Raw genomic sequence first — 1,153,433 nt, forward strand, 5'->3', positions numbered from 1 at the left:
GTTTTAATATGCCAGGAAGTTTCAAAAAACAGGACGATTATCAGCATGCTATGTCCTATGACACTGGTTTTTTCTCGAAACTCCCAACAATCCTGAAGAAACAGAGCCGTTGTTCCCAATACCACACGTCCATCGCACCTCACAGGATTGTTTGTAACATCGAAAGTCAACTTCGCAAGTTGAGCGTCGTTGAAAACTAGGGTGTATACATTCAGGCACATTGAAAAATTTGCGACGGTAGTATGTCCAACACAGAATGATTCAAAAATCCAAAAAAATCGATTTCACAAAAAGCAAAAGCAAGAAAATTTTCTAGTTCGTGGTAAGCCCTTCTAGTTTTGAAACTGGAAAGGAGAAGAGGATCCTGAAGAGGAGAAAGCATTTCAGCAAATCAAATGGCCCAACATCAATCGTAGCAGGTGTAGAACTTTCAGAAGCCAAACCCAGAAACGTCAGAAAGGCTTTGGAGCTCCACTTTGTTGAAGACTAGCCGACCAACAACAAATGCAAATTCTGCACCGAGGCTCTGACGAGCAGGAAGGCACTCCTAGAGTCTCTCCTGCTGCTGCCAAACCCCAGTACTTGGGCAAAGCCGGAAGCGATTTTGAGTTGACGAACAGTGCTGAGGTCGACGTCATTTAAAAGCAATTTTCAGTCAATTTCATTTTCTAGAACTTTTTGTAACTGTTTTAATTAAGAAACAACTTTCTGCCAATTTTTTAATTCCTAAAATTTTGACGATGTTTTACTATGATGAATTTTTGCATTTATTTTATTTTCTACAATATCTTGTGATGCCGAAGGTTTATTCTTTTTTTTTTAAAAAAAGCTAATGTTGAACATTAATTTTTGTTCTCTTTTTGACGTCAGATTTCCCTGATAAAATAATGTCACTTTCGTGTTTTTATATGACAGTTTTGTAGAATTTTCAGACTTCTCTTTGATGTAAAACGTATTCCGTTTATATTTGCAGCAATTAAATTCCATCACAGAATAGCGGGTTCTACAACCGAACGTTTGTTTCGTAATTTCATCGAAACATTTGTAAAAGCCGCTAACTGCATAAATCGGATGCAAAAACCGCTAAGACAATATTTCAGTTAAGATTTTAACGTATAAAACATAATCCAAGATGTCAATCATTAATACGGAGTAATTGTCTGCCCCCGGTAGCTGAGTGGTCAGCACTATAGAATGTCAATGCTAAAGGCCCAGGTTCGATTCCCGACTAGGTTGGAGATTTTCTTCGCACAGGGACTGGGTGTTGTGTTGACGTAACGTTAGCGAGAGCCCCAGACGGTGCACAAGTCCCGCCCAATCACCCCCCTCCACACCAATCCATATCCTAAGCTCCGCCCATGGTCTGCCGCATGCTCCCAAATCAACGTTCCTCGTATCACAGATATTCCAGTCATAAAAAGGGAGAAAATCAGTAGTTAGTACGAAATACAGTTTTCCAGTACCATTGTGAAAAGAATTGGAAATATGTTCATTGAATATACGAGTTGAAAAATCATAAATAAGAATGAAAAATAAAAATGGCATCCACACTGTCTTTTTTTATTTCATGAGCTTTCATCTGCACTATATCAAAATATCTGATATTTGTTAACTGCAGTGAGCGCAAATTTCCGTTACCTCGCGTAGTGTAAGAAATTCTGTTGGGAAATATTAATTGGTGGTATCGCCAAGGATGCTGTCCATTATCTCGATTGTCTAAAGTCAATGTTGTGCATAAACAAGGTAAAGTCGATGTCTTGGTTTGTTTCTGATTACGTCATTAAGACAAAAGAATATAAGAGTGGGATAATGTAGAAATGCGTAATGCAAGCAGTCCGATATTTATACAGTGACATTCTTCATTAATATTTGCCTGTGTAATGGGCGAACTTTTGCTTGTGTACTCTTATGACTGCTTGCTTATAGCAGACACGAGATTACTTTGAGTTCTTCTTCAGTGTTTCAGAGCTTTAGAGCTGCCTATTGTTAAACATATGTACATAATTTCGTCAGTGTCATTCCAACACATCTTACCATACTTTAATGTCTGTTAGATACCAGTTTTGACAGCAGTTGGCCACAATAGCCAAGATTAGGTACCTTGTGTATGATAACGCTAAAAAAAAAAAAGACGAACAAAAACACGACAGCGACGAGGACTACCAAAGATCATATTGATGCGCTCTTGGTTGGTGTGTGGGGGGATAGGTGTGGAGGAGGGTAAGTGGGGGGGGGGGAGGCTTGTGCAAATGTCCGGGGCTGTCGCTAACGTTTCCTGTTGTGTTGTCCTAATCATCATCATTTCATCCCCATTGACGCGCAAGTCGCTGAAGTGGCGTCAAATCGGAAGTCTTGCACCTTGCGAACGGTCTAACCCAACGGGAGGCCCTAGTCACACGACTTTCATTCACCTAGTAATTAATTATTTTTATTTATTTTTAAAAAAGAAATTAAATCTTTAACTTTAACATTTTGGATGGAACGTGTTTTTTTGCGATTCACTTATCATGCAATTAGCGGCTTTTACGTCTGGGCTACTCAAATGAAATCTTCCACAAATGCATTAATCTTAATTAATGGCAAAAGGGACAACTTTATTCACTCGTGGAGAGAGGCAATTCTGACACTTGCCCTTAAACCACACCGAAAGGCCCAGTCTCAGCATTTACGAGAGCGTCGCCTTAACGAGCTGTGTAGCAAATACCCTCGAGTGAATGGTTAACCATCGTCTGGTGTGGTTGTTAGAGACCAGGCAACTCCTTAGCCGCTCTCAGCGTGGATTCCGGTGATTTCGGTCCACTGTCGACAACCTGACCTTACTAGACGTGGCTATTCAGCAGGCACTTCTGCGTAAACATCACTGTCTTGGTGAATTCTTTGATATCAGCAAGGCACATGACACTACTTGGAAGCACAATATTCTCAAACATCTACATCAACAGAGATTTCGTGGAACCTCCCTATCTTCATATGGTCTGTCCTGTCTAAGTGCTTTATTGGGACCCGAGTTGGTGACATGCTGTCGGATTGTTTTGAGCACGAGAATGGTGTTGTTCGGGCACAGTTCTAAGTGTTACCCTCCTTGCCATAGCCATAAACAGTATCATATCTATGGAAAGGAGTCCTGTACAGTGCTCCTTATTTGTGGACGAGTTTGCTGTTTTCTGCTCCTCCTCCAGCGTTCCACCAGTACCCCATGAGTTGCAACATACAGGGCAGAGGTGAGAGAAATGGGCTGCAAAGACAGGTTTTCAGTGTTCTGCAGATAAGAGTGTGTGTGTTCATTTTAATCTTTTTCGTCGTATTTTTAGTTTACCTGACTTGCATGTGAGGGACACCATTCTACATTTTAAAGACTTGGTGAGGTTTCTGGGCCACATTTTTGACTCCATATTGTTGTGGTACCACACCTGAGAGACCTGAAACCCACAACTCAGAAGGCACTGAGTGTCACAAAGTGCCTTAGCCACTGGTCTTTGGGAGCAGACAGGATGCGCCTGCTCCAGTTTTATAAGGCCCTTGTGCATCCATAGCTAGACTATGGATGCACAGCGTATGAGTCAGTGACGCTATATTATTAGAAAATTAACGATACTACCCACCATCAGAGGATTAGGCTAGCTACTGTTGCTTACAATACCAGTCCTATACCCAGTCTCTCTGCTGAGGCTAGGGAACCACCACTCCCCATCTGGCAGCAGCTCCTCATGGTGAGTCAGGCATGTAAATTCCTCAAAGCTCTGACCTCACCTGCGTACCATACTGTTGGGTAGCCATCTCTGGACTACCTTTTCTCCAATTGTCATGAGTAATAGTGCTGTTTGAGAGCTGCATGCAGTGTGTGCTGGAGTCACTTGGTGTGGAACACGTACAATCCTAAATCCAGGGTATTAACTGCCTGCCGCCATGGTTACTGCAGAGACCCAGGATAATCTTAGAGGTAGTGCAGTACAGGAAAGATTCCACTCCAGTATATGTTTTAATACTTTATTTTCTGCCCTTTTAACTGAGCATCACAATTCTACAACTGTCTTTACAGATGGGTTGAAGCAGAGGGACTCCTTTGGTTGCTCTGTTGTTTTCCCTTATTTTGTCCTTAAGGTCCATCTTTACTGTATTCGTTGTAGAACTGTATGCAATCTTGTGGGCACTGGAGTAGACAAGGTGTGCTATGAGTGCTAAACTCTTTGTCTGCAACGATTCACTATCTACAACGTTTTTACCCAGCAGATAAAGTAGTCCAGAACATCCAGGACGCAATTCTCCAACTACAAAGGCTGGGAAGGAGCTGTCTTTCTGCTGGATACCAGGGCACATAGGTATCGAAGGGGATGAAAGGACAGATGTAGCAGCCAAGGAGGCATGTAGCGATCCTCCATTATTTCAGTGTGCTATCCCCCTGCATGCTGTCTCCTCATTGTTGAGGTACAGAGTCATGAGTCATGAGTGGCTGGAAGTGACTGATAATAAGCTGCATCTAGTAAAGTGCATTATGTGACTGTGGTATACTTCCTTTCAGCCACAATAACGGGATGATGTCCTCCTTACCCATTTTCGCATAGGCCACAACCCAATGACACATGGGGTCAGGTCCCCCCAATGTGTGGTGCTTGTGGCGTATAGATCGCTGTGTACCACATTTTACAAGCCTGTGTTTTATTTTCAGACCAGAGGGTAGCGTCAGATTTGCCAACAGATGTATTCCCCATTTTAAGTGACACTGAAACGAATGTAGTGTGACTTTTAAGGGTTTGTGATGTGTCCACCTTTTTTCCCCGATTTCTGGGGAGATGTTCTTAATGTGTTAACAGTGTTACTGGCTCAGCCGTACTTTTTTTTTATAAAGGGGTCAGCCAGCCACAGTCCACTGTACTGTTGTTTTAGCTCCTCTGTCGTTTTACTTCTGTTTTCACTCCAGGTGTAGCACCTTTCACCATATCGCCTTTGCGAAAATGAAAAAATGAGCATATGGCATCGTTGGCTGGGAGACCCTATCCGGGCAAGTTTGGACGCCAAGTGCAAGTCTTATTTCAGACACCACATTGGGGGAGGATGAACTGATGAGGAGAACAACACAACATCCAGTCCCTCAGTGATAGAATCTCCAACCCGGCCGGGAATTGAACCGAGTCCACTTGCATGGGAGGCAAGCACATTAGCAGCCAGCTATTCAAGCCACTCTCTCCGTCCTACCTTACTCGTGTTGTACCACGTAATAAGTCCAACGGCAATTTTTTACAGAATGTGATATGGAGTTATTGTGTAGGACAACGTGAGTGAGGTAGGAGGGAGAGAGTGAGTGAGTGAGCGAACTCTTGTAGCTCTTTTACCAATATTTGGTACTTTTAATTTTAGTTAGGATGCTGATAACCTTGCTGTTGAGCTCTTGTACTTCCAAATACAACAAGTTAATGGTCCTTGCTTGTGAGGTAATCCAACACAAGTCGCCATACCAAAATCAGTTCTTCCAGGAATTCTCTGTTGTTGATATGTGTTTCTCTTTATGGGATGACAATGATTTTTTCAACAGTTTTCAGGATCCCAGCCATGTTATTATTTATAACCATTTATTCTGCTCAGTTCCCCGTTTGTGTGGTCTGGTACAAAGTGTCTTCTGCTTTTTTAGGTCCATGGTGACCTGGCCTAGGGTGTTGACATGATCTTGTGATAGTGTTCTCAAGCACCACTTGGTATATTCTCATTGCGAGGGAGTTTGTTGCATCTACATCCATCGGGCCAGGTGCAGATTGGCTCAGGTCAGAATTTTCAGAACTTTTCTGGGTCAGTTGCCTACTAATAGTTTTTGCTTTTTCGGAAGTAGTGGTGCTGCTTCATTAGCATCCTAACATGCCAGTCTTTGCTTATTTTTAGAGTAGCTTCCTTTACGATTTTGTTTCTTTTCGGCGTCCGATTTAGACTGTTTTATCAGAGTTTGTTCCTCTGTAACTACAGTGTCTGATTCGTCCTCATTACTGGATGCCTGAACTTCATGCAGAATTTCAGTTATTTCAGTTTTCTCTGGTTTGTCATTGTTATCTGATCATCATCACTAACACTTTTGGAGTAACACCTACAGTTTGACTTACAGGTTTGAATCTGGTTGATTATAGTTGAGAAAATAAATTGTGTAGTATTGCCTTATGGCGAGATGCTCAGTAATGTTGGACAAACGTGGTCTAATGTTCATAAATTCCTAGTGCTTCAATGGATAAGGCAGGTGTAGAGATGTATATATCAGGAACAGAACTGTTGATACAGGGGGGCTTGTGGCTTTACCTGCAGGTATCTGGCCACTCTTCAATGTATGCACTGTGTGTGAACATGTGAACATGGCCAGGCTAGCTACAGCCAGCACATGTGCATGATTGTCCATCATATGTTAGTATAGCATGGTCTCCACTATTGTAATATGCGAAGGTATGTGCTACTGAATGTTTATGTTAACCTTCCTTATCCATTACATCACCAGGAATTTATGAACATTAGACCAACTTTTTCCAAAATTATAGAACACCTTGCCCTAATGTGGTACTACAGAATTTATCTTCTAGGCTGTAATTCGCATGATCATGGAGGTGGAGCAGAGCACACAACTTGCGTATTATATGGCAGACCATGTTGGTGTCTTAGCACAACCTTGAACTTCTCACATGCACAGTAGCTCTCAACATGCTCTCTGCCACAGTTCTTGCCCTGTTGAAGTGTTTGATTGCAGTGAGTATCCGTGACAAGCTGCGCCCCTTGCTATCACCTCATTTACCTTATTACAATTGTAGTGGTTCGTATTTCGTCGTTAGCCGCATAGTGACCAGCGTGAGAGTTACAACAGTTGGGTGGAACCACTCACCACATCCAGTCACCTTGATGGAGGGGTACGAGCGCTGTCAGCGAAATCAAACATGCCTATGGTGGGGGGGACTCATCACAGTTAAACCCGTAGGAAAACATCCAGGATCGTTAATGTGCAGCCATATTATTTGTACTGTACAATCACATTTTCAACACTCCAGAAACGCTTGAACGTCAATATCAGCCGTTAGAAGACAAAAATGTGCATTTACGTTGTAAATGAAATGTCGGTCTTAATTGCAAAAACAGGCACAATTGGTATTTGTCCTTTCCAGCATCATCTACCACGAATGAGAAATGACTGTTAGATGAACCCATATTTTTTGGCATAGAATCCGAATATGCAAGAAAAATTTGGGTTCCCATTTGAAAATACAAAGTTGATCCCACCCACACAGGAGGGGTGGTTAGGAGGTAGCCAGTTGAAGGGGAAACATTGTTACAAAAATCTCGAAAAGTTCTTGACCGATTTCCTTCAAGTTTTTACATCTTATCGTTATAAATGTTTGGACAGACACAGTATATATATATATATATATATATATATATATATATATATATATATATATATAAACAAAGATGATGTGACTTACCAAATGAAAGTGCTGGCAGGTCGACAGACACACAAACGAACACAAACATATACACAAAATTCAAGCTTTCGCAACAAACTGTTGCCTCATCAGGAAAGAGGGAAGGAGAGGGAAAGACGAAAGGATGTGGGTTTTAAGGGAGAGGGTAAGGAGTCATTCCAGTCCCGGGAGCGGAAAGACTTACCTTAGGGGGAAAAAAGGACGGGTACACACTCGCACACACACACATATCCATCCACACATATACAGACACAAGCAGACATATTTAAATATGTCTTTAAATATGTCTGCTTGTGTCTGTATATGTGTGGATGGATATGTGTGTGTGTGCGAGTGTGTACCCGTCCTTTTTTCCCCCTAAGGTAAGTCTTTCCGCTCCCGGGACTGGAATGACTCCTTACTCTCTCCCTTAAAACCCACATCCTTTCGTCTTTCCCTCTCCTTCCCTCTTTCATGATGAGGCAACAGTTTGTTGTGAAAGCTTGAATTTTGTGTATATGTTTGTGTTCGTTTGTGTGTCTGTCGACCTGCCAGCACTTTCATTTGGTAAGTCACACCATCTTTGTTTTTAGATATATTTTTCCTTCGTGGAATGTTTCCTTCTATTATAACCATATATATATATATATATATATATATATATATATATATATATATATATATATATATATATATATACAGGGTGAGTCACGTAACGTTACCGATGGATATATTTCGTAAACCACATCAAATACTGACGAACCGATTCCACAGACCGAACGTGAGGAGAGGGGCTAGTGTAATTGTTTAATACAAACCGTACAAAAATGCACGGAAGTATGTTTTTTAACACAAACCTACGTTTTTTTAAATGGAACCCCGTTAGTTTTGTTAGCACATCTGAACATATAAAAAAATACGTAATCAGTGCCGTTTGTTGCATTGTAAAATGTTAATTACATCCGGAGATATTGTAACCTAAAGTTGACGCTTGAGTACCACTCCTCCGCTGTTCGATCGTGTGTATCGGAGGGCACCGAATTACGTAGGGATCCAAAGGGAACAGTGATGGACCTTAGGTACAGAAGAGACTGGAACAGCACATTACGTCCTCATCCTAACACCTTTTTATTGGTCTTTTTCACTGACGCACACATTTCCATGTGGGGTGAGGTACATGTACACACGTGGTTTCCGTTTTCAATTACGCAGTGGAATAGAGTGTGTCCCGACATAATGTTCAATGTGGTGGCCATCATTTGCTGCACACAATTGCAATCTCTGGCGTAATGAATGTCGTACACGCCGCAGTACATCTGGTGTAATGTCGCCGCAGGCTGCCACAATATGTTGTTTCATATCCTCTGGGATTGTAGGCACATCACAGTACACATTCTCCTTTAACGTACACCACAGAAAGAAGTCCAGAGGTGTAAGATCAGGAGAACGGGCTGGCCAATTTATGCGTCCTCCACGTCCTATGAAACGCCCGTCGAACATCCTGTCAAGGGTCAGCCTAGTGTTAATTGCGGAATGTGCAGGTGCACCATCATGCTGATACCACATACGTCGACGCGTTTCCAGTGGGACATTTTCGAGCAACGTTGGCTGATCATTCTGTAGAAACGCGATGTATGTTGCAGTGCTCTCCGATACACACGATCGAACAGCGGAGGAGTGGTACTCAAGCGTCAACTTTAGGTTACAATATCTCCGGATGTAATTAACATTTTACAATGCAACAAACGGCACTGATTACGTATTTGTTTATATGTTCAGATGTGCTAACAAAACTAACGTGGTTCCATTTTTTAAAAAACGTAGGTTTGTGTTAAAAAACGTACTTCCGTGCATTTTTCTATTGTTTGTATTAAACAATTACACTAGCCCCTCTTCTCACGTTCGGTCTGTGGAATCGGTTCGTCAGTATTTGATGTGGTTTACGAAATATATCCAGCGGTAACGTTAGGTGACTCACCCTGTATATATACTATAAATGTATATATCATAGGGGTGGCTCACATGAATACTCACAAGCTTAATGCGTGTCACAGGACTGACTTGCCACATGGCACAACCCTGGGCAACAGAAGCGCTAACATGGCCCTTTATTGTGTATGAGTAGTTCAGTTGTCACAACAGTGTTGGCACCTCATAGCTTCGAACACTTCAGTTATCCTGAACACTATTTTTATGGTCTGCTGTGAAGTGGTACTCTGTATGTAGAAAAGCAGCGTGTGTGTCGCCACGTCGATCATTCCCTCTAGCAGTTTTTCATGCTGCCCTTTCACGAGGTCTGTTGGCATAGATCTTACAGTGTAGACCGCAATCGTTCATTATTGGAGGTCCTGCAACAAAGCTTGTACTCATCCTTGATGTAGAGGACGATTATCAGTGGTCTGTGCTCAGATCGACTGGGATTTAATATGCATTGTGGAATGTTTTGTTGTTTCATTCTGTTCTGAACCTTTGCACTCAATCAGTCATGAATAAATCTTTATGCTGACGATTCTAGCTGGAAGTGTCGACCTCTTTCTCCATGCTCTAAGAAATTTGTTGAAAAATTTGTTAGATTGATTTGCTCAATTTTTGCTCATAACACGTAATTTTATAAGCATGTGCGTTTCCTTTAAATATAAAGTTTTTACAGTTACATTGGTTTAGTTTATATTATTTCTTATTACATTATAAGTCATGATAAATTTAAGTTATAAGGACATTTTTGGATAAGCCAGTGCTTGACTCACTTTTTAAAAGTATCCACTATCAATATCTTAACTTTATTTGATAACAAGTTATTAAAAAGAACTTCTTTGACATAGGGGCTTTTCGCTGTTAAAGTTAATCTTCTGTTAACCATATGACAGACTTTTCTATACTTTGTTTCATAGTTGTGAATATCCATGTTTCTTTTCGTGATATTAGTATCTTCTTTCACTAGCATTGTAGTTTATAGTATATACATGGCAGAAACTGAGATTATTGTGTCTAACAGATAAGGGTTTGCAAGAAGTTCCTGGTTTTACTTTTGCTATCATCCGAAAGGCTCCCTTCTGTAGTATGAAAACAGTTTTCATATTAGTTTGGCATGTCCCACCCCACAGTACTGTTCTACAAGACAAGAATTGGTACACTAATCCGTAATATACAGTACTTAGAGTTTTAGAATTAAGATATGGTGATAATCTTCTTAATACATGTAGACTGGGTGTTATTGTTTACAGATACAATCAGCTTGCTGCTTCCATGAAAGTCGATCATCTATGCATAAACCCAAATATGTACAGGTTTTTGGTAGAATTTCATCAATGACAATATTTTGTCTGTTTGGATCACTTGGTTTAAAGTAAATAATATTACTTTTTTCTATGTTTACTTTTAGGGTGTCTCTTTCAAAGTGATCTCTTGCCTTTTAAGTAAACTTTTGTATCCCTTAAACTATATTGAGCTCACTGTCTGCATAGTAGACACCAGATGTATCGTCTGTGTACATAGTGATCGATTGCTTATTGTCAAGAGAACTTGAGAAATCATTTACATAGCATATGAATAGGACTGGATCTGAAACGGAGCTCTGAAGGACACCAAAATGTGTATTTCTTATATTTGACCTTCTCCTTTCCAGTATTTCTCCATTACACTATATAATCTCCGTGCCTTGCCATCTACCCTTTAAATATGTTTCTAGCAATTGCGTGAGTTTTCTAGTGACACCACTCTTAGAAATTTTTGATAAGAGCACTTTTCGATGTACTCCATCAACAGCACTTGACAGGTCCAGGAATACATAGCATATGAATAGGACTGGATCTGAAACGGAGCTCTGAGGGACACCAAAATGTTTATTTCTTCCACTTGACCCTCTCCTCTCCAGTATTTCTCCATTGCACTATATAATCTCCGTGCACTGCTGTCTACCCTTTAAATATGTTTCTAGCAATTCCATAAGTTTTCTAGTGACACCACTCTCAGAAATTTTTGATAAGAGCGCTTTTCGATGTTCTCCATCAAAAGCACTTGACAGGTCCAGGAATATTCCTGCTGCTTGGGATTTTTCATTTATTTTTCATTTCTTTTAAACGTGAGTTTCTTGTATGACTGGCCTATACAAAAGGTTGTCATAATTTTCTATACGGAACATTTTTTATATAACATTTCCCAAAGTGTCTTATCTAAGGCCTTTGAAAAAGTACGAAATTTGTTTAGCTGCATAGTGATTATCGATATGTAGTAGAAGTTTCTCGATGATCTTTGAAAAGATAGGTATGAGGGAAGTCTGTGGTGGGAGCACGTGAAAGGGAAGATTGTATGTTGCGGTGGGATTGAAATTGAGAAATACACAAAATGTTGTTAGTTTGGAAATACGTTGGCCGCAAGGCTTTTGATTCTACTTACCATGTAACGGAATCGGCGAGTAAACATCAGTTTAGTACGCTTCTGAATAAGGTATATGTTCCTGCGTTGCAGGACAAGTATTCATAAATCATTGGAATATCATATTGTTGGAAAATAATGTGCTATTGCGATTAGTATACAACTATATGTATTAAATGTTTAAGCTTGTTGTACTTGCATTGGAGTTAGTGGTATTTACCTCCCTTTTTTTTTTCTTCAGGTCGCTACACCGGCTCTTGGCGCAAACCAAAATGTTACACAATTTAGGCACAAGTAAGTACTAGATATCAACTGCTTAAAGTTCAAAACCGTAACAAAGATTCTAGTGAGATTATTATGTTTACTTGCTGCCCTTTGTCGTTACATTGCATGATGATGCAATATATTATATTTTTACATGGCCGGTGTTAAATAAATTTGTTGGGCGTACTGGACAGAAACGATGTCAATGATGAGGCACATCGGCATGTTCTTCGTTCCAGGCGCGTCCTATGAACATGCTTCAAGATAAGAATTTTTGCAGTGAAAACGTTTTCTGGTAGAGTGTCGTGTATTGACGTTCTGTAACTTGCAAGTATTGGAGTATGACGAAAATGTAATTCTCTGCATTATGTAAAAGTTTATCAGACCAGAAAAGAGGACATTGGTTTATGTGAGTTTGTAATTGCTGCAGTTGCACAAATTTAGTGATTCGGCTTTCTCAGTAACTTTGACTTTGTCAGTTAGTGAAATATAACTTATCAAGTGTTATATTTGATAAAATAAGTCATTGCGTTTTGTACTCCATATCTCGTACCCTGAATTGTCTTAGGTGTGAGAAAATGTTTGATGCTGAGTAGTTGTTAGGTCTTGTTCCATGTAACAAGGTTGTGGTGCGATGTCACAACAATTTTAAACCAATCTTTAATTGTATCCCTTGTGCGTAAATGTAGTTCACATCAGTGAAAGTGAAAGTCAAGCTTATGTTTGTAGTGCAGTCAAGCTTATGTTTGTAGTGCTGTTGTTATGAAACACAAAAGTTTGTGTTTACATTGGAGATGTAGCTTGCACTCTGAAATGCTTCATTATAGAAGTTTTGAAAGGGAAAAGGAAAGTATGAATAATTATTTTTTTCTTGGGGACATATTGTGTTTGTAGTTGGAGTTCTGGGTTAATGTGGAATGTGATAGCAAATTTTCTGATGCTCTTGTAGTAGATTCCATCAGGGTTGTTATATTCACTTATTGTGGATGAGAACTATGCCACGCACTTTATTTACTGAAGTCTGATGATTTGTAATCATTGAAAAATATAATTCGAATTGTGTTATATGTGAAATGCAAGAATTAACCATATAAAGCAATATGACGACGTTAAAAAATTGTTGGATTTTGCTCCTTGGTGCATGTAAGAGTTCGTTCTACTCACTTTCTTACTTTTATTTTCAGATCAGAAGGTGTGAAAGGGGCTGTTGTTGGTATAGATCTAGGCACCACAAACTCGTGTGTGGCAGTAATGGAAGGCAAACAAGCAAAAGTAATTGAAAATTCAGAAGGTGCAAGAACCACACCGTCAGTTGTGGCTTTCACTAAAGGTATTTCTGTTGACAACAATTGAGTATTCCTTCCTTTTGATGTGACTATCTTAAGAAAATCCCTTTTTTGTATTCACACTCTAAGATTGACTTGTGTTGTATTTTGTGGTAGTTTGTAACTAAACTATATGCACAGTAATGTATTTAGGAAGAAACCTAAGCTTATGATCTGTTCTCTCTGTGCATATGTGACATCACACCCATCATTGTCATAAGTCAGTTTTGACATGCAGTATCAGTCGATTCAACCAACCATAGTTTTGATTTTTATCAGAGTATGGACTCTTGGAATTTTACCAAACAAGGTAATGGTTAAAATCCTTACCCAGTAGTCCAGATTTGGATTTTCAGTGTTTTTGCTAATGTCTATAGTTCCTTTGAAAAGACAACAATATTGCCAATGTCATTCCCCAATCTGAGTTTTGTGCTGTTTCTGATGTTGGTCTCACAATAATTTTAATCCTCCTTTCTTCTCAGAGTGATGGTAAAGATCAGAGAGATAGTCTTTTTATCTGTGTAGGCATTTTGCTGAACATTTGTGTTGTGTGAAGTTGTTGTACTATATATCTATATCAAATTTTTTACAACAGTGTTAACACATCTTGTAATGTCGGTAATGTTCCACAGGTGAGTGAAGCCAGTGCAGTCTCGTCTTGCACTATTGCTTCGCCAGAGTTAATTCAAAGACTTTGTACTGTGGATTGCAGAGTCATAATTTTAGGAATTGCGTAGATGTCATGGGGAGATGTGTGTCAAACTTTAAAATAAGGTGGCAGTGTTGATTTTGCACTCAATTTAAATTGTACGAAACTGCGATGAGGAAAAAATGGATTAGACACTTGTAAATTATAGAGCAGAACATTATTGTAGTGTCCTGCTGGGTTAAAGAATATACATTAGAAACACTGCCTCTGAAAAAGGATTATCTACAAATATTGTTTGTGGTTATTATGGTTTTGTGTGAGATATGTAATGTTATTGTGATGGGTAACAGTGTTGCTATACATGGTGAAAATAAGGGTGTTGAAATAGATGAATTGCACATCACAACCTGCGAGTAAAAGAAAGGACAAATTTTGAAAACCAAAATTGAACAGATATGGGTGTTTGGAGGTGTATAAAGGGTATCTCAGAAATGCTTTATAGTGAGTGTATTTGAAGAATGAAGATCAGGATTTTGGGTAAGGTAAGTTAAATTACATTTAAGTGCTTCATTGGAAGACATTCATCGTCATCAACACTGTAACCAAAATTGGTATCTTGTGCCATGAGTCGTGCTCTTGTTATCCATTGCTTGCAACAGATGTTGAAAATTACAAAGTCTTCTGCCCCTATGTCATTAATGTTACATTGTAAAGCTCACAGGTCTATGAATAACTGTCAACAGTCTGTGGAATATGGTTTAGTGCTTTTTTCTGAATTCAGTAGTGTTCCAGAGATAAATACTGATCTTTTACAGTTGTGACTGGTTCCAGTGAACTGTGAAGTCAAATAATAATGGTTCTCTGTGCATGTATGTGCAGTCTTAGACGTAAAACCTGCACAATGCAGAGACTAAGTCACTCGTTAATGTAAAGCGGCCAATCAGACTGGCTGCCCTCAGTTGTGAGTCTGCCTATATGCATGATTTGGCAACATGGTAGAATGCCGAAGTGTCTGGAGAAAATAGTGTCTCCTTATTGAGCTGTTACAGTATTGTATTAGCTCGTAGTCTGGTACAGGATGATTAATCATTAACACAACTGCCTGGCAAGGGTTTCTTTCAGACATCTTTCTAAGGCTAGTGGGAATTTCCTATGGCTCTGACCAAATGGCTATAAATTTACTGAAGTTACAGCCCACTTTCTTTTTGGTTGTATCATGGTTCCACGAAGTGGATACATTAATTCACAAGATAACTGTTACTGGAGTTCCAAAAAACCTAACATAGTATGCTTGTCCCAACTGCGTAATCAACAAATAGGAATGTGGTGCGCTATTAGTGGTGGAAGCAGTTAAGTGACAGATACGTGCAGAAACATTTTGCAGCTTTTTTCCAAATTAACTCAGAGATAACTTGCTTTTGCTACCTTTCACCAGGAATATGTGATGGCACATAAGGCCAGCTTATCATTATAGGAAATTGTGTATTTCAAGGTAGTTATCACTAACACCATATGGCCTCCTTGTTTCTCCAGTTTAACACCTTGTGATTTGTCTCTAGGAGACATTAAATGAGAAAATGTGCAGATCAAATTGATGAACTTCAGATGAACTAATATACATCAAGAAATCGCTACCATGTCACGGAAAGAACTGCAGAGTGTAATGTTTATTTCCTAAGCAGGTGTTAGAAATTCATGAACAATGAAAAGCAGCAGTCCAGATCTCCTTCCTTAATGTATGTGAGAAATTGATATTTGTTTTTAGGGCTTTATGTTGTGTACGTTAGAAATAACTTCCATGACAGACCACACTATATTTACCTGCAGACCTCCTATGACAGACCACACTATATTTACCTGCAGACCTCCTATCGCCATCCGCATGCCACGGAAAGTGATGGCTTTTATGAGTGATCACCCTGTAGGAAGTATCGCAAAATGTAAACACGAAGTCACAAGTTTGATTCCACGCTTCTCCTTTGCTTTTAAATTGCATTTGTGCTGTCTGCCTGGAGTTATCGGTCTGAAACCTCAGAGATAATTTGCATCACTTCCTAACTCACGTGTAATAGCAAAAACTTTTGGAAAGAATTCAACTCAGTTTGTGGCTGCGTCAAGAACAAAACAGAATATACTCAAGTGTTTTTTCGCCCTACTGCGTCTATTGGCCATCTCAGGTCAAGTGCTGTCCAAATGACTGCAACACTGTGAGTGTATTTATCGACTCTCATTTTCTTGTTTGGAGTTCTAGTATTTACCTTGCAGTTACATATTATAAGTTGCATACTTGAAACTTATTAATGTTTTGTAAGCATTGTAAAATATTTACAACTGGAAAAAAGTTTCACATTTGTGACATATAGCTGCATATACGTTGAATGTCATCAGATCCCTCATTGAGCATTCCTTTGTAGTATTGTTGTTGGTGACAATTTATGGCTGCTATTTGTTGCCAGCACCTGAGACACGTTTTAGTTGCAGTGTACAAAAAATACTATTTTTTATACCATTTGTTTTTTGATTTATTGATTTTTGAAGTTTCCAAAGTTCTGCAATCAATTTTTGTCACATTTTGGAACCTTAAAATGGCTATATCTCAAAAACTACTTGCGTGACAGACCTGACATTTGTATCGGGTCGACAGAAGCGTCAGATCCCACGCGTCGGCTTTGACCCGTGACGTAAGGGTGTTGTTGTGTGTGACGTCATGACGGCGCCGAGTTTGGTTTGAGTGTGACTGTCTCCAGTTCTGTTTTATCTTATTTTGTTTACTTTTCTGATCTGCTCATTCTATCTCGTGAGGGTTTTTTTTCCGCTTATTACTTATTTTAATTATCTGTTTCCTCCAATTTCTGTTTTAGTTTATTATATTTATCTTTCTGATCTGTTCGTTCTATCCCGTGAGATTTTTTTTATTTATTTATTTATTTTTTTTTTAAAGACAAAAAACACTAATCAGCTACTGAAGCATCTTTATCTTCTATGGGTTGCAGGGCTTACGACCCCTGGGGAGGTGGGTGGGTATTCATGCATGGCTGTCTTCACTTACACGTTGTAGCTACGCAAGGCGTCTAAATTTGTTTATATTTAGTTTGCCCCCCACCCAAGACACCCCATTTCCCGCGCTTGTCCCGTTAGTGTCATTAGGCTTCTTGTGGAAAGTGTGTGTGTTTGTTTTTGTTTCCGCCATATTTGTGACGTCATAGGTCAAAGCAGACGGGCAGGATCGGACGCTTCCGTATTTCCTTTGTATCAATCTATTCAGTTTCTCCTAAGCTTTACAAAAATATGCTATATTACTATATTCATAAAGTATAATTTTCCAAGACCAAAATTTTTAAAATTGTAAGAATTACAAAATTGGAATTTTTTCTTTTGAAATAAATATATGTTAATTCTACACTGTGTGTAAATGTGAGGGTATTCCAATGGGAACATGTTAAAATAAATTTTATTATATTGGTAAGCGCAGCATCCAACATGATGTCCATAGGACTGCACACTTATTACGAAGTTGTAATGGAAATCTTACATGACAAAAACCGTGTAGGTTGTGTGTGGGGCACTGTGTCAATTGCTTTTTAGAAATCCAGAAATAAGGAATCTGCCTGTTGTCCTTCATCCATAGTTCTCAGTATATCATATGATAATAGGGTAGGATGAGTTAAAATGAACAATCCTTTCTAAAACCATGCTGCTTTGTGGACATAAGCTTCTCTGTCTCAAAAAAGTTTATTATATTTGAAGTGAGTACATGTTCAAAGATTCTGCAGAACACGGAAGTTATGGATATTGGTCTGTAATTTTGTGGGTCTGTTCTTCTACCTTTCTTGTATATAGGCATCACATGCACGTTTTTTCTAGTTGCATGGGGCTTTGTCCTGAGTGAGAGATTCACGATAAATGCAAGTTCAGTAAGGGGCCAATGCCATAGAGTACTCTTTGTAAAATCAAACCCAGATTCCATCGTTATCTGGTGATTTATTTGCTTTCAAATTTTTTTGTTTCCCTATGCCAAGAATGCTTGTTGCTATGTCATTTATAGGGGAGTCTGTACAACGGTCAAATGACAGTATGTTCGTATGATTCTCCTGTGTGAACAATTTCTTGAATGTGAAATCTAAAACTTTGGCTTTTGTTTTGCTACCTTCATCTGTCACACCAGAATGGTCAACAAGGGTCTGAATGGAATCCGGCTGCTTTGTCACAGAATTGTTAAAAATCTAGCCTTCGGCGAGACCAGAACCGCAAGCCAAAACAACCTTCATTTTACAGACAGCTACATTCGCTCAGAGCTATTGCAGGGCTACCGTATTTCTCTCTCCCTTATTGTCCCAGTGGTGGCAGTGGCAGATATGACAATGTATAAGTTGCTATTAGTTGCCATTTCCCTGTGGAATAACTTTCCTGGACTCAAAACCATGCATTGCTACCATTAGTTTACACCTTCAGAGAAAATAACTCCAGTTATACAATGGAAATGTCATGAAAATCAAGTGAATTTGGCAGGATGATTCTGTGGTAACCAGGAAGTAACTCTCCTGTCACAGAGACACCAAACATACTCTGTGTTGCTGCAAAGATTTAGTTATACTACTAGCAGGAAGAATACCAGCCAGCAAGTTCCCTGAGTAGACTAGGAAGCAACTATACCTTAAGTCTTTAGGCGCGGCTGTTGGGAATACACAAAGTATGTCAATTAGCTTTACTACGATTTCTTTAATAGTATTTAGGGACTAGAGCATTGTTACCAACAGTACTCAGGTGCATCGAATGAATAATATACTTGTAAATCAAAAACTGTCATTATTTATGTTTTTCTATCTTAAGTGGGGTCGCCTGAAGCGTCTGATCCCAACTGTAGGCTTTGACCCGTGACGTAAGGCTGCTGTTGTGTGTGACATCATGCGGAGTAGAGTTTGGTTTGTGAGGGTGGCGTGTTTGTAGGTGTTGCGGTTTGTGGTGCCCTCTGGTGGTGTATTTAGGGGTTTCGTGTTATGTGGTGGTCTTACTGACTATAGTGGCTGGTTCGCGTTTTGGCTGTGTTTGGAGCGGAATTGGTTTCAGTGAGTTAACAGTTTAGTGGTTTTGTGTGAAAGTTATTGTAGTGCTGTTCGCTGTAGTTAGTATTTTAATGTGAGTAAATGAATTGGTTGTTGGTCTTGTTAGGTATGGATATGACTGATAAAATAGTGTGCGACTCCATGCTATGATGTTGGAGCTGATCAAATTTGTTCAGTTTTTGGGTTGACTGCGGAGGTGGTCAAGTGTGCTGTCGGAAGGAAGTTACATTGGCAGAAGTCCCATCTCGGACCAGGGATAGTTCTGTGTGGCAGTGCCGTAGGGATAACCTATGGCACTCCATATGTCGCGGTTCCTGGTTCGAGAAGTCTAGGTTGGGCCTGTGCAAGATTGTGTTGTTGACATATTACTTTTGTTATAGATCCTCTCAAAGTTTTTGCACATGAGACTGGGTGAGTGAGAGGAATGTGCTTGACTGGTTTTCATTTTGCCGTGAAGTGTGTTGTGAGTTTATCAAGTATGGGGGTAAGTTGGTTGGGCCTGGGGTTGTGGTGGAGGTGGAAGAGTTGCAGCATGGGAAAAGGAAGTATGGCAGTGTTGGTTCTGGGGGTGGGGGTTCTGTCGTACCGGTTGGGTGGGTTGTACCGGTTGGGTGGGTGTTTGGAATGTGTTTTCAGGGTTGTGGAGGGGGTGGTCTAAGGCAGAATTAGTGGAGTTGATTGAGGAGTTTGTAGAACCGGGTTCCACTGTAGTTTCAGATGCTTTTTCTTCTTATAGGGGGTTGGGTGAGAGGGGGTACGGTCATTTAGTTGTTAACCATAGTTAAGAGTTTAAAAATCGTGAGAATACTAATACGAATACTATAGAGGGGATGTGGGGGAGGGGCTGTTAAGTCAGTTCTTGGGGGGGGGGGGGGAATAGGTGCATCTTTCATTTAGATGAGTACTGTTGGTGGAAGAGCGTCCCTGAGGGTTTTTTTTAAAAAGGGGGCTATTAGTAAGATGTACAGGCCGAAGGTGGTCGGTTTGGGTGGGTGCAGCTTGGGGGGGGGGGTGTTGGTATGTTTGTGGGGGGGGGGATGTGTTGGTTTGTGATTTAGTTGTGGAGGATCTATTTTGTTGCAGTTTTTGTTGAGTTGTAGTGTGTGACAGATTTTTTTATTTTGCATTTGGTTTTTGTTTATGGGTATTTTATTTTAGGGTGATGGGGGAGGTTGGGTTGGGGGGATGACATGTGGGTGGATTGGGTCTTTCTTTTGGTTGTGTATTTTTTTTTGGTTTGTGGTTGTGTGTGTGTGTGGGGGGGGGGTGGCTGACCTGGGTTGTGGTGTCAGAACTTTGTTGTGGTAAGTTTTGTTTTTCTTGTTTGTGCCCTGAAACCCCTATTGTTCAATCCTCCATCTCTTCTCAACTCTCATAGGAGCAGCATGAGAAGATACGGTTGAAGCCTTCTCAGAACCAATATGCTGAACTGTAAAACAAGCACTGGAGGCTCGGAGTGTCACTGAAGTATTAGTTGGCCCAGTGGGAGTGGATGGGTGAGGGGGCAAAAAATAAACTGTTAAGATTAAACTACAAAATGAACACAAGGGAAGAATGTTTTGGTTGTTTGTGACACAGTCTGCAAGGCTTTGAATGGTACGTACTTGGGATCAGTGAGTCTAGGCTCAAAGCTGAAGTACTACTATCCTCAAGTCTGGGCACACCCTATTAAGTAGTAACTGGGACATAAATTGGTATATTGGCAACATAGCTCTGTTCATTTGCAATAGAATGAAACAGTTTTTCACAAAGTCTGACATTTCAGACAGTGATCTATGTGATCCTTAAGGTGAATGCTAAGGTTAGTCTTCAAATCAGTTGTGCTTATGCATCTACTTGTACATCAACCTATGAAGAATTAGAACAGTCCTATGAAGATTTGACAACAGCAAAAAATTTAGAAACTACCACATTTTCCATAATACTTCAGTGTTAATACAAAAATGGGAGCGAAGTCTACAGAAAACGATCCCATCGTTGCAGACTTTGGATTTTCAACACGACACCAGAGCGCATAAATTATGATTTTTCTTAACAACCACAGACAAGTTAAAGAAGAGTGGAACTGAATGAACTCTTGACAGCACTCCAAAACCAGACAAATCGAAGATTCAGCTTTGAAACAGAACAGTTCATAGAAGAAAGGTGAAACACTGACAGAAGCCATACACTCACCTCAACAAAAATGTGAAGAAGGCGATCAGAAGAGCTCATTGAATGCACAACAAAAGACTGATCGAGGAGACCATCAAAATCAGTGTGAACAATGAGTCCTTTGTACCAGTCAATCAAAAGGGAAACTTAGCATCCACAAAATTCAGAATGGCTGAAGGGAAATTGTTACCAAGAGAGAAAATTATAAAAACTGTCGAACTTTCATTAGACGCTCTACTGTCAGTCACTGGCAAGCCAAAGCCTGCGTGATGAAATAACATTTGTTACTAATGTGGGATCATAAAAACTGAATTGAAACAGCTTTGAAACAACTAAACAATTTTAAGGTGCTGGAAGATCAGATCAGATCATGTGTGAGATGCTTAAAATTCAGGGAAGACGAAGTGGCACTGCTATTTCTGTTAAATAAATGTCTCAAGGAAGGAATATTTTCAGAGTCATGGAAAAATGCAGAAGTCATTCTCTTCTTCGAATAATGTGACAACATGAACTCCGAGAATTAGTCTTTTTATCCATATTTTGCAAGCTGCTAACAAAAATCATTACGGACCATGGAAGTCAGAAATTTCTCCTCAGCCATTCTTAATGGTTTGCTTTACAGTGACTGGAATTAAGGACTCTCATGCTCCCATTGATTCTGATGGTCTTCTCGATCGGTCTTGTGTTTTGCACTTGCTGATCTCTTCTGATGGCCTTCTGTATGTGTGAAAAAATATATATACATATAATATTAATCAAATTAATTACATTATTTTCATGTTTAATTTTTATGAATTTTGCAGCGAATGAATTGTCTTTCACTTTTAATTTACCGATCTTGTAAATTGTAAGTCAGTGGTGGCATAAACATACGTCGATTTTTGCTTCCTTTACGTCGTTGAGATTTACAGAATTTGGTTTTATGCTTCTTCTTCCACCATGACTCCTCCTCATTTTTGACTGTGAATACAATACTGATTTTTATCGGACTTCCTCTTCAGATGCAGGCAGCTAGTGACGTGACATTAGCATAATGCACGGAAGAAAAGAAAACTTTTGTGGTTTTGCACTTAAAAGAACTCTCATACTTCCATAAAAATTATTGTTAGGTATCAAAATGTCTACTACACACTTCACAAGAATACGTCTTCTCCCCACGAGAACTAAAGACAATGTCCTCTCAATAATTGACAAAAAAAAAAGGAATTTCCATTATTTGTCATTTGCCTTCCGGTGTAGCAAAATACATCTTTTCCAATGCTTACAGCAGTTGCGCTAGTGATTATTATCATTGGTTTTAAATTTTTGTTGTAGCTTGTTGGGGCTTTTCCTTATGTACCTATACATATGGTTTTGTTGAGGTGTCTGTATTTGGGTGCGTTTGTCAATGTTTCTGTGTTATTCCTCAACCTCTTTTACGGTAGTTTCTTGTCTACTCATTGGCTGAACTCATTTCTTTTCTGTTTCAACTCATTTGTTGTTTGTCAGATCTTCCTTGGTATCATATGTTTCATGAGTTGAGTGTTAATGTGGCTGCCGGCTGTTACGGAAATGGTCAATTTATAATTTGATGATGATTCTGAAAAAATTGAAAAGGTACTGTTTATATTTTCCTAATCATATGCTACTAAAATGTTTTATAAATTGTAATGATTTCCTTCTGGAGTATGCAGTAAACCTGTCTATGAATGATTTCATCACAGCAGCTTACCGTATTTACTCGAATCTAAGCCGCACCTGAAGAATGAGACTCGAAATAAAGGAAAGAAAAAAATTCCCGAATCTAAGCCGCACCTGAAATTTGAGACTCGAAATTCAAGGGGAGAGAAAAGTTTTAGGCCGCACCTCCAAATCGAAACAAAGTTGGTCCATTGTAATATGAGACACAATTTAGGTCGAATGAATGACGATACAGCTACAGTAGTTTGGTTCGGGTCGTAAGCTTAGCAGTTAAGCTTTACCACGTAGCCATTGTTACGCATCAGGCGCTCTGTCCGTATTTATACAGGTGCCCTTCCTTTTTCACGTGCTTTGTCTGGTTTGAATCGATTGCTTATTTTGCTTTGATCTGATAAGTGCTGTTTTCTTTGTTATAGGTGTTTGTGTCACTCTTAAGCTGAAAATGCATTACTGCACTGTGTCATGCATTGTTTGTCGCATTCTGATAGTGCGTGTCTACGGCCTGCCGCGGCTCGCGGCATGGCTTGCTTTTGTGCGCGCTACCGCCGCGTACAATTAAAAAAAGAGAGAGAGAGAGGAATCGTCTCATTAGCGAAACAATGGCAAGAGACTGCTATTTGTTGTTACTTACACTGCTGCTTTCTTTGATAATGATCAACAAGAATCAAATAATAGACTGCGTATGATAGAACATGTTCTGAACGAGAGTTAGGCAAACATTTTTCTCCGTTTGAAAATCTTTGCGGCCGCTTCTTTATTACATCAAATTCTGCACAGAAATTAGAGTCATCTTAGATTTAAAAATCTAGTCACTTGCCGTGCTTCATTTCTGACTGTATCACTAATAGGCATAAGAATAATACGAATATAAACATGACACGATACGTATATTCTTCCGCGTTTGCTGTTGTCTCACTCTAGTTTCGTATTTTATTAGTCAGACAGGATTTAAATGAGATAGCAGCAAACACGAAAGAGTACATGGCAAAATGTTTATATTCGTATTATTCTTATGGTGAAGAGAATACTGTATGTGATTCAAATTTCATCAGGTTCCTATTAGCAACCATCTCTTCTCACAGATAGGAAAAAATTCAGAACGTAGAGTTGGCCATATTGACAAACATCCCAAACAGTCTTGCCAGTCAGATTTTCGTAGTACACTGAAATTGTGCTACATTCGAAGATGAACAATACGGAATTTGTTTTTACTTCGTTGGATAATGTATGAAAATGCAGTGGTCGCAACTCGCGGCGGAGAAAAAAGCTAGTCTTCCACTTTAATTTATTTACTGACGCAGAGGTTTTGGCGCCAGTATTTATCTTTGTGCCTACAAAGCATGCCTGCGTAGCGCTACATATATTCGACGGCAGAAGTTAGTTGTGGCGGTACGTACCAACATTTTTCATAACTTCCGCTTGCTTTGCACTCGATTCTAAGCCGCAGGCGGTTTTTTGTATTACGAAAACTGGAAAAAAAGTGTGGCTTAGATTCGAGTAAATACGGTACTAAAGGTGCATTTATGCTGAGTTCAAAACATGTTCTGAAACAAAACTTCGCGGCTAGTACTGGACTGCCAGTATTCGCAACATGTTGTCAACATCTTGGCAACACATAACCAGTGTCAATACAACTGTCTATATAGATCAAAGGTACATCCTTCCTGACCTGCTACCACTAAATGCTGCTAAGTTGTGCTAGTGTTTTATTTTGCTGTCTGTAGTGTTGAATGTTGTCTTTATGGATTTGTCTATCTCTTTGAGGCAGAGGAATGCCTCCAGAATGTTTGGAGTGATTGCTATCAAAATATTAAACAGAAAAATGACTCCCTACAAAAAATGTTTTTCTACACACCAGCAGCAGTGGTGTAGATAGAATAATTAAATCTCTAATTCCCCAACACTGCAGCAGCGACAGCAACAACAGGATACGCGATCAAAGTGTGGAAAACTTTTGTCACCTGCAAGTTAGATGAGCCCTTGCTATATGAAAGGGTGGGCCGACAACAAAAGTAATTACAATATTTTCTGTGCAGCAGAAATGAATGTACATAGGTGGCAGCAGCCCATAGTAAATGTGGATGTGTCTGAGGAGTCATCACCTGCAGATTTTTTGTTCACATTCATTTGAAGGTGTGTGACATTTAGGCTCGAGTAGTTTTCTTTAGTAAAGATGATGATTTGGGTTAATTTTAATATGAAAATAAAAATAAATGTCATCATTTAATTGCATCCTTTTTTTTTCGATTCAGAATACGTTTGAAACATAGTGTTTAAAGGCCTATATCAGACATCTTATATTTAAATTTTTCTGGCAGCTGGATGGAGTGTAGTGGATCTCCCCTGCATATTTGCCATGTTATTACTGACAGCCTCTTCTCAATGTTGGCAGTTGTGTGTTAGTATGGTTTCTGTTTGTAAATAGCCCAGGGTTGTTGCTACATGTGTAGAAGATATTTATGAATGACACACCTTAGCAAAGTCGGTTGTTCGATATGATGTAATCTACTAATATCTTAACTGTGCTTGGAGGGCTTCTCAAGGTTCACTTGTTTTTTGGGTTTCCCTTGTCAAATGTGTTCATGTAGAATAAATCATCTTCATTGCTGTTTGATTACTGGTGGTAAATTGTATCCGTAGTTCGTTCAGTTCCATTCCTTTTTTTGTTGGTTGTTAAAGTTCATCATTATTTGCCCTCTGTTTTCTGCGTGAAGTCCCAAATTTTCAATGCGGGGATGGTCTTCTATGGACTACTTGTCTTTTGGTGTTGAAGTTGACGAGTATTAATGAAAATGAGATGGTTTTTTAATTTTTACCTGTTGTCAGATCGTCAAACTGTTATAGTTCTTCCTCAGTTGAGGTAGAGGTAGGTGCATAGGCACATAGGCTAATCTTAATATTCTACATCTACTCAGATACTCTGGAAATCGCATTTAAGCACCTGGCAGAGGTTTCATCAAACAACATTTTTGTTTAGGGAATCAAGTAATGGATATGGTATTTCTGATAAAGTGTACCCTCCTGTTATGAATTAGCAGAGCCATGCTACCAGTACATGAAATTGCCTTATTTACTGTGAAACACTAGGTGCCGATGCTTTAGGGCACTAGTCATTTCGCTTTTGAGACTTGTTTCACTGACTCTAAGCATGTCTTGTTTGGTGTTCTGTGATCTGTGTTACAAACAGCTAAGATATTCTTCAATTTTCCAAGTGCTATTGTTATATGAGGTAGCAAAAATAGTTTTGTTCAAATTGAACCTATTTCCCGACTTTTCAGTGTGACATTCTTACCCTCTGGGTCTTCTTGCCTCTGGTTATACTTGTTTTAAAGTTACGTACTTGTTCAGGGAAGATTTGGACCATACATTGTCATGTTGATCCAGTGTGAGTTGAGAAGAGGTGGAAGATTGTACAAAAGTTACGAGCTTTTGATGGATAAGGATTTTTTGGGACATGTTCCTTTCAGGTTATGCAGGTGGGGAAGAAAAGTGCTCATGTAAGGTGCGGTCGCCACTCCCTGAAATGATCCTGCTCCTACCAGTTTGCGAGAGGGAACCAGCTGCTACCAGAGTTTTCACATTGTGCTTTGATAATTATCATATAAATATTTTGCTAAGCTAGAGCCATCGTTTATATGAACTCAATACAGATTAAATTGATAAAGCCTACACTAACTGCGAAATGCTGCACTGAAAATTAGCACCATGCACAGCTTATTTTAGATAATACTGTTAACAGTTCTGTGTTCCTTGTTCAAAATTTTGGTAAAACTGCTCCACCGTTCGTTAGCTGGTTTGACTGCCTCCACTCCTTTTTGAGCCCACTGTTTTGCTCATGGCGTACAGTTTCCGTGCACAGTAAACTTTCTTGATATGGAACTTTGTTATTTATAGCACACAAAGTCTCTCGGCGGAAGTTTTTAGTATGAAGTACATTTAAGATAGAAAAATATAAATAATTATGACAGTTTTTGATGTACAAGTATATTATTCATTCGATGCGTCTGAGTATTGTTAGTAACAATGCTCTAGTCCCTAAATGTTATTAAAGAAATCATAGTAAAGCTAATTGACATACTTCGTGTATTCTCGACAGCAACGTCCGAGACGTAAGGCAAAGTCGCTTCCTAGTCTACTCAGGAACTCGCTGGCTGGTATTCTTCCTGCTAGTAATATAACTAAATCTTTGCAACAACACGGAGTATGTTTGGCATCTCTGTGACAGGTGAGTTACCTCCTGGTTAGCACAGAACCGTCCTGCCACATTCACTTGATTTTTCATGACATTTCCATTGTATAATTGGAGTCATTTTCTCTGAAGGTGTGAACTAATGGTAGCAATGAATGGTTTTGAGTCCAGGAAAGTTATTCCACAGGTAAATTGCAACTAATAGCAACTTACACATTGTCATATCTGCCACAGCCACCACTGGGACAGTAAGGGAGAGAGAAATATGGTAGCCCTGCAATAGCTCTGAGCGAATGTAGCTGTCTGTAAAGTGAAGGTTGTTTTGGCTTGCGGTTCCGGTCTCACTGAGGGCTAGATTTTTAGTCATTCTGTAACAAAGCTAAAAGCAACCAGTTTGAAAATCAGTAAGGAAGCCTTACAAAATCTTCTGCATCAAAAGTAGTCTTGATATTTCCAGTAACACCATAGTGTAAGAGTGAACATCTAATGACACTGCACAATTGATGCCTCTTTAAACTTTTGTGTGCATAATTATTTGTAACTCTTTATGAAATGCCACATTTTCATTCTATTTGAGTATGACACAACAGCTAGTAAACGTGGGCCATTTCAAAAAGTCCAAACTGCATTAACATATCTCTCATCCATAGTGATACAGGCACACTCATAAATATTTTGTTTTTATTGAAATAGACTTTTGTCGTATGGTTGATATGGTAAGTTGTATTTAATGTGTATTATTAAAGTGCAAATTTAAATAGAGGTTTCCATTAGTCATTAAACAGAACAGAAAGCACCAGCTATAAATTATAAACAATACACGTTCTCTTATGAGGAATGGTCAGTATTTAGGGATATGATACAAACTATCAGTTGAAGCAAAAAAGTTTAGTACTCACGGCCTCTAGAATGCACACCTTAAGAGCTGTGATCACATCATCATCATCTTCAGTACTGTGAAGCAAATCTCTTCTGCGTCGTTGGTTTCCTTATTTTGAAGCAAAACAAGAAAAATGTCCTATAGTGCAAACCATAAGAACTGTTAGCAGTTGTTCATCTTTGCTATTGTGCAACACACCTCTTTTTACTGAACAAATGCTCATAGCTCGTAAGGTATGGTTTTTAGAGACTAGTCAGTTATTTTTCTCCTACTACCTCCTCCCACAGTTATTTTTCTCCTACTACCTCCTCCCAAAATACAGAGAGGGTAGATGAGATTTTTTAAATCTAGATACATACTCCGCAGTCCACCGTGTGGTGCGTGGCGGTGGGTACCTCTTACCACAACTAGCATCTTCTCTCCCTGTTCCACTCCCAAACAGAACGAGGGAAAAATGACTGCCTATATGCCTCTGTACGAGCCCTAATCTCTCTTATCTTTGCGGTTTTTCCGCAAAATATAAGTTGGCGGCAGTAAAATTGTACCTGCAGTCAGCCTCAAATGCTGGTTCTCTAAATTTCCTCGGTAGCGATTCACGAAAAGAACGCCTCCTTTCCTCCAGACTCCCACCCGAGTTCCTGAAGCATTTCCGTAACACTCAGGTGATGATCAAACCTACCAGTAACAAATCTAGCAGCCCGCCTTTGAATTGCCTCTATGTCCTCCCTCAATCCGACCTGATAGGGATCCTAAACGCTCGAGCAGTACTCAAGAATAGGTCGTATTAGTGTTTTATAAGCGGTCTCCTTTACTGGTGAACCACATCTTCCCAAAATTCTACCAATGAACCGAAGACAACTATCCGCCTTCCCCACAACTGCCATTACATGCTTGTCCCACCTCATATCGCTCTGCAATGTTACGCCGAGATATTTAATCGACGTGACTGTGTCAAGCGCTACACTACTAACGGAGTATTCAAACATTACAGGATTCTTTTTCCTATTCATCTCCACTAATTTACATTTATTTATATGTAGAGTTAGCTGCCATTCTTTACACCAATCACAAATCCTGTCCAAGTCATCTTGTATCCTCCTACAGTCACTCAACGACGACACCTTCCCGTACACCACAGCATGATCAGCAAACAGCCGCACATTGCTATCCACCCTGTCCAAAAGATCATTTATGTAAATAGAAAAAAACGGCGGACCTACCACACTTCCCTGGGGCACTCCAGATGATACCCTCACCTCCGATGAACATGCACCATCGAGGACAACGTACTGGGTCTTCGAGCCACTCGGTATTTGCGAACCAATCCCATATGCTTGTACCTTAGTTAGGAGTCTGCAGTGGGGCACCGAGTCAAACGCTTTCCGGAAGTCAAGGAATATGGCATCCGTCTGATACCCTTCATCCGTGGTTCGCAAGATATGTGAAAAAAGGGCGAGTTGTGTTTCGCAGGAGTGATGCTTTCTAAAGCCGTGCTGTTGCATGGACAGCAACTTCTCTGTCTCAAGGAAATTCATTATATTCGAACTGAGAATTGTTCGAGAATCCTGCAACAAACTGATGTTAAGGATATTGGTCTGTAATTGTGAGGATCCGTCCTTCTACCCTTCTTATATGCAGGTGTCACGTGCACTTTTTTCCGTTCGCTCTGGACTTTACGTTGGCAAGAGATTCGCAATAAATGCAAGCTAAGTAAGGAGCCAATGCAGTAGAGTACTCTCTGTAAAACCGAATTGGAATCCCATCAGGACCTGGCGATTTATTTATTTTCAACCCATTCAGCTGCTTCACAACACCAGGGATGTCTATCACTATGTCCTCCATACGGGAATCTGTAAGAGACTGAAACGGCGGTATGTTTGTACGATCCTCCTGCGTGAAAGATTTCTCAAATGCTAAATTTAAAATTTCAGGTTTCGTTTTGCTGTCTTCCGTTGCCAGGCCAGATTGATCAGTGAGTGAGCGGATGGAAGCCTTCTGCCTGCTTACCGATTTTACATAAGACCAGAATTTCCTTGGGTTTTCAGCAAGATCTTTTGCTAAGGTATGATGGTGGTAGTGGTTGTATGCTTCGTGCATCGCTCTGTTTACAGCAGCACAAATTTCTACTAACTTTTGCCTGTCCTCATTCTCCCGATCTTTCTTGTACCGCGAGTGCAACTGTCTTTGTTTCCTGAGCGTTCGCCGAATTGCGCTGTTAAACCACAGTGGGTCTTTTCCGTCCATAACCCACTTTTTCGTCACATACTTGTCCAATGCGTGATTTACAGTGTGTTTAAATTTTGCCCATAATTCTTCCATGTCCATCGTACCGGAAGTAAATGAAGTTGATTCATTTACTAAGTGGGATGCTAACAACTGCTTACCTGCTCTTCCTAGTAAAAATACTCTCCTAGCCTTCTTGACTGACTTTTTAACTTTCGTAGCCATAGTCGTAATGACATCATGATCACTAATCCTTGTCTCAACACTGACACCGTCGATGAGGTCTGGTTTGTTTGTGGCTACCAGATCTAAAATATTTCCATTAGGTGTTGGCTGTCTATTTAGCTGCTCAAGACAGTTTTCGGATAATGTGTTCAAAAGTAATTCACATGACGTCTTGTCTGTACCACCTGTAATGAATCCATAGACATCCCAGTCTATACTAGGTAGGTTGCAGTCGCCTCCGACTAATATAGCATGATCCGGGTACTTCTGTGATACAGAATGTAGACTTCCTTTGAATGATTCTAGAACTGTCGCGGTGGAACCTGGTGGCTGGTAACAACACCCAACAATTAACTTTATTTCTCCTAGCCCTGTTAAACGTGTCCAGATAACTTCACAATCATGCTCTACTTCGATCTCAGTAGACACAATATTTTTGTCAACTGCAATGAAGACACCACCTCCTACGGTGTCTAATCTGTCTTTCCGATACACGTTCCAACCCTCACTAAATATTTCAGAAATTCCTATCTCAGGATTCAGCCAGGTCTCAGTCCCGAGAATAATTTGCGCGCCACACGCTTCCTGGAGGGCAGTAAATTCAGGAACTTTATTCCGAACATTCTGAAAATTTACTGCTAATATCTTGATAGCTGAAGTGTTTTTGCACTGAGCGCATCCTGATTTCCCTGCCTGCACGTCGACTGGTGAGTGTTCATCAGGACACCTCACACTACTGCCTAGCCTAATAAACCCACATGTGCATGCCACAAGTACTCTGCTGCCCGAGTAGCCGCTTCCTTTGTGTAGTGCACCCCTGACCTTTCAAGGGACGTCCTACAATTCCCCACCCAATAGCGCAAGTCTAGAAATGTGCAGCCAAGACCGTCACAGAATCAACGAAGCATCTGGTTGAGACCCTCCATTTGGCTCCAAACCAAATGACCCTGATCCACTCTGGGAACGAGGCTGCAAATAGAGAGCTCTGCTTGCACCCCCCATGCGAGGCCAGTGGTCTTGACCAAATCCACCAGCCACCTGCACGAACTGAGGATCGCCTTAGAACCCAAGCGACAGGCATCATTGGTGCCGGCGTGAGCAACTACTTGCAGACGACTGCACCCTACGCTCGATAGCTGCAGGCGAGGCTGCCTCCACATCTTGGACGAGGCCCCCGTCAGACAAACAGAGTGCACGTTGGAATTCTTTCCAGCCCTGTACACTATTTCCCTGAGGGGTTCAATCACCCGCCTAACGTTGGAGCTCCCAGTAACCAGCAAGCCTTTGCCCCCGTGTGCCTGCTCGGGCCCTGCTGAAGGAGCAGCCACCTGCCTACTGACAGTATCGAAGATGAAGTGCTCATAGGTAAGGTAAGCATCATAGAGCCCATGTTTACTAGGCTTTCATGCTCCAAATGATTGGCTCGGTCATCTCCAAATATTTATCATTCCTCCTGGTACACCTTGCATATTCTTTTACATTACCTAAAATTGCCTGACAGTGCTCCTGTAGTTTACATATTCCGAGCCTGTAGGAAGGAAACTTCCCGAGCCTGTAGGAAGGAAACTTCCCGAGCCTGTAGGAAGGAAACTTCCCGAGCCTGTAGGAAGGAAACTTCCCGAGCCTGTAGGAAGGAAACTTCCCGAGCCTGTAGGAAGGAAACTTCCCGAGCCTGTAGGAAGGAAACTTCCCGAGCCTGTAGGAAGGAAACTTCCCGAGCCTGTAGGAAGGAAACTTCCCGAGCCTGTAGGAAGGAAACTTCCCGAGCCTGTAGGAAGGAAACTTCCCGAGCCTGTAGGAAGGAAACTTCCCGAGCCTGTAGGAAGGAAACTTCCCGAGCCTGTAGGAAGGAAACTTCCCGAGCCTGTAGGAAGGAAACTTCCCGAGCCTGTAGGAAGGAAACTTCCCGAGCCTGTAGGAAGGAAACTTCCCGAGCCTGTAGGAAGGAAACTTCCCGAGCCTGTAGGAAGGAAACTTCCCGAGCCTGTAGGAAGGAAACTTCCCGAGCCTGTAGGAAGGAAACTTCCCGAGCCTGTAGGAAGGAAACTTCCCGAGCCTGTAGGAAGGAAACTTCCGAGCCTGTAGGAAGGAAACTTCTTGTTCTGAATTAAAGATGTCGTCAAACCTGGTTTGAATTGCATTTTCACCCGGAAAGGAACTTTTCTGATGGTTGTTCAATAAGAAATGGGAAAAGTAAACATTTGAGGGTGGAAGATCGGAATAATAAGTGTGCGAGGGCAGAATTCCCTAACAGACTTGTAGATAGTTTTGCTTGTGACAGCAGCAGAGTGTATAATTGCATAGTACCAACACATTATGTAGTTTTCTTAGTTATTTTTTGTACGCTGCAACCGAAAGGTATCTCGGATGTTGTCAACAAATACCAGCTGTGATGGACACATCCTTAGGGAGGAGTTCGTAGAGCACAACACCCATTTGGAGCCTCCAGATGAAAAATATTATGTTGACTCTGCCCTTTGCTGAAGTAAATTCTTTTTTCAGGGCCCAGCCATTCTTATGACATTAAGGTAAACACCACATTAAGGTAAACACCTCATAACTCGTCACCAGTAACAATACTGTCCAGGAATGCTCAGCAGGAAAACCAGTGATGTTCATGCAAATAAAATAAAGCACTTCAATTTTGTTGGTTTGTATTAGAGCATGCAGTACTTCTGGACCTTGTCTATTGAATGCAAATCTCCACAATGGGTTAAATGGCCGCAGTAAATCATATATGTCGGTCAATTATTGACACTTCCTGAATGCTGAAAATCATTCATGTCAGAACAAAGTATCTTGAAACAAGAAAAGCTTTTTCTGACATGTTTTCCTGAAAGCACTTGTTTTGTACACAATACAAAGGATTCAAGCTGCTACAGCTGCCATCATTTCTAACGTGAAGCAAACGACGTCACTAATGTGCTACTCTTTCCCAGTTGTGACTATGGGTCGACAGAAGCGTCAGATCCCACGCGTCTGCTTTGTCCCGTGACGTAAGGGTGTTGTCGTGTGTGACGTCATGAAGGCGCGGAGTTTGGTTTGAGTGTGGCTGTCTCCAGTTCTGTTTTATCTTATTTTATTTACTTTTCTGATCTGTTCGTTCTATCTCGTGAGATTTTTTTTTTAAAAAAAGACAAAAAACACTAATCAGCTACTGAAGCATCTTTATCTTCTATGGGTTGCATGGCTGTCTTCACTTACACGTTGTATCTACGCAAGGCGTCTAAATTTGTTTATATTTAGTTTGCCCCCCACCCAAAACACCCCATTTCCCGCGCTTGTCCCGTTAGTGCCATTAGGCTTCTTGTGGAAAGTGTGTGTGTTTTTTGTTTCCGCCATATTTGTGATGTCATGGGTCAAAGCAGACGGGTGGGATCGGACGCTTCCGTATTTCCGTGACTATTTTTCAATGCTTCACAACATTCATATTTTTTAATTATGCAAAATCCAATATAGTATTACCCCTCTTTTACACTTGTCCAAGGATTGGTGGGGCAAATGGGGGGGGGGGGGTGTAAATGAGGTAAATCGCTTTCAAAGGTAGAAATGCTCTGGAAAAGCCAGGCAAAGGTTTCGAAATGTTTGTTGTTATATAATAGTGTACATTGGTCTTATTTCTAGTACTTACCTCAAATGTGCAGTTAAAAACAACTGCTGATATTGCTCTGCCTTCTAATTACGCTTATCCAGTGGCAAGTTGAATGGTACTAATGGTTGGAACATTGTGAGATAGCCTTCATGTGAGCTGATTATTTGTTTGCTTATATTATATAGCATGAAAACTGGAGCTATCCATAATAGAAATGTTATGTCTTTTTAAGAAACATCCAGATTTTAATAACAACTCAATATTTACAATTTAAAAAAATCACAGTTGTAAGTATTATTGTTGTTTACAAAAGAAATCCATAATAGTTTTGTTGAGCTCTTGTTTGATATGCCTCAGTCTGTTCCTCCAATTTGTAGAGTGTATCAAGTGTATATTCACGCCCTTCAACAAAAAAAAAATTCTTTAGTACCTCCACCGCTGCAGTTGCCCGAGCACTGGGGCACAGTCTTCTCCTCCATCTTCTTCTCAGTCACTGAGAGAGGAATTAGGTGGCAATTCTCCTGCAGTGAATTCCTCCATGGGTCTTTCTTCTGCAGTTATAATGTTGTCATCTACCTGTAGAAATTCATTAGAAGTGCAACTTTGGCTGCAGTGTTTTCTGTCCCGCAGGAAGTAAGCCTATGCTTTCTTCTTCCTCACCTTCTGGCAGCTGCCACCTCATACCCTTAAAGAATCCTACCTCTTCAGTTTTTTACTGCACCCTTCACCAGCCTTCCACAACATAGCTGTGAAATACAGTGCTTTCAGAACTGAAATCCTGCTAATGTGAGACCATCAGGGACAAGTCTTTCACTGAGGTTATTACTATAAAATGACGTGGAGTGTAAAATTCCCTGGGCTGCATTTGCTTGTGCTGTTAGCTAGGAAAAATTCTAACTGCACATTTCTTAAATTCACATTAAGAGGATGTGCAGGACAGTGATCAACTGAAAGTTTTTTCTGTTTTGAGCCCCCATTTTTGCATCAAGTGTAGCTAACAGCTTTCTAAAAAGATGTGAGGTCATCCATGCTTTGTGATTGGCATCATATCTAGCTGGAAGTGAACATTTATCTACAAAATGAGGCTTTTTTTATTTCCCTGTTGCAAAGGGGTTGAGCTCCTCAGTCATCAACATTTGCACCCATCATTACTTTTAGCCTTAATTTATCGTTTGCCACCATAGCATTTATCACCATTGAATGACAAAATGTTGTTTGGCAACAAATTTAAAGTCCAGTTTCATCAATGTTAAATGTTTTTGGCTTCATAATTTGCAGTTGACTTAGATAATTTTCTGTTTATCTACTGCTACACAGTACCACTGTCTGCATCATTTGATTCACCACAGACAGTTTTATAACAGGCATATCTTCTTCTAAACATGGTTGTTCAGTCATTGGAGGTGCTGAAATTCTCAGTGCCAAGAATGTTGACCACTTTAAGTGCTTTGTCCCTTAAAAGCACGACATCAACTGGGATACATTCTTCTGCCCTTAACGCCTCAGACCAATGTTTTGTAATTTTATCCAAATATTCACATTCAAAGAACATCCCTTACTTTTGTTTTTGGGCATTTTGTGCACTTCCTCTGGCACTAGATGTAATTCCCCCCCCCCCCCCCCCCCCCAATTGTGTTTAACGTTCATACTGAAAGTTGCAATTTGTGGGGAAGAATCCACTCTCTCCAAAATCTGGACCATTGCTTCAATAGTAAAATATTTTCTTTCTTTCCTCTCCATTGGTCAGAAACAGTAAAAATATCTTAACACGCAAAGATTAAGAAGGAAACTAGTCAAGAAACAAAGGCAGTTGTGGCAGATGTCGTGGCCTCCCAACTCTGGTACAACAACAACAAAAATCAAAATGAAAACAAGAAAATGACAGGTGATAAATACTCTCACAGCACTGCACCGTGGTCACCTGGTCGTATGGCACTTGATGTGAGGTGAGGTGGCGTGTGACCAAAGGCCACAGTGGACCAAAGAAACTCTCAAGCCTATACTGTGCAGATATTGTTGCAGTCTAGGTTCATCACACAATAACTTTAGCACATAGCTGAAATGTGGTTTAAAAAGTGAGTGAGTGTGTGGACTTGAACTCGCTACTTTGTATCTACATTTTGTGACATTTACTGTTAGACCACGAGCTCGTGCAACATTGTAACAGCTGTAGAAGACAACACTTTCGCCAGACATCCGTATTCAATTGTGTTACCAAATCATGTGTATGGCTTAACTTGGAACTCATGACAGGCGGCTGGTTCTGTTGGCTGCCTTAAATGAACAACTTGGACTTACTTGTCTGAGACTGTACATGCATTACTTTGTTTGGGAAACACTTGAGTGACCCTGTCAACTCCCTGTCCCCCAACTATGTCATTGACAAACAATCTTTTTAAAGCATTGTCCACCAGATTATTATACATTTTTCCACTTTTGTATGATGTGCCACGTGCATATCTAATGATATCTTCCAATTAAATCGAATGTAATGCTCTGGAAAGTATTGCACCCAATCTCGTACTTATTCATATATTCTGTAAGCATGTATTTTCTATACTATGTTAGGGTGCAGAGCTATATTAAAGGCTGCCCAAATGTCAATAAACATGGCATAAATGTGTGTTCGGTCAACAGCGTCATTCTGTATCTTCTGGATTAACACAACTGGTGCTTGCGAAAACTGTGTTGGTTCCCACAGGAAAGGTCTGCAGTATCCAAATATAATAACCAGCTGTAAGTGCAAAGTAAGTTCCAGAAATTTCTGATGGGTAAGACTGGTTCTGTGCAGCTACCCTATGACTCTCCTTAGCCTGGAACAACCTGTACATCTAATCATGTAGGGCACTGTTGTTTTGCCGTTCTGTGAAGGCTTCTCCTTAGATGAAACATTGTATCTCACTAACTCAGTTCTTACAGAGACAAAAAAGAAAAATTTTCATGTTGGGATTTTCTGTGATCTTGCTAATGCTTTCAGTTGTACGGATTGACACCATACAATTTTACAAAGGCATTGCACTTCCATGGATAGTTGTATCTTAGTGATGGAAAATGAGGATCACATTGACCTTCTTTTCCAGCACTACAGCTCATGATGAGACTGGGCCTTGTTGACCACCTACGTCATCTAATCCTCTTTTGACTTCATCAGCCTTATGCAGTCTGTACTCCTACCTTTCTCAGATATGTCGTCCAGCCATTGCAGTCTTGATCTCCCCACTGAGTGGCTATCAACTGACTTTGCAGTTAGCATCTTCTTTGGCTGTCGTACTTCCTGTCTTTGACATTTCTGACTTGTTGTGTTATTGTCCTTGTTCTGGACCCATACACAACTGGTTTTATAACTGTTTCGTAAACTTATGTCTTCAGCTGTCTTGGAATGTTAGAAGATTGCTACATGTTACAGAAGCTATAATAAAAAAAAGAAGCTATAATAGCACCTGTTACCTGCAGCTATTCTTGCCTTTGTCCCTCTTGTTACTGTATTATCTTCTGTAACCATGTCTCCCAAATACTTTGAACCAATTTACTCTCTCAAAGCTTTCGGTCTGCTCAATGTCTCTCCACCCTGTATGGATTCTGTGTGGATTTGTTTTTTCATACTCATGACCAAGCCAAGTGTAGCCGCTTTGCATTCAAATACTACAGTTTTCCAGCGTAGCATAGCTGTCATCTGCAAATACCTTATTCCGAGTTGTTCTGTTGAAAATTGTACTATTTATTTTGCTTCAGTTTTCACATGACAGCCTCCAGACCCAAATTCATATTCTTGAGGGGAAAAAACTTTGTTTCACAAAGCGACTAGCGTCCAGCGCACGGTAGTCTATTGATTATTCATATGTCTTTGAAACGCATACCTGTCTGTTTTTGAACACATTCTAAGTTGATTTCTGAATGAATGGTAAGTTGATCTGTGAATGCGTGCATTGTGTACATGATGTCTCTGCCAGGGGAATCCTCGTCGCATATAGAAATAAACTTTCCTACAGACAAAAGGGGCTATACGAGCTGAGCGGAGTTAAGGCTGAGTGTTCATGACCTGTCGCCGCTCGTGGCATGACTTGCTTTTGTGCACGCTACCGCAGCTAACAATTACAAAAAAAAAAGAGAGGAATAGTCTCATTAGCAAAACAATGGCAAGAGACTGCTATTTGTTGTTACTTACATTGCTGCTTTCTTTGATAATGATCAACAAGAAGCAAATATTAGACTGCATATGATAGATGATGATCTGAACGAGAATTTAGCAAAAAATTTTCTCCGTTTGAAAATCTTTGCAGATGCCTCTTTAGTACATTACATTCTGCACAGAAATTAGTCATCTTAGGTTTAAAAATCTAGTCAATTGCCTTGCTTCATTTCTGACTATCACTTATTAGGCATAAGAATAATATGAATATAAACATCACATGATATGTATATTCTTATGCGTTTACTGTTTTCTCACTCTAGTTTCGTAGTTTATTAGACAGACAGGATTTAAATGAGATATCAGCAAACACGAAAGAATACATGGCAAAATGTTTATATTCATATTATTCTTATGATGAAGAGAATAGTGCATGTGATACACACTTCATAAAAGTTCCTATTAGCAACCATCTCTTCTCACAGGTAGGAAAAAATTCAGAACGTAGAGTTGGCAATATTGACAAACATCCCAAACAGCCTTGTCAGTCGGATTTTCGTAGTACATTGAAATGCTGTTGCATTCGAAGATGAACAATACGGAATTTGTATTTACTTAGTTGGATAATTTATGAAAATGCAATGATCGAAACTCGGGGCGGAGAAAAAAAAGCTCGTCTTCCACCTTTTATTTTTTATTTTTATTTTATTTTTTATACTGACGCAGAGGTTTTGGCACCAGTATTTATCTTTGTGCCTGCAAAGCATGCCTGTGTAGCGCTACATATATTAGACGGCAGAAGTTAGTTGTGGCGACACCTACCAACATGTGGCGAAGAGTTCTCGGGCTTCCAGCCGGGTGGCAGTGTCTTCAAACTGCGACGTTTCGACGAGTGACATACTCATCATCTTCTGGCGAAGACACTGCCACCCGGCTGGAAGCCCGAGAACTCTTCGCCAGCTGTATACGCCGGGAAAGCATACATTCACATTTACCTACCAACATTTTTCAGAACTTCAGCTTACTCTGCACTCGATTCTAAGCCGCAGGCGTTTTTTGGATTACAAAAACTGGAAAAAAATGCGGCTTAGATTCGAGTAAATACGGTAAATCATACTTGGTTCGTTGTAATAGGTGCACGGGCAGTGATGGCTACATTGTTGTGCGCCCAAGTGAAATGGACCGTAAACAGTAAAGAGGTGAGAATAGAAGCTTTTGAGATGCGATGCTACAGAATAATGCTGAAAGTTAGGTGGGTAGGTTGAATAACTGATGAAGTGATAATTGAATTGGCTAAAAGGGAAAAAAAGTTTAATTGGACTAAAAGAGGGCATAGATTTGTAGGCTAAATCCGGAGCATTAAGGAATTGTGATTTTGTTATGTAGGGAGTGGGAGGGGAAGGGGGTAAACATTGTAAAAGGAAACAAAGGTTTGACTACAGGAAGCAGTACAAGTTGTTTTAGAGTGTTACAGGTTTAGGGAGTTAAACAGGGTAGTTTACCATGGAAAGGTGCATTGAAATAGTCTTCAGACTGATCTCAGCCATTGCACTCTCACAGTATTGGTGCCAGGTAACTCAAAATTAAAAAGAATAATTCTCTTAATAATGGAGACCTATTTAGAATCGTTAGTTTTTCTTCATAATTTGAGATTCTTTGTCTTACAGTGTGTCTTAGAATGTACCGGTAATCCCCGTTTTTACTGTTGGAGTAAATTTACACAAGTGTTAGGCTTGTTATGTGTTTACTTAGAACAATACTTTATCGCTTCTGAAAGCATGTTAAATGTGTGGACTCGGCTGCGTTACATCAAGAAATGAATGCACCAAGCTAGAATGTTTGTCTGCAAGTGTTTTGGACTGCAAAACATTACAAGTCTAACTTTTTGTTGCCTTTTCATAGTGCTTATTCAGTTTTTGCTATGTTATGTATGTAGATGAATACAAATTTCAATGTTTCTTCACACTTATGAAAGCAAATTAGACTGCTGTGAAACAGTTGTAGATCTACAGCAAATAAACAATGTTTTCAGCCTTCAGTTGCAAACATTGTTTATTTCCTGTACATTTCACAGTTGCTGACACGCTGCAATATGTTAAAGATTTGTAAAAAAGTTGTAGATCTGTTTAGTGGTTTGTATGCACCACTGCAGTGTAGTGTGTGATCCTCTTTTGTGAATTAGGAAGGTAAGACTAGCCATACGAGGAAGATTCTACACCAATTTAGATTCTTAAATAAAATTTTCTGGTCTGCACTATCATGTGCATTGGCAAGGTTATGGGAAATGCCAGAACAACTGCATTTTTCCTCTTTTTTTTTTAGCTCAGCCAAAGCATCACTTACAAACATACGTAAATGTGATGTGCATGCAAAGCTCTGCTCAGAAAAGTGGACCAACATTTTATAATACATTGCTTACTAGTAGAGATAAACAGAAGATTGTGTAATGTGTTTGTAAGAAAAGTTGAATTCCGTAGTTTATGTTGACATTGCTAAATCATTGACTGGTAATGAAAGTGTATCAAAGGTCATACAAAAGCACAACATTGTAGTACTCCACAAGTTATACTGCCATACACCAAGAATTATTGCATATTAAAGATATGATGATTACCGTTCCCTCCTAAGGGATGTAGTTTTTCCTGCATTTAAACTTGAAATGACTTGTGTTTACATTCGATATGACTCCTGTAACATGGAGCAGAAAGCAATACTTAAATATGAATCTCCATATGCTGTTGCTGGAACATCTGCGAGAGTTATCCTTTGTGTTTTTAAGGTTCTTTGCCTCAAAGGTCATATTTTTTGTTGTCTTAACAACCATGCCCACTAAAGTGTCTTCTACATCTACTGTCTGCAAACAATCACGAGGTGGGTGGCAGAGGGTACATTCCATTGTACCAATTATTAGCATTTCTTCCTGTTTCACTCACGTACGGAACGCAGGAAGAATGAGTGATTGAACGCCCTGTGCGTGCAGTAATTATTCTAATCTTATCCTCACAATCCCTATGTGAGCGATATATAGGGGATTGTTGTATGTTCCTAGAGTCATCTTTTAAAGCTGGTTGTTGGGACTTTCAGGCGTTCTCAGAATAGTTTACATCTATCATCGAGAGTCTTCCAACTCGGTTCATTGTCTCTCTCTCTCTCTCTCTCTCTCTCTCTCTCTCTCTCTCTCTCTCTCTTTGTGACACCCTCCCACAGATTAAATAAACCTGTGACAATTTGTGCTGCCCTTATCTGTATACATTAAATATCCCCCATTACTCATATTTGGTGTGGGTCCCACACACTTGAGCAATATTCTAGAAACAGTTACACAAATTATTTGTAAGCAATCTCCTTTATGGGCTGATTGCACTTCCCCAATAAACTGAAATCTGCCATCTGCTTTACCCATGACTCAGCCTATATGATAATTCAGTTTCATATCCCTACAAAATGCTACACCCACATATTTGTATGAGTTGACTGATTCCAACAGTAACTCTTTGATATTATAGTAATAGGATACCGTGTTTTTTTTTTTGTTTTGTGAAGTGCACAGTTTTACATTTCTGTTCATTTAAAGCAAGTTGCCAATCTTTGCACCATTTTGAAATATTATCAAGATCCCACTGAACATTTATGGAGCTTCTTTCAGATAGTACTTCATTACAGATCACTGCTTCATCTACAAAAAGTCTGAGGCTACTTTTAATATTGTCTGCAAGATCGTTAATACACAGCATGAACAGGAAGGGTCCAAGCACACTTCCCTGCGGCACACATGAAGTTACTTCTATATCTGATGACTCTCCATCCAAGCTAATATCCTATGTCCTCTCTACCAAAAAGTCTACAGTTAAGTCGCAAATTTCACTGATGCCCCATACGATCATACTTCTGAAAATGTGTAGGTGTGGTGCTGCATCAAATACTTTTAGGAAATCAAGAAATACTAAAACTACCTGACTGCCTTGATACAAAGCTTTCAATATGTCACTGAGAAAAGTACGAATTGGGTTTCACGTGATTGTTTTCAGAATCCATGCTGGTTGCCATTGAGAAGGTCATTCGGTTCGTTACCTCATTACATTTTAGCTCGGAATATGTTCCAAGATTCTGTAACAGATCAACATCAAGGATATTGAATGGTAGTTTTGTAGATAATGTCTACTATCCTTTTTGTAGACGAGTGTGACCTGTGTGTGTGTGTGTGTGTGTGTGTGTGTGTGTGTGTGTGTGTGTGTTTTAAAGAACTGGGCATGGTATTTGTTTTTGAAGGATGTGTACGATAAATTATGGTTACAAGACCAGCTAACTCAACCATGCAATAGTTCATCCACAGATATCTCAGCTCCATTGTGTTTTCAGATAAGCACTTTGTCACATTTTTTGTGGATGCCAAATAGTTGTTCAGAATACTGTTTTTGAGGTTTTGTATTCATCTTTTTAACACAGTGTTCAACTTTTTCTTCTGCGTAGAAAGCAGTAAACGTATGAGAGACTATTACTGATTTCTTATGTCGGTCACTTATTTAAATGCATTTGTAAGCACACGTTACAAAGGCACAGTATTTTTTTGTTACCAGTTCTTTGGTCAGCTTTAGTCTTCCTGTTATCTAATTAGACACCTGGACACCTCTATTGACACAGCAGTAATGAATTTTTCTTTTCATGCTTCATATGTTTACATGATTGTTTTAATTAAATCTGGTGTTAATATCATTATTTGTAGCCTATAACTTGTGGAAATTTACCTAGTTTGTTCCATGAGCACATTGCGCACATTTAACCTCTCTAAATTTAACCTGCTGTATCTTGCGTTTTTGCTCAAATGCGCTAAGTCTTAACCATTGTATTAATCAAATAACTGAAGAAAAGTGTGAAAATTAAATGTGGCATTTGGAATGCAGGTACTTAGTAGTTGCAACTATTTGTAAGGTGGGGTACAGTGATACGCTGATATGACACATCATCAAACTGTGGTGAACTAGTTGAGACAGAACTGTGACTGTAGTGATGAACTCTCGCCCCTCACACTTGGCATTCCATTTTAACTCATCTGTTTGAGATACGGTCAATCCTTTGAATACACTTGTATGGTGGTGTGTTTTTTACCAGTGATACTTGCTTTAGTGTTTTCTTCCAGTCCTATCTTGTTTGCAGTGCAAACAGAAAGTTTGAGGAATTATTTGTAAATAAATCACGTGCATCATTGTAGGTTGCGTTGTAACAGAATTCTTCTTTTGGTATTTGGAGGTAAATATTATTTGCTGATAATTGCCAGTATCATTTAATAGTGTCGCTAACAACCATTCACCATAAAATATTCCAGATGGCGAAAGACTGGTGGGAATGCCAGCAAAGCGTCAAGCTGTTACTAATTCTGCAAATACGTTTTATGCAACCAAGAGACTTATTGGAAGAAGATTCAATGATGCTGAAGTGCAGAAGGACATGTAAGAATTTTGCCACTTCTCTAAAAGTTGAATTTTTTTTGTGCATATAATTTACTGTACATTGGATACTATTTGAGTACTAAATTTTTTGTAAATAAGCAACACATGCCAATCCGTGCTTAGTTATAATCCTGTTTAGAAGCATATATCACGCAAGTTTACAAAAATGTTTTCTTTTAACATTGTTTGACAGTGTGTCTTTCCTTTGTCGAAGTTAATAAACATTTTGGAAATGGCTGATTCACATGTTGACAGTGTGGTAACACAATGAGACCTCTAACTTGGGAGTAGTAGTACCCACGCAATATTTGAGACTGGCTGAATAGGTCCACCTCACCTGGTCTGTATTGCCCCACCACTCTGAGAATATTCTCAGTCATTTGAGAAAATCGTGAAAATCAACAAAATACTGTTTGAATGCTCAGACATACACTTAAAGTACTCTCAAATCCACATATTCAACAGTATTTTCATTTATCCTTGATCTGCTCTAATGGATTTCCAAAAAGTATACCAACGCATCCATCTCATCATTTATATACGCTCTTCTGTGTGAGAATGTATCCCCACAACAGAATAATGGAACATTCTGAAAACTAGAGTGTTTTGGTAGTTACTACTTGACAGCCTTCAGTGGGAGGCTGGCAGTTTAATATAAATGTTTAAATAGCTCACATGAGAGAAGAGTACAGAATGAGCTACTTATGGTCTGCTCTTCATTTGGTTCTCTCCATTACATAGTAGTGAAATGCCTTAAAGATCAAATGGGTTGTCATCATGGGAACAAAATTCATTTCCATCTTGTGCTAAATTGATATGGTCAGAATCATGGTTGCATCTGATGATATAGTGGAGTATAAAATATGGCTCAAGTCAAATTGGTTTATTACTTTGTTTTAATAAATGTGGCAAACTTACAAAAAATAAAATAAATAAAAAAAATCGTGACTGAAGATATTCAGCCTGAGGGTAAACTGTGATGGACATGGCCACTCCACTTATAGCACTAGTAATGCCTCTGTTTGTAAATATATGAACTACACTGATGATTAAAAACATTGTTTTGGTGTTTGTTACTTCTTGTGCATAATTGCCACATAGGCAGTCACTTGTCTTGCTTACGGCTGGGATAACAAGGAACATGCTGCCAACAAGGACCGAATGCAAGTTTTCCAGCTGCGGGCGACACTTTTAAATCAGCTGCCGGTACTAGTAGCCGACAAATTACATTTGTAAGCTGCCCTATTCAAACACTATGCTAACTGATGCTGTTGTGGCACATTGGCATCAACAGACACTTATGTGACACTGAGTGCTCTTGTTAGAGGAACTAAGTTACAAGGTATAGTGTGAACCAACAAGTAATTTTGATCAAGCAGTATCATGTGTAGTTCTTGTGAACTCCGTGTTGCTGCAAATGGTTATTGAAAAGTGAGCATTGGTGGAACACTGACATTGTATCATTGTTAGGTTTATTATTTTTGAAAGGATTGTGGTGACACCTCTGCAGGGTACCCCAGATTTTACGCTAGTTTCAAGGAAAAATCTGTGTTGCAATAACAAGTACATGAATTAGGATAGATTGCTACATACCACATAGAGGCGGTGTTGGATGGCAGGCAGGCACATTAAAGAGTAAGCTGAGCTAGCAAGCATCCATCACAAATTCATACTTACACACATCATTACGGTGAATACCTGTCCCCCAATGGGGCTCACCACTCTGCGGTGAGTTTGTGTTTGGCTACCATGGGCTCCCAGCTTTTGCAGCACATTTTCCCTCTCGTACTGCATGTCTATCCTCCTATTTTTGTCCCGTCCCTAGGGAGGGGAAATTTGCAGGAACATGTCTGCACTTTCAGTAGCCTGACATCAGAACAGTCCCCACACATCTTTTCCCTATCCTTACTCTGTTTTGGCGTTTGATGATTCTCTTAGTTTCTTCTTCCTCACTGTGCACTCCTCCCAAGCGTCTGTCGTGTAACAGGTGACTAATTCCCAGCCTCAGGTCGACAAGTAGGGTGTGAGAATACCCCATGGTACAGCCACAGCCCAGGGAGAGGTGATTGCCTGAGCTGTTACCTTTCCAAATTGCCAATTGGTCCCTCAGTTAGGAGCTCTGGAGGTGTGACCTCTGGCGTGAGCCGCCCCCCCCTCTTGAGCTGGGTTGCATTCCCTTCCCCATATCCAATCCTTTCCATCCTATCTCCCACCCCCCCTCTTTCTTCTTTGGTGTTTCCCTTTCTAAATTGTTTCCATAGTGTGAGCCATTTGGGGACGAATCCACTCCCTAGTGTCTCTGGTGTGGGTTCCTCTCCTCCTCCCCCCCCCCCCCTCCTCCTCCTCCTCCTCCTCCTCCTCCTCCTCCTCCTCCTCCTCCTTCCCGACGATAGTCTCCCCATCCCACGTCAATAGGTCATGACCACATGTAGCCAGTCCAGCTGCCTTGTGTAGTGTAGGAGTTGTTGCTTGCTATTTTGGGGCATTGTAACTTCCAGCAATAAAGTCCATGGCAGGTAGACCTTGGCGTGGCTGGGTACACCCATGGGGTGAGCCCCTGGCCCCTGATAGGAGGGAGTGTTTAGCTTCATGCTTCTGGCCACTCTTCCACGGCTATATCTTCAAACAGGAACGGTTATCTGTCTGCTCTTACTGTTGCTTCCCCGCCCTTCCCCTCCAGAGCCACCCCAACTGGTGGGGAAGGGTGGCAGACTTTAGTACGTTATAAACTGCTCTGCATGTGGGGACAGTCTTCGTCCCCTCTCATGAGATTTCCTGTTGATTTTTCGTCAGGGCACTGATAACCGTGATGTCGAGCTCCCCCTCAACCAAATTCATCATCATCCAGGGCCACCCTTTGGGAGGAGGGCCAGGCCTGCTGGCTTGGATCAAAATCCTTTCCCCGTTACTTGGTCTGCACCAGGACAGACGAGAGACTTTAACTGCTACCAAGCTGCTCCTTTCTGTAGAAAATTTGGTGAAGTTGACTCACTGAGATGTGACCTGGTTCCCTACTGGTTAAAACATCTGCCAGTCATTCGAAGTCCCTTTGTGCTTTCAAGTGCTTTGGACACATCATGGTGAGCATCACTCCTCACCAGGCCTTAAATATGACCCAGGCCATAATCTTCCAAGAGCCATCCTCCTCCAGTCTGACAAAGAACCCGGGACTGGTCCGCAGCATTCATTTCATCTGGCAAGTCTAGAGAGGTCTTTTCGAAGGAGAATCATGTTGATGCAGGCATTTTTATCCTGTCTTTTGAGGGGATACCCTTCTGGAAAAAGTTATAGTTAACTATTGCGACATGAAGCCTTATATCTCACTTCCAATGTGTTGCCTCCGGTGTCTCCATTTTGGTCACGTCTTCGCGATGTGATGTAAATCCTATTTGTGGTGACTACGGCTGCCTCTCCATGTGAGGCATCATTGTGCTCCACTGCCCAAGTGCATAAAATGTTCTGGTCCATATTCTCCTTGCTCGTTGGGTTACCTGATCTATAAAAAGAAAAGGAAGGTACAGGAATTTAAAACTCTTGACTGTTTATCCTAATCATAGGCCTGACAGAAATTTGACAATCTCCACCTGATATCTTTAATGTCTATCTTTGCTTCTGTTTCATCCTTTCCTCCTCTTCCTCCCCCCCCCCCCCTCCTCCCCCTCTTCACCCCTTCTCCTCCCTTGTTAACTTTGGCCTGTTTTCTTCCCTTTCCTCCTTTCACAGAACCGCTCCTTCTCTTCAGTCAGAGAAGAAATCTTCTCTGGCACCCACAGAGGATGGGGCTCCCACTAGAAATCCCCATCTCCAATGCCTCCAGGACAAGAAACCTTTTATTTTGAACAGGACCAATGCTCTGTGGGCCTCAAGGCTGCTCATTCTTTCATATCTTACAATTCCTATGACTTTCTCTCTTTGCTACCACATCTCCTCACACCCTCCTTAGGAGGAGTAGCAGACGCATAAGTTCAGGACAAAGCCCCTCTGACATCCTATGGGGTGTTGCTCCCCCTCCCTCTGAATTCAATTATACATTCATTGATGACACTCAATGCTTACCTCTGATGGTCACTGACTTGGCACAGTGATCTATTCTGGCCTGTTCAATGTCCATCCAGCCTCTAATACTACTCTCCTCTGATGAAACTCTTATCACCACCTTCCAGAATTGGTCTATTCATTCTCTCTGCTATGTAGCTTTCGTTGTATTGCAGGAATCTTGTTTCATGGATACACATTGTGGTTTCTGAGCCTTCTGCCAGAACTGGGTTGATCCTTTGAGAGCCTACAGTGGTGTCTGTACATTGGTTCGCATGGACACAGTTAGTTCTTGGGTTCTTCCTTATACTTTGCTGGAAGCAGTGGCTGTTCAGATCTGTTTAGACTCTGCTGTAACAATATGCAATATTTTGTATCTGCCCCCACAGACTGGCCTCCTGTGCCTCCTGCTGTTCTTTGCCCTCCTTAAACAGCTCCCTCCCCCCTTCCTTCTTCTTGGTGTTTTGGCACCCCAACCATCTGTTGGGTGGTATTGTGTCCACCAACTGGGGCAGCACTAACCGGGGCAGGCTTGTTAAGACCTGCTGGCTGGGCTTCATCTCTGTCTCCACAATGCAGGGGCCCTGACACACTTTGGTGTGACACATGGCACTTACTCAGCCGTTGAGATTTCCTTCTGTAATCCTGGATTCCTCCCCTCCATTCAGTGGGGAATTCATGACAATTTTTGCAACAGTGATCAATTTGCGATCATCTTATCTCTTCTCCAGCATCACTGACCTTGGCCTTTAGTAATGTGGATTGGGAGGCCTTTTCCTCAGCTGCCATCCCAAGTGCTCCACCACAGGATGGCATTGATGATCCCTTTAGCAGCTGCTTCTGTGATTCCTTCTTCCTCAAATACTTCCCCACAGAAGACTGTCCCTTGAGTGGACCAGCAAGCTTGCTGCTGTTATTAAAATCCACCATCACACCCTCCGATGCTACAAGCAGCATCCATCTGTCGATCAACCCCTGGCCTTTAAACAGCTCCCTATTTTGCCCCAAAAGATTTGTAGGGGACAATGTCGCTGCCATATGGCTGCATACTCCCTCTTGACAGCTGTGGGCAAAGATCAGATGCATATTTGGCTGTTGTCCTGTTGTAGATGTCCTGGGAATTTCCAAAAATGGTGCCGTTGCTGAGCATTTAACCCAGGCCTCAGAATTGGTCCACTAACTGTCCGCATTCAGTCTTCTCAAACAGTTTAGAACAATTCCCTTTGTTTCTTTCCCTGCTGCCTGGAGCCTTGTAACGCCCAGTTCCGTTAGTGGCAATTTACCAGTTCCCTTGCCAGCTGCTCAGACATGGCTCCTGGACCGGATCGGGCGCACAACCAATTGCTTCAACACTTATCGGTGGCTAGTAGATATCATATACTTGCCTTTTTTTTAACAGTAACTGGAGTGAGGGGGAATTCCCTTCCCAGTGGCGAGAAAGTGTCGTTCCAGTTTTGAAATTAGATAACTATCATCCAATCAGTTAACCGACTGCCCTCTGCAAGTCACTTGTACAAACGTTGAGTTGAAAACTGTATTGGATCCTTGAACTTTTGGACCTTTTGGCTTCAACTCGGTGGTTTTTGCCAAGGCTGCTATACTGCAGATAATTTAGCCCACTTGGAACCTGATATCCAAACAGCTTTTGCCCAGGGTCTACACCTTTTTTCGATCTGCCTAAAGCTTTTGATACCACACAGTGCCACCACATCCTTGCCGCTTTACATGAATGGGGCCTCTACAGCCTGCCACTGATTTTTATCCATAACTTTCCACGTCACACTTCTTAGGTACAGGTTGGCACCTTCCAGCTGCACGAAGGAGTTGCACAGGATTCTGTTTTGAGTGTCCCTCTCTTTTTAGTGACTGTCAGTGGTGTGGTGGCAGTTGCAGGATCTGTGGTGTCCTCCCTTCGTGTACTGATAATTTTTGCATTTAATTTTGTTTGGCCTTAATGGGTGTTGTTGAATGCAGACTGCAGGGAGCCATACATAGTGCAATCTTGGGCTCTTCGTCACGGTTCCAGTTTTTGGCTGCAAAGACCTGTGTTATCCATTTCTGTTGTTGCTGTAGGCCAGTTCCTCCTTGTGACTGACTCTAATTGTTTTTGGGACTGGTCTTTGATGCCCAATTGACATTTCTTCCCCACCTTTGTCAACTAACTAGTGCATGTTGATCTCACCTTAGTGCTCTTCAGCTTTATACAGCATTGGTCCTGTCCTGTCTTAGATTACGGGAGTCTTGCATATGGCTCAAAGTTGCCTCTGATGTTACAGATGCTGAACCCGATACACCACTTTGGGGTATGACTGTTAACTGGTGCCTTTCGGACTAGCCCCGTGATCAGCCTCCTAGCAGAGGCAGAGGTTCCACTAAGTGTTCTCTGCACCAACAACAGTTGAGCGCTTAAGCATTATGCATCCGCTGGTACCTGGAGCATCCGAACTACTCTCGTCTTTCCAGATATGTTGATCCTCCACCAGCAACGGTGGCCCACATCTGGAGTTATGATCCCCACTGCTGGCACAGCGTATATAGCTGGGACAGTGTAGCTGTACAGATTAAATACACACATCAAAAAAAAGTTTTGCTTCACCTCGATTTCATAACCTATACAGAAAATTGGAATAATAGTGATCAACATAAACGTCATCCCCCCCCCCCCCCCCCTCCTGCAGTAGCATGTCCTCTTGTATTGACTATCCACAATTTCATCAAGGCACTGTTGGTCCAGATTGTCCCACTCCTCAATGGCGATACGGCATAGATTCAATCTATCCCAGGCAAGTTTGATAGGGTTCATGTCTGGAGAACATGCTGGCCACTCTAGTCAAGCAATGGCGTTATTGTAAAGGAAGTCATTCACAAGATGTGCATGATACGGGCACAAATTGTCGTCCATGAAGACGAAAGCCTCGCCAGTATGCTGCCGATGTGCTTCCACTATCAGTCGGAGGATGGCATTCACGTATCGTACAGCTGTTACGGCGCCTTGCATGACCACCAGCAGCTTACATCGTCCCCACATAATGCCACTCCAAATCAGAAGGGAACCTCCAGCTTGCTGCACTCACTGGATAGTGTGTCTAAGGCCTTCAGCCTGACTGGGTTGCCTCCAAACAAATCTCCGACGATTGTCTGGTTGAAGGCATATATGACACTTACTGGTGAAGAGAATGTGATGCCATTCTTGAGCAGCCCATTCGGCATGTTGTTGGGCCCATCTGTACCATGCTGCATGGTGTCATGGTTGCAAAGATGTACCTCTCCATTTACGTCAGGAGTGAAGTTGTGCATCATGCAGCCTATTGCGCACAGTTTGAATCGTAACGGGATGTCCTGTGGCTGCACGAAAGCATTATTCAACATGGTGGCGTTGCTGTCAGGGTTCCTCCGAGCTACAATAGTGGTCATTGACTGCGGTAGTAACCTTTGGGCGGCCTGAGCGAGGCATTTCATTGACAGTTCCTGTCTCTGTATCTCCTCCATGTCTGAACCACATTGCTGTGGTTCACTCAGAGACGCCTGGACACTTCCCACGTTGAGAGCCCTCCCTGGCACAAAGTAACAATGCGGACGGGATCAAACTGTGGTGTTGACCGTCTAGGCGTGGTGGAACTACAGACAACATGAGCCGCATACCTCCTATCTGGTGGAATGACAGGAACTCATCGGCTGTCGGACCCCCTCTGTCTAATAGGTGCTGCTTATGCATGGTTGTTTACATCTTGGGCAGGTGTAGTGACATCTCTGGTCAACGTCTATCTTCAGGAGTTCTGGGAACTGGGATAACGCAAAACTTTTTTTTTTATGTGTGTGTATACAGGTATAGGGACAGAGTCTATATTCTCCAGGGATTTTTTTCATCTGGGACTAATTTGGGAAACAACCAAGAATTTTTGAGGATTTCGGAAATTTTTCATTTCTTAGTTTTCAGTTAAATTTCTGTAGAATAATTTTACTTTTTTCTTACTACTGCAGAATAATACTGTAGCAATAAAACATAAACGAGAGATAACACCAAAATAAAACTTTAATTGCTAAGAAAATGCACTGTTTGGAACAAAACACAGTGGACATACAAGTGTCTGCAACACAGTGGACATAAAAGTGTCTGGCAACAGCAAAATGTGTCAAGGCTTTAAGATGAAGAGTATATAATACTACAGTAACAGCAAAGTGCTTTTGATGAACGTGATGTCAAAACTGTTTATGTTTTTCTAACAAGTTGCAAGAAAATATTGTGAACCGTGGTTTAAAAAGCATTACGTAGTAAATTTCCTTTTATGCAAGACGAAATATGTTACGTGTGAGGATGTGCTATGAATTTCTTAACTTGTTGGTTGTTTGATGCTTTCGAAACTTAACACTTTGAGAACCAGCCACTCAGAAAAATTTCAGGCTCAAAAGGCCAACCATTTATGCCATCATTTAAAATTTTACCGGCACATTCGTATTTGGTGCATCTGAAAGAGTAACACACACTAAAAAAAGACCAATTTTTTCAAGGCTAGTTTTTCATATTTATCATAGCACTTTCATAGATTACAAATTATGCAATAACAATGGCAAAAAGTATAATTATCCTTTAAAAAAAAAAAAGTTTTTAGGTGAATTCTTGAGAATTTTCACGCATATTCAGCTTTTCTAGGGAAATGTTGAAGTGCTCTACGGAAAATGTATTCAGCCAGGTAACCCATGAAATTTATAATCGTGCTTTTCAGATGCTGCAGTTTAACCTGTGCTCTTAGGATCCTGAACAATTTTTGACGACCAGTATTATATGTGAAAGCTTAGCCTTTCTTGATGAAAAATATCATCTAGTAGTCGTATTTTGGAAAGCTAGTATAAATGTTACTGCATTATATTTTCCCGAATTCTAAGTTACTGCAAGGCCACTGAGTGCTATATGGTCTATTTTTCCATATAGTAGCGTGGGTATTAGACTTCTTGTCTTGATGTTCTGTGTTCGAAAATTACCTTGCTGTATTTGGTGAATTTGTATATATACTTTTGTAGTACCAAAATAAGCAGTGTAATTGTTGCCGCACATTAAAGATCTTTCAAGAATGTGTTGTTTTTGCTGGGAGTGCTGGAAAGTTCTACACCGGTGTATAAAATCTCTACCATTCAATGGATTGATATCATTTACAGGTTCGAGGGAAAGTATATTGTCACTTGACACAGAAAAAATGTTCTTTTACCCAGGGTAATTTTTCTTCCCCCCACCCCCCCCACCCCCCCATAGGCCTACATGTAGAAGAGACAACGAGACACTGGATGGTTTCAATTTTATTTTATAATGTAATGGTAAATAATGAAAGGATTAAAAGTAACCACTCACTGTACAGTGGTGGCATTGAATTGTCAGTAGGCACAAATAAGGACAGAATGTTGCCACCTTCCGCTTCACAATGTACACTCTGTGCAAAATTCTCCCATGTTGCTTCTGTCTTCCAGTCCATTACTCCAGTCCATTTTCCACTAATATATTTCCTTCCTTCCTTTTCCTGTTACTGAATACTATTTGTTTCCATCTCCCTTAAAATTACTAAATCGCTTATTTTATTTTATCGTCCATTCTTCAATCTCCATCTGCGGAACTAGTCTGTGCATATTTTTATTTCTGTGAGGCTTTGTCTCTTTCTCGGCAACAAAAATACATCATTCACTGTGGTATTCATAGTTGTTAACCTGCAATCTTTTTTTGTTAGGCATCCTCTTATATTATCCATTTCTAATTTTGTTGATAACCCTGTACTCATCTAGCAAGAAATCTTTTTATTTGTGCCACTACACTAATTCCACTTCAATCTCTCCCATTTCAAGTTCTCTAACCTACATGTCGAATTAAGAGACATAATGTTGTATGCTCTATCCTGTAGAATGCCAGTAGTTTGTTCTGTTCCCAGTAGTCCTTGCCTGTGATTTAGTTGCAGACCACACTGGCTGACAAGAGAAAGTGAAGCACATCAGAAGACATGGTCAGATATCAATGTAATGCCTTTGCACGTCCACCGCCAATGGATCTGCAAATGATCAAAGAGTTTTGGCACTCTTTGGCATACAAAATGGCTGTCAGAATGCATTAGTGTTAGTGTTGGGTACCAGGCTAGGTAGAATATGAGGGTGGGCGGGAAGTAACTATGTATCATTGAATTGATATTGGTTGAATAATATTGGAAACAGTACAGATACACAGAACATTAAATAGTATAGTGATTTTCCATACCGCGTAATACCGAGGTGGTACACTCGAAAGTGACAAAGATGGCTGACCACATGGATTGCTTCGTAGTTTGAAGTGTGAAATTTGATTGTTCTTTTGGAGAGTTGCTGGCATACAGTGAAGGGAAGAAATGAATCAGTTTGTCTGGAGGCAATAAAGAATCGTCATTCGAAGATAATGACCACAGATTTGGTGAAGAGTGCAGTGAAAACAGGTGATCTATCCATGTCATCGGTGTTCTGAGAATGTGACAATTCTGCAGAACACATGCAGTGATAGCCTGAAGAAATCGATACAGCCGGCAGCATGTGAAAGTGGACTCGTGGGGCACCTGTGCATCTAGTGTTTTATAAAAAATTAAACTTTTGAGCATGGAAATTCCATTACATGCAGCAGCTGACACTGGAAGACTATGATTGCAGGATGGAGAATGGGGAGTTGGTATTGGATTGGCACTAAGATTGGCTCCAATTGTATCACATCACTTTCTGGAGTGATGGGGCCATATTTCTTGAGAAGTTTCATCAGTCAGCAATATTGCCAATACTGGGCATCACAGGATGCTGAAGTTACGGTGTAGAGGATGTATTCTCGGCCAAAAGTGACCATGCGGTGTGGCATATCAGCTACGAATGTCATAGGCCCATATGTCGTCTGTGACACAATGAACAGGGAACACTACCTTTGACGCAGTGAACGGGGAACGCTACCTTCAAATACTTCATGATTACATTTGGTCCATGATATCTGGATGGGAAAATAATATATTCAGTATCTTCATGCAAGACGGTGTACCATGTATCTTTGCAATTGTTGTGCGGGACATTTCATGGGGAGATATGGACATCACGAATGGCCTGCAAGAAGTCCAGACCTGACTTTTTATGGGGCTGGGCAAAAGAGGTGTACCAGACAAAACTTTCACATCGGACTAATCGGAAGTACGGATTCAGGAAGTTTCTTATTCTTATCAACATCTCACACAACTTCCTCCAAAAAGCTGTGTATTCCATTCCAGATTGTTTGAGAAGATTGGTCGATGCCAAGGTCCCTACATTAAAATTTAATGGACTTTTAACGTACGCCTGATATTCTCATATAGGTGTATATAATTAATTTCAAGTAAATAACTTTGCAGGATAAAAGTTATGTCAGTTTCAGTACCTAGTTACTTCTCACCCATCCTGTAAAAGGGTTGTGAAAAGTGCCAGATGTGTGAAGCACACAGAGATGGTGCATGATCGTATAAGGAAAGGGCTTCAGTGTGGGTCTCCATTTGGCAGGCTTATTGAATTGTGCAGTATCTGGACTTGTGGGGGAATTCAGATGTTACAGAAGTCCAGTGCTGGACTGCAAGGAAACTCGGTGGGAGGCATACTTGTCTTCAGGATTCTAGTCAACCACTACCCCCAATAGAGGATTGCTGTATTAGGCACCAAGCACATTCTAACCCCTTCACATCTGTGCCTGTCATACGAGAATAGGTACAACTTTGTATGTCATCCTAGAGCATTGGTCAGAGATTAGGAGCAGCTATACTAGGGAATTATAGTCACATGTAGGCTGCTGCTAACACCTCAACACAAGCAACTGTTTCGAGTGGTGCTATGACTGGGAAGCAGGCCTGCTGTGAATGGTTTCATATGGTGTTCAATGGTGGATCACAATTCTGTGCTAACCCTGATGACTGTTGGCAACCTGGTGAGGAGAGCCATCAGGTGTGACTTAGTCTGCACTGGTAGTAATTGAGGGAACTCTGGGGGCACAATGCTATGTCAGGGACATCCAGTATTCGCGTATGTTACCTCATGTGTCACATTATCGTGGTGCCAATTTCTCAACAGTAAAATTCTTGTCCACAAATGAAGTGTGTATCTTTGAGCTGTCTGCTTGATGTTGAGGCTTTACTGTGGTCTGCAAGAACCCCAAATCTGTCTCCGATAAAATTTGTGGGACTAGCTTAGACATAAACGGTGATGCAGTGACAGTATCAAGGAGTGGCCACAACAGTTGAAGGCCAGCTTACCTCAGGAGAAGATGCTGTGGCTGTGTAACACCCTTTCCATCCAAATTAATGCATGCATGCAAGCAAGCCACTTATCATCCTGGTAAGTGGGTTCCTACTGCCAAATTATTTGCAAATTTGACTTGATGTTGTAGTAAATAAAATAAAGTTCTGTACCTTTTCAACCACTGAGGTTTCATTTTCTTTCCACTGCCTCTTCTGGGGCTTAACTTTTTTTGTCAGGCAATGTGTGTCCTTTCTCTTAAAGAAAGACAGTGGGACAGGTATTAATAACTGTCAACTATGGCATTTGCCATTTCCCTAGACATGTATTAATATATCAGGACAATTGCTTACAACTTAACTTCACTGTTGCACAGAATCTACATCTATACCCTGTGATCCATTGTAAAGTGCAAGGCAGAGGGTACCAGTTATTAGGGTTTCTTCCCTACCGTCATGTACGGAGTGCAGGAAGAATAATTGTTTGAATGGAGCAAAGTGCACAGGCATAGGCATAAAAATATTTGACCAGCTTCCTTGTCAATAAAAGGTCTTAATGGATGTTGTAATTCTTCCTATACGACAACTCCTACTCCCTAGATGAATTTTGAACGACATCATGTTTATGTGGTTGGGTTACATTTAGCAAATTCTGCTGTTGATTAAGATTAAAACAAAGTCCAGTTATGTCAGTGTAGTCTTGTAAAGAGAAATTACCTTATTTTTTTGAACCTACTGACATGTTGCCAACAAAACTAATGCTACTCTCTGTACTCAAAATGAAAGGTGGAAGGATTGCTTCCCATTTGATCAATCTAATTTTGACTCTGTGATTTTTCTTAACAAATCAAAGAAATCACTTGGATGCACACAAACGAACACAAACGACCTGCCAGCACTTTCATTTGGTAAGTCACATCATCTTTGTTTTTAGGTATATTTTTCCTTCGTGGAATGTTTCCTTCTATTAAAATCACTTGGATGGTTTCATTGGAAGGGACAACGTAGTTTTCCTTTTCAGTCCTTTAATTATGTCATCTTGTGCTCTATCTTTAATGATCTTGTCATTGGTGGATAATAAACTATAATCTTACCTCATCTGCCTCAAGTACTGCCAGTGTTTTCATGTCTCTTTCCCATCTTATTTCTGTCCAGATTTTCCATTTGAGTTACTTTTCTCTTTTATGCTGGTATTTCTTTCCCTTCCTACACCTTCACTACTTACTTTCAATTTTCCTGTTGGTTTCTTTGTCTATTCTTCCACATTTGCTACTGTTTCTTAGAAAGTAAGTTTTTTTTTTTTTTTTTTTTTTTTTTTTTTTTGTATCCACGCTTGATTATTAAGAGCAATTCAGAAGCCACAAACCAAATTGAACTGTAATACTTAACTTCACTGCTTGTAGCTTTACTGTGTGTTGAATGTACACAGCCGGTTTTGGAAGTTCGTGCTATTTTTAGTTGAACACCTTTATTGCATATTCTCCACTCTCTCCTGCTTTTCTGCTTTTCTTTCCTTTTACCTTTACATGGAAGGTAATGGTTCCATGGCACAACTTCGTTGACTTGCAATGAATGCAAGTTGCATTATTAACAGCAAAGTTTCAGACAGAAACATTTTTCTTTCGTAGTTTGAAGAGTTAAAACTTCACACACAGTAGACAGCTGTCCTTTGACACTACATATATCAACAAAATGTGCCTGCGTGCATTACGAAGTTATTGGGCCCTGTACTGAAGGGACTTGCTCATCATTCCCATGAAATTACCTTAGAACAAAATAACTGGACTACTTTAACTAATATCTTCAAAGTAAGTTTCACTTATAGAACACACATCGCAGAAAATATTCAGTTTCATACAAACAGTTTATACCAAGTACTCTACTGATAACTGAAACAAAAGAATAGAACTCTACTCTTTTTCTATGGGCACACAAAAACTACTTCACATTATTCAGCCACTGTTGGCATTACCTTGTCAACAGAAAAACTATTAAATCCCCCATCAGAATCTCACAATATGAAATGATAGTGTGTCTCAGTGCATCAGTACTAGAAGATCTGCAGTTTGAGTTTCTATCTCCGATCACTTTTAGGGTCTGTAAATCAGTTATCACCTTTCACAGTGTTTGTTAATGTGAAATTTCATCATGTTTCAATGTTCATTTTAAAATGTCAGTCTGCCTAAATAACAATGTTAGTTGAGGTCAGGGGAAGGCAGTACTGTACCACTTCCATTAGGACATGCTGAGTAAAACATGGCGCATCTCAAACCGACTTTCTGATTACACTTCACCTTCTTTTTTATGAAACAATGTGCCAATTAAAACCTATTCTGGAAATAATACCGTAGCATATCAGTTTGCAGCTGTTTCTATTCATGTTTTGCAAATATGCTAATAAAATAAGTCGCATAATTACTTCATTCTAGTGACTTCACAAATAAATTTCTGGTCTTGACAAGTCAGTATGAGTGAGACAGAATATCATTTGTATGTTAATTCAAAATGCATGGACATTTTAAATGTGATGACCACTCATGAATACCTCTTTCATTGTGATAACCGTAAACTGTTTACATTTACAAATACTCACTTTTGCAGGAAAACAGTTTCGTATAAGATAGTTAAGGCATCAAATGGTGATGCATGGGTAGAGGGCAGTGATAAGAAAATGTACTCTCCAAGTCAAATTGGAGCATTTGTTTTAATGAAAATGAAAGAAACTGCAGAAAGTTACCTCAATACATCAGTTAAGAATGCTGTGATAACTGTGCCTGCTTACTTCAATGACTCGCAGCGTCAGGTAAAGATTGTGTTTTACACCGCATAATACTTTACAAAAATTCTTAAATTACCATAGTTTGTATGAACTACTGCAATGATGTCTTATTTTTCGTCTCTGAATTATGTATGAAGAGAAAATTTTCTGAGTGTGCAGACATTATAAATAATGATTACTCAAAATAGTTGTAAGTCTGAAACAGAATGCATTCTCTATTTCAGGCAACGAAGGACGCTGGTCAGATTGCAGGCTTGAATGTGTTGCGTGTCATTAACGAGCCGACAGCTGCTGCGTTGGCATATGGCATGGACAAAACAGAAGATAAGGTGTAAGTTTCTTTTACTTATAAAATTTATATCAGACCAGTATAGTACATAATATGCTTCTTTATAGTAAACAGAACTGCCCTCGAGAATGAGATTTCCACTCTGCGGTGGAGTGTGCGCTGATATGAAACTTCCTGGCAGATTAAAACTGTGTGCCGGACCGAGACTCGAACTCGGGACCTTTGCCTTTCGTGGGCAAGTGCTCTACCAACTGAGCTACCCAAGCACGACTCACACCCCGTCCCCACAGCTTTACTTCTGCCAGTACCTCATCTCCTACCTTCCAAACTTTACAGAAGCTCTACTGCGAGGTCCCGAGTTAGTCTCGGTCCGGCACACAGTTTTAATCTGCCAGGAAGTTTCAGAACTGCCCTAACAACATACAAAAGGCAATTTTATTTTAAACTAGTGTACAGTTTATACACTTTGTATGGCATTATGCAGTGATGTCTAATTTTTCGTCTCCGAACTGTATATGTGGAGAGAATTTTCTGAGCATCTTTAAAACAAATGCCAGTACAACAAACTTGAGATGTTATATTACCTACAGATTTGGTTTTTTGACCTGTTCACTTTAACAGCTCTCTTGGTAGCCTACTGTCACAGTATGTTGATGGATTACTGTCAGCTGTTAGTTTCATAAGCAATGTCAGATGAGGACGATGGTTCAAACCTGTCTTGCCATCCTAATTTAGGCTTCCCGCAATTTCCCTAAATCACTTACGAAACATGCTGGGATGGTTCCTCTGAAGGGGCATAGCCATCTTCCTTCCTCATTCTTCCGTAATCCAGTGGGACTGATGACGTCGCTGTTTAGGCTCCTCCCCCAAATCAACTAACCAACCAATGTCGGCTGACTTCATTTTATCAGTTTAAATGATTATCGGTCCAGGGTCTATAGCTGAAAAATCTAGAATACAGAGAAATTTCATTATTAATGACAGATAATTCATGTTCTGTTAGAACACCACCAGTTTGGGAATACATAACTTCTTTTCGAAGTACATACTGTCGCAGGTTTACCGTAGCTAAAAAGTATGTCGACCATTAAACTGTAAATGCACTTCATGGACACTTCTGTCAGAAATTTGGAATTCGGTCAAATAATGTACGCACATTGCACACATCATGCACAGTGTAAATACCCAGGCTGTCAGTAACTACTGTCAATGCACACTTCAGGAGCTTAGAACGATAATGGGTTATAATCGGCCATTTGATGCCCAATGGAGTCACACCAGCTCCCAAAGACAGTAGTAGTGTGTGTGGGGGGGTTGCATGTGCCCATGCGCTCTCGTATTTCAGGACATGGACTTTGTCAGAAAGTTAAATATTTTGGCAGTCTCTTTGATTGTGCCTGTCTTCACCTCAACACTACCTCCCTATGATAACTAGCAATGTATCCTTTCCATTTTGTTGACATGTTATACAAACAATAGATTCCTACTCACCATATGGAAGAGATGTTGAGTCACAGGTAGGCACAACAAAATAATGTCAAAGGTTTTGGCCAAAAAGGCCTTCATCAGAATGCCCCCCCCCCCCCCCTCTCTCTCTCTCTCTCTCTCTCTCTCTCACACTCACACACACACACACACACACACACACACACACACACACAACATATGACTGCTGTCTCTGGCTGCTGAGGTCGTCGGCCTTTTTGTTGTGCCTGTCTGCGACTCAGCATCTCCGTTACATGGTGAGTAACTGCTGTCCTTCATAATATTGTTACATTCCATCCTGGATTTTCCATTGTTGAATTTCTCCTAGTATTCCTTCATCCAATCCTAAATACTAGCTTGCCAGGGCCTTGAGAATTTGGTGAGATGCATGATCAGTGTCTGCTAAACTGTTGCAGAACTATGCTAACAACAATCTCAGCCTAGATCTGAGTGCCTGCGAATATGAGCAAGGAGTGATCACAACCTGTTCACATACCAAGCATGTGCTAGCAGAACTCTGATCTCTCCAGTTTAGTGTCATTATTTGGCATTTGGTCAGTCTGTGGCCTGTAGTAGGTTTGGTCCAGATTGGTGAGAGTTTGACACAGGAAATTATCTGCAGTGTGGATAGGTTGTAGCCTCTCCCCAATGTTATTCAATCTGTATATTGAGCAAGTAATAAAGGAAACAAAAGAAAAGTTCGGAGTAGGTATTAAAATCCATGGAGAAGAAATAAAAACTTTAGGTTCGCAAATGACATTGTAATTCTGTCAGAGACAGCAAGGGACCTGGAAGAGCAGTTGAACGGAATGGACAGTGTCTTGAAAGGAGGGTATAAGATGAACAACAAAAAAAAAGCAAAACGAGGATAATGGAATGTAGTCTAATTAAGTTGGGTGATGCTGAGGGAATTAGATTAGGAAATGAGACACTGAAAGTAGTAAAGGAGTTTTGCTACTTGCGGAGCAAAATAACTGATGATGGGTCGAAGTAGAGAGGATATAAAATGTAGACTGGCAATGGCAAGGAAAGCGTTTCTGAAGAAGAAAAATTTGTTAACCTCGAGTATAGATGTAAATGTCAGGAAGTCGTTTCTGAAAGTATTTGTATGGAGTGTAGCCATGTATGGAAGTGAAACGTGGACAATAGTTTGAACAAGAAGAGAATAGAAGCTTTTGAAATGTGGTGCTACAGAAGAATGCTGAAGATTAGATGGGTAGATCACATAACTAATGAGGAGGTATTGAATAGAATTGGGGAGAAGAGGAGTTTGTAGCACAACTTGACTAGAAGAAGGGATCGGTTGGTAGGACATGTTCTGAGACATCGAGGGATCACCAATATAGTATTGGAGGGCAGCGTGGAGGGTAAAAATCGTAGAGGGAAACCAAGAGATGAATACACGAAGCAGATTCAGAAGGATGTAGGCTGCAGTAGGTACTGGGAGATGAAGAGGCTTGCACAAGATAGATTAGCATGGAAAGCTGCATCAAACCAGTCTCAGGACTGGAGACGACGACAACAACAACAATTGAAGTCTGTGTAACATGTATATGTTGTGTTCATTAAACTTAGGCAGCAACGTAATATGTTATTTTTATCTTATTGTAATTAATTTGCAGGTCTTCTGTCATTACTTGCTGTGTTCAGTACCTCCATCATTTGCTGAAGTTCTTTTGGATTCCAGGCAAACCACCATTTGCAAATCAAACTTGGTTCTGAAAAGATCCATTCATCCATACTCCTGCATCGTCGTCATCTTCGTTTCCCCTCTATCCAACATCTGGTCAGGTTGAGGTATCAGTGGTACTTCGCCACTTTACTAGGTCTTTTCACCATTCTTCTTCCACAATTTGGTTCCATGGCAGGTTTCTCCTCCTGAAACTCATCTTTATTGTATCAATCCGTCTTGTTCTTGGTCTTCGTCTTGACCTCTTGCCTTCAATCTTGAACTCTTATCATTCTTCTTGGTATTCTTCCTGCTCCCATCCTCTTCACATGCCCAAACTGTTTTAATCTTATTATTTTCAATTTTTTCAGTCAACTTCTCCAATTTCCTTCCTAACATCATCTCTCTCTCTCTCTCTCTCTCTCTCTATCTATCTATCTATCTATCTATCTATTTATCTATCTATCTCCCAAGCATACTTCTCAGAAACTTCATTTCACTGGATTGTATCCTACTCTCCTCTCTTCTACTCATAGTCAAAGTCTCTGAGCCGTGAATTAGTATGGTTGTGAAGTAAGTCTTGTATAGCACCAGCTTGCACTTCATTGGCACTTCCCTTCCCCACACCAAGCCCCTCACACACTTGTAAAATGTACTACTCTGATGTATTCTTTTGCCAATTTCTGTCTCCAAACGAGAATTCCCCATTAATACACTTCCCAAATATTTACAGTTGTCTACTATTTTAATATCCTGTCCCTTAATATGAATTTTTCCCTTGCTCTCTCCATCCCCTCTGGTTACCACCATGGTCTTGCTTTTCTCCACACTAAATTTCATTCCAAATTTCTCGTCCATATGATTTAGGATGTCTATTTGTTTTTGTACCTCCTTACTTCTTGTTCCCCACACTACAATATCATCAGCAAATAGTAACAGCTTTATCTCTTTCCATCAACTGTCTCATACTAAAGATTGGTCCACTGTTTATCTATCATGAGAAAAGCCATTCTGCTCCTCTTCTAACTGCCCTTTCACTTTTTCTCTCTCTCTTCTTTCCAGTATCCTCTCCATTAGTTTTGCTATTTGGGATATGAGTGTGATCTCTCGATAGTTGTCACATACTTTCCTCTCACCCTTCTTGAAAACTGGGGTTATTATTCCCTTTCCCCATTCTTCAGGTACACATTTTTGGTTCCAAATGCATCTTATTAGTCTATATAGCCACTGTAGCCCAACTCGTCCAGCTGCCTTTATCATCTCCACGGTCATTTCATCTATCCCAGGTGCCTTCCCTGTTTTCATTTTTCACAGGGCTAGTTCCACTTCTAACATCGTTATATCCTCTTCTTCCAGACCCCTGCCTTGCTTCTATTCCCTTTCCATTCCCGTTCTTCACATTTAGTAATTTATCAAAGTACTCTTTCCATCTTTTCCTTATCTCCTCTGGTTGCATTAATAGCTCTCCGCTTTCCCCATTCACTAGTTTTGTGTATGTTTTTTCCTTTCTCATACTGTTTGTAATTCCATATATCATCCTCTTACCACTAGTAACAGCTTTCTCCAACTCTCGGGTGAATTTCTCCCAGCTTTTCCTCTTTTCTTCTGCTACCATTTCTTACACTTATTTTTACTATTCTGGTATTTCTTTTTACTTTCAGCTGTTTGGTCTCTGTTCCATTCATGTCAGGTTTTTTCTTTTCTTTTACTACCTCCTTCACCTCTCATTCCACCATTGTGTCTTCTTTTCCTTTACCCTTCCAGACACTCTGCCACAGGTCTTCTCAGCAGAGCTTACAAACGCTTCTTTGAACTTACCCCATTCCTCTTCCACATTGCCGTACTCGGTGTTAGGGATTTTACACTTAGGTAGCTCCTTAAACTTTTCTTGTACCATGCCATCCTTTAGTTTCCACACTTTTATTTTCCTTTCTTCCTTTATGCCTTTCAATTCATCGAATCTCATCTTTGCCACCACCACTCGATGGTCTCCATGAAAAGCCTCTCCTGGGAGTGCAGTTACATCCATCAACTGTCTCCGATTTTTCTTTTCCATCAGAAAGTAATCGATGACTGTCTTCGTCCGTCTATCACTCCATCCATATCTTGTTACCATGTGGCTATTCTTTTTATGGAACCATATTACCCACAATCAGCCAGTTTCTTTCACAAAAATCAACCAGTTTCTCTCCTTCCTCAGTTTTCCTTCCATATCCATATTGGCCAGTTATCTCCTCCTTCCCTAGCCTTTCTTTGCCTACCTGCGCATTTAGGTCACCCATTACTATTGCTTCCACACCTATAACTATATTTTCTAATACCTCTAGAAAATCCTCTATTTCCTGTTTGTGATGCATATACTTGGATGAAGTCCTTCACTACATTCCTTGTCCTCGGCTGAATGTCCTAGGTTTGGATTTACTATGATACCTACTCCATTCACCTCCCCCCCCCCCTCCCCCCAGGAGACCCACAGTCCTTTTTGTGGGTATGTGTGTGGTGCGCACGGGGCCTCGAGCTATTGCAGTCTTCTTCCTTTTTCCAGACTGCATGACTGTCCCTGTTCCTCTCCTTCCCTGTCCTGGCTCCTTTCTCCCTGCCCCCCCCCCCCTTCCCTCTTGGTGGATTTCTTTATATCGACCTGGCTATCCTCTCTGCTTTGTTTTTTGTATGTGCAATTGTTTAGTTTGCTGTTTCCATCTCCTTTTCAGGGTTTTTGGTCCCCTTGGGGTTTGACCTCCATTTCAAACATTTTCCGTTCAGTGTGAGTCATTTGGGGATGAACTCCCAACCTAGTTTCCATGGTGCAGGCTCCTCTCCCCCTCCCCTCACTTTTCCCCTTGCACCTGGCTCCTTTCATGTTAGGTTCTCAGCACAGTAGTCAGCCGTGTGTGGACCTGTTAAGTACCCACTTGGCTGAGCCCCCTGACAGCACAGGGATCACATTGGTAGTATGCGAAACATGAAGACAGCTCTTCCCCTTTTCCACTGTTAGGACTTGTAAAATCCTCTTCCACTTTCCGAACGTTGTCTGTCTTCAACTGTTATCCTGGCGAGGGGCCCTTACAGGGTAATGCCATCGTGAGCCAGATGGACCCAGGTTTTTTAATGAGGGTGTTTCTCCTCCGCCTCCTCCTTCCTCACCACTTACAAGGTGAGGCCCCAGGCTTGGGACCGGCACTGGTGGAGTTCCATACTCCTGCATCCCATCTAAATGATTTTAAGACCTCTTCCAAGGCTGTTAAAAAGGGTTTTGGTGATATGGTCACCTCACGCAATGCCTTTTTCAGTTGTACTCTTTTAAATTCTGGCTGTAGTCGTATGGATGTTGTATTCTTGAATTTTTTCCTTCTGTGACGATTTTCGAAGAAGTCTTCAGATACCTTCAGTATGATCTCCTTCTTTGTCACAACAGTGCTATGTGACATCCTGACTGATGTGATAGATCCATGGTATAATTACCTGTTTCATTTACTTCATTTTTTGATTATCAGTTGCTGTCTTAATAATCTTATCATAATACATTTTGACATTTCCTTGTGAGAAAGTTTTTGAATATTTTTAACAATGATGGAAATTCCTGAATCGAGCAGTACCCAAAATGTGGGAAAGGCAGCCACTCACTCATAGCAAATCAATGTGTGAAACACAACAACACAACAGTAAACAGCACTAACACTAGTTTTTCAAGAATTAGCTCTCTTTGTAGCAATAGTACGCGCGGGTGAATGCACGCACGCATGCACACACACGTACACTTCATGGGAATGCCAAGTCTTGCTATGGCCATTGGAGGTTGTATCTGGGTGTCAGTTTGGAAGCTGGCTCTGAACATTCTCTGCCATACCCTGCAGGGATGCACGATTGCTGTGTCTAATAACGCCAGCACACAAAACTGTTCTACATGAAGTGGACATAAATGTTCAGTTGCAACTACAAAGTGTTTTAATAAATTGCTATACGTGAAACTGTACAAAGGCTTTACTTAAAATAAATGCAATTTTATAGCTCATCTAAATTGCTTGCTCTCCTGATTTTTCTTCCTCCTCATCAGTGAGCTTCCTTTAAAGTTTTAAAATCACTTGTAAATGGTCAAATCACTCATATTTTCTGTTTACATATTCTTTGACATTACAAAACTCCCAATGCCTTTGTAAATTGGCTTTGATAAACTAAACATTTTGCAAATTGATACTTTTGTGTAAAAAGATATGATTCGTCGCACTGCAGATTGAAATGTGAATCCGTGACCCCCACTAAGTCGCAACTGTCCTGCCCTGAGAGAGAGAGCGCAGGGAGAGTGCTCAAATGATATTGTGAAGCTCTGCTATACAAAAAGACAGTCCCTCACTGCTGCTCTGATAGTGTTCATTTTATACCACCTCTGCTACCCCACTGCATCCCTCTTGATATTATTTAGTTTCAGTTCCTGTAACCTATCATCAGTCCCATGTATCCTACTGTTTAAGGTCCCTGTATGGAATGTGGTAAAAGCTGTCTTGGAGTCACGGCAATTTATTTCAACCAGTTTCCATGCAGCAGGATGCAGGTGTACCCTGTGTCATGAATACATTGCCATAGTTCGTTAAGTCCAGTGCTTCCCACATTCCTTAATCCAGTCTCAGATAGTGACACTCAGGAACTCTCACACGGCACTTTTGCCACCTCGTAACCCCCTAAGAATTTGGTAAAACACATGTCTGCATCTAAATGTCACCACAGCAGAGATTAAACAGTTTCCTTCTGTTTTTGACAGCTTCTAAATGTAGATGATGGGTTTGCGTGGTGTCGGCAAGGAACATTCTTCTGTGGTTAATTGTTGTCTCCTGTCTGATTAGAAGGGTGCTGATGCCAATGCTTTCCACACTCTTGTACTCTTGTGGTGCAGGTTGGATAGCTGCTTGCATGTGTCTGTTCACTAAACTTAGTATTTTTCAATCATCATCACGCAGGACTATGATACAATCAGGTGAGCTGTGCCGTGGGGACTTCAGTTTACCAGGACTGTAGACATGGACCAGCAGCATACTTATGTGTTAGATGGTGTGGGCAAGGGGAGAAAGATAGTAGGGAGGAAGAGAGGGAAGGGTGGTTGTTGTCAGGAAGGGGCAGGATAGCAGTGGGCACAGAGGATAGGAAAGCTGCATTGGTCGCCTCACTTTGGTGGCATTTGTCTGCCGTGTCCTGTGGAACCCAGAACTCCAAACACTATTGTTTCATGTAACATGGCCCAAGTGAGCTCTCCTTATATTCCACCAAAGAATGTACATTCACTATAATGTATACATGAATGTTCAGTGAATGTGTATCCATGAACTTCAAACACCTTAAGTGGCAGTAACTGGTATTTATATCTAGAACTTCAGAAACTGTGAGATGCTGTGCGATTAATTGGGAAACAACTTACTGACATGCTGTTATTTAGGCTCAGATTTAAGAGACAGGGCAAGAAACAGAAATTTAAGCTTTTTGGTAGACTTAGTGTGAATGTGCCTCAGATTCTGCCAGAGGTGCAGTGGAGTAGTTGCAATGAAAGCTCTGCACTGTGTATGTGCACATAGGAAGAAGGGGTGTGAAAATGCTCAAGGATTTGTAATAGGGAATGAAGTATAAAAATTGAGTACTCAGAAACTTTTTCCAGACCATTATGGATATCTTTCCTCAAGACTGATGGAACAGTATTGATATCAAATAGGAGTATTAAGGCTGTACTTTTTTATCTGGTTTTGAACCCACCAATGGCTCCTTTTGTTGAGGAGTTGCAATTGGTATTTCTTGTTATTGCCATAGCGAGATCATCTAGGTTTAGCATTGTTTTGACATTGCACAGATGGGCATTCAGTACTTGGGAGCATAAGATAGCTCAGATTTCCTACACCATAGACACAGTAGTGGCTTCAGTGGCCATTGAGACACAATCTTGGAATGTTTTCATCAGTGACCAAGGATTGTAGCTTCACTTTTTGGATCCAGATGAAGTTATAAACCTAAACAACCAAACTAAAAATTTTAAAAAATCAGGGCAGCAAAGGTATAGTGGATGGAGGAAAGGCAAGAAGAAATTAAAAAATAAAGGTTGGAGGACTAGTTCAGCATATAGAAAACTCAAAGACAACCTCTGGCGAAATTAAGAGAAAAGGGTAGTAACTAAGAGTGCAGCAGGAATTCCACTCTTAAATGCGGGAGGGGGAGAGGATGGGGGTGTGATAGGGTTGAAAAAGTACACTGAAGGCATCTATAAGGGGGAGGAATTGTCTGATGACGTGGCAGAAGAGGAAATTGGTGTCAGTAGGTATGTCATACGGGATCCAGTATTAAACTGTTACTCCCTTCATCATGAGAAAAAACTTCATGTGAACATTACACTATGTATTCTTCCACATTTGCTGGCTCTTAATTGGATTTCATGTAACATGAAGGAGAAGCCATGCTGTCTTGAGTACAGTCAAGTATGATAAAGAGGATACATTTTGTCCTGTGTGTTACACGTACATCGACTTAGTGATATGGGGCAGTGGCTTTACCAGCACTTTTGGGAATCTTACCCTCATTAAGTTTGCACAACCAGTTTTGTTGCATTGTCACCCATATTGCCATCAGTTTAATTCTTCAGTGAGTGGTGACATTTCTACATGAAGTACAAGATTCCATTCCTTTCTAGAAATTACTAAACCCCATCCCCTCCTTTGTTTCCCCATGTGTGAGTGCAGGGAGGGGGGGGGGTTGTGAACTGGCACAGAACTTGTTTTAAAAGCAGCCTTCAGGTTGATTGTTGCTTCGGTTTTGCTTTACGAATTATTGCACCCTTAGTACCAGATTACTTTCGTGGTAAAAATAGTCAGCAAAAGTTGTATTTACTTCAGTTAGTTACTGGTTGAAAGTTCAATTTGTGAATTATCTTGTGTAACTGTTTCAGGGTAGCTGTTTATGATCTTGGAGGAGGTACTTTTGATATTTCTATTTTAGAAATTCAGAAAGGAGTTTTTGAGGTAAAATCTACAAATGGAGATACATTCCTTGGCGGAGAGGACTTTGACAATGTTCTGGTCAACCATTTGGTTGCTGAGTTCAAGAAAGATGTAGGTTTCCTACAGTTTAATTACATATATTTTTACACAATTAAATATTATTGCTAATTTTGTGTGTTGTGTTCATGTAATTTGTTCTTATTCTGGTGACACACATTCTTGCAGCAAGGCATTGATATTACAAAGGATCCAATGGCCATGCAACGATTAAAGGAAGCTGCGGAAAAAGCGAAAATTGAACTTTCATCTTCCCTTCAGACTGATATCAATCTTCCTTATCTTACAATGGACGCTTCAGGGCCCAAGCACATGAATCTCAAGGTGGCTTAGTTTGTCTAGTCTTATTGTACACAGATAGTTTTGTAGAATGTCAGCTAATTGAAATCTGATTTCAGCTAACTCGTTCAAAATTTGAAAGCCTTGTGGGGGATCTCATTAAACGAACCATTCAGCCTTGTCAGAAGGCCCTCCAGGATGCCGAAGTGAACAAGAGGGATATTGGAGAAGTATTGCTTGTCGGTGGCATGACAAGAATGCCTAAGGTAAGAACATGACTGTTGTATGTGGTGTGCTCTGTACTTGGTTTGCTACAAGTGATGTATGAGAGAAGAAAGTAACATGCTGGTATTGATATTTTATTATGTACAGTTTCATCAAAAATTGTGGTGTAAAAATTTTCAGTGTAGTTGTATGTTGTAACTAAGTAGTTGATTTCAGTACTTCCTATGTGCTTATGCACAGACTAGATTATTTGATGGTTAGGATATCAAACATTTGTGTAGGGGTAGTGATGATCAAATCCCTGCCTATCAAACCTAAATTAGATTTTCTGCGGATCCCATAACCATGCGATGTGATTGCAGAGTGTGTTTCTCAAACAGTACATATCAATATAAAATTCCTTTATACCCTCTCTATATGACTGATATTTTTGGACCATGAAAACTATAACCTTACTTTCATTATTTTGTGTAACTAAAATCTCCATAGACCATGAACATCGATGAAGAGGGATTGTTTGCATGCTTCAACAACACAGGTAGCCATAACTTAGATACAAGTACAATAGAGCAGTATCTGTGGAGAGGCCAGACTAACCTGTGGTTCCAAAAGAGGGCCAGCAGTCTGGATGATTCACTAATCTGGCCTCATAGCACTAACCACAGTTGCCTTGCTTTACTGGTACAGTGAACAGCTGAAAGAAAGGGACAACTAAAGCTGCTGTTTTCCCCATGGGCATGCAACTCCACTGTATGGCTTAATGACGGTGTGCTCATGGGTAAAATATTCCGGAGTCCCCCTTTCAGGTCTAATCAGGATGATGACATGAGGAAAAACCCAACTGTCATTCTATGGAGCAGAGTGTGGATTTTTAGATCTTTTAATCGGGTAGGTGCACTAGACAATTTGAAAACGGAAAGTAACAGATTGAAGTCAAATTTCTGATTAGCTGAGTTGAGGGTGATAGGGGTTGCAGGAACAGAACTAATTATGAACAATAAAATAAGAATATTGGTAAGCTACTACAAACAGTATAGTGAACACATCAAACTCGAGATAGACACAAAGCCAACAGAGTAGTAAAAGTTTATACGCCACGGTCTCTGCAAATGTATCTTCTTTTCCAGTAAAGCTATGATGTAAATGTGTCAGGACTGCTCTTGTTCTTGATATAAATAAATTATCTTACACACATATATGATGTGCAGCAATCTGAAACTGCTTGCTGACAGCCACATTGAAGGTCACTTACAGGGGAAGTGAATTGTTGACTTAGGTTTATTGGGAGAATCTGAAGAAAGAGTAGCTCACCTGTAAAGGAAACTGCGTGCAGAACACTTTTGCGACCCAATCTTAAGTACTGTCAGTTGGGGATCCCGAACAGCCCAGACATCAAAGCAGTTAGGAGGCATGGTGCGAGATGTGTTACCATTCAGGCAACAGACTACAAAACAGTCCTACTGCCGTCTGCATATGTCGCATATAAGGTCTATGAAGGCAAACTGAGAGTGGCGCTTATGTGGAAGCATATAGACAGTAGTTTTTCCATCACACTGTTGAGAGAGAAACAGGATAAGGGAGGGCTAGCAGTGATAAGAGGCACCTTCTGTCATGCAATTTACAGTAGTTTGTAGAGTGCATATGTGGATAAATAGATTTCATTGCCGCATAAAAGTAATCACAGAAATAATCTAATGTTCTTGGTTGCACAGGAAGATGGTGAGGAAAATCACTAACTACGAAGCTTATGGAATGCTAAGACTCTACTTGAATCGGGCTTAGCTCGGCAGACAGAAACAAAGAAAGTTTTCAGACAATTATAAAGAGGGGGAATGTCAGTTTTGAGGTCCTTTGCAGTGTTTGATGAACATTCCCAACTGTGCCTAAATTCTGTCCAGCTTTTGATAGTATTGGACTCTGATTTGAACCCATAAAGAACGTCGTGCCATTCTTAAAGACTATTACTATAAAAATCTCAACTTCTAGCTGCTACATTGTAACACCTTGGGGAGGGTGAGGTGGATTTGTAAGGCACCTCTATTTCTTAAGTGTTGGAAATGAAGGGATGAGTAAAGGTATGATTGTAAATTTGAATGAATTTTCATTGTGTGTCTAAACCATAAAGCTTAGTCACTATTTTATTCCCATTAAGTGACTTTATTGTACAATGTGACAAAAACGTCAGTGATATCAATGCCAATTCTGACCATCCTGAGATTCTGCGAAGAACTGCAGATTATTTTGTGTAAGAGGGAAATAAAGCAGTGGCTGTAGCTTCAATGGTTGGCACACTGGACTCGCATTTGGGAGGACGACAGTTCAAATCGGCATCTGGCCATCCTGATTTAGGTTTCGCTCCAGGCAAATGCCGGGGATGGTTCCTTCCAAAGGCATGGCTGATTTCTTTCCCCATCTTTGACACAATGTGAGCTTGTGCTCAGTCTCTAATGACCTCGATGTCAATGGGATGTTAAACCCAATCTTCCTTCCTTCCTTGTAGAATCAGATCGGCCAATGTTGATTTGTTGAGGTTGTCTTAAATTGTCAGTATGCCTTGCTCTTCCAGATTATTGTTTGTGCAGTTGTTGCTTTGCATATGTAGACAGTTTGGTCCCTTAGGAATTCACACACCTTTGAACAGATGTAGATACATAGAGAAATATGAAACACTAATGAGGGATGTTACATGCATACTAACATCAGTTTCTCTTTCCAGGTGCAATCAACAGTACAGGATATATTTGGTAGGCAACCTAGTCGATCTGTGAACCCAGATGAGGCTGTTGCTGTTGGAGCAGCCATTCAGGGAGGTGTTCTTGCTGGTGATGTAACAGATGTTCTGCTGCTTGATGTCACACCTCTGTCTCTGGGTATTGAGACACTGGGTGGAGTCTTTACGAGGCTTATATCACGAAATACCACAATACCGACAAAGAAGAGCCAGGCAAGTTTAAATTTAGTTGTGGTGCGTGGAATGCATGTGTTTTACTTCAAAATAAAAAAAAAAAAAAGCTTTGGTTGGAATATGTTGGTGTTCCATTATTGTTTTGTGTAATGTAAGGAAGTGGGTGTGTTATGTATCCAGAGATCGAAGATTACTGCATTGAATAACTTTCTGAAGAATTTATTCAGTAACATAAAAAATAAGTTTGAATTGTGTACAGGCCCCATTAGGATTTTTAAAAATTCCATTAAGTAATTAAAGATAATGGTATTAACAACTTCAGTGGAAATAACTGGTAAATCCTTTTTGGACATTCCAAGGTTCGTAGAGAGCATTTGGATACTGAGGTAAAGCTTTGACCATTCTTTCAGTACCATTATCAACAGTAGAAATACAGCTCAGCAGTGACTGATAAATATATTTAAATCTCCTGTCCTTTGTGGAATTAATGTGATTCCTATAAAATAATTTGTAGCCGTGCTGGTGGAACAGCATTGCTGGAAGGGAAAAATCCTGTTTCACATAATTATAAATGCAAACTTCATCACACCATCACGAGAGGATGACAGTGGGAAAAACTACAAAGGGCACGTGATGGATGAGAACGTACTGTGTTGGAAACCCAGATTTCACACAGAATGGATCAGCGACAATTCCAATAGAAGTTGAGATCAAAACAACATTATCTAACATAGAAGGCTACTTGTAACAGAGGCTTAGAATGCGTAGCAAACAAAACTACAAAACTGTTCAGTTGTTGTGGTGTACAAAAATGCAGAACTGTAAAAGCAAAGGAATTACAGATTGGAGCATTATTGGTCACAAAAAGAATTAAGTCAATAAAGCAAATTATATTCAGCTTCCTGGTAACGGTAACAGTGTGCAGATGTTAAAATTCAAGTCATTGGCTGCTAAATGCAAAGAAGTTCTTCCTAATAGTAATTGAAGAAGTGATTTTAAAAAAGAGCCAGACAGCTGATCCATTAATTAGGTGGGCATCACATACTTCACAACCAGACATGAGTTTACCCAAATTCTCTATTAGAGAGAGAACAAAAATCTTTAGTCTCTGGAGAGCAGTAACTCTCCTGGTTAAGATGATACGTCGACCAAAGTATCAAAACTTTCAACAAAATAATATAATTGGATAGATAAAAAAAGTATATTCACCAAGTGGCGGCTGCACACGCACCTAAAAGGAGGTTATAATTAGGCAAGCTTTCAGAGCCAGTGGCTTCTTCTTCAGGCAGAAGGGTTGAAGGGGAAGGAAGAGGGGTGAAGGAAAAGGAATGGGGAGGTCTAGGAAAAGGGGTGGATTTCAAGAAAGTCACTCGGAACCGCAGGTCACGAGATAACCAGATGGGATGAGATGGAACGACTGACTGTTGGGGCTGCACCGGATGAGATTTGAAAACCTGAGAGCTTAAAGGTGGAAGACAGGGTAATACGCAAGACAGAGATTACTACTAAAACATCGTGCACAAGTTAATAAGAGTGAAAAGCTAAGTGCATTGTACGTAACAGGTGGGAGGGGGATGGCGAAAAATAGATAGGTAAGAAAATGTAAGATGTAGAAAATCAAATGGAGGAAAGAAAAGAGGTGTTACTGTGCAGAAATGCAAAGGTGGAAGAAATTAACATATACTAATGCCCAGTGGGTGGCAGGAATTAAGGACATGTTGCATCACTAGTTCCCACCTGCGGAGTTCTGAGAAACGGGTATCTGGGGAAAGAATCCAGCTGGCACGTGTGGTGCAACAGGCAACAAGATCACGGTTGTTATGTTGTAGTGCATGCTGCGCAACAGGATACTGCATGTTGCCCAGTATAAACCGTCTGCGTGTGCCCATTCATCCTAACTGATAATTTGGTGGTATTCATGCTGATGTAAAAGGCCGAACAATGCTTACACTGTCATTTCACAGGTGGCTCTCCCTTTTGATAGTGTGTGTTTTGCCAGTTACAAGGCTGGTATAGGTGGTGGTAGGAGAGTGCATATGGCAAGTCTTGCAGTGGGGTCAGTCACAGGGGTAGGAGCCATACGGTAGGGAGATGGGTGTAGGAGCAGCATGGAGTCTGACGAGAATACTGCCTAGATTAGGAGGGTGGTGGGAAAAATCTTGTACTGAGTGGATCTCATTTCAGGGCCTGATTTTGGGAAGTCAGTGCCTTGTCAAAGTAGCTGATTAATACATTCCAGACCAGGATATTATTGAGCGACCAGTGGTTTGCTCCAGAGTTGTTGTTTGGAGGGATCAGCAGTACCAGGATTGAATGTGATGGCCCAGGAAATCTGCTTTTGAACTAGGCTCGTGGGGTAATGACGTCCAGTGAAGGCTAAGGTGAGAATGGTGGTATATTGCTGTAAAGAGTTTGCAGCTAAACAGATATGTTTGCCTCAAACGCCAAGGCTGTATGTAGAAGTTAATTTGTTTTGTACTTCAGTTTCTTGGTATATTACTACACTCTTTTAATTTATTTTAAACGAATCATCTAAATATGACTTGGTAACAAATGAAAACCAGTAATGGTACTCTTCTGTGATCTGAGGCTGAAACATACAATAAAAAAATTTACAAGGCAGTCACTGTGTTTTTCTGTGTATGAAAGCACTATATATTAAACTCAGTCCTGGTAGAGCTGAACAAGAAAGTTTTTCGTGTCTGCATTTTCTCCTCTCCCCCCCCGCCCCCTCCCCCCTCCCCCCCCCCCCCCCCCCCCACACACACACACACACACACACACACACACACACACATCCTAGCTTTTAGAAGTAATAGTTACTTCCATGAGGAGGAGAGGGAGCTAGGTTGGGGAAGGTTAAAAGGGAAGAGCAGGTAATGCAGACCTCAGGATGAGAGGGACCTGCCTATTGTGAGAGTCTGAGTGGTGTGCCCTTCCTTTTTAAAATTCTCCAATCTATCCATATCTCCTTCTCAAGGAAGGAAAGATTAGTTCCAAAAGCTACGAAGGTGTGTGCGCTGTTATGTGTGCATCTATCAGCAGTACTGATATTTCTCATCAAGGTAAGTACTAGTCAACAGTTTTGTTGCAGTATTTTATAATTTTCTTGAGAGAATTTTCCCTCTTACACAGAACAGGCTTAAAACTATTTCACAACAAACTGCTTAGCTCATAGTATAAAAAGACTTCTATTAGAAAATTCTAAGCAAATATAAAAAAATGGTTTACAGGTATCAGAAGTGGAGATCAGTAGGTACCTACTATATGAAACTCCATCTTTGTAGTTTTTAGGTATCATATTGCAACAGCATGTGGATAAGTTTACAAAAAGCCTTAAATCCGTGTGTGTTGCACTTATATGTCTCTTCCCTTGCTCTGATGGGATTGTTAGCATACTTCCACTCAGTACTGTCACATGGTGTAATTTTCTGGGGTGATGCAGATCTTGCAGAAAAGTATTTACATATTCTACAGAAGGGTGCATTGAGAATGTTACATAACAAATGTCTTGCAGAAGGCTTTTGTGAGTCTTTTGGATTCTTAAATATTTGTCAGTATGTCACACTGTAATGGCATTTGACGGTAATAAGTTAATTTTAAGATGAGACGTGAAATTCTTGACCACGAACTAGAAGTAAAAAGTATTTTCATACAGGCCATTGTGTCCTTATCTAGGTCTCAGGATGGAGTTTTATATCAAGTGCGATGATGTATAACAGGTGGGTGACAGACGTCGCCAAAAACTGCAAGGCCCCAGTTGTGTGAATTGTGTCCCACAACCCATCCCTCTAGGGGAGATTTGACCATTATTAATAGAAAAATTGTTGTTGAAAATAAGTCATTTATTTAATCACTTTAATCTTTATACTTATTTTTCTTCCAGGTATTTTCAACTGCTGCTGATGGACAGACACAGGTAGAAATTAAGGTCCATCAAGGAGAACGAGAGATGGCAGCTGACAATAAATTATTAGGTCAGTTTACTTTGGTGGGCATCCCACCAGCTCCACGTGGTGTTCCGCAGATTGAAGTCACTTTTGATATTGATGCTAATGGAATTGTCCATGTTTCGGCCCGAGATAAGGGAACAGGAAAGGAGCAACAAAGTAAGATTCCTGTTATTATTTATTGTATAAGTAGTATATCTAATAATGAAAATAAATTTATCTGAATACATAGAGAGCACACATTAGTTCTACATGTGACTTTAAAAATGTAAAGCTGAAGCAGTATATTGAAATGTCACTTGTTTCCCGACATGTAAGTTCTCTGTGGGTGGAAATGTACATTGCTTACTGATCACCATAACTTTCATAAAAGATATTTATGAGGTCTGTTCAAAAAATTCTGGAACTTTGTGCACAAAATTTTTCTACACTTACCTTTCACTTATTGTGCATAGTCTCCTTCGAAATACTATCCTCTGCAATTGATAGACTAATCCCAATGCTGTCCACTTCCCAAAGCAGTTTTGGTACACCTTTTGCTGGATTGTGTGATGTGCAGTCTGCGAAGTTTCTTTTATCTCGTCTATCATTGCAAATCTTCATCCTTTCAACAGGGTTTTCAACTTCAAAAATGAAAAAAAATTCGCAGAGACCATGTCTGGAGAGTACAAATTATTATTAGCACAGTGATTTCGTTTTTTTGTGCAATAGTCATGTACCAACAGGGATGAATGTGCAGGTGTGCTATTGTGATGCAAGAGCCATGCATTCTCCCACCACATTACTGGCTGTTCCCTTCTCACATTTCCTCACAGGCATCACAGCATGTCCGAATAGTACCATTAACAGTTTGTCCCTGTGGCATGAATTCATGATGAACAAATCCTTCGATAGGTGTCGAAGGGTGCCCTGAATGAGGGTCATCTTCAACTTTTGTCGGACCATTTTTAAATGGTGTGAACCATTTTTAACACTGAGTACAGCTTAATTACTCATCACCATTGGCTTCCTGCATCACTTGGTGTGTGTCTGTAAAGATTTTCTTGAGTTTCAAGCAAAATTTAATGCAGAAACATTGCTCCAACACAACGTTCTATTCAATGCATTAACGAACAATAACGAAAAGACACATTACAATTAAACTTCTGGCAGTTACACATTAAACGCAGGCATGTGCAGGGATGCCAGCCGCATTTCGCTGCAACACGCCATTGGTGCAAAATTATGAACACTCCATAATTTTTTGAACAAACCTGGTAAATCGCATTCTGATATTGAATTCTACAATTAAGTTAATACCAAAGCTGCAGAATTGAGTGGGGAGGGGGACCACTAAACAGGTAGATCACTAATTAAAGTGGAGGGTCATTGAACAGGAAAAACACTCACGGCATGAAACAGATAACCATGTGGTGAAAAATGATGTACAGTTCCTATAAGCAGACAAATTGGTGACTGAAAGAAAGTGCGAAAAATCCTGTAAAACTGAAACAAGAGATGGTTAAATCTACTGCAATTAGTGGTGAAAAGCAAATAAGACTGCAAGGAAATGATCACAAAGTATTGAAAAACAGTAGCCAAACAAGAAAAGTTGGTAGGTAGGCAAAGAAAAGAAATTGCAAAACAGTAACAGGAAATAGGTCACAAACCATTGTAAAAAGATACATGGTAAATTGAGTAGAATTGACATTTGGTAAGCTAACTGTCACATGTTAACTAAAAATTAATTCTCATCATGTTAACTACAAATTGATTTTCATGAAGTGATTCTCCATGAATCCAGAACTGTTGTTAGTGTTGTTAGCTGACAAAAACAGACATTAACACATTGATATTGTTGTATTATTACATAAGAATCATTGAGTAGCACTTGCAGAGGCAATAGGTTAATAACCAGCTTCACGCTTAGCATTACCGACATCGGCAGTAGGGTGTGTGTTGAGGGAAGGAATATTATTTCCAATTGTAACAATAATGGTAGTGATCTGGTGGTAAGTGTTATGCATTGTTTGAACAATGAAATAAGTAATCCTGCAGTGAACCGGTGAGTAACAAGGACATTAAAGTTCATGACAGAAGACATGACACAACAGATTGCTCCACTGGCAACTGCCACTAGCAGTAACAATGATGGTATCTGTGAACATACAATAGAAAATGAGGTGCGCCTAGATCAGGAACCATTGCCAACAGATTGAAATGTAGCAATATCACCACCAGAAAAACTACCATGAAATTTATGCAAGCCCATAGAATTTATTTATAAAGCTAGAAAACTGACACAAGAAGGATAGGAAAAAATATTCAGTCACATGCTAAGGATCTGTGGCCACTATGTTAGTATCTCACAAGCAGGCAGAAACAGTTTAAAAATTGAAACCAAATCCCCAACAGCTGCATATTACTTAGTACAGTCAGAAATGATATCTGAGTAAATTTTGAGTCAAATATTCCTAACCGTATGGTGTTGAAACCTGGAGTAACTCAAGGTGTGTGTACGGAACGTTGTGAACTTCCAATGTTCATGTCAGAGTAAAGCGAAAGACGAAACATGTCACTCAGAATTACATATGTTGTGTTATAAATTTGCAGGCTGGTAGTCTCACTTTTTACTCAAATCCTTCCACGGTATGTGTATATTCATAGCATGCCCTGTGTAGTTACTCCACATGTAACAGCAGTGAATCGATGTTTCCAGTGTTTGTTGTGGGCACACAGCTTGGCAGTGTTGCAGTCAATATCATCGCTGTTGGTGTTGTGGTCAATATAAAAGAGAACAGCGCCACAATGCCAGTATATCGTGCATACATTGCTGTGATGGACATGAAGATATGAAGAAAAAATGTAGTATCTTCCTATTTAGGAAAAAGAGTTAATGAAATAACAGCTCAAGACAACTGGTGCTTTAAAGAGATTAAGAATTAATTACGCAATGCAACCTATTCTCAGACTGTTCAGTCTTTCCCTCTGCTTGCAAATATTAATGTACCTCAATTTCAGCCATTTGGACTTATAAAATTTACAAAGGAATTGGAAATCCCCCCCCCCCTTTCTCCAGCAAGAATGGACTGAAAAAAAAGGGAGTGTAGAGGCCCTCAGAATCATACAATATAATAGGTATGACATGTCAACAAACTGCTAATCCACCCATTGATAGAACAGAATTGCTGCCAGGAAACACTTATATTGAGTAAACAAAAGAATCACTGAGGCTATAATTATCCACACCACTTGTTAATAGACCCAAGAGGAAGTTACGGAAATGTGATCTCAGATAACACACATTCTCTGGCTTTAGAACCACAGAGTAAACATGGTTGGGGTTTCAGTGATACTCTGGATGAAAAACTCGACAATGTAGTACTTCATTGGATGGAACAAATAAACTGAAGAAAATACACAGCTGCTGTTAATAAAATCATCAATTGATGACCTACTGGTATCAAGTTATAGGGTTGAACATTTTACAATGGAACAGTTGTTCCATTATTTCAAGTAAAGTAAACTTAGTCAGAAGTTTACAGCTGTGCTGCATAACAACTACAGCATTATCCGGAACGCAGCTCCTGCCAAATAAACAATTTTTAGTGAAAGGCTATCGTACTGCCCACCATCGCATAACAAAAATCCTGCTCAACGTGTATAGGACTCTTGTGAGATCGGTCTTGGATTGTGGATGCATATTTGCATCTTTTTATCTTGATTGGGGGGGGGGGGGGGGAGGGGGGGGGCAGGAAATTCAATATCGAAACTATACAAACTTCAAGTATGTATTCAAATATCCACTGGAGGCATGTTTTTCCACACCTACCAATGCTCTCCTTGTTGAGTCAAGGGAACAGTCACTGAATACTGGAAGGGGGAAAACTTGTGAATAAATTCATTTCGAAGTGAGTCTCGCAGACAGGACACCCTTTAATGGCATAATGAAATATTGGTCAGACACCGAAAAATTTAACTATTGATCTGAAAAGAAAAGAAACCAGTCGGTTATTAAATCCCTTGAATGGTGAACCTTGTATGAAAAGAAACTACAAAAACATGATTCTTACCAGAATTTCTAGCCCCAGTCAGGTACTGAGAAGAAAATGTTCTGATCTTTTATAACATTGCACAGTATAAAAAGTCTCCAAATTTGAAGACTGAAATCAACCCAGTTTGCTCAATATTGTTTTCTTGAATTCAACGAAGATTTACACCGATGGATCCATTACCATTGATAGCAATAAAACAGGATGTGCAGTATACAACCCTGCAGAAAATTATCAAGTCTTTTATTCTCTACCCTTAGAGGCAACAATCTTATTATGCAGAAGCCATCACAGTTAAGGGAAGCAGTAAAGTACTACATGATGTCTTGCAGATGAAGCAGATACACTAACAAAAACTCCTTGTGGATTCCAGAACACAGTGCCATCTTTCATAATGCAGTATTAGACAGCTTAGCGGAGCAAGCAATGAACTTAAGTGGAATTCCAAGTGAGACACTTATCAAGGTATGCTGAGGTTAATCAATGAAAAAGTGATACACGACTGATAGAAACTATAAGAGTCAGCAAAGATATCAAAAGATGTAAAATGTGGCCAGCTGCAGCCTAAAATAACTGTGTCCTCTTGGTTTATGGTTTAGAAAAGAGCAGAGGATTCGTAACCATTTCGTGCCTGTGCTTAAATCATGACACATTCCCAACCCACCTGTTCTGAGACTGTGAAGGAGACTTGAATCTTCTACTGTTCTTGTGTACCAAATACAAGACACAGCAAAAATCATTTATGATCACATTGGTTAACACAAAGATTCCACTTTCAACATCCGCTGCTGTATTTTTGTCGACCAAAAAGAGTGTAGGGTTTTAAATGTGTTCACCCACTTCTATATGTGTGACTTCACTATCTAGACACACGGATATTTGTATATTGTTTTCTTTCTTTTATTATTGTGGTGTGTAACTTTGAGTAGTTGATAGTGGTAACATGTATCAATCATTTAGTCATACCCTTAATATATTTTTGTAACTATCAATTCATGAAATGTATAGTAGAATAACAATAAAGGTAATTTGCAAATATGATGGATGGCTGTATGGCAATGGCCAAATGCCAAAAGTAGAAACAAATAAAACTGAGGGCAAAGACAGGTTGTAATATCAGCAATAATGATACTGTTCTAAAAAATTGCAATTTATGTTGGTTATATTTATTTAGTAACAAAAATAATCACTTCCCTATCATCCCACCCATGTAAACTGTCCTGACCGTGGGTTCTGGGCAATGTTTCCCTCTCCCCATTTCCTAAATGTCACTAGTCCTTTTCCTCCCTCTTCCTTTCCCTTCAACACTTCCCTGCAAATGCTATCCAGGGAAGGATAGCGTCAAAAGAAATAATAGGTTGACAAGCAACTTTCTAACTGTAGTATTAATAATGCTGCTCCTTGAGTGAGTTGGATAGAATTGTCGTAGATTTCAGTGTATGTGTATTGCTAATAATAAGGGACCGCAATTTGTAGCATCTATTTTTGATGAAATTAGGATCTATTTTTAGCCAGATTAGCATCTATTTTTTGGCAACAATTAGACCGATAAACTAATCTCTCTTCTCACTGTTACACCCTATTCTTGGCAACTGTTTCATTTAATGCTTCTGCACAGTCAATGTGTTTGAGGAATGAAAGAAAACTGGTATTTTACAACAGAATTTTCAAAATATGTGTTGTTATTGCTCGAAGAGTACAAATTTCAGCAGTAATTCCATTATGGTTACAGCAAATTCTATTCCTCAGAAGAAAGGAGAGTATAAATTTCTGCACTACTTTCTTTTAGATTACATCTCTTATCAGTTACAATTGTATTATAGCGAGGTGGAATTCTCTCACTGTCAACATTGTTTGTGGGTGTCCACAAAAAATCCAAACAATATTTGGCAAACATTTTATATGCGCTCTCTGTTCTTATGACCCTAAAACCATTGATCACATCAATTCTATTGTGTTCCTTGAGCTCCTTCTCAACAAGTTTTTTGAAACGCGGATACCCACTAGACACTGTGTGTTCTGTTGCTACTGTTGGAAACTCTGAAGTCTTTCAATTTGAAGTTCTTCAGCACTATTCAGAATGACATTTCGTGGATAAAATGCCCATGCCAAAGCCTCAAATTCTTTACAATTAGGATCCCCGCTTCAGAGTGCTGCGAGCTTAATTTCTGCAGCATTGGCTACTTTAAAAAAAATAGGATCTTTACAAGCAGCTTGCTCCAAAGCAGTTAGTTTGCAGCAAATTTTTTGTCAAGTCTGAATATTGTCCTTGACATATATCTGCAGCCTTTTTAATTCCTCTTTGTTTAATTTAGGATACAGCATGTGACATTTGGGATATTTTGAATCTTTGAATAATGTTAGCAGATCCACAAGCAGCTTGCCATGATCCTTGACAAACACCATGTGTGTGTGAATATTTTTCACCTCTGTCAAATTTTTTATAAAATTCACACCTCTATTGAAAGTGTCTTTCATATCTGGCAACTGGAAAAAACTGACAATCTCATGGAAGTAATTTTTTCAAATAAAACATAGCTTCAAACCAGCTGTTCCAACAAGTAACAATTGGTATGGGAAAAGTTTGCATCTTTTACATTTTGAACTTAAAAAGCAGTACGTATTTATATTTGCACTTCAGAGTGTTTATAAAAGCTGTTAACGATTGTCACTACTTGATTTAAGTTTGACACAGCTATTGTCCAGCACTTGCCAATCAAACTGAGCTTCCCTACCGAACATTGTATCTGCATAAATTGACCACCAATTATGACCTTTAAGGTTTCCTAACACAGAGTCGTGTGTGGAGCACTGTCACTCATTAACACCTGTACAGCTTCATACAGAACTTTGTGATCACTAAATGTGTCTCATATTATTCAAGGAGTCACTATATTTCTTGCACAGCATGTTAGAGCAAGTAATTTCATAAAGCATGTTTTCTTACTGCATTATGCTATCTTAAGTATGATGCTGTAGGCCTGTGTGAACTGCTGCATTGTGGTGGTGAATACTATAATTTAACACATGAAATTTCTGTTGCAACTGGTATATCTTGGCCTATAGTTACTGTCAAATGTGAAAGTGATAACAATGACAAAATCTTGAAGTGAATTGTAAGTGATAATTATAATATGATTTTCTGCTAAAAGACATCCAAAATTATTTTGCAGTTACTTTCCCATTTGGAGGTACCTATAAGACAAGATAGACCAGTAATGATAAAATAACGTATTTTCGTGGATAAAGTAATCAGTTTAATACAGCAGCCACAACACATTGAGTACCACACTGAAGGTGCTATATCACAGCAATAAAACACACTTACTCAAATTATGTCGGATATGAAATAAAAATCCAGTAAACATTTTGATACATGAAAAAGTAAACCACCTCTTTTTACGAACATAGCAACTAACCTATTAGTGCCAAAGCCATGAATATTGGTTTTTACTATGCACTGTGAAACTTAACTTTCATCATTTATTCATAAATCTTGCACATTTTGAATAATAATTCAGTTCTCACAATATAACACATATTGCCAAAGAAACATGATACAGCCTTTTTATGCGCAAAAACCACATATTCGAGAAGTATACTCTTCACTTTGATAACTCTGCTTAAATTTAAGGCAACAGTGACCAGAAGACTTGAATATGCCGTTTGATTCACTACTAAAAGTCTGCTAATAATGATATATTCGTGTTGTACACAAAACTGACATATTTTTCATGTAAGATTTAACGCACCAGACACGAGGCGTAGCTTACTTCCCTTATTTCTATTGTACACTATAATCTAAAATCACAAAAACAAATTGCTTATGTGGGAAATTTTTCTCATGCAGGGTCTTCCCACATGCCAGTTCTTCATTGGAGAATCAGAAGTCCACTATCATAAGATGGCATTTTCCAACTTCTCCAGTGGAATATTGGCTTTCAAAAATGCCTCAACAGTTTCTTTTACCGAAAATGTAATCTTGCTTGCTTCTTTCAGCTTTGCTTAAGCAATCAGCAGTCCGTGATTGCCTCTTTTGAGAAGCAGCAGCAGCATTTTCTTGATGGTGGGGAGAAAGTTTGTCCGATTTAATGTTTTTTGACATTATCCTTCCTATCCCACCCCATGTGACAGTTGCAAAATTTGCAGAACACTATTTGGAAATCTGTAGCATATAAACCGTGGCTCGCATATTGTTGAGTCCAGTCATGTGCTTTCACAGATTTGCGATCCATAATTCACGTACAAACAATGAAACAGTAAAAACGAAACGAGATCCGAACTTCAATGCGTGCTCTCGAGCAAGACTTTCGGATTCAGTGAGGGGACTCGTGTGAGCAGAGTCAATTATGAAATCACATGGACCAGCATTTATTGGTATCTGGTCACTAACATTAGTAGTTATCAGATTACATTGTGTTTGGGGCAGTATGCTGTGGATGTGTCACGTTGTCAGTGTTGTATTTTAGAAATGTCCATAAAGAATTTATAATCTGTGGAAAGTGGGATGGGTAACAACAATATTATGACAAGGATAGACTACTGTCCCTGGTAAAGAGAAGACACTCGTAGACATGGTCAACAAAAAGACTGCTGCATGTTTAAGCTTTTGGACAAAAGTCTTCCTGAAGTGTAAAAAAAAAAACACACACACACACACACACACACACACACACACACCACAATCTCTTTCTGCTGTGGCCAGAAGTTTTCTTATCTAGCACTTCCCCTACTTTGTACTGTTCTTCGTAAATCAATTTTGTGATCTTGCATTAATTCAGTCACACCAATATGCCTAACACGCGTAATCTTAATTTTAAACGTGCGCAAATTACGGTACTGGTAGGTACCTCATTAATATTTAAAATTTTTGTTTTCAGTTGTTATCCAGTCATCAGGTGGCTTAAGCAACGACGAGATAGAAAATATGATACGGAATGCTGAAGCATTTGCTGCACAGGATAAGGTAAAGAAAGACCGTGTGGAAGCAGTTAATCAAGCAGAAAGTATCACTCATGATATTGAGTCCAAGATGGAGGAGTTTAAGGACCAATTACCAAAAGAAGAGGTATGCTAAAATTCTACCAAATTCTTAAAATTTAGTTGTTGTGCTCTATACCTAAGAGATCACGTATATAATCTGAGCATGTCTCAAGGCCTGACTCTCTTTCATTGTCACTGATGGGTCCACTTATTCCAGAACACTACTGCCAGAATTTGTCCAACGGTGTGTGAGAAAAGCATCATTCGGTGAGAAGAGGTGGTGGAGGATCAAGTCTTACACTCATACAAGCAATTGATATATTTTTGAAAGTTGAATCAGCATTTCTGACAGCATTGATATAATTTCATTTCTGTTCATTTATTTCATTAAACATTTGCAGTGTCAGGTTACAGCCACGTAGCTCCATCATCTCTGTTCTTCTAATGTGGATATTCCCACATAGCCTTCGAGTGAACAGCTAGTGTTTGGAAACCATAATAGGTGGCAATATCAGTGACATTAGAGGTCTGCTCAGGTGGCCTAATGGTTCAGGCAGCTCCTCATGATAAGCAGGAAATTTGGTGTGAAGTCGTAGTTTGGTGCATACTTCTAATTGCCAGTACGTAGTCATTACATTGAGAGTTCGAGTGACCTGGACAGTTTACATTCGTATCAGTGCATTGAATTCATTTCATTATGAACTGTCCTCTGGCATAATGGAAGACGAATAACTAAAGCAAGGCATAAAAATAACTTTACATAGTCTACAGATGTCTCATACGTTTATAGGAAAACTGTGGCCACAAATTCACAATGATGGTGATGGTAAATTAATTGTAAGTAACTTGTAGTGAATAATGTCCCTTGGCTACTTGTTAGTAATGGTTTACATTTGAAATAATAAAAACCATGGGTGTCTCTTTATCGTGATAAAAGTAAAACATTATTATTAACTGATCATCAAACAAATGCTGTTATAAATTGTAGCTTAATTCTGTGTACATATTTTGCAAGGAGCCTTCACTGTGCAGAACACACATACATTAAATAAGCAAACTTCACGAACTGAAGTATGATTTTAAGCTTTCCCTGTGTATGATTTTGAAATGTTATTGGGTATTCAACCTAGTTGTGCCCTTCCATTTGGAAGCCAAATTTGAGTCAACACAGGTCCTAGAAGTCTGCAGAAATGTCATCAAAATGTTATGCTGTGATATCAGACATGTTTTTTTAGTGGGTTGCTACTGCTAAATACAGAACAGTTGTTCGCTAGTTATTGTTTCTCTTGTTGCAAGGGAAAATGTTCTCCATGAAAATTTCTAGCTTAAGGCAGAAACAAATCTCTGGCTTCTTTTGCTGTTGCTTCTTCCCACATTGGGCCTCTCTAGAGCCAGTGTTCTAATTTAAAGTCTTCATCTTTCCTTTCAGTATTGTTTCACTATGCTTATTTTTGCTTTCTTCTTTATACCTGTTGTGTTTCTTCCTCCATTTCTGAAACTTTCTTCCTAAACCTTTCTCTGTAGTATGTGAAACAGGGCTTCTAAGCTGCAGATTTGAAATCAGTGATCTGCAGACTTTGCAGTTGTCGAACTGGGTGAGAGAAGGCACACCTGAACTCAGAGAATCACACTGTTCACCAGTGAAAAAATGCTGCCGCATCTCAGCTGAAAACTTGGAGCCAACAGAAAAAAATGAGCAAAGACTATTTCAGAAAAGAAACTTTGGAAGTTTTTTTTTTAAGCAAATATTCCACTCAAGAATCTATTATTAATAAAGAATAAAACTGTGTTCTCTTTTTGTTAGTACTGCTATTTCTAATCACTGTTCTTTAATTTTTTGCAATCAGTTTCATCTTCAGGCATGTAAATCTCACCAAAAATAGATACATTTTAGGTCCCTATCTTTGAGTACTGTACGTTTATCTGGCTCACTAGTGTTTTTTCTTTTTTTTTGTTTTCTGTGGCAATAACAACAATGCTAATAATAACTCTTTTTCAGTGTGACAAAATGAAGGAAGAGATACAGAAAGTTCGTGAACTAGTTGCCAAGAAAGATGAGACAGACCCTGAAGAAATACGTAAAGCAGCGGGTTCTCTTCAACAAGCATCACTAAAATTATTTGAAATGGCATACAAAAAGGTAAATTTACTAAATTTCTTAAAAGATGGTGTCGTACAAGTGTTCGAGCTTACAGAACAAATAAAAACTTGTCATTGTTTTGAAGTCAGTTATTGCATTGCTTCAGAAAGTTTCTAATAAGTTTGTGTGGTAGGTGTTAAATTTTGTTACGAAAGCTTCCAAAAAGAATAGAAACTTGAAGAGAAGCTGTAGAAGTTTCCTCTGTCGCATTGTTTCAACTGATAATGGGTTCTGAGTTAGAGACAAATCAGTAGCATGTAATATTTATTTATCCATAATGGTGAACTTTATCCCTCCCTCCCTCAGTGCCCCCCCCCCCTTTTTCATTTGCCGCCACTCCTCAGTTAACAAAATCATACCACAAAAGGCATGGAATATGTATGAAAAAACAGCATTTGTAGGTATTGTTAAAGTACACTGATGAGCCAAAACATTGTTGACTGTATACACAAAAGCATGTTAGTCCATCTCTGAAACACAAATCGGCAGTGGTTCTACATGCCATGGATTAAGCAGTACTTCATAAGTGTCCAGAGATTTGTGGCATCAGATACCTATGCACAGATCACACACTTCCTTTAGTTTATGGGCAGTTTGTTTGTGGGCATTGGTGTCTACTAGTGTCCCAGTTGGTTTCATCAGGTAAGATGAATTTGATGGTAAAGACATCAACGTGAGTTTACTATCATGCTCCTCAAACCATTGCAGCACGAATTTGGCCTTGTAACATGGACAGTTATCCTGCTGGAAGGTGCCACTGCTTTTGGGGAAGACATATAGTGTGAGGGGTTACAAGTAGTCCCTGATAATGTTCACATAGTCCACAGCTGTCATGGTGCCGTAGATTACTACTGCACGTCCCTTGGAAGCCCAGGTAAATGTACCCCATAACGTAATACTGCTCCCACTGGCCTGAGTGTGTGGCGCTTTTTTATTTTTTTCCCTAATAAGGAAAGTGTGTGACCTTGAATACTCAGAACTGTATGAAAATGTGCTTACAACATAAATTGCTGATCCTAAAAACAATGACAAGAACCATTTTCATGCGAACTGCTCATCTTACCACAAGAGACGTATGAATGATGACCAATTTGAGATCTGAGAGAGAGAATTTTGTAACATGAAGAAGCAAAATATGGATATAATTAGGACCATAAACACATGTTTCAATGTCATGACTTGTTGCTATAGATCCCTCAGTTTAAAATGATTACAATATAGGAACAGCAAAATTTTTCTGCTGATCACATAGTGTTGTACCATGATTGTTGGGATGATAACACATTTCTGAACATAACACTGAATGTGTCTACTCATTATGTTACACATTTGTCTTTATGTAATTATCCTAAGACAATACACACTACACTGAATGTATCTACTCATTATGTTATACATTTGTCTTTATGTAATTATCCTAAGACAATACACACTGTACAGGGCTACTATTTTAATGATTCATTCATTTTCAAAGTTCTATATTCCCCAAGGTCTTACGTGTACAAATATGGTTGATGTACAAATAAAACTGTAAACTCATGGAGTTCGCATTGTGCGTACCAGTTGGCATTGACAAAATTGTGACAAAACAAAAAGTTTTTGTGTTTGAATATGCAAGATGTTTTTTACAACAGTATAGAATGTTTTCAGAAAGAATCATGGACAAGAACCATCATGTAAGCAGAGCACTGTGTTGGTATCAAGAATTTAGGGGCACTGGTTGTCCCTGTAAATATAAAAGTACCAGTTGACAAAGTCTTCCAAATGCCATCTCTTTAGAGGGTGAAGTAAAGCTTTTTATGCAGTCCAGTCAACAGTATATGCAAGTCACAAACTTGGAGTACAGTAGCAAACTATGGGGAAGATTTTACAGTGGTAGTTACATTGCAAGTGTGGTCTGCAGCTTGTACAGCAATTAAAACTTGAAGAGTAAGGCCTGCACCTTCAATTTTGCATCGCAATGCAGGAAAGACTTGAGGATGAACATTTCACCTCCAAGCTGATGTTTGTGACAAAGCAACCTTCTGTTTACCTGGAAAGCCTCACAAAATTAAGGTGCACAAATTAGATTTGTCAAAGGTTAGTGTTTCCTGTACCATGTAACAGAGAAGGTATATGGGCAGTGTTTCTTCTATGAGAAGAAACTGATGTAATGCAGTTCTGGTTGTTTCCACAACTGACTGCCAATTCCAATAATTACATCTTCCTCATCAGAGCATTCAATGTTCGTCACCACCTAAACAACAAACTTCAGCATCACTGAATTGATTTAGTAATTAAGATTATGTGGCTCTGTTCTCTTGGCTCCCCAAAACACCTTGTGATTTTTTCCTTTGGAGGTCCATTAAGGATCAAGTTCCTGTATCTCCATTGCCTAGAACACTGGAACAGCTTTGAGAATGCAACAGTGCTGCTGTGATGACCATTGACAAGATGTTGCTACATAAGGTATGGAGCAATCATGAGTACCGCATAAACATGTTATGAGACCTGAGAAGCATTCGCAGAACATGTGAAGAGTGCCAGTCGTAAACTGGGGGAGTTTACGGTTCTGTTCGTGCACCAAATCATATTTGTACACATCCTACTTTGGAGAGAAAACTAATTGCTTATAAGTTCTAATATATGGATGTGAAAGTTGAGAGAATTCGTCTGGTGGTAATAATAATAATAATAATAATAATAATAATAATAATGACTTAGAAGATACAAAAAAAAAATGAAAATAGAAGGAAACAAAACCAAACATTCAACACAAACCAAAAGAAATTTTACCAGACAATAGATAACACACACATTAAAATAGACAATCCACCAAGCATAACAGACATGGAACACTTCTGGAGCAACATATGGTCAAACCCGGTACAACATAACAGGCATGCACGGTGGATACAAGCAGAAGCAGACACATACAAGATAATACCGCGGATGCCTGAAGTGAAGTGATAATTTTGCAACATGAAGTCGCCCAAGCAATTAATTCTACTCACAATTGGAAAGCCCCTGGAAAAGATAAAATAGCAAATTTCTGGCTAAAGAAGTTCACCTCAACACATTCACATCTAACTAAATTATTTAACAGTTACATTGCAGAGCCATACACATTCCCTGATAAACTTACACATGGAATAACTTATCTGAAACCTAAAGATCAAGCAGACACAGCAAACCCAGCTAAATATCGCCCCATAACATGCCTACCAACAATATACAAAATATTAACTTCAGTCATTACACAGAAATTAATATCACATACAACACAGAACAAAATTATAAATGAAGAACAAAAAGGCTGTTGCAAAGGAGCATGGGGATGTAAAGAGCAACTGATAATAGATGCAGAGGTGATATATCAAGCTAAAACTAAACAAAGGTCGCTACACTACGCATACATTGATTACCAAAAAGCTTTTGATAGTGTACCCCACTCATGGTTACTACAAATATTGGAAATATACAAAGTAGATCCTAAATTAATACAGTTCCTAAACATAGTAAAAAAAAATTGGAAAACCACACTTAATATCCAAACAAATTCAAATAATATCACATCACAGCCAATACAGATTAAGCATGGAATATACCAAGGAGACTCATTAAGTTCTTTCTGGTTCTGCCTTGCTCTGAACCCACTATCCAACATGCTAAATAATACAAATTATGGATACAATATTACTGGAACATACCCACACAAAATCACACATTTGCTGTACATGGATGATCTAAAACTACTGGCAGCAACAAATCAACAACTCGACCAATTACTAAAGATAACAGAAGTATTCAGCAAAGATATAAATATGGCTTTTGGAACAGACAAATGTAAGAAAAATAGCATAGTCAAGGGAAAACACACTAAACAGGAAGATTACATATTGAATAACCACAGCGACTGCATAGAAGCGATGAAAAAAACAGATGCCTATAAATATCTAGGATACAAAAAAAATAGGAATAGATAATACAAATATTAAAGAACAACTAAAAGAAAAATATAGACAAAGACTAACAAAAATACTGAAAGCAGAATTGACAGTGAGAAACAAGACAAAAGCTACAAATACTTATGCTATACCAATATTGACCTACTCATTTGGAGTAGTGAAATGAGGTAACACAGGTCTGGAAGCACTCGATACACTTACACGATCACAATGCCACAAATATAGAATACATCACATACATTCAGCAACTGAAAGATTCACATTAAGCAGAAAGGAAGGAGGAAGGGGATTTATCGACATAAAAAATCTACATTATGGACAGGTAGACAATTTAAGGAAATTCTTTCTAGAACGAGCAGAAACTAGCAAAATACACAAAGCAATCACTCATATAAATACATCAGCTACACCACTGCAATTTCATAACCACTTCTACATCCCTTTAGATCACATAACATCAACAGATACGAAGAAATTAAATTGGAAAAAGAAAACACTACATGGCAAGCACCCGTATCATCTAACACAGCCACACATCGATCAAGACGCATCCAACACATGGCTAAGAAAAGGCATTATATACAGTGAGATGGAAGGATTCATGATTGCAATACAGGATCAAACAATAAACACCAGATATTACAGTAAGCATATTATTAAAGATCCCAATACCACAACAGATAAATGCAGACTTTGCAGACAACAAATAGTAACAGTAGATCACATCACAAGCGGGTGTACAATACTAGCAAATACAGAATACCCCAGAAGGCATGACAATGTAGCAAAAATAATACAGCAACAGCTTGCCTTACAACATAAACTTATAAAACAACACGTTCCCACATAAAAGTATGCACCACAAAATGTACTGGAGAATGATGAATACAAATTATACTGGAACAGAACCATTATAACAGATAAAACACTACCACGTAACAAACCTGACATCATACTCACCAATAAAAAGAAGAAATTAACGCAACTAATCGAAATATCCATACCCAATACAACAAATACACAAAAGAAAACAGGAGAAAAAATTGAAAAATACATCCAACTGGCTGAGGAAGTCAAGGACATGTGGCATCAGGATAAAGTTGACATTATACCAATTATACTATCAACTACAGGAGTCATACCACACAATATCCACAAATACATCAATGCAATACAGCTACATCCAAACTTATATATACAACTACAGAAATCCGTAATTATTGATACATGTTCAATTACTCGAAAGTTCCTAAATGCAATATAACATATACCGTACAGTTAAAAGGAAGTCACGCTTGATCAAGGTCCACGTCACTTTCCATTTTTGACCAGACATAACGTCTGAGAAAAGAAAGAAAGAAAGAATAATAATAATAATAGCCTATAACCTGTTCTTCTGACCTCCCCTCAGATGGCTGCAGAGAGGGACTCCTCCAGTACTGGAAGTAGTGGCAGCAGTGCAGATAAACCTGAAGAAGAAGAGAAAAAAGCGAAGAAAGAAGAATAGAAACAAATCCATATTCCATTGCATTAGCAAAATATAGTGCAGCTTTCTGCTTGGGAAGCAGAATCTCTGTACATAAACTGCTGTAGGTTTACAGTGGGCCACTGACTCCAGTGCTTGAACGTTACGGACAGTGTACATAAGATACATTTCATGGTCGCATATTCACTCATGGAATCACTGAAAATGTGTACAAACTGTGTGTGTGTGTGTGTGTGTGTGTGTGTGTGTGTGTGTGTGTGAGTGAGTGAGTGAGTGAGAAGAGAGATTTTTGTTAATGAGTTACTATCATTGAAACATTTGCAACTGCTGTAGATGTAATGTTGTATTTTAAACAGAGCTTAAGTTTTGTTGAGCTGTTTATTCCTGTAACAGTGTAAACATATTAAAGATTTTTTTTTTTATTTCTATGTTGGTCAGTTAACATGTGTTAACATTTCATTCCTGGTTCCTTTTTCAGAGGTATTTTGTCACTGAATTGTTACCCATTTATATCCAGCAGTTAGCCTACATTGAATCTTAGTTACATTTGGATCAGAACAAAAAAAAGTGATTGACAGCTACTTGTTTACTAGATAGCTACTGTAGCAGCAACTAACCAGAGAATTAGTGTAGCTGCACCTTCTTTTTTGTTCATGGCTGTCATATCTTGGTGCTACCTCAGATGCCAGTTGCCACAGTCAGTTGCAGATGACATTTCTGGCTGGTAACATAACAGTTGTTGTTCGTTTTCATTGTTTACATTTTCTCTGTGCAGTATGTTTATTTTGAACTTAACTGAATGTCTTAAACTAGTTGTGAAAGGGTGCAGGAAAGTGAAAAATATTTCCACTCTTCTAAGTAAACCCATTAGTGCACGTTAATGGACAACGTGTGAATCTATCGAGATGGGAAAGGCCAGGCCTTCTCTACCACAGCTGTCTGTACTGTTCGCGCAGACAAACTGTAACTAACATCACTGCCCACTTCCGTGCCCGACTGTCAGTAATTTTGTTAATGTAATTGAGCTATTGATGACAGTTTGAAAAGGTTTTTTTTTTTTCCACCCCCTTCATTCTCTGATTATAACACAGACCTATAAAGACAAAAGTTGAATGGCTGACAAATGCTCCTAGATTTCCAAGAACTAGGTATTGCTTGTATTTTATCCCTGCCACCTTCAGAATTTCAAAGAGTGTGTTTCAGTCAACAGAATCAATAACTTTCTCTGAATCTATAGATTTTAATGATTATAGATAGAACATCACCTATTCTAAGAGCTCACTGAGCTGAACATTACTGGACTATCAGTTTAAAAAGCCATGGTTGCATAACACTGACACACAATTACAGAAGACTGGAAAAACTTGTAGATACTGATGTTAGGAAAGATACATTTGGATTGCAAAGAAGTGTGGTTACATGAGGCAATGCTGACCAAAAGACTTATGTTAGAAGAGAGCAAACACACACTTATGGTATTTGTTGGTTTAGAAAAAGCATTTGTGACAACATTGACTGTAATATACTGTTTGAATCAAGGAGAGGTCCCAGTGATGGAATTGAGTTTTTTAAAGCATCTATACATAATGATGGTTAGGGTCCCAGGTATCTCACCTTGCAGCCATTCACTCTGATGAGCCCTCATTTGCAAGTTATCGATGAAAAAATTTCATAATTATGTGAAACTTAAATAATTATAAAGGCATTTTGGTGGAGTGGTTAGCATAAGAGTGTGATGTGTAAAATGTGGTGGGTTCAAATCTCGTAAGCTGCTTTCGAATTTATTTTTATATTTTTACCAAAATGCTTTTGATTGTTATTCGTATTCAAATAGTTGAAAGCTTTTCTTTCTAATTGTTTGTCATGTCATTTGAATCACTATATTAACGTTTTCATTTGCTTTCATCTTTTTCCTTCCTATCACTTTTTTTTTATTTGGAGTCTTTGTGCAAATGGTTTTTTTATTGTGTGCATTTTAGTTTCTTCCATTTGATCATCTTATATGTTTGTCCATGTTATTGAATTTATTATTTCTATTCCTGACTTTGTGTGAATATCATTTTAAGTATTATCCTTTCTTTTGTTTACATCTTCATCTGCATTATTTTGATGCTAGTGCAAGAAGAATTTTGTTTTAATTGTTTGTATGACAATTATCATCCAAAAAATGTGCATCTTGTCAGCAACAAAAAATACATTTTGACACCATTGCAAACTAATGTATAAATATTCTTTTGTCTTTTGGTTTTTAACTGATAGGTTGGCATTTTCAAACATTTAAATGTTATGAGGGATAAATAAAAGTAATTGAAACAAAGATTCCAAATGCAGAAAAGGATGGAAAGAAAAATGAGAGCAAATGAAAAAGTTAATATTATGATTAAAATGAGGTGACAAAGGCTTAGAAATTTGAAAAAGTACATTTAAACCAATTAATTAAATAAAAATAAAAAATTTTGAGGCACTTGACAACATTTTGAATCTGCAGCCTTCTACACAGCAGGCTGACTAGTATGCTAACCATAACACCACAGTTCCCATATGATTATTTTATTAGTTTTAATGCCATAGAATAGTAACAGAACAAAAACGAGAGTCCACCAGGGTGAACAGCTGTAGGCTAAAGTACCTGAGACCCTAACCATATAAACAATTTCTGAAAGTTGTTCCCATCTCTGGGGCATATCCTTGTTAGAAGTGAAGACTAGTATGAAGATGAGTGTACACTTGCAGTTGGACAGAAAAAGGAAACAAGAGTGAAATGCTTACAATGAAGTCAGTATGAAATGAATACGGAATACAGGCAGCAAAAGTGTGTGGGAGGAAAAATGGAAAGTCATGATCAAATGTGGAGATGGAAGAACATTACTAATAGTGTAAAAGCAGAATTTTTTAAAGACTATTAAACTCAGGAATATAGACACTAATAGTGTTTTAGGATAGAGAGAGAGAGAGATTTTCTGACAGATAATCATGTTCTGGCTGGATGGAGAAAGACTTATCAATGGAATTTTGAAAGGCATTCCCACAAGAAGTGAGCAGTTACCTTATAAAACTGCAGACTGAAAAAGAGATCAATTGAGAAGAGGTCGTGAAGGGAACCCATCTCCACAACTGAATCTACATACTTCAGTTGATAGGAGATCTGAAAAGAATTCCACATTAAACTAAGGGGTCAATCCAAATGAAGTGGTCCAATAAAAATTAAGATGGTTGCTTGACCATTTATAATTACAGTATAACCTTGTTAGCGCGAACTCGCGGTTAATGTGAAAAAAATATTGGTCCCACCAGGAATACATTAGTTTTTATGGCATGTTTTATCGGTTAACACGAATTTTGGTTAAGGCGAATTACGAACTCTGTTTCCATTCCTCGCGTAATTAAATTTCACTGTATCACAAACTTCCGACCTTAGAGTATCCTAAAGCGTAATTATTTTTCTGAAATGAATGTAGGAAATATAGCTACAAAGCTAATTATACTTATTGTTGACTCGTTTTTAATGTGTTGTAGGTCAGTAGCCACAATCAGTATATGGTGTACATTGTAAGACATTCAATAATGTATGCCGCAGCATTTAGGAACATACTCAGTGCCAGACTTGACAGGTGTTCTGTTAGTCGTAGCCATATAGAGTTGGAATACTGAATAAAAACTACAGTTACAACCGGTACCGTACCACATGAAAATGGCAAAGAGTTAACAGACAGCTGTAAATGTACAGTTAAAACTTAAGATTCTAGATGAAGTGCACTGTGGTACCAAGAAAACAGTAGTTCCAGGGCAGTTTGGAATACCTAAATCTACTTTATCTATGATTATCAAGAACCGAGAAAAAATTATTAATGCTGCAGCATCAGGTTCTGGAAACAAATCTAAACGACTTCGTACTGCAAAGTATGAAGAAATCGAGACGTTACAGCTAGAATGGTTCAATCATATGCGTGCATCTAACATCCCTTTAACTGGCCCTGTGATTCAGTCAAAAGCAAATGATACTGCTAAAGATATGGGCATTGAAGATGTCTGTTGTTCTGCTGGTTGGTTGTATCGGTTCCAAGAGACATTCAGTTTCATCTGTACAAATTTGTGGTGAAGCAAATAAAGTTGATGAAGAAAGCGCGAACAGCTGGTTGCATCAATTCAACTGAGTCAGGGAAAAGTATGCCTCATGTGATGCGTTTAACATGGATGAAACTCGATTTCTACAATCTTTTTCCAAATCACACCCTGGGGATAAAAGGTGATTAGTGTCACAGTGGAGCACAAAGCAAACAACGTGTGACTGTTGTACTGTGCTGTAATTCTGATGGCAGTGAGAAGTTTCGCCCCTGGGTTATTGGTAAATCCGAGAAACCACGTTGCTTTAAAAACATAAATATGGACACTTTACATTGCATCTACTCTCATCACAAGAAAGCTTGGATCGATGGCACATCATTTCGCTAGTAGCTTCTTCATTTCAACAGTCAAATGGTTGCTCAAAATAGACATGTTGTTCTTACATTGGACAGATGTACTGCCCATAACATTCATGATCTGAACCTATCCAACATAAAGTCTCAGTTTTTTCCGCCCAACGCCACAAGCCGCCTTCAGCCTTTGGACCAAGGCATAATCTCTCTCATAAAGAGAGCTTATCGTAAGCGACTTGTAAGAGCTGCAATTCGTGGTGCTGAAAACAAAAGTGCAACCCCAAATTGGAATATGCTTGACGCAATAAAAGCCATCGCAGCAGCCTGGAACTCAGTATCGCCACATCATATAGGGATGTGCTTTAACAGAGCTTGGGGACATAGCAACACTGAAGATGTCCACGAGTTAGAAGATGCCACTTCATCTGATGAATGGACAGTTCTGCAAGACGTTGCGAACCCTGCGATTAGTTTCGAAGAATTCATTAGTGTAGATGACGATGTTGCCGTATGTGCTTCTGTGGAATCGGATGTGCCAAAAGCTGTGAACGAGGTGCAAGAAGGGCAGTCAGAAGAAAGTGAAAAGGAGGAGAATACAGATACCATTCCACCTACCCGTCAGGAGATGTTTGCCGCCTTGGACTCTTTAGAACGGTTCACTTCAACATCCGATGTCACTGGAGTGTTTACAGACGCTATCATTACAACTGGTTGTGAAATTACAAAATATTAAGGTTCCCATGAACGTCAGCAAACAATGACCGAATTTTTTTCCAAGAAAATAACGTACATAATTTGTGAGTACTTGTAATTTTACAATCACTTTATAGTGTTACAAGTCTACAATAATGTGATTGATAGTGTAGTGTATTACACATTAGTGTACTGCTGTACATGTATACTTATTAAAATCTGTGTTATTCATGTAACACAATTTTTTTAACACGAACTCCTGATTTTTCGGTCCCTTCGGATTTGTGTTAATGAAGTTTTACTGTATTTTAATTTTTTTGTGTCGTGATTACCCTATAATTGAGAAGTTCAAAACAGTTTTTAAACAAATTTTACTTTTCACCTTTACTGAATGGCCATTTTCATTTGTAAGCATGAGACGATGTTTCAGTTTAGAGACGTTAACAAAATGTGAATATCTCTGCACTGGGTTAAGTTACATCATCACAATTGACATGACTTTTTAGAAAAGCGTCCCCTACAACATTGTGTATTACACAAAATACCCTAAATTCAAGAATAACCAGTCAAAATGACCTCCCAAAGTTTGGTATCCAAATTTTCAAAAATCTACTTTTTAGGCCCGAAAATAACAAATAAGGAGTGATTTATGAGTCTTTTTTTTCCCTATAGTCAGTTATCATACCCTACTAGCCTCATATAGAGCACAAGAACACTTACAAATGTTTCCTTAATTTTTTTTATGAATTTTTGAAATTGGTATTGTCATTAGTAGATTTGTTAAATGATGATCTTGGGCCAGCATGGTGGTAAAAATGCACAAAAACATCGTTTTCCAAACTTATTCATTCAACCTCTGCAAGCCACCACCACTGTCCATCATTCACACATACCACTATGTCATTCAACGTTAAAGATAGATGTAATTTTACTGACACAATGAGCCTCATAAATTTCAGTTTCTAATGTTACATAGCATTAAACTAAGTTTTCCGCAATGCCAAGGAATTTGTGGAAAGCATTGTTGCTTTTATTGCTGTACAGTTTTCAAATTTGGTTTGAAGTGTTGTTTTCATATGCAGAACCGCTTCTTTCTTGATCAGTAAATAGGCAATTCCTTTAATATTATCCTTGCAAAAGACATACATGTCCTGCACTGTGAGAATTTGGTCCTACTCCATCACATGCATTTTTACCATGGCAAGATGCAAAAAAGTGCCATTCAGCCTCCAACCCAAAGTGTACTTTGTAGTTGCACAGATTAAAAAAAATCTTTTTGTTCTTATATTGACTACCACTTCCATCTGAAAAATATATCAGCTTCTCAACCTTGGGAAAATTTTATTTTGTGTAATTTATTACATACTTTTGAAACACATGCAAGGCGAAAGTGTTGTGCTCCAAGTAGTCGATAAGAATGCAAATTGAAGAACTCCATACTTCATCTTTTTCATTTTTAAAGTAGAGAACAAATGGATGCACTGTTGCCTGGTCATTGACCCAGTGGTACCCTTGTGATTGCATCCTGTATCACAAATGTAAAATTTTCTGCAAAATCAGCTAGCACTATGCATTCAGTTTCATGAAGTTGTGCTTTTTCGTCCTTCAAAAACTCACTTTGGATTTTAGAAACATAATGGTGACTTCTAAGTTTTTGGCATTTCCTCATCATATTCGTGAAACAATTCAATAACGGTTTCCTTACCAGGGCATTTGTTACACAAACTCATCATGCAGTCATAACTGTTAGTGTCACACACCATTAAATCTAATAACTCTTTGTAGTTAAGATCACTGAATTTAGCACCCACAATCATCAGTTTGACATTTTGATGATACAAACAAACACATATGGAGTGTGTCCCTGAGGACCCAGCAAAATACACCACTTAGGGCAGAGGTCACAAAATTTTGACCTTCCAATTTTGCATTCAGGATGAGAATTTTTTAAAGCTACATAAAGTTCATTTAAATTTGACAGCACTAGTCATTTCTGCTTAGTTACTTTAACTCCATTCATAACAACACTCTTGCTGTCTTTGCAACCTGGGCACATTCTACTGTTTTCATCATCAAAAAACTGCTGGATCTTTTTAATAGTTTCTTCACTTACACCTACTCCTTTCTCCTTTCCTAAAACTGGAATGCATTGCTCTTTCACTAATTTTCGGTTTAGTTTAACCAAACGATGAGAAATGTTGAATTCATGAACTATTTTTTTCTCTTAACCATGAGTCAGGGAGCAAATAAAAATCTTTACTTTTGCTCTTTAGATGTCATTGAACATTTAATTTTTAATTTCTCTATTAAGCTCAATTTTTCAGTTTCAGATGATGCTGGTGGTAGGTTTCCTTCTTCTTTAGAAATAATCTTGGTATCAGTATTATTAAAGCATGATTCCAAGTCTTTTCTAATTTTGTCTGAAATTTGTTGTACCTTATTTTCAATAGCTGCTTTTTTTCTTCTACTTAATTTTATAATTTTCAAAGCAGGAGATACGCCTAAATTAGAACAACCAAAATCCAATATGCTAACAGTTTCCTCATTGGGAATATAAATGTCATTAGCAATGTCCTACATGATTCTGGTTCTGGATTCACAACAAATATTTTTGAGTAACAATTTGGGCACAGGGACTTTCCAGGAATCACATTACATTTCATTTGGGAAGTTGTTCTACTCTCACATAAAAAGGACAAATGTTAAAGTTTTATTTCCCTCAAACCTTTAGTAATAGGCTTTTTATGAACTTTAAGTGGATCACGGCACTTTCTTCCAAAAATGTGGTTGTACTTCAGAATATATTTCTTCTGATGATACTCACACACTGATGTTACAGAAGAACTTCATCGAAATTTAAACAAAGTTTGTCTAACTTCATCAAAGTCATTGACATTTTTTAAGTTTTTTTGAAACTGAGCCATAAACTGTTTTGTTACAAACTTCACTTGCTATCTGTCCAACAGAGCAATGTTTAGCCAGCCGAGCGGTTCTAGGCGCTTCAGTCTGGAACCGCGCGACTGCTACGGTCGCAGGTTCGAATCCTGCCTCGGGCATGGATGTGTGTGATGTCCTTAGGTTAGTTAGGTTTAAGTAGTTCTAAGTTCTAGGGGACTGATGACCTCAGAAGTTAAGTCCCATAGTGCTCAGAGTCATTTGAACCATTTTTTTAAATCCATGTTATTGCATTCCAGTTGATCTCTCAAAATAAATTACAAATTACACACAGAACAAAGCACACAACACATTCTACACACTATACTTCCACTCTAACAGAGGTTTCAGAACAGACTGACTACAACAATGCCACACCCAGCAATAATGTACTTCTCTATTGACAATAAACCTAAACGTAAATGGGCTTTTTTATTACCATAGAAACAAAGGTGAAAGCTCCTTTTGTTTAATATTGCATTATTAAAAATAAACTAAATCAATATTGGGTGATAGTGTTAGCTAAATATAGGTCACAATTAAATTTTATTACAGTGAAACAATAAACCATTTGAACAGGCAACAGCCATAAGATCAGTAATGTGAATTATTTCCTCATTTTCAAAAATTCATATCTTTGTTCACAGTCAGATATCAATGTTGAAGTTTCTACAGTATGTTGCTATCATATAGGTGTACAACGTGTGCAAAAATCATATTTTTATATTCAGTTTCACCTGAGATAACTAACCCCAAACTTTGAAAAAATGAAAATTTTCAAATTTAAAAAATTCATAAGAAGTTGAGGAAACATTTGTAAGTGTTCTTGTCTATATGAGACTAGTAGTGTATGATATCTAAATATAGGAAACAACATACTCTCATAAATCACTCCTTGTTTGTTATTTTTGGACCTAAAAAGCGGATTTTTGAAAATTTGGATCCAAACTTTGGAGGTCATTTTGACTGGTTATTTTTGAATTTAGGGTATTTTGTGTAATAGACAATGTTGTAGAGGACACTTTTCTAAAAACAATCATGTCAATTGCAATGTTGTAACTTAACCCAGTGCAGAGATATTCCAATTTTCGCTAATGTCTCCAGACAGAAAAATCGTCGGGCACCTACAAATAAAAATGGCCGCCATCCAGTAAAGGTGCAAGATAAATTATTTTAAAAACTGTTTTGAACTTCTCAAATACAGAGTGATCACATATAAAAAAAATTAAAATATTTAAAAATGGTCAAGCAACCATCACTGGACCACTCCATGTAGATTGACCGTAAGGTGCAATGAAGGAAACATGGCTGCTGTTTGAATTTCTGGGGAATGGCTCTGCTAAATGTGGGGAAACTTTTTTCTAGTGGTATGTACAATAGATCAACAGGAGACAGTTTGAGAGAATATCAGTGTGACTTTGGTGCTAATAGGTCAATGATAGATGAAGTATTTATCATGAGGCAAATACATGGAAATGGAAACTTGAAGTACACTATTGCTGTGTAGGTCTCACTCATTTGAGCAACTATGGCTAGTCATGTCATATAGGCACAAAATATACAAAGATACATGCATATGTAACTGATGTAGCAGTTATTAATGGAAGAGGCTCATTTGAGAGAAGAATATTATATGAGCTGAAGGATGCAACACAACCTCAAAGGCCTTGCTCTCAATAGTGAAGTAAAAGTAAAGTTGTGTGGCATGTATGGATGGGAGACATTGAAGGGCAGGTTCAGCCACCTTATTGGAAAAGTTTTTCTCTATCCTTTATACCCACAGACACCTTTCCATTGGGAAGTATGTCTGCCATGCACGTATCTTAAGTGTAGGTGACTGTCGATGAAAGTACGTGATGTATGCCAGGAAGGAAACAAATAATTATTAGCAACAAGTTTCAATTTTGATTGTGTGTAGCACTATTTGTAATTTAATGTTAATATGCCAAATTGCATGTCAACTGAAATATTAAATTGCAAACACAGGGTGATTAAAAATTCCTTCTATGGCTGTAGAGAGGACTTAGTAGTATTAGTTTTGACAAGGAATCCATGTCCGTATACATACTGTTTGGGTGTAAAATCAGTTTAACAATTTGATCACTTTCAAATGTCACACTTCACAGTATGCACACAGTGAGTTCTGACCTGTGAGCTGTTTGAGAACACGACATGGACAATGTCTGGAGTACTTGGCCTTTGGTTCTCTTCTGTGTGACGTAGGTTGTCCTCTTCAAGTTCAAGAGTGCACTGCGTCCATGGAGCACCACAGCCAACCCTCCTGGTTTCAAATGTACCAATTTCTTGCAGCCATTATAGTCATACGAAGGTGTCTTGAGATGTCATAATTACAACAGGGACTGGCGATGGCACACTTTTCTCGGCTTGTGTGTGTACCGTGAAGTGGGAGATTTGATAGCGATCGTATCTTCATACAGACTTTATATCCAAATTGTGCAATTCTGGACATGGGTTCCTCATCAGAATATCACCAGTAAGCCCGCTCTAAATACTCTAGAAGCCTGTAATAGGAATCTTGGATTGTTCTGTATATGTGAAACTGTGCATTAAGTACTGATAAGCAGCAGCTTTGAAGATTTGAACGTAAAATTCTATGCAAGCTGTATGGCCAGTTTAGGATAATACTGGCACATTATCTAGAACAGACTGAGTTGGACTATTGTATACAAGAAGCTGTCATTTCAAGATCAAAAAAGTAGGATGTGTTCATAAGGATGAATCCTGGAAGAGAGATAGATTTATGAATACAGGCCAACTGAAAAGAGGTGGAAGAGTAAGAAATCAGTTAACAGACAGTGTAGGCGTAACATTGCAATGGGATAGTGGTGTTGGGGTTTACAGGCATACATAATCTAACATTCCAATGAACAAAGTTCATCCTTTCATTATGTGCAAATATGTAAACAGAAAATTCAATCAAGAGGTACAACCCCAGTTAGCCTCACAAGAGAATTGATAAAAAAAAATTTGTAACAATTTTCTGAATGCTGAACAAATAACACTTAGATTTTTAAAATAAAACTATTAAGATCAATGAGCAAGGAAAATTTCAATTCAAACTTTCATTCCCACTTTTTCTCTAAGAAACAATTAATATAAAGACAGCAGCTAATGAACTGGTATGACATAAGCATACTTTGAATCAATCAAAACAACTTTTATATGTACTGGGTTCACCTACACGCATATAGAATAAACAATTTTAAAGCGCCCACAGATAATCTTTACATAAAAAATAAATCCCATCAACTAACATCGCAGACAAATCGCACACATATCACTAGCAGTTAACAAGAGAATATTTAAATTTACACACTGAGTTTACTGTCTTGCATTACAGAATAAATAATATTAAAATGATCACAGGTAATACTTACACAATAGAAAAGTCCATTCCTACATTGAATGGATAGTACATACATAAATATTACCCATATACAGCCCTCCCCCAAAAATCTGGAAGACACCTTTTTCAACAATAATTAAATGAATAACAGGATACACAATACTCAAATGAATGGCACATAGTGTAAATAAATGATTCTTGTCAAGGCAAGCACACTCATCCAAAACTACATGGACTCAGTACAATAATCATGCTGCACACCATTAGCATACTTCATTACAATCAACCAAGTTACTCATGCGTCTGAGCAACGAATACACCTTTACAAGCAGTAACGGCCACTCATATTCACATAGGCTAAACAGTTGCAAACGTCCATTGTGACCAACATCACTTTTTTTTTTTTAATATATAATATAATATTATATATATATATATATATATATATATATATATATATATATATAGAAAGATGCTGAGACTTACCAAACAAAAGCGCTGGCAGGTCGATAGACACACAAACAAACGCTAACATACACACAAAATCCTAGCTTTCGCAACCAACGGTTGCCTCGTCAGGAAAGAGGGAAGGAGAAGGAAAGACAAAAGGATATGGGTTTTAAGGGAGAGGGTAAGGAGTCATTCCAATCCCGGGAGCGGAAAGACTTACCTTAGGGGGAAAAAAGGACAGGTATACACTTGCACACACACACATATCCATCCACACATACACAGACACAAGCAGACATTTATTATGTCTGCTTGTGTCTGTGTATGTGTGGATGGATATGTGTGTGTGTGCAAGTGTATACCTGTCCTTTTTTCCCCCTAAGGTAAGTCTTTCCGCTCCCGGGATTGGAATGACTCCTTACCCTCTCCCTTAAAACCCATATCCTTTTGTCTTTCCTTCTCCTTCCCTCTTTCCTGACGAGGCAACCGTTGGTTGCGAAAGCTAGGATTTTGTGTGTATGTTAGCGTTTGTTTGTGTGTCTATCGACCTGCCAGCGCTTTTGTTTGGTAAGTCTCAGCATCTTTCTTTTTAAATATATTTTTCCCACATGGAATGTTTCCCTCTATTATATATATATATATATATATATATATATATATATATATATATATATATATATATATATATAAAAAGAAAGATGATGAGACTTACCAAACAAAAGCGCTGGCAGGTCGATAGACACACAAACAAACACAAACATACACACAAAAATCTAGCTTTCGCAACCAACGGTTGCCTCGTCAGGAAAGAGGGAAGGAGAAGGAAAGACAAAAGGATATGGGTTTTAAGGGAGAGGGTAAGGAGTCATTCCAATCCCGGGAGTGGAAAGACTTACCTTAGGGGAAAAAAAAAAAAAAAAAGGATAGGTATACACTCGCACACACACATATCCATCCGCATATACACAGACACAAGCAGACATATTTAAAGACAAAGAGTTTGGGCAGAGATGTCAGTCGAGGCAGAAGTGCAGAGGCAAAGATGTTGTTGAATGACAGGTGAGGTATGAGTGGCGGCAACTTGAAATTAGCGGAGATTGAGGCCTGGTGGATAACGGGAAGAGAGGATATGTTGAAGAGCAAGTTCCCATCTCCGGAGTTCGGATAGGTTGGTGTTAGTAGGAAGTATCCAGATCACCCGGACGGTGTAACACTGCGCCAAGATGTGCTGGTCGTGCACCAAGGCATGTTTAGCCACAGGGTGATCCTCATTACCAACAAACACTGTCTGCCTGTGTCCATTCATGCGAATGGACAGTTTGTTGCTGGTCATTCCCACATAGAATGCATCACAGTGTAGGCAGGTCAGTTGGTAGATCACGTGGGTGCTTTCACACGTGGCTCTGCCTTTGATTGTGTACACCTTCCGGGTTACAGGACTGGAGTAGGTGGTGGTGGGAGGGTGCATGGGACAGGTTTTACACCGGGGGCGGTTACAAGGGTAGGAGCCAGAGGGTAGGGAAGGTGGTTTGGGGATTTCATAGGGATGTACTAAGAGGTTACGAAGGTTAGGTGGACGGCGGAAAGACACTCTTGGTGGAGTGGGGAGGATTTCATGAAGGATGGATCTCATTTCAGGGCAGGATTTGAGAAAGTCGTATCCCTGCTGGAGAGCCACATTCAGAATCTGATCCAGTCCTGTATATATTTCCTTCATGGAATGTTTCCTTCTATTATATGTGTGGATGGATATGTGTGTGGATATGTGTGTGTGTGTGCGAGTGTATACCCGTCCTTTTTTCCCCATAAGGTAAGTCTTTCCGCTCCCGGGACTGGAATGACTCCTTACCCTCTCCCTTAAAACCCACATCCTTTCGTCTTTCCCTCTCCTTCCCTCTTTCCTGATGAGGCAACAGTTTGTTGCGAAAGCTTGAATTTTGTGTGGTGTGTATGTTTGTGTTCGTTTGTGTGTCTGTCGACCTGCCAGCACTTTCATTAGGTATATATATATATATATATATATATACACACACGTGGCTGTTTAATTTCATTTAGAGCCCACAATTCCATGAATGGCGGTATGCAGCAGTTCCAGTGGACCCCTTTGTAAAACTCTTCATGCCCACTTTAACCAACAACAGCTTGGAACCTCTTGTTGACCGACCACGCTTCCCCGATGAGTCCAATGGATCACCAGGGTAAGGACTGCAGCCAATCTCCATCGGCCGTCTCTGTTGCAACGAGAAGTTTACGTCATCCACCTCTGGAAGGTTCGGCCACATGCTACCAGCAGCATGCATATGGCTGATCCCGGAGTACCCTCTGTCATTGCAGAGATGCCAGTCAGTGGGCATTCAAAGTGTTGGCCGCTGGTGCTGGAATCAAATTGAACTAGAATGCCAAAATTCTCACTTCCCATTTAGTGATGCGCCTGGTACGCCTTGGTCTTGCCAACAACCAGCTAAGGACCTGGTTATTTGTTTGTAAGACGAATGGATGGTGTGAGATACTAAATTTTTCAAATGCAAATAACACCGCATGAAGCGTACACAATAGTGCAGCGCCCTTGTCCTCCTCCTGCAGAAGGACAGTTGCAACACCTGATGTCGATGCATCAATCTGTACTATGAACTACTTGTTAAAGTCAGGTGTTACTGACACCGGAGCACTCACCAAAGAGGCTTTTAATGCCTCAAATTCTGCTTCTTGAGATGGGCCACCACTCGAATTTTCTCCCTTTCTTCCTAAGATCATTTAAGGGAGCCACTAGCTGGGCAAAGTTAGATATGAATTCCCTACGACAATTTATCGTTCCAATATAATGTGCCACCCCTTCTGTATTCTTTGGAGGACAAAACGAATGGATGGTTGCTGTCTGGCTTTGCTCTACCTTGACCTCCTGGCTGGAAAGTATGTCTCCTAAAAAGGAGATTTCAGATTGGGCAAACTTCATTTTGGCTGGCTTAACAGTGAACCTACAGCCTTCTAAGAGACTACAAAATCTCTCTAACATGCTCAAGATGATGATTGAAATTCTCACTAAAGATCACTAGGTTATCAAGGTAATGTTAAATACATCTAAATTTTAACCTGGAAAAAACATTACGTAAGATTCTGACAGGACTGTGGCACCTGTGAAAAGCCCGAAGATTCCGGTCAATTATGAAAGCTGTCGTGGGTTTTGATTCTGTGGCATTCTTAAACCAGCTAAAACACACATGCAGATCATGTAATGGTACTGTTTGCATAACTACCTCCTTATTCAAGGCTCTATAATCCACTACTGGGCATATCCCATCCTTTCCCTTGGATACCCTAAATGCGGGGGGATGCATAGTGTGATCTAGACGTGTTGTTGGCAGCAGTGAGACAAAGAACAAAGTAGCGAAGAAGTGTTCCGAATGGTGCCGATAAGAAACGATCAGTACTTTTCCCACGCCACCATGGAGGTAAGAATTACTTCCATGCACGCCACCAATCTCTCTGTTGGCGTAGGAAATCCCGCCCTTTCAAGATTATTTTGTTAATGTAAGAGGTGCGTAAATATAGTTTTTTGTTACTGTTTTGAAAGTGAACCGTAAAAATCAATTATCTTTGTGGATTTTTTTTTTTTTTTTTTTCTCTCAATAGAGTGGGGGAAAGTTGTCACTTGTCAGTTTGTAAAGTGTACCATCAGCATTAAAGATTATAAACATGGTCGGGAATAGGAGTAATTTAAGAGACCACTAAAAAGAAAACATGGGAAAAAATTAGGAACTAGGAATTAGTAATATAATTGAAAGGTGAGGGATCAGCTTGTGAGCTAGAACAAGTGCAAGAAGTGCAACCAAGAGACTTGAGAAGCTCTATAAAAAATTATTTTAGCACAAGTCACTTGTACGATGCCAGTTCAAATGTAAGAAAAGAACTTGATTCTCTTGATAAAACCACACTTAAATGTTTACTGAACTCAAAACTATAGGAACAGAGAAAGAATAAATAGGGAAAGCTATTAGAGGACGTAATTTTTTAGTGTTACAACGGACATGTAAAACAATGCGGATGAAGGTATACTGCCGCTGACTTGCTATTTATTATAGACTAAAATTACTTTCACTCATATTAAAATTGACAAAAACTTCAGGTCATCACAACGCAGAATCTAGGCATATGAAACTAAAATTTTTGAAATGTTTCTTTCTTTAACTCGTTAATGCCATGCTGAGTTTTGTTTCATCCTTGTGATCGGTAGATGTCGGTGTAAGTCAAGTCAGTGTAATTTGAGGTATTTCGTGGCAGTTTTGTCCCTCCCCTCCCCGCCCTCACTTCCCCACACCAGTCTTGTCCATAGAAATCTGAAGTCATCGTGTCATTTTTGTTCTGTTTACGGACGCTGCCAACCGTAACAAGTGATTGAGTAATTGTGTTACAACAGGCTTAATGTATTATCTTATTCATTACTACAAATAAACAACACATTTGAACATAGATGTCTCTATGATGTGCTTCCTCAAAACATTACTTCTGCAACCAATGTTTTCATTTGAGAGTTTGTGCGATAGCAAACTAGCAAGTGAGGAACGAACGCGAACCCCAACACCATATGAACTAAAACTAATACAGCATAGCAAAATTAGCTGCCTGTGGCATTACAATTACTGTGTTGCTGTCTTCCGAGTACGTAAACAACTTGTTTTTGTGGCGATTTATGCGGAAGTGCTTCCTTAGTGTTAGCGAATCGGAACAGAATTAAAAATTTCGCTGCTTACAGAACAGCATATTAATGCATGCATTTGTCAAAAAAGTCTAACCATAGAAAATTGTAAATATAGGCCTTAGTAACCGAATCGGAACTTTCCAGTGGCAATGGAAAACTCTCAGCTATTGTGTAATGGAAGCTGTTGTATCACCACTACAGTGAAGCCGACGAAACGCCATCAATCAGGTTCTGTCAAGTGTAAACTTAGAGCCGCGTGGGTATAAGATTGGTAGGATGGGTGAAGGTGCCAGCACTGCTGTCACTCGCCGCACCTTTCCTTACACTTCATTAATACCATATTGTGCTCTTTATACCGCTCTGTGTGCTTCCCCCGACGAAAGGCAAAACACCAAACAGAACTACTACAAGCTACACACTTAATGTCGAGTGCACTAAGATGCTGCTGATCTCAATGATTTAGCAACTGTAGCATTGCAGTAGAGTGATGGCCTTTTTGTTTTGTATTGGGTGTCAACTCAACTGAGAAAAAACGTAATGAATGAGGAAGCCACCCTTGCTCTCTTCAATGCAGTTTCAATCTTGTTATTTCCATGTGTAGTTTATACTGTATCTGCTGCAGTTAATCGGCAAGCTTACACACCTAAGGTAGCAGCATTGCATGACAGACCAGTGAACACTTTCCCTCTCACATCCCCATTCCTTATGATGACCGTCCGCCCCCGGTAGCTGAGTGGTCAGCGCGACAGACTGTCGATCCTAAGGGCCTGGGTTCGATTCCCGGCTGCGTTGGAGATTTTCTCCGCTCAGGGACTGGGTGTTGTGTTGTCCTAATCATCCTCAGTTCATCCCCATCGACGCGCAAGTCGCCGAACGACTTGCACCAGGCGAGCGATCTACCCAACGGGAGGAACTCGTCACACGTCATTGTTGTTGTTATTATTATGACCTTCCTCTTTTCTTCTTCCTCTTCCTGCTTTTCCCGAGCTTCTAAGACGCTGAAGCTCGGGAAAGTAATATATTGGCCCAATTTTTATGACAATTATTTTTTTTATATGTGAAAGTAATTTTTCAGATAACAAGACGAAAAAAGAAATTTTTTGACAATATTATGCAAAATTTTGGATATATTGACAGGTAACTTTAATACTACATTTTTTTCAGGTCATAAATCAGATCTTACTAGAATACAATAAACGTAATAAGACAGTAGTAGTGGGTTACAGACAACGCTGCACTTATGAAAAAGGTGTCTAAACCTTAAGGATTCGACATTCACCCCATCTTGCCCACTGCATCAACTTAGCGGTACAAAATTATTTCAAAGCAGAAACATTTTCGAAAATTTCACTAAAAACGAAGACTATTGTGACTTTCTTTCCTAGCGCTACACTAGCCAGTGACAAACTGTGCATTGTTCAGGAAGAGCAAATAAAAAAGAACTGAGACTGATACAAGAGGTGCTGAATCAGTGGAACAGCTCATTCCACACACTCAGAAGAATTTTGGAAGTACAAAATGAGCTTGAGATTGCGATCAATGAAAGTTTAAAAGCACTGCCTACCCTCACAGCAGAAAATTACTTAGTTATACAAGAGAGAATAGATCTTCTTGAACCTTTTGAAGTAGCAACAACAACAGTCTCAGGGGAGTCATACATCACTGCTTCCTTAATTACATCTTATATGAGGTATTGCTGCAAAGTTTTCAGACACTTAAAGCACCTTAACTACTAATGAAGGACAAAGTGTTCTGGGTTCCTTGATAAATCAGTCAATGAAAGAATGAAACTATTTAGCACATTGACTGTTAATATGTTGTGACATTATCAGATCCTAGGTTTAAAAAAACTTGTGTCAGGACATCTCAAGAGGCAGAGAACGCTGCCAAAGTACTTCAGAAAGAGTATGCTGCTATCATCGCATCAACTACAAGAATAACACCTGAAACAAAAGCATTGATGAGCCGTGCTAATATGTTTACTGATATGTCTAACAGTTTGAAATCGGATGATCTAGTTTTTTTGCCCAAACCGTGTGGCATCGATGTCGTTTCACCAGTCAGTGATTCTGTAATTGACCTACATAAATATTTTAAAAAACCTGTGATAGACAAGCATGCTTGTGTGTTAGAATATTGTGCAAAATCTAATAGTATGTTGCTTGTAATGGCCTTTAAATTTTTGTGTTGTCCAGTGACATTAGTTCCTGCAGAGAGGGTTTTCTCCAGGGCAGTATAAACAATTACTTAAAAATACAACAGAATAAAGGAATGAATTTAAACAGCTTAAGTGTATCTTTTAATGTCGTATTTTAAACAGACTGAAGAACAAGAATTTAAATACCTTACTTTTACTTAAACAAAATTTGCATATTTTGTATTCTTATATTTTAAGCAATAAAAATTCTTGGAAAGATATTTTTTATTTCAAATATCTGCTCAACACAATCGATGTTTAAATAACACTAGTCCAGTTTAAATTCCTGGCCAGGCCGGGGATTTTCTCTGCCCGGGACTGAGTGTTCGTGTTGTCCTCATCCTTTCATCATCATCACCATCATCATCATCATCATCATCATCATCATCATTTGTAACAGTGACTAGATTGGATTGTGAATAACAAATGGACTGAGTAAAAATTGGGATTTGTACAGGTGCTGATGACCCCACAGTTGAGCACACCACAAACCAAACATCATCATCCAGTCAAGAATCAAACCAACTTATCGGATCAAGTCCACATCCAAAATAGCAGAAACTGATGAATTCCGAGCTGTTTTTGCCTTAATCCTCCATGTGAAATTTGAATCCGTACGTTAATCATAACTTCCCCCAACAACATCATTTCCTTAAAATCAGCTTCTCTACACCTCTCTCCCATGCCAACAAATTGGAAAAAATTACGTAAGCTAGCTTGCGTCAAATACCTACGTTTGTTAATCATTCTCAAAGAACTGCCCAAATCCAGAAGCGCACAAACTGGTTCACCATTAAAACTCACACACACAAATGGAAAACTTGAAGATCGGGTGGCTACAATCTATCTACAAAACTTTGGAAGTCGAGTGCAAGGCAGCATGAGGAAACACTCGAACGTAAGCTGTTCTGATCGCGTCGCAGCCACGAGGTGTCCTGCAGAAGTGTTTCTGGAAGTATTTGTTATTGCTGTTGAGTGAAATGGGAAGCAAATTAGCTTTGATGTTCAATCAGACTTATAACTTTAGATGAGGACTGAAATGTGGTTAAAAAAAAAAAGATATGGTTCGATGCGAACACGTGACTATAAGTTTAGAATGCACGGTGATTACCAGTAGACCACGGGCTCACACAACATGACAACATCTCGGAAGTAGACAACACTTCTTCCTGACACTTCTGCATCTCACAGTGTTGCCAGATTCTGCAGATTGCCGGATTTAATGATGCCAGGGGCGGTCGGTTTTATTGGCCACCTTAAATGAACAACTCGAACTTGGTCTCTGTGGCGGCTGGCGTTCAGTTTTTATGTACATTTCTGGTCATGCTATAAAGAAGGAGCTTTTACTTAAAAATTGTGAGATTTGCACCTCTTGGGTGCTATCTGTCAATGAAGTTGAAATATCCATCCAAAATTACTTCATAAAAGAATATGACTGTGGCAAGTTGACAGTTCCCTCCAAAACTGCTGTTACAGTGACTGGTCTTGCTTGGTTCATGCTGAAAGCAATATTAAATTTGTATTCAGGTAGTTTCATTGGTGATTCACATCAACTTTCTGCCTTGCACAAAATATGTTGCTTCAAATTGTAGAGTTATGATCTTACTGAGGCTGCCTTCAGTGACGTTTGCAAATGTCAGAGAACTTTGAAGGACATACTGCAAAATATTAACCTCCAATCCTGTAAAGTAACAACAAGATGATAATGACTTCAACTATCACTATGGGGGTATTGCAGAGACATGGCTTAGCCACAGCCTGAGGGATTTTTCCAGAATGAGATATACAATCTGCAGCAGAGTGTGCGCTGTTATGAAACTTCCTGGCAGACTAAAACTGTGTGCCGGACCGAGACTCGAACACGGGACATTTGCCTTTCGTGGGCAAGTGCTATACCATCTGAGCTACCCAAAGCACAAATCGTGCCCCATCTTCACAGCTTTACTTCTACCAGTACCTCGTCTCCTACCTTCCAAACTTTACAGAAGCTCTCATGCGAACCTTGCACAACTAGCACTCCTGAAAGAAAGGATATTGTGGAGACATGGCTTAACCTCAGCCTTGGGGATGTTTCCTGAATGAGATTTTCACTCTGCAGCGAAGTGTGAGCTGTTATGAAACTTCCTGGCAGATTCAAACTGTGTGCCAGACCAAGACTCGAACTCGGAACCTTTGCCTTTCGCTGGCAAGTGCTCTACCACCTGAGCTACCCAAGCACGACTCACGCCCCATCCTCACAGCTTTACTTTTGGCAGTATCTCGTCTCCTACCTTCCAAACCGTACAGAAGCTCTCCTGTGAACCTTGTACAACCAGCTCTCCTGAAAGGCAGGATATTGCCACAGCCTGGGGGATTTTTGCAGAATGAGATATTCACTCTGCAGCGGAATATGCACTGTTATGAAACTTCCTGGCAGATTAAAACTGTGTGCCGGACCGAGCTCTGATAGGTACTGGCAGAAGTAAAGCTGTGAGGACGCCGTGTAAGTTGTGCTTGGGTAGCTCAGATGGTAGAGCACTTGCCCATGAAAGGCAAAGGTCCTGAGTTCGAGTCTCGGTCCGACACACAGTTTTAATCTGCCAGGAAGTTTCTCACTTTTTTTTAGTGTCTGTTTTTTCAGCTAACTTTGCTCAAAATTATCCATATGTAAATCATTCAATAAATCTTTATTACTGTTTCACTTAAGAGAATGCAATAAATTGTATAAAATGTCCTATTTTTCTTCTTTGCAGAAAATATTGCCAAATGTGTTATGTTTCAAAGTTGCCGAAAACTCATGGGTGCTCTATTGATAGTTGTGCTCTAGGGCCAATTTTTGTTCAAAATGTTGAGTGAGTCCTTTCGTTCATTCCGAATGGGAGGCAGTCAGTGTCTGCCACCTTTCAGCCAGTCAGAGATGACAGAATTGAAGCGCACTCCCTGCAGTCTTTCTCAACCGATTTTACAGAAATTGCTCGGTAAAAAAATTCAGTTTTAGTTTACTTGTAACTTTATATGCCAGGTTCATGATGATGTGCGCAGCATTTCGTTAATGGTCACAGTCATTGTGTTATTTACATGGAGGAAAGACACTATGAAATTCGAAGAGGGTTTTCGATGAAAAACGGCGGTCACTATGGTTTTGCATATGAAATTTAGACAACATATTGAATTTTTCTTTAGACTTGGGTGGGGGGCTCTATCTGTCACCTATCTCGAGAAAATTGATCTGACGTAGTACACCCAGTCAGGATCGTGCCGCACCAGCTATAAAGCCAAGGGAAATATCCAGAACATTCTTCATATTTCATATATCATATCAAAATGAGATTTTGGCAAATGACAGCACGCACAGAGGAGAGTATTTTGCCATATGATTATTATGCAAAACTTCATTACCTAACATGTTATTCCACTACCTACAGACTTTTTTTGATGAAGAACGTAATTTTTAAGGGGCATTGAATGCTGGGGAAATGAGAAATGCTACGTGTTTTGGAGCAACATAAATGAAGACATTACATCTTTATTTTTAACTAAGGATGTGCTTTTTCATAAACCTTATTTTTCCTCAGTTCCTCACTTAATAAATCGCTGTTTCAGAATTCTCTCACAATTGCATCTGCACAACATGTTAGTGTGATGAGACTGTGTAACTTCACTGTGTTTTGGCAAAAGAAGCAAACGTGACAACAAGAGAAATGTCGGGGTTTTACTCAAAATTCACCACGCATGATGCTTATTTGAAAGTTACAAATGGTTAACAATGGTCACCATGCAAGCATGGGCATGGAGGGGTGCCATTTAATATTTACAAACAATTCGAGTGCAGGCCTCAGTTTAGAACAACACTTCCCCTCCAGTGCCCAGCATTTCCCCTACAGCACCCCACCACTACCGCACTCCCCATGTGTGCCCTGCTATCTGTGCATTCAGGCCACGGTATGCTGCAGGAACTCTATTAAACTGCTGAAAGTAAAACTTTACCAATATTCATTGGGAACATGTGCAAATGTTCACACAAAATTCATTTTAGCCCTCACAGACTATGCTGTCCTCTTTGTCTTTATACTTATAATAAGATTTGAAGTTCATTTCTTAGTGAAAAAAAACTATCAATGTAAGTCAAGAAAGTTTGTAGAAATTTATTATATGTCACCAAAGTTGTCTCTATTCTAGACTTTTAGCCATGAGTGCCCTTTGAGATTCACTTTAAATGTCTACATTGCTTGTGGATTCACAGCTGTAGACCTTTCATCACTGCACAATCTGAGTAGGTATTATTTATGACTGCTACATGTTCTCTATAGTCAGTTTGGAAAGTACACAGTTTTCCTTAGGTTGTACAACTAAACATTAACATTCCTATCCCCTGGAGAAACAGCCACCCACAAAATTGATGTGTTGTGTTTCAAAGACTGAGGTTAGTTCAGTATCAAGACTCTGGTTAGAATTGGGAGACCTTTTGAGAATTACAATTAAAATATTTTTTTTTTTTTTTTTTTTTTTTTTTTTTTACTTGAAACTTCAAACAAACTTGAAGTTTGTAAGTTGCTGCTGCCAAGCTTGTAGGAAAAAATGATCTTTCTCCAGAAACATAGTTAACTTGGACAGGATTAATGGAAAACTATTTAATTTTAGGCATCTAAAAGCAAAGAATGGTAGCATTTCCTGCACATTTAGTTGAGTTACAGTATACTGATGATAATGCAGTTGTAGCTCACAAGTCGCTCTCACAGACTATGCTGTGCTCTTTGTCTTTATACTTATAATAAGATTTGAAGTTCAGTTCCTTAAAGTAGTATGGCACCTTTAAAAAATTGTGTTTGATGATTAGAAAATTTCAGATGACTGTAAAAAAAAAAAAAAAATTAACCTAATCACCAGTAGCTGAGTGTGTTGTGTAGCAGTCTTGTAATGATAAAGTCATTGGTTTCAGTCTCAGGAGGGACTGCTTTAATGCTATAGGCTATTTATTATCAAATGAAATTGCTAATTAACAGATATTGAATCATAATTATTAATAAAAATACTGTTTTATTTTTAATTGCCAATTGTATAAATATGCAATACTCACAAAAAATTAAAATTTGGCACAAAAATGTGAAATATTGACTCCATAAGTATTTTAAAAGTAGATGTGTGTATATATGTATGTTCCGTATCTCCTCCTGAACCACCAGATTGATTTCAACCCGACTTGATACACATATGACTTACTCCAGGGCTTCACAACATACGTGTTCGCGGAGCAAGCTGTGAGCAGCAAGGCGCGAGCACGGAGCAACGCGAACACACTACCCCCACTACCGGACCAGAGCGGAGAGTGGAGAGAGTAATTTGGGCCACACAACAGCTGCCGCCAGTCAATGTAAATCCGCGGCTATCTGCAGGGATATCACTCACGAATTATTACTGCGACAAATGAAACAAGTAAAGGAGAATGTACACGTGCCACATAATTTTATTAGCTTAGTGTATGCCTCTACCATCTGTAGACACTGAAACTAAAGAATTCCACGACAATCCCATATTTTCAACACTTTCTTCAACACTACTTAAAATATCACCTCCGGTTGTAGTGTTCTTCATGGCTACTACATCAAGGAGCTCCTCCCTCACCTGAAGATCTCTATTAACACCTCTAATAAATATGGCAAGCTGCGCTGTTCCAGTGATATCAACACTTTCGTCCAGAGCTAGAGAATACACCATAAAATCTTTACAGATATTTGCAAGCTGGCTCTGGACATCGTCTGCCATGTCCTGTATGCGACGCATAATGGTCATGTTCGATAATGGCACAATCCGAAACTGTTCAACTTGAAATAGACACAAATGTTCCACTGCAACTACCAAACATTATTTTATTAAATCGCCATCAGTGAAGGGGCGCAGGGATTTTGCTAAAAGCAAAGCAATTTTGTACCTCACTCTGAGAGCTGCCTCAGTTGATTTTTCTTCGTCATCCAGATCTTCTTCAGATAGCTTCCTTTTAAGTTTAATAACTTCCTGTGCACGATCTGGTCCATCACATTTTCCACGTCCGTAGTCTTTCGCGTGGTACGACATATAATGTCGCTGCAAATTATATTTCATAAAAGAATTCAGCGTTTTGTGACATACTAAACATTTTGTAACACCATCTTTTTCTGTAAACAGATAAAATTCCTCCCAATGGGGGTTGAACTGCGAAAGCATGGTTGGGGTTACACAACGGTGACTTGACATGATTCTTAACCAGCGAAGTGACTGTTAGAGCTGATTGTAGTACTTTAAACGTTACACAGTTGGCGCGAATTCAATAGGCACGCAGCGGCCGTATTCAAACTTGCACGCGCATTTCCCCTCCCTCCCTGCTCTGTGACCTTGCACCTGCTCGCGAGCATGTGCCTGAGCAGACGCGAGTACTCGCGCTCAAAACCGGCCAGTTGTTAAGCCCTGACTTACTCTATGGGAAGTACCACCGTGGGAGAAAGAACTTCTTACTTCTCAATGGGGTGGGAGTGTAAAAGAAGATTAGCGCATGACACACATGTAGCCCAACTACATTTATCTATTATTTCTGAATGAGAACACTTAGTGACTTGCAACAAACTTTACAGAAAAGTTCATCATTTATTACATGTTTGCTGTTCGTGCAGTAAAATTGCCGTAAGAGACATGACCTTCAGTTTAATACTTTTTTAGTAATAATTCTGTTCCTGACACATTTTGCAAACAGTGTTCGTGTATGCCTCTGAATGTACCTGCAAAATATCAAGTACGACACATACCTAGTTCAGGAGATATGAGGTCATAACACTGAGCTGTGTGAAAATGGAACTGCAGCGCAAAATTCACTAGAGATACAGATGAAATATCTGTGAAATATATGTAATGTATGTAAGCAGGCAATACCACATATTTCTTCTGTGCACTCCGACCTGTGACCTGTGCGGATGGTGTGTACGCAGTGACATAAGATAGCAGTGGCAAGCCATGATGTGATCAGTGCAGTAGCACTTACTGAACATGAGCATTTATACCTTGACGATGCCCCTAGAAGGTGTCATAAACACCTCAGAGAAAACGGACACACTATAGTTTAAATGCTCAAGACAAATAATGACTGTAAATTTTAGATCTTGAGTTTCATGTGGTTGGATATATTGACTGATGAGTAAGAGTTACACATCAGTCTTACTTATGTTACTGACTGATATTTGGATCTGTCTTCACAATTGATGTAAATAGTTGGAAGAATACAGAAGATTATCATTAAGATGTGTTCATCATTCAGTAGTTGGAAGTAGTGGAACACTTTCCAACAACATCATCCTGCCTGCATGCAAAGTCAAGACAAATAAGTTCATGCACAGCCACAGTACAGAGTGGCCAGACCATGAGAAGAAAACTAAAAGGTAACCATATTGGAGGAGAAATAATCAAAGGTGTCTTAGACCTCATCACATCAACAGATCCGCCCTGCAATGTTCGCTACTCGTGGTGTTACAGACAAGTTGTTGCACACACACCAAAGGAAACACAGTATTTGGTGACCTTACGGAAAGATGAGAAAACTGGGGTGCTGGAAAGAAGATATATTTTGTAATTTTTTTGGAATTAGTGTGAAGAAATACTTGGTTGCCAGAATCAACTCAAGAATCAACATCATAACTTATATGAGTGAGCCCATGCTGTGTAGTGCTGCAAATAGCCATCCAACAAAAACAAATTAATAATATTCTAGATAGCAAAAAGAAAAGACGAAATTTTTTCAACCAGAAGATAAATAATCACGGTTGTTTACACTAACTGAGACAACTATTGTGTGTATTTACAAAGGATTATTCAGATGACATGCATATACCATAGAATGGAGCAACATCGATTTAGTGGAACAACAGAGATTATCTGGACTGTAGTTTGAAAGCTGAGCTTTCCTGTGAAATTCTGACAAAAATGGAGCAGGTGTGCAGTGTATTAACAAAGGTAACATTAGAAGAAAGGTCAGTGTTGGCCGTAATTTTGATGGTTTATTGACAGCAAAATTGATTTTCAATCTCATAATAATCATCTTCATTGCTGTAGTGTACAAATTAAAACTAATAGGCACTGGTGTCAAGTTATTATCAGTAACCAAAGCTATGAAACGATCACAATTACATTATTGTTTATTTGGCTGAATGCCAAGAATTCACTCAGCTGTCACCAACAATTGGCCAGTAAATGTGTAAAAAAAGTTAACGATGAAAACTTCAGTTGAAGAGCTTCACAGGTTGTACCAATAGAGTAAGTTAACATCATTAACTATTTCTTAGTTAGCTAATGATGTTGTCCCATACAAATGTGATCATGTCAAATATTCCGGCGAGGTTTGATCTGCCTGACTGGTCGTGTGTGAACCGAGAAATCCGATCTACAAATAAAAAATTAAAACATTTCTGCTCCAAGTTAAAAAATGTGAGACTGCTGGACCTTGACAGTTATCAAAGAAGCAGCTTCACTGTACATGGACTACATCTTAATCGTCTGGGTAAGAATACTCTAGCAACTGACATCAACAGAGCTATTGAGGAAACAAAAATCAATAATTCAAATCTGCTACCTTGTACCTCAGATGTCATACACACGAAAGACAGAAGTGATAATTATATATGCATGCAGAGCAAGCAAACAGAAATAATTCCTCACTGCAATGTCAAGACTGTTGATTTTTTAGGATAACAAAGTCCCTCAGTGTTCCTAATTTAGAAACTGTCAATTTGTGTGATAATATTAACCTTGACAAGGATACATCCTCTCATGATTTTACTAATGTATCATTTTTACATTATAATGTTGAGGGCTTGGGTAACAAAATCGATGTATTTGAGGCCTTAGTTACAGATCTAGCTCCACATGTAATCGTGGTTACAGAGCATCAAAAAGCTAACCATAATATTCAATATTATAAGTTACAGGAGTATAATCTTACATCGTTTTTCTGTAGAACAGGACAAAAAGGAGGGGGTGTTGCTACTTACGTAAGGAAATGTAACCTAATAAGTTCTGTAGAAAAAGTATCATGGGTTAATGATTATTGTATTGAGAAAGACTTTGAAGCAGTGATAATTAAGTTAATGATTGTATCCGTCCCACTTATTGTGGTAGGTATATATCGAGCCCCTTCTGGTAATCTCGAGGTTTTCCTGGAAGCACTGGATAGTGTATTGGGGAAGCTAAGCAAAGTTGGCAATACAGTAAATATTATAATGTTAGGAGACTTCAATATAAACACACTAAGCGACAGCCAGGAATGCAAAGGCTTACAAGACTGCATACGATCCTATGATATTAAAGATCTACTTGGTCATGTGCCCACTAAAATAAACGAGTCAAGCAGCAGTTTCATAGATCATGTAATGACCAATTATGAAAATGTTGTGTCAGCACAGACTGTAAATGGGCACATATCTGATCATCTAGGACAATTATTAGTGATTGGTTGTCTTAATAAGCTTAAACAAAATAAAAAATATGAGAATAGAAGATTATTTTCTGAATACAACATCACCTTGCTAAAGAAAACTTTGGCTCAAGAATCTTGGGAATCAGTTTATAGAGAAGGGGGAGTTGACAGCAAATGGGAAGTATTTGTAAAAATTTTAACTAGACATATTGATATTACTATCCCAGCAAAGAAGATCAATGTAAATAAAAATAAACTTCCAGTAGTCAAACGTGTAAAACTGGATGAAAAAACGAAAAGACTCAAAGAAGGAATGGAGTATATGTATAAGCTACACAGAGAAACCAGTCTTGATTCATATAAAGAGTATTATAAAAAATATAAATATGAGTTTCGCAAGGAAGTAAGGAGAAGGAAAGTGGTATACATTAGTAAACAGATAAGAAATTCTGACTGTGTCCCCAAGTCATGCTGGGCAGTAGTTAATGATATGAGGAACACTGATTCAAAAACTAAAATTAATAATATAGAGTTAAGTATACGTAATGATAATTTTTCTGATCCTTATATAGTTAGCAATATATTTAATGATTACTTTATAGATGCTATTGAAAATGATACTTGCATGAAACAGGAGAGGCAGTTTAAATATGATAAAGAAAAGGAACGGGACTCTTGTAAGCTACCTACAGTAACCATCAAGGACGTAACACAGCTAATTGACAGCCTAAAAAATAAAAGATCAGCTGGATGGGATGAATTTTCCCCTTTTCTACTGAAAAAATGCAAGGGGGAGTTAGCCAGACCATTAGTCCATCTAATAAATTGTGTACTTGAAGAAGGTGTGTTTCCAAAGAAACTGAAACTTGCTATAGTTAAACCTTTATATAAAAAAGGGGAAAGAAAAAAACTCCAGAACTACAGACCAGTTGCCTTAACCTCAGTTTTTGGTAAATTAATTGAAAAAATAATGCTAGAAATCTTAATCGAGCACTATAATATGGATAACTTGATAGGAGATTTCCAACACAGCTTTAGAAGTAGTCGGAGCACCATATCTGCAGCAGTACAGTTTGTACACTGTCTGATGGAGAAAATAAATGAGGGTTACAAAACGGCAGGACTGTTTTTAGATCTTTCCAAAGTGTTTGACAGAGTCCATCATGGTGCTCTTTTAAGTAAACTTATAATGGTGTCAGTGGGAAACTGTTGCTTTTAATAGAATCTTACCTTAAATATAGACAACAATGCACAGAAGTTGTGTATGATAATGGAGAGGTAATCGAAAAAAGAAGATCAAAGATAAGAAATATAAATTTTGGTGTGCCACAAGGCTCTATCTTGGGCCCCTTCTTGTTTATTTGCTACGTGAATGATTTCCCAAAAGTATTAGACACCAGTCATCGTATTACTATGTATGTTGATGACACCTCTGGGGTTTTCTGGGCACGTAGTAATGATGACCTAAATTCAGTGGTACAGAATTTTGTTGAAAAAGCCCAAACACATTTTGAAAAAGAAAACCTGAGGGTCAATATTAACAAAACTAATTTAATTTATTTTAAGACAAGTGGCTCAAATAAAAATACTGTTTTAAATGAGGACATTCAGGAAAATACTGTTGAGAATGTAAATTTCTGGGGATATATATAGATGACAGACTTTCGTGGAATCAGCAAACAGATCATGTCTGTGGTAAAATAACATCTAGTCTGTATTTACTAAGGAGATTAGTTCAATATTTAGATATCGAAGCAATAAAAATAGGGTATCCCCATCTATCTTATGGAATTGTATTGTGGGGTGGGTGTAGCCAATACAATATAAAAAGGGTATTTGTATTGCAGAAAAGAGTAATAAGAACTATGGCAAAAGTAAGACCCAGAACTTCATGTAAAAACCTGTTTATTAAGTTTAATATTATGACTATCTATGCAGTATATATGTTTCAATCAATATTATTAGTGAAAAAAGACAAAAAAGTGACAAACAGGAATATGGAAATCCATGATTACAATACAAGACAAAAATCAGACTTTCATATGGTGAGCAGACGATTGAATCTAACAACAAATACCCCATTCATTCAGGGAGCAATATTTTATAATTCTCTGCCAAACAACCTGAAACAGCTTTCTGGTAGAATTTTTAAAAATGAGTTAAAAAATGGCTTATATTGAAGTGCCCATGAGTATGGTGCTGACATGATTTGACCTCAGGAATGCTATGTTAAATATACTTAAATGATCTTTTACTTAATAGCATGTAATGTATTTATATTGTGTATCAATAATCTAAATGTAATTATTATAACATTGCCCATGCATGTTAAATATATGTTTCGAGCTGTAAGATAAATAAATAAATAGATAAATAAATAAATGAACATTTACGTAGATTTCTAAGTAATACTGTTGTGAAGTTATAGGGCTTTATATGAAAGTTGTTTTATTATAAGTTAATAATGATCATGGTGAGAACATACGCCAAGAAACTTTGGTCTGGCAGAAAGTACAAATACAACTTCATTTTCCTGGTAAATGCAGTAAAGGCCCTGCATCAGGGGAAAATGGGCATCAGGGAAGTATCAGAAGAGTTTGCTGTACCATTCACAACCCTTAACAATAAGTTACGGAATAAGTTTAAACACAAGGTGAGTGTACCAAAAAAGGAGGAAACGCTAGTTAAGGGTTTACTGATAGGTGCCAAGTGCAGTTTTCCATTGAGAAACAAGAATGTATATAACATTGTACAGGTTTACCTTAACCATGCAGGGAAAATGGAAAAGAAGTTTAAAGACAATCAACCAGAATTAGAGAGGGTTCATACTTTTCTGAGAAGAAACTCTGAACTGATGGAGAGAACACAAAAAGAGTTACAACAGCTGTTTTGAGGGAGATCGTAATGGAATATTGTGATAATCTTAGGGAAACATTGGATGGAGTTTGTTATAGTTAATTTTACAGAAACAAATATTTCTGATGATCCAGGTCAGGTGAAGGTGCTTGTCAAAAGAGGCCTGAAGCAACCCAAGAGAATTTTAGACACATCTAAAACTAATTCCAGTGATGTAATGGCATCAGCTGCAGATGGAACAATGTTACCCACAATTACTGTTTACAAAAGTAAACATCTTTATGATACTTGGACTGAGGTAGGTGTTTTTTGGGGCTGGTTACAACAGGAATATGAGTCAGTGGTTTGATCTCAACATGTCTGAATCATGGTTCATGATAATTTTGCTGTCCAGTGCCAAGAAATTGCAGTAACTAAGATTATGATCCAGGATAACTTATTCAGTCACCTCTCGGTAAGTGTCATCAAGCTTTTTGAGGAATATGACATTAGATTTGTCCTTCTGCCTCCAAATGTGACCCACCTTTGCCAGCCTTCTGACATGGTATTCTTTCGCCCCTTAAAGATGACTTGGTGATGCGTGTTAGATAACTGGAAGAAGTCCAACAGAAGAGTAATGCAGAAGTCAGTATTTCCTAAACTGTTGAAAGAAACTTTGATGAAAATAGGTATAAATTCTGCGACCAATGTAACATCGGGTAAAAAAAGAAAAAAAAAATCACCACCACCACCAACAACAACTGGTATTATGCCTTTCTGTGCTGAAGAAGTGTTAGTCAGATTACCAAAAATGAGAACGATGTCCTGGACTGCAACCTTTGACGAACATTTCGAGCAAGCCCAAGCTGGTTACCCAAATACAAGCTCACCTATCCGTTGTGCAAAGCACCTGACTGTACCTCCTGAGAAAGGCATTGTGGTTAAGGATTTGATCACTGGTGATATGGAGGATAACGAGAAAAGTGTGGAGTCACACGCTCCGAATTGTTAGAATCATGTCTCTTCTCCCTCAAAGATACCATTTCAACTTTCAGTCAGAACAGGAAAGGAATGTGTTGAATGGTGCTATTGTTCTTGCCCCATTACCAGGAAAGAAAAGAATTTGACACTTCATTGGCCAGATAATAAAACAGACAAGTTTTGGGACTAGTCCATTCAAATAGTAGATATACCTTGCTAAAGGTGGGGTAGAAGATTTTATTTTTTTAACTCGTTCATATTGTTGGAAAGGTTACAAAACCAAGTTTAGCCAACAAAATTTCTCTTGGGATAACTTTCTGCAGTCAAAAAACTTCGAAAATTTCGGACTTTTTTCAGTTTTTCAAAATATCTCAGTTTCATTTGCTCCTATCGCTTTAACATCTATTTTCTTTTTTAAAGAGCGCAAAATTCTCTACAAATTTGATTCTTGCCATTTTTTTCTACTCTTAATATCTAAGGCGCTACAGCGTGTAAAAAGTACCAATTTTTCAAATTTTGAGCATACTGGCAAGATACCTTATTTTTGAACACAATTTTTTCAATTTCTGTTTGTGTAGTATAAATACATTATACATCATGTTATATGTTGGAATTTACCACCTCACTTTCAGGTATTCTATTTCTCTGTATGCAACATGAGGATTGCTGGGCACCCAACTATTGTGATTCTTACATCTCTACCTGAAGTTCACTATGGTCCACCTCAGCCCTGGTATTTGTAAAACTATAAATATAAAAATACATCATTAAGAGACATAGACACACGCACGCACACACACACACACGCACACACACACACACACACACACACACACACACACACACACACAAAATAAATTGTCTCAGTAAACTGAACTATTATTAGCTGCAATAGGCAACCTAATTAGGTAGCTAATTATTCTTGTGTATAAAAGCCACACATCTGACATTAAAAATAAGTAGCTTTATTACAATTAAAATGCATTGTCAGTTACTAAAAAATGTTGACAGTTCTGGGTGTGTAATACTTGTAATATCGCACTTTAGCGCACTTGAGACAGGTATGAGCATCACTTCCAACGTTTTGATGGGCCAGGTTCCTCAGTGTCACCAGAAATACCTTGAGTTATGGATTCAGAGTCTGTACATAGAGTTGATCCCTGATTGACCTCTTCTTTAAACACCGAGTCAGCCTCAGCAAGTTCGATGATTTCGTCAGCGGTTTCCTCAACATCCTCCGTAACATCTTCTTCACTGTCTTCATATAAAAATTTTGGCACATTTTCACAGTTGTCCCCAATACATTTCTTGCAAATTGAAGAACATTTCAAACCCGCTTTTCTGCAGGAGCACACTCTGCCACAGTTCAGCTTGCATGAGCATGAAACAAGGTGAAGAAGTGCTTCAGGTGCTGGATCTTGGCTCATTATAACGGGTATTGGACCGTGGTCACTGTGATTCCAGCCCCATTTCTCAGGAGGTTTCCAGTTTCCCATCCAACTTTGGACTTGTTGGTAAGTCTGCAACAAATGATGTTCTGCAGCATCTTGTGTAGGTGGCAGCCGTGCAAGATTCAGTTTGCTTTTTGTGGCAGACTTGGCGAATAGCTGGTACCGCAAATGGTCTAGTGTGTGGGAACTGCTAACACCTCCACTATACAATGCGATAGTAACCTGTTCTCCTGCTGTTATTATTTCTTCACGGGTAGCATGTGGTTTATTGAACGTGCAAAGCGCTGAGATTAGGTGTTCATTTTTCGCAACAATATTGCAGCACTTAATTTTTCCTTGACCAAAAAAAGCAGATGTTGTATCACATCTGCTAAAGGCGTGAGTGAACAGAATATATTCACTGTCAAACTTGTAAGATTCAGTGGAAAACCACTTTCTGCATTTCCTCTTCCTGGCTTTAAGAAAAATAAGTTTTCAATGCCTTTCCCCAAACCGGTCGTGAGCAAAAGTGGGTCAACATCTTCTCCTACAATGAAAACACTTCCAAAATGTTTGGTTCTTGAAATGGCAGGTGTTGCAATCATAACGTCAGCATCTTCTTGTGCCTGGCTTTGAAGCTGTTTCAGCTATCACCACATCGTCTCCATATTTCTGGAAAAGGCGAGCCTTGACAGTTCGAATATCAGGATGAGGTGATGTGGGTATTTGCTCTAACAGATCGTCCGTAGAAAACTGACATTCTTCCGTATTGGTTTCCAGGTAGGCAAATATAGCCTCCATGCCTTCATCTACTTGTGTTGCAGGTCGGTAACCTCGTTTCTGTCCAGTAGCTGAAACACGGTGAAAGAACTTTCTGTAGCAAAATCTGTGGTATCACCCATCTGCAGCAACCAAATCATTTACATTTTGAATCCGCTCTATCACTTGTTGACCAAATTCATCACCATGTTGTTTAGCCTGTTCTAATACTGTCGATTGCACTTGCTATTTCATTACTTTGTAAACAAAATTTCGTTTGGCATATGGCAATCTTAACTGCTTGGTTAAAATGTCATCAGAATTCCCTTTTGCAGATAAGAAGCATTTCTCTTTGCAATTGAACTGACCTTTTTCCTGCGACCGACGTAGCACGCCTGTTGGTTCATGAAGATGTTGAAGGCTGGCTGCTATCATTCGATCATTAATGTACTTCTTGTAGCATGCTTCATGCACCATCACTTCACTGAGCATTTTCAAAAAACGGGTGTGAGCAGACATCCTGCATTTAGCACTACAATTGATAAGTGTGCTCAATCCTTTCTTTTTCACATTGCGTCCACCACTCACCACAGTTTTTTCGCAAATGAAACACAAATTCATGTCAGACATACTCATTTTCAGCACCACAACATATACTGAATGGAAGCAACTCCTAACTGTAGGATCCTTATTGTTGTGTGCTAACAGCTGTCAATGCGCTGTGAACAATCACCAGAGATAATGGCCTTCCACCCGCCAAAGAATAAATACGCTTTCGTCCGCTAAAGAACAATTCCTACATACTTTTTCTTATAACTGATCATTAACGTCAACCAACTGTAGAAAATGTACGGCACCTGCATGCAATCGTATTACATATTGTAACACAAATAAACTTCACGCAATCTGACATGAATGTGTTCGTAGTTACTGGCCCTGCAACAGAGTGAGATGGTAAATTCCAATGAATAACATGATGAGTAATATGTTTATACTACACAAATAGAAACTGAAACAACAATGTTCAAAAATTAGGTAATTTGCCACTTTGCTCGAAATTTGAAAAACGTATTTTTTGACGTGCTGTAGTGCCTTAGATACTGGGAGTAGAAAAAAATGGTAAGAATCAAATTTGTAGAGAATTTTGTGCTCTTTAAAAAAGAAAATAGACGTTAAAGCGATAGTAGCAAATGAAACTGAGATATTTTGAAAAAACTGAAAAAAGTCCGAAATTGTCGAAGTTTTTTTGACTGCAGAAAGTTTTCCCAAGAGAAATTTTGTTGGCAAAACTTGATTTTCTAACCCTTCCAACAATATGAACGAATTAAAAGAATAAAATCTTCTACCCCACCTTTTGCAAGGTACAGGCTTTTTTTCTGACAGTTTCGCTGGACTAGACTATTTGAAGTTAATTTCATGTGAAAAAGAAATGCTGGAGCCACAGCCTTTTTTGTATTCCCAGATGTTGCAGATGCAATGGGCATAAGGAAAGAACACATCCTCAGAGATGGAACTGATATCTTGCAAATGAAGGAAGTTTACTTTCTCTGACCTTGATGTTTCTGCTGTGAAGTAGAACTGATTGTAATGAAACAAGTGTTTAAATCTGAGTGTTGAGCTGCGTGTTAAAATTTTTTATTCTTCTTGGTCATATATTTAAATGTGTAGGCCTATATTCTATTTTGTAGCTACAGCGAAGTTTGTATTTTTTTTAAAACGTAAAATTTTGATCATTGCAATCTACAAAAAAGAGTAATACCAATACTCAAGCAAAATAAACCTCTGATCAGAAATATTCCACAACATGGGGTAACACAGATCAATGATTTCTTTCCTGTACTCACAATATATTTGCTTGTTTCAATTTTTTTTTATCATCAAACGGATGAGAAAGATTCACACATTTTAAGTATAAAATTATGTAAATAAGATTTTAATGTCATGGAAAATGCAGTGAAAAATAACCAAAAATGATCAGTATTACCAAGTTTTACGGTACATACCAATTACGACATGGACGAGTTTGCGGTGGGTTTGGTGAGGAACAGTAAGACAGGATAACAGCAGGTGGACTGGATGACAGACAGCAGTTCAACTCGCCACTCTGACTACAGCGACATGAGTCTTTGAGGCACATCACATCAGTGGCTCATTGCTAGGGTAGCAGCCACCTGCAACAGCTTCTCAACACGATGAATCAACTTCACTGGTGCAGTTTTCTGTTCTACACGTAGAGTGAGCTGTGATTTTTCTGGTTTAGCATTATTTTTTTAGTTTATTGTTGTACATACAGGAACTTATGGGAAATTTTTTTACAAATACACGATACATATGTACCAAGTCAATAATGTTACTTATCTCAACCCTGTGTGTGCTGCCTCGCCCCAGGCAACGTACGATGGTCACATTATTAGGGAGAGCCCGTGACCATCGTACGTTGGCTGGGGCGAGGCAGCACACACAGGGTTGAGATAAGTAACATTATTGACTTGGTACATATGTACCGTGTTATTTGTAAAAAAAATTTATGGGGTCTTGCCACTGTAGGTGTTGATTTTAACCTTTGACTATGCCTATTTAGGTGAGCTGTTTTATATTTGTTCTGAAGTAGGCATGGTTACCCATGCAGAAACCTAGGTAAACACCAGGTAGTTTGTGCAATCGAGGCAGATTTTTCATAATTATTTACATTCATTAGTACAGTTACTTCCTCATCTGAAAATTGTTTACCCCTAAAGGTAACTCAAAGCAAAAAGAAGTCTAAAAATAAACCATGGGTTACACAAGGAATAAAGATATCATAAGGGACAAAACGGAAACTATATCTACTATTTAGAAACAGCTCTGATGTTAGCCTTGTAATATGTTACAAAGAATACTGCAAAATACTGAAGCAAATAATCCAGAAAAGCAGCTTTATTATGAGAAAAGGATAATTACATCAGGCGGCAAAATAAAAACTATTTGGGATGTAGTGAAGACAGAGACAGTTGAGACCATAAAGGAAGAGGAACAAATAGCTCTAAAAATTAATGAGACTTTGGTAACAAGTGCATGTAGTATTGCAAACCTCTTAAACAAGTACTTTGTTTCTGTTACTGACAGCTTGGGTCTATCAGGTGCAGTAAACAGTGCAATCTGAGACCAGTGTCTACAAATAACTTTAGTAAAATTGAAATGACACTCACTTCTCCCAGAGACATTGCATCCATCATAAAATTGTTAAAATCAAAGTATTGTAAAGGGTTATAATAACATCCCGGCAGATTAAAATTGTGTGCCGGAGCGAGCCTCGAAATCTGGACCTTTTTCCTTCATGGGCAAGTGCTCTACCATCCGAGCTATCCAAGCATGACTCACGAACCCGTCCTCACAACTTCAATTCTGCCAGTACCTCGTCTCCTGCCTTCCATGCTTCACAGAAGCTCTCCTGTGAACCTTGCAGAACTGGCACTCCTGGAAGAAAGGATACTGCAGAGACATGGCTTAGTCACAGTCTGGGGGATGTTTCCAGAATGAGATTTTCACTCTGCAGTGGAGTGTGTGCTCATATGAAACTTCCTGGCAGATTAAAACTGTGTACCAGACCGAGACTTGAACTCAGGATCTTTACCTTTCGCTGGCAAGTGCTCTACCATCTGAGCTACGCAAGCACGAACCACGACCCGTCCCCACAGCTTCAGTTCTGTCGGTACCTTGTCTCCTACCTTCTGTGAAGTATGGTAGGTAGTAGTCAAGCAGAATTGAAACTGTGAGGATGGGTCGTGAGTCATGTTTGGGTAGCTCAGATGGTAGAGCACTTGCCTGCAAAAGGCGAAGGTCCTGAGTTGGAGTCTCGTTCCGGCACACAGTTTTAATCTGCCAAGAAGTTTCATATCAGCACACAGTCCACTGCAGAGTGAAAATCTCATTCTGCCCACATAACAACAAAGTTAATCAAAGAGTGTTCATATGAGTTGAATTCTGTCTTAAATTATTTTTGTAATCAATCTCTTATCATTTCCAGACTGGCTAAAATACGCTGCAGTTAAGCCTCTTTACAGGAAGGCAGATAAAGAGATACCATCAATCTATTGACCACTTTCATTGTTGGCGGTTTTTTCAAAAATATCTGAGAAGGTTGTGTTCAAGCATCTTCTTAAGCAATTGACTGCAAATAATATATTGTCCAAGTCACAGTTTGGGTTCCTTAAAAGTACCCATATAGGGAAGGTATTTAATTCATTAGATAACAAATTAGAGGCTAATGACATGTTCTGTGACATCAAAATCCTTTAACTGTGTCAATCACATCATATATATGAGGGCAGTTCAATAAGTAATGCAACACATTTTTTTTCTCGGCCAATTTTGGTTGAAAAACCGGAAATTTCTTGTGGAATATTTTCAAACATTCCCGCTTCGTCTCGTATAGTTTCATTTACTTCTGACAGGTGGCAGCTCTGTACGGAGCTGTTAAAATGGCGTCTGTAACGGATGTGCATTGCAAACAACGGGCAGTGATCGAGTTTCTTTTGGCGGAAAACCAGGGCATCTCAGATATTCATAGGCGCTTGCAGAATGTCTACAGTGATCTGGCAGTGGACAAAAGCATGGTGAGTCATTGGGCAAAGCGTGTGTCATCATCGCCGCAAGGTCAAGCAAGACTGTCTGATCTCCCGAGTGCGGGCCGGCCTTGCACAGCTGTGACTCCTGCAATGGCGGAGCGTGCAAACACACTCGTTCGAGATGATCGACGGATCACCATCAAACAACTCAGTGCTCAACTTGACATATCTGTTGGTAGTGCTGTCACAATTGTTCACCAGTTGGGATATTCAAAGGTTTGTTCCCGCTGGGTCCCTCGTTGTCTAACCGAACACCATAAAGAGCAAAGGAGAACCATCTGTGCGGAATTGCTTGCTCGTCATGTGGCTGAGGGTGACAATTTCTTGTCAAAGATTGTTACAGGCGATGAAACATGGGTTCATCACTTCGAACCTGAAACAAAACGGCAATCAATGGAGTGGCGCCACACCCACTCCCCTACCAAGAAAAAGTTTAAAGCCATACCATCAGCCGGTAAAGTCATGGTTACAGTCTTCTGGGATGCTGAAGGGGTTATTCTGTTCGATGTCCTTCCCCATGGTCAAACGATCAACTCTGAAGTGTATTGTGCTACTCTTCAGAAATTGAAGAAACGACTTCAGCATGTTCGTAGGCACAAAAATCTGAACGAACTTCTCCTTCTTCATGACAACGCAAGACCTCACACAAGTCTTCGCACCCGAGAGGAGCTCACAAAACTTCAGTGGACTGTTCTTCCTCATGCACCCAACAGCCCCGATCTCGCACCGTCGAATTTCCATATGTTTGGCCCAATGAAGGACGCAATCCGTGGGAGGCACTACGCGGATGATGAAGAAGTTATTGATGCAGTACGACGTTGGCTCCGACATCGACCAGTGGAATGGTACCGTGCAGGCATACAGGCCCTCATTTCCAGGTGGCATAAGGCCGTAGCATTGAATGGAGATTACGTTGAAAAATAGTGTTGTGTAGCTAAAAGATTGGGGAATAACCTGGTGTATTTCAATGCTGAATAAAACAACCCCTGTTTCAGAAAAAAAATGTGTTGCATTACTTATTGAACTGCCCTCGTACCAAGCAGAACAGTTCATAATGGGAGGGAACCTCCATGGTATACAGTCATTGTAAAGAAATTTCTAAGGAAACAAGATTACTGCATAATAGGTCTAAAACAAAGTGTACAACTATAGATAGAGAGCTGGTTAATGACACGCATTTGGCTATCAAGAGAGCAGTTGCGTGATGCCTTCAGTGACTACCGTAGCAGAATGTTGTCAAATGATCTTTCACAAAACTGACTCCCCAGGAGCTCACCACACTTCAGTGAGTACGTGCTTGGCTACCACAGGGCCCCAGCCTTTGCAGCACTGCTTCCTCTTTCTGTGCTGCAAACTAACACTTTGACTCTCTCTTACCTTCTCTGACTTTCTGTCAGATGGTCCATTTGGTGTAGACCCTGCATGGACTTGGTTCACAATTTTGGACTTGATATCCAGTTTCACTCCTGGCTCTGCCTTCACCTTCCATTGATTATTGTTTGGTCCCCATTATTGGGTTTGGCCTGCCATCTTTTCCCAATGTTACAAAAATATGTGTCATGCAGGGAAAGTGGCCCTCTGTGGTGTATGCTCCACCCCTGTACCCTTCCACCCTGGCATTGTTCCTTCCTGTTGTTGCAGTATGCCCAAAACCCAATGTGGCAGCCATCCCATTGTGGGGGGGGGGGGGGGGGAGGGGGGGGGGGGAAGTCATTAAGTACCTGCACGTTGGTAGCCCATGACCCTGCAGGGATCGCACTATTGGTGCCATGCATTGCACATTCCCCATGTACAGCATGGAGTATGTGCCCATCGTGACTGGGTACTTCCAGCAGTGGATTACTGGCTGGGTGGCACCCATGGGAAGAGCCCCATTTCCGAGTGGGTGGTACCATTGCAGATAGATAGCACATGAAGCAACTTAAACTTTCTCCCGCTAGTGGTCACACAGCCCCAGCAGTCTCTCCAAATGGAAAGGCCTCTTATGATGCAATAAAGTATGATCACAATGCGTTCCCTATGTTGGCCATGCAGTGGGAAGACCTCAGACTAGACGGCAAGGAGAAAAATCCTCCCTCCAATATCTGGTCTGTACCAGGACCAAGGAGGGAAACCTTTTTGGCCATAAAGCCATTATTTTTTGTTGAACACATTGAAGACAAATGCTGGGAAGTTTCAGCCATCTCTAAGGTGAAGATTAGTGCCCTCATGATTAAAACGTAATCTCCTTCCCAGTGACAGGTGCTGCTCTCTTATGAACAGTTGAGTGACATTCCCATGACTGTCACTCCCCACAAGAGCCTTAGTGTGGTCCAGGGCATCATCTTCCAGCCTCAGTGTGGTCCACGGCATCATCTTCCAACATGATCTTCTTTTGCAATCTGACAATGAGCTGCAAGGCAACTTAGAGTGATGGGGTGTGCACTTCATCTGTTGTGTCCATAGGAGACCAAGGGAAAACAGAGTTGTTACTGGGGCCTTCATCTTGACTTTTGAGGGTGGTACGATGCCTGAGAAAGTCAACATGATGGTCTACCCATGTGACATGAAGCCTGTAATCCTCCTCCAATGAGATGCTTTTAGTGTATGTAGTTCTCATTGCACCAGTGGGCCTTCAGAGGTGCCCACTAATACCTGCCCCTGAGGTGGTCGGTGGTCCTTCTGGTGCTTCCACTGCAGCCACTTCAGGAGTGTTGGCCCCCCACCTGCCGAGGACACCAGTCCCCATCCCCCAGCTGGAGGCACCTCATCCTCCTCCAGCTTCTCTGGCTAGCAAGAGGTCCCTTTGGACTCTTCCTTCCATGGTTCCTGCTGGTCCACAGCCAGACGCCAGCCTGTGGCTGAAGGAACCACAGGCTGTCAGACTTTTTGTTCTTCCTCTGTCCTGGAAACCATTTCAGGGAAACCTTCCCAGTTCTCATCTTCTAAGGAGAAGTAGGACAAGAAGGACAAAAGGAAGTCCTCAAAGGCAAAGGAAACTCTGGTGGTCTCCACACAACTGGAAACTGCACAGCCTCCTTCTGTGCCCAAGGTGGAGATTCCAATGGCCCCTGAGGCACCAGATCTCTCCAGGCAATGTGCCATAGAACATGTGTCAGTGGATCCCTGACATCTCAACCAGTGGCAGCACATGACCCTATTTCATAACCAGCTCTCCCCTGGTTGCTTCACAGCCCCACAGTGTTTAGACAGTCTTATCCTCCAGTGGAATTGTAACGGATTTTTCCACCACCTGGCTGAGCTATAGCAAGCACTTATCCTGCAATCTGTATTGCCATCCAGGAAACATGGTTTCCAGCAACTTGGACCACTGCCTTTGTGGCTACCTAGGTTATTTTAAGAATCTTACTGACTTTGAGAAGGTATCTGGTTGAGAGTGTATTTATGTGCTGGACTCTATATAGTGATCTTGTGCTCCTTGATACATGTTTGCTGGCTATGGCTTTTGGGGTAAGGGCACATCAGGATTTTATCATCTGTAAGGTTTATCTCCCTCCCGATGATGCTGTGTCCCAGAATGTGCTGTCCGCATCGCTCTCTCAGTTCCTCCCACCTTTCCTAGACTTGGGTGACTTCAATGGCCATAATCTTTTGAGGGGTGGAACAGTTATCACTGGCTGTGGTAAAGACATCGAAACTTAATAGGCACAGCTCGATCTTTACTTCTTGAACTCTGGTGCCCCACACTCTTCACTGTGACACACAGAACTTATTCGGCCATTGATCTTTCCTTTTGCAGCCCTGGTCTTCTACCATCTGTCCACTGGGAGGGTGGGGGTCCACGATGACCTGATCTTCCTGTACCTCCCTCATCATTGCTCCCTAAACCCCATCCAGATGGGCTCTCTGTAATGCTGACTGGATCAGTTCACCTTTGCTGTTGTCCTTAGCTCCCTATTGCAATGCAGTATCGATGCAGCTGTTCAGCACATAATGGCAGCTATTCGTTTGGCTGCCAATCAAGCCATCCTCTCTTCCTGGGCATACCCCCACTTCTTGGGGATGCCACCAACAGAAGACCTTGGTAGACCCCAGAGATCGATGTGGCCATTACAGAATGAAGGCAGGCTCTCCAGTGCCATAACTGACACCCTTCACGGGAAAACTTCATTGCCTTTAAACGACTCTGTTCCCACATCTGCTGCCTCATAAAATGATGAAAGCAAGAACCCTGGGAATGGTATGTAAAATATCCGCTGTACGAGGATAGGAAAATCTCAGAGTGTGAGTTATAGCGTTTTTATTTAAACTAAAGTCTTTCTTCAAAATTTACAAAACAATATTCTTGAGGTAGGACTGATCCTCCAAGCCTACCAATAACTAAATCAGAGATTCTTCCAAATATAAACTGTCTGTAGTAACCATACAACTTCACCAAACCGAGCCCCAGGCATCTCGTGAAGAGCGGCGCGGAGTCCACGTTGCCGTCACCCGAGTCCGAGGATGAGTAGAGGCCCTGCGAGGATGGCTCCGGTACGCTGGCGGCAGTGGCCGATGACACGGCGGTTATGATGACACCTGTGGGCTCGCTCGGTGTGAACTGCCTCTCCAGGCTCCTGCAGCAGCCTAAATGCTGCTCGGCATATGGATACGGCTGGCTCTATTTGCAGTCACGTGTCGAGCGGAAGGAAAGAGGTGTGCGGCTGTAGCGACCTTTTGCGGCACCGTGGACGCCTCCTGGTGGTCTCTGGGAAGCGTCTGTGTTTCCGGGATGACCGACCGGGCTGACCCCTACTCGGTCCAGGGCCCGCTGTACCGGTCCGCTTCGCGGGAAGCAATAGTTGCAGGCACTTAGTCTGGACACAGTAGTATGTTTCCATCATTGGATCACATACCTCTCCATCGTGGGTATGGGCAAAGATCAGATGCCTCTACGGCTTCCAGTCCCAAAGTATTTCCTTAGGTTTTACCATTTATCCAGGCTCTTTCACCAAACATTTCGCTGAGGATTATGTCTGCGCATCTGCATCTGAGAACTACCACCCAGTCTTTTGGTTCATAAAATCGTGGTTGGAGTGAATGAGCTTATTTTTTACTTCCCGCAACCTGCTCCATTCACTGAATGGGAACTCTCCAGTGCACTAGCCCTTTTCCTGGGCACGGGGCCAGACTGCATCCACAACCAAATGCTGAAACATCTCCCAACTGACTGTCAGAATCACATCCTTGGCCTCTTCAATCGGATCTGGAACAAGAGTGAGTTCCCATATCAGTGGTGAGAAAGCACTGTAGTTCTTAGAGGTAGTCAATTATCACCCAGTCAGCCTTACTGACATTCTCTGTAAGTTGCTTGAACACATGTTGAGCAAGTGGCTGTGTTGGCTCCTTGAGTCTCGGGGCCTTTTGGCTGCATCTCAGGACAGTTTTCACAAAGGCCACTCCACTGCTGATAATTTGGTTCATCTGGAGTCACAGACAGCCTTTGCATATCATATGCACCTCATCACTGTCTTTTTCGGCCTACAGAAAGCTTATGATACAACATGCCGTCATCACATCCTTACTACGTTACATAAGTGGGGTCTCCGGGGTCTACTTTCGATTTGTCACATCATACTTTCTGGGGTCAAGTGGGTGCTTCACTCAAAACTCCCCCTCCTCCCCCTCCATATCCAAAAGAACAGGGTCACACAGGGCCCTGTACAGAGCGTCCCCCTCATTGTGGTGGCCATCAGTTGTCTAGTGGCGGCTGTGAGATCTTGAGTAGCACCTTCCTTACATGCCAACAATTTATATAGTTCCTCTAGTATGGGCTACAGGGTGCCATACTAAGGGCACAGTCATAGGCTCTCACTCAGGGCTTTCAGTTTTCAGGTACCAAGACTCATGTAATGCACTTCCGTCACTGTCGTACTGCCCACCCACCCCAGAGCTTTACCTAGATGATCAATTGCTTCTTGTAGCTGAGAGACACTGCTTTTTGGGACAGGTCTTTGATTCCCGGCTGGCGAGGCTTTCTCACCTTCCCCACCTTCACCAGCTTAAGTGAAAGTGCTTTGCTGCCTCAATAGCACTAGCTGGGGGTGCAGGTCGCTCTGCCCTTTTGTGGTTCTACAAAGCTCTGATTCTGTCCTGTCTTGGGTATGAGAGCCTTGCATATGGGAAAAACACCTCCCTGAAAACTAAAGACAAGTGTCTATTGTACCAATCTTTTCCAAAATATTTGAAGCAATTTTCCACAAACAGCTAAGCAAATATTCTGAAAAGTATGACCTTCTCTGTAATAGACCCCATGTTTGTCGACAAGGGAAACATACCACCTCTGCAGTCCTTGAAATAGTTTATCAGACATCATCCTCAGAATTATGGATTCTGGACCATTTTCATCATTGTAGGGTCTGACTTGAGACAGGAGCCTTCCAAACTAGTCCTGTGAACAGTTTACTAGTTGAAGCTGGAGTCCCTCCATTACCTATCAGGTGCCAACAACAGCTGCTGGATTATGCAACACATGCTCGTAGGTTTCTTGAACATCCCAAATACAGTGTCATTTTCCCTGGAAGTGAACTGAAACTTTCTCCACTGACACTTCTGGTGAGGGAGGCCTAACGTCTGCCCCAATGGCTTATGACCCAACCTCGGATTTGTCTCCAGGTTTCCTTTGGTCCAAACGATTCCATTGACTCCACAATTTGTTGCCACCTGTTCTTGGCTGCACTTGAGACATATCTGGATGGAATTCACCAATCGCTCAAGAGTCGACAGATAAACAGGCCTTGCACACACACATGCATGGTGCACTGCACTGCACTCCCTCCGAAACAGTTGCAATGTCTTCACTGCTGAATTGATGTCCATTAAACCAGCCCTTAGCTACATTCATTCTTATACTGTAAAGAGTATGCTAATCGGTAGTGACTCCCTTATCAGCGTTCAGGTTATAGACCAGCGCTACTCTCATCACCCACTGGTTACAGCTATCCAGGATCTTATCTCTGCACTCTATCAACCTGGATGACCAGTAGTATTTGGCTGGACCCATACATCTACTTGAGCCAGAAGAGCTCACTAAATATTTTACAACTACAGTAAAGGAATTAAAATAGAAAATTAAACAGTCAGACATACCAGCAACTGACATATTTGCTGATCAGCTACTTAAAGGGCATGAATTTCACAGGGACCCTGTCACACCCACAGATATAATAAATATTGTTAGAAAATTATCAAACTCTAAAAGCATGGACTACTACTGGCTATCTAACTACACAATAAAAAGGACAATATGCCTCATGTGTAGTCCACTTGCTTTTATTATGAATAAATGCCTAGAAGTTGGAGTTTTCCCTGATCAGCTCAAAATTTTCAAAGTTATACCTATATACAAAAAGGGGGAAAAACACCTCCCTGAAAACTAAAGACAAGTGTCTATTGTACCAATCTTTTCCAAAATATTTGAAGCAATTTTCCACTAACAGCTAAGCAAATATTCTGAAAAGTATGACCTTCTCTGTAATAGACCCCATGGTTGTCGACAAGGGAAACATACCACCTCTGCAGTCCTTGAAATAGTTTATCAGACATTAACTGCATTAGAAAATAAACAAACAGTCTCATGTGAACTTTGTGATCTGAGTAAGGCATTTGATTGTATCCCCTTTGACATCCTACTAGCCAAACTAATGTAATACGGTATAAATAATACAGAGTTTGAAATAATCAACTCTTATCTAAATATAACTTTATTACTAGATCTGTGTCGTTTACCAGTCATGACTGGACAGACTGCATCAAGATTAATTACATATATACATTTAAAAAAATATTCACAAAATTAAGACCTTTATACTTAATAGAAACAATATTTGTTTGTCCATTCACTTTGGTCACTATTAAAGAATTCACCAATGAAGTACAATGGGCGTTCTTTCAGGTCCTGTGCTACTCTCCTTCTGAATGTTCCTAGCAGCAGGGATTGCACTTCTTGAGGCAGTGAGTTGAACATCTTTAGGGCAACCACTGGAAAGCTGTCTTGCATTCCCGTCAGTCGATACCTGGATATTTCGATGCTCCTCTTGTTACGGGTATTGTGATTGTGTATATCTTGCCTCATGCTGAAGGCTCCTTGGTATTCTTTCACACTGATGAGACATAAAAACACATACTGGCTGAAGACTGTCATAATTCCTAACTGCTTCAATATGGGCCTGCAGTGCTCCTGTCTTTTGCTTGATGTGATTATTCTGAGAGCTTTTTTCTGTAGAGTTAGCACATCCTTACAACCTGCAGAATGTCCCCATAACAGTAGGCCATAATTGATGTGGGTATGGAATAGGGCATAATATACTGTTATGAAATATTGGTCACTCAATACACATTTTAACCTCCTCAGAAGGTATATTACACGGGAGAGCTTCGAGCACATGTACACTGTGAGTTTGTTCATTGTTAGTTTCCTGTCTATCATGAAGCCCAACAGTTTGACAGCCTCCATATTATCATGGCATCCGATGTTGTTAAGGGTGCATATCAGATGATGTGTTTTTTCCTCATTCATTTTCATTTTATTTTTGATGAACCATTCTTTAATGTTTTGGAAGAGTACATCTGTTTCTTGGAGTGATTCTGCAGCAGTTCTTCTTTTGGTAAAAGGGTTGGTGTCATCAGCAAACTGTAACATATTGTTGTTGTAACACATATCATTGACATAAATAAGGAACAGGAGAGGCCCTATGACGGACCCTTGGGGTACTCCATATTCCAGCTTTTGTTCTTGTGATGTTGCTCCATGAATTGATACCACTTGTCTCTGGTTTTCCAGATAAGACTGAAAAGTTGCCAGAACAACACCTCTGACACTGTAACACTTCAATTTATTGTGCAGTATCTTGTGGGAAATGCAGTCAAATGCCTTGCTAAGATCACAGAGTGTCAGTGCCACACTTTCTCTATCTTCAAATCCTTGCCTTATTTTTCTGGTTAAGTCCAGTGCTGCCGTAAACGTTGACTTTCCCTTGCGAAAACCATGCTGTGTGTCCTGGAAGAGCTTATTTACTTCGAAATAATTCTGTAACTGGAGTTTCATAACAGACTCCATAACTTTAGCTAGAATAGGAATGATAGAAATTGGTCTGTAGCTGGACACTTCACATGGGTCACCTTTTTTGTAGATTGGTACTGTCTGTGCTAGTTTAAGAAATTTTGGGAAGACACCAGAGGATAAGCATTTGTTAATTGCTGTAGATAATGGTTGAACAAGCTCTAGAATAATTATCTTCAGCATTGTGCAAGACATACCATAGATATCTACGCTCTCTGAGTTCTTGTACGACTTAACTATTTTTACGATATCCTTAGGGTGTACTTCCTCCCTGTTTTCAAAAGTGCTACTGGTTATGTTTCTCATTTGACTTGTTCGAACTAAGCCTGAGTCAGGTATTTCATTAATACTATCTTTCATTATCCTAACAAAGTACTGATTGAAGATGTCAGGGCTACCGGAATTTAAGGCTGAGGTGGGCTTTTTTCTGCACTCGTTTACCAGATTCCAAGCTGCTTTGCATGGATTGTGAGCCTCTTTAATGAACCTGTCATTGTATCTCTTTTTTACCTCCTCCACTTGCTTTCTGTAAATTCGTTTGGCTCTTACATAGCTACAATGAAGCAGGTCCCTGAAAATTAGCACAATGCATTTTAGTTTATTTAGCTCAGGGGTATACCACATCTTCCCTGTAGTAGGTTTGTTCTTTCCTTTAGCTTTGCCTGTAGGATACTTCTTGTGGATTTCTGGAAATAAATCATCAAATTTAGCTTTTAATGATCGGAACAGACATTTGAATAAGGCACTGGCCCCCATTCCTGCAATTTTTTGCTGCCAGTTTACACTTGACAGGGCTATTTTAAGGTCATTTAGCCTTTTTTTCTTTTATGATCCTTTTACTAAATGTATAACTGGAGTGCCATGAGCTTGGTTGCAGTTGACTTGAGCATTTCATACTTATTTCCATTACTAATGCACTGTGGTCAGCAATCATTGGTTCAACTACACTGATATTATAGTCCCAGGTATTGAGGTTAGTGATAACTGTGTCTAGGCAGGCGTCACCTCTTGTTGGCAGTCGGTTTGCAACAAACAGCCCATAGCTATTTATCAAAGTCATGAAGACTCTCTCTTTAGTGCTTCCATCACCTATATGTTTGTTGAAATCTCCACACAGTGCAATTTTAGATTTAAGACATGTTAGGTAGGACAAAAGGTTTCCATTTGAAACTTCCTGGCAGATTAAAACTGTGTGCCGAACCGAGACTCGAACTCGGGACCTTTGCCTTTCGCGAGCAAGTGCTCTACCTACTGAGCTACCCAAGCACGACTCACACCCCATTCTCACAGCTTTACTTCTGCCAGTACCTCGTCTGCTTCCTCGGTCCGGCACACAATTTGGTTACATTTTCAGTTTTTGACAATTTGTGTCAATTCAAAATAGACACTCTTGTATTAATAGTGCCACATCTGGTGTGCCTCAGGGCTCTGTCCATGGTCCTTTCTTCTTCATTGTTGCAATTAGTGGTTTGCCATCTTATGTTGGGCCTGAGTCAGTTATCTGCTATGCAGATGATACAACCTTAATCAGCACAGTTTGAGATTTATCAAAGCTACACCAGAAATCACAGGACAGTCTTAGCTTAATACTAAAGTGGTTCTCAGCTAACAAACTTCTATGTAATCCAGAGAAAACTCAGCAACTGCAGTTGGGACCGGCTAAAGAGGCAGAACCAAAACCCAAAAAACTGCGTGGAATACACATTGATTCCAAACTTAACTGGCAGCCCCATATCAAGCAGGTCTGCAAAAAGTTATCAGGGGTGTCCTATCTCATCTGGAAACTGCCTGATCCAGTGAGTAACAAATACTCAGAACAGCTTACTTTGGAATATTTCAGTCTCATATATATTATGGGCTGTTACTATTGGGCCACTCAAGTCATGTCAGTGATGTACTGCTGATGCAGAAAAAGGTGCTATGAATAATGTGCTAGGTTGGTCCAAGGAAACACTGCCATCCCTTAATCATCAAAATGGAAATAATGACAGTGATAAATCTTTACATTGATGCATCACTGATATGTGCTCAAAAGAACAGAACAAAATTTAACACCAGAGAGAACATACACTTTCATGACACCAGAAACAAAGAGAATATTGAGATTCCTAGGCATAGGCTGACAAAAACAGGCAACTGTCACAAAGTAAACTGTATGAAATTATTTAACAAATTACCACATACTACACTCAATACACCTTTCAATAATTTTAAAAATAAACTGCACAAATGGTTGATAGACATTTCATACTACAATCTTACAGAGTTCTTGGATACTTGTAACACAGAAATTGAGTTTTAAGTCTATGGTTGCACTACTGTACAACTGATTAATGTAGCATAAATAATTTGAACTTATAATGTAAACACTAACTAATATAGCAACTTTTATGTATCATGACATCATTATAAAGCCTATTTCACTACATGTGGTCAATGGCAAATAAAGAATTTGAATCTGAATCTTGTCATGTGGTGATTTTGGGAAATTAGTGAGTTGGCCAAGCTAGCCACCAGGATGCTATTTCTGAAATGGGGATCCCAGAACCAGACCTTTGGTTGTTTATATGCCATCGATTGCTGCAAGCCTAGAACTCAGAATGGTCTGCCCTGAGGAAATTAAGGAAACCATGACCTCGTGGCAGTCTTCCCTGCTCACTTCTCACAGGGAATCCATCATTCTCTGTTGACTCCACATTGGCCACACTTGGCTGACTCGCAGCCACATTCTCTGGCATAAGGATCCTCCTCAGTGCTGATGCAGAACCCACTTACTCACACTCTGCATTAATTTGGCTGCTTTGAGGCTTAATCTTCATGATGTGCTACATCTGGTGTTAGCAGATGATGCCAAAGTGGCTGAGCTGGTGTTGCATTTTGCTTGTGAAGTTGGTGACTATTCATCCCTATAAGGCAGGGCTTTTTGGCCTCATTGACCGCCTGAAGGCTTTGTGAGGTGCATCCCTCTCCTGTTCCACCCCAACCAGTGGTGGATACAGAAAAACCTCAAGGAGGGGGCGCCAAACATATCTTGAGCTACCTTTATTTTTAGCGTGATAAAAAATAATCGAGTCACATGCAAAGCTTAAGAAAGTTTTGTTTAAACTGATTATACACATATACAAGGCAATGCCATCTTATTATATAAAAAATTTACAGTTGTGGTTCTCTTCCTTAAACAATGAATTCTGTGCACCTATTCTTTCTGGCAAATTGGTTAATTACATTGTCATAGGACAGTCATTGTCAGGGGGCATCGCAGGTGGCAATGCCGACGGCCCCACAATTGAGGGGCCCGTATTTACCTGCCACTGCCCCCACCCCCACCCCGTGGTCACTTGGCGGCCCTTGCTTGGTGGCCCAGTGTAACCTCCATCCTTCCCTTTCTTTCTCTTTATTCATTTTTCATTTCATTTATTCCGTGCCATGTCATGACTGATCTCTTAACATCTTGTCTGTGCTGTCTTTTTTCTGAGCTTTCATCTCTGTTTTTGATTGGGTTAGTTACATTTAAACTTTCCAAGATTTCCCTTTTGCCTCCTTTCTTTGACAACCATTCCTAGTTTGCCGGTTAATGGATGAAGGGACTGATGACCTTGCAGTTTAGTCCCTTTCACTCCCAACCAACCAACCAATGACACAAACCAAAGAAATTCTAGAATGAGATTTTCACTCTGCAGCGGAGTGTGCGCTGATATGAAACTTCCTGGCAGATTAAAACTGTGTGCCCGACCGAGACTCGAACTCGGGACCTTTGCCTTTCGCGGGCAAGTGCTCTACAAAGAAATTCTGGTAGTTTGTAAAGGCTGTTAGTGGCACTAAAGTTAAGTCAGTGTCCAGTCCCTAGTGGACGAGACAGTGAGGGTAGCAAAGAAAAAGCTGATATGCTTAACTCCGTTTTCAAATGTTTCTTCACAAAGGACAAGCCAGGTGAACTGCCTCTTTTTAATCCTTGTAGCACTGAAAAGATGAATGAAATAAGTATTTGTGTCAATATTATTGAGAAATGGCTGAACTCATTAAAACTGAACAAAGCTCCTGGGCCCGGTGGAATCCCTGTCAGATTCTATACTGAATTTGCGGCTGAGTTAGCCCCCCGTATCACTATAATCTATTTTGGATCCCACAATCAAGATAGCCGCCGAGTGATATCACAGGTATTTTCGTTGTCCACTTAAAGAACATATTTAAGAGAAAATAGTGTCAAATTTAAATTTTCTTTGTTTTGCATACTTGCTGTAGTGTCTGTTCTTGTCACACAACTGAATATTATCGTCCCAGCAGACCTTTTTCTTGAAAAAACTTGTTCTTTAGCTGAAAGGAAGATCTGCAGCAGATAGGCACTTGGTGCGGGGAGTGGCAACTGACCCTTAACATAGACAAATGTAATGTATTGCGAATACATAGAAAGAAGGATCCTTTGTTGTATGATTATATGATACCGGAACAAACACTGGTAGCAGTTACTTCTGTAAAATATCTGGGAGTATGCGTGCGGAACGATTTGAAGTGGAATGATCATATAAAATTAATTGTTGGTAAGGTGGGTGCCAGGTTGAGATTCATTGGGAGAGTCCTTAGAAAGTGTAGTCCATCCACAAAGGAGGTGGCTTACAAAACACTCGTTTGACCTTTACTTGAGTATTGCTCATCAATGTGTGATCCGTACTAGGTCGGGTTGACAGAGGAGATAGAGAAGATCCAAAGAAGAGCGGCGCATTTCGTTACAGGGTTATTTGGTAAGCGTGATAGCGTTACGGAGATGTTTAGCAAACTCAAGTGGCAGACTCTGCAAGAGAGGCGCTCTGCATCATGGTGTAGCTTGCTGTACAGGTTTCAAGAGGGTGCGTTGCTGGATGAGGTATCGAATATATTGCTTCCCCCTACTTATACCTCCCGAGGAGATCACAAATGTAAAATTAGAGAGATTCGAGTTCACACGGAGGCTTTCTGGGAGTCATTCTTCCCATGAACCACACGAGACTGGAACAGGAAAAGGGGGTAATGACAGTGGCACGTAAAGTGCCCTGCGCCACACACCGTTGGGTGGCTTGCGGAGTATAAATGTAGATGTAGATGTAGATGTTAGTCCCGATAATCGCGACATAACCCGAAATTTTGCATGACATAAACACAAAAAATTCTATTCAAGTTTTCTTGATAATGCAAAATTTGTTTAAAAAAACAGCTATAAGTTTCATCAGTGTCTATTGTCGCAATGAAATTGTAATTAAATGTTTCTGAATTGTATTTAACTAACACATTTCATATTGCAGTGAAATTGGTATTGTGAGGCCAAAAGTGCAGGAGGTCAGGTCCATGTGTAGGAGGATAAGAGTGGAGAAACTTCAGGATAAGGAAATCAGACACAAGTACATAACAGTGATCTCAGAAAGGTACCAGTCAGTTGAATGTAGTCAATTGCAGTCACTGGAAAAGGAATGGACAAGGTACTAGTACACAGTACTAGAAGTGGCCAAAGAATATCTTGGAACAGTAGTGTGTAAAGATAGGATGAAGCAAACAGCTTGGTGGAATGACACAGTCAAGGCAGCCTGTAAAAGGAAAAAGAAGGCATATCAAAAATGGCTACATACTGGAACTCAGGTAGACAGAGAAAGTTATGTTGAGGAAAGAAACAAAGCCAAACAGATAATTACAGCATCCAAGAAGAAATCTTGGGAAGACTTTGGAAACATGTTGGAGACCTTGGGTCAAGCTGCTGGAAAACTATTCTGGAGTGTAATTAGCAGTCTTCAAAAGGGAGGTAAGAAGGAAATGACAAGTATTCTGGAAAGGTCAGGAAAACTGCTGGTGAATGGAGGGAATGGGCAGATGGAGGGAATATTTTGAAGAGTTGCTCAATGTAGGTGACAATACGATCAGTAATGTTTCAGATTTTGATGTACAATCAATGGGACGGGAATGATGATGGAAATAGGAACACATTTGAGGAAGTGGAGAAAATGGTCAAAAGATTGCAGTGCAATAAAGCAGCTGGGGTGGATGAAATTAAGTCGGAACTCATCAAATACAGTGGAGTGTCAGGTCTTAAATGGCTACACAGGATAATTGAAATGGCGTGGGAGTCAGGACAGGTTCCATCAGACTGGACGAAAGCAGTAATCATACCAATCTTTAAACATGGAAACAGAAAAGATTGTAACAACTACAGAGGTATCTCTTTGATCAGCGTTGTGGGTAAAATCTTCTCAGGTATTGTTGAAAGGAAAGTGCGAGTATTAGTTGAGGACCAATTGGATGAAAATCAGTGTGGGTTTAGGCCTCTTAGAGGTTGTCAGGACCAGATCTTTAGCTTACGGCAAATAATGGAGAAGTGTTATGAGTGGAACAGGGAATTGTATCTATGCTTTATAGATCTAGAAAAGGCATATGACCGGGTTCCTAGGAGGAAGTTATTGTCTGTTCTATGAGATTATGGAATAGGAGGCAAACTTTTGCAAGCAATTAAAGGTCTTTACATGGATAGTCAGGCAGCAGTTAGAGTTGACGATAAATTGAGTTCATGGTTCAGAGTAGTTTCAGGGGTAAGACAAGGCTGCAACCTGTCTCCACTGTTGTTCATATTATTTATGGATCATATGTTGAAAACAATAGACTGGCTGGGTGAGATTAAGATATGTGAACACAAAATAAGTAGTCTTGCATATGCGGATGACTTAGTTGTAATGGCAGATTCGATTGAAAGTTTGCAAAGTAATATTTGAGAGCTAGATCAGAAATGTAAGGACTATGGTATGAAGATTAGCATCTCCAAAACGAAAGTAATGTCAGTGGGAAAGAGATATAAACGGACTGAGTGCCAAATAGGAGGAACAAAGTTAGAACAGGTGGACGGTTTCAAGTACTTAGGATGCATATTCTCACAGGATGGCAGCATAGTGAAAGAACTGGAAGTGAGGTGTAGCAAAGCTAATGCAGTGAGCACTCATCTACAATCTACTCTCTTCTGCAAGAAGGAAGTCAGTACCAAGACTAAGTTATCTGTCCACCGTTCAATCTTTCGACCAGCTTTGTTGTATGGGAGCGAAAGCTGGGTGGATTCAGGTTACCTTATCAACAAGATTGAGGTTACGGATATGAAAGTAGCTAGAATGATTGCAGGTACTAGTAGATGGGAACAATGGCAGGAGGGTGTCCACGATGAGGAAATCAAAGAAAAACTGGGAATGAACTCTATAGATGTAGCAGTCAGGGCGAACAGGCTTAGATGGTGGGGTCATGTTACACGCATGGGAGAAGCAAGGTTACCCAAGAGACTCATGGAGTCAGCAGTAGAGGGTAGGAGGAGTCGGGGCAGACCGAGGAGAAGGTACCTGGATTCGGTTAAGAATGATTTTGAAGTAATAGGTTTAACATCAGAAGAGGCACCAATGTTAGCACTGAATAGGGGATCATGGAGGAACTGTATAAGGGGGGCTATGCTCCAGACTGAACGCTGAAAGACATAATCAGTCTTAAATGATGATGATGATGATGATGATGATGATGATGTAACAGAATGTTTCTCCCGTCATCTCACATATTCGTAAAACTTGTCTGGTTATTCCAATAACTGAGTACAGAGTGTCTAGTACTTGCCCCTTTTTCCATGAGACAGGAAAGCTCATTCATATGCATTCAGTGTCTTTGGAATAGTGGAAGCCACTATGCAGCACTCATATCCAACTACAGAGGCATCATGGTATCTACCCTACCCTTTGAGGTTAAAATACAACCTACTTCATACATAGATTAGATTCTAACCTAACATAACTTACGGTAACCTCCTCGACCCTGCCAAAAACTGTTGGAGGAGATCAGACGCACTATGACCACACTGTTGGCCGACGTTACTGCATGACCTCTGGCGACAGTGTCTGACAACCATTGTTGGTGCCACTGTGCATGCAGCGTAAGATTCAAACCAGTGATCTATGGACATCACCTTATAAAATTCGACATGTTATCGCTCTAACAACTGTACCACCAAATAATTCTGGTGTGTGGGAGGTGGGGGGAAAGGGGGGGGGGGGGTTAAAAATGACAATCTTCGCTAGGACACTGTCTTTCACGCAACAGTGCGAAAGCATATCTCCAATGTAAGTTAATGTTAACTTGACAGTACAACACATTTTTAATGAAGTTAATGAACTTGTGCGTCCACATGATGGAAGTTTGCTGGTACAGAGAAACCACATTTTAAGCATCTTCTCATTCTCTGGAACAATCAAAAACAACTTTTCAGAAGTTTTTATAGATGTATTTGTATAATACGGAACTGCATATCATTTGTAACGTAAATTCCAAAACAAGACATCACTGTGATTTAGCTTTATGACAGTAGGGGCAGCGAGCTAGCCAGCAACATTACAGGCATAACATATCTCAAATGGGGCGTTTTAGTGGGCTTTCAAATCTTATGAAATTCAAGAAGAAAAAGAAGCATGTTAGAAGCATAAAATGACATAATTAATCATTTAAGACAATTTCCAGGAAACGGCCGAATACCCTATTACAAATCTATTTTCTCCAGCAAGCCAGGAATCATAGGTTACACTTGTCAATTTAAGATGAAGAGTAGTAACCCATTCTTTTACAAACCTTATCCTATGCCGTTAAGTTCAAGATCTGCAGTACAGGATGAAATTAACAACATGGTTGACAATCAGGTGATTGAATAGAGTAGTAGTGTGTATAATAATCCACTGTTAGTGGTTAAAAAGCCATAGGAGGCATGCCTGTACACTTGATAAACATGTAGAAATGAAAAGGTATAGACCTGTAAGTATCGATGAAGTGTTAGCCAAATTCAAGCAGACCCAGTATTTTACTTCAGTGGATTTAATGGTTGGATATTGGCAGGCAAGTCTCCATGGAAACTCCAAGAAATATACAGCTTTCTTATTCGATGGAAAATCTTATCAATTTTGCATCTTACCTCTTGGTCTAATCTCTGTGTCAGTTTTTATTTGAGCATTAGGAAGAGAACTATTAGAAGAGCTACTTATATGTGGTGATAATATTCTCTTGATGTTGAAAGCATGGGAAAAATACTGTACACTGTTAATTAAAACCCTACGGGGTTAAATGATATAAAACCAGACACTGACAGGATAAGAACTATTAAACATTGTCCAGAACCATAGAATGTTAGGTAGTTTCGTTCATTCCCAGGACTAGGAGGGTTTTGTCATTATTATATATGTGGACAGGTTATGAATGATCCACAGTGAGTTTGTTGAAACCGACAGAAATATGGATATGGAATGAAGGTATAGCAGAAGCGTTTGGCTCTACCAAACAGGTGCTTGTTAATGCACCAATTTTGAAGCATCTTGTGGTAAATGAATCTTTCAAATTAGTGACAGATGCCTCAGAATATGGTGTAGCCTTGGAATTATTCCAAGGAGAATGGGACCAGGAAACAGGGGAACACAGAACAATTGCTTTTACAACTCATAGTTTAACTAAACACAATATGAATTACACAGCCACAGAGGAGGAACTGCTTGACATCATATGGAGCATAAAGAAATTTCAAACTTTGACTTGGGATACAAAAATAGTTAGCAGTATATACAGGGTGGTCCATTGATATTGACCAGGCCAAATATCTCACGAAATATGCATCAAACGAAAAAACTACAAAGAAGGAAACTCATCTAGCTAGAAGGGGGAAGCCATATGGCACTATGGTTGGCCCGCTAGATGGCACTGCCATAGGTAATGGATATCAACTGTGTGTTTTTAAATAGAAAACCCCATTTTTTATTACATATTTGTGTACTACATAAAGAATCATGAATGTTTTAGTTGGACCACTTTTTTCGCTTTGTGATAGACGGCACTGTAATAGTCACAAACATATAAGTACGTGGTATCACGTAACATTCCGCCAGTGCGGACGGTATTTGCTTTGTGATACATTACCCATGTTAAAATGGACCATTTGTCAATTGCGGAAAGGTCGATATCGTGCTGATGTATGGCTATTGTGATCAAAATGCCCAACGGGCATGAGCTATGTATGCTGCTCGGTATCCTGGACAACATCATCCAAGTGTCTGGGCCATTCGCTGCATAGTTACGTTATTTAAGGAAACAGGAAGTGTTCAGTCACATGTGAAACGTCATCCACGACCTGCAACAAATGATGATGCCCAAGTAGGTGTTGTAGCTGCTGTCACGGCTAATCCACACATCAGTAGCAGACAAATTGCGCAAGAATCAGGAATCTCAAAAATGTCGGTGTTGAGAATGCTACATCAACATCGATTGCACCCGTACCATATTTCTATGCACCAGGAATTGCATGGTGACGACTTTGAACATCTTGTACAGTTCAGCCACTGGGCACACGAGAAATTACGGGACAATGAAAGATCTTTTGCACTCATTCTATTTAGCGTTGAAGCGTCATTCACCAACAGCTGTAACGTAAACCAGCATAATATGCACTGTTGGGCAACGGAAAATCCACGATGGCTGCGACAAGTGGAATATCAGCGACCTTGGCGGGTTAATGTATGGTGCGGCATTATGGGAGGAAGGATAATTGGCTCCCATTTTATCGATGTCAATCCAAATGGTGCAATGTATGCTGATTTCTTACATAATGTTCTACCAATGTTACTACAAGATGTTTCACTGCTTGACAGAATGGTGATGTATTTCCAACATGATGGATGCCCGGCACATAGCTTGCATTTAGTTGAAGTGGTATTGAATAGTCGTCAAAGCTCCATACCATGGCCCACACGTTCACTTCCCCGGGTTTCTTTCTGTGGGGAAAGTTGAAGGCTATTTGCTATCGTGATCCACCGACAATGCCTGACAACATGCGTCAGCGCATTGTCAATGCATGTGCGAACATTACGGAAGGCGAACTACTCGCTGTTGAGAGGAATGTCGTTACACGTATTGCCAAATGCATTGAGGTTGACGGACATCATTTTGAGCATTTATTGCTTTAGTGAGGTATTTACAGGTAATCACGCTGTAACAGCATGCGTTCTCAGAAATGATAAGTTTACAAAGGTACATGTATCACATTGGAACAACCGAAATAAAATGTGCAAACGTACCTATGTTCTGTATTTTTATTTAAAAAATCTACCTTTTACCAACTGTTCGTCTAAAATTGTGAGTCATATGTTTGTGACTATTACAGCGCCATCTATCACAAAGCAAAAAAGTGGTACAATTAAAACATTCATATTTATTTACGTACAAAAGAAATATGTAATATTTAAAAAACCGCAGTTGATATCCGTTTGACCTATGGCAGCGCCATCAAGTGGGCCAACCATAGTGCCATCTGGTTTCCCCCTTCAAGCTAGTTTTTTTGTTTGATGCTTATTTTGTGAGATATTTGGCCCGTTCACGACCAAATGGACCACCCTATATATTGACCACCATGCATTAGGCTTTGTCAGGGAGACAGACTACTACATGATCACTTGATGAGGTGTGTTCTATACATACAGCAATTTCCATTAGAGATTAACTATATAAAAGGCTCGTAGAACTATGTTCCTGATGAAATACGTACACCACTATTACGTATAAACAATTTGAAATTGCATACCTCGGTGTACTAAGGGCCCTGGGGTGATATTAGCATTTAATTCTTAGATATTACATATACCAAAACCGAGGTACACAATTTAGCCCTTAAGATAAAGCAAGGTGATGAATACTTCAGTAAGAAATACCAACAGCATAAACAGGATTCCCTGGTGCCATTACAACAACTTTCATGGACAATACAAAATGATATTTTACTTTGAAAATCACATTTACAATGTTGAAAATTATGCATACCTCGGTGTGCTGAGGATGAATTAATACAGTTCATACTCAAAGGTTATGGACATTTTCAAATATGTAATGTGCATAAAACATATGAATAAATTTTATTATTTTAAGAATTGTAGTCGAAAAGTAATTAAAATATTATAGAGTTGTAATATATGTCAAAAGGTCAAAGAAGACAATAGCGGTATAAACTACAAGCAATATCCCGTAGTACCCAGAGGGTTACGTGACCTTACAGAAGCAGATTTATTTGGCCAGCTACGTATGGGTAGAGTGATCATCACTTGTATGTTTGCGCTGGTAAAGTGTTTATTGAAATACACACATTAAAAAACGTTTTGCATCACCTTGGTTTTAAGAGTTCCAGGACCTGTACAGAAATTTGGAATACACAAACATCATTTCCACCCTTTTTTTTGCTAATGAAAACCACACATTGCATGTTATACTCCTATACAACGAGACCTTCAGAGGTGCTGGTCCAGATTGCTGTACACACTGGTACCTCTAATACCAAGTAGCACATCCTCTTGTATTGATGTATGCCTGTATTCATCATGGCATACTATCCACAAGTTCATCAAGGCATTGTTGGTCCAGATTGTCCCACTCCTCAACGGTGAGATCCCTCAGAGTGGTTGGTGGGTCACATCATCCACAAACAGCCCTTTTCACTCTGTACCAGGCATGTTCAATAGGGTTCATGTCTGGAGAACATGCTGGCCACTCTAGTTGAGCGATGTCGTTATCCCGAAGGAAGTCATTTACAAGATGTGCACGGTGGGGGTGCGAATTGTCGTCTATGAAGACGAATGACTCGCCAATATGCTGCCGATATGGTTGACTATTGGTCAGATGATGGCATTCAGATATCGAACAGCCATTACAGCACCTTCCAAGACTACCAGCGTCGTACGTCAGCTTCACATAATGCCACCCCAAAACATCAGGGAACCTCCACCTTCCTGCACAGGGTGTCTAAGGCGTTCAGCACAACTGGATTGCCTGAAAACATGTTTCTGACGACTGCCTGGTTGAAGGCATATGCAACACTCATCGGTAAAGAGAACATGATGCCAATCTTGAGTGGTCCATTCGGCATGTTGTTGGGCCCATCTGTATCACGCTGTATGGTGCTGTGGTTGCAAAGATGGATCTCACCATGGATGTCGGGAGTGAAGTTGCCCATCATGCAGCCTATTGCGCACAGTTTGAATCATAACATGACGTCCCATGGCTGCATGAAAAGCATTACTCAACATGGTGGCATTACTGTCAGGGTACCTCTGAGCCATAATCCGTACGTAGTGGTCATCCACTGCAGTAGTAGCTCTTGGGCGACCTGAGCGAGGCATGTCGTCAACGTTTCCTGTCTCTCTGTATCTCCTCCATGTTCGAACAACATCGCTTTTGTTCACTCCGAGATGCCTGGACACTTCCCTTGTCGAGAGCCCTTCCTGGCACAAAGTAACAATGTGGACGCAATTGAATGGTATTGACCATCTAGGCATGTTTGAACTACAGACGACATGAGCTGTGTATCTCCTTCTTGGTGGGATGACTGGAACTGATTGGCTGTCAGACCCCCTCCGGCTAATAGGCGCTTCTCCTCCGGCTAATAGGCGCTTCTCATGCATGGTTGCTTTCATCTTTGGGCGGGTTTAGTGACATCTCTGAACAGTCAAAGAGACTGTCTGTGATACAATATCCACAGTCAACACCTATCTTCAGGAGTTCTGGGAACCAAGGTGATGCAAAACTTCATCCAGTTGAGCAAACTAATAGAATCACAGTAGCAAATTGTTTAAATAACTATTTTAGAGATATAGGAAAACGTAAAATATTGTCAAATGATAATGAACCACTGTTTACCAATTTTAAAGAGTTTATGCTATGGGAAGGAGAACATCATGTAACCATATCAAAGTATCACCCACAATATAATACATGTGAAAGAGTAATGAAAGATATTGACTGATTATGCAGAGCGTATTGCTCCCATAAACATACCATATGGACAAAGATGATACTAGAACTCCAGGTCATATTGAATGGGTAATCCAGTAGAGATAATGCGTAAGATATTTATAGGAGAGCCACTATTAAAATTCTTTAGATGGCTCCCTGCGAAGGAAGAAGAGGCAGCAGTAACAGACAATATGATAAGTAGCAAGTTACACGAGTCAGCCCAAAGCAGACTACGTAAGTTTAACAATATAGCTCATGTACCTAAATTTAACGTAGATGACTTAGTTTTAGTAAAATATGTCCATCATAGTTCCAACATAAAGAAAGAGATGATTGTGTTCTTTCCGCACTAGTGCAGACCTTCTAAGGTGGTGGAATACCACATCCTAAGGCACTGTTCCTGATTGATCTAGTTACAGACCATGATACAATGTCAATACAGTTTTGCAAATTCAGCAGAATAACCACCATTGGAAGTTCGAGTTAATGGCTTGGGTATTTCTTCTTTTGTTTCTCCAAAGCAATTCCTTCCCCTTCCAGTGTTCTATATTCTGTATCTCTTACTGTTCTAGCTTATTTAATAACTAAATTGTATCCTTATTCGTAAAAGCAAGGATATATCATTAAAAGGTGCTATGCTGATAACTGAAATTTTCAGTATTTATTTAAGTATTAATAATATGTAGTATGTTTCTCACATAAGAAGCATGTACGTATCTTATTGATGTGTGTGTGTGTAAAAGAGGGACAATACAAAATAGTAGGATTTCTATTAATGTTATATGGGAGGTTCTTTATGGGTTGTTGATAGAGATGCCAATGAAAATTTACTATTTCGTTTTCTTTGTTTCACTTATTGTTTCTTTCTTTCACTTGTTCTTCTTACTCTCCACACTAACAATAGACAGGGTCTGCGATAGCGAAGTTGTGACACATCTGTTCAGTAGAGAAGACTGAACAGCGTCACATCTGCATCAACATCTATACTCTGCAAATGACCATGAGGACCATGGAAGGGTATGTCCCATTACACCAATATGTGATATTTAAATGCAAAGAGTGCGTAAAGGAATGTTCGTGTCATCTTTCATCTCAGTAGGGGAATTTGTAGTTTGACATGGATTACTTGACAAAATGAGTATGTTCCACTGAGGATGCTCATGCTGGTGAAAGATGGCCATGTCTCTTATAAACATTTCTGGAGTGAGAATAATCCACTGCATACATTCATATCTGTGAATTGTGCAGGTGATGCAATATTCAGTAATGTAACATAGCAGAGGTTACCTTGGTGGATATCCCTTGAAGATGTCCCAAACACCTCAGAGGAAATGGACATGCACTAGGCTCTCGCTAATCAGGCCCTCAGTAGTCTGGCCTCTCAGTAATTTGGCGTACATCTAAAAACACATGCACAATGAATTATCGTGCACAACAATGCTTAATTAAACAATGCTTTATATACTGTATTTGGAATTGTAGCTTCCTTTACATTTCGGAATCATGTCTTCTAAAAGACCTCAAGCAGAAACTCGAAATTTTTGGTAAGTTAAAGCAAGGTTCTTCACAGAAAGTCATTGCTGTTGAGTTCAATGTTGGATGAGCAACTATTTATGACATCAAAAAGAAAGATGATGTTATGTGACAGTACTCAACACAAATGGATAGTGAGTTGGGAAAACGGAAAGTTATGCGAAAGAGTGGGAATGAAGAACTGGACGTAGCTGTTTATAGATGGTTCATACAACAATGCAGTAAAGGAATTCCAGTCAGTGGCCCAATTATAAAGGAAAAAGCAGCTGCATTTAACAAACAACTTGGTGGTAGTAACTTGTTTGCAGTGAGTGAAGGTTGTTTATCAAACTGGAAAAAACGACACGGCATTTGGCAGATGACAGTCAATGGGGGAAGTCTCTAAGCTGACGATAAGGATGCTGATGAGTTTGTAAGCAAGGTACAGAAGATAATAGAGGAACAAGATTTAACTGCTGATGTCTTGTATAATGCTGATGAAATAGGACTCTTTTACAAGATGCTTCCTTCAAAAACATTAGCTTCCAAGAACGAGAAGAAAGCTCGTGGTTACAAGCAACAGAAACAAACATTAATGGCGTGTTGTAATGCAAATGCGAATCATAAACTACCGCTTATGGTGATTGGAAAATCCCAACATCAACGTTGTTTTCAACACACTGACATAAATACTCTACAAGTTCAGTATTGCACTCTGAAGAAAGTGTGGATGGACAGACAAATATTCTCTCGGTGCTTCCATGTAACATTTGTACCAGCAGTGAGAAAAGAGTTAAAGAAGAAAAAGCTTCCATTGAAAGCTAGCCTTATAACTGACAGTGCTCCCAGTCATCCTTCAGATGTTTCTCTAAAGTCTGATGGTATACATATACAAGCACTCTTTCTCCCACCCAGTGTGACAGCCCTAATTCAGCCCATGGACCAGGGAATTTTGGAATCAATTAAATGTCATTATCAACATTTACTTCTCATCTCCTTGCTGAACGAAAGTGAAAACAACTGTATCGAGACTATGCTGACGGTGTGGAAAGCAATTAACATACGTGATGTTGTTTTCCAAGCAGCCGAAGCATGGGGTAAAATGAAGACTGCTACCATAATGAAGAACTGGAGAAAGCTGTGGCCGTCCACTGATGCCGAGGTTTACTGAGTAGTGAGTGACACTGATGAGCCAGTCAATTTGGAATTATCAATTACTTTGTACACTGACATGTCCCACAACCTTCCAGGAGGAGAAGAAATTGATGATGGAGATGTTACTTAGTTGCTGAATGAGGAAAATTGTGATATGGACCTAACTTTAACAAATGAAGAAGTAATCAAAATCACGCTAGAAAGTAATGGTGAAAGTGATGAAGAAGAGGACACAGGAGGAGAGAGCATGAAGATTTCTCATACTGCCGGTGCTGAAGCTGCCGAGGTCTTCCTGGAGCACATTATGCGACAACCAGATACGTGCAGTACCGATGTAATGCTAGTAAAGCGGTTGCATGATAAAGCATGCCACCATCACGTATCATCATTGTGACAGATAAAAATCAGGGACATGTTTCATATTGAGTGATATGACTGTGTAATTATGTACAGTATACACTCAATGTCTAAGATTTCTTTGAAAATTAATGTATTTTTTGATTTAATAAAGTATATCCTCTGTGATTTAAAATTTTATCCTTTGGTTTAATGAAATACAGTACACTATATCCCCTATGTTTTCAAAATAAATGAAAAACAAAATAGATGAATAAAATAAATTTCACACACTCAATAATCCAGCACTTCCGCTAATCCAGCAAGAGTCTAGTGTTCTACTAAGTAAATGCTCAAGACAAATGAAGACTGTAAATCTTATATCTTAAGTCGAATTGGATGTGGTCGGACATATTGATCCGTGTGTCTGAGTTTATGAGTTACTGATATTTGGATCTGCCTTCACAATTGATGTGAATAGTTGGAACAATAAAGAAGATTATCGTTGAAGATGTGTTCATCATTCAATAGCTGGAAGTACTGACACACTCTTTTACAGCATCACCCTGCCTAGACACAAAGTCAAGAGGAATAAGTTCACTTACTGCTACGGTACAGAGTAGCCAGACCACGAGAACAAAACTGAAAGGCAACTGTATTGGAAGAAGAACAATCAAAGGTAACTAGAACCACATCTCACTGACAGATCCACCATGCAGTGTTCCTTACTCATGCTGTTACAGCCAAGTTGCCGCTCACATGTGGGATGAAGCACAACAATGGACTAGTAGAAATGGAATAAATACTTAATGCGTAACGTCAGGTTCTCAGCTAGCAGAAAATAAAAAACTGAACAATATTATTGAAGTATATCATTTCTTCATATAATAATAAAGCATTCACATATCTGTATCTGCTTTCGTATGACCAGTAATTCCTTGGCGGAATCAACATTAATTCACTCCTAAAGCCCTGAAGCTCTACAAATTAAGAGAAAGATTTACAGAACAAAAAAGTTAAAATTTTAACTGTGCAAGAAACAAGATGGCCAGACGATGATGCAGTATATTCTGGAAATTAGACTACTGAAAATCAAAACAGACAAAAGAATCCTTAATAGTACTATAAATGGTTGCATTTGCAGTTTCACAAGACATTCTGACATGCATAATTGAAGTAAAGTCTGCGAACAACAGATTAACGCCAATTTGCCTGAAATCAGCAAATGAAATGCATACAGTAATTAATACATAAACAAACCCAGGAACAGTAAATAAGTCATGAGAGGTTGTAACATTTCCACAAATTTATATGAAAATTCTAATCACATTTAAGGAAAGTGACAAATACAGGAAAACAACTGGCAGTTTCCCAGTGCACGTATCAAAATGGAAAGAGACTTGTAGAACTGTAGAAATTTCAGCTTCAAAGTTGTCAACCATTTTAAGAAATAAGCCTTAAAACTACAGACATGGCACTCATCCGACAAAAATATAGGTGAATTCCAAAATGAGCAGTCTCTCAAGGATATTTTAAATGTTCTACTATACAAATGAGCAAATATTGACACAGACACCCACCTAGCCTGAGTGAAATTACCAAGTGAGGTGATGCAGTGATTAGCACACTGGACTCAGGGCACACTGGACTCACATTTGGGGGAACAATGATTCAAATCCAGACACCCATATTTTCATTTATAGCAGTTTCCCCAAATTGCTTACGGCAAATGCTGGAGTGGTGCTTTGGTACAGTCATGGCCGATTTCCTCCTACATTCTTTCCTAATCTGAGCTTGTTTTCTGTCTCTAAAGACTCATTGTCAATGGAATGCTTAACTCTAATCTTCATTCCAACTGAACTGGAATTTTAAACCCAAAAAACTCAGCAGAAGGATGTCAGTGATTACGAAATTCAATATTACTAAATCCAGTCATTGTTACTGGCAAATGAACATGAGAAAATGCAAGTGTAAAACTGGGAACAACTCACCAAGTTCATGAACAGTCCTCGAAACTAAATTCCTTTAAGGAGGTAGATAAAATATCCTTGGAGGAATGAAGATAGTGAATAGGCAATAAAATCTTGGCACAAGGTGTTCAAAACAGGGAATAGTCACAAATCAGAAAATACTCATGACACATTCCTGGCATTAGAAAAGAAACTTTGAAATTAATTAGACAAACAAAAAGACAATATGGAAACAGTCAACTTCCAAAAAACCAATACCAGGACTTCAATAACGAAAATAGAGAGTTGGCATGCAACAACCAAGAAAATTCAGATAATTTTTAACAAATATTTTAGAAACTTCTAAATTTCTCTGAACCCACAGAAAGATTTCAGCCAGAAATTCCCCTAAAAGCAAATTCAGATTCAACAGTACCAAATGAAGAGGAAACTGCTGGACATATTAAAAGCTTAAAAAATAACAAAACATCGAGTGAAGACGAAATTGTTGCTGAAATCCTGAAATCAGCTACGCCTAAAAACTTAAAAAGCAATTATATTGGTCATACAAAACACTTGGCAAGCTGAGTAAATTCTAGAAGACTGGAAAATTACATTGATACATCCGCTACATAAAAATGCACATAAAACATATGTTAATAATTAGTGGAGGCGTTGAATCGCAGACAAGTACAAAGAGAAAAATTCTAGCATTCTTTTTCTCTGCAACTCAATGTCTCCTCTATGTGGTGAGTAGCAATCTACACTCCTGGAAATTGAAATAAGAACACCGTGAATTCATTGTCCCAGGAAAGGGAAACTTTATTGACACATTCCTGGGGGCAGATACATCACATGATCACACTGACAGAACCACAGGCACATAGACACAGGCAATAGAGCATGCACAATGTCGGCACTAGTACAGTGTATATCCACCTTTCACAGCAATGCAGGCTGCTATTCTCCCATGGAGACGATTGTAGAGATGCTGGATGTAGTCCTGTGGAACGGCTTGCCATGCCATTTCCACCTGGCGCCTCAGTTGGACCAGCGTTCGTGCTGGACGTGCAGACCGCATGAGACGACGCTTCATCCAGTCCCAAACATGCTCAATGGGGGACAGATCCGGAGATCTTGCTGGCCAGGGTAGTTGACTTACACCTTCTAGAGCACGTTGGGTGGCACGGGATACATGCGGACGTGCATTGTCCTGTTGGAACAGCAAGTTCCCTTGCCGGTCTAGGAATGGTAGAACGATGCGTTCGATGACGGTTTGGATGTACCGTGCACTATTCAGTGTCCCCTCGACGATCACCAGTGGTGTATGGCCAGTGTAGGAGATCGCTCCCCACACCATGATGCCGGGTGTTGGCCCTGTGTGCCTCGGTCGTATGCAGTCCTGATTGTGGCGCTCACCTGCACGGCGCCAAACACGCATACGACCATCATTGGCACCAAGGCAGAAGTGACTCTCATCGCTGAAGACGACACGTCTCCATTCGTCCCTCCATTCACGCCTGTCGCGACACCACTGGAGGCGGGCTGCACGATGTTGGGGCGTGAGCGGAAGACGGCCTAACGGTGTGCGGGACCGTAGCCCAGCTTCATGGAGACGGTTGCGAATGGTCCTCACCAATACCCCAGGAGCAACAGTGTCCCTAATTTGCTGGGAAGTGGCGGTGCGGTCCCCTACGGCACTGCGTAGGATCCTACGGTCTTGGCGTGCATCAGTGCGTCGCGGCGGTCCGGTCCCAGGTCGACGGGCACGTGCACCTTCCGCCGACCACTGGCGACAACATCGATGTACTGTGGAGACCTCACGCCCCACGTGTTGAGCAATTCGGCGGTACGTCCACCCGGCCTCCCGCATGCCCACTATACGCCCTCGCTCAAAGTCCGTCAACTGTACATACGGTTCACGTCCACTCTGTCGCGGCATGCTACCAGTGTTAAAGACTGCGATGGAGCTCCGTATGCCACGGCAAACTGGCTGACACTGACGGTGGCGGTGCACAAATGCTGCGCAGCTAGCGCCATTCGACGGCCAACACCGCGGTTCCTGGTGTGTCCGCTGTGCCGTGCATGTGATCATTGCTTGTACAGCCCTCTTGCAGTGTTCGGAGCAAGTATGGTGGGTCTGACACAACGGTGTCAATGTGTTCTTTTTTCCATTTCCAGGAGTGTATCTTTCCATATTGTTATAGCAGGTAAGTTGTGGTAGGATGTTAACTTAGGAGTAAAGGACACCACCACTGAACAGCAGAAGGACTGGGTTGTCAACAGTCACATACATAAACCAAAGAGAAGGAAAACTAGCTAGCTTTCTGAGTGCACACATGAAGCAAGAATGCGCGCGCGCACACACACACACTCTATCTATCTATCTCTCTGTAAAGGGACATCCTCTAGGTTTCTTGTCCTCAAAGCAGTAGTTGATACCAGAACTGATTTTTGAATTTTGAACTGGTCAATATTATCTCAACTATTATCCGAAAAATTTCATATAATTTTATACACAATATGTTACATTTGAAGCTAAAAACTAAGAAATTGAGTTACTTTATTTTTATTGTTACAATTGATAGTACTACCTCTGTATGTACAGTTAAATTTATTTTTTTAGAAACATTATAAATTACTAAATATTTGGCACACTTAAAATTTCTATTATTAATTATGAAATCTGGAACACGTTTTGGAAAGATCTTTGATGTGCAGCAGCAAAATGTAAGCCGCATATTTTCGTGTTACAAAGTTATAAATTTGAATTCCACCAAACACCACAAGTTACTTTCCAAGGCATTGAAATCGAGATTGCGACGCGCTTTTGTAAGCCAGTCATAGCTCATGTCATGTGATCATGCCAGCTGATGACAGCATAGGACACGTTATGTAGTCAGCCAATAACAAGATCACTCTTAAGTAGCGTAAACACACAAATAAGAAAAGCTGATGGTTTAAATTAGTATCCATAGTGTTGCTACAAGAAAAACAGAGGTTTCACATATAATCGTAGTCTTTAAGATTAATAAGCTGCAAGAGAAGCCAAGCTTCCACAAATAATGTTGATCATTTTTGTGTGTGTTACAATTTAAGATATATCACACACATTTGCCAGTAAAATTTTTAATAACGACGTAAATGTCTGATCTTCTGGGCTCAAAATTCTTCTAGACGGTCATCCTCAAAGAGTTGATTTTTAATTGAGAGTCAAAGAAATTCATCATACATTCTCGCATATAGTTCATCTTGTGTAAAAGGAAATTTACTTTGAAAGTAACGTTTTTCAAATCTCCATCCGCAATGTTTTCCCGTGACCTGTTAGAAACTGATTCGTTTCAGCAGTTGCCGGAGAGTGCCAGATAACAGGCGCCACCGCTCTTGCGCAGCTACGATAACACAGGAAGCCGATATGTTTGTATGTGTAAAAAGAAACAAGACATCAGAGGACACTTCAAATTCATCAAAATTTCATGAACCATACTGAAATGCATAATTGGGCTTAAAGTGCACATTCGTATGTCCAGATTTGGATGTAAATTTTCTTGAGTACCAGTGCTGTATTATCTCATGTTTAGTTCTTTATTATGGCATAATGCCATGCGAGCTAGAAGATGGAAAACGTGCACTTGAAATGCAGGGAACAGTTGAAACTAGCCAACAGTGTGAAATTAGACACTTCGTTTCAAATAAATTGACTGCCTCAGCACAAAAGATTAATAAAAGCCAAATCTTTTTAGCAAAGCGACAAAAATAACTTCATAGTTCTGCAAGGTGATTAATGCTTGACTGTCAGAAAGGTGGAAATAAAACCTGAAAATAATAACATATTTTAGCCTTCCATAATTATGCAAACGTATTTTAATTCATTTGGTAGCTCGCGGGCACAGAAATCCATTTTGTTTTCATTTCATGTGAGAGTAATAAATGAAGAGGAAACAGCAAAATCACTAAACGTAAACACGGGTCACGTGGAGACTACCCACCTCTCCACCACAACTCAGACTCCTCTGTGCATCAGCCCCGGATCTACGATATTTCTGAACTGGGGCAATACTAGATAGTGGCGCCCAGCCACACATCCGTAGCCATAAGTGGGAGAAGGAACTACCCATACGCGACTCAACTGCGCATGCATAAGAGCCCGCCCGCAACTGCTCAAACGAATCTAATGTCAACAACTGTCACTTTTGACACACTTTGCTGTTGGCAGACGCTTGTATGAGTACTATGTTTTGTTGTTGTATATGGCAGATTTCCTTTGCGACTTAAGTTTTATTTTCGTTTTTTCTTCCTCTTATTAATGTTTTGTTGCTGCAGTATTATCCTGCAGATGTGGGATACAGTAATATCCTTTGTTGGAGTATTGGTTCTTACCAGTCAAAATCACAAAAAATTAACTGCAAACTAAAACAATGAAACATTTCCAGAATTCTAAAAAAAATCCTGGGCTTTTCCCGGTTTTCTCCTGGATGAAAATTTCCCGGGTTTTTCCTGGATCTCGGTGTCCCGGGTCGTATACACCATGCTATCACAGTGTTAATCAAAATAACGAGGCGAAAGATTTCCAAGATCAAGCTGTTTACACCTGCAATTGCCTAGGCTTAGACAATGTAAATTGTACATTGTTTTATCAAACAATGGAAAATCAAGGATGGAATGTACCAATATTATGAAAAGGTTAGTTGGTACGCACCTTATAGCAGAGATGCTGTCACAGACAGGCACACCAAAAAGGTTGTCAGGAAGTGAGCTTTCGGCCAACAAAACCTTTGTCGAAAATACACAACATACACAGACACTCACGCAAATGCAACTCACACACACGACCAGTCTCTGCGAGCAGCAGCAGTGCAAGATGGGAGAGGCTGCTGTGTGGTGGGGATAAAGAGGAGGCTGGTGTAGGCAGGGGGAAGGATAGCAGGGTAGGGGTGGGGGACGGTAAAGTGCTGCTTGTGGGAGTGTACAGGGATGAGGTGGAGGGATGGTAGGGTGGCTAGATGCAGTCTGGAAGGTTAGGTGGGGTGGGTGGCGTGAGGTGTAGCAGGAAAAGGGAGATGTAAGAAGACTGAGAGTGCGTTGGTGGAGTAGACAGCTGTGTAGTGCTGGAATGGGAACACGGAAGTGGCTCAATGGGTAACGACAATGACTCACAAAGGTTGAGGCCAGGAGGGTTACAGCAATGTAGGATATATTGCAGGGAGAGTTCCCACCTGCGCAACTCAGCAAAGCTGATGTCAGTGGGAAGGATCCAGATGGCAAAAGCTGAGAAGCAGTCATTGAAATGAACATCCTGTTGGGTGGCGTGCTCAGTGTGGTGGTCCAGCTGTTACTTGGCCACAGTTTTGTTGGTGGCTATTCATGTGGACAGACAGCACAGCGGTAGCAGCTTGGCTTGTAGATCACATGACTGGTTTCACAGATAGCTCTGCCTTTGGTGGGATAGGTGATGCTTGTGACAGGGCTGGAATAGGTGGTGGTCAGAGGATGTATGGGACAGGTCTTGCATCTAGATCTATTACAGGAATATCAGCCAGAAGGCAAGGGGTTGAGAGCAGGGGTTGTGTAGGTTCGGTGGGCAGCAGAGTACCACTGTGGGAAGAGTTGGAAGGATAGTGGGTAGGACAGTCCTCATTTGAGGGCACGAGAAGAAGTAGTTGAAACGCTGGCAGAAAATGTGACACCATTGCTCCTGTCTTGTGTGGCACTGAGTCATGAGGGGAATGCACCCCTGTGGCCAGACAATGGGACTTTGGGAGGTGGTGGGTGACTGGAGAGATAAGGCATGGTCGGAACTCTCCCTACAAATATCCTACGTTCCCATAACCCTCCTAGCCTCAACCTTCATTAGTCATTGTCATTAGCCATCAAGCCCCTTCCCTGTTTCCATTCCAACACTAGACAGCTTTCTATTCCACCAACGCACCCTCCATCTTTTTGCTTCTCTCCTTTTCCAGTATATCTCACCCCGCCCTACCGTCTAACCTCCCAACTGCTTCGAGCCACCCTACTGTCTCTCTACCTCGTCCATGTACACTCCCTCAAGCAGCACTTTACTGACCCCCACCCCTACACTGCTCACTCTCTCCCCCTCCACACGCCAGCCTCCTCCTTATCCTCACCAACTAGTTGCCTCTCCCATCACGTGCTGCTGCTCGCAGTCTGGTCTCAGCAGCCAGACTGTGGTCATGTGTGTGCGAGTAGCATTTGCACGCACGCATGTGTAAGTTTTTTATCTATTTTCGACGAAGGCCTTGTTGGCCAAAAGCTCAGTTCCTGTCATGCTTTTTGTAGTGCCTATCTGCGATCATCATCTCCGCAATATGGTGAATAGCAATTATTCTTTTAATAATATTGTTACATTGTTTTATCATAGAGCAATAGTATCCACATTAAATAAACATCTGATGGAAAAATTTTCATCATTCCTCTGGTAAGGTAATGTTGATATGTTGGAGAAAATGCAATTTTGTAAAATGGGACTAGAGGAATAAATTCACAAGCATATTTTCTCCCAAAAGTTTTGATATATCTGTGTTGTGAAATAAATTAACACATGAAAATTTGTGTCATCTTCCGTTGTTTATTATTTCACATCTCTCGCATTATAACACTCAAATTTAAACACTCATTCACACATGCAAAACATTTGGCACTACCTCTTTTGGCTAAGCACAGTGAGTTACTGAATATTACATACAAATGTACAACTTCACAATTTTCATACAAATAAACAGACATTGACAATATAAAAATACAAATAATATTTACAAGTAAAAGTAGCATGGGGTACTGCCATTATACATTTTTTTATAATTATATAGTACATCATAAAATTGGCAATATTTCGTTTTGTACCATATTGTCTAATGGACATACAAAATTGAGCACACCTAGTGGGCAATTTTCCCCACAAAATAGTTGCCTGAAAGTGGAAATATACTGTTCTGTGCCACTAACCGTGAATCTGCAAATGAATAACAGTATTCTCGATGAGAGAAAAAAGAGGGAGTGAAAAATAATCGGTCCTTAATTATACAGTAAAACAAATTTAAAGGGATGTTTATATTGTTCCAGTCACAGGTATGGTAAATAAACCAAGCAAGGATGATGAAAAACGAAGTTTCAAAAAATTCTGAGTAAATACTATAACATAGCCAGAACCACAGAGTGACACAGGACACAATGGCACAAGAGGTATGAACATTTACAATTATTTACAGTCCGCAGTTTCTTTTCGTGAATCTGCTTGTACATTTCTAAGGTTTGGGGTGCATTTACAACATGCATTTAATGTTATGGACCATTTACATGGGAACTGCCCTCATTCAATATGCAGAATGCAGCACTGCAACAAAATGAGGTGTGCTTGTAACTTGACACAAGGCTGCCTTATGGGGACACAAACTGACCTGAGAGTTGTAACTCTGTTGTGCACAGAAACGTCTCTTGCACTATTCACTTAAAATATCACAGTATGCAACATCTGAAACGTACTGTCTGAAATATTCTGGATAAGTGTGATTGTTCTGAGAAAGTACAGGAAAACTTCCTCATGTACAACACAGAAACAGTTTACCAGAAAGTCAGACGTTCTCTTCATCACCTGCAAGTAAACACAGAATAACTGTCTGCAGTTCGGCACAAGAATAAAATTTCTCATTGCCCCTTTTGCGCAGCCAAAAGTCAATGTCATAGCTGTCAGACATATTCTTCGGACGGCTTGGGTGCACTGTTCGGCAATCGCAGTGATGCGGCCACTCGCGAGTTTACAGAGTCTGGCAGTTCAGCAATATCCTTGAAAACACCCACTAGGCTTTCAAAATTGGGACCCCAGTTGAGCAAATAGTCCCAGCCGAGTGCCGCAGCCGTTGACGAAGGAGACCCATTGTGTGCTCTGTACAGAGATGCACCGACGTGAGTTGACAGGTCATCGTCAGACGCTACCAAGGTACTCAGCGAACCTCGGAAGGACGAGTCGAAACCGTCATAAGACGCAGGAGGCACTGGCGGCAGTGGCGGTTTACCCTGATCTGCACCAGTTGCTGAAACCTGCAAAAGTAAACCTTCAGAACCTGAACTGTGGCTGCCAGCACAGCATAATAAAAACCAAATGAAATACACGTAATTAATATATCAGATGTTACTGGTTCATCATTTTGAAAATAACATACCACAGCACAGAAAGTGCATCAAACATATTTACAATATCTACCCCCCCCCCCCCCCCACCCTCCTCCCTCCCATCCACCTGCCCACACACACACACACACACACACAAACACAGAGTATGTCTCAAGGTCATGGAAATCAGAGTGCACAACAAATATACTATATGAAATGAGGAGGCTTGTGATCTTGATATCTACACAATCATAGAATTCACAGTCTAGGTCACAATTTATTCTATTTGCACAGATAAACCTTTCCGACCTGACAACTAGCATCAGATCTCCAAGAGAAAATAAAAATAAAGCTATTGGGAATTCGTGTAACATGACCCCAGAAATGGAGAAACGAGATAGCCTATCACCTTATAATGACACAGAGAACACATAGTTGTTAACTGAATTTACTAACAATGTTTGTGATAACCCAAATAATCTGTAAGAATAACAAATCTTACCATTGATAATTGACTGTAGCTGAAATGTTGGAATCTGTAGTCAAATAAATTTGTCAGTTACATTTCACAGTTATGTTAATAAACTGACATTTGGTGCAATGGTTAATGACTATACATAAACGAGTTTAATTACATAGAAACTGCTATGTTATAAGTGGTAAAAATAATGGAAAATGTGTCTGAAAGTAGAAACAATACAAAATAAAATGTATGCAAAGAAAAAAAAATTAAGTGGATGTGGCTGTTCAAAATCATGGCCATCAGTCATCTCACTGCACAGTCAAGTCCATCAGGATGAAGTAGACATGTAATTGGAAGTGGGCAGGCTGTCCATTAGCATTTGTTGTAGTGGGAGCCACTGGAACATGTTGGTATGAGAGAGCTGTGTGGATATTCTCACTGTCAGTGGCAAGCAGCTTGTAGAATGACTACAAAGGCTTATGACGGGAAACAAACTTTGACTAGATGCCACAACATTGCAGTCTGTTATGGCAACTCTTCAAAATAAGCACTACAACAAAATCTGAATAGTTAACTAAGGGATTTCTCAAAATTATTTTTAGGTTACTGTTGATTATTTAATGTACTATTAGGGTGCCTTCTTTGACATTTTTGAAGGCTTTCTGTAACAGTGGTGCCATCTAATCACTCATAGCACATTTCCCTTCTATAACGTGCTTGCTAGTGATGATGACATCTGCACAGCGCACTGTTATGAATGTGAGTGAGCCATGGCTCCCAGTATTCCAAAAGCCTACAGACAGCCTACACCACTTTTGGTTCTAGGGCTCCTACATTGTGACGGACTGCCTGTACAGCGAGACAGTTGCTGATATCAACTTGAATAGCCAGTTCCTCATCAAACCTATATTTCTTCTGCATATATTTTAGTTCTTACACTTTCTATTTTCACATATATTTTACATCACTTCTATCACTTCTAACATATCAATTTCTATGAAATTAAACTCTTTCATTTACAGATATTAACCACTGCATGAAATATCAATTTATTAAATAACTGTTAACTGTAATTGGCTTTTGTACGAACCCTAACCCCATATATGACAGCATTTTTGTACATTTAATTGCTGTCAAAAAACACTTAATTTTTAAAATCTGTCACCACCTCCTCCACAATCATCAAGATTTGCATATCATATGTGATAAAGTGGTGTTCTGTCCATTAGGCAAGTTCAGCATTCTCTATTTCTCCCAGTTTTCTGCGATTCTTTTTGCAGCTGGATATGAGGCATTTATCTTTATGTTGTCAATTTGCTGCTGTATTCTTCCTCTAGCCCCTTTCAAGTCACCATTCCTTCTTAAGCCAGCCTTCATTATCCAGTCTCTTATCATCAAGTATTCTAGTCAAATTCTTTTCCAACTCAGTTCCAGAATTGTTTTTCTCATTCATCCTGTGTGACATAACATAATTTCTATTTTATTTGTCCATTCCACACTTTCCATTCTTCTTCAAATTCACATCTCAAAAGTGTCCAAGATTTTCTCCTCTCTCCGCCACAACATCCATGTTTTAGCATCATACAGGGCAGTACACGAAACAAAACTTCACTATTCTTTTCCTTTTCTTAACTGTTTATTTAATGGACCACAGACAATAGTCCTACTCCTGTAAAGCATTTCTTCTGCAATGGCTATGGTGCAGACGTTTTTGGCAGTCAGTTAAGAATGTAAACAAACATGGACTTAAGATTGCTGAGGGGAGAGGAACAGTGCAAGGGAACGAGCCCTGCCTCCCTCTCAGTGGGTTGGCAGACCCCTGTGATTTGTGCTTCTGTCAAAGAAGAAGTGACATAGGGATCGCCTTACTGAGGTAGCGCAGCCTGACCTCTCCTGATATCTTATGCAACCATAGGTTGACTCCCCTTCCCCCTTCCAACCTACAACTGGCACAATCAAGTATCCACACTATACCTTTGTTTTTTATTTCTAGATTACATGTCATATATTGGTTATACTGCATGCTATGTACCTGAAGCTATCAACATGTTTCCCTAACACAATGGAAATTTTTTACATTTATGTTATTTGTTTTTCACGTAAAAACTATTGCCTCGGTGTTCCTCATATTTATCTTCATGGCTGGTGTTGCATTCTTTTAACATGCTGTTGCTTGCCTTTTCATTTTCACTTAGTGGTAACATGTCATAAGCAATTCTAATACTGTTTATATCTTTGCTCTTTTCCCCAACAATCTGTAATGGTCCAGTTGTATCTCTGTACCTTTACCCTTTCTGAAGCCCAAACGTTCTTTATCCAGTTCTCTCTCAACAATAGAGTAAAATGGTTTATTCATTATTGTCAGTAGACTTTCTTCCAAATGAGGTATCAAACTTATTCTCCTATATTTTGCACATTTAATGGAATTAGTTTCCTTCAGCATTGGCACCACTATTGTTTCTGTGATATTATCTGTCCACTCATCTTTCTCATACGTGGTATTGCACGAATCTGTCAATTGAAGACAAAGTCTGAATATGAGTCCAAAATAAATTTTTGTACTTTTTTATTACAAGATTGCAATTTTGATTATTGCCACCATTAGATTCAACTTTACATTCGTTTCTTCAGATATGTTGTATCCTGTCAGATGTATATACCATAAAAATGCAGTATTTATGCCTTTCCTTGGTTTAAGCATTTAATGAATTCAACACCTTCCACTGAGCGAGCTTGTGCAGTGCTCAGCACAATGACTCACATTCGGGAGGACGATGGTTCAAATTCACATGTGGCCATCCAGATTTTGATTTTATGTGATTTCCCTAAATCACACCTCACAAATGCCAGGATGATTCCTTTAGAAATAACACAGATAATTTCCTTTGTAATCCTTTTGTAGTAACAGAAGGCAGATTGAGATGGATATATGTTGTAGAAGTTATTTAGAGATAAAAAGGCTTGCGCAGGATAGACTAGTGTGAAGAGCAGCATCAAATCAGCCTTCAGATTGAAGACCACAACAAGAATGTTTCTAGATGGAAGATTAAAAGATGCCCATTTGTAGTATAAGAGGCTCTAACATTTAAGTCAAGTTTTGGGCAAACCCTTTCTTTAACGTGCTGTCACGTAACTGTGTGATTGTGTGTGCATGCGTGTGATGCAAAAGAAGCCAGTCACAGACTATAAAGCGGAAAAGGAGCTGAAATAATTTTTTTCATTTTCATCTCTAAATTCCTTTGCAGAATACAAATCAAAGTGAAAGTATAACTACATGCAAATGACAAACTGTAGAGAAACTATCCCTTTCCAACGTAGACAGTCACATACGGGTCCAAGTGTAGAGGTACGACAAATTTTAATATTTTCTGTGAAGTGAATTTACCATAGCATACAAAACAAATGAACTGCTAATGGTGCAACAGGTTCAAGACACATCTGGGTGAATATAAAAATAAAGAAACATTGTATTTGGCTGAAAGCAGTACATCAATGTTAATATTTAAAATCTGTCATCTGAAAGACTGTTTAGTTAGGAACTGACTTCAACCATATCAGATTCCAACATTTCCTTATTTCCTATCTGGCTGTGCAAACTCATGAAGTTTGGAAGAGCAACCTGATACAAAAGAATGTGAATGAGGATGTTACTGTAAAAAGGTTATCTGAATGTGCATTATAAGATGGTCATTTGGAATGTAAGTTCTGTTAATTTACCAAAAAACACTAGTACATTAAGAGTTTTTTTATTGTACAGGGTGTTTCAGAAGTGATGGCCAATACTCAGGGATATGACGGGAATGATCATTCGAAACAAAAAAGTCAAGTAAACATGAGCTCTAAAATGCATACCTTAAGAGCTATGAGCAGTTCCTGATCTTTGACAGTGTGAAGCAAATCTCGTCTATTGCAAGCTCTTTGCTTTCCATATTTTGGGAAGTGGTGGTATGGACCAAAACAAGAAAATAAGACCAATAAACATTTGCTCTAAAATGCATACCTTACCAGCCATGAGCACCTGTTCATCTTCGGTACTTTGTAACACAACTCTTCTAATAAACAAGTGCTCATAACTTTTAAGGTATGCATTTTAGAGTACATGTTTACTGAACATTTTTTCCTTGTTTTGGTCCATACTACCTTTTCCCAAAATATGGAAAGCAAAGAACTTGCAGTAGAAGAGATTTGTTTCATGATATGGAAGATCAAGAATATTTCATGTACGTTTTAGAGCCCATGTTTACTTGACTTTTTTGTTTCGAATGATCATTTCTGTGATATCTCTGAATACTGACGATCACTTTTAAAAGACCCTGTAAGAGGGGTCAGGTGGGAAGAGATAGGGGTGGGAAAATACACTGTAGTGCTGCCCATGGGAGCATGCAGGGATGTGACGGGGACAGGATAGTAGGTTGTTGGTTACAGTATCAGGAGGAGCTGGGAGGGGATGGGGGGAGAGGAGAGAAGCTGAGAAAGGAAAAGGTTTAAGCAAATGTGCTGGAGGGGGAGCTGACAGGGCATAGGGGCACATAGAGAACAGGAACAGCAAAGGTTGAGGCCAGGGGTGTTTGCTGCAGAAATGAAGGATCTGTTGCAGGGAGAGTTCCCACCTGTGCAGTTCAGAAAAGCTGGTGTTCATGGGAAGAATCCAGATGGCACAGGTTGTACAGCACACACTAAAATCAAACCCATCTTATAAAATGGATTGTTTGGCAAGGGGTGGTCCAGATCTCTGTTGGGCGTGCCTTGGCAGTGACCACTGGTGCAGACATGCAGCTTGTCAGTGACTATACCTGTGTAAAATAGTGCACAGTGATTCCAGCTAGCTCGGTAGACTACATAGCTCATTTCGCAGGTTGCCCTACCTTTCATGGGATTGAAAAATACCTGTGGCAGGACAGGAGCAGGTAGGGGTAAGAGGATGCATGGAAGAGGTGTTGCAGCTACATGTTTTGCAGGGATATGAGCCACAGGGCTACAGTTTGAGAGCAGGGATGAAATAGGGACGGACAAGGATATTGCGAGGGATACTTCCCATTTCAGGGCACGATGAGAGGTAGTAGAGATCCTGGTGCGGAATGTGACTTATATGCTGCAGTTCCTGGGTAGTACTCAGTCAGGAGGGGTATGCTCATTTGTGCCAGTCAGCAGTCACAGGGAGGATGGTGACTGGGGTGGATAAGACATGAGACATCTGTTTCTGGACAATGTTGGGAGGATAACTGCAGTCTGGGGAGGCCCGAATGAGACTCATGGCACATTTGGAGAGGGGCTGCTCATCACTGCAGATGTGACGATCTCGGGTAGCTGTGGCGATAGTGGTGCAGGAGGTGGTGGATAATGAATGCTGCTCTAGTTTCTGGTGGACAAGGGTTTTTATCTGGGAGATAGGTAACAGGGTACAGAAGACATGTTGCAATGGAAGGGGAAGGGATACAGGAGTAGGGATAGGATGGTGGACTGTTTGATGAAGCATCAGGAGAAGTGTGCCGGAGGGAGGGTGGGGGACAGGATGAGAGAAGTACAGAAGTGAAAAGGACTATGCAGGTGAGATGGGGAGAGAGGGGATAGGATGTGTGTGTTAGGCTAGATTGGGAGCAGGGAAGGCAACAGAGGCAGGTGGAGGTCAGGTACTAGCCCCCAGTGGAGGCACAGTGGCTGGAGACAACAGTGGTTGTGTGTGTGTGTGTGTGTGTGTGTGTGTGTGTGTGTGTGTTTTCTTCACTTGATGAAAGATTTTTTATGATGGCTAAAGAAATCTCTATGTGGTGAGCAGCAACCAATCTTAGTTCATATTGTTATTTCATCCTGAATTTTCTATTGTTTGATTTGTTAAAACTACAACATAAAATTACCTCCTATACTGAGGAATCTTCAATACTGAGGAAAGAGTTTTTCAATGACCTCATCGTAGAATTCTGCTGTCTGCTAGTTAAGCTCCACTTCGACACTCTCTTTCAACTAGTCATTAATTGAAAACCTCTCTGACCCTTGCCATTTTTTCCCCTTTGGAAAAAGATGAAAATCAATGGGCAAAAAATAAGGGCTTGATTGTGAATAAACTACAATTTCCAGTTGAAACTGTAAGGCAAAGTTTGTGTGTGTGTTTGCAGCAGTATGTGGTCTACCATTATTGTGTACAAAAACACCACTAGCCCAACATCCTATGCCTTTTGTTTTGAATGGATCTTCCTAGCTTGTTTATGGTTTCATAAACAATTTCAAATTTTACTTTGGACCGCTTTCTGTAAAATCGACATGGAGTGCTTCCTTTCTCCCCAAAAACAGTTTTCATCAGCTTTGTGCTTAAAATGATTTTGAAGCCTAATGTGGTAAGCTATTCTAGCCCCACTCCAATGAATGGTTTTTTGTCTCCACAGTGACATATGCAACTCATGTTTCATCCCTTGTCACAATGCGATTGAAGAATTCATCTCATTCTGTATCACATCACATCAGAACCATTAGTGAGGCTCCCAACCTCTTTGTTTTGGGGACAGACTGAAGCTCTGGGACCCATCATGCACAATATTTGTGGTAACCAGGCTTATCAATCACAAGTTTGTACAACACTGTCTGCAATATCTGAGGGAAACTGACTAATAATACTGTAATAGTGAACTGACAAGTTTCTCTTATTCTGTCATTGACCTTTGCAACAAGTTCACCTGTCCACTTCTTTTTTCACCACTGACATTTGTCTGACATTTCCGAAACAAGCAGCAGCATTTTCTTGCAGCAATATCAATCATACTGTTTCCTCTGTAGGCATGAAGTTCACTAGGAATGTCTGTAGCTTTCACATTTTTAGCACACAGTAAAGGGGTTACAATACATATTTCAGGTAGCATGATTTTTGACAATAGTGGCCGTTTTAATTTACAGTTACTGCACTAATAACAGTTCAATAACTTTCCACAGCTCTGCCAGACTTGTACTGAGCCATGTGACAAATCCACACTCAAACCATTATCCCCTATCCTCCACACACCAGACAGCATCAGAATTTACTTTTGGAACAGCCTTTGTAGAATGCCACACAAACACAGCCAACATGTTTTCATTTAATTTGAGGGAGATCTGTACATGACAGAGGGAGCTAAATTTCTTTTATAAAGGAAAATACATTTCTTTACATTTAGCACGATTTTAATAATAATGTTGATCTGACTGTGTTCTACTTCATTTTCCAAGTTTTAGAATATTCTGATATATAATCCTGTCACTTTTCTCTATAGCCTAGAAAGCTGTTGTCACAACTCATAAACTACTGTGAACAGCCACTGCTGATTCTGCACCTGTGTGACGTATGTCTGAAGTGACGTTTGCTTAAAAGTGCAGAAAACTGCCAGACATGACTGCTGTACCAGCAATCAACAATTACCCAGACTATTGTTGTTTGTGATGTACTTCTCCCTGCTGGAAAGAGATCCTAACTCTACTTAGGATTTGTAACATTTTTAATAGAAACATAAAAATACTTTGAGGATAATTAATAGGTATGTCTGTCTTCATTAAATAACTTGAAATACCGTATTCACTCGAATCTAAGCAGCACTCGAATCTAAGCCGCACCTGAAAAATGAGACTCGAAATCAAAGAAAAAAAATTTCCCCGAATCTAAGCCGCACCTGAAATTTGAGACTCGAAATTCAAGGGGAGAGAAAAATTTTAGACCGCACCTCCAAATCGAAACAAAGTTGGTCCATTGTAACATGAGACACAATTTAGGTCGAATGGATGAAGATACAGCTACAGTAGTTTGGTTCGAGTCGTAAGCTTAACAGTTAAACTTTACCAACTAGCCACTGCTATGTGTCATGTGCTCCGTCCGTATTTGTACGGGTACCATTCCTTTTTCATGTGCTTTGTCTGGTTTGAATCGATTGCGTATTTTGCTTTGATCTGATAAGTGCCGTCCTCTTTGTTATAGGTGTCTACATCAGTCTAAGCTGAAAATGCATTATTGTACTGTGTCATGCATTGTTTGTCACATTCTGATAATGAGTGTTTACGACCTGTCGGCACTTGCAGCATGGCTTGCTTTTGTGCACGCTACCACGGCTTACAATTAAAAAACAAAAGAGAGGAATTGTCTCATAAGCGAAACAATGGTAAGAGACTACTACAGGGCTATTACAAATGATTGAAGTGATTTCATAAATTCACTGTAGCTCCATTCATTGACATATGGTCACGACACACTACAGATACGTAGAAAAACTCATAAAGTTTTGTTTGGCTGAAGCCGCACTTAAGGTTTCTGCCGCCAGAGCGATCGAGAGCGCAGTGAGACAAAATGGCGACAGGAGTCGAGAAAGCGTATGTCGTGCTTGAAATGCACTCACATCAGTCAGTCATAACAGTGCAACGACACTTCAGGACGAAGTTCAACAAAGATCCACCAACTGCTAACTCCATTCGGCGATGGTATGCGCAGTTTAAAGCTCCTGGATGCCCCTGTAAGGGGAAATTAACGGGTTGGCCTGCAGTGAGCGACGAAACGGTTGAACGCGTGCGGGCAAGTTTCACGCGTAGCCCGCGGAAGTCAACGAATGAAGCAAGCAGGGAGCTAAACGTACCACAGCCGACGGTTTGGAAAATCTTACGGAAAAGGCTAAAGCAGAAGCCTTACCGTTTACAATTGCTACAAGCCCTGACACCCGATGACAAAGTCAAACGCTTTGAATTTTCGGCGCGGTTGCAACAGCTCATGGAAGAGGATGCGTTCAGTGCGAAACTTGTTTTCAGTGATGAAGCAACATTTTTTCTTAATGGTGAAGTGAACAGACACAATGTGCGAATCTGGGCGGTAGAGAATCCTCACGCATTCGTGCAGCAAATTCGCAATTCACCAAAAGTTAACGTGTTTTGTGCAATCTCACGGTTTAAAGTTTACGGCCCCTTTTTCTTCTGCGAAAAAAACGTTACAGGACACGTGTATTTGGACATGCTGGAAAATTGGCTCATGCCACAACTGGAGACCGACAACGCCGACTTCATCTTTCAACAGGATGGTGCCCAACACACTTCCATCATGATGTTCGGCATTTCTTAAACAGGAGATTGGAAAACCGATGGATCGGTCATGGTGGAGATCATGATCAGCTATTCATGTCATGGCCTCCATGCTCTCCCGACTTAACCCCATGAGATTTCTTTCTGTGGGGTTATGTGAAACATTCAGTGTTTAAACCTCCTCTACCAAGAAACGTGCCAGAACTGCGAGCTCGCATCAACGATGCTTTCGAACTCATTGATGGGGACATGCTGCGCCGAGTGTGGGAGGAACTTGATTATCGGCTTGATGTCTGCCGAATCACTAGAGGGGCACATATCGAACATTTGTGAATGCCTAAAAAAACTTTTTGAGTTTTTGTATGTGTGTGCAAAGCATTGTGAAAATATCTCAAATAATAAAGTTATTGTACAGCTGTGAAATCGCTTCAATCATTTGTAATAACACTGTATTTGTTGTTACTTACACTGCTGCTTTCTTTGATAATGGTCAACAAGAACCAAATAATAGACTGGATATGATAGAAGAAGTTCTGAACGACAGTTTAGCGAAAATTTTTCTCCGTTTGAAAATCTTTGCAGGCGCCTCTTTAGTACACTACGTTCTGCACAGAAATTAGAGTCATCTTAGATTTAAAAATCTAGTCAATTGCCATGCATCATTTCTGATTGTATCACTATTCAGCATAAGAATAATACGAATATAAACATGACATGATATGTATATTCTTCCGCGTTTGCTGTTGTCTCACTCTAGTTTCGTAGTTTATTAGGCAGACAGGATTTAAATGAGATAGCGGCAAACACGAAAGAATGCATGGCATAATGTTTACATTCTTCTACCTTTTCTTTTAATTTACTTACTGGCGCAGAGGTTTTGGCGCCAGTACTTATCTTTGTGCCTGCAAAGCATGCCTGTATTCGACGGCAGAAGTTAGTTGTGGCGGCACCTACCAACATTTTTCAGAACTTCTGCTTACTTTGCACTCAATTCTAAGCCGCAGGGGGATTTTGGATTACAAAAACCGGGAAAAAGTATGGCTTAGATTCGAGTAAATACAGTAAGAGCAACATTCTGGGAAGAATATTTAGTCATTTTCAGCAGCTGTTTGGAGAATAAGTGAATGGACTGCATTACCTCTCCTGCTCCTCGTGTCTTATCATTTGTATTGTCGTACTCAAACTCTGAACAAGTGAACGAGTCATTGCCGCTCTCATCCGTCGTCGTAGAGCTGGCGTTGTCGTCAGTGTTGCACCCGTGCTGGGTGGGGGATCCCACTACACCGGGACCTCCTCCACCATTCACAGCCCCGGCCACTCCATGGTGCAGATGAAGTGGTTCTTTCCTGTTTGCAAAAGGAGCAAATGTTTTTTATCTTTAGATAAGTATATCAAATGACTGTGCTTAAATCTACATAAAAAAGTCTACTCAACATTTATTTACGACATAGAACATTACATATAAACTTCCCGTATCAACAAAACCTTTTAAATTTAACATGTGCAATGGGTTGCTACTACATTATTCTATCAAAAATGCACTGCTTTTTGCTCTATCTGATAATAAGAGTGTTCTTTAAGATTACTTGGAATACATCTCAAAATATTCTCTTGTACAACCATACAATACTACTCCCTTCTTGATGACAAAAATACAAACAGTATTATGTTAGCAGTTTTATAGACCAAAGAACAATGAGTATTGTAGAAGACCTCCAAAGCCACAGGTAATATTTTCTCTTCTTCAAAATGACAGCTAACAAATGTTCAGATTTGTTTGTGAGTGTAGACAAGAATCAGGAGGACTCACTGGCTCACCGCAGAGAAAAATTTCCAGTAAAGGAAAGGATAAAGGAGAGGTGCAGTGGAACTAAGAGTACACCATGTGTTTAACATCTGAGAAAATAAGGTAACATTTGAAGAAATGTTCGCACATATTTATCTCCAGAGCAACAGGTAATGTTTTCCTATCAGCAAAATGACATTAAATAAATCTTTGGATTTCTTTGAGAGTGTCAATAGTAATCAGCAGCATTCACTGGCTCACTTCAGAGAAAGGACTTGCAGCATGTGTTGTAACACTAATAACCAGCACTGGTACTAGATAAGTATCATTAAAATGTAAATCACATTGCCAATCCAAGATCAGAGTTTCTGGCACTCATTTGCCTGAGATACATGAGTGTTTATATAGTACAATTAAAATGTATACATATTGTCAATAAGTAAGTCAAAAAGCTAATAGTATGTCCAAAAAAGATAGCTAGCAACGAATATATTTTAGGATCATGATAGTTGTTAACTTCTTCTCATGTAAACAGAAATTTAAGGCCACCAGATACACACCATACATGGACGAGCATGAATATATCAGATTAAAAGTAAGTGTAAAATTCTGTTGATGAATCATGATATTGGTATGAAGATCAGAGAATAACTAGAAAAATGGTTAAAGTAAAATGACTTACACAGATTTTTGAGAAAATTAATGATTATATAAAGGCAAGTGATACTTCGGATGAGGAATACATTCAAATTTACTTAACATTGTGATGACTGCTTACTGTCTTCTGTTTGCACTGTAAATATCTATATTCCTTACTTAATACTGATTCTTGGAACTTTCTAAGAAGAATTTAATGGATTAGTAGACATCTATAATTTGCCAGTTCAGGTTTTTATTTTAGGATCAGGATACTTGTTAACTGTCTTTCACATAAACAGAAATTTAAGGCCATCATATACACACAATATCTGAATAAGTGGAATATACCAGATAAAAGTGTAAAATTCTGTTGATGACTAAAGATATTTTAGTACTTCTTTGACACATTCCTGTTGATCAAACTAACTGTGACAACTCCTGCTGCTCTTCCTTCTATAGCTTCAATATCCCTGTTAGTCCTATTTATAAAGGGTCCCACAAATGTGGTCAATATTTCAGGCTGGCTTCGACAAGAGTATATTTAGAAATCTCCTTGGTAGAATTTCATTTTCTTGAATCCTACTGATGAATCACAGTTTACCACATGCTATACCAACAACTGAGACTTAGTGATCATTCCATTTCATATATCCACAAATTGTTTTCACCCAGATGTCTGTATGAGTTGACTGATTCTAACCATGACTCAATATTTAAAGCAACTTACAATCTTTTTATCACTCTGAAATCTTATCAAGATCTGAGGAAATATTTGTGCAATGTTTTTCAGACAGTACTGCATTAAAGATAACTGCATCATCTGCAAACAGACTGAGTCTACTGTTAATAATTGTTTGCCAGGTCATTAATATACAACACTTACAGCAAGGATCTCCAAGTACACTTCCCTGGGACACACATGAAATTACTTATACATCTGGCAAAGACTCTTCATCCAAACAAAAATGATGAGTCATTCCTACTAAGAAATCCTCAATTCAGTCACAAATTTCACCTGATATTTCATATGATCATAGTTTCACTAATAACCATAGGTATACCGTATTTACTCGAATCTAAGCCGCACTCGAATCTAAGCCGCACCTGCAAAATGAGACTCGAAATAAAGGGGGAAAAAAAAAATCCCGAATCTAAGCCGCATCTGAAATTTGAGACTCGAAACTCAAGGGGAGAGAAAAGTTTTAGGCCGCACCTCCAAATCGAAACAAAGTTGGTCCATTGTAATATGATACACAATTTAGGTCGAATGAAACTCAAAGCTGAAAATGCGTTACTGTACTGTGTCATGCATTGTTTGTCGCATTCTGATAGTGCGTATTTACAGCCTGTCGCCGCTCGCGGCATGGCTTGCTTTTGTGCGCGCTACCGCCGCTTACAATTAAAAAAAAAGACAGGAATCGTCTCATTAGCGAAACAATGACAAGAGACTGCTATTTGCTGTTACTTACATTGCTGCTCTCTTTGATAATGATCAAGAACCAAATAATAGACTGCTTATGATAGAACATGTTCTGAAAGAGAGTTAGGCGAAAATTTTTCTCCGTTTGAAAATCTTTACGGCCGCTTCTTTAGTACATCAAATTCTGCACAGAAATTAGAGTCATCTTAGATTTAAAAATCTAGTCAGTTGCCGCGCTTCGTTTCTGACTGTATCACTATTAGGCATAAGAATAATACGAATATAAACATGACACGATATGTATATTCTTCCGCGTTTGCCGTTGTCTCAATCTAGTTTCGTAGTTTATTAGGCAGACAGGATTTAAATGAGATAGCAGCAAACAGGAAAGAATACATGACAAAATGTTTACGTTCGTATTATTCTTATGGTGAAGAGAATACTGCATGTGATTCACATTTCATCAGGTTCCTATTAGCAACCATCTCTTCTCACAGGTATGAAAAAATTCAGAACGTAGAGTTGGCCATATTGACAAACATCCCATACAGTCTTGCCAGTCGGATTTTCGTAGTACATTGAAATTCTGCTAACATAATACTGTTTGTATTTTTGTCATCAAGAAGGGAGTAGTATTGTATGGTTGTACAAGAGAATATTCTGCTACAATACGGAATTTGTATTTACTTCGTTGGATAATGTACGAAAATGCAGTGGTCGAAACTCGGGGCGGAGAAAAAAAAAGCTCGTCTTCCCCCCTTTTTTTAAATTTATTTACTGACGCATAGGTTTTGGCACCAGTATTTATCTTTGTGCCTACAAAGCATGCCAGTGTAGCGCTACATATATTCGACAGCAGAAGTTAGTTGTGGCGGCATCTACCAACATTTTTCAGAACTTCCGCTTGCTTTGCACTCGATTCTAAGCCGCAGGCGGTTTTTTGGATTACAAAAACCGGAAAAAAAGTGTGGCTTAGATTCGAGTACTCGCGCACACACACACATATCCATCCACACATATACAGACACAAGCAGACATATTTAAAGACCAAATAAATATGTCTGCTTGTGTCTATATATGTGTATGGATATGTGTGTGTGTGCGCGCGAGTGTATACCCGTCCTTTTTTCCCCCTAAGGTAAGTCTTTCCGCTCCCGGGACTGGAATGACTCCTTACCCTCTCCCTTAAAACACACATCCTTTCGTCTTTCCCTCTCCTTCCCTCTTTCCTGATGAGGCAACAGTTTGTTGCGAAAGCTTGAATTTTGTGTGTATGTTTGTGTTCGTTTGTGTGTCTGTCGACCTGCCAGCACTTTCATTTGGTAAGTCACATCATCTTTGTTTTTAAGTACAACAAAGTATTTATATGAATATAATAGAGGGAAACATTCCACGTGGGAAAAATATATCTAAAAAGAAAGATGATTAGACTTACCAAACAAAAGCGCTGGCAGGTCGATAGACACACAAACAAACACAAACATACACACAAAATTCATGCTTTCGCAACCAACGGTTGCCTCATCAGGAAAGAGGGAAGAAGAGGGAAAGACGAAAGGATTTGGGTTTTAAGGGAGAGGGTAAGGAGTCATTCCAATCCCGGGAGCGGAAAGACTTACCTTAGGGGGAAAAAAGGACAGGTATACACTCGCGCACACACACACACATATCCATCCGCATATACACAGACACAAGCAAACATTTGTAAAGGCAAAGAGTTTGGGCAGAGATGTCAGTTGAGGCGGAAGTACAGAGGCAAAGATGATGTTGAAAGACAGGTGAGGTATGAGCGGCGGCAAATTGAAATTAGAAATTAGCGGAGATTGAGGCCTGGCGGATAGCGAGAAGAGAGGATATGCTGAAGGGCAAGTTCCCATCTCTGGAGTTCTGACAGGTTGATGTTAGTGGGAAGTATCCAGATAACCCGGACGGTGTAACACTTTGCCAAGATGTGCTGGCCGTGCACCAAGGCATGTTTAGCCACAGGGTGATCCTCATTACCAACAAACACTGTCTGCCTGTGTCCATTCATGCGAATGGACAGTTTGTTGCTGGTCATTCCCACATAGAAAGCTTCACAGTGTAGGCAAGTCAGTTGGTAAATCACGTGGATGCTTCCACACGTGGCTCTGCCTTTGATCGTGTACACCTTCCGGGTTACAGGACTGGAGTAGGTGGTGGTGGGAGGGTGCATGGGACAGGTTTTACACCGGGGGCGGTTACAAGGGTAGGAGCCAGATGGTAGGGAAATCCCCAAACCACCTTCCCTACCCTCTGGCTCCTACCCTTGTAACTGCCCCATGCACCCTCCCACCACCACCTACTCCAGTCCTGTAACCCGGAAGGTGTACACGATCAAAGGCAGAGCCACGTGTGAAAGCACCCATGTGATTTACCACCTGACCTACCTAAACTGTGAAGCGTTCTATGTGGAAATGACCAGCAACAAACTGTCCATTCGCATGAATGGACACAGGCAGACAGTATTTGTTGGTAATGAGAATCACCCTGTGGCTAAACATGCCTTGGTGCACGGCCAGCACATCTTGGCACAGTGTTACACCGTCCGGGTTATCTGGATACTTCCCACTAACACCAACCTGTCAGAACTCCGGAGATGGGAACTTGCCCTTCAACATATCCTCTCTTCTCGCTATCCGCCAGGCCTCAATCTCCGCTAATTTCTGATTTCAATTTGCCGCCGCTCATACCTCACCTGTCTTTCAACATCATCTTTGCCTCTGTACTTCCGCCTCGACTGACATCTCTGCCCAAACTCTTTGCCTTTACAAATGTCTGCTTGTGTCTGTGTATATGCGGATGGATATGTGTGTGTGTGTGCGCGAGTGTATACCTGTCCTTTTTTCCCCCTAAGGTAAGTCTTTCCGCTCCCGGGATTGGAATGACTCCTTACCCTCTCCCTTAAAACCCAAATCCTTTCGTCTTTCCCTCTTCTTCCCTCTTTCCTGATGAGGCAACCGTTGGTTGCGAAAGCTTGAATTTTGTGTGTATGTTTGTGTTTGTTTGTGTGTCTATCGACCTGCCAGCACTTTTGTTTGGTAAGTCTCATCATCTTTCTTTTTAGATATAAAGTATTTATACATGTACAATATTTTCTTTTGAAAAATACAATTGTAATCAAGTAAATATTAAGCAGATAATTAGCAGCTGTATAATAAAACTGAGCAGGCAGTAGTTTTTTTTCTCTCTATAGTGATAGTTTATTGTTAATGTAGTATATGGTTTAGTTTATTGTTAATGTAGTATACAGTTTAAGTTTTTATGACATCTTTGTCTCATGTTAATGCATACCTTAACTTGTTCTAAATCCCTGAAAGTTTTCCTTCTTGAAGGATGCTATGGAACACGATGAATGAATGAGTGCAATGTGAAATGAAATAATAATATATTGCAAAGTGATGACATAGAGCCCCTGTAACTGGCTTGGCAAACTGGTTCACAGATTACAAAACGGCAATTACATGCTGTCTCTACCAGGATTGCTACTAGTAAGCCACTTACCCACATTTTACCAGGATACACAGATGTAATTGGAAAAACTAATTGTTACAATTGAAACTAAACAAAATGAAAGATTGTTTTCCATATGATAAGAAAGCATGCCATATTACTTTAAATAGCAGACCCACATACCGATGAAGAGGTGTGGCCCCACCAACTCCCCCAGGTCCTGATGGCCCTCGGGCAGCTTCACTGGAGCTCGAAACGGCATCCAACGTTGACACCAAGCTGGAGGTACGAGGTCGGGAATTGAGGCGTTCGATTTCTTCGGCTGTGAGCCCAACCTCCGGCACGGGACCTCCACCGGACACGACTGCCCCGGATCCTACTGAGCCGGCACCCGTCCCGACAACTCCGCTGCCTCCGACCACTGCTGAAACCTGTGGACACGACCCTCTGTTTCAAAGGACACTAATACCCTCGATACTGAGCACTCTAAGATCATACATAGCACCTTATGTTTCACAGCTAAGGTTATTTATTTATTTATCTGTAGTGTGGCAATTATAGTAAGATTTGAGAAAAAACAGAATTCGGGCACTGGGTCACAGCAATATTTAACATAGTGGAGACTGCAGGTAAACAATAATATACAAGGTTTGTCTGGAAAATACGTATAATAGTTGAATAATAACTTTATTTTACAATTATTCAGGTGTTACAATATGGTCTCCTTCAAAGTACTCGCCCTGAGATGCGATACACTTCTGCTAGCGCCGTTTCCACTGTTGATAACATTGCTGAAAGTCTTCAGTTGTGATGTTCAGTTGCCGTGTCGTTTCCGCCTCGATGGCTTCCACATCCCCCAAGTACCGCCCCCGAAGCACCATTTTGCATTTCGGGAACATGAAGAAGTCACACGGGGCTAAATCGAGTGAATAAGGCGGGTGGTCTGTCACGGTGATTGAGCTTCGGGCCAAAAACTTGCGCACAATGAGCGACGTGTGAGCGGGCGCATTGTCGTGATGAAGGCTCCACCTGCCTCCTTTTGCCAACTCCGGTCGAACTCGGGCCACATGAGCTCCGAGACGTGTCAGAACTTAAACATAAAAATTTCCGTGCACTCTCTGGCGGGGAGGGACGAATTCCTTGTGAACAATGCCCCTAGAATCAAAGAAAACAATAAACATTGTCTTCACATTGGACCTTGATTTTCGCGACTTTTTTGTTCTCGGTTCTCCTGCTAGTTTCCATTCCTTGCTTTGAGATTTGAGCTCCACATCGAATTCGTAAAACCAGGACTCGTCTCCAGTGATGACTCGGTTGAGAAAGTCCCCTCGTTCCTCTGCTTCCAACCAATCCTCACAGCACTCAACCCTCTTTGCTTTCCGTTCTGGCGTCAAGAGCTTCGGTATGATTTTCACACACAATTTCTTCATTTCAAGTTTTAGTGTCAGGAATTCGTGAATGATTGTTTTGGGGATTGACAGCTTGTCAGCAATCATTCTGACTGTCAATCTACGGTCTTTAAGAACACAAGCCCGAATTAATTTAACATTTGCATCGGAACTCGATGTCGATGGGCGTCCTGGGCGAGGGTCATCGTCCACTTCTTCTCGGCCATCCCGGAACCTTTTTAACCACTTATTCACGGTTGGTTCCTTCAGAGAATTGTTTCTGTAAACCTGTTTCAAACACTCAAAAATCTCACGCCCATTCTTGCCTAGCTTTGCAAGAAACTTGATGTTGACGCATTGTTCCTCAAAGAGAGAGAGCTCCATGCCGACGGCAGGTGAAAAAGGGTAACTGTCAACAAGCTGCTGCACACTCCCACCTTCATGCAGAGTGCTCTCACTCAAACTGAGCATTGATGGGATTGATTACAGCAGTAGTCACACCTGGCGGTGATTGAAACTTGTAACATAAAGACATTATTCAACTTTTATATGTATTTTCCGGACAAACCTCGTAGTGTATGTTTGAACATAAATTTTAAATTTTAAGTCACAGAGGTGTCTGTGGCCATAAAGCAGTCTGTAAGGTAACAAGGGTTTACTCTTACAGATCAATCATAAACAATAATTGATGATCTGATTTTCTGTTTGTCCACCAGTGATGGTTAGCATCTTTACAATGGAATTCTTCTCTGTAGATGTGCAACTGTTATAAGAGATTAGTCTCTTGACCAGTCAGCTATCCTAGAGATCTTGGACATTTTGATGACTTGTGAGAGCTTCGTTTCAGACATTCTTGCTTGTAATCCATGCCGTTTTAAATCACTACTGCCAAAGAATTTTGCAAGGGGCCTAGATTGATTCATACCTATACTGCATACAAATAAAATACAGGTAGGTCAGATTAGATGTAGTTTTCTTCCCAACTGATCCACAGTGAAGGGATCATGGGATGTGGAACATGTCAGAAAACAAGAATACAAAATAAATATTGCAAAATAAGAATGGATATGCTAATTTACCTTCCACAGATCTCATATGAAATTGCACAATTATAAGGATATCAGACTTGTCATGAAATATTACACGTTCAATACACTTAGGTGCATAAGATTATTATTATTAGGCTATTGTAGCCACACATCATCAAATAAAAAACATTTTACAGAACTTATTTGCAATGGATGCATTACTGCACAAAATTTGTACAGAAGTCAGATTGTACACAATATTCACATTATGTGATATTACTAGTCCCTTACATGCATCAACTGGTTCTGCTAAGAAATTCATCAATGGAGTAGAAGGAGTTGGTAAGCAATAAGTTCTTTAGATTCTTCTCAATCTGAACTTCATTATTAGTCACACTTTTTATGACTGTTGACATGTTATTGAAAATGTGTATTGCTGAATAGTGGACACCTTTCTGAATAATTGTGACTTTAAATCTTTGTACCCCCCCATGAACCATGGACCTTGCCGTTGGTGGGGAGGCTTGCGTGCCTCAGCGATACAGATAGCAGTACCGTAGGTGCAACCACAATGGAGGGGTATCTGTTGAGAGGCCAGACAAACATGTGGTTCCTGAAGAGGGGCAGCAGCCTTTTCAGTAGTTGCAAGGGCAACAGTCTGGATGATTGACTGATCTGGCCTTGTAACAATAACCAAAACGGCCTTGCTGTGCTGGTACTGCGAACGGCTGAAAGCAAGGGGAAACTACAGCCGTACTTTTTCCCGAGGGCATGCAGCTTTACTGCATGATTAAATGATGATGGCGTCCTCTTGGGTAAAATATTCCGGAGGTAAAATAGTCCCCCATTCGGATCTCCGGGCGGGGACTACTCAAGAGGATGTCGTTATCAGGAGAAAGAAAATTGGCATTCTACGGATCGGAGCGTGGAATGTCAGATCCCTTAATCGTGCAGGTAGGTTAGAAAATTTAAAAAGGGAAATGGATAGGTTAAAGTTAGATATAGTGGGAATTAGTGAAGTTCGGTGGCAGGAGGAACAAGACTTCTGGTCAGGTGGCTACAGGGTTATAAACACAAAGTCAAATAGGGGTAATGCAGGAGTAGGTTTAATAATGAATAGGAAAATAGGAATGCGGGTAAGCTACTACAAACAATATAGTGAACGCATTATTGTGGCCAAGATAGATACGAAGCCCACACCTACTACAGTAGTACAAGTTTATATGCCAACTAGCTCTGCAGATGACGAAGAAATAGGAGAAATGTATGATGAAATAAAAGAAATTATTCAGATAGTGAATGGAGACGAAAATTTAATAGTCATGGGTGACGAATTCGAGTGTAGGAAAAGGGAGAGAAGGAAACGTAGTAGGTGAATATGGATTGGGGCTAAGAAATGAAAGAGGAAGCCGCCTGGTAGAATTTTGCACAGAGCACAACTTAATCATAGCTAACACTTGGTTTAAGAATCATGATAGAAGGTTGTATACATGGAAGAAGCCTGGAGATACTAAAAGGTATCAGATAGATTATATAATGGTAAGACAGAGATTTAGGAACCAGGTTTTAAATTGTAAGACATTTCCAGGGGCAGATGTGGACTCTGACCACAATCTATTGGTTATGACCTGTAGATTAAAATTGAAGAAACTGCAAAAAGGTGGGAATTTAAGGAGATGGGACCTGGATAAACTGAAAGAACCAGAGGTTGTACAGAGTTTCAGGGAGAGCATAAGGGAACAATTGACAGGAATGGGGGAAAGAAATACAGTAGAAGAAGAATGGGTAGCTTTGAGGGATGAAGTAGTGAAGGCAGCAGAGGATCAAGTAGGTAAAAAGACGAGGACTAGTAGAAATCCTTGGGTAACAGAAGAAATATTGAATTTAATTGATGAAAGGAGAAAATATAAAAATGCAGTAAATGAAGCAGGCAAAAAGGAATACAAACGTCTCAAAAATGAGATCGACAGGAAGTGCAAAATGGCTAAGCAGGGATGGCTAGAGGACAAATGTAAGGATGTAGAGGCTTATCTCACTAGGGGTAAGATAGATACTGCCTACAGAAAAATTAAAGAGACCTTTGGAGATAAGAGAACCACTTGTATGAACATCAAGAGCTCAGATGGAAACCCAGTTCTAAGCAAAGAAGGGAAAGCAGAAAGGTGGAAGGAGTATATAGAGGGTCTATACAAGGGCGATGTACTTGAGGACAATATTATAGAAATGGAAGAGGATGTAGATGAAGATGAAATGGGAGATAAGATACTGCGTGAAGAGTTTGATAGAGCACTGAAAGACCTGAGTCGAAACAAGGCCCCCGGAGTAGACAACATTCCATTGGAACTACTGACGGCCTTGGGAGAGCCAGTCCTGACAAAACTCTACCATCTGGTGAGCAAGTTTAATAAGCCACAGCTGCAAAATACTAACACGAATTCTTTACAGACGAATGGAAAAACTAGTAGAAGCCGACCTCGGGGAAGATCAGTTTGGATTCCGTAGAAATACTGGAACACGTGAGGCAATACTGACCTTACGACTCATCTTAGAAGAAAGATTAAGGAAAAGCAAACCTACGTTTCTAGCATTTGTAGACTTAGAGAAAGCTTTTGACAATGTTGACTGGAATACTCTCTTTCAAATTCTAAGGGTGGCAGGGGTAAAATACAGGGAGCGAAAGGCTATTTACAATTTGTCCAGAAACCAGATGGCAGTTATAAGAGTGGAGGGGCATGAAAGGGAAGCAGTGGTTGGGAAGGGAGTAAGACAGGGTTGTAGCCTCTCCCCCATGTTATTCCATCTGTATATTGAGCAAGCAGTAAAGGAAACAAAATAAAAATTCGGAGTAGGTATTAAAATCCATGGAGAAGAAATAAAAACTTTGAGGTTCGTCGATGACATTGTAATTCTGTCAGAGACAGCAAAGGACTTGGAAGAGCAGTTGAACGGAATGGATGGTGTCTTGAAGGGAGGATATAAGATGAACATCAACAAAAGCAAAACGAGGATAATGGAATGTAGTCGAATTAAGTCGGGTGATGTTGAGGGTATTAGATTAGGAAATGAGACACTTAAAGTAGTAAAGGAGTTTTGCTATTTGGGGAGCAAAATAACTGATGACGGTCGGAGTAGAGAGGATATAAAATGTAGACTGGCAATGGCAAGGAAAGCGTTTCTGAAGAAGAGAAATTTGTTAACGTCGAGCATAGATTTAAGTGTCAGGAAGTCATTTCTGAAAGTATTTGTATGGAGTGTAGAAAAGTATCGAAGTGAAACATGGACGATAAATAGTTTGGACAGGAAGAGAATAGAAGCTTTCGAAATGTGGTGACACAGAAAAATGCTGAAGATTAGATGGGTAGATCACATAACTAATGAGGAAGTATTGAATAGGATTGGGGAGAAGAGGAGTTTGTGGCACAACTTGACGAGAAGAAGAGACCGGTTGGTAGGACATGTTCTGAGGCATCAAGGGATCACAAATTTAGCACTGGAGGGCAGCGTGGAGGGTAAAAATCGTAGAGGGAGACCAAGAGATGAATACACTAAGCAGATTCAGAAGGATGTAGGTTGCAGTAGGTACTGGGAGATGAAGAAACTTGCACAGGATAGGGTAGCATGGAGAGCTGCATCAAACCAGTCTCAGGACTGAAGACCACAACAACAACATATACACTGCTTTTATCATGCCAATACACATAAAATAAAAAATGTAAAGTCAATGAAAAATTGCATGAAATAATCAATAAATGTAATTTGTTTGAATGTGGATGTAGTCTGAGTAATTTGAGGTGTGCTACAGAGGGTCTTTCAAACCTCATTTAAGCGTACTGTATTCTTTCAATCGTACATCTCATTTCATTTGTATGAATATAAAATTCCACAAATAACATCAGTTAACTGGGGAATTAACTAAAAACGAAGTAGTTACTTATCAGGAAATTGATCTGTACAGGTTCCACAATTTTTAGAATTGTATGAGGTTACAATACACCATCAGCAGATGTTCTAACACATTCATTCAATACTGATAGAATCAGTTCAGCGTAACTGTGTCAAACTGGTCTCTGGAATTAAAAATAATGCCACAGGTTGGCCAATATTGTTGTGTATTCTCTCCTAAGTGCTTTTCTTTGGCAAAGCTCGGATATGAAAATGAGTCTGAGGACATGGAAAAGCTATGTAATGGTTGCTTTTACAGTTTTTCCCACCCTTTTCCTAACTATCCCCTCAGATACTCATCTTGAAGATCAATGCATGTAGTGCAACAACTTTCCAAGTTTTTAACAGCATCAGTAAATCCAGTTTTTTCCAACCTTGCAAAGGAAGTATCTGTCTTAGATTAAACTTGCTCATTTGATATGAATATCCATCAACCCAGCCATTTCTTTGAGTTCAAGACCAAAATGTGGTTGTTGGGGGCCAAGTCTGGTGAACAACGTTATGGGGATGTAGAAGCACTCCAAAGTTTAAGGCCATGCAGTATTGTTGCAGCAACATTCCAATACATGATGGGATATTATAATGATGTCAGCAAACATTTGTCTTTGCAGAAGAGATGTTAACATTCAATGTGAATAGTATCCTTCAGTTTGTCCATTAGTGAAACATAATGTTCCTTGGAGAGGCCTCTACCATAGTGAAGGTCGCTTGCAAACACCAAATTTATTGACTCCTAATACCTATCAAGCTGAATTCTTTTCAGTATCTAAAACTGAATGTGAATATGGTTTTGGGTACTTGTATCCAACAATGTGCCACTTTCTAATATACCTATGTAGTTTTAACAGGATCACTATTAACCAGAATTTGAATGATCAAGCAATGCCCCAGGATTCAAAACACACCGTGCATTGAAATAAATATCATGACCTGCAACTGAAAGCAGTTTTTTATTTTATTTTATACAACTGAATAAAATCTGTGGGTGGCCAACAACAATGTCTAATGCAGAAGAGTTGGCAGTCAACATAATTTTAGAAGTATTTTGTCTTGTGAGGATTTGTCATCAAAAAGTTAAGAGGCAGTTCATGAGGTTAGCAAAGAGCTAAGTAAAATTTCCAATAAATTCTGTGAGGGCACAATAGTGAATAGCATCACCACTTAAGATGGCCACACAGACTCATAGCGGTATGGCCAAACACACACACACACACACACAGAGTCATTCCTCACCTTCATACAGGCTACAACATACAGTAAATACAAAACAGCAGTAAGTAGGATCTACCTGCTCAGCAGTTCCTTCCTCTATAGGACTGCTTGGTGTGTGCTGAATGCAAATAAACACAATGATTGGTGTACAAACACTACTCAGCTAATGTTTACAAGCTAGTCTGCAGAGGACTCCATAGAAATGAGCAGCACCAGCATCATAACCTTCAGAACTCAGTGCACAAATATCACATGCCAGCCGAGTGTGGGGCAGGTGTCCGTCTGCCAGGCAGTGTGCTTAAGATGCCACCTGGCTGCTAGCAAAACAGTACTATCTGTGAAGCCACAATGCTGTGTCCAGAGTTCCAAACGCAGCACATACTAGAGGATCCACAGGGCAGCATCACAACAAGCAGATAGCAGTCACTACTAGATGAAATGCCTCTATCAATCACAGATGAAATGCCTCTACCAATCATGGCCTCAAAAGAAACTGTGCTCCTGGGACAATATACCCTAGGTGATCTTAGATTTTGTGCTTGTGTCAAGCTGTCACCTTCAGAGACAACATCTCACTGGACTTAAATAGCATATACTAGCAGCTCACTCTCCCAATCCTGTGGTCGGCACTACAGTACGAAGTCACTGACACAGATGTCTGCACCTCTGTAAATGTGTGGTTGCATGCAGCTTAATCTAGCTATACTGAACTAAATGACTCTTCTCACATACCACAGACTGATAGGGTTTATCTTTCTGATCAATTCTCTGCTGGCATCAGACAGTCTAATCTGATATGACAGCTTATTTGCTATTAGTATCTGTTACAAACATGTTTGTAGTTTAATGAATTCCTGTTTTGAAACAGTCACAATTCCCAAACTGAGAACATTTCAACTCTCATCTTTCTGATGACAGCTGGGCCTATCTGTAACCCATCCCTCTACAATTCTAATCTCTTATGACCAGTACAATGTAATTGTTCTATACAGCCTACCAGATTGAAATAATTTGGGCCCCTTTCTCTGTGAGTTGCAACTTTCACAATTATTTCTGTATGTCAAATTGTTGCCTTTGAAACATGCATTGTGGCTTTAATGAGCCTGTAAATCCTTACTCTTTCAAGTCTTGTTCATCTCAACAAACAAACTACAGTCTATTCACCGAGAGCTGGGACGAAACATAAACAGTGTCACGTGAGCGACTACGCTCGTTTCCAGAGAAAGCATTCGGTGTTCATGTGATATGTAGGGGTGTGGAAAATCCTTGGCGCACGCTTTGCAGCTGGCGGCGTTCGGCTGGCTGCCGAGCTGTCACAGCGGACTGTGATAAACCTGGGCAACAATGTACGAAATAAATTTAACAACAATGTTAAAATAATGTTAAACTGAGTTCAGTAAGTCCCCACAACCACACACTCCAGCGTGGTGACGGCAAGGCAGCAGTCTTCTTGGGAGACTTCAAAGAGTGTGTGGCCTTGTACTCACTTATCACACGATGCACTGAAGAACGTCCCACACCTGTAGCTGCAGCTGTTATCGAAACAATGTCACTCATCGACTGCTCTGCATGTAAAAGTTCCGTTTTATACACATTAAGACTCAGAACTGACACGTCGACCTCGCTCGCTGAATCCGTGGATGACATAATGAGGACAGCCGTATGTGATGCTAATGAAATAAGTGAATATATAAAATAAGAAACCATGTGATGCTATTGGATGTGCACATAAACAGTGAATGCTCAGCATGACTACAAACACATATACTTAACTCTAATAATCAACAACTAGTCTTTCAAGCGTCTTTACAGATGAACTTAAGATATCGTGAAATACCTGCTGTACAACACCCACTAACGAGCTCACACTTGCAACTGAGGCGGCCACACTGACTGAGCGCCGCGCCTGCGAACCGCACAATGCATCGCTCATAAAGGACAAACGGTTCCACCCATCGCATTCGAACAGACTAAAAAATTAAATTCAAACCTTTCTGAAACTTTTCTCGCTTACAGCCCCACAAAATAATGTAAAGGGAAAAAGTTTGTCGCTTACTATATTTCGGACGATGATTTGGTAACAGTTCTATATCAGACGTGAGATTTTAATTCATTGCTTCACTATTACTGACTCTACTGAGCAGAAAATTTGCAGACGTCATCGACATATAGTACTGAAGGCAATTATAAAATTATTTTGCTGTGTGACACACAGTTTAGGAGATATGGCGTGATAAATATAGAGTAACGCGAAAAAACAACTTTTCCTGAAAGCTTAAATATTTCTCTTTTTGAGTGACAATAAATTTTAATGTAATGTAAATAAAGGTGTCGGAAGGTAGTTCTCGGATCTCTTTATCATGTTCAGGTGCCAAATTATAAAAAACACAACTTTCATTTTTTAATTTCTGACGCCCCTGCCTTGTACACCCCTCGACGGCAGCGCTGTGGTCATGCGCCTTGCCGTGTTTACAGTACGTCTCTTGTTTCGGTGAATGGAGTATAGTAGCCTCAGTGACTTATAACTTTCTTGGGACATCTTCATCTACATCTACACACATATTCCCCAAGCCATGATGTGGCAGAGGGTATCTTGTACCACTACTAGTTATTTTCTTTTCTCTTCCATTTGTAAACAGAAAAATTTCTGTCTATATGCTTCCATACGAGTCCTAATTTCTCTTGTCTTATCTTTGTGGCCCTTACATGAAATGTACATTGGTGGCAGTAGAATCATTCTGTAGTCAGCTTGAAATGCTAGTTCTCTAAATTTTCTCAACAGCGTTCCTCGAAAAGAATGCTTTCCCTCCAGGAATTCCCATTTGAATTCCCAAAGCAACTCTGTAATATTTGTGTGTCGATTGAACCTACTGGTAACACAGCTGACAGCCTGCCTCCGAATTGCTTCGATGTCCTCCTTTAATCCAACTCGGTGAGGATCCCAAACACTCAAACAGTATCCAAGAATGGGTTGCACTGGTGTTCTATATGTGGTCTCCTTTACAAGTGACCAATAGTTTCCTAAAATTCTCCGAATAAACCAAAATTGACCGTTTGCCTTCCCTGCTACAGTCCTTACATACTCGTTTCATTTGCTATAGCTTTGTAGCATTACATCTACATACTTAATCGACATGGCTGTGTCAAGCACCACATTACTAATATTGTATTCAAACATTATGGGGTAGTTTTTTCTACTCACTGTCATTAACTTACATTTTTCTATATTTAGAGCTAGCTGCCACGCATCACATCAACTAGAAATTTTGTCTAAATTACCTCGTAACCTCCGACAATCACTCGAAGATGATACCTTCCCGTATGCCACGGCATCATCAGCAAACAGCTGCAGATTGTTGCTCATCCTGTCTGTCAGATCATTTATGTTTACAGAGAATAGCAGTGATCCTATCACACTCCCCTGGGGTGTTTCTGATGGTACCCTTGCCTCTGGGGAACACCTGCTTGTAACTTCATTAAGAGGCCGTTGTGGGGCTCCTAATTCTGGAAGATTGTACTGAGTCTCCATCAGATTCATACGAACCAGAGTCCCCGTGGACATTTTACTGTGAATTACTCCCACGCCTATTTGCACTAGAAGTAAAGTGCTTTGTTTTTGTACTACATGGGAATCATTATTTGAATGTGTGGAATCACACTCGGACACTACAGAAAACGCAAAGCTCTTACTCGTGGGCCACTCTCCTGGCCCTGCACGTGAAATCACTGATGTGGATGCAAGTGGCCATTCTCTCTGTGTGCCTGCCTGCAGTTTAATCTAACTATACTGAACTAAATGACTCTTCTCACATACCACAGGCTCGAAAGGTTTATATCTGTGACCAATTCCCTGCTGGCATTGGCCAGGCTAATCCGAGTTGGTAGCTTATTTGCTATTAGTGCCTGTTACAAATATGTTAATTGTAGTTTAATAAATTCCTGTTCTGAAACAGATGCAGTTCTCAAACTAAGCTTGTATCAACTTTCACTTCTCTTATTGTGGCTGGGCCTATGTGTAAGCCATCTCTCTGCAATCCTAATCACTTATCACCAGTTCATTGGTACTGTCTGTGCATTCTACCAGGCCGAATTAATCTGCGTCACTTTTTCTCGAGTTGCTAGTTTCGCAAGTGTTTCTGTATGTCAAATTGTCGCCTTCAAATGCATTACGGCTTTAACGAGCCCGTCGATCTTTGCTCGGGTGACTGAGAGACGTACACAGCTGCAGACTCACCTTGCGACTGGCAGACGAGCTCTGCCCAGAGAGCTGGCTCATCACGGGACTGTTGAGTGAGCGCTCACTGTTGGAGTGCAGCACGTCCTTGCCAACACCTCCGGACGAAGATGTCGTTGCGAGCAAGGCGGACTGCAGGGGCTTCCCACTTATGTCCTGCAGTGTCAGGATTCTCGGTGCCTGCTGAGCCGACAGCTCGGAGGATGGGCTGAGGCGAGCTAATGGTGTGCTCTGGAGTACGGGACCTCCACCTGTGCAAAAAAGTCAAGTGAACTTCAGATTGTCGTGTCAGATTTTGATTTATTCCACTTTGTCCAATTTTGTGTGTGTGTGTGTGTGTGTGTGTGTGTGTGTGTGTAAATGATGATAGGTAAATGCAGGAAATCACACAGAAGTAAAATAAACTCGAATTAATTGCATAAAGATTTCTTCTGATGCATCCACTGAGAAGGGGCCTATATATATTTTGTACGAATACACAGTAAACTGCACACTTGATAGATCTTACTTCCAGATCACATTCCAGTGTTACAGGAATATTAAATGTTCTGTGTTGCAGGTGTACATAACTAAGATTGGAAGCAACTCTCCGAAAGATGTGGGTTAGAAACTGAGAATCAATCTTAAGTAAGGCACAATATTATGGGGAAGTCATTGAGCTAACTATGATATGACCTTTGAAAATTGAATAAAGAAGTAAATGAAGAAATAAAGTAGTAGGAGATCAAACATTTTCTGCAAGTGAGACAAACATCAGAAGCGCTAAAATTGTGAGTCAATTGCCTAACAAAAACAAACTTACACGCATCATTTAGTGAAAGGATAGAAAGCTTTCATACAAACACCAGACTTTGGATTGGTCTTTTTCATTCTGGTGTTCTTTGTATCCTATTACAATCTCTTTTTCTCTGAATCTTTACTACATCAATTTTCTTCTATAATCTACACCTGCACTAAAACCTTTCCCCATGACTCTTCACCTTCTGTGCTAGCTTCACTGGGCTAAGATGCTGTCCTACGCATCCCATCAGCTTGCACATTTTAGCAACTACTAAAAATAGACTTTTTCTTACTATTTACTTTTAACAACTCTTAAATTTTGGATATCTGCTGCTTCATTTATTGCTCTAATCTACTCTGTGTTTCCTTGCAATGTTTAATTTTTTGAACAGCTTATTTTATTGGTTGCCTTTCAGTGGTTATAGGGTGGTTTATTCACTCTAATATGAAGATTCTCCAATACAACAAAATATGATTACATGTAATGGCAACAGGGAAACTGCAGAGCTTCATGGAGACACTCAGCAGTATGGGGCAACCATGCAAGGGTGTGAAGTGTATGTCACTGCTCACTCGGCCATACAACACTCCATGATCTACATCGGAAAGTTTCCAGTACGAGGTTACTTCTGCAACTGATTTCCAGAAACATTCAGCGTAACTTGAGCGCTGTCTGTACGAACACTGTCTTTTCCATTGTTTTCACAATGCCTTTTGCAAGCTAAATGTCTCTGAAACATGCAGCTGCCAAGCAACTATAGACACAGTAGAAGCTGTTAGTAGAAAAATAAAAAACCACAGTAGATAAATATCGTAATACATTTGGATTTGTTCATTAAAACGTGTGATTTTGTTATACAAGAAACAATAGCTTCTCATATCACTAGACCAAATAGAAAAATTGACCATAATATAAAGAAAGGAGGAATGCCTACATAAACAAAATGTGGAATAAAGTCATAGACCACAGACATAAACGAGAAGTCCACTGATCACTTGTTTGAGTATGGGGCTTCAGTAAAAAGACTTTTGATACATGCTAGATAGTACAAGGCGTGTTCTTTTAAGTAAGTACCAATCTGAAATTAAAAAAAGGCATGCTAAGATATCTCAATAATTTTATTTTTACATGGAAGCCTGTACCTCAAGCTACTTTTCTACATAATTTCCGTCAATATTGACGCACTTGTCGTAACATTGTACCAGTTTTAGAATATCCTCCTCACAGCCTGACTTGTTAACCACTGCATCACCACTGTTTTGACTTCGTCATCGTCTTGAAGACGCTGACCATCCAGGTGCAGGAACAGATGGTAGTCACTGGGTGCAAGATCGGGGCTGTACGGAGGATGATCAAGAGTTTTGCATCGAGAAGATGTGATGAGATCTTTGGTCTGATTCGCCACATGCAGATGGGCATTGTCTTGCAGCAAAATGATGCCCTTGCTCAACTTCCATGGACTGTTGCTTTGATTCTGGTATGCCGTAGACCACCCATGTTTCATCGCCCGTAACAATTTGGCTTAAGAAATCATCACCGTCGTTGCGGTACTGCTCAAGGAAAGTCAATGCACTGTCTAAACGTTTGGTTTTGTGCATAGCCGTGAACATTTTCGGTACCGAATGTGTGCACAATTTTTGGTAATTCAAGTGCTCGGTCACAATGCCATACAAAACACTACAAATAACATTAGGAAAGTCATCCCGCAAGGAGGAAATTGTAAAGCGTCTGTTTTCTCTCACCTTACTGTCCACTTCCTACACCCAACTTTCATTAACGACTGAAGGACGTCCACTCCATTGTTCGTCATGCACATTTGTGTGGCCATCTTTAAATACTTTTACCCACTTTCTTACCATTCCATCACTCATAATGTTTTCTACGTAAACTGCACAGATCTCACAATGAATATAGATCGCTTTTAGGTCTTTAGCACTAAGAAATCTTATAACAGTCCGTACTTCACAGTCGGCGGGACTCACGATTATTGGAGGCATTTTAAACTCAGTACACAATGTAAACAAGGAAAAATCAGACTGTAATGGCGTCAGTGTGTAGATTAAGATACAGGCTTTCACGTAAAAATAAAATTCTTGAGATATCTTAGCACGTCTTTTTTTAATTTCAAAACGATACTTACTTAAAAAATACGTCTCGTAATTTCAGCCAAATAATTCTCCATATACTGGCACATCATTACATAAAATATTTAAAGCAGTAAAAATATAAATCATTTCCAGATAATTAGGAGTTGAGTGTGAAAGAGTAAGCCACTAGGTGTATCACGAGCAGATGTAGGCAAAATCTTGAAGGGAATTGGGTTATTTTTAAGACTTGTGTACATTAAAAGTGAGATAAATGTTGGTGGGAGGAAGTATTATGAAAAAATACTAATTATAGAATTCAGAGGAAAGATAGCAATAACAAAATAAGAAGTCGATAAAGAAGATGTGCTTGAAATTTAAGTGGCTCAGGTGTTTCAAGATTAACAGTCACATGTGCATGATGTGAGACAATAATGGTCTTATATGGGATTTCATCAAAACTCTAGTGATATCTACATCTACATCTACATTCATACTCCGCAAGCCACCTGATGGTGTGTGGCGGAGGGTACCTTGAGTACCTCTATCGGTTCTCCCTTCTATTCCAGTCTCGTATTGTTCGTGGAAAGAAGGATTGTCGGTATGCTTCTGTGTGGGCTCTAATCTCTCTGATTTTATCATCATGGTCTCTTCGCGAGATATACGTTGGAGGGAGCAATATACTGCTTGACTCCCGGTGGAGGTATGTTCTTGAAACTTCAACAAAAGCCCATACCCAGCTACTGAGCATCTCTCCTGCAGACTCTTCCACTGGAGTTTATCTATCATCTCCGTAACGCTTTTGCGATCCTGTAACAAAGCGCGCTGATCTCCGTTAGATCTTCTCTATCTCTTCTATCAACCCTATCTGGTACGGACCCCACACTACTGAGCAGTATTCATGCAGTGGGTGAACAAGCGTACTGTAACCTACTTCCTTTGTTTTCGGATTGCATTTCCTTAGGATTCTTCCAATGAAACTCAGTCTGGCATCTGCTTTACCAATGATCAACTTTACATGATCATTCCATTTTAAATCACTCCTAATGCGTACTCCCAGATAATTTATGGAATTAACTGCTTCCAGTTGCTGACCTGCTATATTGTAGCTAAATGATAATGGAACTATCTTTCTATATATTCCCAGCACATTACACTTGTCTACATTGAGATTCAATTGCCATTCCCTGCACCATGTGTCAATTCGCTGCAGATCCTTCTGCATTTCAGTACAATTTTCCAATGTTACAACCTCTCGATATACCACAGCATCATCCGCAAAAAGCCTCAGCGAACTTCTGATGTCATCCACAAGGTCATTTATGTATATTGTGAATAGCAACGGTCCTACGACACTCCCCTGCGGCACACCTGAAATCACTCTTACTTCGGAAGACTTCTCTCCATTGAGAATGACATGCTGCGTTATATGCTGATATTCGTTGGGAAATTTCTGTTATGGTGAAATAGCATTGTGAAGGTAAGTGAGGACTGAAGTACTGTCAGGTCGAAATGTGGATTAATAAACAGTTAGTACAAGTGTTGTTTGTCAAAATAACTGAATATAAACCCTCTCAATCCCAACTTAAAAAGTGCAGTGTAATTGAGCTGCACAAAAATTAAAACAGGGCCATTGGATTGGTACTGGGCACACCATCACAGGTCTTAATGTTCCTTCAAATGTGAGTCCTTCACATCCAACCAAATGACATCTCAATGCCTCAATGAAATCTGCGACCACTAATAACCATTGAAATGTAGCGAGAGGTGGTGGAAGATTACAGTGACCACGCACATACTTCAGCAATTACCCATTTGCTCTTTTTGGGCAAAAAAATAAGAAAAAAAATCAGCCACAGCAAAAAAGAAAACAAGACACCACAGCTTACCTGCTCCCGAACCAGCCGCCACGGAGCCCGGCCCCGGCCCTGGCGCACCGGGTGAACTGTCAGCTGGGGGCGGGGGAGCCGCCTGGCGCGGGGAATCCCTCTGCGGTGGTGCAAAACCGCCACGGGGCGAGTGCCGGTGCTGCTGCTGTTGCGCCGCCGCGCTCCCACTGGCAGAGTGCTTGTGGTGGTAGCCCACCCCTGTGGCAGACAGAACTGCTGCTTTGTAAATCCACCCGTCTCGTCTCACAGGAACTGGCATCATTATTCTCGAAAATCGAGCTACTTCTCTACTCGAGATGTGCTAACACTACACGTCTCCAGAAAAGTTACTGTTACTAGCACATATTACACAAAATAGCTGATGACGAAGTCATTTTAGATAATGTATTCATTAAAAAATGTATTCAGTTACACATTCTTACCAACGGTCGGTGGTGGAAGATGAGGAGGTGTGGCCCGGTATTTTCTGACATTTCCACCTTCACGGTACCCTTTGTAGTGGTACACTATGTCTATATCAGACGGTGCGATGGAACTCGCATTCTCTAGGTCGTAGTGCTCGGGCAGGTCGGGATCGTTGGGCCCGACCGATGCCGATGTGGGCTGGGGTGCGGGTGCGGAGGAGGGGGCGCTCAGCTGTGGCGGCTGCAGCGGTGGCTGCAGGGGCTTCCCCACTACTTCACGCTCGATAATATCTGGACGCTGTGCCACGATCTCACGTTCCTGCACAAAACAGACTGTCGATTAGACTGTGCAGTGGCCGAGCTCTGTTAAACGACTCTTTTTTTCCTTAAAAACCGCATTATATTTTTTTTTTTTTTTTTTTTTTTTTTGTTTTAAATACTGCTTGCACAGAAACTTGTATTAGTTGTGGCAGATATCTCCCACAATACAAGCAAGAGAGCCAGAGAAACATAACAAAAAAAATGAATAGGTAGAACATTTATTCTCACTAAAAAGAGTACAGTAAATATTATGGAGGGTCACTGACTGACACAGTGTATATGTTTCTTGAAATTTCAGGATTACAAATTGTTGTCTCCTCCCAAAACCTGTGGAACATTACCATCTTCGTGCACAATTTCAGTGAGTTTTCTATTCTGTGAGAATCTTACTCCAGCCAGGAAACATTTTGGCAGTGAAATTCACTGAGGAATCCCATTTCAATCAATTAAGTTCCCAGTCGTAGCACCTTCTGTGTTCATTTTATGTTCTTTAAGGAGCTTGCTACAGATTTTTATTGTTTCCTTTCTTATTTCACAATCTTTTCAGTGTCATACAATGGAAAACTGGCATGAAATAACACCATCCTTTTTCTTTATCATGTCTTTGCAAGTGTACTAAGAACATTAATCTCAACCCCAATAAATAAGTTCACCTAAAGTAGACTACCTCTTAGAATTAAGTTCTATGTTGCAGTCGAATGTATGTTCTTTTGAGATTTTCTGGCAGATTAAAGCTGTATGCTAGGCCACAATCTTATTTTTCATTAACAATGCAGCACTATCCACAAAACATGAGGTTCCAGTTTTGAATCCTGGTCCAGCACACAGCTTTAATTTGTCACGAACTTTCATATGCTTCTCATGCCGTTTCCAATATCTCATGTATTTATCACCATTACCATCTTCCTACTCAGAGAAAGAAAGATTCACACACAATCTTTACTAGTGAGTATTTGTAATACGATGCCATTCGTGAAATTATCTGCTGCTAAATGTCTTCCATGTCAATTCACGAAAGTATTTTGAAATTTTTTCATTGGCTGTGAATTCCTTGTTATCAGTTGTATTAGGTATAACTGTACTACCCATAGTGACATATGAAAATTTCTGCCGGACCGGAACTCAAACCCAGATTTCCTGCTTGTCGAGAGTGGTCTCTTTAACCACTTCAGCTGTCCTTGCATGCTCCCTGGATTGACGCAAGCCACCATATGTCACACTGTCTACATCCTACATCGTAGTCCCCTAAATTCATCACCTAATGCTCGCAACATTACTTGGATACCTGCAACAGTGACAATGAGACAAAGAGGGATCAAGACCAATGTTGTGATTGCCATGTGCCTGCCTAAGCTCGCAATACTTACTTGCACATCTGAAACGACAGACATTAGTGACAATTCAAAGCTGTACAAAGTACTTCTGAGCACAGTCCAGCACAAATTTTCATATGTCACTATTGAGTAGTGGACCTATAACAAAATATGGCTGATTTTATGGAATTCACAGCCAGTGAATAAATTTTGAAGTATTTTGTACAGAATGATTTTTCACTCTGCAGCGGAGTGTGCACTGATAAGAAACTTACTGGCAGATTAAAACTGTATGCCGGACCGAGACTCGAACTCGGGACCTTTGCCTTTCGCGGCAAGTACTCTACCAACTGAGCTACCCAAGCTGTGAGGACGAGGCGTGAGTCGTGCTTGGGTAGTTCAGTTGGTAGAGCACTTGCCCGTGAAAGGCAAAAGTCCCGAGTTCGAGTCTCGATCCTGCACACAGTTTTAATCTGCCAGTATGTTTCTTATTTTGTACAGGTTTGGATTGGCAACAATGTCTACTCCTTCAGACACACATGTCAAGTATTGTTGTGCCACTGACTCGAATGGGCTGTGACTACGCTGCCAGTTACAAAAAATCTGTTGGCAGACACTAGAGTACTGCTACCTCAGCATTCAGCACTCTACAGGTTGCCTTACAATAGACTGGTCTGCTCCAAATATGGTGCCTAGGGCAGCACTTTGCAGTTTTACATGAAACTGAGTGGGGATTTTCTGTCACAGTAATGTCATCGGGATGAGTATTACTTTGCCCTCTGCACAGCTGAAGATCACAATCACTGGTCTTCACCACAGATACATCTCTTATCAACAAGCACGAGGGCCATTCTGTCCTGACGCCAGACCAGGATTTTGTCACAATCACCGACGATGTTGTGCTGCATCTCGACTTTGATACTGTCTTTGACTCTGGCTGCAGCACCTGTGCACCCTCAGAGCCGACATTCTCCGATTGCTCCGGCTACTAGATTCGAGGCCTGATAGCTCTGATTTTCTCTACGCTTTTGGGCATTGAATGGGGTCCAGCTCCAGGAAGCCACTCCACGTCAGCTGATCAGTGGTACTCTGCCATCTCTAGATGTCCCAGCTGCGTTTCGGCTGACCGGCAGTACACGTGACTGACTGCCTTTCTGCACCGGTCTGAGCTTGCACCATCAATTCTGTGAGACCACTCCAGCCAGCTACCACAGGCACTGCTGATGTCGCAGTCTGCCAGCAGACACAGGCAATGTTGCATTCCACTACTATGGGACTTCCCGACTGCTGGCACTGGCTGACTCGTGTGTAGAATGAGCAATCAATAAAGCTGTTTATCGTACGAGAGCATTCTCTGGCCTTGCCATCGTCACGGACCTGGCATTTGCCATTCTCTGTGGTCACCTGTCACCTGTATTTGACATCCTGAAGGCCAGGATGATCCTGCAATCCCTGGATGTCTGTGCAGTACAAAAAATCCATACTCTGCAAACTACTGTGTGGTGCACTGCAGATAGTGCTTCCCACAGAACCACAAATTGGGGCTTCTTCCCATTCCATTTGCACGTGGGGAGTGGGTATACAGACTGCCAAAATGCTTCTGGACATACTGAGATTAGTGTAATCTAAACTTCCAAGTTGGCTACAGGAGCAGTACATGGGGAGGGTGATGGAGGTCGTGCATTCCACGTGAAATAAAAATACCAAATTTATCTCACCATTTTTGATTCTGCTAATATTTGGTGGGAGCTGAGACTAAGAAAAGTACCCCATTTCCATTTTTTTAAAAATCTCATACAGTTTTTGCAATACAGCTGTGTAAAATTTTCAAAAACTGGCTAAAAAAAAGTGAACAACCCATTTTAAAATCACTATAGGAGCTGTCCTAATTGAGATACTGGTCTGGGAAAGGTATCATTCTGCATCATTTTTTATGCTCTTTCCAGTGATATACAACACATAATAGGTTCCAATTAAGATTAAAAAATACAAGCTGAATTTCTCATTTAATTTTTTCCAGAAAGTACACAATTAAAAATTTTCAAAAAATTTCCACAAATACTTAGTTCTGCAATACATGGCAAAATACAAATATGGGATGATGATGGGTTCATTGTGAAAAAAATTATTCTTTATCTTGTTTTTCATTAATAGCCTCACAATTGAAACTAATAGCCTACTAACTGGAGAACAAAAATACTGAACATGGGACCTATAACTACAAATTTAAATAAGGTATGAAGAAAATGTACTTATTGATGTAATAGTTCTGGTCCATGATGCTTAGACCAGAACTATCAAATACATGCTTGTTTTTGAACTGTAGGTACCTATACATGTAGCTAAATGTAACACAATAGGTACTAACAGTTTTAAATAACTATCTATAAAACCTGCCTTCCAAAAAATTAACTCCAAATAAAACCATTAATACTCTATAAGCGCGCGCGCATGCACACACACACACACACACACACACACACACACGCACACACACATATATATATATAAAAGATTCCATGAGTTACCAAATGGGAAAGCGCTGGTAGATAGGCACAATAAAAAAAACACACAAACACACACACAAAATTTCGAGCTTTTGCAACCCCCGGTTGCTTGGTCAGGAAAAAAGGACAGGTATACACTCGCACACACACACATATCCATCCGCACATACACAGACACCAATGTGTATGTGCGGATGGATATGTGTGTGTGTGTGTGTGTGTGTGTGTGTGCGAGTGTATACCTGTCCTTTTTTCCCCCTAAGGTAAGTCTTTCCGCTCCCGGGATTGGAATGACTCCTTACCCTCTCCCTTAAAACACACATCCTTTCGTCTTTCCCTCTCCTTCCCTCTTTCCTGACGAAGCAACTGTTTGTTGCGAAAGCTTGAATTTTGTGTGTATGTTTGTGTTTGTTTGTGTGTCTATCGACCTGCCAGCACTTTCGCTTGGTAAGGTAATCCCATTCCTGATGTCCAGGCGGGGCTCCAAGGAATCCTCAGAACCTAAGGCCCCCTACAAAACCTTTCACCTGACTCCATCAACCTCCTGACCCCACCAACACCCCGCACCCCTACCTTCTACCTTCTTCCTAAAATTCACAAACCCAATCATCCCGGCCGTCCCATTGTAGCTGGTTACCAAGCCCCCACAGAACGCATCTCTGCCTACGTAGATCAACACCTTCAACCCATCACATGCAGTCTCCCATCATTCATCAAAGACACCAACCACTTTCTCGAACGCCTGGAATCCCTACCCAGTCTGTTACCCCCGGAAACCATCCTTGTAACCATTGATGCCACTTCCTTATACACTAATATTCTGCATGTCCAGGGCCTCGCTGCGATGGAGCACTTCCTTTCACGCCGATCACCTGCCACCCTACCTAAAACCTCTTTCCTCATTACCTTAGCCAGCTTCATCCTGACCCACAACTTCTTCACTTTCGAAGGCCAGACATACCAACAATTAAAGGGTACAGCCATGGGTACCAGGATGGCCCCCTCGTACGCCAACCTATTCATGGGTCGCTTAGAGGAAGCCTTCTTGGTTACCCAGGCCTGCCAACCCAAAGTTCGGTACAGATTTATTGATGACATTTTCATGATCTGGACTCACAGTGAAGAAGAACTCCAGAATTTCCTCTCCAACCTCAACTCCTTTGGTTCCATCAGATTCACCTGGTCCTACTCTAAATCCCATGCCACTTTCCTTGACGTTGACCTCCACCTGTCCAATGGCCAGCTTCACACGTCCGTCCACATCAAACCCACCAACAAGCAACAGTACCTCCATTACGACAGCTGCCACCCATTCCACATCAAACGGTCCCTTCCCTACAGCCTAGGTCTTCGTGGCAAACGAATCTGCTCCAGTCCGGAATCCTTGAACCATTACACGAACAACCTGAAAACAGCTTTCGCATCCCGTAACTACCCTACCGACCTGGTACAGAAGCAAATAACCAGAGCCACTTCCTCATCTCCTCAAACCCAGAACCTTCCACAGAAGAACCCCAAAAGTGCCCCACTTGTGACAGGATACTTTCCGGGACTGGATCAGATTCTGAATGTGGCTCTCCAGCAGGGATACGACTTCCTCAAATCCTGCCCTGAAATGAGATCCATCCTTCATGAAATCCTCCCCACTCCACCTAGAGTGTCTTTCCGCCGTCCACCTAACCTTCGTAACCTCTTAGTTCATCCCTATGAAATCCCCAAACCACCTTCCCTACCCTCTGGCTCCTACCCTTGAAACCGCCCCCGGTGTAAAACCTGTCCCATGCACCCTCCCTCCACCACCTACTCCAGTCCTGTAACCCGGAAGGTGTACACAATCAAAGGCAGAGCCACGTGTGAAAGCACCCACGTGATCTACCAACTGACCTGCCTACACTGTGATGCATTCTATGTGGGAATGACCAGCAACAAACTGTCCATTCGCATGAATGGACACAGGCAGACAGTGTTTGTTGGTAATGAGGACCACCCTGTGGCTAAACATGCCTTGGTGCACGGCCAGCACATCTTGGCACAGTGTTACACTGTCCGGGTTATCTGGATACTTCCCACTAACACCAACCTGTCAGAACTCCGGAGATGGGAACTTGCCCTTCAACATATCCTCTCTTCTCGCTATCCGCCAGGCCTCAATCTCCGCTAATTTCTAATGTCAATTTGCCGCCGCTCATACCTCACCTGTCTTTCAACATCATCTTTGCCTCTATACTTCCGCCTCGACTGACATCTCTGCCCAAACTCTTTGCCTTTACAAATGTTTGCTTGTGTCTGTGTATATGCGGATGGATATGTGTGTGTGTGCGAGTGTATACCTGTCCTTTTCCCCCCCTAAGGTAAGTCTTTCCGCTCCCGGGATTGGAATGACTCCTTACCCTCTCCCTTAAAACCCATATCCTTTTGTCTTTCCTTCTCCTTCCCTCTTTCCTGACGAGGCAACCGTTGGTTGCGAAAGCTAGAATTTTGTGTGTATGTTTGTGTGTCTATCGACCTGCCAGCACTTTTGTTTGGTAAGTCTCATCATCTTTCTTTTTAAATATATATAAAAACAAAGATGATGTGACTTACCAAATGAAAGTGCTGGCAGGTCGACAGACACACAAACGAATACAAACATACACAAAAAATTCAAGCTTTCGCAACAAACTGTTGCCTCATCAGGAAAGAGGGAAGGAGAGGGAAAGACGAAAGGATGTGGGTTTTAAGGGAGAGGGTAACGAGTCATTCCAGTCCCGGGAGCGGAAAGACATACCTTAGGGGAAAAAAAGGACGGGTATACACTCGTGTGCGTGGCCAAAATGAACACTTTAATTACAATCCTTTCTTGGAAATTTATTTGCGATGTGATAGTTTTGTTTTATCTTTCCTTTCCATGACTTTTCTGAAAATGTTGATACATACAATATACTGTTCATTATTTAATTTGAACTGAACGTAAATAATGTAAAAATTGAAAATAAAAACGAAAAAGTTTACTGCACGGGGACTCAATCCCACAATCCTCAGATTATCGCTCTGAATGCCTTCTACTGAGCCGACTGCTGCCTGGATGCTACACTAACATAAGGGGCTCAAGTCACCCCCCATTTGCCCCAGAAATGCAATTTTTCCTTTAAATGCTTGATCATCTGGGGCTTCCAGGTCTGTCACTTTCATTTTGGGTCAGTCGCTGTATATGCTTATCTTTTACTTATTGTGTACGTCCTCCTTTGAAATACTCTCATCCACAATTGATACACCACTCTCAACACCGTTTCCACTTCCAGAAGCAGTCTTGGTACGCGAAACGCTATCTAATAATTTTCTTTTATCTCGTCTACCATCACAAATCTTTGTCCTTTCAATGGGTTTTTCACCTTTGGAAATACAAAAAAATTCTACAGGGGCCAGATCTGTAGAGTACGGAGCATGATGCACTACAGTGAATTCGTTTTTTCTGTGTGCTAGTCAGGCACCAACAGGGATGAATTTGCAGGTGCATTATCATGAAACAAGAGCCATAAATTGCCTTGCCACATTTCAGGCCATTTCCTTCTCGCATTTTATTGCAGGCATTGCAACAAGTCCCAATCTTACTTAATGATTAACAGTTTGTCCCTATGCCACGAATTCATGATGAACTAGTCCTTCAGAATTAAAAAAAAAAAAACTATCAGCATAGCACTGACATGTGACCTGACCTGACAAGTTATTTTTGGTTTTCGAGAACCTTTCCCGACACACTGTGAAGATTGAATCTTGGTCTCAACATCATAATCGTAGATCATCTCTCGTCACCAGTTATGATTCTCTTAAGGAACACAAATTGCATGATCCAAAAGCACTTTATGCATTGCGAGGCGACGGCCTTTCTGGTTTCAACTCATGAGCCATGCAGCGAAGTTAGCAGTAACATGATGTATTCCAAGATGATGTGTCAGGATTTCATGAAATGATCCAACTGAAATGTTACATTCCACTGCAATGTCTCGGACAGTCAGTCTTCGATTGACAAGCCCAATTTCATTGACGTTCCTGTCGTGAGCATCGTCAATAGACGTCGAAGGGCGTCCCGAACGAGGGTCATCTTTAACTTCTGTCCAGCCATTTTTAAACCATGTTTACCATTTGTAACATCAATTATGGCTTAAGCACTCATCGCCGTAGGCTTCCTGCATCATTTGGTGGGTCTCTATAAAGGTTTTCTTGGGTTTCACGCAAAATTTAATGCAGATACATTGCTCCTCTAACTTTATCACCTCAAAATTCGCAAACAGTGTGACACAACGTTCTACTCAATACAGCACTAAGAAATAAATAACAGACATACAACAATGAAACTTCCAGTAGTTACACATTAAACACAGGTGTGTGCGGGGATGCCGACATCACCACCCCTACACACCACTGGCACAAAATTACGAATGTTCCAGAATTTTTTGAACAGACTTCATATACCATAAATCTGAAAAAAATCAGTGACAAGTAGTAGGCAGTCCCCTAGTGAGAACCGTGAATCGGATAAATGCCTGACCCGGGCTACAGCTTGGTGACCACTGCTGTAGACTTTCTGAATTTTCCCAGAACCCTACCGATGAACCAATATTTGCGATCTTCTACATCTGCTTCACTGTTCTGCAGACCACTGTGAAATGCAGGGCAGAGAATACTTCCTATATTGTACCACCCTTCACAATCTTTGCCACACTCTAATGTTTATCCACATCTGACTGAATATTTGTGCAGCTTTCTTCACACAGAACTTCATTACAACTCAATCATCTGTAAAAGAAGCCTGATGATTCAATTAATATTGCCAGGCATATCATTATTGTACGACATGAGCCAAAAGTAATTTCCGGGGGTATCTTAACAAAATTTTATTTTATTTTATTTGCTTATTTAACTTAATCAGGGTCTGCAGGCCTCTTTACATAAGATCCGGGTTTCACACATCAGAGATCAGAGTTACTTAAGCAATAATGCTAAATTTAATACGGCAAATAGTAATAAAATACTGTTGGTAAAATTGGAACATATTTAAATGGATGTACAGATAAAGTGAAGAAGTAGTACTGACTAAGAACTAATAAACTTAGTGCTAGGGATACTACTATACTGTCCAGTCATACTATGGGACCATCATCTATATTCAATCTCGGTGTGCGATAACTACTCACAGATGGTATGTGGTAGCATTAGCAGTGGAAGATATAAAGAATGTGTCAAGAAGATGGGGAAAACAATGCAATCACTACTGTAATGCAGAAATGGAGCAATTCATCTGACAGCAAGAAGAGTACAATCATTGGCTTTTGGGCCAAGAGTGGAAGCATTTCCGAAATGGCTAAGTTGGTAAACTGGTTTGTGCACCCATGCTGACTGCTGTCCATCTGCAACCGAGTCTAGAGTTTGCATGTCAATACTGGAACTGGACGTGACTTTGTACGCTTTCCCGGTGTAATAAGTCTTGAAAGTTTCTTCGGGTTGTTGCCAGATCCTAAAATCAAGTCAATTCAATATTTTGGTGAGCCCACTGTTCGCCATCTTCAGGAGAATGTTGCTGATACTGAGAGAACTGTTCTCAGTGGGACTCAGCAGTATCAGCAGTGTTCTCCTGAAGATGGTGACAGTTGGACTGAAAAAATATTGAATCGAGCTGATTTTAAGATCCGACAGCAAACCTGAAAAAACTTCCAAGACTGTAGCTGGAGCGGCAACACGGGGCCTTTTCATATGAATCACGTTTTATGCTCCATCGGACAGATGGCTGCTGGCACATATGGCGTGAAACGTTCGAAAGCAAAGCAAAGACTCTGTAACCAGGAGGGAGTGTTATGGTCCGGGGAATGTTTTCATGGTACTCTGGAAGGCACACTGGATCAACACAAGTATACACCTATCCTTGGGGACCATGTTCACCCCCGCATGGAGTTTCTTTTTCCTTGGCACAATGGCATCTACCAGCAGGTCACTACAACTTGTCCCACAGCTTGCAGTGTATACATCTACATCTACATCATACCGAATGGTGTGTGGTGGAGGATACTTTCGGTATCCATATCTGATCCCTCCAACCCTGTTCCAATCGAGAATAGTGTGTGGGAAGAATGATTGTCGGTAAGCCTCTGTATTGGCTCTAATTTCTTGCATTTTCTCCTCATGGTCAATGCACAAGGTGTATGTGGGGGAAGCAATATGTTGTCTGATCCTCCTGAAAAGTGCTGTCGGGAAATTTCAATAGTAAATCTCTCCGTGATGCACAAAGTCTCTCTTGTAACGTCTGCCAGTGGAGTTTGTTAAGCATCTCCGTAACGGTCTCTCGCCAGCTAAACAATCCCGTGACGAAACGCACTGCTCTTCGTTGGATCTTCACTATCTCCTCAATCAGTCCACCTGACAGGGATCCCAGATAGATGAACAATACTCAAGAATCGGGCAAACGAGTGCCTTATAAGCCACTTCTTTCGTGGACGAGTTACATTTCCTTAAGATTCTTCCGATGAATCTTAGTCTTGTGTCTGCTTTTCCCACAATCTGTTTTATACGGTCATTCCACTTAAGGTCGCTCTGGATAGCTACACTTGGATATTTGATGAGAGATGCTGTGTCCAGCTGTTTGTCATCAATAGTGTAGCTGTACAGTAGTGGCTTTCTTTCCCTGTGTATGAGCAATATGTTACATTTATTTATGTTCAGAGTCAACTGCCTGAGTCTGCACCATTCATCAATTCTCTGCAGGTCGTTCTGCAAATTCTTACTATCTTCTGGCATCGCTACTTCGGTATAAACAACTGCATCATCTGCGAATAGTCTTAAAGAGCATCCGACGCTTTCTACTAGATCATTTAGATATATTGTGAACAGCAACGGTCCTATCACATTTACCTGGGGTACTCTGGATATTACCTTTACCTCTGTCGCTTTAGTACCGTTAAGAGCGGTGTGTCGAGTTCTGTCTGCAAGAAAGTCTCGAATCCAATCACAGGTCTGCTCTGATACTCCGTAAGCTCGTATTTTTGTGGTTCAAAGAGCACCAGGATGAGTTGACCGTACTCCCCTGGCGACCAAACTCTCCAGATTTAAACCCAATTGAGAACCTTTGGGGCCACATAATTTGGGCTGTTTGCACCACGGATACTCAACTGAGAAACCTAGTGTAACAGGCTACGGCATACTTCTCTTCATAATCATTCACGGATGAGCGTAGTCTCAAACCGCTCTAGTTCTGTAAGGATTGAAAATCGGACACATGTTCACAGGAATTTTTCGGTTTATTTTCACAAGTAGAATCACCTCACAAATTACGTGACATTCCACCTGAATCAGCCTGTATCTGTGATGAAGTCTGCACGGCTCCACATCCCCGTAAGTTCCTTCTAGAATCTGACTGACTCTCTGCTTGCATGTCTCGCACTGCGACAGGTGGTTATTCAGGCTTCTGATAGGTGACCACATTAATGTGACAGCACAGTGTACTGCTACTACTACTGCCACTATGGTGGTGGTGGTAGTAGTAGTAGAAGTAGTATTAGTAGAGATAATAATAATAATAATAATTATTATTATTATAATAAAGAAAAATGGCATAGTCAAGGGAAAACACACTAAACGAGATGATTACGTATTGGATAACCACAGCGACTGCATACAAGCGATGGAAAAAACAGATGCCTATAAATATCTAGGATACAGACAAAAAATAGGAATAGATAATACAAACATTAAAGAAGAACTAAAAGAAAAATATAGACAAAGACTAACAAAAATACTGGAAACAGAATTGACAGCAAGAAACAAGACAAAATCTATAAATACTTATGCTATACCAATAATGACCTACTCATTTGGAGTAGTGAAATGGAGTAACACAGACCTAGAAGCACTCAATACACTTACACGATCACAATGCCACAAATATAGAATACATCACATACATTCAGCAACTGAAAGATTCACATTAAGCAGAAAGGAAGGAGGAAGGGGATTTATCAACATAAAAAACCTACATTATGGACAGGTAGACAATTTAAGAAAATTCTTTCTAGAACGAGCAGAAACTAGCAAAATACACAAAGCAATCACTCATATAAATACATTGGCTACACCACTGCAATTTCATAACCACTTCTACAACCCTTTAGATCACATAACATCAACAGATACGAAGAAAGTAAATTGGAAAAAGAAAACACTACATAGCAAGCACCCGTATCATCTAACACAGCCCCACATCGATCAAGACGCATCCGACACATGGCTAAGAAAAGGCAATATATACAGTGAGACGGAAGGATTCACGATTGCAATACAGGATCAAACAATAAACGCCAGATATTACAGCAAGCATATTATTAAAGATACCAATACCACAACAGATGAATGCAGACTTTGCAAACAACAAATAGAAACAGTAGATCACATCACAAGCAGATGTACAATACTAGCAAATATAGAATACCCCAGAAGACATGACAATGTAGCAAAAATAATACATCAACAACTTGCCATACAACATAAACTAATAAAACAACACGTTCCCACATACAAGTATGCACCACAAAATGTACTGGAGAATGATGAATACAAATTATACCGGAACAGAACCATTATAACAGATAAAACAACACCACATAACAAACCTGACACCATATTCACCAATAAAAAGAAGAAATTAACACAACTAATCGAAATATCCATACCCAATACAACAAATATACAAAAGAAAACCGGAGAAAAAATTGAAAAATACATCCAACTGACTGAAGAAGTCAAGGACATGTGGCATCAGGATAAAGCTGACATTATACCAATTATACTATCAACTACAGGAGCCATACCACACAATATCCACCAGTACATCAATGCAATACAGCTACATCCAAACTTATATATACAACTACAGAAATTTGTAATTATTGATACATGTTCAATTACCCGGAAGTTCCTAAATGCAATATAACGTATACCATACAGTTAAAAGGAAGTCACGCTTGATCAAGGTCCGCGTTACTTTCCATTTTTGACCAGACATAACGTCTGAGAAAAGAAAGAAATAATAATAATAATAATAATAATAATAATAATAATAATAACAGTGAAAGTGAGAGATACAAAATGTATTCTAGGTGTACAAAAGTTATATTTTCTAACATAGTGAATTCAGAGAGGAAGAAATTTAGGTAGACTGCACCAGGCACAGGCAAATGAGCAACTTGTGGGGCTACCAAGCTTGTCCTTCCTCCTCCAAACCATTGTTGCACTGTATGGAGCCCTCACCAGATGGGACTGACAGAAGATGTCAAAAAACTTTTAACAGCACGGCTCATTTTGTGTCATCAGGAAATACGATAACATACGAGGTCTGTCTAAGAAATATATGACCTATGATTTTCCCGTGCAAAATAGAGATGATAGTGCAGTGCCACCATAGACAGTAAGGGAAGAGACCTTTATGCATATGTGTGAATTTTGTCCCCGCCTTCCAGCACATCAGTCCCTGGCTGTCAGTCGCCGAGTGAAGTGCTACACAATGTGTTCGTCAAATTACCGATTCTCTCAAGATGACTGAACGTGTTGAGCAAAGATACTGTGTCAAATTTTGTCAAAAGCTTGGTGATTCTCAAAGCGAAACAATTCGTAAGATTCAGCAGGTGTTTGGAGAAGATGCAATGGGTGTAACACAAATTAAGGAGTGGTTCAACCAATTCAAAAATGGCTGCACGTCAGCAGAGAGTGACCAGTGTTCTGGCAGGCCCCAATCTGCTCGGAGTGCAGCTGTTGTTGACAGGGTGCAAAATTTGGTAACGGCAGATCGTTGTTTGACATTGCAGGAGATTGCCTAATAGGTTGGAGTGAGTAAAGATTCTGTACATGCAATTTTGCATGATGATCTGAAGATGCACCGAGTGGCTGAGAAATTTGTGCCCAAGACCTCTGTTTTGACGTTGCACAGGACCTTCTAGACACCATTAACACTGATCGTGGGTTTCTGAACACCGTGATAACTGGAGATGTGTCACGGGTGTACAGGTACGGCCGAAAAACAAACAGACAGTCATCATAATGGAAGCATACGGAGTCTCCGAGACCGAAGAAAGTGCGGCAGGTGCAAAGCAAAATCAAGTTGATACTGACTGTCTTCATTGATGCCTGTGGAATTGTGCATCACGAATATGCACCAGGACAAACAGTGACAAAGGAGTACTATAAGGATTTCCTCCGGCGACTCCGTGATGCAGTTCGGCGCAAAAGACCAGACGTGTGGACAGCAAAAAACTGGCAACTGCATCACGACAACACCCCTGCCCCATTCGTCCCACTTGATCCAAAATTTCTTGGCCAAACATGGAATTATAGCTATTCGCCAACCTCCGTACTTCCAGACTCCGTGTGACTTCTGGTTGTTTCCAAAATTGAAGACGCTTCTGAAAGGATCCCATTTTGAGAGTAGAGAAGAGATAATGCGCAACACGACGACGGAGCTGAACACCATTTCAAAAGAAGACTTCCAGAGGTGTTTCCAGCAGTGAAAGGGTTGGTAGGCTAAGTGTGTGCAAGCACAAGGGGCCTACCTTGAAGGGGATTAGGGTCCCAACCCCATCAGGTATTCGAAATATTTTTTCTGGCCAAAGATTGGATACATTTTAGTCAAGCCTCGTATGATGCAATGGCATAATGAATGAATACAAGGACAAAGGCAGAAATTATTGATGCTTTAATAATGCTGGATATGTTGTTCAGTTCTTTAATAGAATGAGGGAGGTCATTCCAAAGTCAGGTTCTCGGCACTTAAAGGGACTTCAAGAAAGCAGCTGAGAGATGGAATGGGGCAGAAAAGACTTTGCTCTGATGGGAATGAGTGTTTCTGTTGTATTTTTCATACCAGAGCAATCAGGTTGAGGAGAGAATGAGGGGCAGTGTACATTGATACGGAAATAGAAGAGACACAATGTATGGAAATCTCTGCGCTTGTCTGCACTTACCTGGATAGGTATGATGAATATGGTCAAAGAGTTGAACATCACAGATACGGGTTGGATCAGGAGGAATGTCACATAATTTGTGAGGTGATTCTACATGTGAAAATAAACCAAAAAAGTCCTATGAACGTGTGTCAGTTTTCTGATTGTTTTGGAACTGGAGCAAATTGAAGACTAAACACATCAATGAATGAATATGAAGATAAGTGTGAATACTATTTACTGAAATTCTGTGTAAGTGCTGTAGTGGACAGAATAATGGTGAGACAGATGACTGATCATCCTTCAAGAGGTGTTCAAAAAGTCCACCACCCACCTTGATGCACTCGTCAATGCATTGGAGAGTATATTGTGTTGCACATCGAACATTATCTCAGTGGGCTTTAATATGGGCAACAGCATCGGTAAAGCGAGCGACAAGTTCTTCATATGTATCCACCTTCGTAATTTACATATCCCCCTCTAACCAGCCCCATGAAGAGAAGTCTAATGGGGTTAGGTCATAATCTGGCTGGTCAGTTAGTGGGTTTGGCATGGCCAATCCACTGTTGAGGATATGTGTTATACAGACACTGCGATACTTGCCCGGTACAGTGAATTGGTGATCCACCATGTTGCCTGTACATTTGCCATCATTGCTCAAATGTCACATCTTCCGAAAGTGCAGGTAAGTCTTCTATCGTGAAATGCGCATATGCTGTGGGTGTCATGTGATTTGGCAGAAACTCAAGCCCTATCACCAGGTCATCAATCATAACACACCAGATGTTCACTGAGAACCTAACTTGGAATCTTGTTTCCCTAGTGTTAGAACTATTAGAACTATGGGTGTTCATGACACCATTGCGTGTAAATGTAGCACATGATGTCTCTGTGTACAGCCAACCATTAACAAAATCGTTGTCCACTTACTGAGTCACGTGGATGCAGATGTTGCACGGTTGCACATGGAATGGCTACAAGCATTCAGAATGTAGCTTATGCTGCACTCACATCTGTGGAATATCGAGGTGACGCCTAATACGCCATGCACTGGCGGTGGGACTCTGTTGCACCATTGCAATAATGTCATCCATTTCCTCAACTGACTGGACAGCCTCATGTTCTGATGTTACGTGTACACTGGGTAGTGTTCCAGAGTCATGTAATGTTTGAAAAAACCCTGGGAAATTCCCTCACATAGGGAGTTCATCGATCTCTGGTATTCAGTCACACCCGCATGGGCACTGCCATTGCAGTACCCCTATGCAAAGAAAATTTATGCAAATTCTGCATGGGTCAAATTATGCAGCATCTTAGTATTCACAGAAACAATGCACATCGAACTTGCTCAACTGAACAAAACTCAGGTACGATACCCACATGGCCTCACAACCGCTCACTGTTCCAATCCTGAGCATGTTTGCAGATGTTGCCTCAGTGTGACATCACAGTGCTACCATCTGTTGGAGTATTCCCACACCTCTTGTAGGAGGTGCAACATTCCTCCTGAATCACCTTGTATATCGAATGCAGGCATTCATCAACAGTTCCAGGCATCATGTGTTATCCGGATAACAACCTTGTAGGATGTTGTTGTTGTTGTGGTCTTCAGTCCTGAGACTGGTTTGATGCAGCTCTCCATGCTACCCTATCCTGTGCAAGTTTCTTCATCTCCCAGTACTTACTGCAACCTACATCCTTCTGAATCTGCTTAGTGTATTCATCTCTTGGTCTCCCTCTATGATTTTTAACCTCCACGCTGCCCTCCAATGCTAAATTTGTGATCCCTCGATGCCTCGGAACATGTCCTACCAACCGGTCCCTTTTCTTGTCAAGTTGTGCCACAAACTCCTCTTCTCCCCAATTCTGTTCAATACCTCCTCATTAGTTATGTGATCTACCCATCTAATCTTCAGCATTCTTCTGTAGCATCACATTTCGAAAGCTTCTATTCTCTTCTTGTCCAAACTATTTATCGTCCATGTTTCACTTCCATACATGGCTACACTCCACACAAATACTTTCATAAACGACTTCCTGACACTTACATATATACTCGATGTTAACAAATTTCTCTTCTTTGTCCTATACATACATCTGTAGCTTGCAGGATAACATCTCCATAATCAACAATTGTAGTATAAGAATTTGTACAAATTTCTTTTTCAGATCTAAAGGGAAATGTTTTTAATATTTTTGGAAGATATGGAAGATGCTGATGCTATCTTGCATACTGCAATTGTGATCAACCCAGGTAACCTTTTCATTTATTATTACTTTTAGGCTCCTTGCCAAGGAAGAGAAATTGATGTTTGTCCCACTTAATATTAAAGATGGTCAGGATTCCCAAAATTTTGAGGTAATGAGACTAGATGGTTAACCAGGACCACCTGTGTTTGGGATGACCATATATTACGTGCCGATTTTGATAGCGCAAAAAGTTCAATACTGAAATTCTCGACAGCTATCTTCAAGTTTATCGGTTTTGCACTTGGATATTACCGAAGGTCATCTATGTATGTGTTTACAGGAGGACAAAACTGACAACATATCATTTACACACAAGGCATCGACAAAAGGACCTAACAGTGAGCCCTGAGGCATCTAATACTTCCTGTCTATATTGTGACCTTATGGAGCCAGACATGATGCAATGCTGGTGAGACATTCTCCTCCTCCTTCTTCTTCTTCTTGTTCTATTCTTCTGCCTTTGTCATGCATGTGTGCAGGATTGGCACGGTTATTAACTGATTTGCTTGCCACGCTTAATCAAAGGGTTGGATCGAAGCCCTTCCTGCTGCTGCTCCACGGTGAACATGCCATTTCCCCAGGTCCCACTTGAGTTCTCCTACAGTATTATGGACATCTGTATGCATCCTGAGCCACCAACCTCTTACTGCTATGACAAGTTACTCCCATGCTTCAGTGAATAAAAGAGTTTCGAGTATTTATCGTATAACATATGGGCCTCCATGTGTGCTATCACTTGCAAAAAAATCCGTTTAGATATCTTGAAATGTTTTTGAGATGTGATGATTGTTACGACCACAAAGCGCAACGCGCAAGCATGTGAATGGGCACATCGTGCACGACTGTCTGTCACGTATGAAACCCAATAATTTCAGTGCAGGCATTTGCAAAAAACCTCATTTCAGTACCTTGAATCCTTTATGAAGTTTGATGACCATGATTTGCACTGCACAAGGATAAGAATGGTTGTCTGTGACACACCCATTCATGTCTGTCAGATATGTATCGAAACAAGATATGATTTATGCTCTCAATTTTAAGAGAAATTTATGTAGCGTATCTGCATTTCATTCCACACAACAAGTGCTAAAATCGACTGTACACGTAGTTTACACAATGCGTATCTACCTCTGCAAAATCTTTAAAATTGTGTGCAACATTTTACTTAATTTGGTGAACTGCAGTAAGTATGATGTATAACAAAATGAAATTCAGTTTCTATTGAGTGAAGATAACAGGCTGTCACACGTGAAAAAATCAAATTTTTTCACCAAACATTTTTCAAAAACTATGTTGAAGCTGTGTCTCAGCACAGGCACCAGCATTTGATGAACAGTACAGACATAACAAAAGCCGCCCTCAACACGAAATGCAGAGAGCACATCTGTAGCAGTGAAAAGGTTAGCATGTCATGACAGTAGGAGCGATAATTCAACAACTAAGTAGCCTCTGACTAGAGTACTGAGTAACAGAATCAGCACACAAACAACTGAGATGGCCATTTCGAAAGCTGAGGCATACACCTCAGCAGGCAACAGCAAACTAAAATGGCCATCCTTTTTAAACAGAGTCCGACTCGCCCAGCGATGAGAATCAGAACATATTGCTGCACAGGTGCACATTACTTTGTGCGATCTCTATGAAAGTGCTGACTGGCGATGTTGCTGGATTACAAGAATTGGATTTGGAGAGACTGAATTACAGGCTTTTGACTGAAAGCAAAAATTGTTTTATGTGTATCAAATACAAACTATAATACACTTTCTCAAATCCGGGAAACGGCTAACAAAATTAAGACAGAAATTTCAAATAAAATATGGTATGAAAAGCTAGCACATGAAAATGTCACTTATATCAGAGAGTGAAAAAAAGGCCACACCCACACACACACACACACACACACACACACATCTCGTCCAGCAAACATGACATATACTGAATATACTCTCATAAAACTATATATGATTTATGCTCTCAAAACGCCTGTTTGCAGCTAGGGTGTCGATTTAATTATCATTTCACTCTCATATAACTCAAGTTAACTTGTGTGGAATGAATCCCATGTCCTTAAGCAAGTTGTTTTTTGTTTGAAGATGACTATTCCCATCTTTTCTGAAGATGAGAGATGAACTGTTTGTAAATCAGAAACATTCATGAAAAATAGTTCAAAATCAGTTTGGGGAGAAAGTCAAATGTTTAAAGTCAAACAATGGGACCAAAAGCCAGAATTCTCACACTAAATGATATACACAGCATGGCATCCGGTACAGTTGTTTATAGTGAGAAAGTGAACAAAAGTTATAGTTGTGTGGTGAAAAACGGAACATACGTAAATTATAACAGTGAAATAGTGAAGCTACATGAACATGTATCAAGCCTGCAGTTAATTGTAGATGTACTAAGGCGGGACATTGCGCATTTAGAAAATGAAAATGCCGAACTGAAAAAGGCGCGTAATATCCCGATCGCCAAAGCAAGTAAAACACAGAACTGGGAGCACAGGACTAGCATGATCACGGAAGAAAGAAGCGAAAAAGTGATAAATACAACAAATGGAACGAACTGCGGCAATAAAAGCAGTTTCAGTGTCCTAACTACAATAAACGAGTGCTCTGAAGTGGATATAGGCCCACAGGCAGAAACAACAAGGCAACATATGTTTACTAGGCCAAAAAGGGTTGGTCGTGTGAAACCTAGTGACTGTAGAATTCCTGTGGTAACAAAAAACCGTTTTCATGCACTAGATTCAGATATAAATGTGGAATCCACGGAAAACTGTGACTAAAATAACACGCCGAATCTATATAGTGACAAGCACATGAGCAGAAACTTCCACAATAAACGTGAAGACAAACTCAAAGTGAAAATATTCTCTGATAACCATGGACATGAGATCGCAAAAATACTACGTTACAGTCATTGTATACAAGCAACTAGTATTGCCAAACCAGGTGCACCCATCCAAGAACTCATTAGAAACATAGAAACTGAAAATGATCGTCATATTGTCATCATAGCTGGAGCCAATAATGTATATAAAAACGACCTCCACAGTGCAACACGAAACCTTAAGGCAATACTAAATTCAACACAAGAGAAATCAGTTTTTGTAGTCAGAATTCCACATAGGCATGACCTTTCGGATTGGTCATGTGTGAACGTGGAAATCGTAAAAGCAAACAGGCAATACTCAAAGATTTGCAGGGCCTACCAAAATGCATATTTTATAGGTATGGACTCCTTGCAAAGAGACTGTTACACGAGACATGGCATGCACCTTAATAACAGAGGCAAGAAGATTCTGTGCCAAAACATCAGCATGATGCTGAAAGCATCTGACAACCAAGAAGTAATTGCTGCTCTTCCTGTTCCTTGCTTGACGCAAGCAAAGCCTGAAGAAATGGTTACTTCTATTGCAGCAGTAGAAGTAGAGGTGGAAGCAGCAACTATACCTACACACATAACAAACGCTGCAGCAGCAGTACCTACCACACTTCATCTACAGGATTCAACAGCAGCAGAAGATGAAGCAACATCCAAATCTCCACTCTCACCAGTTGCCACAACAATGCCTACAGCAGCAGCAGCAGCAGTACCTATCACACTTCACCAGCAAGATTCAACAGCAGCAGAAGAAGAAGCATTCGCCTTATCTCCTCAGTCACCAGATGCCACAACAGTGCCTCCACACACCATAACAGCAGTTCCATCAATTCCTGTAGTAGCAGCCTCATCTACAATATCATCACAAGGAGGGAAGAGTAGGCATACAACAGTAGATGTGCTACCACTCCAAGTGAACAATTTTTTAGTAAAAGGCAACAAGAGGCAGAAATCCAAAAGATAAGCCCTGAAAAAGGTTTGAAAACCAATCACCATAGTGTTCAGTGTGTAAGCAATAAGAGCATGGATCTTAAAATATGTTACCTTAACGTTCAAGGACTGAAAGATAAAGAACTTATCATAAATGAGTTTGGTCTTGATAACCAGTTTGATATTTTTTGTCTGAGTGAACACTGGGCTAATGAGAATGAACTTGCAGTTGCCAAATTTGACAATTTTAGTATAGTAAATAGCTACTGTAGGAAAAAGCACATTAGAGGTGGTGTGGCAATTTATTCCAACCAGTCACTCAATTGTACAATAACCAAACTAGACCTAAATTCCTTGTGTGATAAACAGCACTTTGAAGTTATGGGTATAATCATTAATAGTAGTATCCATGTACAGATCTCCAAAGGGAAGCATTAATATATTTTTAGAAAAAATGGACATGCTATTGAGTGAATTAAGTAATATTAAATGGCTACACTATGATATTGCAATAGGAGGTGATTTGAATGCTGATTTTGATGTTACTAAATGTAAGGGTAGTGTTGCAGATCTGGAAAACTTACTAAGACAATACAATTTACATCATGTTAATAACAGGCCCACAAGAAACAAAGCATGTTTAGATAACATCTTTGTAAACTTCAAGACCACTGAAAACACATGTGAAGTTGTAGTGTTCCCATTCTCTGACCATGACTCCGTATCTCTAAATTATGCAAGTAAAATTCCCATCAATAGGAGCAATGCAAACAGACCTGTCTCAACAGTTGTGATTACCAGACCCGTAACTGAGGATAAAATTAACACATTTCGTAATTCCCTTGCTGACAGAGACTGGTTTGGCCATTGTAGTGTCGATCGACATTACACTTCAAGTAATGACCTGCCAGCCAAAATAATATTTGATAGATTTTTTAATGCATTCTTGACCCTATTTAACTATAGTATTCCCATAAAGAAAATAAAAATAATGGACAGCAGCCACAAATCCAGATCTCAAAACAGACAAAATATATGGTACACTAAGCAGCTGACAGATCTAAAGAAACAAGTTTTGTTACTGTACAACATACACAATAGTATGAAGTCTGACTGTGCCAAATCAGCCTATGTGGAATGCAGGAATGAATACAAAAAAGCCATGCAGGCCAAAAAAACCTACAATGCCAACAGCATACATAATTCCACCAATAAATGCAAAACCGCTTGGAAAGTAATTAACAGTGCTGCCACAGATACTAAAAAAGACAAAATTAATATCCCACCACAAACACTCAATGAATTTTTTATTAATTCAGTGAAAGAAATAGGAGACGCAATTATCAAACCAGACATTAGTCCATCTGAGTTACTCTCCCAAAATTGGGGTAGACAGTCACTAAATACAAGCATGCTAACCTTCTCCGAAGTAACGCCTAGATATGTACAAGGGGTCATAAAACAACTGAAATCATCTGATAGCTTAGATATATATGGCATATCATGCAACCTGCTAAAAAAGTGTGTGATTGCATTCTGTACCCTTTAACCCATTGCATAAACAAGTGCTTACTTGAGGGATATTTTCCTGATGAGTTAAAACTGTCTAGGGTCGTCCCAGTATACAAAAAGGGAGATAAAGACTCTCCATCTAGTTATAGGCCTATTTCAATAGTACCCGCATTCTCCAAGGTAATAGAATGCATCATGTACCAACAATTATCATCTCACTTTGAGAATCTAGGAATAATTAATGCTACACAATATGGGTTTAGGAAGAATCTGTCAACCATTGATGCAATCAACACGGTAGTCAGTTACATCCTCAAAGTTTTTTAGAACAAAGGCTTTGCTCAGGTCTCATTCTGTGACCTAAGCAAGGCCTTCGACTGTGTTGAGCACACACCATTACTAGAGAAACTAGAATTCTACGGCATCAAAGGAAACAGTTTCAGACTATTAAAAGCTTGCGTCAACAACCGTAAACAGGTAGTTTGTGTTGGTAAGGAAATATCAAACATAGAACATGTTAAAGTAGGTGTGCCTCAAGGATCTGTACTGGGGCCCTTCCTGTTTCTTATAATGATCAATGACCTCCCCTCGTTTATTAAATCCACCACTGTATTGTATGCAGATGATACGACTTTTCTTCATAGCAGTAACAATCTTAATGATCTTAAAACCTGTGCTGAAAATACACTCACTAATGCAGCATATTGGTTCAGAGCAAATGGTTTCCTGCTAAATGAAAATAAAACTCAAAAGATAATCTTCACTCTAAGAGACAAGCCACTATCTGATGACCCTATTTCTGTTAAATTCCTGGGAGTTTATTTAGACGAAAAGTTATCCTGGGGCCAACATGTAAACTATATTAGTAGTAAGCTATCTAGAGTAATTTATTTATTAAGACAACTCAGAAATTGTGTACCTGAAACATACATCAGATCATCTTATTTTGCATTTTTCCAAAGTATAATATCCTATGGCATTATCTTGTGGGGTAACTGTAGTCATATACACGACATCCTATTATTGCAGAAGAAAGCCATTAGGATAATTACAAATTCTTCACATAAGGCTCACTGCAAACCCTTATTTACCAAACAAAAAATTATGACTGTAATAAATCTCTATGTATACAATGTCTTAATCTTTACGAAGAAGAACCTACAAGATGTGAAACGTAGAGAAAATGTACATTGTTACAACACAAGAAGCATCAAACACCTATACACGCCTTACCACAGACTATCAAAATCAATAAATAGCTATGAAGTCACAGGGTACAAACTATTTAATAAGCTGCCACATGCCATACAGGATCTTCCTGAACATACATTCAAAGAAAGACTGCATGAATGGTTTATTGCCCACCCATTCTATGATATCAATGAATTCTTCAACTGTAAAATGCAGTAATCCAACACATGACCCACTGTACATTTATTGTAATATAAGCTAAAATATTTCAGTAGTCAATACCTTATCACACTGTATTATAAATTGTAACTTCATTTGACGTTGTCAATTGCTGTAATGGCCTAAAGACAATAAAATCTTTATTATTATTATTATTATTATTATTATTATTATTACTAGAGACAAACTTGAAATTTTTTACATGCGTATGGAACCAGGATGAGAATCTGTGCCCTGAAGTAATAAAATATGCATTCTTTACACTAAAACATGCAGGAATGAGTTCAATAAAAGGAAGAAGCCTGGCTGGACTGAGACTTGGTTGTACAATGGAGCTTTCTAATTTGAGATATTTTGGATGTGATTGCTATGTTTTAACTGAACATCAAAACCAAATAAAGACTAAAAAGAAATAAAAGAAAACTTTTCAGGTATGATTTGTATTCCCGCTGATGAAGTATACACTGTTGTCTCTGATAACATCATTTTTTTTTATTAAAGAATCAAAGATAAAGAGCAAATACCAAAGTCAAGACTTTCATAAGAGGCACCAAGAATGAAATCAGGAAGTATGATGATTTCATCAATGGTACAACTGAAGATTATACCATATAATCTGATTACATACTTCAAAATAGTCTCACCACTGAAACTATGTGACTGATAAAATTGGATGCCTATGAGACTCTCAGACTATGAAATTGATCTTGTGCAACTCAGTAATGTCACAAAGTCTGGCACGTCAGAAGTTGAAGGCAAAGACAAAAACTGGTACAAAGAAATATCTGATGCATTCGAATCTCAAATAAAATTGAAAACCTTGAGGCCTATAAAACTCCCAAAGAATGGAAAACATTTAACTTGTCACTGAGTATTGTGTGAGCAGCAAGACGAAAATTATAAAGCAAGACAAGATGCAATGGGTTTCAAGTAACTGAAATGGATAGAGTATTCAGAAACTTTTGGCGCTGTGGCGTTTTCTGAAATAATTAGACTGCTTCATAGTCTTGCAGCCACAAATGAAAATAACAACTTTTGATGTTAAGTTAGCATTTTTATAAAGTGATCTGCAAGAAGAGACTTAGGCAAATCATTCTGACAGATTAAATGATGGTGCAAACAAAGTTTGTAAGCCAAAGAAGAGTTTGTCTGGCCTGTCAGATTCAATGACGGTGCAAATAAAGTTTGTACAGCAGAGTAGAGTTTGTATGGCCTAAAACAAGCTCCACAGAAATGGAATGAGAAATTCTCGAATTTTCTGATGACATTGGGATTTGAAAAACTGATGATGACCTTCACACCTAATTTAATGAGGACAAAAACATCATCATAGCACTGCTTGCTGATGACATGCTAGTTATTTGAAGTTTTGAACGAGTTGAACTGTTAGACTGAAATTACATTTTGACAGGATATTTCAGGATCTAATGCCATATCTTAACATGGAAATTAAAATAAGTTCATGGGGATTTTTTTTTTAAATCAAAACAAGCAGAGAAAATCCTATGATCTTTTAAATTTCACAGTTGAAATCTATTAGCTACACCTACAGAATGTAGAATAGTGACAAGTAAGGAAAATTTTGTGAGCACTCTCTCACTGGAGACAACAGAACCCTATTGAGAAATACAGGGAATCTATTTGTACCTCACAATATTATCTTGCTTGGATACCAGTTTCGCTGTTATGTAAGCAGATATTGTAAAACCAATGGTGAGTCACTGGATAATGATGAAATGTATTTTTCAGTACCTAAAAGGATCTATGAAGTCTGATATGTTCACTGACAGAGGCTTTACACTAATTGCCTATGCTGATTCTGACTGTGGAGGTGATATCTCCTTCAATGTTCAACCAGCGGAGTTCTCCTCTCATGGGGCAGACCCACTGTTTTGTATGCTCAAATGCAATGCCTTATGGTTATTTTGATAGCTGAAGCAGAGTACCGAGCTCCTCTCTCTTTCATTGACAATACATGTTGTGTAAAACTCTTTGAAGAAAAACTTCAAAATTAAGGCCTGAATCAACTGGCAAAGCTGTGTATTGACAATAAGCTCCCATATGTATGTTGAAAATACTTAACTATGCATGAACAACACAAGGCAAGGAGAATATTAACAATGGAACCAAGTTCATTCAACAAAACATTGGAAAGATTTTCAAACCAAAATGTAATGAGAATTCAAATCAAACTGCTGATATATTGACTAAACCATTGACTCATAATATTATGAAAAGGATACAGTGCTACTCACCATATACTGGAGATGTTGAGTCACAGACAGGCACAACAAAAAGGCTTCTAAACAAGTAAGGTTTTGGCCAAAATGCCTTATTTTGAAGAAGACAAAAGACACACACACACATATTCATGCAAACGCAATTTACTCACAAATGGCCACTGTCTGTGGCTGCCGAGGCCAGACTGCGAGCAACTACACACGATGGGAGAAGATCTGGGCAGTGGGGCTAAGGTGGAGGCTGGGGCAGGGGAAGGGATAACAAGGTAGGAGTAGGGGATGGTAAAGTCCTGCTTGTGGGAGCATACAAGGATGGGGTGGGGAGAGGGTAGGGCAGCTAGGTGCAGTCTGGAGGTTAGATGGAGAGGCGAAGGGGAGGAAAACAGTAAAATGACTGTGGCTGCATTGGTGGAATAGACAGGTGTGTAGTGAATATGGCCACCATTCAAGACTGGAACAATTGAATTACATACTCTGCCTGAGTTTCGACTTTTCTAAATTGCAAAAGTGGCTTCCTGCAATGTATTCTATGTTCCCGCAACACCCTGACCTCAACCTTTGTCCTTCACCCACCTATCCCCTTCCCTGTTCCCACTCCAGCACTACACACACTCCTGTTCCACCAATGCACCCACAGTCATTTTACTCTCTTCTTTTTTTGCTCCCTCCTCCATCCCCTTGCCCTCCGTCTAACATCCTGACGGCACCTAGTTGTCCTACCCTCTCCCCACTTCATTCCTGTACGCTCCCACAAGCAACACTTTACTGTCCCTCACCCCTACCCTGCTATTCCTCCCCCCTCCCATCTTGCCCCAGCCTCCTCCTTACCTCCACCACCCAGACTACTTCTCCCATCATGCACAGTTGATAGTTGTTCTCAGTTTAGTCTCAGCAGCTAGAGACAGTAGTCGTATGTGTGTCTGTTTTGTCTACTTCTGAAGGAGGCTTTCTGGGTATAAGCTTACTTTTCTAGCAGTCTTCTTGTTGTGTCTGTCTGCAACTCATTATCTCTACTGTACGGTGAGTAGTATCCTTTTCATCACATTCTCACTATTCCATCCTGGATTTTTCATCATTTGATTTTGTTGTTGACTCATAATCCACAAGTAAGATTGATCTTCTCAACCTTCTCTGACAGTTGCTGGAATCATCTGAGTACAATCTCACAGCCCAGATGACTGACACTGTTAGCTACAACGTGTACCATAATGTGCAGCTAACTGCAAACTGTTCCCATAACGGCTTCTGTGCAGCCTCTCCTGTTCACATGAACGAGGTCCCCAGGAGTATGCTCTGAGTAGTTCATGATGATCATTCCATTTTCTTGCTGCCATTTCCCCCCATGTTCACCATGTGATACATTCCAATCCATTTGACTTTACTTCTTCTTGACATGGCTAACAGCAGGTAAAACTGGCTCAGTTTCAGTTTTAGAACGAGGCAGAACTTGAAACCTGTTGGTGAGGGGGATGGAACTGGAAAGAACCGTGTAAACAGGAAAGGATAGTACTTGAGGTACTTTTAGTATTTCCCGTATGTGACTCTTGTAACAGTAACTTCCCATCACTTGATGGCAGTCAGGACTGTTTCCAACTGTTTACAAACAGCAACTAGCACACCTCATGCTTGATAACAGTCTTCACAGTGAGTCTGCTATGTGACTGGTGCAAATATTCTTTTAAATAGAAAATAAATAACTTGAACTTCACTGATTCTCTTTTAATCTCATAGTCTGTTTATAATGCAAAAAGGATTTGGAGTCATTTCATGTGGTGTTGTGGATGTGAGCATGTGCACTTGCAATTTGGTTGACAGCCTGCTGCAATCTGAGAAGTTAATAATTAACATAATTTAGATGTGCTCAAAGGTACATCTAAAGACATGTCCTGAAGTCTCGGAATTGATCATGAAAGTTATAAAATCATCTTTGCAGTCTGAGGCTATTTTAGCTATTGTTATTATAAAAAATAGGTGTGCTGCCATCAACCCACTACAATGGGTATTTGAGATTACAAGTTCCCTTTAATACCTAAGAGAATGGTTTGTGTTCTACGAAAAGAACAACCTGGGATAAAATTTAGTGACTGCCTGAAGCTAATTGATTAATTTGTTTTCTCAAGCATATGTTAACTAACAGAATATACCCATAACAACCTCAAAAAATAGCAAAAATTAATGCATGCATGCATGCCTACAATGTGAACTGCTGTTGAAGAGGAAAACTAACTGGAACATGACATGGCAGTAATAATATAGAGAGAATGCAATGTTATGTCATAGCAGTCAACTTCATAAGAGCTGTTTACGGCATTATTGTAAACTTTCAAACATTTTCTTAGAAAAAAATTGTCAACAAGCACAAAAAGGTGGAAATTTTGCAGTAATCCCTAAACATCTACATCGAAAATAAGGGGAAATCAATTTCTGAACAAGACATTGCTGCCTAAATTTGTAGAATAGACAACTGAGCTCAGAAACAATGATTTCTTAAGAAACACATCACACAGAACAATAATAAACATCTAAAACTTCTAATGGCTATATTACTAAACTCACAGATATGCAATGAAATTAGGAGGAATGTTTTTCTAAAAGTGGATATTATGACCGAAACTGTTTTGAGAGCATAAATGTAGTTTTACAAATGATGATACAGTGCGAGTTTTGTCCACTATTCATAAATATCAAAAAATACACAATATGAAATGGACACACAAATGTTTTGTTACACTACCTCCATTACTTTTCATAATGGTGGCGGATGATATAATGACAAGTGGCAAGAGAGATTGGAAACAAAATGGCAGCAATCATTTTTGCTGACAAATCGTTTTATATTTGCGAACAATGAAGATGTTTGGGATGAAGTTGTGCAAGAACATGGCCTAAAATTTAATGCAAAGATGTTTGAGATGGTCATAACAAAAAGATAGACCTACAGATGAAGTTTTTCAGAAGTCAGATAGGTGCAACTAAAATGGAAAAATATGAGAAATGAAATGGTTAGGGACACAACACTTGAGGAACTGCTTAAAGAGAAGTAAAGAAAAGAAGACTAATATTAAATGGGCAATTGAAGAGAACGGAGGAAATGAGTATAACTAGCAAGAAGCAGATGATGATGGAGGTCAGGGGCCATGGAACAAATGACTGTAAGGACTGGATGGGAGCATCCAGAAGAAAATAGAAGATTGGGCCAGAGTAGCGAGAAAGAGGGGGGAGGTAGTGGGAAGAACACAAGGAGGGAAAGGCTTGTCTTCCGAGCAGATTCTGCCACACGAGGATAACTGTTCCGGAGGATTATGACGAAGTACTTTGATATAATTATGGAAGATAGAGAGGAAATGACACAGATAGCATGTTTAATTTGTATGTGAAATATTATAGTTTAGAATTTCAAAATGAATTTATCTGACACACTTGGTATTGCTTACACACAAAGGGAAAGGCAACAGCCAGCTTATGTAATTGGAATTCCAGGTAGGAATAAAAACACTGTGGGAAAAGATAGAGCGCTACTTACTGTAACGACAACCACCCAAACTGCAGGAGTTGGTGGTCACGCGTGTGTGAGGTGTGGTTGCTCGTGTGAATGAATGGTGTGAGTTTCTCTTTTTTCAACAAAGGCTTTGGCTGGAAGCTTATGATAAGTGTCTTTTAAGTCTGCCTGTCTGCTAATTAGCATGTTATCTTTACTGTAAGTAGCAATCTATCTTTTCCTACACTGTTTATTGTCAACTTACACAGGTAGGTAAACATGTCAGGTGCACGGATTTTTGCACTTAGGTGATCAAATTACACTTTCTGTGCAAGTGCGCCAAAAATGAACACTATATCACCAGTTATTCCCTTAAAAACAGTAAAAGTTGTGGAGCGCTAACAAAGTATATCTTCCACTTGAAACAGCTAACAATGTATCACGAAAGACATTATCAAAAGAACACGCATCTCCTCACAAGACACTAAAATTTTAAGCTCACCTTGTATTTCTTGGCAATAAGCTCAGGTCCGACGAGGTGATGTGGCCTAAGCACTTCACCCGTTTCACCAAGAAAGGCAGCAGTTTCCGCTGCAGACAATCCACGTCCACCTAGCACACCACATCCACCACCACTGCCATCGTTACCCCCTCCTCCGGGTCCACCACCACCCGACACTAACGTCGCACCGCCGTTCTGTTTGCCGACAATGCCACCACCACTCACACCACCACCTTTCTCCTTTTTCTGGCGCCGAAGCCGGAACACGACAAAGCTGACGAGAATAGCGACGAGCAGTACGACGAAGAATACGATGACGAGCGTGATGCCGATGCTGAGTGGGTCGGGAGTGGCGGTGGCGGCGAGGCCGGCAGGCCCCGCGCAGCCGGGTGTGACGGCACCGTGCCACACGACATCAGGCAGGATGCTCCCTGAGCCGTTAAGTGGCTGCAGCTCGTCATTGATGGTGAAGTTGGCCAGGCAACCCTCAAAATCTATGGAGCAGGAACAAACATTTATTTAGATAAATTCACTTATTTAGATAAATTCACTCTTCCTGTATACTGAAAATGTTTGATATTTTTACATAATCATCTTTAGACTTAATTTTAAGAGTAAATATTTCTGGCCACAGCAGACATTGAATAGTACTGCAATCTTACACATGCAATGACAGAAAATCACATCAGACTCTATGGAGGGGGGGAACACGTATCTACTGTTTGTATAATATTTTACTACTGGTAAGTTTCTGTTATGAATAAACATCATCAGTAAAGGTCTTGTGTTTTACATTTTTTCTCTCAAATGATACACAAGTAAAAAATTATTCTAAAAGATTATTTCTCTCAAAAGAGTTAGCAATTCAAAGCTGGGATGTGTTGTAAACAGAAAAAGTAGATGCATAAGTGTCAAAGTTATCTACATTGTTTGGACCATTTTAACATAATGTACTGAAAAATACGTACCTCATTAAACAAAATAAGACACACATGAGAAAGTAAAGCAGACTGATGTATTACATGATAAGAAATTGGTTGTTTGTTGTTGTGGTCTTCAGTCCTGAGACTGGTTTGATGCAGCTCTCCATGCTACTCTATCCCGTGCAAGCTTCTTCATCTCCCAGTACCCACTGCATCCTACATCCTTCTGAATCTGCTTAGTGTATTCATCTCTTGGTCTCCCCCTACAATTTTTACCCTCCACGCTGCCCTCCAATACTAAATTGGTGATCCCTTGATGCCTCAGAACATGTCCTACCAACCGATCCCTTCTTCTGGTCAAGTTGTGCCACAAACTTCTCTTCTCCCCAATCCTATTCAATACTTCCTCATTAGTTACGTGATCTATCCATCTAATCTTCAGCATTCTTCTGTAGCACCACATTTCGAAAGCTTCTATTCTCTTCTTGTCCAAACTATTTATCGTCCATGTTTCGCTTCCATACATGGCTACACTCCATACAAATACTTTCAGAAATGACTTCCTGACACTTAAATCTATACTCGATGTTAACAAATTTCTCTTCTTCAGAAACGCTTTCCTTGCCATTGCCAGTCTACATTTTATATCCTCTCTACTTCGACCATCATCAGTTATTTTGCTCCCCAAATAGCAAAACTCCTTTACTACTTTAAGTGTCTCATTTCCTAATCTAATACCCTCAACATCACCCGACTTAATTCAACTACATTCCATTATCCTCGTTTTGCTTTTGTTGATGTTCATCTTATATCCTCCTTTCAAGACATTGTCCATTCCGTTCAACTGCTCTACCAAGTCCTTTGCTGTCTCTGACAGAATTACAATGTCATCGGCGAACCTCAAAGTTTTTATTTCTTCTCCATGGATTTTAATACCTACTCCGAATTTTTCTTTTGTTTCCTTTACTGCTTGCTCAATATACAGATTGAATAACATGGGGGAGAGGCTACAACCCTGTCTTACTCCCTTCCCAACCACTGCTTCCCTTTCATGTCCCTCGACTCTTATAACTGCCATCTGGTTTCTGTACAAATTGTAAATAACCTTTCGCTCCCTGTATTTTACCCCTGCCACCTTTAGAATTTGAAAGAGAGTATTCCAGTCAACATTGTCAAAAGCTTTCTCTAAGTCTACAAATGCTAGAAACGTAGGTTTGCCTTTCCTTAATCTTTCTTCTAAGATGAGTCGTAAGGTCAGTATTGCCTCACGTGTTCCAGTATTTCTACGGAATCCAAACTGATCTTCCCCGAGGTCGGCTTCTACTAGTTTTTCCATTCGTCTGTAAAGAATTTGTGTTAGTATTTTGCAGCTGTGGCTTATTAAACTGATTGTTCGGTAATTTTCACATCTGTCAACACCTGCTTTCTTTGGGATTGGAATTATTATATTCTTCTTGAAGTCTGAGGGTATTTCGCCTGTTTCATACATCTTGCTCACCAGATGGTAGAGTTTTGTCAGGACTGGCTCTCCCAAGGCCGTCAGTAGTTGCAATGGAATGTTGTCTACTCCAGGGGCCTTGTTTCGACTTAGGTCTTTCAGTGCTCTGTCGAACTCTTCACGCAGTATCATATCTCCTATTTCACCTTCATCTACATCCTCTTCCATTTCCGTAATATTGTCCTCAAGTACATCGCCCTTGTATAGACCCTCTATATACTCCTTCCACCTTTCTGCCTTCCCTTCTTTACTTAGAATTGGGTTTCCATCTGAGCTCTTGATGTTCATACAAGTGGTTCTCTTATCTCCAAAGGTCTCTTTAATTTTCCTGTAGGCAGTATCTATCTTACCCCTATTGAGATAAGCCTCTACATCCTTGCATTTGTCCTCTAGCCATCCCTGCTTAGCCATTTTGCACTTCCTGTCGATCTCATTTTTGAGACGTTTGTAATCCTTTTTGCCTGCTTCATTTACTGCATTTTTATATTTTCTCCTTTCATCAATTAAATTCAATATTTCTTGTGTTACCCAAGGATTTCTACTAGCCCTCGTCTTTTTACCTACTTGATCCTCTGCTGCCTTCACTACTTCATCCCTCAAAGCTACTCATTCTTCTTCTACTGTATTTCTTTCCCCCATTCCTGTCAATTGTTCCCTTATGCTCTCCCTGAAACTCTGTACAACCTCTGGTTCTTTCAGTTTATCCAGATCCCATCTCCTTAAATTCCCACCTTTTTGCAGTTTCTTCAGTTTTAATCTACAGCTCATAACCAATAGATTGTGGTCAGAGTCCACATCTGCCCCTGGAAATGTCTTACAATTTAAAACCTGGTTCCTAAATCTCTGTCTTACCATTATATAATCTATCTGATACCTTTTAGTAATTGGAGTCAAGCGAAAATAGAGATCAGTGGTTTGATACGTGGTGATTCACAAAAAGGCAAATTTTGAAATGGACTGTTTATTCAGTTTTAAAGTGAAGGTAACAAAAACTTCCGAAATAGGCATAACATCTATAAAAAATAATGTGGTAAGGACAATGATGTTTTTCCTAATATGATGTCAAAGAGAGACCACACCAATTAAAAATCAGTTTGGCTTGATAAAGTTCCTGTGTTTTTGGTGAACAAATGTCCATGCACCATATCATAAAACTAAAGTGAAAATGCTTAAAGACTCATATTGTGCAATTTCAAATAAATAAAAATGATGTTCTGGTACCACAAATATAAATGAATAATCATACTTTAAACAAAGCATTCCCTTAATCTCCAGCTAGGTAACAAGATAAAATGGGTAAACATCTAGCACAGTTGATGCTTTGCGCTTGTGTTCTCTTGCCTTCAAAATTAGGTAGTGGGCTTGTTGTGCATCCTTTCACTTCTTGTTGTCTTAAAGAATTACCTTCTATTGTAATTCAATTCAAGTAACAACAGTGTTTATCAAAATCTGCAGATAACCAAATATCTTGTTCAGGCCTCTTCAAAGATATTAGAATTCTTATACTTATTTATCAGTGCTTTTACTCCTTAACAATCTTTGTCGATAATCAGTTCAAACTGCAGTTTAGCCCACCACTGCAAAGACAGAATAATCATTTCCACTTACTTTGCCTCCCCAAGGCAAGGGATTCGACGAGTCCTTTTATCTACAATTTCTATCAATTCAAAAGAATATTAAAATTGCACATTATTAGTCACTCCTTCCAAAGATCTGTGTAAAAAGCTGCATAGACAGTTTTTGGTCAAAATTAAGGGCAAGTTCATTTTGAGACAACCACCAAATAACTGATGAGAAACTCTCAGGCTAATATATAACGACATGAAAAATATTGTCAACAATATCAGCCATTGCATTTTCTCCAAGAGGATTAATCGTAATACTTTTGTCATCTGCCACAGGTGTGGTAGTTCCCAATGGCATATATTTTAAAAAATAATGCTCTGTATTTCAGTTCAATGTTCTACAACTGCCACATTCCTTGATGGGAAACACATCCTTCACTCTCATAATCCTCGTGGCTCTAATCTCTCGCAAGCCCCCTGTCTCACAGCCGTTTCCTCTCCTGTACCCTGTCACCCCAGTCCCCCTCTTCCTGTCCCAGTTCACTGCTGCCACCAGTTGACTGCTGCCACGTGCAGCCACATTCCGGCCCAGTTCCCTTGCTGCTTCCTGCTCCCAGCCCTTCCTGCTCCCTTTCTCTGTTCATTCACCACAGTTCAGTTGCAACCGCAGTGACAAAACAACATAGCCATCCACAATAATGTAGACACGTTTATTTGTGTGATTTGTACTTGTGCCCTATGAAGGAGGGCACTGGGCAAAAGCTCAGCAACGTTTTCAGCCCTGTTTATGTGCGTATCTACTGTTCAGTGCCACAACAGTGTTGTGAGTGTTTACCTTTACTCCTTCCATTGTTTGTATTCCGCTCAGGGCTTTCCAGTATTGTATTAAGTGCAACATTTGTTGGATTTTTTGGCACAGTATTTGGTGCTGAACTATGCAGCCATTCTTCCTATTAAATGCAACACGCAATGTTAAATTACATTGAGAATCATCAACCAGTCACTGCAGCAGGTGCTAATGATCTTTTGTGTGCTAAATGATGGAAAAGTCTCTGTACCCCTGGAAACAGTATAATTCATTGTAACTCAAGCTCACATTAATTATTACAGACACACAATGTGGGACATATAGCTCTGCTGATCAATTTGAAATGTCAGCTGTTGACGATTGCTCTACGAAAAGTCACAACTGAAAGATTATCTGTATTCTGCCAAGTAACTTTGTATAACTCCTGCTAGACATTTGCAGACTAAATCAAATGATACACCCATATCTCACTTGCTGTACTGCATTCAGTTTGCCTGTTTTCCACACAAATTTGATGGCTCTCCCGGTAAGGAGACATAACAATAAACCTATAAACCAATACTGAATACAAAACATCGTGGCAGATTAAAATCTTTTTGTAGACCGTGGTATTACTCAAAACTACACCTTTTGTAGGCAACGTTCTTACTGACTGAGCAATTTGGGTAAGTCTCATGAACTTCCATCTTAGTTTCAATTCTGCCAGTCACACTCCCACTTCCAAACCTCACAGTGGTTTCCCACATACCCAGCAGGAGTAGCACTACGCTTAGCCACGGCCTAGGGGATGGTTTACAGAAAGAATCTGTCACTCTGCAGTGCATTATGCACTATTTTGACACTACCTGGCCTATTAAAAAGATTAAGGATTTAATTTTTGTTGTAATCTGCCAAGGATTTTAAAAACAGTGTGCTCTAAACTGCAAAGTGGCTAATTTTGTAAATACTGAGTTTATCTTAAGAAAGTAATTGCATCAAAAATTTACCACAACAGAATTTTGTAGGAAATACACCTTGCAGACACAACAGTTTCAAAAATTTCAGAGTCTCACTCCCTCACGGAGATATACTGCATAAATCATCTCAACATAAAATAATGCAAATTATTCACATACTGTGAAACAGAGAACCGACCTGGGGCTCCGGGCAGCAGGTGTGGCGGTGCACCGCCTAACGAGAGTGCAGTCAGATCGGGGTCCAGGAAGTCGTGCACCCCGGCCGCGTCGAGCTCGTCGCCCGCCCGCGCCCCGTCCAGCAGCAGTGAGAGCGTGCGCCGCTGCGCGCACAGCCGCACGTGGTGCCACGTGCCGTCCGACAGCGGAGGGCCTGCGGCACTCGTGTTCACAGCCGGCGCACCTCCCAGCCGGGATACGTACACCAGCTGCCCACCGCGCAACTGCCCGGGACGAGAATTAAATTAATAACCTACTGTCTCCCTCTGTGGGGCACATTTGACTGTGATGGATGTGCTCCCAGTGACTCGGGGTCGGAAATATGTAGCATCGTAGCAGACTTACGTATTCATTTTTAAGGTAATGCTCGTGCAGCTCTTTCCCATAAATATATTACTGGTAATTTCTATTAATAATACCACAAAACCTTTTTAAACAAATATAAACTGTGATAAATTTTAAATGTGATAAGTATCTTGAGATCGTGTGAGACACATTGGAATAGTGTTCAGTTGTTTCTATATCTTAGATAACTTGGCAACAGTAAACAAGATTAGAGACTGACAATTATGTCTAGTTACTGTGAATGTTTATTCTGCCAGAAAACTGAAATGCACAGTGATTAATACAATGCAGAAAACTTTAATTCTAAATTAGGTCATTACAGGAATTGTACAAAAACAAATGCACAAAAAGTAAAGTAAGCTCTCTATATCTCACACACCCTCAGACACATGGCCATTAAAACCATGCAACAGACAAAATCTAAACAAGAAATGTAAGGTATACTTCTACCACAGTGTATTATACAATGGAAAAGTATCAGGTCAGCAACATCTAGTACTGGAGGGAATTTTCTTCAGAAAATATTCTGCAGAGGCTGTGTTTTAGTTGAAACCCAGATATGTAAATCTGACTTATTACTTGCAATCGGTTATTGTGTAAATAGTGAAAGTGACGCACACTGCTCTAATATGGTAAACATGTAAACAGTGATTACTATCTCAGCCGCACTTGCTCCCTCATGGAATCTTGGCTCTAAAATGGCTAGAGATAATTGTTTGCTAAACAGCGTACTTGGCATTACCGAATGAAAGGGAAACACTGAGGATTTATCAATCATTATATAATATAGGTTTGCTGTGTATAAGGCTATTCATACGAAACTGTGCCATTTCCTAGAGGTTACGGCATTTTAAATGCTGTTTGCCAGCCGAGACTGCTGGGAATCTTAACAGAACAGAGCCAAAAAAGTGTCCACCAGTTTTTTTCTGCCACTTCTTCGTACAGGCATTATCACACTGCAGAAAAGAATTGGACATGGCTGTAGTGACCTTACCAACATCTGTCCCCAATTCCCATACGGTCATTTCCCCTCCCTTGCTGCACAAATTATTTTATACTGTAGGTAGAGACATTTCATATGTGAATGGAAATACAATACACGATGCTACAAATTTTGCCACCCAGCTGCCACGCTTCCAGGGTGCCACAAATCCCGCCTACAGTGAAACACAGCAAAGAGCAATCGTTGTCCGAAGAACCAGTACTAAACACAATTATGTACAGGAGACCATCCACAGCACAGTAAAAAACAATTATGAACAGATTTTGAGTAAGTCCACAGCAATATGACCATGTAGTGCATAGGAAAAATTTCAGATATTTGAAGTAGGACAATGCGCACTCGTTACAAAAACTGGAGGTTGTGCATGTCAAGGATGCTCGATACAATTTACAATATATGCATGATAGTTGCCTACTACATTATGCACATCACATTGCATGTGACATAGATTACAGTGATTGCAAGGGAAGCAATTGATGGTTGCATAACTTGAAATTATGTTACAGAATTGAAGGACATAAAGTAACGAAATTTCAAACAGAGCATCATCGACTTGACGATGCACAGCAAACTCTGGAATAGGCCCGAAAATTTGTGGATGAGAAAAAACTTATCCCACTGTTCAGTAAGGGATTTGTTTTCACCTCCGTACAATCGGGGTTTGAAGAGGAAACACATATGAAAGGAAGGAAACCATAGGTACCAAGAAAGTTGTATTAAGATCAACTAACATCAATGCCTTAATGCATTCGCATACAATTATTCCGACTGTTACTTTGGATGATAAATTGGATGGCAATTTATTTATTGCACGGTGAGAAGTAGGACATGCTGTGGTCCCTACAGTTCTTTCAAGTCTGCATCATCTTGCAAGGGCAGTAGCAATTATTTACATCACAGCAAGTAAGAGTAGAAAAATGGGCATAAGATAAATACAGCTATGGTATGAGCACTGCATATGGTCAATAGCTGGTCAAAATAACTTGCTTTTGCTTGATTCCTGGTCTTCAGGTAAAAATTTAGAGAAAACTATTCCTCCTGAGAAGTGTGTTATCTCAATGGTGCGAACCTTTGTGATCACTGTGGCACAATATATTTTTTTTAAGTGTTCATGGTACAAGTTAATGGTCTGTCTTGAATATTTCTGAATGCTGATGATGTGCATTTTGTGAAGTTTAATACATACACCCCAGAGAAGGTTGATCCCTGCACCTCCTGGACACTCATTTTCTGCCGCCCTCCTAATGCACAGGGTAAGTCATTAGCAGCTAATATTTTTCCTGTCATAACTGTTAAAATAACACTTTCAAATGAACTAAAGACTGAACTTGCGATTTTGCACTCAAAGGGTTCTTGTAAGCTATCTGCAAGTTATCCACACCCACTAAGCAACTCTAGTGTGGTTAATTGCATGTGTCCATTGCATGTCAACTGCATTCATATCACAGCAGTTTTTCAGAGACGCTACCCTCAAAACTAACAGCTAGTTTTATATTTTGATGACAGGAGTCTAGACAAGGAGAACGGCCCCTTGGCTAACATGGACTCTTGAGAAACAAGTGTCAAAGAAGAATGTCCCACAAGTTGGAAAGTGAAGTTTGTGTGTGGAATAAGTGGCAATAAGGAAAAGCTACAGTTTCAAGCGAGTTCAGGTGAACAGTGGCAGTGGGCAAAAAAAGTAGAGATTTAGCACTTTTTCTCCGAGTTTGACATGAACAAGAACTGTAGTAAAAGCTGTGCAAAGCCATAAAGAACTCAAAATATGCAAATGGCGGCAGCAGTGAACTGAGAAACGTACCTGAGAAGGATAAAGAGACGTAAGAAATTTTGTAAACTAAGTCGGAGTGGATCTATTTTAGAGTAAGTGTTGAAGGTTTCAGAACTGCAATACGTTTAAAGATTGATAAAATGGAATTCTGGGTACAGACTTAAGAATGACTGAAACTACCAGTTTCAGGAGCAGTGGCTGATAAACTTCATAAATATTACCGAGGCATCCAAGCACCTAACTTTCGAAAGTGATGCTATGGTGGATGAGTAAGAGTCCAGTTTTATGAGTTAAGCGACACTGCACTTTTTGCAAGCAAAATGGACATTAGGAAAGTATTGCAAAACACTGCCATCCAAACAGAAAGCATACACCTACAAATACTTGTGTTGATAGAGTAACATCTTAAAATGACCACATTCAGCAGATAAGGATATTTTACTTGATATTACATATGATAATCAGAATATAAAAAGTGTGACAAGCTGCACTGGAGAACTGTCAGCAATTAAAAAAAAAATGCATGCACACACACACACACACACACACACACACACACACACACAGAGAGAGAATCCTTAAAGAATCAAATTCCCATGTGTAATATAACTTCAAACATCTTTACTTTACAAATGAGTTAATGTGTTAAATACTTGCCTTTAATCATGTACGCAAGAAAAAGTGCAGAAAGGGTTTGAAATTATGCTTAAAGTTCATTGGAAGTAACTAAGCACTATCATTATGACACAATGACTGAATATAAAATGGATAGCTTGTGTTTGGTTTTAAGCAAAAGTTAGTTTTTCATGTGACGCTCAAGTTTTACAGCATGAACAATGAAAATGTAGTAAATGATAAACTTCGTTCCTTTCATTATTTTGTGGGGAGTGTCAGCAAGAAAAAGTTTCAATAGATTTGAAATTGTGTGTAAAGTTTACTGGGAATCTTGAGTCTTCTCATTCCCAAGTACGGAATGAATAAAGCCTGTGTATTTGCGTGCCATCAATTATGCACCCTCAAAAAGGACATACACTCGCTAACAGGAATACATGTTTTATTGTGGTAAACTTTTAAAATAAAAATATACCTCTTAAAGAGAGGATTATGACAGCATTTTGAAATTTTAAATTCAGTAAATAATTACACAAAATATTGAAAATTGAATTTTTGTTGTCACTATACTGCAACTGGTAGCAGGTACCAAGTTTCGGTATAGTGTTTTAGAAACACAAGTATTAGAGAAGCACTCTCATTGTTTAAAGTATATTTACTTGAGAAAGATTGCAAAGAAACTGTGATTTAACCAAAATAATATCAGGCGAAACACGTTACACATACTTACAGCTGATCCAGATAGCGATATGTACATATGAGCCTAGCAAGTAACAGCAATGTCAAGTTGTCAGAATAAGTAAAACTACATCACAGAAAACAAGAACTGGTTTGTTTGCCCTGTGTTTAGGCAGCAGGTAGTGGCAGTCAATCTGCAGAGTTGTCGGTGATCTGTTGCAGTAAATGGTTGTATGAGTCAATGATAAAATGTTTTCTGAAATAGTACTTGGTCACACAAAATGGTTCAATGCTTAGTTAAATTGCTGATCAGATAGCTCAGTTAATGGCAGTGGAATTTACTATTCTGTGAAGTCTGATTATTCACAACAAGGCTCTCAATAACAATTAATTGTTATCAATCAGAACCATTGTCAAGTTAGTTAAATTCAGTTCCTAATTCACATCACATCCCACTTCAGTACAAGAGAGAAAGAAGGTATCTATGAGAAAGTGAACACAGAAACCTCCACATAACTCACACAAACACCATACACTGCCGGAAGAGCACATCTTACACAGATCTGACACTTCCCAACAAACTCCCTGATAAGATTTAAAAAATCTTACAGTCATATCTACCGAGCCACTGCTCCTACTCAATCAGTAGCAAATGGACATGTAAAGCACTGCTTTGTGTTAAGATTTCTTCCTACCATATGTTTAATTTAAATATTTGAGCAAAGTGAAAATAGTAGTTTAGATTGTCATAATAAACTCTGTTTAAGACGCTTCTTGTGCACAAGTTGTGTGCAGTTTAAGTCTATTATATATATCCAATATCTGTGGCATTCAGTGTTATTATAAATATAAAGGACTAATAAACAAATAAAATTAAAAATATTGAGTGCTTGGTGCTCTGCAGCTAGTAAATATGTGTTAAAGGACACCTTGTAAATACCATGAGCTGCACCTGAAATGTTTAATAGCCAAGCCAGTAAACAGGTGTAGAAACTAGCATCCCACGCTAGTACACAGATTGCACTCACTCAGTGTTTACATTACACGACACTACTGTCCAGTATTAGCAAGAAATGTCACCATTTAATATCTGACAAAAGTAATGTGCATGACAACCTGTGTACGGTGAGGTGCCACTGACAATGGGTTCTACACTCAAATGCCTCTTGGGCAACTAAACATTTTAAAAGCAGCTTAGGATGTTTGCACGATATTCTTTAACAAATAAATAAAAAATACGAAGAGAACAAGTCAGTGTAGTGACCTCTATCGAGGTGTAGTCGGAGTTGGAGGCCGCGAAGAAGAGTGCGGCATCTGCACGCAGCGTGCGGAATGCGAAGGCGACGGCCCTGTCCGTCAGGCGGTGCTGCTCTGCAGAGGGTGCGGGTGCAGGTGGGCGGCGCCAGCGCGTCGTCCCGCGGTACAGTGTGTCCAGCAGCTGCAGCCGGCGGTGGCGCTCTCCCGGCGGGAGATCCAACCGCGCACCTGCAGCTAGCGACACTGGTGCCAGTGCGGGGCCACAGTCGGGCGCCAGCACCCACTCGGGAGAGGAGCCGACAGAGCCCGTGTGGCATTCACAGCGCCGCGACGGCCACCCCTCTGCACACCTCCCCGCAGGACCGCACCTGTGTGGGGATCAAATCTTGGAGACTCTGTGGAGCAGCTTCTGCACTGCACGTGTGTCTTGCGAGAGAGTTGTCTTATGAGGGTACTGTATATTATTTTCATCCAAATGAGTAATTAATGGTGGTGTGTACCGTATTTATTGAGGTGATTAACTGAAACATTTTCCACAAGTCCTTCAATTTTTTTGTATCAAGTTGACAGTATCTGCCAGCACACCCTTGAGATTTACAAAGAAAAATTCAAAAAACAACACCCTGCACTCTTTACATTAGATTATGTGAATTTTATTCCACAGATGTAGAAACTGAAATAAATGAACTTTATGGACAGTTATAGTATAACGGGGTTGATATTTAATTATGTTATAGCCTAACTTGTAACCTGGCCTGAACTCCCGTGGATAGTTTTAAGTATCTACGGCCAGACAAATTGACTGATGTAGCATATTTTGTTTGCAGGTCACAACTCAAATTATTCAGGCTGGTTGAGGCAGGGAGGAGGAGAGGGGCGGAGGGGGGGGGGGGGGAGCATGATGTTTAGCTTTAGGTCATGTTACAGCACATTTCTTGTGAAGATTAGCACACACTGTAATACATTGTTGAGGCTCATTGCCACAAGTCTTTGTTGTGGACTCTTTTTCGCAGATTTCTTCACTGCTATGCAAAGAATCATGTATGAGGCGGAATCCAAAATTTTCGGGACTGGTGCTGCCATCTGGAATGCAGGAGTAGTAGATCTCTGCACCACTAGGCTGCGAGAGCTGCCTGCGAGAGCTGCATATCTGATGAGTCAGTGTGCGGAGTGGCATTCAGCTGGGAGGATGTGTTGCATGTCCACAGTGATTTCCGTAATACTCTGTGTTCGGTGCGTGGTGATTTTACGGTGGATCCGTGAACAGAACAGTGCTTGTGTATCAAATTCTGTGCGAACCTTGGGAAAAACCTTCTTGTCACGGGTTATCACCGGCGATGAGAGCTGGATTTATGATTACGACCCAGAGACAAAGCAACAATGGTCCCAGTGGAAGAGCCGGGACTCTCCAAGATGCATAAAAGTGAGACTGGTGAAGAGAAAAGTGAAGAGCATGATCATTGTTTTGTTTGATACAAAGGGAATTATGCACAAAGAATTCGTCCCACCCAACCAAACAGTGAATTTCACATACTACTGTGAGATTTTGTGGCGGCTCCGCAAAAACGTGTGGTGAACACAGCCCGAACTTTGGCGTCAAGGAAACTGGCTGCTGCATCATGACAACGCGCCCTGTCACACATCCTTGCTCACCAGCACTTTTTTGGCAAAAACCAACGTGGTGGTTGTTCCCCACAGACCCTACTCGCCAGATTTGGAACCTTGCGACTTCGCACTATTCCCAAAACTGATACTCAAGTTGAAAGGCCGTCAGTTCGACACTCTAGAGAGGATTCAAGAAGCATCGCTGGCGATGATAAACACCCTCCAAGAACAGGAGTTCTAGAAAACGTGGCAGAGGCGCTGGGACAGGTGTGTACGTGTGGATGGGAACTACTTCGAGGATGATGGTGACCATTAGTCCAAAGGTAAGGTTTTCGACAGATGGCAGCACCATTCCCGAAAATTTTGGATAGCACCTCATATATGATTTATAGGTTTGATTCGAGGAAAGTAGAAAGCTGAAAGTTAAGTCATCTCTTGCACTGATGAAAGAACTTACTGCACGTGAAAGATGCGAAAATGCTGAAGTAATTTTTTTGGAAAATGTTTTACTTGAAACATTAAAAAAACATATCTTGGATTCACATGTTTTTTTGCTATGTAGCCATTCTCAAACATCTGCAGGAAATCTATTGATTAAAATATCTGATTATTTTAGATAGAAAGTCTCACATCAAATGATGTGGCTATCTTTTGTTACTAGTGATATTTATTAGAATAAACATTATTCGAAGGATTTGTCATGAATTAAGCATGAGAATTGAGACTGCTAATGTGAGGGAAGCAGATATTGGCTACCTGAAATTGTCATCATACTACAAAATGCATCACCAGTGGAGATTCGTCTGTCAGACTTCTGCATAATTTGAATAATATCTTTTGCCCCGCTGTGTAGAAATCGTGCTCGCATCTATGTATGACTCCAGAAAATCTTGAGAACTGAATGGTGGCCATTTGCTGCACTGCTATAAGACTTTCCTTATATAAATGAAGCAAACTTGCCTGCTGTATTTTACTCTAAGCATAAATAATTGAGAACCATGGATTTTGGACTTGCATGTTATTTCCGCTACACACTTGTTCCAAAATGATTGCAATCACTTGGATATCACTATGCAACTTGCATATCCCTAAACAGTTATCCAACTGGGAGAATGGGAGTTACAGTGTAACATGGTATCTGAGCTGTGTTTCATTTCTCGCAAATCTCCACATGACAGAGAGGTGAATGCTAGGTTAATAAACAGAGTGGAAAAAAAAGTGATAGAGCTGGGATTTGATCTCATAACCCTTGGGTTTCTAGCCAGACACTTCACCGCTTTCTACTCTCTCAAGTAACTGCTCCTCTATCAAATTATGGCGGCTGCTCACTAGGTGGCAATGGTCTCCTTTCACAACTAAACTTTAATTCATCATAATCCATACAATTTGTGCAAAATGTTCAGAAATTATATACAAAAACCTTCCTCATGAACCAATGTATCCCTCAGACAAAAGTGGATCAAAATCTCTACAATAGTTCCTGAGATTAACCGGCACAAACAGAAGTGAGGAGGCAACTTCAATCTGTATATATACACTACTGACCATTAAAATTGCTACACCAAGAAGATGATGTGCTACAGACGCGAAATTTAACCGACAGGAAGAAGCTGCTGTGATTTGAAAATGATTGGCTTTTCAGAGCATCCACACAAGGTTGGCGCTGGTGGCGACACCTACAACGTGCTGAAATGAGGAAAGTTTCCAAGTGATTTCTCATACACAAACAGCAGTTGACCAGCATTACCTGGTGAAACGTTGTTGTGATGCCTTGTGTAAGAAGGAGAAATGCATACCATCACATTTCCGACTTTGATAAAGGTCGGATTGCAGCCGATCACGATTGCGGTTTATCGTATTGCGACATTGCTGCTCGCGTTGGTCGAGATCCAATGACTGTTAGCAGAATATGGAATCGGTGGTTTCAGGAGCGTAATACGGAACGACTTGCTGGATCCGAACGGCCTCGTATCACTAGCAGTCGAGATGACAGGAATCTTATCCGCATGGCTGTAACGGATCGTGCAGCCACGTCTCGATCCCTGAGTCAACAGATGGGGACGTTTGCAAGACAACAACCACCTGCACGAACAGTTTGACGACGTTTGCAGCAGCATGGACTATCAGCTCGGAGGTCCATGGCGGCGGTTACCTTTGACACTGCATCACAGACAAGAGCGCCTGTGACGGTGTGCTCGACGACGAACCTGGGTGCACGAATGGCAAAACATCATTTTTTCAGATGAATCAGGTTCTGTTTACAGCATCATGATGGTCACATCCGTGTTTGGTGAAATTGCGGTGAATGCACATTGGAAGCGTGTATTCGTCATCGCCATACTGGCATATCGCCCGGCGTGATGGTATGGGGTGCCATTGGTTACACATCTCGGTCACCTCTTGTTCGCATTGATGGCACTCTGAATAGTTCACGTTACATTCCAGATGTGTTACGACCAGATGTGTTACGACCCGTGGCTCTACCCTTCATTCGATCCCTGCGAAACCCTACATTTCGCATCACAGACAGGAGCGCCTGTGATGGTGTGCTCGACGACAAACCTGGGCGCACGAATGGCAAAACATCATTTTTTCGGATGAATCCAGGTTCTGTTTACAGCATCATGATGGTCACATCCGTGTTTGGTGAAATTGCGGTGAATGCACATTGGAAGCGTGTATTCGTCATCGCCATACTGGCGTATCACCCGGCGTGATGGTATGGGGTGCCATTGGTTACACATCTCTGTCACCTCTTGTTCGCATTGACGGCACTCTGAACAGTGGACGTTACATTTCAGATGTGTTACGACCCGTGGCTCTACTCTTCATTCGATCCCTGCGAAACCCTACATTTCAGCAGGATAATGCACGACTGCATGTTGCAGGTCCTGTACGGGCCTTTCTGGATACAGAAAATTGTTCGAATGCTGCCCTGGCCAGCACATTCTCCAGATCTCTCACCAATTGAAAACGTCTGGTCAATGGTGGCCGAGCAACTGGCTCATCACAATACGCCAGGAACTAATCTTAATGAACTGTGGTATCGTGTTGAAGCTGCATGGGCAGCTGTATCTGTATACGCCATCCAAGCTCTGTTTGACTCAATGCCCAAGCATATCAAGGAAGTTATTACGGCCAGAGGTGGTTGTTCTGGGTACTGATTTCTCAGGATCTATGCACCCAAATTGCGTGAAAATGTAATCACATGTCAGTTCTAGTATAATATATTTGTCCAATGAATACCCGTTTATCATCTGCATTTCTTCTTGGTGTAGCAATTTTAATGGCCAGTGGTGACTAACTTACTAAGGTACTTTGAACATCATGTTTGAAGATACTCTTCAGTGAAACAATGTAGTTGCCTAAAAGAAATTTTCAAAATCACCGATGCATTACTCACAAAATATATGTCCTGGTAGGTTGTTGAATACATTTGTACCCAAGTATCTAACACTTTTTACACTAACATCAAACCCTTAAAACTTATCCATAAGAGATTTAATATGCTCTGACAGGTTGCTGAACAGTAGTATATTCACATATAAAATGCTTTTGCATACTAATGTTAAACCCTCGAAATCTTTGTAGGGGCTGAGATTAGTCATGCAGTTTATGTTTACACTGTTTTTTGAGATAAAAAAATTGTGGGTAACAATGAAGGACATTCACGAATATATGAGTAGTGAAATATTTAGTTAAAAAAGGAAAAAATAAGTTTTTTTGGAGAACTTTCTGTAGATGTTGCACCTCAAAATGTTACTCTATTACTACAGTTTTCACATAAAGGGATTCTGGAATACTATAGTGAATGTAAATGTGCAGAATAAATAATTCCTTCACTTTTAAATCACCTTTTGCTATATTCATGCACACTGCAAATATTGTAAAACGAAGGTGCTTTTAGGATTTGAATTATCCAATTATGGTTGTAAGCTATAATTTGCATGTGCAATAATCACACATTTTGGAGGAATGTCTTCATTAGCCCTATGGTGGTGACCCAGTACCCAGAGATTTGCACATCTTTCTGAATCTAAATTCATTTCATACTTGATGGTGCTTTTAGGGTGTCAAAGTGATAGAACAGGGTGTATACGCAGACAAAGAAGAAAAATACTCCAGATTTCCCGATTAAAAATACACTTCCTCCTGGGTGAAAACACTCTTTTTCTGTAGCGGAGTGTGCGCTGATATGAAACTTCCTGGCAGATTAAAACTGTCTGCCCGACCGAGACTCGAACTCGGGACCTTTGCCTTTCGCGGGCAAGTGCTCTACCAACTGAGCTACCGAAGCACGACTCACGCCCGGTACTCACAGCTTTACTTCTGCCAGTATCTCGTCTCCTACCTTCCAAACTTTACAGAAGCTCTCCTGCAGGAGATCTTTAATCTGCCAGGAAGTTTCATATCAGCGCACACTCCGCTGCAGAGTGAAAATCTCATTCTGGAAACATCCCCCAGGCTGTGGCTAAGCCATGTCTCCACTATATCCTTTCTTTCAGAAGTGCTAGTTCTGCAAGGTTCGCAGGAGAGCTTCTGTAAAATTTGGAAGGTAGGAGACGAGATACTGGCAGAAGTAAAGCTGTGAGTACCGGGTGTGAGTGTGCTTCGGTAGCTCAGTTGGTAGAGCACTTGCCCGCGAAAGGCAAAGGTCCCGAGTTCGAGTCTCAGTCGGGCACACAGTTTTAATCTGCCAGGAAGTTTCATATCAGCGCACACTCCGCTGCAGAGTGAAAACCTCATTCTGGAAACATCCCCCAGGCTGTGGCTAAGCCATGTCTCCGCTATATCCTTTCTTTCAGGAGTGCTAGTTCTGCAAGGTTCGCAGGAGAGCTTCTGTAAAGTTTGGAAGGTAGGAGACGAGATACTGGCAGAAGTAAAGCTGTGAGTACCGGGCGTGAGTCGTGCTTCGGTAGCTCAATTGGTAGAGCACTTGCCCGCGAAAGGCAAAGGTCCTGAGTTCGAGTCTCGGTCGGGCACACAGTTTTAATCTGCCAGGAAGTTTCATATCAGCGCACACTCCGCAGCAGAGTGAAAATCTCATTCTGGAAACATCCCCCAGGCTGTGGCTAAGCCATGTCTCCGCTATATCCTTTCTTTCAGGAGTGCTAGTTCTGCAAGGTTCGCAGGAGAGCTTCTGTAAAGTTTGGAAGGTAGGAGACGAGATACTGGCAGAAGTAAAGCTGTGAGTACCGGGCGTGAGTCGTGCTTCGGTAGCTCAGTTGGTAGAGCACTTGCCCGCGAAAGGCAAAGGTCCCGAGTTCGAGTCTCGGTCGGGCACACAGTTTTAATCTTCCAGGAAGTTTCATATCAGCGCACACTCCGCTGCAGAGTGAAAATCTCATTCTGGAAACATCCCCCAGGCTGTGGCTAAGCCATGTCTCCGCTATATCCTTTCTTTCAGGAGTGCTAGTTCTGCAAGGTTCGCAGGAGAGCTTCTGTAAAGTCTGGAAGGTAGGAGATGAGATACTGGCAGAAGTAAAGCTGTGAGTACCGGGCGTGAGTCGTGCTTCGGTAGCTCAGTTGGTAGAGCACTTGCCCGCGAAAGGCAAAGGTCCCGAGTTCGAGTCTCGGTCGGGCACACAGTTTTAATCTGCCAGGACGTTTCATATCAGTGCACACTCCGCTGCTGAGTAGGAGACGAGATACTGGCAGAAGTAAAGCTGTGAGTACCGGGCGTGAGTCGTGCTTCGGTAGCTCAGTTGGTAGAGCACTTGCCCGCGAAAGGCAAAGGTCCCGAGTTCGAGTTTCGGTCGGGCACACAGTTTTAATCTGCCAGGAAGTTTCATATCAGCGCACACTCCGCTGCAGAGTGAAAATCTCATTCTGGAAACATCCCCCAGGCTGTGGCTAAGCCATGTCTCCGCTATATCTTTTCTTTCAGGAGTGCTAGTTCTGCAAGGTTCGCAGGAGAGCTTCTGTAAAGTTTGGAAGGTAGGAGACGAGATACTGGCAGAAGTAAAGCTGTGAGTACCGGGCGTGAGTCGTGCTTCGGTAGCTCAGTTGGTAGAGCACTTGCCCGCGAAAGGCAAAGGTCCCGAGTTCGAGTCTCGGTCGGGCACACAGTTTTAATCTGCCAGGAAGTTTCACTCTTTTTCTGTGTTAAGTGACAGTATATTTTCCCTTATCAATCCTTTGAATGGTTAAGGGTTAACACATGGATGTAGAATTTCCCAGCACTTCAGAAAACGAAACTCACAGAAAAAGACACATTTGGAAACATCTTTCATGTGCAGCAACATGTACGGTGTGTGTTTTCTTATTACGAAAGTATACATTGAAATTCCACCAAACATCACATGTTACTTCCCGAAACATTGAAAATCGAGATTGCGATGCGTTTCTGTAAGCCAGTCATAGCTCATGTCATGTGATCTCGGCAGCCGATGACAGCGGATATTCAGAGCATAGGACACGTGATGTTGTCAGCCACATCACTGTTCCGTAGCATGAACTTACAAACAGGGAAAGTTAATAGTTTAAATTAATATACATAGTGTTGCTACAAGAAAGCAAAGCTTTTACGTATAATATTGGTCTCTAAGGTTAATAAGCTGCAAGGGAAGCTAAGATTTCGCATATAATGTTGATCTTTTTTGTGCATCACACAAGATGCACAAATGTGCACAAATGTGCCAGTAAAATTTTTAATAATGACATAAATGTCTGATCTTCAGGGTTCGAAATTCTTCTAAGTGGCTCGTCATGAAAGAGTTGATTTCTAAATGAGAGTCAAACGCGCTGTGTTTTAAGAAATTCATGGTACATTATCGCACATAGTTCAACTTATGTAAAAGAATATTTACTTTGAAAGTAACGCTTTTCAAACTGTCATTCGCAATATTTCCCTGTGACCTTTTACAAATAGGTTCGTTTCAACAGTATCCAGTGGTCGTAGATAACAGGCGAAACCGTGATTGCGCAGCTATCATGACATAGGAAGCCTGTATGTACGTAACAGGTGAAACCGCAATTGCGCAGCTATCATGACGTAGGAAGCCTGTATGTATGTACGTGTAAAACATTAAAAGATCATACATTATCTCACTATTAAAAAAAAAAAAATCAGAGGATACTCCAAAAGCATCGGAATTTCGTGAATCATACTAAAATGTGCACATTTAAAGTGCATACTTAAAGTGCACATTCGTATGTCCAGATTCCAAATCCAGTAGACCTCGACCTGATATTAAGCTTTTCAGAGTGGTTTTCGGGATGTAAATTTTCTTGGAGCACCAGTACTGTATTGTATCATGTTTGGTTCTCTATTAAGGCATAATGCCATACGTGCTAGAAGATGGAAACGTGGACCTGAAATGCAGCGAATAGTTGAAACTAGCCAGTAAACTTCACTGCTCTGCAAGGCGATTAATGCTTGACAGAAAGATGGAAATAAAATAAAATCTGAAACTAATGACATATTTTAGCCTTCCGTAATTATGTGAATGTATTTTAATTCACTTGATAGCTCCCGGCCACAGATATCTGTTTGGTTTTCATTTGACGTGAGAGTAAACGAAGGGGAAACAGCAAAACCACTAAATGTAAACACGGGTCACGTGAAGACTACCCACTATAACTGAGACTGCTCTGTGAATCAACCTCGGATCTGCGATATTTGCGAACTGACTCAATAAAAAAGAAAAAAATCGAATTTTCAAAAATATGTTCATCTTGTAGTGCACATCCTTCTGAAAAGTCTAAAACATAAAACATATGTGTTCAACGAAATGTAAGATATGTTATTAGGTCTTAAGTGTGCCAAAGTGCAGTGTCACACCTCTCCATACAGCATTCTTCTATCGCATGTCACCTTATTTCGCTCTGTAGAATTGTAGCTTGTATATTTTGTACTGGATGCCATCAAAATATATTTAGGACAGTGGGAATCGAGATGTACTGTGGTGCCTCTCCTGCTTCCGGTCGGCCAATTTGACAGCCTGCCCCTCTTATAAAAAAAAAAAAAGTCTCGCAATTAATAGTGGATGGGATTATTTGTAATCGGAAGAACAAGAACTCTTCAGAAAATTTGCACTCTTTATTCCCTATTAGCTAATAACTTGCTGTTCTGTGTGACATAAAATTAAATATATGGTACATAAAACCCGTAAAGAAAAGAGACAAGCAAGAAAGTACATATTTCTTAAATCTGTAGCTCCTAGCATTTTTTCCTCTCTAATCTTGCTACAGCTTTACATGGCATGCTTTCCCTTCTGCAAAAGAATCTGTTACCTTATCACAGTTCGTCAAACGATTTGCTACATGAGAAATCGAAATGTCGTTATCTAATACTGAAAAAGCTGTTAACACTAATAATACTCAAGACTGGTGTGGTTTCTCGATCTGATTATGTCTATTTTGTCACTGTCTGCTAGATAAAACAAAAGAGGCCTTTCTAATATTGCAGCAATTTTGTAACACACACCAAATAAACGAGACTGTTTTGGCACAAATGGCCATTTTCATAACACGACGGAATATAAGGCCTACTACAAGCAAAAAGCTTTATGTTAGGAAATAGTTTCACATTTAATTCATACGCACCAGCTTCTCAAGCATGAGATCAAGAAGTAGTATTAAGAAATTTGTATATAAATTTGGAATCATCTTATTCTTCCATAATTTGTGTGATGTCCCAGTTTCTTCTCCTTCCTCGTTCTAACAAACAATCTTGTCATCACCAATTCTGCAGCTATTCCTGCCATTGTCAAAATTTGTTAGCCAATTAATTTCACAAACCCTGCTAGAATCACAGGTTTAGTTATCCTGTAATTATTCTCCAGTTAGGCGTTATTACGTGTTTGTACAGCACATTTTCCGCACTACTTCCAGAATAGTACTTAAGGGGATGCTAGCCGGGGACTGTACAACTGGTCCTTACTAGTGTAGTGACCTGGCCAAACATTTTCTGTCAAAATTTCATACTCTTGGGTACACCGAGAAGAAAGTACGTAATCTTTCTCACCTGTTATTCCTATCAGTCGTTTATTTCCGTTCTGGTAGTCTGAATCTATGGAGTTCGCTAGTAATTACAACAACGCTGATCATTCGCAAATCCAATCAACCAGATAATCAGACAGCGATTGCCATTCATCCGTTCGGTTTAGTCCGCTCAGCTCATATAGCCCCATCCCCTTTCATCTGTGGAAAGTTTATTTCTAGATGTGATGAGGATTCTCCTGACATAGACATCACATACACTATGCACACTTTCAAAAATGAACTTATGATTCATTCAGAAATCAATTTAAAATGTGTTCAAAAATGTTCAAAAACCAACAGGGAACCATTTCAAAATCATATGAATAATCGACAGACAAATGTGCACTGGATGCTAGGCGCTTTGTGAAACAAGTTTTTTTTCCCCCCTCAAGAATATGAATTTGGCGGCCACCTTTTCCCGGTAACATCTAGGTTCTTGCTGCGACTGCTTGCACAGCCAACAGTCACATTCCTGTAGCCAGAAGCAGGAGAATCTACTACTCAAACGCAACTCAACTGCGCATGTGCCTGAGCCCACTTGTAACTGCTAAAACAAATCTAATGTAAACAGTTGTGACTTCACGCTCATCAGAGGCAATTTGTTGTTGTGAAGCACTGCATAGTCTTCCTTAAGCCTTTGACACATTTTGCTGTTGGCAGACGCCTGCATGAGCACTGTGTGTTGTTGTTGTGTATGGAGCATTTCCTTTGCAATTTAAGTTATTTTCGTTTTTCTCTCTCATTTATGTTTTATTGTTGAAGTATTATTCTGAAGTAGAGGGATACAGTAACATCATTTGTTAAAGTATCGGTTTTTACCAGTCAAAATTACAATAATTTAACTGAAAACTAAAACAATGAAAAATTCCCAGAATTATAAAAAAATCCCGAGTTTTTCCAGGTTTTCTCACGGATGAAAAAATTCCTAGGTTTTTCCCGGATCTCCCGGCTGTCCTGGGTCGTATACACCCTGTAGAATCTTATGCTAACTGGTCACCATCAGAAACAGCAAATAGTTATGATGAAGGTAAACAATATCTCTTCCTATATTGTGTTATAGTAATCAAGATTTTATTGGTCTTCTTGCTTCCCCCCCCCCTCCCCCCCCCCCTCTCTCTCTCTCTGTGTGTGTGTGTGTGTGTGTGTGTGTGTGTGTGTGTGTGTGTGGATGGATAGGTGTGTGTGGATGGTGGATGGATAGGTGTGTGTGTGTGCAGGTGAGAACACTCAATTCTTTTTTTACATCAGAACTTACTTTCCAAATCTAACAATAATTTCCATAGCAGACAGACATTATCATTGTTACTCTAGAACAAGCACGGGCAACCTTTGGTGGTCCGTGGGCCTGGTTCACATATTTAGTTACACTTGCAGGACGCCTTGTGATGTGATGCAACAGCAATGCTCTTAGCAAACAATGTCAAAACTGTACCATTCGTGATGTTATTGTTTAAGGTAAAACGCACTGATAAAAATGGCACTCCTTTCCCAAAACGCCATGGTCACAAATTGTGCCTCAAAACCCGCATTATCGATAGCTTATTCCTTTCAGTCCACCCCATCTCGAGATGTTTGCATTTATTTACACACTGTGAACATTATTTCCTTTCTTACAATGTTTTACAGCAGCTGGCTTAAAAACTTCTGTAGCACCTTGCTCTCTCTTCCACAAATTTCATCTATTTGTCAGACTGAACTAGCTGCCCACCTGTGTCCTAGAATATGCTTAAAAACTGTAAAATCACAAAGAATAGGAAGAATGTGCAGTAGCGGGGCTTTCTTAGTTGAATTATTTTATCACGATATTTCACAGTCCAACAGCATTGCATGTCCCTTGCAAGGTGATAATTGAGCAAGAACAGATTTTTAGTCTCCAGAATGCACTCAAATTTTGAAAACAAAATCCAGTCACAAATTATTACCTTTTGCAAGCAGTCACATATGATACTGCTATTTCACCAAAAACTGTCACAGCTTGTTGCATTTTTCAGGTCTTTCCCCATTACATCACTACAAAATGGGATGGCAACAATGTAATGAGCAAGGATTCATTCACTGGAGATTATGCTTTCTACACCCCAACATTTGCAAGAGACTGCTGAACAGCACGTTTTAGACTCGTTATCTTTCGATCTTTTTTTCAAAAATTTCTGCAAGAACTGTATTATCCGCTATCCAGTTAGTAAGGGGGATATTAATGTTTCTTTAATAATAGAGAAATATATAGTCATAATGCAAATAACAGCAGCTGTGCTTACACGCATCACTGCAAACATAGTACCAAAACGACATCAGTAGTTATCCAATTAGAAGAGCCGAGCACGGACTGTAGCTCAGGTCGATCAGATGTAGGTGCAATATTTTCTGTCCTCATCTACATGATAGTGTCAGCAGTGTGTGAGTTATAGACCCCTTACATCATCTGGTGTAAGAGCTCCAAAAAAATGTAATACTATGACCATAATAGGCACCACAATTTCAATATTATTGAGCCACCAAGACCAAACATCACTGTCTGTGGAAAGTTCATGGTAGCTGAGGTGAACTAAATATTTCACCTCGAGACACATTAAAATGTGCCAAAGGAAAAACTACATTAGAAACGTGAGATTCCATTGGTACCCACAGCAGCCACAAATTTGACAGTAACAGTTCATATCATGCCTCTCAGCCCAATGTTCTGCATCTCACAAATGCAAGTTCCTACTCACCCCCACCTAGTGAAGAGTAGTTCAATTGCTACTTACCGGTCACGATCGGCACCATCAGCTCCGAGCGAGTCGCAAGGCGAGAGCCGCGGGCGCGAGCAGGTGGGAGCGACGGCACGTGCGCGCAGCGGGCTGCTCAGGTTGAGTGCGCGGCCATTCACTGTCACACTGTGCACGCAGCCCACCAGTTCGTCCGAGTGCACCTGCCCCGGGCGCTCTAGCACCGCCTCTACGGACGGTAGGCCGCCCACCAGCATTGGAGAGCCGTCGAAGTTGAGTGTCCTGTGCACAGAAAAACTGTAGCTTGGGCTGTGCTCATTCACACCAGGACTGGACGAGGTGCCAATGGAGCACCTTAACAGAGCCCGACACAGTTACCACTATTATCGATCAGTTTCAGTACCTGATCGCTATAACACGAATAGGTGCTACCGTACTGTACAGCCCACTCCTACAGGCCAGTGGGGATAATGCAGTATGTTTGCCCTCTGTCCACAACCTGCAAGGTTCCGTCTGGAACTGCGAATCTCGGGTTCGAAGATATGGGTGTCAAAAGAGCACATTGCACAGACAATGTTCTCGAGGGAATTTGTCGAATGGCTGGGAATCGAGTGACAAAGTCACTGAGATTGACCATAACGCTTCTTCTAGAATGTGTGAAAATATGTAGCAAGTTCCAGAATCTTCCAGGAAGTTTAAGAATGTTTCGTAATGTTGTAGACTCTTCCAGAAGGTTAGAGAATGTTCCAGGATGTTTGACAGTGTCCTCAAATGTTGCAATATCCTGTTGTGGTGGGGATTTGTTCGAGCTCAGAATGGTGTATACAGGTGATTGCAGGACATTTTCACCGGTATACTTTTAGAAATCTGTTAGAGTGGTCTAAGAAAATGTGAAATTGATAGAAAATAAATAAATTTGAGTGGAAATGAATTGCTTAACATAGCGAGCAGTGTAAGTAAGTCGAATTTTTATGTGTTAAGTGATATTATCAAATAACAGGATGCCAAAACATAAAAGAGGAGGAGATTTGCCATTGGTGAATTTAATAGAAGAAAACATAAAGAACAGCAAAGAAATGAAACTCAGGTGCGAGACATGTGTTTGCCCTCATAACGGAAGAGAATGAATAGATTCAGATGAAACTTAACAGATGAATGAGTCGAATTAGAGGAGAAGATCAAGTTAGACATTCAGCAAGCAGACAGGGAGGAACTGCTACATACAAGATTATGAAACGAATGAAGTAAGGAGTGAACTTCATGACAGAGAATGGTTGCAAGTATGTGAACGAAACATTCGCATGTGAGAAGTGCAAAGTAGTTTGGCCGGTGAAGCATTCTGTTATGATCCCACTAAAAGATACAACAAACACAAACATAACACTGGCAAAATGGATCAAGCGTGTCAGTTGAGCGGTGCCAGGAAATTCAATAGAGAAAAACTAGGAATATGTTATACGAGTGGAAAAATTCAACTAGCACCACTTGAAGTGCCTCCACTACATTTCATTATATGACTGGAGAAACTATGGAATCAAAAATATATATATATGAAAATAAAGACCAAATGCAATGTGTCTTTTTCAGCTAGTTCAGCAAAAACATAGGTCATTAAATTTTGTACAATGCAATAAGCATAATCACCAATAACAGTGCAGCCTAGGGAAAAGAAAATACCTTATATACAAGAACAATATGCACATCTTCTTTTTCCCGAAGTTAAGGATGAAAAACTGGGGTGTGCTGATTAATTGCAAATAAGGTTGGTACTCTGTCTCCAACAATAGATCCCATATATAACAGCATTGTTGTGACCTCTGTCTGTGGTGAGTCAGCAGCACGTTAAAAAAGAGGTATTAATCATGTGTTAATTTGTTAATAAGGCTACAAACTCTCATTACCACTCATGCACAGCTAAAGAAAAATGTCAGGTTACTGAAGAATCAGACAACATTGGAAACCACGCAGCAAGAAGTACTATGTGAGGGAGAGTTGTATTTGCGATTGGCAAAGGAAACAGAACACAGCTTCAAGAAATGAGCGGTATTCGCTGAGCATTTCATGGCCAAAAAGAAAAGCATCTGGACCTTCAAGAAAGCTTCTGGGACTATGTAGATGAGAAGCGACAATGTGGGTGCACAGTGAGTAGTGAAATGTGCCAACTCAAAGCATTGGCTTTAGCCAAATAACTAGGCATCACTCGTTTCAAATCTAACTGTGGCAGGCTATCAAGATTTTTCAATTAAAATGGATTAGGCTTCAGGAGGAAAACTACCACTGCCCAAAGGAAACGGAGAAAAAGTAGTGTATTTTCATTGCTACATAATAAATTTGTGCCACAAACATTCCTATATCTTTCCTTTCCCAATGAGCCCGTAGCTTGCATGACATCGGAGAACAACAATTTCATTTTAAGTACTAGTTATTTATTTCCTCATACTGACCCAAGTTACATAATGTCCTCGTTTTGGTGATTTGCCATTATTGAAAGTACCTGTGAAGATGGTACAACAGGTAGAATACTGTTTGTAACATGTGTGTTAGTTTATATCTAAATGTGGCACCTTGTGTTTGTGTCTTACCCAGTACGATGTGGTCCTTATGGCATCTTGGGCTGTAAATACAGATTGTCTGTTTCTTATGATACTTTTTATTTGCATTATCTTGAAAAGTTATTTTTTGACAGTTTTTCTGACTGCCTTGCCTCCGGCATTGTTATATGTTTACAATGGAATTTCTATTTCATGGAAAGTCAGTGATTACGTTTAATTTTTGAGAGATAGTAGTTCTTTGTTTTTTATATAAATGATATGTGTTCTATTGTTTTGTTTTTGCCCTTTTTCTTTAATACAGTCAATAAAAATTTTGAGGTATTTTTTTATGTTTAAAATCTGTTTATTTGTTGAGCATGTCTTCTGGTTTTTTTTTTTGTACGAGTGTAAATATCCATTTCCTCGAAAATGTTCTTTGTATTTTCTTTAGCTACTTTGTGCAACATTTTTAGGCCATTTTCAATTTTTCCTGCTTCATATTGGTGGTTTTTTAAAAACAAGTAAAATGTGGAATGGTTGATTTTGTTTGTGCTCTTTAAATCTGATTCCAAAATTCCTGTCTGTTTGTTCAATATGAAATTTACTGTAATTGTTACAAGAGAGTTTGTAGACACCTGGATTTGGAAAATTGTGATTTTTTTCTTTCCCTCTTTAATATCCATTCTTTACATATGCCTTTTATTTTTGGTTTTGTATGCTGTTCATATAATTTTAGCACTATTTTGGGGTTGAAGTCATTTTGTTGTACTACATATAGTAGAATTTTTATTTCATATTTTATTCCATTATAGAATTCTATTACTCACTGATTTGAAATATACGTATTTATGCGAATTTGGGTGCCAAGAATTTTTATTTATGATAATTTCATTCATGGTAACTTTTCTATATAATCTGAATTGGTGTTGGTTGGTGGCTGTTGTTGCTTATTCTTAAATCTATCGATTCGTTTTGTCTATTTCCATTGTAAATTTTACATTTGGGCGCAAGATGTTTAGTTGCTGATGGATAATTTGTATGTCTAGGTCATCTCCATTACTAATAGTAGTGCGTCATAAACATATCTGTGGTAATAGATAATTTTGTTTAAAACTGTCCAGTTTGAATTGAAGAATTTCTCTTGGAACATATTAACAAATGTGTCTGCTATTGTGGTTGTGACACAGTATCCCGTAGCTTCATTAGTAGAGAATCTGCACATACACTTGAGTTAAGTAATGTTTTCTCTATGGGTAATTGCCGATTTGATGAAACAGAATAATTTTCTGGGGTAATTTCACACCAGATATTAACGGCACAGAAAGGTGAAGCAAAGATGCTACTTGGTGTCCATCCTCATGCTTCGTATAAGCAACTATTAAAATAACATAGGCATACTAACAACAGCTTTATAATATATTTACTTTCTTATGAAGTTTATGATGAGGAATCAAGCATAATTTGAAAAACATGTTTGCAGGCTGGCCATTTACATAACTGGTCTTTTTTCTTTTTTGAATTTTAATCTACAGTGAAAGTTGATAAATGAAAGCCAATCACATACACACTATCTAGTCTAAGGAATAGTCCAGCAGAAATAATTCCAATTGGTTTTTAAAACTTTCATTATTGTCGGGCTTTAATTCACAGCGGATATCGTCAAATATTTTCATGGCTGAATACTTTGCTTACTCTTGTGCAAGTGTAAGGTTAAGTTGTCGACAGAAAGGCTATCTATTTTTGTTCTTAGTGTTACACTTACATTTGTAATTAACATTAAGAACAAAAATAGATAGCCTTTCTATCGACAACTTAACCTTACACTTGCACAGGAAGAAGTATTCAGCCATGAAAATATTTGACCATATCGTTATGAATTAAAGCCCCAGAAGATAATGAAAGTTTTAAAAACCAATTGGAATTATTTCTGCTGGACTATTCCTTAGAGTAGATAGTATGTATGTGATTGGTTTATATTTATCACATTTCACTGTAGATTAAAATTTAAAAAAAGAAGAAAGGCCAGTTATGTAAATGGCCAGCCTGCAGACCTGTTCTCGCAGAGAAAATGTACTTCATTTGTCAATATACTGACATGTTTCACATCACAGTTAGTTGTTGTGAATGTGATCCATGAAACGTGTAACTAAACTGTCAGGCATGGAGGCTGTACGCCTTCCAAAGGTATTGACAGGAAGGAGGATTATATTAAAGTGTCCCATTGCTGCCAGACTGGCTCCAGCTGCCAGAAATTGTGGTCATGTGTGTGTGAGTTGCATTTAACTGCATGTGGGTGAATGGACATAGGCAGAGGGTGTATACTGGCAACACACAATATCCTGTTGCACAGCATGCTCTACAACGTGGCAGTCATGACTGCAGTGCCTGTTTCACCACACATGCCATCTGGATTCTTCCCCAAGACACCAGTTTCTCACAACTCTGCAGGTGGGAACTAGCACAACAACATGTCCTTCATTCTCACCACCCACCTGGCCTTAATTTATGTTAATTCCTTCCATCTCAGCATTGCTTCACAGTAATTACTCCTCTCTTTGCTCCATTTTAATTTTCTACATCTCTCATTTTCTGATGAGTCTATTTATCGCCGTACTCCTCCCACCTCTGTTACGTACAATGCACTTAGCTTTTCACTCTTATTAACTTGTGAACAATGTTTTACTAGTAATATGTCTTGCATATTACCCTGTCTTCCACCTTTAAGCTCTCAGGTTTTCAAATCTTAGTTCCCAACAATCAGTGTTTCCTTCTCATCCCATCCGCTAAGTGCCCCAAACCTGGGGTTCTGGATGACTTTCCTGAACCGTACCCTTTTCCCTAAACCTCTCCAGTCATTTTCCTTCAACACTCTTCCTTCCCCTTCAACTCTTCTGCCAGAAGAAGGAGCCACTGGCTCTGAAAGCTTGTCAAAGTTCAACCTTTCTGAGTATGAGTCCTCCGGCTGCCACTTTATAAGTAGATTTTTTATCTATCGATTTGCATTGTATTGTCAATCATGGATTATTTTCATTGTTATATTAGCCCATGTGGCCATCATTCCTTCTTATGTAACTGTATTGTCAGTCTTTGTTATTGTCTGTCTTGTTCAAACTATTGTCTGCTTTCTACCTTCTGTGCTAGTAGTCTGATCTTTTATCTATACCACCCAGATTGACACTTTGCCCCTACATCTTTTCTAGTACCAGTTTTCGTGCACACTGGTGGGTCTTTTGTTATTTGTGAATTTGCATAAAATAATTCCACTGTCATTTACAAATTTTCCTTCTTCTTCAGGGCCTTTTTCTGATCATCTTTAACTGATTTATTTGCAGATTTGACAGCCATTTTCTTTCCTACCCTCCACTAATTCTGTTCACACACAATTATTTCACGTTTTTGTGAGTTTGTTTTTCACCAAACTGCTCTGACTGACTTTTACTGATGTCTCCTACATTACTTTATTTGCCAAGAAAAGTAGCTTACATTATATCCTGTGACTTTCTCCTTCTGTATGTTCTGTTTTTAAAATTTTGTCTCCTTTCACGACTTTCCCTATAGGTTTTTTTTCAGTCATTTTTTCACATCATATAGACCACTCTTCTGGTGGGAAATTCTCACCTGCTCATTGCCTCTTGTTAACTATTGTCTGTTATCATAATTTTCGCACAAATTTTTCTGATTTTACTGATTTTTTCCCTGCTTTTCTTCCATTTTTCTATCTTTTTACACCATCTGCCTCTCGTTTTTGCCACTCCCATAATTTCTAACATTCCAAACTGTCCTCTCTTGCCATGATGACTATCATCACATATTACATCCATACTTTTCAAAAAAATGCATCTGCACTATCAAATTCAAAGTCTCACATTCTGTTTCTTGAAACCTCTTTGTCCATTGGCATTACTCCCAAAGAAAGGACTAGCACTGAAAGTCTCTGCTACTGGATGTAATCCTACTCTACACCAGACTCCTATACAGTTTCAAATACCACAGTCTTTTGCACTTACCTGAATATTGTTTGACCTATATGCCTCATCTGTTAGTTTCCATTCCACCAGACTTCTCCCCTTCTACAAAATCCTGCAGTTATCTACCCCTCATCTTTCCTTGGATGATATCATCTGCAAAGCCAACTTCAGACTGCAACAACATGCCACATTTCACTTCAAAAAGTTATTCCACCTACTTCTAAACTAACTCAAAAGTGCTGTTTTCCTTCCTGTGCCCCTGCAGCTCCTCAAACAGCCACACAATCAACCACCAATTCTCTCCAATGAACTGAGTTTGGCCAACCTCCTTAACATCCCACAGCCTTCTCCATTGCCTCCCAGACCAGCAATAGCTCAAAAATCACAAGAACCAGTCACAACAGTAAAGTGTTCTCAACCTCTCATCAAACTCACTCTCCCCTCCTGAATTATCTGTGTTACCGAAGGATCTCACTTTCATCCCTAAACCTCCATTTAACCATACTACTTAGGTGAAGGACCTACTTTCCTTCACAAGTAATGTCAACTGGAAATATGACTTTGCAACCCAACCCCAAAACCTTTCCAACAGCAAACCTGATATTTAGCCTGGCCTTGAACAGTTCTGACCATGATCCCAGCTTGCTCCACCATGACTACCTCAAAATCATCCCTTACAAGCCTTCCAATAATTCCACACATCCGGCATTGCATCACAACTCTTCCTCAGGTACCTTCAATGTGACTCTAACCTGTCCTCTGCAGAACTCCAGGCCCTACGTTCCCTAAAAACTAATGACTCCACCATTATCCTCCCAGTAGACAAAGGATCTACCACTATGGTACTTGACCAACAGGAACATGCTGTCTGACACCTCTACATACAGTGTCTGCCATCAACAACCTATCCCTCTGATTCCAACTGACCTGCAGTCCCTCATAAAAACCTCAGGCCCCTTACAAGCACTTACACCTGAATCCATAGAACTTCTTACCCCACCCCAACCATAAACTCCCACCTTTTAGCTTTTTCCTAAGATCAACAAACCCAATCGTCCTGGCCATCCTATAGTTGCTGGCATCAAACCACCCACCGAACAAATATCTGCCCTAATTGATCACAACGTGCAACCCACAGTACAAAGACTTCCCTCCTATATTAAAGGTATCAACCATTTCCTAGGTTGTCTGAAATCCATGTTTGTCCCACTCCCACCACACACCTTGCATGTCACCACTGATGCCATCTCCCTCTATACTAACATCCCCATGTACATGGCCTGTCTGCTGCTGAACATTTCCTCAGTCAACACCCCTCTGATTCCAAACCTATGACATCCTTCTTGCTCATCTTAATCAACTTCACACTTAGCAACAATTACTTCACCTTTAAGGTGCAGACATATAAAAAGATCAGGGATATGGATATGGGAACCAGGATGGCTCCTTCCTATGCCGACCTTTTCATGGGTTGCTTGGAGAGAGCTTTCCTGGGATCCATAAGCCCTCAGCCCCTGGTTTTGTTTAGATTCAGTGATGGCATCTTTTCCATATGAACTCTAGGTGAGGCTGACCTGTTATATTCCTGGAATCTCTAAATACCTTCTCCCAGTTAAATTTCACATGGTCATATTCCGAATCCCATGCCACTTTCCTTGATGTTGATCTGATCCTCACTGGAGGGCAGCGACAGACTTCTGTGGACATTAAACCTACCAACAAACAACAGTACTCACATTTTGACAGTTGCTATCGCTTTTATGTAAAAAGTTCCCTCCCTTACAGCCTTGGTATTCGAGACAAACATATTTGTTGAATGCAGACTCTTTACAACATACATCACTCTCACCTCAGCTTTCACTGGACATAATTATCCCAACAGTCTAGTTCAAAAGCAGATTTCCCAGGCAGTCACATCCAATCCCAGTACTGTTGATCCCTCCAAAAACCATCTTCGGAGCACACCTCATGTTACCCAGTATTATCCTGGTCTTGAATGTATTAATTAGCTTCTTCAACATGGCCATGCCTTCTTAAAATCATGTCCTGAAATGAGATCCCTTCTGTCAGAGATTTTTCCCACAACAACTAGAACAGCTTTTTGTCACCCTCCCAAATTCTTGTCAGATCCTACGCTCCTTCTGCACCCATTTCCCTACTGTGCGGCTCCTACCCCTGTGACCGTCCCTACTACAAGAATTGCCCCATGCATCCTCCAACCACCAACTATTCCAGCCCTGTACCTGACATAACATATACTATCAAAATGAGAGACACCTGTGAAATGACACGTTATATACCAGCTGTTATGTAAACACTGTTCGGCCTTTTACATCGGTACGACTCCCACCTAAGTTATCAGTCAGGTTGAATGGGCATAGGCAGAGGGTGTATACCAGCAACACACAATATACTGTTGCAGAGCATGTTCTACAACATGAGAGTCATGACCTCAGTCCTATTTCACGACATGCGCCATTTGGATTCTTCCCCCAGACACCAGTTTCTCAGAACTCCCCAGGCGGGAACTAGCACTACAACATGTCCTTCATTCTCACCACCCCCCTGGTCTTAGCATTTCTCCACAGTAACAATTCCTTTATTTACTCCATTTTAGTTTACTAAATCTCTAATTTTCTGACGAGTCTATTTTTCGCCACCCCCCGCCCCTTCCAGCCTCTGTACAATGCACTTCCAGGGGGTATATGCGGACAAGGAAAAAAATTCCTGGATTTCCTGGTTAAAAATACACTTTCTTCCAGGTGAAAGCACAGTTTTTCTGTGTTAAGTGACAGTATATTTTCCCTTATCAATCCTTTGAATTGTAATGGTTTTATACACGGGCGTTGAATTTCCCGGCAATTTAAAAAACGAAACTCAACGAAAAAGACATGTTTTGGAAACATCTTTGATGTGCAGCAACATGTACGCTGCGTATTTTCGTATTACGAAAGTATACATTGGAATTCCACCAAACACCGCATGTTACTTTCTGAATCATTGAAATCAAGATTGTGTTGTGCTTTTGTAAGCTAGTCATAGCTCATGTCATGTGATCTCGCCAGCCAGTGACAGCGGATATTGAGAGCATAGGACATGTGATGTAGTCAGCCAACAGCAACATCACTAACACACAAACAGGGACAGTTAATAGTTTAAATTAATATACATAGTGTTGCTATAAGAAAAGCAAAGCTTTTACATATAATATTGGTCTCTAAGGTTAATAAGCTGCAAGAGAAGCTAAGATTTCGCATATAATGTTGATCTTTTTTGTGCATGTTACACTTTAAGAATCACACAAATGTGCCAGTCGAACCACAATCATACTATCTCTCTACCATTCCACTCCCAAACAGTGTGCGGGAAAAACTAACACCTAAACCTTTCTGTTCGAGCTCTGATTTCTCTTATTTTATTTTGATGATCATTCCTACCTATGTAGGTTGGGCTCAACAAAATATTTTCGCATTCGGAAGAGAAAGTTGGTGACTGAAATTTCGTAGATAGATCTCGCCGCGACGAAAAACATCTTTGCTGTAATGACTTCCATCCCAATTCGCGTATCATATCTGCCACACTCTCTCCCCTACTACTCGCTTTATTAGTTCATGAGACCCAGAAAATATTAGATACAGGCTCCCAGGTAGATGCTATTTTTCTTGACTTCCGGAAGGCGTTCGATACAGTTCCGCACTGTCGCCTGATAAACAAAGTAAGAGCCTACGGAATATCAGACCAGCTGTGTGGCTGGATTGAGGAGTTTTTAGCAAACAGAACGCAGCATGTTGTTATCAACGGAGAGACGTCTACAGACGTTAAAGTAACCTCTGGTGTGCCACAGGGGAGTGTTATGGGACCATTGCTTTTCACAATATATATAAATGACCTAGTAGATAGTGTCGGAAGTTCCATGCGGCTTTTCGCGGATGATGCTGTAGTATACAGAGAAGTTGCAGCATTAGAAAATTGGAGCGAAATGCAGGAAGATCTGCAGCGGATAGGCACTTGGTGCAGGGAGTGGCAACTGACCCTTAACATAGACAAATGTAATGTATTGCGAATACATAGAAAGAAGGATCCTTTATTGTATGATTATATGATAGCGGAACAAACACTGGTAGCAGTTACTTCTGTAAAATATCTGGGAGTATGCGTGCGGAACGATTTGAAGTGGAATGATCATATAAAATTAATTGTTGGTAAGGCGGGTACCAGGTTGAGATTCATTGGGAGAGTCCTTAGAAAATGTAGTCCATCAACAAAGGAGGTGGCTTACAAAACACTCGTTCGACCTATACTTGAGTATTGCTCATCAGTGTGGGATCCGTACCAGATCGGGATGACGGAGGAGATAGAGAAGATTCAAAGAAGAGCGGCGCGTTTCGTCACAGGGTTATTTGGTAACCGTGATAGCGTTACGGAGATGTTTAACAAACTCAAGCGGCGGACTCTGCAAGAGAGGCGCTCTGCTTCGTGGTGTAGCTTGCTCGCCAGGTTTCGAGAGGGTGCGTTTCTGGATGAGGTATCGAATATATTGCTTCCCCCTACTTATACCTCCCGAGGAGATCACGAATGTAAAATCAGAGAGATTAGAGCGCGCACAGAGGCTTTCAGACAGTCGTTCTTCCCGCGAACCATACACGACTGGAACAGGAAAGGGAGGTAATGACAGTGGCACGTAAAGTGCCCTCCGCCACACACCGTTGGGTGGCTTGCGGAGTATAAATGTAGATGTAGATGTAGACGTGATAATACAAAACAAACTGCCCTTTTTTGCACCCTTTCGACGTCCTCCGTCAATCCCACCTGGTAAGGATCCCACACCGTGCAGCAATATTCTAACAGAGGATGAACGAGTGTAGTGTAAGCTTTCTCTTTAGTGGACTTGTTGCATCTTCTAAGTGTCCTGCCAATGAAACGCAACCTTTGGCTCGCCTTCCCCACAATATTATCTATGTGGTCTTTCCAACTGAAGTTGTTCGTAATTTAAACACCCAGGTACTTAGTTTTTCTAAGTTTTTCTTTGTAATTGCACCCAAGGTTGTTTCCATTTGAATTTCAATATTTCAATTTGAATGATAACAAAAAGATACAGAAAATGTGGCTCTTTAGTTCCTTACTGTTACAGACGTATGAAAATAGTTGGAGAAAGTAAAAGCATATGGCATAAGTAACTCTGCATGTATCATTACAATATTTATAATTTTTCCACGCTGACTCTGAAATGTGAAGGTTCCTTTTAAGGCCATGTGCAGTGATACAGATGAGAGACATGTGATATATGTAGCGCAAAAGCTGAAGCTTAGCTTCACCAGCTTGAGATAAAAATAATAAAACATTCTGGATGTCGCCATCATGGTGCGAACCCACTCGTGCTGCGCCTTGTGGACCGGCCACCATTGTGGACAGTGCAGAGCAAAGCAATATGTTTGATATCCTGGCTCGGTCTGGCCTGGCACGTCTTGGTCCAGCACACAGTATGAACACACCCAAAACTTTTTCTATTTCCAGCCTATTACAGGAATTGATGTGCGATTGTCTACCTCATAAACTCTTATCAGTGCCACATCAGCGAGATACAAAACATCTTTACAGCAGGTGTTGTTAAAGTCAGGGATATATGTTAGCCATTAGTGGAGAGCATGTAAAGCAATTAGACACAGCAGTCAGTGCTAGTAGAACATATGAGGAAAGCTACATCTCTCATCATAGATTCAACGACACTAGAGTTTTGATATGCCACGCTGGTATAGTGACACGAAAAGGTACGGCAGGCATTCCACCAGTCCCATTTCGTCCTATGCTAAAATTTCTATTTCATTTCATTAGTTCTCTGAAATGTGCCAAACAGGCAAGAAGTTTCACATTGCTTAGCACGCTGTCACCTGATAGTCTCAACGTGAAATCAAACCTATCGATCTGGGCAACACGGTCAACATTCCTGCACCGAGTACAATCTCCGTAGATGGTGAAGTGTGGGTAGCACAGCTATTCAGATGGGATGACTGTTTCTGCCACGTATAATAAACCCTGGTTTTGGTTGGTTTGCAGCAAAGAAAGAGAGAAGCAAAGCTAGAGATAAATGCCTAGACAGCAAAATCATTACATAAAAAATGTCAGTTCAGGCAGACCAGGCAACGGTCTGACAAAGCCCTCACAACTGAGGTGTACGTTTTACAAGCACTGCAGATACTCACCCAGTCGGGCCAAATTCGTCGGCCGAGCAGGAGCGATCACCCGGACTGCAGTCTCGGCAGGCGTCACCGTCTTCGCCACAAGAGGCCACACTGAGCGACAACACGCGGCCGTTGCGTGTCGCCGTGATGCGGTGCCAGCGGCCGTCCGCCAGCTCGCCGCCTGCCTGCACTGTGGCGATGGCAGTACGTGCACCACCGTACGAGAAGGTGGCACGCCCGGCCACTAGCTCCAGCGAGACGAAGTCCGAGCGCCCACCCGTCTGCGCACCGTAGTTGTACACGAGCAGTGCATCGGGCTTGGCAGTGGCGAACACCACCGACACGTCGTTGGTCGTGGCGTCGAGCGACGGGAAGGCGGCAAACGCGAGTTCTCCGAACCCGAATGCCGAGCCCTCGCAGTGGCGTCCGAAGCGTCCGTCAGGGCAAGAGCAGCGGTACCCGAGAGCAGGTGGCGGTGGCAGCGCGATGCAGACACCACCGTGAGCGCACGGGTTGGGACGGCACGAGTCGGCCGCCGCTTCGCAGCGGTTGCCACGGAACCCAGGCCGGCACAGGCAGAAGAAGCTGGCTCCGTCTGCACTCTCACGGCACGATCCACCGTGCAGGCAGGGCCGCGTGCCGCACACCGCCCCACGTTCCAGCTCGCACAGGCGGCCCTCCCTGCAATGTCGGGACCGTTACCTGTCAGCTGTACGACTTCGAGACCACTGCCGAGAGCAGAGTCTTAAAGTGCTGTGTCTAGTCTACTCGGGTGTTCTGCAGTACATAATCCTGAAGGCCTTGCAGCCTAGAAACTGAATCGTCCGCATTACATTTCAAATACAGAGCTCTGCACATCAGCTGCCTTTCGTATGATAAAATTTCCTAAATTTCTCCTTCCCAAAGCAGATACTCAAATTGGAATGCTGTGGAAGTTGAAAATTCTGCCAGTCCATAATTCTGTATCAACTTCCCAATTCTGAGATTTCACAGTGCCTCCAAATACTAACAGCCAGGCTGAGGTTTACCTTTCACAGTAGGTAGCTTCTTCTGTTTGGATTGTTACCGCAGTAAACTCACGATAAAGTGTAACAGCACTTGTGTTCTGGCCAACACTGTCACCAAGTGCCCTGCTGTTCACACACCTGTAGATGCTGTGCCACCTCCACTCTGGCTGTAACTTCTAGGTGAACTCTGTCCGTCAGTACTTTAACACACCGTGTATTGCTATTACTGAGCTGGTCATTTTGATGATATTTATGAAAGTATAAGAATACAGTTCAGTGCCAAAATATTCCTGCACTCATTCGTAAAGACAAATAGCAATGTCGAGATAGTGAAATGTTTTTAATTAGCTGCTCTTGTCGGCTCATCTGAACACCACTGTGATGTCTATTTGAGTTCAGCCTCAGTTCTCCCTTACAGTCTTTAGATACTGATCTTTGCACACTGCCAGTGTCGATTAATATAGTCGAGTCCAGAACGACAAGTACCCGTACAAAAAGACAGGTAACCGTACAGTTGCCAACACATTTTGGTATATACACTATGCCAGTCGGTCCCTGTCGTTCCAACTCTGTACTTTTACTGTAATTTACAAGACTGTAATAGAATGACACCAGAACACATATGAAAAGGTAGTGGGACACCACACGTTACCATAAGCATATATGGTGTCTGTCAGGATCGCCAGACAATTTTTCACTGTGAGGTGTCAGCAACAAACGCACTTCGGTCATGCCAACATCCACACATCTGCCTTTACCAAAACTATGTACATCTTCCCCTCTGTAAGGTAAAACTGTTACTTTGATAGGCAGCTCATGGAACCCACAGTTATGACTGCTGGCACTCCCATCACTTAGTGTTTGCTTTCAGGTTTCCACAAAAGCTGTATTCAGCAGTAAACCTGTGAGCATCCCTGCAAATGTCATGGAATCTATAGAACTCAATTTCAAATATTACACGTAGTGGAGACAGTACATAGGAGTGAAGGCCCTTCCCTTAGCTGAAGGAGCCCCTGTAACAATGAGAAAGTTTCATCGGCAGCGCCAACTGTAGCTGCTGTAGCTGTGCACCCGTGTGTGTGTGTGTGTGTGTGTGTGTGTAAGTGTGTGTGTGTCAGCTGTGCAGAAGCTCAATCACAGGAGGTCAGCATCTGCAGTGCACTGGCATTGCGTATTGAAACAAATTTCAGTTTCTCAGATGCAATTATTGCAATTTTGTCAGCTGTGTCGAAAGAGAGAACAGCGATCGATCCACTTTTAGCCACAACAGGAAAATATGACACCCCACAAAGGAATGGAATGACTTACATCTGTAGCACAACACTACAGCAGAAATTAAAGAGTTACCCTCAGATCTCAAAAGTTGCTCAAATAAAACATGATATGTCAATCGACTCTAGATAAACTATGAATGTGAGTCCAAAGCTATCACTATGATTACGTAACTCTAAAGAACATTGGTAGTAGCAAACTGAAATACTACAACTATAATTTGCGTCAGAATCAGGAGCTGGCTGAAGCTTCTACATATGGGGAAGTTACATGCAACAATACCCATCTGGGGTCGAACACTGCTAATAATTGCATATGAGTTAGTGAGATTGTTATGATGGAGACTCTTACTTTCAAATACCGCTAGTCATTTGGAAAATGGACAATATGTGAGAAATATCTACCATGCCTCACTCCTTGCTTCCTTTTTGTTATTACAATATTTCTCTCGTCCACAAGATTTTATTTTAAGGTATAATTTATTAAATGTTAATATGTTGAACACTTTTAAACTTTTTTAAGAATAACAAGGTCAGCAAAAAAATCATTTACTGAGAACAAAAAGGTAATGGTGAAAGGAGGCAAGACGAAATGCAGTGAACGTACCTGAGCGGCGGGCAAGAGCAGGAGAAGTCGCCGAGGCGTGCGCTACGGTGACAGGTGCCTCCAGCTAGGCAGGGACTAGGCGAGCACGGGTCCTGCCGCCGGTCACAGCGCTCCCCCGCGAAGCCCTCGGTGCAACGGCAGTCCACCTGCAAACACAGCCGGGCCTCAGCTCCCGCTCCTCGTCGAAATGCAAACATCACAGTACAGGAGATCGATGCTCGTTTGAAGAGCAGGATGGTTAAAGTGTCACTGACAGTGTGATAGTTACAGATTTGTCACAAACTCAAACCCGACAAAATCAGAGGAGGCAATTAGTGGCAACCGCGTACAAGGAACTACTCCAGAATTAGCCTTGTTTGATTAAGGGAATCTGAAAAAATCTAAATTGTAATGGCTAGGTGGTGATTTTCACCACAGACCTCAGTGTTAGCCCAGTGTCTTCATTGTGACACTTCAGTCAGGCAGTCATTTGACACTTCTGTTGGGCAGTCATTCTGAGTTTATGTTAGGATCCCAGACGCGTACAGAAAAAGAGCCACTATCGTCAGTAGTAAGTGAAGAAAGGTCTCTCTGCTCTGTACCTCAATGTGGTGCATATGTTTCCACAGGACTTTCTGCACACGTTGGTCAGCAGTAGCAAATACTGAAGGAAGCTTGAAATAAGGAGTGATCTTCACGGATGACTGAAGGGCAGAAAAACTTTCACTGTGCCACGGACAACTGACTGTGTAAATCTTCTGGACAGAATGAACCACTGTACCAGACCTCAGCATTTTGTGGGCAACACCCACCTCAGACTAGTATCTCATGACACCAACAGTTTGAAGTTGAGAGGGAAACTGCAATGTGTGCTAGGATGGGAGATTTGCCAGTGTAATACAAGCACCCCCCCCCCTCCCCCCCCCAAGTTTAAGTCCTGATTGTTGTAGTGGAATAAAACTATCATATCACACACAGCACAACTGCATACACCATCAAAGTGGTAACAGAGCAACACTGATTGTTTTTTTAAAACAACATCAAACATAATCTGGTCACTTAATAAAAATGGAATGAACGGAATACAAAAGGATCTCATATACTCCTGTTTATTGCTAACACTCCCACCTCAGAATGATACCTAAAATTAACCACACATGTAATTTTGAATGTAGCATTTTCTTACAATAACATTCATAAATATTCTGATTCAATGGCTCAGCTAACAAGTCTGCTTGATTTTTACCTGTCGAAATGTATTGAATGCCAGTTGTTCCATCTATTACTTTCTCCATGATGAAAAGATGTTTTATGGCAATGTTTTTTGTTCTGGATTTGTCTATATGATTCTTGAAGAGTAAAACTGCTGCTTGATTATCAAACAACACAGGTGTCGATTCTCCAATCAGTTCTTTCAGGTTAAGGCTCTCCAGTAATTCTCTCATCCATTTCACCTCTTTTGCACGGCTGCCACTGACACATATTCTGCTTCCATTGCGCTCTGTGCAACAGCAGTTGGTTTCAAACTCTTCCAGAACACTAGAGATCCGGCCAGTAATATTACATATACCATAATATTTTTATGATCACCTATACAAGTAGCCCAACCAGCATCAGCAACTGCTTCGAGTACTTGCCCAGCGGGATAATATGTGAGTTTGTAATGCGTTTCCTTCACATAACTTAGAACCCTTTTTGGCGAATTCCAGGGGTTCATATTAAATTTTGAACAATGTTGTGACAACTTTGCCACTAAGAAAGCTAAGTCTGGTCGAGTCCTCAGTGAAAGGTATGGGAGCCACAAGGATCTATACCATTTCGAATAAATCCCGCTTCTTCTAGTGAGTTGTTTCAATGATCATTCCCACTTTGTTTCAGTATATATAGTGATCTTTTTAACTTGCAAACTGAACTTTCTTGTCCTTCTCGATGAAATCTTCTGGCTGGAGCATATGTGCATATTCCTCAAATTTACTATGCAGATATGTACTCGTCACAGCATACTGATCAATATGCCAATTTTGTCAACACTGGCTGTTATCAATAGTCAAATTGTTTCAAAATTTGAAACATGAGTATAATTCTTGTTATAGTCGATACCTTCCATTTGACTAAATCCCTTTGCAGCCAAGTGAGCTATAAAAATCTGCTTTTGGCCAACTGTCTTCTTTCTAAACATCCATCTGTTATTTACAGACATTACACCTGATGCTTGCTCACCCAATTTCCAAGCATCTTGATTCTTCACTGAGTTAATTTCTTCATTCATTGTAACTATACATTCTGATGCTTCATCAGAATCAACTGCTTCATGATACGGTAATGGTTCATCACTGTTCCTTCCTTGCATGAGGAGCCTTCTCTTCAGAATGAAGCGCCATTGGATGAAATTTGCTAAAAACCTGTGTTTTCTTTTGTTACATCATTTCTTGGCCTGCATTTACTTTATGAAGTTTCAGCAAATTTCACAAGTTCTTGATTACCTTCAATTTCTTCCAAATTTTCCTCCATCTGAGAAACCATAAAATTCCTCTTCAGTGTCAGAATCTTTTCCTTCACTCGTATTTCATCTTCGATGCGTGTAAATGATAATACTCCGTCATTGTACAGTTCAACAGATTCTTTCTGTTTCTTAGTTTGAGCTGAGTATTTGCCATTCAAAGACTCTTTGAATATTCAGTCCCTGCCTTCTACAACCTGCTTCATTTCTGGCTCCAGATCCTTTATGCACAGCCATATAGAGAATATTCTATAAATACACCTTTTTTCTGCCCTTGTGGATAATTTAGAATGGCGTCTTTGTTGAGGTACATGAACAAAAACTTCACAGCTGATCACACACAAATGTCTCACACTAGGCTTTCGATCTGTCCACAATTCATAAGGTGATTTTTGACTGTTGTGCCTATTTGTAAGACGATTTCTTATGTATGCCACAGTGTACATCAGCTCAGCCCAAGAGCTTTTTGGTAAATTACTTTCTTGCCACGGTGGCCTTACTATATACATTAACATTCTGTTGAAACATTCAGCTATACCGTTTAGCTGTGGTGTGTATGTCATTGTTACTTCATGCCAAATTCCCCAGATTCGTTGTAGAAGTTGCAATCTCTTTTATTGAAAATAACCTCTCTATCATTTTCTGTGAGCTGCCTCATCGATAAGATTGCATGGTTGTTATTCGGTGCAAGGAGTGTATTGTCAGCTACAAATTCCTTAGTCAAACCCTCAGTGTTAATTATCTTTGCCCTTACTGTACCTTTCCCCTTTTTTCTACTATCAGCAAAAGTTATGATCTCAGTTAAAATATTTTTATCAACAGTTGAAAAACAATTTTCATTTGGAGTTATGTGATGAGTTGTCCCAGAATCCACTATCCAGTTATCACCATTCAATTTAATTGTGCCACAGGCAGCACCAATACTAACAGCACATAGTTTATTTTGTTCCTTTTTAAATGCATCCTTTTCAAAACAGTTTCTGGATATGTGACTGACTCTGTGACAGTTGTAACAAACAAAACTACCTTTCAGTGTAGCTTCTTTCTTCGTTTGTTCCTGTCCTTTGTCGTGATGGCATTCTTTGGAACATTTGACTACCAGTATACTTTAAGGATACTGTAGAATGTTTATCTTCATTGTATTCATGACATCTACCATCATCGGCAAGTAAACACATTTTAATTGTAGCACACTTAAAATCACTACCTGGCAAATGGCACAAAGCTGTAACTACTGCATCCCATTCATCTGGAAGTCACACAGAACAGTCACTGCTATATCTTCATCTTCAATTTTGTCACCAACGTTTGCTGGATCTGTTACAGTTCTGTCGATCAATCGTACATAATTTTTCACAGATTTACAATACTTCATTTTTAGTGAATATAACTTCTGTATCAGTTGCACAGTGCAAAATTTGCTAATCCTTGGGGTGTATAATTTTTGAAGTTCTTCCCATACTGTTTTTGGATTTGATAAATTTCATATACTCATCTGCTGCTCGTCGCATGTATAAAGTACAACTTTTGCTAGTGCCTTACCTTGATGTGTTATATCTATACATTTTTATCAGCAGCTGATGTACCTTCACCAGGTTCTATCCACCAACCTAAAATATAGTCCACACATCAGAATTTAGTACAATCATTTTCTTCTGATATGACCAGCAAGCGTAATTCCCTCCACTTAATTTCTTAATAATGTGTCTGTTTTCCTCATCTCTGTTTATTTCACCATTGTTTTACAGTTGTTATCATCCTGTGAGACCACAAACACAGTTCAACGTCAATTAACATTTTCCACATGCGTCACATAAATATAATCAACTGGTATTGGCAAATATTCTGTCTTCTCCACAAGGATGAGTTTTTGATTGGCTAATTGACACTAACAAAGTTTTTATTTTAATTGTTAGGATGACTAGGCCCATACCCATTGTTGTAGTGGAATAAAACTGTCACATAACACATATTATATTTTTTTGAGATAAAAACTGGATCCATCATGAAAGTGGTACAGAGCAACATTGTGACCGTCTTTTTAAAATAATGTCAAAGTAACCCAATAACATCATAAAAAATGGAATGAATGGAACAAATAAAGGATCTCTTCTCCACATGTTTATCTCTGTAACACTTATGCTGTATGGACTTTTAACTTGTCAGTAAGTTTCTTCAATGTCAAACGTCAGACCATTAAGCTCTCAAAGCTGAGTACACATCATCACCAACACAAAAAGTGTACAGCTCATGTCAGGTGATGTACTATTCCAAAACTGAAGGTGATAGCTTTTATATATCCTACCAGCTACTTCAGTTGGCACCAAAAATTTAAGGCAAATCAAGTTCTGCCTAGGATTACAAATTAATTGAACCCATTAATAAGATTTGCTATTATATTGATTTTGGTCAGTTTTTGTTTAAAATGCAAAGCAATCATAGTTTGACTTGAGTAGCAGTAGGGTGGTAATTGTTGTCTTTTATTTGCATTAACAAGTGAAATTAGGGTATGTGATCCAGAGAAATTTGTCAACTAGTGACGTTCTGTAGTCCACTGGGAGTGAGATTAATAGATAATATAATGATAATAATCTTAAAGAGACACATCTATTAATTCTCATTTTCCAACAAATACGTCCAGACTTCTGAGAAAAACCATCAATATGCATTAAAACTGATGCAATGGCAAAACAACGATAGAGATCCAACATTGAAAACCACACAATTCCAAATATACTCACTCACTTCTCTCATTCTCAGCAACATCCAAACAATTATGCTCTTTGAATCTTTGAGATTTCCCCTAATCACTTTAGTCAGAGGAAGGGACAGTACCTTTAACAAGTTCTCATATTGTTGGATGTGCGGTCCACCAGTTACGCAAAACACCGTTTTTTCTCAGTGCCTAAACATGTTTTGGCACCACTGTGCCACCATCAGTGGGTTTCGTTTTTATTTATTCTGTAATGTGAACATTTTTGTTAAATGATTATAAAATTATGTGGACATTTAGTTCAAACAATAGATTGTTTCTTTTTGTAAATACCTTTACATTTGGCATGCATGAATTTTCTGGATCACTTGTGTGTTAATTACTACAGGTAGCTTGTCATCTGCAACCAAATGATGTTGATGAGAAAGTTTTTTGCTGGGAGTTAACCTATCTTCCACAATGTAATTTAGTTTGTCGCGATGTTTTTGAGCCTATATTTGGTTTTACTTGCATTTTTGTGTGGCAAGCACTTTCATTCTCTGCATCATGGTGAGGTGTTGTGATGCCCAAGTAACTATAACAAGTATGTTCCACAAATAACGTAGTAAAAGACTTTTCACTTCACCAAAACACAGAGTGATTGTGGTTTGTTGTGTGTCCCAGCCCAGTCAGTGTTCATTTGTTCACCAGAGTTGGCGCCAAATTTTAGTTTTGTTTGCATTTTAACTTTGTGTGTGTGTGTGTGTGTGTGTATTCCTTTTGTGTGTAAATGGTGCATCTTTGCAGATTAACAAACTGCTTAATCATACTGACTATGTTGTAGCTACAGGTTGACAATATTATTGAACTATATGAAACAAAATTGTCATAACTTCTGAACGGGTTGTGTTAGGACGTTCAAACTGCACAGTCGGCTGGGAGGTACGATAGGAATTAGGATGCACTGTGTGCACGCTGGTTTACCAAATTTCATTTTGACGGGTTTGTCAATAAGCAATACTGGCGTTTTTGGGGGACTGAGAACCTGCATTTTGCGATCGAAAAGTCTCTTCACCCTCAACAGGTGAAGATGATTTCATCCACATTATCCAACGTGACCCTGATTTTGGCAAGATGTGATTCATGCAAGATGTAGCTCAACCCCATCGAAGAAGGTGAGTGTTTGATGTCCTGGAAGAGCACTTTGGGGACTGCTTTCTGGCTTTGTGGTACCCAGAGGCCACTGGCATGGGACTTGATTGGCTGCCATATTCTCTGTATATGAACACGTGCTACTCCTTTTTGTGGGGCTATATTAAAGACAAGGTGTACAGCAATAACACCAAAACCATTGAAGATCTGAAAACAGCTATTCACAACGTCACCGACAGCATCAATGTTTCAACACTTCAGGGGTCGCACAGAGTTTCACTATTTGTCTGCACCACATCATCGCCAATGATGGCAGGCATATTGAACATGTCATAACCTAAATCTGAATATCTGTAGTGAAGTTTGAATGTTGAATGAAGTGTGTGCATGCCGTAGTTTGTAACTAATTTACATTTTTCTTCAAACAGTTCAATAATTGTCACCCTGTACCTCTGATTTCGCCAAGGTAGGAATTTAGAGTAATTGCTGCCAAGTGAAAAAGTTTTCGAATAAAGTCTGAGTGTCGTTGAAGAGCGCCGGTGCTGGGCAGAAGTTGGCACTCTTCAGTCATCATGCAAAGCTATGTTATAAGAGCCACACAGTTGGGTTGTTGGTTAATGTTAGTAATCTGTTTGGTATATGACAAATCGTGCTGCATTATTTCATTTGAGAGTTTCAGTGTGGAGTGGTAGAGGTCATATAGTGACAAGCAGAATATTAATCAACAGCGACATGCAGAATATTAGTCAATTGTGAAAATTTCAAAGTATTCACTGTGTCGTGTTTTCCAGAATAAATAGTACTGTTTGTGACCTCATAATGATAACTATTCTTCATAGTACTCTTCATTATCTGCTTCCTTAAAGTATCAATCATTGGATTCCATCTGTCTCGTAGTGAATGGAGTTGAGAGAGGTAACAGTATCGACGTAATATAGCACGCATTTGATGTTCATGTTACATATGGTGACTGTGACAGAATGTTGCTTCCTACAATAATCTTCAGATCCTATCGCCAGCATCAAAATATGGTGTGTGGTGCCTCAATCTCTGAGCAACATTGGGTGGGAAAGGGAACATGGACAGTGAACATTTACTTTGACTATACATTGCATGTGAAATCTACATCTGATAAACAATGGCTAGTCAAACAGAGAGTGGTGATGTTATAAATGGATAGGGCAGTGTTAATCGATGTTGATATGGATCTTGTTAATGAGTCAGAACTAATTAGTAAAATTTAAAATGTAAACTCAATATCAACATAAATGTTGAATCACGTGAAGCAATGATAGACAATAATCGGGCTTACAACAAAAATGTTTTGATTTAGAATCAAAAGTGCACGCACTGGAAGATACAATGAAGAATGTCAAAATATCCAATACACCAGTTGATATGAACATTATCCAACATGAAACAGAATCACTAAGAAAATCATAGTACAGTTTGTTGTACAAATATCACTGTCGACAACATGCTCCGATGAGGACAGTTTAAGGAATTCGATCCACATAAACAATTACATCCCATGGACTTAATAAAATAATTTAAAGTTTTGTTTGCATGAATTGAAAATGGATCAGGAAAATTCAGTATCTGTGTACAACAAATGGTTGCAGGTGCTAAAACATAGGGAAATCATGTCCAATCAGTATTCTACATTTGGTGATTTCAAAAGCGCATTTCTAAATATTGGTCCTGTAAGAAAGAAAGAAGTATAAAAGAAAAATTATTTTGCACGCATAATTACAATCGGCACGAGGGGTCGATGCGTAACTTTCTTCAGAAATGCTAGGAATGTAATAGTTATTTGGACGAACTTATTACTGATAACGATTTGCTCATAATTTTGCTGAAGAATTTACCATGGGAAGTAAGAAACAATTAGTGACACAAACCTCTGATGATTCTGAGAGTTATGAAGAGTTGTAGATTGTCTGGAAGAAACTGAGAATGAAAGAATGGCGGTGGGATCAAAGAAAAATTTGACTAATTGCAAACAACATTTTCAGTGATGTGATGCACCGCAGAAAGATAATTTTGGATGTGCACTGTGGAATCAACAAAATGACAGTCGACAGGGGTATAATGACAAGTGAAGTGATGAACGTTCATAAAATTATGTGTGCAATGATATCTGGTTCCAAACTGATGAAAGGAGGGAAAATGAGTTTTGCAGACAGAACCAAGAGGTAGTGCACAATGAAAGAGTTCAGGACTGTTCACCACACCGAGATACAGATGACAGACACTGACAGTGCGTGCAACTGTCGATAAACTGAAATTAGTTTCAAATGAGGCTTGGTCTGGAATGAGTGAACAGCCTAGTGAGTCAGATATGAGAATACAGAAGACTGAATGTAAAACTGAAGATAATAGGACTGAGCTACTGGGAGAAGTTGTGCAGTTGTCAATGAGGTGTGGAATTCAGTGATTTAATTTAGTGCGAATGGTCGGAAAATTCCAGCAGTTTCAGATTTTGAAAGAGATACTGAAGCAATCTCCAAAAGTTTCTATGAACAGCTATGTGAAGGAGGAGGCACCTGTGTTCCCTGTCAATAGTCTGCATATAATTACTGCAACTGGGCATAGGAGTCATGCTGTTACTGGGCAGCCACTCATCAGGTGCAAGATTTTAGATAGATACTCTGTCGTGGTTGTACTGATTCTTGATTCTTTGACTGTGAATTGGAATTTTGGTAATGACTGGCTGGCACAAAGAAGATGTAAGACTATGGAAAAGGCTGTTTAAGTATCTTTGATGGGAGTGAAGAATTGGAGTTTAATTTCATCAGGTTCATCAGAGGAAAAGAAGAAGTGTCTGCAGGGTTAGAAAATAGATTTATTAAGAAGATGGTAAATTGTGGAATTGAAGCACCAGAAAGGAAGACAATGTGTCCACAGAGAAAGGAGAAGATATTTGTGATGTCACATTAAAAATTCAAGTGAAAGTAAATGATTTGCCAACCTGCCCATTTCCTGTAGAGAAGAACTGTGAGTAGTTTTACGTATGCACACCCAAGTCTTTTCAAATAAACCAGTGTTAATGAAATGAAAATATAAATGATTAATGTTCTGGTAATGATAGGATTGTTTAGACTGGTTGTGTATCTTCCCCAATGAAGTAGTATAAGGATAAGGATGTCTTCTATAGCAGATAAACAGTTACTCACTTGAAGGGTTACAGTTACTAACTTCAACAAATTGGCAATACGTACCAAGTAGCAGTGCGTAATTCTTTTCCATTTAATTAGACTGAGACACAGCAATGCATGGCCGTAAACAGCTAGCTTGAAATAAAATATACTTTCACTCACTTCTTAATTTCTTTATAGAAATCCAAGAACATTACAAAACATTTGAGAACATTCCAAGATATCAATAAATATCTGACACTTTTAAAGAAACCTCTGGAACTTTCTAGAACATTCCAGCATATTACAAAATATTGTCTATATATACCCTTCTGAGGTGGAACATCCTGGAATATTCTAGAACATTTCCACACCTTTTAGAAGCTGCTTACATTCTGCAACATTCTAGACCTTCCCAAAGGAGTCCATTGGTGTGATGGCCTCTTTTGACACCCATATCTCCAAATCCAACCCCTGAATCTTCACGGAGGAGGGACAACGGGCTAACGTACCATATAACCCACACAGGGCTACAGTGGGTGAGTTGTGCTCTCTCTCTCTCTCTGTCTCTCTTTCACACACAGGGTGAGACACATTGACTTTGTGAATAGTTCCAGATATTGTAATGAGGTTTTCCACAAATGATAGTGTGCTGAAGAGCACGTAATGTTTTGTGTGGATAATGCTCTGTACTCTAGTATCAACCGAGATAGTGAAACAAGTACGGTTGTTTATAACAGAACTGTATACTTTTCGTAACTGCATTCAACAGCTCTTGGGAAGACATTTACAGTGATATAGCACTTGTTAATATTGATGTTGAAAACTTTCACAAAAGAATCCGAGAAATGCAGTAAAATTGGAAAGTGGTGGGGCCAGAGTCTGCTACTGCAGTGTAACCACCACCAAGAAGAGCTCGCATGCCAGGCTCTGTTGTTATATGCAGCAAGACATGCTTATACTGCAAACCTGGTTTCCTACACAACGTTGATTCGTGGTCAGCTATGATTTTTGTATATGGAACTAGAGCATATGCTCAGCTTCTGCCACATCAGGTGGGGCTTAGGAAAACTACTTCAGATGTGTTTAGTTTCTAGGTTGTTGTGGAAACAACTACAGTTCTGTCAGACAGTTTTCCTTTGAAACCCTCCCCCTTGCTGCTTTCTTGTCAAAGCCAAACCAGAAACATCGGTCACTTATACTTCGTAATAGCTTCATCCGTGGAAAAAAAGAAACTATTGTGTATACCTGACCTGCTTTTGTATGGAGATGCCTGAATACTACTTAAAGGTAAAACACCTGCTGTCAGACAAATGTGTCTATAGACACTGCTCAAAATTGTAATAAGACCGAATACACTTTAAATGAACTACACATTTTATTCCGAATGACTGATGACATGTCCTCCAAAAAATAAATACTTTTTTAACAAAAAGTAGTGCTCAAATTGTTTACCACGGACTGCAAGGCACATCTGCACTCATCGTTCAAGAGACAGATGAACAGATTTGACAGCACATATCGTCTGGTGTAGCTGGTGCTTCACGATAGACTGCATCTTTCAGTGCTTCCCATAGAAAGAAATCAAGGAGACTGACTGGCCGTGGTATTGCAGCATTCCATCTTATCCAATGGTCAGGAAACATTTCATTCAGTTCTTGCATTGCAATGTGAGAAGAGTGAGCTGGGCAGTTGTTGTGTTGGAACAACACACACTGCTGCTTATCCAATGGTACCACTTCTAGAAGAACAGGCGGAATGCTCATAAGAAAATGTGCATATGTACTTCCATTTAAGACCTCCAGAGCCCGGCCTCAGTAATTTGGTTTGTTTCCTTTCTTCTGTCCATTCACACTTGTCTACAGAACTAGGAACTTTGTTAAGCATCTCAAATGTGATGGTTCCTACTTGCCTTAAAGTGCTAATGGTGAATGCTGAGCTGGTTCCTTCAGAAGGTCATAACCAAATTCTTTTCCCATCCTTCCCTAATATGAGCTGGTACTCCTCCTTTAATTACATCAGCCACGAAGGGATATTGAACCATAATCTCTCTTTCTTTCTTCCTTCTGTCTTTCTGTGTTGTTTTGTTTATGAACTTTTAAGCTTCATCTGCCTTCATGTTTGATTTGATTTGAAATCAGCCTCAGTGGAAGACATTACTTTAACATCCTCTCAACAGTTGAGTGAAAGGAGATCACTTACATCACCAGTCATTCGGCCCTACTTACAATGACCACTTGTGGCTCATCTGGGATGAAGTACTGTCCCACAACGGAATTTCCTATGATGCTGCATCATATGTTTATGCCCCATAGTCGTTGGTAATGTACATGACGAAGCCAGCATGGATTTTCAGCTGCAGTAGTGCATGTTTCATAAATTTATATTTCTGTGGTGCGTGACCAATCCTTTGTTGGAAAGAGCAAATGTTGAAAAATTGTAGTGTCACCTACCAGGCACTGCACACCAAACCAACAAAATTCTGTATGATGGTCAACTTCATGTCCTCTGGTGCCTGATGATAAGGGTGGAATTTATGTTGATGCAAGGTGCAAATGACACTCGTCTGGCTCATCTCATATTCCTCGGTGATACCTCTCATGCCACTGTGCAGGCTGATAAGCATTGTAGCCAGAACAGCTTCTTCATCTGCTCTGTTAGTTGCTGTCTTCATCCTCGTGCTGTTTGACACTGAAGCTACCTGTTCGCACTAATGATATAATAATTCATGCAAGTGCCTGGGGTGAAGGACATTGGCAACCAGAACACATATCCCTATACCACTGTATCATTTCGACAGCATTTCTTTGACATTTGCTGCATAAAAGTAACTTGCACAATTTCTCCTCATTGATGTACATGATGTAAGCAAGGTATGTTGAAGTAGAAATTAACTGCCAACGAACGATGCCATTTCTGCTAGTCCTGCAGTACCGACAAGCACAGTCGGAAGGCTTGATACGATGACATAACCTGCCATGAGCATGTTTCCACTGTTTCTGGCCGACTTGCCTTTCAATTTTAGAATATTACTCAGATTCTTTTGTGAAGACTTTCAACCTCAAAACTAGCAAGCTTTCCATCACTGTACATGTCTTTTCAAGCACTTTGGGATGCCATTAAAAAAGTATTTTATTTAAAATTCATACTTGCTTCAATATCTTGACTCATACTAGAGTTAAGAATGTTTATCACTTAACAAAAGTGTGCACCCTTAGCATATTATCATTTGCTGAGAATCTGATTTTGATATCTGGAACCATTCATGAAATTATATAGGTCTTACTTCTTACATGACTCACCTTGTATGACATTTTTACCACTGAAACAACTGGTTCAACAAAATGAAACTGAGTGCAACATCTGAAGCAACATTAAAAATGTGAGCACTGGACATTTATTATTGTGGCAGGCTTGGTGAAGGAAACATAAAAGTTAGTGTCACCAGTAATTTGTGAATATCTGTTTACTAGTGCCTTGTGACAAGCATCAAACTGTATTTTCATTATACAATCATTTAAGGAGGGATAATCCCAGATACCTGAAGAATTACAATCTGTCCAAGGGAAGATTAAATTACAAGTGAGACTCTGGAAATTCTATTCAACATATCATGTAAGTGAAAAAAAGCCAGTCACAAAAGGAATAGCACGACACTATATGTAAAGCATGAAGAGAGGACAGTGGATAAGTCCACGTTTGTGAGAATGCATTGTTTATTCAAGGTAAGTGGAGGCTATTTTGCTAATAGTTTAGGTGTGTACCTGTACTAACTGTGCAGCTAACATTAATTACATTGCTAATAACCAAAGAGCTGAGAAGGAAGGTAATATGAAGAACATTTGTGATGAAGCAAAACACTGAAAAATTGTTACAAGGTTTGTCAGCAGTGTAATACAGCTTGTCACAATTTGCTGGATGGAATAAAAGTCAGCATGTTGAAATAAAAATACACACGAAAAACGTGATTAGATCAATAATTAGTCATGCCGTAGCCACAAGAATGTGGATTTGGGTGTCTGTGTGGTTGTCTTCTAGAAAAGAACCAGTGCTCAAAAGTTAGTGTGAATGTCATTTTCTCTCATGTGTTTCTGTGCTTCATGCACTGATCTACTATAGGTGAGTGGTCGCCTTTCTCTTATTTGACATATCGCTCCCTCCAGGAATTACTGCAATATACAAGAAACGTAGAGATGAGGTTAAGTTCCTGAGAATAAAAATTGCTTTTGCAGTCTTAAAAATTATCAATTGAGTAAATCACTCAAATTACTGCAAATTCATCATTACAACAGTAGCCATCAGTACATCATAGGAAACAGAAGTATATACTGCTATCACATGTATTGTGGAAACTAACAAAAGGAAATGGCAGCATTAGTACTTCAGTCTTCGAACTGAAGACCACAGCAACAACAGCACTTCTACACTCCTTTCCTTTGTGTACTTTCTTAGGTAGCAAACATATATTGCAGGGTGTGGGGTTAGGATAACTGATTGGTGACTTCCTTGCCTTTTAGAAGCTCTAACCTCTGCCACAGGAAAAGCTGCAGGAGTATTCAGGGTCTGCTTTTCCACTTGCTTACCTTACACAGACTATGTAGTCAAAAGTAAATTAGCCTGAAAATAAATCTAAAAAATATATTGTAAGCAACATAATATAGGTAACAATAATATCACATAAATTGAAGGAAATAAAAAAGGAGGGTGGATAAAGATCAGAAGGAAGACAAAGTGTCAGAAAACATGCCTGAACATACTTTCATTTTGTTTAAAATGCTGCATACTCTTTCAAGACAATTAGATACATTTCACTTATGATTTTTAAGGTCATGGAGGTGTGTCTAGCAATGTTTCATAACAGTGATACTAAAAACAGCACAATTATTATAAATATGAGGACTATGATAAAGCTAATTCATTCAGTTTACATTCTAACTGAATGAAACTTCAACAGTTCAACTTGTGGGATATTGCACTGTTGGCACAAAGTCATGTGTCGTTTGGGACATGATAATGCAGAGCACATTAGAATGAGCACCTTAATACCACAACCTACATACTAAAATATTATCATGTCTGCACACGCTGGAACAACGATAATGAATGATTTTTAATGATGAAATTGACAAAAATAGATATGTACACTGAATGTAATCAACAAATTATAACTTTACGAAGCGCACAGCTTCTACTAATATCACATTTGGGAAACTTCACATCTTGCTAATATTTTAATACATAATTGTTTCTTAAGTCCTACTAATGAACACAATTCCTTACTATATCACTACTAATGACAATAAGGAGGAAAGTAAAGGCAAGCATAAAGGCACCATTGTAACAGAAATATGTCAAAATTGTGATAAGTTACTGACCAAAAATAAAAATAAATGCATATCTTCTTTTAAAAAAAGTACACAAAATATCAACTCTATCATTGTATTCAAGCACAGTGGACTTAAGTAAAATTAGTTTTACAAATTGCAATATGTGTGTACAATATGTTATTTAAGAAAAAGGAAAGATATGTAACAAGGAATTTATGTGATATTATTGTTACCTATATTATGTTGCTTACCCTGAAAATAATATTTACTGGACACAAGAAAATTATAAATGATATAATATGTACAGCCAAATACTGATGTAACAATTTAGTACTGCTGCACTGAATAAAATGTGATGCTTTCTGGAAGGATTAACTGTTTTCTACAGGTCTTAGTTGATTACGGAGGATATGATGAGGTTTCAAAGTTGATGTTGTTCCTGTCCTGCTTCCAGCTGCAGATGCCTTTTTCTTCTTCTCTACAATTGCATAGAATCATTCCAGGTATTTATTTTGCCTTACTTCTGGTAACAGCAAAAATAACTGGTCTCTGAGTCACAAAATATGGACAGAGTTTCTTCAGCATGCTTGGAAATAAGTTTTGACCTTTTCTTCAAACTTAAGATGTGCAAAAAGATTCTTATGGCACAGCATCTTTCTCACACTCAGGTATGGTGTTTGTGCACCGAGAAATGTTTCAGTAGCACAAGCGAACAATTGAGAGAGAAGGGGGAGAGGGGGGACATGTGAGAGGGAGTGAGCAAATAAGAACATTGATTTCTGCAATAGGAGAGTTTTCACTTCTAAAACAGCAAAATGCTGAAGGTTTACATTTGTGTCAGGCTTTGTTCTGATAGATGGACACATCCACCACATTTCCATTCACAGTAAAGATAAATACATCTCATAGCAAACTTATACTAATAACAAGAAGCTAAGTTTGGCTCCATTATTTTTGTATGGGTGAACCTAAAAGGATTTCACCAAGCATCAAACAATAAACTAACATTAAGAATTTCATAATAAGGGACAATTTGTGAAATTTCTGTCTCTGTTTAAGTATTTGTTTTTATTCTTTGATTTTAAATGAAAGAATATCAGTTTTGCAAATAGCCTTCATGGGTTTGCCGCCAGATGTCATTGCGCAAATTCCACAGTATTTTCAGGGAGCAACTGTCCGATACCTTCAGGTGATTGAACCCCACTGTTGGCTAGGTACGACTGAAGGTATCTGCACGTCAGCGCCCCAGTATATAAACATGTGCATCAAGAATGTGCAGGCATGGAAACTACACATGTGCAATGATTTGCAGATAGATGGCGCAATACTCACACGCCCTCTGCCGAAAATCGCAGAGCAGGCCTCTCGTGTGTGCACTGTATGCTATGTTTACTAACAGTGTGGTCAGACATGACTCATAAAAAACCAGTCTAAACCAATGATATGAAGGATCTGTTATTGAAAAAGCTTGATTTTCTCGTCATGATTTAATAACAGCCAATGCAGGGTTCCAGCCTGTGCTTAGTTGAAATCCTGCATCCCTGTTGATGATATTATCAGCTGCATGGATATGTACTGCTTCCTTAATGATGCAGTCCCAGAAAGATGATGCCAAAGATAAAAATTCCATCTTCTTATAAATTATGCAACGTCCTGTATTCAGACAGTGTTCTGCAATTTCCTACTTCTCTGGCTGGCATAGGTGTGTATGGTGTTGATGTTCATTGCAGTGCTCTTGTAGTGACATGTCTGGTCTGGCCTATACATGCCACCCCACACTGACAACGGATCTTATACACACCACACATTTCCACAGACCAAGATCATCCTTAACCGAACCCAACAGGTTCCTCAGTTTTGCAGATGGACAGAAAACACCCTTAATGTCATATCTTCTGAGGACTCATCTGGTTCTTTACGACATGGCACCGAAATACGGCAAGAAGGCAAAAGTGGTGGGCGTATTTGTGTCTTCATTCTGCTCCATGGATTGAATCTTGCTTGAGCCTGAATGCATTATGTATCTGTCTCTCAGAATTACCGTTTTGTCAGAATACTGTCTTCAAATGTTGTATCTCACTCAACAGGTTTTCAGGATCAGTCTATGAACTAATGTATGTAGTGCACTTCTGCATTTTGCAGGATGATGGTTGCTTATGGCCTGCAAACATAGCTCTGTATGTGTTGGCTCGCAATAGATGCTGTCCCCCAAGGGTCCATGCTGTTAGTAAATATAGAGTACAGTGCACGTGCAGGAGGGCCGCTCTGCGATTTTTGGTAGAGGACATTTGAGTATGGTGCCATCCATTTGCAAATGATTGTGCGTGTTTGATTTCTGTACCTGCACATTCTTTGTGCACGTTTTATGTGCAGGGGCATTCACACGTGGATACCGTCTGTTGTACCTAGCCATCAGCAAAGTTCAGCCACCTGAAGACGTCAGAGAGTTTCTTCGAGGAAATATTGTGGAATTTGCACATCAGCCGACGGCAAACCTGTGAAGACTAGTTACAAGATATCCACTGGGAAAGCTTGAACAGTCACAATATATGTTTTATTTTCATAATTTTCAAAATGAGAGTCATTTGAAAAGTCTCGTTTCTTTTCTATAGTTGAAACTCATCTATTGTTTATATCATTTTTAGAAGTAGACTTCTTTCTTTACACTTCCAGTACATTCCACTTCAGTGAAGTAATACACACCTGTGTTCACATTTGTTTCCCTTCATTAGTTATTCAGTTTAGCAGCTACACTTTGGGTGAGCTGAATAGTAGGTATAAGAAGACAGCACTGATGATAATTAAGAAATTAATAAAAGTTTGGTTTGTATTTACATCAATTTGTCAACTGACTACAGTGCTCCAGTTAAGTTACAAAAATTTCTAAATGGACTGTACGATGTAAAATGGAACAGTCCAAAAGTCTCAGATCTGCTACATACCTCGAGGATGACAGCTGGTGTGGCAAAGACGAGAGTGCGGCTGTCCCAGACGAGGGTGCGGTTGGGGCGGACACGCAGTGCCTCAGAACAGGAGGCACCATTCTGGCAGGGCGCACGCTGCCGGCACGCACTGTACGCCACGGACAGGGCTGGCAGTAGCGGTGCAGCCCGCGACAGCGCCTCCGTCACTGCTGCTCTGTCACGGTAGCCCTGTGAGTGGGAAAGAACGGTAGCTTTTCTTCCTCACTGCAGGTTACACTGTCCTGTCAAATCAAACTCACACTCTCCTCAAAAATACTGTTAAAGTATAGTAGTAACAATTTCTGTTCATTTTGTGTTTCTGGTCTCCTCTTCAAGTTAACTAAAATTCAATCATTCCTTGAGTGCAGAACACAAAGTGAAAATGCTTCATTGTCAAATTAATATCATCAAAACTTACTTGAATGTCCACACTCTGTCCAGTCTGGCAATACGAAATTCTTTTAAAAGAAAAGAGTGACACATTAAAAAATCACAGAATCACTCCTAAAGCCACTGTCTATTCTATTGATCTCACATTTGCAGGAGAACATAATCTAAAATCTTCAGTAGAAATCACTAAATCACAGAATGTCTGATCACTAAATCACAGAACGTCTGAAGCATGGCATCATGATTTATACAGCCAGTTGGTCAAAATAAAGCAACTCAGATACTAAAGGCTGTTAAGGGATGTATATAATATAAAAATATTTCTCGCCACTGACAATCGCTCTCCAGAATGTATCTCCACATTCAAACACTAATTTCACCTGAACAACAATCTCTTGCTGTTTAAAAAGTCCTCTTGTGAGATGCTATCCATTTTCAAGAAATGAAACTACAACTCAAATACATCTTTCAAAGATGGACTGATAAGTAATAAGCAATAACAACCATTCCAGTTACATGGTACTGAATTCTTTTGCAGTTACACTGAATTTACAGTTACCCCTCCCCCCTCATTTGACTTGTGCCGTATTATACCAGCTTCAATGACAAAATTATATTGGTATGACTACCAACCAGCTGTCACCCAGGATGAACGGCCACTGTCACACTGCGGCCAAGAGCAAAGTAGACCAACCCGTGGCACAGCATACTATTGAACATAACACACTTGATTTCAATGGCTGCTTCACTTCCGAAGTCATCTGCATCCTTCCCTCCACCACCAGCTTTTCTCAACTGCACGGACAGGAGTTATCCTTACAACATGTTCTCCGCTCCCGTAATTATCCCAGCCTCAACATGGTAACATACTGTCCCACATCCTTCATCCAAAAGTTTCCACCCATCTTATCATCTCCTCCCCATTCTCATCTCCCACACCATTTATTTGCAGCCCTCTGCCAACACAATCGGCCGTCTTTCTCCACTCCTCTTCTCTTTTGTCCCTGTTTCCCCAACCTCCGTCCCAGAACCTCCTTACACTACGCCTGTCGGCAGTCTAGTCGCTCCACACTCCATCAGACAGTGTTTGTCTATCTCCTCACCCATACACTACATCCCTTCCTCTTGCCCGCCACCTCCAGATTGCTGCTTGCATCCAATGTGATGCTGCATTTCAGCCTGAGATGCTGGAGTTGGCGAATGTGTGTGCATGAGGTGTACTTGCTGCTTGCTTTTGTGTGTGAGTGTGTTTCTCTCTTTACTGACAAAGACTACGGTCGAAAGCTATATGTGCGCATCTTCTAATCTTGCCTGTCTGTGACTTGACCTGTATTCTTTCGGTAAGTAGCAATCTATCGTTTCCTAAATAGTTCATATATTAAATATTCTTATTTTATCTAAATCCCCTGATCTCTTATTTAACTTTATAAGCAACTAATCTAAGAATTTGTCAATTGTGTACTTAATAACACATCTATGGTTCAATGAATATCGCATTATGTCTCCACGACACACCTTGAAATTCTGGAGGTACTTTATCAAGAAAAGAACTGTGATTTGGTTCAGGTTTCAATATAAGGTCCTCGAGCTCTTGGATGCAAGTGTTCATGCAAATCTGCATGTGCTTGTGATCTAAATTTGACTTTTGAAAAGTCAAAGACAATTCGTTGAGAAGAAACATTACATCTTTCATACAAGACAATACTGACAAAAATTTCACACACTTCACATTTTTTACCAAGCCAACAGTTACTCGTCTTTTTTCTTTTTCCAGCACAGATACCACAGAATTCCAATTTACATACTATGAATTTACCACCTCTTCCAAAGACAGCCAGAAAATGGCAAAGTTTCTAACAATATTTTTCCTTGGCTCATTAAATATTTTTTGCATATCTTTTAATGTTTTGGAATTCTTTGGTGACTGTTCAGAGTTGCTATAAACTCTGTTTAGAGTATTTTGAAACTTTACATGCTCTAAACAGTATTCAGCTGCTTGACTGACTGCTAGAGCTAAATGCACAGATAATATAAGGGGTAATTGTTTTTAAAAGGAACTGCCACCCCAGATCAAACTCCTGTCATAACAGATCCACCATCACTAACAACCGAGGAACATTTACTCTTATCAATGGCATGCCTACATGCCTATGCAAAATTCCTCCAGCTCATGAATATATATCTCTTGCAGTACATTATATTAGCAGACAAAGAGCTAAGTAGAGCATGTACATTTTCCCCTTATTACAAACATAACAAGAGGTTCTGTTTGAGTAATGTGAGTAGACTTATCTATCAGGATTGAATACCACCTGGCTCACTTTATTTTTGACAACAGGCCACAGCAGCCCACCACCCCACAGCCGTCCGACACCGAACCCAGTGTTATTGTGCAGTTCGGCCCCCAGTGGACCCCCAAGGGAACGCCTCATACCAGACATGTGTAACCCCAAATGTTTGTGTGGTAGAATAATTGTGCTGTACACGTACATGAAAACGGTGTTTGCGCAGCATTGGCCGGCACAGTGTAACTAAGGGGGAACCAGCCCACATACGCTGAGGTAAATGGAAAACCGCCTTAAAAACCATCCACAGGCTGGCCGGCACACCAAACCTCGACACTAATCTGCCAGTCGGATTCATGCCGGGTACCGGCACACCTTCCCCTTCAGGAAGCAGTGTGTTCGACCACGAGGCTAGCCGGGTGGGCATTCCAAAGTTCTCACAGAAGAAAGAGGGTCCGCTAAAAGTGGATTGATAAGAGTCAGGGGACTCAAACAGTAAAATACATAAAAGATTAGATCAAATCTAAAAACTGGAAAAAAATAGTGGTCTTTCCATGGGGGGTGGTCATGGGGTCCCAGACTGAGAAGACATGAAGAGAGGCCCCAACCACAACCACCCTGCCCCTGCTCCACGAGTAGAGCAAAACCTTATCTACATCTACATGGATACTCTGCAAATCACATTTAAGTGCCTGGCAGAGGGTTTATCGAACCACCTTCGTAATTCTCTATTATTCCAATCACGCATAGCACGCGGGAAGAATGAACACCTATATCTTTCCGTACGAGCTCTGATTTCCCTTATTTTATCTTTGTGATCGTTCCTCCCTATGTAAGTCTGTGTCAACAAAATATTTTCGCATTCAGAGGAGAAAGTTGGTGACAGGTATTTTGTGAGAAGATTCCGTCGCAACGAAAAACACCTTTCTTTTAATGATGTCCATCCCAAATCCTGTATCATTTCTGTGACTCTCTCTCCCATATTTCGCGATAATACAAAACGTGCTGCCTTTCTTTGAACTTTTTTGATGTACTCAGTCAGTCCTATCTGGTAAGGATCCCACACTGTGCAACAGTATTCTACAAGACGTCAGACAAGCGTAGTGTAGGCAGTCTCCTTAGTAGGTCTGTTACATTTTCTAAGTGTCCTGCCAATGAAATGCAGTCTTTGGTTAGCCTTCCCCACAACATTTTCTACGTGTTCCTTCTGATTTAAATTGTTCGTAATTGTAATTCCTAGGTATTTAGTTGAATTTACGGCTTTTAGATTAGACTGATTTATTGTGTAATCAAAGTTTAACCTGTTCTTTTTAGCACTCATGTGGATGACCTTACACTTTTCGTTATTTAAGGTCAACTACCACTTTTCGCATATTTCGATATTTCTTCTAAATCGTTTTGCAGTTTGTTTCGATCTTCTATTGACTTTATTAGTCGATAAACGACAGCGTCATCTGCAAACAACCGAAGATGGCTGCTCAGATTGTCTCCCAAATCGTTTATATAGGTAAGGAACATCAAAGGGCCCGTAACACTACCTTGGGGAATGCCAGAAATCACTTCTGTTTTACTCGATGACTTTCTGCAAATTACAACGAACTGTGACCTCTCTGACAGGAAATCACAGATCCTGTCGCATAACTGAGATGATATTCCATAAGCACGCAATTTCCCTACGAGCCGCTTGTGTGGTACAGTGTCAAAAGCCTTCCGGAAATCCAGAAATACAGGATCGATCTGAAATCTCTTGTCAATAGCACTCAGCACTACATGTGAATAAATAGCTAGTTGTGTTTCACAAGAATGATATTTTCTAAACCCATGTTGACTGTGTGTCAATATACCATTTTCTTTCAGGTAATTCATTACGTTCGAACACAATATATGTTCTAAAATCCTGCTGCATATCGACGTTAATGGTATGGGCCTGTAATTTAGTGGATTACTCCTACTACCTTTCTCGAATATTGGTGTGACCTGTGCAACTTTCCAGTCTTTGGGTACGGATCTTTTGTCGAGCGAACGGTCGTATATGACTGTTAAGTATGGAGCTAATGCATCAGCATACTCCGAAAGGAACCTAATTGGTATACAGTCCAGACCAGAAGACTTGCTTTTATTAAGTCATTTAAGTCGCTTCACTACTCCGAGTATATTTACTTCTACGTTACTCATGTTGGCAGCTGTTCTCAATTCGAATTCTGGAAACAACCACTTTCACAGAGGAAACTGAGGACCAGTTCAATTATCTAGGAATTGTCTGCTAATTTTAAAATTAAGGAAGACTATACTTAGCACGAAGGGCCAAAGAAGGGGACATTCCACCAATATTTGGGATACCATCAGTCTCACTCCACAATCATATTGTGCACGTGGTTCATTACGCAGGAGGAAACAATGGGTGAGCCTGGTAGATGGCATAAAACAGTGGACTCCGTCTGAGAGGAGCAGAAGGAAGAGCACCAAAGTGCAGTTGTCTCCTCGATTGTGCAGAGTTTATTACTGAGAGCCGTAGCACACCATATGTCATTTCACTTTTGGGCAAAGACAGATTTGACACAGATCTGTATATCAACACCTGGAGTCATGAAAGGCAATGAAGGGTGAGTATCAGCTTCTCTAGCCAAACAGTCAGCCAGTTCATTCCCTGGGATACCCACCTGACTCGGAACCTAGAGAAAGACAACTGAGCAGGCGGCACGGCCAGGGGACAAGAGGTGGTCACGGATAGCAGAGACCAAACGACGACGAGACTAGCAGATTGCCCACTGAGTCGGTATATGTTAAAACACTGTGGAGGGAAGCCTGAGTAGCAAAATAGAGGGCCCTGGTGATGGTTAGCAGCTCTGCTGTGAATACATTCCATGATTCCAGGAATAAATGGTGTTCTAAGCCAGTAGGAGACGTGGAAGGGTAGAAAGCATAGAGGTGACAGAGACCCTAGGGCTCTGGAACAGGTCTGTCCTAATCTGTGGTCTAGGCACCATCCAAGGGGCAGTATGAGAGGAAATACACAGGACGCATTTCAGTGAGTGGAGATGGAGATCCCGACAAAGTGAGATGCATTCCGACTGGCAATTCCACCTATGGATGGTGATCAGGAGGGAGATGCCCCTTGCTTGCAAAGAGGACTTATTCTGTGAGGAGACTGTCACTGGGACTAGTGCAAAAGGCACCAACAGCCAGATGCACCCCACAATGATGGACAGGGTCAAGTATCTTCTGAGTGGAAGGAGCCACTGACACATAAACCTGACTTCCACAGTAAAGATGGAGAAGAGTAGCAAGGTCTGCACCCCAAGATGTGTGGCCCAGGAAGCAGAGAGCATTAAGCTTCTGCATGCATGTGGTCTTCAGCTGGTGAATATGGGACAGTCATGTCAGCTTTTTATCAAAAAAAAGGCCTAAGAAACGGGACTGTGCTTTAACATCTGGGAGCTAGTCACCTAAATAAAGTTCTGAATCAGGGTTTACTACGGGTTGACGACAAAAAGTCATAATCTGAATTTTAGAGGCAGAAAATTGGAAGCCACTGGAGACATCCATCGGATGGCACCCTGGAGCCAGCTCCCAGCAGACCCTATCAAGTGGGAGCTGCACCAGATGCAAAAATCGTCGGCATACGATGCTGGGATAACCTGAGGGCCAACAAAGGTCACAAGCCCATTTATGGCTATGAGGAAGAGTGTGACACTTAATACAGAACCGTGTGGGATATCATTCTCCTGAATCTGAGGGGAGCTGAGTGAGGTGTCAACTTGAACCGAGAAGAACTGGGGGGATTAAAACTCACCAATAAAAATCTGAAGAGGGTCGCAAAATCACCATTCGTGGAGGGTAACTAAAATGTGATGGTGCCAAGCCATGTTGTATGCCTTATAGGTGCTGACGGTTAATAAAAGCCTGTCAGATTGCAGTTTACAATCTAAATAAATGGTCAGTTGGAGGCTTCCTGGAAGCCACACTGGTAAGGGGACAAAGGCTCCGAGATTCGAGTATCCGACAGAATTGGAAGCTAACCCTCCTTTCAAGCAGTTAACAAAGTACGTTTGTCAGGCTAACTGGGTGGTAGCTGTCCAGAGACGTTGGGTTCTTCAGAGGCTTAAGGACAGGGACAACTCTACTGTCTCGGCATTGTGAGTTTTCTTTCTTTCTTTCTTTCTCGCATTTTGTGTATTCCTCTTCAACCAGCACTGTCTCCTCTTTACGCTTGTCCTTTGGGATGCTTTGCCCTAGGTTATGGCTCCTAGACCAGAAAACTTTAGCAGGTGGGTGTAGGAGATAGTGAACAATTTTTAATCCCGGCCTGGGGCCACCTCGTGTGCAGAGGTAAGAGTCTGCAAGAATTCCCATCCAGTGACGGGTTCAATATAGGGTTCAGCTCAGTGAGGGTTGAAACGGAGGGGGGTCTATTCAACTCACTATTTCTGGCAGAGAAAGGTAGCAGGATAGGAAGAGGACACCGGCCCTGTTGCACAGTGTGTCGCAAGGTGTTCTGCGAGGACTAATGGATCAGTAGACAGAGCATCTTGGAGGATAAGCCCCTGGACAGTCGACTGTCACTGGCAGCCCAGAAGGCTACAGAGCTCGGATCGAACCTGCGATGAAGAGCCACACGTCTCCAGGGATGACAGATAGTGCTCCCAGAATTCCTTTTTATTCCGCTTAATAAGGTAAGGAGCCTTAGCGTGGAGACACTTAAAAGTGAGGAGGGTGTCGCTTAAATTGCTGCAGCACCCTTCGTGGCCCTGGAAAGTGACTGCTACGTCCACGGTCCATCACACCACTGGTCGACGATGTGGGGGACTTGTGGGTAGGGGATCAGCTGTGCCAGCACCGTGAAGAATAGTGGCAGAGATTCCCCGCACGATCGCATCGACGCAATTCGAGACAGAGGTCTCAAAGTGCACAGCAGACGCATATATGCGAAATGCTCAACGTGGGGGCCTATCTGCCTGGTGGTAGTAGGGTAATGACAGAATCACTGGAAAGAGGTCACTGTCACAAAGATAATCATAGCATGACCAATGTAGGCAAGCCGTGAGAGCGGGGGAAGAGATTGTGAGATCAATAGCACTAAAGGTGCCACGAGCGACACTGAAGTGGGTAGCGGTATCATTGAGGAGACACAAATCAAAGTCTGTAGTAAGTTGGTCAAGTAGAAGACCTCTACCCGACAAAGTGGCACTCTCCGACAGCGGGCGGTGTGTATTGAAGTGGCTTCGGGTCCTCGGAGCGCGGGTCTCTCCTCTGGCACGAGGGTGCCAGCTTACCGTCCTGAGATTGGCAGGGAGGGGTGTTCCGAGACGGAGCCCTATCCCTAGCACGACCCAGAGAAGAGCACGCATTCCAAGGAGTGGGAGTGGGAGTGGGAGGAGGAGGAGGAGGAGGAGGAGCAGTTCCTGGGGAGGGGGAGGAGGGAGGTGCGGGAGCTGCTGAGGTTAAGGAAAGGGAAGGGGCAGGATGGGAGGAAGGATGAGAGGTGAGGAGGAGAAGACGTAATTGAGGCAATGGTAGAGAAGAATTTACAGGGTGAAGTCTGTGAAACTTTGACACTCCGGTGAGTCCGGAGAATGGAGACCGTAGCAGTTTACACAGTTAGGAGGTGAGGTGCAAGGGCTCCTGACACGAAGAGGGCAGCCACAGATGGAAGTGGTATCGCATCGCAAGGACGTACAGCCGAACTCGAGGCAGTGGAAACGGCGCGTGGGAGGTTTCGTGTCGCATCTGTACACCGTTACCTTGACCTTCTCGGGCAGGGTATCCCCCTCAAATGCCACGATGAAATCGCCAGTGTCTACACGGTGGTCCTCAGAGTATTTCTGGACACACCGGACGAAATGAAAGCTTTATCGTTCCAGATTAGCCATAAATTCGTCATTGAACTGAAGAAGAAATTCCCTATGGAAAATTACATACTGTGTCATACTGAGTGACTCATGAAGAGCGATAGCCACGGGGATGTCTCCTAAATGGTCCCAGGCAGAGAGGGAGGCTCACTGACTGGCAGAAGTTGTCTTTATAAGGAGAGAGCCAGGTCTCATCTTGCTTAATGACTCAATATTTCTGAACTTGTCTTCAATATGTTCCACAAAAAAAAGAGGGTTTGGTGACGGCAAAAGTCTCCCTGTCAGTCCTGGTACAAGCCAGGAACCGTGGAAAGGATTTTGCCCCAAGCCAACAAGTGTGGCCCTCCTCTCAGGGTGTACCCAAGGAGGATAAGGTTGTAATGGCAGAAACAGGAACTGAGACAGAACTATGACGAGGAACAGATGCGGCCACAGTAGAGCCGCCAGAGAGTTTAACACATTTCGTGTGCCAAACATCTGCCCTGGTACCACCCACTCCGAACAGGGGCTCGCCTTGTGGGTGCCACCCAGCCACAGTGATGGCCATCTGGCAGGGCAGTCATTGCCAGGAGTTCAGAATCCGTGAATAGATGGGCAACCACTGCCAGATTTGCATAAGGCGTTCGCAGTGCAGGTATCGGCAGTGTGATCCCTGTAGAGTCTGGGGGCTCAGCCAGACAGGTACATGACAGCCCCAACACACAGACTGGCTACTCAGCTGGTGACCCAGCAAGGAGGCAAAAGGGCTTTGGTGGGAAGGGAAGGGAAGGGAAGGGAAGGGAAGGGAAGGGAAGGGAAGGGAAGGGAAGGGAAAAGCAAAGGGAAGGGAAGGGAGAAAAGGGAGAGGGAGAGGAGGAGAATGGGGAGAGAACTGAAACTAAAGATGCTAGAGAGGGAGTTCTTTCCCATTTGGCTCTCACTACAGATTTCAAATTTGGGGATGCAAGGCAAACCCCTTAGGAGCACCAAAAAAGAATAGCCAAAAAGGAGGAGGAAAACCAACAAGCCAAAACTGCAAGATGAAGCAAAGTCATGAGGATAGCCGGACTGACATAAAGAAGAATACCACGATAAGGAAAGGAAGGGGCAAAGGGAAAGGAAGAAGGGCAGGGCAGGAGAAGGACAGGGAAGGTAAAGCAGCCTGGAAAAGAATAAAGGCTGCAACAGCTTAGGGCAGCTTAGGGACCCATGTGCGCTACACACGTATCCACACAAAAGCTGTGGGGCCCCAGGGGGGGACAAATTTTGAGATCTCAAGGATAAGTAAAGACATAAGTTGACAAAAAAATGTATTTCTAAACATGTGAGCAAAAATCTTAAGTACTAACATCAACATCTTTTGCAATGAACTATCTTAGATGGAGAAGCCAAATGGTATATACGTTTCATTAAGACCACTGCTGTTATTTTATTTCAATAAAACGAAACAGATTTTATGGCAAAAACACGCATTTCATTGAAGCCACAAGACAGATTTAAAATATCTTCACTGATTTCAGCATTGGTGGCAGCATTGACTGCAAGCTGAGGGGAGTGGCAGTAAGGGAAGAAACAGTAAGAATGAGGGAGTAGGGAAGTGGCTCACATACTCAGCTGCACCCAGCCAGCGACGATACATAAGTTGTAACACGAAAGGAAAAGGGCTCAATGTTGAATGCGATGTGCCACTTTATCTGGTAATGACGCAGAAGGACTGAATAAGGATTGGTTGGTTGTTTGATTTTGGGGAGGGGCCCATAACAGTGAGGTCATCGGTCCCATTAGATTATTGAAGAAAGTCAACAGTGCCCTTTCAAAGGAACCATCCCAGCATTTATCTGAAGCAATTTAGGGAAATCATGGAAAACCTAAACCAGGATGACCAGAAGCGGGTTTGAACCATTGTCCTTCTGAATGCAAGTCCAGTGCTCTAACCATTGCGCCACCTCACTTGGTATGGATAAGGAAACCAATGGTTTCAGATACGTGACCAGGCGGTATCTGACACTGTAGAGAAAAATATGGAATTTTCTCACAGCATATACAATGGCCACAGCTTCCTTTTCTAACTGAATACCTAATATGAGCAGAAGTCAGTGTTTTTGAGGCATAAGCAACAGGCTGCTTGGGACTATCACGATATCTATGACCCAGTACTGTCCCCAAGCCATACTGTGAAGTGTCCATTGCAAGGATTAACTGGATGGCTAGTTGGTACATCACTAAGCAGCGCGCAATTGCAACATGCTCTTAAGGGTGGAAAATTCCAGCAACTGGCATAACTAAGCACCTCTGCACAGCAACACATGTAACAGCAGCACGACTGTGGCTGCACTAGGCCAAAATTTATGGTAGTGGGCGACTTTGCCCACAAAAAACCTAGAGTTCTTTGACTGATGTAGGGCATGGAAGAGACACAATAGTACAAAGATGTTGATACAGGGCTCTGAGAACCACACGAGAAACTTCAAACCCAAGATAAATGATAGAATGTTGAAAAAAATGGACATTTTTCTAAATGACACTTCAAATTGATCACTTGGAGGAGAGACCAAAAAATAAATAAAATAAAATAAAGAGTATGGATATTTTGTCCATGTTCCTCAGTGGAGACACCATAAACTACAATGTCATCCAAATAGTTTGCACAACCCAGCACAGATAATGAAAGTTATTCCAAAAAAATGCTGAAAAATAGTGGGAGTGTTGGCGACTCCATAAGGCTGCAAGTGTTGATGACTAAAAGCGGTACTGACAACTAAAATACATAGTGACTCGATATCTAAAGGGAGTTGTAAGTAGGCATCTAACAAGTCAGTTTTTCAGAATGTTGCCCATGTGATAACTGTGCAAAGAGTTCGTCTGGGTACGGTACCTGTAGATTGTGTATTCATAGAAACTTTAAAATCCCCACAGAGGCAGTTTCTTCACTATAACTAAGGGGGTAGACCATTCACTTGATGTAATAGGTCGAACAGCAGCAGGCAACTGCAGCATTTGAGGTACTAAAAAGATATTTTTCTTCTGTTGAAGAATGTGGAAATATGCCCGAAACTCTTTATGAATTGGAGAAACAGATTAAGCGCATACCAAACAAAAGAGCTAAACAAAAATCTATTATGGACTTCTTTTGTGGAAAACATTAATTCTTGCAACTGTGATTTTTTAATTGTAAATATTGAGTTATTGATAAAATTTGGAAGTTTCTTAAAAAAGACATAAGATTTCCATTATGGATAACTCCATTTTCAATGTTATAAAATTTAAGCAAAACACAAGAAACAACCCACAGGAAGACTATCTCACAATGTTTCAACTGCTAATACTGTTCTACTTGCCAGCAGATAAACAGAATTACAAGGCAGAGCAACATCAGCAAAAAGGCAGAGCAATATCGCAATTGCTTTTCATGGGATATTTGAGGTAAGTGTGAGAAATGAGACCCATACATACTATTATATATCAATATGCACTGCAAAACCTTTGCCTGGCTTTTCCAGAGCAGTTCTACCCCTTTTTACACTACCAGCCCTTCGAACCCCTGAAAGTGTAAAAGAGGAGTAATACTGTAGGTGCCTGAAACTGGTAATGGAAATAAAATTTCTTTTGTGCAACTGGATGCTGATTATTTCAAGAAACATTGGCCACAATCCACTGATTCGACAATACCTGCTGAGAGCGCACGGCGACGGCCATCTCGAGCCCTGCGTCGACCTGCTGCAAGCCGAAGAGCAGCGGTGCATCAGCAGGCGCAGGAAAAGCAGCACGCAATGCGTCAACAGCTGCTTTGTAGTGGGCCGCCAGGAAGCGCTCCGCTGTCGTGTTTTCAGCACGCAGTGGCACCGCATTTGCCACAGCCTCCTCGTCGAAGGTGGCCAGTTCGACGGTGACGGCTGACACGACGTCAGCGTGCACGCCGTCATTGCCAGTCACGGCCAGCGCCAGACCGCGGCCCGCCCCCGTTCCGCTGGTCAATAACTGCGACAGTGAGGGCAGGGCGTGCAGCTCGCAAGTGCCTGCTGGGATGCTAAGTCCGCCACCACCAGACTGTACCTGCCGGGCAGAGGAAACCACCAACAAATATGAATACTGCGCATATAAGAGGAATCCATAATGAACACAACTTGAGACACAAGTTGTGTGTGTGTGTTTCTTTTATTTTTTTTTTTTTTTTTTTTTTATGCAGCAAAACTGCTTCTACTTAACATTCATGTGCTTCCAAGTTGCATTTATATTTTCATGCAAACCCTACTGGGATGCAGCTGGATTCATCATCTAGGTCCCTGCGAAAGGTTCAAATAATTTGACAACTGTATATAGCTCAATCTATTACCATCAAACAGTCACAAGTAAGGTATTGTTTCCAGTTCCAATCAACCAGTTCACCTTTGCCTTGGGCATTCTGGACTGCTATTTCCCTCTGTGTGATACTCGAGTATTAACTTCATAAACAAATTATCTTCTGTTGGTTTGATTATTTTGTTACTGTTGTTGTTGTTGTATACTAAAAAGATCCTCCATATGTCTTCAAATGAATGCACACATTCTAGAGAAGTTTGCTTTCATAATTCAGCATAATGTTGCATATAATGTACTTAAAATTTGTTACTTGCACCTGGAGAATATTATTCATGTTTACTGTGTTACTGCTCTTACATAATCTTTCTGCCATAAATTCCACCTTTACAGTCGTAGCTATTATAGTGCGCGTCATTTATGATGGCGGCCGAGTTTAGGTTTGTTCTGCGCATCTGACATCACAAAACACAGTTAGCCAATGAACAGAGAACGACGTTGCCAGAGCTCGACTGCAGTGCAGAGCACAGATGAGTGTCTTCAGTTTTAGAAATGTTCAGTCATAAACAAAGTAATAGAACAAAAGCAATGTCTTGATAACAGACTTTCTTTTACAGAAAGATGGAAAAAGCATTCTTTATACCAATTGCTTCAAGTTCTATTAATTAATTAAACCAAACAAGCAATAACCCACCTAATTCAGGCAATAGCAAGGAAAAGTGTTTGCATCATTCTCACGAACCACTTTTTCGCAATAAAGAACAGCGGTAATTGTTTATTTCGTATTGTACTTCGACAAAGTGTGAGTAATTCATAGTCATACCAACAGTGTTTGTCGATATTTTGCATACAATTTTAGAGCACTCCAGGTATTCCATCGAATAACAAGCTACGTCAGCGTAATGACTAAGGTGTTGTGTTGATAAACGAAAGGTTCTGAGTTCAAACCTTGTGCGATGCTTAATATTTTCTTTATTTAAAAACAGTATCGAAGTGTCTTACTTCATGAATTTTATTCATTTGAATGTAATTTTTTGAAATTTCTAGTGTTTTGTCTCTTCATTAATCCTTTCGCTGCTACAGAGACGTGCTCCCCGCATTCCGCGCTGTGCGCGATTTTGTCATCACTGCACTGCTTGCCTGTGCAGACAAATGGCGTTCCGACTGCTTTGACACACTTATCATTCGATTTCACAAAAACTATTTGGCCCAAAAATTGGATTTTTACACATCTTCTTGACAGATACCTTCCCCCCATAAATGACTTAATTTTGTTTCGATGTTCAATGCTGTTATTGTGCAGCATTAAATGTAGTAAACCACTGCACAAAATTTTGAAGAGTTTGCAGAGGTAAAAGTCCATAGCGTATACTTTCCATATGGTCGATTTTAGTTGCCACAATGTTGAGAATGAAATGTGAACAAGATACCTAAATTTCATATACAATTTACAGTATAACAATATCTCATTTAATTTAAGTACCAGATAGGTGTCGTATGTAATATTGAGAAATATTCTGTCTTTCGCGACTGTAATTAAAGTTTTATTTACAACGGGCAAGTTTGGCTTTATTTTAAAGCACTTCAATCAATGAAAGGTAAGGCACATACACAATGGTACTCATGTTCTCTTTCTTGTTTTTGTTCCACAGTCGCAGTTTTACCAATGGTATTAAAATATATTCCTGTTCTGCAACTGTAATAAGCGTCTTATTTAGACCAGACATGTTTTTCTCTTTTGAAGCATCTTCGGTGGACAGTATTTTGTCTCCTCCATTGCCAAATCACCTTTCATAGTTTTGTGCTGCGGTAACACAATATTCAACGTTTGTGTTGGCTGATCAGTGGTTTAGCAAATAAATGCTCTTTGTGTGTGCCACACACAAAAATTATATTTGACATAGCTCAGAGCACTTCACTGATACACAGTATATTCAAGTCCTAATGTTTTTGTAAGTCCACAGTTTTGTTTAATGTATTATGTCTACTTCCTTTTGATTAATTGAAGTGCTTTAAAATAAAGCCAAACATGCCCAGTGTAAATAAAACTTTTGTTACAGTCACGAAAGATGGAATATTTCTCAATATTACATACGACACCTATCTGGTACTTAAATTAAATGAGATATCGTTATACTGTAAATTTTATATGAAATTTAGGTATCTTGTTCACATTTCATTCTCAACATTGTGGCAACTAAAATCGACCATACGGAAAGTATACGCTATGGACTTTTACCTCTGCAAACTCTTCAAAATTTTGTGCAATGGTTTACTACATTTAATGCTGCACAATAACAGCGTTGAACATTGAAACAAAATTAAGTCATTTATGGGGGGAAGGTATCAGTCAAGAAGATGTGTAAAATTCCAATTTTTAGGCCAAATAGTTTTTGTGAAATCGAATGATAAGTGTGTCAAAGCAGTCAGAACACCATGTGTCTGCACAGGCGAGCAGTGCAGTGATGACAAAATCGCCCACAGCGCGGAATGCGGGGAGCACGTCTCTGTAGCAGTGAAAGGGTTAATGCGGCCGTGGTGGCTTTACTTCACAAACTGCACGCACCCCCCTAAACATAAGTTTGTGAACTATATTATACTATGGTGGTGCTTCTCTTGGCGAATGCGACGTTTGCAACCGGCAACGCAGCAATCTCCCACATCTGGGCGGGCATGTGTGATCCGCCAAGATAAAAGAATTGAACTATAGCAGATAAGTATGTGCTCAATCCTGGCTCACAAATTCTGTAACAAGGTGTCACTTCTTCTGACTGACTCCCATGAAAGTATGTGTTACTATAGCAATCATGAGATACTAACATGAGTTTATGTACAAATGTGTCTAGCGAACTTGGTCTGTGAACATTAAATTATCAGCCAGTAACAATATCATGAAAAGGGTAGTTGCTACTCACTGGAGGTGCCTTAGTTGCAGATAGGCACAACAAAAAGACTGTCAAAATGTGAGCCTTCAGCCAACAATGCCTTCGTTGGAAATAGACAACAGACACTCACTCACTCAATCATACACACACACACACAAACAAACACAATTCACGCACGTGAGCACAGCCTCTGTGTGCAGTAAGTGCATATTAAGACTTGCCTTCTTCAAATCCAACAGAATTTAATTCCATGAAGAAATTCTATCCACAGGCTAATAGGGTTACTGAAAACTGCGGAATGACTCTTACATTCACTAAAGGACACCAGATCATTGAGTTGAAGTGCATTAAGAGCATATTAAGACTCACCTTCTTCAAATCCAACAGGATTTAATTCCATGAAGAAATTCTATACACAGGGTAATTGAGTTACTGAAAACTGCGGAATGACTCTTACATTCACTAAAGGACACTAGATCATTGAGTTGAAGTCAACGTGCGGCAAACTCTTCAACCAGTGAGTTTTGGGAAATTATTTTGTGCTTTAACTTATGAATGTAAACTATAGCGGATCATCTCATCACTAAGCACCGCATCAATTTTATCATAAAAATTATTTCTTAAACACCTCATTACTTGAACTGTGTGTGAAAATTACTGCATTCTTCTCATTCTATACAGAGCAAATATTTCTGCTTTTTATAGCAGTAATTCCTTGACATTTCTGAATCTTATTTTGTACGTCACTAATTCCTTAGTCATTTCTGGATCTTATAAATCAATTTCCTGCCATCTGAAATGAATGCAATAATTCTTGTTCCTGTTTGCTTCATCTGGATCACCCTCCCAACCTATGTAATATCCTTGTCAAAGTACATCACATTCCCAGATCTTATTCCTAGCATCCCTGTACTAGTTCCTGCTGTAAAACCTGAACCAAGCACCCGCCAGTTATAAACAACTTTCTGGAGAGGGCAACCACAGATCAGAGACACTATGAATAACAATAACATCACTCAATAACCATTCAAATTACAACAATTAGAAAGTCATGAATGATGAAGGTACCACTTACTCCAGTCCCACCACTTGTAAATCGTACAACATAAAAGGCAAAGAAATGTCTCAAACCATACATGTTACTTACTAACTTAACTGTGTTCACTGACGGTATTTTGTATATGAGTAACCTCTACCAAATGGCCTGAGCACATGAATGTACATAGAATTGACTGTGCCGGGACACCTGGTATGCAACTGCTGAACATGGTCTACAATATGACCCCAGGGGATCCTGAGCGCTTGCAGCACCACACGAGGTATTTGGATCAATCTATTTTATGCAAATTTCTGTGAACTCTGCACGTGGGAAATTGCTCTCCAACATATTCTTACATCCCATCAGCCTCCTGCACTCAACCTCTGTTAACATACTAACAACTGCCCCCCCCCCTCCTCATTATTATACATGGGGTGTTTATTTGCTTAGTCAATTATTTTCTTCATATAACTTTTTATCATTTCTCTTCATCTATCCATTTTCTCTTTCTCACTCTGTCCTTAGCTCATCTCTGGACTATAGTTCACCTCCTACTTTCTCTGTATGCTTCCCCTTTTATTTTTGTTATTCCTCATCCTCGTCTTTCACCTTCTACTCTCTCTCCCTATGCTTCCCCCTTCATCTTTGTTACCCCTCATCCTGATTATGGATGGGTCCTCTCATCCTGTCCTGGTGTAGCTTTCTAATTTTGTGCAACCTATCCCTCTTTCCCCCTCAAGCTATTACAATCAGTGCTTCTTGTAAATGTGTCTTTCAGCAGTATTGGAATTTTTCCTCTTGAAAGTAAGTACTGGCCCTTTGTAATTTTATATTTTTCTCAAGTGAATTTTCCTTTTGATGTAATATATTATCAAAATTTCTCTCACTCTTGAGTTTCAAAACCACTACTTTTGGACCTAATCCTGGAACACAACTATACATCAATTACCTCTACAGGTACAACAGAAGGTAAAGCCAAAGTACCTCGCAGTGGTAGTCACCCGTGGTGTCTGCGTCATTGGGACGCACGTCGGCAATCTTTCCGTGTGGCAACTGCCCCTCGAAGGCATAGACAAGCACATGGACAGCGCGTGGTGTAGACGGGCTGTCATTCTGGTCCAGCACGACCACTGTCACGGGCAACTGCGACCGCATCGGTGGCTCCCCGCTGTCCTCCACCTCCACCTGTCATAAGTATTTGCATTCCATTATACTGAGGGCAGGCCACAACTTGTAACCAATTTCTATGATTAAAAAAAAAATACAGTACTGTCACAAAAGGTTACTTACAGACTGGTTACACTTTTATTTTACAAGGTAATATTGTCAACTGTTGGTGCAAGAGAAAAGTTATACCTGGGGAGATATAAACAGCTAACTTAATGGCAATTTTCAAAACACACACCTTCTTTCTGGTCAGCTCATACACCGAGTTATCCGAAAATTCTGTATACATCGAGTGTAGATCACTCTGGTGGTTGTAAACTTTACTTAGCTACTATAACAGACAGAACACTGAAGCTCAGTACCTTATTTCCTAGATCTGTTCCATCTATGGCTAAAGCTTTGCTCAGTTATCTAGCTTAATCGGTTCCATTCTGGAAATACTAGTTACTGGTTACCCTGATGTGGTAGTTTGGTGGCATGTCTCAACAGCCTATGTACAAATTGTGGTTTGAGCTTGAGTAAGGAAACACCTTCCTGTATCAAGTTTGCACAACTTCCCCTACAAATGACTGATTAAGTTTGCCACTGTTAATATACTGTGTCTTCTGAGAAAAAGCGAGGTGTCTATATACACAATGAACATTAATAAAACCAACAAATACAGGGACACATTCCTGACTGTAAATGGAAGAAGAAAGGTCTCTACAAACATCTGTCCTGAAACGTGCGAACAACAACAACAAATCATCTCGGAACATGGTACAGAGCTGCATCACATCCACGTAACAAATGTTCAAAGTGGACTCCATGGGATGCAACGTGCATGTCCACATGTCGTATCATGGATTGATACACTCTTTCACATGTCCTGGTCTCTCTGAATAGTGTCACAGGTGCCGTGAACACACTATTGAAAGGTCGGCACATTAGGAAGTGGTTGAGCATACACAACACTTTTCAGATATCCCCAGAGGTAAAAATCCAGGGGGTTTAAGTTCAGTGATCTAGAAGATCATGCTACAGGTCCTCAGCATCCCACCCAAAATCCGGGGAAGATGTTGTTGAGGTGTCGGCGAACTGCAATGTGGAAGTGGGGTGGTGCTGTGGTGCTACATCGTGCAGAAACCACATAACCTGTTGTATTGCAAAAGGCACAGTCTCAAGCAGCTCAGACAGAGTTATCCGCAGGAAGTCCTGGTATGTTCCTCTTTCGAGGCATTGTGGAATAATAAGCAGTCCTAGTATGTGGTTGCCAAGAATTCCTGCCCACTCACTGATGATGAACAGATGCAGATGAGACACGTCAACCATTCACTGAGGATTGCCTGTAGCCCACAAATGACGATTGTGCATAATGATGATGCCAATTCTGGTAAACGTTCTTTGCCAGTAAAGAGGCTGATGACAGAAATCCCACAATAGTGATAGTTTGGTGCAAAAACCATCGACAATATTTTTCCCATAGAGGGAAATCAGCTGCTGATAGTATTTGCATTCATTGCAAGTGATACTGATAGTAGCGGCTGTCATACAGGAAACACATAATCGTACTTTGGCTAACATCGTGTTGGTGGGCATTTGTATGGAGCCTGTACTAGGGTTTGTCTCAGTATCCTGTAGAATCCAGTCCTCCAAATCTAATGTACACACAGTCCACTGCCTCCCAGCACATTTGTTTGTTTGAAAGGACCCATGATCACACAAACACCCAAATAGGGTTTGAAATGTGTGTGATGTGGTCCATGTCTGTGAGGGTACTTGATTTGGTATTGCTGTGCTGCCTCTCAATTGTTTCCATTTGCTTGGCCATACGCAAACACCATCTCGGCTTTTTACTGGTGTGAACGCTGGACCATTCTGCTGCTTACAATACACTGCATCAATAACACAGCCTGCAACACAAAAGGAACACACAGCACATGGTCAGAGGAACTTTCATTCATCAGCACCATCTACCACGGCAACAATAAATTTCCGGATTAACCATGTCCTCCTTTCCCTTTGTCTGTAGGTCTATAAGTGCTTTGTCAACAACAACTCAATGGTAAGAAGCATTAACTAGAACTATTGTTGACAGTTTTCTCAGATTTGCTATTACTGATTCTATGAACCATTTTGTAAGTGTAACATGGTTTTTTTCTTCATCGTAATATCCTACATTCATAATGAATTTTGCACTCTGCAGCAGAACGTGCACTGCTATGAAACTTCCTGGCAGATTAAAACTGTGCGATGGATGAGGACATGAACCTGGGATCTTGAAGTTTGGAAGGCAAGAGATGAGGTACCAGTAAAAGTAAAGCTGTGAAGAGAGGTCGTGAGTCAAGAGAGGTCACGAGTCAAGTACCTCAACCGATAGAGGATTTGCCTGCAGCTGGCAGAGGTCATATGTTCACGTGGTGGCCAGGTACATTGTTTTAATCTGACAGAAGTTTCATTTCCTGTTTTCTTTGATTTAAAAAGCAGGAGGCCATTTGGGAGGACCTAGCAAGGTGCCTGCATGCATCATATTTAACTGAAATTACCTCGTATTACAAAACTCTCATAGAGTTCCAGTTCTGCCCCAATTGCTGGAAGGCATGGCCATTATTCCTTTGGTAGTTTCATCTGTCCAGCCCTGCTTGACAACATGACCAGAAATGACCACCCAATCTCTGCATCAAGAACTTACAGCTACAGAAATTCCCACAGTGAAACCCTAGGTTGTGTAAAATGGTGAATAACCGCATGCAACTGCCTGAAAAAGTCCTGTTTTGTTCAGTGTGACCAATAACTTGCAGTGTTGGATGTTCCTTTCTGTGATAATAATTATAAACATGATGACAAACCGTATCCTCTGCAAATGAATGTATACTGGTAATTATGGAGGAAAATTCTCATATAATATAAATCTTGTAATCTGCTTATCCATACAATATTTTTTTCACCAAGTTTTTCAGTTTAGATGTTTCTCCAGTTTCCTTTTCTATCTCAAACACTTCCTTGCAAATTCTCACAATGGTGTTTTTATCTATATTCAAAGCCCAGCAGCTGACTACCATTAAATTTTTCAGTCTCAAAGTAGGCATTTAACATGCAAACCATTTCCCTCGAATGAGCTAACATGGTAAGCCCCACGCTAAGAGAATGATGTCAATCTTCCACACTTATAACTTTTGACAAACTTCCTACTGACATTGTACAGTACAAGTAACAGTAACAACACACAAAATAACAACTCTTACAACCGTAAAACCCAAAAAAGTTGCAGGGCGCAATGACCACACAGGATAGCAGGCTGCCTGTTAACTGTTGCACTGACAGAACACAGTTGGCGTCTCCCACGTGGACAACCCCCCCCCTCCCCCCCTACTACTTAGCTGCAGAAGTAATTTTGATCAGTTTTCAAGAGGCTCAACAAGTCTGCAACGAGGTTGCTTCTTCCTTACCACTGAGATGTTAGACATCGTACACTTCCATTTCATGGTAACCTGTTGTCACATTCTATATCTTATTTTAACGGCATCTTTTCTGCAAAGATAAACATTTATTCAGCAGCATTAGAGTACAACAGATCGCGATAATCCTATATTCCATTATGTCATAGTTGTTATTACTTGTGTGGCTGTATATATACAAGATGAAAGTGAACTGCCAATCTCAGCCACCTGAGGGCTTGCCCTCATGCGGCTGAGATCAGTAATTCACTATTATGTCACAGTTAGTTATTATTTCTGGCACTTTTCTTAAGCTTTTTCTTTTGTGTGGTGGCATATTGAGCTGTGAAGTATTAATAATCGTGTAGCAACAGCTAGTTAAACATTAACCAGAAGTAAAATAATATTTGCCAGTTAAAAATGTTTTACAAACTATCCCTGTCATTCGCAACATGTACATGTAAAATTTGTCATGTACAGTGGGTCGGGAGTGCCTACGAGATTCAGATGTGTCAAGGTGTATGTTTCAGGAAAACAGGAATAAAATGGCACCCTTCTCAAGATTATGTACAGTCTAATCATCTGCACTATGTTTACATTATACCCAAAGTTTCAGATGAAGCAATTCTTTATGTATTGTGGTATACGGGACATTTCTGAATTAAAGTATAGCTTGAATTTTTTAGAGATAAAACATTTGCAGCAATAAAACATTTTATTGCCCCCATTATACTCTGATTCTTAAGGAATTCGTAAACTGTAATTGGTCTCAATCAAAAATCTGAATTAATCCACTAATTACACACATAAAAAAAAAAAGGTTTTGCAACACCTCAGTTCCGAGAGTACCGGAACCTGTACAGAAAACTGGAATAGAGAACAACATAAACATCATCTGCCCTTTTTATTGCTCATGAAAATCACACACTGCATGTTGTACCACCATACAGCACGACCTTCAGAGGTGGTTGTCCATACTGCTGTACACACTGGTACCTCTAATACCCAGCAGCACATCCTCTTGCATTGATGCACGCACGTATTTGTCATGGCATACTATCCACAACTTCATCAAGGCTCTGTCGGTCCAGATTGTCCTACTCCTTAACAGTGATTCACCGTAGATCCCTCAGAGTGCCTGGTGGGTTATGTCGTCCAAAAACAGCCCTTTCAATCTATCCCAGGCATGATCGATAGGGTTCATGCCTGGAGAACATGCTGGCCACTCTAGTGGAGCGATGTCGTTATTCTGAAGGAAGTCATTTACAAGATGTGCACGATGGGGGGTGCGAATTGTCATCCATGAAGAAGACTGTCTAGCTAATATGCTGCTGATATGGTTGCACTATCGATCCGAGGAGGACATTAACGGTGATATCCATGACCATCAGAAGTGTAAGTCGGTCCCACATAGTGCCATCCCAAAACAGAAGGGAACCTCCACCTTGCTGCGCTTGTTGGGCAGTGCGTCTAAGGCTTTCAGCCTGACCAGGTTGCCTCGAAACACATCTCCAACGATTGTCTGGTTGAAGGCATACGCAACACTCATCGGTAAAGAGAACATGATGCCAATCCTGAGTGGTCCATTCGGCATGTTGTTGGGCCGATGTGTAACCCCCTGCATTGTGTCGTGGTTGTAAAGATGGACCTCGCCATGGACGTCAGGAGTGAAGTTGCACATCATGCAGCCTATTGCACACAGTTTGAATCATAAAGCGACCTCCTGTGGCTGCACGAAAAGCATTATTCAACATGGTGGCATTGCTATCAGGGTTCCTCTGAGCCATAATCCATAGGCAGCGGCCGTCCACTGCAGTAGTAGCCCTTGTGTGGTGTCAGCGAAGTATGTCATAGACAGTTCCTGTCTCTCTGTATCTCCTCCATGTCCACTTTGGTTCACTCCGAGATGCCTGGACACTTATCTTGTTGAGAGCCCTTTCTTGCACAAAGTAACAATGTGGATGCAATCGAGCCGCAGTATCGACCATCTAGGCATGGTTGAACTACAGACAACGAGAGCCGTGTACCTCCTTCCTTGTGGAATGACTAGAACTTATCAGCTGCTGGACCCCCTCATCAAATAGGCACTGTTCATGCATGGTTGTTTACATCTTTGGGCATGTTTAGTGACATCTCTGAACAATTAAAGGGACTTTATCCACGGTGATGCAAAACTTTTTTTGATGTATTATCACCTGCTGATGGAGAAATATAACTGAGAAATGAAAAACTGAGTTACTAACTGAGCCAAGCGTTTAGTACTTGTTTTACAACAAAAGTAAAAGTTATCGAAAAGCTGTTTTTTTCCCCCCATTATTAATACTGTTTTCGATGCTGTCCTCCATCTTTTTTCTTATCACGTGCCAATCCTTTCAGCTCTACGTAACTACTAGATCCAACATCCCCTATAGTCTGGTTTTTATATTTTAGGATTGCTGTCTCCTGAATACCCCCCCTCTCCAGCTGGCTGGCTGGCTGATGCTCTAGCAGATGTTGCATTAACCTGTCGTCTTTTCTTCCATGGGTTTTCCACAGGCTTCATTCCTTATCTACTCTTTCTAGCACTTTTTTATATCATACTTTATGTACCAGGTAATTTTTGACATTAACAGCTACATACAAAAACCTGGAAACAAAGTTAAGCTTATAGATAACTGGAGCTGCAGCAAGGAACAATGTACTCATGATACGCAGTGTAGCTTTGAGCATGTGGTGCCCCATACTTAAATAGCAGCACATTTCAGATGCTTCCAGTTTCTTCTTATCTCAATTTCCAATGGTCTGAGTATCACTTTCTTTCCACCTCGTGTTGCAGATGTACTCTTTTGGGAATTTCTTATTGAATTCCATACCAACATAAGATACAAAAAGGAATTCTTTTATTGAAGAATGCAAGCTATCTTCATCTCTACCAATCCATCTCTGATAGCTTCTCTGCTTCACCCACCTTGTGTAATCCTGCTTCCTAGATAGGAGAATTCTTTGCTATGTATGCTGTCTGCACCTTTCAACAAGCCTAAGTGTTATCTACATCTGACATGAGGACTGTGTCATCTACAATCTGGGGACTGGAATGTCTTCACCCAAAAACTTTCCATCTTCATCCAAAACTTTCTTTCATTTCATTTATTGCTTCTTCAGTGTACAATCTGAATGGTAGTAGTGGTAGCTTACAAGCTTGACTTACTCTCTTCTTGACACAAATTGGTCTTTCTTGAACTTCCACTTTTATTACACCCACTTGGGTCTTGTAGGTGTTGCAAATAATTTGCTTTTCTTTGTATTTCACCCTCAATTGTCTAAGAATTACGAACATTCTCTTCATTAGTAAATACTAAGAAGATGTCCTGATTTTTCTTGGATCTTCCTTCCATCACCAATAACCATGTCAGAATTATTTCTCTGGCACCTTTTCACTCCCTGAGATCAAACCGATCTTTGCACATAACAATGTCAATTTTTGTTCTTACCCTACTGTATACTATTTTGATCAGCACTTCACAAATGTGGCTTGTCACATTAATCATCTGATAGTTTTTGTGTTCATCCAAAAGTCCCTTCCTCAGTACAGTGATGGTGATGTTTACCGAAAATCTGATACTAAGTAACTTGTTTCACAGATCTCTGACATTAACCCAAATTAACTTTCTAGTTCCCAAATCACCCACAGATTTCAGTTAGCTGTTTAGGCATATCATCAATTACTGGTGACTTATTTGAGACCGAGTCATTTGGTGCTCTACCAAACTTCCTGCTCCTCTCCTATCACACTGCGAGACCTCACCACATAAGCCTTCTAAGTACCATTTGAACTTTCTCCTACATTTAATAGAGGTTTCCTACCTGCAGCTTGTAGGTTACTACCTTTACATTCTACTTTCCCAAAACTACATCGAACTTTCCTGTATTCTACGTCAATCTTCCTACAATCATATCTCTTTCAACACACTTCTCTTTTCCATTCTCTTTTATCCTGTTTGCACATCCTATTAAATTCATTCCTATGCAGCTCACAATGCAATGGTCCTTCCAAAGTTGTACGATTTTCTCCTTTCTTCCGTGAGATCGACAATTTCCTGAGTCGTGAGTCATTCACAGGTTCTTCACCTCTACTATCGCTATACTTCTGATGTCCTGTACCACATAAGTTATTTTCTTCCTTATTATATTTCACTACTATTCCGGCAAACTGATTTCCATTACGTTACTTAAGACACTGGTCGCTGCCAGAGAGAATTTGCATTCCATTTAATTCCGTCTTAAGATTTCTGGCATTCCATTTCAGCACATATTCCTTTCTCTTATATTCTCTTGTATATCCCCTTATCCATTTAACAAAAAAATTGCTCCTGGAAAACTGAAATTGTAAAATAAATTATAAATTATATAAGGCAAAGTCATAGGTGTAAACAGGTACGAGAAAGAGGCAACGTTTGAAAAGACAAGAGATGTACTCACAATTATGTCAAGTTCCGGTGTGGCCTCCCGGTCCAGTGGACGTGTCGTGCGGACGAGCCCCGAGTGACGTTCGACAGAGACGAGGTCACGGTGGCGGCCACCCACCACACTGTAGGCGAAGGGCGCTCCGTTGGGTGGCAGGTCGGGGTCGGTAGCAGTCAGCGTCATTACGGACGTACCCGCAGGTTCGTTTTCAGACACGTAACCTCGTGACGCGTCAGCGGCCAGTTGTGGCCCGTTGTCGTTTATATCGGTGACCCGCACACGCAAAGTCGCAGTACCCGTCTGCGGCGGTGTGCCCGTGTCGATGGCTCCCAAGACCAGTGCGTACGCCGGTGTCACCTCGCGGTCCAGCCGCGACGTGGTCTCCACTACGCCTGTCGCCGGGTCCACCTGTCGACAAGCCGACAGTTGACTCGTCTCTCGTGTTGTCCACTGTGCACTGGGCAGGACTGCATCTGAATTGTGACTAGAGAATTCAGCAGAACTGGTACACGGGTCAGTAATGCACCACACCATATAAAAAGGGAACATCTCTGCACAACGGATTAGGTTTTTGGCAGCACTCGTTTGGTGGCAAGGTTGTTCTCGTGTTTGGAATCGACCACACTAAGCAGTAGGTTTGTATATGTTTAGATACTCGTCTCTACTGTTTCATTGTCACCAAAATCTCTAGTAACTGGACTCGAGGGAGCCCAGAGCACACCGGCCGAAGGGCGTTAATGGGGAATCACCGATACGACGTGGACATCCACAACAGGGACGACTGACAACACACATCGTACAGCAAAATACCGAGACCAGAGAGCAAAACCAAATCGTATACCGAGATGTAGCAACTATCGGCAACTACAGCACGACGAATGGGCAAATCGTCACGAGCACTGTCTTAACACGACTGCAGGCTGGGCCCCCGTGCTGCCGGCTTTATAGGACCACCGTGAGCACCGACAGGCTGACGCGGCAGGTGTAGTCTGTGCATAGTGATGGCGATGACAGCAGTGCTCGCACATTATAGAGGTGCTGCCTAGTGGCTGTCGACTATGTCCGTGCCTTCTGGTGGGCTGTCAAAATTGTCGGATCATCGTACCAGAATACCTTCATCTCACCTTCCCACAAAGCACTGAATCAGTCTACAACTACACCTACAATGCGCTTGATGCACAAAGGAGACAAAAATTCTAGCAGGGTACATCAGTATCTCGTGTCCCAACTTTTTTAATGTTTGGCCGCTAGGGGAAATTTAAGAATGTCATCGTACAGCTTTGTGTGACACAAGTCATTTAGGAAGTAATATTGAAAGGTATTTGTTTTGTTGAGACAATGGGCATCTGGAAAACCAGGACGTGAAATGACAAACCTGTGCCATTATTTCTGACATATTTTCCCCTCAGAGTTGCCCACATAATATTCATAACTGGTGGTACAAGATATACTAGACAGTTATACAAATTGTGGTATGTAAATAGGTGAATGTCTTGTTGTAATTCATTCTTACAACTTTTTAACTACCAAAAACATCAAATCAAAAACTTACACTACCCTCATAAAAAAGAGCGTAGTAATACCATGGTTATTACAAAGTCTACTGAATGTTTTTGAGAAGAAGATGAAAAATATGCTAAACATGAAGAACACTGCAACTTGCACACTGCAGGTTTTGCCCCATCGTATGCAGACGAAGAGGAAACATTCCACCCATCCACCTCAGCCTTCACTTCCAGAGCACAAGCTATACAGTGTGTGTAGATAATGCAACTGTAACATTAGGTAGTTCACTTAAGAGTATCGACTTGGGCTTACCAGCACTGACGGACCATTCATTTGTCACGGTTATGACCAGTACAGTACGCACAAAGGCAAGAGAGTCACAGAACACTAAACGACTTGCCTTGAAGGCGTGCTGAGCGTTGCCGGCGATGATCGAGTAGGAGAAGTGGTTGTTGTGAGGCCGCACGTCACTGTCGGTGGCGCGCACAGTGGCCACCAGGGCACCTGGCGCCGCCCCTTCCGACACCTCCGCTTCGTACACTTCTCGCTCGAATTCCGGCGGGTCGTTGCCGTCCTGGATGGAGATGATCACCTGCAGCAAAAGAGCACAAAATCTAATATTGCCACAGGCACTTACCGTACGAGGGTGGTTTTTGATGTCGTCAACTGAGGCTCGTCTTCATTGTCTGCAAAACACTCGAAAGTTAGCAATACTAATCTTTTATTAGTGTAGAGATCACCAAAACTGCTTTATCCAGTAACCTACTTCTGTACTCGTCTTGAAACTGCAAACTTTCTCACTCGTTACAATTGCAGTTGTTTGCAGACTCGTCACAAATCCTATACCCACTGCTGCAGTTTCTACAGACATGTCACAAATCCTATACCTACTTCCCGCAATTTGTCAATGACACTGTCTACTGAGGCTTTGCGTACTGACTTCCTGTGACTTATCACTTCCCTTTGAAATAGTGACTGATACGAGTAGGTTCAATTGACATCCCGAGCCAGGTGTCTGAAGCATCCAAGTATTTTAACAAGTCTCCCATTGTGGAATTTATTTACCCATGAAAAATTAGCAGGTGAGATATTCTAGCACCACAGTGTATTTGGAACTAGTGGCAGTTCACAACCAGCAAAATATGCTCAGTTTGCCACAAAATGAGAACACTGTCCCTGACCGAATCTTCTGAACAGTTACCAATACCTCACTTGTCGACAGCCGACACTTGGTAAGTGCTGAACCTCAATGGACATGTTTGTAATTTGTAATTCCAGAGTGTTGGTGCCGTCATTTTATTTCCTGTAAGGTTTATATTCGACAGCTCGATTAATCAGTCATGGTGACAAAGGAAACGAGTCAAATCTTACCCCTATTTTTGCAGCCCTAGTCCATTTGAGCCTCACCTCATTCCTTCTGTCACAATGGAAAATAATTTTCACTGCCTGCATTTTTCACAATCACTCACCACATTGTTTTTCCTAAATTCGCTGTGGAAACTGTCCATATTCATTGAATGCCTGCAGGAATTCTCCATCGGTAGAAAGTTGGTGTCCTTTCGGCCAAGTAATGTCCTGAAAGAGGAGGAGACCTGGGCTAGATGCAGAGAGTCCATAAACTACAAGCATTGCCACAGTTACACAGCTAGGAACCCAGTCATAATGAAATAATCAGCTGTCACATGCCCAACTTGAACAGATGGTTGTTCACACCAGTGCAACTCGAGCCTCCATCTACAACTTTCCATAGACTTTTTCTGTAAGAAGTAAGAACTGACCCCTTATGATGAAGAGTTTAGGCAAAATTCTCTTCTTGACAAACTGAGACTTTCGGTTTACAGGAAGTGCACTCTTGCTTTCAAATACTCACTTAAATGTCTTGCCAATAAGACTACATTTAACTGATTTTTACAGGGCTATTCGCATTGTTAGCTGTGACACTTTGCATTCCTTTTCAAAACTCGTATGCCACCTGAGAGGTAAGAGCCATCTGCTTCTCAATGAGTAATTGTGAGACCCAGAAGAAACAAAGCTTTTGTTGTTTTAATGTAGTCTAGTTTAAATTGGTGAATCATGAGTGCGGATTGGCCTGAGAATTCCCCTTTACACAGATATGGTGCACACAAGTCCTCCTAGTTTGCATGTAATACCATCTGTAAACAATTGATGCAGTCAACAAGAAACGGGGAACATCCTCAAAACCAAATTAAATATCTGAAACACTGCAAATAATTTGATTACTGAGTAGAGATGAGGTCACTCTGATCGAAGCACTGAAGACAAGGCATAAAACAATATTTCCAAAGGTTGTGTCCCCAACTGTTCATTAAATTGCTAGAGAGGCAAAGATGCTTCCTGTGTCAATGAAAATAATCAGTTTTTGCAACTCTTTTGTAATTGAATAGGTAAAACATCTCACCAAACACTGGCAGGAGAACACACACAGAAAGGTATTTAAATTTTCAAGCTTTTGGAGTCAGCGGTTCTTTCTTCTGGCAGAAGGGTTGAAAAGGAAGGAAGAGAGGTGAAGGAAAAGGACTGGTGAGGTTACCCCTGCACACCTCTTCTTTTTCTTTCAACCCTTTTGCCAGAAGGAGCCACTGGTTCCAAAAGCTTGCAAATTTAAATACCTTTGCACGCATGTTCCCCTGCTGCTGCTTGGTGAGTAGATTTTTATCTATCCAATTACATTATAAAGGAAGTTCCTGAACATTTATTAATCCTAATACATTTTGGGAGCTTCAGATGACACACTCATATTTTAGATCAACTGTGTAAGCAGTTCTCTGCTAGAGAAAGTCGTTAGAAGTTGGCAGTTTCTTCCCACATCTAAACTTAAGGGCTCCACACCTGATGCTGACACTACCCCCAAAGCAATACTGAAGGCAGCTTACCTGGGCCTCGTCAGTGTCATTGCCACGGATGGAGCCACGGTTCTTGGCCAGCACAGTGAGGACAGCACGGCTCTGTGTCTCGCGGTCGAGGCGGCGCGCCACTCGGATTTCGCCCGTGGTGGAAACGATGCTGAAGCCTCGGTCATTGCTGGCGCCCACGAATAGGTAGAAGACGTGCCCGTCATCGCCTGCATCCTCATCTGTGGCACGCACGGTGCCGACACTTGTGCCCACTTCAGCAGACTCGGAGACGTCCAGGTGGAATACGGGTTGCACGAAGTGTGGGTAGAACTCGTTTTCCCCCGTCACGTGCACCACCACCTGCACACAGCATCTCCTCTCCTCACCCTCTCACTCTCGGGCAGAGGGAAGACAACAGCAGCAGCTACGTGTGTCACATGTGAGGCAGTACAACACAATATAGTATGTCTTATATATACATTATGTCAGCTGGCATACATCGAGGTCATCACCCACCACTGTGGGAGCTTATGGTAGTGTTCACACATTATCACTCAGTAATGATCAATGATGACATTCCAGAACAAGCACTTATGTATTTGATAGCACTGATGTGTTGTAGAAATGGTCTGCAGTGTTAGATACAATGTGGAAATTTGCCAGTTTTCCAGACTGAAAGCAATGATGTTCATTGTTTTTAATTACTGTGATTGAGAACAGTATATTATTTAGGTGCGTTCGGCATTTTGCGCAGCAGTTGTATGCTTTTACAGTGCCACTGATGGTGTTTTTTGTGTACTGTTGGTTACAAGTGGGTGTCACTGTCCTAGTTGGATTAATAGTGATTTGGAATTAAGTGTCAATCTAAGAAATGTACTACATATTTTATAGCCCACCGAGTTGCAAGGTGATTACATTAGGAAACGAGACACTACATGGGATTCTCATAAAATTCTAGCGATGACTGCTTATACTCCACTTAACTGTAAGTTTAATAGTGTGAAGGGTTAATACTGTGACTTTTGCAATCACTATATGTCCTGGGTTTCTTTGGTTGTCAAACTGCCACGGGAATTTATGTCGATTTCTCAGTATGGCAGCGGGTTCGATGCTCTTCTGCAGTCGAAGCCTGCCAGCTGCAATCAGTGCGTAAATATGGAAAGCTGCTGACAGAACAGAGGAAAAGGAAAGGCAGATGATATGAACAGAAGGCAGGTTCGTGTTTTACACTCTCAACAACGCTCAGTTAGTTAGGGGGCACAACGATAGCTCAGCTGGGCAGAGTCAGACGAGGAAACTGATTGCCGTACTGGAGCAATAGTCTCGGCATCTCTCAAATAGTGTCCCTATCACTCAATATGCACAGATTACTGACCTTGGTGGAGCCATACATGGGTGAGTCAGGATTAGCGGCGAGCACGTCAAGTGTGTACAGCTGGGTCTGCTCGTAGTCGAAGGGTCGGCGGGAGTAGAGCACGCCCGTATCTGGGTCCAAACGGAAGGCGTCGCGTCCCGAACCACCCACTACGGAGTAGCGCACGACAGCATAGCGTGCCGAGTCGGCGTCATGCGCGAGCAGTGTGAACACTGCCGTGCCCGCTGGCGCATTCTCACGCACTGATGCCGAGTACTCGGCGTGCTCGAACGATGGTGCATTGTCATTCACGTCTGTCAGAGTCACCTGCAAATGGTAAATTAGGAAGAGCGTCAGTTGTGGCATCAAGTCGTGGAATCTTAGTGCTTAAATACAAACTACTGTTGTGCTTCTGGTTACAGGTAAAAACAGATCACAATCATCTCAATTTACATGAAGTAAAAATATTAACTTTACTTCGAAATGACAATAACCATAATAATGAAGAAATTTATCCAAAATGTAACTGCATGAAAGATTTAAAATAGTCTCAAAAATGCACAATTGAAAAGGGTCTGTAGGTTAAAACAACTTGGCAAGCAATCTATACATACTGTGAAAAGTATGGGGAGGCAACCAAAAATTTAATAAACACTCAATACTTTCTTTCAAAGTCTAACATAGAGCACATATTGGCTAATTTACGGACAGATCTCTTCCATGTAAAGTGGATTCACTCTCCTAAAATGTGACACATGTGTATGCTGTGTGACTGCACACTGGTAGGCCTTCTCACCATAGGAAACTCTACTGCCACACAGTTAGGAGATAGGCGTTAATTGTTTCACCTGTGGCTGGAGAGAGCCAAGTCTGTACTATGTAATGTGCTTCAGGGACTGCAGCTTATTACCAGCTTATGCCAGGCACTTAACCTTCCACTGACACATGAAGAAGTTGCACCTTAGGTTACGGTGCACAGTGAAGCCACCTGGTATTTGTGCTTCTTCGGCTGCTGTGTCTACAAATCTGTTATCCCAGATGCCCACATGTTCTGATGTCAAACAGAACACCACTTCCTTCCCTAGATATTAGAGCAAATTGAGGCTCCTGGATAGACTGGAGAGGGATATGTTCCCTTGATTGCCGGAAATGCAAACACAGAGACCAAGTAGATGAGGACATTCACTAATGGAACATAGGTCACCTGTCCCAGATCCCGCAAGGTTGTATATACCTCTGCACTGAGATTAAGAATTTGTCCAGGATACAAGTTCTGGGAACTCAATCTGATTACAAAACAAAATGGCTATTCTCCTTTACTTCTATCCACTTGTTGGCAGTGGCAGATTGAAGCTATGTTGCAAGCCAGGAAGTAAATAGGAGAGCATCCAAATGGAGGATTGTTGTCTTCCAACAACAGACATCTTGCACACAGCTTTTATGAAGGGATAAAACAGAGCTGACAATATGTTTTCAATGGTGATTTCTTCACATTATAGCAGCAATGTCTTCAGTTTACAGACACTTTAAGTATGGACTGCTGTTGTGGACTGCAAAGCATATGTAATTCCTCACGGGTTCCATCTGAGTTGGTGTCGGATATTGTTTCACAGCTGCTACGGAAATGGTGTGCTCTAGTGCACCACTAATCATTTGTTATGAGTAGGGACCCGAAAATGTAGCATTTATTTTTGAAAAAACTGATATCTATTTTTGGAAAGTAACTTCTATTTATGACAAAATTCAGATATATTTTTTTCTGTTTTTAAATGATTGATGTAGAAATTTAAAAGGCTGTCATGTTAGGTATCTGAAGATAAAACCTTAGTGGTTTGAAATAGACCGTTAAAAAAAACTGGGAAGCTTTCTGATTGAGATGTTTGCTTTTGCAAAAACTTCAATTTTTTTTTCCTTCTGAAATACTCTTTCCTTCTTTTCTTGGTTGTACTGAAGTGTTCACTATATGACTGTTTTGTGCTATGAAGCAGCGGCATTTTTCCGCCAGTGAATTGAGTGAGTCTCTGATGTGAGCTGTTTCTCGACATTATTTTTCTTTTCTCACCCAAATTGATAATGAAAAAATCTGCAGTATATTAATTTAGCCCTTCGCCAATCTTCACAGCCGAGTTACCAATGTTTGACAATGCCACAAGTAGAAATGGCAAGACGCTTATGGCACAGAAGCAGAGCTGAAAATAGCTCTAGTCGCACATTAAGGGAAGAATTTTGGCACGGTCAAAATACACCGATAGGTTTTGTTTTCCACCTGCTGTAGTGCAGTGAGTGGCCACTATAAACTGGTGGCTGGCTGTGAGTGTAAACAACTAGAACTTTGGCCATCACAGGGAAGAGGAGTTGTGCAGGGAAACAAGCCTCATCTCCCTCTCGCACATGTCCTGTGTTTCTGCGAAAGCAGAACTGACACATGATAACAGGTATTGCCGAGCTCTTCTCGTATCCGAGGGTTATAAACAAAATTCGTGATGAACTACACATATTCTATTCATTCATTTTAAAATAAGAAAAGAAAACAACACACATCGCAATGCCTTTTGTGATAGCTACTGCGCAATTGCTTGCTGAGATTGGTATGAGAATCATTTCAATCATCAGAAGATAACAACTTTCACAGCTGTGTGGTGTCATGATTGTTTATGTTAGACTATGTTGGCATTGTAAACAAGGTAATTCAAGTATTTGACACAACCACAGTTCTTAAACCCTGCCACCTAAAGAAGCCATGTTAAAATTTCTGCTTTATATACTGGTGATGGTCTGATAGATATTTTCCTCAAAAAATAGTCCATTTTTTGGGACAGAAATGATGCACTGCTGCTGAAACAAGGTGTGTCAATTGATTTAAAGTGGTATGGCAAAATACTAGAAAGCTGTGAGACAGAGAAAGAGAGGGAGAGCTGCAGGCTGGCAGCAGCTGCTGTGTCCCAAGAGCCATACTCACCCTCAGCGTGGCAGTGGCATGGCGCGGTTCAAAGGCAAGGTCGCTGGCGGTTATGTTGAGGTGGTACTCGGGCACCGAGTCATAGTCGAGCGGCTGGCGGATGGTGACTGCTCCCGTCTCTGCGCTCACAGCAAACTCCTCGCACTCGCTCCCACTGGAGATGGTGTAGCGCACCATCCCGTTTGGGCCCTCGTCACCATCCGTCGCCGACAGCGTCACGATGGTCGAGCCCACAGGCTCGTTCTCAGGGACTATGACCTGTGCACAAGAAATGGTCATCATTCCTGCTCATCAATGTGCCAGTAATACTACTTTACTCTACACATACGATCATTTACTGTTCTTGCCGTACTAAGTTATGTTTGGTTTTTGTGACTTTGTAGCTTTCTTTAATACCCACATTACTGCTTGAAGTTAGTATTTTTCATAAAAGTATTCAGTCATAGAAGAGATGCCATAACTGAGGAACTGTACATACAGAAGGATAACAATCTAAACTACGTGTCATTAAGGACACAAATAGATGTTCTGAAAAACTTTTTAATGTAGATGCATTTGACAATGGAAAACTCAGTACCAATGAATGTGGAAAAAAAGCTATTTCCTCCCATGATTTCACAACTTGAAAGAAAAATGATGTACAGTACAAGGACAAAGAATGGTGTGTACTTCCATTTCACTATTGTTACTCTTTATATTTATATGTATTTACTGGAGGAAACTGATATCCATGTCTTGATGCCTTAAAATACTTGAACAAGACCTTTTCCATTATTTCAGTTTCCTGCAATGTGTAGAATGTAAAGTATGGAGGAAAATCACAGTTACATGCCCTGTCACAGGCAAGGTCACTGGCATGTGGCAGATGCAAAAAATTTTTAAAAAGATTAATAAATAAAATAAAAAATAAATAAATAAATTCATACTAGCTTTTGAGCTCTTGCTCTTGCTATTGCTCTAGCAAAAGTACACACATCACACAGACAACCACAAAGATACTCAAATACACACATCCACTGCTGCGTGTGTCTTTGTGTGTGTGTGTGTGTGTGTGTGTGTGTGTGTGTGTGTGTGTACTTTGACTAGAGAAAGAGCAAGAGCTCGAAACGCTAGTGCGAATACTGTTTTCTCTTGCATGTTTCTAAGTGCCACACATCAGTCAACTACAGTGAGTTGTTGTCCTTCCATTATTTTACATATTATTCCATCCAGGACTTTCCATTATTGTTATACATGGTCACTAGTGATGATTTATTATAAGATATGTCAAAAAATCCTTTATTTTGCTGTAACCATTGACAAATGGGGTTTCTAGCATTGCTAAACCTTTACTGCTATGACTTAACTCTCGGCCTTTGAAAGACACGTAAGTGTCCCATTACTTCAAATTTATCATTCACTACCACACAGTATGGTGTGATATTCTGTCTACAGTGAACCACTCAAAATATGAGGAGACATTAGCATTTGGCGACACGATGATCCAATGATGTACAGCTTTGGTCACTGTATTCCTCATTCATTGAAGGTATGATGGAGCATGTGAAAGAGCCTTTACCTTCAATGTTGCACTTTATGAAAACAGCTGATCAAATACAGAGGGTCGCTATATGTCTATATGTGTGCTCCAAGATTGCGGAACATCTGCTAACCTGGTGAATGCTGATGTTAACCAGTTACATAACATGTGTATCACTGTTTCAGTGGGCTACACGAGTGTGGCGCTGCAGGAGCGGAGGAGGCCATTTGTAAATGAATTGGCAAAAATGACTCTTTTCTAGTATATTGGCACAGGGCAGGTAATCAACTCTTCTAGCAGAAACCTACACTAATTTCCTGAATAATTACACAAACAGCAATGGTATTATTTAAGTAAATAGGACTCGTGGTACAGAAAAACAATAGCTTTGCCACAACTTTTGCAATTATGAGCAAGTAAGATGACAGAATTTAATGTTTGCACTTTGGAAGAACTGGGGTTTGAAACACCATCTGGCTACCCGTATTTATGTTTCCCATCATTTCCATAAATTAATTAAGGTGAATGCCAGGATGGGTCCTTCAAATAGGGACATAGTCAATTTGCTCCTCTTTTCTTTCTTGTGCGCATTTCTAACTGACCACAAAATCGACAGGATGTTAAACCTTAATCTTCCTTTTATTATTACAATTTGATCTTGTGGACAGAATAAAGTGGCTGCCCCTGCCTGATGCAGAGAAAACTGCAACTCTTTCTTCTCTTTACCAATTAGTTTTCACAAATATTAATGACACACATTATGATTATATAATAAGCTGACATGTTTCCTATTCAGTCTGGAAATGGGGAAAGAGTAAAGCAAAAGTTGTCCTTCCAGTTGAGCTTGTTTCAATTAACATGTTAAGTCAGTTTCAATGAATGCATGTAATTTATTCACTACAACAGATCTGAACAGCCACATACTGAATTTGGAACTGTTGTACACTATTCTCAAACATTTAAGGACATCTGTCAGACCTTTACCTGGTAGCTAAGCGTGTTGAAGACAGGGCTGTGGTGGTTGTCTGGGGTGACCACCACGGTGACAGTGACATCAGCGTGTCGTGGCGGGACACCATGATCACGTGCCCGCACCCCGAGCAAGTATGTCACACCGGCACTGCCCGGGGCCCGTGCCACAGAGATCCAGCCTGTGTCACGTGCCACCTGGAAGAACTGAGAGCCGTTGCCCGCACCTGTCTTCACGTACTCCACCTCGGCGTTCACACCCACATCTAGGTCATCGTGTGCCGTCACCTGAAAACATGTCACGCCTGCCGTTTGTCAAACACTCCATACGAGGACCCACAGGCTACCCCCATCACCATTATCCTCATTTACAGTTGTTAGAAAAATATTAACATCATCTTAATACAGTGTGCAATATGACTGACTCAGTCATAAATTAGTAGAGAATATATTACCTTGGATTATAACGAGGTATCTCAAACAGCATGATCTCCATGCCCACTAGCACAGATTCAGAAAATATTGATCATGCGAAACCCAGTTTGGACTTTTCTCACATGAAAGCCACGGATCGAGTTAAGTGCATGGATGCAGCATTTCTTGACATCCCAAAAACATTTGACTCACTACTACACCAACAATTATTACCAAAAGTATAGATGGGATACCAAACAAAACTGATATTGAGGTAGTCATGGTAGAGAGGGTGCTGCAAGTTATCTCAGATGAGGAATCATCAACAGAAGCACAAGTGCCTTCCCGAGTGCCCCAGGGATGTGTGATGGGACCCCTGTTGTTCATATTGTACATTAAGAACCTGGCACACAATATTCCAATAGTAACCTCAGATGTTTTCAGGATATATATGCGGACAAGGAAAAAAATTCCCAGATTTTCCCGTTAAAAATAAATTTTCACCCAGTTGAAAATACACTTTTTCCATGTTAAGTAAAAGTATACTTTCCCTCGGAACTGTAAAAGTAATAAATCCTTTGAATGGCTATGGTTTAACACACTGGCATAGAATTTCTCGGCACTATAGAAAATGAAACCCAGGAGGGGAGAAAAAACACTTTTTGGAAAGATCTTTGATGTGTAGCAACATGTACACTGCACATTTTTGCATTACGAAAGTATAAATGCGAATTCCACCAAACAACGCATGTTACTTTCCAAAGCACTGAAATCGAGATTGTGATGCGCTTTAGTAAACCAGTCACAGCTCTCATCACGTGATCTCACCACCCAATGATAGCGGACATTCAGAGTATACGACATGTGATGTAGTCAGCCAACAGGAACATTGCTGTTAAGTGGTACGAACACACAAATAGGAAAAGTTAATCGTTTAAATTAATATACACAGTGTTGCTACAAGAAAAGCAAAGTTTTCGTGTATAATACTGGTCTCTAAGATTTGTGGAGCCGGAGAACCACTGGTTCACCCCGCAATATCACTACCTTTCAGCAGCGAGAACAACTGTATCTTTACCAGATCAGTTCTCTGTAGTACGCGCTCTATGCAAGAATAAAAGTATTCATAGTAAGTGACAAGAGTGCAAGTGATTATTTATCATCATAATTACCACGCCCACTCTCCACTGCCTATAGATTAAGAAGCTCTAAGAGAAATCAAGCTTTCACATAAAATGTTGATCTCTTTTGTGCATGTTACACTTTAAGATACATCACACAAATGTAATCTTCTGGGCTTGAAATTCTTCTAAATGTCTCGTCCTCAAAGAGTTGATTTTTAAATGAGAGTCAAATGTGATTTAAGAAATCAGTTTCAGCAGTTGCCAGAGTGCCAGGTAACAGGCGTCACCACTCTTGCACAGCTACGATGACATAGGAAGGCCATATGTTCGTATGTGTAAGACATTGTGTCATAAAAGAAACAAGACATCAGAGGATACTCCAAGAGCATTGGAATTTAGTGAACCATATTACAATGCATAATTCGGCTTATAGTGCGCGTTCGCATGTCCAAATTCCCAATGAAGTAGGCCTCGACCGTCCTAAAGCCTTTGACACATTTTACTGGTGGCAGATGCTTGTTTGAGCACTGTGTTTTGTTGTTGTATGGGGCGCATTTCCTTTGCAACTGAAGTTTTATTTTCATAATTTATCTCGTTCATATTTTATTGCTGCAGTATTATTCTGTAGTAACAGGATACAGTAATATCCTTTGTTACAGTATCGGTTCTTACCAGCTGAAATTACAAAAAATTGACTGAAAACTAAAACAATGAAAAACAGCTAAATTCTAAGAAATTCCTGGGTTTTTCCCGGTTTTCTCTTGGATGAAAAAATTCCAGGGTTTTTCCCGGATCTCCTGGGTTGTATACACCCTGTGTTCTGTGTTTTGCAGATGATGCAATTATTTGTAATGAAGTACAAAAAAAAAAAAAAAAAAAGGAACACACACACACACACACACACACACACACACACACACACACAAATATATGGTCAGCTCTTGGTTTGATTTCAAAGACGTGCTATACTGGCAACTTGTTAAATTTTCAGAAATTTAAAATTGCATACTTCAAAAAAATAAAATGTAGACTGGCAATGGCAAGGAAAGCGTTTCTGAAGAAGAGAAATTTGTTAACATCGAGTATAGATTTAAGTGTCAGGAAGTCATTTCTGAAAGTATTTGTATGGAGTGTAGCCATGTATGGAAGTGAAACATGGACGGTAAATAGTTTAGACAAGAAGAGAATAGAAGCTTTCGAAATGTGGTGCTACAGAAGAATGCTGAAGATTAGATGGGTAGATCACATAACTAATGAGGAAGTATTGAATAGGATTGGGGAGAAGAGAAGTTTGTGGCACAACTTGACCAGAAGAAGGGATCGGTTGGTAGGACATGTTCTGAGGCATCAAGGGATCACCAGTTTAGTATTGGAGGGCAGCGTGGAGGGTAAAAATCGTAGGGGGAGACCAAGAGATGAATACACTAAGCAGATTCAGAAGGATGTAGGTTGCAGTAGGTACTGGGAGATGAAGAAGCTTGCACAGGATAGAGTAGCATGGAGAGCTGCATCAAACCAGTCTCAGGACTGAAGACCATAACAACAACAACAACTTCAAAAAACACAGAAAAGATCAATTTTATGATTACAGTATCAATGAGTCACACAACTGCAATCAGCTGACTTGTACAAATACCTGAGTGTGACAATTTATAGGGATAATGGAATGATCACATAGGCTCAGTAATGAATAACATAGGTTCATTAGCAGAATACTGCGAAAAAGCAGGCAGTCTACAAAGGAGATTGCTTACAAATTATTTGTGCATCCCATTCTAGGTTATCGCTCAAGTGTGTGGGACCTATACCAAACAGGACTAGGCCTAACAGAGAACACTGAAAGTATACAAAGGGAGGGCAGCACAAATTGTCACAGGCTTGTTTGACTCACAGGAGTGTGTCACAAATGTTGAAAGATCTGAACTGGGAGACTCTAAAAGATTATCCCGCAAAAGCCTACTTATGAAGTTTTGAGAACCATTATTAAGTTAAAAATTGAGAGATATTTTTCATTCGCCCTCTTACAACTCCAGTGGGATATATGATGGTGAATTAGAGTAATTATGGCACACACAGAGGTGTAGGCAGTTATTCTTCCCATGCTCTGAATGTGACTGAAATTGGAAGTAGCCTTATTGTGAGTACCATATTAAGTACCCTCTGCCATGCACATCACAGTGGTTGCTAGATTATGTATGCAGATGTAGAGGACCAAGGTTTATGACATGATTCTCCATCTTACCCGTTGTTGTTGTGGTCTTCAGTCCTGAGACTGATTTGATGCAGCTCTCCATGCTACTCTATCCTGTGCAAGCTTTTTCATCTCCCAGTAACTACTGCAACCTACATCCTTCTGAATCTGCTAAGTGTATTCATCTCTTGGTCTCCCTCTACAATTTTTACCCTCCACGCTGCCCTCCAATACTAAATTGGTGATCCCTTGATGCCTCAGAACATGTCCTACCAAAAGATGCCTTCATCTAGTCAAGTTGTGCCACAAATTTCTCTTCTCCCCAATCCTATTCAATACCTCCTCATTAGTTATGTGATCTACCCATCTAATCTTCAGCATTCTTCTGTAGCACCACATTTCAAAAGCTTCTATTCTCTTCTTGTCCGAACTATTTATCATCCATGTTTCACTTACATACATGGCTACACTCCATACAAATACTTTCAGAAACCACTTCCTGACACTTAAATCTAACCTCGATGTTAACAAATTTCTCTTCTTCAGAAACGATTTCCTTGCCATTGCCAGTCTACCTTATATATCTTCTCTACTTTGACCATCATCAGTTATTTTGCTCCCCAAATAGCAAAACTCTTTTACTACTTTCAGTGTCTCATTTCCTAATCTAATTCCCTCAGCATCACCCGACTCAATTCGACTACATTCCATTATCCTCGTTTTGCTTTTGTTGATGTTCATCTTATATCCTCCTTTCAAGACACTATCCATTCCGTTCAACTGCTCTTCCAAGTCCTTTGCTGTCTCTGACAGAATTACAATGTCATCGGCAAACCTCAAAGTTTTTATTTCTTCTCCATGGATTTTAATACCTACTCCGAATTTTTCTTTTGTTTCCTTCACTGCTTGCTCACTATACAGATTGAATAACACCGGGGAGAGGCTACAACCCAGGGTGTATACGGGGACAAGGAAAAAAAATTCCCGGATTTCTCCCGGATACCCCGTTTAAAAAATATGGTTTTTCCCGGGCGAAAATACACTTTTTATGTGCTAAGTGACAGTAGGTTTTCCGTAGATTTTCCCTCGGAACTGTAAAACTTATGAATCCTTTGAATGGTTAACGTTTTATACAATCGCATAGAACTTCCCGGAAAAAAAAAGAAAAGTTGGGGCAAAGAAGGTTTTGGAGAGACCTTTAATTAAAAAAAAAAAAAAAAAAAAAAAAAAAAAAAAAAAAAAAAAAAAGGGGGGAGAGAAATTTTGGAAAGACCTTTGATTTGCATCAACATATACGCTGCATATTTTCATATTACAAAAGTATAAATTCGAATTGCACCAAACACAGCGCGTTAGTTTCCGGAGCGTTGAAACCGAGGCTACGATGTCCTTTTGTAAGCGAGTCGTATCTCAAGCCACGAGATCTCGTCAGCCGATGACAGCGGCTATTCAGAACATAGGACACGTGTTATAGTCAGCCAATAGCAAGATCACTGGTCACATAGCGCGAACATGCATGAGGAAAAGTTAACGGTTTACATTAATGTTTGCCGCACCGTATATCTACTAGAAAAGCTAAGCTTTCACATATAATGTTAGTCTCTAAGATTAACACGCTACAACAGAAGCTAAGCTTTCACATGTAATATTGATCTTTTTTTGCGTGTGTTATACTTTAAGACACATCACACAAATGTGCCAGTAAATTTAAAATTATGACATAAATGTCTCGGCTCGAAATTCTTGTAAGTGGCTGGTCCTCAAACTGTTCAGTTTCGAACGCTCTGTGATTTAGATATCCATCCCACTTTCTCACACGTAACATAATTCATCTTGCGTAAAAAGAAATTTACTTTGAAAGTAACGCTTTACTAACCACCGTTCGCAATACTATTCGGAGACTGTTAGAAATAGGTTCGATTTACCAGTTTCCAGAGAGCACCAGAAAACAGGCATAATTGTGCGAGTGCAACTGCAGTGGTGTAGGAAGCCCGTATGTTCGTGTGTATAAAGCACTAAGAGAGCTTACATTACACCATAAAAGAAACAGTGCATCAGAGGATACTCCAAGAGCATCGGAATTTCGTAAACCATACTAAAATGCATAATTTGGCTTGATGTGCAAATTGGCTTTTTCCAGATTCACAATGAAGTAGGTCCCATATGATATTAAGCTTTTCAGTGTGGTTTTAAGGATGTAAATTTTCTTGGAGTACCAGTACTCTATGATTTCATTTTTGGTTCTTTATTATGGCATAATGCCATATATGGCAGAAGATGATAACGTGCACTTGAAAATGCACTTGAAATTCAGCGAACAGTTGGAAGTAGCCAATACTGTAAAACGATCGCCTCGGCGGAAAGATTAATAAAGCCAAATTTCTTTAGCAAACTTGCAAAAATAACTTCACTGTTCGGCAAGACGATTAATGCTTGACCGCTACTAACTTGGAAATAAAATAAAATCAGAAAACTGAAATTAATAATATATTTTTGCCCTCCGTAATTATGTGAATGTATTTTAATTCACTTGATAGCTCCCAGCCACAGAAATCCGTATTGTTTTCATTTGACGTGGGAGCAGTACACGAAGAGAAGCAGCGAATTCACTTTACGTAAACACGGGTCATGTGGAGGTTAACCCCCTCCCCACTACAACTCGGACAACTATGTGCAAGCGTGAATCTGGCAGCTAGCGCGCGAGAAAAAAATTTCTCGTTTGCATCTGGCTGCTTGCTGCTACTACCGATACAGCTAACAGCCAAACTTCAAGTAGCGGAAGAAGGTACTGCTTATATGCGAGTCAAATGCGCATGAGCAACAGATCGCTAGCAATTGGTCAAACGAACCTAATGTGAACAGTTGTGACGTCATGCTCATGGCAAGCAGTTTATTGTTACGAAGAATTACAGTCTTTGCCCTACGTCCTTTGACATATTTTTGCTATTTGCAGACGCTTGTGCATGCACGGTTGTTTGTTTGTTGTAAATTGCACATTTCCTTTGCCACTAAAGTTTTATTTTTTTCCCTCTCGTTTATATTTTATTGCTGCAGTATCATTCTACAGTAGCAGGATACAATAACATTCTTTGCTAGAGAATCAATTCTGCAGTCAAAATTACAAAAATTTAACTTAAAGCTAAAACAATGAACAATTCCCGGAATTCCGAAAAATTCCCGGGTTTTTCCCGGTTTTCTCCCGGATGAAAAAATTCCCGGGTTTTTCCCGGATTTCCCGGGTTGTATACACCCTGTACAACCCTGTATCACTCTCTTCCCACCCACTGCTTCCCTTTCGTGTCCCTCGACTCTTATAACTACCATCTGGTTTCTGTACAAATTGTAAATAGCCTTTCGCTCCTTGTATTTTACCCCTGCCACCTTCACAATTTGAAAGAGAGTATTCCAGTCAACATTGTCAAAAGCTTTCTCTGAGTCTACAAATGCTCTAGAAATGTAGGTTTGCCTTTCCTTAATCTAGCTTCTAAGTTAAGCTGTAGGGTCAGTATTGCCTTACGTGTTCCAGTATTTCTACGGAATCCAAACTGATCTTCTCCGAGGTCGGCCTCTACTAATTTTTCCATTCGTCTGTTAAGAATTCATGTTAGTATTTTGCAGCCGTGACTTATTAAACCGATAGTTCGGTAATTTTCGCATCTGTCAACACCTGGTTTCCTTGGAATTGGAATTATTATATTATTCTTGAAGTCTGAGGGTATTTCGCCTGTCTCATACATCTTGCTCACCACATGGTAGAGTTTTGTCAGGACTGGCTCTCCCAAGGCTGTCAGTAGTTCTAATGGAATGTTGTCTACTCCCGGGGCCTTGTTTCGACTCAGGTCTTTCAGTGCTCTGTCAAACTCTTCACGCAGTATCATATCTCCCATTTCATCTTTATCTACATCCTTTTCCATTTCCATAATCCATAATGTTGTCCTCAAGTACATCGCCCTTATATAGACCCTCTATATACTCCTTCCAACGTTCTGCTTTCCCTTCTTTGCTTAGAACTGGGTTTCCATCTGAGCTCTTGATATTCATACAAGTGGTTCTCTTTTCTCCAAAGGTCTCTTTAATTTTCCTGTAGGCAGTATCTATCTTACCCCTGGTGAGACAAGCCTCTACATCCTTACATTTGTCTTCTAGCCATCCCTGCTTAGCCATTTTGCACTTCCTGGCGATCTAATTTTTGAGACATTTGTATTCCTTTTTGCCTGCTTCATTTACTGCATTTTTATATTTTCTCCTTTCATCAATTACGTTCAATATTTCTTCTGTTACCCAAGGATTTCTAGCAGCCCTCGTCTTTTTACCTACTTTATCCTCTGCTGCCTTCACTACTTCATCCCTCATAGCTACCCATTCTTCTTCTACTGTATTTCTTTCCCCCATTCCTGTCAATTGTTCCCTTATGCTCTCCTTGAAACTCTGTACAACCTCTGGTTTAGTCAGTTTATCCAGGTCCCATCTCCTTAAATTCCCATCTTTTTGCAGTTTCTTCAGTTTTAATCTACAGTTCATGACCAATAGATTGTGGTCAAGAGTCCACATCTGCCCCTGGAAATGTCTTACAATTTAAAATCTAGTTCCTAAATCTCTGTCTTACCATTATATAATCTATCTGAAACCTGTCAGTATCTCCAGGCTTTTTCCATGTATACAACCTTCTTTTATGATTCTTGAACCAAGTGTTAGCTATGATAAAGTTGTGCTCTGTGCAAAATTCTGCCAGGTGGCTTCCTCTTTCATTTCTTTCCCCCAATCCATATTCACCTACTACGTTTCCTTCTCTCCCTTTTCCTACTAGTGAATTCCAGTCACCCATGACTATTAAATTTTCGTCTCCCTTCACTATCTGAATAATTTCCTTTATTTTGTCATACATTTCTTCAATTTCTTCGTCATCTGCAGAGCTAGTTGGCATATAAGCTTGTACTACTGTAGTAGGTGTGGACTTCGTGTCTATCTTGGCCACAATAATGCGTTCACTATGCTGTTTGTAGTAGCTAACCCGCATTCCTATTTTTTTAATCCATTATTAAACCTACCCAGAAGCAGTGAATGCTGACAGGCAAAAACAGTTTTGTTTATAACCTCAATATTGCACTTGACAATGGCATGTCCGCTTGAGGTTTCCACATTAGTTGAATAGCATTCACCGATCTGTTTTTTGCTTTTTGGAGGTAAAATCTTTTCTTGAATGCTTTCACACTATGGTCAAAGTTGTAAAACTGTGGAAGTTTTTATAAGTTGGTAAAACAGTTCAGAAATGGCTGAACCTACATGACTGACAAGCAGTGCCCTAACTGGCCAGTTCAAGTGTAAACTCCTTCACCAAAAAACCCAGAGTGACAACATTATTCACGAAGACTGCCATGTTACAGTTGAACATACAGCATAAACACTTGTAGTAGGTGTCGGCACAGTTCATAATGTTATCAGTAACAAGCTTAAGTCTAGCAAACCAAGTGCGAAGTGAGCCCCAAAAGGGTTAACGTAACAACATGAGGAAAGGAGTCAGAGTGTGTACAGATTTGAAAGAACACTATGAAAGGGAAGGTGTAATGCTACAGGTTCTACTACATATTTTCCTGTAGATTCACATTATTCATTTTAACAGGTCATGCATGTGGACCGGGCTGCAGAAGAAATCACCATAAGGTAAGTGAACATAATTTCTGTAGGATGTGCACACGGAAACTGCGACATTGCAAAGATATTTCCGAGATGATAATTATTTATGAAAAACAAGTTTTTATACTTTTCATAATTACTGACCAAATATGGGCAGAGATTCAAGCCAAATACTAGTCAAGAAAAATAAAAGTAAAATCAAAATAATGACACATGCAAAAAGAACAAATTTTCAGTGGTAAAAGTACTATTTAATGAATGAACATGGTGTTATTCAATGTGCAAGAAAATACTAAACAACTTGCAGTGCAATCAACAATGTAAAACATATGTAAAGTAGTAAAGTTAATTGGAATGACTTTTGGAATAATGTAATGTTAGGAACTTACTGTTATAAAAATGTAAATGAATATGTGGCAGTTATTGTAGGGCATCTATTACATGGAGACCAACTGACAGACAGACTATACGTTTTTGTCTAGCAGATTTATCAAACAATCAAGTTAGAAATGTAAGTGTCAAGTTAATTGGAAAAGACCTGGACAATCACATCTTGCTATAAAAACATGTATTGAAATGTATCTAAAAACAAAGATGATGTGACTTACCAATGGATTTTTTAAATTCATATTTTAGCATTACTGTTCCATTGCTGGAATGAGGTACTGTGTTATAGATAATAAACCACAAGAATGCACAATATTTTTGTACCAATGTTAAAAATATTTTTATTTATTCATTTATATTATGGGATGGGAATGTCCAAATTGTATGGCCACCTCTGGCAAACTGTACAACCCAAAACGCTCCTGGATATGTATGTACACAAATTCTGAATAGTTAGAAATGAGATTTGGTGCCATTTCTTGCAAAGAAACTATTCCAAATATGAATTTCAAATAGCTCAATTATATTCAATTCTGGTGCGTTGCAGGACCAGGAAGACATGCCATCACATTTCATCTTCATGCTTAGGAAACAAAGCCTTGAAATATATCCCAGTCTTTGTTGAAGCATTTGCAACAAAGAAAATGGATTCCTCATTGCGGAAGACAGTCAGTGAAAGTAGTCACCGAAAATAGCTTTTAGCTTTTTTACAAAAATCTTTGCAAATACGAATTATTTAGCCTCATTTACATTATATAATATAAATGTGACATATACGTTTAAATAGTTTAACACAATTTAGTTACGAGAGAGAATAAAAATTATTGACAAATATCACTTTATTTACAAGAGAGTATGTTAATATGATTTGTAAATGCAGTTTTTTTTAATCTAAAGTATTGATTAATGAAGATCATGGATGGAAAAATTTACTGCCACAGAAACAAGAGGTCAGTTTAGTTAACAGCCACTAAAGAATCAATATAATAATTTGTCAGAATATATATTTCTGGTATCTTTTTGAAGACTGGAGTGACACAAAACTAGTATCTGAATACATATTTTAATTTCTTCATAAAAACTAAAATTTAGCTCTGCTGGACTAAGTCCTTTAGATGTCTTTCCTCACTACAATACACATTACCTCCTAGGTACCGATAAGCTAATATTGCTACGGCCAGAAAAAAACTGTACTGAAACTTCTGTCACTACAAAATTATGATCTACAAAGTACAGGGTGATTCAAAAAGAATACCACAACTTTAAAAATGTGTATTTAATGAAAGAAACATAATATAACCTTCTGTTATACATCATTACAAAGAGTATTTAAAAAGTTTTTTTTTCACTCAAAAACAAGTTCAGAGATGTTCAATATGGCCCCCTCCAGACACTCGAGCAATATCAACCCGATACTCCGACTCGTTCCACACTCTCTGTAGCATATCAGGCATAACAGTTTGGATAGCTGCTGTTATTTCTCGTTTCAAATCATCAATGGTGGCTGGGAGAGGTGGCTGATACACCATATCCTTAACATACCCCCATAAGAAAAAATCGCAGGGGGTAAGATCAGGGCTTCTTGGAGGCCAGTGATGAAGTGCTCTGTCACGGGCTGGCTGCAGAACTTTTCCCTTTGCACAAACACCCATTCTCTGTAAACTATTTATACCAACGTTTAATACACCACCTATCAGGAGGTTTAACACCATACTTCGTTCGAAATGCACGCTGAACAACTGTTGTCGATTCATTTCTGCCGTACTCAATAACACAAAAAGCTTTCTGTTGAGCGGTCGCCATCTTAGCATCAACTGACGCTGACGCCTAGTCAACAGCGCCTCAAGCGAACAAATGCACAACTAAATGAAACTTTATAGCTCCCTTAATTCGCCGACAGATAGTGCTTAGCTCTGCCTTTTGTCGTTGCAGAGTTTTAAATTCCTAAAGTTGTGGTATTCTTTTTGAATCACCCTGTATATTAACTAAGCTTACCTGAACACCAATTCAATAATATGAAGTTACTTATGGGCAACTATCACCATACCCACTTAAGCTCTCCTTACATTGTCTACAGTAATGTAATACACATGTGTATGCCTCAATGTGCATCTGATTAATTTCTGTGTCTTCCAAATAATGTGCTGCAGTACCACAACAATATTAAATGGTGTTCCATTATGGATAACACTTCTATAGGAATACCTTTCGAGTCATCTATTTACTGTAGAGATACAAGAAGCTAATGTTTATTGATTTACAGGATTCTTATGTTTTGCTACAAAAGTCCAAATGTATGTTGATGTTCACCATTGGCTGTTGTTTTTTACTTTTAATGTTAGTGCTTCAACTGTGTCAATGCGTTTTCAGCAGCTCTGTCTGTTGGAAAGATATACCATAAAAAAGGATAACGGGAACATAAAAATGACAGGTACTGGAGAACAGTGCTCTGGTCATACTGAAAAATAGTGGTACCAGTATTCTCTTATTGGAAAAATTCAGACACATTTACAGTTTAAGTATGTGACTGAAAAATGAGGGGCAACACATTTTTCACACAATCTTATAAAGTGATTCCTGAAGTTCTGCACTAACATCTTTGACAGAACACTTTATCCAGACTGTGTTGTAATGCACAAATAGCAGCTCAATCATTAGATATGTTAGAGTATCAGTCCCACCAATGTACTTTACATCATTCTCAGACCTCAATTAAACAGGTATGATTGTGTTCCAAGCTCTTATCAGATTCCCTAGTAATTGTTACATGCTCAATTTTACAAAGATTTTCCCAGAGAGCCTAAATCACAATTGTCAATACTGAACTCAACCCTTTGCTGAAGAATATTAGTTACTCAATATTAATGACATTGGCAGCTGTGTACTTCTTCTAACATTTAATATCCAAGACTACTCACTAACAGATGGACCAACTGCAGGAAAAATAGTGACTACTGTTTTCTGAAAGTGTCATGGTGTAGTCTTCACATTCAGCACAGTTCTGTAATCCTTATGATTTGTGTATTGTCATGTACATAATTTGTGGCTTACTGTTCATTTGAGTTGCAAGTATCTCTCTCTGTGTGTTGTAGCTATTACAAACACCAGTCTGTTAGATCACACACTTTACGGTGTCTCTTATGTGGAGGATACCAGGAGCAAACACTTGCAATTGGCTAACAGCCATCGGCTACTGCGATGAGCACTGCATCCTTCTGCCACGGCAGTCAGCTTACAGCTTATAAAAGAAGTGAATTCATAGTGTTACGGAGCATGAAATTGTTACATATTTAATGCTGGCCACGGGTGTAAACATTCCATAACAGCGTGAAGTTGACTGACTTTCACTGATCACAAAAGGGCCACATTTCAACTGTGCAAGAAGTATACTACTCACCTTAATGATTCGCAGACCCACAGAAGCCTTCTCTGGCACAGGTGAGAAGTAGGTATCTGTCTCAAACTCAGGTGAATTGTTATTGGCATCGACAACGTCAACTGTGACGAGGCACTCCGAGGACATGGGTGGCTTGCCATTGTCGGTGGCGGTGACAGTGAAGGAGTACTGGTTCTCGGGTGAACGGTCCATTGAGGCACTGTGCTTGTAGCGCAGCCGCCGCTTGGAGAAGATGTCGCCACTTGCCGGATCGACGGTGAATAAATCGGAGGGCTGCTGGAGCGCGTACGAGATAACAGAGTTGGGGCCCTGCTTGTCACGGTCTGTGGCCACCACACGCCCCACGAATACTGCCTCCGACTGCCGCCGCTGCTGCTGCCCCTGCCCTGATGCTCCCACTTCACTCCCGATGTCGCCCTCAGTGCTGCTCCCAGTCATTGTCTCCGGTACACTGAAGCTGTAGTAGGAGTGCTCGAACTCAGGTGCGTTGTCATTCTGGTCCTGGACGGTGACGGTGAGTGGTGTCTCAGCACGCCACGACCCGTCCACTGCCGCCACCTGCGTGCGAAAGGCATGGAGGGAGGTCATTACAGGTACAGCTTGTGATGTGATAGTCCCAACTGGCCATTTAATTGTATAAAAACAATCATATTACTGTTCAATAGCCGTACAGCAATAGCTACATGAAAAGTCTTTTCAAGAAACACTTAAATTTCAATTTAACAATGTAGGAAAAAATAGCTTGCTTCTTACATTAAGTTGTAGACAGGCACAATTAAAAGACATATACACAAAACTTTCAGCCACAACCTTCATCAGCAAAAGAGAAACACACACCATTCATGCTCACAAGCAAGCACACCTCATGCACACATGACCGCCAACTCTGGCAGTTCTGGCCTGAGCTGCTTGCTTGCTGGTGTGTATTTCTCTTTTGCTGACGAAGGCTGTGGCAGAAAGCTTTATGTAAATGTCTTCTAATTGTGCCTGTCTACAACTTAATGAGTCTTCTTTACTGTAAGTAGCAATCTACGATTTTACTATGTTGTTGATATTTCTATCTGGAGTTTCCATTGTTTAAATTTCGATTTAACAGACATTAATTAAAATGGTAATCACTAGGAAAATGTTTCGTCAAGTTATGTTTTTGATGAAATCAGTCAAAAATTTATAAATTTATAAATAAGTTACATAATTACAATGAGTTTTCATTGAAGGTAATATCTTCTATAATTCATAAAGGAAAATTTTGTCATCTTGAGTAACATATATTGCGAAACTAGGTGAGAAATAACCTGAAACTTAATTATAGGTTACATGGGGATTAATAGTGTTATTAAATTACCCTTGTAATTAAGTCTAGTGATGAACATAAATAGACAGTTTTGTTAAAAAAAATGGATGATTTCCATCCACATACACGTGAGATAATTTGAGAACCCTATTTATTTAGTAAAATTACTAAATTATAATTTAATTGAGTTATATTAAATTATAATTAAATTGCAATACTTGAGTCTAATTTTCAACATCAAATTGTCAACACCATTCTTTCGTTAATATTTAACGACATTAGAAACTGTAAGTAGGAGGAGAAACCAAGGTAACAGAGTTGCTCAAAACTGGATTGTAAAAATTAATATTTGTAATTTAAATTCATATGAAATGTGAAAGTGAAAAATAAATTATTTTATTTTCAAATAATGCACAGATTTAAATTATGTTTTTGAGATAAAATAAAGCAGTAAGTGACAAGCACATTCTGCAATCAGGGAAGGATAGGAAAGGAAATTAACTGTGTTCCATTTGAAGGAACAACCTTGATATTTACCTTTACTCCTTTCAGGAAAGAATGCACAGTTTTGGAGGGTGAGCTGAAAAGTAACGCCTCCAGGTTTTTTATGTGAAAACTCACAAAGCTTTTGAAATACAACAAAGTTTATTAACATTCTACATCTTTATTTTTACAGTTCACATATTTATTCCTCGACATAATCACCCGCATTCTCCAAATGAGAGAGCAGTTTGTTGATTTCGTCACTGTAGGATGTTTGACTTTGTTGATGGAGCCACAACCTGACTTCTGCTTTTACCATTTCATCACTATCAACATAAAGTCCTTGAGGGTGTTCTTTAAATTTTGGAAACAGATAAAAATCAGATGGGGCGACTCTATCGTGGATAATCGATGACAGTGATTGGAAGGTACTGGATTGTTGCAGACATTGAGTGCTCATGCTGTAAGAGAGGATGTGCCATGTGTGGACAAACTCTTTGAATTTGTGCTTTCACATGTCTAGGCACTTTCTCGTGCACCAACATAGTTACATTACTTTCTGCCACATTACACACTACAATTCAGAGCCTTCTAGCAGCAGAGAGTTGCAATTTGGATCAGCGAAGCAGGAAAGTTGACCGTGGAATACACGTGACATGTGACACCTCAACCGATATTGAGGACACAATCAAAAATTTGGAGCCACTACTTTGCAGCACACCCTCATCAATCGGACAGGTCGGACATGGATTTGAACTGCCATCTTTACAGTCATGAGTCCAGTATCATACCACTGTGGTACCTCATTCAATTACAAATTTTACTCTTTGGTAAAATCTAGGTTACAAACAGGGGGAGTTAAGCAAAAAAGTAAAACTGAATGTGTCATACAGTGATGCAGTCTCCCCCTGATATGTACACTCATGAGCAGTTGCGTTACAGACAGGTATCAAACAATATATAGCATCTCCTTTCGTGATGATGACAACAGTGAGACCTGTGGTCCAAGTTTATAAACACAACAAAACCACAGGAATCTCACCCCGATCCCTGGTCATACAGTTGCTGCTAGTATCTGGTGGAGGCAGGTCAAAGCCGGGACATGTCCCAATTGGTGCCAGCTGAGACTGGGCTGAGGTCAGACGACATATGTTGGGGTGGGAGCAACATAGGTCTTGTGTCTGTGGTTGCTAAACATATTTTGACACAATACAGGTTACAAAGATATTTTCTTCCAGACCATATTCCACAAATGGACTAATTTCACAGTGTGTTTCCATTCTGCAGAATATCCACAGTAAGTATCTAGTTGTGTAGATGATATTTTTTTTCCACTGCAGAGGGAGCAGTGGTATGTGTACAGGCAGGCAGTTTCCGCCCAATGTTGTGACAGGTTGTTACAGGTGATATGGCTGCTCACCAGTTGCTTTTTTCAGTGCAGAACTGTTTATAATCCCTTGACACAGAACTATAAAAAGGAGAAAAAGGTTAGGAAAAGGGGAAAAATATGAGAATGAATGAATATAAATTGAATACAAAACTTGAGATTTTGCTCACAGAACAGATGAAGTAAAAGTCAACAAACTGTAGAATGTATGGTGTGAACTGAACTGTAGCCTTGTGGAATATGAAGTGACACACATTTCTCGAAGGCAAAAGATAAAATATCATCCTATTATTGTGCAGCTATTATCAAGCTGGAGATAGTAAACTACGCAAAAACGTAGATATAATTTTGTAACCATGTTGCTGAAAATGAGACTACTGTCGTGTGAGGACCACATGGTCTGTGGCTGTCCAATCAGATATGGCAAAACATCTGCTTCACTGTGAACTATGTACCTGCTTAAAAACACTATAAGAACTGCAAGACTTCAAAATATATTGCACAATATACAGTGATGAAGTTAAGATACACAACACCAAATATACCTTTAAAGGAAAAAATATGTCAAGGTGCAGTTTTTGATAAGCAACTGTGGACAATGTGACAAATTTTCAGATATACACAAGTAATTTTTAGTGTTTATATCTCCTGCATAATCCTTTTTTTTTTTCCAACTGGAATTACAAACTTTTTTTTGTGGATTGGAAAGAGGCTACAAAGAGGATGTAACATGTCTAGAATATAAATAATTAATTATGTAGATTTAATTATTGTTTTTAATAAATAATAAACAAATAAATATTTGCTGTTATCGTTCAAATAAATTCCTATCTTTCTTTCGGTAATGCTGCCTGGCTTTTCCCAATGCTGATGCTTAGTGGAATATGAGGATATTTTCTGGCGTTGAAATTAGGTAATGTGCAGATCAGTTCACATACTATGGACCGTTTGGACACAAGTGAGCTGACAATAGCTGAAAGCAAGTTCCAAGTCATGAGGCTGGAGAGCTGACACTATCAAGAGCTTCATTACAAAGACTTTTGAAACCAATTACACTTATTTGAATGGTGTCTAGGAAAGCTGCAGAGTCATGTGTTGTTTCTATGCAAGAGTCCATCTGCTTAGCTGGGTGGTACCATGCTTGCCTCCTATGCAAGTGGGCCAGGGTTTGATTCCCTGTCGGGTGGGAGATTTTTCTCCATTAGTGGACTGGGTGTTGTGTTGTCCTAATCATCATTTCATCCTCATCACAAGCACACAAGTTGTGCAATGTGGTGTCGAATGTAATAAGAGTTGCACTTGACGGCCGAACTTCCCCGAATAGGGGCCTCCCGGCCAACGATGCCATATGCTCATTTCCGTTTCTATGCAAGATTTTATTTATGGATGAAGCACTGATTACAAACTGTGAGAAAGACAATCTAGACAATATGCAATACAGCTCAATTGAAAATTCACATTATTGATGAATAACCATTTGCTACATCAACATGTGGTGTGGGCTATTGATGAATCTCATCATTGGTCCCTGTTTTATTGAAAGGACTCTAAACAGCCACAAGGGTCTACGGTTCCCAACCGATATGCTGTGACAATTTTACAAGACATCCTGCTGGACATAAACCAATCCACGAATTGCCTGTGTATTTGGCAGAGATTTTTACAGACCTTCTCAATGAAACTTTTGGGAGTCGTTAGAATAGTTGTTTAAAAACATAAATTAGCCTACAAGCTCACCAAACTTAACAACTCCAGACTTTGGAGAAAATAAAAACAATAGGTCCGCAAGGAAACACCCATGGTTCCACAAGACAATAAAACACTGACCTTTGCTGAAAAAGTCCGGATTAAAATCAACAACTAATACTGTGTCTGTTTGGAATTGCATTATAGTATATATTTAAGCTCTAGTCACAATAACAAACACCTGAACCACAGGGCGGACATTTGAGGGACCTCTTCTCCTGATGGCGGAAATGCTGTTTGCTACACTGTTACTTTGTTACTATTTGAGAATGACATTTTATGTCATCAAAACTCTCTTCCAATGCTCTTTTTGACAACAGAGGTATAAGTACATAGTTACATTCGGCAAAAAGATGGTGTAATAATTCAGCAGCCTTAAATGTTATTTTCTTATTGTGATGTATGCTGTGTTGCCTGTCTTAGTTGCCTCCCTCTGAACATATCTTATTTCCACAAATATAGACGGCATTTTTTTTTTAAATTTTCGCTCAAAAAATCACGGAATGGCCTATAGACGAGATTTTACACCTAAGATCATAAACTGTCAATTTCAAAATGAAATGTACACATATTTTGTGGGTTGAAATTAATACCATTACAAGTTACTGCAGTGTAATGTCACAAGCTCCACAAGCTCTTACAACAGTGTCATATGACACTGAAAAGATATGAAAGTTTTCATAAACTTTAGGCAGTTTTTGTGCAATTGTAGTTCTGTGACAAACAGATAAGTTTGTTTTACTGCATAAATAACCAAACCCACCCATACGAAACTTTAAATTCCATTGGCAAAATGGTTATTTTACATTCTATTCATTTCCAAGTTGACCCAGAGCACAAGCATACCAGTAATAATGTTGCTCTCCATTGCTCAATTGTTATGCAGAGTTGCCAACTTAATTTAGTGTCTGTATCATGTACATACATTATGTGATCAAAAGTATCCAGACACCCCCAAAAACATAAGTTTTTCATACTAGGTGCCTTGTGCTGCCACTCACTGCCAGGTACTCCATATCAGCAACCTCAGAAGTCATTAGACATCGTGAGAGAGGAGAATGGGGCACTCCACGGAACTCACGGACTTCGAATGTGGTCAGCTGATTCGATGTCACTTGTGTCATACATCTGTATGTGAGATTTCCACATTCCTAGACATCTCTAGGTCCTCTGCTTCCAATGTGATAGTGAAGAGGAAACATGAAGGGACACATACAGCACAAAAGTGTATCTTGTCTGCTGACTGACAAAAGACCGCTGACAGATGAAGAGGGTCCTAATGTGTAATAGCCAGACATCTATCCAGAACATCACACATGAATTCCAAACTGCATCAGGATCCACTGCAAGTACTACGACAGTTAGGCGGGAGGTGAGTAAACTTGGATTTCATGGTCGAGTGGCTTCTCATAAGCCACACATCATGCCAGTAAATGTGTAATGACATCTCGCTTGGTGTAAGGAGCATAAACATTGGATGATTGAACAGTGGAAAAATGTTGTGTGGAGTGGGGAATCGCGGTACACAACGTGGCGATCCAATGGCAGGGTGTGGGTATGGCGAATGCCTGGTGGACGTCATCCACCAGCGTGTGAAGCGCTAACAGTAAAATTTGGAGGCGGTAGTGTTATGGTGTAGTCGTGTTTTTCATGAGGAGGCTTGCACCCCTTGTTGGTTTGCGTGGCACTATCCGATACCTCTCCTCAGTTCAGCACACCGTGAAGAATGGGCTACCATTCCCCAAGAAACCTTCCAGCACCTGATTGATTGTATGCCTGTGAGAGTGGAAACTACTGTCATCAAGGCTAAGGGTGGGCTGACACCATACTGAATTCCAGCATTACTGATGGAGGGCGCCACAAACTTATGTCATTTTCAGCCAGGTGTCCGTAGTACTTCATAACTGGCATTATATTGGCTGTTTTAACTGAACCACAAGCTACAGAATGCACTCAACAAAAATCATGATACTGAGGGCCAGCAGGAAACCTTAAGCTTATACATGAGCAGACACATCATTAGCCAATCAGAACAGGCCAATGATGACAAAAAAATTGCAGAGATTAGATGAGCACTAGCACTGCGTGCGAACAGGACAAAATGTTCAATGGAGAAGTGCCTCATTGTAGCTAGTTAAAATAACTTTGGGGGTGGTAGTTCAGTTGTGAAAAGAAAGGCAGGTGAAGAAGACATCTGAGAGGAAACCAAACACCGTACGCCCCACGGGATGACAGAGACAGTCACCTGGAGAAGGACCTGGCAGCCCTCGTCATTGAAGACACCTGCAGGAACCTACCACAAACCAAAAATTAATGGAGGCAGTTTGTGGATGCAGTACGTGGTCTGCAGGGCTGTGCTCGCTGGATATGTATGTATGTAGTTCAGTGGTGGAGGGTGACAGCATACCGTGCACCCATACATCTAGCTGCTTGCACACCACCAATCAAATAAGAACAAGTACTCTGCAGGTAGTTCAGTCATCTTTGCATTGATAAGGATGGAAGTGGCAGCAGCAGTAGTGGCAGCAATGCTAACGGTGATGCGAATGTCCGTATCCGTAGCAAAAGGCAACATCGGTATGCGAGTATTACGTTCCCCAGACACGCTGCACATTTACTGGCCCCTACGCATCTGGTTGTGTAGCACTGTCTCTATTACACAGAGATTTCCCTAACCTCGCTTGTCGAGGGGGCAAATGCAACCATCTCTTCTCCTCTCCTCTCTCAACCTAGCTGCCCTAGATATTGGGAACTGCAGTGATGGGAAGGAGTAGCACCTGCTCTAGAGGGAGGCCCTACGGTAAGGAAATTTAAATTCATTGCTCGGACCTCATAAAGACTGACAAACTGGAAGAGACACACAGGGCACAGAGCAGAAGAGGCATCACCTTGAGCAGGTACTCGTCCTGTGCCTCGCGGTCCAGCAGCCCTGCCACTGTGACGTTGCCGGTCACCGGGTCGATGGCAAACCGCTCGCCCGGGTTGTCAGCAAAGCTGTAGGAAGCGTTAGCGTTTTCACCCACGTCCCGGTCGGAAGAGGTGACGCGAATAACGAAGGATCCCAGTTCGGCGTTCTCGGTGACGTTGACGCTGAAGAGGCGCGTGAAGCGAGGCGGGTTGTCATTCTCGTCACGCACGGCGACCAGCACCGTGGCAGTGCCCGACAGTACAGGTGACCCACCGTCCACTGCCTCCACGAGCAGCCGGTGTGATCCTGCCTGCTCCCGGTCCAGCCGTGCCCGCGTCCACACCTCTCCGGTCACTGCGTCCACCGAGAAGAGTGCCGACGACTCCGTCGGCCGCAGCCGGTACGACACCTGAAGAATGTCAGTGAACGCATTTTCTTACTTTTATGTGTCATCGGTCGCTCTCTCACCTGTGAGTGGCGAGGGGAAGAACATATCAGTTACCGTACACCTTACAAGAAATATGCGACAATGACAGCACAGCATTTCTTTGAAAAGTGGTCTCTTGACAATCTTTGTGCTTTGCTGTTACTGCTTCCATACAGCAATGGTATATACTTGACAAAATGGCACATAAATGTCAGCCTCTGCCTCTGCAGCTTGCAAACCTGTGAAGAGCCTTAAATCACTGAACTTCTTCATGATGCTAGACGGAAAGTTTCCATTGTAGCTGGTTGACCACATGAAGAACTAGTTCTTCATCCAAAAGTTGTTTTAATAAAAAAATTATACATAATAAGATAATTAAACACAATAAAATAATAAGATACATCCTTCCTAAAATTATTTAATTGCAATACATTAATCACATTCCAAAGATATTTTTATATTTTAGTACGTGGAAACATATCCCTTTTGTGACTGCAGTGACTCTTTTATTACTGCACCCACAGAGACCATATGGCAAAAGATTAGTCCTCTAGTGGTCCAAAATGATGTTCAACATGTCAGTCAACATTGGCATCAAGTTGACAGTCATCTGCAATTATGTCAAATATGTACCATTGCTGTATGACAGCAGTAACGGCAAAATGCAAATGTTGGTGAGTTGCATCACTCGTTCCTCACGGCATATTAATGAAACCGAGGAACACGGTAGTTGATGAAGATGAAAAAAGTTTTCACACAAGCTAACATGCACTACACGCGTGGTAAACATGTTATGGCAATAAAATGTGACGTCAATTTATACAATCTACCAAAGCCTGCTACGCTGTATATGATACACTTGAAGAAGGCAGGTTTATAAAAACCTAAACTATATTGTAAAACTGGATAAACACTTCTCAAAATAACTGATGCTTGTACAACTTATAACTTATTGAAAAAAGTAAGTTTCATTTCCACCAAAGAGATAACCAGTCGGCTGTACACAGGCCTCTATCTGCAGTTTGAGGAGAATCCTGACGCCTTGAATGCCACTTTCACAGAAAGTACAAACATGGTAGTCAGTCATAAACTGTCACATGAATGTGTTCACAGTTATCACGTTACAGTGTAAGCTATGACACCACCACACACTGTACTCAATGAAGACTTCACAAGGTAGTGCAAGGACCTGGTTCAGACCTAGGGCAAATATCCTGTTTGATGCTACTCAAAATATGTTGAGGGAATTATGAGTACTCCAGTGATAAAGAATGTTGGTAGTAGGAATCCTGTGTACAGTATGGCCCATGAGACTGAGAATAATATCTACACACTTGTGAAAAATGAAAATCTATTAATTTCTAAAGTTTTTATGTTTACATTGGCAGCTGACGCTACATGTGTCTGTATGGGTAGCTGCATTATAATTGAGGACTAGGGGTTCAAAATGGAAGCTGGACCGTTCAACAAGTCTAATATCGAAATAATCCAAACAAATGACAAACTTCCAACAGTGAGAGAGCATGGCTTCCAGTTTTAAAAGATAAAATAAATCTTTTGGCCAGCTACTGCTTCCTATAAAAGATTGTTCCAGATTTAGGTTATAGATTGAGAAAAAAACATATGAATGGAAATTATTAATGGAAAAAGAAGTGATCTGGGAAAAGAAGTATTTAAGAGTCACTCAGAAATACTTGAATAATGAGAGATCTACTATGTACTATTAAAGACATGTGCATTTGTACATATCACAGTTGGAATAATTATACAAACAAAGCTTCACATACACAGCTTTCCAGGAGAAACCTGCTTATTGGTTATAATAATGTATTCATGCCAAACCCAGTGTCTATTTTTAAATTTGGAACAACATTGTTGTTGTTGTTGTGGTCATCAGTCCTGAGACTGGTTTGATGCAGCTCTCCATGCTACTCTATCCTGGAACAACATGTTGTATTATAATGATATTACCTTCTACAAACTTTCAGAAAATACTCATGATGAAAATAATTCAGTGCAGGGAGCAGATCTCTCACTTTGCAATGTTCTTCACACCATTGCAAAAATTCTGAAGAGATTAAAACTGTGCAACAAATACTTCAGCCAGAAACTCCACCTTTCATGCAATATGATGTCACCAGTGTAGTCCCAAAAACACCTTCCAAATAGAACATTTGTGATTAATAATGCTTCCTACAAAAACATTAATGTGAATCCACTGACAATGGTTTTGTCTATGAAAAAGGGCAATGTCTGTGTTAGTGTCGCAAGTTAAAAAAAAATGTTTTTACAAATGTCGAACACATTCTGTATTACACGTATTTGCTTTCAGACCAGGCGACGGAAGCCTCCAGCATAGTAAGTTACCCAGGGACGAGACCAATGGTTCCCAACACTGAATGTGATCCATCTCTGAATGTCTGCTAACAACATACTGGATTCTCACTGTGAATGACTACCGAATGGACAGTGGAACAATTATGTCTCCCACCCCCCCCCCCCCACCCAAACAAGCGAGCAATTTTTACTAGAGCTTCACATGCTGCATGACTTCAACATAAGACTTCTCCCCAGACCTGTAAACATAAATTGCAAGTTGTCATTATAACCAATCAAACGGGTTGAGCGTGTTGCAGTGGAACAGGTACACAGACACTACAGACAACAGTCAACCGTGGGCCACTTACAAGAGGAACAGCAGCAGCGACCCTCGAGGGTGAAATGACACTTCATTCACCTGTCTCAAGCAATTCCAAGTTGAGGTGAAGACTATACCAGGAAGTCACAACCCAGTGCAACTTGGCATTCTGGACTCTACAACGGACTCTTCAATAGAGCTTCCTATTTTCGAATGGCTCTTGCTGGCCCATCCCAATATATTTACATCAAATTCTGCCAGGAAAAAGCGCACTCCTCTGTCCCCACCAATTATCTGTACCCGTGACACACAACTTTTTAAGCCTCTGAGAGCTTGTCCAGGCACCAATTCTATCACTGTCAGACAAAGTGAGAATTTGGTGCCCCCACTCCTGTGCATATCTCACCACTGACCAGTTTCCTCTTCACCGAGTGCTTTCCAACTCACCTCTCCGTTGACACCGGTGTCAGCATCGTCGGCGTGCACACGACAAACCAGCACAGGTGGCGGCCGCTCCTCAGGCACTTCGGCATTGTAGACGGCGCGCTCCAGCACAGGTGCATTGTCGTTGGCATCCCGCACCGTCACATCTAGCCGCACCACCGACCGCAGCGGCGGAGAGTCGTTATCACGTGCCTCCAGCCACACTGAAAAGCTGGCTGCCGTCTCGTAGTCCAGTCCGCCACCCGCCACCACCACCTACCCACAGACCAAACTTACAACCGGTCACTGACACGTGAGAGGGCTCACTCACAGAGCCGAAAAGTGAGTATTCAGATGAGTACAGTAGTACTTTTATATTAACAGCATACATTGTCTTCTAAGTCATGCAACTCTCGTACGACATAAGATTTTCCTGGAAATGTGCAGAAGATTTACACTACATCACTAGTACAGACAGTTCCCCCTCAAAAACACAGTGCGTTTTTATAAGTATGTAACAGACATCTTAATGTTTTGTGCTGGATAACATAATGAACTTTGCTTAAAGCTTTGCAGAGATAAATACAAACAAATTCTATTTCTCTGAGGCATGTGTCACATATCACATGTCGTTATTCAATTTTATGCACGAGTTATAAATGCCAAAGGAAAGAACAGCCATCACATCATTTTGGATTTTGTACTTCGCTTCGTTGGACTTTCTCTATTTTAATAAATTACACTTTGGTGGCATTGCAAAATTGCTTAGTACACCAATGTGAAAACATATAAAAATATAAAATATGGTGCTGTGACAAGCATAAAGTAGAGACTTACGCGTACACATTGTATTTACCAATTTTCTTTATTTATTTATCTCCCTACAATAGACAAGCGCACACACACACACACACACACACACACACACACACACACACACACACACAAACTTCTTCCTATCAAAACATTCTGCTGTAGAATATTTTGAGCACACATTAAAATATCTTTACAGATGAACTTCCATTTTTTTAATTTTCTAGCACCATATTTTGAATTTTCAATCATTTTCCATGTCATAGATGTGTTAATAGTAGAACTTCCTTCTGTGACTTCTTTAAATAAGCACAATGATTTGGAAACCTGTATAATACAGAACAAAGGACTCAGAGAGCTACATGTACATCTTATCTGCACATGAACATTGCTCGAGTTTATGGTGCCCCCATCAACAGCACAGAATGGATTCTTGGGTATAAAGTTTTGACTCTGACACTAACAAGGGCTATGGCGGTGACACTTGGTAATAGGGGACATTAACCAAATTTCACTGTGTTGGCTTGTTTAATAATCTTTATTTTATTGTTGCTTTGTTTTCATGACAGACTGAGATGATTGCATAACATAACATTTTCCTAAAATTGTTCTCCCAAAAGACAGGCCAATTATCTGAAAACAAAAAATTATTAGATTTTGCAATACCTGGACAAAGAAAAAGCCTACACTGTGCATGAATAAGAATGTAAACAGACAGAAAACATTAATTAATAAAAATTGTTTCAATATGGAAAGTGTTAGCATTGTTCAAGATGAAACACACATTTATTAACTTTCTTTGTCTCTTAGGAAGAAAAAAATACATAAATGATCAAAAAGACACTACAAGCTGAATTCTAAATATTGTTTCATGTGGGTTTCGTTTGGGAAATACTGTTCTTATTCATTCAGTTTTAAACATGGAGAATTTTCCTTATGAGCTTCATCAAGCAGTCAAGTATGTCTATTACGAATTTGCTTTTGTCATTGATAAACTCTGCTAATGATGCTAGTTCCTTAATGCTGCTACTATAATCTGATTTTTACTAGAATAACAGTCTCTCATAACCTCTCTTTCACCACTTAGTACTCAGTACTCTGTTATGTCATGTCGACATCCAACTAGTGAGAACACATTTGGCATTGACATTGCCTTCCATTCCATGATGCTGATGGCATCTAGTGTCAATTGTTCTTTATTTTAAAAAATAGGTGGCAAATGGCACACAAATACCTCTCTGCAGGCAAAAGATTCTGGGGCTGTCAAATATAAACCAAACAACCACTTGTAATAAAAGAATCTCAGTACAGGAATAATATGCTGTGAGTACTGTGGAAGACTTATTTGCCATTAGTAGCTGATCAAGATACGGATGGAGCTCTAGCCACACCTTATGTCTCATATGGTGCATCCATTCAAACCCTGTTACTTTATAAGATGCGCAGTAGTTCATGTGAATGTCAGTTGTATCTCATTCCACACACTCCACTCTGCAGAACTATCAGTTCAACTATTCGTCATTCTCAGAGTAACCACATGTTTTACTTGGAACATGTAATAGTGTTGTGCATGTTACAAGATAGCTGTGTGACGCTTCTGTGCAGAGAGAGATGAAGAACACTACGCAGCATTACTACTGTGCACTCCACCTTTGTCCCGTGCCTCTTGGTCCAGACATGCTAAATGTTCTATGCACACCCTGAAGACGTAGCAGAATGGCACTATTGGTTCGAGTGTCATGTGGTACACTACACCTTGTCACCATGCAACACCACACCTTCTTGTGGGCACACCTCTATAAAATAAGTGGATTCCAATCAGATGAGTATGTCATCATAAAGGTGCAGTATGAATTGTTTATTTAGATTTTTATCCTTCTAAAACAGTACTTTGGCAAGATGCCTGCTGAGTGACAAAATGTGATATTAGTGTTCATCGTGCTATGTTTTCTGACCATATTTTAGATCTTTTCTTTATCTTCTTTCAGCATTGTAATACTTTATTATAGTTAATATTTTTTCTATTGAAGGTTTACTTGTACATTGAATCTCCAATAAATGCAATCTAGGTCTCACATTTGTTTACATACTGAACTCACAGTCTTAACAAAGTGTGCACATCTGCATGTATTTTACATGTACTTTTGCTATGAATATCCACAACAGTGTTTTTTTTTTCATGTCACAAAAATGAAGATTTGAAATCTCTGTGATGTTATGTGAAGCTTTGCTCTAATGTTTCATTTACATACAGACAACTGACATTACTGAACTCGCACTAATGGCAAACTTGACACATTCTTGTGAGGTTACGTACTTATGGAATGGACTAAACATAATACATCACAAACTATTCATTTCGTTTTACATATTTTTATTTTTATTTATTATAACAATTTATTTATTTCACCAAGAGCAGAAAACAGAGGAAGTTGAAGTAGGGAAGTTTATAACGGTATTCACTGTAAGGGCTGTAGCAAATGGTTTCAACTGGGCACCACATAGAGGGGAGAATATTGGGGAGTTTTCTTAAAGCTTCAAATTATGTAATAGGAACAGACTGATAGAGGAGCAGCAGTTCTAACTATTGAGAGATGCTGTCACACTAAGCATGATCCGAACCTCAACAGGATTGGTAAGAATAGGACAATGATATTGAGAATAAGACTATAGCAGTTGGGTATAGGCCACTCATGGTCAAATAACTTTTGTCAGGGATAAAGGGACTATGCATTTTTTAAGAAAAATCATAACAGGCTTCCCTTGCAAGTGAGTTGACCTACTTAGAGATTTCATCAACATGTATACAAAAGAGAAAATGTACAACATGTTCACACAGAGAAAAAGAAATCATGACATACACCATGGACATTTTCTCAGAATTAGCTATTCTTTATCTAGATAAGCATTCTATCAAAAAATAAAGTCCACCAGTTCGAAGCTGAATTACAGTCCTTGAGCAGTACAGTGGTAAGCATTACAGAGCACTGGTGTGTGCCTGTCTGTGACTCAACATCTCCACTATACAGTGAGTAGCAATCTATCTTTTTCATAATACTGTCATTATTCCATCCTGGATTTTCCATTGTTAGACAATGAGATGAAGCATGTAGTACTAGCGTCACATGAATGCACAAGTTGATACCACAGAATTATCATAAAGGGTGGGAGAAAAGGTATTTATATCAAGATGTGGCACACATTTTTAAACCTTAAGGAGATGTGATCACATTTAATGTAGAAAGATACTTTGAATTGGCAACCATTGAACTAGCAAAGCTAGACATCCATAAGGTAATCATTCCATACACATACTGCTCACCTAATGATAATGTGGACATTTTCTTCAATAAATTAACTTAAGTCCAAGAAAGAGTCTCAGCCACCAAACTAACACAATAATATGCAGAGACATGCATATTACCAAAGATGTTATGGGTGAAATTAATAATAATATATATTCTGAACACTTTCGGAACCAAAATATTCAGCGTAAGTCCTAGACCCTACATCATCAACAGGGAAAATGGTACAGTATTTACAAAAGATCTTGACCTCACTCATCATTATTGTCAGATAATAAAGCAAAAGACGTTCTTGTTAAAATCCACAAAACTGAGGCCTACAAAATGATCTTCCTGGAATGTAAAATATACATACTGCTTTTAGGGCATTGGAAAGTCAAACCAGGATTGAAGTACACATAGAGAACAATGTCAGTGCTACGTTCTCCATATTATGTAAATTCTTCAAATAATTTTTGAGGATACATTTCCAAAAGTAGCCACTTCAAGAGCAGCAGCTATGGATAATGGATAGCCCTACCTGTGGGTATTAGAAAGTCTGCTCAGACTCTTATACTCTGGAATAAGCAAACTCTGTAAATGACATTGTGGAGAAGTTGCAACAAAACCTTCCTAAAACACATGTAGCACACACAATGACTTACACAGTAAGTTCAATGATGTTTCTTCCATGTCAAAGTTTGATGTCAGGCAGACACTACAGAAATTAAAAGACACAGGTGAGCATAGATGAAGTTCCAGTCTCCTTCCTGAATACATGCATAAACAGCATACAAGCCCCATAAACAAACACAATAAAGCCTGCAGAAGTTGTGTCCTTACTGAAGAATGGTAATGTGAAGAGTATTTAACACTACTGGCCAGTTTCACACTGTATGCAGTCTAAAAAATAACTGAGTCAGTCATGAAAGATAAACTAGTCAGTTAGATGAATACACACAATCTTTTGAACAAGGCACGGATTGGTTTCCAAAATGGGAGAAGTACAATATCAGCCATTACAGAGGTCACACAAATGTTACTTGAAGCCCTTGATAAGGCCAACTGTGTTAGAGATATATTCTGAGAGTTGCCCAGTGCTTTGGACACTGTTCACCATAAAATACTACTAAAAGCTGGAAGTGCTATGTGTAAGAGGAATAGAAAACAGGTGGTTATCTGTTGATAATAAATTTTTATTAAAACAACTTTCAGACATGAAACATATAAACCTAGGTATCCCTAACGACACTATATGGATACAAACATGTTCGTAATATATTTAAATGGCTTTCCAGACAATATAAGACATAGACAAAATGTTCTTATAAGAGAAAGCAAATGAAATCCTCAAGGACTTTTGCAATTGGACAGTATGTAACAAATTAAGACTGATCATGTTAAAAACAAACAGTATGAACTTCAGCACAAAGGGAGAAAACAACACACATTATACATCATTAGTAAAGCTATAGGCACTGTGATATACACAACAGTTTTTAGGGATGAATATTCATTGCCAAGTAACATGCAATGAACACACGATGATACAAGAAGAAGGAATGTAATCAGCTTGTTATGCTCTCAGGCTTTTATCATCACTTTGTCTTGAGGTGACATAGTACTTCTACATTAACTCAGTTCCTAGCTAGCAGAGTCTTTTCAGAGCATCAAAGGCACAAAACTTGGACATGATTTTTAAACTGCAGATAAGGGCCACAAGAAAAATAAAAAATATTAGTAAAGCTCACTGTAAAGAAAAATTTAAAAAACTGCATATCCTAGCTGCACCAAATAAGCATACCTACCAATTTGTTGCTCCTATCATGGAAAACATTAATATTTCCCTAATATTCTGTATATAATCATGGAATCAGAGCCAGTTTGGAACTTGCATTTACCATGAGAAACAAATAAAAATTGAAAACAGTATTTTCTATGAGGAAATAAAATTGTATAATAAATTTCCCAAGGAGATGAAAAATATTACAAAAGTGTGTCTACATAAAAAGGCAGTTACATCATACTTGATAAGTAATGCAGACTACATAATTAAAGCTTACTTAGAAAACTCAGAGTAGGGGCGAGCTAAAAACAAAGAGGACAACTGCAACATCCTGTCACATTACAGTAGATCATCATATGTAATATTTTTTTACAAGAAAATAATTCTCTTCAGCTCAACATCATGCTCATCATGGAGGGATATTGACTCAGTGTTCCAGACAGAGGGGAGGACATGGTGATGTGCATGGTGCGTAGTAGCACGTTTATGGTCCTGGAGTCAGTTTTCTGACCAAACTAAAGAGAGTGCAAAGGATATGACAAAATGTTCATCATACTGGAGTCACCAGCAGGTGTCAGTAGTGTAGTGTGTGTAGTGATAAGTGTATAGAGATGAAAAAAAAAAAACATTTTTGCACTGTTTAAGTTATCTCGTGCAAATTGTTTATGAACAAGAGAACATTGCACAATGGGGATCTACCTATTTAGGCAGTGCTAATATTCAGAAAATTAGAGTTTGCTCTATTTCGTCATCCCGATTAAGGTTTTCCTAAATAATTTCAAGTGAATGCTGGGACGGATCCTCCAGTGAAGGCAAAGTCAATCACCTGCCCTATCCTCATCATTACATTTTCTATCTTCGAGCTACTTGTTTTCAATGTAACATTAAGACAACTGTTATCATTATCAGATGATCAATGGATGATTAATACATAATATATATTATTAGCAATTTTCCTTTTAAAATTTTATCACAGAAAATTATGTGAAAGTTTGTTTCACAGCCAGTACTGTTTCACTCTATCCATTCATAGTTTCAACAATATTCTGTTGTTCTTAAGATGTATATACCTGCTTTAATAAAGTAATAGAAATGTCTAATACCTTCTGTAGAATAAAACATTGGGGATTAAATTAAAAAAGAAAGTACAATTATTAGTGACTGGTCCATCTGATTCAGAAATTGTGTAGCATTTGGATAATGTATTTGATGCCAGCAGTTCTGACACAGACACTGAAAGTGACAATGCTGAATCCTGACATTCAACAATTATAACTGACAACATGTAGGAAAAATTAATCAGAGTTTACAGACAGTGAAAGTGCAACAGTGGCAACACTACCTCTAGAGCAGGGCTTCCCAAACTGTTTCACAGAACACCAGTGTCCCATGGGAAGTGAATAAGTGCTCTGTGAAATATTAGTAATGACACAATGTTTTTTGTGCCCCCGACATTTTGATGATATTCATTACTATTTTTTTAATTTTGATATGACTTCTGTGTTACTAGTTATGAGTTAAAACTGAAATAGTTACTAAATAAAAAAATATTTTCTTATTTTTAAAAATTGTCTGAAAAATAAGTGAAGTGTTCCTACTCAAAAGTACTAAGAAAGGCTATTAAAAAATTAGGGAATGAGCAGATAATATCAGGAATCAGTACTTCCGACAACAGACTTAAGGCAATTTGGAATATTTTGGAGAGAGAGCAAGGACAACCAGCCACAGAAGAATACAACAGCACTACTGAACTGGATGGAAATAAATGATTCACAGTGACCAAGTGCATTTAATAATAATTTCTTAAATATAGTATAAAACACAGGGACAAACAGTTCCACAGCAAAATCACAGCAGTATGTTGAAGATGTAACTTTCATACAATTCAGTCATATGAATGTAACACAAACTTCTTCTGAAATTAAGGAAATTATACATTCTACCCAAAACAAAAACTCATCTGGTTTTGATGGGGTTTCCAATAGGGAACCAAAAATTTGTTCCCTTGTAATAAGGCCCGTCTTATCTGGAATAATATGAGGTCTGAATGAAAAGTAATGCCTCCACCTTTGTTAATTAAGTTTGGATGGGAATATTTTCATATAAAAATGCAGAAATAATCCTTAGAATGTAATCTTTAATTTCCAATATTCACTTTTTCACATAATCACCAGCCAATTGGATACATTTTGCCAACGATGAACAAGTTTTCTGAAACCATCACGGAAGAAGTCGACACTGTTTCCGCAACCACAGTCTCACAGTTCTCTCAAAGTCTTTATCAGAAGCATAATGATGTCCCCGCAGATAGTCTTTCATTGTGGGGAAAGGTGTCACCTTCAATTTTGTAATGCGTGAGGAATTCCTGACAAATTTCAAGTGTGTGCATTTTCATTTCAGGAGTCAGCATCTGCGGTACCCATCGTGCACAGATCTTCCGATAGCCAACCAAAGCAAGAATATGACCCACACATTCTTGTGAAATATTGATTGTGCTTGCAATATCTCTCTGAGTGATTCACCTTCTGCTGTCAAAAATTCAATGACTGCACGTTGCTTAAATCGCACTGACCGACCGTCTACGCGGGTTCCATACTTTACACTGTAACAATGCAACTATGCAATGCTAAGGCTTCCCACCAACTGGAGCTGTAGAGAAGACACTACGGAACAAGCTAGTACCTGTCACATACCAATGCTGCCAACTGTTGAAGAGCTACGACGGTGGAGGCATTACTTTTCAGTCAACCCTTGTATGTAACGCATCATTAACTCAAGGCATTTTTCCAGACTGACTGAAGTATGCTGTTGTTAAACCTCTCTTTAAGAAAGTTGATAAGAGAAATGCCTATTTCACTGCTGACTTCATTCTCCAAAATTTTTTAGATGGTAATGTATTCCACAATACTATCTTTAGCAAATCACAGTTTGTGTTTCAGAAGGGTTGCTCTACTTAGAATGCCATTTACATCTTCACTTGCCTGATTTTACAAGCATTAAACAATAAAATAGCACTGACTGGTATTTTCTGAGATATCTCTAAGGCATCTGACGGTGGGCATCACAGTATTCTCTTAGATAAATTAACATTTTCGAGATTGATATTATAGCTAACAATAGATAATGTCACACCTAACCAAAATAATGCAGAAAGTTTTACATAGTAATTCAGGGACATAATTCAGACAGGGGATAAATCACATATGGGATTCCTCAATGTTCAATTTTAGGTCCACTATGTTTTCATTCAATAGCGTCATATAGGATAATGTTCTGGGGTAACTCATTTTTAACAAAGTAGGTCTACATTGCGCAAAAATGTGTTGTGAGAATAATATGTGGTGCTCACCCACAATCATCTTGTAGACATCCGTTTAAGGAGTTGGGTAGTCTGACTACAGCTTCACAGCATAATTATAACCTCATGAAGTTTGTTGTAAACAATTCACTACAGTTCAAGAGGAACAATGGTGTGCATAATCACAATACCGGAAGGAAAAATGACATTCATTACTCCATATAAGGTTGTCCTTAGCACAAAATATGGTGCACAATGCTGTAACAAAAATTTGTGATCCTTTACCCAGTGATATAAAATGTCTGACAAATGGCAAAGCAAAATTCAATAACAAACTGAGAAATTGCCTTCTTGATGACTCTTTCTATTCCGTAGAAGAATTTCTGTTACTGTAAAGTGTAAAATGTGGTGGGTAGTAATTAGTAACTCACATTTTTTTAAAGAAATGTTCAGAATGTAACCATATGTGCAAATTAATTAGTGATGTGAATGTACAATGACTTGTTTCACATCATTATGATCCATCAGACAAAATGATCCACTGACCATGTTACTAACTACCTACCTATGTACTTGAATTCCATTTTGTTTCACAGATAAATAGTCTTTCCTTCCCAGCATCAAACAGCTCACATTATGCTCACAGTAAAAATCATGTGCACACTGAACAGTTTTTCCACAACATGTCTTATCTGGCCTTGAATTTCGTGTCTGTAATATACCATGTTCTACTATTAACTTTTTGCTCTTCATGATATGTGAAGTGGAATATTCATTTCGCATTTAGTAACACATACATTCTGTATTGTGAAACTTATCTTTCAGTCGGGCTGTTATTTTTCTTTCTCCATTTTTTTCACACTCTTCTTTTACGAGTTGTGCCGTATAAATACACTCAAATACCGAGGCAACCTCTTTCAATTTTTGCTTTGGGTACTTTTCTCACACTGAAGTCTCTTTTTCCTTACAGGAGAGTCACATAAAAACTGAGGGCTACCATATAAAGACGTCAGTGACAGATATGATGCTATTTCATCTTCAGTTAACATATTCTCAGGAAGTACCTAGTGCAGCTGAGACAACATTTGCAGGAGTTGGTGGATTTTTATAATACTTGCTTTATACATTTGCAGCCAATTTTTCCATGTAGCAATATGTTAGCACACTTATTTACCATCCACAACGACCATTTCTCAAATTCTTCTGTACTCTCACATGACTTTCTTCTTTAAGTGGATTTCAATAGTACAATTTTTAGTTGAAATACATTTTTTACAAACTACTTCTATACATTTACAACCTAGCCTACTTCTATGTACTACTTCACAGCACATGCACCCTGCAGTTTAAGTAAACAAGCCACACCAATGGAACAACCTAATTATGACTGGCTGAAATAAAAGCATCTCTGGTTGGTTGTTCAAAGCAAGAAATTTTCACCAATTTGTCTGAATAATAGTGACTGTTATTGTCTGCTGTTCTCCAAAAAATATACATTCGCAGCTGCTACCAACATTTTGTTAGTGTAATGCGACAGACACAATACTTTCTTTTTATGTTTTGGTGATGGCGCCTTTGATGTGCCATCTTGATCTCTCCGATAATTATGGTAGTAGACTGGGCAGTAAAATATTTCATAAAAATTGAAGGTGGAATGTTTTGAGATAATCAAGGTCAATTAAATGAGAAAATTCTCAGAAACCCGCCATGTTACATATCAATGTAAAGCTCTATGTATTAACTTTTCAATGGTATAAATATCATCACTGTATGAGAATTACAACCAGAATTGTAGTCAATTATGTTGAGACAGACAAATGTAAATTTTTCACAATTTCCAAACTTCGCAGGCCTGTAAATTTCTTTGAAATTGCCATATACCACTGTAAGTTGGCGGTTTTCCATCTCTTAACTCGTTCATTGAATGCATCTAGTTTGAAAGAAATGTGGGTGGGTCGGATTGAGTGCCGTGTTGAATTGACACGGAATTACTCCAGCATTAGTTTTCCTCTCATTTCAATGATACAGCATTGCTCATTCATCAGTATAATCGTGACGATAATATTATCTTTGAGGTACCGATATGTGACAATAGCATCATATACTTCAAAGCACAGGGATTAATATATTCTGATCACAGATGTCAAACCATTACATGAATTGTGTCTATATACTTCGTGCATATACACGGATCAGGCCATGTTTATACACACAACTATTCTACCAAAATTTTTCAAAGACATAATAAACGCAATTTCCAGAGATCTATCTGAAACTGAGCTATTAAAAAAAGGTCTTCGTGACCGTATGCAGATTCTGAATTAGTGTCTGAATAATGTGAGTTGGATCAGAATTCTGGTCCTCAGATCCACGAAGATTAAGTGCAAAACTGTGTATCGGAAATAATCTTTCTTAACATAAAACATTATTATTGCTAATAGTACTGCCAGCATAATCTCAAGGAACTGCCATTATTCTGTTACTTGTGTACCTGCTCGACGGGTTCTTCTTTTTGCAAACTCTATTACTCATTCATATCTTGCTCATGCTACACAAACATTTTAGTTCACAAATCAACAACGGAATTACGTACTCTTGCACGTGGCACTGTGAAACGTCAACAATAGCCATACGTCGCATGTTAGCCAACTGTGAAAGTACAGAACACAGAATATTGCGAGCGCTACAGCTGAAAGCGTGAATAAATGTATGTCAGCACCTCTTTAAAACATAAATTAAAAATAATTAGAATCAAGCTAAAAACAAAATACATAAGTCAGTTTAAAAAGGAAGTCAGAGCTACTATAAAGTATCTGCGGACTCCTAGAAGACAATCGGCGTGGTGACCGCCGGGAGCAAGCTGAAACGACGTTCGTCAAAGATAACTCAATGAGCTCTGACAGGTTTTTCTCGTTGCCAACCTAGCCGGACTTCGTGAGCAGACATCGCTAGTTTAGCTTACGGACTGTTTTTGTGCACGAAAGCAGACGTAACAAGCGGAGTTAACGACACGCGAAAAACAAGACAACAATACCAGCGTACAATACGTAATACGCTAGTCTACGGTCACTAGCGGGCTGAAACAAATGAATGGAGTCTGTGTTGTGGCTTGTCGATTCAGCTACGGTATTTCCCTCAACCGTTGCGCCGAGTTTCTTCTCGAAGTTACAACCCAAAGACGAAATATTCGTCATTTTGGTCGCGTAGGCTGTATAAAATTGGCTCGAAATGGAATCGGGCTCCACTCACCTCCCCGGAGGAGGCGTCGACGCGCAGCGCGCCCCCGAAGTTGCCGCCGGCGACGGCGTAGGAGATGGCGGCGGCGGGCCCCGCCTTGGGGGAGGAGGCGGCGAGGCGCGCCACGGGCTGCCCGGCGGGCGCGTCCTCGGCCAGCGCGACGCGCGCCTGCGCCGGCGCCAGCGACAGCGCCGGGAAGAGGGCGGCGGCGCGCGTGCGCACCACCAGCTCGGCCGTGGCGGTGCGCGGCTCGCGGCCGCCGTCCGTCGCCGTGAGCGTGGCGCGCACCTCGCCGGAGGCGGGCAGCGCGCCCGCCGCGCGCACCACGCCCGTCGCCGCCTCCACCGCCAGCAGCGCCGCCTCCGCACCCGCCCCCGGCGCAGACACCGACAGCGAGAAGCGCACCTGTCCGTTGGCGCCCGCGTCCGCGTCTTCCGCCTCGGCGCCGAACACAAAATCCCCTGCCGTCGGAAACGAAATAGGTGTACGTTTTTCATTCTGGTTAGGCTATCAGCTGCAGAGAATAAAACAACACAAGTCATGCTAAAACTAACATCGACAGGTATCTGCCAGTTAAGGCATGCAACCCTAATATTAAACGAAACATACTGACACGCCACTCACAAGGGAAGGTCACGATATGGTGTCGCGCAAATTACCTCGATAGATAGCGGACTTTATAGAGCAACAGAATATAAGAACACTAAAAAAGTTGTAGCTGCTATGGACTATTACAACAGGAAATATGACTCGTCAAAACTACGATGGGAATACTGTAAATATGAATGATTTATTACACAAAACGATTTTTTGAGACAGATACTCAATAATGTGGCAGGAAGCACTCTATAACAGAGTTTACCTTCTCGACCACACTATCGGAGGCAAAAAATGTGCAAGTGAGCAATAACTGCACGACCAATGCGTGCACAGTTTTCGCAGTGTGCACATTTGATGAAAGCAGCTTGGCCACAGTTCTCGTGGAAACACTCTTCCGTTAACCCTTCTTCGAAGTAGTACTCCGAGGGCGTTTGAAAAACACCAGGAAAGTCTGTGGTGCAGCCGCATTGAAAAAATGCAAATTTGATAAAGTTGGAGAATCGTGCGGCCGAAGACTGGGAATACACAAACGACTGAAGGCGTAAGAAGTGGTCTCTATGGCATATGTTAATGTAATTGTCAGAAGATACCATAATTGCATCTGTGATAAATTTTATAAAATTTTTGTATGGGCGGAAGAAGAAAACATCGGCCAGGTTGCACTTCGCTGGAATCAGCTTCTTGATGAATTAAACGCATTCAGGAACTGCAGAGTTCTGTAGTTTGTCATCTCTTTTGGCCTTCCAGGAGTCAAAGGAAAGAAGGGAAGGGTTTCAGTTTTTTCTTGTATATCTGGCCACATTACTTATTCGAGGGAGACCTTTAAATCCCTCTTCGTCATATTAGCAGCTTTATTCGGTAAATTTATATTCATATTTCCAGGAAAATGGGCACTGGGCTCCGGTACGTATGGGGTAGCAGCTCAATGCAAGACATTACCATATAAGAGTAGTTACCGCCATGGATCCAACCGCACAAATGACATGCTTGCTTCCCTTCACTGCGAGATTGCGTCCAGATCGTAACTCTCTATCAAATCTTGACTGGTCAGCATTAATTACTTGATCTGGTTACAGAAGTTTTTCCTCAATGACAGATCTGATTTCTCTCACGAACTGATAAGCTTTTTGTCGAATATCGACATCCCATTCAGCCAACAGCGCTTGCTAACTTTATGGGTTATTTTGCAACAGACAATCTTCTTCTTACATTTAAATTTTATGGATCATGTATTAATGCATTTTCCTGTCTCTTTGCTACAGTATGATCACGTAATTCAGATTTTTGTTTGGGTTTGATGAATGACATTGTTTTAGCCTGTTTTCAGATACTGCAACACAGTTTTGCACTTTATTTTCCTTTTCTGTGACAACAGTGTTGTAATTTTTAGGCACGGTGTTATGTCAGTTGCTAATCCAAGACGACACAGGCGGCGAGGATCAACATTTCCATCTGCTTGACTTAGCTGTTTTTCCATATCTTGTATGCATCAGCCTGATAGCCTTGTGAAAACATTGTTTTCTTGGAGACGATGGCTGATAAGATGAACCGCTGCTTCCGTGGAAATCCGCCACTGGTGACTTTGCTTCGTCCTTCACTGCCACGGCACTATCATTTTCTTCATCTGATGCTTCTTCCTCTGATGCCTGTTCATATGATGCCTCTTCATCCGATACAAGTGTAGTAAGAACTGCTATTACAACACTCTCTTCTGTAAACTGCTGCTTTTTTTGTTCGTAAATAACACACTCTTCTCATGTAGATACATCTTCTGCAATACCAAAGTACTCCACCGACAGTTTCACAGTAACTGCCTGCCTCATTGTCCAATGTGAAACACTTACTATCTCTGTAAACACACTTCCACAGCACAAAGATAACAAGATATACTCTAACAGCAAGCAAAAACCCTTGTGGAGTATTGTGCCCACTGCGCTGCTTGCAGAGAGGTACGTAAATGGAGAGGTTCAGCAGGGAGAGGCAACCTAATCCTCCCTCTTCTGTCAATATCGTTGCAGCATAGCTTCCATATCCGCGTTAACGCAGTTTACTCTATAATGTTGTGTTTCTGAAGAATGTAATAGTTTTCTGTATTGCGTACAGTGTTAACTCGTTAATCGAAAAGTCGCAGATTAAAAGCACGCAGCTGCAGGCTCGGTGCAACGTTGTAAAGCAGTAGATCCAGCTCGCTCGCGAGTTTACAGACGAAGCGTCGGCGCGCGCGGAAGCGGTTCGTCGCCTCACTGGACAAGGTATAAGTCGCCCCGAGCACTCGTGTCGGGTCAACCTCACTCGGGGAGCTGCAGACTATCACAGCAACACGAAAACGCTTCACTGCTTTGCCGCTGCGCGACGCTGCAGAACGGATCGCCGTAGCTGCGAAGGCAGTACAGCGACTCGCGCAGTGGATCCGACAGAACTCTCGACGCTACCCAATCCCGTGCAAGCCTCTTCGTACTGGATAACTCGACGTACTTCCATTTGAAGGTGCTCACTGTACTCGAGGCTCGATGTCGCTCTGTAGTTTTGGACCCTCTCGCTTCCCTCACTTACCAAATTGACAATCCTCGGCAACTCAGGATCTGTTCTGTGAATCGATTCCTCGTTTTACTCAGGCTTTACCACAAATATATTTTTTCGCCAGATCGATTCAGTACTTTCTCATTACTTTTTCGATCTCCCTACGAACTGTTTACCGTCCACATTTCACTTCCTTACAAGGCCACACTGTAGACAGATGTTTTCAGAAGCTATTCTCTATCACGTAAATTTACAGTGAAGCGACAAAAGTCGTGTAATACGTGCAAATATCGTGTCGGAACTCGTTTTGCCCGGCGTAGTGCAGAACCGCGGGGGGGGGGGGGGGGGGCACGGCCCCCCCAACTCGTCGCAAGTCCCCTGCAGAAATGTTGAGCCGTGCTGCCCGCACAGCCGTCCACAACTGCGGAAGTATTGCCGATGCAGGATTCTGTGCGCGAACTGACTTCTCGATTATGACCCACAAATGTTCGACGGGAATCGTGTCGGGCGATCTGCACGGCCAAATCATTCGCTCGAATAGTCCACAATATTCTCCAAACCGATTACGAACAATTGCGCCCCGGAGACACGACGTTTAGTCATCCACAAAAATACGACCAGTCAATGATCGTTTCATTTGGAGCAGAGGACCAGACCATTCCACGTAAACACAGCCCACACCGTTGCGGAGCCACCATCAGCTCGCACGATGCCTCCGTTGACTACTCGGCTTCGCAGGGTGTGCGCCACACTCGAACCCCACCGCCAGCCGTCACGAGCTGAAATCGGGACTCGTCTGCCCAGGCCGCGGTTTTCCAGTCGTCGAGGGTCCAACAGACACGGTCCCGGGCCCTGGGCGCCGCAGGCGATGTCGTGCTTTTAGCAGAGGCACAAGTGTCAGTCGTCTGCTGCCGCCAAATTTTGCAGCATTGTCGCAACGGATGCGTTCGTCGTGCGTCCCACGTCGATTTCTGCGATTATTTCAGCCGGTGTTGCTCGTGTGTTAGCGCTGACAAACACTAGGCAAACGGCGCTGCTATCGGTCGTCAGGTGAAAGCCGTCGGCAACTGCGTTGTCCACGGTGAAAGGTGATTAATACCTGGAATTTGGTTTTCTCGGCACGCTCGTGCCTAGTCTGCTCACGGTTTTTAATCTGCTTGTTACTCCATCACTAAAACATGTTATGGCGTCCATCCATCACACCAGTCTGAAAACACGTCAAATGAATACGCGACTGCGAATAAGGACTGCCATCAGCTGTAGAATGGAATGACGACAATGAAAATTTGTGCCGGACCGGACTCGAATCCGGATTTACTACTTATCGCCAGCAGTCGCCTCACCATTTGGCTATCCGTGCACGAGTCACTGCCCAACCCAAACTTCCACACGTCGTCAGCAATGCGTCTACGACCTGTAGTCGTACATCCGTTATGTGTATTCCCGTACAGGTGGGACGTAACACAGGCACTGCAGTGTCGTATCTATCTGCTGATACAAGCCGGACGTACTTGAAAGTCGCACGTTGTACGGGAATATACACGATGGATGTACGAGTTCAGGTCGTAGACGCACGGTCGACGACGTGTGCAAGTTTGGGCCGGGCAGCGAGTCGTGGACGGACAACAGTATGGTGAGGCGACCACTCGCGATAGGCGGGAAATCGAGATTGAGTCCCGGCCCGGCACAGATTTTCACCGTCGTCATTCCATCCTGCGGCTGATGGCAGTCCTTATTCGCAGTTGCGAATTCATTTGGTGCTTTTCGTAACGGATGTGGTCGCCGCAGTAACTTGCATAGTATCAGAATAATACAGACACTGACTGCAGTATCGTACCAATCTCAAAAGATGACATGGCAACAAAAACATGCCGCGCAAAACATAAGTAAACGCAAGTAATCTAGTGTATCGACAGAAATATCGATTGCAATAAATCCCTGCTCTTATTACAGTCGACATGTTCGTCAAGGTTATCACACAGACGAGCTGCTATGGAAAAAGCGGCGCCAAAATTAAGTAACGAGAAATTGTAGCACCAAAATTAAGCAACGAGAAATTGTAGGCAACGTTTTCTTTGTCTGACAGCACGGTGACAGCTAGGCATTCGAGCGCCGCATCTGCTTTGCAAAGGCATTTAAACGCGAAAATGATGATGTACTACGTATTAAGTTCATATTTTTAGTCACGAAGAATCACAGAATTGCCCTCATCGCGGCCAGATCCCTCAACATCGTACCCTTCAGCAACTGCGGATGATCAGGATATAAAATACACTGAAGAGCTAAAGAAAGTGGTACACCTGCCCAATATCGTGTGGAGCCCCCACGAGCAGACACAAGTGCCGCAACATGACGTGGCACGGTCTCGACTATTGTCTGAAGTGGCGCCGGAGGGAACTGACACAACGAATCCTGCAGGGCTGTCCATAGTACCGTAAGAGTACGAGGGAGTGGAAATCTCTTCTGAACAGCACGTTGAAACGCATCCCACATATGTTCAAAATGTTCATGTCTGGGGAGTTTGGAGGCCAGCGGAAGTGTTTAAACTCAGAAGATTTCTCATGGAGCCACTCTGCAGCAATTCTGGACGCTTTGGGTTTCGCATTGTCCTGCTGGAATTGCTCAATGGACACGAATGGATGGAGGTGATCAGACAGGATGCTTACGTTCTTGTCACCTGTCAGAGTCGCACCTAGACGTATCAGGAGTCCCATACGACGCCAACTTCACACGCCTCACACCATTAGAGAGCTCACACCAGCTTAAACAGTCCCCTGGTGACATGCAGTGTCCACGGATTCGTGAGGTTGCCTCCATACCCGTACACGTCCATCCGCCCGATACAATTTGAAACGAGACTTGCCCGAACAGGTAACATGTTTACAGTCGTCAACAGTCCAATGTCGGTGTTGGGGCGCCCAGGCGAGGCGTAAAGCTGTGTCTCGTGCAGTCATCGAGGGTAGACTAGTGGGCTCCGAAAAGCCCATATCGATTATGTTTCGTTGAAAGATTAGCACGTTGATACTTGTTGAGCGCCTAGCATTGACATCTGCAGCAATTTGAGGAGGGGTTGCACTCCTGTCACGTTGAACGATTCTCTTCACTCGTCGTCGGTCCCTTTCAGGCGCAGCGGTGTCAGAGATTTGATGTTGTATCAGATTCCTGATATTCACGGCACTTTCGTGAAATAGTCGTACGGGAAAATCCCCACATCATCGCTACCTCGGAGATGCTGTGTTCCACAGCTCGCGCCCCGACTATAACACCACGTTCACACTCACTTAAATCTCGATAACCTGCCATTGCAGCAACAGTAACCAATCTAACAACTGCGTCAGAAATTGTCGTCTTATACAGGCGTTGTCGACCGCTACGCAGTATTCTGCCTGTTTATGTACCTCTGTATTTGAATACGGATGCTTATACCAATTTCTTTGGCGATTTAGTGCACTGGAGGAGGCGTACGGATGTTTAGTGGTGCAGATTTCCGAGTCGTGACGTCTGATCTCGGCGTCTTTCTCGGAGTAGACGGTCGGTCGCTACGAGGCGTTTCATTATTGACACTGGAGTAGTGGCAAGTTGAAGGCGCGCCCGCCAGTCGTGTGTGGCAGCGCAGGGAGCTCGGCCGGGTTCGGCAGCGGGCGGCGTCGCTCTCCCAGCAGGTAGGTGCGCGCAGCAGCTGGCGCCCACCGCCGGCGGCCACGTCTCGGGCTCTCTCACTTAAACTCCACTCCTTCAGCGTAAGCCGGCCACTCGTAAAATACATTTCGCATAATTGGAAACGCCAAGTTCCGTGTTATTAAATAGCTTATTTTCTTGTGTGACACAGCGATTGCTATAGACCGAGCCAGTGAGGTGGACGCAGTATTTCTCGATTCCTGAAAAGCATCCGACTCGATACCACAGCAAAACTATTAACAGAAATACGGATATATGAGGAATGTAACAAAATTTGCAACCGAACTGAGGCTTTCTCGGTAGAGAGGAAGCAGCGTGCTGCCTCGGATGGAGACTCGGCGACAGAAGGAGAAGCAAATTCAGGAGTGTCCTAGGGACGTGAGTGGTGCCTCTCGGATATTACTCAGCCGGCAGACAACGTTAATAGCGGCCTCAGATGTTACTGCACGTGAGGCAGTTATCTGTAGAAATACTATCTGAAGAAAAAGCTGAACAAACATCAGCCAGACCTCGAAAGGATTTCGAGGGGGTGCAAAGTGCTACGGCGTCAAGTCCAGCGCCGGCGCACCAGTCGGCAACGACAGAACAGAGAGGGCTGTGACCGTGGCGTCAGCCAATCGGACGCTGACCGACCCCTCTCCAGGACGACAACGCTACAGCAGCGACGTCTGCGTGAAGAGGGCGTAGGCGCCGCGCCCGGCTAGTGCCGGTCTAGTTCTGCAGAAGCTTCACCACTAGCGACCTGAATAGAGGAGTCAACTACAGTACTTTACTTGTATTAGGAATTGCATATACTGTAGAGATTTCTTATTTGCCTGTCGCCCTTTGCTTGCGACACTTTGTGTTATTGTCAAAGTTAAGTATTGTAATTGTTAACTTCGTAATAAAACACATTAACACGATTTGCTCGAATTTTGTCTAGCGATCCGAGAAGGCAAGCTTCCTAGACCCCACATATTTGACGTCAAGGCAGGATTCGACACAAAGAGTGGCAAATTGTTTTAAACGTTCAGATATGTAACATCCAGTGTTGCACAAAACGCGTAGTACCTTATGACTACAAAATGAACGTGACAACTGCAACCAGTCGACTCGTACAAGTAGCTGACATTAGCAATTTGTAGGGACACGAAATGGCAGATGGTACGGGTTCATTCGCGGCTAAAGCAGGTGGCAGAGCTGGACTCACTCGCAGGACACTGGAAAAACACAGGAGTGTACAAAGGAGCCTGCTTACAGACCACTTGTGTGACCCGTTCTCGAATATTGCTCAGCTGTGGGAGGGCCATACCACACAGGAGTGACGGGGTACGCCGGACGCCTAGAGAGGAGGGAAGCGCGAACGGTCACACGGTTGCCTGACCCTTGGGAGAGTGTTACAGACATGCTGAGGAGACTGGGTTGACAGACTCTCGGAGACAGGCGTACCAGGTGTACAAGTATGAAACCGGAATTTCCCTATAGATGGCGATAGCCGTCAGTGTAGAGCCCGTGAGACCGCAACTGCAGCGCCATCTGTTTCCTGTAACGGCTGACGACGAATGTCAACGCGCAGTAACCCAAGTTTCACACATCGGTGGAACCGTAAACGTGTCCATGTCGGTGCCTACGAGCTACGATTTGCGGACAGCACTAGTTTTCTGTTATCGTTTGAAGAAAAGTGGCGCAGACTCACATCGAATGCATTTCGAAGCCTTTGTCGAACATGCTCTCGGGAAGACACAGCGTTCCGAGTGCTTCAAAAAATTCAAAGCTGGTGATTTTGGCGTGAGAAACGGCGAGCACCGGAAACCATCGATTAAGTTCGAAGATATCGAATTTCAGATCAGTCGACGAAGCTGGTATTCAAACGCAACAGGAACTCGCGGAACGACTGAGAGTGACGCAGAAAGCCGTTTCTCTTCCGTCGAAAGCTATGGGAAAGGCGCAGAAAGTAGAAAAATGGATTCTGCACGAACTGAATGACAGAAAGTCGTTTCTCCATCGAATAGTGACAGGTGAAGAGACATCGATATATTTTACGAATCCTAAGCGTTGTAAATCGTGGATGAATGGAGGCAAACCGTCGATGTCCACTGCAAGACCGAATCGCTTTGGAAAGAAGACGTGCTCTGTGTTTAATGGGATCAGAAGGGTATCGTGTATTATGAGCAGCTAAAACCTGATGAAACCGTTAACACTGATGGCTGCCAACAGCAAATGATCGATTTAAATCGAGCATTACGTGAGAAACGACCGGAATATGGAAAAAGGCAACACAAAATCATATGCTCCACGATGACGCCACACCACTCGAGGAAAAATGGGTCAGGGAAATGATCGAAGCGTTCAGTTGGGAATACTAGGGCATGCTGTTTATTCTCCAGACTCGGTTCCGTCCGATTGTCAGCTGTTTGCATAACTGGGACACGGTCTCGCTGATCGAAGCTTCAATTCGTATGAAATGTACGAAAATTGGTCGCTGACTGCTTCGATTCAAAAGAACAGTTTTTTTTTTTTGCGTGGCAGTGATAGCCTGAAATGTATAAATGGCAATGGAGGTTATTTTGAATAAAATATTGTTTATCAGTTTCAACAGACGTGTAGTTATTGCAACCGAATTCCGGTTTCATACTTGTGCAGCTGGTAAAGTATCCCGAGAAAGCCCGACGATTCTAGGAATATAATAGCAGCCCCTACGGTATCGCTCGCTCCCGTAGGGATGGCGAGGACGAGGTCAGATCGATTACAGCAGACGCAGAGACAGTCAAAGGATCGGCCTCTCCGCCCTCCGTGCGTGAAAGGACCGGGAAGAAACCGTAATTAACTGGTCTGGTACACGGGGGACGCACTCCCTGCCACACACATCGCACAGCTTTCGTGTCCACGCAGGCGCAGGCGCAGGCGCAGGCACAGGCACCAGTTTGCCGGCAGTCGGACAGAAGCGCGCAGCGGCAGCGGCAGCGGCAGCGGCAGCCCGCACCTGGCCCCGTGGAGTCGGGCACGTAGACGGTGTAGCGCGGCGCCGAGAAGCGCGGCGGGTTGTCGTTGGCGTCGGCGACGACGACGGTGACGTTGACGGCGGCGGCGCGCGGCTCGGTGGCGCTGCCGTCCTGCGCCACCAGCGTCAGCTGGTACGACGCCGTCTCCTCCCGGTCCAGCGGCTCCGCCGTCGTCAGCTCGCCCGTGCTGCGGCAAACGGCGTCGTCAAAACACTGCACCACCAGTCGCACCTCGGTACGTCTACTATTGCAAACGGGACGTGCGGAAACATCCGTGAGAGATGACGAGTCGGAGATAGGCACAACAAAAAGACTGTTCCAAATAAAACTTTCGGCCCGTTTAAGCCGTCGGCACACAGACCGTGCATCCGAACGTCGAACGTTGAACGTGCCGAGTTTCTGACGTCAGAGCGCGGAATAGCAAAAATGGTTCAAATGGCTCTGAGCACTGTGGGACTTAACATCTGAGGCCGTCAGTCCCCTGGACTTAGAACTACTTACACCTAACTAACCTAAGGACAGCACACACACACACACACACACACATCCGTGTTCGAAGCAGGATTAGAACCTGCGACCGTACCAGCAGCGCGGTTCCGGACTGAAGCGGCTAAAACCGCTCGGCCACAGCGGCCAGCTGGAATAGCACGTTGGGGAGTCTCTCTGAACGTGCAGAGCAATATCTAGCATGTCAGATATTCTGAACGTGCGTTTGAACGTTGACCAATGAGATGGCAAAACGCCACTGCGTCACATCCACGGCATATCTCTTCGGTGCAGAGTCGTGACGCGCCATATTGGCTTTCAGTTGAAGTTCGTATGTATATACGCCGTTTATGAGTACCAGCAATCCGAGGAGCTATCGAAAACTGCCGTTAATTCTACGATTCGTTGTAATCAAATGACGAGAAATGTAGCTGGGGCCGAAGTGACCGAGCGGTTCTAGGCGCTTCAGTCCGGAACCACGCTGCTACTACGGTCGCAGCTTCGAATCCTGCCTTGGGCATGCATGTGTATGATGATGCATGTGTGTGTGATGTCCGTAGGTAAGTTAGGTTTAAGTAGTTCTAAGTTCTAAGGGACTGATGACCTCAGATATTAAGCTCCATAGTGCTCAGAGCCATTTGAACCAATTTTGGTATTCCGCGCTCTCACGTCAGAAACTCGGCACGCTCAGCGCTCGACGTTGCTGAAAAGCTGCCTGGATGTTTCGAGACGTAGAAGTGGACGGCTGTAGCGGTGATTGTGGACACGAAATCTCCTGGAGCATATTCCACTTACCCATCGACACACAATTAATAGCATGCAATGTGCCCTTGCTCACCCCGAACACTAGTCGGAGCTAGTTTACTAAAAAAAAGTCGAAGGAACACAGCAACTTTCAAGCCATGTAGCTGCAGCGACGCCAGTGTTCAAAGCGGTTAGATTTCACATCGCAGTGAACAGAAGACGAACGACTTTTATGATCAGATCTATGGAGAGGCTCTAGATCTGATCATATTTATTTGACGACAGGCGAGATGTGTCAAAGCTCCGTATTACACCATCAAATTTCTTTGACATAAATATTTGACGTATCAACTTTGACAAAGAAATATGACAGAAATGCCGGCCCTAGCACTGGCGACTGGAACGTGTGGCTTACGAGCAGCTACTCGACTGTTTGACTCCATTCTCTTTCTTGCTCCCTTCGCACAGCCAGAGTGACAGGTGAACTGTTGCCAGCACGTCGGAAGTCGCGGGAGACTCCTTCTGCTGGTGTCTCGCGGTATTTCACGAGCAGCCTCCGCGGCCATCGACGGTCCCTGTCCGCCAGGGCAAGTGATCTGCAAGGTCTCGGTCTAGTACCGGTTGTTTGTTAGCGGCAACACTTGGCTACTACATCACCGACAGTCGACTTACGCAGGTGTAGAATTGTTGAAATGTTCCTGGCGGATCAGCTACTCAGGTGACACCCAGTGGCTAGTCCCGAGCCCAGCTGAGTGCCGCATTCTGTTGTCACTACCTCACAACAAAATAGTCCCCACGTCATTTTATAGTGGCGGCTCCGTCTCTAGTGACGGACTGGTATTGTGGCCAATTCCGAATTACGTAACGTTGTTGGGATTCTTTTGATCAGACCGCGTGTTCGTATGCGGCCACTTTCGCTCCGTCAAAAAGAAAAGAATATGCAGCCACCTTCTCCCGGTTACGTTTTCTTTCTTTTCCATTTATCAATCAGTGAAGTCACTTTGTTTTCCCCCGAGGCCTACGAGGAAGACAGGCCGCGGCGCGTACGTCTCGCAGGTAGGCCTGAGCTCGCTCGCTTGTTCAACTCGGCAGACAAACTGCGTTTCCACACCGGCTCACTTTGTATACGCACAATCGAAAATTGCATCTTCTAATGGAATGCGCTATTATGCAGTCTTGCTGTTATTAGTCCTACAATGATCGAAAGTCCATAGGCCTACTTGTAATTGGGGGTACAATAAAATGAAAACCATGCCAAGATAATTACCAGTTGCAGAAGGCAACATTTCTTGTACGAAATAACGACTATTAAGCAGAAGAGATTAACTGCTACAAACAAGCCGTTATACCATTTATATCGAGTACTGACCTTAAAGCCGGCCTGTGTGACCGTGCGGTTCTAGGCGCTTCAGTCTGGAACCGCGTGACCGCTACGGTCGCAGGTTCGAATCCTGCCTCGGGCATGGATGTGTGTGACGTTCTTAGGTTAGTTAGGTTTAAGTAGTTCTAAGTTCTAGGGGACTGATGACCACAGCTCTTAAGTCCCATAGTGCTCAGAGACATTTGAACCATTTTTTTTACCTTAAACTAAATTTTGTTGTAGTGCTTTTAATCAGTAAGATTTCATAATAATAGATTCCAGTAGAAGAAGCAATTCTCATTACTACTTACACGGCCAGCTGCGAGTTAACAGGTTCAGAGACGTATTTTTTATGCTGAGCTGGGCGAGTGAACGAGTTCAGGCCTACGTTCGAGACGTACGCGCCGCGGCCTGCCTTCCTCGCCTGAACTCGCTCACCCCCCTCCTCCAACCCCCCCCCCCCCCCCCACCACCGTTATTGTCAACTGAGTTGTATAACGTTCCTCTTTCTCTTCCCCTTCCAGATCTTCTCTAACGACTATTACTCATAGCGCCCATAGTTGAATTATTAGCCTGTGTGTGCGTGTGTGTATGTGTGTGTCTACTGCTGACAACGGCCTTAATGGCCGAAAGCTATGATTGGGTGAATCTTTTTACTGTGCCTATCGCGGCTCAGCATCTCCGCTATATGGTGATTAGCAACTTTCCTTCTCTCGTGTTGTAGCCTGTAAATTAATTACATTTAGTGTTGCAGTTCTCAAGATCGAATGTAAACTGTCTCTTTTTTCCTCCGCAGTATAATAACTTTTAAATTATACTACATCTAACTAATGACATGTATATTGTGTAGCAGAAGTCGAAAAAGCGCTGAAGGACACGAAGAATCGCAAGGCATGTGGAATCGATATCTTGCCAGCAGAAGTGTTGGGAACAGGGGAAAGTAGGAAGAAAACTGCCGAGCTCTGTAACGATAGCACTGTCAGTGTAATACACCGTGTAGCTAAAGTATTGTTGAGGGCGCTCAATAAAAGGCTATATGGCGATTTGGACAGATGAACTGCAGACGAGCAGGTCGGGTTTAGAAGAGGGAAAGAAACACGAGATGCTATCGTTATGTTAAGAATCTTAGAGGAATGAAATATTAAGAGAGGGACAGAAATGTATGCTGTTTTGATTTAATCAGAAAAAATCTTTCGACAGAGTTGGATGGAACGAGGTGATGGATATTTTGAACGGCAATGGAGTGGTCTGACAGGAGAGACGACTGGTGCAGAATCTGTATTTATTACAGAAAGTAAGAAAAAGAATTGGAAATGAAATAGCGGAAGAAAGCAGCATTGGAAGGGGCTTTGGAAAAGGTGGTTGCCTCCCCTGTAGCTCTTCGAGTTATGCTCGGAAGAGGCCCAGATGGAAAAAGATGAGTATGAACGGGAAAAAAACAGTGTGTATAAAATTTGCTGATGGCATGTTATTAGTGTCTGAAAATAACGAACTGCAAATAAAAAGCTCAAACACCTGAATGGAGCTCGTGTGGAATGTGGAGTGAGAATCAATACAGCGAAAACAAAGAGCGCGGTGTCCGGAAGAGCAAGAAGACTCGGAAATATGAAGATGGGGCAAATTATTTTCAGTCAAGTAGCAACATTTTAATACCCAGCAGGTATGATCATCGATGACTCGAGATGTCATGAGGAGATGAAAATTGGCGCTGTTGTAGCGAAGGAGTCATTGAATAGAAACAGCAGATGATTATTGTGTGTGGTTAACTATAGGTCCGAGGGAAAGGCTTGCCAAGTGTGTTTCTTTTCTGGATTGTGGCACTCTATGGGGTAGAAAAACGGACACTGAGGTGAGAGGCTGAACATTGACTAAAAGCACTTGTTTTGTGTGTATGCAGGAGAACAGAGATGATAAAGTTGGAAGGAAACGGTCGGTGAGAGGAGAAGGCTGGTGCAGGCTACAAGAGGACGGAAGGTGGGACATGTCTGGAGGTGGGAGTGCTCGCTGACAGACGCTTTGGAAGGACTATACTCGGTTCATCATAAGAACGACCCTGGTGTAAGCATTGCGCCACGTATTCTTCCGCGTTTGCTCGATCTCTTTGGATTTCGTTTCACGTGCGGCGGAGGCCAAGCTGTGACCAGTACAGTCGAGTACGTTTAACGCTGTGTTACACGCACGTGGACTGGGCGATAACGCGGGACAACAGCTTCACCGGCGAATTAACGTTAGACGGCACTGGCCAGCCAACGGTCCAACTACCCTGCGACGGTGTGAGCAGTTGCAGTTCAGACATAAAAAGAGATGAACAGAGAAGCAACGCAGCTTCGAACGTCATTTAATTTTTAAAAAGAATGAAATAATATTTGGCAAAACTCCAGCATTGCCACGTGCTTCTTAGGTGACTAACGGAAAGCACAAAATGCTCTCGCTCTCGCCTGACTTAGTATTCTCATTACAAACAAAAGTGATGAAAATTCCTATCTTAAACACAGGGCTTTTTTTCCGAGCGAGCTGTGTGTGATGCAAAAGCGTACTGCAGGGATCTCAGCGCACGGTTGAGTACTGAAGTCAATGGAGGTATTAATTACAGTCAATCGTCAGGTAATCTCTTAGCTCCTTTCTTATCCGAATCTGAGAAATACGTTTCACTTCCGGAACTGCCGTCTGCTACGTTGATAACAAACGAGTCGATCAACAACAGAGTCCACGGAGACACACAGACACCGCATTTTCTCCTCTTCTCTTATGACGTTCTGTTCTTCACGGCACCAGTGTTCGGCAGTGAGTTGTGAAAAAGCTGCGTGCGTTAGATGCAGTACGCCTGGCAGCTTAACACTCTCGTCATTTATCAGGCCGCATCCCTTAAATTGCCTCGAGATCAGATCTGTTGGGTTCATACTGTAATGGCACAGTGGCAAATGTAAAAACGCAGCATTTGTTTGGTGTGCACAATGCTGTGAAAATGGTTGTTTTCCACGTTTCTGCCAAACTATCCACACCTGTGCTACGAAGCAATGGACAGAGTCCAAGTAAAAGAGTATTTGGTTCTTCGTTTTTGCCTTCAAAAATTAAATGGTTCAAATGGCTCTGAGCACTATGGGACTCAACATCTTAGGTCATAAGTCCCCTAGAACTTAGAACTACTTAAACCTAACTAACCTAAGGACATCACACACACCCATGCCCGAGGCAGGATTCGAACCTGCGACCGTAGCAGTCCCGCGGTTCCGGACTGCAGCGCCAGAACCGCTAGACCACCGCGGCCGGCCCAAAAATTAAATGTTATGTTTTATTAATTTAAGCAACCTTTACTAAGAGTCTTCCATAAAATATCGATAGTTAATGATTTATATTTGCAATGAAAACAGGAATTTCACGTGCATAATGATGATGAATTTAGTAATTACAAAATTTAGGTATTTCAAATTGAACGAGAAAAGAAAGAGTCAGACAAAACTTGAACAACTGAACCACGAACGACAATATAATAGTAATATACTACGCTACCGTTATCGCTACACATTCGTCGTGGGTGTCTATTACAGTGCCTCGAAAAACTCCAAAGCCGGTTATCTCTGTGAGTTTATGAAAGACGTTAAGGTCAATCTATTTCTCGGCTCTTTGTAACCGTGTTCCGCACGCGTGATTCACTCCGGAACAGTGATCAGCCATTTTCATACTTCGTATTAGCAGCGTAACAGTCAGAGCACAACAGTGCAGAGACTGTACACGATTTTTGAAATAAAACAACATAGCTAAAGCGTGATTAAGGTATACGTTTGATGACTCTTAATAAATAAATTTATCTTAAAGTTTCATGTAATGTAACTTAGCAATAAGATATCTAATACATAAGTAGGACCTACTTCCGAGAGCGTAACAACACCAATGTACGTGTGCTACGGCTTCTTACCAACCGTCGCGTTTGTGTTTGTTTACATCAAGTTAATTCTAACGATGAACGGAGTCTAGTTTGTGGGAGGTCGATTGAGAGAAAGGAGGAGAAAGGAGGATATGGGAGATGACGGACGACATAAAGGGAAGCGGAAAGTACGTGGATGGTTGAAGGCGAGAGCACGGAGAGTCCGCACGTGGGAAAGCTGCCTCGGCGACGACGAGGGCGTCGTGTCGAGTGTGGAGCGTGGAGCGGACAGGCGGAGGAGTGAGGAGGGGAGGGGAGGGGAGGGGAGGGTAGGGTAGCAGCAGCCGCGCAGCCACGTACTCTGGGTTGACGGAGAAGCGGTGCGCGCGCTCGCCGAGCAGCGAGTAGCGCAGGCGCGCGTTGTCGCCCTGGTCGCGGTCGGTGGCGGCGGCGCGCAGCACGGCCGTGCCCGCCGGCAGGTTCTCGCCCACGCTCGCCTCGTACGCCTGGCGCGCGAACTCCGGCGCGTGGTCGTTCACGTCCTGCACCTCGACGCGCACCGTCCCCGTCCCCGTCAGCGGCGGCGTGCCTGTCAAACAGCCGCAGCAGCCGCGTCACTCACTGGGGGAGGGCCATCTCGAGCACACATACAATATCATTGGCGAAGTTATCTTTACCACCACACTGTACAATGACCTGGCAAAAGTAACATAATACCTCCTAATACCGCGTCAGAGCTCCTCTTGGCTGGCACAGTGCAGCAACTCGACGTAACACGGACACCACATGTCGTTGGGAGTACCCTGCAAAAACATTGAGCCGTGCTGCCTCCATAACCGTCAGTAACTGCAAAAGTGTTGCCGGTACGGCATTTTCTGCGAAACCTCGCGATATGTCCCATAATGCAATACGAGATTCGTGTTGGGCAATCTGGTCGGCCAAGTCGTTCCCTCGAGTTGTCCGGAATGTTCTTCAAACCGTTCGGGAACAGTTGTGGTCCACTGACGTGTCATCTGTAAAAATTCCATCGATGTTTGGGAACATCCGAGTCCACGAGTGGCTCCAAGTAGCTGAACGTAATCATTTCCGACCAATGACCGGTTCAGTTGGACCAGAGGATCCATTCCATCCCGCGTAAACACAGCACACACCACAAAGGAGTCACCACCAGCTCGCACCGTGCCTCGTCCAGAACTTCACTCCATCACTTTGTGTGGTATGCGCACCACACGAACTAAATTCGGGATTCGTCTAAACAGCTCACGAATTTCCAGTCTTCTAGGGTCCAACATACACTGTACGATCAAAAGTATCCGGACACCTGGCTGAAAATGACTTACAGCTTCGTGGCGCCTCCATCGGCAATGCTGCATTTCAGTACGGTGTTGGCCCACCCTTAAGACTTGATGACAGCTTCCACTTTCGCAGGCATACGTTCAATCAGGTACTGGAAGCTGTCTTGGGGAATGGCAGCCCATTCTTCACTGAGGAGAGGTATCGATATCGATCGGTAAGGCCTGGCACGAAGTCGGCTTTCCAAAACATCCCAAAGGACTTTTATAGGATTCAGGTCAGGACTCTGTGTAGGCCAGTCCATTACATGTTATTGTCGTGTAACCACTCCGCCACACGCCGTGCATTATGAACAGGTGCTCGATTGTGTTGAAAGATGCAATCCCCATCCCCAATTTGCTGTTCAACAGTGCGAAGCAAGAAGGTGCTTAAAACGTCAATGCCTGTGCTGTGATAGTGTCACGCAAAAGAACAAGGGGTGCAAACTCCTCCACGGAAAACAAGACGACACCATAACACCACCGCCTCCGAATTTTACTGTTGGTACTTCACACGCTGGCCGATGACGTTCACTGGGCATTCACCATACCCACACCCTGCCATCGGATCGCCAGTTTGTGTACCGTGATTCGTCAGTCCATAGAACGTTTTTCCACTGTTCAAGCGTCGTTTTTACGCTCCTTACAGAAAGCGAGGCGTCGTTTGGGATTTACCGGCGTGATGCGTGGCTCACGAGCAGCTGCTCGACCATGAAATCCACGCTTGGCACCTCTCCCCTAACTGTCACGGTACTTGCAGCGGATCTTGATGCAGTTTGGAATTCCTGTCTGATGGTCTGGATGTAAGTCTGCCTATTAGACATTACAACCCTCTTCAACTGTCGACGGTTTCTGTCAGTCAACATACGAGGTCGACCTGTGCGCTGTTGTGCTTTACGTGTCCCTCCACGTTTCCACTTCACTATCACATCGGAAACAGTGGACCTAAGGATGTTTAGGATTATGGAAATGTCGCGTACAGACATATGACACAGGGGGAATCGGCTGACGACGTTCGAAGTCCACGAGTGCCGCGGAGCGCTCCATTATGTTCTCTCAAGATGATAATGACTACTGAGGTTGATGATATGGAGTACCTGGCAGTAGATGGCAGCACAATGCGCCTAATATGAAAAGCATATGTTTTTGGGGGAGTCCGGATACTTTTGATCATACGGTGCATGTGGTCACGCGGCCAGGAGGGGTGCTGCAGGGGGTGTGCGAAGGCGCTCGAGTCCGCCGTCTGCTGCCGTAGCCCGTTAGCACCAGATGCCGCCACACTGTCCAAACGGATAAGTCCTCCGTACAGCCCACATTTAGTTCTGCGCTTATTCCACCCAGTGTTGCTCGTCCGTAAGCACCGACAACTGTAGGCAAACGCCGCTGCTCACAGTCGTCCAGTTAAGCCATCGGCCTCTGCGTTATCTGTGGTGGGAGATCGTGCGTGAAATTTGGTATTAACAGCACACTCTTGCCGCTGTGGATCTGGAAATACTGAATTCCTAACCAGTTCCGAAATGTCCCACGCATCTAGCTCCATCTACCATTCTACATTCAAACTCGTGTCAATTCCTGTCTTGCGACTGTAAGCACGCCAGGAATCTCTTCACACGAACCACGTGTATGTGCAACTGTGCCGACGTCTGTGTATGTACGTATCGCTAACGCATGACTTTTGTCACCTCCGTGTACGAAAACAAACTGTTACGTACCGTTGTTACCAAAAATCTCGAAAGGTTCTCGGCCGATCAACTTCATTTTTTTATACAGTAGGCTGATAAACACTTGGGCACACATAGGATAAATATTTTTAATATATATAAATATATGTATAACATACCAATTTAAATTGTATATTACAGCACTGAGGATGGTCACTAAGTGACCGAAAATCAATTTTGCGGTTAATAAAACAAAAAAATACGACCAATGCTGTGTCTCCTTCTAAGTATACAAGAGGTGTGTGAGCTACTAATGAGGCTGACAACGTTTCAGGCGACCTCGCAATGCTGCGTTGTTCTACTCGTGTAGACGGGGTTGCTCAACCTTTCCAGATGATCGGTCCGAGTTTCAGCTCTGTACATCGTGCTGCGATTTTTGAGGGCGCCACCAGTGAAGCTGTGTTTCTGTCGTGTGCTACGAGAATTGAAGAGCTACATTTAGTCGAACGTTAGCCCACTAAGTTTTCTGCTGAGCTCGGGTGGGTCCTCGAGAGAGGCCTCTGATGAGTTGAAACGGGCCCACGGGGACCGCTCGTCATCGAGAGCACGAGTTTCCCGCCGGCACGTCGGCGGTGGACCTCACTCAGGTAGACCTCCAGCTTCAGAAACTGGCAAACACGTCGCGAGTGTGGGACTGAGGATCGTCTATAACGGGAGAAAGACAGACTGTCGTAAACAATACTGGCACAAATCAATAGATATGAGCACGTTTTTTATGTAAAAGGCAGCACGAAAAATTTCTTTATAAACGTCCAACCGGTAGTGGGGCGACCCTGAAAAGTAGTTGAAACCGGTAGGTGGGAGCAAAACAATCCTTGTCTTGTACCTGTATCAATAATCCTCGCCCAGTTGCCTCGAGTGCGACATGACGCTCCTTAAGTTATCACCGGAAGTCCGTGTCTACTTTTTCCCTTTTTAGGCTTTAACAATTCGATCTATACGTGCTTCCACTTGTGCAGTGAAAGTGAGGCGTCTGCCGACGCACCTACCCACTCTTCTCAAAATATGAAAGTGCCCAAAGATGTATCGTGATTGCCTGAATGAATAGGGAAAGTACGGATAAAAATAACGGATAAGTTTTGACGGAGGACAGATTTTTAAGACTTAATAATTCTTAAGACATAATGGATTGGGCGAGAGAAATGAAAGAGGAAGCCGTCTGGTAGAATTTAACACAGAGCATAACTTAATCATAGCTAACACTTGGTTCAAGAATCATAAAAGAAGGTTGTATGCATGGAAGAACCCTGGAGATACTAAAAGGTATCAGATAGATTACATAATGGTAAGACAGAGATTTAGGAACCAGGTTTTAAATTCTAAGACATTTCCAGGGGCAGATGTGGACTCTGACCACAATCTATTGATTATGAACTGTTGAGTAAAAGTGAAGAAACTGCAAAAAGGTGGGAATTTAAGGAGATGGGACCTGGATAAACTGACTAAACCAGAGATTGTACAGAGTTTCAGGGAGAGCATAAGGGAACAATTGACAGGAATGGCGGAAAGAAATACAGTAGAAGAAGAATGGGTAGCTCTGAGGGATGAAATAGAGAAGGCAGCAGAGGTTCAAGTAGGTAAAAAGACGAGGGCTAATAGAAATCCTTGGGTAACAGAAGAAATATTGAATTTAGTTGACGAAAGGAGAAAATATAAAAACGCAGTAAATGAAGCAGGGAAAAAGGAATACAAGCGTCTCAAAAATGAGATCGACAGGAAGTGCAAAATGGCTAAGCAGGGATGGCTAGAGGACAAATGTAAGGATGTAGAGGCTTATCTCACTAGGGGTAAGATACATACTGCCTAGAGGAAAATTAGAGAGACCTTTGGAGAAAAGAGAACCACTTGCATGAATATCAAGAGCTCAGATAGAAACCCAGTTCTAAGCAAAGAAGGGAAAGCAGAAAGGTGGGAGGAGTATATACAAGGTCTATACACGGCGATGTACTTGAGGACAATATTATGGAAATGGAAGAGGATGTAGATGAAGATGAAATGGGAGATACGATACTGCGTGAAGAGTTTGACAGAGCACTGAAAGACCTGAGTCGAAACAAAGCCAAGGAGTAGACAACATTCCATTGGAACTACTGACGACCTTCGGGGAGCCAGTCCTGACAAAATTCTACCATCTGGTGAGCAAGATGTATGAGACCGGCGAAATACCCTCAGACTTCAAGAAGAATGTAATAATCCCAATCCCAAAGAAAGCAGGTGTTGACAGATGCGAAAATTACCGAACTATCAGTTTAATAAGTCACAGCTGCAAAATACTAACGTGAATTCTTTACAGACGAATGGAAAAACTGGTAGAAGCCAACCTCGGGGAAGATCAGTTTGGATTCCGCAGAAATGTTGGAACACGTGATGCAATACTGACCGTACGACTTATCTTAGAAGAAAGATTAAGGAAAGGCAAACCTACGTTTCTAGCATTTGTAGACTTAGAGAAAGCTTTTGACAATGTTGACTGGAATACTCTCTTTCAAATGCTGAAGGTGGCAGGGGTAAAATACAGGGAGCGAAAGGCTATTTACAATTTGTACTGAAACCAGATGGCAGTTATGAGAGTTGAGCGACAGGAAAGGGAAGCGTTGGTTGTGAAGGGAGTGAGACAGGTTTGTAGCCTGTCCCCGATGTTATTCAATCTGCATACTGAGCAAGCAGTAAAGGAAACAACAGAAAAATTCGGAGTAGGTATTAAAGTCCATGGAGAAGAAATAAAAACGTTGAGGTTCGCCGATGACATTGTAATTCTGTCAGAGACAGCAAAGGACTTGGAAGAGCAGTTGAACGGAATGGAAAGTGTCTTGAAAGGAGGATATAAGATGAACATCACCAAGAGCGAAACGAAGATAATGGAATGTAGTCGAATTAAGTCGGGTGATGCTGAGGGAATTAGATTAGGAAATGAGACACTTAAAGTAGTAAAGGAGTTTTGCTATTTGGGGAGCAAAATAACTGACGATGGCCGAAGTAGAGAGGATATAAAATGTAGACTGGCAATGGCAAGGAAAGCGTTTCTGAAGAAGAGAAATTTGTTAACATCGAGTATAGATTTAAGTGTCAGGAAGTCGTTTTTGAAAGTATTTGTATGGAGTGTAGCCATGTATGGAAGTGAAACATGGACGATAAATAGTTTGGACAAGAAGAGAATAGAAGCTTTCGAAATGTGGTGCTACAGAAGAATGCTGAAGATTAGATGGGTAGATCACATAACTAATGAGGAGGTATTGAACAGAATTGCGGAGAAGAGGAGTTTGTGGCACAACTTGACAAGAAGAAGGGACCGGTGGGTTGGACATGTTCTGAGGGATCAAGGGATCACAAATTTAGCATTGGAGGGTGGAGGGTAAAAATCGTAGAGGGAGACCAAGAGATGAATACACTAAGCAGATTCAGAAGGATGTAGGTTGCAGTAGGTACTGGGAGGTGAAGAAGCTTGCACAGGATAGAGTAGCATGGAGAGCTGCATCAAACCAGTCTCAGGACTGAAGACCACAACAACAACAACAATAATTCTGACGATGAAACGTACAGAGGTGTTAGGAGCGGACGGTGTGGCGGTGTGTGGCCAGCCGGGGCGCCTCCACGTCTCTCCGCCCCTGGCAGGAGCCGCTGCGGGGCGCCGGAGCCCGCCCCCGCAGAGTGTGCCGGGCGGGACGGCTCACCTTGCTGCCACGGCTCCAGTTTCAACCGTATTCCCGAATAAGCGCTCGGGCTTCGCATTCGCGTTTCGAGCCAACGTACCGGTTTTTGCAGCTGCTGACGGAACCCACCTGTGTCTACCGAACAGGGTTCGAGTACGACCCGTGTAGTTATTTGGAGGACACGTAGATCTTGAAATCTACAGTCTATTCACCGAGAGCTGGGACGAAACATAAACAGTGTCACGTGAGTGACTACGCTCGTTTCCAGAGAAAGCATTCGGTGTTCACGTGATACGTAGGGGTGTGGAAAATCCTTGGCGCACGCTTTGCAGCTGGCGGGGTTCGGCTGGCTGCCGAGCTGTCACAACGGACCGTGGGAAACCTGAGCAACAATGTACGAAATAAATTTAACAATAATGTTAAACTGAGTTCATTATGTCGAAGCAGTTTTGCTGTCATTCAGGTTGCTAACAAAACGCCCCATTCAAAAACAATTAATTGTTAATTTTAATAACAATACCAGTAATAATAATGATAAAGGGCGAAACAAGGTTCACTCTGTCGAACTGTTTTCATTGAGGTTTATAACAAACCGCTCCTCTCTCTCTTCTATAATGCAGTCTAATTTCCACATTTGAGTTTCCACTTTTTCTACGACATGGAGGACGCACTTGCTCCAATCCTGTGCAGTCACCGTTCTTACTGCTTCTTCTAGCAGCACTTCCGGCATTTTGCATGTTTTGTTTTCCGCTGCAACATAGCCTTTGATTCTGTCCACACTAAATCGATGGCGTTTAATTCACAGTGGTACGGAGGAATTCTGAGAACAGTTTTCCCTGCATTCTTTGCTATTTCATCTATTGCATATTCGTTGTGCGCTGTTCTATGATTTTTAACTATATCTAAAAGTCCTTTCTTCAACATACCGTCTTCGAAATCGATGTTTTTTGATTTTAGCCACTCTGATATTTCGTGGTTATTGGAATTCGCACTGGGAACTTTTTCTTTTCTCCGAGAATGGTACGGCGCGTTATCAAGAACAATAACCGCATTTTACCTGAAGGCGAGGAAGAACATCTTGAAACCACTTCTCGAATGTTTCGGCGCACATCTCATGATAATCTCCACTTTTCTTGGATTCGAAAGTCCACACACATACTTCAACGAACCCTGCTTTGCTGCCAATGTGTGCGATAATCAGACGTTTCCCTATACCTAATGGGCCCTTGCTTCCGGTGGATAATGCGGACAGAAACGCTTGTTTTGAGGAATTTATAGTGTCATCTACCCAGATGTAACTTCGGGTATGTCCTGCGTTCACCCATGTCTCGTCCAAATAGTGAATGGGTCTGCCTTCATCTCTCAACCGTTTAATGGTTCGAAGATAACGCCGCCTCCATAAAATCATGTCATCCCTGTCTATAAGCATGCTATCGCGCCCACACCGGACATATTTGAAATTCGTTTCTCTCAATAACTTATAAAATGTAGTTCTCCGAAAATTGCCCAGATCTGCATCTACGTTCACGACTGTAAGCAATTGTTGACAATTCCTTACGAAAAAAAAATCGTGTACTTTCCTTCGTATCGCATTTCTATCGAAGTCATCAACACTTTCAGAAAGTTTCTGTCGTAATTTTCCTTTCTTGGGAGACTTCAAAGAGTGTGTGGCCTTGTTCTCACTCATCACACGATACATTGAAGAATGTCCAGCACCTGTAGCTGCAGCTGTTTTCGAAACAATGTCACTCATCGACTGCTCTGGATGTAACAGTTTCGTTTTATACACATTAAGTACCATGTGCTTCTCAGGAGAACTTAATGATTTCTTCTTTGCTCGCTTCTTTGGTAGACTCAGAACTGACACGTCGACCACGCTCGCTGAATCCGTGGATGACATAATGAGGACAGCCGTATGTGATGCTAATGAAATAAGTGAATACATAGAATAAGAAACCATGCTATTGGATTCACACACAAACAGTGAATGCTCAGCGTGACTACTAACAGATATACTTACTCTAATAATCAACAACTAGTCTTTCAAGCGTCTTTGCAGAAGAACTTAAGATATCCTGAAATGGCCGCTGCACAACACCCACTAACGAGCTCACACCTGCAACTGAGACGGCCACACTGACTGAGCGCCGCGCCTGCGAACCGCACAATGCACCGCTCATAAAGGACAAACGGTTCCACCCACCGCATTCGAACAAACTACAAAATTAAATTCAAACCTTTATGAAACTTTTCTCGCTTACACCCCCACAAAAAAATTCAAAGGGGAAAAGTTTGTCGCTTACTATATTTCGGATGATGATTTGGTAAAAGTTCTGCATCAGACGTGAGATTTTAATTTATTACTTCACTATTTCCGACTCTATTGGGCAGAAAATTTGCAGACTTCATCAACATATAGTACTGAAGGCAATTACAAAATTATTTTGCTGTGCGGCACACAGTTTAGGAGATATGGCGTGATAAATATAGAGTAAAGCGAAAAAACAACTTTTCGTTAAAGCTTAAATATTTCTCTTTTTCAGTGACAATAAATTTTAATGTAATGTAAAAAAAGGTGTCGGAAGGTAGTTCTCGGATCACTTTATCAAGTTCAGGCGCCAAATTACAAAAAACACGACTTTAATTTTTTAATTTCTGACGCCCCTGCTTTGTACACCCCTCGACGGCACCGCTGTGGTCACGCGCCTTGCCCTGTTTACAGTACGTCTCTTGTTTCGGTGAATGGAGTATAGTGTGCACGTCTTTTTTGAGGTGCGAGTTAGAAGCATGCGAGTCTGAAAGTTTGTTACTGTTACTGTGCAATTCTGGAAGATTCGGAAAGTGATCGAGCTATCGAGCTCGCGTTAACTTTAGCCACTGACGTCGAGGACCGGCTGGCGCCGAACGAAGCCGAACGCACCCTCGTCTGCCTATAATTGTGTTCTGGCCCGGAGGTACACCGCCGCCCACTGAAGCTGCGACGCCGCGAAGGCGGAACCCGAGAAACGCACAACTGGCTCAGAAAGCCAGACGATGAGCATTCCGACGCAGATACGAGTAGCGTCGTCTGTGGTCTCTGTGCAAGGAAAGACTAGCAGTGGCCTCCTCTTTCGAACTGAGTGTCAGCTGTTAGTGCCTCTCACGGCGAGGAGAAACGTCTGCCAGCAGGTGTCGGCGGCAGTGTGCGACACCGATGCGCAGTATCGCTGTCACTTTGGTCGAGGTCCCACGACCGTTATGCGAATATCGAATTATTCAGTCCAGGAAAACAATACTCACTCAGTGTCACGCAGGATCTCGACGGCTCCACGCAACTACAGTCCGATAAAAATGTCCGCAGCTCGTGGTCTAGTGCCTATCGTGATGCCTCTGGATCACGGGGTCGAGGGTTCGATACCGGCAGGGTTGGGGATTTTCTCTGCCCTCTAACTGGGTGTTTGTGTTGTCATCATCACTTCATCATCATTCGTGAAAGTAGCGAGATTGGACTGTGTAAAGACTGGCGCTTGTAACCACGCAGTTGAGCGCCCCACAAATCAATCATCATCATCATCATCATCATCATCTGATCAAAATTACTTGATTGTTGACACTGCACGCGCTGGAGCTGGTTTCCTCCAATCACAACGCTCAACGTCACACCCGAACTGTTCGCCGTAGCACAACAATGGGTCATTTCACTTCGAATTACTTGTCTGGCATTCTTTGTTGATGTGTTTGGATCCCGAATCACGGCATTTTACTTCGTATTTCAGTACACATGACAACCTCACCAAAAGCAAAAGTCACTCCACACACACACACACACACACACACACACACACACAGAGAGAGAGAGAGAGAGAGAGAGAGAGAGAGGACGATGCTAATTCAGTGCACACATTTCAGACACATCACTAAGCAAACACTACTAGACAACTTCTGCTTACGACACAACCCAGCGTCATATACACAGTTATCATAGTCACAGGGATCGGCTTATATTAGATAAGCTTCGCACAAAATTGTATGGAGCCGAATTTCTGAAGGCTGCATTTTATCGTTGCGACAGGGCTAGCACATGATCTGGTGTAGTGCAATGGTTAACGTATGAACTTCACTTGTATAAGGTCGTAGGTTCAATTCTCGTCCAATGTAGAGGAATTTTTTTACTCATAAATCTAATCAAGAGAGTTTCGTTATATTTTTACTCAATTAATCGGTTTAAATGTAGCTTTATTATTTCTAATTTTCATCAAAGCAATGACTTTTGTACATTTATTTTTTTTCTTCCATTCTCCTTTCGTTTGGACTCTGCTTGTGCAACCAAGTACCAACCAGGACTGTTCATCGTTTGTTGATGCTGCAGCTCATTTAGCCAGCATGAGGGTAATTTCAGGTAACCAGTGATAGCGAAACCTTGCAGTTTGCTTTTAGAGTTGAAACTGTTTTTTTTTTCTCTTTTTCTTTTTCTTTTTTTTCTGTTGCAGACTGTTGACCGCTGTTTCTTCCAGATACATTGCACATCACGAAGTTGTAGTTAGGTTAGGACATGTCTAAATTAAGGGCTACGGTTCTAGGCGCTTCACTCGGGAACCGCGCGACTGCTACGGTCGCAGGTTCGAATCCTGCCTCGGGCATGGATGTGTGTGATGTCCTTAGGTTAGTTAGGTTTAAGTAGTTCTAAGTTCTAGGGGACTGATGACCTCAGATGTTAAGTCCCATAGTGCTCACAGCCCTTTGAACCATTTTTTAAGGGCTACGAAACCCGACGTCTACCGCAGTTCACTCATACGCCACTTAAAATCTCCTGTCGACAGAGCATCTCGTATTTTCGACATACCTCGAGCCGACCACTTCCAACATCGTTCCGCATTACAGATTAACAGCATGTGTAAAGTGACCTGCCGTGTTTGTGTGTAACCTATAGCCCAGCAGTACCTGGCCCCCGATGTGGCAGCACTGTAGCGACAACTATCGAGTAACTTTAATCGGACTATATTGCCCGAGTGGAATTACTTACTGTTCGTTCGGCCGCGGAGGCACACGGTTCGAATGAAATGGTCTTGTTCGCAGAAAGGCGATTGTGTCCACAGGAACACCGTGACGACACCTGGACAATCAGCACAATAACCAGTGTCTCAGCTTCCACTGACAAGGCAGCAGACACAGGCGCACATACGGTGCCAAAGCTCTGCACACAGCAATGTCGTCACACCATCTGTGTATAGGTTCTGTGTTCAGCACACAGAAGTACGTATCTACACGTCGAAGCTCTGAGGAGAACGAACGTTGCCGGAAGGCACTCGCCATCATCATACGGACACAGCACTTGGCGTGACGATACTGTCGGGTACTCAACACACAGCACTTGGCGTGACGATGCTGTCAGGTACACAACACAATCAACTCTGGTTCTTATATCCGCTGATTTAGACACCAGCAGTACATCTCGGACGTATTAAGGCCAAAGGCTGCCATCTTTATTAGAAGGCACTGTGACGTTATATTTCAACAAGATAACGCTAGACAACATGTTATATATGCTGTCCTGACCTGGCTCATAAAGAGAATGTTCAACTTTTGACCTGGCAATCGTGTTCTCCAGGTCTCTCACTCTTGCTCGTGGGTTGCCATCACTAGCCAGTCGCTAAAATTGGTAAATTCTGGCAGAGAGTTTAAACAGCATGCACTGACGTACTGGTATCTGCCGCATAAACTCTGTTCGGCTCACCGCCTAGACCGGTTAGAACCAAAGAACTGTTACCATGGTCAATGCAGCCCAACTGTAGTGACAGTGCATATGGTAACCGCAGCATTTATAGAGGGCTGTGAGCACAGTGGGTGCAGCAGCTGAAGCATTTACAGAGGGTGTGGGCACAGTGTCTACCACTGCCACGGCATTTGTACAGAGCTGTGAGCGCAGTGCCTATGGCAGCCACAGCGTTTACAGAGGGCTTTGAGCGCAGTACCTGTGGAGGTCACGGCATTTATTATGACCAGGCGAAACTACTTTCGTCTGGCCACAACTTTGGGTTCTTTCATTGCTCTAGGAGAAGTCTCATCACACTAGAGCACATGAAATATTAATTCACTTTATTACAAGCGAAGGCTGTTCAATAGTATGGTGACTTTTCAGATTGCGCGGGCAACGTAATTCGATTATCGATCTTTTTTTGTTATGTTGGTCACATGTCCCGAACATATGTTCACAGTTTCAAGTGTACAGCTTACTTCGCTTTTTTTTTTTTTATTTGCAGATAGAAGTCGAAACCGCAACCAAATGGTCCCAATGGACGTAAGACTGAAAAAAGCAAGCCAAGTTAGATCAAATGTCAAAGTTTTGCTCACTGTTTTTTTGTCATTGTTGTGTAGTGCATAATGAATTTTTGCCTCAAGGTCGTACGGTCAATAGGAAGTATTACCTTGACGTTTTGCACCGTCTGCGAGAAGCAATACGCAATAAATGACCAGAATTGTTAAAAAAAAAAAAAACAAATCATGGCTTTTGCATCACGACAGTGCACCTGCTCATTCATCGTTGCTTGTGAGAGACTTTTTGGCCAAAACAACACGACAGTCATGCCTCAGACACCATATTCACCGGATTTGGCTTTGTGCGACATTTTCCTGTTCCCAAAACTGAAGAGACCTATGAAAGGCGAAGAAAAAATGGTTCAAATGGCTCTGAGCACTGTGGGACTTAACTGCTGTGGTCATCAGTCCCCTAGAACTTAGAACTACTTAAATCTAACCAACCTAAGGACATCACACACACATCCATGCCCGAGGCAGGATTCGAACTTGCGACCGGAGCGGTTGCGCGGTTCCAGACTGTAGCGCTTAGAACCGCCCGGCCACAGCGGCCGGTAAAGGCGAAGATTTTCAACGACTGAGGAAATAAAAACTGCATCGTTGGAAGTACTCGAGGCTCTACCAAAAAGTACTTATGAGAAGCGCTTCGAGGGATGGAAGAAGTATTGGCACAAGTGTATTGTATCTGAGGCTGATTACTTTGAAGCGGATAAATATCTTTCCATAAAAATATAAAGTGACTACTATTTGAGCACACCTGGTGAACTTATAAATGATTTACTTCACTTTGCCACATGTGTACTGGATAGTTTACACTTGTCACGGACTACCAAAGCATCAAACTGTTTGTTCTCTTGAGGTACAATTTCAACTTTACGAAGTACATATCTTCAGAAACTGTAACTACTGCTGTCCCGGCCGACGCACCTCAGGCAGGCCTCTGTGTTGAGCCTCTGCCGCCTGAGGACGCCCGTGTGCTGTGAGGGGGGGCCGGTCCGGCCGCCAGAGCGCCGCCGACTGCCCGAAGCCTGCGCTCTCGGCCCGCGTCGTCGGCTTAGCTGTGGCGCCGGGGTCTCTGGACGAAACCACAGCTCTTGTGCTCGTACAGCGCTGTGAGTAAAATGGCTATGCCAGACGCGTCACGTGCTCTCGCGCCGTGGTTTCCGGGCCTGCAGTCAGTACGTTTGTCTACATCTACATCTACATCACCGCTAGCCGGTGTGTGGCGGAGGGCACAATTCGCTCCAAAGTCATATTTCCCCCCTCTGTTCCACTCGCGGATCGCGCGAAGGAAAAACGACTGTCTGAACGCTCTTATTTCCCTTATCTTTGAATGGTGATCACTGCGCGTTTTGAAAGTTGGTGTTAAAAATATATGCTCTACATACTCGGTGAAGATCGGATTTCGGAATTTAGCGAGCAGCCCCTTCTGTCTAACGCGCCGTCTATCCGCAAGAATGTCCCACTTCAAACTTTCTATGAGATTTGTAATGCTCTCGCGATGGCTAAATGTACCAGTCACGAATCTTGCCGCTCTTATGTCCGGCTCCCCGAACTGGAATTCACAATAACTCTTTTACTCGAACGTCGATCTTGGAAATGCAGTCCAAGCTACCGGGTTTCCTCTTCCACAACCGATTTTTCTCTAGCGTACAGGCACAACCGTTCTTGAAGCGTGCTTCGGTTGTCACGTTAGTTTTATTTTCAAAACGTTTCGGCTAATCTAGACGGAGTGACTTATAGAGCAGTGATGGATAAGTATGAATATTAGACTGAACACGAAATTGTTTTCCGCGCGAAATGACCGCGTGGTTTGAGGCGCCATGTCACGGATTCCGCGGCCCCTCCCGCCGGAGGTTCGACTCCTCCCTCGCCCATGAGTGCGTGTGTTTTTCTTAGCGTAAGTTAGTTTAACTAGTGTGTAAGTCTAGGGGGCGATGACCTCGGCAATTTGGTCCCTTAGTAATTCACACACACACACACACACACACACACACGAAGTTGTTTATCTCCGATATTGAGTTGAAGATAAGCAGCTACAATTCTAATTGAATCGGAAACTGGATCATTTGATTTCCAGAGGTCATTGTGTAAAACAACTGACAATAGGAAAGCCGATATTTCACTGCATTAACCAAATCGCTGCACGTCTTAACATGTACGAACGAGAATGAAAAACAGTTTTCGTCTTCGCAATCCGGTTTTCGTGCTTTGGATATGTGTTCACGTAAACATAACAAGTGTGTCACATCCGTTACGCTGCGACAGCTGTCGAGGCTGACATGCTGCGAAGCTTGTCATATAAGCACACGTGTTAGGAAGAGTGAACAATAAGCAATGCAACACAGTTTTCTCGGCCACTTTCGGTTGAAAACCAAGCAATTTGTTGTGGGACATCTTGCAATATTGCCGCTTCAGCCCCTATCGCTTCATGACGTTCCAGCATGTGGCGGCGCTAACGTAGGCTTCAAAATGGCGTCTGTATAGGAGGTGCGTTCGCGGAGAAAGGTGTCACCGAGTTTATTTTAGTGAGAAACGGTAGCGTCCCAGCTTGTAGAATGTCTACGGAGATCTGGCAGTGAACAAAAGCGCGGTGATTGTCTATGTTCAGGCAAATATCGATTTACACACAGGAAAAAAAGTTTTGCGTCACCTCGGTTCCGAGAGTTCGGGAAACTGTACATAAAATTGGAATAGAGATCAACATGAACATCATTTCGCCTTTTTTATTGCTCATGAAAACCAATCATTTCATGCTGTACCATCATACAGCGAAACCTTCAAGAGGTGGTGGTCCAGATTGCTGTCCACGCCGGTACCTCTAATACTCATTAGCGCGTCCTCTTGCATTGATGCATATCTGTATTCGTCGAGGCATACCATCCACAAGTTCATCAAAGCACTGTTGGTCCAGATTGTCCCACTCCTCAACGGCGATTCGGCGTAGACCCCTCAGAGTGGTTGGAGGGTCACGTCGTCCATAAACAGCCCTTTTCAGTCTATCCCAGGCGTGTTTGAATAGGGTTCATGTCTGGAGAACATGCTGGCGACTCTAGTCGAGCGATATCGTTATCGTGAAGAAATTATTCATAAGATGTGCACGATGAAGGGCGCGAATTGTCGTCCATGAAGACGAATACCTCACCAATATGCTGCCGATATTTCAACCTGACCGGATTGCCTCCAAACACGTCTCCAACGATTCTCTGGTTGAAAGCAAATGCGACACTTATTGGTGAAGAGAACGTGATGCCAATCCTGAGTGGTCCATTCGGCATGTTGTTGGGCCCATCTGTACCGCGCTGCACGGTGTCGTGGTTGCAAAGATGGACCTCGCCGTGGACGTTAGGAGTGAGGTTGCGCATCGTGCAGCCTGTTGCGCACAGTTTGAGTCGTAGCACGACGACCTGTGGCTGCACGAAAGCATTATTGAACATGGTGGCGTTGCTGTCAGGGTTCCTCCGAGCCATAATCCTTAGGTAGCGGTCATCCACTGCAGTAGTAGTTCTTGGACGGCGTGAGCGAGGCATGTCAACGACAATTCCTGACTCTCTGTATCTCCTTCATGTCAGAACAACATCGCTTTTGTTCACTCCGAGACCCCCTTGTTGAGGACCCTTCCTGGCACAAAGTAACAATGCGGACGCGATCGAACCGCGGTACTGACCGTCTAGGCACGGTTGAACTACAGGCAACACGAGCCGTGTACCTCCTTCCAGGTGGGATGACTGGAACTGGTCGGCTGTCGGACCCCCTCCGTCTAATAGGCGCTGCTCATCTGGGGGTGGGTTTAGCAACGTCTCTGAACTGTCGAAGGGACTGTGTCTGTGATACAACATCCACAGTCAGCGTCTATCTTCTGGAGTTCTGGGAACCGGGGTGATGCAAAACTTTTTTGATGTGTGTAATTTTCAGGCTACTATTCGTTTACGATTTCAACGAATCAGATGTACCGAAAATAGCAATTTCGCCGTCTGGGAGAAATTTCCGCGGATGGCAGTGATTCGTGAAGCGATTTTTGGGAGAGTAGAAACGAAAGAGCGCTGTCGATTCGGGCGAGAGCAGCGGAAAGGAAAGAGGAGGGGGCGGCAGGGAGGGGGAGGCGGGGGAGGTGAGGAGGGGGACGGCCGGCTGCTGCCGCCGACGCGAGCTGGCAGCGTGTGCCCGCGACAAGCGGACACGTGTGCCGCCGTTTTTTTGTGGCGCGCCAGTAAGCAGATACGGCTCTGTCGGTGGCGCCAACTACAGTGCCGCGCTCGCCTTACAGCGGGTCTGCGCCGGCGGCGCGTGAAATTCGGGACGAGGGCGGCGGCGGCGGCGGCGGCGGCGGCGGCGACGACAGCGGCGCACGGGAGCGCAACACGGCAACAGCTGCCGCCTCAGGGCGCTGCAGCGCCCCGGCCTCCGCCGCGGTTCGGGGGCCGTGCCGGACGTCCGAGGGCGGGGGCGTCACTTCAGTTCGAAAGAGCCTCGTCTCTCAGACCTCGGAGCGTCCGCTCGCCGGATTCCTACCACTCGGTTTCGTACCGCACTGCGAACGGTGATGTAAACGCAGGCAGTGCTGAATCTGATACAGTGCGCGACAGATGTGTCGCGCTGGATTTTCGTGCAATAATTTACACTGAAGGCCGAAAGAAACTGGTACACCTGCGTAATATCGTGTAGGGTCCACGCGAGCACGCAGAGGTGCCGCAACACGATGTGGCACGGACTTGACTAAAGTCTGAAGTAGTGCTGGAGGGAACTGACACCACGAATTCTGCACCGCTGTCCATAAATCCGTAAAAGTACGACGAGGTGGAGATCTCTTCTGAACAGCAGGTTGCAAGGCATCGCAGATATGCTCAATAACGTTCACGTCTGGGGAGCTTGGAGGCCAGCGGAAGTGTTTAAACTCGGAAGATTCTTTGTGGAGCCACTCTGTAGCAATTATGGCCGCGTTGGGTTTCGCATTGTTCTGCTGGAATTGAATAAAGACCGTCGGAATGCACTATGCACACGAATGGATGCAGGTGATCAAATAGAATACTTACGTACGTGTCACCTGTCAAGAGTCGTATCTAGACGTATCAGGGACCCCATATCACTCAACTGCCGTGCCCCACACCATTACAGAGCCTCCACCAGCTTGAACAGTCCCCTGCTGACATGCAGGGCCCATGGATACATGAGATTGTCTCCATACCCTTACACGCCCAACCCCTCGATACAATTTGAAACGAGACTCGTCCGACCAGGTAACATGTTTCCAGTCAGCAACAGTCCAATGCCGGTGTTGACGGGCTCAGACGAGGCGTAAAGCTTTGAGTCGTGCAGGATACACGAGTGGGCCTTTGGCTCCGAAGCCCATATCGGTGATGTTTTGTCGACCGGTTCACACGGTATCACTTGTTTATGGCTCAGCATTTAAACCTGCAGCAATTTGCGGAAGGGTTGCACTTCTGTCACGTTGAACGATTCTGCTGAGTCGTGCTCGGCCCCGTTCTTGCAGGAGCTTTTCCGGCCGCAGCGATGTCGGAGGTTTGATGTTTTACCGGATTCCTGATACTCACGGTACACTGGTGAAATGGTCGTCCGGCAAAATTCCCATTTCGTCGCTCCCTCGGAGAAGCTGCGTCCCATCGCTCGTGCGCGGACTATAACACCACGTTCCTACTCACTTAAAACTTGATAACCTGCCATTGTAGCGACAGTAAGCGATCTAACAACTGCGCCAGATACTTATTGCCTGATATTGGCGATGCCGACCGAAGTGCCGTATTCTGCCGGTTTATATATCCGTGTATTTGAATACGCATGCCTATACCAGAGTTTCTTTAGCGCTTCATTATAAGTAACAATAAGAACTTCGTGTGGCTTAATGACCTTGTGCAAGTCTTCAACTCCTCTTCGGCGATTTGCGTGTCCCTAACGTACCCCAGGTATCAAACCGACGAAAGGTTTTGACAGAAATCCGAAAAACGTGTTGTCCCTGGCTACTCCTCATATCGCTCAAAGGTGAGGGCTAAATTAAAACGATCCCGTGACCTATCAGTTTCACAGTCAAGCGCTATACACCTGAAACATCTTGCCAGACGTGTATACAGATAGTCCATCTGTAGACCTGGATGAGTGAGTTTGCGAGTATCGAAACACGTGATACGTACATGTATGTATTTTTCGATTTCCTTTGACTTAAGAAGACTAATTTTTTTGCACCTGCGAGGGACCGTTGTATGTATTTGACATACACTATGTGATCAAAAGTATTCCGACACCCAAAAAAACATACGTTTTTCATATTAGGTGCATTTTATGCCACCTACTGCCAGGTACTCCAGATCAGCGACCTCAATAGTCATTAGACAAGATGAGAAAGCAGAATGGACCGCTCCGACGAACTCACAGACTTCGAACGTGGTCAGGTGACTGGGTGTCACCCGAGATTTCCACACGCCTGAATATCCCTAGGCCACGTTTCCGATGTGATAGTGAAGTGGAAAAGTGAAGGGACACGTACAGCACAAAGCATACAGGCCGACCTCGTATGTTGACTGATAGTGAACGCCGACAGTTGAAGAGGGTCATGATCATTAATAGGCAGACGTCTATCTCGACCATCACATAGGAATTGCAGACTGCATCAGTATCCATGGCAAGTACTATGACAATTAGGCGGGAGGTGAGAAAACTTGGATTTCATGGTCGAGCGGCTGCTCATAAGCCACACATCATGCCGGTAAATGCCAAACGATGCCTCGCTTGGTGTAAGGAGCGTAAAATTTGGACGATGGAACAGTGGAAAAACGTTGTGTGGAGTGACGAATCAACGGTACACAACGTGGCGATCCGATGGCAGGGTGCAGATACGGCGAATGCCCGGTGAACGTCATCTGCCAGCGTTTGTAGTGCCGACACTAAAATTCGGAGGCGGTGGTGCTACAGCGTGGTCGTGTTTTTCGTGGAGGGGGCTTACACCACTTGTTGTTTTGCGTAGCACTATCACAACACAGGCCTACACTGAAGTTTTAAGCGCCTTCCTGCTTCTTACTGTCGAAGAGCAATTCGAGGATGGAGATTGCATCTTTCAACAGGATCGAGCACCTGTTCACAATGTACGGCCTGTGGCGGAGTCATTAACGACAATAACATCGTTGTAATGGACTGGCCTGCACAGAGTCCTGATCTGAATCCTATAGATCTTTTGGAACGCCGACTTCGTGCCAGGCGTCACCTACCGGCATTGATACCTCTCCTCAGTGCAGCACTCCGTGAAGAATGGGCTGCCATTCCCCAAGAAATCTTCCTTCACGTGAATGAACGTATGCCTGCGAGAGTGGAAGCTGTCATCAAGACTAAGGGTAGGCCAACACTATATAGACTTCCAGCATTACCAATGGAGGGCGCCACGAACTTGTAAGTCATTTTCAGCCAGGTGTTCGGATACTTTTGATAACATAATGTATTTCCATTTGTTCCCCCGAAGATTTGAGTTTTTTTTTTCTCTACCGACTGACACTCAACTTGTAACCTTCTCGCCGGCCGCGGTGGCCGTGCGGTTCTAGGCGCTGCAGTCCGGAACCGCGGGACTGCTACGGTCGCAGGTTCGAATCCTGCCTCGGGCATGGATGTGTGTGATGTCCTTAGGTTAGTTAGGTTTAAGTAGTTCTAAGTTCTAGGGGACTGATGACCTAAGATGTTAAGTCCCATAGTGCTCAGAGCCATTTGTAACCTTCTCACCGATTTCTCCATATCGACCAAGTTCACGCAGGACACGAAGAAGGATAATATTTTCTTTCTCCTTTTACCTGGGATCAACGAGCTACTGAATGCCGTGTCATATTCGTAATTTTTCTTTGACATTTATTATATTTTCACACTACCAAAACACGCAAGCGTCAGTGCGTACGTAGTGCCGAACTGCCATTGCCCTGGTGCCGTGTGTACACAACACCCCGCCTACGCCACGCCACGCTTGGCGGCCGCTCGGCAGGCGACGTGAGCAGCCGGCGCCAGACACACCACGCGCAATCCTCGCACGCGCAGCAGGCGTCCGTGAGAACCGCAAACCTTACATTTTCGCAATAAATTTTCTTAAAATTAGTTTATTTTTATTGCTTTCCTGTGGAATCATTGCAAATGCTACTGACATTCTTCAGAAAAAGAAAATTGTTGAAACTTACTCACAGATTAAAATTGTGTGCCGGACCGAGACTCGAACTCAAGACCTTTGACTTTCGCGGGCAAGTGCTCTATCACGGAGCTAACGAACCACGACTCAGCATCCGCCCTCACAGCTTCAATTCTGTCAATACCTCGTCTCCTATCTTCCAAACTTCACAGAATCTCTTCTGTAGCTTTGCAGAACTCCTAGAAGAACGGATATTGCGGCGACATGGCTTAGCCACAGCCTGGGGGATGTTTCCAGAACGAGAGCACTTTCCCGCGAAAGGCAAAGGTCCCGAGTTCGAGTCTCTGTCCGGCACACAGTTTTAATCGGTCAGGAAGTTTCATATCAGCGCACACTCTGCTGCAGAGTGAAAATCTAATTCAAGAAAACTGTTTGTTGTAAGTCAAATTCCTTATTTTATTTAATGACTCTTGTAATCCTACACATCTAATATAAGATAGGGCTCTTTCTCGTCCCTTAGAATATCTTTCTAACAGTTCATTTGTCACTGATTTGAGTTCTGCATTGAGACGGCAAGTTACTGATGACAAACCTCAGTTTCGCACAGTTATACTCTTTATGAGGGTTCAAAAGTATTGCAATACCTGCAACTGAGTACTCTTCTGAGTGTACGTGCATCGCTAATTGCCAAAATAATTATGTAGGATACTTGTATTCTTTATACTACGTGTACGACAAAAAAGAACACCATCTGACTCAGCACAAGTGATTGAAATTTCGAATCAGCTGCTAATGAATAGCTCCGAGAGGAATCTCTATTTGATGAAGAAGATAGCAGAGATTCAGGCATTGACGGCTCCCACGATAGGGTACTCGCATCTTCCACAGTCTCAGGTCAAGCGAGCAGTGAAGAACTGGTCGATACAGGGTACAGAACTGCTAATTTTCCTATCGGTTGTAATGAGAATTAGTAGAGTAAATCACCACCACCAAAGAACAGAATACGGGTACACAAAATCATGAAAATTCCTCCTGCTCCATTAGGAGGTTGTGTAACAAAACAAAAAGGAAATTCCACCAGAAATCAAGGCTTCCACGTAGATAGGAGTTTTATCGTATCAGTTTGCTCTCAAATACAATTTGATACTTATACGTGATAAAGCAATAAAAGAACAAAAGCCGGCCGCGGTGGTCTAGCGGTTCTAGGCGCTCAGTCCGGAACCGCGCGACTGCTATGGTCGCAGGTTCGAATCCTGCCTCGGGCATGGATGTGTGTGATGTCCTTAGGTTACTTAGGTTTAAGTAGTTCTAAGTCCTAGGGGAGTGATGACCACAGATGTTCAGTTCCATAGTGCTCAGAGCCATTTGAACCATTTGAAAAGAACAAAAGCATGATGTTCCTAATTTCACTGCGCCACAGCAGCACTGCGGGTGGATGGTATAAAAACATGTGAGAGAATGTTTTATTCTGTGATGAGGGTAAATCAGAAGTTGATTCTCGACCACAAGGCATTTGCATACATTTAAAAGGGACAGACAAGAAGATAATACTTTCTCTTAAAGACAAAAATTTTAGATGTAGTAACAGTAAATGTCTTGTGCTTTTTTTCATAGCAACTTCCCACCTAAGTGGAAGACACATATGATAATAACAGAATTTTTCTCATGTGACGAAGAGAAGGTTCTACAAGCCACAGTAGCCGAAGATTGCGCAAACAGGAGGCAACCAGACAAAAAATGTTCCGCATCGATGAGACTGAAAGAATTTACAAATATTCTACAAATACACAAAAAGTGTAGGCAAAGGACACAGAGAATTTATTTTTGAAGAGTGTTAGTTTTTTGTGAGCAAATCTTCTGGTGTGAACCAATACATTTCAGCGTTAGCTATCAAGTCTCAGAAAGATTACGATGTACGACTGTACTTCAACTATACTAAACCGAACGTCAATACCACAATCGATGCTTTCTTATTCATTCTGTGTCAACATACCTTTCAAAATTTGATAATACTTCTTTTAATACCAACATTTTCTGTTATTTTTTAGGCAGGGGTCTTATAAACCACTCTCATACATTTTAGCGAGACCGCACAGACATGCTCTAAAGGGTTAAGGAAACCTTCGTAGACCAACTGTTGGTTTCAACAGCTTTAACCCTAATGCATGACAGCCAGTGTATTACTGTTAAGTTCGAATATGACTGCGGTATCCCACAAACTCTGTTCCGGTTTTGCTGTGTAGAGATTACCGGGGATGTTGTTTAGAGTCGATTGGGAGCGTTATATCGACAGCTATCGGTTTACGTGTTGCAGTCCACTGGCCGAATCTCGGAAAGTTTCTGGGAATGGTTAGATGGTTACGCGGCTTTTGACTACTGACTTTCGAGCAGTGAGAAGTTTAACCACCTCTCTACTGTCGTTGACTTAGGGAATTAACACGCGTACCTCAGCAAAAGTTTCGAATTAGATCCGCGGAGCGGCACGTCGCACGCACGCCACACATCGCGTCCTGGCCGCTGCTCCCAGTGCTTCATGCTGCGGCAAGGAAGCTCCGAAGCGCGTCCGCAACGAGCAAGCACCCAGCAGCGCTCGGGAAACTGATGTCGGTTGCCACGTAGCAACCGATGTCGCTGTTGTGGTCTTCAGTATGATGCAGCTTTCCGTGCTACTCTATCCTGTGCGAGCTTTCTCGTCTCCGAATAACTACTGTAACTTAAATCCTTCTGAATCTGCTTACTGTATTTATCTCTTGGTCTCCCTTTACGATTTTTACGCCCCGCACTTCCCCCCCAATACTAATCTGGTGATACCTTGATGTTTCAGAGTGTGTCCTATCGACCGAGCCCTTCTTCTAGTCACGCTGTGCCAAAAATTTCTTCTCTGCCCAGTTCTATTCAGTACCTCCTCATTAGTTATGTGATCTACCCATCTAATGATCAGCGTTCCTCTGTAGTCCTACATTTCAAAAGCTTCTATTTTCTTCATGTCTAAATTGTTTACTGTGCATGTTACACTTCCATACATGGCCATACTCCGTACAAATTCTTTCAGAATTACTTCCTAACACTCAAATCTGTATTCGATGTTAACAAATTTCTTTTCTTCAGGAACGCCTTCCTTGCCATTTCCAGTCTAAATTTTATATCCTCGCTAGTTCGGCTGTCATCAGTTATTTTACTCCCCATACGGAACAACTCATCTACTGCTGTATCTCGTTTCCTAATCTTATTTCCTCAGTATCTCCTCTTTTTATTCGACTACCTCCCATTATCCGCGTTCTACTGTTGTTGATGTCCATCTCATAGCAACTGCACTGGTCCACTGCGAACGAGAAACATTTATTTAAGGTTGACATAAAATGTTTAAACGAACTGTTATATTATGTGCAAAATAGCACATAAAATATTAATTACCTCACTTTGATTTGTATGAAAAACAATACCGATATTGCAGGATAATATATGCTTTATAGTAAAGATACAGACAACAATGAAAAAAATACAAATAGATTTGCATTGTCTTTCTACTCTGGTTCGTATCTTCCCATGAGAAAGACGTGGAAGGACACGTATGTATCTTGTAACATATTTATGGTTTTCGATGGCCAAACCACTTACGTGAGTAGTATTAGCTTCCCAACATGTATGAAAAATTAATTTGTAAATTATATATTGCAGCGATCAGTCGTCCTTTTTGAAATTTCATTGTGCAGATCTAGATTTTTGCTAGAAGCTAGCCATTCTCAATGCCCTATTATTTTCGCTCAATGCATGTAATGCCTGTTGTTCGGGCTTCATCCACAGTTCAATGAACCCGCCCCCCCCCCCCAACAGGCATTACATGCATTGAGCGAAAATGAAAATAATAGTGCATTGAGAATGGCTAGCTTCTAGCCGAAATCTAGATCTGCACAATAAAATTTAAAAAAGGATGACTGATCGCTGCAATCCATAATTTACAAGTCAATATAACAGTCGCTGAGTGCAACAGTTTTCTGAATAGAAGGTAACCTGATGAAAAATTAATTTACATTTTTCAGAGATTAATGAGGTACAGCGCGAGTCGTAATTAGAATTGTTGGCAGCCATTTGCCAGACAGCAGATTCTTTTTCAAATTACCCCAATCTTACGTGGCGTAAAGCAAAAAGGAGGTCAACTACAATTAATTTCTTGCATGACAGACTAAGAAAAGACATTCCACTACAACCGAGAGATATTTCTGAAAGTAAAAGGTTAACGTGTTTCATACCGAGCTGCCTATACAGACATTTCAAAGTGATTCATTTATCAGGCACTTGAACACAGAAAGCCTTAACAGTATCAAAAATAGAATACTCTTCCGTTATAAGAGACTGTAGTACACAGCAGTCACACATCCTATCCATCCTAAGGAATCAATTTACTGAAGAGAGTTAATCGACCTTTAACTAGACTGCTAATTCACTAAAGGCGGGTGTTTATTCACTAAACTGTGGTTGCTAGCCACTTCTTGTAGAAAACAATGAAAATAGCACTACCTGTCTCTGGACTGTATTGAAAGCAAACACTAGCACTAGCATATACGAGTACAAATTGATTGGCAAGACAATAAGCTGAGAGAAATTGTTGCTAATAACATCGTGAGCAAAACTATAAAACTTCATAACATCCAAGGTTAGGATACGATACCAAGCAACCCCCAGGCATCAATACGATAAATAATAAATGTCTTTGGGGGCATGCGATAAGTTAAATTTTAGTTGTGCATTTTCAAAATTGCTTCTTGCCGATACACAATTTTCAATGATGTAAGGGGAAAGTTACTTTTGTAGTCTATCATCGCTCGGAGTATAGGAAGTAGTAGTGGGAGTGATTTTTTTATTTTGATTATCGTAGTGTTATTTTGATTATTGTAGTGTTCCTCCCCCCCATGAACCATGGACCTTGGCGTTGGTGGGGAGGCTTGCGTGCCTCAGCGATACAGATAGCCGTATCGTAGGTGCAACCACAACGGAGGGGTATCTGTTGAGAGGCCAGACAAACGTGTGGTTCCTGAAGAGGGGCAGCAGCCTTTTCAGTAGTTGCAAGGGCAACAGTCTGGATGATTGACTGATCTGGCCTTGTAACAAGAACCAAAACGGCCTTGCTGTGCTGGTACTGCGAACGGCTGAAAGCAAGGGGAAACTACGGCCGTAATTTTTCCCGAGGGCATATAGCTTTACTGTATGATTAAATGATGATGGCGTCCTCTTGGGTAAAATATTCCGGAGGTAAAATAGTCCCCCATTCGGATCTCCGGGCGGGGACTACTCAAGTGGACGTCGTTATCAGGAGAAAGAAAACTGGCGTTCTACGGATCGGAGCGTGGAATGTCAGATCACTTAATCGGGAAGGTAGGTTAGAAAATGTAAAAAGGGAAATGGATAGGTTGAAGTTAGATATAGTGGGAATTAGAGAAGTTCGGTGGCAGGAGGAACAAGACTTCTGGTCAGGTGACTACAGGGTTATAAACACAAAATCAAATAGGGGTAATGCAGGAGTAGGTTTAATAATGAATAGGAAAATAGGAATGCGGGTAAGCTACTACAAACAGCATAGTGAACGCATTATTGTGGCCAAGATAGATACGAAGCCCACACCTACTACAGTAGTACAAGTTTATATGCCAACTAGCTCTGCAGATGACGAAGAAATTGAAGAAATGTATGATGAGATAAAAGAAATTATTCAGATAGTGAAGGGTGATGCAACTTTAATAGTCATGGGTGACTGGAATTCGAGAGTAGGAAAAGGGAGAGAAGGAAACGTAGTGGGTGAATATGGATTGGGGGAGAGAAATGAAAGAGGAAGCCGTCTGGTAGAATTTTGCACAGAGCATAACTAAATCATAGCTAACATTTGGTTTAAGAATCATGAAAGAAGGTTGTATGCATGGAAGAACCCTGGAGATACTAAAAGGTATCAGATAGATTACATAATGGTAAGACAGAGATTTAGGAACCAGGTTTTAAATTGTAAGACATTTCCAGGGGCAGATGTGGACTCTGACCACAATCTATTGGTTATGACCTGTAGATTAAAACTGAAGAAACTGCAAAAAGGTGGGAACTTAAGGAGATGTGACCTGGATAAACTGAAAGAACCAGAGGTTGTACAGAGTTTCAGGGAGAGCATAAGGGAACAATTGACAGGAATGGGGGAAAGAAATACAGTAGAAGAAGAATGGGTAGCTTTGAGAGATGAAGTAGTGAAGGCAGCAGAGGATGAAGTAGGTAAAAAGACGAGGGCTAGTAGAAATCCTTGGGTAACAGAAGAAATATTGAATTTAATTGATGAAAGGAGAAAATATAAAAATGCAGTAAATGAAGCAGGCAAAAAGGAATACAAATGTCTCAAAAATGAGATCGACAGGAAGTGCAAAATGGCTAAGCAGGGATGGCTAGAAGACAAATGTAAGGATGTAGAGGCTTGTCTCACCAGGGGTAAGATAGATACTGCCTAGAGGAAAACTCAAGAGACCTTTGGAGAAAAGAGAACCACTTGTATGACTATCAAGAGCTCAGATGGAAACCCAGTTCTAAGCAAAGAAGGGAAAGCAGAAAGGTGGAAGGAGTATATAGAAGGTCTATACAAGGCGATGTACTTGAGGACAATATTATGGAAGTGGAAGAGGATGTAGATGAAGATGAAATGGGAGATACGATACTGCGTGAAGAGTTTGACAGAGCACTGAAAGACCTGAGTCGAAACAAAGCCAAGGAGTAGACAACATTCCATTGGAACTACTGACGACCTTCGGAGAGCCAGTCCTGACAAAATTCTACCATCTGGTGAGCAAGATGTATGAGACCGGCGAAATACCCTCAGACTTCAAGAAGAATGTAATAATCCCAATCCCAAAGAAAGCAGGTGTTGACAGATGTGAAAATTACCGAACTATTAGTTTAATAAGTCACAGCTGCAAAATACTAACGCGAATTCTTTCAGACGAATGGAAAAACTGGTAGAAGCCAACCTCGGGGAAGATCAGTTTAGATTCCGTAGAAATACTGGAACACGTGAGGCAATACTGACCTTACGACTTATCTTAGAAGAAAGATTAAGGAAAGGCAAACCTACGTTTCTAGCATTTGTAGACTTAGAGAAAGCTTTTGACAATGTTGACTGGAATACTCTCTTCCAAATTCTGAAGGTGGCAGGGGTAAAATACAGGGAGCGAAAGGCTATTTAGAATTTGTACAGAAACCAGATGGCAGTTATAAGAGTCGAGGGACATGAAAGGGAAGCAGTGGTTGTGAAGTGAGTAAGACAGGGTTGTAGCCTCTCCCCGATGTTATTCAATCTGTATATTGAGCAAGCAGTAAAGGAAACAAAAGAAAAATTCGGAGTAGGTATTAAAATCCATGGAGAAGAAATAAAAAATTTGAGGTTCGCCGATGACATTGTAATTCTGTCAGAGACAGCAAAGGACTTGGAAGAGCAGTTGAACGGAATGGATAGCGTCTTGAAAGGAGGATATAAGATGAACATCAACAAAAGCAAAACGAGGATAATGGAATGTAGTCGAATTAAGTCGGGTGATGCTGAGGGAATTAGATTAGGAAATGAGACACTTAAAGTAGTAAAGGAGTTTTGCTATTTCGGGATCAAAATAACTGATGATGGTCGAAGTGGAGAGGAGATAAAATGTAGACTAGCAATGGCAAGGAAAGCGTTTCTGAAGAAGAGAAATTTGTTAACGTCGAGTATAGATTTAAGTGTCAGGAAGTCGTTTCTGAAAGTATTTGTATGGAGTGTAGCCATGTATGGAAGCGAAACATGGACGATAAATAGTTTGAACAAGAAGAGAATAGAAGCTTTCGAAATGTGGTGCTAGAGAAGAATGCTGAAGATTAGATGGGTAGATCACATAACTAATGAGGAAGTATTGAATAGGATTGGGGAGAAGAGAAGTTTGTGGCACAACTTGACCAAAAGAAGGGATCGGTTGGTAGGACATGTTCTGAGGCATCAAGGGGTCACCAATTTAGTATTGGAGGGCAGCGTGGAGGGTAAAAATCGTAGAGGGAGGCCAAGGGATGAATACACTAAGCAGATTCAGAAGGATGTAGGTTGCAGTAGGTACTGGGAGATGAAGAAGCTTGCACAGGGTAGAGTAGCATGAAGAGCTGCATCAAACCAGTTTCAGGACTGAAGGCCACAACAAAAACAACATTGTAGTGTTTTCAGTATGTTAATATTTCTTGTGCCTTCTATTTTTGTTTGTAGATTGTGCATAGTGTAATTAGGTATCCAACATGTGTAGGCCTAAAAGGAAGGAATTCTAGAGGGAGAGAACGTGACTGAATTAGAGCAAGCGGGTAATATTCGTGAGTTGGATTATAACGCAACAGAGGATAATAGCTAAGAAATCCAGACTTTTGACACCGAAGAAACCGTGGTAGGTAACCAGATGTTCCGTTCCAGTGTGGGAACACTGGAAGAACATAAAAGAGCCAGATCAGCTGACGCTACTACTAATACTACCAAGACGTAGCGAAAGATGGGGTGCTGAAACTTAACGGCGACAGAAAACGATTTTCTGTCTCTGTTGCTACGGTAGGTAGATTTGAGAGAGAGTATAAAGGAACGGGAACAGGAATAAGGAGAAAAAATTAAGGAAAAGGAACGCGAGGTAAGGGAAAGAGTAAAGGAAAACGAACGTGAAGGAAGGGAAAGAGTGAAGGAAATGTAATGAGAAGGAAGAGAAAGGAATGAGGTGATAGAACGAGAGGAAAAGGAAGGAATACGCTAGCTCAAAAGAGATAATAGGCTGACCGGACAACTAAACGAGGTTCTCGATTCTCGGGATAAGCGTATCGTTGGCCACATAAAGGAGGAAATGGATAACATACGAACACAAATGGAAGAAATTGTTACTCAAAATAAGGATTAGCCCAGTAAAGTGATGAAAAGGACCCAAAAGCAAAAAGACAAAAAGAAGCTCAACAAACACTTGAAGGCCAAGTAAAAAAGTCTATAGTAAGGTGGGTGGTTTGTTCAATAATCTAGACAACAAAGCAGAAACCGAAGTTACCGCGACACTGCAACGTTTGAACATTGTAGTAAATCGCGAGAAAGATGACCTTAATGCGCGAGTGCCACAGGACGTAAGTGAAACACGGCAGCGTACGGTTATGGCAGGCGCGGGACTAACGAGACGAGCTTTAGAGAACCTAATGAAATCCCACATACTAGTTATCAGCATGGTGACAGTCCCATTAATACTGCACGTTGTGAGATTTCAAACCGCAATCTAACTGGCAGATACAGTTCGAGCACTGAAGAGTGCATCGTTGTCACGACAACCGCTGAGGTTGCAGTGCCAACCTTGGCACATATAAAGCAAGAAGAGACGCTTATAAAACATAGGCAATTCGAGAAGTTCTCGGAAGAGAAAAAGACGGAACATCTCGTAATTTCCATTAAGAATTTTAGAAATGTACTGCCTGCTTCTTGGTCATTTCTTTCAGAAATGGCGCTGCAGCATTGTGAGCGATGGAAATCGCCGGCACCTGCAGAACTTTTCAAAATTCGAAAACTTATTTCTATCACGCTTCTGGTCGAAGCGTGTTCAAGAACGCTCGAAGAAGCGTTTTACAATCCCGAACTATATATTCTTACACAGGGAAACCTGCTCAAATACTTCGAAATATACTTAAAAGATTCGGTATGGGGATGAGCCAATGTCTCCAAGAGAGGTATTGCGAATACCAGTTGCCATTATCGAAAAAACTTCTCCACGCCCGTGATACGGACCTTGAACAGTTTATCAGTTTATGGCTACTGTTGTTCACTTAATCTGATACAGGGGGGCGGGGGGCGGGGGGGTGCAAAGCAAAGTTAGATAGCGAACACTGGCATGTGCCAAAATAATTTTAACAAAAAACGCTACATACTCCCCATCAAGACACTCCATTCCGTTCAGCTGTTCTTTCAGGTTCTCTGCAGATTCTGACAGAATTAAAATGTCATTGGCAAGCCTCACAGATTTAATTTCTTCTTCCTGAACTTCCAATTGTTCTCCAATTTTTTCTTTGGTTTCCTTTACTGCTTGCTCAATGTACGGATTGAATAATAAGGGGAATAGCCTACAACCATGTCTCACTCCCTTCTCAATCACTGCTTCCTTTTCGTGCCCCTCGACTCTTTTACACTGAAACGCCAAAGAAAATGATATAGGCGTGCGTATTAAAACAGAGTGATACGTGAACAGGCAGAATACGGCGCTGCTGCCGACAAAGCCTACATGAGACAAGGGTCTGGCGCAGTTGTTAGATCGGTTACTGCTGCCACAATGTCATGTTATCAAGATTTAATTGAGTTTGAAAATGGCGTCGTAGACGGCGCCCGAGCGATGGAGTGGGGATTTTCCCGTACGACCATTTGACCAGTGTACCGTGAATGTCAGGAATCCGGTAAAACACCAAACCTCCGACATCGCTGCGGACGGAAAACGATCCTACAAGAAAAGGGGCCAACGACGACGGAACAGAATCGTTCAACGTGACAGAAGTACAACCCTTTCACGAATTGCTGCAGATTTCAATGCTAGGTCATCAACAAGTGTCAACGTGCGAACGATTCGACGAAACATCATCGATATGGGCTTTCGGAGCCAAAGGCCCACTGGTGTATCCTGCACGACTCAAAGCTTTACGCCTCGTCTGAGCCCGTCAACACCGACATTGGACTGTTGATGACTGGAAACATGTTGCCTGGTCGGACGAGTCTCGTTTCAAATTGTATCGAGCGGATGAACGTGTACGGGTGTGGCGACAATGTCATGTGTCCATGGGCCCTGCGTGTCAGCAGGGGACTGTTCAAGCTGGTGTGGGGCGTGTGCAGTTAAGTGATATGCGGTCCCTGATACGTCTAGATACGACACTGACAGGCGGCACGTACGTAAGCATCCTGCCTGATCACCTGCATCCATTCATGTGCATGTTGCATTCCGACGGACTTGAGGAATTCCAGCAGGAGAATGCGACACCCCTAACGTCCAGAATTGCTACAGAGTGGCTCCCGGGACACTCTTCTGCTTTTAAACACTTCCGCTGGCCACACCCTACACATGACCATTGTTGAGCATGTCTGGGATGCCTTGCAACGTGCTCTCAGAAGAGGTCTAAACCCCCTAGTACTGTTAGGAATTTATGGACAGCGGTGCAGGATTCGCGGTGTCACTTCTCTCCAGCACTACTGCAGACATTAGTCGAGCCCGTGCCACTTCTTGTTGCGCCACTTCCGCGCACTCGCGGGGGCGATACACGATATTAGGCAGGTGTACCAGTTTCCTGGGCTCTTCAATATATCTGGCGTCTGCTTTCTGTACAAGTTGTAAATAGCCTTTCGCTACCTGTATTTCACCCTTGCTACCTTCAGAATGTCAGAGAGAATGTTCCAGACAACATTGTCAAGAGGTTTCTCTAAGTCAACAAATACTATAAACGTCGGCTAGTTTCCTTAACCTATCTTCTGAGATAAGTTGTAGTGTCAGTATTGCTTCGCGTGTGCTCACATATACCCGGAATCCAAACTGATGTACCCCCCGGGCGACTTCCACCATCGCCGCCACCACAGAACTGCCGTCGAGTCGACCTGCTGCGAGCGCGGCCGGCGCCGGCGTGCCCGCGCGGGCGCCCTCCAAACACGCGCGCCGCACTCATCTGTACCTGTCGCGGCGCGGCGGCAAACAAAACGACGCTGCGGCGCAGGCGGCCGTAATTGCGCGATCCGTCCCAGCCGGCGGTACGACAACACTACCCGCGAGCTTTTCTCACGGCCGGCTCCAATTTCGGATTCGTTCCGTCGAATTAAAGTTGTCGTAATGGAACTCTTTTCGTACATTATAAACGACCGGGGGAAAGAGGTGAGGCAGCAGAGGCGTCGGTGGAAAACGCCGTCGCGCCCTCAAAAACGACGCCTGCGACAGCTGGCCAGTGTTTGCTGCGCCTGCGCCACACGCTGATGGACTTTGTCGTCACCACCGACAACAGCTGACTGGTGATTCCGAGAGAGAGAGGGGGGGGGGGGGAGGGAGGGAGAGAGCGCCCCCCCCCCCCCTGCACCTGCCGGCCGCCTCCACACGTGGCGTGCACAACGCCCACTTGACGCACTCAGCCCTGCCGACGGTTCAGAAAGTATGCCGCTTAATTCGTACGCTGCGCAAACCGCGATCTGATCACACTGGCTGCTGTTTTACACACTGCCGAAAACAAAACAAAAAAAAAAAAAATGCAGTACCCTCGAGGACAAGTTATTTTACTGTCAGGTCAGATGACAGCTGGTTCGTCACTGTACGAGTATACAACAACAAGTACAAACTGTGCTGGCGTAAGTGTCGCCAGCACACCAGGCGGCCAAGAGGTAGCGAGAAGATCGATAGAGGCCGAGGACAAACTCGCAAGAAACGTGCTGCCGACGCCCTCTCGGCCTCCAGTATTTAGATCGCCGTCGCCGACCGGGGGCCCAGTTTCTCACACGCCCAGTCAGTCCGCCATCCAGTGAGTCAACCAGTCGAGTCATTAACAGTCGCAGGCCAGTGGGAGCCGCAGTCGCAGTTACGTCAGCCTCTAGCTCACAGTCAGCCAGTATCTAGCGACCGGGGTAGTGTACATAACGAGACTTCTACTTCACCATCAGCGAGGCTAAGGTGGACTATTACAGAAGAATGGCTCTGAGCACTACGCGACTGAACATCTGAGGTCATCAGTCGCCTAGAACTTAGAACTACTATTACAGAAGAGCTTGTACCAGCGCACCTGGACTATCTCAAGTTAAGTAACTTCTTCTCCTTATGAATAAAGAACCCTGTTAATAGATGCGTGCAGTTTGTGTTATAGAAAGAGGATACCGCCCACCAAACAGCATCCTCTCCTCGCTTCCCACGGTACAGCTCTACAGGAACAACGAGACGACACAAAATAGACCAAATGAAACACAGCTCCCATTCTAAAACGTGCCCAAACAGATGCATTAATACACAGTGTAGGCTAGCCACCCCCTCCCCCCTCTAGCAACGCAGGCGTGTGTTTCCGCGCGCAAGCTATCCTAAAGGTGCCCAATGGCATCCTGTGACAGATTGTCCCACCATTTTGCGCTTGTTGTTGCAATTCGGGGACGGTTCGTACAGGCGCTGCGGAACGTGTGAGTTCCCGCTTCATCAGGTCCAATACGCGTTCAGTTGGCGATGTGTCTGCTGGCTAGCCAGGTCAGTTCTTTCAAACCACGAAGAGCGCTTTGCATCCCAACAACCGTAATCGGACCTGTATTGTGCTGCGGTTCCTATCGAAGAAATAACAGAAATACGGGGACAACAGTCTGCGGAATGCAGCGGGCACTGCCGGCCGGGGTGGCCGAGCGGTTATAGGCGCTACAGTCTGGAACCGCGCTGCTGTTACGGTCGCAGGTTCGAATCCTGCCTCGGGCATGGATGTGTATGATGTCCTTACGTTAGTCAGGTTTAAGTAGTTCTAAGTTCTAGGGGACTGATGACCTCAGATGTTAAGTCTCATAGTGCTTAGAGACATTTGAACCGTTGAATCCACGCTACCAAATGGCTCTGAGCGTTATGAGACATAACATCTGAGGTCATCAGTCCCCTAGAACTTAGAACTACTTAAACCTAACTAACCTAGGGACATCACACACATCCATGCCCGAGGCAGGATTCGAACCTGCGACCGTAGCAGTCGCGCGGTTCCGGACTGAAGCGCCCAGAACCACTCGGCCACCGCGGCCGGCAATCCGCGCTATCACGTCGTCAAAATGGCTAGCGGTAGACAGCATAGATTAAACAGGGTTCCTTCTTATCAAGCTCATTTAAATTCGACTGAGAATAAATGGCTTAGGAGAAAAATAATGTGGCAAAAAACAACAAGAAATTTACGCTCAGCGAGGTTGAAATGCTGACAAAAGAAGTCATTGCAAATGTTACATCACAGGACTGGTCTCAGGTTGTAAGCCATACCAAGAATGTAGTTGAGTAGACATGGATCCCTGAAGGACTGTGCCGAATTTTTAGTAATACGTCACTTTTCTTGCTGCTGTGTTAACATCTGCTTCTTTTGCCTAAATACAGCAGAGTTTACAGGTACACATCTCACTAACATTCTAATGCAGTTGAAATTGTTGCCTAATCATAAATCAGCGTATTATTAAACTAGTAACTGAGAGTGAGACTTACCAATAGTTATGACAAAGCACATTCTCAGTATAAAAATATATGTGAAGCTTCTTCACTTGTATTATCGCAAAATCCGCAGAAATTCTCATTTCACAGTCTGTTGATGGTGCTTAAAAATTACGTTATTTCATTTCAAAAAATACGTAGTTGCTTGAATATCACGGTACATTAGAAGTTTCGCAAATTAATCATTTGACAAAATACCCTCCTCTTTGCTTGCTAACATTAGCCTAAATCTTGTTTCTATATGAGATACAAGGAATTCATGGATATTTCATTCTGGCTTTTTCACTGCCGAGTGCGTTCGTAACGGAGCGCTTTACTCACATTCCATTTTCTCAACACTGGAGATACATACATTAAAAAAAGTTTTGTATCACCCTGGTTTGCAGAACTCCTGAAGATAGACGCTGACTTTGGATATTGGGTCAACCATGCATGAGCAGCGCCTATTAGACGGAGGGAGTCCGACACCCGATCAGTTCCAGTCATTCCATCAGGAAGGAGGTACACGGCTCGTGTTGTCTGTAGTTCAACCATGCTTAGTCGGTCAATACCGCGGATCGATGGCGTCTGCATTGTTACTTTCTGCAAGGAAGGGCTCTCAACAAGGGAAGTGTCCAGGCGTCTCGCAGTGAACCAAAGCGATGTTGTTCAGACATGAAAGACATACAGAGAGACACGAACTGTCGATGACATGCCTCGCTCACGCCGCCCAAGGGCTGTTAATGCAGTGGAGAACCGCTACCTACGGATTATGGCTCGGAGGAACCCTGACAGCAACGCCACCATGCTGAAATGCTTTTCGTGCAGCGATAGGACGTCGTGTTATGACAAACTGTGCGCAATAGGCTGCATGATGCGCAAGTTCTGTCCGTCCCAAAGTCCACAGCGAGGTCTATGTTTGCAACCACGACACCATGCAGCGCGGTACAGATGGGCCCAACAACATGCCGAATGGAACGCTCGGGATTGGTATCACGTTCTCTTCACCGATGAGTGTCGCATTTCCCTTCAACCAGACAAACGTTGGAAACGTGTTTGGGGGCAACCTAGTCAGGTTGAACGCCTTAGACGCACTGTCCAACGAGTGCAGCAAAGTGGAGGTTCCCTTCTGTTTTGGGGTGGCATTATGTGGGGTGTCGTACGCCGCTAGTGACCATGGAAGGCGCCGTAACGGCTGAACGATACGTGAATGCCATCCTCCGACCGATAGTGCAACCATATCGGCAGCATATTGGCGAGGCATTCGTCTTCATGGGCGACAATTCGCACCCCCATCGTGCACATCTTGTGAATGATTTCTTCAGGATAACGATATCGCTTGACTATAGTTGCCAGCATGTTCTCCAGACATGAACCCTATCAAACATGCCTGGGATAGATGGAAACGGGCTGTTTATGGATGACGTGACCCTCCAACCACTCTGAGCGATCTACGCCGAATCCAGTTGAGGAGTGGGACAATCTGAACCAACAGTGGCTTGACGAACGTGTGGATAGTATGCCACGACGAATACAGGCATGCATCAATGCAAGAGGATGTGCTACTGGGTATTAGAAGTACCGGTGTGTACAGAAGTCTGGACCACCACCTGGCTCTGAGCACTATGGGACTTAACATCTATGGTCATCAGTCCCCTAGAACTTAGAACTACTTAAACCTAACTAACCTAAGGACAGCACACAACACCCAGCCATCACGAGGCAGAGAAAATCCCTGACCCCGCCGGGAATCGAACCCGGGAACCCGGGCGTGGGAAGCGAGAACGCTACCGCACGACCACGAGATGCGGGCAGGACCACCACCTCTTGAAGGTTTCGCTGTATTGTCGTACAACATGCAATGTGTGGTTTTCATGAGCAGGAAATAGGGCGGAAATGATGTTTATGTTGATCTCTATTCCAATTTTCTGTACAGGTTCCAGAACTCTAGGAACTGAGGTGGTGCAAAACTTTTTTTGATGCCTGTAGATAGCGATTACCTTAGAGATCTGAGGAAAAATTTAATATGCTAAATTTCATACTGAGCAACGTATGACCTAACATACACCAAACGCAAATCCATAGCGACCCCTATTTTTCACTGCAGACTTGGAGAATTTTTTGCAATGGTTTAGCTATTACGGAAATATCGCAATAACTACGACCGTGAAAGAAATTGTGGGTAATTGACCGTGGAGCTGGCGAATGAACCCATAATATGTGCGAGACTCAGACAGTTTCTTTAAAACCGTTTAAGGAGGAGTGCCGGTCGGACAGCTTGCGTGGCTGACGGCTACGCGCCGAGCAGACGGCTTTATCGTCGCCTGCTGACGCATTCGACACACGCAGACAACTACGCTTCCCTCCAGTCGCTTCGTACTGAACTTTCAAAAGAAGCCCTGCAGAAGCACGAAATGCGACTGCGAATTGTAACTGATGTCGCTGCACATTATGAATCCTGGAATGGGACCTGTGTGAGACGGTAGAAGGTTTTCTGCAGTAGGCGGCTCACCGTACACTTGTACGTCCATCACTCGCGTACAGGCAGAATCTGCTCTAATTACTGATGACAACAGAGCGCGATTCCGCTCTCCATTCGGCTCTTTCGCGACTCCAAAGTAGCCAGGCTCGGCGGTTTCGTGGTGTGAGTGGCACGCGTGCTGCAAGCAGGCGGTTCCCAGTGGTCCCTGTCGTCGCAGCAGGTGCTAGAAATGCGTCCGCACAGTGCCTAGCTCTTTCCGTGCACCTCTAAGTCCAGGACGTGGCCTACAGCTACGGAAAGGTTCCACAGAGCAGGGCCGCACATGTGCAGCAAAATACGGCGATACCTGCACGCATTTTCCCACGCGCCCACAATGCATTCACCGCGCGTGGTAACCGCGTGGTCTCAGCCGTCTTGTCACGGATCGCGCGGCTTCCCCCTGTCGGAGGTTCGAGTCCTCCCTCGGGCATGGGTGTGTGTGTGTTGTCCTTAGTGTAAGTTAGGTTAAGTTCGATTAATTAGTGTGTAAGCCTAGGGACCGATGACCTAACCAGTATGGTCCCATAGTCCCCACAACAAATTTTCCACAATGCATTCCAGCTCAATTGGCTGAATCCGTTGTGATATTCCTGGCAGTGGCCGCCAGTATTTCATTTTGCTAGAAGTTCGCCTCGATGCAGCTCGATACACGTGAAGTAGCATATGGTATGGAGTGAGGTACGAGCGACAGATGGTACAGTATGTACCAGTCCCGTGGGAGAGTCCGCAAATGGTACTGAACTTGCTTCTGATTGGTCGGCACGTTCGGGTGCCAGGCGCCAAAACGCCTGACTTCTCTTATTAATTATATATATACTTTTCATTGTTGTCCAGTTTTTAGTGCGACAGTCTCTTGTGGTTACCCTACGACTCTGTCGTTTTTGTTTATTTAATTTCACTAGTTTAAAGAAATATAAGAGTAACGATACTCCAACCGAAGTGTTTCGGGTACGTTCGGGTCGCTTTGGCGCGCCTGGGAGACGAAGTCCTTCGGCTGCGCTCGCCACTCTGTTTCGCGCGTTCTGGAGGGCCGGACACGTATCTCGGTTGGCAGTTTGTGGTGAGCTCTATGGAACCAAACCTCTGAGGTCATCGGTCCCTAGGCTTACGCACTACTTAACGTAACTTAGACTAACTTGCGATAAGGAGAACACACACACCCATGCCCGAGGGAGGTCTGGAACCTCCGACGGGGGAGAGCTACCCGAACCGCGGCATGCCGCCCCTGCACCGCACGGCTGTCGTGCGTTACTTAGCTTTGGATAGGCAACAGTCACTCTGTTTCGGATGTTCTTCAGAGCCGGACATGTTGTACTCTATACAGGGCGTAACTTAGTTGTGATTATGTAATACTCACTGCATCTAGTGCGTACAGGTGAGCCGCACATGTGTATCATATATCGGAAGTCGCACGGGAAAGTTACCATACGACAAAGAAAGCTACGTTGAGTGTTGTGAAATACAGTATAAATGTGTGAATATTTGAATAATAACCAAACAGGATACAGTAATGAAGAGTGTCGCCTACCATCACTGTCAGTACTACGGAACTTGCCGTCTGTAGATACAGAAGCTACCATGGGCAATTGGCATCCCGCCAGTCACGGGTGAGGACTGACAGCGCAGCAGCCTCCGCCGTAGAAGATCCCACGACCGACGAGCTGTCTCCTGCGCTGGGCACGCAACTTTAGAAGAAGGCAGGTTGGTGAAAAGAACGGTCAGAGACTCTTATTCAATGTCTCCAGCTTCCAGATCTGACTTCCAAAGGCACGCATAATTTATACCGTTCGACAAGAGAGTACGCACTCGTCCACGGAGTACTGCTGCACCCTAGAATGAATGTTGCAATCACTGTTCGCCTCCAAACCCAGCAGCGTCGCTCTCTGAAGATTCAAAACAGAGGACGCACAGACAGGGCCCATCCAATCGCCGATGACCGCGACAAATCGACTATTGCACCCTGTTCATCATAAGAATAAACGTGATGTAAACATTACACCACGTCTGCTTGAATCTCATTGTATTTCGTTTCACGTGAATCGGAAGCCAAGCTGTGTCCAGTACAGTCAAGTACGATCGTAAGGATATGTTTTATGCTGTGTTACATGCACACAGACTGAGAGATAACGTCGGACAATACCTTTATCGGCGCTTTAAACTTGGGACAGCACTGCCCAGCCAGCGATCCAACTAACCCGTAATGTGATCAGTTGCAGTTCAGACGTAAAAAGAGATGAGCAAAGAAACAATATAGCTTCGAATGTCATCTAATTTTTAAAAAGAATGAAATAATGTTCGGAGAAACTCCAGCACTACCACGCCCTTCGTAGGTGACCAGACGGAAACCATAAAATGCTCTCTTTCTCATCTGTCGTAGTATTCTAATTAGAAAAAAGATTGTTGAAAATACCTAAAATTAAGCACGGGGTAACTTTTCTGAGCGAGCTCGTGTGATGCTGCAAGGATTACTTCGTACTGTTGAATACTAAAGCCACTGAATGTATTAATTGCAGTCGTCAGGTCATCTCTTAGCTCCTTCCTTATCCGAATCCGGTAACACATTTCAGTTCTGTAACTGTCCACCTGCTACGTTGATAACGAGTCGATCAACAACAGACTCCACGAAGCCGACCAGGCGCCGCATCTTCTCCTCCCCTTCTATGACGCGCCGCTCTACTGTATATCCCGCCAGCGTTCGGCAGTGATCAGCCGTAGTTGATCATTTCCCGGCCGCATTGGAGATCTGATGTTTTACCGGATTCCTGACTTTCACGGTACACTCGTGAAAAGGTCGTACAGAAAAATCCCCACTTCAGTGCCGCCTCGGAGATTCTGTGTCCCATCGCTCGTGCGCCGACTACAACACCACGTTCAAACCCACTCAAATCTTGATAACCTGCCATTGTAGCAGCGGTAGGCGATCTAACAACCGCGCCAGACACCTGTTGTTTTATATAGGCTTTGCCGACCGCAGCGCCGTATTCTGCCTGTTTACACGTCTCTGTATTTGAACATACGAGTTTCTTTGGCGCTTCATTGTATTATGTGCTTGATTCATGGCAGCTCATATGCAACATTCGTTTTGTTCTTTTATGTAGATAACAGACTAAAAGAAAATAGGAAATAAATATATAATAAATAATGCCTCCCCCCCCCCCCCCCCCCCACGAACCAGGGACTTTTCCATTTGTGGGGAAGCTTGCGTGCCTCAGCGATACAGATACCCGTACCGTAGGTGCAACCACAACGGAGGGGTATCTGTCAACAGGCAAGACAAATGTGTGGTTCCTGAAGAGGAGTACCAGCCTTTTCAGTAGTTGCAGGGGCAACAGTCTGGATGATTGACTGATCTGGCTTGTAACACTAACCAAAATGGCCTTGCTGTGCTGGTACTGGGAATGGCTGAAAGCAAGGGGAAACTACGGCCGTAATTTTTCCCGAGGACATGCAGCTTTACTGTATGGTTAAATGATGATGGCGTCCTCTTGGATAAAATATTCCGGAGGTAAAATAGTCCCCCATTCGGATCTCCGGGCGGGGACTACTCAGGAGGACGTTGTTATCAGGAGAAAGAAAACTGGCGTTCTACGGGTCGGAGCGTGGAATGTCAGGTCCCTTAATCGGGAAGGTAGGTTAGAAAATTTAAAAAGGGAAATGGATAGGTTAAAGTTAGATATAGTGGGAATTAGTGAAGTTCGGTGGCAGGAGGAACATGACTTCTGGTCAGGTGAATACAGGGTTATAAATACAAAATCAAATAGGGGTAATGCAGGTGTTGCTTTAATAATGAATAAAAAAATAGGAATGTGCGTAAGCTACTACAAACAGCATAGTGAACGAATTATTGTGGCCAAGATAAACACGAAGCACAAGTCTACCACAGTAGTACAAGTTTATATGGCAACTAGCTCCGCATATGACGAAGAGATTGATGGAAAGTATGATGAGATAAAAGAAATTATTCAGATACTGAAGGGAGACGAGAATTTAATAGTCATGGGTGACTGGAATTCGATAGTAGGAAAAGAAAGAGAAGGAAACGTAGTAGGTGAATATGGAATGGGAGTAAGGAATGAAAGAGGAAGCCGCCTGGTAGAATTTTGCACAGAGCATCACTTAATCATAGTTAACACTTGATTCAAGAATCATAAAAAAAAGGTTGTTTACATGGAAGAAGCCTGGAGATACTGGAACGTCCCAGATAGATTATATAATGGTAAGACAGAGATTCAGGAACCAGGTTTTGAATTGTAAGACATTTCTAGGGGCAGATGTTGACTCTGACTACAATCTATTGGTTATGAACTGTAGATTAAAACTGAAGAAACTCCAAAAAGTTGGGAATCTGAGGAGATGGGGCCTGCATAAACTGAAAGAACCAGAGGTTGTAGAGAGCTTCAGGGAGAGCATTAGGGAACGATTGACAAGAATGGGGGAAAGAAATACAGTAGAAGAAGAATGGGTAGCTTTGAGAGAAAATAGTGAAGGTAGCAGAGGATCAAGTAGGTAAAAAGACGAGGCTAATAGAAATCATTGAGTAACAGAAGAGATACTGAATTGAATTGATGAAAGGAGAAAATATAAGCACTGCAGTAAATGAAGCAGGCAAAAAGGAATGCAAACGTCTCAAAAATGAGATCGACAGGAAGTGCAAAATGGCTAAGCAGGGATGGCTAGAGGACTAATGTAAGGATGTAGAGGTGCATATCACTAGGGGTAAGAGAGATACTGCCTACAGGAAAATTAAAGACACCTCTGCAGAAAAGAGAACCACTTGCATGAATATCAAGAGCTGAGATGGAAACCCAGTTCTAAGCAAAGAAGGAAAAGCAGAAAGGTGGAAGGAGTATATAGAGGGTCTATACAAGGGCGATGTTCTTGAGGACAATATTATAGAAATGGAAGAGAACGTACACTCCTGGAAATTGAAATAAGAACACCGTGAATTCATTGTCCCAGGAAGGGGAAACTTTATTGACACATTCCTGGGGTCAGATACATCACATGATCACACTGACAGAACCACAGGCACATAGACACAGGCAACAGAGCATGCACAATGTCGGCACTAGTACAGTGTATATCCACCTTTCGCAGCAATGCAGGCTGCTATTCTCCCATGGAGACGATCGTAGAGATGCTGGATGTAGTCCTGTGGAACGGCTTGCCATGCCATTTCCACCTGGCGCCTCAGTTGGACCAGCGTTCGTGCTGGACGTGCAGACCGCGTGAGACGACGCTTCATCCAGTCCCAAACATGCTCAATGGGGGACAGATCCGGAGATCTTGCTGGCCAGGGTAGTTGACTTACACCTTCTAGAGCACGTTGGGTGGCACGGGATACATGCGGACGTGCATTGTCCTGTTGGAACAGCAAGTTCCCTTGCCGGTCTAGGAATGGTAGAACGATGCGTTCGATGACGGTTTGGATGTACCGTGCACTATTCAGTGTCTCCTCGACGATCACCAGTGGTGTACGGCCAGTGTAGGAGATCGCTCCCCACACCATGATGCCGGGTGTTGGCCCTGTGTGCCTCGGTCGTATGCAGTCCTGATTGTGGCGCTCACCTGGACGGCGCCAAACACGCATACGACCATCATTGGCACCAAGGCAGATGCGACTCTCATCGCTGAAGACGACACGTCTCCATTCGTCCCTCCATTCACGCCTGTCGCGACACCACTGGAGGCGGGCTGCACGATGCTGGGGCGTGAGCGGAAGACGGCCTAACGGTGTGCGGGACCGTAGCCCAGCTTCATGGAGACGGTTGCGAATGGTCCTCGCCGATACCCCAGGAGCAACAGTGTCCCTAATTTGCTGGGAAGTGGCGGTGTGGTCCCCTACGGCACTGCGTAGGATCCGACGGTCTTGGCGTGCATCCGTGCGTCGCTGCGGTCCGGTCCCAGGTCGACGGGCACGTGCACCTTCCGCCGACCACTGGCGACAACATCGATGTACTGTGGAGACCTCACGCCCCACGTGTTGAGCAATTCGGCGGTACGACCACCCGGCCTCCCGCATGCCCACTATACGCCCTCGCTCAAAGTCCGTCAACTGCACAGACGGTTCACGTCCACGCTGTCGCGGCATGCTACCAGTGTTAAAGACTGCGATGGAGCTCCGTATGCCACGGCAAACTGGCTGACACTGACGGCGGCGGTGCACAAATGCTGCGCAGCTAGCGCCATTCGACGGCCAACATCGCGGTTCCTGGTGTGTCCGCTGTGCCGTGCGTGTGATCATTGCTTGTACAGCCCTCTCGCAGTGTCCGGAGCAAGTATGGTGGGTCTGACACACCGGTGTCAATGTGTTCTTTTTTCCATTTCCAGGAGTGTAGATGAAGATGAAATAGGAGATATGAAACTGCGTGAAGTGTTTGACAGAGCACTGAAAGACCTTAAGTCGAAACAAGGCCCCGGGAGTAGTAGACAACATTCCATTAGAACTACTGACAGCCTTGGGAGAGCCAGGCCTAACAAAACTCTACCATCTAGTAAGCAAGATTGACGAGACAGGCGAAATATCCTCTGACTTCAAGAAGAATGTAATAATTCCAATCCCAAAGAAAGCAGGTGTTGACAGATGTGAAAATTACCGAACTATCAGTTTAATAAGCCACGGCTGCAAAATACTAACACAAATTCTTTACATACGAATGGAAAAACTGGTAGAAGCCGACCTCGGGGAAGTTCAGATTGGATTCCGTAGAAATATTGGAACACATGAGGCAATACTGACCCTACGATTTATCTTAGAATATAGATTAAGGAAAGGTAAACCTACGTTTCTAGCATTTTTAGACTTAGAGAAAGCTTTTGACAATGTTGACTGCAATACTCTCTTCCAAATTCTGAAGGTGGCAGGGGTAAAATACAGGGAGTGAAAGGATGTTTACAATTTGTACAGAAACCAGATGGCAGTTATAAGAGTCGAGGGACACGAAAGGGAAGCAGTGGTTGGGAAGGGAGTGAGACAGGGTTGTAGCCTCTCTCCGATGTTATTCAATCTGTATATTGAGCAAACAGTGAAGGAAACAAAAGAAAAATTCGGAGTAGGTATTAAAATCCATGGAGAAGAAATAAAAACTTTGAGGTTGCCGATGACATTGTAATTCTGTCAGAGATAGCAAAGGACTTGGAAGAGCAGTTGAACGGAATGGATAGTATCTTGAAAGGAGGATATAAGATGAATATCAACAAAAGAAAAACGAGGATAATGGAATGTCGTCGAATTAAATCCGGTGATGCGAAGGGAATTAGATTAGGAAAGTAAATTAGTTTTGCTGTTTGGGGAGCAAAGTAACTGATGATGGTCGAAGTAGAGAGGATATAAAATGTAGACTGGCAATGGCGAGGAAAGCGTTTCTGAAGAAGAGAAATTTGTTAACATCGAGTATAGATTTCAGTGTCAGGAAGTCATTTCTGAAAGTATTTGTATGGAGTGTAACCACGTATGGAAGTGAAACGTGAACGATAAATAGTTTAGACAAGAAGAGAATAGAAGCTTTCGGAATGTGTTGCTACAAAAGAATGCTGAAGATTAGATGGGTAAATCACATAACTAATGAAGAGGTATTGAACAGAATTGGAGAGAAGAGAAATTTGTGGCACAACCTGACAAGAAGAAGGGTTCGGTTGGTAGGACATGTTCTGAGGCATCAAGGGATCACCAATTTAGTATTGGAGGGCAGCGTGGAGGGTAAAAATCGTAGAGGGAGACCAAGAGATGAATACACTAAACAGATTCAGAAGGATGTAGGTCGCAGTAGGTACTGGGACATGAAGAAGCTTGTACAGGATAGAGTAGCATGGAGAGCTGCATCAAACCAGTCTCTGGACTGAAGACCACAACAACAACAATAAATAATAGTCTTTTAACAGTTGTTATGCGAACTTATATCTCGTTTGCAGTGTTCGGAAAAGAGTGACCTTACCTAACCTTTCAAACACTTTCATTTTCTTCGCTAAAGACACTGTCAAATGGTTATGTTTAGTTGATGCCCTAATTTATTTTTACATTCTTTGATACGTGATAATAACACTGTTACTAATTTATAAAACAAATGCGTGCACAAATAACTTGTTGAGCGAGTTTGAAACAAGTTAGTTCATACCAGAAGTGGTGTAACTGCCGCACCTATTAGTGCTTAACCGCCTGCTGATCTACTGTATATCGCGGACGACGAGTCCTGACAAACACCGGGAGCAGGGTGGTCGGGTTGCGCGGGGAGTCGGACCTGCCGGGGCCGGGTTAGCGAGGTTCTGCGGCATCTCCTCTCCTCTACACCCCCTACACTCTTAGTCAACTGCGAGTTCCCCCAACAGATGACGAAACTCTGCGAGTCTTCTTGTATTTGACTAGGGTCTTCTAGAGTTGATCCTTCCTACAGGCAACACCGTCGTTTTCGAATAGCCTCTCTAGGTTTCCGAGGTTGTCCACTAGATAACTGAGACACAGTATTTTTAACAGTAACAGTAACACTGCTTTGGGGTGCTACCGAAATTACACAGGTCGATTTCGTCCCGTTACGAACGTCAGTTTTTTTGATTATGCCGTTGTAATAGGATGTGACTTCATCTTGCCAAGTATAGATTCGGAGTATTATGCCATCAAAACTGGTGCCAGAGAGAGGGATTGTTCTGGATGTCTTGTCTAATAATTACCTTGAGCAGACAGAGAACCAACTCGTGACGGTAACGTCTGAGACCTCCTGGCAACAAACAGGCCTGAACTTACCGAATCAGTTAACGTAGAGGAAGGTATCAGTGATCATAAAGCTGTAACAGCATCTATGACGACGGGTCCTGCAAGGTTCAAAATGGTTCAAATGGCTCTGAGCACTATGGGACTTAACATCCGAGGTCATCAGTCCCCTAGACTTAGAGCTACTTAAACCTAACCAACCGAAGGACATCACACACATCCATGCCCGAGGCAGGATTCGAACCTGCGACCGTAGCAGCAGCGTGGTTCCGGACTGAAGCGCCTAGACCTGCTCGGTCACAGCGGCCAGCCGTTCTGCAAAGAATATTAAGAATGGTAGGAATATATATTTACTCAGTGAGGGTGACAGGATACAAATTTCAGAATATCTCAGCAGTCAGCATCAAATATTCGGCGATGAGGACCAAGATGTGGAGAACAAATGGAAACAATTAAAAGGCAACGTTCAATATGCTCCAGATAACCACGTTCCCAGTAAGGTTTTAAGGGATGGGAAACATCCACAATGGTTTAATAGCCATGTTAGAAAACCGCTACGTAATTCAAGAGAAGTAGAAACCTAGCTGACAAAGAAAAGCTGAACGTAGGGGAGATGAGTGTAAGGAGAGCAATGAGCGAAGCGTTCAGTGATTTCGAAAGCGAGACGTCGTCACCGACCTGAGTCAAAACCCGAGGAGATTTTGGCCGTATGTGAAATCAGTAAGTGGGTCACAGTCATTTTTTCATTCTGTCAGGGACCACACCGGCATCGAAACCGAAGATAACAGGCAGACGGCCGAAATAATGAATTCGGTCTTCCGAAGTTGTTTCACAGCGGAAGATGGTAACACTGTCCCTCCTTTCAATTTCCATGCGAATGCCGAAAGGGCAGATATTGAGGTAACAGATCGACGAATTGAAAAGCAGCTACCATCGCTTACTAGTGGAAAGGCTTCAGGACCAGATGAGATACCCATAAGATTGTATAAAGATTATGTGAAAGAACTTGCTCCCCTTCTAGCAGTAATTTATCGTAGGTAGCTTGAGCAACTAAAGGTACCTAACGACTGGAAAAAGGCGTAGGTCAATCCCGTTTTTAAGGAAGGCCGTAAGACAGATCCACACAATTATAGACCCACAGTATGTGACCAAAAGTATCCGGACATCCCCAAAAACATACGTTTTCATATCAGGTGCATTGTGCTGCCACCTACTGCCAGGTTCTGCCTATCAGCGATCTCAGTAAGCATAAGACATCTTAAGAGAGTAGAATAGGGCTCCTGAACATCCCTAGGTGCACTGTTTCCGATGTGATGGTGAAGTGGAAACGTGAAGGGACACGTACAGCACAAAAGCGTACAGGTCGACCTCCTCTGTTGACTGACAGAGACCGCCGACAGTTGAAGAGGGTCGTAATCTGTAATAGGCAGACATCTATCCAGACCATCACACAGGAAATCCAAACTGCATCAGAATCCATTGCAAGTACTGTGACAGTTGGCGGGAGGTGAGAAAACTTGGATTTCATGGTCGAACGGCTGCTCACAAGGCACATGTCATGCCGGCAAATGCAAAACGATGGCTCGCTTGATGTAAGGAGGGTAAACATTGGACGATTGAACAGTGGAAAAACGTTGTGTGGAGTGACGAATCACGGTACACAATGTGGCGATCCGGTGGCAGGGTGTAGGTATGGCGAATGCCCGGTGAACGTCACCTGCCAGCGTGTGTAGTGCCAACAGTAATTTTCGGAGGCGGTGGTATTATGGTGTGGTCGTGTTTTTCATGGAGGGGGCTTACATCCCTTGTTGTTTTGCGTAGTACTATCACAGCACAGGCCTACATTGATGTTGTAAGCACCTTCTTGCTTCACACTGTTTAAGAACAATGCGGGGACGGCGATTGCATCTTGCAGCATGATCGAGCAGCTGTACATAATGCACGGTTGTGGCGGAGTGATTCCACGACAATAACATCCCTGTAATGGACTGGCCTGCAGAGAGTCCTGACTTGAATTCTACAGAACACCTTTGGGTGGTTTTGGAACGCCGACTTCGTGCCAGACCTCACCGACCGACATCGATACCTCTCCTTAGTGCATCACTCCGTGAAGAATAGGCTGCCTTTCCCGAAGAAACCTTCCTGCACCTAAATGAACGTATGCCTGTGAGAGTGGAAGCTGTCATCGAGGCTAAGTGTGGGCCAACACCATACTGAATTCCAGCATTACCGATGGCGGGCGCCACGAACTTGCAAGTCATTTTCAGCCAGGTGTCCGGATACTTCTGATTACATAGTGTATGTCGTTGACGTCAATGTGTTGCAGAATTGTGGAACATATTTTGTGCAGAAGCATTATGACGTTTTTGGAAAATGACCGTCTCCTCTACAAAAATCAACATGAATTCCGCAAACAGAGATCCTGCAAAATTCAGCTCGTTCTGTTCCTCCATGAGATCTACAGCGCAGTGGACAACGATGCTTAGGTTGATGCCTTGTTCCTTGATTTCAGTAAGGCATTTGATACCGTCCCGCATTGCTGTTTAATGAAAAAAATACGAGCTTACGGAGTATCGGAGCAGACTTGCGATTGGATTCAAGACTTTCTTGAAGACAGAATTCAGCACGTCCCTCTTAACGGGACAAAATCAACAGATGTAAACGTAATATTCGGATTACAACAGGGAAGTGTGAGAGTACTGTTGCTGTTTACAGTATATATAAATGATCTAGTAGAAAGCGTCGGATGCTCTTTAAGGCTCTTCGTAGACGATGCAGTGGTCTGTACCAAAGTAGTAACTCCAGAAGATAGTAAGAATTTACAGAACGCCCTGCAGAGAATGGTCCAGGCTCTGGCAGTTGACCCTGAACGTAAATAAATGTAACATATTGCGCATACGTAGGAAAAGAAATCCATTACTGTACAGCTACACTATTGATGACAAACAGGTGGAGGTAGCGTCTCCCGCAAAGTATCTAGAGCGACCTTAAGTGGAAGAGCACATAAAACAGATAGTGGGAATAGCAGATACCAGACTCAGATTCATCGGAAGAAATGTAACTCATCCACGAAAGATGTGGCTTATAAGGCGCAAGTTCGCCCGATTCTTGAATATTGTTCATGTATCTGGAATCCCTATCAGGAAGGACTGATTGTGGAGATAGAGAAGATCCAACGAAGAGCGCCGCGTTTCGTCGCGGGATCGTTTAGCAGGCGAGAGAGCGTTACGGACATGCTAAACAATCTCCACTGGCAGACGTTACAAAATAGGCGTTGTGCATCACGGAGAGAGTTGCTATGGAAATTTCGGGACAGTACTTTTCAGGAGGAGTCGGAGAACATACTACTTCCGTCCCACATACATCTCGCGTATTGACCACGAGGAGCAAATTCGAGAAATTAATGTCAATACAGAGGCTTACCGAAATCGTTCTTCCCACGCACTATTCGCGAGTGGAACAGGATTGGAGGGATCAGACAGCGGTTCCGCCACAGACCATTAGGTGGCTTACATAGTATTATGTCGATATAGATCTTCATTTTTTTTTCGCAAGAAAGTTCTGAACGTAGTAGCATATCGAATCAGATCCTCCGGAAGGCCGGCCTGGGTGGCCGAGCGGTTCTAGGCGCTACAGTCTGGAACCGCGTGACCGCTACGGTCGCAGGTTCGAATCCTGCCTCAGGCATGGATGTGTGTGATGTCCTTAGGTTAGTTAGGTTTAAGTAGTTCTAAGTTCTAGGGGACTGATGACCACAGATGTTAAGTCCCATAGCGCTCACAGCCATTTGAGCCATTACTCCGGAAGCTCGTAGTTTGTTCACTAAACGACAGTGCACAGGTGTGCAGAGCGCCTCTAGGAAGTTAAGGAACAGGAACAGGCAGGAATAGTGACGGGGTGCGGCGCTGCCTGCGCCTGCGGAACGCTGCGGAGCCCGGGTCGCAGTCGCCCCGGCTCGCCGCTGTCGTCGGTCGTAAACGGCCAAGATGGAGGCGGTCCCCCCAGCCCCCACCCCGCACCCTGCCGGAAGGCACAGTACTCGCAGGCCACGCCCCCGGGCTGGCGGCGCGCGCCGGTTGGCCGCGCCCCGCTCATTAGCGGTCGCGCCGCCCGCCTTCGGCCGCCCCGCGTCTGTAATTACACGCGAGGCGAGGGGGCGGGCCGCCACCAGGCGCCGCCCCCATTCCCCCCACCCCAGCCCATATCGCGTTACGCAACGGCGTCGCGACGCGGACGTCACCCGGGGCGGATGTGGCACCCACACGTGCACAGGGGTCTTTTAGGCCCACCTGTAACACCAGTGCTGGGCCTCATCAACTTACTGCGTACTGGGCTGGATACACGGTGTTCGGACATTCCCGTTACGAATTGCTAGCACTTGTAGTGTACATAATATTTTGAATATGAACCCTTGACCGGACGGTTTCAATTCACTATAACGCGTCCACGTCTGCTGAAGGAAAAATTTGAGTTGCGTGTCCTGGTATGCATTGCTTAGGTAGGATGACGTCTAATTCGTCAGATTGCTACCTGATGTCACTTGACGCCTGCGCTGCTACCAGACCTATTCGGTGCCCGTGCGTCTCCAGTACAGTAAACGCGGTTTCGAATGCACACACAGACATGTTCTCCTTGCGTATATCGAAGCTCGAGGTGACGGAAGGGCTGCAAGTCGGCCGTACCGACAACATTTTTCGCAACGTAGCACGACAGCGCACCAAGTTTTTACCAAAGTTACGCAGCGGCTCCGAGGATTTTCCACCGTGAAGAGGCAGGACCGTTTTGCTCCACGGCAAGGCTGCACGCCCGAATTAGAACACGGTGTTCTGCACCGCGTCGAAGAGACGCGTCAACGAGAACTCGAACAACCCTGCGTCTGGACACTCTGTGCCAGCAGCACTTACATCAGTACCACCCACAAAGGCGACACGTCTTCGGTCCAGCCGTTTTTCACGACGCGCTGTCTACTGCAGCGCTGCATCGACGCAGCCCCTTTCCCACGTAGAATTCTGTTCACAGATGAATCTACGCTCACTGGGGACTCTGTTCTGAATTCGAGAAACAGCCACGTTTGGGCAGAGGAAAGAAGAAAATCTTCATGGATTTCAACACCGATTTGGTGTTAACGTGTGGGCAGGTATTCTGGAGGGTCGTGTGATTCGTCCATATCTCCTTCCACTCGAACTGAACGGTCCTGCGTACTTGATCTACCTACAAAATGTACTGAACCTCTTCTTAGAAGATGTGATCCTTAATGTCCCTCAGCGAATGTGGTTTCAGTACGATGGTGCATTGCCTAACTTTTCACGTGAGGTTCGAACGCATCTGAACAGATGAAATGAGTAGATCGAGGTGGTCCAACCGCGTGGACACAGAAAGACCTCCTGACCCGTGTTCTGGCCACAGGGACACCAGGTGGGATGGAGAGTGTGTAGGCTACCAGAACAATGTCTGCAAACACATTGGCGTTCGCCTCATCAAGCCGTTTCGTAATGCACCTGTGTACTGTTTGTTCTGTGTCTGCAGTATGCTGGGTTCTTTTTTGTTTTGGAATAATGTGAACGATGTTTTAATGTCAGTACAAACAAATAGCTTAACTGATAAATGGATGCTCCTTTATGTCTCCTTTCCAACTGGTATCTAGTAATTACACAGCGTCATGCCTAATTCAATTTGCCAAGCAGAACTGGAAAATTAAACATCTGAACTGAAGCCGTCGTAGAATGGAACGGTGCTTTTCCAAACGTGGGTTCCTTTTCAAAATATTATGCACTCAGTCCCTCAGGGGGGTAAGGTGTGGGATGCGTCACCAATAGCCTCTCCCACACAAATGTCAACCTCTCCGGCACGTGGTATCCCCTGCTACGCTAACGAGGCTCTGGCGACCGAGTTTCTCCCGGGATAAGGAGAACCCTCTACTAAGTCAACGACCTTCTAGAAGGGCGGATGAGCTGGTAGAGCAAGGGCACCCTCTTGTCCTTGGAGTGAGAAATCACTCCTAAAGACGGAAGAATCACCAAGGGTGGTCAACGGCATAGGATGCTGAAGGCAACGGGAAACCACAGCATTAAAGATCCAATGGATATCCCCAGGAAAACTCATCATGGCAGGGTTCAATGTCAAATTATCCGGAGTTTCAACTCCCCCACTCGGATCTCCGGGGGGGAGAGCCTTGAACAATGCCACAAGTAAATACAAAAATAATGCAACAATAGCAACTTGGAATGTAAGATCATTATACCAACCAGGCAAAGTAAATAATGTTATACAAGAAATGAAACGCCTAAAAATTAACATTTTGGGTGTAAGTGAAACAAGATGGCCTGACTCAGGAGAAATGACCATTGACAACATGAAAGTATATTACTCGGGAAATTCTGATAGCCAGCACAGAAATGGGGTAGGAATAATTTTAGATGAGTATGCTAGTAAATCTGTCAAAAGCATTTTACCAATCTCAGATCGAGTAATCAGTCTACATTTACAAACGAAACAAACAAATATTAATTTAATCCAAATCTATGCTCCAACAGCCGACAAAGACCAAGAAGAAATAGGAAAATTTTATGAAGAATTAACACAAGCAATAGGAACCTCAAAAAGCAGAGACATTATTATCATCATGGGAGATTTTAATGCCAAAATAGGTGAAGGAAGTGAAGGTGATCTTATTGGACCTTTTGGTTTAGGAACAAGAAATGAAAGAGGAGATTTGCTGTCACAATTTTGCCAGGAAAACAATCTGTCTATTACAAACACATTTTTTAAACTCCCTAAACGAAGACTTTATACTTGGAAATCACCAAGAGACTGTAATGAAGAAGTTTGCAGAAATCAAATCGATTTCATACTTATAAACAAGAGGTACAAAAATTCTATTCATGGTGTGAAAACATATCCAGGAGCTGATATATTTTCTGATCATAACCCTTTAGTAGCAAAGTTCCATGTGAAACTGAAAGCCATACAAAAGAAACAAAAGAAGGACTATATAAATACAACTATTCTAAGAGACCCCTTGACTAAACAAAAGACTTCTGAAGAGATTAATAAGGAATTAGTTAGGATAAAGAATAATCAAACAGAAGACATTGATGGCAAATGGGAACTTATAAAAGACACATTAAATAATGCATGTAAAAACACAATGGCGACCAAACACGACAACATGAAAAAGAAGTGGATGACAGAGAAGATATTACAATTGATGGAACAAAGAAGAATACTTAAAAATAGAGATGAAAGTGAGTATAAAAGATTACATGCAGAAATACGAAAAGAAACACGGCGAGCAAAAGAAGAATGGTACAAGGAACAATGCTCTGAAATTGAGAGTTATGAAACAAGACATGATAGTTTCAACTTACACAAAAAAGTTAAAGATTTAGCTGGACTTAATAAAAAGAAAAGTACAAGTTTATTGTTGGATAAAAATGACAAAATAATTCCTGATGTTAAAGGTAAACTGGACAGGTGGACAGAATATGTCAAAGAACTATTTGAAGATACAAGAAAAGATCAAAAATTTTATGATAACATGATCGGAGAACGAGGACCAAGCATATCGAAAGAAGAAATATTACATGTTATCAACAAATCAAAGACAGGAAAAGCCCCTGGACCGGATAAGATACCAAATGACATCCTGAAACTCATAGGAATAGACCATATAGATATATTTGTACAATTGTTTAATGATATTTATAATTCGGGAATTATTCCTAGGGATTGGTTGACATCTACCTTTGTTACATTACCCAAAAAGGCTAATGCCAAAACTTGTAATGATCACCGTACAATAAGCTTAATGAGTCACACCTTAAAGATATTTCTAAAAGTTATACACCAACGAATATACAAAAAAGTAGAAGAAGGTATAAGTGAAACACAATTCGGTTTTAGAAGTTCCCTCGGTACAAGAGAAGCATTGTTTGCTTTTAACATATTAGCGCAACGATGTATGGAGGTTAATCAGCCACTATATGTGTGCTTCCTGGATTATAATAAAGCATTTGACAAAGTTCGTCATGATCATCTCATAGAATTGTTAGAAAAGAAAACACTTGATAAGAAAGACATCCGCATTATATATAACCTCTACTACAATCAAACCGCAACCGTGAAGGTAGAAAATGAGTTATCGAATGATATAGAAATAAAGAGGGGTGTGAGACAAGGTTGCGTTCTCTCACCCTTATTGTTTAATATGTATTCAGAAGACATATTCCAGGCAGCTCTATCAGATGAAATAGCTGGCATTAAAGTGAATGGGCTAAACATTAACAATGTTAGGTTTGCTGAAGACACTGCACTACTAGCTGGAAACCTCAAAGATCTACAATTACTTCTTGACAAAGTCGCAGAAAAAAGTGAAGAATTTGGCTTGACTCTTAACGTAAGCAAGACTAAGTTCATGGTGATATCTAAAACACACCAACAAGAAAATCTTACAATCAATAGGGAAAGAGTCGATCAAGTACGTAAATTTAAATATCTCGGAACAATTGTAAATGAGGAGATTGAAAGCTCAGAAGAAATTAAATCGAGAATAGGACAGGCCAGAAGTATCTTTAATAAGATGAAAAATGCATTCTGTTCGAGAGACATTTGTTTAAACACAAAAATGAGGTTGCTAAGATGCTATGTATTCTCAAAATTACTATACGGAATGGAAGCGTGGACATTGAAAAAGAAGGACATGAACAGTTTAGAAGCTTTTGAAATGTGGGCATATAGAAGAATACTTAGAATTAGTTGGGTGTCGAGGATTACTAATCAAGATGTCCTAAGAAGAATGGGAAAGGAAAAAGAATTAATTAAAACTATTAAAGTAAGGAAGCTACAATATTTAGGCCATGTTATTAGGGGAGTAAATTACAAAATATTGCAAATAATACTAGAAGGGAAAATTTGTGGGAAGAGAACGAGGGGTAGAAGACGGACATCCTGGATTGACAATTTAAAAAATTGGTACAACTGCTCAACGTCAGAACTCCTTAGATCAGCCAAATCAAGATCAGAAATTGCCATGATGACAGCCAACCTTCTTAGAGGAGACGGCACATGAAGAAGAAGTCCCCTTTACAAGTCCTAGAAGTTTGTAACGGGAATTTGCGAGAACGCTGTATTAGTCAAACTATTACTTTCAGTGGAGTGAGAACATCAATGGAGAGAAAACATGTCTCATAGATCGTTCTTCCCTACGGGGTTTCTACAGCTGTCGCCGAATCCGACATGTCTGTGGCCGTCGTTTTCTATCTTCCTACGAGTCCGCTTATAAAACGTGTTCACAATATCATTTCACTTGATCACATTTTTTTAATGTTGTAACGTACATGAACTACAGAGAAATGCACGGCTTGCAACTACAGTGCCCAGTAATGTCGCATTTGACTTCACTGCAGTGCGTACACACAGTCATTCGCAGATGATATCTCGCGACCTACGAAGAAGATATCTCCTATACGCCGAGAAAATTAATAGAAGAATATAATATGTAACTGTGAAAGATGTGCTGTAGAACATCTTCCATATATTACACAGTTTTTAAATTACGTGGTAAAATTTTGTTTTCAAGTTTACAGCACTATGTTTATTATTTTTAATATCAATTGTCGTTCCGATTACTTCATCAGTCGTTGTCTAGAGGGACTCACAAAGGAGTAACACGTTATCATCGTGAAAACCAATTGCAGGACCGGCGAATGCTATGCAGAGGCTGTTCGTAGACTTCGCGGGATCTTTGGATAATAATGCTCTTGCAGCATCAACAGCTCTGCGGCTGATAAAGAAATTCGACTAAACGTAGGACGTAGTAACCATAAAATAGCGTACGGAACAATTTTTTTTTTTAAATTTGTGGTAAGTTCCTATGGGATCAAACTGCGAAGGCCATCGGCCCCTAGGCTTACACACTACTTAATCTAACTTGAACTGACTTACACTACGGACAACACACACACACACACACATACCCATGCCCGAGGGAGGACTCGAACCTCGGACAGGGGGAGGGGCGCGAATCGTGACTGCCCCCCGCGAGCACGGAACAAAACATTGCATTGGTACAGGATACTGTGGCTAAGGGCCAAGTCGCTTCAACGTGGCTCTCAACAACAGGTACTTTCGACAGCCTGTAAGCGAACAATTTTGAAAAAGAATCCTCATTTGCGCCCATATAACATTCAGTTGACGAAATTGTTAAACCCACAGGTCATTTGAAACAGAGAAATTTCGTCGAATGTCTTCTCACAAAAGAAGAAGAGGACAAAGATTTTGGAAAAAGAATAATCTTCAGTGACGAGGTACATTTTCATCTGTGTGGGTTCCTTAACCGTCGAAATTGCCGTATTTGGGGTCAAGAGAACCCTAGCCAAGAGAGCCACACGGATCTACCGTTTGGTGTGGCTTATGGGCAGGTCGTAGAACGACCCTTTCTTTTCTTAAGGGTTCCGACGGTAGCGCAGCAACAGTTAAAGGTGAGCGTTACCGTGAAATAGAAGCAACGCCGGCCTGTTGTGGATACAGCGGCGTCAGCGGGACGGCGCTGCTTGTCACGCATCTCACGGGACAGTAGCCCTACGCGACTTCTTGGTGACACGGAATGTCCTCCCAGATCTTATCACCTCATTCCGTGTGGTTTCTTTTTACGGGGTTATGTCAAGTCCAAGGTCTACGAGAACAAACCACAAACAGTTCTCCAACTTAAGGAAGAAATTAAACGTGTCATAAACGACATCAACAGAAATGTCTGTGAAAGGATCATCACGAATTTCATAAACCGAGTAACTGCCTAGCGAGACAGTGGAGACGGACATATGGGTGATATAATTTTCCGCCCGTAAATGGGAGCGTATGTAAATGAAAACAAAAAAAAAATTTGTTTCCATGCAGTTTTTACGTAATCGATGCATTTTTACAAATTGCATAATATATGAAAGACCCTAGAAAGACGTAGAAGTACAACTAATAAAGATGGAACATGTGATGACCACTTGAAAAACAGAGTAAGCTTAGGAAGAGGAGCCTATAGTTCAGGGTGTTGGACGATTACGGAGTAGGACCGTAAGAAGATCGAAGCTTCCTATACGACTATCAAGGATCTCACGTTTGGAACATGAAGCAAATGAGGATGTACGGCAAATACCGCACAAGGAAGGTGCCATAATGGGAAATAGAACGCAGACAACTTTGGTGGTCTGGACACAACAAGAATGCGACAAGAAAGAACTCCGCAAAAAAAAAAAAAAAAAAAAAAAAAAAAAAAAAAAAAAAAAAAAAGTATAGACCGACAACCGGAAGGCGCACGGGGAGAGGGACACCGTGACTTGAGTATAGGAAAGAGTTTGAAAACAGAAACTTGACCAGTGAAGGCACGAACAGCAGTTTATTACAGAGGCTGACGTGCGGGATAACATTGCCACTGCTGACGTTTGTTTCCTTGTTTTCCTGTTCTGGGCTCCTTACAGGGGTGGTTCAACGAAACGAACGCTTGAGATCTGAAGTTCGAAGTATTTCTAATAAACTCGTTCAATCGTAATAAACAAGGCGCCGCCAGCACAGAGTCTGACGACGCTGCGCGCTGCGAAGAGAGAGAGAGAGAGAGAGAGAGAGAGAGGCAGACTGGTGGCTCTGTAGCGTTGCCATGTGCTCTGACTCCACGATCCAATACAAAGAGTGTTTTCAGAGCCGGTCTTCAATCTTTTCTTTTGTACGACAGCGAGCTATTGCAGTTTCGAGGCCATACCTCGAAGCGTGCCGAACAGTCTTCGATGCAGCAGATTCGTTCTTTACTCGAGGTGTGAGGCGCCACTTGCTGAACGGCCAGCCGAGTCTCCGATTCCAAACAGTAGCTAGCCGGTCCACCGTTAATTCTTTTCTCATCTCAGTTTTTTTTTTTTTTTTGCTTTTTTTCTTGGCGTCGAACAACCAACTCCGAGCGAAGTTATTCTTCCGCGAAATTTTAAGCTTCGCAACAACGCAGGACGGCAGCTTTCCTCCCTTTGGAGCAACTGTTAATATCGCAGCCACTCCTTGTGCTTCGTTTCAGGCTGTTCTGAATGAGATTGTTTTCGCTCCTTTACACTCTACTGGCAGTTCACGAAGGACAGGCGCCCCTTCGGACTACGCGCCTCTGCAAGCTGACGAGTTCCTCGGCGAAGTCCGCTGGCACTCTCTGTGCTGCGGGGCTACTTCCTGGGATAGACGGGTCACCTCCACGCATAAACCTGCGGCAACGGGCCCTCCAACTCATTTAACTGCGTCGAGAGGTGTGCACCGCTGCCTCTCTACACTTGTACCTCACACAGAGTCCTAGGTGCAGGTGCCGCGCATTTCACGGACTCTGGCGGTCTGCGAGGTTTCGCGGGTGAGGCGGCAATTTGCAGCTCCCTCTGCTCGCATGCTGAGGGCCATTCGTGTTTGTTTGTCACACAGATTTATTGTGCGTTCCCATCTTTTGACCTTGCCCACTATCTCGACTACAAGTGTTTCATGTTTCGTTTACTAGTATAGGGAGACAGGTGTATCTCACGACGACTAAATATATCGAAACCGATTAGAAAAGAAGAAAAAGTTTTCGAGCAACGACAGTTTCTAATTTTACGAATTTCTAATCCACTTGGGCGGAATCATCACGGCAAAACGAATTCCACTGATAAACCCATGGGGGTGAGCGTACAGATAGGAAGAGCATGTTGTCGGCCTCTACGATGCTACACAAAGTAGAAGAAATGTGTGTCCTTTCGGAAGACAGCCACAGTGTCGCAGAGGTACTGAAGACATGGTGTCGAACAATGCAGAAGGCACAAATAAGATTCTTTTGGAATCTCTAAAATTATTCGGGGAAGTGGAAGCCAACCGGCTATTCCAGTTAATGAGTAGGATTTGTGAGACTGTAGACACACCAACGGACTTTTGAGAGAATATAGTGAACACAGTCCTCAAGAAAGGAAAGGCAAGCAAATGCAAGAAGCAATGCAAGATCAGCTTAAGAGCTCATACGTACAAGTTGTTAATGAAAATAATACACAAACGGTAGAAGAGTAAATTTAGGATCTGTTAAATGACGATCAGTTTGGCTTTAGGGAAACTAAAGGTACCGAGAGGCGCTGATAATGGAGACAGCACTTTTGAAAAATCCAGACTCTCTCACAGGATTTCTCACAGGAAAACACGTTCGAAAATGTAAGATGGTAAAAGAAGTTTCAAAATCTCTAAATCTCTGACAAGTAGGTGTAAGCTATAGGGCAAGACAGGTAAGACAGTAACTATGTACTGCAACGGCAGGGAACAATACAAATGTAAGAGCAATAGAACAGCGCTAGAATTAAAAAGGGCGAGTGGCAAGATAGACTCTCTTCGCTAGTGTTGAACCTGTACATCGAAGAGGCAATGACGAAAGTAGAAGATAGGTTCAAGAGTCGGAAAATAGTTCCCAATGATGGGATATCAATGATAAATTCGTTAGTATTGCTATCATCAGTGAAAGCGAGGGACAATTACAAGACCTTTTGAATGGAATGGACAGTCCAATACGCGCAGAATAAACGAAAGAAACGCGATGGTATAGAAAAGCACCAGAAATTAGATTGTCCATATACTTAAAATCAAAACTGAGTCAACGAAAAACAGCGCATGACGGAAGAACCGAGGAGGTCTTGACGAGCAGACTACAACAGGCGAAGATGGCAACGTAGGTCTATTAGCAATAAATATAACTAGTGTGGAAATCTAAGAGAATATAATTTTGTAGCGCAGCCTTAAGGGAATAAATCAAGACGGAGATAGAATAATGTTGAAAATTAAGGTACGAAACGAGAAAGTTCTCCGCTGAAATGGTAAATAAAGAAATGTGTTGTAAACATTGACAAAAAGAAGGTACGGGATAGAACATGTTTTAAGTCATCTGAGAGTAGCTTATATAGTACTAGAGGGCGAAAACTGAATGGGAAGACGGGGATCGCAATAGATTCAGCAGATAACTGAGCGTGTTTGCCGTGTTGCTTTAAGTTGGAAACGTTGGCGCAACAGAGAAACTCGTGGCGGGCTCCATGAAAAAAGAAATAAAAATAAAAAATTAATCTGAATTCCTTCACTTCTAGGAAATTCCTTCGATTCTGTAGAACATTTTGAATAAAAAATTATTAGCATCCATAGTGAAATTTTCACTCTGCAGCGGAGTGTGCGCTAAAATGAAACTTCTTGGCAGATTAAAACTGTGTGCCCGACCGAGGCTCGAAGTCGGCACCTTTGCCTTTCGCGGGCAAGTGCTCTACCATCTTTTTTTTTTTTTGCCTTTTGTTCGTTGCCTCTGCTCGGAGCGGACGTCGTAAAACATCTGTTGAAGTTCGTTGTTGATCGATTAACTCAGTTTTTTTTATTACAGAGGGCAGCTAACCCTCTGACCGAACTCGCTGAGCTACCGTGCCGGCTAACCATCTGAACTACTCAAGCACGACCCAAAACTTCACAGAAGCTCTCCTGCGAAACTTGCAGAACTGGCACTTCTGGAAGAAAGTATACTGCGGAGACGTGGCTGAGCCACTGTCTGGGGGTTGTTTCCAGAACGAAATTTTCACTCTGCAGCGGAGTGTGAGCTGATATGAAACTTCCTGGCAGATTAAAGCTGTTTGTCGGACCGAGACTCGAAGTCGGGAGCTTTGCCTTTCGCGGGCAAGTGCTCTAATCTGCCAGGAAGTTTCATATCAGCGCACACTCCGCTAGAGTGAAAATCTCATTCTGGAAACATCCCCCAGGCTGTGGCAAAGCCGTATCCCCGCAATGTCCTTTCCTCCAGGAGTGCTAGTTCTGCAGGGTTCGCAGGAGAGCTTCTGTGAAGTCTGGAAGGTAGGAGAAGAGCTACTGGCGGAATTAAAGCTGTGAGGAGGGGGCGTGGGTCGTGCTTGCGTAGCTCAGATGGTAGAGCACTTGCCCGCGAAAGGCAAAGGTCCCGAGTTCGAGCCTCGTTCTGGCACACAGTTTTAATCTGCCAGGAAGTTTCAAGTAGTAGCATGTTTGGTATGAACGTTACAGACATTTAGTGTGGTTTATAGACCTAAGTGTGTTTCGCTAGCAAAATCAGTCGTTTCGAAGTTACGCTCACGCCACTACGCTATTTAGAAATCTGTAGATATCGGCATTCTCGCTGTAGTAGCTCCCACGGGAAATGGTCAAGTTAGGAGACAAGAGGTACTGGTCGTCTGTGCGTGACAACAGCCAGACCTCGGAGAGAGGTTACGTGCACTCGGAGAAGGTCCTAAACGCACCGTGGAGAAATACTGAGCAGAGGCGGCAAGGCAGCGACAGTCGCATACAGAGGTAACGCTGTAAGCTGTGGGGACAAGGAGCGAAGGTGAGGGAGGGACAAAGGGAGCGAGTCCCTGGAAGGGGCGCCCGTGCGTCACGAAGAGCCTCTAGCGGGCCCCAGACACGGCGCCAGACGCCCCCGTCTCCCCGTCCGGCCTCCCAATGACAGCGCGCAAGGGGCTGGCGGGGGCGAAGGGGAAATTTAGGAAGTTTATGGTAAGCTCCTATGGGACCAAACTGCTGAGGTCATCGCTCACTAGGCTCACGCACTACTTAAACTAACTTAAAGTGACGTGAGCTAAGGATCACCCATACCCGAGGGAGGTCACACACCTACGACGGGGGGAGTCGCGCGAACGGTAGCAAGGCGGGGCGAAGGGGAAAAGCGAGCAGAACTCGGAAGTAAGGCGCTCCGAGCGATCTATTGCAGGCAGAATAGGAAGTCGGTAACTGTGTCAGCAAAGGCAGCCGAGGAGAGCAGCCAGCCGGGCAGGCGAAGCAGAGGGACCGGCCGCGGCCGCGGCCGCGGCCGCAGCGCAGCCGGCAGAAGGCCGGTCGCTTACCTAGCGACTTCTGCGTGTCACGTCGTCGTCAGTACTGACAGTTGCATTTTAAGTAGACAGAGCGGTGCCAGGTAGTCACCGTCTTTGTAAACACTCGGTCTTTTCGTGGGTACAATTGCTTCACAACAGGTATATACGGAGTTGATACTGTTTTCCGAATAATGTCGAGACTTACCTTTTGTAATAAGAAATTTTGACAACATGCTCAAGACTGCTTGTCACTGAGGCTAACCGATTACATCCCTTTCTTCCTATGCCCGTCGTCCAATCCCAAGCAGTAATCACGTTTGGGACGCTATAACACAGGCGAACTATGTACGCGTCGGCTCACTCTACACGATTTACATTGCAATCGTGCCAGTTATTGATTAACTAACCGCACAGGAGGTAGCTTACAGTAGTCCTGTTAGATCAGTGTTAAGTTGTTCTAGCAGGTGTAGTATGCCTGATACAGGAGTCGAGTTATAAAGACGCGTAATACCTTCCTAGCAGTCAGTGCTGGAGCTTCCCTGTGCAGTGGCGCGAAGGCGTTGTGGTGGCTCGAGACAGAGAGAGAGAGAGAGAGAGAGTGAATGAGTCCCAAGGCGACAAGGTGACTCTTCCCCCCCCCCCTCTCATCCAGTCTGCACGAAATGATACGGCGGCCAAAGTCACAGAATTTGAAGGGATGGACGGCGCACCCTCCGCCACACACCTCAGTGTCTCAGCAGCCCATCTTCCGGCGCATGCCTTAAAGGCACGGCAGTACCGGACGCCTATGCACTACCAGTCGCGTTACTGGGTCATTTTTATACTGCGCGGATTAATTTTAAAGTCAATGTTACATTATACGTTTTTTCTTGTCCCCTCTGCCGCTAGCGGGGCAGGTAATTGGTGGAAAAACGAGAATAGCGACTATAAATTTATGTAGCGAGTTAATGTTTTTGGAACGAATGTATAAATAACAAGCAGATCGAAGAAATGAGATATTCTGTATATATTTACGGGAGAGGTATGTTAAACGCGCACGGGCTCATACAGAACCTTATAAATATTTAATCAGATAGGGGTGGGGGAAAATTTGATTTCTTGTACGGTCCTGCGGTATTACGGCGGCAGCATCCGACGCCAGACGCCAGCTGCGTGCGGACGCTTCGGCTCAGTTCTTCGCCTCCCCCCCCCCCCCCCCCTTCTGCTCGGCCACTGCTACAGTCTACAGTAGAACAGTAGGCTTACGTAACGGACGCCGCACACACTGCCTTCCACGCCCGCCTGTGCTGTTGACAGTCCTGCCCAGGGGAACACGCACGAGGCAAGTCGCAAATAATGACTGTGTTGCTAATAGAATGGCGAGGAGCCTTGGAAAGACCAGTGGAATATTTCCTAATGTCGGGGAGAGGTCGTTAACAGGCGATATTTACCCATTATTGCGTTTGGTTCACCTAGTAAGTGGGCCACGGTCCACATTCCATCTGCGTGAAGAGGATAAACAGGGAAAATGTCGTGATCTCACAGAGACGTCGTCATCCAGTGAGAATTACGAGGGATAGGCAAAATAATGTGAAAACCTGTACTTACTTGGGAATGGTTTATTAATAAGGCGTTGGAGCACCATTTGTCCGTAATACAGCTGCGATTCTTCTCGATACCAGCATACAGAGATGTATAGTCTCCAGTGGAAGGTTATTCCACTCTTCGATCAGAACTTTTCCTAATTTCTGTAGTGACGCGAGAGAGGTGGATATCTGCTCCGGAGTCTGCGCTCCGATACCGCCACAAGCGTTCCAGTACGAAGCCTTGCAGTTCGGTTGCACGCTCCGCAGGCCACGATAGTGCTGTCCTGGCTGTGTGAGTGGTCGCTCTATGTTCTGAAGTATGGTAGCAGCGTTCGGGAACAACACTTGAATCTTGGGATGCACCTGATCTCCTAGAATGTTCACATGGTCGTTTAATACGGCCTTGGAGAGAACTGGTGCGACCAGCAGAATACCACGATATGGCTGCCCACACAATCACACCTTCACCTCCAAGCTTAACCGTTGGAATCGAGCAATCAGGATTGTAGGCTTCTTTTAGTGTTCTCCAGAAGTAAACCCGGCCCGACGTTGGAAATAACGACAACGGTGACTTGTTACACCACGTAACTTGTTTCCAGTGATCAGACGTCCAGCATTTAGCCTCCTGATACCATGTTTTGCGCTCCTTTGCGTCGGTTGTCGTCACTAACGGTTTCGGTATAGCAGCCTGTCCACGAATAATTGCTTTATGGAGTTCTCGGCGGACAGTGTGGATAGATACGGGGTCTAGAAGATGGTTACTCAACTCTGCAGTTACTTTAGCCGCCACAGTTTTGTGTCGTTTTGACCCAATTCGTGATAGCGTACGATTTGCGCCCGTTATTGCGTTTACACGGTGATGTCTTTCCGTGTTTTGTGTAGGCTGCCATGACTGTTGAGACAGTTGCTCCATCGAATAAGTTGGCTACCTCGGTTACTGACGTTCCAGCTAATCGGGCGCCCACAATCTGCCCTCTTTCGAACTCTGTTAGGTCTTTCATTGCACGTCGACCTCTGCCTCTGAATTCAAATACGAAGAGGAGCATTACTCGTAAACCACCTGCACTGGTGTCTAAGCACAACCATCCCATTACTACCACTGTTCACATTATTTTACCTATCCGCAGTACTTACGAACATCACAGGTAGAGAGAGAGAGAGAGAGAGAGAGAGAGACAGAGAACAGTTGTAAAGTAATGGTGCTTATAATACAGTTAAGGACAATGTATTATATATGGCGCTGAATAGACTATCTGAAACTGTGCCGCAATGGAAATGGAACTGTGTTTAGCAAGACAAGATCCAGCCACAGGAAGCTACCACGCACCACACCCAGCACAAGTGAGCCGGCATCGAGACAAAGCAGGAAGAAAAGCATCTGTGGGACTTGAGACGAGCAGCAAGAATGAAATACCTAAAATCCCAGGCGATACTTGTGAGTTACACTTCGTGGCAAGAGACACGGATTTTATAAGACTGCGGTCACAGTGCACCGACATCGGCCGAAGACGGCCAAGCGTTTCAAGTGAGTGCGGTCACAAGGCAGCCGAACGTGCAGACTTCGGACGACGAGCAGTGCAGCCAAATTAGAGGGTTGCCCACAAAGTAATGCACCGCATTTTTTTCTTCAACTCTTTATTGAACATAATGAGAATTACACACAGAAAAGAATGTCGTTTTATCTATACACCCTATTTTTCCACGCAATCTCCAGCGCGGGCGTGTATGCCTTGTCGGTAGCAACCCCTGCCCTTGCGGCAGAGCCGGTGCTTCACTGTGTGAACTTCCTGCCAACTGCCGAGTCGCAACGCGCCTGTCCTCGCGAATTACAACGTCAGCTCGCTGCAGCGTGTCAGGTGTGGCAGCCGTGGGCGGTCTCCCCGACCGCTGCAAATCGTGGAGCTCCGCCGAACCGCCTTCTGACGACCTCACCCTCCGTGACCAGCGACTAACTGCACTTCTGCCGACAGCAGATGCTCCATACACTTTGCACAAGCGTTTGTGAATATTCCCCATACTTTCTTTCTTTGCAGTGAGAAGTTCAATCACGCACGGTGCTGGTAACGTACACCACCTACAGACGCCACTGTGCAACTGCCCTGCAGCTACACTGTCTGTCAGAGGTGACGGAAACTTCGCGCACTCATTTGGGAAACTTAAAATAATACATACGCAACGTTTCGCATTCGTAGCATTGTTTTCGGCTGGAAAAAAAAAATGCTGTGCATTACTTTCTGGGCAACCCTCGTAGTTTGTTTTCTTCGGGAGAAACGGCCGACGTTCTCACACACTAAATACGGACTGTGGGAAACGAGTAAGTTTAGTTCGAGAAACGAGGAGTGTGTGGAATTCTGAGGATGGGAAACATCATAAACGTGACGTGCCTCGGAATCTACGGATTGAATTCGCTGCTCTATTGAAAAACACAAGCATGTGAAATCTTTATCGGAAATTTTAAGCGTGAATTGTAACTACTTGCATTTACTTCCGTCTTCTGGATCGCAACAGGGCAGCAACTTGAAACGATTCAAGAAAATTGTAAAAACCGCCAAAGCTGCAGAGAAGTATTTATTAACTGGTGACTAGTTTCGGACATTTTCAGTCCAGCGTTCACGCGTACTGCAAGTAGTTGTACGAGTTACGGGAATAATTTGAAAATGGACTGCAAAGGTCCGAAACTATTAGTCAGTCATTAAAGACTACCTTCTGGGCAACTTTGACGGCTTTTTACAATTTTCTTGTGTAAATTGTAACCTCAAAAAATAATTTGTTCAAGTGAGAAGTTTGACGTATTTTGAACTAAATGTTGCTGTACTGGATCTTTTTTGGATTGTAGTAGGTGACATTAGCTGCCTATGAGTTACTATAACAATTAATGGCGTTTTTATGCCATTAGTGAGGTGATTCTGTTATATGAGCTGGTTTCCAAATGTGTCACTAGTTCCTCCACTTGAAGTGTTCAGAGCATCTCGTTCTAAAATTTACGTTTGTTCTTCGAACTTGGCCGAATGACAGTCACACTAACGTGTGTTCTGTCGAATCTTCCTGAAGTTGTGCAGAGCGTTTATAATCTTGCTTTTCAGTGCCGCTACGAGTCATCTCAAATATGTGTGTATACTTGAAAGCTGCTCTATTCATTTCATATACTCGTAAAACGTGCCTGGTTATTCGAATAACTGAGGAAAGTATGTACATTACTCGCCACGTTCTTTTCGGCAGAGGTGTGGCTTATTCACATGCACTTGGTGTCTTTTCAATAGCAAAAGCCGCGGCGCAACGCTAGTCTCCGAGCGTAAAGCCTTTGCGGCATTCGTCCCACCATAGGAGGTTAAAATGTAACCTACTTTATACACAGAATAGATTCTAACCTAACCAAACCCAAACACTTTGACCCGGTGAAAAACTGACGAAGGAGATCACGTGGACTGTGAACAAGCCGTTGGTCACCACTGTTATCGGGCAGCATCTGATGACCATTGTCTATGCGACTGTCAACACCTGCCACCTCACAAGAATCAGTTAAACGTGCTGTTCATATTGTTTGCATAATTCCTCAATTTTAATCCAATGTACTATGTAAATATTAGGTAGTTAACAACGAGCATTTCGTAGGTAAAAAATTTCTATCATTAATTGAAAGTATACAAGGTGTTCCACAACTGCTACTACAGGCTTCTAGGGGCTGTAGAGGGGACTCAGTAGTAATGTTGTGATAAGGACCTCATGTGCAGAAATGTATCATTTGGAAGAAACAAGTTTAAACATTGGATCACTTTCAAATCTCCAACTGATAGGGGAATAAGGCTGAAGTGACGCCAGTCTGCATTGTTGCCAAACTTATTTAAGATGGCATCTCTTCCTGGGTGCCTCCCATCTCCTCTCCATGTGGTGTAGATGTGGCAATGTCGCACAGACGACGTCACCATCTGCACTCCCTCTAACTTCCACATATCCCCTCCCCCCACACTTCCCCCCTTCCCTTCCTCCCCCCTCTTAGGAAATGGTGGGAAAAAGACACTGTGTGCTGAGCTGCTGAAGAGGAAGGACATGAGATTCTGTTTTCATTTATATGTGGATTGCTGTACAGTCATCCTCTCTCGTGAACTGCTGGGGAAGGTTCAGTCCGGGCTGGCCGTTGTGGCCGAGTGGTTCTAGGCGCTTCAGTCCGGAACCACGCGGTCGCAGGTTCGGATCCTGCCTCGGGCACGGATGTGTGTGATGTTCTTAGGTTAGTTAGGTTTAAGTAGTTTTAAGTTCTATGGGACTGATGACCTCAGATTTTAAGTCCCATAATTCTCAGAGCCATTTGAAACGTTTGGTTCAGTCGAGGCTGACCTGTTGGTGAGGAAAACGCAGTGTGTGTGTGTGTGTGTGTGTGTGCACAATGTGTACAACTGATGACATGTTGGCATTTAGTAGAGAGGATATTAATAACCGTATCAAACATAAACATGCAGTTGAGGACTGTGAGCGTAGCTTCCTACTTGATGGTTGGACAGACGAGGTAATGGAGGAGCATGAAAAAAATACTTTTCACCAAATAATGGTGGTGCAGTGGGTGGGGTGAAGTTTAGCAACTCGTACAGGGCTTGCTGGTGCTCTAACTGCAGACCTCCTTCTTTGAAGTGGCTGGGCAACCTACCTCTTCCATCACAGGTGATTGCCACCGATCCAGCAGGTACGTAATATTGTTCCCTTGTGCAACCGTTTTGTGGTGGGCAGCAAACCAACAATAATAATATACTGGACTAATACTGGTTCTCCCTGCAGTCAAACATATGGGTTTATAATGGTCAGTCTCTTACACAGCCCCAGACTGACTGGTCTGGTTGACAATTCCGCCACCAGAGTGTGTTCAAAATTGGGACATAATGGGCGAAAAATTAGAAGGAACCAATGAAAACGCTACACCCAGTCTCGAGATCATGACGTCACGGATATAAGGCGAGTGCAGCAGCCCACTGCCCTCAGTCAGGGAGTGGAAGGACCGTGACGTGTCAACAGCAACGGAGATTGTCATCTGCCTCCAGCTCACAGAAGCAGCATACATGTGATTTAGATCCACGTCTTTGTTCAGTTCCATGTCTTTGCCTGTGGATGCTTATTGTTTCTTCTTCTTTGTTCAGCAACCTCCGGCATGTCCAGCTTGTCGGGACCTGTAGCTACCTCTGGTACAGCCAGGTCAGGGGCAGCCACTGCTGGCTCATTGGGACCTGCAGTGACCTCTGGTCTGTGGGACCGGCAGCTGCAGTATCCTGCAGCGCACCTCACGATCGTGATGGAGCAGGACAACGAGCTGCTGTTCTCAGTCCCACTTAACGATTTGCATGATACAAAGGCCCAGCCAGTCCCTCACTCTTGGAAGAATTGTGCTGGGGGTCCTGCGCTACATGATGCAGTCCAGTACTGCTCTCTGACACACATAATTCCAGAACATTCCGGTGTTACTGCAAGGACAAAGTGTTGATGTGGTGAATAGAAACCTGTCAATTCCTCCCTGCACTCTACTGCTTTTCAACTCATAATCTAACAGCTAGTGGCTCAAAGTGCTAAAATATGGGTATAGGAGCATCAGTGACTGGCGTGTTGTGTTAGAGATTGAAAATGCATCGAGAAGTGTTAAAATGTGGTTCACAGAGTTGGAATGAGATAACCTGTGTTGTGCAGGACCCTACATTAGCCAACAGATGATGTCTCGTTCACTCTGGACATTTACTGTACACATGTGATGGTATTTGTAACAGTACTGTACGGTGGCTTGGCACTCGTGATGAGATATAGAGGTCAATTCATCACTGTATGGCCACTGAATAAAAGTATGTATATCACAACAAACCATGTTTTATTTGTTCATATCTCTCATAATACTTCTACTGCTACCAGTATTTTAAATGCAATCGCTGGAGGACCACACCAGCACTAAGCTATCTTAACTACCTCATCACCACAGTCAGCATCTTTGGTCATTGTTAAGCTGAATGATGGATCAGCTTTCATGTGTGTATGTATACTCATTTGGTGAAATACATGTATACTCTATAAAAGTCCATTGCACACCAAAACCTGATGTAGATGATATCATGGCGGTGTGGGTGAAGCATCCTTGGCACAAAAACGTTGTTTAAAGTGACTGGCCCTATGATGGTGTGGATGAAGATCAGAAGAAGAAGAAAAAGAAGAAGAAGAAGAATGATAGACCAGCTTTCATATGTATTATACTCATTTGGTGTAATATATGTATATTCTATAAAAGACCATTGCACACCAAAACCTGATGTAGATGGTGCCATGGTGGGGTGGGTGAAGCATCCTTGGTGCAAAAACTTTGTTGTAAGACATGGGTCCTGTGATGGTGCAGAAGAAGAAGAAGAAGAGAAGAAGAAGAATTGGATACTCATACCTGACAATCTACAGGCGATAATTGTAGGTCCATCCAGCTGCAGCAAGACAAATGTTGTCATGCTGGTAACACACCCAGATGGAATCCGCTGTGGGCATCTATGCATATTTTCAAAAACGCTGTTTCAGCCCAACTACCAGCTGCCAAATATGATACTGCAAAGTGTCGATGGTGTAAAATACACGACATTCAGCGAAAGCAGTGAAATCCCTTCACTGGAGAAAAGTAAAGCCAAACACAGTGTTCGTATTTGATGATGTTGGTGTGGAAATCCAGGATAAAATTCCACACATTTCTGTTTTGGTCGTAATATGGGTGCTGATGTGTATTATTTGAGTCAAACATATTATAGAATCCCAGTATAGTTGGTGATGGATAATGCAACTCTCATTATAGCATTCAGACAAGACAATTAGAATTTAAAGTACATTTACCTAGCTCATGTAGGAACCGACACCTCATTGAATGAATTCGTAAAGACATGTGGAGATTTCTGGAGTCACACACATTATAGAGTTCTTGTTACTGATAACACAAGAACACTGAATGATGATACATATCGATGCAACTTCATGAGTTTCTATTATGAGTATAAAAGTATGAAAGTAATGGTTAGATCAATACACATCATGACATGGACAAGTTTGCATGCATCTCGGGCATTCCACTTGAGATGGTCAGTATACATAAACAGAAAATTCGTCTACACATAGATGGAAAATTTCATGTCTCTCGAGCATAGAGTTAAGGATCTAGAGGCGAATATCCAGACCATTTTGAGATTTGCATCTTCAGGTTTTGGCGGCGCAAAGACTGTTCCATTAAGTTTCGGGTGTGCAGCCGCAAGAAATCTCCTTCTTCTTCTAATATTTCGGCCGTATAACGTTCAGCCATCTTCAGAGTGAGCCGCAAGACTGCCGCTCCAGTGCTCGCTTCGTCCCTTTATACTCGTGTACCGCGCGCTGCGCATGCGGCCACAGATGCAAATGCGCCAGAGACGTTGGTCGGCGGCAGAGACGTGCATAATGCGCGGGTTGTATCTATGACTCCGCAGTTGATCTTTGTTGGCATATCCTTTTGGGACTCGATACTGAAGGAGGCGATTGAAATTCGCTTGACGACGAATTTAATTAATAGAGATTGTGGTTTCAATCTTGATAAATCATGGAATCCGGCACTTGCTGTAATAAACTCACAAAGACGTCGTCACAGTGCAGCTCACAATGATATATCGATATGCCAACAAAGATCAACTGCGTTGTCATAGATACAACTCGCGCATTATGCACGTCTCTGCCGGCGACCAACGTCTCTGGCGCATTTGCATCTGTGGCCGCATGCGCAGCGCGCGGTACACGAGTATAAAGGGCCGAAGCGAGCACTGGAGCGGCAGTTTTGCGGCTCACTCTGAAGATGGCCGAACGTTATACAGCCGAAATATTAGAAGAAGAAGGAGATTTCTTGCGGCTGCACACCCGAAACTTAATGGAACATTTTAAGATTGATCAATGAATTAGATGCTAAGGTTACTCCACTTGAAAAAAACTTAAACGACTTAACTGTAAGGGTTGACAGAACTGGATGGAATGTATATACGGTGCACCTTGCGAAGGCGTATATAACAAGAAGCCTACTAAGCATAAGGTCATCACAGCACAGAAAGCTGTTCGAGAGAAGTTATAGTTGCTAAGGTTAGGACATTGAGATCTAGAACAGACACTGAGAGAAGCCTTTAAACCAGTTACTGGGTCTATAGATGAACTCTCAGCAAAATGATACAGCAACAACGGCATTGATAGGATAGACAAAACATACACTGTCAGTAATGAAAAATCATATGTTCAAGAACTGCGCAAACCAACATGCAAAACATACCCTCATGTTATGATTAAAGGTTTGAACGATCTACGGGACGCTGATCTTGCAGAGATGGATGAGCATTCACATGTGAAGAATGGATTCAAATATATTTTAATGCCCATTTATACATTACCCTGTAAAACAAAAATTGGGAGAGGTGCCATAAAGGATTTGGAGTGTTTGTTGCAGACAGGGGCTAATCGATGTCCAGACAACCTCCAAACTGATCATAGCGGAGAATTTTACGATATGCATTTCAAGATGATGACGCAGAAGGATCAAATACATCACTGGTCAACATTCATGCATCTGAAGGCCAGTATCGTGGAATGTCTGAACAGAACAATAAAAGCTCAAACCCGGAAGCCTTTTAATCTTCATGGTTCATACAAATTGATGGATATCCCCCCAAAATAATTGCAAAGTATAACTGAACCAAAATAGTACATTAAAAGTAAAACCAATCGATGTTTGTGATAATGGACTGATGGATATCGTATACTTAAAATGTTGGCTCCACATAAACAGAAGTTTAAGTTGGGTGATTTGGTGTGTATCTCAAAATACAAGACAACGTCTGAGAAGTCATACCTCCCAAACTGGTTGAGGGAGATTTTAACAGTTACTGGGATGCAGAGAACAAATCGAAGAACTTACATCTTAATGGGTGGCTGTGGCACTGAAATTTCAGAATGCTTTTACACAGAGGAACTGCAGAAGAGCTCAGAAAAAACATGTGTTTCTCGTAAAGCATGTCATAAGGACGTTGAGGGAACAGAGCACTAGTTTAATGGCTTGGTTTCCCAGGATCACAAGACAACTGGATTAAAGCTAACGGTTTGCTATATAATGGGGCGCACAGAGCACAACCAGCACGGTAGTATACCATGCATGATAGGAGGTGGTGGAATTCTGGAAAAAAACTTTCGGTTGAATTACACATCTCAGGGTACAATTAATGCTGAAATGGGACAAAGCTTCAAAAACGTTTGGCACTTGGTGATATGGGGATTAATCAGCTTGATGAGGCATGTTTGGAACATGGCATACGTCTCCCAGGACATCACAGTGCAGGTCGAATTTTAGCTGATAAAGCCAAGGCATCATGGGCGAGAAAGGACAGTGATATAGGGCAGCGCAGTTGATAAAACCATGCACGGTAAAATTAAGTTGGGCTTTGGGGCGAATTTCAGTCAAGTTATGAACGCCGCATGTTGTGCACTGAAGAGGAAGAAGATACCAAAGAAGAAGGAAAAGTCAAGGTAGGGCTGTTTAGTAAACTGTAACCTGACAGAGATGTATGCAGCTAGAAACGCCCTGAACCATAAAGGACTGCTTAAAGCACCTCGGGTTCTGCTGATACATAAGACATCGGATTCCTCATTCTTGCCCTCGCAGGTCTCTCAGCAATGAGTTCACCGGTTCAAATGGCTCTAAGCACTATCGGACTTAATTTCTGCCGGCCGGTGTGGCCGAGCGGTTCTAGGCGCTTCAGTCTGGAACCGCGTGACCGCTACGGTCGCAGGTTCGAATCCTGTGTGTGATGTCCTTAGGTTAGTTAGGTTTAAGTAGTTCTAAGTTCTAGGGGACTAATTACCTTAGAAGTTAAGTGCCATAGTGCTCAGAGCCATTTGAACAATTTTTGAACCATAACAAAAGTCTATGTGGCAATACAGAGAATGTAGAACTGTGAATTTAGATGTTTCTGGGGGACCAGGAATCCACTGGGTGGCGTATGTTGCGAAAAATACAAATAATGTCTACTATTTCGACTCATTTGGAGACCTGCAGCCAGTTTCATCACCACTAGGACTTTAACACTCGCGTGGCATGTGTGCATCATGTTCCTCCTAACTTTTACGAAGAAGCGTGTGTATATAAGGAGGTACATTACGGATCCACTCGTCAGCTGAGGTTCAGATGCAGTGTCGTATAATCTGACTTTAAAAGAACGATCGCCCGTATTACGCGCGGATCACTTCCTAGTGATTGGCTTAAGCACTGGAGAGTGGAGTGTTGCACTAAATGGACTGGAGGCATACAACAGCATTCTGAATATCACAGCGTCTAACAATACACTTCGTCAGGAAATTAATGGCAAAAAACATATTATGGAAACAGAACCTGGTGCATACGATACTGAAACTTCAAACAACGTTTTAAAACGGTCTGGAAATTGGATTGTGCTATATGCAAAAACATCAATACACTTAAACGACACAGAAAGACAGCGAATTCAATGACAGACTTTAACCAGACTGGTTCAACAGAACGACTACTGGTTTACAAAAGGACAGGGTTTTGAAGATGGACCGTAATAAATTTGACAGATATGACCAGCTCAGTGAATGTACTTCCCGTCAGTACAGTCTGCGTTGTAACAAACTCCTATCCCAACAACAGATTGATTCAAGCAATTTGGAGATTCTTCCCATTACCTGGGAAGGGGCATACAACCGGTGAGAGCTCTACTAAAGATGTATACCTGCCACTAACGGTTCAGACATTGGACTACCTGGAGTTGCATATTGTGGATCGGGATAATCAACTTGTCAACTTTCATGGTGAGGAAATCATTGTACGACTACATCTAATGTGGAACCGCAGTGGCCTCAAATGTGAAGAGACCTGTTATCAGTGGCAGCAACCTTCAACCAGCCAGGACCAGAAGCGTCGTCGACGACCTTCAACGTGTTGGAACCGGAAATGGTTCAAAAATGGTTCAAATGGCTCTGAGCACTATGGGACGTAACTTCTGAGGTCATCAGTCCCCTAGAACTTAGAACTACTTAAACCTAACTAACCTAAGGACAGCACACACATCCATGCCCGAGGCAGGATTCGAACCTGCGACCGTAGCGGTAGCGCGGTTCCAGACTGTAGCACCTAGAACCGGAAGTGGTGGTGACCCACAACCAACCTGCCTCAGGCGTTTGCCGGCGGCACTGCTGGTGGATGAGGAACGTTTCATGGCGATCACCGAGGGGGAAACGATCACAGTGGCGGACTAAGGAAGAACGAGTTAGGGTTCGCATAACGTCGAGCTCTTCCCCCTGTGTTGATGGCAGCCAATAGGAAGTGCAGGAACTCTGACCAGTGAGTTGCAACAATCCGCTAGTCTACCTGTCTCAACATGTTAGACTAAGAACCTTTGTCCTGCACCTGCCGGCGTTTATTGGTTTCGGGGAAAGTAACTGCCTACTTCTCCTGGGGTGGTCCAGACTCATTTGTGAGGGGGAAAACATCGCCTTTCTGGAAGGTGTCGGTATCGCCTTTGAGGTGAAATACTTTGCTCTGTTTTGGACGAAGCTACAGTCCCAGTTTTTTTTTATCTAAAGAGATCTGCCGACTACCAGTATGAGGTTTGGAAACCTCAGTGAGCACACCTCTTCTCAGATGGAGCAGGTAGAACACTACTGGCTCTGACAACGAGATAAACTGTGATGTTTCAGACAATGCTACGAGTTCCTTTAGAAGGCACAGTCCTGTCTGGTTCTACTGGGTGGTCCAGGCTCCCTTGTCATTCTTAGAAATAGATAACTATCATCCCTGACTGTGGAATATTTTGCTCTCTTTCAGACGAAGCTATGGGTCCCAGCTTTCGTGGTATACTCAAAAACATACCAGGGAATGACGCTGGCAAGTTGTGTGCTGTTAAGGCACCTATAGACGTTCTGTGAGATTCGCTTGTTCCCAACTAGAAATCCAGGCAGAACGTTAAGAGCATCTGCTGGATAATATGTAACATGCAGTCATCTGTGGCAGCGGTGATTAGGGACACAAATGCGCAGGCCGGGCCAAAGCGGGCCGAGAGCAGGTAGTGAGACAAAATACTGGAGCAGACACCACGTTACAGACTGATGCGAACTGATAACAGCAGCTGCGGGAGCCCGCTGCCTTTGGTGGCATGCCAGCCAGCACTGTACCTTCAGTCGAGTGACAGATGCCACAGTGGCGGGACACCAGCAGTGGTGGCGCGTGATCAATGTACATTCACAGATAGCAGTGTTTCGTGTATTGCATTAGAGACCTTACTAACGTTATTTAAGCTCAGTTTCTTCAAGATACAACAATTTAAGACACGCTGTTTTCTGTGTGTAGAGAAGTTTATAGATTTGTTTCACTATCTTTTTTTTTGCACGGTGTAATTAGAACAATTTTCATCAATGTTCGTTCTTGCAATATCTTGTCTGTTATCATTTCATTGATGCAGTTCCAAGTTTTCCACGATGTATGGCGAGTTATAAAGCGTTTTTCGATGTGTAGGCGAGATTGTGGTTTTTTGTTTCCATCATCGATTGTTGAGCTTTTTACCATTTTCACAAGAGAGTTTTTCTGTTGTCCTACCTATTTTAAGCAGTTGGTTTATTTGAATTTCAAGCAGCAAGGCTGTAAAGTAATTGTCAGTTCAGTTTCCGTACCAAATTTTAGGAAATTTTTCCAGCAGCATTATATACATGTAAATAAACGAACACAATTGCCAAGAGAGTACCTTACATCATTCCTCTGCAGCAGCTCAGCAAAGATTGATTCTTTTTCCTGCCAATACCCAAGTGGGATACGGGAGACATAAGTGGGGGAGGGGAGAGGAGTGGGTGTTGTGGTGATGTCAACAGTGCGATATTGCCACATCTACCGCCTAAGGAGAGGAGGTGAGGGAACCACCCAGGCAGAGACGCCATCTTGAACAAATTTGGCAACAGTGCAGACTGGCGTCACTTGGGCTTTATTCCACTGCACCTGCACACAGCTGCGACGTGTGTGTCGTGCAGGAGCCGAGGGCGCGGGCGACGTTCCGAGCAGTCGCCACCGGGCCTTCTCCTGCGTGGCGAATGTCGCGAGTTCTTGGCGTCCGCGGAACAGCACAGCCGACCCTCCTGGTTGGCAACTTACCTGTTACACACAGATGTTGTGCTATTCGGGCGGAAGCGGTACGTACAGCCACAAGTAGAACACGGTCTGACGTCGGCGCTCTCTTCTCAAATTGTGTTAATGCCGTGAAGTGGGAGATGTCAAAGTGATGTGATCTTGACACTTATTTTACATTCAAACGGAACGTTTCCAGGCACGGTTTCCTTACCAAAACTTTTTGTCTACTATATTACAAAAAGTGATATAATTCAACAAAATGTATGGTATAACACGACAGGTGGCGTATCTGGCAAACAGCAGAATGTGTCTTTACAGAGATCCAGAAAGTGAGACAGTCTTTTATCGTTGACCAGTGATATTAACCTCAAGTGTTATACAAGCGTCAAGTACAACTTTTACAATAGACAAATCGACTTGGATGTCTCCATGGAAACGGCGCCCTAATCCATTACTACAGGCACCAAGACAAGGCACGCACATACAACGATGCATTTAGTTTTTTCTAGTGCTCTTTAAGACTTTAAACACGCGACTACTAATACAAATACGTCAGTAGTATCATTTTCATATTAATACATCATACATTTTGCTTCATTACGAATAAATAGCAGTAGCTATAGAATATAGATTATGAACCATAAATGAATAGAAGCTCGTTTCTTTATAAGTTAAATATAAAAGATAAATATTTAAGAATCGAGACGCAAATGATGTGTAAATCGTTCCCCGTGGCTGACGGCGGTGCCTTGGGCTGTGGAGCGCCTTCTCTCTACCCTACATACCTCGAGGCTGCTGAACCGTCAGCATCACTATTACTTACAGTGACTGAGGCATTCGCAGCGGATCAGGCGCCACCGCCGTCATCCTGATGGGTAATGATACATCGTTTTACAACATTGCCTTCCCTATGTAATATAAGACTTTAACTTTTGCTATTACAATGCAGACTCTGATGATGGCCCTTAATTAATAGGCCGAAACCGGTCAGAAGTTAACATCGGCTGCGGTCGAGGCTGTTTTCATAGACGTTTTCGCCGCGTGTGTTCAGTTGGCAGGTGGGTACCGGGTACCAACCCGACTTTGACCTAGTGGAATGTGCGAAACCTTCTAGAAACCACATCCAGGTCGGCTGGCACACTGGTTCCGGTCGTTAGCCCGCGAGGGGGAATCGTTCCGGTACAGGTTCACATCCACGAATCTCAGAGCTGAGTGTTAACGCGCATGTCTACCGTGCGGGCAAATTCGGATGCGTCATCGGGCTCTACATTATCTACAGTGAAGTGCGAATGAAACAAGAATAGGCATGCGTATTCAAATACAGAGATATGTAAACAGACAGAATACGGCGCTGCAGTCGGCAAACTCTATATGAGACAATAAGTGTCTGGCGCAGTCGTTAGATCGGTGACAATGCTACGATGACAGGTTATCAACATTTAAGTGAGTTTTAACGTGGTGTTGCAGTCGGCGCACGAGCGATGGGACAGAGTATCTGCGAGGTAGCGATGAAGTGATGATTTTCCCGTACGACCATTTCACCAGTGTACCGTAAATATCACGAATCCGGTAAAACGTCAAATCTCCGTCATCGCTGCGGCCAGAAAAAGATCTTGCAAGAACGGGACCAATGATGAGTGAAGAGAATCGTCGATGTCACAGAAGTGCAACACTTCCTCAAATTGCTGTAGATTTCAACGCCGGGTCATCAACAAGTGTCAGCGTGCGAACCATTCCACAAAACATCAGCGATACGGGCTTCGGAGCCGAAGGCCGATTCGTGTACCGTTGCACGACACGAGGCTTTTTACACCTGGCCTGGGCCCGTCAACACCGACATTGGACTGTCGATGACTGCAGACATGTTCCCTTGTCGGACGAGTCTCGTTGAAATTGTATCGAGCAGATGGACGTGTACGAGTCTGGAGACAATCTGATGAATCCGTGATCCCTGTATGTCAGTAGGGGACTGTTCAAGTACTGGAGACTCTGTAATGGTATGGGGCGTGTGCAGTTGGACTGATAGGGGCCTGTGATACGTCTAGATACAACTGTAACATACGACACGTACGTAAGATCCTGTCTAACCACCTGCACCCATTCATGTCCACTGTGCATTCCGACAGACTTGGGCAGTTCCAGCAGGACAATGCGGCACTCCACACGTCCAGAATTATTACAGAGTGGCTGCAGGAACACCCTTCCGAGCTGAAACACTTGCGCTGGCCAGCAAACTCCCAGAGATGAATATGTTTGAGCACATCTGGGATGCCTTGCAACGTGGTGTTCAGAAGAGTCTCTGCCCCCGGCACTCTTACGGATTTACGGACAGTTCTGCGGAATTCACGGTGTCAGTTCCCTCCAGCACTACTTCAGACATTAGCCTTGCGGCACTTCTGTGTGCTCGCGGTGGCCCTATACGGTTTTAGGCAACTGTCCCAATTTATTTGGGTGTTTGCGTGTTAGAAATGTGTTGGTCATTTCAATCAGAGTCGGAGTTGGCATTTTTTCTTGTAACAGGTGAAATGTTCGTGTCTACACGTCTCGCATTCCAGAACAGGTAGGCACAATGTTATGCGCAGCTGCAGTGGCCGGCGTCGCTCTGCTCGGCTGGCCGGAATCGGCCCGTCAGCTGCCCGGCCGGCCAGGGCTGCGCCGCCGGGGCCGTGCCGCGTGCTGCCGGGGCGGGGTCTCTGCTGTCCACCCCGGCCCACACCACGATTCCAGATTTGCTACTCTTCCACGCGGCAGACCTCTCACTCATAAAAAAAGCCTCTACTGTTACAAAATTTCCCGCTAGAGACCTCCAACGGAACGGAAAAACACAGGGAACCAAAGACGAATTTGTTATGTGGAGCACCCGAGGAATGGCCACACGAGCTGAATGAGAGGGTGCAGCATGTGCAGAATGAGAGAACTTACGGGAGCCACACACCAAGGCAACTGGAAGGAATTGGAAGCTGTGATCTCGGCCGTCTATAGACGGCTCTTTACCAGAGCCGGAAGTCTGGCGGCACTGCATTCGGTGACCGACTTGCTCCGGCTGGACACAGGTGGACAGCAAGTTCCGCAGGTATCTCTGGAAGACGACTGAGAGGTATGCTGAATAATGTTCGTGTCTGGGAAGTTTCGTGGCCAGTGGAAATGTTTTAACTCAGAAGAGTGTTCCTGTAGCCACTCTGGACGTGTAGAGTGCCGCAATGTCCTGCTGGAATTGCCCAAGTCCGCCGCAATGCACAGTGGACACGAATGGATACAGGTGATCAGACTGGATGTTTACGCACGTGTCACCTGTCAGAATCGTGTCTACACTTATCAAGGGTCCCATGTCACCCCAACTCCACACACACCACATCATTCCAGAGCCTGCACCAGCTCGAACAGCCCCCTGATGACATGCAGGATCCATGGATTCGTGAGGTTGTCTCCATACCCGTATACGTCCATCCGCCCGATACTATTCGAAACGGGACTCGTCCGACCGGGCAACATGATTCCAGTCTTTAACAGTCCAATATCGGTGTTGACGGTCCCAGGTGAGGCGTAAAGCTATGTGTCGTGCAGTCATCAAGGGTACGCGAGTGGGCCTTCGGCTCCGAAAGCCCATATCGATGATGTTTCGTTGAATGGTTCGCACGCTGTCACTTGTTGAGAGTCCACCATTGAAATCTATAGCAATTTGCGGAACACTTACACTTCTGTCACGTTGGACGATTCTCTTCAGTCGTCGTTGGTGCTGTTCTTGCAGGATCTTTTTCCGGCCACAGCGATGTCGGATATTTGATGTTTTACCGGATTCCTGAAATTCACGGTATACTCGTGAAATGGTCGTATGGGAAAATCCCCACTTCATCGCCACCTCGGAGATGCTGCGTCCCACCACTCGTGCGCCGCGCCGACCATACCACCACGTTCACACTCACTTAAGTCTTGTTATCATTTTTCTATATGTTTCATAGTTTTCGTCCAGTTGTCTCTTAAACCGCAGTGGTACCTAAAAGTAACGCAGTATGTCGAAGGAGCTGACTAGCATCTGCTTTCGTCACCCCCAATATTTTGGAGCGAAAACTATCGATCACTGCAAAGTATTATTTTGAGACTTTCAGTTGAGTAAACAAAAAGCTAGATTTAAACTCCAAAGAAAAAAATCTATGTCCAGCGATTTCTTTCAGTTTGATGGACAAAATTTCATGGTTTAACAGTGTCCCTGGCGTTGAAATCATATATGTAAATAAATTGTCATGCGGGAGTGTATTACAAACATTTCAGACACGTGAAATAAAATTTCAGAATACAGCCTTTCAAGCCATTTGTTGACATGTCGGAAAAAAACAATCATTTTACATTCGGTAACAACAAGCTATAATTCAAGAGGACGTAGTCGTTTTGTATACTGCTGCAGGTCCTGTTTTACCAGAGCTGGCATTTATGAAACATAAAAAACAAATTGCAAGAGCATGTCTCGTAGTAGAACCTCCTAAAAGATCCCTCCAATACATTGAAAAGAAATACCATCTACGTGCTGATATGTGATATTTTTGCTCCACAACTCGCCTCTACCAACTTGTGTATAAAGTTTCTGCCACCAGAACTTAAAGAAGAAACTCACATCCAGCAGACGATCATTCGCAGTAGCAGCAGCTTCTTGCATTCTAGTTTTGTAAGCTATTTGGTCATCACGGAACAGCCTGTTTCACACAATCTCCTCAATGTCAGGAAGAGCACTATCATATCTAGGTTCCACAATGAGCTATAATTCAAGTGATGTATACTCCAAACGTCAGCCTATAAGATATAACTGCATGTTCGATATAGTGTAAAACAACTACTGTCTGTGTGGTGACATCAGGCATATCAGATATACACATATTAGTCCATTGTAGCTGGTGCCCAAGGTCGCCAGTACAGAGCTGTGAATAGTGTGGTTGCCTGTACTGGAGGAAGACCATGTCCCACAGGAAGACCATATCCCAAAGACTATCACTCACAAGAGGGCGTTCCTGTGTTATTCTTTCATAAGCAGTTTAATACAATGCTTTTCAGCTGTAACACATCCAGACAGTGTATGACTACAGTTTTCTACACAATCATTCATTTTGTTTTTCAATCACGACTTCAAAGTATGTGTCAGATGCTAAACCGACATTAACAGATTTTGATCCGTCGGCTCCAGCAGAAACCTGGACATTGCATTGTATAAATTATGCTGCTCCCACAACACACAGGATGGTAGAAACATAACACAGAGTCGATGTTTCTCATTGATTAAAATGTGGAAGACATCGCAATAATTGGAAACCGGAAGAGTTTGCAGCACTGTGGAGAGTTTCCAAACAGCTATCTGAGGGTATTCCACAGTGACGGGGCAGCAGATGTCACGGTTTTGACAGACCAAGAGGATTCTCTCCTCATTTTGCAGTCATGTATACGATAACTGTTCTTGTTTTGACCGTACCTGGAAGATGCTATTCACAACACGCAAGGTGTAGTAGAAATAAAAAGAGGTACTGTTATGTCAATAGAAAAAAAAAGTGGAGGCCGATGCAGCATTATGGAAATAGGACGAATCTGCAGCATTGAGAAATATCTCCGAGCAATTGCCTGAAGGTGATCACATGTACGTTTAATCCCATGTTCCACGATGACAAGTAGCTTATGGCCTGAGTTCCCCGAAGGCTCCCTCCAGCTCAAACAAGTGGCGTCATTCAATCGTTATGCAGTAATCAACAGTGTACCAGCAGACGGATGGGATGGAAAAGACACCGTCGATATGGCACAATGTACTGTAATAAACACCATAGTTGACTGTACGATCAATTTTACCAATTTCACCATTTGTTCCATAATTTCAAAACCAGCCAATGACATAGCAGAATTTTCCCAATTTCTGTGTCATTGTTAAACAACAAAGTATACCAGACAGCACCCTATACAAACGCAGTTAATTAATCTACGTATTTCTAGCACATCGATCATAGTGTGGAATTTATGATTATGACTGGCCATCGTACTCTATGTGGACGGGAGTCACGAAGTATTCTCACATACAAAGGACAAAGTCGGGGATTGAAAGATCTCCCTGCAACACGGTTTGCCGATTTAATATGCAACTGACCAAATCTTGTGAAGGAACAGAGTGAATTGTGTCCGTAACTGCTATTCAGTGAAGACTTTTCTGCACCAATCTTTCTTACAGCATGCTTCCAAGTGCACAAGGTCTCTCCAGATGCATACATGTCAAGGAGGGTGGCGTCCCCTATCGTTATATAGTAGACATGAGAATGTTGTGTTGACACAACAGACGATTAAGAAGAGACACACGGTTTATGCTTAACGGATCTCGAGACGGATGGAATTTGAAACATTACATGTAAATCAATTATGCTATCAATTCTAGATTATTATTCCAGTGTCTGGAGTCAGTGCCAAGAGAATACCAGCGAGAGAGAAATGATTAAGCATAAACACATGCAGTCCTAAGGCTACAAGGTTCTGCGCCTAAAAACGATATAATGTTAAAGCCACATGATTTTCAAATATTAGTAATGCGGAATGCAGTTAATGATTGGTACGCCAGGGACGCTCTCAAACCATGTAATTTTGTCCACCAAACAGAAAGAAATCGCTTAACATAGATTTTTTTTCCTTCGGATATTAAATTCTCACTTTTTCTTCACTCTGATGAAAGTTTCAAAATAATGAGCAGTGATCGATAATTTTTGCAGCAAAATAGTGGAAATTTTTTGATTTTATGCATGGTAGACATGTGTAGGAGATGTGAGATAAGTTAATACATCTGTCAGATGTATCACTGTAGAGCTCTGACCTCCGCAGTTTGGTCATCTTAATCGGTAGTAGTGCTGTTGTTTTTTTTTTTCCTGTCGTTGGATGTCACAGAATAACGCGATTCTTGGGGACAGATAGGTGTGAAATGAAATTGGAGTCGATCATAAAAGAATGACTGAATAGATGCCGTTCTATCTGAAAAGAATGTAAAGCCCTCATCTAAAGCCCTCATGCATGAAAATTTATAATTTGGACACTAGGAATGATTTCAAATTATACCAGTTTTTCACATAATAACTAATACATAATAACTCCGCCTATTTTCATGGAAACAAGTCTGTCTTTTACTGCCATTGCCATTGCCATCGCAATTGCGTTTTTTAATAGAGCTCCCTTATAAGAAGTATACTGACATTAAATACAACTTTTACACTGAAGTGTACCCGCTAGGGTACTTCAGGACTGACACAAATTGCTGGAAATATTGTCTCACTCTCTTGGGGTTGGCGCTATTTGCTTGGCACATTGTATCAGTCATGAGGGTAGCTCACGATTGACACTACTTTTTGAACATATTTGTGCCGGCATAAGCTGCTGCCAGCGGATTGGTCGGCAAAGATGAAGCGCGAAGGTCGATTAGCTGGTGCTGGATCGGGCGTGCCTCTGGCGAGAGGGGCCAGGGACACATCCACAAGCAACGCGCTGCCACAGTGCCATCTCGACAGCATCTGTTGCGCCGCCGCCGAAGAGACCGGGGTGGGGGGGGGGGGGGGGGGGAGCGCCTACTCACGCTCTCAGTCATCCAGTCCGGTGTCTGTCAACTCACTCGCAGAGCGGGTTTAGTTCGACACAGGCTACGACAGTACATAGCGACCAGATTAGTGACTATAGTGGGACTAGTTTACCTCAACCGGAATTGTACTTATTAGCAGTGAGAAACCAAAGTTTTTAATAGCAAGATTACTCATTACATCAGTCTGCAAGAGGACTATTACTGATGAACATGTGGCACAAAACATGGACTCAATTGAAGTTACGTAATGTTTCCAGTTCCTGTAAATAAAGAATCATATTAATGCACAAGTGCCACCTACAACAATATCATCTCCTTTGCTTCCTTGCGGTACAAGACTCTACAACATTGGCTCACTCACAACAGTAGCACAGGGTTGATGCTAGGCATGATGTACCTTAGAACTCCTGCTCCTTGCTGTAGCGTAGTGTCAAACGTGAGGGTATCTTAGGGGTGATACTATTTGCTAGATACATAGTCTCCTTCGTGAGGATACTATAGGGTTGACGCTAAATGCTGTGCGCAATGTTATACTCGTGAGGGCACTTCAGGAGATGCATTGTCTCACACATGAAAGTATCTTAGGAATGGCAGTACTTGCTAGACACATTGTTTCACAAACGAGAATACGTTAGGTTACTCTACTTGCTGGGTACATTGTCACGCTCAGGACATACGCTGCTCTCTGTATGATTGTGTCACACACGAGGATACCTCAACACTGATGCTACTTGCTGAACAGGGTACCTCAGCCTATTCTAGTTGCTGGGCATGCTGTCCCAGTCATGAGGGTGGCGAAACAGGACTAACACTTCTTGCTGGACTCGTGACGGCATCTTGCGGTTGACACTGCTTACTGGGAATATTCTCCCACTGACGTTTGTACCCCAGGACTGACACTTTTCCTGAGCACACTGTCTTGAACATGAGCATACTTTTTTCCTCTCACAAGAGTGGAAAACTGTGAGGTCAGGAGAATGCACCGACAGCTTACACTGAAGGCAGTGTAAAGATATAAATCGACACATTCCCTCTAGTGAGATACACTTCTTCGTTGTTTTTCGTATACAATCCATACGATAATTAACGGGGAAGGACGACACAGGTGAAAGTCCATGCTAACAGAAGCAAAAGCGTTCTAATAAACACGGTTCTTCAAATGCCCCGTTTGCGAGATAATTGATTTCACTTCGTTAAGAGCTGCCGTGACTCTAGTTTGAAGTATTGTCCTTGTTAGTAGCAACGTCTTTCAGATGTAGGCTTTTGGATTTGGTTCCCATTTTATTCGGCCCATTGCTCTCGGGTGGAGGACGTGGTACACACGAAATGGGGCACCAGCACGACAAGTGTAGGGTCAGATGTGTACACGCCAGGCACGAGCTGTATCCCGGCCCCCTAAACAGCGTGACCCCTCAGTCCTCCGGCAACTCTTTTCTGATGCCGAAAGCGACGTGTACCGCACTCCCTCTGACGTGGGCGAATTGTCTGAAAGGATTCGTAACTTACTGCCTAGACGAGCGCAGTACCGGCTCCCAGTACAAGGACGACACGCGCAGCGGGCACAGTCGTACAGTAGTTTTGCAACGTCGAAACGGTCTTAATAAGTTGCCAGTTGCGTCGTTGTATTCAGAGTAATCTCTGTTTACGCGATTTGTTTGATTGCCACCCTCTCTAACTGGGCAGCAATATTATAACTAGCAGAAGATCAGTGCATCGAGTTCTCCTTTTTCTATGCTATGATTCTCGATGTAGCTTGGTTTCCTCGCTTAGACAGAGTAGGAGCAGTTTTTGTCGGTTTTATTATTCGATTTACAGTTTATAAATTCCGCAAAAGTTGTCGTTCAGCCTCAGCTCTGAGACAGGCTGTCGCTGAAGCGAGTTCCTCGAAAAGGGGAGACGAAAGCCCACCCCACTGGACACCCTGGGGCCGGTTCGCGGAACGACAGTCGCTGGTTGCCTGTTGTGTGCGGTGTGCGTGCTCCAAAACCGAAGAGGAAGAAAGAAGTCGTTCGGCCACTCTTTGGCGAGGCTCCAGACTGCAGTTGAGAGCCCCTCTGATCATAACAATGGGAGCGTGCTGATGGTGTCGGCGGTGGCACTAGAAGAGGGCGTGGCATAAGGCATGGGCACTCTCACACGCCTCGACTCAAACAATCGGAGGAGAGACTTTCTTTGTAGTTCTGGCGCCAGATATTTCCTAAGAGAAGACTCAAGTCCTCTCCCGAGGTGGCGCCACAAACAAACTCTACCTCTTTCAGACGATCGTCTTTCTCTATCTCGTCCTACATGGTAATTTTCCATTCGAGTTTCCTAGGAGTGGAGGTCAGGATTTCTGCTTCTCTCTATCCCACTAAAGATTAACGTAGAACGAAGATGAAACTACAAAATCTCACTCATCCAATTCGTGCACCAATTGTTCTTGCTGTGCCATTGGCCAGCGAACGAACGTACGCCTTTCTTAGGCAGAGCCGAAGTGGAACCCAGAAACTAAGTGGCAGGGATGATTTGTTGCGAGACTGTGTTGTGAATCAGCATTATGGTTGCCGCAGCTGGGTCCTGATGGGCAGCAATGGTGAGTTCACGCGGGAACCCGACTACTTGTTGATAAGTATGACGCCGCAGGTCGCGTGTCAGGTTTCGTTACGCTTTGCTCACTCTGATAGGCGAACCTTTCGTTAGCTAAATTCCAATAGTCCCAGTAAAAATCAGATTCTTAGGTCAAAAGTAGACCGTAAATTAATTTCGCAAACCTTGACGGGTTTCCCACATGTGCTATTCATACAAACGCCTAATGTGTGGTTTCGACTTCCTTTAATGTATGATTAACTGTTGCGTAGTCATAATACGAGGATCTCTGCAGTTGTTCCTAGTATTAGCTAATGATACGAGCTTAGAGCCCCAACTATTGGGAGAGGAGTGCATTAACATTTCATTTGCCCTCCCGCCTTTCCCATGTCCGCACACGCGAGACTTTGCAGAACACTTATTAGTCATCATCTAATGATCCATCATTTGATACTGTGTTGTCTGTAGGTCGAGGTTAATTAAAATGTTTTGATACTGTACATCATAAAAACTACATTAAATTTGTCTTATTGACTAAGGTCTTTTCTATAATTATTGCATCTTCCTTTTCTAAACTATTAGTAGAGCGTACAGATGCCATTATTTGCAGTTTTAGTGATATCTGAATGTCGAGTCACTTCCCTGCGCAAGTCAGAAGCTAACTACATAGGAATACATGCAGAACACCTCTCCTTTACTGTTTTCACTTCTTGTACATAGCTTACCCAGTCAGGATATTCTACTTACTGACATATGCATAACTATAAGCACGCAATATACATCTCCATCTGAACACTCATTTATGTTCCAAAACTTGCCTGAAGCAGTACTGTAGTTCTTGTTAACGTGGGGCGTGGGTGAAATTTGAGCCGAAGTAGACGGGGACTTGATCGAAAAGTTTGCAATTCACATACGTTTGTACTCACTGGGACAGTATCTCTACTGGAGTCAGAACTGACAGCCATAATCATCTCACAAACGGCTCGCTTGGGGTGCCGCGTTTACTTCAACATTTCTGCTTTCACCCGTGTCAGATTCCACTGTCAATTATACATTCTGTATGTTGCACATCATTTTTCTTATATTACTTTTTGTATCACCAGTAGACACGAAGCCCACGCCTACTACAGTAGTACAAGTTTATATGCCAACTAGTTCTGCATATGATGAAGAAATTGATGAAATGTATGAAGAGATGAAAGAAATTATTCAGATAGTGAAGGGAGACGAAAATTTAATAGTCATTGGTGACTGGAATTCGAGTGTAGGAAAAGGGAGAGAAGGAAACATAGGTGAATATGGATTGGGGCTGAGAAATGAAAGAGGAAGCCGTCTGGTAGAATTTTGCACAGAGCATAACTTAATCATAGCTAACACTTGGTTCAAGAATCATAAAAGAAGGTTGTATACATGGAAGAATCCCGGAGATACTAAAAGGTATCAGATAGATTAAATAATGGTAAGACAGAGATTTAGGAACCAGGGTTTAAATTGTAAGACATTTCCAGGGGCAGATGTGGACTCTGACCACAATCTATTGGTTATGAACTGCAGATTAAAATTGAAGAAGCTGCAAAAAGGTGGGAATTTAAGGAGATGGGACCTGGATAAACTGAAAGCACCAGAGGTTGTACAGAGTTTCAGGGAGAGCATAAGGGAACAATTGACAGGAATGGGGGAAAGAAATACAGTAGAAGAAGAATGGGTAGCTCTGAGGGATGAAGTAGAGAAGGCAGCAGAGGTTCAAGTAGGTAAAAAGACGAGGGCTAATAGAAATCCTTGGGTAACAGAAGAAATATTGAATTTAATTGACGAAAGGAGAAAATATAAAAACGCAGTAAATGAAGCAGGCAAAAAGGAATACAAACGTCTCAAAAATGAGATCGACAGGAAGTGCAAAATGGCTAAGCAGGGATGGCTAGAGGACAAATGTAAGGATGTAGAGGCTTATCTCACTAGGGGTAAGATAGATACTGCCTAGAGGAAAATTAAAGAGACCTTTGGAGAAAAGAGAACCACTTGTATGAATATCAAGAGCTCAGATGGAAACCCAGTTCTAACCAAAGAAGGGAAAGTAAAAAGATGGAAGGAGTATGTAGAGGGTCTATACAAGGGCAATGTACTTGAGGACAATATTATAGAAATGGAAGAGAATGTAGATGAAGATGAAATGGGAGATACGATACTGCGTGAAGAGTTTGACAGAGCACTGAAAGACCTTAAGTCGAAACAAGGCCCCGGGAGTAGACAACATTCCATTAGAACTACTGACAGCCTTGGGAGAGCCAGGCCTAACAAAACTCTACCATCTAGTGAGCAAGATGTACGAGACAGGCGAAATACCCTCAGACTTCAAGAAGAATGTAATAATTCCAATCCCAAAGAAATCAGGTGTTGACAGATGTGAAAATTACCGAACTATCGGTTTAATAAGTCACAGCTGAAAAATACCAACACGAATTCTTTACAGGCGAATGGAATAACTGGTAGAAGCCCATATCGGGGAAGATCAGTTTGGATTCCGTAGAAATATTGGAACACGTGAGGCAATACTGACCTTACGACTTATCTTAGAAGAAAGATTAAGGAAAGGCAAACCTACGTTTCTAGCATTTGTAGACTTAGAGAAAGCTTTTGACAATGTTGACTGGAATACTCTCTTCCAAATTCTAAAGGCGGCAGGGGTAAAATACAGGGAGCGAAAGGCTATTTACAATTTGTACAGAAAGCAGATGGTAGTTATAAGAGTCGAGGGACATGAAAGTGAAGCAGTGGTTGGGAAGGGAGGGAGACAGGGTTGTAGCCTCTCCCCAATGTTATTCAATCTGCATATTGAGCAAACAGTAAAGGAAACAAAAGAAAAATTCGGAGTAGGTATTAAAATCCATGGAGAAGAAATAAAAACTTTGAAGTTCGCCGATGACATTGTAATTCTGTCAGAGACAGCAAAGGACTTGGAAGAGCAGTTGAACGGAATGGATAGTGTCTTGAAAGGATGATATAAGATGAACATCAACAAAAGCAAAACGAGGATAATGGAATGTAGTCGAATTAAGTCGGGTGATGCTTAGGGAATTAGATTAGGAAATGAGACACTTAAAGTAGTAAAGGAGTTTTGCTATTTGGGGAGCAAAATAACTGATGATGGTCGAAGTAGAGAAGATATAAAATGTAGACTGACAATGGCAAGGAAAGCGTTTCTGAAGAAGAGAAATTTGTTAACATCGAGTATAGATTTCAGTTTCAGGAAGTCGTTTCTGAAAGTATTTGTATGGAGTGTAGCCATGTATGGAAGTGAAACATGGACGATAAATTGTTTGGACAGGAAGAGAATAGAAGCTTTCGAAATGTGGTGCTACAGAAGAATGCTGAAGATTAGATGGGTAGATCACATAACTAATGAGGAGGTATTGAATAGAATTGGGGAGAAGAGGAGTTTGTGGCACAACTTGACGAGAAGAAGGGACCGGTTGGTAGGACATGTTCTGAGGCATCAAGGGATCACCAATTTAGTATTGGTGGGCAGCATGGAGGGTAAAAATCGTAGAGGGAGACCAAGAGATGAATACACTAAGTAGATTCAGAAGGATGTACACTCCTGGAAATGGAAAAAAGAACATATTGACACCGGTGTGTCAGACCCACCATACTTGCTCCGGACACTGCGAGAGGGCTGTACAAGCAATGATCACACGCACGGCACAGCGGACACACCAGGAACTGCGGTGTTGGCCGTCGAATGGCGCTAGCTGCGCAGCATTTGTGCACCGCCGCCGTCAGTGTCAGCCAGTTTGCCGTGGCATACGGAGCTCCATCGCAGTCTTTAACACTGGTAGCATGCCGCGACAGCGTGGACGTGAACCGTATGTGCAGTTGACGGACTTTGAGCGAGGGCGTATAGTGGGCATGCGGGAGGCCGGGTGGACGTACCGCCGAATTGCTCAACACGTGGGACGTGAGGTCTCCACAGTACATCGATGTTGTCGCCAGTGGTCGGCGGAAGGTGCACGTGCCCGTCGACCTGGGACCGGACCGCAGCGACGCACGGATGCACGCCAAGACCGTAGGATCCTACGCAGTGCCGTAGGGGACCGCACCGCCACTTCCCAGCAAATTAGGGACACTGTTGCTCCTGGGGTATCGGCGAGGACCATTCGCAACCGTCTCCATGAAGCTGGGCTACGGTCCCGCACACCGTTAGGCCGTCTTCCGCTCACGCCCCAACATCGTGCAGCCCGCCTCCAGTGGTGTCGCGACAGGCGTGAATGGAGGGACGAATGGAGACGTGTCGTCTTCAGCGATGAGAGTCGCTTCTGCCTTGGTGCCAATGATGGTCGTATGCGTATTTGGCGCCGTGCAGGTGAGCGCCACAATCAGGACTGCATACGACCGAGGCACACAGGGCCAACACCCGGCATCATGGTGTGGGGAGCGATCTCCTACACTGGCCGTACACCACTGGTGATCGTCGAGGGGACACTGAATAGTGCACGGTACATCCAAACCGTCATCGAACCCATCGTTCTACCATTCCTAGACCGGCAAGGGAACTTGCTGTTCCAACAGGACAATGCACGTCCGCATGTATCCCGTGCCACCCAACGTGCTCTAGAAGGTGTAAGTCAACTACCCTGGCCAGCAAGATCTCCGGATCTGTCCCCCATTGAGCATGTTTGGGACTGGATGAAGCGTCGTCTCACGCGGTCTGCACGTCCAGCACGAACGCTGGTCCAACTGAGGCGCCAGGTGGAAATGGCATGGCAAGCCGTTCCACAGGACTACATCCAGCATCTCTACGATCGTCTCCATGGGAGAATAGCAGCCTGCATTGCTGCGAAAGGTGGATATACACTGTACTAGTGCCGACATTGTGCATGCTCTGTTGCCTGTGTCTGTGTGCCTGTGGTTCTGTCAGTGTGATCATGTGATGTATCTGACCCCAGGAATGTGTCAATAAAGTTTCCCCTTTCTGGGACAATGAATTCACGGTGTTCTTATTTCAATTTCCAGGAGTGTAGGTTGCAGAAACTTCCACAGGATAGGGTAGCATGGAGAGTTGCATCAAACGAGTCTCAGGACTGAAGACCACAACAACAACAAACATCACCAGTACCGCTGACAGAACACTAGGAAATTCCTTTCCACAGTTACGGATTTCCCGCCCGTTATGAGACAAGATTTCTGTGTACTAATTCGGGATAACGGAAAACACGTCACGTCAGATCAGGAAATGAACGAAGATAATCGTCAGCTTCCTTCTTATTGTTTGTACTTCACGTATACGTGTTTACTGCTCAATTCGTTTTGCTGTACGGAATTTGTTCTACAAGAATAATAATTCGGGAATGATAACGCGGGAAAAACTGGCGTCGGTACTCCTTGGAACGGTTCACGAATTTCTCTGGGTTCATCCTTCTGACCATTATACGAAGTGTAGGTGAGAGATGTAACAGGTTTCTCCGTTTGTACTGAAAAGTGATACGTCGACGACATCTTGACCATTTACAAAGGACCTAACGACGATATTGATCGACTTTTGAGTATGTTTTACGAGTTTCACGAAAATATTTATTTCACTTGTGAACGTGAAAATGAGTTCAGGCAGTTAAACTTTCTAGATCTCACTCTTACAATAGTAAATGACAAAATTAACTTCAATATCTTCCGTAAAAAATCAGTTCTGATTAAATTATACCTGTCACTTCAGTACACCCGCATTCTCATAAGAAGGCCTTTTTTCATTCGGCCACCTCCACACCCAATTCTGAAATCAATCTGTGAAACTATTGCTGTCAGTAATGACCCTTCCGTAGTATATAATATTTTTAGTAGTAAAACCAATAAGAGAATCACCACCCTAGGTCTTTCTAATAATGAACCTAATCAAAAGAAAAAATTTTTCCTTTGTACCGTTTCTGGGACCAGTTTTTTACAGGATACAGCGTCTGCTTCAAAATAAATATAACTGCAGAGTGGCGTTCTCCAATAGTAATTCTTTAAAAAGTAACATCATACATAACTTGAAACCTACGCGTTCCCCTTTGCAGAATTATGGTGTTTATAAAATTATTTGCGACAAATGTCCCGCCCATTACATGGGGTAAACAGGCCGAGCTATTTCTATAAGATTCAAGGAAGACCTTCTAGGCAAAAAAGGCACCAATACTCACAATTCAACTTTCGCTGACCATCTGTTGATCATAGGGCATAATCCTAAAGATGTAAAAGACGCCGAGATCTTGCGCTCGGAGAAAAAAGGCTTTAGGCTTAATATCTTAGAAGAGCTAGAAATTTTTAAAGATCTATCTCCGAATGACGGTCTCATTCTTAACGAGCAGTTGCAAGTACGCAACAAAAACTTTTTTCAAGGTGTAGAGCCGCTAATTAAAAATGGTGTGAATTGCGATACCCTCCTCAATGTAGTCTCGTAAACATCGTTTTCCCTTCCATTTTCATATCTTCTATGTACATTCGTTGAACTTTTTTTCTTTTGTAAAAATGACTGTTACGTTATGTTGTAACTTTGACACACTGGTTCCTGTTTGTTACCTGTAATGTTTAAAATTGTCTTTGTAATGCCTTATTTGCTCTTGTCTGTAATTCGATTACTTGTTGCCAGTTGGCGCGAATCTGTTTTCGTGTCCACCATGTGGCTGCCTCTGCCTGTTAGCCGTTTGGTCTGACGGTGGCGGCTGTGTTAGTGCAAGTCTCGACACTAAGCGACCTTGCGGCTGCCATTCTGTTTCAATGGAATATTTTATCCGGTTGACAAACATGTTATATTTTTACGATTTAATCGTTTTCCTTGTGACATTTTCTATTTGACGAAAGCACTTTTGCACTGAAGTTGACGGTGGACTGTTTGAACATCGTCTGTGAGGAAACGTACAGAATTAAAGAAACCATAAGACAACAGTATCTTAATTTACCGTCACCTGCACCTTTCATGTTCCTAGCTGTTTTGATTGGTTTAGCCGGAGACGGTTACGAAAAGGACATACGTTTATTACAAGTTTTTTGTTCAGTATCACCGACAGTATCTCACATCAAAGCATGTACCTTTCCTCTCGACTCACCCCGTATACATCCTGTAATTAGACACGGACAATATTCAATAAGTAGTACATGTTATTTGATTGCCATTAAAGACAGAATTTCGGATTGGACACCGTACTCGATTGGTTCCTGTAGTAAAGTGTATTCTAACTACGTGTGCATTTTGTGCCGTACTGAAAGAGAACCATCCACCCACATACCATTCCACCCAGCCAGGAACCACAGACATTACGAGAGGGCATAGCCACAAGAATTGGGCTACATCGATTACGGAAGCAGCCACTATAGGAGCACTACCAGTCTGTCCACATTCGAATTTGCTTAGCTCGGACATAATACCCTGACAATTACACAGAACACTGTACGGTCACGAGCGGCATTTGCGACTTATCGGAGGCGCTGCACAGGTGGTGTTCGCGGTCAAATAGAAACGCGCAACCCGCGGTTCCGGCCGGCCTCTACAGTTACGCTCGAGCACGCGTTTCTGGCGGTGTGTCTCCTGCACATCTGGCGAAAGCACTAGATTGGCGACATTGTACCGGCAGCAGCGGCGGCGGCGCGCGCGCGGCCCGCTACTTACCGGTGTCCATGGCGACGAGCGTGAGCAGGTAGGCGGCGCGCGCCTCGCGGTCCAGCGGCCGCAGCACGCGCACCTCGCCCGACGTCGCGTTCACGCGGAAGACGTCGGCGTCGCCCTCCTTGAGGAAGTAGCGCACCTGCGCGTTGTGCGGCGGCGAGTCGGCGTCGTGGGCGCGCACCGTCAGCACGTAGCCGCCGCCCGCCGGCGGCACCTGCCGGCACACGCGGCACCGCGTCACGCAGGCTGCCACGGCCGCTGGCGGCCCGGCGTCTGCACAGCAGTCTACTGGGCCACCCGAACGTCATCTTGGACACGGCCTGCGTCTTTGATAGGCCTTATATCGTCGACTCTGTAAAATCCGCGGACCCGAGAGATACTGCTTTTGGTCTGAGATTACTATAGTGTCGAAGTAAGAGAGCGCTCGGCGTGCAGTTCTAGGTAGCGGTCGGTGAGCGACAAACGGTGGAACAGGCAGTTTCTTGTGGTGTGCTTTGTGAAGTCACCGACTGTTACATTAATTTAGGTATGTCAGTATTGTTGGACATAGAAGCAGAAATCCTCGCGCAAACGAAGCAATGATGTTAAATAATTAAGATTTCTATTTTTGGCAGCGCGTTAGTATACACGAGTTGGCTGACAATTTTTAATTCTCGAGTAATCCCAGAATGAACGTAAACCGTTTTGATAAAAAGCTACTGATATATTTCATTTTTGTAATGTTTCTAAGATTTCTTAACAGAGCTATATCTAATTCGATGATCTTCATTTACGTTGGATTAGTGAGGTTAAATAATATTTTCTGTTCAAATCTCATTGTTTGCGAATGAATTGTGAGTAATGTAACTTCAATTGTCAGATGTTTTTGAAAAGACAAAGTTAACCCGCAATATAATTTCGCTAAAAAAACCCTCAGTGTTAGTAATTCACCACAATCACTACCGCCTCCCTGTCCAGGTCATACGTTTTTGAAAGAAGTTGGATTTCTCACGAATGTTTTCGTATATCAGCAAAAAGAATTTCGTGTGCATTTCGAGCATTGTGGCCAACATTGCACAGTGCAGAGTCTTTAGCTAGCATTTACATATCTTTTACGAAAGAGCAGAATATATGGTGTTCCACCGTTGCCGCTTTACAGCTAAGACAACATAAATATTTGTATGCACTAGCCATCATTCAAAGTATTCTATTCGAGGAGAATAATTTTACCGAGTATCCAAAAGTTTCCTATTTCGAAGAACGTTTCACTCTCCATTCGTCTTTCGTTCACCGACAGCTACCTACGACTGAACGCCAAGCGCTCTCTTATTCCGACACTACAATAATCTCACACCGGAAGGGTCTGCGGTCTTACAAACTCAGCCGTATAAAGCCTATCAAAGACATACATCGATTATAAAATCATATTCGGATGCCACATACAAATGTGCCCCAATAGACTCCTTTCGACGAACCGTCAGCCAGATATTGAGGCCAAATAACGTGTAGTTTACTGCATCTCGATCTGTCCCCGCGTCTAGTTGCCCTCCATCCGCAACCCTTTCTAGTCGTTCCCGAGCGTAATTTCAGTCGCCTGCCCTTCCCAGACCACGAATTGGCCCCGAAACCTACCCTTCCTCCCAACTGTCGCACGCCCAACCCACCCGTCCCGTCCCAAACGAAGGCTTAAGCACGCCACCCTCTGACCTCTCGTAAGACGTACACCGTGTCGGTCGGTCTCCTTCCGACACAGACGTGCGTGTTGGCACTCACCACGTTCTCCATGACGTAGGCGAGGTAGGGCGAGTCGAGGAAGACGGGCGGGTTGTCGTTGATGTCGCGCACGGCGACGGCGACGGTGGCGGCGTCGTGGCGCGCCGGCCGGCCGCTGTCGGTGGCGCGCACGCGCAGCACGTAGCGCGGCGCGCGCTCGAAGTTGAGGTTGTTGGCGACGCGCACCACGCCCGTGTCCGCCGCGATGCTGAAGTCGCGGTTGTCGTCGCCCGCCACGATCGCGTAGCGCACCACGCCGTTGCCGCCCTCGTCCACGTCCGTCGCCGACACCTGGACGCACACCGAGCGCCTCGCGTCACAACAACGACAACAACAACGACGACGACGACGACGACGATAACCGGCAGGAAGCGACTGCGCAGTAGCCGAAGCCGTATCTCGCAAACTATTTGCAGGACTGGGAGAAAGGAATGAAAGAGGCACCTGCCTGCTACAATTTTGCACGCATCGTAAATCAGCCATCGATACATCCACGTCAACGTGCACACTCTGCAAATCACATTTTAGTGCCTGGCAAAGGGTTCGTCCAACCACCTTCACAATAATTCTCTATTGTCCCGCCGCGCGGGGTTAGCCGAGCGGTCTGAGGGACTGCAGTCACGGACTGTGCGGCTGGTCCCGGCGGAGGTTCGCGTCCTCCCTCGGGCACGGGTGTGTGTGTTTGTCCTTAGGATAATTTAGGTTAAGTAGCGTGTAAGCTTAGGGACTGATGACCTTAGCAGTTAAGTCCCATAATATTTCACACACTTTTGAACATCTATTGTCCCAATCTTGTACAGCGCGCGGAAAGAAACGAAGACTTGTATCTTTGCGTGCGCGCTCTGGTTTCCCTTACTTCAGCCGCACGGGGTAGCCGTGCGGTGTAAGGGCGCTTTGTCACGGTTCGCCCGGCTGCCTCCGTCAGGGTTTCGAGTCTTCCCGAGGCCCTGTGTGTGTGTGTGTGTGTGTGTGTGTGTGTGTGTGTTCTCCTCAGCATAAGTTAGTTTAGGTTAGGTTAAGTAGTGTGTAAGCCTAGGGACCGATGACACCAGCAGTTTGCTCCCATAGTTCCAACCACAAATATCCAAATTTCCCTTAATTTATTATGACGGTGGTTTCTCCCTATGTAAGTCGGCGTCAACAAAATATTGTCGCATTCGGATTAGAGAGCTGATAATTGAAATTTCGTGAGAAGATTCTGCCTCACACGAATAACGTTTTTGTTTAAATGATGTTCACCCGAAATCCTGTATCATTTCAGGGACACTCTCCCTCTTATTTCGCGATTAGACAAAACGTGTTGCCCTGAGTTGAACTTCCTCGGTGTACTCCCTAATCCTATCCGGTAAGGATCCCACACCGCGCAGCAGTATTCTAAAAGAGGAATGACAAGCGTAGTGTGGGCAGTGTCTCTATTAGATCTGTTAACATTTTCCAAGTGTCATGCCAATAAAACGCAAGCCTCGATTAGCCTTTCCCACAACATTTTCTGTGTGTTCCTTCCAGTTTTAAGTTCTTCTTATCTCCCTGGCTTTATCAATACTGAAAGAACGTTGCACACGAACCCGCCTGGGTAGGATGTGTCCTGTGTGGAATGCTGTGAGCATTACGTTGGCAATGCGACGTGTAGAGATTCCAGAGCCGCTGGGGCTGCTTTGTACAGCTTTCAGTGACCATTTTCTGGCAACGTTTGAGGGTAGTGCACTATTGTGTAAGATAAACAAAAAAGCGATAAATTGTAAAGCGCAATGTTTAGTGCATTCCGGTCTTGTGATCGTGGTGAGAGGGTAACAAGGTTATTTCTTGCAGACCTTAACATGACAGAGTGTATGGAGCGGCATATGCCTTGCCCTCGTAAGTCGACACGTCGACTCGGGACCACCTCACGTATCAAAGGTTTTCACGCAACTACTTCTGTTACCAGTCGTAACAACGTCTGGTGGAATCCAAGAAGCCGAATATGACCTCAAGGAGAGCCATACTGTGTTTGACTGTGACAGACCACGCAGTCCTTTATCAAGTCTGTACGTTCTCGTACTGCAGACTTACACACACCATCCAGCCGTGTCACGGACTGCGGGGCCACTCCCGCCGGGGGTTCGAGTCCTCCCTTGGGCATGTGTGTGTGTGTGTGTGTGTGTGTGTGTGTGTGTGTGTGTGTGTGCGTGTGTGTGTGTGTGTGTGTGTTTTGTTCTTAGCATAGGTTAGTTTAAGTGGTGTGTAAGTCTAGGGACCGATGACCTCAGCAGTCTGGTCTCTTAGGAATTCACACAGAAACACACATACCATTCCACGTTTGAAATTGTAACTTGAATACCGACATATTAGGTACTTTCTGTTTAACTTCTGAACTATATATTACTATGTATTTACCCTTGCAAAAGAAGTAGCCGTGCACATTAAAGAGCCGCTTCTGGTATGGGCAGATGCGCCGACCCCGGATCGAAAGCAGCTGGCTCATTAATGTCGAGGACCGGTGTGACGGCGCAGCCAACCAGAATGTGTTTTTTAGGTAGTTTCTCACATCGAACTAGGTGAAAACTGGGCTGGCACCGAAGCACCGCCTAACTTACACGACTCCCAAACATTTAGAAAATCCCCACTCACTTTCACACGGATAACACTACCCGCAGAAAGTTCCGGTACACGTGTTCTGTGTGTGGGGCGGGGGCGATGGGGGATGAGAGGGGATGGGCCACCGGTTACATTAGCCGCGGCAAGGCCGTTAAATAAATGTGCCAACCCGGCGCCGATGTGGGGCAAGGGCACAAGAAAAGATGAAAGAACGTTGTATACGTGGAAGAAACTTCACGACACGGGGAGGTTTTAAATAGAGTACGTAATGGTAACACAAAGATTTCGAGACCGGATTGTAATGCACAAAAATTTCCAGGGGAAATATGGACTCTTACCATAATTTGTTTGTGAATTAGAATTGAAAAGAACAGCACAGAATTGGGAAACTGAGGATATCGGAACTGGAAAACTAAATAATTTGAAGTTATTGAAAGATTTAAATAGGATATTAGTCAACAACTTTTTCATTGAAAGAGGGAGGGGAGGGGGGGGGGATACAATACAAGTTAACGGGTATATCTGAGAAATGAAATAATGAACGCAACTGACAATCAAATAGGTAAAAAAGACAACTGCCAGTATAAATCCTCGGATAACATAAGAGATACTGAATTTAACTGATGACGCAAGTTCTGACACTGCACTCCTTTTCACATTCGTCAGACATCAGCAAAAACAGCCTTTGAGTGCGACAGCGTCTGTAGAATAAATGACTGGGGTTAGGAGTGGACCCTTATTCTATGACAGAGCACATTAGTATTTAGCTGTACACAATTAATTTAATTTCAGAATTATTGTCAAAGAAGTACACGAATTTACATCGATTGTGACATGACACTTACAGGACAGTTGTCAATATAACGCATTACGCCCCGTTTAGTGGAAATAACCCTGTACACAACAATATCAAATTTAAATAGAAGATTTTCTACAAAATTATTCTTACTACTACACGGTGAAGTTGGCCAATGTTACAGTAAATCATCCAATTCCGGTTCTAAGTTCGGTACTATTTAGGATGAAAATCAAGTCTACAGAGGATGGTTAGTTGTTGTAACAAGATGAGCAAAAGATTACTCGAGGTTGCTCAAGTTCACAGTGCATGCAAGCTGGTAAGCCAACAAGTTTACCCATCGGCGAGCGGAAATTACCTTTTAGCTGCGATGTGCTGTCAGCTGCATGGCTGCTCTCGCCCTCTGAAAATCCTACATAAATCTAATCAAAACCTTTACTTATTTTATCAGCTCAAACTGTCCTATGTTTCTCGTTAGACGAGAAAACACACACCAATCCCTAGTCTGGAAAATATGGCGATATACACGTACATAGGTGGTGCAGCATGTATACTTCAATGCCCTCTCAGTTCTTGTAAGAACAGTTAACTATGTGGCTGCTTTGTTCCTCTACTATCGAAGCTGCAGCTAGTTCTAACGACTGTCAGCCAAAGTGAACGCAGTGTTCACACAAGATTCCTCTTCTGACGCCTTGCAGAGCGTGATGCAGCTGACGCCGGTTCAGGGGAGAGTGCTCCAAGTTTTCGGCCCTGTGTCTTTCGTGGCAAACTGTCCCCCACCTGTGTCCTTTCGTGCTTCACATCGTGGCTCTTTCAGATCAACGGTAGCATTCCTTTCATCTTTTGTAAACTACCTCTGCCAATTGCAAAGGGCCTACCTTTAAACTGCATCGAAATATCACCCCTTTCTACCCCTTCTGAGTTTATTTCAGCCAATCAAACATTTTGTGCTCGCTCCTGACACCTGAAAGTTAGACGCGTACACCACGAGTGTACCACAAGCATTTCACATGATCAACTGCGTCGCTGGTCTGTTTGTATCCATCTGGAAATTCCCGCACGCAGTTTTCTAAAGGATTTCCCTGTCGCAAGGAGCGCTGGCCCCCTACGTGCTATCCTCGCTGTTCGTTGTCCCTCTCGCTACAGGTCACGAACCCCCTTTTTAGAAGCGTTCCATTGTATCCGGGACGTGATGATGCAACTCGTGTCTGCCCTCAAACTAAAACATTATCTCCAGCAGCTTTTTTCACCTTTTGCTCATTGACATGCAGGCTTTGGGTTTGGTGTGTTAATACTGTCGAGTTGAGTGTCATCCCTTTGCATTACATACTGTACATTTTGGTAGGCAAATCTGCTCACTATCGCTGAAGTATGTCAGTGACATATTCATCTACTTGTTATGATGTATAAAATACCTGAGCGATACAGATAGCCATACTTTAGGTGCAACCACAATGGAGCGGTATCTGTCGAGAAGCCAGACAAACGCGTGGATCCTGAAAAGGGGCAGCAGCATTTTGAACTGTTTAGTGCCAACAGTCTGGATGATTGACTCATCTGGTCTTGTAACATCAACGAAAACGGCCTTGCTGTGCTGGTACTGCGAAAGGCTGAAAGCACGGGGAAACTACAGCTGTAATTTTTCCCGAGGACATGCAGATCTTCTGTATAGTTAAATGATGACAGCGCCCTCTCGGATATAATATTCCGGAGGTAAAATAGTCCCCCATTCGGATTTGCAGGTGGGGACCACTCAGGAGGACGTCGACATCGCGAGAAACAAAACTGGTATTTTACGGATCGGAGCACGGAATGTTAGGCTAGAAGTGCACTGGCGATTTTCTGTCGCGCGATTTATTTGTCGCAAGAATGAAACAGTGGCTCGAATAGAAGCGCGCGCACGTGCGACAAAAAAGTAGCGGCGATTTAAAAGACGCAACCGGCCCTATTTCACGCGCGACGCGATTGTCGCAGGTGTCGAATGATTCGCAGGCACTGGCATGGCCCACACGCACTAGCGACGCGATTTCCCAGTCAGTCGCTCTCGCTCTGTGTTGCATACACACAACTTCAGTGCACCAGCAGCATGTCTGATAACGGGAGTTGCGCTACTGATGACATTGTAAGTTGTGTTGTCGATTCAGAAAGACTAATTGCAGAAGTAGAAAAGCGACCAGCTCTCTACAACAGGAAATTAAAAGAATACAATGATCGCAATTTGAAAGAGAAACTATGGGGAGAAGTATGCTGCAGCCTAATTCGGAACTGGACTGAAGTGCCTGGACCAGAAAAGACTAACAAAAGTATTTCATGGTTCACTTATTTCATTAATTCATGTAGACATCACAGTTACAACAATTTAAATTTTTTCATATTGCCAAGATACTGATCCTTGTGGAGTCACGAAGTAGTTCGCAAAATAATCCCTTATCTGCATACCACACGCATCAGCTCTTATTGCTACAGACTCACAGCTTTGCAGAAGGTATTCGTACGATTCGTCCTCAGTTCGTACACGGTCATTTCGTCTTACGAAATTATGCAGAATACAACATGCTTTTATGATTATGTCTGAAAAACCAACATCCACATCCATAGATCGATGAAATATTCTCCATTTGTTAGCCAAAATTCCCAAAGTACATTCCACCATTCTACGAGCACGACAATGTCTATAATTAAAAACACGCTGTTTCATTGTCAGGTTTTTTTTCGAGTACGGCCGCAGAATATGTCTAGACAGTGCAAATGCTTCATCTACAAAATTAAAAGGTTGAGGCTCTCCTTCCTCGTCGTGTGGTAATTTTTGAGGATTTGGAATGTTTAACTGATTAGATTTCAGTTTTTGATAGAAGTTGGATTTCTTGAACACATTAGAATCCCCTTTGGCTCCGTACGAGCCCACGTCTATCACAGTGAAACAATAGTCAGCGTCCACTACGGCCAAAAGTATTATCGAAAAATAATTCTTATAATTATAAAACTCTGAGCCACTGTCAGCAGGCTTCTTCAGTCTCACATGTTTCCCGTCCACAGCACCAATGCAACTTGGAAAGGCAGTTCTGTCTAAAAACTGTTTGGCAATAATCTTCCAATCATCTTCAGTTTTTTCGGCCATATGAATAGGCTGTAGACATTGCCACAACTGATCGCATGTATCCTTCACAATTTCTCTGATTGTAGTGGCTCCCAGTAGATATTCGTAGTGTAATAAGCGAAAGCTATTTCCAGTTGCAAGGTATCTATGTGCAACATGGTTTTGCAGTTTTCTCATGAAACAAGTTCGCCAGTTTCGACTTGCAGTAGTGATTTTCTTGATGAATCTGATCAGTAATGTAAAATGCAACAACAATTGTTGAATGAAATGATTCTCTTGATGTATCTAATCAATAATGTAAAAGGGCAATAAAAACTGTTGAATGAAATAATGTGTGCTCACCTCAAAGTCACTGATAAGCCCTCCTCAGGTGGTATACACTTACTCTATGTCGTACCTTGTTTTGTTATATTCGGTCCTACTGTCTGAAGCAGTGTATCAAAACTATTCTTACTCATTCGATAGTACTGAAAGAATTTATTTGGGTGATTTTGTAACCCTTCGTGTAATTTGTAAAACTGCCCTTTCACTAGTCTTTGACTTACAATCGGATGCACCCAGTAACGACATTTGCGCTGCTTTCTCGCTCTTCTTCGCAGTAAAAGCGCCACCAAACAAGCTGTTTCGATGAAATCCATGCTGGTACTGAGAGTAGTTGCGATTTTCCTGCCGCTGTGTGCGCACCACAATGTACTTCCGCGACAGCGATTGTTAAGTCGCGCCGACTGAAAAATCGCCTGTGCGCGCCTAGCCTTAGATCTCATAATCGTGTGGGTAGATTAGAACATTTAAAAAGACAAATGGATAGATTGAAGTTAGATATAGTGAAAAAAGGAGACAGGTCAAGTGCTGGCGCACTGAGGGTCCGGAATAAAGTCCATTTAAATAGGTAGATAGTTCATCCGTAGAGGGAGTCGAGAATGACGACGATTTGTGCGGCATCTTAGCGGTCCTGGGAATTCCAAGCATGTACCAAAGCGTCTACAGTAGTTCCTGAGACTAGATGAGAGATACAGAAGGAACAGTAGTTTATGTATGTATAGAGTGAGGATTTAATAAAATATTTTCGTTTAATATCTAAAACATGACTACAACTTACATTTTATGTTTCCCTGCAGTAATATTTTTCTGTTATGCTTTCGACGAATGATGAATGCAGTGTACGTTCTAAAGGCAAAACGATATTTTTGTATGATGTAGTTAAAATTTAACAGTTTCCTTTACTTGTACTGCGAAACTTCGGTTCTTGCTAAATTTCGTGATTCTAGGCCAACGGGAAATACCCAACAGTTTTCGGTGTGTGAGTTTGCGAGTGTCAAAAATTGGGCGTCAATGGCGGTATCTACTGATTGCACTCACTTAAAAACTAAAATTTTTTACTCCGCCAAGGGGCTGTAGACATTAGTGCGTGTCATAAGTTACGACGTGACAAGTCTATCGCGTTCGTGATGAAAATGGTTTATAATAGTCGGTCAGACAGACAGACAGACAGACAACAAACCGATGCTACAAGGGTTCCGCTTTTACCGACTGAGCTACGGAACTCTACGAAAGCTCTTTGATGAATCGTTTTAATGAAATGCACCAGGCTGTAGCGATGGTGGTGGAAGGCGTGAGCCGCTGACTCCGTCTGCGCGCTGGAGGAGGTCTCTGGGAGGCCGGCAGCGGCCGGCGAGCGCGCTGGGGGCCTCGCGTTCCGTCAGCGCGACGGCGAGGCGCGCTGGAGCCCACTGGACGGCCGGAGCTGGAGCTGGAAGCCGAGGCGGGCGACCGACTCTGCTCGAGCGAGCGGTTCGTCCACAGCTCTGCAGGCCCCCCGATGTTTCCTCCTGCCCCCTCCCCCGTCACGCTTAGAAGGCGAGCCTCTGATATCGGACTCCTCCTGTTAAAGTTGACAAGAAAAGTGTCGTCCGAGACCGGTAACGAGTGCCTAAGGAAATCGCAAGTTCACCGACAAACGCGGGGTGTTATGGAATCTTCTTTACACGAAAGAACGAGGTAACAGCGTGGGCTTTGCCCGTCGTAGTAGTTGGTGGTGTTCGTCTGGTCTGCAGTCGGATCCTGAAACCTGACACAACGTTTCGGCTCTCCGACTGGCCGCCATCCTCACCTGCTGTGGTCGTTCCCTGTGTGCAGGACCGCCCGCACTCGGGGCTTCACTCAGAATGCCGCTGGCTGCCTCCGTTTGCGGCGCCACAAACGAGGCGGAAGACGCGCTGTTCGGCGGATTTAATTCTTTGCACGACCCCACTACCCAATTACTCTAAGTAAGTTCTGTTTAACCTGTGAGGTAGATTTACAATTGCTCTCCACTCCAAAGTCAATAACTAAAAGCGTTGTACTACCTACCGACTTTCAGGAAGATAACATTCTGAGATCGACCACTGTACTACAATAAGTACACCGCTTATACAATGAAGAGCCAGAGAAACTGGTATGCCAGCCTAATCTGGTGTAGGTCCCGCGCGAGCGTGCAGAAGTGCCGCAACACGACGTGGCACGGACTCGACTAATGTCTGACGTAGTGCTGGAGCGAATGACACGATCCACCCTGCAGGCTTGTCCCGAAATCTGTAAGAGTACGAGGGGTGGAGATCTCTTCTCAACACCACGTTGTAAATCGTCCCGCATATGGTCAATGATGTTTATGTCTCGGGACTTTACTGGCCAGCGGAAGTGTTTAAACTCAGACGAGTGTTCCTAGAGCCACTCTGTAGCAATTCTGGACTTCAAGGGTGCCGCATTCACCTCACGGAATTGCCCAGGTCTGTCAGAACGCACGACGTACACGAGTGGGTGCAGGTGACCAGGCAGGATGCTTAGGTACGTACCACCTGTCAGAGTCGCATCTAGACGTCTCAGCGCGCCCATATCGCTCCAACTGCACACACCCCACGCCATTACAGACCGCCGCGCGGAGTGACAGCGCGGTTTGAGGAGCCATATCACGGATCGCGCGGCCCTTACCGCCGGAGGTAAGTCCTCTCTCCGGCATGGGTGTGTGTGTGTGTGTTGTTCTTAGCATAAATTAGTTTAAGTAATATGCAAGTCTAACGACCGATGACCTCAGCAGTTTGCTCCCACATTTCTACATTACAGCGCTTCCACCAGCTTGAACAGTCTCCTGATGATATGCAGGCTCCGTGGATCGATGAGGTTCTCTCCACACCCCTACGCGTTCATCCACTCCAAACAATTTGAAACGAGACTCGCCCGACCACGCAACATGTTTCTAGTCCTCAACAGTCCAATGTCGGTGTTGACGGGCCCAGGCGAGGAGAAAACATTTGTGTCATGGAGTCACCCAGACTACACGAATGGGCCTTCGACTCCGAAAGCCCATATCGATGATGTTTCGTTGAATGGTTCGCACGCTGACACTTGTTGATGGCTCAGCATTGAAATCTGCAGCAATTTGCGGGAGGGTTGCACTTCAAGCACGTCGAACGATTCTCTTCAGTCGTCGTTGGTCCCTTTCTTGCAGGATGTTTTTCCGGCCGCAGCGATGTAGGAGATTTGATGTTTTACTGGATTCCTGGTATTCACAGTACACTCGTGAAATGTTTGTAGGGGAAAATCCCCACTTCATAGCTACCTCGGAGATACTGTGTTCTATCGCTCGTGCGCCGACTATAACACCGCGTTCACACTTACTTAAATCTTGATAACCTGCCATTGAGCAGCAGTAACCAATCTAACAACTGGGCCAAGCACTTGTTGTTATATGTGTTGCCGACGGCAGCGCCGTATTCTGCCTCTTTACATATCTTTCTATTTTAATAGACATGCTTACACCAGTTTCTTTGGAGCTTCAGTGAAGTTCCTAGACCACCTGCACCTGGCCCCTAGCGACTCCAGACAAGAATCTCTCCGCAACAAAACAGAAATACACTCCAGCGTCAATGAGGGAAAAACTCAGACAAAAACACCGCTCTCAAATTTACACGGGAACGAATGGAATAAACTGGCTTCAGCTGAACCTAGTCAAATGCTGCACCTGTAGTTAGATAATGGGTCCACGCTATGCTACGAGGCATTTTCCTGTGACTCGCCGCGAAAAACAGTCAAGTACCTGGGCAGAATTCCACGCCTGTCCACAGGAGAGCGCTTTGAATATTTTTCAGCCCTGTAGTACTCGAAAAACAACTTCCTTGACGACGAAGAATCACTCCGAAAAAATAAGGGCTTTGAAACTTCATAAAACGCCGCCCTATAGGGTCCACCTTATTGTCGCAATGAGTACGGCCTATCCGTCCACTTCGTGAACCAAACTTTATGACTTTCAGCCCTTTTACACGAACAGCCTCAGCCAAAGAATACAAGCGTTTCGTGAGGTGTCATTTGAGCTGTCTAGCATACCCGTAAGTCCGATTTCTGATGACCTAGACAGAAAGGAAACTCCCCATAAGATCATGCAAATGTTGTTATTGTGGTCTTCAGTCCTGAGACTGGTTTGATGCAGCTCTCCATGCTACTCTATCCTGTGCAAGCTTCATCATCTCCAGTACCTACTGCAACCTACATCCGTCTGAATCTACTTAGTGTATTCATCTCTTGGTCTCCCTCTACGATTTTTACCCTCCACGCTGCCCACCATACTAAATTGGTGATCCCTTGATGCCTCAGAACATGTCCTACCAACCGATCCCTTCTTCTGGTCAAGTTGTGCCACAAACTCGTCTTCTCCCCAATCCTATTCAATACCTCCTCATTAGTTATGTGATCTACCCATCTAATCTTCAGCATACACGGCCGGCCGCGGTGGCCGTGCGGTTCTAGGCGCTCCAGTCCGGAGCCGCGCTGTTGCTACGGTCGCAGGTTCGAATCCTGCCTCGGGCATGGGTGTATGTAATGTCCTTAGGTTGGTTAGGTTTAAGTAGCTCTAAGTTCTAGGGGACTGATGACCACAGCAGTTGAGTCCCATAGTGCTCAGAGCCATTTGAACCATTTTCAGCGTACATGCAAATGTAAGAGAAACAATGTTTCAAGATGCATAATGTATTCTTAAATGAAAATTACTTGGGGGTGGCCCACTTAAGCATGATGTACGGGTATCATTCCTCATCCGGATATATTAATGAGGGTCCTCATCTCACTTCAAAATAAAACTAACGGCCACTCTAACAATTTTGTTTATGTTCGAGTCCTCCCTCGGGCATGGGTGTGTGTGTGTGTGTGTTTGTCCTTAGGATTATTTAGGTTAAGTAGTGCGTAGGCTTAGTGACTGATGAGCTTAGCAGTTAAGCCCCATAAGATTTCACACACATTTGAACATTTGAACTGTCCTTCAAAGTAGAAACCAGCGTTGTGGAGAACCTGTTGCCAGCGATGTGGAAGGCGTAGTATACCGTTAGCAGAGCCTGTTCTGTTGATGGTACGACTGAAGCGGTCTACTGCCTGTCGAATTTCTTGAACAGTTCTGAAGCGAATGCCACGAAGCCAAAACTGAAACCCCAATCCAACGAATGGCGTCATTATGGGTCACCGCGAAAGTCGAAAGTGCGTCAGAGCCCCAGTATTGTGAAAGTTATGGTGATTCTCGTGTACGACTGTGACGGTGTTATCCTAACGCATTACGTTCCTCCACGGCACACCGTCAATGCACAATATTACTGTTCGTTTTTGAACCATCACCAGTTTTGCGAAAGAAGCGGCGACACTTTCTGCGCAACCCACCCATCAGTTTGTACGACAATGCGCAGGAGCATACTGAGCAAGCTGTGGCTGCTCTGTCGGTCGATGGGACTGGAAGTACTGTACCATCCACCACAGTCCCCGGACTTAAGTCTTTGTGACTTTGATTTGATTCCGAAGATGAAGGAACCATTTCGTGGCATTCGCTTCAGAACTGTGCCAGAGATTCGACAACCAGTAGACCGCTCCATTCGCACCATCAACAGAACAGGCTCTGCTACCGGTAAACTACGCCTTCCACATCGCTAGTAACGGGTTAAAAAAATGGATCAAATGGCTCTGAGCATTATGGGACTTAACATCTGAGATCGTCAGTATCCTAGAACTTAGAACTACTTAAACCTAACTAACCTAAGGACATCACACACATCCATGCCCGAGGCAGGATTCGAACCTGCGACCGTTGTGGTCGCGCGGTTCCAGACTGAAGTGCCTAGAACCGCTCGGCCACACCGGCCGGGTAACGGGTTCTACACAACGCTGGTGACTCCTTTGAAGGACAGTAACAGGTGCAAACATGTGACTCTTTTGTATCGGTTGTAAATAAATAGTTGCCATTATTTATGCTCCAACCCTCGCATAAACATTTGACAAATGGACAAATGGTTGCAATTATGACCCACACCCTTAACACAGGTGGGTGGACACACGACAACATACTATTGAACTACATCAGGATTACACACAATTCCTGTGTAATTCGTTAGTGATTTAGAGAAAGAACCCTAAAAAGGGAAGAACGAATACAACGGATTCACCGAAGTGCACAACGGGTGCAACTAGCTGCGCAATTGAATCCAGATGCAATTTAACTAGCTTCGAAATCGTGTCACATCGGTGGTAAATTAGCAAATGACACGCACACACACACACACACACACACACACATATATATATATATATATATTGCAAGAAGTGAGGAGACGGAGGTGTTTGTGTTAGCTGCAGTATATATATATATATATAGGGTGTTTCACTAAATGTGTTTGCCTCTGAAAGTTACGAACTAAGAGGCGACGGAAATATTTATTGCGGTAGGTCACCATAAGAAACGTTACACTGTCTGCGGAGGTATGAACATAGTTTATTGTGTTATTATCCAAAGAGTTACAGCAAAAAGATACAATTTTTAAATGGAACAACAGTTGTTTCTATCATGCACTGGAATCAGTAACACCAGCTGTGTATACATCACATCAGTTTAAATTACATTCCTATCACTTCTGGTTTGGGAGCCACAGCCCTTCAAAGTCTCAGGGGCAGATACCACACACGCTGCGCCTTCTGAATGCGGTGCGGCCGAGAAGTGACGTCGCCGGTGTCACGGAGCGGTAAGCTCCCTCGGTGCGCTGTTAGACCGCCGGCCGGCTGTCGCCGCACACGGCCGTATATACCCGACAGTTCGAGCCACACAAACAAACGGGGCGCAATACACCACAGTTACTGACATCGGATGAAGATGGCATACACGAATAACGAGTACGTTGACATGTTGCTGATGCCCGGCGAGTGCCGACACGGTGCCACTGAAGCAGCCACGGCGTACGCCTCGAGATATCCTAGGCGAGGAGCTCCTGCAGCCATTACGTTCTTACGTGCCGAACGACGACTTCGGGAAACAGGCAGCTTGGCGATGCGCCGCAGTAACAGACGAAGAACTGCAAGAAGTGAGGAGACGGAGGTGTTTGTGTTAGCTGCAGTAGCTACACCACGATCCTCATGTCGGCTTAACGAGCCGCTGCTGCAGTCGCTGGTGTCAGTCTAACATCTGTGTGGCGTAGAGTACACGGGCACAGGTTTCAACCGTACCGCCTGTCACCGACCCGGGAGCTGCATGGGAACGATTCCCGTGCGAGAGTTACATTCTGTGAATGGCCCATGCGTGATTTCACGCTGGAGTCTTTACAAGGTATTATGTTCTCTGATGAGTCCACGTTCACAAATTATGGTGAATCGCCATAACGTGCACTACTGGGCCGCAGACCTCGTTGGGTACGACCTGTCGACCGTCAACGTAGGTTGTCTATTAATGTATGGTGTGGAATCCTTGGGATGAAACCATCGGTCCACACTACTTCCCAGGTACACTGACAGGTGAGTTATATCGCGCGTTTATAGTCGACAGTTTGGGTGGTCTCCTTGAACATGTGTGTCTACACACGAGAGTCCATATGTGGATGCAGCACGATCGTCACCCAGCCCATTCTGCGCGTGCTGTTGTCGAAGAAGTGAACAACAGGTTTGCAGGAAGGTGGTTGGGGCGCCGTGGTCCTCATTCGTGGCCCGCTAGGTCGCTCGATTTAACACCATTACATTTCTTTTTGTGGGGATAGCTAAAGGATCGTGTTTGTGTCACTGAAGCCACATCCACAGATGATCTAAAATGGCACATCGAGGACGCATGTTGCTCCGTGTCACCGACGATGTTACATCTCGTCCGCAGACCCTTTAGAAACCGCATTGCATTGTGCATTCAGGAACATGGACACACATTTAAACATCTCATTTAAATCAACTTCCCACCGCCAGAACATCCACCACCCACTACACAGCCACGTATTATGTACAGCGTGTGGTATCTGCCCCTGAAACTTTGAAGGTCAAACTAAAAGTGATAGGAATGTAATTTAAACTGATGTGATGTATACACAGCTGGTGTTACTGATTCCAGTGCATGATAGAAACAACTGTTGTTCCATTTAAAAATTGTATTTTTTTGCTGTAACTCTTTGCAGAGGCAAACACATTTAGTGAAACACCCTATATATATCGCTATTTCGACTGCAAAATAACTACAGTGGATCTAAAATGTATACTGGTAATGGCAAGAAAATACTTCTGAAGAACAGAAATTTTAGCGTTCTCGCTTCCCGCGCCCGGTTTCCCGGGTTCGATTCCCGGCGGGATCATGGATTTTCTCTGCCTCGTGATGACTGGGTGTTCTGTGCTGTACTTAGGTTAGTTAGGTTTAAGTAGTTCTAAGTTCTAGGGAACTGATGACCATAGATGTTAAGTCCCATAGTGCTCAGAGCCATTTGAACCATTTTTGAACAGAAATTTGTTAACATCGAATATAGACTTAGGTATTAGAAAATATTTGTATGGAGTGTAGCCATAAACAGAAGTGAAACGTGGATGATAAACAGTGTAGAGAAGTAGAGAACAGAAGCTTTTGAAAACGGTGCTATGGAAGAATACTGAAGATTAGATCTGTAGATCATCTAACTAATGCGGAGGTACTGAGTAGAAATGGGGAGAAAAGAAATTTGTGGTACAACCTGGCTAGAAGACGGGATTGGTTGATGGGACACTTTACTAATTTAGTATAGAAGGGAAGCGTAGGGGGTAAAAATGGTATAGGGAAACCAAGAGATGAATACGGTAAGCAGATTCAGGACGTAAGTTGCAGCAGTTATTCGAAGATGAAGATGTTTGCACAGGATCACAGGATAGAGTAGCACGGAGAGCTGCATCGAACCAGTTTTCTGACCGAAGACCACAACAAGAACTGAAGTAATTAGTGTGCACCAATCAGAGACCCTCTTACACAGATTTACACAAACATTCGTGCACGGTGTGGCCACGACCGATGGCCTTCAGACCTCGTCCCGCAAAAAGGGACTCCTTCCAGCGCCTCATACGAGGCGACTCTCCAGTGCGGCTGCTCTGCAGACGGCGGACGCCCCGTCTTTCCCAATCAGTACCTGCCTTTCACTGATGTACGTGTTGATCACCCTGTGGTTCTTCTAAGTTAATTTCGCTGCCACAAGAATAAGGAAAGCCCCCAAGGTTGCAGAAAATGACAGGTTTCCCTCACTGTAATTAAAGGATAGAAGAAGAAGAAGTAATTAGCAGTCCTGTCATTGGCAATAGTGAATACTGTCTGTAGTTATCATACACCGTTAAAGATTATACTGTACTGACTACTGGCAAGTGTATAGTACATCATAAGAAATGTTTGCGTGGCTGTTTGGTCATAAAGTGCCACATAACGGTTTCCAATGGCCGTCTGGCGCTGACGTGGTCGCAATCAGGAGCTGCTCCTCGGCAGGACTTTTTAAGAGTCCTGACTCTCTAACAGTAATGCGTCCACCACAGCCCACTTTGAGGGAATGGCGAGAGAGAGCAGCCCCTCACCTCCAGACGGCAGAAAACTTCCTTCACACGCTCACGAACCGGGAATTACATTTTCGTTTCTTTTTTTAGTTTTTTTGTTCCGTTTAAAAGCATCTCGTGCGCTGTGCACAGAAAAATTTATTATAATTTTCAGTCACAGTCTTGACTGCATAAAGCATTCGGATTTGCCTTTCTTTCTAGGGGGCACTGTAAACTGATTGAGACCGAGGAGATCGACAGAGGCTACTGCATACAAAGAGAAAGAGCTTATAATTAGAGTATTCGTATACTAGAACCAGGATGTTCCACATGGCGAAGAACAGCTCTCACAACGTAGGCCTGCTGTTGCAATCGAGAATCACTGCAGAGACAGGCGCCGGCTTCGTGGGGCCTGAGGGGGCCCGGGACCACTCAAAAATTCGTTTGGGGGGGGGGGGGGCAGAGCCCCCCAATAGCTTAAGAAAATGATCAGCTATATTATGCTTTGCAAAAGCACAAAATTATATTGGATTTTTTTATTTTCCTTGTTGACGATAGTTACCTTTTAAATACACTCAGTAATGAGTTAAATAATTATTACTGTAGTAAGCAGGTTAACTGAAAACGAGTGGTGTGAATCACAACAGTGTTGCGATGCTGCGGGCACACTCAGAATTTGTCCCGGTGCGCGAGCCTTCGGGTAAAGTGTGGCGCCGGCGGGCCAGCGCTGCGGCCGCGGAGACGTCAAAAGGGCCGCAGCAGGGGCGCCCCCGGCCCCCAGCCCTGACGCCTCGAGGCATTCCGACGCCGCGGCGACATGGAGCAGTGATTCAGTGTGCATAGTTTCCTTCAGCGCATGCTGCTGACGTGTTTAGTGTTCCGACTTTTCATGTTTTATGCTTTTAATGATAGTTTACGATTTATTTAAATATAGTTTCAGTCTTTTCAGAACTATATATTCACTGCTTGGTAATAGTCTATAATCATGATTATTACCGTAAATTAAATTAGCTTTTTACGAAAATACCGTTCGTGTTTATGTTTTGTTTCTTTTTTCAAAGCCAAAAACTGTGTCAGGGCTGTCGAGTTTCCCAGAGTGTCGAGTTATTGACACTCCAATTTTCTGGGTTCCAATGTTGATCACATGACTCTAAAACGCTTAAAAAACTTTAAAACTCACTATTTTTCAACTAAAATTTAGAAAATTTCCCGGGGCAAGACCCCCCCCCCCCCCCCAAATATTTTTTACAAGTCGGCGCCCCTGACTACAGACAGCCGTAAGTAAAACAGTGACACTTAAAGGGAACTAGGTATTGTTAACAACTTACTGAGATATTGATTACAGAGTGGTGGCCGGCGACACGATACGGTGAAAGGAAAAATCAGCCTCCACACTGCAGATACTGCTACGGAGAGATTTCAACAGAACACAGAGATATCACCGGAGGTTCAGAGAGATAGTTACACCCGACATAGTTCTATAGAAGCGACAAGGGTGAGCACGAGAAAGGGGGGGAGGGGGGGGCGGTAAGCTTCTTAGCGCACGGCAAGATCAAATGTCGCATGTAGCTTTCAGCTTCTAGCAGGCTGGTTCAACAATTCCGCCCGAAACCATTGCTGGTGCTGTGACTCTTTGTCATGAACATCATTACGCCTCTCTGCCCAAAAAATGACAGCTTCACTGTTACGGGACTATAGCCGGTGACTACCTCGAGCCGAAAGTGATGACCGTTGGCGTCTTCCGAACTTGGCAGCTGCCTGCAAACCGCGATGTCTGAACGAGGAGAACGTGACCAAATGGCCCGCGTCCTGTAATTTATAACCTCGGAGGAGTGACCGGTCTTCAGTAAGCTTCAGATGCCAAAAAATACATCTTCTGCCCACTGCCCACAAAGTCAGCGGCCATGGACATGGAAAGCTGATAATGTCAACCCCTCAGAAAACAAGCGACGCAGTAGAAGACGTTACTATAGCGAGTCGGCTCTTTCAAAAACATTAGGCGCTCAATTTTCAGGGAATTCAAACACTGGTCGCTACTTTTGAGAAGCTGTTGAGTTCTCTCATTATGACCGTATCATTGATCAGATTCCGGGATACTGTTCAGAGGTATGTATCCAATCTGGCTATTATCGTATCCCCACTCTCCCACTTTTCTTAGAGAGGGAAATCAGCACGTAAGGTTGTAATGACTGTGAAGTAAATTTAATATTAACAAAGCGAGACGAGTACCAGCAGGACTCGCGCTCAGAGGGTTACGTACAAACTGTAATACACCGACGGAAAAAACGTCGCAACACGGCGAAGGAGTTGTGCGACGCAACAAAAGGTGGTAGGCGTATTTCTACATCTGGAAGATGACGTCTATTCAAAATTCGCACCAGTCGCACAAAAAGGGCGCTAGTAGCGCCACTATAAGGACGCAAATCAGGTTTGCTTTAAATACGCGGTGTAACGGTCGGGAGCGTTACATACCTTTGAGACTGGACGTGGGGAGTGGATGTTGTATGTATGTATGTATTGAACTGAGGACGTAGAAACGACGGAGAGGCTTCGTCCCCGCCGTAGCCCGCAGTGGTAAACAACCCCACACCAGGCTACAGCAGTCCACCCACCCCACCGCCGCCACCACCAAACCCAGGGTTATTGTGCGGTTCGGCCCCCAGTAGACCCCCCCCCCCCCGCCCCCCGAACGTCTCATTCCAGACGAGTGTAACCCCAATGTTTGCGTGGTAGAGTAATTATGGTGCACGCGTACGTGGAGACAATGTTTGCGCAGCAATCTCCGACAAAGTGTAATTGAGGCGCAATATGGGGAGCCACCACGCATTCGCCGAGGCAGATGGAAAACCGCCTTAAAAACCCTCCATCCACAAGCTGGCCGGCACACCGAACCTCGCCCGGCCGGTGTGGCCGAGCGGTTCTAGGAGCTTCAGTCCGGAACCACGCGACCGCTACGGTCGCAGGTACGAATGCTGCCTCGGGCATGGATGTGTATGATGTCCTTAGGTTGGTTAGGTTTAAGTAGTTCTAAGTCTAGGGGACTGATGACCTCAGATGTTAAGTCCCATAGTGCTCAGAGCCATTTAAACCATTTTTGATGAGGTTACCGCCAAGGGTCAGGAGACATTAGTTTTTGACATACACTTCAACTTGATACCTCTAGGTTCCTGAGAAGCACAGACAGAACGACAGAAAACAAAGTGATAATATAAGGATTCCGTTTTCACCAACTCAGGTACGGAACCATAAAAATGAAATACGAAAGCCTTAGTTGTAACGAGTGTATCAGTAGTTTGTAGGACTATAAACATTTTTTTTAATTTATTGGGTCCACTTTCTTAGTGACCTGACCGCGCAGAAGCGCTGGTGTGTGCGTGTGGGCAGGTGGTTAGGCTTCGGTCACAGCTTCGCCTGGGTGTTCACAAATTTTTGGATTCAGAAAAGTTTGAGACTGAAATAGCACCTGCCGTACAACAGTTGTGCTTATGAACAGATTTATAGAACTGCAGTCACTGACAATAACCATACTAATAATAGCAATAATAATAATGTACATAAATTGTCTAACGAAAGTAAGAATTGTTTTTGTGGGATTTCGTTGATTTGTAAGTAATTAAGTTCAGTTTAGGGCAATAACGGAATGATCTGTAAGCTTTCGCCACTCTCCTTTTCGCGTTTTTGTGTAAATGGAAGTTTTCGTGCCTTTTTTTTAGCACAAACGTACAAGATCCGTAACACGAATTAACTTCTAGAAATTCTTACGTTCCATCCGAACAACCACTTAAGCTTATTGTACATATCTTTCTTAAATGTTCGCTTGTAGTCATACTTGTTTGATTTCGTCACAATGGACGGATCTGGTCTACGAGGTCCTAGTTCCGTTGTGGCTAACTTTTCATGATAATTTACTTTTCTGTTAACACGTAAAAAGACTGAACAGAGCTCGCATTGACACTGCGCACGGAAGCCGATTCGCGCACTAATACACTCTATTTCACCCACAACATTAACAGTATATCAAAGCCACAACATCTCTTGGGCTGTACTGGCGGAAAGGAGTCGTGAATCGTTCAAAATGGCTCTCAGCGCTATGGGACTTAACATCTATGGTCATCAGTCCCCTAGAACTTAGAACTACTTAAACCTAACTAACCTAAGGACAGCACACAACACCCAGTCATCACGAGGCAGAGAAAATCCCTGACCCAGCCGGGAATCGAACCCGGGAACCCGTGCGTGGGAAGCGAGAACGCTACCGCACGACCACGAGATGCGGGCGTGAATCGTTCAGCAGATCGTTTTAACGACCTTCCTACTGTTGTTGGTTCAAAATTAAAATACATCGCGAGGCGGCGCGTTTCGCCTGCGCAAGCGAAATATTTATTCCTCGACTTAGCGTTTTCCGTGGCGAGCGAAGAAACGCAAGAAAATCAGTGTGTGACAGGAAAACGAGAGGACGTGCATGAAGTGTGTGCAGTGGAACAGCCATCCTTAGCCGCTATATTGTACAATTTGTGTTTTTTGAGATTCACGAGCGATATGTAACGTTAATGTGGAGTTTGGTAACAGCCATAATACAGTCTGGTGGATTTTAAAGGTAAGTTTGCGTATTTATTTTTGATCAAAAGATTCTGTGAAGAGCCGTAATGTACGAGAAGCTTCGAAAATATGGTGGGCGATCTTTGCTGTAGAACCTGCTTCAATAACACGGTCAAAAGCATAGAGAAAGGTTTCTCTGCTAAAACGAACTCATTTCACACGTAAGCAATCATCGAATGATCAAATACGAATGGAAATATCTCAGTTCCAAAAAAATCCTATAGAAGTTTTCTTTCTCTTACATTTCAAGAATTTTACAGGCGACCATCGGAGTCGGTAGCTGCTTCTAGACCACGAGAGCAACTTATTTACGTGCACGAAATCATTCCCGCCCTTTTTATGGCTCATGAAAACCAACATTGCATGCTGTACCACCATACAGCGAAACCTTCAGAGGTGGTGGTCCAGATTTCTGTACACACCGCTACCTCCAATACCCAGTAGCACGTCCTCTTGCGTTGATGCATGCCTGTATTCGTCGTGGCATACTATCCACAAGTTCATCAAGGCACTGTTAGTCGAGATTGTCCCACTCCTCAAAGGCGATTCGGCGTAGATCCCTCAGAGTGGTTGGAGGGTCACGTCGTCCATAAACAGCCCTTTTCAGTCTATCCCAGGCGTGTTCGATAGGGTTCATGTCTGGAGAACATGCTGGCCACTCTAGTCGAGCGATATCGTTATCCTGAAGAAATCATTCACAAGATGTGCACGATGAGGGCGAGAATTGTCGTCCATGAAGACGAATACCTCGCCAATATGCTGCCGAAATGGTTGCACTATAGGTCGGAGGACGGCAAAAAAAAAAAAAAATGGCTCTGAGCACTATGGGACTTAACATCTATGGTCATCAGTCCCCTAGAACTTATAACTACGTAAACCTAACTAACCTAGGGACATCACACAACACCCAGTCATCACGAGGCAGAGAAAATCCCTGACCCCGCCGGGAATCTAACGCGGGAACCCGGGCGGAGGATGGCATTCACGTATCGTACAGCCGTTACGGTGCCTTCCATAACCACCAGCGGCGTACGTCGGCCCCACATAATGCCACCCCAAAACATCAGGGAACCTCCACCTTGCAGCACTCGCTGGACAGTGTGTCTAAGGAGTTCAGCCTGACCGGGTTGCCTCCAAACACGTCTCCAACTGTTGTCTGGTTGAAGGCATATGCGACACTTACCTGTGAAGAGAGTGGTCCATTGGGAATGTTGCTGAGCCCACCTGTACCGTGCTGCACGGTGTCGTGGTTGCAAAGGCGTACCTCGCCCTGGACGTCGGGAGTGAAGTTGCGCATCGTGCAGCCTATTGCGCGCAGTTTGAGTCGTAGCACGACATCCTGTGGCTGCACGAAAGGCATTATTCAACACGGTGGTGTTGCTGTCAGGGTTCCTCCGAGCCATAATCCGTAGGTAGCGGTCATCCACTGCAGTAGTAGCCCTTGGGCGGCCTGAGCTAGGCAGTTCCTGACTCTCTGTACCTCCTTCGTGTCCGAACAACATCATCGCTTTGGTTCACTCCGAGATGCCTGGACACTTCTCTTGTTGAGAGACCTTCCTGGTACAAAGTAACAATGTGGACGTGATCGAACTGCGGTATTGACTATCTAAATGTGGCTGAACTACAGACAACACGAGCCGTGTACGTCCTTCCTGGAGGAATGACTTGAACTGATTGGCTGTCTAATAGGCGCTGCTCGTGCACGGTTGTTTACAGCTTTGGGCGGATTTAGTGACAGCTCTGAACAGTGAAATGGAGTGTGTCTGTGATAAAATATCCACAGTCAACGTCAATCTTCGGGAGTTCTCGGAACCGGGTTGATGCAAAACTGTTTTTGATGTGTGTATTTCAATTATCCCATCTACATTATCTTTAACAGAATTCGAAGAAAAATAACTATTAAATTGGGAAGGTGTAAGAAGTTTATGTGCGGACGCTCTCTCGTGATCTTTCGTGGGAGCTGCCGCTGAGTATCACAGTGTGTTACGAGATGGTGAAGCTTAAGCCAAAATGTACGAATGAAGAGTGAGCCAAATCGGAGGAGCCCGATAAATTGGGCAGGCGAGGAACAGTATAGGAAGCGAACAGCAGCGCCGAGGAGCGAGAGCGGAAAGCGGCGCTCACCTGGAGCACGCTGGCGCCGATGGAGGCGTTCTCGGCGACGGAGGCGCTGTACTGCCGGGGGTCGAACACGGGGCTGTTGTCGTTCTCGTCGAGCACGCGCACGCGCAGCAGCGCGCGCGTCGCCAGCGGCGGCTGGCCGCGGTCGCGCGCCTCCACCCACAGCTCGTAGAGGGCGCGCGTCTCGCGGTCCAGCCGGCCGGTCACCCGCACCTGCCGGCGCCCGGAAACACGCGCACGTCAGAGGCCGGCTCTGCACACCACTGCAGTCGAGAGTCCGACATACAGGCGGGAAGCTGCAAACGATCCACTGCTGAAACTCACGAAGCCACCATTTCCTCAGCCCTGCACACTCTATTCAGAACCGACGAGCCGGGGAGGGCTAGAGCCGTAGGCCGGCCGGCGACACGGCGCGCTATGCGGTCAGAAGCCGCACGGACGGATAGGACGCAGCAAAGTGCGTCGAGCTACTTGGCCCGGCTACAAGAAGGGTGACTGAAGAGAAGTAAGTCGGCTCCAAGAAACACTCAAACCATTTTGTTCCGGCACAGAGGCCTCAGCAGGAAAAATAATCGTGATATCTGAGACACACATATCTGGAACCGCACTGCAGCTCGGTGAAAATTCGAGAGACCTAAGACTACACTACGATTAGCACGTAAATTGGAAAACACACGAGCACTACATACTAAATAAGATCAGGAAGAGACAGGGATCAGTCAGATAAGTACAAAAAAATGTAACGGATCCAGTGCCACGCCAGTTATCGAGTACGTTGCCGCAGCACTGGGAGGGGAGAAAATGTCAGAAAAACTACACGACCTTCCCTCCCACGCAGAGAGAGAGGGAAAGAGGGAGAGGGGAGGGGAAGAGAGAATTAGAGAAAGAGAGGGAGAGAGAGAGAGAGAGAGAGAGAGAGAGAGAGAGAGAGAGGGGCTACTTCTAAGCTTCATTTCTACAACTCCATGACAGGACCCCAAACCATGAAGTGTATGTGACACAAAAACAGCTTCCTTACAGATACCACTTGTTAGAAAAGAAACACAATGAACGAACTCTAGAATAACAAAGGCATAGACTCTCACACCGTAGCAAGCAGCCCTGCACAAAGCGCAGCAAATTGTAAATAAGTACACTATAAAACTCACAAATAGATACGACAACAGCACTACGATATTTGAAACGAATACAAAAGTAACAACAAGCCTCTCACACAGCAGAGGACATTATAAAATGATTTACATCACACAAAACTGTCAACAAAGCAACCATCAACATATTATAAACTACCTGAGTACCTGGTGTTGCCAGGGTATCAGTTTATTCCAGTTACCTATAAGTCCATCTGCCCCGCTTCTCTGTCCATCTCCTCTCTCCATGTCCATCACGTCAGTGCCTCTCTCTCTGTCTCCATCTCCCCTGTCCCTCCCTCTCTCTGTCCATCTCTTCCATGCTCCCTCTCCCGCCAACTCCTTTGCCCTCCTCTCTATCTCCAAGGTTCCTCCATCTGTGTCTGTCTCCTCCATCCCCCCTTTCCCTCCTCTGTCCCTCCCCCTCACTCCCCATCTAGCTGTTCATCTCCTCTGATCCTATTTCTCTGTCCATCTCCTCCATCCCCCCCTCTCTCCATCATCCCCCTCTCCCTGTCCATCTCCTCCAACCCCATCGCTCTATCCAACTCTTCTGCCCCCCTCTCTCTTTGTCAGTCTCCCCCATCCCCCACCCTCTTTGCATCCCCTGTTCCCCACTCCATATTCTTCCCACACATCCTTCGCTCTCTGTCCATCTCCTCTGTATCCTCCATCTCTCACCATTTGTTGTAGCTTATCCTTGATGTTATTCAATCTGTACATTTAGCAATCAGTAAAGCAAACGAAAGAAAAATGTGGAACATCGAATAAAGTCCACGGGGAAAAAAAAGAAACTCTGAGGTTTACCGATGGCATTGCAGTTCTATCAGAGACGCGGAAGTAGTCGGGAAAGCAGTTGAACGGAATGGAAAATGTCTCCAGAGGAGAATATAAGATGAACGCCGACAAAAGCAAAACAAAGTTAATGGAATGTAATCGATTTACAAAAGCAAAACAAAGTTAATGGAATGTAATCGATTTAAATCGAGAAAATATGAGGGAATTAGAACAGGAAACGGAACACTTACAGTATTAGATAGGTTTTGCTATTTGGCCAGCAAAATAACTGATGACGGCTGAAGTAGAGAGGATGTAAAATGTAGTCTGGCAATATTAAGAAAAGCGTTTCTGGAGAAGACAAATTTGCTAACACTGAATATCGATTTAATTATTAGGAAGTCTTTTCTGAAAGTAGCCTATTTGTTCGGAGTGTAGCCATGTATGGAAGTGAAACGTGGACGATAAACGGTGTAGACAATAAGAGAATAGAAGTTTTCGAAACGTGATGCTGCAGAACAATGCTGAAGATTTGATGGGTAGATCACGTAACTAATGAGGAGGTGCTGAATAGAACTGGGAACAAAAAGAAATTTGTGGCACAACTTGAGTAGAAGAAGGGATCGGTTGGTAGGACACATGAGACATGACGGGATCACTTGCTACTGGAGAGATGTGTGTGTGATTTGGGGGGGGGGGGGGGCGGGGAAGATCGTAGAGGGAGACCAAGAGATGAAGACGATAAGGAGATTCAGAAGGATGTAGGTTGCAGCAGTTATTTGGAAACGACGAAGGTGCTTGCTGAGAATAGAGAGTACCACGGAGAGGTGCATTAAAACAGATTGCAAACCACAACAGCAACAGTAACATGAATTACAAGAAATTTCATGTACGAGGGTAGTTCAAGAAGTAAGGTGACTTTTCAATTTGCGCGGGCAACTTACATTCGATTATCGATTTTTTTTGTGATGCTAGTACACATGACCCGAACATATGTTCACAGTAAGTGTATAGCATATTTCGTTTGTTTTTGACAGATACACAGGTTAGACGTGTTTTAGTGTGCTCGGCGATTTTCGATTATTACAAAAAAAATGGAGGAAAGAATTTGCATCAAATTTTGTGTGGAAAATGGAATCAAGTGCTCTAAAACAGTTGAAATGTTGACAGTGGTTTAGGTTAGGTTACGGTGGGTCTGCTGTAAGTAAAAAAAAAATGTTTACAAGTGGTACAAGCTCTTCCAAGTTTGCCGAGAAGATGCCAATGACGAACCTCGCTCTGGACGCGCCAGCACATCAACAACAGAAGATAACGTCGAAGCTGTGAAGAAAATTATTTTGTAAATTCGTCGAATTACCGTAAGAGAAGTAGGTGAGGGTGTTGGGATATCAGTCGGCTCGTGTCATGGAATTTTTTCGGATGTTTTGGGCAGGAGACGTGTGTCAGTGAAACTTGTTCCAAAACTTTCTGAATTTTAATCAGAAGAACTGTCGCACGAGCATCGCTCAGCAGCTCTCGAATGACGTCGATGATGACACTGATTTGCTCAAAAGGGTCATAACTGGTGACGAAACACTAATTTACGGTTATGACGTCGAAGCCAAAGCCCAATCGTCCGAATGGAAGCATCCCGGAGAGCCGAGACCGAAAGAAAAGCGCGCCAAGTTCGATCAAACGTCAAAGTTTTGCTCACTGTTTTATTCAATTACCGTGGCGTTGTGGAAAATGAATTTTTGCCTCGAGGTCGTACGGTCAATAAGCAGTATTACCTTGACGTTATGCGCCGTTTGCGAGAAGCAATGCGCAAAAAACGCCCGGAATTTATGGCTTTTACATCGCGACAATGCACCTGCTCATTCATCGTTGCTCGTAAGAGATTTTTTGCCCAAAAACAATACGATAGTCATGCCTCAGACACCATATTCACCGGATTTGGCTCCCTGCGACTTTTTCCTGTTACCAAAACTGAAGAGACCTACGAAAGGTGAAGATTATCAACGACTGAGGAAATAAAAACTGCATCGCTGGAAGTACTCGAGGCTGTAACAGAAAGTGGTTATGAGAAGTGCTTCGAGGATTGGAAGAAGCGTCGGTACAAATGTATTGTATCTGAGGGGATTACTTTGAAGGGGACAACACGAATGTTGATGAATAAATAAATTTTTTTTTATAAAAATATAAAGTAACTCTACTTTTTGAACACACCTCGTACATAAAAAAGTTGATAGAAATAAATGACATGTGTAAAATAAGAAATAAATGGCCGAACAGAGCAGAGGGGCGGCGCTTGGCGCGCTACTGACCAGGCCGTCGGTGGCGCCGACGGAGAAGAGGCGCGCCGCGTCGCCGCCGGGGCCGGCGCCGGCGACCAGCGAGTACTCGACGTAGCCGTTGCGGCCCTCGTCGCGGTCGGCCGCCTTCACGGCCAGCACCACCGTGCCCGCCGGCGTGTTCTCCGCCACGGACACCTCGCCCGGCGAGATGAACTCGGGCGCCGCGTCGTTCACGTCCTTGAGCACCACCGTCACCTGCACAGCCGCACACCATAGCTCCACAACCGACAGCACAGGCGGGCACTTACGGCAACCTCGGGAGGGTTGGGCCACAGGGTGATGCAGCTCTCGGGACTGTCAACGAATTTGGTGAAAAAGTGTTGCTGCTCTTTTCGTCTTAGTTCTGGTGAAATCGCCGAGCGGGGTAGTCGCGCGGTCTGATGGCGCCTTGTCACGGTTCCCGCGGCTCCCCCCTTCGGAGGTTCGAGTCCTGTTAAGTAGTGTGTAAGGCTAGGGACCGATGATCTCGGCAGTTTGATCCCATAGGAAAAATGGTTCAAATGGATCTGAGCACTATGGGACTCAACATCTGTCGTCATCAGTCCCCTAGAACTTAGAACTACTTAAACCTAACTAACCTAAGGACAGCACACACATCCGTGCCCGACGCAGGATTCGAACCTGCGACCGTAGCAGTCGCGCGGTTCCGGACTGTAGCGCCTAGAACCGCGAGACCACCGCGGCCGGCGATCCCATAGGAATTTGCCACAAACTTCGAATTTTTTCTGCAAAAAAATCTCTTTCTCGCTTATGGTAAACCGAAAAGTTCTATTGCGTAGCTACATAATTGTAGAATTAAAGCTTGGTTTGCACAATGTTCATCCAGTTTTTTTTATTTTTTATTTTATTTTATTTTATTTTATTTTATTTTTTGCTGGGAGCTTGACAAATACTTAGGCATGAGACTAACCTAAAATCGACACCGACCTCTCTAATCTGCAAATGGGAGTCGCAGTGGTCCATCTTTCCCAGACAATCGGGGTAGATGAACCGTGTGTTTAAATGTGGGACAGGTGGACCACAAATTTATCTTCAGCTCCAAGGCTTGTGGACTGATACCACTGAATACGTCCACAGCCCAACACTATGTTTATTTGTCTGTGTTAACAAATGGAAGATCAAAATGTCACACACAGGGCAACCAAGGACTTCAAAACTCGTCAAAAAGCCCAGTGATCCTCGAGACATTAGAAGAGCAGGGTCAGACTCCTTCACATCCCACTCCACTCTTACTAAACCTAAAACTTCCAAAATTAGCACTAAAAATTAACTACTCCTAAGCCAACACAGACAAACCTTTTGCAAGAAATATCACTTGTTTTTTCAATTGACACAACCGTGAATTTTAAGAGCAGGTGAACAACTGTATCTAAAGTCATAAAACTGAGCTGAAAATACTGAAACTGTAAGGAATATGAGGAATCAGAGAAAAAGGAAACAGAACGCAGGCACAAAAAGATCGCCAAAGGAAGATACTAGTGAAGGGAAACACAGACTGAAGAAGCTACTAAGGAAAAATACTACAAATAGCTCACTGTGTTCATTAGATACACAAAGTTACAACACTGAAGAAAGACACCGCAGAAGATTATGAAAGTAGCTTTGATGAATGGAATAAAGATCAATGTGTCGCATCTGGTGAAATCTATTACGACACTGACAAAAAAAAAACGACAATTGGGTTCACTGTGTTTCTTGTTGACGATAGTCACACCAATGTCGTTTAACATTTGCTAATGAGTGTAACTGCTGCTGAGAGAAAAAGATAGACTAATGCTAGAACAAAACTAACAACTCAGTAGAAAAGCTGACGTTCAATCAATATTTGTGATGAACAGATAAACTTGTATTGTACCGAAACATTTAATACCATAATTATGTATTCATCACAACATACTTCAAATAAAAATGCGAAGTTTTGATTGACTCTCTCCTTCACGTATAGCCATCATTATGCGGTCCACTACACGGGTTCACCTCACGCGTTCACCTGTGGCTGAGATGGGCCACTCATGCATATTTTATCATATCTCTCGAATTTCAAGTGGTAACAGTTCAAATATATACTGAGTATGTATGTAATGAATCGGGGACCTAGAAACGACGCAGAGGCTTCGTCCCGCCGTAGCCCTCAGTCGTTCACCACCCCACAGCAGGCCACAGCAGTCCACCCACCCCACCGCCGCCCCACGCCGAACCCAGCGTTGTGTGCGGTTCCGCGTCCCCTGGTGAACGACTCATACCAGACGAGTGTAACCCCACATATTTTCCTGGTAGAGCAATTATGGTGTACGCGTACGTGGAGACAGTGTTTGTGCAGCAGCAACACTGACACAGTATAACTGAGGCGGAATAAGGGGAACCAGCCCGCATTCGCCGAGGCAGATGGAAAACCGCCTGAAAAACCATCCTCCACAGGCTGGCCGGCACACCGGACCTCGACACTAACCCGCAGGGCGGATTCGTGCCGGGGACCGGCACGGCACGCCTTCTCTCTCGGGAAGCAGCGCGTTAGACCGCGCGGCTAGCCGGGCGGGCAAAATATACTGTACTTAAGTTCATACGGCGCTCTTTCGAACGTGCTGACAAAAGTCGAAAAAATTAAAAAAACACAAATTTTATACTGAAGGGAAAAAGTGGTCCAACTCTCCCCGACTCACGCTACATACGTGTATATTTCGACACAGACGGGACGTGCAGCCGGCCGTGGCCTCGTACCAAACGATGAGCCCGCCATTTCCCTCAGGTGATTCACGGAAAGCGTGCAGAACTCGAATCAGGGTTGCCGCATGGAGACTCGACTCCCGACTACAAACGAGGCAAGTCTGTTTAACTCCATTCGATTTATCCCTTGTCTTCTTCCTAACTTAGGTCCGACTTACCCACGCTAACACGGGCTCCATACCACGGCACCATTCGCACCAAAAAATCATTGCCAGACAAAAAGAACCAACTAGTAGATGACAGAAAAAAATTCAGTATCGACTGAGAAACGAAACGTAGAACTTAGTTTTTTTGTAAAGTTTTTCAGTAGCGTGCGTCACGCCTTGCAGCTCGCAAATATTGAAGAAAATACATTTTTAATCGTTTACACAAAAGTCGCTATTTATTTGCTGGCTGACTAGTCTCGAGCTTTACCCAGTTTACAAGTCAGCTATTACATACAACCAAGTATTAGGGGTGGATGCATTGAATGTGGATGGTAAATATATCAATAATAACACGGTTCCGATGTTAACTACTTACGTATTTTGCATTTGGAATATACTTGGTGTGGACAGTTCTGTTTATTTTATCGCACTTTAGATGTACCTCGCACTTGCGTTAAAAACATGTCACAACTGTAGTTGTTTCTTACTGTAGTATGCCAATGTGTGACCATAAAATGTACAAGGTATGGGCAAAATAATGTGAACAGTAATAGTAATGGGATGCTTGTGTTTGTCGCTGAACAACGCAGGCAAGGCAATTGTCGTGCTGCACTGTGCGTGTTCAGTACGGACTAGGCATCAGTGCAAATTCTTTACGAGTAGTGCACACTTCGTATTTGCGTTCAGAGGCCGAGGTCGACGTGCAATGAATGAGGTAACAGAGTTCCAAAGAGGACGGGTTGTGGAGGTCCGATTAGCTGGAGCACCAGTAACCGAGACAGCCAGCTTATTGAATGTTTAAGAGCAACAGTTTCAACAGTCATGACAGCCTACACAAAACATGGAAAGACATCATCGTGTAAACATAATAGTGGGCCCAAATCAAAACTAAATGACAGAGATCGTCGTACGCTAGCACGAATTGTGTCAAAACAACACAGAACTACGGCGGCTAAAGTGACTGCAGAGCTCAATAGCCACATCGGAAGTCACATGTCTATCGACAGTGCGGCTGATCAGTGGAAACACGTCATGTGGTCCGACGAGTCAACGTTTTCGTTATTTCCAACATCGGGCCGGATTTACGTTTAGATAACGCCAGAAGAAGCCTACAACCCTGACTGCTTCGTTCCAACAGTTAAGCACGGGGGTGGAACTGTGATGGTGTGGGCAGCTATATCGTGGTACTCTGCTGGTCCTCATTACTCTCAAAGGCTGTGTTACAGCCAACCATTGTGTGAACGTTTTAGATGGTCAGGTGCACCTATGATTCAAATGCTGCCATACTTCAGGGCGACAATGCACACATTCACAGAGCCAGGGCAGTACAATCGTGGTATAAGAAACGTGCAGCTCAACTCCACCGTCTTCCCAGGCAAGCTCAGTCCCCGAAGTTGCACATTATCGAACCCTTGCGGGCGGCATTGGCGCGCAGACTCCGGAGCATATCCCGCCTCCCTCGTCACTACAGGAGTTGGAACAGTTTCTGATCGAAAGTGGCATAACATTCCACTGGAGACTATACAATCATTGTATGCCAGTATTCCAAGAAAAATCGCAGCTGTATTAGGGGCAAATGTAGGTCCAACCACTTATTAATAAACCGTTGCCAAGTAAGTACAGGTGTTCACATTATTTTGCCTCTCCTCTGCATCTTTCTGAATTGGGATACCTTCATTACACTACATGATCTGACCCAAATGACGACGGTAGTTCATTTATATTGGTGAATTTGTTCTAGTTAGAGTTCACTGTACCTCACGCTGGCTTCTTTGTGGTATGTGGCATTGTACATTTCACAGCTGAATTTGATTGTACGATCTTATGAATAGCGGTTTTCTATGAACATTTACAAGAAATAGAAGTGTACATTCACACGACAAGTGTCCCACGTACAAACAGAATTGTGCAGCAAAAAATTCATACAAAATTTCAATAGCACCTTTGTCAGGACGTAAAAGACACTTCATTTTACATTAATCACCCACTTCGGGTCTGTAAACGATTCGTAGGAACGTTCAATAATAATTTAATCATCACATGATGCGGCCACGGTGGCCGAGCGGTTCTAGGCTCAACAGTCTGGAACTGTGGGACAGCTACGGATCGCAGGTTTGAATCGTGCCTCGGGTATGGATGAGTGTGCTGTCCTTGGGTTAGTTGCGTTTAAGTAGTTCTGAGTTCTAGGGGACTGATGACCTCAGAAGTTAAGTCCCACAGTGCTCAGAGCCATTTGAACCGTTTCATCACATGAATTGCACTCATCAACTACCCGTATGCGACTACAAATTATTCAACGAAAACCAAATTATAACATCGAGACACTACTGTAGATTCCATTGAAACGTCTCCACTTAAGATAATGCTAGAAAAAGATGAAAATTTTTTTGCACAAAAAATGAAATAATGGTACGACATTTTTTTGCAGGGGACCCAATATGCGGTTGTTCGGCCGCCTAGTGCAAGTCTTATTTGACGGCACTTTGGCGATTTACGAGTCCGTGGTGGTGAGGACAACACAACAGCCGCCACCAGGGGGAATAAAAATCTGCACCTGCCGGATAATCGAGCCAAGGAGAGAGGGGGAGGGGGGGGGGAGTCTCATGGCAGTCAGACAGGCTGACCTGACCACTCGACTTCACAGGTCACACGTGGACCTTATTGTCTGACTGTCACGTGACGGAACACGGCGATTCACACTCAACAGTCAGTGATTTTAATACGTGGCATGCTCAAACACATAATGCTTCCTAATTTTTTTATGTGAAAACTAGTAAAGCTATGTAAATAAAACAAACGTTATTAACATTCTACGTCTTTGTTCTTCACGTTTGCAGTCGTCTGCCGCTAGAGGATTACGAATTGCACCGTGTAACGTGGCGGCGCGTGGCGAACAGCGTGCTGTGATCGAGTTTCTCGACGGAGAGTTCTCCCACACAGAGGGTGAGGGGGAGCACGACAGTGCCGGACCACACACGAGCGCCGCGTCTGCCAGAGGCCGATACCTCGTGGCCGCTGCCGTCGAGCATTCTCCACAGTCGCCACTTGGGCCCGCTGGATTTCCGTCTGTTTCCAAAACTTAAACAACACCTTTCAAGACTTCGCTTTGTTGTTGACCAAGTGATGCAAGCAGGAGTGAAGTCAAAAAAATGAAGATATCGAATGTTAATAACGTTTGTTTAAAAAAAAACTTTAAGAGTTTTCGCATAAAAAGTTCCGCAGCATTATCTTTCGGCACGTCCTACTATAATCGCAGCGTGTATTGAATTTTTCAGGCGTTATATACGACCAAAGAATAAGACGCTTTGCATCAACATCTGTCTAATTTAAGATAACAAATACGAAAAGCAAGCCAGCGTGACCTACGGTGGACTCGAACGAGAATAAACAGTCAGCTGCACTGGGTGTCTCTCCCAGGAGTCGCGGGCGCATTTTCTCTGTTTTTTTTTTCCGTCAGATATTTGCATATTCTTTTTTGAAATGCGAGCTGGAGTCAGCCCAGACAAATACTGCTCATCATATCTTTCAGGCGAAACCCATTGTTGTTGATAAGCTTCGATTTGTTTCCCGTTAGAGGCAAAATTATTTCTGAGTGGAGTATTACGTGTCCTTTCGATACAGCGGCCTCAAATTAGTGCAATCGATATTCGCTTTATCGATATGTCTTAATAGGGGCAGGAAAACACGGCAGCGACAGCACCGCGCTTGCGCGAACTGGCTGCTAGTGATGGAAAGATCCGACCAGTTACAAGCGGTAGCGGTATTTCAGTTCTGAAGAACCGGTGTTTTTCGGTACCTGTGTGGTTTCGGTAATAACAGATGTTTGTTATATTTTACTAATAACCGATTATCAATTTATATATCAATTAACTGTACCAGTAATACTAAGATTTTTTGTTTTTCAATAAAACTATTTTTAAAAAAGGAATAATTTTTATTCCTAAAATTTGCATTGGTTTCAAATATTGCGTTATTGTAGACAACTGGAAAAGCGATTGGTGCCGTTTTGATAACGATGCCTACACAAACGAGTAACGAACACCTGGCACAAGAACTAGTACAGAATTGCTGCGACAATAGCGTTCCCATTGGCGTGTGACGTGGCTGAAGGATCGGGTGTGCGCCCAGTGTTCAAGACCTGCCCACACCTGGTCTAACCAGTAGTTTGCCACTGTCCACGACAGACGTCATTGTACTGCACAATGGCACCAACACTAGTCTGGAAATATTTTTACGAAGTGACGTAGCAATGAAGTACTGTACTTGATCTGCTTTAAAAGATTAAATATTTGTCTGCCATTTCTACGAAACAATAAACTAGTAAGTAAATTATCGTAACAGGAATAAATTAAAAACTTTCACTATTCAGAGATGTCACTACACCCACTCAAAGACGTAAACAACCATGCATGAGCAGCGCCTATTAGACGGAGGGGTCCGACAACCGATCAGTTCCAGTCATTCCACCAGGAAGGAGGTACACGGCTCGTGTTGTGTGTAGTTCAACCGTGCCTAGACGGTCAATACCGCGATTCGATCGCGTCCACCTTGTTACTTTGTGCCAGGGAGAGCTCTCGACAAGGGAGGTGTCCAAGCGTCTGGGAGTGAACTAAAGCGATGTTGTTCGGACATGCCGGAGATACAGAGAGACAGGAACTGTCGATGACAAGCCTCGCTTAGGCCGCCCAAGGGCTACTGCTGCAGCCGATGACCGCTACCTACGGATTATGGGTCGGAGGAACCGTGACAGCAACGTCATCATATTGAATAATGCTTTTCGAGCAGCCACAGGACGTCGTGTTACGATACAAACCGCGTGCAATATGCTGCATGATGTACAACTTCACTCCCGACGCCCATGACAAGATCCATCTTTGCAACCACGACAAAATGCAGCGTGGTACAGATGGGCCCAAAACGTGACGAATGGACCGCTCAAGATTGGCATACGTGTGAGTGTCTCATATACCTTCAACCAGACAATCGTCGGAGACGTGTTTGGAGGCAACCCGGTCAGGCTGAACGCCTTAGACACACTGTCCAGCGAGTACAGCAATCTGGGGGTTCTCTCATGTTTTCGGGTGGTGTGGGATCGACGTACGCCGCTGGTGGTCACGGAAGGCGCCGTAACGGCTGTACGACACGTGAATGCCATCCTCCGACCGATACTGCAACGACATCGGTAGCATATTGACGAGGCGTTCGCCTTCATGGACACAAGTTCGGACCCCATCGTGCACATCTTGTGAATGACTTTGATCAGGATAACGACATCGCTCGACTAGAGTGGCCAGCATGTTCTCCAGACATGAACGCTATCGCACATGCTTGGGATAGATTCAAAAGGACTGTTTATGGGCGACGTGACCCTCCAACCACTCTGAAGGATCTACGCCGACTCGCCTTTGAGGAGTGCTACGATCTCGACCGACAGTGCCTTGATGAACTTGTTGATAGTATGCCCCGACGAATACAGGCATGCATCAGTGCAAGAGGATCTGCTACTGGCTATTAGAACTACCGGTGTGTACAGAAGTTTGGATCACCACCTCTTGAAGGTTTCGCTGTATGGTGGTATAACATGCAATGTGTGGTTTTCGTGAGCAAAAAGGGCGGAAATTATGTTTATGTTGACCGCTATTCCAATTTTCTGTACAGGTTCTGTAACTCTCGGAACCGAGGTGATGCAAAACATTTTTGATGTTTGTAAATACGTAGACACGAAGAATAAAGCTGTAGAATGTGAATAACGTGTAGTGGCGTATTCGCTGGGAATCCCATTTTGAAAAGTTGGCCCACCTGGTGCGAGTCTTTTTATTTGACGCCACCCGGTCCCCGCCGAAAGAAAATCTTCGACCCGGCCGAGAATCGAGAGTGGGTCCTCCGTGCTGCATTAAGCGGCGCTATCGATCAGCTGAGCTATGGAGGCGGACAGAGTGTTGACAACGTTTGTTTAGTTTAATAAGCGTTACGAGCTTTCACATAAAAAATTCGGAGGCATCAATTTTCAGCTCGCCGTCGTGCTGAACGAGTAGCTAAAAGCGCGCACAGTGCCAGCTCGTGTTATGGGCGGGGCGACGGTGTTTAATGGCGGGCTGGGTGGTGGAGGGGGAAGGAGGTACCAGTTGCCTCAGTTACGTGTCTACCTCGGCGCATCGGGGATCCAGTACGATGGCAGGCTGTATCCTCGCTAACGGAGGGCATTTTGAACATTTCGTTTACGAAGGTGTTGTACACTGTAGCCGATAGAGTATTTTAAACATTTCTTGCGAAAAACGGTTTTACATAATGCTTGTACGTCCCGTTCCTGTACGTTTCCCGTGAGAAATGTGATTATGGAGAGAATTAGGAAATGATGTCTAGCACGGAAATAATGCGTTCCCAGACCCATGGCCGTAGGACATATTGTCTTCCTCTACGTGCGAGGAATGCTTCCTGAAAGTTTGAACATTCGTTTTTCTTACATCCTGTAAATGGTACCATCGCGTCAATAATACAAGTATAATTAGAAAAAGTGACATTGAGTTATTTTACCTCGATTTGGGGGTTTGCCGGTGTTTTGTTGAGGGACAAACATTGCTTTTTGCATCTCACACTCCATCTAATTTCGGTTTTGTCCGTTGAAACACCATGTAATCAAAAGTATCCCGGACTGCCACAAAAACATACGTTTTTCATGTTACGTGTATTGTAGTACCACCTAGTGTGAGGTACTCCGTATCAGACACTGTGAGAGAGCAGAATGAGGCGCCCCGCGGAAATCACGGACCTCGAACGTGGTCAGCTGATTGAGCGTCACTAGTGTCATACGTCTGTACGCGAGACTTCCACACTCCCAAACATTCCTGGGTCCACTGTTTCCGATATGATAGTGAAGAGAAAACGTGAAGGGATACGTACAGCACAAAAGCGTACAGGCCGAACTCGTCTGTTGACTGACAGAGGCCACCGACAGTTGAAAAAGGTCGTAATGTGTAATAGGCAGACATCTATCCATACCGTCACACAACATACATAGTATCTGAACATTTCTGAACATTGCTTTGATACCTTATCAAGATCCGACTGAATATTTGTGGAACCTTTTTCATGAAGATACATTTCCCCACTGCGTGCCTCAAGTTACTTCTAAATGTGTCGATGACTCTCCATCCGAGGAAACATTCTGTGTCCTGCCTACCAGCAATTCTCAACCCAGTCGCAAATTTCGTTTGAAGTCTCACTTCATCCTATGTTCGTCAACAAGCGTTGGTGTGGTACTTGGAAATCAAACTATACTACACCTATGTGATTGCTTTCAGAATTCCATGTAAATAAAGCGCAAGCTGGGTTTTCGGAGCCTATGCCGGGTGGCACTGAGGAGATCACTGTGGTCGCTTACCGAAACTCATTACGCCCGAGTCGAGAATGCGTTGTAAGAGTCTGGAGCTGGGGGAGGTGAGAGGCAGCCTTCTGGACAGCCTGCGCTGCTCGGACCGCTGCTCTCGGTCTCCCTCTACAGTTCTTGTCCACCCACAGTTCCCTGTACTGACAAACTGACGATGCTTAAATGCGTCACCATGTTTCCCATCAATCGATCCCTCGTTTTAGTCAATTTGTGTCATGAAGATCTTTCATAGTCACTGCCCATTCATTGGTAACCCTATCTACCGGTTTTTCTGTAGTAACACATTTCAAAAGCCTCTATTCTCTTCTCGCCTGGACTGTTTTAAAGTTACGTTTCATTCCAGTACGAGGCTACGATCTGGAGAAATATCTTCACGAAGGAATTGCTATAAGTCTAATTCATATTCCATGTTAACAATTTTTTCTTTATCAAACATGCTTTTCTTGCTTTTCCAGTATGCACTTTACATCCTCTCTACTTCAGCATCATCAGTTATTCTTCTAACCAAAACTCATCTACTACTCTTAGTGTTTTATTTGTTACTGTAATCTACATCTACATCTACATGATTACTCTGCAATTCACATTTAAGTGCTTGGCAGAGGGTTCATCGAACCACAATCATACTATCTCTCTACCATTCCACTCCCGAACAGCGTGCGCGAAAAACGAACACCTAAACCTTCCTGTTCGAGCTCTAATTTCTCTTATTTTATTTTGATGATCATTCCTACCTATGTAGCCTGGGCTCAACAAAATATTTTCGCATTCGGAAGAGAAAGTTGGTGACTGAAATTTCGTAAATAGATCTCGCCGCGACGAAAAACGTCTTTGCTTTAATTACTTCCATCCCAACTCGCGTATCATATCTGCCACACTCTCTCCCCTACTACGTGATAATACAAAACGAGCTGCCCTTTTTTGCACCTTTTCGATGTCCTCCGTCAATCCCACTTGGTAAGGATCCCCCACCGCGCAGCAATATTCTAACAGAGGACGAACGAGTGTAATGTAAGCTGTCTCTTTAGTGGACTTGTTGCATCTTCTAAGTGTCCTGCCAATGAAACGCAACCTTTGACTCGCCTTCCCCATAATATTATCTATGTGGTCTTTCCAACTGAAGTTGTTCGTAATTTTAACACCCAGGTACTTAGTTGAATTGACAGCCTTGAGAATTGTACTATTTATCGAATAATCGAATTCCAACGGATTTCTTTTGGAACTCATGTGGATCACCTCACACTTTTCGTTATTTAGCGTCAACTGCCACCTGCCACACCATACAGCAATCTTTTCTAAATCGCTTTGCAACTGATACTGGTCTTCGGATGACCTTACTAGACGGTAAATTACAGCATCATCTGCGAACAACCTAAGAGAACTGTTCAGATTGTCACCCAGGTCATTTATATACATCAGGAACAGCAGAGGTCCCAGGACGCTTCCCTGGGGAACACCTGATATCACTTCAGTTTTACTCGATGATTTGCCGTCTATTACTACGAACTGCGACCTTCCTGACAGGGAATCACGAATCCAGTCGCATAACTGAGACGATACTCCGTAGGCCCGCAGCTTGAATAGAATTCCCTCGGCTTCATCTGACTTAATTCAACTCTTTTCATTTACCTGTGTTTTACTTTTTCCGATGTTTATTTTATAAATTGTTTTCTAGACATCATTCAGTCAGTTCAACTTTACACCAAGTTCTTTCCATCTCTAGTAGAGTTACAGTACTGTCAGCACCCCTAGGGCGATTTGTTTCCTCTCGCTGAACTTAAATTCTGTTTCAAAATTCCCCCTTTGTTTCGTGTAGTGCTTGCTCGATGTACCGACTGAGTAACGTGGGGGATCGGTTACAACCTGCCGTCACTCCCTTCTCAGCTGCTGCTTCCCTTCAGGAGTCCTCTCGAGGGATGTGAAAACGTTCGTGGACGAGGAGCCGGTGACATCACAGCGCGGAGCTCCAGGTTCCACTGCAGTGCGAAGCGTGAAAGGATGGACCTGCCACGTCACAGTTTTGCGTCGTGGAAAGAACCGTGCCCAGTGAGGTACAGCAAAAGTTTTACGCTATAAGTATAGCTTGGGAGTCACGATGTTATGTTCCGTCAGATGGAGTAGAATTCAGTTTTTGGTGATTTTTATATTACAGCGTACGTGATATGCACAAATGCTATTTCAAAGCACCAGCACACTGAGGATCTATCGAAAACTCATAGTTTTAGGTACGGTTTGTTACATTAAACTAACAAGCCTCTCGCTGAAACTTGTGTAATATGAAAGGATACAGTTACAGTGGTACGGTACAGTGATGAGTCATCAGTAGCACGTCGTCACTGGTACAGATTGTCATAGCCACATGTCAGAGAATGACATTTGCAGTTACAGCCTTTAAACTTCTTTAAAAATCATACACTGTACAAGTTAGTCACAGTCACCGTGTTGAAACTGTAGTGTAGTTTACAGCATTTTAAACCATAAAATGAAACGCAGCAGATTCGCATCAAGCTAGTTGCAAGGACCTTTTTCGCTTTTTGTTTTCCACAAGATTGTGGGATTTCTTACTATTTTAATGCGATTATTATATCAAAAACTCGATGTCATTTATTATAAATGATATATTTGTCCAGTTCTTGTTACACAAAGGCCAACGAATGAATGTTTCTCCAGTAGCGAGAAATCTTAGCGTAACTGTCAATGAATGTAACGAAGTAAACCCAAACTTGAAGTTTTTCTATTACGAGACTTTGTGTAATATATATATATATATATATAAACTCCGCCATTGCCGGTCCCAAGCCCGGATCCCCATCTTACAAGTGATGAGGGAGGAGGAGGGGGAGGAGTAACAACCTCTTAAAAAAACCTGGGTCCATCTGGCTCCGGATGGTAGCACCCTGTGAGGGCCCCTGCCTAGGGTTACGGGTGAAAACCGGTCAACGGTCTCATAGGCGGATGAGGAATTTTTAACTCCCAACGGCTGAGAGAGCGGAGGAACCAAAAATCTATAACTGCAAGCGTCTGTACCCAGATTGGGCGGCTTGTGGGCAGCGTCTGTTCCTCATGTTAGAGGCAGCTGTTTCAAGAAAACCTTCTAACGCTAACAACGTTAGTCGTATTCCTGGTAGGTTACGCAAGTAATCTCCCCAACTTTGAAGAATTTCAACAGTTACAATCTTAACGCATGATGGAAATGTCTTTCAATAACGAAACTACCCCAGGTGGCCAATCCACCGTCGGCAACGACGCAAGCAGACCCATGGATTCTGGGGAGTCTGCAACACCATGCAAATCCAACAAGATTAAACCCAGAAAAATCTTCAACATAGCAACTCTCAACATAAACTCCCTTCTCAAAGTGGGAAAACTTAAGCACCTTACAGACCAGTTACACACGGAAGGCATACAAATTGTGGCGCTACAAGAAACTCGCTTCACTGATGAAAACACATTTGAATCAAACAAATTCAGAATATTTAAAGGAAAACCTGGAAAAATTGTAATGAAGAAATGCCCTCAGCTTGGCACAGCTTTTGCTGTAAACACAAAAATTCTGAACTCTGTCGAACATTTTTGGTCAACATCATCGAGAACATCTTTCCTCACTTTTCGATGTGCGAATAAAAAATACACATTAATCAATGTTCACGCTCCCACAAATGACAAAAATAATGCTAAAAATAGTGAAGAAACAGATGAATTCTGGGAAAACCTTAAGGATCATATATCAGAAATCCCAGAAAACAATGCAAAAATACTTCTAGGAGATTTTAACGCTCAGATTGGAAAAGAAAAGAAATTCCGCGATGTTGTCGGCAACTTTCCCGCACACAAACGAACCAACAAAAATGGAGAAAGGTTAATTATGCTCTGTAAGCAGTTTAAACTCAAGCTAATGCCAACACGTTTTAAACATCTTCCCAGAAAACAAAAAACCTGGGTATCTCCGATAAAGAGTATCGGAGAATTTCAAATAGATCACGTTGCCATCTCCTCCAAATGTGAAAAAGAAATATTGAACACACGTGTCCGAAAATCTCTAAACCTCGACTCCGACCACTATCTCACGAAAATAAAAACTAAACTGATCCCACAAAACAAACAGAAAAGCAGAAACGGTGAATATAAAAACAGAAATAAAATAAATTTTGATCTTACAACCCTGAGAAATTACAACCTTAAACCCAACTCTAACCTCAAGGATTTTCAGAAAAAACTAAAGACATTCTCCCCTTCACAAAACCTCCAAGAATTTCAGAACAACTTGATTGAGGCAACAGAAACAACCTTTCCAAAAAAGAGCAAACCGAGAAACCCATGGTGGGACAGCAACTGTAATGAAGTTCTGCATGAAAGATTTAAAGCCTGGAAAAAGTGGAACTCACATAAAACTGAAAACAACTTTGATGAATTTAAGCAAGCCAGAAAGAATGCCTCGAAAACTATTCGCAACACCAAGACACAAAATGAAAAACAACAACTGGACTCAATCGAAGAGAATTTCAAGAAATGCAACAAGGCAGCTTGGTACAAAACATTAAACCAGAAACTCCGAGGATATCAGTCCCCTTGCCTAAACCTTATGAGAAATAATAAGACTCTCGCCACCAACAATACTGAAAACTGTGAAATCCTGGCTGAATATTTTGAGACACTCCTAAACTGCCAAACACCCATCCAGACTCTCAGTTTTACGCAACCAGAAACATTACCAACACATTCAACACCTCCGACACGAGAGGAAATCACAAACATAATCAAAAACCTCAAAAACAGGAAAGCATGTGGAGAAGACACAATTACAGCAGAAATGCTCAAGCTTGGGGGAGAAACATCAGTAGAAGCACTACACAAAGAACTTGAACAAGTATGGGAAACCAAGAAAATCCCAAGTCACTGGAAAACTGCCCTAATTCACTCTTTGTTTAAAAAAGGTGACAAAAGGGATGTTAACAACTATCGTGGAATATCGCTTCTCCCAGTCCCATACAAAATTCTATCAAAAGCCCTGCTCAATCGTGTATCACCAATTATAGAGGGAAAACTTGGAGAATATGAAGCCGGCTTCAGACCAGGAAGATCCTGTGCCGAACAAATTTTTAACCTCAAAACAACAATGAACTATTTATCTACAAGGAGCAAGAAATATTTCATAACATTCATTGATTTCAAAAAAGCTTATGACTCAATTGATAGGGACACACTCATCAAAACGCTTCGAGAATATGAAATAGATGAAACAACAATCACCATAATCAAAGAAACATTAACAAATACAACATCAAAAGTAAAATTCCAAGGAGAAATTTCACGGCATTTCGAGGTCAAAACCGGCGTCAGACAAGGAGATGCGCTGTCCCCGGTACTCTTCAACTGTGTTCTTGATAAAGTCATAGCAGAATGGAGAAAACTCACGCAAAAACATGGAGTTGAGAAAGTCCAAATTGGAGGGAAGTGCTACAAAGCCATTGAAACCAACTGTTTTGCCTTCGCTGACGATCTCGCCTGTTTAGCTTACACACAAAAAGACACAATAAAACAAATAGAATTACTTAAAGAAACTGCTGAAAAAGCAGGCTTGCAAATTTCATTTGAAAAGACAGAAATCATTACAAATATCAAAAATCCACCAAAGAAAATAACTACGAAATATGGGAAAATACAGGTATCTAAACATTTTAAATATCTTGGTGAACTAATTCAGCCTGTGGCAAAAGGTCATCCAGCCTGCAGGGCTAGAATACGAAAACTAGAGACAGCAACTCACTACTGCAGACAAATGTATTCAAAAAAATGTATATCCAAAAACATTAAACTCAGACACTACCAGACTGTCATTAGACCGCAGATACTATATGCATCAGAAACACTGGCAAATTTTACATATGCAGAACAGATAGAAAATCGTGAAAGAAGAATTGTGAGGACAATTCTTGGACACAGGAAAATAACAGATGATCAAGGCAAGCCTGTATACAGACTAAAAAGCAACAAAGAAGTGTATACGAAGTGCAGCAAAATTACAGACGAAATTAGAAAAAGAAGATGCTCCTTTTATGCTCACATCATGAGGATGAACCCGAATAGGCTTACAAAACAAATATTTTCGTACATTGCAAATCTAAAAAATAAAAATTTATGGTTTATCAACACAGAAAGGGATCTAAAAGAAATGGACATAGATCAGGAAACAATATTTAACAGAAACCTTTTTAGAAAAAAACTGAATTCATTCACGGGTTTCGGTGTGAAAATTAAGAAGACTTGTGGAACTAAATGGTCTGAAGAGAGAAAAGCCGCCTTCAGCGCAAGAATGAAAGAAGTGTGGACTGAGAGAAAGAAGACTTCCCAGTAGCGCAAGAAATAACTGTTTTCACGGTCTTTAACGGCCAAATTTGTATAATAATAATAATAATATATATATATATACAGGGTGTTTCAAACATGACCGGTATATTTGAAACGGCAATAAAAACTAAACGAGCAGCGATAGAAATACACCGTTTGTTGAAATATGCTTGGGACAACAGTACATTTTCAGGCAGACAAACTTTCGAAATTACAGTAGTTACAATTTTCAACAACAGATGGCGCTGCGGTCTGGGAAACTCTATAGTACGATATTTTCCACATATCCACCATGCGTAGCAATAATATGGCGTAGTCTCTGAATGAAATTACCCGAAACCTTTGACAACGTGTCTGGCGGAATGGCTTCACATGCAGATGAGATGTACTGCTTCAGCTGTTCAATTGTTTCTGGATTCTGGCGGTACACCTGGTCTTTCAAGTGTCCCCACAGAAAGAAGTCACAGGGGTTCATGTCTGGCGAATAGGGAGGCCAATCCACGCCGCCTCCTGTATGTTTCGGATAGCCCAAAGCAAATCGAAATATTCATTCAGGAAATATTCATTCAGGAAATTAAAGACGTCGGCCGTGCGATGTGGCCGGGCACCATCTTGCATAAACCACGAGGTGTTCGCAGTGTCGTCTAAGGCAGTTTGTACCGCCACAAATTCACGAAGAATGTCCAGATAGCGTGATGCAGTAATCGTTTCGGATCTGAAAAATGGGCCTATGATTCCTTTGGAAGAAATGGCGGCCCAGACCAGTACTTTTTGAGGATGCAGGGACGATGGGACTGCAACATGGGGCTTTTCAGTTCCCCATATGCGCCAGTTCTGTTTATTGACGAAGCCGTCCAGGTAAAAATAAGCTTCGTCAGTAAACCAAATGCTGCCCACATGCATATCGCCGTCATCAATCCTGTGCACTATATCGTTAGCGAATGTCTCTCGTGCAGCAATGGTAGCGGCGCTGAGGGGTTGCCGCGTTTGAGTTTTGTATGGATAGAGGTGTAAACTCTGGCGCATGAGACGATACGTGGACGTTGGCGTCATTTGGACCGCAGCTGCAACACGGCGAACGAAAACCCGAGGCCGCTGTTGGATCACCTGCTGCACTAGCTGCGCGTTGCCCTCTGTGGTTGCCGTACGCGGTCGCCCTACCTTTCCAGCACGTTCATCCGTCACGTTCCCAGTCCGTTGAAATTTTTCAAACAGATCCTTTATTGTATCGCTTTTCGGACCTTTGGTTACATTAAACCTCCGTTGAAAACTTCGTCTTGTTGCAACAACACTGTGTTCTAGGCGGTGGAATTCCAACACCAGAAAAATGCTCTGTTCTAAGGAATAAACCATGTTGTCTACAGCACACTTGCACGTTGTGAACAGCACACGCTTACAGCAGAAAGACGACGTACAGAATGGCGCACCCACAGACTGCGTTGTCTTCTATATCTTTCACATCACTTGCAGCGCCATCTGTTGTTGAAAATTGTAACTACTGTAATTTCGAAAGTTTGTCCGCCTGAAAATGTACTGTTGTCCCAAGCATATTGCAACAAACGGTGTATTTCTATCGCTGCTCGTTTAGTTTTTATTGCCGTTTCAAATATACCGGTCATTTTTGAACACCCTGTATATATATATATATATATATATATATATATATATATATATATATATATATATATAAGATATACAGCTATCACTCAGGTGTATTGATTCCCTCATGCTTGTGTCTTGCCAGGAAATATGTTTTCCGATGGTTGTAAGTAGATTCGAAAAAATCTGGTCTTCCATTCGAATGAAATAACGAACCGAGTCTCGATCTCGAAACCTATGTTCAAAATGGTTCAAATGGCTCTGAGCACTATGGGACTCAACATCTGTCGTCATCAGTCCCCTAGAACTTAGAACTACTTAAACCTAACTAACCTAAGGACATGACACACACCATGCCCTAGACAGGATTCGAACCTGCGACCGAAGCGGTCACGCGGTTCCAGACTATAGCGCCTAGAACCGCTCGGCCACACCGGCCGGCGAAACCTATGTAATGACGTATGTTACTGTAGAGTAGTGTCAATATCAACATTGAGAATATGGATATTACGCATGTGTAAAGCGACATTAGACCCTACACTCTAACCGTTTTCTAATTAAAACCGGAAATGTGATGGAGGTTCAGCTGAGTTAACAAAAAAACTTTTACTAGTACGTATCTCAGATTGCCGCACGGCATCGTGCAGTGTTGCTCCGTCAGCTATTCGCTCTACAAGCCGACGACGAGTTCAGAATGTTCTCGACGATTTCCTCCGCTCTTCTTCGGCAGTTGCAAACAGAGTTAACGCAACTATTTTACGCGCCTCCATTTTCGTAAACAACCTGTGTGATTAGCGCGCCAGATCCATCCGACAACAGTCTCCGGAGAGCGTTTCGGTGGCAAATCACGACAGGCGAGAATGTGACGCCACGTTCGGTGAGACGTATCGAGGTCGTTCCGACACCACCCCGGGCGCGCTTCGCGATGACGTAACACTTGACGTACTTGGTCCCTTACAGCTGCCAGGCTGGTGTTACGGGCAAGCTGCACTTTGGGTGGCGGGACGCACGTCGAGGCCGGCCTGGCGAGCGCGCACCACCTCCGAGTCGCGGCGAGTGCGCCTTCTGCCGGCAACTGTGCAGGCGTCGTCTGCTGTGGGAGAGCGAGCAGCCGGCGGCCGCGGCGAGGAGGCGGCGTAGGCGGCGGCGGCGGCGGCTGCGCTCGGCCGCCCCCGCGGCAGTCGCACTTCGCCTGCCGTCGCTTATGAATACGGAGATTGGTTGCGAGCCCTCAGCCGCCACCTCGCCGGTCATTACCGGCGGGAACGGAGTGCCGCGCACGCTCTGCTCTCTGCTCCGGCCCAGTTCTCGACACTGGGAATACAGCTGCTGCTGACGAAGAGAGTCTCCATTCGTTTCTGTCTACTTGTTTTCCAAACCTGAACAGCACCAGTCACCACATGATTTACATCTACATCGTACTCCGCGAGACACCTAATGGTGTGTGGCGGAGGGTACTTTCGGTACACTAGCTGATCCCTGTTTGCGGAATCCGTGCTGACTTTTATAGACGGGATTTATCCTGTGTACATGGTTAAAATGGCTCTAAACGATATGGGACTTAACATCTGAGGTCATCAGTCCCCAAGAGTTAGAACTACTTAAACCTAACTAACCTAAGGAGATCTGCCGGCCAAAGTGGCCAAGCGGTTCTAGGCGCTACAGTCTGGAACCGTGTGACCGCGGTCGCAGGTTCGAATCCTGCGTCGGGCTCGGATGTGTGTGATGTCCTTAGGTTAGTTACGTTTAAGTAGTTCTGAGTTCAAGGGGACTCATGACCTCAGAAGTTAAGTCCCATAGTGCTCTCAGCCATTTGAACCATTGATCCTAAGGACATCACACGCATCCATGCCCGAGGCAGGATTCGAACCTGCGACCGTAGCAGCAGCGCGTTTCCGGACTAAAGTGCCTGTGTACATGCTACTGACAAAGTATCGAACTGATGCATTCTACAGAATGCCTAGGCAACATACAGGGTGATACAGGGAGCTATGCAAATATTTTAATACGTTTTTCTACAAAGGAAACTAAAGAAAAAACTTCATACAAACACAGGTCCGCAAATGTTTGGTTACGGAGTTACGGCTAATAAAAGATTTTGCCTGAAAATTAGCAACTACGTTAATATGAAGCCATCGCAAAACCGTACGAGGTTAAAGTAAAGCACGATTTCCATTTATGTTGTTGTTATTGGTCTGGTGAATCAAATAAAACGTGTCCCAGACGTGTATCTGCAATAGTTTTCCAGAACGTCCAGAGTGCCGAAAAATAATGCCGGCGAGTGTTTTATTCTGGTCTCAATATCGACTGGGGTATTGTACGTAATGCATACTATTCGGGCGACTTCCACACTTTGCTGACGCAAGTTGCAACGCTCTGCCTCTGGAGGGCTTCAATTTTAGCGTGTAACATGGAGGAGTGTAGCTTGGGATATGTCTGTGCTCGACAAACGACGTGCTGTAATCCAGTCTATAGCCGCAGAAGACTTCGTCCACAAATGGAACACGCCCCATTCTGCTTGACAGTTCCAGACTCACAGGAGCGCGGCATCAGCAACACTCCCACCCACTCCTTGGAATAACTGCCGTCGATCATCCTCCGTGCAATCCCGACTTGGCCCCATCCAAGTTTCATCTGTTTCGAAAACTTACACAACAGCTTCAGCGCCTTCTACTTGACAGCAAAGAAGCGGTGCAAGGATATGTGAGGTTGTGGTTCCGTCAACAAACTCAAACATACGACAGCGACAGTATCGATACACTGGTCTCTTGTTGGCAGAAATGTGTTTTTAGCCAGCGTGACTACGCTGAGAAATAAGTATTTAGACATGAAGAATAAAGACGTAGAATGTTAATAAGGTCTGTTTCATTTAAAAAGTTCAAGAGTTTTCACATAACAAATTCGAAAGCATTTTTTTCAACACACCCTCGAAGATGGCCTAGAAGTTTTTCTAAAGATGTTTCATTCACTTTTAATTTAATACTTTTCTAGAAAATAGGGATAATCTCTACGTATATTACAAAAAGGGAAACGGACGCACGTAAAATATATTCAAACTAGAAAAGTATATATTTAATGAAACTTGAATTAAAACATGTAATCATCACAACTACTTCTGTCTGAAAATTGGCTTACCCTAAAGGAGATATGTTTTAATAGTTCTTTAACAGTTATTAATGCGTAGTAAGCAATTTAAAAAAAAACAGGTTTTTAACAGTTGCTACAAATGTGTAACAGACAATAACTGAATATAAACTTTAAGTTTTTATTCACTTCGAAGCTGCATTTCTTTTATCCTTTACTTGTCGGAGCAAGTAGAACTGCAATGACGTTCCGAATTGCAAATAACTTTCATTTTTACACACAAACACATGAGTTCCTAGCACTTATTTCTGCACACAGACACCTGACGTATACTTGGCCAGTCTTGGCAGGTTGCTAGGTTGCATCTTTGTGCAACGGAACATCGTCTGACTTTAGGAGAGGTTTCTTGCATGCTGTGAACTTTGACGTGTACAGTTATCTTAGAATTTCTTGTTCGATATCCTGTTAAAAGAACCATCATTTGTCACATCAGCCACCATAGCCAAATGGTTAAATTATCTTTCTTTCAAAATTTGCGTTAAAGGTAACCGGCACTCTATTAAATGTGTAAGCGAAGTATTAAGTAACATGCAATTAATACCCTACCCAATGCTTTTTGGTATTCTATACATTCCCTAGACAGTCCATGAAATGCCGAGTTTCACAGTTTGCCGGTAACATATACAAAATGTACGTATTGTAATGTGTGATGTAAACACAATAGGAAAAGATGGGTATGACCACTGGAGATAGTGCCAAAGGTTGGCCACCAGTTGCATTTGTTAACTGACTTAGGCTGACCGTACGCTGAAGGTTTAAACCTTCGAAACGCGTACTGGAAGCAAATTGTGACTGGTTATGCCAAACTTGTTGCAGGGGATACGTGTTTCGTGGGTGCATCCTGGCACGGCGCGGCCTGCACTTCGATTGGTATAGGAAGGGGAGGCTGGCAAAGCTTACAGGTGACAGTGCAGTGGTGGGACCAATCGTGAAAAAATTCCTGTAGCAGCTGGTGTTAGAGCTGCACCTTATTCAGATTGAAGTCAGCTGAGAGGTATACCAGCGTAAAGAAAGTCCCTCTAAGGAATCACCTTCAGAGGAGGTCAGGTATCCGAGTAGAGAAGGAATTAGCATATTTCATCAAAATATAAGAGGTATTAGAGATAAAGTTAGCGAACTGCTTATAGATGTTGACTCTGACATCATTGGTATATCGGAGCACCATTTAAATAATTTGACAATTCAGAGGCTTCATTCAGCAGGACACAGACTAGATGGCTGCTTTTAAAGGAGTTCCTTGCGGATTGGGCGAGTGCCCATGTACGTAAAAAACAGTATTCCATAGATCACGGCACTGCACTAGACACATATCTGAATGTTGTGCAGGGGCAGTTAAATTCAGTGAAACTAAACATCTAATTGTTGTTGTTTATAGCTCTCCTAACTCTGACTTCAGAGCATTTCTGCTCAATCTAGAGAGGGTTCTTGGTTCACTTTATAGGAAGGACCTGAAATTAGTTACATGTGGTGACTTCAATATAAATTTTGTATATGATGGTGCAAGGAAAAGAATGTCGGTAGATCTCCTAAATTCATATAATCTGATGCAGACTGTGTTTTTTCCAACTAGGGTGCAGGGGAACAGTAGCACAGCCACAGACAAAATTTTTATTCATTCTTGATTACTAGATGGGCATTCTGTTAGTAACAGGGCAAATGGCTTTTCATACCTTGATGCACAAATTTTAACGCCAAAAGGCTTTTGTACTCAAACAAATGTCACACATAATTACAAACTATGTAGGAAAGTTAATCCAACAGCAATAGAGAGTTTTTTAAATCTTGTCGAGGAACAAGAATGGCAGGATGTTTATAGTGCCGATAACATAGATGACAAATATAATGCTTTCCTTGACACATTTCTCATGCTCTTTGAGAGTTGCTTTCCATTAGAACTTTCTAAACGGTGTACTAGCAGTAAAAGGCTAGTGGGATAAGGGTATCGTGTAGAACAAAACGGGAATTATATGAAAATGTGAGAAGTAGTCACAATCGAGCTACAATAGCCCATTACAAACAGTATTGTAAGGTGCTTAAAAATGCTGTTAGGAAGGCAAAGAGTATGTGGTGTGCTAATAGAATAGCTAACTCACAGGATAAAGTTAAAACCATGTGGTCAGTTCTGAAGGAAGTGTCAGATCAGCAGCACAAGGTCGACGATATATAGTAAATATATTTCTGTTACTGACAAGTCAGATATATGTACAGTATTTAACAATCATTATCTGAGCATTGCTGGTAAATTACATACAAATTTAGTTTCTACAGGGTATCATATGACTTTCTTGGCAAATGCCTTTCTGAGATTGACGTCTGAAATACTCCTGAGTGATACAAACAAGAGGGAGATTGAGTCAATAATTAAATCACAGAAACTAAGGACTCTCGTGGTTATGATGGAGTGCCTAGCAGAATATTAAAGTACTGTGCTGCACACGTTAGCCCTGTATTTAGCCATATTTGTAATTACTCCTTTAGGAATGGTCAGTCTGCTGAACGATTAAAGTATTCAGTAGTAAAGCCGTTTTATAAAGAGGGTGAAAGGAAGAATACACACAATTTTAGACCTATTTCTATGATATCAATGTTTGCTAAAGTTATTGAAAAGGCTGTGTATGTAAGGATAATTGATCATTTTATATCACACGATTTTCTATCAAATGTACAGTTCAGCTTTGGAAGTCGTTTAACAACTGAAAGTGCTACATTCTCTTTTCTCTGTGAGGTACTGGATGGGTTAAACAAAAGGTTTCGAACGCTACGCATATTTTTTGATTTAACTAAGGCACTTGATTGTGTTGATCACAAACTATTGCTCCATGAGTAGCTCACAATTGGTTCACCTCTTACTGTAACCACAGACAGAAAAAGGTAATTATTCACAGTGTTGAGAATGGCAGTGATGTGGCGTCTGAGTGCCATACGGTGAAATGCGTGGTGCCCCAGGGATCAGTGTTGGGGCCACTCCTGTTCCTTATTAATATAAATGATGTGCGCTCTACTACTACGGATAATTCTAAAATATTTCTGTTTGCTGTTGACTCCAGCTTCATAGCAAAGGATGTCGTCTGCAGCATTGGCTCTGTTTCAAATAGAGCAGTTCCAGACGTAATTTCATGGCTTGCAGAAAATAAACTAACGATAAATCATAGTAAGACTCAGTTTTTACAGTTTCTAACACTAATTCAACAATAGTCGACTTTTTAATTTCACAGAATGGGCATATAATTAATGAAACTGAACAGTTCAAATTTGTAGGTGTTCAGATAGATAGTAAACTGTAGTGGAAAGCCCACGTTCAGGATCTTGTTAAAAGACTTAATGCATTAATTCTTAGTATCGAACGGTGTCTGAAGTAAATGATCGATGTACACGAAAGTTAGTCTACTTTGCTTATTTTCATTGGCTTATGTCATATGGTATTATATTTTGCGGTAATTCTCCCCAGTCTAAAAGGATATTTTTGGCACAGAACTGGGAATAAATGGTGTAAGACCTGTCGTCGAGCCCTATTCACCAGTCTGGGTATTTTGACATTGGCCTCTCAATATATATATACACTCCTGGAAATGGAAAAAAGAACACATTGACACCGGTGTGTCAGACCCACCATACTTGCTCCGGACACTGCGAGAGGGCTGTACAAGCAATGATCACACGCACGGCACAGCGGACACACCAGGAACCGCGATGTTGGCCGTCGAATGGCGCTAGCTGCGCAGCATTTGTGCACCGCCGCCGTCAGTGTCAGCCAGTTTGCCGTGGCATACGGAGCTCCATCGCAGTCTTTAACACTGGTAGCATGCCGCGACAGCGTGGACGTGAACCGTATGTGCAGTTGACGGACTTTGAGCGAGGGCGTATAGTGGGCATGCGGGAGGCCGGGTGGACGTACCGCCGAATTGCTCAACACGTGGGACGTGAGGTCTCCACAGTACATCGATGTTGTCGCCAGTGGTCGGCGGAAGGTGCACGTGCCCGTCGACCTGGAACCGGACCGCAGCGACGCACGGATGCACGCCAAGACCGTAGGATCCTACGCAGTGCCGTAGGGGACCGCACCGCCACTTCCCAGCAAATTAGGGACACTGTTGCTCCTGGGGTATCGGCGAGGACCATTCGCAACCGTCTCCACGAAGCTGGGCTACGGTCCCGCACACCGTTAGGCCGTCTTCCGCTCACGCCCCAACATCGTGCAGCCCGCCTCCAGTGGTGTCGCGACAGGCGCGAATGGAGGGACGAATGGAGACGTGTCGTCTTCAGCGATGAGAGTCGCTTCTGCCTTGGTGCCAATGATGGTCGTATGCGTGTTTGGCGCCGTGCAGGTGAGCGCCACAATCAGGACTGCATACGACCGAGGCACACAGGGCCAACACCCGGCATCATGGTGTGGGGAGCGATCTCCTACACTGGCCGTACACCACTGGTGATCGTCGAGGGGACACTGAATAGTGCACGGTACATCCAAACCGTCATCGAACCCATCGTTCTACCATTCCTAGACCGGCAAGGGAACTTGCTGTTCCAACAGGACAATGCACGTCCGCATGTATCCCGTGCCACCCAACGTGCTCTAGAAGGTGTAAGTCAACTACCCTGGCCAGCAAGATCTCCGGATCTGTCCCCCATTGAGCATGTTTGGGACTGGATGAAGCGTCGTCTCATGCGGTCTGCACGTCTAGCACGAACGCTGGTCCAACTGAGGCGCCAGGTGGAAATGGCATGGCAAGCCGTTCCACAGGACTACATCAAGCATCTCTACGATCGTCTCCATGGGAGAATAGCAGCCTGCATTGCTGCGAAAGGTGGATATACACTGTACTAGTGCCGACATTGTGCATGCTCTGTTGCCTGTGTCTATGTGCCTGTGGTTCTGTCAGTGTGATCATGTGATGTATCTGACCCCAGGAATGTGTCAATAAAGTTTCCCCTTCCTGGGACAATGAATTCACGGTGTTCTTATTTCAATTTCCAGGAGTGTATTATTTACTGTCGTTTCTTGTTAACAATATATGCTGATTTCCAAGAATTAGCAGCTTTCACTCAGTTATTACTCGGAAGAAACGCAATCTGCATTTGGATCGCATTTCGTTAACTCTTATTCGGAAAGGTGTGCAGTATACTGCTGCATCCATTTTCCATAAGCTGCCACAAGAATTCAAAAATCTTAGCAGTAACCGATGCTCTTTCAAATCCAAACTGTAGAGTCTCCTCATGGGTCATTCCTTCTATTCTGTTGAGGAGTTCCTAGAAAAATTAAGCTGATTTTTATGTTATATTGTTGATTGCGTTTACTTAAACTTATGGCTTGACTTTTTTGGGTTCATAAGCATTTTATTTAATCTGTTATTACTTTTATTTTGTAATTTCATGTAATGACACTTTCCATGACCTTGATGATTTTCTCCTTCATTTTGACATACGGAACTAGAGATGTAATAAAATAAATATTCCTTAGGCTTCTACCGATAAATATTAGTCTGGCGCGTATCTTACACAAGAAGTTACACGTGGTCGTTCCACATTAGATCCTACCGGACTGACACCCCTAGGTTTTGTGAGGTTGTAACCTTTTAACATGAAGAGCGTATCCAGACACGTGGAGCCCGCCTGTCTATTCGTGCACAGGACGTAACGTGTCGCCACGTTCGCCACGTCTGCCACCTGCGGCAAGCGCGAGTCCCCTGCAAGAGGTCGTCGACGCGGCTCCCCGTGGGGTACAGGCAGAACCGCCGAGTTGGCGAGCTTCATCCGTCTCCGCCAAATTCCTTCTGGCCTTCCAGCTAATCGGCACGAGGAGCAGCACGCAGGCGTTTCCACTGGCGATTTCTGGGCTCCACTAACGGTCTGCTCCTTCCTTCGATGACTAATGACAAGTTTTTTTCCCAACAACCACTGGAAACACCTGTTGTGGTGGGAAAGCTAGCCTGGTTGGCTCCGGCCGGGAACCACTCCAGCTGGAATGGGCTTTGGCCGGACCCACAGGTGCCGGCGACGTCGCAAACGACGCCCCCACAGAGCGGCCACGACAGACATTAAATTTAATTCGCTTCCAACTAAAGCGATCGTTTTCCTTCCATTGGTAGAAACTGTCACGGATCACATCAGCAAAGTACTCAGAAAACACGGTATTGGTTCAGTGTTTAAACCGACAGGAGAGGCGTGCGGATACTCGGACACTGCAAAGGACCTACGGCCGCCTATTGCCAAAGGAGGAGGACATAAAATCGCTCGGACTTCTGGCCAAATGTACAAATGAGATATCATAAGATACTCTCATAGGTCTTATAATTAAATTTTTCCCAAGACATTTATCTACGGTGGAAGCTGAAGAAATTGATTAAACTTTGTTTTACGGCTGTGACTCGAACACGGGTCTCCTTGCTTAGTAGGTAAGATTGCTGACATCTACTCTACCGCAGCACCACGCTTGTTATTGATGCACAAACTGCCGAAGTAGAGTGCCCTCCTCAACACAGACTTCAGTTCATATCTTCAGCTTATTTTCCCCCTCAGTCGTTACTAAACGCTGGGTTGCTCCTCCAATGCCCCGGCAATAGAGACGATTTAGGGGGGAAATAAGCTATAAGGTATGAAAATAAGCTATAAGATATGAACTGAAGTTTGTGTTGAGGAGGGCATTCTACTTGGGCAGTCCGTGCAGCCGTGTTAAGCCTAGTGCTGTGTTCGTGTAATGGTCAGCATTCCTGCGTGAGAAGCAGGGAGACCTGTGTTCGACTCCCGGCTGTGACACTAATTTTAATTCATTTCTTCAGCTTCCGTCACGGTGCTTTTATCAAGAGCTAAAATTACTACGCTTGGATGTACAGGGAGACCATAAAATTCTAAAGTCCAAAAACAATTTCAGCATAGAAGAAGAGCTGCAACTAGAGTTGTCGGTTCTAGTGCTGAATACAACAACAGCGCCAAGCCTTCGCCACTACGACCTGCTCAGCACACGTCGGCGCGACTCGAGCTGCCTCAGTCAGCGCTCTGACGTCCTCACGGGCCGGCCGTTGCGTGGGTGTGTGCATTAATACAAACAGACTAACTTGCTGAGCCCTTTTGAATCTGTAACAGTTTTCTGAGTTGTTAAAGCCTGCGATGATGTCTCCAGCACGGGAAGACGAAACGTCAGGCGGAGGATGTTGTGCCATCAACCACGGCCCCGTGCCCATAAAACAAATACCAGCAGTATTGGAAATACGAGCCGCGAGAGGGTGCGTTTCGTGTGACGAAAAATTTTACAATAGTGCAATAGCTACAGTGAAGTAGCTCGGTCTACATCTACATCCACATGGATACTGTGCAAATCACATTTATGTGTCTGGCAGAGGGTTCATCGAACCACCTTCACAATTCTGTACTATTCCAATCTCGTATAGCGCGGGGAAAGAAAGTACACCTATATCTTTCCGTACGAGCTCTGATTTCCCTCATTGTATCACGGTGATCGTTTCTCCCGATGTAGGTAGGCGTCAAAAGAATATTTTCGCATTCGGAGGAGAAAGCTGGTGATTGGCATTTCGTGAGAAGATTAGTCTGCAGCGAAAAACGCCTTTGTTTTGATGAAGCCCATCCCAAATGCTGTATCATTCCTGTTACAGTCTCTCCCCTGTTGCGCGATAAACAAAACATGCTGCCTTTCTTGTTAAGTTTTTCGATGTACTCCGTCAGTCCTGTCTGGTAAGGACGGCACACCGCGCAGCAGTATTCTAAAAGAGGGCGGACAAGCGTAGTGTAGGCAGCCCCTTACTAGGTTACATTTTCTAAGTGATCTGCCAATAAAACGCAGTCTTTGGTTTCGTGCCCCACAACATTTTCTATATGTTTCTTCCAAATGAAATTGTTCGTAATTGTAATTCCGAGGTATTTAGTTGAATTTACAACGTTTAGATTTGACTGATTTATCGTGTAACCAAAGGATAACGGATTGCCTTTAGCACTGACGTGGATGAACTCACACTTTTCGTTGTTCAGGGACAATTGCCAATTTTCGAACCATGCAAATATCTTTTCTAAATCGTTTTGCAATTTTTTTTGATCTTCTGATGACTTCACTAGTCGATAAACGACAGCGTCATCTGCAAAGAACCTAAGACGGCTGCTCTCGGATTGTCTGGCAAATCGTTTATATAGATAAGGAACAGCAAAGAGCCTATAACACTACTTTGCGGTACGCCAGAAATCACTTATCTTTTGCTCGATGACTTTCCGTCAGTTACTACGAATTGTAACGTCTCTGACGCGAAGTCACGAATCCAGTCACATAACTGAGACGATATTCCGTAAGCACGCAATTTGACTGCATTTGTGTGGTACAGTGTCAAAAGCCTTCCAGAAATCCAGGAATACGGGACCAATTTGAAATCCCTTGTCGACAGCATTCAACATTTTGTGCGAGTAAAGAGCTAGTTGTGTGTCACAAGCACGACGTTTTCTAAATCCGTGTTGCCTTTGTGTCAATATACCGTTTTCTTCGAGGTAACTCATAATGTACGAACACAATATATGTTCCAGAATCCTGCTGCATTTCGACGCTAATGACACGGACCTGTAATTTAGTGGACTTCTGGTCAATCTTTTGTCGAATACTGGTGTGACCGGTGCAACTTTCCAGTCTTTGGGTACAGATCTTCCGTCGAGCGATCGGTTGTATATGAAGTTTGACGAAATCTATGCCAGAGATGATTGTAACGCGGCCTGTGAGGGCACCAGCAGGGGAGGCGGCCCCTGCTCCCCCCCCCCCCCCCTCTCTTTCCCGCCTACCCTTTGTGGCGCCGCCGCCGCCTTTATTAATACTGCTGGCCCGCCGCGTGCGTCAGATCGGGCCAGCAATTAGCGACCCCGACGAACAATGAGGGCGCGAGCTGCCGCAGACACGCGTCCGCTCGCCGCCTTTCTTTGCTTCCGCGTGCACTACGGCTTAACCGGCTGCCAGCGCGCAGGCGCCGCCGCCGCCTTCCTTTTTCCTCCGGCCGTCGGCGGTGCATTAGCGCGGGACGTCGCAGCCCGGCCCGCACTCACTGCGGCGCTGAGAGGGGGCGTGCCTGCCCCCTGCCAGACACCGCGTCCCTCCCACCTGCTGCGCCCCCGCGTCTGTTTTACTTTTTTTATCCTTTCCCTACGCAATACGGCAAGCGTCATGAGCGCTTTGCGATACTCGCGCGTGCCTTCGCAAAAAGGTAGGAGTAGCAACACAGAGTATTTCAAAAAGGACTTGACAACTTTTAAAAATCGTATAAATTTATTGAAAGAAGATATAGAGCTAGGTTTAGCGTTATTTTGTAGGGAAACACATCGAGTTTCTTTATCTTAAATTAAAGCTATTGTATGTGGCTTCCCTTGGTTACCCTGCACACATCCCATTGGAAGTCAATTTCTTCCCAAATTCGCTGTAGCTGTGCAGGTGTAATTTGCTCAGTGGCAGCGTAAATTCTTGCTCTGAGTTCAGGTGGAGAATCCGGCACATTAGGTACAAACACGATATCCTCGATGAATCCTCATAAAAAATATCGAGCGCTGTCAGGTCTGGGGAACGCGTGGACCGTGCAATTGGGGCATTACGGCCACTCCATTGACCTGGAATGCGGCCACTGGGAAAATTCCGGACGTCACCCAGGCAGTGTGGTGGTGCACCATCTTGTATGAAGTAAACAGTTCGTTCTTCCTCATCCTCATATATCTGTGGTATCAAAAATAGGTTGTAACGTATCCAGGTAGACTATCCCGGAAAAAAAGGGGACGTACACTTTGCTCTTGCTCAATGCACAAAAAACGTTCAGGTTAGGGCTATCACTAATATGCTGCAATGTTCGATTTGGATTTTCACTGACCCAAATCCTACATTTGTGTGTGTTAGCCGTGCCACGCAATTGAAAAGTCGACTCGTCAGAAAAGATGATTTTGTACAAGAAATGTTCATCCTCATGTAATCGATTTAACATATCTTCAAAGAAGTGCTTGAGAGCAATATTATCAGTGTCTTTTATTCAGAATGAGATTTTCACTCTGCAGTGCAGCGTGCGCTGATATGAAACTTCCTGGCAGATTACAACTCTGTGCCGGACCGAGACTCGAACTCGGGACCATTGCCCTGGCCCTGAGTGGCCCTGAGCACTATGCGACTTAACTTCTGAGGTCATCAGTCGCCTAGCACTTAGAACTAATTAAACCTAACTAACCTAAGGACATCACACACATCCATGCCCGAGGCAGGATTCGAACCTGCGACCGTAGCGGTCGCTCGACTCCAGACTGTAGCGCCCAGAACCGCATGGCCACTCCGGCCGGCGGACCATTGCCTTTCGCGGGCAAGTGCTCTACCACTTTTTTATTTTTTTATTAAAGGTAGTGTTTGTAGACAACAAAATGAAAATAATCGATTCCTCTGCGGCTACATAACCAGAATAATAAAAGTCGCCCCGTTACGACATAAGGATGCTCCATACTATAGCCCGCTGCGGATTTTTCGATGACTGTCGTCTCGTCGCTGTGTTGTTTCCGTTGTTTGTCCAGTCTCACGAAAAAAAGAAACTAGAAATAGATTCGAAGGTTGTTCTCATGTCGTGGATAATCCAGCTGAGAGGCGGGTTATGGAATGCGCTCCAAAGAAAGTCAGAAAAATATATCTGTATTTAAGGTTCTTGACTATCGCACAATGTCGTTCGTTGAGATAATATCATATATCGGGTACCGTCTTTTCACTATTATCGAATAAGTAGTGAACACCGTTGCCGCTAATGCACGTCACGGAGTTTGCTCTTGGGAAAGACACCCCATCTGGGAAAAGAAGTGATCGTGTAATTATCCTCTTGGAAGACGTGCGTGTGAGAAAAGCTAATATCTGACGCACCAGGTACCAAACGTCCTTTGCCGACCCGTATTCGAAACGGTGTTCATCCGTGTCAGTCACTTGGCATGTGGCGCACAAGGGTGAGTCGGCGAGGTGGACGCGGTGTAGGCGGGTCTGGCACAGCTGTTCCCCACTAACAGTCACGCGCCATGCAGACTGCGCGTCACCATCAAGGGTGGCGGCATTCACCGCCTGCCACACAGCACGCCACTTAGTAGTGGGGCGTTTGCTTTCAGTCACATTCGGCGTCCTGTTCATCTGCACGTGTAGCATATAACGCCCTCGTCATCACCAAGCGTGTGGGTGGTAGTGCGGTGTGAGTGTAGGAAGAATTGGCTAATGTGGAAGAAGGTGCTGGGATGTCCTCCGGTATCACCACAGGGGATATGAGTGAGGCTGGTCGTAAGGCCTCCAGTGAGACGTGCCGGGCTTTGTCGCCACAGGTGCGGGTGACAGCTGACGAACAGGGCCTTCGCTCTGTTCTGAATATCACAAAGGCCTAAACCCCGCTGCTCCTCGGGAGCAGCCCGTACTAACAAAGGATCCCAACACATAATTTTGAGCATTTATTGCATTAATGCGGTATTTTACAGGTAATCACGCTGTAACAGCATGCGTTCTCAGAAATGATATGTTCACAAAGGTACATGAATCACATTGGAATAACCGAAATAAAATGTTCAAACGTACCTACGTTCAGTATTCTAATTTAAAAAACCTACCTGTTACCAACTGTTCGTCTAAAATTGTGAACCATATGTTTGTGATTATTACAGCGCCATCTGTCACAAAGCGAAAAAAGTGGTCCAACTGAAACATTCATATTTCTTTACGTACTACACGAATATGTAATAAAAATGGGGATTCCTATTTTAGGAAACGCAGTTGATATCCGTTTGACCTATGGCAGCGCCATCTAGCGGGCCAACCATTGCGCCATCTGGTTTCCCCCTTCGAGCTAGACAAGTTTCGTTTTTTGTAGTGTTTTCGTTTGACGCTTATTTCGTGAGATATTTGGCCCGGTCACGATCAATAAGCGAGAAACCGTAGCAGCCCTGGCAGTCAGTGAACTCCTGACGACAATGGCGGAGATGGCCATCGAAAGGTCGAGAATTTTATTCGAATTGACGCGGCTGGAAAACCGAGAACGTTTTATTCGTGTATGCCGTCGCGAAAGACTCCGAGGACACAACTGTGCCCTCGAGAAGGTGGTCCGTGAGTGGCAAACCAAGGACTTAAAAATGGTGTCAGGCCGTGTTGCAAGAAACAAAATCTTGAAGTCGATTGTCTCGCTTTTGCAGATGATCTTACAATTTTTTCTGATTCCATTGAAACAGTTGAGAGACAGATAATGAGCTTAACGTACAAGCACAGAAGACTGGCCTCCAAATTTCGTTTTAGAAAACCGAGTTCATAACGACCATAAATTCACCACCAAGGGAGCTTGTAGTAGGTCAAGGCAAAATTAAGCGAGTTGAAAAGTTTAAATATCTCGGAGAATGGATAACCACACCTTATCAGAGATGGCATTCTATTTAACCAAAAACATCTACAACAAAAGATCAGTATCGCTCAATGCAAAGTTGAGGCATTACTGCAGTGTTATCCGTCCGGAGGTCTTGTACACTTCTGAATGCCTAGTAATGCCTAATCGAAAAACTGGAGGCCAAGGAAGGGAAGATTTTGAGAAAGATCTTAGGTCCAATCAAAGAGAATGGGGAACATAGAAGGCGTCAAAATCATGAAGTGTATCTCCACATGCAGAAGATAAGCGATGCCATCCGGAAAAGAAGGAGTACGTTTTGTGGACGTATGACCCGAATGAGCCCTGGAAGACTCACCATTCGTATGATCACATACTTTCAGGCGAAGAAAACAAAATGGGCCTGGTTCACAGGGAATCACAGAGGATTACACATGGTGACATCTTGGAGCGTGTCCCATTCAAGGAGAAACATGGTGTGGTAGGTTTTCCAAGAAAAGCCAGAACTAAAAACAGGAAATGCTTGCTCCCAGGAGAGGAAGGAGCAACACCGAGAACGAATGCGGGAGCACAGCCAAACATCTGAACACGTAAAGCAAGACAGTTGAAATAACGTGGTCCAAAGATGGCCTTTACGAAATGAATAAATGAATTACCTCGAAACTCATAAGGGACCTGTATTTTCCATTCCGAGATGACTGGACGTTGTTTAGGATGCCAACTGGTTTCCTACACTGTCTTAGGTACGGCGATGCGATGTATTTTTGGTGTTTCCATATTTTTGTCTGCCCCCTACAGGAGAAGAAATTATATAAACGGGAGAAATGGAAAATACATTACAAGGTAGGAGGACATTTTCAAGTAATCGGGATGCAGAATAATCAGTGATATGCCATGTGAAGAAGAACAAAAAAAAAAAGAAAACACAGATGACCTATGGATGGTTTATAGAAAAAAACCTTATCGTGGGGCATTATCAGGCAAGCAGCTTCGGTGAATACTCTGCCGGGCCAAAACGTGACAGCCAGTACAGCCACAGCGACACTGCACGCCGCGAGGGCGCGCTACGTGGGGTGGGGGTGCTAGCTAAGGGAAGGGAAGGGAAGGCACGCAGAAATTACATGGGTCGGACCTTTGTGTTCTTCAGGACATGAAACCGCAATAACATTACCTGTTCGATCTACAGGTGCCGTCTGGTAAATGTTGAAGTCTTGCTACGTGAACATAGGGTCACTTCAGTTGAGTTACTTGTCGTGTTGACACACTCCCAACCCCTGACCATACGTCGTCTTTCTTCATTGTTGTTGTTGTCGTCGTCGTCTTCAGTCAAAAGGCTGGCTTAGTGCAGCTCTCCGTGCTGCTCTGTTCTGAGCAAACCGTCTCCGAAGAACTGCTGCAACCTACATCCTTCTGAATCTGCCCACTGCATCCATCTCTTGGTCACCCTCTACGGTTTTGCCCCCCCCCCCCCCCACACACACACTTCCCTCCAGTACTAAACTGGAGATCCCATGATGCCTCAGAATGTGTCCTATCAGCCGATCCATTTTTCTAGTAAGGCTGTGTCACAAATTTCTTTTCTCCTCAGTTCTGTTCAATAATAGTCATTAGTTACGTGATCTACCCATACAATCTTCAGAATTTTTCTGTAGCACCACATTTCAAAATCTTCTATTCTCTTCCGCTCTAAATTGTTTGTCCTTCACGTTTCATGTCCGTACATGGCTACACTCCACACAAATAATTTCAGAAAAGACTTCCAAACATTTAAATATATATTGGACATTAACAAAGTTCTCTTCTTCAGAAACGCCTTCGTGACCATTGTCAGTGGACGTTTTGTCTCCTGCCGCTCTGCTGCGGGAGGCAGGACACCCGGGGTTGCTCGGAGGCAGTTCTGTGTCACACGACGAGGGGGCGGGCAGGCAGCTGCTCCGCATACAGGTGGCAGCGTCGAGCTGTGGCGCCGTTTCTCTCTCCTCAACTTGGCTGAGTATTTGTGAAATGAGCGCCGACCAACTGGATGACGACTTAACGAATCGATCGACTCTTCCGTGGATTTTCTCCACATCTTCCGTTCGAAAAGAGTTCCGTCCTGACGAACAGTCATCCGCAACTGACGCCGTGGGGCCTCTCTAAACGACCTCGTTCGTGCGTAACGCCCTCCGTGCTGGCCGTCGCTCCACGTCTGGCGCCTCGGCACAGGCCGGCCGCTGTGGCCGACCCCAGCCCTGGGGCGAGAGTCTTCTCCACAGGCCACCAGTACCGCGCCCCACTTACTCGTGCTTCGTGCCAGTTGCCGGTCTTAGCACCGAGCGCTGATCTGCATTCAGTTTTCTAAAGACGTGACCCCCTGCTTGTTGCGCTGTACAGACAGCGTGACCTACGAGCAATGTCTGACAACTTCAAACATTCGACGCAAAGTTTGGCTGTCCAGACACAATTCCGGATGTTCTTCCCGTTTCTGGAAATGACCCCTGTTTGGCAGCAGGTCTTCGTACGAGCCGTACGGCAATTCTGCTGTTTGGCAAGCACGTCGCAGTGGTCCAGCCGCGAAAGCACCAAATTGTCGAAACAACGATCTCACTTTCAGACGGTCAGTGCTCGCGAAATCCACTTCATTCCTACAGGGGAACCACCGTTTCCCAAGACCACCATCTTTGTTTACTGTGCTACAATAAACCGACGTATCGGGGGCAAACATACCGGCCTGTCCTGGGACCATTGAGGAGTCTAAAGCAGAGATTCTCAACATACGGCGAGGGAGGAGGGAAGAGGGGTAAAGGGTCGCTTTAAATTATCCTTCAAAATAACCTGTGTTATCAATATTTTGGTGCACTGAAGAGCCACAGAAACTGACTGGTACACCTCCCTAATATGTGTACGGCCACCGTCAACACGCACAAGTTCCGCATCGCGACGTGGCGTAGACTCGCCTAATGTCTCAAGTAGTGGTGGAAGGATGTGACTCTATGGATCTTGCAGGACTGTCCATAAATCCGTAAGAGTACGAGGCGATGGATATCTCTGCTGAACGGCATGTTGCAAGCACCCCGGATATCCTCAATAATGTTCATGTCTTAGCAGCTTGGTGGCCAGTCGAAGCGTTTAAACTCAGAGCGTGTTCCTGGAGACACTCTGTAGCAGTTCTGGACGTGTGGGGTGTCGCGATGTTCGGCTGGAATTGCCCAAGTCCATCGGAATGCACAATGGACACGAAAGGATGCAGGTGATCGTACGTGTCACCTGTCAAGAGACGTATCTGGATGTATGAGGGAGCCCATACCACTCCAGCTGCACACGCCCCACACCGCTGTAGAGCTTCCACCACCTTGAGCAGTCTTCTGGTGACATGCAGTGTCCATAGATTCATGAAGTTGTCTCCATATCCGTACACGTCCATCCGCTCGATACAATCTGAAGGGAGACTCGTCCGACCAGGCAACAGGTTTCCAGCCATCAACATTCCAACGTCGGTGTTGACGGACCGAGGCGAGGCGTAGAGCTTTGTATCGTGCAGTCATCAATGGTACACGAGTGGGCCTTCGGCTCCGAAAGCCCATATCGATGATGTTTCGTTGAATGGTTCGCACGCTGACACTTGTTGATGGCGCAGCATTGAAATCTGCAGCAATTTGCTGAGGGGTTGCACTTCTGTCACGTTCGACGATTCTCTCCATTCGTCGTTGTTCCCGTTCTTGCAGGATCTTTTTCCGGCCACTGTGACGTCGGAAATTTGATGTTTTACCCGATTCCTGATATTCACGGTACACTTGTGAAATGGTCGTACGGGAAAGTCGCCACTTCATCGCCACCTCGCAGACGCCGTGTTCCGTCGCTCGCGCAGCAGCCACGTTCGGGCTCTCTTAAATCTCGATAGTCTGCCACTGCAGCACCAGAAACCGTTCTAACAACTGCGTCAGGCACTTGTATCTTATAAACGGACTGCCGACCGCAGCGCCGTATTCTGCCTGTTTACATATCTCTGTATCTGAGTACGCGTGTCTGTACCACTTTCTGTGGCTGTTCAGTGTAATTTTCACAGCCATTGTGTTTCCATACCCGTGCCTGTCGCAGTTTCTTTGGCGCTTCAGTGAATATGACTGTGACGAAGAGCTCGGGTAGGCCATCTACTTTGTAAACGGAAAGGAACATTAAGACAATTGAGTGAATGCTTCTTCGTCTTCTTCGTACCATAAATGGTGATACAGCACACGAATTATTCAAGAACTAGGGTCGAGCACTTGCAGATTATCGCCAACTTTGTGCTGTGACCGACACTACAACTGACAGAGAAACACGAAACAGGAAAGTTTGGAAATGCCGACGTCACATTTAGAGCGTTCTGAAGAGAAAGATGAAGACTTGCTGAGCAACACAGCAGGTGCTGACGAGGTACGGCCTGCCACCGGCGACCACTGAGTAACGCGCTCAGCGCCAGGCTTCGCCTTTTGCAAATCAGCTCAAGAGCGGCGCTACTGTAGCGAAGTTGGCGACGGCCGTGTTTTGTGGAGTGAAAGGACCGCTGGCGACGCACTACACTCCTAAAAGACCAGCAGTCGACAGTGACAGCTAATGTGACAGGAGGGGGAAGCTTAGGGAAGACGCCATCCTCCGTCCGGACACCACCCTCCGTCAGACAGTTGGGAAAACAACCTAGTTGCTTTGGAATCTTGGTTCTGAGTTTCTGGAGCACCGCTGACCTGGCTCTAACCTTTATGGTCCAGTGGAACAGTACCTCAAAGTTTCCGTCCGGTGGCGACTGTTGGGGAGGCGGCACGAGCCTGTATGGCCGCGATTACAGTGGACAAAATTACAAGTAGCGGTGTACCGAATTTTCGATAAATCGTCTGATGATATCAATGCTGACAGTGTATCACAGGTAAATTTCTCACTAGAGGTCTGCAATTGTGGATTTATGTACTTTTCTGCAAATTGTTTGTTTAATTTACTTAAGTGAAAGCTATAACATTTTCTTTGTTCATAAATAAAGAAAATTTTTATGACTGTTTAATTACGCGGAACTTAATTAAGATTCTGAGAGAAAAGAATTCTACTGAGATTCAAAAAGCTTTGGTGAATCATCAACATTAACATACTTCATGATTTACATTAAAAAGTAAAATATGTTGCTTGAGGCAGTGAATTCAAAAAAGGATTTTGGCGGGCGAGCTACATCATTTCTCAATGGTAGTTTCGTCGGGCTTTGGAAATAGGAACAGAAGTCACGTCTTCCTAAACAGTGTGTCAGCTAACCACGCTTGGGATAAGTGATTGACAATCGTCGAAGTCGAGCAGGATAGCAGCTTTCAAGCTTACTTTATGGAGAGCGTGTAAATACCGACGGAAGGAAAGAGTTTGGCAGTTGAGTTGCCATATTTGAAATGAGACAGGTTTCTCGTGATAGTTCTCCTGTGAAACACTCAGTTGTCTAACTGTTTCAGTTCCGTAACAGCTAACAGAGGCGGAGTCAACGGCCAGGAAATGTTGCTGATAATGTTCAACGATACTAAAAATTGTTCCATCATAATAGACTGTGGAATTCCTCACGTCAAGTGCTATTTCAAAGTTTCTTATTCCAGAACCCCTCTTATTTTTGTTCTTCTCTGAGATAATCACGTTTTATGAATTTAAAAAGTATATAATCTTGTTTATTATGCCTCATACATCAATAAATACCAGAATTACTTAGTAGATTTGCATTTCGTTATGTTCACCCGCCAGGATGCGTAAAAATATACTGATTACTTGCATCCACCACTCAGTAAAAATGTACGTAAAGTAGAATTTTGAAAACCCGAAATATAGGGAAAATGCATCGAAATCGTAGATAAATGTAGATAATTCTATAGCAGGAAAAGGACGAGAAAGAAAAATTGAAGGAGAACGTGGATTGGGAATAAATAACGGAAGAGGAAGCCACCTGACGCAGTGATTCACAGAGTACAATTTAATGATCACTAACGATTGGTTTAAGAATCATGAAAGGAGGTTGTATAAGTCGGAAGACCTGCTCGGAACTGGTGACATCCTTGGGAGAGCCAGCCGCCACAAAACTACTACACCTGCTATGCAAAGTATAGGAGACAGGCGAAATGCTCTCAGACTTCAAGAACAATGTAATAATTCTGGCTCCAAAGAAAACAAGATGCTGACAGGTGCTGATAAGTCACGGTTGCAAAGCACTAACACTAATTATTTACAGAAGAATGGAAAGCTGGTAGAAGCCGACCTCGAGGAAGATCAGTTTGGGTTCCGGAGAAATGTAGGAACACGCAGTGTGACCTCTTGTATAAGAAAGGTTAAGCAAAGCAAGCCTACATTTATAGCATTTGTAGACTTAGAGAAAGTTTTTGAGAATGTTGACTGGAATACTCTTTGAAATTCCCATGATACCACCAGAGCTAAAATAGAGGGAGCGGAAAGGTATTTACAAATTATATAGAAACCGTACGGCAGTTATAAGTGTCGGGGGGGCACGATAGGGAAGCAGTGGTATAGAAGGGAGTGAGACAGTGTTGTAGCCTATCCTCGATGTTTTTTCATCCGTGCTTTGAACAAGCAGTAAAGGAACCCAAAGAAAATTTGGAGTAGTCCAGGGAAGAAATAAAAACTTTGAGGTTTGTCGTTGACATTGTAATTTTGCCAGAGACAGCAAAGGACTTGGAAGATCTGCTGAATGCAATGGACAGTCTCTTGAAAGGAGGATGTAAGATGAAAATCGACAATAGTTGAACAAGGATTATAAACTGTAGTAGAACGAAACGAAGTGATGCTGAGGCAATTAAGATTACGAAACGGGACACTAAATGTAGTGGATGAGTTTTGCTATTGGGGAGCAAAATAACCGACGGTAGCCGAAGTAGAGAGGATATAAATTGTGGACTAGCGTTTCTGAGGAAGAGTATTAAAAAGTCTCTTCTGGAGGTATTAGTCTGGAGAGTAGCCTATTATGGACGTGAGATGTGGACGATAAACAGCCGAGACAAGCAGAAAAAGAGGCTTTTGAAAGAAGATTGTGACACAATGTGACTAAGTAAGGGATGGGGTGATAGGATACATTCCGAGGCATGAGGGAATCACCGATTTGGCATTGGAGGGAAGTGTGGTGGGCAAAAGTTGTAAAGGGATACCAAGAGATGAATTCAGTAATGATATTTTTTGACTAAAATCTGGTCGAAAACTGTAGCAGACATGGACACGAATTTGATTTTTCACAACTGTTTTGTTGGTTTCCTATTGTTGGCTTTTTGAGCAGGGTAAGAATTCCCACCGACTCTTAACTCGTTTTGCAACTTCCTATTCTGGTTCTCTTTCTCGTTTTATGACGATCTGTTTGACAAAACAGAGGAGCGTGAGTGGAACAATGAACTGGAAGGGGAGTGAACTGCACTAACGAGTGGTGCAGGTTCAGGCTGTGATGCAGAGACACCGGGATCCGTCTGGCGGCAGCTACGCCCGGACGTAGCGGCGCCACCCTATTCGGCGCCACGAAGAGTTACGACGTGTACGAGAGCCCGTCTGGATAGCAGTGCTCTGACATGGCGTCATCGCGGTGGTTATTGTAAAAGGAAGAACGCCAATTACCGAAGTTTATTACGTGGATCGACTAGTTTTTCCACTCTAAAATATCGATATAGTAGATACACTGACGAAAAAAAATCGCAACACAAAAAATTATTAAAGTACAGTACTGGAATTTTAGGGATACTTTTGTCTAGGTACCGCATTTAAGTGATTAACGTTGTTAGATAATGGTTAACGTAAGCGCGAGATAAGCCATTGCAAATGTGGAATGCTGGTTCATTAATAACAGATTGTTGAATGCAAGCTAGGAAAAGTGTGTGCATTGTTTTTTACGGGTCCCGGATGCCTGTTGCACTCGGTCGGTCAACACAGGGACGGTTATAACGCTGTGAGTGGAGACAATGGAGCTGCCGTCCGATTTGGTTCCATGTCCACTGGATTTGTGAACGAGCAGGCCACGGCAACATTTCGACAGTCTGTATAGGATGTTGGGTTACAACAGCGGTATGTGGGTCGCGTTATCCTGTTGGAAAGTACACTCTGGAATGCTGTTCACGAACGGCAGCACAACAGGTCGAATCAGACTGACGTACAAAATTGTAGCCGTGTTCCGTGGGATGACATGAGACTGCTCCTGCCGTCGTAAGAAATCGCACTCCAGACCACAGCTCCAGGGGTAGGTTTTGTGGTAAGGTGCTACGGGACCAAACTGCTGAGGTCATCGGTCCCTAGGATTACACACTACTGCTTAATCTGACTTGAACTAACTTACGCTAAGGACAACACACAGAGCCATGCCCGAGGGAGGACTCGAACCTCGGACGGGAGGAGGCGCGCAAACCGTGGCAAGGCGGCTCTGACCGCGCGGCCCAGGGGCAGGTCCTGTGTGTCCGGCACGCAGACACACGGTCGTCGTCGGCACCGAGGCACAACCAGCTTTTAATGGAAAACACGAGACAGCTCCACCGTGCCCTCCCACGAGCACGACGGTCTTGCCACGGGCCATCCGGAGCGACTGACTGAAGTTCTCGTGACCAGCGCTGCCGGCAGTCGCGTACAGTTCCTACATTCCTGCCAAGTCTATCTGCAGTATTGTTCCTGGACCTCGTCTAAACTCAGTGAGGTGTTGACTATGGCGTCTTCGTCACTTTAAAGGGACACTCGACTAAGGTGAACTCACCAGGTGCAATATACACTTAACCCCCACTGAAAATGATATAGGCGTGCGTATTAAAAGACAGTGATACGTGAACAGGCAGAATACCCGCTGCTGCCGACGACGGCTACACGAGACAAGTGTCTGGCGCCGTTGTTAGGCCAGTTACTGCTGCTTCAATGGCAGGTTATCAAGATTTAAGTGAGTTTGAACGTGGTGTTGTAGTCGGCGCACGAGCGATGGGACACGGCGTCTTCGAGGTAGCGATGAAGTGGTGATTTTCCCGTACGACCATTTCACTAGTGTCCCGTGAATATCAGCAGTCCGGCAGAGCATTAAACCTCCGACATCGCTGCGGCCGGTGAAAGATCCTGCAAGAGCGGGACGAACGACAGTTGAAGGGAGTCGTCCAACGTGACTGAAGTGCAACCCTTTCGTAAATTGCTGCAGGTTTCGATGCTGGGCCATCGACCAATGTCAGCGTACGCGCCATTAAACGAGACATCAACGACACGGGCTTTCGGAGCCGAAGGTCCATTCGTAAACCCTCGGTAACATCGCGACCGACACAAAGCTTAACGCCTCTCCTGAGCGACACTGGCCTGTCGATGACTGAAACGTGTTGCCCGATCGGACGAGTCTCGTTTCAAATTGTATCGAGAGGGTGGCCGTGTACCGGTATGGAGACAGCCTCGCGGACCGACGAACCCTGCATATCGGCAGGCGACTGTTCGAGCTAGTGAAGGCTCTGTAAAGGTGTGGGGCGTATGCATTTGGAGTGATACGGGAGTCAGGATACGTCTAGATACGGCTCTGGCAGGTGACACGTACTTGTACGTAAGAATTATGTCTGATCACCTGCATTCATTCCTGTCCACAGTGCACTCGGGCAATCGAAGCACGACAATGCGACATCCTACATGCCCAGAATTGCTCCAGGAACACTCTTATGAGTTTAAACACATCCGCTGGCCACTAAAGTCCCGACACACGAACATTATTGAGCACATCTGGGATGCCTTGCAACGAGCTATTCAGAAGAGATTTCCACTCCCTCGAACTCCTACGGATTTACGGAGAGCCCTGCAGGATTTACGGTGTCAGTTCCCTCCAGCACTACTTCGACATTAGTCGAGTCCGAGCCAGGTCGCGTCGCGACACTTCTGCACACTCACGGGGACCCTGTACGGCGCAGTGCAGGTGTACCAGTTTCTTCGGCTCTTCAGTGTAGAAGGTAGTTAGTTAGCGCTACCGCCGCCACAGCTGGTATTTAAATCGAGCTGACTCACCTGCACGGTGGAGGAGAGCGGCGGCTGGCCGCGGTCGCGCGCCGTCACCAGCAGGTTGTACAGCGGCCGCGCCTCGCGGTCCAGCGCGCGCGCCGTCACCAGCGTGCCGTTGGCCGTGATGGCGAAGTCGCCGGCCGCGTCGCCCGCGCTGATGCTGTACTCGATGTGGCCGTTCTCGCCTGCGGGCACGCCCACCGCCACCGACACTTACTCCACATTCATTACACCGATAATAATACAAACAATAATAATAGTATTTGGTGAACGGCGCAATCAGCCACAAATCATTTTTAAATGTTTTTTTTTTTTGGTGCCGTTTTCGGGCTACCACGTCCATCTTCAGATGGCTAATATTTTCAATTAAACAAATGTTTCGGCCAACAGCATGTTGTCCACTCGCACACTAGACAAGAAAATCTGAATATTTTGTGACACTTCGTAAGTTGTTTCACTAATACGTTTATTATAAAGTGCTTGCATTTATATATGATGGAAATTTGATGTGCTCATTTGCCCAAGTTCCACTTCACGGCGATTTGTTTTTTTGTGGTCCGTGTGGTTTTCTAGGTAGCTGTTTATGCCTCCTAATTCCATACAGCACACAAATTGTAAAGAACTTACTGTGGCACACTTTATAATATTCTTATTCTCAGTCTTCAGAATCACACACGTGCAGCACACTTGGTGTTTTTGTTTACATCTACATCTACACGGATACTCCGCAAAACACATTTAAGTTCCTAGCAGAGGGTTCATCGAACCACCTTCACAATTCCCTATTATTCCAATCTCGCATAGCGCGGGGAAAGAACGAACACCTATATCTTTCCGTACGAGATCTGATTTACCATATTTCATCGTGGTGATCGTTCCTCCCTATGTAAGATGCTGTCAACAAAATATTTTCACATTTCGAGGAGAAAGTTGGAGGTTGGAATTTCGTGAGAAGATTCCGTCGCAACGAGAAACGCCTTTCTTTTAATGATGTCCAGCCCAAATCCTGTATCATTTCAGTGACACTCTCTCCCATATTTCTCAATAATACAGAACGTGCTGCCCTTCTTTGAACTTTTTCGATGTAGTCCGTCAATCCTATCTGGTAAGGATCCCACACCGCGCAGCAGCATGCTACGAGAGGACGGACAAAAGTAGTGTACGCAGTCTCCTTAGTAGATCTGTTACATTTTACAAGTCTCCTGCCAATCCAATAACACGTCGTCTTTCGTTAGCTTTCCCCACAACATTTTCAATGTGTTCCTTCCGATTTAAGTTCTTCGTAATTGTAATTCCTAGGTATTTAGTTGAATTTACGGCCTTTAGATTACACTGATTTATCGTGTAACCGAAGTTCAACGGACTCCTTTTAGCAATCACGTGGATGATCTCACACTTTTAGATATTTAAGTTCAATTGTTAATTTTCACACCCTACAGATATCTTTTCTAAATCGTTTTGCAGTTTTTTTTTATCATCTGATGACTTTACTAGTCGATAAACGACAGCGTCATCTGCAAACAACATACGATGGCTGGTCAGATTGTTTCCCAAATTGTTTATATAGATAAGGAACAGCAAAGGGCCCATAGACTACATAAAATTATCATTAAGGAAAGGTACAAAGAAATCTTTCATTTCTTATTGACCAAAGATGTAAACAGAGCAAAGATGATATGTGGTACGTGCAAAATGTAACACGTTAGTAGCAGAAAAATTTTTGCAGTCAAAGAGCAAACTTATTATTAAGAGAAAAAAGGTTTTAGCATGTTTCCTTTTATCCTCACTGCCAGTGGAAATTTTGACCAAATACTTTAAAGTCAGCTCATTGCACAATATAAGTTAGACATACGTGTACACTCAATTCAACAGCATATACATCGACCTAGAAAAGCACATGCACCGTAACAAAACAAATTGCCATCTACAGGAACGTATGTAAGTGAACACAACAAATTTCCATCACATACAAATAAATGGAAGTACTTTAGCGCATTTTTATTAATGAAACAACTGAAAATACTAGTGATCTGAAGTTGGGCATGGTAGCTCAAAACCGGTTATGGCACTAACATATAACATTTAAACAGTATTTATAGCTGGCTGTTTCATTCACAAACTATCATTAGCTGGCACGGAGTTCACAAGCTGCAACATCGATAAAATAACAACAATAATGATAATAACGTGGTATGTTTGAAGGGTATGTATGGGACTGTGAAGGGGCCGCTGCTTGCGCGGTTCGCGTGTCCGGACAGCCCACGGCTCCAGGTCTTCCCGGGCGTTCACGCGCCCTACCACTAACTGGGCCCCACATTGACTTAAACGTATGTGATGGGGTGAGAAGCAGTGCCTCCAACTTGGCAATGCCGTTGGCTGTTTACTGTAACTAAGTAACGGCAGGCGCAATTTCTCTAATGTTTTGGCAGGTGTTCGCCGTTTTGTTTATGCTGCATGTAGCAAGAGCCGGCCCAAAGAATCAATGCTCATCATGTCTCCTATGCGACACCCAGTGTCGGTTTGTTTCCCGTTACGAACAAAACGTTTTTAAAGTGCAATTTTACGTGCCCATTCCATAGAGCCATCCAAAGTTAGTCTAGTGCGATATTCGTCCTATCGATATGTATTAACAGCAGTAGAACCCGCAGTGGCCAGTATTCCAACAGCAGCCTTGCAGCAGCAGCGCTGGCAAGTCGCTGCTGGAATAGTGCTTACGCTTCGCGTTTTAATGTCCGTGTTAATGCATATCGACACAACAAATGTCGCGCTCCACTAATGTGGTACAGCTCTATCGATTGCGTACGTAAAATGCCGCTCTAAAAACGACTCTCTTTGCAATGGGAAAGAAATCCACGCTTTCCGACCACACTGGGCGTCGCATAAAGGATGTGATGAACAATATTTGTTTTGACTCAGTTCACCTGCAAGCTGCATCATCGAAATTGCAACTATCTACCAAAAACAGCAGAGAAATTACAACTGACGACTCTCGCCCGTCCCCCGCCCCCCCCCTCCTCTCTCTCTCTCTCACTCTCTCTCTCTCTCTCTCTCTCTCTCTCTCTCTCTCTCTCTCTCTCTATATATATATATATATATATATATATATATATATATATACTCCTGGAAATTGAAATAAGAACACCGTGAATTCATTGTCCCAGGAAGGGGAAACTTTATTGACACATTCCTGGGGTCAGATACATCACATGATCACACTGACAGAACCACAGGCACATAGACACAGGCAACAGAGCATGCACAATGTCGGCACTAGTACAGTGTATATCCACCTTTCGCAGCAATGCAGGCTGCTATTCTCCCATGGAGACGATCGTAGAGATGCTGGATGTAGTCCTGTGGAACGGCTTGCCATGCCATTTCCACCTGGCGCCTCAGTTGGACCAGCGTTCGTGCTGGACGTGCAGACCGCGTGAGACGACGCTTCATCCAGTCCCAAACATGCTCAATGGGGGACAGATCCGGAGATCTTGCTGGCCAGGGTAGTTGCCTTACACCTTCTAGAGCACGTTGGGTGGCACGGGATACATGCGGACGTGCATTGTCCTGTTGGAACAGCAAGTTCCCTTGCCGGTCTAGGAATGGTAGAACGATGGGTTCGATGACGGTTTGGATGTACCGTGCACTATTCAGTGTCCCCTCGACGATCACCAGTGGTGTACGGCCAGTGTAGGAGATCGCTCCCCACACCATGATGCCGGGTGTTGGCCCTGTGTGCCTCGGTCGTATGCAGTCCTGATTGTGGCGCTCACCCGCACGGCGCCAAACACGCATACGACCATCATTGGCACCAAGGCAGAAGCGACTCTCATCGCTGAAGACGACACGTCTCCATTCGTCCCTCCATTCACGCCTGTCGCGACACCACTGGAGGCGGGCTGCACGATGTTGGGGCGTGAGCGGAAGACGGCCTAACGGTGTGCGGGACCGTAGCCCAGCTTCATGGAGACGGTTGCGAATGGTCCTCGCCGATACCCCAGGAGCAACAGTGTCCCTAATTTGCTGGGAAGTGGCGGTGCGGTCCCCTACGGCATTGCGTAGGATCCTACGGTCTTGGCGTGCATCCGTGCGTCGCTGCGGTCCGGTCCCAGGTCGAGGGGCACGTGCACCTTCCGCCGACCACTGGCGACAACATCGATGTACTGTGGAGACCTCACGTCCCACGTGTTGAGCAATTCGGCGGTACGTCCACCCGGCCTCCCGCATGCCCACTATACGCCCTCGCTCAAAGTCCGTCAACTGCACATACGGTTCACGTCCACGCTGTCGCGGCATGCTACCAGTGTTAAAGACTGCGATGGAGCTCCGTATGCCACGGCAAACTGGCTGACACTGACGGCGGCGGTGCACAAATGCTGCGCAGCTAGCGCCATTCGACGGCCAACACCGCGGTTCCTGGTGTGTCCGCTGTGTCGTGCGTGTGATCATTGCTTGTACAGCCCTCTCGCAGTGTCCGGAGCAAGTATGGTGGGTCTGACACACCGGTGTCAATGTGTTCTTTTTTCCATTTCCAGGAGTGTATATAAGTTAGTCTCGAAGATATATTTCGTTAGGTTGGCAACAAATAGGTAAACATACAAAAGAAGATGAAAGACGTGATGGAGTCGCAATATTTACGTTGTGAAAAACAGTGTACGACGAAATAGTTGTATCGAGTAACAAAGGAACAATAGTCCACCACAAAGAAGAGTGAGAAACATGGTGAACAGTGTGTGGAAAGCGAGAATACAAGGATGTGATTATTGGCAGTGATAAAAGTGGTATTGCGACCTCCAGACCAGATGTGAGGAAACGCAGATCAGCAAATCGTAAGTAATTACTTTTTTTTACAAAAAAAATCGCAAAGTGAAATGTTTACTAATCTAAAACTAACAGAGCAGTATCGTTATAGATCGCACTGATGATGCCTTAGAGCAGGAGAAGGCGAAGCGCGTATGGGATAAATAAAGTAACTAGCAGCAGGAAAAGGCAGTTTCATTTACAAAAGAAGTATTTATATGCTAGCTGCGAAGGATGGCCACAAACGTGATATACAGTATATTGCAGACTCGAGGACTAAGTTTTCTTTGAAAACTAATGTATTTTTGGATTTAATACAGTATATCCTCTATGTTTTAAAACTGTATCCTTCGGTTTAATAAAGTACAGTGCACTATATGCCCTAAGTTTTCAAAATAAATAAAAAACAAAATAAATGAACAAAATATGCTTCAGACAGTGAATACTCCGGCACATCCGCTAATCCGAAACCCACATGTGCCAGGAATGGCCGGATTAGCGAGAGTCTAGTGTATCGCCATCCCGCGACTTTTTGTCAGCTTTCGGGAAGTGCAGGGCCCCCACTAACCGAAGGCGACAGGCGGTCAGGGTACAGCCGCCCCGCCGCGGCCGCCACTCCGACTCGTGCAGGGCAGCAGCACGGCAGCACGGCTGGCGACATGCAGCGTCTGCCGGACAACTTGGGCGGCTCTCGGCCGCAGCCTCGGCCCGCTGGCGAGCACTGGCGGCGGCTTTCGACATCGGCGCAGTAGCGCTGCGGGGCGCGGCGGCGGCTGGCATCAGATAAGCCGGTGTAACGCTAGACGCGGACACGGCCCAGGCCGGGCCGCCGTAAACACCGGCCGCCATAAAGGCGGCGCCGTACCTTACCTGCACTCGCTGCCAGTCGGCCGCCATAAAGATGCGGCGATTAATTGGCCCCCCGTCCGGCGCTCACTCGCGACGCTACTGACTCGGCCGTCGCCTCGCTCTACGGGCCGCCTTTGAGCTGGAGGGCGACCAGCTGTTGTGGTGCTGGAATCGGCCTTTCCCGGAACGACACCGCACTTGCCGCAACAGTCCGGTACAGCGGGCGGTGATTTGTGCGGGTAGGTTAAAAACTGACGAGCGAAAAAATTTTGACGGATGCCTATTCTGTATCTGCCGCTATTGTGCCGGTCGTTTCGGTACTCGAGAGCACCGAACGGTCTAGTACTCGAATTAAGTGTCCGTGCGCTATTCTGTATGCATTTCGGCAGCGATACCGTTCGGGTCTAGAGAACCGAAGCGCTGTTGTCGGTTCGTGTCGCGCGAGCCAATCAAAAGCGAGCGGCCGCAGATCTGCACGTGCGCACTGCAGCGCGCACAGCGCCACGAATACGAAGCGGTTAGCAGAGGACACAGGCGCGCTATTGTTCCGAGTACCGAAAAGATAGCGTGCTTGGCTGTATTCTGCACATTGTGGTAAATGCCGCATTATGTCATTTTATTCTCATTCACACTGACATCGTGTTTTGGATTTTACGTTTCGGAAAATGAGTTAGGAATAGTGTGTAGTACCACATTGTACTAATAAATCTACAAAAACACCCGAAAAATTGATTCTGAGAGTTTCAACGAATAAGAAGATAAACAGAATGTGGTTATAACTCGCTCCAACAGATCCAAATGATTAAGTAGCCCACTTACCTATATGATACGTCAACGATTTTGGTATTAAAAACAAAATTGAAAAAAAAAGCATTTTTCGAGAGCTCCTGCGGTTCGTCCAAGTTTATAACATGCTTCTCATGAATGAAAATGTTTCGTATGTTGTGCTACAGTCTTAAAAATATTACGGCGGAGATCTTTCATCTCTGTCTGCTGTTGTTCACGATTCGATGGCAGATAAATACATGTGACAAGCAAGATTATGAAGATGACTGCTCCTAGTTACATTCCCAGTATTTTAAGTTGTGTTCTTACATTCCTGTCTATCCCCATACTCGGAAATCGCTACATATTCGGAAAGAATGGTGAATTATTTCTGACAAGAAAAAAATATTAAGGTCACTCTCGGTTGTTTCACTCACAGCAGTTTCATATTTCGATTTTTAAACACGCAGAAATCACGAAATCATTACTGAGGAAATACGCTCTTACTTGTAAGTAACAACAAATATTGCAGAAAAATCTTCACTTACACGAATAACATTGTCTTAGCACGTGTTGCATGTATGAAGAGGGATAAAATATTTTGTACACCATCCGTGCTCGAAGCCGTGGCCTTTCGTATCGCATACCCGCGCGCTGACCACTCAGCCACGCCAAACAACAATAATGTACAGCTCAATTTTAGTGGTATTGCGGAGAGGAACGTGGGCTAACTTCGTTGCCAAACGGTGCTGCGTAAGTCATAAATGCGTGATAGTGTGGAAGGTTTCCAATATCAGGCTTCACATAATTGCTTTCCATTGTTACTTGAAAGTTGTAAATACGGTGTGTGTGTGTGTGTGTGTGTGTGTGTGTGTGTGTGGTCCATAGCGTAAGTTAGTTTAAGTTACACTAAGTAGTGTGTAAGCTTAGGGACCGATGACCTAAGCAGTTTGGTCCCATAAGACCTTACCACAATTTTACAATTTTTTATAAAAATGTAATGTTTTTCTATGTAAACACACTGCCATTTTTGAATCTTTTGGGTTAAACAATATCTTTGTAAGTCGCATATTACGTTCATCTGTGTTTGCAACAGTCAGTTCTCACCTCAAGACGGCCTGAGAAGCCGAAAGCCGCTTCGTGAGCATACAAATATAATTTTGGAGAACGTTAGGAAGCGTTTTCTTCTTTTTTTTTAAAATATTATTATCAAGTTGTGTCAAGCACCGACGGAAAATTCAGTTACTGAACTTCGAGTACGATGGAGTAATTGCATGGCAGCAACGTGTGTTAATCAATGCAACAGAAAAAAAGCCAAAGTTGCAAATACCATCTTGACTGTCTGCATGATTTGAAAATGGGTCCAGAGACTAGTCATCAAGTAAATAAAAGTGAAATTTAGAATTTTGGCTGTTTCTCGGTCGTACCGAATTCAGTCACTGTAAGAAAGAGAGATATATCACGAAAAAGGTGACTTCCCTGACGCGGAACATGTTAGACGCCTAGTCCCTCAAGTGAAGAAGAAGAACATTGTTGCCGGCCGGAGTGGCTAAGCGGTTCTAGGCGCTACAGTCTGGAACCGCGCGGCCGCTACGGTCGCAGGTTCGAATCCTGCCTCGGGCATTGATGTGTGTGATGTCTTTAGGTTAGTTAGGTTTAAGTAGTTCTAAGTTCTAGGGGGCTGATGACCTCAGAAGTTAAGCCCCATAGTGCTCAGAGCCATTTGAAGAACATTGTTCCAACGTAGCGTGGTACTCAGTACTGTACTGTTACGATGTATTTACATGGCCATTTTAAAGTTAGATTTACATGAACAGTTCACACACTAAGGTGATACAAACCACTTCGTACGTCACCGTCAGTGTAACAAATGACTGTCCAACGAAGTACCAAGCAGTGCTAAGCACGATGGCATGGCGATAGTAAGAGTGCGGTTAAGCTCACTCATCTGCATGCAAAACACATTAAATTAAGAACACACGAATGTTCAAATGCGTGTGAAATCTTATGGGACTTAGCTGCTAAGGTCATCAGTCCCTGAGCTTACACACAACTTAAATTATCCTAAGGACTCGAACCTCCGCCGGGATCAGCCGCACAGTCCAGGACTGCAGCGCCCAGACCGCTCGGCTAATCCCGCGCGGCCACACGAATGTCTAATTTGTCTTGTGACACGTTAATAATATCTACTGCTCAGTTTTAAAATAGCAGGGCACTGAATTTTGAGTAATTAGACAGACAGATTATTTATGACGTGTAGTTGGTCACGAAGTAGAAGTAGTTAAGAAATTATGGTAGCTAGGCAGTAAAATAACGAGTGAAGGACGGAGGAAGGAGGACATCAAAAGCAGACTAGCAATGGCAAAAAGGGCATTCCTGGCCAAGAGAAGTCTACTAATATCAAATACCGGCCTTAATTTGAGGAAGAAATTTCTGAGAATGTACGTCTGGTGTACAGCATTGTATTGTAGTGAAACATGGACTGTGGGAAAACCGGAACATAGGAGAATCGAAGCATTTGAGATGTGGTGCTTACAGACGGATGTTGAAAATTAGGTGGACTGATGAGGTGGGGACTGAGGAGGTTCTACGCAGAATCCGAGAGGAAAGGAATATGTGGAGAACACTGATAAGGAGCAGGGACAGGATGATAGGGCATCTGCTAAGACATCGGGGAATGACTTGCACGGTATTAGAGGGAGTTGTAGGGGACAAAAACTGTAGGGGAAGACATTGGAATGCATCGAGTGAATAATTGAGGACGTAGGTTGCGAGTGCTACTCTGAGATGAAGAGGTTAGCACAGGCGAGGAATTCGTGGCGGGCCGCATCAAACCAGTCAGAAGACTGATTAAAAAAAGAAGAGTCCGACGGGTATTGCATCTCACTAGGTATCGAAATTATTTGCAATACGACTCAAATCCGTCCAATTCTTAGTAACCGTACAGTCCTTGGCAGCCACTTAGAAGATCACGAAATTAAGCATCGGAACAAGTGTGGAGAGTGTCCAGCACTTGCAGTCCGCGTAATCTGTAGGAGACACATACCGTCAGTCAAGCGTGCACGAGGTGTCCGGGACCAGTCACAGCGGATGCCACGGGACGGAACGCCAAATCGTTCCACAGTGCACTTCGAGAGGCAGCATTCGCACAGGCCGCCAGTGGAACGGGGTGCTTTGGACGACGAGAGCGGCGTCGCCTGGTGGCAGCTCATGTTAACCTATTCTCAGCGCGCTCGAAAGCGGTATAGGGGTAGATGATTTTGTGCTTTTAAATGTTTTTAAATAAAGTTTTATTTCACTGTCGGCTTTGTTCCTGTCACATTGCAAAGATTACGTCTGGTCTCGAATATTTTTCCTATAAGTATTCTTACACAAAAGGGAATGCAAAAAACGACGTGGGTTTTATAACATCTACACAACGAAAAATCCTGCACTTTGGCTAAAAAGAATGTACTTTTCATTATTAGTGAAAATGACAACTCTATTGAAGGAGCAAAATGCAGCTCTTTAACTTCTTTTTTGCATTTAGAAAGACAACAGAGAATACAGTCAAAATGAGCTATGTTTTGCTTTCTAAATACTCCTTGCGTTTGTACAAAACATATTTTCTAGACCAAACAAGTGTAAATGTTTTGAGATTATTGGACGACACTTTTCCTATCCATTCAGTTCTAAGTTATTTACTATCCGACCTTCGGCAAGATCATCTCATACGAATTTCGCTTTTATAATTAATAAACTCTAGTATCACACTGAATAAAAAAACGTTTGGATATACGGTGGCGTCCCTCTGGATCCAGAACCACTGCTGCAGCTCCCGTCTCGACCGTCTTTGCGACGGCGTTCCTCAGGGCGGCGGAGGAGCGGCGCCGTGAGGGCGATCGAAGCGTCGCCCTCGGCAGTGGTTTCAGTTCCAGAATGACGCCCAAAAGCATTTTATTCAGTCTCACACAAGTCGATCCATTCGTGTCACTTGTCATCGTTAGTTCCACGCGTGCTCCATTCGTGTCCCTTGTCATGCGTGGTTCTGGTAGTAAACTTGGACTCCGTGTCTGACGGACAGTACCTCGAATCCTCAGTCCCGCCGTTCAGAACTGGGCTGGGCGACGCACCTCGGCCACTCGACTCTGGCGTCCAGTGCGAACGGATATCCAGTGGTCGCGGCTTGTGTACGACTGTACGTGGCGTGGCAAAGGTCGTGGCTAGCTGAGGCAGGGGATGGGCGAAGCAATGTGAACAGTGGCAGCAGCGGCACGGTCGTAGGTAAGGCACGTGTCGCACTGGACTGTGGGTGTTCAGTATTGACTAGGCAACAGGGCAGGTTGTTTACGAGTAGTGCACACCGTGTTTGCATTTAGTGGCCGAGGTGGACGTGCAAAGAAAGACCTAACAGAGTTCCAGAGAGCGCAGATTGTGGGGGCCCGATTAACTGGAGCATCAGCTTATTGAATGTTTCGAGAGGAACTGTTTCTACAGTCATGACAGGCTACTCAAAATATGGAAAGACATCGTCGTGTAGACGTAATAGTGGGCACAAATCAAAACTAAATGACAGAGATCGTCGTACGCGAACACGAATTGTGTCAAAACAACCTAAATCTACGGCAGCTAAAATGACTGCAGAGCTTAATAGCCATCTTCGAGACCCCGTATCTATCGACACTGTCCGCCGAGAACTCCACAAAGCGAATATTCCTTTACGGGCTCCTCTACAGAAACCATTAGTGACGACAACCAACGCAAATAAGCGTAAAACACGGTGTCAGGAGCACAAATCTTCGGCTGATCAGTGGAAACACGTCATATGATCCGACGAGTAAACGTTTTCGTTATTTCCAACAGTGGCCGGCTTTACGTATGGAGAACGGCAGAAGAAGCGGAATAGCTTGATTCCAACGGCTAAGCATAGAGGTGGAATGTGATAGTGTAGTGGTATTCTGCTGGTACCACCATTAATCTCAAAGGCCGTGCTACAGCCAACGGTCATGTGAACATTTTAGGTTATCAGGTGCTCCCCATGATTCGAGTGTTGTTCCCCAACGATGATGCCATATTTCAGGATGGTAATGCACCTATTCACACAGTCAGGACAGTACAATCGTGGTACGAGAAGCATGCAACCGAACTGTGAGTCCTCGGACCTGAATATCGAACCCTCGTGGGCGTCACTGGAGCACAGTCTCTGGAGCAGATTTCCGCCTCCCTCGTTACTACAGGAGTTAGAAGATGTTCAGATCGAAGTGTGGCATAATATTCCACTGGATATTTTAGGATCGTTAAATACCCCTATTCCAAGAAGAATCGCAGCTGCATTTCGAGAAAATGGGGGTCTGACCCGTTATTAACAAACCTTTCCCAAGTGGTAAGTACAGATGTTCACAATTATTTAGCCTATCCCTGTATGTACGATGAGATACTGTGGGAGGAAAACATTTTCTGATCCTGATCTTAGGTAGTTTTCCAATCTGCAATATTTCAGTGAAGAATTCTGGAAGCGTTATCCATCCACAGTACTAGCAGTACTATTTTTGATAGCAGTAGGCGAAGAAGGAAGTGATGTGACTATCGAGCGATATCCCAACTCAGATTGAGACTTAACTTACTGGAGAAGCTAATTCTCAACGGTACCCAAGAAGTCATTCCTATGAGAGGCGTCCAATAAGTAATGTAGCACTTTTTTTTCTGAAAGCATATTGATTTCATTCAGGATTCCAATATACGGTATTACTCTCCAGTCTTCTGGCTACAAAACCCTGTTTGTCAGTACAATCTTCGTTCCGTGTGAGGATCTAGCATGGCAGCACTCTGACGGTCGGCGTCTGAACCAGACCTTGCTGCATCAACAACCTGCCTGTCATTCAAGTACTCTTCCCGCGGAGTGCATCTTTCACGGAAGTCGGAAGGTGCGTGATCCAGTCTCAAGGGTGGATGAGGAAGAGCATTTTGTGAGCTCCTCTCGGGTGGGCAGACCTGCGTCCAGCCTTGCGTTACCATGGAGAGGGGGAAGTTGGTTTACATTTTTGTGGTGAGGAACACGCTGAAGTCTTTTCTTCAGTTTACTGACGGTAGCACAGTACACATCAGAGCTGAGGGAGACGTCGAGCAAAGCAGCCCCTTGACAGTCCCAGAAGCACGCTCCCAGGACCTCACCGGCTGAGGGTGAGGCTTTGAACGACTTCTCGAAGGAGAGGTGGTGTGGCGGCACCCGTGGATTTTGTTTTCAGTTCGATGTGATGAACCCCCTGTTCGACAAATAATTGTCACGATCAGCCTGCAAACGTGCAACCAACTCTGCACAGATGGTCCTTCGTTGCTCTTTATGGTCTTCTGTTAGGTGCCGAAGAACCCAGCAGGCACATACATTTGAGTACCCCCACTGGTAGACGATTGTGTCGGCACTACCAACAGAGACGTCCAATTTTGCAGCGAGGTGTCTCATTGTGATCCGTCGATCATCTCGAATGAGTGTGTCCGTACGTTCCAACACTGAAGGATTCACAGCTACGAGAGGCCGGCCTGCACGCGAGAGAGCGGACAGGTTTGCACAGCCTTGTTGCGAGGATGAGGGATGACTCACCGTGCAGCTGCTACCTGCCACCTCTCCGTGGACATTTCTGCACGCACCTGTGAATATGTGAGAAGGTGTTGTGGTTTTCTACCAAAAGGCCCTCAGTGGCGGCTCTCTTCTCGGAACGCACCCCCGTTACAGCCGCCGCTTTGAGGCTTACATACAGCGCTGCCACAATCGGAACTTGATGAAACTGTAGGGGCTGAAGCAGCGACATTTCGCGTTGTCTCACAACAAATTCAGATTTTTCTCAACCGAAGCTGGACGAGAAAGAAATGTGTTGCGTTACTTATTAAATGCCCCCCGTACAACAATGCCGGCCGAGCAGGGCGGCTTTGGAACGGACTGGAGCTGCTGGGATCGGGCGCCGACTTCTCGCAACACTGGTCCAATCTGGACTACAGAGACATCTCAGGTCGGTCGCAGCTTTTCTGTACGTGATGGCAGATTACGATACGGTATAGAGAGAAAAAGTGGTGTTCACATTTTTTTCTGAACGGAAAACTAGGGCATGCTTGCCTCCACTTTACTTCGTATATCTGCGACGATACTTATCCAGTTCTGGATCACAAAATTCAACAAAGGACCACTGATAAAGTTAATGCCGCAACTGACAAGAGGTAGGAGACGAGGGCCTGGCGCAATTCCAGGCTCACTAGTGGCGTCACTTATGGCGTCTCGTTGCGCACTTCGGCATCCTAGCGCAGGTTCGAGGTCACCCGCCACCCTCACAGGCCTGCCACGCATTTCTGTTGTTGCCGAGAGGAGCTCAGAACCGGTTATAACTGGTTTGAAGACATCACTTACGACATGCCGTGCAGGTGATCTGACAGTAATACGCAGGAACGATGATATGAAGCACTGTAAAAAGTACACTCACAAGTTACCTCGCTGCGTAGAACAAGTTCTGCTGCAAACAGACACTCCGAACTAGCCCGAGTAAAACAGTCACACTTGTAGCATACCCTTTCTGTTATTTAATTTGTTCATTCAGCAAGATATGAAGGAAAACAAGGAAAAATTTGGAAAGGGCAGTAAAGCTCAGAGAGTAAAATAAAAACTTCGAGGTTGGCTGATGACATTTTAGTTCTGTCAGAGACGTCTGAAGACTTGGAAGACCTGTTGCACAGAATGAATAGGTCTTGAAAGCGATTGTAAGATAACCGAGAAAAAAAGCGCGTCAAGGGCAATAAATGTAGTGGAAATGAATCAGCCGGTGCCCAGGGAACTAGACTAGAGAATGAGGCACTGCAGCTGGTAGGTGGTCAGCAAAGCTACTGACGATACCGGAAGCAAAGAAATATAAAATGTAGATTGGCAATAACAATAATAGCATGTATGTATGAATGATGAGATGAAGGAAATTATTCAGATAGTTACGGAAGAACAGAATTTGTCATGTGTGACTGTAATTCGACAGTACGAAAAGGAAGCAAACGAAAAATAACAGGAGAACGTGGACTGCGGGAAAAAAGAAACAGGAAGGCGCCTAGTCTAATTTTTAGAAAGCATAATTTAATCATCGCTAATATCTGGTCAAAAAATCACGAACGAAGATTATACTCGTTGAGCGCGGTTGGAGACACAAAGTAAGGTTTCAAATAGAAATGGTTCAAATGGCTCTAAGCACTATGGGACTTAACATCTGAGGTCATTAGTCCTCAACATTTACAACTACTTAAGGGGGGACGTACATGAAAATGACCAAATTTGTGAAAAAAATTTTATTGGCTCTTCGTTTACTACATGGTATTGAAATTTCAATTACCAAATATTACGTTCCAATTCCGCTTCTAAGGGGGAAAAAAATAATAATTTGTAATAGCTTGCACAGGGCGACGCCCCCCCATCTTGGTCTTCATCCTCTCGTATATCTATTTATACTGCGTTTTTTTCCAGTTTTGTGCAGTCACAATGCAGGGAACGTTTGTGTACTACATCAAGAAGGCTGTGGAATAATATCTCTGCCGCTGGTTTTATATTCTTTGATTTATAGCGTTTGTTTACGAGTGTTTGTTTGGAATACATTTTTACGAAAGTTGTAAGTAGACTTGTTATTATATTTTGCAGCATGCCGCGTTCTAGTAAGGTGTTTAAAAAGGTTAGAAAGTGTCAAGCTTCTCGATGTAGTAAAGACAACTTGAAAACCAGCCCCATAATAACAAATGGAAACGATACTTCAACCAAGAAAGCGAGTGCTTCGAGAAGGAAAATTGACAGCTGTCAATCACTTGATGATTGTGGCTCAGACACTCAAGCTACTAGTGGTTTTAGGCTTATTGATTTGAAAATACTATCTGATATTATATCATCTGCTTGTGTATGTGCTGACTGTGGTGCAAAAAGTTTGAGATTATATGACGAAGAAAACAGAATTGGAATAGTGTGTATGTTGCATCTTACTTGTGAAAGCTGTCATTCAGACACTGCTTTTAGAACTTCGGCATCAAGTAACCGGATATATGAAGCAAATATGCGTTTAATATATGGCATGAGATGTTTGGGCATAGGCAGGGAAGGTACCAGACTGTTTTGTGGGATCATGAACATGCCACAACCAAGTGCTAGGTACACCACTGGAAATAAAACACTGCTAAGTGCTCTTCAAGAGGAAGTGGAAGAAAACTTGAAGTCCTCTGCAAAGGAAGCTGTGAAGATGAATAGTGAACTAAAGACAGAAGCAGATAACACGCCAGACACCGATTTGTGTGTGTCATGTGATGGAACGTGGATGAAGCGTGGACATACATCACTGTATGGAGTATCATCTGTCATTAGTGTTGATACTGGAAAAATTCTTGACGTTCAGGTAATGAGCAAATATTGCTATAGCTGTGTACTCGGAAAGAGAGCTGGTGAAGTGGAAGAAAATAAGTGGCAGGTTGAACACAAGAAAGTGTGCTGTAGAAATTATTCTGGTTCTAGTGGTGGAATGGAACCTGCAGCTATGAAACTTATGTTCCATCGAAGTGTGGAAAAGTACGGTGTTAGATACACAAAATACCTTGGTGATGGTGACTCCAGCTCCTTCAAAACTGTTTTGGAAAGTGAACCTTATGGTCCCCATTGTGCTATAGAAAAGTTGGAATGTGTTGGACATGTGCAAAAACGAATGGGAGGCAGACTTTTAAAATTGAAACGTGAATTGAAGGGCAGGAAACTTGAGGATGGAAAACTTTTAGGTGGTCCCAACAGACTCACAGACAAAGAAATTCATTCTTTACAAGTGTACTATGGCAAGGCAATAAGGGACAACAGTGGAAATTTGAATAACATGCAGAAGGCTGTGTGGTCTATTTATTTTCATAAACTATCCACAGATGACAAACCTGTACATAATTTGTGTGACATATCGTGGTGCAAATTCAAGCAGGCTGAGCGTGATGGCATGAACTATTCACACAAGCACAGTTTACCTGTGGCTGTTTTAAGTGCTATAAAACCAACATTTAGGTGTTTAGCAGAGCCAGACCTCCTACGAAAGTGTGTGCATGGAAAGACACAAAACCCTAATGAAAGTTACAACTCACTGATTTGGAAACGTTGCCCAAAAACAACATTTGTTTCAACAATTATTGTTGAAATTGCTGCATATGATGCTTGTTTAGTTTTTAACAATGGTAATCTTGGAAGAATAAAAACTCTACAGAGGCTAGGATTTCATCCAGGAGCTTTCACCTATTCAATATTGAAGGACATCGATGACAAAAGAGTTGCTGCGGCTGATATTACAGCCAATAAAATTGAACAGCAGGTTAACCAAAGAAGACAAGCAAAGAAGAGACTGCTTGCAGATGAAGAGGAGTATGCATATGGCTTGCACTAGTTCACACAGAGACGGTAAGACCTAATACAAACACTATCAAATCATTGATTCAGTTTTCCCGTAACTTACATTTTTATAACTTTATGTACCTTTTTCTCAAAAACCACAAAAGGTAGAGAAGTGAAATTTGGTATATGACTAGTCAGTACTATAGTGAAAAATTCTGTGGAAGGAATTTTCATTTAATAAAATAGTAAGGTATTTATGGTAGAAAATATTCCTTAAATTTGATATATTATTTTTCAGGGAAATTGGGAGACCCGTAAAAACTGAACAAAAGAAGATATAAAAATTCTGCTCCACAGAGTTTTGTAATTATTTGGTATGAAAGTGTGTACAAAAATTCATTAACATTGCTCTCACAGTTTTCTCAAAAAAGGAACATTTGTAATTACATTGTTGAAAAAAAATTAATTGTTAATAATTAAAGATGTAAAAGGTCAATAAAAATGAAAATTTAGGTTCATATGCGCATAACATTTCTTAATAACTGTACCAAATTTGGATTGATTATCTTAAAAAATTAGAGTTTTATAAAATACTTTTAAAATTACTGCAGTTTCGTGTACGTCCCCCCTTAAACCTAACTAACCTAAGGACATCACAGACACAAATCCGTGCCGGAGGCAGGATTCGAAGAAGGTTTCAAATAGACCACATAATGGTAAGATAGAGATTTAAAACCAGATTTGAAACTGTAAGACATTTACAGGGGCATAAGTTGACTCTGATCATAATTTATTGATTATGTACTGGAGATTAGAATTGAAGAAATTGCAACCCAGAAGGAAATTAAGGATAAGGGAGCTGGATCAACTGCTGGAACAAGGGACTGCTCAACATTTCAGAGGGAGACAACGATGGAATGAAACGGGGGAAAGGAATGTAAAAGAAAACGAATAGGTGGCTCTGAGAGACAGAACAGGGAAGGCAATGGATGGTCAATCAGGTAGCAAGGTAACGCATATTGCAAATCATTCCACAGCACAGAAGATATTTAAATTAACTGGCGAAAGAAGGGAATATAAATATTCAACAAATGAGCAAAACGAAACGGAATACAGATGTTTAAAAATTGCGATTACAACAATGCGAAATGGCTAAGAAGGTCTGCCTAGAGGGCAACTGCGAGACTATAGAAACGTGTGTAGTAGACGAAGTACAGAAACTGCTGCAGAAAAATGAAAGATAACTTTGGATGAAAAAGATGCAGCTGTATGAATATCAAGAGCTCAGATGGCAAGTCATTGCTAAGCAAAGGAGGGGAAGTCGGGAGGTGGACGGAAAATGTATAGGGTCTATATAGGGGAAACAAACTAGAGGACAACATTATAGGAAGAGAGGAGAAAGTAGGTAAATATGGGACACGATACTGAGAAAGGGATTTGACGGAACAAGGAAAGGAGTAGATGATATTCCCGAAGACTTATTGAGATACTTAGAAGAATAACAAAATTATGCTACCAGGTGTTAAGATACATAAGACACTAGAAATAGTTTTAGACTTCATGAAGAAAGTAATAATCCCAGTTCCAAAGAGGGCAGGCGCTGACAGGTTTGAATACCACGGAGCCATCAATTTAATAAGTAACGGTTGCAAAATCCTGACAGTAATTGTTTACAGACGAATGGAAAAAGAAACTGGAACTGTACTAAAGTTTAACAGCTTTTGTCACACAGAACCTGAATTTAAGGCTAACAAGAAAAATCTCAGCAGAATTTCTGTAGTTATTCATGCTACTTAGTTTTAGGAGGTTCTAAAACAAACGACTTGCGTGCGAATAAGATTCATGATTTAGCTAAACACACGAGCGTGCACGTGCACACACACACACACACACACACACACACACAAGTATCAGAATTACAACGAGCAGTCGTTTACTCAGGCGAAACGTGGTTCATTACACCGTGAATAAAAGTTTTCAGAGAGACAGTGCGCGAGCATTGGCAAACAAATGTACCACCCACTGAGAGTTTTGTCGTAGCGTGCAGGGCAGTGATGTGCGGGGGGTGGGAGGGGTGGGGGGGGGGGCATGTGGGCTGTACAGAATACCTGTGTAAGGCCCGTCTTACAAGACGGAAACAGAGAATGGCCGCAGAGCTCATACTGGCGTGGCAGTTACCTTTGAACACGAAAAATTATGCCAAGAAAATCCGTGCTTTTAATTGAAAATACACAACATTTTTCAATTACTCCTAGACTACAAGGGCCATTCATAAAATATAAAGTGCGCGCCTCGAAACCGAAAGTAATACATTCGAGAAATCCCAACCAAAAACTAACTTCTCGTAGCTGGGGTTCACAGTCACATGAAATTTTATAAATGATGTCGTGGTTCCCTTTTGACTGTAAAATTATTTATTTGTAAAACCCAATATTTCAATTTCGACCGCGTGTCCATTATCAAGTGGAAATGATTGGGCTATAGCAGATGTCAAAATCTAAATATCATCTGACATGACATGACGACACAGTAACTGGTTTCGTCGCCTGTATCTTCGACTGTGACTTCTTGCGTGTAATGTCTTTTTGAACTGCATTGTGAGCAATATTGCGTGTATGCTGCTTTATCTTTGCATGCATCTATAATATTGGTTGGAGGAAATGTTTGTTTTTGTTTCATATAAAACAGAAGTTGGTTTCGTTGCATAGTGTTCTGTCGGCGTTTGTTCCTGCCTACAAATCCATGTATGAAGTTCTCGATTTAAATACATTGTATGTATCCGTTTTTCGTACCTACTCGCATTTCATGCAGACATTTATGTTATCAGCTTTTGACAGAATTGGTGTTCAACATTATTACATCTTGTCTCGGGATGAGTACGTGTTTCTGCTTTAAATAGTGTTGCTTCTTGTAGCGACTATGCTTTATAGTCTTAGTGACTAAAGTATTCTCCTTACAAATGCCAAAAATAAAACAGTAGTTATGCAGATGTCTTCACGTGTAATTAACAGGTACTACGAACAATACATTTTAGCAGAGATGAATGCAGTACCATCGTTCCCTCACTCCTATGACAATTTAAAAACAAGTAATACACAATTCACATGCTTTCTTCACTGGATCTACTAGTGAATGCTCCATAACTAGAGTTTACTAAATGCAGTACATTCAGTGTGGGGGAAGAACATTGAGAGTATATGAAGCAATGCTATGTATAAATATGCACTTCAATGTAGGATATTTATGCTGCATAACAGTATGTGCCATAATAACTGCAAGAAGCATAAATATATACTCATTCAGTCTAAAGATGCAGTAGAGCTGATACAGTGGTGGTTCCACTCCGCCCCATGTAATGTGAAGAATAATCTTCTGTTTTTAACAAAACAAAAACAAATATGGAAGACTTCAAATCACTCTACAAGAAGCTGCAGGCCACCAAGTGGGGTGGCAGTGAAGCAAGTTTGTGTCTTGGCAACTGCTTCAACCCAGTTGTGAGAGTTGCAATCCCAGTTCCTCAGAAGTAAAAATGGTGGTGTCGAGAGGCATGGCAGGGCTGGAGCTGTCTTTGTGGATGTGGTGTACCAGGGAGTGGTGGAATGGGCAGGGCACCAAAGGGGCAGGAGATCAGAGGAGCAAGGTGCCAGAGGGACAGTGGGTTGCAGGGGCAAGAGGACAAGATGGCAGGGGGCTGGAAGGGCTTGTAGGGGGCAGGGGGACAGAGGGGTAATAGGCTGAGCAGTAGTGGGAAAGAGGGGCAGGGGTACAGATGGGAAGGGGACAAAGGGGATGGAGGGGGAGGGGCCAACAGGCAGGGGGACACAGGGTCAGGTGACCAAAGGGGGGGGGGGAGCCAAGGGAGAGGGGGGGCAGAAGGGCAGAGGGACAGGGGAGCAAGGAGCAGGGGGACACATTAGCAGGGAACCAGAGGGTTAGGCAGCCAATGGGCAGAGGGGGAAGGGGGAAAGAGTGGCAGGGGTACAGAGGGGCAGGGGGACAAAGGGGCAGAGGGATAGAGGGCAGGGACCAAAGACCAGGGGGACACAGGGGCAGGGGACCAGATGGGCAAGGGGGCAGATAGGTAAGGGGACAGAAGAGGAGGAGGACACAGACGCAGGGGGCGAAGGGCAGTGGGACAGACGGGCAGAGGGGGAAGGGGGAAAGAGTGGCAGGGGTACAGAAAGGCAGGGGGACAGAGGGGCAGAGGGATAGGGGGCAGGGGCCAAGGACCAGGGGGACACAGGGGCAGGGGCCAGATGGGCAGGGGGGCAGATAGGCAAGGGGACAGAAGAGGTGGAGGACACAGAGGCAGGGGGTGAAGGGCAGGGGGACAGAGGGGCAGAGGGGAAGGGGGAAAGAGTGGCAGGGGTACAGAGGGGCAGGGGGACAAAGGGGCAGAGGGATAGAGGACAGGGGCCAAGGACTAGATTGACACAGGGGCAGGGGACCAGATGGGCAAGGAGGCAGATAGGCAAGCGGACAGAAGAGGAGGAGGACACAGAGGTAGAGGGCGAAGGGCAGTGGGACAGTGGGGCAGAGGGAGAAGGGGGAAAGAGTGACAGGGGTACAGAAAGGCAGGGGGACAAAGGGGCAGAGGGATAGAGGATAGGGGCCAAGGACCAGGGGTCACTGGGGCAGGGGACCAGATGGGCAGGTAGGCAAGGGGACAGAAGAGGAGGAGGGGACAGAGGCAGGGGGTGAAGGACAGTGGGACAGAGGGGTAGAGGGGGAAGGGGGAAAGAGTGGCAGGGGTACAGAGGGGAAGGGGGACAAAGGGGCAGAGGGCAGGGGCCGAGGACCAGGGGGACACAGGTGCAGCGGACCAGATGGGCAGGGGGGTAGATAGGCAAGGGGACAGAAGAGGAGGAGGAGGACACAGGGGCAGTGGGCGAAGGGCAGGGGGACAGAGGGGCACGGGACCAGAGGTGCGGTGGGCGACAGGCTGGCGCGGAGTGCTGGCCTCACCAGAGTCGAGGTCGGTGGCGCTGACAGTGAGCACAGGCGAGCCGACGGTGATGTTCTCGAAGACCTCGTTGCTGTAGCTCATCGGGTCGAACAGCGGTGCATTGTCGTTGAGGTCGAGGACGTTGAAGTAGACACTCACTGTAGAGCTGAGCGGTGGCCTCCCCGAGTCCTGTGCCTGCACCACGAAGATGTAGTGCGCCACCTGCCAGCACATATGTAATCACTTTTAATATTAACACCCTTGCGTGGATTAAATAACATTTCATCATATATTACTGAATGTGGCGAAGCATCTTTTTTTATCTGCTACCGTTTCAATGGTATTCATTCAGAAACATTAAACTCGATTCCGTTTTCAAGTGGGTGTTACACCCCATTAACTTCTGTATAGGCACATATCAAGAAATATGTATCTCTTATTTTGCTTCACACTACGAAAAATTCAAAGCTGATAAAAACAATAGGTTTACCTGTAAGTGAAATACTTATCATGGGAAGCTCATACTAGCATTTTATGTTGAGTCAAATACCATGTGTCAATGTTGTGGCAGTTTCTTGCCACTGTGAATCTTAAATACTTATGTGTCACACGTACTTCTCACATTTTGCGACGACTGCTTTTCAAATAATGTAATTCCCTGAACTGTATTTTCTTAGAAGCTGTACGTGGGTTGATCCACATAAAACAGCATGCCTCACGTAACGGTTAATCATCTCTAGTCGAGTTCCTTGTGAAGTGGCATCACTGTTTCGTCGAAAGTTGAGTGCAGCTGTGTATTCGTGCTTCAGTAATTGTGAGATGCTCCTACTGTTGACTTGTTACAGAAATGGGGCACTTTCCTTTACAATTCCTATTGTGGAGTGTTAGGCCCTACATAAAGACAGGCTCCATCGAGGAATCTAACGAAATGTTAGTGAAGTATCCTGGTAGGAAACTTCCCACGACCATCACTATTCTGGATCTGTACAAGAAATGGAGGGCGTATGATGCGCTCAGAATGTGCAGAGTTACAGACAGTCAACAGTAAGGACCCCTGAAACAGCAGGCAGAATTTGGGTGGACGTTAAGAAAAGTCCCCGCACGTCGGTAAGGAGGCCATCTGGTACATCGTGTACTAAAAGATTTGAAATTAAAAGCCTATTGTGTGAGTGTGGTGCAAGAGTTGAAATTCGAGGATCAGGAAAAAATAAAAGAGTTGTAACACCTCGGTTCAGTTTACAGTGATAAAAGCTATAGAAAGAATAATTTAAAATTAAGAATAGAATTTTTAGAGGGGCAAATGGTGTAGAATCAGAGTTCGGTAATTGCAGATCAAAATTATAGTATATCAGCAAGTAGTTTAAAGTCTAAGAACAGCAGAGCCACGGAAGCTCCGTCATGGAGAAGGCAGTGACGTTAAACTCTTGTGATGAAAAACCTATAAAAAGGCCTGATCGTCACTACTGCGGCCTTTTTTCCTTGATTGTTTCGTTAAAGGGCGGCGAACCCGTGTCAATCAGAGAGACAATAATTAGATTGGACTTTGTCGTGTTAAGATTCACGATAAACTGTTGGAATATTACGGAGATTAAAAGTGATGTAGTGTACGATCTCTGACTGTTGGCAGCAACGGAGTATTAACGGGATTTTAGGACATTAGGTACCGGTATTCAGATATTAATGTGTGGACTTTTGTAAGTGTCGTGTGCCGTTAGTTGCGAATCTGGACGTAGAGCGCGTGCATATCGGCATTTGCGGACTATTTAGATTCCTCCAGGCTAGGATCCTTTTAAATAGACCATCATCCATCACCATCTTAATCCTTGAATATAGAGTGAAAGTGAAATACAAGTGTGTTGTACTTATTTGATTTACCTAGTAATAATCAGTGAAGGTTTTACGGAACCAAAGCTATTCAGCAGTAAGTCAGCACCATCTAGCGGAAAGCGTAGGCATTAAGTAACACGCTAACTGAAGTGAACGTTTACGTGTTTTACGGGCTGCTTGATGTGAACTTTTGTGACTCTTTGACGTCCCCACTCCCTCCGAAAGGTGGCGCAGGCTGTCTTAAACATAAAAGGAGAGAGTTTTAGCCGGGCAAATTACTAAATAAAAGCGATATTTGCAAGACTCGCAGTAATAGCAAAACACAAGGCCCGCACCTCATCGGAGAGTCGTCGCTGTCACGTCGGGAAGTAAAGCCGGAAAACCTACCGACGATACGTGTCTACGAGCAGACGTCGACGTGGAGTACCTAAAAAGGGAACCACAAGAGAGTTGGGGATGCTTCAGAGTTCAGTATTGTAACTGGCTTCTAACAATCAGAGAAGATTTATGCAGTATTCCAAGAAGAAGGCGCAACCCCTCAAAATCTAGTTAGATTGTGGCCCACTTCACCAACGTATTCCATAAAGACAGACTTGGCAGCAGAAGCACAGGGCTCTGCCCCCCAAGGCCCCCGGATTTTTGTTTCTACGACACAGATTATGCTGACAGCACTCGCACGACAGACTGTCTTAAACGGAACATTCCAGGGAAATTAACATCACACCGGCAGAATTACAGCGTGTTGCTGTTCACACGAGGTTGGCGGTGCCTGGGTGCCCATGGCCACCACTTGCAGTATGTCTTGTAAACAGGTATGCACATGTTTTTTTAACGTTGCTACTATTTATAACTTTTTAAGTAGTTTATTGAATCCCGGGCGTGAGGCGTACTTGTTTTATGAGGGACGCCCTGGACTAAAGCTATGCTATAAGCGCTGCTCTAAACAATTTACTGTTTTTATATGAAAACATTTTGCATGTCTTATCGTAATCAGACAGTCTTGGTATTATTAAAATTATTATCATGAAAATAATATCCATCTGTGGAATGTTAAAACACAGTAGCAAACTGTCAATCTTCCCAGAGACGGACCCCGGACGCCCACAATCCGTAAACAGTAAGCAGAGCGAATGTCGGCAGTCGCATGTTAAATGACTGTTTTTATCCGTGAAATAAACGAGTGTTGGATGCGATGTGTGATACCCGACATTGTCATGGTGACGAATGATGCGGTTTCCCTGATTCCACCGAACCTGTGGTAAACAGATCCAGCATCTGACGAGCTACGACCCCATAAGCAAAACGCCCCATGTCCTGTACAACAAAGAAACGACGCTTCAGACAAGTTTCGGGATGGTTCCTTTGTAAGGGCACGGCCGATTTCCCACCCCGTCCTTCTCTAATACGGTGGGGCCGACGACCTCGTTGTTTGGTCCCCTCCCTCGAAATTAACCAGCCAACCAACCAACCAGCCGTGATTTTCCTGGCAGTTATTCGCGAACGAATGTCCGTTACTGGTCTCGTTTCATCTTACAACACTTAAATACAGTCGACTGCTGCTTACTTCTCAGTTCTCACGTGCATTTCAAAGTTTCACCTCCCTTTACGATGTTCTGTAAGGATTTAGCATTTACTTTGGCGAATTCTTTGACCAATTCACTCTAGTCCGTCTTTCCAGCTTTGGTTAGACTGTACGGAATCCACTGGGAACACATGTATATCACGGCTGAACGTTCGTGCAAGATCGAATGTACTGCAATCTCAGACACATCAGAGAGTGCGTAGAGCTATCTCGTGGTGACATCACACAGCTGTATTCTTCAGTTTTGTCGAACATACCATCGGTGGGGTTTTGGAACAACAAAAAAGTCTGACCGACTGTTACGAAATTCAACGCTGGCGGAAGAACGACCACGACGAAATTACGCAAATCAGTTGCAAACGAGGCTTTTCTGAAGGCGATTGACTGTCAGAAGTTGAACGAAACGATTCGAGGTTTGTTGTTTACTTAGATCTTTACGAAAATCGATAAAAAATTCCAACGAAACCCTTCGCGTCCTATATCCGCATCGTTACAACACTGATTATCTAAATCGTCATTGTAAACGAACTGCTCCGCCAATTTCTGACCTACTATATTTCAGATATACCAACTGGCATATTTTAAAGCAATAGCAATGTCATATCGCAATGCGGCTGTCTGCGGTCGTTTCCGCCCCGGACGCGACACGTTACGTGCTGTGAGTCGGCACTGTTGCCGCGGTGACCTGGCGCTATTCGTGTTCCAGTGACAGCCGGAGGTCAGACCACGGCCTCGCACCGTGTGCGAGCTTACGTCGCCGAGCTCGGGGCGAGTAGAGATGGCTCTAGAGGGTAAAGTAAGAAAATAAAAAAATAATAATAAAACAAAAATAATTGAACAAAAAGCTCTGTAATCGAAACCTGCAGAGATGTACATTGAGAACTTACAGCAAAAAAAAAAAAAAAACATTATAGTAAATAAGATTAGTAATCACATTTTAGAAAAAAAAGTGCAGCCAGGAAGGGTTCTATCGATTGTAGTAGAACCGAAAGAAAAAGTCAAAGATTCTGTCTGCTGAACAGATGAGTGTCGGGGGGAAGCGACGCGATGTGTTTTTCAGTCCTGGGACTGTCTCGATAAATTTGTAAATCTGCCAGCTCCACTGAGCAAGAGGAACAGTAAAAAAAAAAAAAAAAAAGGAAATTGCCTACCGGGTGCGTTTAGAAGGATCGCACTCGGTCCTAATTGCAGGTGTGATTCAAGCGGTCATTACTGATGAGGGTGAACAGCAACTGCGATATGGCCGTTGTAGCACTAGCGAGATCTCAAATTTTACTCGCCGATTGAAATGTGTAGTGCACCAAAGATTTAAAGTAACTTTGAAACGTCCCCTTAGAAAAATTATACATGACTGTGCTTAAACTGACATAGAATATTTTTTTAGCGCAACGCAATCTGACTTTCAATAATCCCTACAGAAGAATGGCCCTGACTAACATTAACCTATACCTTTCACAAATCACTTACCTCACAAAAATCTTCGTTACTCGAGCTACTGCAATACAGCGAGCGCCACTACTGCCAGCTAAATAAAAGATTCAAACTACGGAAGGCACTAACTACTGATAGGCATAGTTAGCAAATGACAGATTTTAATAGAGAACATACAATGTATTTACCTTAATAGTCACAATATATATAGCAGTTCATGACATCCATTCTTACAGATGTACTGTTTCTGATGGACACACCTCCAGATTATCCATTCTCAAAAATCCGCCATCTCACTTCCCCACATCCACCACTGCTGGCGGCTCACCTCCAACTGCGCTACGCTACACGCTGTTAACAGCCAACTGCCCAACACTACAATGGCGAGTATTACAACAATGCTAACCAGCCACAGACTGCACACAGCACAGCCAGTGATTTTCATCAGAGCGCTATGTGGCGTTACCAATAAAAAAAACCTAAACAGCCTACTTACAACTTGAGTGAATAATTATCTTCCTCTGAAGGGGAAGCGACCAGCAGGTTTCTGACGCCACTGTAGGAGAGGTTCCTAACAAATATCTCGCGTATTATCGGAACTGTGGGATTTCAGAGGAGCGAAAGAGGCGGACGCGAGCGGCGGGGAGGTGCGCCAGCGTGGGCTGAGGCGGGCGGGCGCTCGCCGCCGCGCGCACGTGCAGCTAGCTGCCACGTGGGATCTGCCACGTCAAGTTTCCCGTCAGCGGAGGTTCACAAGCGTGAAAGAAGATTCGGTCACTCTAGTTTTTTGCAGTGTGGATAGGAACGTGACCAACGAGATGTAAAGTGTCTTCCTATTCCGCAATCAGAGCTGCCGTACTGAATTAAATCGTTTGCAGTCCAAGTCCGCGTGTGGCGGTTCATTATATAAACAGCAACCATCTCCGTGCCCACCTTCGATTCTTTACAGAATTACGTATCAGGTATAAAACACTTTCAATCGTCTGACTACTTGAAACTGAGTTCATATGTCAAATATTTCTCGTTAACTGTGTAAAACATGTGTCTATTATTATGTAAAACTCTATTTATGTCGGTTTTATTAGTCTCGGATTTTTCACTCAATGTTTATGACGTCATATCTCCCGAACTACATGTCGTACAATGAATAATTTTGCACATACATTCAGCGGTATACAGATGGAAGAGCCAAAGAAACTGGTACACCTGTATAATACGAGAGTTCTCCAGAAAGTAAGTTCCGATCGGTCGCGAAATGTAAACCACTGGTAAAATCCGGTAAAGCTTTGCACAGATGTGTTGGGCAGTGTCTCTAACACGCCCGTCGATCGTGACGTGTCTCTCTTTTCAGTTTTGAGTGAACAGTGAGCACGTAAAGATGCGTAGGAAATAGCGGCTCCGGCCAAGTATGAGATCCTGGTTAGAGATTTCGCCTGTGTCATGCAACCCACATAACACAACTGTCGAGCAGTTCCTTCTTCCGCCCCTGCAGCGTTTCCGATGAGAAGTGTCTGGTCGCCCACTGCTCAGTCCGTAGTTGGCTCCCCCTGAGTGTCACCTCTGCTCACAAGAACCGCTGGCTGTGAAGACAAAATATTTCCACAGACAACGAGCTGCAGACCAGTGCAGATAACAGGCCAAAAGCACAGGCGGCTGCTTTCTGTGACGAGTGAAAGGTCTCTGTTGGATTCCTTTCATGTTAATTTCTTAAATCTGTTGTCATTTACGGCATAAATTCCTCTTCTAAATTTACTGTGGTGTTTCTGATTATCTGGGAGGAGACTGAGCAGTGAAACGTGTTACTTTTACTCATAAACAAGAACGATCTGTCACACCACTACACTTTAAAACACAGTTTATATGTAATTCGTGTCACACAGTCTCATACAGAACCTACATCGGCTTTCTTTTATATACTGTATATGATAAGATACTGTCATCCCCCTTCCCTTCTCTGTGAGAGGATGAATGAGCAAATGTAATTTCTAGTTGCATGCCTCAGGGTAGCAGACAAGCCTGTCTGCTAGAGAACAGTAGGACCAACGTCGGAACAGGTAGCTACGCTTTCTAAAAGCAGAGAGGTTTCATTTCTTAGTATGGTCCTGTCCGTCCCTTGCCATGTTGGTATAGGAAGCTGCCTCTCTGGTCACTTCCGTTTGTATCTGTTAAGCACGCTCGGTAGGAGCCCAGGTCAGTCTCTCCGCGGCGAGAGTCTGAAGTGGTAAGATCTCCGGCTAAGCGCGTGTCTGCTAAGTCCGTAGGACAATGGATTTCTTAAGTTCAGCCTAACTGAAAATTTAATCACCTTTATTTCAGGTTTAGCTCTAAAATATCTAATGTTATCTCAAATTGCAGCGCAGTGTATTTCGAGTGTGAAGTTCAGAATATCTTCCAGTAGTTGCTTTGTCACTACTTTGTGAGTAAAGTGGAACCACGTGTTGATCAGTAACTCTAACTAAGATCATCAATCTTAAATACGAATGTTCGTGAGATTATAACGTCTCGTCTTGACAATATTTTTCAATATAGCAACTTTTCTTTATGTTCAACCCACATGGGCTGTACTTTGTGAGGCCAGTACCACGTGCTTATACAATTGTTTGACCCATCAGGTTAATAGTAAGACGATAGTAACCAGTTCGAGGTTTTTCTTTTGTAAATTGCTTTTCGATCTAATTTATTTTAATTATCAAAATTATTGTGGAGTTACACTCTTTGTGTAAACCAAGTTAACCACGTGAAGCATGTGGTGTAATCATCAAGGTAGCCCACAGCTATTCTTTTCGAGAAGATTTCACAGAGAGTTAGTATGAATTTAGTATACCAGTGTGTGGTAATTTCATGACGGACAGGATTGCGCTACGAACGTAACTTCTTTGGGTGAAAATTGAATCGGTTGGTTGTGGTTAATTTCCTCTTGAATATGTTTCAACGTTCTTCGTGTGTTATTTTATGAATGCAGTGTTGTATGTAGTCTCCCAATCTTGGCTCCGTATTTGATGTGTTCCGTAAGATTACAACCTCACATTTTCACAATCCTAAATAAGGCACCAGTTTAGTTATGAATCAAGTTTGATATGCTGAAATTTTAACGGAACAATGACCAATATTAAAATAAAAGTCCAAATATAAACTGATTCATTTCTTTTTATTGTCTTTATATATATATATATATATATATATATATATATATATATATATATATATATATATATATATATATATTGTGGTGTCACGGGCAGACACCACACTTGCTAGGTGGTAGCCTTTAAATCGGCCGCGGTCCATTAGTATACGTCGGACCCGCGTGTCGCCACTGTCAGTACTTCCAGACCGAGCGCCACCACACGGCAAGTCTAGAGAGATCCTAGCACTCAGCCCCAGTTATACAGCCGACGTTGCTAGCCATGGTTCACTGAGAATTACGCTCTCATTTGCCGAGACGATAGTTAGCATAGCCTTCAGCTACAGTTGCTACGACCTAGCAAGGCGCCATTACCAGTATAGATATTGAGATTCTATTAATGTATCATCAAGAGCGATGTTCTACAAATGTGGATTAAAGTTAAGTATTCCAGAAGCTACGTACTTTTCTTTATAGCATTCATTACGTATCCTGTTTCAGACCTCACGCCAGCCTGCGTGAGTTTAAGCGCGTGCCTTTCGGCTTCCTCTCATTGTGTCTAGACTGTCTTGTCTAGACACAACATATATCACCGTTTATTGTAAGATGAATACTAAAAAATTATAATTAATGTTAGTCTGGTTGGGAATTTGGTAAGCTGGACTGGATACCTGGTGAGACAGTTGCGCAGTAATGCAAGGTTAACTTCCTCACATAGCTCACAGCTTTTAACCCACTTTTATGGTCTTGAATATCAGCACCGCTTACACCTCAAATTAATGCAACAACATTACACGAGGATATTGGAAAGCTGATACAACATTACGACAAAACTCGAAGTTGGAGCAGCGACTATGTAGAGAAGTAGGTGGAAGGTGTATGTAACTGTTGGAAATAAAACGTTTGTAGTTTTCACTGTTGTTTCCATTTCGCGACCGATCGGAACTTACTTTCTGGACAACCCTCGTATCACGTGGCGCACCCGCGAACACGCAGAAGTATCGCAACACGACGTGGCATGGATTAGACTAATGTCTGAAGTAGTACCGGAGGGAATTGACACCATGAATACTGCAGGGCTGTCCATTAATCCCGTAAGAGTACCTCGGAGTGGAGATCTTTTCTGAAGAGCAATTTGCAAGACAGATATGCTCAATAGTGTTCATGTCTGGGGAGTCTGGTGGCCAGTGGAAATGTTTAAACTTAGAACAGTGTTCCTGGAGCCACTCTGTAGCAATTCTGGACGTGTGGGGTGTCGCATTGTCCTACTGAAATTGCCCAAGCCCGTCGCAATACGCAATGGACATAAATGGATGCAGGTGGTCAAACAGGATGCTTCGGTACGTGTCACCTGTCAGAGTCGTATTTAGACGTATCAGGGGTCCCACATCACTCCACCTGCACTCGTTCCATACCATTACTGAGCCTCCACCAGCTTGAAAAGTCCACTGCTGACATGCAGAGTCCTTGGATTGATGAGGTTGTCTCCACACCCACACACGTCCATCTGCTCGATACAATCTGAAACGAGACTCGTCCGACCTGGCAATATGTTTGCAGTCATCAAGAGTGTCGGTGTTTAACGGCCCTGGCGAGGCGTAAAGTTTTGTGTCGCGAAGTCATCAAGGGTACACGAGCAGGCCTTTGGCTCCGAATCTCCATATCGATGATGCAGTTCCGAAAGGGTTGCACTTCTGTCGCGTTAGAGGATTCTTTTCACCCCTATTTTTGCAGGATCTTCTTCCAGTCGCAACGATGTCGGAGATTTGATGTTTTACCGAATTCCTGATATTCGCAGTACACTCGTGAAATGGTTGTACGGGAAAATCTCCACTTCAACGCTGCCTCGGAGATGCTATGTCCCATCGCTCGTGCGCCGACTATATCACCACGTTCAAACTCACTTAAATCTTGATAACCTGCCGTTGTAGCATCAGTAAGCGATCTAACAACTGCGCCAGACGTTTACTGTTTTATATAGGCGTTGCCGACCACAGCGCCGTATTCTGCCTGTTTACATATCTCTGTAATTGAATACGCATGCCTATACCAGTTTCTTTGGCGTTCAGTGTATATGAAGATATTTTCTAGAAAATGTGTTGAGAATAGAGTTAGCCCAAAGAAAGAATGCAGTAAAACGTCATGCCTGTATCAACAGCGAAAATATAGTACGAGATAAACTTTTTTCCTTCCATTATTTTAGTTTCGATAAGTTTGAGATTATGTGTAATGTTTGTTCGAAGTCGACAAGTGTAGTCATTCTCAAACACTGGTCGAATATAGTCTCCGTAATACCAAGACGCATACACGGCTTTTAACTTAAATAGTTGGCTTATTGTGTTAAATCTTTAGCATAATATTATACCTAGAAACGAGTAGGTAACAAGAGAATTTTAAATTTTTAAATTTGGCGAGTAATTATGTAAAGTACTGAAAATCAAATTTTTGTTGCGGCCGTAAGCCGTCAGAGAGACAGTCTGCAACCGGTAGTTGGGGTTAGTTTCAGTCGGTTATTATATGGGTGATTTGGGTGCTGTGAATGTTTGCTGTCTGAAAGAACAGTAGGCGCATCGTAGAGTTATAAACAACAAACCGTTTCTCGTACGATTTTGTTATGATTAAATGTCAAATGACCAGAAACGTGCGGTTAAAGCCTTTAGAACTTCGTACGATCAAGAACATAGATGCAAATAGTATCTGTCAAGTGTGAGGCAATGGATGTAGACTTTGATTATGAAGCAAATGATTTGCGTCCTGCTTTCTACAAGGGACAGTCAAATGAAAACTAGACAGATGGAGAAAAAGTAATTAAATTGTCTATTATTTCAAAAGTAATAAACATAACTGTTAATAAATGTATCCCATTGTGAGACAAGATGGTCAGTTCCTTCAGGGAAAAAAGTTTGCGGCTGCCTAGGGAACCGTGATGGTACCCAGCATCTCTTCGTCCGAAGCAAACCGACGGCCACGGAGTGTGTCTCTCGAGGGCCCCAAAATATGGAGGGATCGTGACAGCAGGGAGGTTGTGCAAGGGATTCCCAGCGAAACTTGTCCAGCCTAGTCGAAACAACACGCACGTCAAATCCGAGAACGTCACACTAACGTTTTTACTTGACTGCTCATTAACTTTCTGGAAGATGCTGCCACAACTAACGAACAGCGGCACGTGGATACTTTGGAAAAGTTGAAGCGTGTAAAGTTCCAAGACATAGGAATACTAAAGGCAGCATCTTTCTGTTACAGCATAATGTCCGGCCACGTCTTACGAAGGTTGTTTCGACTACGGTGGATACGTTGCACTGGGAAGGCCTCACACATCCTCTTATAAAGTCCCGACCTCTCCCTACGCGATTTCTGTATTTTTGAAGACGTGGAGAAAGGCATTCATGGCCCTCTATTTCCTTCAGACGAAGAGTAGCACTCCCTGGTATGCAACAGCAACATTTTCTCAGGAAGCTACTGACTGTCTTGTCTCAGAATAAGATACATGTACTAACAGTTATGCCTATCACTTTTGAAATAATAAGTGGTTTATTTACTTTGTTTCCATCTGTCTCGCTTCCATTTGACTGAGCTTTATACACACACACACACACACACACACAAAAAGGTTTTGCATCACCCCAGTTCCAAGAACTCGTTGACAGTACGTACCGTATCACAGACGTAGTCCCTTTGACTGTTCAGAGATGTCACTAAACACGCCCAAAGATGTAAAAACCACGCATGAGCAGCTTATCTTATATTTTGGGGGATTGTGTATTTATTTAAGGGTCATTTTCAGTATTTTTGCTGATGTTTACCAGGTGGTAGTAACATTTTAAATTGTATGCCTTCTTAGTTTTCGTTGTATTTTGGGCAATTGTGTATTTTACTTGCTTAAGGGATTTCATTAAGGTATTTAGATTGTCAAGGGCTTTACAACAGCCACAATCAGTGGCGTGACTTGTTATGCTGTCTGCATTTTGTGTGGGCGTTGACTGTCTGTTTAAGGTATTATCCAGGCTTGGGAATTGTTAGTACCTTTAGTGATGGTCATTTGTAGTTCATTTTACTGGTAAAACTAAATTTGTTGTATAAGCTTGCGGCCACATCCAGTTGGTGTGACTTCTTACTTCTATTTGGGGACTTTATATTCCTGGTTTCAAGCACTGTTCTTAATGGTATAAATTGTTAAAGTTTCTTATTAATGAATTGATCCTGCGCAAGTTCTTTAAATTATTGTGAGCGTTATCATTCTCTTGATAAGGTTTTTAATTTGTAATCCTAAGAATTGTTTTTAATCAATAAAGTGTATTATATGAAATGAGGAAACATGTGGGCCCACATTTCGCGTGTTTTTCCTTGAAATAACCCCAACATTTGTTCCGAGGTGGAATGAATACTACGAGCACGTTGCAGACTTGTTTCATAGACCCTCGAAGTGACAGCATCGCAGCTAAAAGCCAAGGCAAGATCCTGACGACAAGAATACTGGAAAGCCAGGGGAGTCTGTGGGCGCTGACCAGGGGGTGGGGGCGCCGCAGGGACAGCTGACCTGACCAGCCGCACCACGTGCTGCTGGCCACCGGCACGCTCAACAGGCGGGAGGCGGCGTATCTGCGTAGTGGCTGCCCAGAGAAACGCACCCGTCATTTTGTCCACTCTCAACATCCAGAACTAACAACTCGTTGCAGCCACAAAGTTGCATGAGATATGGAAGAAAAGCTTGGGCAGTAATCATTAATGTCAATACAGATAAAGACGAGATCGAAAAAACGTACACACCATCTACATCTACATGGATATTCTGCAAATCACATTTAAGTGCTTGGCAGAGGGTTCATCGAACCACCTTCACGATTCTCTATTATTCCAATCTCGTATAGCGCGCGTAAAGAACGAACACCTATATCTTTCCGTACGAGCTCTGATATCCCTTATTTAATCGTGGAGATCGTTCCTCCCTATGTAAGTCGGTCTCAACAAAATATTTTCGCATTCAGAGGAGAAAGTTGGTGGTTGAAATTTCGTGAGAAGATTCCGTCGCAACGAAAAACGCCTTTCTTTCAATGATGACCAGCCCAAATCCTGTATCATTTCTGTGACACTCTCTCCCGTATTTCGCGATAATACAAAACGTGCTGACCTTCCTTGAACTTTTTCGATGTACTCATTCAGTCCTATCTGGTAAGGATCCCACACCGCGCAACAGTATTCTAAAAGAGGACGGACAAGCGTAGTGTAGGCAGTCTCCTTAGTAGGTCTGTTACATTTTCTAAGTGTCCTGCCAATGAAACGCAGTCTTTGGTTAGCCTTTCCCACAACATTTTCAACGTGTTCCTTCCAATGTAAATTGTTCGTAATTGTAATTCCTACGTATTTAGTTGAATTTACGGCTTTCAGATTAGATTTATCGTGTAACCGAAGTTTAACGAATTCCTTTTAGCACTCATGTGGATGACTTCACTCTTTTCGTTATTTAGGGTCAACTGCCAATTTTCGCACGATTGAGATATCTTTTCTAAATCGTTTTGCAATTTGTTTTGATCTTCTGATGATTTTGTTAGTCAATAAACGACAGCGTCATCTGCAAACAACCTAAGACGGCTGCTCAGATTGCCTCCCAAATCGTTTATATAGATAAGGAACAGCAAAGGGCCTTTAACACTACCTTGGGGAACGCCATAAATCACTTCTGTTTTGCTCGATGACTTTCTGTCAATTAGTACGAACTGTTACCTCTCTGACAGGGAATAACAAATCCAGTCACATAACTGAGACGATATTCGATAAGACTCCTATTTCACAAGTCGCTTGTTCGGTACAGTGTCAAAAGGCTTTCGGAAATCGAATTTGTTTTGTCAGTAGTCTGGCTAGAATATAGGAGAGGTTGCTGTGTGATCGCGTACACCCACAGACACACACACACACACACACACACACACACACACACACACACACACACATATGCACGCGCACTGTCGCGGGTATTAAGAAGTCGATATTGGTTTCGCAAAGGTAAATCACTAGATGATGCCTGAGGATTTGGAGACGTGTCAACTCGGAAGCACGCAGTGACGGTTATGATGGCGATCGCAGGTGTCTCGGACAACGTGTGGCAGTCTCCCACTGTTCAAGATCCTCGGGCTCTCTAAATCACTGTATCATAGTTTTGGAGAGGCCGAAAAGTTGAAGGCTTGCTGGACGGTGTATGACGATCAAGAAAATCACAATTACTCGTTTAAATCTATTGTGATGACAGAATTGTTTTTGTTACATGAAAACTGCAATATGTCAGTTCTACGATCGGAAGAAGAAGGCAAGATACTGTATTCGTTTGTAGTGGTAATGTTCAAACCTAAGCCGCGCGGTTTGAGACGCCATTTACCGGACTGCACGACCCCTTCCGTCGCAGGTTCGAATCCTCCCTCGGGCAGGGGCGTGTGTGTTGTTCTTAGCATAAGTTAGTTGAAATTGGTATAAGTAGTGTGTACGTCTAGGGACCGATGACCTCAGCTGTTCGGTCCTTAGAAATTCACACACATTTGAACATTTGATCAAACCTGATATTTTGCAGGTGATTGCGGGAAGCGCTGAATGAGTATTGGTAATTTTTCAAGTGCTTACATGTTGAGGCGTCATATTTTTACATGCATTAGGAAGCCAACGCCTGAGAAAGAATTAAATTGTGCCTAATTTGCATATACCAATCCGATAACGAAAACTCTCCAGAATATTTCCAGTAAGAGTACTATGGAATAGAGAGTTTGAGATTAAACAGTGCTATCTCTCAAGAATAGAAGCCACGAATAGAAAAGGAAAATAATTTCAAATTTGTAAAGCAGAGTGGGCTGCGAACGAGACTGTTTACAAATAGTCCGCAGCTCGTGGCCGTGTGGTAGCGTTCTCGCTTCCCGCGCCCGGGTTCCCGGGTTCGATTCCCGGCGGGGTCCGGGATTTTCTCTGCCTCGTGATGACTCGGTGTTGTGTGATGTCCTTAGGTTAGTTAGGTTTAAGTAGTTCTAAGTTCTAGGGGACTGATGACCATAGAAGTTCAGTCCCATAGTGCTCAGAGCCATTTGAACCATTTTTTTTTTTTGCTTACAAATATTCGTGGGCCCCATTTTAGAGTGTTCAGCCTCGTGATGCCAATTGAGGAGCTACCCGACCGAATCCGGTCAAAGAAAACCATCATAACGATCGGGAGAGCGGTGTGCTGACCACACGCCCCTCCCATCCGCATCCTCATCTGAGGATGATACGGCGGTCGGATGGTTCCGATGGGCCACTTGTGGCCTGAAGACGGAGTGCATTGTTGAATGTTGGTCAAATGTTTGTGTGGCGTCGATAGTTGCGATGCCACAGCGTGTGCACGCTCGTTGGCTGGGACTGCGAGAGGAGAGCGGACGAACCGCGCCGGCCGCAGCGCCCTCTGGACAACGCCGTGGAGCTCGACGAGCGCCGCTCTGCTTTCTCCACAGTTGACCGAGAGCAGGCGACCGAGAATTTAGCTTCTACTTCATAGGGGGCTAGCCATTACAGAGTTGTGCCTTTGTTACTTCAATCATGGTCTGTCCAACTACTAGCAACTGTTAGCTTTGCTACATGAACAGCTTCGCACCTACGTGCTCATTCTTTACCAAAAGTTACGTATCTCATTGACTAATATTCTCTATTAAATGTCCTTTTACTTTACACGCAGTACCGAAGTGCTTTACCTCTCCTGCTCCTATTAGCTTCCTTCATTCGGCCTATTTTGCAGATCACAGGAGGAGACCCACGCGCCGCCTTCCAGGCAGGGTACAAAAGTTTGGGACTCGTACCAGATACTCGTATTAGTAAAGAATGCTATCGGATTTACGTATAGACGTGCATGTTTTTCTGACTTGTGGAAGAGTCTCACCAAAATACTGAAACGTGTGAATTGGCTCACGGCTGAAAGCAAGCTTACGAAACTTCAAGAATTAATATCAAGTCAAGAATCTAGAGACAGCCTTCATCATCCTGTGTACCGCTCCCGTAAATACTCCGAAGACAAGGTCGGCCTACTTACTGCACGCACAGACTCAATTAAGCAGTCATTCTTAGCATACACTTCACACGTGAATGAGATGCAAAGAAACTTTAATGTCGATACAATGGGAAGTATCCTCGGCCATTTATTTCGTAGTGGTTTGTTAAATAAGGGTGTACTGTCGAGCCTAAAAGTACCCTAAAGTTCTACGTACGAGGGTTACCCAGAAAATAGTGCACCGCATTTTTTTTTTGCTCAGCCGAAAACAAAGCTACGAATGCGAAACGTTACGTATTATTTGAAGTCCGCTGAGTGAGCGTGCCAAGTTTCCGTCGCTTACGCCAGATAGCGTATTTGGAGAACAGTTTCAAAAGGGCGTCTGTAGGTGATGTACGTCACAAGCAAAGTGCCACCATTGAATTTCTCACTACAGAGAGAGAAACTGTGGGGAGGGAACATTCACAAACGCTTGTGCAAAATCTATGGAGCATCTGCTGTCGACAGAAGTACAGTTAGCCGCTGGCCACGGAGGGTGAGGTCGTCAGAAGGCGGTTCGGCGGAGCTCCACGATTTGCAGCGGTCGGGGAGACCGCCCACGGCTGCCACACCTGACAGCCCGGACCTAGCCCTCTCAGACCTCGTTTTGCTTGGGCCATCAAAGGATGCCATTCGTGAAACACATTTTGAGGACGATGAGGAGGTGATTCACACACCGAAGCACTCGCTCCGCCACCAGAACATGGATTGGTACCGACAGGGCATACACGCCCCTTTTCCCGCTGGAGAAATGCCATAGAATGGGATGGAGATTGCGTGGAAAAATAGGATGTGTAGATAAAACACCATTCTTTCGTGTGTGTAATTCTCATTATGTTCAATAAAGAATTGTTGAAAGAGAATACAGTGCATTACTTTCTGGGCAACTCCCGTAAACTGCGTTCCGCCTGTGCTGTATGCACGGACGCCAAAATGGAAAATATTGAAATAAACGATATCGGAATTGAAAAACAACTGCTATCACTTAGTAGCGGAAAAGCATCCGGACCAGACGAGATACCCTTAAGATTCTACAGTGATTATGCTAAAGAACTTGCCCCCTTTCTATCAGCAATTTATCGTAGATCGCTGGAGGAACGTAAAGTACCTAGCGACTGGAAGAAAGCGCAGGTCGTTCCCATTTTCAAGAAGGGTCATAAATCAGATTCGAATAATTATAGGCCTATTTCGCTTACGTCAATCTGTTGTAGAATAATGGAACATGTTTTGTGTTCTCGTATTATGACGTTCTTAGATAATACAAATCTCCTTCATCATAACCAACATGGATTCCGCAAACAGAGATCATGTGAAACTCAGCTCGCCCTATTTGCCCAAGAAATTCACAGTGCCGTAGACACTGGCGAGCAGATTGATGCCGTATTCCTGGACTTCAGGAAGGCATTTGATACGGTTCCGCACTTACGTTTAGTGAAAAAAATACGAGCTTACGGAATATCGGACCAGGTTTGTGATTGGATTCAGGATTTCCTAGAAGAAAGAACACAACATGTCATTCTTAACGGTTCAAAATCTGCAGATGTAGAGGTAATTTCGGGAGTACCGCAAGGAAGCGTGATAGGACCTTTATTGTTTACAATATACATAAATGACTTAGTTGACAACATCGGTAGCTCCGTGAGGCTATTTGCAGATGACACGGTTGTCTACAAGAAAGTAGCAACATCAGAAGACTCGTACGTACTCCAGGAAGACATGCAGAGGATTAATGCATGGTGCGACAGCTGGCAGCTTTCCCTAAACGTAGATAAATGTAATATAATGCGCATACATAGGGGCAGAAATCCATTCCAGTACGATTATGCCATAGGTGGTAAATCATTGGAAGCGGTAACGACCGTAAAATACTTAGGAGTTACTATCCGGAGCGATCTGAAGTGGAATGATCACATAAAACAAATAGTGGGAAAAGCAGGCGCCAGGTTGAGATTCATAGGAAGAATTCTAAGAAAATGTGACTCATCGACGAAAGAAGTAGCTTACAAAACGCTTGTTCGTCCGATTCTTGAGTATTGCTCATCAGTATGGGACCCTTACCAGGTTGGATTAATAGAAGAGATAGACATGATCCAGCGAAAAGCAGCGCGATTCGTCATGGGGACATTTAGTCAGCGCGAGAGCGTTACGGAGATGCTGAACAAGCTCCAGTGGCGGACACTTCAAGAAAGGCGTTACGCAATACGGAGAGGTTTATTATCGAAATTACGAGAGAGCACATTCCGGGAAGAGATGGGCAACATATTACTACCGCCCACATATATCTCGCGTAATGATCACAACGAAAAGATCCGAGAAATTAGAGCAAATACGGAGACTTACAAGCAATCGTTCTTCCCACGCACAATTCGTGAATGGAACAGGGAAGGGGGGATCAGATAGTGGTACAATAAGTACCCTCCGCCACACACCGTAAGGTGGCTCGCGGAGTATAGATGTAGATGTAGAAAATGTAACTCTCTTGCAGGTCTTGTAATCTGTTTCTGGTACAATAATTTGGTTACTATAAATAGCAGTTAAATGAAACAAGTTGCCAAGGTTGTTTCGACTAGTCTGCACGTGTTTCGCTTGGAAGCCCTTACACACCCTTCGTGAAATCCCGATCACACCCCATGCGATCCCTGAACTTTTGGAGCCCTGAAGGAGGGCATTACTAGCTGTTATTTTGATTCGGACGAAGAGGTGCACGCGAGGACACAAAAAAAAATTAGTTCAACAGGCAACCACAAAATATTTTTCGATAAAGCCACTGACCCTCTTGTCTCACAATGGAATAAATGTGTCAACAATTACGGTGATTACTTTTGAAGAAGTAAACAGTTTACTTAAGTTTTGGAGTTCCGTATTGAGTCGGTAATAAAGGAACCCTTACAAGAACAGTTTGTTGTCCGTCTGTCTGTCTGTCAGTCCGACTGTTAGAAAACAGATTTTCTCAGGAATGATGAAATTTATTTCACATACTGAGGTCTATGGTCCCTTAGTCGTGTAAAAAATTGAACGTTCTGTGTCAGTGCAACCAAAAAAAAGGCCATTTATGTCACAGACAGGAGCGCCTGTGATGGTGTACTCAACGACGAACCTGGGTGCACGAATGGCAAAACGTCATTTTTTCGGATGAATCCAGGTTCTGTTTACAGCATCATGATGGTCGCATCCGTGTTTGGCGACATCACGGTGAACGCACATTGGAAGCGTGTATTCGTCATCGCCATACTGGCGTATCACCCGGCGTGATGGTATGGGGTCCCGTTGGTTACACGTCTCGCTCACCTCTTGTTCGCATTGACGGCACTTTGAACAGTGGACGTTACATTTCAGATGTGTTACGACCCGTGGCTCTACCCTTCATTCGATCGCTTAGAAACTCTACATTTCAGCAGGATAATGCATGACCGCATGTTGCAGGTCCTGTACGGGCCTTTCTGGATACAGAAAATGTTCGACTGCTGCCCTGGCCGGCACATTCTCCAGATATCTCACCAATTGAAAACGTCTGGTCAATGGTGGCTAAGCAACTGGCTCGTCACAATGCGCCAGTCACTACTCTTGATGAACTGTGGTATCGTGTTGAAGCTGCATCGGCAGCTCTACCTGTACACGCCATCCAAGCTCTGTTTGACTCAATGTCCAGGCGTATCAAGGCCGTTATTACGGCCAGAGGTGGTTGTTCTGGGTACTGATTTCTCAGGATCTATGCACCCAAATTGCGTAAAAATGTAATCATATGTCACTTCTAGTATAATACATTTTTCCAATGAATACCTGTTTATCATCTGCATTTCTTCTTGGTGTAGCAATTTTAATGGCCAGTAGTATATCACATATTTTGAACTCACTCATCAAAACCTGTAGCGTACTTCCCGTTGGCCGAGATTCATAAAATTTGGCAAAAAGCACGGCTCCATAGCACAATCAAAGGAAAAAATCCGGAAGCTGTAAACTTGTAATTATACCACACGAAAAGAATTTTTTTTTTATATTTTTAATTCGACGCCAAGCTCGAAATTAAAGCAATCACTAGTTCTGCATTCAGTCTGACAGGGTCGCAAAGGTAAATGTCAAATAATAGGCACTGGACTCGCATTCGGGAGGACGACGGTTCAAATCCGTCTCCAGCCATCTTGATGTAGGTTTTCCGTGATTTCCCTAAATCGTTTCAGACAAATGCTGTGACGGGTCCTTTCAAAGGGCCCTGCCGATTTCCTTCCCTAATCCGAGCTCGTGTTCCGTCTCTAATGACCTCCCTGTCGACGGGACGTTAAACTCTTATATCTCCCTCCTCCTCCTCCTACTCCTCCTCCAAATATCAGGCAAGGAACGACATTACTGCTCATTCGAGACTGGGGTGCGAATTTTTGTTTCAAATACAACTTGAAACGCTATATTTAGGTACAGAAATCGCTTTTGGATATACGATGATGCACAAATTCCGAAAGTCATTCGTTGTCTGATGCTTGACTTTTATCATTGCAACTCAGTCAGTCTGGATGCAGAACTACTGATTATAAAAAATCATGATCGCCTGCCGCTTACTCGACTTAAATGTCACAGCTATATTATTGAGATTAAAGCATTCTCGAAAATCTTGTAATCCGTGGGATGGCTGTCTTGCCAGTAAGAATGTCCATAAAAGACAAAAGAAGACGATATTCTAAATTCCCGGAATGGATCAACTGCCTGAATACGTTATGTAGTTTGTTCGGAACCTACTCGCACTTCGCCATTTTTTCCATTTATCGCAAAAAAAAAGTTCAAATGGCTCTGAGCACTATGGGACAACATCTGAGGTCATCAGTCCCCTAGACGTAGAACTACTTAAACCTAACTAACCTAAGGACATCACAGACATCCATGGCCGAGGCATGATTCGAACCTGCGACCGTAGCGGTCGCGCGCTTCCGGACTGAAGCGCCCAGAACCGCTCGGCCACAGCGGCCGGCCCATCCATCTCGCTCGTTTTCATTCGACTGCCCCCTAAAGAAGAGACCACTAGAGATAACTGCTGTGTGAGGCTATAGATCCACATGTGAAATAATGTCACGATAATGCAAATAGCAGGAAACACGTGACTTGAGATGAGACAGTCTTTAAAGATTGCAAACTCAGATTTATTAACATCAATGTCATTTCAAAATTTCAGCTTGAAATTACATGTCGAATATTTTTATGCTGGACTGCCATCTGGAACTCCTATCCAGCAAGTATTGTTCCTGCTAAGTAGCCACGAAAGATCTTAAATAAGGTTTCAATCACTGGTAATAAAGAGTGCCCATTTTTAACTTAAAATGGCGTAAAGTTTTGTGTTGGGCGGGGATTCCAACCCAAAACCCAATGGTCACAATCGAATGTTAAGATATAAAAATTTTTCTCCAGTAGCGAGATGACTGAAGCTCAAATGGCGACACGAAGAAGTTCTGCCTTACCGGGATTCGAATCCGCCACCTATTGTCGTTGTTTTCTGGCCACGAATGTATAAATGGCGTTGTTTATCACATTTGCCAGTGATCGGGTGGACCACACTGCTAAATCATCAAATCGCCTTTCACCAAAGACCACTGATCTCCAATGTGTCGCATAATTCACGTCGAAATTATCGAAACCATCCTACTTAAGAAAACTATTTGCCGCCGTGATTTCTTCGATGCGCTTATCCTGCACGCCCACGAATGTTTCCAGGTGCGTCCGCTGCCGCCAGCCCTCTATTACATCCAAAGAGAACAAAATGTCACGAATGTTAGACGTTTCACTCTCCGTTTTCAGTCGTTCAAGCAGCAATCCTCATATGCTTAAAATATGCGAAATTCATCCGTACTTCGGTGGGCTACTGGAATGAATCTGGCTTCATATGTTTAAGATCTGGATTCGATGCACACTTTGAGCAACCATAAAAAAAAATGCATGAACAGTCCTTTTTCACATGTGATAACGCCAGTTGAACAACGTAACGATGTACCGTGTTTCCAAATCCAGGTGAACATGACGTCCCTCCGCTGCCTACAGGAACAAAGTAGGTGTAGGTTGGGCCGTAACAGATGCGGAAGTAACGAACCAGTCATCATGTAAGATCACAGGACACTAATTTCTTACTGTATTTGAACTTGAGAGATTGAAAGTAATTGTGCCAGTCTCGGATTCGAATTTAGATACCACATTCTGTAGGATTCGATCTAATCGAGATGATAGAGTTCCATCTTTCGTTGCTTCCTCAAGACTGCTAACTCCTAAAGGTCTCCACGAAAGGCACGTGGCTATGTTGGAATCCTGATTAGACTCAATTTCAAGTTGTAGCATGTGGGCACCAAACTACACGTGACAAATATGTATGATTTTTTATGTCCCTCCCTGCGTTGTCAACAATTGCGACTGGAGCCGCTTTCGACTCCCAGTCAGACACAGAACTCATATAATTTCAGGTTCAAACATGCCGCTCCCAGTTACTGGTGAAAACGAATTCGATAGTTGACTATTGTTCGCGTGCAGTCAAACAGTGGTGAACTGTGGTGGGCTCGACTCCCGGTGAGCACAGTCACTTCCAGGTCAGACATCGCACATCTCCCTACTGGTGAAATATACCGACATTTGACCTCTGTTCATGGTTAGAAAACAACGACTATACGTGACGGGTTCGAATCTCGGCAAGGAAAATGTTTTTCTTCTTGTCATTTCAGTTTCAATTAGGTCGCTACTACTAAAATATTTCGATATCTAATTTTTGTGCACCTACCGGAAGTACAAGCACACTGTAACTATTTTGCAGTATAGGATCAAAATTAAAATATTACACACTTTCTCTAGCCCAAGCAAATTGTGCAAATCGGTTAGTTCTTTTGCGTCAGGGGTGGTCTAAAGTGGACTTTGGACGGCTTATAAAACCACCATTTGTTCATGGGAGGTTCCTGATAAAACCAGGAAAAACAATGATTTTTCGGTTCGAAAAATACCAATTGTGAGGATGACCATTTCTATAGTTTATATGCATGACAGATCGTCGAAATTTTCAGCATATGTTCTTAAGATGATATTCTTGAGGAAATTCGAAACTTTTTTCGATATCGCTATCCGTTACCGAGATTAAGTTCAAAGTTAACATACTTATGAACGTAAAATAATCACATAGTACCCGGCCTGAGGGGGAAGTGTGGCCATAACGGACTCGGTGAGAACGTGGCGAGGTTTCTGGGATCATCCGAGGCTTGCTGAGGTCACTAAACCTTGTTTCCAGTCGCCATTTCCTCAACAATGAAACTTTATGACGAACTCTTTCTGTATATGGGATATTCGCGTGGAATGGTAATTACTCGATGGTGCCACGTCGCGGCGAAAATACCTTACAAAAAATTATAGCCGATAACAGCTGGGATGTAATGTGACATACATAAGTCTAGTATTCTACATTCGGTGATCATTCACGTGAAGCATTCTATTCCTGTCGTCTTATCGCTGCCGAGAAAAAATGACTGTTTTCCTGGATCCAAATGTTTCCAGGTCAACTTTTTCTCGTATTCCTCTAGCTGAATTGCCTCGTGTTCTCCTACAATCCGACCTGGTACGTATCCCAAACACTCGAGCAGTACTGAAGAATAGGTCGCACCAGCGTCCCTTATGCGGTTTCCTTTACAGGTGAACCACTCTTTCCTAAAATTCTCCCAAAGAACCGAAGTCGACCATTCGCCTTCGCTACCGCAGTTCCCACATGTCGATGTCATATCGCTTTTCAAAGCTACGGCCAGATATTTAAATCAGTTGACTGTGTCAAGCAAGACACTAGTAGTACAGTATCCGAACATTACAGGTTAGTTTTTCCCACTCATTCACATTAACTTACATTTTTCCACATTTAGGGCTAGCTGCCATTCATCACACGAACTGGAAATTTTGTCTAAGTCGGTTTTTGTTTTCCTAAAGTCATTCAACTTGGACACTTTACCGTACAACAGGACACCACCAGCAAACAGCCGCAGACTGCTGCCCACTCTGTTGACCAAATCATTCGTGTCACAACAGCGGTCCTGCCCCACTTTCCTGGGGAGCTCCTGACGGTACCCTTGTCTCTGACGAACACTCGCCGTCGAGGACAACGTACTGTGTTCCGTTACTTAACAAGTCTTCGAACCACTCACATGCCTGTGAACGTATCCCACATGCTCTTACCTGCTTTAACAGCCTGCAATGGGTCACCGTGTTGGATGGTTTCCGAAAATGTAGAAATTTGGAATGTGTGTGTTGCCCTTCATCCATTGTTCGCTGTGTATCATGTGGATATATTTATCCCGTTCTTGCAACGGTGTACCGTAGGTCTCTAGAAGAGCGTAGCGTTGCAAAAGATTGGAAAAGGGCACAGGTCATCCTTGTTTTCGGGAAGGGACGACGAGCAGATGTGCAGAACTATAGACCTACATCTCTAATGTCGATCAGTTGTAGAATTTCGGAACACGTATTATGTTGGAGTATAATGATTTTTCTGGAGACTAGAAATTTACTCTGTAGGAATCAGCGTGGGTTTCGAAAAAGACGATCGTGTGAAAACCAGCTCGCGGTATTCGTCCACGAGACTCAGAGGACCATAGGCACGGGTTCCCAGGTAGATGCCGTGTTTCTTGACTTCCGCAAGGCGTTGGATACAGTTCCCCACAGTCGTATATGAAACAAAGTAGCAGCATATGGAGTTTCAGATCAATTGTGTGACTGCATTGTTCCTAGATAACAGAACGCAGCATGTCATTCTCAATGGAGAGAAGTCTTCCGCAGTAAGAGTGATTTCAGGTGTGCCGCAGGGGAGTGTCGTAGGACCGTTGCTATTCACAATATACGTAAATGACCTCGTGGATAACGTCGGAAGTTGACTGAGGCTTTTTGCGGATGACGCGGTAGTACAGGGGTCTGCAAACTACGGCCCGCGATGTCCGACAAGCCGGTACCCGACACCCCCGGTACCCGGCCCGCCAGGTACACTGCCTGCCTGCCTGTACTGCCGACAACTGGGTCTCGAGGCCCATCGCGACCAGTACACCGCGACATTGTCGAAGCTCTGTCTTTACACAGCGGAAGGTCGTGGTTAAACTTGTGGCTATCCACAATGAACAGACAGACCATTCTCCGTGCGATAGTGAAAAAAAAAGAACGGTTAACAGACTAGTTTGGCGAAAATATTTTAAGTAAAAAAATTCTTTGCATTTTATTCTACTGACGAATCTGGTGCAAGTCTTTCAAATGGACGCCACTTCGGCGACTAGATGTAGATGTCATTATGGAAGATGCTTCTTAAGCGAGGTTTCACTTTCTTGTGATTACATTGTAAAATACGTCTTGCAGTAATAGTGTTGCTAACAATGATTTTGAGATTTCGTTAACTTTGGAGGACGCCTTCGTGAAGAATGTGCAGTGACACACTTTTTTGTCGGTGAAATTCGCCAGGACAAAATACGCCAGAATTTCGGTCAGGTAGGTGCACCAATCAAAATTATGTAATTAAATAAAAATCGTAGTTCGTTTCGGTGGTACCTATTCCCACAACCTTAGATTTTTGCGATTTCATCTTTCCTTTAGCCTTACATTACGGTGATCGTGGAGCGCTAGGGTGCTTTAATGGCACTAGGTAGATCTCGGCCCTTACGACTTCGTGGAGGAGTCAATGTGGCCCGCGGACTAAAAAGTTTGGGGACTCCTGCTGTAGTATATAGAGAGGTTGTAACTGAGCCGTGCCGGCTCGTATCGACTGATCGATCGGGTCGGCACGGTGCGACGTGCGGGCTCGGCCGTCTGACGTGGCTTTTGGCCGCGACGGCCGTGCGGCGCCAGAGAGGGACAGCCGGAGAGCGGCGCGGTCCAGCAGGCAGGGGCACGGCGCCGAGGTGGTGGGCTGTCTGACACGTCTGGCTTCTAGTGTGCGAACTGGACTCGGCCACATTACCCGAATCGAGTCGTGCGGCCCTGATTTCGATCTGTAAGGGATTTCATAAAATATTTGGTGAGAACTGCTTGTCATGTTTTTGGTGCGCATACTGTACTGATCCTTGCCTCCCAAGTATCGGCACCGTGACCGGAAACTGTTGTCTTGCCAACCAAAAGGTCCCCTCTATTTAGTGCTGTTTAAGTAATCACGTGTTATTGTGTTTGGTTAAATGTCTATCTGCATTTTGTGATGTGATACAGTCCGAGCAAGCGAAATGTATTAATTGGTACTATTGCTGTTCGGAGTGTCGGACGGCATAAGCGAGTATGGTGAAACTGTAGTATTTTTCCTGGTACAGTGAGCTGTGTGGACGTTGTTATAGTTGGTTCAAAGTTCAGGCTTAACATTGAATCTGTACGTTCTGTGTTATCTAATTTTACATTACTTGTTCACTCGCAAACCGTGAAATGCTGACCTCACTTGACTGCTTAACTTTTTTCAGTATCCTGTTGAGGGGCAACTCAAATGAGCTCCCCAGCATCAGTGAGCATATGTCGACCTACGAGTGTAGTTTCAACTTCTAAGCTGACTTGGTATTATCTTATTCGCCCTCGCCCTTTAAGGTTACGTCAAGGGCATTAGTTATTGATTCATCCTTGATTATTTTATTGCAATGTTCGTGAAATAGGCTATCATTTTACACATTGTAGTTATTTTACGTTTGAGGAATTAACGTTTGCCGTTTTCTCGCCCCCCCCCTACCCCTTTTCTCTGAAACTGTACAGTAGCACGGGCTCTAAGACCTTCTCTTCAGTGTGTTACAGTGCAGTGAGCGCGGCGCCCTGTCCAGCTCGCCCGCTTCCCCCGTGGGTTCTGTCTGGGTCCAGCCGCCTCTGGCCTGGCTCCAGTGGGCCCCCTTCTGCTACTTGAATTACACCGTGCCTATGTGACGTCACTTGTTTTGAAAATGTGTCACGAAGGGGCGTATCAGTTTGTATTTTATTTTGTGTTAAAAAAAATTTGTGATATCCATTATTGGTTAAAGTTTATCTCATTATTGTAGTCTCCTTTTGCGAACTTTACTGTGTATAGAATTTAATTAACTTGCAAGTCATTTAATGCTTGGTCAAAGATTGATGTTATTTGAATAGGGCCGTTGCCCGTGCTTGTAAGGACTCTTAATTTTAAAGATAAAATTTTATTTGGCCAAAGACAAGTCAATAAAAGTGTTGTTCTTATAAACCGCGAATGTTGCTTCTGTGGCCCAGCCCTCCCGCTCAACAGCAGTTGGCTGATTAGGGTGGATTATCCACCACGGTAACAATGGAAAATTGTACCGAAATGCAGGAGGATCTGCAACGAACTGACGCATGGTGCAGGGAATGGCAATTGAATCTCAATGTCGACAAGTGTAATGTGCTGTGAATACAAAGAAAGAAAGATCCTTTATCATTTAGCTACAGTATAGCAGGTCAGCAGCTGGAAGCAGTTAATTCCATAAATTATCTGGGAGTACGCATTAGGAGTGATTTAAAATGGAATGACCATATAAAATTAATCGTCGGTAAAGCAGATGCCAGACTGATATTCATTGCAACAATCCTAAGGAAATGCAGTCCGAAAACAAAGAAAGTAGGTTACAGTACACTTGTTCGCCCACTGCTTGAATACTGCTCACCGGTGTGGGATCCGTTCCAGATAGGGTTGATAGAAGGGATGGAGAAGATCCAACGGAGAGCAGCGCGCTTCGTCACAGGATCATTTAGTAATCGCGAAAGCGTTACGGAGATGATAGATAAACTCCAGTGGAAGACTCTGCAGGAGAGACGCTCAGTAGCTCGGTACGGGCTTTTGTCAGTTTCGAGAACATACCTTCACCGAAGAGTCAAGCAGTATATTGCTCCATCCTACGTGTATCTCGCGAAGAGATCGTGAGGATAAAATCAGAGAGATTAGAGCCCACACAGAGGTATACCGACAATCTTTCTTTCCACGAACAATACGAGACTGGAATAGAAGGGAGAGCCGATAGAGGTACTCAAAGTATCCTCCGCCACACACCGCCAGGTGGCCTGCGGAGTATGGGTGTAGATGCAGACGTGAGAAAAGGGCAATTTGAGTTCTGCACGAGCCATGCTTTCTACAGCCATGCCGATTCGAGGACATAAGCTTCTCTGTCTCAAGAAAGTTTATTTTACTCGAACTGAGAATATTTTCAAGGATTCTGCAGCAAACGGAAGTTAGGGGTATTGCTCTGTAATTTTGTGGGTGCGTTCTTTTACCCTTCTTACGTACTGGAGTCAACTGCTCTTTTTTTAGTCGCTCGGGGCTTTGTGCTGGGAGAGAAATTCACGATAAATGCAGGCTAGATGAGGGGCCAATGCAGTAGAGTACTCGTTCTAAAAAAACAATTGGGATCCGATGCGGATCTGTGATTTATTTGCTTTCAACGCTTTCAGTTGTTCCTCTATGCCAGGGATGCTTATTACCACGTCGTCTGTCCGATGGTCAAATGAGGGTATGTATGTACGATTGTCCTGTGTGAACTATTTCTTCAATGTGAAATTTAAAACTTCGGCTTTCGTTTTGCTATCTTTAACTGTCACACCAGACTCGTCAACAAAGGAGGGAATGGAAGCCCTAGACCAACTTAGCGATTTTACACGAGACCAGAATTTCCTCGGGTTCTCAGCGAGATCTTTTGCTAAGGTGTGATGGTGGTAGCTGTCGTATGCTTCGTGGATAGATCTTCCACAGACATCCGAAAGTCTACTAGATTTTGCTTGTATTCATATGCGCTTTCCCTTTTGAACCTGCATTAGAGTATTAAGAACGCTGCGCTCGATATGACTAATATTTCGGAAAGCACATGGCCGTAACATTATAACGTTCTTAAGTGTAGAACCACGTAGCCTTAGGAGCGCATGTATTTATGTTCTATGACCATTTCTCTCTTGCCAATACCTTCTCGGTACTGACCCCAGACATTAGATCAATACCTTAGAATTGACAGCGCAGTTGATTTACGTAAAATTGCTTCAAACGCCGTCTGTTTGTAGCTCCATCGTGAATAAACCACATGTTTCTTCACAACCATTTGTTGTATCATGACAAGACTCTCGTATTTACTACACACCGAGAAATCTTGTGCACTTTGATGGGTGCTATGAGTAAGACTGGTGCGGAACAGTCTTGGCTGAACCTAGTGACACATTCAGATCGCTCTGTTCATTCACGAGACATGGACTGTAGTGAGCATAGTACCCTATTACTTCTGGTCAGTTGAAAATTAAATCGAGGGCAGTGTTGTAGCGAGGGTTGGTCAAAGACAATGTGTGGAGATCTTTGAAACTCCAACTTTATCTTAAGAACGCGCGAATTCTCTGTGACTCCTACCCACATAGGAAAAGATGGGAAATCGTAATCGTAAATTACGCACTATGATCGAAGTGCTAGAAATATGTAGAAAACCTAACTTCATCGATATACGACGCTGTCTGGTATACCTTGATGTATCTGTTCCAGAATTAGCCATGAACAAATATGATGCACAGTCATCTGTCTACATTCGCAATCTAGTATACGATACTCGCAAAGTATTGGAGGGATGGTTTAGCGACGACTCAGAAACTGGGGAGCATGCTGCTGTGTCGCTGGTCGGCGCTGAAATTACGGAAAAACTGGTAAAATTGCTGAAATTGGTAGCAGTATCACCTGTGGCACTTATTACAGTACATCGCCCCACATGGACAGTGTCCTTTCCATCCCATCCGTCCACTTGCACGCTGTTGACTGCAGCATAATGATTAACTGGTACACTTGTTTGAGATGGAGAGAGTCCTGGTGGGATCAACATCTTCTGGGATTGGCCTGCATGAAACGGTGACTGCAGTACGACGAATCGATCGAAATGGAACACTGAGACCTGCTAGCCCTTCAGTGTGTAAGATGAGAGTAAATGTAGAGCCCATCACCTTTGAACAGCTGCTTGGAAACGCTCCACAATGCCGCAAACTCTTTCAGTATCTGTATGTTGCAATGTCATCCACATTTTTGTCAATAAGGGACACCTTCTCTGTTTTTTACTTCAACCATCTTGTGCGTTGTGGGAACAGTATAGTTTACACCATGCGGTGTCCAGATTTCTGTGAGAGCCAATGGGTTGAACAGAGCTTGGATGTGTTACAGCAGAAAAAAATGTATCAAACTGCTTGTGAAAGAACAATATAGAGATCCTCTCTTGCGATTGATAGTCTGTAGGATACGGTCCTCCTACACTACAGGTGACGAAACTTTACACTGGTCTGTGCAAGCGACTTTGATTACTGGTCGGCTGTTACAATGGACCAATACTTGTATATTTAATAGGGTCGCCACATACGCTCGAATTAAGCGGAAGATATTTGTTTTCAATGTATTGGAAGAGAGGTAAACAGCAATATCTTATCGAGTTCCCTACCGGGTGACTCTAGCGGAGTATTTCTAGTTCATAGTTTTTCTCTGTTGGGTGGTACAAAATAAGGAGGATAGAGACAGTGTTTGGATAATAGACATGAATACACCCTGAGTTACACAGACCTCTTTCGGACTCTAGCACCTATATGTAGTTTGGAAACAACCTCAATGCAGTGAAAAAATTCTCGTCCTTTTTCCAATTCCCGTATGTTACGGAGTCATCCTAATTTTCCTGATAAGAAACATCACTGTAACTGCTCGTACTGTGTTTTCTACTACCTCGTGTTGCAGGAGAAAGCTTCGTTTGACGCTGGCCTTAGACACTGCACACGACTGGAGGAGCTATGACAAGATGTTATATCATTTCCATCGAGTGGTCAAAATACAGTCCTGTCGAGTTAGCTAAGCTCACCCTTTTTCTGCAGGCGATGTAGAAGTTGGTGCATATAGCACTCTTCGACTTCTGCTCATTTCCGACTTAAACTGGAATGATCATAAGCGCAGAGCTGCAGTCATGGCGGGGCAGAGATCGAGGAACAGTTATAAGATGCAGTGAGACTGAAACGAAGCTGGACTTTTGCTGTAGGGGCCCGTAGCAGATAGGTTCGAAAAAGGTGACTCGTTTGGCGATATGAGAGTGCCACGAATATGATTCCCCAAAGAACCGCTCGGCCACCCCGGCCGGCGGTAATCATAAGGATATGGTAAAGGAGATTAGGTCATGTGCAGGAGAGATAATTATAGTCAGTCATTCGATGCCGATGAACTGTAGGTGATATGCTTCTGAATTTCTTTGTGCAATCGATATATACTCTGCGTGATTTAGAATTTTCTCCTGTAAGTTAGTGTGTAATTTTTCTCGTTGTGATAGCTCTTTCTCTGGTCAGTGGACTAGACAGTCTTCTAAAGTAATGGAACAGTGCTATAGTAGTGGGGTGATGGAATTTCGAGAGAATTAGCACTGGTCTGTAACTTGACTGGGGGGGGGGGGGGGGAAATATCCCTTACTCGTCGAAATCAGGTGAATTCAAATGCGTATATATCGAAGACTAGAAGGTTCGTGAGAATACGGCAGGTAAGCAGTAGTGTGACTACGAGGGAGTTGAGAGGTGAGCTCTGTACCGTTACTTCTACGTACTTTGGGCAAAAATAGTACAACCTGTTACGTACTTCTCGCGAAGTAACTGCAATGAGGCAGTTAAAGGCTAATGCGAAGATTTCCACAGAGAGACAATCAGCAGCACAAGTTCAGTCTTTTGTTTTCTAGATACATTAAGAGACAACATTCTTCGCTGAGCTTTGTGTGCCTATAAATGGATGGACTGACATCTTAATAGGTAGACTAAATTTATGTCTATATGATTACTTCGCAAGCCATCGTACGGTGTGTGGCGGAGGGTATCCTGTTGCACTAGTGGTCATTTCCCTTCCTATTCCAGTAGCAAACACAGCGAGGGAAAAAGACTCCCTTTACGTATCAGTAGGAGCTCTAATTTCTCGTATCCTATGTTCGTGGTAGTTCTCTACTGAGAAAAGAACATCGTCTTCCCTCCAGGGATTCGCAGTATCTGCCCCCTAGTTTGACGGGAGGCAATAGGAATACCGGTAGCGGGCTGTATTCTGAGGGTAACCTAGGTCTGCAGACTCCTACACATTTGGGATGTGGCGGTCACTATACTGGAATTTTCTTGTCGCTCGCTGTGTCGGCCTTTCCATGATTTTTCGGAAAAAACATCTGAGAATTTTCAGTTTCAAGGAGGGATGAGGGGGAGCCTATTATTCAACATCGCGACATTCGCCGCAGCGACAATTAAGCGCCCAGTTCTTCTGGGGCGCATTTCGAGTTTGGAATCACTAACAGCTGTCCGTCATTGTGAGCGCTACAGCCCTGACGCGCGGGCAGAGGTTCGTTCCCCGGTGACTGCCGTTCACATGCAATCCAGGGCGCGGAGAAGAGAGTGAAACATCCTAATGCCACCATAGACTGACAGGTCTTAGTAGGATAAGTTAGGGAGCAGTATGCCAGAATTCTAAGTGATATAATTCCACCAGCATGACAAGACAACCGAGAGATAGAACGCAAATAGCATTGAATATCTTCGGCTATTTGACGACGGTTACCACCCACTTTGGTAACAGAGGAAGTGACTACCTAGACTGTTGGAAGCCTCCAGAGACGTCATGGAAGCATCTGTAATGGTTACCTGGCAACTGTAAACCGATTGCAGGAAAAAAAGAATTACTCACAATGCAAAGGGAATCTCATGATCAAATTTATTAATTAGCCTATCAATTTGAAATCAATGACGCGCCACCAAGTAGGTGGATGCGATGGTGAGAGTATCACTGATGCGATCTAAGAATTGGAGAATGAATCAGGCGTTTTCACGTTGCAGTGAGAGCTTTTGATGGAACCTACATAGGGCGAGATGTCATCGTAATAAAATCAACTATATTATCGAAATTTTGAAGTGCCACATAGTATAAGCCAGATATTTACAAGTTCTCTGTGGTGTTACCTTGAGGCTCTTCATATGTAACGAAGCATTTATTTACCTTAAGATGATGATGATGTTTGGTTTGTGGGGCGCTCAACTGCAGGGTTATCAGCGTCGGTACAAATTCCCAACCATTGCTCAGTCCAAACTCGCCACTTTCATGAATGATGATGAAATGATGAGAACAACACAAACACCCAAACATCTCGAGGCAGGTGAAAATCCCTGATCCCGCCGGGAATCTAACCCGGGACCCCGTGCTAGGGAACCGAGAACGCGACCGCGATACGACGAGCTGTACACTTTACCTCAAGAGAGAGTTCTAAAGTGAGGAGCTGTTGATCAGGAGTTTTTTCGCTGCAGCGAGATCTTTTAACGGAACCTACACAGGGGCGCAGAGTGTCACCGTTCTAATATTATTACCCACCCTTATGCTCCTCAGGCTCCTGGCAGCAGTAGCTGCTCACTTGTGATTCAGTTATAACACGCTGTCCTATCATTATTTTCCATACAGGCCTATTGGCTAGACCGGCTGGAGCAACTCTCTAGTGCTAGACTCGTAGCGAAAATATCCACTCAACATATAGCTGCCTCAAACGAAACTGGATGGAGATAGTCTAGTGCTCGATCAATGACAACTGAAATCGTTTAAATAAACAATATTCCGCACTGTGTAGGAAATAATAAAGAGTTACTTCAGGTCTGTCCGGCAGCCCAGCATAGACTGAGTCCTTTTCCCACCAATTTTCAGGTGGGGGGGGGGGGGAGGGGAGAGGGGAGTGGGGGAGAGCCAACAGCGCCCTATGGTGTTGGTGCTATGAACTATGTCAGTTGGTCTCCGAAACTCAAAGCGAATACAAAAATTTTGATATTCTCATCAACAAATTTGAATTTCTCACCAGTTTTTCTGAGCTGCTAAATTGGATAACATCATGGGAGGGGAGGGGGCCGGGAGTTCACTGAGGGGCCGACATGCCATCCAGCTGGGGGAGACCCAGGGGGTGGGGTGGGGGGTGAGTAACTGATCCGTCAATTAATTAGCTTGCATGATTAATGTGATATCAAATTGGTATCAAAAGTGGACCTGGAGACCCATTGCCCAACTACTCTCAGGGGTTGCTGCACATCAGAAGCATCTTACTGGTGCACGAACGTGTATGGCTTAGAGCTTATTTGATCGTCACCTTTTCAGCACTGAAGTCGTCGCATCCATCTGGCAGTGAGTGTAGTTCACTGCACCTTGCATGTGTGTATGCAGAACTTGTTTGTCCACCGGCCATTTAGCTATCAGTGAATTCCATTTCCAAACACGGAAATGCATCGAGGAGACAGCCAGGAACAGATGGCGACGGTGCCATAGGGTCAACTGAATCATTCGGTCCAAAGACAAATCAGTGGTCACGCTGCACACCATGGAGGCGTACGCGATTGCTCCCTGAAAAAAGGCGACAGTGAGGGAGGGGGGAAGTTGGAGTTCAGAGAAGAGACATTGTGACGGGCTGCAGTTGTGACCGCAGATCTTGGCTTCTGTTGTAGGAGAGAGATCTCCCTACTGGGGAAAAGGACACGCTGGTTTGGATACTTAGGAGAGCTGCAACATATGTACAACATAATTGGGTAGCTGCCTTGGCGAGAGGCTGTTCATTGGGCTAGTTTCAAAGGTTCCTGTTGCAAGTCAGACCTCACGTGGTGTATCGAGTCCAGTGACCGCAATGCTGAGGGCAGTACCAAAACGTTTACCACAATCCCATAATCAACAATGCACAGGATCAGGACTTTGCAAACTGCAGAAGGGCGTTGCAGTTTGCACCCCAGTTGATGTTACTGAGGCAGTGAAGTGTATCTTGTGTAGCTAGCAGCTGGTGTCGATGGGGAAGCAACATCTGCTGGGTATCGAAGATCAGTCCCAAACAGTGGTAAGTCTCCACCTCACTGAATGATTGGTCGTCAAGGTAAAGTACTGAATGTGGATGAACAGTACAATGGCGAGAGAAAGGCACAACGTGAGCCTTGGCGGCTGAGAAGTGAATGCCATGGGTAAGGACCAGTGACTGCTCCTCTCTAACGGCGCCCTGCAGACAGCCTTCAGCAGGACCCACACTAGAGGAGTAACACTAAAAGCAAAAATCGTCGGCATACGTGGGGCATAATAAAGAAGACCCACATGTGCGGCTAGACCATTGATGCCCACTTAATACAGAGCCCTACCAGACCCCATCTCTAACATACGGGGGGGGGGGGGGGGGGGGTAGTCTTGGAAGCACCAACTCGAACTCAAAAAATGTGGTGCGACAAGAACTTATGGACAAAAACCAGTCGTGGGTCCTGGAGACCCCATTCAAATAAGATAGCGAGGATGTAGCGACATGTCGTAGGCCTTTTGTACACTCCTGGAAATGGAAAAAAGAACACATTGACACCGGTGTGTCAGACCCACCATACTTGCTCCGGACACTGCGAGAGGGCTGTACAAGCAATGATCACACGCACGGCACAGCGGACACACCAGGAACCGCGATGTTGGCCGTCGAATGGCGCTAGCTGCGCAGCATTTGTGCACCGCCGCCGTCAGTGTCAGCCAGTTTGCCGTGGCATACGGAGCTCCATCGCAGTCTTTAACACTGGTAGCATGCCGCGACAGCGTGGACGTGAACCGTATGTGCAGTTGACGGACTTTGAGCGAGGGCGTATAGTGGGCATGCGGGAGGCCGGGTGGACGTACCGCCGAATTGCTCAACACGTGGGGCGTGAGGTCTCCACAGTACATCGATGTTGTCGCCAGTGGTCGGCGGAAGGTGCACGTGCCCGTCGACCTGGGACCGGACCGCAGCGACGCACAGATGCACGCCAAGACCGTAGGATCCTACGCAGTGCCGTAGGGGACCGCACCGCCACTTCCCAGCAAATTAGGGACACTGTTGCTCCTGGGGTATCGGCGAGGACCATTCGCAACCGTCTCCATGAAGCTGGGCTACGGTCCTGTACACCGTTAGGCCGTCTTCCGCTCACGCCCCAACATCGTGCAGCCCGCCTCCAGTGGTGTCGCGACAGGCGTGAATGGAGGGACGAATGGAGACGTGTCGTCTTCAGCGATGAGAGTCGCTTCTGCCTTGGTGCCAATGATGGTCGTATGCGTGTTTGGCGCCGTGCAGGTGAGCGCCACAATCAGGACTGCATACGACCGAGGCACACAGGGCCAACACCCGGCATCATGGTGTGGGGAGCGATCTCCTACACTGGCCGTACACCACTGGTGATCGTCGAGGGGACACTGAATAGTGCACGGTACATCCAAACCGTCATCGAACCCATCGTTCTACCATTCCTAGACCGGCAAGGGAACTTGCTGTTCCAACAGGACAATGCACGTCCGCATGTATCCCGTGCCACCCAACGTGCTCTAGAAGGTGTAAGTCAACTACCCTGGCCAGCAAGATCTCCGGATCTGTCCCCCATTGAGCATGTTTGGGACGGGATGAAGCGTCGTCTCACGCGGTCTGCACGTCCAGCACGAACGCTGGTCCAACTGAGGCGCCAGGTGGAAATGGTATGGCAAGCCGTTCCACAGGACTACATCCAGCATCTCTACGATCGTCTCCATGGGAGAATAGCAGCCTGCATTGCTGCGAAAGGTGGATATACACTGTACTAGTGCCGACATTGTGCATGCTCTGTTGCCTGTGTCTATGTGCCTGTGGTTCTGTCAGTGTGATCATGTGATGTATCTGACCCCAGGAATGTGTCAATAAAGTTTCCCCTTCCTGGGACAATGAATTCACGGTGTTCTTATTTCAATTTCCAGGAGTGTAGGTCGAAGAAGACAGCAATAAGATGTTGGCATCAGATAAAAGCTCTTTGGATGGCAGACTGCAAGCAGACTAAATTATCAGCAGTGGAACGACATTCGAAAATCCCTAGGACGGAGCCAGAAGGCTCCGAGGCTCAAGGAGCCAGCACAGCCCCTGGCTAACCACGTGTTTGAGCAACTTACAGAGAGCATTTGTGAGACTAACTAGGCGATAGCTGTCCATCTCTAGGGGATGTCTTTATCATAGCCAGTGATCGTGGTTCTACCACACAAAGGATTATGGGCACTGAAGTCACCCAAGATTAGGAAACCAATGCAGACAATATGTTCTGAGACACTCCACCATCACGATAAAAATAACAGGTGTTAAAATCCTGAAATGTCCTTACCTAAACACCCACAGCCTCCAAAGTTGTATCGAGAGTCACAAGTACGCTATACACAGAGTCCAGAACGTATGGGGAAACTTCACCCAACACCCTATCAGCACAATTCTTAAAATAACCTCAGTAGCCAAGAATGGCAGAGGACCCAGTCGCTGAAAACAAAGAAAGCAGGGGAAGAACTTAAGAGATGTTGTAGCTCAGCCAAGTAGTGGAGAAAAAAACCACAACTCCACTGGACGATCGTACTGTTGGTATTCTGTGAGGGCGTGAAGGGACCAAGGAGGAAGGACATGTCCCGGGGTCGCCTGATGTCACAGGTTGAGAGGTGACGGGGTTACCAACACGCAGGATCCGAGGAAAACCGTGCGTCGCGGTCTGGAGCCAGGATTGCTGCCATGGCCACAGAAACAGAATATGTGAGATCCAATGGCATTGGGGCCACTGGAATTTCTTTCAGTTTGCTTGGAAAATATATTTTTGTCTTTCTTCTTCTTAGTGGTGTTGGATGACTCACTAATTTTTTTTCAGGGACTGAAGAAGATTTTGAAGCCCTGTGCAGAGCGGCAAAAATCTCGGAGTGGAGTGGCCCAAAGGGCCCGTTCCTGGCATAAAAAGTAGGACGAGGGTGATTCATCTCCAGCTATGGGATGCGAATCAGTGTCCGCGGTGGGTGGGGAGTCACTGCTCTTCCCAAAGTGGGTGTGGGGGAAGCAGCAGGACGAACTCCATCAACCGTCAGGGAAGGGAGGTAGGCATGCTCGAGTGATCATGAGGACTCACTGTAGGATGCACAATGGGGAAGAGAGTACTGTAGTCAGAGAGGGTGACGTCGTCATAGATGTAGCGTGTGACATTGTCATGAGTGCAGCATGTACATGCTCGTATTTTTTCTTGGCCTCTTGGTATGTCAGTCTGTCCAGAGTCTTATATTCCTGCTTTTTTTTCTCTCTCTCTTTCTGAAAGACAGTGCAGCCTGGTGAGCAGGGAGAATGGTGCTTTCCACAGGTGGTCCAGGTGGGGTGAGGGAGGAGCACAGTGAATGTTCGCGTCCAACTGTCATCCACATCCATACATACTGGGCTGGCTGGCATCACAGTGCAAATACACGTGTCTGAATTGCATTCATTTGAAACACCGCAAAGGGGGGGGGGGGGGGGGAGGGCGGGAATATATAATTTCATGTCACATCAGTATACCACAGGCAGTGAATCGCTCTCAAAGGCCAAGGTGAAGACCCCAGAACCCTATCGTCCTCTGGGCCCTTATGGACACGACAAACGAAGTGTATGCCCTGTTGCTCCAAATTGGTGCATAGCTTATCGTCAGAGTGCAAGAGGTGGTCACAATGGAAAATGATACCTTGAACCACGTTGAAACTATTTTGTGGAGTGATTGTCAGTCGAATATGATACAGTTTGTAACAAGCAAGCAACGCCTGTGATTGGCCAGGGCATGCTGTTTCATCAAAACTGAGCCTTTCTTTATTTTGGAGATGGTTGTAACTGCCCCAGACTTGTCATGTATAGTCTCTACGAAGAGTACAGTTTTTGTGACCAAAAAAGAATCGCCCTATATTTGGGGAGTATTTCCCTGCTTGTGATATAGCCCTACGTTCCTCCTGCGGGACCAGAGAAGAAAACATTTTGGGTCTGTATCCCTCCATGTTGAACAAATTCTCTCCTTCTAAAGAGACTCTTGTGGCTGTATGACCACCAGTGGGAGAAAACTTAATCTGCTTTGTCTGAAAGTCACCGAATATAGTGCCAGCCATTGGGAGCAGAGGTACTCAGCCAGCCTCAGCAATGGCCACCTCGTCAGTAATCCGTTGCTCGGAGCTCCCTGCCCCAGTCACGAAGGGCACATACTCCTTGGCATGTATGAGGAACTTTTTAAAAGTGCAATGCCTGCATGGCCAGGGTACTTACTACTGCCACGCAGGTACGTGACGACCCCCCCCCCCCCCCCCAACAGGACGGGTGCTGTGCTGGGTTTCGGGTGTACTACCACAGTGGAAAAGAAGGTTGCCGAGGTGGAAAGGCACAAAGGTGGAACAGACACCACACTGGGCATGATCTGTACTTCTGAAAAATTTGGAAAAGTTGTCTCAGATCAAACCCAACAATGGAGACTGTGGTGTCACCTCCAGACACCACACTTGCTAGGTGGTAGCCTTTAAATCGGCCGCGGTCCGTTAGTATAAGTCGGACCCGCGTGTCGCCACTATCAGTGATTGCAGACCGACCGCCGCCACACGGCAGGTCTAGAGAGAGACTTCCTAGCACTCGCCCCAGTTGTACAACCGACTTTGCTAGCGATGGTCCACTGACAAAATACGCTCTCATTTGCCGAGACGATAGTTAGCATAGCCTTCAGCTACGTCATTTGCTATGACCTAGCAAGGCGCCATTACCAGTTACTATTGATGCTGTAAAACGTGTGCCGTCAAGAGCGATGTTCACCATTTACGGATTAAAGTTAAGTATTCCACAGCTACGTCCTTTTTTGCTAGTCTAATTTCCTTGACCTGTTCCAGACCTCACGCCAGCCTGCGTGAGCTAAAACGCGTGCCTTTCGGCTTCCTCTCATACCGGGTTGGCTCTCTTACCACTCCACAACAGAGACCATGTAACTTATTCATTAATGAAAATATGCAGAGAGCACTGGAGCTGAAATGGAAAACTAAGGTCCTGAATCATGTACTACATGCAAGTGGGGTCTGCACCAGAAAAACCATCCGATGGAAAGGAAAGGGTCGGGGGGGGGGGGGGGGGATAGTGGAAGTATAGTGCTGCAAAGACTGGGGGGCCCTGAGGTAGCCAATTACATACTCACAAAAGAGTTGCGATCCCCCTGAGCGATACAGAGGGGGACTGGGTAAAAGGATTTACAGTATTCTGTGTTAAAAGAGCGCTAATATGTTCTCATGCCAAAATTTTCTGTAAGGACGTCGGAATGAGGATAGAGACACGTGATTCCTCACTCCTCTGTCAGAGTTTTTTTTTAAAGAGGAACATATTCCACTTTTTTGTGGTCCGTCAGCAGCACTTTTTAGCTGGTGAAATAACTTGCACGGCGTGGTACTTGGTATGAGATGTGGCGGTACAATCTGTTATAGTGACGTTGCCTTAGCATACTTTTGTTGGGTCTGGGGGTGTTACACGTATTTCCTTAACTGTCCCGATATTTTGGTGTCTGTATTGGTAACGCCTTTTCACTTTCTGTAATGGTATCCGTTTATGGCTCCCTGCACTGGTATTAAGCTTTCGAGTTTGGCAGTAAAGCTCAAGCAATGTTTTCGTTACCGTGTTTCATTAATTGTCGAGATTTTTGTCTATATTTATTGGTATAAGTTTTTGTGTTTCTGTACCGCTAATCGGGCTATATATATTTGGTACCATGTTTTGTTAACTGTCGGGATTTTTGAGGAAATGTATTGGTGTAGCAGTTTTGCTTTCCGTATTGGTATTAGTTTCCCTCCCTGTCCTGGTATCGGGCTCTTCAAACAAGTCATATTCTGTTACCAGTTACTGTTGATTCGCGCTAATTTTATGTTACTTTCGTCGTTGTATGGTCTTTCGCAGTTGTTTTGTTTTGTATGTTTTAGTATTTTTGTGATTTTGTGGCTGTTATTTAAGATTTTAGTATGTCCCGCTCAAAACCTCTATTTTCCCGCACTTGTCCCGTTAGGTTCAACATTTATAATTAACAAGATGACCGCAAAGCAGTCGAACTTTTGTATATTTTTTACATTTACGGCATGTGAAGTTGAGAAGTCATATACGAAAAAAGTTAATTTCTGTTCGACGGGCCACGTGGCTTTGTAGCAAAATGATTGCCTGCCAGAGGAAAGCTCGGGTTCGATCCCCGGCTGTGGTAAACTTTTAAACAGAGGTGGATGTTGTACGAGCATTTCTGTGAAGTGTAAATACATAAAGATGGACAAAAAATTAATTTATAATCTTCCTTTAAGTTTCACAATCTTTAGCAACAGTTTTGATACAATATTGGTTGTTAAAAAGGCAAATTTGCAATAAAAAGTGAATTTTGTGTGCAATATATAATTAGGAATAAGAAGACGCATCAAATGTATTCGAACTGAACAAAGAAAAAATGTAAAAAGTAATGACCCAAAAGAGACTCGAACCAGCAATCGCCAGACTCGAGCACTACCGATTTTTTTACCGTCATTACGTATTTTACGATTCATAGAAACGCTCGTAGAACAAACACCTCTGGTTGAAAATCTTGCATCTGCCGTGTGGTTTACTTGTAAGAGTTTGAGTGACGCCATAGGGCGGGTGACTGTCACGGTCGTCATAACGAAATCATGTCTGCGCACCGTCCCCTGCCCATAACACCGCAGCCGGGTCCCGCACAGCTCGGCTCGCACACCGCCCCGTTAGAGGGCCGGCGAACCTGAGCGCGGTGTGGTCATTCACGCGGTCGGTGCGCGACGCCGTGCGTATCTGGCCGTTCTGCAATTTACCGTCCTCACAATCGCCGTATCCCACAGCGCGAGGAGCGAGTCGCGTAAGCCGGTGCCAGGACAGGCACTCTGCTCGCTCTCGGCCGAGGACTCGTTCGTAATCTGAATTAATGAATTGGTCGGGATATCACTTACACTCGCGACAACCAGCCTCACGTGCACATCTTCCACGTCCCGCGCGACGACATTTTGACTGCAGGGTAGAGCATTGCGTGAGTAGTGGGTGGGGGGTGGTGAGCAGTGAGTAGGCGACACGGCAGTGCGGCAGCAAAAAGCGCGGCCGTCAGTTTACGACGCGGTCGCCGGACCTGCGGCAGCCAGGCAGCCGGAGCGGCCTCTGTGCTCCGCGCGGCGCGGCGCGTTTTTTGCGTCGCGGCCCCGCCGGACCGCAGCAAGCGGAGCGCAGGTGCGGCCAGAGTGACCGGGGGCGGACGGGAGGCGGCCGCGTGCCACCTCCACTACCACCTGCTGCACACCCCATGCTCACTCGACATTTCCACCTGCCCACACTTCAAATGGCTCTGAGGCCAGCCCCCACTAATGACCTAGATTCCCAAATCCAGTCAGTTGTTGCCCACGGTTGCAGGTCCTCGGCTTGGCTTCGTACCTACGTTTACGATGGTTTTTTTTTTTTAACTTTATAAATAGCTAACACAGACCTCGAGTAAGTTTTGTGCATGGACTCCACTAATGTCTCAAGTAGTGCTGGAGGGACTTGACACCGTGGATGCTGCAGGGCTCTCCATAAACCTGTAAGAGCAATACGAGGTGGAGATCTCTTCCGAACAGCACGTTGCAAGGCATCCCAGATATGTTCAATAATGTATATGTCTGGAGAGTTTGGTGGCCAGCGGAAGTGTTTAAACTCAGAAGAGTGTTCCCAGAGCCACTCTGTAGCAATTCTGCACATGTGTGGTGTCGCATTGGTCTACTGGAACTGCCCAAATCCGTCGGAATGCACGGTGGTCATGAGTGGATGCAGGTGATCAGAAAGGATGCTTACGTATTTGTCACTTGTCAGAGTCGTATGTACACGTATCAGGGGTCCCATATCACTCCAACTGCACACGCCGCACACCATAACAGCCTCCACCAGCTGACATCGAGGGTCCACGGATTCGTGAAGTTGTCTCCATAACCCGTACACGTCCATCCACTCGATACAATTTCAAACGAGACTCGTCCGACCAGGTAACATGTTTCCAGTTATCAACAGTCCAATGCCGGTGTTGACGGGCCCAGGCGAGGCGTAAAGCTTTGTGTCGTGCCGTCATCGACGGCAAACGAGTGGCCCTTCGGCTGCTACAGCCCATATCGATGATGTTCCGTCGAATGGTTCGCACGATGGTACTTGCTGATGCCCCATATTTGAAATACGCAGCAATTCGCGGAAGGGTTGCACTTCTGTCACGCTGAACGGTTCTCTTCACTCGTCGTTTGTCGCGTTCTTGCAGGACCCTTTCCCGGCCGCCGCAACTGCAGCCTCGTGAGATGGTCGTACGGGAGATTCCCCACTTCATCTCTACCTCGGAGACGATGTCCCAAAGCTCGTGCGTCGACTGTAACACCGACTTCAAACTCACGTAAATCTTGATAACCTGGCAATGTAGCAGCAGTAACCGATCTGACAACTACGCCAGACCCTTGTCTTATATAGGAGTCGCCGACCGTAGCACCGTTTTTTTCCTGTTTCCATAACTCTGCACCTGAATACGCACGTCTATAAAACTTTCTTTGGCGCTTCAAAGCATATGCAAAATTATCTTTTGATGTGGAATATATAATTTAAGTTAACTGGTCACGCCGAAATTTATACGGAATCGAACGCGTCAGCTGAATTACGAAAGTTCTGAGCAGGCAATGTTCAGTGCATCGCGGCCACGGTTCAACGTGCTCGGTGACCGAGCGTTGTCTTGTGCAGCTCCGTTGTGAGTAGGCCTATACTTTTAACCCCCGTAAGCTGAGAAAAGCTGACGAGCACGCAGGCGCCGTACCGCTCGTCGGCTGGACCACTAAAGGAGCCGACCTCAATCCCGCAGGATACGACTGGAGCAGCGGCTGAATCGTGCATTCGGCGTCCCCGTAATTAGGTGATCTCAAGTGATGAGAAGTGAAGCTGTTGTCAAGGCCGGAGGCGGTGGTGCGCCGCACTGGCGTCATATCTGCTGCGTTCACTGCGGTTTGTTGGGCGGAATGCTTACACGCAGGGGGCGTCACATTTAACAGCGGAAACTGATACGGATGAAGGTATAAGCCCATCGAAGCAAAACATTGCAGTGAACGCGGATTTTCAAGTAAGATGTCTGCGGGGTAACTGCCAATGTGTGGCTACGGATTACTTCAGCTGTATTTGAAGGGTAAGTCATCGTGTAGTTGGGCTCAAATTTTATCCACGGCCTTCACTTAACAAGAAATGAAGTAGCGAGTTCAAAGTCACAGTTTACTGTTCATGCCTACCTGCTAAAGGAGGTGTTACACGTGTCGTCTTCACATTTCGATGAATACGGCACTCGTCTCCAAAGTAACTTACGAATTCTTCGAAACATTCTGCGGATCATGTAGCAAATGTTGACAGCAGGTATCGCTACTCCACGTCTTCACCCACATCGACGAGGCCGCTGTATACGACGCTTATGAGCTGACTTCACAAAGAAAAGACCAGAGAGCGAGGGGCCAAGATACATATCTTGCAACTGTTGGCGCACTACAAGCATTACATTAGACGAATAACGTGTCTGTGCTCCATCGCTCGTGTACCACGTTCTCCGACTAACAGCAAGGGATGAACTGTGAGCGGTGGCGCGCTCGAACCGTTGTTCTCCCGAATGCGAGTCCAGTGTGCTAACCACTTCGCCACCTCGCTCGGTCGTCTGTGGAGAAAGTAAACCGGCAGAACAGTGAATGCAGCCACATTTACTACACGGCCACTTGTAGAACTTTAGTGTTAGGATATGTTCTGAGAGGTAGAGGCAGTCCTCGATCAAAAACTGTACCATTGCTTTAAATTCAGTGTGGCTGAAGGTAGGGTGGTAACTGAGCAGAGCGCCCACCCTGACAACAAGAGGCCGCCCCCCCCCCCCCCGCAGCTGCTCTGCGGGCCTACACTTCCCACAGATGAGTGGCGGCTCCACTTGTTCCTCTCTGCACTCACACGGCCACTGAGCTTCTCAGTGTTCCAGGCAATGTCTAGGCGACATTTCGACTGAAGCAGTAGTGATTAAATGATGTTCTTACTGAATATCAGCACTGTCACGCTTCCACAATAGCTGGCAGTAGTGCTTGACAACTGCTGTGGGGACAACGCGAACCGGCAGCCTCTAGCGAGCCGTACACCAGCACCGCAGGCTCCACGACGTCGCCACCTGCCCTGCAGCGGCGCGCTCTCTAAGTTTGTAATGTCGCAGTGCACAAATACGCGGAAAACGATTACTTTCTTCAGAAACACAACATTGTAGGGCAAGTTGCATTAACGAGGGAACGGAAGCCGTGCGTCAGAATTCATGTAACTGCAGTAACTATAAAACAGAAACTGACGTCATCTCAATGCAAGTCCATCTACTATGTCCTCCTAAACCGATGGCTAAAACGTCATATTACTTTGTATTTCCGTTAAGATGTATGAATTTGCTTTGAAGGGCTGCAATCAAATTCGACAATTATTACTGTATGAGAAGTGTTCAAAAAGTAACGGGGAATTTGTATCCAGAATGAGATTTTCACTCTGCAGCGGAGTGTGCGCTGATATGAAACTTCCTGGCAGATTAAAACTGTGTGCCCGACCGAGACTCGAACTCGGGACCTTTGCCTTTCGCGGGCAAGTGCTCTACTATCTGAGCTACCGAAGCACGGTTCGCAGGAGGGCTTCTGTAAAGTTTGCAACGTAGGAGACGAGATACTGGCAGAAGTAAAGCTGTGAGTACCGGGCGTCAGTCGTGCTTCCGTAGCTCAGATGGTAGAGCACTTGCCTGCGAAAGGCAAAGGTCCCGAGTTCGAGTCTCGGTCGGGCACACAGTTTTAATCTGCGGGGAATTTGTAATTTCTCGTGCTGTGTACTAGTGCGAATCGAGCGATTTTTCATCATTGTGAGTTCGCCTTGAAGCAAAACAACTTTTTTTTTTAACTTATTTGTTATTTGTTCCCCGAACTAGTTTCGGCGACAATCATCACCATCCTCACTGGGCTCTTTAAATCCAAGAAAATAGCATATTTACACGAACACAGTAACACATCGTTTCATTTTTAGTCTTCGTTTTTTGAAATACAGTTTCTTATGGATACTATCTTATTTATTGTATGTTATGTATGTTATGGCATGCTTTGAAGAATTACTGTCGCTGTTTGTGGCATATTTTCTGTGCTTCTTCTGCCGCCGTTGTTTTCTCAGCGTATATCATGTCATCTGCAACTATGAGAGCGGCTGCTAGTAAACAAATACTAAAAGGTGAACTTATATGAATGTCAGCGTTATACATTTGTAGTTGGGATAGTGTTCTGGAATACAGTTTTGGTGTGTACTGGCCTGTTACTCAGTTATTCGTGCACTCACGTTCGTTGGATGCATGTAGCTGACTCTATACACAGCAATACAAAAATTTCGCACTTTTTTATGATCCAGAACATCACGACATCTTCCTGTTCACGTGTGTCGCGAGCCGAACACACATCAAAACTGTATTCCACAACACTAGCCCAACCCCAAGGGTATAACGCTGACGTTCTTAAGTTTACCTTTTAGTATTTGTTTACTTGCAGCCGCTCACATAGTTGCAGATGACATGCAAAGACGGTCCAAAGGGAAGAGTTCCGAGATAAAGTTATTATGTCTGAAAAAGACGAATATTTAGTGCAGTGTCAGTTGTCAAAAAGCTGTTGCACAATCCGCCTTATAAATTAACTGTACGTTGTGTAAAAACAGAGCATTAGCTTTAATATTCACCAAAATAACTCTGTTGTCTCGACTAACATTGTCGATGATGATGCCGTCAATACCAGGACCCTGCCATCATTTTCTGTGAGTGACGTTGTTGCTCACACAGATTTCGTCGATATAAAAGAACTTTCTGCTTTACTCTCTGAATCTCCTTACTCGTATCGAGCTTTTGCAGCGGCAGTAAATTACATAAGTTATTTTTTTACTAACAAATCACTTCCACATAACTCTCATTTCACGCAGTGTTTCGCGCAAAACATCTTTCTGCCGAGGCAAATTAATTTTTTGTTCTACAGCAATAAATAATTTGCGTAATTTCGGCCTACTTCGGATGTGTATAAAAGCCATCGACGATTTGTAATTTACCGGCTTTTTAAAGCTGTCTATAATGATTTGTTAGTGATGCATCCTATTGTGGCAAGGCTGACCTTTGTTTAAAGCCGTTTGACTGAGAGTGGAAATATTAGCCAACAGTTCTTTCTGTGCCGTTTCTTTAACACACTGTACTGTACAAATCCAAGGCCTCTCTCTCTCTCTCTCTCTCTCTCTCTCACACACACACACACACACACACACACACACACACACACACACACATATATATATATATATATATATATATATATATATATATATACAACACACACAATGTATTTATCTATCTCTCTTTCTCTCTTTTAATACAAAAGTAACGTTTCCTAGAACGGGTTCGTGACACAGCTAAATTAGAAAGTAAAACGATATTTCAGTACAATCGCGGACAGAAGACGAGTCTCATTTCCAAACACAAGATTTATTTTTCCTTTCATTAACAAGAAACATTAAATAAGTGCTTTCCCTGTAATCTAGAAGACAACGATCTTCCTAAAAAAAAGCATATAAAGAACATTAAACATTTACAAACGTAACTTGTCATACTTTTCACTTGTTTGCAACAGAAACAAAATTATAGTTATTGTCGATCAGTAGTAAATCACTAAAGCGTTCCGGATTTTATTGGCTGCGGCGATTTGTTAGTAACATGCCGGCTTTACTGAAGCATCTTTCACTAAGTGCGCTTGTTGCTGGGATACATAAAATACGTCTTGCAACTGCAGCCAGGCCTGGCAGATATGTTTCTTGTCTGCTCCACCCCTTAACATGTCACCCTCATCTTCGAGGTGCATTAAAATGTAGAGATCTACTTCATCTGCTGCGGATGATCTGCTGTTCCTCCATTCCTTGAAACGATCTCTCTTTCTGGGTGGTGATGACACAGGATGTATGACAATAAACAAAAGAGACAAGTAATATAGACCTGATGTGGAAATCATCGAAACGTCCCCGTGCAAACGAGATGTTTTACGTTAATGAAATACGAGTATTATACAAATTATAGGATTCCCATTGCTCTGTAATACACTATCCACCAACTATGCAAAAACGATTATGTTAATGACTGCATGCTGTACCTGCGTAAGTAGCACACATTTGTCGCACATTGCTAAGAATTTCCTGCTTTTCATTTATTTCGAGCATATTGAGATCACGGAAAGACGGCCAAAGAAACGAAGCAATTTTATCTCTGGAAGTGATCATAATCTTCTGACAAACGAAAGTCAAGGCTCGATTTTTTATTCCTTTGTACCTCCTGTTGAAAAATACATATCTGTTAGTACACATCAATTACGGTAGATAATTATATATCTATCACGTATCACAATGAAACAGTGCTTTTAACTGCAGTAATTACTCACCTGAGAGACAATGTCATAGACACTGCAAATTTGCTGCAGTTTGTGAAACCAAAGAAGAATAACTGGACTGTCCGTTCTTTTTCGCCTTCTAATTCATCTGTGGCCTCTTTAAATGGTCTCAGAAATTACGCAATTTTTCAGTCTGTAAGCGCCGTCAGCAAAGCAGCAACTTCGTTATACTGAGTGTGTAAGGACTCGAGCATTGTTTCAACTATGATTTCAAAGACGAGCAGAGGCCACTTTTCTTAATGTACCTTACGATGCATTTTGCAGTATTTACTGTTGATGCGATGTTCGGGGCATGATTTAACAAGAAGTTATCTTCATCGAAAATGTGGCGAAAGTGCTGTGTTTATACAGTGAGCAGCAGAAGGAATCCTTTAGCGATTTTCGAAAGCCTTTATCACATTATGCACGACACGTACCCAGTAGACGCACTGTTTTCGTCTACAACCGACAGAAATGTACTCCATACTTGGCTTTTTAGACCTTCCCGTTTCTTCAATGTGTAAACATTGGTTTCAGTATTACGTCTCACTGCACTGGCTCCTCGCGCTGCACGATTCCATAGAGAGACACACCACAAATGAGAAGCCCGTACTGGCTGCAGTGCCACACGGATAATGATATGTGCAATATGTCTGAAGTTACGTGCTACGTATTCGGTCACGGCTTCTATGCTCGGTCACTAGAACTAGTGCGGGCAGCCTATCCAGTTAGGGTGTGCTCGCCCCACCTCGCCTACTCGGTCATGCAGGACTCCAGGTGGCAGCTGCCGGGTTCTCCGAGCACCGGTCACTTCCCCCGGCGACGGCGCGTCCGGCCCACGGGTTTGCCGACGAACTTGCACGGCGGTGAGTGGGACTGCTGGTTGCCGCCAGCCTCCCCCCCCCCCCCCCCCTCCCCAGCAGGCAGCCACAGCCACGCAGAGCGCGGAGGGCCGCCCGTGTGAGTGGAGAAAGCACGGCGACTAGACGCTGCACGTAGTGAAAGCTGGTCACCGCAGATCACGACCCGGAATGCGAATATCCGAGGACACTACGGAGAAATGGGGCTTTAACGTCGATGACTCGTGCTGACTACAGTAAACTACAAAACGTGCGACACGTTTCAGAAACCTTCCGTGCCCCACATCCTACGCAGAGGACGACATCATCCGTGATACCCTGAATGCCCCGGATGTTGAGTAGTTAGACGCAAATATGATCCGGAGAAGTTGTTTTTTCCCAGTCTAATTGTTCATCTTATTGATTCGATTGTCAATCTGTGTATCCGTGTTTCTGACTGAAGAATCCGTGCATCGATACATATTACAAAAGTGTATCTACGTCTGTACTGTGTGTATAAATGTATTTCACAGCTCCTCCTAAACTACTGGATGGACTCGATCCGAGCACGGCACACACATCACTAACTGTCTGTGCAGAACCTCTGTAGCGATAAGAACCACCTACATCTCAAAGGTGTGGACGTGAAAAAAAAGCTCGATTATATTTATCCAGCATTCGACAATGAGAGCATTTAGTTACTTGCAAATAACTTTACACAAAATTTCAAACCGCTCAGAGAAATTTTCTCACTCACATCACTCACAGAATGATGAGAGTAGAAAGAGTTTATCGGTAGTTACACTTTGGCTATCCGTGTACTAAAACAGCCGCATCGTGGAGGCCTTTCAGTTTATCACTCCTTTACTAATACGTCTGTTAGCAACACATTTTGCAGACAGTATTCATTTATACCGCTGAAGGCACTTGCGAAATTATATAATAGCGCGACACATAGTTCGAGAGATGATGTCATAACCAGAGAGATTGGTAGGAAACTGCCATAGACACTCGGTCATGCATTTATTACTTCTTGACTACTACATACTTCCGCAACACATTTCGTACGCACTGTCCACAGGTAGCACCCGATGTGTCCGCAAAACTGTGTCACTGCACGTCACGCAGCTCAGGGGACACGTCTCGATCACTGAGCTACGAGAAAACGGAAATGCGAACGAAAGAATACGTTACATTTACGTGAGGTGTACCGGGTTCATCACCTAAAGCCCGCTCCGCCCGTATTGAGTAATGGGAACTGCTACAGATATGCGATTTTGACAGACTGGATTGGTACTGACGGGCTCCTATTGTTAGCCAAAACGCGTGGGTGTGTAATTTGTACTTAGCGCACGTTAGTTTAAATTAGTTTAAGTAGTGTGCAAGCCTAGGGACCGATGACATTAGCAGTTTGGTCCCACAGGAACTTACCATAAATTTCCAAAAACTGTTAGGCAATCGACAGATTTTCGCAATGTTTAGAAAGAGTATTTTTCGGAAACATACGCTTTTTTAGACGGAACAATGCTTATTGACATTAACAATTTAAATTCAGGATGAATTACAACGTCGGCGATGTTTGTTGCAGAATTCTAGTGCGAGTCGTTTGCGAGACAACGTGTTTTGAGAAATCCCCACACAGACAGTTGCACAGCACACACTGAAGAGCGAAACACGTGCGTATCCAAGTCACATGCGAACTTGCAGCATGCTGGAACACCTGTGGGTAAGCGGCTTCTGTTAATTAGTACAACGAAAAGCCAGTCCAAAGATGCGAATTTTACTTTTTTTATTGATTTGTTGTCCAGTTTCGGCCCGAGACCTATTTTCAAATGATCGTATCATAGGAAAAATTTTTATTTCTGTAGACGTGGAAACCGTGTCAAAAAAGTACATACAGATAACAATGTGGTATGCAACAACTGCTGCATACGCACTAGCGTTTCAGAGATGTCCGAGCAGGCTACAGTAATACGTTATCTTCATGCATTTAACTGTTCGTTGAACATTTTTGACACGGTTTTCACATCTTCGGAAATACTATTTTTGACCATGTTACGGTGATCTGAAAAGTGCTCTCGGCCCGAAACTAGTAAAATTCGCAAGTTTTGAGTGGTTTTTCGTTGTACAGACAAGTTACATGGATTCTGACACATAACGAAGGAGGCGGAGAAAGGACGAGGGAGGGGAGGGGGGGGGGAGAGAATATCAAGAGAGAGGAAGGAGGATGCTGTTTGGTTTGTGTGGCGCTCAACTGCGCGGTCATCAGAGCCCGTGCAATGTCCCAGTCTTTACACAGGCCAATCTAGCCACCGTCACGAATGATGATGAAATGATGAGTCCAACACAAGCACACAGTCCCCGGGCAGAGAAAACCCCTAACCGGGAAGGAAGCAACGCTAGCCACTTTTTTTATTTTTTATTTTTTTTCTACACGAAGCGCGAACGCAAAGCACTGTTTTTCTTTGAAAGGAACTTTCCCGGCACCAAAACGGAGGGGTGGGAGCAAAGTGGGCAGCGATCGCGACCCGAGGCGTGGCCCACCCTCCAGTAACCGAGGAAAGCGTAGGGAGCATGGAGTAGAGGTACACTGGACATCGGTTATTTATTTATTTTTCTTTTCGTTCTTTTGTTTTTACTGTTATTTATTTATTTATTTTTGTCATTAATACTGCCGACAATATCAGGGAATCGGCGTCGTACGAGCAGGAGGGCGCAGCGTGACGTCGGTCTAATTGAGGCTATCGGCGTAAAGTGTTTCCGAGAAGGACATTCCGATTGGAAGTGAATATATCGGTTCTAACTGTGGAAGAGGCAGGGATCAGCTCTTCATTACAGGAACACCCCAGCTCGTCGGTGGGTTAAGGAAGACACTGCAGAGGAAACTGGAGAAAAATTGCCTGTATTCTGGATTGCGGACAATGGCGTTCATTGAGGAACTGCCAAAAGCCTAGGATACTTTTCTCGCCATCAGCAAACAATAAGTGTGCTGCTTGTCCACAAATCCACCTCACAGAGTTCGTCTTCGCTTGCCGGAAGTATCCCACGTAGGGAAAGAGGAGCAGTCGAGTAGGTGTTTGACGAGGAGTCTTTCGGGTAATTGCGGACAACCACTGTTGCACGAGGAACGAGACACCAATCGCCGATCTTAACATCTCCTAGCGCAGCCCCCTCCCCTCTTCTCCCCTCCCCATCCCAGGACGGAATGTGACTGGTGAAGGTCAAAAGACCACGAGCTGCGACCGAGGAGGAAGGAAGGGCTTACAGGACTGGGTTTGTTCGGGAAGGGTGGCGCGCAGCAGCGGCCGCCGGCACTCACCTCCTCGTAGTCGAGCCTGGCGGTGAGCGTGAAGACGCCGGTCTGCGGGTGCAGCGAGAAGACGTCGTTGGCCCAGTCGGAGACGACGCTGTAGCTGATGTGGCCGTTGACGCCCTGGTCGAGGTCTGTGGCGTGCACCTCGCCGACGCGCGCGCCCCGCGCCGCGTTCTCCGGCATGTCGAACGAGTAGGCCGCCTCGGCGAAGACGGGCGGGTTGTCGTTCGTGTCCGTTACCTGGCCGACACACGAGCCACGATCAGTCTCCCACCTCGGACTGCGTGAGGGGAGAGCGGCTGCCGCGCGGGCTGCCACTTTCTTGCCCTTTCATCTCAACTATTAGCAGCGATGGGAAAAACAGACCGGTTACAACCGGTACCGTTATTATAGTTCTCAGTAACCGCTATTTTCCGCTATTTGTTTGGTCTCGGTTATGACAAGGTTTTTTTTATTTTTAGCAACTACCAAATAAGAAACTGAAATATCATTTAGCCGTAGCAACAGCGTTGAAATTTTTGGTTTTTAGATACATATTTTTTAAAAAAGGAGTAATTTTTGTTCGTAAAATTTCCATAGCTGTGAAGTAAAACGTGTATCAAAAATTATGTTATATTACAAGTGTGACAGAGCCAAATACACGGCGAAGTGACAAAACAGAAAAAGAAATGTCGGGTACGGCCTTTCTATCCTACATTCCCAGAGTGACGAACAGAATCGGCCGAGTATTCCGCAAACACGGCGTAAAGCCTGTTTTCAAACCGACAAAGAAGATCGGAGAGTAACTTAGATCGCCTAAGGAGAAAAGAGATCCACTTGCAATATCGGGAATATACCGCATACCGTGCACATGAGGAAAAGTTTATGTCGGAATGACTGAACGATCATTCGACACCAGCGACATAGCAGGTTGCGGCAGGTGGAGAAATCGGCCGTGGCAGAGCACGCACTGAGTGACACCGACCACGTTGTAAAATACGCCGACACGAAAGTTCTGGCTGTAGAGGAGCGCTATCACGCCCACTTTCCCAAAGAAGATATAGAAATACAAAAACATGGGAATAGCTTCAACCAGAAAGAAGAAATCATTAACGTAAACGGATCCTCGTTTCCCGTATTGCAGCGAACGACCGTCGTAGGCAGCAAGTCAACCGCACCGGAAATGACCGCGGAGAAGCCCTTGGACGTTGGCGCGCCAGGTGCATGTAAGTGTATTTTGGTGAAGTGCGAAGTGCTTTTACGACCTTATTTTGTGAAAATACGTGTTATGTTTACGTGTACTTCATAACACCTCACCATGATGCTGAGAAAAAAAGGGCTTGCCAAACAAAAACGTAAGTAAAAATGAATATAGGCACGAAATATCGCGACAAACTAAATTAATTTTAGAGCATAAAATTATAGGTTAGCTCCCAACATCGTTGCAGATGACAAGCTACCTGTAACAAATAATGCACAAGTGGTCCTGAAAAACCATACAAACCGATTGTGAAAGTACTAACAAAAAGAAACGAATTGTTATTTGAACTATATATCCCCATAATTTTCTAATCATTTACTAAAAACTTTCGCATTACAGATTAAATAAAACAGAAACCCACTGATGATTGCACAGAGGTGCTGAAACGTATTTGGGAACTTGGAAAAAACGGTGTTTTCATAACTGGCGGACCTTACATGTAACAGGTACATATAATCTGCGGCCGCGAGCTCGGCTCCAGTTCACCACCAGCAATAGGTGGTGAATGTTTGACAATGCCAGCCACTCGTGCTGCCGAAATATCACTAAAATCATCAGACCAACGTCGGCCGAGGAACCCGAGACAGAAGACAACAGGCAGTTTGTATCGAAAAGAACTATCCGCTTTTGGAAAATCGAAACTATCATGTTATTTGAGATATGTGCGTGGACAACGTACAGTTGGAGAGAGCAAACTCTCGAGTTTCATAGGTTCCCGCTAGGTAGCGCGCACTTCAGTTCAGGTAAAAATTGTGTCGAGACAACAGAAAGCGTTTTGCGTTCTACGTTTTGCGCAGTGCGAGTCAGTAATAACTGTTCAGCGTGACTTTCGTGCTAGGTGTGGTGTGGATCCTCTTACAGCACAGAGCATTAGGCGATGGCATGAACGATTCGGGGAAACTGGTTGTTTGTGTGAAGGCAAATCGCCGGGCCGTCCCCGAGTGCGTGACGCACACGTCGAACGCACCCACCACAGTTTCACAGAAATCCGTTCGCCGTGCAGCTCGACAGCTCAACATGCCCCCGATGTCCGTCTGGCGTTTGTTGCTTCGACTTACACACGAAACCGTACAAAATTCAGCTACTCCAAGCTCTTCGTGCAGGTAACAAACAACAACGCGTGGAGTTCTCTAATTTCGTTCTTGGCAAGATGGAGGATGACTAAAAAAAAAAAAAAAATGGCTCTGAGCACTATGGGACTCAACTGCTGAGGTCATTAGTCCCCTAGAACTTAGAACTAGTTAAACCTAACTAACCTAAGGACATCACAAACATCCATGCCCGAGGCAGGACTCGAACCTGCGACCGTAGCGGTCGCGCGGTTCCAGACTGCAGCGCCTTTAACCGCACGGCCACTTCGGCCGGCGGAGGATGACTGTTTTCTTCCACGCTTACTGCTTAGTGACGAGGCAACATTCCATTTAAATGGAAAGGTGAACCATCATAATGTGAGAATATGGGGTACGGAACAACCACATGAAGTTGTAGAACATGAGCTGGACTCTCCAAAAGTTAATGTGTTTTGTGTTGTTCCACGGGAAAACGCCGAGAACACTGTTACAGGAGGCACATATATCGATATGCTTGAGAAATTTTTTTTTCCCACTGCTGGAGACCGAGTCGAACGACTTCATTTACAAACAGTATGGGACACCGCCACACTGGCCTCTGGAAGTGCGGGAATTTTTAAATAAAATGATTACTGAACTGGACCAAGTGATTCAGCCTGATGTTACTGGCCTCCAACGTCACTGGACCAGACTATATGTGATTAGTGTTTGTGGGGGTTTATAAAAGGTTCTGTCTTTGGGCCTCCGTTAGCAACAACACTGAATGACCTGATGTACCGCGTAACAGCAGCTGTGGAAGAGAAGCTGTTACTCCAGACACGCTCGCTGCAGTGTGGGAAGAATTTGAACACCGCGTTGACATACGCCGTGCATCTCAAGGGGGGCATATTGAACAACTACGAAAATGTATGACAGAAAACTTGTTGAGTTTCCCGTGCATCAAAAAACAAAATTCACTGTATTTGTTTATTAGTTTCGGAAATATAGGAATGCCAAATCGGAGGATTCTTTTTGATAGACCGTATACCGTGTTATTACAGAAAATGGGAAAAGCGATCAGTGGTATTTTAATAACAATAGCCGGCCGGAGTGGCCGTGCGGTTCTAGGCGCTACAGTCTGGAACTGGGCTACCGCTGCGGGCGCAGGTTCGAATCCTGCCTCGGGCATGGATGTGTGTGATGTCCTTAGGTTAGTTAGGTTTAATTGGTTCTAAGTTCTAGGCGACTGATGACCTCAGAAGTTTAGTCACATAGTGCTTAGAGCCATTTGAACCTTTTTTTAATAACAATAGCGACAGGAACGAGCAAGAAACACACGACGGAACAATTGATTCAGATTTCCTGAGACAATAATGTACATGTTACCATGTGGCGTCCGCCTCCGGTAGCGGAGTTGTCAACGCGACGGATGTCATACTTAACGGCACGGGTTCGATTCCCGGCTGGGTCGGAGATTTTCTCCGTTCAGGGACTGGGTGTTGTGTTGTCCTGATCATTTCATCCCCATCGCCGCGCAAGTCGCCGAAGTGGTGTCAACTCGAAAGACCTGCAACAGGCGAACGAGTTACCCGACTGGAGCCGCTAGCCACACGGCATTGCCATTTCTACCGTGTGGCGCGGTCTGTTGAATGTTACGCATGTACATGCAGTGTGCGATACTCGGCGCCTCCTGGTGTGTACGGTAATTTCTCGCTGTTCGTGTCGGATATTAGTTGTATTAAAGAATGGCAGCATCCCTAGTGTGGTAATACTTAACGATGTGCGGTTTCAATCAAGTAAATGGCCTCATTTGCTTTAAGAAATTAAGAACGGGGTGAGCCACAACAAACTTGCGACATCGCATAAGGAGAAAAAAACTTTAGAATTAATTCACAATTCACAATAAAAATGGAAATTAGCTGATTTATTGCTTGTGTCTACATTTATGCTTTTATCTGCTTGTAACTTTTGAAAATAAGCGAATTAACATAAAAAATATAGCTCGTCAAGCTCAGTTTTCACACTTTAGCATTGACTATTTCAATGCTCAAATAGTAGTAAGATCCTCCATTGGACTGTAACATGATTTTTGAGCAGAGTTTCAAAAAATTAGAATCAACAGGAGAATACTGGAGATTTTTTGTAGCGCTCAGCAATTTACCGCTTTTAGAGAAAAGCAGCGAACGCCGAACGGACTATTTCATTTAATATTCTGATTCTGTGTACCTTGAAACCGAGGGAATCAAAATATTTCAATCTTTCTTCTATTTCTACGTTTATCAAGGGAATAATAGGAATAAAAAAGCAAAAATCGGTTATTTCAGAAACTGGTTACTGTGAACGGTTTCAACACTCAGGTCACGTTAAACTGGCGTTGAAAATTAAAAAAAAACAAAGACAACAAGGTAACCGAAAGTATACTGCTTCATCGATAAATGACCATCCCGAATCTCCCGGCGACGTGTACGCTGGTCGCACCACACTCTGCCCCAGATGCCGCTTCTCTAAACTTCCTCAACAGCGTTCCGTGGAAAGGGCATCATCTTGCCTCCAGCGAGTCTCATTCGAGTTCACGGAGCACCTGCGTAACGCCCGCGCGTCGACTGGACCTACCGGTGACAAATCCAGCGGCACAGGCACGCCTCAGAGTTCGCTCGACGTCTCCCTGCTACGAACGCTGCAGCAGTACTCAAGAATATGTCGCACTAGTGTTCTGTACGCCATTTTCTAAAAGTCTCCCAATAAACTGAATTCGACCTTTCGCCTTCCCTTCGACAGACCTTACACGCTCGTACCATTTCGTGTTCCTTTGCAGCGTTACGCCTACATATTTACTCGACGTGATTCTGTCAAGAAGCACACCACAAATATTTTATCGGAACTTACACGATGTTTTCCCTACACATCTACATTAACTTAAATTTTTCTTCATTTAGAGCAAGCTTCCGCCACTCAGCAAATCAAACAGAAACTCCGTCTAAACCATCACGTATCCTCCTGCTACAGTCACTCGACGACAGCACTCCCCGGTACACTATGGCGTCGTAAGCGAACAGCTGCACGCTGCTGCTCGCCGTATCCGACAGGTGTTTACGTGTGTAGAGACCCAGCCTGGTCGCAAGGTGAGGTGACTCACGGTGAGTTCCCAGAATGAGATTTTCACTCTGCACCGGAGTGTGCGCTGATATGAAACTTCCTGGCAGATTAAAACTGTGTGCCCGACCGAGACTCGAACTCGGGACCTCTGCCTTTCGCGGGCGAGTGCTCCACCATCTGAGCTACCGAAGCACTACTCACGCCCGGTCCTCACAGCTTTACTTCTGTCGCTTTAATCTGCCAGGAAGTTTCATCACGGTGAGTTTTTGCGAACCACACAACTGAATGGTCCTGACAAGGGAACCTCCCCATCGCACCCCCCTCAGATTTGGTTATAAGTTGGCACAGTGGATAGGCCTTGAAAAACTGAACACAGATCAATTGAAAAAACAGGAAGAAGTTGTGTGAAACTATGAAAAAAATAAGCAAAATATACAAACAGAAGAGTCCATGGGCAAGATAGGCAACACCATGGAGAACGTAAGCTCAGGTGTTCCGTGGTCCCGTGGTTAGCGTGAGCAACTGCGGAATCAGAGATGCATGGTTCAAGTCTTCCCACAAGTGAAAATTTTACTTTCTTTATTTTCGCAAAGTTATGATCTGTCCGTTCGTTCATTGACGCCTCTGTTCATTTTTATAAGTTTAGTGTCTGTGTTTTGCAACCGCACCGCAAAACCGTGCGATTAGTAGACGAAAGGACGTGCCTCTCCAATGGGAACTGAAAACATTTGATCGCAAGGTCATAGGTCAACCGATTCCTCCACAGGAAAACACGTCTGATATATTCTATACGACACTGGTCACAGCATGTGCGACGCATGACAGGAATATGTCGTCGACCCACCTAACTTGTACACTTTGCGAATGGGTAAAAACATTCTTCTACCTTGCCCAATTTAGGTTTTCTTGTGGATGTGATAATCACTCCCAAAAAATTAAATTTTTCACTCGAAAGACTTGAACCCAGGACCTCTCATTCCGGAGCTGCTCACGCTAACCACAGGACCACGGGGCTCCTGAGGCAATGGTATCCTTGAAGTTGCCTATCTTGGCTATGGGCTACTCAGTTTGTATATTTTGCTTATTTTTTTCATAGTTCCACACAACTTCTTCCTGTTTTCTCAATTGCTGTCTTCAGTTTTTCAAGGCCTATCCACTATGCCAACTTATAACTAAATCTGAGAGGGGTGCGATGGGGAGGTTCCCTTGTGAGCACGTTAGAGCGCAGTGTGACGTGACGCAGTTCCTGCGCTTGGTGACCCTGCGGACCGCAGTTTCCTGTACGCAGTTTACTCCGAGGCTCACTGTGATTTTGGCTGTTGGTAGTTCGAAATGGAAGAAAAGCTAATTGAAGCCGTACGTGTTTGCAAAGTTCCGTATGGTAGAAGCCATGAAGATTACTTGAAAACGAAGCTGAAAACGGAGAAGTGGGAGGAAGTGGCCAAGGAAAAGGACATACGAAATGGTAAGTTGCATTGTAATTCGTTGTTAACATTCTACATTGACATTGTTAAAATTGTGTAGCAAATTTTCGTGATGTGCTCTGCCCTGGTTAATGTTTATCAAAAAAGATGCCTAGGTTCCTTACAATATCATTCCTTACTAGCGTGTAGCCCTCCATAACTACCAGTGAAAACGGAATAGATGGATTTAACCACGTCTTTGATATCAATATAGAATCGAAACTGTCGCCCGAGTGATGACACGACGTTCTATGAGCACTGTTTAAATTGATTTGTTGTTGGATAGGCCTTATGACTAATAGGATTCTGTTTCTGCTACGAAAATACGGTTTCTGTTAATTGATAATAATGAAATTTGCCCACTTCTCGCTATATATATATATATATATATATATATATATATATATATATATATATATATATATATATATATATATATACAGTAGCCCTGGCGACAGCAAGGGCTTTTCTCACCAGCTACTCTGCCCCTTCTGACTCACGCCATATGGTCCTCCTCGTGCCTTCTTTGGCGTGAGAACCTGTAGCCAGTTTCATCAAAGCGCTGTAACACACCGTTTCGAACTCAAACTCAGAATCGGAATCCGATTCTGAACTTATACCTATTAATATAGCAGAAGTAGTCGCCATCTCTGCCAGAGCCAAAGTTCCTCAGCAAACTGCGTATTGAAACTGCGATCCAACTTGCGACGATTGTCGCCGTGACTCACGCTGCCGTGAGGAATTTGGCGTGAGCCCCCTGCGTCACCTCACGGACTTGCGTCTCATCTTGCGGCCCGCCTCGACAATACCCTCGTGCCTGATGCACACTCACACTCACAGTCCCAGACAACTAACTGCGTGCTGTTACTCAAGCGCGTATACGTAAAATACGTAAAAAATGTCGAAAGTTTTTTTTGTCACCATACAGCTCTGTAGTATGCTAGAAATATTGTCTCCAGTTTTCAGAGTTGAATTCGCGCTGCAAATGATGTACAAGCCATCTCGCTTGAACCAATATCGAGTGCCACGCCCATTTTTCTACATTTTTCGTTTCGTCGTGTGACTAGGGCTGACCGTTCGCCGGGTGCAAGCCTTTAGATTTGACGCCACTTGCGCGTCGATGCGGATGAAATGATGACGATTAGGACAACATAACACCCAGTCCCTGAGCGGAGAAAATCTCCGACCCAGCCGGGAATCGAACCCGGGCCCGTACGAATGACATTCTGTTGCTCTAACCACTCAGCTACCGAGGGTGGGCACTTTTCTACATGACTCCATCTTTGTTTCCAATAATTCTTTATTTCCTGCCATCGAAAGAATCATCTACCGAGTATATGAGGCTGAGACTCCTTTTACGATGCGATTAATTACGATTTATTAAAGAGATGTACAGATGGTGGAACACAAAACTCACAACGAAAGCTTTAATCATTTCAATTAGAAGAGATGCCCGAAGACTTTTGCTCATCTACTGTTGTTAAAATTTCCTCATATGATGCTTGCCTGGTGTTCAGTGATGATAACAACTGAAAGAATCAGACTAGGGTTTGATGCACCTTGCTTCACTGAAAACCTACTGAAGAAGAAAGATCATGTGGGTGGTTCTGAAGTGTCGGTGAACGATATTGCCGAAAGGCCAAGCCAGACGAAAAGAGCGACCTGAAGACCAAACAGATCAAAAGTATTGTTATGGCCAACATTAATATTCTGTTTCTGGTATGAATGATAATAAAATCTTCTTTCTGCATTTCCCGCAACTTTCATTTTTCAATGTATAAGGAACACTTTCTGCTGAATCATTGTAGATAAAAAGCTAAAAATTGGCACAGGCTATCTGTGGTACAAAGTTTTTCAAAGCGCATTACTGTCGAGTTTATTTAAATTTATATAAAATAAAAAGTTGCTGTGTGTTATACATATAAATCTTTGTTGCGATAGTTCTAAGATTGATATTAAAAAACTGGTAAACAGATTTCTTTATCTAATTACAAAGAATTATCTATCACTTTTTGAAGGAATAACCGATGAGAAACTGTTCCTCGTGCGATAGTAAGTTTTCTAAAAGCGCCCAGCAAAATCCCGATCAGATTATTTAACCAAAAAGAAAAGAAAATTCAGATCGTAGCCAATAACATAATGGTAACATGTGCAAAATTTACTCGTGTATTTTCTCAGACGTCCCCACTAAAGAAGTCTTCGAGCCAGTCGCATGCTGCGACCTACGTTGACAGTCTGCAGTATGGCACTTTGCCGAGCCTCTTCCGAATATCATGGGACCTGCCATCCACGGTTCGCAGGATTCGTGCAACAAAAGCGCAAGTTGAGTTTCTCAAGAGCGATTCTACCTAAATCAGTGCTCATTTGAGGACAGAAGCTTTTCTCTCTCAAGGCCATTTATTGTATTAGACCTTTTAATATGCTCAAGAATACTTTTAGCAAATCGACGTTGATGATAGTGGGCATTTCACTGTTTTGAATGATTTTCGATGTCAGTCGAGTGTGATTACGTATCAAACATACAGTGCGATACCATGGATCTGTATATCCCACGCCCGGGTTCCCGGGTTCGATTCCCGGCGGGGTCAGGGATTTTATCTGCCTCGTGATGACTGGGTGTTGTGTGATGTCCTTAGGTTAGTTAGGTTTAAGTAGTTCTAAGTTCTAGGGGACTGATGACCATAGATGTTAAGTCCCATAGTGCTCAGAGCCATTTGAACCATTTTTTGTATATCACTAGATGTTAATTAAGAAAGCGTGACTGAAAAGCTGTAAAATATTAATAAACAAGTTTTTGAAAAGGGTCCTGAAGGAATCATCTTTAATATTAGGCCACAAACGAGTAGCATTTGAGTTGCATTGTATAAACGCGCGTGCTGTGTGGTGATACGACTACGCCCGTTTTCCCGTTGTCGACCTCGTTGTCACTGTACCAGTTTGGCGTGCGGTCTACAAGGTTGCAGCGGAACGCAGGAACAGTACCGTGCTTTTCTGGCAAAGAAAACTTGTCTTCTCTCGCCGTTCGAAGTGTTGCAGTGACGGAGATTCTGTTAGTTCGCTGAGTGTACCTGAAGTCCGCTTGGGGTGCGGATATCAAGATACGCTGAGAAGGCAGGTCGCCTACAATCTGTCCCTCAAAAACTGCGACCAAGAAAACTAACATGATTGTTCATACATACGATTAAGGGGACTAAATTGCAATACAGCTGCTGCAAGAATGTGCTAAGCTAACAACTGAATCAAATACTCTGAGGCTTATCACAGAAAAAAGGCACCACGGAAGGCAGACAAAGAAGAAGCTATACGTTAACCGAAAGCGAACCGAGGCGAAAGGCTCCAGTTCAGAAGGTACCACGTTAACAGTGTGTCAGAGTGGTGCAATGATTTTTTATTTTGTGACGAGAGAAAAGTAAGTGCATTTTTAACGGACGGAAGGATTATAGTGTGCCGAAAGCCACAAGGCGGTCTGCGATTGCAGGCTAAACATTTGTAACATACGCTGGAACACGGCGGTGGGTGTGTTTTGGCGTGTGGCCGTATTCCGTCAACTGCTGAGGTGAGAGTGCTTTCACTGCAACGTGCCAGTGCGAAATTTGCACAGGTCTGCAGAAGATTTGGTAATTAGATCTACGTTGAAATTTTTCCATGGTATTGGACCGACGTTCAGCTATGCCTTGTAAAAGAATGTCTTGTTTACAACGCCAGCGAAGTTGTTGAGACACGACCTGAATCGCCAGACCTTAACTACGCAGAGAATTTATGGGACGAACACGACAGAAATATAAGTGAAAGAGCGATCAACCAGATAGTTTATGTGAAAAAGGATGTGCAGGAAGGGCAATATGGAAATCGTGACCTCACGGAGTGGCGTCGGGAAGACTTGAGCTCTGCAGGGCGGAGCTGGAGTGTCAAGGGGCTGTCACTAACCTTCCGGGGCTGTCACTAACCTTCCGTGATTAACAAAGTAACTTTTCAAACAAGCAAAAGTCAGAAGAATCGGAATTGCTTTCCCGCGAGCATACGTGGATTTCTGTGCAGTCGTCCCCCGGCCCCCACCTCGTGGTCGTGCGGTAGCGTTCTCGCTTCCCACGACCGGGTTCCCGGGTTCGATTCCCGGCGGGGCCAGGGATTTTCTCTGCCTCGTGATGGCTGGGTGTTGTGTGCTGGCCTTAGGTTAGTTAGGTTTAAGTAGTTCTAAGTTCTAGGGGACTGATGACCATAGCTGTTAAGTCCCATAGTGCTCAGAGCCATTTGAACCATTTTGATTTCGTCTCCCGGTTTTCTACGTGACTGTTGACTTTTAGTGAGAGGCGTGTCACATCTGAGCACACACCCATTAGGTAGCTGAGGTTAGTGCTTATTCATCGAAACGGACTTCGCGAGGTATAATTGAAGCAAATTAATTTCATTTCTTTCAGTGAAAATTTGAGTGTGTTTTGACCCACTGACGTCGAACTACACCGAAGAGCTATCGTGTAGGGCCACCGCGAGCACGCAGAAGTGCGGCAATCAGATATGCTCAATAATGTTCATGTGTGGGAAGTTTAGTGGCCATGGGAAGTATTTAAACTCAGAAGAATGTTTCTGGAGCCACTGTGTAGCAATTCTAGACGTGTGGGATGTCGCATTGTCCTGCTGGAATTGCCCAAGTTTGTCGCAATGCACAGTGGACACGAATGGATGCAAGTGACCAGGGTCCATGGATTCATGAGGTTGTCTCCACACCCGTACACGTCCATCCACTCGACACAATACGAAACGAGACTCGTCCCACCAGGCGACAAGTTTCCAGTCATCAACTGTCCACTGTCGGTGTTGACGGGCCCAGGCGGGGCGTAAAGCTCCGTGTTGTGCAGTTGTCAAGGGTACACGAGTGGGCCTTCAGGTCCGGAAGACCTTATGCATGATGTTATGTTGAATAGTCCGCTGACACTTGTTGATTGTCCATCACTGATATCTGCAGCAATTTGCGGAAGTGTTACACTTCTGTCACGTTGAACGATTCTCTTCAGTCGTCGTCGGTTCCGTTCTTGCAGGATCTTTTCCCGGCCTCAGCGATGTCGGGAATCTAATGTTTTAACGGATTCCCGGTATTCACGGTACACTCGTGAAAATGTCATATGGGAAAATCCCCACTTCATCGCTATCTCGGAGATGCTGTGTACTATCGCTGCGGCCCCGACTATAACATCACGTTCAAATTCACTTAAATCACGATGACCTGCTATTATAACAGCAGTAACCGATCTAACAACTGCGCCCGACTATTGTTCTCTTATATAGGCGTAACCGATCGCAGCACCGTATTGTGCCTGTTTACATATCTCTGTAATTGAATACGTTTCGCTATACCAGTTTTTTTGGCGCTTCAGTGTATATTCCTGTTTTGTAGCCGTGACTGGGACTGGGTTGTTTAGCCAAGTATCTCGCTGAATGGCAGCGTTTATTGAACGAATTGAACGACACAGACTTGTGAGATTTACTGGAAGCTAATAAATCACAAATCTGTCGTGGAATTCGAGTGTATTGTTTTTTTGAGACTCGTTGCTGACGGCACACGGATCCTAATCTTCGTTCCTTCCTTTCTCTTATGCGTGGTTTTTCCCTACTGACGTTGACGTGTGTTTCGTTTCCTCGTACGGAGATTATCGGCGGAAGTTTAGAGGACCAGATGGGCGCATGTACAAACTGTTGGTGCCGAACATATGCCAGTAGACCTAGGAATATTCCCGATAACAGTTACGAAGCCACGGGGCTTTCAGTTATTGCCTCTGGAGTAGTGAGGAGATTAACCTCGTCTCGCGCGTCAAAGTGACGTCGGCGAGTCTTTATAAGAGCGGTGAGACGCGTGCAGCAGTGCAGATGAGTAACGCTTGCGACGAGAGCCGCGGAGTAGCGAGCAAGCAGCACAGCAAGCAGCGCCGCACGCCACCGGGCCTCGGCCCCCCCCCCCCCCCCCAATCGCAACTCGGCGCTCGCCGCGGAAGCTCCGGGCTGCAGAGGGGTGGGTGGCCGGAGCGCTGATGGGAAGTGGGCGCAGCTGGCGCACCGCACCTCACACTGATGACTGTGATGATGTTTGGAACACGAAATCCGCACGCTTTCGCCTATGACGCCCACTTCCGTTCACACACGTCCACGTTTGGTTGCGATTGCCATTGCAATTGTATGGCAGTCCTTCCGAGGCCTTGCGCAGGCAGCCACTGCCGTCGTCACGCCGGCCACGGGCAGAGTCTACTCGGAACACGAGCCTCACCACCTGGTCTCCTTCCCCCACCACCTGTCCGTGTTCACTCTGGTGCAGTCCTCGCCCTTTTTTCGACACACTCCTCCATACCTTTCAGCCGTCTACCCCTCGATCTTCCTCTCGGTCGTTTTCTTCGCGTCTCCATTTCGTAAATATTCTTGGGACTCTTCTTCTTTTCCGTTCTCTTTAAGTGCACATACTGTCTTACCCTGCTGCCCTTCATATTCCTACCCAGCTCTGCAACGGTTTGTCTTTCACTACTTCCATTACCCTTTCGTTCATCATCGAATCTTTCCTCGTTACTCCTGTCCTACGTCTGAGAACTTCGTTAGACATATCTGTAACCTGCTTACGCCTATTTACTTCATTACCGACGTTTCAGATGCGTAGGTCAGTATCGGGGTGCAGTATCTTGTTCCAAAAGCAGGCTCCTACGGCTTCGCTGGAATGCTTCTGCCTGTCTGCCATTTCTTCCATTTTCCTGTATCACAAACCCCGAGTACTCGACAATTTCCATCCCCTTCAATTGTAGATCTCCAATCCTTATTTCGCTAGTCAGTCTTTATTTATTTCTAGTCATCTAGATCTCAGAATCGTTTGGATGAAATTTCATTCCACTCTGTCTCACAGTTTCTTCCCGACAATCTAGCTGCTCCCAAATCTCCTGCTCCCAGTTTCGCCAGATCATCGAGTCCCCTGCCAACAATATGGCTTTCATCTTGTCTTCTCCATTTCTTTTCCGTCCCTCAGTCCTTACTTTTGTATACCTTCGTCGCCAGTTTGGTAAAGACCTCGTCGCTACTGTTGTGTGAGCCGAATTGCCACTGTTGTTACGGTAGGCCAAGTTTGCGAGTTCGTGAAACAGCTTCTGATGCAGAACGCCGCCGCCGAGACAATTTCTCCTTGCCGCTATTACACAGCTACTCCCCAGTGCAAGGTAACAGTATAGGAGAACTGAGGTTCTACAACACTGCAACAGATTAGTGACAATGTCACACAAATGAGTTAAAAAGGTTCCCTTATCTTTGTGACTTGTCGAAAAATGAATTCTGCAACGCTGCATGTAATATAACACAGAAATGGCCCTCAATGGCCAAGTGCAAATAATCGCAGGTAAACGTCACAGCACATAGCAAATGCAATTACAACAACTGTGTGTTCAATTCTAAGAGTTCATTAGACGACGTCCCCTGTCTAAGTCAGCCCTGGACGATGAACTGTAACCGAGTGGACGACAACTGCTCTCCTGTCCCCAGAGTAGGCACCTGTCCGTTGTCGTCGGGTCACTGCCGGATTCTGCTAGGCCGGTACTGTAATTGGCCGGGGAGAAGCCGATGTCTCCAGCCTCAGCGCCGACCGCGTCGCTGGCGGAACTCGCGCGAGTGGCGAGTGGCGAGTCCCTACGCCGCTGCCAGCGGCTCGCATCTTTGCGGCTCTGATGCTTTTGCCCTGGCTGCGTCTTCTTCGGACGATGCAGCAGTTATCTGTCCGACACCACACTGAAAAGGAGAGGTGAAAACGCACTACCCTCTCTCACAGCATTTGTTTGCTGGAACCAGTCCGTCCTTTTGAAGGGTCTCTGCATGAGCCTCTTCACGGTTTTGCCATACCGCACGGCTTCATTTGTGTGCCTCTGGCAACTCAATTGTTGGTGCAAATGATCTGTTACCCTGGATGTAAAGAAGAAAAGGGAAAATATTGAGCAGCTGAGTGTGTCTGGAGTGGCCACTGTATACTATCCATATTTCGTTATAACATTTCATTTGGGTAATGGTACTTCTCTTGTTTGATACATTTAAATGCCATATTTCAATGTATCTTTTCTTTCTTCTTCTTGTCCAATCTGTTGAATGTATGAATGAGGAGGAGGAGGATATTAGTGTTTAACGTCCCGTCGACAACGAGGTCATTAGAGACGGAGCGCAAGCTCGGGTGAGGGAAGGATGGGGAAGGAAATCGGCCGTGCCCTTTCAAAGGAACCATCCCGGCATTTGCCTGAAGCGATTTAGGGAAATCACGGAAAACCTAAATCAGGATGGCCGGAGACGGGATTGAACCGTCGTCCTCCCGAATGCGAGTCCAGTGTGCTAACCACTGCGCCACCTCGCTCGGTACGAATGTATGAATGAAAGTGTGCAGATCCGTGGGAGTGTCAGAACAGCCAACAGTAGGAAACACTAACCAGGTAGCAAAGAGGTTTCTGTTTGCCTAGGACGAACCTTTTGTATAGGTTGACACCACAATAGGGGTTTCTCTGGTCACTTCCGTAGATACGGGGACTGGTTTTCGGTTGCAGATCGAATGCTCGTGGAGTGTTCCGTCAGACCCACTGACGGTAAGCGTGCCTTCTCGATGAGACGTTAATGTTGTGTTTTATGTAACTTTTCAAAGCTAGTCAAAGCAAATGATTCCTTTCATCGCTCACAGTTCATTATCGTATGTGACAAATATTACTCGCCAATTCGCGAGTGTTAAATGCGTTACAATTCAGGGACGGTGTAGGCTATTGTTCAGTTGAACTGTTAATCAAACAGATGGAGCCGTCTTGAGTTTATTGTTTGGTATCCCTTTCGTGAGAGCAAGTATATTGCGTATGATTTCCGTGATTTTATGACTGAATTTTGTGCAATTCGTCTCACTTCATAACCTTCTTTGAGCACACTTTTGTATGTGAGGACCACGTGGTCGCAATCTAATGAAAAAGTTTACAGTGCCAAGGCCACAGTTATCTTACACTGTAGAATACGTGAATTAATTAGGATTCATTCTCATAGCAATTCACTTCAAACTGAAATTTTATTCATTTATCCCGCACGTTAAAATCGAGGGAAGAGCCCCTCAGGCTACCCACGCGTGTTGTGGTGAAGGTTTTTAGTTCTTTTCCTTTCTTTGGTCTCTCAAGTGCGTGTGCGTGATCCTTCGATCATTCGTCTTTCATCAATCATAAAACTTGCAGGGGACTCTGTTCTAGGTTTAATTAATATAGACGTAATAGATTGCAGGCAAAAGCAACCACCATAGTACTCATTATACACGTTCATGAGTGCAATTAAATTTACCGATCTAATAAATGTCCTTTTTCCAGAATTTTTGTTCACGCTCTCACTGCTAAAATTCCACTGCATGCTTCATCCAGCTCTGATGTGCGGCACATCCTACAGCATTCCGTTTGCGCGACAGTCGTACAGACGTCCTGAGGCCACACTTCCCCCCTTCCCCCACCCCCCGCTCCCTCCGCCATTTTCAGATTAGTTGTAAAGTGTAAAGATTCATTTCCCACCCTTTCATAGTACAGCTCCTGCACTGCGCTCACAGCTACACTATGTGATCAAAGTATCCGGACACGCCCAAAACATACGTTTTTCATACTAGGTGCATGGTGCTCCCACCTACTGCCAGCTACTCCTCATCAGCGACCTCAGAAGTCATTAGACACCGTGAGAGAGCAGAATGGGTCGCTCCGCGGAACTCACGGGCCTCGATCGTGGTCAGGTGATTGGGTGTCACTTGTGTCATACGTCTGCACGCGAGATTTCCACATTCAGAAACATCGCTAGGTCCTCTGTTTCGCATGTGATAGTGAAGTGGAAACGTGAAGGGACACGTACAGCACAAAAGCGTACAGGCCGACCTCGTCTGTTGACTCACAGAGACCGCTGACAGTTGAAGAGGGTCGTAATGTGTAATAGGCAGACATCTGTCCAACCAATCACACAGGAATTCCAAACTGCATCTGGAGCCACTGCAAGTACTATGGCAGTTAGGCGGGGGATAAGGAAACTTGGATTTCTTGGACGAGCGGCTGCTCGTGAGCCACACGTCACGCCGGTACGTACCAAACGACGCCTCGGTCGTTGTAAGGAGTGTAAACACTGGACGATCGGACAGTGGAAAAACGTTGTGTGGAGTGACGGATCACAGTACAGAATGTGACGATTCGATTGCAGGGTGAGGGACTGGCATGACCGGTGAATGTCATCTGCCAGTGTGTGTAGTGCCAACAGTAAAATTCGGAGGCGGTGGTGTTATGGTGTCGTCGTGTTTTCCATGGAGGAGCTTACACCTCTTGTTGTTTTGCGTGGCACTACCACAGAAAAGGCCTACATTGATGTTTTAAGCACCTTTTTGCTTCCCATTGTTGAATAGCAATTCGGGGATGGCGATTGCATCTTTCAACACGATCGAGCACCTGTTCATAATGCACGGCCTGTGGCGGAGTGGTTACACGACTATAACATTCCTCTAATGGACTTGCCTGCACAGAGTCCTGACTAGAATTCTATAGAACACCTTTGGGATGTTTTGGAACGCCGACTTCGTGCCAGCCCCACCGATCGATATCGATATCTTTCCTCAGTGCAGCACTCCGTGAAGATTGGGTTGCCATTCCCCAAGAAACCTTCCAGGATCTGATTGAACGTATTCCTGCGAGAGTGGAAGCTGTCATCGAGGGTAAGGCTGGGCCGACACCATATCGAATTCCAGCATTACCGATGGTGGGCGGCACGAACTTGTAAGTCATTTTCTGCAAGGAGTCCGGAGAATTTTGATCACATAGTGTATAGACCAAAATAGTTCCGTCACGCGCCCTCTGTCGGACGCGTTCTTCGAATTAGTCATCTGACGGCGAGTATTACTTCGCAACACTGACTGTCTTTCCCGTTGGCATCGTGTTCCCAGTTTATTCAGTCCATACAAAGAAAAATTGAAAGAGGCGAACCTCCTAGCTGAAAGGACACCGAAATGAATGCCTCTGGTCTGAAGAGTTGCCAATCCACTTTCAGAAAAGTCTGAATACGGGGGCACTCAGTAGGTGTTTTGGAAACAGTAAGACTGTTGTAGGAGCTGTTCCTCTAGCTCCTGGAATGTCTGAAATTTACTCTTCTCTTACAGAGCGCAGTCACTAGTTTACGAAAATAAGGGAACACGGTGTAAGCTGGCACACCGAGTAACGGGGCTAGGACACGGGTTGACAGGAGATAGGCCGCGGGGCAGCAAACTAAGGAAGACAGAGTTGTCCGGCACTGACAGGCATCGGAGGTCGAAGCCGCCGCGCCGGCCGCCCGGCAGGGAAGCGCCTTGTGTCAGTGTCGAGCGTGGCCCACTGTGATGGGTGTGCGCCTACTGCTGCGTGTGCACCGCGTAGCCGCGTGTGTGGCGGCGGGAACGGGCAGGGTGCAGCACTGTCGTCGTAACGCGGCCCCCTCCACTCGCGGAGCGCGAGGCCTGCCTGCGGACTCGACGTACGGATCACCACCGATAGAGTCACGTGCCCTTACTCCGTGAGGCTCTGCGGAGAAGTTTGCGATTTAATCGAGGACACTGGTGATCGGAAACATTAGGCCACCACCTGTCCTCCGCAAGTCGACCAAACACTGGAAACTCTGGCTGTGAAAATTACACTGAACAGCCAAAGAAACAGGTATAGACACGCTTATTCAGATAGAGAGATATGTAAACAGGCAGAATACGGCGCTGCGGTCGGCAACGTCTATATACGACAAAAATCGTCTGGCGCAGTTGTTGGATCGGTTACTGCCGCTACAATGGCAGGTTATCGAGATTTGAGTGAGTTTGGACACGGCGCTATTAGTCGGCGCACGAGCGATGGGACACAGCTTCTCCGAGGTTGCGATGAAGTGGGGAATTTGCCGTACGACGATTTCACGAGTGTACCGTGAATATCGCTGCGGCCGGAAAAACATCCTGTAAGAACGGGATCGACGACGACAGAAGAGAATCGTTCAACGTGACAAAAGTGCAACGCTTCCGGAAATTCAACGCTGGGCCATCAACAAGTGTCAGCGTGCGAACCATTCAACGAAACATCATCGATATGGGTTTTCGTAGCCGAAGGCCCACTCGTGTACCATTGATGAATGCACGACACAATGCTTTACGCCTCGCCTGTGCCCGTCAACACCGTCACTCGACTGTTTATGACTGAGAACATGTCGCCTGGTCGGACGAGTCTCGTTTCAAACTGTAGAGAGCGAATGGATGTGTACGGGTATGGAGACAACCTCACGAATCCATGGAACCTGCATATCAGCAGCGGACTGTTCAAGCTGATGTAGTCTCTGTTATGGCGTCGGGTGTGTGCAGTTGGAGTGATGTGGGACCCCCGATACGTGTAGATACGCCTCTGACAGGTGACACGTACGTAAGCATCCTGTCTGATCAGTTGCATCCATTCATGTCCAGTGTGCATATAGGCGGACTTGAGCAATTCCAGCAGGACAATGCGACATGCCACACGTTCAGAATTGTTACAGAGTGGCTCCAGGACTCCTCTTCTGGTTTTTAACTGGCCACCAAACTCCCCAAACATGAACATTATTGAGCATATCTGGAACGCCTTGCAAGTTCGTTTAGAAGAAATCTCCACTCCTCGTACTCTTATGGACAGTCCTGCAGGATTCATGGTGACAATTCCTTCTAGCACTACTTCAGACATCACTCGAGTCCATGCCACGTCATGTTGCGGCATTTCTCCGTGCTCGCGGGGGCCCTACACGATATTAGGCAGCTGTACCACCGGGGTAGCAGGCGGCCACCTCAGGGGAGAGCGTCAGCGATTTCAGCGGCTGACTGGATGCACAACAGCCTTAACAGACAACGACAGACGACAGTACGTCTGTCCTGCAGACACAGCCACCTGCGGGACTGATGACAGGTGAATCACAGTCTGCTGCAGAAACGTCGCGACAACTGGTAGCGTACCCCGAAGTTGAAGTTCGCCAGACAGTACGCTTCTTGTGAACAGAACGTCTAAATAGCACCACACAAAAATTCAAATGGCTCTGAGCACTATGGGACTTAACATCTGAGGTCATCAGTCCCCTAGAACTTCTAGGGGACTGATGACCTCGGATATTAAGGCCCATACTGCTCAGAGCCATTTGAACCATTTTTTGTCTGGGGGAAAGATATTTTACACCGATGACGACGTTCGCACAATCGTTGTCGAACGGAATTGAAGAATTAATAGAACATGAGGACCGTTGCTAGAACATGAGGACCGTTCAAATAACGTACGGGTTTGCTGCCGGGTGACGTTGTCGACCACCGCCGATATTTCGACAGGAGCACACCCTGCCATTCTCAAGGCACAACTGCAAGGAGGAAGCAACAGCTGACTTAATAGATAATTGAATTAATAATTGAAATCAAGCAAGAAACCTTACAAACAGAGATGGTGGATTTTGTTTAAATGCTGCTTGGAATTCGGCTCTGTCTCTCATCAAGAAACAGAGGAACAGAATTAGTGCCACCTCACCTGTTGATTAATGGTCACTATGTAAGTAGGCTGTTTAGGTTTTTGTGTTGGTAACGCCACGTAGCGCTCTGTATGGAAATCACTGACTGTGCTGTGTGCAGTCTGTGGCTGGTTGGATTTGTTGGAAAATGTGGTATTGTAGCGTTAGGCAGTTGGATGTGAACAGCGCGTAGCGTTGCTCAGTTGGAGGTGAGCCGCCAGCAGTGGTGGATGTGGGGAGAGAGATGGCAGAGTTTTGAGAGCGGACGATCTGGACGTGTGTCCGTCAGAAAAACGAAATTTGTAAGACCGGATGTCATGAACTAATATATTTATTATGACTTTTGAACACTATTAAGGTAAATACATTGTTTGTTCTCCGTCAAAATCTTTCATTTGCTAAGCATGCCTATCACTAGTCGGTGCCTTCAGTAGTCAGAATCTCTTACCTAGCCGGCAGCGCTGGCGCACGCTGTATTGCACTAGTTCGAGTAACGAAGATTTTTGTGAGGTAAGTAATTCATGAAAGGTATAGGTTATTGTTAGTCAGGGCCATCTTTTGTAGGGATTGTTGAAAGTCAGAAAAAAAATGTGTGTCAGTTTACTGTTAATCAGAATAAGTAAAGAGAGAAATGTCTGAGTACGTTCAGGTTTGCTCAGCTGTTTGAAAATCAAATAACGTAAGAGGTTTACCAGCAGTGTCATTCATAATTTTCCAATGGGGACGTTTAAACTATCGATATTACTGAAGTTAGTTATCTTTGGTTGTGTGCTGATTCTGCGGTTACTTCTTCTGTGTGTGGTATCTTCCTTGTTTCTTCTCTGTAAACCGAGGTATTAAATTCCCTCGCACACTGCTTCCTCCTCGCAGTTGAGCCTTGAGAGTGGCCGGGTGCGCTCCTGTCGAAATACCGGCGGTGGTCGACGGCGCCACCCGGCAGCAAGTCCACAAGTTACTTTGTTGAACATCCAGTTCGCCGGGAAAAGTTAAGGTCTCTCATGAGGATCGTTGCTTGCAGAGAATTTGTGGCTATGTTGATAAAACTAAGAGTCGTATATCTGCGTTCAGATTTTTCTTTAGACTGCCATAATGGTGTGTAACTTACTTCTCGAAGCCTTTCTCCAGATGCCGTAACATATGAATGTCAGGAACTAAACAAGAATTCCGCTTCATGCAAGACACCGTTTTATAGTTTTGTTTTACCCTGACAAGTTTCAGCACTTGATGTGCTACCTCCAGTGTGCTTTCGTTTATTTTCTTTATCACATGACGCTATTAAATATGTATGATCGTAGTTTTAAATGACCAGCCATTGAAGCTTGTGATTGTTTTTGATGTTGCGGTGTAATTTTCGTTTCTTGTGCCGTGTTAATAAGCTTCTTTCTTTTGGTCTAGTCGTTACACGCTCACGTTTCTGGCGCCATTTCTACGTTTCGCTGACAAATCATAGGAAAGGAGTGTGTAACGACTACAGTAAAAGATTCAAGTTTATTAACACAGCACAAGTAAGGGAAAAACACCACAGCATAAAAGTTATAATTTCATGGGAGATTTAAAGGTAGCAGCTTACGTATTTAATGAGAAAGGAAATAAAAAAAGTGAAATAGCTCATCAAATGCTGAAACATATCTCGGTAATACAAAACCATAAAACAGTGTCTCTCTAACGCGGAATTATATTCTAGTTTTTCCTAGCAAACATGGAAAAAAGAACCGTAACATCCTAAAGATGATCATGAACGGGGAAGGTTAAATGTTGATGTAAAAAGACAAGAAAATGTCATTAACATTCTAAAGGAGACTGTGAGAAACACTTTCGGATCTTCAATCGATAACAATACCACAGAAAGCAGGATCAGAACATAAATTAAAATTACAGGAGTAATACAAACAGCCTAACGAGGACACAAGTTAATGATAAAGTAGGGAAGACGAGTTCGGGCCCGCCTGGTGGTACAGTAAGAACGTCGGATATGAACTAATACAGAATTCTCTACGAAGATAGATTGAAGGAGAGGAAAATCCGGAAGTGGATGCAGGAGCAGCGTTCGTCGGGGAAGGTTTAATTATGTAGGTGCAGTGATACGGTTCATTCAGGAGGACCACAGTCGGAATGTTTGACTCGGTGTCTGACGTTCTTGGGGTAAACGTGCGACAGACGGCGGCCACAGGACGAGCAACAACGCGCCGGCTGGAGGACGTGTGTTCTGCGAGGCTGGAACGCAGACTCCGCAAAGTGTTACCTCGGGGAACTTTTGACTGGCTTTGCACCTATCACTTTCAGGTACAAGAGGCTCTTCTTAGAGCAGCTGAGAAGGCAGCACAGGGAGGGTGACATAATGTGGTGTGACGTACCGATGACCGATGGTTTGCTCGCTACGTCAGAAAGACTGCCTAAATTATGGTCGTTCTCCGCGATTGGCTGCTGCATTCGGAAGCTGCCCACCAAAATGGTAATCTTGTCTTATTAATATTAGACAAAATGAACAGCAAATTTACTTGGATTTTATATTAAAGTATCTGTCAGTACCGTTCTATCATTCCACTGTTTCTAAAGTTTCAATAGCCAGCAGAATAATAAACAACTGATAAAAAAGTAGCGATTAAAGACTGAAATGCCATATTTTTAAACAACTGATAAACGAAAAGGCAGACGAAGCACTTCGGTGATCTTCGGTTCGCCCCTAACTTGGATGCCGGGCGAAGTGGTTCGGCTGTAAGATCAGAGCTGGTTCGGCAATGTCGGAGGGCAGACATGTTGTCTCCCGCGACATCAGTTAAAATTTAATTTGGCATGTCTAGTTTGTGAATATAGCTGGTTCGGCAGTGTCGGAGGACAGACCTGTTTTCTGCGCGGTCGGCATAAGATTAAGACATTATTAGCAATGTATGATTATTTGGACATGTAGTTGAGAACAGTGTGATAGTAATTGCGAAAATACGTAGTTCAGTATTTTATTGAAGAGTGGAAATTATTTGTGACTCTAAAATAGAATGTAATTGTACAGTTTCTCGTATTCTGCTAAGAAAAGGCGAGTGGCATCCCGTATAAACAAACTAACTGAAGATTTAATTTTTTTGTACACAATATCAGTTCCTCGCTAAGAGTTTATTACAGCCTCAGGATAACGGGTTCACGACCTACGTGCTGTTTGCTGCGCGGGGGCAACTGTACAAGACTGCAGGTTAGTGAAATTTAACAGATCTTATGCACTCCATTCATGGCAGTGGAAGCAAATAGGTACTTCGCTTGTACTGAAACCTTAGCATATATGAGATCAGTGATATGTCATCTGTGGTAACACAGAGCAGGTATGAAGGAGAGAAATTTTCGAGAGAAGGATTTTTCATATGCACGTATACAGGGTGGACCATTGATCGTGACCGGGCCAAATATCTCACGAAATAAGCGTCAAACGAAAAAACTACAAAGAACTTGTCTAGTTTGAAGGGGGAAACCAGATGGCACTATTGTTGGCCCCCTAGATGCTGCTGCCATAGGTAAACGGATATCAACTGCGTTTTTCTTTTTTTTTTTAAATAGGAACCCCCAGTTTTTATTACATATTCGTGTAGTACGTAAAGAAATATGAATCTTTTAGTTGGACCACTTTTTTCGCTTTGTGATACAGGGCACTGTATTAGTCACAAGCGTATAAGTACGTGATATCACGTAACATTCCTCCAGTGCGGACGGTATTTGCTTCGTGATACATTACCCGTGTTAAAATGGACCGTTTACCATTTGCGGAAAAGGTCGATATCGTGTTGATGTATGGCTATTGTGATCAAAATGCCCAACGGGCATGTGCTATGTATCCCGGACGACATCATCCAAGTGTCCGGACCGTTCGCCGGATAGTTACGTTATTTAAGGAAACAGGAAGTGTTCAGCCACATGTCAAACGTCAACCACGACCTGCAACAAATGATGACTCCCAAGTAGGTGTTTCAGCTGCTGTCGCGGCTAATCCGTGCATCAGTACCAAACAAATTGCGCGAGAATCGGGAATCTCAAAAACTTCGGTGTTGAGAATGCTACATCAACATCGATTGCACCCGTACCATATTTCTATGCATCACGAATTGTATGGTGACGACTTTGAACATCTTGTACAGTTCTGCCACTGGGCACAAGAGAAATTACGGGACGATGACAGATCTTTTGCACTCATTCTATTTAGCGACGAAGCGTCATTCACCAACAGCCGTAACGTAAACCAGCATAATATACACTGTTGGGCAACGGAAAATCCACGATGTCTGCGTCAAGTGGAACATCAGCGACCTTGGCGGGTTAATGTATTGTGCGGTATTATGGGAGGAAGGATAATTGGCCCCCATTTTATCGATGGCAATCTAAATGGTGCAGTGTATGCTGATTTCCTACGTAATGTTCTACCGATGTTACTACAAGATGTTTCACTGCATGATTGAAGTCCGGCACATAGCTTGCGTGCGGTCGAAGCGGTATTGAATAGCATATTTCCTGACAGGTGGATTGGTCGTCGGAGCACCATACCATGGCCCGCACGTTCACCGGATCTGACGTCCCCGGATTTCATTCTGTGGGGAAAGTTGAAGGATATTTGCTATCGTGATTCATCGACAACGCCTGACAACATGCGTCAGCGCATTGTCAATGCATGTGCGAAAATTACGGAAGGCGAACTACTCGCTGTTGAGAGGAATGTCGTTACACGTATTGCCAAATGCATTGAGGTTGACGGACAGCATTTTGAGCATTTATTGCATTAATGTGGTACTTACAGGTAATCACGCTGTAACAGAGTGAGTTCTCAGAAAATCTTCACAAAGGTTCATGTATCACATTGGAACAACCAAAATAAAATGTTCAAACGTACCTACGTTCTGTACTTTAATTTAAAAAACCTACCTGTTACGAACTGTTCGTCTAAAATTGTGAGCCATTTGTTTGTGACTATTACAGCACCATCTATCACAAAGCGAAAAAAGTAGTCCAACTAAAACAGTCATATTTCTTTACGTACTACACCAATATGTAACAAAAAAATGGGGGTTCCTATTTTAAAAAACGCTATTCCTATTTTTTAAAAAAACGCAGTTGATATATGTTTGACCTATGGCAGCGCCATCTAGCGGGACAACCATAGCGCCATCTGGTTTCCCCCTTCAAGCTAGACAAGTTTCGTTCTTTGTAGTTTTTTCGTCTGACGCTTATTTCGTGAGATATTTGGCCCGGTCACGATCAATGGACCACCCGGTATATCCCCATTTCTCATTGCGTCTCTTTGGCCGTAAACTGTTTGTGTACCTCCGGGAACGGCGGGGCTGTGTGTGAGCGCCAGCAAAGTGGTGCTTTAGTTTTGCAAAGTGATATGTGAATTTTCTGGGCGTCGGCTAAACATCGGAAATTCACCTGTGAGGATCTGACACGGCAGCAGGAGGCGTGACGGGGGCCGGGGGTGGGGGATACCGCCCCCCCCTCGTGGATTCTGGTGAGAAGCCGAAAGGTGTACCGGGAGGCAGGGTGTGTGGGGAGCGCGGGCAAACGGTACCAGGCAGAGGGAAGGTGGCAGTAGTCGGAGCGGCAGACACCGAGCAAGAGATCTACCTGCAGAGGCGGGCGGCGGGGAGGGGGGAGGGCGGAGGCTAGTGCCGGGGGGACCTCCCTGTAGTGCGAGGAGGGAATTCTATTGGACAGAAGACTGGGCGACGCACAGGATTCTGTTGACGCTCATTGACGACGGTTGTCAAGAAAAATAAAAGGACGACAGCTACAAACATCAGTGCAGAACTGAGTGTCACATTCGCGAGCCCTGTCAGCAGTAAAACAAAGTGAAGGGATCTCCATACGCACGCAACTGCAGGGCGAAGTGGAATTCCAGAACCACTCACCAGTGATGCAAATGCCCGTAACAGGATAACGTGGCGCCGAAGCCTTGTCACTTGGACAGCGGGGCAATGGAAGAAAGTCGCGGGGTCGGATGAGTCTTGTTTCACGCTGTTTCCGACTTCTGGCCGAGTTCACGTCCCGGGAGTGAAAGGTGCCGGGGGATCGGTGACGGTCTGGGCAGCCGTATCGTGGTATCCTATGGCCACCTTGTTACTCTGCAAGGTCACATGACAGCCAAGGACTGTGTGATCATTTTGGCTGATCAGGTCCACCCAGTTGTACAGTGTTTTTTCACCGAGGGTAATGTTGTACTCCGAAAAGACAGGGACCAACTTCAAACAGTTTTCGTGCTGCAAGACTGCATTTGTGGACACGAATGTCAAGTGTCGTATCTTCCCTGGGCACCACAGTCAGGAGATCAAAGTATTCTTGAGCCTTCGTGGTCTGCTCCGGAAAGAAGTGTGCGTGATCCCTCACCATCTCCTTCCAGCCTTCACCTGAGCTTCCCGCCATTTTTCAGGAAGAATTGTGTAAGATTTTCTTGAAAAAAGTACAAAAAAGTGTATACAACCACTCTGAGCCGAGTGGAAACTGTTTTGAATGACAACGGTTTTCCGACACGGTAAAGTGTTGTGTTTCTTGTGTTTATCAAGTTTGTTGATATTGTCAACCAGGAGATACGCGATCTGTTGTAATTGTTTTAATTATGACAGTACGCAGTTACGACCTTTTGAGAGCACAGCTGTTAAAGTTAGCCGCATATAGGTTCTTTGTCACTCGCTGTGCCCAGTTGCAGCCGCCTGACGCCCGGGCGCCAAGTTCTGCACCGCGGACTCACAACCGGATCGCACTTACTTGCGGCGAGGCAGGGGGTGGGGGCAGGAGGGCACTTCTGCTCGAAATCTTGTTCCAGAACACGTGGCAGTCTACGTCAAAAATAGTGTACAATATGAGCACGTAATATGTCAACTTCAGACCCATAAATAGTGGCACGAAGAGAATTCGCGCCACTTTTGATATCTAATTGATATCAAATTTATCAATTAATTACCCCACTCCCTGATGACATCATGGGTATTTCTCAGCTGGCACGTCTCCCTGCCCCCTCATCTCCCGGCTACCCCATCCCTGGAAATGGCGTGAAATTGAAATTTTGACAGCAAATTCAAAAAATGGCGGGAAATTCAAATTTATTGGCGGGAATATCAGATTTTGTGCGTTCACCTTGAAGTCTGGAGACCAACTGACTCTCCTCATCTCCCCTCTATTCTCTCAATCAGGAAACTGGTGAGGTAAAGGACTCAGTCTGTACTGGCCTACCGGACTCGATGTGTTTCAGTAGAAAAACAATGTATGAATGGTCAACACAGGGACCCTCTCTTTTGATTGATATTCGATATGGTCTTGCACCAGTACAGACTGACCTGAGCGAGCAACTATGATCGCTGGCCACCTGCTGCAATGGCCGAAGACCTCTATATCTAATAGTATCAAAACGTATGTTCGATATCAGCAGGTAGGCGGTATTTTTTCGATATACACACATAAATGAATGCTTTGCATAACCCCGCTTCTCAGAACTCCTAAAGATATACATTGACTGTGAGTACTGTACCACAGACACAGACCCACGTCACTAAACCCCCCAGTTGTCTAAACAACCGTGCATGAGCAGCGCCTATTAGACGGAAGGGGTCCAACAGCCGATCAGTTCCGGTCATTCCACCAGGAAGGAAGAACGCGGCTCGTGTTGTCTGTAGTTCAACCGTGCCTAGACGGTCAATACCGCGGTTCCGCATTGTTACTTTGTGCCAGGAAGGGCTTTCAAAAACGGAAGTGTCCAGGCGTCATAGAGTGAACCAAAGCGATCTTGTTACGACATGGAGGAGATACAGACGTGATTCGCTACTACTGCAGATTGTGGCTCAGAGGACCCCTGACAGCAACGCCACCATGTTGAATAATGCTTTTCGTGCAGCCGCAGGACGTCGTGTTACGATTCCAGCTTTGCACAATAGGCTGTATGACGCGCAACTTCACTCCCAACGTCCATATTTGCAACCACGACACCATGCAGCGCGGTACACATGGGCCCAGCAACATGCCGAAGGGACCGCTCAGGATTGCAATCACATTCTCTTCACCGATGAGTGTCACATATGCCTTTAACCACACAATCGTCGGAGAGGTGTTTGGACGCAACCCAGTCAGGCTGAACGCCTTAGACACACTGTCCAGCGAGTGCAACAAGGTGGAGGTTCCCTGCTGTTTTGGGGTGGCTTCATGTGGGGCCGACGTTCGCAGCTGGTGGTCATGGAAGGCGCCGTAACGGCTATACGATACGTGAATGCCATTCTCCGGCCGATAGTGCAACCTTATCGTCAGCATGTTGGCGAGGCATTCGCCTTCATGGACAACAATTCGCGCCCCCATTGTGTACATCTTGTGAATGACTTTTTTCAGGATAGCGACATCGCTCGACTAGTGTGGCCAGCATGTTCTCCAGACATGAACCCTGTCGAACATGCCTCGAATAGATTGAAAAGGGCTGTTTATGGACGACGTGACCCACCAATCACTCTGAGGGATCTACGCCGAATCGCTATCGAGGACTGGTACAATCTGGACCAACAGTGCCTTTATGAACTTGTGGATAGTATGTCACGACAAATACAGGCATACATCAACGGAAGAGGACATGCTACTGGGTATTGGAGGTACCGGTGTGTACAGCATTCTGGAGCACCATCTCTGAAGGTATCGGTGATTGTGCAACATGTAATGTGTGGTTTTCATGAGCAATAAAACGGGCGGAAATGATGTTTATGTTGATCTCTATTCCAATTTTCTGTACAGGTTCCGGAACTCTCGGAACCGAGGCGATGTAAAACTTTGTTTTGATGTGTGTATATCAGAAGAGTGGGACCCGGTGATATCTTAACCAGTTCTCTACTGGGTGACATTAGCAAAGGTTTTTTAGGTCATAGTTTTTCTTTGTTGGATGGTGCAGAATAAAAAGGTGGAACAGAGATGTTTGAATGGCAGACATGACTGCATCCGGGGGAGGCGAATCTGCTTGGGACTGCAGTACCTGTACGTAGTTCAGAAACATACTGCAATGCAGTAGCAAAATCCTCCCCTTTCCTCCAGTTCCCGTATGATGTGAACTCTTCCTAATTTTCCCGATAAGAAACACAACCGTAACTGCACGTACTGTGTTCTCTACTACCTCATGTTGCAGGAGAAATCTTCAATTGGCGCTGGCCTCACGCATTGCTGATGGCTGGTGGAGCCACGACAAAATGTTCACATTTCCACTGAGTGGTCAAAGCACAGTCCTGCCACATAAAGTCAGCTCCATGGGATGCAGACATGGTGCTCTCCTGCTTCTGCTCAAATCCGTCTTATATTGGAACGATCAGCGGACAAAGCTGCAGGGAGGGTGGGACTGGGACTGAGGAACAGTTTGAAGATGCAGAGACACTCTCTAAAACCACGCTGGAGTTTTGCTGCATGGGATCCTTAGCACATAAACTATGTTATCAAAAGTATCTGGACACATCCAAAAACATACATTTTTCATATTAGGTGCATTGTGCTGCCACATACCGCCAGGTACCCCATATCAGCGACCTCAGTTGTCACTAGACATCGTGAGACAGCAGAATGGGAAGCTTCGCGAAACTCACGGACTTCGAACGTGGTCAGGTGACTGGGGGTCACTTGTGTCATACGTATGGACGCGAGATTTCCACACTCCTAAACATCCCTAGGTCCACTGTTTCCGATGTGATAGTGAAGTGGAAACGTGAAGGGGCACGTACAGCACAAAAGCGTACAGGCCGACCTCGTCTGTTGACTCACAGAGACTGCCGACAGTTGAAGAGGGTCGTGATGTGTAACAGGCAGACATCTATCCAGCCAATCACACAGTTATTCCACACTGCATCGGGACCGACTGCAGATACAATGACAATTAGCTGGGAGGTGAGAAAAAGTGAATTTCATGGTCGACCAACAGCTCATAAGCCGCACATCACGCCGGTAAAAGCCAAATGACGCCTCGCTTGGTGTAAGAAGCGCAAACAATGGACGATTGTGTGGTGTGACGAATCACGGTACACAATGTGGCGATCCGATGGCAGGGTGTGGGTATGGCGAATGCAAACAAACGTCTTCTGCCAGCGTGTATAGCGCCAATAGGAAAAATTCGGAGGCGGTGGTCTTATGGTGTGGTCGTGTATTTCATGGAGGGGCCTTGTACCCCTAGTTGTTTTGCATGGCACTATCACAGCACACATCTACATTGGTGTTTTAAACACCTTCTCGCTTCCCGTTGTTGAATAGCAATTTGGGGATGTCGATTGCATCTGTCAACACGATCGAGCACCAGTTCGTAACGCACGGCCTGTGGCGGAGTGGTTAGGTGACAATGACATCTATGTATTGGACTGGCCTGCACAGAATCCTGACCTGAATCTTATAGAACACCTTTGGGATGTTTTGGAGCGTCGACTTCGTGCCAGGACTCAAGGACCGACATCAGTACCTCTCTTCGGTGCAGCACTCCGTGGAGAATACGTTGCCATTCCCCAAGGAATCTTCCAGCACCTGACTAAACGTATGCCTGTGAGAGTGGAAGCTGTCATGAAGGCTAAGGGGGGGCCAACACCATACTGAATTCCAGCATTACCGATGGAGGGCGCCACGAACTTGTAAGTCATTTTCAGCCAGGTGCCCAAATACTTTTGATGACAGTGTAGGTCTGATAAAGGTGGCTGGTTGTGAGATATGAGCTTCCCAGGAATATTCATTAATGGCTACAAATATTAAAAGAAATCTTCATAATATCCAACGCATGTGTCTACAATATGGAGAAACTTGACTAAAAATTTCTACCAGAAAGCGTAACACCTATACAGCTGGATAGCCAATGTATTGGTCATAGGATAATGTACATTTCTTATGACTTCTGTTCAAATGGTTCAAATGGCTCTACGCACTATAGGACTTAACATCTGAGGTCATCAGTCCCCCAGACCTAGAACTACTTAAACCTAACTAACGTAAGAACATCACGCACATCCATGCCCGAGGCAGGATTCGAACCCGCGACCGTGGCAGCCGCTTGGTTCCGGACTGAAGCGCCTCCTAGAACCGCTCGGCCACCGCGGCTGGCTATGACTTGAGCCCAGCATGCATTTACTAAATGATTCCTCACATAGCACACCACCTGTTCACAATCAAACATCATCGTCCCTCGCCTATAACCTCATGAGTATATCACAGAACCTCTGTTACACTGTCTACATGGCATCTAAATAGAATGTGTTACAAATATTGGCTTATTACCACGTTCCTTAGCCGAATAACTTTCTAAATTCGGTGTGAAGGGTCTTTTAATAAGAGATTTCACAGCTGACGACGTGAACGTTTTCTTTCGGTCTGTTAATGAACACCTCGGCGATCAGCATCTATATTTGATCTCGTGGTATTTGTGTGGAAGACCACTTCACTCGGAAGCAATAACAAACCTCGATTTATAGAGCATGTACAGCTGTTAACATGGACATCATCAGTGACGCTTGTGGTCACTGTAGAACCAAGGCCACCTTTTGTGCAGAGTGACAGCAACGCAGTTGTTGTGATCGTGTTTGTAACAGCACGGCCCTTAAGCAAAATGTATGTTGCTGGTCGTAGAATGCTTCCGCGGTCAGCTTCAAATGTCGATTCTCAATAGTGGAAATGGAACCGCATAATATTGCGCAACAGTATGCCATTTCATTTTGCGTTCAACTGCGTGAAACTGGACGACAACGTACGGTAACCTTCAGAAGGCTTTTGGAGAGAAGGTTATGTCAAGAGCTCAAGCTTTTCGTTGGCATAAAATGTTTAGTGAAGGCAGAACGAATATTGAAGATGAAGACCGCAGTGGACGACCATCAATCTCACGGATGGATGTCCAGTTGGCCAGGGTGCGCGAACTCGTACGATCTGATCGAAGATTATCCATGAAAATGGTTTGCAGAATAACTCAACATCAATTGAGAAACGGTTCGTCTAATAATAACTGAAGATCTTGGTATGAGAAAGATTTGTGCAAAATGGTCCCCAAAAAATCTCGCACCACAACAGCGAGAAACACAGAAAAATGTGGCAGCCGATCTGTTAGAGAAAACGGATATCAATCCAGAATTGATGAGCCGTGTTATCACTGGTGATGAAAGTTGTTTCTTTCAGTACGATCCAGAGACAAAACGCCAAAGTTTACAATGGTGCTCAAAGGGATCACTCAGAAATGCATGCTTGTGTGCTTCTTTGATTCCAAGGGAACTGTGCACAAAGAGTGGGTGCCTCCTGGGCGATCAGTTGACCAATATTACTACAAAGAAATTTTAGAAGGACTTCGTAAAAGAGTTCTTTGTGTCCGTGCCAACATTGCTGATAATTGGATTTTGCATCACGATAATGCGCCATCCCATACTGCTCGGTCAGTACAGCAATTTTTAACCTCAAAACAAATTTCAGTACTACGAGACCCGCCTTATTCACCAGATATCGCTCCGTGAGACTTTTTTTATATTTCCAAGAGTCAAAACGGCGGTCAAGGGACACCATTTTCAAACAACACAAGATGTCCAAAAAGCTGTGACGAGGGTCTTGGAGGATATTACAGAAGAAGAGTTCCAGAAATGTTACCATCAAGCCGGCCGGAGTGGCCGAGTGGTTCTAGGCGCTACAGTCCGGAAACGCGCGACCGCTACGGTCGCAGGTTCGAATTCTGCCTCGGGCATGGATGTGTGTGATGTCCTTAGGTTAGTTAGGTTTAAGTCCTTCTAAGTTCTAGGCGATTGATGACCTCAGCAGTTGAGACCCATAGTGCTCAGAGTCATTTGAACCATTTTGTTACCATCAACGGCAGCAGCGCTGGAAAAAGTGTGTGCTATCGGAAGGGAACTACTTTGAAGGAGACAACACTAAACTTGACTAAAACGGTAAGCAAAATTTTTTTTCACATCGGTCTCATTACTTTATTGTCGCACCTCCTATGGCTGAGAATCAAAATTAACAAACCTAACTTAGCGAAGAATTATTATGACATGAAGCTAATGACTTTCAGTTAACATTAATCGTAATTAATTGAAATTAATAATTATGAAACGAAGTTGACGATTTTCAATTTAGAATTTAATCACGATAATCGCGTTCAAGAAAAGCGTGCGGGAAATGTACTTCACTTTAACTTCAGCTTTAAAATCCAAAGAAAATAACGCACAACAGTGGTCTTAATCGTTAAACAGTGCTACGCTAGTTCTTTGATGACACACTGATGTGTTTTATTCATTTACAGTGGTTTTGTGGATGACAATGTAGAAATGTTCGGGCAAGAATGTCTTTGGCACAAGCTACAGGTTAGGAGATGCGCACATTGACGCAATCGACAGAGCGTGTTGGCGACGTCGGTGCAGTTCTTCGCGAGCCTCTCAGTGGCTCCGCCGAGTCGCTGATGACACCCATGTTAGAAACTACACAAATCGAGGTTCGGCGCCTGACGGCCACACCTGCTGCGGGGCGGAGCGGCTGCGAAACAACCGCTGCGCGCCAAAGTTCACGCGGTGCACTTCCAGACTGTTCTGCGTACCGTCAGCTCCGACGACGAGGTGAAAGAAGAGGTTCATAACTTTCTGAACGGCATGGCGGCGAGTTGGTATGACACGGCCATTCAAAAACTGCAACACGTCTACAGAGATGCATCGACATAAATGGTGGTTATGTCGAAAAATAGCTGTAAACTGATGTAAACCATTGTAGAAATAAACAGGTCTATGTATGTATAAACAAAATAGGAGACCTTACTTTTGGGATTACCCTCGTAACAAATACAGAACTGTTCGCTTACAGGTGGCCATCACGATCACGGCAGTGTGTACAGTGACACACGATCGACTGTCTTCCACGGCTACGATAATGCTAGCGACCAGGCTCGTGTGCGTACCGACTGGAGCCTCGTGAACCACTCTCTCCACATGTCCTCAGGAGAGGAAGTCCGTCGATGTTGCGTCTGGGGACCGAACTCGTCACGCAACAGCACCAGCGCGAGCGATCCACTCTCGTCCAAAGTGTACTTCAATGTGGTTCCCAGAATCGAATGTAGATTTTTCCGGCGGCGTGTCACGTCGAAAGCTCGTAAGCTGACGAATTCTTACCGGCATGCTGTCCACATTTGCACTGTCGTGCACTATTTTCAGTGCAATAGTGAGAGAAAGCTTATTGAGTCAAGAAACAAAACGAAATACACCGTCGGATACAGAGTGTTCCTTATACCAAAATACTCCCGAATAATATATGAAGATAGTAGCTGTTCTAGAAAGAACATACCCCTGATGAGCGTGCAGCTTCTCTAGAACAAATGATAATTAATTCAAACCCTCAGCTGCCGACAGGTGTTGTTGATATACCTCGGTAGGGACAGCTGAAAATGCAGCAGATTTCGGGTTCGAGTCCCAGTCGGGGCACACATTTTCATCTGTCCCCATCGAGGTATATCAACAACACCTGTCGGCAGCTGAGGATTTCAATTAATTATCACTCCGGAATAATCTCTGGAAGTTTATAGGTGGGGTTCTCGTTCAACCTGTACGTATAAATGTTGTCCCGCGAAGAATGGTCAGTATTCAGGCGTATGGCAGCAACGATAATTGGAAGCAAGAAACGTCCGCTAAACTTGGCCTCCAACACGAGTTATAAGCGCCGCTCCCTCTTCGGTGCTGTGAAACAAATCTCCTCCGCTCTTTGCTTTCCATGTATTGAGAGGTGGTAGTAAGGACCAAAACAAGCGAATAATGTCCTGTACAAGTGGGCTATAAAGCATGTACTGTAACAGCTATGAGCACTCGTTCATCTTCGCTACTCTGCAGCACAACTCTTTTACTGACGGAAGTGCTCATAGCTCTCGAGATACGCCCACGTTTACTGGAAATTTTCTCTTATTTCGGCCATAGTACCTACCCCCAAAACATGGAAAGCTTAGAGCTTGCAGCAAAAGAGATTTGTTTCACGGAATCGAAGATGAAGAAATGCTAGTAGCTCTTAAGGTACGCATTTTAGATCCAATGTTTACTAGGCTTTTTGCTTCGAATGATTGTTCCCGTCAGTCCCCGAATATCGACCGTGTTACGGCGTAAAGTCAAGCGCCGGCACGACGGTCGGGAACGATAGAGAAGAGAGAGCTGTGAGAAGACGTCAGCCAATCGCACGCTGACCGGCCCATCTCCAGGACGACAACGCGACACCAGCGGCCCCTATGTGGAGAGGACTGGCGACGGCCCAGTTGAACAGCAGCTTCGACACTGGCGACTTGACAGAAGCGTCCAGACTGGTTAGTTCGCATGTCCTCACTGTGTAGCAGCGACTTGTGATCGTTTATACTAACGAAGAGTCATTATTTCGTACGCCGCCCTTTGCTTGCGACACATCAGAGTGATTTTCAAAGTTAAGTAAGTATTGCTAGCGCCAGTACCTCTTTCTTGTAGCGTCATATTTGTCATCGGTTTCGCTTGGTCCGGCCACGAGTCAGTTGTTGATAGCGGGTTCGGCTACTTAAGCCTGCAGCGTCGAGCCAGCGGGCATGACTGGGTGGTGTGTCGGTTGCGGCTACAGCACGGTCGGCAGGCTGGCCCTTGCCCGGTGCGCGTGGTCTTGCTGGAGTGCTGCGGCCGGAGGCGGCGGGAAGACTTAGGGTTCCGGCACGAGGAGAGGTGTTTGGCTTTTGTCGCCACGCAGTGCGTCTTGAGAAGAACAACTTGCCGGAGCGTCGCCTGGCACTACCGTTCGCCTGGCTGTATGGTGTGTGTTCGATTTAGAGAGGCGCAATTGTGTGCTTATATATGGTTACCTAATGTTGTCTTTAGTGACTAGTCGGTTATGTCACACGTGCCACGATTACGGAGCTTGGGCATTCCATCTTAGTTTCGTACCACTTGATGAAGGATCTGCAGCTATATGTAGGGCAAGCCGGTGAGCTCCTCATTATTGAGTGATGGTGAATCTAAAATTGTGGCAACCTTGATTACGTACCAAAATTTGCACCTTAGTTTACAAGTAACGAAATACTATGCTGTCTCGTAAAACTACACCAGAGTCCATGAAAGTGTAGTTCTGATGGGCTCTTGCCCGTTTAAAGCAATACTCAGCTGTTACTATCACGTTTCAAGAAACAATCTTATTTACGCATGTATTGCAGTGTTTAAATGAATTTTTAAGTGTTGAGTTTAAAAGAAAAATTGACTAGCCTTCCTGTTTTGATGTTACGTGTTATTCTTTTATGTAATATGAACGTGCAATTGCAAGTGTGTTGTTGTAGTTGATTTACATTTCAATTGGATGGAGGTCAGTGTATTTCGTCCGGTACGGTCGGACGTGGAACCAGGGCTTCACGACTTGGCCGTTGCCAGTGGGACTGTGATTCGTTAGACCGGGCTCCATGTTGCTGGTGTTCTGTCTCGATCTCGTCCATAAGTTGAGACCTGCTGTTCTCTTTGTTCCTGGCTTTGTAGCTTTGTAGTTCGTTCGTCTGCCGCCGGCTGGAGTGGCCGAGCGGTTCTAAGCGCTACAGTCTGGAACCGCGCGACTGGTACGGTCGCAGGTTCGAATCCTGTCTCGGGCACGGATGTGTGTGATGTCCTTAGGTTAGTTAGGTTTAAGTACTTCTAAGTTCTAGGGGACTGACGACCATAGATGTTAAGTCCCACAGTGCTCATAGCCATTTGAACCGTAGCGCTACTGCTTCCTGTCCTACTATTGGACGCAAATAGCACGTTCCAATTGTCTCTTTCCCTTTTGTAATAAAACTCATTAATACGATTAGTGTGAATGTTATCTAGCGATCCGAGTAAGCACGCTTCCCAGACACCCCATATCTGACGACGAGCACGGGGACATAATGGAGCATTTCTCCTGGGATACCCTGTACGGTGTACGGAATAAACTTGAGACGTCCGGCCATTGTATCGACACCCACGTGTCGACCAGCGGAATCGACCGGCGCGTGCCACCGCCGCTGGCTGGCCCTCGGTGGGGAGCGCCTATCGAGTTATTGCGGTATTGTGTTCGTCACAAGAATGCGCTGTATAATACGCCGTATTATAATTGGAAATTTGTGTGGGAAACTGTGACGGTGGGCAGGGTGAGCCGAGTTAGGGACGGGCGGGGCAGCCGCCGCAGGCAGGGGTCCGCAGTGCGAGGCCCGAGGGAGCGGGCCGGCCAGGGAGCCCGCCCCGTGCTGCTTGCTGCGGAGCCGGCCGGCGCCGTGGCCGAGCATGTAGCCTAGTGGCACTGAAGGTAGAAACTACTGTAAAAGTAATGCATAGTCAATGGGAGCAGGCACTCGAACCTAACAAAAGAAGCTGCGTCCAGGTATTATAGGTAAGTGGAACTGGACGAAACAGAGGTACCGGCTGATTGGACAAAGTATGAGACGTGAAGGAATCTTCGACTTGGTACAGGAGGGAAGTGTGCGTGGGGGCTAACAACCTAGGTACGAGTACGGTAAGCGGCATGAGAAGGCAGACATTCGGAGGTGAAGGCGCTTGCACAGGACAGAGAGGCGACGACAGCTGCATCAAATCAGTCCTCGAGTTGAAAACAACAGCAACTACTGCTACTCGTACGACTTCTACAACAATAATAGGAAAGTGATGTCTATTACGATGGTCGTTCAATAAATAATGCCCTACATTTTTAAAAAAAAGCCATTAATATACAGAGACAAACGTCCATGTTTGTGCTTCACATTTGATGTTCGTTCTGCTCGCCGGTGAAGTTTCGAACCGTTCTCGCAGATGGCAGAGCAGTAATATAGCATCAAAATGGGTTTACATACGACTCACTTTACAAGCAGAATGCTGTTATTGAATTCTTGTGTGCTGAGAAAGCGGTTGTGAACATCCATAAACGTTTGTGTGCAGTGCATGGCGATGCTGCAGTTGATAGGAGTACAGTCGGGCGGTGGGTAAAGAAAGTGACGGCCTGAGGAAATGCAGAAACAGAGGTCCACGGTGAGCCGCGCTCTGGACGCCCTGCCACAGCCACTGCTCCGCACGTGCAGAATCCTGCGGATGGCGTTATCCGTGCAGACCGGCGCACCGCGACTCGACACTCACCTCTACAGCTGTCGGTCAGCATCGCAAGTGCGTCTGCAACGATCGAGAGTTTCGGACATTCAGTCAAGTGCTCACGATGAGTTCCACGAATACTTACAGCGGACCACAAGATTCAGACAAAGGCCATTTCATCTGAATTGTTGGAATGTTCTGAGGCCGACGGAGAGGCCTTTCTGTCACGGAAGCCGTCGAAACGTGCACACAGAAACTGATAAACAATATCGACGCTCTTCTACCGACAGCTCGCCGCTTGGAATGTCTGGGATGAGTCGCCCCAGAAAGATGCTATCACGTTCGGTTACCTTGGGCCATTATCGAGGTAGCCCGCTGAAAACACTAACAAACTCATGACGCCTCACGCCTTAAGGACATCCTTACTTGCCAATAAAGAGAAAATTACCGTTTCATCTAAAAACCAGGTAGTTTAGCCACAAAGTGGCAGCACTTCTATAACAACCACAAGTGCACTGACAAACAGAAAAGCGTAGCACATGTTGACAAGAGCTGGGACGAGCCACACAGCGGAAGGAACAGCAAATCACCTATAAGAGAGGAACGGTGGCAGAATGACAGGGGCAACGTATGTTGCTGAGCTGCATGACACATTGCTCTAATGAGAATAACTTGAAAGCTGCCTGTTATGTGGAGACTTTCAAATTTCTTTTGTATTCTTTCTTTATCTTGTGGAGTAATGTCTGCAAATACTTTGCAAAGATGTTTCTGTAGCCAGCATCGACATCAGACAGTTGGGCAGTTGGGGTCTCTCTCTCTCTCTCTCTCTCTCTCTCTCTCTCTCTCTGTGTGTGTGTGTGTGTGTGTGTGTGTGTGTGTGAGTGTGTGTGAGACACTTGGGGAACCTTTGCTCGCGCGTTTTTGGGGAAATGGGCAATCAGCGCTTAGGCATACTGTAGTTTACTCGGTGAGATTTTTCCACTTATCGCGATATTCCAAGAGACTGTTCATATGAAAAGGCATACTGTTAAATCACTCGTGAAATATTGACATGCCACTGCAGATTTTAATTGGCTTGGTTCTGCTTCACTTTCTATTAATCGCGGAAACGAATTACTCTTGTGTATTCATATGCGCGATGTTGCTAACGGCTCGTCACTTTGTAGGTCAGTAGATGCGCGCCTAGTTACAGAATCGAACTCTTGTCACAGAATCCTTAACACGATATAAGCATTTCAATCATTCTTTCTCTCCGTTTCGTTTAATTAATGATTTGCTGTGAGCCGTGTTTCATATGGCGGTATTATCCTCGACTTGTCCAATCACGTGTCTTCGTGATGTTAGGAGGTCACGGGCTTCAGTGCTAATACGATTTTTGGTCAGTTATGCAATCTAAATTCAGCTACAATATTGCATTTCTACTTTTCTGAGTCATTTCCCTATTTGTATGTGATCGTGTATTACGAAATGCAATATCCCAGTAATTTCAGGTTACAAGGTAGGTTATGACGACGGATGCTGTGTGGTCTGACGCTGTGGCTGATTCGACAAAAGTGTATTTATTCGTGTCACACAAGCTAGTATTATCAAGAGGTGGTTAGTACGAGATTGTAAATCATGCATACTCAAATCTTTAGAAATGCATCATCATTCAACGGAATACTATACTGAATGCACATCCAACAGCACAGTGAACGATTGTAAGTTCCCCATTACCACAATTTAAATATTATTAGGGTCTGATTACTGTTTTCGTGTTCATAGCTTTTCACATTCTTATACTACGCCTGACATCTTTCCGTTGCGATGTATGCTGTTCACGTAATTTTTTTTCCGTTATCGACGTCAGACTGCGACAACAGATGTGTTGTTTGAGTCGTGACTGGCTGGTTGTACGGCACAGTTTCTTTATACCGGAGCGAGTTAGGTCTGCTCGGGTGAAGTTAAACCGTTACTTAACGGACCGCACCGCTCAGAAACTGCAGCTTTTGCGGATGGATAGAGAAACGTTCCCGTAAAGTGCAGATACTGCTTGGATCAGTCAGGTAGATTAAATCTCGAGGGATAACGTTGTGAAATGTAACGAAAACGCACTAGTTGCAGGTACGTGATTGGTTGTTATTGGGGTGGGAATGGGGAGGGAGGGGAGGGCGGGGTAGCATATCGAGGTAGCAAGTTGAGACGAACAGTTCGATACGGAACATGTGGTCTATCAAGTCAGGAAACTACCTCAGATTGGCCTACAAAAACTACGTGAGCTAGAGCGCATGCGCGTCGAGCGAGTTTTTGAACATCCTCGAGCTCTCTTCGTGCAAACCATTACTTCTAGAGAAAAAAATGAATAGTACCTTTTTTGTAGGAAATGTAATATAGTTTGATTTTGTACTGTGACAGGTTGTCGCTGGAGGGTGCGCTTTCCGAGTTATTGCAGACTACAGACGACGGAGTCGTGTACACGGTGGTTGACTGGACGGTGACGGCACGTGCAGGGCCCGTGCGAGGGCGGCGAGTGCAGTTGCAGCGGCCCCCCCTCACCCTCTCCCTCTCTCTCATCGGAGCCCGCGGCGCGCCCCCTGCACCCCCGGCCGCGGCGGCAGCCAGGGGCTGTGTCTGCCGCACTGTGCGCCTCCTCCTCCGACAACGGCGTGGCCACACGCGGGCTCTCACAGTGGCAAATGCCCACCGCGTCCCAGGCACTTATTCTGCAGCCTCGTCATTAATTTTTGGTAGCAAATGGCCTACCACATTAACCAGGGCTATGGGCCACTCTGTGATACTGAAAGAAAGAGGACAACATGATAGTGTGGTCACTTGTCTCGTTGCAAACGAGCGCATTCCCTCAGCTGAGGCACGTGACGTGAATGCGCGAACCTGCAGGGCCGAGAGAACAATAAGTCTGTCCTCTCGGGCGCTATTCGCGTAGAGCTGTCGAGATCTTCCGTGGCTTTTGAGGCCATCGATTCCATATTCGCATTTAGCACTGAACAATTTCACGTAATAACAGAAAACAAACTCATTTTCAAAATAACGATATACATTACAACACATTCACATTTCAGCTTTTTGTACGTAAATCCGGAAGAAACTGTCCACTGAGTAATTCTTTACACGACAGTTTTGTAGAAATCAGCTTTATATATTGGAATATTGAGGAAATTCGCGTACGTAAGGCTGTATTTAGAATGCCTAGTTACTTTTTCGTGTTCATTCCACAAGTATGACAGATACTGCGAGTTTTCCCTTAATTCAGCTCCAAAAATAATCTGACTTGTGTGTGCCACGATGCACGTTGTCGAGTGTCGCTTTGTTGCGGTAAACGGTTTCCATTCCGCTGTCGCGGCGTTAGAAACCTGTATGTCGCACACGCCCTTTCTATCGATCAGTCGAATCGTGTCCGTCGCTGTGTGCCATATCGCGAGAAATTTCGGTCATCGATCGTGGCATCCCAATTACAATTTCTGCATGCGGCTGGCGGTTTTAAACAGACGGAGTATAGCTCGGAGGCGGTTGCTATTGTCCGGTGTGTCACTGTGTACCGAGTCAAACTGGCTCCTTGTGGAATAATTTTTAGCCGCTAAATTTTCCTACACGATTTTCCAATTGTGCTGCATCAGTCGCATCTCCCGTTTATTAGTAAGCGGTATTTGTTTGAGAGCTATGGCCACGTTAAGAAATTTTCCTCGTTTTAGGACGTCTATCGGTACGCAGCTTTTACCCGAGATAACAGTTCCGGACAAAGTTGAGTGAGTGTGGGATCCCGGCCGCCGCGATCAGCGAGGTGGCGGGCCGGCAAGCCGCGCCGCGCCGCGCCACCGGCGCTCGGGCCGCCGTCCCGCGTGTGGGCTGCGCGCCCCAGCGACGCGCGGCGGTGTCGCCACTGCTGTGTGTCGACCAGGGACGAATCCTGCTGCACACGCACCTGCTCGGCCTCCTGCCCGGGAGACGCAAGCACGCGCGCACGCTGCGGAGGGGGGGGGGGGGGGGGGGAAGAGGAAGGGAAGAAGAATGGAAGAACCTGCACCTCGGCGTAGCGTACCGGAGATGGCAGGCGACGTTCACACTCAGCTCGTAAACCTTTCTACAGAATTTGTTACGGCGCAGATACCCGTTTTCATCAGATCATCAGACGAGTAAACCGTGAACTCGAGGACGAGAAGGGCACCTGGATTTGTTACAAGCAACGAAGAAAATTCAAAGCAGCGTTGGAGAAAGTGTTCAAAATACAGGTCTAACGAGGAATTTATTAGTTTCTGTGTCTAGGGACGGAGCACTAACGATGCTGTAAATACGTTAGCGCTCGTATCACAACTGGTGGTGGTAGTGGTGGTTCCTCTGGGACCAAACTGCTGAGGCCATCGGTCGCTAGGCTTACACATTACTTAATCTAACTCAAACTAACTTACGCTAAGGACAACACGAGCACCTACGCCCGAGGAAGGACTCGAACCTCCTCCGACGGAGAGAGCCGAGCGAACCGTGGCAACGTGCCTGAGACCTGACGGCTACAAACCGCGACCGTAACACAACTGAACGAGGGAGAAAAAAATCTTGCAGCACCTAGTGAAATGACAGTTGTTCACTGCATTACTTATCAGGAGAATGTGCGAGGGTCGTTCGTTAAGTAATTTCCCACATTGTTTTAAAAAGCCATTAATATACACAGACAAACGTCCTTGTTGGTGCTTCACATTTGATGTTTGTTCTGTGCACCGGTGAAGTTTCGAACCGTTCTGGCAGATGGCAGAGCCGTAGTACAGCGTCAAAATGGCGTCTACATACGACTCACGTTACAAGCAGCGTGCTGTTATTGAATTCTGTGTGTAGAAAAAGAAACCGTGGTGAACATCCACAAACGTTTGTGTGCAGTGTATGGCGAAGCTGCAGTGGATAGGAGTGCAGTTGGGCGATGGGTAAAGAAAGTTACAGACAGCCTCAGGAAATGCAGAAACAGAGCTCCACGGTCAGTCGCGCTCGGGACCTCCTGCCACGGCCACTGCTGCAGGCGGGCGGAATTGCGCGGATGCCGATATTCGTGCCGACCGGCGCATCACAACTCGACACTACAGTTGTCGGTCAGCATTGCAAGGGCGTCTGCAATGATGCAGACTCTCGGATATTCAAAGAGGTGCTCACGATGGGTTCCACGCATACTCACAGCGGACCACACGATTCAAAGAAAGGCCATTTCATCTGAAATGTTGGGGCTTTCTCTGAGACCGACGCAGAGGCCTTTCTGTCACCGACCGTTGCGGTGGACGAAAGCTGGGTGCACTACTTTGCACCAGAAACAAAAAGGCAGTCCATGCAGTGGCATCATCCTCATTCACCACGAAAGAAGAAATTCGAGACAACCCCCTCCGCCGGAAAAGTCACGGTGACAGTCTTTACCACCGTTTGTGGAGCTCACAGCTGCAACAAACGATCGCCATGTTCTGTCTTCCGCTAGTTGTGTTGTTGTAGGGGAGGAGACCAGACAGCGAGCTCAACGCTCCCATCGGATTAGGGAAGGACGGGGAAGGAAGTCGCCAGTGGCCTTTCGAAGGAACCATCGCGGCATTTGGCTGTAGCGATTTAGGGAAATCACGGAAAACCAAATCGGGATGGCCGGACGCGGGATTGAACCTCGTCCTCCTGAATACGAGTCCAGTGTGCTAACCACTGCGGCACCTCGCTCGGTATCTTCTGCTAGTATTTTCACTTATTCCCATCCCATTCCTTGCTGTTGGGACAAGGAATCGTCGTAAACTAAATGAAGCAAGAGTCTGTGTCCGTATGGGTTAAAGGTGCACCGAACTGTGCTAGGATTAAAGCTGTTGGTGATTTCACGCGATATTACAGGAAGTGAAATAAAGTACTTGTCCTTTCCTCATAATGGCAACAGGCGCTGCGGCCGGAGGATACGGAGCGTAGTTGAACTGCTTAGTCGACGAGTGACTCAGAACAGTGCTACAGTGCTAGTGGCGTTGATAGAAAGCAGAGCAATGGCAACGATAAGCAAAGCAAACATTGCATTTTATCTACAACAACAGTTGCCGAAGTCGACATTTCGTCAGAAAGGAACCCAAGGAATTTTGCCGAGTGACAAAGAACTGGCAAGGAGAGTGAATTGAACGTATGTGTGGTATACGCTCGGCTGTGCGAACAATGTTCATGAGGAGTACAATGATGACGGTAATTGCTTAACAAGTAAAAGTCATACTGAAAGCTGTGTCGACCCATGTATTCGTCGTCTTTGTCGGACAGGTAGCCACAAATCCCGTCTCCTGTGAAACGCAGTAAAAGACAGTCGTTGTCCAAGGAGCGGCTACTGAAACATAATAACCTAAACGGAAGATCACCCGCAGTGTTAGGAACAGATTTCGAATAAGTTCGCGGCAATGTGATTGTGTAGTGGTTTAGAAAAAATACGCATATTCAAGGCGCACTTGTTACGAAAACTGGTGTTTACGCTTTTCAAGGGTGCTCGGTACAATATGCACAATGTGCGTTATAGTGACCTACTACGCCATGCACATCACACTGCGCGCGACATAGATTACAGTGATTTCAAGGGAAGCACTCGATAGTTGCATAGTTTCCAACAGTGCTACAACCCTGCAAGACATAAGATAACGAAATCTGAAACAAACCTTCAACTTCACGATGCACAGCAAACTGCGGCATCGGGCCGAAAATTTGAAGATAAGATAAACAAACTTACCCTATCGTTCAGTAAGCAAGTTATCTTTGACCAATCGGGGTTTGAAGAGGAAATGCATATGAAATGAACCCTGAAAATTAAAGAAAGGTACCTGAAAAGTCGTAGCGAGATCAATTAACATCAATTCCGTTATGCATTCATATACAATTAATGCCGATTGTTAATCTGGCTAGAAACTTATTTACTGTGCTACGAGAAGCTGAAGGTACTCTGTCCACTACGATTCTTTCTTGTGTGCTTAATCTTGCATAGGGCAGTAGGAAATATTTATGTCAGAGCAAGCAAGAGTGGGAAAATGGGCGTAAGAGAATTGCAACTATGGTATGAGCACTGCTTGTGGCCAATAGCCGGTCAAAATAACTTGCTTGTGTTTGATTCCTGCTCTGCGTATAAAAGTCGTATTCCTTTACTGAAAACTATCCCTCGTGAGAAGTGTGTGACATTGCAGTTCATACGACCTTGAACCACTGGACAAATTCAGCCTCTGGATGATTGCTTTTTCCGTGCCTACAGAACGTATTATCATACTATCCTACAGGTGCGCATTAAATGATAGCCAGCGGCACCATAATCTCCACAACAGAGCGTTTCGCGTTCAATCACATTCCATCAGTTCTCCTCACCCCGTTACACCAACATGATTCTATATGCATTCTTTAACAGTCAATACCTATCTGAACGTACTGCGCGGTTTGTTTACTCCAATGTGGAATGAAGCGCCAAAGAAAACGGTGTAGGCATGCGTATTCAAATACAGAGGTACGTAAACAGGCAGAATATGGCGCTGCGGTCGATAGCGCCTATATAAGACAACAAGTGTTTGCCGCAATTGTTAGATCGGTTACTACTGCTACAATGGCAGGCTATCAAGATTAAAGCTACTTTGAACGTGGCGACACAGCATCTCCGAGGTAGCGATGAAGTGGCGATTTTTCCGGACGACCGTCAATATCGTGAATCCGGAGAAACATCAAATCTCCGGCATCGCTGCGGCCGGAAAAACATCCTACAAGGAGGGGACCAACGACAACTGAAGAGAATCGTTCACCGTGACAGAAGTGCAATACTTCGGCAAATTGCTGCAGATTTCAGTGCAGGCAATGAACAAGTGTCACCGTGTGAACCATTCAACGAAACATCTACATCTACATCCATACTCCGCAAGCCACCTGACGGTGTGTGGCGGAGGGAACCCTGAGTACCTCTATCGGTTCTCCCTTCTATTCCAGTCTCGTATTGTTCGCGGAAAGAAGGATTGTCGGTATGCCTCTGTGTGGGCTCTAATCTCTCTGATTTTATCCTCATGGTCTCTTCGCGAGATATACGTAGGATGGAGCAATATACTGCTTGACTCTTCGGTGAAGGTATGTTCTCGAAACTTTAACAAAAGCCCGTACCGAGCTACTGAGCGTCTCTCCTGCAGAGTCTTCCACTGGAGTTTATCTATCATCTCCGTAACGCTTTTGCGATTGCTAAATGATCCTGTAACGAAGGGCGCTGCTCTCCGTTGGATTTTCTCTATCTCTTCTATCAACCCTATCTGGTACGGATCCCACACTGCTGAGCAGTATTCAAGCAGTGGGCGAACAAGCGTACTGTAAACTACTTCCTTTGTTTTCGGATTGCATTTCCTTAGGATTCTTCCAATGAATCTCAGTCTGGCATCTGCTTTACCGACGATCAACTTTATATGATCATTCCATTTTAAATCACTCCTAATGCCTACTCCCAGATAATTTATGGAATTAACTGCTTCCAGTTGCTGACCTGCTATTTTTTAGCTAAATGATAAGGGAACTATCTTTCTATATATTCCCAGCACATTACACTTGTCTACATTGAGATTCAATTGCCATTCCCTGTACCATGCGTCAATTCGCAGTAGATCCTCCTGCATTTCAGTACAGTTTTCCATTGTTACAACCTATCGATACACCACAGCGTCATCAGCAAAAAGCCTCAGTGAACTTCCGATGTCATCCACAAGGTCATTTATGTATATTGTGAATAGCAACGGTCCTATGACACTCCCCTGCGGCACACCTGAAATCACTCTTACTTCGGAAGACTTCTCTCCGTTGAGAATGACATGCTGCGTTCGATTATCTAGGGACTCTTCAATCCAATCACACAATTGGTCTGATAGTCTATATACTCTTACTTTGTTCATTAAACGACTGTGGGGAACTGTATCGAACGCCTTGCGGAAGTCAAGAAACACGGCATCTACCTGTGAACCCGTGTCTATGGCCCTCTGAGTCTCGTGGACGAATAGCGCGAGCTGGGTTCCACACGACCGTCTTTTTCGAAACCCATGCTGATTCCTACAGAGTAGATTTCTAGTCTCCAGAAAAGTCATTATACTCGAACATAATACGTGTTCCAAAATTCTACAACTGATCGACGTTAGAAGTATAGGTCTATAGTTCTGCACATCTGTTCGACGTCCCTTCTTGAAAACGGGGATGACCTGTGCCCTTTTCCAATCCTTTGGAACGTTACGCTCTTCTAGAGACCTACGGTACACCGCTGGAAGAAGGGGGGCAAGGTCCTTCGCGGCCTTTCCTCTTTTGAGCGATTTTAATTGTTTCTCTATCCCTCTGTCGTCTGTTTCGATATCTACTATTTTGTCATCTGTGCGACAACCTAGAGAAGGAACTACAGTGCAGTCCTTCTCTGTGAAACAGCTTTGGAAAAAGACATTTAGTATTTCGGCCTTTAGTCTGTCATCCTCTGTTTCAGTACCATTTTGGTCACAGAGTGTCTGGACATTTTGTTTTGATCCACCTACCGCTTTTACATAAGACCAAAATTTCTTATGATTTTCTGCCAAGTCAGTACGTAGAACTTTACTTTCGAATTCATTGAACGCCTCTCGCATAGCCCTCCTCACACTACATTTCGCTTCGCGTAATTTTTGTTTGTCTGCAAGGCTTTGGCTATGTTTATGTTTGCTTCCGCAGCAGTTTCCTAACTCGGTTGTTGTGCCACGGTGGCTCTTTTCCATCTATTACGATCTTGCTTGGCACATACTCATCTAACGCATATTGTACAATGGTTTTGAACTTTGTCCACTGATCCTCAATACTATCTGTACTTGAGACAAAACTTTTGTGTTGAGCCGTCAGGTACTCTGTAATCTGCTTTTTGTCACTTTTGCTAAACAGAAAAATCTTCCTACCTTTTTTAATATTTCTATTTACGGCTGAAATCATCGATGCAGTAACCGCTTTATGATCGCTGATTCCCTGTTCTGCGTTAATAGTTCGGGTCTGTTTGTCACCAGAAGGTCTAATATGTTATCGCCACGAGTCGGTTCTCTGTTTAATTGCGCAAGGTAGTTTTAAGATAAAGCACTTAAAAAAATTTCACTGGATTCTTTGTCCCTGCCACCATTTATGAACGTTTGAGTCTCCCAGTCTATATGCGGCAAATTAAAATCTCCACCCAGAACTATAACATGGTGGGGAAATCTACTCGAAATATTTTCCAAATTATCCTTCAGGTGCTCAGCCACAGCAGCTGCTGAGCCAGGGGGCCTATAGAAACATCCAATTACTGAGCCTGCTTTAACCGTGACCTTCACCCAAATTATTTCACATTTCGGATCTCCGTCAATTTCCTTCGATACTATTGCACTTCTTATCGCTATAAACACGCCTCCCCCTTCACTGTCCAGCCTGTCTCTGCTGTATACATTCCAATCTGAGTTTAGGATTTCATTACTGTTTACGTCTGGTTTCAGCCAACTTTCTGTCCCTAGTACTATATGGGCGTTGTGACCGTTTATTAATGAGAGCAGTTCTGGGACCTTTCTATAGACACTACTGCAGTTTACTATTAGCACATTAATATTGTTATTCCCTGTTGCATTTTGCCTACTCCTACCTTGCCGCGTCTCAGGAGACGTCTTGTCGGGCCTAGGGAGGGGATTCTCTAACCTAAAAAACCCCCATGTGCACTCCACACGTACTCCGTTACCCTTGTAGCCGCTTCCGGCGTGTAGTGCACGCCTGACCTATTCAGGGGGACCCTACATTTCTCCACCCGATAGCGGAGGTCGAGAAATTTGCACCCCAGATCTCCGCAGAATCGTCTGAACCTCTGGTTTAAGCCTTCCACTCGGCTCCAAACCAGAGGACCGCGATCGGTTCTGGGAACGATACTACGAATAGTTAGCTCTGATTCCACCACGCGAGCGAGGCTTTCCGCCTTCACCAATTCCGCCAACCGCCTGTACGAACTGAACCTCTGAATCCAAACGGCAGAAGTCATTGGTGCCGACATGAGCAACAATTTGCAGTCGGGTGCACCCAGTGCTCTCTATCGCCGCCGGCAGGGCCTCCTCCACATCTCGGATGAGACCCCCCGGCAAGCAGATAGAGTGAACACTGGCCTTCTTCCCCGACCTTCCCGCTATTTCCCTAAGGGGCTCTCCATCACCCACCTAACGTTGGAGCTCCCAATAACTAATAAACCCCTCCCCCCGTGTGCCTGCTCGGACCTTGCTGAAGGAGCGGCCACTTGTCCACTCACAGGCAGAGCGGGCGACGCCACACGGCCAGCCTCCACATTGACCCTCCGCCTCGTGCGCCGCGAACGCCGCTGAACCCGCCACTCGCCTTGGGGAGAGGGTGGCCCAACCGCGCCCGGTACCCGCGAAGATGTCTCGACAGCAGGGACAGTGGGTGAAGCATGTAACACCTGGGGTGTACCTTGCGACGCACCAGACTCCCCACTGCCGCTACACTCCGAGGCAGCAGCCTGAAGACGGCTGACCGCGGCCATCAACACGCTCAGCCGAACAGTGGCCAGCTCCTCCTGCGTCCGTACACAGGAGTCACACATCCTATCCATCCTAAGAAACCAATTTACTGTAGAGAGTTAAAACTAGACTGCTAATTCACTAAGGCGGCTGGTTGTTGACTGAACTTTGGTTGCTAGCCACTTCTTGTAGAATTCAAAGAAAATAGCACTACCTGTCTCTGGATTGTATTGAAAACAAACACTAGCACTACTGGCACTGTAGCTAAAGGGACTCTCTCTGACTGTATTCAAAACAAACACGAAATCTGTGGAACACTATTACTAGGACTCGACAATTAAAGCTTCCTAAAAGCAAAAACACACGGAAGAACAAGTGACAAGTAAGAAAAATACAGTTAATACTTAAATTAGGGTAGCTCGCTGCACAGCAGACGTGAAGCAGACGGCAGTTACGACGATACATCATCGATATGGGCTTTCGGAGCCGGAGACCCACTCGTGTACCCTTGATGATCGCACGACATAATGCTTTACGCCTCGCCTGGGTCCGTCAACACCGAAATTTGGTTGCGGATGATTGGAAACGTGTTGTCTGGTCGGACGAGTCTCGTTTCAAAATGTATCGAGCGGACGGACGTATACGGGTAAGGAGACAACCTCATGAATCGGTGCACCCTGCATGTCGCGAGGGGACTGTTCAAGCTGGTGGAGGTAATGGTGTGGGGCACGTCCAGTTGGGGCCCGTGATATGTCTAGATACGACTATGACAAGTTCAAATGGTTCAAATGGCTCTAAGCACTATGGGACTTAACATCTGAGGTGATCATTCGCCTAGAACATCTTAAACCTAACTAACCTAAGGACACCACACACATCCATGCCCGAGGCAGGATTAGAACCTGCGACAGTAGCAGCAGCACCGTTCCGGACTGAAGCGCCTAGAACGCTCGGCCACAGCGGCCGGATATATGAGAAGTGATACATATGTAATCATTCTGTCTGGTCACCTGCATCCATTCATGTCAATTATGTATTCCGACGGACTTTGGCAATTCCAGGAGGACAATGCGACACCCCACGCGTCGAGAATTGCTACAGAGTGGCTTCAGGAGCACTCTTCCAAGTTTAAACACTTCCGCTGGCCACCAAACGCCCCAGACACGAACGTTATTGAGCATATCTGGGATGCCTTACAGCGTGCTATTCATAAGAGATCTCCACCGTCTCCTACACTTACGGATTTATGGACAGCGTTGGAGACCTCGTGGTGTCAATTCCCTCCAGCACTACTTGAAACGTGAGTCCGTGCCACGTCGTGTTGCGGCACTTCTGCGTGCTCGCGGGGAACCTACACGGTATTAGGCAGGTGTACCAATTTCTTTGGCTCTTCAGTGTATTTCACCTTCGATGTCGTTAGTGCGAACCTTTGTGATTAGTGAGCTGCGCTAGTTTTCATTCGGTGGTCACGGTGCAAGTTGATAGTTTGTTTTGAACATTTGTCGAATGCCGACGATGTAATATATACATCCCTGAGAAGGAAGATCTCTGCACCTCCCGCCACTCATTGTCCGTCGCCCTCCTCACGAACATGGCGAGTCATTGCCAGCTAACGTTTTTTCTGTCGTTATAGGTAACGCGACGCTTTCAAGTGTGCCTTATTAACTGAACTTGCAACCTTGCACTCGAGGGGTTCCTCGTTAGACTGTTGAGATGACAACATTGATTGCAACGAGAAACACGCGGTGTCTCCAGACATATTGGGGGTGAGAGGGGAGGGGCAGGTAGTGGACGCCCTCTCTCCCGCGGCGCGGCTCGCAGCCCCGGCCTGGACAGCAGCGACCGGGCCCCCGCCTGCCCCCTGCCACTGTGCCGACGTCAGCAGCGGCAGCGGCAGCGGCAGCGGCAGCAGTTATCAGCAATTCGCGGTCCGTCCGCGCGCGGAATGCCAAGGCGAGCGGCGGGCCGCGCGATAAAAAGCCACAAAGCGGCCGGCGGCGGCTGACGGATGTCTGCCAGCGCAGGAATGCCGCCAAATTAAGCGGCCGCATTCCGGGGGGCAGCGCGCAGCCGTGCCCTGCCCTGCCCTGCCCTGCCCTAGTCGCCGCCCGCCTGCCCGTCTCCACACCGCACACTGCTCAGCGGCCTCTCCTTCCGCGGGTAATTCTTATTGCACGCTGGTAAAGTCGCGCGTGACGTCACTGTGACGTATATCGAAGACGACAGAGGACGCGTATCGACTTCTGTGTTCGTTCCGGTTGTCGTTTTTTCAGACTAATTAAAGAACCAGCTCATTATATCTTCAATTGGCATATTCAATGCAATTTTGGAAGCTACTGGTGTCTTTATTTTCTTTGAAAATGTGAACCTGTCAACGTTTCGGGAAGAAAAGTTCACAATAAGCTTTGTAAAAAGTAAACGTTGTATTGAAAGCGTCGATGTTAGAGTGGTTCACTCGATCCAATGAAGTTTCGCGCTGGCTGAGGTTCCGAGTCCGATGCTATGTAGCGCCCGCTTTTTCTTTCTTTCTTTCTTTTTTTTTTTTTTAATACAAAAATTGCCGCCGAACAGCAGAGTGGTACGGAGTCCACGTTAAACTCGACGCAGGTAGGGAATTACCTTCAGAAATGGTTCAGTTGTTAAAATGTCACAGCATATCCCCCATATTGTCGACAGGCACACATATCAAATCAGTAAAATGCAAAGTTTTGTTGATGCTGCTCATTACAATCCTAAATGCTTGGGGCATCACTAATGATACTGTATGTAAGGAAAGCAGTCTGCCCTGACACACGATGCCCGCATCTCGTGGTCGTGCGGTAGCGTTCTCGCTTCCCACGCCCGGGTTCCCGGGTTCGATTCCCGGCGGGGTCAGGGGTTTTCTTTGCCTCGTGATGGCTGGGTGTTGTGTGATGTCCTTAGGTTAGTTAGGTTTAAGTAGTTCTAAGTTCTAGGGGACTGATGACCATAGATGTTAAGTCCCATAGTGCTCAGAGCCATTTGAACCTGACACACGAAACAGACATGTAGAAGGGCATAGCATGCCATGGATTATTTTTCCAGGTAGTTTAACACTTTCATTCTATTTTACTCCAAAACAGAATTGTTCAGTCCAGTATTCATCAATATTTGGAAACTGCAATGAACGCAATCCTGCAAATTTTAAAATGTTTTGAAAGTAAGTGTCAAATGAGTCACGGGACCGAACTGCTGAGGTTATCGGTCCCTAGACTCACACACTACTTAAACTAATCTATGCTAAGAACAACACACACACCCGTGCCCCGGGAGGCGCCGCGCAATCCGTGACATCGCGCCTCAAACCACGCGACTACTCCGTGCGGCGAGTGATGTCAACAACACTTCACATTTTACCGATATGAAAAACCATTTGCAAATATTCTCAGTTCATTACAGTCACTTTAAACTCGTATTTGACTAAAAAGCTATTTGGTCACCTATTTTCAGCAAAAATACTGCACCTGCGATGTACACACAAACGAAATGAGAAGTTAATTTTAGCATTAGAAGCGACTAATGTCTCACGGTAAGTAAGTCAGACTGACACCAGTGCCTCTCCCTGGTGAGATTTAAAATCTCTAAAGTGTGTTTCAAGATTAAATTCAACGATCGTTAGTAATAAACTAATCACACTGGCAAAACTTTTCAGACACACAAAACCCGCTCTTCAACGATATTTGCAATTGGTCGACAATATGGAAGATATGCTTTGACACTGTGTCTGTAAGTTGCGAAAATTGGCGATTGACCCTCAATAACGAAAAGTGTGAGAACTCCATATGAGTGCTAAAAAGAATCCGTTAAACTACGGTTAGATGATAAATCAGTCAACTGTAAAGGCCGTAAATTGAACTAAATACCTACGAATTACAATCAAGCACAACTTAAATTGGAAAAAAAAACACACAGAAAATGTTGTGGGGAAGGCTAACAAAAGACTGTGTTTTACTGGCAAGACAGTTAGAAAGTGTAACAGATCTACTAAAGAGACTGCCTACACTAAGCTAGTTCGTCCTCTTCTAGAACACTGCTGCCCAGTGTGGGGTCCTTCCACTTACGAGTGACAGAGTATATCGAAAAAATTCAAAGAAGGGCAGGACGTTTTGTATTATCGGCAAGTAGGGGAGAGAGTGTCACTGGAATGATACCGGACTTGGGATGGACATCATTAAAACAAAGGCGTTTTTCGTTGGGGAGGAATCTTCTCACGAAATTCCAATCACCAGCTTTCTCCTCCGAATGCGAAAATATTTTGTTGACGCCGACCTACATAGGGATAAACGATCAGCATGATAAAATAAGGGAAATCAGAGCTCGCTATACGAGATTGGAATAATAGAGAATTGTGAAGGTGGTTCGATGAACCCTCTGCCAGGCACTTAATTGTGATTTGCAGAGTATGCATGTAGATGTAGATTAGAGATTCCGGTCTTTGATTTTAACAACTGAATCATTTTTGAAGATAATGCCCTACTTCTGTCTAGTGTAACGCGGACTCCATACTACGCTGCTACTTGGCGGCAATTTTTTGCACTAAGAAAAAACCGGACCTTAGACAGTTTCGAACACGGGACCTCTGCCACCGCAAAACTCAATCGAGCCACTGTAACGTTGACGCTTTCGATACGACGTTTATTGTTTATAAAGCTTATTGTGAGCTCTTTTTTTTTCAGACGTTGGCAGGTTCACATTTTGAAAGAAAATAAAGACATCAGTAGCTTCCAAACTTGCAGTGAATATACCGATTGAAGATATAATAAGCTGCCTGTTTAATTAGTCTGCAAAATGTTCATTACAGTTAGCGTGAGGAACGCTAAGAGAAGTTGATACGCGTTCTCTGTCGTCTTAGACACAGCGTGTACACGCCATAAAGACTGAGGCCTACGGGAAAGACAGGCCGCGGCGCGTACGTCACGAAGCTAGGTCTGCGTTAGCTCGCTTGCTCAATTCAGGAGACAAACTACGCTTGTACACCTGTTAACTCGTAACTAGGTGTGTACGTACAAACGAGAACTGCATCTTCTACTGGAATCCCGTGTTACGAAGTCTTACTGTTATTAGTCCTACAACGATCGGAAGCCCATAGACCTATTTGTAATTTGTTACGTCTGTACTGCTTTAGAATAAAATTAAAATTATGCCGGAATAATTACCAGTTCCATAAGGCAGCACTTCTTTTATGAAATGAGGACTGTTAAGCAGAAGATACTATACACTATAAACAAGCAGTTATACCATTTATATCGAGTACTGACTTTAAATTAAATTTTGTTGTAGTACTGTTAATCAGTAAGTCTACATAACAGCAGATTCCAGTAGAAGATGCAATCATCGTTAGTACGTACACGCCGAGATGCGAGTTAACAGGTTCAGAAACGCATTTTTTGCGCTGAACTGAGCGAGCGAGTCCAGGCCGTCTACCTTCGAGACGTACTCGCCGCGGTCTGTCTTTCCCGCGGGCCTCGTGACTTTACCAGCCAGCGTGCGATACGGCTCGGCCTCGCTCCGCAGGGTCTCGAGCGAGGGCCAGGCGCTGGCTGCGACGCCTGCGGACTGGAAGCGCCGATTCACCTGCTGAGCGCGGCGACCACGTCATCCGTACGCTGGCTCTCACCCATGCTTCCGAGTTCACTGCCGGTCACTTCTTTCGCTGTCACCTACGAAACTGTGTACGACGTCTTCCACGACGCAATCTCTTCGCCAGTAATCGTCTTCTAACTGCACTATATCACCATACTGTCGCACCTTCGAGCGGCCTCCTGGACAAGTGCACTGCAGTCCTTTCGGCGACATGTCGCCATCTGTACTGTGCGATCTCGCATAATCTTCCACTCTACGGCAGACCGGCGTTAAGATCACACTGCGACTCCACGTTTCCTGCGCCTACTGTCTGCGGCAGGGGGGAGCCGGCTTTCTTCAACCTGCAGTACCGCAGAGCTCGTAAATAAGTAGTGGTAGGGGCATACGAGGCTGGGTCAACCGTCCGTTGAGCAATGTTGCCCCCGAGCGACATCAAAATCGCACACCCTTTTTTGCTACGTGTTTAAAGTTTCGACTTTGGATGGACAATGGCGATTGCAAGCACCGTTTGACCGTTTCAGTACAGAGATATTCTATTTGTCTCTGGTGAAAAAGTTGCGGATGGTGCGCAATTTTAGCAGACGCCGCGCACGGTTGTGTGGGCGCCAGCGGTGTAGCAGTTTCTTCCTATTCTGTGGCGCTGTTTCTTCTTATGCAACGAAAAGTTGTTTTAAAAGGAAAGAGGAAGTCTTTAAGATGAGTTATTACTCAAATGTATTAGTGAATTATTGCCTGAGACATTGCAAATGGATTGGAAAGAGAAAGGAGAAAGATCAGCACCTGAGCCACGGAATACTGCACGATACGCAGATTTAGTCACTGGCCAGGAGGGTGTAGTAGGTAGGCTTTACCTTCAGGGGTATTAATCTACGAAATGTGGAAAATCTCCAATTTTTCTGTGTCTTGTACCAAAAAGGGATTGTTTTAAGACATTTGACAAGAAACGCTGCAAAATGTAATAATTTTTTCAGTCACAGGAAAAACAGCTTGTCTGTGCGAGAATTCAACGTCATACATCACTGCCGACTGGTTTCTGTACAAGTTGTAAGTAGCCTTTCGTTCCCTGTATTTTACTCCTGCTAGCTTCAGAATTTCGAAGAGAGTATTCCAGTCAACATTGTCAAATGCTTTCTTCAGGACTACAAATCTTATAAACGTAGGTTTGCATTACCTTAATCTATCTTCAAAAATAAGTCGTATGGTCACTATTGCCACGCGTGTTCCTAATTTCACCGAAATCCAGCCTATCTTCCCCGAGGTTGGCTTCTACCAGTTTTACCAGTCTTCTGTAAAGAATCTATATCTATACTTTCTACAAATTAAAGTCCCGCGGTGCGCTTTCAGTCTGTATGTTCGGCGTAATCTCAGTAATGGTGAGAGTGAAAGTGTTATTTTTTTTATCTGTTCCATATTTAGGAGGCATTAGGAGCGACATCTCGTGCCAGCGATGTCGGCTAGGAGCTGGTTGGCTAGAGGTCAGGCTGTATCTGGCGCGAATAACGGTAAAGGAAACAGCCGCAGAGCAACTTGACCACCATCTGTCTCAAGTCTTTCAGAATTTCACGGACTACTGGTGTGCTCACCTGTTGTCAACTCTTCGAAGTACACAGTCCACAAAAACATTTACGGAGTCCAAGTACTAATGGCTTCGGTTATGAGCGCGTCAGCGTATCTGATTATATATGGAGTGCATAGGGGCCGAAACTGATCGTGTCAATAAGTATAATAAATATAACAATAAGTTTTAAAAACATACGGATGTTTGGGCATTTTTCTTTGGTAAATATCTGACTGGCGGCCGTCCTGTATCCACAACGGATCGACGGAGACATTATACAATAAATCGTACGGCCACAGATATTCATGTGAAGCCGGGCCTGGTCGCTACTGTTATATAAATCCAGCTTAGCTACTAAAGAAATCGTTACCGGCCCTAAGTCAGTCTCGTGCACACCGAATACAGGACCTAGAAGGATTTTACTCGTCTATTGGCGATACGGACAGAGCTTCTTATATCGTAGTAGTTTGTCTCTCTCCTCTAGTTTTTGCCGTGCGAGCCCCAAACAGAATCAGTTTCTATCGTCGAGTATGCCTACGTGATTCATTTGTCTCCGCACAGTCCGGTAGAGATGGATCCCTGACGGCCCACATTCAAACCAGAAGCGATTTGGCTCACAGTAGACCGCTGATCGCCGCTGTGTATCTGCGCAGACGACGTGACATCCATCCATCACACGCTTGTGTGGAAACAACGTCTCTACGGTACAGAAGATACTCACGATCACTGGACCAGTATGTGAACGGCAGGCCTCACGGACTAAACGTGGTGTGGAGGCGTGAGCAAAGGGCAGTCTTCAGGTAACAGGGCTAGGCGGCAACTCGTGTGAGAATAGAATGGTGACGCTCACGCACCCACACTACAGACTGTCAGCCTGTGCAGCTGCAACGGAAGTAGTAAGGCCGGGGGGGGGGGGGGGGCGGGGGGGTCGCGTCCGGCATCACATCGCGCCAGTCCCACGACACGCGACGAGCACCGCGGGCTGGCAAACCTGCAGCCCGCCACCGCAACACTTCCTGCTTACACAGTGTTTGAGTTTCTGGCAGCTTTATGTTATCGCCATACACTGTGATTTTCGTTGTTGTCCTGTTTAGTGTTCCAGGAATTATTTTATTCGTTGTTACTGTCATTTGATATTTGGTACTGAACAATGTCAAAAAGAAATTTGTCGAAAGTTACGAGTGGCCACAAGCTCCGCGTCATTCTCCAGGCCAAGGGATTGCTGTGCAGTGTTAGCCGACAGAAATTCGGCACGTGTCATGTCTCCTCTCTGAGAGTGAGAAACTTAACCGTGTCCTACTTCTCCCCGTTCAATGTGTAATCGACGGAACTGCTGCAGCTCTCAACTTAAACAAAAACAGCAATGCGAAGATTGGTAAGGATATATTCGAGAAATAAAAGGAATCTGGCATGACATAAAAGCTTCAAGCTCTTCAGGAAAATACGTTATATCGATAAACGCATTACCAGTGTAAATTACTTTTCGTGAGATCCGTCGACATCTTTATGATTTTTATCGCAGAAAGGAAAATTCGGCACTCAGCAAGTTGTTGGTCACCCTTATCGAAACTCAAAGTTTTTCCATTTGATAATTAATAACAGTGACTGTTACAGTGGTACTTCATAGCGATTAGAGTGATGTCATTGGAGTTAATCCGTTATCACCAAAGAAAATGAAGAATACTCGGATTGAGTTGCATGTTTGGAGTGCGTAATTTACAACTACACACACCAAAAAAAGTTTTGCACTACCTCAGTTCCGGAACCTCTACAGACAATTGGAATAGAGATCAACATAAACTTAGTTTCCGCCCTTTTTACTGTTCATGAAAACCACACATTGCATGTTGAACCACCACACAGCGAGACCTTCAGAGGTGCTGGTCCAGACTGCTGCACACACCGGTGTCTCCAGTACCCAGCAGCACGTCCTCTTGCATTGATGCACGCCTGTATTCGTCGTGGCATACTAACCACAAGTTCAGACGATTTAGCGTAAATCGCTCAGAGTGGTTCGTCGGTAATGTCGTCCATAAACAGCCCTTTTCAGTCTATCCCAGGCATGTTCGATAGGGTTCATGTCTGGAGAACATGCTGGCCACTCTAGTCGAGCGATGTCGTTATCCTGAAGGAAGTCATTCACAAGATGTGCACGATGGGGCCGCGAATGATCGTCCATGAAGACAAATGCCTGCCGATATGATTGAACAATCAGTCGGAGGATGGCATTCACGTATCCTACAGCCGTTACGGCGCCTTCCATGACCACCAGCGGCGTACGTCGGCCCCACATAATGCGACCCCAAAACAGCAGCGAACCTCCACCTTGCTGCACTCGCTGGACAGTGTTTCTAGGGCGTTCAGTCTGACCGGGTTGCCTCCAAACACGTCTCCGACGATTGTCTGGTTGAAGGCATATGCGACGTCATCGGTGAAGAGAACGTCATGCCAATCCTGAGCGGTCCATTCGGCGTGTTGTTGGCCCCATCTGTACCTCGCTTCATTGTGTCGTGGTTGCAAAGATGGACGTTGGGAGTGAAGTTGCGCGTCATGCTGCCTACTGCGCACAGTTTGAGTCGTAACACGGCGTCCTGTGGCAGCACGGAAAGCATTATTCAACCGGTGTGTGCAGCAGTCTGGACCACCACCTCTGAAGGTCTCGCTGTGTGGTGGTTCAACAGGGTTCCTCAGTGCCATAATCCGTAGGTAGCGGTCATCCTCTGCAGTAATAGCCCTTGGGTGGCCTGAGCGAGGCATGTCATCGGCAGTTCCTGTCTCTGTGTATTTCCGCCATGTCCGAACAACATCGCTTTGCTTCACTCCGAGACGCCTGGACACTTGCCTTGGTGAGAGCCCTTCCTGGGGCAAACTAACAATGCGGACGCAATCGAACCGCGGCATTGACCGTTTAGGCATGGTTGAACTACTGACAGCAAGAGCCGTGGACCTCCTTGCTGATGGAATGACCGGAACTGATCGGCTCTCGGACCCCTTCCGTCTAATAGGCGCTGCTCATGCATGGTTGTTTACATCTTTGGGCGAGTTTGGTGACATCTCTGAACAGTCAAAGAGACTATCTGTGATACAATGTCCATAGTCAACGCCTATCTTCAGGAGTTCTGGGAACCAAGGTGATGCAACACTTTTTTTTTTATGTGTGTATATCCCGCCAGCGTTTGGCGGTGACAATGAACAGCTGCGTGCGAGAGGTTCCAGAGTGAACTGCTTAACAGTCTTGTTATTTCTCGGGCCAAATTCCTTAACTTGCCTCCAGATCAGTTCTGTAGGGTTCATATGGTAATGGTACTGTGGCAAATGTAAAAATGCAGCATTTGTATGGTGTACTCGACGCTGTAAAAATGATTGTTTTTCATGTTTCTACGCCACATCTGTGGCATAAAACAATGGACATAGTCCAAATGAGTTGTATTTGGTCTTTCATTTTTGCTTTAATAATTGAAATTGCTATTTTGCTTAATTTATGCAACCTTTATAAAGAGTCTTTCACGAAATATTGTTAGTTGGGTATTAATGTTTGAAATGAAAACAGGAATTTCGCGTGCAATACGTAATTAGAAACAAGAAGACGTGCATTATTCATGAAAAATTAAAATTACGATATGTAAGTAATTCGAACTGCACGAGGGAAAAAAAAACTGACTCGAGCGGGACTTAAACCAGCGAACCATATGTTACAACCAGTTTCGAAGCTACTACGTTACCAATTTCGCTATACACGACCGTACACTTGTGTTTCAACTGTATCTAACACAGTCCCTCGGAAAACTTCATAGCCGATTAACTGTATAAATTTATAATAAACTTTAAGAACAACCTATTTCTCGACACACACTAACCGCGTTCGACATCCGTGTTTCACTGCGGAACAGAAAGCAGCCTCAGCCATTTTCGTACTGCGCATTAACAGCGCGGCAATCAGAGCACAACATTGCAGAGGCAGTGACTGTACACGATTTTTCAAATAAGAACTAGTTAAGTAAAGCGTGATTAAAAAAAAAAAACAACGTTGACGGCTGCTGATACATTTGAATATCTTAAAGTTTAATGTAACGTAACTTGGTAATAATATAATATATACACTATGTGATCAAAAGTATATGGTCAGCTCGCTCAAATGACTTTAACGTTGAATATGGTGTTGGCCAGCTTCCACTCTCGCAGGTATACGTTCAGTCAGGTGCTGGAAGGTTTCTTGGGGAATGGCAGCCAATGTTCCACGGAGTGCTGCACTGAGGAGAGGCATCGATGTCAGTCGGTGAGACCTGGCACGAAGTTGGCGTTCCAAAACATCCCAAAGGTGTTCTATAGGATGCAGGCCAGGACCTGTGCAGACCAGTCTATTATAGGAATGTTGTTGTCGTGCAAGCACTCCGCCACAGCCTGTGCATTATAAGCAGGTGCTCGATCGTGTTGAAAGATGCAATCGCCATCCCTGAATTGGTCTTCAACAGTGGGAAGGAAGAAGGTGCTTAAAACCTCAATGTAGGCCTGTGCTGTGATAGTACCACGCAAAACAACAAGGGGTGCAAGCTCCTCCATGGAAAGCACGACGACACCATAAGACCACCGCCTCCGAATTTTACTATTGGAGCTATACACGCTGGCAGAAGACGTTTGCTGGCATTCGCCATACCCTTACCCTGCCATAGGATTGCCGTATTATGTAGCGTGATTCGTCACTGCACATAACATTTTCCACTGTTCAATCGTCCAATTTTTACGCTCCTTACATCAAGCGAGGCGTCGTTTTGCATTTACCGGCGTGCCGGTGGCTTACGAGCAGCCGCTCGACGATGAAATCCAAGTTTTCTCACCTCCCGCCAACTGTCACAGTTCTTGCAGTGGATCCTGGTGCGGTTTGGTATTGCTGTGTGATGATCTGCATAGATGTGTGCCTATTACACATCACGACCGTCTTCAACTGTCGGCGTTCTCCGTCAGTCAACAGACGCGGGCGGCCTGTACACGTTTGTGCTGTACGTGTCCCTTCACGATTCCACTTCAGTATCACATCGGAAAGAGTGGACCGAGGGACGTTTAGGAGTGTGGAAATCTCTCGTGCAGACGTATTACACAAGTGACACTCAGTCCTCCGAACACGGTCGAAGTCCGTGAGTTCCGCGGAGCGCCCCATTCTGCTCTCTCACGACGTGTGATCATTACTGAGGTCGCCGATACGGAGTACCTGGCGGTGAGTGGCAGCGCAATGCACCTGGTACGAAAAACGTGTGTTTTAGGGGGTGTCCGGATACTTTTGATCACATAGTGTAAGTACGACCTACTTCCGAGAGCGCAACAACATGTGTAGGTGTAGTACTCCTTCTGACGAATCGTCGAGTTTGTGTTTGATTACATCACGTTTACGAACGGAGTAGAGCTAGCGGGAACGTCGTAAAACCCGAGAGTTTGCTCTCGCAACAGTACGTCGTTGACGCACATACCTCAAATAACGCAATAGATACGATTTTTGTAAGCCGACGATTCTTTTTGTTAGACACTGTACTCTATATAGGAGGGTACTCACGCGCACGGTGATGGCGGTGTCGGAGTGCTGGACGCCGTCGGAGAGCCGCACCACCAGCACGTACTCGTCGGCGGCCTCGCGGTCCAGCGGCGCGCGCAGCGTGAGGGCGCCGGAGCGCGCGTCCAGCGCGAAGCGGTCGGCGGCGGCGGCGGCGGCGGCGGCGGCGCCCGGCGGCGGCGGCAGCAGCGAGAAGCGCAGCTCGCCCTCCGTGTCGGGGTCGGTGGCGGCGAGCACGGCGAGCGGCGCGGGGCCCGGCGGCAGCTCCTCCGACACGGACAGCTCGCGCGGCGACGACGGCGACAGCGCCGGCGGGCTGTCGTTGCGGTCCAGCACCTCCACCCGCACCTGCAACGCGGCGCGCGACACTCAGCCGGGAGGTGGGAAATGCCGCCGCAGCTCGTAACGTAGCAACTACGAACATACCCACTCTACTTTGCAATTTCATTCGAAGGCTTCCATAGTATTTTAATAATAATTAATAATAACAACAACGTAAGGGCTTCACTCAAATTCAAACCAAAGTAATTCACGCCACCTATACGGCGATGTGAATTAATACGCGAGCGCTGAATGAAAAGTAATCGTTCATTCGCTTTGGATGAGAATATTTTAATAAATCAAACGCTTAAATAATCCTTAGAATGTGATTTTTAAGTACCATTTTCACTTTTCCACATAATGACCAGCTAACTGGATACCTATCTGCCAACAATCGACAAGATTTCTGAAGCCGTCACGGAACAAGTTGACACTCTGTTTTCGCAACCACACAGTTCTCTCGACGTCTTCAAAAACGGCTTTGAGCACTATGCGACTTACCTTCTGAGGTCATCAGTCCCCTAGAACTTAGAACTACCTAAACCTAACTAACCTAAGGGCAGCACACACACACACACACACACACACACACACACACACACACACACACACACACACACATACATCAGTGCCCGAGGCAGGATTCGAACCTGCGACCGTAGCGGCTCCAGACTCTAGCGCCTACAATCGCTCGGCCACTCAGGCCGGCTCACAACGACTTCATCAGTAGCATAATGGTATCCCCGCAGATTGTCTTTCATTATCGGGAACAGGTGGAAATCAGACAGTGTCGAATCTATGTAGGATGCCGTACGGTGGCCAGATTCAGTCTCTGAAGTTCGGCTGTGGTGGCGCGTAGAGTGTGTGCTTTGGCATTGTCATGCTGCGGGAAAACATTTCCTTTTTCCTTTCGGACCCTTGTTAGCAGTCGTTTCAGAGTTCGCAGCGTTGTAATGCAACGCTACGAATTTATTGTTGTTCCACGATCGAGGAAATCAATACGGATCTGCGTCCCACATCATTTTACCAGCAGAGGGTTGCGTCTCGAATTTCTTTTTAAGGGGCGAGTCTTTGTGTCAATATTCCGCAGACTGACGTTTCGTCTCCGGGTCGTGATTGTGTACCCACGTTTCATCTCCTGCCACAATTTAATGGAGAAAGGCGTCACCTTCATTCTCGTAAGGCGAGAGTAGTTCGTCGTAAATTTCAAGCCTGTGCGCTTTCATTTCAGGAGTCAGCATCCGGGGGTGCCTGCACAGATCTTCCGATAGCCAAGCAAAGCAATAATGTGACCCACACGTTCTGGCGAAATGCCGATTTTGCTTGCATTTTCTCTCTGAGCGATACGGCGATCGTCTCGAAACAATCTGTCAACATTTTGCTAGTTGAACTCGGTGGTTGCTGTCACAGGATGACCGACTCTTTGTTTGTCACGCAGGTCAGATGTTCCCGCCTCAACATCTTGAAACCTGTTCACCCAACGACGCACAGTACTCACATAAACACCATCACCATAAACTGCTTTCATTCTCTGATGAATCTCCTTTGGGGTGACACCTTCTGCTGTCAAGAATTCAGTGACTGCACATTGCTTCAATCGCATTGACAGACCGACCGTCTGCGCAGGATTCCACACTTTACTCTGTAACAACACAACCGATCAACGCTAAGGCTTCCCGCCAACTGGAGCTGTAGAGGAGAGGCTGCGGAACAACCCAATACCTGCCGCATGCCAATGCTGCCAGCTTTTTAAGAGTTACGAAATTGGAGCCATTACTTTTCAGTCCAACCTCGTATAAAGGGCATCAAAAAAGAAACGAGCCAGAGTCTAGAAGGCGCAAACCGATGAAAGGAGGGTAATATCGTGCCGTGTGTAACGAGCTGTAGTTACGACCAGAGCGTGGAAGTTCACAGCACGTCGCTAGGGGGCACGCGTGCACGTCACGTGACTATACAGAGCTACCAGCGGCATGCATCAATCGTCCAACGCTGCCATTCGCAACGTACACAGTGACATGGAGGCGCCAAAAGAAGAACAAAGTGGTGTTGTTCGTTTTCTCACAGCGGACATTCACTGACGAATGTCACAAGTATACGGCGAACACTGCAAGGGTCGAGGCGTGGCACAAGCGCTTCAGGGAAGGACGGGTGTCGTCAGCCGGCGGTGGACGGCGCCGGAGCACCTCACTGCATCACCGACGACCTCGTCCAGCTCGTGGATGCACTCGTTACCCAGGACCACCGAGTGACGCTGAAAGCCACAGCCGCCGCGTCACCATCATGAGGGAACGGCTGCACATGCGCAAAGTGTGTGCCCAGTGGGTGCCCCCCAGTCTTCGAGCCCACCGGGAAGCGTGTCGAATGGTCGCGCGGGGCAGCCGAGCGGTCTGAGGCGCCGAGTCACGGTCCGCGCGGCTTCCCGCCGTCGGAGGTTCGAGTCCCCCATCGGGCATGGGTGTGTGTCTTGTGCTTTGCGTAAGTTAGTTTAAGTTGGATTAAGTAGTGCGTAAGCTTAGGGACCGATGACCTCAGCAGTTTGGTCCCGTAAGACCTTACCACAAACATCCATTTCCACGTCGAATGGCCGTCTTGCTCATCTGCAGCGCTATGCTCGAGAAGGGAATGGGTTCCCGGCGCGAGTGGTGGCTGGAGATGAGTCACGGTGTCATCACTTCGAACCAGAGTCAAAACGGGAAAGTCTCCAGTGGAATCATCCAGGGTCACCATCACCAAAAAAAGCGAAGGCCATCCACACGAGTGCAGGAAAGGTTATGCTGGCGTTCTTCTTTGACCAATATGGCCAATTCTGATTCACTTCCTGCAGCACGGGACAACAGTGAATGCTCAGCGTTACTCGCAAACCTTGACCACCCTTCGCCAAGTGATCAAATCAAAACGACCAGGCAGTCTCACCCCTGGGTTCATTCTGCTCCACGGCCAACACAGTCGCGACACCTGCAGAAATTAAAATGGGAGATTCACGGTCACCATCCATACAGTCCGCACCTCGCTCCCTGTGATGACGCAATTTCTGGTGCCCTTAAGAAGGCTCTGAGGGGCAAACGATTGAACTCGGACGACGACGTCCAACTGTTCGTACGGAACTGGTTAACATCGCAGCCCTGGGAATTTTATGAGACAGCCATTCACCACCTTGTGTCACAGTGGGACAAGTGTCTCGACAGCTAGGGTCAATAGTTCTAACATACAAGTTCTGGTTTCTGTAATTATGCCTCCGGCTCATTTCTTTTTGAACGCCCCTTATATTTTAATCAATGTAAATATAAATGAGAGTATGCAGAAGGCAGTGGGCAGGCATACGTCGAACGATCGCTATAGAAGGCTCTGAGTCATCTCGAATGCGAACGCGCATTAGTTGACGTGGCCGGATGTAGGTGGGAGTGCCACAAGCGCGGGAAAGTGAGAGGCTTCTAGTGCCTTCTAGAGCAGTTTCAGCCTAGTAATACCGTTCCCTTATCAGAAAGCACACGGGATTGTGAATGCTGATGGGAAACCCCCCTGTAGAACTTGGATGGCGATATTGCGAGATATCGGCGTCGAGAGAAAGCAGTCCCACTTGTTCTTAATCCTTCAGCTTCAGAAAAATATATTTTAAATCCAATATAAACCCTGTAATTGAGGACAGAGCTTAAGAAAACGATCTCCTCTCTTACATGCTAATTTCTTTCATTAGTTTATAAAATGTGCAACTACGTGATTACTCATCGATGCGAAGGTACGAATAAAATGGAGCTGAGCGCTGGTTTTGGCGTTGGCGCTTTCGTTCTAGAGAATCGCTACGGGTCCTTCATTTTGGACAGACCAGTATGTGATCGCCCCAATGAAATGCTAATTTTGTTCGATCAGGAGGTACTTTTACAGTACAAATGGCTTTCCAGGCACAGCAGCTGAGTAGCGACAGGTTATTCCGCAATTTAATACGCCAGTAAAAGCGTACACGAGACAGTGATTTTGATTATGTGATACGAAGTCTGATTGGAACTGTGACGAACTTGAGAACGACGGCAGAACCGCACACCGCGACCAAGGTGCGCTCTCATCGCCACGGGTAAGTGACCTCTTGCACGGTTCGGCAGATTGTTCCAGAAGGGGCTGACGTATACTGCACGGTTCTGAAGGATAGAGCCTAATTCATTGTGAAGATAATTTATGAACATAAACGAGAGACGTGCCACGGTAAGGCGCGTAAGCAAAGACGTCATCCTGATACTCTGTCATTTGTGTGCTCTCGGATTAACTACAGGTGCCAAACAATACTGTAATAGCAATCCCTTGCAGTTGTAACATCTGCTTTGTTGGAGAATACTGTGCCTCTGAATTATATTTTATTTATCACGGTAGGTCCCTTTTCTTATTTGCTGCAACACCCTTTTTCATTGCAATATTACTTGGTTGATCTGTTGCTTCCCAAGATTGTTTACAGTAAGTAGCATCGAGAGCGGGAGAGCAGGACAGTCTTTGAGAGCCAAACATCTTCGAGAAATGTGAAGGTCGTGGTCTGTGGTACTTACGACATTATGTGGACGTTAGCCCGCTGTGCGCCCTATTTAATACAATCTATGTGGTACCGAGGCTCCAAATGACTAACCACTGGCACCGATAAATTAATAATAGTATGCAACTCATGTTATGTAGCAGTCCAGCAATCGGACTGGTGATGATGGTAGTCAGGTCGAACAAATCGCAGAGTAATAAACTGCCCCACCGACCCCGCTGACTTTCAAGCTGTCAGGTTCTTTTGCTTAGAACACGACCGGTTTCGGGCTCTTGTACACCCATCTTCCGGTATCGTACTGAAAATAACAAGAGACGGGAGATCATTTTTACACGCAGCAATACACATAAAATAAATCCATAAAAGAAGTAAAAAACCACAGGCCGGTCTAGGTGCTGTAAAACCCAAGACAGTACCAAAGTGACACCACATAGTACTACAGACGACTGCCTGGGTAAAGAAATACGCAACGAAGATCAGGACACGTACACCTGGTGCCGTGAAGCCGAGCGCCGCGGTGGACGAGTACAGGATGCGGTGTGAGCAAGCGGAGGAGGAAGCGAACTGGTATACCAGAGAGTCTAAAGTGCTGAAATGTGTCTGCGGAAAGAAGAACGCGGCCGTTCACAATCTGAATTAGAGATTTACATATAAAATGAAAAATAAAAAAAAGAAACATTATATAGGGAGTAACACGAAAAACGTTAAAAGTGCATTATGCGTGATAAAGGAACGTGTTGAACTGGACGGTACAGAACTGTACTAAAACTGAGTGAAAGCTGGCGACATAAAATTTATGTATAAACTGTAAAACACAATGAAACTTTCCTTTTACGAGAGTGGCACGCAAGTTTTAATTTAGTGAGGATGGAGAAAAATTGCGTCACGTAATTTTAACCTCGGATAGCTGATGCCAGTAGGAACCAAAATTACGAATGTTGTGTAGGTCGACAACGCACAGTTTTTAAAGTAAAGAAACTTGGCGCCACGTGCTCCGATCGGCCACACAACAGCCCTGTTGCCGGCTGCTCTGGGCGACGCTGACCGCTGGCGCTTTGCCTGACAGAGACCGCGATGTGTCCGAGCCGGCCCGCACGCTGGGTGCGCCGGCCTTCCACACTCGGGGCGAATCCGCCGGGCTCCACCCGTTGTAGTTGCACGATAAGACGTACCGGGAACAAACCCGCCAACAGCTGTTAGTTCGGGTACAGAAAGTCCTTTACAAATTGTGTCAGCTCGGAAAATTGCCTTTTTTTTGCAACTAGGACATTGTTTACTCAAAGCAGGTGTCATTGCCCTGATGTGATTGACGGCATGTTGAATGCGATCCATTAATTCATCTTTGTTTCTGGGTGGTCTGCGTCCGGGTGGGTGAACCAGAACCTTAAACAATGCCCACAGGAAAAAGTCCGCTGGCGTGAGGTCTGGTGATCGCGGGGGCCATGTCCTACGAGCACCTATGCCAGCTACCCGCCCGTCGAAGAGTTCATTTAGATACGTGCGCAAACTACGATTGTTATGTGCTGGCGCCCCATCGTGCTGCAACCCCATGCGTAGCCGTGTGTCGAGGGGAACACCTTTCAGCACGTACGGTACAGTTTCTTGCCAAAAAAAAAAAAAAAAAAAAAAAAAAAAAAAAAAAAAAAAAAAAAAAAAAAAAAAAAAAATTAAGAAAAAAAAATTGACGGTAATTTGCAGCGGTAAGTTGAGGAATTAGACGGACCGACGGACGTTCGTATGAATGAGCCGACAACCATAACGCTGCTCGTCAACCAACGAACGGGAACAGAGCAATCCCACGGCCACTCGGAGCGCGTGGCGCCAAGTTTCCGTAGTTTAAAAATGTTGCGCTGTCGATATACACAACATTAGTAATTTTGGTTCCTACTGGCTTCACCTATCCACGGTTAAAATTTAGTGACACACTTTTTCTCCGCCCTGTGTGTGGCGACGTGTAACAACACGCCACAGCCATTAGTTACAAGAACATACACTCGTGCCACTCCTACTTACAAGCATCTCAAAACTGACCAAAAGGAAAGTAACGGAACCTTACTGTCCACACTGTCGGAAACAATTATGCCAATTAAGATCTAGCAGCCACGGGGAGCACAAAACGTTGCAAGGAGCACCACTTTAAGGAGGGCATAGTCAACGTCCGCTGCAAAGAACATTTCACGGAGTAACGCCACTTTGTGATGTGTGCGAACGGCATTGACCGCGTGGCTATGCTATTAAGTTTGAAGAGCTGCCGTGGCCAGGAGGAGGGGGGCCGTGCAAACAGGGAGGAAGCCGACCCCGCCAACTGGCTTCCACCTCTCAGTACACCTCCACCCAGGAGACAGACGTCGCACCTGGCCGGTTCAGTGGAACTGTATCAGAGGTGCGCCCGCAGGTAGCGTCAGACAGAAAAAGGGGGGCAACCGCATCAGACGCAGGCAGGGGGGAAGGTCGGCGTCCGTAGGTGGTCGCTAACTGGAGGTGGAAGTGGGGGGAGACGTCGCGCCGACCGGCGGCAGGGCGTCACAGGGCAGAGGCGGGATGGAGGCAGTCATCACGAGGGGTACGGCGTTGTTCTTCCGTTTCCTGCAGCCACCGTGTGAGGTGGGCGGGCGGCTGCCTTCCGACATGCGGTCAGGCGGCAGAAAAGCGGAAGTCGGTATGGCTGCATCACCGACAACCGTGGGGCCCGGGCAGACGGCACTGCCTCCGCGTGCTACGGCGGTGCAGCAGAGGCAGGCAAATCGTCCGCCGCGTCGTCGAGAGGAGCGGATGCCGGCGGCGCCGGCTGGTCGGGGGCGGCCGCAGCAGGCAGCAGGCAGCAGGCAGCCCCGCCGCGGGCGCGTGCGGCGGGGGGAACACGGTCGCCGTCTGAACCACTCTACGTCGGAGACATTCAGAACGGGCGCGGCCTTCCTGGCCACAACCTGAACAGGTGCGCGGCTGGCCGTCGTACAGACGACAGCCCTGCAGCCGGCAATAACCGAGTAGGAAGGCACGTGTTTCCCGACTTCAGTTTTTATGTTAGGGACAACACTGAGGGCGCGGTAGGTTTCGAACGTCTTCCACGTATAGTCAACCTGACTGACGACGTTGCCGTAAGACTTAAAGGCGGCCACCACAACGTCCGACGGTACCTCAAACGGGATTTCGAAACCTTTCAACGCACGGAGGCCGAGACTAGCGTGATCAAACACGACAGTCCCTGTACTGCCGTCAGAGCGTCGCAACTCGAGACCGTCATCGCGTCGGCGCACAGCGCGTCATTCGCCAGCTTTATGTACACACTAGTACTGAGGTTCGGAAAACGAATTCCGAGAATATCTTGTGGCGGGAGACGCATTTCACTCCGTATAAAACGTTCAACTTCGTACACCTTTGGTCGTTCGTGATCCAAAGGAACAGATAATTTGATCGTGGCTCTGTGGTGGGAAAACGCGACTCGTAAGACAAGCCGCTACGCGGAAGTAAACAAACGGCCGCTACCTAGCAAGCAGCACAACAGGCGTGCACGCCTCACACTGCCGAAGGCAGACCCGACGCTTCGCTGGTTTTCTTTTCCTTTTTTTTTCTATTTCAATCCCTCACAACGGGGACTGGCTGGCAGCGGACAAAAACCGTTCTTCAGCGAAAGGTTACGAAAACAGTATTTAAAAGTGGTTAAAACGTATAAAAGGTGACAATAACACATGATTTCGTAAAAGAATACATAGGTGAACGACAGTGAAGATATTTACACAAAAACAAGTGACAATAAACGAGGATTTGTAAAATACACATAGATGGAAAACCCTGGTGGTTTTTAAAACTTGTTCGACGATTTTATATTAGAGTTAAAATAAAGTCACTCTCGAACGTGGATGGTGCCACGATGGAATGGTTACACGAAAATATTGTCACGATCAACGTGTGATGATGGGTATGAGCACGGGGGCCCTGTAGTACTGCAGGTAGCAACTAGAACTCAGCAACACGGATGAAGGATTAAAGAGAAAATGAGAGGATGGTGTGAGGCGGAGCGTTGTGTCTAGGGTTAAAAAGAGTAGTTTACCTCGGACAGATTTCATCGTTGGGGAGTGGGAGTCGGTTAAAATTCCGGCGGGAGGGGATGGATAATATTACAGCGTATAGTTAGCGCCGGCACGCCAGTCGGGAGCGACAGAGAAGAGACGGCTGTGAGAAGACATCAGCCAATCGCAAACTGACCGACCCCCTTCCAGGAGGACAACGCGACAGCAGCGGCCCCTGCGTGAAGACGACATTAGCGTAGCGCCCGACTGGTGGCGGCCCACTTCGACAGCAGCTTGAACGTTGCCTACGTAGCTCAGTTAGAGATCAGCAGTCACCGCCGTTCAGTTGGCAGACTTTTGTTAGAAGCGGTAGCTAGGATGAGAAGTGTTACTTCCGTTTGTCTATTCTGAAGAAGACTGATTCAGAGTTAAGTATTTGTACTTGTCTTGTTATAATAAAAGTCATTACTCCGAGTTGTTTGACTGTTTCTCGAGCGAACCGAGTGTACGCAGGATTCCTAGACACAAGGCGCGGAGGTGGGCGCAAGGTGGAACGTGGGCGTAGTGGCGCAGCGGGCTACGTGGACTCGAAAGTGGCTGCTGGGACTGGACTTTGCGATCAGTGTGTGAGTCCGATGGTGCTCTGGGAAGAGAAGAAGAAGGCGCGGGAAGTGCACGAGCTGGTACAGGGTGCAAGGCGGTGAAGGTAGGCGGATACGGGAGGCGAGGTCGAGTGCATGCCTCCACAGGATGCGACTTACAGTACTTGGGCGAGGCAGAAGTCCAGCCGGATGAGGGACCCACAGGCGAGGCAAAAAGTAGAAGGATGCAGCCGCTAGTGCGGCCTGCTCATAGTTTTAGTCGGTTTCGGGTTTTGCATCGGATGATAACGAGACATGTGTTTTCTGTCGGCACTTAGTCCTAAATACCTTGCTAGTCAGAGGGATGGGTTAGTTGTAGCGTAGGTGGAGAGATGGGAGTCTGAACGACGCAAACGCCGAGTGATGCAGCCGAAGATAGTGCCTTAGCTTTTCTGCGGATTTACTTGAAGTTTCCACATATATTACACGACTCGATTAGGAGATTCCGGTGGCGTTGGAGAGCGGCAAGGAAGAGTTAAAGGATATGATGGGTGGGGAGGAAGGAGGTGTTGTCAGCATATTGAAGGAGGTATGTTAAGGGTGGTTGTTAACTCGCTAAAAGACACCTCGAAAACTTTGAGCGTCGTTTTTCTGAAACTGTAGATTATATGAATAAGGCGGGACACGTGGTGGCTTATTTTGACACCTATTTCACTGAGTGAAGTTCTGGGAAATCGTTTTATGACACTTGCCGTGACCTGCTCGTCTGTCGGAGTGACGCTGCGCGCGTCCCCCCCCCCCCCCCCGGCCACTTTCCTGTTCACCCTCCCCCCGGTGAGCAGGGGCGAGCAGCGCGCCGCATTATGATAATGGCGCGGCCGGCTCGCTCGCTCGCTAGCAATGTAATTTCGGTGGGCCGGGATGTATTGCGGCGGGCGAGCACGGGCCGGGCAGCGCAGTGCTCGGCTGCGGCCCCCCCTTTCCCCCGCACGCCAGCAACAGCGACACGGTGGCCCTGTACTGCCGCAGGCTTCCGGCAACCCTCGCATCCCAGTAACAGGCCAGCGGCAGTAAGTACGAGCTGACTGTGTATGCGGTCCCAATCCCTCATCAAAGATTTTTTATTCCGTTTCTTTAATTTGTTGCATCTCTAGAAAACTCTGACAGAAGGAGTATATAAATACACCAACTGTGTCCGAGTTGCACGCTTTGGTGCAGAGGGACAGGCAGGGCGCTTGCGGCACGTCTTCTCCTCGCGGCGGGCCACTCGTCTTCACAATACGATCGAGTACCAAGCGTTCACTGCTAGCTAGGGCATAACCACCTATGGTACACTAACATACGCAAACAGCGACAAACGTCGGTAAGCCCCTGCATATCAGCAACACTGACTGGCAACTACCAGCTTCTATTAGAGCCGACCAACAGGCCACAGCAGGGACACCGACGAGCTCGCCCACAGACGCACGAACAATCTGCCAACACTCCCTCACACTGTGCCTCCGGTATATGACCTATCGGACCGATAACAAACCTAACTGTTGCAGGTTGCAGGACGCTGAACGAGGACTCTGTACCAGCACCCAGCGCCAGCCGCCGAGCAGCACAAACGCACTACGCCAAGGTATCGACATGCATGATACCCACTACTAACAAAGCCTATCCTTGCACAACCTATCGCAGGCAGCAAGACAACCGCTACTGCTCTTGCCGCCCGACCGAACTTTCGCAGAGGTTTTTTTCCCTTGGCTCTTGCCTTGGCACTTTTTTTTCCTCTGCCCTTCAAACCGCTACCCTTCGTCAGATTTCGACCAATCTATCTCCAGATGAGCACGTATTAATGGTTAATCCTAACCAGACGTACGCAAACATCGCAGTACCCACATCCTGCGACACCTCACTTTAGTGAATGCTAACCCTTATGCAGAGATGGCAGCAGACCTTTTGTGTTGGCCATCATGCCGGTGTGGGCGTGGAGGGGCTCCACCTCTACTTAAAAAAAGCGTTCAAGTGCGCTCCGTACGCAATTTCTCACGCCACAGAAACGAGTATTTCAGTTTCATTAGAGAAAGGACCTATCGCAGGTCTTTGGCTACAAAAATCAAAAATTTCTTGAGTATGTAAAAGTTTTTGCGACGTTGTCCACTACTGTCTAGCGAGATCCGCAGCTGGGCGCATGGGTTCGCTCTGGCCGTACGGTGGCGTCTCTTAGCTGGCTCACCTGTTTCAGGCGCAAGACAATGTGTACTATTGTGTCTTCAACTCACTTTGTACGTCTCAAGTTAGCTAAATAAATATACCAGTGTCACAAAATGTAAAGGATGAGACTCGTACCTTCTCACTTCACTCCTTCACTCACACAGGGTAAGTAAAGGAAATGTATTTATTATTATTTGTTCAGCATTAGGTCTGTTGTTTTAGGTCAGAGCAGCCGAAACACACGAGCGGCGTTCAGAGGATGGCAGTCGGCAGTGAAAAATTCGGAAACCCATCGTAACTGAAACGCAATACGACAGCTTGTCCAAGTCCATCTTGAGCTCTAATCGAGTAACATTTTACTGCTCGAATTTGTTCGATATTATGTAAAGTATATTTATGAAATTAGAGTTATTGCACGAACAGTGTATTACTGATTTATTGAAAAAAACCTTTTTAGAGTCCTCACCTCTATCACTAAAAGTAGAGCCATTATACAGGGTGTTTCAAAAATGACCGGTATATTTGAAACGGCAATAAAAACTAAACGAGCAGCGATAGAAATACACCGTTTGTTGCAATATGCTTGGCACAACAGTACATTTTCAGGCAGACAAACTTTCGAAATTACAGTAGTTACAATTTTCAACAACAGATGGCGCTGCGGTCTGGGAAACTCTATAGTACGATATTTTCCACATATCCACCACGCGTTGCAATAATATGGCGTAGTCTCTGAATGAAATTACCCGAAACCTTTGACAACGTGTCTGGCGGAATGGCTTCACATGCAGATGAGATGTACTGCTTCAGCTGTTCAATTGTTTCTGGATTCTGGCGGTACACCTGGTCTTTCAAGTGTCCCCACAGAAAGAAGTCACAGGGGTTCATGTCTGGCGAATAGGGAGGCCAATCCACGCCGCCTCCTGTATGTTTCGGATAGCCCAAAGCAATCACACGATCATCGAAATATTCATTCAGGAAATTAAAGACGCCGGCCGTGCGATGTGGCCGGGCACCATCTTGCATAAACCACGAGGTGTTCGCAGTGTCGTCTAAGGCAGTTTGTACCGCCACAAATTCACGAAGAATGTCCAGATAGCGTGATGCAGTAATCGTTTCGGATCTGAAAAATGGGCCAATGATTCCTTTGGAAGAAATGGCGGCCCAGACCAGTACTTTTTGAGGATGCAGGGACGATGGGACTGCAACATGGGGCTTTTCAGTTCCCCATATGCGCCAGTTCTGTTTATTGACGAAGCCGTCCAGGTAAAAATAAGCTTCGTCAGTAAACCAAATGCTGCCCACATGCATATCGCCGTCATCAATCCCGTGCACAATATCGTTAGCGAATGTCTCTCGTGCAGCAATGGTAGCGGCGCTGAGGGGTTGCCGCGTTTGAATTTTGTATGGATAGAGGTGTAAACTCTGGCGCATGAGACGATACGTGGACGTTGGCGTCATCTGGACCGCAGCTGCAACACGGCGAACGGAAACCCGAGGCCGCTGTCGGATCACCTGCTGCACTAGCTGCGCGTTGCCCTCTGTGGTTGCCGTACGCGGTCGCCCTACCTTTCCAGCACGTTCATCCGTCACGTTCCCAGTCCGTTGAAATTTTTCAAACAGATCCTTTATTGTATCGCTTTTCGTTCCTTTGGTTACATTAAACCTCCGTTGAAAACTTCGTCTTGTTGCAACAACACTGTGTTCTAGGCGGTGGAATTCCAACACCAGAAAAATCCTCTGTTCTAAGGAATAAACCATGTTGTCTACAGCACACTTGCACGTTGTGAACAGCACACGCTTACAGCAGAAAGACGAAGTACAGAATGGCGCACCCACAGACTGCGTTGTCTTCTATATCTTTCACATCACCTGCAGCGCCATCTGTTGTTGAAAATTGTAACTACTGTAATTTCGAAAGTTTGTCCGCCTGAAAATGTACTGTTGTCCCAAGCATATTGCAACAAACGGTGTATTTCTATCGCTGCTCGTTTAGTTTTTATTGCCGTTTCAAATATACCGGTCATTTTTGAAACACCCTGTAGGATCACTTCATTGTCTGCCTGTCGGTCACGGCCCCGTTTTCTCACGAACGGGTTGAAGTATGGAGTTGAACTTTATGTGAAATGCTAAGGTCCACGGTCTCCTGGCGGCGTTAAAAGTTTAAGCTTGTAAGTCAACGCTGTCCAAAGATACGACCATTTATGTCACATGTCTTCTGGTCCAGTGTATACCAATTAGGTTCCTTTCAGAGTATGCTGATGCATTAGCTCCATACTTAACAATCGTATACAACCATCGCTCGCAGACAGATCCGTACCCAAAGACTGGAAAGTTGCGCAAGTCACACCAATATTCGACAAAGGTACTAGGAGTGATCCACTAAATAACATGCCCATATCATTACCGACTGTATGCAGCAGGATTTTGGTACGTATATTGTGTTCGAACAATATGAATTACTTCGAAGAAAACGGACTATTGACGCACAGTCAACATGGCTTTAGAAAACATCGTTCTTGTGAAACACAACTAGCTCTTTATTCGCATGAAATGTCGAATGCTATTGAGAAGGAATTTCAGATCGATTCCGTATTTCTGGATTTCCGGAATTCTTTTGACACTGTACCACACGAGCGGCTTGTAGTGAAATTGCATGCTTATGGAATATCGTCTCAGCTATCAGACTGGATTCGTGATTTCCCTTCAGAGGTCACAGTTTGTAGTAATTGGCGGAAAGTCATAGAGTATAACAGAAGTTATTCCTCGCGTTCCCCAAGGTAGTATTATACGCCCTTTGCTTGTACTTATCTATATAAACGAATTAGGAGACAATCTTAGTAGCCGTCTTAGGTTGTCTGCAGATGACGCTGTCGTTTATCGACTAGTAAAGTCATCAAAAGATCAAAACAAATTTCAAAACGATTTAGAAAAGATATCTGAATGGTGCGAAAATTGGCAGTTGACCCTAAATAACGAAAAGTGTGGTCCGTTAAACTTCGGTTACATGATAAATCAGTCAAATCTAAAGGCCGTAAATTCAACTAAATACCTAGGAATTACAATTATGAATAAGTTAAATTGGAAGAAAATGTTGTGGGGAAGGCTAACCGATGACTGCGTTTCATTGACAGGACGCTTAGAGAATGTTACAGATCTACTAAGGAGACTGCCTACACTACGCTTGCCCGTCCACTTTTAGAATACTGCTGCGCGGTGTGGCATCCTTACCAGGTAGGACTGACGGAGTACATCGAAAACGCTCAAAGAAGGCCAGCACGTTTTGTATTATCGCGAATATGGGAGAGAGTGTCACAGAAATGATAGAGGATCTAAGCTGGACATCATTAAAAGAAAGACGTTTTTCGTTGCGACGGAATCTTCTCACGAAATTCCAATCACCAACTTTCTTCTCCGAATGCGATAGTATTTTGTCGACACCGACCTACATAGGAAGAATCGATCACCACGATAAAATAAGGAAATCAGAGCGCGTACGGAAAGATACAAGTGTTCGTTCTTTCCGCGCTCTATACGAGATTGGAATAATAGAGAATTGTGAAGGTGGTTCGATAAACCCTCTGCAGGCACATAAATGTGATTTGCAGAGAATCCATGTAGATGTAGATTTTTTGATACCAGCAAGCTGATTCATCAAAATCATTAGATGACTTGCCTATATAAATGTAGCGCCTGAAGAACTGGCTCCGGCGGAACATATACCAAAATTGGGAGAGAGAGTACAGAGAACATCGGCAGGGCCCCTGCGCAAGGATGACACGCAAAATCGAGCAGAATTAAAAACAAAAAACAAAAAGGTTCTTGCGTAACACGCCTGCCTGGAAACCGAGAGGTCATGGGACAGAATCTCCGGCGGATGATGGATGTTTGAGTCTTAGTCTACACTTCTCAACGTGTTGACAAGTCATGAGGAACAACACGATTCGGGTTTCAAATTAAACTGTAGGCGCCCTTTCGCCGGTCTGATAAACGGGGTAGGGTTGGGAGTACACAAGTCGCCCAAGTGGCTGCCACCGAGCCAGCGAACCGCACTACATTACTACCGTTATTATTACTGTTATTAACATCTGTATGCAAAACTATCTTAGCACCATCCGCTTCAATAGGGTAGACTGTATGGGTGCACAGTTTTTTTTTCTTTTTGTTTTTCTTTAATCTAATTTGTACGTTGTTACAAACTGCAACACCTTCTAAACTTTTCACGCTAATTAAGGCCTTATAAGCAAGATCTTTTCCGGAGGTACTTCTGACCTAAAAGTGATTCTGGTAGCTGTAGTCAAAGGTTTTGCTTAATTGTTCCTTTTTCGTTCTTGTTGGGATATTTCCAAAGAAACCTTCGTCCCCTAACATGTTTAACCGATAAGCGAAAGAGCAGTTTTCATAGACACAGCTTTAAATTTTTTTAATACATCGAAATATTTTTTAGTAATTGTAATCCCTGGTTTGCCCCTTGGGGCCTGAATTGCCAAAAACAGTGAAACACGTATTTTTTATTTCTAAAAGAGTATCAAACCGGTCTTTGGACTGAGGACCGCAACAACAACAACATCTTCAAAATTGCCTTAATAGAGACATAATTTCAAAAAGCATTTCATCCGCTTTAGGAGTGGAATTTCGGCAGTCCCTTCTTGACTGATGCCTACAGTATAAGACCCACATCCTCTCCAAATTTCAAGTTTCTGTCCATAGCGGTTTCCTTAGACGCTGAATTTCCAAAAAATAGTGAAACACGTGTTTCTTTCCTTTCCTTTCTAGCCGAGAAGCCAAATACGTGTTTTCATAGATTAAGCTTTAAAAATGCTTTCATAAGGAAATATTTTCATAAAACATTCATCTCCTATTTTACCCTGGTTGAATATCCAAAAACAGACATGCGATATTTTTTTAATTTGTAACAAAGAAGCCAAATACAAATTTTTATATATGTAGCTTCAAAAATGCTTGCATAATGAAATATTTCCAGAAATAATTTAATCTTCTGTTTCACTCCCATACGGGCTGAATTTTCAAAAACAGTGCCACACCTTTTTTTTTAAATTGTAGCTGAGAAGACAAGTGCAAATTTTCATAGGCTAAGCTTTGAAAATGCATTCATAATGAAATCTTTCATAAAACTTTTCATCTCCTGTTTCACTCCTTCAGGGGTTGAATTTCCAAAGACACTGAAACACGCATTTTTTAATTTGTAACCAAGAAGTCAAATACCAGTTTTCATTGGTGTAGCTTTAAAAGTAGGGTAGTTTAGTAGTTCTTTGATAATAATTTATTTTCAAAAAAACTTTTACCTACTGATTTCACCACCATAGGCGTTAATTTCCAATAACGCAGACACAGAGGTTTATTTATTTCTGACGAAGAAACCAAATACCAATTTTCACAGGCCAAGCTTCAAAATCGCCCTAATAGCGACGTATTTTCAAAAAGCATTTGCTCCTCTGTTTCACGCTCTACAGTATAAGATCAACATCCTCTCCACATTTCCACTTTCTATCCTTAGCGGTTTGGGCTGGGCGATGCTGAATAAGTGAGTGAGTCATTCAGTCTTTTATACGCAAAAGCGTACTGAACCCACAGATCGCTAGTCCTACTCCCACTTTTCCTTTTTTTTCCCTTCCTTTATCTGTTTGAAGTGTGTGGCTTGAGGAGAAAATTAGATCGTTTAGATGTCTGTTACAGGAAATAAAGTGGTATAGAACGTATATTTGTGTTCAAAAGAAAAATCTCCTATTGCGTGACAATTTTACAGCCTACACATTGATAGGTTGATTTTATACGCCGACCGCACATCAGACTTCACAAGTGTTGATTTACCAAATATCTCGACATAACTTCTGACTAAAAGAACATTGCACGAACAGTTTCTAGTATTCAAAAGTTTATGAAACTGAATTTGTGCAACATTGTAAAGCATATTTCAGGGCTTCTACCTCAAAACTACTATCTACGACTTTTATGGACTTCTGGAAACCGTGTCATACACGCTGTGTAAATTCTATCGTTTTTACGAGACGTATGATGGAATGGATATATTTGCATTACCTGTGCGGTTATTTCCTTAACTGAAAATAACGACCGTTTTTTACAGCTTATCAGCAAAAGTACGCAGCTGTTACATCCGTACAGTGGTGTCCTAGTACTGACGAATACAGCAGCCCTGCTGCATTTAAAAGTCTACAGCCAGCAAATGCAGCCCACGACATCAACATAGAGCCGATATTTCAATTGATTATGGAAATTAAAATTTTACAATATCACCACACAATATAGCCGTCTGCTACGATATACGTTCGGAGTGCAGATTTGAAATAAGTTTCAAAATAATATCCAGTAGCAAGCCCACTGTTGGGCTTCCCTGCTCGAGAAGTGTTAGCAAACTTCACTCGTACACTTCATCTACGAAATAAGAAATGTGTTTTCTTTTCTTGCATGGCTGTGCAACAAACGACGGCCATTATTACAGAATCACGAAATTCAAAGTTAATATCAATTATTCTTATAACGAATGCGTATTTAGTACACCAGAGGAGCATTCTATGAAATGACGAGCATGCAATATCTTTTAAATGAAAATCGCTGTCATGATACGTCGTGGATACGATCTTAAACTACAGTACTTCACTTTCTTTTAGTTATAGTAGGGTAAATGAAAACAACCTGAAGGAGATCTCTTCTAAAGTCTTGTCACAGCAACACACGTTCAGCCAGAAAACGCTTAGTAAGCAAATAAAATACACGTAGTCCTATTTTCAATGTTGACGATGCAGTAACATCCAAAAATAAGGTAATAACAGGCCAGGAGTGAGCCTCTTCCTGAGGATCACTTCACTCAGGACCTAGTAGCCTCCGCATTAAAATTAAAGCTGCCAGAACTGAAGCAGAAGGAAGCGGCAGGTACTGAATCTGAAGCAGCCAGAACTGAAGCAGAAGGAAGCTGATGACATTGAATCTGAATATGATAGGATAGAAACAGAAGGAAGCTGTTGACACAGAAGCTGAAGCTACCACGACTATCTGAAGCTCAAAGAATGAAGGAAGAATGAAGCTACTGATACAGAAGCAGAATCTGCCAGGACGATCTGGAGCTGAAAGAATTAAGGAAGAATGAAGCTACTGATATTGAAGCTGAATCTGCCAGAATTGAAGTTCATGGAAGCTGCTGACAATTTGAATGTGACAGGACTGAAGCAGAAGCTAGCTGCTGAAAGTGAATTTGAAACTTCCAGGAGTGGATGGAAGCTGATGACGCTTAAGCTTACAAGTACTACACTACGCACTTGTGCGTACCATGGCCCTAAGAAATCATAGTTCGATTGTGATCAGCAGTTTCTGGACATTTGGAAACAGAATAATCATGAGGAAATATTAACGAAGGCAAAAAATTGGCCTGTGTCAGTAATTGTGGTGAGAAAGCCGAACGTTGAGAAACAAATTTCGGCCGGCCGCGGTGACCGTGCGATTCTCTGCGCTTCAGTCCGGAACGGCGTGACTGCTACGGTCGCAGGTTCGAATCCTGCCTCGGGCATTGATGTGTGTGATGTGCTTAGATTAGTTAGGTTTAAGTTGTTGTAAGTTCTAGGGGACTGATGACCATAGATGTTAAGTCCCATAGTGCTCAGAGCCATTTGAACCATTTGGGACTACGCGTCACGTGGCATGAGAGCAGTGCGGCACAAAACTTCAGTGCGCGGCTCACACTCTTCTGTTCTTTTTTCTCACCACTGAGGCAGGTTCCGTGCGGCGGTTAATGCACAGTGAGCTTTTTATTTTATTTATTTATTTATTTTTTACGTGTCGCAAATCGACGATGCCTTTGGCAGAGTCCGGAGAGGCGCGTGTAGCGGGATGCCAGCAGGTAGGGGCACAGCTCCCCGGCTCGAGTAGTCGGCAAGCAAGTGTGCTGACCGACCAGCGCTTCAGTGCGCAGTAGATCTGTTGTCCCGCGACATCGCGAAACACCTCACCACTAGTGCCACTTGGAGGGGGACGACAAGTTCTGCTGGACAGCCTCTAGCAACCACAGTGAGCAGACGTCACGTGACAAATATACCATTCCCAGACGGCAACGGGTCGTAACATTTTGACTTATCTGCTACTCCATCCTGTTCAAGAATTTCACCATAACCACGTAGCTGGTAAGGTAAGACCTGTCAAATTATTGACAGCCACTTTCAGTTTCTAGTTCGTGGCGATTTTGTGAACAATTAAGTCTTGTCACATAAATAAAATAAGAAAAATGAATTGCGAGCTGGATTAACGTATTTCGTGTTAAAGCGAGTATAAAAATAGCGGGTCAGATATAATACTTAGGAATGCTCCTCCTCAGATTAAGAAGCGACTGTTAAACTTGAGCCATAGTGGTGTACTCAAACAGGAAATAAACCAGCTCGATGGCATAAAAGCGAATAAATTTGATTGTGAAATACGTGTATGTGCCTGATGTGCCACTCAAACGGGTCATTTAGCTGTAAAACGCTGTTTAAAGGCTGACGGTTCTAAGGAGTACAGAAGCACAAGTTGCTGGAGAAAGAATCCCACGTAACAGAGGTTACAGATTTGCTTCCCACAGCGCAAACTGTACGACAGTGGCAGACGTCACGATAATTTTGTACGCCTACAATTGACAAACGGAAGGTTACGTTACTTGACTAACATTTGATCATCGAGCCTCACTCTGTTACCACCATTTTGCACTGACATTGAAATTTTAAAATGCGATTACTGCGGCGTTTTTTACGAGATAGTGCGGACACACCATAAATGATTTAGGACTGAACTTGCTGCTCTCAGCACCTTCCCGATACTGTCGTACTGAAGTGCTGCACAGGGCAAAACGGCTGCACGAGTGTGTTAACTTTTATTGTTTGGAGCAATGTTGAGCTTTTTGCCACAGAATACCTCGTGCAGGAGTCTTACGAACTGACGGATAATTCGTTGTATCTCGGGCAGCATGTGCTCGAGTGGTCGTTAACCTTCAAATAACGATTTTATTAGCAACGGTCATAGAGCTTCGGTCAGTCCTTGTCAGCATACCTTCAGTGCGACACGACTTTCCCAAAGATGGAAGACTCGACCTGGCGTAAATCTTCGTTTTAGAAGTGGACACTGTGGCTGTTGCCGTTCGGGGCAGCCGCGCCCTCTGAGGCGCACGGGTGTGTGTGTGTGTGTGTGTTGTTCTTACCATTTAAGTAGTGTGTATGTCTAGGGACCGATGACCTCAGCAGTTTGGTCCGTTAGGAATTCACACACATCTGAACATCGAGTAAGCACCTATCTTTATATTTCAAAGTGCGAGCAGCGGTGGCCAACCGAGCATCATTCGGGGACGAAATCAGGGCACGTGTTGCACCTCCTGTATCCTCAGGAACTACTCGGAACCGTCTACTTGCAGCAGGATTAATATCACACGTGGCTTAGACACCACACACTGCCGAGGATGGCTACTCTGGAGTCGCGAAAGAGTTGAATCGCACTCTGTTGTCTTCGGTGCTGGGAGCAGGCTCCGACCGTTCGCGAGTGACCGACATAGCGTGGCGCAGAGCCGGCGAGCCGCCTGCTGCAGGGCGCATTCGCCGGCGACGCGCAGCGCCCGACTCGGGCTCCACGGTGTGTGTCTGCGGCGCGGGGCGGGGCCATCGGTTACAGCTCGCGATCACATTTGGTGTTCCTACATGGTGAAGTAACCGCTGCCAACAATACTGCACATGCTTTGTTTCTATCCTGGTACCATTTCTTCCACAGCAGCAAGATGATGTGTTCCTTCCAGTATGACAATGCTCGTCCACATGCAACATGTTGAACACGGACTACGACATCCGCGCTGGCCACCGAGATCACCAGGTCTTTTGCCAACTGAACACTTGTGAGAAATGATGAAACGGGAACGTACTCGCTTCCCAGGGACTACAAGAACCATTGCCGAATTGCAACAAAAGGCGCAAGACGTTTGCACAAGCTACGATAGGATGACGCCAGCGGCCTTGCCCCAGTAGTAACGCGGGTTCCCGCCAGATCACCGAAGTCGACGCTGTCGGGCTGGGCTAGTAGTTGGATGGGTCTCCGTCCGGTCTGTCAAGAGCTGTTGGCACTCAGCCATTGTGAGGCAAACTGAGGAGCTACTCGATTGAGGAGTAGCGGCTCCGGCCTCGTAAACTGACGTACGGCCGGGAGAGCGGCATGCTGACCACGTGCCGCTCCGCATCTGCATCCAGTGACGCCTGCGGTTGAGGATCACGTGGCGGCCGGTCGGTACCCGTGAACCCCCGAGGTCTACTCGGGCGGAGTACGGTGTGTTTTTATGGCAGGATGCCATTCGGCACATCTATGATCGTTTGCATGCGGTAATACACACCTTCATTGACGCCAGAGAGGGGTAACATTGTGCTGATGCGACTACTTGAGTACCCTTTACTCTGACATAAGTGTTTAGTTTGATCTGAACTTTACAATGATAAACTACCTGTCACCTAATAAAATGACCTTGTCTTTGAGGCTATTTCATATTTTTCTGGCGGTGTACGTAAGCAGGATCAGCAGCGCTATAAGGCGCTCGTCGGACGAGTACGAAAGTGTCTCCACCTGCTGTGATGTATGATAGACCCTTTAAATGTAAGATAATGCCTATAACGACGAGAAAGAACCCAATACTATGTGATCAGAAAATAATGGTCAACATGTTGAGCATCTCACGTCGTAGAAGCATTCAGAGGTAGAAATGGGACCATCGCGTGAAATCAGTACTAGACAAGATCAGACCAATACTTGAGGTTTGCTGGAAGGGGTCTGGGCATATGTAATGCGTCTGTCAAGGAAAAGGCACACAAGACCGATTCTAGAGTACTGTTCCAGTGTTTTGAGTATTTATCAGGGAGGCAAGACAGCAGACGTAGAACGAATTCGTAGACGTGCTGTTAGGGTCGTAACAGGTCGACGTTGTTTTTGTTGTGGTCTTCAGTCCAGATACTGGTTTAGCCCATAAAAACGTGTAACTGCAATGCTGGAAGAACTTCAATGGGAGTTCTTGGAAGAAAGACGGCTACTTCTAACGAATTCCTACTGTTTAAGGGCGAATTCACACAAAATTGATCAAAAATGTTGAATTTTTTCCACTATAAAAACTGTCTCCAATTTTTAGAGTTTAATTCGACGTACAGCTGATGTAAAAGCCATCTTGGTTTGAACAACACGCAGGGTAAACCCCTTTTTTACATCACCCTGTCCTAGCTTGGGATGTTTTCTTCTCTCTCTATCTCTCTCTCTCTCTCTTTCCGTCAGAGAAGCATCTAAACAGCACAGGAAGCTGTGAGCCCGTTACGATGAGTTTATTAAAGTAATGCACACATGAAGGAACACAAAAGAAGTACGAAAACTTTAGAACCTCCTTCGGAAGATGAGCCCACAAGGCAACGTTTCGCTCCTCTGTCTAGTGTTCAACAATGGTAAAACGGAAAGAGTGAGGACCATTACGGGATTGCGTAGAAATTCATGCACGTTACTTTACTGAAAACTTGTTGAAGAAGATTGAGGCAGAATATTTTGTGCTGAACCATTGCAGATACATACTTCATACGTACTGTAACTCAGCTTCTTGTGGTACAAAAGTTTTAAAAAAACTTTACTGCCAAATGTATTTAAATTGTTGTGAAATAAAAATTGCTATGTATTATACACATATATTTAAAAAAATCGTTGTGAGAGTCCTAAAATTGATATTAAAAACGAGTAGTACACACATTTGTTTATCTAATTACATCAGATAAGGTACCAAATTCTGAAACTGATAAGTATGAGAAAATTGAGAGAATGTTCCTGGTGAGATAGTATGTGCTCTGAAAGTATCCGGCAACGTCCTGATCAAATTATGTAGAAAAAAAAATTAGAAATGTTTATTCCATGGCCAATAACATGATGACAACATGCGCAGAATGTGGTTCCATTATCTCTCAAACAGCGAATTATATTAACGAACTTGTACCCGTATATCTTCTTACACGCCCCCCCCCCCCCCTTAAATTTAGAGAACCTTTGCTGAAATATAGGTGTGTGTTAGTTATGCTCCCATTAACGTACATTTCGCGCAGGGATCAGGAAGATAAGAGAGATCAGAGTGTGTACAGAGACATTTAGAAAGTAATTTTTTTCCTGTCTCAGTACGTGAATGGTTGGGGTTGGGTTGGGTTGTTTGGGGGAGGAGACTAAACAGTGAGCCGGCCTGAGTGGCCGAGCGGTTCTAGGCGCTACAGTTTGTAACCGAGCGACCGCTACGGTCGCAGGTTCGAATCCTGCCTCGGGCATGGATATGTGTGATGTACTTAGGTTAGTTAGGTTTCAGTAGTTCTAAGTTGTAGGGGACTGATGACCTCATAGTGCTCAGAGCCATTTGAACCATTTTTTTTTTTTTTACTAAACATTGAAGTCTTCGGTCTCATCAGATTAGGGAAGGACGGGGAAGGAAGTCGGCCGTGCCCTTTCAAAGGAACCATCCCGGCATTTGCCTCGAGCGATTTAGGGAAATCACGGAAAACCTTAATCGGGATGGCCGGACGCGGAATTGAACCGTCGTCCTCCCGAATGCGAGTCCAGTGGTTAATCACTGCGCCACCTCGCTCGGTTACGTGAATGGAAACGAGACAAGTAATGTCGGTACAGTGAACCGTCTGACGTGCAGGGACCACTGGCTTGCGGTGTCTTTTGTGGCCACAGTGGTAAGTGAGGCTGCTCGGCTTCCTTCCCGTTATGCCTGGGGTACTTGCTCTGTGAGACTGCTAGCACTACTTTGTTTCTTTCCCGTTCTTTGGTTCAAATGGCTCTGAGCACTACGGGACTTAACTTATGAGGTCATCAGTTCCCTGGAAGTTAGAACTACTTAAACCTAACTAACCTAAGGACATCACACACATCCATGCCCGAGGCAGGATTCGAACCTCCTGTAGCACCTAGAACCGCTCGGCCATCCCCGCCGGCTTTCCCGTTCTTTCTACCTGCACTACGCTAACTGTAGCCCGCACCCCTGTGAGTGGGGTGCAGCCCTTCTCCCTTCCGCCGGCTACGCAGCACATATCTCACGGGATAATGGCGGCGCTCGTTACGCTCGCTCTCGTTCGCCGCGGATTTATTCGTGCCATAAAAATTAATCGGCCGCCGCGCTCCGCCCTGGGCCACGTCTGCCCCCCCCCCCCCCCCCCCCCAGTACGGCCGCGACACGGCGGCGCCGTGTGCACGAGGGCGTGAGCCTGCTCGCTGCAGCAGGCACGTGCGCCTGCGCACTCCACACCTCCGTCCGCCAGCCTGCTGCACGTCTATTTGTACCTGTGTCTCTGCCACACCACTGCTCGCCGACGCACGGATCTCACAGTGTACGCAAAAGTAGGCAACTGCTGTCGCTCGTGGGTCGTGGCCCGCTGGTTTGGCACTTGCGAACAGCCCCGCCTTCGTACAGGGACGCCGTTAGGCAGCTGCTTCGACAGTTGTGTTTGTCAGTAAAATATTCACTCACGAGGTGGATTGAACAGTCTCCTCTATCGTTGAAATGCATCAGCTACAGTCGTTAGAAGAAACTTCAGGATAAAACAGCTTTTACTGACAATTCTATTGCATCGAAAGACACACATTTAGACGCTCTCTAAAAAGTAATGCCTAGAAAGAAATGCACCGATTTTTTCATCAACAATTCTTTGTTGAACATAATGAGAATTACACACTCGAAAGAACGGTGTTTTGTCTACATACTATAGTTTTCCAGGTAATCTCCATCTCGTTCTATGGCCTTCCTTTAGCGCGAAACATGGGAGTGCATACCCTGTCGGTACCAATCCTTGTCCTGTTGGCGGAGCCAGTGCTTCACTGTCTGAATCACGTCCTCATAGCCCTTAAAATGTCTTCGAGGAATGGCATCCTTTAATAGCTCAGACAAGTGGAAGTCCGAGGGGGCTAGGTCCGGGCTATAGGGTGGATTGTGTAACACTGTCCAACCCCATTTTGCGATGTGTTCGGCACTCCTCAGACTTGTGAGTGGCCGAGCGTTATCGTGTCGCAGCAAAACATCTCCTGGGTTGCTGTGGCGCCCAAGTCGCCGGAAGCGGGTCTTGAGTTTTGTTAATGTGCTGACATATGCTTCTCAATTAATGGTACCGTCTCTCGGCATCACATCAATGAGACTCACACCGTCACAGTCCCAGAACACGGTGATCGTGACCTTACCGGCGAAAGCATTTGTTCAGATTTTTTTCCTTCTGTGGGGTGTGGGAATGGGACCATTCCATCGACTGTCGTTTTGTTTCGGGCTCAAAATGGTGAACACAGGTTTAATCGCCTGTCACAATCCGGGACAGGTACGTCTCCCCCTCAGCTTCAACAAACAGGACAAATGTTTTTTCTGTGCGATTTGTGATCCACCGTTAGACACTGCGAGACACATCTTGCGCAAATTTTTGAATATCCGAAAGTGCCCATAATTGCATCCACAATTCCTTCGATGATTGATGCAGCGCCAAATGCCGAGTCGTAATAGGTCTGTCCTCGCGAATGACAACGTCAGCTGCAACATGTCAGGTGCGACAGCCGTGGATGGTCTCCCCGACCGCTGCAAATCGTGGAGCTTCGACTAACCGCCTTCTGATGACCTCACCCTACGTGCCCAGCGACTAACTGTACTTCTGTTGATAGCAGATCCTCCATAGACTTTGCACAAGCGTTTGTCCATATTTCCCACTGTTGCTTTCTCTGCAGCGAGAAATTCGATGCCGACACGTTGCTTGTAACGTACATCACCTTCAGACGACATTTGGAAACTGTACTACAGCTACGCTATCTGTCGGAAGTGACGGAAACTTGGCGTGCTCACTCAGTAGACGTCAAATAATACATACCTGACGTTTCGCACTCGTAGCATTGTTTTCGGCTGAGAAAAAGATCTGCGGCGCATTACTTTCTGGGCAACCCTCGTATATCCCTCACGTATCATAATCCGTCCCGTATCCTACGACCCTCAACGTCTCACAGCAACCATTCCTACCGTTTAATTCAGCTCTATTACTCGCGAGTGCTACTCTGTACAGAGACGGTGTTTCTGTCTCTATACAGGATGCTAACTTCCAGTCATTCAAACGATTTCGTGGAGAATTTATGCTTATCGTCTAACTTATCTGTAGCCCGAGTTACCATCTCGAAAGACGAGTATCAGGTCGCTTTTCGTCTATCAGCCCTCCCTGAGTTTGCTGCGCTGGCTGCCTAATGAGCTAGCCCGGCAAACCTTTCCGTTGCTGAGCGACTCGACGCGCATCTCAAGAGGGAGTAACGAGCGCCGCGAGGCTCTCCTTTCGACAGTTCGTGTACTTTTCGTGACGCGGTGTCACCGTGCGCGCGAGTCACGCGTCACAGAACTTGTATATTCGCGAGGACAACACGGCACGCGCCACAACACGATTTCCCAGCAACTTGGTTCAGCGGAACAAGGGTCAAAATAAGCGAACACCTCTCTCGCTTTATCCGTAGATACTCGAACATTTCTGAGAAAACCATCATCAAAGTTTTCTAAGTACGGTATGTGTCTTTTAGGTAATAAACAGTCTAATCGAAGACGTTGTAACTGCGACCGGGACGGTCGCGGTGTTGAAATGGTTGAAAGCGCGCCGGGACCCGCGGAGAGGCCCGCGAACAACAACACAACGGGAGACGACCGACAAGACTACGAAGGAGATGACGGACCACGACAACAAGATCGAACAATGGAGAAACAAGGAAACCTAACAAACACGTCCACTCGTACACAGGACGAGTCAGTAAGCTGTCTAACGCGAGGCGATGTGTCAACAGACGTACGCGAGATTAGACTGGCTGGCTGAGCGACAGGCAGGCGCGTAAGTACGCTATCGGGAGCGCCGCTATTGGCCGCTGGAACCACGTGTTCCACTGTGGCGCAGCGCGCGCTGCACGCAGCAGAGGCAGAGCCGCTTTTGTAGAGCACGCTTTCCAATGGGGCACCGCGTACTGCACGCAGGGCAGGATTAGCTGGGTCAGCCCTCTGCCCCGCTGTCCGAGCCGCACAGTTTTCCTCTGCCTGCGGCCGAGGGACCCGTTATCTCCGATCCCATCTCTGTCAGCGGTTCGCACCACCACAGAGGTGGTCTGTGGCACCGCGCTGCGCTGCGCTCGGCCAGTAGTGACTTTCCAGCAGCGGTGTGCGCGTCTGCGACAGTACCTCACTTTCGTTCTTGTACGAAGTCTTTTAGTTATGGAACACTTCATTCAGTTAGTTCAGGACAACCCAGTGCTGTACGACACCAGTCATCCAGACTAAATCCGGAGTAAATTGAAGGACGAAATATGGAAGAAGGTTGCAGAGGAATTACATTACAGCGATTGTAAGTATTATTAATTAATTACTTAATTAATTAATTAATTTTATATGCATTTTCACAATATACATGTAATATTAATGACACAAGTCGTTCTCTTTAATAGTGGCCTCTTTTTATAGCTGCATACTGCCATTGAACAGAACCTTCTGGTGAATTAAAACACTCATTAACTTTTTCTCTCGTAAGGAAAGCTTCACTCGTGCTTCTGCACCTACTTGGAGCGGGCGACAGAAGCTGGTTGCTACTCAGTGGTCCCATGTCGTCCTCCTCGGCGAGATCATTTGACGTAGTGTTATCAGTCCTCAAGTAATTATGAAGTACACATGCAGCTATCACAGTTCTATCTACAGTCTCTAGTTTACACTCAAAAGGCCGTTTAAACACACGAAATCGGGAACTCGAGATACCAAATGCACACTCTACAGTTTGAAGAGCACCAGACAGTCTGTAATTATAAAGTTTATTTTTGTCGTTGCCAGTAACTCCGCATTTAGGGTACGGTCGCATTAAGTTTTTTAATAATGGAAATGCCTCATCACCTACGAAAATGTAAGGGGCTCTATTTTGTTGTCCAGGAAGCGATTTATCTCCTGGGATTTTTAAAGTTCCGTCAGTCAGTTTTCTTCCTAATACTGAAGTAGAAAAAATATTTCCATCACTAAATCTGCCCATTGAACCGACGTCTATAGAGGTAAATCTGTAATGAGCATCGACAGTAGCCATTAATACTGCAGAGCAATGCTGTTTGTAATTGAAAAATGAGGAACCAGATAACTGAGGTTTTCGCAAAATGATATGTTTCCCATCAACGGCTCCAACACAATTGTAAAACTGCCATTTCCTCTCAAAGTCAGAAGCAATATTTTCCCACATAACTTTTGTTGTATCAGGTAGATAAATGGGTTGTAGATGCTTTGATATCGCTCCACACACATAATAAACTATCTTCGACACTGTCCTTTGACCCATGCGGTAGCTTAGAGCGATAGTTTTAAACATATCCCCCGTCGTTAAATACCTAAAATGAAAAAAGACAACAATCCGTTTATGTCGCATAAGCAGAGTGGACAGAAAGTTACTAAGTGTTTCGACATTTATGGCACGTGTACAAGAAATGACAGATTGTTTCTGACACTACTAGGGGAATGGGGCAAAACTATTCGAAAATGTCACTGTTCACCTTTCTTATGTCACTTTATACCGAAATATATGAAAAACTAAATTCAGGAATTCCTTGTTGCAGGGGAAACAGCGAGAGAAAATTGGAGAGAACTTAGGGATTGTCATCGAGATGCCCTCCGTAGACAGAAAAAGGAGAGTGGGCAAGCAGCGACCTCAATCCGCCCATGGCTGTACCAAAATCAGATGGAATTTTTAGTTCCATATATGGCCAACAGAGGCACAGTAACAAATATAATGGAAGAGGTAAATGCTACAACGAGCGTTGCAAATGATGGTGGAGGAGATGACGTAACAGACACACAGAGGAACGAAACACAAGACGACTTGGGGACGCCATTGTCAAGGAAGAAGAAGAAAGCAGATGTCAGTAAAATCATTCTTGAAAGTATTAACAGCTACGAAGAGAGAGCTAAGAAAAGAGACATTTTACGCGAAAGATCACTGCATCAAGAAAATGACGCCTTACACCAATTTTTCATGTCGATGTACCTATCGACAAAAGAGATGCCAAAGGCGTACCAAGTGTTGGTAAAGAAAAAAGTGTTTTATATAGTATCTGAAACGGAGGAGGAAATTTTGACTAAACCAGTGGCTCAACATCATTCATCAATATCATCATGCAGCACAGAAAATAATTCATGTACCACGTCAATATCTGACTCTCATGGTACGGAGTTTGGACCTTCAGCACCACATTTACCATAAACAGTGTTATCATGTTCATTATTTTAACAAATTTACAGATGGAAATTGTTTCTCTGAACTTTAATAAATATTGAGAAAAAAATACTTTATTTCAATTGTATACCTTAAACATACAGCTAACTTTTCTTCTGTAGGTATGGGCTCCCGCATGTGACTTGGTTTTCCTCTTATGTATTGCTCTATCAGTGTATGAACCTCTTCAAACTGCCGTCTGTTCAGTCGGAAGCTTTCCCTGAATACGCGATCAGGAACTTCCGTAGATAACACGTATTCGCCATGTGTTCTTCGCTTTTGCATGTACTTTTTTTGTTTTGAACGGCCAGTGTCGGTTGGTCACAGTCAGTGTGCTCCCTGCCGCCATTAGATAAGCAGCTGCAGCAGCAAGGCGTATACTCCTAGCTCACTCATTTGTTACATAGTTTAATTCTTAATTTCTTTGCGTGTTTTTCGTACTTGCATTGTTTAATTCATAAATTTCGGGCATATTATAGTATTTGAGAGTTGTAGCATCGCGTTTTAGTACCCGAATAGTGTAAATTAGCGTAGTCGTCTGTCTTCTGTTTTTGTTTTGAACGGCCAGTGTCGGTTGGTCACAGTCAGTGTGCTCCAGGGGGGTGAAACTCATATAGGGATTTCCGGTAACACGACGTTGGTTTGGTCCCAGGCCACTTGGAGCGCTGCAAGTTTAGCACTTTATAGTCTCGTGCTCCTATTGGATGACATCGTCTTCCATAATTGTTTTGGTATCGTAGCAACGTGAACGTGATTTTTCGTTTAAATTACAGTGTGAGTATGTTGCTATTATTCTGCTTAATATTTGGATGCATTCGTAATATTTGATGGTGTGATGATTCAGTATTTACTTTTTTACTTTTTTTTCACATAGAACACGAGGTTGTATCATCACATTACGATCTGTGGACTCTTGTATATTTGTTCCTGCAAAGAAATATAATTTCCGTTGCTCAGTTTACTTAAAGGGTAAGTATATTTCTTATTTCTGTTTCATATTTCCTTGTATTTCATAGAGAATCCCATGCTAGCAGCTTTTGACATAGTTGGTATTCAACTTTCCGAATCCTGTAATGGGATATAATTCTGGCTTTGATTCATCTTCCTTTTTGGCACGAAGTACTCTTAGTGACATAATAAGTACCATTTATTATGCCGTTTACTACATACCAAATATTGGACGTGTTACAATTGATTCGTAATGCCTCGAGTGTGTTCTATTTTCCGTTTTCGACAGTAAATATTCTGTACAGTACATAACACTCTATCCAGGTAAAAAGTGTTTGTTGCTGTTGTATCGACAAAGGTTGTGTTCTCACATAATAAGACATTTGTTTGGAAGTCACACAAAGCAGGTCCTTCAAGCAGTTGCACATTTACACGTATTATTGTGGCAATATCCAATGCAGTAGAAATCTTCTCGCACTTTAGTGCTCAACACAATGTAATACAGATTTACAGCTGTAACTGTTACTGATAATGTACAGTTGAATTTGGTGTCTACCATGGTATCTAGATGCTGAAATATACCGAAATGGTAGAATAAGCAGTGTTTCTACTGCCTGATAGCACTGTTTAACGAAGTAGTGTTGAATATAGAATATAGTGCAACTACGCTCACGCAGTTATATATAGAGTGATGTGCATATCCGTAGTAGAAATGAGAATTTGTTTCGTTTTTTCACTATTTTGTAGTAATACCACATCAGATTACAAGCCATGATAACAGTTATCAATACTTCAGTACAGGATAGCTGCATTTAGACATAAACTAATATGATATTTGATAGTGAAATTAATTTCACATTGAGTTTTCTTTAACATTAATCAATGTAAACCACACCTGATCTTTTTTCTCGTTCCTAATTTTTGGTTTGAGTAACATTTCAGACACATGAGGATGGATCATACAGAAAGAGAAGAATCCAGTTTGAGATTGAAATTGAAATACTCGTGCAAGTTTCCCGGATGCAGGAGTAGTTATTATGTAAAAACAAATTCCAGACACAAGAATAAACATTTATATAAATTTCCAGCTGCATCAAAAAGTGAGACTTTAAAGAAGTGGAAATTGATCTGTAATATAGATGAAGGTGTCAACTGTAATTATTATTATGTGTGTGAGGATCATTTTTATGTAGCAGATTTTGTGAACTTTACTAGACACAAGCTAAATCCTGGTGTTATACCAAAGCACATGGAATTGGCGTTGTATCACCCTCCCCCACCCATCTGTGTTACACTGGTGGTGGTGGTGGTGGTGGTGGTGGTGGCGGTTTCACCACATCGGGTGCAAATATAAGTGTGCACGAGACAGGTCACAATGCAAAATCTGCAATAATACAACGAAGCAGTCCCTCTTTACAGAGCACAGATGATGGTGAGTACAGCTTTTTATCCTCACCAGTTTATGATGTTGAAAGTAGACCAGGTGTAATGGGATCTGGCGTTTCTAAACGTGATTTAACTCCAAGAAAACACAAAATGTATAAACTGCATAGAATTACAGTTTCCAGAGTGTGTAAATTGAAAAAACAGCTACAGAATGAGAGGAATAAATTGAAAATTCTAAAAGTGTTGTATGATGACAGGAAATTTCAGTTAATTGAAGAAGAGTTGAATGATGTGACTAAAACTTTTATTAATAGTCAGTTAAGAAATGCCAATATGCAGCCCACAGCAGTACAGTGGTCTATACAAGATAAGGCATTTGCTTTATCTATTTATAAGCATAGTCCCCAGTTGTACAGATATTTGGCCACATACTTCTCCCTTCCATCTGTCAGGCTGCTCAAGGGAGTGCTTTCCCACATATCATTTGATACAGGACTTAATCCAGCTTTATTAAGCTTTTTAGCAAGGGAAGTAAGTAATATGCATGAAAATGACAAGTATTGTGCTCTAATCTATGGGTGGTGGTGGTGGTGGTGGTGGTGGCGGTTTCACCACATCGGGTGCAAATATAAGTGTGCACGAGACAGGTCACAATGCAAAATCTGCAATAATACAACGAAGCAGTCCCTCTTTACAGAGCACAGATGATGGTGAGTACAGCTTTTTATCCTCACCAGTTTATGATGTTGAAAGTAGACCAGGTGTAATGGGATCTGGCGTTTCTAAACGTGATTTAACTCCAAGAAAACACAAAATGTATAAACTTGTGTCATTTAGGACGTTCACATGTAGCTGCTAGTCAAGCATTGGTTTTTATGCTGAAAGGCATTCACAGAACTTGGAAACAAGTTCTAGCATATTACTTTACCGCAACCACTTTCCACTACACCCATTTGAAATCGCTCATTGTTCACATCATAAGTGAACTACAGAATATTGGGTTCAAAGTGGTTTGTACTGTATGTGACCAGAATGCAACAAACCAAAAGGCCCTTAAGCAACTGTGTGAAGAAAATTTGTTGAAGCCCAGTATATTTCATTTTGTCGTCAATAATCAACCAATTGTTACCATTTATGATGTACCACATCTGCTCAAAAACACTAGAAATGCTTTGATAGATAATAAAATTCAATTTGAACCTCACAAAGTAGCAAAGTTTGAGTACATCAGTACAGTGTTCTTTTTGGATAAAAAAAACGGTTCAAAACTCTATCCAAATAAAAACACAACACTTTAACTTTTCTGATTCCCATGTCAAAATGAAGGTAAAAGTTGCTGCTGCTCAAATGAGCCATACTGTTGCAGCTGCAATTGAAACATATGTTTCTACTCACACATTACCATCTGAAGCTATACACACAGCTGAGTTTGTGGAAAAGGTAGATAATCTCTTTGATTCACTCAACAGTAATGAGCAATATCCCAGGGATGGAAAACAATTTAGGTGTGCTTTATCAGAAAATTCGCCACATTAAGAAATGTGGTATAGCATATTGAGGGAAATAGGCAGCTGGCAAATAATAGATTTAAAAACGGGAAGAAACAAGACTAATATGTTTAGCTTCATAAAAGGTTGGCAGATTACATTACAGTCTATTATTTTCTTGTGGAAGACCTTGAAAGTGGTTGGCTTTAAGTACTTAAATTTAAAGGCGTTCAATCAAGATGCTTTAGAAAATTTCTTTTGTTGTATAAGACAACATGGTATTGCTAATACAAACCCAACTTGTTTTCAGTTTGTACAAGCTCTGAAGACTTGTGTTGTCAATCATATGACTTTGCCTTTCAAAGCCATGAGTGTAAGTAACGGTGAAAATGATGATTACACTCCCTTGAGCAGTTTGTGTCACTTCTTGGCAGCTAGTGGTAGGAGTGAACATTTAAGTGGGTCTGTAGAAGATCAACAATCCTTAGCCTATGTAGCAGGCTATGTACTAAAAGCCATAGATATACCAGATGATTGTGAAACAAGTAATACCAGTCTCTACTCCTCTGTTGTGACTGAAAATCATTTGTTTACCTCATTTAAAGAGAATAGTGAGGAGCATTCTCATTTGAAATATGCAAGTGAAAGAGTCATGATTTTCCTAAGGGCACTCCATGATCAGCTGTATGAGTATCTAAATAGTCATGGTCACACAACAAGACTACATGATAATTTTAAATAAACATTTGTTCTGTCTCATACAACAATTTATAATAAACATGACATTGAAGAAAGACTTCTGCAGACAAGTATCCCATTTATAATATGCAAGTATGTGAAAGAAAAGAAATTTACAAACAAGAGGAAATTGTGTATGCAACAACTGAAAAAGAAGTTCAAATCATGTTAAAATACTTTGTATTTCAGTGTTTATTATGTGTACAATGAGAGTAAGCTCCCTATACATATACAAATGTTGTGTTAAAAGCAGAGAATTACATGTTCTTGTATCAAAATCATGCCTTTGATTTGTTATGACAAAATCTGGTAATTCAGCAGGAACATAACACTTTCTAGATGTGATGATTGGATTCTAAAAGTATAATGAATAAAGTGCTGTCAAGGGGAATTTTTGTTAATTTTCAGTAGTGTACCAAACAAAGTTTTCAAAGAGGAAGTAAATAAATAAAAATGTTAAAAATAAATGTTGTACCAGCGTCTTCGTTCATTATTTAAACATGATGTGTGTGGCCAAAATAACAGCCAAGTTGGGGAAAAAAGACAAAAAAATTGTGTGTTGCAGTTCATTTTCTTTGTATGTCTCATTGGTAAAAACATTTTGGCTACATTCATGGAGTGTCTACCTGCTCGGCTCCCAATTTGTTTTTCAGTTGATGTAAAGTAGTATTTTGTGTGTTTCATAAATTTATTTGAACTGTGCAGAAGTTCAATTTCAGATGACTGAATATCCATAAATAACAATCAACAGAAAAAATAATTAATCGGATTTTGTAGACTTTACAGTACATCCTTGGTTTGTAGCACTAACTGTGTAGTTATTTATTTGTGTAACCTACTATTCAACTTTCGATCATGCGAGTGGGCACAATGTGCTTTAGGATATGTGGAAACGTAAAAATCATTTATATATGCATGCAGTGTCAGATGATTTTTTAGTCTGACATGTGCTAAAGCTCGTTTATTTCCACATGATAATGGCCACACGGCCAAAATCGCAATACTGAGTTTTACAAAAAAATTACACAGTCAAAAGGTGACGTCGTAATTTACGAAAATTTTCACAATGTAAACTGCAGCTACGAGTTAATGTTCGTTTTTGATTGAGATTTCTTTTATATATTACTTTGCAAGATCTCAAAAACCTTTATTACTGCACTATGCGGCCCACATTCAAAGATTAAATGTAAAATATTGTCATCTAATTCGCGTATTTAGAAATAAACATAAGAGATTGTCGCGCCATATTTTTTCGTATTGAAGTTCAGAGCCAGGCCACAAGTAGCGCTGGTGTCGTTCTGTGTTTCCGTATAATAACGTGGTCTTTGCACTTCTACTACATTGGTGTTCTGTGGTGTGCTCCCTGCGGCCGTTTGATAAGCAGCTGCAGCAGCAAGTCGTATACACCTAGCTCACTCATTTGTTACATAGTTTAATTCTTAATTTCTTTGCGTGTTTTTCGTACTTGCATTGTTTAATTCATAAATTTCGGGCGTATTATAGTATTTGAGAGTTGTAGCATCGCGTTTTAGTACCTGAATAGTGTAAAATCGCGTAGTCTCCTTCCGCCGCCGAGCAGTGCACAAGTAGCAGCATTACTGCATTTACTAGGAAATCTTGTATTTTAATAACCGTTTAAATTTTGTGTCGATTTGTTTGCGCTCTCTGTAGATTAGTTCAGACGTTCTTTGCACAACAGTTTTTAGCATGGATAGGGACTGGAACTCCTGTGTTCGGATGCAGGCTGAGTTGGCATCCCTTCGCTCCCAGCTTCAGGCAGTGTTGGCTTCGGTCACACAGCTTGAGGCTGTTGACAATGGGCATCACTGTGGGGGTCCGGATGGGGGTTTGTCGGGGACGGCCAGCTCGTCCCACGCATCCCCCGATCGGACTACGACTGTGGTTGCCCGGGATACTGCCCGCATTGAGGCTGATCCCTCACCTGTGGTAGAGTGGGAGGTCGTCTCAAGATGTGGCAGGGGGCGAAAGACATTCCGGAGGGCTGAACGGAAGGCCTCTCCAATTTGTCTGACGAACCGGTTTCAGGCTCTGTCTCAGGCTGATACTGATCTTCGGCCTAACATGGCTGCTTGTCCTATTCTAGAGGTTGCCCCTCAGTCTGCAAGATCCGGGCGGTCGCAGAGGGTGGGCTTACTGGTAGTTGGGAGCTCCAACGTCAGGCGCGTAATGGGGCCCCTTAGGGATATGGCAGCAAGGGAGGGGAAGAAAACCAAAGTGCACTCCGTGTGCATACCGGGGGGAGTCATTCCAGATGTGGAAAGGGTCCTTCCGGATGCCATGAAGGGTACAGGGTGCACCCATCTGCAGGTGGTCGGCACCAATGATGTGTGCCGCTATGGATCGGAGGAAATCCTCTCTGGCTTCCGGCAGCTATCTTCTTTGGTGAAGACTGCCAGTCTCGCTAGCGGGATGAAAGCAGAGCTCACCATCTGCAGCATCGTTGACAGGACTGACTGCGGACCTTTGGTACAGAGCCTAGTGGAGGGTCTGAATCAGAGGCTGAGACGGTTCTGCGACCGTGTGGACTGCAGATTCCTCGACTTGCGCCATAGGGTGGTGGGGTTTCGGGTTCCGCTGGATAGGTCAGGAGTCCACTACACGCAGCAAGCGGCTACACGGGAGCAGGCCCATGGGTGGCGTGGGCTGGGCGGTTTTTTAGTTTAGATGGCCTCGGGCAAGTACAGAAAGGGCAACAGCCTCAAAGGGTGCGGGGCAGAGTCAGGACATGCGGGGACCAAGAAGCAATCGGTATTGTAATTGTAAACTGTCGAAGCTGCGTTGGTAAAGTACCGGAACTTCAAGCGCTGATAGAAAGCATCGAAGCTGAAATCGTTATAGGTACAGAAAGCTGGCTTAAGCCAGAGATTAATTCTGCCGAAATTTTTACAAAGGTACAGACGGTGTTTAGACGGGATAGATTGCATGCAACCGGTGGTGGAGTGTTCGTCGCTGTTAGTAGTAGTTTATCCTGTAGTGAAGTAGAAGTGGATAGTTCCTGTGAATTATTATGGGTGGAGGTTACACTCAACAACCGAGCTAGGTTAATAATTGGCTCCTTTTACCGACCTCCCGACTCAGCAGTATTAGTGGCAGAACGACTGAGAGAAAATTTGGAATACATTTCACATACATTTTCTCAGCATGTTATAGTCTTAGGTGGAGATTTCAGTTTACCAGATATAGACTGGGACACTCAGATGTTTAGGATGGGTGGTAGGGACAGAGCATCGAGTGACATTATACTGAGTGCACTATCTGAAAATTACCGCGAGCAATTAAACAGAGAACCCACTCGTGGTGATAACATCTTGGACCTACTGATAACAAACAGACCCGAACTTTTCGACTCTGTATGTGCAGAACAGGGAATCAGTGATCATAAGGCCGCTGCAGCATCCCTGAATATGGAAGTTAATAGGAACATAAAAGAAGGGAGGAAGGTTTATCTGTTTAGCAAGAGTAATAGAAGGCAGATTTCAGACTACCTAACAGATCAAAACGAAAATTTCTGTTCCGACACTTACAATGTTGAGTGTTTATGGAAAAAGTTCAAGGCAATCGTAAAATGCGTTTTAGACAGGTATGTGCCGAGTCAAACTGTGAGGGACGGGAAAAACCCACCGTGGTACAACAACAAAGTTAGGAAACTACTGCGAAAGCAAAGATAGCTTCATTCCAAGTTTAAATGCAGCCAAAACCTCTCAGACAAACAGAAGCTAAACGATGTCAAAGTTAGCGTTAAGGAGAGCTATGCGTGAAGCGTTCAGTGAATTCGAAAGTAAAATTCTATGTACCGACTTGACAGAAAATCCTAGGAAGTTCTGGTCTTACGTTAAATCAGTAAGTGGCTCGAAACAGCATATCCAGACACTCCGGGATGATGAAGGCATTGAAACAGAGGATGACACGCGTAAATCTGAAATACTAAACACCTTTTTCCAAAGCTGTTTCACAGAGGAAGACCGCACTGCATTTCCTTCTCTAAATCCTCGCACAAACGAAAAAATGGCTGACATCGAAATAAGTGTCCAAGGAATAGAAAAGCAACTGGAATCACTCAACAGAGGAAAGTCCACTGGACCTGACGGGATACCAATTCGGTTCTACACAGAGTACGCGAAAGAACTTGCCCCCCTTCTAACAGCCGTGTACCGCAAGTCTCCAGAGGAACGGAAGGTTCCAAATGATTGGAAAAGATCACATGTAGTCCCAGTCTTCAAGAAGGGTCGTCGAGCAGATGCGCAAAACTATAGACCTATATCTCTGACGTCGATCTGTTGTAGAATTTTAGAACATGTTTTTTGCTCGAGTATCATGTCGTTTTTGGAAACCCAGAATCTACTATGTAGGAATCAACATGGATTCCGGAAACAGCGATCGTGTGAGACCCAACTCGCTTTATTTGTTCATGAGACCCAGAAAATATTAGATAGAGGCTCCCAGGTAGATGCTACTTTTCTTGACTTCCGGAAGGCGTTCGATACAGTTCCGCACTGTCGCCTGATAAACAAAGTAAGAGCCTACGGAATATCAGACCAGCTGTGTGGCTGGATTGAAGAGTTTTTAGCAAACAGAACACAGCACGTTGTTCTCAATGGAGAGACGTCTACAGACGTTAAAGTAACCTCTGGCGTGCCACAGGGGAGTGTTATGGGACCATTGCTTTTCACAATATATATAAATGACCTAGTAGATAGTGTCGGAAGTTCCATGCGCTTTTCGCGGATGATGCTGTAGTATACAGAGAAGTTGCAGCATTAGAAAATTGTAGCGAAATGCAGGAAGATCTGCAGCGGATAGGGACTTGGTGCAGGGAGTGGCAACTGACCGTTAACATAGACAAATGTAATGTATTGCGAACACATAGAAAGAAGGATCCTTTGTTGTATGATTATATGATAGCGGAACAAACACTGGTAGCAGTTACTTCTGTAAAATATCTGGGAGTATACGTGCGGAACGATTTGAAGTGAAATGATCTTATTAATTGTTGGTAAGGCGGGTTGAGATTCATTGGGAGAGTCCTTAGAAAATGTAGTCCATCAACAAAGGAGGTGGCTTACAAAACACTCGTTCGACCTATACTTGAGTATTGCTCATCAGTGTGGGATCCGTACCATATCGGGTTGACGGAGGAGATAGAGAAGATCCAAAGAAGAGCGGCGCGTTTCGTCACAGGGTTATTTGGTAATCGTGATAGCGTTACGGAGATGTTTAACAAACTCAAGTGGCAGACTCTGCAAGAGAGGCGCACTGCATCGCGGTGTAGCTTGCTCGCCAGGTTTCGAGAGGGTGCGTTTCTGGATGAGGTATCGAATATATTGCTTCCCCCTACTTCTACCTCCCGAGGAGATCACGAATGTAAAATTAGACAGATTAGAGCGCGCACGGAGGCTTTCAGACAGTCGTTCTTCCCGCGAAACATACGCGACTGGAACAGGAAAGGGAGGTAATGACAGTGGCACGTAAAGTGCCCTCCGCCACACACCGCTGGGTGGCTTGCGGAGTATAAATGTAGATGTAGATGTACTTGCTTTTCCATAGAGATCTTTCTCTGTTCTTGTATGCACTGTACAATGAAATAACACTCCTGAGTTCCGAATCAGAGTCGGAATCTAAGTCTAACTGCATAGACAGACCCGCGGTGGACAATGCTGGGCGTTCTGTGTTTCGCGAGCGCTGGGCCGCCACTGCGCTCTGCCGTGCCCCTGCCGCGTGCAGTGTGCGCTGACCGGCAAAACCCATGTTGCTCTGCTGCGCCTCTGCTCTGCCCCTGCCTGCTGCGTGCAGTGTGCGGCGGGCCTGAAAGCGGGCCAGGAGGCGCGCGCCTTTACGGGTCTTCGACGTCCATGACGTCTGGCGCGGTACCAGAGAAGCTATGGTTAGTCCCACTTCGAGCGCCGAGCGAGAAGGTTCTCGTTTATCTCACTTGCCGCAGCGTCGCTTGGGTGAAGTTGTTCTTTCTCCCGAGTGAGTCGTAGTGCCTCTGCTCCGCCTTACTGTCTGTCTGTGTTCGTCTACTTGTAGCGGTGTCGGACGCTTTGCTATGGCAACCGTGGTTTCCACGTGTGTGCCACGAAAAGGAACTGTGAGCTTCACTTTCGATAAAACAACGCGACACGTGCAGCCTTGCTCGCTAGAAGTCCACAACTGGCTTGTCGAAACAATTCGTGTGAACTTCGATCAGGTCCGCATTGCTTGTTTTGACGCAGACGAGTACGTATTTTACCTGAAATTTATAGATCCCCTTCACGTTGAAAGATTACTCTCACTGCACGGTTCTAAAGTCCCGTTCTAACATTGCGATAATTGCCGTTAGTGCGAGTCACTCGTGGATGGTGAAATTGATTGTACCAATGTTCGAGAGTTCAACCTCCCGCCGGAGGTAGATGACAACTTTCTAAAGAACAAATTGACTCCTTACGGTGACATCAAAAACATCCATAGTGTCCGTTGTAAGTCTTACCTACTTCTGCTTCGGATCATAATGACCACAAAGACAGTTCTGAGAATCGTGTCAATGAAATTCCACCTTTACCTCCGCCACAGGATCAAAATCCTATTGCCTCAGGACAGAATCTGCACAGTGAAAAACAAGCGATGTCGCACTCGCGATGATGTGGTTGAGGACTCGCCTGTGGCCTCTTCTGCCCCGACCTCCTCCGCAGTGGACAACACTCCCTTCCTCAATGATACGAAACCTCCCAGTCTGTGGCACGGTAAGTGGCGAGAGAGTTACCTCCAGCGCCACTCTTCCTCGTGAAGGGCTTCGTCCGAGCTGCTTCCGTGTGCAAAGGGAGCGGCGTCGCCCCCTTCGTCTTTGTCCCTCCGTTACAGCGTGAGGTTTGGCAATGTCCTGCTCCTTCGTCTTCAGTTTCCGACGGTTTCCTCAATTTTCCACCTACAGTAATTCCAGAGGAGAAGCGACAAACTATCACCTTTGCAGTGGTTGTTCCACAGAATGCTTCCGCCTTTACCACTAGACCTGCATTACATGTCCCTTGCTAAGAGGGGTAGGAAACTGTGCCTGCCCTCCCCACACCTGCGCCTGCACGGGGCGCCGTGCCACGTAGCCGGCAGGAACAGAGTATACAGCCTGACCGTGCGGTGGCACGAAAGGAATCTAAGAGGAAAGATTCCGATAACGAGGACTCTGGTCCCCCGACGTCTAATTCCGCAACGGACCTCGACGCTCAGCTGACTACACAGTATTGCTCGGTGCGTTCCCTCTACTTAAACCCCACAGATCTCATGCGGATACTCCTGGGTTCCGTTAAAGATGATGTGGTGCTTCGGAAGCCTGGGTTTACAAGAACCCCTGTGAGTGCGGCCGTTTATACACCGGACAGACGACGCGTACTGCCCAGGAGAGATACGCAGGGCACCGCAGGTACACCCGGCTCTTACAACCTAATAAATCTGCGGTGGCCGAGCACTGTATTGACACTGGGCACCATAAGGTGTACGATAACGTCGAAATTCTAGCCTCGACTTCATCCTTCTGGGACTTAGTAGTGAAGGAAGCAATTTAAATTCGCTTGGCGCCGAATTTAATTAATAGAGGAAACGGCTTCAGCTTGGACAAATCTTGGAGTCCGGCAATTTCTGTAATAAAATCACAAAGACGTCACGACGGTGCAGCTCGCACTGATACATCGATATCACCGTGTGGATCGACTGCGCAGCCATAGGTCTATTTCCACGCATATGCCATACCTCTTTGCCGCCGATTAACGTCTCTGGCGCCTTGTGTATCTGCGGTCGCATGCGCAGTGGTGCGGTCCACGGCTATAAAAGGACGGAGCAAGTGGTGGGCCGTTACGACCTCATCCCCTTCCCCCACCTTCTCCTTTTCCTCGAACACATCCGCACACTATATATTGTCCGCCGCCTTGATCCCCCTCACCCCCTGGTGTCTCCATTCCTCACCACCCCCAACCAGTTGCCGCGCCTTTACCGTTGTGTCCCTCCCTCTCTCCATCTCCACACCCTCCATCTCCTTTCCCAACACAACTTCCACCCTCTACCCCTCCCGGATGATGAGCTTCGCCCTGACATCTACCCTTCCTACCAACTCTAACCCTATCTTCCCCCTGCCTCCTCCTCAGGGCTCCTTCTCCTCCCCCTCCCTCCTCCTGAGCGGCTTCCCCCTCCTACTCCGCCTCCATCTCTTGTGCCTCCTTTCGGTGTCTCTGCACTCCCTCCTGTCTTCCCTTTTCCTCTCCCGCCCCACGTGTCTCCTGCCTCTTCGTGAACCCACGGTTGCCCCTCCTCTCTTCATCCCGCCGCTTCCCCAGCTGACCCATGCTCTCCCCTCCTTTTCCATCCTCTCTGACGTTTCCCTCGGCAGGTCCCACCTGGTAGTTTTATTCTTCGTCGTGTGTGCTCCAAGTGGGTTTTAAGTGTGTTGTTTCGGAGTGTTTTTAATACTGTGGCCAACTTTTAACCTGTGCATGCGCATTCAGTGTCTTCTCTGTGTTTCAAGAATCGCCAACTGTGTTTTTTAACTTTCTGGTGACTTTCTTAACTGTCCCCCATGAACGTCTCCATGTCAGTATATTTTTACTTCAATTTTCTCCCCTTACTCTGTTTTATGTTCCTCTTTTTTATCTCTTTATGTATGTATCATGCCCATATGGGGCAGGGGAATGAAATCACAATTAAAAAAAAATATAGCTGGGGCGTCAGCCACCTCGGCTCCCTCTGAAGATGGCTGGACGGTGTTCAGCCGAAATATTAGAAAAAGAAGTCAAATTCATGCAGCTGCACGCCCGAAATTTTATGGACCAGTATTTGCCCCGCGAAAATAAGAAGATGCACATATGTAGAAAATAATTTTAGCAAAAAGTTGCAATATTGGCAACAAAATATGGTATTTATTGGTACTGACAGTGCCGTGCAGTGTCTATAGTGTAGCGACGTGAATTGATTTCTGTCAGTCGACCGCAACATCAAACAAGGCAACATTGGTTAACACTTAAGTTTTGGAAAAAAGACATTCTTTCAATGGAGAGAGGTCTCTCTTGTATAATACACTTGTGCTTTTATTTCCTCCTAAGGCGCAAGCGCACGACATGACTACAGTCGTACAGCACAGACTGGCCATATTCGGAACCCACACGTCGCAGGCGGCTGCTGGGCTGCTTAGCAAGGTGGTCACGACATTCGTCCGTATGACGTCGCATGACGTGGACTGTCTGTTGCAGCCAGCAGCCTGTGATGTAGAGATCCTGAAGATGCCACTGTACGGCTGAAATCGATAATGAGCGTAATCCTGTTGTGTTAGTTTGTCTGAAAGAAAATAAAGCCAAGCTAAGAAGTTTTGTCTGCCACATTTTCTTCGCGTGCAGTCGTTTTTTGTTGACCCTGTTAGTAGTGAATATCTCGCTACACTAGATTAGGACCACTGTATGGAATGAATACGTAAAAACAAGCAAGGATTAAAGGGATGGAGCAGGCGGGAGGGAGGGGGGGGGGAGAGGGTGACAGGGGCTTGGCGACGCCATCCCTCCAGCAGAGATTAAAAACGTCGGCATTTTTACATTCTTCAGTATTTCAGTTTCTACATTCTTCAGTATTTCAGTTCCTAAATTTCTCGGCAATCTTTCGGAGAACAGAGCAGGAGGGAAACTAACAGTATGAATTGGCGGTTGCCCTGATCGCACGTGCGCAATACTGAAGGCCGGTAGAGGTGGCCGTTACCCTCACAGGCTGGTCCCACCTGGTCTGCTGCCGACGACAAGCCCGCCGCGGGTCCAGCGTCAAAAAGTGACAACTGGCAAACCGAGGGCAGTGTAACAGGCCAACACAGAAAGGGAAAGGAGATAAACGAGCAAAGGAAACACTCTGGGTACACCCGAGCAGGGGCGAAGTGATTGAAGGCGCAGCACACTCACCGGTTCACAGACTGCAGATGTGTGTTCCCAGTAGTAGCGCTCAGTGAAATAATGACAAAGGCGTGATTTTTTTCTTTATTGTGGTTTCATTTCCCTGCCCCTGGTAGCTGAGTGGTCAGTGTGTGATGGAATGTCATACCTAACGGCCTGGCTTCGATTCCCGGCTGGGTCGGAGATTTTTTTCCGCTCAGGGACTGAGTGTTGTGTTGTCCTTATCGTTATCAATCATTTCATCTCCATCGACACCCAAATCGCCAAAGTGGCGTCAACTCGAAAGACTCGCACCAGGCGAACGGTCTACGGGACGGGAGGCCGTAGCCACGCGGCATTTCCATTCGCCTGCCCCATACGGGCAGGGGAGGGCTGGCAGTGGCACAATCCGCCGCTCTTCGGCTGAGTGACATTACAGTCGAAAAGGAGGCAACTGTACATATAAAAGGCGATAAAAATGGGCACATAAGAACACAATAGGTGTAGAGTGGGGGTTAAAATATACACATGAACGGAGACGTTCGTTGTGTAACAGTAAAAAAAAAAGTCGACATAAAAAACACAGTTGGCGATTCGTGGAGCACATAAAATACACCGAAGTCACATGCACAAGATAAAAGTTGGCCAAAGTAATAAAACACTCCAGAACGAAGACACTTCAGAACCACTGTAAGAGACAGGGCACACACGATGAAGAATAAAAGCTGTCGAGAGAGACCTACTGAGGGGGAGTAGGCCTGAAAGAAGAGGAGGGGAGGCTGGAGGGGTAGGATGAAGAGAAAAGGAGAGGTCGGGGGCGCACCAAGAGGCAGGAGACGGGCGGGACGGAAGATGGAGAGGGAAGGCAAATCAGAAGGGAGCACTGAGACACAGAACGGGTGTGCTGGAAAAGGAGGAGGGTGGAAGAGGGAGGAAAAGCGCTCAAGGGAACGGAAGGAGGGGAGAGGGAGTTCTGAAGAGTGGGAGGGGGGACGGTAGAGTTGGTAGGTATTAGGGCGAAGCTCATCATCCGGCAGGGGTAGGTGTTGGAAGTTGCACTGTGAAAGGAGGTGGTGTGGAGATGGAGGGAGTGCAGGACACAACAGTGAAGGCACGGCAACAGGCTGGGGTAGGGAGGATAGAAGAACCAGGGTGTGGAGGGGATAGTCTACAGACGAAGTACGGGGTACAGACGTGTTCGAGGAAAAGGAGAAGATGTGTGAAGGGCACGAGATTATAGAGGATCTGTGTGGGGGACAGGAGGCAGGTATAAAAGGTGAGGTGAAGTGCAAGGCATTCAAGGGTTTGGAGGGCTTAATAGAATCTGGGAGGGGTGGTAATCCTGACAACGCTGCCATAACAAAGGATGGGACAGACCAAGGATTTGTAGGTGTGAAGGATGGTGGAAGGATGCAGTCCTCATTTCTGAAACACAGGAGTTTCAGGAGATATGGCCTATTGGGGGCTTCGTGTTGGATGTTTAGGGGATGGGGAGTCCAGGTGCAGTGACGATCGAGGCTGAGGGGAAGGTATATCAGGGTGGGAATGAGGTGGATAGGACGACCATAAATAGTGAGGTAAGAATCTTGGAGCCAGAAGGACCCGATGGTATGACCTATGACGACTGCCTGGGTCTCGGAAGGGTTGATGCGAAGGAGCCACTGGTTGCCTCTGGCAGTGAACTGGCCGAGGTGGGTTTGATGTGTATGTTGGGACTGTCGAAGGGTAGAATAAAGGGCCAGGAAGGCGGTGTCTTCAGCAAACTGGAGGAGGTGAACAGGTGGGGGAGGTTTGAGCATACCTGCAGTATACACGAGATACAGGAGAGGGGAAGGAACGGAGCCTTGGAGCAGGCCAGCAGTGGGGTAGAAAGTACAGGAGTTGGTATTGTGGGTAGTAACACAGGAGGGACGACGGGAGAGAAACGAAGCTACGAGACGGACGAAATTGATGGGTCTGGAGTTTAAAGAGGAGCCCGGGATGCCAGACACGGCCGTAGGCGTTCTGGAGGTCGAGGGAAACAAAGATAACGGAGTGGCGGAAGTTAAGTTGGAGGGAAAGAAGACTGGTAAGGTTAAGGAGCTGGTCGTCGGCTGAAAAGGAGGGCTGGAAGCCGCACTGGGTATGGAGAAGGAGGTGGTGCTCGTTAAGATAGTGAAGAATACGGCGGGAGACGATGGACTCGAAGACCTCAGTCAAAACGATAAGGCAGATGGGATGATAGGAACAGGTGTCAGAGGGGCATTTGTTGGGTTTAGGGAACAGAATAATGGTGTGAGTTTACGTTTCCATTTTATTTTCTCGCGTGATCAAAATATGCTACGACAATTGCAGTTCTTAAATCAACTGAATGAAGCTTTTCTAATTCGCAGACGAGTGCTTTTCAAACGTCGAGTTACTGTGACGCATCACTGGACTATGGGGCCCACGCGGACGGCTGTCGCCTGGCTGCAGTTGGCCACGCCCAGAGAGGGCGCAGCGGTCCCGCTGGCGGAAGGGGGCAGCTTCTGCCGCGTCGTCAGCAGCACACCGAGACACGATGGTACTGCAAATGCGGGCGAGGAAATTCTGCTGTTGTGGGATAAGGTTCTACACGTTGAGCAATGTGTGTGTGTGTGTGTGAATTCCTATGGGACCAAACTGCTGAGGTCATCAGTCACCTCACACTACTTAAACTAACTAATGCTAAGAACAACACATACACCCATGCTCGACGGAGGACTCGAACCTCCGGCGCAATCCGTGACATGGCGCCTCAAACCGAACGGCCATTCAGCGTGGCAGTTGTCCAATAATGAGAGTAAACAACAATTAAAAGTCATCGTGTGCGAACGAGACAAGATATTTTCAGAAACGGTTTGATGCAGCTCTCCGTTATACTCAATCCTGAGCAAGACTCTTCATCTCGGAATAACTCCTGCAACCTACATATTTCTGAATCTGCGTTCTGCTGTCATCTCTTAGTATCCCTCTACAGTGTGTACCCTCCACACTCCCCTCCAGTATTAAGTTAGTGAGCATTTGTTCCCTCAGCATGTGTCCTATTAACCGATCCCTTCTTCTAGTCAGGTTCTGCCCCAACTTTCTTTTCTCCCAATTCTGATCAGTATCTCCTCATTAATTACGCGATCTACCCACCTAATCTTCAGCATTCTTCTGTACCACCACATTTGAAAAGTTTCTATTCTCTTCTTGTATAAACTGGTTTTTTCACATGTTTCGGTTCGATAGATCGCTACCCTGCGCAAATACTTCCAGAAAAGCCTTGCTAGCTCTTGAATCAACACTCGATGTTAACAAATTTCTCTCCTTCAGAAACGGTTTTCTTGTCAACGCCACTCCACGTATTAAATCCTTTTTACCTCGACTATCATCAGTTATTTGGCTACCCAAATAAAAAAACTCATCAACTACTTTTAGTGCCTCATTTTCTAATCTAATTGCCTCAGCATCACCTGATTTAATTCGACATCATTCCATTATCCTTGTCTTGTTTTTATTGATGTTCATCTTATATCCTCCTTTCAAGACACTGTCCGTTCTGTTCAACTCCTCTTCCAGGTCCTTTGCTGCCTCTAACAGAATTATAATGTCGTCGGAAAACCTCAAAGTTTTTATTTCTTCTCCATAGATTATAAATTCCTACTCCAAATTTTTTTTTGTTTCTTTTAATGCTTGCTCAATATACAAATTGAATAACATCGAGAATAGTCTACAACCGTGTCTCACTCCCTTCTCAACCACTGCTTCCCTTTCTTGCCCCTCGAGTCTTATAATTGCCATCTGGTTTCTGTACAATTTGTAAATAGACTTTCGCTCCCTGTGTTTTACCCCTGCCACCTTCAGAATTTAAAATAGAGTATTCCAGTCAACATTGACAAACGTTTTCTCTTAGTCTATGAACGCTAGAAACGTAGGTTTGCCTTTCCTTAACATAGTTTCTAAGATAAGCCGTAGGGTCAGTATTGTCTCAACATGTTCCTAGAGTTCTCCGGAATCCAAACTCATCCTCCCCGAGGTCGGCTTCAACCAGTTTTTCTATTCTTCTGTAATGAATTCATTTTAAGATTTTCCAACCGTGACTTATTAAACTGATAGTTCGATATTTTCGCACCTGTCAGCACCTGCTTTCTTTGGAATTGGAATTACTACATTCCTCTCGAAGTCTGAAGGTATCCCGCTGGTGTTATATATCTCGCACACTGGGTAGAATACTTTTCTCACGGGTGGCTCTTTCAAGGCTATCGGTAGTTCTGACAGAATGTCGTCTACTTCAAGGGCCTTGTTTCGACTTAGGTCTTTCAGTGCTCTGTATAATTCTTCTCGCAGTATCATATATCACATCTCATCTTCATCTATGTACTCTTCCGTTTCTATATACTACATTACATATTTACTATTAAATGAATCATCAGAATCAAAAGAACTATCTGTAAATAAATGTTGCCACGTTGAGGAGTTTTGTCAGACAGAAGTTGCTGTCAGCGTTTTACTGGTGTGCGGGGCGCCAGTGTGTAGCCAGCCTCGTGACAGCGTGATGAAGGTGTGGGACCACACCCCACACCAGCACTGGCTCCCTTCCTCTCCCCCCCCCCCCCCCCCCCCCCGCCCCAAGGCATCACCAGCTGCATCACGCTTCGTGGTTGTAAACGCGGCGGCGCTGCCACGTTAGCCAGCGCTTTGCTTCAATAAACAACTCCTTCATCTTCAGGTATTGGCCACCTCCGTACAATGTTATTCCAAATGAACGTCTCCTTCTGCTTGCGCCGGTGCTTTATATTTAGCCGCAATTCGTTTTCTGTGCAGTTCCTTCCTCGCTGCAGTCCGTGTACTGTCAGATTTTACTTTTGGTTTTTCCTTGAAACGCAGGTGCTCTTGGGTTTTATTCTTGAGAGGAATGCGTTTGTGGATATCCTCTAGTGTTATCTGCATTTCGTGCCGGTCTTTTCCTAAGTCGGTGAACATGTATGTCCTTGTATTTCTTGAAGAGAAAGTAACAGATGAACCGACTGCTGAAAGCTGCACGACTCATACGGACGATGTGGCCATAGAAAACTGTCCGCCTCCTACGAGTAATGTCTCTGATTTTTTCTGCGTGTGTGTAGTGTTCGTGGTTATGCCGACATATCGCCATTTTCTTTTATCTGACCTAGGACTTTTTCAAGATCTGTCTTCCTGCTAATTCTAACTTCTAGAAAAGATATTTTCTATCCATAGCAAGGCATTCTGCGGCATATAGGGCCGCCGGTCGTAGTGCTGAGTAGCAGTGTCGTATCTTGGCATTAATTCGTACTGATTTCTTCTTGTAGACACTTGTTACGCTGTTTACTTTTTTCTGACTTGTGATACAAAGACTTGTTTGTCCGGGAATTATGCGCTCTCCTAGATATTTAAACTCCGTCGTCTCTTTAACTTTCCCTTCTTCTACGTTTATCACTCCGTGTAGTTACTCGATGTTTCTAACACATTCAGTTTTATTGAAGAAGATTTGGAATCACCCTTTCGCAGTTTGTGCTTTCAGTTCTTTGCTTTTTTCTTCCGCTACTTCTAGCGACTGTAAAACTGTAAAATTCAAGTTACTGTAGACAATGCTCTTTCCATTTTCATCACTTCTCTCACTCATTACTTTCCGAAATTCGCGGATCAGTTTCTCGAATACGTACATTGTTGAAGAGTAGAGGTGATGTCCACCTCCTTGCCTGATTCCCGACCTGATTTCGAAAGTATCTGAACTCTCTCCAATAAACTTCTCTTTGGAAATGGTGTCAGTAAGGCTCTGACGGATAATAGCCTTTACCTTATTTATTTATTCTAATCACACTTTTCGAAGTGTACGATAAACGAACTTTGCTTTTGCTTCTTTGTGTTTCATTTTCGTTGCTCCCAGACCTCCATGTTTCTTTGATAGGTCATTCCTTTTCTTCGTGGGTCCATTTTCTCCCATTTGCAGACATCTTTCTTTGCTGAAATCCTCTCTTTTGTGCTGCATCTCTAAAAGTATTCTATTATGCATTATGTCCATTGTAATTCCAGTGCTTTTTCCATATTTAAGTGAATGGATTTGTACTGTGGGGTCCTGCAAACTTGAAGTTTTTTTTAAATAAAACAAACATTAACATTCTACATCTTTATTCTTCATGTCTGTATATTTGCAGCCTTCTGCCACTAGGGGGCTCCGCATTGTACCATGTAACATGCAGCCGTGGATACAGAGGAATCTCAAGGAGGGGGCGCTAGAGATATCTTGAGCTACATTTACTTTTACCGTAATAAAAAGTAATCAAGTTATGATGCAAAGTTAAGAAAGTTTTATTTAAACGAGTGTCGTAACAATATTTTTACTGAGAAATTACTATGATTTACTATTATTAATACTTCATAGCCAACTGATCTTTCTCACTCTTGACTACGCTTCATACTTGCACTTGGTATAACTGGGACTTTTTACTTACTGATTCTTCAGTCTTAATATTTTTGCTTCTGAATGTAAAGTAACGATTAATCCGTATATATAACGCTACGTATCGAAGGTTCACAGTACAAGAAAACAGTAGAATAGTCGCGACTTTTCTCGAACAAATGCCAGATAGAATAACGTATCAAGATAACTACAATGACCACTTCTTTTCTCGTGTTAGCTAGCTATGTGCAGACAGAAACGTATTACATACGATAACGCGGACGCATGTGCTACATAGGAAAGTACAACTATCGGTAACTCGATTCAGTCGACTCGACTGATAAAAGAAACGAACGAATAGCGTGCGGGCTGACTGCCGGGAGCGGCGCGGGTGGGGAGGGGAGGAGAGGGGGAGGGCGGTGTGAAACGTAACACGAGAAACAACGTTCCAAATCGCTCCGCACTTGGAGCAGCCTCTTCTTCGGCGTGACCGTGCCAGACGGCACGCGAGCGCTGCGTCGTCGTCGACCTCGGGTTCACTGTCGTCGATCATCCATTGTACGGGTCCGAGTTGGTCCCATCCGACTTTGATCTGTTTCCGAAACTTGAAGGACGCCTTCGAAGACTCCTTTGACAGTGATGGAGCGGCGCAAGCGGAAGTGAGGTTGCGACTCTGTCAAAAAGTCAACGATTCTAAGTGACAGTATCAACAAACTGATCCCTCGTCGGGAGAAATGTTTTCATCGAAAATAGTGATGATCTTGAGAAATGAATATGTTCGCATATGCACTCTCCTAAATATATTGAATGTTAATGACATTTGCTTCGCATAGAAAAACTTTAAAAGTTTTGACATAAAAAATTCGGTGGCAATACTTTTCAACAAGCCCTCGTAGCTGTTTAACGAGCTGAAGATGTGCTTGTTTATTCTGTTATCAGTTATCACCCATTTGGTATATCTCTCCATAAAACTGCAGTCTTGTTTTCCTCGTTAAACGAATCAGGTTTTCTATTTTCAGAGCTCTCTGTTTGATATTAATTTCTACTCAGCATTACTATTACTTTTAGATCCTAGTATTTTCCTTAGAATTCTTCTTTCAAATTTTTCCATTTCTTCAATTTTGTTAGTTTAAGTGTTTCTTCTCAATGCAGTGTTTGAAGCCTTCCCAGTATTCGATGTTTTGCCTTCCAGTACAATTTTTATTTTCTTCTCAATGCAGTGTTTGAAGCCTTCCCAGTATTTGATGTTTTGCCTTCCAGTACAATTTTTATTTTTTATTTTGCTATTCGTGTTCTTGATCATACGGAATGCCCATTCCATTGTATGTACTCTATTTTCTAATGCTATCTTTTCTTTTGTATGGCGCGTTATCAACTCTCTTTTGATATTGTGTTGTTACAAATTTTAAGATTGTGGGGAACATGACTGATATTTGACACGAACTGTGTTTTTCCAAATGATAATTTTAGTCGTTGTTGTCATTATTATATTAAAATCATATTAAAAAATTTCATATATTTTATTCCTAGTGTTACAATCGATGGATCTGTGGTACTTAAAAAATGGAAATGACGGTACATTGGATTTGGAGCAGAGCTGGTGGACTAAATGGAGAGACACTGTAAGAGAGTGAGCCCCCCCCCCCCCCCCCCACCCGCACAGGTAGCAACCCTGGATCGACATCTGCGCAAAATTCCACTTGAAAGGAGACCTGGGACTAAAAACGGACAGCCGCTTCCTGTCGATACATGAGCCACACTGTGAGCAACAACACTGGGCAGTACACGACACGGGAGCAGAGGACAGGCGCCACGCAAACCCGGCCAGTTGAGCGCCCGGGGCGGCTGTGTAGCGCGGGTTGCCCGCGCGCCAGGCGCTCCCCGGCGCAGCCTGCCCCAGCGTGGGCGAGACCGCGGGGGCAGGCAGGCGCGCGGCTGCACTCACGCAGCAGACACTGGCGAGGACGGAGCTGCTCGTAGCGAGCCCAGCGCCTCTACTCCATCTGCTGGATTATACTAGCAGAGTGCTGCTTTACAGCAGCACCCGTAGACAGAATCTTCCGCTTCACATCTACAACAAAGCGCCAAAGAGGCTGGTATAGGCATGTGTATCCAAATACAGAGATACGTAAACAGGCAGAATACGGGGCAGCGGTTGGCAACGCCTATGTAAGACAGCAAGTGTCTGGCGCAGTTCTTAGATCGGTTACTGCCTATACAGTGGCAGGTCATCGAGATTTAAGAGAGTTTGAACATGTTGTTAAAGTCGGCGCACGAGCGATGAGGCTCAGCATCTCCGAGGTGGCGTTGAAGTCGGGACTTTCTCGTATGACCGTTTCACGAGTGTATCTATAAAATCAGGAATCCGGTGACACATCAAACCTCCGATATCGCTGCGGCCGGAAAAAGATCCTGCAAGAGCGGGACCAGCGACGACTGAAGAGAATCGTGCAACGTGACGGAAGTGCAATCCTTCCGTAAATTGCTGCAGATTTCAATGCTGGACCATCAACAAGAGTCAGCCTGCGAACCATTCAACGAAACATCATCGATATGGGCTGTGGGAGGCGAAGGCCCACTCATGTACCATTGATGACTGCACGACACAAAGCTTTACGTCTCGCTTGGGCCTGTCAACACCGACGTTGGAGTGTTGATGACTGGCGACATGTTGCGTGGTCGGACGAGCCTCGTTTCAAATTAGCCGGCCGGAGTGGCCGAGCGGTTCTAGGCGCTACGGTCGCAGGTTCGAATCCTGCCTCGGGCATGGATGTGTGTGATGTCCTTAGGTTAGTTAGGTTTAATTAGTTGTAAGTCCTAGGCGACTGATGACCTCAGAAGTTAAGTCGCATAGTGCTCAGAGCCATTTGAACCTCGTTTCAAATTGTATCGAGCGGACTGACGTGTACGGGTAGGGAGACAGGCTCATGAATCCATAGAACCTGGATCTCAGCAGGGGACTGTTCAAGCTGGTGGAGGCTCTGCAATGGTGTGCGGCATGTGCAGATGGAGTGTTTGGGACCCCTGATACATCTAGATACAACTCTGATAGGTAATACGTACGTAAGCATCCTGTCTGATCACCTGCATCCATTCGTGTCTATAGTGCATGCCGAAGGACTTGGGCAATTCCAGAAGGACAATACGACACCCCACACGTCCATAATTGTTACAGAGTCGCTCCAGGAACACTGTTCTGAGTTTAAACATTTCCGCTGGCCGCTAAACTCCCTAGACAAGAACATTTTGAGCATATCTGGGATGCCTTGCAACGTGATGTTCAGAAGAGATCTTCAGCCCCTCGTACTCTTAGGAACTTATGGACAGTGTCAATTCCCTCTGGCACTACTTCAGACATTAGTCGAGTCCGCGCCACGTTGTGTTGCAGCACTTCTGCGTGTTCGCGTCGGCCTTACACGATATCAGGCAGGTGTATGAGCATCATTAGAAGCAATGAAGTCTAGTAAACACGCGCTCTAAAATGCATACTGCAACAGGTACGAACCCTTGTTCTCCTTCGATACTGTGAAACAAATCTCTTCTACTGCAAGCTCTTTGCTTCCCACGCTCTGAAACGTGGTAGTATGGACTAAAATTAGAGAAAAATGTCCAGTGAGGATGGGCTGTAAAGTGCATACCTTAAGTACTGTGAACACTTGTTCATCTTCACTACCGTGAGACGCATTTCTTCCATTTTACAAGTGCGCATAGCTCTTACGGTATGCATTTTACAGTGCATATTAATTCGGCATTTTTGATTAGAATGATAGTTCCCGAATATTGACCAATTCTCCAGGGACACGCTTTATGTGGGCTGGCGAGTCCTCTGGGCTTTGAAGACTGACAAATAAGTCCAAGAGTTCTCGTTTTTATTCACTGAAAAAAAAGAAAGAAAGAATGGAACCCACACGCACCAAAATTTACATTTATATCCATAACTTGAAATACTGCAAACAGTTACTTATAATCGACTAAATTATGTCGGCTCTGCTTCCGTACCAGAAATTGATTCGAAGATCAAAACACCCGTAACAAAATTGCGCAGCGATGAAATGGATAGACTGTTTTTCTCAAGGTGTGTTTCCTAAAGGCTAAAATGCTGTCGTCGGCCTAAAAATATCTTCCCAATTGAATATCATTACTCTGTAATTTATTTTCTTTCAACTCTTTTTCGTCTCCTTTCTTGTAATCTACGAGATTTAACTTAATAATTTACTGATTTTAAATGCTGAAAAAAAAAGAAACGGAAATAATACTCGTGACTGCACTCCTGCAATACGGGTTAGTGTCGTCATATTGGAATTCCTCAGAAGAAAATAATGGGTGCTGATATTTGCGGAGTTGGGCGCGTGACGGGTGTTGAGCATGTGAAACAGCTGAAACTTGCGGACACGGAAACATCCACTCAGGGTATCGACATTCGACATCCCCCCTCCCATCTCTTGCCCTGTTCACAACAACTGCGCGTTTAGAAGAACGCAGCTAAGTCTTGTGCCTCACTGATTTTACCGTCACGGTGTTTTCACAAGTATTTGTGAGACGAATTACGTTAATTCTTGGGAACTGTTGTGAGGCTGAGAGGAGGAGGCGCACTGTACTGTGTAGAGGCTGCGGGGCAGTTTCTACAGAAAGCTGACAGCGATAACAGAAAACGAGTTGGGTAACGGTTTCGCTTCGCGGATGGGCACAGCTGGGACACCGGCCGACCGAGGCCGCTTCTGGCAGTTGTGACGGGACGGCGCGGGCGCAGACTCCCTGGCGTGACGTGCCGGACTGGTGGGACACCGAGTGGACGCGGCTCGTGGTCATGTGGTCGCGACCGGCGTGACTGGCGCTACGGAGCGCTTGCGTCGTCAGAAAGAGGACTGTTGCCTATCACTGGAAGCAGTAACATCCGTCGAATATCTGGATATATGCGTACGTAGCGATCTAAAGTGGAACGACCTCGTAAAACCAATCGGAGGTAAGGCAAATGCCGGACTCGGGCTCACTGGAAGAAACCTCGGGAATCCCCAATACGCCCACAAAGGAAGTAGCTAACGAAACCTTCGTTCGACCGACACTCGAACTGTGCCAAGTGGCGACTTGTATAACGTTAGAGAATATACGCAGCGAGTACGGGAAGTAAGGCACGCACGAGACCGCAGCGCGGGGAGACTGGCCCACTGTCCGGAGAGAGTACGAGTGCGTGCCTCTGGCTTCCTGCAGACACAGTTCCGCTGATGTACGGATAACAGGAGCAAGTGCAGTATCGGGGCCAGCCGTAATGAAATGCTGGGAGCAGTGTGACCGAGGCCTCACAAACGTGGGCGATGCCGATTGGGAATTCCAGACCTGGCACCGCGCCATTTAAACCTTTTCCGCAAACTGAAAGAACATCTGGAGGGAAAGACGTTTCCAAACTACGAGGGAATTCACGCAGCGGTCGTCGAATGGCTCTGTCGCCAAGGCTTGGACTGCTGTCGTCGAGGGACTGAACGACTGCTAGGACGTTCCCAAGTTCTTTGCAGAGACTCAGTGACTGTATTGAAAAATAGTCTCATTTATCAAATTTTTTAGGGTCATCAGTATTCTGACTGGTTTGATGCGGACCGCCACGAATTCCTCTCCTGTGCTAACCTCTTCATCTCAGAGTAGCACTCGCAACCTACGTCCTCTATTATTTGTTTGATGCATTCCAATCTCTGTCATCCTCTATAGTTTTTGCCTTCTACAGCTCCTTCGTGTCTTAACAGACGTCCTTTCATCCTGTCCCTTCACCTTATCAGTGTTTCCCACATATTCCTTTCCTCTCCGATTCTGCACTGAACCTCCTCATTTCTTATATTATCAGTCCAACTAATTTTCAATATTTGTCTGTAGCACCACATCTCAAATGCTTCGATTCTCTTCCGCTCCGGTTTTCCCAAAGTCCATGTTTCACTACCATACAATGCTATACTTCAGACGTCTGTTCTCAGGAATTTCTTCCTCAAATTAAGACCTATGTTTGATCCTAGTAGACTTCTCTCGGCCAGGAATGCCGCTTTTGCCATTGCTAGTCTGCTTTCGACGTCTTCCTTGCCCCGTCCGTCATTCTTTAGTTTACTGCCTAGGTAGCAGAATTCCTAAGCTTCATCTACTTCGTGACCATCAATCCTGATGTTAAGTTTCTCGCTGTTCTCATTTCTACTACTTCTCATTACTTTCGTCTTTCTTAGATTTACTCTCAGTCCATATTCTGTACTCATTAGATTGTTCATTCCATTTAGGAGAACATGTAATTCTTCTTCACTTTCACTCAGCTAATCGTATTATTGATATCCTTCCACCTCGAATTTTACTTTCTTTTATTTCCATCATTGCTTCTTCGATGTGCAGGTTAAACAGTATGGGCGAAAGACTACACGCCTGTCTTACACCCTTTTTAATCCGAATTAATTTAGAATTTAATAAAAGAATTAGTAATGGAAGCAAAATTATTTGGATTTCCAATGCAATCTTATGGAGCAGAAATGTGACGAATAGAAGAAAATGATTATTATTCAGAGACTCATATTCAGGATGATATTATACAATTTACTCGTGTCTGGAGCAGAGACTTTGAAAACTAACCAGAGTTATAAAAACAAGTTTTGGTATTAGAAATGGTTATGTGGAGAAAATTACCACTGCTATAGAGGGAAAAATCACGTAAGGAACACCGAAGTAACAGAGATCATCGAAGTGGAAGAAGGAATATGTGATGTGATGGATCGAAGAAAGTTGCAGTGGTACGGACATATAAGAAGAAGAGAGGAAAGAAGAATAAAAATGCTGATACTGGGATGGGAAATTGTGGGGAAGAAGAAGAATAAGAAGACGACGAGAACGGCTCAAAAATGAACACATGACAATACAAGATTTGAAGCAGATGAAGAGGATACACGAGATCGAAGTACCGGGGGCAATCTGTTGAATAGATACTGTTTAGTACTTTTGTACGAGGGGCGTTCAGTAACGGTTGGAAAAAAAAGGAATGTGTTGTGGGTCTTCGTAAAATATTCGCGCTTCAGCCCCTATAGTTTCACGAAGTTCCGATAGGTGGCGGCGCTATACGTAGCATTCAAAACGACGTCTGTAGCGAAGGTAGGTTCCAAGCAGAGAGCTGTCATTGAGTTTCTTTTGGCGGAAAACCAGAGGAGCGCAGTATTCGTAGGCGCTTGGAGAATGCCTGCGGAGACCTGGCAGTGAACAAAAGCACGCCGAGTCGTTGAACGAGGCGTTTGCCGTCGCCGCAACTAGGCCGCGGGAACCTCCAGCGCTCCCGCGTGCCAGACGGACGCACGCGGCTGTGATTCCTCCAGTGTTGGAACGTGCGAACACTCTCACTCGAGGCGGACGGTGGGCCACAATCGAACACCTCGCTGCAGAACTGGACGCCTCTGTTGGTAGCGCTGACACACTCACCCACCAGTTGGGGTACTCGAGGTGTGTGGGTTCCTCTCCACCCTACGCCCCGAACCTCCCACCTTCCGATTTCCACCTGTAAGGTCCAGTGAAGGATTCACTTCTCAGGAAGCAGTACCTGGATGACGCGGAGCTTATTGATGCAGCAAGCCGATGGCTCCGGCGTCGACCAGAGGACTGGCCCCACGCGGGAATGCAGGGAATTCCAGCAAGGTGGCGTATGTTGAAAAACAGCGCTTTGTAGCGAAAAGAGTCGGAAATAATACGGTATATTAGAATCCTGAATAAAATCTGCTTTCCCAAAAAAGCGTTGCTTTGTTCATTGAACGACCATCGTAATATTGTTCTAATAAGTTCCGAATGTACTCTTATGTTGCAGAGAAACTTCTGCATTTAGGAAAGTGTCAATAAATTAAAAAAATCTATGAAATGTGGTACAGAATTCCGTAAACGTTGCTTGGCCTGAATGCACAACTTACTTCCTGAAGAACCCTCGTACAAAGAACAGAACTGCATCTCTTCAGAGGTTTGTTTCGTAAGCATGCAAACGTCACAATGGTTCTCTTCAAAGTGCAGTGCCAGATGTTCAAAATGAGAGGCGGTGTACAATACTGCATCACGGTATGATTTACATTATAATTAAGAGACTGATCTTTCCGAGGAGATAAGGGGCAACATACTTCTATGTCCTAAGTCTGTGTGTGTGTGTGTGTGTGTGTGTGTGTGTGTGTGTGTGTGTGAGTGTGTGTGTGTGTGTGTGTGTGTGCTGGCGTATTATTTGCGGCCAACACACAGATTTTGAGACGTTGACGAAACTGTGGTTTCCTACAACAGTTACAAATTTTTAAATCGGGTAATGGCTATTGACAGTAAAATACTAAAGGTAGCGTAAATGAGAATGTCAATGGTGTTTTTTGCACGAAGCTAGTGCAAGTAGTTCATGAGTTATCGAATTGTGAACATTGTAAACACCGACAACTGTTTGTTTCATCCCTTTGCTGAGATGCTATGCGACGTTTTTATGTTTGTTTACATTATGTTGTGTGTACTGCGATTACATTGCGACAGTCCTGTCACTTATTGTGTAAGAGTGGAATTAGGAGGATGTGCTTGGAAGGCGGTATTTTCCAGTGCGAAAAAAAAGAGCACGTGCCAATGGTTTACGGTCAACGTAGGTCAGGATCGATAGAGAAGAGAAGGCTTTGAAAAGAAGCCAGCCAATCGCACGCTGACCGACATCCCTTCCAGGACGACAACGCGACAGCAGCGGCTCCTGTGTGAAGAGGACGTAAGCGCCACCACCAAGCGGTGACGCCCGCTTCAGTAACAACTTCATCGAGATTAGCGGCTTGGATAGCAGCGTCAGCGCTAGTCACTTGGCTTGTAATCTCTAAGTAGCACAGACTTGGGATTGTCTATACTGAAGAAGGTTGATTATTTCGAATGTCGCCCTTTGCTTGTGACACATCTGTTTAATTGCTAACGTTAAGTATTGTAATTTTCTTATTGTAATAAAACTCATTAATACGATTTATTTGATTGTTTGTTTAGCGAATCAAGTGTGCAGGCTCCCTAGATACCACGTGAAGCGTATTACCGCCCCTGAAGTGCTAGAACGTGTGCAGCAATCACTGCACGGCAGACTGCAAGCTTGGTCATTTTGGGCACAGGCTTTGAGGGTACATGGGTTCTTTACGTGTCACATGACACAGCGGTATTGCATTCACCTTTGTCTGTCTTTCGTTTGTCCTAGGCATTGTACCATTTAACAACAAGACACCTGCGAAGACTTAGTAACTGCGTCGAGCTGCACATACGCAACCGTGTGAAATTCACATTCGTTTATGCTACAACATTGAACAGAGAACAGTCGGAGTTTACAGTGTAAAAACTACGATATCACTTAAACTACTTGCACTAGACTCCTGCAATAAACACCACTGATGTTCTAATTTAGTCTACTTTGATTGTGGTACTATCAGTAGGCATTGAAATATTTGCGCCTATTTTAAACAAATACTCATATGAAACTGTTAACACTCTGTGCATGGGCTGCATAGGATGTCCCTTGCCTACCACTACAATCTGTAAAACCTGCATACCAATGGCGCATTCCACCATCGAAATATCTGCGGTACAAGTTTTAGGTGATTCACCCTATATACTCTCCGTGTATTGCATAAAACACTGTGACCGTAACACAAAGCTTTTCCCGATGTCTGCTGTGCCATTTCCATCTTTGTACGCGTAGTTCGCGATTTTGAGCGAGCTGAATGAAGTGAAAGTCATCGCGTAAAACAGAATTAATATCCGGCGTTTCCCAAAGAAGTGTTATAGGCCCCTTATTCTTACTGATCTATATAAACGACATAGGTAAAAACCTGAGTAGCCCTATTAGACTGTATGCAGATGATGCTGTCATTTAACGCCTTGTAAAGTCATCAGATGAGCAACACAAATTGCAAAATGATTTAGATAAGACATGTGTGTGGTGCGAAAAGTGGCAATTGACCTTGAATAAAGAGGTGTGAAGATATTCACACGATTACTAAAAGAAATCGGCTAAATTTCGATTACGCGATAAGTGACACAAATCTTAAGGCTGTAAGTTCGACTAAATAATTAGGGATTATAATTACAAATAACTTAAATTTGAACATCACATGGATAATTTTGTGGGTAGAGGAAACGAAAGACTGCGATTGATTGGCAGAACACTTAGGAGGTGCAACAAATCTACTAAAGAGACTAGTTACACCACGCTTGGCCGCCCTATTCTGGAGTACTGCTGTGCGGTGTGGATCCGCATGAGGTGGGGCTGACGGATGACATCGAAAAAGTTCAAAGAAGGGCGACTCGTTTTGTCTATCGAGAAATACGCGAGATAGTGCCACAGACATGATACACGAATTGGAGTGGCTACGATTAAAACAAAGGGGTTTTTTGCTGCAACGGTTTCTTCTCATGAAATTTCAATCACCAGTTTCCTCCTCCGACTGCGAAAACATTCTGTTGGCACCCACCTACATAGGGAGAAATGATCATCACGGTAAAATAAGAGAAATCAGGGGTCGAACAGAAAAAATTAAGTGCTCACTTTTCCCGCGCGCCGTACGAGAGTGGAGCGGTAGAGAGGCAGCTCCAAGGTGGTTCAAATGGTTCGAATGGCTCTGAGTACTATGGGACTTGACATCTGAGGTCATCAGACCACTAGACTTGGAACTATTTAAGCCTAACTAACCTAAGGACATCACAGACATCCGTGCCCGAGGCAAGATTCGAACCTGCGACTGTAGCGGTCGCGCGGCTCCGGACTGAAGCGGCTAGAGCCCCTCGGCGACAACGGCCGGCCGAAGATGGTTCATTGAACCCTCTTCCGAGCACTGAATTGTGAATAGCAGAGTAATCACGTAGATGTAGATGAAAGATGACGCGTATGTTCCGTGCGGGACAAGGTGACAGCACGTGCTGCTGCCGCGACGCAGTGCCTGTGCAGAAGGAGTTCCGAACGGAGCTGCGGGGTGCGGCAGCCAGCCGGGCAGAGGGCCCGGCCCCCGCGCCGCACAGCGCGCACGCCGCCGCGCACTCGGCCGGCCAGTAGGGGCAGAGGGCGGCGCGCCGGATTCCGCCTGCCTCTGCTCGCCTCGCACGGCGGCCCCGGGCGCGCCCGCAAAAAGCCCGCCATTGTCCTGTGGGCCGGCCCGCTCCATCATCATTCGGCTGGCGTCAGCGCCAAGTCCTGCCCGTGCACGGCAGCCGGCCGCGTACAAAAAGCCGAATACGTTACGGGGGCAGCCGGGCCCGGCGCGAATAAAGACGGCGCAGCGGCGGGCAGTCGCTACCGCCGCCGGGCCTCACCTCCTTGCTGGACGCGGTGCCGGGTGCGCTGTCTGCGGCCGGAACGCAGGACAATCGACTGTCGCCTGATATGCTGCTACTGTGCTCTCTGCCCTCTTCTTCTTGTACCGATACAAGTATCTTTACGACTCTCTAAAAAAATGTTCAAATGTGTGTGAAATCTTATGGGACTTAACACCTAAGGTCATCAGTCCCTAAGTTTACACACTACTTAACCTAAAATATCATAACGACAAACACAAACACACCCACACCCGACGGAGGACTCGAACCTCCGCCGGGACTGGCCGCACAGTGCGTGACTGCACCGCCTTAGACCGCACGGCTATACGACTCTGTGTACCGCAATATCCAGTCATACAAACTTTTTTCGCAATACTTTCATTACAACGCTTGGCAGCACGTAAGCGTCTGCTAGCAGAAGTGACAGAGTCGGAGGAGCACGCGCTCAAGTACGCATATGCCAAATGGCGACAACAGTACAACACCGACTCTGGCGACATCAGTAAAACACCGACCTGTACACGCAGCGGCGCCGTAAGCACGCATTCGAGGGCGCTGCCACCGAGCGAGTAACTGTGCAGGGTGAACCGAGCGAGTAACTGTGCAGCGTGAACTGATATGTGTATTTTTGAATCACACTGTTTAAATATGGAAACATGGAAACAGAAAAGATTGTAACAACTACAGAGGTATCCCTTTAATCAGCGTTGTGGGTAAAATCTTCTCAGGTATTGTTGAAAGGAAAGTGCGAGTATTAGTTGAGAACCAATTGCATAAAAATCAGTGTGGGTTTAGGCCTCTTAGAGGTTGTCAGGACCAGATCTTTAGCTTACCGCAAATAATGGAGAAGTGTTATGAGTGGAACAGGGAATTGTATCTATGCTTTATAGATCTAGAAAAGGCATATGACCGGGTTCCTAGGAGGAAGTTATTGGCTGTTCTACAAGATTATGGAATAGGAGGCAAACTTTTGCAAGCAATTAAAGGTCTTTACATGGATAGTCAGGCAGCAGTTAGAGTTGACGGTAAATTGAGTTCATGGTTCAGAGTAGTTTCAGGGGTAAGACAAGGCTGCAACCTGTCTCCACTGTTGTTCATATTATTTATGGATCATATGTTGACAACAATAGACTGGCTGGGTGAGGTTAAGATATGTAAACACAAAATAAGCAGTCTTGCATATGCGGATGACTTAGTTGTGATGGCAGATTCGATTGTAAGTTTGCAAAGTAATATTTCAGAGCCAGATCAGAAATGTAAGGACTATGGTATGAAGATTAGCATCTCCAAAACGAAAGTAATGTCAGTGGGAAAGAAATATAAACGGATTGAGTGCCAAATAGGAGCAACAAAGTTGGAACAGGTGGACGGTTTCAAGTACTTAGGATGCATATTCTCACAGGATGGCAACATAGCGAAAGAACTGGAAGCGAGGTGTAGCAAAGCTAATGCAGTGAGCGCTCAGCTACGATCTACTCTCCTCTGCAAGAAGGAAGTCAGTACCAAGACTAAGTTATCTGTGCACCGTTCAATCTTTCGACCAGCTTTGTTGTATGGGAGCGGAAGCTGGGTGGATTCAGGTTACCTTATCAACAAGGTTGACGCTACGGATATGAAAGTAGCAAGGATGATTGCAGGTACTAGTAGATGGGAACAATGGCAGGAGGATGTCCACACCGTTGGGTGGCTTGCGGAGTATAAATGTAGATGTAGATGAATGAGGAAATCAAAGAAAAACTGGGAATGAACTCTATAGATGTAGCAGTCAGGGCGAACAGGCTTAGATGGTGGGGTCATGCTACACGCATGGGAGAAGCAAGGTTACCCAAGAGACTCATGGATTCAGCAGTAGAGGGTAGGAGGAGTCGGGGCAGACCGAGGAGAAGGTACCTGGATTCGGTTAAGAATGATTTTGAAGTAATAGGTTTAACATCAGAAGAGGCACCAATGTTAGCACTGAATAGGGGATCATGGAGGAACTGTATAAGGGGAGCTATGCTCCAGACTGAACGCTGAAAGGCATAATCAGTCTTAAATGATGATGATGACTGTTTAAATAATTTGGCTGTGTATTCAAATGTTCGTCGGCCGTTGTGGCGTAGCGGTTTTAGGCGCTTCACTCCGGAACTGCGCTGTTGCTACGGTCGCAGGTTCGAATCCTGCCCCGGGCATGGATGTGTGTGATGTCCTTAGCTTAGTTAGGTTTAAGTAGTTCTAGGCGACTGATCACCTACCATGTTCAGTCCCATAGTGCTCAGAGCCATTTGAACCATTTTTATTCAAATGTGTGTGTGAATTCCTAAGTGACCAGACTGCTGAGGTCATCGGTCCCTAGACTTACGCACTACCTGAACTAACGTATGCTAAGAACAACACATACACCCGTGCCCGACGGAGGACTCGAACCTCCGGCGGGAGGGGCCGTGCAATCCGTGACATGGCGCCTCGGACCCAGCGGTAATTCCTGAGGGCGCTGTGTATTGTTTCATACACTTCGTTATAGAGACTATGTTATCTGAAACTTATGTAAATATCAGTGTTCACGGTCTTGCCTCGAGTATTAAGTCAGAATCATTAGGTGCATCCCCGCGGATGCGTTTACGCGGCAAAGTTACCGCCGTTTTTAATATTAACGAGGAGGTTCTAGAAGACTATGTGCTCACTCTTCTCAGTCTTTTGAGTGAGGAACACGTATAGTATCGTGTGGTGAACTTATGAGCTTATTAGCAACAACAGTCTCACGTGGACGAGATATAAATGCTACTCCTATTTCCGCAGGGTATTGTGATATTCCTGGCTGTGGGCGCCAGTATTTTATTTTGCTAGAAGCTCGCCTCCATGCAGCGTATGGTACAAAAGCGGAGTGAGGTACAAGCGACAGATGGTACAGTATGTACCACTCCCGTGGGAGGGTCAGCCAATAATACTGAACTTCATTCTGTTTGGTCGGCACGTTCGGGTGCTAGGCGCCAAAACGCCTGACTTCTCTTATTAATTATTTATATGCTTTTCATTGTATTTAACTCAGTTTTTAGTACGACAGTCTCTCGTAGTTACCCTACGTGTCTGTTGTTTTTGTTTGTTAAATGTCTCTTTTGAGAAACGCAAGAGTAACGATACTGCAAACCGAAGTGCTTCGGACACCTTCGGGTCGCTTTCGCGCCAGGGAGACGAAGTCCTTCGGCTGCGCTCGCCACTCTGTTTCGGGTGTTCTGGAGAGCCGGACACGTACCTCAGTACGGCGCGTTACTTAGATGTGAATGTGTAACAGTCACTCTGTTTCGGGTGTTGTTCAGAGCCGTACATTTTGTACTCTATATCGGGCGTAGCTTAGTTGTGAATATGTAATACTCACTCTGTCTAGTGCGTACCGCAGAGCCAGACATGTGTATCATACATCGGAAGTTGGATCGGAAAGTTACCATACAATTAACAAAGCTATGTCGAGTCTTGTAAAAGACAGTTAAATGTGTGAATATTTCAATAATAACCAAACAGGATACATTAATGAGAAGTGTCGCCTACCACCATCGGCAGCACTACAGACCTTGTCCCCTGTAGATACAGACATTAAGCTGGGCAAGCGGCACCCCACAAGAAAAGCACAGTCACAGGTGACGACTGACAGCGCAGCAGCCTCCGCCGATGAAGATCCCACCACCGACGAGCTGTCTTCTGCGCTGGGGACACAACTTTAGAAGACGACAGGCTGGTGGTAAGAACGGTCACAGATTCTTATTCAATCTCTCCAGATTTCTCCAGCTTCCAGATCTGAGTTCCAAAGTGACACATAATTTATAGTATTTAAGCAGCAATGATCTACATAAGAAACGATGGCTACAACTAATTGCCAGCACTAAGCTAATATGTGGTAGGTCACCTCATGTCAATATATTTATACTGGCTAAGAAATACTGCTCAAGTGAAGACATTGCTTCGAGCAACAACGGTAAGATTCTAATTCTTCGCCTCGTGGCATGTATCGGTAGAGGCTTGAAGAAAGCTCACCACGAGTGCAAAAGACGAAAGTATATTTGTTATTTGTTCAAACAGTGTAATGTGGGCCAATGGCCTTGCCGCAGTGGTAACACCGGTTCTCGCCAGATAACCGAAGTTAAGCGCTGTCGGGCTGGGCTGACACTTGGATGGGTGACCATCCGGTCACCTGAGCGCTGTTGGCAAGCGGGGTGCACTCAGCCACTGTTCGGGAGGCCTTTAGTTTTTTAATGTAATGTGGACTTCTTACCAGAAACACTTTGTGTTCTGTAAAAGCCACGATCTGACTGCTCTGCGAGAATTAGCTGATTACTGTTTCAAGCAAAAGCTTTCTCTCATGCCAGTTTTTTTATGCACTTGGTAAGAGCGTCCTGTTTTCCTGCGAGACGTATATTACAAACCTTAAATTTTCGGTGATTAAAGCTGGTATACTATTTCGTAATGTAACCCATTAGTAATTACGTACATCAAGACAACCACAAATATTTACTGGCTACATTCTTTAAAGAAAAGTAATATGTTGCAGATCCTGGATACTAGGACAAGAGTACGAAAGGTCCAAAAATGGCTGTGAGAACTGTGGGACTTAACTTCTCAGGTCATCAGTCCCCTAGAAGTTAGAACTACTTAAACCTAACTAACCTAAGGACATCACACACATCCATGCCCGAGGCAGGATTCGAACCTGCGACCGTAGCAGCAGCGCGGTTCCACACTGTACGCCTAGAAGCGCTCGGTCAGAACGGCCGGCTACGAAAGGTACTGTAACTTTATATTATTCTCAGTAGCGAATACTGTAGTGGCTTCCTGCCTACACAATTTCAGGAGTTACACTCCATGTGACAACCGTAATTTTTTGTTAACTCGAAGTGCAGGATAAAGTGATATTTTACCTTGAAAATGTAATAGTTGAAAGAGTGGCATGTCATTCGGAAAGTGCAACGTCTCCTTTAATATTGACAATTGCAGTAAATGTAAGTAGTCTTTTACTTAAGAGAATACAGTCAGAAAGGAATCATCTCAGCAGATAAGTCTCCTCAATGTTTAGCAGGTTTTATTATTATAATATTTCACTATGCATTCTTGTAGATTGTGATTCTAAAAGTGATATTTCTTGTGGGTACAAGTGCTAATGTTGTGGCTACGAAGTCTTATGTCTGTGTGTGGTCCGTGTTAGTGCATAGCGGTACGTGACCGTCGCCGCAACGTGCCGCCCGTCATCCTCTGTGTTCTCCTCGCACAACAGTAGCGGCTCCCGTGCGGCAGCGCGCACACCCCGCGCGCCACAGAGCGCCCAGCTGCGGAGCGTCCGCTGCCCGCACCAAGCGAGGCCGACTGCCTGCTCCGTTCATCTGCAGCACTCAGGCATTCCTTGTTACGACAAATCCGGATGAGACTTCCAAGTCTCTGCAAATCTACTGCAACCTACATACGTCTGAACCTGCTTACTGTATTCTAGCCTTCGCCTCCCTCTATCCACCACACTTCCCTCCATTACCAAAAACCACTTCCGACGTGTCGCGACGTGCCAGACCAACCGATCCGCTCCTCTAGTCAAACTCAGCCACAACTTCCTACTTTTCTCCAGTTCCATTCAGCACATCTCGATCAGTTATTCGATCTACCGATAGAATATTCAGCACCGTTCTGTAGCACTGCATTTAAAAGCCTTCTAGTCCCTCATTCTCTAAACTGGCTGTCGCTTCCGTACAAGACTAGACTCCAGAACATAACACTCACATTAAATCGACGTCAACGAAATTCTTCTTTTTCCCAAACCCTTTTGTTGCCGTTGCCCATCTGCATTTTAGGTCCTCTCTGTCTTACGCCCAGTTATCTCACTTCGCGAATAGAAAAACTGATGGACTAATTTTAGTCTTTCATTTCGTAAACTATTTCCATCGGGATCAGCTGACTGAGTTGGACTAACTTCCACTGTATCTACGTATGTATTAAACTGAGGATCTAGAAACGACGGAGAGGCTTCGTCCCGCCGGAGCCCTCAGTGGTTCAGAACCCCGCAGCAGGCAGGCCACAGCAGTCCACCCACCCCACCGCCGCCCCACATCGAACCCAGGGTTATTGTGCGGTTCGGCCGCCAATAAACCCTCCCGGGAGCGTCTCATACCAGACGAGTGTAACCCCAAATGTTTGCATGGGAGAGTAAGTATGGTGTACGCGTACGTGGAAACGGTGTTTGCGCAGCAATCGCCGACACAGTGTAACTGAGGCGGAAGAAGGGGAACCAGCCCGCATTCGCCGAGGTAGATGGAAAACCGCCTTAAAAACCATCCACTGGCTGGCCGGCACTCCGAACCTCGACATTAATCCGCTGGGAGCTTCCATTACTTTTGTTTTGTTCACGTTCATCTTCTATCATCGTTTCGAGACACTATCTCTACCGTGCAAGTCACTTCGCAGTTCGTTTACTGTCACTGACGGCATTACAGTATCGTCGAGAAGCCTCCAACTTTTTATTTCTTCCCCATGAACTTTTATTTCCTTTCCAGATTATAGCATCGTTTTCTTTACCGTTTGCTCATCGTCAGTTTGAATAGTGTCGGAGATAGCCTACGACCATGTCTGAATCCTTTCTCAACTAGCCTTTCCCTTTCTTATACTACAATCTTTTCATCTCCTACAAAACCTTCAAAAACGTATTGCTCGACACTTTTACAGTTTATATATGTGTGTATGTGCTAACTTCACCAAAAGAATCGATAACCAACTAAAAAATAGCGTGTTTCTTATATATTGCACTAAAAGTCAACGAAATGAAACAGACTCTCATACATTGACAACATCACTAGAAATGGCATAATATACACAAAAAACGCACTTGATAATGAGATTCATGTTCCGAAACGCGTTTTGCGAAAATTAAATAAAGAAAATCGTGACTGGTGGCAGAAGATTTATTTATAAACAAACCTATTCCTCCTTTTTCATTCTCTGTACATCTCTTCTTCTCTCCCTCTCTTTCCATCTCCTCGTGCCCCTCTGCCTGTCCATCCGCTCCTTCCACCTCACTCTATCCATTTCCTCTTCCACCTTCTCCTCCTCCTTCCTAATCTTTGTCCATCTCCTCCTCTTTCTTCCCACTTGTCACACCCCTCTCTTCTTCATCCCTTTCTCGATCTACCTCGTCCTCTTTCCTTTCTCTGTTCTTTCCCCTTCCTATCTTTCCTTTCTCTCCCCATTTCCCTCTTTCCCTCTCACTTTCGATCTTGTCCTCCCCCACGTCTGTAACCATGTGCTCTTTCTCTTTCTATGTCTGTCCATCTCCTTCTCCCCCAAAACGACGTTCCTGGTTCTTACATGAACAGTATTTCTTTCAAGCTACTAAATAAAATGCCTACCAAGTTCGGCTCAAATCGATTTAGTGGTTTAGGAGGATACTCATTTTACTAAGGTTTGAAGCTCCTCTTGATGTTCTCTCGAGTTTGCGATTTAAAATTGGAACATTTTGTTTTTGTTTCAAGAAATGTTCTTAACAAATACGCATTAATTTTCTTCATGGCTAGTTTGCAGATAACATGCTGTAAAACAAAACAAAACGACAAAAAGAGCACAAAAACCGGTGTTTCATAATGCAGTTCATTTAGCGATGTAATTTTATGGTGAGCGTCTACACAAAATAAAGAAAATTGCACATATTGTAATTCTTAGCCCTACAACAGTTAAATTACTATAATTTCATATTGGACTTTACAGAAATAAAAATTTGACCCACAAAGGATGACACATAGGTGTCGATACTTGTCTGGCTAAATAAAAAAATAAACAAATTGTGTTTTGCTAAGGTTGATTCTCAAAACAACCCACGGCTTTGGAGGAGATGTGGAACATACACACATTGATACATACGACCACTTCTACACTGAAGCGCCAAGGAAACTTGTATGGGCACGCGTATCAAATACAGAGATGTGTAAACAGACAGAATACAGCGCTGCGGTCGGCAACGCCTATATAAGACAACAAGTGTCTGGCGCAGTTGTTGGATCGGTTAGTCCTGCTTCAATGGCAGGTTATCAATATTTAATTTTAACTTTGAAGGTGGTGGTATAGTCGGCGCATAGGAGTTGGGACACATCATCTCCGAGGTAGTGATGAACTGGGGATTTTTCCGTGCGACCGTTTCACGAGTGTACCGTAAATATCACGAATCCGGTAACACATCAAATCTCCGACATCGCTGCGGCCGAAAAAGATCCTGCAAGAACGAGACCGATGATGACTGAGCAGAATCGTTCACCGTGACAGGAGTGCAACCCTTCCCCAAATTGCTGCAGATTTCAATGCTGGCCCATCAACAAGTGTCACCGTGCGAACCACTCAACAAATGGGCATTCGGAGCCGAACACCTACTCTTATACTCTTGATGACTGCGCTCTACAAAGCTTTACGCCTCGCCTGGGCCCGTCAATATCGACAATAGACTGTTGATTAGTGGAAATATGTTGCCTGATCGGACGAGTCTCGTTTCAAATTGTATCGAGAGGACTGACGTGTGCGGATATGGAGACAGCTTCACGAATCCATTTCCCCTGCATGTCAGCAGGGGACTCTTCATGCTGGTGGAGGCTCACTTATGGTGTGGAGCGTGTGCAGATGGAGTGACATACGTCTAGATACAACTCTGACAGGTGACACGTACATAAGCGTGCTGTCTGATCACCTGCATCCATTCATCACCTTTGTACATTCCGACAGACTTGGGCAATTCCAGCAGGACAATGCGACACCCCAGACGTCTAGAATTGCTACAGAGCGGCTCCAGGAACACTCTTCTGAGTTTAAACTCTTCCGCTGCCCACCAAACTCTCCAGACATGAACATTATTGAGCATATCTGTGATGCCTTGCAACGTTCTATTCAGAAGAGATCTCCAGGCCCTCGTACTCTTACGGATTTACTGACAGCCCTGCAGGATTCATGGTGTCAGTTCCCTCCAGCACTACTTCAGACATTAGTCAAGTCCATACCACGTCGTGTTGCGGAGCCCCGCACGATATTAGGCAGGTGTTCCAATTCTTTCGCTCTTCTGTGTATGGAGTTGACGCCATGCTCCTAAGTTCACGAGGTTCCTCACTTTCGTTTTTTATTTCCTGCTGTACACGAAAATCCGCGTATAAACAGATGGATTTCTCATGTGTTGTGGTTGCCTTAAGGCCTAGGCACGCGTATTAGCCAGCTACAGCTTTAAGTCATGAAAAGAAAGGAAAGAAAAACTAACTGAGCGTAGACAAAGATCTTGAACATTGTGAAGCCGACTCTTGTGGATGCGATGTCCAAGAAAAAATTCAAAGCTGAACGATCAAGGAACTTGAACGTGTATGCCTACTAGGGAAAGCTATGCACGAATGCACGAAGACACTTGGGAGATAACTCTCGACTGAGAAGGGGTTTCCAAGATAATGAGTTAGTACTCAACTGCCTAGACTTGGCGGATGACGTCACACTTTGAGCTTCCAGTGTAGAAGAACTATTCATCAACTGTCCTCCTTAAACCACGTTGCACCTAAAAGTGTGTCATTAACAAAACAGACTACATTGCAGAATGGATATCTTCGGAAGTGAATGAAGGCCTGGTATTCAGCAACAGATAACCAAACTGGAGATCGCCCACCATCTCTATAAGAACGTTTACAGGCCTGAGCCGTTTTCCCTCAGCCTAAAACTCCGGCACTACAGCACAGCAGTAGTGGGTTCACTACAGAATAGTTCAGAATGCCTGAACGTGGTCACAAAAGGACAGCTCAGGAAAGTACAAGGACAGGATGGAAAAGCTATGAGAAACGTTTGAACATGGTGGTTGTAATTGACTTTTCGCTATTTGAGCCGGTGTAGGCGTTAAGTTATCTACTGTATGGCTACCCAACTGCGCTCAAGGATTTGCTTCATTAGTAGCGTTAATGTCACGACTTGCCTTTAGCCACCGACGTAGGAATGAAGCACAAGCATCCGTGTGCATTACTTGGGTCTGGACAAGGCGAGCAGGGTTTTACTCGTAAAGCTGTTTCATGAAATCAGCAGCGACAGTGACGCTGTTCTTCGCGAGTATCGACGCTTTAAAGAAGAGGTCCTCTTTTCGCACTGTGTTGGAAGAACACTATTTCAAGGATCTAATTAACTGGCGATTTGGGTATTGCTCATGGTAGACGCAAACGGTCACTTGCAGCACTAATTGTCGACGAAGTTCTGTTGCAATGGCTGAGAATGCTGGACGCAATGTGCGATCTTCAAGCAGTATCACGACAACTGAAAAAAAGAAAAGAGCTGCGAACAACTGTCCTTCAATCTTCAGTGCGGTACAGGCTGTCGTGGATGCAGATGATCGTCACACTGTGCAACGTTTGTAACCTGGAACGTAAACACGGTAAGTTAAGAAAGTTACCCTCTCACGTGGAAATTTCAATGATTTATTCATCTTCGGTGTAGCCTTACAAATGTTTCACAAATTTTCATTGTCCTACAATCACACCTTTAACATGCGGACCCTCTCAAGTAGCGAAAGTTTACTTATAACCACCCTGCATATAAAATCCCACACAACAAGGAACTGTATCAAAATGTACAGTGCATCACAACAGGGATGGGGACGATGATGCTAATCTACTGCGGCCATACAGACAGGATGGGCGGTTGGAGAGTCATGACTAGAGCCGCCAGCACTCTGCCTAGGCAGTATGCGACTTATGCCAAGTGGAGAAGACTGGCTAGCAAATACCTCGAGCATGTAGAAACTGGCCGCAATTACATTCACGATAGGAATCAGTAGAGAACGCAGCAGCTACTACATCTACATCTACGTGGATACTCTGCAAACATTTAAGTGCCTGGCAGAGGGTTCATCGAACCACCTTCACAATTCTCCATTACTCCAATCTCGTACAGCGCGCGGAAAGAACGAACACCTATATCTTTCTGTACAAGCTCTGATTACCTTTATTTTATCATGGTGATCGTTTCTCCCTTTGTAGGTCGGCATCAACAAAATATTTTCGCATTCAAAGGAGAAAGTTTGTGACTGAACTTTGGTGAGAAGGTACCTCCGCAACAAAAATGCCGTTGTTTTAAAGATGTCCATCGCATATCCTGTATCATTTCAGTGACACTCTCTCTATTTCGCGATAATACAAAACGTGCTGCCGTTCTTTCAACTTTTTCAACGTACTACGTCCATCCTTAATCTGGTAAGCAATATTTCAAAAGAGGACGGACAAGCGTAGTGTAGGGAGTCTCCTTAGTAGGTCTACTACATTTTCTAAATATCCTGCCAATACAACGTAGTCTTTGGTTTGCCTTCCCCACGACATTTTCTATGTGTTCCTTCCAATTTAAGTTGTTCGTAATTGTAATTCCTATGTATTTAGTTGAATTTACGGGCTTTAGATTTGACTGATTTATCGTGTAACCGAAGTTTAAGGGATTCCTTTTAGCAATCTTGTGGATGACCTCACACTTTTCATCATTTACGGTCAATTGACTTTACTAGCCGATGAAGGACAGCGTCATCTGCAAACAACCTAAGACGGCTCCTCAGATTGTCGCCCAAATCGTTTATATATAAGGGGTATTCAAAAAGAAACGCGCTGGAGGCATAATTACAGAAACCAGTACCTGTATGTTGGAAGTTTTGACCCTGGCTGTTGAGACACTTGTCGCACTGTGACACAAGGCGGTGAATGACTCATAAAATTCCCGGGGCTGCGATGTTAACCAGTTCCGTACGTACAGCTGGAAGTCGTCGTCCGAGGCGACTCGTCTGCCACTCGGAGCCTTTTTATGGGGATCAAAAATGGCGTAATCACAGGGAGAGAGGTCTGAAATGTATGGAAGGTATTTCTGTAATTATGCCTCCAGCGCGTTTCTTTTTTAACTCCCCTTATAAATAAGAAGCAGCAAAGGGAACACTTCTGTTTTACTCGATGACTTTGCGTCAATTACTACGAAATGTGACCTCTCTGACGGGAAATCCCGAATCCAGTCACATAACTGAGACGATATTCCGTAAGCGTGCAGTTTCACTACAAGCCGGTTGTGCGGTATAGTGGTCACTAGCCAGAGCGACAGCGTGTACGGGAACCACAGTGAAACCGACCCCGCGGACGCAAACAACCGTAGCGCCGGTACGACAAGAGCATTGGCATAAACGAGGACGCTCGCCAGAGTACGTAGTCCATTGTAGGTCTAAACGGAATGCAATAAATAAATGTGTCAGCGAGCCGAACATTGCTCACTTCCAGTTCTGACTGTGTCGATAGCTGGTGCAGCTTCAGAACTCGACCCTGCATCGGAATTACTGGGGCGGAGTCGCGCTCGGGCTGGAATACTGTGTCCACGAGTCACCGGCCGGTGGGGCAGTGCTGCCAACACAACACGGGCGCCGGCGCGGCGCGCTGCTCGTGCGGCCGCCGCCGCGCTTTTCCTCGCCGCCGCGACGAACCGGCCGCCAGTGGGCGCGCGCCGCAGTCGCGCAGGCAGAGCCGGCGCAGGCGCAGGCGCAGGCGCAGGGTCTGCGTGCTCTTAGAGGTCGGCTCACACGGCAAGTCAGCGCAACGTCACAGAACGGACGGGTGACGTCAGGTTATGACATACTCCTGATACAAAAAGTAAGAGGGCGCAGAACTGGTGAGATAAATCGATCTTCACAGCCACCTCTAAAGGAACTACCAGTTATAACACAGGCCAAAGCAAAACCCAAAATATTAAGGACAACTGTTGTACGTCAAGTTTTGCACGCCTCTGAAATGTGAAAGAACAAGGAAAGAGCTGTACAACATTTTCTTTGTTCCAGAAAATATATACATACAAATACACTGAAGGGCCAAAGAAACATACACCTGCCTAATATCGTGTAGGGCCTCCGAGAGCGCGCAGAAGTGGCGCACACGGACTCTACTAATGTCTGAAGTAGTGCTGGAGAGAAGCGACACCACGCATTCTGCAGGGCTGTCTGTAAATCCGCGAGAGTATGAGGGAGTGGAGATCTCTGCTGAACAGAACTTTGTAAGTTATCCCACATATGCTCAATAATGTTCACGTCTGGGGAATTTCGTGGCCGGCGGATGTGTTTAAACTCAGAAGAATGTTACTGGAACCACTCTGTAGCAATCCTGGACGTATGGGGTGTCGCATCATCCTGCTGGAATTTCCCAAGTTCGTCGGAATGCACAATGGGCACGAATGGATGTAGGTGATCGGACAGGATGCTTACGTACGTGTCACCTGTCAGAATCGCATCTAGACACATCAGGGGTCCCACATCACTCCAACTGCACGCGCCCCACACCGTTACAGAGCTTGAACAGTCCCCTGCTGACATGCAGAGTACATGGATTCAAGAGGTTGTCTTCATACCCGTCCGTACACGTCCATCCGTGCGATACAATTTGAAACGAGACTCGTCCGACCAGGCAAGATGTTTCCAGTCACCAACAATCCAATGCCGGTGTTTATGGGCTTAGGCGAGGCGTAAAGCTTTGTGTTGTGCGGTCATCAAACGAATACGAGTGGGCTTTCCACTCCGAAAGCCCATATCGATGATGTTTCGTTTAATTGTTAGCACGCTGACACTTGTTGATGGTCCAACACTGAAATCTGCAATCGTCTGCCGAAGGGTGCACTTCCGTCAAGTTGCACGATTCTCTTCAGTCGTCGTTGGTTCCGTTCTTGAAGCATCTTTATCCGGCCGCAGCGATGTCGCACATTCGACGTTTTACCGGATACCTGATATTCACGGTACACTCGTGAGGTGGCCGCACGGGAAAATTCTCACTTCATGGCTACCTCGGAGATGCTGTGTCGCATCACTCGTGCATCGACCCTAACACTACGTTCAAAGTCACTTAAATCTTGATAACCTGCCAATGTAACAACTGCGCCAGACCCTCGTTGTCTTATATAGGCGTTGCAGACCTCTGTATTTGAATATGCACGCCTATACCAGTTTCTCTGAGGCTTCAGTGCGCGTTAAACAACATTAACAAGTCAATGAATGGCGGCTCTTCTTTAATGCATTGTGTTTCGTTTTCTGTCCGACTACCAAATAACGTAATAAAAACTGTATTTCTCTCTTTCGATAGAGCTGAGTTTCTTACTAGGACTGCTTATTGAAAATAGCTTCGTCGATTCACGTAGACCATTCGAGGAGGGCTTCTCTTTGAACAGGCATTACGAAACCTAAATCATTTCTTGCCGTGACATATTTTGCCTTTTTTGTAGAACGCTCACAGAAGAATATTATAGTCCTCACGGAACTTTAGCAACGTGTTACGTACACAAAGGACACGGTAAAACAAATACTAATAAAGCACAAAATCCACACTGCTACAGTGTAACGCGCGTGACTGAGGTGACAATAGGTTAAGTTTTAACGTTACCACCAACAACCTATGAAATGCCATGATCCCGAACGGTCCACGGCCCGTGTAAATGTGAATGGTGCCATCTGGATAGACCACACAACTTCACAAATCAGAGCATGCCTGAACAAGTTTCTATAGTTTCCCTACCAGAATTCCGCGACTTGGCCGTCAGGTAGAACACCGTGTGCACGTGTTTAATCAGACGAGCCCTCGACGCTTTGGGGAAAGACAAATGCACGATAAGAGTTTCCATTCTCGTTTTGACTCTTTGTCTGAATTGCCCGACATTAACATTCGTACATTTGTGAATAAGTTCTGAACACTACAAACAGAATCTTACGTCCGGCTAAGTAGTGTCGGCTCCGGTATGTAGCAAAAGCTGAAAAGAAATACAAAAGAAGACAAGTATTTATCCAGAGAATAAATATGGACAGACTGCACTTATTGAAATGTCTTTCCTGCTAAACTTAAACATCCCCGTTAGTTTCAAATTATCTTCCGAATAAAATAACTTACATTTTGGCTCGCTGTGTTACGGAGTGTTTGAGGATACAAAGGATCGACTATTCGAATCTGAAGCCTCGGAAAGCTCTAAAATGTGTTCCTCAAGGGCTACGAGCTCGTCATATTCGCTGTTGTGAAACCTGTCTCTCCTACTGCAGGCTCTTCGTTTCCCATGTTTTGGTAAGAGATAACATGGACCAAGAGAAGAAAAGACTGTCTAGTAAACATGATCTCTAAAATGCAGACTTTAAAAGCAGTGAGCACTTGTTTTGTAGAAGAGTTGCCTTCCAGAGCAGCGAAGGTGAAAAAGTGCTCGGAGCTGTGCATGTGTGCACTTCAGAGCCCACGTTTACTCGACATTTTACTCTCGTTTTTGTCGATGCTACCTCCATCCAAAATATGGACAGTAAGGAGCTTGCAGTAGAAGAGATTTCATTCACAGTATCGAACTTGAGGAAGGTGCTCATAGCTTTAACGTACGATTTTCAGATCACAAGTGTACTAGACTTTTTTAACTTCGAATGATCCTTCCCGTCATATCCGCGAATACTGATAATTACTTATAGGACTCCCTGTAAATTCATTTACTTTTCTCGAACCACTTTTTGATCACTCTGTCAGGTTACTTACAATTTGCCTTCTTTTGAACTTTGGAATGAAAATGTAATAGTTCTCGCGAGGCTAATATTGCCGCACTCCTAAACTGCGGCCTGCTGACATGCTACAGCAGGTTTCCACTGGCGCGACTTTCTTACAAGTGCTACGCTTAGGTGCACTTTAGCATTTACAAACGTCGAATTTGAAAATGCTACATACGCGACTTTCCAGATGACAACAAGCGAAATTATTCGCAGTTTAGCTGCTTATAGCCTTAAAGCTTATAGTGACGTTAATGAGCAAAAATAACACACAAATGTTGTGCGCACGGGGTATCCGCGCGGTGTAACGCGCCTTGCCACGGTTCCCGCGGCTCCCCCCGTCGGATGTTTGAGTCCTCCCTCAGGTATGGGTGTGTGTGTGTGTGTGTTGTCGTTAGTTTAAGTTACATTACGTAATGCTTAAGCCTACGGCTCGGTGACCTCAGCAGTTTGGTCCTATAGGAACTTAAGACAAATTTCCAAATGTTGCGTATGGAAACAGACGTCTCGTAGAAGTCGTTTGGGAACACCCAATACGCTAGTAAGGGAGTTATCTACCGACGACGTTGCATTCGAAAATCATTTTCGAATGGATAATATCAATTCTGAAATCTTTTCACGCCGTATTTCTAACTTTGCACAAAAGTCTAATACACATGTGTAAGATGCCACTCCAGTTCGCATTAAATTACAAGTTACATTGAAATACCTGGCACCTGGAGTCACTGGAATATACATATTGCATTCCAAAGAGAACTGTTTTCAAATTATTATGTTATTTGCAATACACTGAAGGTACATAGGAATGTATGGTTTCTGCCTGAATAATTCGGCTTTGTTTTTATTTTCAGGGTCAGTCAAGTTGTGGTGTTGTAAATATACGTTCATTTTACCGGTGTAGTAATTACTTTTGTAACCAAACTTTGTACTACTGTGCATAACAGTCATTACTAAATGAAAACGCCACTACGAACACTATTAAATTTGCGTAGGAAATTTCCATTTCCCCATGATATTTACACCCAATGACAAGCAAAAAATTATCATCATTACACTGAAATAAAAATACCTTGACAGTAATGACTGTTCTTCAGTAATATGAATCTCATCAAGATCAGACTCCCAGTTACAATATATTTTAATCCATTTCGCGACTTAAAGGATCTTGTGTTACTCTGTGACAAATAAGTGGTTATAGAGAGTTGCTGAATGCTAAAAAGTTGCTTTTGTCACACTGTTTAAGAACAATTTGCCACTTTTGAAAGTACTTATTTATTTAGTTAAAGGCTAGGCGTACTATTCTGGCACGACGCCAATTTGTCACGTAAATAAACACACGATTCTACATTCTTGCTGTCCAACAAACAGAGTGGAATGAGAGTAATTCCACCCATCAGCATTTGCTAAAGCTCGTAGGCGATGGTGGGGGAAACGATATTCTACAAGAAAGTAGGGCGGGTTTCGAGTTTCCAAACTTACGCATAAGTTGTCGTGACAGTGTGCAAGTTGTATGTTTCCACATATAAGCTGACTTACACGAGTGGTGGTGGGGGTCCGCGCGTGTGAGAAATTCGTGCCTACGGAAACCCGGCTGCGAGGGTACCAGCAGGCAAACGTCGCGGAGTGTGTGCGGGCCGACACTCCGGGGTGGCGAGCAGCGTCGCTGAAGTGCGCGGGACTCCCGGACGTCTCGAGGCGGAGGTACTCCACCGCAGCCGCAGCGGCCGCTGGGGGTGGGGTGGGGTGTGGGTGGTGGGGGTGGCGGCTGCCGGCGCGGCCACACTTCACGGCTGATTTGGGCCACTCGGCCGCGGCCCGGCGCCATTGTCCGGGCATTCCAGCGCCGCCATTGTCTGCCGCCTGCCTCCACGTGGCCACGCCGCCCTGGAGGGCACTGTGCGCCAGCAGCCAGGCGCGGGACGGCTGCCATCCTGGCCCTCACACGACGTGCACCTCGCTCCACGTGCAGAGACCGCCATTCGAGTCGGTCACGCACCGAATTCGGGCCTCAGTTTTGCGTTCAAAAGCCCGCGCACTCGTACGTCTCGTGCAGCGATTTTTCGACGCACGAGGAATTTTTCACTGAAAACCCGAGCTCGTTTCATACACTCGAGAGCCAAAGAAACTCGTGCACCTGCCTAAACCGTATATGGCCCCCACTATCAGGCAGAAGTGCCGGAACAAGTCGTGGCGTCGTCTCGACAAACCTCTAAAGTAGTGCTGGAGGGAACTGACACTACAAATCCTGCAGTGGTGTCCACATATCCGTAAGAGTACGACGGGGTGGGGATCCCTTCTGAACAGTACGTTGCAAGGCATCCCAGATATGCTCAGTAATGTTCGTATCTAGAGAGTTAGGTGGCCTGCGGAAGTGTTTAAGCTCGGAAGACTGCTCTCGGAGCCACTCTGTAGCGATTCTGCACGTGTGGGGTGTGGCATTGTCCTGCTGGAATTGCCCAAGTCTGTCGGAATGGTGATGAATGGACGCAGGGTATCAGACAGGATGCTTACGTACGTGTCACATATAAGAGCCTTATCTAGACGTATCAGGGGTCCCATATCACTCCAACTGCACACGCCCCACACCATTACAGAGCCTCACCAACTTGGACAGTCCCCTGCTGACAGGCAGTGTCAGTGGATTCATGAGGTTGTCTGCATACCCGTACACTTCTATTCGCTCGATGCAATTTCAAATGAGACTCATCCGACCAGGCAACATGTTTCCAGTCATCAACAGTCCAATGTCGGAGCTGATGGGCCCAGGCGAAGCGTAAAGCTTTGTCAGTCCGCCTTGATGCAAAACACCTTCTTATTTGTTTACTTGTTTATTCCCCAAACTAGTTTCGGGGGACAAATATAACCATCTTCAATGGGTTTTTTAAATCGAAAAATGCAGAAAATAGCACAGTTATACAACCACAGTTACATATTATTACAGTTTTCCTGTTCGTTTCTTGAAATATAGTTTTCTATGGATATTTTCATTCTACCTCATTTATTGTATGTTATGGCATGGTTTTAAGAATTATTGTCGCTGTTTGCGGTTTATTTTCTGTGCTTTCTCTGTTGCTTTTTTTTTTACAGCGTACATAATGTCATCTGCAGCTGTGTCAGCGTCTATTAGTAAACTTATACTAAAAGGTTAAAAGGTGAACTTTCGTATGTCAGCGTTATACACTTGGGGTTGCGGTAGCATTGGGGAATACAGTTTGTCGTGTGTACTGGGCTGTTTCGTGTACTCAAGTCCGTTCGACGGCATGTAGGTGCATCTATACACAGAAAAAAAAAAATCTTTCGCACTTTGTTTATAAACCAGAACATTACGCCATCTCTGTGTATGTCGTAGATTTGATGTTTTTCCGGATTCCTGATATTCACGGTACACTCTCGAAATGGTCGCACGGGAAAATCCCCACACTCCCGCTACTTCAGAGCTGCTGTGTCTCACCGCTCGTGCGCCAACTATAACACGACGTTCAAACTCACTTAAATCTTGGTAACCTGTCGTTGTAGGAGCAGTGACCGATTTAACAACTGCGCCAGACACTTGTTGTCTTTATATAGGCGTTGCCGATCGCAGCACAGTATTTTGCCTGTTTATGTAACTCTGTATTTGAATAGGCATGACTGTATCAATTTCTTTAGCACTTCAGTGTATGAGAACCATGTACAGGCGTCTCGCTACCCGTCATTTGGCAGGTGCTGCCTTCTGGGATTGATCCAAATTAAAGTAGACTGGGGCATCGCAAGGATATGGATGGAGGAGGTAGGCGAACCAGGGTCATCCGTGCAGATATCTGAACCACTGTGGCGAGGTGGCTTGGTAGCTAACGTACCTGCCTATTAATCAGGACACCCGGGTTCGATTCTCACTCTCGGTACAAATTTTCACTTGCCGCTTCAATCTATACAAATAAAATCCCATTTGCTTGGGATATTTAATACATACCGAGAAATACGATAAACCATAGTATTAGCGACTGTCGACAATTCTGTAATGTAACCTTGCTCTCGATTCGAATTGCCGTGCCTTATGAAATGAGAGGACAGTGAAAGTGTTCTGTGCACTGGAGCAGCAGACAGGCTGCCAGGGACGTCAAAGTAGGCCAGTGCGCTCAGAGTGAGCAGCCCGCGCCGGGACGCGGCTTCTGTATCGTCCAGAGCACTGTGGACTAACGCACACGAGATCTCCTGCGGTGCAACGCCCTACCGTAGAACACTGTACAAGCCACCAGAGGAGAAAAAGAGGGAGCATTTCCAGCACAAGGCACTGCTGTGCGCAGAGGTAGAAAGCTGAGTTTCTCTCCACTGCACGCCAGAGGTAAACATCTCAAAAATGGGCGTTTGAAGGCACGGGCCCTACTGGCCGTGCTGACTTCAGGAAAACTAAATGTTTACACAGTATAAAAATCACGGGGATTGGCTTACGTAAATAAACAAATGGTCAGACGGACAAGTTAAGCTGTACCCAACAGGATCGCCTCGTTAGTCGCAGAGCTGACTGTTTTCTATGCAGAACGCTAGAAAGCCCGGTGCTGGTCAACCGGGTGGAGGGCGGCCACGAGAAAGGAACTGGCGTGTTCTCAGAGGAAATTCTATCGGCCGGCGCTCGTAACGCCAGAAGCTCAGCCACCACTACCGTGCAATGTGTCCTCGCAGAGGAAGTTCGATCGGAAATCACTTCATCTTAGACTTCATTCTGCGCTCCTCCGTCTATTGCTCGTTCAGAGACTCAGCCGATTGCCTGAAGCCTCCGGCGCTGGCGCGTCGCGGAACTCGGAAGAGAAACGTCGGGCTCGTCCGCCGCTGCGGCTGACTCGGCAGCTCCCTCGGCCTCCACCTACAGCCCCTAACGTGAGATCGTGCCGCAACCGCGAGAATATGCGTAGTAAAATTAAAGCCATTTCGCAACATTCTGATTACTTCCAGCTTCACTTTTGAGACTTGTATTTTGGTCCATTGAACAGTCTGCTTTCAACTCCAACCACGGGTTGCGTCGTATTCCCTTTTATAGTACTACTTATCTTTCAATTAACAACACGACAATCACCACGCACGACATGATTGCAATTAATTCACTCGTGCAATTATTGGAATCATTCCGCCAACCCCTTTTGTCATATGCGCAAAGCTATCATAATATTAAAATTGTCATTTTCTGTTAATTGAAACTTACTGACAAATTAAAACTGTGTGCCAGACCGAGACTCTAACTCGGGACTTTTGCCTGGAGAATGTTTCCAGAATGAAATTTCATTCTTGAAACATCCCCCAGGATGTGGCTAAGCCATGTCTACGCAGTATTCCCACTTCTAGCAGAGCAAGGTCTGCAGGAGAGCTTCTGTCAAGTTTGGAAGGTAGGACACGAGGTAATGGCGGAATTAAAGCTATAAGGAAGGGTCGTGAATCGTACTTACGTAGCTGAGTGGTGCCGACACGGTTCCGTCAGAGGGTTAGTTGCCCTCTGTAATAAAAAACTGAGTTGCTGTATCAACGATGAACTTCAACAAGTGTCATACGACGTCCGCCCCGACCAAATACAACGATCAATTACGAATAAAATGAGATTCCAGAGAAAAGAAAGAAAAATGTGGTAGAGCACCTGCCCTCGAAAGGCAAAGATACCGAGTTCGAGTCTCGGTCAGGCACAAGGTTTAATGCGCCAGGAGTTCCATATCAGCGCACACTCCGGTGCAGAGTGAAAATTTCATTCTGTTTGTTAACTGTTTATCCATAACTTTATTGCAATAAATTGAACTAACTGCGTTTAACATTTTAAAGAACGTTAAAGTACTTATATAAGAAAACAGGGATCTGTAATTGTTATAAATAAACTGGACGCAGTCTTGAACGCTTAACTTTTTTAATGGTGACCGCTTTCGATCTTTTCATCAGATCATCTTCGGACTATGAATGTGTGCCGGAGGCGGTGGCGCATGGCAATCCTCTTGTTTGTGGCTGGTGGCGGTCCGAAAATGATCTGATAAAAAGATCGAAAGCGGTCACCATTAAAAACCGTTAAGCGATCAAGACTGCTTCCAGTTTATTGAAAGTAACTACGATTCTTCTCCCTTTGTAGTCATAGAATTCCTAAATCATTATTTTGGAGGGTGTTTAGTTAATTTATGTCAGATGAAGGACCGACTTCCACAGTTTTACAAAAAGGTGTGGCCACTTGCAGCAGTAAGATCTCAAATAATGTCTGGTTTTCTGGGCCCGAAAATCTTCTGCGGCTTGACATCAAAGGCAAAGAAGTAGATCTGTACTATTCGGTCACGTAAGAACACGACCCGATCATGCCCCCAGGCCCTCTAGGTGACAACGGGGTGCCGGGGAGCAAACACGGCGTTCGAATAACAAAGCTTTATAGGCGCAGGGATATGCCTAGTTTCCTGAGTAGACATGTGTCCAGAAGTATGTTTGGGGATGTTAAACAACGATTTGAAGAGAATGATCGCATAGAATCTGTCCCTCACAAAGAACAGAGAAAAAATTAAAAAAATGAGAGAGGCGTTCACTCATAAGAAATGTTAGAGTAATTCTCGGCTGATAGTACCTAAATTTGGAATCAGCTTACTGCAAGATTGTGGTAAGCTAGTAAGCGTATCGAATTTCAGGAAGATAATCAGAGAAAAATGATATCTTGGAAGGGTGGCGACGAAACTGTCACATGTGAAAAACGTCGGACCAGTCGACACAGACTCCGAGTTGTGGAGGACGCTGAAACAGATTCTAAGGCGCTGTATTTACTTCAGGAGCGTCGCCGTATATATTAAAGAGATGCACTAAGTGACGAACCATCATACGGGATGTGACATTACGGCATCAGTTACGCGTAATAACCACGAAATCATCCAGAGAGAGCTACAGAAAGGAGAAGGTATTGTCTGAGTGATCGCACGGAATTGATGTAGTACAACGACCGAGAACAGAAGACGACGAAGAAGGCAGAAAGGGAGCCCCAAGTTTCAAGTGAGGCTCTCCGCTGCAGATGAAATGAAATGAGCGTACGGATTCTTGGCCGGGAGGCCCCTATTCGGGGAAGTTGGGCCGCCAGGTGCAAGTCTAATTTCAGTCGACGCCACACTGGGCGACTTGCGCGCCGGCGATGAGGACGAAATGATGATGAGCAGAGCACGACACCCAGTCCGCGAGCGGAGAGAATCTCCGACCCGGCCGGCAGTCGAACCCGGGTCAGCTCGCGTGGGAGGCGCGCACGTTACCACCCAGCTAAGCAGGCGGACTCTCTGCCGCAGTCAGAAAGACACAAAAACGAAAATGACAGAACACGAAAAAAAAGTGTAACACCGATAGAGGTCGGTGTAAAGTTTTAACAAAAGGTTGAAACCACAAGACTTGTATTCTTCAGCGAGCTCGAGCTCATCTACATTCACAAACACTGTGCTAGTGTTGTAGATGGGAAACTAGACTGCCGTTTTTGAAGTACAGACGAATCCCAAATCTAAAACTACAATGATTATTATTGTTATTATTATTATTATTATTATTACTGCTGACATTTTGAGCCAGCTTGTGAGTAAAGTTGGCTGTGACAATATTTTGTTAGTGAATAGTGTTATAATTGTCATTGTGGAAGTAACTGCGAAATATTTTTCTAAAAAATAGTTATTAAATAGAATTATAGAATGAGAATTTCAATAAACTGGTCTGCTTTAGTTTCTAGGTACCAGTGAGAAACACACCTAAGAGACAGTGTCAAACGGGGCAGGCAGTGGACGTACCTACATCCGCGCTCATACTCACAGTGAGGTAAGCGGCAGATGGGTCTCGCCAATGCCTCGTGTATTCGGGCTTCTTTCCATTCCCTCCGAGTACAGAGCGCAGAGACATGATGCCTCTGTATACACCTCGTCTCCGAGGTCCCCACAGAAGCGAGGTTAGGAAGCTGTAGCACACTTCCAGACTTGTCACTCTGGCTGCCAGTTCAGGTCGTCCATCACTTCGGTGGCGCCCTCGCGCAGGTCGCCTCAGCCGGACAGCTGGCACACGTGGTCGGATGAGCCCGGCCACGCAGCACCAGTGCCAGGGGGGCTAGAGTGAACGAGTGACTACCGCTTACAGCTGGCGTTCGGCTCAAGTCAGAAATCGGTAACGCGACGTCCCTTGACCGCCACTTCTGAGACGCCGTATCGGGTTCGTCGTGTTCCGTCGTTTCTGCTGTACGGAGGCTCACCACCACTGGTGTGAACGACCGACAGCACACCAGGGGTTCCCCCGGGCACGGATGTGTGTCATGTCCTTAGGTTAGTTAGCTTTAAATAGTTCTATGTTCTAAGGGACTGATGACCTCAGAAGTTGAGTCCCGTAGTGCTCAGAGCCATTTGAACCATTTTCGACAGACAGCCGTGCTCCGACTGTCCACCGCGAGGCGAACCGAGTTCTAATACAGGCTGCACGGTGCACGGACCTATTCTCCCTTCCTCTATCATTCGTGACCGCTGTATCTAACGCCGAGTGGTATTTAGCGCAGTGTTCGTGCCAGGCCGTACGAGAAGAGTTTGCTTGGAGTGAGTTTCGTAGAAAACGTTCCAATTCTGTACGCAATCCGTCAGTCAGGATTCCACACGACGTCGCTGCCGTTCACGTGTGACGTCGCGACCCTGGGAGCCGTCAGCTCGGGACTTTCGCAGTATTCCGTGACATTTACACGTGTGCTCTCTTAGGAATGAGTTTCTTACATTTCGTGACTTTATCCTGATTAAAAAACGAAAGAAACGAACGATCTAAACGAGTAGCAAACATATTTACGGTCTCGCTTATCAGAAACATTTAATTCTGATCGAATCCTTTCGTGAATTTGGCAGTGGAGTCAAAGGAAGATCTCACCGTACAACGAGCGAAGCACCTCACGCGACCGACATTATTAGATTTCAGCCGAACAGAGGGACATCACGTGACCGATTTCCGACTTCAGCCGCCGCCTGCGATACATCCTCATTTTAGCGGCGCTTCGCCAGCGCCGGACTCACCGGCACTCGAGTGACGTGTGACACGCACCGAACTATCGACTACAGTTAACTACTGCTACTCCTCCGCAAAATTCGACATTGGAGAAACATCGCCAAGTGCAGACGCTGCCGTACGCGCTAACAGTTCCTGTCGTTTTCAGTCCCAGTTGTCATGCGGTATATACGCAAGGTCATTCCTTAATATCTATTATTGATTTTCCGTAGGACAGTAAACAGATCGTCAAATTTAGCAACCGTACCGTGTTAACAGTTACGGCGATTACTTTTGAAACAATAAACACATTACTTACAGTTTTTTTCATCTGTCTCGGTTTCATTTAACAGCCCCTCATACATGAAAGACAAGATTTGTCGATTTTGACTGTTTTATTCCCGATTACTGCAACTGTAATTGAAACCACACGGTCATTCTCAAGTTAAACATTTTATGCACGTCTCAGTTTATAGCGATTTTGAGTTACGTAAGAAACAAAGACGAAAATAATAGTGTTTCATAATACAGTATTAAATGACCGTTTCATTTGGTACTTAGGAATTAGTACAATTTACCGAGAGAGGTGAAATGATTTTGACTCCTCTTCGTAGATTACAACAGAGTGTAACTTACTAGCTTTTAATCAGATTGGAAACAGTATGCAAAAATCTTTATGAAATAAGAAATTTAATAACAAATAAAATGCAAAATAACCGAAGTATACCAGAGAATTAGACCAAATTTAATAGCGATCGGGAGAATAAATTAAAGCGATAAGACCAACTGTGGACCTAGAGCCAATAGGCATTGGCATTTCGCGGGATGATGGAAAGCACTAGACGAGGTCCTGCTTTTCTAGCTGTGACATCAGGTGGTCAAGACGAACTCAGTCAAACCAAAGACAACTCGTGCTCCTCTTCTCTGTACACGACCACCATCCCCCGCCAGTCCTCTCTCCTACCGGACTCACGCACCTGAGCCAAGTTCTACTCGGGATCGCACGAGTCTCTTCGACGACTGGGTGCATTCTGACAGTATTCTACCAGTGAACTGAAATGTCTCTTCTACTTACCTACGACTGAGCGCAGGCTATCATTCCATTTCATATTCCCACAAATTGTTATACTCTGGTTTTTTATGAGTCGACCGATTCCAGCTGTGACGCATAATTACTGTAGGCATAGAATGTCCCACTTTGCGTTTTGTGAAGTGCGTAATTTTAAATACATAAAGCAAACTGACAATCAGTGCACAACTTTCAAATCTGGTCAAGATTTCACTGATCATTTGCGCACCTCGTCTGATAGTACAGCCTTCTGCAGAGTCCCAGGAGGAATACGCAATATTCGGGGGTGTAAGAGGAACGCTCACATGAAACAAAAAACTCCCAACGAACATATGCCATGTTTCGAATAGTTTCTGGCTTAGAACACAGTTAACGTCATTTTTATACGTGTATTCTTGAATAAGTTGAAAACAGCTCTCTCTTGCAGCTATATTACATTTTTAAAAAAATATTTTTTTTAGAACTAGCAGTTTGCGCTAACGAAGTGGGAGAATACCGATAATATCGCACGATGTCATGTCCTATAGCCTAAGCAGTTTTTCTAGGTCAGTTTTTGAAACATTTTCCCAATTTGGTAAATGACAAGGGGCCTGTATTAAAACTGTTGATCTCTACTTCCTCTGCACTCCGTTTGTACGTTGCAAACAGTGAGAATGTAGTGGATAATAAAGAAAATATATAACTATGTACGTTAAATGTGTTCGAGATAGAACAAACCATTTGGAATAGGGCATATTTCCATACGAAGTTTTTTGCGTAAAATGCTCGTTTCTGTCATATCTCTGAATACCATTCCTCCTGGCACATCTTGTAGATAAGTGCGACATCTGAAACAAATCCCAAATTACTAATACTGAGGAACCTGGATAAGTTATTTTTTTTTTATTTCATCCGTCTCAGTTGTGTCGATATAAAATTCTGCCTTAGTGGTAACGGGGTCCCGGTTGACACACTCATTTTCAGACAACAACTTTGCTAGTAACCGTAATTATTCACACAATATGGCGCCAAAAAACACAGCGAAGTATACAGTGGGTAACAAGTACCCTCATTGATCTTAGACTATGCGTACGTTGCGACTGACTGACACAACCAAACTACTGTACGTAATAATCGTCAGTTTGAAAATGGGTGTGTCAGCCCCAAACCGGCAACTGCTACAGCTCAATTTTATACCAATGCAGTTGAGACGGACGAAATAAAAAATACTAAATCATGCAGTTTCCTCAGTACTGGACAGTTGTCGACCTACCATCCCATGGCAGCATGTCTCGAACAAGTAAATTACTAATATTGTTTATTAATATACAACATGAGCAGCTAGGGTCCAAAGACATATCCACACTTTAAGCTAGTTCTATACTTGTCGATGTTTCTCCATACAAGGAATCACGCAGCATCCTCGGTGCCGAAAACTCCTCAGTGTAGTCAGAAATTTCGTTTGATCCTCGTTCATTTGTATGACTTTCTCTCTGTCGCTTCCTTCAACTCAGCTAATCTGATAAGATGAAAAATGCTGGACTGCACCACGGTGTGGAGTCCACGTCAGACTACACGCCCCCCCTCCCCCCCCCCCCCCCCCCCACCAGCACCATACACGAGGTGTATTCCGAAAGTAAGATCCGATCGGTCGCGAAATGGAAACCACAATGATAATCCGATAAAGCTGTGCATAGGTGTACTCCAGTATGCCCGCTGATCGCACAGTGAGCGCGTAAAGATGTTATAGAAAACAGTGTCTCCCGCCAGTATGAGTACCCGTCAGAGAAGATGGTTCCAATGGCTCTGAGCACTGTGGGACCCAACACCTGTGGTCATCAGTCCCCTAGAACTTAGAACTACTTAAACCTAACTAACCTAAGGACATCACACACATCCGTGCCCGAGGCAGGATTCGAACCTGCGACCTTAGCAGTCGCGCGGTTCCCGACTGAGCGCCTAGAACCGCGAGACCACCGCGGCCGGCCCCGTGAGAGACTTCGCCTGATACGATGCCGCCCACACAACACAACTGTCATGCAATTCCTTCTCCGTGACAGTTCTCGGCCGCCCCTGCAGCGTTTGCGATGGGAAGTGTTTGATCTCCCTCCATTAGGCCCGGACTTTGCTCCCTCTGATTTTCATCTCTGCTGAAATGAGTCGCTGGCTATGAAGTCAACGTTTCGGCACAGCCAACGAACTGCAGGTCAGCGTAGGGAATCGGCAAAAAGTGCAGGCGAATGCCTTCTATAACGACAATAATGGAAAGTTGGTACAACGCTACGACAAATGTCTCAGACGGAGCGGCGACTATATACAGATGTTGCTGGAAGGTGTGGCTAACTATTACAAATAAAACACTTTTGATTTTTACTGTGGTTTCCATTTCACGACCGATCGGACCTTGCTTTCGGAATACGTCTCGTAGCTGGATGGGTAAGTTGATTCAACGCTCGGAGGAAAGCAACGGCGTCTTAGCAGGTACGTATAGTGTGTTTAAAACAAGTTGCGACTTTGGACAGTTCAGTACGCAGCGAGTGGAGGGAAGCGTAGTCGCCAGCGTGTGCTGGGCGCGTCAGCAGGTGCCCACAGTACGAGGGCTGTCCAGAAAGTCAGTTACGATTGATCGCGAAATGAAAATCACAGTGAAAATCAGAAATGTTTCATTTGTAACAGTTAGCTACACCTTTCAGCTACTTCTCTACGTAGTCGCCGTTCTGACTCAGACATTCGTCGTACCGTTGTACCAATTTTCCAATACCCTCATCATAGAAGGCAGCCGCCAGTGCTTTCCGCCAATTCTCTACGCTGGCCTATAGCTCGTTGTCTGTGCCAAAATGTTGTCTTCATAGCCAGCGGTACGTTTGAGCAGAGATGAAACTCAGTGGGAGACAATTACGGGTAACCAAACATTTCCAATTGAAACGATGCAGGAACATCTTCATTGCCTTGCAGAATGAGGCTGAGAATTGGCTTCAAGAAGAAACCGCACGACAGTTATGTAATGTTCGTTGCATAACTTCAGGGGAATATTCTCACCAGGCCCTCGTACTTGGCGGGAGACACTATTTTCTATAACATCTTTACGCGCTCACTAAGAGCTCAGGAATGAAAAGAGCGACATAATTCTACCTAGAGTCATACTAGAGACACTGCCCAACACATCTTTGCAAAGCTTTATCGGATTTTCATAGTCGTTTCCATTTCGCGACCGATCGTAACTTACTTTCTGGACAGCCCTCGTACGAGGTGCATTCAAGTTCTAAGGCCTCCGATTTTTTTTTCTCCGGACTGGAAAGAGATAGAAACATGCGCATTGTTTTAAAATGAGGCCGTGTTCATTGTCAATACGTCCCACAGATGGCAGCACAGTACGGCAGATGGAATTTTACCGCCAGCGGCGAGAATGAGAACTGTTTTAAATACTTAAAATGGCGACGTTTTCGTTACTTGAACAGCGTGCAATCATTCGTTTTCTGAATTTGCGTGGTGTGGAACCAATTGAAATTCATCGACAGTTGAAGGAGACATGTGGTGATGGAGTTAAGGATGTGTCGAAAGTGCGTTCATGGGTGCGACAGTTTAATGAAGGCAGAACATCGTGTGACAACAAACCGAAACAACCTCGGGCTCGCACAAGCCGGTCTGACGACATGATCGAGAAAGTGGAGAGAATTGTTTTGGGGGATCGCCGAATGACTGTTGAACAGATCGCCTCCAGAGTTGGCATTTCTGTGCGTTCTGTGCACACAATCCTGCATGACGACCTGAAAATGCGAGAAGTGTCATCCAGGTGGGTGGCACGAATGCTGACGGACGACCACAAGGTTGCCTGTGTGGCATGTTGCCAAGCAATGTTGACGCGCAACAACAGCATGAATCGGACTTTCTTTTCGTCGGTTGTGACAATGGATGAGACGTGGATGCCATTTTTCAATCCAGAAACAAAGCGCCAGTCAGCTCAATGGAAGCATACAGATTCACCGCCACCAAAAAAATTACGGGTAACCGCCAGTGCTGAAAAAATGATGGTGTCCATGTTCTGGGACAGCGAGGGCGTAATCCTTACCCACTGCGTTCCAAAGGGCACTACGGTAACAGGTACATCCTACGAAAATGTTTTGAAGAACAAATTCCTTCCTGCACTGCAACAAAAATGTCCGGGAAGGGCTGCGCGTGTGCTGTTTCACCAAAAAACGCACCCGCATATCGAGCTAACGTTACGCAACAGTTTCTTCGTGATAACAACTTTGAAGTGATTCCTCATGCTCCCTACTCACCTGACCTGTCTCCTAGTGAGTTTTGGCTTTCTCCAACAATGAAAGACACTCTCCGTCGCCGCACATTCACCAGCCGTGCTGCTATTGCCTCAGCGATTTTCCAGTGGTCAAAACAGACTCCTAAAGAAGCCTTCGCCGCTGCCATGGAATCATGGCGTCAGCGTTGTGAAAAATGTGTACGTCTGCAGGGCGATTACGTCGAGAAGTAACGCCAGTTTCATCGATTTTGGGTGAGTAGTTAATTAGAAAAAAAATCGGAAGCCTTAGAACTTGAATGCACCTCGTATAATGCCAGGCCAGGACTACTCGGCGCGGCGCTTGACTGTGAGAAGAGCAAGTCGGTCGATCGGCGATTTTTCTCAAACGACTTTAAACAAACTATTCGGTAATAAACTCTCATTCTCGGACATCTTACAGTTTAATTCGTCAGCTACATGCTGAACCGTCTATCATTTCGTTAATCGTCATAGTTATTGTGATATTTCGGTAGTAGGTAAACTACTGCAAGAAAGTCTTAGTTTGCAGTGAAAAATAGGTATCGTTACGAATTTGTGTTTGGTGCATATTTAATATAGATAATATGTAGAATTTTAACTAGGAGGGATACCGGTTTCCAATCTCGAGGAAATGTAATGTATGTAAAGTGCTCCGGCATGAACGCATGAGTCAGTGAAAACTCAAGTGAAATATTTATAAATTCCTCGTATCTCATAAATTTTTTGAGATACTGAAGCATGATTTTGGCAAACGACGGCGCGCAAAGACAATACTGTCTTGCCATATAATTAATATGTAGAACTTCCACATCTACCGCGATATTCAAGCGAATATAGATTTTGTCAGTGAAATAATGTAATTATTGAGGGCCATCGATAGCTGGTGAAATGAGAACTGCTGTGGGTTTTGTAACAATGTAAGTGAAGAAGTTACAAGTTTATTCTTATACTGACAATGGACTGTTTCATAAACTATTGACCTGAGCTGCGCTTAGTTGTTACACTATTTCAGGATTCTGTCGCAATTTCAACTGAATCAGAATATTAGTGTAATGAATGTTCCTAGCCTCTGCTGTGTTTCGACAAAAAAAAAAAAAAAAAAAAAAAAAAAAAGCAGACATCAACATGGCAACTCGTCGCAGTCCTTCATGAATCAATGTCTCCTTTAACTACCTTCTTCGTTTGGTTGACAACTCAAGATAAGTCCTGTCGTGTGACATTTATAGTGGCTTCTTTTGTAGGAGGAAGCCTGATTAAAATATTTCATTTATCGTCAGACAGTTCGTCGACCTGGTATAGTGATCTGGCTTGCACAGCACTACAAGTTCCATTAGCTTCACCTGATACAGGTTCAACTTTATCACGCGGAACATTTTTTGGTACTAGAGCAAAATATCCTCTTTCCTCCACTGCGTTTTGGAGCTTTACACATCACAACAGAGTGGTACATCGCTTTTTCCTTTACTGTTGTTAAATTCCGAGGGATGTTTTGCAGCAGAACGTTATCTTCGCAGCCGGTGAACGTGTTTTTCGATGACTCTTTTATTGCGAATCTCGTATTCAGATGTAATGCTCTGTTGTTATTAATGCGACGCCAAGACAAAACACTTGTTCACAATACCTGACGACTACAAAACAGTGCCAGAAAATACTATTTTACGAGAGCTGACGAACATTGTTGCATCTAATGCGTGACACCACGTGGTACTTACTGTTTATTCATGATGTGGCAACAGATGCTCTTTACCAGCCGAACAGCTGGTGGTGTGGTAGGGAAAGCCTGCTCGCTATTGGTGTTACCTGGGCAACGGCGACACGACGCAAGTAATTTTAAACTCACTATAATAAAGCACTGTGGTGTTCAAATCAACGTTCGGGTGATGATAGCTTTATTTTATGCTTTATTGAGGCTATATGATGGTGCTCTGGTTGAGTACTGGAGTGGTAGCCAGTCAAATACTTTTCCAGTAGTATCGCGTACCTGACTGAGTGCCTAGACCGAGAGCTTCAGGAAGTCACGCAGAACGGCGGGTGTTGGGTTTGCGAAATCCGCGCTGCTCGTCACGCAGGGGGCAGGGGTTGCTGGCGGCGCGCGCCGGGATGCCTGCCGCGCAGGGGCGCACCTTGCAAGCTGCGCGTGCCGCCCATACCGTAGCGCAACGACTTCTCGTTACACGTGGCGCCCGCCACCTCCACTGCCGTGTCGGCTGAACGCAGGCAGGACTGTCTCTTCCCGCAAGGACATTCTGAGGGCCACGTGTGTGTCACACGATGAAGCCCTAAAGAGAGAATCACTTCACGCCTATATCACCTTTATTTCGTGAACGGTGGTCGGAAGATTTGGGGAGGATACCGAAAATGCAGAGAGGCTGTTAGAAATGTGTGGAGACTGCAGCCCTAAGATACGGAATAGCTTTTTCCGATCAAAGAGATCCATAAATATTCCGTTACACAGCGTACAAGGAAGTTACAATCTCTAATTAGTTACGCTGTGAGGAAAGAAAGTAATCGTACAAAGATGGAGGACTGTATATTGTACAGGGGAGTAGAATGTGCATCTGGCCATTTCGTGCTTCGGTGTGCACTTTGGTTCTCCTTTCAGAAAATTATTAAGTGGCAAAAGAATTGTAATGAGAATGGAGAGAAATGGGACCAGCCGTAATATAAGTTTTCTGCAGGATCCTTCAGCTGCTTTCTTATTCAAGCTTAGACGTAGTGGGTAGCTGCATCAGACTAATAGTACAACTGTGGAAGTAGCGCATTAAGACAGTTGTGAGAGCTATTCATGAAGCTGCTTTTGAACGTCTCGGAGTAGTTGAGAACAGGTGTGGCAAATTTAAAAGTGACTGGTGGGCGCCCGTATCGCCACATAGGTGCGGACAAAAAGGAGGCCTATAACAGGTGTCTCTGAGCAATAAGACTGATGATAGAACTAGGAATCTAAGACTGAGGGGAGAGCAAAGAATGGAATAAATAAAGAAAAAAAATGCTATGTAGGACTTTAAAGGTGAGGAAATTAATAATTGCATAAGGATATCAAAGTCCGAAAAAGCATGGAAGTTAATAAAATAGCTAAGAACAAATAGCAGAAGTAGTATACGCGTGCAGCTGATAAGCCTATATAGATGAAAGACATACTATGAACTGTTTAAGGAATATCGATCCGAATTTGAGAATATGTCATCCTTTGCAAGCAAGGAACACGGGACAGAAACCCAGGAGATCTCAAGAGCGGTAGTACAGTATAAAGTTAAGCAATTCATAAATGGCAAAACACCAGGAAACTGAGTTTTATATATGGAGTTATTCCGGGCGAAACGTTTCATTGGAATATCTTGCAACCCTATTTAACAGTTGTCTTAGTGGAGAGTAAATCCCTGTCGACTTTAAAGAAGGGTTCATCACAAACATATTTAATAAAGGGAAGCAAGGATGGCTGCGCATATTATCGAGGCGTCATAGTTCTCAGTTCTATGTGGTAAGATACTTAAAACTAGAATTTTGAGAGAAATTGAGGAAGTAGAAGAAGAGAGTGGCTTTCGTGCAGGACGGTCTCGTATCGGTAATATCTGGAGCATTAGACAAGTGACTCACAACAGACTGGCACATAACGTGGAGACACACGTGGCTTTTGTAGATTTTCAGAAGACCTATGACTGTGTACCGCTTTCTAGGCTGTGGGAAGCAATAAAAAACCAGAATATGCATAAATTCTTCAAGAGAAGAATTGAATGTTGAAGTTGAAACTTTTCGTGAAAATGTGCGAGAAATGTGGTAAAATTAAAAGGCGGGGTTGCCGGACTCTTACATTACGGTGTAAACTCGTGCCGCGCTCCGTCGTCACGTGCAACGACAAGGCAGGTCTACGCTACTAAGATAAAAACTATTTGCTCTCGGCTCTACGTTGCGCGAAATAGATTCAGGGGCAAGTACGACTATTGTGAGTGGTACTGTATCGTATCGTTTACAGTAGAATAAGGGGGCAGTCAAACTGCTTATTATTTCAAAAGTAACCGCCATAATTGTTAATACATTTATCCCACTGTGAGACAAGACGGTCAGTGCTTTTATGGATAAATATTTACGGTTGGCTACGAAACCGTGATTCTACTGAGGTATCTACCTCTTAGTCCGAAGCAAATCGACGGCTGCGAATGCTTTTCTTCGGCGCTCCAAAAATATGGAAATGGCATGTGGAGATACCGGGCTGTATGCAGGATATATATATATATATATATATATATGTTCCCAGCGAAACCTGTGCAGCGCACCGGAAACATCTTTGTCAACACTCGTTATGTTGCAGGATAATTCCCGCCCACCAGTTGCGCCGAATGGTGGCGGAGTACGGTTGTAGCTAGGGGTGGAGATCTTCTCTGGGTAATCGCTTTGTATCTAAATTGGGGGGGGGGGTGACTACTGACAGCTGCAGCTGGACATTACGTGTAATCAGCGGCGACAGGCGAAAATGTGTACCGGACTGGGATTCGAACTCAGGATCTCCTGCGAACTAGGCAGGTGCGGTAAGCACTGCGCCACCCGGGACACAGACAGCGCTGTCGCCACTGCGTGGACTGCCTCAGCACGCCTCGAGGGCGGCCCACTCTCCCAGCGAGCGGCACCTGCCCATTATACTGTTGTACTTGTGTATTTGCACTGAACAAAGTGAATACATTGTCTAGCCAGGCTTATGAATTATTTCAATGCACGGTGTCTGTTCCTTCGAAAGAACAGACACCGTGCAGATCCCACAGCTGTGAAACACCGTATGTAAATTTATCTGCGTAGTGTTCAAATAATCGCTATGTGGACTGAATGCATCCTGTCATTCAGTCGACGTCTGTAATCTGGAAATTTGTGGTAATTTCCTATGGGACCAAACTACTGAGATCATCGGTCCCTAGGCTTACACAATACTTAATCTGACTCAAACTAACTTACACTAAGGACAGCACACCCATCCGTGCCTGAGGGACGCCTCGAACCTGCGACAGGGGGAGCCGCACGAACCGTGGCAAGGCGCCTCATTCCTCGCAGCTACACAGGGCGCGGCCTTCTGTGATTTCTTCTACTACTAAGTCTAGGTGAGGATTCCATTGACATCTTTGCTTCTTGTAAGAATTGACTGCTTTCAGCTGTGGCTCATTAACATCGCAGTGATAGAATAGCAGGTTTCTGTATTGTCGTTTCTGTACAATCAAAACAAGTTCATCATATTTGAAACATCTTCAGGATTTGACTGGACATTTGTGGAGCTTCTCTGAGACAGTGCTTGCTGCGTCACTTGTAGAAACGCTGAGGGTAGAGTTACATATTGTCAGCGGCCGCAATAGTATAACACACGGATAGTGCCGCAGTACACTTTCCTAGGGTACGCGCAAAGTTACTTCTTCGTCTGTTGACGACCCCCTGTGCAACACAATACGCAGAACTCCTCCATCCGGCTACATATTTACTTCCGTGCCCCATAATAACTGTTCAAAGGCAGCTACGCGAATTCGATCCACAGATTTCAGATCGCCGTGTGAGAAAGGCCTCGACCTGACGGCCCCGCCCCGCCCCGCCCCCACCTGCCGCCTCTCCGCCCCCAGCCGGTCAGCCATCCGCCACCAGAGTCGACGCGCCCAATGCCTGCTCCACAGTGCGTGGCGGGGCCAGCCCTGCGGTATACAGGTACCTGTCTAGCGGGGAGGGGGCCTCTCCACAGTAGCTCCCGTCAGACGAATTACCTCACTGTTCTTTCGTCTTCCAGTAAAAGCAGTTTCCGACGAGGACGAATAGTTACAAGAGTAAAACAGAACGAAATTTCATTTATAAATACACTAAAGAGCCAAAGAAACTGGTACACCTGCCTAATGTCGTGTAGCACGGAGAGGTGCCGCAACACACTCGACTGTGTAGTGCTGGAGGCAGCTGACATCGCGAGTCCTGCAAAGCTGTCCATACATCTGTAAGACTGCCACGGTGTGGAGATCTCTTCTGAACAGCACGTTGCAAACGATCCCAGATATGCTTCATAATGTTCGAGTCTGGGGAGGTCGGTGGCTAGCAGAATTATTTAAACTCAGAAGAGTGTTCCCCAAGTCACTCAGCAGCAATTCTGGACGTGTCGGGTGTCGCATTGTGCTGATGGAATTGCCGTGTCCGTCAGAATGGATACAGGTGATCAGACAGGATGCTTAAGTACGTGTCACCTGTCAGAGTCGTATCTAGACGTATCAGGAGCCCCATATCACTCCAACTGCACACGCTGCACGCCATTCGAGAGCCTCCACCAGTTTGGACAGTCCTCTGCTCAGACGCAAGGTGCACGGATTCGTGAGGTTGCCTCCATTCACGTACACGACAGTACCCTCGATACAATTGGAAACGAGACTCGTCGGACCAGGCAACGTGTTTCCAGTCATCATCAGTGCAGTGCCGGTGTCGACGGGCCCAGCCGAGGTGTGAAGCTTTGTGTCGTGCAGCCGTCGAGGGTACACCGAGTGGGCCTTCTGTTCCGAAAGCCCACATCGACGGTGGTTCGGCGAATGGTTCGCACGCTGACATTCGTTGGTCGTCCATCACTGAAATCTGCAGCAATATGCGGAAGGGTTGTACTTCTGTCACGTTTAACGATTGTCTTCTGTCGTCGTCGGTCCCGTTCTTGTGGGATATTTTTCCGGACACAGCGACACCGGACAGCTGATGTTTTACCGGATTCCTGATATGAGCGGTACACTCGTCAAATGGTCGTACCGGAAAAACCGCGGTTTATCACTACCTCAGAGAAGGTGTGTCCCATCACTCGTGCGCCGACTGTGACACCACCTTCAAAATCACTTAAACCTCGATAACCAGCCATCGTAGCAGCAGTAACCGATCCAACAACTGCGCCACACACTTTTTGTCTTATATAGGCGTTGCCGACAGCAGCGGCGTATTCTGCCCCTTTACACATCTCTGTATTTGAATACGCACGCCTATACGAGTTTCTTTGGCGCTCGCGTATACCAAAACATTACGACACTTGCTCAGTGGCGTACTGGCCGGCTTTTGAGGCGCAACACAGCAGTCACTCGGCACAGCGTGTATTGGACGAGGGTGGGAAGGTGCTCGGGTACGCGTGCGCCACCCAACGTCCGCGCAGTGCCTGTGAATCGCGGGCCACCGGTTTGCGCGTGCGGACATTTCCCCGTCTACTTCGAGTGGGGCAGTAGAGCGCCGACGCACGACAGACTCCACTGTTTCCGAAACGATCGTTCCCGGGCGACAATCTGTAACAGTGGTCAGTGGAGATCCCCACTTGCGGCCATCTTTCGCGTCTTGTCCGACCCTAAGCTTCCCGCACAGCGCCACGTTTTCGCGACGCTGCCAGTCTGGCCGTGGACAGCAGTCAGTTGTTTCGCTCACCAATGTATCTACATATACACTCTGGAGGCCACCTGACATCTGGTCCGCAACATAAAAGTTACCCGAGAAACCAAAGATCTTTTTCCAGCCATTACAGGTACCCTTGAGGAGAAAAATACTTGTTAAACGTGGAAATGGCCGAGCAACGTCAGCCTGCGGAAGAAGGACAGGGAATGGCATCAGTTAAGAGTAAGCGTAACACGTCTTGCAATCACAAATTGAAACAAATTTTCTCCTAGAGTTATTATTAAAGGTTATGTAAAAATCTTCACTGTACGAATGAGACAGTTTCCATTATTCGTGTATGATGTACAGAGTTCGTTCATAATTCACAATGCATAAGGACAACAAAAATAGTCAGTTCAGAGGTATAATGAATACTGCGTGCACGTGAGCTTGCGTCAGACTTCTGTGCAATATATTTACTGACAGGAAAGAGAACGGAAGCTGTACAAAAACTGATACGCTGTTATTTTAAATGAAGTAAACTATATTGTGATCAACGTCACATATATGACTACATATTTTGAGGACAAATGTTTGATCGTCAATGCAGAGAGTATGTTTCTTTTTCTCAGCTTTTTCTCACGAAATATATTACCTTTATTTTGGAAATATGGAGAGGAAATTCGACCGGTTGCAGTTGTTTCAGATAGCTGTGTCTTTTTCTTCCTGCAAGTACGAGATATTTTTCGCAAATCGTGTGAGCCGTGACCGGAATAGAACAAATGCACACCGATCTTTATAGGAGTTCAGCCGATAACGAATAAAGCATAAGAGATGCAGAAACCGCAACTGTTGACACGAATTTATTGAAGTTAGCAAACTGTGGCACACTTCGAGAACTGTATTATCTAGGTGATCCCGCAAAGACCGTAACCTTGTAGACAGTCAGTTGACAGCTGCTACTACGCTATCGCACGCATATCAGGCGCCACGCTACGTGGACTTCTAATAAACTTGAAACAACTTTGCCTTCCATACCATATTTACTAGTAAATACCTGCGTACAGGAAAACATACGCTTGAGTGCATTGTGAAGTCTTAACAACAACAGGAAGAAAACACACGATTTTTCAGGAAACATAAACGGCGAGTTAATCGTATACCGGTAGTATCTGTGTGTACTTTTCATCGCTCTATCGTCCCCGCCCGTATTACTACACGGTTAATCCGGTTCATGGTTCAAAGTCTCACTTGCAGATTGCCTGTCTAACGCCTTCTGGGGCTAACCAAAATTTGATTTTCAGTATTTCGATTAATTATTTACCGAAATTAAAAATTTAAAGTGCTGTCATAATCTACTCATTAAGAGTTACAATCTTATGTTAACAGCATCCCCCCTCACATGTAGTGGTAAGAGAGCCCATTGGACAGCCCGTCAAAAATTGAACACAGATCAAGCATGACAACAGGGAGAAGGTGTACTGGACTGTGAAAAAAAAGAAAGGCTAAATAGAAACAGCCAACGGTCCAAGAACAAGGTGCGCAATAGAGAGAAGCCGGGAAGTTTCTGTATGTCCTTCCTTGTGCATGGAGGTCTGACGGCCTACGTGCGTTCACTATTGTAAGAAAGTGAATGACATACAGCCGTACTTATGATGTCATTTACTGGGTAGCTACCAGTTTGGGCGCATCAGTGCACCATCGTCAGACCGTAATTGATCCTCAAGGGGTAATCACTATCCACGTATACGATGCATCAGCGGTCAATAGCTGGTTTCCGTGGACTACCCGTAACTGTGATATCGTCTCTGCAGCCATCCTATGTCAAATGACTCCAGAGGACTTGCGTCGTGGGTAAGTGGTTACGGTGTTGGACTGCCGAGCGGGCGAGCCGTGATCAAACCTCCCTCGCGGAAAAAAATCACTATTTTTTCCACTGTTCGCTTTATTCAAATTTGTGTCTGTGTCGTGGGGTAACGTCAGTCTGCAACAGCGAGGTGTAAGGTAGGAACCTATAATGCCAGCTGATTCTGCACAACTACTCTATTAGCACCGGCAACGAAGTGGCTTTCGAATGGGAATCGCAAACGTTCTATGATAAGGCGGCAAGTCAACTGAATCCTCCACCGGAAAACACGTCTAGTGTGTTATACAAGGCATTAGTGGCAGTACGTGTGTCGTATGATAGAAATCTCTTATCGACGCACCTAGTTTGTACGCACGATAAGGGAGTGAGATATACCTCGTTGCCCGATATAGGTGTTCGTATGAATATCAATGTGATAACTCCAAAGGAAATTATGAGAACATAACGGTTTGTCACATAAGCTGCAACAAATGAACGCAAGAGTTTCGCAATCACAGTTTCTCTGTGTTCTGTCACAACATTTGTTTTTGACGTTTTTGAAGTTGTGTTCCGTTTTGGAAGTCTTGACTCTTGAATTCCTTTGTTGTTCGCACCTATTTATTTGTTGTTTTCATTTCTGTTAGATGTCTGTGTGGTACCTCGCCTGCTCTCTGTATTCATGACATTCATTTGCGACGGTAATGTATTCCTACCACATGACTCGTGTTCTATAACCAATGAATAGTATGACAATTGCCAAGACTACAGAAAGAGAACAAACATTTCAATGTCCGGACGGACAGTTCACGGTATTATGGAGAAAAAAAAAAAAAAAGGCTCGAGAGAGTTTTGAACACGGGTCGCCCTCTTCGTAATGTAAAACCGTGACCACTTAGGCACGACGCCACTGCTGTTGCTTCAGCCTGATCTTTATTGCACTTCTTGTTCTTGTATCGCTCACAATTTGTGTTTCGGTATTACACAGTTCAGTACAGTACCCCTTCTTCCTGTGTTCACTTTTTGACGCGCTGTCCACTGGGGGGGGGGGGGGGGAGGGGCATGGGGAGTTTCCCTTGTCAGTATGGAGAGAGGGAAAATACAGGACCACCAGTTACACATCTTTTAAACGTCCTCACAGTACAATTGTATGCAGAATTTAAGGACGAAACTGACCTTCGCATGATGTGTCACTGCCAATGACTCAACTCTATGAAACTTGAACCAAGCATTGAAAGAACTGCTACAGTAAAGTGCAGAATGTAACTGAACGAACTACGCAATCGGACGAACAGAAGTAACACGGTTTTCCGAAGACAATAAATACAGTCAAGTCACTGCGAATTATGATTGTGATCCAGACATTGAGAAACGTGGGACACGGTATTCCACGGTCTGTGTGACCTGGACGACGGCAATATACGCTCTGCAACGTTCTCCCATGTCGGTAAGAAGTGGCTGTGATGGGCCGCTCCATTCGTCCACCGGCGCTGTTGACAAAAACTGGATGGTCGTCGGTGCTCGTGGACGTGTCCGTAACGGCTCCCGCACGTGTTCCGTGAGATTTAAATTGGGGAACGGGCAGGCCGGCCTCTCCGCCGAATGCCCTCTCGTTGCGAGAACTCCTCCACGTGCACCGTTTGATGCGGTCGCGCTCTGTCATCCGTAAAAGCCGGACACGCGTGTGCAGGACTCGCGCTCTTTGGGTTCCGTTGTTGTTGTTGTGGCCGTAAGTCCAGAGACTGGTTTGATGCAGTTCTCCGTGCTACTCTATCCTGTGCAAGCTTCTTCATCTCCCAGTAGCTACTGCACCCTACATCCTTCTGAATCTGCTTAGTGTATTCATCTTTTAGTTTCCCTCTATGATTGTTACCCTCCACGCTGCCCTCCAATACCAAATTGATGATCCCTTGATGCCCCAGAACATGTCCTGCCAACCGGTCCCTTCTTCTTATCAAGTTGTGCCACAAATTCCTCTTCTCCCCAATTCTATTCAATACCTCCTCATTAGTTATGTGATCTACCCATCTAATCTTCAGCATTCTTCTGTAACACCACAATTCGAAAGCTTTTATCTATTCTTGTCCAAACCATTTATCGTCCATGTTTCACGTCCATACATGGCTACACTCCACACAAATACTTTTAGAAAAGGTTTCCTTACACTTAAATGTATACTCGACGTTAAAAAATTTTCCTTCTTCAGAAACACTTTTTCTTGCCATTGCCAGTCTACATTTTATATCCTCTCTACTTCGACCATCGTCAGTTATTTTCCTCTCCAAATAGCAAAACTCATTTACTACTTTAAGTGTCTCGTTTCCTAATCTAATTCCCTCATCAGCACCTGATTTAATTCGACGACATCCCATTATTCTTTTTTCGCTTTTGTTGATGTTCATCTTATATCCTCCTTTTAAGACATTGTTCAACTGCCGTTCCAGGTTCTTTGCCGACTCTGACAGAATTACAATGTTATCGGCAAACCTCAAACTTTTTATTTCTTCTCCATGAATTTTAATTCCTACTCCAATTTTTTCTTTTGTTTCCTTTACTGCTTGCTCAGAATACACATTGAATAACAACAGGGATAGGCTACAACCCTGTCTTACTCCCTCCCCAACCACTGCTTCCCTTTCGTGCCCCTCGACTCTTGTAACTGCCATCTGGTTTCTGTGCAATTTGTTAATACCCTTTCGCTCACGTGTTTGACCCCTGTCACCTTCAGAATTTAAAAGAGACTTCGATACAAAATTAGTTAAGTCTACAGACAGTTCAGTTCATCTATATAGGCTTTGATGGGTGACTTTGCGAGCATCAAATTATGTGACGCAAATGGCAGTTTTTTTGATTGCATTGACCTAAAGCTTTAATTTTTAGACCTCCCAGACACCGTAGACCTTACTATGGGATGTAAATATCGAATGAGAGAAAGTGATCTCAACAGACGGACAGTAAAAAAAAAAGGGAAAATATATTTGACATAATTACTACTTAAAATTTTCGGATTTTTTATTATACTTTTACTGTGAAATCTTGCTTCTTGCCAAATGTCACGATTTTAAGCCAACGGGAAGATCCCTACAGGTTTTGATGAGTGAGTTTGCTAGTATCCAACTGTGTGACATATACGTCTTAGTCTTTTTATTGCATTACCTTAGAAGCTTAAATTTTGTGCACCACAAAGGAATAGTAGACTTTAGTATTTGACAGAAATGTCAACTTGTTACGTGGACCCGTTCCTGAGAGATACCGGTCTTAAGAGGCGGGTAGACAGACAGATAGACAAAGTGATCGTATAAGCGTTTCGTTTTTACCGATTGAGGGACGCCCTGTCGAGACCGAATACACCCCTGGAAACAGGCACATGAGGTTGCCACATTTTGCATTTGCTGTACGAATATTGGTTCCAGAATAAAAACGTTTTTTGTACGAGTTGTTTCTCAGACGGCAAATGAATAAATAAATAAAAGTTTTAGCATCGAGTGACTTAATTAAATCACATCTGGAAAACCGAGCCGTCATCAACATTTTTGCGATGTTTTATGCACTTTGGTGACAACGTAAATTCATTCGAGGATCCTGGTGGCCTCTGAAGATCCTGCCCAACCACTCGCGACAGTTTGACGCCTCAGCTACCGAAATGTGGCGACGCTGATCTCATCTTTAACAGCACACACGTGGAGGGCGTCACGGAACCGCAGCCACAGAGCAGACCTTTGACAAGTGGACGCAGCTCGCAACGAGACGGCTGCAGCATTTTTCGATTGCTTACCATTGCAACAACGAAACAGAAATCCGGCAATTTGCAAACCATTTGGACCGGTCCAGCTGATTTTCGCAATGCGGGCGAGGCGCCGGGTGCGGCTCTTGCTGATACCGCGAAAGCAGAGCGCACGTGTCAGGCAGACGGAAGACTAGGTCCACGTGTCACGGCTGCGCACGGTACTTCTCCACGGCAAAAGGGAATTCCCCTTTCCCGGAGGATTTTTTACTCTGCAGCGGAGTGTGCACAGATTCCAGCCTTCCCCGTAAACTAAAACTCTTGTTCCAGATCAGGACTCAAACGCGAGACCTTTTGCTTCCGAGGGCAGGTGCTCTGCCGACTGTGTTGTCCAGTCGAGATTCACGAACCGCCGTCGCAATATATCACGTATAGACGTCTGTACTTTGAAAACTTTAAACTGAAATTCACACGTAGACTTACATTCCAATGCAGATATGTTTGGCTATTCCCGAAAAACTGTCAGAGTTACTGGCCAGAAATATTCTGGGAAAAGAAGCAAATAGGCTACTGTTGCAAAGGTACGTCCTGCAATTACTGGCCACACACTGAATGACGCGTCATAGGCAAGATTTCAAAGTGAGAAGATGCGTAAACTACAGTGAGACAAATGCACTGACAATCTAATAAAACAAGAAGTCTATTCTGCATGGAGGTATGTAGTTCTGTTTCTTTGAAATTTCAACAGTCGTTCACTTTCTTGACATGCACAAGACACGATAGCATCTCTTGCTTCCTTCCTCATTGCGCACATTGGTAGGCTAACGAAGCACACGTAAGTTTCTTGCAAGCGTGAACGTTAGAAGTGTTGTCATACGAGTTGAAAGCCGAAAATGTAACGAACAAGAAGCAGTACTAGTAAGCAAACAAGCATTGCTTTCGGAGTTCCAGCTCGATTTGCTATCGACACAAATACAGTAAAGTGGAATTAAATGGATTACGAAAGCACGTTTTTCACATCACATCCTCTTCTTCTTAGTTATTCGAAATATATCGACGAAAAACAAGTTACATTAGCGAGGCCAAATGTGTTGTATTACTAGAAGAAAAACGCATTCAGGAACAGAAAGACTTTCGAAATTGCCTCCTTGACACTATTTTATACATGTAAGTACTATAATTTTTAGCATTTGAAACAGTTGTTTCACGCACGCGACAGAAATAATGAGCAAGAAGCAATCGTAAACAGCAGACTACTAATGTTTTGGGCTACTTAGAATGGTGGCAGGCCTCGCCCACTCTGGTTTCAAAACAGCGTACGGCGCTCAGTCTATAGTGCCGGTCTCCCTTCTCTTTTTACATCCACGGATTTAACCAATGACCTTGCTGTAGCGAGACGCTACCTGTACGCGTTATCGTCGACTAGCAACCACTGATTGTTAAAGATAAAATTACGTCCTACGAAGTTGAACGTATACTTAATTTTACGTAAAAGTACTTAATGTTCTCATTGACCGGATAAGTTCACATGACACTTTAAAGCTTTGTTAGGGAAAGTATTTAAATGGAATCTAAGGGTCAGACAGTCCGTATTTATTGATTTTGTATGATGGTGGCATATTTTGGTGACGCCATTCCTTTGCCAGTGGATCGACGTATAGTCACTTGATACACTGGAAGATTTCAGGTTGTTACTGCAAGTGTAAAGATGGAATATGTGATTTCTATGCAGCGAATACTGTTGTGTATAGCATTTTTCATTGTGGCTGAGATCAGCTTTGGTGGTAGTTAACCTTACGAACCTAGTGATATTCTGTGAGTCAGATGCGTTATTAAAATCGATATTAACATATCCCGGTAGCCACCACTAGGCCCGTAAAAAATGTGGCCATCCTTCAGTACATAGCGTTGTTGTAGTAATAAGTAGTGTGATCTGTAGTGAGAGAAAATTAACATCCAAGCTTACGTGCCATCGTTGTGTCTGGGTAGCCGATCAATTAAGAATGCACGGATTACGCCGTTGATCTTCGGCACTGTCTTGTCTGCGCAGTCATGTGACGTATTCCGAGGTAGAGCCGACACTGTTCGGCGATGCTTTCTGTAGCGTCCGCGCATACTGTGAGAGTTCTACGACTGCTCTGGGTCCAGAGGGCGGTGCAGGACGCAGTCCAGTCTGCTACCTGACATCCTGTATAGTTAGCTATGTTTGCGTGGGCCGTAAAAATTGTGCGTTCCTGACGATACAGCCCGATAAGATTGCCCGGAAGCAATGCAGCCACGTGTACGGCAACATCGCCGGGGAATGCCACCTGCCAACGTTTGCGGCAATACTTTTCCGGACAGCCGCGCGTGATAGCCGCCTGGTCTGGGGCGCCTTGCCACGGTTCGCGCGGCTCCCTCGGGCATGGGTATGTTTATTGTCCTTAGCGTAAGTTACTTTAAGTTAGATTATACAGTTCGTAAGCTTATTAATTAAACCAACAAACACTTTTCCATTATCTTGTGACCAAGAGACAACACATTAACACAACCCAATTTCAATTACAGTAGATTTTCAAAAATGCCTCCATTGACTCGTAAACAAAGGTTACACCGTCGGATCATGTTCTGTCTGACACGGGCAAAAACCCCAGGAGTACCCTGAATTGTTCCCGCTGCTGCTACTATCCGGGCAACCAGATCCTCTTCTGTTGCAACAAGAGTTGCGTAAACAAAGTTGCGCATCTCTCCCCACACAAAAAAGTCCAGAGGGGACATATCTGGGGATCGAGCTGGCCGTGGTACAGGACCACCTCTGCCAATCCACGTTTCTGGGAACCGTCGGTCCAGGAATCGACGACTGAAATGTGCTGGCGCCCCGTCATGTTGGAACTACATGCGTTGTCTTGTATGGATCGGAACGTCTTCCAGCATTTCTGGCAATGCTCCGGCGAGAATATTGTAATAGTGCCTGCCATTTAATGGCCTAGGTAGCAGGTACGGCCCAACGAAACAGTCCACAACAACACCGACCCAAACATTAACGAAGAACCGAACTTGATGAGGCACTGTGGCACTGTGGCATGTGGGTCATCCTCACTCCAAACATGTGAATTGTGCATGTTGAAGCCTCCATCTCGCCCAAACGTTGCTTCATCGGTAAACAACACAGAGCATGGAAATGTAGGGTGCATATCACACTGTTCCAGGTACCACTGCGAAAACTGTGCTCTGGGTAGATAATCAACTGGTTCCACGTTGTGGACACGCTGTAAGTGAAATGGACGTAACAAGTGCTCTCGAAGAACTGTTCTTACATTAGTCTGATTCGTCCCCATGTTACGTGCAATTGCACGAGTGCTGATTGAAGGATCCCGCTCCACATGCTGCAAGACAGCTTCCTCAAATTGCAACGTTCTGACCGTGCGACGGCGTCCCTGTCCAGGAAATCTGCTAAATGACCCGGTCTCTCGCAGACGTCGGTACACAGCAGCAAAGGTCGTATAATGTGGGATACGGCGATTAGGGAACTGTTGTTGATAAACCCGCTGTGCAGCTCGTCCGTTGTGGTGCGCTACGCAGTACGCACCAATCATATCAGTGTGCTCACTCCACGTGTATCGCTCCATTAGTAAACAGAGACAATGCGCTACTACACTGGTGGACAGCAGTTGCCTACAGCTGAAGAGCGTAATACGCCCTCCACCGGTTTAAATAATCGTCATAGGAAAAAATGACATTAGGGAAAAATATTTGTTTTGATGTCCCCTACAACCTCCCAGAGTTTATCGGTTTAAATACTTTTCACGATTTGGGAGATAATCTAAGCAGCCGTCTTGGGTTGTTTGCAGATGACGCTGTCGATTATGGACTAGTAAAATCATCAGAAGATCAAAATAAATTTCAAAACGATTTAGAAAAGATATCTGTATGGTGCAAAAATTGGCAGTTGACCCAAAATAACGGAAAGTGTGACGTCATCCATATGAGTCGTAAAAATAATCCGTTAAACGTCGGTTACACGATAAATCAGTCAAATCTAAAGGCCGTAAATTCAGCTAAATACCTAGGAATTACAATCACGAACAACTGAAATTGGGAGGAACTCAAAGATAATGTTGTGTGGAAGGCTAACGAAAGACGGCGTTTTACTGGCAGGACATTAGAAAATATGAGCTCTACTAAAGAGACTGCCTACACTATGCTTTTCTGTTCACTTTTAGACTACTATTGCGCGGTGTCGAATCCTTGCCAGATAGGATTGACGGAGTACATCGAGAAAGTTCAAAGAAGAGAAGCACGTTTTGTATTATAGTGAAATAGGGGAAAGAGTATCACTGGAATGATACAGGATTTGGGGTGGAAGTCATTAAAACAAAGGCGTTTTCCGTTGCCGCGGAATCTCCTCACGAAATTTCAAATATCAACTTTCTCCTCCGAATGCGAAAATACTTTGTTGACGCCGACCTACGTAGGGAGAAACGATCATCATAATAAAATAAGGGAAATCAGAGCTCGCACGGAAAGATATATATAGCTGTTAGTTTTTTTCCGCGAGCTGTACGAGATTGGAATAATAGAGAAATCTTGTGAGGGCGGTTCGATGAACCCTCTGTCCGCCATTGTGATTTGCAGAGCAACCATGTAGATCTAGTAGTAGATGTAGATGTCGACTTTTATTCAGAACAAGTTTTTAACCTAACGATTACATTTATGCCAGGTAAGGAACACATTTAGTGAAGTGCAATGTGTCCGTTCAACATTTTCCCACTGCACAATTTTGTCTGTCTTTGTTTTTCTTGTCAGCTTTTGGTACGCAACCGGATCCGACACTGCACAGTGGAGTGTGAAAGTCTATTTCTATTTTTCTCAATATTCTCACATACTTGTGCCTGTCAGGGCAATCTGATTCAGACAGTTCAATGGAAAAAGAAAACTCTAGAGCGTATATGTCGTTCTCCAGAGTGCAGAGGACTTGTCTGTCCAAATATACGCGGTGCGACAATAAAGTAATGAAACTGATTTTCTTTGCAAGATGTGGCAACCCTGCAAGCTTGCGTTGGCACAATATCTTTGACCTTGGTCTATAAGCTGCTTCTAGTCCAACCAGCACATCGATGTAACTGCTCAGTCGTGAGTTGTGCTGTAATAAGTGAACAGGTCTTTGTGTTTCTCGTCATGGAACCGCATAATATTCTGCAATGGTATACCATTTCTTTTTGTGTTAAATTGGGAGCCGGCCGGTGTGGCCGTGCAGTTAAAGGCGCTTCAGTCTGGAGCCGCATGACCGCTACGGTCGCAGGTTCGAATCCTGCCTCGGGCATGGATGTGTGTGATGTCCTTAGGTTAGTTAGGTTTAAGTAGTTCTAAGTTCTAGGGAATTGATGACCACTGATGTTAAGTCCCATAGTGCTCAGAGCCATTTGAACCATTTGTTAAATTTGGTGAAAGCGCGACGACAACTTACGGTAAGCTTCAGAAGGCTTTTGGAGAGGAGATTATGTCAATGGTGCTCAAATGGGTCACCCAGACCAAAAAAAGCTGGCGTGTCAAAGTCAGAAGTGAAACACATGCTTGTGTGCTTCTTTGATTCCAAGGGAACTGTTCATAAAGAGTGGGTGCCGCCTGGACAAACAGTTAATCAATATTACTACAAAGAAATTTTAGAAAAACTTCGTAAAAGAGTTCTTCGTGTTTGTGCCAACATTGCAGATAGTTGGATTCTGCATCATGATAATGCACCATCCTATACTGCTCTGCCAGTACAGCAATTTTTAACCTGAAAACAAATTCAGTGCTACCACAGCCACATTATTCGCCAGATATCGCTCTGTCCGACTTTTTTCTTTTTCCAAAAGTCAAAACGGCGGTCGAGGGACCCATTTTCAAACAACATAAGATGTCCCAAAGAGCTGTGACATGTGTCTTGGAGGATATTACAGAAGATGAGTTCCAGAAATATTACCACCAATGGCAGAAGCGCTGGAAAAAGTGTGTTCAATCAGAAGGGAACTACTTTGAAGGAGACAACACTAAACTTGACTAAAACGGTAAGCAGCATTTTTTTCACATCAGTCTCATTACTTCATTGTCGCATCTCGTACGTACGCGCTTTTCTGACACAAGCAGACATAGCACAATTCAGCCGTGGAGCTTCGTGGACCCTTGCTGTGTCCGTCCCAGAAGATTGAGATACGGAGTGTTGCAACATCTAACCTCTGCAGCCTATGGCTGCATAGAGGGAATGGATGTACACTATCCGATCAAAAGTATACGAACACATGGCTGAAAATGAGTTATAAGTTCGTAGCGCCCTCTATCGGTAATGCTGGAATTCAATATGGCGTTGGCCCGCCCTTAGCCTTGATGTCAGTTTCCGCTCTTGCAGGCATACGTTCAATTAGTTACCGGAAAGTTTCTTGGAAAATGGCAGCCCATTCTTCACGGAGTGCTACACTGAGGAGAGGTATCGACGCCGGTCGGTGAGGCCTGGCACGAAGTCGGCGTTCCAAAACATCCCAAAGGTGTTCTTTAGGATTCAGGTAAGGGCTCTGTGCAGGTCAGTCCATTACAACGATGTCCTTGTCGTGTAATCACTCCGCCACAGGCCGTGCATTACGAACAGGTGCTCGGTCGTGTTGAAAGATGCAATCGCCACCCATGAATTGCTGTTCAACAGTGGGAAGCAAGAAGTTGCTTAAAACATCAATGTAGGCCTGTGCTGTGATAGTGTCATGTAAAACAAGAACGGGTGCAAACCCCCTCCGTGAAAAAGACGACCACACCGTAGAACCACAGCCTCCAAATTTTATTGTTGGCACTACACACGCTGGCAGATGACGTTCACCGGCATTCGCCAAACCAACACCCTGTCATCGGAACGCCATTGTGTACCGTGATTCCTCACTCCACACAACGTTTTTCCACTGTTCAATCGTCCAATGTTTACGCTCCTTACACCAAGCGAGGCGTCGTTTGACATTTACCGACATGATGTATGGCTTATGAGCAGCCGCTCGATCATGAAATCCAAGTTTTCTGTCCTCCCACCTAACTGTCACAGTACGTGCAGTGGGTCCTTACGCAGTTTGGAATTCCTGTGTGATGGTCTGGATAGACGTCTGCCTATTAGACATTAGGACCCTCTTTAACTGTCGACGGGTTCTGTCAGTCAACAGACGAGGTCGGCCTGTACGATTTTGTGCTGTACGTGTCCCTTCACGTTTCCACTTCACCATCACATCGGAAACAGTGGACCTCGGGATGTTTCTGAGTGTGGAAATCTCGCGTACAGGCGTACGACACAAGTGACACCATTCAGCTGGCCACGTTCGAGGTCCGTGAGTTCCGCGGAGCGCTCTATTCTGCTCTCTTGCGATGTCTGATGACTAATGAGGTCGCAGTAGGTGGCAGCAAAATGCACCTAATATGACAAACGTATGTTTTTGGGAGTGTCTGGATACTTTTGATCACATAGTGTAAAAATGGAAACACTAAACACCTCAGCATGTCTGATACGGTATAGGAAATCTATTGGCTTTCAAAACATTGTCCATTCGTCTCGGAATGTATAAATGCAGGTCCTGCATGGTTTTCGAGGAAATCTTATATAGTCTTACCACAAAATAGTTGACGTAACGGTGACGGAGATGAATAGCGTCTATCGTAAGGAGACCACAAGGGGTCAGTAACAGTTTCTGGTCTGTGATGGCGTAGGGAGATGTAACAATTCATTCTTGTTCTGTTAAAACCAGTCCTGGACGAAGCGAGCTGTATGAGTAGGGGCTTGCCGTCTTGGAACACTGCATCACCGTGGGAGAACAAAAATTGTATGATGTGATGGACGTGATCAGCCAAAATGGTCGCATAATCCTTGGCAGTAACTTCGCCTTGCAGAGTAACCGTGGGGCATATGTAATACGATATGGCTGCCCAAGTTTCACTGTTGGGATGTAGACTCGGCCCGACGTTGGAAATTGTGTGAAACAAGACTCATGCGACCAAAAGAATTACATCCACTGCTCCTGAGTCCAGGTCTTATGGCTTCGGTTCGATGTTTGCCTCTTTCGGGCCTCTGCATCACAGTGGAGTGGTTTTGGAAATCCAGGTGGCGCTGCAATTGCCGGCTTATGGAGGTCCCTTCGAGTCATTTTGGCGCTGACACACTTCGCGAGTGCGCCATTCAGTTTTGCAGTGTCTCTTGCCTCTGTTGTCGTCTTCCTTTTGCTTCGATGACCGTTCGTCACGATCAGTCCAACACACGTCCGCGTTGTGATTTAGCGGATAATGTTTCTCCGCTTTCTCTGTATGCAGTACGAATTTTCGATGCGATGACTCTCGAGACACCAAAGACTTCGGCAACCTTAATTACGGAAGCCACCAGCAAATTTATTTTGCTGTGACGTAATCCAGTCTACACACTCTCTTTTGGCCACGACTGTAGGGGGCATTGCACAGGTGCCGTTCGCGGCTACACCTGCGTTCGTGGCTACACCTACATTTGTGCTCAAGCACACATTTCTCACTGTGTTTCCACATTTCTGTGCAAACCCTGTATGTTTCCACGTGTAAAAAAATAGAGGGTGTTGCAGGAGGAATGACCAAAATTCAGGGTTAGACAAGAAATATCACCGGAAGCGAAAATGTCTAGTAAACACGGTATCTAAAATACATACCCTAAGAGCTGGAAGCACTTGTTCACATTCGCTACTGTGACGAACATCTCTGTTACCGACCAAGAGCACATAGCTCTTAAGGAGAGCCCACGTTTACTGGACAATGTTTCTTGTTGGTCCGCAGGCAAGGAGCTCGCAGTAGCAGAGATTTGTTTCACAGAGTCGAAGATGAAGGAGGTATACACTTTAGAGGCCATGTTAACTCAACTTTTTTGTTCGAAACGTTGTTCGTGTCATGTCCCTGAAGATCGACCATTCCTTCTGGGACACCGTGCGTGTGAGTGAAGAATCAGTGTGCAATAAATTGTTGTGAAACAGCCGACGTCTGTTTTGCAGGCCTTGCAAAACAGCACCAGAGGACTGGAACCACGTCAGCAGCAGAGCACACACCGAAACGAGAGGGCAGCACTAGGTAAGGCACACAGGCAGTTGAGAGAGAGATTTTGGCAGATCCGACGCCGGCCGAACAGCAAGTACTTGGCGGGCCGTTGCTGGAACTGTGAGCAGCGGCAGGCGTGTTTGTGTTTGTGTGTGATTGGCGCGTCGCGCGACGGCTGCGGCTGCGGCTGCGCGGGCGCGCGCTACCTGTGTGTGTGTGAGTGTGTGTGTGTGTGTGGCGAGAGGCGGCAACGCCGCGCCGCGGCGGCTCCTCGGGAGCGCAAGAAAAACAAGACGGCGGGCCGGCGAGAGCGAGGCAGGGCCAGGGCGCTGGCGCTGGAGCTGGAGCCGGCTGGAGCTGGAAGCGGCCAGCCTACGCCACAGCGGCTCTAATTCGGCCGGCTGCTCCACGTGACTGCAGACCGGCGGCCGCGTGTACAGGCGCTTGCTTGTTGCACGTTCACCCGGTCTCGACCGGACACCACTCGCTGTGGACGCCGGACAGTGCTGGTCCGTGGCAATGTGGTCTTCAGCCCGAAGAGTCGTTTGATGCCACCCTCCGCGCTACTGTACTTCGTTCACCATAACAATAAACATCATGTAAACATTACATTATGTACTCTTCCGCGATTGCTGGAACCTCACTGGATTTCGTTTCACGTGGAGCAGAAGCCAGGCTGTCCCGAGTACAGTCAAGTACGTTAATGAGGATCAGTTTTATGCTGTACGTTACGCGTACGTCGACTCGGCGATAATACAGGACAACAGCTTCACCTGCCCACTTAACTTGGAAAGCATTCGCCGCCCACCTGGTCCAACCAACCTGCAGACGCAAAAAGAGACGAGTAGAGAACAATGTAGCCTTGAAAGTCATCTAATTTTTGAACACAAGGAAATAATGGTAAAACTCAGGCGATACGCTTCTTTGGTGATCTGCTGGAAAACATAACATGCTCTCGATCTTAGCTAACATAGTACTGTAATTGAAAACGAGATTGATGAAAATTCCTGACTTTAACAAATGGTTCAAATGGCTCTGAGCACTATGGGACTTAACTTCTGAGGTCATCAGTCCGCTACAACTTAGAACTACTTAAACCTAACTAACCTAAGGACATCACAAACATCCATGCCCGAGGCAGGATTCGAACCTGCGACCGTAGCAGCAGCGCGGTTCAGGACTGAAGCGCCTAGAACCGCTCGGCCACAGAGGCCGGCTACGACGTTGCAGTGGCAGCGTTATTCCGAATTACGATGCAAAGTTCCTCTGGACATGCAATTCAGAATAAGATATGCACTGCAATATAGTTTTTATCCGCCGACACCGGGCAAACGACTTTCAAGGAAAATGTCTGACCTGTACGGGAATATACCAGTACGTAATGGATGTTGGAGTACAGGTTGTAGGCAGATGGTTGACGACATATTTGAGTCTGGCCATGAGTCGTGCGCGAACAGCCGAATGGTAAGGCGAGAAGTCCGGGTAGTCGGCTCTAAGCCGCGGCAGCGTGCGGAACTGCCCCGGCGCTGCGTCTCGGCATTGTTTGGGTTACTACGGCGCCGCGGTACTCGAGTTTATACAGTCCACAACTGACGTACCTCACGGCGCACTCTTACCGCCGTGCGACGATCAAGGCAACGTTGCAGGCCGAACATGCACGACCGAGAGCCTTTGAAGCTGAACAGCTCATACGAGAGGATCCGCGTTTGAACCCCCTGGACGTGATGGGAATACATTTTTCCATCACAGAAATTGTTGTATACATCAAGATGTCGACGTAGGCGCTATGCGCTGAAGTTGTCCGATGACATGCCGTCGGACTAAAATGTAAACACTCTGATGGACACGTAGGCGGTGGACCGAGCGAGATTGGGTCTTCGAACCTTACGGATGTTTAAGCTCCCGTTCGTGGTACCTCAAGACGTGGGCACTGCCGCCTTCCAACCGTATGGAAACGTCTTGTATCACCTCGCGGAGAAGTGGCAAATATTTACGACCTACCCAGTGTTAAAAGGCGTCCGGCACGTCAAAATTGAGCTAACAAAACACGTTCCGTGGTACCTGATGATCGGCGGTGTGAGGGCCAGGGCCGCCGTCGTGCACGATGGCCGGCCTCGACCGTGCTGAGGGTCTGGCCACGAAGGCCAGTGTTTACGCCGACGTTTGATACAGGCTGAAGTTCAAAATGGTTCAAATGGCTCTGAGCACTATGGAACTTAAAATATGAGGTCATCAGTCCTCTAGAACTTAGAACTACTTAAACCTAACTAACCTAAGGACATCACACACACACCCCTTCCCGAGGCAGGATTCGAATCAGCGGTCGCGCGGTTCCAGACTGAAGCGCCTAGAACCGCTCGGCCGCACCGGCCGGCCTGGGTGAAGTGACCCCGGCATCGACGTTCACGTCCCTGCCCGTCACCTACAACGGAACCCCGCCTCGCCACTCCAGGATACGCCTGAATCCTCGTCAGCGCCACCCACCGCACCACAAAACGCCGTCGAGACCAGCATAGCATAACCCCCTGACCTCCTACCAATCTCAGCACCGTGATACACGACCCTGTTGGAACCGTGAACGTCGAACCAGATGTCGTGCCGATTTCTGCCTTCATCCAGGAGGGTATAACATCGGATGATGGGAAACCACATTCTGATTCGGAACAACACATCATAAAACAACAGTCGCCCAGGAAGCACCAGAAACGCCGACCTCCGACGACGCCCTTCTTCAGATGGGTTCACGAGATGACGACCGGCTGCCTGATAGGGACTTTCGATATTGCGTCCACTCACAGGGTGCGACCACACCTGACACCCCCTTGTGCGACAAATCCTGTCTCAATCCGGAACACGTACTCTATGTTGGCAGTACATGAGGACGACAGATCGCCCACAGCTTTCGTGCAGCGCCTGCTTCCCCCTCTCTGTCGGCCAAATGCCTTCGACGTCAACATCCTGGGCCCACGATGTCGAAGGAGTAGATCAGAGCACCAGCGTGTCAGAGCGAAAGAGTCCCTCAGAGGCGACACAGCTGGCGCCCTACCATTAATCACGGCCCCTGCGGCAGACCCGCCGGATACTTCCGTCACGCATTCTGCATCGAGTGCAAGGGACTGTCACAGCAATATCATGTCGCCACAGTGAATCTTGCCCCTTACAAATTGGCCACTCCTACAAGAAGTGTTCGTTGCTGACTTCCAAGTGCCCATCGGGTACACCACCCACGTTTCTCTCGCCGTCCTCCTACGTCCCTGCAGAGGATGTCGAATACCTCCCCAACTTAAGGGGAATGGCCTTCACCCATTTGGCGTGTTTATCATTAATTTCTACACACCACCTGGTTGTAGCCAACGCCATGACCGACACACGTTCTTCGCCCCCACTCTTCACAGCCCCGCAAGACAATTTGGTGCTCAGTGGGGACTTGAGCTCGACACCAGCGTCCACTGACCAACTCCCGTTGCATTCATATTGTGTGGCCTTCAGTGGACATCGATTGATTGTGACTCGTCGACACATGGACGAAGCTCCACGGAACCCAACCGGTTCACACGTTCTACATCACTCACTCGTCAAGCCACACAGACCGAATCTACCTCACCCACTTCCTTGCTGATGGCACCTGCTATGCAGAAGCCTGGCCCATGGCCTTTTCAGACCGTGAAGCTCACATGTGCGACGTCACTCTCGGCCGACATAAATTCGATGCCGCTCACCGGAACGCCCCAGAAAGTCATCATGTGGTCGAGGATGCAGGGGAACGATGCTGGCGTCGTCGTGACGCCGATGCCTCCACCTTATCTCGGTGACTGTCCTGTGCAAAGCTGACCCTTCATAAAACATGGATGAGCTATGGTAAGGAAGCCAACGCATTGTGGACTAATACCTAGCAATTTATTACTCCATTTTTCGTGACTGTGCGTCGAACCCTTTCTCGCCAGCCCAGCAGACGGTGGTATTCCGAACGAAGGAGCATATCTCCTTGATAGTGCGCCGTCACATAGAAGGAACTGTAGTTCATTCCCAGTCCTCTAATCATATACCTGAAGAACATCAGTCGATGTACCACCTCATCCAGTAAAGACAATGAGGCGCAGGGCTCTGATCGACGTCCTCACCAAGGAGGAACGCCACCAGCAAGAGACCCAACAAACCATCGATCGTGCTCCACAATCATTTTGTTGGATTGTGTGCAGCTGTACCACATTCTGTGGAACTGATCACAGAGGTCGCACAACTTACTACCCGTGCTATCCCGGTGGAGGTAGTGCGTGAACTGCAGGAAGACGTGACCAGAGATGATGCCATCAGGGACCGATGGTATCCCCATCGAATTTTATGAAGGTGTTAACTCTTCGTCGGCTTCCACGTGGACGACCGGCACACATGACCTGACGTCGCCGATGACATCTTCCTCAGTGGCATCGTTATACCTGTCCACAAACTGCACGTGCGATCGAGCGTCCACGATTATCGACCAATCACGTTGCTCAACAGCGATATGAAAATATTCACAGGGCTGCGACTCAAGAAGGTCGCACGTTACGTCACCCCCTGCGACTTGGCCCCTAGGAGGCGACAATATCCGTAAGGCTCTTTGCCGTTACCGAGACACGATCGCATTTCCTCGTGACCGACGTCTCCCTGGTGCCTTGGCATCGCTGGACTTAGCCAGGCTTTCGACTGTGTAGACCACTCCTATCTGCGAACAGTTCTTCAACATATGGGTTACTCGGCGGTTTTGTCACGGTAGTTTTGCGCCTTTTGAGCGGCAGCCTGGAGACAGCACGATCTGTCCGGCAAGGCTGCCCGCTTTCCACGATTTTATACGCTTTTGCTTTGGAACACTTGCTCCTCAGACTGCGCCAACGTTTGGAAGATATGACGTTGCATAGGCACAGTTTCTGTTGCATGGCCCATGCAGAAGATCTCGTCCTTCATCTCCGCAGTGACGATGAAGTTCGAGCAGCCCTGACATGGGTGGCGACTTACAGCAAAGCATCGGAAAGCTCCCTCAACGTGCCCAAATCCAAGGCCTCGCACATTGGTGAGGTCCTGCGGGAGAGATGCGTCGCACCCCCCCCCCCCCCCCCTGCTTAGCGTCACCGACATCCTTCGGCGTCTTGGCACTGAATTCACAACCGATCTCTGTCGCTCAGTGGCTATTAACTGTAGGCGTTTGCTGCACACCATCAGAGCTAGCCTTGCAGATCACCGGCTACTAACCCTCGACATTATCCGACGCACTCAATATGTGAGCATCTATCATGCCTCCCGTGTATCACATGTGACACAGGTAATACCGGCTCCTTCGCCAGTGCAGTGTGACTCCCTGACGCTGGCGGGGGTGGGACTGGTGCGTGGGCCGGCCAGAGTCACGCTGCTGCCTGCACCTCTGATGCCAGCTCAAACTCTGGCGTCGTTGCCTGCAGAGCCTCACTCGACTCTTATTCCACGACTCTGCGCCTGTCTCTCGGCCATACCATCCCCCTTTTATCACATCCGGCGCTTTTTCCTGGCCTTCAGTTATGTCTACCGGGCTTTACCACTTACACATTTGTACCACATGAAAGAACTTTACGAAGTGTTTCAATAGAGCCGCCCGCTCAGCCCCATCGAAATAAAGTATCCCCAGTATGTGTAGCGGCACATATGGAAAGCGGTCCACGCCCGCTCTCTCGAATCCGACGTCCAGTCAGCGTGGTATATCACTGTGAATTGCAAACAAGTTAACCGACGTCGACCGCATCTCGTCCACCTAGCCGACCCGCCCCTCTGCACCCACTCTGGAGTGGGCGACACAGACGAGCACCGGTTCCACTTTGGTCCGGCGTCCGGCGTGTGGACACTTAAGCGGCGTATTTTGGCGTTTGTTACACGCCAAACAACCGCTCAGATCGACATCCCCACACTTTTATTCCGGGAGGAGACTTTTTACGCCACTACCAAAGCTCACTCTCTCAACTGGATCTGTGGTCACACGATCCGTCAGCGGAATTATCTCAACGAAGGACACTGCGCCCTAAGATGCAACCCACGCTATCAGCAATATTTCTCCAATTTCTTAGGGAGCATGTTTAATGATCCCCTCCCAGCTGCAATGTCTAAGCCGTGAGAAGCTGAAAAACAATCTGAACCTAACCGAACCGAACAGAACCGACAACTGAATCTACGCCCACTCGACGAGAAGACAAGTTTGGACGTGCTGGTCGACGCATGACCAGCTACTCAGTGCGTTCACACATTAAGTGGAAATAAACGAATAAATATAAGTAAAATGAATCGAAAAGAAATAATTATGTTTAATTTTCATGGCTCTCCTACGGTTTCCTACCCTTTATCCTTTCTCGTCCTCTCATAGCTCTAGATAAGTCATACTAGTAGTAGCATTAGATAGAAGCCGGCGCCTAAAGTGGTCGTTTGTTTTTTGTTTAGGGCAAAAGTGGCGGTGGCAATTTTCCTTTTTTTTTTTAATTCGCTTTATGCTCCCCAGGGAAATATTTTTTTTAAAGTAAGGCGACCGCTCGCGATAACCGGGGAATACGGGTTGGAGTCCCGATCCGGCAGAAATTTTCTTTACAGTCATTCGATTGTCCTCATTCGCAACTGTGATTACATATGAGGTATTTTAAGGAGGAGGAGGAGGAGAAAATTGTAAAAGAAATATTTACAAACCTTATCCACACGAATTAATGTGTTCCCTACTGTTTCATTATGCTTACGTAGGCAACGAGGGTGCGTAGAACTGCTACTAGGCGGTCATTCGACGCTCCACCGCTGACGTAATCGTGACGGTCAAGTGTGCACCAGCTCAGCGAGATGGCTCGCCGTGGAGCCGTCACAGGGTGGCGGCTCTCCTGTGTGACCGAGCCCGTCACGTGAAGCAATATCACGCCTCCACTGCATATGACATAGTTCTCTCCGTGTAGTTTCGTGATTTGACGTAACGTTTTCGTATTATTTTTCTCGTCGCGTATTCTTTACTATAAATTAGGCGCTCACTTGGCCATTTCTATCTCTGGTGCCGTCTTGTTTTCAGTTGTTCTCAAATAAGTTAAAAGACTGAGAGACGGGTGTTATTGGTCATCTCCTGGGAGTTGTCAAACTGTGTGGACTCAAAAAGTCGTGCATTCGCGTTTTTGTAACATATTTTCTGAAATGGACGGTGAGCCTCAAATATGTTTCCGTGGATAACATTAATCATTAACCTCTGCAGCTAATTTACATCCACGTTCAGGACGGACAGAGAAGCAGAGAAATATTGTCAAAGAGCAATCAAAAGATTTCTTCAGCCACTCCCAGCCTGAGCCGCGGCAGGAAAAGTTGTGTGAGAAGGACGACCGTGTCGATTACGTCGGCCGATCTGCTGGGATGTGTCAGCGCAGGCTGTCCAACGTATCCACAAGGAAGGGAGGCAGGGAGTACCACTGGCGACGTGATCCCAGAAATACCTCGGACGAGTGTCTAGCCTCGTCAGCTACATTTGGTTCCAAACCAGGCAGGAGCCGCTGCTGTCACTGAATGCGGGCCCATCGAACCCAATTTCTGAGCCAACACTGTGACAGGAACTGAATGCATCTGACTTCTGTACTCGGATACCTCCAAAAAGGCCACTGGTTATACTAACACATATCAGGTGAAGAAATATGAAACCGGAATTAGGGTGCAATAATTACACGTCTGTTGTTTGAAACTGATAAACAATATTTTATTCAAAATAATCTCAATTGCTATTTATACATTTCTCCCTCCTCTCCGGCGGGCTATGAATTCCACGCCCAAAACACAGTTCTTGTCTTGAAACGAACCAGTCAGCGAGCCATTTTCGTACCTTTTTTACGAACTGAAGCGTTGTTCAGCGAGAGCGTGTGCCAGTGATGAAAACAGATGAAAATCGGACGTACCAAAGTCTGGAGAATAAGCCGCATGCCCTAGTATATCCCAACTAAAATGCATCGATCGTTTCTCTGACCCGTTTTGCTGTGTTTAATGGGGCGTTATCACAGAACAACATCACTTTGAGTTTCCTTTTTCCATATTCCGGACGTTTTTCACGTAATGCTCGATTTAAATCGATAATTTGCCGTCGGTAGCGGTCAGCGTTAACGGTTTCAAAACTCAAAAATGGTTCAAATGACTGAGCACTATGGGACTTAACTTCTGAGGTCATCAGTCACCTAGAACTTAGAACTAATTAAATCGAACTAACCAGCGGACATCACACACATTCGTGCCGGAGGCAGGATTCGAACCTGCGACCGTAGCGGTCGCGCGGTTCCAGACTCGAGCGCCTAGAACCGCTCGGCCAGGCAGGCCAGCTTAACGGTTTCACCGGGGTTTAGCAGCTCATAATAAATTACACCCTTCTGATCCCACCAAACACAGAGAATAGTCTTCTTTCCAAAGCACTTTGGTCTTGTAGTGGATGTCGATGGTTTGCCTCGATTCACTGAAGATTTACGACTCTTAGGATCCATTTTCCATCACCTGGCACTATTCGACGGAGAAACGACTTTCGTTTGTGTATAGCGAGCAGCATTTGACAAGTGGTCTTTCGAGCTATTTGTTGTCTCTGATTCAGTACGTGCGGAACCCCACTTTCCCGCTTCCTGCACTTCTCCCACAGCTATCAACCGAAGAGGAACGGCTTCGCGCGTCACATTCAGTTGTCACGCGAGTTCCGGTCGAGTCTGAGTATCATCTCCAACTAATGAGCGTGCAATTCGTTGTCTTCGAACTTTTTCGGAGGTTGCCCGCGCTCGTCGAATCTCACGCCAAAATCACCAATTTTGAATTTTTTGAACCACTCGAAACACTGTGTTTTCACAAGAGCGTATTTGACAAAATCTTCGCAGGGTACAGACCAGCAGGTGCTCTGCGTGCCGGCGATCTCGTTTGTCGGCGTGCAGAGAGAGAGAGAGTTGTTGAATGTCCTAGTCAGGGATATTGGCCAAAATCTGTCCACCTGGCACGTTAAACAGTCAAAACCCCAGTTGGACGGAAGGTACTGCCCACAACGCTCCAAACGTCTTCAGTTAGGGAGAGATCCGATGCCGTTGTCTTCCAAAGTCGCGTTTGGAAAGCACGAAGGAAAGCAGTAGAAACCTCACCGTGTGCCCTCGGGCATTATCTTGCCCTAATGTAAGCTAGCGATGGTTTGGCAAGAAAGAGAAAAAAGGAAATGGGGCGCAGAATATCGTGGACGTACCGCTGTGCTGTAAGCGTGACGGAGATGAGCACCGTAGGTGTCCTCCTATCTGCTACGAAATGAAACTGCACCCGAGAGCCGGCCGGTGTGGCCGCGCCGTTCTAGGCGTTTCAGTCTGGAACCGCGCGACCGCTACGGTCGCAGGTTCGAATCCTACTTCCGGCACGGATGTGTGTGATGTCGTTACCTTAGTTAGATTGAAGTAGTTGTACGGGACTGATGAGCTCAGATGGGAAGTCCCGAAGTGCTCACAGCCATCTGAACCGTCAGTGTCCGTCGCCGGGCGACAGTCAGGTCGGCGGCCCACGGCATCCCGGGGAGTCTTCCGCCTGGAACCTCACCGACTGGAGCAGAATCGCCCTCAGTGCTCACTCAGTCCCGCTTCGAAATGGGCGCCGATGGCAGTGAAGACGCGTCTGGGTCTAATGAGCGGCAACAGTTGGACGTGGTCTACACGAAGGAACTTGTGGATTCTGTCCCACGCTGCACTGACGTAATTATCGAGGGCAGAGGTGAACGTACCGTGAAATATCCTGGCCCTGTGAGAATTTTTGTCCGGTGTGTTTAGTATTAAAAAAGTTGTGACAAACACACTATTACAAGGAAACTTGTCACAGGCATTCAACGGACGTGAATAGTTGTGCATTTGCGCCCCATCACGAAGAAAGAAATCCAAATAGAATTAACTTCGTAATTTCAGTCATACATTCGAGTTGCTTGTAAAAATCCCGGTTCATTAAGAGTAATCGCAGGCGTGACTGCTAATTGATTAAACAATCATTACAGTATATCAATCATTTTATATAATAACATTAATTTTCTCGAGCCAACGGACACCGCCAGTGGCTTAGCTGCACGGAGAACCCTCTATTGGTGGAGCCTAAGTAATGTCCACATTCGCCATTTAATTAATCTAGAAAGTATGCAAAATGGTGAAAAATCGATAAACTTTGGGCCGTTACGTTCGAATTTAAGCTGCAGCCACATCTACGAGAAGGAATGGCAATCGCTCCCTTCTCTGGGTAACTGGCTCCAGGCCCCTTCCCCCAGTGAGGCGACGCAGCGGCCGGCGCTCCACCTCCTCCCCCGCCCCGCCCCGCCCCGCCCATACGCAGGAGCCGCGTCCGAGTCTGGAAGAGCAGAGAGCCCACTCGGTTTGCAGAAGCCGCACGCCTTCACATCGCGGGCAGCAGACAGTGGCACTCTGGCACGGGAGCGCCACCTTGCGTTCCCTCAGAGCAGCCTCGTGCGAAGGCAGTCTGGTTCGATTACTGCGTTTCGTGGCAGGACAGTCACAGCAGCTACGTCGACTACTGCCGTGCAGTCGCCACACTGGCTCTGCGAGTAACTGGAATCACTACTCCACGGATAGTACAACTGTAACCTACGTCGTGATACCCCTGTCTCTGTAATCTTATTTCGGAACTTGTGGTAAATGTCTTCTATTTCCTGGATTCATCTCACTTAAGCGATTCTCGCTCTCTAGAGATTCCATTGTGTCTCGATCTAACTTGTCTTTCATTACTTGTTCTACAGCAAGGTGGGTAAGTCGGAGTCACACAGAATTGTGAGTGATCTCGACGACAACGTCACATTTTATTTCAGAATATATTCGGAGATAATTTTAATTACTGGCGATCTGTAGCTTTCCCACCGCTCCCTTTTCTTTGATTACATCATTAATTGTGACAATGAAACACTTGCAGTGGGTGAAGAGGACAGACGCCTCCACAGTAGATCCCCTGCTGACAGGGAAACAGTGACAAGACAGCACACACACACACCCACTCCCTGTCGCTACAGACGAGGTACCACAGCTGGGTCACTTGGCACAACATTACATTTTGCAGTGTACGGGCTACAGCCTACACCAGAGAGATGAGAGCAGTGTAGGGGAGGTGGCCGCAGTGTTCCAAACGGAAATATCTGTCGTCACAGTGGGCGTAGAGGAGAGTTTGTGTAGCAGCTACACGGATCGTAGCATCTGCATTTATTCAGACAGCCGAGCAGCTGTGAAATTTCTGTCAGCCCTCTAACGAGGAGAGGGAGCGTTGCAGAGTGCCGTGGCGCCCTTATGGGAGCAGCGGAAGGCAGCGGGGTGAACCTGCTATAGGTTCCCAGTCACTCAGGGATCAAGCTGGACAGGACAGTTTACTGGGGCGGAACCTGGATCACCTATGACTAGCGCGACGGTAAAATCAAAACTGCTTATCTGGATCAGGAGAGAGTGTGTACAATATTGGATTACGACACGAAAACCTGACAAGCTAATGATGTCCAAGTCATGTTTCAAGAGCAGTTCTGTAGTCCTCAACTTGAGCAGGACACAGGTTAAATTTGTCGTAGGACTTGTGACAGGCCGTGGGAACTTTTAAGAAAGCCCTTCAAGCGACGGCTACAGACAAGGAAGCCCCTAACTGGGTAATGAGGGGGATGAAGCTTTGCAGGGCAGAAAGCCCAAGTCCTGAAGAGATCGTGTCTAATAAGCAACTAGTAAAAGGTCTCCTACACGTCGTTAAGGGCACTGGCTTTTGGAAAATTTGGAAACTTGTGGTAAGTTTCTATGACAGCAAACTGCTGAGGTCATCGGTCGCTAGACTTACACACTGCTTAATCCAACTCAAACTAGCTGACGCTAAGGACAAAACACACACACACACACTCATGCTCGAGGGAGAATTCGAAGCTACGGGGGGGGCCGCGCGAACCGTGGCAAAGCGGCTGAGACCACGCGGTAGCTGACTTTGCTGCGAGGGGCTTCTGATAAGTAACGCAATACATTTTTTTCTGAAAGCACGCCGGTTCTGTTCAGAACTCCACGGCACCGTGCTGTTTCCCACTCTTTTGGCTATGAAACCCTATTTCTCAGCATAACCTGCGTTGTGTGGCGCGCCGGCGGGCGGTCCGGTAGGGCGGCGCGCTGCCGGCGTCGCAGCCGGCGCCCTCCTGCGTGGACAGCCTCTCCGTCGTGCACTGCCGCTTCCCGCGCAGAGCTCCTGCATTCGGTCAGACAGGTGCGAGTCGCGACGTGCCAGATCCGAGCTGTAGAGTGGACGACGAAGAACAGTCCAGTGAACTTCTGTGAGCTGCTCTCAGGTGCGCAGACTCGGGTGAGGCCTGCGTTCGCTCGGAGAAGGGGAAGTTAGTCTGCACGTCTGTGGAGACGAAACCGTCGCAGGTGCCGCAGCAGTGTGCAGTCGGCCACAACGCGGAAGATCGGACAGGATCGCGACCTCGTTCCGACGACGACAAATGCCTCGCCCAAAGACTCAGGGCGCTTTCGAGTTCACCGGCACGGCTCCGTAGGCTTTTTCTACAGCTGCCTAGGAATATCTGCGACGCTCTGGTTCTCCGCGGAAAGAAACTACGTTACAGCTCTGTGCTCGAAACGCACCCGCGTTACAAACACCATTTTCGAGGACACGTACAGCACCGCCACCCATAGGAACTTCAGGAAACTACAGGAGCACAAAAAATTCCGCATTTTTTCGAGCGAAATTGGCCGCATTGTCGCATTATTCACTGAACGCCCCTCGCAGAACCACGCAGTGAGAGAAGCCGCCCCGTAAGCTGGACGAACCCGGGCCCGCGGCAGCTGCTGCTCCGTCTCCGCGCGCTGAGCAGATTAGGCCGGACGGGAGCGAACGGACGACTTGCACGTCCGCGTCGCCGTTCCGGACGACGCCCCCGTGCCGCCGCCACGTGAAGACCGGGCCCGCCGGCGGCTGCGCGCGGCGCTTTTTTTTTTTTTTTTTTTTTGCCTACACGACTGTTCGGCACATTCTCGTGCTCCGACGTACAAATTACGCTGGGAGCGTGAAATGTACTCAAACAGCAGTAGGTATTAGAATATGTTAATGGGTGTGTTCCGCCGCCGAGCGCGGTCCGAAAAAATGTCGGTCTAGGGGGAAGTCCCATAAGGCGGCCGGCGCAGTGGCGTTATTAAGCTAGCGGCGAGATGGTGCGGATAGGCGCTGCGCTCATTATAATAGCGGCGGTGGCGCCGGGGGCAGGCCGCTGCGCCTATCGGCAGATCCGCCGCGGGAGCGCCAGTGCGCCGCGCCACGCCGCGTCGCGTCGCTGCCGATGGTTATCTGCGGCGCCCCCCCCCCCCCCCCGCCCGATGCAGAAGCACTGAGTCGAGCAGGTCGAGCCGCGAGCTGTATTACTGCGTGAGCTAAGACCGCAGAGACCAGAGTGACACCTGAGTTGCTTTGCTCAACACTCTGGCTAGAGTCGAGAACGGTGGGGTGAGCGTCGAGCGGGCGAGTTCTGAGGGTGGGGGGAGCGGTGAACGGGCAACCAGTCACCCGCTCCGAGACAAATCGTCCGTTCCCTTGCGAGCAGGTTGTTGCAAGTAGTTCCTATGTTATCCGCTAGGTGGCTCTCTGTCCTGTTGCTCGCATCAACTGCCCAGAGGGCAGAGTGCGATGCGAAGTTAAGCTGCGCCAGACACTGCACGCGGCAGACGACGCACAGAGACGGCACGGCATATGTGAAACACAAAATCCAATGGGGCACTGCACAATGCAGGCAGCCAAGGTAGAAGCAGGGCAGAGGCCGGCGCTGACTGTGTTGTGTGGCGTGCACTGTGCTGTGACCAGCAGAGGCGCTGCTGATATGCTCCGTCTCTCTCTCTCTCTCTCTCTCTCTCTCTCTCTCTCTCTCTCTCTCTCTGCCGTGGGAAACGTTTGGAGCTACCGTTCTTTTTTTCTGAATCACTGATTGTTCACTCCTTTGAAAGATTCAACTCTATGAATCAGTTCAAGAGCGGATCCCCCATCTCTCTGGCGCACAGGCGAAAAATACCGTAAGTTCCCGAATAAAGAGTGCTCGTCTTACAAGTGTAGGTCCTCCACGTGCAGTGGGGTTTCTGTATCCTCACATGTCCTCCCGCTCCTTCACTCATTACATGCCAGCTTATGGGGAGTGTGGGTGGGGGGGGGTGTTAATAGAAGCGATGCGCTCAGTGGCCAAGATGGTTGCCGTGAGTCGCGGTTCGTAGGTTTCGTAGTGCGTTGGGCTGCATTCTGTTACCACTCTAGTCGTCCAACTCTCTGCTGCCATACAGCCCCAGCGGTTTTTCTTCCGTCCCCAAATACCTCTCTAAATAAGTATTTTAACCTGTTGCAAAACGACAAATAGTGATCACTAAAAATTGTCATAAATAACACACTCAAAGAAAGTTTTAGCAAGTGGAAGTAACGGCACACGCTTCGGGCTCCTATATTGCCCAATCATCCGCGACTTTTGCTAGATCGTCATACATAACTCCCCGTATTTCAGTGCGCTCTAGCGAGACATTTAGAGACTAAGTTAGCCCTCACTACAGTGGATCAAATTGCCGATGTCCACAGTTGCGTCCTACCAAAACTACGGTTCGGTAGTTTTGGTACAGTACATAAATGACTTAGAACATGGTAGGACGACAAATAGTATTGGTAGCATTGATAGAGAAAGAAACATAAACAAATGCGTGTGAGGGAAAGAGGGAGCCGACAACTTCTTTTTGGTTTTTAGCCCATTGGTGTTTTATATGCTTAAAAAATATAAATGGCATTTTATACATAAAAACAATTAGCTGCGTAACTTCTCAGCTTTTATCTAACCAAAACAATTCTTTTGGATGCAATTACAGTTTACAAGCACAAAAACAAAAAATAACAGAGACATATTTTGTACAAGTTCGACGACATACTGAAGCAATGTTTAATATGGTTTTAGGTTTTGCGTTTTTCTTTAATGATTTTACCTTTTTGCTGTACAAATAATGTTTCCTGGTGCTACAAGATAAATTTGTATTGTTTCTGCTACAAAATCCATCTGTTTCACATTACAAATCAACAGTTTTCGAATGAAACCTGAAGTAAACAATGACAATTCCAATTTTGTTACGAATACTGTTCTTTTTCAAACAACAGATAAGAGCGTAACAACATATGTAGAACAAAATTGTTATCCACGTTATCCGTCGCTTTATGTAACCACACTCAGTAGACCGTTCACCACTTAACAGTTTCCACGGGAATCTTCTAAGACACTTATCGCACACACAAACAAAGCGATCCAAATGAGGCAACACCTGACACCTACGCAACACCCATAACGCACAGGTAACGCGGTTACGAACATGATTGGCCAGAACTACCGAAGTCCACACTTAGTTACGATAGTCTACGGTAGTTTTACAACTCTACCAATACAACAAAAAAGTGTATCTTTAATACTACCAAAACGATACTGTTAAAAATCAATTATTGACGCAACAAATCATAATTTCATGTACTCAGAGGTTCGAGAGTGAACGGTAGTCTTCGTTGTAATTAGCGGAAACTGAAGAACACGTGGAAGTGGGTAGGTACGACTCCCTTAAGGGGCACATCGTACTCTCTATGTTTATTACGCACTGCTGAGCGCTGCGCAGTAATATTGACCGTGTGGGAGCGGTATTGTTCGTTTCCGCGATAATACTGAAGGGGAGTGCAGAGCTTCAAAAATATTGACACTCGCTCAATATGTTGCGCATTTTATTGTACCGCGTAAACGTAGTATTGCGCAACAAACGGCAGTTCTACCGAGTCCGGGAGAAATTCAGTTTGCAATGAACGACTTTCCGCAAAGAAGTGAAAAAAGTAAATGACACAATATCAGGCAGTGCGCTGGAGGACGTATACAAAGAAAGCAGCACGCCGTACGTTGAGAAATTTATTTCGCGGCTGTTTAGGTAACGCCAGAAACGTCGTTGTCGACAATAGCAGACGAAGATGAAGAACGCGGTGTCATGACAGTAAGTAGAAATGTTGAAGCTTTTGGAATTGGCAAATAAGATCAGCTCAGATGTCCAGCGAGCATATACACACTGACGCGCGTAAGAAACTGATATAGATATATGTAAACAGGGAGAATACGGCGCTGCGGTCGGTAACGACTATACAAGACAAGTCTCCGTCGCAGTTGTTAGGTCGGTTACTGCTGCTACAGTGACAAGTTACCAAGATTTAAGTGAGTTTGTATAGTCGGCGCACAAGCGATGAGACACAGCATCTCCGAGGTAGCGATGAGGTGGGGATTTTTACATACGATCATTTCACAAGTGCACCGTGAATACCAGGATTTCGGTAAAACATCAAATCTCCGACATCCTGCGGCCGGAATAAGATCGTGCGAGGGGACCAACGACGACTGAAGAGTATCGTTCGACGAGACAGAAGTGCAGCCCTTCCGCAGACTGCTGCAGATTCGAGTGATGGACGACCAACAAGCGTCAGCGTGAGAACCATTCGGCGAAACATGATCGATATGGGCTTTCAGAGCCGAAGGCCCACTCGTGTACTCTTGATGAGTGCACGATACAAAGCTTTACGCCTCGCATGGGCCCGTCATCACCGACATTGGACTGCCGATCACTGGAAATATGTTGCCTGGTCGGACGAGTCTCCCTTCAAATTGTATCGAGCGGATGGACGTGTACGGATATGGAGACAACTTCACGAATCTATGGACACTGCATGTCACCAGAAGACTGCTGGAGGTGGTGGAGGCTCTGTAATGGTGTAGGGTGTGTGCAGCCGGTATGGGGCTCCTGATACATCTAGGTACGACTCTGACAGGTGACAGACCCTGCCTGATGAGCTGATTCATTCGTGTCCATTGTGCATTCCGACGGACTTGCGAAACTCCAACAGGACAATGCAAAACCCGTCAAGTCCAGAATGGCTACAGAGTGGCTTCAAGAACACTCTTCTGACTTTAAACACTTTCGCTGGCCACCAAAGTCACCAGAAGAGATCTGCACTCCGCCGTATTCGTGCGGACTTATGGACAGCCCTGCCGGATTTACAGTGTCAGGTCTCTCCAGCACTACTTCAGACATTAGTCGAGTCCGTGCCACGTCGTGTTACAGCACTTCTGCGTCCGCCTGCGGGCCCGACACGATATTAGGCAGGTGTACCATTATTTTTTTTTTTGGCTCTGCAGTGTATTTGTTTTCTTGCAAATGTTGTCACGGACATAAGATAATGTGAGCTTTCATCAGTGCTTATTTCGCTTGCAACAGAACAGTCGTTACACCAGAGCAGACCACGCTGTCGCCCTGGAGGAGTGGGTGGGGGAGGCGGCGCGGCGCTCCGCGAGCCGAGGGACTCGCTGCCGGGTGGACGGGGCTGGGCAAGCCAGCGCGCGTGGGGCGGCGTAGCGGCATTACAGCGAATAATGATAGCCAGCTTCATGTTCGCTCCTTATTTTGCACTAATTTACAATATTGTTTCTTTATCTTTGGCATCGCCCTGAAGCCACTAATTTTCCGATATCTGTAACAACCGAGCTATCGCAATTATAACTTCCAACGAAGCATCCGACAAACTTGACCTTGCTTTTGTATTGTTAATACTCATAAATGAAAGCATTTGGTCACAAACAAACGCTGTGCCGCGCGGGATTAGCCGAGCGGTCTTGGGCGCTGCAGTCGTGGACTGTGCGGCTGTTCCCAGCGGAGGATCGAGTCCTCCCTCCGGCATGGATGTGTGTGTGTTTGTCCTTAGGATAATTTAGGTTAAGTAGTGTGTAAGCTTAGGGACTGATGACCTTAGCAGAAAAGTCCCATAAGATTTCACACACATTTGAACATTTTTCAACAAACGCTGTTCCGAACATAGCAACACATTCCAGGGCAAGGCCACAAGTTCTCCGGAATTCTTGTCGATCGACGCATTTACAAAATGAAACCACATCACCATTGTAATGGTAGTACTGGTCTCTCAAAACTGAATTGCACTGTAGTTTTCTCAGCTCCACTTGGCGCACCGAAAAGCGGCGTCATGAAAACTTTGAGTGCAGGTCTTACTTGTTTTATTTCTTCAAACCTACAATCAAATTCTTTATGCAATTGTGTACTCACCGATGTGTCCATAAATACCTAAATTCGAGGATTCTGGAGAGGGAAAATTGTCCGTATTTCCTCCTCGAAGCTGATTTTTAAAAAGCAAAAGCTGCTATTTGAAACTTTCACTACTGTCACACGTAGTAGCGATTAATTTATTTTTACCTTGCAACGAGATATTTAATTAATACTACTACCCCGTGACGTCTGTCATGAAAGCGAGATCGCCGGTCCATTGCTCACAATCCAAGTCTGACTGAGGAGCACCTTTCGTATCAGTGAACATAGCTGTTTCTTGCCTCATTGAGAGTACTTTTGAGTAACTTGACAATTGTGCGGCACAATAAAAAGGAAAGACTTCGTGAGTTGATTCAAGAACCCCCAAGAATCGTTTGCATTTCCTTTAATTGTCTTCTTTAACCGACCACGGAACAGGGATGTTCCTGCCATGAGGAGTTGATCCCCGCCTCTTCCACACTTAGAATCGAAATATTCTCTGGTCATCCGAATGCTCTTTCCCGAAAAACAGTGCGTCGCTAGTCTGACGTCTTGCCACGACTTCCTCATCGCGACGTCGGTTTCCTGCTGCTCTCGGTGGTAATAATGTTAATTTCTTTAAAAAGAGAAAAACTAAAATAAAATAAATAAACAATTGACATTCATTGTATCTCTACTCCACGCACCCTACGCTTTCCTTGATTCCTGGTGCAGGTGGCAGAGGAGGGGGGTGGGGGGGTGGGGGTGGAAACAAACGGGACATGGTGGGCCCGTGGCCCTGTCCAGTTTGCCCCCACGCCTCTCTTTGGGCGCCAGGAAAGTTCCTTTGGAAAAAGAATAAGCGTTTGCTTTCATAAAATGGAAACAAAAGAGGTTGGCGTTGCAGCTTCTTAGTTTCGCACTTCGTGTTCGAAACCCGGATATTGTTTTTATCTACTTCATTTTTATTATTTTCATTTAATTGCCCACGTCCTTAGGAGGGTATTATAAGCATGTTTCTTATCAAATTGGGAGACATAAGTGCGTTATATTAATTGCAAATTACAAGTGGATTTCAGAATAAGTGTCATACAATTACTGTATTATATATTCGTGTATGATGTGTTGAGGGTTTATAATCATTTTAGATTATCATATAATGATATTTCATTCTCATACTAATTCTTAATGTTTTAATCTTACGGTTATTCTTCAAGAAGATGTAGTGCATTCCCTTGGATCCAATCGTAGAAACATTCGAAACACAAATACTCAGAACACCACAAGCATCGCACGAAGATAGCTTTGCCACCGTGACATTTCCTCTAGCGAAGCTGACTCGGCAAACGTTGTTATCATTGCGGAGGGTTTCTGCTTTGGCAGTAATTTCGCTGTAAATCCTGCATAATGGATCACTTTTCCGAAAACTGGTGCTCCCCGATTATATAAATTCTTTAGTATATTAACAGAAAAAACCTTTTTAGGAGGCTCTGCACACCTCGTTGCCATCCGACTCGTGTACGGGCTGCCGAATCAGAGGAGGCCAGCGCGGCGTGCATTTACAGCACAGCTCGCAGGTACAGCGGCGGTGAGTCGCGGCGCTGGGGCGAGAGCTGTACAAAGGGAAGGAAGGGCCTGGGGAAGGGACCGAAGTGAAGGAGGGCCGGGCAGCGCGGAGCGGAGCGTTCGCCGCAGGGGGCATCCGGCGCAGGAATGCCGAGGCTCAGGCAGCGGCTGGTGAACGATGAGCGGGGATACGGGGGGGCAGCCGCAGGTATAGAGACAGACAGACAGACAGAGAGAGAGAGAGAGAGCGCGAGAGAGTGGGGGGGGGGGGCGGCGCGCAGTTGTCAGCTCTCGCCGGCGCCCAGCGCCGCTGCGCACTGTGCCATACCTACCCACTTGCCAGCCACTCTGTGACGTCACAGTCCCCGTCATGCGTCCAGACTGCCTGCCAACACGAGGGACGCGACAAAACACAGTCCACTGGTTCTGTCTGCCACAATCGGAGTACGGATCTAGTTCGAGGTTCAATCGCTGCTTATATTCACTTCGTATCTGTTTTTGGAAAATGAACATCTCCTCTATAAAAGTCGACACGGAACTGGCAAACAGAGATCCTGCGAAACTCAGGTCGCTGTGTTGCTCCGTAAGATCCACAGCGCAGTGGACAACGGCGCTCAGGTCGACGCTGTGTTCCTCGAGTCCAGTAAGCCACTTGACACCGTTCCGCACTGCGACTGGATTCGAGACTTTCTTGCAGACAGAACTCAACATGTCGCTCTTAACGGAACAAAATCGACAGATGTAAAGGTAATATCCAGGGTAAAACAGGGAAGTGTGATAGGACCGTTGCTGTTACACTTACAAATGATCTAGTAGAAATGGTCGGATGCCCTTTAGGCTATTCGCAAATGATGCAGTTGTCTATACCAAAGTAGCAACGCCAGAAGATGGTAAGAGTTTGCAGAACGATCTGCAGAGAATTGATGAATGGTGCAGGCCCTGGCAGTTGTGCCTGAACTTAAATAAATATAACATATGGCGCATACATAGGAAAAGAAATCCACTAATGTACAGCTACATTACAGATGACAAACAGCTGGAGACAGCGTCTGTCGTAAAATATCTAGGCGTAACTATCCAGAGCGACCTCGAGTGGAATGACCATATAAAATAGATAGTGGGAAAACCACACACCAAACTCAGATTCATCGGAAGAATCTGAAGGAAACGTGAGTCATCCACGATAGAAGTTGCTTATAAGGCGATTGTTCACCCGATTCTGGAATACTGTTCATCTATGTGGGGTCCCTATCAGGTAGGACTGACAGAGGAGATGGAGAACATCACGGGATCGTTTAGCTGGCGAGAGAGTGTTACTCGTAACACTGCTAAACAAACTCCACTGGCAGATCTTACAAGAGAGACGTTTTGCATCACGGAGAGATTTACTATCGAAATTTCGGGACAGCACTTTTCAGGACTGAGACAACATATTAATTCCCCCCCGCCCCCCACATACAACTTGCGTATTGTCCACGAGGGGAAAAATTAAGGAGGTGGAGGAGGATATTAGTGTTTAACGTCCCGTCGACAACGAGGTCATTAGAGACGGAGCGCAAGCTCAGTTGAGGGAAGGATGGGGAAGGAAATCGGCCGTGCCCTTTCAAAGGAACCACCCCGGTATTTGCCTGGGGAAAATTTAAGAAATTAGAGCCGATACAGAGGGTTACCGACAATCATTCTTCCCACACACTATTCGTGAGTGGAGCAGGGTTGGAGGGATCAGACAGCGGTACCGAAACTACCGTCCGCCACAGACCATTAGGTGGCCTGCGGAGTGTGATGCAGATGTAGGTGTGACAGGCGTCACAGCAACGGAATTAGAAGTTTCCGTGAGACGCTGACGATGCGGTGGGCCCAGTGGCAGAGCCCGTGGGCCGGGAGCGCCCTCTGGCGCCGCAGTGCGGGGCGCTCGGCGGCAGCTCGCAGCCGCTTCACCACGGCACTCCGCGCACAAGCCACCTGCTCGCATCGTCATCCGTGCTTCTTCCGTGCTGGCAAACGCTGGCGCCAGCACACCGTGCGGCATAGAGGCCAGCGGCAAGGTTCGCTGGAAACGTGCCGCCAACGCCCTCTCAGCCGCCAGTGTTTAGGATCACCGGAGGACCAGTACGTCAGTTAGTTCGAGGCTACACACTGTGAGAGTTCCAGTGTGCCACCGATGCGGAGCCACGCACTTAAGTGTCTAGCACGTAGCAACCATATAGTGAACACAGCGGACTTCTACTTAAAAACCACTGAGACTACGTGGACTATACAGAAGAGAGCTTGTACCTCAGCACATGCAACTTTAACTTAAGTAGCTCTTTGTTTATGACTAAAGAACCCAGTTATTAACTGCGTGCAGTTTGTGTTATAGAACGAGGATACCGGCCACCAACCGACCTCCTCTCCTAGCTTCCCTAGGTACAGTTCTACAGAGACAACGAGACGACATAAAAGCCGTAAAGAGAGTACAACATCTTCCTTGCGACGTCGATAGCTGGACTCTGTTCCTTTCTGCGTTATTTGTATCGAATCTTGGTACGCTTGGAGAAATACGAGTTAAGTAAAACTTCTACCTGTTCACATTACCTTGTTCGCTAAACACTAGTGCTCCTGCCCAGCTTTCCCACCTCTTCTTACCGTTGTGTGCAAAGCCGTGCACAACTGTCTCTCTGCGAGATCCGTAAACGTTTTGCAGCTGTTCTGTTCCGTTTACTTACGTAATCTTCGTGTCGTCGCTAATCGTCATCCACAATAAAATTCCCGCAGATTTTACTTCCGCATAAGTCAAGTTTAGCTGCCACATACGCAGCTACCTGGCTGAACGACAACACGAGCAAAGCGCCGCGCGGAGTGGCCGCACGGTCTGAGGCGCCGTGTCACGGACTGCGCGGCCCCTCCCGCGTCCTCCCTCCAGCATGGGTGTCTGTGTTGTTCTCAGCATAAATTACTTTGCGTAGTGTCTAAGTCTACGGACCGATGATCTCAGCAGTTTGGTTCCTTAATAATTCACATACATTTGAACATTTGGAGCAAAGCGATGGAATCTGATCCTTTTGTCAAATGTCTCAGAGGACTCCCTACAAGCTACACAACGAATTTTTGTCGGAATTATCGTAGTCAAATTAAAAGTGGAAAAGGAAGAAAACTGCCAAGTGTGAAGTCTAGTTTTCCAGAAACATATTTAATTTTTTGAAAATAATCACGCTAATTAAAAAAATAGTGATTTGAGGGAAAATTAAAATATTTCGTGTCTAGCTGCTGATAGTTATAAATGAAGTGTCAAACGGTTGTCTCTACAAGGCCTTGCAGCTAAATATTAAAAGTTACATTTGTGTGGAAATTATGTAGCCTTTTTTCTCCACTTGAAAAAATAAAATAATTATCAATTTACAGTCCAAACTCAACCTTCTCTAATTTTTCTTGATCTACACATTTAATAATAACAGAATACAGGTAGATGTTTTTATATATGCTACATTTCATGCTTTCTGAACAAAACTAGAAAATTTAAAAATTTAAAAAACGGCCGTTTGTTTTATGAAATTATTCGTCTAAAAGTGAGAAATAGAACAGATTAGAGAAACATTTGACACGCCTCATTTGCTATGCATTGTTTCGAGCGTCATTCAGAGGCACGTCAAATATTTCTCTGATTTATTTTATTTCTTACTTTTACACAAATCATTTCACAGAACACTTGGTCGCCTTATTTCCAAAATCTGTTTTTAACGATTATATCGTCAGATGGGTGGCGAGAATTGTCACTAGAAAATATTTCAGTGTAACCACGGTTCGTTTCTGTTAATTGCATTTTGTTAAAAAACTTTGGACATTTTGTTGAGAAGAATCATTGGGAATGAGACAAGTTGTAGACAGTAAGATTATGTACACTATATTTAATATCTCTTTCGATTCCGGCCGCAACGACTGAGAGGTCGCTCCGGGATCGGTCGCGGCCGTGCGTGCGTGCGTGCGTGCGTGGGACGGCGCGAACTGCTCGCTGCGACAGAGGCGGCTCACGAAACACTGGCTGCAGTCCTCGCCTTGGCGATCCGTTGGACTGGTCGGGACACGTGGTCGGTCAATCGGGGGTTCCAGGCCGTTGTCGCATCGAGCGAGTAGTCATGAAGAATCTTATGAAGGGGCCCGCTGGAATTGCTGCATACCGCCATTCGCGGAGTTGTGGACTCTGAGCGACGTTAAACAGCCACATAAGAAGTTTTCTGTGTGTGTAACGAGAGCCGACAAGCTCCCGCACAAGAAGTCGCCCTCTTTCTGCCAAAGGCCTTGTGAAAGAGGGCGGAGCAACAGAAAGAGGTTCAGAGCACTCTCTTGTCCTTTGTATGGGAAACTGCCCCTAGAGGCATTAGAATCAGCAATGATCAACAACATGAGGATGCAGAACGCAATGCAAACCACTGCATTAAAAACACATAACTTGTATCCATAGGATATATGGTCTGTACCTGAAAAAGTGTAGTGATGATCTCTCTACTGGCAAAATATTCCGCAAGATTCCTCCATTCGGATCTCCAAGTGGGAGGTGCACACGAGAAAAAGATTGAATAACCAACGAAACAATAACGTTCTACGAGTTGGGGCGTGGATGTCAGAAGCTTGAATGTGATAGGGAAGGAAGAAAAACTGAAAAGGGAAATGCAAAGGCTGAATGTCGATGTGGTAGGAGTCAGTGTAGTGAAATGGAAAGAAAACAAGGATTTCTGGTCAGATGACTATAGGATAATATCAACAGCAGCAGAAAATGGTATAAGACTAGCATTCATCATGAATATCAAGCTAGGTCAGAGGGTGTGTTACCGTGAAGAGTTCAGTTATAGGGTTGTTCTTTCCAGAATTGACAGCAAATACCGACAGTGATAGTTTAGGTATAGATGCCGACGTCGCAAGAGAAAGTATGCGAGGATGCTGAACGGGTAATACACAACGTAAAGAGAGATGAAAATCTAATAGTCAGGAAGGAGTAGAAAATAAGGCTACAGGAGAATATAGGCTTGGGACAAGGAATGAAAGAGGAGAGAGAGACTAACTGAGTTCTGTAGTAAATTACAGCTCTTAATAGCGAATACTCTGTTCAAGAATCACAACAGGAGGTATACTTGGAAAAGGCCGGGTGACACGAGACGATTTCAGTAAGATTACATTATGGTCGACAGAGACTCGGAAATAAGATACTGTATTGTACCCAGGAGTAGATACAGACTCAGATCACAATGTAGTAGTGATGAAGAGTAGATTGAGGTTTAAAGGGATTAGTCAGGAAGAATCAATACACAAAGAAGTGGGATATGGAATACCAACGAATGATGAGATACGCTTCAAGTTCTTTAAGACTATAGATACAGCACTAAGGATTAGCACAATAGGCAGTACAGTTGAAGAGGAATGAGCATCTCTAAAAAGGGTAATCACAAAAGCTGGAAAGAAAAATGGTGGTACAAAGAAGGTAACTGCAAAGGAGTCACGTGTAAAAGAAGAAATACTTCAGTTGACTGAGGAAAGAAGGAAGTACAGAAAGGTTCAGGGAAATTCAGGATAAAGAAATACAAGTCTCAGAGGAATAAAATAATGAAGAAATGCACGGAATCTAAGACGAAATGGCTGTATGAAAAATGCGAAAAGTAGAAAAAGAAATGATTATCGGAAGAACTGACTCAGCATATAGGAAAGTCAAAACAACCTTCGCTGAAATTAAAAGCAAGGGTGGTAGCAATAAGAGTGCAACAGGAATTTCACTGTTAAACGCAGAGGAGAGAGCAGATAGGTGGAAAGTGTACATTGAAGGCCTCTATGAGGGGGAATGTTTGTCTGGTGTGATAGAAGAAGAAACAGGAGTCGATTTAGATGAGGGAGGGGATCCAGTGTTAGAATCAGAATTTAAGAGAGCTTTGGAAATCTTAAGATCAAATAAGACAGAAGGGATAGATAACATTCCATCAGAATTTCTAAAATCATTGGGGGATGTGGCAACAAAGCGACTATTCAAGTTGGTGTGTAGAATGTAAGAATCTGGCGACATACCATTTGACTTTCGGGAAAACATCATACGCACAATTCCGAAGACTGAGTTCTGTAGTAAATTACAGCTCTTAATAGCGAATACTCTGTTCAAGAATCACAACAGGAGGTATACTTGGAAAAGGCCGGGTGACACGAGAAAGTTATCGCACAACCAGCTTAACAGCTCATGCATCCCAGTTGGCGCCAAGATTAATACACGGCAGAATGGAAAAGAAAATTGACGATGTGTTAGATGACGACTAGTTTGATTTTAGGAATGGTAAAGGCACCAGAGAAGAAATTCAGACGTTGCGGTTGATAATAGAAACTAGACTAAAGAAAAATCAAGACACCCTCGTAGTATTTGTCGACCTGCAAAAAGCTTTCTACAACATAAAATGGTGCAAGATGTTCGACATTCTTAGAAAAATAGGGTTAAGTTATAGGGAGAGACGGGTTACACACATAAATCACCGACATGGGAAAATGGCAGTTTAGCTCGCCCCTACAGTGGCAGCGGGGGCTCGCTATGCTCTCGGTCTGCCACAGTCGGGGGAGGGGGGGGGGGGGTGGCGCAGCGAGCGGGCTGCATGGGCACCGCCGCTTCCCGCGGTTCGACACGTGATTCCACAGTGACCCTGTGAAGACGGGGCCGCCGTCAGTACAGCTGGCATCGACCGGGTCTCGTTCTGTAAGCACGAGAGTGAATTATTGCCGCATTTCCCTTGGCTTTCGCAGTTCATAGTGGTTGCTGTGGTCTTCAGTCCAGAGACTGATTTCATGGGGCTCTCCACGCTACTCTATCCTGTGCAAGCTTCTTCATCTCCCAGTACCTACTGCAACCTGCATCCTTCCGAAACTGCTTAGTGTATTCGTCTCTTGATCTCCCTGTACGATTTTTACCCTCCACACTTCCCTCCAGTACTAAATTGGTGATCCCTTGATGTCTCAGAACATGCCCTACCAAACGATCCCTTCATCTAGTCAAGTTCTGCCGCAAATTTCTCTTCTCCCCAATTCCATTCAGTACTTCCTCATTAGTTACGTGATCTGCCCATTAAATCTTCAGCATTCTTCTGAAGCACCACATTTCGGAAGCTTCTATTCTCTTCTTGTCTAAACAATTTATCGTCCATGTTTCACTTGCATACATGGCTACACTACATACAAATGCTTTCAGAAGACTTCATGAAACTTAAATCTATACTCGATGTTAAATTTCTCTTCTTCAGAAGCGCTTTCTTTGCCATTGGCAATCTAAATTGAGGTATGTCATTCCCCATTCCAATTTCCTCAGCATCATCGGATTTAATTCGACTACATTCCATTATCCTCATTTTGCCTTTGTTGATGTTAATATTATGTCCTCCTTTCAAGAGCTTGTCCATTTCGTTCAACTGCTTTTCCAAGTCCTTCGCTGTCTCCGACAGAATTACAATGTCATCGGAAAAACTCAGATTTTTTATTTCTTCTCCATGGATTTTAATTCTTACTCCTAATTTTTCTTTTGTTTCCTTTACTGCTTGCTCAATATACAGATTGAATAACATCCTGTAGAAGTTAAAACCCTGTCTCACTCCCTGCCCAACCACTGCTTAGCTTTCGTGCCCCTCGACTCTTACACCTGTCATCTGGTTTCTGTACAAATTGTAAACAGCCTTTCGCTCCCTGTATTTGACCCCCTCCCACATTCAGAATTTGAAAGATAGTATTCCAGTCAATATTGGCAAAAGCTTTCTGCAAGTCTACAAATGCTAGAAATGTAGGTTTGCCTTTCCTTATCTGAGATAAGTCGTAGGGTCAGTATTGCCTCACGTGTTTCAACATTTCTACGGAACCCAAACTCATCTTCCCCGAGGTCGGCTTCTACCAGTTTTTCCATTCATCTGTAAAGAATTCGCGTTAATATTTTGCAGCCGTGACTTATTAAACTGATAGTTGCGTGTCAACACCTGCTATCTTTGGGATTGGATCTCAGTATTATTGAGCCTTTACAGCCTACTTTGGAGAGAAGGGAGCGCGGTCGCTGTCGACCTGCATCACGCTTAAGCCGTCGGCACACGGACCGTGCATCCGAACGTTGAGCGTGCCGAGTTTCTGACGTCACAGCATGGAACAGCACGCTCGGGAGTCTTTCCGAACGTGCAGAGCAGTATCTGGCATGTCAGATATTCTGAGCGTGCGTCTGAGCGTTGACCAATGACATGGCACAACGCCGCCTACGTCATAAGGACGCCGTCTGCCTTCAGTACAGAGCTGTGAGGCGCCATATTGGCGTTCATTTCAAGCCTATATGTATATATGCCGTTCCGAGCACCAGCAAATTGAGAATCACTGCAAAACCCGTTGTTAACTGTGTGATTCGTTCCAATAAAATAATGAGAAACATCATATTCGTGGCAAAAGAATCACTGAAGATCCACCCAAAACGCATTGTTCTTGGTACAATTTCTTATAATTAAATTTCAGTTAGCAACACATCTGCGATTAAGGTTTTTAGCAAGGGGTAACATACTATGATTAGGTACGAAAGGTTTAGCGTAATGAATATCATCCCTGTCCCTTATCGAGGTTTTTTTGTTGGGTGCGGTGGTTCGCGTCCTGACACAACAAATTTTTTTCCTAACATTCGCGTTTTTATTAGGTTCTGATACTTTATTATTAGTTTAATATAAGTATAGACTATAATATTTGATGTTATGTAAATACAATTTCACCTTTTTGTGAGGGGTGACTTTGTTCGATTGGCTTAATCTAAAGGACAGCTTGCGCTGCTTGTATAAAGATATTTTGCTCCTTCTTCTTTTACGCTTGGTAATTCACATGTTGCAAAGATTCTGCTACTGGGTAGGAACAGTGATCAAGTAAGACTGACCTTGGAGTTTTACTAAAATGTGGGAATGATGAAATAATGTTTATCTTATGCGGAGAAGTATTCCAAATTTGTAACGCACTGTTTGTAATGGAACTTTTATAAGCCTGTGTCCTTATTGGTTGGACACGGTACTTTCCTTTTCGTGGACGATGGCAGAAATGTGCGTTTTAATAGAGCTAACGTGGGAATTTTACGCGCGCCCGTTGAGTAAACAGTGTGATTTACGAACTAGAAACATCCCTCAACTGTCGCTGGAATGCGTTGCGATTGCGTATACCACGTCGGGGCCCACGTACCGTATGCACAAGTCGCATCGTTCCTGAGCGTACAGCAGCACGTTGAACTTGGCACGCTCAACGTTAACGTTCGACAGCACGGTCCGTGTGCCGACGGCTTTAGGTGAACTCGGCACTACTTTGCGAGAAGAATGGTAAAGATTCCCTCGAAAACCGTAAAGGAACTGGACTTATCGATTCAGAGACGATTGGAAGTTGTTTCGAATGCCGACGGCTTTGTTACACCGTGTTAAGGACGGCAAAGCGGTGCATTTTGGGAGTTTCCATATTTTTGTCCACCCCCTGTACATTCCGCTTCCCGAGCGGCAGCGCGGAGACGCAGGTGTCGAGCTGGGCCCGCGCGGCGCAGGTATAACACGGCACAACAGAACGCGAGACAGGGCTGAAATACCGCGCCGCGGGGGACATTCCGAGGGGACTAGTTTATGGAGGTGGGCGCTCCGCAGAGGCCCGGCTACCTGCGGGGTCGCCTTACCGGCCGCCGCCACTTGCGGCTCACGGCCGCCGCAGCCGCACGCGTCTCTGCCGCTCGTTAGTCGCTCTGAGCGCAACAAAGTCGACACGTGTAAAGATTATTTCCAGAGCGCTTCGAGGAAGTGTGACACGACCGTTACTGTTTACAGCTGTGTTGTTTTCTGTTTATAGTATGATCTAACACATTCTTCAACAAGAATATAACAATTCCGATCCCAAGGAAAGCAGGTGTTGACAGGCTGCAAAATTACCGAATTACACTTTAGTAAGTCACAGCTGCAAAATACTAACACGAATTCTTTACAGACGAACAGAAAAACTGTTAGAAGCCGAACTCGGGGAAAATCAGTTTGGATTCCGTAGAAATGTTGCAGCAGGTGAGGCAATACTGACCCTACGAATTTTCTTAGAAGATAGTTTAAGGAAGGCTAACCTACGTTTCTAGCGTTTGTGGACTTAGAGAAAGCTTTTGACAATGTTGACTGGAATGCTCTCTTTCAAATTATGAGGGTGTCAGGGGTCAAATACAGGAAGCCAAAGGCTATTTACAATTAGTACAGAAACCAGATGGCAGGAGTCGAGGAGCACGAAAGGGAAGCAGTGGTTGGGAAGCGAGTAAAACAGTGTTTTAAACTATTCTAGATGTTATTCGATTTCTATATTGAGCAAGCATTAAAAGAAACAAAAGAAAAATTTGGAGTAGGAATTAAAAATCCATGGAGAAGAAATAAAAAGTTTGACGTTTGTTGATCACATTGCAATTCTGTCGGAGACAGCGAAGGACTTGGAAGACCAGTTGAACGGAATGGACAATGGCTTGAAAGGAGGATATAAGACGAACATCAACAAAAGCAAAATGAGGATAATTGAATGTAGTCAAATTAAATCAGCTGATGTTGAGGGAATTAGATTAGGAAGTGAGACAAAGTAGTTAACGAGTTTTGATATTTGGGGAGAAAAATAACTGATGTTGTCGACCTAGAGAGGATATAAAATGTACGAGGTGCGACAATAAAGTAATGAGACTGATTTTATTTGCAAGATGTGGCAACCCTGCAGGGTTGCGTAGGCACAATATCTTTGACCTTGGTCTATAAACTCCAAGGGGCTCTAAGCATCTTGGGACATAACATCTGAGGTCATCAGTCCCCTAGACTTACAACTACTTAAATCGAACTAACCTAAGGACATCACACACATTCGAGCCCAAGGCAGGATTCTAACCTGCGACTGTAGCAGCAGCGCGGTTCCGGTCTGAAGCGCCTAGAACCACTCGGCCACATCGGCCGGCTGGTCTATAAGCTGCTTCTAAGTCCAAGCAGCACATCGATACAACTGCTCAGTCGTGAGTTTTGCTGTAATAAGTGAACACGTGTTTCTGTCTCTCGTCACGTAAATGGTACCGCATAATACTGCGCAACGGTATGCCACTTCTTCTTGCGTTAAATAGGGTGAAAGGCGACGACAACTTACGGTAAGCTTCAGAAGGCTTTTGCGGATGAGGTTATGCCAAGAGCTCAAGTTTTTCGTTGGCATAAAATGTTTACTGAAGGCAGAACGACTGTTGAAGATGAAGACCTCACAGACGGATGTCAACTTGGCCAGGGTGTGTGAACTCATACGATCTGATCGAATATTATCCGTGAAAATGATTGCATAAGAACTGAACATCAATCGAGAATTGGTTCGTCTAGTAATAACTGAAGATCTTGGTGGATTCTGCATCATGACGATGCGCCATCGCATACTTCATTTTTAACCTCAAAACAAATTTTATTACTACCACAGCTACCTTATTCACCAGATATCGCTCCGTACGACTTTTTTCTATTTCAAAGAGTGAAAACGGCGGTCAAGGGACACCATTTTCAAACAACACAAGATGTCCAAAAAGCTGTGACGAGGGTCTTGGAGGATATTACAGAAGATGAGTTCCAGAAATGTTACCATCAATGGCAGAAGCGCTGGAAAAAGTGTGTGCTATCGGAAGGGAACTACTTTGCAGGAGACAACACTAAACTTGACTAAAACGGTAAGCAACATTTTTTTTTCACATCAGTGTCATTACTTTATTGTCGTACCTCGTAGACTGGCGAGTATAAATTTAAGTGTCAGGAAGTCTGTTCTGAAAGTATTTGTATTGAGTGTAGCCACGTATGAAAGTGAAACATGGACGATAAATAGTTTAGACAAGAATAGAATAAAAGCTTTCGAACTGTGGTGTTACAAAAGAATGCTGAAGATTAGATTTGTAGTTCACGTAATTAATGAGGAGGAACTGAATAGAATTGGGGAGAAGAGGAATTTGTGGCACAACTTGACTAGAAGGAGGGATCGGTTGGTAGGACATGTTCTGAGGCATCAAGGTGTCACCAGTTTAGTAATGGAGGCAGCGTGGAGGCTAGAAATCGTAGAGAGGGACCAAGAGACTAAGCATGTCCGGAAGGATGGAGGTTGCAATAGTTACTTGCAGATGAAGAAGCTTGAACAGGATAGAGTATCCTGGAGAGCCACATCAAACCAGTCTCTGGGCTGAAGACCACAACAACAACAACACATTATGTCGGAAGCTATAGTCTGTCTGTAAACTCAGGAGCGAGCAGCGCTCTCGGTGGGGGAAGTGGCCATTCCCGGAAGAACCCGCCGATGGCCTACAGGGGCACCCAAAACCAGTTGTCTGTCACCTGTCTAAAGAGGTGTGAAACGGCGTGCAGTGATATTCGTCGATTCTCTTCGTGAGATCTTAGTTGCCAGCGTCAGTCAGCTAACTTTGTATACTTACTGATATACTTCTGTATCCGCAACTGATGGATAATCGTCTTGCATTGTAATAAAATGTGCAAAATACGAGCTATTTGCGGACTAACGAGCGTCTCTAAAGTTATTACACCGTGTGTTACGGAGGCACCACAAAAAGGACTGTTGGCTAATATTACCAGCTCCAATAAAGGCGCTACAATCTATACAAACGTAAGCATCGCTACAACAGCACGCATAATAAAGGAGCGCGGAGATAAACCACTTGGTTTACTGGAATCGCCACGAAGGAAAAGTAATAATATTGGGAGGAGACACATCGTTATAGACAGTTTCACGAAATCGGCCATTCGACAAACGATGGAGGACTTCTACTAAATTAAAAAAAATAGCGCCGACATTACGGAAATTACTTACTGCCGTAAAACAAAAAATCCATTTTCGTTGGCAGAAAGATATTTTACAGAAGACACTGCGTGAAATGGGATTTACATGGAAAAGATCTGTAATTAAACGAAAGATTCTGGTAGGGAGAACGGAATAACTGACTGTCGATGAAATACCTGATCCAAGTGAAGAAATTAAGGGAGTGAGGTAGAAACTTCTTTCATATTGATGAAGCTTGGGTGGACAACAGCATTACTTATTGAAAATGTTGGCAGGGTCCTGGCGTCGATGACATTATGGACAATAGTACTGGAAGCAACAGGATTATTGTAGTCATTATTGGATCAAAAGATGGGTTTTTACCCAACGCACAGTAAATTTATAAAGCGGGATGTGGAACAGCGGACTAATACGGGCAAATAAACTACGAAAACTTTTCAAATTGGATAGCGACTAAAGTAATTCCGAATCTGCCACCGAACTGTGTTACTGTTATGGCCAACGCTTCAATTTCCAACTAGGTCCTCTAATGAAAGGGAAATGATTGAATGGTTATTAAAAAATAAGGTAGAAGGAGATTTGTCAATGAGAAAAAGAAAATTATTTGATATAATTAAACAACAGAAACCAAAAGACGAAGTATTTGAAATTTGTAAAATACTTGAAGCTCATGGTCACACTGTGCTGCGACTTCCACCATATAACTGTGACTTAAATTCTACTGAACTGACGTGCGCAAAACTCAAAAATTTCTTCAGAGGAAGAAATATTCTTGGAGACATTTGCATGGCGAAGTTACTGCAGTTAGTGAAAGAAGGTATATAGCAGTTTCTGAGTTTCCGCTTTTTATTCCAAACTAAATTTTGCAGTAACCGAAAAGACATATACAGACACTTGTCCTAATTATTACATATTTTGAAACTAATACTCAGATGACTGGAATGCACACTGCCTCCACACAGAGGAACTTGAAAGGGAGTACTGGGTTAAGGATGTGATTATTGAAGACATACTAGACGCCATCGTTATTAATTTAGAAAATGAAGACGACGATAACGACAGTGACACTATTGATGACGACCTCTAAAATACGATGTATGTAAATAGACAATGAATAATTCTTTAAAAAAATACGTTGTCTGTGCTCTCAAACCTGATTAGGGTTCATACACTATAAAGTTACTTCTGGTAAAAATGTACTACATGGTAGTAAAAGTGTTAAACAGTTTTGCAAGATAAATGCAGTCAAACGTGGCCCAAAGCAATAAATACCTTCATCACTAGTTGTAAAAAATCAGCAATAATTTAAGAACTTCGTGATAAAATTGATTAATTTTTCGTCGATAGAATTCAATTTAATCATGTAAAACCTTTGATGCTTATGGAACAGCAGCGTTTGAATGTACTCTGTCACTAAATCTCTGTCTCGGCTACTATTCACTTGATTCTAGGACATATTGATTAAAACATGTTCGCAATAGCTATCCTAAACGCTGCTGATATTTCCTTCGAAACAGTTACACCGATTCTGGACTTGTATGTGAAAAGCTTCACGTATCACATATTAATTTTTTTCTTTTCAAGAACTTTATTTGTTAAGCCACAGCAATGTTACCCTCTTCAAAATATTCCCCATTACATATTATACACTTATGCCAGTTCTTTTTCCAATTCCTGAAACGCCTTTGGAATTGTTACTTCGAGATGGGTTATAGAGCTCCTAACCATTCATTTGTAACCTCACCTACGCTTGTAAAACCGCTGCCCTTTAAGGCCTTCTTTGAAATATTTGTACCACTAGCAAGCCCTTGTTTTACTCATAGCAAACTCACCGAAATCAATATTTAACATCTCTAAAAATTTGATTTACTATATTCCTTTCTTATGACAAAATTTAATACAAATTCTCTAGTCTGTTTACATACAAAACAAATAATCATACGCGTAACGTTTGACAGCTGACAATTGACTAAATTCCCATCATGTATCATAGCATTGTACAGATACTTTTCTGACATGTTTACGAAGACAGTGACAAAAGAAGTAGTGTGAATTGGACTATACAAAACGCGAAATTGTAAATTTCTGGTTACTTTTTAAACACTCTTTGCGTTGCAAGAATTGTTGCGTTTCAATGCAGCCCTTCAAATAAAACTTGTACCTTTTAGTAGAAACACAAAGAACAAGCCTTAATTTCTACAGACTGATTGCACTATATGCGGTTCGTTTTACGAATAGCAGTAGAGGAACGTACATTGACACCAACAGGTATTCCGTTCTATGTTTGTAGCAGAGTCCTGACATCCGCTCCTACGTTAATTTTATTTGCTCTCTAATGTTGTGTTTGAGAAGAAGCTATCGTCTTTTGTACTGCTTATGGTCTCAAATAAACGCTGCCGGGACGCGTGTGTACACGGTGGCATCGCCACAGGTTTAAGACGCGCGCCGCGCCGCGGCCGCTGTTACGTCGTGAAGTGGCCTGCCTGTAGGAGCACCTCGTGACGTAGCTGGCTAGGCTATAGCTCCTATGTAACACGCTGAATCGTCCGCCATGTTTTCCCCATCTCTGAGGATTCAGTGGTGTTTACCTAGCGTGTTGTTAACCTATTCGCGAAACTTCTTATAATATTTCTTATAAAATATTTGATACTTCGTTCATGAAGTGAACCAAACAGAAATTAATGTTTATAGAGATCGTCAGAATGCCCTTTTCATACAACAGAAAAATTTAAATTTTATTATTACTCGGTTATAGAAATGTAGGCTCGGAACTTGCATTATAGCTTCTAAATATTAAATGTGACGAGTTAAGAACTCATTACCAATGTCTTCAAATATAGGTGTTATGCAGTAACTACATGTGTCTATTTGTTAGTTTTGCCTGTATAAAGCCAGTTGTAAAAGAAGTGTTTATTTTTTTATTCAAAAGGTGGTACTTTAAGAAATGCCGCATTTTTATTGCACAGATGTGAGGAGAGTAAGTATAGTTTCGTCTTACAGTGAAACGAATTTTTATATTAATTTCATCCATCTTTTAACCAGTATTCGTATTAAGTAGTTCATGATAGGTTTGTTGCTTGCTGGGTTGCAGTAAAAAATATATTCTTTTAAGGTTACGTTACTTGTGCGCGTTCCCTCACAATGGCCAATCAGTTGTAAGAATATCTGAATTATCACTCGTCCTGCTGTGCCTACATATGAAATGCGGTTAAGTATTATTCAGTTTGTGTAAGTATGTTTATGATAAGATGTATAAATGCATCAAAAATATTCCTCTCCACTTTTCCAATTGGGAAAATATAGCAAGAATAGAAAAAATTTGAGACGAACTGTTTCAGTACAGTTTTCGACTGGGAGGAAACGCAACTGCATACAACTGGTTTCAAGTTATAACTACTTTTATTACTGTATATTTACAAAACATAAATGAGCGCTGGTTAGTTCCCAACTGTCTCTCCGGCAGTCTATGGCCCAACTTTTCCTTCATTCAGGGTCATTAAGAAATACAAACATGCGAAAACCATTTTTTCAATAGTTACTGCAGTTCACAGCTGAGCAGCTACCTATATCTATGACGAATTCTTCAATACATTTAATTAGAAGTCTCCACTAGTATGTAAACAGGTATGAAATCGGGTGTACTTTGGGGAAAACATGGCGGACAGTTCCTCTCAGGTTACAGGAGTCTTAGGGTAGGCCCCACCTAGCCTCTAGGCGGCGGGGGATCGCTCGCTCGCTCTCGAGTTTACCGACAGATTACACACTGGGCCGTATGGAGATGATAGGGTTGTCTACAAGAACGCAGCCACGGCAGAACGGTCTAGGAAATCACAGGAAGACATTCAGAGCGTCAAAACTGGTGACGCTGAAAGTAAATAAATGTAACCCATCTACATCTACATGACTACTCCGCGATTCAAATTAAGTGCCTAGCGGACGGGTAATCGAACGACCTGCTGGCTATCTCTCTACCGTTTCCCTCTGGTACAGAGTGCGGGAAAAACGAACACGTAAGACTTTTGTAGGCGGGCGTCAACAAAATATTTCCCCATTTGGACGAGGAAGTTGGTGGTCCAAGTTTCATAAAAAGATCTCGCCACGACGAAAAACGCATTTGTTATGACTGACGGGCAGCCCTTCTTTGTAATTCTCCGATGTCTTCCGTCAATTCTCTCAGATACGGACCACATACCGTGCAGCAACACCCCAGAAGAGGATGGACAAGCGTGGTGTAGGCAGTCTCTTTAGTAGATCTGTCATAAGTGTTCTGCGAATGAAACGCACTCCTTGGATCGCTTCCCCCACAACATTATCTTTATCATCGGTCCAATTTAAGGTAGCCTATTCGTAATTGTAATCGAAAAGTACTTAATTGGCCTGACAGCCTTTAGATTTGTGTGATTTGTCGATTAACCGAAATTTAAGGGATTTCTTTTAGTACTCGTGTAGATGACCACACACTTTTCGTTATTTAGGCTCAATTGGCTTGCGCCATACGGATATTTTGTCTGAATCATTAATTTTGACCTTCCCATGATTTTACGAGACGGTAAATGACGGCATCGTTTGGAGACAATGTAACGGAGCTCCTCAAATTGCCTCCTAAATTGTTTATGTCCATTAGGAACAGCAGAGGGCCTACAACACACTGCCGTGGGCAACGCCAAATATCACTTCCCTTCTACTCGTTGACTTCCGTCAGTTGTTACGAACTGTGACGTTTCTGATGGGAAATCACGAATGCAGTCGCACAACTGAGGCGACACTCCACAGCCACGCAGTTCATTTAGAAGTCGCTTGTGACGAACGGTGTCATAAGAGTTCTGGAAACTGCACGCAAGGAGTCGAAGAAATCCACTACTGCACGATTACACAGCTGACAGCAAATAACTGGAAACAGTAACTGCAGTAAAATACCCTGGAGAAACCGTCCGTTGCGACGTAAAGTGGAACGCACACATAAAGACAACTGTAGAAAAAGCTGATGCCAGACGGAGATTAACAGAGGGAATATTAAAGAAACGAAGGAAATGGCTTACAAAACAGTTGTTCATCCCGTTCTGTATTGCTCATTAGCCTTGGACACTTAGTGGGTTGGATTAACAGAAGTGCTGGGCAAGTTCTAAGGAAGAGCAGCGCTTTCGGTTAGTCGGTGCGAGACAACCGCGCACATGCTTAATAAACTGTAGTAGCAGGCGGTACAAGAGGGGCGTTGCGTATCACGGAGAGGTTTACTGTTGAAATTCCTATAGAGTACGTTCCGGAAGGAATCTGACGACAAATCACTTCCTCTCACATATGTCTCGCGATACGAACACAATGAGAAAATCCGAGAAATTAGAGGCGATACGGAGATTTGCTAACGGTAATTCTTCCGAGGCGCTATTAGCGAAGAAACTAGAGAAGAGGGGGGTTCAGACAGGTGGTTTGCGGAATGTAGGTATAGATGTACAGAGACAAGACACACAGGAGCTGCTGAGTCGTCCGTGGGCCGCCATGTTTTAACAAGACTGCGCGTGGGCTGTGCTGCTCGGTAGCGCCGCAAGGTCGAATGCAGCCGCCACTTGCTGACTGTAACAGGACGAGGTGCTCGCAGCAGACACCGCAGCGAAGCGGTTACGTATTTAAATGAGGGGATAAGTGAAGCGTTAATTGAAGATGGGCAGCAGCATTTTCAGCGGCTGCAGGGACGACAGTCTGGACGATTGACTGATCTGCTTTTGTAACATCAACTAAAACGACCTTGCTGTGCAGCTACTGCGAATGTCTGAAAGCAAGGGGGAACTACAGCCGTAATTTTTCCCGAAGGCAAGCAGCTCAACTATATGAAAAAATGATGATGGCATGCTCTTGAGTAAAATATTTCGAAGGTAAAATAATCCGCCATTCGGATCTCCGGGTGGGGACTACTCAGGAGATGTCATCAGGAAAAAGAAAACTGGCGCTCTACGTATCGGAGCTTGGAATGTTAGAGCCCTTAATCGGGCAGGTAGGTTAGAAAATTTAAAAGGGAAATGTATGGGTTGAAGTTAGATGTAGTGGGAATTAGTGAAGTTCGGTGGCAGCAGGAACAGGACTTCTAGTCAGATGAATTCAGGGTTATAAATACAAAATCAAATAGGGGTAATGCAGAAGTAGGTTGAATCATGAATAAGAAAATAGGAATGTGAGTGACCTACTATGAACAGCATAGCGACGCATTATCGTAGCCAACATAGACACGAAGCTCACAATGGTACTAGTTTACGAGTCAATTATCTCCGGAGATGATGAAGAGATGGAAGAAATGTATAATGGGATAAAAGAAATTGTTCAGACAGTTAAAGGAGACGAAAATTTAATTGTGATGGGGGATTGGAACTCGATAGTGGGAAAAGAAAGAGAAGGAAAAAAAAGTTGAATGTAGACATAAGAGAAAGAAATGAAGGAGGAAGCCGTCTGCTATAATTTTGCACAGAGCATGATTTAATCATTGCCAACACTTGGTTCAAGAATCATAAAAGAAGGCTGTATACGTCGAAGAGATGTGGAAACAACGGAATATTTCAGATTGATTATATAATGACAAGAAAGAGATTTCGGGACCATACTTTAAATTGTGAGATATTTCCAGTGGTAGATGTGGACTCAGCTGACTATTTATTGGTTATGACCTGTAGATTAAAGCTAAGCAAATTGCAAAAAAGTTAGGAAATTAAGGAAGTGGGACCTGGATAAGCTGAAACAACCACAGGTTGTTGTAAGTTTCAGAGGGAGGATTGGGCAACGACATACAAGAACGGGGGAAAGCAATACAGTAGAAGAAGAATTTGTAAGTTTAAGAGATGAAAGGCAGCAGTGGATCAAATAGGTAAAAAGACAAGGCCTAGAATAAAGCCTTGGATAACATCGGAGATTTAATTGATGAAAGGAGAAAACATAAAAATGCATCAAATGAAACAGGAGAAATGGAATACAAACTTTAAAAAAATGAGACTGGCAGAAAGTGCAAAACGGCGAAGCAGAAATGGCTAGATGACAAATGTAAAGATATAGGAGAATGTATCACCAGGGGCATAACAGATGCTGCCTACAGGAAAGTTAAAGTTGCCTTGGAGGAAAGAAAGCAGCTATACGAATATCAAGAGCTCAAATGCAGAACCAGTCCTAAGCAAAGAAGGGGAAGCTGGAAAGTAGAAGGAGTATATAGAGGCTCTATATGAGGGAGATGAACTTGTAGGCAATGTTATAGAAATGGAAGAGCACATTGATGAAGGTGTGATGGGAGACATGATATAGCGAGAAGAATTTGACAGAGCATTGAAAGACCTGAGTCGAAAAAAGGCACCGTGAGTAGACCACTGCCCGTCAGACCAAAAGGTTTCCTTGGCAGAGCCCGCCACGACAAGACTCTTCCATCTGGTGTGTAAGATGTAAGAGGCAGGCGAACTATCCCCAGGCTTCAAGAAGGATGTACGAGTAATAAGTACAGTTCCAAAGAAAGCAGGTGCTAACAGGTGTGAATATTACAGAACTATCAGTTTGACATGTCACGACTGCAAAATACTAACACGAATTCCTTATAGGAGAGTGGAAAAACTAGTAGAAGCCGACCTCGGTGAAGATCAGTTTGGATTTCGGAGAAATGTGGACACACGCGAGGCCATACTGACCGTACGACTTATCTTAGAAGATAGGTTAAGGAAATGCAAAGCATTTGTAGACTTGGAGAAAGCTTTTGAGAATTTTGACTGGAATACTCTCTTTGAAATTCTGAAAGCAGTAGGGGTAAAACACAGTGAGCGAAAGGCTATTTACAAGTTGCACAGATACCAGACAGCAGTTGTAAGAATTGAGGGGCATGAAAAGGAAGCAGTGATGAGTTGCACAGATACCAGACAGCAGTTGTAAGAATTGAGGGGCATGAAAAGGAAGCAGTGATGAGAAAAGAGAGGGCTGCAGCCTATCTCCAATGTTATTAAATCTGCATATTGAGCAAGCAGTAAAGCAAACTAAAGAAAAATCTGGAAAAGGAATTAAAGTTCAGGGAGAAAAAATAGAAAGTTTGATGTTTGCCAGTGACATTATAATTCTGCCAGAGACAGAATTATTTGGAAGAGCAGCTGAATGGAAAGGACAGTGTCTTGAAAGATGGGTACAAGAGGAACATCAACAAAAGAAAAACGAGGATAATGGAATGTAGTCGATCAGGTGATGCTGTGCAAATTAGGTTAGGAAACGAGAATCATAAAGTAGTAGATGAGTTTTGCTATTTTGGCATCAAAATAACTGACGAAGTAGAGAAGATACAAAATGTAGACTGACAATGACAAGAAAAGCGTTTCTGAGGAAAAGAATTTTGTTAACGTAGAAGTATTTTTTGAAAGTATTTCTATGGAGTGTAGCAGTATATGGAAATGAAACGTGGATGATAAAAAGTTTAGACAAGAAGAGAATAGAAGCGTTTGAAATGGGCTACAGAAGAATACTGAAGATTAGATGGGTAGTTCACATAAGTAATGAGGAGGTACTGAGCAGAACTATGGGGAAATTTGAGGCCCAACTTGACTAGAAAAAAGGACCAACCGGTAGGACACATCCTAAAACACCAAGGGATCACCAGTTTAGTACTAGAGGGAGGTGTGGGGGGGGGGGGGGTAGGTGGGTAGGGGGAAGGGGGGGGGGGGGAATCGTTGAGGAAGACAAAGAGATGAATACAGCAAGCTGATTCAAAAGGATGTAAGTGGCAGATGTTATTCGGAGATGAAGAGGCTTGCACAGCACAGGGTAGCATGGAGAGGTGCATCAAACCAGTCTTAGGACTGAAGACGACAACAGTAATTGAAGAAACCCAGCAACAAGCCACTTTATACATTACTTAATGGATCCAAGACAAGATTAGGATTTTCGCCCAAATTTAACAGGCGTAATACACTTTACATCTACATTATTTTAAGTAGACTTAACTTTATACACTGTAGTATACTTTTTCTCCTTATCTTGTAACTAGTTTTATCAGATTTATACAGAGTATGACGGGAATAAGTGGAGATATTTTTGAGTGGCACGTTAATATGTGGTGGTTGTTATTTCTCTGCATTCAATAGTCTTCCCACAAACACGTCAGAAACTTCACGAATAAGTGGACTAAACCTGCCAGTATAAACTAATCGTTTTATGTCCGCGTGTCTACACTTTAACAACTGGCGTGCTGCTCAGGGGAAAGTAAGCGTAATAACCTAAAAACATACTTCTCAGAGGTGTAATTGTCAGTCTGCAAATGAAGTAAATACTGACGTAGTGCTGTCCATTAAACCTTCCTCAGTCATCAATAGAAGTATCAACACTTACAGCCCTTTAATAACATACACACTTTTAGATTTAGGTGTATGAGTATTTGCCAATGGAAACAAACAAAGGTCGGCCACGTTGCGAAAACAGCGCTGCCTGAGTATGACTGTGAATCTAAAAAAGTGTGAAACAACGAGTTACAACTTGCACGACAAAAGCAGCTGCAGTCGAAATAAAATAATGAACATGTAAGTGTATGACGGCAGCTGCAGATGGTCGCGACCGAGGACGAATAAAGTTTCAGCGTGCGGTATTTCCTCGAGTGATTTCACCGACTGCCACGGAGCTCAACGACCAGCGTCATGGAAACGTTAGCGAATGAAATGGTTTCCTCCGAAGCAGCGTATTCCAGAGAGAGAGAAGTACTTTCAGATCTTCCAGGTGGAACACTCATTGGAGGAGCCAATGTCCACTGAGGTTTTTGCACTTCTGTGTTACACGTATTTATCGTCAGACGTGTCAATAAGCAACGAATATGGATATGTAAGAGTTACAAATTAAACAAATTTTGTCATTTTGTGCGTGGGAACACTAAACGAAAAGTCTTAATCGTTTTGCGTAAGTCACAACCCGAGCTGCAGTGTGTTGCACAGTAAGACCCTGACTACTGTTCCGCAGCAAAAATACAGAAGTTTTTCTTCTTCTGCTAACAACATAAAAATTATACGAGGGTCATTCCATAAAACACGGTTTGTGATATATCGTGCGAACGGTTAGCATCACCGTAATCGCTATAAATACAATCGAAAGCCCGCGGGAAACGAAATCAACGGACAGATTGCGACCACACGCAGGGGTGGTTCGTTGCCAGCGCCTGAAACGTTGGGCGTGTGGCTGGCCGTCCTACAAGGTGGATTCTCCAGCAGCCAACCTGCTCACCTCAGCTCAGTCCATACGATTTCGGCCTCTTTCCACAACTGAGAGGACCATTGTGTGGGAGGCGCTTTGCAAACATGGGGAACGTCCTTACGGCATGTAGGCCATGCTAATGGCATTCAGCGCCTTCCTCATCGGTGGCAACGCTGAGTGTGTGTACTGGGGACCTATTCTGAAGCACAGTAATGGATTCTGATTCACATTTGTTCCATTTGTAATCGTGCACAATAAATTTACGCAGGTTTCCAGCGGGTGTGTTTCATTTCAACCTTGACCGCGACCTCTCGTACTAGAATCCTAAGTCATGTTTGCTTTTAGATTACACACTGCCGTACCGGGTCAAGGCACATCGTGGATTCTCATGTTGTCGCGTTATCACGAGACACACCATAGTTGCCACGACTTACAGTATGACCCTCGTACATTGAATCCACGCGTTCTTAAATGACAGATGTTACGAATGTCATTGATGAGACATTATTAATGCCATATCAGACTACTTTTCCATCTAAAAATAATTATTTGTATAATCCCATAAGGTAGTTTTAAGGGTTCTTTTTTCGCGATTAAGTACCACTACCAGCGTCATATCTCCATTTGCAGGGAAGACCAGCATCTTCACTTGTACTTTTACAGCCAACAGCAGGGAAAAGTTGGCACGGTTGCAAACTGTCGTTCATAATTACGTCAGCTGTATCAGTAATAAACAGTAATTCTTCTTCAGTAATACAGCGCCTACAAATAATGCTGTGAAAATGTAAATCACGAATTACCGTCACAGATCCGATTTATAAGCTTTGTCTACATCGAATTGCGCGAAATGCGATGCCGAAGGAAGTGCAGATGGGTGGCGAGGGGTGGCATATTTTCGTGTTCAAATAATAAATACGCCATTCGGTCGGTATTCAGAGAATTCTGGCAATCTGTACGCACTACGCTATAGTAGAAATACCTCCAACACAAGCCCTCAAGTGAACTCTCCGTCCTCCACAACACTGTTTCCAGAAACTCTGACTGCAAACAAATTGCTCGCTCAGTGTGTGATCTGCCATCATTTAAACTGTAATAATGTCACATCTCAATAGAGCTTTGTTAGGGCGTTTGCGAAACATTAAAAAGGGAGTTACGAAGAAACTATAAACTGCAGAAGGCTTAGGAATGATTTAGACTACTGGGTCTAGAAGAGGAACTAAATAGTATCAGGTGCAGTACCACTGAGGCATCGAGGGTGCGAATCGAAACGAGGCTGCTGCAGCAAATGGCACAGCGCCGCCACTATCGAGGTCGTTACGAGAGTCAGCCGCGACAGAGGTATTGCACGACCCGTGCAGCGTGGATGAGGCAGGCGAAATACCTTCAGGTTCAAGAAGAATGTAATAATTCCAGTTACGAAGAGGTGTGGTACTTACAGGTGTGAATACTTCCGAACAAACACAGTTGCAAGATACTGACACGATATATTTGGAGGAGAAAAGAAAAACTTGTTGAATCCGACCTCGACGAAGATCAATTTGGGTTCTGGAGAAGAGTATAATGCGCGAGGCAGTACCGACCGTCGTCAGTTTAGGAAATAGGTTAAAAAAAGTCAACCATTGAAGATAAAGACCGAAACCGGTACCAGAATAAAAATCGTTACCACAGTTATCACGGTCTCGCGGTTGCGTTCTCGCTTCCCGAGAACGGAGTTTCGGGTTCGATTACCGGCGGGTCAGGGATTTTCACCTGCCTCGAGATGACAGGGTGTTTGTATTCCTTTCATCATTTCATCATCATTCATGAAAATGGCGGGCTTGGACTAAGCAAAGGTTGGGAAACTGTACGGGCGCTCATAACCGCGCAGTTGAGCGCCCCACAAACCAAACATCATCATCATCACAGGCAGCAACAGTGTAATGCATTTCGTAAAATTACATACTGTTGACTAGCGTCTAAATAAGATTTTCAGTCTCGAAAAGAGGTTATAAGAAGAGCATCAACAAAATTAAAACAAGAGCAATGGAATGAGGTGCAATCAGATCAGGCGATGGTGACAGTGTTAGATTAGCAAATGAGACGCTAAAAGTACTTGAAAAATTTTGCTGTTTTAGCAGCAAAACAACTAATAACGACAGATGTAGAGAGGGCAGAAAATGCAGTCAGACTACAGGAAGAAAAGCATTTCTGAAAAAGAGAGTTTTGTTAGCATGTAATGTGAGATCAAGTATTAGGAAGTCTTTCGTGAAGGTGTTTTTGTGGAGCGTGGCCTTGTGCAGAACTCAAACGTGGATTATAAGCATCTAAACTCAAACGAGAAGAGAGCAGTGGCATTTTAAATGTGGTGCCACAGAAGGATGTTGAAGATTACTTGAGTAGATCTAATAAATAAGGGTGTGTTGGGGAAAAAGGAAATTTATGCCACAACGTGAAGGAAAGAATGGTTCGATTTATGACATAGATCCTGATGCACCAAGGAATCGTCGGTTCTGTAGATGAGGGACGTGTGAGGGGTAAAAATTGTGGAGAGAGACTTACGCTCGGATACGGTAAGGAAGCTGAAGTGGATCTAGGCTGCAGCAGTTGTACAGAGATTACATTAGATTAGATTCAGTTTTCGTTGCACAGAGACAAAAAATGAGTTGATTCTCGTGGGTGTGGAACATGTCAGGAGTATTAACATAAAAGCCATAAAACATTTGAATATGATACTTGCTGCCCTGATCATTTGCCAGGAGATTGTCGAAACAGGTGAATGCAGTTCAGTAAACGGGAACAGTTAATATTTACAAAGTGAAACATCGTTTACGAACCAATAATAAATTTATTAAACACAAAATACCTAATCTTGACTGTTGTTACAACTGCTGTCAAAACTGAAATCTAATAGACATTTTTACTTAAGCTGGCCTAATAGTCTCTGTTAAGATATTCATCTATAGAGTTGCCTATCAAAAAGTCTTTCAAACTCTGTTTAAACCGTGCTTTATCTGAAACCAAGTTTTTAATGGTTGCTGGCAATTTATTGAAAATATCTGTTCCTGAATATTGGACCCTTTTTTGACCGAGCTCAGTGATTTTAGGCCTTTATGTAGATTGTTCTTATTCCTAGTATTGAAACTATGTATTGAGCTATTGGTAGCAAACAGAGATGTATTATTTGCAAGTAATTTCTTTAAGGAATAAATATACTGAGAAGCAGTGGTTAGACCACAAAATTCGTCGAACAGATTTCTACGTGATGTTCTTCAATTAACACCACAGCTGATTCTTATTACACGCTTTTGCCCGCTAAAAACTTTTGCTCGGTATGATAAGTTACCCCAGAATATGATCCCGTATGACATAACAGAATGAAAGTAAGCAAAATATGCAAGTTTTTAAATATTTATATCTGACTTCATTCTCACTGCAAATACAGACTTGTATAGGCGCTTAAGCAATTCTGTGGTATGCCCTTCCCAACTGAATTTATTATGTGCATGTCTTCATATGTTATACACATGCTGGAAGGAAATCTCTTACAGGTTCTGAACTGCATATAGTGGGTCTTTTCGAAGTTTAGTTAGTGACAGTGAATTACCTTTAAACCATTTATTACAGTCAGTGGAAATTTGATTGGCAGCTATTTCTAAATCTGTACTAGATTAGCTACTTACTACAATGTTTCTATCATCTGCACACAAACCTAACTTAGCATCTGGCAATGTAACAGAGGAAAGGTCATTAATATACGCAAGAAAAAACAATGGACCCGAGCTGGAACCTCGAGGAGCACTACATGTAAATAATTGCCAGCCAGATGAAGACTGACTCCTTACTACAGAGGTACTTCGCAACGAGACCCTTTGTTTCCTGTTAGTTGCATACGACTCAAACCATTTCACAGCATTGCCGTTGACACCATAATATTCTAAATTACTTAAGAAAATGCTGTATTTTACACAGTCAAAGGCCTTTGACAAGTCACAGAAAATGCCAGTAGTTGCTACTTTACGAACAGCTCATCAGGATGGGTGAGAATGGAGAAGTGCAACAAACCGGAAGAAAGGAGGGGGGGGGGGGGGGTGAGAGGGAGGTGCAGGCAGTGCGTGCTGAGGGACAGCCTCGGCCGGGTGGGAGTTGGGTGTGGCAGGCTGGAGAGGGAGGACAAGGCGAGGGCAGAGCCCGGCCCGGGGTCCAGGGGTTCGCTGGCGGCTTTGTGCCGCCGCTCGCCGCTCGCCGCTCGCCTCGCCGGTAGCCTGCCCCCGCGTTCCGCTTTTGTCACGGGCCGCCGCTCAATCAGTCAGGACAATGGCTGGCTGGCCGGCTGGCCGCGCGCTGCCGCTGCCGCCTCACCGGCTCTGCCGCGGCTCTGCTATCGCACCTCCAAAGTTCACCTCCACACTGCGCAGGCAGTCGCTCTCTACTCGGTGGCACGGTCGTTAGCCCCATATCCGATATAACGTAAACCGAACAGAATACGAAAATGAGTAACAAAAAAAGAAGATGGAGAAAGGGCGGTCGAATGTCTTTGTGAAATGATTTGTCTTCAGATAAGAAATAAAACAGATTAGAGCAACACGTAAGGAGACCAATGAGCGAATCTCCGCCGTACCTCACTCGCTGTACACGATTTCGAGCATCATTCAAAGGCGCGTCAAATGTTCTCTAATACATTTCATTTCTTATTTTTAGGCAAATAATTACACAAAACATTTCACCGTTTTCCTTATTTATTTATTTTTTTGCTAGGTCCACAACTTTGCTTCCGCCGTTTTTTCTCGAAATTCGAGGCTTTATTTTATTGTGAAAAACTTTAAAAAAATTGTAATTTTTAGTATTGCCCATCGCTGGCCACTACATTTTCCCATCATTCGGATGCCATACGAATCCCGTGGCGAAAAAACTGAGCGCCTTTTGTGGCGATCCGTGAATCGATTCAATTTGTTCAAATAACTCTAAGCACTGCAGGACTTAACATCTGAGGTCATCAGTCCCCCAAACTTAGAACTACTTAAACCTAACTAACCTAAGGACATCACAGACATCCGTGCCCGAGGCAGCATTCGAACCTGCGACAGTAGCAGCAGCGCGGTTCCGGACTGAAGCGCCTAGAACCGCTCGACTACAGCAGCTGAATCGATTCAATTTTGCGCTTGCTCATATGATCGGAAGTGCTGGTCAGCCAGACTGTATGCCACTGATCGAAAAAGAAGGTAGTCAGAGAGAGAGCAACGTATGGAGAATACGGTGGGAGGGATAGAACTTCTCATTTCAACGATTCCATGTGTATTTTGGCGGGTTTTGCGACATGGGGTCGAGCTCTGACATGCTGCAAAATTACCTTTACATGTCTATCGCTGTATTGTGGCCGCTTGTGTTCAGTGTTGGGCTCGAACGCATCAATTGCGGATAAGGTGCCTGTCATCTCGACTGCTAGTGATACGAGGCCGTTGGGTTCCAGCACGGCGTTCCGTATTACCCTCCTGAACCCACCGATTCCATATTCTGCCAACAGTCACTGGATTTCGACCAACACGAGCAGCAATGTCGCGATACGATAAACCGCAATTGCGATAGGCTATAATCCGACCTTTATTAAAGTCGGAAACGTGATGGTACGCATTTCTCCTCCTTACACGAGGCATCACAACAACGTTTCACCAGCCAACGCCTGTCAACTGCTGTTTGTGTATGAGAAATAGGTTGGCAACTTTCCTCATGTCAGCACGTTGCAGGTGTCGCCACCGGCGCCAGACTTGTGTGAACGCCCTGAAAAGCTAATCATTTGCATATCACAGCATCTTCTTCCTGTCGGTTAAATTTCGCGACCTCTAGCACGTTATCTTCTTGGTGTAGCAATTTTAATGGCCAGTAGTGTAATATATTCAGCCCTCCGACAGTTGCGCCCCTTTGCCTGCTGCACCTTTGACGTGCTTTACGTGCCTATTAAAAAAAAAATTCTAAACTTACGGATGCTTTGGAAAACTATTGACAAAATAGGAGACAGCATATTTTACGTAAATAACAAACTTTATTGAATTCTAAACAACAATTAAGTGATATGGACTGCGGCAGTACTCATAGCTGATTGCTAGGGCACCAGTGACGTGCGCGAATAACCGAAAGTTAAATATTGATCGGGATTCTACTGTTATTAAGAATATATAGGTGTGTGTGTGTTCTCTTAGTAACAGTAAAATCCCGATCACAGTAACTGACAGTAAACGGAAAATTATTTTAACTTGGCCTAGCAATAGAAAGAGGATGCGAACCGAGATGAGTATTTTCTGTAATGAATTCGACCGCTGGTCGAATACAAAGTAAGGTATAGTCTCCTCTTCATACGACAACAGGAGAGAAATCATCAGGTCGACAACGAAAAAAATTTGTAGAATTGACGTCGGGTCACAACGGGCGTCAACGGACGGCAGCGTCAAGTGACGGCGTGTTCACATGTAAACACGGTACATCTCGTTACTTAGCTCAAAACTGAACGTCAAAAGTTAGGATATGAGATGCAGCGCGTCATAACAAAGATTGCTATATGATGGGGCGAATAAATCAGGACGGATGTCACTAAAGGAGCTAGCAAATAAACACGAGTTTATTAACAAATAAAGTAAAATTCGTAACTCGAGTACTTGCAAAGGTTGTAAAGTAAATTACCTACATTTCTGAGAAGATAAGGAACAGAAAAAGATGTAGAGTGGTGTTGGTTAGGTGAAGAGCTGTAGCTGTATGTAAGCTCTCTGTCGTCTGTCCTCTTAAGAATATAAATCAATACAGATCATCGAAAAATGGATGAAATTGCCTTCGGAAATGTACCGGCTATCATTGTCCCCTAGCACATCTCTCACCTGCTGATCTTCTGCCCCAGATGTCGGACTTGGTATCTTTCAGCAGGTGTTTCACGCCTAGTAAAGAGCTGATTGACAAAAAGGAACGACAGGAACGCTACAGGTCAATGAAAGTCAGTACAGTCCGGCAATGAGAGGTAGCCCTATAAATGAGAAGTAGGCACAAAAATGCAGCCGCTGGGCGAGCAAAGTACTTTCTGTAGAGGGGATAGGGAGATTAATGTGAACACCTGTACTTACTTGGGAATGGTTTATTAATAACGGGTTCGATCCCCTTTTACCCGTGATACAGCCGCGATTCTTCTTGGAACGCTGGTATATAATGTTTGTATAGTGCCCAGTGCCACTCCTCTGCCTCCTATAGTAACGAGGGAGGCGGAAATCTGCTACAGAGTCTGTGCTGCAGTGCCGCCCACGAAGGTTCCACAATGTTGAAGTCCGGGGACTGTGCTGGCCAGGGAGGACGCCGCAGTTCACTTACATGCTCCTCACATCACGATTGCACTGTTCTGGCTGTGTGAATGGCTGCATTATCGTCCTCATATAAGGAGTCATTGTCGGGGAACAACATTTGAATCATGGGGTGCACCTGACCACCTAAAACGTTCACATAATCCTCGGCTGCAACACGGCCTCGGAGAGTAATGATGGAACCAGCAGAATACCACTAAATGGCTGCCCACACCATCACACTTCCTCCTCCATGCTTAACCGTTAGAATGAAGCAGTCAGTATTGTAGGCTTCTTTTGGCATTCTCCAGAAGTAAACCCAATCCGATGTTGGAATTAACGAAAACGTTGACTCGTCGGACCATATGACATGTTTCCACTGATCAGCCGTCTAGGATTTACGCTCCGGACACCATGTTTTACGCTTCTTGTGGTTGTCGTCACTAATGGTTTCGGTATAGCAGCTCGTCCACGAATATTCGCTTTACGGAGTTCTCGGCGGACAGTGTCGTTAGATATGGGGTCTCTAAGATGGCTATTGAGCTCTGCAGTCATTTCGGACGAGGTAGTCTTGTGTTGTTTTGACACATATCGTATTAGCGTTCGACGATCTCTGTCATATAGTTTTGATTTGGGCACACTATTATGTTTACACGATGATGTTTTTCCATGTTTTGTGTAGGCTGTCATGGCTGTTGAAACAGTTGCTCTTGAAACGTTCAGTAAGTTGGTTGCCTCGGTTACTGACGCTCCAACTAATGCCCCCCCCCCCCCCCCCCCCCCCGAATCTGCCCTCTTTGGAACTCTGTTAGGTCTTTCACTGCACGTCGACCTCGGCCTCGGAATGCAAATAGGAATCGTACCTGCACTGATGTCTAGTCCGTACTGAACACGCACTGTCCAGGGGGACGCGCGCCTTGCCCACGTTGTCGGCCGTCAAACACAGCCACCCGTCACTGTCACTGTTCGCGCTGTTTTGCCTTACCGCTGTAGGACAAGTCCAAAGGACAAAAATTCACACAAGCAGTGATGTCTGCAGTATGAAGAACAGACCCTAGAGAGAGCGTAAAAGGACTCGACACGAGTCAGTACAACGCCAGGAGCCGGGAACGCGGCCACAGCAGCAGCAGCAGTCGCGCGACGCGCCTCACGTAGGTGGCGGCCGGCCGCAGCGCCGGCACCTCGACGGCAGGGCCCGGCCGCCGTAGTTCCGGACGTCGCGAGCAGCTCGCGGGCGGCTACCACGACGCTGTCGATTGGTAATGGAAAACAACGCGTGCCACAAAAGGAGGTAAAAGCTGCACGGTCAGCTCGCCATGTCGACACCTTTAGAAGCTGCGACGCAATGTGCTGGAGAGTTGCTCTCCGGATACTTAAAGACACTGTCGACGAAACACAGTGCACCTCCTCAGTATACGAAAAGGTCCTTGCAGTCAACCTAACAGAGGTTGGAGGTGTAACCATTCCTGCTGTTCTTGCCAAATGGAGCGACGGGATTCCAGTCTTCGAGTTTGGTGGCCCGAAAAGTGGAGGATTCCCAGAACGCGGGAAACTGTGTGTGTCTCCGCCACCGCATGGCTTCCACGACAATTGGAAATGACGGTCAGAAACTCGAGCTCGACTTCGCCATCTTGGGAATTTTCTGTATCCCCTCCAATCGATGATCCTTTTGTAGACAAATCTTCGGAAGTGACTGCGGACCTGGGAAAAATAGTTTAGTAATATTAAATGGGTAATTAAGATTGGTAACTTGTCAGTTAATTAACTGAGCGGTCCCAGTATTTACTTGGAATTTTATTGCAATCTGTGATCAGAATTAAAGGATGATTTTCATTACGCTCACTTCCTTGGCGATGGGGACTAGTCTGGACACATACTGTAGCCTCGCCAGGTGCGTTATGTGCTCGACAGAGTCACTGTATTACAAACTGCAGTCCAGTCACTTCAACACCTCAACATTTATTTTCTCGACAGCCAACTCTCGAATGTCTGCAATAATGCGGACCGGGAACTGAACCAATAATCGAAAAAACATGGATAACAGAAAAAAAATCCTGATATTCCAAAATACACATGTTTTTACCGGAAACTGCTATCTACTATATTTACGATACGTGTGCGTATCACTTAGAAAGTTCATTGCTTTTCGAACGCTGTACCTGCTGAAAACATATATAAAATTACTTTTAAACACACTGTGTTATGTATCACTTTTTTATGGCCACTTTTTGGAAATAACAGTCCACTTTTCCTTTTTTTTCTGACGTTAGTTCTCGTTTTGTGCAGAGTCAGAACATCGGTACAGCCAAGCGAATTTTGTCCTGCAGACACCAACAACATGTCAATGCATTTCAGACACTCTTGTCCGTCCATGTTAGTTACGGACGGGACTTGAGCGAAAATGAATGCTGGTCTGGCTCCATTGTAACGTCGTAGGAAGTCAGAGGAAGTAGAAGCGATATTCAGTTACTGAGGTCAGGTGAGTGGAACAGACACGAATGTTGTCGTACTAGGAAGTAACCTGGATTTCACACGTTTTAACTTTCTGGAGGAGGTGTGTTGCAGAGGCTTTACCCTTATGGCCCGCTGTCCTAAATCCATCAAGAGAGACTTGCATCATAGCAAAGCGATAAGATCACTCCGACAGCATTCTCGCCAGCCGTCAGAGGCGAGTGCTGTTGCGCGACTCGTTTTGCTCACTTGCAGAGGGTACGTGTGTCTCACTCAGTCCTCTGTTGCAATGCATTTGAAAAGAATACTGACTCGTCCAGTTATTACTTACGTATTTGCATTACAACTTACACCTTACGGTTTACATTAGTCGACAACAACAAGAACCCAGCATCTACGGCACCAGCCGTAACGTACCGATGCATTACAACAGCGGCTCGATGTGGCGACCACCAACGGTGTTACACACATTCTACGTCCCAAGCATGTTCTGGTACACTCTCTCCGTCCCACCTGGTGTCTCTTCAACGTCTTGTGCAACGACCAGAACTCGAGCCAGCAGATCTTCCGCTGTCTCTTCATACGACCCCACAAGAAGTAGTCCATAGGGGATGAATCCGACGACGGTGGCGGCCACGCGACTGGACCATCACGGCCTATCCATCTTTCACCATACCGTCTGTTGAAATGTCTCCGGACAGCCAGCGAAAAGTGAGGTGGTGCTCCATCATGCTGAAACCACGTTTTCTGACGGACATTCCGTGGCACAGCTTCCAAGAACGGCTCCATTACGTGTCGTAGGAAGACTAAGTATGCGGGACACGTGCGCTTGGATGGAAGGAGATGTGGTCCAATCACATGACCGTCCAGAATACCTGCCCACACGTTAATGCCAAACATGTCTTGAAACTGTACATGCGTGGCACGAGGGTTTTCGTTCGCCCAGACATGGCTATTTTGAGCATTCGGAACACAATCCCTTGTGAACCTACTCTCACTTCAGAAGAGAACTCTACGTGGAAACAGGGGGCCGTCGATGCAACGGTGCAGGAATCGTGTGCAGAAGGCGACGCATTGTGGAGAGTCTGCTGGGTCCGTAGCGTGTACCCTCTGTAAGTGGTGCGGGTGTAATTGTTGCTCGTACAGGACGTCCAAGGCGGTGCTGTGACTAGCAGCCATCGTACGCGCAATTGTTCGCGAACTCGTTGACGGACGCAGTACGCCTTCTTCAAATTATGGAGTGCGGTGTCGCCGTGGAGCGCCACAGTCCTGCCTCCTCACGGTGGAGGTACCCGTTTCTCGTAGCCGTTGTGTAACTTGGGCTAACAGTTTGTGTGATGGAGTGTGACGGTGTGGAAAACATTCGTGATACAGCCGACTAGCAGCTCTTCCATTACCTCCAGCTTCCCCATACACAAGGAGCACGTCTGTGTATTCCGCAAACGTGTACTGCACCATGTTTCCTCTATCGGTGATGCACAGGTATTGACTCGGTCTCACAGCAAGGCAGACAATAAGTGACATCTGGGGATAGTTTGACGTAGTACACGTCATCGTGTCTACCCTGTTGCATACCAGGACAGGGAACTCTGAGACGTTTCTCTTGCCCTAAGCAGACGTTGACGAGGTACACATCTGAACTGAAACTGTCGTAGAACGAAAACGATACGACTCCGGACACGGGTTCCTATTCAAAATGTTGTGTACTCGCTACCCTCTAGATGTCCTAGAAGTTTGTAACGGGAATTTGCAACCATCCTGTGTGTACCGGCTCACTACTGGAATAGGACTGCTGTCCGCTCTTGTCCTTCTGACTACAGACCACAGGCAACCAAACACATCCGCTGCTCTGTACTTGTCCTAGCCGCTTGCTCTCCCAGGCAGAACACAGTTTTCTCCGCAGCTGTGGCAGTGTGGCTTCGCTGTCGGACCCCGAGGCATCCTGACCACGCCTCTCGACTGCGGTTGCTCTTGTGCTGCAACGGCTGCCACAACACTGCTCATACCTGTGACGATGCTCCCTTTCGTGTTCAAAGGCCGTTGTATCACATAGCTCCTGCATTCCCAAGTTCTGGAAACCTGCAGCTTCGTCTGCAGAGATATTCAGCACGCACGTGGCCTCTCGGTGGGTACGTCCATACTTGAGCTGCACCACTTTCCCCTCCTGTCCACGGTGGCAGCGCTACGTTTGCTCGTCCGAGCCACTTTCTGCCAGATTCCGTGTAATATTAGTATACAGATGGAGGACCTTCACGATCCCATCAGCAACGTGCCTTCTCTTGCATCCAACGTTAACAAGGTTTCACAGCGCTCATGTATACGACAATGGGTCCGCAGTCACCTCATTTTCGAACTCTCCCTCTACCGAGAAATACTCGCAGTCATTCATATAAACAGCAAATCGGCGATTATCGAGTCTTCCGGCGCTAAAACCTGAGTGAGATGCATAATGGCGTCTTCTGCATGAGAATATTGGTTATAGTTATAACAGAATAATCTAGAGTTCTTTTTTATTTTTTAAAAAATCGACGAACTACGCATAGAAAATCCGCACAGGACGCCATGATTGGCACTTTTTTACTTTATCCAATACGTTTTGTTTTCTTTCTAAACACGAAATAACCTAAAAAAATTCCTGCACTTTTTCCGTTACATGCAGCTGACAGTTTCACTGTTAATAAGAGCAATTTTTGTTGAAAATTGTGTCAGCTGTTTACGTTCCTTATGTACTCTGTAGGATTTCTCCTTTTCCTGATATTATAAGTAACGATTTTTTGCTTTCAGAAATGCGGCCACTTTTGCGGCAGAACACTGCCGGGAAAATGTCTCGATCGCCGCACGACCTCCTCACCGTGTCGCGACACCTCGTCCCGAGCCGCACCCGCGCCCGGGTTCCCGGGTTCGATTCCCGGCGGGGTCAGGGATTTTCTCTGCCTCGTGATGGCTGGGTGTTGTGTGGTGTCCTTAGGTTAGTTAGGTTTAAGTAGTTCAAAGTTCTAGGGGACTGACGACCACAGATGTTAAGTCCCACAGTGCTGAGAGCCATTTGAACCAACCCGAGCCACGCCGCACCTCGCCACGAGCCGGCGGCTGCGAGGAGGGTGATGGGGGCGGGGGGAGGGGAGGGAGTCGGCGCAGCTGGGCTGGCCTGGGCTGCACTCGCTCTCGCTCTCGCTCCTCGGCCAGTCCAGACCCAGCGCGCTGTGCGGCGTGCAAACAGTAACTGTGTACCACGTACCACAGCGACACACAGAAACTCGAGACGACCAGCGCGGTTCAGGCCACTAGCGGACGTCATACGGGGAAACAGCCCAAATTGCCCCACAAGAGCCAAGTAAGCTACGGCGGGCGCGCGCCACAAGAGACTTCGAATATCCTCTCGCCGTCTAACGCCACCAGCTTGGCCGATCAAATTTTTCAAATTTTTGGTTTAGTTAAGATTAGTAATTTAAACTTTCCCGTGAGGGTAGTGAAAAAAAAAACACTTTGGTAAGCGTTATCCAAAAATTAATTACGTTCACATTCCGATGTAAACTTAACCCTTACAAGCGTAATACTCTCGTGGTAAGAATTCTAGAAAAAATAAAACAATTCGATTGTGACCTTGTCACTATTAAAATTTTGAGGTAAAATTTACAAAAACGTCACTTTTGCAATTCCTATGTGCAAGAACAACAACAACGACAATAATGAGACTGACTAAGTCGGTGGCCAAGGAGGGCGGGAGGTCGTGCAAAATTTCGAACGGTGCGCCGGAGAGACGACAAGTGTCCCGATTTCCCCTGCAGTTGTGTGGTGCGCTGGCGACCAGCACAGCCCAGGGACATGGCTGGGACGTGGCCACCGGCTCGTTCGTTTGCGTGTGGCGGCGCGTGCGGGACACTGACGCAAAGCGACAGTCACTGCTGCCTAACCGAGTCCTTGTATTTCTTAGGAACGCTTCTGGCTGAAATTTTACTTCGTGATCCGATTGACGATTGTTAGGTGAGCAGAGTCCTCCGTCCACAAACCAACAGCCTTCAAACGACAACTAGACAAAAAATGCCAGAAGAAAAAAAAAAGTAGTCGAAAAGAATGGAACATTCTGCATCCATCCGCACTCGATCTGTCGAAAAACCGGGACTACCACACGAACTCAAGTCAAACAGAAACATCTCCTCAGAGATCCAAACTCGTAATTTCTCCTCTCTGACCATTATGACGAAACAATTGCTACTTCATCAACCAAAAATGAGGACTCGGTAATAACAGCATTTTACACGTGTGTTGGTTAGTTAGCAATAATGCTGAATAGGAAAAAAATTCAGGTTAACATTAAATTTTTGACATACACTGCTTATCATTTGAAAATAATTTCCGATGTGTTTACAAAAATGTTGTATTATTATATTATACTGTTAATATAATTTTGATTGCCTTTAAATTTCGTCTTCCGACGCTGGTAACATCATGAGAGGCTATCAGAGTCCTTACAGCCCCTGATGATATCGCCAGCACTGTTCAGAGCTAAGTTTTGGGCCACAGCCGAGTATCAATAAAACAAAACTTCACCGTGGATGCAGATACTTGCCGCGCAACCGTGTCTCGTACGATACTGTTGACAGGTCGCTGCAGGATTATTTTTCTATTATCCTTTCGTCGAGTAGTCGGTAGATAACGCTGAAGTGCTCCGCAGTTGTCAGCTGATACCTGTCCCAGAGCGTGAGACGAGAGAACTGTAGAGAACGTCAGTCTCTCGCCGGTACAGCCACTTGCAGTGTACTGAAGTTAGTCTCGTATGTCAGGATGATGACTTGTCTCGTGTTTGTGTGACCACTGCGGTGACCGTTTGGAACAATGTATTGCGCGCAGTCCGATTCACCTGTGAATTATTTTGCTAGCCACCAGGTTGAGCAACCGCAGATGCCTCGGATGTATTCTGCCGGGAAGCCTCCGATTCTGCCAGTTCCTTTTCGGTATTCTTTTCCCTGCATAAATGCAGGCTGCACCGGCAGCTGATTCCGTCCACGGTGGCTTCTCGCAGCCCCTCCACACACACACCCGCGACTGAACCCTTTAATGCGGACCGTGACAGTCCGAAGAGACTTGTAACGAAGTCACTGTATAGAACATACATAAATACGTACGTAAAAGGGCGTAACAGCACGTCGAGACGCCGAGTACTGTAATATCGTATAGAGGGCAGCCACTTTCCGTAACCATCGGACCCTTACTGTCTGACCGTTTCCAGTCACGCGAGATGTCGCGAACTGAATGCGAGACGAATTCTCTGCCTATCCACATCTACAAACTGTTGGCTCTCAAGCAATCCAGAATCTGCTTCAGTCAATAGTGTGTCGTGCAGAAGCAAACGAACGAACTAAACATTCACGTGTTTCTGAATCTGAAACCGAAAATTCTTTGCATTCTGTTTACTCCATATAATAAATACTGTTAAAACAGGAAGGCTCGCGGGCCAAATAGAGCGCTCGTCTGTTGCGGCCCGTACGAGACTGCACAAGCCTGCAGTAATGACGCCGCGCTGGTCCCGCGCCAGTGCCCCGGAGTCAAAACACTCTCCCCGGGAACTCTGGGGGCTGACGTTCTGTTCGACCGCGCCCCATTCACGGCCTGTGCGAATGACACCGTTTGAAATGCATTTCACAATAATGTGGCGTTGTATTTCGTTCCGCGGCGTCCAGTCTGAAAATGGCTCTGAGCACTATGGGACTTGACATCTGAGGTCATCAGTTCCCTAGGACTCGGAACTACTTAAACCTAACTAAACTAAGGACATCACACACATCCGTGCCCGAGGCAGGATTCGAACCTGCGACCGTAGCGGTGCGCCGTTCCGGACTGAAGCACCTAGAACCGTCGGCCACACCGGCCAGCCGTCCAGTCTGAATCGGAATTAAACCGAGTCGAGTTCTATGGACTACTCAGTACCGTGTCACGATGTAGGGAAGGGGAGCGAGGACTCGGCAAGTCACGGTGAGCACAGCGGGTGCGCCGTTGCACGCCGCGGCGCCTCAGCAGGCGACCCCGGCCGGCCAGCAGACCCCCCCCTCTAACCCTGCACCTCCCGACGAGACTCCACCCTGCCGTTCGACGGCCAAGTCTCAGCACGTGACGGGATGGGGCGCCTCGACATGACGCCACATATGTACTGTACGCCTCGACTGACCTGTGCACTCGTTCATTTTGCCAGATTCCTATGTGTCCTCGTACCTGGCATCACAGCTTAATTTCTAAAATCTTAGGTGCCGGTAAGCACCTCTTCTACAATACTGTCGTTCCCCCGCCAGCCATAAAGATCACGAAAACCACAAGCTATGATTTTTGAAAACTTGTTATAAAAGTTACAAGCAGAAATCATTTTTTACGAAATACTGTTCGAAATCCAAGTATTTAAAACGTAATTTCTTACGATCAAAACAATGAACCATATGATTTAATATTTAATATAAACAATCGTTACTACCGTCTGCCTCCGTTCTAGTGTAACTTATCGGCGCGAGTCTGCAGTCTTTGTCGCTATGACGTCATGTTTTCTGCTGCTGCCAGCTGAAACTTTCAAACAGTTGCGTTATAGCTGCTCGGTGACAGTGTATCCAGTGTTAATTAATAAATCATTTAGCGACGAAGATGTTTGGCACCCAACAGGGTCACGCACTACTCTGACTTCACTAAGAGTTAGAGAAAACAGAACTCTATGTGACACGAGACACGAACTTAGTTGTTTAGTAAAAGCTTTAAATGTCGTTTGCCTCTTACTCATTAAATTGTTTTACAACTGGATTGGTCTACGTTCGTATTCATTACTAGAAATAAGCAACAGGTTTGAACAGGAACGCCTCAGTAAGACGTCTTCACGAAACGTCAACTCCGTGTGCCCTTCGTACCGTAGCGGCTGACTGGTGGAGATAAAGAGAAGAACCCCCCCCCCCCCCGCCCCCTCTGGCCACCTAATGCCGCGGCTCCTCCCTCATCTCCTCTCCACCTCACGTGACACTGCTGTGGGGACACACTGTCTGTAATACTCTCCAGTCACACTTTGTCGCTCGTATTGTACATAATAGTGAGTGAAAAAGAAGTCGCTAGCATTATATACGTACGTAATATATAAATACGCTTCTAAATACAACACGTAACCAATAAAAACTCTGACATTTTTCTACGCTTTTTATAATTTAATCACTAAAAAGCTACATTGTCTTGTTGCGAGACACAAAATTATTTGGTTACGCTGATTTACTGTGAAAATAACTGTCCGAGAGGAGAAATGAATTGCCTCATGTTAATGTGAAAGTGGAAGACTATTATGATCAGCAGTTATGGCATAAATTACAAAACAGAATAACAGGATTTCGTGACAGCCCATTATAAGGACCCTCATTTCAAACACTTGTTACGCTATTTATTTGTCACTGTGACACACAACACGAGGCGTCTCCATGCTACCAGATCTGGTCAAAGACTCCTCCCTTCAACAGAGGAAGAGGTAGAAGCCATAAAAGTGCCATTTTCATTTATTCAGCGAACAATGAAACTCAGCTTATCTCGGGTATACCGTACAGACACACACACACGCGCCCATCGCCCAGCTCACGAGATTCGTCGCCCCCACTGCCATGTTGACCTTGGCCGGTACCGGCGCAGCAGCAAATGAAAGTTACGGTGCGACTGAGTGTACTCCATCTTTTACTTCTCCGCTGCCGACTTGATCCACTGAGTTCTGAAAGAATTGCCTCGGGGGTGCGGCTAAAATTAATCGCTGCCTGGCACAATATCTCTTAGTTTTGTATGCGAAGGCGAAGGAGGGATTGAGTGGATCCTGCTGAACACATTCACTGGACCATCTGAATTGCCCTTAGAGAATCAGCCAGATAAGCAATTTATTAACTCAAATTCACCTCATCTGCTCCATCGCCCACGGGATGGTACAGGCCTTTGCATACAAAAAACAGAAAAATTTGTGCCTTCACAGGTTGTCGACCTGAAATAGAATCCCCTGTAAACACAACGTATTCTAATTGAGGCAGTCACTGAATGATGACTGGTTGCACGCAATGGTGCAAATTTTCGTCCCAAAACAAACTAGAAGGAAAATTATATTAGCTTTTTCTTGTCTACTAGGTGAGTCCCCAGTTTCAGGAATATCAGTGTTACTTGCAAGTTAACGCGAGCAGGGGTGTCATACCGCTTATGTGTATCTGACTCGTATACAGGGTGGTTATAATTAAACTTGCCCTATTTAACAAGATACAACACGGAATCTAAATGCCGTGCGAGGACCAAACGTGGTAGGATTAATGTCAAGAGCATGGGGAATAGTGCAGAATCAGTCCAACTGAAACAGTTTTAATGCACCGGTACCATTACTGCTACAAAAGGGGTAGTATATGGAGACCACCAGTGTCAAGGAGAATCTGAAAGCGCAGGACTGGATTCTGCACAACACAACGAAGCATTTCCGTACGTATGATGGCTACCTCTCTCCATATGCTGCGTTTCAGATCAGCACATGTGTGAATGTTGCCCTGGTAAACCCTGTCGTTCAGGTAGCCCCACAACCAGAAATCACAGGGAGCGATATCAGGTGACCGTACTGGCCAAGTATTTGGAAACAATCGGCTGATAATTCGATCGTTTGCAAATGTGTTTCGGAGGAACAGGTGACCTCGACGAGCGATGCGCGGTGGGGCCCCGTCCTGCACGAACAGTGTCGAGGTCAGTCAGTGTGCGTGTCTCCTGTAGGCACGCTGGCCCGTCGCGCTGCACGTCTTCGCCAACCTGTTCACAAAAGAACGGGCCGACGATGAACGCAGCCGTGAAGCCACACCGTACAGAGGAACTCGATAAACAGTGATTGGAGGTGAAGATCTTCATATTCGGCGATTCTCTGTGTTCACCTCACCCGTCAGAGAAAAAGGAGCTTCGTCTGCCCATAGGATGGTCCAGGACCAGCCCTCGTCAACGTGGCTCCTTGAGAGAAAATGGAGAGCGAAGTGAACACGCCGTTGTGCGCCTTGTGGTGCAGGCTGCTGTACGATACGGATCTTGTACGGATACCATTCGAGAATGGTTCGAAGCGCCTTCCGTACAGTGGACCGGGCGACGTTCGACTGTCGCGACACAGCAGGCGCACTGCCTGACGACCGGGAATGGCGCGCAGGGTTGTCGGCCACAGCGACAGCGGTTTCGTCAATCGACCGGTCGTCGGCGCCTCCGCGGAGCGACGCCCAGTTCTCCAGTTGCTTGCAACTTCTTCACCGTGCTTCGCACAGCAGCTGCAGCTGCAGCATTACTGTTGTTTTTGTAACAGATCTTGACCAATAATGCCCTGCTCCTTTTGTCAAACCTGACGTTGACACGTCGACAAGTGCACTGCGACTGGTAAAGCGTGCGAGACTACAAATCACGTGACTGGCGTTCGCAGTTGGAACTGGACCGTGGCGCTGTGGCGCTCGGAGATCGTGCACACCGTACTCTGCACATTAACGGTACCAAATGTACTACTCGTACGGTAATTAGTTTCCGTTTTATAACGTGTTACATAGGGAACGTTTGATTATAACCGTACGGTACACGAAGAAACAGGTGTCAAAAGAAAGTCGAAACTAATATTCCTCATTCCAGAGTGATTTGCGAACGACACTTATTGCTGCCCCGATAACTACTTTATTAGGGCATTGACGCCCACAAACGATTTCTCAGCTGGATTCCTTCCGCCCAAACTGTGGTGGTGGTGCGAGCGACGCGAGCGCGCTGCAGATTGCGGGCAGATCACGTCACTAAATGAGGAGATACTCGACACAATCTGGGAGAAGAGCAATTTGTGGCGCAACTTGACTAGGAGAAGGGTCTGGTTGGCAGGACACGTTCTGAGGCGTCGAGCGATCACCAATTTCGTAGTAAAGCGTGGGGAGTAAAAAAAATAGAGGGAAACCGAGAGATGAATACGCTAAGCAGATTCAGAAGGATGTAGGTTGCAGTAGTAACTCGGAAACGAAGAGGCTTTCACAGGCTAGAGTAGCACGGAGAATTGCATCAGAGCGGTCTTTGGACTGAAGACGACAGCAACGACAAGAGCGCACCTGGGCGCTGAGAGCGGCACGCAGCGCAGGGCGCCGCCGCCGCCGCCGCCGCCGCCGCCGCCGCCGCCGCTGCCGGCCGACTGCCGGGCTGGCTGGGGTCGCCACTGTACTGCGCTGCACCGCCCCGACCCGTCCCACACCGACGCGCGGCTCGGCAGGATTTAATTTAGCGCGAGCAAATATACGAATTAATAAATTACTCCAATTCTCGAGTGTCATTCCAGGTCGGTGTATAAAACGGATTTAACTGCTTTCCATTTCCGACTGACGGCAGACTGCGCGTGTAGCGCGGCACCTCCATAAATTAGGCAGAAATGAATTTATTGTGGGAGTGATACGAGCGGAGGGCACAAAAAACGCCGTAAAAGGCGGGCGGTCGGCCCCGGGCTGCTGGTGGCCCGCCCCACCTCCCACCCGCCTCCCTCCCGCCCTCCTCACACACACACTCCGCTGCCAGCTGCACACGCTGCCCTCTGCCCGCCTGAGTCGTCACTGGACCACGTGAACGACTACGCAGTCTGCGTCTCTGCTGTACGTGTGTATTTGATCCACTCCACAACGAGCCGCGGGAGGTACAGCTTCCTTGTGCGCTCTGCTCCAGTTGTTAGTCCCGTGATTTCAGCTACCCGTCGCGACGAGTAGGTACGTGTCTCGATGTAATATTGAGCTTTTTCAAGTTTTCTCGGCAGGTTTTCTGCCGCCAGCCGAACACTCCCTTGACCCTTGCGCCTACCTCCCTCCCTCTTCACACTACGTCTCTTCTTTATTTGCCTTTACGGCTGTTCCGTGCCCCTCGCCCTATTTTTAACTGTGTTAAAATTGGGGACACAGACATTAAACGAGCACACGACACGCGCTATCTTGGGGTACACGAAGCTGAAAAATTGAATTTGCACGAACACATAACGATAACAACAGACAAAGCAGAAAAAATACTACACAAACTGACGAAATAAATCTCGGGTGAACAGCCCGGTACGAGTGTGCAAGGACACAATATTTCGGCAATCGACCACGTTGCCATCGTCAGGTGCGCTGATGAACCCCCATAGATATCGAGATCAGTACATCGGCGCACCTGATGATGGCAATGTCATCGATTGCCGAAATATTGTGTCCTTGCACACTCGTACTAGGCTGTTCACCCGAGATTTATTTCGTCATAAAATACGCCTGGAGAAATTGAAGAATCACTACACAATCTGGTGAGGCTAAATTCAAAACAATACAGATTACCTCTACCAGTCATACAGACGTACCATTGCGCGCACTTCGAATAACTACGTAATTTCGCAGGTAGTACTTGGTAACATAGATTGAACCTGGTCACCAACAAAGCATCGATCAAACGAGGGCAGAGAAGTGTCCTACTTAGGCTATCTGAGCCTTCCGCACCACCTCTGCGGATGCACTGTGTGTGGTGCTCGGGCTATGCCCCATAGAAATCAAGATCAAATACAGAGCTGCAAGGAACTGGTTAAAGATGGGGAGAATAGCTAAGGTACACGCAATAACTCTCGTGCCGATAGAGACGATGCGTTACCTTAAAAGTTTCCGTTTCGATACGTGGCAAGGTGAGTGCGATGTAAGTGGTAAGGGACGTAGACTGCACTAGTTCCTCCCTGACATAAGGGAGCGGTTGAGAATGAGACACATCGATCCCAGCCAGCCGCGGTATGGTACATTTCTCAACCGGCTGCGGACCTCATCCCACGCGCTCAAACCGCGTGAGTCTGAGGCAGACCAACTACATGCACGCGCGGGGAAGGATGTTCCCCAGAACACACCGTCTTTTTCTGCGGGCAGTACGCGAACAACGGACATACACTGCACTTAGACCACACAGAAACAGACGTAGATACATACACAGCACCAAGAGACGAAGAACAATGGGCACAATTAAACGCACTGACAAACAGTATTTCAAAAACAACACACGAAGAGTACATGCGGACACGACATAACAGACAGGCCTGTGTGCAACATAACAACAATCTCCAGAGTGTCGACAGCGATTACCCACAGTGACAGCGAAAAGAGTGACAAAGAGGAGGAACAGGAGGAGGAAGACGAGATGTGATAGTAAATAAGCATAAGGTGCTCGCGATCTGGCCAAGAAATCACCAAATGCTGTACACGGATGGGCACGTGTAGTTAATACATAGGATAAGCAAAACTATTTCTCTATTAATAACCATTTGTGTGTGTGTGTGTGTGTGTGTGTGTGTGTGTGCGCGTGCGCGCGCGCGACTGGCGGTTAACGGCTCGAAGAAACCATTACGAGGTATTCACCGTCAGTCACATTCGGTGATCGTACTAACAGATCTCTCCTAATCCTAGCGTCTTTTTACATTGTTTAAAAAAATTTTATTTACATTTCAACCTTAAATTATTGATATTTTGAAAGGTATTACTCCTTGTAAATGTAAGTAAAACAAAAGAAAACTGCGAAAACAAGAAAAACAAAATTCTAAGATGTACGACCTGTTTTAAAACAACAGGTGTCAGGTCTATAATTTAGCAATAAATAAATAAACCCTCTCCCTATACTGACAGAGAGAGTCCCGAAGCGGGAAAAATATCATGCTCTGCAGCCAAACGAATTAAAATATACGTAAACACTAAAAATTATACACTGAAGTACCAACCAGATTGGTACAGGCATGCGTATTCAAATACAGAGGTATTTAAACAGGCAGAATATGGCGCTGCGTACGTCAATGCCTATGTAAGATAAGCAGTTGTTAGATCGGTTACTGCTGCTACAATGGAACGTTATCGAGATTTAAGTGAGTTTCAACGTGGTGCTACAGTCGGCGCAAGAGCGATGGGACACACCACCGTGGAGGGAGCGATGAAGTGCGGATTTTCCCGTACAACCGTTTCACGAGTGTACCGTGAATATCAGGAATCCGGCAAAACATCATATCTCCGTCATCCTGCGGCCGGAAAAAGAGCCTGCAAGAAAGGGACCAACGACGACTGAAGAGAATCGTTCAACGCGCCAGAAGTGCAATCTTTCCGCAAATTGCTGCAGACTTCAGTACTGGGCCATCAACAAGTGTCAGCGTGCGAACCATTCAACGAAACATCATCGATATGGGCTTCGGAGCCAAAGGCCCACTCGTGTATCATTGATGACTGCACGACACAAACCTTTACACCCCGCCTTGGCCCGTAAACACCGACATTGGACTGTTGATGACTGGAACCATGTTGCCTGGTCGGACGAGTCTCGTTTCAAATTGTATCGAGCGGATGGACGTGTACGGGTATGGAGACAACCTTACGAATCCATGGACCCCGCATGTCAGCAGGGGACGGTTCTAGCTGGTGAAAGCCCTGTAATGGTGTGTGGCGTGTGCAGTTGGAATGATAAGCGACCCCTCATACGTCTAGATGCGACTCTGACAGGTGACACGTAAGCAGCCAGCCTGCCTGATCACCTGCACCCACTCGTGTCCATTGCGTATTCCGACGGACTTGGGCAATTCCAGCCGGACATTGCGACACCCCACACGTCGAGAATTGCTACGGTGTGGCTCCAGGAACATTCTTCTGAGTTTAAACACTTCCGCTGGCCACCAAACTTCCCAGACATGAACATTATTGAGGATATCTGGGATGCCTTGGAACGTGCTGTTCAGAAGGGATGTCCACCCATCTTACGGATTTACGGACACCCTGCAGAACTCGTGGTGTCAGTTCGCTGCAGCACTACTTCAGACACGAGTCGAGTCCCTGCCACATCGTGTCGCGGCGCTTTTGCGTGTTCGCAGGGGCCCTACACGATATTAGGCAGGTGTACCGGTTTCTTTGGCTCTTCAGTGTACATTGAAATAGTGGAACATTCACATACCGTATCTATACTCCGCCCTGCGATGTGCAGTGCACGGTGGAGGGTGCTTTGTGTACTACTGCCACTTTCCAGCTTTTCCGTTCCAGTCGCGATTCGTTTGCGGAAGGAACGATTGTTGGCAATGCTCCGTGTGGGCTAGAACCTCTCTGATTTTATCGTCGTGGTCTTCTCACGAGATATACGCAGGAGGAAACAATATACTGGTCGACTCTTGTGGGAACTATACAGTCTGAAGCTGTAACTGCAGGCGACAGCGCGATGCGCCCAGCAACGCGCTGCACTTCTCTGGATATTCTCTATTCCCTCTATCCCAGGCTGACTAGGGATACCCGAGTACTGGTCAGATGAGCTGGTTTCATTTAAACCGCTCTATACATGTAATCCTAGTTTTGTTTAAGGCTGTGACTGCTTCCAGTGTTCTGCAAATGTGTAATCAAACAACAACGGGTATTTTTCCGTTTTGCACACAATACTTTACATTTATGTTGACGATCACTTGCCAATATGTGTACCAACATCGATCCTCTGCCGGTCTTGCGGCACATCTCTACAATCTGATTTCTCTGTAAATAACAGTATCATCCGTCAAAAGGGTCGTGGGCTTTCCGACGTTAATTACTAGATCATTTACACATAGTGTGCAAAGCAATGGTGATATAACACTCCCTTGGGGTACCCCGAAGTCACTTCACGTCTGAAACCTTCTCTCCATTGAAAACCAAATGTAACGTTCTGTTTCTAGAAACTCTTCAGTCCAGTGACACAGTTCGTCTGACATTCTGTATTCTCGGAATTTGTTCATTACGCAGCTGTGCGGAATTACGTAGACCGCCTTCTGGAGGTCAAGAAACAGGACAACAACCTGGGCGCCGGTATTTTTTAAATTAATAAAAGATGAATCTCACCGTTGGTATTTATATAATTTAAACTGTTGGTATTCTTCGTTTTCTACGAAAAATAAATTAACAATAACGATAAAAAAATTTAAGAGACGTTGCAAGCAGGTGGCAATTTAAAAAGGAGCAGTCTACTTTCACTAAAAACGGAAGGTCCTGAACTTGCGGTAAGTATTCAGTGTCTTTGGGTTGTAACTGCGGAGTAGCGTAGGAGGCAATAAGCGCATGCTTAACACTCACATACAACCGCTCAGTCGACGAAAGATCCGTGACTGGAAAGTTACACGGATCACACGAAACGCATGAAAGGAAATATGAGAAATCCATTGAATTACACACACATAACACTAACGTCGATTTCCAGTCGGATTTTGGACCATACACCGTGTTCGAACATTAAAAATTAGCTCGAAGAAAATGTTCTATTCAAAAAACTGATTCAAAAAATATCGTTCTTGTGAAACACAATTACGTCTTCATTGACACAAAGTAACGAGTGCTATCGACAGGGGATCTCAGACCGATTCCGATCTGCAGAGGGGTTTTGGCGCCGTTCCCCACAAGCGACTTCTAACCAGATTGCGTGTGTATGGACTGTCGTAACACTTGTGCGATTCCATTCGTGACTTCCTGTCAGAAAGGTCACAGGTCGAAGTAACTGACGGAAACTCATCGAGTAAAAACGAAAGTGAAGGAAGTGTTATAGGCCCTCTGCTGTTCCTGGTCTAGGCCTATACAAACGACTTTGGAGACAATCTGAGCAGTCTTCTTACATCGTTTGCAGGTAATGTTGTCATTTACTGTCTCCTAAAGTCACCAGTAGGTCAAAACCAATCCGAAAATGATTGAAGTAAGAAATCTCTATGGCGCGAAAAGTGGCAGTTGACATCAAATAGTGAGAAGCGTGCAGGAATACGCTAAATTTTGGTTGCTCGGAAAATCAGAGAAATCTAAAGACTGTCAATTTGAGTAAATACTCAGGGATTACAATTACGACCAACTGAAATTAGTACCACCACATAAACAATGTTGTGCAGAGAGCAAACCAAACACTACTTTTTATTGGCAGAGCAGTTAGAACATGCAAGTAGTCCACTAAAGAGATTGTATACACTTCGATTGTCCGTGTCTTGTGGGGCATTGCTGCGCGGTATTGGATCGGTGTCAGACAAGATTGACGGAGGTCAAAGGATATCTTCACGAAATTTCAGTCATAGAGTTTGTGCTCCGAATGCGAAAATATTTTATTGGCGCCCATCTACATAGAGAGAGAAATGGCGGTCGTAGTAAGATGAGAGAGGTCGAGCGCTTGCACGGAAAGACTTAAGTGTTCGTTTCCCTGCGCGCCACTGAGATTGGAACAGTAGAGAAACAGCTTGCAGATGGTTCGGCAAATCCTCTGCCACGCAATTAATTGCGAATTTCAGAGTAATCTTGTGGATGTAGATGTAGTACTAAGAGTAAACGGATAGGGAAAGATGACGAGTGAGGCCGGGTAATGGTCGGGCAGCGGCACTCGGCTGGAGTTCCGTCAGGCCGGCGTGTTGGGCGAGTCGAGTTGCAGGGCGGGCTGACGAGGGCCGGATGGCAGGGGGGAGAAACAGCAGAACTGCTGGGAGTCCAGTGTCCGGTGTAGGATGCTTGAGGAGCGTTGAGAGCTCGATGAGATGGCAGAGAATCCACGTGGGTTGCGTGTCCCCTTTTAGTGCGACCTCATTCAGGTTTCAGACATGAGACCAGTCGTCAATTACAGGCCATACATACATTTTGCAAACAATTCGCCTTTCTCTAGCGTTCTATAAACGGATCTAAGTCTCCTCTGCAACCCAGTTAAAGTGCTGGTACAGCACGGGAACCTCAAAACATTTCCAAAAAATCGTTCAAATAGCTCTGAGCACTATGGGACTTGACATCTGAGGTCATCAGTTCCCTAGACTAAGAACAACTTAACCCTAACCAACCTAAGGACATCACACACACCCATGCCCGAGTCAGGATTGGAACCTGCGACTGTAGCAGTCGCGCGGCTCCGGACTGAAGCGCCTAGAACCGCTCGGCCACTGCAGCCGGCAAAACATTTCCACATGCAGGGTGGGTCCCAGAAGCGACCGAAGCGCTGCGAGGAATGTGGCGTGTCGCTGGCCGCCACGATGGGCTCTCAGCTGTCCTACAGTCGGAAATACCTCGCTAGATTGTCACAGACAACACTCTGCCGGCGAGTGCTCTCCCACGGCGCTGCAGGAAATAATCTCTGGTGTTCCCGTCAGTTGTCTGTCGTCAGCACACCTGTCAGAAGTTACGAGTCTGGTCTCTCTCCGATAGCGTCTTGTAATAACTGTGCGCCACTGGCCTGTTCGCCTGTTTCCTCATCTACCAGTGGCTCCTTATTTGACTGACGTGGATTTTCAGAAATCCAGTGTCGACTGTTGTGAGAGTGTAGCGATGCAGGCAGCCAGCACGTAGCAGCGAGGCCGCGCGGCGCCGGCAGCCGCTCTGCTCACTTCTCACCAGGCTCACTGCTCACCGCTCACCGCTCACTGTTCAGGCGGTGCCGCCGGGTCCGGTCAGACCAGATCTTCACGGTCTCAGTCCACAGCTGTGAGAGTAGGCGCCACTGGTGCCAACCTCAAGCGATGGACGGTGTTCTCTCCGATGTCTCCTGTACCCCACGTGGTCCGGCAAAAACCGACACGAAAATCGCGAGGCTTCGCGGCCCAGGTCGGAGCGCATGCGACAGTTGGCAGCCGTGACCACTTATTAACAGGGAAACTGCAACCGACACAGCGAATCGTACGTGGGACAGCCTGCACGCAAATAGCCTCATCTACATCAACATCTTCCTGACCACTCTTCAATTCACAACTAAGTGCCTGGCAGAGGGTTCGTCAAACCACTTTCACATTAATTCTCTATTGTTCCACTCTCAAACAGCACGTGGGAAAAACCGACACTTAAATGTTTTTGCACGAGGTCTGATTTCACTTGATTCATTATTATGGTCATTTCTCCCTATGTAGATGAGTGCCAAGAAAATATTTTTATATTCTGAGTAGATAACTGGTGACTCAAATTTCTTGAGAAGACCCTGTCACCAACAGAAACGCCTTCGTTTTAATTATGGCCACACAAAATACGATACCACATCCAAGACACTCTCCCCCCTATTTCTCAATGATACAAAACGTGCTCCGTTAATTCTATCTGGTAAGGATCCCATACTGTGCAGTAGTACTCCAAAACAAGACGGATAAGAATAGTGTAGGCAGCGTCTTTAGTAGATCTGTCCACCTACTAAGTGTTTTGCCAATGAAATGCACCCTTTGGTTCGCCTTCCCCCCAACATTTTCTATGTATTCTTACCAATTTGTTCATAATTCTAATTCCCAGTTATTTAGTTGAATTTACGGACTTTGGATTTGATTGATTTATCGTGTAACCGAAGTTTAACAGATTCCTTTTAGCAATCATGTGGAAAGTGGTCACAATTTTCATTATTTCAAGACACTCATCCTTTCTGTGACTGACTAATCAGACAGTAACAGGCCGCTACAAGGATAGTTCCCGATCCAATACGCGGCCAAATGCATTTCACATTGCATGGACCCATATTTAGGTTCGCTGCATGAGATGAAGTTGTTGACACATTGATAATTTGTCAGCTCACGATTTGGCCACGACCTGCCGCTTCTACGAATGTATTGTTTAGATAGTACATTTTCACGTTTTCCTTTTTGTGAATACTACGAGCACCTGTATGTGAGAGAGACACAGTTTCTTTTTAATTTTTGTGTGTTAGAAGAAGAGGGAGCGAGGAGGGAGAGAGAGAGAGAGAGAGAGAGAGAGAGAGAGAGAAAGAGCGAGAAAGAGAGCGAGAGAGAGAGAGAGAGCTTGTAGAGTGTGTTGAACTCCATTTCTTAATTTGTGTCCTTGGAGCCTTACGCGGAAGTTCGACAGCTGAAGACAACGATGGAAATGGCTGTCGAAATTTCAAGGAACTTATTCGCCATTACATTGCTGGAATACATAAGGTAGTTATTAGTTTTCTCAATGTTTTTCTTTTTACAAGATCACTACTTGTTAATTGCGTCTTTTTTTTGGGCCGTTTCGTCGCCAGGAAAGAATTTCACGACCAAAAGCGTCAGTAAACAGAAATACAGCTTACAGCTGTGTATACATAACTTTAGGTCAAAGCATGCGATGATGAAGATGTACCTTGCAAACTCGTGGATGGAAGATCAATGAGTGAATATAACATTCGGTATTCCACAGGTGATAACTGGCACGACGAAGACGCTGTCGGTGCTGCTGACAGATGGGACGTTTTTGCTTTTTCCAGCTGAACCGGTGACGCGTCGCGGCGCCTGGAAGAGGCCCGCAGTGGCGTCGAGTGCCGCCAGCACGCGGCCAGCGTGCGAGCGAGGAGCGCGTCACGCGCAGCGAGCCGTAGCGGGCAGAATGGCAACTAGTACGAATTATAGAAGCATCTCCCACGCGAAACCTAATGCACGCTTTTACAACGTGACACCATGAAAGCCACGTTTCAGGGCGATCACCTGAATGCAGTATTTCTCAGCTTCCGAAAAGTATGTATGATTACATGGCGCACGAAACGTAATTTATGACTCGATTGACGATTTCACGATATGGTGGCCGCAGCACGTAACCTTAGCTGAAAACACATCGATAGATGTAGAAGTAGCTTCAGACGTGCCCCAGGAAACTTGTTCGGAAGCTAGCTGTTCATGGTACGCATTACGGCTAAACACTTTTTGCAGATGATGCATTTATCTGCAATGGTGTACTGTCTGAGTAAAACCTACATAAAAATCCAGTTAGATCTCGATACATTATTGGCCTTTGAAATTGCTGCACCACGAAAATCACGATGCGAAATTTAACCGACAGGAAGAAGATGCTGTGATATGCAAATGATTAACTTTTCAGAGCATTCACACAAGTCTGGCGCTGGTGGCGACACCTACATCGTGCTGACATGAGGAAAGTTTCCAACCGATTTCTCATACACAAACAGCAGTTGACCGGCGTTACCTGGTGAAAAGTTTTTGTGATGCCTCGTGTAAGGAGGAGAAATGCGTACCATCACGTTTCCGACTTTGATAAAAGTCGCGGTTTATCGTATCGCGACATAGCTGCTCGCGTTGGTCGAAATCCAGTGACTGTTGGCAGAATACGGAATCGGTGGGTTCAGGAGGGTAATACGGAACGCCGTGCTGGATCCCAACGGCCTCGTATCACTAGCAGTTGAGATGACAGGCACCTTATCCGCATGGCTGTAACGGATCGTGCAATCACGTCTCGATCCCTGAGTCAACAGATGGGGACGTTTGGAAGACAACAACCACCTGCACGAACAGTTGGAGGACGTTTGCAGCAGCGTGGACTATCAGCTCAGGGACCATCGCTGCGGTTACCCTTGGTTTCCAGAAAGGTTTTTCAACAGAAAATGCCATATATGCTTTCACCAATCAAATTTGGAATGATCTGAATAACCGAACACCACCCATTGGGATTTTTTGTGATCTCTCAAAGGCTTTTGATTGTGTAAATCATGAAATTCTGCTAGACAAGCTCAAGTATTGTGGCATGAGTGGGACAGTGCACAAATGGTTTAATTCGTACCTAACTGGAAGAGTGCAGAAAGTTGAAATAAGTAGTTCTCATAATATGCAAAGATCAGCACATTCCTCAAACTGGGGAACTATCAAGAATGGGGTTCCACAAGGGTCAGTCTTGGGTCCTTTGTTGTTCTTAATATATATTAATGACTTGCCATTCTATATTCATGAAGAGGCAAAGTTAGTTCTCTTTGCTGATGATACTTGTATAGTAATCACACCTGACAAACAAGAATTAACTGATGAAATTGTCAATACTGTCTTTCAGAAAATTACTTAGTGGTTCCTTGTAAACGGACTCTCACTGAATTTTGATAAGACAAAGTACATACAGTTCCGTACAGTAAATGGTATGACGCCATTAATAAATATAGACCTTAATCAGAAGCATATAGCTAAGGTAGAATATTCCAAATTTTTAGGTGTGTCCATTGATGAGAGATTAAATTGGAAGAAACACATTGATGATCTGCTGAAACGTTTGAGTTCAGCTACTTATGCAATAAGGGTCATTGCAAATTTTGGTGATAAACATCTTAGTAAATTAGCTTACTACGCTTATTTTCACTCGTTGCTTTCATATGGCATCATATTTTGTGGTAATTCATCACTGAGGAATAAAGTATTGCACAAAAGCGTGTAATCAGAATAATAGCTGGAGTCCACCCAAGATCATCCTGCAGACATTTATTTAAGGATCTAGGGATATTCACAGTAGCTTCTCAGTATATATACTCTCTTATGAAATTTGTTATTAACAACCAAACCCAATTCAAAAGTAATAGCAGTGTGCATAACTACAATACTAGGAGAAAGGATGATCTTCACTATTCAAGATTAAATCTAACTTTGGCACAGAAAGGGGTGAATTATACTGGCACTAAAGTCTTTGGTCACTTACCAAATAGTATCAAAAGTCTGACAGATAACCAACAAATATTTAAGAAGAAATTAAAAGAATTTCTGAATGACAACTCCTTCTACTGCATAGAGGAATTTTTAGATATAAATTTAAAAAAAATATTTAAAAAAAATAAAAATAAAAAACACAGAAAATGAAAAAGTTGTTATATTAACTTAAGTATGTTGTTAAATTAACTTAATTATGTCATGTATTGGAAAATTTGACTCGTTCCACATCATTACGAAATATCGTATTCATGATCCATGGAACTAGTATTAATCTAATCTAATCTAATCTGACGCTGCATCACAGACAGGAGCGCCTGCGATGGTGTACTCAACGACGAACCTGGGTGCACAAATGGCAAAACGTCGTTTTTTCTGATGAATCCAGGTTCTCTTTACAGCATCCGTGTTTGGCGACATCGCGGCGAACGCACATTGGAAGCGTGTATTCGTCATCGCCATACTGGCGTATCACCCGGCGTGATGGTATGGGGTGCCATTGGTTACACGTCTCGGTCACCTCTTGTTCGCATTGACGGCACTTTGAACAGTGGACGTTACATTTCAGATGTGTTACGACCCGTGGCTCTACCCTTCATTCGATTCTGCGAAACCCTGCATTTCAGCAGGTTAATGCACGACCGCACGTTGCAAGTCCTGTACGGGCCTTTCCGGATACAGAAAATGTTCCACTGCTGCCCTGGCCAGCACATTCTCCAGATCTCTCACCAACTGAAAACGTCTGGTCAATGGTGGCCGAGTAACTGGCTCGTCACAATACGCCAGTCACTACTGTTGATGAACTGTGGTATCGTGTTGAAGCTGCATCGGCAGCTGTACCTGTAAACGCCATCCAATCTCTGACGCAATGCCCACGCGTATCAAGGCCAGAGGTGGTTGTTCTGGCTACTGATTTCTCATGATCTATGCACCCACATTGCGTGAAAATGTAATCACATGTCAGGTCTAGTATAATATATTTGTCCAATGAATACCCGTTTATCATCTGCATTTCTTCTTGATGTAGCGATTTTAATGGCCAGTAGAGTAAATCAAAGTGTTATAAAGATTGGTAACCTACTTTCAAAAATCGTCAAAACGTGGTGCCCTATAACTGCAACAGTAATAAGTCACGGGTGTCTCGGCTCAGTGTTCGCAGACAACAAGCCATAGAGACAGGGCTGATCGGGTCGCTTGGGAAAACGCAATACATCGTCAATATCAGTAGTTCATCTTGTACACTGCGTCATTAAAAAAGCAAAAAAGCTAACAGGTTTATAAACACCTGGGAAAATGCAATCGATCTAAGAACTTGACTGCGTATCAAAACTCGCGCGACCCATGAGAGATACAGTTCAAATGTACGAGACCCACAGAGAGAAAATGCAGGGAGAAAACTTGGATTTCATGGTCGAGCGGCTGCTCATAGGCCACACATCATGCCGGTAAATGCCAAACGACGCCTCGCTTTGTGTAAGGAGCGTAAACATTGGACGATTTAACAGTGGAAGATCGTTCTGTGGAGTGACGAATCATCTGCCAGCGTGTGTAGTGCCAACAGCATAATTCGGAGGCGGTGGTGTTATTGTGTGGTCGTGTTTTTCATGAAGGGGGCTTTCACCCCTTGTTGTTTAGCGTGGCACTATCACAGCACTGGCCTACATTGATGTTTTAAGCACGTTCTTGCTTCCCACTGTTGAAGAGCAATTCGGGGATGGCGATTGCATCTTTCAACACGATCGAGCACCTGTTCATAAGGCACGGCCTGTGGCGGAGCGGTTAAACGACAATAGCATCCCTGTAATGGACTGGCCTGCACAGAGTCCTGACTTGACTCCTATAGAGCACCTATAGGATGTTTTGGAACGCCGACTTCTCACCAGGACTCACCGATCGACATCGACACCTCTCCTCAGTGCAGCACTCCGTGGAGAATGGTGTTCCATTCCCCAAGAAACCTTCCAGCACCTGAATGAACGTATGCCTGCGAGGCTAAGGGTGGGCCACCACCATATTTAATTTCAGCATTACCGATGGAGGGCGCCAAGAACTTTTAAGTCATTTTCACGCAGGTGTCTGGATAATTTTGATCACATAGTATATGTACCCTCGAAGTTTGTTTTGTTTCAAGTGGCCGTTACTGTCACGTCCCTGAATACCGAACTCTGCTGCCGGGACATGCTGTGTGCCTCGTGTAGCGATGGTCGGAACGAGATTACGCCACGTACAAGGCTAGATGTATCAGGAAAGAACGCCGATGATATTGGTACGATGCACACTTCGCCATGCACTGTGGAGTCTATACGTAGGCTCATACACGGTCTGCTGTCACTTACCGTTCGTAGCCAGCTGCGCTACTGTTGCCATGCCGACGTTTGATGACGCCAAACGAACAGGGATGCTGGCCAGCGGATGTACAAATCACGTAAACTGATTATACCTGATACGGGTCCGCATCCTGTGCAAGTGAAAACTAAACCGCTGGCGGCAGGATTACAGAAGACGACCCGACATGGATTTGCTAACGGGATATTGTCTGAGTTACGACCGTGTGTTCGTCTTTGCCTGATACGTACGTTAGACAATCAACAGCTGGAACCTCTTTTTGTACTTTCGGGGAAGACAGTTTTACAGTATAAGCAAAGGGCACCTCGCCGCGGTAAATGAAGAAAGGTGCGCGCCAATTTTCAGATGACCAGTGTTTTGTATCCAACAGTACACGCAAAACAAAGCGTGGAGAACAAGGAAACCGAAAACTCTCACACAGATATGCGCCGAATTTTCTTAAACAGAGTGGGTGTTCCCTGATATGCTGCTCAGACTGTGGAAAATGCAACTCGAGCAGAACCAAATATCCACCGTGCAGCGAGTGAATTTACACCGACTTTAGTGAAAAGACACACTTAGATTCACTGTACTGGTATTTTGATAACATGCCAGTTCCAAGAGGTGCTCCTCGTTATAAAATTTTCTGTAAAGGATTTCTCTACATGTGGACCGTTCCGAACCAGCACACATTTACTAATTCACTTGCGTATCGTCCCGGCATTTCGCGGGTAGCACCAAGTATGCACGGCCGGACGACTTCTGTGGCGAAGCAGTAATCCTTGTAACACAGCTCTGTGTAGACTTACGATTTATAATTATTTGAAATACAATGAACTTTTGATATACCGTGGTTTTATAGATAGTCATGGAAATTTGAAATTTAAGGGCTGTAAAAACGCTTGTAAAATTTAAAATAAAAAACGGGGAGGGGGGGCATGCAATACATTATTGATGCATGAATTGTTTATCCCCGTATTGTTACACTACTTACTATTATCTGTTGCATGTTTTTCGTATTGAATCTTACAAGGTTCTGTATTGCTGTTAAAACTGACAACTACAAATTTTCGGGACTGTCTACTCATATATGGGGTTAGAAATGTGTATGTGGCTATAGAGAAATTATTTTATAGGCTTTAGATCATTTGAAAAGGTAGTACAATAAAATTTTATTTTTATTTAAGTAATTGTTTTTTGCTTTTTAATTTTGTGTCTGAAATTGCTCAGTGGATTTTAAACATTTTGATGAAGTTATAACAAGAATATGTTAAACTTCCGGTTTAGTTCAGTATATTTTCACCTGATAATCTGAAATAGAATAGTGTTACACCTATCTATTAACAATAAATCAATCTATTTAACTGTTATTTTCCTAGAAAATAAAATAATAAAGTAGCAAAACTTATGTTACATGAGTTTCTCTTAAACATTTTTTTTTCGATTATACCCGTAGCTGCGCCCTTGTGTTATCATCCCCCTTATCTCTCTATCCACCTTTCTGTATCCATTTCGCCCTCTTCCTCTATTTATCTACTCCTCCACTCCCCCTGCTCAACCGTACCCATCCGCACCTAAAATCCCTCAAAGGAATTCTGATACTACCCACATAACACGCTTGCGATGCAGAGTTCCCTAAATGTCGTGTGTTACCAACTGTTTTCACCTCACCGCCATTCCTACCGAACGGACAGACACGACGGCTAGTTAATATTCCACTGTCATTCAGTTATGCGGTATATTTAAAATCTGTCATGCAGTAATGAGCTATATTTGAAATGCCAACTCTCTAGTTCATTCGGAAATCAGTTAAAAATAAATTATAAAATTTCTGCCAGACACACAAACTGATAGACAGACATAAAGCGAACTAATTAAAATATGGTGAAAATGCAGAGAACAGTGTTTGCTAAGCGAATAAAAACTTCAAATTGTAGCAATTTGTATCCGGATAGGAAATGGAAGGAAGATTAGGGGTTGATGTACCCTAGACATCGATGTCATTATAGACAGAGCACAAGCTCGGAATAATTAAAAGGATGTGGAAGGAAATCGGCCTAGTCTTTGCAAAGGAACTATCCTGGCATTTGCCCAGAGAGATTTCAGGAAGTTATGGGACCCCTAAATCTGGATAGTCTATCGCAGATTTTTAAACGTTCGTCTTTACTAATCCGAGCTCATATTCGTATAGGGAGTTGAACAAAACATGTTGTATTTAGCATCCAGAATAAAACCGTTAAAAGCTTTTGACCAATTTTTAAATGACTGTCCATAACCTCCTTAATCCTACATTGAATGTAATATTTTTTATTTGTGTTGTAACTGTGGTCCATGCATATTTTCTATGTCCTTAAAACATTTTTTTTACGTTTTATTGATAACGTCTTCAGGATAAGTGCAAAACCGAACTATTAAGTTTCGGTGTCACACGTGACAGGGCTAAGTGCAACTGGCCGTGTGATAAACAGTACAGGCTTAGGTTAATTCCAGCAACGTTGAACTACGACACTACGGTTTGGTAATTGTAATACCAAGCTCGTGTTTCGTGGAAAACTGGAGCCGTTTCAACTGGAAAGGTTAGTCTGTGGGTATCATTGGTATTGTTCATATCACAACAGTTGTACCATTTCCACAGCCAGTTAATACCGTAGACCCTGAAGAAAAAAAGAAAAACAAAACATTCTTAACGTCGGTTATTCGGAGTCTCGTTCCGTTGGAAAGCAAAGTCGGGAAGAGTTTAAATTTCTCCATAAAATAATGGGTACATCTGCTTTCAGTTTTAATTTATGTAGGGGAGTTCCAGTTGGCATCAATGAATTTAAAAATTCAGAATTCAGTAGGGTAATGTACTGGTTTGTCTTTATCTTAAGAACGTGGCAGCTGAATAGTAAAGTTGAATAGAATCGAGTCATTTGTTTAATTGTTGATTTGTAAATGACAATATAGTCATTTTCTGAGCCCGAACAGAAGGAGCGAAAGTGAGCAGGGTATTACGATTTGTATATGTAGAAAATAAGAGGAGAAGAAGAAGAAGATGATAATGATGATGATGATGATGATGATGATGACGACGACGATGATGATGATGATGACGACGACGATGAAGATGATGAAGGGGTCCTTGTTAATATAACACAATGCTTTCAGCTGCTATAATGCAGATTTTAGCTCTATTTTCTGGTTAAGGTCCCGAAAAAATATGTTATTTTGCAGTACAGTAAGTGAGGTGCCAGGATGTGGACAGCAGATTACAGGCAATGAGTTTTTCTCTAGTTTCCTGTTTCCTATTTCGTTAAGAGAGAAGACGGACGTTCCCACATTTGGCACGGGGCCCGCGTCGCAGCCGCCCACCGGCTCAGGGAGGGACCCGGGCTGCTTTCTGCAGACTGCAGCGCAGCGCCGCTTTCCCCGGTACCGAGACGAGTCGCAGCGGCGAGTCCGATTTGAAAAATCAGTCAGAAATGAGGAGGGGAGTTGCGGGCGGGTGTTATTAGCATACTAAGCGATCGGCGGCGGGCCCCCTCGCGGCCTGACAGCTCCACGTATAATTCCGAAATGAGCGGCCAGCGCAGGCGGCCCGGTTGTTTGCATACAATTACCGCCGTGTGATGCGGCGCGCGGCAGACCTCTGCCGGCTGATACGCGATGTAAATTGTTCCGACTCGAGTCGTACGTCGCTGGCTGCCGTGGACTTACCTGCAACAGAAAACAGAGAAAAAAGACCGTCAATTGTCGCATAAGTGGCACAGTTCGCTGACAAACAACGCGCGGCGCTCGCCGACAATAAATTCGACAGGTTGTGCCGCGGCACTCGCATCACCGTGAGAAGAGTGCAGGCGCTGACGTCACGTGAGGCGAGGCGGGACACGCGGCCTCGTGACAGTACGGGCTCGGCCTCCCGCGTTCTGCCGCTCGCTGAGGGACGAGCCACACAGCTCGTTCGTTTACGCATTACGCCTGCCCGGGGTATTGCAGGTCGAATGGGTCCCACGGGACCGCACTGTGCCCCCCTTTTTCTTTGTAGGTTTCAGCCTGAAGGCTGTACACCTTGTCGGCCACTGTCAATGGAGCAGTGAAACAGACATCACGAGTGTAACAGTCAAGTTTGCGAACGCAAAAATGGCAAGAGCAAATGATTCAATTCCGTCACGAGTCTTCGTATGTGCGTCAGAGTCCGCGCGTACTGTTAGGAGATTGTCTGAACACAAGTTTCGAGGTGATCGAATTCCGAGTCGTGATGGTGAATAAACGAATATCTACTTACATTTGGCATCTCATTTGGGCTGCACTGAACGAAAGTTCGATCAATATGTAAACGTGTGCAATACTTACAGCTTATTGCCTTTTAAAAAGTAAATGGAAATTGCGATAGTTGGCGGTGTTATTTAATTCCTGATAGTGTAGCCACTGTCGAAATAAGTGACAATAGCCACGTTAAAGATGTTTCCTAGGAAATGGCTAAGCGCACAGGCAGGCATAGAATTTTTACTGAACATTTGTTGAGGCAGATGGATCGTAAATGCAGTCTGTGGAAAAATCGTAGTGATTTCAAGAAAGTTGATGAACTACGCCATAGGCTACCGTGGACATTTATAAATCCTATTTTCAGAGATATGTCTGTCAGACGTTTTACAGTGATGCCTCTATTGTCGAATATAGAATCAAAATAAAAAAAACAAACAATGCAATGCAAGAGACAAATCATGAAAGAAGTAAAACCGAAACATGGGGAGGCAATATCTTGCGACTTTGAAAACCTAGCTCATGGAAAAGGATTACAGTAAATATATAGAAAAACCACGGACGCTCATTTTCACTGGATTTTTTCCTTGTGTAAGCAACTTTTCACAGTAAATATAGAAGCAGAAGCTTAAATTTTTTGGATATAGTACTTACAGAATGTCAAAATGTTATTTACAACTACAAGATAATTTGAAAGAAATAATAAAGAGGTCAAGGGAAATTTTCGATTCCATTTTTCGGAGTTGTAGATGTTCGTTTTTTTTTCTTTTTTTGTATCGAGAGTTTCGTTTGAGGTATATTACTCAGAGGAAATGTCGGAGTCCGTTTTTCGGAATTGCAAATTTTGTTTTTTTTCTGATAGTGGACTTCATTTGAGGAGTGACATGAATGATTCCACAGTGTGAAATGAATGAATTTACGACCAGTGAAATGAATGATTCCTGTTCGTTTTGTGGCTGTAGTGATTTGTCGTGGTGCGGTGTTTTGAATAGTTATATACACTATGTGATCAAAACTATCCGGATACCACCAAAAACATACGTTTTTCATAATAGGTGCATTGTGCTGCCAGCTACTACATACACTCCTGCAAATGGAAAAAAGAACACATTGACACCGGTGTGTCAGACCCACCATACATGCTCCGGACACTGCGAGAGGGCTGTACAAGCAATGATCACACGCACGGCACAGCGGACACACTAGGAACCGCGGTGTTGGCCGTCGAATGACGCTAGCTGCGCAGTATTTGTGCACCGCCGCCGTCAGTGTCAGCCAGTTTGCCGTGGCATACGGAGCTCCATCGCAGTCTTTAACACTGGTAGCATGCCACGACAGCGTGGACGTGAACCGTATGTGCAGTTGACGGACTTTGAGCGAGGGCGTATAGTGGGCATGCGGGAGGCCGGGTGGACGTACCGCCGAATTGCTCAACACGTGGGGCGTGAGGTCTCCACAGTACATCGATGTTGTCGCCAGTGGTCGGCGGAAGGTGCACGTGCCCGTCGACCTGGGACCGGACCGCAGCGACGCACGGATGCACGCCAAGACCGTAGGATCCTATGCAGTGCCGTAGGGGACCGCACCGCCACGACCAGCAAATTAGGGACACTGTTGCTCCTGGGGTATCGGCGAGGACCATTCGCAACCGTCTCCATGAAGCTGGGCTACGGTCCCGCACACCGTTAGGCCGTCTTCCGCTCACGCCCCAACATCGTGCAGCCCGCCTCCAGTGGTGTCGCGACAGGCGTGAATGGAGGGACGAATGGAGACGTGTCGTCTTCAGCGATGAGAGTCGCTTCTGCCTTGGTGCCAATGATGGTCGTATGCGTGTTTGGCGCCGTGCAGGTGAGCGCCACAATCAGGACTGCATACGACCGCGGCACACAGGGCCAACACCCGGCATCATGGTGTGGGAAGCGATCTCCTACACTGGCCGTACACCACTGGTGATCGTCGAGGGGACACTGAATAGTGCACGGTACATCCAAACCGTCATCGAACCCATCGTTCTACCATTCCTAGACCGGCAAGGGAACTTGCTGTTCCAACAGGACAATGCACGTCCGCATGTATCCCGTGCCACCCAACGTGCTCTAGAAGGTGTAAGTCAACTACCCTGGCCAGCAAGATCTCCGGATCTGTCCCCCATTGAGCATGTTTGGGACTGGATGAAGCGTCGTCTCACGCGGTCTGCACGTCCAGCACGAACGCTGGTCCAACTGAGGCGCCAGGTGGAAATGGCATGGCAAGCCGTTCCACAGGACTACATCCAGCATCTCTACGATCGTCTCCATGGGAGAATAGCAGCCTGCATTGCTGCGAAAGGTGGATATACACTGTACTAGTGCCGACATTATGCATGCTCTGTTGCCTGTGTCTATGTGCCTGTGGTTCTGTTAGTGTGATCATGTGATGTATCTGACCCCAGGAATGTGTCAATAAAGTTTCCCCTTCCTGGGACAATGAATTCACGGTGTTCTTATTTCAATTTCCAGGAGAGTATGAGCGACCTCAGTAGGCACTCGACATGGTGAAGGAGTAGAATGGGGCGGTCTGGGGAACTCACGGACTTCGAACTTGTGTCATACGTCTGTACGCGAGATTTCCACACTCCAACTCGAAGATTCGAATGAGAAACGTGTGTGGAACTCCATAAAAAAAAGGGCTGACTTCACATTGACATTTGTGGCGCCTCCTCGGGGAAACGATACTCATTCGTGTGTCGTGTGTCAGCGGCAGAGCTCACCGTTGTCGGCAATTCATAAAGGATGTCGAAGGTGTCACGACGCGTTCAAAACGTCCTGCAGCAGCGTCTGGTACACAACTGCGCTTATGCTTAGACAGTGCGACCGTACGGGTTATCGGGCGAAATTGTGACTGGGCTGGAGATATCTTTGGAAGGACATGTAGTATCGATAGAAGCATTATCAGGCGCGCCTCAGGTAAGTGTGTTGGGGCCTCCGATGTTCGTGTTGTTTATTAGTGGTCTTGCAGACACTATTAACTGTAAATTCGTACTTTCCGCAGATGACGCATGTCGTGTCAAGTACAGTCTGAAAAAAGTTGCAGAAATATCCAGTCACAGCTTTATACGATTCCAATGTGGTTCAAAAATTAGCAGCTTGCTTCAAATGTTCAGAAATGTAAAATTGTGAGTATTCAAAACAAAACAGGTACAGCTCCCGCAGGGATTACGAAGTGAAGATTAGACTAATTGCAGCGCGCAGAGAGGCATGTAATCGACCGTTCGGCCCGCGCTCCGTACGTGAATGGAACGGGGAGAAGCGCTGATACAAGTACCCACTGCCGTGCGCCTCTTAGTGCTTTGCAGAGTACAGCTGGTCCAGGTTACGGACGAAGCGTTGCTCGCACAGTAGAATGCCGATAAAGCGCCTAAGAAATAAACAGTGCGAGCAGCCGTCCTACAAGATGGCAGCTGTCACAGTTCATCGCCATCAGATTTGAGCTGCGGATGGTTCAAATGGCTCTGAGCACTATGGGATTTAACTGCTGAGGTCATCAGTCCCCTAGAACCTAGAACAAATTAAACCTAACTAACCTAAGGACATCACACACATCCATGCCCGAGGCAGGATTCGAACCTGCGACCGTAGCGGTCGCGCGGTTCCAGACTGAAGCGCCTAGGACCGCTCGGCTGAGCTGAGGAACTAGAAGTAGTTTCTGATGGCTAGCTACTTATCTCAAACTATTCAGTGTGGGGTATTCTACAGTCTGGCACTCTCAAATAAACCTTATTGTATAACTGTTTATAGGTATTTTTGTACACAAAATTACATCAGCAGTGACCTTATTTTTTTTTAACTTACAATCTTTATTACAGACATCAATATATTCCTCGGTAAATTAAACCGTTCAAATGTCATCGTAAGTGAATAAAAATATTAGCAGAACATGTGCATTGAACTAAAAGGCGAAATAAGGATTTTTTTCCCTCTCCATTGACACAAAATACCATCAAAATTCTTTATGACGCTTTCTGTTAGCTCGCTCGGTTACTATTAATCAGCAGGCAGTTGCTGCACGCAGGTGTAAGTGTGTAGATTCCAATTTCTCCAACCAGGCTCAAGACTCTCCTTCAATAGACTGTGTTGTTCTTTTCCTTCAGATCCTGAGATTGTGTTCATGTTCAGTTACGCAACCTCCTCGGATATACGCGGCATGTTCAGAACGTACATGTACTGTGACTGTAACGAGCTGTGGACTTTTTCATTTTGAGCGTTGGTAATACTGGCAGAGGTGGATCCCCTCAGCAGAGCGACGGCAGTACGCGTCAGCTCACGTTGTGGTGTCCACTTCCGTGAAGACGTCGGTACGAAATCCCGCCAGGTGCAAGCCACACGATCTGATTCCCGTTCCCTGCTCGCGGAAGGTATAACACACCTACCGAAATTTTTTCACGGATCAGAACGGTTTACGGCGAAGGTATTACGAACAGAACGAGTGTGTTTAAGTGGTGTTGAGAGTTTAGAGGCGGCAGGACAAATGTTCGTGTCGAACAGAGGAGGTGAAGACCTCCTTCCGTTTTGACTCATGAGCTGCTGAAAAAAAGAGAGGAAACTGTCTGTGATGACTGCCGTTTGACATCGGATAAAGTTTCATACCGGAGACTGTACGAAAGATGCGTCACAAAATAGATGACAGGACAACCACACGAGATCGAATCCATGAGCGACTTGAATTGGAAGGTGAGAATTTTGAGAGCTCTATTCTGACTGGAGATGAAGCGTCAGTGGTTCATTACATGCCTGTGGCAAAAAGACAGTCGTCACAGTGGCACGCACCAATTCCGCATCTGCCAAAAAATTCAAAATCACAATTTCGGGCAAAAAAATCATGGCCTTAGTGTTTTGGGACCGAAAAGGAATCATTTTGGTCGAATTTCTGCGTGAGCGACAGATCATCAATGCACAACGATGTTGTGGGAAACCTAAAAAACTTAGAAGGAACATTCAGAACAAAGGAGGGAAACGCTGACGAGAGCAGTGTGCTCCTCGGACGACAACGCCGGCCCTGGGCCACGGACGTCCCCTTACAATCGTGTGGTTGGCGTGCTGTATTTCGAACCAGCCCCCATTTTCCCCTGACTTGCTCCTTTCACCTTTTCATCTTCCTAAAGTCACAAACGAGTGGAATTAAACTTTCAACAGACAAGCAGGTCCAGAAAGAGGTTCCGAAATGGGGGAAAAGTGACGGGAAATTTCGAGCAGGGAATTAAGAGCTTGTGCCACAGCTTACTGCATGCATTAAACGGGATGTCAATTACGTGGAAAAATAGTCAACAAGTCTATCAACAATATCCCGTAATTTTTTTCCAAGTAATGTGTCAACAATATTCTCTAATTTTTTCAAGTATGTTTTTTTCTACAAAAATAAAAATAAAAGTCTAGTACACTTATTTTCTGAACATGCCTCGTGTTACTCTTAGCCGGTCGACAGCTTCCTTCTGGTTTGTTCTGGAATTACTCGCATTCCGTCCACATGTTTATGCATTATACGGAAATCCACGTAATCGTACAGTACCGTTCACTTTGGTCTATCAGTTAAAGAGTTGAACATTCAGATACAATACGGTTCGTAAATCGATTAGTGCACAAGGTGGAGTGGAAGGTGCGACTAAAAGTCTAATGAGGATGAAACGGAGGCAGCCAGAACATGTAGGCAATCGACTGAATGACTGGCCGGACTGGTGTGCCAGAGAGGCTGGGGCAGCGTGCGCCGGCGACACGCTACACCCGCTTCCGTTATTTCTGCTTGCGGGCGCCGATGTCGACATGCCGTGAGGCGAGGTGAAGCGCAAGGTGCCAGGGGTAGATCAGATCGCGGCAGTGTGTTCACAACGGGGCGGAAGGAAAACTGATCACGTGTCGCGGTAAACCACAAACTTGAAACTCTGTGCGATTATTTGCAATAAAAACACGACTTTTTTCTACATTTCTAAAAGGCAACGTAACAGAAAATGTGAGAAAGTTTTGGTCGGATTTAAAAAATTTAAAAGCTTATTTGAAATCCATCAATCATTCTACAAAATTCCTTTAACTTTTGTTACGTAAAGTTCGTTATGCAAAGGGACCGATTTTTTCATGATGGAAGTTAATAAGCCGAACATAGCACAAAAAAGACAGAAAATGTTGTGCTTTATGAGCATTTTCATGGTTTCGTGGCGCAATGACTGTTCCATTAAATTTCGGGTGTGCATACGCATAAATTCTACTTCTTCTTCTTCTAACATTTCGGCTGTGTTCCTGGGAATGGATCGAGCTGCTCGTGACCCGTCCGGCCTATTAAGGGCCGCGGCGGTTCTGTCCCACCAGACAAGCTGAGAGGGGACGCCAGCTGGGACTGAATGGGAGTGGGTACGGAAGCCTCACAAAAACCTTGGTCGGGACCAGCGAATTAGAAGTTGGAACCATTTTAATTCATTTCTGGGATACAACAATCAACACACAAGGTGTGTAAATGGTGTATATGTGTGGGTATGTGTTAGTGTGTCGTCATTGATCCCTCCAGAATTCAGCACTACCTCAGTCCTTTTAAACTCGCGGACGGCGCTATTGCGCATGCGCCCAAACACACACGGGCGCCAGACACATTTATCGGCAGCAAGAAAGTATTCACTACGCACGGATTAGATTTTTAGCTGCGCGGTCGATACACGCAAGGATGTGAATGTATCACTGTGAACGCACTACGGCGACGTATTTGTAAGTTTATTGTAGAAAACTCTGGATTCCATGACTCGTCCAAGCTACGACTCTTGACATTTTTAAAAATACCGGTAATCCAATATATCGATATTTATCATTAACGATTCTCAATACATCGACAAGAAATGTCAATATATAGGAGGAAAAAAACTGCGAAGAGATATCGATATATTGGAGGAAAAAATATCGACATATCGCCCTATAAAAATATCGTCTGCACATTGTAAATATACTGCCCGTTTTAGAGCTGTATATTTATGTATTGATTTATTATTAGATATTCTGTACATCAACAGCCTGCCTGTTCGCCTTAGTGCAAGAACTGAAAGAAAAACACTTAATTTGGAAATTTGTAAACCAATAACGGTGCTTTGTGAAGAAGAAATACTTGCATTACAATACTTTTTTGGTCGTCTATTGTGTTTTTATTTAACAACTGTGCACATGCTGCATCGTCATGCAATATTTCAATCCAGTTAACCTCTTATACCTCATTTTCTTGAATTTGTCATTGGCTACATGTTGAATAAACCTTTTTTTTTCACGCTGAAGTAGGATAATTGCGTAGTGAAGCTAAACGTTGCTGTTCCTGTTTGTAGCGCCGACCGCCGATTACGTCAGCATTTCCACTCACACGTCTCCACTCGCCGCCAGGACAATATTGTCGTTTAGATTCTTGTTCATCACTATCAGCAACTATTTTTAAAGAATGCCGATGTGAAGAAATAGCAAAGTAGTTCCGTCAAAAATTATTTTCTAACACCAGTGGAGTGCTATTTCTTCACATCGCAAGTCTTACTATTCCACTCTCACCGCCAACCACTAGTGCAATCGGACTTCTTACACTTTGATATCGACATACACATATATCGGGGAGGTAGGTGTCTCTGGCACATATCGATACTTTGGTGTATGAAATATAGATATATCGATATTTTATCAGCAGCACTAGTCGAAGCTCTAGCCCCTATCTCTATTAATTAAATCCTTCGCCAGACGAATGACAGTTGCTTCTTTCACCACCGATTCCGAAAAAGATGAAGTAGGCGCCAAAATTTCGGCGTTCTCGTACTACTACATAGAGCGACCGGTATCAACACAGCGCTGTGCTACAGCCGACTTAGGGCTGTGAGAGCCGGGCGTGGCTGCGGTGTTCCGTACACCTTTCTAGGGGGTCTTGTAAACCCCAGTCTTCCGAACCATCAAATCACCTTCAACAGTGCGCAAGAGTACTGTTGTCTTCGATGGAGGGCAAAAATCATTTTGACATTTCTCTTGCCCAGTATCCGTCATATTTTTGACGATAGATGATAGACTTCCAATAAGTGGCTGGAAAGCATGGATTTTAATGTTTCTTTCTCTCCTTTCATCTCACTCTGAATATGGCTGAACAAAGTACAGCCGAAATTTTAGAAGACGAATCGGTACTTACGCGGATGTGAGACAGAAATTTAATGGAGCAATGTTCTGCTCTGTCTGCTGTTTAGAATAAACGAGGAAATCTCCAAACGACTCTTCAGAATAAAAATTTACCGTTCCAGACAATTCTGGGGATATGCTTGTACAGTGGTCCAGTAACGAATAGTAAAATTTATTTTGTTGTGACTGACAAGTCGTTCCGCCACATGAAAGAGGTTTTGTACAAAAAATGTGAGAATGTTCTTTTATCCAAACTGCAGACTTTTATAAACATTCTCGGTTTACAGAACTATGTACGAGGTGCGACAATAAAGTCATGAGACTGATTTACTTTGCAAGATGTGGCAACCCTGCAGGATTGCGTAGGCACATTATCTTTGACCTCGGTCTATAAGCTGCTTCTAGTCCACGTGGCACATCGATGCAACTGCTCAGTCGTGAGTTGTGCTGTAATAAGTTAACATGTGTTTGAGTCTCTCGTCAGGGAACTGGAACCGCATAATATTGTGCAATGGTATGCCATTTCTTTTTGCGTTAAAATGGGTGAAAACGTCACGACAACTTACGGTTAGCTTCAGAAGGCTTTTGGAGAGGAGGTTATGTCAAGAACTCAAGTTTTTCGTTGGCATAAAATGTTTAGTGAAGGCAGAACGAATGTTGAAGATGAAGACCGCAGTGGACGACGGATGTCAGCTTGGCCGAGGTGCGTGAACTCTATCTGATCGAAGATATTATCCATGAAAATGATTGCACAAGAACTGAACATCAATCGAGAAACGGTTCATCTAATAATAACTGAAGATCTTGGTATGAGGAAGATTTGTGCAAAAATGGTCCCCAAAAATCTCACACCACAACAGCGAGAAACACGGAAGCAATTTTGAACCTCAAAACAAATTTCAGTACTACCACAGCCACCTTATTCACCAGATATCGCTCTGTGCGACTTTTTTCTATTTCCAAGAGTCAAAATGGCGGTAAAGGGACACCATTTTCAAACAACACCGAGATGTCCAAAAAGCTGTGACATGTTACCATCAATGGCAGAAGCGCTGGATAAACTGTGTGCAATCAGAAGGGAACTACTTTGAAGGAGGCAACACTAAACTTGACTAAAATGGTAAGCAATTTTTTTTCACATCAGTTTGATTACTTTATTGTCGCACCCCGTAGGTTTACATGACTCGAGAACAACATAGCCATGAGAAACAGTGAGAAATGTTTGGTCAGGAAGGCAACGGAAAGGGGCCCCGTGCGGGACGTGCGAGTGCGTACAGCATGGAAGCAGCTCAGTCCGCACTGAAACGACGACCTACGGTTATGGATGGACGTCGTACCTAATATGCGGATAAGCTGTGATTTGGTATGCAAACAACAAATTTCAGAAGGTCACTGCCACGAAGAAACACTGTACAACGCGAACATATACAATCGTTCGTTTGATGAAAGATTCGTACCCAAAGACTGGAAAGTTGCACAGCTCACACCAGTATTCAAAGAAGGTAGTAGGAGTAATCGACTAAATTACAGGTCCATATCATTAACGTCGATATGCAGGAGGATTTTGGAACGTATATTGTGTTCGGAAATTATGAATCACCTCGAAGACACAGTCAGCACGGATCTAGAAAACATCGTTGATGTGAAACACAAGGAGCTCTTTTACACACACGAAGATTTGAGTGCTATTGACAAGGGGTTTCAAATTGATTCCGTATTTCTAGATTTCCAGAAGGCTTTCGACACTATACCACACAAGCGGCTTGTAGTGAAATTCCGTGCTTATGGAATATCGTCAAGTTGTGTGACTGCCAGAGAGGTCAGAGTAAGTAGTAACTGACGGAATGTCATTGAGTAAAACAGAAGTGATTTCTGGCGTTCCCCAAGGTAGTGTTGTAGGCCCTTTACTGTTCCTTATCTATGTAAACGATTGGGGACACAATCTGAACAGCAGTCTTACGTTGTTTGCAGATGACGCTGTCGTTTATCGACTAATAAAATCATCAGAAGATAGCAAAACGATTTAGAAAAGTAAACTGCATGGTGTAAAAATCGGCAACTGACACTAAATAGCGAAAAGCGTAACCCCATCCATATGAGCGCTAAAAGGAATCCTTTAAACTTCGGTTGCACGATAAAACAGTCGAATCTAAAAGCCGTAAAATGACCTACATACCTAAGAATTACAATTATGAACAGTTTAAGTTGGAAGGAGCATATAGAAAATGTCGTATACAATCGTATTGTTACAAAAACTATTTCCAAAAGCAGTAGTTGAAATACATTGAAGACGCAAAGAAACTGGCACACCTGCCTAACGCCGTGTACGGCCCACGCGATTACGAAGAAATGCCGTAACTTGACGTGGCATGGACTCGACTCGTGTCTGAAGTAGTGCTGGGGGAAATTGATACCATGAATCCTGCAGCGCTGTCCATAAATCCGTAAAAGTACCAGGGGATGGAGATCTCTTCTGAGCAGGACGTTGCAAGGCACCCCAGGTATGCTCAATAATGTTCAAGTGGCCAGTGGAAGTGCTTAGAAGAAAGAAGAGTGTTCGTGCAACCGATCTGTAGCGATTCTGGACGTGTGGGGTGTCGCATTGTCCTGCTGGAATTGCCCAAGTACGTTGAAAAGCACAATGGACATGAATGGATGCAGGTGATCAGACAGGATGCTTACGTACCGTGTCACCTGTCTGAGTCGTATTTAGACGTCCCACGGATCCCATATCACTCCAACTGCACACGCCTCACACCATTACGGAGTCTCCGCCAGCTTGAACAGTCCCCTGCAAACACGCAGCGTCAATGGATTCATGAGGTTGTCTCCATACCTGTATACGTCCATCCGCTCGATACAATTTAAAACGGGACTCGTCCGACCTGGCAACATGTTTCAAGTCATCGACAGTTCAATGTCGGTGTTGACGGGTCCAGGCGAGGCGTAAATCTTTGTACCGTGCGGTCATCAAGGAAAACCGAATGTGCCTTCGACTCCGAAAGCCCATATTAATGATGTTTCGTTGAATGGTTCGCACTCTGACACTTGTTGAGAGCCCAGCAATTAAATCTGCAGGAATTTGTGGAATGTTGTCACGTTGAATGATTCTCTTCAGTCGTCGTTCGTCCCGTTCTTGCAGGGTCTTTTTCCAGCCGCAGCGATGTCGGAGATTTGACGTTTTACCTGATATTCACGGTACACTCGTGAAATGGTCGTACGGGAAAACCCGCACTTCATCGCTATCTCTGAGATGCTCTGTCCCATAGCTCGTGCGCCGACTAATAATACCAAGTTCAAATTCACTTGAATCTTGATAACCTGCCATTGTAGTAGCAGTAACCGATCTAACAACTTCGCAAGGTATTGGTCTCATATGGGCGTTGCCGTCCGCAGCGCCGTATTCTGCCTGTTTACATCTATCTGTATTTGAATACTCATGCCCATATCAGTTTCTCTGGCGCTTCAGAGTAAAATGAACATTACGTGTAATAGGTTTGTTTATCAATAATTCTTCTGCTACCGGTCACGATTCTTTTTATTTTGCTTTCACACGACGCGTTTCCGGAAATGATTCCCATTTTCAAGTGCACTTTTTTTGTTTGTTGTGCCATTTCCATGTGATGTGGATGTGTGAGAGTCTGCTTCATTTCGTTGACTTTACTGCAATATATAAGAAACACGCGATTTTTTAGTTCGTTGTCGATCTTTTTGTTAATTTAGTGCAAAAAGTTAGAAGAATTTGTGGTTACAGGTTTCTTATGGTCCATTTGTGCAGAGTCTCACACACACTAAACATCAGACGCAACTTGCTGTACACTTTAAACATTGAAAATATCTTATATAAACAAAACAGTTACAAAGATGTTCTTACAAGAAATCAACACGGATAATATTATAGGTCTTCCATACAATATGATATGCTTTTGTACAGAAGTTGTTTATCTTTACAATTTGGATCTTAATTTACTTATCTCGATTTTACAATTGTACTTAATGTATCTCAGAAGATTGCAAATTTTTTCAAAAATCATAAAGTAAAAATTGAGTTTTCTACATCTAACAAACTAAAACAAAAATTAATACATAATATAAAGTGTAATCATGATCCATATTCAGACTCTCGAATATACAATGTAACATGCCAGGAATGCTCCATGTTCTACCTAGGACAAATACGCCGAAATTTCGACACCAGGTACACAGTGCACATTAAAGCCTGTACATATAACAGACACGCTACATCAGCCATAGCAACACACATACATAAACAGGACACCCATTTGGATAAACAGAGCAAAATGTCAAAGAACTCCAACGACTAAATAAAGGACATAAAATAGATTTGCTAGAAGGACTGCTGATACACTCACATTACAGAAAATATGAAGATAAAATATTAAACTACATGCTTGAAAGTGAATCAGTGAATTACTTAAGATATTTCGATAGCATACGTAAATAAAAATAGAAACATATAGATATAAGCAAAATCGTAAAATCGATTTAAGTAAATCAAGATCCAAATTATTACCATAAATAACGTCTGTACAAAAGCATATCATATTGTATGGAATATCTGTGTTGACTTCTTGTAGGAACATCTTTCTAACTGTTTTGTTTATATAAGATTTTTCAATGTTTAAAGTGTACAGCAAGTTGTGTCTGATGCTTAGTGTGTGTGAGACACTGCACAAATGGACTATAAGAAGTCTGTAACCACAAATTCTTCTAAATTGTTCCACTACATTCACAAAAAGATCGACAACGAACTAAAAAATCGCGTGTCCCTTATATATTGCAGTAAAGTCAACGAAATGAAGCAAACTCTCACACATCCACAACATGTACATCTACGTCTACATTTATACTCCGCAAGCCACCCAACGGTGTGTGGCGGAGGGCACTTTATGTGCCACTATCGTTACCTCCCTTTCCTGTTCCAGTCGCGTATCGTTCGCGGGAAGAACGACTGCCGCAAAGCCTCCGTCCGCGCTCTAATCTCTCTAATTTTACATTCGTGATCTCCTCGGGAGGTATAAGTAGTGGGAAGCAATATATTCGATACCGCATCCTGAAACGCACCTTCTCGAAACCTGGCGAGCAAGCTACACCACGATGCAGAGCGCCTCTTTTGCAGAGTCTGCCACTTGAGTTTGCTGAACGTCTCCGTAACGCTATGACGCTTACCAATTAACCCTGTGATGAAACGCGCCGCTCTTCTTTGGATCTTCTCTATCTGCTCTGTCTACCCGACCTGGTATGGATCCCACACTGATGCGCAATACTCAAGTATAGGTGGAACGAGTGTTTTGTAAGCCACCTCCTTTGTTGATGGACTACATTTTCTAAGGACTCTCCCAATGAATGTCAACCTGGCACGCGCCTTACCAACAATTAATTTTATATGATCATTCCACTTCAAATCGTTCCACACGCATACTCCCAGATATTTTACAGAAGAAAGTGCTACCAGTGTTTGTTCCGGTATCATATAATCATACAATAAAGCATCCTTCTTTCTATGTACTCGCGATACATTACATTTGTCTATGTTAAGGGTCAGTTGCCACTCCCTGCACCAAGTGCCTATCCGCTGCAGATCTTCCTGCATTTCGCTGCAGTTTTCTAATGCTGCAAGTTCTCTGTTGCATGGGGGCTTTATTTTAAAAATAAGGAATGCAAATATTTTTTTGTAGCTGTAAGTCCGATTACGCAAGTCTCGTAAACGGCTGGCCCTGACTAGTTTTAGTACGCAATCTGATTGCTTAGAATGACAACAAAGAATGTAAGAAAATTTCTGTTAGCACAATTAATTAATTAAGCCCCCAGCAACTATAAAACCTACGAAACCAACAAAGCACAAGTGTAGCTGTTCTGTATGTGGTAGTATGACTCAACGCACATCTGGCACGGTTCTTCTTAACAAGACAAGAATTTTTAAATACCAATTATACTGACGTGATAAAAGAAATTAGAAATACGATAATTGTGCAAAAAAACCAAAATTACACTCTAATACAAGAACACAAGCCAGATGCTTTGTTGACTGAACCTGTAATGACACATTATTCAGGTCACTGAAAGAATAAAAGAAAATACCTCCATATATATTGACGAAATGCACTCTGACCATTACAATATCTCCATTAGAACAACATCTGCTATCTCTCCCATCAAACCACTGCATAAAACATGGAACAACACTCTCCACTACCACATCTCACTCTGACTTCACGACAAGCAGTGTCCACCACAACTTCTCGGTAAGAACTGCCTGCCGCTAACTCTCAATAAGCACTGCCAGTGGAGGCGGAGGAACAATACTCTCTGGCGCGATCTTTGGCGCTGTGGCTCAGTGTAGCCACCTTTCACTGTATACTACAGCATCAGCGAAAAGCCGCACGGACCTTCCGACACTATCTACTAGGTCATTTATATATATTGTGAAAAGCAATGGTCCCATAACACTCCCCTGTGGCACGCCAAAGGTTACTTTAACGTCTGTAGACGTCTCTCCATTGAGAACAAGATGCTGTGTTCTGTTTGCTAAAAACTCTTCAATCCAGCCACACAGATGGTCTAATATTCCGTAGGCTCTTACTCTGTTTATCAGGCGACAGTGCGGAACTGTATGGAACGCCTTCCGGAAGTCGAGGCAAGTGGCACGTACCTGAGAACCTGTATCTAATATTTTCTGGGTCTCACGAACAAATAAAGCGAGTTGGGTCTCACACGATCGCTGTTTCCGGAATCCGTGTTGATTCCTACAGAGTAGATTGTGGGTTTCCAGAAATGACACGATACGCGAGCAAAATTGGAGCATCGTGTGGAAATGGCATAACAAACACAAAAAAACGCACTTGAAAATGGAAATCATTTCCTGAAACGCGTCGTGTGAAAGCAAAATAGAGAAAATTGTGACCGGTAGCTGATGAATTATTTATAAAAAAACTTGGGTTTTTACAGTCTCCGGCTTTCAGAATCTTTTATAATGGATCAAATCAGATAAGGTGTAGTGTTCTGTAAACGTTTTAGGAGCACTGGTACCGTGATTTCCGAAATGCAGGGAAGTCGAGTATCAAAATTACGATTGTCGATATAGGGCTTTCCAACCACCGGTTTCGGATCAGTGTGTGGTGTAACGGGCTTCGCCGCCTCATCCCGACCGCTGCCGCCACGGAAGTGACGACGAGAGGAAGGAAGCAAGGGGGGCGGGTGTGCCGGTAGCGAGTGCGGTGGGTGACGGGCGCGGGCGCGGGCGCCGACAAATTTGTGGCCCCAAGGCCGGAGCCGAGCTGCGTCCTGTCGGGATCCATACATCTTGGGCGCAGGTAAAAAACGGCCAAGCAGGGGAGCGGAGCGGAGGCGAGGCGGACGTGCACGTAATTGCGTGCCTCGGCACACAGGGTGGTGGGGGGGGGGGGGGAGGGGGCAGCAGGGGGGGGGGATAATGCCGGCGCCGGTGGCGTGCCGTGTTTACGGCGGCCGATTTGCATACGAGCCAGCCCCCAGGAGGTGCCGCCGGGCCGCGTCCACCAATCATGCGATAGAATTTGAATAATTATCAGCAGGAATGTTATATAGCAATCATTTAGTTTCGGGCCGGCCGGCGCGCTACCATTCGCCGACTGAGAGATAAAAATTATATATCTTAGGGCGTTGTTTCTATTTTATTTCGATGATATAAGCGTAAATTAGAGTTTATGCGCCGGAGCAATGTTTTAAGGGCCCGCGGAGCATGTGGACAGCGAGCCAGGCCGCCGGCCGCCGTCGACACTCGTCGCCCGTGACGCAGCGGCGGAGCTGGAGGAGGAGCAGGGGGGTGGCGGGGGTGGCCGTGTGGGGGCTGAGGGCGGCGGGCCGCCGCGCGCACCGCCACCCCGCAAGCAAAGGGCGGTACACAAAATAACAGCGCTCCTTCAGTACATACAATTCAAAAAACGAGTCGAGTAGTACAGTTGACGCTTCTGTACAGGTCTCTAGTCTCGAGCTGCCTGCGGCCAGTCCGGCGCGGCGCTGGTGTTCTCTTCGCACAGAGGCCGCCGGTGTCGCGTTGTCGTCCTGGAGAGGGGTCGGTCAGCGTGCAACTGGCTGACGTCACGTTTACAGCCCCCTCTGCGCTCTCGTTCCCGACTGGCGTGCCGGGTATGACTTTACGCCGTAACAAAAATCTTTGTCGGAAATGTTAATCGCAAATTACAGTGTCGACCGTTCCTCTGACGCGTTTTACTATGCGTGATGGGACGTTATCGTGGAGCAATATGACTTTGTGTTGCCTTTTTCGATATTCCAGTCGTTTTTCACGTAGTGCTCAATTTCAATCGATCATTTGATGTCGGTAGCGATCAATGTAAACCGTTTCACCAGGTTTTAGCAGCTCATAATAGGTGAGACCCTTCTGGTCCCACCAAACACAGAGCATTGTCTTCTTTCCAAAGCGATTTGGTCTTGTAGTGGATGTCGATGGTTTGCCTGCATTGACCCATGATTTCCGACGCTTAGGATTATCAAAATATTTCCATTGTTCGCCACCTGTCACTATTCGACGGAGAAAAGACTTTGTTTTCCACCTGGCGAGCAGCGACTCACAAGTGGTCTTTCGATTTGCTTGCTGTCTTTCATTCTCTTCGTGCGCAACCCGTTTCCCCACTTTCTGCACCCGTCCCACAGCTTTCAACCGAAGAGAAACCATTTTCTGCTTTCATACTTGTACAACTGGTATACCACTGCTCTGTTTGGATCTCCGGAGGGTAAACACACATTACGACGTCGTCATCAAGAAAGGAAGAGACATGCGTGGACAGCTACGTGCGTAACACGAGTCTCTGGACTGAAGACGACATCGACAGCATCTAGAAGCGTGTGCATCGCCTGACGGCTTTCAGATGTTGCTGGAGCAACTTCGCGCTTTATTAAAAGTTTTAACTTCTAAAAAGAGTGAGATATTTTATTAGATGATTTAATTAAAATTTTAGGCTCTACTAACCCGACACCTCGACAATTTTGTGTAATGCCTCTTTCCCTCGCTCAGTTAACAAGAGTTTGGGTAACTAGCAGCTCTGCTGTTGATAACATTTTTATAAGAACACCGAAACTGCCACAGTCTATTTATTTATTTTTTTATTTACACGTCAAGTTCCGTAGCACCAAATCGAGGAGCAAATCTCCAAGGTCATGGAACGTGTCAGTACATGATGTTCCAAAACAAAGTAATAACAGATAAAAATGACTGTTTGTCAATCCGAAAAAAGTCAGTCCATGAATTTAAATAAACGCAATCAACAATGCAATAAAAATCAGCTTAATTTTTCAAGGAACTCCTCGACAGAATAGAAGGAGTGGCCCATGAGGAAACTCTTCAGTTTCGATTTGAAAGCGCGTCGCTTACTGCTAAGATTTTTGAATTCGAGTGATAGCTTATCGAAAATGGATGCAGCAATATACTGCACACCTTAAGCAAGTCCGACCCAATTGCGGGTTTGATTTCTGCCGAATATTAATTGAGTGAAAGCTGCTTATTCTTCGGAATAAGCTAATATTGTTAACAAGAAATGACAGTAAGGAATATATATAATGAGGGGCCAATGTCAAAATACCAAGACTCATGAACAGGGGTTGACAAGAGGTTCGTGAAGTTACACGAACTGTCCGTTTCTGAGCCAAAAATATCCTTTTAGACTGAGGAGAATTACCCCAAAGTATAATATCATACGACATAAGCGAACGAAAAAGAGAAAAGTAGACTAATTTTCGTGTCGAACGATCACTAACTTCAGATACCGTTCAAAAAATGGCAGTATTAAGTCTTTGAAGAAGATCCTGAACGTGGGCTTTCCACGACAGCTTACAATCTATCTGAACACCTAGAAATTTGAACTGTTCAGCTTCAGTGAACATATGCCCATCCTGTGAAATTAAAACGTTAGGTTTTGTTGAATGGTGTGTTAGAAACTGTAAAAACTTAGTTTTACTGTGATTTAGCATTAGTTTATTTTCTACAAGCCATGAACTTTTGTCATGAACTACACTATTTGAAACAGAGCCAATGTTGCAGACAACACCCTTTACTACGAAGCTGGTGTCATCAGCAAAGAAATATTTTAGAAATACCCGTAATAGTAGAGTGCATATCATTTATACAAATAAGGAACAGGAGTGGCCCCAACACTGATCTCTGGGGCACCCCCCCCCCCCCCCCCCCCCATTTGACCGTACCCCACTCAGACCCCACATCACTGCCATTCTCAACACTGTGAATAATGACCTTTTGCTGTCTGTTGTTACAGTAAGAGATCAACCAATTGTGAGCTACTCCCCGTATTCCGTGATGGTCCAACTTCTGGAGCAATATTTTGTGATCAACACATCAAATACCTTAGTTAAATCAAAAAATATATCAACCGTTCGAATCATTTTGTTTAACCCATCCAGTACCTTACAGAGGAAAGAGAATGTAGCACTTTCAGTTGTTAAACGACTTCTAAAGCCGAACTGTACATTTGATAGCAAATCGTGTGATATAAAATGATCAATTATCCTTACATAAACAGCCTTGTCAATAACTTTTGCAAGCACTGATGGCACAGAAATAGGTATAAAATTGTCTACATTATCCCTTTTCTCATTTTTATAGAACGGCTTTACTACTGAGCACTTTAATCGTTCAGGAAACTGACCATTTCTAAAGGAAAAATTACAAATATGGCTAAATACAGGGCTAACATGTGCAGCACAGTACTTTAATATTCCGCTAGGCACTCCATCATAACAATGAGAGTCCTTAGTCTTCAGTGATTTAATTATTGACTCAATGACTCAATCTCAGTCTTGTCTGTATCACTGAGGACTATTTCAGACATCAATCTCGGAAAGGCATTTGCCAAGAAAGTCATGTGATTCCCTGTAGAAACTAAATTTTTATTTAATTTACCATCAATGCTCAGAAAATTATTGTTAATGCCGTACATATATCTGATTTATCAGTAACAGAAATGTTTTTACTACGAACTGACTTTATATCGTCGAACTTTTGCTGCTGACCAGACACTTCCTCCACAACTGACCATATGGTTTTAATTTTATCCTGTAAATTAGCTATTGTATTTGCTTAGCATATACTCTATGCCTTCCTAATAACATTTTTAAGCACCTTACAATACTATTTGTAATGGGCTACTGCAGCTTAATTGTGACTACTTCTACCATTTTGATATAATTCCCGCTTTGTTCTACATGATATCCTTAACCCGCTAGCCAGCCACGCGGGCTGCCTATTACTGCTGCCAGTACCCCTTTGAGAATGTTCTAATGGAAAGCAATCCTCAAAGAGCATGAGAAATATATTAAGGAAAGCATTATATTTATCATCTATGTTATCGGCACTATAAACATCTTGCCACTCTTGTTCCTTGACAAGAATTAAAAAACTCTCTATTGCTGTTGGATTAACTTTCCTACATAGTTTGTTATTAAATGTGGCATTTGTTTGAGTACAAAAGCCTTTTAGTGTTAAAATTTGTGCATGATGGTCTGAAAGGCCATTCATCCTTTTACTAACAGAATGGCCATCCAGTAATGAAGAAGGAATAAAAATATTGTCTATGGCTGTGCTACTGTTCCCCTGCACCCTAGTTGGAAAAAACACAGTCTGTATCAGATCATATGAATTTAGGAGATCTAGCAACATTCTTTCTCTTGCACCATCATACACAAAATTTATACTGAAGTCACCATATATAACTAATTTCTTGCACTTCCTACAAAGTGAATCAAGAACCGTCTCTCGATAGAGCACAAATGCTCTGAATTCAGAGTTAGGGGACCTATAAACAACAACAATTAGAAGTTCAGTGTCACTAAATTCAACTGCCCCTGCACACCATTCAAATATCTGTTCAGTGCAGTACCGTGATACGTCTGTGGACTCAAATGGAATATTGTTTTTTTGCGTACATAGCCACTCCCCCACCCCGCAAGGAACTCCTTGAAAAATGCCTGTAGATCAGTCACAGTTTAAAAGCTGAATATTAATGAAACAGACAAATAGTGACGGATTCCTGAATGGAAATGGAGGAAAAAGCTCTTACGAACATGTGACGAGAAATGGAGGGTATGAGTGCGACGACAACAAATTCATCCTGGAACACAATACAGAGTTGCATCGCACCCCCGTCGCAACATGTGTTCAGAGCGTCTTGTGTGTGATGCAACGCACGCGTTCACACGTCGTATCACGGATTACCGGAGTCTTTCGCACGTTACGGCCTCTCTCTGAATAACGTCGCAGGCGACGTGAACACTGTTGAAGGGTCTGCACCTCAAGAACTTGTTCAGCGTACCACAACGCTTTTCAGATGCCCGTGGGGTTTTAGCCCGGTGACCTAGGAAGCCACGATACAGGGCCTCCGCGACCTATGCGACGTCCGGGGAAGATGTTGTTGAGGTGTAGGCGGAGGAGGTGGGATGGTGACCCGTCATGCATGAGCCACGTAACACGTCGCATTGCAGGCGTCCCAAACAGAGTGCTCCGCGTAAAGTCCACGTACGTTCCTCCGTCAGGGTAACCGGCCCGAGTGTGTGGTCGCCAAGAATGCTGCTCACACATTTTTGCTGTGGCGGTGCTGATGAGAAGCCTCAACCATTCCCCGAGGATTGTCTGTAGCCCGCAGACGACGGTTATCCACACCGATGCTGCCAGTTCAGGTAAAGGTTGCTTCGTCGGTAAAGGGGACTGATGACACAAATCCCTTAATTGTGATGATATGGTGCAAAAACCACCGACAAAATCCTTTCCGTAGAGGGAAACCCGCTGCTGGTAATCCTTTCACTCGTTGTAGGTGGTAGTGGTGGCAGCGGTTGTCAACCAGCATACACACAATCGTACCACGGCTCACACCATGTTGGAGACTGTACTAGGATTCGGTACTAGATCATGATGAAAACGGTCCCCCTGCACGTTTGTCTTTCTATAAGGACCCAAGATCACACAAACGGCCAAAAAGGGGTTCGTGTATACTATTTTGTGGTTGATGTATGTGAGGGCACTTCTTTTGGTATAGCCGTGGTGTGTCTCGACCGTTTCCATCCGCTCGGCTGTTCGCAAACACCATCTCGGCTTGTTCCCGACATGAGCCGAGGACCACTCTGCTGCATATAGTCCGCTGCATCAATCACACAGCGTGCGAAACACACAAGGACAACACGGTACGTAGTCAGAGGAACTTTCATTCTTCAGCGCCATCTACGGCGGCAACCATTCATTTTGGGACACACGTTCATAGGGCCTTTTTTCCTCCATTTCCAGTCAGGAATCTGCCCCTACAGTTTGTCGTCTTTATTGATGTTCACCGTGTGTATAAATAAGAAATGAGTTGAGGTCTTTCGATGTATTTGCGGAATACAGACTGGACATATGTAAAAAACACACTTGGCGTTAGTGAGAAGTGTAATGCATTCCGTACAAAGCCTACAGATCCCAAGAAAACCGACCCAATACATGTTTAAAGACATTCATCTCCAGTTTCTTTCCTACTATCGGAGGATCAACTGCCACTTCTGCAAAACATAGCGTTTCCTCTTCTATAGCAAAGCCTTACGACACACTGCAGTTTGGAATACTGGTTCACGTTGCTAGATTGGTCGCTCGTGTGTGGCGCAGTCGAATGTATGCCAACGATGTATCGCTAGTGTGGGCGGAAAGGGTCCCTAACATTCACGTCGCTTCTGAAAAAATCACTGCCCACGTGAATCTGCACTCTCACTTATCCGAAAATCTACACTACTTTCTACGTTATCTTCTCGTTCACAGAGTACTACTTGCAACAGTTGCATTTGTTTTTAACCCGTGGAACAGTCAGGTGGTACTGTACGGCGTGCCTCCTGGCGGCCGTACCCTCCCTCCCGTCTACTTTGCGGAACGGTGCGGACAAGAAGCGTGCGGCGAATCGCGTGCAGTTGGAGTGATCAGTCCCGGACGCGCTTCGGTCGCGACCAAAACAGCGACATCTCTGCGAACAGCGAAACTCAACGAGGTACTATGGAATCTGCGAGGCGTGCATTCAGTAATTGTTTCTCGTCATGTGTCAACAACGGGGTGTTAAGATGTTGGAGGAAGCTGCTAAAACTGCAGTACAGGCTGCGACGAAGTACACAATGCGTGTGAAAACTTTGCTGAAACGAGAGCTGCAAACAAAATACCTTAAGTGGCCTTCAAAGAAATCACCATTAACTACAACGCACTTCTGACATCGGTTATAAAGATGTTGCAAACCCTTGCTCTCGAATCACTCTGACAACTGTGGTCACACGCTGCTGGATATCCGCACCATTACAGAAGACGAGACCTGGTGCTACCATTACGATGGGGATACCGAGCAACAGTAAATGGTACGGTGTTCGTCGTCTTCTCCGCCATCCGAAATCCGCCGGCTTACAAAATCTGCCATTTAGACTATGTCGATCGCCTTTTCCGACAGCTACCGTTTGATCCGTCACGAATTTCTGGCCGAGGGAAATGGGGGAGACGATGAGCACCAGACCACTGACTGCGCTCTGCCTCCGTAACGCCTCACCTCCTGCAATGGTGCGAGCGTGCAGCAGCACGTGGCCACGGCGCTGCGAGCGACTCCACGTGCAGCGTCCGCTCCCAGTGTCCGACAGTTTTAGAAGCGATGTCAGAACTGCGTTGTACTTGGAGGCAAGTAAAGGTACTTTGTTTGTAAGAGTAACTCCCGATTCTTTTATTTCCTGAGACCATTTTCCGGATTTTCTACACGCACCTTGGATATAGCATCATTACTCAAACACTACAGAATGTAAGACGTGAGTTACGTCCGACATCTTGCCCTCGATTGCTTCGATTAAGACGGGGTCTGATAAATTTAAAAGCCTTGGCGTATCCATCGAGGACGCCTAGGAATCTATATGTCAGAAAAATTCAATTTCCACTTAATTGTAACTATCTCATAGTAAAGTGTTCGATCGAAGAATTCATAGAGGATCCGATAGAAGCGTATTTCCCCATCTATAGCTGTCTGTTTGGGATTTTGCAATTCTGAACAGATAATGGATACTTTCGGTAGCTAATTAAAGATTTTTATTTAATTTCGTAAATATGTATATTAATGGCGTTTTTTTAAAAAATGTGGGGCATTACTTATTGAACAACCTCGTAAATGTATTTAGTATAATCGTTTACATGTTCTTCAGTTTTTAATAAAAGTGTAATACCGGTAGTAGTCGGGAAGTTAGTGCTGGTAGCCCCGACAACGTGGCTGGCTGAAGTGTCGAGCGGAGGGAGGCCGACCAAGAGAGATGGGCGCTGGCCGCGCAGCCGGCGGGAACACGACTTCCCAGAAACCTCGCTCAGCGGCAGAGGGGTCGAAGTAAGCCAACGCGTGTCTCGGCTACCTGCAGATACTCGCCCCGGCTTATCCGTGGACACTCGACCGTCTCTGAGGAAACGACGGTCAAAGTTTTGGAGGCACTGTACCCACTGAGCGACTGTCTCAGCCTAGTTGATGGCGCACTGCCTAGCGTCGCCGCCTTTCACTCTCATGTCGCCTGTTCCAAACCTGAGCATGTTTTTATTTTATTTACTATTTTCATTTACCTACCCATATCCGTAGAAGCTTACTATACGAATGATCGTATCGAAGCCGGCCGGAGTGGCCGTGCGGTTCTGGGCGCTGCAGTCTGGAGCCGAGCGCCCGCTACGGTCGCAGGTTCGAATCCTGCCTCGGGAATGGATGTGTGTGCTGTCCTTAGATTAGTTAGGTTTAATTAGTTCTAAGTTCTAGGCGACTGATGACCTCAGAAGTTAAGTCGCATAGTGCTCAGAGCCATTTTTGATCGTATCGAGTTTGTCGATATGAGAGCGTTACCCTAATTGCAGAATGACAACTGGGTTCCACAATAAGTGTCATACAGCTATTATATAATACATGTGTGTATGGTAAATGTGGGTTAACAACATTTTTTAAATTCTCATATTTCGTTCTTATATCAGTTCTTATATTAATTCTCATATTTTATACTTCAGAAAGATTGTGGAAACATTCGAAACTCAGAAATTTCGGACACCACGAGCATCAAGTTTGCCACCGTGACCTTTCTGCGTACGAATCTCTCTCGGGAAAAGAACGCCGTTAATATTGCTGACGATTTCACGCGTTGGCAATAATTACGCGGCACACCGTGCACAACGGATCACTTTATTGAAAACTGGCACTTATTATGAATCGAGGTACAACAGAAATTTCACGAAAAATAATTTCAAGTAATTTTCTCAGTCATTCATTTTCTTTTATTTCTATTCATCCACCAGACATACAATTAGCAGACGAATAACGACAAAGTAATTTCAGTGTACATTGGAAACATTCGTGTAATAATGTTAACAGACATGGACAGATAAATGAAAAACAACAAAAGCAGTAATGAGCTTTTGAACAGGGTGTGCAGACCGTGAAGCCGGGGTGGGGTGCCGGCGACTATGCCAGTGCTACGGTTGAACTATTCACTCGCTACGAGGCAAATAAAGCAGCTCGAAAACTTGACCGTCGGTTTTTCGGAAACTGTGGAGCACCTACACATAAGCTGAGGCATATGTTCACTCATTTTGGCCCCTCTCCCACTGAGCAAAGTCAGGTAATGGCACTTGCCTTGTTGTCCTCGGCAGCAGAGCAGGTAAACGTCACAGAACTGAGCTGAGCATCAGGACCGCGGCGGTGCATTGTGGTGCTCACAGACAGCTTCTTCCTACAGAGCTTCGATGGTGTCTTTTCCATCCCGTCTGTACACTGGTATGCTGTTGATTATCACATAATGATCGAACGGCACCACTTGTTTCGGATGAAAAGAGTCTTAGTGGAATCAGCACCTTCCAAGTGTGGCCTGTATGAAACGGTAATCACGTAAATGGCTGCAACATGAGGAATCAACTGAATCGTAACACTTAGACATTTGCAACCCATAACTGTGAAAGATGAGAACAAATATGGAAGTCATCACCTTCGGACAGCTGTTCGGAAACACTCCACAATGCGGCAAACTCTTCCATTTCACATAAGTTGCAATGTCTTCCACATTTTTTGTCAATAAGCAACACCGCCTCTGTCTTTTATTTGAACCATCGTGTGTGTTGTGGAAATAGCATATTTTACACCATGCATGTGAGAGGTAATAGATCGAAATGTGATAATGTCGGTTTATCACTTGATACTGGCCTTGAAGTCATGGGGGAAAAACAAAATGCATGGGGGTGTGTACAAAGCAGTATTCATACATTGCTTGTATGTGTTACAGCAGAAGAAACCAATGTATCTAACTGGTTATGAAAAAACAACACAGGGACCCTCTCTTGTGATCGTGGGATATGGTCCTCCTACAGTCCATGTTATGAAACTTTACACTGGTCTGTGCAAGTGACTCTGATCAATGGCCACCTGCTCCAATTGACCAATACCTGCATCTTTAATAGGATCGCCACATATATTCTATGTCAGCATGCATATGGTGTTTGTTTTCAATATATTGGAAGAGAGGGACATGTGATGTTAGCTGAGTTTTTTAATTCACAGTTTTTCTCTGTTGGATGGTACAAAATAATGAGGACAGAGAGAACATCTGGGTGATGGACATGAAGGCACCCTGAGGGACTCAGATCTCCTTCGGACTGCAGTACCTGCTTGTAGTTTGGAAATGCTTCGCAATGCACTAGCAAAATCACCACCCTTCTTTCAGTTTCCATACTATATGGAGCCTTCCTAATTTTCCTGAGAAGAAACACCACTATGACTGCTTTTACTGTCTTTTCTATGACCTCATGCTGCAGGAGAAAGCTTTTCTTGGTGCTGACCTTACACGATGCGCATAGCTGGTTGAGCTACAACAACATGTTCCCATTTCCACGAAGTCGTCAATACACAGTCCTGTCGCATTAACTCAGCTCTCCCTGTTTCTCTATGGGATGCAGTATGTCTTAAATATAGCGCTCTCTGACTTCTGCTCAGTTCTGATTTAAATTTGGACGATCACATGGACAAAGCTGCAGGGAGGACAAGGCAGAGAGAGGAACAGTTTCAAGATGCCGAGGGATTGTCTAAAACCGTGAGGGAGTTTTGTTCTTTGGAGTCTTTAGCAGATAGGTTCAAAATGGTTCAAATGGCTCTAAGCACTGTCGGACTTAAACATCTGAGGTCATTAGTCCCCTAGACTTAAAACTACTTAACTAACCTAAGGATATCTGACACATCCATGCCCGAGGCAGGATTCGAACCTGCGACCGTAGTAGCAGCACGGTTCCGGACTGAAGCGCCTAGAACCGCTCGGTCATAGCGGACGGCTGATAGGTTCGACAAAGAGGACTTCTTTCGAGATATGAGAGTGCCACGACTATGACTCACTAGTGGGTGCAATCATTAAAAGATATCTCCATAGGACCCAACACAAGTATGTGGTTGAATGGACGGACTTGATTCTATACCACGGACAGCATTTTTGCCAGAAAGTGTAACACTATAGATCTGAGAAGCTGGTTTGTCGGCCACAGGACTTTGTACATTTCTTAAGTGATTCCTCACATAGCCCAGCATCTGCTGTATGTGACCATTCTCAATAAACCACCATCCTCCCTCGCCTTCAAGCCCGTGGATGTATCGCAGAGCCTCTGTTGCACTGTCGACGTGGTACTGACACAGAATACATTACAAACACTGTTTGTTAGTCTAGGAAATATCTAGCAGTGGTATGAGGGAGTTGTAAATATAGCATTAGTACACGTTCTTTAGTCTAATCACTTTCTAAATTCGGTGACATGGCTGTTTTTGTTACAAGGTTAGACAGATGGCGACGTCCACCAGCACTTCTGTTTGTGTGGAAGACCACTTAATTTGGAAGCAATGTCATATCTCGATTTGTAAAACATGTATAGTTCTTACCATGGATATCATTAGTGACACTTGTGTGTGTCTGTGGAACCAAAACTGTTTTTTGTGCAGGGTGAGAGTAACACGATCGCTGCGATCGTGTTTTTAACAGCTGGTCTTTTATAAAAGACACTCTGGTACCACTCGCAAGAAATTTCTTGAAGGGAATGAAGGATTCTACCTGGAAAATTATGTCCTATCATAAGAAGGATATAGATATAGATATTTCCAAAGCCACAACCATCAGGAGGAGGTATTTGTGATGCTTTGCTCATTGTGAAATGTCATCGGGGCTGCAATCATAATATTAAACTGTAACATGTGGTTGGTTTCCTGGGATGACACGGTTTGGCGTGCGCGGCGGAGGTAACCTGTGGCTCGAACGAATTGGCATTTTTAGCTTAAGACTGTCGCTAGCGGCGGTTACAAATAAAAGTTCCGGCCAGCTGGCTACCACAGCGGCAGGGGCAAGTCCCAGCAGTGGCGCCGTCTAGATAGCTGAACAGCAAACCAACTCAGTGTCCATTGCATCTGTTGTATGTATTCTCAGTGGAAAATTGAGCAATTCAATATCGATAACTGACAAGCGTTGGCAGTGGACGTATTGATAACATCCAAATTCCTACCACTCCAATTACAGCGGATGCCCTCCAAGGCTGAGGATGTTGCACTCTGCCATACACCTGTGTGACCCTCTGACCTGGGGCACTGCATATGGACATTCGGACATGAGGCACAGCATGTGCGAATGTTTCAACGATCTCTGACTACAACAGACTGGACCACGGTTTAAGTGTGTCACGTTTAATGCTCCTCAGCACATCGCAGTGGACTCTGTCTTGCAGAGGTGTTTGTTGTTGCAGTAGAGCTTTCCTCCTCCTTCTGAATGTAGCAGAGAGAAGCAAGTTAAAGGTTAGACAGTGCTTAAAAACTCAGTTACATCATTCAATTCCCGATTGAGCAATTTATTGTTTCTGATAGTGGTATTATGAGCACACACCAGTCTAATCCCTCCACAGATTGTTTGAGGGTGTAGCACGCAAATGAGCCGACATTTGAAATTTTCAGCTACCTCCAATGTAATGCACTTCCTACCGAAAAACTAAATACGCCAGTATCGCAGTATCCACTGACACGAGGCAAGCGGGAAAAATCCAGTAGAATTTGGAAACTGGGAGGTTGCATGATTGAATCCCACCAAATATTCCAATCCTAGTATCTACCAATACGAAACAAGAAGAAACTGTCCCATACAGGGGGTATCGATTTAATTAATTAGTCACTCTGATAGAGTGAGGGAATATTTCCAAGACATCCACGGCTGGGAGTTTACCAGGTAAAAACTGCTTTGTTTGCAGGTCGATGCAAGCATGACCGATAGTGCGTGGAGGCCTGGCAGTGGCACATGACGAGACATGGCTATCTGAGAGAGAGAGAGAGAGAGAGAGAGAGAGAGAGCATCGTCACAACAGCAATTTCTCAGGTGTCAGTATCAAAGTGTTGCCACCAGCTCAAGGTTGTGTTCGGGATCAGCGCGGTATCCCGCCTCTCAGTCACGGAGTCTGAGTCGGCCTGAGTGGGCGGGAACACAGGAAGTGGTCGGTCTGGCGGACGATGCCCTGCAGTCAGTGTGGAAGGCTCGCACAATCGGGTTAAAAAAAATTGCTGCAGTTTAAATATTCGTTACTGCCTTGTCACCTTCAAAATGTTTAAATAAACAATATTCTACACAGTGCAGTCAGTTTCCTAACAAATTATTCAAATAAATAACATATATATTACAAACACTGCCTTTTATCCAATAAATTGTTTAAATAAACAATAATCTGCATACTGCCTTTTCTACCAGAAATTGTTTAAACTGTATTCCATACATTGCAATCGATTTCCCACCAAATAGACCATCAACTGAGTCTTTTTCCCACTAATTTCCAGATGGGGGAGGGGGTAGGGGTTAATTAATTGATCGAATTAGTCAATTAATTTTGTATCAAATGTGAGTTTGTATAGGCGAGGGGAGTTCCCAGATGGGTAGGGGGGGTGGGAAGGAGGGGGAGTATGAGGAGGAGGAGGGGTAGGTGGGGAGGGGATTTCTCAGAAGGATGAATTATCCCCAGAGGGCCATAATCCACTTAGCAGCACAATAGGTTAAGGACCTGTCAATTAAAAGAGAACAATAGGTTTATCCCTGCGTCAGTGCTTTCCCCCTGACTGGATGCAACCCACACAAACAAGTTGTCCTTGTTCTCTCTTTACACTACTATCAACATATTGGGTGAGTGGTCATAGTATTTTGGCTGATCAGTATATATTAACAGAAAAGTAATTTACTAAATAAATTCACACTGAAGTTATTACAAGAGTAATTTATACTAGTTTGGCGTTTGCCACCGTTAGAAATCGGTATTTAACATCCAGAAACCACAGAACACACCCTATGGTGTAACTTTACTGCTAGTATTGCTTAGTAGTAAATTCTGGTCTTATTTCCTCCTTACAGCACTAATGTAGCAGCATCCTCTTTGATGGTGCTCTCAATCAGTTAACTTCAGGAGTAAATACAAAATTGGCTCGTGTAGTTCAGTACTCTCGCCAATTTTCGTCTCTATTACTAGCTCATCACCTCAGCCTCACTTACTCTTACTTCGGGATGGCCACCCATAATGCTAGCCATACGAAGTCGGGCTGGGTCACAAGTCCTCCGTGGGCCAAGTCCCAGTCACACCTGTACTTCTTGTTATTGTGTTTCTCTGTCCTCTCCTCACTGCCACGGTCACCATCGCCAAATGCATTCTATGGGCCCAGATGCTCGACACATACCCCAGAATTGAGCAAACAAGACTATTGTTGCAAAGCCTGTCCAGTTCCTATATATTTATTTAGTGAAGGTGACGACCTACAGGTTACTTTTTCGATACGTTATAAAACACTGCACGCGTTACACAAATGTTGTATTATTTAGATCGTGAAGGATACAGTTGCAGGCTTCCTCGAAACATCGATTACAATGAATAAAATGAGCTAAAACAAATTTTCCAAGGGCGGATAAATGCTACGAGAAAAAGAATTTCGCGGATAATGAATCACGAAGATACATAAAATTATGAGTGTTTTCTCCTTTAAGCAATTTGTAAATTTGTGGTAACTTCTATGGGACGAAATTGTTGAGGTCATCGGTCCCTAAGCTTACACACTACTTACACTAACTTACACTGAGGACATCACACACACACACACACACACACACACACACACACACACACACACACTCACCGACGCCCGAGGGAGGACTCGAACCTCCGACGGGAGGAGCTGCTCGAACCGTGGCAAGGCGCCTGAGACTGCGCGGCTACCTAGCATGGCGCCTGTAATCGAGTTTCAGCACGAAAACATTACACACATTTTTGCCTGTTCACCTCGACTAACATTTGTCCACCAGAGAAAGAGGTGCATTACACCCACCCATAGCCTTCATTACAGCTTCCACTCTCGCAGGCGTACGTTCAGTGAGGAGCGGGTAGGTTTCTTGGAGAATGGGGGCCCATTCTTCACGCAGTGCTGCACTGAGAAGAGGCATTGATGTCGGTCGGTGAGGCCTGTCACGAAGTCGGCGTTCCAAAACGTCCCAGAGTTGCTTTATAGGATTCAGGTCAGGACTCTCTGCAGGCCAGTCGATTACAGGGATGTTACTGCCGTGTAACCACTCCGCCACAGGCCGTGCATTATGAACAGGTGCTCGATCGTGTTGAAAGATGTAATCGACATCTTCGACTTGCTCGTCGACAGTGGGAAGCAAGAAGGTGCTTAAAATATCAATGTAGGCGTGAGCTGTGACAGTGCCACGCAAAACAGCGAGGGGTGCAACCTGCTCCGTGGAGAACACGACCACACCGCAACACCACCGTCTCCCAGTTTTACTGTTGGCACTAACGCGCTGTTGGCACTAACACGGTGCCAGATGACGTTCACCGGGCATTCGCCATACCCACACCCCGCTATCGGATCGCCACTTGTGCACCGTGATTCGTCACTTCAAATGGTTCAAATGGCTCTGAGCACTATGGGACTTTGTGGTCATCAGTCCCCTAGAACTTAGAACTACTTAAACCTAACTAACCTGAGGGCATCACACACATCCATGCCCGAGGCAAGATTCGAACCTGCGACCGTAACGATCACGCGGTTCCAAACTGAAGCGCCTAGAACCGCACGGCCACACCGGCCGGCGATTCGTCACTCCACAGAACGTTTTTCAACTGTTCAGTCGTCCAATGTTTACGCTCCTTACACCAAGCGAGGCTTCGTTTGGCATTTACCGGCGTGATGTGTGGCTTATGAAGAGCCGCTCGACCACGAAATCAAAATTTTCTAACCTTCCGTCTAACTGTGGTAGTATTTGCAGTGGATCGTGGTGCAGTTTGGAGTTTGGAATTCCTGTGTGATGGTCTGGATAGATGTCTGCCTATTACACATTACGAACGTAATTCGGCTTGTTCGCTTTTGTGCTGTACGTGTCCCTTCACGTTTCCCAATCACTGTCACATCGGAAACAGTGGACCGAGGGTTGTTTACAAGCGTGGAAACCTCGCGCACAGACGTCATGACACGAGTGACAGCCAATCACCTGACCACGGTGGAAGTGCGTGACTTCCACGGAGTACCCCATTCTGCTCTCTCACGACGTGTAATGACAGGTGGGGTCGCTGGTCTGGAGTACCTGGCAGTAGGTGGCAGCACAATGCACCTAATATAAAAAACGTCTATTTTTGGAGTTGTCCGGAACAGATGCCGTATTTAAACACTGTGCCGGCTAAGCCTGCCTCGCCGCTGACAGTGGGACGCGCAGCAGACGCGCCTTCCTTCCTCCTTCCCCTGTGGCTTCCGCGAGCTGCCGGCTTCTGACTCACGATCGAAATTTTGAACATTGTTTTACATACTCCGTAACTATTAATCGTTGACCGCTGTGCATTAAATACGTGTAATCGCTATATTCATTCAGAATTACTGGTACGAAAACGACAAGAGCTCTCCGCAACTTCTAAGTAAAATTAATACGTGCTGCACGCGAAACGTTTCGGAGTGTTAGTAGTTCCAGGACTTTGTAAATTTCTCATCGACACGATCAAACACTCGGATTAGTATTTCTGTGTCGTGCTGCCTGTCTTGCACTGTAACCGTCTTTCTGTGGTTATGAGATCCTGTGTCCTGTCCATTATGCAGGAAATAAGACAGACGCCATCCATTACTCACAGTTTGCGAAATTTCACAGTATGTTTTTCTGCGTAATGTAGTAAGCGCGGACGGTACCTTAACCTGAAGAAGACGACGCAATACAGTGGGAGAGATGTACACAAATTACTTACGTAAATATATTCACACGACAATGAGAAAAAAATCTCGAAACGGATAGTGCTGAACACGAATAAAATACGTACCCGGTGCACCGGTGCACTGCTCCATTATTTAAACTAGAAACATTTGCGCAACGCGAAGAGTGTAGGGGTATCAATTAGCGGTAAGGTGGTCGGACAACGAAACACGCGAAAAATGCGTTGGGGCAAACCCACGGTGTTCTGACGGTCGAAAGTATCACGAAGACGCGCGCCCGCAGCGGAGGCAGTGTGGGAACGGCTGCGCTCGGCTGCGGCTGCGGCACCTCTGCTGGGACGAGTCTGCCGTGTGCCCGTCCTCGGCCCGTCCTGTGGCCAGGCGGACACCAGCGTCCTGCGAGCGGCTGGCCGGGCACCGTCCGCCACGGACACGGCGATCGTGACCGGGCAACGAGCAGCCACGCAGGACACCAGAAGGCGGCTGTGTGGCGGTGAGGGCCGGCGCCGCGGCGCAGACGCGTGGCGTCGGCGTCGGCGTCGGCGGGGCGGCCGCTGCTACAACAAGTCGTTCACCGGGCCGCCGATAGCCGGCCGCGATAGCGCGCAACGAGCAGTCCACTTGTTAGGCTTCGAGATGAAGAATTACTCCGGCGCAGCTATCGATTCATCTGGCGGGCGGCCCGCGGGGACAGCCGCAGCCGGCGGGGCACTTGGGGCTGCCGCAGGGCTGTCCAGCGCGGAGCGCTGCTCTGCTGCTCTCTGGTGCTGGCCGCCAGCGAAACCCGTCTCAGTGCGACCTCAACCGTGAGTGCACGACATCACGCTTAAAACGGATGTCTCTCTATATGTTAGCGATTGAACCCGAATTTTGGGACACAGAGACGCACAGAAATTCGAGAAAAAGATCCTCCGTGAGATAATGTGTCTCAAAAGATCGGCGACGGACGGTGTGGATTACGAGGAACAGAACAACTCTACCACGACAACGAAAGGTTCCTCGAATTAGTTAGAAAAAGAAGACCGCAAATTTACGGACGTACGTGTATACGGGTCCTGCCATCACAAAAAGATGATATTAGAAGAGCAATACGAACGGCAAAAGGTAGAAAAAAAACAGTTGCTCCAGATGAAATACCATTTGAAATTCCGAAATTATTAGATGATAACGGCATCTCAGTTCGCCAAATAATATTTAATCAAATTTATAACACGGGTAAATTTCCTGACAAATGGCTGACGTCACGCTTCATCCCTTTCCTCGAGAAAAACAACGCGAGAAAATGCGGAGACTACAGCCTAATTAGACTGATAAGCCACAGCCTTAAGAAATTTTTCGATATCACTCGATACGGAATCACAACCAAGTGTGAACGGGATATGGGATACTCACACTTTCGATTTAGACGAGGGAAGCATTGGTCGCGATTCAGGGATTTATTCAAAAGTGGCTACGATCAGAGCAACAATGTGATGCTGTGCTTCACGGACTATGAAAAAACGTTTGAAGAGTGCAGCACCGTAAACTTGTACAAATTTTTAGAAGACTGGACGCAGACGGAAAAGATATTCGTCGGATATAAAATCTGTACTGGAATCAAACTGCTGAGGTCAGAACTGGCGGCCAATGATAGAAGCACAAAAAATCTGTAGAGGAGTTACACAAGACTGTGTACACTCCTCTTTAACCCGTACTCAGAACATGTATTCCACGAGGTCCTCGAAGACTCGAGATAGGTATAAAAGTAAATGGTATATGCATTAACGACGTAAGAGACGCACATGACACAGTCTTACTTGCAGACAACATGAATGATCTCCAACATCTTCCGGCTACAGTAGGAGAACACAGCAGCAATATGGGTCTCGATATCGACACCAAAAAGACCAAACTGCTATAGGCACGCATCTTCAAGAACAGAGATACGTAAACAGTCAGAATACGGCGCTACGGTAGGCGACGCCTACATAAGACAACGAGTAGCTGGCGCAGTTGTCAGACCGGTGACTGCTGCTACAGCGGCAGGTTACCAACATTTAATTGAGTTTCGACGTGAGGTTATAGTCGACGCATGACAGGTGGGACACAGCATCTCAGAGGTAGCGATGAAGTGGAGACTTTCCCGTACGAGAATTACGCGAATGCGCCGTGGATATCTGGAATCCGGTAAGACATCAAATCTCCGACAACACTGCGGCCGGAAAAACATCCTGCAAGAAGGGGACCGACGACGACCCGAGAGAATCATCGTTCGACGTGACAGAAGTGCAACCCTTCCGCCCATTGCTGCAGATTTCAATGCTGGGGCACGAACAAGTGTCACCGTGCGAACCATTCAATGAAACATCATCGACATAGGCTTTCGCAGGCGAAGGCCCACTCGTGCTCCCTTGATGACTGCACGCTTTGCCTGGGTCCGTCAACACCGGCATTGCACTGTTGATGAGTGGAAACATGTTGCCTCATGAGACGATTCTCGTTTCAAATTCTATGGAGCGGATGGACGTGTACGGGTATGAAGACAACCTCACGAATCAGTGGACCCTGCATGTCAGCAGGGGACTGGTCAAGCTGGTGGAAGATCTGTATTGGGGAGGGTCTTTGCAGTCGGAGTGACATGGGACCCCTGACACGCCTAGATACCACTTGACAGGTGACACGTACGTAAGCATCCTGTCCGATTACCTGCATCCATACATGTTGATTGTGCATTCCGGCGAACTTTGGCAATTCCATAATTCCATCACGATAATGTCACACCCCACACGTCCAGAATTGCTACCGAGTGGCTCCTGAAACACTCTTCTGAGTTTAAACACTTCCGCGGTCCACTAAACTCTCCACTCATGAACATTATGATTGTATCTGGGATGCCTTGCAACGTGCTGTTCCGAAGAGAGCTCCAACCCATCCAAAAAAAAAATCTGATGTCATCAGTCCCCTACAACTTAGAACTACCTTAACCTAACTAACCTAAGGACATCACACACATCCATGCCCGAGGCAGGATTCAAACCTGCGACCGCAGCGGTCGATCGGATCCAGACTGAAGCGCCTAGAACCGCTCGGCCAAAGACGCCGGCCAGTGCATGGGAGAGGGTTCATCGAACCACCTACCACCTTGACAATTCTCTATTATTCCAATCTCGTGTAGTGCGTGGAAAAAAAAGTAACATCTATATCTTTCCGTGAGAGCTCTGATTTCCCTTATTTTATTATGGTGAGCCTTCCTCAGTATGTAGGTCGGCGTCAACAAAATATTTTCGCATTCTGAGAAGAAAGATGGTATTTGAAATTTCTTGAAAAGACTGCTCCGCAGCGAAAAAGGCCTTATTTTTAATTATGTTTACCCCAAATCCAGTATCATTTCAGTGATGCAGTGATGCAGTGATGCAATATCTCGATAGTACAAAACGTGTTGCCATTCTTTGAACTTTCTCGATGTACTCCGTCAATCCTATCTGGTTACTATCCCATACCGCGCAGCAGTACTGTAAAAGAGGACGGACAAGCGTAGTGTAGGCAGTCTGCTTAGTAGATATATTACATTTTCTTGGTGCCCTCTCAATGAAACGCAGTCTTTGTTCAGCTTTCCCAGTAACATTTTCTACGTGTTCTTTCCAATTTAAGCTGCCATCGGATCGACACATTGTGTACCGGGATTCGTCACTCCATACAACGTTTTTCCACTGTTCAGTAGTCCAATGTTTACGCTGCTTACACCAAGGTAGGCGTCGTTTGGCATTTACTGGCATAATGTTTGGCTTATGAGCAGCCACTCGAACGTGAAATCCAAGTTTTCTCACCTCCCGCCTATCTGTCACAGTACTTGCAGTGGATCCTGATGCAGTTTGGAATTCCTGTGTGATGGTCTGCATAGATGTGTCTGTCTATTACACATTACGACCCTCGTCAACTGTCGGCGGTCTCTGTCAGTCAAGGCGAGGTCGGCCTGTACGTTTCTGTGCTGTACGTATCGCTTCACGTTTCCACTTCACTGTCATATCGGAAACAGCGGACCTAGGGATGTTTAAGAGTGTGAAAACCTCGCATACTGACGTTTGGCAAAAATAATACACAATCACCTGACCTCGTTCCGCAGAGCACCCCACTCTGCTCTCTCACGAGGTCGCTGGTATAGAGTACCTGGCAGTAGGCGACAGCATAATGCACCTAATATGAAGAACGTATGTTTTGGGGGGTGCCCAGATATTTTTGATCACATAGTGTATGTGTGCAATGTATGTGACACACTGATAGATGGGTGAAGCTGTGACTAAACAGCTAGTAGACCCTATGTGTACAAGTAATTATTTAAGTAAAAATATAGTATCATTTAAATGTTTAATATCCATTCTGAAATTTGACACACTCAAGAATAAAACGAGATAATAATCTGTACTAATAACAAAACTTCCATAACTGTCATTTGAATACGTTAATCTACAAAACTACTAAACGAATTTCCGTGGTGTTTCCAAAGGTACGGTGGGCGTAGCGTGGGACAGAATGTAGACTGTATGTTATTAAAATCGCGTCCGCCCCCGGTACCTGAGTGGTCGGCGCGACAGACTTTCAATCCTAAGGGCCAGGGTTCGATTCCCGGCTGGGTCGGAGATTTTCTCCGCTCAGGGACTGGGTGTTGTGTTGTCCTAATCATCCTCATTCCATCCCCATCGACGCGCAGGTCGCCGAAGTGGCGCCAAATCGAAAGACTCGCACCAGGCGGCCGGTGTACCCGTCGGGAGGCCCTCTTCACACGCCATTATATGAAAATCGCAACACAGAGAAAAATATATCTTGATTTAAAATTTCATGTAAAATCGTCTGTTTAGCTCAGTAGTTTGGATGTTTAATTATGCCGGCATACTACATGATAGAACAAGTAGAGGCACTGTTAGTTTCGTAGTACGCGAAAGAACCAATGGTGCTTTAGGGTTTTTAGCTCCGTGACACATGTATTTGCGGAAGTGTACGTCAATGACAGAATTAAGCGCCACAATCTTATCATCGAGAATACAGACTAACGGCGAATTTACTATAAATTTACCCTTTCTGGTTCAAGTGTAACGTTCTTTATGACCTGGCACATTACCGCTACCATATACAGATTTACTGATTTCGCTTTGTGTATTAAAAACTCGACGGCATTGCTTTGTTTCTTTTGATAGGTTTTATTTATAATATTTGCTACGTAAAACGAATTTATTAAATTTAGTTTGTATTTGGGTACCTACTCATTACATTTTGAGTACGTTTTGTCGACGCATAAAAATGCCTAGAAAACTGTCAAGTATTCCAAAATATACCAGAAAGGCTAGACTTGCGACTTTGTCGTCTCAATAATCCGACGAAGATGGCGAGGCGAGACCTGCGGCAGCTCCACAACGCCAGGCTCCACCTCGGCCTTTGCAGGCACCTTCCAAACGCCAAGTGCGACGTAATCCTCATCGTAAGCGTAACCCATTATCGCGCTGCTTAGAGCACTTCCCTGACACAGGCTCAAGGTTACTTCTCTGCGTCTTAACGTCGGAGAAGCGGGAATTTTGACGGGAATTAACGCAGGAGAGCGAGTTTTTACATCTCGAATCCCGCTTATTCCTAACAGTTAACGATTTCCCTTCATGTATGTACCATTCCCGGTGATGTTACGTTATACCTGACAAAGCACAGGGCCAGACGCTGCGTTTTGTTAGCACGGATTTGATAGATTTGGTTTATCGCTCATTTAGAGACCTGTTGCCTTACATTTTATAACAGGTCGTTGATTTTACAGGTTTTCATGTAGATTACAAAGCATCAGTGTGGACCTTAGTGGCAGCGGCTTTTTGCAAGCCAACTGTACGTGCCTCTCTCCCGTGTTAGTGAAGCAAACGAGCCCTTCGTTCATATTCCCAGTCGCACTACTTCAAATATTGTTCACGAAGGAGCTTTACGAGTCAAAAATAAATTCCACGGGTAAGAAGTCTCGGGCAGAGCTATAAATAAATAGCCATGCAATTATGGCTTTCGCAGCTAGTTACGTAAATAAAAATTAATTTTTAAAATAACACATTCTTGAATCGAGCTACAAAATACACTCCTGGAAATGGAAAAAAGAACACATTGACACCGGTGTGTCAGACCCACCATACTTGCTCCGGACACTACGAGAGGGCTGTACAAGCAATGATCACACGCACGGCACAGCGGACACACCAGGAACCGCGGTGTTGGCCGTCGAATGGCGCTAGCTGCGCAGCATTTGTGCACCGCCGCCGTCAGTGTCAGCCAGTTTGCCGTGGCATACGGAGCTCCATCGCAGTCTTTAACACTGGTAGCATGCCGCGACAGCGTGGAAGTGAACCGTATGTGCAGTTGACGGACTTTGAGCGAGGGCGTATAGTGGGCATGCGGGAGGCCGGGTGGACGTACCGCCGAATTGCTCAACACGTGGGGCGTGAGGTCTCCACAGTACATCGATGTTGTCGCCAGTGGTCGGCGGAAGGTGCACGTGCCCGTCGACCTGGGACCGGACCGCAGCGACGCACCGATGCACGCCAAGACCGTAGGATCCTACGCATTGCCGTAGGGGACCGCACCGCCACTTCCCAGCAAATTAGGGACACTGTTGCTCCTGGGGTATCGGCGAGGACCATTCGCAACCGTCTCCATGAAGCTGGGCTACGGTCCCGCACACCGTTAGGCCGTCTTCCGCTCACGCCCCAACATCGTGCAGCCCGCCTCCAGTGGTGTCGCGACAGGCGTGAATGGAGGGACGAATGGAGACGTGTCGTCTTCAGCGATGAGAGTCGCTTCTGCCTTGGTGCCAATGATGGTCGTATGCGTGTTTGGCGCCGTGCAGGTGAGCGCCACAATCAGGACTGCATACGACCGAGGCACACAGGGCCAACACCCGGCATCATGGTGTGGGGATCGATCTCCTACACTGGCCGTACACCACTGGTGATCGTCGAGGGGACACTGAATAGTGCACGGTACATCCAAACCGTCATCGAACCCATCGTTCTACCAGTCCTAGACCGGCAAGGGAACTTGCTGTTCCAACAGGACAATGCACGTCCGCATGTATCCCGTGCCACCCAACGTGCTCTAGAAGGTGTAAGTCAACTACCCTGGCCAGCAAGATCTCCGGATCTGTCCCCCATTGAGCATGTTTGGGACTGGATGAAGCGTCGTCTCACGCGGTCTGCACGTCCAGCACGAACGCTGGTCCAACTGAGGCGCCAGGTGGAAATGGCATGGCAAGCCGTTCCATAGGACTACATCCAGCATCTCTACGATCGTCTCCATGGGAGAATAGCAGCCTGCATTGCTGCGAAAGGTGGATATACACTGTACTAGTGCCGACATTGTGCATGCTCTGTTGCCTGTGTCTATGTGCCTGTGGTTCTGTCAGTATGATCATGTGATGTATCTGACCCCAGGAATGTGTCAATAAAGTTTCCCCTTCCTGGGACAATGAATTCACGGTGTTCTTACTTCAATTTCCAGGAGTGTATATAGTAATTCCTAATAGTCTGCCCACGCAGATAGTCCTGAAAATTGGTGCTCGCAGACGTTTAGCAGCCGTGAGAGCTCTTTGCCTCCAAGCCTAAACGAGGCCCCGAGTAGCGCCGTCGCATTGAGTAAGGTGGACGATGTGGATGATGGTGCTGGTCACATTACTTGTGGGATTTACAAAGAAATCAGGTAACAGTTACGAGGTGAAAAATTAGGGTATCAATTACGTACTGCACGCGCCGCGCATTTTTCGTTATAAATCTTAAAAGTAAAACGTGTTTCAAAAAGGGTTTTACAATTTTAAAAATTCATATAAATTTACTAAAAGAAGATATAGAGCTGGGTTTAGTGTTATCCCATCGTAAGTCAATTTCTTCCCAAACTCACTGTAGCATTGTGGTAGTAACTTGCTCCGTGGTGCTGTAAATTCTTGCAGTAAGTTCAGGTAGAGAAGCCGACACAGGAGGTAAAAACACGATATCCTTTACGAAAACCCATAAAAAATCGAATGGTGTCCGGTCTGGGGAACGTGGGGGCCTTGCAATTGGCGCATCACGGCTAATCCATTGACCTGGAAAGCGGTCACTGAGAAAGTCCCGGACGTCAGCCAGGTGGTGTACCATGTTGCACGAAGTAAACATTTCGTTCTCGGTCATCCTCATCGATCTGAGGTATCAAAAAATGTTGTAACATATCCAGGCACACTATCCCATTGACGGTTCTCCCACTGAAGAAAAAGGTCCGTACAGTTTGTTCTCGCTCAATGCGCAAAAAACGTTGAGTTTAGGGCCCTCACGAACATGTTGGAATGTTTGATGTGGATTTTCACTGCCCCAAATCCTACTGTTACGCGTTAACCCTGCCACTTACGTGAAAAGTCGACTCGTCAAAAAAAGGTGATGTTGTCGAAGAAATGTTCATTCTCGTGTAATCGATTTAACATATCCGCACAGAAGTTCTTGCGAGCTATTTTATCAGTGTCTTTTATTGCTTGTACGATCGTCAATCTGTTCCGTGTCTCACCGAGCACCCTGTTTCTACAAAACATTTATGCCGCTCATAAATTGGAGGCTTACTAGGAGGATTTTTAGCGTATTCGGTACCGAAACTGCGCCGAACTGTTGTCGCCGACTTGCATTCTTCGAGACACACAGCTAGCACGCTCGGGTCCAGTGAACGCAGCAATTTTTAAAGCAACTGCCGCTAGCGCTCCTTAAGGTACGATTCGGCACTAGCGGACTAAGCGAGAGAAAACTAGATGTATCTCCATACAAATTGACACTACAATCATCTCTGTAGGTACTATGAATTAATTTATACGAATTTTTAAATTTGTAGAGTACTTCTTGAAATACCCCGTATTGTCGTAGCTAGTAAAAATCACAAGCACAAATTTTCAGCACTACTATCTGCACGGTGTTAGGAATGTGGATGGGGCCGGGAGATCATTTTATACTTTCGAGTCCGATTTAAAAGCCCGTTGCATCAGAAATGTATTATAATTACTTTTTTTGAGGTAAGAGCGGCACGGGGCCGGTCTGGGCAGTACCTGTCGCTAGCCGCCGGCCAGATGGGACCGCCGCGCCGCGCCGCGCCACAGCCACAGCCACAGCCACAGCCACAGCCAGGGCCGCGATAGCTTTGCACCGGCGCGGCGGCCAGGGGCATCTGCAGCCGCAGCCTTATCTGCCGCGCCGCCGGTTCCGGTTCGTTACGAGCTCCGCCGCCGACGGGATGCGGTGCGGTGCGAAGCGCCGGCCGACAGGTAGCTTCGGACGACTCTGGGGAGCGCTGGCGAGGCGCGCGGAGTACTGGCCGGGGGCGACGGCGCGGCAGTGCTGGCTGCACCTTCTGCTTCAATTGCGTGCACGGAGTGTTCGTACCGTCCTACCCTTTCTTTTAGTCAGGTTCTAGCGTGCATTTCTCTTTCCATTTCGATTCGGTACCTTCTCGTTAGTTACACGCTTTTCTTACCTAATGTTAAACATTCTTCTGTAGCAGCACATCGCGAAACGTTTTACTCTCTCCTTTCTCGAACCGTTTTTCGTGTACATTTCACTTTGATGTAACGCTACGCTCCAGACAAATACTGTGCTGGCGTACTCCTTCGCCAGCACACCGATCGGCTCTAGGAAAAATAGTATAAGAGACACTGAACTAGGCGCGCATGTAGGCCGCCGCCGACGACCGAGCTATCTCAATCACTCAATCTCAACGTCGGTACCTCGGTACGCCGCACCTGGACTCAGTTCGCACGGCACCTCAATACGTCGTGCTGTGCTCTAGTCTTAAACAGTGGCAGTTTTCGCTCGCACCCTAACTAGCTGTAGGAGAACGTTAGTCATTCTATATAGTTGTAATATTGACACAGACAAGATTCGAGAATTAGTACACGTAATTTGATTGCTTTTAACCACAGAGGTCCAGATCGGACATCACTGAAATTAAGTACTCAACTGGTTCGTGTAATAAAATGTATTTTAACCACGTGAGCATTTTGTGTTGTAGTGAGAGGAGTCTGGCCGCCCACCTATCGTACCACCCTCCCCTCATCCTACCAGGAACCACAAAACATTACAAGAGGGCATAACCACAACAAATACTTTCACAAGGGCCTTACTAGCATTCTTTTTTATATTCCAAATTACCAAATATAATTTTTGCAAAAGCGTTTTCTTACTGCTTACAGCCTGCATTGTTACACCCCCTTTACTACTGCCGTCATGAGTTATTTTTCTGCTCAGTTAGCTAAACTTCACTTGTCTAATCTGAGCGTCTCCTTTCCTAATTTAATTACTTCACGGTCACCTGATTTAATTCGACTACATTTGCTTACATTTCTTTTACTTTTGTTGAGATTCGCCTCATAATTTCCTTTGAAGACACTACACATTCCATACAACTCCTCTTCCAACTTTTTCCTGTGTCTGACTGAATTACAACTAGCTATTTACTCACACGAATTATTGAGTGCTATTGACAAGGCATTTCAAATTGATTCCGTATTGAAACTTCCTGCCTAGGCAAAGCTGCCGAGTTCGAGTCTCGGTCCGGCAATCAGTTTTAATCTGCCAGGAAGTTTCATATCAACGCACACTCCGCTGCAGAATGAAAATCTCATTCTGATTCCGCATTTCTAGATTTCTAGAAGGCTTTTGACACTATACCACACAAACAGCTTGTAGGGAAAATGCGTGCTTATGGAATATCGTCTCAGTTATGGGTCTGGATTCGTGATTTCCTCGCAGACAGGTCACAGTTCGTAGTAATTGACGGAGAGTCATCGAGTAAAATAGAACTAATTCCTCGCGTACCCCAATGTAGAATTGTACGCCGTTTCCTTTTACTTATCTATATAAACGATTAAGGAGACAATCTGAGCAGCCGTCTTAGGTTGTTTGCAGATGACGCTGTCGTTCATCGATTGGTAAAATCATCAGAAGATAAAAACAAATTGCAAAACCACTTAGAAAAGATATCCGTATGGTGCGAAAATTGGCAATTAACCCCAAATAAAGAATAATGTGAGGCCATACACGTGAGCGCGTAAAGGAATCCGTTAAACTTCGGTTACGAGAAAAATCAGTCAAATCTAAACGCCGTAAATTCAGCTAAATACCTAGGAATTAAAATTACGAACAATTTACATTGGAAGGAACACACAGAAAATGTTGTGGGGAAAGCTAATCAAAGACTGCGTTTTATTGGCAGGACGCTTAGAAAACGTAAGAAATCTAATAAGAGACTGCCTACATTACACTTATCCGTCTTCTATTAGAATAATGCTGCGCGGTGTGGTATCCTTACTAGTTAGGACTGACGGAGCACATTGAGAGAGTTCGAAGAAGGGCAGCACGTTTCATATTATCGCGAAATAGTGGAGAGAGTGTAACTGAAATGATACAGGATCTGGGGTAGACATAATTAGAAAAAAACCGTTTTTCGTTGCGGCGGAATTTTCTCACGAAATTTGAATCACCAACTTTCTCCTCCGAATGCCGAACTACATAGGGAGAAACGATCCTCATAATAAAATGAGGGAAATCAGAGCTCTCAAGGAAAGATGTAGGGGTTCGATTAACACTCTGCCATCCACTTAAGTGTGATTTGCAGAGTATCCATGTAGATGTAGAACGTCGTCGGCATGCCTGAAAGTTGTGGGCTCTTTGTTCACATCGTCTCGCCTCCCTTCGTTACTACTCGCAAAAATTTTTCTCTTAGACTTCTCAGTCGAAACTCGACCCAGTTTTCCTATACTGAGAGACTCATTCGTGACCACCTGTGATTGCTCTATAGTTTCCGATGGTGGGTCTGCAGGTATCATCGATTTAGTTTCAAGACTTGGCTCCGGATCACCACCCACCGCGTCATCATCAACGATCTCCGTCGGCGCGGCGACATTACTGCGTCGTCTGTTGTAAACTGCCCGACCGCGACTGCAACGTCTCTTCGAGTGTTGGACTGTTTATCATTTGTTGCCTCGACAACAGTATGAGCTGTCCTACCATCTTCAGCTATACCACTTGCTAGGAGTGTCTGTGCGTTTATAGGTCAGTACATTCCGTTTCCAAAATGTATCTGAATCGTTCCATTCGTCTAAATCATTTGGAACACTATTACCGTGTTCAGGTTTACTGTTTACAGTCTCGGGATCATTAACAGCAACTGAATAACTTTCAGCTGCTGTGGCACTGTTTGCTACCGATTCATTACTTATTCCTGCTACGAGGTCTGAAAATTGAGGTTTATGTTTAGTTGGAGTGAGTTCTAGACGAAACTTTCGTCTAGGGCAGTTTTGTTTAGCATAGTGTGACCACACGTCCGTATTTTACTGGATGGTCCCTTATTTCGCTTAAGCAACCCTTTATCCCGACGAAATGCACGCGGTATGTATATTGTCACGATTCTCATTGACTATCCCGTATTTTTTGAAATAGCGTGGTTTTAAATATCTTGCAGCACGACCAAATACACAGAGAATAATGGGAATACACTGTTGAATTATACCAGTGTAAAAGGTAATTCTTGAGAGGGACCCCATGACAAACGACTGACAGCAGGGCAATGACACTGTGTGAAAATATCTCCACTGAAGAGCCAAAGAAACTGGTACACCTGCCTAACAACGTGTAAGGCCCCCGCGAGCACGCAGAAGTGCCGCAACACGACGTGGTATGGACTCGACTGATGTCTGAAATAGTGCTGGAGGGATTTGACACCACGAATCGTGCAGGGTCGACCACAAATCCGTAAGAGTACGAGAGAGTGGAGATCTTTTCTGAACAGCATGTCGCAAGGCATCCCAGATATGCTCAAAAGAGTTCATGTCTGAGGAGTGGACGTGTGGGGTATCACATTGTCCTGCTGGAATTGCCCAAGTCCGTCGGAATCCACAATGGACACGAATGGATGCAGGTGATCAGATAGGATCACACGTAAGAGCCGTATCTAGACGTACCGGGGGTCCCATATCACTCCAACTGTACGCGCCCTACTCCGTCACAGAGTCTCCACCTGCTCGAACAGTTCCTTTCTGACATGGAGGGTCTACGGGATCAGGAGATTGTTTCCACACCCGTACACATATATCCGCGCGATACGATTTGAAACGATACTCGTCCGACCAGGCAACATGTTTCCAGTCATCAACAGTCCAACGTCGGTGTTGACGGGCCCAGGCGAGGAGTAAAGCTTCGCGTCGTACCGTCTTCAACGGTACACGAGTGGGTCTTCGGCTCCGAAAGCCCATATCGTTTCGTTGAATGATTCGCACGCTGACACTTGCTGATGGCCCAGGATTGAAATCTGCAGCAATTTGCGGAAGGGTTGCACTTCTGTCACGTCGAACGATTCTCTTCAGTCGTCGTTGGTCCCGTTATTGCAGGATGTTTTTCCGGTCGCAGCGATGTGGGATATTTGATGTTTTACCGGATCCCTGATATTCACGGTACACTCGCGAAATGGTAGCACGGGAAAATACCCACTTCATCGCTACATCGAAGACGCTGTGTCCCATCGCTCGCGCGCCGACTACAACAGCAGTTAAATCTTGGTAACCTGCCATTGCAGCAGCTACAACTGCGCCAGACACTTGTTATCTGGTATATGTGTTGCCGACCGGAGCGGCTTATTCCGCCAGTTTACATACCTCTGTATTTGAATTCATTCCCCTAAACAGTTTCTTTGGCGCGTCAGTGTACAAGGACACTCGAAAAGTAAAAAGCGAATCAACCATTGCAAGAAATATTTTAATTTCCTTATGAGAGTGTCACATTCGTTAACTGCGTGCCACTTTCACGTTCCAGGTTACAGAAACTGCTCTCAGTGACGACCACGTGCATCGACGACAGCCTGGAACCGCTCTACTGCCGCCCCCAACGGCGGTGGGCCACAGAATGTTCTTCTGTCGTGACAGCTCTCGTGCGCTGAAAGGTCGCACTGTGCGCCTAGCATTCTCAGCTGTGGCAACAGTAACTTCAACAGTACGTGCTCACCCAGGAGCTATTCCAAAGCCGCCTGCCGGAGGAAGGTTTCCGTTGTTGTTCCTACCTTGTATTATTTTCACACACTTAGGAGTGTGTAATGCGCTGATAACCCATAAGCTTCTCCAAGTGTAAAAAGTACCGCTCTCCGCGTACCCCGGCTGTGTAGCGGACGCTACGCGGGACGCCAGCGACTGCGTGTCACTCGTCAACACTGGCTGCGGCGCACACGGGTGCCACACCGAGTGACGGACTGCTGCGACCGCCGGAGCGGAGCTGCCTGCTGCACACCCCTCCACACCACATGGGAATCTAATCGGAGACGCGTTTGGAGGCAACCCGGTCAGGCTGAACGCCTTGAACACACTGTCCAGCGAGTGCAGCAAGGTGCAGGTTCCCTGCTGTTTTGGAGTGGCATTATGCGTGGCTGACGTACGCCGCTGGTGGTCACGGAAGGCGCCGATTCGCGAATTCCCTAGTGCAACCGTATCGGCAGCATACTGGCGAAGCATTCGTCTTCAAAGACGACAATTCGCGCACATCTTGTGATTGACTTCCTTCAGGATAACGACATCGCTCGACTAGAGTGGCCAGCATGTCCTCCTGACATGAACCCTATCGAACGTGCCTGGGATTGAAAAGAGCTGTTTATGGACGACGTGACGGACCAACCACTCTGAGGGATCTACGCCGAATCACCGTTGAGGAGTGGGGCAATCTGGACCAACAATGCCTTGGTGAACTTGTGGATAGTATGCCACGACGAATACAGGCATGCATCAATGCAAGAGGACGTGCTGCTGAGTATTAGAGGTACCGATGTGTACAGCAGTCTGAACCACCATCTCTGGTGGTACAACATGCAATGTGTAGTTTTCATGAGCAATAAAAAGGGCGGAAAGGATGTTGCCGAGCGGTCTTGGGCGCTGTAGTCCTGGACTGTGCGGCTGATCCCGGCGGAGGTTCGAGTCCTCCCTCGGGCACGGGTGTGTGTGTGTGTTTGTCCTTAGCGTAATTTAGGTTAAGTAATGTGTAAGCTTAGGAACTGATGACCTTAGCAGTTAGGTCACATAAGATTTCACACACACGTTTTTGATGTTTATGTTGATCTCTCTTCCAATTTTCTATACATGTTCCGATGTTCCGGAACTCTCGGAACCGAGGTGGTGCAAAACTTTTTTTTGATTTGTGTATTAGGCACAACCGAGATTAGTCTGCACATACAGAGGGACGCGAGCAAGCGATTTCAGTTTATATACAGGGAGACTGCGAAGTTAGAGTTGTGATAATGCAGCTTCATTAAACTGTAGTGTGTCTAGTATTGTATCGTCATTGCAGAGCGAAGCCAGATTGCTTTTTGTGGAATGTCTTGCCTCCTAGTGGCTCTGACGCGCCTCCTCGTAGCGTCACCTTCTTCTACAGTAATGCGTGTATCCGCCACTTCGGTCTCCCGTGGAGGGCTGTTGCCTCGTCTTTTTTCGGGCGCGGAGCAGTGAACAAAGTCTCTTTCTCGGGCCGAATGGATCCATCGTTCCGGAACGGAAAGCAGCGTAGTGCGCGTCGGCGTCGGCGTCGGCGTCGGTGCCTCCCCCAGGATTCCCCACTGCGCAGCTGGCAGAAGGGGCGGGCAGGCCGCAGCAGCGTCAATTCGGGACCTCCACGGCGACTGCAGTCTCGTACAGGTGGCCACGACCGTCGGTGACGTACACACGGCCGCGAGTGGTCGGGACACACCAGCAGTGAAGCCGCCTGCAGCCGGCGCCCGTAATGCCCCCCCCCCCCACCCCCCTAAGGTCTGCACGCGTAATCATCTCCAGCCACTCTATCTACGATGCTCTTTCGTGCTTTCTAATATCGTCTTCGCACCTTCCATTACGTCCTCACCTCGGTATCTTCTTACCGTTTAGGTTCCAGCCGACGACTTCTTCGATCCGTCTTACATGGATGTACTGTCTACCTCCATTTAATTTTCATTGTAGTTGTCATCACGCGTTCCCGTCCAAAGTGTTCATCTCCCTTCTAGAATTCCCAACACGCATTTGTCTGCTGCTCTCTGAGCACTGCTCAAGTTTCTGGATGGTTTTCCTCCTCTAGCATTACTTTTCCTCAACACTGGTTGTTGATACCAGTATTATTTTTCGAATCAATATTATCTCAGTAGCTTCTCTGAAAACTTTCATATAATTTTATGCACAGTATGTCATATTCCAAGTTAAAATTTACGAAAATGAATTACTTTATAAAATGTTTTAATCTCGATGTTACAATGGGTATGTACTAGTTCTGAATGTACAGTCAAAATTATTTTTTAAAAAACATTTAAAATTACAAACTATTGCGACACTTAAAATTTCTATTATTAATTAAGCAATACTATACTGGTTACTATGCTTATCTCGGGATTTATTTATGAAATAATAATCGAAAGTAATAATGTAACAGAAAATAATAGAATTAATTTGTTAAGAGAAATTGTAACCCCTATGGAATATGGTTATTTCTGCAGAGTGTGAGAGTCTTAAGCATGTCTCTAATGTTGCCGGACGTATTTTTGTGCGAACAGTGTAATTTTGGCTTTCTTAATGTGAAAAATCAAAAGACTGCATGACATGGTAAAATGAGAGAAAATAGATTTACGTAAAAACAAAAATCCTGCAACAACAATCTTCAAATTTATGTAGATCAATCTAAGCGTCAGGACCTAAAATGTGACACTTTGAGTTTCATGAATTAGATTCCTAGACAAGAAGACATGGAGCCAACTCTACATGACACGCTAAGTAACCCAGAGAGCTTATTGTAACATCCGCTCCTCTCAAATATTCGTAAAAGACTAACGTGGACAATAGATGGAAGTAGGAAGGAGGGGGTAAATTACAGCGCCCACGGTAATACACTGGTAATACACGCACATTGTAACCTTAACTTTCCAGACACAATGCCATATTCGGTTTTAGTACTCTTCTGGGTCCACTACAAGCAGTGCAAACTATTTATACCTGCTCAGCTATTTTCCTTTGCAACCAATCGCCTTCTTCAATAGTCCTAAACAAAAACTATCGTGAGCTCTTTCTGTGCTTCTATTGTTAATCTGCACTATTTTCTTTTAGATGATTCGGTTATCGTAAGTCACTTGTGCCCTCTTTGCGATTGATTTACAAGCTTGCTTTCAGACTTACTCAAATTAATTCTTCCGTTCGTTGTAAGTTCCTCTTTGTAGTAATAAAATGATTGAAAACCAGCGCAGCACGTCGAAAAGGAAATTGTGCAATTAAGTATGAAAACTAATGCTAAAATGTGAACTTTCTTTTCTTCTTTTGCATTAAGTCAGATCAAGACCACGCCTGGATGAACAAGATTACAAATAAACGGCAGCGAGGCGGGTGCACGCTGCACGAGAAACGTCCACCAGTGTCGGGCTTGTTCGCCGAACGACAGAGAGCCGCCCGCTGGAAACTCCTGGCAGAGGTCAGGGAACAGGCTGGTGCGTTAGGCTGGAGTGAAAGTGGAATTACAGAATGGCGGCGCTAATGTGCAGAAGGTGAGGGTGAACAACACAGTCCAGATCATGTCTATCTCTTTATGTAGATACATAAAGAGATAGACATACATAGTTACGTTAGAATTAGGCCTTCTTCAGATCAGGATTTAGAATCAATAAAAGAGAAAAGTTATCGCTACTTATTTCCTATCATCTAAGTTATTTTTAGTAGTGCATGGCACATATAGACATGATATAAAAAACTACGTATACAAAATTTTAGAGCGTTCAGAGGTGATATAAAGAAACCGTTTTTTTATGCGACAAAAACGGTGCTCCGTTTCCCCACTGGGAGTCCACGGAGGTTTCGGCACTACGGTGTTCAAAGACGACGTTCAAACTGCAATGTTATAAATATTGTTTTAGAGATGTTGCTGAAAGTGTCCTTTTATATTAAATCCCAGCTGCCATCTGGTGTTAACTGTCAGACACAACCCGGTTTGTTCACCATCTGTCTGAGCAGTATCTTCTGCTTAACAAGCTCGGTGGAGGAAATAATGCCCTCTTTCTCCGTGAAGCACCACAGAAAATGTTAAAGAATGTCCCCGTAGCAGTCAGACAACGAATACTATTCCAGCATCACGGGTGCACAAAGCACTTTGTCACTGACGTCAGAACATTCAGACAATGCTTTTCCCACTGTCGGATTGGGTGAGGTGGGCCAGTACCGTGTCTACCACATTCTCCTGATCTCATTCCTAGGGACTTCTTTTTGCGATGACGGTGGCGGGGGATGAAACGTTTCGTGTAAGACACAGCGACAGACATTTCACAAGACCCAGCCGCCCCTGTGGTTGAGCCTGCACCCGTTACTCGTGAAACACCTGCTCGTATTGAGTGCTCCAGGCAGTCACCAGCACGCACGTCATACTTGTACGTTAAGGCAAACGTACGACATTTCCAGCAGCATCTTTGTAATAATATTCATCACCTGGTTCTTTCAGTACTGTCTGCGACAATGACTAGCGTCAAAATGTTCATGTACCACATTTTTGTCACATCAATTGCTTCTTTTTATCTTCTCGAAATGCTTTAGAATTTTTTATACGTAGGTTTTCTATAGTCTTTATACAGGAATAATTACCTAAAACTTGCAGCCAGTCGCTGTGGTGGAGCGGTTCTAGGCGCTTCAGTGTGGAACCGCGCTGCTGCTACGGAAATGTTCACGACTAATAAACAACGACTGTGACTACAAGCACCGTTCATCAGAATAATTAAATATGAGCCACGTTAATGCTATTATTTATGAAATGGTGTTACAATGAAGCTGCATAAAATAGAAACAGGGTCACGAGACGACTCACCTCTTAACGTTCCCCTGTGAGCTCATCACTCCCAACTAAATAATATCCAAATGCATTAATTAAATTGGCGATCGCTAATAACAGTCGCAATGCACCGAGAAGGACTGGAGCCGGCCGCTGTGGCCGAACGGTTCTAGGCGCTTCAGTCTGGAACCGCGTGACCGCTACGGTCGCAGGTTCGAATCCTGCCTCGGGCACGGATGTGTGTGATGTCCTTAAGTTAGTTAGGTTTAAGTAGTTCTAAGTTCTAGGGGACGGATGACCTCAGATGTTAAGTCCCATAGTGCTCTCAACCATGTGAACCAATTTTGAGATGGAGTGGAAGCTCACAACAAGAGGGCGTATATGTGGAGGTTCTGAGTCTGGAAGACGACGATGATTTGCAAAAGCTGATGATGAGTTTGCGTTTAGTCTGATGTGTTCCTTACTAATGCTTTGATGGTCTCACCACTTAGTGTACGAATCAATGTGGTCAGCACACCGCTCTCCCGACTGTATGGTAGTTTCCGAGACCGGAGCCTCTACTTCTCAATCGAGTCTTCCATTCACCTTGCCTAACACAGATTTCACACGATGGCCCCACTTCTACCTCTTGGTGCTTCTGCGATGTGAAAAACTCAACACCTTCACGGCTCATCTTTTAATGGTACAGTGTCGAGCTACTTGTCTTTCTTGTAGGCATTTTCTTACATTTATCCACATTTAATCAGAGCTTCCATTCATTACAACACGTGGAGTTGCGTCTAAGAATTGCTGCAATTCCTTTCGATCATCCGATTTCGATATTTCCGTATAAACAACGGCATCGTCGGCCAAAAAGCTCGTCGCGCTGCCGGTACTATCTGATAAATCGTCATGTACAAGCTACATTCAATAAATAACTGGATCAGCGGATTGTCGTTAGATTTATGTTAGCTGAACGGTTCAGACCAGTCGAAATTCACCGTCGAAATACAGAGAAAAGTGTTGAAAATTGACTGAGTCGGACACAGGTGTACCTGTGGACAGGTAAGTTGGAGAGGGTGTAACACGTGCTGGGGATTCGCCACGCCCAGGACTCTCTGTCCGTGCAGCCACAGAGGACAACACTGGGCGAGTCGATAGTTGACACGGGAGAAAAGGCCTACTGTGGTGACTGGTATTCCAGCAACAGCGATAGCAGTGTGGGACCAGCGAACTAGTTGTTCATGACGTGCTGATGTTCGAGACAGCGGGTCTCCGAAACACCTGCTTCTCCCCCATCTCGCTCGACCCCCCCCGCCCCCGCCCCTGCCCACACTGTTCTTCCCTCGAATCTGCCACTTTCACATTCTCAAATTTTTTAAGTACTGAAAGGAGCTGTTAGTGGCCCAAGATACGCTGCTTATGAAGAATTTCAGGCAGCTGAGCATAACTGCTTATTCACACGCCCACAAGAATTCTTTGCACGTGGAACTGAGCAGCTTGTCCAGCGGTGGCGTAATTGCCTAGAGCTTAAAGGGGATTACGTTGATAAAATAACAAAGTGATGTGTTCAATTCTCGTAACAGATGCTCAAACATTCTGGTTTTTTATTTAATGAACCTTGAATACTGAAAACATTACATTTCACATAGCGTTTCCTTGGAGCACATACTGTGTTATCACCTTTTTCTGTGCAACATTCGCCGTCCTGTTACACGTTTCGCGTTTTATAACTCCAATACTACTTGGGTATTGAGCGTTGTCAGAAAATGTATTTTTTCTAGTCTTCTACTAGTCCATCTCCTCTTCACCACTCTGTCTATCCCTCTATTCACCCCGTATCTTTGCCAATCTCATCCTTCCCCCTGTCTGTTGTATTTCTCATGCTTCTCCCTCTACCCTTTGTTGTTCCTTATCTACATAAACGATTTCGGAAACAATCTGAGTAGCCGTCTTACGTTGTTTGCAGATGCCGCTGTCTTTTATCGACTAATAAAGTCTTCAGAAGATCAAAACAAACTGCAAAACGATTTAGAAAAGATATCTGAATGGTGCGAAAAGTGGCAGTTGACCCTAAATAACGAAAAGTGTGAGGTCATCCACACGAGTGCTAAAAGGAACCCGTTAAACTTCGGCTACACGATAAATCAGTCTAATCTAAACACCGTTAATTCAACTAAATACTTAGCTATTACAATTACGAACAACTTAAATTGCAAGGAAAATATAAAAAATGTTGTGGGGAAGGCTAACCAAAGACTGCGTTTTATTGGCAGGACACTTAGAAAATGTAACAGACCTACTAAGGAGACTACACTACGCTTGTCCGTCCTCATTTAGAATAGCACGTCTTGTATCTTCATGAAGTATGGGACAGAGTGTCACATAAATGATACAGGATATGGGCTGGACCTCATTAAAAGAAAGGAGTTTTTCGTTGCGACAGAATCTTCTCACGATATTCCAATTACTAACTTTCTCCACCGAATGCGAAAATATTTTGTTGACACCGACCTACATAGGGAGGAACGAGCTCCACGATAAAGTAAGGGAAATCAGAGCTCGTACGGAAAAATATAGGTGTTCGTTCTTTGCGGGCGCTATATGAGATTGGATTAATAGAGAATTGTGAAGGTGGTTCGATGAACGCTCTGCGAGGCACTTAAATGTGATTTTCAGAGTATCCATGTAGATGCATATGTAGATCTCATTCTTCTCCCTCTGTCCATCTCCTGCTTCCCCTCTCTGTGCCAATAGCTGAACCCGCTATCTATGTTGATAACCTTCTCTCGCACCCTTCTCTGTCTGCCACTCCGTTCCAGAAAGAGGTTGGTGGGTTGTGAATTGCATGTCTACGAAGTTTTGTTGAAGTTTATCAGGGGGTCTAGGAGGCGCTTTTCAGCAATGGCTTCACCCTTGTACTCACATGTCACATATATTTAACATGTTTATTTGTACAGATATTTCACCTGTATCTGAAGAAAATTTCGCAGTGCAATTTCAAAAAAATGGCTCTGAGCACTATGGGAGTTAACGTCTATGGTCATCAGTCCCATAGAACTTAGAACTACTTAAACCTAACTAACCTAAGGACATCACACAACAGCCAGTCATGACGAGGCAGAGAAAGTGCCTGACCCCGCGTGCAATTTCGTTTGCACGTTGCTCACTGCTTACGATGTCTTATCTGCTGAACTACATGTCGTACGCTGGTACAATCAAGCACTTACATTCAGTAGCAGAGATGGGTAGTGTCTGCCAAATATGTTGGAGTTAATAGTAAAGAAGTGATACATTAAAACGTCATGCTTGTTGTGCCAGTTTTACTGCACGAACTGCAAAAATGTAGTAAGCGATAAACTTTTTTCTTGTCATTATTTTGCGTGGAGACTGTCGGCCAGAAAATGGTGCATACAGGTTGTGAATGATATGTGCAGTTTTTTTACGAGCTGCTACCTGCTCTCTTTGTCAGACACTGGACGAATACAGTCTAGCTACGTGCACTTCTCGGGCTGCGATACTTGTTCGCCCCACCCTCGCTCGTTTGATACGCAGGTGGTACTACTCCCACACCATTTCTTTCCAGACAGTAAATCATATGTGTACCCAGTTTGGTTGACGTCGATCAAGTAGCTTAGAAGGAGATGTAGATCATACATATATATGTACACTGATTTGTTTTAAATATGTAGGATTCCTCGAGCGAATCACGTATTCGTGAAGACACTCCGTATCTGTTATCTTTGTTAGGACCCCACCATACGGTAGAATGCCGAACATCTTGAGGAACTTTTCGAAGATGGCTCTCAATTGTTCGCCTGTTTGTTTTCGAGATGCCACGTGAGAATAGGGGAACGTACGGTTTTCTCTGATTTAGTTTTGACTATTCGACAAAACCTCGTTTTGGTCCGGTAACGTCTGAGTGTTTGAGGTCAGAATATGCTGTGGCATCCATCAACATACGGAGGTCAGTGATATTGGCCTACGGCTGTACGCATCCGGTGTGTTGGCCCTTTTCCAAACAGGAGAGATCAGAACTGTTTCTCACTCAAACGAGACTGTCAGCTGCGGAAGCGATTCTCGACAGATAGGACCTGGGAAAGGAGCTAATTGCGTGACGCGTTCGATCTAAAATCTACCCTTGCTGCAAATGCGTCAAGCGGAAACGAGTGGTGCTAACCGTTTCTGTCGATTACAACTACCACGTTAACGAGAAGACGTGTGGCTGGAACGGTGCTCGAGCGAGAAGACGAGGTCCGGAAAGTCGGGGAGCGCGGTTCGAGTCTGGGCGCGGGGCAGCGGCGAGGCGAGCGCGGGCACGAGGGCCGTGCCGTGCCGTGGGCGGCCGGGCCGCAGCCGCGCCGGGCCGGGCCGCACTAAATTGATGGGCCAGTTTGTTCACGTACGGCACATATTATTAACATTAGCGAGGAATGTGTTATTAAGTGCAACTGGCTTACGCAGTGCGTGAGGGGCAACGGGACCCGCGGCACGGCGACGATTACAGCGTAATTAACTAGAGGAGGCCGAAAGGGCTGGGGAGGGGGAGGGGGGAGGTGGAGGGGCAGCAGGCTGGAGGGGGCAGCGCAGGCGGGCGGCGGCCGTCTCCCTCACACACACACACACACACACACACACACACACCTGCTCGGCACGCCGGCTTTCCTCTCCCTGCGTCTTCCCTACTCGTCAGTGGCCCACACTGTACGAGTACTGACAGTGTCAAGCTAATGGGGCAGGTACTACAGCGCTTTAGTACACACTTTTAAAAACAAATGTAAGTTACTGTACCAGGTACTCAAGTAGACAGGACGATGACGAAAAAATTAGCAAAGAAAGGACAGTAATTACAAAAACCAGTACAAGTTGCAAGTTCTGTTATTCAGAAGACATTTTTAAGCTAACGATAGTATTTACACTCGATACGAAACGTACTTCAATACGAGCAATCTGTCCATTTCAATTTCTTGCGAATGTAAAATTTTCTTGCGTCCTGTTTTTCTGCCGCGGGTGTAGTCGTGCGGTCTGGGCGCCTCGCCACGGTTCGTGTGGCTCCCCCCGTCCGAGGTCCCTTACTTCAAACTGATATAGTTAACCTCCTCCATTATTCTTTCACGTTTGTAACATCATCACGGAATCACCCCGAATATTTAAAGCCGGGATTGAAGTTCCGTGCCTGCCGCCTGCTGTTTCCAGTCTGAAACGCACACGGACCCACCGGTATCAGCGAGTGGGTTCCTGGAGGGAAAGCTGCTCCCCACGGCAGCGCCACCTATCGATACAATGGAGCGCAGTAGCGATTACAGACACCTCTAGCTTCTTAATGCATACCGTTGCATCGATATCAGTTACAGACTGCGTAAAGTACATTTTTAATGTATTCGATAGCTGTTCCATGAGCACACCATCGGTCATTCTGAAATCACTTAATGATAATCAATTTCACGACATACGTCCTGAAGCGTATGTGGTGTTACTGATGCAATCGCAATGCATCATTCATTTTTGGGTACTTGGAGGGATGTACGTCAGCATTATTTTTGTCATTCCAGGTTTCTGTTCGTGACTCGCCGAATGTCGTCTTTCCTGCATACTGTTCAAACGAACTTCAATTTTGGGAACGAGTTTGCTGACGATACTGCAGGACAAGTACCTGTTTTGTTTTTTTGTAATATTAAAGATACGCTACCTTTTTAGTAGGAAGTATAGTAATGCCAGAGTTATTGTTACAAGTAAGATAATTATGTACTCGTGTATACTTACTGTAGGTACATCTGCGACTAGTAATAATCTGTGCCACACAGACGATTACGCGTGTAGGCGGGCACGCAGTATAAGTTTAGATCGCCTACAGTTAGGAGTCGCCTTCTACAAGTCACTAACGTTCGCGCGTCACACTCGAGAGCGGAAGGCAGCCACGAATAAGGCGGCTCTACGCTAGGCGCAAATTGGGACGAGTACACGGCGTGTGGCTTCACAGGTTCAGATGGGACCCTGCACGCGCCACGCCTCGCCGCCTTGTGGCTGCGGCCGGCACAGTTTGTCGCGCCGCGCGCCACGCGGCTACTGTGCGAGGGGTGGGGCGGGCAGCGGCCAGGCAGTAGTCCTGCCGTGTGCTCGCTACAGCACGGCGCGTGTGGGCAGCGGAAAAGCACCGTCTTACAGTGTAACGAATTTTATTGTCTCCTAGGAGTGTTTCGTTTTTCGCCGTTTAAGCGCTTCATCTCTTTTCGTTAGTACATAACAGTTTTCAGTTACATATACTTGCATAGTTCTTTTGTTTTGTTTATTCTTCTTGTCAAGAACAATGCAACTGGTGAGCCATCAGCCACTGGCATTATGTCTTTTGCCTCCAGAATGTTTTCAGATCCTAAGAAGGGACAGACGATTCGTGGTCAGGGTAGTGAATAGGGAAGAAAGGAATATTATAAAATCATCTGATCTAGAAGCAAGGCAGGAAAGTAAAACAACTTGCCTTTTATTTTGAAGTATCTCTGCGGTCTGTTAAGAAAAGTCGAAAAACCATAACTTCCACGGGTATGACCACTTTATGCTCCTGATAAAAAGCGTCCAAGGTCTTAAGTACGTAAGTTTCACTATCATAACTTGGCTACGGATGTAATAAGAGACACTATACTATGTACATGTGGACATCACATTTCCACTGCAGAATAGAAACAGTCGAGAAGCAGTCACAAATAACAATGTTTTAATTGCCTCGTCGTGATGAGAAAAAGTATTTCAGTGGTCACAAATACGCTACCAGTATTAATAAACTAATAACACAACAGGCTATGCACATCAAAAAGTGTTCGGTATTATTCCGAAAGTAATAGTATCCTGAAAGAAAATAGTGATTCGATATATTTAATTTGTTGAAACGGATTGCTGACAAAAGCAGATCTACTTTCATGAGAATGTTCTTCTCACAAGCCACACCAGGCACTAGCTTCCGCATTCCAGTGGCGCGCATTATTCTCAGCTGCTGACGATGCACTGGCCATTGTGTTGTGCGACGGATCCATTGCTTACTTTCCTCGATAACAATTGTTTTACTCGCGCATCACCCACAGTCAGTTTGCTAATCCGTAGGTGAGTGACCAGCACGTGGCGCGTGCGCGTCAGTCTGCGTGGAGGCTGCGCTCGCCATCACTCACACACTGCCCAGCAGCTACAAAATCCTTTTGGTAAGTTTCCATTCCAGTCGTTCGGTGTTAGAAAAACAATGGGTTACGGGGATTCAAGCAAAATTCCAACAGTACTGGCGATTTATTTTTGTGTGAATTCTTAACATTTTCTCATTCGAAGAAGCGTCACCATTTGTCAGTAACAGAAACATTTCTGTTGTTTACAGGTTTAATTCAGCCTCTTTTGCCAAAATACAGTACAATTTGCACAGACTCATATTACAGCAGCTATTGTGACAAAATTTGAAACAGAGCGTCTCATTAAACAAGTAATTGTGTCGGTTTGCACTAACATAAGAGAAGAAATTTCGTATTTATCTTCATACTAGGAAACTCTTGTTTCACTACCTGTCACTGGAGGGAAAACAAATTAAATAGAAAGTATAACTTCTGATATATCGACACAGATAAGAAAGTTCCGTGTGTTTAAAAAGTCGCAAAATACTCTCCTCCCTGTGTGCTATCATTTGCCAAAACCTCGTTTCGGTGTCTCGAGAGGTTCAGGAGATACGAGGAATGTTGTGAACCTCGACACCCTGATGCAATATTCTGCGCGCTCTTTTGTCTGAGATACGAATCCCCATTGCCCGGAAGAAGTCACCTCCAGTATTTCTGGCAGCGCCTGCGAGCAGACAGCCGGAGGAGACGAACCTGCGCTGGTGATGTGACACGAGGGCGACCACAGCTCGGTCTGTCATTCACACCTCCCGCCTCTGTACATCCTCCACACCTTTTGACAAAGTCACTTTGAGTGACCTGTAACCGATCGGCAACATCTTGCAGTGTGTGACCTGCTGAAACAAAGCCACTACACTGACTATACCAAAGTGCTGTATGCCTCCACGTGGCATATTACTGCAGTGTTGAACACAAACTGAATGAAATTGTTGTCGATGCTGGAGTGGTCGCTGTGTACCGTTGCGGCAGCGGTGTGTTCACATGACTGCGAAGCGGCTGCAGAGCATGCCAATAGTAAACACCATCCAGTATACGAGTTCCAACTCGGTAGTACATGAAGTGCCTCGGTCAATGAGACCTCCAGTAATGTAAACTGCATTTTACGATAATATTCCAAACTTTCGTTGTGGGGGGACTCGTCTAAACCACGCGCCGGAAATATTGTCGGAATGAAAAGTATTATTGATGCGTGGTTTTCACAGAATTCAGAATGGATTGGAAATCAGGGGCTCGTATTGTTAGCCAATATATAGATTGTAATAATATTTAGAAAGTGTATTTTTTGTGCAAACACACACTTTTTTAAATTGAACACAGCTTAATGACATTAACAAATGAAAAGTAGAATAAATTAGATTGTCAGTAGCGTTTGTTGCAAGAGTCTAGTGCGAGGCGTGTACGAGATTCAGTTTTCTGAAAACTTCCCACACTGACACCTGTTTGTGCCACCCACCCTGCACAGTTGCCAGGCACCACGTTGTCGTGTCTGCTCACAGGGTGTCGGTGCGCACTGCGACTTGCTGGTCAGCTGGTGAGCGACAGTACACGCAGCGGGTCGTGAGCGGAAGATTTGATTTACCAGTGCGGAAAAAGCCGACGCGTTCGCGGGGTGCGAAAGTGAGGGAAGAATGCCGTTCGCTCTTACACGGTGTATGCGGCAAAATAGTCCAACAGAAGTCCACTATCTCCGCACTTATTTATCAATCTCTTCAGCCAGTTATGTTAAAGTGGTGGTGTAACACACAGACAACGCAACACAAAGAAACAAGTGAAGACAGAAGAAGGGAAATTAAGGTTCTCGCTCTTGTGGCAGTTGATCCGCACGTTAGCCCCCGTGCAGTCACACGAGGAAGTGGCACGAGTCAGGCAAGTGTGCTGCGCATTCTCCATTGAGTTAGGTTCCACCAATACCACATCTCTTTCCATCGAGAGCTGCGTGGGAACGATTACCAGAACATGCGCTACTGGTCTACTGACTATCCTCGCTGGCTTTGTCAGGTGGAACGACAGTGTCTGAATTGTAAAAGTGTGGTATGTGATGGTGAACCATCGGTTCATAGGCCCGTTTTTCATAGACGGAACACTGAAGGCGCACATATATCGCAGCCTCCAAACAGACCATCCTCCCGGATGCTCGAAGGCGTTCCTCTGCAGACTAGGAGGAACCTGTTGTACCGAGATGATGCCCAGTCCACAGTGCACGGAGTACTGCAGAATATCTTCACGACTTCTTTCCAAATCTTTGCACTGAATGGAGAAGCCTTCAGCCTCGGCCGGCCCGTTCCCCGAGTTTGACGCCTGTAGACTATTTTCTGTGGAGAAGATTGAAAGACGCTGTCTACGAGGACACACCAGCTAGGGGTGGTCATTCTGAACACAATCCGTGATGGTCGATTGTCTCGTTACTGGTCACAGTCCTCGTAAGTAGTGTCTGCACTCGTGTTGTTGTTTAGTGTTTGCTACCACAGGTATTGTGCAGGCGCCGGTGTGGGGACTTTTCAAATTGTGATACGTCGTAAACGAGTAGCACTGGAATCCCGCAACAAACACCGCTGACACTCCAATTCACCCTAATCTTAGTTTGTTAATATCAATAGGCATTGTTCTAAGTATTACTACAATCTGTGTATTGGCTAACAATACGAGAAGCCTCATCATGATAGCAGTTTCCGTTTCTGCAATATCTCATTATCGGAAGTGGAAGTTTTAGGTGATTCGTACCAGAATCAAAAGTGCTCCTGTCATAGCACAAAAAAGGGATGTTAACGAAAGGGACTAGTTTAAAGATTTATCTGCCAGCTCCAAAGTAATTTAAATCAAAACATCAAGAGATATTCGCGCTTTTTTTATGTGTTGGGATTACTACACATGTCATGTAACATAATGTCTCGTGTCAAGTAAAGTAACATGATACTCGTATAACGTGACACATGTCATCCATCATAGCATTTATCATGTCGTGCAATATGACACAACGTGTCATTAAGGCACAGGATCCATACAACCTCACTGTGGGACATTTCCCATCACAGATGCACCTCCACTCTCCTATGCTTCCCATTGTAGATATATACCATATTCTAGAAGCAGATAAATTTGTGTCATTTTGCTCTCACAGCCATCGCCATATATATGGGTCTGGGGTGAAATGGTCCCCTCCGGGAAAAATGGCCCCCAAAACACAAGTAAAAAAAATCTTGTTTCCAGCGTCCTTCCTAGGAACAGATCCTCGCACAAAAACTTTTTTCGCTGTTACATGTACTCTCTTCAGCCGTATGATATTATATATTGTTTACTACGGGGGCTAATCTTCTGGATTTTGGGCACAGGATCAGGAAGCGTAGCTGAAAACTGGGAGATGCAGGAGCGCCAACACCTTATCACGACTGGGTTAAGTAGGTTTAACTCGAAAACAAAACAAGAAAAAACCGCGAATATGTGAAGATGTTTTGCTTTAAAAGTCTTCGATGTTGAAGATGATGTTTGTTTTGTGTGGCGCTCAACTGCGCGGTCATCAGCGCCCGTGCAATGTCCCAGTCTTTATACAGTCCAATCTAGCCACTTTCACAAATGATGGTGAAATGATGAGAACAACACAAACATCCAGTCCCCGGGCAGAGAAAATCCTCAACCCGGCCGGGAATCGAACCCGGGACCCCGTGATCCAGAGGCAAGAACACTAGCCACTACACCACGAGCTGCGGACAAAAGTCTTCGAAGCAGCGACACAAGCCGAAAAGGTAGTTCCCTTCTTTTACATCCCTAACTCTGCCCGGGACATATTCGCCTGTTTTTTTACTGTGATAGGAGAATTTTTTTTGCCGGTTCCCAAGTTTTACACTACCACGATATGGACAGTGGGCCGATGTAGATTTTTGTGTCGGGTGATGACTGATTCGGTACAGGGTTTTCTTATTTCCATTCAAGCAGTGTCGCTCGAGTTGGGCACCTTTAGTGTGGCTCGTGCACGGTGGCTGCGTGGTGCGAGTCGTCGTGGTCGGTGCCGGCGGCCACGGACTGGAGGGTCGCCGCCCTCTGCCGACTGTGCCTCCGCGCGACCCACCTGCTGCCGCACGGGACACTCTCCGTGACCACACTGGACTCCGGTCTCTGCGCTTTAACTCGCTCTACCCACCGCCTATCGACTGCTTCGCCGCGCGGTTGAAGGCGCCATATGCGGATTAAGCGGCCTCTCCCAACGGAGGTTCGAGTCCTCCCTCATGCATGGGTGTGTGTGTGTGTGTGTGTGTGTGTGTGTGTGTGTTTTCTTCTTAGCATAAGTTAGTTCAAGTAGTGTGTAAGCCTACGGACCGATGACCTCAGCAGTTTGGTCCCTTAGGAATTCACACACATTTTTTGACTGCTTCGTTGCGATACACTGCGAACAATCGTTTACGGATAACCGACACAGTTTTTGTTTTCGCAATCGAGAATTCAGTTACAGCACGTTACTCGTAACAAATATCTTACGGGATGCTATTTTTGTGGTTAACTATGGCTCTGCCGCCTTTCGGAACTCTTCGAAGCTTTACGTACGTGCAGAAGAAACATCATGTTTGAAGCAGGTCAAAGGACATTCTCCTATTCCCGGCGGATAAAAGGAGATGTACGTTCACGGATTAAAGCAGAAACCTTCATATGGAAAGCTTCCGAATGGTTGCCGAAATAGAACACATTCAGTGTACATTGTTATTTATTTTATGTATTATTGAATACAGTGTCATGTTCACACTGTTACACTTGTAAACATTATAACATACTTTTTTACAAAGTATCACATGAAAAATAGGTATCTTTAACATATTAACCTCTAAGCATTACCGTACGCCTGACATTACAGCATACGCACAGTTCACAATAAATGGTCCTGCACACGTTGTTAAACTATACGTCCAGAAAAAATATGAGAAATTGGAAGAATGCTGGCTTCATATAATGTGGTAAAAACCCTGGTAAACACCCTGCGAAGAAAAATTGGACGTGTCGGAGGTGGTATTCTTCGACAATAGCAGGAGCACAATAGTCGCAGAGGACGCAAGCGCACACCACACCCGCACGTTCATCGTATAGAGTGGACGTGTGGCGCGTGCGTAAACACCGGCAACCGACGACCTCTGACAGACTCACAATCGCGCGCACCACTTGGCTCACAACACACCGACAACAGCGCGTTCAGCGGGCTAGAGTAATGGCGGAAAGACATCCAGAGCAATCACACTTAAAGCAGCTAAGTAGGTAGAGCTACAGTTAAACGTCAAAGAGGTCGGATTGGGTAAGACACATACTGGCGCACCATTAGTCCAAAAACAAATCAGGCAGAATAGGAGTGATACGGGACCAGTGATATCTGTAGATACGACTCTGACAGGTGATACGTACGTAAGCATCGTGTCTGATCACCTGCATCGATTCGTGTCCATTGTGCATTCCGACGGACTTGGGCAATTCCAGCAGGACAGTGCGATACCCAACACAACACTTCCGACGGCCACCAAACTCCCCAGACACGTACATTACTGAGCATATCTGCGATGCCTTGCAACGTGCTGTTTAGAAGAGATGTCCACCCCCTCTTACGGATTTGTGAACAGCCTTGCAGGATTCACGGTTCAATTCTCTACAGCATTACTTCAGACATTTTTCGAGCCCATAGGACGTCATGTCGCGGGGGCACTATGCTATATGAGCCAGTTCCTTCGGCTCTTCAGTGTAAAATGTCTCGGAATCCAGAACAGGGCGTGTGTTCGTATAAATATTTTTGCTTCAGATGAGCGTTTGTGACATATCTGTGAATACTGAGCATTCGTCCAGGGACACGACAACTATTCCGTTCTGCGCGTCTGAATGTCGACTCCACTTTACTGCTAGTCGCACTGGCGTTGTCAAACAGCTGTCCCGAAATCAGGAGACAGCCTAGCAGATGGTTAACTCTCGGCACAACAACTGGCGGCTGGCGTGCGACCTGAATAAATAGAGGTCGGCCGAGTGCAGAGCCGAGCCGCCGCGCCGGCCGCCCCCACACCGGCGGCCGGTTTCTCGCGGCTGCGCGGCGCGGCGCGGCGCGGTCCGCTGCTGCGTGCAGACGGCGGCCGCTTTCTACAGACTTTCTCCGCCGCCGCTGCCTCCCGGCAGACGGCCCGCCGCTGCGTCACTCTAGCGCCGCCGTGCTGTGCCGAGGTTCCACGGGCACCTGGTCGATTTCTTTGACGCCACAACGTACAGTTTCTCGTTGGCGAGCGTGTGCGAGCGCCGAAGGCAGAATCTGACGCGATAGTGTCTGCTTCGTGAACGGGAAGGTGGCCAGTGAGAAGCGAGATAGTTCATTAGGTCACAAGCAGAACTTAGCAGACGGCATGCTGTATTACCCGTATTCTGATCAAACCCACAGTTGGTGGTTTCGTATTACATTTTTTTCTCCATACCAATAAACTGCCAAACCTGGCAATGCTTCCTAATAGCTAAATATGTATGGGAATTGTGTGTACATCCGAAACTCCTACCCCTCCGCCCCCCCCCCCAATATGACCACCTCCTGCTTCCCTCCCCCTGTGCCCATTACCTCCCACACCCCCTCTGCCCATTGCCCATTGCCCCCTCTCCTAAAGTGCAACCAGCGTAACCTTGACTGGGAACTCAAGTCGCTTAAAATAAATGTGAACATCGGTTGGTGGCCACCGCTATACGGCTCTTGAGAGAGCTCTCCCCAGCTGCTAGGTTTGTGAGGATAGAAGCTTCAGTGACAATATTTCGCACGGTTTTAATCTGCGAATGGGCAGCATTACAAAAGTTCTAGCGATTCAAATTCCCTAGCAGTATTAGCCACAAATACAACTTTCCTCTTTACTGCAAAACCAACTACGACGAAAAAAAAGAAAAACAGCACGTTGTTATCTCCACAACTTTTGTTTAACTTTACATATCATAGGAGAAAACGTATGCATGGGAGGAACAATCTTCCGTAATGGTTTACAGCCCCAGTATCGTAGCTGAAATTGACTGCGAAAAATAAAACGAAACCGCACATTTTCACAGCACACCACGCCGTTTTCTTTGTCACAATGGGCTTTTAACAGACAATCTATTCACTGTTGCTTAAAAAAGTATGCAGCCTACCACCGTCTAAATGTTTGCTAGACTATCGTGCAGATATTTGAAGTAAATCGGTCAAGATCGTTATGAGGTTTTTGGTAACAACGATGAACAGCGGCGTGTCTTTCTATTGTGGTACATAAGGTGGACCAGCAGCCCATTGCTTTTTGGTGTTCGAGGAGGTGCTGACGTTCGTTGGCTGACTGTAGGCGTTCCGGCGTAACGACAAGCGCCGGCACGAAGGTCGAGAGCGATACAGCAGACAGCAGAGGGGGCCATGAGGCGACGTCAGCCAGTAGGACGCTGACTGGCACGTCACCACGACAGCAGCGGCCTCTGCACGGAGAGAATGAGAGCGATACAGCAGACAGCAGAGGGGGCCGTGAGGCGACGTCAGCCAGTAGGACGCTGACTGGCACGTCACCACGACAGCAGCGGCCTCTGCACGGAGAGAATGAGAGCGATACAGCAGACAGCAGAGGGGGCTGTGAGGCGACGTCAGCCAGTAGGACGCTGACTGGCACGTCACCACGACAGCAGCGGCTTCTGCACGGAGAGAATGAGAGCGATACAGCAGACAGCAGAGGGGGCCGTGAGGCGACGTCAGCCAGTAGGACTCTGACTGGCACGTCACCACGACAGCAGCGGCCTCTGCACGGAGGGAATGAGAGCGATACAGCAGACAGCAGAGGGGGCCGTGAGGCGACGTCAGCCAGTAGGACGCTGTCTGGCACGTCACCACGACAGCAGCGGCCTCTACACGGAGAGAATGAGAGCGATACAGCAGACAGCAGAGGGGGCCGTGAGGCGACGTCAGCCAGTAGGACGCTGACTGGCACGTCACCACGACAGCAGCGGCCTCTACACGGAGAGAATGGGAGTGATACAGCAGACAGCAGAGGGGGCCGTGAGGCGACGTCAGCCAGTAGGATGCTGACTGGCACGTCACCACGACAGCAGCGGCCTCTGCACGGAGAGAATGAGAGCGATACAGCAGACAGCAGAGGGGGCTGTGAGGCGACGTCAGCCAGTAGGACGCTGACTGGCACGTCACCACGACAGCAGCGGCTTCTGCACGGAGAGAATGAGAGCGATACAGCAGACAGCAGAGGGGGCCGTGAGGCGACGTCAGCCAGTAGGATGCTGGCTGGCACGTCACCACGACAGCAGCGGCCTCTGCACGGAGGGAATGAGAGCGATACAGCAGACAGCAGAGGGGGCCGTGAGGCAACGTCAGCCAGTAGGATGCTGACTGGCACGTCACCACGACAGCAGCGGCCTCTGCACGGAGAGAATGAGAGCGATACAGCAGACAGCAGAGGGGGCCGTGAGGCGACGTCAGCCAGTAGGACGCTGACTGGCACGTCACCACGACAGCAGCGGCCTCTGCACGGAGGGAATGAGAGCGATACAGCAGACAGCAGAGGGGGCCGTGAGGCGACGTCAGCCAGTAGGACGCTGACTGGCACGTCACCACGACAGCAGCGGCCTCTGCACGGAGGGAATGAGAGCGATACAGCAGACAGCAGAGGGGGCCGTGAGGCGACGTCAGCCAGTAGGACGCTGCCTGGCACGTCACCACGACAGCAGCGGCCTCTGCACGGAGAGAATGAGAGCGATACAGCAGACAGCAGAGGGGGCCGTGAGGCGACGTCAGCCAGTAGGACGCTGACTGGCACGTCACCACGACTGCAGCGGCCTCTGCACGGAGAGAATGAGAGCGATACAGCAGACAGCAGAGGGGGCCGTGAGGCGACGTCAGCCAGTAGGACACTGACTGGCACGTCACCACGACAGCAGCGGCCTCTGCACGGAGAGAATGAGAGCGATACAGCAGACAGCAGAGGGGGCCGTGAGGCGACGCCAGCCAGTAGGACGCTGACTGGCACGTCACCACGACAGCAGCAGCCTCTGCACGGAGAGAATGAGAGCGACGGCGGCCCCGCTAGCAGAGAGCCACGACTTACGAATTTGCGTGATTAGGTTGCATGGAAGTTTTATCTATCGAAGGACATTGATTATTTTCACGTCGCCAACTGATTTCGACCCACCTTGTACATACGCAAGTTACGTATTGTCAATTCAACTCCGTTAATATGATCTGCTTGTATGTTGTCAAGCTATCCAAGAAAACCCTACATTACACGAGTGGTCAGGATCCCACAGTAACGGGCTGGAAGATAATTCTGAGAAAATTTCTAATTCTGTGATGAATGGTAGCCTAATCTGAATTTAGAGAAATCTAAGTTAAAGCACAAGAGTAGGAATAACAAACCGGTCAAAATCGAATACGTAATTAGTAGTGTCTTGCTTGATAAAGTCAGACAGAACAAATATCTAGAGCTAAGTTGCAAAGCGATACCAAGTGGAACGAGCTCGTAGGGACGTCAGTAGCGGAGGTGAGTGGTCACTAATTTTACTGGGAGAGTTTTGGGAGAGTGTGGTTCATCTGTAAAGCAGGCCGCGAACAGGCCGCCGTTCTCGAGTACTGCTCGAGCGTGTGGGATCCCCACGTGGTCGGTTTGAAGGAGGGCACCGAGGCAACTGAGAGGCGCGCTGCTAGATCCCAACATCACGCGTGTATTAAGAAGGTGCTCTGTGAACTGGACTCCCTAAACGGAACATGACGTTCTTTTCCAGGGATACTGCAGAAAAAATGTAGCGAACCGGCATTTGAAGCTGACTGCAGAACGAGTCTACAGCCGCCGACGTACATTTCGTGTAAGGACCACGAAGTTAACATAAAGGAAATTGGGGCACGAACGGTGGCATGTAGACGGTCGTTTTTCCCTCTCTCTCTCTCTGTTTTCGGGCTGAATAGGAAACCGCCAAATGACTAACCTGTTGTCTCATACGCCAGTTTGCGGAGTGTGTATGTAGATAGATGTATGACTCGGGTGCTATAAATGGGGTGATGAGGCGAGACATTGTGACCAGTGTGCATAGCGGGACTGAATGCAACCTTGGGGTACTCAAAATGGTTCAAATGGCTCTGAGCACTATGGGACTCAACAGCTGTGGTCATCAGTCCCCTAGAACTTAGAACTACTTAAACCTAACTAACCTAAGGACATCACACACATCCATGCCCGACGCAGGATTCGAACCTGCGACCGTAGCAGTGGCGCGGTTCCGGACTGCGCGCCTAGAACCGCTAGACCACTGCGGCCGGCCTTGGGGTACTGCCGACACTTGCTGCGCTAAGAAAAGTAGTGAGCGCAGCACAGACCAAAGAGGAATTGTTCTATATACAGGCTGTATAAAAAAAAATCATCCGTTTTGTCACGTCTATATTTCTGAAACCAATAAACATAGACAATGAAATTTGTTTTTGATGAAGGGGAAACTCAAAAAGTTATCATCATACCTTTTTAAAGGTGTTCAATATGGCCACGTTGAGATGCACGGCGTATGTCAGTGCGGTACTCAAATTGTTCCCACACTGCAGCGAGCGTGTGTTGAGTTACAGCTTCCACAGCTGCTGTTACGCGGTACATCAGGTCATTCATTGTCGTTGGTAACGGAGGCACATAAACAGAGTCTTTTATAAATCCCGACAAGAAATAATCAAGCTGCACGGCGAACGGATTTCTCCTTCTGAAACTATGGTGGATGCTTTCGACGTCTCTGTCAAAGACACTCGGGGACGGCCCAGGGATTTGCCTTTTCATAAACAACCTGTTTCTCGGAATTGTTCATGCGGTCACCTAACGCTCTGTGCTGTAGGAGGATCCACACCATACGTAGTACGAAAGTCACGCTGAACAGTTATTACTGACCCGCACTGCGCAAAACGTAGAAAACATAAAGGCTTTCTCTTGTCCCGAACCATTTTTACAAGTACTGAAGTGGGCGCACACTGCTGCTACCTAGCGGGAACCGTGTACAACTCGAGAGTTTGCTCTATCCGACAGTACATTGTCCACGCACGTATCTCTAATAACATAACAGTTATGATTGATTTTTTTAATCGAATGATTCTCTTTGGTACACCCTGCATCCTCTGTCGACAAGCTGAGGAAAAGAGCAGCGGCTGAGATGGGGGAAGTGTCCTCTCGCGGAAGATAGCCAAAACTGCCGTTAACGGCACCTAAAGCCGCCGGCGTACAGACCGTGCTGTCGAACGTCAGCGCTGAGCGTGCCTAGTTCACCGTCTTGCTGAACGCTCAGAAACCGTGCGACTTGTGCGTACGGTGCGTGGCCCCGACGTGGTATACGCGCTGGCAGCGGCAGTTATTGGCTGTATCTGGCTCGTAAATCACACTGTTTAGGAAATGGACGGGCGTAAAATTCCTATATTAGCTCTATTAAAATGTACTTTTCTCTCTTGTCCATATGCTAGTCAGCCAGTTCTATTTGTGGTATTCATAAATAAAAACTTGGATATCCGTGAAAATTATGTAAGGCAAAAAGGAAAGTACCACGTCTAGTCAATAAGGACACCGACTTATAAAAGTTCCATTAGAAACAGTGCGATACAAATTTAGAAAAGTTTTCCACATAAGATAAAAATTATTTCACCGTTCTTACTGTTTAGTAAAACCCTAAGGTAATTCTTACTAGATCACTGTCCCTACTTAGTAGCAAAATCTCTACATCATTTGAATTACAAAACTTAAAAGGAGGAAAACGGCAAAATATCTTACTGAAGGTAGTGCAAGGTGTCCTGTAGACTAGGCCAATGGAACAATTTCACTCCTCAAAAGGAGTGCATATTATAGTATATACAGGGTTATTACAAATGATTGAAGTGATTTCACAGCTCTACAATAACTTTATTATTTGAGATATTTTCACAATGCTTTGCACACACATACAAAAACTCAAAAAGTTTTTTAGGCATTCGCAAATGTTCGATATGTGCCCCTTTAGTGATTCGGCAGACATCAAGCCGATAATCAAGTTCCTCCCACACTCGGCGCAGCATGTCCCCATCAATGAGTTCGAAAGCATCGTTGATGCGAGCTCGCAGTTCTGGCACGTTTCTTGGTAGAGGAGGTTTAAACACTGAATCTTCCACATAACCCCACAGAAAGAAATCGCATGGGGTTAAGTCGGGAGAGCGTGGAGGCCATGACATGAATTGCTGATCATGATCTCCACCACGACCGATCCATCGGTTTTCCAATCTCCTGTTTAAGAAATGCCGAACATCATGATGGAAGTGCGGTGGAGCACCATCCTGTTGAAAGATGAAGTCGGCGCTGTCGGTCTCCAGTTGTGGCATGAGCCAATTTTCCAGCATGTCCAGATACACGTGTCCTGTAACGTTTTTTTCGCAGAAGAAAAAGGGGCCGTAAACTTTAAACCGTGAGATTGCACAAAACACGTTAACTTTTGGTGAATTGCGAATATGCTGCACGAATGCCTGAGGATTCTCTACCGCCCAGATTCGCACATTGTGTCTGTTCACTTCACCATTAAGAAAAAATGTTGCTTCATCACTGAAAACAAGTTTCGCACTGAACGCATCCTCTTCCATGAGCTGTTGCAACCGCGCCGAAAATTCAAAGCGTTTGACTTTGTCATCGGGTCTCAGGGCTTGTAGCAATTGTAAACGGTAAGGCTTCTGCTTTAGCCTTTTCCGTAAGATTTTCCAAACCGTCGGCTGTGGTACGTTTAGCTCCCTGCCGACTTCCGCGGGCTACGCGTGAAACTTGTCCGCACGCGTTCAACCGTTTCTTCGCTCACTGCAGGCCGACCCGTTGATTTCCCCTTACAGAGGCATCCAGAAGCTTTAAACTGCGCATACCATCGCCGAATGGAGTTAGCAGTTGGTGGATCTTTGTTGAATTTCGTCCTGAATCGTCGTTGCACTGTTATGATCGACTGATGTGAGTGCATTTCAAGCACGACATACGCTTTCTCGGCTCCTGTCGCCATTTTGTCTCACTGCGCTCTCGAGCGCTCTGGCGGCAGAAACCTGAAGTGCGGCTTCAGCCGAACAAAACTTTATGAGTTTTTCTACGTATCTGTAGTGTGTCGTGACCATACGTCAATGAATGGAGCTACAGTGAATTTATGAAATCGCTTCAATCATTTGTAATAGCCCTGTACTTACGTTAAACTAATAAAAATGTATTTTTTGTATGTAGAGGGGCGCGAACCACAAACACATAACGTCATCTGATTGCGGATCCGTGCTGCTATTCATTGTGGTCTTCCCGACGCCCAAAGGGAGATGTTGGGCATAGTGGGCAGGGATCGCAACCCGAGGCCTGGCTACCATGTCCCGTTACCGCCCAGCAAAAGCAAAGGAAAGCGCAGGGAACGTGGAGTAGATGTACAATGAACATCATTCATTTATTTTTCTTGTCGTTCTTTTTTATTTTATTTATTTATTTTTGTCATTAATACCACCGATAATATCAGGAAACCGGAGTCACGTGAGGAGGAGGGCGCAGCAAGATGTTAGACTAAAATGAACGTGCCGAATACCAGTGAATATAATCCAGTGTGGAAGAGGCACGGATCAACTCATCGTGACAGGAACACTCCAGCTCGGGGTGACTTAAGGAAGACACTGCAGGAGAATTTGGAGAAAATTTGCCTGTATTTTGGACTGCGGACAAGTGCACAGTGGCGTTCATCGAGGAACTGCCAGAAGTGAAGGATGCATTTGTCGCCATCAGCGAAAAAGAAGTGTACTGCGTGTCCACGTATCCGTGTCAAAGAGATCGTCTTTGCTCGAAGGAAGTATCCGGCGTCGGGAAAGACGAGCACTTGACAAGGTATCTGATGAAGAGTGGCGCCGAGAACCAGACACCTCTCGCCGATCTGCACACCGGGCGGTGCTCGTCTGTGTCCGTAACGTCACAGTCGACACACGACGGGGTGTCTGTGAGGTCAACCCTGTGAAGGCGTGACGGGCGTACTTGCTTGCCGTTGACGGTAAGGCACCGTGCAGACGGGGCGTCAGTGTCAAGATAAGGAGCGCACGCCGGTCGACTTCGGGAAGCTTCCCCTCAACCACATTCGGTGACCTGTGCTGCTGATGGAAACCACAGATCGCCTTCGTAGAAGTCAACTGCGCCCGCAGTTTCACAGTACGGACGTGGTTCAGTTCAAGTAAAAAATGACGGAAGTAAAAGAAGGGCGGCGGCACTTGAGAGAGAGTCGGATAGGTGCTGCGAGAGTGTGGTGCAAGGGCACGCGGGACTACGGCGGCACAGCGTCACGTGAAAGCCGATGAGAAAGGCTACCGTTCTGCCAGGCACGTGACACAAACCTAAAGTGACCTCGTTCCCACACCTACCTTGTTACTATCTCCTACAGGCTTCAGTCGTAACTATATTAGTAACTCAATTCTAACTAACAAATTGTACTAGGGTCAATACGTTTTTCACGGATCCCCAGCATGCCGGTGCCCTCAAATGGCATACTCCCACAATACGCAACATTCAATACTTCTGTTACTAGGAATATGACGTTTCTCGTCATTTCATTACAACGTGTCATACAATTAACGGCTGGTTCCGAGAGCTCCTCTGGTTGCTGGTGCTCAGAAACGGCATACGAGCTTCAACTGGAAGCCAATATGGCGCCTCACAACTCTGCAACGAAGGGAGATGGCGTGTTTGTGACGTAGCTGGCGTTCTGCTATCCCATTGGTCAAAGTTGAAAGGCACGTTCAGAATATCACACGTCCTAGATATTATTCTGCACGTTCGGAACGATTCCCCAGCGTGCTTTCCCACACGCTGACGTCAGAGTTTCGGCACCCTGCACGATCTGATGCACGGTCCGTGTGCCGACGGCTCAGGAATCTGTTCTCCTGTCTAGCAGTGCAGTGGCCCGCGAATTCTAGCCGTGCTCGGTTGTTCGACACGGTTACACGAGAGACTAGCTTCTGAATTCGGTATACTGTTAACGTATTTGGTGGAAACTGAACACTTGCTGACCCAGCTCGACTACTCTGTCGGCAGTGATTCAGAAGGCGCGCCCTGCGGGGCGGCGCCCCACGCCCACAGCGCTGGCTGGGGCGGCTGCGCTCGCCCGGGCCACCGCGCCACAGGCCGGCCGCCAGCCGGGGCGCCGCCGCAGGTGCTCCCTCGCACGGTGCCCGTCTCGGTGCTAGCTAGTAGGCGGCTTTTGCGCCATGTGATCCAAAGTATCCGGACACCTGGCTGAAAATGACTTACAAATTTGTGGTGCCCTCCATCGGTAATGCTGGAATTGAAAATGGTGTTGGCCCACTTTTAGCCTTCGTGACAGCTTCCACTCTCGCACGCATACGTTCAATCAGGTGCTGGAAGGTTTCTTGGGGAATGGCAGCCCATTTTTCCCGATGTTTTGCACTGAGTAGAGGTACCGATGTCGGTCGGTGAGGCCTGGCTCGAAGTCAGCGGTCTAAAACATTCTTTAGGATTCAGGTCAGCATTCTGTGCAGGCCAGTCCATTACAGAGATGTCATTGTCATGTAACCTCTCCGCCATAGGCCGTGCATTATCAATACGTCCTCGATCGTGTTGAAAGATGGAATCGCCATACCCAATTGCTCTTCAACAGCGGGAAGCAAGGGGGTGCTTCAAACGTCCATATAGGCCTGTGCTGTAATAGTGCCGCGCAAAACAACAAGGGGCGCAAGCCCCCTCTATGAAAAACACATCCACACAATAACACCACCGTCTCCGAATTTTACTGTTGGCACTACACACGCTGGCAGATGACGTTCACCGGGCATTCGCCATACCTACACCCTGCCATCAAACGGCTCTGAGCACTATGCGACTTAACTTCTGGGGTCATCAGTCGCCTAGAACATAGAACTACTTAAACCTAACTAACCTAAGGACATCACACACATCCGTGCCCGAGGCAGGATTCAAACCTGTAAACGTCGCGGTCGCTCGGCTCCAGACTGTAGAGCCTAGAACCGCACGGCCACTCCGGCCATCGGATCGCCACATTGTGTACCGTGATTCGTCACTCCACACGACGTTTTTCCACTGTACACAAGTCGTCCAATATTTACGCTCCTTACACCAAGCGACGCGTCGTTTAGCATTTACCGGTGTGATGTGTGGTTTATCAGCAGCATATCGACCATTAAATCCAAGTTTTCTCACCGACCGACTAACTGTCATAGTACTTGCAGTGGATCCTGATACAGTTTGGTATTCCTGTGTGATAATCTGCATAGATGTGTGCCTATTACACACTACCACCCTCTTCAACTGTAGGCCGTCTCTGTCAGTCAACAGACGAGGTCGGCCTGTATGCTTTCGTGCTGTACGTGTCCCTTCACGGTTCCACTTCACTATCACATCTGAATCAGTGGACCTAGGGATGTTTAGGAGTGTGGAAATCTCGCGTTCAGGCGTATGACACAAGTGACGCCCAATCACCTGACCACGTTCGAAGTCCGTGAGTTCCGCGGAGCGTCCTATTCTACTGTCTCACGATGTCCAATGTCTACAGAGGTCGCTGATATGAAGTACCTGGCAGTAGGTAGCAGCACAATGCACCTGGTATGAGAACGTATGTTTTTGGGGTGTCTGGATACTTTTAGTCAGATAGTGTATGTGTACCCATTCGACCCAAATACACCGTCGATTACGATAGCAGTGCTCGCGGGACGTCGGAATTTGATCGTGGACGAATGGAAACGTGTCACCTGGTAGGATGAATCACGTTTCCTGTTACGCCAGGCAAACAGCTGGTCGAAATACGTACCCCACCACGGACGCGGGCCGGGCCGGTGGGGCCACGAGTGTGTGAGGAGGGGCGCGGAAGGGGGAAGGCGTTCGCTCGGGCTTCTGTAGGAAACGCGGTAGTAGCGCGCAGGCACGGCGACCCTAAATAACGAAACGTTTGTCCAGACCCGTTAGCTGAGTGGTCAGCGTAGCAGAATGCCACGCCAAGGGGCCCGGGTTCGATTCCTGGCTAGGGCAGGAGATTTTCTCCGCTCAGGGAGTGGTGTTGTCCTCATCGTCGCTTCATCCCCGTCCCCGACGCGCAAGTCGCCCAGTGTGGCGTCGAATGCAGTGAGTACTTGCCCTGGGCGGGCCAACTTCCGCGAATGAGGGACTCCCGGACCACAATGCCCTACGCTCATTTCCATTTTTTGACGAAAAGTGTGAGGCCATCCAGATGAGTGCTAAATGGGGTTTTTCAAACTTCGATTACACGATAAATTAGTCAAATTTAAATGGCGTAAATTGAACTAAATACGTAGGAATTACAATTATGAACAACTTAAATTGGGAGGAACACCTAGAAAATGTTGTGGGGAAGGCAAACGAAAGACTGTGTTTTACTGGCAGGACACTTAGAAAATGAAACAGAGCTACTAAGGAGACTGCCTTATCCGTCCTGTTTTAGAATACTGCTGCGCGGTGTGGGATCCTTGCCAGATAGGATTGACGGAGTACCTCGCAAAAGTTCGAAGAAGGGCAGCAGAGTGTCGCTGAAATGACACAGGATTTTGGCCGGACATCATTGAAAGAAAGGCGTTTTTCGTTGCGACGGAATCTTCTCAATCACCAACTTTCTCCTCGGAATGCGAAAATATATTTTGGACGGCGACGTGCATAGGGAGAACCGATCACCGTGATAAAATAAGGGGAATTGGTGTTCGTACGGAAAGATATAGCTGTTCGTTCTTTCCGCAGGCTATACGAGACTCGAACAACAGAGAATTGTGAAGATTTGCAGAGTATCCGTGTAAATGTAGATGTAGCTGTAGACAGCCCTCGACTACGTCGACACTGTCTCGGAACAGCTGAATCCCCTCGTACTCGATGGCCTCCCGGCGGCTGCGGCATCTTGTGTCGGGGTAACTGTCCGATTACCGAGGACAGCAGCGTGGTAACGCTATTTAAGGAGCACGACGGTGAATTCGTGTCGATGTGTTCGCTATCTGGTCGCAATGGAATAAATCCACAGAGCAGTGGGGCGTAGTTTTTGGGAACTGGCTAACCTGTGCGTCGGACGTGTGGTGCCGCATAGCTCCGGGAACACAGCGGGGACCTGCGCCATCCGCGTCGTGCAGACCAGGTGTTGCACGGCCGTGGCGCACGGCGCTCCCCCGGTCCTTGAACCTGCGGCCGGCGCGGCGCTGTTCCGCTGTCCGCGGCCCCAGCTGGAGCACGTGACGCGGCGCGGCGCGGCGGCCGGCGCCGGCACGTCGCTCGTAGCCGGCGGCTTCCCTCCGGCAGCGGCAGCGACAGCACTGATTCAGGCGCACACGCGCAATCGGAAGCAACAGATTCTCGTCGCAAATTGTGGTCCGCCGGTTCGAAGGCCTTCGATACGATCGATCGCGTATAGCTGCTGCCACTGTACCGTTCGTACCGACCGGTGCCGTAGGTTAGCCTCGGTAGTGACGTCATTTTCGGTTCTTTATCCGAAGCTACTATTCTGTAAGCTTCTGACGCCTGTTACCGATTGGTCCACCTGCCGATTTTTCGACAACCGTACGAAGAGGTTTTGGATTTCAGATGGCTCTGTCGTTCGGTTCAGTGTGATTGATTTACACCTAGAATTTCCTATTTTAAACATATTGAGCGGTTTTAGCTTCAGATTCAGTGATTATATTACTGAAGAATCACCAGGACACGTCCACGTGGAAAGTGAGTTCATACTAGACTATTTTCCTTTGTTAGAAACATGGTTTGTGTTGTTGTTACTGTGATTGATTACAACATAAAAAACAGTTTCGGTCAACATTCGCACAAAATACCTGCTTTTTTTATATTATTAAGAGTTTAAAAAATCATTAAATTCCAAAAGGTCGCTCTGCTTACGTATATCACACGATTGTCAGCTGAAATTACTAGTGACTTCGCGTACTTTCTTCCGCAAACGGTGTACATATTAATTACAAAAACGTGTTTAAAACTTTTAAGTAACAATGCAGAGGAACTTTGTGAAGCCTAATACCGGAAATCTTCCAAAACTTCATGCACTTACCGCATACGCCCGCATCATTCGGCAACGAAGTTAGCCTGCGTCTCTTTCGACTGCAACTATGTGGATGAATACCTAGCGGGTTCAGAAAGGAATCTAAGAGCACAACTTAAATTACTGTGAATGAAACTAGCAGCAGTCCTATATACTTGAGCTTGTCAGAAGTATTTATCTGCAATCGAACCCGTAACAACAGTAGACAGAGATGGAAGATTCCCGACGCAATATTTTTAGCCTACACCATCATACATCCAACATTTTGATGCGTCACAAGCATGTTATACACTACAACGAACTTCTATATCTGCACTCACCACACGTTCTCGAAAAGGCGTTATTTTAAATTTTATTTTTATGAACCAAAAATGGTTCAAATGGCTCTGAGCACTATGGGACTTAACTGCTACGGTCATCAGTCCCCTAGAACTTAGAACTACTTAAACCTAACTAACCTAAGGACAGCACACAACACCCAGCCATCACGAGGCAGAGAAAATCCCTGACCCCGCCGGGAATCGAACCCGGGAACCCGGGCGTGGGAAGCGAGAACGCTACCGCACGACCACGAGATGCAGTTTTTTTTTTTTTAACCAAATCGTTGAACCAAATCGTTGAAGTATCATATAGGGAAGTAGGCTACTTCATCATTTGGATCTCTAGGAGCGAATAACAACCACATTATATGCTATATACTTATATGGATATGGCGTCTGTTCTTTCGGACATGTCTGAAAGAACAGACACCATTGATGACCTGCAGCTGTTTAGAACGAAGTTAGAATTATATATTAATCTCTTCAGCTGCTCACGGGAGTTGATATACACTCCTGGAAATTGAAATAAGAACACCGTGAATTCATTGTCCCAGGAAGGGGAAACTTTATTCACACATTCCTGGGGTCAGATACATCACATGATCACACTGACAGAACCACAGGCACATAGACACAGGCAACAGAGCATGCACAATGTCGGCACTAGTACAGTGTATATCCACCTTTCGCAGCAATGCAGGCTGCTATTCTCCCATGGAGACGATCGTAGAGATGCTGGATGTAGTCCTGTGGAACGGCTTGCCATGCCATTTCCACCTGGCGCCTCAGTTGGACCAGCGTTCGTGCTGGACGTGCAGACCGCGTGAGACGACGCTTCATCCAGTCCCAAACATGCTCAATGGGGGACAGATCCGGAGATCTTGCTGGCCAGGGTAGTTGACTTACACCTTCTAGAGCACGTTGGGTGGCACGGGATACATGCGGACGTGCATTGTCCTGTTGGAACAGCAAGTTCCCTTGCCGGTCTAGGAATGGTAGAACGATGGGTTCGATGACGGTTTGGATGTACCGTGCACTATTCAGTGTCCCCTCGACGATCACCAGTGGTGTACGGACAGTGTAGGAGATCGCTCCCCACACCATGATGCCGGGTGTTGGCCCTGTGTGCCTCGGTCGTATGCAGTCCTGATTGTGGCGCTCACCTGCACGGCGCCAAACACGCATACGACCATCATTGGCACCAAGGCAGAAGCGACTCTCATCGCTGAAGACGACACGTCTCCATTCGTCCCTCCATTCACGCCTGTCGCGACACCACTGGAGGCGGGCTGCACGATGTTGGGGCGTGAGCGGAAAACGGCCTAACGGTGTGAGGGACCGTAGCCCAGCTTCGTGGAGACGGTTGCGAATGGTCCTCGCCGATACCCCAGGAGCAACAGTGTCCCTAATTTGCTGGGAAGTGGCGGTGCGGTCCCCTACGGAACTGCGTAGGATCCTACGGTCTTGGCGTGCATCCGTGCGTCGCTGCGGTCCGGTCCCAGGTCGACGGGCACGTGCACCTTCCGTGACCACTGGCGACAACATCGATGTACTGTGGAGACCTCACGCCCCACGTGTTGAGCAATTCGGCGGTACGTTCACCCGGCCTCCCGCATGCCCACTATACGCCCTCGCTCAAAGTCCGTCAACTGCACATACGGTTCACGTCCACGCTGTCGCGGCATGCTACCAGTGTTAAAGACTGCGATGGAGCTCCGTATGCCACGGCAAACTGGCTGACACTGACGGCGGCGGTGCACAAATACTGCGCAGCTAGCGTCATTCGACGGCCAACACCGCGGTTCCTGGTGTGTCCGCTGTGCCGTGCGTGTGATCATTGCTTGTACAGCCCTCTCGCAGTGTCCGGAGCAAGTATGGTGGGTCTGACACACCGGTGTGATTGTGTTCTTTTTTCCATTTCCAGGAGTGTATATCAACGGGGCAGGTGAAAATGTGTGCCGCGACCTGGACTCGAACCCGGGATCCCCTCCTTACATGGCAGACGCTCTATCCATCTGAGCCACCGAGGACACAGAGGACAGTGCGACTGCAGCAACTATCTCGCGGACGCATCCCGCGAGCCCCACATTCTAACCTCGTATGTCCATTTGCGATCGGAAGCTGTCTTCTTTCCCGCCACAACGAGACGCGAGAGTGTCCTCGTATCCTCGGGGAGTGAAGAGTCACATCCGTAACGATGCTGATGACGGTCATCAGTTTCAAATAGAATGAAAGTTTCCATATTTAATAGTGATACAGATCTCCATTTTTTTTTTTTTTTTTTTTGTCATCAGTCTATTGACTGGTTTGATGCGGCCCGCCACGAATTCCTTTCCTGTGCTAACCTCTTCATCTCAGAGTAGCACTTGCAACCTACGTCCTCTGTTATTTGCTTGACGTATTCCAATCTCTGTCTTCCTCTACAGTTTTTGCCGTCTGCAGTTCCCTCTAGTACCATGGAAGTCATTCCCTCAAGTCTTAGCAGATGTCCTATCATCCTGTCCCTTCTCCTTATCAGTGTTTTCCACATATCCCTTTCCTCTCCGATTCTGCGTAGAACCTCCTCAATCCTTACCTTATCAGTCCACCTAATTTTCAACATTCGTCTATAGCACCACATCTCAAATGCTTCGATTCTCTTCTGTTCCGGTTTTCCCACAGTCCATGTTTCACTAGCATACAATGCTGTACTCCAGACGTACATCCTCAGAAATTTCTTCCTCAAATTAAGGCCGGTATTTGATATTAGTAGACTTCTCTTGGCCAGAAATGCCTTTTTTGCCATAGCGAGTCTGCTTTTGATGTCCTCCTTGCTCCGTCCGTCTTTGGTTATTTTACTGCCTAGGTAGCAGAATTCCTTAACTTCATTGACTTCGTGACCATCAATCCTGATGTTAAGTTTCTCGCTGTTCTCATTTCTACTACTTCTCATTACCTTCGTCTTTCTCCGATTTACTCTCAAACCATACTGTGTACTCATTAGACTGTTCATTCCGTTCAGCAGATCATTTAATTCTTCTTCACTTTCACTCAGGATATCAATGTCATCAGCGAATCGTATCATTGATATCCTTTCACCTGGTATTTTAATTCCACTCCTGAACCTTTCTTTTATTTCCATCATTGCTTCCTCGATGTACAGATTGAAGAGTAGGGGCGAAAGGCCTTGTCTTACACCCTTCTTATTACGAGCACTTCGTTCTTGATCGTCCACTCTTATTATTCCCTCTTGGTTGTTGTACATATTGTATATGACCCGTCTCTCCCTATAGCTTACCCTTACTTTTTTCAGAATCTCGAACAGCTTCCACCATTTTATATTGTCGAGCGCTTTTTCCAGGTCGACAAATCCTACGAAAGTGTCTTAATTTTTCTTTAGCCTTGCTTCCATTATTGTTATCTATTATCTATCTTCCATTAATGTTATCTATCCCTTCTGCCTTATTTGACCGTAAGTCCTCCAAAGCTCTTTTAAATTCCGATTCTAATACTGGATCCCCTATCTCTTCTAAATCGACTCCTGTTTCTTCTTCTATCACATCAGACAAATCTTCACCCTCATAGAGGCTTTCAGTGTATTCTTTCCACCTATCTGCTCTCTCCTGTGCATTTAACAGTGGAATTCCCGTTGCACTCTTAATGTTACCACCGTTGCTTTTAATGTCACCAAAGGTCGTTTTGACTGTCCCGTATGCTGAGTCTGTCCTTCCGACAATCATATCTTTTTCGATTTCTTCACATTTTTCCTGCAGCCATTTCGTCTTAGCTTCCCTGCACTTCCTATTTATTTCATTCCTCAGCGACTTGTATTTCTGTATTCCTGATTTTCCCGGAATATGTTTGTACTTCCTCCTTTCATCAATGAACTGAAGTATTTCTTCTGTTACCCATGGTTTCTTCGCAGCTACCTTCTTTGTACCTATGTTTTCCTTCCCAACTTCTGTGATGGCCCTCTTTAGAGATGTCCATTCCTCTTCAACTGTACTGCCTACTGCGCTATTCCTTATTGCTGTATCTATAGCGTTAGAGAACTTCAAACCTATCTCGTCATTCCTTAGTACTTCCGTATCCCACTTCTTTGCGTATTGATTCTTCCTGACTAATGTCTTGAACTTCAGCCTACTCTTCATCACTACTATATTGTGATCTGAGTCTATATCTGCTCCTGGGTACGCCTTACAATCCACTATCTGATTTCGGAATCTCTGTCTGACCATGATGTTATCTAATTGAAATCTTCCAGTATCTCCTGGCCTTTTCCAAGTATACCTCCTCCTCTTGTGATTCTTGAACAGGGTATTCGCTATTAGTAGCTGAAACTTGTTACAGAACTCAATTAGTCTTTCTCCTCTTTCATTCCTTGTCCCAAGCCCATATTATCCTGTAACCTTTTCTTCTACTCCTTTCCCTACAACTGCATTCCAGTCGCCCATGACTATTAGATTTTCGTCTCCCTTTACATACTGCATTGCCCTTTCAATATCCTCATACAGTTTCTCTATCTGTTCATCATCAGCTTTCGACGTCGGTATGTATACCTGAACTATCGTGGTCGGTGTTGGTCTGCTGTCGATTCTGATTAGAACAACCCGGTCACTGAACTGTTCACAGTAACACACCCTCTGCCCTACCTTCCTATTCATAACGAATCAAAGACGCTACCCATAGACCACGGGTTCAGTCTCTTCGTAAACTTTGATAAATGTCGGACTCGTGCTTCACAATGTAATACTTCCTGTCTATTTGTCCTTCATTTCCCATAACCAATAATTTACGCCGTGACTGTCAATAAAGAACAGCCTGTAAGCAAGATATATGCATTCTACGAATAGGATGCATTGGAACAGGTCGTAGACGAAATTTCTCGCGTTAGCAAAGCTCTATCAGAGGTAAAGGAAAAGAGAATTTAATTTCTCGGTTTCAGTAAGTGGTCTCCACGAGTCCCGTTTCCCTGGTTAACTTTCACAGCGCTGCCCACTGCTGAAGTCTTCGCTCATTTCTAGGAATTAGAGTTGTCATAAAGCCACCTCCATTTCGGTTTTTAACAGTCGGTAGCGCAACAATGCGGCGTAGCTCTGGTCTCTCTCTTCTAACAACCTAAGACATATTACTTTCGTTCAGAAAAGCCCCTTCCATACAATTTCGTCTACAAATCTGGTGTGGAAATTAATGCGAGAACTATCGCTACAGAACCGACTACCAACTGGATTCTTTTACCGATGTTAGTTTACGTAAAATGAACCAACAAGGGTAATTATGCCACGTAACAGGCAATGGAAACAATGAAATCTGTCTACCTGAGCCGCACTACAGACAGCATAGGTGAAAGAAGGCACCCATGGTCTAAGCACACAAGAAGCCGGCACGGTAGCTGAGCACGTTCGCTCACAGAGATAGCTGCCCTCTGCCCTCTGCCCTCTGCTCTCTGCAATAAAAAACGGATCCGCGATTAACTTGAACAGGCGTCACGGGACGTCCGCAACGGACAAAAAGGAACATAATGAGATCAGCCAAAAAAAGGGGGATAGCATCCTTTTTTATCAAAATGTCCCGGGTTCGAAACACGTCACCACTCAAATTTTGATTAATGATAAACATTAGTGGCCGAAGACTTGCGGCATAAGAAGACACTCTAATTTTCCAACGGCCTTGTCAAACAGGGAGGAGGAGCAGACAGAGGTTCAGAGCACACGTCCTTGCGGTGGGAAACTGCCCCTAAATGCGGAAGAATCAGCAATTATCAATGGCATGAGGATGCAGAAGGCAATGCAAACCGCTGCATTAAAGGCACATAACGTGTATCCACAAGACATGTGGCCTGTAATTGAATAAGTGTCATTATGATCCTTCCACTAGCAAAAGATTCCGGAATAATCCCCCATTCGAATCTCCGGGAGGGGACTGCCAAGGGGGAGGTTACCATGAGGAAAAGATTGAATAATCAACGAAAGGATAACGTTCTACGAGTCGGCGCGTGGAATGTCAGAAGCTTGAACGTGGTAGGGAAACTAGAACTCTGAAAACGCAAGTCCAAAGGCTCAATCTAGATGTAGTAGGGGTCAATGAAGTGAACTGGAAAGAAGACAACGATTTGTGGTCGGACGAGAACAGCGTAATATCAACAGAAGCAGAAAATGATATAAAAAGAGTAGGATTCGTTATGAACAGGAAGGTAGGGCAGAGGGTGTGTTACTGAGAACAGTTCAGTGACAGGATTGTTCTTGTTGCAAGCTTAAGATGAAGAGATAGAGAAAATGTACGAGGATATTGAAAGGGCAGTACAGTATGTAAAGGGGGATAAAAATTTAATAGTCATGGGGGACTGGAATGCAGTTGTAGGAGAAGGAGTAGAAGAAAAGGTTAGAGGAGAATATGGGCTTGGGACAAGGAATGAGAGAGGAGAAAGACTAATTGAGTGCTGTAATAAATTTCTGCCAGTGATAGCGAATTCTCTGTCCAAGAACCACAAGAGGAGGAGGTATACTTGGAAAAGACCGGTTGATACGGGAAGATTTCGCTTGGATTACATCATGGTCACATAGAGATTCGGAAATCAGATAGTGGATTGTAAGGCATACCCAGGAGCAGATACAAACTCAGATCATAATGTAGTAGCGATGAAGAGTAGGCTGAAGTTCAAGAGGTTATTCAGGAAGAAACATGTGGGATTGACGAGATACGCTTGAAGTTCTCTAAGGCTATAGATACAGCAATGAGAAATAGCTCGGTAGGCATTGTAGTTGAAGAGAAACGAACTTCTCTAAAAAAATAAGAGAAGTTGGAAAGGAAAATTTGGTTACAAAGAAGGTAACTCCGAAGAAACCATGAGTAACAGAAGAAATAGTTCAGTTGACCGATGACAGAAGGAAGTACAAAAATGTTCAGAGAAATCCAGGATAAAGAAATTCAAGTCGCTGACGAACGAAATAAATAGGAAGTGCAGGGAAGCTAAAAGGAAATGATTGCATGAAAAATGTAAAGAAATCGAAAAACAAATGATTGTCAGAAGGACTGACTCAGCATACAGGAAAGTCAAATGGTTCAAATGGCTCTGAGCACTATGGGACTTAACTTCTAAGGTCATCAGTCCCCTAGAACTTAGAACTACTTAAACCTAACTAACCTAAGGACAGCATACACATCCATACCCGAGGCAGGATTCGAACCTGCGACCGTAGCGGTCGCGCTGTTCCAGACTGTAGCGCCTAGAACCGCTCGGCCACCGCGGCCGGCCAGGAAAGTCAAAGCAACCTTCTGTGAAATTAAATGCAAGTTTGGTAAATTAAGAGTGCGACGGGAATTCCACTGCTAAATGCAGAGGAGATAGCGGATAGATGGAAAGAGTATCATTGAATGCTTCTATGAGGGGAAAGATATGTCTGGTGTGATAGAAGAAGAAAAAGGTGTCGATTTAGAAGACGTAGATGATCCAGTATTAGAATCAGAACTTGAGAGAGCTTTAGAGGACTTAAGATAAAATAAGGCAGAAGGGATGGATAACATTCCATCAGAATATCTAAAATCTTTTGGGAAAGTGGCAATGAAACGTCGGAGTGTAGATTGGATCAGTGTGGCGACAGACCGTCTTACTTTCGGAAAATATCATACCCTCTGCCAGGTACTTAAATGTGATTTGCACAGTATCCATGTAGATGTACACAATTCCAAAGACTGCAAGAGTGACAAGCGTGAGAGTTATCACAATCTGCTTAACAGCTCATGCATCCAACTTGATGACAAGAATAATATACAGAAGAAAGGAAAAGGAAATTGACGATCAGTTTGGCTTCAGAATAGGTAAAGGCACGAGGGGCGCAACTCTGACGTTGCGGTTAATAAAGGAAGCAAGAGTAAAGAAAAATCGAGGCACGTTAATAGGATTTGTCGACATGGCAAAAAGCGTTCGACAGTGTAAAATGGTTCAAGATGTTCGACATTCTGAGAAAAATAGGGGTAAGCTATAGAGAGAGACGGGTGATATAAAATATGTACAAGAGCCAAGAGGGAATAACAAGAGTGGACGACGAAGAACAAAGTGCTCGGATTAAAAACGGTGTAAGACTGGGATGTAGTCTTTGGTCCCTACTGTTCACAATCTGTACGTCGAAGAAGCAATGAGGGAAATAAATGAAAGGTTCAGGAGTGGAATGAAATTTCCAAGAGAAAGGATATCAATGATACGATTCGCTGAGGACATTGCTGTCCTGAGTGAAAGTTAATTACATGATCTGCTGAACGGAATGAACAATCTAATGAGTACAGGATATGGATTGAGATTAAATCGGAGAAAGGCAAAAGTAACGAGAAGTAGCACAAATGAGTAGAGCGAGAATTGCTGGTGAGGAAGTAGATGAAGGAAATCTGCTGCCTAGGCAGCAAAATAACGAATTACGAGCGGACCAAGGAAGACATCAAAAGCAGACTAGCACTAGCAAAGGGGACATTTCTGGCCAAGAGAAGTCTACTAGTACCAAACATAGGCCTTAATTTGTGAAGAAATTTCTGAGAATGTACGTTGTGTACAGCATTGTATGGTAGTGAAACATGAACTATGGAAAACCGGAAAAGAAGAGAATCGAAATATTGTTGTGCTGAACTTAGGGGGACTGATAAGGAATGAGGAGGTTCTGGGCAGAGTGGGAGAGGAAAGGAACATGTGGAAAACACTGATAAGGAGAAGGGAACGATGATAGGACTTGTGTTAAGACATCAGGGAATGACTTCCTCGGTACTAGAGGGAGCTGTACAGAGGGCAAGAACTGCAGAGGAAGGCAAAGAATGGAATACATCCAGCGAATAATGGAGGACCTACGTTGCAAATGCTACTCTTAAATTAACAGGTTCGTACCGGAGAGGACTTGGAATTCGCGGCGGGCCGCATCAAACCAGTCAGGAGACTGACGACTCAAAAAAAGGTAAGAATGTTGGCCTACTGAGTTCTCAGCTAGTCAGCAACCGGTGAGGCGCCTGTTACATACGGCGTGGGCGAAATGCAAGTGGTCCGGCTGACGCAGGACTGAGCAGCCCTGCCCTGCCCTGCCCTGCGAGTGATCGCCAGCCAGCCGCAGAGGGCGCCGGAGCGGTGCAGCGCTCTGCTCCGTTCACGGAACTTGCAGCTCTGCCCGAGACGCAGAGACGTGTGAGGGTCATTTGTGTGAGGGGCAGCACACGCGCTGCCTCCGCTCACCGCCCCCACTCGACGCCTCACGCAGTCGCGACGGTGCTGTGGAGCGAGGCGGCGGTGTGTGCTGTGCTGTGCTGCGCTGCGGCTCCCTCTTGCTCAGTACATCCGTGCGAGACGATCGAAACTGTGGTGTCACCCCCAGACACCACACTTGCTAGGTGGTAGCCTTTAAATCGGCCGCGGTCCGTTAGTATACGTCGGACCCGCGTGTCGTCACTATCAGCGATTCCAGACCGAGCGCCGCCACACGGCAGGTCTAGTCTAGAGAGACTCCCTAGCACTCGCCCCAGTTGTACAGCCGACTTGGCTAGCGATGGTTCACTGTCTACATACGCTCTCAGTTGCAGAGACGACAGTTTAGCGTAGCCTTCAGCAACGTAATTTGCAACGACCTAGCAAGGCGCCATATTCAGTTACTACCATTACTAATGTATTCTGAACAGATAATATTGTGACTCATGTACCGTCAAGAGCGACGTTCATCATTAATGGATTAAAGTTAAGTATCGAACTAATTACGTCCGCTTTCTGAATTCACATTCCTTGTCATGTTCCAGACGTCACGTCAGTATAGTTCTTCCCTCCTCACGTCAGCCTGCGTGTGTTAAAACGTGTGCATTTCGGCCTCCACTACTAACACGGTGTTGGCTCTTCTGCCAACACAACAGAAACACAGCTTAAACAGTCCTGGACAAACCAGTTAGCATAACACTTTGGCAAAAGAATGCTTGCGGTGGAGAAACCAGACAATGCACGTCAAATACCAATCTTGAGACTATACAGCGGCTCTTAAGAGTGCTGATGGGGATTTTCTGATGCAAAATGGAGAGTGTTCTGTCAGCTGACGTGGCCAGACAGGCTGAACCAGTCCTCGTACAAACGAAAAACGGAGTATCCAAACGTCCTGATTCCACGTCACTGAGGAACCGTCCCGATTCCACGTCACTGAGAAACCACGCGCAGAAATGAGCGTGCGAAAGTTCATCTGGATCTTTTAACTCGAGAACAACAGTAAATTTATAAGGATAGACATACGGGTCATTCTTCACAATGTTTCAAAACGACGATCTCTCAGTTACCACTTGCACAGATAAACGGCGTCAAGTTTTCATCGGGTTTTGTTCTAGGCTTTGCCTCATTCGAGCAATACATTTTGATGTTCGAACTCTTTTTCGGATGGTTACGGATTTTTCCCAATCCGGGCGGGAATCGAAGCCGGAACACCGTGATCTAGAGGCAGTAACGCTAGCCAACAGACCACAAGATGCGGACGACGTTAAATACCGAACTTCCTTCTGTCCTCCTGCCGCAGAGGTTTCCCACGAACTGCGCTCCGCGCAACACCCCACTCGACGTGCGCCGCCTCGTCGCGAGCCCCACTCACCTGGCCGCCCGCCCCACACAGCCGACAAGTGACAATGGACCGACCGCTGCATCCAAGTCGCGGCTTCCGACATTACGTGGGATCAGCAGTTCCCCCGTCGATTAGTGAGGGTCAATTCCTACGAATATTTTCTGGGCCGATTTCATTTTGGCCCGCCTGCACGTCGGCGAAACGGCAGCAAAGCCGTCCGCAGTGGCGCTTCGCTTATAACTGATGGCGTTCATTACGAGGGGCCAGTTATGACGCGCCGTCGGCCGTGCTTGTTACGGAGATATTCTTCGGCCCGAGCAGAACCTGTTCCCGGCTCGCAGGCATTCTACTTCTGCTGCGGTCGCCCTGCCGCTGTATCACTTGTCGCTCGCGCTGTCTGCCTGCGATGTCCGCGGCGGCCAGTTTGAGGACGCCTTACTCAACTTCTCAAACGCCTGCTGCAGCGTCGTCTGGTAAACGCGCGTACAACACGTCGGGCAGTGGGCGTAACTGGGCTCGAGGATTCCTTGCAAAACACGAGGGCGAGCATTGCTCTGAAGGGAGACACACCGTCAGCAGCGAAAGCACTGCCAGGCGCAGGGCGAGCCGGCCGCCGCCACTGCTGACCGTCGAGACGCATCCACAGCGAGCGTTCGGAGCTTACGGGAACCGTCTGCCGACGGCCGGTACAGGCACACACGGAAATCACTGAAACGCCGAGGTGCCGCCGACATTGCCGTCTGCAGAAATTTTTCCAAGATGGGTCAAGCGTCTAAAATGCCGTTCTTTTATGTACACTATGTGATCAAAGTAACCGGACACCTGGCTGAAAATGACTTACAAGTTCGTGCCATCCTCGATCGCTAATGCTTGAATTCAGTATGGTGCTGGCCCACCCGAAGTCTTGATGACAGCTCCACTCTCTCAGGCATACGTTCAGTCAGGTGCTGGAACGTTTCTTGGGGAATGGCAGCCCATTCTTCACGAAGTGCTGCCCTGAGGAGAGGTATCTATGTCGGTCGGTGAGGCCTGGCACGAAGTCGGCGTTCCAAAACGTCCCAGAGGTGTTTTATAGGATTCAACTCAGGACTCTGTGCAGGACAGTCCATTACAGGGATGCTATTGTCGTTAACCACTCCGCCACAGGCCGTGCGTTATGAACAGGTGCTCTATCGTGTTCAAAGATGCAATCGCCATACCCGAATCGCTCTTCCACGGTTGGAAGAATTAGGTGCTTAAAACGTCATTGTAGGTCTGTGCTGTGATAATGCCACGGAAACAATAACGGGTGCAAGCCCCCTCCGTGAAAAACACGACCACACCCTAACACCACCGCCTCCGAATTTTACTGCCGGCAGTACCACACGATGGCAGACGACGTTCACCGGGCATTCGCCATGCCCGCACCCTAACGTCATTCGTCACTTCACACAACGTTTTTCCACTGTTCGATCGTCTAATCTTTACACTCCTTACATCAAGCGAGGTGTCGTTTGGCATTTACCGACGACATATGTGCCTTATGAGCAGTCGCTCGGCCATGAAATCCAAGTTTTCTCACCTCCCGCCTAACTGTAATACTACTTGCAGTGGATCCTGATGCACTTTGGAATTCCTGTGTGATGATCTGGATAGATGTCTGCCTATTACACATTACAACCTTCTTCAACTGTCGGTGGTCTCTGTTAGTCAACAGACGAGGTCAAAATGGTTCAAATGGCTCTGAGCACTGTGGGACTTAACATCTGAGGTCATCAGTCCCCTAGAACTTAGAACTACTTAAACCTAACTAACCTAAGGACATCACACACATCCATGCCCGAGGCAGGATTCGAACCTGCGACCGTCGCAGCAGCGCGGTTCCAGACTGAAGTGCCTAGAACCGCTCGGCCACAACGGCCGGCACTCCTTCCCAGATAGGAAAGCTACCTATCCACGGTGAAGGCAGACACTTGTCTCTTGTGTTACTTGCTTGACCTGCACACTGTAACGCCATTTAAAATCAACCGAGTTAAAACGTGTGGGCTGTACTTACTGTTCGTAAATCGTTTTAGTGCTGCACTCCTTACTTCTGAACTAGCAGAATAGTAATAATAGCTATAGTGGCCCTCATGTACTGTGTCGTGCCGTCACTTAATTCATTTATCTGTTTCGAAGCCTGTAATGAAGCAATTTATGGACTACTGCAAGCACTGTCTACAACTGTAAGTAGGCTGTTTAGGTTTTTATGTTGGTATCGCTACGTAGCACTCTGTATGAAAATCACTGACTGCTGTGTGCAGTCTGTGGTTCAAATGGCTCTGAGCACTATGGGACTCAACATCTTAGGTCATAAGTCCCCTAGAACTTAGAACTACTTAAACCTAACTAACCTAAGGACACCACACACAGCCATGCCCGAGGCAGGATTCGAACCTGCGACCGTAGCAGTCCCGCGGTTCCGGACTGCAGCGCCAGAACCGCTAGACCACCGCGGCCGGCTGTGCAGTCTGTGGCTGGTTGGCATTGTTGGAATATTCGCTATGGTAGTGTTGGGCAGCTGGATGTGAACAGCGCGTAGAGTTGTGCAGTTGGAGGTGAGCCGCCAGCACTGGTGGATGTGGGGAGAGAGACAGATGGCGGAGTTTCGAGAGGTTGCTATTAGTGGACGATCTGGACGTGTGTCCGCCAGGAAAGGAAATTTGTAGAGATGTTTGTCATGAATTGATATTTATGATGACTTTTGAACATTATTAAGGTAAATACATTGTCTCTTCTCTATCAAAATCTATCATTTGCTAACTATTCCTATCGGTAGTTAGTGCCTTCACTAGTTAGAATCTTTTATTTAGCTAGCAGTAGTGGCACTCGCTGTATTGCAGTAATCATCGACTAGTCGTCTTAGGGAGAACAGATGTAAAATGTAGGCACTGTACGTAATGCGTTGAAATGGAATTAAGAAACGATGGGTATATGTTACTCTGGCAGCAAAATCTCACTTCCCCTACAAGATGAACCCTAAAACTCTACTTCTGTAGGAATGCAACGAAGCGAGACATTTTTAAATGTAATTAGAAGTAATGCATGCTTATCAGATTGACCCGTGGCTAAATAACAGAAAAACATTCGTTAGAAAACTCCACCCGAACAGGCCGCCGTCTCGTCCTCAGCTCACAGGCGTCACCGGACGCGGACGTGCGCCACCGTATTTACAAGTTACTGGCGCACTTCCTCACCAACACCCACCACTTATCATCACAACAGCACTGCTGTCAATGCAAAGCGTCTACGGGCGCCCTCAGCCGGTCCACACTTTCACGATTTCACAACACTGTGCAACCTGTGTCGGCGGTTTTTTAGGAACAGCACATCTCTCCTGTACCTTTTTTTCCTCACAGGGGTGTCACTGAAAATTAAAGTCAGTGGTGTGGCGGCCGGCAGGTCCCTTGTTTGCGATCCACTGAACTAGTGCCAACAGCTAGCCGCTGTCCGTTGAAACGTGTTTCGTGAATCCGGTTTAACAGCGGTGACTTTCTGGTCCAATGGATAGCTCGTAATGTTGCGTCTCGCGTGTCTACGCGTATGTCAGCTGGCAGCCACGGCGCGATTGGATGGGGCAAGTGAAGGATCAGCCAGCTGTGTCGAGAACAGAGTTCTAGGATCACGAGTATGCCGTACGCAGGAAGCATCGTCCGCCGGCATCGCCGCAGTCACTCAGGTTACAAAAGTAGTGAAGCACTTTGTGTCTCTTTGTTAGCATTTAATTTCCGTTCGTGAAAGTGCGAAATACGCATCAGCGTCTGATATTTATCCTACAAGTATTATCCCGCGACAGAGACTAAATACGCGAAAGCGAAATATTATTTTGATTTTTCAGAACCTAGTCAAAGAAAGAGCCTTCTCTGTGGATAGGTAGGAAAATGAACTGATAAGTCTCGAATGAAAAATGCTTCGATAATGAAAAAGTCTGGTCTCTCGAAGGAAGAAAGTTCTTTTGGATGTTATGTGGCACTAACGAACCAAACAAGATACAAAGGATAAACCAGAAATAAACTTAAAGAAACAACCAGAAGTTTGGTGAAACGATTTCCTACAAATAGAAAATGAAACACATCAGAAAAACATTGAAGGTGCCTCTGCACGGAGCTCTAAACAATGTAGAGCAGCTGAGACGCTCATGCGCTAGCGACTGAAGCAGACCGCCGAGTGAAGTTATACCACCCAAGTACCCTGTAGTACTCTTTAAAATTGTAAAAATTCAACGTTAAATCCCGGTCAGCACCTCATTCACTGTACATGATTTCGAACATCATTCAAAGGCACATCAAATGTTTTTTTCTACCTCTTGTATTTCTTATTTTTACACAAATCATTTCACAAAACAGTTGACAGTGTCTGTTCTACACCGCACATTCATATATTTGATAGTTTCTTTCCAATTTTTTTTTATCGTCAAGATTTGTTCAGAAAGCATGAATATAACATCCTAAATGTCTATCGGCGTTCTATTACTATTAACAGCACATAGAACAAGATAAAGCGGAGACTTCCAATTTGTGCTGTGATGTGATTTTTTGACCCCTCATTTGCACCGACAAAAATACCTGTTTTTCCGTCAAGTCGTCAGTAATTAAGTTTTTGTTAATTACCCGATTAGTTTCTTGCAATTACAGCTTTCTTTGCAAAACTAGAAGTCACTCTGGTCAATTTGACACCCCAACTGTCGATTTTTGACTCTTCGTTTGGCTATAGAAATTCGGATAAAAATCCTTTGTTTAATTTCAAGTGAGTCTTTATTTACGCTTCACTCAAACATTTGACAAAAATTCGCTTTGTCCTGTCTTTGATGTATTTGTTTGTACCCGTATTTATTTTGCTGAGCAAGTAAATGACGATACGTTACGACATTTGCATCTTTCTGAGCCGTTCAGTTTTTAGCAGTGTGCACACCAATTACCATACATCATTGTCAAGATAATTTACTACTGGTGTGGTTTTTCTCCGTGTTTTTGATTGTTGGATTGTTGTTCACTTCGCTACACTGGGGAACGTTATGTGGTAACGCACGATTCGCCCACTCTACACACACGCGCGCGCGCTGGTGTTGCTGGGGTTATATGGCGGCTACTGGTGTCGCTACAATGCTCACGCGATAAAATCTTACAAGCGGCGCGTGGAGTTGTTTCCTGATGTTTCTATTGCAGGGAAATCTAGAGTTTAAGACGCGGGAAACGTTTTAGTGAAGCGGAAAGTGTTAGTGAAAGGCCTGGAAGGCTGAAGCGTTGACACCGGAATTTACGGAGCGCGTTCTACAGCCTGTGGTGAAACATTACGGCGAATCACTTCGTTGATTCTTCGAGCAGCTTGGAACATCTTATTCGACCTGTCACAGAGGCACTAAACGTCTGAGGTTCCGGCCATACCGACTCGGAGTAGTTCAAGAACTGCATAGTTTTGGTTCAGAAAAACGTGTCGCAGATTCACCCTTTAGGATGCGAATAATAAGCTGAACAACACGTTTTACAGTGATAAAGCACGATTCCACTTTAACCGGTTATGTTAAGAGCCAGAACACTTGCATCTGGGCTGCCAATAATCCTGACATATTGCTTGAGACCCAACTTCATCCACAAAAAATTGGAGTGTGGTGTGCCATATCTAAGCAGGGAGTTGTTGGACCAATATTTTTCACAAAACTTACTTCACTCGTTTATGCAGACACCGTAAATCAGTTTATTGCCACGCTTAAAGTGAATGAACGTTATTACTGGTTCCTACAGGACGGTGCAATAAAACGATGACATGTCCAGATTTCTTTTTGTGCGGCCATCCTGAAGAGAAGGTGTACTGCCGGAGACTCTGAAAGGGCAAACCCGCTGCCGTAAGTGGGGTCACAGTGGAACGTCTGCAGGCGTCTGCGGCCGAGCTGGGAGTATACGTGCTCACTACAAAGTGGAGCACAATCTTAGTGTCTTTTATAAGTGACGGCGATAAGAGCGAATTCTGACTTGCCTGAATCATTCTGCAGATTACATCATTTTAGAAGAAGGGTGCTCGGCCATAAACCGACTTTGAGAGCAGACAACACTCACAACAAATGCAGATTTTGCATGAAAGTCTAAAAAATAAAACTTAACCTAAAAATTAGAGAGAAACCAACACATAAAAACCTCTAAAAAGTAAAAAAAAGTATTGCCGCTTTAAGTTGAATGTAATTAGTAACATTTTGATCGAAGTTTCGTCGCGTCGGGGAACCGCTAAGTAAATTTAAAAAAAAAAAAGGCAGCAAGTATCGTTTGTGGAACAGCATTCTTTCATTATGGGTGCGTATATTGCTCTTCTGTTTGGCGACAGCTCTTGCAATCCCGCGCGTTCCACATCCACATTTCAAAATGGCTGGTGTTGCTCTGATTACGCGCCGGGGCACGCGGCGTGCGTGGCCGGGCAAAGGCAGAGGCGGCGGCCCGCGACTCGCGCCGCTCTCCCTTCGCGGTCGTGTCTGTATTGCAAATTTTTCGGTGTAAATTAAGACACACTCAACAATTTCAAATTGTTGTTTTGATATTCACATACCTTTCCTAAATAGCTTACTTGAATATAAATTTCATGCTTTATCAGTGTTACATGTATTCTGTTTTTATCTTATTTTCTTAGCAGCCCTCGACAGGAACAACATATTACTGCTCATATTAAACTTACAAGTGGAAGAAGTTTCAAGTTTTATATCGTGCTTTTTAAACTTCATATTTTACTAGTGGACACAGTACTATCGACAATCTATCCGCACCCTCATATAAATGGTTTTCGGGACGAAACTCGGAATTGCGATGCGAGATCTTGTCTCGCCGAAATATGCGTATTCTGACAGTAGATGTATTTTGATAAATTTTATTACAGCTGCAAGATTTTAGGATTGCAATAGCGTGCGTGCAGTTTTGAGTTTCGACCTCAAATTATTATTCCGACTTTTTTCTTTCTTTGACATTTTGTTTACTTACGCGACTTGGGATTTTTTTTTTTTTTTAATATTCACACATTTACAGGGTGGCACAGTAAAAAGGAAACTAGAAGTGACGAAGGACAGAAATTGCATTCGTAGTAATTGAAACTTTACAACTTTGCCATTTACGAAACAATGATGGCATTTATCGTTTTTTGAAAATTACATCCTACAGATGGCGTCCTCCTGTACGAATACGTTCGTGAAGTCTGCTGTCGAGGTTCCTGGTCGACCGCCACGGCATCTCGGCTGGGTTACAGCGAGCTGCATCCCGAATTCCCTGTTTCAACTCATCCAGGGGGTTTTGGTCAAGTCGTGTAGACTTTGCTCTTGAGGTGGCCCACAAGAAGAAATCACAAAGGGATAAATTTGGCGATCTAGGGGGTCAGGGAACGTTACGAATAGTGAGATCATCCGGTTGCCTGACAATTCTCGCACATATGCCATTGCTTGCCGCGCAGTGTGTGATGTCGCTCCGTCCTGTTGAAACCAGGCTTGTTGCATGTTTAGAAAGTTGTTCAGTGCAGGTGTACCGAAAGTTCGCAACATTTCTACTTAACGATCGGCATTGACAGTTTTCCTGTTCATTTGCGAAAAGGTAAGGTCTGATAATCCCATGTGATGAAACACCACCCTATACTGTCACTTTAGTAGCGTGTAAAAGGCGCTCAGCAACGTGGTTAGGACCTGTGTTCGGCCTGTAACAGTAGTTTTGTTTATTCACATCAGTGAGATGAAAATGTGCATCATCTGACACCCACGACTTGTTTAGAAATTCATCGCAATATGTTTGTTATCATTTGTTGACAGAATCGCAATCGTAACCGGTAATTTTTGTCCTTCAATTGTTGCACCACCTGCAGTCTGTTCGGACGATATTTTAAATCAAAATGGAGACTGCTGCGAACACACTGCCCTGGGACATTCCAACCACTGCTGCTTCCTTACCAAATGAACGCCGTGGGCTCCGTAAGACAGACTGCCGCACAGGACGAACGTTCTCTGGAGAACGCACACTTCTTGGTCGTCCTGCTGGGTTCTTCTTGAGGGCAGATCCAGTCTCTTCAAAGTCATTAATCCAACATTTTATGGCGTGTTTTGACGGAATGGCATTAAGACGTCGAAACTCCCTCTGCGCCGCTACGAAACTATCGATGTTTTCACCAAAAAAAAATAATAATAATTGTGGGTAACGCACGCTGTTGTCCGTTCCACTGATCCGCGATTACTGAAATGTCGGACTGTTTACTCGCTAACTGTCACGAACCCGCAGTGGTGCCACCTGGCGCTGGCTGCCACTACTCATTTTGAACATTCATGTTATTCTGTGTCACCCTCTATTCATTGACTATGTTTTAGCACTTATATCTAGTTAACTGAGGTGTCGTAAGCAATAAGCAGTGGCGACGATTCTAAACCGAGTCGGAAGAAAGTGGGCTGCCGCTGCGGCAATAGGCTGCTTAAACTGTTAGCGCACAATCATTTGATTTAGTACTGAATGGTAAACCTGAAAAAAGACGTACAAAAAAGTCTGCGAGAGCTTTTTCTGCTTTGCAGGTGCTGAAACGGGCGACTAGACAAGGCAGAAGTCATCATTGTCGGTCAACCATAAAGATTCGTTCTCGCCGGCTTTTATTGAGATATATTTTAGCTCTACAATCCGGCGTAAATCGAGAGAGCGCGGTGGGGGGAAAACTTTCTTACTTACTGTAGCTGAAGAGATTTAAACGGCCGAATAGAAATTTGCGGAACGTGGCAAAGAAACATCCGATTCGACAAGCTTCGTGCCCCACCCCAAAAAAGATAAATAAAATAAAATAAAATAAAAGCTGCACTAAAATAGGACCCTCTGTTTAGGACCTACGACGCCACAGACAGATACACACGTTAAACTTATGTAACAGTTGTCTGTTTGCGCAGGGGGCTAAATGTTATCACTGGAGGCGAGGGACTGTGAATACAGGCTCATTAGGTTAATAAGTGAGGGCGCATGCGGGAGACTTGGTTGCCGCACGGTGCGCACTGAGACGAAAGGGGGAGAGAGAGAGAGAGAGAGAGAGACGGCGGAGAGGCGAGTCCTCGAGTAGGACGCGAGCAGCTGGAGCTGGAGCTGGAGCCGGAGGCGGCGGCACTCACCGTGGCGGTGGCGAGGGCGGGCGGCGCGCCGGCGACGACGACGGCGGCGACGGTGACGAGGTAGTGGGGCGGGCCGGCCTCGCGGTCCAGCGGCGCGGCCGTGCTCAGCACGCCGAGGCGCGCGTCCACGTCGAAGAGGCGGTCGGCCTGGCGGCGCGCGCCGCCCGCCCACGTCACGTTGGTGACGTAGTACTCGAGGGCGGCGGCGGGCGCGCCCGGCACGGCGGCGCGCACGCGCAGCACGCTCGTGCCCGCCGGCTCGTTCTCGTACACGCTGCCGCCCGCGTCGGCCGCCGCCGGCTCGAAGCGCGGCGCGCCCGCGCCCGGCGCCGCCGGCGGCGCGGACAGCACGGTGAGGTAGGCGTCGCTGGACTTGCGCTCCGCCTGCACCGCCTCGTCGCTCGCCTTCACGGCCAGGTGGTAGCGCGGCTCGGGCAGCGCGGCGCCGCGGCGCACCGTCAGCGCGCCCGAGTTGCGGTCCAGCCGGAAGTGGTCGCCGCCGGCGGCCGGCTCGGCGCTCACCAGGTCGTACGTGACGAGCCCGTTGGTGCCCGAGTCGAGGTCCCGTGCGCGCACCACCGCCACCAGCACGTCGTCGCCGGGCGGCAGGCGCGCCGCCGCCGGCAGCACGGCCGCGTTCATCGACACGAACTGCGGCGCGTTGTCGTTGACGTCCTCGACGATGACGGTGACGAGCTTCTCGGCCGAGAGGCGCGCCGCCGGGGGCCGCGCGCGGTCCGTGGCGACCACGGTCAGCCGGAAGGTGTCTACGGCCTCGCGGTCGACCGGCAGCAGCGTGTGGATGACGCCGGTGGCCGGGTCGATGCCGAAGTGCGCCGGCCCCGGCGGCTGCTGCGCGCCGATTCGGTACTCCACCTCGCCGTTGGCGCCCGAGTCGGGGTCCTCGGCGGCCACCGTGACGATGGGCGTGCGCTGCGGGATGCCCTCGCGGATCTGGCGCACGATGGCCGTGTTGGGGAAGGCGGGCGGGTTGTCGTTGCTGTCCTCGACGTCGACGCGGAAGAGCAGCGTGGTGGCGAGCCGCGGGTTGCCGCCGTCGGCCGCCGTCACGTTGAGCGCGTACGCCGCCAGCTCCTCGTAGTCGAGCGGCCGGTGCAGGTAGAGCGCGCCCGTGGCCGCGTCCACGCCGAACGCGTCGCGCCGGTTGCCGCCCGCCAGCGAGAAGCTCACCTCGGCGTTGACGCCCGCGTCGGCGTCGGCGGCGGCGAAGCGCGCCAGCTCGGTGCCGACGGGCGTCGTCTCGGCGACGGAGACGCGCGGCAGCAGCGGCGCCGTGAAGCGCGGCGCGTTGTCGTTCTCGTCGAGCACGTCGACGGCCAGCTCGGCGGTGGCGCTGAGGCGGCGCGCCGCGTCGGGGGCGGCGTCGCGCGCCTCCACCAGCAGCCGGTAGGCGGGCGCGCGCTCGCGGTCCAGCGGCGCCGCCACCGTCACCACGCCGGTGGCCGCGTCCACCGCGAACCGGCCCTCCTCGTTGCCGCCGACCAGCGCGTACCACACCTGCCCGTTGGCGCCCTCGTCCGCGTCCGCCGTGAACGCGCGGAACACCTGCGACGACACGAGCGGCTACACACACTCACTCCGGGCTGGGCTCCTCCGCCCACTCCACGGGGCCAGCCGGCTACGGGGACTTCCTCTTACGGAGTTTACTGGGTTGCGAAAAATCTATTTGTTTACTTTTCGAGTTAGCTAGCGGACTCCATCTCCCTCTGCATTTTGACCTGGCCACACCACAATCCCAAAGATCCGTTATGCATGTAATACTGGCAGTGGATTGACCACCTGGAATAATATTGTGATTATAAAAATGATTGTGCCTGGAATCAGGTGGGGTCGATTGGCCTCGTCCAGTGAACTCGAGAGTTCCAGAATGCAAATTTCGGCCTCACCCCTGGTGAACAGACGTTGACCATTTTGCCGCTTGCTACGAGATAAACACGAGGTGGATTTGATTTCGTTTTGCCTCGAATCGAATGGAAATTTTACAGGCAACGTGGAAAAAATACAGGGGGCAGAAAGGTATCTGCAAGTCAAACAGAAACCACTTTATAGCGACAAGTTTCGACAGACGTGAAAGGAAAGCATTAGTTGAGAAGCTAGTGAGACAGGGTTGTCGCCTCACACCAATGTTATTCAGTCTGCACACTGAGCAAACGGTGAAGGATAACAAGGACAAATTTGGAAAGGAAATTAAATTTCTGAGAGAAGTGTAAAAATATGAGGTTTTTGAAAGAAATTGCCGTTTTGTTAGGACAGCAAAGGACTTGGAAGAGCAGGTGAATGTAGTCGATAGTGTCTTGAAAAGCGGATGTAGAATAAACATACGTAAAACAAGGGTAATGGAACGTTGTCGAATTAAATGTGGTGATAGTGAGAGAACACACCGATATTGGCAGATGAGCTTTGGTACTTGGGAGGAGAACGAGATTAGTGGTTAACGTCCCGTCCACAACTGTGTCATTAGAGACGGAGCACAAGCTCGGATTAGGGAAGTGAGGGGAAGGAAAGCCGACGCGCCCTTTCAAAGGAACCATCCTGCCATCTGCCTCAAGCGAGTTAGGCAAATCGAGGAAAACGTAAATCAGGATGGCCGGAGACGGGATTGAACCGTCGTTCGCGCGAATGGTAAACGCTGCGCTACGCATCTCGGTTTGTTTGAACAAGTTACTCTTCAAGGTATTGTCTACAGTGCAGCTTTCTATGGAAATGAAATGTAAACAGTGTAGACAAAGAGAGTATAGCTGATTTTTAAAACTGGTGTTAGAGAACAACACTTAAGATGAGCTGGGTGAACTGAATAATCACTGTGGTAGCGAATCGAATTTTATGACAGAACTTGACTAAAAGTTGACGGGACCTACGCTAAGGCATCAAGGCATCGTCTGTCGAGTAACAGTCAAAAGTATGGGGGTAAAAGCCGTAGAGGGAGACCCAGGCTCGGAGACAGTAATGGGGATCAAACGAACAGGCTGGCATTGCATAGACTGTCCGCCGCTCGTGGTCTCGCGGTAGCGTTCTCGCTCCCGAGCCCGGGGTCCCGGGTTCGATTCCCGGCGGGGTCAGGGATTTTCACCTGCCTCGAGATGACTGGGTGTTTGTGTTGTCCTCATCATTTCATCATCATCCAGGAAAGTGGCGAAATTGGACTGAGCAAAGATTGGGAAATTGTACGGGCGCTGATAACCACGCAGTTGAGCGCCCCACAAACCAAACATCATCATCATTGCATAGACTGACGTCGAGAACTGCATCGAACCAGCCTTCGGAATAAAGACCGGCATTTAGACGTACTCATTATGTTGATATGTTAAACTCTTTGTTTTGCTATGAATAACTTACGGTTGAATAATAACGATAATGAGTCGTAATATACAGGGTTATTGTAAATGATGGAACAATTTTCAAAAATTCGTGTGTATTCAAGTACAAATACAGAATGAACAAGTTTTATACCAATGACAAGAGGAAGTTTCAAAGAGTTTGCCGGGCGGGGGCGGGCGGGCGGTGAAGGTTTCAGAAGCGGCAACAGGGCCGTCATTCCGTTTCGTTGTCAGTTGTGGGTGAGATGGCGACTGTGGAGGACAGGGTCTTCTGCATTTTTGAGTTCGCGAAAAGTGAGTCGGAAATTACAATGCAGGGGGCATTTCGAACCAAATTCGATATTCGATCACCAACTCGCAAAAGCATTAGAAGTTGGTTTGAGCAATTTAAACAGACGGAGTGTGTGTAAAGGAAAAAGCACAGGCCGACCGCATGTGTCGGAGGATGATGTCCGACTGGTCCGAGAAAGTTTTGTGCACAGTCCCAGTAAGTCTACCAACCAACTGCACGGAAAGTTCTGAGGCGGCGTTTGTTGTACGAGCCCTACCGATTACAACTTGTGCGGGCTCTCAACCGCAATGACAGAGAGAAGCGTCTCGCATTTTGCGGTTATGTGCTAGCAAAGATCGAGGATGACGCATTTCTGCAGCATATAATTCTTAGCCGTGAAGCGACGTTCCATCTTAGTGGAAAAGTCAACAGACACAATGTTCACATATGGGATTCGCAACACCCATATTCGCCATTGCAATACGAAAGAGATTCACCAAAGATCAACATGTTCTGTGCCGTATCCCGTACAAAGATTTTTGGACCATTTTTCTTAGCGGAAAGAACTGTAACGAGAATGACGTACCTGGACATGTTGGAACAATGCCTGTTCCGTCAAGTTAAGAAAGATTCCCCAGACTTTATTTTCCAAGATGACGGAGCTCCGCCCCATTGGCAGCGTGTCGTACGAGGCTCTCTGAATGACTCGCTTCCTGAGCGCTGGGTCGGTCACAGGGCACAGGGGACTCGAGGACCCGGCTGTGCACTGCCGGCCACCGAGGCCTCCTCACAGCTCACAGCACACGCGACTGCTCCTCACGGGGTTACGTGGAGGGAGGAGCTGTTTACGTTCCGCGTCTGCCAACCACTCTGAACGATCTGCGGAACCGGATCACTGCTGCCGTGTACTCAGTAACAGCAGATACGGTTGAAATGGTTCAAATGGCTCTGAGCACTTTGGGACTTAACTTCTGAGGTGACCAGTCGCCTAGATCATAGGAGTTCTTAAACCCGACTAACCTAAGGACACGAGAGACATCCGTGCCCGAGGCAGAACTCGAACTGTGACCGTAGCGGTCGCGCGGTTCCAGACTGCAGCGCCTAGAACCGCTCCGCCACCCCGGCCGGCAACAGCAGGTATGCTTTCGTGTGTGTGGGACGAGTTTGGGTACCGTGTAGATGTTTGCCATACAGCCGACAGTGGCCACACTGAACATTTATCACATTTATAATTATTAAGTAATTATTAAAACAATTTAATTACAAATTATTAAATTTATTAAATTGATATCGAACGTTACGAAAAAAACTTTGAAACTTGATATTTTCACTCGTATAAAGCTCGTGCTATTTGGATTTGTACTCGAACAAATACCGAGTTTTGAAAACGGGTCCACCATTTGGAATGACCCCGAAGTAGCACAACCCGCTAGAGGGCAGATGTGCCTAAAGCAGGAGCGGGTGCGCGAGCAGCACGCACCTGGGTGCCGACGCCGGCCGCCTCGGACACCTGCACGCGGTAGGGCGTGCGCAGGAAGCGCGGCGCGTTGTCGTTCTCGTCGGCGACGTGCACGTACACCTTGACGCGGTCGCCGAGCGGCGGCGCGCCGTTGTCGGTGACGGTGGCCTCGAGCACCACGTAGCTCTGGCCCGTGTCGCGCACCAGCTGCTCGCGGTCGAACACGTGCAGCGTCTTGACGAAGCCGTTCTTGGGGTCGACGGTGAAGTCGCGCTGCTCGGCGCCGCCCGACAGCGCGAACGTCAGCTCGGCGTTGCGGCCCACGTCGCGGTCCGACGCCGACAGCTTGCCCACGAACGAGTCGGGCGGCTCGTTCTCGCGCACGCGGAACTCGAACGTGGCGTTGGCGAACTGCGGCGCGTTGTCGTTCTCGTCGACGACGTGCACGGTGACGGGCACCTGCGACGAGCGCGGCGGGTCGCCGCCGTCGGACGCGGTCACCAGCAGCGAGTAGTAGTCGCGCTGCTCGCGGTCGAGCGCGCTGCGCACGTACAGCCAGCCGTCGGGGAAGACGCCGAAGCGGCCGGCCGCGTCGCCCTCGCTGATGGCGTAGCGCACCTGCCCGTTGGCGCCCAGGTCGGCGTCGGACGCGGCCAGCGCGAAGAAGCGCTCGTTGACGGGCGTCGACTCGAGCAGCGACGTCTCGTACGACGTGTGGTCGAAGACGGGCGTGTGGTCGTTGACGTCGACGACGAGCACGGAGAGGGCGTGGCGCGCGGTGCGCGGCGGCTGCCCGCCGTCGGTGGCGGCCACCTCGACGGAGAGCGCGGTGCCGGGCGGCGCGCGCACCGGCCGCCGCAGGTAGACGACGCCGCTGGCGGCGCCCACGCCGAACTGGCCGTCCGGGTCGCGCGCCAGGCTGTAGGCGAGCCGGCCGTTGGCGGCGGCGTCGCGGTCGCGCGCGCGGCACAGGCACACCTCCTGGCCCACGGCCGCGTTCTCCGCCAGCCGCACCTCGGCCGGCGCGCCCGGGAACTCGGGCGCGTTGTCGTTCAGGTCCAGCACCTGCCGGCACACCGCGACGACACGTGCAATCTTCCGAGTAGGGCCCGAAGGCGAGGCGTAATGTATACCTCAAACGAACCTAACATTTTAATACGAGACTTGCCGGAACCAAATATAATAATCTACGACGTCCACAGAGAAGCACATTACAACAATAAGGTCCCTTATACACTAAAGAGCCAAAGAAACTGTCATACCTGCCTAATATGTCTCAAGTAGTGCTCGAGGGAACTGACACCGTGAATCCTACACGTCTGTCCACAATCCGATAAGAGTACGAGGGAGCGGACATCTGTTCCGAACAGCACCTTCCGAGGTATCCCGAGGCATTCCGTGTCTGGGGAGTTTAATGCCCGGCGGAAGTGTTAAACTAAGAACAGTGTTCCTGAAGTCATTCTGTAGCAGTTCTGAACGTGTGGGGTGTCGCACTGTCCTCCTGGAATTCACCGAGTCTTCGGAATCCACCGTGCACACGAATGGAAGCAGGTGATCAGACAGGATGCTTACGTACGTGTGACCTGTCAGAGTCGTACCTAGAGCTATCGACAGCCCCATACTCCAACTGCACACGCCCCAAACCATTTCAGAGCCTCCACTGCTGACATCCAGGGCCCACGGATTCGTGAAGTTGTCTCCGTACCCGTACATGTCCAGTCGCTCGACACAGTTTCAAAGGGGACTCGTCCGACCGGGCAACACGTTTCCAGCCACCAACACTCCAGTGTCGGCGTTGACGGGCCCAGGTGAGGCGTAAAAAGCTTTGTGTCGTGCAGTCGTCGTGCAGTCGAGGACCTTAGACTCCGGAAGCCCACATCGATGATGTTCCGTTGAATGGTTCGCGCGCTCACACTTGTTGATGGCCAGCATTTACATATGCAGCAAATTGCGGAAGAGTTGCACTTCTGTCACGTTGAACGACTCTCTTAAGTCGTCGTTGGTCCCGTTCTTGCAGGGTGTTTCTCCGGCCGCAGCGATGTCGGAGATTTCATGTTTTGCCGCATTCCTGATATTCACGGTACGCTGATGAAATGGTCGTACGGGAAAATCCGCACTTCATCGCCACCTCGAAGACGCTGTGTCCCATCGCTCGTGGGCCGACTACAAGATCACTTTCAAACTCGCTTAAATCTTGATAACCTGCAATTGTAGCAGCAGTAACCATTCTAACAACAGCACCAGACACTTGTTTTCTTATATCGGCCTTGCCGACCGCCGTGCCGTATTCTGCCTCTTTACATATGCGACTATCTGAATAGGCATTCATATACCAGTTTCTTTGGCGATTCAGTATATAAATCTATGACTTTTCTAACGTTCTTAGTCACAGCGGAAAAGTTCTCTTTGCTGATGGCAGCAGTGTCATAGGCACTAAAAAAAACACAACTTCTTGCAGAGAAAATAAAATGAAACCCACAAGGAAGTTCACAATAAGTTAGTATAAAAGTAACTTAGAACGTAAAGAAAACAAACGCTATGAATTTAATTTTGAAGAAGGAAAATTATACTGTTCACTTAAATGTAAACGGCACCTTCACCAGGTTTTCTAACGAACACAAAATTTCTACTCATTCATTTACCAATCAGTTGTGCATGTCAAAAATAACATTAATAATTACTGCACAAACAGCACTGCCCATGACCATGTATCAAGATCTAAAAGAACTTACATTTACAGAGACAGAATAAACATAAAACTCAAACAGCATCTACTGGCAGGAAAGAAAACTCTAAAATAAATTATCCAAGAAGATTAAAGAGATCACTAAAACAAACTTGTTGAAAAAGGCAATTAAGAAGTGGCTGTTAAGCAATATATTCCATACAGTGAACGATTATTTTGATAACACTGAGTACAGCCTTGGTAAAAAAAAAATGTAACACAAATAAAAATAATAATGACAATAACAAAACGTCTATCATTTCATATAACACTTTCATCTTATTTTTTGCTTGCCTTTTCTGTGGAAAAACACACTCACAGAACTATGGAATGTGTTAAAACCTTATCCTCTTTCTGAGCACAACATCTCACTCATTATAGGCGGATGCTGATTCAGTTTTTACGTCTAACAAATATGAAGTTGCAGTACAGGAAACAGACCAAACATCGTCACTATCGTCTTCATATCAGCTGATAGTGTGTGTAGTGTCTACCTTGTATGTAGTGTGTGCAGTGACAAAGTGAGAAATGAATGAAAAGTATAGCACAAGCTTTTTACATTATTAAACAACTTATTTCCTACACAATATTGCACTACGGATAAACCGGATGAGATGGCACACTTTAAAAAGACTGGCCTTGTATTCAGCACAGTAAAGCCTCCGATTTTCACGCGACCATCCTGATTTAGGATTCTCGCGATCTCCCTTAACCACTTCAGGCTGGTTCCTACTACAAGGACACGGCCCCCCCCACATGTCCCAAACGAGATTTTTTTCAGTCCCCAATAAAAACAATTCACCTCTGATGTGTTTTAAAAATAACACAGCTTTGCACACCAGAAGTTAATTGTGATACAGCATATGTTTCAATGTCGAAGATACGAACATTCAGTACCGACAGGACCATCCGGTAAAAAATGTGTGTTCTACAGTTCATAGATGTCACAACGAGATAAGAGCAGGGAGCAGCCTGGAAAGAAAATGTGTACTACAGCCTCGGGTATATGAACGCAAACAAGAGGCGAGGATAGTCAGTGAGGAAAGTGCTCCGGAACCAGGAAAGAAGGTGTGTTCTGCAGTGCCAGAGATATCAGATCAGTGCTCCGTAGGAACAGGAGAAGTTGGGGACGAAAGCGTGATCTGCTGTCTCAGAGATATTAACGCTCGGTAGGAACAGGAGCAGCCAGGAAGACGGTGCGCTCTGCAGTCGCAGATGTATCAGCGCTCTGTACGAACAGGAGCTGCCGGAGAACAAAATGTATTCTGTAGTCTAGGAGACATCAACGCGCGATAGGAAGAGGAACCGCTGGCTGCTCCTGTTCCTACCGAGCGTTGATATCCTCCGAGGTAGCAGAACATGCTTTCGTCCCCAACTTCTCCTGTTCCTACAGAGCATTGATATCTCTGACACTACAGAACACACCTTCTTTCTTGGTTGCGGAACACTTTCCTCACTGGCTATCCCTGCTTCTACCAACTAGTGCCCTGTCTCTAACGAACTCCTCTCCGTTTCTTAACTTTTTAAAAATATTCTTGTGTGTCCTATTTTTTTCAATCGGATCGGCAGTTTGCCGCACCTTTCAACTGCAATCGTTTGGAGTTTTTCATCCACTAGTCCTGCACCAAGTTCGTCATAAAATTGTTTTTACTCTTCGCTTATATAACGAAGCAGTGTCCGTATACCAGTACCCTCGCAGACTTCATTACGACCCATACTCTTCCACAGGCTAGGCTGATGAGTGATCATACTGGCAGCCAAGTATCTGGGAGCGGTGCCATCACGCAAGCTGTAATTACAGATGAAATGCTTCGAGCTGCTCATGTTGAATTATATTTTTTAATTTCGAGATTGATATGTGCGTTTATCTTTTTCCACAAGCTTTGCCAAAACATTTGAAATAAAAAGACAAGTGATGTCAACACTTCTTTAACCAGAAACTTGCTGCTGTTTATTATCTCTAAATTGTGATGTATCATTCGGTCGTGCTTAATTAGCGAACTGTACTGGCGTTTTGTCTTTTGAGAGCGATTTCTGTCAGTCAGATAGAGGAGCACTCTGCCGTTACTCAGGCTCCTTTTCAACTTTATACATCACTTTCTTCCACTGCTAGACGACGCTTGACGAATACCAGTAGTCCGTTCCCTGGTTACCCACAAGGTAAGAATCAGCGGGAATGCAGGATTTTCCTACTTATCGTCGCTAGAATGGTTCGCCCCATTGAGGGCCTTTACATGCAGTGTTGCAGACTCCATTATTCTACAAGTCACAAAGATGAGTAAACCTTTTTAACTCATTTGTGTTGACTTTTTACTAATTTACTAGAGTATTGTAGAACCTTCGCTCTCCTTTCTTTTTACCTGACCCTGAGGCATAGCTGCGTAATGGTGGAAGGGAGAATCTGCGTTAGAGGTGTAGTGCACCAGGAGCCGTTTCACCAACTCACAAACTCATCCTACCGAGACAACAGGGGCAACTCGGCGTCCACAGCAATAGCACATAAAATGGTGACTTGGCGTCACTCGAGTGGCTTCAGGGCAATCGACGCTGTCTTTCAGCACCCACCCACGCGCAAAGGAACCGAGTTGTGTGAAGACTGATCGAGATGCTAATTAGCAGGTCCACCTCGGAACAGATCGGGAAAGGGCGACCGAAATAAATCTTATTAAACGAAGCTACAGACATCATGATATCATATTTCAGAGAATTACAGATACCACACAGGCAATGGACCACCGTCCCCATACCAAAAACGCCCAGGTTGCATTCCAGGGGCAAGTGACAATGTTTTTGGACGAAGTCCGTATTCGACTGCAATATCTGAAAATAGACGTACTAATAGTGGACGTGTGGATCTCAGTGGTTTTCCTAGAAATAGAAGCAAAAATTTAAAAAATTAATCAACATATATGGTGTGCAGAAACGGTCTCAGTCCGGGCCTGGGCTAACGTTTAAATGTCGAGTAATGTTGCAAAATAATACTTGTCGTACTACATTAAAGCGCCAAAGAAACTGGTATACGCATGCGCATTGAAATATGCACATTGAGATATGTAAAGAGGCGGAATACACCGCTGTGGTCGGCAACGCCTATATAAGACAAGTGTCTGCCGCAGTTGGATCGGTTACTGCTGCTAGAACGACAGGTCACCAAGATTTAAGTGAATCTGAACGTCGTGTTATTGTAGGCGAACGAGCGATGGGTCGCAGCATTCACAAGTACCGAAGAAGTGAGGATTTTCGCGAACGACCGCTTCACAAGTGCACTGTGACTATGAGAAATCCGGTAAAACATCAAATCTCCCGGCATCGCTGCGGCCGGGAAAAGATCCTGCAAGAACGGGACCAACGCCGACTGAAGAGAATCCTTCAACTTGCCAGAAGCGCAACCCCTCCCCAAATTGCTGTAGATTTCAACGCTCGGCCATCAACAAGTGTCTGCGTGCAAACGACTCAAAGAAACATCGTCGATATGGGCTTTTGGAGCCGAAGGTCCAGTCGTGTACCCTTGATGACAGCACGACAAAAAGCTTTACGCCTCCCACGGGCCCGTCGACACAGACATTGGATGGTATTAATGGTTCAAATGGCTCTGAGCACTATGCGACGTAACTTCTGAGGTCATCAGTCCCCTAGAACTCAGAACTAGTTAAACCTAACTAACCTAAGGACACGACATACATCCATGGCAGAGGCAGGATTCGAAGCTGCGACCGTAACGGTCGCGCGGTTCCAGACTAAAGCGCGTAAAACCGGTCGGCCACTACGGCCGGCCCCGACATTGGACTGCTGATGACTAGAAACATGTTGCCTGGTCGTACGAGTCTCACCTGAAATTTTATAGAGCGGATGGACGTGTACGGGTACGGAGTCAACGTCACGAAGCCACGGACGGTGCACGTCAGCAGGGGCTTCTCAAGCTGGTGGAGGCTCTATAACGGTGTGTGTCGTACGCACCTGGAGTGATACGGCATCCGTGGCACGTCTAGATAACGACTCTGACAGGTTTCACGTACGTAAGCATCTTATCTAAATCACCCGCATCCATTCATATACTTTGTGCATTCCGACGGATTGGGAAATTTCAGCAGGACAATGCGACACCCCACACGTAGAGAATTGCTAGAGTGGCTCCAGGAACGCTCTTCTGAGTTAAACAGTTCCGCTGGCCACCGGAGCCCCTAGAAATCTCTGCGACGCCTCGCAACGTGCTGTTCAGAAGAGATCTCCACTCCCTCTTACGGATTAACCGACAGCCCTGCAGGCTTTGTGTGTCAGCAGGACTCGAGACATTAGTCGAGTTCGTGCCTCGTCGTGTCGCGGCACTCGTGTGTACTGTTGGGGGCCCTACACGATATAAGGCCGGTGTACCAGTTTCTTGGGCTCTTCGTTGTAGGTGCTGTAGTAGTGGATACTTGTTACGAACTTGTGAGACATTCTGAGGGACGTAAACTGTTTTATTTATTGGAAAGTCACCCAGCCGAACTGAGGCCGTGTCACTGCGGACTGCCGTAGCGGGTAGGTACGTTCGGAAGGGAGAGGCGCGGCGACTGACCGTGACGTTGACGACGGCCTCGCCGGCGGCGAGCCCGGCGCGCGCCAGCACGCGCAGGCTGTAGCGCGCCACGCGCTCGCGGTCCAGCGGGCCGCGCGTGCTCAGCACGCCCGACGCCGCGTCCACGGCGAAGCTGCCCTCCGGGTCCCCCGCGACGACGGCGTACGTCACGGCCCGGTGGGCGCGCGCCACGCGCACGCGGCCCACCACGCGGCCGCCCGCCGCCGGCGCCGCCGCCGCCGCCTCCCAGCCGTCGTCCTCGGCGACCTCGAAGTGGTAGCCGGCGGCCGAGTCGAACTCGAGGGCGGCGAGGCGCGCGCTCGCCACCAGCTCCACCGTCGCGTCCGGGTCTGCGCGCCGGCCGCCGCCGTCGCGCGCCGACACGCGCAGCCGCCACACCGGGCCGCCGCCGCCGGCGCCGCCTCCGGCGTCGTCGACGTCGTCGTCGCCCCCGGCGTCCTCCGGCGGCGGCAGCGGCGCGCGCAGCGTGACGGCGCCGGAGCGCGGCTCGACGGCGAAGAGCGCGGCGTCGCCCGCCTCCAGCGCGAAGCGCAGCTCGGCGTTGGCGCCCTCGTCGCGGTCGCTCGCCGACACCTGCAACCCCACGGCCGATGCAGCGTCCGCGCGCCGGTGCGACTTCGGAAAACAGTTGCCACATACGGAAAGCGCTACACCACAAACTCATCAAACACTCGCGAGGGAACTTTATAAGACGTGTAATCGGACGGACGGATGGAGACGGTGGTAAGTAAGGGCGCACGACGGTAAGGTCCTTTGCGCCAGTGCAAAAATAGAGTAGGACGACTAAAATTCCCAGTAGAGAAAGATAAAGCGGCAAGTAATATACCTGTAACAAAGGGTGGAAGACTGTGCGCGGACCCACACCGAAGCAGGGGATGAAGCGTGGCGTCAGTAGTAAAACATTAACGACACAGGAAGAAAGTGGTAGAAGGAGCTAAATGAATAGGTGGCCGGTTGACCGTAAGCAGAAAGAGGAGGAGCCAGCCACTCTGAAACACACTAAAAGCTCCAGCCTATAACTTTACACCAGAGTCCAGACACGTCGCAAAACTTTAAAATCCTAGTAACACTCATCTCGTCATCGGCTAAAATAGAGGGCAGATCCCACCAATTTTTGCTGCTGCCTTTGCATTCAATCTTTTAAAATGTGGCGGATAGAGACGTGTACAGCACAAGCGTCACAGAACGGGGGACCCTCCCGCCGTAATACAAAGCTACGTGTGGGAGGACAGTGCCCATTTCTAACAAGAGTGAGTGCGACTTCATCCCGCCTGAGCAACTGGTGGGAGGAACGCCACGGCCGGATGTTGGCTTCGCCGGCCGCTCCTCCTCCTCCCTCACCAGCATGCACTTCCTGTGCACGGGAACAGGAGCTGCAGCCCGATCGGCCTGTTCACGTGCAAGCGGCAGCACTCTTCCCCCCGACAGTCGATAGCAGTGTAACAAAGCAGCTACGGAAGCGAAGAGAGCCTTCATCACAGATTTAAGTCGAGTCGAACCCTGCTTGAGAAAAGTGAGGTGAACGAAGTGAAACTGATCGAGGGAGAGCTGCTTCTTTTTACACATTCATCTTAGCAGCCGTCACTGGACGTCAGTTCTGTGTAGTGTGTTACGTCTCGTATAGTGTCAACGAGTTACAACAGTACGATAATGAACTACAATGTCCGCTATGGCCGGGACTCGAAATGGTAACCATTACACCATGGCAGCACTATGGTCGGTACTGCTGCACGATCTACCCAAGTCGAGTTCCCTCCTCCAACACAAACTTCAATTCATATCTTCAGCCAATTGTCGCAAATTTTTAATCATTTCTTCTGCTTTCATCATTATCGTAGATAAACATGAGATTTAAATGTCTCGGGGAAGATTTAGTTATAAGATGTTAAAACAGTGTACGATGTGCTTACGTTGTTGCGTAAAAACAGCGAAGCATGTTTGACTTATTACAATGACTGTACCGTATTTACAAATGGTGGCTCGATGTCACTAAAAACCAGTTCTACTCGAGTATGTGGATGTGGCTTTTACGCATAAATTGACTTCCGATTCTCTTTCTCTGTAAGTTTGGTGCGCTTTCTGTGGCAAGATACATCTGTCTTACTGTTTTCTGCTCTGAACATGGTCGTCATAGACCTAAATTAATTAGCCATTGTAAAATATTCTAGCCCGTAACTGAAATAAACTTGAGACACCTTTTCTGGAGCCGGCCGCGGTGGCCGTGCGGTTCTGCCGCTGCAGTCCGGAACCGCGGGACTGCTACGGTCGCAGGTTCGAATCCTGCCTCGGGCATGGGTGTGTGTGATGTCCTTAGGTTAGTTAGGTTTAAGTAGTTATACGTTCTAGGGGACTTATAACCTAAGATGTTGAGTCCCATAGTGCTCAGAGCCATTTGAACCATTTGAACTTTTCCTGGACTACTGTGGGTTACTACCGTCACTATGTCGGAAATGGTCAATGTGAGGAACGTTCAATGAATTTGAAAATAAAATTTTGCCTTCGGATCTGAGTAAAAAACCAAACAAGTTTTGGTCTTACGTAAATTTACTCGGTCGCTGGACCAACGAAAGGTAACAGTCGACAGCAAAAATGCCCAGATCATTCCAGTTTTCTAGAATGGTCGACAGATACATGCATCTAAATGCGTGCGTCCAACTATACTCCTCCATTTCTCACGTCCATCTGTTCTAGATTTATCGACCGTACTCTGTGCTCTGTTCGTCCATGAAATTCAGATTCCCGCGGCCATTGCCGAACAGGTTGATAGCATGTTTCTGATGTCAGAGAGCCATTAACAACTGTCCGCACTGTAGTTTAGTGGACAAAATATGAGCTTACCTAGAGTGGGGGCAGATCTGATAGCATGCAGGACTCACTTGGAGACAGAAACCACAAAACAGAATCGACAGACATACACGTAGTTGCAGGACTATCCTAAGGGGGTGTGGCAGGGTTTTACTGTTTAACAACGCGGATATCGCCGCAAATTCCATGAGTTTGTTCGCAGACGACGTGCTCTATGTAACAAGGTAACAACGCCACAAAACTAGCGAAATGCACCGACATCAGCAGTGGATCGGTCATTGGCAGCTCACATTGAACGTAAACAACTGCAGCGTATGAAACGTCCTGACACATTTAAACTTTGCGCCGGACCTAGACTGGAGTCTCCCTGCTGCACAGTGAAAATTTCAATCTCGAGACATCCCCTAGGCTGGGACTAAGCCATGTCTCTGCAATATCCCTTCTTTCGGGAGTGCTAGTCTTGCAAGTTTTGCAGTAGAGCTTCTGTGAAGTTTGGAAGGTAGGAGATGCTATGAGGAGAGGTCGTGAGTTGTGGTTCGGTAGCTCACTTGACCGAGGAAGTCAAAGGACCCCTCATCTTCTCGGTCTGGCACACATTTTTAATCTGTCACGAAGTTTCAAAAATGGCTCTGAGCACTATGGGACTCAACATCTTAGGTCATAAGTCCCCTAGAACTTAGAACCACTTAAACCTAACTAACCTAAGGACATCACACACACCCATGCCCGAGGCAGGATTCGAACCTGCGACCGTAGCAGTCCCGCGGTTCCGGACTGCAGCGCCAGAACCGCTAGACCACCGCGGCCGGCTCACGAAGTTTCATATCAGCGCACACTCCGCTACAGTGTGGAAATTTCATCCTGTAACTGTAACGTATTACATAGAAATAGGCAAAGAGGCCCAAAATAGTTCTGTAGGGAGCACATTATGCTCATGTGGGAGCGATCTAGATGGTTGTAAAACAATAAACTTGTAGCCAAGATCGCAGGAATTCTTTTTATTCCATGATTACCGGTTTCGGCGAAACTAAAGCCGCCATGATCGGATCTAGGGAGGACAGAAAACACTAATAAAAATGGGCTCGGAATCCGCTTATATAACATGTATACATATAAATTTTTGTACATACCTTAGGACACATATAGGTTACAACATCAAGGCAAACAATGGTGATATTAACAGTTGCCTATAACACGCAGACCTTACAAAATTGTCGTAAGTAGCACATAGGCGTCCAACAGAGATGACATTATAAATATTACGTGTCTCCATCACATACAAGCTTGACATTCTAGAAAACATTCAAATTTATAGAAACAAAAAAAGATACTCTAACTTATTGCTTAATGATCAACTCGAATCTGCAGACCATAATTTCTTTAGTATTTTTGACGAGACACCAAATATTTGACGTCAAGGCAGGATTCCACATAAAACAAGTTTGTTACTAAAAAAAGAGACACAGTGCATATCGTCGACATTTGCAGTGTTCAGTAGATATTTTCTGTGCAGTACAGATACAAACACGAATGAGGATAATGAAATCAAATGACTGACATAACTCAAAAAAATACCGTGAACAATCTCCAACATTTTGTCAATGGATCTTCCGCCTTCCCCGAGTTATAAATATAGCTTATTTGCCTCGTCTGTCGCAAGCCAGCCATAACGCTACGTAAAAGTCAACGTAAAGGACTTGTGAGATCAGTGCGCGTCTTTTGAACAAGTCCGACAGGAGAGCTGTTTATTGAAACTTCCTGGCAGATTAAAATTGTGTACCGGACCGAGACTCCAACTCGGGACCTTTGCCTTTCGCGGGCAAGTGCTCTACCAACTGAGCTACCCAAGCACGGCTCACGACCCCTCCTCACAGCTCTAATTCCGCCAGTACCTCGTCTCTTCCAGCTCGTGTGAAGTTTGTAAGGTAGGAGACGAGGCCTGGGATTGCAAGACTACTCCCTCCCTCCCTCCCAGGTGCTCCTGTTCCTATTGGCTATCTAGGTTGGTGGCGCAGCGATCGAAGCTCTGGACTCACGGTAGCAAGAAAGCATGTTCAGCTGTCCAGATTTCAGGTGCTCGTACTTTGCCTCATTCGCTTCAGACCAGTGATGGTCAAACAGCGGCCCCTGGACCGAATGCGGCTCGTATCAGCTATTCCCGCGGCCCGCGGTTCTCAGCCGTACTTTATAACACGTGTAATATGCTTCTAGCAACTAACAACAGAAGCCAAAAATATCTATTAACGTTAACAGCGTCTTAAGAGTGTATTTTTCTTGCTCAGTAACAAACAAAAATACTTGCAGAGACACTACTATTTTGAGATGTGCTTAATACCAGTTGACGTTGATGAATTCGGCCACGAGCTGAACAATGTTTGCCGCTTACGTCAGGGCCAGAGAGGTACGTAGTGCGGCCACTGACGTGTCAAGTGAAGGGAGAGGGGTAGTACTGCACCGTACTGTACTGTTTGTCTTCCAGTGACAACTTGCGAGCGCGCGCAACTAGCACGGGTCATCCGTCGTGGTATAAATGTCAAACGGAAGTGACACGGGTTCGTGAATGCACATTATGAAGACGCTCGGCTTCAAACGTGGTACAAGACTGTAGCAAGAAATATGAAATCAAATTAAGGTCGTTGTAACACGATGCATTGAGAAAAGAAAAATGCCATTCAAAATATTCAGTAACCATTTGTGAACGTGCCTCATATTGCAATACTGCTATGAACTCATATAACATAATAATTTGTGTAGGTTACCAATCAATAGTACGTTTGGTATGGGACGGTGCGGTAAAATAGCCAGGACGAGAAAAAATAACAGTTACTTATTTTTTGCCCTGAACTGTGCTGGTGCCTGCCTAATACACAGCGCTGTTGTCATCAGTGAGACAGACGAAGCTTTTTCGATATTTTTTACTAAAAACTTGTTTGTTTTTGAGTCGTCTGTTGTGAGACAAGCCGTTCATATTGTTCTTGTAACTTCACTTGTGCGAAGAGTAATAACTTTTTACAGTATCAGTGTTGAAACAACGTCCTTTGTGGTCTAGAAATGTAGGTCCTTGTTATTTATTTCATTTAGATAGTTCCTTCTTAGGGTCACTTATGCTGACACGGCGTCCGAACGGGAAAAAGTCACCACACATTCGTCGGGAAAAGTGGCCCAGGTGTCACTCGAATGAGAATGAATTACTTTCAAAAAACAGACAGAATATAACAAATAAAACTGACTTCCAAACACATTTATATACCAAGCTATCATACACCATTTTATCTCTTTGTGACAATTTTCAATTAATAAGGATACATTACTGATAGACGTCTCGGTTGTGCTATATTTGGTTTGATACAAAAGTCCGATAGAAAACGGTCTTCTGCAGGCGCTTCGTATTGTTTCAGATAATATGGCTGAAGATACCTAGAAAATGTGACAGGAAATCAGAAAAAAACAAGAAAGGGGTCCTGCTGCAATGACTTTGGCCACAGTACTCGCATTAGGTACGCAAAGTTGATCACTACGTAAGTCTTCAGAAATGATACATGTAGTTCCAATACATTATTTTATTTTTTTACTTTAAAATATTTGGTGTAATACCTTATCATATGCAGGTACAAAACATGTTAGTGGTGAGCTACTATCACTAACCACGGTTTGGTGAAAATAGAATTTCTCTACGGGCGGCCACTGCACTGCCTCCCCCCTCTCCCCACCACAATCCCTTCCCCCACATACGTCCCGAGGTGCTGCCCGACATCGTAAATATTGGCTCACACATAAAGAGAGTTTGACGACCACTGCTTTAGACGAAAGCCTAGCTGCTGTTAGGGAAAGGACACACGGTTGTTCTGTCGGAATTCGCGCTCGGTCCATAATGGCCTCGTTATCAAGTGAAGGTTAATCTCTTTCTTATCACAACCACATACAGTAAATTATATGAACCATGAGTTTTATGTAATAAACTGATTGTAAGTTTATTATTGAAATGCTTTTGTTTGGTTACCATTATCATAATTATTACTTTTAGTTCGTCACGTACAAGTACTACTTCATTTAGTTCTCTTGGTATTCAGCTATTGGTCATTTAATTAAATGATATACACACACGTATATCACAATTAAATGATAATACCGTGACTCAATTTGATTTTGAAGAACCCACAAAATTTAAGAGAATTTGCGGAAATCACTGCATTTGTCTCTGAAGGTCCCGCCGTTAGCTGCAACTCTGCTAAATGACATATGATCTCCTGAACCTGTATATTGCATTTACTCTCACCCACAGAATCCTCGGAGCCTGTACAGTATTAGTGCAATTGTAGCACTCCGTCGACTCATGTATGTCCTAACGAGGCGAGATACGTAGATTTCCACAGCATACCAACGGGTTATTAATTCTCCCGATGAAGTGACGTGCTTGTAGAGTAACCAGTGAACATCCACATATCAATGTACGAAAATCCTATGACAATACTCAACATACACACTCAGATCAGTAACTTATAGACAAAAAAATGGGGACTACTGAAGAACGGGATAAAACCACCACCACCTAAAGAGAAGGCCGCGGCGCGCTCTTGTGACGTCACGCAAAGCGGGCTAGGGTTGGCTTGGCGCTGCGCTTAAAGAATCGAGACGCACGGCCTGCAAATCTTTGTCAAACGGTTTTACAGAACCTATTCCGTAAAAAATAATTAATTTCTGAAATACTTTTAGCTTTATATGGCAGCTTCATGATGAAGTGCCAATCATTTCGATAATGGTCATAACTATTGTGGTATTTCACAGATGAGTATCAAATTTGAGAACGTTGCCATCAAAATTAGGGATCGCTATGAATTTGTGTTTCATGCATATTACACATTATATTGCTGAGTATGAAATACAGATGCGGTTTTGAAATTTTCGTAAAACTTTGGATCAATATCTGCTTCCAATCTCGAAAAAATTGAGCATCTGCAGCAACTTCACTTCCGATCGCAACGCGCGGGAATGAAATATTCATAACGCCTGTCATATCTCGTAAACCGCTGGAGATAACGAAACGAGATCTTGGCAAATGATACCACGCAAAGAGGAGAGTACTTTGCCGAATGGTTAAAATAAGTAACTTTATCAATCGCGATATAGCAGAAACTATAGTTTATAATTCTTTTTTACCGGTAATGTAATTGCATAAGACTTATCAATAGCCAGTGAAAACGTACGAGTGCGGGATGTAAATAATATTGCGATAAAACAAGGTACATTTGTGAAAAATGCACTGTGATAAAGTACATTCTTTCTGGACCAGACAACTATTATTTACACTCACTTGAAAAATTCTGCACTAATACAGTGTATAATATTAAATTCCTCTGCCTTTAGTATCCTAAATACGTATTGTGTAGCTGTTTATAGAGCTCCCTCAGGAAAGCTGAGTACATTCCCCAAGCAAACAATCACTTTTAACTCACCTCACATAAACAATTATGCATTGTTATTGTAATGTAAATTTTCTTTCCTGTAAAAATATGGCAGATTTTGAGCATAAGTCAACAGTGAAAATCTACAAACCTTGAGCAGACATTTGCAGCAGTTGGAATGAGACAATGTGTCAAGCTAAAAACGTCAATAACAAATTTAACCTATTTCTAGATTAATTTTTTCCATTGTTTGACACATCGAAAAATAAAACAGATATGCTTCATACAGAGAGATCGCTTTTAAACATGAAAACAGCACTTTCAACATTCGTTAGCACTCATGCTAACTAATGCGAGAGTGAAAAACAACACCCACTCACAAATAGAAAATAAAGCGTAACGGTAATGCGTAACAAAATACTAACTGCAGAGAAATTTAAACACGAATAAAAAGTAACACGAGCCACAAATTTATATTTTGTTTTCAAAATCAAAATGAAGCCACTTGATAACGAATACTAGGCCTATTTACTGCGAACTTTTGCTCACAATTTTAGTCAAATGTATCCAAAATGCAAGATATTCCACCAGAAAAAAATAACAATTGTACTAGGTATATAGTTTTTACGTACCTTCGTGTGCTCAGTGGGTTGGAAATTGCCCCGATGAATCGCCGAAACACATTTCCAACGCAGATTCGCATCTTTCGGAAAGGAAAACAACATTACTTTCGGTCGAGTTCCGTAATTCCCACGACACCTTGGCACACAACACTTGTAAACCATGTTCACAGTAGCTTCACTACACGTAAACACTGTAATCGCTAGTTTTAAGCACGAATATAGCTCTCGATCCAACAAACGTGTAGATAAACAAACGCTTCGAAACACAACATGGTGGCCCGCTTGGAGTGACGTCACGACCTGCTATGAATTTCGCGCCGCGGCCTTGTCTCTAGGTGGTGGTGATAAAACCCGGTCGGCTTTGACCACTGACGACAAAATTTGTCAGAGATGATTTATTACACTGATTTGACAGCAAAGACAAATGTTCATAAACAAAGGAATGCTAGAGAGAAAACAAATGGTAAACGTATATAACGTCCATTAATATTTCGAACATAATGTTAAGGATATACCTTGTTTGAGTCCTAGTACTTCTGTAAAACAATAAGAAAAAAAGGGGGATAGAAATAACGGTAGCATGGAATACCTCTGTTGATATAGTACGTAAAGAAATATGAATGTTTTAGTTGGACCACTTCTTTCACTTTGTGATAGATGGCGCTGTAATAGTCACAAACATATGACTCTCAATTTTAGACGAACAGTTGGTAACAGGTAGGTTTTTTAAAATTAAAATACGGAACGTAGGTACTTTTGAACATTTTCTTTCGGTTGTTCCAATGTGATACATCCACCTTTGTGAACTTATCATTTCTGAGAACGAATGCTGTTACAGCGTGATTACCTGTAAATACCACATTAATGCAATAAATGCTCAAAATGATGTCCGTCAACCTCAGTGCATTTAGCAATACGTGTAACGACATTCCTCTCAACAGCGAGTGGTTCGCCTTCCGTAATGTTTGCACATGCATTGCAAATGCGCTGACGCATGTTGTCAGACGTTGTCGGTGGATCACGATAGCGAATATCCTTCAACTTTCCCCACAGAAAGATATCCGGGGACGTCAGATCCGGTGAACGTGCTTCGACGACCAATCCACCTGTCATGAAATATGCTATTCAATACCGTTTCAACCGCACGCGAGCTATGTGCCGAACATCCATCATGCTGGAAGTACATCACCATTCTGTCATGCAGTGAAACATCTTGTAGTAACATCGGTAGAACATTACGTTGGAAATCAGCATACATTGCACCATTTACATTGCCATCGACAAAATGGGGGCCAATTATCCTTCCTCCCATAATGCCGCACCATACATTAACCCGCCAAGGTCGCTGATGTGCCACTTGTCGTAGCCATCCTGGATTTTCCGTTGCTCAATAGTGCATATTATGCCGGTTTACGTCACTGCTGTTGGTGAATAACGCTTCGTCGCTAAACAGAACGTGTGCAAAAAATCTGTCATCGTCACGTAATTTCTCTTGTGCCCAGTGGCAGAACTGTACACGACGTACAAAGTCGTCGCCATGCAATTCCTGGTGCATAGAAATATGGTTCGGGTGCAATCCATGTTGATGTAGCATTCTCAACACCGACGTTTTTGAGATTCCCGATTCTCGCGCAGTTTGTCTGCTACTGATGTACGGATTAGCCGCGACAGCAGCTAAAACACCTACTTGGGCATCATCATTTTTTTGCAGGTCGTAATTGACGTTTCACATGTGGCTAAACATTTCCTGTTTCCTTAAATAACGTAGCCGCGCGGGATTAGCCGAGCGGTCTCAGGAACTGCAGTCATGGCCTATGCGGCTGATCCCGGCGGAGGTTCGAGTCCTCCCTTGGGCATGGGTGTGTGTGTATGTCCTTAGGATAATTTACGTTAATTAGTGTGTAAGCTTAGGGACTGATGACCTTAGCAGTTAAGTCCCATAAGATTTCACACACATTTTATTTTATTTTTTTTAAATACCGTAACTATCCGGCGAACGGTCCGGACACTTGGATGTTGTCGTCCAGGAAACCGAGCAGCGTACATAACACACGCCCGTTGGACATTTTGATCACACTAGCCATACATCAACACGATATCGACCTTTTCCGCAATTGGTAAACGGTCCATTTTAACACGGGTAATGTATAACGAAGCAAATACCGTCCACACTGGCGGAATGTTAGGTGACACCATGTACTTGTACGTTTGAACTATGACAGCGCCCTCTATCACAAAGCGAAAAAAGTGGTCCAACTGACATATGGTCACGACACATTACAGATACGTAGAAAAACTCATAAAGTTTTGTTCGGCTGAAGCCGCACTTCAGGTTTCTGCCGCCAGAGCGCTCGAGAGCGCAGTGAGACAAAATGGCGACAGGAGCCGAGAAAGCGTATGTCGTGCTTGAAATGCACTCACATCAGTCGATCATAACAGTGCAACGACGATTCAGGACGAAATTCAACAAAGATCCACCAACTGCTAACTCCATTCGGCGATGGTATGCGCAGTTTAAAGCTTCTGGATGCCTCTGTAAGGGGAAATCAACGGGTCGGCCTGCAGTGAGCGAAGAAACGGTTGAACGCGTGCGGGCAAGTTTCACGCGTAGCCCGCGGAAGTCGGCAGGGAGCTAAACGTACCACAGCCGACGGTTTGGAAAATCTTACGGAAAAGGCTAAAGCAGAAGCCTTACCGTTTACAATTGCTACAAGCCCTGACACCCGATGACAAAGTCAAACGTTTTGAATTTTCGGCGCGGTTGCAACAGCTCATGGAAGAGGATGCGTTCAGTGCGAAACTTGTTTTCAGTGATGAAGCAACATTTTTTCTTAATGGTGAAGTGAACAGACACAATGTGCGAATCTGGGCGGTAGAGAATCCTCAGGCATTCGTGCAGCATATTCGCAATTCACCAAAAGTTAACGTGTTTTGTGCAATCTCACGGTTTAAAGTTTACGGCCCCTTTTTCTTCTGCGAAAAAAACGTTACAGGACACGTGTATCTGGACATGCTGGAAAACTGGCTCATGCCACAACTGGAGACCGACAGCGCCGACTTCATCTTTCAGCAGGATGGTGCTCCACCGCACTTCCATCATGATGTTCGGCATTTCTTAAACAGGAGATTGGAAAACCGATGGATCGGTCGTGGTGGAGATCATGATCAGCAATTCATGTCATTGCCTCCACGCTCTCCCGACTTAACCCATGTGATTTCTTTCTGTGGGGTTATGTGAAAGATTCAGTGTTTAAACCTCCTCTACCAAGAAACGTGCCAGAACTGCGAGTTCGCATCAACGATGCTTTCGAACTCAATGATGGGGACATGCTGCGCCGAGTGTGGGAGGAACTTGATTATCGGCTTGATGTCTGCCGAATCACTAAAGGGGCACATATCGAACATTTGTGAATGCCTAAAAAACTTTTTGAGTTTTTGTATGTGTGTGCAAAGCATTGTGAAAATATCTCAAATAATAAAGTTACTGTAGAGCTGTGAAATCGCTTCAATCATTTGTAATAACCCTGTATTCTTCAGCTGACCTGTATACGTCAACTGAACTACGGGATGTAAATTTTACGTATGTCGGTCCTTTCGCTGTCAATAGTGCTGATATAGACAGGAAAAAATCGTAGTGATACAAGTACTAGAAAAGGGAAAAAGAGCAATAACTGCAAAATTTGTTTTCTGTACTGCAGCCGAACCCATATCTAACGCAGAACAATATACGGTAATATGACAAAGAAATACTTCAAAATTGACAAATTCAGTACAACATAAAAATAAAAAACTAAACTTGGCATACGCAAACTCCTCCGTAAAAAACCAAAAGCTTGGCTTGAAGGACGTCAATAAAAATCACATACACGAGGAACACAAATTCACGAAAAAACAACACATACATACAAAAATATAAACCAAGAAGTTCACATCAACGAAATGAAGAGAAATAATAAAAAAAACCACAGAAGAAAATTACCTAAAATAAGAAAAATGAACACCGATGGATCAACCACAAAAAATCCAAATCAATATTTAACCATCCCGAGCAAACCTACTTTTTCCCTTAATCATCGGTTACCCACCCCACCCGCCATATCAGCCTGAAATCAACAAACAAATTTTGGACTATACATTTGCCTAACACTTTAAAGGAATCACTTGAACAGGCAATATGTATCGGGAACTCTACGCCTCCGTGAATATTCGTCTAAATGGCTCTGTAGTGTCAAAATGCGTCGTTTCTCCCTGCCTAAAACAGATTTTATGGCTGACCTATAACCTTCTATACTAATAGTACAAAACCCAGTTGATGGAGATCTAAACTCAACATTATGATTGACGACAAGATGCTGAAAACCCCTATTCCCCAAAGCCCTGTATGAAGAAAAACCATGGGAAATAACTACAGAACCCTCTGCAACATGATCTACAATAATTTCACCAACACTTTAAAACTACATCAACACATTCTGGACCTGAAGTTAGAACTTCTCAAACCTGTAATCCCACCGCAGGTTCCACCCTGTTGTACTTTCTTTCGACAAAATGAGACTCAACGACTTCGACTATAACACCCGCCTCCCCCCCCCCCCCCCCCAAAAGGCCGCCTACACGAACTTCCCTACAAAACGGACAACACTATAAAACCGTACGCTCACTCACCTGCATGCACACACAGCCACACAGGATACCTCAAACACCAACAGTATGTAATTCCTATTATATCCCTCAAGGCCAGCTTCGATTTCTCAAACCATGTTCCTCGTCTAATTGAGAGCCATAGTCGATCCTTGCTACACTCCATGTGAATAAATCGTGAATACGACGAACAGAACACATATCAGGCGCATATGTTCGCCGCACTCACGACGACGAACGTTTTTAGCAAGAAGACCAGACATTTGCAAAAATCGAATTGTTGCCATAATGTCTGCGCCCAAATCCTGCTTTAAGTCTTTCATATTCATGGGAATAGATTAATCCACACATATATACGAAAACGAAAAATTCAAAATTCTTCTAAATGAAAAACTATTCTTCCAAATTATCTCAGAGTCATTAAGAATGAAATTAAGTACCGAATGAATTGGAAAGAACCAATTATTTAAATCAATGCAAAACGAAAAAAATCTTCCGCAATGTCTAGCTCTGTCTTTTAAAAGCACATTCATTTATTTCAATTTACAATGATGGCGCTTATTCACAACAGACAACCGATTTATTATCTATGGCAGGAAAGTAAAGAAATTAATCCTGGAAATTGAAATAACGCTTATTCACAACAGACAACCGATTTATTATCTATGGCAGGAAAGTAAAGAAATTAATCCTGGAAATTGAAATAAGAACACCGTGAATTCATTGTCCCAGGAAAGGGAAACTTTATTGACACATTCCTGGGGTCAGATACGTCACATGATCACACTGACAGAACCACAGGCACATAGACACAGGCAACAGAGCATGCACAATGTCGGCACTAGTACAGTGTATATCCACCTTTCGCAGCAATGCAGGCTGCTATTCTCCCATGGAGACGATCGTAGAGATGCTGGATGTAGTCCTGTGGAACGGCTTGCCATGCCATTTCCACCTGGCGCCTCAGTTGGACCAGCGTTCGTGCTGGACGTGTAGACCGCGTGAGACGACGCTTCATCCAGTCCCAAACATGCTCAATGGGGGACAGATCCGGAGATCTTGCTGGCCAGGGTAGTTGACTTCTAGAGCACGTTGGGTGGCACGGGATACATGCGGACGTGCATTGTCCTGTTGGAACAGCAAGTTCCCTTGCCGGTCTAGGAATGGTAGAACGATGGGTTCGATGACGGTTTGGATGTACCGTGCACTATTCAGTGTCCCTTCGACGATCACCAGTGGTGTACGGCCAGTGTAGGAGATCGCTCCCCACACCATGATGCCGGGTGTTGGCCCTGTGTGCCTCGGTCGTATGCAGTCCTGATTGTGGCGCTCACCTGCACGGCGCCAAACACGCATACGACCATCATTGGCACCAAGGCAGAAGCGACTCTCATCGCTGAAGACGACACGTCTCCATCCGTCCCTCCATTCACGCCTGTCGCGACACCACTGGAGGCGGGCTGCACGATGTTGGGGCGTGAGCGGAAGACGGCCTAACGGTGTGCGGGACCGTAGCCCAGCTTCATGGAGACGGTTGCGAATGGTCCTCGCCGATACCCCAGGAGCAACAGTGTCCCTAATTTGCTGGGAAGTGGCGGTGCGGTCCCCTACGGCACTGCGTAGGATCCTACGGTCTTGGCGTGCATCCGTGCGTCGCTGCGGTCCGGTCCCAGGTCGACGGGCACGTGCACCTTCCGCCGACCACTGGCGACAACATCGATGTACTGTGGAGACCTCACGCCCCACGTGTTGAGCAATTCGGCGGTACGTCCACCCGGCCTCCCGCATGCCCACTATACGCCCTCGCTCAAAGTCCGTCAACTGCACATACGGTTCACGTCCACGTTGTCGCGGCATGCTACCAGTGTTAAAGACTGCGATGGAGCTCCGTATGCCACGGCAAACTGGCTGACACTGACGGCGGCGGTGCACAAATGCTGCGCAGCTAGCGCCATTCGACGGCCAACACCGCGGTTCCTGGTGTGTCCGCTATGCCGTGCGTGTGATCATTGCTTGTACAGCCCTCTCGCAGTGTCCGGAGCAAGTATGGTGGGTCTGACACACCGGTGTCAATGTGTTCTTTTTTCCATTTCCAGGAGTGTATGAGTAACCTATGGCGTGATTGGCCAAAGCCGACTGGTTGCATCCCGTTCTTCAGTTAACCCAAAAAATGCTATGTACCTTAAAATTTTGCTGTTCTCTTTTTCTTGAAATGGTTAATCAGTATACATGTCCGTACTCGTTATGTCTCCGAACCAAGGTAAATCACCGTTGTACATACGATCGTTGCAAGATTTGCTCTCCAAGGAGAAGCTCTACTGTCTCAGAACGTCTATTGCGTTCTCGCAGACAGAAAAAATTTTCGTAATATAATAAAGCTCCTCGATTCGTATAGCACTATATATCATTCTACAAGTGTATATGTAACAGACAGTCAATAACACAGCCCCTTCTCCCCCGCACATATTAAAATGAGCGGTATTTCCATTCCTGCATTTGGAAGCGCAAGGACATGAAAGTAGGACGATACGCAACTTGCTTCCGAGTCCAAACATCCATTTAGTATAAACCAGTATTTAATTGATTATGAATTGTATTTCCACTCTTGCACCAAGCGTCAATTTCAGCATAATTTAGTTGTGGGTTTGTAGGACGATACGCAACTTGCTTCCGAGTCCTAACATCCATTTAGTATAAACCAGTATTTAATTGATTATGAATTGTATTTCCACTCTTGCACCAAGCGTCAATTTCAGCATAATTTAGTTGTGGGTTGGAACAGACATCTCCTTTAATCTTTTAAACAGTTACTAGCTCTATTTATGTCTAAATAACACATCTTATTAAATGTAGCTTCGTCGTTAGGCGTCAGACTGCATATCGAAAGGTGCAATCCTCACTCTGCCTCAAAACTTTGATTCGCACATTTTAAAACAGTCGAAGAGCATCATAGTCTCGAGTCCACCAGGTCTCCTAGTAACTGGATTTAAGGACGTGCGAAGGCAACGAATGCTGTCTAATAAAGAACAGTAGTTCAGAGTAACCTCTGGTTTGGTGGTAGATTTACAGTTTACGTACCACCACTTTTAAAATTACTGAGCTAAGATACAGATGTTTCGCTCAGGAGTGAAGCGTTCTACAACAGCCCGTCTCATCAAAGCTTTCTTAACTTGAGCACCTTTGCAAAATGTTTCGTATTTCACTTAATACGCCTTCTCAAACGCGACAAACGTCTAATCTGTAATAAAAGGTGCATGTCCCTTTTTAAAATAATCAGACGTAATTCCGTAAGACGTTATGTGTCTCTTAGCATATTGCATATCTGCAATTTATACAGGAGACTAATTATTTTGAAGTCAATACATGTTCCATGAGGTTACTTTATATTAGTTACTGGCCCATCTTCACACGGGTAGCATGAAGTATCTTTGGCCAGACGACTTGTTAGGTGTAGCGTATTCTGTTTGCGCGCCACTGCGTAGAGTTATGAATAAATTTGAAAAAAACAACTTTAAGTAAGTGAACATCATCACTTACGCAGTGTAAGCAGCGTCCGGCAGGAAAGTTGTCTGGAAGCACGAATGTTATGTGTTCCATATGGAATGGGTGTCTGGAGTGACATCTCATGGCAATAACGGGAACACATCCAATGTAAATATTGTTAAGTGTGACGGTGAACTAAAGAACTGGCGACCCAGCCAGCTACGTCACGAGGCGCTTCTACAGGCCGTTTCACAGCGTAGTACTGGCCCTGGCGCGGCGCGCGCGTCAAATCTGTGGCGACGCCGTGTACTGATACGTGCCGGTTGCGTTTATTTTTAGACAGAGACGTTAAGACCGTAAGGAATACAAAAGACGATAGCTTCTTCCGAAACACAACATTAAAGAGTAAATAATATTAACATAAGAACGGAAGTCAGGAATCTACTACAAACATAGAATCGACTGTCTGTTCATGTGAATGTATGTTCCTCTACTGCTATTCATAAAACGAACCTCATAAATGCAAGCAATCTGTAGAATTTAAGGATTGTTCTTACTTTGTGTTTCTGCTAAAAGGTAGAAGTTTTTTTTGAAGGGTTGCATTGAAACTTTAACACTTCTTACAACACGAAAAGATTGTAAAAAAGTTCCAAGAATTTATAATTTTGTTTGTTATATTAGTCCGATTCGCACTACTTTTTGTCACTGTCTTCGAAAACATGACTGAAAAGTATGTGTACAATGTTATGCATATTGGGTATTTACTCTTTTGTCAGCTGTCAAAAAGGTTACATGTGTTTTGGTATCATCAACGATTATTTGTTCTGTAAAAAAACAGATTGGAGAATCTGCATTAAATTTTTTTATAAGAATGGAATAAAGTGTATGAAAATTTTTGGAAATGTTAAGTATTACTTTTGGTGAGTCTGTTATGAGTAAACCAAAGGCATACAAGTGGCATAAACATTTCAAACCAGGCCTTCAAGGACAGCTGTTTTACAAGCGTGGATGAGATTAAAAATGCACAGTTAACAGATCTATAAACTATCCAGAGGAAACAGTTCCCAAAGTGTTCCGGGAATTAGAAAAAGCACTGGCATAATTGTAGAGTATGTAATGGGGAATATTTTGAAGAGGACAAACAATGTTCTAAAAAAAATAATGTGTGAACGCACCTCGTATGTCAAACCTCGTATTAGATGTCCTCAATCGGTGAACATGCTTCGAAGGAAATTTCAACAGTGTTTAAGGCAGCTAATGCGCACATGTTATAAGCAATATGTCTTAGAATCAGGTGAGTAGTAACCGAGATAGAGATTTAGTGACAGAATACGTTCAAATGCTGCTGTTCCACGAGCATCAAAGATTTTACGTGATTGTGAAACTGTTTATAACGATGGGTTTCCTCCCAAAATTATTAGTTTTCTTTCGTGAGGATTCCTGTAAAAGACGCAGCTTATTTTCGCGTTCCTTCCTTATGCGTCCTATTGTGGCGAGGCTGACCCTTGCATAAAATTGCAGCCGTTTGATTTGGACTGGTGATATTAGCCAACAGTTCTTTTTGTGTCGCCTCTTTAACACACGTTGTAATAACATTAGAGACGAACGAAAGCTCGTTACTCCGCAGACACCTCCTCTTCTTCGTATTCTGCACATTTTCTTGCAATGCTGGGCGATTATCCATCACTTCTGGATAGCGAAGTATATCAGCGAGTATACAAAGTGAGTGACACTGGCAGCGCGCCGACCAACGCCGCTAGACAGGTAAGGAAGGGGCAACTGCCTGTGGGCCGGTGGCAGGGTTCTTCCGGGAAAGGCCGCTCCCCCCACCAGAACCGCTGCTCGCTCTTCAGTTTACAGACAGACTATATCAGAGACTGGCTACGTGGCACAAATAAAAGAGAAATCACGCTTGATGTACGTGTTTAGCTCGTGTTGTAGCAGTCCTGTTGTGAAGCTTAGTGCGCACTGTGATGCATTGTTGAGCGTCATTGCCGAAATTCTTTTTTCGTGGACTCTTTATCGCTGTGGCACGCAACAGTCGTGTCCACATCTATGTTTTACTCAGGGAAGTCAGAAAGCTAATAGCTGAGTCATCTGCTGCGCTGCTGAAAGATTGCGGTGTAGGTAAAATTGCTGAAATTGCTTTTTCGGAAGACGTTTTAGTTATAGCATAAAAAATAAAACGCCGTATATTTTAGATTCGCATTTTTTTCGCTATGTAACTGTTCTTAAGCGTTTGCAGGGAAACTGTTGATTCTTTCAAATTCTAAACCACGCATCACAGCCCGACGATGAGTTGGTCCTGCTGTTCGAAGAACTTGCAGTGAACAAAGTGTGGAATTGCGATTGCTGATCTGAGGGAAGCAAAAACTGGCAGTCTGAAATTGTCGTCATATTTCGCAATGCCTATTTCCACATCATTGAGAGGTGAATGCTAGTTTAAAAGGCAGAGTGAAAAATAGTGACGCTGCTGGAATACGATCCCACGACCTGTCGGTGTCGATAAAGCCGCTCTATTGTTAAGAGCACCACACCAATCGCTGACTGCAGTCCACTTGCTGTGTTCCCTAAACTCTGCTGCTCTCTCGAGTCATGGCGGCTGTTTGCTAGGCAGCAATGACATTGTTTTATACAGCTTAAGCTCATCACAAGTCCGAGAATTTGTACGAAATATTTATAAATTAATCCTTGTGAATCAATGTGTCTATTGGTCAAACTTGGGTCAAAATCCCTGTATTTCATAAGCCTGCATATACAGGTGGACGTGAGAAAACGACTTCAGATTATTCAATAGGGATCAATATTTCTAAATGTGGAATCTTTCAGTCCTGATTGTTTGGTAAAGCTAGCTCCCTTCTACATAACAAACGCAATGGCACTGATGCACTTTCTAGCTCAGATCCCGTACTGAAGGCAGTTAGGGGGTTTAACATGCCCACGACGACAGGAGATCTCGCACGGACTGCCCGTCCCATTCCTGCGATAAAGATAATTACTTCTCCAAGGTCGTCTAATGGATTTAAATGATTCAATCTTCATAAAAAAGATGAAAACTTACCACTTAATCTACACGAAGCACTTACACCTTACGCTTACTTTGTCCCCTTTAATTAATATTGTTATGATATTGGTTTAAAACTGTTTGATCTACAGGGATGAAATAAGGAAAGAGATATCCTCCTCAGTTCGAAATTTCGTATAATGCTCCTGTGTCTACTTCAAGTATCCTTGTTAAGGACAGACTTTCCGAAACATATATCAGGATTAAAGTGTTCTTAGCGTGATGTTGCTTAAGTAAAATTTAATTAGTGCAACGCGATAACAAAGTACGTTGGACAATGACGATTTTCTAGAATGGACTATCAAGTATCGAACGAGTTTTGTAGTCAATGTTGTTCCAATGAGCAATGTCACGTTAACATCTGCCGTTTCCCATTTCATTAGCGAAAGCGTTCCACCATTTGGTTAGTATTGGAACAGCGATTGACGAATATTTTCCCAAGCAGTAGCAAGCACCCCATGAGACGGTAGGTAGCCACAAACCAGTGACTGCCCCCGTGTCTTCCGTGTAAGGTAACAGTCAGTAATGCTAACTAAACAATTACCGTCTGAACAGACCGCCTTGGCTTAGCACCGGAACAGCTGAGGCTGGTACAGATTACCGGACTGTTGCTGGTCACCCTGTTCGCTAATTTCTCAGAGCAAACAGAATAACACGCTATCATTCCCGGCTGGTCCTGATTCTATCACACGTTGGTATCTCCGACGATGTAGGACACTTTCTTTCCTAGTTGCTCCCGTTGCTGCAGCGTGTTGATATATCAAGACTGTAGAACACGCTTTCTTAATCGGCTACTCGTGTCCGTACTGCATGTTGACATCACAAGAGATAGCAACATCCTTAACGAACTGGAGCACAATTAACTTCCACCTGAAAGCTGTGTTCTCCCTATGGACGCGGTAGCCGTGAAATATTTCTTTTAGGAAGAGAAAAAAACGCATCACGTACTATGTGCTAGAACACCCCGGACAGAGACCCTTTTTTCTGAAATTTCAAAGCCACCACGTATTTCTGCTCATTGCGAAACATGAATGTATCAGTCGAAGATGCATGGAGTGCTGCATCAAACAAGTCTCTGGACTTAAGACCACAGCAACAACAACAACAACAACAGTCGAAGATAATTATTCTGGGAAGAACAGGCTCTAGAGGCGAACCTACACTCCATCATTTAAGTAATTTAAACGATATCTGAACTTTCTTTCCCACAAAAGGTTAAAAAATTGGGTAAATATACCAGCAATAAAATTATAACTGATTAAGCTAGTGCAAGACACATGTGTCTAAACAAAATGTTATACACAGCATTAGACTGCTACCTACAGTAGGATAAAAGTCAGTTGTGAGATTTAAATGAGCCCGGGGCGCCGCACAACGCTGCTTCCCACTGCCCACTGAATAGCAAAACCATAAGGAGAAAGTCTACGAAAATACAGAAGAAAAATTGATATACATTAACGTCTGTGTTAAGAGCCTTAAGAGAGTAACACTGTAGAGAAGGACGTACACGTAGCCACGAATTATGCAGCCTGTTTTTATTTATTTATTGTGACTTCTGGCCTTAAGGCCATATCCATCTCTCCTAAGTACGTTTTGGTGCTACCTTGACAGCTCGACACGTAGGGTGACTTAAGCAACTGTGGTTTTTGAGAGAATCGGGGACTCAACCGTAAGGAACAATGAAGGAAGTGACACGATATGCTCGACACCAACATACTGGCACTTTCTGTATATCCTGCAGTTTATGAATGTGGTTTGCACAGGATTTTAGTGCAAACCGCTATGTATAAAGGATCATGTCCAGCCTCCCTCCTCCCTCCCCTGCTCATTCACTCACTGAAAAATGGTTCAAATGGCTCTGAGCACTATGGGACTCAACTGCTGAGGTCATTAGTCCCCTAGAACTTAGAACTAGTTAAACCTAACTAACCTAAGGACATCACAAACATCCATGCCCGAGGCAGGATTCGAACCTGCGACCGTAGCGGCCTTGCGGTTCCAGACTGCAGCGCCTTTAACCGCACGGCCACTTCGGCCGGCTCACTCACTGACTCATCATCGACCTGCCCAAACCGCTACGAACCGAAACTTGAAATTTGGAGAGGGCACGGATTTTATACTGTAGGCATCGTTTAAGAGGGGGTTCTTCAAAATTCCACTCCTAAGGAGGTGAAATAGGGATGAAAAGTTTTACGAACTTATTTCATTATGAAAGGACTTCCAAAGGTATCAACCACTAAGGAGGTGAAATACGGGATGAAAATTTTTAAGAAAATATTTATTTACATTAAAAGAAAATAAAAGTTAAATATATGAAAATTAGTATTTCAATTCTCGGTAATATATAAAGAAATATATGTTATGGAATGAAAGTTTCAATGGAAATATATCCACAAGAACTCAAAAGAAATGATGGACGAAAACGTTGGACTTTGGCTGCTTGAATCGCTTTTTGGTCAGAACTACATCGGAAAAGACCATGCTTCTGTGGCCTCAATTAGCGTGAAAATTTTAGAACATGTTACAATTTGTGAAAAACACAGAAATTGGATTAAAAAAACAAAATAATCTATATAGGCCGTACAGTCTACGCGAGCGACGCAGCGGACGGGCGCTAATCTAGTAAGGCGATAAATAAGACGTAAGAGAAGACAAACTAAATGTGTGCTGAGAATATTTGCAATTCCAAAAATAGTAGTTTCTGAGGAGTAAAAACACATTGAAAGCTCTGCTTTTTATGTATGAAATGAAAAAAATGTATTTATTTTAATATTTAGGATAGATATTTCGATGTGTGAAATCGCATTGAGATCTCTATAACATTGCAGAACACGACTTCTTTCCTGACTTTTCCTGCTCCAACCTCGCGTTGATGTCTCCGAAAGCACCATCGCTACTGCGTCGTCAAACAAAACACGATGTAACTAACACACAGATTGGTAGTGATTATAGAAAATGAAAAACATCAAAACGAGGTATCTCCGACAGTATACACAAATAAGTAACGTATTACAGCGAAAGGCTGTAAACTACTGCGCCGAGGTCATGTGCAGAAAAAAGACGATGCCGCGAGACTGCATTTCATTTTACACCTGATAAGATAGGATCTTGTCAACCTCGTTGTCCCGATGAAAGGAGGCTATAAGATGAACGTCAAAAGAAACGCAGAACAAAGGTATGGAATGTAATCGAATTACATCAGGCGATGCTGAGAGATTTAGATTAGGAAATGAGACACTGAAAGTAACAGGTGAGTTTTGCTATTTGGACAATAAAGTAACCGATTAAACCTAAGTAGAGAAGATATAAAATGTAGAATGTCAGTTGCAGGAAATTTGTTAACCTCGATTATAAATTTAAGAGTCAAGAAATCTTTTCTGAAGACATTTGTCTGGAGTGTAACCTGTTACGGAGAGGAAACCTGGAGGATACAAAGTTTAGACAAGAAGGGAATAAAAGCTTGGGAAATGCGGTGCTACAGAAGAATGCTGAAGATTAGGTGGCTTGATCACCAAACTAATGAGGAGGTACTGAACAGAATTGGGAAGAAAAGAAATTAGTGGCACTACTTCACCAAAAGAAGCAGTCCGTTGTTAGTACATTTACTGAGCATCAACGATAGTAAATTTTGTAACGGAGGGAAGTGTGGGTGGCTAAAATTGCAGAGGAAGACCAAGGGATGAATAGAGTAAGCAGGTTCAAATTGCTGTAGGTTGCAGAAGTTATTCGGAGATGAACTGGCTCGCACAAGTAGAATAGTGCGCACAGTGAGTAAATCCTTTTCCGACCAGTGTGCACCAAGTAAATGTTCCAGTTCCTTTTGAATCAGACTATACCGTCACACACCGTTCTTAGCAGATAACACGAGTATATGAACACAGAAAGCGTAGCAAAACTTCCAGCACGCGCAAATTATGGCCTATATGAGGATTATGAAGCGACGTAAATATTTCTCATCACTGATTCTTTGATTAAAAACAGTTTTTCCAAATGCTTTAAGTTGTCCCAAAATATGATAACGTAGGCCATAATAGATCCAAAATAAGCAAAATAAACAAGCTACCACGTTTTCGTGCAAGTAACAACTGAGAATATTCCCATAGCGAAAACCGGCAGCAGTTCAGTTTTTGAAAAAGATCTTGAATGTGATATTTGAAAGAAAGTTACCCAGCGCTCCGTAAAGAGATACGAAAGCCAAGACTATTAAATGAATCATCACGCTTGGCACAGATAGCTAGGAATATCTCTAATTTCAGTTAAATGAGACATATCCATATAAAGAATTCTTTGGAGTTTATTCTCAGATAATCATGCTCTGAGAAGCTATATGTATCAGCAGTTCACCCTCTTTGCTTCTAACTGACCCATGCTATGAGAAGCCTTCTCATCTGGATTTTTTTTATCATACTATTGTGGTTAAGCAAGGAGACGTCGTAATATATCTGACAATAAATAAAATTTTAGTCCTGCTAGAAATATTTCGTCCAGTATTTCCTTCATACTGGACACAGGGTATGCGCCCCTCTCATTAATAATTTGAATAAATCGTAGGTCCGATTGCGAGAGTATACTTAGTATCACATCACTGTAACTTGAATTCAGACCAACCCATTGGAAGTACGTTAATTGCTTATCAACTTATCGATGTGCCTCTCCCGACTCTCGCTAACCTGTAGCCCAGTGCAGAGTGACGTACTGGCGCCGCCAGCTTCGTCTTAAGCTGCACACGGTCTTGCCGTACAGCCCTGCCATGATACCGGAACAGCGGTAAAAATTTAACATTTCTGGTCTAAGCCTGAGGGCCAATCGAGTGACTATCCCGACATCTGGAGTATGATCTGTAACTGTAGCAAATACTTGCTGTGGTACCATCATTACAATCTACGTGAGTAACAGGGTTACTGGCACCGTACCAGTGGCTGCCCCGTATCAGGCGTGGCCTGTGCCTGCAGCACGCCATGCTAGTCTGTCACGTATGTGGCAGCACATTTGTCCGCACAGTTTGATATAACCTGGCATTTCCTATCATCCTTTGTAGTCGGTGTTGCCAGAAAAATTACATCCTACAGTTCTACGATTACTAAAAAAATACTAGAACGCGATCATAAAAGCAAAAGACTAGAGTGACGGAGCAGAGTAACAGAACAGCAAAGTTATGGCTGCTACTTGCCGAAATCAGAGCCGGTGAAATATTTATTCAGGTTAGGCTGCAGAACTGGTTAGGATGTGTCGTTCCTTATCTGTAACGGAATGCCACTTCAGCTCGATGGAAGTCCCCAGTGAAAAAAAAAAATGAGTTGTTTGGTGCTACGCAGGGACAAGCGCCACGCTTTGCACTCCGTGCAATCTGCCGTCGCACTCAGCACTCGATGAAGGCACTGGGGATAGTTTGCCTGTAGCTTCAGCTGGCGCCCTAGTTTCAAAGGAAAAATAGACGGTATCATATTTTTAAAAAAATATACGCAAGCTATTATGTAATGTGACGTTCAAACTACTGTTGACGAGGCGCATCCAATTGCCCGACAAAGCTCGCCACTCATTGTTTCGTTAGATAGGCATTGGCAAGCTAACCGAGCCAAACAAAGTATGCAATTGCAAACTGGTATGCCTCGTGGATTCCATTGGAGAATCACATCCTCTTAACCTCTGCTTCCAAGGAAATATAGTGAATATTCTGAAAGCACAACCTAATGCCTTCGAAAACAGGAGTATCATAAAGTTAGGGCTGAAATATGGATGGTTCGATATTCCCATAGTTAACAGTTATCACCGCAAGCAATGAAAAATACTGATTCGCAGAGTAATTATCTCTGCACTTATCATTTATATCTTCTACGCGTACACTAATAATAAGACTGTAAGACCGTCGTATCTGTTTGTTTCAACATGCTGATCTCCAAAACTACTAAATGAATTTTTATGGGGTTTTCAGAGTTAACTTCAGCTTAGCTTGGAGCAACGTGCAGGCTTTATTTCATGAAAATCGGATCGCAGTAAAAAAAAATAGTAATTTAAAGTTTTAGGAGTTTGCTTAGTTTAGTAGTTCGGATGTGCAGTGGACCAAAGAACCAACAGATGACGGTATTAGTATCGTAGAACCATTCAATGGCGCTGTTAGCTTTTTTATTTTTGTTCATTTATTTATTTGTACTTCTGTGACAAATGTACTATCGAAAGTTTATGTCAACGGCAGAATTAAGTACAGCAAACTAATCTTATCTTTGGGAATCCAAAATAACTCGATTTCACTTGGCTAGGGTGTATGGATTTACTGATTTCGCTTTGCGCATTGACAGTTTAATGAAATTGCTTTGCTACTTTCGATACATTTTATTTATATTTTACTTCTTGGCTAGGAGAAACGAATTTATTGAGACGATCATCCTATACGGATTCTGTTTTTACGGACTGAGGGACGGAACCGTAAAGAGCGATAGTATGCAAAGACGCTTCTTTCAGTTCCTTTGCGAAGCACGGGCGTATAGCTAGTAAGTAATATATTCCGTTAGCGACGTTTTTCCTGATTTGGAAAGTCGTGAAGTAAATGTCTGAGTTTAGAGACAATTTTTAGTGACTACAGGAATATCTTCGCGTTATGAAATTAGAGCCAAAGGTAAACTTTTACGACTTGACAAAACCAACACACACAAATTGGATTTGGTAAAACTTGCAATATTTCGCTGGAAGGTTTTTATGCACTATTGTAGGAACAAGCCTTAAGAACATTGATCCATCCACAAACCAGAGGTAGGAAAATGGATTTTCAGCTATGACAACAATGAAAACAGAATTGAGGAAACAAAGTATCTTTGAGCGCGACTTGCTGTTGCTAATACGAGAAAGGTAGTAAGAAATACTCTTTGCTACCAACAGCGTCATTGACTCATTATCTGTTGTTTCCGACATTTGAGAATATCACTTCTTTTAGAGTTACCTAAATATCGTGTTTGGAAATTTTTCAAAATAGTAGTGTAGAAAGAGTCAGATAGGTGCAATGCTGATATTGCCTGAGAGCTGACCTCATGGAAGGTGACAGCCTCGCTGGGAAGCACTGCTTTGTCCACCAGTGGTTACTTGACGCTGCTGTGATTGCGGAACCACTCCCGCCCACCTGTGACGTCAGCACCGACACACGACATTTCCCACTTTTCGTGCCTTTCGGATAACCGCCACCACCCGTGCTTCCCGAGTCCTGTGAGATGCGCCATCTTTTTCTGGTTTGTGAGTTTGTGATCATGCAGATCAGAGCACTTTTTGTCGCCGGTAACTGGCTGTTTGTCTTTAAACCCGTTTTCGTGTGGGGCCGTTCGCTAGTACGAATCGGCTGTTGCAGTGAACAAGTAAGCACTGTCAAGAATGGGTCGACTCGCGAAATGGGCTCAGCACTGGAATCAGAGAATGTGCACGCTGCTGGGGGCCCTATTCCTTATCGTTCATACCGATTGGGGCGGTAGGTTAGCCTCTGTACTGCCGTGATTTTCGGTTCTTCATTCGGAGGTGCTATTCTATAAGCTTGTGAGACCTGTTACCGATCGGTCCGACAACTGCACTGAGAGGTGGTTACGTTTGAATGTGGCCACTCGTTCGGTTTGGTGTGGTTTTAGTTTAGGATTTAGTGGTTGTGTTTTACTGAAGACACACCAGAACGCATCCAAATGTAAACTCCCTTTTCCTTTGTTAGAAATGTGGTTTGTATTGTTGTTTCTGTGAATGATTATAACATAGAAAAACAGTTTCCGTCAATATTCTCACAAAATACCTGTTATTTTAACGTAATTAAGCGTTTAAAAAATCATTGAATTTCAAAAGGTCAGCGCTGCTTACGTATATCATATGAGTGTTAGCTGAAATTACTAGAGACTTAGCTTACTTAACTATCGAAACAGGTTGAAAACTTTTAAGTGACAATGGAAAGGAATTTCGTGAAGCCTGACAGAGGGAACCTTCCTAAGTTTCATGCATTACGGCTTTCGCCCTCATCATTCGGCAACGAAGTCAGCCTGCGTCTCTCTCGATTGGCATTATGTGGAATAAAGTGCTGAGTGGATGCGCCGGCACGGTAGCTCCAGCGTGTTAGATTAGAGAGTTAGCTCCCCTCTGTAATAAAAGAAAGAAAAGAGCGAAAGATTGAACGATAAAGTTGAACAGGTGTCATGGGACGTCCGCCCCGGACAAATGCAACGAACATTAACGAAAAAAATGAGATCAGGAAAAAAAAGCGGGAAAGGTAACCAACTGCGGTGCCAAAAGATCGTAGGTTCGCATACTGCTGGGCAGGCAAACATTTTTGTCCTCTTCGTGCTCGTAACACGTTCTGACACATCGTTAATCGTCAAACAAGTATTTTTCTGAAATATTTGTTGTTATTTACACGTAAGACCGCACTTTGTCATTAATGAGTACCTTCGATTTCGTGACTTCCATATGTTTAAGAAATGAAAGATAAAATTGCCGCGCTTGAAACAACTGACAATGAGATTTATATTTCTTTTTGTCACAAATAATTCACCATTTTTTTGTGAATACGTAGCGATTTCCGAGTGTGTGGACAGACAGGAATCTAAGAGCACAACTTAAATTACTGCGAGTGAAACTAGCAGCAATCGTCTTGCTTGTCACAAGTATTTACCTGCGATCGAATAATTAGCAATAGTAGGCAGAAATGAAAGATCTCTGCCATAATATTATAGACTATACCACCACATATAAAACATTTTGATTCAGCAGACGCATGTCATAAATTACGACGAACTTGGATAGCTGCACTCGCCACACCCTCCCGAAAAGGCATTTTTTAAAGAACCAAATCGTCGATGTATCATACAGGGAAGTTGGCTAGTTCATCATTTGGATCTCTAGGAGCGATTTACAACGACACTCTATGCATCTTCTAACTCTTTGGCACTCTCTTAAACAATTTTTCGGGTACGCGGAGGTACGGTCCGGCTATGCAACTAATTGAAGGCAGTTTGTTTATTGTTATACGCATTTCGCTTTTTTTTAATTTACGAAACGTCTTCACAAGTAAAAGAAGCGAAACGCGTATGGCAATAAACAAACTGCCTTCAGATAGTTGCATAAACGAAACGTACCTCCACGAATTTTGAAGCAACTAAGGAACGACGGAAAACAGAAAAATGACGAATTTTTCAGATGTTTTTATATACGTATTTGTACAATACGGTACTACACTCCATTCCTAGCTCATATTTCGAAATGTAAAGTCCAAAACAAGACGTAGATGTGAATGAGAATAACACAATCAAATATCCTATCGTTATTATAAATGCACGGAAGCACGTCGTCGGCGAAATTTGGACAGTAGTACGTACTCTAAACACAACAATTTTCGGTACTGCGAAGAATAGCGTGCTGGTGTCGGCTGCTAGCCGCTTCGGGTTCGTGCCACTGAGGGCGCTGCACTGCGCACGTGCAGACCTGCGACAGATTGCTTTCCGTCGGTCGGTGCGAGGAGAACAGACGACAGCGTTTCGGTTCGCTAGAACCGTTCGGCATCAATTCCGAAATGCTTACAGAATAACGTCGGAGCTCTCCTTCGAAAACGAGACCGTTCGATGCGCTCGCTTACCGAACAGATCGGCCGCCGACCCGGCCCGGTGTGGGTGTGAGAGAGAGAGAGAGAGAGAGAGAGAGAGGGGGGGGAGGGGAGACGCCGGCGGCGGCGGCGTACCTGCAGGACGGTGGCGCCGGCGGGCAGGTGTTGAGGCACGGCGGCGAAGTAGTGCGCCGGGTAGAAGGCGGGGCTGTTGTCGTTCTCGTCGAGCACGGTGAGCACGACGGTGGCGCTGGCGGAGAGCGCGGGCGCCGCGACGCCGCGGTCGCGCGCCACCACGCGCACCTCGTAGCGCGCGCGCTGCTCGCGGTCGAGCGCGCGCCGCGTCGTCAGCTGGCCGGTGAGCGCGTCCAGCGAGAAGGCGCCCGGGTAGTCTTCGGGCCGCGGCAGCTCGTACGCCACCGAGCCGTTGGTGCCCTGGTCGGCGTCCTCGGCCGTCAGCATGGCCACCAGCGTGCCCGCGGGCGCGCTCTCCGGCAGGCTCACCTGCGGACAGAGGGCGCGCTCACCTCACCTTACCTTCCCGCACTCGTACGCCGGCGCGTAGCGGTAGCACGAGCAATACTGGCACAAAGGTCACAGAGAAGTACATTTTCGAGTCCACACCACTGGATCGGTGAGACAAAATTAGATCTACGATAAAAAGAAGGTAAATGTCGAGCTGTTGCCACTCTTTTGTAAATTTTACTGCACAAAATAACACTGAAGCGCCGAAGAAACTGGTAAAGGCGTGCATATACGAATACAAAGATATCTAAACAGGCAGAATACGGCACTGCGGTCGGCAACGCTCGTGTAAGACACCGAGAGTCTGGCACAGTTGTTACATCGGTTACTGTTGCTACAGTGGCAGGTTATCAGTATTTAAGTGCGTTTGAATCTGGTATTATAGTCGGCGTGGGGATTTTCTCGTACGACCATTTCACGAGTGTACCGCGAATGCGAGGAATCCGGTAAAACATCAAATTTCCGACATCGCTACATCCGGAAGAGTACCCTGCAAGAAGACAACCGGCGACGGTCGAAGCGAATCGTTCGAGGTGACACAAGTGCAGCCCTTTCGCAAATTGCTGCAGATTTCATTGCTGGGCCATCGACGAGCGTCAGCGTGCGAACCATTCGACGAAACATCATCGACATGGGCTTTTGGCGAAGGAGGCCCACTCGCGTATCGTCGATGTCTGCACGACACAAAGCTTTACGCCTCGCCTGGTCCTGTCAACACTGGCATTGGACCGTTGATGACTGAAAACGTGTTGCCTGCTCAGACGAGTCCCGTTTGTAATTGCATCGAACCGCTGGGCGCGTACGGGTACGGAGACAACCTCACGAATCCGTGGACCTTGCACGTCAGCGGGGGACTGTTCAAGCTGGTGGAGGCTCTGTAACGGTGTGGAGCGTGTACAGTTGGAGTGATATAAGACCGCTGATACGTCTAGATACGACTCTGATGGCTGACACGTACACAACCGTCCTGTCTGATCACCTGCATCCATTCATATACTTTGTTCATTCCAGGAGCACAATGCGACATCCCACACGTGCAGAATTGCTACAGACTGGCTCCAGCAGCCCTCTTCTGAGTTAGTTCCGCTGCCCACCAGAGCCCCCAGACAAGAACATTATTGAGCATATCTGGGAGGCTTTGCAACGTGCTGTCCAGAAGACATCTCCACCCTCTCGTAGTCTTACGGATTCGCGGTGTCAGTCCGCTCCGACACTACTTCGGGCATCAGTCGAGTCCGTGCCACACCGGGCTGCGGCACTTCTGCGTGCTCACGGGGGGCCCTCGTGTGTACCGGTTTCTTTGGCTCTTCAGTGTGTAGCCCTTTTGTCCCCAGACCTCTATCCTGTACGAAATTAACTTTTTGCAGCATTCTTAGTCCCTAAGCAGAAAGAGGCTACGCTGTCAAAGAAATTACTTACTGGAAATGAACTGAAAGAAATTCAGCACTAAAGAAAGACTGCTGTAATTCGAATAACAATGGGAGAAATTGGAAGTCTGTATAGCTGGTGGCTTAGAAAAGAAGGCAAAAGCAATACGGAGCAGTCCTGCATCACCAGTAACACGAAATTTCGACGTCGACGTGTGCTCATGCAAACGGCTGCTGCACGATGGAGGACGTGAACGAACTCGATTCCCCGAACTGTCTGCTGCCGAAACACTAGTTTTAAATTTGAATCCCATCTATAAATCAATTTCTTCCATCCGTCTTAAATCTAGCTTGGAAAGAAATAAAGAATTGTCTTACATTAAGAAAACTTGAAACAAAATGTATTAGTGCGCCGCTTAGGTTAGGAAGTAAATGTAGTCCTTCGGTGACGTCGTCGTGGTCGCAGGGCAATCAAAACAGAGATGGCGAAGGGGCGGCGGGTGTCACAGACCTCTGCCTGGACAGATGCAGACTGCGCTGCTAAACGGCCACCATCACTAGTAAAAGTGTAATGGCGTCTGCGTGAGTGTGTGTTTCCAAACAATTCGTTGTCAGCTTACCGGGTAAGAGGCAAGCACAGTACTGCGGGGTGGACTTGAAATATTCCAGTGACGCTGCAGCATGCTTTGTCCACTGTGCGAAAGTGCGCGTTTCCTAGCCTGAAGCTGGTGGTCGACACCCTTTGCTTTGCACATTTTTTATGTTGCAATTCACAAACGCAGCGTAAATGCATGACTCGAATCAATGTGCCATTAAGGAAATAGCGTAAGGCTCTTTAATTATCAACTCCCTGTTGTGTGTTATTTTCTTTGGATTTTCTTTGTTGAAGTGAAGCACATTTGCTGGAGATACGTAATTCTCTAAAGTGATTCGACAGACTAACGTGCAAGTGGAAAATCGTTATCTTCATTTCATAATAATTCTTCAGTCGCTTGGGTTTTATTAATCTGATTATGAGACGTGTATGTAGCCACAGAATATTAATAAGAGAATATTGTTTAGGTCATACCGAACACATATGGCTGAGTGAGAACTTATGGCGTAGTGATGTTGTAAACGTTAGACTTCAGTCGTCCAAGTAAGTAGGTGATTGGGCGTTTCAGTGATTGTTGTTGACTAATGCCAACCCTTGACTAGATTACGTAGCCCTATAACAATACGAGAGCTACACTTTGTATATCTTACTCTGTACTCTTCTTTAGTAATTAGTTATTAGAGAAACTACAAATATTTTACATATGTGACGAACTGTTTTGACTGACAACACCCTGTTTACCCCTATTTGGAGCACCGTTCTGTACTTGATCGTTCTTTTACTAATACAGGCCTATTAGAATTAGATTATTTTACACCTGGGTCACGGCTATAAATCAGGCGCCGACATTGAAATGGTACATTTTGTGGCATATTAGCTTAAATTTTTGTTGGAATGAGTAGATTCATGAATTGACTCATGTGTATTTATTTTACACCATTGACTACCTTTTAATATATTAATTGTGTTCTCAACCCTTGACTAGATTACGTAGCCCTATAACAATACGAGAGCTACACTTTGTATATCTTACTCTGTACTCTTCTTTAGTAATTAGTTATTAGAGAAACTACAAATATTTTACATATGTGACGAACTGTTTTGACTGACAACACCCTGTTTACCCCTATTTGGAGCACCGTTCTGTACTTGATCGTTCTTTTACTAATACAGGCCTATTAGAATTAGATTATTTTAGACCTGGGTCACGGCTATAAATCAGGCGCCGACATTGAAATGGTACATTTTGTGGCATATTAGCTTAAATTTTTGTTGGAATGAGTAGATTCATGAATTGACTCATGTGTATTTATTTTACACCATTGACTACCTTTTAATATATTAATTGTGTTCTCAACCCTTGACTAGATTACGTAGCCCTATAACAATACGAGAGCTATACTTTGTATATCTTACTCTGTACTCTTCTTTAGTAATTAGTTATTAGAGAAACTACAAATATTTTACATATGTGACGAACTGTTTTGACTGACAACACCCTGTTTACCCCTATTTGGAGCACCGTTCTGTACTTGATCGTTCTTTTACTAATACAGGCCTATTAGAATTAGATTATTTTAGACCTGGGTCACGGCTATAAATCAGGCGCCGACATTGAAATGGTACATTTTGTGGCATATTAGCTTAAATTTTTGTTGGAATGAGTAGATTCATGAATTGACTCATGTGTATTTATTTTACACCATTGACTACCTTTTAATATATTAATTGTGTTCTCAACCCTTGACTAGATTACGTAGCCCTATAACAATACGAGAGCTATACTTTGTATATCTTACTCTGTACTCTTCTTTAGTAATTAGTTATTAGAGAAACTACAAATATTTTACATATGTGACGAACTGTTTTGACTGACAACACCCTGTTTACCCCTATTTGGAGCACCGTTCTGTACTTGATCGTTCTTTTACTAATACAGGCCTATTAGAATTAGATTATTTTACACCTGGGTCACGGCTATAAATCAGGCGCCGACATTGAAATGGTACATTTTGTGGCATATTAGCTTAAATTTTTGTTGGAATGAGTAGATTCATGAATTGACTCATGTGTATTTATTTTACACCATTGACTACCTTTTAATATATTAATTGTGTTCTCAACCCTTGACTAGATTACGTAGCCCTATAACAATACGAGAGCTATACTTTGTATATCTTACTCTGTACTCTTCTTTAGTAATTAGTTATTAGAGAAACTACAAATATTTTACATATGTGACGAACTGTTTTGACTGACAACACCCTGTTTACCCCTATTTGGAGCACTGTTATGTACTTGATCGTTCTTTTACTAATACAGGCCTATTAGAATTTTAGACCTGGGTCACGGCTATAAATCAGACGCCGACATTGAAATGGTACATTTTGTGGCATATTAGCATAAATTTTTGTTGGAATGAGTAGATTCATGAATTGACTCATGTGTATTTATTTTACACCATTGACTACCTTTTAATATATTAATTGTGTTCCATGCCATTCTTCCAGTTCCTTATCACTTGTGTTTCGTATCGTTATGAATGATGTTGTTTAAGTAACATATTTCACTTTGTTACTTTATAGTGATGACGATACTGTGTTATCCAAACGTAACTCCTTTCCACCCTTCACTATTTATAAACAACGGAATCATACCTTACATATGTCTGACTGGGAATGGATATTTTCCTTCCCGTTAGTTAAATTATGCACACAAAGAAGGGTTTGGGTATTATTATTCGCTTTTAACACAATTTTAGTACTGTTTCATGCGTATATTATTATCTCTAAGAGTAACGGTTTGCCACCTAGACTTATACGTATATACCCCATTTTATTCAAATGTTTGGTATTGATCTGTAATGGAAATAACCGTGTATATATAACCTCATTTGTACCTGTTTGTACCATGTAAATTAATAATGTCATCGTAAATTGCATCTTAATGAAAATGAACGAAATGTAACTACTTTTAATGAATTCACCGTTAAAATAATATTTATTTTATTTTGTACAACAGCTCACGGACTACTGTTGTTTCACGTTGTTTGGTTTATGTATGCTGTGTTATACAGGGCCTGAAGATGGCGTTGACGTAACGTCGAAACTAGTTGCCAAGTAAATACGAAATCTTAAATACAGCTGGAGGAGTTCCATTTTTAATAAAAATTATACCAGCTGATGTTCCACCACGATGCAATTTAAATATGGACGAACGAAGACATATGTCTCAGATCGAGATATTACGTGCTCATATTACACACTATTTTTGACGTAGACTGGCACGTGTTTTGGAACAAGATCTCGAGACACGTTGTTCAGAAGTGTCCGCCTGCCCCCACCTCCTGCAAGTGAGTGGGATCCGGTTGTGACCCCGCGGAGCAGAAGGGGCCGCAACTGGGCACAGCGAGTGACAGAGAACCCGAGTGCGGCAAAGTTCATAAGCTGTGCTCTCAAAACGACGTAACTATGTACTGTCATAATTACGGCCAAAATTTTCGCGCGGAGGCGACTGCATGGGTCGGTATCGTGCAAATGTGCTTTTTTATCTTTAAAATACGAGGTCCCGACGGCGGTGTTTCCTTCCAGTGGGGCGTCGTTATCGTCGTCGTCGTCGCTCCCGCGCGATCGAGTACGAGGCTGAAGAGAACGCGGAGCTGAAGACTGCTGTCACACAGAGAGAGGAGTAGAGGCATCGCTTCTCGTGCCGTTACTGACGGACCGCGTGTGGTTTTAGGTTGTAGACTCGATCGTGTTGTGTAAGTGTGGCCGGTGCTACTCCGCCTCGTAACCGTAACGGTCGGTAACCGTTGCGTTTGCGAGACGGGGAGGCACGAGTGGGTACGGTGACTTTGAGAGTGTTTTGCTCGTAGGGATGCAATCTGTCGCCGTACATTTACAGCGATAATCTGGACGTACGGTAAGACACGGGGGAGTGTGTGGCCAGTGTGGACAGGGGAGAGGGTAGGGACAGAGAGGGCAGGGCGGTGGCGCGCGCCGCACTCGCCTCGATGCGCTCCTGCGAGAAGCGCGGCCGCTCGTCGTTCTCGTCGAGCACGGCCACCTTGAGCTGCGTGTAGGCCCACTTGGGGTTGGGCCCGCCGTCGCGCGCCGACACGCGCAGCTCGGCCGTGTCCTGCGCCTCGCGGTCGAGCGGCGCGCGGGTCGTCACCAGGCCAGAGTCCTCGTCGATGGCGAACCAGCCGCGCTCGTTGCCCGACACGAACGCGTAGTAGATGCGCGCGTTCACGCCCGAGTCCTCGTCGGCGGCGGCGATGCTGGCCACGTAGCTGCCCGCGGGCGCCAGCTCGCTCAGCACGGCCGAGTACTCGCTCTTGGCGAACACCGGCTCGTGGTCGTTGACGTCGTTGACGTGCACGATGAGGAAGGCGGTGGCGGTGCGCGGCGGCGAGCCGCGGTCGGCCGCCACCACGGTCAGGTTGTACTTGTTGACCTGCTCGCGGTCCAGCACGCCGTGCACGCGCACGATGTCGAAGCTGGGCGTGCAGTCGAGCCGGAAGTGGCCCAGCTCGTTGCCGGCGCGGATCTCCACCGTCGTCTCGCCGTTGGGGCCCTCGTCCTGGTCGACGACCGACACGGCCGCCACCACCGAGCCGTTGGCCGCGTTCTCGTCGACGGTCGCGAAGCCCGACGTGGACGGGAAGTAGCGGAACTTGATGACCGGGTCGTGGTCGTTGGCGTCGAGCAGGTTGACGGTGACGTAGGTGCGGCCGTCCTGGCGCGGGCTGCCGTGGTCGCGCGCGAACACCGTGAACACGCAGCTCTTGGGGCAGCCGCCGAGCCCGCCGGGGCGCGCGCTCGCGCACGACTGCTGCGGGCAGGCGAGCGGCTCGGCCGTCGTGATGTCGCCCGTCTCCGCGTCCACCGCGAACTGCCGCTCGCCCTCCGACAGGTAGTAGGCGATGCGCGCGTTGTCGCCCACGTCGCTGTCCGTCGCCGTCACCTGCACAGGCGCGCGCGCGCTCCGCCTCGCTACTCTCTTTCTTTCCAAATTTCATTTAACAAACTACAAAATTTCTGCGAGAAATACTAACAAATACAATATCCATTTGAAATACCAGGTGCACGAGTATGAAACAGGAATCTGATCGCAATAATTACACGCCTGTCGTTTGAAACTGATAAACAATATTTTACTCGAAACAATCTCCGTTGCTATTTATACGTTTCTCCCACCTCTCTGGCACGCTACGAATGCAGTTCTTCTTTTCGAGCGAACCAGTCAGCCGGCCATTTCCGTACATCTGCGTACGAACTGGAGCGTTGTTCGACGAGAGCTCGTCCCAGTGATGCAAACGGGTGATAATCGCACAGAGCCAGATCTGGAGAATAAGCCACGTGCCCTGCAATTTACCAACTGAACGCCTCGCTCGTTTCCCTGAGCGATTTTGCTGTGCGTGATGGAGCGTTATCGTGCCTTTTTCGATATTCCGGTCGTTTTTCACGTAATGCTCGATTTAAATCGATCATTTGCTATCGGTAGCGATCAGTGTTAACAGTTCCACCAGGTTTTAGCAGCTCGCAATAGACGATGCCTTTCTTATCCCACCAAACACACAGCTTCAATTCGTATCTGGCGAGCAGCATTTCACAAGTGGTCTTTCGATTTGTTCGCTGTCTTTAATTCAGTTCGTGCGGAACCCATTTCTCACTTTCTGCACCTTTCCCACAGCTTTCAACCGAAGAGGAACTGCTCTCTGCGTCAGATTCAATTGTTCTGCGTGTACCAATTGAGTTTGAGTATCGTATTCACCCAATGAGGCCTGCAGTTATTTGTCTTCGGACGTTTTCGGTGGTTTTCCGCGCTCGTCGTTTCTCAGGTCAAAATCCACTCGAAACTCTGAGTTTTCCCAAGAGCACGTTCGCCGAAAGCTTCGACAGGCATTCGATGCGATTCTGCACCAGTTTTCGTCCATTGATAATAGAAAACCAGTGCTGTTCGCAAATCGAAGTTCGTAGACACAAACCTCGACATGATTACGGGTTTGAAACAGATACCGACGTACGGAACTTGGGTTACTATGTGTCGACGTTCGTTGTCCGCCGTTACAGGGAGCAGGTGGCGCTGCGGACGGGCCCCCCACTGACGACTCGCACCACCCACAGGGAAAGTCTGGTTTCATACTCCTGTACCTGGCAGCAACTGATGTTGAACAAGCAGATGGCTAACCCTCGCAATACCGAGGGAGGGGGTACTCTATGCCCACTCTAAAAAATTAGACAACACAAAATTTTTTAATCGTTGGTAAATTGTATTAACAGCATAATTTTTAAAGAGGCACCGATGTATAAGTAGCGTCCAGGGCCTGAAAATATCTTTTAGTACACTGTTAATAATACGAACAAACATTCATTAACACATACCTGCAAGGAGAGGTACCTTAAGGCCAGCACAGAAATGGTTTACTGTTACTCACAACATCCTTTTCACATATATGTTGAAGCAAGTGGGCTCCTGAACCTAAAAATAATTAATATTATGTTGTTGTTGTTGTGGTTTTCAGTCCTGAGACTGGTTTGATGCAGCTCTCCATGCTATCTATCCTGTGCAAGCTCCTTCATCTCCCAGTACCTACTGCTACATCCTTCTGTATCTGTTTAGGGTATTCATCTCTTGGTCTTCCTCTACGATTTTTACCCTCCACACTGCCCTCCAATGCTAAATTGGTGATCTCTTGATGCCTCACAACATGTCCTACCAATCGATGCCTTCTCCTAGTCAAGTTGTGCCACAAACTTCTCTTCTCCCCACTCCTTTCAATATCTCCTCGTTAGTTATGTGATCTACCCATCTAATCTTCAGCATTCTTCTGTAACACCACATTTCGAAAGCTTCTATTCTCTTCTTGTCCAAACTATTTATCGTCCATGTTTCACTTCCATACATGGCTACACTCCATACCAATACTTTCAGAAATGACTTCCTGACACTTAAGTCTATACTCGATGTTAACAAATTTCTCTTCCTCAGAAACGCTTTCCTCGCCATTGCCAGTCTACATTTTATATCCTCTCTACTTCGACCATCATCAGTTATTTTGTTCCCCAAATAGCAAAACTCCTTTACTACTTTAAGTCTCTCATTTCCTAATCTAATACCCTCAGTGTGCTGTCACAGCCAGACACCACACTTGATAGGTGGTAGCCTTTAAATCGGCCGCGGTCCGTTAGTATACGTCGGACCCGCGTGTCGCTACTATCAGTGATTGCAGACCGAGCGCCGCCACACGGCAGGTCTAGAGAGACTTCCTAGCACCCGCCCCAGTTGTACAACAGACTTTGTTAGCGATGGTTCACTGACAAAATACGCTCTCATTTGCCGAGACGATAGTTAGAAGCCGACCACGGTGGCCATGCGGTTCTAGGCGCTGCAGTCCGGAACCGCGGGATTGCTACGGTCGCAGGTTCGAATCCTGCCTCTGGCATGGATGTGTGTGATGTCCTTAGGTTAGTTAGGTTTAAGTAGTTCTAAGTTCTGGGGGACTGATGACCTCAGATGTTAAGTCCCATAGTGCTCAGAGCCATTTGAACCATTTGATAGCATAGCCTTCAGCTACGTCATTTGCTACGACCTAGCAAGGCGCCATTACCAGTTACTATTGAGATTATGAATCATGTACCGTCAAGAGCGATGTTCACCATTTATGGATTAAAGTTAAGTATTCCAGCAGCTACGTACGTTTTTTGATAAAGTCTAATTTCCTTGTCCTGTTCCAGGCCTCACGCCAGCCTGCGTGAGCTAAAACGCGTGCCTTTCGGCTTCCTCTCATACCGGTGTTGGCTCTCCTGCCAACCCACAACACTCAGCATCTCCCGACTTAATTCGACTACACTCCATTATCCTCGTTTTGCTTTTGTTGTTGTTCATCTTATATCCCCCTTTCAAGACGCTATCCATTCCGTTCAACTGCTGTTCCAAGTCCTTTGCTGTCTCTGACAGAATTACAATGTCATCGGCGAACCTCAAGGTTTTTATTTCTTCTCCATGGATTTTAATACCTACTCCGAATTTTTCTTTTGTTTCCTTTACTGCTTGCTCAATATACAGATTGAATAACATCGGGGAGAGGCTACAACCCTGTCTCACTCCCTTCCCAACCACTGCTTCCCTTTCATGCCCCTCAACTCTTATAACTGCCATTTGGTTTCTGTACAAATTGTAAATAGCCTTTCGTTCCCTGTATTTTCCCCCTGCCACCTTCAGAATCTGAAAGAGAGTATTCCAGTCAACATTGTTAAAAGCTTTCTCTAAGTCTACAAATGCTAGAAACGTTGGTTTGCCTTTCCTTAATCTAGCTTCCAAGATAAGTTGTAGGGTCAGTATTGCCTCACGTGTTCCAATATTTCTACGGAATCCAAACTGATCTTCCCCGAGGTCGGCTTCTACTAGTTTTTCCATTCGTCTGTAAAGAATTCGCGTTAGTATTTTGCAGACGTGACTTATTAAACAGATACTTCGGTAAATTTCACATCTGTCAACACCTGCTTTCTTTGGGATTGGAATTATTATATTCTTCTTGAGGGTATTTCGCCTGTCTCACACATCTTGCTCACCAGATGGTAGAGTTTTGTCAGGACTGGCTCTCCCAAGGCCGTCAGTAGTTCTAATGGAATGTTATCTACTCGCGGGGCCTTGTTTCGACTCAGGTCTTTCAGTGCTCTGTCAAACTCTTCACGCAGTATCATATCTCCCATTTCATCTTCATCTACATCCTCTTCCATTTCCATAATATTGTCCTCAAGTACATCGCCCTTGTATATGAATTGTATTAATATGATATTCAGTGTGAAAATTCACATCTACTACTACGACTTAACTTTTTGGATTAAATTTAACTGAAAAATTTGAAACACTTTTGGAATCTGGAAGAAGACTTCATTAAGAATAATAACTATTTTTTTCAAAATTTAAAAATATGCACTACTTGGCTACATAAAATATTTTCAAGAGGCGGGCATAAAGTACTCCACCCCTCGTTGGTATTGCGATGGCTAATCATGATTTTTTAAGAAAAAACAGAGGTTAGAATCAGGAACACTGAAATAAAAAAATCACAAAACTTAAATTCTTGGAAGGAGATCAAATGGAATTAATGTACAGTCCCTGGTGTCTACAAACGATTTTCCAATACCTTTAGAAAATATGAGAAACGCAGTTACAAGAATAAACCTTCTGGAAAGAACAACCAGTAGAAATACTTTCAGAACTTCTAGCTAAAAGACAAAATCCATGACAAATATAAAACATCCACCAAAATACAGAGAAACACAAATAGGTAAACTACAGCGAATTAGTAAATATAAATATCTTGCAGAAACAACAAGTTGCAGCATTAGAAAATTGCAGCGAAATGCAGGAAGATCTGCAGCGGCTGAGCACTTGGTGCAGGGAGTGGCAACTGACCCTTAACATAGACAAATGTAATGTATTGCGAACACATAGAAAGAAGGATCCTTTATTGTATGATTATATGATAGCGGAACAAACACTGGTAGCAGTTACTTCTGTAAAATATCTGGGAGTATGCGTGCGGAACGATTTGTAGGGAATGATCATATAAAATTAATTGTTGGTAAGGCGGGTGCCAGGTTGACATTCATTGGGAGAGTCCTTAGAAAATGTAGTTCATCAGCAAAGGAGGTGGCTTACAAAACACGCGTTCGACCTATACTGAGTTTTGCTCATGAGTGTGGCATCCGTACCAGGTCGGGTTGATAGAGGAGATAGAGAAGATCCAAAGAAGAGCGGCGCCTTTCGTCGCAGGGTTATTTGGTAAGCGTCATAGCGTTACGGAGATGTTTGGCAAACTCAAGTGGCAGACTCTGCAAGAGAGGCGCTCTGCATCGCGGTGTAGCTTGTTGTCCAGGTTTCAAGAAGGTGCGTTTCTGGATGAGGTGCCGAACATATTGTTTCCCCCTACTTACACCTACCGAGGAGATCACGAAAGTAAAATTAGAGAGATTCGAGCGCGCACGGAGGCTTTCCGACAGTCGTTCTTCCCGCGAACCATACGCGACTGGAACAGGAAAGGGAGGTAATGACAGTGGCATGTAAAGTGCCCTCAGGCACACACCGTTGGGTGGCTTGCGGAGTATAAATGTAGATGTAAATGTAGAATGGACGAGAAAAATGTGCAGTACACGTATATTAGTAACAATGAAACTCCAGACATGCAAAAACTAAAACACTACCACTACAGCACAACGGTAAGACCAGAGTAGTTGTTATATGCATGTGAACGTTGAACTATAAGCAGCAAAAAATACAGATATTTCAAAGATGGACTTCTAGAAAAATAATGATGCAATAAGAAGTAGAGATGGTTGGAAAATGAGAAATAATAATGATATACACCAAAATTTACAGAAAAAGCGAAGATTAATGTTCCGCTAAGGAAAGAAATAGAAAACGTAATTATCAATGCATAGATTATTTAGTTAGTAAATATTAATAACATCATACTATCATACTACACCTTTATTCTTCACGTCTACGTATTTGTAGCCCTCTGCCGCCAACTGCTCCGAAATATATCGTGTAATATGCAACATGCGGTGCGTAGAGTAACTATGTCGGTGCTTGAGAAAGAGCGTGCTACAGGCCTGATTGTGTTTCGTAATGGGAGAGTTCGTCCACAGACGGAACACCCTCTTGTTCAGCTCGACAACGCGATGCCACGCAGGACCGCTGCGGCATCTGCAGCAACCCGTCGCCTTTTGTTCGCTGTCATCGTTCATCCCCCATACAGTTCCGATTTCGCCCAGTCCGATTTTCATCTGTTTCCAAGACTTTAAGAACACCTTCGAGGACTTCACTTTCATAGTGATGAAGCGGTGCAAACAGAGGTGAGGTTGCGACTCCGTCAACCAAGTCAAGCATTCTGCAGCGAATGTGTCAACAAACCGGTCTATCGTTGGGGGAAATGTGTTCGTCGCCAGGATTACTCTATTGAGAAATAAATATGTGGACATGAAGAATAAACTTGTAGAATGTTAAGTTGTGTTATTTAGAAAAGCTATAAGAGTTGCGTGTTGCTACCGCATGGATAGCCTCTATCTCCGGTCGGAGGTTTTCCAATAACTGAGGTAGCAAACGTGTTAACAGCTGTAGTTAGCAATGGTTATTTAGAGACTCATTAATAACATATGGGCCAAAGATGAGGTGATGGTAATGCGTTCATTACATGTTGACAGACCAACAAGTTTATACTCACTTCTCTCAGAGAATGTGGATTTTAGAGTAACCAGCAGTGCATGTTGCGAACACTGATTTGCCCACATTTAATAAGCAATACGTCAGAAGTGTGAAAAAAAGCTTACATACAAATGCAGCGTGACTTTTCAGTTTTCGTAGACACTGTTTAGACAAATGCAACCGACTTTAAAAGTCATTGCCATGAAAGCATTAATGGGGCTAAATATGGAAAGAACACTCCTTTGGCTGATCGCAATCGCATGTTTAAGGGGGGGGGGGGGAACATTAGAAGGTTCAAAAAATCCTATTTTTTATTGAATAAATCGTTAGCTTAACTATCCAAGAACACGCTGTCAAAATTTCATAGCGAAATTCGCATTCGTTTATATTTTATGAGCATAGTTTTAAAAAGTGAATGTGTAAGTCACGTCCAGAAGAGAATGGGGATTCGACTACGAAACATTCGAAAAATTAAAAAGCTTGGGGCAAAAGGCAAACCCACAGAGTCATTAGTGAAAAGGCTCAGCACTTATTACGAACTAGCGATTCGAAGGCATATAGATAGTGTGCAAGACATGAAAAAAAGCAATTATGGCGACATACTATCATATGATTTCCACGGATGAAAAGCCTCGAGACGAGTATTGCCCAGAGGGAGAAGACAGCTGGTGCGAGCGGCGGAAATGAACAGCCCTTGGAATGGGACACGAATCGTGCCCTACTTCATTGCACCCTGACGTACAGAAGGAAGTTCTTCCAATACATGAAGATTTATCAAGGGATGAATTACTGGACAGATGTTTAGGTGGCCACACACAAATAGCAAATGAAAGTTTTAATTCCACTATTTGGCAATGAGCTCCTAAACACTTGCATTGTGGACTAAAAGTCGTTGAAATGGCACCGTATTTAGCAACGGGCTTATTCAATGATGGAAATTCATCCCTTGTGATGGCCATGAACGAGGCAGGAATTGCAGTAGGCAGGCAAAACTTCAATTATGCCGAACAAATGGACAACCAGCGCATGAGCCGACAGAATCGGCGCAGTTCATTGGAATCGAAGAAAGCTCGGAAAGCACTGCTGCAAGCGTAAAATGAAGCCTATGAGGAAGAAGGATTACTATATGGTGCTGGAATCGCATATTAATCGGTAAACATTTTACATTTTGTTAACTTCCTAGAATTTCAAGTTTCCGAGAATTTATTTTTCAAACGCGTTTATCTCGAAATGGCTTTTTTCACAGTTGCGTGCAGTCTAACTCAAAAAGTATAAAACCGATCATTATGAAAATTGATAGTATGATTCTTTGTAAAATTACGAATTATATGAACCAACTTGTGAGATGATATCATGATTTTAAGGGTATTTTACTTTGCATAATTAGAGAAAAAATCGTGAAAGTCGAAGCAAATTCTTCCAACGCCTGCAAAATTTCTAATTTTCATTATTTTCACCTGCATTGAGGTTCATATTCTGAGGACATAAGTTATTAATGTAAAATCAAAACTTTTTAATTTTCGGATGAAAATCGGAATGGCTACAGTGCACGCCGTTGGAGAACTATACTCACAACCTTCAGTGGACATCACAGAGTAACTCTTTTACTTATGGCTGAAATTCTTCAACAAAATTCACAAAAACTGTTATAAATATGAATGAAGTGATGTCTAAATTTGATTAAGTTCTAATAAATTCTTCCCACCCAAAAAATCAGTGTCAAACAAATAGCAAAAAATCAGTGTGAAGGTCTTTTAGCGAGATACGCGCGGGAGGAAGCAATGCGTTGGTTGACTCAGGTGAAAAGAAACAGAAGTAAATCTGGAATTTACCACACATGTCTCTTCTGGTGTGATCTCATCAAAATGTTTGATATCGATTGAAAAATATGATGCACACAAGACAAAATCAGAAAAGAACTATTTAAATAAAAATTAATTTTTAATGTACCAGGTCTTTAAATCGGACTAAGCACTATAAAATAATTTGTTTGCCCCATACAGATAGTCCAGGTAATTTGCGACTGTGAATTTTTAATAACTATAAAAATACTTGTAAAACTATAACTAAAAACGTAGGGCGTATACAATATGTAATCGATGATGGATAGTGGACATACTTAATATTGTCTGTTGCATTTGCCCCTGTTTTTCGTTTGAAATCTTACAGTTTTTTTCAAAGCTATTAAAAATTCACAACCACAAATTTTCATGATTATCCATATGATGTTGGGAATCTGTATGGGGCTAGGAAAAATTATTTTACACTTTTCAGTCCGATTTAGAAATGTAGCATATTAAAACCTGATTTTTATTTAAATAATTATTAGGGGCAGCTAAATGAAAACGAGACTGATGTAAAACATTAAATAAAGAGTTTATTATTTCATGATTGTACTCAGGCGCGCATCTTTCACCCGAAATAAATCTACGGCCACAAATTTCTTTCATCAGAGCTTAAGAAGAAGAAGAAGAAGAAATGGTTCAAATGGCTCTGAGCACTATGGGACTCAACTGCTGAGGTCATTAGTCCCCTAGAACTTAGAACTACTTAAACCTAACTAACCTAAGGACATCACACACATCCATGCCCGAGGCAGGATTCGAATCTGCGACCGTAGCGGTCACGCGGTTCCAGACTGAAGCGCCTAGAACCGCACGGCCACACCGGCCGACTGAAGAAGAAGAACATTAGCAACATTCTGTTGCAGAACACTGTCCGGCCAGATGTGCCCAAGATTGTTCAGAATACGCTGCTACAGTAGCAGAGCACATAGGACAAACCTGAGTTGAGTGTCGATTACATCTAGTACGCTAGGGCAGAGGTTTACGAGACATAAAGTTCTGCCGGCGAGTCAGTGGTTTGCGGTGTTGTTATTTTACTGTTACTGGATCAAGTTCTACACAAGCTATGCGGGCCCCTTTGAACGCTCTTTTCAGTGTCACAGAAAAAAGGATATGGTTCCATAACAAATGTCGGTGTCATAATTCGAGAGCTATAAAATTTTTTCGTACCTAAGAAATTTCACCACACCGTGCGCAAAAACTGCACCTCGATACATTACCTCGCTCTGGATATACTGCGCCTCTCGCAGAAACGGCGTCACGGTAGAACGGGAAGGGGGCGACTAGGCGCGGTTCTAAGGCAGACAAGACAGCCGTCCCTCTCTCCGATTAACAGATGCCCGTGGCAGCGCCGAAGCCACCCAGCCGAGAAGTGAAACAGAAGCGAGAATAACGGCTGTGACGACGAAAGGAAGACCTTGTGAATATCTCTAGATACCAGTGGTGGGTATTTACTGTAGTATTAATATTCCACACGGTTTCTAACTATTTTTTTAAAATTTCTAATCAGTTAATTATTCGAACAGTGTTCAACAGTTCTTGCCAAGATGAGTATAACATACAGATATTTCCTGTAGTCTAAATTATTTGTGAACTGACGTTTAAGGTGAGAAAATACGATTAGTAACGTCTGCCGGCACTGCTCTGGTCGATCACAGAAAATCGCTTTAAACTCCGTATCTCCTAGAAGAATCACGTAATTGTCTCAAATTCTCGCCCGGTACAGATCTCGTTAGCGCCAATAAGCATGTCAAATGTCTGTACTTGATTTTAATTAGGTCAAGTAATTGTAATTCAAGTAGGTGAAATTTTCGGGTCTGTAAAAGTTTCTTACTTAAGAAATACAAGGTACAATATCTTGTGCGTCAGAAATGGCAAAATGAAATGATAGAGCTCAAAAATTCACCCTACTTCATGAATTTCAATTCAGTATTCTGAAAATAGTAAATACATGACATTAAGGTTATATATGAGTGTAGACCCCGAAAATATCTTTGCAATTCTTAAAATAAAAAGTTTTTATACTGTCATTTGTATTAAAAAATTGTCACAGTCGCTCATATTACGCCAACGCAGAAGACACTGCTACTGACAATACCAGGATCGACATATCGATACTCAAATCGAAACTGACATTGTTTTGACCGCCATTTTCTTGCCTACGCTGTTGATTTTGTTTTGTGTTATCGTGTTATAAACTGACCTTGTGAAGTTTGCGAACAGTGGTGAAGAAATCCAAGACAACCGTGGAAATAGCGATACCTCAGCACATGAGAAGAGAACGCCACGCCACGAGAAGTGTGTGTTTTACAAAAATTTTCATGTGAACAGCAGACCAATAAACAAAGTGACGTCGCCTCATACTACAAGGGCTGCCCAGAAAGTTATGCAACCCATTTTTTTTCATCAACAATTCGTAGTTGAATGTAATGAGAAGTATACACACGAAAGAATGGTGTTTTATCTACACATCTTCATCCCTTTCTATGGTCTTCCTCCAGCGCGGAACAAGGGAGTGTATGCCCGATTGTGCTTCTGTCGAAAGCAGATGTTCCATAGACTTTTCACAAGCGTTTGTGACTATTCCGCGCCGGTTCTTTCTCTGCAGTGAGAAATTCAATGACGACACGTTGCTTGTAACGTACATCACCTACAGACGCCATTTTGAAACTGCCCTGCAGCTACGGAAGTGACGGAAATTTGGGGTACTCACTCGGGAGACTTCAAATAATACATGCCTTTTTCGCATTCGTTGCATTGTTTTCGGCTGAGAGAAAAAAAAGGCGGTGCAATACTTTCTGGGCAACCCTCGTACGTTATCGTTCTCTCTTTCCACAGGATGATCATGTACAGGAACTTTAATATATGTATACACCTATGTTAAATGTTTTTGTAATGCCAATATAGCCTGATGATGAGGTATCACCTCGAATCATGTCACTAAATAAATAATTTAGTATTCAACAAATTTTGTGACTAGTAGCGGTATCTGAAACACATTTTCATATGTTGCCACATCTGCATTTAACAGTGGACTTCCTGTCTCTCAATGCTACCGCCATTGTTTTTAATTTCACCAAAAGTTGTTTTCGCTTTTCTGCATACTGGGTTCATTATTCCGACGATCATTTCTTTTTCGATTTGTTCATATTTTTCCTGGAACCATTCCGCCATATCTGTCCTGCATTAACAGTTTATTTAATTCCTAGGGGTTTTATACTGTTGTGTTACTGTCTTTATCTGAACATTTTGGTACATCCTTCTGTCGTCGATCAATTGAAACATAGCTTCTGTTATCCAAGGTTTTTTTTAGCAATTACCTTCCTTATATCTATATTTGTCTGTGCAACATCTGTGCTTGCTCTTTTCAGAGACGTCCACTCTTCTTAAATTGAACTGCCCACTGCAGCATCTCCTCACGTAATATCCGGATCGTTAGCGAACTTGAAACGTGCCTCATACCTCAGTACTTCAGTATCACGTTTCCTTCCACAGTGATTCTTTCGGACGACTCTCTTAAACTTCAGTTTTCTCTTCACCATTACTAAATTGTCATCTGAGCCTATATCTGCACATTCCAATATGTACTTTCGGAATCTCTGACATGATGTAGACAAGCTGGAATGTATTCGTGCGTACGGGTCGTTTCCAAGTATACCTCATCTCTTGTGATTGTTGAAGAGTATTCGCTATTATCACCTGAAATTTATTGCAGTACTCAATTCGTCTTTCTCCTCTCTTACTCATAGCACCAAGCCAATACTCTCCTGTAACCCATACTTCTATTCCTTTCCCTACTACTGTGTTCCAATCCCCCATGATTGTTTTAATTTCATCTCCCTTTACGTACTGAATTAGCCGTTCAGGAACCTATTATGCTTGCTCTGTCTCTGCTTCGTCTGCTTGCGACTTCGGCACGGATACCTGAACTACCGTTGCCGGCGTTGGTTTGCCACCGGGTCTGATGAAAACAGCCCTATCACTGAACTGCTCACGCTATACTACCTCCCCACCCATTCATATCAAATCGCACTCCCATTACACCATTTTCTGCTGCTGCTGGTCTTACCCTATATTCCTCTGACCAGAAATCCTTGTCTCCTTCCGATTTCACTTGACGGACCTCCACCATATCTAGACAGAGCCTTTGCATTTCTCTTTTGAGATATTCTTGTTTTCCTCCTACGTTCAAACATCTAACATTCCAATCTCCGACACGTAGAATGTTATCCCTTCATTGGTTATTCGATCCTTTTTCGTGGTCACCTCCCCATTGGCAGTCCCCTCCTGGAGATCTCAATGGGAAATTAATCCGGAGTCCTTTACGAATGGAGAGGTCACCACGACAATTTCTCGCTTACAGGCCACGTGTTCTGTGAATAAAGAGTATGTGTGCTTAATGCAGTGATTTACATTGCCTTCTGGTTCCTCATGTCGTGATCATTGCTGATTCTTGCTCCTTTTCGAGGCAGTTTCCCACCCCAGGGGCAAGGGAGTGGTCTGAACCTCAGTCGGTTCCTCCGACCTTTTTAACAATGGCATTGGCAGAACGAGGGTGACTTCTTATTTCGGAAGTCCTCGGTCACCATTGCTGATGATGTTTACTTAAAATTTAAGCTGTGGCTGAGTTCTACATCGGGACGCAGAATGTTTTGGTTACTAATCAAGGACGCTAGCCCTAGAGGATGCATTAACAACAATTTATTAACTTTAGTAACCATCATCGCTGCGAAGACATCATGATCACTAATCGCTGTGTCTGTACTGAGCGTATCGGTAAGGTGAAGTCTGTCTGTAGCAGCAAGGTCTAAAACATTCAATTGTGTGTGCATTGTTGAACTAGCTGTTCAAGACAGTTATCAGAAAACGTGTTCGGAACTACTTCAGGGCTTTTCCACGCTACTGGGCGTAGAGTTTCTTTGAATGACTGCACAACTGTTATGGGGGAAGCAGGTGACCAGTAAAAACATCCGACGATTAACTTGAGTTCACCTTGTCAACTGCGTAGCGTCACAATAGTGAACAACAACACTTGTTTTTAGCGCTTCTGGAGCACGCTATTGTTGTTGCTTTAAGTTTTTCTGTTTCACGGTTCACCGATCGACACAGTCGAGCGCCGTCCATCCGGTCTAAAGTACAGACGATCCGGCGAGTCTAAGGTGCCTGTGCGTATGGAATCGCAAGGAAGCCTAGTTTGCGGTATGGCTGCATGTTATTCATTAACTGTAAAAAAAAAAAAAGGTATTATTTGATCTGAATTGGAGATCAGTTGCTGCCATGCATTTGAGATGGGTAGTTAGTCACAGTTTTACCTTTGTTATGTTGTCATTAAAATAACAACACTACTGTAGCTGTAACTTGTTTCATTAAAAGTGAATTTATATAGTACGAGTATGTTCGTATTATACACTGGAACTCTGAGAAAAGACTCAAAGTGTATCCACACTGCGAGAGTATCATAGTACATGAGTTTACTTAAGTAACAAGACTTGCAGAAAGAGTGCAACAAGTGCGGAGGCTGGTAAGGAGTAATGTCCAAGACAGAATTGATTCATCCGAAATATATTTGTTTCCTGGATTAATAATTAACTTAAATTGATGGTTTCAACCAATTAAGGTTTAGAAAAGCTACTAAATGATGACTCGATGCATTGCGAATAACCGATACCAAAATTATTTCGTCGGTTATCACAGATACTCTTTGGAAGTGAAAGAAACCGCAACTGAACTTTAGTGAAAATAGCATACTCAGCATTTTAATACGGACGTTTCTAATCAGCAGGAACTAATTGTTGTTGTAGTAGTGTTCAGTCCAGAGACTGGTTTGATGCATCTGCTACCCTATCCTGTGCAAGCCTCTTCATCTCCCAGTACGTACTGCAACCTACATCCTTCTGAATTTGCTTAGTGTATATATCTCTTGGTCTCACTCTACGATTTTTACCCTCCACGCTTCCCCCCAATACTAAATTGGTGATCCCTTGATACCTCAGAATGTTTCCTACCAACCGAACCCTTCTTCTAGTCAAGTTGTGCCACAAATTCCTCTTCTCCCCAGTTCTGTTCAGTACCTCCTGTTTAGTTACGTGGTCTACCCATTTAATCTTCAGCATTCTTCTGTAGCACAACATTTCGAAAGTTTCTATTCTCTTCTTGGCTAAGTAGTTATCGTCCGTGTTTCACTTCCATACATGGCAACACTTTACACATATACTTTCAGAAAAGTCTTCCTGACACTTAATTCTGTATTCGAAGTTCAAAATTTCTCTTCTTCAGAAACGCTTTCATTGCCACAGGGAGTCTACATTTTATATCCTCTCTACTTCGACCATCATCACTTATTTTGCTCCCCAAATAGCAAAACTCCTTTACTACTTTAAGTGTCTCATTTCCTAATCTAATACCTTCAACATCACCCGACTTAATTCGACTACATTCCATTATCCCCGTTTTGCTTTTGTTGATGTTCATCTTATATCCTCCTTTCAAGACACTGTCAATTCTGTTGAACTGCTCTTGCAGGTCCTTTGCTGTCTCTGACAGAATTACAACGCCGTCGGCAAACCTGAAAGTTTTTATTTCTTCTCTACGGATTTTAATTCCTACTCCAAATTTTTCTTTTGTTTCCTCTACTGCTTGTTCAATACACAGACTGAATAGCGTCGGGGTAGGCTGCAACACTATCTCACTCCCTTCTCAACCACTGCTTCTCTTTCGTCGCCCTCGACTCTTATAACTGCCATCTGGTTTCTGTACAAACTTTCGCTCTCTGATTTTTACCCCGGCCACCTTCAGAATTTGAAAGAGAGTGTTCTAGTCAACATCGTCGAAAGTTTTCTCTAAGTCTGCAAAAGTAGAAACGTAGCTTTGCATTTACTTAACCTATCTTCTGAGTCGTAGTGTCAATATTGTCTCGCGTGTTCCATTTCTAGTGAATCCAGACTGATCTTCCCCGAGGTCGTCTTCTACCAGTTTTTCCACTCGTCTGTAAAGAATTTGTGTTAGTACTTTACAACTGCGTGTTATTAACTGATAGTTGGATAATTTTCACATTTGTGAACACCTACTTTCTTTGGGATGAGCTGTTTGATTAACACTTTTTGGTGGAATCTGCGGGTATATTATGTGAATTATGATCTTAGGACACCTCCGTAATGTTGTGGAATGGCGTAATAGCGGAGAGAGGATGAAACGCGGACATTGCACGTCACGCCAAGCATTGAGAAGCTGTGAAAGGGCCAGTGCTCGAGCGCCATCCCGAGGAGGGTGTGTAGCTCGCGGTCTAGTGGCCGGCGTTACTACCTCTGTACCAGGGGGGCAGGGTACCAGTCCCGACTGAGGTGGGCATCTTCTTTGCCCGAGACTGGGTGTTTGAGTTGTCCCCATCATTTCATCATCATCATCATCATCATTCGTGACAGTGGCTAAATTGGAGTGTGGGACTTTGTATGGGCTCCGATGACCGCGCAGTTGAGCATCCCTCAAACCAAAGGCCATCATCGCCTTACCCAGGAGGAAGCCGTCGTGTCACCAGGACGGGATGTACGTTGCCACCTGCTGCCGCGCCGGGTACGGTCGCTCGGGCGCCCCCCGCCCCCGGCCGCGCGCCACGAGCGCAGCCCCGCGCGGCCTCCGGGGCCGCTGCTGGCAGCTCACACATTCCTCACCCAATACCGCCTCTTCCAACTCTCTAACCGAGATGGCATCCATCTTCGAGCATCTCCCAATTACCGTTTTCAACATTTTCGTGTCGCCCACTCGAGAGTTAAACACACCTGTGACCATTTCTGCTGCCGTTATTTGGATACGTGCAATATCTCTCGTTAGTCCTACATCGTATGTGTCTTACTGATTCGACAAGTACTCTAACACGTTAAGCACGACAGTTTTGTAAGCCGTCTCCTTTGCAGACTTACTGCATTTTTCCAGTATCCAGCCAATGAAGCCAAGCCTACCACCTGTTCTGCCTGTGATTGAGCCGACGTCGTCATTCTGCTCCTAATTCCCAAATACTGTTACACCTACCTACTGGCATAATAACTTCAAACATTCTTACTATATGACAGGATACTACCTTATTACTGGTTTTCGAGCAGTTTTTTTTTTTTTAGTCATCAGTCTTCTAAGTGGTTTGATGATGCCGCCCGTCACGAATTTCTCTCGTGGGCCAACCTCTTCATCTTGCAATTGTCCGCTGGATCTATTCCAGTCTCTCTTCCTCTGCAGTTTTTGCCCTCTACAACTCCTTCTAGAACCATGAAAGCCAGTTCCTGACCTCTTAACAGATGTCCTATCATCCTGCCCCTCCTCCTTGTCAGCATTTTCCACATATTCCTTTCCTCTCCGATTCTGCGCAGAACCTCCTCATTCCTTACCTTACCAGTCCACCTAATTTTCAATATTCGTCTGTAACAGCGAATCTCTAAACCTTCGATTGTCTTCTGTTCCGATTTTCCCACAGTATTGTTTCACTACCATACAATGCTGTACTCAACGATCATTCTCAGAAATTTCTTCCTCAAATTGAGGCCTGTGTTTGGTACTGGTGGACGTCTCTTTGCCAGTGCTGGCCTGCTTTTGATGTCCTCCTTGCTCCGCCCGCAATTGCTTATTTTGCTACCTAGGCAGCAGAATTCTTTAACTTCATCTACTTCCTGACCAGCAATTCTGATGTTAAGTTTCTCGCTGTTCTCATTTCTGCTACTTCTCGTTACTTTCGTCTTTCTTCTATTTACTCTCAATCCATATTCTGTACTCATTAGACTACTGATTCCATTCAGCAGATCGTGTAATTCTTCTTCATTTTAACTCAGAATAGCAATGTCATCAGCGAACAGTATCATTGATACCCTTCCAACTTGAATTTCAATTACACTCTTGAATCCTTCTTTTATTTCCATCATTGTTTCTTCGTTGTACAGATTGAACAGTAGGGACGAAAGACTACATCCTTGTTTTACACCCTTTTTAATCCGAGCGTTTGATTCTCGATCGTCCACTCTTATTATTCCCTCTTGGTCCTTGTACATGTTGTATGTTACCCGTCTCTCTCTAGTAGTTTTTTCTCAGAATTTCGAGCATGTTGCACCATTTTACACTGTCGATTCTAGGTCGACAAATCCTACGAACGTGTCTTGATTTTTCTTTAGTCTTACTTCCATTATCAACTGCTGCGTCAGAATTGCCTCTCTCGCGCCTTTCCCTTTCCTAAAGCCAAACTGGTCGTCTTGTAACACATCCTCAATTATCTTTTCCATTCTTCCGCATATTATCCTTTTCAGAAACTCGGATGCATGAGCTGTTAACCTGATTGTGCGATAATTCTCGCACTTGTCAGCTCTTGCAGTCTTCGTAGTTGTGTGGATGATATTTTTCCGAAAGCTAGACGGTATGTTACCAGACTCATACGTTCTACAAGCCAACGTCAATAGTCGTTTTGTTGCCACTTCCCCTAATGATTTTAGAAATTCCGATGAAATGTTATCGATCCCTTCTCCCTTATTTGATCTTAAGTCCTCTACAGCTCTCTTAAATTCTGTTTCTAATACTGGATTCCTATCTATTCAGAATGGACTCTTATTTCTTCTTCTATCACATCGGGCAACTCTTCCCCCTCATAGAGGCTTACAATGTAATGTTTCCACCTATCCGCTCTCTCCTTTGATTTAAGAAAGGAATTCCGGTTGACTCTTAATGTTATAACCCTTGCACTTAATTTCACCGAAGATTAATTTGACTTTCCTATATGCTGAGTCTGTCCTTCCCACAATCACTTCCTTTTCGATGTCTTCACGTTTTTCATGTAGCCATTTCGTCTTAACTTCCCTGCACTTGCTATTTATTTCATCGGTCAGTGAAATTAGACAGTACAATTTCAGATTTCTAAACATTTGAAGCAAGATGCAAGTAACTACACTAATTTTAAACATTTGCGAAATCTGACTCAATGTTATTGGAGTTTATTAGACGTGCGTAAGCTCGTACTTTCGTTTGGGCCGGAGTGGCCGAGCGGTTCTAGGCGCTACAGTGTGGAACCGCGCGACCGCAAGGTCGAGCACGGATGTGTGTGATGTCCTTACGTTAGTTAGGTTTAAGTACTCGGAAGTTCTAGGGGACTGATGACCTCAGAAGTTAAGTCGCACAGTGCTCAGAGCCATTTGAACCATTTCGAAATTTGGTTCGGCACGGTACAGCGACAAACGTTGTTCCTAATTCAAGAAGTACTACATCCAACTGACTGCGTCGACACAGTGTCAAACACTGTTCGGAATTCAAGAAGTGCTACTACATCCGACAGACCGCCTCGATGGCAGCCTCGCGGCCTCGGGTGAAAAGGCGCGCGTCGAATTTCGGACGAGCGATGTTTATCAAATGCGTGCAGATTGCAGTCGAGGGAGGCGATCAGCGCACGTTGCGTATCAAATCGCCAAATCCCGCATAACACAGCAATCGGCTTTACGTTCGAAACGTGGGTATCGTATGTCATAAAGATTCTAATTCCTACCAAACTAATAATCGCACTTTGAAGAGAAAAGCATCGACCAATTCGTCTCTTTAACAATTACGCTACCATCACCAGCAATTACTGTAGGTCCATCAGAAAAGCCGAGTTGATACACATATCCCTGTAATTAATAGCGCTGCGAAGAGTGTGGACTTGTTTTGCGTGGAAACAGAATCACAGAGCACGACGCCGCACGTTTGCGTGGCAGGTGTAGGCGGCGAGGCGCTTCCCGTGGCGCCGTCCGCGCGTGCGCGACGCCAGCCGTCTGGCGGCTGGCTGGGGCGCCGACCGACCGACCGACCGACCGGCTCGGACCGCCTCCGGCAGCGCGCCGGGCCCAGCAACGGCGACAAGTTCGTGCTTCTCACGTTTTCACGCCCGCGACAGCGAGCCCGATGGGAATGGCGGGGGTGTGGGGGGGGGGGGGGGGAGGGGCCGACAGAAAGCAGACACTGCGTGAGGTAAGGCGCCGCTCTGCGTAACTACCTGTTTATTTACTAACTTCGTTCCATCTTGATGCCCTCTCAGTTTGTACTGCTCATCTTTTAACACAGCCGTGTTACAGCACAGCCCGAGGTTGTACCAACTGCAGTCATAAATTTGTTTTGTGTAACATTAATAGGTGAGCCCACTCGGAGCGAAAGCGTACTAGACCCGTTAGCAACAAACAATCCTGGACAAATAGGAAGTATCGTGACGGTTACAGGAATTAGCGACCACGAGGCAGTTGCTGCTAGGCTGAATACCGTAACACGCTCGAGCATCAAAAAGAAACGCAAAGCACATCTATTTAAAAAAGCCCTTTTAAGAGACAGTCTCCACTCCTTCCGTTCTGATCGTGTACGCGTAGAAAACATGTGGTATGATTTCAAAGAGGTAGTATCGACGGCAATTGAAAGATGTATACCACATCGATTAATAAGTGATGGTTCTGATCCCCCGTAGTACACAAAATGGGTTAGATTGCTGATGTAGAAGCAACCAAAAAAGCTTGTCAAAATTTAAAAGAACGGAAAATCCCCAAGATTGGCAAAGTTTTGCACAAGTTCGAAAGATAGCGCTACTTCAATGCGAGATGCTTATAATAATTTCCACAATGAAACTCTGTCTCGCAATCTGGCAGAAAACCCAAACAGATTCTGGTCATACACAAAGCACACCGGTGGCAAGACGCAATCAATACCTTCACTGCGCGATAACAACGCTGAAGTCACTGATGACAGTGCCACTAAAGCAAAGTCGTTAAACACGGGTTTCCGAAACTCCTTCACCGAGGAAGACGAAGTAAATATTCCTGAATTCCAATCTTCGATGTAGCAAACCAGCTTAAATGTCTTAATAAAGGCAAGGCCTCCGGTCCAGATTCTATACCAGTCGGGTTCCATATTTAGCAATTATATTCAACCGCTCGCTCACAGAAAGATCCGCACCTAAAGACTGCAAAATTGCAGTACCCAAAAAGGGAAATAGGACTAATCCGCTGAATTACAGGCTTATATCACTAACGTCGATTTGCAGTAGGATTCTAGAACTTATACTGTGTTCGAACATTATGAATTACCTCGAAGAAAACGATTTATTGACACATAGTCAGCACGGATTCAGAAAATACCGTTCTTGTGAAACACAACTAACTCTTTATACTCATGAAGCAATGAGTGCTATCGACAGGGGATGTCAAATTCATTCCATATATTTGGATTTCCAGAAGGCTTTCGACACCGTTCCTCACAAGTGTCTTCGAACCAAACTGCGTGCCTATGAAATATCGCCTCAGTTGCGCGATTCGTGATTTCCTGTCAGAAAGGTCACAGTTCGTAGTAATACACTGAAAGTCATCGAGTAAAACAGAAGTAATATCCGGCGCTCCCCCAGGAAGTGTTATAGGCCCTCTAGTGTTCCTGGTCTATATTAAGGACGTAGGAGACAATCTGAGTAGCCCTGTTCAATTTTTTGCAGATGATGCTGTCATTTACCGTCTTTTAAAGTCATCAGATGACCAAAACAAATTGCAAAATGATTTAGATACGATATCTGTATGGTGCGAAAAGTGACCATTGACCCCGAGCAAAGGAAAGTGTGAAATTATTCAGATGAGTACTAATAGATATCCGCTAAATTTCGAGTACGTGATAAGCCACGGAAACCTGAAGGCTGTAAATTCAACTAATTACTTATGGATTACAATTAAAAATAACGTAAATTGGAACGATAACATAGATAATGTTGTGGGTAGAGCAAACCAAAGACTGCAATTCACTGGCAGAACACTTAGAAGGTGCAACAGATCTACTAAAGAGACTGCGTACACCACGCTTGTCCGCCCTATTCTGGAGTACTGCTGTGCGGTGCGGGATCCGCATCAGGTGGGACTGACGGATGGCATCGAAAAAGTTCAAAGAAGGCCGGCTCGTTTTGTATTATCACAACGTAGGGGAGGTAGTGCCACAGACATGGTACGTGAATTGGAGGGGCAATCATTAAGACAAAGACGTTTTTCGTTCCGCGGGATCTTCTCATGAAATTTCAATCACCAGTTTTCTCCTCCGATTACGAAAACATTCTGTTGGCACCCACCTATATAGGGAGAAATGATCATCACGATATAATAAGAGAAATCAGGGCTCGCACAGAAAAATTTAAGTGCTCGCTTTTCCCCCGCGTCGTTCGAGAGTGGAAAGGTAGAGAGACAGCTCGAAGGTGGTTTAGTGAACCCTCTGCCAGGCACTTTATTGTGAATAGCAGAGTAAACACGTGGATGCAGGTGAACATAATACGTATAATAATTCCGACACCAATTAACGGAAACAATGGTAGTAAACCATTTCTGATCTCGTCACGTCCAAGGGCACGTTAGCTGCGTCGGGAAGGCTTTGGGCGTTCGTAGGTGCACTGTCGTGCGTTCTGTACACTCCGACGTGAAGCGGCTGACACCCAAACCTCCACATGTCATTCACTCAGACTGGTACCAAACGTTGTATGTCGATAGAGTGTCAACCAAAACTCCGACTTAGTTCGTATTATGTCCTGTCGTCCAGCAGATCGCGTGTAAGCGGTAATTAAAAAGACGTCAGAACTACTACATGGCAGGAAAGGGTTTCTGTGAACAGCTGTTCACCCTGGCTTCCGTGGGTTAGTTGGTAGAGCATCAGATCAACGTACGTGGGGTCATAGATTCGAATCTGTAAGGGGTCCGTAGGCCCTTGCTATAAGTTTGCACTCGGCACAGGTCGATAGGGCAAACAATCGATAGTGTCGTGTTGCGAGAGCGAGTGTGAGTTCAGTCAGTGCCATGTGGCGGGCCGAGCTGTGTGGAGGCCAGTTGCTGTAATGCGAGGCTTTACCGACAAAGGGAGTGGCCATCGCCGCGGTTTAACCCCTTCGTGTTAGAATAATACTGGGAAAGTGAAGAAGTATAATTACGAGAGTGGTCAGTGATATTTCAGTGCCGATATTTTGGTTTCGCGTCTACCGCGCCGGCATCATTTTGGATTGCAGTGTTGGATTGCAGTGTTGGATTGCAGTGATTGCATTAGCGTGTGACGATAATCAATAACGAAGAAGTCTGTGCTGAGATTAGCCGTAATTAATTATGTATGACGAAGGCAGTGGCTGTCTCCTCCCTTTGTGTTTTTGACACGAATATAGGTTCTTGATTAGTGAAACTGTGTTGGTGTTCTTCTTGTTACCAGACATTTCATTATTACGGTATTTGAGAAGGACAAACTGGAAAGTAACAACTCCGTAGCAGTCAATTCCGATTGCCAGCCCCATTAGGTACACGGTCACATTAATTAATACTTATTGGGCTGCTATTCGATCAGATCAGGTCGGGTCGAAATTAAAACGGAGGTGTTACAAATCTCACTTACGGTAATTTTACCTTTTTACGCATGAAACTGTTATATGGGAGAACATTCCCCTAACATGTAAAAAGACTTCCTGCAGTTTGTAGAAATGTTCATTTGGAGGTCTGCCTTCACTCCGTTAGTTATAAGTAGCAAAATTGTAGTGTACATCTGTGTGGATAGGTGCCATGTTCTGTCGAACATGTGCAACAGAACAGACACCACTCGTGATGTTGCATAGCGACTGTTGTGTACAACCGAAATAACTGAAGATGAGAGGAAGTGTGCGGAATTCCTGCTGCACGTAATTGATCAGTGGTATGTGTCGAACTTTATTGTTCATTTGCTAGACTGAGTCTTCTTTCAATATATATATGCTAGCTGGAGAAAAATTGCGTCACGAAATTTTAACCCTGGCTAGCTGATGCCAGTAGGAACCAAAACTAGTAATGTTGTGTAGGTCGACAACGCACAATTTTTAAACTACGGAAACTTGGCGCCACGCGCTCCGATTGGAATGTGACTGCCTCTGACGTGAGGTGGAGACAGACAGCGAGAACTTTTCGACACGTGTGCGTATCACGTTGGGGCAGAGACGGGGCGAGGGACGTTTGTATGTGTGAACCGACAACCACAGTGCTGCCCGCCTTTTCATGACCAAGAGTGACGCAAGTCATTTCCTTTATCATCACAAGTACTTTAGCCAATGTTATTCAAATGGCTCTAAGCCCTGTGGTACTTCACATCTGAGGTCATCAGTCCCCCAGACGTACAACTACGTAAACCTAACTAAGGTAAGGACATCACACAGATCCATGCCCGAGGCAGGATTCGAACCTACGACCGTAGCGGCCGCGTGGTTCGGACTGAAGCGCCTAGAATCGCTCGGCCACAACGGCCGGCCAACGTTCTTCTTTTGTCATTGCTGTAGTGACCATTGTAAAGACTACCCATAACTCCCACCACGCAAGTGGTCGATTTAGAATCGCGCATTCGATATCTACCGTTTCGGGTCCGCGGCTTCGATAGGCAAACATTCTTGGAAATTTCCTTCGAATAAACCACTATAGCTCCCCGGCAGCTGGCAGTATTGTCCCCAGCTTTCAACTGCGAAGCGCAAAAGGCTGCTAGACGAAAACAACTGCCGTTTATAGAGCTGCGACAACACCGAGGCGCTGCCTCAGAGACGCACGCGAAACCGCGTTACCTGATTGCTCGAGGTAAGTGAGCAAAGTAGCTGGGCTAAGCTCACTGCAGCTGTTGTCGATCTGCTTTCGCACTTTACCTCCGACGCTTCTTCATCAAAATTTAATGTGTCATATGTTCTTCGAAACTACCACATATAGTTGGCACTCGATGACCTGTTTATTTGGTAACTTTTTAACCCAAATATCATAGACAGTGCAGATTCCCTAGTTAGTCCAGGTCTGTGTAACAAAAGCTGCGAAATTTTTGTCCAGTTGCGTTGTTCGATGAAATTGCAGCCTGGGAACACATTTATGCAAATCATCATTGGGACTGTGTGACATTTGCTTGTTCTCCTTTGGGGCAGGTACTCGAATCCCTCGTTCCACACCTGTGCAGGCGCTGTCACAGCATTCAGCACGTTTGATCACGTGAGCAGCGGGCCATCGCGCTTGTCCAGGACGTTGTTTTCCGAGGTGACTTTCCGCACTCTCCCTGCGACGCGACTAGCGCTACTTTTAGTGGTACGTGGCTGCGGTTGGACACGAGAACGACTTAGTTGCCAATACGGCTGGGTGCACAGTTCGCTTTGTCTGGCAAAGCATTCTCAGCGGGATTCAGAACTAGCAGCGTTCTCCTGAAGATGACGACCACTTGTATAGCCGAAATATTGAATCGAATCGATTTTAGCATCCGGCAGCAAACCCGAAAAGATTTTGAACTCTGTAACCCTTGGTAACGCCCGTTTCATAGGCGGATATAAAATTTCTCAGCGCATTGTTGGCACACGTGGACTGTTATTTTGATCTGAGATTTCAACTGTGCTTCAGTCGTGAGTTGAAGTTATTCACTGATCCATTTCCACAACAGTATCGTTTTACTAGCGCACCCAGCGCCCTCTGAGCATAAATACTGGACAAGATCCTCCAATACGGCAGTCTCAGGTAGCACCTGAAGAAGAGTGTCAGGAAGTCGTTTCTGAAAGTATTTGTATGGAGTGTAGCCATGTATGGGAGTGAAACGTGGACGATAAATAGTTTAGACAAGAAGAGGATAGAAGCTTTCGAAATGTGGTGCTGCAGAAGAATGCTGAAGATTAGATGGGTAGATCACATAACTAATGAGGAGGTACTGCATAGAATTGGGGAGAAGAGGAATTTATGGCACAACTTGAAGTAGGGATTGGTTGGTAGGACAAGGTCTGAGGCATCAAGGGATCGCTAACTTAGTATTGGAGGGAAGCGTGGAGGGTAAAAATCGTAGAGATGGACCAAATGATTGAATACACCAGGCAGATTAAGAAGGATGTACGTTGCAGTAGTTATTCGGAGATGTAGCGTCTTGCAATGGATTGAGTAGCATGGGGACGTGCATCAAACCAGTCTCTGGACTGAAGACCACAACAACATATGTCTCTAAAAGGAAGTGAAGTTTTAATGGTGGCTCTCAGATTTGATGATGAATCTACTCGAGAACAAAGGAAAAGAGATGATCCTGTAGTAGCTGTGTCCCAACAGTTTCACCATCTTTATTTCTGTCAGAAGATATACTCCAAAGGAGCTCATGTTTGTGTTGACGAGAGGCTAATCCCATTTAGTCAGATACCGATTCAGAATGTACTTGCCCAAGAAACCTGGTAAATGTGGCATAAAGTTCATGTGTCTCACAGATGCACATTCATCGTATTTATGTAATACTTACATTTATGTGGGGAAAGATTGCGATGTAGCATCACTATCAGAAGAAGAGAAAAAGTTCCCAATGCCAACACAGTCTATGATATATGGAACAAACAGGAATATCACACCAGACAACTAGTTTTCCTCCATTAAATTGTGTAAGGAGGTGCTGTAAAACAAGTTGACATATGTTGGAACTCTAAAATGCAACAAAAGGGAAGTTCCAAAAGAGTTTCTTTCCGACGCAAAGAAGGAAGTGGGCTCCAGTATGTATACTTTCAATTTTGTTAAAAAAAATCGAAGGGGGTTACAATGTTTTCTTCAATGCACCACTGTACTTATACCGACGAAAAAAGCAACAAACCAGAAATTATTGCCCGCATCTCGTGGTCGTGCGGTAGCGTTCTCGCTTCCCACGCCCGGGTTCCCGGGTTCGATTCCCGGCGGGGTCAGGGATTTTCTCTGCCTCGTGATGGCTGGGTGTTGTGTGCTGTCCTTAGGTTAGTTAGGTTTAAGTAGTTCTAAGTTCTAGGGGACTTATGACCACAGCAGTTGAGTCCCATAGTGCTCAGAGCCATTTGAACCATTTTGAACCAGAAATTATTAATTTCTGTAATGCCATGAAATCTGGCGTAGATGCTCTATACATGAAGTATAGCAACTACTCAGCGAACCGCCGAAGGAGGAGGTGGTCACTGGCAATATTTTACTTTCTAATATCAGTGATGTGCAGAAACGCTAATGTTATGTATTTACATAAGGCTACAGTGTCAAAATCTGAGTTCATGGAGAGCATGGGAATGAGCTTAATCAGAAGACATATGCAGAGAAGGCTCCAGATTTCTAACTTACCGGACGAAATTAGGAAAACCATCCGAAATATTCTTGGTGAAGAGCAGCGAGATGGCGATCCAACAAAAAGAGAAAAAGGTGGCGCGCTAGATAAGAGAAAAAAAACTGCCGTTACTGTACCTATGCACTGAACAGAATGACGACATATAAGTAATGTGATAAACCCAGCTACTTACAGAGCTCCATGAAAACGTGTGAAATTTGGCAGAAAATTTGAAATTTTTTCTTTACTTCCCTGTACATCAAAGTATCTCAGAAAACACGCCTACTTTACAAATTATTTCATTGGACGGATGTTGTCATTAGCGCTAATTTTTCACACGGTACCAGCTAACGGGTAATCGCAGTACAGCGGCGCGGTGCTCCGTGGGCCAACACGCCGCCTTGGTGCGGCGTAGAGCGACATCCGCCGGACGAGTCCGCTGCGGCCTCCCAAGGCCGGTGTTACACTATCAAATTTCTTTGTCAAGTATCTTTGTCAAAAATCGTTGTCAAAGATATTTGATGGTGTAATAGGAACTTTGTCAAATGTCGTCCAATGTTTGATCAAATCTAGGGCCTCGCTGTAGATTTGATCAAAAAAATCGCTTGTCTTCTGTTCACTGCAATGTGCCATGTTACCACATGGGGCGCTAGCATCGCTGCAGCGTTCTGTCGTCTGTAGTGTTATTATAAACATTGCCGGTAAATACAACTGGTGTGTGCCGACAACTACAAAATTATTAGAAATGTATGAAGCTGATGAGGCGCTTTACAAAGTTAGGCACCCCGAATACAAAAATAGATTAAGAAGATTGGAGACCTGACCTGACGAAACCTGACCTAACCCAACCTAACATAATCCTCTCCTGTAGCAGGGAATCGGAGTGACCCTGTCTTCTGCAGATGTATGAGTTCTTAAGTGAATATTGTGCTTTGTGATATGGGAATACACTTCTCTGGGCACATACAGAAATATATGCTCATCCATACTTAAGTAATTGATGTACGACTTGACATTTTCCACTGTAAGTTCACGTAACAAGTTTTGTTGAATGCTTTTATCGTGTCGTCGTAAAACCCACGGCTTCACCCAGATTAGATTAGTTTTTCGTTCCATAGATCCGTGCTGAGGAGATCCTCGTGGATGTGAAACATGTCAATTTTTTTAAGCTGAAATAACAATACTAATAGTATGAATAAATACAATACATCATCTGTTTCTATTAAAAATTTCGCGAATGGAGTAGGAGTTGGCCACTAGTAGGTCTTTCAGGCTCCTTTTAAACTTTTCTTTATTTATCTGTAACTAAATTTTTTATGTTTGCTGGCAAACTATTGAAGATGAGTGTTCCTGAGTAGTGGACCCCTTTTTGAACGGAAGTAAGTGCTTTTAAGTCCTTGTGCAGATCATTATTGTTCCTGCCTGGTATTGTATGTATGAACTGAGTTGTTTGTTGGAAAAAGAGATGTATTATTTAGGACAAATTTCATTAAGGAGTTAATATACTGAGAGGCAGTAGTTAGTATGCCCAGTTCTTTGAAGAGGATTCTGCAGGACGTCCGTGTATTTACTCCACAAATAATACGTATTACACGCTTATGGACTCTGAAAACTTTAGTTTGACTTGAAGAGTTACCCCAAAATATTATACCATATGAGATTATGGAATGAAAGTAGGCAAAGTATGTAACCTTTTTCATTTTTATGTTGCCTATGTCTGCTAACACTCGAATTGCAAATACAGATTTGTTAAGGCGTTGCTGTGGTGTGCTCCTCCCAACTGAATTTATTATGAAGTTGTAATCCCAGGAATTTAATACTGTCAAACTCCTTTTTTTTCCCCACTTCTTTTCCGCATGTGCACACAATGCAATTGCGGTACGTGCAACTGCTGCGGTTAATAACAAGTTGTTGTCAGCCATCTTGAACTTTGACGAAAAATTTGATGACCCCTTCTAGCGCTACGTCAAAGATCTTTGTCAAATATATTTGACGGAATATTTCATCACATCTTTGATCAAATCTTTGACAAAGAAATTTTATAGCGTAACAGCGGCCTAATCGAGGAGGAGCGGCTGGCACGCCGGAAGGGCCGTGTGTCTGCCTGCAGAGCCCCTTCTAGCTCCATTAAAAACATTATTTGACACTTTACGGCCCCAAAACACTGTATCTTTTTACTTTTGCTAGCTACTATTTAACGAAACATACGCTACATCGAAGTACGACGTACGAGGGTAATCCCAAAAGTACGGTCTTCTATTTATTTTTTTATAAGTACAGAACTGTTTGTGTGCCAGTTGGTCACACTGTTATGCAGAATGCTTCACGCGCTGTGTGTAAACATGCGCACGCCGCGCTGAGGCGCTCAGTCTTTGCTTGGCAGCCGTTGAGAATGGAGCTCCCGTTGGATGTTACCACCATGTGCGAATTACGTGCAGTTATTCGGTTTTTGAACGCAAAGGGCACTGCGCCGATTGAAATCCATCGCCAGTTGACGGAAGTGTATGGTGAGTCGTGCATGGATGTCAAAAATGTTCGTGAGGTGTAGAGAGTTTGCAGCTGGTCAGACCGAAATTCACGACGAAAAAAGGAGCGAGAGACCGTCCATTTCAGAGGAGACAAACGTTGAGCAAAGCACGCGTGAAGATCCGCGGATCAGCCAGGATGATCTCTGCACGTCGGTTCCTGAGGTTTCCCGAAGCACCCCTCACACAATTTTAACGGAAACATTGGACTACAGGAAGGCGTGCGCAATACGGGTGCCACGCGTGCTGACTGAAGACCACGTGCGTCAACGAGCTGATGCTTCTCGCGCACTTCTTCACCGCGTTGCAGCCGAACACGACAACTTTGTAGACTTCGTCGTCACGGGTGACTATCACCTGTGCACACACCACTTTACACCTGAGACCGAGCAACAATCACGCCAGTGGTGGCATCCTTCTTCGCCAAAGCCGCGGAAATTCAAACAAACACAGTACGCCGGTAAAATCGTGACAACCGTTTTTTTGGATCGGAAAGGGGTATTGTCGGTCGACTTTATGCCCACTGGGACCACAATTAACGCTGACAGGTAGTGTGAGACTCTGAAAAAACTCAAACGGGCAATTCAGAACCGGAGAAGAGGAATGCTGAGCAAGAACGTACACATTCTCCATGACAACGTTCGCCCACACATCGCTCAGCAAACCGTTGCTCTCCTGCAACAATTTGAGTGGAACATAATCACCCCCCCCCCCCCACCGCCTAGAGTCCTGACTTGGCACCCAGTGACTATCACCTGTTCCCTAGGTTAAAAGAACATTTGGCCGGAAAGCGATTCAGCTCCGACGATGAGGTGAGAGAAGAGGTTCATAACTTTCTGAACAGGATGGCGGCGAGTTGGTATGACATAGGCACACAAAAACTGCCACAGCGTCTAAAAAATGCGTCGACAGAAATGGTGATTATGTCGAAATATAGCTCAATGTTCAAGCTGTAAACTGATGTAAACCATCGTAGAAATAAACACGTCCGTGTACTTATAAAAAAGTAGGAGACCTTACTTTTAGGATTACCTTGGAACTTTATATTCGTTTAAGGAAACTGTCGAATACATAATTTTTTGGCTAATCGGTGCTAAGCTGAGATCTGCTGTAGTGTTGCGAAATTTAGGCTGAGCTCAACTGGGTGACGTGCACGGCACACTGGTTGCGCGCTGCTGCGTGTGGCCGGCAACGCGGAACAACGCCTAACACGTTTCTGGCGCGTCGCCGGCCTTCCGCAGAACGCCCTCATAAGGAAGCGTCGCCTTTCCTCGCCCATGGCTCACATTTGCGAAAAGAGTCAGCAGCAGACTGACGCTAAGGACTGGCGTCACACTGACGCTGGCGACGTCCAGCCTAACTGCTGCAGTTATACACTTTGATCTGCGCGCGATCTGACGGTCGAGATGATGACGAGGATGTCTGGTTTGTGGGGCGCTCAACTGCGCGGTCATCAGCGCCCGTACAAATCCCCGATCTGTACGCAGTCCAATCTGTCAATTTTCACGAATGATGGTGGAATTATGAGGACAGCACAAACACCTAGTCCCCGAACAGAGAAAATACCCTACCCGGAAGGGAATCTAACCCGGGACTCCGTGATCCAGAGTTAGCATCAGTATCCATCTGACGGTCATGATATACGGGGAAAGATCTACACTACTGGCCATTGAAATTGCCACATCACGAAGATGACGTGCTACAGACGCGAAATATAACCGACGGGAAGAAGATTCTGTGATATGCAAATGATTAGCTTCTCAGAGCATTCACACAAGGTTGGCGCCGGTGGCGACACCTACAACGTGCTGTTATGAGGAAAGTTTCCAACCGATTTCTCATACACAAGCAGCAGTTGACCGGCGTTGCCTGGTGAAACGTTGTTGTGATGCCTCCTGTAAGGAAGAGAAATGCGTACCATCACGTTTCCGACTTTGATAAATGTCGCATTGTAGCCTATCGCGATTGCGGTTTATCGTATCGCGACATTGCTGCTCGCGTTGGTCGAGATCCGATGACTCTTAGCAGAATATGGAATCTGTGGGTTCAGGAGGGTAATACGGAACGCCGTTCTGGATCCCTACGGCCTCGTATCGCTAGCAGTCGAGATGACAGGCATCTTATCAGCATGGCTGTAACGGATCGTGCAGCCACGTCTCGATCCCTGAGTCAACAGATGGGGACGTTTGCAAGACAACAACCATCTGCACGAACAGTTCCACGATGTTTGCAGCAGCATGGACTATCAGCTAGGAGACCATGGCTGCGGTTACCCTTGACGCTGCATCACAGACAGGAGCGCCTGCGATGGTGTACTCAGCGACGAACCTGGGTGCACGACTCGCAAAACGTCATTTTTTTTGCATGAATCCACGTTCTGTTTACAGTATCATGACGCTCGCATCTGTGTTTGCCGACAACGCGGTGAACGCACATTGGAAGCCTGTGTTCGTCATCGCCATAATACCGGCGTATCACCCGACGTGATGGTATGGGGTGCCATTGGTTACACGTCTCGGTCACCTCTTGTTCGCATTGACGGCAGTTTCAACAGTGGACGTTACATTTCAGATGTGTCACGACCCGTGGTTCTACCCTTCATTCGATCGCTGCGAAACCCTACATTTCAGTAGGATAATGCACGACCGTATGTTGCACGTACTGTACGGGCCTTTCTGGATACAGAAAATGTTCGACTGCTGCCCTGCCAGCACATTCTCCAGATCTCTCACCAACTGAAAAAGTCTCGTCAATGATGGCCGAGCAACTGGCTCATCACAATACGCCAGTCACTACTCTTGATGAACTGTGATGTCGTGTTGAAGCTGCATGGGTAGCTGTACATGTACACGCCATCGAAGCTCTGTTTGACTCATTGCCCAGGCGTATCAAAGCCGTTATTACGGCCAGATGTGGTTGTTCTGGGTACTGATTTTTCAGAATCTATGCACCGAAATTGCGTGAAAATGGCATCACATGTCAGTTCTAGTATAATATATTTGTCCAATGAATATCCGTTTATCATCTGCATTTCTTTTTGGTGTAGCAATTTTAATGGCCAGAAGTGTACATAGTGCGGGAGTGTGTTTTATACTTATCCAGTTTTGTCGTTAATGCATAGCGCTGGTGATGAAATGTGGTACAGATTACACAATGTCATTAATAAAAAATGTTACAATAAAATAACACAGTTGTTCACTGCTCCTCACAGCTGCCTAGGTGACTACAATCGACAGACGTACGAGTGTGCAAAACCTTCTGCAGAGGCGACACGGCTATGAAAGACGCAACCTGAGCGGGCACAACATTCGAGACGAGAGCCCGTGTCCACCTACGACGCCCCCGGTGGCTCTGTCTGTTACAGTCAGTCCACGTCGTCACGTCTTCTGCTGTGAGTCGCGGAAAGTTTTGCAAACAGAGTGTACAGCGTATGTAAGGGAACGAGCTCTCAGGCTGTGAGAACAAGTGAATTTCCGTAAGTACTACCGCAGCAAGCAGAGAAAGCATGTGGGTGAGTTTTAGCTCAGGGAATGCCGGGGTAACAGTAGAAATGATAGAAGCCGGGCAGACAGATGCTGACTGCAAAAACTTGTACAGCTATTCACAAAATGTTTTCCTAAGAGGACGGTAGGAGACAGTTGGAAAACACTATTACTGTTGAAATTCACAAAGCAAGGAGCAGCGAAGAAGTGAGTAACTGCAGACCCATCTGTGTTTTGTCAGTGGTATGCAAGATTTTCTCAAATATCTCTACCACCCGTTTGTAAAAAACGTTAAAGAGGAACAACCATGGAAAAGAAGAAGCTGGGTTTAGAAGAGGACGTAGCCCCCCCCCCCCCAAAAAAAAAAGCAACGAATATCAGTTACCAATTTCTACAGTGTTTATAGACCACGAAAAGAGTTCGACGCTGTCACGATTTGGTCTGATACTTGAAAACCAACGAATAGAGTCCACCTACATGAAACTACTGAAGGACAAACTGAACAACGCAAGTACGACAGTAGGCCTGAAGATTCATAAAAATAATCTACTATCAGAAAAGTAATAGCAATATAGCTCAACTGGATGGACACTCACAGAAATAAGTCCTGTATTTGGGAAAATCAATGGTGCATCCGTAAGTAAATTACGAGAGTGTGTTACAGCCTACAGTACTGGCTTAGGAAAAGAGAACGCGGAAGTTAAATGCTAAAACAGGTCACAAATGGAGGTTTGCCCAACAAGCGTGGAAAGTTACGTATTGGCCATAATAAGAAGTGAAAGAAAAATAAGCAAATGGGTAAGAGATAATACGGAAGTTGAAGACGAGACAGCGAGCGTTACCAAACTAAGATGGAGATGAGCTGGCCACACTGTGAGACGAAATGGGGAGAGGTGTACTGGCGGGCTCTGTGTCGAATGAGCTGCATTAAGAAAACACCGAGAGGACGGCCGACCGCAAGGCAGGCTGACGGGGCGAGGAAAGCTGGAGATCTGCATACCTCGGCAGAAGGCGCTAGTGCCCAGCAGCGGATAACGTGAGGTGGGTTTGGAATTCTGAATAGCATTTTATGGGATTCATCAAGTGTATCGTGTTTGAACCCCCTGATCCGGCTTCTCTACCTGAACTTAGAGCAAGAATATACGCCGCCACTTAGCAAGTTGTACCTACTACAGCGAGTTTGGGAAGAAATTGACTTCCGATGGGATGTGTGCAGGATAACCAACGGTAGTCACATACAACATCTTTAGTTTAAGGTAAAAAGCGTGATGTGTTTCCCTACAAAATAACACTAAACTCAGCTCGACATCTTCTCTCAGTAAATTTATATGAATTTTTAAAATTGTAGAGTCCTTTTTGAAACACCCTATATACGTAAAACCTCTGCCCCCGATTCCTTACGGGGTCGAACTCTCATGTATACAACACCTTGAAACCCAGAGTGCTCTGATACAAATACTGAATGAGTGTAGTCTGGGTAATTTGCGCTGTATTTTAAGAAAAGGTAGTATTTCACACGATGTTTATGGCGGCATATCTTCTCCAAAAAAAAAAAAAAAAAAAAATGGCTCTGAGCACTATGGGACTTAACATCTGTGGTCATCAGTCCCCTAGAACTTAGAACTACTTAAACCTAACTAACCTAAGGACATCACACACATCCATGCCCGAGGCAGGATTCGAACCTGCGACCGTAGCGGACACGCGGTTCCAGACTGAAGCGCTTAGAACCGCACGGCCACACCGGCCAGCATATCTTCTCAGCTATGTGCCGTACAATGATATAATTTTGCAGGTATATTCAGTGGTGTATGTGGATACTGTCTGCAAATGCGTTACGAATGGAGTTGGTAGTAAGGAAGTAATAAATTAAAACGTCAAGACAGTGTTGAAGTTTCACTGTACGAGCAGCGGAAATGTATAATGCAATCAACTTTTTTCTTTCGTTAATTTGTGGTGGTAACAGCGAGAAAAAATTTCGCAAAGGTTTGAAATGATGCATAAAGTTTGCTGGAAGTTGTTCAGTGCCCTCATTCTCAAGTATCACACGAATATAGTCTGGCTAATTTGTATGCTGCAGGTAGCACCGCCTTAACATGCAGTTTCTGACTTTAATTTCGGATTTATTTTGTTCGGCTTTTAGTGAGATTGAGTCTGTGAGAGTGGCTGGGTCTAGCGTACTATACTGAACCGGTATAGGCATGCGTATTCAAATACAGAGATATTTAATTGGGCGCTGCTGTCGGCAACGCCTATGTTGGGCAGAAAGTGCGTGGCGCAGTTGTTTGACCGGTTGCTGCTCCTACAGTGACAGTCTATCAAGATTTAATTCAATTTGAACACGGTGTTGTAGTCGGCACACGAACGATTGAGCACAACATCTCCGAGAAGGCGATGGATTGGGGCTTTTCCCGTGCGACCATTTCACGAGTGTCCCGTGAATATCAGGAATTCGGTAAAACATCAGATCTGCTACGTCGCTGTGGTTGGAAAAAGATCCTGCAATAATGCGACAACGACGATTGAAGAGAATCGTTCAACGTGACATAAGGGGAACCCTTCCGCAAATTGCTGCTGATTTCAACGCTGAACCAACACCAAGTGTCAGCGTGTGAACCATTCAACGAAACATCATCAGTACGGGGTTTCGGAGCCGAAGGCCCTGAAAACATGTTGCATGGTTGGACGAGTCTGGTTTCAAATTGTATCGCGCGGATGGACATGTACAGCTATGGAGACAACCTCAAGAATCTGTGGACCTTGCATGTCAACAGGGGACAGCTGAAGCTGGTGGAGACTCTGAAATGGTGTGGAGCGTGTGCAGCTGGAGTGGTATGGGACTGCTGACACACCTAGCTACGACTCTGACAAGGGACAGATACGTAAGAATCCTGTCTCATGCATGACCTGCATCCATTCTACATCTACATCTACATCTATACTCCGCGAGCCACCTTACGGTGTGTGGCGGAGGGTACTTATTGTACCACTATCTGATCCCCCCTTCCCTGTTCCATTCACGAATTGTGCGTGGGAAGAACGACTGCTTGTAAGTCTCCGTATTTGCTCTAATTTCTCGGATCTTTTCGTTGTGATCATTACGCGAGATATATGTGGGCGGTAGTAATATGTTGCCCATCTCTTCCCGGAATGTGCTCTCTCGTAATTTCGATAATAAACCTCTCCGTATTGCGTAACGCCTTTCTTGAAGTGTCCGCCACTGGAGCTTGTTCAGCATCTCCGTAACGCTCTCGCGCTGACTAAATGTCCCCATGACGAATCGCGCTGCTTTTCGCTGGATCATGTCTATCTCTTCTATTAATCCAACCTGGTAAGGGTCCCATACTGATGAGCAATACTCAAGAATCGGACGAACAAGCGTTTTGTAAGCTACTTCTTTCGTCGATGAGTCACATTTTCTTAGAATTCTTCCTATGAATCTCAACCTGGCGCCTGCTTTTCCCACTATTTGTTTTATGTGATCATTCCACTTCAGATCGCTCCGGATAGTAACTCCTAAGTATTTTACGGTCGTTACCGCTTCCAATGATTTACCACCTATGGCATAATCGTACTGGAATGGATTTCTGCCCCTATGTATGCGCATTATATTACATTTATCTACGTTTAGGGAAAGCTGCCAGCTGTCGCACCATGCATTAATCCTCTGCAGGTCTTCCTGGAGTACGTACGAGTCTTCTGATGTTGCTACTTTCTTGTAGACAACCGTGTCATCTGCAAATAGCCTCACGGAGCTACCGATGTTGTCAACTAAGTCATTTATGTATATTGTAAACAATAAAGGTCCTATCACGCTTCCTTGCGGTACTCCCGAAATTACCTCTACATCTGCAGATTTTGCACCGTTAAGAATGACATGTTGTGTTCTTTCTTCTAGGAAATCCTGTCGACTGTGCATTTCGACTGACTTGGTCTATTCCAGCAGAAGAATGCGACATCCCACAAGTCCAGAATTGCTACAGAGTGGCCCCAGGAACACTCTTCTGAGTTTAAACACTTCCGCTGACCACCAAATTCCCCAGACATGCATATTATTGAGCTTATCTGGGATGCCTTGCAACGTGCTGCTCAGAAGTGGTCTCCACTCTTAGGAATTTGTGGACAGCTGTGGAGGATTCGTGGTGTCAGTTCCCTTCAGCACGACTTACGAAATTAGTCGAGTCATTGCCACGTCGTGTTGTGGCACTCCTGCGTGTTCGTGGGGGCCCTACACGATTTTAGGCAAATGTGCCAGTTTCTTTGGCTCTTCAGTGTATATTTAGACTGTATTACACGATTTATTTAGACGATTTATTTAGACTGTATTATACGATCTAAATACTCTCTTTCAAATTCTAAAGGTGGCAGGGGTAAAATACAGGGAGCGAAAGGCTATTTACAATTTGTACAGAAACCAGGTGGCAGTTATAAGGCATGAAAGGGAAGCAGTGGTTGGGAAGACAGTGAGACAGGGTTGTAGCCTCTCCCCGATGTTATTCAATCTGTATATTGAGCAAGCAGTAAAGGAAACAAAAGAAAAATTTGGAGTAGGTATTAAAATCCAGGGAGAAGAAATAAAAACTTTGAGGTTCGCCGATGACATTGTAATTCTATCAGAGACAGCAAAGGACTCGGAAGAGCAGTTCAACGGAATGGACAGTGTCTTGAAGGGAGGATATAAGATGAACATCAACAAAAGTAAAACGAGGATAATGGAATGTAGTCGAATTAAGTCGGGTGATGCTGAGGGAATTAGATTAGGAAATGAGACACTTAAAGTAGTAAAGGAGTTTTGCTATCTGGGGAGCAAAATAAATGATGATGGTCGAAGTAGAGAGGATATAAAATGTAGACTGGCAATGGCAAGAAAAGCGTTTCTGAAGAAGAGAAATTTGTTAACATCGAGTATAGATTTAAGTGTCAGGATGTCGTTTCTGAAAGTTTTGTATGGAGTGTAGCCATGTATGGAAGTGAAATGTGGACAATAAATAGTTTGGACAAGAAGAGAATAGAAGCTTTCGAAATGTGGTGCTACAGAAGAATGCTGAAGATTAGATGGGTAGATCACATAACTAATGAGGAAGTATTGAATAGGATTGGGGAGAAGAGAACTTTGTGGCACAACTTGACCAGAAGAAGGGATCGGTTGGTAGGACATGTTCTGAGGCATCAAGGGATCACCAATTTAGTATTGGAGGGCAGCGTGGAGGGTAAAAATCGTAGGGGGAGACCAAGAGATGAATACACTAAGCAGATTCAGAAGGATGTAGGTTGCAGTAGGTACTGGGAGATGAAGAAGCTTGCACAGGATAGAGTAGCATGGAGAGCTGCATCAAACCAGTCTCAGGACTGAAGACCACAACAACATACATGATCTAGGCAGAGGATTGTAGATGCTTATTGGTAGAAAGATTTGGTTTTATTTTTCTATGAGCTGTCATCTGCAAATGTGCCGGAAGCAGCAGCTGTGACGCAGCGCTGCTGACGCAGTGGCTGGCGCGCCCCGCCTACGGGCTGCTGGGTCAGTACACTGTGAGGACCCCGCCAACACAGCCTGCAGCGCTCTGCACGGTCCGTCTCGACAGCCGGTCTGCTGCCTCCTCGGCCCTGTGGTGAGTGACTCACTAAATAGAACACGGCCTTGTCTGAATGGTGTGAATCTGCCACACTTGTCTCCATGATCCGTCACCGCCGATTACTACACTGACGAAGCTGTGTGTATCACTCGTGCCATACAGTAAGTGTGTCTGCACATACAGGGTCTACCGTCTCACCAGTGTACAGCAGTGTAAGTTAGCACCTCGAATGAACGTCAATTTCGCACCTTACACGAGAGCGTATGCGTCTTAACAAGGAGATGAATACGTCACCTGACATACTTTGGCGGTAATGAGCATATTTTCCTATCAAAATGTACAGTATGTAATGTAAAGAGATGACACTCAATTCGACGGTATTAACACACCGAACCCAAATCCTGCATGTCAATGAGCAAAAGGTGAAAAATGCTGCTGGAGGACATGTTTTAGTATGGAAGCAGACGCAAGTTGCGCCATCACAGCCTGAGTACAAAGGAATGCTTCTAAAAAGGGGTCGGTGACCTGCAGCGAGAGGTACAACGAACGTGGCAGTCGATACATCGAGGGGAGCAGGTAGTGGCGCAGCGCTGCTTGCTATGAAGAAATTCTTCAGAAAACTGCGTTGGGGAATCTCCAGATGGATACAAACAGACCAGTGGTGCAGTTGATCGTGTGAAATGCTCGTGGTGCGCTCTCGATGTACGTGTGTAATTTTTAGGCGTCAGGAGCGGGCACAAAATGTATTGGCTGAAATAAAGACGGAAGGAGTAGAAAGGGGCGATATTTTGACGCGGTTTAAAGGTAGGCCCTTTGCGATTGGCAGAGGTAGTTTCCGCAAGATGAAAGGAACACTCCCATTGGTTTGAAAAAGCCATGACATGAAGCATGAAAGGACACAGGTGGGGGGACAGTTTGCTACGAAAGACTTCAGGGGCTATCCTCTGAACCAGACTCAAGTGTAGAACAGGGCGCCAAAAGAGAAGTTTTGTGTGAACACTGCCTTCATTTTGGCTGACATTCCGCTAGAAATTAGCTGAAGGGTCGTTGACCTCTGATGGTGGAGAAATGAAACAGCCATGTAGAAACTGTTGTTGCAAGAACTGAGAAGGCGTTGGAGAACACATGCTGCACCGTCTATACACGTGTATACCGCCGTATTTTCCACACTAAGGACGAGTGCATGTTGTCTCGCCTAATGAGAAACAGAGGACAGTTTCTGCTGATAAAATCAGTAAGATTTTGATTAGCTTTTTATAGGATTTTCAGACGGCGAGAGCAGCCAAGCAGCCAACAGCACATTGCAGCTGAAAGGTAATTGCTGCTGGCAGATGCGTAAACTTGTCGGTTCAACAGCTTGCGTCCACTGTGAACTCGAGCAACCTCGAGTAATCTTTCAGTTCATCTTGTCACAAAAACTAACCATCCTTCATATACTTAACTGTCATCCTAAATAGTACCGAACTTAGAACCGGAATCGGAGATTTTTCGTAATATTAGCCGACTTCACGGTGTAGTAGTAAAAATAATCATGTAGAGAAGCTTCTATTTAAATCTGATATTGTTGTGTTCAGGGTTATTTCTACTAAACATGCCACAATGCGTTATATTGTCAACTGTCCTGTAAGTGTCATGTCACAATCGATGTAAATTCGTCTACCTCTTTGACAATAATTTTGAAGTTAAACAAATTGTGTACAGCTAAATACTGATGCGCTCTGTCATAGAATAAGGGTCCACTCCTAACCCCAGTCATTTATTCTACAGACGCTAACGCACTCACAGGGTGTTTTTGCTGATGTCTGACGAGTGTGGAAAGGAATGAAGTGTCAGACCAGTACACGATCACAGCTAAGTGTGTGAAGTTTGTCTGTGGAGTCTTTAGTGGGACGCAGGTACGTTTTTAGTTAGTTATTGTCGCTGAAGCGTACTACAGATGTTGACAAAGGGCAGGCAGACACAAACGCCAGACGCGGGAACGACACAAAGACTGGCGGTTGGTTAGGCAACACAGGAGAATTATTATTAGCAGAAAAGGCGGGGAAAATAATAAATGGATGAGGCAACGGAATGCAGTACGATGGTTAACTGCGAGTGTAAGGGAAGTGAAATAAACGCCGACGGGACTTGTACTTTTGAGAAGAGGCTGTAGGTCGCCCTGTAAGTCCTCTGCTGTGGTCCGAGGGATAACGACAAGGCGTAAGCATATACGGTGCCTAGAAAGTGTGCGGGAGGATTTTATTCAGCAGTGGGCACCTAAAAATTGATGATAATGATGTTCTAAGGAATATGCTCACCGAACAAAATTTGAGTATCTCTCTTGAAAGGAAACACTGATCGCTTGTAGCGCCACAGGTAGTGTACAGCTGCTGTGAGGCAGTGATACGACCCTCCATCAGCGAATGAAATCGTGGCAGTGAAGTGAAGTGTATGTACCAGTCGGTCGCACGGGGGATCGACCTGGAGTCGTTTCAGAGTGACAGGAGTGAGCCAGCGTGTCTGGGTGTGACAAAGAAAACGTCACGAATGAAGTTGCCCGGCTTTTCACGCCAGCTCTTATTTCTCTTATTCTGTAGCAGACAACAGCTTTGTTTTACTGATTACCACCCTTATTAGCTTATCACATCAGTGACACCCCATCCCTTATTCCAAACACAGGGGCGTCAAGAAACTGTTTAGACATTCATTGGCCAAAAAAGATTATTGTAATTTAGTGAAAAAAATCTCGTTGCAACTGACAACACCTTTGTTATAATGACTGCCACCATTATTTGCTTATCAGCGGCACTCCTTTCCCCATTTCTTAATAACACAAAACGAGCTGCACTTGTGCGAACTTTTTCAATGTTCGTCACGAATCCTGTCAGGTAAGAATTCTATGCCGCGCAGCAATACACCAGAAGAGGACAGAGAGTGTATTGCAAGCAGTCTGTTTAGTAAATTCGTTACACGTTCTAATTGTCCTGTCTATAATACGCATCTCTATCTCCTGAGGTAACTAATTCATTGTACAATGTACTTATTAGAGTAGGGAAACCGTGATAATAGGCAGTTTTTAAAATTATGTAAATTCTATATAACGAGCGTAGTTTGGAAAATTCGCGTAATCAACACTAGATGACGGCGCTAGGGCAGCGAGGTTCCCGCGTAATAACAATATGCCGTCCTTTGTTAGTAAACACACGAAACGCGCTGGTGCTCTGCGTAGAGATCTGTGATGCGGACGTTTCTCTGTTGTTATCGTGTAGTTATTTGTGAAGGTTGAAAAAATCGAGATTCGAGCAGTGGTTATATACTTCGTAAAGACAGTATGAAAGCGAAGCAAATTCATTCCATTTCCGAAACAAAGTGCAAGACTGATATTGAACTATTTCCAAGTGGACAAAAGAGTTTCAATTTGGTCCGGACAGTTTGTATGACGATCTGCATAGTGTACAGCCAAGCTATGCCACTACTGTGGTGTCACCGCCAGACATCACACTTGCTAGGTGGTAGCCTTTAAATCGGCCGCGGTCCGTTAGTATACGTCGGACCCGCGTGTCACCACTATCAGTGATTGCAGACCGAGCGCCGCCACACGGCAGGTCTAGAGACTTCCTAGCACTCGCCCCAGTTGTACAACCGACTTTGCTAGCGATGGTTCACTGACAAAATACGCTCTCATTTGTCGAGACGACGGTTAGCATAGCCTTCGGCTACGTCATTTGCTACGACCTAGCAAGGCGCCATTACCAGTTACTATTGATACTGTAATCATGTACCGTCAAGAGCGACGCTCCTCATTTATGGATTAAAGTTAAGTATTCCACCAGCTACGTCCGTTTTTCGCTAAAGTCTAATTTCCTTGACCTGTTCCAGACCTCACGCCAGCCTGCGTGAGCTAAAACGCGTGCCTTTCGGCTTCCTCTAAAATCACGGTGTTGGCTCTCCTGCCAACCCACAACAACTACCCCAGAAATCATACGCAAAAGTGCATAAAACGGTCACTGAGAATCGTCGTCTGAAATTGCGAGAAACTGTTGAACCTGTACAGAAATAGTACGAACGAGCGTATCGCATTTTAATAATGGAACTGGACATGAGAAATTTATCTGCTAGATATGGTGTCGCGACTCTTAACAAAGGATCAGAAACGTATCAGAATGGAAGTGTACGAACAATATTTGACCCGCTTTCAGAGCAACCGACAAGATTTCTGACCACAGATGGAAACTGACGCATGGTGCAGGGAATGGCAATTGAATCTGAATGTAGACAAGTATAATGTGCTGCGAATACATACAAAGGAAGATCCTTCATCATTTAGCTACAATATAGCACGTCAGCAACTGGAAGCAGTTAATTCCACACATTACCTGGGAGTAGGAGTGATTTAAAATGGAATGACCATATAAAATTAATCGTCGGTAAAGCAGATGCCAGACTGAGATTCATTGGAAGAATCTTAAGGAAATGCAGTCCGAAAACAAAGGAAGTAGGGTACAGTACACTTGTTCGCCCACTGCTTGAATATTGCTCACCAGTGTGGGATCCGTACCAGGTAAGGTTGATAGAAGAGATAGAAAAGATCCAACGGCGAGCAGCGCGCTTCGTTACAGGATCATTTAGTAATCGCGAAAGCGTTACGGAGATGATAAACTCCAGTGGAATACTCTGAAGGAGAGACGCTCAGTAGCTCGGTACGGGCTTTTGTTGAAGTTCCGAGAACATACCTTCACCGAGGCGTCAAGCAGTATATTGCTCCCTCCTATGTATATCTCGCGAAGAGACCAAGAGGATAAAATCAGAGCCCACACAGAGGCATACGACAATCCTTCTTTCCACGAAAAATACGAGACTGGAATAGGAGGGAGAACCGATAGAGGTACTCAAAGTACCCTCCGCCACCGCCCGCCGTCAGGAGGCTTGCGGAGTATGGATGTAGATGTAGAAGTTGAGCACACTACTATAACCCTGAGACAAAATAACATCCAGAACAGTGAAAACACGTCGATTCTGGGCCGTGGTGTCATTTTTCTGGGATGTGAAACGGATTTCGCCCAAAGATTATCTTGCCACTAGTCGGACAGTTACGGGACAATACTACACTAACCTCTCGGCTCAACAACTGCAACAAATAAGCGATAAAAAGGCGGAGTTTGGCAAGGAGACAATGCGCGCCCACACACAGGTGTCGTTGCCTTCACAAAAATACAAGAACTAAGATAGGAGCTGCACGAGACTGGCACATCTTCCCCTAGCTCAGAATTTTCCTGTGTGGGCGGAGATTCGGTCGAAACGAAGAAATGAGAGCCGGATCGAGGCGGTGTAACACGGTTGCATCGGTCTACAGGGAGACTACATACAGAAATAAAGAGGTTTCAGTGAGGTGGTGTAGGGAAGCGTGGCGGGGAAAAACCGTAGAGGGCGACGGAGAGAAGAATACAGCAGGCAGATTCCGATGGGTGTAGGTTGCAGTAGTTACTCGGAGATGAAGAGGCTTGCACAGGCTCGAAGAAATCTGTGTATTGACACACAGTCAACACGGATTTAGAAAATATCGTTCCTATCAAACACAACTAGCTCTTTACTCGCACGAAGTGTTGAGTACTATTGACAAGGGATTTCAAATTGATTATGTATTTCCAGAAGGCTTTTGACACTGTACCACACAAGCGGCTTGTAGTGAAATTGAGTACTTATGGTCTGAGTCATGCGACTGGATTCGTGATTTCCTATCAGAGAGGCCACAGTACAAATGGTTCAAATGGCTCTGAGCACTATGGGACTTAACATCTGAGGTCACCAGTCCCCTAGAACTTAGAACTACTTAAATCTAACAAACCTAAGGACATCACACACATCCGTGTCCGAGGCAGGATTCGAACCTGCGACCGTAGCAGCCGCGTGGTTCCCGACTGAAGCGCTTAGAACCGCTCGGCCACCGATGCCGGCTAGAGGCCACAGCTCGTAGTAATTGACAGAAAGTCATCGAGGAAAACAGAAGTGATTTCTGGCTTTCCGCAAGGTAATGTTATAGGCGCTTACTGTTGCTTCTCGATGTAAACTATTTGGGAGATAATCTGAGCAGCCGTCTTATGCTGTTTGCAGATGACGCTATCGACTAGTAAGATCATCAGAAGAGGAAAAAAAATTGCGAAACGATGTAGTAAAGATGCATGTATGGTGCGAAAATCGGCAATTGACCCTAAATAATGAGAAGTGTGAGGTCATCCACAAGAGTGCTGAAAGGAATCCGTTAAACTTGTGTAACACGTTAAATCAGTCAAATGTAGAGGCCGTAAATTCAACTAAATACCTGGGAATTACAGCTACGAACAACTTAAACTGTATGGAAGACTTGGGAAATGTTGTGGGGAAGGCTAACAAAGACTGCGTTTTATTGATAGGACACTTGGGAAATGTAACAACAGATCTACTAAGGAGACTGCCTACACTACGCTTGTCCGACTTGTTTTAGAATACTGCTGCGCGGTGTGGGAGCCTTACCAGGTAGGACTGACGTAGTACATCGTAAATGTTGAAACGAGGGGAGGACGTTTTGTATTATCGCGAAATAGGGTAGAGAGTGTCACAGAAATGATACAGGATTTGGTGAAGAATCTTCCTACGAATCACCAATCACCAACTTTCTCTTCCGAATGAGACCTACATAGGAAGAAATGACGACCACGATAAAATAAAGGAACTCTGAGCTCGTACGGAAAGATGTAGGTGTCGGTTCTTTCTACGCGCTTTGCGGGATTGGAATATTAGATAATTGTGAAGGTGGTTCGACGAACCCTCTGCCAGGCACTAAAATGTGATTTGCGGAGTATCGATGTAGATGTATACGAGGACAGAGTAGCAGGGAGAGCTGTACGAAATCAGACTGAGGAGCACGAGGGCGGCAGCTTCCTCGCGTTGCAGTGGCGAGCCCGCTACCTGGAGGACGTGCGTGCCCGGCGGCGCGCTCTCGTTGAGCGAGACGGTGTAGTCGCTGTGGTCGAAGATGGGCGGGTTGTCGTTGACGTCGAGCACGGTGACGTTGACGAGCAGGAAGCCGAAGCGCGGCGGGTCGCCGCCGTCGCGCGCCGACACGTTCAGCCGGTAGCAGGCGACCTGCTCGCGGTCCAGCCGCGCCGTCGTCTCCAGGTGCAGGTAGGCGTAGGGCGGCTCCCCGGCGGCCGCGGGGCTCTCCGTCACCACCAGCCGGAACTTGTCGTCGCGGTTGCCGGCCACGATGCGGTAGTCGTCGGAGACGCCGTTGGCGCCCGCGTCCGCGTCCGACGCCGCGTCCAGCAGCAGGCGCGTGCCCGGCGCCGCGCTCTCGCTGAACGACACGGCGATGCTGGGCTCGGGGAAGGCGGGCGCGTTGTCGTTCACGTCCAGCACGCTGATGCGCACCTCGATCGGGTACGTGGGCTGGCTGGAGAGCACGACCAGGTCGTAGCGGTCGGAGCGCAGCGCCTCGCGGTCCAGCTCGGCGGCGGTGCGGATGGCGCCGGAGCGCGCGTCCAGCGAGAACTCGCGCGGCGCCTCGTTGAAGCGGTAGGTGAAGCCCGGCTGCGTGGGGATGGCGCCCACCAGCGTGCCCACGGGCGCGCCCTCCGCCACCTGCAGCGTGACGCGCGTGTCCACGGCGCGCGACTGCATCGCGTCGCCCGCCGCCGGCGCCGCCGCCCCCGCCGACGCCGGCGCCAGCAGCAGCAGCAGCGGCAGCAGCAGCAGCGGCGGCAGCAGCGGCAGCGGCAGCGGCAGCGGCGGCGCCGGCGCCGGCGCCGGCATGGCTGCCCCAGCGGCCGCCGCCTCACTGCATGTCAGCCGCCGCCGCCGGCGGCCGCCCCCATCTGCCGGCCTCCCAGCGTGCGCCTCCTGCGAACAGGCCGGCACACACAAGTGGTCGCAGCCGCTGTCGTTAGCACAGTTACAGGCCAGCAGTCACTGCAGTGCAGTTGACAGATTTTCGTTAGTAGTGTTCGCTAGGACCAGAAATGTTATTCGTGTTTGTCAATTCTGAAGAATGACTAGTTATTTTGTACGTCCCCCTTTGTTTACGACACATCTGTGTAATTGTGGAGCGTCATCATTTGTTAGGGCCTTTGTACCACTTCAACGCAGCGTCGGCCTCGTTGCTACTTACTTGGCGGTCTTAGCGTCTGAGGGTGGCTAGACGCCCTTCCTGCCGCCACCCCGTATGCCCCGGGACGGAATCAGTGTCTGCGTCTAGTGTAAACCGTGAAATAGTGCGAACGTTTTCAAATGTCTGCGGAGCGTCTGAGGCGGGACGTAGGGACCAGCCTGGTATTCGCGTAGTGGGATGTGCAAAACCGCCTAAAAACCGCATCCGGGCTGGTCAGCACACCGGCCCTCGTCGTCAATCCGCTGAGCGCATTCGACGTGGCGCCGGCGCGCCTACCCGAGCCCGGGAAGCAGCGCGTCACCGCCCTCGGCTGACCTGGCCGCTTACCTCTGTAATTGTGGATGAGCACGTGTATACGAGTACAAGAATTCTCAGACCGAAGTTAAGTATTTGTACTTGTCTTCTAATAAACCTCATTAATACGATTTGTTCGATTGGTTGTTTAACGAACCGAGTATGCAGGATTCCTAGACACAACATTTATGTAGACCCTGTAACTTACATCGTGTGCTTCGGGTGGACAAAATAAGACGGCCCTGGAAAATATGTCGAGCGCGTTAAAACAGGCAGCCCAAATTTTCGCCTCAGCTGCAGATAACGTAAGGTTGTCTATCTTACGGCTGCACGAAATAATTTCCGCGCTAGTCTTATTTTGACAACCACGTATTTTTCTCATTTCATGCCTAGTTTTCCGCCACACACACACACACACACACACACACACACACACACAACACACACACACACTACCCACTCCAACGCAAAGGGAACAGTTGGCTGTCACAGATTCGACCCGTATCAGGATTTCTTTTTTCTTTCCTTAGCGGGACGTATTTGGAAACAGGGTTCCGTTTATGTGCGGGCTACAGGCCAACACACAAATATAAACAAAGTATTTATTTTAATGCTGCGATATGGGTTTCGTGATAACAGTAAAAGACGTACGTCTAATTATTTTATACGAGCTTATTTTGACGAATTCAGTTCAAAGTCACATCTCAAACCCCGCATTCTTCCGCGTCAAATTCGCAGTGGCACGTGGCTAAGAAAGATTAACGGAATTATCGCACTTTAAAACGACTTCGATTTCTTGGAATCTAAAATTTGTGTGTCACTTATGAACACGAAGAGCACCGCAAAAACAATTTTAGAATAACAATTGATGAGAAACGCGCTTCCAGCCTGCACGTCTGATAATAGGCTCCTCATTTGCCTTAGCCCAGTACCGAAAGTGATTTTTTTTATACAGCTAAGTTACGTACGAAGATATTACAAGTACCATCACTTCTATTAAGTGTGGACACGAAATGATTAGTTAGTAAGATTATTTCGATTTACATCTACATAGTACTCCGTAGCCCACCTAATGGTGTGTGGCTAAAGCCAATTCTGATATCACTAATTGATCCCCCCTTCCTCGTTCACTTGGCGAATGGCGGGTCAGAAGAATGGCTGTCGCAAGTCTCTCTATTACCTCCAGTTTCTCGAATTTCTCGCCGTGGTCATCTCTCGAGGTGTTCTTGGGAGAGAACAACGTGCCGTCCGACTCTCCCTGGAGAGTGCTCTCTCGAGGCTCCAGCGCAACGTCAGCCGCTGGAGTTCGTCGAGCACCTCGCGGCGACCAGTCTACTTGCTTATAGCGTGTTCTTCTCCCAAATACTGATTCTAGCACGTACATAAGTGTCAACTTATTTTCTAAAGTTATTCTCTTATTTTCTTTAAAAAAAAAAGTGTAACTGTTCATAGCGATCGTCATAAATCGTGCTGAATACCTTACCAATTTGAATTCTTTTCTCTTTGTTAAACGTATCAACTACGTCATACATCGTATAGTAAAATTTTGCACAACTAAATAATAATTCCTAAACGTTGCATTATAGACTTATGATCAGAAAACTGCTCTAAACCGCTATTTGTATGATTTGGTTAAGAGCCCGCACATTCAGCCTAGGTCCCAAATACGGCCCCGTCTGAAAACTGCGTTTCAAAATTTTTTTCTTTCCTTTTTACGCGTTTTAGTCTTTCATGCATATGTTTTCAGCACACAAGTACGGTATTAACGCAGGTTATAAATTATATAATTTTATTTTTAGTTAAATGAGGGTGTCTTTGCATTTCATGAACAGGCGTGAGTCAGCACCAACGATACCTCTATACTGCGGACAAAATTCAGTGGTGCTGTGGTAAAACGGAGAAATCTCGCGTCTGTAAGTGAGCATGCAGGGTGGACAAATTTCGTGCTCAAATCAGAGATGTATCGAAATTTTCATGCTGAATAATTTTATCTATAAAAAGCACATATAAGCAAGATAAAAGCACCGTCGTCAGCTCTGTCTCTTGTTATTGCCCTAAGAGGTAACCTTCATCGCTGCTTCTCTCATAATTTAATTATTGCATTAACTGAAACGATAATTCAGATGATAGATTCTGCATAATTAATTACTCTAATTATGTGTTACAAGATTAATGCGGACTGGTTTATAACTTGATGCTTAAGTGTTATAAATGTAAAGATAGAAGCTCAGCTATGCAATAGTGAACTGCTTTTACCGTGCTTTATGTTTTATTTTTTCTTTTCAGTTCAAGTAGTATTCCTATCATCTATGCCAGGATTGCAAACTGCATACCGACTAGATTCATTCTGAATTTAATCTAAGTTTATCAGTCTATTTAAGAAGTTTGTTTTTCATTGTTACATTAGACATGTCAGTTGAGGTACTGATTCGTAAAGTAGATTGAATTTTGAACTGTTGGATGCGAGTTTTAGGCACACTGAAGAACACACGTGGCTAAGAGAGTTGTCTTCAGATTCTGGCAAAGTATTGTAGCTACAAAGTTGAGTTGTCAGACTGAAAGTGATAATGTTGATTAATTTTAACGGTTGTGGTGAAACGAGTGAATTATTTGTGTGCGTCCAGCAGTCTGTGTAGAGTTCGTACACTTTTCCATGCCTTTTGGATGCTGCTTCTTCGGATCCGAGTGGATAGCGCTCGAAGTGAAACTAATTCAGACCAAATTTATTGGAAGAGAATTAATTGCGAGAAAACAATATCTTCAGCCTGCCGTAGAAAAAAAGTACTTTGTGCTTGAAAGTCGAGATAAAGGACTGTCACAGTTGTATCATTTAGTATTTTCTACGCGTACTAGCACAAAAATTACTATTGATGGCGTTAGATTTTTATGTTAGATTTTTTATAAATTTCCTGGCAACCTTCATATTGCATACTGAACTTTATTGTTTTGGAATTGCGCAGTTTGCATAGGTGACGACGTTCCAGTTACGCTAATGGAACCTAGCACCCATTAACTGGCTCGCTTTTGAAGAGGCGAAGCTGTAATCATCCCTGACATTGGCGTTCAATAGCACAGAGCTTTATGAAGGACCACAGAAACACCTGTAGTCCGTCTGTAAAACGGAGAGCGAGCAGCGTTTCTAGTGAGGGAACTGGTTTCCCTGGAATAACGCAAACCTACCATACGTCGACTGAGAATTCACTTCTGGTACAGCAGCGCAGTGCAGCGTAGTTGTGTTCACGAGTGCTCCTTGCGACACTTACACGAGTTACTAAGCAGTTTGTGGAAAATAGACATTCGCGGAGCGTGTCTGCGCACTGCGTCGGTACTGATTTAAAGGGCGCGCTGTGTAAGGGTCGGCACACAGGCCTGTGCGAGAAGCGGCGTGTGCGCGGCCGCAGCTGCTCGCCAGCCACGGCCCCGCCTGGCCGCTCGCTCTCCGGCTCGCCGGCAGCGCCGCCTCCTCCGGCCTTTGAGCACACCCACACACTCCGTTACAGGGGGACTCAACTTCGACGCCTTCTCCGAACTACGGACAAACTCGTTGTTTTATCAACATTATCACTTTCAGTCTGACAACTCAACTTTGTAGCCACAATACTTTGCCAGAATCTGAAGACAACTCTCTTAGCCACGTGTGTTCTTCAGTGTGCCTAAAACTCGCATCCAACAGTTCAAAATTCAATCTACTTACCCCCCATGAACCATGGACCTTGCCGTTGGTGGGGAGGCTTGCGTGCCTCAGCGATACAGATAGCCGTACCGTAGGTACAACCACAACGGAGGGGTATCTGTTGAGAGGCCAGACAAACGTGTGGTTCCTGAAGAGGGGCAGCAGCCTTTTCAGTAGTTGCAAGGGCAACAGTCTGGATGATTGACTGATCTGGCCTTGTAACAATAACCAAAACGGCCTTGCTGTGCTGGTACTGCGAACGGCTGAAAGCAAGGGGAAACTACGGCCGTAATTTTTCCCGAGGGCATGCAGCTTTACTGTATGATTAAATGATGATGGCGTCCTCTTGGGTAAAATATTCCGGAGGTAAAATAGTCCCCCATTCGGATCTCCGGGCGGGGACTACTCAAGAGGATGTCGTTATCAGCAGAAAGAAAACTGGCGTTCTACGGATCGGAGCGTGGAATGTCAGATCCCTTAATCGGGCAGGTAGGTTAGAAAATTTAAAAAGGGAAATGGATAGGTTAAAGTTAGATATAGTGGGCATTAGTCAAGTTCGGTGGCAGGAGGAACAAGACTTCTGGTCAGGTGACTACAGGGTTCTAAACACAAAGTCAAATAGGGGTAATGCAGGAGTAGGTTTAATAATGAATAGGAAAATAGGAATGCGGGTAAGCTACTACAAACAGCATAGTGAACGCATTATTGTGGCCAAGATAGACACGAAGCCCACGCCTACTACAGTAGTACAAGTTTATATGCCAACTAGCTCTGCAAATGACGAAGAAATTGAAGAAATGTGTGATGAAATAAAAGAGATTATTCAGATAGTGAAAGCAGACGAAAATTTAATAGCCATGGGTGACTGGAATTGGAGTGTAGGAAAAGGGAGAGAAGGAAACGTAGTAGGTGAATATGGATTGGGGCTAAGAAATGAAAGAGGAAGCCGCCTGGTAGAATTTTGCACAGAGCACAACTTAATCATAGCTAACACTTGGTTCAAGAATCATGAAAGGCGGCTGTATACATGGAAGAAGCCTGGAGATACTGACAGGTTTCAGATAGATTATATAATGGTAAGACAGAGATTTAGGAACCAGGTTTTAAATTGTAAGACATTTCCAGGGGCAGATGTGGACTCTGACCACAATCTATTCGTTATGACCTGTAGATTAAAACTGAAAAAACTGCAAAAAGGTGGGAACTTAAGGAGATGGGACCTGGATAAACTGAAAGAACCAGAGGTTGTACAGAGTTTCAGGGAGAGCATAAGGGAACAATTGACAGGAATGGGGGAAAGAAATACAGTAGAAGAAGAATGGGTAGCTTTGAGGGATGAAGTAGTGAAGGCAGCAGAGGATCAAGTAGGTAAAAAGAAGAGGGCTAGTAGAAATCCTTGGGTAACAGAAGAAATATTGAATTTAATTGATGAAAGGAGAAAATATAAAAATGCAGTAAATGAAGCAGGCAAAAAGGAATACAAACGTCTCAAAAATGAGATCGACAGGAAGTGCAAAATGGCTAAGCAGGGATGGCTAGAGGACAAATGTAAGGATGTAGAGGCTTATCTCACTAGGGGTAAGATAGATAATGCCTACAGGAAAATTAAAGAGACCTTTGGAGATAAGAGAACCACTTGTATGAACATCAAGAGCTCAGATGGAAACCCAGTTCTAAGCAAAGAAGGGAAAGCAGAAAGGTGGAAGAAGTATATAGAGGGTCTATACAAGGGCAATGTACTTGAGGACAATATTATGGAAATGGAAGAGGATGTAGATGAAGATGAAATGGGAGATATGATACTGCGTGAAGAGTTTGACAGAGTACTGAAAGACCTGAGTCGAAACAAGGCCCCCGGAGTAGACAACATTCCACTGGAACTACTGACAGCCTTGGGAGAGCCAGTCCTGACAAAGCTCTACCATCTGGTGAGCAAGATGTATGAAACAGGCGAAATACCCTCAGACTTCAAGAAGAATATAATAATTCCAATCCCAAAGAAAGCAGGTGTTGACAGATGTGAAAATTACCGAACAATCAGTTTAATAAGCCACAGCTGCAAAATACTAACATGAATTATTTACAGACGAATGGAAAAACTAGTAGAAGCCGACCTCGGGGAAGATCAGTTTGGATTCCGTAGAAATACTGGAACACGTGAGGCAATATTGACCTTACGACGTATCTTAGAAGAAAGATTAAGGAAAGGCAAACCTACGTTTCTAGCATTTGTAGACTTAGAGAAAGCTTTTGACAATGTTGACTGGAATACTCTCTTTCAGATTCTAAAGGTAGCAGGGGTAAAATACAGGGAGCGAAAGGCTATTTACAATTTGTACAGAAACCAGATTGCAGTTATAAGAGACGAGGGACATGAAAGGGAAACAGTGGTTGGGAAGGGAGTAAGGGTTGTAGCCTCTCCCCGATGTTATTCAATCTGTATATTGAGCCAGCAGTAAAGGAAACAAAAGAAAAGTTCGGAGTAGGCATTAAAATCCATGGAGAAGAAATAAAAACTTTGAGGTTCGCCGATGACATTGTAATTCTGTCAGAGACAGCAAAGGACTTGGAAGAGCAGTTGAACGGAATGGATGGTGTCTTGAAGGGAGGATATAAGATGAACATCAACAAAAGCAAAACGAGGATAATGGAATGTAGTCGAATTAAGTCGGGTGTTGTTGAAGGTATTAGATTAGGAAATGAGACACTTAAAGTAGTAAAGGAGTTTTGCTATTTGGGGAGCAAAATTACTGATGATGGTCGAAGTAGAAAGGATATAAAATGTAGACTGGCAATGGCAAGGAAAGCGTTTCTGAAGAAGAGAAATTTGTTAACATCGAGTATAGATTTAAGTGTCCGGAAGTCATTTCTGAAAGTATTTGTATGGAGTGTAGCCATGTATGGAAGTGAAACATGGACGGTAAATAATTTGGACAAGAAGAGAATAGAAGCTTTCGAAATGTTGTGCTACAGAAGAATGCTGAAGATTAGATGGGTAGATCACATAACTAATGAGGAAGTATTGAATAGGATTGGGGAGAAGAGAACCTTGTAGCACAACTTGACCAGAAGAAGGGATCGGTAGGTAGGACATGTTCTGAGGCATCAAGGGATCACCAATTTAGTATTGGAGGGCAGCGTGGAGGGTAAAAATCGTAGTGGGAGACCAAGAGATGAATACACTAAGCAGATTCGAAGGATGTAGGTTGTAGTAGGTACTGGGAGATGAAGAAGCTTGCACAGGATAAAGTAGCATGGAGAGCTGCATCAAACCAGTCTCAGGACTGAAGACCACAACAACAACAACAACACACAAAAATATGAAACCATAGCTAGAGGTAAGTATATTTGTCTATGTTTACACAGCCTGCAACCCGTGACTTGGCAGGCGACGCCATCAAAGTGGATTGCGGAAGTGATCCGGATCAACGTCCATTTTCAACAATCCCCCTATAAAATAATGAAAACTATAGGAACCTACATTAGCTCGCTGGCATCATCCTATAAAGTACGTGCATTTGTCAGTCAATAAAATATTATGTCAACGCATAAAAAAACAGAAACCACGACGTCGAACGAACAACTCGCAACAGGAAGGGTTTGTTCGGAGTGCTGGTGTCTCTCCAACCTAAAACATATCTCACTCTGGCGTTTCACAGTATGCAACCGGAAGGATATAACGGAAATCGACCTGGGTATGTTGAAAAAACTAGAACTGGATCTAGAATAAAAGATATTTTAGAATTTGGTACATGCAAAATTAGGGGTATAAACACGAAAGAAGTATTGAATGAACCGTGACAGAAGCCCGAAAAAGAAGGGTTCACGTACTAGGGCACGTATTAAAACTCTGAAATACTGCATTGCTAATGGCTAGATAGCGGAAATCTGGACTTGCTTCAATAAAACCAGAAAGGAAACGATTGTTTACTGCTATCCATCATTTTGAAAGACAAACAGTTAGAAGAAGATCTAAAGGGTAAAGATACACACATCAAAAAAAGTTTTGAATCACTCCGGTTTCCAGAACTCCTGAAAAATGAAATGAACTGTCGTGTGGCTAGGGCCTCCCGTCGGGTAGACCATTCGCCTGGTGCAGGTCATTCGAATTGACACCACTTCGGCGACCTGCTCGTCGATGAGGATGAAATGATGATGATTAGGACAACACAACACCCAATCCCTGAGCGGAGAAAATCTCCTACCCAGCCGGGAATCGAACCCGGGCCCTTAAGGTTTAAACAGTCTGTCACGCTGACCACTTTTTTCTTTTTTTTTTTATTGTTCGTTATTGATCGTTGTGTTTGGTCGTTGCGGACGTCGCAAGACACCCTGTTCAAGTTCGGTGGTTGATCCTTCCACTCAGTTTTTTATTAGAGAGGCCAACCGGCTCTCTGACCGAACACGCTGAGCTACCGTGCCGGCTATCACTCAGCTACCGGGGGCGGACAGAACTCCTGAAGACAGACATCGACTGTGGATATTGTATCACAGGCACAGTCCCTTTGACTGTTCAGAGACGTCACAAACTCGCTCAAAGATGTAGACAACCATGCATGAGCAGCGCCTATTAGACGGAGGGGGTCCGACAGCCGATCAGTTCCAGACTTTCCACCAGGAAGGAGGTACACGGCTCGTGTTGTCTGTAGTTCAACCATGCTAGACGGTCAGTACCATGGTTCAATCGCGTTCGCATTGTTACTTTGTGCCAGGAAGGGCTCTCAATAAGGAAATTGTCAGGCGTCTCGGAGTGAACCAAAGCGACGTTGTTCGGACAGGGAGGAGATACAGAGAGACAGGAACTGTCGATGAAATGCCTCGCCCAGGCCGCCCAAGGGCTACTACTGCAGTGGATGACCGCTACCTACTGTTTATGGCTCGGAGGAACCCTGACAGCAACGCCACCATGTTGAGTAATGCTTTTCGTGCAGCGACAGGACGTCGCGTTATGACTCAAACTGTGCGCAATAGGCGGCATGATACGCAACTTAACTCTCGACATCCATGGCGAGGTCCATCTTTGCAACCACGACACCATGCAGCGCGGTACAGATGGGCCCAACAACATGCCGAATGGACCGCTCAGGATTGGCATCACGTTCTCTTCACCGATGAGTGTCGCATATGCCTTCAACCAGACAATCGTCAGAGACGTGTTTGGAGGCAACCCGGTCAGGCTGAACGCCTCAGACACACCGTCCAGCGAGTGCAGCAAGGTGCAGGTTCCCTGTTGTCTTGGAGTGGCATTATGCGTGGCTGACGTACGCCGCTGGTGGTCATGGAAGGCGCCGTAACAGCTGTACGATATGTGAATTCTATAGCGCAACCATATCGGCTGCATATTGGCGAGGCATTCGTCTTCAAGGAAGACTATTCGCGCCCCGATCGTGCACCTCTTGTGAATGACTTCCTTCAGGATAACGGCTTCGCTCGACTAGAGTGGCCAGCATGTTCTCCAGACATGAACCCTATCGAATATGCCTGGGATAGATTGAAAAGGGCTGTTTATGGACGACGTGACCCTCCAACCATTCTAAACGATCTACGCTGAATCGCATTGAGGAATGGGACAATCTGAACCAACAGTGCCTTGATGAACATGTGGATAGTGTGCCACGACGAATACAGCATCCATCAATGCAAGAGAACGTGCTACTGGGTATTAGAGGTACCGGTGTGTACATCAATCTGGACCAACACCTTTGAAGGTTTCACTGTATTGTGGTACAACTTGTAATGTGTGGTTTTCATGAGCAATAAAAAGGGCGGAAATTATGTTTATGTTGATCTCTATTCCAATTTTCTGTACAGTTTCCGGAACTATCGGAACCGAAGTGATGCAAAACGTTTTTGATGTGTGTATTAGAGCCATGTGAACTGTAACGATTGCGTGCAGACGACATTTTAAGGAAATGGAAGTTGTTAGTTGATCCAGGGATTAAACTGCCAACCATTGTCTATTGGAACACTCTTACATTTGCAAAGGATCAAATAATGATTGCAGTACATGAGAAGCAGTTGCAAAAATCCATTCATCTTTTAAATAATGTATGTAAACCTTATAACTTTCAAATAAGAGATAATAAAACAAAAATAACTGTTTTAAGAAAAAATGATACGGTCACATCAAAAAATGTGCTAGAAAACATTTTAGAATAAGCACTCAATTTAAAATTCTGAAGGTGGCAGGGGTAAAATACAGGTAGGGAAAGACTATGAATAATTTGTACAGAAACCGGATGGCAGTTATAACAGTCGAGGGGCATGAAAGGGAAGCAGTTGTTGGGAAGGGAGCGAGACTGGATTGTAGCCTATCCCCAATGTTATTCAATCTGTATATTGAGCAAGCAGTAAAGGAAACAATAGAAAATTTTGGAGTATGAATTAAAATCCATGGAGAAGAAATAAAAACTTTGAAGTTTGCCGACGACATTGTAATTCTGTCAGAGACAGCAAATGACCTGGAAGATCAGCTGAACGGAATGGGCAATGTCTTGAAAGGAGGATATAAGATGAACATCAGCAAAAGCGAAACGAGGATAATGGAATGTAGTCGAATTAAATCAGGCGATGCTGAGGGAACTAGATTAGGAAATGAGACAGTTAAGGTAATAAATGAGTTTTGCTATTTGGGAATCAAAAAACTGATGACTGGCGAAGTAGGGAGGATATAAAATGTAGACTGGCTATGGCAATGAAAGCGTTTCTGAGGAAGAGGAATTTGTTAACATCAAATATAGGATTAAGTATCAGGAAGTCTTTTCTGAAAGTATTTGTGTGGTGTGTAGCCACGTATGGAAGTGAAACACGGACGATAACTAGTTTAGACAAGAAGAGAATAGAAGCTTTCGGAATGTGGTGCTACAGAAGAGTGCTGAAGATTAGATGGGTAGATCATGTAAGTAATGAGGAGATACTGCATATAATTGGGGAGAAGTGGAATTTATGGCACAACTTGAAGCAGGGATCGGTTGGTAGGACAAGGTCTGAGGCATCAAGGGATCGCTAATTTGGTATTTTAGGGAAGCGTGGAAGGAAAAAATCGTAGAGAGAGACCAAATGATTGAATACACCATGCAGATTAAGAAGGATGTACGTTGCAGTAGTTATTCAGAGATGTAGCGGCTTGCAATGGATAGAGTAGCATGGAGAGCTGCATCAAACTAGTCTCTGGACTGAAGACCAGAACAACAACAACATGGAATCTTAAATATCTTGTCTGTGACATAAGTGTTTATAATGACAAGAACACTGTGGAAAAAGTCGTAAAATTGAATTTGTGTGTGGAATCATTCAAAGAAGTTTTAAAAATAAAATTAGGAAAAAAGAACAGAAATGAAATTTTCGGAAATAATGACTTTACGCACATCGCTTAATGGCAACTAATGTCGTCTTATAAGCAAGTGACTGAAATATAAGAGGCAGAAATTAGATTTTCAAGTAGTGTTATAGTATATACGAGTACGGAAAAGATACGGAATAGGGATATTATATAGAATTAGTACATAGCAAGATGTTAAACTACAGACGGAACTGGAGCGATCACTCGAATAAAAGAAAAAAAATGAAAATACTAGACTTGCCACGACAGCGTTAGCTTACGTCCCAAGGAGAAGACGAGATGGAGGAAGACCCAGACCAGAACACACTGCAGACGACTGTGGAGCCCAAACGGAGGAGAACGCCCAGTCGACGAAGCGGATAACAACTAACAGCACTAAGGCACGACAGGGCTTACTAATGACCCGAGCAAAATCCATAGATGATGTTCCTGACGAAGTTGGTGCGGTGAATTCTCCACACTGCCAAACACTGAGAGAACAGAGAAAACGACGAGTCGCGAGGGCACAAAAGGCACGACTGTAACACGAGTGAGCGTGCCGAGAATTGGTCGGCCTCCGACCGCAGCAGACGCGGCCGCCGCCCGCGGCTTCTGCGCGTGGGCTGTCTGCGTCGTACACCGGGTCTCGGAGCCGCACGCTCGGCGCGCTCAGCAGGAAAGCGGCGTCGCCGACCCGCTCAGGGTCGGTTCACACGCTGACACGTGACACGTACCCGTGTCGAGTAGACGACGAGAAAGTCGCTCGTGTAAATCAGGTTAAGCCGATTGCGTGTTCTGTACACAGAGGTAAGAGGCGCTTAAGGCATCTTCTCGGCGCTAGGAGCCCGTACAGAGCACATACTCGCTAGCTGTAGACATCTGACTTGTTTCTTTCATCAGGTCTGCTGAAACAGCGCAGCCACTCCGCCTGGGGGTGCCTCACCCAGCGCGAGGACACTCACTGCCTTCGGTGGGCGACACGCGGCGCGCGCTCAGCCCGCCAGAGTCGGTGCTCCAGCCCAGCCTGCCACCCTAGTGGGGCCGCAGCAGGCAGCAGGCAGCAGGCAGCAGGCAGCACGGGGTCAGCCGCGAGACGTAGCGACACGCCCCTCACTCACTGGCTGTTGCGCACTGCACTCCTTTACCCGCTAAGCCGAATGCATCGTGTCTAACAAATAAACGCACTCTGTGGCTGCTTTATCTTTACTTAAAAATGGCCCTGCTAACGTCTCCCTTTATTTCGCCACTTGTTACTGAGGTAAACTTAAATGTCACCGGGACAAGCGCCCTGCCGGTTCCGAACAAGCTTAATTACCTACGTAATTACACCACCTATAGGTTCTGATGAGTGAGTTTACGAGTGTTAAGATATGTCACACTAATGGCTGTATCTTTTGACAGCATTGACATACTCTGAAGCGCCAAGAAAGTGGTACAGGCACGAGTATTCAAATACAGAGATATGTACACAGGCAGAACACGGCGCTACGGTCGGCAACGTTTGAACGTGGTGTCATAGTCGGCGCACGACCGATGAGACACAGCATCTCCGAGATAACGATGAAGGGGATTTTGCCGTACGACCATTTCACGAGTGTACCGTGGATATCAGGAATTCGGGAAAACATCTTATCTTCGTCATCGCTGCTGCAGGGAAAAGATCCTGCAAGAACGGGACCGACGACGACTGAATAGGATCGTTCAGTGTGACACAAGTACAACCCTTCCGATGCAGGTTCCAATACTAGATCTTCAACAAGTGTCAGCGTGCGAACCAGTCAACGAAACATCACGGATATGGACTTTCGGAGCCGAACGCTCACTGGTGTACCTTGATGACTGCATGGTACAAAGCTTTACGCCTCACCTGGGCCCATCAATACCGACACTGGACTTTGATGACTGGTAACAAGTTGTTGTCTGGTCGGACGAGTCTCGTTTAAAATTTTATGGAGCGGTTGGACGTGTACGGGTATGGATACAACCTCACGAATCGATGGGCCTCGAATGTCAGCAGGGCACTGTTCGAGCTGGTGGAGGCTCTGTAATGGTGTCGGGCGTGTACAGTTGGAGTGGTGTGGGGCCCCTGATACGTCTAGATACGACTCTGACAGGTGACACGTACGTACGCATCTTGTCTAATCATCTGCATCCATTCATTTCCATTGTGCATTCCGACATACTTGGGCAATTCCAGCTGGACAATGTGACACTCCTCACGTCCAGAATTGCTACAGAGTGCCTCCAGGAACACTCTTCTGAGTTTGAAGTCTACCGCTGGCCACCAAACGCCCCATACATGAAAATTATTGAGCATGTCTGAGATCCCTTTGCAACGTGCTGGTCAGAAGAGATCTCCACCCCCTCGTCCTCTCACGGATTTACGGACAGCCCTGCAGGATCCGTGATTTCAGTTGTCTCACTACCTGAGACATTAGTCGAGTCCATGCCACGTCGCATTGCGGTACTTCTGCGTGCTCGCGGCGACCCTACACGATGTTAGGCAGGCGTACCAGTTTCTTTGGCTCTTCAGTGTAGAAGCGTAAATTTTTTCAGCCGTCAAGGGGCCGTAGACGTCGCTATTTGACATAAATTTCAGGTCAGTCGTGAGAAAGAAAAGGGTCTTGACAGACGGACGACGGACAAGGAAGTGATCCTACAAGGTGTTGTGTTGAGCCTGCCGCTCCTCGTCGCTCTTTCCTGTAACTTTTTTTTTTTTGCTCTTCTTTCACTGAATCCCGAAACAGAGAGAGCAGGGGTTTGTGGAACTTAGTGGTTTCGAGGCCAGTTCAGTTGCCATTTGTACAGGGGCATCTCAGTTCGGAGCAATAACTTGTTTCACGGCGCGATATTTTTTAACCTGCGCCCCCTCACGCGGTCACAATAAGGGGTTTGCGATCCGCGGTTGTAGTAAGTCTGTACAGTTCTGCTATAAGGGTTCCGGTTTTACCAACTGAGGGACGCAACCCTAAACACGGCTTGGTAACGCTTAAAATTCCGTAATTCTTATCGTACAAGGAACTGACGAGAACCGAAGTATCGGTTCTGGTTATATTTAATTTGCATTGTGTTTGAATGGTTCTCGGCGTTCGTTGAGAAGCTGTCGTAAAAACGCAAGGAGGCAGGTGCGACTACGGCGCGGCTCGCTACAAGAGCGCTGGCTCCAGAGGGGAGGTCACACACACACACACACACACACACATACACACACACACACACAGAAAGCCGCACCATAAGGCGACGAGCCGTTGCCTCGTTCAGATACGGCGCCGTTCCCACGAACGTACGCCTATCCGATACAACACACGAGAAACACTCTGGCAGTTATTACACCTGGAAAGTCTAAAACACCACCTACTCGTATTATTTCCTCTAAAAACTCTGAGACGCAGCAAAAAAGAGGTTACTAATCACCATTTCAAACTCCGCATTGTAGTGAGCAGTGGGAGACTGTTCTCCAAAGGTGCGGCGAAGCAGTGGGGCAACTGTTTATGACACCTACATCCGCGTCCAGAATTTGACAATACCGGAGGCAGGGCCAGAAACGCATACGAAGATAATACTGCAAACATCTCTGCGATGTACAGCGTGTTTGTGACAACGTAGACCTAGTTTCAGATGGGTACTAACTTAGAAAAAAGGTATGCACTACCGATCGACACGTGCGCAAATTGCTTTTAAAGAGTTGGAAAACTTCCTGCATTTAAGAGACATGCGTTAGAACTGTACTTACAGTGCCGTAATTTGTCTTGCTACGCTGCAAGGAGCTCAGTCGTCAGGTATGACATTCCTCTTTTCTAATTTGTCGAAGCCATCAGCACCAGGATGAAAGTTTGAAGATTCCGTCGAAGCGCTTAAATGTATTGGAAATAAATGTGGACAAAACTGTTCAGTTCTGAGAGTCTCTTCGACGGCACTGATTTCGTATTGTTGTCCCCATTAGCAACGTCGTAACTTGTTTCAGTCTTCAGAGGACTGCAGGCTGTGTGACGACGAGCTGCTGGTTCCTGCTGAGGCAACCGGTGGCGAGGCGCCGAGCTGGCCGCGTGTGCCTCCTCCCCGTGTGTCACCGCCGCGGACGAGTTGCCAGTTCGTGGACGCCGCGCTAAGTCGCCTGCCTGGAGCGCAATTTACGTTCCAGCTTGTGATACGACACTACTAGCCGACTGGAACGCATCAGAGCGCTGCCTCCAAGCGAACTACCTGTAGAGTTAATTTCCGGAGCTGTAACTCGGCAGGCCGGTGTTGCGCGGGAAGAGCTCCGGCCGTCACTTCGGACTCCAGTAGGTGGGCTGTCGGCTGTAGCGGCGTCCAGGGCCGGCCTCGGAAAGAAGTTGGAGAAGCTGCGACATTCGTCACTCGTGGCCGGCGCATGCGGGGGCAGCGCCTGAAGCCTCGCACTTAATCACAACTCTGTATTGACTTGAGTAGCAGGATAGGGGGCGTGAGTGTGGGTGCACACGCTCACGACGGTGACGCCCGCCGTGGCTGTGAGGAGGGTGCAGCGCAGTGTGGCGCTGACAACTCCTGCGGAGGGGCTCTGTTGCTGCTGATGCATCTGTGGTCCCTAGGCACTAAAATTTGACAACAGGCAGCGTGGTACTGGATAACAAAGGAAAAAATTGAAAAGACTTTGGAAATTATGGACGTACAGGTGGGAGACAAGTTTGCAATTAGAAGATGAGGGGAAGAGTTGTGGCAGGAGTCGTGGGAAAACGAGGAAACAGAGCGAAGGGTTTTCCAATTGCTGCCTGATATTAGAGAGAGACTACAGATGGGGTATTTCGAGCCAAGTAGAGGTCTGCTGCACTTACTTAGAGGGCATGGACCGTACCCGACAGATCTATGTCGGTTTGGGTAGCGGGCGACAACCGCATGTCACTGTGGCGCATTATAAGGCATTAGATGCCCAATATATAATGATATGGCAACTGAACTAAGACGGCAACTACCTAACAATGAAACCTTTCCCCTACTGCGACATAGCGATACTTTCCAGATAGTCAACACACTGGCGAACGAGGTATCACTAAAGATTCTGAAGCACTTCATAACAGACAACAATGATATGAAACTTCCTGGCAGATTAAAACTGTCTGCCGGACCGAGACTCGAACTCGGGGCCTTTGCCTTACGCGGGCAAGTCTTTGGAAGGTAGGAGACGACGTACTGGCAGAAGTAAAGCTGTTGGGACGGGGCGTCAGTCGTGCTCGGGTAGCTCAGATGGTAGAGCACTTGCCCGCGAAAGGCAAAGGTCCCGAGTTCGAGTCTCGGTCCGGCACACAGTTTTAATCTGCCAGGAAGTTTCATATCAGCGCACACCCCGCTGCAGAGTGAAAATCTCGTTCTGGAAACAATGATATGTAAATGAATAAGAACGACTGAAGAATGACGCCAGGCGCGGAATGGTGGATCGCCGTTACGGTCGAGATCCGCGGCCTTCTGGATTAGGGGGGTGGTGTGTCATAAGCCCGAATTGACAACACAAGTCTTAGGTTCTAATAGACTTAGAGTAGGACTTAGATATCAACTAGTAAACTTGAGCATGTTTGCGACTGCAGCGACGTAAAGTACTGGCGGCAGCCCGGTGCCTGGGGTTGGCTCGGTGGGCAGGCCGGCACACAGGTCTGCTGGCGCACGTGCAACGCTGCACAGGATATAGTTGCCTTAGTAGCACTAACATTAACCTTGTCCATTGCATTAGCCATATCTACCTGCAGTCGTAAATGTAGAAATCTAAGACCCACTAGTTAGTTTAGGTAGTGGGTTATGTTGTATGATGATTCTATTTTGAATAAAGACTTTTAAAAAAAGAAAAGAAAGTTACTGCCAGATCCAGTTTTGGTTTGCTCCCAACGTATCTTAATTCCTTAAATCAACATGATGATCTCCAATTCTGATACTAAATATGTCACTGCTCTCATTCCTGCTGCTTCTCATTACTTTTGCCTTTTTCCGGTTTACTCTCGATCCATATTCTGCACTCGTTCCATTACGCACACCCCATAATTCTTCTTTACTAACACTGAGGATTGCAATGACATCAGCTAATCTTATCATCTTTATTTTGAATTTAAATCCCACTCTTGAGACTTTCTTTTATTTCCGTCATTGCTTCTTCGATGTATAGATTGAACTACACCCCTGTCTTATACCTTTTTTAATCCGAGATCTTCGTTTTTCATCTTTCAGTCATATTGTTCCCCCGTGGTTCTTATATATATTGTATATTACTCGTCTTTCCCTACGATTTGTCCCCATTTTTCTCAGAATTCCGAACCTCATACATTTTACATTGTTGGACCTTTTTCCAGGCCAACAAATCCTCTGAAAGTATCTTTATTTTTCTTCAGTCTTGCTTCCATTAGCAACCGCAACGTCAAAACTGCCCCTCTGATGCCTTTACTTTTCCTGAAGCCAAACTTATTATCAGCTAACACATCCTCAATTTTCTGGTAAGACCCCTTTTTCTTAGGGACGGGCAGAGATATCAAGTTGAAATTAATGTCAAATGCTAATATCTATGGTCCTTTAAGCTTCTAAGTCGATGCAACTAGGAGATACGACCACCACATATTTCGGTACTCGCAAAATCATTCATAAAAACCTTTAGGTTAACTAATTCTGCACATATACACTTCGATTACGAGTTCCAGTGACACTAGTCCGGTTTCTTTTGCTTTTTTCTTACCCAAAGTTTGCAGCCCGGGATACCGCATAAAACCCCACTACGCTACAGAGCCATTATACAAATGTAACAAGATCAAAAAGTAAATTTTTATCAATGATATCTCTAGGAGGGAATGACAGTGTTTTACTAAAAAAAATTGGCTTTACCATTGACAGAAGACCCTTGCGCCATCTAAAATGTTAATGAATGGGAAAAGTAGGCTTTAATAGCCAGCTTGTAATGTAGTCTAACTAGGGCATATTCGCAGTTTCCGGACGAAGCCATCATTTTTCTTAAAAATAACTGTGCTCGTCTTTATCTTTATAGCTTATTGCACAAATCTTTAAACCAACGTATACGAAGGCTTTTAGTAACATTCGGGTTACATGCGCCTATTGATGTCGTAATATTGGATGATTCCGTCTTGTTGTTCAAATTTTCATGGATAATGGAGAAGAGTAAATTTATCAGTTTGAACGAAGACAGCGTGGTCCGGAAACGAGCGAGTTGAACATCATAAGCGAAAATATGGGCTGTGATATCTATGACAGTGGGCCTCTTCTACAACAAGCTCTTTACTTTCCCCATTTTGGGAGAAGGTAGACTAAAACAAGAAAAGAATTGTCTAGTAAACATGCCATCTAAAATGCATACATTATGAGCTACGACCACTTGTTCAGTACAAGAGATGCGTTTCGCAGTGGCAAAGATGGACAAGATCCCGTATCTCTTAAGATATGCACTTCAGGGCCCCTGTTTACTGCACGTTTTTGCCTGTTTTGGTCCACACTACCTTTTTCCAAAATATGGAAAGCAAAGAGCTTGCAGCTGAAGGTGCCCATTGTCAGACGCAAAAGAACGATTTTCGCTTATGGCTTTTGAGTCCGTCGTTTCTGGAGCAGGGCCCGTTACCTCATATTGATTCACATGCTCTTCTCCATCATCCCCGAAAGTTCGTAGCAATAGCGGGCAGCGGTGGCCGAACTGTTCTAGGCGCTTCAGTCCGGAACCGCGCGACTGCTACGGTCGCAGGTTCGAATCCTGCCTTGGGCATGGATGTATGTGATGTCCTTAGGTTGATTAGGTTTAAGTAGTTCTACGTTTTAGGGGAATGATGACCGCAGATGTCAAGTCCCATAGGGCTCAGAGCCATTTTTTTGAGTTCGTAGCAATATCATGGAATCACCCTGCATAAGCCACATACAGGATGGCTGTAATTAAAATTTCGCTATCCGAGCCACTGTTTACCGTATGGGCACCCAACTTCATAGCAATAATGTTCCGACTGCCCGCTGCAGGACTTTCTGTGTCAGTGTCATGTCTTGCCATTAGGCGCCGGTACTGGTGCGGCGAAGTAAGTGCTGAAACACTACCATCAGTGTGCATTAGATGGTTCAAATGGCTCTGAGCACTATGGGACTCAACATCTTAGGTCATAAGTCCCCTAGAACTTAGAACTACTTAAACCTAACTAACCTAAGGACATCACACACACCCATGCCCGAGGCAGGATTCGAACCTGCGACCGTAGCAGTCCCGCGGTTCCGGACTGCAGCGCCAGAACCGCTAGACCACCGCGGCCGGCGTGTGCATTAGAGTTGCAGACAGTCGACATGGGTCTGGACAAGGTGAGCAGGGGTTTACTCATGAAGCTGTTTTATCAAATCAACAGCAGTAGGTGCTTTGGACTCAACTAATTTGATGTACGATGGAGCATTGCTCGTGACGTCATTTGGTTACTCCGTACACATTTCGAGAAAACCGAATTACTGACCGATCGTCCCAAACTGCGTTGCCACCAAGATCACCAGATTTGAGCTCGTGCGATTTCTGGTGGTGGGTTTACATGAAGGGCAGAGTTTATCAACAGGACACTAACACACGTTGCGGGTTGAAGGTGCGCGTAGCGGCGGATGCGGCCAGCATTGCACCTGAGATGTTCGAGGCAGCAGTAGGGCAATCTCTAGCGCGGTTCCACGCTGTCGTGAATGTAAATTGTCGTCACACTAAGCGACGTTTGTAACCTGGAACGTAAATACGGTAAGTATTTAACATGTCAACTCTCTCATGTGGAAATTAAAAAAAAAATTCCGGTGGTTTATTCGGTTTTTCCTCTTCCGCATGTCCTTATTTTCCAGGAAGTCTCATTGTCTTAGAGTCACTCGTTTTCCATGGAAGCTCTATCAAGTAGCGAAAGTTTGATTAAAATCACCGTGTAAATTGTCCCATATTCCTTCAGGAAAAATAATAATAGTCAAAACTAAAAAGTAGTCATATAAACATACGTCGCCAAACAAATACTTGTCGAATTGTGGATCATTCTGTTCTATGATTGCCATCTGTCGACACTGCAGCAGGTACTTATTCTTACATACACTTCAGCCCTCCTCGTCAGAGACACGCTGGTAAACGTGAAAACAAATTACCGCCCCTGATTTGGAGACACGCACGACACACTCGGCTCTGTGACATGTCTGCGCAACGCAGCAGCGTCTTCAAGTGTCCCCGTAGTCAGAAATCAGAAGGGTCAAGATTATATGAACGAGGAAGCGATCGTTTATTAAACGTATCTGTTCGGTACTGTCGTCCCAGGTGTAGAAACATAAATCACATATGTTGCCCTTCTGCAAAGAAAACGTCCTTGCTCATCGCGGATGATGAAGTCGTACCGAGCCTGCTGGTGAACAGCACCCGCTGACCGCCGTGTGAATCCCGACTGGCCCGCGAGTGGTGCGCGAGCCCTGAGGTGCGGCCGTCCAGAGCCCCGCCTCGGAGCCCACTCAGCGTGCTGCGAGCCTGCGGCGGCCGCGGGCGCAAGCTGCGCGCTTCTTTCGGGACCGGCCGCTCCTCGTCGCAACGCGCTGTCCTCCACGTTCAGGGCGCGGGCCGTGCTGTCGAACGTCATCGTTGAGCTGTATCAGGCTCGTAAATCACACCGTTTACGAAATGGACGTGCCTAAAATTCCCGTATTATCGCTACTAAAACATGTTTTTCTTCTTTGTCCATACGCTAGTCGGGTTGTTGTGTCTGTGGTATACATAAACAAAAACTGTAATCTCAGTGAAAATATTATAAGGCAAAAAGGAAAAGTACCGTGCCCAATCAGTAAGGACATTGGCTTATAAAACTTCCATTACAAATAGTGCGATAGAAATTTGCAATAGTTCTCCACATTAGGTAAAAATTATTTCACCATTCTCACTTTCCAGTAAAATCTTACGGGCATTCTTACTTGATCACTGTTCCTACTCAGCAGCAGAATCTCCATAGGTGAATTACAAAACTTAAAAGAAAAAAGGGCAAAATATCTTACTGCAAATAGGGCAAGGTGCCCTGTAGATTAAGCCAGTCGAAGAAACTCCCCCCTCAAAAAGAGCGCCCTTATATTAACATAATATCGAATATTATAGTATACAATTATATTAGACTAATAAGAAAGTATTAGACCCTATTAAAAAACCGAAGGCTAGAAGAAAATTTTTTTGGGTGTAGTGGGATCCGAAACACAAATACTTCAAAATTTCGAAATAAATTGTGAGGCTAGTCATTGCGTCACCGCAACCAAAAATGGGGAGAGACCATATCTAGCTTCTTACCATGCCTTGAAAGCTGTAACTGTAGCTATATTACTAACTCAAATTTAATTATAACAAATCGTACCAAGAACAATGCGTTTTGATGGGTCCTCGACATACTGTTCATTTCAAATGAGATACTCGAATAATACGCAAGTTACTCCTAAAATAATTCTTTTACCGCGAATATGACGGCCGGCCGGTGTGGCCTACCGGTTCTAGGCGCTCAGTCTGGAACCGCGGGACCGCTACGGTCGCAGGTTGGAATCCTGCCTCGGGCATAGATGTGTGTGATGTCCTTAGGTTAGTTAGGTTTAAGTAGTTCTAAGTTCTAGGGGACTGATGACCTCAGATGTTAAGTCCCATAGTGCTCAGAGCCATTTGAACCATTTGAACCACGAATATGACGTTTCTTGTAATTTTATTACAACGAATCATACAATTAACGGAAGGTTTACGAGGGTTCCCCAGTTTTCTGGTGCTCAGAAACGGAATATATACGTACGGTGCCTCACAATTCTGCAGGGAGATGGCGTGCATGTGACATAGATTGAGTTCTGAGATCTCATTGATCAACGTTCAGCCACACGATCAGAATATCTGACATGCTAGATATTGCTCTGCGTGTTCGGAAAGACTTACCAACGTGCTGTTTCACGCTATAACGTCCGAAAATTGGAACGCTCAAGGTTCGGATGTACGGTCCGTGCGCCGACGGCTTAACAGGTCTGCTGCGACCTCCGGCGCGCGTTGCGAACGGTAGGTACGGTGCCTGCTCTACATTTCTGACGGAATGCGTCGTCGGGAATGTCTTCCGACATCGATAACTTACGCCTGTCGATGGAACCCGTTTCCTAAACCACAAGGGAATGCCACGTCTACTGTTTCCTGTGTGGAACAATCGGACTCAAGTGAATAAGTTATTTACGCTCCACGAAATCTTGCTCCGACGCCAGCGAAACCTCGAAACTAGACGTCCGGACCGGCTGAAGTAGCAGACAGTTTTAACTGTTATCTCTGATAACACCGTAACAGTCAGAGGACGGAGTACATAGACGCACAGAACCAAGAAGGAACCGGCAGTGTCTGTCAGCACACCACCGAGTACAACTAAAGTGGGCCATATCTCAACGAGGATTTGTTTCTGGGAATATATCTTTCTAGGACTTATTTCCTATTTTTTTCAGTACTATGTTGTGTAACAATATGGAACACTTCTTTGAACACCCTGTATAAGGTATGACTCGACGGGAAAAAGGAAAGGAAAATAGGAGGACCAAAATAGAAGTTCACTTGTGCAATTCGAATGAAATAAACACCTCGACTTTTCGGGAAAAGAGATTCAGCGTTTAGACACTCACTCGGTAGCCTTTCAGTAAAATAAAATAAAAATAAATAAAATAACAGAGAGAGAGAGAGAGAGAGAGAGAGAGAGAGAGAGAGAGAAATACTCATCATTAATAGTGTCTGAAAGAGGCTCACATGTGTGCAAATTCACTTACCACATTTCTAAATTTCGTATATGTGACACGCTAATACATTAGTAACTGTCAATAGCAACGAATTTTAGACGTTCATTCCTGTTTTACTGTAGTGTATAAGTCCGTGTCCTATGGGGCGGATCGAGTCTGTATGTGCGTGTGTGTGCGTATGTGTGTGTGTGTGTGTGTGTGTGTGGCTGTCTGTCTGTCGGGAGGGAAGGGTTGGGGCGGCGGGATGGGGGGAGGGATAAAAAGCATTTTGGCCTAATAAACTACTTCACGTTTCTTTGATAGTTTCTACGGTGTCTTAAAAGTACGAGCCGCCCCTTGCACTCCCACCTGTAGATAACTTTCATTTGTCATCATTATCACCAGCATCGAGTAACAAAAGTAGGAAACATAGAAAGAAATGTCGTAAACGAAAGAAAATAAAGGGTGTTTTATCACGGACTGCCTTTCGTTTAAGGACAAAAGGGACCGGAATAAAGGCGGGGGAAGTAGACTCACAGAAACCGTGTTCACTTGTGCAGTTGTCTTTGTACGAACAATTTAATAAAATCAGTTTATTGCTGGCTCGGATAATGGGGTCTGAATTGCACATTGTCTGTCACGGACATTACACTACTTTCACTTGTAATTGCTCTTGTTATGAGGAAAAGTATAAACACTCGGCTATCAAGTCACGGAAAGCCTATAGCTATAAAATGTCACACAATGTGAGGAACACCACAGCCCAGTATATTTTCAATAGTAAAGGCCCAACTACTAACCAACAGTGGTGCACATAAAATTGCTTGACTGGATAAGTTTTATACTGGGCAATCGAGAAGAGGCCTGAGGACAGTTGTGACTGCACATGTGTTCAGTGAGGGTCGCACGCAACAGGGAGCTCGAGTCCCATGTCGTCCAATCAGCCAGCGAAGGGTGAAAACTGAGCTGCCTGGACGCTGCGGAGATCGGTAAATGTGTGCCACACCAGCCCTCGTTTAATATTAAGCGACCAAAAACAGCTCAACACTTGACCTCTCCTAAACTTCATTTAAGTTTCACATTTGTCCATTTCTTTCAACAGTGTTTCACATCTCAGTTTTTCTTTGATTTATTTATTTTATTGCGCTTGTCAGTGTATTCGAAATTGTTATATATTCTTCTGTTTTATTATTCCATGTCTTTCACGCAGTAACTGTGATTCTTCATACTTCCCAATATACTATGTAAGTTTCGGTATTTCCTTTTGTAACTGTCAATATCCTTTATTCTGTTTCTGCATCACCTTTTCAATTTAGTCTCCAATAATCTTATATCTACTTATTTGATCGTGTTAATTTAACTTTAACTATTAAGAAGGCTATTGTGTTGTTGTGTTGCAGCTATATCTTCCCTTATGTTGTAAATAATTATTTGCTCATGTTGCTCCCATGATCTACCGTTTTACTGTACCGCGAATATGCTTTTACATGAACTACATTTCCGCAGTTGCTCCATTACTGAACTTAATTAATCGCTTTTTCGGAATTCTCTCGCAGTTGTATCTCCACAAATGTTAGTGACGTGAGATAATGTAAACTCTGCTGTCTTTTGCAAAAGAAGCAAATTTTGACCTGACAACTAGAGAAATGTGTTGGTTTTACTCAAAATTCGACACTCGTGACGGTTCTCTGAAAGTTAGAAATGGTTAATAAGCCAGGCAAAAATAAATCAGTGCAATTTCGGCGGAGTTCTTTTTGGATGTTAACGAAAACTGAGGTAACAGCAGATGTTTTCGAATTGTCACCATGCAAGTGTGGGCACGGATGGGTCCGACTTAGTATTATAAAAAATGTGAGCACAGGCTTCAGTTCGGAGCGGCACTTCCCCTACACCGCTCGGCACTCCCTCCCCCACCACTGCCGCCCTCCTCTCGCGCTTCCCCAGCCGACTGCGCGTCTGGCGGCCACGGCATTTTGCGCGCGCTGTAGTACAACTTCCTTACTTCCTTACTCTGATAGGAGGTAGTGTGGACCAAAACAAGAAATAATCTCCAGTTAACGTAACCTCTAAGAGCAACAACTATTCGTTCATCCCCTCTATTGTAAAACACTTCTCCTCTACTGAAGAAGTGCTCGTAGCTTTTAAATTATGCTTTTCAGAGCCCACGTTTACTAAACTTTTTCTTTGTTCCTGCCGTACCGCTCAGTCACGTCCTTGTGTCACGAGACACCACATACACAGACGCCTTTGTGCACCCTCTAACTAGTCTAACCTTATCCTCGCAGGCCCTACACAAAAGATATGTAGATACACTCCCACACTCCTTACTTAATACCGGATCTTCAAACGCTGTAAATGTGCTACCCTGGAAACCACTGTTAACTGTTGGCGTAGGGTACTGAGTTTCTCGTTTTACCAAGTATTGCAGTAATTTACCGTTGCAGATGTGTAAGTGACACGAGAAGAAAGACTGCTCAGTGGCCTCTCTGTGCGCCATACTTAGTTAACATTGTGTCCCCTGGTCTCTACAGGCGACGCTTACTAGTGTGGACTCGTCTCATTTAATACCGGTCGTCGAAAGTTTGTAAAGCAGGCCTTCACGGGATAGCTGGCGAGCGTCTGGTACTACCAGGTCACTTGTTTAGGCAGTCCAATGACGTTCGGCTCTCACTCAAACAATCCTGGACCATTCGCACTGCCCTTCGCTGTACACGTCCAACATACCGAGTTAGCCCTAACTGGTACTCGCCCATCGCACTTGAGCGTTTCTCTAGGACGTGCAACACGAGAGTCTTATCCGCACTTTCCTTTGAAGGATGTCTCTGTTTCGCAGGATTCTACCAATGAACCGAAAATCTGCCACCGGCTCTACCTACGAATGAGCTGACGTGCACGAGCCCGTTTCCCATGCCTTCAGGTTATTACGTGGCCAAATTTGTACGAATCAACTAGTTCAGAGTCCGATTCAGTGACATTACAGACTCGGGATACAAAGTTTATACGTTTTGTCTGTAAAACCAGAATCGCGCAGGTCGTCGAACCAGAGCAATTGTCGTCAATCTGCCATGCCAATACGATCTGGGTTTGGCCCACCTCCCTGACTCACAAGCTACCCCACAGCGCGCTAAGGGACAGCAGCAGGTCGACGCTACTAACACTAACTGAACTGGTTGAACATATTGCTAAGATTTCTCAGTTCGCTAGCTGTGAGTGCTAAGTGTTACGTTGTTAATTAAAGCGACTTTGAAAAGAGAATAAATGGTGCTTTAATACGACAGTGATGTTGGCACGATGACGGCTGCGTTGTCAGACGCTGTACGTGACGTTCCCAACATGTGCTGCTCAGCCACAGTGTTATTAACCTCGCCTTTTAACGAGGACACGCGTCGACAAAGCAGTGAACAACTGCAGCGGTGACTCGAGGTAAATGCATCGCACTGCCGCTTCGCGTCAGTCGTCCGTACGCCACCAACCCCGAGTACACGCCGACTCGGCAAGAGCCGGCCGAATCACTCACACTCCCAGGTGATACTGCGACCGGCTGGAACTATGGAGAGCGACGTCACTATTAAAGGAGAATAATGAACCACCTGAAAGTGGCAATACAGCCGAAACTGCAATAATGTAACCGCAACCGTGAGAACAGACACACACCTCAGACAGGCGTGAGATTCCTGCTCGGTCAGGTCCGCCGCGGCAGCGGTCTCCGTCTCATTACGATTCGTGGCTGCAACATCTTGCAATGCTGAACACGACAGTACCAGAGTACTAAGTTACGCTAGCCCTCGATAGCAGACGTGCAGTCAGAATGGAGGAAAAGAGGCGTGAAACCGAGCTGCCATCCTCCAGGGGTGAGTCGCTCCTCAAACAGTACAGTGGCGCAGTGGCGCGCCGCCGCCGCGGCCGCCCGCCTCCCCCGTGGCGCGCCCTGCCCTGCCGGCTGACCCGCAACGCTGGGGCAGGAGCCACGCGGGGCTGCGTGCTGGCGTACCTGGCTTCCAAAACGCCGCACGTAAAAACGCTGATTTCTCGGCTTCTGTTGGTCATAAAAAGGTGAGGTCGAGTTGGTTGTACAGCTCTCGGGCTAGGGACCATTTGTGCACCCAGCGTAAGGATCGCCCTAGCGTCACTAGCCTGCAGCGCAGGATCACACACTTCCTCCTGCTTAAGCAAATCGGTTGGTTCTCTTTGTATCTGATGCAATCTGGTGTGGCCTTGATGAGATATATGAAGGCACCATTACTTCATCGACGGTACCTCAAAAAAAAAAGTGTTTTTACTATATTTTCGCCGTCACCAGCAGAACAAACCCATCCGAGAATACCACGACGACTGTGCCCAGCAAGCGGATGAAATTTTTACAATGTATTCCTAAGACCGCAATCTTGAACAGCTTCGAAAATTTTCTTTATATCTTTATCGGTTTCCAAGATACAGCGATTAAAAGTTACCCTACTTCTACACATAAAATCCGATACGAGGCAAAATCTAAATAATATATAAGCGCAGAAAACTGCTCAAATTTGACAGTATATTCTCTACGTATTTATCTAGAAACGCCACCTCATTGTTTTCAACCCTCTTTTTCGACAAACACATCAAAAACTGGGTACCAAAACCCAGCCGCGAATTCCGAGACCTCTGTGTACAGCAAACGGCTGTAATTTTCGCGATGCCGATAAGTCGAACAGCCTTGAAAATTTTCTTCGTATCTTCACCCGTTTCCGAGCATATCTTCACCCGTTTCCGAGCTACAGAGGTTCAAAGTTACAATACATTTACTCGTAAAATGCAGCGTGACGCGGAAATGTAGTTTATAAATTGACGTAGTACGGAAAAATATCATTTAATGTGTCTCCGTTATCATCTGGAAACCCCATGTACTGAAACACATGCAAATTTTTTGTTCATTACATCCGGTCTGAGGTACAAAATTAGTTTTGCATTATATCAGTTTCATACAACTAAACTATCTACATTTTACTGACCAATACATTTCTCTTCACTTGAATTACATATCCTGCTACAGCAGCGAAAAGAAGGGAACCGACGGAAAAATGCTCCTAAGGGACCACAAGAAATGCGAATCTGTCCCTCTTTGTTCAAAAGACTCACTGAGAAGTGGGGTAGTAGCTGCCTCGTTCTGGCTTCCTCAGCACCATTAAAAATATTTTCAAAAATTTTGGCATACGAACATATTCGCGTTTTTTTATGCTGAGGTAGAAGAATACAGTCGCAATGGCAAAGAGATGGAAAAGTGATGTATACTGGAAGATAGTAGCCAGTGGCTGTGGTATAGAAAGGCGAAGGAGATAATGGCAGTGTTAGAGAAAGAGAGGGACATGGAGGCAGTGGAACACAATTGACTGTGACAGAACAGTGCTAGGAGACTGTGCCAGTGGGGCGAGGAACAGAGAGAAAGAGAAAGTGGAAGCGGTTGCGAGCGAATGATAATGAGAGACAGAGACGGAGTATATGGGGATGACAAGGAGGACGAGAGGGACAGTGGCAGTGAGGAAGACAGAAGGAATGAGAGATAGCAGCAGTAAGAGAGAGCAGGAGGAAGGCAGTTACACTGAGAGGAGGCAGCAGTAGTGGGACTGTGGCTGCGAGGCAGCAGACACAAACAGGTAGTGACAATGAGTTGCGCTGAATGAGTGAGCGAGAATACGGAACCGGGAGTGGAAGTGTATGAGCGACTCGCAGCGATGGGCTTGTGCGTGTGAGTGAGTTACAGTTAGGTCAGCTTGTGGGAGTTTGAGGTCAGTTGCATGTTAAAAATAGTGCGAATGTGTCAGGCATGCCAAAATTTTTTTAGGTGCTGAGGAAGGTAACATCATTAAATTTGATGATACAATTACAAGGGTCGAACGGAAATGAACTGATGGATTAGTACCAATTACAGTTCTTTCAAGCTCTTTGTTACCTATTGCAGATGAGACAACAATCCTGATCCACACGTGACTGTGGGCGGGTAGCTTGCTTCCCTCACAGGACGGTCTACCTTTAGTGTGTGTATGAAGTCGAAGCCGGCAAAGTACGGAGTGAAAGATCTGGGTCGTGGCTGATGTGAACTCAACATATTGTATAAACTTTCAAGTTCATAATTGAAAAGTGGGAAATTCAAGTGAAAAAAACCAAAGACCTAACAAACTGTGTTCAGGGAGATCAAGGTGTCACTACGGATAATTTCTTTACCTATGTTCCTCTTCCACAAGAAGTTTATAAGAAGAACCTGCGCCTCTGTGGTACCCTCGGAATGAACAAGACTGATATGCGTAAAGTTACACTTCCTACTGTATCCAAACCAGTTGCGTCCTCTACAGAATTAATAATGTTATTTACCCAAAAAGAAGCAGGCTGCAATTTTGATAAGTACTAACCACCAGAGAATTGAAAACGAAAAACGAAACCATAAACCAGATATAAATCTCCATTACAACCAAACGAAAGGCAGTGTGGATACAAAGGATAAAATTATCGGTGAGTATTTCACAAATCGCACAAGAAGAAGATGGCAGTATGTTCTGTTAATGAACTTGATTCACATAGGATCCTTAACTACCTTCATATTACGGAAGACGAGAAACCCTATGTGGAAAGCAAATTCTTCACACTGTAGAAGATATTTTCTTCTAGAACTAGGATAGGACTTGGTAATTTCACATGTGAAGAAGAGTCGATCTGTACAAAGTTACTGGTATTACAGGTGTCATTTGAAATCTGATGCCGCAAAGCGAAGAATGCAGAGGTTGGAGGAGGACCACCAAGCCGGCCGTTGTGGCCGAGCGGTTCTAGGCGCTTCAGTCTGGAACCGCGCGACCGCTACGGTCGCAGGTTCGAATCCTGCCTCGGGCATGGATGTGTGTGATGTCCTTAGGTTAGTTAGGTTTAAGTAGTCCATTTGAACTACTGATGGCCTCGGGAGAGCCTGTCCTGACAAAACTCTACCATCTGGTGAGCACGATGTATGAGACAGGCGAAATACCCTCAGACTTCAAGAAGAATATAATAATTCCAATCCCAAAGAAAGCAGGTGTTGACAGATGTGAAAATTACCGAACTATCAGTTTAATAAGTCACAGCTGCAAAATACTTACGCGAATTCTTTACAGACGAATGGAAAAACTGGTAGAAGCTGACCTCGGGGAAGATCAGTTTGGATTCCGTAGAAATGTTGGAACACGTGAGGCAAACCAACGTTTCTAACATTTGTAGACTTAGAGAAAGCTTTTGAAAATGTTAACTGGAATACTCTCTTTCAAATTCTGAAGGTGGCAGGGGTAAAATACAGGGAGCGAAAGGCTATTTACAATTTGTACAGAAACCAGATGGCAGTTATAAGAGTCGAGGGGCATGAAAGGGAAGCAGTGGTTGGGAAAGGAGTAAGACAGGGTTGTAGCCTCTCCCCGATATTATTCAATCTGTATATTGAGCAAGCAGGAAAGGAAACAAAAGAAAAATTCGGAGTAGGTATTAAAATTCATGGAGAAGAAGTAAAAACTTTGAGGTTCGCCGATGACATTGTAATTCTGTCAGAGACAGCAAAGGACTTGGAAGAGCAGTTGAACGGAATGGATGGTGTCTTGAAGGGGGGAGATAGGATGAACATCAACAAAAGCAAAACGAGAATAATGGAATGTAGTCATATTAAGTCGGGTGATGCTGAGGGAATTAGATTAGGAAATGAGACACTTAAAGTAGTAAAGGAGTTTTGCTATTTGGGGAGCAAAATTACTGATGATGGTCGAAGTAGAGAAGATATAAAATGTAGACTGGCAATGGCAAGGAAAGCGTTTCTGTAGAAGAGGAATTTGTTAACATCGAGTATAGATTTAAGTGTGAGGAAGTCGTTTCTGAAAGTATTTGTATGGAGTGTAGCCATGTATGGAAGTGAAACATGGACGATAACTAGTTTGGACAAGAAGAGAATAGAAGCTTTCGAAATGTGGTGCTACAGAAGAATGCTGAAGATAAGGTGGGTAGATCACGTAACTAATGAGGAGGTATTGAACAGGATTGGGGAGAAGAGAACTTTGTGGCACAACTTGACCAGAAGAAGGGATCAGTTGGTAGGACATGTTTTGAGGCATCAAGGGATCACAAATTTAGCATTGGAGGGCAGTGTGGAGGGTAAAAATCGTAGAGGGAGACCAAGTGATGAATACACTAAGGAGATTGAGAAGGATGTAGGTTGCAGTAGATACTGGGAGATGAAGAAGCTTGCACAGGATAGAGTAGCATGGAGAGCTGCATCAAACCAGTCTCAGGACTGAAGACCACAACAACAACAACAACAACAACAAGTAGTTCTAAGTTCTAGGGGACTAATGACCTCAGCCGGCCGCGGTGGCCGTGCGGTTCTGGCGCTGCAGTCCGGAACCGCGAGGCTGCTACGGTCGCAGGTTCGAATCCTGCCTCGGGCATGGGTGTATGTGATGTCCTTAGGTTAGTTAGGTTTAAGTAGTTCTAAGTTCTAGGGGACTTATGACCTAAGATGTTGAGTCCCATAGTGCTCAGAGCCATTTGAACCATTTGAACTAATGACCTCAGATGTTGTCCCATAGTACTCAGAGCCATTTGAACCAGGACCACCGAACCTAAAAGGGTTATGTCTACTATTTCCAATAAAAATGGCAGAAACACTAGAACAGAGCGTGAGTGGAAAGAAATTCATTTGCGATACCCACCGCATGTAAATTCAGAGAGTGGTGTGGTTTGGGTGCTATACTTAGTGAACATGAATGTAAAACTCCTTGTAAATGATACTGGTATTTTTACAAACTTTAAAATGCAGTTGTGACTCCCAGTAAAAAATTATAGTGAAATAAAGGGAAATAAAAAAACAAATCTTTTATTTCAACTAATGCAGCAAAGCTGAAAAATAAACATAATATTGCAATTTGGATTCGGTTGTTTGTTTGACAGTGCTAGTTTTGAGGTATATTATTAATAAAAAAAATTGAGGTATCAGAATCGTTGTTATTTAAATATTTTATTTGTTGTAAGTAAAATACACATTTATACTGCGTTAATTCGAGTTTTCTGGGTGGGGTCTACTTGGGCCCCTCTCAGTGGCTTAAGGTGGTACAAAAGCACAGTAACCTGAAGACGCCAACTGGAGCACCACGTGGTGCAGGTGCACAGCCCCCTCCCAGTTCACACAGCCCCACCACCCACCTTCTTACGTCAACACCACCACAGTCCACATTTACGTCAGCGATATCAACATAACGACACTGTAGCCTTAGTGCGGTTCCTTGAAGACATACGATCCCCAAAAGTGTGAGGCAACTTGCGGTAAAATATGAAAACAATAGTCAACGCTAAATGAATTAGAGAAATAGTGTAGGCCTAATAAAATACAAATAAAACTGTAAAAGATAACAGGATACAGAGACCAACAGGCTATATGGGACTGTCTAAAATGATGAAATACATTTTCGTGATCTTCTATTGGAAGCTAACATTTTTGGGATTCGTACAGTGGCATTGGAATGATGGCTATGTGCATAATTATTTACAAAGAGTTAAGAATTTAAGCTAAAGTCTGACTTTACAGATCGAATATACTACCAATCAGTTACGCCTTGCAGCACATATCCTCCTGGCGACTAAACGTTCACCAGGCCAAAAATATCCAAACAAAAAAAGTTTATGACGGGTTTCAACGTCCAAGTTTTTACCAGGAGCGGAAATATCTACCTGTCACTCAAAATTCAGACACTGCGAGAAGCAATTAAAGAAATATCTGGTAAATTAAGTGATAAAAATACAATACGAGCAAGAATACGTCTTGTTTGAGAATTGTGACTGTGCATCATACAATTTAGAAATATTGACCAACGCTAGTGAAATTAAAACACGAACGTATCCACCACAAGCATGATATAACTTTCAAGTATTCAAGACCCTAACACATCAAATACATTGACAGATAGGCAGGAACCCGGAAAAGGTATTCAAAACTGAAGTACATGGGAGATATCAGAGAAGGGAAAGGGATTCGTTGAAACCTTAGTCAAAAGAGTAGAAGTGTGACTGAATGAAACCCAACGACCCCAAAAAAGGAATGCAATGAATTTTAAATCCATCAGACGAACGAAACAAATAAAATTAACGTCTCGTCATCTTGCACAAGATTTGAGATGTAAGACATCCGCAACTGAGAGGCACGATAATTAATTTAGGAAGATCCGCTTCAGTTGTACTAATATTTATTCAACCCAGAACCGGTTTCGGGATTTTAACATCTCGTCTTCAGGTGTATGAAATTATTGTGTTTGGTAACACATAACATGCGATCGGGCCAATCACTGCAAGAGATTGCATGTCGGCGAAAACTACCTGCCGCAATGTAAGAACGTCAACCATTATTGTTTGTTACCAGACACGATAATTTCCTACACCGGAAGACGGAATTTTAAAATTCGGAAACCGGTCGCGGTTTTAATAAATATTGGCACCACCGAAGCGGATGTCTCTAAATAAATGATCTCGTCATCTTGTGGAACAATTTCGGATAAACGAGAAAGGGCCTGCTGATGTAAACCGTCTCCTAAGCTGCAACCGCAGGGATTGTCTGTGAGCCATTGTTCTCTAAATACTACCGTAAAACGTAAAGAAAGTAATGCAATTAAGAAACAGGCCAAAAAGACATGGTGGAGTAGAAGAGAGAGAAACAAGTACGGGAAATACAGGGAGTGACGAAAACACGGAACAGGGTTGACGTCTTCATAACAAATCTGAGCGACAAGGACTGGGAAATGAAGGTAGTGATGTGTCAGTGAACGAGAAGATAAGCTGAAAGACGCCAAGCAGAGAAAGAAGAATGTACAGACCTCCATAGAAGAGTAAGAGGGTTGGGTGAAAAATTTTGTGGAACGAAAGTAAACTATAAAATAAGGTGCACGGAAATAGCTCAATGTACAAATTTCAGTTGCAGATTGAGAAGGTACGGTGGAAAAATCTTAAGAATGTGAACAGAGGCTTAGGAATGAGGCAATAGGTAGGGTAGAGTTTGAAGTCCGTCAGGGTCACAGCACAAACTCATTTACGGGAGGCTTGTTTAAGAACCCGTGTGGGGGACTTTGGAAAACCAAAGAACACTGAGATGAGGATGACCAGGGGATGATTTAAATACCGTTCCTCTTAATTACGCCTCGTTTGCCAAAACGACGGGAAGACAAAGAGCAAAACTTATATAAGAGGAACAGCGCAATTTTTGGCCTCCGAGCGAGTGAGCAGCGCAGTCGCCTGAGGCAGCACCGCCCGCCTGCTACTGGCCGCAGAACGCTGCAGAAATGGAGAAACAGATCGTTGCCATGTAAGTGTGTACCAAAAAATGCGCCGTGGCGACAGCCGCAGGCAAATAAGAGCGCATAACTTTTTACGAATGAAATACGTACCGCTCATATCTGCAAAAATCTACATTTCATAGGGATGGAGGTTCGTGTTGGGACTCGTCACGATGAAACGGCGCCCGAGTTAGAAATTATGCGGCTATTTTCAAGATATTACTTCTGCTTATACTGATGTCACTCCCTTAACGAAGACTTGTACTGGAGAGCAACAGTGCACCTACTTAATGGCTGATCACACGGACCTCGGGAGGAAATCGTGGCCGAGCCGAACCCTTCCTGCCACAGAAGTGACTGTCTGGTGAGGCAAACGTGACGCAGCACACGCGGGCAGAACACACTCGCCTCGCGCTCGCGCCACCTCCGAAGACAGAAAGCCGGCGACCGTCCGCTTCGTCGTGAAGACGGTCACCACGCAGCCGACCTCGACTGCCGAACAGGGAGAAGCACATACGGGGAACGACAGGGACATATGGCATGAAGAACGCAGCAAGTTCCGAATGGAACGGGAGAGATTTACACGAGAATCTTACAAGGAAGCAATGCAGCTGCAAGGGCTAAAATCGACTAAAAATTATTTCACGGCACGGAGGTACTGTTACATAGTATCGTTTATTCCGTCACTTGTCCTTCTTTGCTCTTTCTAATCGTTAATCTACAAACACAGATTGCATTCAGACACAGGGTATATACCTTGTTAGAAAGAGACAGCCACATGTTAAATGACTCTTTCGTCGCTTCTTGGTAGAATAACTTCAAAATTCCATATGAAAAGTACAATACTGTGCGTGCTCTACGGTATAACACTGTAGAACATACACAATATTGTACTTTTCCATCCTACATATTAATACCATTGTTTCGTTACACCTCAATGTTTTCACCAGTTACAAAATTGACGCCTCGTGTGAGGCCGGGACGAATATCGTTTAGCAGAGCAAATGCTGTTGCCCCAGTAATCAGTCGTGACAAACAGCAAGGAGACGCCACTCATGTAACATATCCGCGGCCTATTTCCTGTTTATACGTTCGTCTAGCCGTCTCCCTTGGAGCTAATGGTCGATATTTCCAACCCACATAAAGCCGAAAATGAAATAAAATGATTTAAGTTTTCTTCTGGAACGGTTTCCTTCAGACTTCTTGCTCTGTGTTGATCCGAAATTATAGCATACTGTTAAACATCGTCTGTAAGGGCGCACAGCTGGCCGCAAATAATCTTACAGGGAAACAATCAGACTGTTAGTCACGGATTTTGATCCGTGTGTGTGTGAATTCCTAAGGGGCCAAACGTCTGAGATCATCGGTCCCTAGGCTTACACACTACTTAAACCAACTTATGCTAAGAACAACACACACACCCGTGCCCGAGGGAGGACTCGAACCTCCGGCGGCAGGGGCCGCGCAATCCGTGACATGGTGCCGCAAACCGCGCGGCTTTTGATCGTTCTGCTGCACGTCGCAGAGGCACCTGTCTTCAGCAGCCGGGTAGCGGCTCTTCATGCGACGCCCCCCACTTTCCTGCGAAAACCGACGTTGAATTTTCATGAGCGCCTTCTCTATCCGCAACGTTGGGCTTGGTTCGTTTTATAGAGCCTCCCACACTGGCGGTACGGGTGATTTTTTTAATTTCATCGCACAGAATATCATTAAACAGCATATGTCATGCAAAATTATTCAAAAATAGTCATTTTCGTCGTAGAGAATTCATTAATAAATCAATTTTACAGCACACCTTGTTCAATTGTGTATTCCGTTCCTTGTTCGTAATTCAAATTCAAAATATTCGGACTGTTCCAAAGAATTCGCAACAATGGACGAAGTGTTAGCTGCTGCGAAAGGATTCCAGATAGACACAAAAGTACTCTTCCTAATTTTGACCTCCATTTTGCGCTTAATACCGATCAAACCGACTGTCATTACTGACCGACGTACATCAGATCCATTGCGAAACAAGGAACAAAAACCGTCCCTATGCAGAAAAAGAAATTTGAAGAAGTGTATTCGCCGGCCTTAGTGGCCGAGCGGTTCTAGGCGCTACAGTCTGGAACCGCACGACCGTTACGGTCGCAGGTTCGAATTCTGCCTCGGGGATGGATGTGTGTGTTCTCCTTAGGTTAGTTAGGTTTAAGTAGTTCTAAGTTCTAGGGGACTGATGACCTCCGAAGTCCCATAGTGCTCAGAGCCATGTTTTGAACAAGGGTATTCCTTCAGAGCACGGTATACTATATTAGCGTCACGAAAGATATTCCCGTAAGTTTCTTTATCTATACGAGAAGCATGCGGAAAATGTAGTCAGAGTGTTCAGAAAGCAGTTGACGAGTTGATTCATATTAAAAAACGTAACTGTGATCTGCAAGAAATCAAGAAAGTTTACGAAAATGCTCTTCGAAGAGTTTTTAAAATTGTCGTTCTTCCGTACGTGGGATAGAAAAATATCATTACATTATAGATTCTTACGGAAAGTAGACTGATCAGACACTTTACATATCTCTGTAGATGAAAGAAATGCATCCACCTACAAGCTAAAAATTATCCCACCCAAATGCACTCCACTTTAGAATCCCTATAATGTTTATTTTTACAGGCAGACTAATACTCTCACGAAAAAAAATTCAATATGTTACCAACTAAATAATAATAGAGAAATCGACGGACGATTCCATAAAAATACATTCTTTAATCCTGCATCAAACCAGTAGACTGTTTCTCACAAGAATGGTGAAATACGCGCGGTTCGCATCAAAGTTAACCCGAAAAAATGCCCATGATTTTGAATGTAAACGAACTGTATTTTCCTGTATCGCTTCTGCAAAATTCGTGGGCTCCAAGGCAGTTGCTCTCAAAAAATGTGCGTGGTGCTACACGAATTTGTGTGTTTGGTTATTTCTACAAGTAACATCCGTAACTGTGTTCTAGCACAACAAGCGATGGAAGCGATAGCCACTGAGGCAATTCTCTAATTTAATTCTGTCAGAAACGGAATACACATATGAAGGAAGTGTGCTGTACATATTAACGAAATTACTGCGACGAGAAAATGACTATTTTTGAATAATGGGAAGTCAAACAACAGTACTATGAAAAGGATACACAGGTACTCACCGTATAGAGGAGATGCTCAGTTGCAGACAGGTACAACAAAAGACTACTACACATTTTAGCTTTCGGCCAAAAGGCCATCTACCGAGAAGGAAAGCGGGGCTGCTGATAAAATATCGATATATCATTATTTCGATATTATCCACAAAAATATCCATATGTATGGCATTTGTCCAGCGAAGTACCGATATAAAAACTGCAATATCGAGCGCCGATATTTTTCTTTCTTCGTTTTTTTTTTTGAGTCATCTAAGGACCACGCACCAATTTTAATGTTTCCTTCATTGTTCTTTCTTTTTCCTCCATTATTCTTTCATCTTTTCACTATGTATCCTTTTTCTCTCCCCGGACCATTTTGACCCAGTCTTCTTCACCCTCCTGCCTTGGAACACTTCCATTTTTAACAGTTTCCACTTGAAACCCTCTCTTTCTGTTGCATCTTTTTCACTTATGTTGTTTCTTTGCAGATCTTTCCTAACCTCTTGAATCCAGGCTATTGTTGACTTCTTGTCCCAAAGATAATTAAAAATCTGTTTGGTTAACCTGTTGCTGTTCATTCTGTATAAGTGTCCAAAAATTAGCAGTCGCCTCTTTCGCAGTGTTTCATTTATGTTTTCTATGTTGCGATAAACTTTTCATTGCTTCTTAATATCCATACCTCTGTATTTTTTGGTGGCCCAAGAATTTTTCGAATGATTTTTCTTTCTATGACTTCAAGTTTGTGTAATTTGTAGTTCAGTACCAAACATTCATTTGCATAAAGACATTCTGGTTTTACTACTGTGTTGTAGTGCTGTATCTTCAAATTTGACACCTTTTGTTGTAGTTATTCCATAAGCTCTCTCCATTTTATGTACTCTTTCTTCTATAGCGAATTTATCTAAGCTATTTTCTTGGATAATTTCTCCCAAATATTTAAATTTATTTACCCTCTATACTGGCCAATATCTGTTGCTAGGGTTTCTCGAGCATTTTTTTGTATTTGTCATAAGTTTTGTTTTTTCTACAGAAATTCTTAAACCTGCTTTGTTGGCTATTTCTTCTCTTTTTAGTTTATATTATATTTCATTTACAATTTTTGGGAAATTTTTCAAGTTCTTCTTTTGAAATTGTAGTAGGACGTACGTTTTACTTTCACTGTTTGAAGGATTCTTGCTACTTGTTGAGCTTTCATCACGTCCAATCTTTCTCTTTGACTGTATGAAGCACGTATATGTGGCACAAAAGAATAACACCGATTGCGTAAATGGATTAACAAGAAATGTGAAAAGAACGGTACACTAGTCGCGTTAAAAATTGTTTTTAATGAAACTGATGTACTGTTTCTTCACATCGACATTCTTCAAAAACAGTTGCTCAAAATGACGAACAAAAATCTAAATGAGAAGACCGACCGTAGTAGTGGGTGGAGACGTGTGAGGGGAAATATTGTAGCAATAGGCGCTCGCTGCTACCAATAGAAACTGCAACGTTTAGCTTCACCGCTCAATTTTGACAGTCCACCTGCTAGATCGCTGGCGTTTTCAGAAATAAAAAAACAGGGATGTCGACATGAAGTGTTCCGGACAAATCAGACGTGTGACGAAACCGAACGATGGGCCCGCGAGGCACCTCTCCCACTTACCACTGTCAGCAAAGCAGTTGTCGTCAAGGGTGAACGGGCACATTTACCCTTTCAGTTCTTGCTCTAAGGGCAGTGGGCAGGCTGCAAGCTTGTTGATTTATAGAATATCTAATAATAAATCTATATTAAAATATATAGTTCTAAAACTTCTAAAACTGGCAGTATATTTACAATGTGCGCCGATATTTTTATGGGCAGGAGCGATAATATGTCGATATCTTTTATCGATATATCGAGTGCCGCTGCAGATTCATCTTTTTTAAATATCGATGTATCGGATTCCCCATATTTTTAAAAATATCGACATCCTTAGTTCACAACAAAGTAACAGATCAGTCAAACACTTTAAATATCTTGATTGTGATGCCTACTTCTCTTCTCTAAGATATCTCTTTCTCTGTCTTCTCAGCTTTCTGCTTTCTTTGAGTCAAACAAAGATGCAAACACGATTCTTTGGGTGGGGGCAGGAATATATCTGTTTGGACACTTTCAAAATATACAGAAAAGTGGGATTCATAAATTTTTTGCGCCTGAATATGCAAGATTTTGAAATATATCTACAGATGATTGAGGTACGCATTTCGAAATATGGTAACGGTTTCAGACTGCCAACTTGTGCTTCCCTCAGATTGTCAGCCGCAATTCGCTTCTTAATTGACTACAAATTCTTCGGCCAACGGGCAGCGCATTATTCAGCTACAAAGCATCGTAATAAACATGACCTATAACGAAAAGATAACCACCGCATCATCAGGCTCTGGTGTGAGCTTTACAATTTGAAAGTAATCAGACATTTTTAACCAAGAGTAGCCCTGCAGTCGTTTAAGAATACCTACATAAAGAAAAAACGTGCAAATCCATAATATGTGGTATTTTACTTTTTTATGCTGCACGAAAAACTCTTCTGGAAAACTACTTCAGTAAGTCTCCTTCGCCGGCCGCGGTGGTCTAGCGGTTCTGGCGCTGCAGTCCGGAACCGCGGGACTGCTACGGTCGCAGGTTCGAATCCTGCCTCGGGCATGGGTGTGTGTGATGTCCTTAGGTTAGTTAGGTTTAAGTAGTTCTAAGTTCTAGGGGACTTATGACCTAAGATGTTGAGTCCCATAGTGCTCAGAGCCATTTGAACCAAGTCTCCTTCATCTGCACACAGAACGTCCTTTCAGCTGCGCAGCAAACGACTCAGCCTTGAGCGTTCTGCTTTCCTAGAGTGAAATCTAGGTGTGCAAATGATTTGCAGCGTGTCATGGCGTGGATATATCGATATCTTCCTTCGATAGCTAGAGAGCAGAAAAATTTTATAAATGTCGATATACTGGATCCGCGATGAGAGAAATGGTCGTGCTTGTACGAGTTGTGCTTTCTGCGTCAGAAGGTCTTATGGCCGAAAGTTACAAGGTGTAGCAGTATTTTTGTTGTGGCTGTTGACGACTCAGCCTCTCCTCTATATTGTTATCCTGGAATAATTTCGCGTCACATATACAGCTTAATAATACTCTGCAAAACACGTACCTCCAGAGTGGTAAACATGAATCTTAGGCGCTGCGCTGCTATCGATTGTTGGAATGCGTCTTACATTGAGAAGGTAAGCGTAAAACTTCAACATCGATGTTTCCGGAAGCCAGGGGTAGTCGAATGAAACACCGCTAGCTAGGTACGGGAACGGTACCTTCTACAACATCTACATCCACACCTATGTGATTACTCTGCTATTCACAATAAAGTGCCTGGCAGAGGGTTCAATGAACTATCTCCAAGCTGTCTCTCTACCGTTCCATTATCGAACGGCGCGCGGGAAAAACGAGCACATAAATTTTTAAGTGCGAGACCTGATTTCTCTTATTTTATCGTGATGATCATTTCTCTGTATGTAGGTGGGTGTCAACATAATGTTTTCGTACTCGGAGGAGAAAACTCGTGACTGGAATTTCATGAGAAGATCCCGTCGCAACGAAAAACGTCTTTCTCTAACGATTGCCACTCCAATTCACGTATCGTGCCTGTGGCACTATCTCCCCTATTTCGCGATAATACAAAACGAGCTGCCCATCTTTGAACTTTTTCGACGTCGTCCGTCAGTCCCACCTGATGCGGATCCCACCCCGCGCACCAATACTCCAGAAGAGGGCGGACAAGAGTGGTGTAAGCAGGCTCTTTAGTAGCCCTGTTGCACCTTCTAAGTATTCTGCCAATGAATCAGAGTCTTTGGTTTGCTCTACCCACAACATTATTTATGTGATCGTTCCAGTTTAGGTTATTTGTAATTGTAATTCCTAAGTATTTAGTTTAATTGACAGCCTTCAGATTTGTGTGACTTACCGCGTGATCGAAATTTATTGGATTTCTTTTGGTACTCATATGAATAACTTTACACTTTTCTTTTTTCAGGGTCAATGACAACTTTTCGCGCCATACAGATATCGTATCTAAATAATTTTGCAATTTGTTTTAGTAATCTGATGACTTTAGAAAACGGTAAATGACAACAGCATCTGCAAACAATCTGAGAGGGCTACTCAGATGGCCTCCTATATCGTTAATATAGATCAGGAACAATGGAGGTCCTATAACACTTCCTTGGGGAACGCCGGATATTACTTCTGTTTTACTCGATGACTTTCCGCCTACTACTACGATCTGTGACCTTTCTGGCAGGAAATCACAAATCCAGACGCACAACTGAGGCGATATTCCGTAGGCACTCATTTCGGTTAGAAGACACTTGTGAGGAATGGTGTCGAAAGCCTTCTGGAAATCTAAAAATTTGGAACCAATTTGTCATCCGTCCCCTGCCGATAGTACTCATTACTTCATGAGTATAAAGAGCTAGTTGTGTTTCACAAGAACGATATTTTCTGAGTCCGTGGTGAATCCGAAGACTCATCAAAATTCCTTATTAGCTTCTAAAATGGATCGATACCAAACTTTTGTTAAGCCATATTTCATTTCCCGGTTTCGCCGAAGTTACGGAAGTTTCGCGTGTGCTAAGATGACAGAAAGACGCAAACAGTATGTTCTAGCGCTCGAAAAGAAATTATTAGTAATAAAAACATCCGCGCGTGATTAATCATCGACAGCTGGGAACTTGGATTTAAACAGCTACGTGACGCGGACGTGGTGAACAAAATGTGTCACAAGACGAAGACGAGGGGAAATACGAACCCGTTATAAGTTACGCCGGAGCACTGAATTGCGTTGATCTGTTGTCAGAGTAAGGACAATACTGGCTTGAGTACAACAATGTTTTGAGACTCTGAAAAATGAAAACCGTTGGCAGGGAAAAAGTTACTCTAAAACAGGAAGGTACGATTATATTCCGAAAGTGAAGTGAAAGCAAGTGATACCAAATACCGTGCGTTTTAAATCTATTTTTGTAGACGAGTTGGGAGTTTTCGGCGTAAATAATGCAGTGCGCTTTTGGATGTGACACTTGGCAGTTTCCAGTAAAGAAATATCTGTGTGCAGTGTGGGGTCAGCGCTAACCGGGACAGTGGAGGGCTCGGCGTAACGCAGCGCTGGCGCGACAGCGGCTCACGAGCCGACCGACGGCTGCACTGCGTCGCCAGCACCGGAGGCACGGGCTGAGCGCTGGCTCCACCGACAAGTCCTGTAAACCCTCGCCGCCAGACTTGTTAGGGCTTCGCCACCACTGCTGTGGAGGCCGAGCTGCCACTGTTGTTACGGTAGGCCGAGTCCGTGAATCGGCTTCTGGTGCAGTACACCGCTAAGACGATTTCTCCCTGCCACTGTTACACATCTATGTCCCCGGGTCAGGTAACAGGATAGCGGAACGAAGGTTCTGCAAAGTCACAGAAATGAGTTAAAAAGGATTACTTATCTTTCTGACTTGCACGAATATCAAGAACTCAGATGGAAAACCAGTCCTGAGCAATGAAGGGAAAGCAGAAAGGTGGAAGAAGTATATAGATGTACTTGAGGGCAATATTGTGGACATTGAAGAGGACGTACATAAAGATGAAATGAGAGATATGATACTGCGTGAAGAATTTGACAGACCACTGAAAGACCTAAGCCGAAACGAGGCCCTGGGAGTAGACAACATTCCATTAGACCTACTGATAGCGCTGGGAGAGCCAGGCCTAACAAAACTCTACCATCTGGTGAGCAAGATGTATGAGAAAGGTGAAATACCCTCAGACTTCAAGAAGAATATAATAATTCCAATCACAAAGAAGGCAGGTGTTCACAGGTGTGAAAATTACCGAACTATCAGTTTAATAGATCACGGCTGCAAAATACTAACATGAATTTTTACAAACGAATGGAAAAACTGGTTGAAGCCGACCTCGGGCAACATCAGTTTCGATTCCGTAGAAATGTTGCAACACGCGAGGTAGTATTGACCTTACGACTTATCTTAGAAGATAGATTAAGGAAAGGCGAACTTACGTTCATAGCGTTTGTAGACTTAGAGCAGCTTGTGACAGTGTTGACTGGAATACTCTCTGTCAAATTCTGAAGGCGGCAGGGGTAAAATGCAGGGAGCGAAAGGATATTTACAACTTGTACAGAAACCAGATGGCAGGTATAAGAGACGAGGAGCATGAAAGGGAAGCAGTGGTTGACAAGGGAGTTACACAGAGTGTTAGCCTACCCCCGATGTTATTCAGTCTCTACATTAAGCAAGCAGTAAAGGAAACAAAAGAAAAATTTGGAGTAGGAACTAAAATCCATGAAGAAGAAATAAAAACTTTCAGGTTTTCCGGTAACATTGTAATTCTATCAGAGACAGCAGAGGACCTGGAAGAGCATTTCAACGCAATGGACAGTGTCTTGAAACGTGGATATAAGATGAGCATCAACCAAAGCAAAACGAGGATAAAGGAACGTAGTCGAATTAAATTAGGTCATGCTGAGGGAATTAGATTAGCATACGAGATACTTAAGTATTAGATGAGTTTTGCTATTTGGCAGCAAAATGACTGACGATGGTCGAAGTAGAGAGAATATATGGAAGTGAAACAAGAATGGCAAACAAAAAACTTGGATCAGCAGAAAATTAAATGTGTGTATTTCAGAATTTTACTTTTCAGGTGTGTGCCGATGTTTTCACAAATATTTGCAAACGCATTCACTTTAACATGTGTGTTTGCATATTTCGTTGCAAATTGTACGTTCACAAGCGACCATGTCCGGCTTTGCACGGCCAGACGACTTGTGTGTCGTGGCGTATTTTGTTTGGAGGCCACCAATAAAATTCACAGAACAATTTTTTTAAGTACTTGAATAATGTCACTTTCATATAACTTTTGCAATGTAAGCAGCGCGTGCCAGGAAAGTTGTCTGGAGGCATGAATGTTATGTGTTCCATACTGAAATGGCGTTTGGCATGATATCTCTTGGCAGTGATGGAAGCACATCGTGATGCAAGTAGGTCTACAACCAGTGTAAATATTGTATGCATGTCAAAGGTGTATGTTTGTGTGTGTGAGTGATCCAAAATGTATCGGAACCTGGCTGGGGCGACACAAATAAAAGAAAAATATACGAAAAATGCTGATGAAGCAAATGTTTTGGCTCGTATTACAGCATTCATCTTCCGAAGCACAATAAGCATTGTGATTCATCTTTGAGACTCACTGGCGCAGCTCTTTGTAGTGGACGCTTTCTGACAGACTTCTTCGTCATGAGACGCAGCGAATCGTTTCCACATCCACATTTTACTCTAGGAAAGCAGAACCAAATATGGTTCAAATGGCTCTGAGCACTATGGGACTTAACATCTATGGTCATCAGTCGCCTAGAACTTAGAACTACTTAAACCTAACTAACCTAAGGACATCACACAACACCCAGTCATCACGAGGCAGAGAAAATACCTGACCCCGCTGGGAATCGAACCCGGGAACCCGGGCGTGGGAAGCGAGAACGAAAGCAGAACCCTCAAGGTTGAGTCATCTGCTGCGCACCTGGAGGGACGCTCTGTATGTAAACGAAGCAAAGTTGCTGAAGCAGTTTTCCAGAAAACGTTTTGCTTGCAGCATAAAAAAATAAAATACCACATATTATGTATTTGCACGTTTTTTTCTTTATGCAGGTGTTCTCAAACGATTGTAGGGAAACTCATGGATAAAAATGTTTGATTAATTTCAAGTTGTAAAGCTCACGTCAGAGCCTGATGATGCGGTGGTTATGTTTTCATTATAGGTCATGTTTATTACGATACTTCAAAGTTGAACAAGTCACTGCCCCCTTGTCCGAAGAATTCGCAGTGAATTATGAGTGCAAATTGCGACTGATAATTTGAGGACAGCAGAAGATGGCAGTCGGTGGATCCCTCTTATGAACCTTAATTTTACTTGGAGTTTCGACATAGAAATTTTGAGGTTGCTTTTGTAATATGTCTTATTCCATTAATGAACACCTTTTCTTCTTTCTTTGTTTCTTTCACTGAAACCAATTTAATGCCAGTATAACGATGTTCTTTTGATACTGAAAAACCATTCAGTTGTACATCTAGGCGTAACATAAAAAATGTAACTGTATAGATTACTGTTCATGGCTAATACACTTTGAATTGTGTATTGTGGCGCCAGCTAAATAATTAACACTTCATACTCAAACACGCTATGAACTGGAGTTTCTCATTTTTCGTTTGTAAATGGTGACTTATTTCACATTTTAGCTGAAAAAAATTGTGAATATGCTGCCGAAAGCAGACTTTGCAACACTAACGGCCTTTGTGCAATTATTAATACTTATTACACAAAGACTGTAGAACCTACAAATTTGTGGTTTGTGCCAAATGAAAAAATAAATCATCAATTTTGTCGGCGTATCTTTGTTGTAGGTGGACGCTAAGCAGAGAGCGCTATAACCGCTGTTGCTGTAAAATGGCGTCACGCGAGGGTAAGTGTCAGTGTGTTCTGTAGCAGCACGAAACAAAATCTCCAGCTACTGCGCAGAGAAATTTCTGAAGACAATACGGAAGAGGAACTCCTGATAGACGGACTATTGCTGCGTGGTTCACGAAGTTTAAACTGACGGGCAGTGTGTTGGATTTTCCGCAAACAGGCCGGCCTTCGGTCAGTGAACAACTTATCGGGGCTGTGCGACAGGCGTTCTTACGGAGCCCTTAGGAATTCCTAGGACCACACTGCGAAAAATCCTACGCAACAAATCGCATCTGCATGCACGGATACCTGCACACGTATGAGGCCCAGATAAGTCACGCATTACAACCAGGTGATGGAACTTGTCGAGCATTTTTTGCAACTGACATGTTGGCACGAATCGACACCAGCAAAGAGATTTTCAAAGAATTGCATTTTTTTAGATAAGGCAGTTTTTCCCATATCACGTAAAGTAAACAAGTACGATGTGAGGATGGGATTCGGAAAGACGACACGTTGTCTTAGATCACGTCAGGGATTCCCGTAAAATGAATGTGTGGTGCGGTTTAATGCACATCACTCATCGGCTGTTCGGTTTTTGTTTTTTTTTTTTTTTTTTTTTTTTTTGTAGAAAAATCAGTAACAGCTAACAGCTATCTGGGTATGCTAGAACAATTTGCGGAAACGCATTTGAGAGACTTTCGCCTTGATACGATTTCCCAATAAGGGAAGGGCATTGGGGCTGCGATTTAGAAATGTTCTTAATGAAACATTTCCTGACAGTTGGATTCGGCATGATAGCCCCACCGCCTGGCCTGCGAGATCACAAGACTTAGCGCCTTTAGCTTTCTTTTTGTGGGGCTTACGCTACACAAATGCCTGATCCGGATACGAGAACATTAAGGAGGAAAAACATGTTGTAGCTGGTATTTATGAGAATTTTGTCAAACGTACGACGTACAACCGAATATCGATGAGACATTCTTGGAGCAACAGACAACGTACATGTCGAAGTTTATTGGAATCGTAACAAAAGCTTGGTGATTTATTCTTTGATTTGTCACGAACCGCAAATTCATAAGTTATGAATATATACTAATAATTGTGCAATGACTTTAGGCCCACCCTCTAACAACAGGAAACCTTTCACTGTGAGTACATGACACGTACATGCGATCAGAAATTAGCTACGTTTCGCCTCGAATCTTAGGCATTCAAGATTGTTTTCATAGTGCAGATCATTGTGCCACTGAAAACGTCTATGGCAGTACATAATAAAGCGACCAGAATACTTCACAAATTGAGTGGTCTGCAGCCGCCACGACCTCAGGACACGTGAATGGGATGCACCGGCTGTGGACGGGACACGCGGGCGATGCGACGGTGTCTGTTATCAAACAAAAGATTACAATTACTGCTTTGGTGGCAGTTATGAAATCCACATATTGTTATAGTCCCTGTGGGCGTCTGATCTGCCGACTATAACAACACGTGGATTTCATAACTGCCACCAAAGCAGTAATTCTAATCTTTTATATGATAACAGATTAAAGCAGACGTCATTCGTATGTGACCACGTTTTTAAATCGTGAATAATCGAAAAGGCTGCCTGCGAAGCAGCTAATTTCAAAGTGAGCGAAACGATTTCAGTTTTACCAGCTGGGATGCTCATCGTTGAAGATTATAGCCACTAAGCCTCGAAAATTTTCTCGCGTGTCCGTGGCAGAATCCAGAAAACGTTACCGTATTCTTGTATTTCAGATAACTAAAATATTATAATTTTGATGTGATTCTGTGGTATATTCATCTACCGACAAAGGCGATAAGAAGCAACGAACGATAACATTCAAGACTCACAAATGTATTCAGCTTTGACGCTACGTCCACTGAAACACCAAGGAAGGTAGTGAGGTCTGATAAAAATTATCCCGTGACATAGGGTTAGTGATATATGAACTGAAGTGTATGAAAAAGTATTTTAACGATGTTAACTGAATCTTCCGTCAGTTCTTGGTGGAAAAACATTATAATAAATGAAAAGCACTAGTTTGCTTTTGTTCTACAGTATTACTTTTATTGTGCTAACCGGTTTTCGGCATACAAGGCCATCGTCCGACATTTACTGAGAATTGTCACCAAAGAAGATACAATGTTTGTAAACAACATAGGAAGAAAAGTTACACGTCTACATCGAAGCAGAAACATACAGTAAGCAACATCTTTGCCGCTGTGGTGGTAATGCAATGTAAAAAGTAAAAAAATAAATAAAAATAGAAACTGAGCAGACAGGAGAAAAGTTTAACAGAAAATACGGACAGCAAGCCTACATAACAGTTTGTATTAATAAACAAAACTAATAAAATTAGTACTTGACAAGGCTATTTCAGGAGGTATAAAACATGGAGAGTGATACACAAACCAATTAAAACAAGAGGCAATTATTAATGTTGTTGTTGTTGTTGTTGTGGTCTTCAGTCCTGAGACTGGTTTGATGCAGCTCTCCATGCTACTCTATCCTGTGCAAGCTTCTTCATCTCCCAGTATCTATTGCAACCTACATCCTTCTGAATCTGCTTAGTGTATTCATCTCTTGGTCTCCCTCTACGATTTTTACCCTCCACACTGCCCTCCAATGCTAAATTTGTGATCCCTTGATGCCTCAAAACATGTCCTACCAACCGATCCCTTCTTCTAGTCAAGTTGTGCCACAAACTTCTCTTCTCCCCAATCCTATTCAATACCTCCTCATTAGTTATGTGATCTACCCACCTTATCTTCAGCATTCTTCTGTAGCACCACATTTCGAAAGCTTCTATTCTCTTCTTGTCCAAACTAGTTATCGTCCAGGTTTCACTTCCATACATGGCTACGCTCCATACAAATACTTTCAGAAACGACTTCCTGACACTTAAGTCTATACTCGATGTTAACAAATTCCTCTTCTTGAGAAACGCTTTCCTTGCCATTGCCAGTCTACATTTTATATCCTCTCTACTTCGACCATCATCGGTTATTTTACTCCCTAAATAGCAAAACTCCTTTACTACTTTAAGTGTCTCATTTCCTAATCTAATTCCCTCAGCATCACTCGACTTAATTTGACTACATTCCATTATCCTCGTTTTGCTTTTGTTGATGTTCATCTTATATCCTCCTTTCAAGACACTGTCCATTCCGTTCAACTGCTCTTCCAAGTCCTTTGCTGTCTCTGACAGAATTACAATGTCATCAGCGAACCTCAAAGTTTTTACTTCTTCTCCATGAACTTTAATACCTACTCCAAATTTTTCTTTTGTTTCCTTTACTGCTTGCTCAATATACAGATTGAATAACATTGGGGAGAGGCTACAACCCTGTCTTACTCCTTTCCCAACCACTGCTTCCCTTTCATGCCCCTCGACTCTTATAACTGCCATCTGGTTTCTGTACAAACTGTAAATAGCCTTTCGATCCCTGTATTTTACCCCTGCCACCTTTAGCATTTGAAAGAGAGTATTCCAGTTAACACTGTCAAAAGCTTTCTCTAAGTCTACAAATGCTAGAAATGTAGGTTTGCCTTTTCTTAATCTTTCTTCTAAGATAAGTCGTAAGGTCAGTATTGCCTCACGTGTTCCAACATTTCTACGGAATCCAAACTGATCTTCCCCGAGGTCGGCTTCTACCAGTTTTTCCAATCGTCTGTAAAGAATTCGCGTTAGTATTTTGCAGCTGTGACTTATTAAACTGATAGTTCGGTAATTTTCACATCTGTCAACACCTGCTTTCTTTGGGATTGGAATTATTATATTCTTCTTGAAGTCTGAGGGTATTTCGCCTGTCTCATACATCGTGCTCACCAGATGGTAGAGTTTTTTCATGACTGGCTCTCCCGAGGCCATCAGTAGTTCAAATGGAATGTTGTCTACTCCCGGGGCCTTGTTTCGACTCAGGTCTTTCAGTGCTCTGTCAAACTCTTCACGCAGTATCTTATCTCCCATTTCGTCTTCATCTACATCCTCTTCCATTTCCATAATATTGTCCTCAAGTACATCGCCCTTGTATAAACCCTCTATATACTCCTTCCACCTTTCTGCCTTCCCTTCTTTGCTTAGAACTGGGTTGCCATCTGAGCTCTTGATATTCATACAAGTGGTTCTCTTCTCTCCAAAGGTCTCTTTAATTTTCCTGTAGGCAGTATCTATCTTACCCCTAGTGAGACAAGCCTCTACATCCTTACATTTGTCCTCTAGCCATCCCTGCTTAGCCATTTTGCACTTCCTGTCGATATCATTATTAATGTAACTACGGAATATGTGAGGAACGTAAGCAAAATCAGTAAAATAGACAGAAATGAATAAATGGAGGAGTGTGAGGGCACATACTGTAGATGCAATCTTTGAGAGTGTGGTGATACTAAATTTAAAAAGTAAAAAAGGCTGAACGGCAAAAGGAGCAAACAGGAAAAACATCAACGTTGTACTCAAAACCGCGACTATGTAACAGTTTGCGTTAAATAAATGAATCAAGTAAAATAAAAAGAATATTTGATGTGAACAACTACAAGTGGTATTAAACATGGAAGATATGATAAGTACCAGCCTTAACAATTGAAACTACAGTTTATATGGATTACATTCACAATTTCGATAAAATAAAATAATTTAATGAATACAGGGAAATGGGAATATATAGGAACAGACAGTGTGGGAAGTAATGAAAGACGGTGACTATTATGTGAAGTTTAGCATCTCTGTTTTGTTTATTAATAGAAATTCTTTTGTAGGCATGCTTTTCCTGTTTTATGTTAAAGTTTTTTCCTGTCTACGCCGTTTTTATTTTTATTTATTTACTGTTCAAAAAAATTTTTTTCTTTCTACATGGCATTACCACCACAGTGTCAAAGATGTTACTTACTCTATGTTTCTGCTTTAATGTTGAGGTGTAACTTCTCTTCCATTGTTGTTTACAAACATTGTAACTTCTTTGGTGAGAATATTCAGTAAATGTCTGTTGATGACCTTGTAAGCAGATAACCAAAAAATGGTTCAAATGGCTCTGATCTCTATGGGACTTAACATCTGTGGTCATCAGTCCCCTAGAACTTAGAACTGCTTAAACCTAACTAACCTAAGGACATCACACACATCCATATCCGAGGCAGGATTCGAACCTGCGACCGTAGCAGTCGCGCGGTTTCGGACTGCGCACCTAGAGCAGATAACCGGTTTACACAATAATAGTCATACTGTAGAGCAAAAGCAAACTAGTGCTTTTGATTTCTTAGTTTAACGATCTTTGTACTGCTAAGTTTACCGTATGACGACTGTCTGGCAGTAAAAATATAGAATTTCTTGTTTTTCTGTTGGCGAATAAAAGAAAAAAGGGAAAAGACGAAGATCTTTTCTTCGTACAGAAAGCATTTGCTTGAAGAATTCAAAAAGTTAGTTTTACAATTTTCGTTTTGGCTGTTAATTACCACTGTTCTCTGTTTCCAGGTTTATTTGCTGGAAAATCATCTCACAGCCAGCAGCGGAATATCTTGGAGTGGTTGTAGATTGTTCAAAACTATGCAAGCCATACCACTTACAATCAGTACATAATCTTCCATTAATGTTTGGCCCACGAAAACTGCTCCGAAAATATTAACAGCAAACAAGCACCACTTAGAATGCAATCACGTGAAATGAAATCACAAAATTCACGGAGATTTTTCCGTATCCAAATAATACTCCGCGGAATCGGTATGTAGAGCGTTAAAACTACCTACAACAGTACTACGTGCACTGTAGTATCTACTGGTAAGAACGTGGCGTCCTGAGCTCTGAGCCAACGAGGAACGCCATGACTGCGCGGCCCTCCGTTCGTAGCCTACATACACCACAGTGGAATGCGACACGTTCCCACTCACGGCACGGCGAGCCGGTAGCCGCAGCTCTGCACGCATCTCCTTCGACGTCGAATATGACTCTGTCGCCAGTGGCTCACCTTATAGTTTGGTATCCCATCATCCTGATACTAAAATGTACTCGTGCCTTGCTCTTCTTTGCAGTGGCGATTCATACCTGTCCTTTGATCAGGCCAATCACGCAACTGAGAAAAAAACTATCTTCCGAATATGCACGTTGCTAGATGGCTGTCCACATTCACGTCGTAATGGAATGAAAGAACAATACCGCATCATTAATAGCGGCTAGTGGATGTTTTTACCTCTTCTGAGAATTAATGTCAAACCAAACGAACTTTGACATTTGGATGGTGCAGTATCTGATGCCAATGCAATGTAGATTACATGAAGATAGGTAATGATGGAACAAGACTTTAGTATTAAAAGCAATTAACAAACTAGTAACCACTCTAGTATCGACACGAGAAAGAAATTTATCGAGAAACTTTCCACGATTTGGAGGAATGGTTGTGGTTGCTACATCACCTTTACCTGGCTGAATGTCGAGACCGAAGTACTTTACTGCAGCAGCAGCGTCGCGGCAGAGATGCGGCGAAGAACCGATTGTATCTCTCTCTCTCTCTCTCTCTCTCTCTCTCTCTCTCTCTCTCTCTCTCTCTCTCTCGCCCGCTCTAGGAAAGACTGCTGTTCACTGAAGGATACGACAACGGAGGCACAGTAATACAAAGCAATACCCTCTAACTGAAAGGAATGCTGTTTTTAAAATTCTGAAGCAAGCAGGGATAAAATACGATGATCAGAACGTTAGCTACGCCATTTGTAGCGAGCAGGCTGCAGTTATAAGACTCGTAACAACAAGGAAGGGAGGCAGTGGCTAACAAGGGAGTCACACAGGGTTGCAGCCTGTTCCCTCATGTTATTCAGTCTGTACATTGAGCAAGCAGTAAAGGAAAATAGGGAGGAATTCAGAATGGGAATTAAAATTCATCGAAAAGAAATAAAAACTTTAGTGTCTGCCGACGACACTGTAATTCTGTCAGAGGCAACCCACTGGGAAGGTCAGTCGAACGGAATGGGTAGTGTCAAGATGAGTGAAATGTAGTTGAATTAATTCAGCTGGTGCTGAGGGAATTAGATTAAGAAATAAGACACTGAAAATTTGCTATTTTGGGAGCTAAATAAGTGACGATGACATACTCAGAAAGGATATAAAATTCAAACTAGTAGAAGCAAGAAAAATGATCCCGAAAAACAAGAAATATTTTAAAATTTAAATTTATCTGTTAAGAAGTCTTTTCTGAAATTATTTATAGGAAGTATAACCCCGTACGGAAGTGAAATGCTGACGACGAACAAAATGAGACAGAAGCTTTTAAATGTGGTGCTGGCAGCTGCTGAACCGACTCGGCGAGGAGAGAGCAGATGCCGTCCCAGAGGACAGAGGAGCCCGGGGCAGTCGAGTGCAGTGGCCGGCCACCTGTGCCAAACGCGTTCACTTCAAATGCGCGCTCGGGAGAGGCGGGCGGCGGGCGGCGAGGGCTGCGCCAAAACCAGTCTGCGTACTGAAGAACCGGGAAGCCTTCCCCTCTGACACACGTCGTCATGTGACTAACTGACGCATGCCAACAAATAGATTGCGTATTCGTAGATTTCTGATAAAATGAGGCGTTTCTAAGTTGGAAGAAAAGGTAACCACACGACCATTCAAGTTGGCATGTAGAATGTATGACGCTGGACAAATACCAACGCACTCTACTACATCTACTTCCACATATAGATGACTATTTTGCAATTCACACGCTGCAGTCCGGAACCGCGGGACTGCTACGGTCGCAGGTTCGAATCCTGCCTCGGGCATGGGTGTGTGTGATGTCCTTAGGTTAGTTAAGTTTAAGTAGTTCTAAGTTCTAGGGGACTTATGACCTAAGATGTTGAGTCCCATAGTGCTCAGAGCCATTTGAACCATTGTTTTGCAATTCACAATTACGTGCCTGGCAGGGAGTTCATCGAATCACATTCGAGCTGTTTCCCCACCCTCGGACAGCGCGCGTGAAAAACATACACTTAAATCTTTCCGTGCAAACTCTGATTGCTTTTATTTTATTACCGTGACCATTTCTCCCTGTGTACGTTGGCGTCAATAAAATATTTCTGCATTCAGTCGAGAACGTCGGTCGTGAAAAGATCTCGCAGCAGCCATAAACGCCTTCGATTTAATTATTTCCACCTAAACTCTCTTATCATTCCCGCTCACCTCTCCCCTATATCGCGATAACATAAAAGTAGTTGCTCTTCTTTGGACTTTTCTCGTGTCTTCCGTCGATCCTACCTGGTAAGAAGACCACACGGCACAGTAATGGTCCAGTGGAGGGCGGACAAGCACAGTGTAGGCAGTCTCTCTTTAGTTGACCTGTGGCTCCTTATAAGTATTCTGCGAATAGAATGTAGTCTTGGATCAGTTTTCCCCACCAAGTTTTTACGAGACGGTAAATGACAACGACATTTGCAAACAATCTGAGAGGGTTGCTCAGATCGCCTCGTAAATCATTTACAAAAACCAGAGCATCTATAACACTTCCTTGGGAAACGCCAAATATCACTTCTGTTTTACTCGATGACTTTCCATCATTTACTGCGAACTGTAGCCTTTCTGACAGGAAAATACGAATCCAGTCGCACAACTGAGACGGCACTCCGCAGAGACGCAGTTTGATTAGAAATCTACAAATATGAAATCTATTCGAAGTCCCCTGTCGATAGCACTCATTACTTCGTGCGAATAAAGTTAGTTGTGCCTCAAAAGAAGGATAATTGTCGAATCCGTCTTATTTGTCATTAGATCGTTTTCTTCGAGGTAATTCATAACGTTGGAAGAAAATATATGTTCCAAAATGCTACGAGCAAATCGACGTTAGTGATACGAGTCTGTACTTGACGGTGTTAGTCCTGTTTCCTGTTCCGAGTATTGGTGTGATTCTCGGAAAAATATCATCCACACAATCCCGAAGATAGGAGTAGCAAGTTCAGATAAGTATGAGATGAAAAAAAAAGAAGAAAAAGTCTTCAGAAAGCCGAAACACAAGCTGGGATTGCGGAAGGAAGCCGGCAAGTATTCGCCTCGAGCGACTTAGGGGAATCGTGGGATACGAAAGCCCGAGCTGCCGCATGGGGTGGGGTCTCAGTGTGCGAGGAGCCGCTGGCCACTGCGCCGGAGTAACGGCGGCGCACCCACGCAGTCTGCTGATGACCGGCACACGGGCTTCCTTCACGAACAAGTAACTTGCTGGCAGAGTTTGACGGCTGTTTGATCCCAGCACGGTCTACTGGTCGGCGGAGTTCACCAGGAACGACGGTAATGCCATCTGTGCTGCAAAACAGCGAACAGGTCTGCTAATGTTCGAAAATACGATAAACAATTTCCAGGTACGGTCAGTAGCACGCGACCTTCTCCTGTAGTCTGGAGTCTGTTTCTCGGTTTTATATACCAATAGGAATAATGCGAAGTGATATGGAATGAGGTTAACATGTGGCATAAGTAACAGAACGCTATCGTTATCGTGGCTAATTTTTTATACACTTTGTAGCAGAAAACTGTTGTTCGATTCAACTTTCCGATACAGCTCGTCCCAACTTTCGTTGAAATTTCCTCTACAGCACTGCAAAAAACTCCGTAAAGATTTAGATCCACTCAGCTACCAGTATAATAGTAAAATTCACCAATATACCCACGGTTCCCTTGAACGTGCTGGAATCATTCGACATGTTAGCCGTCTGTACTTCCACTCTAAGTTATCTAATGTTCAACGCAGTGACGATACATGTCCCCAGTAAAACCCAAACAGTTCAAGTGGATGCCTATTTGGGAAATAAAGACGCAGGAGTTGTGCATCGCTGCCGGGGCCGAGGTAGCGGTGGAGGCGGTCTGCCTCTGCCTCCCACTGGTCTCTTTCTGTTCCGAAGCGCCCGGTCTGTGTCCGCGTGTCGTGTGAGCGATTGTGGCGAGTGTGTGGACTTAGGGAAGGGAGGGAGGGAGGGGGTGAAACCCGGCGTCGGCACCGGCTCTGACGTCACCGTAATTTTACACAACTTTCCCCTTGCCAGCCAAATACTGGCAGTGAACACTTTTCACCACCGGGACTCGAACTGGCTTACCTCCGAAACGATATTTTTAATACTCGCCTATACTAGGAAGGATCCAAATCTGTCGCAGACACTTGACCTACACTAGGACGAAATCATTTTATTGTAGTTTTTAGTCTCGAGTATCGTGATCGGTTTTAGCTTCTTCGAACCATGTCAGATGATCTGTTCAAAAATAGGGGAATAGTAAAATATCAGAAAACTAAATTACAAAACCAAACCAACTTCTACTCACACCTACACGCACTCGAATAGGGCACGTAGTGAGTATTCAAAGCCACAGGAGGCACACGCAGTGAAAAGGTATCTACGCTCTGATCGTAGAAACTGAAGGCTACAGTTAATTGCGTAACAGTATAAAGTTGGTAACTCGTGTCGGCAACTTGAAACGCAACGTTTTGTCAGCTGTGATGCGATAGATCTACGCCCCTGAACCGATAAATCGGTGGTGAAAAGTTATCGATAGTACAGAATGGAACGGCGCAGATGTCGGTACACGTTTGGTTGGAGACTGGAGAAAGCAGTGGCTGTGAATTGGTCAGAGTTAAAGGGCCATCGTTAACAGAAACGAATACAGTAAGCGACGCTGTTACAGTGATCTTATTTCCTGTCGGTCCTACGGTTGATGAACTGATCGTCCGCAGCAACTGCGAAGTGATTCATTAAAACTGAAAGGACGAGTACAGTAATGACTGGTTCAGATTTAGTATACGAAACAACAATCGAGATAAATGTTTTTGCTGTTGAAGAAATTTTTAGAATCATACTAACGGTTGAGTGAACCTTAATTTACATTTCGTAATGCACGATAAACTTTCAGTATCCTACATTCCACAGAAACAATCGCGGTATAATTCATAGTTCGTTGTCTTCCACTAACTGCTGGCATCACAGCTTTTTTCTAAGTGGAACATGGAAAAGCGTTTATCATCTTGAATCTACGGTATGCAACAATAATCGCAGCAAGTGACGCTATAATTTTCCTGCTCATTAATCCCTGTGTTATTTGCAGGTTCTCGGCGGAAAAGATGAACAGATATCAAATAAATAATATTTCCACAACACGTGCCAATGGTGGCAGTTCAAAACGAATTCTGCCTACTAACAAGATTTAAATTCTCATACAGTCTCAATTAGTGGCTTCTAATAATGAGATTATTAACAGGATATTTTGGTCCTATTCAAGAGATCAAGTCTGAGGATTTTTGTTTTAATGAACCTGCAATTGTTTTAGCAAATGGGCTACAACATATTATTTTTTGTGTCTCCATGAACACGTGTGTGTAACTGTACCTTACTATTTTTATATAAAATCATTGATTTTTGTGTGATGTAATGAGGGCTGGTAAATATTGTGTAGACTTGAGAATAGGATACTGTATAGTGACTTATAAAAGGGAGAGTAACGTTTTTACTATACATAGCTACCCAATGTAGGCCACGAAAATTGGGACAGTGCAACAGTTATCTGCTACAAACTGTATAAAAAGTTAGCCATAGTAACGATAGCGCCACAATAGAGTTACTTTCTTATACATTTGTTGTGCAGAATGACGCACAACTTGAAGAGAACAGCAGCACTCGGAAATATAAAACTGTGTAGAAAGTAGCCTCTACCGCCCACGACTTAAATCTTATCCTTCCGTGGAAAGGAGCAAAGTGTGCAGTTATGAAAATGTATGACCATATATCTTGTGGATTAAACGCTATGGCACATAATGAAACGACTTTAATTAAATCAGCTGTGGGTTCTTGGTGAAGCATTGTAAATTAACTAAACAAATACTGTTTTTTCCCTTGTTTCACAATTTCATTATTAATGTTACCGCACAACCTATGTTCCGTGTATAAGCCCATTTTCAAGTACATTACTGATTCCCAATCCATCGTGGTTAAAAAGTTGTTGGCTGAGGCATAACTCTCATTTTAGCGTAATTGCTGAATTGTGTAATAATGTATGTAATTTGTTAAAAATGGTCATTGACGTAATTGTACATTAAGTTATGGACCGATACCTTAAGGAGTTGAGATGATTATCTTTGCCTTGTCATCATGTTTATCGGTGTATTATTATCTTTGGGAATCAGTAATGTACTTGAAAATGGGTTTGTAACCCGAAAGCTAGGTTGTGCAGATATATTAATCATAAAATTGTGAAACAAAGCAAAAAACAGTTTTTGTTTACACTTAAAACTTCCGGGCTGATAGGCCGTGGTCGAAGTATAAAACTGTCTCCTGACGTTTCGTCTCCGACTGCGGGAGACATCCTCGGAGGTAAAACGGCGAACTGCGAAGAGAACTCGAGGAAGCGCTGATTATATAAGCAGTACAGAGAGCGCCACAGTCGATCACGTGGCGTCGGCTATGAGATTGTCTCTGGTGATGCCAACATTCTCGATTGAAAGTAATCGATCGTCACGCTTGCGGTGCAACGCTGACATCCAAATTTTATCCAGTTTAACACCTTCGTCTTTCCTGTTAAAATTATTACGATTATCTCGATAGCCTCTCTATACAAGCGTGCATAATAATGCGAGATTTTAGATATGACGCTTGTCTCGCTGAATTTTATTTCATGATCACCTTCCTGGTAAACATGTTCCGCTACGGCCGATTTATCCGCGTGACCCAGGCGGCAATTCGTCTTATGTTCAACAAGACGGGTGTTCATACTTCTCTTTGTGGTACCGATGTAAACCTGTCCACAACTACAAGGAATTTTATATACCCCCGGTGTAGCCAAAGGGTGTCGTGCATCTTTTGCCGACCTTAAAAATTCTTTTATTTTCCTAGTGGGTCTGAAAGTAGTTTCCACCTCATACTTACCTAAAACTTTCCCAATGCGATCTGTGACTTTACTAATGAACGGAAGAAAAACTTCGCCCTTGGGCGACTGTTGTTCGTCGTTTCTCCTGATTCTCTGCCTAGGTCGAAGTGTTCAATCTATATCCTTGCTGGAATAGCCATTCTTCACGAAAGTTGACCGTAGATGTTCAATCTCATCTTTTAAATAAACAGGTTCACAAAGTTTGTACGCCCTGTCTATCAAAGTTTTCATTACACCTCTTTTTTGTCTAGGGTGGTGGTTTGAATCTTTATGTAGGTAACGATCAGTATGTGTGGGCTTTCTATACACCTTATGGCCCAACGTTCCGTCCCGTCGTTTAATCACAGACACATCCAGGAAGTTCAATTGCCCATTCCTTTCCGTCTCCATAGTGAATTGGATTTTCGGATTAATGCTGTTTAAATGTGTCAGGAAGGCATCCAACTCCTCTGCTCCGTGTATCCATACTACGAACGTGTCATCGACATAGCGATACCATCTGGCTGGTTTCTTACTGGCAGTCTGCAACGCCCGTTGTTCAAAAGTCTCCATAAGTAAATTAGCCACAGCAGGACTGAGAGGACTGCCCATAGCCACCCCGTCAATCTGTTCATAAAAGTCATTATTGTATTGAAAGTAAGTTGTGGTGAGGCAGTGTCGGAATAATGCCACAATATCGGTAGGAAAAATATCCGCTATGCATAAGATAGCTTCGTTTACCGGAATCATGGTAAATAACGACACAACGTCGAAACTGACGAGGATATCATCCGAGCCCACGCTCGTTTCCTTTAACTTGTCAATGAAATGAGCTGAATTTTTAATACGACTGTCCGTCCTACGAACATAAGGCTGCAGCATTGAGGCAAGGTGTCTACCTAACTCGTGTGCTGACAATTGGCCTCAACGGAATCCCAGGTTTATGAATTTTGGGTAAGCCATAAAGTCTAGGTGGGTACGCTTCAGTTTTACAAAGCAGCTTCTTATCGTCGGAGCCAAATGAAGACGCTTTCACTAGTCGATTTGTCGTTCTTAAAATCTTCATAGTCGGATCTCTCTGGAGTTTCTTGTAATTGGAGGGAACCAAAATATCATTGATTTTTCCATGATAGTCCTTACTGTTCAGTATGACGGTGACATTACCCTATCTGCATTAAGAACAATAATGTTTTTATCTGCATTTATATCCTTCAGCGCCTTCCGATGAGCCTGCGACAAATTACTTTCAGGTGGCTTACATGTACGTAAAATCCTAGCCGTTTCCATCCTAATTACGTCAGCGGACTGCTGTGGAAGCTGGCGGATACCGGCCTCAATATTTGCTAGAATATCCTCTGTGGGTACGTTTTGGGGCGTCACAGCAAAATTGCCTCCTTTCGCAGTACAGAAATTTCAACTTTTGACAAATCTTTATCAGACACGTTAATAACAGTTCAAGAATTGTCCTCAACTGAACCTCCCGAAATGTTGTTCTGTAAGTTATTGAACTTCTTCTTCTGCCTATTTGCTGATATTTCTGCACTAACTTCCATAGATTTGAATGTTATACCATCAATCTTATTCCAACCACCAGACTGCATAGTATTACTAAGAACCAGGTGGAGGTGATAAAGCTTACTGCTGGAGACAATCGCATAGCCGACGCCACGTGATCGACTGTGGCGCCCTCTGTACTGCTTATATAATCAGCGCTTCCTCGAGTTCTCTTCGCAGTTCGCCGTTTTACCTCCGAGGATGTCTCCCGCAGTCGGAGACGAAACGTCAGGAGACATTTTTATACTTGGACCACGGCCTATCAGCCCGGAAGTTTTAAGTGAAGACAATACCGGCCGTGAAAGCTTACATTGTATGATCAGTTTTTGTTTAGTTAACATACTGAAACTTTTAAAAACATTCTGAAATCATTTCTGCTTGATAATTCTTTCTACTCCGGAGATGTACGAGTATATGTGAGTAGATAGTACCTATGAGGGTATTACGTGCATCAAATTTCGTTGCTGATTAAGAATGTTAACAAATTCAGTTACGTACATGGCCAATAAATCGAGTTATTTACACGGCCAGTATGTGTTCAGGTTGTCTCAAAGAAAATTAACCTGATCTGTAAATTACTGGCTCAATCCACGCCCTACTGTCGCGAATATAATCGACGGAACGTGTAAAAAACTAAACTAAAGTGAACACACATCGTCGTCACACAGCGATGGACTTGGAAGGCTAACAGTGAAACTGGCAGAAACACTGTTATCTGTGTGTAAACTGCTTTTAAAGCCTGACGAGAGGTCATTTGTGAGCCGCCATTTTAACTAAAATCTGAAGGTGCTTCGGCGGACGAGGAAAGCGGCACGCGACCCAGGCGGGCGCCTTCGGCGTCTTCTGCGACTTGCGAGTGCCACGGCGTGTGTCCTCAACACGCCGTATTTCTGTTTGATATAATTTAAGTTTTTGTTGTGTTATTCTTTAATATACCGCCATTGCCGGTCCCAAGCCCGGATCCCCATCTTACAAGTGATGAGGGAGGAGGAGGGGGAGGAGTAACAACCTCGTAAAAAAACCTGGGTCCATCTGGCTCCGGATGGTAGCACCCTGTGAGGGCCCCTGCCTAGGGTTACGGGTGAAAACCGGTCAACGATCTCATAGGCGGATGAGGAATTTTCAACTCCCAACGGCTGAGAGAGCGGAGGAACCAAAAATCTATAACTGCAAGCGTCTGTACCCAGATTGGGCGGCTTGTGGGCAGCGTCTGTTCCTCATGTTAGAGGCGGCTGTTTCAAGAAAACCTTCTAACGCTAACAACGTTAGTCGTATTCCTGGTAGGTTACGCAAGTAATCTCCCCAACTTTGAAGAATTTCAACAGTTACAATCTTAACGCATGATGGAAAAGTCTTTCAATAACGAAACTACCCCAGGTGGCCAATCCACCGTCGGCAACGACGCAAGCAGACCCATGGATTCTGGGGAGTCTGCAACACCATGCAAATCCAACAAGATTAAACCCAGAAAAATCTTCAACATAGCAACTCTCAACATAAACTCCCTTCTCAAAGTGGGAAAACTTAAGCACCTTACAGACCAGTTACACATGGAAGGCATACAAATTGTGGCGCTACAAGAAACTCGCTTCACTGATGAAAACACATTTGAATCAAACAAATTCAGAATATTTAAAGGAAAACCTGGAAAAATTGTAATGAAGAAATGCCCTCAGCTTGGCACAGCTTTTGCTGTAAACACAAAAATTCTGAACTCCGTCGAACATTTTTGGTCAACATCATCGAGAACATCTTTCCCCACTTTTCGATGTGCAAATAAAAAATACACATTAATTAATGTTCACGCTCCCACAAATGACAAAAATAATGCTAAAAATAGCGAAGAAACAGATGAATTCTGGGAAAACCTTAAGGATCATATATCAGAAATCCCAGAAAACAATGCAAAAGTACTTCTAGGAGATTTTAACGCTCAGATTGGAAAAGAAAAGAAATTCCGCGATATTGTCGGCAACTTTCCCGCACACAAACAAACCAACAAAAATGGAGAAAGGTTAATTATGCTCTGTAAGCAGTTTAAACTCAAGCTAATGCCAACACGTTTTAAACACCTTCCCAGAAAACAAAAAACCTGGGTATCTCCGATAAAGAGTATCGGAGAATTTCAAATAGATCACGTTGCCATCTCCTCCAAATGTGAAAAAGAAATATTGAACACACGTGTCCGAAAATCTCTAAACCTCGACTCTGATCACTATCTCACGAAAATAAAAACTAAACTGATCCCACAAAACAAACAGAAAAGCAGAAACGGTGAATATAGAAACAGAAATAAAATAAATTTTGATCTTACAACCCCGAGAAATTACAACCTTAAGCCCAACTCTAACCTCAAGTATTTTCAGAAAAAACTAAAGACATTCTCCCCTTCACAAAACCTCCAAGAATTTCAGAACAACTTGATTGAGGCAACAGAAACAACCTTTCCAAAAAAGAGCAAACCGAGACACCCGTGGTGGGACAGCAACTGTAATGAAGTTCTGCATGAAAGACTTAAAGCCTGGAAAAAGTGGAACTCACATAAAACTGAAAACAACCTTGATGAATTTAAACAAGCCAGAAAGAATGCCTCGAAAACTATTCGTAACACCAAGAGACAATATGAAAAACAACAACTGGACTCAATCGAAGAGAATTTCAAGAAATGCAACACGGCAGCTTGGTACAAAACATTCAACCAGAAACTCCGAGGATACCAGTCCCCTTGCCTAAACCTTACGAGAAATAATAAGACTCTCGCCACCAACAATACTGAAAACTGTGAAATCCTGGCTGAATATTTTGAGACACTCCTAAACTGCCAAACACCCATCCAGACTTTCAGTTTTACGCAACCAGAAACATTACCAACACATTCAACACCTCCGACACGAGAGGAAATCACAAACATAATCAAAAATCTCAAAAACAGGAAAGCATGTGGAGAAGACACAATTACAGCAGAAATGCCCAAGCTTGGGGGAGAAACATCAGTAGAAGCACTACACAAAGAACTTGAACAAATATGGGAAACCAAGAAAATCCCAAGTCACTGGAAAACTGCCCTAATTCACCCTTTGTTTAAAAAAGGTGACAAAAGGGATGTTAACAACTATCGTGGAATATCGCTTCTCCCAGTCCCATACAAAATTCTATCAAAAGCCCTGCTCAATCGTGTATCACCAATTATAGAGGGAAAACTTGGAGAATATCAAGCTGGCTTCAGACCAGGAAGATCCTGCGCCGAACAAATTTTTAACCTCAAAACAACAATGAACTATTTATCTACAAGGAGCAAGAAATATTTCATAACATTCATTGATTTCAAAAAAGCTTATGACTCAATCGATAGGGACACACTCACCAAAACACTTCGAGAATATGAAATAGATGAAACAACAATCACCATAATCAAAGAAACATTAACAAATACAACATCAAAAGTAAAATTCCAAAGAGAAATTTCACGGCATTTCGAGGTCAAAACCGGCGTCAGACAAGGGGATGCGCTGTCCCCGGTACTCTTCAACTGTGTTCTGGATAAAGTCATAGCGGAATGGAGAAAACTCCCGCAAAAACATGGAGTTGAGAAAGTCCAAATTGGAGGGAAGTGCTACGAAGCCATTGAAACCAACTGTTTTGCCTTCGCTGACGATCTCGCCTGTTTAGCTTACACACAAAAAGACACAATAAAACAAATAGAATTACTTAAAGAAACTGCTGAAAAAGCAGGCTTGCAAATTTCATTTGAAAAGACAGAAATCATTACAAATATCAAAAATCCACCAAAGAAAATAACTACGAAATACGGGAAAATACAGGTATCTAAACATTTTAAATATCTTGGTGAACTAATTCAGCCTGTGGCAAAAGGTCATCCAGCCTGCAGGGCTAGAATACAAAAACTAGAGACAGCAACTCACTACTGGAGACAAATGTATTCAAAAAAATGTATATCCAAAAACATTAAACTCAGACACTACCAGACTGTCATTAGACCGCAGATACTATATGCATCAGAAACACTGGCAAATTTTACATACGCAGAACAGATAGAAAATCGTGAAAGAAGAATTGTGAGGACAATTCTTGGACACAGGAAAATAACAGATGATCAAGGCAAGCCCGTATACAGAATAAAAAGCAACAAAGAAGTGTATACGAAGTGCAGCAAAATTACAGACGAAATTAGAAAAAGAAGATGCTCCTTTTATGCTCACATCATGAGGATGAACCCGAATAGGCTTACAAAACAAATATTTTCGTACATCGCAAATCTAAAAAATAAAAATTTATGGTTTATCAACACAGAAAGAGATCTAAAAGAAATGGACATAGATCAGGAAACAATATTTAACAGAAACCTTTGTAGAAAAAAACTGAATTCATTCACGGGTTTCGGTGTGAAAATTAAGAAGACTTGTGGAACTAAATGGTCTGAAGAGAGAAAAGCCGCCTTCAGCGCAAGAATGAAAGAAGTGTGGACTGAGAGAAAGAAGACTTCCCAGAAGCGCAAGAAATAACTGTTTTCACGGTCTTTAACGGCCAAATTTGTATAGTGTGGTTGCCAGTCGATGGTAACTACACGATAGTGCGTCCACCTGTTGAGAGAATGGGAAAAGTATCCTGTCGAGCGGCAAGAGCGGGTCGGGCGGCAGGGGGGCTGCCCCCATTCTCACAGCGCCGGTGGTGCGCCCAGTTCGCCGTTATTAGGATGCAGACTGTGTGTCCACAGTTCCTCAGTTTCTGCTATTACCAGAACGAATGTTTTCATTTAGAGTACAATATTTCGTGCGTGACTCACGTTTTCATGCAACATGTCCGCAGGCGATTTACTGTCTACATATTTGCGTATATCTTTACCTAGGAGCTAAAGGTTGATAATTTTCAACTTACTAAACGTCAATGGTAAAAGAAAGTATTCAGGTTCTCTTCTCTGAAGGTTTCCTGCAGGGTTCTTGCCGTCCTTTGATGCTGAATGAAACACACTCTTATGAACTTGGCTTGAGGAATGCGCCGCTGATCGTATTTTTCTAGCCACCGATAGATCTCAGTCAACAGTTTCTAAAAAGGATCACTGACAGTGATTGTGAAATTACGTAACATTTGCTGTTGCTGCTGAAGTTATGTGCGGTCCACATTCGCAACGAAGATGGTGGGTAATGCGGGGTGAATCAGAAAGAATCAGCCGAGCTGTGCTGTAGGAGGATCCACAACATACCTATTACGAAAGTCACGCTGAACAGTTATTACTGACCCATACTGCGCAAAACGTAGAACACAGAACGCTTTCTGTCGTCCCGACACCATTTTTACCAGAACTGAAGGGGGCGTACAGTACTGCAGCGCAGCGGGAACCGTGTAAAACTCGAGAGTTTTCTCTTACCAGCAGTACGTTGTTCACGCACATATTTCAAATAACGTAATAGTTATGACTTATTTAAAATCGGATGGTTCTTTTTGATACCCTGTAGTTCTGATGATAGGAAAGAAATTAGAAGCTATTGATAAGTTAGAAAATGGAGAGTTTGCAGTAAAACTTTCTAAAAAAATATTCGATAAGCGTAAAAACAGTGCGAGGCTTAAAGAAAAATGAAGAAAAGCTGTCAAATTTTGAAAACAAATCTGCCAGCCGGTCCACAACAGTGCGATACCGCTAGTCGGCTGGTCGATCTTGTCAAACAACGTCCTGATGGTGAAGACGCTCGTGGCGGACACATCGAGTGTCTAAAGATTGGTGCCTCTGAAATGCATCGATCTCTTACTGCAGTATGCCGTAGTTGTACTGTGCCGATGTTTCTACTGTACGGAAAATCTACATCGTCATCTACATCTACATGGCTACTCTGCAAATCACATTTAAGTGCCTGGCAGAGGGTTCATCGAGCAACCTTCGCAATTCTCTATTATTCGAATGTCGTATAGACCGCGGAAAGAATGAACACCTATATTTTTACGTACGAGCTCTGATTTCCCTTATTTTATCGTGGTGATCGTTCCTTCCTATGTAGGTCGGTGTCAACAAAGTATTTTCGCATTCGAAGAAGGAAGTTGGTGACTGGAATTTCGTAAGAAGATTCCGTCGCAACGAAAAACGCCTTTCTTTTAATGGCGTCCAGGCCGAATCCTGTATCATTTCTGTGACACTCTCTCCCATATTTCGCGATAATACAAAACGTGCTGACCTTCTTTGAACTTTTTCGGTGTACTCCGTCAGTGCTATCTGGTAAGGATCCCACACCGCGCAGCAGTATTCTAAAAGAGGACGGGCAAGCGTAGTGTAGGCCGTCCCCTTAGTAGATCTGTTACATTTTCTAAGTGTCCTGTCAATAAAACGCAGTCTTTGGTTAGCCTTCCCCACAACATTTTCTATGTGTTCCTTCCAATTTAAGTTGTTCGTAATTGTAATATCTAGGTATTTAGTTGAATTTACGGCTTTTATATTTGACTGATTTATCGTGTAACCAACGTTTAACGAATTCCTTTTAGCACTCATATGAATGACCTCACACTTTTCGTCATTTAGGGTCAACTGCCACTTTTCGCACCATTCAGATATCTTTTCTAAATCTTTTTGCAGTTTGTTTTGATCTTCTGATGACTTTATTAGTCGATAAACGACTGCGTCATCTGCAAACAACCGAAGACGGCTACTCAGATTGTGTCTTCCAAAACGTTTATATAGATAAGGAATAGAAAAGGGCCTATAACACTACCTTGGGGAACGCCAGAAATCACTTCTGTTTTACTCGATGAGTTTCCGTCAATTACTACGAACTGTGACGTCTGTGACAGGAAACCACAAATCCAGTGACATAACTGAGACGATATTCCACAAGCACCCAATTTCACTACGAGCCGCTTGTGTGGTACAGTGTCAAAAGCCTTCCGGATATCCAGAAATACGGAATCGATCTGAAATCCTTTGTCAATAGCCTCAACACTTCATGTGAATAAGGAGGTAGATGTGTTTCACAGGAACGATGTTTTCTAAACTCATGAGAATCTTTGTCGGGATAAACGTAAATGAATACTAGAGACAGAACAAAATGTGGATTCTTATTTCCCGCCAGTGAAGTAAAAGCAAGTGATTCGAAATAAATTGTGCTTAAGTGTAATTTTGTAAATTCGTTATCAGTGCCCCGCGAGTAACTCGTAAGTAGCGCAGCGGGCTTTCAGACGTGACACGTGTAATGTATTGTAAACGTAGTGAAACAGCAGTTTCCGGTAAAAAAATACGCGTTCTTCGGATTGTCCGCGTTTTCCGGTAATCCGTGACGTCTCGAATCCTCATTAAACCGAACAGTGACGTGTTTTCTGTACTCGGCTGTGAGCCGTGATGAAGTGCAGTCGTGGAAAAGAGTTGATTCTGATGATTCGATTAGTATTTGAAGAGTGTGCGAGAGAACCGGATTGCAGAATGGAGTCCAGCATCCACGTAGGGAACGGCCGGGCAGTCTAAAAGCTGAGGGCGAACAGTTTCTGTGGTGACTCGCAGCACGCGGTGTAGTGCGCTTCTTGTGAACTACTGAGGAGGGTGGACGACAAACGAACAAAGAAAATACCATTCGTGATCCTAAATATCACCGCTCCCGTATTAGAACCCTTCATTACCCAATTCATTATGGCGCCGTCATTAATTGGACGGGGGGTGGGGGGCGGAGCGCGTCGTCACGGCCCCGCCGCTTCGTCCCGTACTAAACGTACACCACGTAAAAGAAAACGAAGGCGTTTACAGCTAACGGAATCGCAGTGTTGTACGTTTGTTCTAGCCGTCTGCAAGAGTTACACAGATGCGAAACCGAAGGGTTTGTGACTATCACAGGCGAGGAGGAGGCGCTTGCTCACGTGAGGGTGCACCTCCTTGTGACACCGTCTGTTCAAATAAGTTCGTCTCAATGACCGACCACATAACTACTGTTAAGGGGATGGGGGTAGAAAAAAACCTTCACTCGTTCAAATCTGTAATCCACACTGCCTTAAAAACAGGCAAAATATAATGCCTGTTGCTCGAGTATTAGTAATAAAGTAGCTACTGCTACATGTTATAACAACATGTTTAGCTTTTGTTCTACTCGCCACATTCATTCAGAGAAATACAATAAAGACCAAATGCTGTAACTGTCAAACAAAACCTGGAATTTGGGATCAAATGTTAGAATGTACCTAAGAACTAAATTTGGAAGTAATTAAAGTTTTGGGTCGGTTTTCTTTGGTAATGATGGAAGCTACGTTTGAACTGCAAAATTAAAGATATTCTTTCTCTCAGCGACCACACCGGCGCCGAAACGGAAGATAACAGAGAGGTGGCCGAAATACTGAATTCGATCTTCCGAAGTTGTTTCACCGCGGAAGATCGTAACACTGTCCCTCCTTTCAATCGTCGTACGAACGTCGAAATGGCAGGTATTGAGATAAACGATCGCGGAAATGAAAAGCAGCCACATTCATTTAGTAGTGGAAAGGCGTCAGGATCAAGTGAGTTACCTGTAAGAGTCTGTAAAGATTATGCGAAAGAACTTGCTTCCCTTCTAGTACTAATTTATCGTAGTTCGCTTGAGCAACGAAACGTACCTAACGACTGGAGAATAGCGCAGGTCATTCCCGTTTTTAAGAAAGGCCGTGAGACAGATACACACCATTATAGACCTACATTGATGACGTCAGTCTGTTGTAGAATTATGGAACATGTTTTATGCTCAAGAATTATGACCTTTTGGAAAATGAACATCTCCTCTATACAGATCAACATGGATTTCGCAAACAGAGATCCTGCGAAACTCGGCTCACTCTGTTCCTCCATGGAATCAACAGCGCAGTGGAGAACGGCGCTCAGGTTGATACCTTGTTCCTTGATTTCAGTAAGGCATTTGACACCGTCCCACATTGCCATTTAACGACAAAAATACGAGCTTACGGAGTATCGGAATAGACTTAGCAGACTTGCAATTGGATTCAAGACTTTCTTGAAGACAGAATTCAGCACGTCCCTCTTAACGGGACAAAATCAACAGATGTAAACGTAATATTCGGATTACAACAGGGAAGTGTGAGAGTACTGTTGCTGTTTACAGTATATATAAATGATCTAGTAGAAAGCGTCGCATGCTCTTTAAGGCTCATCGTAGACGATGCAGTGGTCTGTACCAAAGTAGTAACTCCAGAAGATAGTAAGAAATTACAGAACGCCCTGCAGAGAATGGTCCAGGCTCTGGCAGTTGACCCTGAACGTAAATAAATGAAACATATTGTGCATACATAGGAAAAGAAATCCGCTACTGTACAGCTACACTATTGATGACAAACAGCTGGAGACAGTGTCTGCCGTAAAATATCTAGGCGTAACTATCCAGAGCGACCTTAAGTGGAAGAGCACATAAAACAGATAGTGGGAAAAGCAGATACCAGATTCAGGTTCATCGAAAGAATCTTAAGGGAAAGTAACTCGTCCACGAAAGATGTGGCTTATAAGGCGCAAGTTCGCCCGATTGTTGAGTATTGTTCACCATTCTGGGATCCCTATCAGGTAGGACTGACAGAGGAGACAGAGAAGGTCTGACAAAGAGCGGCGCGTTTCGTCACGGGATCGTTTAGCTGGCGAGAGAGCGTTACGGAGATGCTCAACAACATCCACTGGCAGGCGTTACAAGAGAGGCGTTGTGCATCACGGTGAGATTTACTACTGAAATTTCGGGACAGCACTTTTCAGGAAGAGTCGGATAACATATTACTTCCCCCCACATACATCTCGCCTATTGACCACGACGAGGAAATTCGAGAAATTAGAGCCAACACAGAGGCATACCAACAACCATTCTTCCCACGCTCTATTAGCGAGTGGAGCAGGGTTGGAGGGATCAGATACTGGTACCGAAACTACCGTCCACCACACACCACTTAGGCGGCTGGTAGATGCAGGTGCAGATGAACCGCTTGAGAACGCTGTGATGACAAATGATAAAACGTGGCCGAGCCGTTCTAGGCGCCTCAGTCCGGAACCGCGCTGCTGCTACGGTCGCAGGTTCGAATCTTGCCTCGGGCATGGCTGTGTGTGATGTCCTTGGGTTAGTTAAATTTAAGTAGTTCTAGGTCTAGGAGACTGGTGACCTCAGATGTTAAGTACCATAGTGCTTAGAGCCATTTGAACCATTTGAACTTGTTACAAAATACAAACTAAAGACTTCGCTCGTTTTTAGAAATCTCATCTGTAGGCAAGTTTTCCAAACTAATTTCTCTGCCAGGACTTGGCAAACACAGATCTGGAAGACGCTTTTAACCTGGCGCCCTCGTCACGTGCCAACTAAGCTGTCAGCAGGGCACGTTATCCCGTCATTCGGCGACGCCATCTTAACTGAAGTGAAAAAAAAATTGTAATTTCCAAAAAGAATTGAGACCTCCCATGTGTTGTTTCTCCTTAGAGCCTCCCAATCTCTGCTTTCCGCTTCAAGATTTTGAGTGCCACAAAACACAAATAACTTCTGCATCATTTTGATAGAAATACCTCTAGTATTTTTGTGTTTCTAATCACTGACGCACACCGTGTATCGTTGTGTCAGGTGGCTCTCTCTGAGCACTATGGGACTTAACATCTGAGGTCGTCAGTCCCCTAGAACTTAGAACTACTTAAACCTAACTAACCTAAGGACATCACACACATCCATGCCCGAGGCAGGATTCGAACCTGCGACCGTAACGGTAGCGCTTTTCCAGACTGAAGCGCTTAGAACCGCTCGGCCACTTCGGCCGGCTGTGTCAGGTGGTTTTAATTCAGCACCGAGCGCGGTGCTGCAGTAGTTAGCACACTGGTCTCACATTTGGGAGTACGACTATTTAGAGCCTGATTTTGGTTTTCTGCAATTTCCCTAAATCGCTCCAGGCGAATGCCGAGACGGTTCCTTCCCCAACCTTAACAAAACGTACCGAATTTGTGCCCCGTCTTTTGTGGCATCGTCCTCGACCGTAAAACTTCCTTTCTATAATTCAGTGACCGACTGATCTTGAAGAGAGATGTATGACTAACAGCCGAAAAGTCGGAAGAAAAAATACTGTTGTCCCTCGGAAGAAGAAATATTGTCGTCCCGGATGCAGGCCGAAAGACGATGGAATAATAGAATTATTCATATTTTTCATAACGTCTGGACGGTGAAAACTGCTTTGAAAGACGTCTCTATATTTCCTGTAAGCCTTGGCTCAAGTGACCAAATCACTAGAATCTAAGAACGCTAAAAAAAGGAGCTAATTAAGTCGAACAGTCACAGGAATGTTGAAATTATGAGTTTGCTCAGCAGACATTGTTGTAATTTTGATTTCTATTCCCTCAAGGTTTATTTGTGTCTCGTAGTTTTATTAAAAATTTGGCATTGCCAATGGGGGTAGGGGGAAGGGTTAAGTTCTTGAGGCACCCCCCCCCCCCCCCTCGCCATCGTTCCCACCCATTCATGTACGGAAATTGGGAGAACTGTGTCTCCCCTAGTTCTGAGTTACAGTGTTGAGTATTGGATTCCGCTTCATTTTAAAGACATCTTTACTTTTGAATATCAGCTTAGTGGAACACAGTTCGGCACCTATGTGCCATCTTGAACGGATCTTTTCATTTGAATTGTTGTGTGAAAATTGCAAAGACTACAATGATATATTATTTCGAATGTGTTACACTAAGTAAATGTAAAAAATTATGTTACACTGAAAATAATTCTGTGTTTACTTTTTTGAAAGTTTGTCGTCTCCTACAGCAATAATTTTGTTTTTCCGTACAGCCGTTTTAAACTGAATCTGCGATACTATTTCAATGTTGAGTGCATTAATTTATGCAGCACTAACGACATCCCGTTTTCCATTCTCTCGATGCCTGTTCTACGCATAATAGTCTAATATTCAAGTAGTGCAGAATTTCTACGTTAACACCACGAGAAAATACCCTTATACTTGGCTCGTCAGAAGAACTTAGATTCTACAGAATGAAGAACACCTCAATACAGCGAACACACACACACACACACACACACACACACACACACAAAATGTATAGGTTGTAAGGCATATTTATTTTAGGATCGTTGTGTACAAAAATAAATTCAGTGTTGTTACTGGTCCCAAACTCCTGGAAGAGGGTAAAATTTCCATTGTCTCGTAGCTATGTACATTCGCTGTATCATACTTTAATAATCCTGGAACGTGAAACGAAGCAGCGACAGCGCAGTAATCGCACCGAAAGAATTATACGTGTCGCAAATCTCGATAATTGGAACAGATCCCTAATTCAGATCACAGGAATGAAAAGAAGATCTCAGGAATTATATCAACACAGAGACGTCTGACACTTTCAGGAACAGAGATTGAAATTTTACGGTCACATTTCCAGGAATACTCCAACAGGTCATCACGATGAAATGGCCAGAGAAAACAACAGAAAATGGACAGAAGTAAAAGTGAAAGAGAAAACTGCTGAGCTAAACAAATTTAATCGCCCTCTACACTTGAGTATAACGATGTAAAGAAACGTACCATCTGTTACTGTCAGCACAGCAATTTTAAGTAAACTTTAAACGATAAAAACCACTGATTGTGGTACAAAGGAGCCGAGCAAATAAGAATAAATACACCGGATAAAGAAAAGACAATTGTTTCGCATGAGGCTGAGGCCTGTTCATGGTACTCCGTGCAGTGTTGCACAATGCGACGCAGACAAGAGATGAACGCCCAACAGTGTGCAGCGACTGTTTTCGGCCTTGGATTCGTTTAAACATTCCTGTAAATCGACATGGAATGCCACAGCAACTGTCCCTGTATCTCTCTCTCTCTTGCACACACACACACACACAAAACGTTCTGTTGAACAGCCCTGGAAGACGTGTGTGTGTGTGTGTGTGTGTGTGTGTGTGTGTGTGTGTGTGTGTGTGTGGGGTGATATCGATGCAGGGGCAGAACACGAACATACTTGGCGTATGATTCCATGAAAGAGCACAAATAGTTTCCTCTTTCCTCGCGTAAATGCGACCATCGATCTCTCTCTCTCTCTCACACACTCAGCAAGAGAGATCGTTCAGAATATTAGACGCCTTCTTCCGTGTGAAGACGTGAACGCCCAACTGGAAAGATGTAACCAGCGCTACGAGGCGCTTCCCCATACTTTCATTTTCTCAGTGTATTTATATTTAGCGTAATCGTTATTGTTTTTGGGAACACAGAGAACTAAACGAAGAACTGCGAAATGGCTGTGGTGAAACAGAGTAGCAGATCATTTTGCCTTGGTCCTTACAATTCGGCCTACTAAGAGGTTACATTACCACCTATACACGTCGAACAAGCCATCTTACACTGTTACAAACGTACACACATACACTGGATGCTCATATTTTTGTTTGGAACATATTTTCCCAAAGATATATAGAAAATTTCTCCAATAATCACTTTACAGCAAGGGTTTGCGGGAGGTTTCCTATGTTCTTAAAGAAAATCACAGAATTGGAAATGCTCTCCGATATAGTCGTGGTTGGGGAATTGATTGAAAATGAACCAGCTGCTCAAGGGCTGAGCCCTGAAACAACAATCCGTGCCCTCCTGGGTACTAAAAGAGGTAGACACACTTATTACAAATTGGTTTTCGAAAGGAGCCGCGTTCGTCTGCTGCAACAAGCACAACACGACCTGAAATACTCCACACAATTCTCCTACACTCAGAAAAGCGAACAACAGGACCTGGCAAGCGAACTTCGTCAAGACACTCTGAACTCAACCAACACTCCAATATTGTTGTACAGGGTGAAGAAAAATTCATGCACTCGGACTTCGCAGCACGATTCCTCACACACTGGTTATACAAAAATGTCTCTCACAAGATTTCGTCCTGTGCATATTTTGGGCAGTAAATCGACGTTACAGACTAGCGGCCTGGCAACACTGTAATCAAGTGTGCGGTAGCTACGTCTGTCAGAATGCGGCAGTAGTGCAGCTCGTGAATGGCTAATGTTTTGGGTTAACTTGAAGGAGGTCGAGGGTTCGATTCTGGGTCGTGGATTATTTGTTTTTATTTGCACGTACTACGAACACAGAAATGGAAGTACAATCGTTTTCATTGGTCAGCTTTTAAAGAAGCCTTTTGCATGTCGCGGACGCGAATTGTTTCGCACCACTGCACCTGCTAGATTCCAAACCTGTTTTCTTTGTACTCTCCCTCAAAGGTCCCATTGGTTAATACCAACTACTATTCTTGGCACGTTCAGATCCATTACAGTCCATTAGGGCCTTACGTCACCTTACTTTGCAAGTAATTTCTTTGGGACCATTAGGGGAGAGTACACAGAAAATAGATTTGGAATCTAGCAGATGCAGTGGTACGAAAGAATTCGCGTCCATGACGTGTAAAAGGCTTCTTTAAAAGCTGACCCATGAAAACATTTTTACTTCTATTCCTGTGTTCGTAGTACGTAATTGCAAATGTTTTGTAGAAGATCCATCGAAATTGCTGTATGGCGATGAAGACACCAGATACCGTACCACGTAGACTTTCTACGGTTCCGTTGTATCATTTCAAAACTCTAGTGTGATTTTTTTCTTTAAACAGCAACTACTTTTTGTTGACATCTTTTTGATTTTGTAATACAGAAAAGAGAAATGTGGCAAATCACAGGTATCATTGCACGGTCGATATTTCGTCGTCTTTGTTATCTACAATCAATTTCATTCTCCGAGATATAGAGGCATGTTAACACGAGCGTGTCAAAACTCTTTTGACAAAGGCGATCTTGCTGTTTCATCTTTTGCTAATATGACCTACGTGACTTTTGGTCACGGATACATCGAAAACGACGTACCCTCCTTATCAGTTTCCACATTGTTCCAGTCCGATTTATGTTAATCACATAACTGAGACTATAGATTTGCACTTCGATGACAAAGAAGGGAAGAGCGTACGATAACACAGCAACTTCTGTCTTGCGAAATATGACCGTAATGAGAATCTCGTAGTTATATATGCAGTTACACGGTATTGCTTCTTAAGCAGCTTGAGCATGTGTATTGAATCCGTTAACCTTATAACACGTACATAAATACAGTTTTTCGAGGTAAATGAACAACATTCAGTGTATATAAATACTGTTTTTCCAGGTGATGATTGGTGCTAGAATAAAAAGGCACTTCCCGCATTTTCCAATTATTTTTTTGTTTGTTTTAGTTATTAGTCCTGCGATACTTCTCACAATAGAAAAAGGAGACCTTAGACTCATAGCAAACATTTTATGGCGATGAGCAGGAAAAACGAAACAAGTTGGCTCGAAGTGCAAAATCGCTGTTTCTGATTCTCATCAGCAGATAGCCGGAGATTAGGACTGAAGTTAGACAAATGAACTGTATTAGGAGTACTGCTGCACAACACCACATGGGAACTAAACACCTGTATACCGAATCAAGTATCTCCACGTTGGGAGGTACAAAAAGCCAGAAACAGTTCCAATTAGATACCGAAACGTTGTTGAAAATAATTATAGCGAGGTAAATAACAAAACAGACTTGATACCAGAAAATGAGGAACGTACGACATATTTAGAGGATACAAATCCCTAACAGAGCAACTACATTGAAGAATAATCGAAAACAAAATACAGTGGAAAGTTTAAAGGGCTAAAAATGACCTGCAGAATCTCTGACCTGAAGAGAATAAATGTAGAAACAAACGACACACAAATTAAAGAAGAATTTGAATGGGTGATAGCCCTCCAAACTAACCACAGGCACATAATTAAACGAAGAAAAAAGAGAGATTACGGTAGCTGTGTCACTCCAACTGCTTGGGCAAAAGGAAAGTCCGTCTAAACATTTTTAACGGACAGAACGAATACCATCATTTCTTGTCTAAGAAAATTTTAAGTAAGAGCTGTACCAGATGCGATAAACATGATATTGTAACTAGTATTACATCTGTATGATGTAATAAATCGTGTTTTTCTCGTACAGTTTGCAGTGTGAAATGAGATATTACAGCAATACAAGGTGTGACACGTAAAGTCTAGACAGAAAAAGAGAAGCATGAGTCGTGCAATATAAAAACTGCTGCACAATGTGTGGGTCTCCTTTGAAGAGAAAAATTTAGTATGTTACACTCAGACTAGTGTCAACTAGATTTCGTCACCTTTAACGGATTTTCAATTCTGAAAAATTTGCTAAATACCAATCACCATGAAAATAACAGGTATTCGATGTTATTCGTTACTAATAATTATATCTTGCAGTTTTTCAGTATCTCTTTTTGTTTCCCGATATGTTCCCCAATTTTTAGGCCATGTGTCACTATCGATGCTGATTAATTTTATGAATAACAAATATACTGGACACTTGTACATGCATCCTGTCCCTATTTCTATATGCTGCATGCCCACATTATTGAGGCTTTGGTCTCATTTTGCACCTCGGATACCCAGGACACAGTCAATCAAAACGAACAATGAATGCTTTGTTCTAAGTTGCACAAAATGGAAAATATAAAACAAACGGCGGAAACGAAGTACTTTTGTAACGGATAATGTTGCCTCAAGTTTAAACCTAAATGTCCCAACACATTTGTAATTTCGTGATTGTAAAGTTGACCAGCGTCAATAACTTTTGGCGCTGTAACAGAGCTCATGTTGTTGACAGCATGTTTTGTTACGAAACACAACTTGCAACAGTTTGCTGACATGTTAGACAAGAAAAAGAAATGGTAGTATAAAAAAAGAGCTCCAGTTCATGATCAGCAATAAATATCATAGAGTTTCAGTTAACTGCACTGTATCTCTCTATTTGTGTTTCCCATTAGGCACAAACGTGAATGAGTAGCTTGCAAATCAGTGCCAAGTGCGTTGTCGATTGTAGTTTTTAATGTAACATATTTTTGGTTGGGAAAAGTTACATTGTGCAATTTGAGTATAGTGAATATTGTATAAATACGCTTGTGTTTATTGTAAAACGCACTGTTCCCCTTTCAAAAGTTAAAAATACTCACTGTTCACGGTGGAATAACAGCAACACCGAATTTTTTACCGGCGCCTTGCTGAGAAAATACGGAAAAAACGTGCGGGCACGGGTGAAGTGATCTACGTATCAGCTGTAGCGGATGATACAGTGTCAGAGGTTAAGACTTTTTAGCAAGAGTTCGTAAGACACTTGGAGCCTTGGCTGAAACGACTCAAGATAATAGCAAACGACCAAAAACGCATCTATCTTCCAACGTGGAAATTTCGTCAGCAACCAAAACCTAAAAATATATGAATATTTTACCCATAATGGGCGCGTGAAGCACCATGACCGTGGAATGAAAATAAACAGTGACAGGTAACGAATTTACCACTTGTTTACAACACGATACTGGCTCATATATTCAGTTTTCTATGCGTGTGTTGTTATCATCTGCGACTAGCAGTGAGTGCACTTTGGTAGTTCTTTAACGCAGAAACTCGCGAATACGAATGAAAAGGTGCTGTCTGCTCTGGAAATCGCCGTAAGGGAACTGTAGAAGTCCGCTGTGGCCTTCCGACGTCGCCCTTGTGGGCGGACTACAAGAGCTGCGGTCAAATACGGGCTGCTTGCAGTTTATTCCGAACATTTCTAAAGGCAAATGAAGCAAAGCCAAAAAACTGAGCCGGAGGACAAGATGAGATTCGCGTAATTCTCTTTTAGGATGGATAAATCTATAAAATGGCTACAAGATGTGGAAGAAATTATAAACAGAAATTAAAAGAAAAAAAAAAAGAATTGTGCTGTGAAGCGTCCATAGCGACGACGATCGACTAAACACAAGCTGGTGTTTCATAAGGGCAATCCAAGGCAGATCACATACGGAGGAGTGAGGTTTTAAACCGGCGTGTAAACTGAGCCTTATCGCCGTGTCTGACGTCCACCGCCACGTGGAGATGTAAACTTTGAACAAGCGCTGGTTCGACCTCTCAGCAAAGTTAGTTGCCAACCGAGCATGAAAGCGAAATCTTACATGCACTACAATTTCAGTACATCATTTCCAGCTTGGCTGCAATAAAACTATGCAAGAAACCAATGAAAGAGGTTAGAAGAACAAACGGTGTACAAGCTGAATCAGTGCTTGATTCACTTAAGATTTTCATAATACTGAGGTTTTTCAAAACTATAACTACCAGACAAAGAAGTCACTGATAGTAATTGTTTTGTTCCATAGTTTCGTTCACGGTGCGAGTCTGCCACCCAGCCGTGCCCTGCCGTCCTCGCCACGCCCCCCCCCCCCCCCCCCCTCCCCGTGCAGCCAGCACGACTGCAGTCAGGTGATCCTCGGAAACCAGTATCCTAAAATTTACACAACACACTCTCGCGAGACCAGTGTCACCTTTCCTCCAACGATTCCCCATTAAACTTCTCCACGCATTTCTCTCACATTTTCGTGTGCACCTATACAAGTCGTTCTCCAATCGGGGTAATTTTTGAGGATTAAATATCAGATGAGTATGATAATATATAAAAAAACATTGTATTTTTATTGCACTACCTTAGCACCTATTTTATTTAACCTCGTCTTAGAGACGATCGATAGAGAATTTAGTAAAACTAATCCCCAAGGGATCCAAATGCAGGAGATGAACATTACTAGACTCGCCTACGCAGATGATGTAGCATTAATAACAAGTTCCAAAACAGAATTAATCAAAATGATGCAATACTATTACAAAAGTGCTGAGAAAGTAGGATTACATGTTAATGAAGAAAAGACAGAATATGTGGTCATAAGCAAGAAAAACCAGAGTGATGCACCTTTGGCTGTAGATGGATTCACTTTCAAAACAGTTGACCGCTTCTAGTACTTAGGGAGTCTGCTTAGGAACAATAATGGAGTGGATATAGAAGTAGATGCCCCTCTAGCAACAGCGAACAAAACACTGTTTAGTTATAGCATAATCTTACAGAAAAGATCACTTAGTACTAACTTCAAAATCCGCTTGTATCAGTCGACTATTATACCAGTAACAGTATACAGATGTCAAGCATTAATATTTAGAAAGAAAGATGAAGAGAAAGTGTTAATACTTGAAAGAAAAATACTAAGAAAAATTTTTGGTCCAGTATATGATGAAGATAACATGGAATGGAGGATAAGAAAAAATGAAGAATTAAGAGAGCTGTACAAACACCTTATCATCGTAGATGTGCTAAAGAGGAAAAGGTTGAACCGGGCAGGCCATATAGCAAGAATGACAAAAGACAGACTACCTAAGATAGGATTCGGAAGGACAATAGGTGGAACGAGAGGAAGAGAAAGACTCAGAAGCAGGTGGAGAGATAACATCCAGGACGACACAACTAGGATTAACACGAACTCTGAGTGGACAAACAGTGCACTCAACAGATGAAAATGGAAGAGGCTTGTAGAGCAGGCGTATGGTCGATAAGGCCCTTGCCACTTGTAAATAAATAAATAATAATCTTAGCAACTGAAACAAGTTATCTTAGCAGTCAAGAGTCTTTGAAGTGTAAACAACTGACCCTACAAGTATTAAGTTATGGTGTTGTGCCTCGTGTGCCAGACATATACATATCCAGCAAAAATATAACTAAAGACATCAGTAAGATGATTTAAACGTAGTACTCACTGAAGGTATACACTGTAATTAATCAATCTTTCGGAACAGGGTGAAATTTGAGCACATAAAAGTTAGCAAATAAACCTTAAATTTACGTAATGTAAACGTAGCTGTAATGCACCTGATGATAGCAGTAAGCTGCCAAAACGTGCTGTGCTAGTAAAAATTGGCAAAAAGTGACTGAAACAGTAAAAATTATTTCATAGAAAATCAAATAGATTTCGATTACGGCTTATCACCACCTCTAAAATATTCTTAAAAAATTACTAGAGTCATTTTTAATTATTATAATATTCCTTATAGCACCATCATCATCGTCATCATCAACCATTTGACATTTACAGAGTTTCCAATGCATTACGGTACTCAGCGGTACGCATCCTTCTTCTCTGGCTGTCCACCCATCACGGTTTCTCCCTCCCCTACACCGAAAAAAAAATCCCTCCATCACTGTTCCTTCCCTACCCTTATACAGACAAATAATTAAGTAAAATTGCACATACACAATAATCTTAACAAAAATGGTTGTGGGTCAAAAACAAAGTAGTGGAAAGGTTATGTTGGCATCACTACAAAACGCAAATCACAACACATACTTAGAAGTACAAAAACAGAGTACAGTGGTGTGCATAAAAGTGTGTCGTGAAAAAGATGAGAGATGCATAGAACCGCAGAACAACCAAAAATTAGACCAAAATTGTGAGCGTCTAACGCAGACAAACAACGATTTGCTAGCAGACGGCATTTCCCGATGTAAGTGAGAAATCAACATATCATTAACGAACTGTTTGTCGATCTAAAATGAAATCAAAATGTAAAAACTTAATTACAGACCACCAATGGTGCTTTACCTCAATAAAACGAAACGCGTCTGGTGAAAAAGTCACGCATTTTTGTAGTTGCAACAACAGAACAAAAATTCCCTCGAGAACTGTAAAGCAACTACTGACACTATGTCACACAAATGAAGGATTAAATTCGAGTTATATTTGTTTGAGTGTCCACTAAATGCCACATAACATCCGTCAAGTTGAAAGAAAAAATATAGCTTTCCTGTTTCTAGTCATAAGTTTGGTTAGGAGTTGAATATTGTTGGGGTATACGACCTCGTGCAGGGCTAATGGGCTGGGATCCAGCGCGCCTACTGCCACACGCGCCGCGTGACCGAGACGACAGACAGAGGAACAGGAACTCTGCAGTAGGTCGCAATGCGATACTTTCCCGTGGGCGACAATGTCGTCAACAAACAAGGTAAAGCTATGCGATAACCAGTTTACGCAATATTGGTAACATTAGCTTTCCTACCAGGTTTTCTTTGGACGAACACACAAAAACGCACCCACTTCTGTTAATGGAAATATTCTGGATAGCTGACAGGATTCGTCATATGACGATCTCTGGGTTATCATTATACAGTGTGTGTGGTACGGAACACAAGCCCGACATCTTTTGGAAAGTTAGGAACGTGGCAAGCAACTAGCAAGTACGATAAACACCACCTCCAGTCTGTAATATCGCTGGTTTACTGTGTCACGCCGTGAACCATCGCCTTCAGTTGTAATTCGCGTTTCACATATTTTCCCCTCTCCCGAGCGGTGGGGATTCGGGCCAAAGTGCGCGGCAACAGCGCTAACGCTGACGACCAGACAGACGGTGCAGCTCCGAGTTGTGGCCCACGTTGCGCTGCAGGGGCGCGGGCCATTTGTTCGCTACTTAAGCGTGAGCATACCACTTTACTCAACGCTCTAATTTTTGCTCTCGTTAGTTGCGCTTTCTGCAAATACGAGGAACGGGGTACAGCTCCACACGAGTTTGGTAGCATACTAGAAATGGTGCTCCTGTATTCTCTGGAAAAGCACTTTTAGCACAATTTCGTATCTGCTTCACAACTACCACCAAGTGTCCGACAGAGGGTATTTCCCATTAGATTTTCTTCGCGTAAGGTCAGCGGCAAGAACGACTGTTTTAATACTTCCGGTCCGCCCGTAATGCATCAGATCTCGTCTTTCCTGCCGCTATGGTACGGGATAAGGCGGCATCCTTGATTTCGTTCATCACAATCGACATTCCTGGAAAGCCTACAACTTTCTCATTCATGATTTACATAATAAAATACTGCATCAGTTACGTATTTTTTCGTGCTTACTACAATGCCTTTCGAGAATTTATTCTCATTTTGAAGTGCAATTGTTTGTATAAATACTTTTTGTGATGTTTGGATGTGTGATTTTTTGCCTCTCTTGCGGTATAGTTGACTTTTTGAGGTTACAGTACGAAGCGGAGAATAAATTCTGGGATGTTTTTAGTGTGTAAGCTTATGGACTGATGACCTTAGCAGTTAAGTCCCATAAGATTTCATACACATTTGAACATTTTTTTGCAAGTATTGAGCCTCCTCAATTACAACGAATATTACATATAAGCTAATCATCACTTACACTGTTTGTTTTTCAAGTCACAACATGGTACAGATATATTACGACAGGATAGTTTTGCAAAGTGTTTGGATTCAGGCAGAGGTGTTACATTTTTGTGCATAACATTATCTACATTAAGTTGTTAGTTATAATTTATTATTATTGAATATTAAATTATCTACTCAACATCTATGACGAAACACAATCGCTAATTCGATAATGAACAACGCTAAAATAAATTTTATAATTGACAGCTGTATGTACGTAATGTAATTCACTAAAAGTGTCTCTCCTCCGACTGTACACAATCTCCTTGTGAAATCATCGTATCGTAATATGTGTGTAACATGTTTTGATTACAAAAACATGTAAGCGATGATTTGCCTGTGTGTAATATTCTGTGTAATGGACAAGACACAATACTCGTACGTAGACAGACAAA

General features: G+C 44.0%; 3 protein-coding genes and 3 non-coding genes across 6 annotated transcripts; 3 read left to right on the forward strand and 3 right to left on the reverse strand.

Moving 5' to 3' along the window:
• The first annotated feature begins 11,676 nt into the window (after window positions 1–11,676).
• LOC126091959 (heat shock 70 kDa protein cognate 5) lies at window positions 11,677–93,502 on the forward strand. Its single transcript, XM_049907302.1, has 14 exons — window positions 11,677–11,867; window positions 12,037–12,089; window positions 13,244–13,389; window positions 43,492–43,615; window positions 58,489–58,690; window positions 58,891–58,997; window positions 69,026–69,188; window positions 69,303–69,458; window positions 69,533–69,679; window positions 72,355–72,582; window positions 76,430–76,652; window positions 85,405–85,592; window positions 87,507–87,647; window positions 93,006–93,502. The coding sequence occupies exons 1-14, from the start codon at window positions 11,766–11,768 to the stop codon at window positions 93,099–93,101; spliced, it is 2,076 nt and encodes a 691-aa protein (XP_049763259.1). The 5' UTR covers window positions 11,677–11,765; the 3' UTR covers window positions 93,102–93,502.
• Window positions 93,503–166,205: 72,703 nt separating this feature from the next.
• LOC126092940 (cadherin-related tumor suppressor-like) lies at window positions 166,206–684,515 on the reverse strand. The gene is made up of 36 exons (XM_049908671.1): window positions 684,396–684,515; window positions 684,095–684,298; window positions 621,588–621,821; window positions 569,257–569,458; window positions 547,545–547,723; window positions 503,857–504,081; window positions 499,650–499,859; window positions 476,671–476,961; window positions 474,922–475,132; window positions 380,446–380,674; window positions 373,612–373,817; window positions 363,864–364,312; window positions 351,458–351,709; window positions 347,926–348,354; window positions 340,128–340,685; window positions 326,996–327,268; window positions 324,493–324,750; window positions 321,555–321,860; window positions 320,219–320,539; window positions 317,725–317,916; window positions 315,834–316,226; window positions 307,777–307,977; window positions 302,242–302,625; window positions 290,049–290,258; window positions 272,320–272,465; window positions 269,456–270,115; window positions 256,796–257,038; window positions 243,466–243,826; window positions 237,758–238,019; window positions 231,830–232,323; window positions 201,544–201,844; window positions 201,122–201,319; window positions 196,368–196,618; window positions 184,747–184,994; window positions 178,386–178,593; window positions 166,206–167,694 (listed from the first exon to the last, which is right to left on the reverse strand). Exons 1-36 carry the CDS (start codon window positions 684,513–684,515, stop codon window positions 167,344–167,346), a joined length of 10,260 nt encoding a protein of 3,419 aa, XP_049764628.1. The 3' UTR covers window positions 166,206–167,343.
• On the reverse strand, window positions 249,287–249,361 carry Trnas-cga (transfer RNA serine (anticodon CGA)). Its single transcript has one exon. It is a non-coding gene; the product is annotated as a tRNA-Ser (tRNA).
• Window positions 684,516–699,422: 14,907 nt separating the features above from the next.
• LOC126093532 (U6 spliceosomal RNA) lies at window positions 699,423–699,527 on the forward strand. Its single transcript, XR_007521673.1, has one exon. It is a non-coding gene; the product is annotated as a U6 spliceosomal RNA (small nuclear RNA).
• An 8,418-nt stretch (window positions 699,528–707,945) lies between these two features.
• On the forward strand, window positions 707,946–708,029 carry Trnat-ugu (transfer RNA threonine (anticodon UGU)). Its single transcript has one exon. It is a non-coding gene; the product is annotated as a tRNA-Thr (tRNA).
• Window positions 708,030–966,904: 258,875 nt separating this feature from the next.
• Window positions 966,905–1,070,207, reverse strand: LOC126092942 (cadherin-related tumor suppressor-like). Its single transcript, XM_049908672.1, has 10 exons — window positions 1,069,497–1,070,207; window positions 1,023,886–1,024,842; window positions 1,017,710–1,017,894; window positions 1,017,526–1,017,640; window positions 987,796–988,431; window positions 981,486–981,580; window positions 980,537–981,434; window positions 975,776–977,013; window positions 975,448–975,721; window positions 966,905–967,072 (listed from the first exon to the last, which is right to left on the reverse strand). Exons 1-10 carry the CDS (start codon window positions 1,070,205–1,070,207, stop codon window positions 966,905–966,907), a joined length of 5,277 nt encoding a protein of 1,758 aa, XP_049764629.1.
• Window positions 1,070,208–1,153,433: the final 83,226 nt, after the last annotated feature.

Source organism: Schistocerca cancellata, chromosome 7, assembly GCF_023864275.1.
Source record: "Schistocerca cancellata isolate TAMUIC-IGC-003103 chromosome 7, iqSchCanc2.1, whole genome shotgun sequence".
Lineage (NCBI taxonomy): Eukaryota > Metazoa > Arthropoda > Insecta > Orthoptera > Acrididae > Schistocerca > Schistocerca cancellata.

Excerpts from the sequence above, each read along its gene's own strand:
- LOC126092940 (XM_049908671.1), bottom strand. The coding sequence starts at position 684,515 with ATGTTCGTAGTTGCTACGTTACGAGCTGCGGCGGCATTTCCCACCTCC. Across the intron at positions 351,710-363,863 it reads TCGACGCCTCCTCCGGGGAG|GTGGTGGTGGCGGGTGGCGG; the intron begins GTGAGTGGAGCC and ends GTCTGTGGGTAG. Across the intron at positions 324,751-326,995 it reads TCAACACGCTTAGCTACCAG|GTCATAGTCCCTGAGAACGA; the intron begins GTAAAGGTCTGA and ends TCTTGTGCACAG.
- LOC126092942 (XM_049908672.1), bottom strand. The coding sequence starts at position 1,070,207 with ATGCAGTCGCGCGCCGTGGACACGCGCGTCACGCTGCAGGTGGCGGAG. Across the intron at positions 1,017,641-1,017,709 it reads CGCGCGCTCGACCGCGAGCA|CGCCACCGTCGTGCTCACCG; the intron begins GCGCGCGCGCTA and ends GCTCTCCGCCAG. Across the intron at positions 977,014-980,536 it reads CGGCCGGCGTCGGCACCCAG|GTGTTCCGCGCGTTCACGGC; the intron begins GTGCGTGCTGCT and ends GTGTCGTCGCAG.
- LOC126091959 (XM_049907302.1), top strand. The coding sequence starts at position 11,766 with ATGTTGTTAGTTTGGAAATACGTTGGCCGCAAGGCTTTTGATTCTACT. Across the intron at positions 69,189-69,302 it reads TTGCTGAGTTCAAGAAAGAT|CAAGGCATTGATATTACAAA; the intron begins GTAGGTTTCCTA and ends ACATTCTTGCAG. Across the intron at positions 69,459-69,532 it reads CCAAGCACATGAATCTCAAG|CTAACTCGTTCAAAATTTGA; the intron begins GTGGCTTAGTTT and ends ATCTGATTTCAG.